The sequence below is a fragment of the Megalobrama amblycephala genome, linkage group LG21, assembly GCF_018812025.1.
Source record: "Megalobrama amblycephala isolate DHTTF-2021 linkage group LG21, ASM1881202v1, whole genome shotgun sequence".
Lineage (NCBI taxonomy): Eukaryota > Metazoa > Chordata > Actinopteri > Cypriniformes > Xenocyprididae > Megalobrama > Megalobrama amblycephala.
Genome location: NC_063064.1, coordinates 15,660,169 through 16,813,601, shown reverse-complemented (window position 1 = coordinate 16,813,601; position 1,153,433 = coordinate 15,660,169). Strand labels below are relative to the sequence as shown.

The window sequence follows — 1,153,433 nt, the reverse complement described above, 5'->3', positions numbered from 1 at the left end:
AAAAAATTATATCGCGATATATATTGATATTGAATTATTGTCCAGCCCTACATCCATCCATCCATCCATCCATCCATCCATCATAAACGTGCTCCACACGGCTCCAGGAGGGTTAATAAAGGCCTTCTAAAGCGAAGTGATTCCTTTGTGCTTGAGGGTGAGTAAAGCTTGGGCTAATTTTAATTTCAAAGTGAAATAATCCTTTTAAGTTTCTTGCTCAATGCCACAATAGTGGCAATTCCTGTCAAACTCACAATTTTCTGGTTCCATTTGGAAGTCCAGATCCCCAAACATGTTGCTGTTGATTTGTCTAATTTGATATGTAGTCATGGACTGTGGGCCACTTTGCTTCCTAACAACAGCAATGTTTTGTCTTTTATTTGTTTGTCTCACAGGAGCAACGTTGCAGAAAGTGTCCTCATGTGGTGCCTGCCAGCATTGGTACAGCAATTAATGCCAAACTTTCTGAAATTAGAGGGAAGAAAACACAAAAACATCTGAAAACCTTAATGGTCTTTGATGATTGATAGCTGTGACAGTGTGTTCAAGGTATTTTGTTGTTGTTGTTGTTGGGGTGTGTGTGTGTCTGTGTTTTGCCTTCGCAAAGTTCAGTTTGATATCAAGTTGTAATTCTAAATTACTCTTGTGCAGTATAATTTGATTGTCTCTTTGTGTTGAAATAAAAGTATTTCTGATGTAAATTTGTGCAAGTAATTGACTGAAATCATATATGATTTGTATATGCAGAGATATAATATTTACTGAAATCATATAAGATAATTATATGTAGAGATATGAGGAATTTAGGTGAAAACATAAAGTTTGAAGAACAGACACACAATTAACCTAAAATCTGTATAAAATTCATATGAGCAAATGATGCAAAATTTAAATAAATCCTATATGACTTGCATATGATTCAATCAAGAATTTTAAATGATTTGTATAGGAAATTTACTGATATTCATATACATTTTCTACTAAAATCATATACTATTACATACTGTTGTCATGTAAAACTCTATATAAGAATTTTGCAGTATTCATATATGACCTAAAAATCCCATGTAAGTTTTATGTGTGATTTTTAGTATGAAAGTGGCCATAATCGGTCTGATTTTATATATGACATGTAATGAACTTATATGAAACACATAAGGTAATTCTGGCTGATTTGAGTAAGGAAGATACAGGTGCTGGTCATATAATTAGAATATCATCAAAAAGTTGATTTATTTCACTAATTCCATTCAAAAAGTGAAACTTGTATATTATATTCATTCATTACACACAGACTGATATATTTCAAATGTTTATTTCTTTTAATTTTGATGATTATAACTGACAACTAAGGAAAATCCCAAATTCAGTATGTCAGAAAATTAGAATATTACTTAAGACCAATACAAAGAAAGGATTTTTAGAAATCTTGGGCAAATGAAAAGTATGAACATTAAAGTATGAGCATGTACAGCACTCAATACTTAGTTGGGGCAGTCCTTTTGCCTGAATTACTGCAGCAATGTGGCGTGGCATGGAATCGATCAGTCTGTGGCGCTGCTCAGGTGTTATGAGAGCCCAGGTTGCTCTGATAGTGGCCTTCAGCTCTTCTGCATTGTTGGGTCTGGCATATCGCATCTTCCTCTTCACAATACCCCATAGATTTTCTATGGGGTTAAGGTCAGGCGAGTTTGCTGGCCAATTAAGAACAGGGATACCATGGTCCTTAAACCAGGTACTGGTAGCTTTGGCACTGTGTGCAGGTGCCAAGTCCTGTTGGAAAATGAAATCTGCATCTCCATAAAGTTGGTCAGCAGCAGGAAGCATAAAGTGCTCTAAAACTTCCTGGTATACGGCTGTGTTGACCTTGGACCTCAGAAAACACAGTGGACCAACACCAGCAGATGACATGGCACCCCAAACCATCACTGACTGTGGAAACTTTACACTGGACCTCAAGCAACATGGATTGTGTGCCTCTCCTCTCTTCCTCCAGACTCTGGGACCCTGATTTCCAAAGGAAATGCAAAATTTACTTTCATCAGAGAACATAACTTTGGACCACTCAGCAGCAGTCCAGTCCTTTTTGTCTTTAGACGCTTCTGACGCTGTCTGTTGTTCAAGAGTGGCTTGACACAAGGAATGCGACAGCTGAAACCCATGTCTTGCATACGTCTGTGCGTAGTGGTTCTTGAAGCACTGACTCCAGCTGCAGTCCACTCTTTGTGAATCTCCCCCACATTTTTGAATGGGTTTTGTTTCACAATCCTCTCCAGGGTGTGGTTATCCCTATTGCTTGTAAACTTTTTTTTCTACCACATCTTTTCCTTCCCTTCGCCTCTCTATTAATGTACTTGGACACAGAGCTCTGTGAACAGCCAGCCTCTTTTGCAATGACCTTTTGTGTCTTGCCCTCCTTGTGCAAGGTGGCAATGGTCGTCTTTTGGACAACTGTCAAGTCAGCAGTCTTCCCCATGATTGTGTAGCCTACAGAACTAGACTGAGAGACCATTTAAAGGCCTTTGCAGGTGTTTTGAGTTAATTAGCTGATTAGAGTGTGGCACCAGGTGTCTTCAATATTGAACCTTTTCACAGTATTCTAATTTTCTGAGATACTGAATTTGGGATTTTCCTTAGTTGTCAGTTATAATCATCAAAATTAAAAGAAATAAACATTTGAAATATATCAGTCTGTGTGTAATGAATGAATATAATATACAAGTTTTCACTTTTTGAATGGAATTAGTGAAATAAATCAACTTTTTGATGATATTCTAATTATATGACCAGCACCTGTATATGGTTGCTGTATATGAAACATACATATTTTTTTCATATGGGGTCACGGCTGGAACAGCAACACAAAGAATGGCAATGATAATATCAGGTACTGTTTATGTGATTTATTTAATGTTAAAAGTATCTAATGTGAGTTTGAATATCATTCTGTGTTCCCATCTTTTTAGCTGTAATGAAAACAACACTGGCTAATTCACCTTAGATATTGAAATAAATAAATGGGCACAAGAACGTTCAAACTGTCAACTCAGTGCGAACAAACAAGTGTATTCTATGACAAAGATCGTTTCAGACACTCCATATGTACTTTAAATAATGTTTAAATGGTGTAATATTTTTTAATTTTACTATGTACTTTCATTGTGTCTGCTGTGCTCTTGCCAACAGAGCCCGTCCACACTCTCTTCTGATTGGCTGTGGTTTTTGATGATTTTATCGCTTCTCACATGTGAGGACACGTGTGGACAGTCAAATTGCTTGTCGCTGGAATCTTATCGCATTGTGTTCGGACACGGTGTTATGCTCATGGTTGCATTTATTTGATCAAAAATACAGGAAAACATTAAAAAATATTACAATTTAAAATAACTGATTTCTTCTGTGGTATATTTTAAAATGTAATTTATTGTTGTGATGGCTGCTGAAATTCAGTTCTACCATTACTCCAGTTTTCAGTCCATCACATGATCCTTCAGAAATCATTCTAATATGCTGATTTGATGCTCAAGAAATTTTGTTCTGGAATCCATATTAAGTTCAAAAGAACAGCATTTGAAAGATTCTGGGTCAGAGTATCTCTGAAACACCAAGGAGTCTGGGTTGCTCCCAGTCAGCAGTGGTGAGAATTTACCAACAGTGGTCCGACAAGGGACAAACCACAAACCAGTACGTTGGGCGCCCAAGGCTCATATGCACAAGAGCAATGAAAACTATTCTATCTGGTCTGAGCCAACAGAAGGTCTACTTTGGCCCAAGTCACACAAAATTTTAATGATGGTTATGGGAGGAATGTGTCACAACACACAATGACAACACAACCCACAGTGCATCGCACTCTGCTGCGTATGGGGCTGTGTAGCCGCAGACCAATCAGAGTGCCTATATGACCCTTGTCCACTGTCAAAAGTGCATACAATGGTCACGCGAGCATCAGAACTGGACCTTGGAAGAAGGTCGTCTGGTTTGATGAGTCCCATTTCATTTTACATCATATGGACACCCTTGTACACATGTGCATTTTACCTGGGGAAGTGATAGCACCAGGATACACTGTGGGATGGCAACAAGCCGGTGGAGGGAGTGTGATGCTCTGGGCAATGTTCTGCTGGGAAAAATGGGTCCGCCCATTCATGTGTTTGTCAATTTGACACGTGCTACCAACTTAAACGTTGCATACCAGGGACACCCCTTCATGACAATGGTGTTCGCTGATGGCAGTGGCCTCTTTCGGCAGGATAATGCACCCTCCCACACTGCACACACTGTTCAGGAATGGTGTGAGGAACGTGATGAGGAGTTCAAGGTGTTGCCCTGGCCTCCAGATTCCCCAGATCTCAATCCAGTTGAGCATCTGTGGGATGTGTTGGACCAACAAGTTTGACCCATGGCGGCTCCATATCGCAGCCTTCAGAATTTGAAGGATCTGAAGCTAATGTCTTGGTACCAGACACCACAGGATGCAGAGGACCAACATCATATAGGCAGGTGGTCATAATGTTTTGGCTCATCGGTGTATAAATATCAGCATAAATACTTATTTTGTGCTCACTGGAAAATTGAATAAATTCTTTAAAAAAAAATACTAGAGCTTTAGATAATCCCTCTCTAAACTGTGTGCTAATTGGTCAGTTGTGTACTAACCTTAATTGGCAATCAATCTATTCTCTAAAGCTATAAAGATGTGCTGACCCAATAATATTCAAAAAAGGATTATGATTTAATCCAATAATCAGGCACCACCGCTGCCAAAGGACCATGTCTGATTGTGACTTGTTTATTTTTCCATAATTATGTAATAATAATAAAAAACAAATATGGTTCTTTGTCAGGAGTACTTGCTAGTTACTTAAATGCTGAAAAGCTGAATGGATGGATGGATAGATGTACTGTAATCATAAAGCAATCTTCAAACATCTAAACCAGGTCATCTGCTGTACATTCTTTGTCCAACTGTAGATCTGAGGATGTTTGAACCACCTGGCTATACCGTGAACTCTTTCCTTGTGTCAATGTCAATGTCTGTTGTTCCTCAGGCAACAAGAGCCAGTATACTGACTTCTGTTGCGCATTCTGTGTCTCTAATGACTTTCTCCTTCATTAGCCTGATTCATTCAGGATGGCAGTGCCCCCGCCCCCACCAACACCGATCCTGGAGGCTAGAAAGCACTGAGGCCGAGAACTAGCATGTCGACGAGGATCTGAGAGGACATGTTGCCATGGCAACACTAGGGGAGCGTTCCTTTTTCAAATGAGAGAATGAGTTATCTCCATTTCCCCTTCGTTTCCCTTCGGCAGTGCTTTTTCTTTCTTTTCCCCCCGTCTCTCTCTCTGCCGACTTTAAGCACTTTGTGTTCTAGACACAGCTAATTGCATTTTGTCCCTTCACTGGAAGTTCTTGAAATAGATTTCTGCTCTTCATAATTGCACATTTCTTGATTGTGACTCTAAAGAATGTTTAAATCATCAATTTGAGTCATAAATCAACAAGTGTCCGGTTTCTACTCCCAAAGCTTTAATGGCCCTTTTAATAATGCTGTAAGATTCAGTCTCTCTCATATCATTGTCTTTGATCAGTCCAGTTGCATAGTACATTTGCATCTAATATACAGCTTCTCTGGGCCATGTACTTTGTTTCTGGCAAGTTGTCATGGTTTTGCACTCTGGTTTTAATTGAATCCCTGATCATATTTCAAAGAAAACCCCTTGTGGGACAGGGTATTGCAGAGAAAATTGGATCTTTATCTTTGTTTTTGTGAGGTGAGAGGAATTCATTTATAAGGCCTGCTGTAGCCTCGTTGAGTTGACAGGGTCAAAACATTTGCCGTGACCTGAGCGGAGAAAACGAGTGGGGATTGAAGACCCAGTGTCATTGTTCTAAAACTTGTCATTTGGTCTCCCAGCAGTTGACTTACCTGGGGTTTTTCACTGACCGAAAATGCTTTCTTGGACCTCTCTCACAAACAGTCACTTTGACTCTAATTTGACACATAATGGATCGTTTACTTCCAAACTGACAGTCTGTCCAGTGAGAATCTACACAGGAGCATATCCTACAGCTATAGTGTCACTTTAGGCAGAGCATCCCATCACCTTTCCAGCCTCACAGGTTCAAACTCTCAAGCTTTGAGGAATTAGGACTAGTCATCATTCTATAGCTGTCAAAGAAGTTACATTTGAGGGGAAAGTGATGAGACACCTTTGAAGAAAGCTACCTATCTAACTTTTGACTGAAATAGCAAAGAGAGAGTAGAAAAGAAGGCAGGCAACAGGAGATGCTGGCAGACTGCACCGCAGGAAGCCTGAATGGGGAAAGATCTGAGGCTCTGCCATCTTTTCAGGTAACATGATACCACTATACTTCATTCCCATTATCCCATAGGCTCAGAGCACTTTCACTCCAAAGGAAATGGGGAGGGGGGGGCGAAGGGATCTAATGTGAAGCCAACATCCTCGGCGGACCATTACTGGAAGCTTTTACCCAACAACATTTCTTAAGAGTATGTAAAAACGGTAACTATGACTGAAATATGATTCATCTTTGCGTCGTGTCACGTGGGAATGTCTGCTGCTGCTATAGACTCCCAAATGCATTTATTGGAGATGAAGGAGCTTTGTTCATCCTAAACCAGTCGTGATGTTTTCTAGTTTACAAGCTGGCCTACCTTCTATAGTGCATGTGAGCGGTTCTCTAAGACGTGACTTTGGTTCCATTTACATCTGGGATTGTTGTCCACAGTCAGGTAAACAGAGCGACCGCTTAATCCGTTTCTGATATGATTTCAGGCAGATGAAGGCTAACACTCTCAGTCAGCCAGAGATGAGACTATGTTTTTGGAAAAGCAACTAGATGTATCTGCCAACCTTGTTTTACAACAAGGAAGAGATTCCTCATGAATTATTTGTTTTCTTGACAGAGATGACAAGCAGACAACACATGTAGCTGCATTTATAAGCTAGAAAGTATCCTTTTAGAAATGCATACTTCAAAGCTATTGCACCTTTATTATTTACTTTTTTTATATGTATTATTTGTTTTAGTTTTATTATTACTCATTGCTGATTAGTTTTATTATTACTCATTGCAACTTTAAAGATTGTATACATTGTAGATTATAAAGATCCCTTTTAGCTTGTGTATTAATTTAGCTTATACTTTAAACTTGGTATTGTTGGCTCTTATGACTAATTGCTTGTGATGTTCCTCCTTTTTAAGTTGCTTTGGATAAAAGCATATTCTAAATGAATAAATGTACTTTATTATTATTATTTTTGTTTGCTAAGGCAGAATAGGGATTTGACCAAACGCCTTACCCTACTTTATCATATTTCAGCGTGTAATTGCTGTTATGCTGTAATTGCTGAAATGTTATGCACATGAATGATACCTCAAAACATTCAGGTTGAAGTGTGCTATTTCTCTTCTAAGCATTTGAAATGTATAGCCAGCAGACAATAAAACAGGGAAAACATTGCAAAATTGCTTAGACTAGAAGGAGGGACCCAAGCCATATTTACACAAAGACCTTACCAGCCTTTTTTACAGCCTTTTTTAACTGTTTTACAGTTATTTACAGTTATTTTAAGGGTTAACAGTGTAGGTATTTTGATTTTGCCCAATAAGCAACCAACTAGAACACCTCTAGCAATCATGCACTATACCCAAGCATTATGGCGACAGATTTTGCATGGACAAACACCACTTAGGCCTAAGTTTTCTTCTACACTTTTGTTATTTACTTGTTTTCTTCCCTTTACCATAAAAAGTGATTTTCAGAAAAGGAAAAATATGAGAAAAGTAGCATGGAAAATGTTTTCGTAAAAAGGGCGAAAAGGACACAATGTCTCTGTAATGCCTCGTTTAAGCTTGGAAAGTCTCAGAGCACAACAAACAATAGCAATCAAACACCGTGGGCTACAAAAGTGTCTGAAAGAGGGTCCAGTGCTGTGCTGGAAGAAACGAAAAAGAAACAAGCAACAAAACAGCTCATCAGGGAATGTTAGCAGACTGATAGATGAGTGTACCATTGCTTAATTGTGTTCCTGTTAGGAGAAGCCCAGATGTGCATTTGAGATGTAGTCAAAGGTTTGATGAGAGTGGCTAGGTGCCAGAGGAGTTGATATCCAACACAGCACAGAGAACCAATCCAATTAGGGTGAAATTAGAGAGAAGATATGTTGAGTTTCAATCCTCCCCTGTGTCTTTCTCCGCAGTGAAAGTGCAAGAAAGATCAGCTTCCTCAGTTGCTACACACAGGGTTTAACTTCTAACTAATCTTCTCTGATTTAAAATCTAGATACAGCAGATGCTTTTGCCTTTGTTTGGGAGAAGTTTACATAGAGGACGAAAAATAACCAAGACTTTTAACCTATCTGTGAACCCTGTCAATCATGTTGGAAGTGCGCTGAACCCTCACCTGGGGCAGCATCCGTGTGCTGTGTTTCTGACCTTGATGCTGTGAGTGGCAGTCAAATCTGTCAGCAGCTGTCACTGCAGGGGACTACATTCCCAAACTGTGAGGTAATAGGGAGGACAGAGATTATTGCTGGCCAGCACTAGTTAGGGACAGAAGAGGACTTTTGGCTGAGAAGTTGTTGTTGTTAAGCCTTCAGGGTTCCATTTGAAATCGTTAAAGCTTGAATTTGGATGAAGCTGACTCTATATGTGTCCTACAGGGGGATGCCAGAGGAGAAAAATACCAGACCTCTATCCATTTGCCCATCTGTGCTTTAGTGACCTCCATGTGGTCAAGCTGACACTGCCAGCCTGTGGAAAAAAAAGGGCTAGGATAGGATCCACACACCTGTTTGAATGCAATGCTGACTTGTGGCAAATATAGGTAATTCAGTTCAGTGCATGGCATCATTTACTCAGTCATGTTATTTTTCCCTTTCGTAGGGCACCAGTGATATTTAAGCAGAATGTCCAGGCTGCTCATTTCCATAAAACAAATGTGACTGTCAACCATGAGCATCACAATTAAAAAAGAATACATGATACGGCTCTGGGGGGGTTAATAAAGGCCATCTGAAGCGAAACGATGCATTTGTGTAAAAAAAAAAAAATCCATATTTAACAAGTTATGAAGTACCTAGCTTCAGAAGGCCAGTTGCCAGTTGATGCCAGTTTACACTTTCTTTGTAACTTGAATATGGAAGGCGTAGGACGTAACTGCGAGAGATTTACACTGGTCTGGCGGAAGCTAAATATTTTACTTCATAACTTTGCTTCAGAAGGCCCCCCCCCCCCCCCCCCCATACATTATGTCCCTTTTCTGCAACCTAAAAAGAAGCACACAAACATTACTGTAGCTTACATACACAATGAGTTTTTTTTTATTTCCTCCGAGACTATTGTTCTTCATTTCATGCCAAATATTAGCTAATGTGTTATTTACAATTCAGAAGAAATGACCCTGGGATATTGTTCTGTATTCATAAACACCAAAATCAGCTGTCCTTTCGCTAATAGCATTAGAAATTATTTTTTGTGTATTCATGTTTAAGCACATAATGAGCATAAAAATGTGTTTTTCTTTATCATCATGACAAGGTCATTATATTATGTTATTAATTAAACCTGATTAGAAATTGTAATTGTGCCGCAGTGACTCATTGCATTTTGATGTGTGGTCATCTTTTTTTGTCTGTTGTGAATAGATATAAAATTGTCTGATTGTTCACTGCAGCTTATTCACATTTTTAAAAGAAAACTTTCACACCAAAATGAGAATTCTGTCATCATTTACTCACCCTCATGTTATTCCAAACCGGTGTGACTTACTTTCTTCAGTTGAACACAAAAGAAAGATTGTGAAGAATTACACTGGTCGCTCTTTTAATCAACACAGGCTCTTTGGAAAAAGTGACTGTGGCGACATTTCTGCCTAATGATATTGTGTTGCTTCTTGTATGTTTCACGACAATTTCAAAGTGAAATGTCCAGTGTGTGGCGTGTGTGTAAAGGGAGAAGGTTACATTAAAAACGTATATTTTAACATTACATTTTTATGTTAAATTCACTATTGTTTTATATAGAATTGTTCTATAGTCTACAGTATTTAATACAATTACATCAGAAGTAACTGTAATTAAATTACATATTTTTTTCAAGGGAAAAGTAATTAAAATACAATAATTAATTACTTAGTAGTAATTAATTACACCCAACACTGCGTAGCACCTACACTATACCCTATCCTAAACCTAACCGATAGTGGTAACAAAAGCAAGCGTGAGATAAACACATTGTAGCTTCTTGTAGCTTGTTTATCATGACTTGTATTTCTGAATGCCAAATTGTGTTTTATAGGACTTTCAAAACATATTAATTAACATTAATAATTTAATATTAATTTACAAATTAATTTGCAAATCATGCACTACGGTAAAAGGTCCTAACATAGTATTGTGCAAGGAACTGCATGAGAAGTCTTTATTAATTTATAAACTGCCTGTGTAATCATAATGTGTGAAAAGTACGGTGGCCCAGTAGTGCACAACACAACGAAATTAAAAAAGCAAACATAAGTTCACAACACAACGGAAACAAGCCACAACACAACGAAATAAAGCCACAACACAACGGAATAAGCCACAACACAACGGAATTAAACCACAACACAACGGAATAAGCCACAACACAACGGAATCAAGCCACAACACAACGGAATAAGCCACAACACAACGGAATTAAACCACAACACAACGGAATAAGCCACAACACAACGGAATCAAGCCACAACACAACGAAATAAAGCCACAACACAACGGAATCAAGCCACAACACAACGGAAATGCTCCCGACCACTTGGGGGCTCTCAGAGCTAGGTAATATTACTATTCCTTGCCACTGTTCTATAAAGTCGACAGTTTTACAAAGATATCAATACCATGATTAGTTTTAAGTATGTAAGCATTGTATATCGACATGGTATATTAATTAAAAATCAACTACGTTCACAATAGCTTCATATTTATACTTGTGAATGATTTGACGCGATACCACGGCGCATGATAAAGGGAACATCCACCAATTCCACCAAGTGGTTAAAACGTATAATTTGTATTCATTAAAATTACTTTTAACATTTAAAAACAGACATGTTCAAATTCCAAAGGTTGTTAGTTCCTGTTGGTAAGACTGACAAGCTTTGGAATTTGAATATGTCTGTTTTTAAATGTTAAAAGTAATTTTAATGAATACAAATTATACGTTTTAACCACTTAGTGGGATTGGCAGACGTTCCCTTCATCATGCGCCGTGGTAGCGCGTCAAATCATTCACAAGTATAGGCCTAAATATGAAGCTATTTTGCACGTAGGTGATATTGAATTAATATTTCATGTCGATATGCAGTGGTTACATACTGTTTAAACTAATCGTGGTATTGATATTACTGCCGACTCTATAGAACAGTGGCAAGGAAAACTAACTTTACCGAGCTCTGAGAGCCCCCTAGTGGTCGGGAGCATTTCCGTTGTGTTGTGGCTTGATTCCGTTGTGTTGTGGCTTTATTCCGTTGTGTTGTGGCTCGATTTCGTTGTGTTGTGGCTCGATTCTGTTGTGTTGTGTCTCGATTTCGTTGTGTTGTGAACTTATGTTTGCTTTTTTAATTTCGTTGTGTTGTGCACTACTGGGCCACCGTAGAAAAGGGAAAAATTTTGTTAGAGTTTACTGCCATAGTGTTAATTTCAGCTGAAAACTTCAGTGGATTGTTTGTATACAGTAGGTGTGTTTTTAGAGATGATATTATACTATTCATGTCATTTGTATTATTCGCCAAAAAAGTATATTTATATCGTTATCTTATATCTATGTTACTGTCTCAAAGGACCTGCCTTCCTGGAATTCAGCTGCCGTATACAGTAAGGTTTTAGTGTTTCTTGTGCATGATCACTTGTACACTGACAAAAAATGGCTTTTTGATAATTTTTGATAACTTGGATGGGTTAAATGCAGAGGACAAATTCCAAGTATGGGTTACCATACTTGACTTTCACTTTCACTAAACATACATTTTTAGTGGTTACACTTTATTTTATAGTACATGAACTTACAGTGTACTAACAATGTACTTACATGGGTTAAGATTAGGTTTAGGGTTAGGTTCAGGGATAGTATCTAGTTATAATACGTTATAATAAGTACATAGTATGTACATGGGGAACAGAACTGTAAAATAAAGTGCTACCTTTTTAGTGGAACTTAATCCGCTTAATGTTTTTTAGCTTTTTGAATTCAAATATATTGAGTCGATTCCAATATATTCAAGTCTGTGATATTGAGTAAATGGGAAAAACCTGTTTATACTTGACATTCAGTTATGTTGTACAATTAAAAGACTGTCTGCAGGTAGAGCAGCATAAGTAGAAAGATACTTGTTACTGCACTGGCATTAGCAAACCTATATTGCTCATTGGAAGCAGCATCATGCAACATAGTCTGTACATGGCATCCACAACCTAACCAGGGTATGCTTGTTGCTGACATTGGAATTACAGTTGTAAGTGTCATTTTGGAAAGGAAAAGAGGTTCCATACTTACACTGCAGTGTTGCTTTAGTTTGTGTGGGTGTGTGGAGCATCAGGGCTTTATTATACGCATGCTGAATGTCAGTATTTTAACACCGAATGCCCACGTGATTTCACAGAATATCCCCATTTCACACACACGCACTGTTCGTTTTTCATGTCATAGAAGAGAGAGCAAGGGTTTACAGTGCAAAGGGAAAGAAAATGAGTGAGAATCTGCTGCCATGGTGACTGGCCCAGCAGTATCTAATAGCAACGGGTTGCTAGGTAGCCGCTGCAGTTTCGTGAGACTGAGTAGAATAGAGCATAATGCATGTGCTCATGGAAAATGACACAGGGGAGGATGTAGAGGTATTGACATATGACCACAGAGTCACTCACTCACAAACTGCCGCACCATTTCCTTTCATTTGATTGACATGTTCGATTGCAATGTGGTTGAACATTGTGTTCATGAGAGGAAGGTTGGACAAACTTACAAAGAGGGAGGTTTGTTAAGGACTGAAGCCTTGGTCTGCGCTGATGGTGAAGTGCAGCCCACACATGCAAAATATTGTTTGTGCACCAAATGTTAACACCTTTATGCCAGTGATCGCTTATGTTATAAAGCTTGTATTTTCAATTCTCAAATAAGAGAAAGGGCAAAGAATCAGTTGAATTAGCTCATGTTATCATTATACATTTAATATTATTTGGATCATTTAAAAGGTAAGATTAAACTACTGTTTGTAAATGTAACAAGCAATGAGCTGTAATTAGATCCAAAGAGCAGAGAAACTAAAGAACCGTTTTGTACCTGGTGTCAACCCAGCTTACTTTGCTTTCTGTGACACCATAGTTGATTCATTTGACAGCTCATGAATGTGGGGAATGGGAATGCCTAATTAATGCAGACAAATTGATTAGTAACAGGTGAGAGAGGGGTGTGAGAGGCAATTCTTCTTACCTGAATGGAACAGACATGTTGTCTGCCTGTCTGCACAGTATGGCAGTCTTCCTTTGACATGCCAAGTTGAAAGGAAGGTCACACAGTATGCACACTGGGAGGAGAAGCCTGTTTGCTGTGTTATGTACTGTATATTTAATCGTATTTATTGCACATCTCTGTAAAATACTAAATTCTGAGTGGTCAGTTGCGGCATTCGGCAGTTTGATATTCTAATATTCAACATATTCTGTCCATGGCAATGCTATACGACTCGCTTGTCAGAGTTAGAGTCAGAGTACATGAAACTTTTTTTTAATGTAAACTGGACTAGACGGACATGTTTGACGATGCACTCGCATCTTTTGCAGCATCTCGCGCATGACACAGGATTCTAAAAACTGAATGCTCAAGTTAAAAGAAGTTCAACTTTTAAGAAGTTCAATGCATCTCAAGAGCTTCATTTTTAGTAAACTAATGTCCAGTTTTATTTCTGACGTAATCCATTCGGTCGCGCTACTTCTGACAACAAATTAATTTGTGGCATTTTTTCATTTTTCATTGTTTTTTTTATTGTTACGTCTCGGCTCGGCTCGCCTCGATTCGCTCTGCTTCGCTTTTCCACTGTGTGGTATGACAAGGCTCGGCTTGCTTTGGCTCGGTTTGCTTTTCCACTGCAGTTAGTACCGATTCAAAGTGGGTGGGATTATAAACTGATAATTATTAGCCGTGTTTCCATTACCCTTTAAACTTCACAAATTGAAAGTGTAGATTGAAAATACGCCCAATCGAAACAAAACTTAATTTCGCAAAAACTCCCATATGTCGCAAAAAAGTTTTTGTGCTCGCATGAGGTGGTTTTTCAAGCAATTTGAAAAAGGAATATTTTGCAAAACTGCAATGGAAACAGTTTTTTCACATTTACAGGTCAATTGCCGTATGTAAAAGTCAATCATTCTTTAAAGAGGGCATGGTATGTTTGGACAGAAGATGAGAGTTCTTCATTAAACTCAAAAAGTAAGACAAAAGTAGACAAAAGTATTACGGGACTACTGGATTTTAAACAATAAAGAAATGGCACAATTTGAATTTATCAAGACCTCAAAGCAGATAGGAAGGAGAAACACCCAGAAATGACGTGAAATGACCTCATACGTGGCCGATCCCATATAAAGGGCTTTCCTTGCCATAAATGCTTAGATAACATGCTTACGTCTCCTTTAATTAAAAATAATGGCTAGTGCAGTGGCTGGGATATACGTAAACCTACCAACATCTGTTGCCATGATTTTTGGAATGACTTATCATGAAAGGAATAAAACATCGCATAACATCGATTAATGGAAACGGGGTCATTTCGCAATAGTTTTTTTATTGATATTTAGAAAATATTGCAAAAGTTTTGCGCAAATCTATAATGGAAATGTGACTATAGTTGCTCCGCCTTCTACTGCCAATGATGCTGGTGACAATTCTCTCTGACCAATCAGTGATCTGCAGTGTTTACATGTCACATTTTAGTATCAATATGGCTTGCTTGAAACACCAAACAAGGTGGTACTGTTTAAGCGAGCCGTACCGAGCCATACCACGCAGTGGAAAAGTGCCAAAGCGAGCCGCACCGAGTCTTACCATGCAGTGGAAAAGTGCCATATGTAAACATGTAGTTTTTAATGGTTGATCTTGTGTCTTTTGCAGAGTGTCGCGCATGACATGGCGTTATAAAAAACACAAGAAGTTAAACTAATAAAAATGTGTCGTTGCATCAAAAACATGTTCTGTGTGAATGGCCCATCAAGCTGTCGTAATGAAATGCGACAACTGTTTTGCCCGGTGTATCACACTGCGGATGCACTCTCTTGTTTCATATGCAACTGGCAAAATCTAGCATCTCAGTTAGCAATTGCCATGAAAATCACTTCAGAGGAAATCATGTTCACATAGGCTATTCTTGATTGCGCTGTCAGCAGTGTCATTTATTTTGCGATAGTGACCATAAAGATTCTGTACATAATCCCTTGTGCTACATGAATTATTTAGTGGAAACTGTATTTTAGGTCACAAATGCTTTGTAGACGTATCATAATTTTTTCATTAATATAAAACTTTTGTCATACTTGGTGACACTGGTTGGTATATGAACCTGTTAAACATGATTTCACCAAGTAAAACCTGTTCCTGGATCAACATCTTTGTTTATCCTGGAACAACATTCCAATCAACCAATCAGATTTGAGGGACAAGTTCACAGTGCATGTCAAGTTTAGACTTACAACCAGGGTTAGGTGCTTCTACATCAGTGTTATTCACCTATCATTTCCCTCTGATTTTAAGGATAAGTTATGGGTAGGGTTAGGTTTACAGGTAGGACAAAATTTTCAGACAGGAATGCTGTTCCAGGAATATGTCTTACTGGACAAACGCAGAGTGACTGTATATGTTCAATGTGAAATAAGTGTTGAGAAATGTTTTATCATCATATTTTGTATAGAGCTGTGTTACCTTCATGCCTTTAGACTTGACCTGAATACTGGTTATTAATATATATTATAATGGAAATCTGATCTTGTTGCTAGGACAATTAAGAAATATTGACAAGCCAAAGAACTCACTTTTTCATTTGTGGGGCTATTTTTACATTATACTAGGATGGGATGTGCCTACGGGTGACCTGACTAAGCTAAATTTTCACTTTAAATAACTTGCTCTATTGTAACAAAAATGCACTTTTTCTATGAATCATGCTCAATCTCTTCATTTTGTTTCTGTGGGCTGTTGTAAATTAGTTCTTGCGTACGATTTAAGTTTCTTCTGGTTAATGAGTGAAAAGGAAAGAGCTGCAATGTATATATTCATGCATCATGCTTGTCTCTGATGGTACATTATTCATTAACATTCTATGTCTGGCAGGCATGTTTCCACATTGCATATATATTGCAGAAGCCATGCTTGCGGTTGATGTGTTTGAGCAAATGGCGCACATTTTAAATATGTCTGTGTGCCAGATAGATAACTCCAATATCTAAATGAGCACTCATTCAGTATCCATCATGCTTCTTCTCTGTAATTGTTGACATGCCCTTTGGGTACTTAACACCCAGGAATAAGTGCTGGTAAATTGCCATATAATTAAGAGCAGACATATTGTGCTAATGACTGGACTGATCTTCTGGTCTACTAGCTACCATCTTTACCAATTTTTGTCCTTGTGGTTTGTTATCATTCCACCTCCTGTGTGGTATAACTGTCATTTTTTTTTTTTTTTACAATATTTCAGTCCATACCTTAACAAGAAGAATCTGTTGCTTGTTGAATTTGTAAGTGCCTGATAGTGATTTAGGCATCATGTTAGTGATGTCTGTACAATTTGTGTTTGTCCTCTACCCTTAAGAACCTAATTTCTTCTTTGTAAGCACAAGTAGAGGTTTAAGGTGTGGTCAGATTTGTATGCAGAGTTACAGTTTTCAAAATCTTGCTTTATTATTATTGTGCCCTTGAGCAAGCCACAATAAATGTTTACATGGTTGCTCCCACAGGTCTGTCCCTGTTATAATTGTGTCAACTCAGTGCTCTTATGAGACAAGAAAACTTGATTATGGTTTTGTTTTGAAAATACACTACCAGTCACCAGTAGACTACCAAGTTTGAATAAAACAGAATCATCATCTTACTTTTTGAGCTAAAGGATAATGCTTACACTCATTATAAGTTGGTAGACAAATATTATGCTTGTAAATATCTTTACAAAACTATGTTATTACAGTATTACAGGATGCACTTTGTGAAACTTTGAAGTAGCTTTTTTTATACTTCATTATTCCCATACCTTAATTGTGTTATTTTATATTTTTGATTTTTACTTTTCTAAAACATTGCAAATAACAATAATAATAATAAAAATTAAAAGGTTTGTCTGATGTTTTGGCTGATATTTTTGCTGAATTCATCCTATGAAATTAGCCATAGCTCTGAAATTTATTGGTTTAATTTCATCATAACATGCAGTAGGTGTAAAGTTTTCATATATTTATTAATAAAATGCTTTTGAAGAATTTACCTTTCGGTTTAAAGAGAATTTTAATGGCATTTCAAAATAAACCTTTGAAAGATAAAGTCCACCAATAGTTGAATTGGAATTCATATATGTGTAGAGCAATGCAGCTAAAGTACAAAAGGTAGAGTAAAACAGTTATTTGCCTAAATAATTGTTTAAGTGATGTGGCGTGTGGCCAAGTATGGTTCCCATACTCGGAATTTGTGCCCTGCATTTCACCCATCCAAATTCACCCAAGTTCACACACACAGCAATGAGTATTGAACATAAACACAGACACCGTGAACACACACCCGGAGCAGTGGGCAGCTGTTTTTAATGAGGCGCCTGGGGAGTGATTGGGTTAAAGAGAGCGTTGTTCATTCACTCCCTCCACCTACATTTCCTGCCGGTACTGAGACTCAAACTCACAACCTTTGGGTTTCAAGTCCGACTCTCTAACCATTAGGCCACAACTGATCCATTAGTAATTGCTATAATTACTAATTTATACTTAACTGTATCCCTATCTAATTCTATCAAAGAACTCAGATTTTAAAACACTGAAGCAGAAATTAGAAGTCTGGCAGTGTTTTATAAAAATAACAGAGTTTAGAACTCTCTAAGAACGTTTAGAGAGAGAGAGAGAGAGAGAGAGAGAGAGAGAGAGTTTAACAGAAGAGTTTAGAAACTTTGATGCTAACTTTTGCTTAGACTTGAACAGAAGCAAATTCTTATTTACCTTAGAAGATGAGCTTGGATCTAACCTCCTTTAGCTTTTAGACGGGACAAGGACAGTCAGGTTCTTTTAAAGACATATATGCCCACAGGCTCCATGATCTGAGTTCAATTACAATTTCTATTTGGGTTATGATGGGAAGCCAGCAGGGATTAAGGAGACAGACACAAAGCAGCTTTATTGGTGACGGCTTATGTAACATCAATTAATGAAATAGCTGCACTAAAAGAGATTTTCACCTTAGAATACCTCAAAAAACAAGACACCCTACTGTGGTAAAATACCTGAGCTGAAACTGAACTTTATAGGAGCTTTATACTGCAGGTTTAAGAACAGGGAATTATCATTGATCGGATTCTTAATACAGGCAAAATGGATTAGAAAGGTCCATTCTGTGATTTATTAACCTTGATAGCTACAAGTGCAGTTATTTGGATTTTGATATAAAGCAGTGAAATACTATACTACTGACCTTTACTACTGTACATACGGTAGATTAAAGGTGCCCTCGAATGAAAAATTGAATTTGTCTTGGCATAGTTAAATAACAAGAGTTCAGTACATGGAAATGACATACAGTGAGTCTCAAACTCCATTGTTTCCTCCTTCTTATATAAATCTCATTTGTTTAAAAGACCTCAGAAGAACAGGCGAATCTCAACATAACACTGAATGTTACGTAACAGTCGGGGTGTACGCCCCAATATTTGCATATGCCAGCCCATGTTCCCAACATTATGAAAGGCATTAGACAGGGGCAGAACGTCTGGATGTGCACAGCAGAATCATCAGATTAGGTAAGCAAGCAAGGACAACAGGCGAAAAATGGCAGATGGAGCAATAATAACTGACATGATCCATGATATCATGATATTTTTAGTAATATTTGTAAATTGTCTTTCTAAATGTTTCGTTAGCATGTTGCTAATGTATTGTTAAATGTGGTTAAAGTTACCATCGTTTCTTACTGTATTCACGGAGACAAGAGCCGTCGCTATTTTCATTATTAAACACTTGCAGTCTGTATAATTCATAAACACAACTTCATTCTTTATAAATCTCTCCAACAGTGTAGCATTAGCCGTTAGCCACGGAGCATAGCCTCAAACTCATTCAGAATCAATGTAAACAATATAACAGTATACAATACTCACATAATCCGGCGCATGCATTCCGCATGCATGACGAACACTTTGTAAAGATCCATTTGAGGGTTATATTAGCTGTGTAAACTTTGTTTATGCACTGTTCAAGGCAAGCGCGCAGAGCATAAATCGGCTCATATTTAATGATGCCCCAAAATAGGCAGTTAAAAAAATGAATTAAAAAAAATCTATGGGGTATTTTGAGCTGAAACTTCACAGACACATTCAGGGGACACCTTAGACTTATATTACATCTTGTAAAAAAACGTTCGATGGCACCTTTAAGAAAGACATGGCAACTCTTCTGGGTCACTTAGTTGTCAAGTATGTTGACTGTAAAAGTATTTCCAATGACTCCTGCATTTTCAGTGATAAAACACCCTTGACCTTGTTTCTATGTATGTTTGATGTATGCTGGTCTAAAAAGTGCAAATTTGGTTGAATGTGAGTGGTTGAGACATGGGATCACTGACCTTACAAGCTTGATTGATTGTTTCTCTCTGCATTGACCTGGATAGATGGTTATATTGTGGAGTGGTTGACGACTGGTCAATAATTCCTTTTCATTTTTGTCTTCTTAAAGTGAACTGACAGAGAATCAGAACAGAAATTAAACTCTTTGAGGGAACAGTAGCAACATACACAGCTAGAACCACTTCATATTGTTGAGTTTATGAGGGGCATGAGGTTACTGTCTGAAGATAGGAAAGATTTCAAGGTACAGATGCACACAAGATACATTGTCAGGGACAATGGCAATGAGTGACAGATTGCTGAGAGAAAACCAAGACACTAAGATTACATTTTGGAAGTGGAGGTTGCTCTGACATTTCCTGAACTTGGTTAGATGAGCTATCTGACATGTTCTGGTCTCTCTGACGGAGACAGCTGTTTGAGAGATGTCACAGATGTTTATCTGTTTTGTAGATTGGAAGAACTTGCTTTGGCCAACAAATATTGTACTTAAAGTGTACAAGTTTAGAAAACAAATCATGTCAAATATATGACAAACTGATCTGACGTTTATGGAATACATATTTGTCCTTATAACACAGTTTAGCATTTCAGTTAAAATCTACCTTTAAGGGATAGTTCACCCCAAAAATGAAAATTCTGTCATCATTTACTCCCCCTCAAGTTGTTCCAAACCTGTATTAATTTCTTTGTTCTGCTGAACACAAAAGAAGATATTTGGAAGAATGTTTGTAACTGTTAACTGTCAACTTGGTCATATGGACTCCATTTCCCACAATCGCCCACCTAGGAACCAATCATGCACTCACCTGTTTCCCATCAGTGACACTTTATAAGCTGCACTCAAACACACACACATTGCTGAGTATTGTTTAGCCTTGTATCTGGCCTTGTCTCTGTGCCCCTTGCCCCTTGCCCCTTGCCTTGCCTAGCATGTGTTTTTGACCCTGGACTGTTTCCTTGTTGATGATCGTTTGCTGCCTGCCTTGACCTTTGTATTGTATTGGACTACTCTTTTGCCTTGCCTTCCAGTTTCTGTTTGCTGGTGTTTGACCTACTGCCTGTATGACTACGCACGTGGATCTCCAACTCCGTTCCCCCGCTCCCATCCATTACAGTAACCAAGCAGATCTCATCCCCCCATTGACTACCATGGTAATTTTTTTTCCTACTATGGTAGTCAATGGGGGGCAAGATCTGCTTGGTTACAAACATTCTTCCAAATATCTTCCTTTATGTACAGCAGAACAAAGAATTTTATACAGGTTTGGAACAACTTGAGGGGGAGTAAATGATAACAGAATTTTCATTTTTGGGTGAACTATCCCTTTAATATAGTTCACCCTTCACTCACAAAAAAACTATTCTAATTAAAAAGAGATTTGTACTAGATATCTGAGCTTAGTTTAGTTTCTTGTGAAACAAATTTTAAAAAAAATTACACAAAAAATAGAAAAGTCATTGGAAACAGTATAAGAAAAACCTTAAAGCAAGTTCACATTGGTCTGTGTTCTGTTCGATTATAAATTCACTTGTTTGGAAGCCAGTCCAGCACTGAATACAATTTGCTAATAAAAAAATCTCTTCCAAATCTCTGTTGAATTGCCAAAAAGAATGGTTGTGTCTTAGTGGTTCTGTTGTGTTGTTTTATGTGTTTTGAGCAAAATTAGTTGTTCATGTATCATTAGATTATTTATTATGTTGGAGTTTTTGGGGTTATGATTGTGGCAAAGAGTGGAACTTGTGTTTAGGTTGAGGGTGGGCTACTATACATGCAGATTATGCTGATTTAATTATAGTGCAGTTATAGTGCAAATGCTTCCCAGCAACACCGTACATTATATATATTACTTATTTCTTTTTCCATGTGACGAAAAGTTACATTTAGCGTGCTTATTGAATTTTTCTAGTTAGTAGATAACTGCATAAGATTCAGTAGTGCTGCTTTGACATGTCTAATTCCAATTCTGTACAGTTTCCATTAAGGTGTGTTTAAGTATAGGTCACAGTTTAATTCAGTGTAAAAAAAACAAAAAACTTCTGGCCTGGTTTCACAGACAGGGCTTAGATTACGCCAGCATTAATTAAGGCATTTAAGTAGCTTTTATAATGCACACATTATTGGTGTACATCTTGAGACAAAACAATGGCACTGACATACTGTGTCAGTGCAAGTTGCTTTCAGTTAAAAGAGCTCAAACATGCATTGTAGTATGGGACTAGGCTTAAGCCTTGTCTGTGAAATGGGTGACATTTGTCCACAGTGATATTTAAACCAGTATTTTTTAGTGAATATTTATATTAATTTTGTTTCTGAGAAGCAAAAAGCCAAGTTATTCATAGACATTATCATATAGCTGTCTGGGTCTTTTTGTTCACATCACTTTTAGCTCATGCAACGTTCAGTCTTGAGTGATCTGTTATCAATAATAGCCACAGTCTCCTCACCATGATGCTGCACATTACCTGAGGGACGCAGACTGTAAAGCCCTCGTGAAACCCCTACAATTATGGCTGTGACTGGGTTTCATTGGTTAATGCTTTTTTTGATTGCAGAAGAATTAGGGCAAACGGGAAAGAGCCTCCCTACAGGTTTGTAGTTATTTGAGGGCATGTACAGTGACTTGTTCTTTTAAAGGTGCTAAAGAGGATCTTTTCGTCGACTGAGAAACCAAAGACTGTTACTGAGTTTTTGAAATGAGCGCATGCGTAAGAATTTCGAGGGAACGCCTCCCAAAACTCGTGCACAAGTATTGGAACACAAGTGTTTACCACCGGCATTCGCTGTGTCGTGTTAGTGGATTCATTATGTCGGACTCACCGCAGGTAACTCATAATTTGCAGTTGTTACTCCTGTCTCCTGACAAAAACATTGCATGCGGCGCCTGTGGAGTGTGGAAAGTTACTGGAGCGTGCAGCCGCGCACGTCTCGCACAAGGAACGTCATGGCAGTGATTGACAAGCCAGAGGGCCAATCGTTTATGCGATGATCGCGTAAACGATTGGCTGATGTTTTTAAAGGTGCCCTCGAATGAAAAATTTAATTTATCTTGGCATAGTTAAATAACAAGAGTCCAGTACATGGAAATGACATACACTGAGTCTCAAACTCCATTGTTTCCTCCTTTTTATATAAATCTCATTTGTTTAAAAGACCTCCGAAGAACAGGCGAATCTCAACATAACACCGACTGTTACGTAACAGTCGGGGTGTGCGCCCCAATATTTGCATATGCCAGCCCACGTTTCCAACATTATAAAAGGCATTAGACAAGGGCAGCCAGTATTAATGTCTGGATGTGCACAACCAAATCATCAGACTAGGTAAGCAAGCAAGAACAATAGCGAAAAATGGCAGATGGAGCAATAATAACTGAAATGATCCATGATAACATGATATTTTTAGTGATATTTGTAAACTGTTTTTCTAAATGTTTCGTTAGCATGTTGCTAATGTACTGTTAAATGTGGTTAAAGTTACCATCGGTTATTACTGTATTCACGGAGACTAGAGAGCCGTCGCTATTTTAATTTTTAAACACTTGCAGTCTGTATAATTCATAAACACAACTTCATTCTTTATAAATCTCTCCAACAGAGTAGCATTAGCCGTTAGCCACGGAGCACTATCAAACTCATTCAAAATCAGAAGTAAACAATATAACAGTATACAATACTCACATAATCCGACGCATGCATGCCGCATGCATGACGAACACTTAGTAAAGATCCATTTTGAGGGTTATATTAGCTGTGTAAACTTTGTTAAGGCACTGTTCAAGGCAACCGCAAGCTCTGTGGGCTTGGACCACGGGATTTAAAGGGGCCGCAGCATAAAATCGGCGCGTTTATAATGATGCCCCAAAATAGGCAGTTAAAAAAATTAATAAAAAAAAAATCTATGGGGTATTTTGATCTGAAACTTCACAGACACATTCAGGGGACACCTTAGACTTATATTACATCTTTTAAAAACATAATCTAGGGCACCTTTAAGGCCCTACCTCGTGCACAGATGATGTATATTAATATTGTTCCTTTCAGTGCACCTAATAAATAGTCTTTTATCAGTTAGTAAAGACAGTTTCAAGTAATATTGCAAAAATGTATAAAACAAAACATCCTCTTTAGCACCTTTAAGGATTATATAGAAATTTAAATCTCTTAATTGATATATTTCATATAATAAACAATAGTATAATAAAATCAAATTAAGGGGCTGTTTACACAACACTGTTTTCAACTAAAAACTGAACACTTTTTTTGCATTTTGGCAGTTAATTTACACGACAATAGTGTTTTGGTGACCTGAAAATGCAAACTTTTGAAAATGGGTTTTAAATTGGAAGTTTTTGAAAACAATACTAATCATCTCTGTGTAAACTGCAAAAACACGAATCTTTGAAAATGGTGACGCCTTTCACATGCTTATTACTTATTACCCTAGACACCTTAGATCAGTGGTCGCCAACCCGTCGATCGCGATCTACTGGTCGATCTTTATCACTGTTCCAGTAGCTCGCGAAAATAACAGAAATATGAGTACAAAAATACATTACATTTCTCCAATCTTTGTACTGTATTTTTGTATTTATTTTTATGTTATTTTCGGGAGCTACTGGGACAGACAAAGGCAAATAGCCCACACATGTCTGAGTCTGTAAAAGGCCGTTTTAAAGAGGCCAGAAATGCTGAAGACAAACGCAAAAAGGAGAAAATTCTGTAGAAGGCAGAGCAGCTCACTGTTCATGATGCTCGAAATATAGGAAGAAAATATAAATATTGAATTGGGGGTGAGGGCTTATATGAATGCATCTCTAAAAGGAGATCAGTCTTCAGAAAGATTTCGATGGCAATGGCATTTTATTTTCCTCTTACCTCCGAATAAAGTAGCTCATAGACCTTTTTCACAAGAATCGGAAATCACGTGACGCAGGGTAAAGTTAGTTCCGCTATGCGTCTACGGCTATTAGATTGATATGCTCTTTTCTCAAATATCGCTTCTTACCTTTTCTGTTTTGTCTGTTTTCCAAATAGCTTTTCTATAATCTACAAAGAAATTATTTTCTACTTGTTTGTAGATCGAATTTACCGGCAGGTGGATTTATTACGAGCCGTAAGCTACAGTAAAGGCCACGCAGCTACTCATTCAGCAATTTCCCAGATCGTATTACGTACGACGAACATTATTTATATAATTTATTAATTTAAAAAAAAAAATTAACTCCCAATATATACTTTAATGTGGGGTATAAAGTCGTGAGATACATATATTGTCGTGAGTTTAATACGTTTTAAAAATATATAGTATGTTAATCTCATATGGCATCACATCCCACATTCAAGCATATGTTATAATTAATCCTGATCGATTAAAATGATTAAACTAAGACAATTTCCAACACCACACTGTACACAACTATCAGTCTTTGCATGTTGCAACAGCACAACAATACTGTGCATAATACACACTTTAAGATGATGACGACAGGAAAATGAGTGAGAGATGACTTAAGTGTTTATATCCAGAAATATCCAGGGTGCGAGCGGTCCTGCTTCATGAATCAGAGGATCAGGCTTGTGTGATAAGGATCTGCCAGTCGATCATTTCCCCAGCACGTCGCTAAAAACACTCTATACATCCCAATATGTGCATACTATCCACCCTAAATAGTACTGAATATTACTAATGTCACATAGTATGCACGTTGAGACGCAGACACTGTCTTTACAGCACATGGAGCGCGATAATGCACAGCCGCGCCAAACAGACACAAAGAATATAACCAGTTTAACCGCCATCACTTCGAATTATTTATTAAATGTAGCTCTTAATGAGAGCGCTGTAGTCTCACCAATAATTCACCAAGACCGTTCAAACATTTTCATGACATTTAATTCGTAAAACGACTTTGATTCCCGAACTGGTTCTGATCGAGGCTATCTATCACTGTAACCGGAAAAACTTTTACACTGCGTGGCTCATTCCGGAAGCCAAAAACCCGGAAGTGTGAAAAAGGTCTATTATTAGCGCATTTTAGCTTTGTTTACAGCGGTAACCAAGGAAACACTGTATCACTGCTGCTCCATAAGCGCCACCTGCTGTCAGAGAGTGAATTTACGTCCCATTCATTCTGCTGTTTTTGTTTCATGCTTTTTTGTGTGTGTAGCATTTATAATTTCACAAAGATAAAGTCAGACCGTTCTATTTTTGCTTTAAATCTTGAAATTAAATCTAATTCAAATTAAAAAAATAACTGCTCATGCAACGTGCGTAGCATCTTTGTTTGGATTGTGATTAAAAAGCAATGGTTCCCTCTAATTTGAAATGGCTATGTATTTTTGTTTATAATAATAATAATAATAATAATAAATATCTGCAACCAGTATCAGAATCGGCCAATTTGCTTGTAGAAAAAAAAAATAAAAAATCAGAAGCTAAATAACAGTTAGGCCACAAAAAAAAAAAAACTAAATATAATCTGGGCTGTCTTTTTCTATCAAGTAGATCTTTCAAAAAGGTCGAGGTCAGGGATCTTGGGCTTAAAAAGGTTGGTGACCACTGCCTTAGATGTATATCCTTAAACATCTGGACTCTGAATAATATGTTTAAATATTTAACAGATAAAATAATTTAAAACATTTTTTTATTTAAATAAAATAGTTAAATATATATCAATAGTTACATTTAACACAATTTTATACAATAGTGTATATCAGCAAACATTTACACTGATTTCACAATTCTGTTTTGTTTGCTTGGATAGTAAGTGAACTGCAAATAATGCAGGATCTTAAATATTGTATATTCTATAACTTTTCATTTAAAAAACATTTTGCATATTTACAGATACATTTGCTCTTGAACCTTTAGATAAAATGTGTTCACGTGCATATGCGTCCATGCATGCATGCTGTAATGCTATAAAGCCCACTTCAGCATGTTGAATCTAGATGCAAATTTGTCCTTATTTGCACACATCACCGGTGCTGCATTTTCCATTCATGCTGGTATTCCATTATGCCAGAGTCGGTGTGTCACCTTTCTGCAGGCTATGTGCAAAGAAAGCCCTAGCTCTGTTAGGTGGCCTTCCCCCCTTCACGCTTTAGCGTGTTTAACCCAGTGCCTCCTGTACAGGTATGTGCTCTCCTCACTGCCTGTGCTGCAGTAGAGCCGCCTCTGCCAGCACACTGCTCTCCTGGTGCCAGCCGGCCCACGGTTGCCAGGATACGCCATCATAAACAGACAGTCATGGAATACAAATGTACGTGCCAGAGGAATAACTATACATTGCGGGGGATGTGAAAGCAGAGCTGACGAAATTAGATGAGTGCAACCTGGAGAAGAAAGTGTTAAACCATCCCACGTAGTTCAATACTAATTCATCTGCGCCTTTAGTTTGACCTTCCTTGAGGGGATAATCCTTTCTTTTATGGGCATAACACGAATGAGTTTAAACTAAGTTTGGATCGGTTATTACTAGGCGCTCTCTAAGCTTATTTCCAGTACTACGGTACAGTATGTATCTAGAGACATAGAAGAATGCATCTTAGCAATATAAAGCATGCATTACCGCTATAAATTATAAAAAATTGATTAAAGTGCAAATGAAATCTCCAGGCAAGGTGGTACACGTGACGAGTCATGGGTAGCTAATTTCTTTCTGCCTGCCAAATCTAAAGGGAACGTGCATGTTACCACTGTGCTGGTCTGCGTTTGGACTGCAGTTTGCATCCATTTGGGCAGGATGCCTCTGAAAGGGGATCCAGAGAAGCTATAATCTTGTTTCTAGTTTGTCTAGTCATATCTCTGGAATAGTGAATTATCTCACACTGTTTTCTGATGAATTCACTTTATCCTACACCAAAGTGTCCCTCTTTCTCAACAGCATATTACATAATGACAGTATTTAGTTTCAATAATGCAATGCACTTAGAACATAAATGAGTTTATAAGAGCATGTGAAACATCAAGCTTCAGGCAAGCTTCAGGGCCCTGTCATCCCATCAGTGCATGCAACAACTGATTTGCGTTAATGCTTTGTTTACTCAACAATGTGCAGTAAGTAAACACAATTTCAGCCCTCCAAAAGTAATAATGGATACAAACAAATGTGTTGGATAGTACACCCATGAATGAAAATTCTGTCATCGTTTACTCACCCTCAGTTTGTTCCAAACCTGTATGAATTTCTTTCTTCTGCTGAACACAAACAAAGATATTTTGAAGAATGTTGATGGACCCCACTAAGTTCCATAGTTCTTCCAAATATCTTCGTTTGTGTTTAGCAGAAGAAAGAAATTCATACAGGTTTGGAACAAATTGAGGGTGAGTAAATGATGACACAATTTTCATTCATTTTTGGGTGAGCTATCCCTTTAATGTGTGTTATCACAGTGCACACTAGATTATATTATAGTATGTGCTAGAAATGTAGTGCATACTAACTGTGTACTGCATACTAGAATTTTAGTGCATACAAGATTGAAGTAAAAAGTGAAAAAGTAGGAAATAATTTATATATTGTTCAATGTATTATACTGCAATGTATCAAAGAATAAACATACAGCATACACAGCAATATCCCCAGAGTTAAATCAACTCTGCTCAGAGTACATATGGTCCCTCTCTAAATAGTGTTAAAGTAACACTGAAGCAGAGTTAAAGTTAATGAGATAATTAACCGATTCATTAAGTAATGATTGAGCATTAATGATGAACACCTGCTGTTAACAAGCAGAATCACTGAAGAAAAGAGAAACACAAGAACTACAACTGACTTCAGCCACAGCCTTAGATGAAATCAACTGAAGATAAAAGATGTTAAATCTCTCAAGATCTGATTAAACAACTCTACAAATGGCATTACCAGCTTTACTTATTACTAACCAGATTGACTTTATTTCTGCCAGATGTCTACAGAAGTTCTTATTGAGAATTAACAGAGGTTTAGATGTTGGTGTGTTATTGGTGGAGTCCTATTTGAACGAAACGGCTTCTCGAACAAGAGCAAATGTAGGAAGGGACTTGATTTTGTCCATCGGGAATTGATTGGATGGTTGTAGTTTGCTATTGGCGGATCTCATGTGAGTGACAGGTTGTCCCGCCCTCACGGCAGTAAACACATCATCAGAGAAGAGAAGAGATGTCACTGTACGAGGAGGGGAAGTTAATAATTCATTTATAATAAATGCAGCAATATGTGGTTTTATAGCCATAAAAAATAAAAATGGTCAATTTTGATTTTATCACTTTAATACCGGTGGTTAAAATCCCTAACACTAAATATGAAAAATAGTGATGGGAACAATAGACATAATGATTTTCCACAGTGGGCAACTAATTTGCCCACTCATTATTTTTAGCTAGCTGTGTACATGGTGGAGACACAGATTACCACTGTCTTTGACCGCTAATATCTTTCAACCACCACCATCTGTTACATCTGAACGTGTTTTATTATTAAGTAAACATTCCATGTAAAAAGACATATGTGAACATATGGTCACACATGCTACATACTGCATGTGCATAGCTATTAGTGTAAATACAGCACCAATTCAGTACAGTGGCAAATGAACAGCTTAAGACACTGTTCAATTCATTATGACTTCCTCTGGGAACAAAACATTAATGAAAGTACACAAACAACATGTTACTGTATCACTGTACATAATAATACTAGCATACATTATTATAATGGTATTAATTCCTATAATTTTACTGTTTTACTATTTAAATTATGATCATTTATATGGTGTTTTTAGGATAGTCTGTTTTATTTTAGTACACCTGCATAGCTGTGCATCAAACATTTTTTTTTTTTGAAGTTCAGCACAGACAGTTTGCATTGCGGATGATTTATTGCTTCATGATCTTGTTCCTGTACAGTCAGACAGTGCTTCTACGTTAATAATTTTCATGCATCTTTTTCTCATGTTGAGATTTATATATATTGTATAAGCAAACACATTCTGGGTCAAGAAAAAGGCTTGTTATTCATGCCTCAGGCAAGAGAATAGATTTTGCATATCTCGTTCTGATTTACCAGAGAGCCCACTCAAAACGTTTAGTGCCCTTCTTTTCTATTACATAGAATTGTGGGTAATTTTCATTGCCATTGCGTTAACCATGAACCAATACTTGCATTGTGATTTAATACATGAGTTATAGTGTGACCACAATGTGAAACACTTCATTTATAATCTGCAAATTTTCCTCTCAGAATTCAGGAGTGAGAATGTATGCACTACAAGTACAATGACTTCATTAAGGCTTCAGGAACACAGGTCAAAATTCATAAAGAATTATCAGATGACTCCTGCAACCATGTTATATATTCATTTTATAACCGTTCTAGATCATTTAGAAGAGATTAAAACAGTGGCACAGTGTAAATATTACATTGATCTTATTAGTATTCATAGGTATTTGTATGTGAAATGAGGTTCCAGGACGCATTAACTGTTATAGATGCTGAGAAGTATTAATCAACATGTTGACAGCATCTAAAATGTAGAAATTTTATGTATGAACAACTTGAAAAAAATAATTAGGAATCCTTTTAAGTTCATAATTAATATTGTACTTAATGCTTCAGATTAAATATATCACATTTATTAAAAAAAATTGTAAAAATGTATACTTTTTTTATATTTCTCATTATATGTAGCCTATTAATATTATAAAATAATAATACTTTAAATATATTTTTAAATATCAATGAACTGGACATTCATTATTCATATGTCTGCAGATTATAGCACATTTTCATAGTCAAATTTAATTACTTTTATTAGTTGCTACAAACAGGATTTCTTTAAATATGCAAGCTTAAAATGCATTTGTTTCTTTTTTCAAATGTATTGTTGTTTGTTTGCTTCAACATGCATTGTAAATCTGTAAGCCTCTAAACCATCTTGTTAATTTACGATTCAATTTCCAATTGTGTCTGCTAAGATTACTGTGGTAGATGTCTCATTCTCAAATAACACATTCCCACTCTCAGGACAATTTACGTTTTTGATGGAATTCGCTATGGCTTTAGTTGGGTGATTTCAGACCTTGTTAAAAGTTCAATCACCAGCTCCTCGGCGCATAATGGATTAATAGATGACTGAACAACATCCAGGGTCACAGATGCTATCAGGATAGGAAATGCCCCCGCAGATCCATATATGTGGGTTTGTTCAATAAAATAATGCTAGGTTAGTAGAATGAACTAGAATGTTAATACTGAATTCAATACTGAATCAGAGTTTTTTTATATATATATATATATATATATATATATATATATATATATATATATATATAACAAATGTAGTTAAGCATGTTGTGAAGACAGACAGAGAAAAGTGTTAAGATTAATATTACAAGTGCACCATCAATATAAAAGTACACCATGATATTAAGCCTCTTGGATGATGGGGAGGCAGTTGTGGCCTAATGGTGAGAGAGTCAGACTGGTAACCCGTAGGTTGCGGGTTCGATTCTCAATACCGGCAGGAAATGACTGAGGTGCTCTTGAGCAAGGCACCTAACCCCCAATCACTCCCTGGGTGCCACAGCAAAAACGGCTGCCCACTATGGGAGTGTGTGTCTACAGTTTGCAGAGTGTGTGTGTGTTCACTACTCACTACTCCTAATGTGTGTCCACTAACTTGGATGGGTTGAATGCAGAGGACAATTTCAGAGTATGGGTTACCATACTTGGCCTTCACATGTCACATTCACTTCCCTCAAATGTTAGTAGGCCTATACAATATTTGAACAACTATTCAGTAATATTAGAGTTAACAACACAGATAGTCTCTTCTGTTTGCACTCTTCCCTCTTTTCATTTGACCAGTATTTCTTGACTCTTGCTGGTATTGCCTGTTACTAGGGCTGGGACAATAAAACGATGCATCGCAATTCATGGATCGATTCTGAGATTTTCCAAATGCATCACGATTTTCTCTCGAATCGATTCTGAGCTTAGTTTTTAACAGCAGATGACGCTCTAGGCTAGTTTTTAATTGCATGATCAAATGCTCACAAAGAGAAGAGCACCCGTAGTCCTTTTCACACAGTAATCATGGTAAATTACTGTAGAATTACCAGAACAACTTTTCTGGTAAATACACAAATGTGCAGTTCACACAAGCCACAGAGTTCCGTCTTTTTACTGGTAAGATACGATCCACACATCGGTACTGGTAAACTCTGTGATTTCAATCACCGGAAATGACCTGACTATTTTTTTTTTTTTAACTTCTGAGTGACAGGCACAAGGGATGATCACACAGAACATGGTTTTGCTCTTAAAAACACAAGACACTTATTATTGTATTTCAGTTAGTACACAATAACTGCAGAGCCACAGTGCTGAAGAATGGAAAAAGAACGAGCACAAAATGCGCCGCAACAGTCAGATGTCCCTCTAACGCATGCTTACATAGAAAAACAATTAAAAACAGTGGACCTTAGCTCTGACAGAGCTTTATGATTGTCCCAAAGAAGACTTCTTTACGTCAGCTGTCACTAGCAATCCTGTTCTTTGTTCACACATACACTGTGTCTGAAATTAAATACTTCCCTACACTATATAGTAGGCAAAAAACAGTAGTAGTATGTCCGAATACATAGTATTTGAAAAACAATAGACGAAAAGTCCCTGGATGACCTACTACTTCCGGCGAGATTCTGAAGTGCACATTCAATGGAAACTTTACTATCCCATGAGGCCACGGGAAAAGAATTGTGAATGGCGGTGAAGCAACGCAACTGACGCTGTATGTCACATGACAGTGACAACATGGCGGATGTAGTACGTCCAAAATTTATTGATACTACACACATTCATACTATATAGAACATACTTTTTTAATGGTTGTGAAGTTTCAAAACAAATGTAGTATCTACTATACAGTATGTGATTTCGGATGCAGCGACAGCATCATACCGGTAATTTACTGGTAATGTTACAACTTCTCATACTGTAAAATTGCCTTTGTATTTACAGATTTCTGATTATTTGTGTATCCAATTGGAATCTGATCTAAATTATTGACGTGTATCGCAACTGTTCAGATCTGATTTGTGTTTGCAGAAATTTTGTTGCATTGGTAGGCCTACTTCAAAAACAACATGGACGGGTTTGCAATCATGTTGTCTTGTAATATGACAAAAGCGCTGCTCTGGACTACTATGTCTAATGAAGCAGCGGCAGAAACATAGGAGGCTGGCACACGCAACTTTGTGTTCCACACAGTGAAATAAGTGAAGACACCTCATCACTGGACTGTAAAGATGTCTCAATTATATTAGAATTTTCTGTGCAACCTGCACATCAACACAACATAACTTTGTTTCTGCAACAACATCCGACACCCATTTTACGTGCCGTGAGAATGTGACATAAGCAAAAAAGCTATACAAAATCTGATAAGAGCAGTCAGACTGAAACAAATTCCCAGAAATTAGATTTGAATAGGATTTCAAACAACTTATGAATGTAGCTTGAAGCAGATTTGAAAAAAAAAAAAAAAAAAAAAAAAGATTTCATGTGATTTTTGGCGATCACACTTGCTAAAGACTTCAATCATATATGCACAAAAATCAGATTTGGACAGATAGTCTGAACAATTGTTCTAAAAATTCACAGGACTGTCAGTTGGACCTTCGGGAAGTATTTTAAAAAAGTTTTAGTTTCCAGATCGATGTGAATTTTGATTTGTGTGCGTGTGCGGTTCAGGTATTCCCTATGCTTTGTCACCACAAGGATAATAATACCAGAAATGTTTAATCTTGTGGGGACATATTTGGTCCCCATGAAGTAAAACGCCCCCCCAATTAAACATGGAAACCACATATGTGTGTGTGTGTGTCTGCTGTCTATATCTCAGTCCACACTACCCAGACAGCATTACACAGTACCTACTGACAGTGAAATAAAGCTTTGCATCTCAGATCAAAGGCTCCCCTGGAGAGATGACTCTATATCGACAGATTAAATGGAAATGTATTCTGCTTTTTGTTCTGCTATTCCTCTCTCTTTCTTTTTTTCTCTACTAAATTGCATAGGGGCGGCGTTCCTACAAGAGCAACATGTATCAACTTCAAATGGTCCCTTTCTACCTCATCTCTTTAATGCAGACAGACGTGAAACCGCTTGGTTTGGAAGGGGTGATGAGAGAGAGAAAGATTTAGGGTAGTTGAGACACTGTCTTGGCTCTTGCTCATGAGATCCAACCACCATCTATCTTTATAGTCTTGGTTAGACTCATATACATTTGGGTTCAAAAGTCTCAGTCAGACTTTTATTGAACATAGTTTAGGATTTTGAAAAATGTAAAACAATGGAAGGTTGTGATGTAATATAGTCTGTTTTGGTTTTGTTTTCACTGTGTTTTCTGTGCTCGTTTTGCCTTAGTTCCTAGTCATCATTAGTTTCCTTGGTTGTTAATTCATTTACACACCTGTTCTGTTTTCAGTTGATTACTCTCCTGTGTATTTAAGCCCTCAGTTCTTTCTGTTCATTGTTCCGTGTCATGTATGTTTTATTTGATTGTCAGTTATTTTGTAGTTATCTCATACATGGTCTCTTGTGGATCTGATCATTAAAGAATCTTTTTGTTACTCCTTGTATTTGTGTGACTCTGCAACCAAGCTTGACAGTAATACTAATAAGATACTAATAACACTAATAAGATTCTACACAGAAAACGAGCATACACCTCTCTTTCATATGTGATATCTATAAATCATAAATGATGTTGAACTTGCGCGCAGCTGAATGGTTTCAGTTCTCTGTATTGTAAACAACAACTAATTATTGTAATTTACCTATAAAAGATCACCAGTCATCGTCCAAATCCTTTCATTTAGAATGATGAGCTGCAAGAATAGCTTAGATTTCAAAAAACCTGCAGTAATCTGACAAGGAAAATTGCGTACATCTGCTCAGACCCTGACATGGCGCTAAGAACTGTTCCACGTCAAAAACTATAAATATGAGCGTTGGTGTGGATTTAAGCGTATGCACACTTTAAAATCATATCTGTGCATATGCACGCTTTTTAAATAGGCCTGGGGACACTATACTGTCAGAAAGCACCGCCCTTCGGATAAGATTTTAAACTGAGGTCCTAACTCTCTGTGGTCATTAAAAACCCCGAAAAAGAGTAGGGGTGTAACCCTGGCATCCTGGCCAAATTTGCCCATTGGCCTCTGTCAGTCATCATGGCCTCCTAATCATCCCCATATACTATTGATGATACTGATATGGCTGCCGTCAGATCATCCAGGTGGATGCTGCACATTGGTGGTGGTTGAGGAGATTCCCCCTTCCATATGTAATATATATATGTAACTAATTATTATTAATTATAGACCATGTTATTTTAATATGATTTGGATATTATAATATATACATATTATATATGTAAATTCAGATTGATTGGGACACTTTTTTTCTCCAAGTCATCTCAATGGCATATTATTTATTTTTCAGTTTTAGTTTTACTAATTTTAATACTTCAACTTATTTTATTTCAGATTGTTGCAAAATTTTCTAATTTTTGCAACCTTTTTCCAACACACAAGGCAATATTTCTCATTTTTGTTTAGGTTTTTTAAGTGTAATTTTTTCATCTAATATTTTATTTCAGCTTTTTTCCATCAATTACCTTGGCATAGTTAAATAACAAGAGTTCAGTACATGGAAATGACATACAGTGAGTCTCAAACTCCATTGTTTCCTCCTTATATAAATCTCATATGTTTAAAAGACCTCCGGAAAACAGGCGAATCTCAACATAACACCGACTGTGATGCAACAGTCGGGATCATTAATATGTACGCCCCCAATATTTGCATATACCAGCCCATGTTCAAGGCATTAGACAAGGCAGTATTAATGTCTGGATCTGTGCACAGCTGAATCATCAGACTAGGTAAGAAAGCAAGGACAATAGCGAAAAATGGCAGATGGAGCAATAATAACTGACATGATCCATGATATCATGATATTTTTAGTGATATTTGTAAACTGTCTTTCCTAAATGTTTCGTTAGCATGTTGCTAATGTACTGTTAAATGTGGTTAAAGTTACCATCGTTTATTACTGTATTCACGGAGACAAGAGCCATCGTTATTTTCATTATTAAACACTTCATAAACACAACTTCATTCTTTATAAATCTCTCCAACAGTGTAGCATTAGCCGTTAGCCACGGAGCATAGCCTCAAACTCATTCAGAATCAAATGTAAACATCCAAAAAATACAATACTCACATAATCCAATGTATGCATGCAGCATGCATGACGAACACTTTGTAAAGATCCATTTTGAGGGTTATATTAGCTGTGTGAACTTTGTTTATGCAATGAAAGAGTCGAGAGCTCGGGAGGGTGAGCAATTAAAGGGGCCGCAGCCTGAATCAGCGCATTTCTAATTATGCCCCAAAACAGGCAGTTAAACAAATTAATTTAAAAAAATCTATGGGGTATTTTGAGCTGAAACTTCACAGACACATTCAGGGGACATCCTTAGACTTATATTACATCTTGTAGAAAAACGTTCGATGGCACCTTTAATTAACAATAACAACACTGTTACAAATGGTCAGATGTTCTTGCTACAATAGTCTCTCTTTCTCGCACTCTCTCTTTTACAGTAGGCAAACAGTATATGTTTTCTGTTTTTTTTTTTTTTTTTTTGGATGCCTAGTAATTTTGCTGTGTAATTTAGTTGATATGATAAAGTGTCTGAAGCTACAGCTGCTCACAGCATTATGGAGTTTGCTACACTACAAAGCTCTTGATCATGGAGGTCACTAAAACAAGGGCATGAAAGTGAATTGAATCGATCCATATACCTGATCAAGCCTCCATTTGATAGATGGCATTCCACACAAACTAGCACAGTAATCTGTTTTTCAGGATAAAATGAAAACAGAAAAAAACAAGGCATGAAAAACAACTGCACTACAAAATCTGAGGGGGTGATATTTTTTATTTATTTTAAAAATAAAATAAAATATTGATTAATTATATATTTATGAATTTACCTGAACTCAATTTTAAATAAGGATTGGGCTAAATGTCATCACTATATTCTTTCAGGTCTCCAGTTATTTTAAAAATCATCTGTCACTTTGTTTTAAGCACAATTCCACAGATGGGCTATTAGACATTGAAAGAATAGAAAAAGAGCACTGTGGAAGATCTGGAGTTTAAAGCCTTTTTATTTTTTATTTATTTTTTTGAACCAGGAAATGACACCAGCTGGATTTGAACTATGGTTGCCCTCATAAGCACCAACTAATTATGGTTAAAAAAAAAGTTGTATCACTTTTTTCATATAAATAATTAGAACAATGTTTTGATTTTATATATTCAAACACATGATTAAACCCACATAGTCAAGAGAATTTGACAAGTTCAGTCTGACAAACAAGACACCATTTTTCTTCAGAGACGAAATGCATCAACAAAAATAGATAGAATACTGCCATACTGCCGATGGTTTGCGGGGAAGGTGACTGACCTAAAATATTCAAATAAACAAGTATTTATTTTTCATAAACATGATAGACACTGCAAGGTTAATTTGTATTCACATGAAACCATCTGCAGTTTATTCATTTAATTTAAACTGCTACCTCACATTTGCTGGAAAATGAAAGTGCTGCTGAGAACAGAAAGCTTGGATCGCAACAAATAGATGTGTGAACCCTTATCACATTATGAGATGGTTCCTATGAACAACATCAAACTATGGAATACCTAAAGAAAAATGATGCCATTTATTTAATAGTGTATATTTGCTCTATTAAGCTGTGGGAATTTTTGTCAGTTTAGCCTTGATGATTAGACATAATTTATACAGACATCATCAATCAGACCTTTCATCACTGACCTGTACAGAGACATTTGTACCTGTGCCCAAAAACAGTTATTTGTAATATCAAGCCAAGCCAGAACACTTGCATACATTGAGCTCTGAAATTGCCCCAAACCACTAGCTGATTTTAATAATTACCATCTATTAGCATTTCAAAAACCGAGTGAAGGCAATACATGAGATAATGTGGGTTAAAAATCTTATGAGCACATAAATCCTGTAAGTAATTGTCTTAGGCCAGTTCTCTGAAGAAGAAAAAATGTCTGATAATTGTTCAGCTTTTCCCATATGAGGCCAAAAGTAAAGAACACAAATTCATACAATGTCAGAAAAAAAAAACAGCTTGTCACTAGGGCAGTATAAGGGATAACTTTTTATCTTATCTACCCGAGTAGTAATATACCCTTATTAACTATCAATCAGACGACAGATGGCATGTGGTAGATTGTGTGAAATGTTTTTTTTCAGCATGTTTTTTGATCATGTTGATAATTTAATGACCTTAGAAATTTGCGTATCAAATATGGTACTATAGACTTTTAAAGGGATAGTTCACCCAAAAATGAAAATCTGATGTTTATCTGCTTACCCCCAGCGCATCCAAGATGTAGGTGACTTTGTTTCTTCAGTAGAACACAAATGATGATTTTTAACTCCAACCGTTGCGGTCTGTCAGCCGTATAATGCGTCAATAGGAACTCTATCTATAAGAGTAAATAAAACATGCACAGACAAATCCAAATGAAACCCTGCGGCTCGTGACGACACATTGATGTCCTAAGACACAAAACGATCGGTTTGTGCGAGAAACCGAACAGTATTTATATAATTTTTTACCTCTAATACACCACTATGTCCAACTGCGTTCAGCATTCGCTTAGTGAGGTCTGATCGCGCTCTGACAACGGAAGTAATGTCTGGCACTCATTGAAGTATAAGCGCGAGACATCACTGCCGTTGTCAGAGCGCGATCAGACCTCACTAAGCGAATGCTGAACGCAGTTGGACATAGTGGTGTATAGTGGTGTATTATTCGGCTGACAGACGGCAACGGTTGGAGTTAAAAATCATCATTTGTGTTCTACTGAAGAAACAAACATCAAACTTTCATTTTTGGGTGAACTATCCCTTTAAGAGTTAACTATGAGCCTTTTAGGGGTAAATAAGGTACAAAGGAACTGTGATAACGACATGCTAAAAATTAACTGTGCCATTTAAAATATGTCAGGGATCAAGTCAGCCGGTCATTATCAGCTCCGCATCATGGTCCTGATCAGCCTGAATTTTGTTAAAACCGGCTGTACATTCTACTTATTGCATGATTACTCCCCAAACTAATAAATACTTTACATGGACTTTAAATAAACTAAACTTCCCTGTATGTTATCTCAAAGCTTGGTAAGAAAAAAAGTAAAATACAATGTACAAAATAAATGAACTAAAAGAGTAACTAAAGTACAGAGCCCCTAAAGGGACATGGTGAAGGAAAAAATATGAGATGGGAGGAAAAATTATTTGTCAATGCTCGTGCGCTCTCGCGCAAATGTTTTGCATTCCCAGAGAAACGTTACGCTGACTTGCAAATTGTTTGTGTTCCCCCAAGAAACTTTGCGTTCGCTCGCAAAATGTGTTGCATTCCATAAGAAACTTTGCGTTCACTAGCAAAGAACACAAAAGTTTTGCGAGCGAACGCAAAGTTTCTCAGGGGAACGCAAAACTTTTGCAAGCAAACACAAAATCATTGAAATATATAGTTTTTTCCATCTTCATGTCCCTTTAGGGACTCTGTACGAAGGTCCTCTGGGTTATTTTCACTACGAGGCACAAAATTACTATTTGTATATCTACATTTGTATAAAACGAGAGAGCGATTTCCCTGTGTTGTACTACAGAAGCCCTAAAGGGACATGGTGATGGAAAAAATATATATTGCAATGCTTTTGTGTTCCCTCACAAAATTTTTGCGTTCCCCCAAGAAACTTTGTGTTCGCTTACAAAACTTTTGTGTTTTTTGGGGGAACCCCGTTTCTCTGGGTAACAAATATTTTGCGAGTGAACGCAAAGTTTCTCCGGGGAACAAATATTTTGCAAGCAAACACAAAGTTTTTCAGGGGAACCCAAACATTTTGCGAAAGAACAAAGTTTCTCTGAGGAACAAATATTTTGCGAGAGAACAAAGTTTCTCTGGGGAACGCAAACATTTTCCAAATAAACAAAGTGTCTAGGGGGAACGCAAAACATTTTGCGAGAGAACAGAACGTTTTTTCAGGGGAACGAGTAAACAAAGTTTCTCAGGCAAATGCAAACTGCGAATGCAGTTTCTTGGCGGAACGCAAATCGTTTGCAAGAGAACGCAAAACCATTGACAAATAATTTTGAAAGTAGCGCATGTTTCAGTATTTTGATATAGAGCGTTGCAATGGATGACGAAGAACATTAGGAAATATCTGACTGCTAAATGGAGAGATTGACCAATCAGAATCAAGTATTCCAGAGTGCCATGGAGTAAATAATAACCAGGTAAAGTAATAACCAATTCCACTAAAGAGCATTTCCAACATGAGAAAATAAAAGCTGATGTTGGAGGAGGATTGGGCTAGTTCTGTCTTTAGCATTAGATGAATGCTTCACATTATTAGGGAGATGAGGCGGTGAAACCCTGAACTATATTTCTTGGGAAGTAGCTGTATGCCACAAGCACAGATACTATATTATGTGTTTGCGTAATGATAAATACATTTGGGAATAATTTTGCCTGCTCCCAATTTCAAACAAGATAAGGTAGAACTCTTATTCCCTATTAAGAGCATTTATTGGATTTACCAGCATGACTCGATACCAACCGCATCGCAGCTGATCTGTTCATTTGCTTATCGTGTTAAAGCGAGGCCCACCCCCTCACATATGCATATCCTAATATGTGTAACCTCAGTTTGGCGTGTAGCAGCTGCCTGGAGCTTTTGCCTGCCAATGCGAGTTTGTTGTTGTTGTTGCCATTTCTACCGTTATGTGGATGTAGATGTAGGAGGGAGAGAAAATGGCAACAGGTATTAATACTGCTGGTTTCTTTTCAGACAGTTTCCATGGCAATTGCAGAGAATCTTTCTCAGGTGGAGGGGCTTGCGTGCCTGCTGCAATCCAGTAGCAGGATGAGTTTTTCTAAATGGCCATGGGGGTGAGTATAAGGAAGGACAATCGCAGTAAACAATCACAGTATTTTTCAGTCAATCTGTTTTTGCAGGTCTATTGCATAATGCCATTTTCTCAGTAAATTGAGGAAGAAGTCACTTGTGCAAACAGGTGACGGTGAGAGAACACTGGAAGGTAAAAGTAATGTTTTACTGGGTTATCATTTTTTGTTCATGCTGGAAGAACATTCCTATCAAACCTTCCCATGAACTGCTTCTAAAATCAGAAATTAAATAGGTTAATGAAAATGTTGTTGAACTCCTCAACTCTGATCATTTTCCCAATCTACAATTTGTTAGGAATGTTGTTCCAAGATCAACAAAGATGTTGATGAACATATCCTACTCTGCAAAATCACAGTCACACTTGTTTATCCATAGTTTTTGCACTGATCTAGCCATGAAATAAGGCATGTCACAAATTCATGTTGCAGCATAGCATTAGATAGAATGATTTAATAACTTTGTACTTTGAATGACAGCTCCCCCTGGGCATTATATTTGGTACTGCAACCTGTGATAGCCTCACTGTAATGTAATGTCTATTTTAGAAAATTTGCCTTGTTCTTGTCTGATGTCTAAAGCTCTGTTCAGTGTCCATGTCCAATTCTCTTTGTTACATCTCCAGATATGTCTTAGTACTTTAGCTGTGCTAAAAACAGAATTGAATATCTTTTTTTAAGGTCAATATCTTTCATGTACCATCTTAAGTATTTTAAATCTGTTTATCTATTCTGTCTGTACTTGTGTCACACGATAACAGCACCAAAAAAAAAAAAAAAAAAAGGGAAAATGAACATTCTGTCATCATTTAGTCATCCTTGTGTCGTTCCAAACCTCTGTGACTTTCTTTTTTCCGTGGAACTCACAAGTTTAGATTCAAAAGACTATGCTAGTCTTTACTATCCAAGAAATAACTCACTGCTTCATACAAAGATACAATGTACCCCATTTGATCTACATTTTTTGTGCTTTTTGGGAGGAACAGCCTGAAATTCATTGTAATAATAATAAAAAAACAGTATCATATGATTATTATAATTGCTAAAAACAGTTATTATAGTTTTATATTTTTGTGGAAACGTGATAATTTTTTTTTCTCAGAATTCTTTGATGAATAGAAAGTTCAAAAATACAGGATTTATTTGAAATAGTAAAGACATTTATAATGATACAAAAGTTTTCTGTCACTTTTGAACAATTTAATGCATCCTTGCTGAATAAAAAGTATTAATTTCTTTAAAATGACCCCAAATCTTTGAATGGTATTGTGTAAATATGTGCAAAATACAGTTATATATTTAGTTGTATTTATATTGTACTGACTTTTATTTACATGTATTGTGTATAACATGCAATGCAAAGTGTGATGTAAAGCATATATCATGTTACAAAGTAGAGGCCTTCATAAGAGACTTATTTCCAGAGATTAAATCCCATGTCACCCTGGCCTACCTGTCATTTGCTGGATAAATAAGTAGTTTTGTTTTTTTTTTTTTGCTCAAAAATGCAGCTGCCACCAGTCCTATGGGCCACATAATCTGTATGTTGTGTTTAGGTATATGAACGTAGCATCAGTGTAAATTCCTTTCAGTGTTGTTGGGTTTTTCCGTTAGCATAAAATCAGGCAGATACACACAGGCAGATGAATTATTCAGTATGTCAAATGAATTCAATTTCCACCACCTTTGAAGTAAGGGGTATGTGTTTTTGCCCACTAAATAAAGCATTATTCAGGTTTTCTCTTTATTTTTTTACATCAAAACACATGTCAGAATGCTTCCTGTTTATTCCTAAGTAAAATGAGGAAATAGTGGATTTACCATAAGCTGTAACCAGGGTTATTATCGTTCAAACTAAAACTAAAACTATGAAAAATATTTCTGTTTATTTAAAGGTGCCTTAGATTATGTTTTTAAAAGATGTAATATGTAAAAGTCTAAGGTGTCCCCTGAATGTGTCTGTGAAGTTTCAGATCAAAATACCCCAAAGATTTTTTTTTTATTAATTTTTTTAACTGCCTATTTTGGGGCATCATTATAAACGCGCCGATTTTATGATGCGACCCCTTTAAATCCCGTGGTCCACGCCCACAGAGCTCGCGCTTGCCTTGAACAGTGCCTTAACAAAGTTTACACAGCTAATATAACCCTCAAAATGGATCTTTACAAAGTGTTCGTCATGCATGCGGCATGCATGCGTCGGATTATGTGAGTATTGTATACTGTTATATTGTTTACTTCTGATTTTTAATGAGTTTGAGGCTGTGCTCCGTGGCTAACGGCTAATACTACACTGTTGGAGAGATTTATAAAGAATGAAGTTGTGTTTATGCATTATACAGACTGCAAGTGTTTAAAAATGAAAATAGCGACGGCTCTCTTGTCTCCGTGAATACAGTAATAACCGATGGTAACTTTAACCACATTTAACAGTACATTAGCAACATGCTAATGAAACATTTAGAAAGACAGTTTACAAATATCACTAAAAATATCATGTTATCATGGATCATGTCAGTTATTATTGCTCCATCTGCCATTTTTCACTATTGTTCTTGCTTGCTTACCTAGTCTGATGATTTGGTTGTTGTGCACATCCAGACATTAATACTGGCTGCCCTTGTCTAATGCCTTTTATAATGTTGGAAACGTGGGCTGGCATATGCAAATATTGGGGGCGTACACCCCGACTGTTACGTAACAGTCGGTGTTATGTTGAGATTCGCCTGTTCTTCGGAGGTCTTTTAAACAAATGAGATTTATATAAAAAGGAGGAAACAATGGAGTTTGAGACTCACTGTATGTCATTTCCATGTACTGAACTCTTGTTATTTAACAATGCCAAGATAAATTCAATTTTTCATTCGAGGGCACCTTTAAATAAAGCTGAAATAAAATAAAATATATTCATTTAAAAACTTAAAATAAAGAACAGTTGTCTTAGCAATAAACTGAAATAAGTTTAAGTTGAAGAACTAAAATTATTAACTGGAAATAAATAAATAACTAAAACTGAAATAAAAAATAAATTAAACCTAAATAGCAATATAAAAAAAATGGCAAAAGCACATCATAAAATTACTAAATTTATAAAAAGATGAATTAAATATGTAAGCAATAAGGTACTCGAGGCTGTGCTGTATCATGAATAAGTCACGGCTGAAGGGCGTTGTTAGGCACGACGCAAAGCGGAATGCCTGCAACCCCTTCAACCGTGACTTATTCACGATATAGCACTAGCCTCGAGTACCTTATTGTTTTTATAAAATGGTTACCACACAATAAAAATATTAAAGCCAAAAATATCTATCAATGCAACTTTCATGAAGCGAACTTTCACTAATAGTCTTCCTTCCGCCGGAAAAAAATAGTCCCTGACCGTGAACAGTAACAGAAGTTACATTATTACACCATTAGATGGCGGCAAAGATTCTCTTTATGAGTGTGTCAGTCAGTAGTGAAGACTTTTACAGTGAAAAGACTGAATTGTTGTGAACACGCAACAAGACGCAAATGACAAATGTTTTGACTAGCGCTGTCAGTCATGGGAAAACCCCTTAACTGTTAAAAGGACAAGATAATACATCGGACATTTTAAACAGATTTTTTATTATGAACATGGGAATGACCTGAAGGAAAATGCTAAATCTGAATGCAGGTAATAAATTCACTCGATCTGTTTCTCACAATACTCTTCTACATATACAATAAGCTTCAATGAACAATATCAATTGAGAACTTACAGTTTACGTTGCTAAGAGTAGTTGCTAAGGGTGAGAACAGTTGGGTGAAGCGGTCATAGCCGTGTTTTATCGTGAATGAAACACAGCTATTGACCAATCAGAATCAAGGACAGGAACTAACCATTTTATAAATATAATATAATATATAAAAATAAAAGCTAATTTAAAATATTTATAAAACCATAATAAAATAAAATCTAAAATAAACCGTCTGTAACTAAAAAACAGGCCATTATTCCTCTTTAATAGTGAAAGAGATTCTAAAACAGGTCACAAAGACCACAGCACACAGAACGACTCTGAATCTAAAATCACTCTCAGCAACCTTAACCTTCCATAATGCAGTAAAGCAGGCAAACAGCTCTTGATCAGCCAGAGTTTAGAGGTCAGCCCCTCCCATCCACAGAAGCACTGCACCCTTCTGCCCTCGGCCAGCACAGTAGCTTAGCAACTATCCATGGCTAGTGACACATGCAACGGTCTCCCACTTGCCAGTATGGGAGTGAAAGCACAGATGCTCTTATGTGTGAGAGACAAACTAAATAAGTGCTGCTGTTTGGGCAAAAAGTCATGCCACTCATGATCCATTTAAAGTACAAAGTGAGTCAGACTCTGAACACAGATGGCTATAATCAGCCCCATTGCTTTTATTCAACAACTGGGACCTGTAATCCATCTCTGCTATACTTTCACTGTTGTTCTGTTGATCAAGCTTAAGCTGCTATAGTGTTTTGTAACTGGTTTCTAGCTGCATTAAACAATCCCCAAAAGCATTGTTAGCCAACTAGCAAGTTTGAACTCTGTTGGTAACGACAAAAATTGCGACCATAGCTGGCTTTGGGAAATGCACTCCTGATCAAGCTGGCAGACCATCTTCAACCAACAATAACCAGCAGATCATCAAACCAGCTTGTGGTCGTTTTAAGACTAGCTCTATATTACATTGAATAATACAATATAATAAAAGAAGTATTATATTATGTTAACACTATAATAAGGTTCCATTCCTAACATTAGTTAACTACATTAGTTAACATGAACTAACAATGAACAATACGACTAAAGCATTTCTTAATTTTAGTTACTGTTAATTTCAACAAGTTGTATTCGTTAATATTATTTAATGGACCTGAGCTAATATCAACTAACAATGACATGTTGTATTTGTATTAACAAATGTTCACATAATAAATAAATAAATAAATACTGTAACAAATGTATTGCTTACTCTTAGTTAATATGTTAACTAATGGGACATTATTATGCTGTATTATTATCTTTTTTAATGGCTTAATTTCAGATTATCTGAAAATTCATATATATATATATATATATATATATATATATATATATATATGAGGACTTCAGATGCAAAAGCCTCTAAGTGCCATCTTAAATTTTCTTCTAAAATGAGCATTTTTATCAAGCTCGTATGTTTATGTTCAGTAATTTCACTTTAATGGCAATGAAAATGACCTATTAATTGCCATTAAAGTGAAATTACTGAACCTAAACATACGAGCTTGATAAAAATGCTAATTTTAGAAGAAAATTTCAGACGGCACTTAGAGGCTTTTGCATCTGAAGTCTTCATATATATATATATATATATATATATATATATATATATATATATATATATATAATCCGGTATATACAGTATGTATACTAACGTTCAAATGTTTGGGGTCAATTAGATTTCTAAAGAAATTAATACGCTTATTCAGCAAGGATGCATTAAACTGATCAAAAGTGACAATGAATACATTTTTATGTATTTTCAAAAAGATATCCATTTTAAATAAATACTGTTCTTTTGAACTTTCTATTAATCAAAGAATCGTGAAAATTGTATCACGGTTTCCACAAACATATTAAGCTACACAACGGTTTTTAACATCGATAATAAGAAGAAATGTTTCTTGAGCATCAAATCGGCATGTTAGAATGATTTCTGAAGGATCATGTGACTCTGAAGACTGGTGTAATGATGCTGAAAATTCAGCTTTGCCATCACAGGAGTAAATTACATTTTAAAACATATTCAAATAGACAACAGTCATTTTAAATTGTAATAATATTTCACAATATTACAGTTTTTACTGTATTCTGGATCAAATAAATGCAGTCTTTGTGAGCAGAAGAGACTAATAAAAACTAAAATCGTACTAATCTGACACCAAACTTTTGAATTTTAAATGTATATTAATGACACACAGACGTCTTTTGAATTTTGAATAGTTTTTTTTTTTTTTTTTTTTTTTCTGAAAGACCAGATGTTGACAATTACAAGTGCCAAATTCCCAATCTTTGTAATAGAATGGGTGGGTGATATTGTAACTGTGTGTTTGGGTTGCAGCCAACATTCGGCTGGTATCCAACCTGCACTCTCAGCTTTTGCAAACATCTCTGCACAGCTGTAGATTTTAAATGTATTTGTTTTGTTAGTTTTATTAACCAAAGATTATATTAAAATAATAAATGGATTCCAAGTTTAAGAAAAAAAAACTAAAAAAAACTAAGGGTACGTTTACACGACAACGATGTACTAAAAACAGAATTTTTTTCCTTTGTATTTTTCTCATACAGACGGCACCATTGATCCCCGTTCACACAGATCCACATCGATAAAAATGCTGTATTCTGCATGCCAGGCCAGTAGTTTGCGATGTCATTTTGTAAAGAAACACTGCACGCCTATAGACTGAACACGTATTAAGCCTGACGGCACCGTTTTCACAAATTCGCATTTTTGTAGTTTACACAGAGATGATAACAGTCTAATTTTCAAAAACCTGCACTCTGAAACCCCTTTTCAAAAGTTTGCATTTTCAGGGCCCCAAAACGCCATTGTCATGTAAATGAATGGTCAAAACGCATAAAAAGTTTTCTATTTTTAGTTGAAAACAGTGTTGCATAAACAGCCCCTAAAACCAACAAAAATTCGCTCCTGAATGAGGAAAAGAAAATACTGCTTGAATACATATTCTGAATGTAGTATGGAAATCTCGCTCTTGCTCTTTGACTGGTTATTGGTGTGTCATGGACTCTAGACTGATCCTGTTAACCGGTTTGGCTTCCCTTCTTATAGCTGGCAGGCAATGAGAGGGCACCTCATTCACAAGAGTGAATATTAATAGAGTCAGACTGGACCTGAAGAGTGCCTCACATTAACTTTTATGGAATCATTAATTTATCAGTAACCTGAGGTCAGATTGAGTGATATCTAAGTTTGGAGAAAAAAGAAAAACTTTGGTTACACTTTATTTTACAGTGCTTTGTTACATTGTAATTACTCCAATAAGTACTGAGTACTATTAAAGGTGCCCTAGAATTAAAAATTGAATTTTCCTCAGCATAGTTAAATAACAAGAGTTCAGTACATGGAAATGACATACAGTGAGTCTCAAACTCCATTGTTTCCTCCTTCTTATATAAATCTCATTTGTTTAAAAGATCTCTGAAAAACAGGCGAATCTCAACATAACACTGACTGTTATGTAACAGTCTGGGTGTACGCCCCCAATATTTACATATGCCAGCCCATGTTCAAAGCATTACACAAGGGCAGCCAGTATTAATGTCTGGATCTGTGCACAGCTGAATCATCAGACTAGGTAAGCAAGCAAGGACAATAGCGAAAAATGGCAGATGGAGCAATAATAACTGACATGATCCATGATAACATGATATTTTTAGTGATATTTGTAAATTGTCTTTCTAAATGTTTCGTTAGCATGTTGCTAATGTACTGTTAAATGTGGTTAAAGTTACCATCGTTTCTTACTGTATTCACGGAGACAAGAGCCATCGCTATTTTCATTTTTAAACACTTGCAGTCTGTATAATGCATAAACACAACTTCATTCTTTATAAATCTCTCCAACAGTGTAGCATTAGCTGTTAGCCACGGAGCATAGCCTCAAACTCATTCAGAATCAAATGTAAACATCCAAATAAACATTGTACTTGCGCGATTAGACATGCTGCATGACGAACACTTTGTAAAGATCCATTTTGAGGGTTATATTAGCTGTGTAAACTTTGTTTATGCTGTTCAAGGCAAGCGCGAGCTCTGTGGACGGGGAACGTGAGCATTTAAAGGGCCAGCAGCCCTGAATCGGTGCATAGTTAATGATGCCCCAAAATAGGCAGTTAAAAAAATTAATTTAAAAAAATCTATGGGGTATTTTGAGCTGAAACTTCACAGACACATTCAGGGGACACCTTAGACTTATATTACATCTTGTAAAAAAACGTTCGATGGCACCTTTAATTAACTACATGTACTTACTATAGAGTTACAGTTAGGGTTAGTTACTTGTAATGATGCATAATTTACTGTTATTACTATAGTAAGTACATGTAGTAACTACGGCAATGTAAAATATAGTGTTACCAAAACTTTAATAAATGTCATGAGATGCGGGTTCAAGTCCAACTCATGCCCAATCCAGTTCACCCATTTAAAAATGAAAAATATTATTCACTGATCATCATGTCATTCCAAACCCCTATGACTTTTTTTTTCTGTAAGAAAATAAAAGGCTTTCATGCTTCAAAACTGACACAAAAACACCATGAAAATAGACTTGTGCACTTTGTAACGTCATTATTCAAATGTAACATCTGGGTTTTGAATAACAGGGTAAAAGATGACAGAATTTTAATTTGCATATATACACATATATACATACATACATTACACTGTGTGCAGAATTAAGTAGATTATTAGGCAAGCATATTTTTACCAATTCCAATCGACATCAATCTTAATACCTACTATTAATATTGTTTTTAATCATTTATAAGTGATATATAATTGTTCATGAAGGCTGGAAATGAAAAATGCCTTATATTCAGGTGTGCAGAATTATTAAGCAGGTTTTCTTTTACAGGCAAAATGAGCCAAAAAAGAGATTTAACTCAGACTGAAAAGTCAAAAATTAATAAATGCTCATGAGAAGGACGCAATACTAATGCAATACTAGAAATTGCAAAGTTAAAGCATGACCAAGGGACAGCAAAATGCTTATTGGGTCAGCAGGGTCATACAAAAACAACTGGAGAAGAAAAGACACATTAACTGCAAAATAATTAAGAATTAAGGTGAAGAATTAAGTCAGGAACCCTTTAGTCTCCAGCGCCACCATTTTCCAGAACTGCAACCTACCTGGAGCCTCCAGAAGTGCAAGGTGTCAGGATCTCAGAGACTTCGGTTAGCTAAAGAATCCTAAAAAATGACCCACACTTAATAAGAATCACAAGCTGAAGTGTTATAAAATACACAAAGACTGGGTTTTTATAGGCCTTATAGACAGACAGCTTGAGAGTGACTCCTGAAGGACCAGCACCACATCCTCTTGTACCACTGTTTGAAGAATTTATCTTCCAGAATCTGGCAGTAAGGTGTGGGAGTTCACTTTTAGTCCATCTCTTATCCAGAAATGTCCATCTTGCAGAGATGGACTAAAAATGATCTTCCAAAACTTACTGCCAGATAAAGTGCGGGTCATTTTTTAGGATTCTTTAGCTAACCTAAGTCTCTGAGATCCTGACACCTTGCACTTCTGGAGACTCCAGGTAGGTTGCAGTTCTGGAAAATGGTGGCGCTGGAGACTAAAGGGTTCCTGATGGTTTCACACTTAATTCTTCACCTTAATTTTTTAATTATTTTGCAGTTAACATGTGTCTTGTCTTTTCCACCTGTTTTTGTATGACCCTGCTGACTCAATGAGCATTTTGCTGTCCCTTGGTCATGCTTTAACTTTGCAATTTCTAGTACTGCGAGTATTTCATATTTTTTGACTTTTCAGTCTGAGTTAAATCTCTTTTTTGGCTCATTTTGCCTGTAAAAGAAAACCTGCCTAATAATTCTGCACACCTGAATATAAGGCATCTTCATTTCCAGCCTTCATGAACAATTATATATCACTTATAAATGATTAAAAACAATATTAATAGTAGATATTAAGATTGATGTGGATTGGAATTGGTAAAATGTGCTTGGAAAAAAAATATGATCAGAAAATCAACTTGCCTAATAATTCTGCACACAGTGTATATACTCACTACCACTCAAAACTTTGGAGTCGGTAGGATTTGTTTAATGTTTTTAAAAGAAGTCTCTTGAGCTCTTTGATCCATTAAAACAGCAAAAACAGAAATATTGTGATATGTTTTCTATTGTAATGCATTTTTAATGTAATTTATTCCTGTGATAGCAAAGCTAAATTTTCAGCATCATTACTTCAGTCTTCAGTGTCACATGATCCTTCAGAAATCATTCTAATATGCTGATTTGGTGCTCAAGAAACATTTCTTCTTATTATCTGTGTTGAAAACAGTTGTGCTTCCTAATATTTTTGTGGAAACCATGACACATTTTTTTTCCCCTTATATTCTTAATAATAGTTTAAAAAAACAGCATTTGTACAATGTCTTTACTCTCATTTTTGATTAATTTAATGCATCCTTGCTGAATAAAGGTATTAAAAAAATCTTGCTGACCCCCAAAACATTTGAAGAGTAAATTATACACAAAAGCACTTAATGGCCAGTTAACAGTGGTAATTCTGGACTCAAGTCCCACAAGTCCAAACAGCAAGTTGACTTATTCAGACTGATGCTCTTCCTATCCCACTGATAACAGGACCCAAGAGAGACAGACTGGGCTGGGACGTCCTCTGATGACTGCAGGACAGTGAAGGCAACACTGACCACTCAAAATCATCCTGCTCCTTGCTAAAATTGTACCTTTCTTTCACATTTACTGCCACTTTTCACTGTATGTTCACATGACAGTACAGAACAGCTAAATGAAGTGGATTTTTTTTTTTAGCGGTGATCCAGTGTCAGTCTTGTAGACTAACACAGCGAGTCCTTTGAGATACAAGCTCACTACTAAGCCTGCAGGGCTTTTGTGTACAACAGTTCAACTCTTAATTGCAAGAAAAATTAGGCGCAGTCCTCCACTTACCAAGATGTTGCCATAGAAACGGTAAAGTACTTCATGGCTTTGGCGAGCCGGAGGCCTGGAGGTCTGACCGCAGTGGAAATAAGACCATAGACAACTCAGGTATTAGAGAAAAACCCAAGGATAGATGAGAACCACAACACCATGTTATAAATACTGCAGTGCTTGATATTGATATTGATGCTGTACACCATTATATAGCTTATAAATCACATAACTGACTTCAAAACAGCCCATGTAATACTTGACGACGGCTATGCATTTGTGTTTTAGTAGGTGTTTCTCAAGAGGAAAAAAAATGAACATATAGAATTCAGAAAGCTACTTTATGAGGTCTTTAATGTGTTTTTCCTTCAACTGCGCCTTAGGCGATTCAAAGCCAAGAGTCGATCGAAAATACCAATGAGCTACACAGGAGCTACTGCGATATTTGTGCTCTTTTTTATTTTCAAATTTATGCACACAGTTGGAAGGTGTCAAAATGTCAGAACACTTTAAAAAATAGGCATTCAACTAAAATACATAAATAAAAAATATACCACTGACCTTACAATTGGGCACGGGCAGAAATCCTAGACTGAAAACAAAATGACTAGCAAACAAAAGGAATAAATGTGCTCATTCCAACAAAACAAATTGTGTTATCCGAGCTTGTTATTTTAAACTAATAAGCTTAGCCAAATATTCTTCCATTCTTCATGTGGAAAAAAACGAATGTGGTCAGACCAGTGAAGCTATCTGTGTCCCTACAGCAATGTTTGTTGTTTGTTCTAATAGAATCATTTAAATTCTTTTTATCAGGCATTAAACAAGGACATCGTTCCTCACATCGTTTTGTATCTATGGCCCTCACAATAACGAAACACTGAGGATGGGTAATTGCACAAGCTTTCAAAAAACAAACAAAACAAATGATCTGTCTAGTCTTTTTGTTTCTTTGTTCTCTCATGAAGGTCAGAGAAAGAAATACCACAAAGCTGAGTAAATAACACCGTAGTGCTTGCAGAGTTATAAGATTTTCATTCAGGGAGTTAAAAAAGTTCAAGAAGCTGCAGGTGAACTGTGCTTCAGTGGTTTACTAATACAGTGTATTCATTACTCTGTAAACACGGTCCGTATGACTCTTCCGGCATCATTCACAGGCCGGGAGGCATGTGGGTTAGCCAGGCTAATCGTAATGTAGATTTCTATTGACTTGCCTATTGACGTTAGAGCTGTGCGAATGCAAATGTGTGCTGTGTGGATTGTTTGTAGTGTTAGCTCTCACAGTCAAAGCTTTTCATTTGGAAAAGGTCTCAGTGTTGTGGTGACAACAATTGAATGCTAATAAATTGAATTAGCAGTTGTATACACAAGTGCATGGTGAATAGGCAGCCTGTATGGCATTTAAATAAAAATAAAAATCTGCTTTTTGAGATTGTTCTTTTTATAATTTACAGAAATTGACATTAAAATTCTTCTTTTGATCATTAAAAGGACAGTGGATCACTTCTGCCACCTAGAGTGTGAGATAGTTAAAGCAGCCATCAAAAGGGCAGCAACCCAGGCCATTTCACTTGTCTTTTTAATGTTAAAATACTTCAAAGTAAGCTGCTTTTTCATGTTTAAAAATCGATCGCAAATTGACTAACGTTAATTTAATTCTGAAATAGTCCCCATAGACCTCCTCTAAAACACAACCCACTACAAATGTTTTCCAATAAAAAAGATTACATTATATATGACATGTCATCAGTGCTGTAATCCTTTCAATGAAATTAATTTGTGAGATTTATGAAGTTATCAATTTTGTAGTACATTCAGGACAATGTAACAAATTGCTAACTCCATTAAACCCCCAACTTTTGGCCCTCTAGCGGTTAAAAAACAAAACTGCGTGCAAAAACACTGCGGAAGAACATTGTTTTGGTTGAACTTTGGCTGTGTGGATGAATATGGTTATACTACTGTTCATAAAACATTCACTTCAAACAGGCTTAAGAGATATAAGCTATTTAAATGGAAAGGATCCCAAGCTAATTAGCTGAAGATTTGACCCATTAACAGACGTCCGAAACCGCGTACTGTTTAAGCAGGTACTACGTTTGAATTTGAATTTACTTCGTGACCGCTGAAAAGGGTGAAGTATGGATGTAATCCGGACGTACTCCATTCACCATGTTGTCATTATCATGTGACCTACCATCATCAGTTGCGTCGCTTCACCTCCATTCATAAATCCTGTCCCGTAGCCTCATGCATAGGAGCCGATCACGGAGCACCCACGGAAAAATATGAGATATAGAGTGCCCCAGGGATGACGTGTTTTTGTAGGCCAACCCGGAAGTTAGCGGCGCACGGGTTCTCTCGGTTGAAAGCCTATGCATTTTTGTCATAGACTTTTGGAAAAATCGCAGAAAATAAGCTCTGTGTTTAACAAAGGGTTATGACACTTACACGTTTTGTCTATCAAGATAATCTTTACAAGTTAACACAACATTTATAGATTTTGAAGCCTAAATAAAGTCGTCAGATATAAAAGGCTAACAGTAGGCTATAAATGGACTACAGCACACCATGGTCGCGGATCAACAGCACCACCACCAAGCTTCCTCAAACTTTATTTAGAAAACAACTTTATTTAAAACCATGCTCGCTGATTATGATCTGTGCTGTTATGAATACTTTTCCACTTTTTCATGAGAAATGCTGTCCAAATGTCCCGTTTTTAGTGATGACGTCTAAAGTCCCCGCCAAAGGAAGTAGTCCCTTTTAGCAACTTGTTAGCAACCGCCGATTTTAAGACACAGTAAAAGTTTAAAAAAGCACAAGTGGGTCATAGATCAAAACGTGAAAGTATTTAGAGGCTTTGTTAACCACAGACCTTATTTCAGGCGATTTAGCAAAAACCCATTCAAAAAACCCATAGACTTTACGGCGTTGGAACCGGAAGTCCTAAAATGCTAACTCGCTTCCGGGTTTTGCCTACAAAAATGCGTCATCCCTGGGGCACTCTATTCTCCATTGATTTTAACCAATAAAAAAAAAAAATCGATCGGAGCTTGGAGTGGAGCAAAAAGACAAAACACATTTTAGAAAAAAGACTGATGATGTATTGACTCGTTATTTTAATTGTGTTAATATCAAACAAAAAAGTTACATAGTGTACCTTTACAATTACAGTAGCATGTAATTTTTTTGACTGATTTTTATTTTCCAGTTGTAAAAATTACTGTTCATACGAAGACAAAATCTCAGAATAATCTGTCATTTATATGACTTTACAGACAAAATTTACCTTATAAAAAGATCTGTAAAAATTAAAGACTAAAAACTGCAGTAATGTTTATACATTCTATACTAACAGTGAAAAAAGAGACCAAAGAAATGTATTAAAATAAAATAAAATATTTTGTTTGCTTAAAAAAAAAAAAACCAGTCATAAATAAAGTAATAATATTCCTCATAAATATGCTAGCTAATAAACATTTAGTTTAATGTAGAAAAAAAACAAGATAAAATCTGGAGGCATGAACAGCTTAAGATAAATGCTCATTAAATGAACACTGCATTACATGGTTAAAATGTGAGCCATACTTGGCTCAGTTTGGATGTGTTCCATGCTGTGGAAAATGTACCATTTCAAGTGCTTCAAACAGTTCAAATGAGATTTCAGAGAAAAAACAAGGTGAAAATCTTTTTAAAGCCAGGGGCTGTTCTTGACACTCATTCTTTTCATGGTTCATGTTTTTTATGACACCGGATTGGACCTATTGATTGATACTCAACCATTTTTTAAAAACAAATTCAGCCTTAAAATTATTTACCTTGAAATTTCCAATTCAGCAAACAATGGAAAGACCTTCAATAGGTGCTCCTTATAATTTCATTGTCCATGCAGAGAGATAAGAACACATTTTTTGAAGTGTCTGTTTCTTGCACTCGAGTCAATAAACGTCTTCCCGCAGTTCTGACAGATGTGAGGTCTCTCTCCCGTGTGGATCCTGACATGTGTGTTCAGATGGCTTGATTGTCTAAAGTTTTTCCCACAAAAGTTGCAGTGGTAGGGTTTCTCTCCAGAGTGAATTCTCAGATGGATTTTCAACAGTCCTGGTGAGCTGAATCTTCTGCGGCACACAACACACAAATACTCTCCTGTACCGTGTGGATTTCCATGAATATCGTGATGTGGCGGGTAACTTTCAGACAGTTCCTCTTCATGCTGAACATCCTCCAAACAAATGTCAGCCAGGTTTGTCTTGGACTCTAAAGAAGAGGCAAAATTACACTTTTACATTTATTTTGTGCATCTAAAAGATAAGTAAAATGCCATATCTGACCAATACTTTTTCAAAATGTAATTAATACATTTGTAATTAGTATAGTTCATTAAAATGTCCTTACGTGTTTGTTGTTGTTGTTGTTCTTTATCAAGCGCCACTTCTTCAATGTGTCGGATCTTCTTTACTCTGTGCATTTCCTCAATTTCACTCTTCTTATTGCTCTTGTTTCTTTCCCGCTGTGATTGCAGTTTACTTGTGGGAAAAATAAATACACATTACTTTGACTAAAGGAACATTTACTTGGATTTATTGAGAAAACAGCTTCTCTCAGAGTAATACTATATGCCTATTTTCATTGGGTGATTCTCACGAACAAATGTCCAAATAATGTAAATACTTGGCACATACTTAAAATACAATGCATATTTCACCATATGTTTTCCCTTCATCATCTTAATGGCAAACAAATTTTTGCAAATGCATTTGATTTCACTCACAACAAAAAGAGCAAGCAAACTGCATGGAACTGCTTCTTTCAAAAAACATTTTATTTAAAAATTCATAAAGAGCATATCAATTCATAAATAACTTGATCCATTTCTGTAAAAAAAAAAAGTAGTACATTTTAAAGAAATTATTACACTGACGACATGGGATGAATGTGTATGTTATAGTATTTCTGTCAGAAACTGCATGCACAGTTTACTATTTTTATAGAATATTTACATATTTGCATTTGGCAGATGCTTTAAAGCACAATTGCTATAATTCATTAACTGAAACAAATGTAATCTCATGAACTACTTTATCTTTGCGTCTCATTCAAAAGGCAAAATACTAGATGAGCCATAACTGATGAGAATAACCATCAATTTTACTCTTTCATTCAAATACGGACCTGCAAACATCAATAACAACTTTATGTTGTCACTGCTGGCAAATGACCATGGTATAAGTGGGATGATCCACGTCTAGCTGCGCATTTTGCGGAGACAACCACCCTTTGCTTCACGTAAGACGGTTCTTTCCCCGCACATCGTTTAATACACAGCTAGCCGTGGATTATCCTTACTAGATACATAGATTTTATCATCAAGTACGTTTTGTGGGAATAGTACCAATGACCTTGGCATTGGCTAGTCTTCCAGTTGAGTTACAGGAATCCAAGTATATTTTGCACATATTTCTCAGTGAACACTAAAAAACACTGTAATGTTGAGCAGAGGAGGTGGCCGGCACTGGCTCTATGATGACTTGATTAATGTCTTCTTTAATGTTGTATAAAACCTCCTGATAAGCTTTCTTTTTCCTGTATGCTGCAGAACTCTTCCTCCACTTTTTCTGTTGCCTTCTCAATTCTATTGGGCTCAGATCTTTAGCAAATTTCACTTTCCCCTGAGATTTTCGTCTTTGATATCTACAAAAATGAGAAATATCAGTAAGTCATTGTCAAGCTGATTCTAAAAAGCTCAATCTAAAGCTGATTTTCACAAAGACCCTGTTTCTAAATACACTGCAACATGTCAAATGCCACCTGTAATGCAGTGGTTCTCAAAGTGTAGAGGCAAGATGGTATTATAAGGGAGACTGTTCTATCTGACAGAGTTTTAGTCAACAATATATATTATAGAAAGATAACTGGATTATGGGGGGTTGCATAATTTATTAAAATATTTGAAAGGGGACCTGACCAAAAAAAAAAAATTAAAAAAAAAAAAAAGAGCGAACCTCTGTTAAATGGGGTTGGTATGATTTTTTAAAAGTAATTTCGAAAGAAGTGCTCACCAAGGCAGCATGTATTTGATCAAAAACACAGTAATAAACAGTATTATTGCGAAATATTACAATTCAAAATAATCTCTATTTTGTTACATTTTAAAATGTAAAACTAATTTATTTATGTGATTCTAGCGCTTAACCATATTCTTATGCTGCTTAATATTTTTGTGGAAACCATGATACATTTTTATCTGTATTTTTTGATGAATAGAAATATAATCAAAAAACAATGGAATTTATTTGAGATAGAAATTTTTGTAACATTTTACATGTCTTTACTGTCATTTTGATCAATTTAATGCCTCACAGCTGAATAAAAGTATTCATTCCTTTATTAAAAAAACAGTATCTCACAGAAGTGAGTACACCCCTCACATTTTTGTAAATATTATATCTTTTCATGTGACAACACTGAAGAAATGACACTTTGCTACAATGTAAAGTAGTGAGTGTACAGCTTGTAGAACAGTGTAAATTTGCTGTCCCCTCAAAATACCTCAACACACAGCCATTAATGTCTAAACCGCTGGCCACAAGAGTGAGTACACCCCTAAGTGAAAATGTCCAAATTGGGCCCAAAGTGTCAACATTTTGTGTGGCCATCATTATTTTCCAGCACTGCCTTAACCCTCTTGGGCGTGGAGTTCACCAGAGCTTCACAGGTTGCCACTGGAGTCCTCTTCCACTCCTCCATGACAACATCACGGAGCTGGTGGATGTTAGAGACCTTGCGCTCCTCCACCTTCCATTTGAGGATGCCCCACAGATGCTCAATAGGGTTTAGGTCTGGAGACATGCTTGGCCAGTCCATCACTTTTACCCTCAGCTTCTTTAGCAAGGCAGTGGTCGTCTTGGAGGTGTGTTTGGGGTCGTTATCGTGTTGGAATACTGCCATACGGCCCAGTCTCCGAAGGGAGAGGATCATGCTCTGTTGGCATTCATGGTTCCCTCAATGAACTGTAGCTCCCCAGTGCCGGCAGCACTCATGCAGCCCCAGACCATGACACTCCCACCACCATGCTTGACTGTAGGCAAGACACACTTGTTTTTGTACTCCTCACCTGGTTGCCGCCACACACGCTTGACACCATCTGAACCAAATAAGTTTATCTTGGTCTCATCAGACCACAGGACATGGTTCCTTAGTCTGCTTGTCTTCAGCAAACTGTTTGTGGGCTTTCTTGTGCATCATCTTTAGAAGAGGCTTCCTTCTGGGACGACCAATTTGATGCAGTGTGCGGCGTACGGTCTGAGCACTGACAGGCTGACCCCCCACTCCTTCAACCTCTGCAGAAATGCTTGCAGCACTCATACGTCTATTTCCCAAACACAACCTCTGGATATGACACTGAGCACGTGCACTCAACTTCTTTGGTCGACCATGGCGAGGCCTGTTCTGAGTGGAACCTGTCCTGTTAAACCGCTGTATGGTCTTGGCCACCGTGCTGCAGCTCAGTTTCAGGGTCTTGGCAATCTTCTTATAACCTACGGCATATTTACGTAGAGCAACAATTCTTTTTTTCAGATCCTCAGAGAGTTCTTTGCCATGAGGTGCCATGTTGAACTTCCGGTGACCAGTATGAGAGAATGAGAGCGATAACACCAAATTTAACACACCCGCTTCCCAATCACACCTGAGACCTTATAACACTAACGAGTCACATGACACCGGGGAGAGAAAATGGCTAATTGGGCCCAATTTGGACATTTTCACTTAGGGGTGTACTCACTTTTGTGGCCAGCGGTTTAGACATTAATGGCTGTGTGTTGAGGTATTTTGAGGGGACAGCAAATTTACACTATTATACAAGCTGTACACTCACTACTTTACATTGTAGCAAAGTGTCATTTCTTCAGTGTTGTCACATTAAAAGATATAATAAAATATTTACAAAAATGTGAGGGGTGTACTTACTTGTGAGATACTGTAAATCTCATTGACCCCAAACTTTTAAATGGTAGTGTATTTATTAAGAATACATGTTCTGTTAATACTATAGTACTTAATACGATGCATTATGTACTTGCATTGGTAATAAAGCATCTAACTCCTGAATGGTATTTCCTCATGCAAGCTGCAATATACCTCTCTCTCTCCTTTTTCCTGTATGCCTCACGAAGCTCAGGATTCCCGTATATTTTCTGCTTGTGCTTTTGGGATCTAGCTTTTGCTGCAGCCTTCTTTCGCTCTTCATCTTCCAATCTAAACAACAAGAAAGATTTTACCTTAAAAAAGGAACTATCATTACAATTTGCCTCTTTAGGGCGGTGTCCCACTAGCCAAATCAAAATAACTATTTTGGTAGGGGATGTCACACCTGCAGACTATTTCAACTAAGATCTTACCCTTTTCTGTTGAAGCTTTTCTGTCACATGCACAGGTTAAAGGATTAGTTCACATTAAAATGAAAATTACCCCATGATTTACTCACCCTCAAGCCATCCTAGGAGTATATGTATTAATCTGAAAGAAGAAAGTCAATATTAATGTAATATTAATAATCACCCTGATGCTCCCAAGCTTTATAATAGCACTGCACAGAAACCACCTGTTTGAAGCTCAAAAAAATGCATTCATCCATCATAAACATACTTCACGTGGCTCGGGGGGGTTAATAAAGGCCTTCTGAAGTGAAGCGATACATTTGTGTAAGGAAAAAATATCCATATTTAACATGTTATAAAGTAAAATAACTAGCTTCTGCCAGACCGCCTTTGGTATTCAACTTATGAATAAAGTGTAATGGCTCTCGCAGTTAAAAATGCTTACGCTACATCCTACGCCTTCCATATTTAACTTACAAAACCTTTTTTTTTTTGTACGTTGAATACCAAAGGTGGTCTGGCGGAAGCTAGTTATTTTACTTTATAACATGTTAAATATGGATTTTTTTTACACAAAAGCATCGCTTCACTTCAGAAGGCCTTTATTAACCCCCCGGAGCCGTTTGGAGTACATTTATGATGGATGGATGCACTATTTTGAGCTTCAAACAGGAAATTTCCGTTCACTGCCATTATAAAGCTTGGGGAGCATCAGGGTGATTGTGTTTGTTTGAAAGAAGAAAGTCATATACACCTAGGATAGCTTGAGGGTGAGTAAATCATGGGGTAATTTTCATTTTAAAGTGAACTAATCCTTTAAGAAAAGAAGAGTCTGTAACAGGCTAAATCACTGCCTCTGACTTTGCCCTGTGAATGAGTGTGATTTTTCTTATCCCTCCACATCTTGCCATAGATGCCGCGTAGGAAAACCTCTGAAAAACGTCTTGGCTACACAATCACCATGGACAACAACCAGTGTTGCTAGGAAAAAAAAGTTGCCAGATCCAAACAGGACTTGTTTCACTGGTCACTTCCTAGGCCACAAATGTTTACTGAGCAATAAAATCAGACACACTGGATATTGTTGGAGACCAAGCAGGGCCATTAACTCAGCAGGAAGTTGAGTCACTGAGGTTATTAGCACACATCTGCTGAGCGCCGCGGCCACACGCACCTGAAATAAAGCTAGTAAAATATACCTGGAAATCTGCCGAAAAGCTGGCTAGTGGGATGCCAACCCCTGCGTTCACATGTGTATGACTGAAGGGCAATGGAGTTTGTAGTCTAGCGTGACTGACTAAAATCATAATATAGTAACTTATTGCTTAAATATTAGGGATGGGCATTTCAAGCAAAAATAATATTCGAAAATCGCTGGGAATTATTCGATTATTATTCGAAAATCGCACCCCTCCCCTGCACGCACGCACACACAAACAGAGAGAGGGAGAGAGACCATTCACGCTTTCTATCTGTATGATATTGATAAACTGTTTAATTCATTGGGGAATATGCTATCTTAACTCAAGCCATATAATGATTGTAATGTGCTAAAACATATTAATATGTTCTTTAATATAAGTGAAAGTAAAATCCGCACGGCCATTCATAACAGTGCGAAGCAGAGCGAGTGCTTTCAATTAATTCCTACGTTGAGCTTCCACATGAATAAACTGAAAACGCTCGCTCTTCGCCAGTGGACTATCAGTGTCGCTCGCTCGCGGCGTTCGCCTCGCTTTTGTCCAGTCCGGCACCTTATAGTGGACACGCACCATGAATGACCGAGGGAATTTTACTTTCACTTTCAAATTATCGCCAATTCGGGAGCGGTGACAAGTGATGATACCGATGTTGTTCCTGAACACCGGCAACACCGACTATCGCAGCAAGCCTACCTCAAGCCATATTGATTTTAGGCTGCCTAAACGCGTTATATCATTGTGAACAGCTTGAATGACGGCACGTGTGTCGTGTGAACATTGATTTTGACGTCACTGTTATATGCCACGCTTGTCTATGTTCTGCTGTTGTCTAAGAGTTGATTGACAGCTTTTTAGGTGCGTTATTGGCAGCGCGCGCGCCACCCTCTGGTTACATGAACGTGTCACCATTGAAAACATGAGGATTTTTTTAAGACGACAATCGCACAACCTATTCGATATTCTATAATTAAATCAACTAATCGAATATTCGAAAATCGTGACACATCCCTATTAAATATACATTACAATTCAATCGTTTGGGATCTTAATAATTCAATGTTTTGCTAAAAGTATTGTCATCAATTTTGCTTTAACATGAAGTTCTCATTGGCATAATCTAGCGTTCACATTAATTAAAGCTGTCTAGCTATGTGTTTTTGAGAAATATGTGCAACAGTAAAGAGAGTCACCGATGGAAATTAGCAACTAACTGTTGTTACAATAAAGCAACATTTAAGTAATAGTAACACTATGGTGTGGTTGACCAGGATATAATCTGATGTGTATGTGAGAATCACCCAGGATGAGCACAAATCAAAAGCATCACAACCTTTTGCCAGCCAATTAAGTTTTTTTTTTTTTTTTTTGAAAATACAATATTTAAAGGGTTAGTTCACCCAAAAATGAAAATTCTGTCATTCATTACTCACTCTTGTGTTGTTCCACATCCGTAAGACATTTGTTAATCTTTGGAACACAAATTAAGATATTTTTGATGAAGTCTGAGAGGTTTCTGTCCCTCTATAGAGATCCAATGAAACTACCACTCCAAGGTCCAGAAAGGTAGAAATTACATCATTAAAGTACTCCATGTGACTCCAGTGGTTTAATCTCAAGTTAATGAAGCAACACGAGTGCTTTGTTTGCGCAAAAAAAAAAAAAAAAAAAAACAGGACTGACAGAAATTTCATTTTTGGGTGAACTAAACCTTTAATTTTTGGAGACACTGTTTTACTGTTTAACACTGACTGTAGACAGCCTAAAAAAAGTTTGTTTTTATTTACACACAAATTTTGTTTAGATCTAGGGAGTGTCACATTTGAGCATTATTAGCAAATTACATGTATGACAGGTAAAGGATTTCTGCCATCAAGCTAGTGCACACGTCATTTAACTAAAATATGTTAACTCAAATCAGCACAGATGAAACACTAAAGAATCAATTCAAGTACCTCTCTCTTATCTGAGCCAGCTCCATCCTATGCTGCGTCAACATCTCTTGATTTCTGAGGGGCAGCTGTAAAACAACAACATCCATCAGTGTCTTACAATTCAATAAAAATAATAGTCCTTCACTTTAAGAGGAGTTTTCTATGGAGGCTAGTTTCCGCCATGGAATAAAAGATAAAAGGTAAATGCGAGTTATCATCTTATAAATTCTGACTGAAAAAGAAAAAAAAAAAAAAAGAAAAAGATTTTTCCCTCGCAATTGCTAGTTCTCTCTTTTTCTCAGAATTTTGAGATATATACACTACCGCTCAAAAGTTTGGGATCGGTAAGATTTTTAATGTTTTTAAAAGAAGTTTCATCTGCTCACCAAGGGTGCATTTACTTAATTAAAAATACAGTAAAAACAGTAATATTGTGAAATATTATTACAATTTAAAATGACTGTTTTCTATTTGAAAATATTTTAAAATGTAATTTATTCTTGTTGGCAAAACTGAATTTTCAGCAATATGTCAATTTGCTGCTAAAGAAACATTGTTTACAATTGTACAAAATATTTGTGTACAATATTTTTTTTTTTCAGGATTCTTTGATGAATAGAAAGTTCAAAAGAAGTGTTTATTTGAAATCTAATCTTTTGTAACATTATAAACGTCTTTACTGCCACTTTTGATTGATTTAATGCATCCTTGCTGAATAAAAGTATTAATTTCTTTAATTTATTTTCAAAAAAATAAAAATAAAAATTCTTACTGACCCCAAACTTTTGAACGGTAGTGTAAAATGTTACAAAAGCTTTGTATTTCAGATAAATGCTGTTCTTTTGAACTTTCTATTCATCAAGGAATCCTGAAAAAAAAAAAAGTACACAATTGTTTTCAACATTGATAATAATAACAAATATTTCTTGAGGAACTAATCATCATATTAGAATGATTTCTGAAGGATCATGTTACACTGAAGACTGGAGTAATGATGCTGAAAATTCAGCTTTGCATCACAGGAGTAAATTACTTTGTAAAATATATTCAAATAGAAAACAGCTATTTTAAATTGTAATAATTTTTCACAATATTACTGTTTTTACTGTATTTTTTATTAAATAAATTAAGCCTTGGTGAGCAGACAAAACTTCTTTTAAAAACATTAAAAATCTTACCGATCCCAAACTTTTGAGCGGTAGTGTATACTTATAAACAATTAAACACAGAATTGTGGTAATTTCCAGTTTATATCTCACAATTCTGTGAAAAAGAATTGCAAAATATAAACTCACAATCGTGAGGAAAAAAGGCCAGAATTGCAAGTTTATATCTTGCAGTTATGACTTTTTTTTATTTTTTATTATATATATATATATATATATATATATATATATATATATTTATTTATTTATTTATTTTTTTTTTTTTTTAATTAGTGGCGGAAAAACTTTCCAAGATTCCAAACAGACTTACATTAAATGTTTGTGTCTTATGTCTGGGAGAGCCAACGTGACTGACTTTGATTCTGCTGACATCACTGGATGCATCACTGGCCTCTGAATCATCCAAGCCGTGTCTTGTGATGTGCTGCTGCGCCTGACAGGTGATACCTGTTTCAGTATTAGTCTCAGGTTCATTCTTAATTCGAGGTGCTTGGTTAATAAATGGAAAAGTATTCTCACTGCTGTCGATCATTTGGGGTTCAGTGTCTTTGCTGGGCATCTGGTCATGATAAATGTCCAAACATGCTGATAAAGGTGCTGATTCGTTGCACACAGGGATTTGCACTTCATTCTCCTCCTGCTGTGTATAAACTTCTAGCTTCATATGCATCTCTGTATCCTTTAAGTCATGTTCAGATCTCCATGCCTCTGAAAATGCCTGTGTGTATTTCTGAGCTTGAGTCTCAGAGGAGCAGGACTGCGTTTCTATAATAAATAAACAAAATAAATAAACAAACATAGTTCTTAAAGATTATAAAAGGAGGAATTATGTCACGTGTTCAGTATATATGCCAAGAGTAAATTAGTAAAAATAATAGTTGAATAACAAATAACAATGCATAATAAAAATGCCAAATAAGTGACTTTATTGGCACAATCTAAACATCTCAATAAGCTAATATTAATAATATATAGTGTTTAAATGATCATGGCTGATTTAAAGGGCTGTGGTAAACGAATTAAAGACTCGTTCTAACTATCGAGATTTTGTGTTCATAAAGCCATAATACAAAAGAAATAAGTATCAGAATCAGATTTAAGGTGAATTGACTAACCAGAGTCCATCTGAATTCCTGCCTGCTGCAGTCTCCTCTTGAGCAGCTCAATTTCCTGTCTGGAGCGACAAATCTCATCATTATACTCTGAAAATATATCTTCCACAGCCTTAAATATCTCCTGCGCAGCTAAAGTTAATCTCTCTGTCAGAAAAACGCTTAAAATTTGCAGTTTAGACATTGTACGTTGATAAAATGTCACTGAAGTATCTTTCAAGCTTTTATTTCCACATCCATAACAGTCAACCGTTTTGTTTGCGTTCGTTCTGCTGAGCTCGATGATAATTAGCGCCACCTGACGGTCTGGATGAGCGCTGAGTATATAAAAACCTGAGCTGCGTGCCCGTGTCCGACATGCTCCTCCAACCCTAGTCAAACACACTAGAAACAGCTAATCGGTGTCTTTTGGATTCAGTGCCAATCTGGTCTTCAGTGGCCCTCCACGACAGAGTTTTGACTTTACAGGCAGCTTTTGCGCACGAAGGAACCCTGACGAAACCCACTTCTGAGGCAACAAAACGATTTCATAACTTACAACGAAATAAAGAGAGTTTTGGCGATGACTAAACGATAGTACAATAGTAATTTCTTGCTAGAAATAACCAAAAGTGGAAAAAGTTGGTCAAAAATGTACATTTTACACACACTAACCACCAACCACAACTTTCAGGCGCCATATTTTCTTTTTTAGCTTACAGAACAGTATTGTGGAATATCAAAGGCAGCAAAGGATAGGCTTACATCTATCCTGCCTTAAAAAAAATCGATCAGATGAAAGTATCTCAGGAGACGAGAACATTCAGACGTGCCTTGATGCCTTCCTACCTTCCTACCTTCCTTACAGCTTTCGGACACAGCCCTGGTTTTTCTTGTCCTTACAAAATATAACTTTATATTTAAAAAATAAATTCATTATTTGACAGTGGTTAATGGCATATTGCCACTGTTTAATTTTAGTATTTTATTACAGTTTTGTAATATTCAACAGATTCTTGAAGGAAACAAGTTTAAACAACTAGAACAGTGTTTTTCCTCAAATGACTGTTCATCTGTGTTAAAAAACCCTTTGGTCGATACAAACTATAAATCAGATTCCTTAGAAAACAGTGGACATCTCCATCCCTCCACTAAGTTTGATTCAAGAGATCAAGAATTGAGGAATATTTGCTGCAAAATGTCTCACCCCTCGACAAATCAATTCATCAATTTACATCCTTTCACCTTCAAAATAACACACCACATCCTTCTTTCTCCCTGCCTTGAGGATCACTTTCTGTTGCCATGGAAACAAAGGTAACTCTTAAAAGAAAAGGTTGACCTTAGGGGTTTCTGTCAGACACTTTATATATAGTATTTTCATGGTTCCCATAATGAACCCATTTTTTGAAAACATTTTCCATGAAAATGCCAGTTAGAATAGTTTGCAAGAGCTAGAGTATAAACATGAGGCAGTGAAAGCGAACTAGTGCGTAGATGAGTTTATCCAGGGGCGTCATGCACTTATTATTTCCGAGGGGACACCACTTGGGGGGTGGTTCAGGTTGTCTTGTTCAGACAGCCTGAAACAAGAAAAACCAAGTCATATTTAAGAAAATTGTCTATATTTAAAAGTAAATGCAAACTTAGTATGCAAACTTAGTTTAGAGCTGATAAGGGAGTGTCACATTTAAGCATTATTACCAATCTACATGTTTGACAGGCAAAGGATTTGTGCTGTCAAGCTAGTGCACACTTCATTTAGCTAGATTAAGTTAACTCAAATCAGCACAGATGACACTAAAGAATCAATTCATGTTCCTCTCTCAAACATCTGCAAAAGGGTAATTAAACGTAACATTAAACTCAACATGAGTAACTATTGAGACAGTCAGTATACACTTGTTGTGAAATGTCACTCATGGGAAGTCAGTTCTCCATATTGGAATTATGCTTGATATCAACTAACATGCATTCTTTTTTATTGTCTTGTATTTCTCATTAATGTTTTTAAACTCCTCTTCATCAACAGAGAATGGATGGTGTCCAATCAAGTTTACAGGTCCATGAAATATGTAGACTGGATCCACTAGTTCAACATCAGGAGTCTTGGGCCAGGAAAACAAATTGCTGACTCCGTGCTGCTCCAGAAACTTCATCCGAACTCCTCCATCAGTTGGTGGTTCAAGAACTCTGCCCAAGCACCACTTGGGTGGACAGGTGTAGAGCACAGCATAATCCTTGAGAACTTCTATCTGCAAATCCTGAAATTACACAATAATAAATACTGCTTTACTAAGTTCCATCATTTTATTTTTTAAACCTGAGCACAGTTCCAATAAAATTCGCAAGTTCCCAGCCTATCATCTTCCACAGATAAAACAGCACAATTAAAAGTGATGTCTGGCTCCGCTTTCATAAAGCTTACTTCATGTTAAGTCGTCTAAGGGTGCGTTCACACTTGTCATGTTTGGTTCGATTAAAACGAACCCTGATGCGATTGCTCGGTTAGTGCGGTTTATTTGAACATATGTGAACGCTGCCATCAGAACCCTGGTGTGCACCAAACAAGTGTGTTTGGAAGTGGACCTTTTCAGCGGTCTCGGTCCACTTCCAAACAAACTCTGGTGTGGTTCGAATGATTTATGAACGCAACACGGACCAAAGACATGTAAACGAACCAAAAACAGGAAGATGAGACCCTAAAAAGGACAGAATCCTCAAGCTTGTCGGTTTTTCTTGTCATAGTTGCAAGTTTGCCCATCATCAGACGCAGCAGATTGTTTGTGTGTGTGACGGAGGGATTCCCGCCGCTGTTTTGACTACTTTACACATTTTATAAGCTCTTCACGAGTTCCCAGCTGGCCAAAATACCATCACATGCAGGCTACGCACACACATGTGGATGTTCAGTAAGTTCCGTCTCAAAATAGGCAATACGTCATAAAATCCGAACAATCACGTTGTGAATGTATCCCTATGCCTTAAGGTTCAGTGATAAATTTATTTTTCACTTTTTTTTTTTTTTTCCTTCTTTGGTCTGGACCAAATGAACCAAACGAACTGAACTAAAGGTGTGAACGCACCCTTAGATGCCAATGGTGACAACAGTCATTATCGCCTTAACTTTAAGTCAGCTTTATGAAACTGGGGCCCTGGTATATGGAGGTAGGACTAATAATTGAATAATAAAATAAAAACCAAAGGATTTTTTTACCCACCTGCACTTCAGTAGGCTTTTCATTACTTGTTTCCTGTCCTTTATCTTCTTGAAACAAATTCATTACCAAGTCATCAGTTGGAATTTCTGAAAGGGAATGAAATCAAATTAGATTAGATTAATAGTGGTATTGAGAGTAAAGGGACCTTTTTTAAAGTCTGACTTCAAGTTAAAATTGCTACTGCAGCTATATCTAAGTCTTAAATCAATGTAGCATTTCAAGACTTAGTGATATAGTGACTTTAACCTGAAGTCACAACTACAATGAAACATATACAAAAGGTAAGTGTCAAGAACTCATTATATGTTCAAAGTTGGAGCTGTTATGAAACGGAGCCCTTACCTGGGTTATTAAGTTTCATCCAGAGATCTTCTATTTGTTCACCAGGAAGTTGGTCATCTTCACTTGTAGCAGAAGGTAAGGTGTTCTCCTCTTCAGTCACAGGCTGGTATAAATCAACTATGTCAGCATCTATGTTCAAGGTACGTCGTTGCCAGGGAAGGACATATTTTGAGTTGGAACACTGGTTTCCATCATCAACATTCATACAGCCATCACAGAGGCATGAATACACACGAGTATCCAGGACCCCAGGAGAAACACACCGTACAGAATGGAGAACACGAGTTCCAGCAAGGGCAGACTTCACTTGTGTTATAGGACGGTCACGCTGAATTTCACCTTGTTTAACCAGGAAAAATGTACGGAGTTGCCCATCACAGCCATCTTTTGTCAAATTCAGATTGCAGAAATTATACATCTCCTCTGCATTGTTAATAGTGATCCTACGTAACAGGACAGCATGTCGAACAGATGATTTTACAACCCCAGAGACACCATTACTGGGCCCCTTGCCATGGCGGGATCCAAAGTAACATCTTTCAACAGACAAACCATGTGAAGCCTTGGAGTTGCTAATGTCAGCAAATGACACCTTTGACTTGTATTGTGCGCCACAGCCATCTGTGAATTCAACTACATGCTCTAACTTCAGTCCTCGCTTTTCTTTTAGGTGCTTTATAGCCAGAGTTTCGAAGTGGTGAACTGCATTGGCATCATGGTTAAGGTCATCTGAAACAAAAACCAAGGCTTCCTGGACGGTGTGATCGTGACCCTCTGTGGGACACTTGTAGTAACAAACAATTGGGTGAATGGTTATCTGCTGTGTGCATTTCTGCATTTCGTCATGGGATATGCACGAGTAATTTTCGGCAAAATCCATGACGAATAGCGAACAAGTATTGGACAACTTTTCCCGGATAAGGGAAAACTGGTCATTCTGCCAGTTGGCTGTAAAGAGATGTTTAGCCAAAAGGTCTGTTTCGCCCAATAACTCGTCAAACATTGTCTTGAATGTGCCACACTTAGTTGATTGAACCTTCTTGGTCTTTTGTCTACCATCACCGTTGAATGCATTACTCTCCCACTTTTGCCAGGACACTTCTTGTTTGCCATATGAATCCAGTACCACTTTGAACTTTTCCTTGAGAAGCGATACACCACAGTCGGAGCAGGCTCTGTTAATACACTTTAGGTTATGGTACTTGCTGTTGCCACTTTTGGGACATAGAGAAAAATCGATAAGTTCATATTTGTTTTTGATCTTGAGTTTCATACACTCGTCATTGTTAGTAGCAGTGAGAATTCTGTTCAGGCTCTGAAGCTTCAGTAAAACTCCAGTACAATATTCACAGAGACAATGGTTTATGTCTGTCCGACGCTGAAGAAGAACGCATGAAGGTCGAAGCCATGAGAAAACAGGAAAGGACACAAAATTCTTCTCTGGATTTTCCAGCTTCCAAAGTTCATAGGCTTTCTGAAGAGAGATTTCCATGAGGAATCTTTGTTGTTGTTTCTTTACAGTCCTCGTGTAAGGAAGTTCTCGTGCCACCTTAGGATTACGATAGAAAGCAGTTATATTGTTCACAACATCCATGCAAGTGGCATCAGACTTGCGTTTTTTATGTAAACCTTCATTGGATGAGGACTTTGATAATTTGGTAAGATATGCTGGACGGAGGTTAAAGCGCCTTGATACAATACGTTGCATTCTGTACTTTTTCAGGATGATCAGGCACCTCTTATCCAAGGATGCAGTATCCTTCTTCTTCTTTAGAGCTTCAATCATGGATCGAAGTTTTTCTTGAGATGGGTCATCAAAATCTATTCGTCGACGAGCTGTTTTCAGACCTCCAGCTTTCAAAGCTGCTTGTTTACGAGGAGTACAGCAATGGATGAAGTCCATTACCATATCCGCAAACTTTTCTGCATCAGCCGGAATTTTTTTGGACATCCGTGACACTGCCACCTGTTTTGTTGATTCAGTTCTAAAGCCTGTAGATGTACTTGGAGAGCCAACATTTGTTTGTGGAGTGTCAGTTTGCTTTTTTGTCTTTTTTTGTCTTCTTTTTTCCCTCTTTCGAGACGCATCTCTTTCACGAATTCGTCTTTTCTTCTGTTCTCCCATCCTCTCCCTCTCCTCTCTTTTCTTTATCCTATCATACTCTCGTTTCTTCATCCGCTCGTTTCTTGTTAAGACTTTTCTTATCTTCTTAGGTGGCGGAGGCTCTTCTTCAGCTTTACACTCTTTTTCTTCTGTTCTTCTACACTGTAACTTCTTTTTGGCTCTGAATCTTCTCTGTCGCTCACGATTATTTTCCTTATCAAGTTCTTTGGCAGCAGCAGTCCTCTTTCTTCTATATTCCTTTGCTCTTGCAGCTTCCAAAGCTTTGTACTCGGCATATTTTACAGGGTCTTTTTTCAGACGATCCCTCCAGGCCTGACTGTTTCTCGCATTGTTGGCTTTACACTTGTCAGATTGTGACACTTCATCCTGACAGACATACAGTTGACTTTTCTTACTGTTACGCTCAGAGTTACGGCGCTGGATTCTTGAAGACATTCTGAAATGAAAATGTTTACACCATTTTATTGATTTATGCAAACATTGGAGGTGGAGGAAGTTTTTTAAAAGGGAATATAAAGAATATAAAATAAATAAATAGAATATAGTTGTATTTTATTCCATTTTATATAAATACATCAGCATATGAGAGTCAAATTGGACAACTACAGGGACTCATCTCAAGATCACTCATTTAACAGTTCATCTATTGCCAAAAAAAGGTCAGTCAAGAATAGAAAATTATTACAAATTTTCAAATTAGGATTGTCAGAATGCGTAGTTCGTGCATGAAAAAAATGTCCGTCAAAATATACCGTACAATTTCCTGTTTTTGTCAGGAACCAACACGTTGACCGATGTTCACTAACATGGCAAACCTTGGCATTTATTCTCTTTAGCATGCAGCGTTACGTATTTCACTCAGTTCCCTGATCATTCCGATTCAATTTCAGTGAGTGAAAAACAAATTTATGCTCATGTGTGTTATGTATTAGGTACGTTATTGTCTCTGACAGACAGCATGTTGAAACCGTTCAGGTCGGCATTTTCTCCCTCTGCTAGTCAAAGCATCCAGGAATGTTTGTTTTCAGGAAATCTGTGTACTACTTGGACCTGTGCTTCTTGTAAATACTTCTGTGTATTGTGCACGTTATTTTTTGACAGACATTGATGTTGTGATATTCAAATGATATTGATTTGAAAACAGATGCATCGTCGTAAGGTAATTTTTTTTTATTTCTTAGCCATCAAGAATTCAGTAAAGTCACTGATGCCTAATGAGTGTGTTATGTCGATGTTTTTAGTTCTAATATTCTAAATGACAAGCCAGGCAAAGTTTTTGAAGGATGTGATCACCTGTGTGAGGTGTAAACTATGTTTGATTCTTGGGTAAATATAAAACGTGCTGGAGACAAGAGAAATGCTTTTTGCGTGGTACATTATACTTATTTTACGGAAATAAGTTTATGGCTTAAAAAATAATGTGTTACTCAGAGACTGTCATTTTACATTCAGCTGTCGCAAATTCGTTGACTTGAAAATCAAGTTCAATTTTTATGAGGAAGGGAGTATTTTTGATGCACAAAGTTGTTTTTATTGTCTCTTAATTTAAAAAATCTTTAATTTAAACCCTTGAAAAATGCAGATCCTGTTGTAAATAATAAGTGAAAAATCACTGTTGCTCCATTATTAACCCTTAGCAGATTTTGACTCATGTGCAACAGTAAAGAGAGTCACCACTGAATCAAGCAACTAACAGTGGTTACAGTACAGCAACATTTAAGTTATAGTAAACATGACTATGGTGTTGTTTGACCAGGATATATTCTGATAAACACAAATCAAAACCCTTCGGCAGCCACTTAAGTTTTATTTGAAAATAAAATATTTCATTTTTGGAGACACTGATGAATTAGCAACTAACAGTAGATTCATTACAACAACATTTAAGTAATAGTAACATGAATATGGTGTGGTTGACATATATGATATATTCTGATGTGTATGTGAGAATCACCCTGGATGAGCACAAATCAAAAGCATCAAAATACTTTGGCAGCTAATTCAGTATTTATTTACATTTAATTTTTGGAGACTGTTTTACTGTTTTTAGTATAACACTGACTGTAGACAGCTTTAAAAAAAAAGTAATATTTAAGAAATTTAGCTTTGAACTGACAAGGGAGTGTCACATTTGAGCATTATTAGCAAATTACATGTATGTCAGGCAAAGGATTTGTGCCGTCAAGCTAGAGCACACTTTATGTTAACTTCAAGTCAACTCAAATCAGCACAGATGAAACACTTAAGGATCAATTCAAGTACCTCTCTCTTATCTGAGCCAGCTCCATCCTATGCTGCGTCAACATCTCTTGATTTCTGAGGGGCATCTGTAAAACAACGTCATCCATCAGCTTACATTTATGGATAAAAGTGTCTTACAATTCAATAAAAAAAATAATAGTCCTTCACATTTCTATAGAAGCTTGTTTAAGCCACGGAATTAAAAATAAAAAAGGCAATTGCAAATTTTTATCACAAATTTCTGACTTTTTCTTCTCACAACTATGTGAGTTATATCTTTTTTTCAGAACTGTGAGATTGCAAGTTAAAAAAACCTCAGAATTGCGATGAAGTCAAATAATGTCAGAATTGAAAGTTTATATCCCCTAAATCTGACTTTTTTTGTCGCAATATATCTCACAATTCGAAGAAAAAGTAAATTCTGTCTTTTTTCTTTGAATTGTAAGATAAACTCGCAATTGCAAGTTATAAAGTCTGAATTGCTAGATTTTAACTTGCAATTCTGAGAAAAAAAAAGTTAGAATTATGAGATATAAACTTTAAATAGCGAGAAAAAGTGAGATAGTGAAAAGTGAGATTGCGAGATAAAAAGTCACAATTACCTCTTTTATATATTTTTTTAAAATCAGTGGCAGAAACAACCTTCCATAGTTTTTTTTTTTTTTTTTTTGTATATACATAGACTTACGTTAAATGTTTGTGTCTTATGTCTGGGAGAGCCAACGTGACTGACTTTGATTCTGCTGACATCACTGGATGCATCACTGGCCTCTGAATCATCCAAGCCGTGTCTTGTGATGTGCTGCTGCGCCTGACAGGTGATACCTGTTTCAGTAGCAGTCTCTGGTTCAATCTTAATTCGAGGTGCTTGGTTAATAAATGGAAAAGTATTCTCACAGCTGTCAATCATTTGGGGTTCAGTGTCTTTGCTGGGCATCTGGTCATGATAAATGTCCAAACATGCTGATAAAGGTGCTGATTTGTTGCACACAGGGATTTGCACTTCATTCTCCTCCTGCTGTGTATAAACTTCTAGCTTCATATGCATCTCTGTATCCTTCAAGTCATGTTCAGATCTCCATGCCTCTGAAAATGCCTGTGTGTATTTCTGAGCTTGAGTCTCAGAGGAGCAGGACTGCGTTTCTATAATAAATAAACATACTAAAGATCATACACGGGGAATTATGTCATGTGTTCAGTATATATGGCAAGAGTTAATTAGTAAAAACAATAAGTGATTAACAAAGAACAATGCATAATAAAAAAATGCCAAATTAGTGACTTTATTGGCACAAGTAATAATATATCCTATACTATTTAAAGGATTATAGCTGATTTAAAGGCTGTGGTAAACGAATTAGAGAATCTATCGAGATTTCGTGTTCATAAAACCCATAATACAAAAGAAATAAGTATCAGAATCAGATTTAAGGTGAATTGACTAACCAGAGTCCATCTGAATTCCTGCCTGCTGCAGTCTCCTCTTGAGCAGCTCAATCTCCTGTCTGGAGCGACAAATCTCATCATTATACTCTGAAAATATATCTTCCACAGCCTTGAATATCTCCTGCGCAGCTAAAGTTAATCTCTCTGTCAGAACAATGCTTAAAATTTGAAGTTTAGACATTGCACATTAATAAAATGTCACTTTAAAAGTCTCCATCCAGCTCCTATTTCCACTATTGTTTTGGTTGCGTTCATCCTGCTGAGCTCGATGATCATCTGCGCCACCTGCCGGTCTGGATGAGCGATGAGTATAAAATCATGATTTTTCTTATCCTTACAAAAAAAAAAATATATATATATATATATATATATATATATATATATATATATATATATATATACATACAGTCCAAAAGTTTGGAACCACTAAGATTTTTAATGTTTTTAAAAGAAGTTTCGTCTGCTCACCAAGGCTACATTTATTTAATTAAAAATACAGTAAAAAACAGTAATATTGTGAAATATTATTACAATTTAAAATAACTGTGTACTATTTAAATATATTTGACAAAGTAATTTATTCCTGTGATGCAAAGCTGAATTTTCAGCATCGTTACTCCAGTCTTCAGTGTCACATGATCCTTCAGAAATCATTCTAATATGCTGATTTGCTGCTCAAGAAACATTTATGATTATTTCAATGTTGAAAACAGTTGTGTACTTTTTTTTCAGGATTCCTTGATGAATAGAAAGTTCAAAAGAACAGCATTTATCTGAAATACAAAGCTTCTGTAGCATTATACACTACCGTTCAAAAGTTTGGGGTCAGTAACAATTTTTATTTTTATTTTTTTGAAAAGAAATTAAAGAAATGAATACTTTTATTCAGCAAGGATGCATTAAATCAATCAAAAGTGGCAGTAAAGACATTTATAATGTTACAAAAGATTAGATTTCAGATAAACACTGTTCTTTTGAACTTTCTATTCATCAAATAATCCTGAAAAAAATATTGTACACAAATATTTTGTACAATTGTACACATTAAATGTTTCTTGAGCAGCAGATCAGCATGTTAGAATGATTTCTGAAGGATCATGTGACACTGAAGACTGGAGTAATGATGCTGAAAATTCAGCTTTGCATCACAGGAATAAATTACTTTGTGAAATATATTCAAATAGAAAACAGTTATTTTAAATTGTAATAATATTTCACAATATTACTGTTTTTTTACTGTATTTTTAATTAAATAAATGTAGCCTTGGTGAGCAGACGAAACTTCTTTTAAAAACATTAAAAATCTTAGTGGTTCCAAACTTTTGGACTGTACTGTATATATATATATATATATATATATATATATTTAAAACTAAATTCATTATTTGACAGTTGCTAATGGCAAATTGCCACTGTTTAATATTAGTATTTTATTACAGCTTGTAATGAAATATGATCAGCCTATAAAAGTGAAAATATCTGACTGTGGAATGTTAAATATTCCTTGAAACAAGTTTAAACGACAGTGTTTTTTTTCAAATGACTGTTCAACTGTGCTAAAAAAGTAGTTTGGTCTATTACAAACTATAACTCTCCCTCCCTCTAATTTTGATTCAAGAGTTCAAGATTTGAGAAACAAATACGCTGCATAATCTCTCTCCCCTCGGCAAATCAATTCATCAATTCGCATCCTTTCACCTTCAAAATAACACCTCACATCTTTCTCACATCCTCCCTGCCATGAGATCACTTTCTGTTACCATGGAAACATGAATGTAATTCTTGGAAGAAAAGGTTCTACAGTAAATAGAACTGTTCTGTTCTGTTTAACGTCATTTAGCAACTTGTATTCACCACAGACCTTATTTCAGGCTTTTAACCAAAATGACTTTGGGATGATGGGACTAATCTCCAGGTTTTGGCCTACAAAAATATGTCATCCCTGCAGCATTCTGTTTATTCGAAGAACCCTAGCTTATAGAACCCCATTGAACCTTTTTTTCTAAGGGTGTTTAAAAATACATTTATGGTATTTGTTATGAAAAAGTAACCACATAAAGAAAGTACAATGCTGTAAAAAAAAAAAAAAGGGATTTTATTCCGTCAAATTAACAGCTTTCTAAAAAATCAGCATCAAATATTAGAAAGAAACTACCTCAAATACTCTAAAATATTGACACTGAACTTAAATAACAAGAATTTATGCAATGTCAGAGGAGAATAATTGTATAATTACACATGCGGTCAAACGCACATGGGCCTTTGGAGTGTGTGTGCGGTTGAGAGCAGATTTACAGTGCTGTGAAGAATAAGTCATTGTTTGACAGGGCCAGCTGTCAGCTCCACTCTTCCTCACGACAGGCCTTGCCTGGCCACCTGCCTACTATTCTCCAACTATGGTCACAAACTCTCTCCTCAGACCACCTCAGATTAGTGCCAAAACACATTACTTTATTGCTAATTGCCATTTCAGTAAAAAGTAACCAGTTGCTCTTCTCAAAGAACCAAATCTAATGCAGATTTGTATGAACTGCATCTATTTTAGATGAATTGCAGAATATATTCTACTGTTTGGGGTCATTATGATTATTATTTTTTAAAGAAATTAATACTTTTATTCAGCAAGGATGCAGTAAACTGATCAAATGTCACAGCAGAGACATGCGTAAAATGTAACATAAGATTTCTATTTCAAATAAATCTTGTTCTTTTGTATTTTCTATTCATCAAAGAATCCTGAAATGTCACGGATGTGTATCATAGTTTCCACAAAAATATTAAACTGCTCAACTGTTTCAATATTGACAATAATAAGAAATGTTTCATGAGCACCAAATCAGCATATTAGAATGATTTCTGAAGGATCATGTGACACTGAACACTTTGGCGTTTATTACTCAATGTCATTAATTACTCACCCTCATGCCGTTCCACACCCGTAAGACCTTCATTAATCTTCAGAACACAAATTAAGATATTTTTGTTGAAATCCAATGGCTCAGTGAGGCCTGCATAGGTAGCAATGACATTTCCTCTCTCAAGATCCATTCATTTACTAAAAACATATTTAAATCAGTTCATGTGATACAGTGGTTCAATATTAATATTATAAAGCAACAAGAATATTTTTGGTGCGCCAAAAAAAAAAAAAAAAATAACGACTTATATAGTGATGTCCGATTTCAAAACACTGCTTCATTAAGCTTCGGAGCGTTATGAATCTTTTGTGTTGAATCACGTGACTTTGGCGCTCCGAACCGCTGATTCGACACAAAAGATTCATAACGCTCCGAAGCTTCCTGAAGCAGTGTTTTGAAATCGGCCATCACTAAATAAGTCACTATATAAGTTATTTTGTTTTTTTGGCACACAAAAAATATTCTTGTTGCTTTATAATATTAATATTGAACCACTGTACTCACATGAACTGATTTAAATATGTTTTTAGTACATTAATGGATCTTGAGAGAGGAAATGTCATTGCTGGCTATGCAGGCCTGACTGAGCCATCAGATTTCAACAAAAATATCTCAATTTGCGTTCTGAAGATGAACAAAGGTCTTACGGGTGTGGAACAGCATGAGGGTGAGTAATAAATGACATTATTTTCATTTTTGGGGGAACTAACCCTTTAAAGTATATTTAAATAGAGAACAGTTATTTTAAATTGTATTAATATTTCATTTTGAATTGTATTTTTGATCAAATAAATGCAGCTTTGGTGACCATAAGAGACTCAAAAACATTACAAAAATACAAATTAAACCTGAAGAAATGTAACAATATGTGTGACCTAGAAAAATGCAAAAGTACAGTAAGTAAATACTTAAATATTTTTTAAAAAATATGAGCCATTTATTTATATAGCACACTTCATACATAATGGATAAATAAATAAAAACATAAAATCATCTACATATTTTAATCTATCAAACAGCATTACTCAAATTTACTAAAATAGCTTAGAATGAATCTTAAAAAAATTCACTGGATCATTGTAAAGATGTTTTTGATCATGTGTTGCATCAGCATTGCAAATCAGTCAGAACTCGGTATTTAAAACACTGAAAAAAACAGTGACGCATCAGATGCCACTGCGCTGGCATGAACATGCCACAGACATGTCAGCACAACTACAACATAACTGTCATTCTGTGTCATCCCAACGCCCCACAAAAACACTCCGCAACATGCCACTCAAACGGGCGACTCCAAAAGCCCAGTTCTGTCGTAAATAAGCTTTATCCTTTCAAACACAGAGAGCAGAAAGATTGTGTTATGTTTATGTCGGAAGCTGCCTTGACTGGAACCTGTCTTTGTTTATCAAGTCATTGAAGTCAGGGATATGCCTGGTATCTGTGTCACTTTCCTAGATTTGCATTCCAGTGACTGGGATGTTTACACTATTCCGTTTATGTCTCTTCAAGTAAGAGTAACCGTATCTGCACCATGGGTATTTTCACCCCGTCTTCAATGTTGTCTAACTATTTGGTCGCTCCAGAAACCGAAGCGCTAAATTTGTGCTCTCGATGACATGGGAGAAGGTCACCGGAGCCCAGAGTCAGATATAAACAGTGAGGGACGAGCAAGAGAAGCTTGTAGGCCATATTTTTACTCGCCGATAAAGCCTGGGACGGGGCTCAGCTTTCCTTAACGTCCCAACTGGAATCCAGACATGGAAGACAAACAAAATTAGGACCATTGCCGGCATAGTTTCCGCAGAGAACATTTGAATGCGGTCCCATCCCTGCCCCACCTTTTCAAATAATCATCACAAATGTTTGAATCGAAAAGCGTTGTGATTTCCATGCATTCATCTATGGAATGATCACCGTTAACTGCTGAGAATGAAAAATATGCATGTCTTTGAAATCTATATTTCGAATTCCAAAGACTAATATTAGGTCCACAAACTGCATTTAAAGGACGCTATTCTGAGAAGCATTCCTGGATGTTTATGGCATTGAGGCATCATTGTAGGTCTGTGGGTGACAATCAAATGGAATTCAACTGGAACACACACCCTGTTATGTGGAAAAAAAACCAGAAAAGATATCCAATCTTAATCTTGACTGACGCAATTCATAGGGAGGTCAGAGTGATCCATTTTTAGCAGTAATAGGCGTACATGAAAATGCAGAGGTGCGTTTTTCCATGAAGTCTCTTGAAGGGCAATCTAGCATATTATGAGGTTTAATGGGTTTGTCAGCTGTTCTATGATGCTCTTGTCAAGAGGTGTTTCCACCAGCTTCCCACATGAACAGCCGCCATGATGTTGCACTTAGAAAGTGATGTATCGTTAACGGCTTGTCTGGTCTATTTAAATGACTCACGAGAGGCCGCAGTCACACTGCCACTGTTTAAGAAGGTGATTAATAGTTTGCCTCGTGAGGTTGGAACTGTTGTAGAATGCATGCTAATTGGGCACATATGGAAATAATCTATCCCATATGGAAATAATCTATCCCTGATGAATGAGCTGAAAGCAAGGATAACACTTCTGATGTTGAAAAGAGTGAAAGGAATTAGGCTTTAGTGGTAAATATATTGTTTTCTCCTTATTACACACTACCATTCAAAGGTTTGGGGTCACAAAGATTTTTTTTTTAATTAATACTTTCATTCAGCAAGGATGCATTAAATTAATCAAAAGTGACATTTGTAATGATACAAAAGATAATAAATGCTGTTCTTTTTTTAAAACTCTTTCCATTCATCAAAGATTCCTGAAATTGCTGCACAACTGTTTTCAACATTGACAATAAGAAATGTTTCTTGAGTGCCAAATCAGCATATTAGAATGATTTCTGAAGGATCATGTGACTCTGAAGACTGGAGTAATGATTGCTGATTTTTTTTGTTTTAAATGGTAAAAATATTTCACAATATTACTGCTTTTACTGTGTTTTTGATCAAATAAATGCAGCCTTGGTGAGCATGAGATCTTACCAAACACAAACTTTTGAATAGTGTATCTGAAGTGTTAAGAGACCCCAACACTTTCATTAAAGTAGTAGTTTTGTAAATGAGTCCAAAAAGTGTTTTTCTGCTTAGTATTGTTACTTTTCTAGTTCAACTTCTTCTTATTTAAGGGATAGTTCACCCATAAATGAAAATTTGATGTTTATCTGCTTACCCCCAGGGCATCCAAGATGTAGGTGACTTTGTTTCTTCAGTAGAACACAAATGATGATTTTTAACTCCAACCGTTGCTGTCTGTCAGTCTTATAATGCGAGTCAATGGTAACACAATTTATAAGAGTCAATAAACATGCACAGACAAATCCAAATTAAACCCTGCGGCTCATGACGGCACATTGATGTCCTAAGACAGGAAACGATCGGTTTGTGCGAGAAAATGAACAGTATTTATATCATTTTTACCTCTAATACACCACTATGTCCAACTGCGTTCATCACTCGGTTAGTAAGGTCTGATCGTGCTCTGACAGCGGCAGTGATGTCTCGCGCTTATACTTCAATGAGTGCTAGACATTACTTCCGCTGTCAGAGCACGATCAGACCTCACTAAGCGAATGCTGAACGCAGTTGGACATAGTGGTGTATTAGAGGTAAAAAAAATGATATAAATACTGTTCGTTTTCTCGCAAAAAAACGATTGTTTCCTGTCTTAGGACATCAATGTGCCGTCACGAGCCGCAGGGTTTAATTTGGATTTGTCTGTGCATGTTTATTGACTCTTATAAATTGTGTTACCATTGACTCGCATTATAAGACTGACAGACGGCAACGGTTGGAGTTAAAAATCATCATTTGTGTTCTACTGAAGAAACAAAGTCACCTACATCTTGGATGCCCTGGGGGTAAGCAGATAAACATACATTCATTTTTGGGTGAACTATCCCTTTAAAGCCTTTGAGCTTCATTTAGAAATTAGAAAACATTATGCTGATCGCAAAAAGAATCACTTCTTCTATTCAGAGGCGTTGAGAATCGAATCTGAAGGGGAGTCGACTCAACTGAAAGGCCAGACAGAGGACTCAATAGAATTGGGGATTTTGATTCATCTCAGCGAATCATTTGATTCTTTACCAAAAACATGTTCAGATAAGTTAATTTGGGGACTCTTTTTGTAGGTTATATCATTACACCAGTAAATAGCAGCAAGAGACTGTCTGAGTATCATGAGCGAGACTTTCAACAGGGGTTTTGCGCAACAAACTTCCTGTATTCTGTAAAACAGGATGCATCGTATCCGGTTCAGGTCTTTTATATGTGCTTTATTAAATATAAGCCATTTTACTCAAGATACCTTCAAAGGAGTGAGCAAAGATGAGCATAACAGATTTCCATCGTATATGCAGATTGATATCTAAAAGTTTTTTAGTTTTCTTATTCTCTCTAATAATATTTAAATAAAACGGCAACAATAAAAAGAACTAGCTAGGTTAGCTGATTAACTTAAAGGGATAGTTCACCCAAAAATGAAAATTCTGTTATCATTTACTCCCCCTCAAGTTGTTCTAAACCTGTATACATTTCTTTGCTCTGCTGTACACAAAGGAAGATATTTGGAAGAATGTTTGTAACAAAGCAGATCTCGCCCCCCATTGACTACCGTAGTAGGAAAATGCTATGGTAGTCAATGGGGGGGCGAGATCTGCTTGGTTACAAACATTATTATCTTTTATTTATTATCATATTATTATTATCTTTAAAATATATCAGCATTACGTACTGCCGTTAACACTTATCTGACAAGTGGATGCAATGAGACCTGTTTTATTTTCATGTGACATATGGCCCAAAGCCTACCGACTGGTTTTTAACACAAGTAACACACAACAAAATATGGATTTTAAAAGAATGGTACGACTTGTCTTTGAAAAGGTGCATCGAGGCAATGAAAGGGGTGACCACAAAGTTATTTTCATTTAAAGTCCCACTGAAGTGCCTTGAAACACGCAGCATTATTTAATGCTTTGACATAATTTCCACTAAAACAGGAAAGCTAAAATATAGCATTCTGTGTAGAATTCAAATGAGTCTAATACATAATTGCATATGATCTGCTCTCGTGTCTCTGGACTGGAGCAGACCATGTGCACGCTGTGGTGGTTCGAGTAACACTAACTTCATTCGTCCCAATGGAAAGCATATTTACACTGTCTGAATCGTTCCCTATCCCCTACTATGTACTATGCACTATGTGTCATTCATCATATAGTAAAAATCATAATTGTGTAAACAAGTGAACGATTTCAGCCGCAGCTTCGGCGTCTATTTATAGTGCAGGGGGCGGGACGCTTCAGATTCTAGAGAGCATGATTGGACAGAAGTGCAGAATGATGTCATCAAAATCGCTGAACCATATTGGCAGAGGAAATGCTTACTTGTATATCTTCTAAATGTGAATTTTGTCATTGGTTTGGAGTACATAGCTTATAGATAAACTTAAAGGTCCCGTTCTTCGTGATCCCATGTTTTAAACTTTAGTTAGTGTGTAATGTTGTTGTTAGAGTATAAATAAAATCTGTAAAATTTTAAAGCTCAAAGTTCAATGCCAAGCGAGATATTTTATTTAACAGAAGTCGCCTACATCGAACGGCCAGTTTGGACTACATCCCTCTACTTCCTTCTTTAATGACGTCACTAAAACAGTTTTTTGACTAGCCTCCGCCCACAGGAATCACAAGAGTTGCGTTTGTAGAGTGTGTTTGTCGCCATGTCGTCGAAACGCTGTTATTTTCATCCCGCAGTCCAATCACCGGGTCTGATTCCGGCTCAAATTGATAGGGTAAAATTAAAGACATGTTTAAAATAACACTGAGCGCGTGCATCTCCACGTTATGGTAAGAGGCGTGACCTTTCCGGGCAAGATGCGCTAAACTGCTGTCGAATCACAACACAGGAACCGCTGGCACAATCAGAACTCGTTACGTATTTCTGAAGGAGGGACTTCATAGAACAAGGAAGTCATCAGCCCGTTTTTATGACAGTGGAAACAGCGGTATACAGATAAGTAAATTATGTGAAAAATACTGTGTTTTTTTACACGCGAAACATGAACACATGTTATATTGCACACTATAAACACAATCAAAGCTTCAAAAAAAACACGAAAAACGGGACCTTTAAAGGGTTAGTTCACCCAAAAATGAAAATAATGTAATTTATTACAGAGCTTTACAAATCGAATCAGTGATTCGGAGTCACGTGATTTCCGCAGTTTAGCCGTTTGATAGGAGGTTCGAATAACTGATTCGATTCGTAAGGGTCAGAAGCAGTGTTTTGAAATCGTCCATCACTATATTGTTGAAAAGTAGTTATTTTGTTTTTTTTGGCGCACAAAAAATATTCTCGTCGCTTTATAATATTAAGGTAGTAACCACTGGTACTCACATTAACTTTTTTAAATATGTTTTTAGTACCTTTATAGGATCTTGAGAGAGGAAGTACCATTGCTGGCTATTCAGGCCTCACTGAGCCATCGGATTTAATAAAAAATACCTTAATTTGTGTTTTGAAGATGAACGAAGGTCTTACGGGTGTAGAATGACATGAGGGCAAGTAATAAATTACATTGTTTTTATTTTTGGGAGAACTAACATTTTGAGGCTAACATTTCATACTAACCCCACCCCCACGTATATATATATATATATATATATATATATATATATATATATATATATATATATATATAAATAAAATGATTTCAAGGGACTTTAAGACTGAAAGTGCTACATTACAGAGGCTTTTTCAGCAGACATACTTCTAAGGCAGTGTTCTTATAACGAACTGATATATTCTTCGATATATCCGATATACAAACTATGTTTTTTTTTTATAGAAACTGTCAAAATATATTATCTTTGACAATATAAATCATAATTACAGAAAGAGGATTAGGGCCAAGCAATAATAAAAAAATAAAACCATCTCGAGATTAAAGTTGTTAAATTTCGAGAAAAAAGTCGACATAAAATGTTGAGAATAAAGTCATTAAATTATGAGAAAAAAGTCGCTGAATTACGAGAACAAATTAGTTAAATTACGAATTTGTTCTCATAATTTAACAACTTTTTTCTCGTAATTTAATGACTTTATTCTCATAACTTAATGAGTTTATTCTCAACATTTTATCTCGATTTTTTTCTCGAAATTTAACGACATTTTTCTCATAATATAACTAATTTGTTCTCGTAATTTAACAACTTTTTTCTCGTAATTTAATGACTTTATTCTCAACATTTTATCTGGACTTTTTTCTCGAAATTTAACGAGTTTTTTCTCATAATTTAACGAGTTTATTCTCAACATTTATCTCACCTTTTTCTCGAAATTTAACAAGTTTTTTCTCGAATTTAACAACTTTAATCTCGAGATGGTTTTATTTTTTTATTATTGCTTGGCCCTAATCCTCTTCCGTACATAATAGAGTAGATTATATTGCAGCATTTACTGTAAGTAAAGATATCAATTTTTCGAATATATGAGTCTGGAATCGACTATTATAAACGACTCAGTTGATTCCAAAATTCTGACTTTTCTTTTTTAATGCTTATTTGTTGCTTGATGTTTGAGAAACATTATAATCAAACAATGTATTTTCCTTTTACTTTGGGTCAGATGGACCTACAGTTCATGTTTTTACAATAATATCTGCATATGGTGGTTTCAAGCAAAGAAAAGTAATTTTAAATATTGGGCAAAATTTAAAAAAAAAAAGAAGCTAATTTCAAAATTACTATTATTATTTTTACACATTTGTACATTCTCTCAGCGACCCCAAACATCATAACAGTACAGTCGATCACAACAGAATGTGAAGGTTAAATTGGACAGCCTCTCTCTTCCTAAAACACAAGGCGTTTTAAAAATCTCCAGAAGACTGAATCCACCAAATCGTTTTTATGTGGTATTCTTCTTTCCGCTCTAACAGTGAGGCAAATTTGTTTGTGGTCTCTTGGAGAGAGGCATTTACTAACAGTGAGTAGCGTGCCACTGAGGGGTGAGGCAGTCATGGTGCTCAGAGAGCCAGGATCATTCCTGTGACTTAACATGACACCACTTGCACTAAGACACCGACAGCTGCACACGCACATGCTTTCCATTCTGTTTGTTGTAGAGGATTATAACCTGATAAAAGAGACCAGTGACTATCGTATTGTAAGGCCCTGTCCACTACTGTTTCCTTCTGACCGAGAGCCCTAAAGACAGTAAAAACACAGGTACCGGTCAGTGTTATTTTAGTATTATTTATACACTATTATAATGTTTATTCATATTTTAAATTAGCCTTTTTTAATTTTAATTTAAGTTCTAATAATTTTATGTGATTTTGTCATTTTTAGTTTTTTTTTTTATTTTATTTCTATTTTAGTTTAAGTAATTTCAACCTACTTCTTTTATTTCAGTTTGTTGTCCTTCTGTAACTTAAATGCCATTTGCTTTGATATTTTTCTTATCTAATGCAATCACAATCATACATTTTTAAGTGCATCTTAAGTGTCCAAACACTTTTTGGGGCCGCTGCATTTGATAAGGCATGCTTAGAAGTCATAACAGAGGTGTTTGAAAAGAGAGTCCCTGACAAAAGACTTGAACCTGTTGCTAGGCCAGCTCAACGCTGCATGCGGTCCAGAGGATCCAAGCATCTGTTCCAGTCGCTACTCCCTGTCCTAAAAGCAATAACAGAGCTCATAATATCTTTCTAGGGTTTGAGAGCCAAATATGAGTGAAGAGTGAGCATTCCATGGCTAATGCAGCCACGTTCTGGGCATTTCTTCACAAGAAGCCAATTCCCCCTTTCTCCTCCTCCCTTTCTGCCAGCTGTCCTGCAATGTGCTGCTGCTTGTCAGTGAAGAGAAGTGGCGCACTGTTTTCAGTGACAGGGCAGCACACCATGTCGCCTTACACCTAAGACCCACTCAAATAGACCGATATCATCTGTCTGGTTGAGGATCTACTCAATCCCCCATGATAAACCTGTGTTTCTAGCGTGCTTGCTGGTAGTCAGGGACACTTGAACTTGAAACGGCTCATTGTGACTTTAAGTAGTTAAATCACATTATGAAAGCGATTGGTGATTGTTACCTTGTATAAGAGTTTTAAAACTTAGAAATTGTGCATAAAATGGCAATTAACACAAAAGCTGTACAGGTAGCTGCACAGACCCAAATAATAATAATAATAACAATAATAATAATCCAAACATGTTACAAAATAGTTACAATTACAATGTTTAAAAACTGTTGTTAGTCTGTGCCGATAGCCTCGTGGGCAGCGCTGACATATAGCACTGTTGCGCTCCGGGTGACCCGAGTTCGAGTCCTGGCTCGCAGACCTTTCCCGAACCCATCCCCCTCTCTCTCTTCCACTTCGCTTTCTGTATACATACTCATAATAACAGGCAAAAAAGCCAAAAAACAAACAAACAAACAAAAAAATCTAATTTTTCCCATTTTTGGTCAGTTGTATTAAATCCAATGAGAGTCAATTTGATGCTGACCATTATGATCATACCTGTGTTTTTAGCCTAATATAAGGGTTAAAGGGATTATTATGACAGAATTTTCATTTTTTGGTGAACTAATCCCTTTAATCTAGATTGACATTTTCTGCAAAATATGCAAGGTTCTTGAATATTTTAAAAGTTGCTTTCACAATGCTAAGATATTGCATGTGGTTGCCAAATATTGTCCACAAGCTGGCAAAAAGATTACTTTTAATGACAAAGTAAGGTTAGTTTAGGTTGTGAAATGTCATGTGGTGCGACTAACCGAAAATGTATGATGTATTAGTTATGATTATTGGAAACAAAATTATCTTGAAAAATGCATTTATAAAATTATGTATGAAAGATCATGTATTCAAGGTGTAAAAAAAAAAATTACTGGATAGTTTACCCACATTTTTAATGTCATTACATTGAAACTTTTTGTGATTGTTGTGTTGTAAAACCATATAATGCGAGTGTGAACACAAATAATAGATTTTTTCTTCAAAAGATTTTTTTATCACAGACACCCCTCTGATACACCTTTCGAACAAGACAACTGTGTTATATCATTGGTAACCTGACCTCTTTACTAAAATGCTGAGAAAGTGCTTTCCTCTTTCAGGAAGAGTTCCTGGGTGGTGTGTGTGTTGTGTGTGTGATCCTGGTAAACCCTACATTGTGGGGACGAAATTCCATTTTTTGGTCCCCATGAAGAAAACGGCTTATAAATCATACTAAATTATGTTTTTTGAAAATGTAAAAACGAAGAAAGTTTTCTGTGAGGACATTGACTGGTCCTCACTATTTTAAAAGGCTTATAAATCAGCCAAAATAGGTTTTTATTCAAATTTAGTGATGTATACACATGTTTCTGTGATGGGTAGGTTTAGGAGTAAGGGTTGGGTTAGGGGATAGAAAATATGATTGACCTGATATAAAATCATTGGAAGTCTATGCAATGTCCTCACTAAGATAGCAATACAAACGTGTGTGTGTGTGTGTGTGCGCGTTTTTGTGACATATCAGGACACAAATTTGTATAATGGCATGGGTATGACATAGGTATTACAAGGAGAGGTGACTTATGAGGACATTACCCCATGTCCCCATTTTTCAAAAGGCTTATAAATCATACAGAATGAGTTTTTTTGAGAAAGTAAAAATGTGCACAGTTTCCTGTGATGGTTAGGTTTAGGGGTAGGGGTAGTGTAGGGCGATAGAAAATACGGTTTGTACAGTATAAAAACCATTACGCCTATGGAATGTCCCCACAATTCACAAAAACAAACGTGTGTGTGTGTGTGTGTGTGTGTGTGTGGATGCATGGAGCTGTCACCCTGCCATCCTCCGTTTCTGCTGACAGTAGGTTGAGAGAAGGTCCGGGGTGAATGACTCCAACACACTGCTCCCCTGCAGCCTGGACAGCCACAGAGACCCCATTGTGCTCCTCAACCATCAGTGATCATCCATCACATTTTAACCTGACAGCCAACTGCACAGCCTCCTAATCCTGCCAAGGATGGAGGCTTGGGTTACCATGACGAGAGAGAGAGAGAGCACCACGGGGCTTCCTGCTTCAGACCTGTGCTGGATAAGAAGGTACCTTTAGGTTCTGAAACAGGTCTCCACTTCACAGTCACAAGTATTTGAGGGAATCTTTCACCAGTGACATTGTAGAAGTGTTCAGCTTACTGTCACTCAGGGAAAATATCATAGTGAAAAAAAACCCTTCACCATGTACTACACGAACCGAATAGCTGTGGTGTGTCAGTAACCATAAATAAGCCTGTGGATTCATTAGGGAACATAGCGGAAGCTCTTCCGAATTAGCATGTGAGCTGTGAGCCCAGACAAGCCCATTAGGGATTTCCAACGTCCGGAGAGCCTACCTCACTTTTTGGGGTCAGGGACAAAGAAGGTCTACCAATGACAGACATTACAGGTAAACGTATAGACACAGTAGCTACCACAAAGATTTCAAAAGAAACATGAATAAAGAAAAAGAATAAAAAGTGTTAAAAGGACAAGGATTGTGAACATAATCATTTTAAATATTCAAAATATCAATGTATTTATTAATTCTATTTTGTTCTATATTAAAATAATATTTATTATTATTATTAACAGCAAATTATGAGTTAATTGGACAAAGATTGAATATAATTTAAAATATTTCAATTTTCTTTTATTGTTCCTATAATATATTTTATAATATATAAAAATTTAGTATTTATTATCATTATTATTATTTACAGCAAATTATAATAAGATTGAGATTATCATTTTATATAATAATATATTATTATTATTATTAGCAGTAGTAGTATTATTATATATTCTTAACATTATTATATTAATAATATTAATAATAATATATTATTATTATTATATTATGTTTTATAATATATTAAAATGCATTTATTATTATTATTATTATTATTAAAAATTATTGCTGATTGGAAAGAAAATGGTCAGCAGTTAAACTGGAAACTGTAAATTCACCAGTTTTAGTTTATATATAAACCAGAAAATTTACAGTAATATATTATATATAACACTAATTAATATTGTTGCATTTTTTTTTACATTTATTGTTATATATTAATATATTCTACTTATTATTCTATTTTTACAATATTATTTATCATATTTTGATTATATTTGCAGTTATATTAATTGCATTTATTGTCTCTGAAACAAAAATAAAAATAAAACCAGAGGATTTTCTAAAGTTTCCCATTTATCTTCTTTTCCCAAACAGACACTGTCAATAAGGAATTTCTCCAGCCAAGCTATAGAAACAATGAACTGTTAATAATACATAAAAGTGATAAGGGTGATACTGTCTGACAAGGATTTAGATCAGTTAATTAAGGAGCCATAGTGGATCTTTCATATCTCCTGTAGTCTGTTTGATTTCCACAGCACCCAGATCATGTTCCTGGACTTTCAACAGCGGCCTGACGCCGTTCTTGAAGCAAACCGGTCCCAAATCCCCAGAAGATTGGGGAATGAAAAGAGATGTAAAGTTTAGATGTGTGGCAACAGCTAAACGCAGGGTCAGGTTTCTCAGAGCCCTGGCTATATTTAACCTACTGATCTAACACCAGGCAGAGAGTTTAAATGCCACCACTGCAGTTGGTGTGGAGCAGTTGTCGTCCACAGATCTTCTTCAGCACGAGCTCAGCTCCGGGGGAAACACCCACACACGCTCGCAAGGACCGTAAAGGACCTATAACACTTTCAGAGAAGACACAGCAGAGCCGGTGGACTCTAATTCCAGCAAGACATGGAGCTTTTTGAGACCAACCCCTACTTCTTCGCAGACCAGCGTTTTTACGAAGGCGGCGATAACTTCTTCCAAACCAGGCTGACAGGAGGCTTTGACCAAGCAGGATATCAAGACAGAAGTTCCATGATGGGCTTGTGTGGAGATGGACGGCTGCTGTCCAACGGAGTGGGGTTGGAGGACAAACCGTCTCCATCATCTAGCCTCGGTCTGTCCATGTCTCCTCACCAGGAGCAGCAGCACTGTCCGGGTCAGTGTCTGCCTTGGGCCTGCAAGGTGTGTAAGCGTAAGTCGGTGACCATGGATCGACGGAAAGCCGCCACTTTGAGGGAGAAGAGGAGGTTGAAAAAGGTCAACGAGGCCTTTGAGGCTCTTAAGAGGAGCACGCTCATGAATCCCAACCAGAGGCTGCCTAAGGTGGAAATCCTGCGCAGCGCCATCCAGTACATTGAGAGACTCCAAGCGTTGGTCAGCTCCCTCAACCAGCAGGAACATGAGCAAGGAAACCTGCATTACAGAGCCGCAGCTCCTCAAGGGGTGAGTGAAGCTCAGGGGATCAGGGGCAGGTGTATGGTGGGCTTTTTCATTGACTTCTGAGCTGTCAAGCAGGACCGTACTTCCAAAACCTGATTTTTTTTTTTTTCCCCAAAGCAAAAGTTATTGGAAAACGCTTCATATTAATTAAGTGGAGACTCTTTTGACATTGTAGTTTAGAGGGCATTTAATTAACTGATTTTTCTATTGTGTAAAATTAAAAGACCTTTCTCTAAAAAAAGAGCTCTTAAAGCTGTATGCATTACAACAAAAAATAAAAATAAAAATGTAAATAAAAAATAATAAATTGCATTTTAAATTGAAGGCTAAATACAGCCTTAAATGTAGCATGCATTGCAATAAATAAATAGTTTTTTTTTAAATTTAAATTAAAATAAAAAATAAATTCAAAAATTTTAAATCAAAGACTAAATACAACCTTGAACGCAGCATGCATTGCAAAAAAGAACAATTAAAATAAAAGTTAAAATTGAAAAATTAATTTAAAAAATACATTTTATGTGCATTAAATATTATAAAAATTAAGTCAGTAGTTTGCATGTTTCAACTTTTAAAAACACGAAAACGCCTATATAAAATGTTGGTAACATTTTAGTTTAGGGTCTAATTCTTACTAGTAACTAGTTTCTTATTAGCATGCATATTACTAGGATATTGGTTGTTTATTAATACTTATAAAGCACATATTAATGCCTTATTCTGCATGACCATATTCTACATCCCTTAATCCTACTCAATACCTAAACTTAATAACTACCTTACTAACTATTAATAAGCAGTAATTAGGAGTTTACTGGGGCAAAAGATGTGGTTAATAGCCAGAAGTGTGACCAAAATGTTCAATCAAACGTGTAAAGGCAGATAATAGGTTGCCGTGTGGCTTGATTATGATGGTTGTGAGGGTGTTGGGTGTGGTAGCTGGTGATGTGACTGACAGTAGTGTGTGTGTGTTTGTGTGTAGCAGGTGTCGTCCTCCAGCGAGCAGGGCTCTGGCAGCACCTGCTCCAGCAGTCCAGAGTGGAGCAGTGCGTCAGAGCACTGCGCCCCCATCTACAGCTCCACCCACGAGGGTAAGACCACCACACCTACACTAACTAGCCTGACAAATATGAAGGATCAATTTAACACAAATAATGCGTCAAGAAAACTTATTACAAACCGTATTGTCAAAGCTACAAATTTTCTTATTTTTGAGGTTTGAATGACTTGCCTGGCAAACATGTGACAGTGTTTTCTACTGTAATTTCCTCAGATCTCCTGAATGACGACTCCTCAGAGCAGACCAACCTGAGGTCTCTGACCTCTATTGTGGACAGCATTACAGGAACAGAGGTGACTCCGGTGCCCTATACAGTGGACATAAGCAAATAAATGAGGAGGGTGAACCTACCGTTATGTTCAGATCACCTTTCACCGACCATAACAGCACTATCTATGACACCCAAGGTGAATGAAGAACCTTTTAAAAAGTCATAAAAGCCTTGGGGGCTTAATTTCCAGACAAATCTTGAGGTCCATATGATTATATTTCCAAATGTTTCTTATCTCTATGGAAGAGATTGTGGAATAAGAACGAATTTCAGATCAGCCTAATTCCTGCTGAAACTTAAGACAGTCAGGCTGGGTAAATCATATTTTCATAATTTGTCCTTTTTTTTCCTCTCAATTCCTTTATTTTTTCATTCTCTTTGTGTGTGCTTTATGCTTACCAACAAAAACATTTGTGGGTCCAATGTTTTACTTCTGGTTTTGACCAATTTCTGCTTAATTTAAACTAGTTCCGAATGCCAGTCATGTAAATATGTTCCTATTTTCTACAGAGTGGTTTTGTTATTTTATTTTGTATTTTTTCTGTGTGTTTGGAATAACTTATTTGGACTTTTATAATAAAGATTGTTGTGTATTTGTATATACTGATTTCTAATCCTATTCTCCGTCCTCTAAAAGACCATTTCCTTCTTTCTTTGGCTGATTTGATTATCAAATTTATCTTTTTGTTGGAAAGTACTTTCCCATCCATCGCTAAAATATGCTTCAGTTTAGGCTTGTGTGCAAAAAACAAAACAAAAACAAAACAAAACAAAAAAAAAAACAACAACCCAAAAATCCATAAAATGATTTATAATACATAAGGTAAATATTTATTTTATATATTCATATATAATTTTTTATTTGTGACAGCTTTTTACATTTAAAGTGAAAAAAAAAAAAAAACAAAAAAAAAAAAACCCAGTACCAAAACAAATATCACATTAAAAGAAAAATTCTCACTTGTTCAACCACATGCTTTATGTGGAATCTGCATCTACTCTATACAGAATTATATACATAAATCAGCTATTTACACACACATTAAACCTGACATGCACACAAAAGAGAAAGAGCTAGAGAGAGAGAGAGAGAGAGAGAGAGAGAGAAAGAGAGAGAGAGAGACCTGCACCTGTTTTACAGTTCACATTACTGTCAAGAGCTACAGAAACAAATTAGCGTAAAAACGACCATCACAGAAGAACACGCTGCAAAGCAAGAGGCTTCAGTTACTCCACCACTGTCGCATCAGGGAAACGTCTCGGCATTGTACTAACGCTTGGTCCTCGTCAAGGCATTTTTTTTTAGCAAGCCACTAAAGGATCAAATAGATATTCAGCGAGCGTGCTGAACATTAAAGAGGCATTTAAAATGAAGCAGAAACAACTAAATTGGCTGTGAGAGGCTAGGCACAATTGGCAGACCGAGGCTTAAAAAAAGAGCAGCACACCACAGGATTTCAAGTTCAAGTGTTTGAGTGGTGATATATTCCTTTAGATCTGTGATAATGACGATTGAGAGCGAAAAAGAGAGGCAATAGATGCTACAGTGATTGTCAAGTTAAGTGGCATGCATGCTCCACCAGACGCCCCAATGCCAACAGTGACCCACACAGCACAAACAAGACTTAATCATCATTCATTCATTTAAAATGATATTAAGAACGATGATTTTTTTGTGTATAAAATGAAAAAACAGTCACTTATATTAATACTTTTTTTAATAGAGAGCACTTCTTAAAGTAAGAACATGATTTGTCAGCATTGTGTAACACTTAAAATACACATACACACGTTTTCACACACAGTACAGTAGCTGCCACAATAGCACGATACATCCTGTGAATTATACAGAAAATACTGTCTTAAAAAAATGAAGAAATGCCCAACGCGCTCATAACTGGTTTGGTAGGGTTGCTCAAGAAACATTTGCTCCCATGGTGGTTCAATTTCAAGTGGCGGCACCAAAAGAGATCATATGTTCGTTTGCAGGTCCTACGTGCTGGAAATCTTTTTTTTTTGTTTTTTTTTTTCTCCTGATGCTAAGTGAACTGAAGTCTATTGCTTTCTCTGATGCTTGACAATATTTAGCATCATGGCTTCATACGATCTCAATGTCCCGGAAGCGCGTGGACCGAAATTCTACGTGGATAAGCACTGCTGATGTGAACACAAACGCACGTTTCTCCAGTCACCACTGGTGTAAGACACCGACTACAAGTGTAACACCCTTTCTAGCAGACGAAGCTGTCTAACCGACAGGAAACAGTCACAACTGAGACTTTAAAATTCATATAATAATGATATATTCATCTCGATATACAAGTCTGATATATATTTCCATAAAAAACATAATAGCATAATTTTCTGTTTTTCATATATACATAGACGTTGATTAATAGTTTGCATAACCAAAGGGAAGAAAGCCTTATACAGTAAAATGCCAATGGCACACCCAAAGGAGCAGACTAGCACTGACAGACTACAGGGTCAAGTACACCAGTTAAGTACGACCACCACAAAGACTATATAACCGGGATTACTGGGAAACGACTGATATGACGAGATTTCTCCTTTACGGCTGCAATGCGTTTCACGCGCTCAAGAGTTCAAAATTCGTCTTTCTGTCCCCCTCTATTGCACGGTGTCCAAGAAAGCTCTGGTGTGGTTCAGAACAGGGGAGGGGCGGAGGTTAACCCTTCCCTCATCTTTTCAAGGTGTCCCCAGATTTTGGCATATTTCATTCTCGAAAGGCCGCAAGCTTGTGTCCGTACAGGTAGTGGGAATGCACTGGCAGGGAAATGAGAAGATAAAAACCACAAAAAAATTCATCAAAATTATATTTTTGAGGTCTTAAAAACAGTTTGTTCCGGGTTTGAGCATGTCAGGTGATAAAAAAAGCAGTCAGAGACAGTATAAACACAAGCTGTCAGCTACTTCTTTACCTGATGTCATGCCTCTGTTGGTGTACTGGCAACACCTACAAATTATCATGTCACCGACGAGTAAATAGAAGTCATTTTACGGAAGAATTCTTTCACGCTTTAAAAAAATTATCAACTTAAAGGATTAGTCCACTTTTAAATAAACTTTTCCTGATAATTTACTCACCCCCATGTCATCCAAGATGTCTGTGTCTTTCTTTCTTCAGTCAAAAAGAAATTAAAGCTTTTGATGAAAACATTCCAGGATTATTCTCCTTATAATGGACTTCAATGGGCACCAAACAGTTGAAGGTCATAATTAGTTTCACTGCAGCTTCAAATTGTTCAACATGATCCCAGATGAGAAATAAGGGTCTTATCTAGTGAAACCATCGCTCATTTTCTGAAAAAAATTGAAAATTATATAAGTTTTAACCAGAAATGTTCATCTTGAACTAGCTCTCTTCTTCTTCTCCTCTATTAGAATTCTAGCAGTGTAGACGCTGCTAAGCGTATTACTGCCCTCCACAGGTCAAAGTTTGAACTAATTTTTATATGCAATATGCTAGTTCAATAGTATATAACAATTAGCTCAAATTTTTGACCTGTAATTATGACCTTCAACTGTTTGGTGCCCATTGAAGTCTACTTTATAGTAATAAGGAGAATAATCCTGGAATGTTTTCATCAAAAGCTTTAATTTCTTTTCGACTGAAGAAAGAAAGACATGAACATCTTGGATGACATAGGGGTGAGTAAATTATCAGGAAAAGTTTATTTAAAAGTGGACTAATCCTTTAACATTCATCTTTTAAACCATCTGCATGTTGGTATTAATGTAAATATGTCATAAATAAGGGGTTATATACACAAAATGCATGCAAAATGTGAGATGGAGGGAAGTGGAAAAAAAAAAAAGAGAAGTGTTTTTTTTAAAAGTTGGACACCACATTTTCAGAATGCTGTGTCATATGCAAGATGCAACAAAAGATAAAAGGTCACATGTCTGTTTGTTTACATATATAAAAAATGGAAAGCAGCACAGTGGAATGCAAAAATACATGCGTGTATGAACTGCCCTAAGTGTGTTAGGGGCCATTCAGACAATGCATGTTTTTGCATTTGCAGGGTAATGGAATGACGCAATTTCTAGAGATGCATTTTTAATGTAAATGTAAAAAGTTAAACAACATGTTTATTCTCTTAAACATTTTTTTTATGTGCGATGCGGCAGATACTGCAAAAGACGCAAGGGTAACAGTCAAACTGTCAATATGGGTAGTCAATGTCGTGCGTTTACATAGAAACACAATGGTAAAGCAGTGCAGTGGAGTGCAAAAATGCATTCTGTGTGAATAACCAATTAGTGTATTTGGGCCCTTTCACACAAAACGAGTTTTGCGTTTCAAAAATGTGAGATGGCAGGCAGTAGAATAAAAAAAAGCAAGGTCTGCTTTTTTTAAGGTTGAAAGTCTTTTAACTTGAGTGCTTGCATTCCGCGAGACGGTGCAAAAGATGTGAGACACGAGCGCAACATCTATGGCCCTGTTTACACCTGGAATTAAGATGCGTTTTGGATCACAAGTAGACGATGGAGAAACATGCCCATTTACACCTGGTGTTTTAATATGTCTCTTTTGTCCACTTTCAACCACTTCTGTCCTGATTTCTTCAAGGGAAGGGTCTATGGGCAGGTAAATGTTTTTTTTTTTTTTCAGATCTTTTGATCTAATGGAGAAAATAAGCTTGCGCAATTTACATATTAAATCAGGAATGGTGAGAGAACATTGTGCTTGGTATGTTTTTTCGTCTTCAAACCAAACTTGGGTCTTCAGCCTACAAAGTTCAAATCCCCTCTAGTTGACATGCTTCCCATAATCCTTACGCATTAGGTAGGCAGTCTTTTGTGGCTGTTCGAAAGCATTCGACCACATGATCCGCATCTACACTACGAAAGCAATCCGGTCAAATGCGTTTTCGACTACCTCTGGAAGTGGTTGAAAGTGGTCAAGCTCAAAACTTTTACACCTCATTTACACCTGTATTTAGCGTCATCCACTTGTGATCCAATCACCCAAAAGCATGTTAATACCAGGTGTAAACAGGGCCTAGAGCATGTTTATATAGAAAAACAATGGAAATGCAGCACAGTGGAATGAAAAAGTGTTCTGTGTGAACAGCCCCCTACTCTAACTGCAACCTCTGCTTTGAAATAGTTTTCCAACATTATGCTACAAATTCTGACAATTGAGCATAACTTGTATCAAACCCAGAACAACACTTTAACAATTTAAGAGCCATATTTATAAAATTATAATCATAAAATGTGACACATTTTAATGCCCTAACACACAAATTAAATATGTACTTGATTAAATCATGTAAAGACAGAAAAGGTCATTAGTTCACATGTTCATATAATCCATGACAATTATATAATTATATGAACTTTCATTTTAAACTTTCATTCAATGCTGTTGTATAGGAGTTCACACTACTTTGCTAGTTTATGTTTTGAATTCAAGCACAAGCCAAGCAACAAATCTGAGCATCATTACCTAACTAGATGCGATGTGACACTGCGACGTGCGGAAAAAGGTATCTTTTCCATGTTAATCAGAGTTTTTACCTAACCAGCTGCAACGGTAATACTCAACGGTTCTATTTTTCTGAGACGTCGCTGCTAGAACAATGATAATCTCAGGTACTGATTATGTGCTTTATTAATGGTGAGTTTGAATATAATTTGGTGGGACCTTTATAGTCACTCTGAAAGTGACAATGGATAATTCAGCTCAGATCTTGAAAATAAATGAAAGGAAACAAGAATGTTAAAACTGTGCGAACAAACAGGTGTATTCTATGACAAAGATTGCCTCAGTCACTCGGTATGTATTTTTAACAATGATAAAATGGTGTAATATTTATGAATTTGATTATGTACTTGTTCATTTTGCTGCGAGTGCAGTGCAATTTTTGATTGATTTCTTGTAGTCATGCCATGTCTAGTAGGGACAGACAAATTGCTTGACGCTGGAATCTTATCGCATCGCATCTGGTTAGGAGATGGTGTTAAACATCTCTTACTGAGCCACCAGAGTTTATAGATGAGAGGCTGAAGTGAACAGCTTACCTGTTAGTGTGAGTGCAGTGATTAGTAAAAGCAAGTTAGCAGGAGTAAGTCCTGACAGCTGAGGGGTCTAGTCTCTGCGGGGCCGGAGGACCGGCTGCTGAACCACAGAGACACAGAGGGGAGAAAACATGCAATGACACAAACTGAAGAACCCCCGACCTGTGCCATTTATATTAGTTACTTTTAACACATGCTTTCACAGTCAATATGCATACATGTTTTGCAATTAGTGTCATATGATATACTGTAAAAGAGTTAGAGAAGGCATTACTTGTTAGTACTGTACTGCAATCATTAAAAAGCAACGTGCTGAACTCATTTCACCCTTGTATAACACCCTGCCCCCCTTTCTACCTTCTGGTTGCAGCTGTTTCTTGGGCACAGCAGCCATGGAGTGAGGAATGGACATGGTGTTGAGGCGGAAGCCAGCGGGAAGAGTCTCTATGGACCCTGGCATCATACCCAGACCCTGGCCGTCCCTCGGCCTGAAGCGCTTACGCCACGATGGAGACCTTCGGAATGACTTGTCATCACACTGTTAAAAAGGATGACATCATAACAACTGGGTTCAGATGTTGCACCAACATCCGTATTATTTCAAATTCTGGCAACATAGAATGAATATGACAGCACAATGATATAAAAGCATTAGCTAATTTCCTCATTCTACGAGCAACAAATGTCATTTTAATGATGAGCAGCGCATTCCTGGCTATTTCTGCAGAAGGGTCTGGCTGCAGACAAGCACTCCCAGCTCACAAATGTAAAAGCAACTATCTGCCATTTTATAATCACGTTTCAAACTATTTCACATGTTTTATTATGAAATATGCATTTATAAGCTTTATAGAAAAAGCTGTTATACATATACAATAGACTAAAAATTCTAGTTTCATTTAGAAAAACCTGTTACACAGATATATATATATATAAAAAATTCTATTTTATGATTCTGTTTCACTCTGAAAAGGCTGTTACACTGATAAAAAAAATGAATAAATATTTTTATTTTATGTTTCTGTTTCACTTTAACAAAAAGCTGTAACACTGATAAAATAAACAAAATAAATGAATAAATATTTTTATTTTATGTTTATGTTTCACTTTAAAAAAAGCTGTAACACTGATAAAATAAACAAAATAAATGAATAAATATTTTTATTTTATGTTTCTGTTTCACTTTAAAAAAAGCTGTAACTGATAAAATAAACAAAATAAATGAATAAATATTTATATTTTATGTTTGTTTCACTTTGAAAAAGATGTTACACATAAAATAAACAAAATAAATGAATAAATATTTATATTTTATGTTTTACTTGGAAAACGATGTTACACAAATTAAATAAACAAAATAAATGAATAAATATTTTATGTTTCTGTTTCACTTTGAAAAAGATGTTACACTGATAAAATAAACAAAATGAATGAATACATTTTTATATTTTATGTTTGTTTCACTTTGAAAAAGATGTTACACATAAAATAAACAAAATAAATGAATACATATTTATATTTTATGTTTTACTTGGAAAACGATGTTACACAAATTAAATAAACAAAATAAATGAATAAATATTTTATGTTTCTGTTTCACTTTGAAAAAGATGTTACACTGATAAAATAAACAAAATGAATGAATACATGTTTATATTTTATGTTTCTGTTTCACTTTGAAAAAGATGTTACATAGATATAATAAACAAAATAAATGAATAAATATTTCTATTTTACGTTTCTGTTTCACTTTGAAAAAAACTATTATACAGACAAAATGAATAAAATAAAATGATAAAATAATTATTTTATATTTCTGTTTCATTTTGACAAAACTTAATCTTTTGGTGAGCTGTATTCAAATCTCAAGATGTTTTTTTTTTTTTTTTTTGCCTCACTGTAGACATCTGTACACTAGAAAAGACAATTGTTTAAATAAGTTAAATAAAATGATTGGTACCTGACATATAAATTAAAATCCACCCAATCATTTCTATAAAATGACTAAATAAGATGCCTTATTCTGAAATCATAAATGATAGTGATTGGTCCAACGCTGACAAAGTAACAGTTTGATCGTGACAGTGCCGTTCTTAGTGCATTAGCAGCTCTGGTCAACATTTTGCACCTGAATCATTATTTCTCCATTCAAAAGACTACAGTTAAAACAAACAAACAAACAAACAAAAACATTATGTATTACCATGACAATCTTTAGTAACATGCTTTTGGCTTCATAAGAAAACAAACAAGTGGACTGCAGTGCATTTCCAGCCCCACTGCAGAGTGTTACTTCAGGTAACCTGGAAAATTCCATGAATTTTAGCTGAAATCCAACCAGAATCCAAATCTCCACCTACCTCTTCCAGGCGCCGGTCCGTTCCCAATGCCAAGAGGTTATTGAACTCCCTGTCTAGAATCTGCCTAGCCTGGAAGACACATCAAAGTTACAGGCTTTAGGAAAGACCCTCAGTATGCTACACCACAAAATCACTATGTTAGAACATCACTCTATGTTAGAATATCAACCAAGTCCTTTTCTAGAAAGGTGGGCAAGTAAGGACCAGCTAGTGGCTTTAAATTGCTTTTAAAAAACACCGGTGCGGTCCTCACCTGGGTGTTTTGCATGGGGATCTGTAGAATGAGGGCCAAGCTGCTGAAGTCAAATGTCTCATCTAAGGCAATGAGAGCTCCGTGCACGCCGCTTTCCAGCAGGTTATTACTGTATTCCTTCAGACCAATGTTCTGAACCCACTGCATCACATGATCATTGGTCCACACCAGGGTATCTGAGAGCGACAAACGGTACGTGCATTTGCTATTACCTCTGCTAGACAAATATGCTTCATTGGTTTCAAATTAAACTGACTCATATTACTTGCATTATACAGTTATATTATAAAACATAAAAATTTTGAATTTACAACAACAAGCCATATAAAACAAATTCGGTCAGACCACCTCTAACCCATGCAGTAAACATTAATGAAGCAAATCTTCGAAGGGGGCTGTGTTTACAACTATACTGCAAATATCTGTGTTTAGGTAACAGTATACGTGGAGTGTGATCATTTTGCACAGCTGGCTAGCCTGCTTTCTGTTTGTTCAATCCTGTGCATAATATGCATAAGTGTGTGTGTGTGTGTCTTAACAGTTGGTGCGTGTGTCTTTAGCTATGAAGATGAAAGATTTTAAAAAGCTGTGACAGCTGTGTCAAGTTCATGTGTTATGCTGAAGTTCAGCCGGGCGCCGTCCCTTTAAATGGATTTGACACTAAAAAGCTCAGCTGTTGACCTCGCACATTCCTGCTACAAAAATGCAAACAACAGGTATGGCCACTAGATAGTGCTCTTCCCTTCATAACTTAGAAGTAATGAATCCAGAGAGTGGAATGATAATTTACTCATACCTTTGATGTCATGTTGGAAATCCTCTCTTCTTCGCTCCAACTCCTTCCTGTCATAGTTCAGCCTTTTTAAGCACATTATGCCATAGTGCAAACTAGCCCTGTAAGGATATAATTAATGTACCATTGCATGTAAAATCTAGTTCACACTGCGGTTGTTAAAACTGAGCAATCACTGCTATAGTTTACCGGTGGAAGCTGTCCACCATCTTGAGATGTGTCCGCAGGTCTTTCTTAGTAAGGTGGTCCAGCATACGAGCGTCCACCAAGCACTCCATGAAGTAGCTTCGGTACTGAGGCAGGCCAAGACTGGGCAGCCACTCGTTCCCAATCCACTCATGGTTCATGTCACCATATGCTAACGTCTGGGAAAGAAAAGAGACATTATTCTACTGTGCCTCTGTCAATTGGATCTTACATGCGTCATTTTAATTTCATTTTACATAGAGACACACAAAAAAATAAACTTTTATATTATATATATATATATATATATATATATATAAAATATACAAATATCATAATTATTATATATATAGTAAATATATAACAAAATATATTATATATAAAATATGTATTTATAATATATTAGTACAGTATTTATAAGCATTATTTATATTTTATTTACATATTTTTTAATTGATATTTTATTTTTATTCTATAAATATAATATAAAAAATATTTATAGTTATATTACATAAACCTAAGTTATTTAAATTTATATATATTATTTAAATGTGCATATATATATATATATATATATATATATTTTCAATAATTTAAAAAAATATTATATTTGAAAGTAATTTTAATAATACTAATATTTTATGATATACATTATTTATTTAATAATATATACTATAATAACATAATAATAAAAATAAAAATATGTATTTTTGGGCGCTATCATCATAACTACCAAATTTGATAAATTTTACCTTCCACATACAGTATAACTGCCTAAATTTCAATGTGACAAAGTGTGACAAATTTATCAATTCCATTTGAAAATCATATTCCATATGAAGATCATACATTCTTTAAGCCATAAACCAAGTCAGTAACAGACTTTTAAAATGAATGGTTAATGAAAAGGCAAGTGAAATATAAGAGTCAGTGGAAGGCAGACAGCTAGCTCTCTCACCTGAGCCCAGCTTCCTTCCTCATTCTCCTGTCAGTCAAAGGTCAGAGTGACAGCGTGTTAGAGCACAGAGGAGACAGTGTTAGCAATGCCTTCTTCTAGCTAAATAACTCACTGATCTCAGTTCAGTCAGAGTAAACGAAGTGCACACCAAGCGACAGCATCAGTGGTTGTTACTAGGTAACAATTATCGCAAATGCAGTTAAATATGGAAAAAATTTGCAAAGCAACAGGACATAAATCACACAGAAACATGCAAAAAGGTTTAATAAGCGCACTCTTCGGGTAGATTGCAGGGCGGAGGGGGATGGGGGTGTATTCAGGGGCAGCAGGCTGGGGGTTGTGAGGGCTGCGGAAGCGTGGCATATGCATGGCACCGCGGGCACAAGGGAGTCACCCAGATGGACTAACCATTTTGGTGGAGGTTGCCATGTTTTCCATCTCCTCGTGTGTCACCCACACATTTCCGGAAGACTGCACGGAGAAAAATAGGCACAAACACACAGATAAATGATCACACATTGCATAGTCGTCATAAACACCTTTATGAGTGAGTGTTTACAGCAAAGTTCCTTTAAGGCAAGTCTGTCCAGTTGGCAGCCATGTTACTGCTGCACCCCGGGCAGCTATTTTCTATGCATGTAATAGGCGTACATCTGCGTAAATCTGCCTGTTTGAATGGGAAAAGACCAAAATCTTCAAAACTTTTTGTTAAAATAAAAATAAATTATATATTTGTATAAAATATATTGAATATATTATTTGTACACAAAAATGTTGTAAAATGATTTTTATATAATTATTTATGTAGTTTTAATTTTACATATTTTTTAATATAATTATTTTATACAAATATTAGTTTTATATAAACAAGCAAATAAAAATAAAATTATAAAATAATGATAAAATTACATTAAATCAAAATAAAATAATACAAAATTAAATATTTTATAAAAAAATAATTTGATAAAAATGTATTTACATTTTTTACACAAAATATGTTAAATTATTTTTTATATAATTATTTTTATGTAGTTTTAAAGTTACACAGTTTTTATATAATTATTTTATATAAATGATAAAAACAATAAGCAAATAAAAAATTAAAAATGATAAAAATAACAAAAAATAACATTAAAATAAAATAATAAAATAGAGAATTCATCTATTAATTTAAAACTATGGATGTAAATCGTGAGCAAAGAGAAAGTCAAGACATGGCAGGAAATGATTTATCTTCAAAAGTGTTTGTTAAATTAAGAATAATTAAAATATTTTTATAAAATATATAAAATATATTATTTGTACACAAAAATGTTTGTAATTATTTTTATGTAATTTTAAAGTTACATATTTTAAAATAATTATTTTATATAAATAATATTGTTTTATATAAACAATAAGCAAATAAAAAATAAAAATATAAAAATATAAAAATAATGATAAAATCAAATAAAAATAAAAATAAAATATAATACAAAATTAACAAATAATTTGATAACAATTTATTTAAATTGATTTACACAAAATATGTTAAATTATTTTTATATAATTATTTTTATGTAGTTTTAAAGTTATAATTATTTTACATAAATGATAAACAATAAGCAAATTTAAAAAAAATAAAATTTTGCAAAAATTACATTAAAATAAAATAAAAAAAATAAATAAAATAAAGAATTTATCTCTAATTTAAAACTATGGAGGCAAATCTTGAGCAAAGTGACAGTCAAGACTTGACAGGAAATGATTTGTGAACGGGATTGGGACATGATTAAGGCTACATTCAAACCAGCAACTCCCACATGACAACAGCATCTGTCTAGAGTTCACATATTACCAAGCCAATAATGTAATAAGTCTGATATGTAATATTGTTAGAATGACAAAACAAAAGGATCTACAGTGACTAATTTTTTATTCATATTTGTTTCCTGTTTGAGACTGCATATGTTAAAATGAGCAGTTTAAGAGCAGGCCTCTTACTGTGCGTGAGGTGAGAGGAGCTGAAGGACTCGTCAGTGACACCATTTCTTGGATGGCCAGCCTCAGTTTCAAACGATGCAGCGGGTTACTGATGCCGATCTCTCGCTGAATCTCCGTGTCCGACAGTGCCGACATGATGGCGCCGCTCTTCACATTGGCACGACACGCTGCCACGTACCAAGCTGGCATGCCCACCCACAGCTGGAGGATGTCAAAGAGAAGACCGTCAAGATGCATCTTCGTTATCTCCATCATCATCAGAGCGAGTAAGTAATTATCGTAATTATTGTCATCCGAATCCCCCGTGATTTGTGTGATTATAATCATGAAGATCATGAGTGCTGTGCTCATTACTGCACGGTGGGAGGGATGGTGGCTTATGTCTTTGTACCTCGAGCCAGGAGACCACAGTGGGGCCGTCCCACTGAGCAAAAGGAAGCCCTTTCCTCCTGGCATCCTCCAGCAGCTCATGCCTGATAGAAGACAAAAAAAGGTCAGAGCTAAGGGGAAATACAACCCCAAAGACATCAAACTCACATCAGTCTGAACATATGAAGCATACAGTATATCGGTTAAACCATATGGGGTTTTCAACGTCCAATGTTCTGTACAATCTCTAGAGAGGAGGGTGGCTGATATACAGTAGATCAATATACGTACACAATCATCCAAATTGTCACCAAGGCTACATTTATTTGTATATCAAAAACAGTAATAATACAGGTGCTGGTCATATAATTAGAATCAGTTCAATTAGAAAAGTTCATTTTTTTATTGTAAATTATTTAAAAAAATGAAACTTTCATATATTCTAGATTCCCTACATGTAAAGTAAAACATTTCAAAAGTTTTTTTTTTTTTTTAAATTGTTGATTAGAGCGTACAGCTCATGAAAGTCCAAAATCCAGTATCTCAAAATATTAGAATATTTACATTTGAGTTTCATTAAATGACCATTCCTACAGTATAAATTCCGGGTATCTCTTGTTCTTTGAAACCACACTAATGGGAAGACTGCTGACTTGGCAATGGTCCAGGAGACAATCATTGACACCCTCCACAAAGAGAGTAAGTCACAGATGGTCATTACTGAATGTGGTGGCGAGAGAGTGATGTATCAAAGCATATTGAATGCAAAGTTGACTGGAAGGAAGAAATTGGGTAGGCAAAGGTGCACAAGCAACAGGGATGACCGCAAGCTTGAGAATACTATCAAGTAAAGCTGATTCAAACACTTGGGAGAGCTTCACAATGAGTAGAATGAAGCTGGAGTCAGCGCATCAAGAGTCACCACACTCAGACATCTTCAGGAAAAGGACTACCAAGCCACTTCTGAAACAGAAACGACGTCAGAAGCATCTTACCTGGGCTCAGGAGAAAAAGAACTGGACAGTGAACAGTGGTCGAAAGTCCTCTTTTCAGATAAAAGTAAATTTTGCATTTCATGTTGAAATCATGGTCCCAGAGTCTGAAGGAAGACTGGAGAGGCACAGAATCCAAGCTGCTTGAAGTCTAGTGTGAAGTTTCTGAAGTCAGTAATGATTTGGGGGGGCTGTGACATCTGCTGGTGTTGGTCCATTGTGTTTTATCAAGTGCAAAGTCAATGCAGCCATCTTCCAGGAGATTTTGGAGCACTTTATGCTTCCATCTGCTGACAAGCTTTATGGAGATGCTGATTTCCTTTTCCAGCAGGACTTTAGCACCTGCCCACAGTGCAAAAACCACTTCCAAGTGGTTTGCTGACCATGATATTACTGTGCTTTATTGGCCAGCCAACATGCCTGACCTGAATCTATGGGATATTTTCAAGAGAAAGATGAGAAACAGTCGATCCAACAATATACAGATGATCTGAAGGCTCAATAGTGCCTCAGCAGTGCCACAGGTTGATCACTTCCATGCCACACTTCACTGATGCTGTAGTTTGTGCTAGGAGCAAGTCATTTGCTGTAATATGTGCTGCCGACCAAGTATTGAGTGCACAAATGAACATACGTTAATGAACTTGAACTTTTCTGCTTTGCAAATCCATTTTTTGATTGATCTTAGGAAATATTCTAATATTTTGAGATACTGGATTTTGGACTTTCATTAGCTGTATGCTCTAATCATCAAAATTAAAAAAAAAAAACTTTTGAAATGTTTTACTTTATATGTAGGGAATCTAGAATATATGAAAGTTTCATTTTTAAAAATAATTTACAATAAAAAAAATTAACTTTTTGATGATATTCTAATTATATGACCAGCACCTGTAGATGCAATGCGAGTAGATCTAAATGCACTACCGCAATCAACACTTTTCATTAATTTTCATTTTAAATGCCATAGTCATATTTGATTTAGTTTAATTGTGTTTTTTGCCCCCCGTATCTTGAATTTGGGGCATATTTGTTCACTTTATTGACAAGTTTGCCGCAAGCCCCTGTTAAAGGCACAGTTCACCAAAAAATGAAAATTCTGTCATCAATTATTCACCCCCAAATTGTTCCAAATCTGTATGAATTTCTTTCTGCTGCTGAACACAAAAGAATACATTTTGAAGAATATGGGTAACCAAACAGTTGATGGGCCCCACTGACTTCCATAGTATGGAAAAAAAATAATATAATACTATGGAAGTCAATCAGCTATCTGGTTACTGACATTTTAAGTAGAAAGTAATACAAATTTTACATTTACAATATACATACAATATTAAACAAATCATGAATAAATGTTTTAAGGTTAAATGATAGCATACAGTATGAGAAGTACATCTTCTGTTTTTGTGAAAGTTTGAGTAAATTTTGTGTTTACATTCAATTTCAGCGACTACACAAGACGTGTATCTCTTACAGGCTATTCTCTTGACATCATTTGTTTTTTTATTAGACTGCAAAGGCTATCCAATTTCTTTTCTTCATCTTGCACCCAAACAAGAAGAACATTTCGTTCTTAGCACAGTGCCAAAGAACGGACACACACACACAAACTCATCCACATGGCAGGTGCTAATTAGGAAACCTATTTTTTCTGTCACACTAATGGTCAGGGGACAGAGATAAGATGTGGAGATGAGGACAGACTCGACAGAATGGTAAAGTACACTTAAATGAGGCCCTGTTATTAGCCTACTATTAAGCGTTATTTGTAACCTGTTTATCTGGAGGGAATGGCACTTTGCCATCGAATTGATTGGTCATTTGCTTTAATTGAGCCGTGTAATTAGGTAATAAGGATTAGGTCAGATTAGAGAATGTCTCAGGGTGATTTTGTGTGCGTCAGTTTGAAGGAGCTGTATGAGTGAGAATCACAGAGCAGGGGAGACCTACTTTTTCTTCATCCTGCGGTCTCGCTCTGCCTGTGTGCCCAGTTTGCTCAAGGTCATGGTATCTCCAATACTCATCTCGAAATCTGTGTCACAACATATTCAAATACAGCAGGTTAAGGAGTATATGATCTTCATTTCTCTGAAATATAATAAAAATGAGACATTTCCTGCATGTAATATGTGCATGTGTCTGTTTTATGGTACCTGGAATGACAGGTGGTGTCATCTGGCCGTCCCTGCTCAGAGGCTGATCTAAACGAGCTTTCTCTTTCTTGCCAAAGAGACGGCCGATGGAGGACTTTATGCCCTTCTTTTTGTTGCCCCTAAGCAGAGAGAGAAGGAGAAAGTGAGAAAAAGAGAGACATCGTTTGACTTTTAGCATCACAATGGGTGTTCACACTGACTGAGATTTGCGGTGACAAAGCAACCGGAAGTCATAATAAGCATAAGGATGATTATATAATTGCAGGTACTTTTTTGTTTCTTTTTTCAAATGGTTATATTTTTAATTATTTTAATAATTTGGTACTCATTGTCATGGATCATAAGATGTTACAGACCATAACAATATAATATATATTTTTTGTAAAAAGTGTCTCATATTGCTAAAAATCATGATTTCCTGTTGATCTGTTGATAACTCTGTTACCAAGGTAGAGTAACAGTGTTGACAGTATGTAACAGAATGTAACAGAATTGACAGTCATACACAGAAACACACACACACACACACACACACACACACACACACACACACACACACACACACACGACTGTCAACACTGTTACTCTACCTTGGTAACAGAGTTTGACAGTAACAGAATTGACAATGACTAATTCGGACAACAGGAAATCATGATTTTCAGCTATATAAGACATTTAACGGAAAACAGTATATTGTTATGGCCTGTAACATCTTGCGATCCATGACAATGAGTACCAAATTATTAAAATAATAAAAAATAAATGACTTTGAACACTAAATGTACCTGCAATTATACAATCACCCATAAGCAATGAACTTCACTTTATGCAAATGAGAAGTAAAGCAACGTGGAAACTGAAAATGGGTTTGCAGACAGTGATCTGTCAGCTAATACAGTTGAATAGGAACAGAAACAATGACGAGGCATGGAGACCTTAATCACTGTCAGTATATGTTTCCAACCATCTGTCTTTATGGAAGATTTGGGATATTGCATTTAAAAAAAAAAAAAAAACAAACGTTGGATATAAATGCCAAGATGCACATAAATTGTAAAAATTTGCATACAAAATGTATGCGCTCAATTGAGGCGGATCATTTTTTATACAGTAAGAATATATGCACATAAACTATGAGGGAAACACATTTACTGAATAAATCTCTCGATACACAACAAAAAAACTCACGTTGACTTTACTTTAACAGATCATGGGAGATGGCATAACTGGACTAACCAGCAGACCAATTTCTTTGCATAGAATCTCAATTTCGCATGTTGGTTTGGCCATACTGAAATGCCTGAGCCAAAGTTTGTCATCAAAATTATTTAGTATAATTACCTTCCAGAACTGGCTTCAGACTTTAAATGAAAAATAAGATTACAGCGTTTACGCAAGTAGTATATTATGTAGGAAAACAGAGCTACAGTGGCTTCCCTGATTGCAGCAACTTCCATTTTTATTACAGATATTTTGCACCAATTTCTAAGGAACAACTTTGTTCTCTTGAACACATTGGATGGAAACAGTGCTTAATTCGCAAATGTTTTATGCGATTTTCCAATTTTGCGCACAAGTTAAATTCACAACTTTGGATGGAGACTATTGTGAATGCATCACTTACAGTAGGGCTGTCAAACGATTAATCATGATTAATCGCATACAAAATAAAAGTTTGAGTTTGCATAATATATGTGTGAGTACTGTGTGTAATTAATATGCATATATAAATACACACAAGTTAATGTACATATTTAAGAGAAATATGTTATTTATGTACAAAATATTTGTATTTATATATAATATAAATTATATAAAAATATAAATAAATACATATACTTGTAAATATTTCTCAAATATATACATGACTGTGTTTGAATTTATATGTACATAATAATTACACACAGTACACCCACATATATTAGGCAAACTTAAACTTTTAGTTTGTATGTGATTAATCGCGATTAATTGTGATTAATCGTTTGACAGCCCTAACTTACAGTATGTTACAAAATGTTAAAAAAAAACTGCAAGACTGGACGCAGTGGTTAAAAAAGTTCATCTGAGGCATGTGTATAAAAAAAAAAAAAAAGTACAGAAGAAATGCAAAAAAAAACTGTCATGTGTGAACATCACCTTATATTGTATAACATGCATGATCATTATGGTTTGTAATGTTTTTATCTGCCTGCCCTGCTGAGAAATGCTTTGTTATTCCTGCAATCTCATTTGGATCTATTGAAGCCAATTCCATCATAAGGAAATCACTCCTCCCCTGACATCACCATAAATTTGTGTGAAGCATTAAATCCTGATAGACTCTGGCAGCTCTGATACGCAGTTTAACTCCCCAACAGTGATGTGGGAGTAGAAAGGACAGAGAGAGACTGAAAAAGAGCACATCAGGTTTGATTTCTTGCTTTGATTCAAATCAATGTGTATTAGTCAGAGAGTACAGGACACCTTCTAAAAGTCTTATTTAAATTAAATTAGCCAGGCTACAACAGTGTGATTTGTATTTGACAATACCCATGGTAGTTCATCATTAAAAACATCACACACAGCTAAAACCTCACAGAGCTCAAATAGTAGAAGATTCTCTAGAGAGAACATCTGGAGGAACATCATTAAAAACACAGCATCACTGATGGCTAAATATGATGCTGCCCACAAGGAAATCATTTTGTTCTTTGTATAAGTGTAAGATTGGGAAGTATGTAGAGACATTGAGTATGGGCCAAGCCAATGTTTCTTATGCAGACTGCATGCACTGATCAAAAATACAATGACAACAGTAATATTGTGAAATATTACAGCAATTTAAAATAACTTTTAAATACAAAATAAAATGTAATTTCATCATCATCAAAGTTGTGCTGCTTATTATTTTTTTGAGGAAACCATGTTTTTTTTTTTCAGGATTCTTTCAAACGAACAGCATTTATTTGAAATAATAATAATAAAAAAAACTTCTGTAACATAATTAATGTTTTCAACATCACTTTTGATTAATTTAATGCATACTTTCTGATTAAAGGTATTATTTTCTACGAATCCCTGCGCATGAAATGCGTGAAAAATATGTATATCATGGCCATAAATTAACAAATGTTCCCTCATTTAACTAAATTGTGCACATTAAATAATAATTTGTTCCCTTGTTTTATTTAAATCAAAATGAGGCAATGAATTATTATATTGTGCAAGATTTACTTAAAGGGTTAGTTCACCCAAAAATAAAAATTATGTCATTAATTACTCACCCTCATGTCGTTCCACACCTGTAAGACCTTCGTTCATCTTCGGAACACAAATTAAGATATTTTTGATAAAATCCGATGGCTCACTGAGGTCTCCATTGACAGCAAGTTAACTTACACTTTCAAATGCCCAGAAAGCTACTAAAGACGTATTTAAAACAGTTCATGTGAGTACAGTGGTTCAACCTTAATGTTATGAAGCGACGAGAATACTTTTTTGTGCACCAAAAAAACAAAACAACGACTTTACTCAACAATATCTAGTGATGGGCGATTTCAAAACACTGCTACATGAAGCTTCGAAGCTTTACGAATCTTTTGTTTCGAATCAGTGGTTCGGAGCATGTATCAAACTGCCAAAGTCACGTAAACCACTGAAATTTTCGAAACACTTATGTAATGAAGCCTTGTTTACTGAAATCACATGACTTTGGCAGTTTGATACCTTTCTTGGCATTTGAAAGTGTTAATTATCTTGCGGTCAATGGAGGCCTCACTGAGTCATTGGATTTTATCAGAAATATCTTCATTTGTGTTCCGAAGATGAACGGTCTTATGGGTATGAAACGACATGAGGGTGAGTAATTATTGACAGAATTTTTATTTTTGTGTGAACTAACCCTTTAAAGGTGCAATGTGTAAATTTTAGCGGCAGCAGAGAGTAGCCTGTGTGATAATGCAATGAGGTTTCTTCTTACTTCTAACAAAGAACAGTCTCTGCTTCTAATAAACCAGACGATTACTACTACTACTTTGTGCATATTCAATGTAGTGATGATGCAAGCTGCCTTTAAAAACACGAATGATTTAGAAGAACAACAACATAGTGACAAAACACGCTCTGTAGAGTGTATGTCCGTTTAGGGCTGCTGTAGGAACATGCTGGCGCATAATGGCGACTTGACATGGAGGGGGGACCCGTGGTGTATGAGACAGAAATGGCTCATTGTAAGGTATGTAAGGTCTTTATATGTTTGTGCATGGCACACCTGGAGGTGTATTACAGGACAAATGTGGGTTGCATGTGTCTTGAACAAAGGCAAGCTGACAGTAATTAACTACTTTATAGATCCATAGTCTCAAGAGCAGTTGAGTGTGTGTGGGAGAGTCTGTGCCTATAACAAACTCTCATCTGTCCTCAAGTGTGCCTGCTGGGAAAATTATGTCTCATCTAGTTCAATCAGAGAGGGATCTGTATTAGCACCTGAGTCATGTTCGTGTGTGGATTTGTGTGTGCGTTTACCCTCGGCCATCCTCAAGGCTTCCTGTTAGTTGAGCGAAGTTCATTTGGTCAAGTCTGAGACTTCGGGGGGAGGAAGGGGGCGACGTCTCACACTTGATGGTGGCTTTGTCCTCTCTGGCCTCCACAGGGGACTGAGACAAGCAAAAACACACACACACACACAAACAAACAACATCCCTTAATATTAGCAAAAATGACACCAAATCTTTCCCACACACCTCTAAACAGAAATTCACTTATACTTAGTCTTATACTAATCATACTCATTTCTTTCACATTCTTCATCCACAGAAGCTAATAAACATGCACAGAATTAGCACAAGCAAACTGGAGTTCAGTCATTTAGAGATGAAGACACACTTACAGCCACTCTCCTGCGATGTTTCCTTAAATCACTAGGCTGAAAGTGTTAGCAGGAAGAAAGAGACAGAGGAAAAATACAGGGTGACAGAAGATTAAGTGTTTTCAGTGTTAGAAAAAGGAGATTTAACAGGGTTAGCACAAATAAAAGCATTGCAAAGTGAAGCAAGGATCACCAGGGTCATGATGCCCAACTCGTGGGCCGCTGAACCAGATGTCAGTTTTGGCGTGGATCGGCCGCTGACGGGAGGTGATGAACTGGCCAGGGAGAGGGCGGTGACAGAGGTGGGGATGGAGGAGCGCGGCCGCAGGGTCACATTGAGGCCGTCCATACTGCCGCTGTTCACTCGACTCTCAATCTCATCTGCCCGGAGCTCCGCTGATTCCCTCTCCACCTGGATCATTCTGGAACAGAAGGAGAGAGAGATAGAGAGAGCACTCAGCACATGGACAGCAAAAACTCAAAATTCCTACATAAAACACACATATCCCTAGACAGAACATATTCTCTGCAGAATACTCTTCAAATCAAAGCCAAACTGTGTCTGAAGAGCAGTAAGCACATCTGCCATCCTTTTTTTAAAGCTTTTGTTGGCTGCAAAAACTGCAAAAATGATTTAGACTATATTATTAAAAAAAGCAATATATATATATATATATATATATATATATATATATATATATATATATATTATTCATTTATATGTGTTCTTTTTATATATAATTTTTTGTTTTACCAAAAGCACTCTCAGGGAAAACATTACCAAGTGGAATTGCAAAAATAATTTTGACTCTTTTATTTATTTAATATTTTAAAAAGTACAAATTTTCTCATTAAAAATGTTGATTGAAATATTACAAAATATTTATATTTATATTTATATGAGAAAAACGTAAAGTGTTTTAGGTTGTTACTATTCTTCTTTCATGTTGTTGCCTTTATTAGTTAATTTTAAACTTATTAAATTAAAAATATTATTATTAAAAATAATAATATTTTAGCATAATAGTTATAAAACAAAACCAAAATTATTTTTAATAGTTGTAGAAAAATACAAAAGGTTACACTTTATTTTAGGGTGACATTGTTACAGTGTAATTACACAAATAAGTACTGTGTGATATTAATTAATAACATTTACTTACTATAGGGTTAAGGTTAGAGGTAGAGTTTGGTTTAGGGTTAGTTGTAATTATAAATAATAATTGACTATTATTACTTAAGTAAGCACTTGTAACGTGTAACTACATCCTTTAAATAAAGTGATACCTTACAAAATATTTAATGTCAACTACCCATTTATTCATATTTAAAGTTACACTTGTATGTAAATAATGCATTATCATCCAATTTCATGTCTTATGTTACACCTTATAATGAATTATAAGTGCATAATGTGAAAAAAATAAATGGCTGTATATTATAAAATAGCAGTGGCTAGAATTAATTGTGAAACCATAAAATACACTACTAATAGCCTTATAGGGCATTATGTATTCAACCTTCAAAGAAAATGTCTTACTACTAATATATGCAAGTATTCATGCAGTGGAAGTGTAGTCTGCCGAACCTCGTGAGTTTAAACACAGCTCAGGTCGTGAGCCATCACTATCTGCACATTTCAGGTGATAGCTCTGCTATTGTCTGGCATTTATATTCACCCACAACTCAGAATCAATCTGTGTGATGGGCAGATTCAGCTTACAGACTCACAAATATTGCCATATATGACAGATGTTCTACCGCCAGCACTTTGTGCTGCTGAAAGGAATCCAGACAGCTCGGTATCAGGACAGGCTTCAGAGGACTGTTTGGATTTAGACTGAAGTTTTCGGCCTGCCTGACAGTTTCTGTTACCGTTCTAGTTATATCTGCGGTCCGCCAGAACACAGAGGCTCAGAGGTGCTCCTTTATTCAGCTTGCAGGGTCTAAATCATTCTGAAATCGAAAAAGGTCAGTGAGTTTGAGAAGAAAGTTGAGTCTGGCTTTAACTGGCCACCCGTCTGAAGACTGTGTTCAACAGTGCATGTATTTAAAGCACAAGTTCGGATCAATAAGACAAATGAACATGACATTTGAAGGCTCTAAGCTGATATACTCGAGGCAGATGATTAGGTCTCATGCAAGTCATCTGTGAGGCTGGAAGCATTCATATACTAAAGCAAGTATTGTAAAGTGTAACCCTGAACTGTAAATAAGTTTTTATGAAATCTGTTCAAAGTGATGAGAAAATACATCAGTGAGATAAGGACTTTTAAGGGGGAGTTTAAGCGCTACTGTACCTTTAAGGGCTCTATCACACACCTGTTTTTTACTAGTTTCAGCATGAAGCAGTTATCATTTTCATGTCCAGCGCCCATGTTGTTTAAATAGCAAATGCACTCACAGCCATCTGTTCGCCAATGGGCGTGCCGGTCTGAAAACGAAGTGTGTTCAGGCGCATTGTTGGCGTGTTGCTATTTTGAGGTAACTGAAAACGACTGTGCCACTGACCAACAAAAACCTGTTTTTTTTTTGTTGTTGTTATTTAAAGGGAGCGTTAGTAATATGCGCCTATAGACGGGTGCACAACGCGTGTACATTCTGCTTGTTACACACACAGACGCGCTGCAGCACACAAACATGCCAAATATTAAAAAAATAAATGATTACAATGTAAAAAATATTATTATTTTGTACATAAAGATAAAATGCCTACATGTCATAATGGATAGTCATTGCATGTATCAGAATTACCTATTTGCAGTAATAACGAATGAAATTGCCTAATTATTTGACCAATCATGGCAATACACACATGTATTTAACTGACTCGTCTGAGGATGTCTATATTCCGCCATGTAAACAGCAAATCCGCCATGGTGCAAGCTCAAATGGCTTTTAAAGGGAATGGGAGATGACACTTTGATTGGTTTATTGCACATTACAGCCAAAACACACCCGTGACTCATTAAGAGACTAGGTATAACCCTTTTGGACCATGCACCTGGCGTGCCAACCATTTTTTCCGTCGTTAAACTAGCAAAAGTGGATTCGGACACGCCATAAGTGCACTGCGCTTCAGACTATGCGCTTAGATCATTAAAATAGGGCCCTAAGACTCATACACATGACTTCTGTTGATTGGCTTGCGTTTTCACAAGTTAAATGAGTAACAACGCCCCATCATAACAATGAACACAGAATAGGTGTTGATATACACAGTAAACATGGGCAGTCACATGATAATGTGATGATAGTTCTGACATCATAATTATGATGCACTCTAAATGACCCATTTTTGCAGCTAAGTTAGCGGGTAGTCATTTCAACCGTTAACAGTGAAGATGCTTTCTGAAAAAAAAATTGAGTGGTGGTATTTCATGCAAAACTCGCTGCCACAATGCAAGGGTGTTGTAACTGGTTGTTGGGCTATTGCTATGCAGTTTCTAAGGTGTTATGAATGGATCCAGGGAGTTGCAAAGTGGTTGGTAATGGCCCTGCTCAGAACAACTTATGCAAGGTGGTCGAATACTGAACCCCAGAGTTTCCATGTTATGTCTCTTTAATAGTCTATATTCCCAACCTGATCTCCTCGTTGATGGCATCCAGCTGTTCTTGTAGCATGAGGGCAAGCGTCTGGGCGTCTGAGTGCCCGCTGGGGGACAGCATATCTGCTGAGCTGAATATAGTCTCACGGTCTTCATCGTCCAAGTCAGACAGCTCGGTGTCGCTTCCCATCAGGTGAGTACGACTAGCCCGCAAGCTGGAAGGCTGAGAGCGATCCCAATCCTGATCCACCATCGGCAGGATCTGGGAATAAAGACATGGATCAGGGCACAATCCAATATTTTGAGTTTATTTTGAATCAGGCTTCCAGATTTTATTGTTTCATTAAGTTCTGATGTGATATAAACATGTTTTGTTGTGGATTAGAGAACCCGGAACTTACAATGAACACATCCAACGGGGCAAAAGAAAAGAACAGAGAGAAAGAGAGAGATATGACTGATAGAATAAACATTGTTCATGTCCATTAGTTTAGAACAAGGGCTGTCAGTGACTTCATGACATGCACCAGTTATACCATTGCTCATACTTATTACATGCTAGTACAGAGAAGAGAACAGGAAGAGTTAAGACAGTGGCAGATGGAGATGTAGGTGTGACATTGACACCTTCGTGGGTTCATCCCTGAGTGCCACCAGTCGACCTTTCTGAGCCCGTCGTATGACCCCTGTGGAGGAGTAATGATCCCCCTGTCCTTCTACCACCGAGAAGCGCAGGTCTGTGGCACTGCCAACATGAGACCTAATACAGCAGAGAGAGACAGAAAAAGAGGCTCAGACACTTTACTAGGCATGTTTACAGCCATATCACTTTTAATGAGCAAATAAAAACAGGGCTCATATTTTAGTATAATTACATAACAAACACAATCAATCGTTTTAAATGTGCGTGTCACCTAGGATGTGTTCCGTCCCCAAATGCCCCGCTCCTGCGCTTCAGATGATCGAGTTCAGCCCGCAACTTCTCAATCTCCCCAATGAGCCTTTCCTACACAGCCAGAAAACACTTGATTAGGGTCAATCAATAGAACTCTTTTAAAATTATTAATAAAATGAAGATGCATTAAATTGATCAAAAGTGTCAGTAAAGACATTTATAATGTTACAAAAGATTTATATTTCAAATAACTAAAGTCTTGATGATTAAGAAAAGTCCATAGACACTTTATGCTTTATGCTGCTATTTCTTACAATAGCATCTCTGGCTGTTGCTGTTGATCTGCAGATCAGTGTGATATTAATGAGCAGCGGTACCTTGGTGTGATGGAACTCCTCCAGTTGTTTTTGGGAATTTTCCAGATCATGGATGAGTGCATTCTTGATGGAAGGGGGAAAAAAAGAAAAGAAAAAAACAAACAAACAAAAAAAACCCAGAAGAAACAAAGTTGAGAATAAGCTTAAAGCAGCAGGTTGTGCATGCAATAACCTGCATATTCTCTCCCTCTACATGTGGTGCTTCAGCCTGTCCCTTCACATCTGGCCATTCATTTTTTCACTGTCTGTTCTGTCCTCTCAACTTACAGCTCAAAAGAGAATTGAACTGGGTTCTATTCATTCGAGCTGAACAGGGAACCTTTATATCTGTTTTTCACAAGTTATTCCTTGTGCCATAAGAGTATACACCTAGAATTTGGCCTTGCAGAGTATAATTACAAACCCGATTCCAAAAAAGTTGGGACACTGTACAAATTGTGAATAAAAATAGAATGCAATGATGTGGAAGTTTCAAATTTCAATATTTTATTCAGAATACAACACAGATGACATATCAAAGGTTTAAACTGAGAAAATGGAAAAATAAGTTGATTTTAAATTTCATGGCATCAACACATCTCAAAAAAGTTGGGACAAGGCCATGTTTACCACTGTGTGGCATCCGTCTTCTTTTTATAACAGTCTGCAAACGTCTGGGGACTGAGGAGACAAGTTGCTCAAGTTTAGGAATAGGAATGTTGTCCCATTCTTGTCTAATACAGGCTTCTAGTTGCTCAACTGTCTTAGGTCTTCTTTGTTGCATCTTCCTCTTTATGATGCACCAAATGTTTTCTATGGGTGAAAGATCTGGACTGCAGGCTGGCCATTTCAGTACCCGGATCCTTCTTCTATGCAGCCATGATGTTGTAATTGATGCAGTATGTGGTCTGGCATTGTCATGTTGGAAAATGCAACATGAATGTCTTCCCTGAAAGAGACGACGTCTGGATGGGAGCATATGTTGCTCTAGAACTTGGATATACCTTTCAGCATTGATGGTGCCTTTCCAGATGTGTAAGCTGCCCATGCCACACGCACTCATGCAACCCCATACCATCAGAGATGCAGACTTCTGAACTGAGCGCTGATGACAACTTGGGTTGTCCTTGTCCTCCACTTTCCACTTTGCCACAGTCCATTTTAAATGAGCCTTGACCCAGAGAAAATGCCTGCGCTTCTGGATCATGTTTAAATATGGCTTCTTTTTTGACCTATAGAGTTTTAGCTGGCAACGGCGAATGGCACGGTGGATTGTGTTCACCGACAATGTTTTTTGGAAGTATTCCTGAGCCCATGTTGTGATTTCCATTACAGTAGCATTCCTGTATGTGATGCAGTGCCGTCTAAGGGCCCGAAGATCATGGGCATCTTCAGCTGTTCCTTATATGTACATTTAACTTTTCCGGCCTCTTATTGCTACCTGTCCCAACTTTTTTGGAATGTGTAGCTCTCATGAAATCCAAAATGAGCCAATATTTGGCATGACATTTCAAAATGTCTCACTTTCAACATTTGATATGTTATCTATATTCTATTGTGAATAAAATATAAGTTTATGAGATTTGTAAATTATTGCATTCCTTTTTTATTCACAATTTGTACAGTGTCCGAACTGAAAAAAAAAAAAAAACTGAAATAGTTATTTAAAATAATTTCTAATTTTGTAATCTTTTTTAATGCATTCGTGTCTGTTTTGACAAGGAAGAGGTACATAAAAATGACAAATTTAAAAAAAAAAAAAATCCATAATTTTTAGTATGAAAAAGAAACTTTGGATATGTATTCAGACTGTTAAAATACACTTTTTTTTTTTTCCCAGATTTTTAAAATAAAAAAATATGAGTCACAAATTGTTACATATTTTGCATTCAGGTCCGTTTTGACCCATTTTGAAGTAGCTTTACACAAGAAATTATGTCTCAAATTACTTCTGTAAAAAAAACATGTAGCCTCTTTCCAACTACTGGTACTGCGTTTTGTTTCTAAACATGATTGTACATGCACTATGGAAGTTTTTTCCTAACAAAATGAAAATGAAAATTGAAAAGCTTAAAAAGATCAAATAATAAATCAAAGTTGATCAAATGATAAAATCAAATGCTCAAATTAAATTTCATTTCCTCATTCGGGGAAGCATGAACTGTATCAAAAATCAAATTAAAACTAATTTATATTTGATTTTTAATTTTTATTATCAACTCAGTATAAACTTGTCATAATTAAATGTAGAATTTACTGCTCAATGCTCAAATCATAAATCAAATGCTCAAATTATAAATCAAATGCTCAAACGGACATTGCAAATGATAAATTAAATTAAAATGAGACTTGTCAATCAAGTGGCGTGTGGGCGGAGTTTTGAGGTGGAAGAGGAGACTTTCTTGTGTGCAGTTTGGGTAACTGCCACACTTGAGTAAAAAATATGATCCTGTAAATCATAATAATGAGAAAATTTCTCGTAATTATGACCTTTTCTCATAATAATAACTTAGTTTCTCATAATACGTCTCTCGTATTACTTCTAAGCTTGCGGACCAGAAGGGAGTGGCACGCTAGTGACATCCGCTGGTCAAAACCGCGTAAAAGGCATGAACACAGTCGGCATGGCACATTTTGCAAAACAGTAGTTTTCGTTAAAGTCAGTGTAATATACAAAGTGTAATCTATAATCTATTAATAAATAACATTAATGATGAATGGTGACCCACAGATTTCAATCAGACTAAAGCAGTGTTACTCATTGCACAGGAGCGTTAGTATAACGTTAGAATAACATTATAGGAATGTTGGAATAACATTGGAATAATGTTGGAATAATGTCAGAATAATGTTATAATAACATTAGGAGAACATTAGAATTACGTTATAGGAATGTTAAAATAACGTTAGAGGTACGTTAAAATAATGTTATAATAACGTTAGGAGAACATTAGAATAATGTTAGAAGAACGTTAAAATAATGTTAGAATAATGTTAGGCAAATGTTATGAACAATAAAAAAAAAAAAATGGTTTGTAATACTGATTATAGTCCTCAATACATCCATTTTCCATGCCGCTTATAATATACTGGGTCACAGGTGTGCTGGATGATTACTGACGTACAGCGGAGTAATGATATCGGAGTAAAGAGGTTAGTTAGGGGAACGTTCTATTTCCATTAAGAAAACTTTCAGTAAAACTGTTACTGACGTACAGCATTACTGACGTACAGGAGAGTACTTGGAACATTGCAATATCGTTATGGCAACGTTCATGTAATGTTAGAATAACGTTATAGGAATTTCAGAATAACGTTAGGGGAACGTTATAATAATGTTATAATAACATTAGGGGAATGTTAGAATAACGTTAGGAGAATGTTAGAATTACGTTATAGGAATGTTAAACTAACATTAGAGGATCGATAAAATACCTTTAGAATAACGTTAAGGGAATGTTAAAATAACATTAGGGGAACGTTAAAATAACATTAGAATAATGTTATAATAACGTTAGGGGAGCGTAAGAATAACGTTATAATAACATTAGGGGAATGTTAGAATAACGTTAGCATTACGTTATAGGAATGTTAAAATAACGTTAGGGGAACATTAGGGGAACGTTAGAATAACATTAAGGGAATGTTAGAACAACATTAGGAGAACATTAGAATAATGTTAAGGGAATGTTAGAATAACGTTAGGGGAACGTTAGAATTACATTAGGAGAACATCAGAATAACGTTAAGAGGAACGTTAGAATAACGTTATAATAATGTTAGGGGAATGTTAGAATAATGTTAGGAGAACATTAGCTTTATGTTATAGGAATGTTAAAATAACGTTAGGGGAACGTTAAAAAACGTTAGAATAACGTTCTACAAACCAATTTTCCATTTAGAAAACTTTCCTGGCTAACCAAAATAAAACCATAAAAAAGAACATTCTGGGAACCAAAAACTGTTAGCTGGGCCCCAGCCAAAACAGAACATTCCCCTAACGTTAGTATTTGGTTCCCGTTTGGTTATTTTTTATTTATTTATTTATTTTTGAGAATCAAATAATAAGATTCTGGGAACGTTCTTTTTAGGTTTTCTTTTTGCAACTCAAAAATAACCCAAAATAACAATTTATTATAACGCTGATTATAATCCTCCATACATCCATTTTCCATATCGCTTATACCAGTGTTTCCCAACCTGAGGGTCGCGGTCCCACTAGGGGGTCCAAGCTCACTGTAGTTTGAGGGTTAGTGAGGAAACAGTTTGACAATAAACCACGATGCAATTTCCGACGGTTTGTATTACAGTTTAATATTTTAATCATCATTAAAACCGTATTTGATTGCCAGGATTTGAAAAACTCATGGTAAATACTGTCCAGTATTAAGCAAAGTAAGCACTGATGCAGATACAGCAGTGTAGGTTTCGTTTGAAAAAAAGTGGCGAAAGAAGTGAGGTTTTACAACAGAGTTCTGAGGGAAATTATATGAATTGAAGTATGAATGAATTCTATAAATGTATCTCTGAAAGGGAACTGACTGCCTTGAGAAAAGTTTTGATGGCATTTTCTTTTCATCGTCCCTCTGTGTAAGGCATAGATTTTATAAGCGCAGCTCTGCTTTGTTTATGGGGTTACCGGGGAAACAGCTCTATTTCTGCTGTTACAAAAGCACCACCTACTGACAGAGAATGGATTTACATTTTCTTTCAGCCTGTCTGCGGTTTTTGTTTGTGAAACTCAGACCACATTTTTATGCACTGTTGTAAATTTAGAAGTTAAGTAAAGTTAATGGAAAATAAGCTAATGTGCATTATAAAACAATTCTGATTCTAATTCAGATAAGGTATCTAGAATTATTAATTGAGCTGATTAAATAAGGTGGGTTCGTAAAGGATTTTGAATGTTAAACTCAAAGTGTCTGCTCTATTACAAATAATTTATATTTAAAAAATACCCAAAACAGCGGCATTACATGATGGAAATATAAACTAGAAAGGATATTTAAAATAGTTCTGACCTTACTGTACGTCATGACACTGACTCACTGCTGAGTTACAAGTTTTGGCAGTCTTTCCAGCTCTTAACACCGAATGTGAGCCTGATCTCATTTGGTGTGCTATTTATACACAGAAAAAAACGTTGGCGTGCATATGATACACGTGTTTGACGTGCATATAATACACAGTTTTAGGATGCACATGATACGCAATTTGTTGGCATGCATTATATGATACGCACTTTTGGCGTACGTACAGTATAATATGCCCCTACCCCACACCACTAATCCTACCCATCAGAGGTGCAATTTTGGAATTTTGTGCCCTATGAAAGAATATGAGGTTAGGCCCCCTACCGCAGTCATTCCGCACCAAACATATAAATCAAACTGGCTATCCAAAATCTTTAACTGCAATTTAATAATACTGACCTATTACTTTTGCAATTGTTTTTGATCAGTATTTAGTCAGAGACCTACCATGGCTGTAGCTAGCAGATGATTTATTAGGCAAATGTAAATGTAAAATGTCAATTATTCATAGAAAATGCACCATTCTTACATGCAACATTCTGAATTGACTATCAGGTAGTGGTTACTAGAGTTGGGCGATGTCTACAGTGAAATGGACGATGACATCTGGGTGGGAGGATTTTATTCATTGAAATGAATTAAAAACGCTCACTCTGCTCCATGCCAGTGGACACGCACATGTGACGAGCGTTTGGAGAAAGAAGGCTTGTTTGAGATGCACCTAGCCTCGCCTGAAATGTAGGTGAGAGTAGGTGGCTACAGTTAGGGGAGGAGTGAAAAAAGTGCAGACAAGACGGACAGTTCTCTGTTCTCGTAGGCCTTACTGATCATTTATCATTAATGTTATTTTTTGATAGACAGATTATAGATTACACGTTGTATATTATACTGACTTTAACGAAAACTACTGTTTTGCAGAAAGTGCCGTGCCTACTGTGTTCACGCCTTTTACACGGTTTTGACCAGCGGATGTCGCTAGCGTTCCACTCCCTTCTGGTCCGCCTGCTTAGAAGTAATACGAGAAAGTTTTTAATTATTATGAGAAACTAAGTCATTATTATGAGAAAAGGTCATAATTAAGAGAAAGTTTCTCATTAATATGATTTACAGAATCATATTTTTTACTCAAGTGTGGCAGTTACCCAAACTGCATACGACACTTGATTGACACGTCTCATTTGAATTTGATTTATCATTTGCAGTGTCATTAGCAATAGGCATTTGATTTGCCGTTTGCAATGTCGGTTTGAGCATTTGATTTATAATTTGTGCATTTGATTTATGATTTGAGCATTGAATTATAGATTTAATTATGACAGGTTTATACTGGGTTGATAATGAAAATTAAAAATCAAACAAAAATTAGTTTTAATTTGATTTTTGATACAGTTCATGCTTCCCCGAATGAGGAAATGAAATTGCATTTGAGCATTTCATTTGTCATTTGAGCAGCCATTTGAGAGTTTGATTTATTATTTAATAATGAGCATTTGATTTATCATTTGAGCAGCTGTTTTGAAACTTTGGTTTATTATTTGATCTTTTTAAAGGTGCCCTAGAACTTTTTTTTAAAAGATGTAATATAAGTCTAAGGTGTCCCCTGAATGTGTCTGTGAAGTTTCAGCTCAAAATACCCCATAGATTTTTTTTAATTCATTTTTTTAACTGCCTATTTTGGGGCATAATTAGAAATGAGCCGATTCAGGGTGTGTGGCCCTTTAAATCTCGTGCTCCACGCCCCAAGAGCTCGCGCTTGCCTTAAACAACATAAAAAAAGTTCAAACAGCTAATATAACCCTCAAAATGGATCTTTACAAAGTGTTCGTCATGCAGCACGTCTAATCGCGTAAGTACAGTGTTTATTTTGATGTTTACATCGATTCTGAATGAATTTGAGGCTGTGCTCCGTGGCTAATGGCTAATGCTACACTGTTGGAGAGATTTATAAAGAATGAAGTTGTGTTTACGCATTATACAGACTGCAAGTGTTTAAAAATGAAAATAGCGACGGCTCTTGTCTCCGTGAATACAGTAAGAAACAATGGTAACTTTAACCACATTTAACAGTACATTAGCAACATGCTAACGAAACATTTAGAAAGACAATTTACAAATATCACTAAAAATATCATGTTATCATGAATCATGTCAGTTATTATTGCTCCATCTGCCATTTTTTGCTATTGTCCTTGCTTGCTTACCTAGTCTGTTGATTCAACTGTGCACATCCAGACGTTCTGCCCTTGTCTAATGCCTTTCATAATGTTGGGAACATGGGCTGGCATATGCAAATATTGGGGGCGTACACCCCGACTGTTACGTAACAGTCGGTGTTATGTTGAGATTCGCCTGTTCTTCGGAGGTCTTTTAAACAAATGAGATTTATATAAGAAGGAGGAAACAATGGAGTTTGAGATGGAGTTTGTAAGTCTTTTCCATGTACTGAACTCTTGTTATTTAACTATGCCGAGGTAAATTCAATTTTTTAATCTAGGGCACCTTTAAGCATTTGAATTTTCATTTTCATTTTGTTAGGGAAAAAAACTTACATAATGCACACATAATAATTCTGAAATTAAAATAAAATGACAAATTAAATAAATGTCTGTTTGTAGATAAAAAGTTCACAGACCAAATAGTCTAAATTTGAAAATGGGTTTGAAAAAGGGGAAGTGCACATTTCACTCTGCTGCCACCTATTGATAAATCGTTGCAGCATGAAAAGGAGAATTTTCTAGCATCACACTGGTTTTTGCTGTAGTTCTTGTAAGATTTTAAATTTTAATTTTTTTTTTAAATTTTTTAATTAATAAAAAGGGGTAAAAGTATAGCAGAAAATATAGTAACATTAATGATAAGTTACTGATTAGATACAATATGGATTTAGTTGTTATGACTGTTTTATAAGCTTACGTTCCACTGGGTCCAAACAGACGCAGGAATGCAACAGGTGTATACGATTTGTATGAACGTATTGCAAGAGGTAAATAATAATTTAATAATTATATACATTTAATTTTTTAGAATTTAGGCTTATTGAGAAAAGAAAAAGCAATAATAATAATAATAATAATAATAATAAATACATTTTTTTTTTGTCTTAAGGATGAAAATTTAATGCTTGTTTTTGCCTATGTGTTACTTGAATGCTTTAAGCATCAGATGATAATAAGTGACCATAAATGTGTACGGCATGTGAAGGTGGGCACGGTAAGATCCATACCTTGTCCTCCAGCGCAGCCATGCGCTCCTTCAGGTGCAGCTGAAGCCGTTCATTGGACTCGGTGAGGAGACGGTCCACAGTGTCAGACAGACGTTTGTTATGCTCCTCATTCATCTTCTCCCTCTGCCGAGCCTGAGAAAGAGTGAGGGAGCAAATAGAGAAGATAAAAAAGAAAGAAAAAAGGGAAGTATGAAACAACATCCTTTCTTTTAAAGGATTAGTTCACTTTGAAATGAAAATTAGCCCAAGATTTACTCACCCTCAAGCCAGGTGAATTTGACTTTCTTTTTTTTGATGAACACAATCGGAGTTATGTTAATAAATATCCTGACGCATCCAAGCTTTATAATGGCAGAGAACGGGACCAACGAGTATGAAGCTGAAGAAAGTGCATCCGTCCATCATACGTCACGTCAGTTACGCTTTTTTTGTAAGTTGAATACGGAAGGCAGTCTGGTGGAAGCTAGATATTTTACATTATAACTTGTTAAATATGGATATTTTTCTTACACAAACGTATTGCTTTGCTTCAGAAGGCCTTTATTAACCCCCCAGAGCCACATGGAGTACGTTTATGATGGATGGATGCACTTTCTTGAGCTTTATACTCGGTTCCGTTCACTGCCATTATGAAGCTTGGACACATCAGGATATTCATTAATATAACTCCAATTGTGTTCATCAGAAAGAAGAAAGTCAAATATACTTAGGATGGCTTGAGGGTGAGTAAAGCTTGAGGTAATTTTCATTTCAAAGTGAACTAATCATTTAACAGTAAAATTAGATTCCTGCATTTTTAGAAGAAAATGTGAGAAGCAAAATATGGGATGTCTATAGGATTTTTTTTTCTCTGATGATATACAGTATACACAGTATAACCAATAGAGGGCAATATTCACCCTAAAGCTCTGTGAACATGTTCTAGGAGTTTTATGTCTGATTTTTAAGTCTGGTTCATGATATTAAAAACACAGCTGACTCAGATGGTTCACATTTTGCTCCATAATTTAATACCAACTTCTCACATATTTCTAAGGGTGTGTATTTTGTTCCCTCTAGAAAATGAATAATGACAGTCCTTGTAGTTGAATGCAGGGGTGATGACTTTTAAACACAGTTGTGGTGGGATATGGGCACTCAGTTGCCTGGCAACAAAATCTTAATTTTCTTTTGGTGGCAAACGGGCTTTAAAATGTAATCAACACAGAGCTTTGTGACTGTCAGGGAAGAATTCAAACTAAAGCTCAGTCTGAGGTGTATGTATCAAGGTTTAATTAAGGCTGAAGGAGGATAAGGACTCTATCTGACTGCCTTTAAGTCATTACAACCATCAGCTCACATGCAGGGGGAAATTAACCATGCATGAATTATTCAAAATCCAAATATAGCAGCCAATTACAGCTCTGCTCTCACTGGGGGTGGGGAAATTCATCTGCAAGATGAGCTAAAAAAATGCTCATATTCACAGAGTAGCAGCATATGTGTGTGTGAGTGTTTGTCCAGGAGTGCTAGCTTATCGATCTTTGTATGCCTCAGTTGTGTGTGTGTGTGAGAAACACAGGAATGGGCAAAGCAGCACAGGCTAATCGGAGTGGTCAGCACTCAGAGTCCCTACTGTGAGCTCAAACACACCGCCTGCACCTATTGTGCAACAGGTAACATCTTCCTAAACATACACAAACATTTATCTAATTAGGACCATATACTTCTGTTTTGATATAAATCAAATTTACAATTACAGCAGACAAACCTGATTTACACTTCACTGACTTCTGACACTGAGCTAATAATTTACATGTTCATTTTGATTTTTCTGTTTATTTAGTACATTTATTAAGCCTTTTTCTTAATGGGGACCATTTGACGTAGGTATTTTGAGTTTTGTGGAGACGTGGCCACACATTCACACAAAAAACACTGGTGAATCTTTATAGTGTTCATTCTTATGTGCACTTAAACAAATCAAAACCACACGCAATGAACCAAAGCCACTCACACTTCCTCATTTTTGCCCTCCTATCATCCTTCAAGCACTCTCTTCTTTTCTCTACCCAACATTCACTCACTCACTCAATGACACACTCTAAATACATCCCTCCTCTCTTTTAGTGTCATGACCCCAACCCAGTCCTCACCCTGCCCAGCTCTTGGTTCTTCTCCTCCAGCTGGGCCTCCAGTTGGCGCAAACGCTCCTCGATGTTGCCATGACGCTCCTCGGCCTGCAGGAAACACTGACATTAGCATAAAGAGAGCAGGGCTAAAACCTTTAAGGATTAGACACTTCACCTTTAAGAAGAAAGAGTTTTAAAAATTGCTTATATTTTATTGGTTGGAGAAATTAACTGGTCATAAATGAAAAAATGTGTTTTCATAAATATTTAAACGAAAATTAGACATAATTTTACAGTTTGTTTAGTGCGTATTGTTGAACAGTTCAGCTTCCGTGACTAAGGTCTATAGCCCAATGATGGCATGTTCTGTGTATAATAAATGGGATCTAAGGAAGGAGAAAGTCTCCATCTGGTTTAAGGCCGGCCATGGATCTGTATCATTAGGAGCATGAGGTGCGTGACAGGATGCCACTGACTGAGAATAACAAAAAGTTGCCATTTTTAATTAGCTGCATTAGCAAGACCATAAACAAAACCCCACTGCCTCCCTGACACACTGACAAGACATTTGGCTGCCTTGGAAAAATACTGTCATCCACAATTCCAGCTGATGCTCGGATGGAACGTGACTGCGATCGAGTGAGGATTATCTAAACTGGCAAGAAAGCCTGTAAAAGAGAAATATCTGCTCTACCTATGCATGTTTGATGGCTGATGAAATGGAGTGCTTTATCATGAACAGTACAGCTGTTTTTTATTTTTTTTGGTCTTTTTTGAAACTTATAACAAGAAAACAGATAGAAATGATGCAAAGAGGAACTGAAACAGGATAAAGAAATACTGCCAGACTTCAACTTGCATGAGCGCCATGGCTCAATTTGTGGAAAAACTCATTGCAGGTCTGAATGGGTCATCAAGGTCATCTGAATGAATTTGAATCAGCGATCATCAAATGGTTTTGCTTCAGGACCAGATTTTGCATTAGTGGCGACCCTCCACAGTTGCTTAAAGAAAACCCCTTTATATCAGACAATGAATTACTATTAACTGCACTAGCCCAACAATATTCAAAATTGATAACATGACAACGGCTTAATAAGAAGATATTCAAATAATGCAGTTTTATGAATGCATAAACAATAGCAGATGTGTGATTTACCTGTTGAGCCTTAGGGCCCTATTTTAATGATCTAAGTGCATGGTCTAAAGCGCATGGCGCAGGTGCACTTAGGGCGTGTCCGAATCCACTTTTGCTAAATTAACGACGGGAAAAATGGCCGGCGTGCCCGGCACATGGTCTAAAAGGGTTGTACCTCTTCTCTTAATGAGTCATGGGTGTGTTTTGGGCGTAACTTGCAATAAACCAATCAGAGTCTCATCTTCCATTCCCGCCATGGCGGATTCGCTATTTACATGGTGGAATTTGCAAGCGGAAAAACTGAACGCTTATTTAGCAAGGAAACGGATCAACAGGACAAGACGGATTCCACCAAAGCATTTTTATCTTTATGCACACAATAATAATCTTTTACATTGTAATCCTTTTATTTTTAATATTTGGCATGTTTGTGTGCGCATTCCTTTGTGTGTAACAAGCACGCATTGTGCACCCGTCTATAGGCGCATATTACTAACGCGCTCTTTAAATAACAAAAAAAAAAAATACTGCGCCATTGACTTTAGACCAGGTTTCAGTTGGTCAATGGCGCAGTCTATTTCAGTTGCCTCAAAATAGCAACGCGCCAACAACGCGCTTGAACACACCTTGCTTTCAGACCAGCACGCCCATGGGCGCACAAATGGGTGCAAATGTATTTGCTATTTAAACAACGTGGCGCAGGACGTGAAAATGATAACTGCGTCGGGCTGAAACTAGCAAAAAACACTTGCATCGCGCCTGGCGCCACATTGCGCCAAGTGTATGATAGGGCCCAGTGTTGTTAACTGTTAAACTATCAAAAATATTAATCGAAACAAAAATGAAAATGAAAACTCATGATAACTGAAATAGAATAAGATGATTAAGGGTGTGTTCACACCTTTTGGTTCGGCAGGTTTGGTTCGATCAAAGGGTTAGTTCAACCAAAAATGAAATTTCTGTAATTAATTACTCCCCCTCATGTCTTTCCAAACCCGCAACACCTTCGAAGAACACAAATTAAGATATTTCTGATGAAATCCGAGAGGTTTTTTTTTAAATCTCCAATAGAAAGCAACGAAATTACCACATTCAAGGTCCAGAGAAGTAAAATAGTGAACGTGACTAGTGGTTCAACCTTAATGTTATGAAGCGACGAGAATACTTTTTGTGTGCAAAAAGTAACTAATTCTAAAACTAAAACTAATACTGAAATAATTATAAATTAAAACTAAATAGAAATATTAAACAAACTTGTCCATGTTGGCAACTGCTTAACACGTTAACTGTTTAACTTAGTTGTTAATATGTATCTGTTTAATATGCAATTAGTTGTATTTGCAACCCAAATTTGGGTCTTGACCCATCATGGAATTCGTGTTTCTCTAAATCATGTCTCAGTAGGCTAAGAAATCTTTTGAACAGCCTATGTTGTTTATCTCTTATCTAATCCTGCTGTGTAATCTTTTCATGTCAGTTTCCGCCCTTCTTTATCTTATCATTATGTTTCATCACCATCTCAGAGGGTGTTTTCCTGACAGAAAATAATCTTATGAACTGACTCCCTCATTTGTTCCTGCTGCTGTTGTCTGGAGGAGTGATTGAGTACTCGCCTTGGTGAGGGCGGCCACTCTCTGGGCCAGTTCAGCCTCCACCTCGGGCAGAGTCTCTGCCTTCCTCATGGTCTGCTGTAGCCGCTGTTCCGCCAACTCCAGCAATTCTTGGAGGTGTCGTACCTTCTCCTCACTCTGATAAAGAGACACCCGCATACAAACCGCACGAAAATAAGACAAACAGAGGGTGTACACTCATGTAGACACCATAAACACACCCATTTTAGAGAACACACAGATATTGAGATATTATACACCCAATATATGAATTCACACACAAAGGAAAGATAAAGTCCACACGAGGTTACAAGGTACTCACAACATACACACATAAACGAAAAACATACCATAAACATAAAAAGGAAGCACACATACAATACGAAATAAATAAGTGCACATAAAAACAAACCACCAGTGTACAAACACACACAAAATATAAAGACATGATAAAATATCCAAGTCAAAATTTGGATTATACACTACCGTTCAAGTTGGGGGACAGTAAGATTTTAAAATGTTTTTGAAAGAAGTCTCTTATGCTCACCAAGACTATATTTATTTGATCAAAAATACAGTAAAAACTGTAATATTGTTAAATATTGTTTTCCATTTTATTTCTATTTTAAAATGTAATTTATTGCTGTGATGGCAAAGCTGAATTTTCAGCAGTCATTACTCCAGTCTTCAGTATCTCACGATCCTTAAGAAATCATTCTAATTTAGTGCTCAAGAAACATTTATAACTTTATCAATATTGAAAATAGATGTGCTGCTTAATATTTCCCTCACACTTTGATGAAAAGAAAGTTCAAAGGAACAGCATTTATTTAAAATAGAAATCTTCTGTAACATTATGAATGTCTTTACTGTCACTTTTGATCAATTTAAAATGCATCCTTGATTAATAAAAGTATTAAAATCTTACTGACCCCAAACTTTTCAATGGAAGTATACATCACTGTAATATCAATGTGATGTAATGCAGTATTACATTCTCATTTTCTTAAACAGGGCCGTTGCTAGTATTAAACATTTTATTGGGTCTGCCCACTCTCCCCTGGACCCAATAAGTAATGTTCCCGGTTGTCCCCACTGACGACAATCCTGCCTGGAGTGCAAAATCACAAACTTATGCTGTCTAAACAAGAGCAGATGTCTTGATTTATCTCTCTCTTTTGAGATATTTATACCCACTGCATGCAAAACAAACACTCTGTCCAAACTGGCACCAACATCAATGCAGTTGGGAATCCTCTTTCTACCTCCAGATGATGGATCTGGGTATTCAAACAGTCGGGTGGTACCTGCTTCCTCCCAGCATGCCTCTTCTCAGCATGCTGTAGCATTCTAAAGGATTCCAACATGAGTCTAATGCTTTAGGGCTAATTAAACCCCCTCTGACTAACACACGCCCTTCATACGCACACGCACAGATGGAACATGACTCTCATAACTGAATTATGGGACATCAACCAACACTGACCTGCGGCGCTCATTTGAAATAAACTTCAAATCAGCCCAGGTCTCATTCAAAGTTGGCGTACCTGACGGTAAAGTGAATCCTTGGTGGCCAGCTCGTTCTCTAGCTTGTCATTCAGGTCATGGATAGAGGTGGTTTCTCTCTGGGCGGCCAGGTAACGCTTTTCTAACGTTGTGATTCGCTCCTCCATGTCCTCCTTCTGTGCCATCGCCTGTCGAACAGGCACATAGTAAGAGAAAACAAAAACCCTTGGGAAGTTTGAAAACCTTTAATAGACTACAACAACATTTGGGGAAGTTTTTTTAAACCATGAAATGATGCTTAAAATCAGCATGAAACAGAAATGTATTTAGTCAGCTTAAATCACACCCCTTACTTACAATTAACTGAAAGCTCACATTCAAATTTGCTTCCATCCAATTAACTACCAACAGATAGGACCGAGTCCCCACCTTACAATTTGGCTTGTTCAACAATCGCAATATGGAACAAAATATCTGTCGATAGTTCTGATTCATTGCGACTTTCCTAGAAATAATTACAATCAATATAAGAAGGTATAGTTCACCCAAAAATGAAAATTCTGTTATCATTTACACCCCCTCATTTCATTCCAAACCAATATGACTTTCTTTTTTGGTGGAAAACAGAATGTTTACATTAGTCTTACACTACCAGAATCTTTAAGCTACTCTTTTCTATACAATTAAAGTGGACAGTAATAATATCAAGCTCCAAATATGACAAAAACACCATAAAATTATCATAAAAGCAGTTTATGTGACACTATATTCCATGTCATAGCTTTAAGTGAAGAACAGACCAAAATTTAAGCCATTATTCAATGAAAGCATCACTTCCTCTGTAGGAGAACCAATATTATTTTGTTTGTTTGTTGCTGCAACATGATGTGAATATGCTTTAGATGTACGGAAAAGAACAACATGAACATTCTTCAAAATATCATCTGTGTTCCACCAAAAGGGGGGTGGGGGTGAACTGTTCTTTTAAATACCCTAAAACTTTAGACCTGGTCAAGGAATGAGTCACAGTTGCATTATTTGTAACCCTTGTCTCTCAGCAAAAATAAAGCAGAGCTGAGAAAATGTCCTTGTTGCTTGATGCTGTATCTTCCCTGAAACAAGCCCTCATCAGTCTGTCCCTATTCTGTCCCTTTCCTCTCCCCCCAATCATTCTAACCTCGCGTATGTCCCTCTGGTGTTTGGCGCTCATCTCTTCGCTCTTCAGTAGGTCTTTGCGGGCGGTAGCCAGTTCCGTCTCAAGCTCAGACATGCGATTGGTCAGGCCGCTGACCCGGTCTCTGTTTTGGGCCAGCTCCTTATTGGCCTTATCCAGCAGTTCCTGCAGCTCCAGACACCTGCTGGTGTCGTCATGCACATCGATGGAGCCATTGGGAAGCCTCTGTCACAAACACACACACAAAAAAAAATGTTAGCGATACAATGGAGAGCTAGTTGAGAACTTGCTTAGCGGTCCCCTGATTTCCACTCAGGGTCCTAAATAAGCTTCCAAAGAGAGGCAAAATATGCTGAGTCAGAGTCTGAAGAACACGGTCAGCAAGTTAAGCAGCTTCACTGCAATTATGACCTCAGGAGTTCAGAGGTTCTCTCACATGCATCACATCGTGACCGTGCATTTCATCCATCTATTTTACACAGCTGAGCAAATTAAAGCCTCCAGATTAGACATTTTACCAGCCCTGAAACTCAGGGTTCCTCAGGACATTATCAGGAACAAAAATACGACTTGGGTGAGATGCATATCTTTGCCCCCAAAATAAGCTGCTTTCTCAAAACAGAAACGTCCAGTTCGGGGTTGACAGGAGAATTCCATAGAGGCATATTTAATGAGGACACTTTTACATGGCTGTCTAAAGTGAAGGGAGTTTGCTTCACTGATGTGCTTAGCTCTGTATCACTATAGGAAAGCTGAGACAGGGAATTTTAAAGAGCCATGCCTGAAGTGTTTTTGCACATATGCGTTTGTGGATGTCAGTAATGCCGATTGGCAGATGATTTTATGTGCTTCTCAGCCTTAAACTGAATAACATGCTGTTAATTAAATAATTCTTCAGAGAGCTCCAAATTCAGAAGCGCAGCAGGCAGTCTGCCAGAGACAACCAATTTACAGTTTCTTGTCTCTCGCATCTCTATGACATTTACCCCTTATATTTACATTTGCATTTGCTCAATATATACTAATGTAACACACTGTCACTAAAACCCACTTCCTTTTTCAATTAAATTACATAATAGGTGTACTTTCTGAACAGAACAGGCACTTCAACTACAGGCACTTTAGTGTATTATGTCTTACGAAACAATTCGATTTCAATGTATTATCATTAGTTATTAAAGGTGCTAAAGAGGATCTTTTCGTCGACTGAGAAACTGAAGACTGTTACTGAGTTTTTGAAATGAGCGCATGCGTAAGAATTTCGAGGGAACGCCTCCCAAAACTCATGCACGAGTATTGGAACACGAGTATTTACCACCGGCATTCGCTGTGTCGTGTTAGTGGATTCATTATGTCGGACTCACCGCAGGTAACTCATAATCTGCAGTTGTTACTCCTGTCTCCTGACAAAAACATTGCATGCGGCGCCTGTGGAGTGTGGAAAGTTACTGGAGCGCGCAGCTGCGCTCGTCTCTCACAAGGAACGTCATGGCAGTGATTGACAAGCTAGAGGGCCAATCCGCGCACGTCTCTCACAAGGAACGTCACGGCAGTGATTGACAAGCCAGAGGGCCAATCGGGCCAATGCCGATTGGCTGATGTTTTTAAGGCCCTACCTCGTGCACAGATGATGTATATTAAAGGTCCCGTTCTTCGTGATCCCATGTTTCAAACTTTAGTTAGTGTGTAATGTTGTTGTTAGAGTATAAATAAAATCTGTAAAATTTTAAAGCTCAAAGTTCAATGCCAAGCGAGATATTTTATTTAACAGAAGTCGCCTACATCGAACGGCCAGTTTGGACTACATCCCTCTACTTCCTTCTTTAATGACGTCACTAAAACAGTTTTTTGACTAACCTCCGCCCACAGGAATACACAAGAGTTGCGTTTGTAGAGTGTGTTTGTCGCCATGTCGTCGAAACGCTGTTATTTTCATCCCGCAGTTCAATCACCGGGTCTGATTCCGGCTCAAATTGATAGGGTAAAATTAAAGACATGTTTACAATAACACTGAGCGCGTGCATCTCCACGTTATGGTAAGAGGCGTGACCTTTCCGGGCAAGGAGCGCTAAGCTGCTGTCGAATTACAACACAGGAACCGCTGGCACAATCAGAACTCGTTACGTATTTCTGAAGGAGGGACTTCATAGAACAAGGAAGTCATCAGCCCGTTTTTATGACAGTGGAAACAGCGGTATACAGATAAGTAAATTATGTGAAAAATACTGTGTTTTTTTACACGCAAAACATGAACACATGTTATATTGCACACTATAAACACAATCAAAGCTTCAAAAAAACACGAAAAACGGGACCTTTAATATTATTCCTTTCAGTGCACCTAATAAATAGTCTTTTATCAGTTAGTAAAGACAGTTTCAAGTAATATTGCAAAAATGTATAAAACAAAACATCCTCTTTAGCACCTTTAAACAAAAGATTTTATACTATGGCTTCAACATCTTTGTGCTACTTTTCAAACAGCTTTATGCATAGATTTCATTGTTTTACCCATGTCACAGACTCTTAAAATATGAAAATGTCATAAAAATATATTATTTATAACTATAATGATCCAAACAAAAAGTGAAAAACAATTACAAAAATTATAATCAGTGAATATATATGGTATTTCCACCATGACCAACAATTTTGCTTATAATAAAGTTTTCTAAAAGAAAAAAATATTATATTTGGGACATATAACTTGCTAGCTATGAAATTAGCTGTTGATGACTGGAGTTTTATTTTAAAAAAACCGACCACCGACACTTCTATTAAAGAATGCTATTAAGTCGGCACCGATAGCCTAGTGGTTAGTGCGACGACACATGGCGCAAATGCGTTCACGGCGACCTGAGTACGATTCCCGTCTCGAGGTCCTTTGCCGATCCTGCCCCCTCTCTCTGCCCAATGGTTTCCTGTCCATAAACATAACTTTAAAAAAAAGATGAAAAAAAGGATGCTTTTAAACACAACTTAAAAAAAAAAAAAAGAAGAAGAAAAAAGAATGCTATTAAACACAGTACATGTGGTGGAAATGACATTGATTCATGATGGCTTGTATATTCACACTAAAAGTCCAGTGGCTCAATGTGACTAAAAAAACAAACAACAACAACAACAACAACAACAACAACAAAAACACCCTAATATGCTATGATCTTTGACTTCCTTGGCTTTATTTGAAATGTTGTGGAAACCCTCTCTGCCGCTCTACTGGGAGCCCGCTGGGAAACCCACGCCGGCCTCTAACAAGCTGAACTTTACTTTAAGTATTTGATGAGCCATGAACTACAGAAACTATTAGCCATATTTCTGCCCTCCAGGGAGGCTTCAGCCAGCTCTCCAGAGAGACACAGTCTGGACCATGTCTGCCATGTCTGGGAATCTACTTCTGTCTGCTTTCATCCGCTCCATCCAGCTCTATATGATTCATTGTTTCTAATGACACATGCAGTATCAAAAGTACAGTTCACGGAAAAGTAATATTTTCTGCTAGAATTCAAAAAAGGTATGTTTGGAAAAAGCCTGCAGGCCTCTCAGTTTCATTATCTTCCCCTGAAGGTGTAATATCATGAAGCGCAACCTTTCAGGTGCTAACAACACCCGGGGGAAACCAGAACATGTTTTGCTCTTGTTCTATTAAAATACAATTATATAAATTATAACAATAACATCAGAGTGAATAGAGCACTTGTATTTTGGAAAATATATATAAAAATGAGGGCTTCCTCAGTCCACATTTTCTTAGTCTCTGACTACTTAAACCTCTGGTACTCTTCGCATCATGTCGGTCAAAAATGAATTTATTTATTTCAAAGAAATGAATGTACTATATTTTAGTTAAATAATGTTTTTTATTTAATATTTTGTATTTTTGGGGGGGGTTTTATGGTACTAAATTATATGTATGCTGTAGTTATAATCCATTTATTCACTTTTTGAGTATAGACTTAAAAATGAAATGTCCTTAAACTTAACTTAAACTGTCATAATTTTTGACTATTTTGATCTCTTTTCAAAGATGACACTTGGCGAATTATTGCTGAAGTGAAAAAAGTTTAATTAAAGTTACAGAATTTTACGTTTATTGTTATGAAAAATGCACAAAATGCATTTTCAATTTTCATATGAAATATATATTTTCAAAAACATGTTTTACTCTAAAACTGCAATAAGACCAAAGCCATAAATATAAACAAGTTGTGTTCCAAATTTGAGCTTGATATCTCAAAAAATGAGCTTTCAGTAAGATTTTGTTCGGCCGCAGTACCAAATGTTTTCACTATAGGTGAAATTCATCTCCCATTCATTTACAATGCGAGGAGCACAAGTGTGACTATTTTCAGGACCATTTAACCTTTTCGAATCATGTCCATGATTTTTTGTGTGTGTGTGTGTTCACATAGCAAGTGCCAAAACCTTTACAAAGTTTCGCACCATTCCGATAAAGCAAATTTTTTTAAAATAAATAAAAAAATAAATAAACCCTACAATTTAGAGTAAAAAAGAGCACAAGAGGGTTAAATACCTGACAGTGATGATCTAAAATAAGCACAGAAGAGCCAGACCATGAGTGACACCTAGAGGAGCTCTATTGATAAATAGCACAAGTAGAGAACTTAAAGAGCTTCAGTTCACACAGAGACTGGTGAAGAGACAGTGAATCACACACTGTGAGGTATCAAACAGTCAGCATGGCAATGTTCTTCCTCATTAGAAGCGGTAACATTTTAGTTACCTTTTCAGAGTCGGAAACCTTTCAGAAGAACGCTGACACAGAACATTGCCAATCAACAAAATTGGAGAAAATGATAAATTAGCTCCTTAAAAAAACCCATGTCTATGTCTGTTAAAGTAACCATGAAATCAAAATTTACAATGCTTATTTTTTATGGAACACTGCAGTATTTATTAGACTGTAAATGATTAGTTTATACACATTATTATTAGTAGTAGTATTTTAAATTCAGATGCCCTCATCATTTTTAATCAAAATAACTTTCCCTCCCTCTTGCAGCAACATCTCTTTTCTTCTCTGATGACGTGTTTACTGGCACTTAAGGAGGGGCAACCTGTCACTCACATATGATCACAGCAGTAGCAAACCACAATGATCCAATCAATTCCTGGTGGACAAAATCACGACCCATCCTAACATTTGTTCTTATTCAATAAGAAAAACTGTACGTCACAATAGGGAAGAAAAGACTTTCACAATTTACGTTTCATGCCAACTTTAACTATAAAGTTCATCTATACACTATTGTACTCCTAAATGCTAACTAAAAAAAAATCTATTATTTTAGTAAACATACACATTTTTAAAGGTTTAATTTTGTATATTTACTAAAATATAGTAAATGTACACATTTAAAACCCTTAAATCTTTAAAGGTGCCATCGAACGTTTTTTTAACAAGTTATATAAGTCTAAGTTGTCCCCTGAATGTGTCTGTGAAGTTTCAGCTCAAAATACCCCATAGATTTTTTTAAATTATTTTTTTTAACTGCCTATTTTGGGGCATCATTAACTATGCACCGATTCAGGGGCTGCTGGCCCTTTAAATTTCGCGCTCCCTGCCCATCGAGCTCGCGACTCTATATACAGTGCATTTACAAAGTTCACACAGCTAATATAACCCTCAAATGGACCTTTACAAAGTGTTCATCATGCATGCTGCATGCATGCTTCGGGTCATGTGAGTATAGTATTTTTTTGGATGTTTACATTTGATTCTGAACGAGTTTGATAGTGCTCCGTGGCTAACGGGCTAAAGCTAACATTACACACTGTTGGAGAGATTTATAAAGAATGAAGTTGTGTGTTTATGAATTATACATACTGCAAGTGTTTAAAAATGAAAATAGCGACGGCTCTTGTCTCCGTGAATACAGTAATAAACGATGGTAACTTTAACCAACAGTAGCCTACAATAGCAACATGCTAATGAAACGATTTAGAAAGACAATTTACAAACATCACTAAAAATATCATGATATCATGGATCATGTCAGTTATTATTGCTCCATCTGCCATTTTTCGCTATTGTCTTTGCTTGCTTACCTAGTCTGATGATTCGGCTGTGCACATCCAGGCGTTAATACTGGCTGCCCTTGTCTAATGCCTTTCATAATGTTGGGAACATGGGCTGGCATATGCAAATATTGGGGGCGTACACCCCGACTGTTACGTAACAGTCGGTATTATGTTGAGATTCGCCTGTTCTTCGGAGGTCTTTTAAACAAATTAGATTTATATAAGGAGGAGGAAACCATGGAGTTTGAAACTCAGTGTATGTCATTTCCATGTACTGAACTCTTGTTATTCAACTATGCCAAGGTAAATTCAATTTTTAATTCTAGGGCACCTTTAAATATAATATCTTATATCATAAAAATGCCCTACCATAACTTCCTGTTTCAATAGGAAATACATCAACATGGAAAGAAAACCGTGTTTGTAAAGTTTGTTGGTGTAAGTTGCAATGAAACTGAAGTAGCATCAGTTCAGTTATGACATATACTGTATGTGAGTGTAATTGGATTACTGAAAAAGAAATTTTGTGATGTGGGCAGGAAGGCAGATGAACACAAACTTGCAGGAACAGTTTAAGCTGACTAAATGGTTGAAGAACTTCTGCATGCGTCACCAGAAAAAAGTCTGACATTTCACTGGAAGATCAAGTTATGACATTTTGATTAAAAATTACGAGATCTTTTTTTTTTTTTTTTTACAAAACATATATGGATGAATAATTCACAATAAGATCTACTGTATAACATGCATTTAGATAATAGGGTGAATTTTCATTTCATGCCGACTTTAAAGAATGAAACCACAAACTAATTTCTGCTCCCAAACTAATTTTGCGTACTAATGGGCAAATCGATACTGCTGCATTGAAAAGAATCGCTTACTACAGAAAATCAATCAATAGCATTTCAAATAAATAAATAAAAGATAAGGTGATATTTTAAAATTGAACCACGGGATCAAAGTTTAAGAGCAATTCACAATTTTCCTATTGACCAGACTCCAGTTGGCGAGCTGCTAGAAGTGAGTCACACTCAGAGACAGGAGACAATTTAGCAGCCTGTGCTGAAGGTTGAAGGGCAAAACCACTTGGCGCATAATCAATGCAGTTTATTTCTCAGTAGCGAAGAAAATACCATCTGTGAGAGAGGCATTAGAGCAGGAGGTATCCCTTTTGGACCAGTGCCTCAGATATAAACAGTTACAAAGTATAAGTAATGATAAAACCTACAGTATGGGGTCATACAATACACTATCGTTCAAAAGTTTGGGGTCGGTAAGACTTTTTAATATCTTTGAAAGTCTCTAATGCTCACCAAGTCTGAATTTATTTGATTAAGAATACAGTAAAAACAGTAACATTGTGAAATATTTTTGTAATTTAAAATAACTGTTTTAATATATTTTACAATGTAATTTATTCCTGTGATGGCAAAGCAGCATTACTCCAATCTTCAGTGTCACATGATCCTTCAGAAATCATTTTCAGAATTTGGTGCTCAAGAAACAATTCTTATTATTATCATTGTTGAAACAGTTGTGCTGATTCTTTTAAGATTCTATGATGAATAGAAATTTCAAAAGAAACGCCGTCTATTTGAATTAAAAAAAAAAAAAAAAAAGTCTTTACTGTCACCGTTGATCAATTTAAAAACTCTTTAATAAAGTATTAGTTTCTTTCTTTCTTTCCAAATATAAAAAAATAAAAAAATACTGAGCTCAAACTTGTGTATGGTAGTGTATTTTGGCATAACATTTGCATTGCATTTGTGTTCTTGGTGATTCAAGGAGGTTAGAATTACAAAGTGGTGTACAGCATGTCCTGATAAAAATTTAGCTTAAAAAGATCTTATCATACAATTAGATTTAAATTTTTCTTCCTGAGGTTCACTTATAACAATAGTCCTAATCAGGGCTTGACATTAACACCCGCCAACCCACCAAATGCAGGCAGATTTCAGCTGTGGCGGCTAAGACAGCCACTCCCACCAGCCACTTTGGTGGGATGAATATAATTTCAGCCTACAGTCAAATGAAAGGTAGCTAAGCTCGTTGTAGCACAAAATTACAATCCGATCATAATTCGTTATCGATTAACTTGTAGTTAGTGAAGGCGGGATTGGCGGAATTGAATGACAAACAACAGAAGCACTTTCTCGCGTGTGCGCTCTCTCTCTTTGTCGCGCATGGTCAGATATCCTTGCGCCTGAATAATCAAATACACACACACACAGATGTCAAAATGTCCATCGTGTGGAGTATCTCGCATGGATACAGTCGGTTATGGCTTAAGTGTACGTAAACAGGTGGGTAAAAACTGGATGTGTCAGTATATTACGTACATGCATTCAGCAGCCCAATTAAATATCTGTATGTCGTCAATGTTAAACAAACAACAGAAGATGTTAAAGAAATGTTAAATAAACTTACTGTATCTGAAAAAATAGTTTAGGCTATTTAATTAGGGGCCAAGCACCGAAGGTGCTTAGGCACCTATTGTATCTGTTGGCGTTCTTTTTATTTTCGATTCTTCTTCTTCTTCTTCTTCTTCTTCCGCTCTTGAAGTCTATGGCAGCCCATAGAACCGCTTGCGGGAAAGTTGTGAAATTTGGCACACAGTTAGAGGATAGTCTGACCTTTGTCCATAGCAAATTTGGAGTCTCTAACTCAATCCCTCTAGCGCCACCAGCTGTCCAAAGTTGCACTTATTGTTAATGCTTATAACTTTTGAACCGTAAGGATTAGAAACGGAATTCTTTTTTCCTCTGATTCCTTGGGTCAATCCGATTCGATTGCACCATATGACGTCATTTTCCGTCATGAAAATTTTTCCGCCATTTTGAATTTTCTGAAAAACCTACTTTTTCAAACTCCTCCTAGGCCGTTACTCCGATTTTCAGGAAAATTGAACCAGATCATCTTCAGACCATGCCGACTAAAAGTTATGGAATTCAAGTTGATTCCTCAAACCGTTATCATAAAACACGCGAACGAATTGTACGTAGTGCTTGCAAAAATAGAAATGAGGCTGTATATCCGCAATGCTTTATCGTATTCAGACCAAACTTCGAACATGTCATCACAAGCATGGCATCATGCAGTGTTTCAGCTGAGAACATAGATATTAAATTTGCCATAGTCGGCCGAACTTCCTGTCCGCCGTATTGTTTTTCTTTAAAAACTTACTTTTTCGAACTCCTCCTAGACTGTTGCTCCAATTTTCACTAAAATCGAAATCTATCATCTTCAGACCATGTCGACAAAAAGTTATGGATTTCAAGTCGATATGTCAAATCGTTTTCATATACCGGAGCAACGAATTTGAGGCATGATGCAAAACCCACTCTTGAAGCTGTATCTCTGCAATGCTTTGACATATTGACACCAAACTTTGCGGTTGTCATTGTCAACTCACTCTGACCATACTGCATGAATTTGGTCACAGCGCCACCTATTGGTGGAAAGTGATAAAGCAGTAATTCTTTATTATTGGCTGTATATGTGATTTTTCAGCTCTTTTGCCTGAAATTATCCTAATAGGTCTTTAAATGCTCACTATTGCAGTTGGTCTGATGCTCATGGCCGTGTTGGCTGGCTTGTTGTGCTGCTTTTGTGCTTGGCCCCGTAATTTCTGCTTGCAGCTATATTTTACTATTGTATTTGTAATTTGCTAATTTGCTTCTTTGTATATAGCCTAAAAAAATAACTTATAAAATTATAAAATGTATCATATCATGTTCATATTACCCACCCCTTGCCCACCCATACATATCAGCTGATATACCATGTAGGCATAGTCTTGATTTAGGCGGTCAATCTGCATTTGAAAGTTTGAAAGGGTTTTAAATCTAGCTAATCAAGTAAAATGACTCAAAATCAAGTAATTTTAGCATGGAAAGTCAACTTCAATCATATAAAATGTAATTTCCCAACAGCAAAATTGTGAACAGTGAAAATGCTGAGTGGCTAGTAACTTTGGAAAACCACTAGCCACAGTGGCTGGTGAGCAAAAAAGATAATGTCAAACCTAATTTAGTTTAACAGTTTTACTCTATATGACCTTTTTCAGACACTCTGATCCTGTTTCCTCACGAATTTACTCCATTAAAAATCAAAATTCTAAAAGATTATTACAAGTTTGTAGAAACATGTACTTTAGAATGCTTTAGCACAAGTGACTATTTTAAGCACTCACAAAATTTAAATATTTAAATTTATGCTAATCCAACTTTAAGCAAAAACACACATACCTTCCAAGTAGGTTTAGAGCTGTCCATCCTGTCCACAGCATCCCCATCTGCTCGTCCGTCCTTTCTCTGCCTCAACATGACCACCTAGATAAACAAAAACACCCCCAAAAAAGTCACTCTATCTATGTTTTATAGTATGTGCATTCATGTTAGACACATTAAATGTGGCATACCACATAATTACTGCTCACACAGCACAGCACAGACAATGATGCACTTTTCCATTCCCTTTGTTCCAATTGCACATTATGAAGATGTACATTTTCAGTGATAGTGGGACTTAATAGTGTTCCTTTTAATAGCATTTGAGCGCTGTTCCTGTCTTCTTAAGGGAGGCTAGGAGTCTTGCGGGAGATAAGATTATAAGAACTACCCATTTTGAGGAATTAACTTATCATTGTGCTTAAAAGCAGCATGTTATTAAGGTATTAATGAAATACTGGTAGGCCATTTGCATTTGAATCCTTGCATATCAGGCCCAGTGAATGTGAAAATTGGAGGGAGACAATTAAAATATGTACACATTCATTTGCATGCCAGTATTTAGATGAAGGGATCGGATTTACATATTCACAAGGCTCTCTTTATTACAGCTCGTTTTTATTAGAGTATTACAGCAGGCTGGCGAGACAAAGTGAGAGACACCGCTTCGTAATAATACCTCAAAACCAACTACTGTAGGAGTGCAACATTCAACACAACTACAAAATAGACTGAAGAATATGCAGCATTACAGTCTCTTTTTCTCCAGCATGAGGACAATAAAATCAGGTTTGGGAGAGTGGAATGAAAGAAAGTTTGTGTTTTTAGAGTTTTATGACACACAATCCATCAGTGACCAGAAACGGTGAGTAACTAGGTAACAGTTGTAATAATAATATTGTGTGACGTAGTTCAGTGATTTCAAAGTAGTGTAGCTTTTTCCAACGAGTAATGTGACCAAATGCTTCATCACGGTTTTAATATCTGAGCTGAGGGAAAAAAATCGACCACGCACACTTAAATGGTCCCACTAGAAAGATTGATTCAGTCTAAGTTCGTTCGGACGATCCCCTCTATCATTTTCAAAGTCCATTTCTTTATAGCGAATCATTTCATTCAGACTGGCCTTTCTCTCATATAAAGTATGTGGAGTTGGAAAGTCTGACAGTCCGTCACCTCTCTCTAAACAGCATTGGAAAGTCGGATTAATTACAGTGATTCTGTTCATTCAGACGGTTCATGTAAAAATGATTCATTACTTCATATCCTTGTACGATGTACAATGTTTTCGGCTATGTAAATTAGAGTGTTTGTGTTAAATACATGGAATAATATGTGACCCTGGACCACAAAACCAGTCATAAGTCGCACGTGTGGGTCAAAATGATCATGTTCCATGAAGATATTTTGTAAATTTCCTACTGTAAATATATATACAGTACAGTCCAAAAGTTTGGAACCACTAAGATTTTTAATGTTTTTAAAAGAAGTTTCGTCTGCTCACCAAGGCTACATTTATTTAATTAAAAATACAGTAAAAAACAGTAATATTGTGAAATATTATTACAATTTAAAATAACTGTGTACTATTTAAATATATTTGACAAAGTAATTTATTCCTGTGATGCAAAGCTGAATTTTCAGCATTGTTACTCCAGTCTTCAGTGTCACATGATCCTTCAGAAATCATTCTAATATGCTGATTTGCTGCTCAATAAACATTTATGATTATTTTCAATGTTGAAAACAGTTGTGTACTTTTTTTTCAGGATTCCTTGATGAATAGAAAGTTCAAAAGAACAGCATTTATCTGAAATACAAAGCTTCTGTAGCATTATACACTACCGTTCAAAAGTTTGGGGTCAGTAAGAATTTTTATTTTTATTTTTTTGAAAAGAAATTAAAGAAATGAATACTTTTATTCAGCAAGGATGCATTAAATCAATCAAAAGTGGCAGTAAAGACATTTATAATGTTACAAAAGATTAGATTTCAGATAAACACTGTTCTTTTGAACTTTCTATTCATCAAATAATCCTGAAAAAAAATATTGTACACAAATATTTTGTACAGTTGTACACATTAAATGTTTCTTGAGCAGCAGATCAGCATATTAGAATGATTTCTGAAGGATCATGTGACACTGAAGACTGGAGTAATGATGCTGAAAATTCAGCTTTGCCATCACAGGAATAAATTACTTTGTGAAATATATTCAAATAGAAAACAGTTATTTTAAATTGTAATAATATTTCACAATATTACTGTTTTTTACTGTATTTTTAATTAAATAAATGTAGCCTTGGTGAGCAGACGAAACTTCTTTTAAAAACATTAAAAATCTTAGTGGTTCCAAACTTTTGGACTGTACTGTATATAAAAAAAATTTTTTTTTGAGTGGATATCCATTGCTAAGGACTTCATTTGGACAAATTTAAGGCCATTTTCTCAATATTTTGATTTTTTTGCACCCTCAGATTCCAGATTTTCAAAGAGTTGTATCTCAGCCAATCCTAACAAACCATACATCATTGGAAAGCTTATTTATTCAGCTTTCAGATGTTGTATAAATATCAATTTCAAAAAATTGACCCTTATGACTGGTTTCGTGGTCCAGGGTCACATATTATAAATGTACCTGTTTAAGTTTGATACTGTGACTCAAAAAATCGCTCATTCATTTAAAACCCTTTGTTTTTGTGCCAGCAAAAGTGCAGTTCTGATTAAATTATGTCATTGGGTAGTTATATATTTTTATTTATAAAAAAAATTTCCCCTTAAGTAACTTCATTGTGGTCAGTTACTTTTTTACAACAGTATATCCAACACGGAAGTAAGGTAAATATCTAGAAAATAATAAAGTGCAATAAAAGGTAAAACTATTTGCAGTACAAACCAGTGTGGTTATGATTATGATAATAAATAGAAAAAATAACAGTTTGCAATATCAAGCAGCATAACAGACCGAAGCAGAAGCCTTAAACACTCAAATTAAAAATGCTCTCATGTAAAAATAAGGTGGGTAGCTTGACTGTAGTTAACCTTATTCAAAATATGATTAGCTTGTAGCTTGAGAGTTTCCAAGTAGGTTCCCCAACACTGACCACTTCCTTTGTTCCCTTTGCAGCATTAGGTCCTGTTTGTACTGAGACAGCATAAAATCTTCCCGTTGGTCTAAATGCAGCATCATGACACCCAGAGGCCACTTCTCATCCCGCCTCTGCAGTGCGGGCTGCAGCCAAAGACTCTTCTTACTCAGTGGATGATGAAAAAAATAGCTTTTTTGTCAGTGTGTTCACACATGCTGACCAACCCGTATTAGACAGTTATGAATGATGTGAAGATTTATTCAGTGGTGGAGTGTATAACTGGGTCATTAAGGCCTGCAGCACTTTTTAAATGTATTTTACGTTTCATATGTATTTTTCCACTATAAAGTCAGTATATACCTCCTACTTAAGCTTTTAAATTAAACATTAACAAGATTGTTCACCAAAAATGTTCCAAACCCAAAAGCCTTTTGTTCATTTAACACAAATGAAGATATTTTCAATGTTCTCTTATCATTTTTGTAGTCAACATTTTTTGATGACGAAACTTTCGGGTGAACTAGATTTTATGATGCTGACACTGGATAGTGTTGTTGATGGTCGCATAGTTTGCACAAGGTCTCTGAAGCAGCTGTAGTAATTGACACAGGCAGTTACTGCAAATAGCATCTAAAATATATTCTCAGGGTAAATGAAGAGAAACTACTGCTAAAACTAGATGATGGGCATTTTGTGTAAAAAAAAAAAAAAAAAAAGTAGTTAATCATTGAAATATTAAAATGTAAGTTACAAATAATGAGTATGATTGATATGTAAAAATGTATATTTTGTTTTATTCTCAAATCCACAAATCATCAATTAATGAACAACATGCATTAACAACAACAACAAAAAAGTGTGATGTTATATAGAAACCAATCAGGGCCCATGAATTATTCTAAGCAAAAACCACATTCAATAATCCGTTTAAGCTAAAAAAAAAAAACAGAATGCACTGAAATGAAGTGCAGTGAGTAATTGTGTTGTCAATGCTTTTACTTATCAGTGTAAATCTACGGTATGTCAAGTGCATTCGCTTTGCTTGAACTCTCAGTGGCATGTGAGTGATGGAAACAGACAGCGTGCATTTCCTGCACGGGTTGACATCAGGGGGCAGGTGCTCATTGGACAGATGTTAATGAGATCAGCAAATCCATACCAGAGCGTAAGCACATACACACACGCACAATACACGTACCTCCTGACTGGCAGCTGCCAGCTGTCCTTCTAATGTAGTCACCCTTTCAAGAGCCACACGTAACCTTTCACGCACCTGTGCAAATGAAAAACAAAAGATTTTAATTGCCAAATTTACACGTGCCAACAAAGCCCTGTCAGCATCTAATATATTCCACTTCAACTACCACTAATGTTACACGCTCATAATGACTTCACAAAAACATTAAAGAGGACCTTTTATGCCCTTTTACAAAGTCTTGATTTTGTTTTCGGGGTCTACTTGAATAGGTTTTCAGGCTTGAATGTTCAAAGAACACTTTATTTTTCTGCACCTCTCTTCCCAGACTGTCAGTAAGGCTCTGTTTAGTTCTTAGGTGTGTTCGACATGGGCTGCGGCTGGATGCAACCGATAGGCGAGAGTTGCCACTCGTTGGGGAGGAGCTGAAAATAAAGAAGTGAAGTCGGACACTTTATGCTTCCCGTAATGATGATTGCACTGTGTTTGCATACTTTATCACAGCAGTGATACATTCAGTACTTTATGTACTACTTAATACAATGTCTGTTTGTTCAATATAGTTCTATAACATTCAATATAAGCCTATACTATTTAAATACCAATGAAGTGGGGTCTATGGGTTTTTTTTTTGTTTTATTTTGATAAGCATGACACAATACCGCATCACAACTACATGAAAAGAGCTGTTAAACTTAACTTAACTGTTATAGAAATACAGATTTGTGAACATTAGTGGAACTGAAGGTGTGAGAATAAACATGAAACACACGTAATTGTTGTCATGCGGTGAATCCGACCAATCGTGGAACAGCTGTGTCGTCATCAAAGCTTGTGCAGCCACTCTCGAGAAGCTGTGTAGGCTGACTCAGCCGATGCTCTCGAATCGCTCTCACGGTACTTTGATGTCATATGTCACAGTCACGTGGTGTCAGCGCTGTCTCAAGTCGGCCAAAATTTCTAACCGCCATGCACTGTTTCAATTCAACCGATCAGTCTGTGCAGTGCTGCATGAATTCGAACAAGCCTCTTGACTCAAAGAAAGCTCCTCCTTCTGGAAACACAGTTTGCTCTGATTGGTTGGCTGAATCAGTGTGTTGTGATTGGTCCAACCACTTCGAGCATGTTTCAGAAATGTCACACCCTAACTATAACCACAAGTTTCAGCACACTATTAATTAGTGTTTTCACGATACTGGAATTGGAAAACTGTTATATAGATATTTTAATTATTATCTCATAATTTTTTTGATAATTTTGCTGTAATAGCTTACACACAGCACAGGGGAGGCTTTATTTGAAACTGAACTAAATTTACAAAAAAAAAAAAAAAAAAAGTAATATAAATACAATACAGGTGCTGGTCATATAATTAGAACATCGTGAAAAAGTTCATTTTTTTATTGTAAATTATTTTTAAAAATGAAACTTTCATTTATTCTAGATTCCCTACATGTAAAGTAAAACATTTCAAAGTTTTTTTTTTTTTTTAATTTTGATGATTAGAGCGTACAGCTCATGAAAGTCCAAAATCCAGTATCTTAAAATATTAGAATATTTCCTAAGATCAATCAAAAAATGGATTTTCAAAACAGAAAAGTTCAAGTTTTTTTAAAGTATGTTCATTTGTACACTCAATACTTGGTCGGCAGCACATATTACAGCAATGACTTGCTCCTAGCACAAATTACAGCATCAGTGAAGTGTGGCATGGAAGTGATCAGCCTGTGGCACTGCTGAGGCATTATTGAGCCTTCAGATCATTTGTATATTGTTGGATCGAATGTTTCTCATCTTTCTCTTGAAAATATCCCATAGATTCAGGGGTCAGGCATGTTGGCTGGCCAATAAAACACAGTAATATCATGGTCAGCAAACCACTTGGAAGTGTTTTTTGCACTGTGGGCAGGTGCTAAAGTCCTGCTGGAAAAGGAAATCAGCACCTCCATAAAGCTTGTCAGCAGATGGAAGCATAAAGTGCTCCAAAATCTCCTGGAAGATGGCTGCATTGACTTTGCACTTGATAAAACACAATGGACCAACACCAGCAGATGTCACGGCCCCCCAAATCATTACTGAATTCAGAAACTTCCGACTAGACTTCAAGCAGCTTGGATTCTGTGCCTCTCCAGTCTTCCTTCAGACTCTGGGACCATGATTTCAACATGAAATGCAAAAATTACTTTTATCTGAAAAGAGGACTTTCGACCACTGTTCACTGTCCAGTTCTTTTTCTCCTGAGCCCAGGTAAGATGCTTCTGACGTTGTTTCTGTTTCAGAAGTGGCTTGGTAGTCCTTTTCCTGAAGATGTCTGAGTGTGGTGACTCTTGATGCGCTGACTCCGGCTTCATTTGGCTTATTGTGAAGCTCTCCCAAGTGTCTGAATTGGCTTTACTTGACAGTATTCTCAAGCTTGTGGTCATCCCTGTTGCTTGTGCACCTTTGCCTACCCAATTTCTTCCTTCTAGTCAAATTTGCATTTAATATGCTTTGATACATCACTCTGTAAACAGCCACCAGATTCAGTAATGACCATCTGTGATTTACTCTCTTTGTGGAGGGTGTCAATGATTGTCTCCTGGACCACTGCCAAGTCAGCAGTCTTCCCCATTAATGTGGTTTCAAAGAACAAGAGATACCCGGAATTTATACTGTAGGGATGGTCATTTAATGAAACTCAAATGTAAATATTCTAATATTTTGAGATATTGGATTTTGGACTTTCATGAGCTGTACGCTCTAATCAACAAATAAAAAAAAAAAAAAAAAAAAAAAAAACTTTTGAAATGTTTGACTTTACATGTAGGGAATCTAGTATAAACGAAAGTTTAATTTTTTAAAATAATTTACAATAAAAAAATGAACTTTTTCACGATATTCTAATTATATGACCAGCACCTGTAGAATAAAGGGACAAATGAAATAAACAGGATTTAAGTTTTTCAGGTGGGTCTAACAGCAATATTCAGTTAAGAAATACTACAGAAAATAAATAAATGTAAAATAACACTGGATAATCTTCATTGTAAAAATTAAATACAGATTAATGCTTATAATTAAAGTTACAAAAGTTATTCAGTCAAGAGCAGTGAGTGATTTTCTTTTTGTCTTTTGTTCTTTGATTAAGCAGCAAGTATAATAGGCTACTGTCACTTTAAGAGCTTATGCACGGATCCAATATACTATTACACAACGTGTTTTCTTTCACAACTATTTACGTTCCAACACTGACTGTTTTTACCTGAATACTTGCCAAGATGGGCATTTTGACATAATGTTGTGTGCATTTGACTGTTTAAGCCCAATAAGCCATGAAAAAGAACTCAATTTGGTATTCACAAGCTGTTTGAGAGGTGTACACCAATAGATCAGTGGTGCTAGCACTTTTGGAGTGTGTGCGAAACCTGCGGAAATTAGTAAAATTATATGCAATATAACCGCAACCCCGCATCGAAATTCAGGCCATGAGTGAGTGAGAGAGTAGGCACGTGTGTGTGTCAATTCACCATCGGAGAGAAGAGAGAGAGAGAATGCACAGCTGGTATCGGTGTATCTATACAGCAGAAAAGGAGTATTAGAATAGTTTAAGATATTTCAGTATCGATACATATTGAAATATCAATATTTTTGGCAACATTACTACTAATGGGACTCAATAAGCTTTGGCCCCTTTATTTGGCATATGATTTCAGTGGGAATTATTTAAATGAGGGATAGTGTGACACGTATTTTCCTGGAAGAAAACTTAAGACTACAATCAAGGTGTTTCAGGGAGTTCAGAAAAACTGCTTACTGATATAGAAAATAACTGCCTTTTAAGTGAACATTGTGCTTTGTAAATTTGCAGACCATTTTCATGCTCAAACAGCAACATTACACATTAAACAAAGTAAAAACTTTAAAAAAAAATTATGTTATAAGAAGACAATATGAATTTAAAGTGTCTCACTTTTTCATCCAGGGCCTTATGATGCTCGAAGAGGGATTTCAAAGCTTTGAGCACTTCCACCTCACTAGACACCCCGGATGGCGGAGGAGCCTGCCTCTTCACCACAGTCATCCTCAGCGAACGCTCGTGACGAGACACCAGACACTCCAAGTGCTCCAAAAGAAGCTATAGAACAACATAAAGATGCAGGAACACCCAAGCGCATACTAGCACATCCATCCACATAACTTCAGTTGAGCTTATTCTATACATGGTTACACTTACAGGAAGAAAATTTCTTGTCACGAACTACTTTATTAGCCTTGTACAGTAGCATGTAACAGCCCAATCCATTATTAAAATCACACAAGTGTGAAAATAAAGTGAATTTTGGGTGCTTTGCATTGGAAATGCATGTCATAAGCAAATTTAGCTGACACTGCAACATCAGATGGTCTGAGTTCATCTGGGGTGCTTACAAATAAAAAAAAAAAAATCTTGCAAATCGCCCTGAGGCTGACAGAGTCTACAAGCGAATGGACATCTTTTACATTGTTCATGACAATGCAGCAGCATGAATCTGGCAATGGAGATATGCACACTTCCATTTGTCACCCGCATCACCTCAGCTGTGTGAACATCCTCTCCATTCATACAATCTAGCAGCACTGGCCTTGCCAGAAACATAAAGACCGCTGATGCTGCATGATGTATGGCAAGTCATTTACATAAGTGAAGCATTTACATAAACATTTACCCACTTACTACTTTTCAGGAGAACTAGTTGACTATTAAAAATAGTTATTTTACAGTCCCTAGCACAGACACTACTACCATTCAACAGTTTAAGCTCAGTATGATTTTTATTTTATGTTTTTTAAGTCTCTTATGCTCACCAGGGCTGCATTTATTTGATCAAAAATAGGATAAAAACAGTAATATTGTGAGATATTATTAGAATTTGAAATATATCTATTTTAAATATATTTTAAAATGTAATTGATGTCAAAGCTCAATCAATCAATCAATCAATCAATCAATCAATCTATCTATCTATCTATCTATCTATCTATCTATCTATCTATCTATCTATCTATCTATCTATCTATCTATCTATCTATCTATCTATCTATCTATCTATCTATCAATCAAAGAAATCTTACAGACAGAAACTTAATCTAAAATAAACAAAAGCTAAAATAAAATACTGGGACAAAACACAAGCTTGTACTGCTGTACTGTCCCGAATGTATTGGGATGTCTGGTCACCTTAACGCACACACATACTCACCCTGGTATTATTCCTCTCTGCTTTAAGCTCGGATATCTCCTCCTCTTTTTCTAGAAGCTGCTCTCGACACAAATTCAGCTCCTTAGTCAGGGTAGCAAACTCCTGTCAGGAGAAAGAGAAAGGAGGGAGATTAATTATTTCGTTCAATATAAATAATTCACACTAATATGCATCTGTTACACCAAACTAATACACAACGCTGTGGTTTGACATTTTTTACTTTTATTCATGACTATTCTTCCAGATCTATACAGATCTGCTCATGGAATGATAATAACTCTTTCAAATAGTCACATTTAATAATGTACGCTATTTACTAATCTAGCTTTACAGTCTCCTCATGAGGCAATGAGAATGAATGGTCATAGCCCATAGAGCTCCAGAGTTAGTGAAGCTTCAAGTCCTGTTCCCACAATTACTGGCCTTTTGTTGACCAGGGCCACACATTTTGAACACAGGACCACACAGATGGATATCACTCATTTTCTGTGGTGTGAGTTGGACATTCAGTCAGCAAAAACGCCAAAACACCAGCCATTCATTTATTTATTGTATTCTCTTTTTTTATTTTTATCATTTTTTATTGTACCCTTCCTAATTCTGGTTATGAAACAAAATATCCTTGTAAAAACTGCTTATTTGTGGTGAACTTACAATTACTCTGCAACAAATAAACAAATATAATGTTAATTTGCATGATGAACATTATAATTGTAAAGTGTTTTGTTTTTGCTACTATATCTTTAAGACCTCTACAGTATACAGTAAGTAAATGACTGCTGCTTTATTCTTACTGGAATAGTTGGCTCTGCTGACCATTTATCATGAAGTTTGTGAGTACTAAATAGGTAATGATGTGTAAATGTGAGCTCTCAAATGTAAATGCACTCATGGTCACGACATCATAACCAAAACCATTTCTGTAGAGTGAACCTTAAAGTGCAGTCACATTTACCACTGCACTGACGAAATCCATCATTTCAACAGGAATCTGTGAGATAGGAAATTTTGTGTGAGGGCAAAAAATTTCCCCACACAGATATTGGAATAGGTTCAAGATTTTCATACTAATTCACTGTACACTTTAAAATAGTTAAAGGGTTAGTTCACTCAAAAATGAAAATTCTGTCATTAATTACCATTGTCGTTCCACACCCGTAAGACCTTCGTTCATCTTCGGAACACAAATTAAGATATTTTTCATAAAATCTGAATATGAAGCAAGGAGAATACTATTTGTGCACCAAAAAAAAATAAAAAATAACAACTTCATTCAACAATATCTAGTGATGGCTGATTTCAAAACACTGCTTCAAGAAGCTTCGAAGCTTTTGAATCTTTTGTTTCGAATCAGTGGTTCGGAGCGTGTATCAAACTACCAAAGTCACATGATTTCAGTAAATGAGGCTTCGTTACATCATAAGTGTTTGGAAATTTCAAAACTTGGGGGTGTGACTTTGGCAGTTTGATACGCACTCCAAACCACTGATTCGAAACAAAAGATTCAAAAGCTTCGAAGCTTCAGGTAGCAGTGTTTTGAAATCACCCCTCACTAGATATTGTTGAATAAAGTCGTTATTTTGTTTTTTTTTGGTGCACAAAAAGCATTCTCATTGCTTCATAACATTAAGGTTGAACCCCTGTAGTCACATGAACTGTTTTAAGTACCTGTCTTTAGTAGCTTTCTGAGCATGTGAAAGTGTTAATTGTCTTGCTGGCACTGCAGGATTCACTGAGCCATCGGATTTTATCAAAATGATCTTAATTTGTGTTCAAAGATGAACGATGGTCTTAAGGGTGTGGAACGACATAAGTAATTAATAACAAAATTTTAATTTTTGGGTGCACTAACCCTTTAATATAACAGAACGGTCATTAAAATCAACAAAAACCTTGTATCTTGACGATGAGATGGATCTGTAACAGAACATCAGCCACATTACGCATTACATTCCATTAACATTAACACTGTCCATTTCTCTAGCAGCATGAAGGCAGCGACATTCTGATTTGGGCTCTTTGCCTCTCAGTCCCGCCGGCATCCGGGCTGCAGTCTTGCGTGGCTCAATTGCTCTGTTCTGCGAAGTGCCCTGGCTGGGCCTCTGGCACTAGTCCCAGTTAACCCAGCTGTTCCTAGTGGTCTTTTGGGAAACTTTCAGGGCACTGTTGAAGCATGTCAACACCCCCTCCTGTTTCGACATGCATGCATTCATACGCTCTTTAATTCAAGTGCACAAAATACTAGGGGGCTGAATAAAGGGTCACATGGATTTTCCACAGATGGTGAAATGAACAGGAGAACTGTCATCCTTGCTGAGCGGCAACAGGGGGATATGAAATTCTTTTGCTATGGCGGAGCAATAACAATCCTAGCGTGCATGGGTTTCAATCATATAAAATAATATAAGCTTTCAAAATAAATTACAAAAAAGCACCACCTAGGGTCATGTGATCATAGAAGCTTTCATAAAAGGGATAGTTCACCCAAAAATGAAAATTCTGTTTACAAACCTGAATGGCTTTCCTTCTTCTGTGGATTGATATTTTGAAAAATACTATATAGCAGGTGAAAAAAAGGCATGTGAGCCAAGAAGTATGAATTCATAGTATTCATAATAGGCAAAAAGTGCTCGGATTCTGAAGTGCACATTCGATGGACACTTTACTATCCTATGAGGCCACGGGAGAGGATTTGTGAATGGAAGTGAAGTGACGCAACTGACGCCGTATGTCACATGACAATGACAACATAGTGAATGTAGTACGTCCAAATTTCATTCATACTACACACATTCAAGTACTTTTTAACGGTTGCAAAGTAAGTTTCAAACCAAATGTAGTACCTGTTATATAATAAGCGATTTCAGAAGCAGCATGAGTTTATATTAACACACTGTATTCAGGCTATTGGGTCAGCTATGATTGCCATGCTAAATGAATACTTTCAAGTCCACACATTGTGTTAGTGTGCTGTTTTTCTGCTTTCTGAATAATGCTGCTTGACTGAAATGTAGGGGCAGAAAGGACCGGGAGGGGGAAGAGGAAACGGAAAATGGGTCAGTGCGTTCATTTGATTTTTTTTTTTTTCTCACAGGAGTGGAGGAATAGGCAGAAAGCAAGTTCAAATCCACAAACAGATGTTGGATCTTCCCGCCTCTTTCAATCAGTGCAACAGCCTCTGAAAAACCAAAGCACTTCTCTGATATAGCAGGGCATGGGTGAAAAAAAATGACACTAAAAAACACATTGTATCAAAGAAAGCAATTCTATTTCAATCTGTCTTGGCTCCTCAATAAATGTTTGAGAATAAACAAAAAGGAATTGAAAACATGCATTTGGGGTTTGTCATTAGAGATTGCAGTGCTGAATTCAAAGGTAAATTGTGTCTCCCAACTATAGAAGTAACACAAGAGGATTTTCTGTGCTGAGGTTTTGCATTTGAAGCCCTGGATTATATTTGTATTGTGACTTGTGAGCGTGAAAAGCTGAAATCCCCCCAGTTAGTAGTCGACTTACTTTTTTTCATCTAGAACTTGTGGTTCTGCTTAAAAGTGGTTGCAATAAACTTTTCAGCTCTTGAAGTCAACCCAAAAACTATTAATGCAATAAATGAGTCTTTACAAAAATAATATTTCAAACTGCAATGTGGCACAAACACTTCTGAAATCAGATTTAGCATTCATAGAAATTTTCCACACTGAAAATGAGTAATGTAATAATACCAAAAAATGGTCATTCTGTAAAAATCTGCATTTTGTCTCAAAAATTAAAATCTTTTTAATGCTACAAGTTAATTTAAGCAGTTACAACAGTTTAAAAAACTGTTTATTAATTTTGGATTTGACAAGGATTACATTTAATGGTGTTCTTAAAGCTTTCCCCCTAAAAATAGAGGAAATGGGCATGAAATACCCAATATTGGCTGATAACGGATATGGTACCAATATACTGTGCATATATATGCAGCCTAAATGGCATTCATACACTTCTAGCCCTACTGCTGTTAAACATTTGCAACAGCTGTGATAACTATATCCCATTTATAAGCACTAAAACTCTTCAGGTTATATATGAAAAGCAAATCAGTCCAACTGAGATATAATTCATAGGCTGAGCCTCTGGGAACACTTTCTTCATTTATGCTTCAATGTAGGTACCACAGTTAACTTCACTGTGTGTTTTAAAACCATTTCATCAACAAAGAAAATTATAAGACTGGCATAATCACCGTTTTCCATTTTCAAGAAAGAAAAAATGGCAGCACAGGAAAGGAACACTGCTAATTACAGGTCATTTTTATGGACATCTATCATGTAAAAACAGTGAATTTATAGTTGTGTTTTCATGAGGTGATAACATGAGGTGTGAGCACTGTCTCATGAGAACAGAACACTGTTAATCTAGACTGGGTAAACCCAGCCTGATCTGCCGGCGATTTGATTTCGCCCGGCAACTCAGTCTGGAAACCCGTACATTCATTTCTGCTGCATCTGTTACACTTTTGCGGGAACCAATCACAGACTGGCTTATCCACCTTACTCGCTATTGGCGGGTACAGAGCTCTTTCTATGGCTCTGGGCGGGTATAACACGATGACGTCTCTCGCACAACCGTCAATCCAATTCCTTTTAACCTCTCAACGATGCTAAATGACTTCTTTAGTTTAGCAAACAAATCGCTCGACTGGGTGTAAATATCACTCACTTTCATGTTTTGTTGCACAACCTGCAAAAATCGCTCGATGCCATTGCTGCTTCTGCAAACCGATGATCAATGCTACAAACCAATACAAACTAAGCCTGGAGTTTTCGCATCGCTCTGCAAAAGTACGTCACCCGGATCGTTGATCTGATTGGTTGAAGGACTATCCAATTGCGTGAATAATGCTCGTTGATCACGCCTCTTGTGCAGTAGAAAATACATAGCAAACTCATCAGACCAATGTTTAATTTTAAGTTGAGCTTGGTCTGGTGATAGCAAGACAACTGTTAATCCCTATTAGCTCTTAAAATACTGGATACAAACTTAACCTATATTTTTCTTTTATTTTTCTGTTATTTCTATAAACCATTTTTTAAAACTTTTCTATGGTAAAATACTTGATCTTTTCAAATCAAGACAATGTTTTGCACGGCAGGTAAACTCACTAAGAGGTTTCTAAAATGTCAAAATGTGCTGCACTGATAAAAGAGAGAAAAATCCACAATGTGTCGGCCAGCAGTGTGACCTTGTGAGACGGTTGTCGGCAGGTGAGCAGTGTTGAGCTCAGACAGCTCCAGGGATTTCTCTGTGTTTGGTTGGTAAAAGCCTTGGGATTAAGGAATGGAAGGAATATTGCCAAATACAGCAGCGTTTCTGAGCACAGGATTAAGTCATACTGCAGTCTGCATTACTACAAGCACCAACAGACAACACTCACACACACATTATAGAGACTTTTCAATATGCCAAAAATGGCTTCCGTAGTGTACAACAGATTTAACGGTATTGTTGATTTGACACCTGACATGGTTAGTAGTTAAAAGTGATTCATGCTTCTTAACTCATATGACCTTGAAATATAAATAAAATAAAATAAAATAATAAAATAAAATAAAATAAAATAAAATAAAATAAAATAAAATAAAATAAAATAAAATAAAATAAAATAAAATAAAATAAAATAAAATAAAATAAAATAAAATAAATCAAGTCAGTGCAAAGTCAGGGGACTTTCATAAATGCTCCACAGACGCTCATCCGGACCTGCCACAAAAAGCTTTAAACTTTTTTCCCTACCTCCACCAGACATGCTTACTGTAAGCCGATTTCTCTTAGTCTACCTACCCTAAATCCATAACAATGTTCAATGTCTTATACATGTATAAAGAAACATGTTGACAAGAAAGGCTTCACAAATAACACCAAACATCTGTTCTTCTTTAGCCGCTCTCTGTTGTTGACTGAGACTGCTCAGTCAAGCCTTCCTGCTCAACGAGTGCATTTACATGCAGAACAAAAAGATAATCACTCGCAAAAACCAGCCCATTATAAATAACCCATTTTTTTTTTACATGGAAATGATTTAACCAACAATGAACATCAGATGCATATTGCATATTTAATAACCAGACAGAATGCAGATAAATAAACTAAATCAGGGTAATGGGCAACAAATATGTCCTTTGGGTTTTCGTACATCATTAGTGACCTTTCTCCAATAAAAAAATATGATGATGTTTTAACCATGAATCAGTGTAAGATGCAAATGTAAATGTATGCAAATGTAAACAAATATTGTGGGAGCTAGCAAATAAGATGACAACTTAGAAATAGGCATGTGACGGTATCAAATTTTCATGTTGCAATAATTGCTGAAGCTTTCATCATGGTATACAGTATTATCACGATATCGAAAAAAGTTGCAAAAAAGTGTTATAGTATACATAGCACAATAGAACTCTTTTTCTTATAATAAAAAGAACAATTAAATACAATACACAAAAAAATTATGAAGTAAAATGCTTCAAACAGATTAAAGCGCAAAAGAATTATAAAGAACAACAGGTGACACTTTACAATAATGTCGTTATTTAACGTTAGTTCTTGCATTAACTAAGATTAAGAATGAGCAATAGCTACATTTGTTACGGAAGGTATTATTTTTTGTTAATGTTAGTTAAAAAAATACAGCTGATCATTGTTAGTTTTAGCTCAGGTCCATTAAATAGTAGTTAAAACTTAATTTTAGTAACGTTATTAAACTAAGAAATTAACATTAACTAAGATTAATAAATGCTTTATTAGTATTTTTCATTGCCAGTTTGGTAATAATGAATTAACATGTTAACTAATGAAGCCTTATGTCACTAAGTGTTACTGAACAATAACAAATAATCAGAACATTTCCAATCATTATAGGGCATGTTGTAGTCCAGTTTGAAAATAAATAGCCTATAAAGTCTATAAGTATTAAGTATTTTGTAACGTGATGAACAACATTACGAATACAAAACTAATACAAAGACTATTTGAAGCATTTTAATTACTGTTCAGGTTTCCGGGGTAACCGCTGCATTTCTGCTGTTCGATCAGCGTCCTCTGCTGTCAGAGAGTGAACGCTGACTTTCATTCACTCACTCCTTCACTCATTCCACCATGTGCTTCTCATGCACGCTGGGCTTGTTTACATCTGAGAGTGTGTCCCTTTGACGCAGAATACAGCGGTTTTGTGCATTTTATACGGTTGATGGGGAAAGTATTCTTAAAATGTATTATAAAAATGTTAATAATTTGTAATAATTATTCACTGTATTTTGAAGTTCCCACGATAACAATATCGTGCATATTCATTATCGTGATATCGTATTACCAAATATCGGCATGTGTCTACTTCGAAATCAACATGATTTCTTTTAATTAAAAAAATTATCCAAAATCTAACAGTAATCTAATTGAATAAGTGAATACGTCTGGAGATGTGATGGAAGAAATCTAGGGAAGAAAGCTATTAGCTTTAATTAATCACCTCAAGATATCTGTGAGATGGCTGTCTGGCACAATGCACAGACGGTCAGATCATACTAGTAATCTATTCCATCTTCATTTTGCTTAGTGGGCGTCTTCTTTCATTAGCTTGTTTACATGTTGGAAAGCATGTGAAATTTGATCATACTTGCTGTAATAGCACAGGAAACACAAGGTCTATCTTTTCAATATAGACCCTGTTAGCAAAGTGTGCTTGAATAGAGTGATACAGCTAAAAATAATTGCATTTTTTAGACAAGTGAATTGCTGAATAAGAATCAACTGATTTGATTCAATGAACTAATTCATGGAAATGAATCACATTTTGCTAAAACACCAAAGGCACTATTAAAACCACCATATTTGCAAGTTGCAGGAACAATCATAAAATAAATGTATCATTAATGACATTAAAATCATTGCATTCATTCGATTTTGCTTCCTTTTTTTAATTCTTAATGTATTTTGCATATATATCACTTTAAACAACTACACACTCTGACGGTCCATCTCCAGTAGGCATTTCAGAGTACAAATAGCAGACTGAATCTCTTGGCTTGGTGTTGATGGGTTATAAAGGACTGATGTTGGTTTATTTCATACTACAGCTGCTCTTTTTGGCTCATCTTCCCCTTGGCTCAATGCAAAGAGGGAATTGTTGGAAAATATGCAGAACCTGGTGCTCAATTAGCTGCTAATGGATTGATTCCTCTAAAACATGGCATCTCCTGTGGGATCAGGACAGATTAGGGTCATGCCCTCCAGGACTGGAATCAATCATGTGAGGTTTGGACAGCGGTTGCTAAAACACTGACAGGATGCTTATGGGCACTGGAACAAGTGAAGCAGAGGCAAGGGGCTAGGCTTAAAGGTTGCCATTTAATGAGTTAATCTTAATCCCAAAGCATGCTGATTGATCAAGGCACTCTAGAAATAATTCATATTTACTCAGAAACCAACGTCCTGCAGATTCACAGATCCCTTCATCAATCATTTCAAAAAGAGATTTCATTCTCACACTTTATAAAATCAAGCTAAATTATAAAAATGACCAGTTTCTATCACTTTGCTCAGTCTCTGACAACTCATGCCAGCTCAGTTATGACAGCGCACATATGAAATGTGAATCGAAAAAGTGAGAGTAAAGGCAACGCTCCATCAACTGCTAGCAGCACAGATGGTTTCACTGACAAACCAATGTGAACATTACACCAATCACTCATCACTGCAGTAGTTAAATTAAAACATGCAAAATATGTATAGAAAATGTCACTTTCCTCCCTGATTGGTCAAATGTGGGCTAATGATAGCCTCCATAAAGACTTCATTCCAGGTCAAGGTCACAGGAACCTTATTAATCACTGGCAACATAGGTGACAATATGGAGTAAAATCAAACCTGAATCTGCAGAAAAACTACAAAATGTCACTGAAGGACAGAATAAATCAATAAGTGACTCAAGGTCATGTGTTACAGTGTACCATGGGTACAACGGTGTGACATGAAGCAGAGATGTGGTGAAATACCTGTAATGCATCGTCTGTGGCTTATTGCTTTTAAAAAATGGCAGCAACAGCAATATAATAATAGACAAAATTTGATCTAGTAATAATAAATATAAGATCACAATAAACATTTCTTCCACCTAATTAATAGTTTACTAGTCTAACTGCAGACTGTTTCCACTCAAATCAAAATATCACAAATTTTATACCAACAGTATATTTAATAATTTATAATAAATATGTGCAACGCACAAATAAATAAACAAATGAATGTATGAATGAATACTATTGCTGTCAATCGATTAAAAATTTACCTAATTAATCGCACATTTTTCTGTAATTAAACGCGATTAATTACACCTGAAAACATGAAAATTTGCAATTTAAATATATTTTCACTTTGAATCTCCAAATTAATGTAGAAACAACATAAAGACAGTATATTTTAAATATTTGTTTAATGGCATCTTTTTACTAAGTACTATAAATGAACAATTTCTAGGGATAAAATTAGTATTTACCTGTATAGCCATTCAAGATTACCATATAATTGAAAGTCATTTAAAGACTTTACTAGTTACAAGATTTGGTAACACTATTCGATCCTCTCAATATAACATCAGAATCACATTTTCAAGTATTCAAACTTATTTCCACACTTACACCCGTGTGTCTTATGTTGCTTTCATGTGCTATCGGAAATTTCCTACTTTCCACTTCTTAAGTCATGATTACAAGCTTGTCACATTCAAGTGCTTTGTTGTTGGAAAGAACAAGAATCATGGAGGACATCAGGTATATTCTTGCCTATTTTTGGGAAAATCTTATTAAGCCAAAATTATATTTAGCGTCTCATTTATTGACAACAAAATAAACATTCACTGCACCATCTAGATAATCAGCTTGCTGACAATTCTGGAATTTCGGTCAAATACAGGCTATGTTCACTGTACTATATGCTTCAAATTATTATTCATATATGTAGATATGCATTACTTTAATTATAAGACAAGGCAATGTAGCTGTTGTGAAAAAAAAAACTAATAAAAATACCAGTCATGGTAGCAATCATTCTTTATTTTTTTGCCTTTTGCAAATTGCAATGAATTAAAGAGGGTTAAAGACTTACAATGGCTAAACCTGTCTGAAGCATGTCTATGGACTGTTACACCATAATATCCACTGTGTTTGCAGACATTTTAATTTAAAATTTCAAATGGGCCTCCAGTCTCATATCTGAATGCAGATTTATGGATAAAGTATCAGAAAACACAAAGAATCACAACTGATCTAATTCAACATATACTAAAGAGACTCAGCTGATCAGAATACAGGATGCATATGTAAATACAGATTAGTGTTTTCAGCACCTCCACTTCCCTCTGTGGTGTGATATCAGTACCATGGCAACGATGGCTCGAACACATTCGCTGTCGTCACCCTTGCCAATGCGGCAGAGAGCGATGCCTTCCTGAACTTTGTGTGTGTTAGAAACAGAGACCAGCCTTTGGCATTACTACACTACTCCCTAACAACTGCACAACTACAAAAATGCTGTGTTGTAATCAAATTTTTTTTATATAAATTTTTTGTCCATATTTGACCCAAACATGGACAAAAATTTAATTAAAAAATAAAAAAATTATTAAAAATTTAATTTAAAAAAATATAAACCAGTGGTTGGGTTTGTCCATATTTGACCCAAATATCGGATGAAACAACCCAGCATTTTTTTTTCTTTTTTTCTTTTAAATCAAATAATAACACGGCTCTCTGGAATACTTGATTCTGATTGGTCATTCGCTGCATTCTGCAGTAAAATCTGGATTACTGTTGTCCCAAGCAACCAATTTCCCACACAGATGCACTATATTGTAATGTGTCATATCATTCTCGTTCTTGTCTCTTTCTTATCACATAAAAAAAAAAAATATCTCAAATCAGTATTTCATGTCTATTTCTTTCTTTATTTAGATACTACACTTTTTTTTTTAATTATGCATTGCATTGTGTTCTGTTTTAAGGATGAAGGAAATTTTTGTAAACTTAACGAACAAGTACTGGCATTTTTTTTCTACTATGTATTTTTTCTTACAGTGTAGTCAGTTAGTAAGGAATATCCCAAGCCTCCATTTCTAATTCCAAAACATCCTTTTAGAGCTGTAACAGAGGCCTGAGCCACTCATATGCAGACTAATGCAGTTAGAGAGAGTGAGAGAGGGAGAAAGATTGATTGTTTGCTTAAGTGTGTGTGAATTACCTGAGTCTGTGTCTCTCAACAGTGTTCAGCAGCAGCATTTCTACTAATAGCACAGCTGCTTCAAGAACAACAACGTTTCTATCTTCATACTGAGAAATGTCATGTAGATTTTTAGTTGTATTGATAAAGTCACCAGCGCTGACAATAAGTTTCTATGCGTGTGTATGTTTCTGTGTGTGTGAGTGTGTTTCTGTACTGTATGCATGTGCATTTGTATGGGAGTGAGAGCAGGAGAAAGAGAGCGTGCTTTCCATAGATAATAAATCTTTTATTATTATTTATTAAATCTATTTGTGTGGGTTTTGGTTCTTTTGCTGTTGTTGACCGTTGGACCTTTGAAATAACTGAAATAATTTGGTGAAGTGATATGGAACTGTAATGCGGTCAAGACCTCCCTGTAACTCCTAACTAGCCATGCGTTTCCTCAAAAATAATTGCACACTTTAGAACGTTCGTCAGTCAATCAGAATCAAGCATTCAGCAGCCCCATAGTATAAATAGTTTAAGTTTCAATTTAAGTTCACTGAAGGATTGATTGATTGATCTGAAGGATTGACTGACTGAATGAATGATTGACTGATTGATCGATCGATCACTGGTCTGGTTTATTTTGCTGATTGTATATCATCCTTCATATAACTTTATGTGTTTGCCATGTCACTTGCCCACTGAAGCCAGCAGCAACATTACACTAAACAAGTCAACGCATCAGAAATGTTTAAAAACATTCATGCAGCTCTGTTATTCATTCATTTAGAGATCTGCCAAAAACGTCTTCTTTTTTTTCTATTTTTTATTAAAAAATGAGACATACAGAATTATGTGCAGCTCTAAAATGTCAGAAGAGGCAGGAACCTGATAAGTGAAAAAAGGTTTTGGCACAGGACCACAAGTTTGAATCAGTCTTACATAAATTTAATTAGGAGCAAAGACAACAAAAGCTGAGTTGACAAAGTGCCAGAATACACATTTACTGAAGTGTATCACAGACACAGGGACACGGCTCAGTGGGACCGGTGCTGATCCAACAGCCCAAAGCAGAGATTACTGAGAGAGACCGAGAAGATAAGAACAGAGAAATCACACAAAGAGGCCACATTTACACAGTCAAACTAGGGATGCACCGAAATTTCGGCCCACCGAAAATTATCGTCAGAAAATTTTTGGGCCGAAAAAGAAAAATGGCACCCTGCCCCGGAGAGTTCAGAGCTCAGGTTTTACTCTCGTTCTAGCCATTATTACTGCACGGTGTGTCACTTCGCTCAATATTTCGCTCTATGCACGTGCACTCGGCTCACGGCCCATGCGAACGCTCCATTCATGTGCCGCTCATGCTCATTGGAACAGCAAAGTCCGCTCAAATAATGCGCAGACATGAAATTTTTATACTTGTTTCTGTTTGCAAACGCCTTACTGTGCTGTAACATGGTGTGGTATAGCCGTGTTGGGCAACGCTGCTCACATGCTTTGATAACATTAGCTTTGTGGGACTATACATTATTTGGATAATTGGTCAAAAAATAAATCTGATTCTGTTGCATAGAAGTGAATAAAGAATAATATATTGATATTTAATATTAAAGGTGCTAAAGAGGATGTTTTGTTTTACACATTTTTGCAATATTACTTGAAACTGTCTTTACTAACTGATAAAAGACTATTTATTAGGTGCGCTGAAAGGAATAATATTAATATACATCATCTGTGCACGAGGTAGGGCCTTAAAAACATCAGCCAATCGTTTACGCGATCATCGCTTAAACGATTGGGTCTCTGGCTTGTCAATCACTGCCGTGACGTTCCTTGTGAGAGACGAGCGCGGCTGCGCGCTCCAGTAACTTTCCACACTCCACAGGCGCCGCATGCAATGTTTTTGTCAGAAGACAGGAGTAACAACTGCAGATTATGAGTTACCTGCGGTGAGTCCGACATAATGAATCCACAAACACGACACAGCGAATGCCGGTGGTAAACACTCGTGTTCCAGTACTCGTGCACGAGTTTTGGGAGGCGTTCCTTTGAAATAGCTGTGAAGGAGGGGGGTTGTTCTTACGCATGTGCTCATTTCAAAAACTCACTAACAGTCTTTGGATTCTCAGTCGACGAAAAAATCCTCTCTATCACCTTTAATATATTTACTGTCCAATTTTAGAGTGTTACTTTTAAATAAAATTGTGGTGATTTTATTTTATTGGCATGTATTTTTTAAATTCAGTATCATTAAAATGATATCAAAAGATTAGTTCACTTTCAAAATGAAAATTACCCCAAGCTTTACACACCCTCAAGCCATCCTAGATGTATATGACTTTCTTCTTTCTTCTTTCCGCCAGACCACCTACCACATTGAACTTACGGAAAAAACGGAAATGACGTCGCGTCAGTTAAGCTTCTTCCGTATGCTGAATATACTGCCATTATAAAGCTTGTATGCGTCAGGATATTTATTAATAAACTCTGATTGTGTCCATCAAAAAGAACAAAGTCATATACTGTACAACTAGGATGGCTTGAGGGCGAGTAAAGCTTGGGGTAATTTTTATTTGAAAGTGAACTAATTCTTTATTACAAATACACAAAACTTTTTTTTTAGAATTGTATGTTTTTAAAGTTGTATAACTTATCAGCCAATGCTTTTAATTTACAATATTATGAAGAAATTCAAACAGATGAGTGTAAATACACAAAAATATAGAAGATTGAATCCAAACTCAAATGAGACATACTTAATACAATACTTAACACATATTTGCATTTTCCAAGACAGGCATCTTGGCGGATTAATAAAGAATGTTTTCTGTTTTCAAACAGAACATTGCCTGACTACTCATCTCTCCTATGCATTATACAGAGACAACACAACACATGACATGATTGTATTATATAAAAATCAGTTTGAGAATTATTTTAAGGTCATCGTATTTGTTTATCTGCACATCATAATAGTTGTAATTAAATATTACATTCATCAATACATGCATTACTAATCTTTTTTCTACACATTTGTTTTAACAGTATTTTAAAAAGATATCTGGAAAGCAGGCCCATATGCTATTGTAGTCACAACAATTAGTGCAATTACACAACCATTCAAAGGTCTGCCATCAGTAAGTTTTAAAAGGTGTCATGCTGAACTCCAGTAATGTCCAGCACAGTCATTAGGCTCACCGAGAATGAGATGAAACTCACAGGCTCACATTCGGCAGGAAAATACATACAGATACGACAGATACAGCTAGCTAGCCTGAGAGGATTTTGGAGAAGGATATAACAAGAGTTGAACTGAGCCTCCAATACTGAAAGTGTAACTTTAAGGTGATGTGACATAACATGACCAAGGGACCCTTCACATCCACACCATCAGCTCTTCCAGAGTTGTCTTGAGTTTGGTTCTTTCATGCATCACAGACGCTCCGTTTCTGACAAGCTTAAAAGTGCCTTTGGTGAGATATAGAGAATATCCATCATCAGATACACAAGAGAACACAAAAGACAGTGTCGACACCTCCTGACAGAACCAAAGTTAGTTCTCCCCAACAACTTTCACATCAGCTCAACTCCTCTATCGCTTCTTCTCTTGTTCTCTGCGGTGTCTCAACCCAAAATAGCTTCAATCATGTATTACTCATTATTAAAAAACAAAACGAATGTTTCTGTCTCAAGAAACCTGGTTTGGAGTCCCTCCAAATCGCTCTCTCTCTCTCTCTGGGGATTCAGGTGACAGAAAAAGCTCAAGGAGTTCACTGCAGTAAGTGCTTCAGAATGCATCTTGGAACAGGACACTGCGTCTCTATGTAGAGAAATATGCAGCATTGAGATTTATAGTCAAGCTATTATGATAGTTGCACATTATATACAAGTATCATACCACCAGGGGCATCACTAGACATGAATGACATTTGTGGCTTAGCCCATTAGAGCCATAGCATGATCCAAAACTACCTTCAAATGTAAATAATTCAAAGCGGAGACATTTTTATAGGATTTTTAATTTGGCTATTAAATGTCAAAGTTTTGCAAGAAAAGATCATAAAATAAACTATCAACTAAGTAAAAGATACAATTAAGGTCACAAATTCCAATCTCAGCAAAATCTTTACTTTCTAAGTTACGTTTTTATAGACCATCTTGGTTACCCCCCTATTATCGGACAATTTCAGTTAAATTAAAATAATGCATAAACTAATTATGTTTAATTTTTTTCCACAAATATAGCGGTGCAAGTATGACGTCAGAGCCCAAGAGACTAATTCACCGCTGGTTCCTTCAAGATTTTCCTATAGGGTTTATAATGGGGTCTTTCCATTTATGTGTAAAAAAAAGCCTGTGGTAAACATAACTTGACTGTACTTTGTAAATTATACACACCCATAATGAAAATGTGAATTTTAAAGTAGTTATGTCCATTTTCAAAAATGTATCTTTTTAATAAGTAAACAGATAAGACAGCTGGTATCCATCCAGTATGTATCTTGTTTTCAGCTGTGTATGACAAGTAATGCAACACCAGTGCAGTGTAAGGGCGGCTATAGAAGGGTAAAGACGCAAGAACGAAATGACCAACTGCAAACACTGTCTACGCATACAATCAACACACACATACAAACAGTTATCATTTAGCAGAACAGTACCAAAGACAACAGCGAGTGTTTAATTAGTGATAACACACGTGCTGGATACTAAAAGATGGCACTGTACTGGGCCTAAATGTGGATCTGCCAACACTGTGATGGAGACAGCTGTGTGTACAGACACTCAAAAGGGCATTTTAAATAAAGCCATCAAATCCCCAAGTTGAGCATAACTGTAAACAAATCAAACAAAAATCAAATCCTGAAAATATATATACTTATATCAAATAATTTATAAAATATATATGCTTTCACTATCATAAAACAGAGGAGATAATAGAGGAGATAATATAAATAAAATTAGTTAAAATACATTATTAGTTAAAATATATTTATAAGACAAAAAAAAGAATCATATATTATAAAGAATCATATATATTTTACTTATTACTTAAAATATGAAAATACGACAATAACTATATGAAAATAGTTACAGTATGTGTGTGTATGTGTGTGTGTATAGTTATTTGCAACATTTCCTTTGCATTTTAATTATTACTTAAAATATGCAAAATGACAAGAAAAACACATGAAAACAGTTAATATATATATATATATATATATATATATATATATATATATATATATATATATATATATTTTTTTTTGTTTTTTTTTTTAGTACATCTAAACATCTAAGCATCCTTAAAACAAGATAAATTTACTTTAAAAGGAAAACTGCATAAGATATTAATGTTGAGTTTATGTCTCTTTCATGTATAAACCTTAAATAATTTAGTTAGGTTTATGCTTAAAACAACTATTTGCCAACTGGGTATGAAACACAAACAAATTCAAGTCTTATTAACTTCTCAAGCAAATTTATATTGTTTAACCCTTTACAGGGAAACAATACAAACATAAATACCTCTACACAAAACACTTCAAACAAGCAACAAACACATATGCGCGTCTACACACACACTAAAGTTTAAATACGCCACTGAGAGTGGCCTGTTTCCCGGCTTTGAGTTAATTAATGCGCCATAAACCTGCAATGTAAGCAAGTCAAACAGCCACTTAGTCCGCGTTCCCTCTGCGATTTACTTTCAGGATGACTCCGCACAAGAATTCCCATGTAGGCAAAAGGCTCTCACAAGAAACACCTTGGACAGCTGACGCACCATTGAGGAGTACCTTGCACATGTTTAAACAGCCAGCCAATGGCAGGATGGGTCACAGCCCCTCACCTACCTGATACATGTATGTGCTAAAGTAGATCCCATTGTTTAGTTGGATCTTCGGAGAGGTGAGGTTCATCTCGCAAGAATCATATCAGAACCTGGTTTGGATCTGCGAGCCCCCCGCAGCGAGGAGAGAAGGGGAGGGTGGAAAAAGAAAGAGAGAGACAGAGAGAGAACAGAACTCTCCCTCTGTCTCTAAATCCCTGATGGATGACAGTAAGCTAGAGAATAAATTAAAGTATTCGATGCCGGCTCTGCTTAGCAGACAGCGATACACAACTCTTCGGACTGAGACCCACATGGAAACGAAAAGAAAGACAGAGAGAGACATGGGGGGGGGGGGGGGTTGGAGAGAGAGTGTAGCAAAAAAAAAAAAGAGGATGCTACACAGTGCAAACAGAGAAGGAAATAGAGCAAGTGACAGGATAAAGATAGAGATGTTTTGGAGGAGAGAGAGGCAACAGAATGAGGACGGGAGGGGCACAAACAGACAGTTTTGATAGAGTGTTTACTGGCATGACATGTGAGGTTACATGGAGTCAGAAAGAGTTCAGACATCAGCCCACCAGTCATGGGCATCCAAACCTTGTAATGGCTTTATCAAAACATTCCCATGGAAGAGATACTCTATTCTGACCAGTTATTTGCGGGTTGACAACCATCTTTGTCATGCAGCCCTTTTACATTTGTCCAATAAGAGCAGATGAGCCAATGAAAAAAGATACGTGACTAGCATATGAGGCATTGGTGTTTAACCTGACAGTGTTCAGGCTTAATTTAAGAACCACAATATTCAAAAATAAACAATATTTTCTAATGAAACATCACTTTTACAAAATGGTTTTTAAGATAAAATATTAACTTCAGATAATTTGATCTTATGATTTTTATTCAGCTCATAAAAACATCAGATATCAAGATAATAACCATAATTATCTTTTTCTATTGACAGCTAGTCTGTCTGTCTATCTATCTACACTGTAAAAAATGAATGTGATTTTAACAGTAAAATATTGTAAAAACACTACGGAAAAAAAATTGTAAATAGGTTAACATTAAGTTTCCGTATTATATACAGGGAAAAACTGTAACCAGACATTTATGCAATCTAACCAGACATTTATGCAATTTTATGTAAATTTTACAATTATTATAAGTAAAAAAGACAAAATCAATGTATAATTTACAGTCAAAATCTGTAAACTGATGTTCCCACAATTCCCTGTGTGACACTCCACATTTGAAAGTATTTTGTTTAAATAATCATGTTTCTTAATAGTTCTTGTTATCAGTCATGTACATTAGGGTTTTTTCTTCTGTTGTTTAGTGAATGTTTATTGCATTATTTAAGTGTTGTGGATTACCATGATGGTGTTTTGCGTTTGCGTGAATGACTCTTTGCACCTTCTTTATATTAGTATATATACTTCAGCTTGTGGAAAAGCTGCTTGTGATGAACTCTGATTCTTCATGTGGCTTTCTCTTTTAACATCTGCATTATTATGATGCTTGTCAGTATATGTTAAAGGTACAAAACAGATTTTAGTAGTAGTGTGCATTGTTGACTTTATTGGTTTACATTCAAATTTTCTTAAATTACAGATTTATACTGTAAAATTTACAGTTTGTTCTGTAAATGTTTACACAGTTTTTCTGTATTTTTTACAAAATTATTCTGGCAACCACAGCTGCCAAAATTATTTTGTAAAAACTACGGAATTTTTTTTACAGTGTATCTATCTATCTATTTGTGACCCGTGCTGGCAAAATGAGTCGCAATGAGCAAATTTTCAAAAATGAGTTTTTGTTATTGTCACATTCTCTAATAAAAAACCTTCAAAATGATGTATGATTTGTTGGAATCTGACAAAAAATGAGCTACACCTGTTTGAAGTCGATAGAGTCAGCAAAGTCAATTTTGAGAAAAATCGAGTTAAAGTTTTCTGAGGGTTCTAAAACAAAATTACCTAGCAACCATACCTTAAAATCCCTGGTAATACCACCAAATTTGGCACAAACCAAGTCAAAACCGATATCTATTGGAAAAAAATATATATTCAACTTTCTTCCCCATGATTCCACAATTGTTTGATTAACATTAATGAAATGTATTAATATCTACTGTACCAAACGGATCTAATACAAATGTTACACATCAGATGTTGTTCCCCAAGAGTTAACCAAACATTCACTTAAGACTTAATAAATAATGTTTGCGTGAATACTCGCCAAGACAGATTTTTTGAAATGCTGAAAGGCGTCTTTGTCTGCACGCTTCGGATCTGTCAATCAGTGCGAGTAAGATTGTTTTGTTTACATTAGCATGAGTTTAAAAATCACATTTCATTGGTTCAGACTCATGTCATCAAGAATTCGCTATGAATATTCACAAAGTTGGAATGCTGAGCTTTAAAACGATACCAAACTTGTGCTGAGGGAAATGCTAGTAGTCGAGAAGCGAAGCAGAAAAAAAAAACGGCATTTTTTATCGTTTTTATAAAGATACTTTTAGATGTTTAAATGCTATTTGGAGCATTGGGATCGTTAGACGAGGGATTAATGAACTCATTTTTGTGAAAAACTCAATTTCGAACAAAATTGACATTTTTCACTTGTTTTGCCTGCAGCTCGAAATTAGATCATGCGCATTCCGACTTATTTTGCCAGCACGGGTCACATATGTTTTCTTTTCTTTCTTTTTTTTTTTGGCTGATGCCGATATCAGGGAGCAGGGTGATATCACAATATTTGATTTAAAGACAGAAATAACAATATGACAAGATAGTAAATTCAACATGACAAAAATATTTCAAAAAATTAAAATAATACTTCATAGCAACTTCTTGATTCTGTAATCATATGAAAGTGAAAAGTAAAATTGAAAGTGACACGTGAAGGCCAATTATGGTAACCCACATTAGGAGTAGTGAGTAGAGAACACACACACGCTGCAAACCGTGGACACACACCTAGAGCAGTGGGCAGCCATTTTTGTTGTGGCGCCCAGGGAGCCATTGGGGGTTAGGTGCCTTGCTCAAGGGCACCTCAGTCATTTCCTGCTGGTATTAAGAATTGAACCCGCAAACTTCAGTTTACCATTCTGACTCTCTAACCATTAGGCCACAACTATCTTATAGTATTTTCACAAATTATGTATCTCTGTAAAAAAATGAACACAAAAAAGGGCAGTTTCCACAGTATAAATGGAAACTGCCCACTTAGACCGAAAGACTGACTGACCCACATATACAATGACCAGTGATAACAATAATAGATCGTGGAGTGAAAAATTCTGACTGAAGCCATCCCCCCTCTCTCCCTCCATTTTCCTGTCAAAATTTCTACTGTTCTACATAATTGTACATAAAGGGGAAAGAAAACATGCACCCTAACTTTTAGAAGGTAAATGCACATGAAGCGAGAATTTACTATATGTATTCAAGGGTGTGGAATATTGGTCTGAGACAAATCAAGCACTAAGCCAAGTCAATGAACACTAAACTGCTTTCATAAAAACCTCATATCAATGATATTAGGGACTAGTTATATAGTAAGAATTACACTTGCACTGATATATAAGCCAATAACAATGCAAAACAAAAAGAGAGGCTGCTATAAAGGGAAAGGGATTAGCATCATATTCTTCTGTTTCTGGGTTAGACATACAGCCACTGTTCAGCTCACAACACACAGCTCAAAGGCTTTTTTGAGTAAAACTGACAGAAAAATGGTCCTCCCAAAAGCCTTACCAAGAAGTTTTCAAGATAGAGAAAAAAACAAAAAAACAAAACAAACCATGTCCCAAGGCACAGAGAAGATGTGAATGGATATTGAAGCAGAGCTCACTCGGCAAAAAAATAAATCCTTCATCTCAATTTCTGTGTGTGTGTGTTTGTCATTTCTACTTTTTCTTGTTTTTGTTTTTTTTCTCACTGTCATATCTCAAACCACAAGATTTCACCCAACATATATTGAGCTACTGGGGTGAAAGTTTGTTTGGTTGTTAGCATTTTAAAATTAAAGGCAGGGTAGGTAAGAAATTTTGTTCCAAATTTGTTTAAACTTTCTATATATATACATGCATAATTAAAATGTAAGAACTCTGGTAAAAAGAGTATAAAAATCGAGTGACTCTAGACCGTTTAATCTGTATTAAACACAGCTCATTATTTCCATCCGGGACGAAACATAGGATTGGCTTAGGCGGCTGTCACTCTCTCGCAACCATGGCAACCACCCTTTTGCCACACATGACCTGCCCACTTGCGCGCGCACGTTTGATTTGGGGAATCCAAGAGGCACGGATCCTAGGAATACCAAAACAATGGCAGAGAAACAGCAAGCTAAATTCACAGTATCGGCCTATGCAGTTAGTGAAGGCAAACCAGGCAAAAAAAGGAAGACAGTAACAGTACAAGAAAAGGCAATGAACAAAAAGTCTTTGGATAAACAAAGAAATAAAACGCGAGTTAATATCGGCGTGGCTTTCCAGCGATGGCGAGAACTGAGGGAACTCAAGGGGCTGAAAAGTGACTCCTTGATGGCTTTATTTCTGCTGGACAGGTAAATCTTTCTTTTTGTATTTTGATCATACATATTTTTTTGTTTATTTTTTCATGAAGCATGTGTCATTAGCACACGTAGCTGCGTAATATAGCTAACATAACATTACTTAGCGAGCCGTAGTAGAGACGATAAATAATGATAGCTATAGTGTTGAATTGTGCATAATTTTACCCTCTGTCTAAGTCTTTTACCATGTTCACCTGCAAGTTTACCTGCACGTTTTTTTCGCCTTTGTTTTGTTTTTATATTCTCTACCTATGTTTACTGATGTCTTTATCTTGTATCTGTGTGTGTCGTACACACTTTGTTGTATGTGTGTGTTATTATTTTGTGTCTGCAATGCAGTTGTGAGTTGATATTTGAGTGTATGTTACTCTGTTGATCTGTAGAACAACGTATATGTTATGAATCTTACACGAAATTCATCTTCATCACAGTGTAAATGATGGTAATGGAAAAACGTGTATCATGCAACCTGTTTTTAGCTTTGCCTTATAGTAACTAGTCGTTAGCGATCAAAAAATATATATTTTAAACTTTACCAATATCAATATGCTAGCTTGATAGTGAGTACAAAATACATCTTGTTTGTTTATCTTCATAATTATAAAGTTATTTTTATTACTGGATTCTGACATATGCACTAATGCATTGCTCCTTCCTCTCCGCTCGTCTCAGGTAAATAATGCGTCTTCCACTCAGTGGTCGGAGTCACACGTTCATGCGTTTTGGGGGCGTGGCTTTGGAAGGAGCCCAGAAGGGAGGGGGTGGAGTAATGGAAATAATGAGCTGTCTTTAAAACAGTCGGAGAGGTCTACAGACACTCGATTTTTATACTTTCTTTTTCAGAGTACTTACATTTTAATTATGTATTGATATATAAATAAAGTTTAAACAAATTTTGAAAAAAAGTTTTTTATACATTTTTTTGCCTACCCTGCCTTTAAAGGTGGCCTAGAACCAGTTTTTACAAGATGTAATATAAGTCTAAGGTGTCCCCTGAATGTGTACATTAGCAACAAGCAACGAAACATTTAGAAAGACAATTTACAAATATCTCTAAAAATATCATGAATCATGGATCATGTCAGTTATTATCACTCCATCTGCCATTTTTCGCTGTTGTTCTTGCTTGCTTACCTGTCTGAGTTCAGCTGTGCAATCCAATGTATACTGGCTCCCTTTTAATGCCTTGAACATGTGGCATATGCAAATATTGGGGCGTAACCCCGACTGTTATGTAACAGTCGGTGTTATGTTGAGATTCGCATGTTCTTCGGAGGTCTTTTAAACAAATGAGATTTACATAAGAAGGAGGAAGCAATGGAGTTTAAAATTTATGTCTTTTCCATGTACTGAACTCTTGTTATTCAACTATGCCAAGGTAAATTAAATTTTTGATTCTAGGGCACCTTTAACAGGAACAGCCTGGATGTTTAAAGAAAAATAGAAGATCCTCTTGTCGAGACTCGTGTGCTGAAAAGCTAAACTGATCTGGGAACAGTGTGTTTGGTTAGCCAGAGGAAGAAGAGTGACAGACGTCTGCTGGGACTGTGGGATACATGATTAGGCTAAGAGACGTGCTGTGAAAGACACTAGATGAGGAGGAAGAAGAACGGGAAGTGTAATGATGACAAGACAAAACACCCAATGGGACGCACAAGCACTGGGTATTACAGGCGGCTGACACTAGAGAGTCCCACATGTGGCTGTTAATGGCAGGACTAAAGGAAAGCACAAGGACTGTAATCATGGTGATACAAAAATGAGCACTTAGAACCAGATCAATGGAAAAGTCAACGTAATTCCAGTGGAGACAGGGGTATCGCAAAACAACTGCAACAGATCCCATCATCCCAGTTAAAAGTGAAGATCCAGATCCAGAAAAGAGCAATCCCTGTACCAGCTAAGATCCATCTCTGAATTCCAGGATTTTTCTCCATATAGTGGACTTCAGTGGGGTACAATGGGTGGAAGGTCCAAATTGCAGTTTAGATGCAGCTTCAAAGGGCTCTACGCGATCCCAGCCGAGGAATAAGGGTCTTATCAATTGGTCATTTTCTAAAAAAATAAATAAAAATTATGTACTTTTTAACCACAAATGCTCATCTTGCACTACTCTGCGATGCGCCACGCATGACGTAATCATGTTGGAAAGGTCTCGCATGACGTAGGCAGAAGTACCGAGCAAAGTGTTTACAAAGCGAATGTGCAAAGACTAAGTCAAAATGGCCTTCACACAAAAAAAGGTAAAACAACGACGTTGGGCGATTTTGAAGTTGGAGGAAAAAATGAGATGGAGTTTTTCGCTCTACCGCAGTACTTCCGCCTACGTCACGCGAGACCTTTGCGACGTAATTACGTGATGCGTTGCGCATCTCAGAGCTAGTGCAAGATGAGCATTTGTGGTTAAAAAGTATATACATTGTTATTTTTTTTTTTTAGAAAATGGCTGATAAGACCCTTATTCCTCATCTGGGATCGTGTAGAACCATTTGAAGCTGCACTGAAACTGCAATTTGGACCTTCATCCCATTGGTAGCCGTTGAAGTCCACTATATGGAGAAACATCCTGGAATGTTTTCCTCAAAAACCTTAATTTCTTTTCAACTGAAGAAAGACAGACATGAACATCTTGGATGGCATGGGGGTGAGTAAATTATCAGGAAATTTTCATTCTGAAGTGAACTCTAAGTGAGGATTAGATGACGGCAAAGTTAAATGTAAAAAAAAAAAAAAAAGGAAATTAGCATGTCCAATAAAATATGCAATAATCATTGCAACAGATTAAAAAAAATGCCTGATAACTGGTACGATACCAACATATTGTGCATCCTTAATTAATATTAACATTACTTTTTAAATTCTATACATATACAATGTTAACCACCATCTCATTAATGTATCTTTAAACTTTAGGAAAAAACTGAGCCTTATATAAAAATAAATAAGTCAAAACTTCACTTCAAGTGAGGAGTGATGTTTTATTAAAAAAAGAAAAAAAGAGAAAGAAAAAAAATTGTGTATTTGTAAAACTTCACAAATACAGTAGCTCTACACTATCACCACACAAGTGTTGTTATGCAAGAGCAATCTCTGAGAAATATAATTATGACTTCATAATTATGACTCTATGACTTCATGTTTTCACACAAGCTAAATGACCAGTAAGAAAGTTTCCACTTCCTGTTCCTAGTCTGGAAGTCTTTGATCTCAACTAAAATGTTGTTTTAGAGTTTAACCGAGAACTAATTACTAATCTCATATGCACTGGTTCAATTGGTTCAAACACGCTGCACTTAAATGCAGTTGTCAAGGACACAGCAATACATCTATGCCAAGTAAGAATCTGGTTCTGAGAAGAGAAACCGGAAAGCAGCGCTATGGTCAATATTAACCATGACACAATGAACAAAAGCAATCTAAATGAGCAGCTCTATATCCTTAACTTCTTATGGGAGCTCTAGAAAGTCACTGAAGGAATAATCGAGCTTGAATAAAGACTCTTAATCACAGATTCTCAGCAGAATTTTTTAGGCAGCAAGTTTTCTAATGAGAAATAACAATAGTGCATTCGGGCTGGAGGCCAGACTGAAGCTGGAGGGGTCTGGCACTCACAATACAGTAATTCATCAGTAAAATGGATTGCTGTCATTGGACACTCAAAGGCAATGGGTGAGATGAGAATATCACAATGACCTCACTCTGAAAAACAGTGCAGTAAAAGTTCAGACATGAAAAATGAAAATCTCCCCTCAGGTCTTGCCTCGCCCCAACAGCCACTGTTGGAGATCTGCTCTATCATTTGTAATGAGACTGAGCCCCCTTGTGACTAGGAGGTGTAACTGCTGACCTGGAGGGGGACCACTTCTTTCACTGCATTTCCCATGATGCTCTAAAATAGATGTTCTTCAGTAAGAGCTTGATGGAGAGCAGCTGAAATTCAAATACATACCCTTAAAAACATGAAAATGTTTTGTTGAGTTATGTGACTTTTAGTCCAACATGTGTTATATTATATTATTTAATTGCCATTTATGTTATCATTGTACCAAAGCCAGAATACATAATTTAATTATTTGACAACCCTGTGCTAGTGCATTTCTAAAACTGTGGGGAATAATTTGTAGCTGATTAACAAAAAAATAAAAAAAATTAAAAAAAAAAAAAATTTCCAGGAAAATGGAAAATATAAATGATGAGTGATTTGTTATTGGTTTTTTAAAAAAGCGCTTCAAAAATGACTTGCCCCAAGTTTCATTAGAAAAAACACAGGCACAGGAAAGCAAAGAGAGCTTGTCAAAATATTATATGGCACACAACTTCTAACTTAGATGATGCAGTGACAAAGCACAAGGACAGAATAGCTGGCATTTTACAAATATTTTTAGTAACTGCATTACTTGCATTAACATTGGTGAGAATCCCATCACCTCTTTTCTGTCTCATCACCATAAGGTGAAGAAAGAGACACATTTCTGGAAGGAAGACAGGGTTTCCCACAGGGCAGAAAAAATGATGTCAGCAGCTCTAACAAAAAGCTTTCGCTCATCTATCCCCACCCTGTCTCATCTCTTTTACCCCTCACCAAGCATCCTTCCTTTCCTGGGGCTTTTCTTAAAGCACCTCTCCAGATAATCTCCTTATGCTGGACTGGATGACTGCATGACCGAGGAGCCATTTTACAGCTCAGCACGGGTCTCGAGGAACATACTGTACATGCACGTTAACGCCCAGTTGCCAGTGTCAGCACAAAAACAGAGACTCAGCCACATATATAACTCACAAGCACACAGTAACTGCAGCCACACCCTGAGGTGTCCCTGGTGAGGTCCATTCACCTCCAAAAAAAATCACCACTGGGATTTCAGGGACTACTCAAGCTCTATATCTTCTCGTAATGAACGATTTCTGTGCATCACATCTGTCAGAAAAGGTGCTGGTTAACCTGATGCTGAGTTACAGCTTCAATCCATCATTGCAAAATGGCATGAGCAAACCATTAGTCACTTCTTGTACCATGGAGTGCTGAGAACAGAATGTGAGTGAATGATTTTATTTTAGCATTAGAAGGTTATTAGGTGTCCATGATGCTATTAAAACAAATCAGTCCAACAATCCAAATGCTAAAATGTTCTGAAAATCATTTTTTTATTTAACTTTTACAATGCAACTTATTTTAACTAAAATACATAGCTGTTACTATATTTTAAGACCCATTTTTACTGTGTGAGACAAATAGTAAGTGTGCTATTATAAACACACACACACACACACACACACATATATACATATATATATATATATATATATATATATATATATATATATATATATATATATATATATATATATATGCAAAAATGTATTTGTTAAAAAACTAGGGGTGTATTAAGATATATCGTGTCACAATATATCACAATACAAAAATGCAACAATATCGGATCGTTTATAGTGACAATATGTGTTGTGCATATTTCACCCAAAATGAAAAAAAAAAAAAAAAGAAAAAAAAAATCAAACTTAGCTTAGTGTCAATACTACATTAAAGGTGCCCTAGAACCAGTTTTTAAAAGATGTAATATAAGTCTAAGGTGTCCCCTGAATGTGTCTGTGAAGTTTCAGCTCAAAATACCCCATAGATGTTTTTTTATTAATTTTTTTAACTGACTATTTTGGTTCATCATTAACTATGCACCAATTCAGGCTGCGGCCCCTTTAAATCGCACGCTCCCTGCCCCCCGAGCTCTTGACTATAATACAGTGCATTTACAAAGTTCACACAGCTAATATAACCCTCAAATGGATCTTTACAAGATGTTCGTCATGCATGCTGCATGCATGCGTCGGATCATGTGAGTATAGTATTTATTTGGATGTTTACATTTGATTCTGAATAGGTTTGAGGCTGTGCTCTGTGGCTAACGGGCTAAAGCTAACATTACACACCGTTGGAGGGATTTATAAAGAATGAAGTTGTGTTTATGAATTATACAGACTGCAAGTGTTTAATAATGAAAATAACGACATCTCTGGTCTCCGTGAATACAGTAATAAACGATGGTAACTTTAACCATGATTCGGCTGTGCACAGATCCAGACGTTACTGGCTGCCCTTGTGTAATGCCTTGAACATGGGCTGGCATATGCCAATATTGGGGGCGTACATATTAATGATCCCGACTGTTACGTAACAGTCAGTGTTATGTTGAGATTCGCCTGTTTTTCGGAGGTCTTTTAAACAAATGAGATTTACATAAGAAGGAGGAAGCAATGGAGTTTGAAACTCAATGTATGTCTTTTCCATGCACTGAACTCTTGTTATTCAACTATGCCAAGATAAATTCAATTTTTGATTCTAGGGCACCTTTAAACTACTATACATAATGTTGAATATAATGTACAATAATGCAATGGGGGAATATTTGTGGGTCCTGATAATGCCAAATGTCTCATTTTACCAGTAAAAAGTGGCCTACATTATTTTAAATATATCTAGTCAGTGACAGAGTGCAAACATACTCATCTAAAATAAATCTGTGTTTCAGGATTAGAATCATGAATATTTTTATTTTCCTGTGCATTGGGTTACCAGCACCAAGTCCACGCCAATTCATTTCCACTCCCAATGTAATACCAAATTTAGCATTTTAAGCAACAGTACTTTTTTTTGTTATCCTTTTACCATATGTCTTGGAGTATCACAATAATATGGTATCTCGAGTTCAGCATTGTCATATGTATCAACTTATGACATGAGGGTTTTGTTACACCCCTATAAAAACATATAATTGTTATTTGTAAATAAAATTAAAATTGTATTAAATTAAAAGCAAAATTGTTTTTTTTAATGTTTAGTGCTTATATATATATATATATATATATATATATATATATATATATATATATATATATATATAAGCGCTAAACATTTTTAATACATATTTGCCAACCACTAACACAACAACATACATGCTTTCATGTTTTCATGAACACAAACACATTCACACACACACACACACACAATGCACTACATAAGTCAAAATAGCTCAGACACATCCAAGCAAATGACATATTCCCTCCTTTACAGTTGTCACATGCAATTATAACAAGAGTAGGTTCACCCGTCTCTCTGCTATCATCTCATCATGTGCATTCCCTTCACTCTTTCTTTGACTGTCTTACCTAGTCTGCCTCCTCAACATGCATACTGTGTCATCAGAAGCCTTTCATGTACATGGCCATGCTATTAAAGCTCTCAATGGTGTGTGAATGTGTGTTTTCCTTTCCTTCTCTGAATTTCTGTATGCATTTCCACTCGCTGCATGTCAGTGTCATGTGCTTGCCAGCTCCCTACTCATTAGTTAGTCATACACAAAGCCAAATAATAAAATTGCCTCTTTCAAAGCTTCAATCATTGAAAAGCCTACAACAAAGCTGGAGGAGCTATCAATGGACAAGATAACAAAACAAGGAAAGCCATTCCATTTCAAGTGCTCGTTCACATCAGTGAAAATCTCTGAGAGCAGGAATGCATGTGAGATGCTCATTTATGTGTTTTGAGGTCTGTTATGCAGAATTTTTTTTCCCATTGACTGGATCACAAGCAATCTCTGCGCCCACAGAACTCTGAAGAAAGCTACAAAGATTTTCACAGTGGCCAAAAAAAGTGATGTCTAGAGGGGATATTTGCACAATATTAGTTTTAATGACACTTAGTTAAGGTAAGAAAGCCAAACTCCAGCATATAGTGAAAAACAAAGGACACCCTTTTGAATTCTAAGGTTTTAAGCATCAGTATATAATAATAAAAAAAATCATCTGTTCTTTATCAATCTCTCACATCCTTCTGAAGGAATTCTGACCCGCTCTTCTTTACAACGTTGCTTCAGTTTATTGAGGTTTGTGGGCATTTGTTTATGCACAGCTGTCTTAAGGTCCCACCACAGAATTTCTCTGTGGTTGAGGTCTGGACTTTGACTTGGCCATTGCAACACCTTGATTCTTTTCTTTTTCAGCCATTCTGTTGTAGATTTGCTGGTGTTCTTGGGATCATTGTCCTGTTGCATGACCCAGATTCGACCAAGCTTTACCTGTCAGACAGATGGCTTCACATTTGACTCTGGTATACTTTGGCATACAGAGGAGTTCATGGTCAACTCAAAGACTGCAAGGTGCCTAGGTCCTTTGGCTGCAAATCAAGCCAAAAATCATCAGCCCTCCACCACCGTGCTTGACAGTTGGTATGAGGTGTTTGTGCTGATATGCTGTGTTTGGTTTTCACCTAACTTGGCGATGTGAATTATGTCCACACATCTCCACTTTGGTCTCATCTGTCCAAAGGACATTGTTCCAAGTCTTGTGGTTTGTTCAGATGCAACTTTGTAAACCTAAGCCGTGCGGCCATGTTCATTTTATAGAGAAAAAGCTTTCTCCTGGAAACCCTTCCAAACATGCCATACTTTTCCAGACATTTTCTAATTGTACTGCCATGAACTTTAACATTTAGCATGTTAACTGAGGCCTATAGAGACTAAGGTGTAGTTTTTTGCAGTTTCTCTGAGCATTGTACACTCTGGGTGAATTTGCTGGGATGTCCACTCCTGGGAAGATTGGAAACTGTCTTCAATGTTTTCTGCTTGTGAATAACCTTCCTTACTGTAGAATGATGGACTTCAAAATTGTTTGATGGACTTCAAAATGGCCGTATAACCCTTCCCAAATTGATGGGCTTCTCTAAGATCATTTCTGATGTCTTTCCTCCTTGTCATTGTGCTAACACACCTGAATGCTCCAGACCAGTAAACTGCCAAAACTTCTGCTTTTAAAGAGGTGTAATATGTCATGGGTTGTTGTTCATCTGTGGTTGTATTTACCTAATTTAAAGACCTACCAGGACCAGATGATTTTTTATTATGTCCTGATACGTAAAACCATAGAATTCAATAGGCTGTACTTTCTTTTTCACATGACTATATACATACACAGTATATACACACACTGACCCCGAACTTTATCAAAAAATATCCAATATTCAGCTGATATTGGATATTTAATTGTACATTCTCATTTCCTCAATTTTTACAATGACTTTTGCCATCATCTAATACTCATTTAATGTTAAAGGTGCCCTAGAACGCTTTTTCACAAGATGTAATATAAGTCTAAGGTGTCCCCTGAATGTGTCTGTGAAGTTTCAGCTCAAAATACCCAATGGATTTTTTTATTATTCAATTTTTTAACTGCCTATTTTGGGGCATAATTAAATATGCGCCGATTCAGCATGCTTCCCCTTTAAATCCTTGCGCTCCCCGCCCCCAAGCTCGCGACTCTATAATACATTGCATAAACAAAGTTCACACAGCTAATATAACCCTCAAAATGGATCTTTACAAAGTGTTTGTCATGCAGCATACCCGATTATGTAAGTATGGTATTGGATGTTTACATTTGATTCTGAATGAGTTTGATGGTGCTCCGTGGCTAAAGCTAACATTACACACTGTTGGAGAGATTTATAAAGAATGAAGTTGTGTTTATGAATTATACAGACTGCAAGTGTTTAATAATGAAAATAACGACATCTCTGGTCTCCGTGAATACAGTAATAAACGATGGTAACTTTAACCACATTTAACAGTACATTAGCAACATGCTAACGAAACATTTAGAAAGACAATTTACAAATATCACTAAAAATATCATGTTATCATGGATCATGTCAGTTATTATCGCTCCATCTGCCATTTTTCGCTATTGTCCTTGCTTGCTTACCTGCATTAAGTCTGATGATTCGGCTGTGCACATCCAGACGTTAATACTGGCTTGTCTAATGCCTTGAACATGGGCTGGCATATGCAAATATTGGGGGCGACTGTTATGTAACAGTCGGTGTTATGTTGAGACTCGCCTGTTCTTTGGAGGTCTTTTAAACAAATGAGATTTATATAAGAAGGAGGAAACAATGGTGTTTGAGACTCACTGTATGTCATTTCCATGTACTGAACTCTTGGTTATTCGACTATGCCAAGGTAAATTAAATTTTCATTTCTATGGCACCTTTAATCTTTAAAGACAGTAATGATTTATTAACATTGTGAAATCTAATATTTAGAAAATCTTGTTTCTCTCACTACATTCAGTTGTATTATTTAAAATGTCTGATTTTAGTTTTAAGTTAAAATAGTATAGAATTTTAATATTGGCCATAACATGAAAATCTTATCTGTGTCAAGCAGAATCTTAATATCTCATTTTACAATTCTGCGTGTTTTTTCTCAAAATGAGCACAGATTGCATGTTGATAATTGTTTCCACTGATACAGCTTTTTATGTGTCACTCCAAATAACATTTCATTACCCAGACGTTCAATTGCATTAGTAAATCAGATTTTAATAACACTGAACGCTCTCTCCGACGTAATCTGTGAGTGCTATTAGTGAACAGCCTCCGCTGTGTAATCTGATACGGGACATGATCTGATACCTGCATCGCATTTATCAAGAGGATGAGGGGGAAGAGATGAAACAGGAGGAAGGGTGAGAGAGAGGAAGTGGAAGCTCACTCCAGCGGGAGTGGTTACTAACTGCTAATTTTGCAGTGTTTGTGAGTATGTAAGGAGCATGGGCGGACTGATGCCTTTAAATAGGCGTGTTTATGGAAGTGAATGCTGGGACATAAAGAAGAGGTCATGGCACACTACCCGCATCCTCACAGGGGCACCATAATAACGTGTATGTGTTTGTGTGAATTTCTGAGCTGTGGAGAGATGAAACCCTACACCTTAAGGTGGACGATGGGATTTGAATGGGAGAGGAGGGAGAAGGTCATGTGGCAGGAAGCTAGGGTGGCGCCACGGCCTCAATCTTGACCTTTCTCCTGTCTGCGCATCACACTCCTCCTCATTAATAATATACAGACGCTAACTCTCTGGCATCTCACTGTAAACATTCTTGTGTGTCTAGTCATCTTAATTTCTAGTGACATGATTTACTCTGAGGTAAAGCTGAGTATCAAATGGGGTGACCAGATGTTCATGAGGTATGCTCCAGTGCTCTGACTATTCTCTAAAATTTTTTAATATGTCTACGTTTCAGCTGTTAGGCTTGCTGACCTTTTTCTCCTAAATGAAATATACTAAAATGTCTTTCTAGCTATTGTGTATGGCATAATGTCCCATCAAAGACAGATAAATACTGTGGGGCCCAAAAAGTATTTGAGACAATTCTGGACACTAAAATAACATCTGAATGTCATTGCATTAGATACGAAATACCACAGCAAATATACAAAAATATCAAAAGTGGCATCTGCAAAAAATGAGCTAGAGCTTTTCTCATAATATAATATAATATAATATAATATAATATAATATAATATAATATAATATAATAATAAGATTTCATTAAAAAAAAGTGTTGCTATATTCCTTTAAAATAAATGTGCCACTTAGTTTATATTTTATCTAATGGAATGACATCTGTCTAAACTTTTGAATATGCTGCATTCAACCAAATGTCAACCTTTATTAAAAATGAGCTGCATGACTGTTATCAATCACACTTGCCCTCTTTATAATTAAAATGCTTAAAGTTGGCACACAACAAATTTATTTGATTTGATTTTAGCCCATTTGGAATTGATTGAATTGTTGGACTTGTTTGCTAATTGTGATCTCATGCAAGTGACAGATTGCTGGAGGGGAGGAACTATTGTATCATATTGCACACATTATAAGGGAAAAGATATCATTGCAAAGGGACATTAATGTTTTTTTTAAAGATTACGAAGGCACATGAATTAAAAAAAAAGATATGCAAAAATAAAACGTAAATACTGCTGTATTCCATAAAAAAAAAAAAAAAAATATATATATATATATATATATATATATATATATATATATATATATATATATATATATATATATATATTTGATTTCCCTTTAAATCATCCAGAAGATAGAGCTTTCTAAACTCTATCTGGTTCTGTCCACAGCATTCAACACAGTTAATCACAAATGGTTGATTTCAGTGCTCACAGAAGTATTACGGATCTGCATTTTCCTGGTATATTGCCTTGATCACTTAACACTAAGTTAGCTGGAAAGGTTCAATCTACTAGTTGCTCTCTTGACACTGTTATCCAGCTGTATAGACTCTCTTATCACTGCTAAGCCGCCTATACTGTGCATCTCATTTCCTTCCTCTACATTCTCAGTGGCGTCTTGGCATGCCTTCCTGACATATTGATCTGGATGACTACTCATCACCTCCCGATTATCCTTGACAAGACTAAGCTCCTCTACCTCCCAGCCAAGACTTCCCCCTCTCATGCTTTTTCCATCTTGGTTAAAAGTAATTTAGTCATCGCCTTCATAAAACCCCAGGAGACATCCTAGATGACCGAGTGTCCTTTCTAAGACATTACAGCACTAGAATGATCCTACTCACCCTCGAGTCTGCTCTTTGTCCAGGCTCTGGTCCTGTCATGACTAGACAACCACATGTCTTCATCACCAATACTTGTCACATGCCACTCCAAAACTTCATGTATAGCAGCTAAACTATATATTCTGAGTTAACTAAATAATCCGTATGACTATATCTATGTTTTCTAAAGCCATAGCTTGTGAAGAAAAGAGTGGCTGAAGTCATTACTGGCTGAAAATCCCCCTCACCTTTACTGTAGTTCTCAAATCACATTCACACTCACTTAATTTAAAGTGAGACAGACAGTTACAGACATAAAGTAGAATGAAAGAATGAGAGAAAGAGCAAAAGGAAAAGAAAAAAGCAAGAGAAGACACAAAAGAACTAAAGAAAGAGCAAAAGAAAGAAAAAGAATTGAAAGATGAGAAAAATAATAAGAGCAAAAAAAAGAGTAAGAGCAAAAGAAAGAAAAAGAGAAGGGAAAAGAGAGAAAGAAAAATGAAAGAAACAGATTAAAAAAGCAAAGCAAAGAAACAGAAAGAGGGGAAAAGAGCAAGAGAAAGAATAAATGAAAGAGAAAGAGTAAAAGAGCAAAAGAAAGAAAGAGCAAAAGACAATCACAGAGAAGGAAAGAGTAAAATATGAAAGAAAGAGCAAAAAAACACGGAAAAGAGTGAGAAAGAGTAAACAAAGAGAAAGAACGGGCAGAAAAGAAAGAAACAGAGGAAGAGCAAAAGAGAAACAGAGAGGAAAAGAGTGAGAGAGAGAAAGAATGAAAAAGAAAATGCAAAAGAGAAAAAGAGAATAGAAAAAGAGAAAGCAAAAGAAAGAAAATAAGTGATAGAATGATAGATTGATCAGAGGTTCATTTATTTCAGTGACTGTGACGTCTTTCTCATTCAGTCAGACATATTTTTTGTAAGCCATTAGAACACAAAACACTGTATCATTTTTCAAAGAAATAGCTTCATTAAAACCCATATCATTTTTCCTACATCAATAAAAAGCGGTTATGTTGACGCCGCAGAATATAAACGGCCCTCTCTCTAACTGTAACGTGCGGAAAAAGAGCTGGGAATAAAATCACTGGCCACAACGGCCTGGCTGTTTCCTGTTTCACAGCATCCGTCATACCTCAGTCTATTTGATTTAACAGAATTCACGCCGGACAGCCTTTAAACAACAGCATTAACCTGCGAGGAGTTTCAGTTCCCCAGCCGGAAGAGAAAGAGAGAGAGAGAGAGAGGGAGAGAGAGAGAGAGAAAAAAAAATCACATTTCATAAATAAATCAGACACGCTCCCTGAAAGAGAGAGAGAGCTACAGCGGTGCTGCTGAGATCCGCCACGGCCACCCAGAGACATCTGAGACATATGACTTCAGAGCTGTATTTAAAGCACTCTGCAGCTCTCTGTGTGTCTGTCCAATGAGAGGGAAGGAGGCTGGGGGAGGCAGATGGAGTGGTCTGGGTGTGAGAATATGAGCATGTTTGTGTGCATGTATTTCTGCATTCATGACAGCATATGTGAACATGTGAACTTGTGCAAAGTGATCTTATAAGCCCTTACACTGTTACAGGACGGCCAAGTGGTGGAGCTGGGTCTCAAAGAAGTGCTCCACTCAGGACAGGTGATGAGTTTTAGTGACCTTGAGAGCAGCCTAGTCAAAACACCTCTCGTTAAAGAAGGACTTCAGGAATTCAGTGTTATACATTACAGAACAGATGTTCCTTAAAGGGATAGTACACCCAAAAATGAAAATTCCGTCATCATTTACTCACCCTCAAGTTGTTCCAAACCTGTATGAATTTCTTTGTTCTGCTGTACACAAAGGAAGATATTTGGAAGAATGTCAAGAACCAAATAGATCTCGATTGACTACCATAGTATTTATTTTTCCTACTATGGTAGTAAATGGGGGCGAAGAACTGTTTGGTTCCTGACATTCTTCCAAATATCTTTCTTTGTGTACAGCAGAACGAAGAAATTTATACAGGTTTGGAACAACTTGAGGGTGAGTAAATGATGAAAGAATTGTCATTTTTGGGTGAACTGTCCCTTTAAAACTAATAAATAAAACAATCATTTGTAATGCATTTTACTTTAGAGTGAAACAGGATATGCTAAGAGAAAATTAAAGGGTGGGTTTAAAAAGATTATATAAATTATATTAAGATTAAATAAAGATTATAAACAGTGATGTACTGATATTACAATAATGCCAATAAAGTCTGATAACTGATAAATGGCATTTTTAAACTCTATATTGTTTTACCCTAGATAAATTACAAATAAAACACTCAAAACATCAATTGTTTTAAATACTAAAGGTGAATCAAGGTCAGTGTTGTTACTGTTAACTAAAACTAAATGTACTAAAATTATTTTAAAAAACAAAAATAAATTAAAGCTAAATAGAAATACTACAAAAAAACAATAAAAATGACAAAAGCATATAAGATTACTAATACTGAAATTAAAATGAAAACTGAAAATATAAAAAATAAAAGCTTATTTAAAATATTAGTAATACTAAGATGGTATATAAATAATATTAAGATAACACAAACTTAGAAATCACATTATAAATGTACATTATAAGAAAGATATTCATTTTGAGATCTGATACCATTATAGTGCTAACAGCCAATCACTTTCCAGTGTTGCACGAATGTAATTGGCTAGCGAATGCTCTAGGGTGTTTGCATAAAGCGATCTGATTGGCTGACGCCTGCGTTGACGCTTGAAAAGTTGAGAAATCTTCGGCAACGGATGACAGCAAAGTAAATGAGAAGCGTTAACACCGACGCCCCATGTGAATGCAGCGTTAGATGATATAATTTGCATGTAAAAATAGGGGAAATGGGTATGCGCAAATAAATATCCAATATCAACCAGTAAGACCAAGAATGTGCATTTAGAAATTAAACAGTTTCACTTTAACCCACTGAGGCAAACAGAGTGAGAGCAATTAATTAAAATAATCTGTAAAATGCAAATGCTATCCTTGTGCAATTAAAAATGATAACAATAAACTGTTAACATTTCTCTATTACAGAACAGACATGGACATTCCTTTGATTTCATCTTTAAGACTATATCATAAATGTGTGCTTCTTTCTAATCTCAAGGTCTTAACCGAGGCATGGTATTTTTGGCCCAGGATTGGTGTAGCTCATGATACTGACAGCACAGCCCATGAACAGCTCTAGCGCCTCTGTGCAGTCACTCCATGAATAATGAAGAGACACGGTACTCAGCCAGACTGTGGATTAGCATTAGTATGATGTAATGCTTCTGGAGCAGTTTAGCACTTTTTTCCTTTTTTTTTTTTTACTATGTACCACGTTGTCTTCATCTCAAGGCTGGAAGAAAAATTTCCCTCTGTCGGCCCCAATCTGGGGCATTTTTACTTTGTAAAGTCCCAACATAAGTAACACAAATGGAGCTACAAAAGCTGTTCTTGGAATATCAATGAGTAGCAACTTCAAACACCATCTCATGAGCTGCAAACAGATCTAATATCCGCTGGCAAAATGTCAAAACAACAACTCTCACCTCTGCGTACGAGCAAGACCACACCGAGACAGAGGTGTGGTTGGAGCACGTGCCAACCCTGAGTCACCCCCTACTGGGCTGGCATGGCACTGTAGTTGGCAGACAGTGTTGTCTCTTTGTGTCTGAAACTAGAGACACCACACCCCACTCATGCACGACTGACTATATCAGTCACGACAGGACAGCTATAAAAACAGAATTGATCCAGTACCCATATAGGATGATGAAAAACTAATCCCACTTAAAGAACAGGTGTTACATAACATACTACTGCATACTAATAATTGTAGTATGTCTCATTGACTGACAGATCCAAACAAGATGGTCCCTTATTTGCTATTTCCAGTTTGTATGTAAATGTACGGTTGAGCCCTTAGGCAAACAGGGTTAAAATGACACATTTATAAACACAGCGTGTGCATAACGTATGCGATGCGCTCTTGGCATTAGCTGTAAAAAAGCTTTAAGGAAAATGTCTTACAGTATAAATAATCAGTTTGAATAATTCATGAGTCCCTCCGAGTTTAAGCGTTCAATTTAGGAAGTGTGAATCAAACATTTCACGGATCTTTAACTATATTCTTCCATATCATTCATAGTTTACGAGCAATTCAGTGTGACCGTGTCCCAAAAATGCACTCATAATTTGGCTGAGGTTCAAGAGGCAGACAATGACATAAAGAGAATGATGTTATACATTGCCTTAAAACTCAACATTTACAAATAAAATGCTGTACAACTTTATTTACTCACCTTCATGTAGTTTCAAACTTGCAGTATATACTGTATATACTGTATATCTATCTATCTATCTATCTATATATATATATATATATATATATATATAGGTAAGTTTGTCCATGTGCAAATTCAAAAATTTTGTCAGTACTGAACAGTGACTTAAATTTGTTCCATTTCTCACATACGTCATCATAAGGCTTTGGAAGACTTGAAATAAAGTATATTAATCATATGGACTACTTTCCTTATACATCTATAAGGTTTTTTTTTCTTTTCATTTTTAAGTAGCTTGTAAACTGGTCACTATGAATAGTCATTTCATGGCAAAAGCATCATGGAAAACATTATATGAGTAAATAACAACAAAGGGTTAGTTCACCCAAAAATGAAATTTCCGTTATTAATTACTCACCCTCATGTCGTTCTACATCCCTAAGACCTTCATTCATGTTCAGAACACAAATTAAGATATTTTTGATAAAATCCGATGGCTCAGTGAGGCGATGAGATCGAGAATACTTTTTGTGCGCCAAAAAAACAAAATAACAACTTTTCAACAATATCTAGTGATGGCCGATTTCAAAACACTGCTTCAAATCAGTTGCTTTTTTCGAATCAGTGATTAGGAGCGCCAAAGTCACGTGATTTCAGCAGTTTGACACACAATCCGAACCACTGATTTGAAACAAAAGATTTGAAGCAGTGTATTGAAATCGGCCATCACTAGATATTGTTGAAAAGTCGTTATTTTGTTTTTTTGGCACACAAAAAGTATTCTCGACGCTTTATAATATTATGGTAGAACCACATGAACTGTTTTGAATATGTTTTTAGCACCTTTCTGGGAACTGAAAGTGTAAATAAACTCGCTGGCTATAGAGGCCTCACCGAGCCATTGGATTTCATCAAAAAATATCTTAATTTGTGTTCTAAAGATGAACGAAGGTCTTACGGGTGTAGAACGACATGAGAATGAGTAATAAATGACATTATTTTCATTTTTGGGTGAACTAACCCTTTAACTGACTATACAAGTATTTTGTACCTGCCTAGAGAATGAGACAAAGAATCTAGCATGAAACAAACCCATCAATCCTAAAATCTGGTGAGGTTGTTTCCTCGTGTATGCATCTGTGAAAGGAAGTCGCTGACTGTTTACACCTCTTGGGGTAGATGGGAGATGTAAAGTCGACTTCAGCTGCCACAACATCTCGCTGTTTCCAAGGAGACAGGATTTTCAGGGCCCCTGGACACGAGCCATTTGAAAAAAAAAAAAGGAAAGAGAGAGACAAATGTGCAGAGAGCAAAGAGGCAGGGCATATTTGAGTTACCAAATATGACTTCTGAATGGAAAAACGGTCAGCATACCCAACCAATATATACAATGTAAACACAAGTGAGCTATAGCAGGTCATGTTTACGTACTGCATACACTTAAATAGACGAGCCCCTCTTTGTCACAAGCTTTAAATAGCACATAAGGGCAGCGCTCATCTGTTCCATCAAAACAATACAATGCTTTCCTCAAGAGAAAACATTAGACTATATATGCACCTTGCTATTTCAAAATCCAACAACTGCTTCCAATTTTAATGACTCTTTACTTGGCCTACATTTGAATTCCCAGCCAAAACCTCCTGCAAAAACGCCCCTGGTCATAACCTCCTGCACTATTTCCCAGAAGCGGCACAAATGACATGACCCTGTCATCGAGTCCCAGTGAGCGCTGGCCCAGACAGCCACGGCCATTCCAGAACGGCCTGTGGTGCCACACATGCCCCTTATTTTTAATTACAGCCCGTCCCTGTCTGGCACACCGATGCACACCCACTATCACTTATACACAACAAGAGCCCATTACATCGACAATGGAGATTACTGTTGTGTGGTAAAGAACATTAGTCACAGAGATCTGGAGAAGGAAGGGAAGAAAAAGAGACAGAAAGAGAACTGACTGTATTTAACCATTTAATTGGGCAACATGGAGGATTTAGAGCAACATTTGTCAGGTGGTGAACAACTTCGACATTAAAACAAATTGAAGGGAAATCGCCAACTACCTTCAGTTTTAAATTGTGAATAATTTATCCTTAATTCGTACTAGGGCTGCCCCCGACTAAAGATTTTTCTAGTCGACTAGTAGTCGTTCATTTAAGCCATTAGTTGACTAATTGCACGTTTATATTAACTGAATTATTTACTGAGGAGAATACTAAACCATAATAAGTGTTTAATATGTATAGGCGTAATATATAGCCTATTCCGCACTCAACTGATTACGAATGTGTTGGAAAAAAAATAGCAAGGAGACATTTTAATTATTTATTAATAAACTAGTGTTTTCTCAGTCAGTGTCAGCTGCAAAGATGAAGTTGACGATGCTGCCTCGCATCTCCACAGTACAGTGGATGCACCTTTAGAGAGAAATGCATCTTTCTTTTCAGATTATATAAGCAGAGAGTATTTCTTTTCAATCTCAATTGATTTCCCCACACAGATTTCACATCGGATTCTGTTGGTAATGTGAGTTTGCCATACTGACCAACAAAAAGCTGCCTAGATTGAAAGTGATGTCTGTGTGAGCTGTGCTTCATACATCACTATAGGTCCTCAATAGACAATGAACCTTTTTGCTCATGAAATTTTACTAATGTGACCGCACTTTAAACGCAGAGCCCACACTTAAAGAGATAGTTCACCCAAAAATGAAAATTATCCCAGGATTTACACACCCTCAAGCCATCCTAGGTGTATATGACTATCTTCTTTCAGACAAACACAATCGGAGTTATCAAATATATTATATTAATTATAAAATATATACTGGCTCATTGAGGATTTCTTAAAAATACTGTGTAAAAATCTCGTCTCGTTCTCGTGAACTCAATCTCGTGTCTCGTCTCGAGAGCTACCTGTCTCGTCACACCCCTAGTAAACAGACTTACGCCAAAAGAGTAATCTCTGACCTGACGCGTTGACAAATGTGGAAGAGCAAACCAAAACACCAGTCACGAATTGGAAGTCTAAAATGATAATTTTTAAAAAGAAATATTGGAGGATTTCGATATTTCGAGAAGAGCTTGAGTTTGTTGCCTAACCCTATTTGTTTGAACCACGAGAGGCATCTAAGCTTATGCTACTCCTACATCCTACATCTTGTAGTCGACTTGCGTAGGCCATCTGCCGGAAGCTACAAACCCGATTCCAAATAAGTTGGGACACTGTACAAATTGTGAATAAAAACAGAATGCAATGATGGAAGTTTCAAATTTCAATGTTTTATTCAGAATACAACATAGATGACATATCAAATGTTTAAACTGAGAAAATGTATAATTTTAAGGGAAAGATAAGTTAATTTTAAATTTCATGGCATCAACACATCTCAAAAAAGTTGGGACAAGGCCATGTTTACCACTCTTCTTTTTATAACAGTCTGCAAACGTCTGGGGACTGAGGAGACAAGTTGCTCAAGTTTAGGAATAGGAATGTTGTCCCATTCTTGTCTAATACAGGTTTCTAGTTGCTCAACTGTCTTAGGTCTTCTTTGTCGCATCTTCCTCTTTATGATGCACCAAATGTTTTCTATGGGTGAAAGATCTGGACTGCAGGCTGGCCATTTCAGTACCCGGATCCTTCTTCTACGCAGCCACGATGTTGTAATTGATGCAGTATGTGGTCTTGCATTGTCATGTTGGAAAATGCAAGGTCTTCCCTGAAAGAGACGATGTCTGGATGGGAGCATATGTTGTTCTAGAACTTGGATATACCTTTCAGCATTGATGGTGCCTTTCCAGTTGTGTACTGCCCATGCCACACGCACTCATGCAACCCCATACCATCAGAGATGCAGGCTTCTGAACTGAGTGCTGATAACAACTTGGGTTGTCCTTGTCCTCTTTAGTCCGGATGACATGGCGTCCCAGTTTTTCAAAAAGAACTTCAAATTTTAATTTGTCTGTCCACAGAACAGTTTTCCACTTTGCCACAGTCCATTTTAAATGAGCCTTGGCACAGAGAAAATGCCTGCGCTTCTGGATCATGTTTAGATATGGCTTCTTTTTTGACCTATTGAGTTTTAGCCGGCAACGGCGAATGGCACGGTGGATTGTGTTCACCGACAATGTTTTCTGGAAGTATTCCTGAGCCCATGTTGTGATTTCCATTACAGTAGCATTCCTGTATGTGATGCAGTGTCGTCTAAGGGCCTGAAGATCACGGGCATCCAATATGGTTTTCCGGCCTTGACCCTTACGCACAGAGATTGTTCCAGATTCTCTGAATCTTTGGATGATATTATGCACTGTAGATGATGATAACTTCAAACTCTTTGCAATTTTTCTCTGAGAAACTCCTTTCTGATATTGCTCCACTATTTTTTGCCGCAGCATTGGGGGAATTGGTGATCCTCTGCCCATCTTGACTTCTGAGAGACACTGCCACTCTGAGAGGCTCTTTTTATACCCAATCATGTTGCCAATTGACCTAATAAGTTGCAAATTGGTCCTCCAGCTGTTCCTTATATGTACATTTAACTTTTCCGACCTCTTATTGCTACCTGTCCCAACTTTTTTGGAATGTGTAGCTCTCATGAAATCCAAAATGAGCCAATATTTGGCATGACATTTCAAAATGTCTCACTTTCAACATTTGATATGTTATCTATATTCTATTGTGAATAAAATATAAGTTTATGAGATTTGTAAATTATTGCATTCCTTTTTTATTCACAATTTGTACAGTGTCCCAACTTTTTTGGAATCGAGTTTGTAGTTATTGTAGTTTATCAAGTTTTAAATATGGATATTTTTCGTACAAAATCCCAACGCTTCATTTTTGCAGGCCTTTGTTAACCACCTGGAATCGTGTGGATTACTCAATTCAATACCATAATAAAGCCTGGAAGAGCAAGGATATTTTTTAATATAACTCCGATTGTGTTTGTCTGAAAGAAGATATATACACCTAGGATGGCTTGATGGTGAGTAAAACATGGGATAATTTTCATTTTTGGGTGAACTATCCCTTTAAATGCTCATTAAAGTAAACTTGAAGGATTTGTTAACTTAAAAGATTTATTTAACAAAAATATTGATTAGTTCATGAACAAAACATTGCCAATCACTACTAACATCAACCATTGCGAGTTCAGGAGTGACTCTTATATTGCACACAAATACAGCATGGTGATTTAGGGAATTCACTCCTGCATTCAAATGCTGCTGTCACTCCAAAAACTTTGCAGTGCTTATGTGGGCTTTAAGAATAAATGCAAATAAACACAACATTTTTTAACCTAAAAATCAGCGATTTCCACAACTCAAGATTTAGCATCTCTCCTAGGAATGCTTATTTATGGGTCAGGATGCCTAAGCTTAATGCATAATCATTAGCATTGACTTCCAAATATGCATCAGCTGAAGTGATCTCAAACATGCCATGGTCTGCAGAAACCCATCCCACCACACTTTCTCACAGTGTTCTTAGCCTAGTCACCGGATGTTTTAAAAAAAGATGCTGTGGAGAGCGTCTGGAGCCATATTAATCTTAAAATGGCTACCATGGAAACAGTTTGGAATTACGAGGATCAGACGGTGATCTATTTTTAACAAAAGAGCAAAGGTGCTCATGCCAGGCAGTCAATGTGTCATACATATTACATTTTAATATAGGCAAGAAGACATATGCTAACATACATCAGAACAGATCTAATTGAGTCTCAACTGTAGTGGTTTTATTACCACACACACGAGCCATGTGAGTCTTATGAATGCCAATTAAGACGGGCAAACTGAGCGGAAAGGAATGACACTGATCAGAGTAGAATGCTTCAATTCCTCTCTGCGCCTTGCCAGTGTCTTTAGTTTACATGTCAGTTGACCGCATCCAATCTTGAACAATTAAAGAGCATTGCCCTGTGTGTATGTGTGTGAGAAAGAGTATGTGGAGCCTGTGTGTCTGCCCTGAAGATAAAGGACACCCTGATGCATGTGCACACAAAAAGGAAAACATTGATTAACCCTGAGAGAAAGCCAGAGAAGAAAAAAGTGAATGCAAATAAGCTAAGGAAATAAAAGAAAAAAGACTTGTGTGCACATGTGGAGGTATTGATGACAGCGAGAGGCATTCCCTGTCACTTTTACATAACAAATCTGAAGGCAGTTGTTGCTAGCCTCACGTTAGTCAGATTCTCAACCTTTCAATGGAAAGAGCCTGCTGCAATGCACCCTGACCACCCTGGACTTCGTCGGGGCTTCCTCGGGCCAACAGCCAGGTTTTCATGGCCCAGCAGGACAAGTGGGATAGGTATATATGTCTTTTTATGTGAAATGGTAAAAACCAGTTTGATTCAGCATGACTGAAATGCAGGAATGAGGAAATGCAAAATGATTTTGGCATCGGTGCTTGAGGTCCGAGGCTATTGGCCCGGCACAGCACGTTGTTAGCCCTGGCTCGCACTGGCCCGACAGTGGAAAAATCGGCTATACAGGCCCAAAAGATGAGGAGGAGGTCTTTATATCTCACATTACAGATGTGTGCTACGTATGCTAACTATCAATTAAGTAGCATACTACTGATTAATTACATTTCAGAGAATGTTTGAAGTGTTCTTTCCCACGGAGCTCACAGTGTAACCACGAGCAGGAGCGGTCATGTTTGTGCCTCTATTAAAAGCAAAACATCTGAAGAGGTAGTTAAAAAGAGTGTAGGGAAGTTGAGAAATACAGAACAGAGGCCCGCCGTCTCGGGTGACTGGGACACGGTGGAAAACAACATTGACATTCATGGCTGTGGGACAGGGAAACTGTCACATGTGGGGATTACTGTAAATATTCAAGGATTATATTTGTTTATTTACGAAATGTATGCCTTTTTGTCACTTCCCTCCTTTTAATCTCCTCTCAAGCTGTATTGTCCTACCTCTCTCACATCGAGGACTGGAGCCAAGTGTTGAGGTCTATATTGACCCATCCAAGCTGGACACTGAATGAATGGGTTTGTATTGATCTTCTGGGCATGCCTGGAGGTCCAAAATAGCATACTGAAGGATAAGACCCAAAATAAACATCTCATAAAAGTTACGTGTAAATTTGGTTTAGAGTGTTTGGCTCACGTTGTCTAGGGTTGCACTGTACTAACCAAGTGATGGAGAGGGTAAGATTATACTGTTTTTATTTTTGAAACATGTTAATTTTATATTCTATTTTATATTATATAACTATGACTTTTTATTATTCTAAATTAATTATTACATTTTAAAAATCTAAACTAAATTAATGTATTAAATTGATAGCCCTAAAAAATGAGATGCATTTACTTCTTTATGTGCTGGAAGCAAATCTCTTAGTGGCTCTTTTAAATGTATTCATGTCAAATTTTGACCAGAATGCAGATCCCCTCTTAAAAATCATTGTTTTATTGCAGCAAATTAAATTCCCAGTTCACATGACTTGGCCTGACTCACTGATTACGGAGACAAGCCCTCTCTCTTAACAAGCCCTGTTCTGGGCACATTCAAGTCCTGCTAGCACAGCAAAGGATGCTACACATCCCAATTATAGCCCTAATCAAATGAATCACATGGATTATTTCGCAGACTTTAGTGGAACAGGTTAACCGTCTTATTAGCTAAGTTGATTTCTTCTTTTCTTGCTTGGCATGCTTGATTTCTTGAGGCTTGTGAAGCCACATGAGTTTAATCTCAGCTGTTTTCTAGTCTTATAAAATTAGTTGACAAGACCTAAGCCTCCAATTCATTAAAACCTTAATGAATTTCTTTCAAAAGAAGATATTTTGAAGAATATGGGTAACCGAACTGTTGAAAAAAGTTGTGTATTTATACAGTGGGATCCACAAATATTGCCATCTATGGTAAATATGATAAATTTGTTTTTGCAATTTATCCTTTTAGTCTTTCATTAAAAAAAACTAACCTTTAATGAAGATCAAATACAGTAGTTGAAAGAAAAAACATCTTATTAATTTTTTTTTCTTTTCTGAAATACATGTATTCCACAATTATTGGCACCCCTTCATTTAATATTTGTGCTGCCTCCCTTTGCCAAGATAACAGCTCTGGATCTTCTCCTATAATGCATAATAAGGTTGATGAACATATGGCAAGAGATCTGAGACCATTCCTCCATACAGAATCTCTCCAGATCCTTCAGATTCAGAGGTCCATGTTTGTTTTCTTCAGCTCATCCCACAGTTTTTTTATGGGGTTTGGATCAGGGAATTGATATGTCAATGGCAAAACCTTCATTCTGTGGTCAGTGGAACTGTTCTGTTTATTTTGAGATGTGTTTTGAATCTTTATCATGCTTGGAAGATCCAACCAAGGCCCAGTTTAAGTTTCCTGACAGGGTCAGTCAGGTGTCAATTTAATATCTGCTGGTCCTTGATGTTTATGATACTGTGTATATTATGTTCCAGGTCTTTGGAGGAAAATTAGCCCCAGAGAATCCATCACCATACTTCACAGTGGGGATGAGGTACATTTCTACATGGCTATGTTTCTGTCTATGCCAAAGCCACCTCTGGTGTTTTTTTACAAAAAGCTTTATTTTGGTCTCATCTCGCCTTAAAACCCAGTCCCAATGAAAGTTCCAGTAATACCTGGCAAAATATGAGGTGCATATCATATCACCAAAGGCTATTTTTTATTGCAAACATCCCAAACAAGTTGTAGCTATATAGGTGAGGTCATAGTTTTGGAGACTTTCTGACCCTAGACCAAACTAGCATCTGCAATTCTTCAACTCTGATCCTTACAGTTTGTTTGGCGACTTAAACCATCCTCCTAAGTGCATGTGGGGGCAATATAGATACACATCCTTTTCCAGGTAGAATGTTAGTATCTCCAGCTGATTTAAACTTCTTAATTATTGCAAAGTGGAAATGAGTATTTCAACAATTAAATTATCTTATAGCCATTTCATGATTTGTGCAGCTCAGCAACATTTTGTCACACATCATTACTGTATTCTCAGGTCTTTGCCATAATGATGGATGACTATAGGAATTTGGCTTGTGTGTCACTTCATATTTAGAGCACAGTGAAACAGGAAGTCATGACTCATCACTTAAGTGTTCCTGATCACTAAGGTGAACTTAAAACATTCCATATATGAATGGGAATATACTTTAGTGGGAATTTTTAGGGGTGCCAATAATTTTGGCACACATATTTTGGGAAAAACAAACAAACAAACAAACAAAAATGAATGTATGAATGAAACACTAGGAGAAAATGCAAAAACAAATTTTCAGTATCATTTTTGCTCATTTTTACCAAGGGTGCCAATGTGTGTGGAACCCACTGTATATTAGTCTCAGCCTCAGACGTCACGCCCACGGACCGTTGGCTGAACATCTGATGCATATGGCACACTTATCTGGAAACACTGCAGGAGTATCGAAGTCATCATCTGGTTGGTTGAATTCTACAGGATGTCCGGGAGACGTGTGTGTGTATGTATCGCATGCGATTGTCACACGCATTTCGTCAGTAAAGCCGGTTCCCTGATTACCGCTAAATCGCCATCACCTGTTTTCAAATGGAGCTGCATTTAATAGACAGAGCCGTAGTTCACTGACAAGCTACGCAATATCGCGTTCATTATCAAAGGCGATTCATCTGCGAATAATGAACGGGATATTGCGTAGCTTGTTAGTGAACTACGGCTCTGTCTATTAAATGCCGCTCCATTTGAAAGCAGGTGATGGCGATTTAGCGGTAATCGGGGAACCGGCTTTACTGACGAAATGCGCGTGACAAACGTATGCAATATATCGCCCAGCCCTAGCGCTTACCAGGATCAACTAAACGCTGGATTTTCAAAAGTAGGTGAAGTTCGCGGCCTCATTATTGCAGTAAACTTACACAATGTTCTTGAATTAATAATTTATTAGATGCACGCCAGACTATTATTGTTGGTACATCGAATTTTCATTTTCACGCCACTAAAGCTGACGCAGAACAAAACGAAACAGTGATTGGTTGCGTTCCATGTTAGTCAAACGTCTTCTTGGGTGGTCCTTGGCCAATGAAAGTCCAGACCTTCTGCCATCAGTCTGAAGGTCTGGCTACGTGAGACTAACTATATATATATACAAATATATAAAATGGTACATTTTATTGGTGATTTGTCATATGACAAATCATATTATTTAAATTTAAACTTGGAAAACTGTTTTAACAGAAACAGATTTCAGCCTATTTAAAGAGGTCATGAACTGCATTGTTTTATAGTTTTATAATGTTTCCTGGGGTGCACTTATAATGTTAGTATGCTTTTTACATCCAAAATTGCCATAATTTATAAATAAAAGGCATTTTTTTATACCCTGATTTTAGCCCTCTGGTTTGAACGCTCTGTTTTAAGGGGCATATCTGCTGTGAGACTTGAGTGTAAATGCCCACTGCTGTGATTAGCTAACATCTTTCCATTTGAAATAGCAAAGTATTACTCTCTCTTTTAGCACATTTTTACTATTACAGCTCTCAAGGTTAACTAATCGTGAAAAGTGTTGCATTACATTTAGATCTATGGCATTATATTTAGATTGTGGCATGAAAGGTTGCACTGATGAACAGCTGATCACAGACATGTTGTTGAGCACATGAAAGCAATGATCTCGTCATTGCAACTCAATTTCTGTACACTAACAAATGCTTTCATCTTCACTAACAGTGCAAATGCAATATAACTAAGAGATTTGTTGAATAAAATGGGAGTTTTGCGTGTCAGTTACTGATAAACTCGTGCTGTTTGATTGATAGCTTCAGCGCGCACTGCTCCAACGATTGCAAAGGGAGCTTTCTTTGATCACTTTCTTTATATAATTTAATCGCCGTTAAATAAAAGATTATTTTCATCCTACTAAGAGAAACAACGCAAGTTGACGTTTAGTCACGGGTTTGATTTACTGACACACAGACAAAGAACATCTGACTGTACATGAATCATTACATATCAGATCAGGCATTAGAATTAACACAGTTACTTACATGTTGTCGCATTACTGTCGAGTCCAGGCACTGCACAATATTTTGTAATCCTCAACGGCATGTCTATTGCTTGGTAGCTCGATCTGGTTTAGCACCAGGCCTATGTTACTTAGGCTACCTATTCTATTGCATGTCATGCGCGAATCGGTGGGCGGGGCTAAACAGACAGTGATGAAGTAGGCGTTGATCTTCTTCTGTCGATGCGGTGCTTGCTGCCCTTTGACGTCATAGATCCCCACTTTGAAAATCCTGACGTTTGCTGGGTCTGGCGTCAATAAAAGCTTTTATTGGACTAACAAGGAAGTTTTCAGCTCTAAAACGTACAGGATATTCTTATAGTATGATGACCTCTTATATGTCAAAAGCTCAAGGAAAATTTGATTTCTCAGTTCATCACCCCTTTAAGTTGCCTGTATAGGACACTGGGTGGAATGACTTGCTTTAAAAAGGACTTTGTCTTTAACCAGTAAGTGATACCAGAGAGAGTATGAGGAGGAGGAAATGACAGAGCATTCAAAGAAAAATTAATAGGAAAATCACAATGATCAATATGGATTGTAGAAATAGAGCCAACACTAACTTCTTTTAACACTAGGACACACATGCGCATTAGCTAGACCAGTCTGGAAAATCCATTTTTTTAGAGTAATTTAACACAAGAAGTTAAGTTTATGATATCTGATTTGATATGCTATAGAAATGCATTCTTGACAAACACTAAGATTTTAGTCTTTTGCCATCCAAGTGGATTCAAGCAGCTGTACTTGTATGTCTATTGCCTACATAAAAAATAGCTGCCAGAGGGTGGTGACTTGGCTTACAGGGACTTGGTTGGACTTTGGCAGTTCTTTTTGCAGTGAACTGCTTTGGCATGAACAGAAGCATCCATCATTTTGCAGAGAAAGTAACTATGTTACTGTGGAAAACGAAGTATTGAATTTTGCCAAGTGTTTTTTCCCGAGGACAGTTGGAGGTTGAAGCTTTGGTGGGTCAGCAGCGTGTTACTGGCTCTGGCTGCAAGTGAAGCACTTTCGTGCCAGTGAGTGCAAAAGCAGCACTGGGCGCTCCAGGAAAATGCTCCATGATGCGGTAGTATACATTTATTTTGAGGCTAAAGATTTAACAAATATCCTTTGATTAAGATACAATAAAAAAGAAAGTTATGCCTTCAAAGTTTTTCAGAAGTGGTAACGTCTCCTCCACGTCTTCTCTCCCAATGGGAATCATTAACCTAGTTAGGACTTCATTAAAAGTCTTGCCTGCCTAAGTTGATTTATTTAGCCTGACTTTACAGAATTAAATTATTCAACAGTTATCATCGAGCATCTTAGGCCATACTCTAAGCTTTCCATGTTAGCATGTAATGGTCCACACGAGTGCTACACTACATAAATCGACCGGTTTCTCTAACAGACTGCTCATATTCTCTTCATTTCATACTGTACCTTTTGGGCATGCTAAAATTGAGCTGTCTGGCTCAGTGGATGACCTATTTAGCATGACAGAGGTGAATTTACTTGAACCTCCTTGAGATATTTTCCTCTCCATTGATTTTTGGGTCCAGCATGGCACCTTTTTGGCAACGTGCATGTCTTGACGTCTCGGGGGTTGTTCTCAAGGATATGCCAGAGCTACGCATATTAGTCAAGGATTTGGAAATGCTTTAAAACACTCGAATATCATTGAGTGAATGTGTTTACTACTGCATGCATGAGCAAAACAATGTCCATGACACCCGAAAAAAAGAGCTCATCTTAATGTAATTAAATTGGATTATTTTCCCCGTGAAAGTCATGAAGGAAATAAGACAGCGTCTAATTGAATATTCAGCTGTAGCTGCCTACAATTGTTGTGTCTTCTATAACATGCCACAGTAAACCAGCTCTGTAAATGGACAGGCTGGTGGGAGATAATACCAACTTACAAATGCACACAAACACAAGCCTGTCCTAGAGAGAGATTGTTAACGTGTAAGAAAATAACACAGATGCTATCTAGAGAGGAATCTTAACACGTGATGTGTCTGCCTAAGTATTAGTGTAACATTATAAACTATGCCACTCAGGTTGTATTCAAGTTGTCTTCTAAGCAAGGAGAAATGAGAAAGAGTTTAAAAGTAACATAGTTATATTTCTGGATGGATGGATTTTGATCTATTTAATTAGCATTTTGAGACAGAAAAAAGTTTAGAATATTAAAATGATTTTAAATTTTTTGTAGGAGTGTTTTTAATACCATTTTCTACATGGCAAAGAGCCATTGGCACAGCTTACATAAAAGAATCTGACACACTAGACTGCATTTTGGGAAAAAATCCTTCATTTATCAACATAATTTTGCACACTGGCAATTCACCAACAAAATTTGTAAACATTTGCTAAGATTTAAAACTGATTTAACCTTAGATATAAGGAATTACATGAAAAAAGTGTGTCTCTTGTTTAGCTGTATATGATGGGCCTTATCCAAACATAAGGTCATGTATGTGCACAGTTTGCTAAATTTAGGGGCGCTTACCCACTTACACATCTTTCCCCACTATCCCCTACTGTCCTTGACCCATTCTCCACTTATCCAGTTTTAAAATAGACGCCACTATGAGTCACGCTCGACCCCCTAAAAGGATCTTAAGCAACTTCAAATGGTCCATCTTGTGCATGAAATCTTCCTTGTCACCTTCTCTCAGTCCAGTGACAAATGGCGTCGCTTTCATTGGCTCCTCAATGAAATGAGGCTATCACATCCATGTTTCGCTTAGCCGTAGGGGGCGGGTGTGAGGGCTGATGATATTACTGTAACTAGACTCTAAATTGACTGCCTCAATGACTACATTGAGCTATTAATCACAGTCCTGTCAAACACTGAAATAGTTGTGAAATAGTTGTGAAGAGAAGAGAAGAGAAGAGAAGAGAAGAGAAGAGAAGAGAAGAGAAGAGAAGAGAAGAGAAGAGAAGAGAAGAGAAGAGAAGAGAAGAGAAGAGAAGAGAAGAGAAGAGGTTTAACACACCTTTATTAAATACAATTCCTCTTCAATACTATTCAATCACTATTCAACATTAAATTCATATCACATTATCCCTTAACCTTTTAGAAAGAAGAATAAATTAAAAACAAGTTGTTACTCAAAAATACAACATAAAACTTCTCCTACACACCACTTTTCTCTAAAAGTCATTAAGCCTCCCACCAAGTTTTAATCTATTTGCAATTAACCCCTTCAACATTCTCTCTGGATCCACTCCAGTCAAACCCAGTCAAACATATATTTCAGGATTTTTAATTTACCTGCTTTGAATGATTTTCCAGTGCTTTTTTACCTTTCTAAATATCGTCATAAAATAAAATCTGTTTTAAATAAAAACTGTTCAATAGAGAAATATGCAATGATGGTAAAAATGAAGTGATACTTTTAAATATTAAATTAAAACTGCTAGTAGGTTGATGAGTGAGTGAGTCATTCATTCATTCATTCATTCATTCATCCATGAATCAAGTGGCTGTATTTATAAATGTGTCATTGAATCATTGACTCATGATTCATTCACGAAACACCACTGTGTGTTGCAGTTCCGCTGTGGCTTTCGTTGGAACTATTATTCTGGTGCAAAATAGAACAAACAATACAGACAATACTGTATTTAAAATGTAAAACACTTAATATTACCCTTTTGTTTGTTGAACTGGATAAATTGCTTTCTTGCTCATATAATATAATATTATCAACATTAAAAACAAGAACTCACACAGGGTATTGTTCTGTATTGAGTTTGAGTCTTAAATCGATCTCTATGCACAGTCTGTGTCTACATTTGTTCTTCATTCTAGTAAGTGCTAAATCCCCGCTTTTACAAAGGTACATTGTCAAGAATGGCAGTAATGTAGCGCAATTTGCTAAGGCAACATATTCTGCACACAATCTATCATATGCATGCTGTGCTTGTGTGGATGCTGTCAGTTTTGACCACAAAAGATGTGACTTTTCAAAAATAGTTAAACTCTCTTGACGCTAACATTTGGGCAAACATTAAAGGGTTAGTTCACCCAAAAATGAAAATAATGTAATTAATTACTCACCCTCATGTCTACACCCATAAGAGCTTCGTTCATCTTTGGAACACAAATTAAGATATTTTTGATGAAATCTGATGGCTCAGTGAGCCCTCTATTGCCAGCAATGTCACTGAACCTCTCAAGTTCCAGAAAGGCACTTAAAGGGATAGTTCACCCAAAAATGAAAATTTGATGTTTATCTGCTTACCCCCAGAGCATCCAAGATGTAGGTGACTGTTTCTTCAGTAGAACACAAATGATGATTTTTAACTCCAACCGTTGCCGTCTGTCAGCCGTATAATGCGTGTCAATAGGAACTCTATCTATAAGAGTAAAAAAAACACGACAGACAAATCCAAATTAAACCCTGCGGCTCGTGCCGACACATTGATGTCCTAAGACACGAAATGATCGGTTTGTGAGAGAAACCGAACAGTATTTATATCATTTTTTACCTCTAAAACACCACTATGTCCAACTGCGTTTAGCATCCGGTTAGTGAGGTAAAAAAATGCGTTCTGATGACGGAAGCGATGTCTCGCGCTTTGCTTCAATGAGTGCGAGACATCGCTTCCGTTGTCAGAGCGCATTCAGACCTCACTAACCGGATGTGGAAGGCAGTTGGACATAGTGGTGTTTTAGAGGTAAAAAATTTTATAAATACTGTTTGGTTTCTCACACAAACCAATCGTTTCGTGTCTTAGGACATCAATGTGTCGGCACGAGCCGCAGGGTTTAATTTGGATTTGTCTGTGCGTGTTTTTTTGACTCTTATAGATGGAGTTCCTATTGACACAAATTATACGGCTGACAGACGGCAACAGTTGGAGTTAAAAATCATCATTTGTGTTCTACTGAAGAAACAAATTCAGCTACATCTTGGATGCCCTGGGGGTAAGCAGATAAACATCAAATTTTCATTTTTGGGTGAACTATCCCTTTAAGACATATTTAAAACAGTTCATGTGACTACAGTGGTTCTACCATAATATTATAAAGCGACGAGAATATTTTTTTTGTGCACCAAAAAAAAACAAAATAATGACTGTATCTAGTGATGACCGATTTCAAAACATTGCTTCAAAGTTTTATGAATCTTTTGTTTCGAATCAGTGGTTCGGAGCACCAAAGTCATGTGATTTCAGTAAACGAGGCTTCTTTTATGCGATCTGAACCACTGATTCGAAACAAAACACATCATTTTCATTTTTGGGTGAACTAACCCTTTAATAAATACAAATTTTATTCCCTGAACAGAAATAATGCATGGACAAATAAAGCCTTTCCAGTAAATAACTACTTAATCAGTTAATCTTTTGAAAAATAGAACAGCAACTCCAGCACTTGTATTTGAACCATGACTGAGTGCTCATTCCCCTCCTACCATTAACTCTACTCACTCTCATTAAACCTATCAGAATGAGTCTCCTGTAACATTGCTATATCAATATCCCTAATTTTCATAAATTCTGATAAAGCCCTTTTAGTTTGATCTCTCACTCCATTTATATTTAAAGAGTCCATTCTCACAAAAAAAAGAAAAAGAGCAGAAAAAGATAAGAGAGAAAAAACACCCAGTGCATTTGACTCATTTTCCTATATCTTTGAAGACGAACCTTACGCCTTAGCTTTGTAAGCATTTTCCTCAATCGAAAAGTCTTTTTTTTCATTCAATTCATCCAGTCCAACAGTACGCTGCAATTTGACCGCCGATTTCAAAAACGTTTCATTGTCTGGAAAAAAATGTTTCTAAAAATCTATCATTCTTCCAAACGTCTCATCCAAAATATCATCTCCCAAAGAGAATAAAGATGGCTATCTTCCATCTGAGACCCTGTTTCAGAAACACCTGAAATTTGAGAGAATGCATCCTCATCCCTCATTTCTAATTTATTTTCATTCTCTAGTAGGTCTACCACAGTACTTTTCTCATGTGCTGCATTTTCTCATACTTAAGCATCCCAACTCCACTTGTACTCGCATTCTCATCAATAATATCTTATACTTCTACAGAATTACTTTATCTTGTACCACATTTTCCTAAACCTCAATTTCTTCTTTCTTCATTCAGTTACTGTTTCAGTTCGTTCAAATTTGGTTTTCTCACCAACCTGCTCATTCACATCATGTACTACCTTATCAACATTGTCCTTCTCAGTGTTTACTTGAGCTTTATGAGGACAAGCAAACTGTCTGTGACCAATGTCACCACATTCAAAACATTTCAACACAGCTGTAGAAGCATAAATCATAAATGACTTGCCTTCATCTACAGCCTGAAATGATATATCCAGCGTTGGCTTTTATAAAAACATAAAAACTTGTCGTTGAAACAACATCACGTTTTAGATCTATATTTCCACATCCAATATGTTCTCCCACTGAAAACAGCACACTCCCACCATAACTCCCTGCGAGACCTGACTAGACGGCGGAGTGAAAGAGATGGCACAAGCTCACCTGGTTCTCACACTCGCTGATTAATGCTAAAATTTTTAAATCAAAATCTAATTACACAAATTAAGTATATTACACCTAAGAAAAACAAAGAAAAGACTTAAATAAAGAAAAAGATGAATAAATATATATTAAGCAGACAGTTGACACCAAATGTTCTTCCCAACCCCTCTCCTACACATCACAAAAGAGATAAGGTGAGACAATGAGATGAAATAAAAATAACTCTTCCCTAGCATAAAGGACAGTATAAGAGGAAGTGCAAGAGAAAAACCATCTCCATGAAATGCTCATCAGCCTCCTCCAGTGTACTTTTCCAAATATCCTCCTCTGATTTCTCCATGCATCTCAGAATCTCTCATGATAAATCAAAGATGCATAAATTATACATCTTATCCTTAAATACCTCAAATGCAGCCTCCTCACCGTGCGCTAATGCTACCGCTATGACTTTTTAAAGAGCGCTGGGCCTCAGAAGGGTTCGGCACTCCAGTGATGTTGCGGAAGCATTGCAAAAGGTTCGGAGATGGGCTGTTTTCTGAAAAACTGCAGTTACACTGACAGCCAAGCCCTCGAGGGGAAATGCTTTCTTGTTCCTGGCCTGAGTGACGGACAGCTGAAGTTAATGTACTGCACACAGATCAACATGCCTGACATATTATGCGTTTCTGTTATACAGAGCTGGACATACTGACAGATCATACACTGCAAGCTTACCAGGCAGAGTGGCCAACAATGACACAGCATTTTCCTTTTTACTATGTTTTACCATGTACCACTTATAACACTTTATATTAACGGTAAGTGCTCAAAGCTTCATGAATGGATCCTCATTGTGTCAGGACTGTGAGTGTTCAGCACTGAAGTTTTATGCATTAGTCACCATATTTTTGCATTCATTCATGCTTGGAAGAATGAGGAAACACACAAAAATGACATGTTTTGCTAAATCTTAATTGGCTAATTTTGCAAAGTGCTCATTTTTTAAAAACCCACAATGTTTGCTCTTCATTCAGGTGTGACAGTTTCCATGTTGCTGCTAATATTCATCCCATCTGATGGCAAGAAGGGACAAATTGGCATCTCGGTGCGCTAATCGCGCTGAGAGCCTTTGGTGGCAGATGGTTTGGCAAACCTACAGAGGCTAAGACACGGCATCATGCTGCGTGAAAGCACTCACAGCAATATTTCATTAGTGTTTAAGAGACTTATCTTTACGTGAACACACAAAGAAGTGAACTCTGGCCATGCAGGGCTGTGTACAGCACAGCCGGGACATCACAAGGCACTAGCTGTGGGTGTGGCTGTGAGCTACAGAGGTGGCAGAACAGCACAGAAACAAAGATCCGCATTAACCTTAACTATTAAACCTTGGCAACTAACTCACACAGCACTGTTGGTGCTACGGAGATGAATGATTTGTTTATTTTTATTGTCATATCAGTATCTAAAAATGAAAAAAGTAATGCACTTACACTTTTGGACAATGTATTGCATCCTTGCTGAATAAAAGTATTCATTTATTTAAAAAATAAAAATCTCCCAAACTATATATATGCGTTTTATTATAGGTCAAAAACTTAAATGGTACCGACTCATTTTTAACAATCTTTCTGTCTTTTTTTCAGCCAAGAACACCACACATACTACTATGTTTAAAAATCACCATCTCAGTGAGTAAACACCTCCTGCTACCACAACGGAGTGTTCAGACTGTTTCAAACAGGGCCAATTCTTCTCAAATGAAATGACTTATTTCCTAAATGTTTATTCCAGGAACTGTCATTCAAATTTTGCATTTCTTGAATCAATAACACCTCAAAGATTTGACAGCTCATTCAGGCCTAAATTAAAATAAATACATAGTGATAAAATTGTGTCTTGTCATCCGTTTCATGGGTTATCCGCCCTCTTGCGTGAAACAGGAGACACGAAAAACCACAGTGATCTTTGATTTTCCCCATAAATTCAGTATTTCATCACATTACTCTGTCAAAATAGGCAGATACTGTGTCCGTTTATTTTCTAACTATACAAAAGCTGGCATAAAATGAGTCACACACACAAAAAAAAGTCACAGCATCTCGAAAAATAAAAATAGAGCAGTCGTTCTCTGCTCGCCTATACAGTGCAAGTCTTAAAATATACATAAACACTTTCATTTTTAGCCTGTGACACAAGTCGACATTTTAGCGTGACCTAAAAAAAAGCTGTCAACCCCCACTTTTCCTCAAAAATCTGTAATTCTCACCTTGCCACCAACATTTCACAGATTTTTTCCCCCCCTCTGCACACAGTAAACTGCCCTCAGACTAATCCCTTAAGATACTCAAAAACTCTCCCGTTTGCTCTGTGACTCTCTTCCTCTCACTTTGCTACACTCTTTCACTATTTGTCAAGTCACCAAAGCTCTCTTCCTAATCCCCTGCCACAGCATCTGAGTGGCATTACGCTTATATCACGCCTGGAGGAAAACACACCAAAGATTACAGACCAATTTCACATATATTTCCTTAAGGTTTCATACATTTCATACACGTGGGCGATATGACCAAATTCTTATCTCACAATATGAGAAATTTTATTTCACAATAACAATATATATCACGATATAGTTATTTTGTGTCATTTTATCTCATTTCGGTTATTAAAAATAAGAAAAAAGAAGCAAATTACAAACAATAGAACAAATACAATACAACAAAAATTAGAATTAAACAAATTAAGATTTTCAGGTACAATAGGTTTATTTAACATGCAGTTAGAATTTGTACACAAATTTAATAATCAAATGTAAAAAATAAAATATTGCATCGTCTTCACTCTATGAATTAAATTTATTCTTATTAAAGTTAAAAAAAAAAGTTATTTAATCAAGTTATTTTTTCTATTATTTGATTCACATTAATGGCACACAGGTAGATTAGGCTGCTGTCACTTTAAGACCAAACGCACTGATCAATTATCCTCCAAATGAAATTCAAGGCTTTTTAAGATACATTTTAAATGAAATTCATCTGTACCCATTCTGACAGAAGTTTACATAAATTTTGAACCCAAAAATAATTAATTCTGTTTACTTTCACTTAATATAATTATATAGAGACATAATGTAATTGATGTAATACTGGCTGCGTTCACATGAATACATTGGCATTTTGACATAATTGTGTGTGTATTTGACCATTCAAGCGCAATAAGACGTGAAAGAGCACTGAATTCGCAATCACATGCTGAGAGACGCGGTTTCCTCCACTTATGCCGTGCCAGTCAGCGCATGCACCACATTGAGTACACTTGATTAACACTTTTTAAAATCGAGCACGTCCCAAATAAGCAATAGCCTTCTGAGAGAGGCAGCTTTCTGTGTGCGCACTTTGGCAGTGTGCCAGTGAGCACGAGTGCCACACCAAGTTCCTTTTCAGGATATATTGCGCTTACAACTTTTTTTTTTTTTTTTTTTTTTTTTTTACATCAAGCATGTTTCCCTCTTTATATTGTCATTCATGCATTTCATCACTCTGAAGTGTCAATAGTGCTATTTATTTACATACCACGACATACAATATTAGAGTAGTCAAAAGTACCGACTTCGGTACCAATCGGTACTGAAATTTAAAAAATGTGACGCTTTGAGCACTGTTGAGCGGATTTGTAAGCACCTCTGATTGGCCATTGTGTTCACACGCTCATCAGATATGTCTGTGATTGGCTACAAAGCTCAATGCATGGAAGTGTTTGAATTTGAAAGCATTTTGAAACAGCTCAACAGCGCTCAAAGTGTCACATTTTTTAAATTTCAGTACTGACTAGGTACCGAAGTCGGCACTTTTGACAACTCTACACGATATAGTAAAATCTCTTAATGATAGACATTTTTTATACCACGATAATGATATATATCATCCCTTCCTGAATTTTATATGGTTGATTCTTCACTCCACAACCCAAGATCTCATCATAATCCCCAACAAGAGACCCTCAGATTCCACACTCAGCTGTTAAAGTCTTGAAGGAAAAGGTCCTTGGTAAATTGCAAATCAATTTCCCCTCTATTATATAAAGGGCTCTTGTCTTCTCTTACAGCTGATGTTAACATTAAAGTAGGGCTACACAGCGATTAATCGCGAATAATCGTTTGCAAAATAAAAGTGTTTACGTAATAAATGTGTGTGTTCTGTGTATAATAATTATGTATATATAAATACACACACATACATATGTATATTTAAGAAAAATGTTATATTTATATATAAAATATTTATATTTATATATAATATAAAATATATTTAAAATAAATTTATTTATTTATTTATTTATTTATTTATTTATACATGCATATATTTCTTAAATTTATACATGTATGTGTATGTATTTATATATACATAATTATTATACGCAGAACACACATTTATTACGTAAACACATTCGTTATTTTGCAAACGATTAATCGCGATTAATCGTTGTGCAGCCCTACATTAAAGTATAAATAGCAAAAGATGACTTTTATACTCTAACATGACAAAGAAAAGGCATCTTGGATAAATAACAGCCCCTTCCTTCCGATCTGCCTAAAACAATCGTTATTGTGTTTGGTCCACAAATAACATCTTTACATAGAGACAGACTTGATAAAAGCAGCCTGACACAAGTTATTTTGTTTAGGAGCATAGTAGCATGATTCTTCTAACTTAATTGCACTTGTAAAGCTGTCTGGGTAAAAGACCTTGATGGGAAAGTGTTGTCAGAGATCATGTGAGAATATCGTCCTTTTCTCCGGCACTTCTGTACAGTCAGCTGTGCACTACAAGCTCGAGTGCACAAATGACTTCAGACATAAGCCGGCCACACGCTTCGGGGTGCTTCATTTTAATTTAATTACATGCAAAAAAAAAAAAAGTCTCTGTGATTTTGCAGCAGAACAAAAATGATGTGAAGAGGTGGATCCAAATTTCTTTTCCTTTCAATCAGCTGCAATAGAAACCATCACCAGCTGCTGACCAAAAAAAATCCAGTGCTAAAATGCCTGAGATACTCTAATGTCAGGGTGGTCCACTGTAAAAAGAAACACATAACCAAACCATATAAAAAATACAAGAAAACATTAAACAAACTGATTTATATATGTTTGACAGAGATCTGAAATATCAGTAAATGTACATAATATAAAATTAAAGAGTGCTGCTTTGTCCAAAACAATGAAACAGAGTAAAATGTATGCATGTGTGAGGTTAAATCAACAAATCGCCCGCAGCTGCTGAGGGAGGGTCCGGCAGCTCGGAGGTGTCATGCTGGAGATTACGGCAGCTGCCAAAAGCCATGTGATGCTGTTTTTACACCTGTGCTGGCATGGTACCAGTCTGCAATGGTGTGAAGATCCTTTAGTTTAAGAAAACAAAGCCAGTACTGTTTCTTTCACACATTATAAACAAACGTAAACTGAATTTGTTTCGATTCGATGAAATATAATTATCAGTGTACGGATGAAAGAAACAGCAATGGCATTTTCTGCATCATGTTAGCTTTATAATATTGGCTCGGCTGCCTAAAATTAAACTGTCTGCTGGGTCGCACTGTTCCCTGAGAGTAGAGTGTAAATTTTCAGAGACTCTGCAAAACTGAGACATCCTCCAATGAGGCAGTGATGAGAAAATAGCAACTATTGATCAGGCTCATCTATCACTGAGAGCTGGGGAATGCTGAGTCGCTCAATGACGGGAGACGAAGAGCAGTTGTGTTGTCACTGAAGCACAGCAAACTTTATTTCAGGGGTTAATAGGATGGGAGCTGTAATAGTAACATCCTAAAAGCAGTAATGATTGTAAGGATTAAGATACTGTATAATACATCCATCAAAAATGTGAGTGAAAACTAACACTAGGCAATATCGAAATATATAAGCTGAGATTTTGCTAACAATATATATTTTTTATTTGGCCATTAGGTTTCCCAAATACTATGCCATTAGATTTAAATATAAAGTAATATATTTTTTAACAACTTACTGACCCCTAACTTTTGAACAGTAGTGTGTATTACATTTTGTTTTTTCTGCTTAAAGTAGGTACCAAGTCAGTACTAAAAATGTGACGATACCAGCATTTCCCCCTAGCATTTTGAGCGCTGTTGAGCGGATTCATAAACACCTCTGATTGGCCATTGTGTTCACACGCTCAACAGACATTGGCTACAATGATCAACACTTAAAGGTGCTCTAAGCAATGTCACACGTTTTTAGGCCAAAATATTTTTTGTCACATACAGCAAACATCTCCTCACTATCCGCTAGCTGCCTTTCCCCTGAACACACTGTAAAAAACCGCGGTCTTTGTAGTCGCCACAAGCTCCAAAAACGGCAACAAAAACTACCTGGTGCAGCCTGGACCACTTAACATAATAAACATGCTCCAGCCAATAACCGACAAGAATGATTTTAAATGCGCGTTCATGACTGTTTCAGGAAGCACTGAGGGGAGGGGGAGGAGGAGGGAGGGTCTAGCTAGCCTCTGTTTTGTTTGACAACACTTCGAATGTCAACAGAAAGTTACTCCACCCAGGATTGCTTAGAGCACCTTTAAAAAACATGTTTTAAATAGACATCTTTGACGCTCTTCACCGAGCGCTTACACAGATACACACCAGAGAGTATGAAAGCAGGCTAATATATCAGTGGATATATTAGATGCCTACTTTCAAACGCTCCCATGTGTATCTGTGTAAGTGCTCGGTGAAGAGTGTCAAAGATGTCCATTTACAACATGTTTTTTTCCAATCACAGACAGATCTGTTGAGCATGTGAACACAATGGCCAATCAGAGGTGTTTAAGAATCCGCTCAACAGCGCTCAAAATGCTAGGAGGAAATACTGGGGAAAATTACTTTTGACAACACTAGTTTAAAGGGTTAGTTCACCCAAAAACCAAATTTCTGTCATTAATTACTCACCCTCATGTCACTCCACACCCATAGGACCTTCATTCATCTTCGGAACACAAATTAAGATATTTATTGATGAAAGATATATGACTCGTCCATAGACAGCAATATAATCACCACTTTCAAGGTCCAGAAAGGTACTAAAGACATCATTAAAACAGTCGACGTGACTGCAGTGGTTCAACCTTAATTTTATGAAGAGACGAGAACACTTTTTGTGTGCAAAAACAACAACTTTATTCAACAATCTCTTCTCTTCCCTGTCATTGTCCTTACACAGTTGGCGCAGTAGGCACAGTGAAGACTTCCGTGTTTATGTCCGAATGCCGGCTCAGAGTTGGCCAAAGCTGATCACGTGAGCAGCATGCGTGTGATGTTGACGCAAGAACCGACATTCTGACTTGGAACCCGGAAATGCTAAACATAAAGGGCGTACAAGAATGACACAGAATAGAAGATATTGTTGAATAAAGAATTTTATTAAGAATACATTTAGAATTCTTCATTTCACTTTAGGCTGAAAAATAAATTGTAAAAAATATATATTCCTTGTAATTTCATTTGGAAAAAAAATAGAACGAATGCATTATTTTTACTTATATTTTTACTGTATTTTTCTTCTTGATAAAACATTTTGAATCTGCTTGGTGTTTGGCTGAAATGTTGGATCCTCTGATTGAAAACAGTCATCCTTTGAAGCCATTAAACATCAAATTTCATCAAAAAGCTGAGAAAAAAAAAAAAGACTGCCACCCATTTAAAAAGAAATAGATTTTAATCTAGCTTAAAATGGGAAAAGACATCAAAAGGCAGTATTCATCAGATACACAAGCACAAAAAAGCAGAAACATCTCAACTCTCCCAGGCAGAACTTGACAGTGTATTCTCAGGTCTCAGATATCCACACTGCTGCAGAATCCACCCCGCCGCAGATCACACACGGTGATCACACGGATCCCTTTTGCTATTTAGTACAGCTTATTATTCAAGGCCTTCTTGGAACAACTGCTTGGTGAACATATTAAACAATCACACACTTGACCTCCATTCTACATGAGTGCGCAGATGACTCAGGATTTAACTGCTCAACTCAGGAACCATCTCCACATGCCAGTTCCTCTAAACATCACACAGATAAACAGGCTACAGAGCTCCTCCCCACAGCAGAGAGAGACAGCCTGCCATTTCTCCTCACTCAGTGCATGGCATTCAGCCAGTTCACCAGCCCTCATCCCCACTCCAGTCTCCCTGAATGGACAAACACGTTTGATTGACAGCACTGCTGACAAGCCTACATCCCTGATAGACTATAATTCAAGAGTGAGAAGGAGGATGCTAACTCTGCACTGTGGTAAACCCCATGAGTGCACAGGACACATATTTCTGTCAGCTGTCTTCGCCAGTTGTCTTTAAGATGACTCTGCAGAATCAAGTCTGTATACTGTTCGTGTATCATCACCGTCCTCGATACTGTCTTCATGCTCTGCATTAACAATATACTCATAATCAATAACACAATGCCGATGAATTTCCAAGGCGATAAGGGATGAAAGCCCAGCTTTGTGTTTGGAAACCTACTCGTATTAGCTGCCTAACAGCAATTACAGACCACCAAAACAGAAGTGATCAACCATGGCAAGGTATAATTAGCTTCATACACTATGGACAGAAAGAAAGGTGGTGTACACTAAATGACTATCAATGAAACAGTCTACTGCACCTACAGTGGCCTAACACAATGCATATAGGGAGTTATTCACTGAATCATAAAGAGATTGAATTGACAGAACTGATATTTTATCAATATTATTATTACATGAAATCAATCAGCAATTATTTTGCATATGGCCATGTCTATGTGAACTGATTTTACAGTCAAGAACTGACTTAAACCACAATAACACACCAGTTTGAATTTAAAAATAAATAAATAAAATAGTGAGATTTTGTGATCAGAATTTCTGTCTGTAATAACATCTACATTTCAAAAGTTTGGGGTCGGTAAGATTGTTTAATATGTTTGAAAATTTTCTTATGTTCACCAAATGCTGCATAGGTGCAAAAATACAGTTAAAACAGTAATATTGTGAATTATTACAATTGAAAAGAACTATTTCTCTTAAAATGTAATCTATTCCTGTGATGCAAAGCTGAATTTTCAGAGTTCAAATTTCAGAGTTCATCCTGTGATGCAAAGCGGAATTTTTCAAAGTTCAAAACAGTTGTGCTACTTAATATTTTTGTAAAATCCATGATACTTTTTTAAAGAACAGCATTTATTTAAAAAAAACTTTTTGTTTTAAACATTATAAATGTCTTCTTTATTGTCCGTTTTGTGCATCCTTTCTGAATAAAAGTAAATATATATATATATATATATATATATATATTTTTTTTTTTTTTTTTTTATCTTATTGGCCCCGAAACTTCTGTAGTGTAAGTCTGGACATCTAGATTACATGTGCCTCAATGATGCTACTAACCTCTCAAACTTTTCATCCTCAAAAGCATTCATTGCATGCATCATCTCAATACCTTATAAACAAGACTTTGTTTCCAGATGGACAGATAAAAAATACATGCATGCCCCAGAGATTGTATAAGGACAGCGAATAAAATTAGAGCTTGCCAGGTCAAGAAAGTGCTAACAGTCTGTGCTTGCATGCTATTTGAGGTCTGAGGTTGCATGCCATTTGAGGATAAGACTATGCAGGAAATAAGTTAAATCAGGGGGTTTAAATGTAAACGTTGTCTGTAAACTAGATTAATTGGCCTTGTAGCAACAGTCTCACATGCCCCAGAGCAACACATGAAAGGAGCCATTTTCCTTTGAACAGTCCTAGACATGCAAGCAGCAAGCCAGGAAGTCCAATTTTCCTCTAGAGACAGAATGGTGATGCATTTCTCAAGTACAAAAGCTGGTCCTGGTCTCTGTTTCCAAGGTTCAGTCACCTCCCTTTAAAACTAGTTTGCAAGTAACAGTCTTAAAATCCTCCCACAGGAAAAGAGTTCTTGATTTATAATATCCCACCTATTAGCAGTCTGGATGAGCAGGGTGACGTAAACTGAGAAGTAAGCTGCTTTTGCAACACTTGTGTGGGAGACAAAATTAGAGGGAGGGAGACGAGGGAAGGATGGGGACGGAATACTCAGATGAATCGATAAATAACACTTGTGTCCTTGGCAAATGACCAAAAAGAGCAATGCGATACAGAGGAGATTCACTAGAAGGTACCCTCTTCATCTCTGCTCCTTGCAAGTTGCTACATTACGTGATATGAAGCCTAACCTACCACCCTTATACACCTCACTATATATATAGGGAAAAAAAGTAAATGCTTTTGATATGCAAAAATGTAGGTAGGATTCTTTAAATTGTAAACCTGTTGCCATTATTTGACTGGGATGCAAGCACAATCACCACCGCTGACATTTCTGGGACACAGATATTCCGGTAAATGATGCACCTTTGTGAAAACAAGTGTTTACCTGCCACCAGCAGTTCTACAATCCATCCCCTATAATTGTGTTGGTCCGAGGTGCTACTAAACAGAACGCACACAAAATGAATATTAGATAAGTTTTAGCTCTTTTGCCAAAACAACTCATCTGGGAACATTTCTTCTGAGGACAATTGGTTCACATTTGCAAGACATTTCCTCCATGATACCATATTAATGGTCACTTAAGTCATAAACAATGAGGAAACTTTTAAACCTTCAGTTTCTCATTGCAATACCCATTTAGGTACATTGAAGCCCATGAAGCACTGTGAATATAGACGAAAAATAATAGAGTACTATGCCTTTTACGCTTCAAATCAAAGTTTGTAATGTTGTGATTCACCTCGTATTTGGTCCATGGCTTAAACAAGTCTTCGAGACATTCATGGGACAAATTCATGTCTTAAAAATCCCTATGGGAAAAATACTTCCTGAACCAAGGCCATTGAAAGAGTGGGTGGGCCGGGCACTGTTACACTCTATTGGGTAGCTAAACAAAATAGGACTAGCCCCGCATACAGGGCCGGCACCAGGACACACGAACTGGGGGGGCATTCATAATTCTGTATTCTGGGGGTGTATAATATTATATACTATATTAAGGTTTATTATTTTACCATTAATTATAAGGTACATTATTTTAGAGCATTAATTTCCCCCTCAGTGTTATTAACGAACCAAACGTAAACATACTACAGGCAGAAAACCAGATGAGCCCAGCACTGTTTTCCTCCCATAAAAAAAGACAGTGCCATTAAAAGACCAAACTTAGTAAACAATATATTAAAGCATAATAGACAGAAAAATTGGTTTGTGCTGAATTTGATCTTTTAATATCACTTATGCTACATTAAGCGGCGTTAAAAGTGCCCAAGAATGCTTTTTCACAAGATGTAATATAAGTCTAAGGTGTCCCCTGAATGTGTCTGTGAAGTTTCAGCTCAAAATACCCCATAGATTTTTTTAAATAAATTTTTTTAACTGCCTATTTTGGGGCATCATTAACTATGCATTGATTTTTTCAGAGCGCCGCCCCTTTAATTCGCGTGCTCCCTGCCACATGAGCTCTCGAATTATATTACAGCACATTTACAAAGTTCACACAGCTAATATAACCCTCAAATGGATCTTTACAAGATGTTCGTCATGCATGCTGTATGCATGCTTCGAATTATGTGAGTAAAGTATTTATTTTGATGTTTATATTTGATTCTCTATGAGTTTGAGGCTGTGCTCCGTGGCTAACGGCTAATGCTACACTGTTGGAGAGATTTATAAAGAATGCAGTTGTGTTTATGCATTATACAGACTGCAAGTGTTTAAAAATAAAAATAGCGACGGCTCTTGTCTCCATGAATTCAGTAAGAAACGATGGTAACTTTAACCTCATTTAACAGTACATTAGCAACATGCTAACAAAACATTTAGAAGACAATTGACAAATATCACTAAAAATATCATGCTATCATGGATCATGTCAGTTATTATTGCTCCATCTGCCATTTTCGCTGTTGTCTTGCTTGCTTACCTAGTCTGTTGATTCAGCTGTGCAGATCCAGACGTTACTGGCTGCCCTTGTCTAATGCCTTTCATAATGTTGGGAACATGGGCTGACATATGCAAATATTGGGGCGTACACCCCAACTGTTACGTAACAGTAGGTGTTATGTTGAAAAGTCTTTTAAACAAATGAGATTTACATAAGAAAGAGAAAGCAATGGAGTTTGAAACTCAATGTATGTCTTTTCCATGTACTGAACTCTTGTTATTCAACTATGCAAGGTAAATTCAAATTTTGAATCTAGGGCACCTTTAAACATTTTCTAACAGTTTTCTATATGAGGAAAACGCTCGTGAATTAAAAATTCTGGGCTCAACTGCTTTTCTGAAGGCTAGGCTACTTTATTAGTATGATGTTTAGTGAGTTTGGTCTGTTAATATCACTGTCTTTCTTAATAGCCTACATTAAGCCACTTTAAGCGTTTTCTATAATGGTTTTCTATGGGAGGAAAAGGCTTAACGTGTTATTAAACGCGTTGAGATCACTCAGGACTCTCTGATCTTTTTGTAGGCCTACATAGTATTTATTAGTACGATGTTTAGCGAGTTTGGTCTGTTAATATCACTGTCCTAGGCTACAAGCCACGTTAAGCTTTTTTCACGTTAGGCGTTTTAGAATGTCCCGTTGCCAACGCATCATGCAGCCACACTATGACAGGTAGCCTATCTATCGCGTTTATTTCGTTTTTCCTTTTTATTTAAAATATTCACAAACTAGGGCTGGGCGATATATCGAATGCGATTTTCATGTGCATTTCGTCAGTAAAGCCGGTTCCCAGATTACCGCTAAATCGCCATCACCTGCTGACAAGCAGATGAATCGCCTTCGATAATGAACGCGATATTGCGTAGCTTGTCAGTGATCTACGGCTCTGTCTATTAAATGCCGCTCCATTTGAAAGCAGGTGATGGCGATTTAGCGGTAATCAGGGAACCGGCTTTACTGACGAAATGCATGTGACAATTGCATGCGATGTATCGCCCAGCCCTATCACAAACTTGTTAACTATATCATGAATTATATAATATATTCCAATTGTCAAATATGTGGAAGAGATGTGTTTTGTTGTTTGATCATGTTGATAAAATAGAGGATCAGTCGGATTTAGGCTACATCAGGTAAATTCATCTTTTTTCCTGAAATACATAAACGTAAGTGAACTGAAAGAAAATAGTCAACTTTATTGTTTCATACGCAATGTAGGCTATCTGATATGAATAAAAAATAACAAATTATAATCGAAAGGATTATTTCAGCTTCTATATCAGTGTTTGGAGTTTGCATTTAAAGCTGCTGTCTGCGATTTTTGGCCCTCTAGCGGTTAATAAACAGAACTGCATGCGTCTTGTGGAGGAACATTGTAGCCGGAGCTACTTTTCTCCATGTATGTCTATGGCGAGTCTCGCAGTTACTGTGATACTCTGCGGCGAGTCCTACCAGTCCGGTCTGAAATAGTCCGAATATAAAACACTTATTATAAGCGTACCATAATGATTCAGGATAAGACAAAATCACGGTTTGGAAAATGGATTCATATTGTATATTCTCATTATATAATTTTTGTAAATTTTTAACACAAAAAAGTTGTGGACTGCAGCTTTAACAAACTATAAATTTCTTTTTTATATATAGCCTACTTAATTTAAATGTCTTTTTACTTGTCTGAAACCTCAAATAAACATTATGTGGTTGAAAACACTGAATAGTTGTGAAATATGAAAAGCGCAGAGCGCGTCTATCTCTGACTCAGCGGCAGCAGCGCGAAAGCAGGTTTGAATTTAGCAGCGACGCACTGAAAGTTTAATCACACTGATGTGACCGTACGCGTTAAAGGATAACATTGGGAGTGAATGGGGGAAAAATTGAAACTGAGGGGGCACAAATCAGATGTGAGGGGGCAATGCCCCCTTTTGCCCCCTCGTGGCGCCGGGCCTGCCCGCATATACTGCCCCAACTTCCTGTTTCAACAGGAAATATGTCAACATAACAACGAAAACACTCATCAAGCGATTGCATGGGGTCTTTAAACACATCAGTGGGCTGAAAAGAAACTATTGTGAACTCACTGGACTAGTATACATGGTAACCAGAGTTTCTTTCAAAATACCATAGTTACAGTTATTGTCAACTTGGGAACATAAAAACAGATGTTAAAATTAGCTTCTAACACTGTTTGAAGATTTCATAGTTAAAAAAACGGCATTTTAGCGTAAACATAGTAAATTATTAAGCAACTTCATGTGTACCTGTGTCAGGTATGTGTGTTTACCTGCGTTGCAAATGTTGTATGTTATGTCCTTTATGTCTAATAAAAAAAAAGTGTGTTTACCTGCGGTAACGCGGAGTTGAGCTGTCTCTGAAGCACATCTCTCTCGTGAAGCACATCCTGGAGTTTGGTCTGCGACTGGATGAGGGTCTCCTGTGTCTCCCGTAAAGACTCCAGCAGCTTATCTCTCTCATCTAACATATTCACCATCAGCTGTTCAAAATTAGACTCGGCATCCGTGCCGTTCTGAGAGCCTCTCTGGGAACTCACCGAGTCCCCCTCATTTATGGTTGGCATCACTTCGCACATCATATTGCTCGGTGTACTATGAAGTCTAAGTCAAATTAGAAATTGCTTTGATTTTTTTTTTTTTTAATTCAGGATTGAGGTGCACTATTAATATTTAGTGCCATTAAAATGCACATTAAACATGTCCATGTATTTTAAAATGCATCCTCTAATTTTCCTAATTGCATCCCTGTCTAGATTCTTCACACACCTTGACCTCTCTGGTCCATGACTGTCGGCCTTTTCCGCTCTGACATTATCCACCTAGTTTTACTTGGAACTCAATGCATTTCGATGCACGCTCATCACAGTGCTCGCCACATGCATATTCCGATTTCAGCTTGCTTGAACCTCGGCGCCCTTCGCTTTAACATCCACCAGTTGCCATTAACCTTTCAGAAAACGGCGAAATTCGCGACTGCCGCATCCTCCAGATCCCTCTGCCACCATCATCATCATCATCTCCCTTCACGGCGAGCCGAGCGAAGCGCTCCTCCCTCTACGAGCTCATTCCCGCTTGCAATACAGCGATTCCGCTATCTCCACAAACATTCGCGCATGTTTTAAAATATGAATGCGCCGATACTTTGGTGGACGTAAAGGTTAAACGTCTCCCACGTCGTCGGCGAAAATCATATCCACCCGGCGTGGCTCTGTAAAGCTCGTGCAAACAGCGTAAAATCGGAGTTCCTCACATCAGCACCACGCGACTACATGACTGTCATGCACGAGACGCCAGTGTGAGAAATGTTGTCACGCGCAGCGCCCTCTGGTGGCAGGCAGGTTCATAGAAATGAAAGTCCAATATATTTCAAAAGTCCTAAAAAGGAATTTTTCCCTGCATCTTTTGAAGCAAATATCATATGTATTACATTACGTTAGCAAATGTTATTCGGTATTTTATTCAATTTTGATGCGTTTTATTAATATTACTGGCACCATATTTTAACCAAAAGTTTTAAAACGTGGTTTAGATTAAATACAGTTAAAATGAAAGAAGAGAAAAATTGTTAATTGAAATTGTTCAACAACACGATCTTGATCAAATGTGTTTACAACATGTTAGATAAGGATGAACAATCTAAAAGGATTCCCTGCTAAAATGACTTTTCTCGAGGTTCAATTGTCTTTTAATGTTTATTGATTCTCCAGTTATTAGTAGCCTACTTCAAGTGCTTTCGATAATAAAAAAAAAGAAAAGAAACAGCTGAGATGACGTCATGGTTTGCCGTTTTAAAAGTACTTTTTTTCTGAAGCCTGAGGTTATGAATATACACCGTCTGATTGGACGGATCATCTCACATATGATTTCTTCATCCAATTAGCGTCCAGTCTGGTGAGTCGTTTGCCATCTGAGATCTCGCGAGAATGTACGCGAACTTAAGCGTCAGTTCCATAATGGCTGAAGATCCTGGAGGAGCTTTCTTTAATTTCACCCTCATTTTTATCGGTTTTTCGTTACCTCTGCTGGAAAGATGGCAGGGCACACAGCCTCGATAAACGGCCACATACCCCCGCTCTCGTCATGCCCAAGAAAGGGAACCGAAAACGGCTGAAATTTAAAGCCGAGGATGTTTGCTCGGAGTCAGGTAATAATAGAGCGAGGCGGGCTGATGTTATGATGTGTGTTGCGTATAATAGTCAAAGTCCGGGTTTATGTCAACTTAATTTCCTGTGTTCCTTCATCTTTTCTCACAGTAACTGTGGCTGACTATGCCAACGCCGATCCAGCCATCGTGAAGTCCGGACGAGTTAAAAAGGCTGTTGTTAATGCAATTGAAAAAGAAGGTAAATTCAGAAATACTAAAGACTCCATGAAATGATCATGGCGGGACAAACTGTCAACATGAGATCACAGCAATATTCGTGTCCGCCCACTTATTCAGCGGCGTTGGTTACGGAAGTATTTTTGTTTTTTTCCCCATTCATTTTTCTCATAGGACTTTTTTTTTCTTCGTTAAAGAGTGGCTAGTTTCATGGCTTAAAAATCAGCTAGGAGGCGAATCACAATATTACAAAAAATTGGACAAAATTGGACAAAAAGACAAATGAACAAGACCGTGTACTTAACAGCTTTAGTGAGGGAAAGATCTACAATCACATGAACCATTGAGAAAAAACATAATCGAATTAAAAACTACTCGGTTAAAAATGTTGATTAAATATGAAAACAATATATTTTAAGTTCATTGAGTATATTATATTTATACAAATATTTAAGTATTTTGAAAGTTTTTTTTTTTTTTTTCTTGTTTGGAGAAGATGTTTCACTCAAGATATACATCACAGTAGAAGAAAAGTCTATGGCAACTCTTAAGTATGCATGGAAGCCCAAAAATAATGCTTTGATAAATCTTGACATACTGAGTTAGAAAGTCTGAATTTTGTTGTAATTATGACTTATCACATTTGTCTTTTTGTCTTAATTTCAACTTTTTATATCATAATTATGATTTACAAACACATGCCCTGCATCCAAATATGCTTACTTCTGATCTGTATAGGGCGAAAAACAGTATGTGAGCTGAGTTTGAGTAAAATATCAGTGTTCAGAAAACTCCAGGTGAAAAGTACCTACAGTGCACATCCACTGGACACTTTACTATCCTATGAGGCTACAGGACAGGATTTGTGAATGACAGCAAGCAACGCAATTGACACTGTTGGTCACATGACAGTGACAACATGACAGATGTCCAAATTTCATTCATGCTAAATAGAACATATTTAATGCTTGCAAAGTAATATACAGAATAAAATTTCTGGACAAAGCGGTGATTTTTTATTTTTTTTGCATATGTAGTGGAAATGGGCTTCGATAATGAGAATAGGGAAAATAAAATGTTCATGTGGACATTTTAAAAACCGTTCATAGAAACATTTCAGAAACTGTCATACCTTCACTTTTATGATGATTTTACATAAATCTTTATAAATGAGGCTTCTGGATTAGACTATAGGTCCTCAGTTTAGTTAATCTGTCCTCTTAATACACCTGCCTGTAATTTACAATGACCGCAAACATCTTTAATCAGCCTAATTAGCTGATTCAGGTGTGTTTGATTAAAAACTGAAACTAAACTCTGCAGGATAATATATGTCCAAAAGCAGGACTGAACACTTTTAGTTCAGACTACTTACAAGATGCTGTTATCTAGTATGTTGAAATTATCAGTATAAATTGCTATGAAGACATTTGACACTTTAAGATAAAAAAAACACTGTGATCTTTATTCTTTTTCAGTGAAATTACTCTGTGGACTCGAGGCATCTCAGGGTCCTGTGCAGGAAGTGCTCTCGTCTGCAGTCGGTGTAAGGAATGCAGCCCATGAGAGCAGCGACGAACTGGACTCAGAGGAAGGGGATGAAATCAAAGGGTCCCGCAAAAAGAAAAATAAAAGACGCAAAGGTAACTGCAGGGTGTTTGGCCAAATGAGTTTCCAATGCAGTGTTTCCCAAACTGGGGTTAGTGAAGGAACTGTGGGGGCTTTGTGAGTTAATTAAAAGATGCTCACTTACTAAAACACTCACCAAAAAAAGAAGAAAAATTAATATATATATATATATATATAGAAATATTTTATTTCTTTACCTGCATGTCATGTGATTTATTTACTGACATCAGAGGACTGCAAATATGTTAAATGGTTGGTTCACCCAAAAGTGAAAATTCTGTCATTGAATTACTCACTCTCATGTTGTTCCAAACCCATAAGGCTTTTGTTCAACTTTGAAACACACAAGCATGTTTGAGCTTTCATTTACTATATGTGACCCTGGACCACAATTTTTTTTTTTTTTTTAAATAGAGATGTATACATCTCATCTGAAAGCTGAATAAATAAGTTTTCCATTGATGTATGGTTGTTAGGATAGGACAAAAATATTGAGAAAATCAATAAAAGTTGTTCAAATGAAGTCCTTAGCAACGCATATTACTTACAAAAATAATTGTATTATTTACGGTAGGAAATTTACAAAATATCTTCATGGAACGCGAATCTTTACTTGATATCCTAAAGATTTTTGGCATAAAAGAAAAATTTATCATTTTGACCCATACAATGTATTGTTGGCTATTTCTACAAATATACTGTACCCATGTGACTTATGACTGGTTTTGTGGTCCAGGGTCACAGTTTGAGTGCACCATGTACGTTCTCTCACCAATGTTTATATGTGAATAAAAGCCTAAATTAAATCTGTTCAGCATATGAAGAGATTGTGTCTCTTCAGAAGATCGATTAAACCGTTTGATTCATATGGATTTCTTTCACAATTCTCTTTATTATTGTTTTGAAGTGTCAGAGCTTTGGCTGAATAGACATTCAATAGAGGGATAAAAATCTTTCAGGTTTCATTAAAAATATCTTTATTTGTGTTCTGAAGATGAATGAAAGTCTTATGGGTGTTGAACAACACTAGGATGAGTAATTGATTACAGAATTTTCATTTTTTTGAGTGAACCCTTTAAATTTAAATATAACTTACTTGAATTCATTATTTAGGTCAACGGGGTTTGGCTGACAAAGTTTGGGAATCCCTGTTCTAATGTATTCTGATATTACAGATTTTCTTGAGTTTCTTGAGATTTTAAGTAAACCCTGTCATTATGAATATCAGAAAACAGTGAAAGCATAGCCGGAGAGGAGTATCCCATTGATATTTGGCTTGTGCTTGCTGCATACATTCGGCCAGAAGACGTCTGCAGGTTCTCTTTGATCTGCAAGAATGCTTGGACTGCCACATGCACAGCTGCATTTTGGACTCGACTCTACAAAAGGTGGGCTGCCAAAAAAATAGTATTAAACCTATTTGGTGAAATTGCAACAGTTAATCTTTAAATGAATAATTTTATATTTCTCTATAGTTTAATTTGTTAGTCAAAATGCATTGTGATTGTTTTTTTTCCCCCCTCATTAAAGCTAAGTATGCCGTCTTGTACCTTTTGCCTTTTTGTCCCATTTTTCAAAAAGTTTTTTTCTTGCTTCAAATCAAAGTTTGTAATATTGTGATTCACCTCGTAGCTGGTTGGTTTTGTTCATGTCTTCTAATTCTTTTACAAAGACCTTTTTTTTTTTTTTTTTTTTTTTTTTTTTTTTTCTTTTTTTTTTTTTTTTTTTAAATGGTCCCTATGAGAAAAAGGAATGGGAAAGATACTTTCAGAACTAAGCCTGCTGAAAATGTGTACAGACACTGTTGTGCACTATTAGACATTTCTGTTTTCCCCATCCAGGGAATTTATGCATGACTAAATTCCCTCTTGATGTTGTTGTTTTGTTTTTTGTTTTTTACCTTCCCCAGGCACTATAATCTTGATGCAGAACTCCCCGATCGCCTACAGCCTGATTCTATCGCAAGGATGCATTGTCTTCGTGCCCGTGTGATTCGCTCGCTTTTTCACTTATATGAGCCCTTTAGCTCACGGGTGTCCAGAAGCCCTCCTCTTCCTGAATCTACTCCTACTACACTCCTCAATTCCAAGGTGTGTAGATGTACTTTCTCTTTTAAACCCATTTAACGTGAGGATTTTTCTGTTGATGCCTTTCTTGTTCTTTCAGTGTTTGTTGTTTTGGATCAACAAAGTGTCTGGAAGTAGGTCAGAGTCGATGTGGGAATTCAACTTCAAGTTTGTAAAACTGGTATGCCCCAAACAACATTATCATAAAAGCAAATATGAGATGATTGCTTTGTTTTAATGCCATTGTATTTTAACTTTCAGCCAACGAAGGGCAAAAATGGATGTAGTTTGGGTCTTCAGCTGCCCAAGCAGTATAAAGATGTTCACACTAATCCAGACTCAGACTGTTATCTACTGCGGGTCACTACCCTCAATTTCATTTTTACTTCTGTTGTGATGGGCATGACGTTAACTTTGGTGAGTGATGAGATAATCCATTTAACGTGCTATGATTATATATTTTTAACATTTGAGTTACAGGCGGATGCCATATATCTGTAATCCTGCCTCTGGTTCTCTAATCATCAGCTCATTAAGGCTGGAATACACTAAACAACTTCTCCAGGGCAAGAATCTGAGCAAGATTTGACACCATTCTGCAAATTTTAGTTTGTTGACATTTACTGAAATCACGATTATTTAAAACGATTATTGGTGGGTGATATGATCAAAGTCTTATTTCATTATATGTGTAATATTATTGAGATTTCACAATCATCAATACTTCAAAACAGTTACAGAAAACAAGTTAACAGTCAGAAATACAATAAACAAAGAAATTAATTACAAACAAAACCGACAAATAAATATAACAGAACAGAAATACAAATTAAATAAACAGTGCTTTAGTTTATCTTCCTGAAAAACCTAACAGTGGTATTCAGATAAATAATAGACTACAACAGAAACTGAATAAAGTAATCAAATGTAAAATAACACTGCTGTATACATTAAATATAGACATGTATACATTACATATACATTAAATATATCCTTATAACAACTACAAAAGTAATTCATTCAAGAGCAGTGAGTAATTTTATCTTTGTCTTTTGTTGTTTTAACATTAATGACAGACTACACTGCAGCAGATTTATTAGGCTGCTGTCACTTTAAGGCCGTGTGTCCACCAAAGCGTTTTTTCCAGCTGCTAGCCTCTTTATGCTCCTGCCGTTTAAAAAACACGGCGTTCCCATTGAAAACAATTGAAAAAGTACGCTAGCAGCTGGAAAAAATGCTTTGGTGGACACACGGCCTAAGAGCTGCACGGATCCAATATACTGTTAAACATGCATGTTCTTTCTCAACTGTTTACATTCACTTAAGACATAACCGACCTTGTTTGAGGATACTGATACGCGTTCTGCCTCGTCTCGGAGCCTGTGCAGAAAACCGCCTAGGGAACCAGTATCTCTTTGGCAGCTTAATGTGCTTTTAAGAACACTGTTTAATATCAAGCACATCCCACAGTTCAGCAACAGTACACTGTATTTTACGTCACTCACTTATTTGGCTGATTTGGATGTTAAGTTTGGCTTAGGAAGGAACGAAACGATGGTGTGCTGGATGGAATGTGGCAGGGGCACAATAATTGTTGCTTAATTGATGTCGATTATCTTGTTCTCATAATTGTTGGAATCTGAAATCGAAAACAACGATTATGATCACAGTCTTATTATGAATGTGATGTGTGTAGTGTGAGTGATGCCCCATTTAAAATTAAAACTGCGTTTTAAAATGAAAACAATCCTCGTCTACACTGGCACTTCCATAGCATTTCATAAACGATCTTAACTGTGCAATGGCTGCTAAAAATGACAACAAAGCCAGCAAAGATTGCAGTGCAGTCTCCATGTTATTGTTTACACGGTCGTCAAGGATACGCAGAATGAACCCGGGCAGCCACGCCATCATTTTCAAAAGTCTCTGTTTTGGTCTGTTTACACGGAAATGCAACCCCTGCGTTTTCAAACTAAACGGGCTCTGCAGCATTTTCGATAGTTTCTGTTTTCAAGGGTACTAAACTTCAGTGGAAAAGCAAAGCGAGCCAAGTCATGCTGAGTCGTACCACGTAGTGAAAAAGCAGTTTAGTGTCTGATCCTCAGTCATTTATTGAATGATGCCCAGTTTTTCTGTAACCATTTACAAAGTTGGCAAATGTATGATCCCTAGTGTTTAAAAATGAAAGTTGTATAGTGTATTCCAGCCTTTAGTAATCTGCTTCGTGTATTAAGCTGGATGTCACTTGATATTTGTAGCGTTGAATCTAAAGCCTTCAGCTTCAGCAAGAGTGTCGTAAATGTTATGTATGATGATGCCTAGCATTGTAGACCAGCTGCAAATTTGCGACATTCATTTTTGATGAAGATTTTACTGAATTATTCAATTCTTGTCTTTCAGTTCACCATTAACGTGAGCACAGACATGAGGCACCACCGAGTGCGTCTGGAGTTCCAGGATTCACCAGTCATTAGAGGAAAGAAACTTAGGGGTGAGCAGGGGGTGCAGGTAGTGCTGGACCCTGTCCACAGCGTGCGCCTCATGGACTGGTGGCACCCTCAGTACCCCACATCTTCATATAATTAGACTGATGAACTCCATCAACCTCCTCAATTACAAAAATATTGCAGAAGACAATTCAGGCCTGTTTCAACCATCTTAAAATCCTGAGTTGGCATGGCAGTCACTATTTTCTGTTGAATTTTACGCTCTGCACTTATCGTGCTGCTTTTATGGACACTTTAGTTTGATCAGAATCCTAACTCAAGGTCTCAAGACACTGTAGGAGGAAATTGCCTTTAATAGTTCAGGTAGCTGCCATATTTAATTTGACATAAATGAAAACAATGTGGGATGTGCCATACTGTCATTTTCAACCTGTTTTTCTGGAGGGTTTCTTTTCTCCTGAAAAAAATCTGGAAATTTCTGACTTCATTTTTTTTCCTTCCACTTCCAATGATCAAATTCCAAGTACACAGCCATACTTTCTGAACAGACTGTGCTTGCCTCTCTTTCGTGTATGGCAAAAAAAGTCAAATTAAATATGACTTCTACATCAGAAGTACATGACATGGTTTTCTATCCTTTTGAGAGTAAGAAATTCCGCATCAAGTAATCATAACATTTGCATTACTGTAGGACTCTAGTCTTAAATCATGTGATTTAATAGCTAGTTGTTTTTCTTCTTTAGCATTCCCAAGATTCACCTGAACTCCGTTTTATCTCACCCTGTCTCTGGAAATTTGTGAATCGGTAAACTGGATGAACATTAAAATCTATGACAAATCTGTAAAAAAAAAAAAAAAAAAAAAAAAAAAATCTCTCAAGGATGGTCAGTTGTGGAGAGGTGTAGGTTAACCCATTTTGAATAACTTTTAGATTGGTGTTAGATTTAGGGACGGAAAGCTGGCGTTTCATGTATTCAGTGCTTTCTTTGGGGCCATTATGAGTTCAGCTTTGTTACTGTGCATGATTGCCTAGTTAAAAGTGCTTCTAATTGACTGCATTGGCGAGGGAGTTTCTATGTGTTGTAGATATTAAAGTGTCTTAGTTAAAAGAATGATATTGTTTGTGATAAAGAGGAAGTTATTAAACCTATAGACAAAACCAAAGTTAAAATTTATTTCCTTATCATAATCAAATACAGAAGTTTGTGGAGTAAATTCTGTTTCTTTTAAGCTTTGGAGCATTTTGTTTTAGACTGGAAAGTTGCATCAGAAGGCACTGATGTTTTGGGCTATTAAATAAGAAACTGTAATCTGTTTTGTGGTTCTGTCTTGCATGGGAAAGAATGAGATTGATACTGACACCCAGTGGGCCAAGCTGAAACAACCTCTAAACCGGCGTTTTTCTGATTTATGTTGCTTTTTTTTTTTTTTTTTCTGGTTATACCACTGAATTACACACTGTATGATTATATACTTGCTGGAGTAAAGAACGGCTGTGTACAAAACAAATGCTTGACAACTGAATTCTGTAATGACTACCAATCAGAATGAAGATGATATCTGTGTAGAGTAAGAGATAATATAGTCAGCTTTGCTTCTATTTTTCATTCTGGCAAAATGTATTTGCAGTAGTAACCGACTGATGGTGCGTTATCACTTAATTTATAGGCAATATAAGATTATAAGTTACAGCATAACAACATTTGATCCTAATCTAGTTACTTTTAGGATAATTATTTTGAATGTAATATTTATTGGCATGAAATTGCAAAATGTATCTGCACATAAAGGTGCATAGAAGGTGAATATATTTGCTAGTATAAAATTTGTTTTGCCCTCCGGAACAGCATTTTAAAAGCTTTAGCACCTCCGTTGGTAAGCTGGCAGGCAGAGAATTTTTTTTTTTTTTTTTTAAATAAATTCTAGCGTACATATAGTTGTAAGAAAAAGTATGTGAACCACTTGCAGAATCTGTGAAAATGTGAAAAATTTAACAAAATAAGAGAGATCATACAAAATGCATGTTATTTTTTGTTTAGTACTGTCCTGAGTAAGATATTTTACATATAGAAAGAAAAAAAAAAAAAAAAAAAAAGCTGAATTTATTCAACTGGCCCCATTCAAAAGTATGTGAACCATTGGTTCTTGGTTACCTGGATGATCTATGACTTTTTTTTTTTTTTCCTGAGCAGTTAAACTGAGCTCTGTTCTTCAGGAAAAAATCCTCCATGTCCTGCAAATTCTTCAGTTTAAGTATTTTTTTTGCATATTTGAACCCTTTCCAGCAGTGACTGAATGATTTTGAGATCTATCTTTTCACACTGAGGACAACTGAGGGACTCAAACACTACTATTAAAAAAGGTTCAAACATTCACTGCAGCTGAACAGCTGAAGATGTCCAAATTTTTCTTATTTTATTGAAATATCATTGCTTTTTATTTAGTACTGCCCTCCGGAAGCAACAGAAGATACTTGCATGTTTCCCGGAAGAAAAAATAAGTACAATTTACCTTGATATTCAAATTCAAAAGTTTTCACGCCCCCAACTCTTTATGCATCAAACAAAAAACAGTCGTAGATCATCCAGGTAACCACACGCAGTATTAAAGGATTAGTCCACTTTTAAATACACTTTTCCTGATAAATTTACTCACCCCCATGTCATCCAAGATGTTCATGTCTTTCTTTCGTCAGTCGAAAAGAAATGACGGTTTTTGAGGAAAACATTCCAGGATTATTCTCCTTATAGTGGATTTCAATGGCTACCAACAGATTGAAGGTCCAAATTGCAGTTTCAGTGCAGCTTCAAGGGCTTTAAACGATACCAGATGAGTAATAAGGGTCTTATCTAGCGAATCGATCGGTCATTTTCGAAAAAAATACAACAGTTTATGCTTTATAAACAAAATATCGCCTTGAACGTACTTTCCGCTTCCGCATTCTTCATAACGCTTACGCTGAATGTTCTACGCCTTCCCTATTCAACTTACGGAAAAAAACTAAACTGACGCCGTGTTCGTTCCGTAACTTGAATAGGGAAGGCGTAGAACATTCAGCGTAAGCGTTATGAAGAATGCGGAAGCGGAAAGTACGTTCAAGGCGATATTTTGTTTATAAAGCATAAACGGTTATATTTTTTTCGAAAATGACCAATCGATTCGCTAGATAAGACCCTTATTACTCATCTGGTATCGTTTAAAGCCCTTGAAGCTGCACTGAAACTGTAATTTGGACCTTCAATCTGTTGGTAGCCATTGAAATCCACTATATGGAGAAAAATCCTGGAATGTTTTCCTCAAAAACATTCTCCTTCATTTCTTTTTGACTGACGAAAGAAAGACATGAACATCTTGGATGACATGGGGGTGAGTAAATTTATCAGGAAAAGTGTATTTAAAAGTGGACTAATCCTTTAAGAACCAATGGTTCACATACTTTTGAATGGGGCCATTTGAATAAATTCAGCTTCTTTTTTTTTCTTGTGGACTACATGTAAACATCTTTTATGTAAAATATCTTAGCCTATTCAGGACAGTACTAAACAAAAAATAACATGCATTTTGAATGATCTCTTATTTTGTTAAATTTTCAGATTCTGCAAGTGGTTGACATACTTTTTCTTAACTGTACATGCATACACATTACACACATTTATATGATACGTTTACATTGGTCGAAGAGAACGACATTTCCCACAATGCCCTGTACCCGCTGTGATTGGTGGTTGCGGTTGCTGCGACTGTCACAAGTGCCTACAGGTGACTGGTGTACAGCGCTGTCACATCACAGCGCAGTGAGAAAACAAATCGCACATCACACAGGGGAGTGAGTTCTGCTTAAATTATCGAGAAGTTGTAAACGGTGCTCTTTCGCAGTTTCGCTTCCATACGAATGTAGAGGGAACTGATACAAAGCTGACTTGAAGACTCACAACTGCCTCTCCTTTCCAAAAAACTACGTCCCAACTTTGTACTTTCTGACCTTCAGCGGGTAAGTGATACAGCCCATTGCGCTCCACTCTTGTGCCTAAATAAGTCTGCCTCTGCTTGAGTTGCATTCATTTCCAGCTTATTCCATAGCGACAGTTTACATACATATTTTACGGTCAAACCAATAGACAGAACCGCAGTTGGTGCGTATGCTTTTCGTTTTCTGAAAGTCATTTTGCTGGAGAGAGAAGTGACTGTATAATCATAAACTTAGTTATGCTTGAAATGATTAAGTAGTCTATGCTCCATGGCGTCTTTAATTCTGTTATTGAATATATACATTTTCGATGCTGCTCACGAGGTTAAGTTGTGTATTGACGTGACGTATGGTTATTGCTACTTGTATGTGCTTATATTATTGGCGCAGAGCCATCCTCCGATACTCAATCTGCATAAACTCCAAATATGTATAAACAACGTCTTATGTAACGCGAACAGCGCAGCGCAAACCCCCACATATGCGTCTCCTATAAAAGTTTAAGCTATTTACACATAATGTACAAATATAGCGCGCAAGTTATTAATAGGCAGCATAAGCAAGGCATCTGAATATACTTCCTAATCTGAGAACTTGACAACTTCAGCATGGCTGTGTATACAGATCTATATCACATTAACCATGTTTATATGCACATAGTTTTCTGATAAAGTTTGGTTGCAAATAATTTTATTATATTATATAGTAGTTCCAATACTAATCTGAATATTTTTGTTCATGTAAATGGTTTTGCATTCAGTATGGTGACAATAATTACTGTGTAGTGAACGGTCAGATTATTCTGTCACTAATACTAACCACAATGTCATTATAATGATCTATTTTAGAGTTGTAAAAGCTAGGTGTTTTATGATAGCACTGGTTTAGTTTATTCAAGTATCGGATAACCCACATACCAAAAAAAAAAAAAAAAAAAAAAAAAAAGCATTACATGGCTACAGTATAATCCATTATTCAGATTTAGTCGAGCGAAAAAGTGAAAGATGTATGAAGGTTTTTGTCTCAGTGAAACTGATAGTATCAAGTTATTCCCTTGTTTGTATATTATTGTCTTTCCTTTCTGCAACCCTAGTACACAAATCATCACTAAGGAAAATTTAAAAACATAAAATTGAGGTAGAGTGCATATTTTATTTTATTTTTTTTTCTTACTGTTAGGTTCAGTAAGTTGGTTTTCCCTTGATCTTGTTGACTTTGACACAAGTGGAAATTTCTGCTTCTGGCTCTTGTGTTTCTCATTAAATTGAATGGGCCTGTCCAAACGTTCCCTCCGATGCTTCTTGTAGTTCAGCTGAATCATCCATAGGAGAAATTTTCTGACATGCCAGAAAATCAAGTTCACCCGCAGGTCATATCAGAGAGCAGCAGAAAGCTGGAGCCTTTATCAATCCTCTCTGATGGTAAGAGATAATCGCACAGTCCTGTCGCAGGTGTGGCACCTCAGCCTTGTCCATCACACACGCCGACACATTCGACTGGTGCGTGTCATCCAAACAAAGTCAGGGCATTAGGCGGCAGTTATGCGTTTGTTTTGATGCAACTGAGTGACTTGAATCAGATATACATAGAGAGGAAGACAGTATGGCTGATGAAAGGTAACTCCAGAACACTCACCTCTCTTACACACCCGTGGACACATAAACACCCAGCAGCGAGGACGACGGTAAACACATTTGTTACTGCGCAATTGGGTTGGCTTGGTGTTGCTTTGTTTCCATTACACTGCCTTTGAGTCAAGCATTTTAGTTGAACATAAACTACACTTGTGTTAATTCTAGACATGACCCTGTTGTCTTGACTTAAAATGAGCTGCTACTGAAGGTACTTTAGTGGAACAATATGTTGGTGTACACAAATGAACAATGTATTAAATTCCTTCCCTTTTCACGTATAGGCTGTGGTATAACAGTCAAAAGGAAAATGAAATTGAACGACGGTTGTAGTCTCAACATTTGATTTAATTGTAATTCAATATTGTTTGGTTGAACAACTAGAGCTTTATGTTCAGGCCAGCACTTTTTTTTTATTTTTATTTTTTTTAGAATAAAGGTCAAGAATTGTCTTTTTTTAGCCAACTCTTACACCAAATCATGCGCCAAAAGCCTGCTTTGTAGATGTAACCCTTTCCTGTAAATGTGAAACCAAATTTTGTTCCTCTCTGCTTGTTTTCACAATGCTACTCTGAGGCGATACTTGAAGCTGATGGAGCGTGGAGAGAGAGAAAGAGAGAGAGCGCAGTGGGCCATTTAATGCAACAGCTGTTCTCAATGACGGAGGCATTACTGACTGAGAAAGCAGAATGTACGATGGACAATACAGCTCTCTGTTCTGTTTCTAAAGCCCGGTGCACAGATTTTGGCCATGGTTTTTCTGTCTGAGACTATTTTCAGGAATTGTAAAAGATTTCTTTGGTCATTATGAAAAATCTGCAGTCTTGGTCAGCTTAGCGTGGCATGGTCACAGCTTCTTGTCTTTTGCGTTGAATCTTAGCCTAAAATTCTGTATGGAACCAAAATGGACCCTATTTACTTTGTTAGCTCGCATTACTAGTCTTGTGGAAAACATTTAAAGATGCAGTAGGTGTTCTGGGAAAATGCTAACTTTGAAAGCCTGCAATAGCATTGAAAGCATACGTCCCACCCTCCCTGCAAATCGCCAATAGCCCCTCACTGCAGAACACACGAGATCCAGTGGGCGGAGACGGGTAGGTTAAGGGATATATAAAGTGGGAGGAGTTGGATCTAGATCCAGGGGGTGGAGATGGGTAGATTCAGATCCAGGATGGGTAGGTTTAGGGATATGTAAAGTGGGAGGAGTTGGATCTAGATCCAACCCCACCCCTTGGATCTCGTGTTCTGCAGTGAGGACCATCTCCAAATCACCGTCCAAAGCAACGCCGCCTCCAAAACACATGAACGCGCACAGACCAGAAGCGAGACGACCAGAGACAGCGTTATTGGATTACATCATGTGTCATTCACCGGTGAGAAAACCCCCCCGGAATGGCGTTCCTTCTCTGATGGACTTCCAGTGGCAAGAAATTTCCTTATGCAAATTTAACATTAGGTTCAAGTTTTTGCAAACTTTGACAGATGAATTTGCAGCCCCGACCAATAGCAAGTCTCTTGGCTTGGCAATGAACTCTGTGTGGGCAGAAATTTGTATCAAAACTAAAGCTACAAAATGGATGAGATGATAGTTCTTGGCCAATTTGGAAAAACATGACACTTCAAAATTATAATATGATCCATAAAAAAAGAGGCTGTTTGGAAAGCAGTTATTTAATAGTGGTCTTATACCTAAAGTGCGTTTATCGTACAACAATGTAACTCTCTGATTAACTACCATAGTACGATGCATCATTGTAGAAATTAACCAACTAGTCACGACTGTTTCCCAAAACTGTAGTAACACAATCGCACTTCTGTCATTTGAACCACATTGGTTCAATATAGGACTGTCTTAATGATGGTCTTCACAGGTGGAGGAGTCATAACTTCTGCTAATAAATCTATTTGAGAACTTTGAAAACAGTGAAGTACTCATTATGTGCCATGTCATTTTGCTTTATTTGATGTTTGATTTCCTCATGTCATACTCCCGAGTTCCCTTTGTGCATTTTACGCATTTGCACGGTGCTGATTGTCGACACACTAAAATATATAGCTTAAAATATATACATTTAAATAAAATGAAAGATATAGAATGTACTGAATGTTAGCTTGCTTATTGTGCCTCATGTAATTTAACAAGAAACTATGCTTCTAAACACAAGTCTAGAGCTGTAGTTCCAACCACGTAATTTTGTGATGCTGTTTTCTAATATTCGTTGGAGCTATGGTTCTGGGAAACGCCAAATTGCTATGTTGGGAACAATGGAACTTGCAACCATAGTTGGCTAACAAAGCTTTCGGGAAACGTACCCCTGGATACATTTTTTTTCTTCTGTCAAAGTTGATCTGTTGATTTGGACCCCTTTGACTTTCATTGAATGGACAAGTTGAAGCATTCCTTGAAACATCTTTTGTGTCTGACAGAAAAAAAAGTCAAGTTTGGAACAACACAATGTTAATTTTTAAGTGAACTATCTGTTTTAAACATCTATCATAAGCTTTAATGTTATAATTGAAATGCTAAACCAAACTATTGGACACAATCATCAAAAGCACCTGATTTGATCTATTATGTAATTTGCAACACATAATCTGCAAATTGCATAATAGCTCTATTCTCAAAGTGTAACAACCAAATTCATGACTTGAAGCTGTTGCCGTGCAATCCAACCTGAAACCAGACTAGGCCGTCCTGTTCTTATGTATACAGGAGCGTAATATCCTGTTTAACTTCAGCCTCATCTTCACTGTATGCATTAGCAGGGAGTGAAGATAATGTGATCAGTGGTTACACTGCTTGGAGAGTCTTGTAGTTAGTCTTGTAATATTCAAGATATAAATCAAAGGTAATTAAGGTGTACATGGGGACTGGGGAGCATGGAAACAGTAATGTGGTGTACTCAGTGTACTGAGTGGAGAATGATGCTGGGCCAGATGATCCCGACCCTGCCCCTCTATTGCAGTTTCAGGTGCATCTCCATAACTGTACCCCTGACTCAGGGACAGTTATGAGAGCAACAGTGATACAAATGTATCTGAAGTTTCTGTAATGTCTTTATCCAACAAACCAATGATCTCTTGTTATTGTTACTCTACATTTTTTCCAGTCAGTCTCCTATCCCTCTAAAAACACACACAGTTATTGCTAAAATACAAAAAAAAAGCCCTTTTATCAGATGAAATGTAGGTGGCATGTATGCAGAGCTGAGCAAAAACAGAAGAGAAATCTGTAGCAGTATCAGTACATGGTTTAATTCAAAGTTCAACCTCTTTAAGATGGTAATATGGTCATTGAAGGAGGCGCATGATGCAGATTTACAGTAACACTTTACAATAAGGTTCATTAGTTAAACATTAGTTAATGTATTAACTTACCATGAGCAATACATTTGTTAATGTATTTACTAATCTTCGTTAAGGTTAATAAAAGTTAATAAAAATACAGTTGTTCATAGTTTGTTCGTGCTAGTTCACAGTGCATTAACTAATGTTAACAAGATTTTAATAATGTATTAGTAAATGTTGAAATTAACATTAACAAAGATTAATAAATGCTGTATAAGTGCAGTTCATTATTAGTTCATGTTAATAAATGTAGTTAACTAATGTTAACTAATGAACCTTACTGTAAAGAGTTACCAGATTTACTTCTGTAGTAGCTTTTGAGGTGAATTTCAATATTATATTATTGTGGAAATCTTGGCAGATGGTGGTTCTTAAAGGTGCTAAAGAGGATCTTTTCGTCGACTGAGAAACCAAAGACTGTTAGTGAGTTTTTTAAATGAGCGCATGCATAAGAATTTCGAGGGAACGCCTCCCAAAATTCGTGCACGAGTATTGGAACACGAGTGTTTACCACCGGCATTCGCTGTGTCGTGTTAGTGGATTCATTATGTCGGACTCACCGCAGGTAACTCATAATCTGCAGTTGTTACTCCTGTCTCCTGATAAAAACATTGCATGCGGCGCCTGTGGAGTGTGGAAAGTTACTGGAGCGCGCAGCCGCGCTCGTCTCTCACAAGGAACGTCACGGCAGTGATTGACAAGCCAGAGGGCCAATCGTTTACGCGATGATCACGTAAACGATTGGCTGATGTTTTTAAGGCCCTACCTCGTGCACAGATGATGTATATTAATATTATTCCTTTCAGTGCACCTAATAAATAGTCTTTTATCAGTTAGTAAAGACAGTTTCAAGTAATATTGCAAAAATGTATAAAACAAAGCATCCTCTTTAACACCTTTAACCAGGGGTCCAGGGCCCACTTGATGATTTTTAAAATGAAACAAAACGCGTATTAAAATAAGTTAAAACTGCTAAAACAAATATTTATTATTCACCCTCTTTTAATTCACTTAATTTTAATTCATATGTCATTTTTAATTTAATTTAATTAAATTTTTTTCTTTAAGACTGGTTTTAACTTGAAGTCAGTTACATAAAAACATAGATTGGTCTAATTTGATACCGAAAAGCAAGACTGATTAACTAACTGCTAGTTGGTCAGACTAGTTCTTGAGACACAATCTTAACTTAATGGCTATGTTTATGCAACTGGCCCCTGGAATATTATGGAATATAATTATTTTAATAATCCATATTTTATTTATTAAAAATATATTTACATTTTAGTTATATATGGATATATTTTATTTTAATAAATTGACAGTTTCTGTAAATGTATTTATTTTAAAAATTAGCAGCTTTGTCTTTACAGTAGTTCTAGTAATATCTTAGGGGGCCATTTGACAATGGAATCAAAAAGGTTTAGAACCACTGGCAGGGCTCGTTTACTGATGCATATTGTGTACAACAATAGGAAGTGCTGGGTAATCTGCAGTTCTAATCTGATTTATATAAAACAAATCAACTGTGTTTGGGCCTTTAACCAGAATTAGCTATAATGATGACCAAATCTCATGCTGTTTAGTCTGTGTACAGTTGTCCTCCATTGGCACTGATTTACCATATTGTGTAATAATAACAAATGAAATGGTATTTGTGTGTTCTCATCCCCATATTGTCTGTCACTAGCGTGCACATGTTTATGTCAGCATCACCCTGGCCTATAAATCTCACACAGCTAAACATGGACATGGTTGCTTTCTTTACCCTCTGACTACGGTCCCAAAGCATCCCGTCTCTCTTTCTCAACCTTTCTCTCTCCACACACATGCCAGATAGGCCAAAGGCAGGCATAGTTGCCATACTGTCTAGTAAATGCTGCTAGTTTTAGTGGGGGAGGTGGATCCTGCGTTGTAATGCAGAATAAGCAACATTGACAATCGCAAACAGTGTTCTGCTGCTACCAACGCTCCTAATCTCTCAACATATCTCCCAAAGATTCTGATGGCTAAACTCCAAGCATTCTTGTTTAAGCCCTCACCAACAAATTAACCCTCTGGTATACCTCACTTAGAGGTCACACTTGACGACTGAAACAGACTGAAGACAATAAGCATATTTGTACTCTATGTAGTTTCAATAATATTTATATATTCAGACATTATCAAAACTACTTCATCGTGGCTGATTTGTCACAAATGGTCTGCATTTTACTTATTTCCCATTTGTTTCCTATGGCAGTCATTTTGGATCATAAATATCAAAAGTCTTGCTATTTTGTTTTAGCTTTTTCTAATCATGTCCATGATTTTTGTGTGTGTGCGTGTTCATATAGAAAGTGCCACCAAATTCACCAAGTTTCATACCATTCCGGTAAAGTAAAATATTGTAAAAATTAAAAAAGAAAATTGTCTAAACTGGTCGACCACCATAGGGTTATAAAATGCAGATGAGCTCGTTTTTTATTATACAGTGGGGCTAAAATAACATCTACATTATTACAAAAATGCTCCACAAACAGACCGTGAACATGTAACTTTGGGATCCACCTGACCCCCTCATACATCTTAATGTCATTGCAAAATGCACAAGTTTTTAGTTCCCTCCTGATCAGAAAAACTGAGGGAAAATAATAGAAATGCCAGACCAGCTGGTTTAGACATAGTCAGGGTCTAGAAATATCCTCCTTTCCATAGGCTATTGTCAGGAACACAACAGTTCCTTGGTCATAAACATGGCCTCCTACACTGGAGCTGGAGCATTGCAACAGGCCCGCAGCTGTTCGGACCAATGAAATGCAGATTTGTTTCTGGTGCAAATACTACTGTAAATAAATACATTGTTGTCTATTTAGTTTATTAAACTGCCTCAGTGTGTGCGCACAAGGACGGTCTTGTTTCGCATGTTGAACGTCAACAAGCCGTTTAAACCGCTTTTGCTACAGTTTGCATCAGTGTAACTCTTTCTGTCTGTGTTTATCATTTAAAAAGCCCCCCATCAAGGTCTTTTTAGAGGAAAGGTCACCAGTGGTTTGAGTACTCTGCAGAGGTCACAGCCCCTGAATGGAAATGCATGGTGTCCAGCCTTTTATTACCCATCATGCACCTTCCAAACAAAGCCATAGAAAAAACAGAGCTTTGAACTGATCACAGAAGCCCACGAGAACGGGATCTTAGATACAGCAGAGCTTAAAGGTGATTTTTTTTTTAATGTTAAGAATCAAATTTAGAATAATTAAATGCATTTGAAAATAAACTGTTTGTTTCAGTTCATCATAATCAAAGGTTCATGATGACATTGCTGAGCAGGGCAGGACTTGGGGCTAGGGGCCCCTGGGCTTGAGTCACAGTTCGGGCCCTCTACAAATGACCCCAACTAGAACAACATCATTATAGACTAGCACAAGTAAACTAGGCCTTTGCTTTGAGGTTCTAATGCAGCTTAGAAGGCATGAATGCATTTACACTGCAATTATAATTGTATCAATAATATTATGAGATCAAAGTTTTACATTTTTTAAGTATGAGAAAAATGTTTAAATATGAAATAATTTAAAAAAAAAAAATGATACTTTTCAAAATGTATGTAAAACTTCCAGTAGGTGGCAGAGTGTCACTGAGCACATGACTGTGACTGAATTTGGAATCAGAACAGCAGACTAGAATACTACTCTTACTGTTTTTAGCTTATCTTTATATGGTATGTAATTCCGAATTCAGCATGTGTTTATGAATGGGTCATTGAATCATTTACTCTACTGATTTGTTAAAATACCCTGATTCATTCAGGAACGAAACCTTGTGTTGCTCGGCGATGCAGCTGTTCTGCTGTGGCTTTGTTTGGATTTATTTTCTTTGAAGGAGCAAAAACAGACTGTATTGTGTCTAATATGAAAGTTACTCAGTAGCTTGTTTATTGAACTGTTGTAATCAATGTCATCAACATATACAGTACAGTTCAAAAGTTTGGAACCACTAAGATTTTAATGTTTTTAAAAGAAGTTTCGTCTGCTCACCAAGGCTACATTTATTTAATTAAAAATACAGTAAAAACAGTAATATTGTGAAATATTATTACAATTTAAAATAACTGTTTTCTATTTGAATATATTTCACAAAGTAATTTATTCCTGTGATGGCAAAGCTGAATTTTCAGCATCATTACTCCAGTCTTCAGTGTCACATGATCCTTCAGAAATCATTCTAATATGCTGATCTGCTGCTCATGAAACATTTAATGTGTACAATTGTACAAAATATTTGTGTACAATATTTTTTTTCAGGATTATTTGATGAATAGAAAGTTCAAAAGAACAGTGTTTATCTGAAATCTAATCTTTTGTAACATTATAAATGTCTTTACTGCTTTTGATTGATTTAATGCATCCTTGCTGAATAAAAGTATTCATTTCTTTCATTTCTTTCAAAAAAAAAAAAAAAAATTCTTACTGACCCCAAACTTTTGAACGGTAGTGTATAATGCGACAGAAGCTTTGTATTTCAGATAAATGCTGTTCTTTTGAACTTTCTATTCATCAAGGAATTGATTTTCAACATTGAAAATAATCATAAATGTTTATTGAGCAGCAAATCAGCATATTAGAATGATTTCTGAAGGATCATGTGACACTGAAGACTGGAGTAACGATGCTGAAAATTCAGCTTTGCATCACAGGAATAAATTACTTTGTCAAATATATTTACATAGTACACAGTTATTTTAAATTGTAATAATATTTCACAATATTACTGTTTTTTACTGTATTTTTAATTAAATAAATGTAGCCTTGGTGAGCAGACGAAACTTCTTTTAAAAACATTAAAAATCTTAGTGGTTCCAAACTTTTGAACTGTATATATATATATATATATAAAATCTCAGATCACATAATTTAGCACAAAATTTATACAAATTAGTCTTTCGAAAGAAATGTGATGTGAACATATAATTTATCAATGTTTTTCCAAATATGCACTCTTTTGGACTAAAAGAGCTAATGGAGCTGTTTAAAGTAGTATGTGATCACAAATAAACAGGAGCAGATGCGATTGAATATGTGTGTATTTTGTGTGAAAATGATTACCAGTTTACGCAGCTTGATTTTTGCCTTGAGATCAGCAGTCGGAGGCTAACGTGAACTAGTAAAGGTGGGGCCCCCTATTGGGCGGGGTCCAGTCTCACCCCAACATAAGTCCGGCCCTGTTGCTGATCTGTGATGAGCAGTTTCACATTAGTTTGACGTCAAAACGTCTGTAAACTTCCATAAATGCCCACACACATTCTGCTGTCTCATTGTTATTTTGATTTTGGCTTTATAGAAAGTAATGCACACATACAATTACAAAGCAGATCTTTGTTTTGTATGTTCAGCAGTGTTTTAGAATGTGTGGGTTTGTGTGTTTTTTTTTACAGGCAGATTGAAGTAATGTCATCAATATGGATTCTTTGATAATAGATTCTTGGTAATAGATTCTTTAATGGATAGAATGTTCATAAGCTCAGCAATTATTTGGAATAGAAATGTTTTATAATGTTATTCATGTCTACTGTCACTTTTGAGCAGTTTTATGTATTCTTGCTGAATTAAAAAAATTATGCAGTTTTTCGTAAATTTAGCATTTAAATTTTTCATTTTAAGGACCTTTTTTGTACAATTGACATTTTTTTTCTATTAGAGAACAGCTGGTATACTGGCAATAAAGATATTCATAACAAAATTTGATACCTTTAAGTATTAGTTTTAATATGTCAGTATAAAGTTTGATCCTCTAATGTCATTCTAAATGTCACAGAGCCCCATAATGCAGAAATCTATTTTTTAAGTGCACATGATCTAAAGCAGAGGTGGGAATTATTCAGGCATAATGCAATACTCATTTCTTGTAACTAACGTCTCGCTTCCTCTTTAGGCACCCTTCCATCAGTCTTTGTTTTGTCTGATTGTGATTCATTACTTTTGTGGTAATGGCTGATAGTCCTCTCTATGTGAACTACACACGTTAGTAAATTGATGGCCCAAATCATGGTGTCATCCATTAAAATGCACATCTGGCCTTTACCAAGGGCACTTAATGGAACATTTTACATAATATAAACAGCTTATATAATATTTTTTTCTATTTTTATGACCACTAGGGGGAGATACAGTGTCACAGCTGTTATTTTTATTTTGAAAGCACCAGTTTCATGTAACAATTATTAATATCTTTGGCTTGATCTTGCATATTAGGGAAACTCTCACTGTATCATGTTTTCTGCTTTCCAGTAATTCACCTTCCATTACATTTGACTTTCCACCCCCTAAAAGACAAAAATAAAAGCATTTGCAATGTAGCATTTAGCAGAATTATTTATTCAAAGTGACATTCAAGATTCACATTTTTGCCAGAATATTTACTTGTCCCCATGTCATTGCAAACCTGTATGACTCTCTTTCTTTTGCGGAACACAAAAAAAGATACTTTGAAGAATGTTGGGGTCCAAACAACATTGAATCCCACTGACTTTCATTGTATGTAGAAAAAAACTTTTCTTCAAAATATCTTCTTTTGTTTTCCAAAGAATAAAGAAAGTCATACAGGTTTGGAACAACATGAGGGTGAGTAAATGATGACAGAATTTCCATTTGTGGACAATAGCCAATGATTATGCATTTCCATTGCATGAAAATTGGAAAAGGGCAAATTTGATAATGTGTTTTAATGGGTTAGCTTACCCAAAAATGAAATTTTTTTGTCATTAATTACTCTCCCTCATGTCATTCCAAACCCAAAAAGACCTTTGTTCATTTTTGATGAAATCCTTCTGACCTCCCTATACACAGCAATGTTATAACCAATTTCAAGGCCCAGAAATGCAGTAAAGATATTATTATAATAATCCATGTGACTACAGTGGTTCAACCTTAATGTTATGAAGTGACAAGAATACAGTTTGTGCCCAAAAACAAAATCAAAATTACAACTTTATTCTACAATTTCTTCTTTTCCCAGTCAGTCTCAGTTGTCTAAACACAGTGCAGCGCTTCTGGAATGCAGACTCAGTATTGGCTGACAGTGTTTACGTGAACACCACAACGTATGCGTGTGATGCTGACCCAAGAGCTGGCCAGTAATGAGCCGGCCAGTACAGCGTCAACAGCGTAGAAGACTGACAGAGCAGAGAAGAAATTTTACCACAAGAAAATGACTGAATTTAGACATGTGAATGGGGATTTCTGCAATTTAGAAACTGTTTTACTTGAAATAATCATTCAATTTATGTAATTATCATGTGACACTGAAGACTGGAGTAAGGATCTTAAAAATTAAGCTTTGCCATAATAGGAATAAATTACAAAATATATTAAAATAGAAAATGTTATTTTAAAGTCCCCCTGTAGGCAATAATTTTATCCCCTACAACTCATCTTTGATCACCACAATGACACATTTAAACATTTTTTTTGCTTTGGGAAAAAAAAAAAAAATCCTTCATGCCTTAAATAAAATAGCTTGAATGCAACTCTACACCCTTACCTGATTTATTATATGCTATGAATATGCTAATTAGCTCCGCCTCTACTCACTCGCATCAAGAGATCCACTCTGTGAACTTGCTGAGGTAAAGGCTGCACAATGGTATCGCTTTTTACAACGCCAGACACATAACTCTAATAAATGTGATTAGCCTTTTGCTTGACTATATTATCAAACAGCTAATAATGTATTGCTAATGTTACACAAACCATGTTCCCTTTCGTGATGCAGACAGCTGTCTACTAACAATCAGTATCCTTAGAAATGCTTTGAACACCTTAACGTCAGTGGAGAAAGGCATATAGTTTATCATAACATCGTTATATACATCATACACCCGCTATATTGCCAAATCTACCCGATATTTTTTTTTTTACATCAGCAGAAAAATATACCCTGCTTCTGAGCGGTCATGGATAATGATATGCTAAAGCTCGCCAGAACGTTGACATGATTGGTTACGAGGTAGTTTGTGACGTCAGAAACCGCAGTTTTGAGACTGACTTTTTTTCACTGCTGTTTTAAATAGAAAATACTCAGCAGTGGTGTTGACTTATGAATTTGCACATGGTTTGTCTTAAAGCATATTAAAAACACCACACAGACATACAAACAACATTAAAAACTTGATTTTCACCACGGGGAGACTTTTAGTTGTATTAATATTTCTCAAAACTGCTGTTTTTATTGTATTTTTCTTAGTGAGCATAAGAAAAAACATTTAACAAATTATGAATTATGAACGGTATGTGAAAGCCTAACCATCATCATCATGTGAGACTTATCAGAGCATCATCATGTAATGGTGGAGCATGACGCTATAGCAACGCCCTGGTTATAAAAACACCTTGAATGCAAGGCGCTTTGGGTTAAAACCTCTGCCGAATTAATTAGTAGACATTCATCTGACGTTCGCCTGTATCTGTATGCTTCAACTTGCGGTGAAGGTATGATCTTGAGGAACAACACCGTGCAGCAGTTTGGAAATTTTGATTGAGCAACTTCCCTAATAGCCTACAGTAATCCAGATTTATCCATATGTAGTCGTGTGAAGTGTGTTTACACACATGTCCACATGAGTGTTTTGCTGACCCAGCCTAACCAGTGATTCACCACACTCCTCCAGACTCATTACATTCAGCGGCACAGTCAGAGGAGACGGAAGAGGACTTGAGGAAAGGGATGAGAGACAATAAAGTGCCCTTGTTCCTCTCTCATAGAAGCTCACAGGGTTTGGGTCATTTAGGGGAACTGGAGGAGGTAATAGACAGAAGAAGAGAAGTTGTGGACTTCATGACTAAGGATTTCCCTGTGACTGTTGATCGCTCTCCCTCTCTCTTTCTCTGTGGCAATTGGTCACGAGTGGCGGCGCTGTCAGCCAACACAGTCTCTAGTATAAGAGCCACGCTTCAACATGAAGGCTCTGTATTCTGTTAGGACGGCACTTGGGTTTGGACTTACTTGAGGATTGTGTATCTGTGACGAATAGGACAAGATAATCATTGACCGGCCTGTCTACCACATGCATATAAGGTACAGAGAGTGAATCATTACCGAGATTTGTGTATAATTTGATATCAACGACCCATAGCGGGCTTGAATGTTACATATTTAGTGAAAGTCATCTCAATGGCTGGGAAATGTGTTTTTATTAGAAGTCTTACACTTAACTGAGATACACTTGTGGAGCATTTTATAGGTCATTTTGACTTGTACTAGCTTTTATTATGATGGTCGTAGTATTGTGAGATAAATCAGTGACTCATAAGCAGGTCTGGATGGAATCAATGGACTTTTTGGCATTTTTTTGTGCTGATTTTGAGGTAAAAGGTTAGTAAAATGTTTTTAACAGTGCTGAGAGTACAAGTGAGAGTTGCCTCCATTTGTGCAATTTGGAGAACGATAGTAGTTTCAATGCTATTTCAAGGCACTCGCGCAATAGGGCTATAACATTAAAAATCAGCATAAAAGAATAAAGAAAATAATAAATATAATTGGGTTTGGACCGTTTAGAATACATTTTAGCAGTATAAGCTAAGAGCTACATTTTAACTAGTCCCCAACTCCCCATTTTATTTTATTTTTACAAAGACAATTCACAATAAATATTAGCAGTATTATTTAAGAGCTACTTTTCAACTGTAATCCCTATTTTATTAATTTATTCTTACAGAGACAATTCACAATAAAAATTAGCAGTATAAAAGCATTTATCTGTTCTCCCTAAAAAGCAGAGCATTATGGCCAAAACCATTTCCTGTACTGGAGGCACGTGCTCTAAGATCATTGGATCACACTGAATATAATGATTATATTATCATATCTTTATCATCACCTTTAACATGGATACTCAGCGTTCTGATTTTTACACTTCATTGCGCGGAATAACTTTACAGAGTTGTCAGGTCTATAAGAATGAATGCACTGTTCAAGTTTAGTTCTAACAGTTTGGAACAAAGTTTAATTGGATGTTTCATGGTTTGACCCAGATATCAAGTGTGCATATAAATAGGTATATCTGCGATGCACCTGTTGCCTTGTTGCTTTGACCACTAGAAAAAGCACAGCCGCAGCTATCCGCAGCATTCACATCACTCCGATTCATCCAGCCACAGCCGGGCACCTCTTCATGTTACTCACCAGGCAAAGGATGGCCACTAATACACATCTCTGTTTCTTTTCCAGTTTTTCAGCCCACTCATAGGCAGGCACCCAGTCATGTAGAGAGCAGCGCGTGGAGGACACCCAGATCACTTTCAGCACTTTCTACACAAAGAGGTAATTGTCAGATATTTCTCACAGAGAGAAATGAATAAAGGCACAGAAAGCCGTGGAGAATACAGCATTCAGCGTGTGTCCAAATGCAGCTGGGCCTGTCTGTTAGGAAAATCCATTGGGTCGTTTGTATATTTTCCCGTAAGTGCCGTCAAAGTTGGAAGTTGCATTAGGTCGTATTGGGTTATGATTTCCTGTTGAACGAGTGAGTAATCAGTGGCACGGGTTGAGTAAATAAAGTGTCCCCTCAGTATGAAATGACAAAATGAAGGGGCTTTATATAAAAGTTAAAAAGCAAATTTTGACATTGTTTTTAAATCTTACTTCGTTTAACAGAGAATTTGAAACTATTTATGGTCCTTCCCAAGTCATGAAAATCTTTGCACGTGGCTCCGACTGCACACCACAGCATTTACCACATTAGATGATTCTTTTTTAAAAACAGACTTCTCAATAGCAGCATTGTCTGATAATAATAAACAAATATATTTTCCACAGCTTCAGAGTCAAAAGGTCAGACAGTAATTGGCATTGCAAAGACAGTAGAAACGAGGCAGTTATGTTGTTTGTGTATGTTTTGAACATTTTGAAAGAAGTCACCCACGGGTCATTGTAGTCGTTAGATAAGTTAGAATCTAATCAAGTTAGACTAAACACTAGCACATAATCGAGCTTGACAATGCTCTAGATGTTATCAAGAATCTTGAAATACGTGTACAAGAGTGACATTTCAGGAATGTAGGAGTGTCATCCTCATTTTTGTATTTCCAGTTTTTTCCCCCCCTAAGTAGTAGATTTAGCAGCAGGCGTTATTGAGATTAAGTATATATAATTTTTATTTAAAGAAATTAATACTTTTATTTAGCAAGGATGCATTAAATTGATAAAAAAAAAATACAAAAAAGATATTTCAAATTCATTCTTTTGAATGTTTTATTCATCAAAGAATCCTAAAAAAAACAGTATCACTTTTAATTTGTTATAATATTTCATAATATTACAGTTTTTACTGTATTTTTGATCAAATAAATGCAGCCTTGGAGATTATAAGAAAGCATAATAAAGTTATATATAAATTTATATATAAAAAATATACTTAAAGCAGCAAATGGCGTAAAGATTTGCAAATCTTTGTCGGACTGCAGCTTTGAAACCTGCAATTGCATTTATATGTGGAATTATTATCGTTACGTGCGTTGTGCATCAGCATGACTGCTCAGTGCGAATGAATCTAATGTTTGGTGTCAGTCACCATATCGGTGTGGATACTGTGCTTCGGAAACACAGATTCTATGTCTTGGAAGTATGACCAAAATAAAATTTTCACCGGAAAATGTCATCTGAACAAGCGGGTAACATGTCTGCCACTTAGCTCGGATCATGCCAAGCCGTGCAAATTATTATTCCTGTTATGCTTTGTTCTCAAATTGTTAATGTTAACAACATCAGCATTGCGTGACTATGTGTATTTAGTGTGTATTAGCGTTACCTGTAGATTTCCATTTCTGTAGCCATTCTGCAGTCTGAAGTCTTTTGCTCGAGCTAAGGTAAGGAGATAGTTTTAAGTTTTTTTGATAGTTTTGGCTGGTTATGTACTTGCTCAAAAATTGATTTTGGATCATTTTTAACCAAAAAAAAGTTACGGACTGCAGCTTTAAAATTAATAAAATTACATATAATCAAATATAATTAAAATATAAACTGTCAGGAAAAAACAGCTGTGTTGTAGTAAGTAAACATATGCAATGTATTGTGACAGCTGTGTCAGGATTAAGTTATCTTGACTCTTGGACTAAATCCAGCAATCCGTTTAATCCAGCATATGACCACCTAACTCTTTCCCCGCCAGTGTTTTTTTTTAAATGTTACCACCCAGCGCCAGCATTTTTGATTATTTTCTCAAAACTTTCAAGGCCCCCAGAATATTTTGTTCTATGAATATCTGATCATATACACCGATCAAGCATAACATTATGACCACCTTCCTAATATTGTGTTGGTCAAAACAAAACAGCCCTGACCAGTCGAGGCATGGATTCCAACTAGACCCCTGAATGTGTGCTGTGGTATCTTGCACCAAGATCTTTAGCAGCAGATCCTTTAAGTCCTGTAAGTTGCGAGGTGGGGCCTCCATGGATCGGACTTGTTTGTTCAGCACATCCCACAGATGCTCGATTGGATTGAGATCTGGGGAATTTAGAGGCCAAGTCAACACCTCAAACTCATTGTTGTGCTCCTTAAACCATTCCTCAACCATTTTTGCTTTGTGGCAGTGCACATTATCCTGCTGAAAGAGGCCACAGCCACCAGGGAATACTGTTTCCATGAAAGGGTGTACATGGTCTACAACAATGCTTAGGTACTGTAGGTGGTACGTGTCAAAGTAACATCCACATGGATGTTAGGACCCAGGGTTTCCCAGCATCACATTGCTTCCGCCAGCTTGCCGACCACTGCAGACCAGGAACACCCCACAAGAGCTACAGTTTTGGAGATGCTCTGACCCAGTCATTTAGCCATCACAGTTCGGCCCTTGGCAAACTCACTCAAATCCTTACGCTTGCCTATTTTTCCTGCTTCTAACACATCAACTAACAAAATGTTCACTTGCTGCCTAGTATATCCCGTCATCCCATATATCCTATATATATATATATATATAGGATATTCATGCATTCTTTTTTTATCAACACTTGAATGTGGCAAGTCCCATTAAAAAAAAAAAAAAAAAAAAAAAAAAAGCAACATTTTGAACAAAAAGCTGAGAAAAAATTGTCCATCCAGATCAGGATCAGAACAATGATCAAAATATAGACCGAGTAGATTGAGTCCATCAACACCCCCAAAGCTTGCACAGTCCTGTACCTCTCCTGGGTGTGACATTTCATTCAATAACATTAGGCAGTTTTGATTTATATGTGGTTTAATGTTTGACGATCGTGTTAGTTTACATGTGCATAATGCTTCTTTCTGCTGCTTCTTTGCTTGTTTTTGCGCCCCTAATGTATAACAGTAAAAAAATGGATTTTTTGCTGGAAAATTTCATAAATGACGGAAAACTACATCAATGGCGAAGAAAGAGTTAAAAGTATGGGAGGGCATGGAAGTGTCTTGTTCACGTGAAAGCAGGGAAACCTTAAAGTGTTTGTTCTCTTTTGATATTTAGTGAACTAGGCATTTTCTCCATTCTCATTGTCAATCAACAGTGAAATTAAACTGATACGTTTTGGAACGAGGACAGCAGACTCAGTGACTTTAAAAGCAGAAGTTTTAGTGATGTTTATTTACTTGATTGCATGAGTTTGCGAGTGAGGTAATCACTGTGTTGTTGTGAACCCAAAAGGCATGACCACACTGCACATGACACAAGCATCATTTGGGGATTTTTTTGTTTTATTATTGAAATCATGGGACTCTAGATGATATTCAGTTTATCAATCAAAGTGCTCCATATTGTTTTAAAAACCTTTGTGATTATTGTATTGAAATTATAATAGTTATGATGCACAATATATTGATACCATATCTGTTATCATAGCGTATTTAAGTTGTTTGGTTTTTTTATCATATCGGTAACAATGAACTTAAAAGATCAACTTTAAAACAGTAAGTTAATAGCGCTGTTAAATGCAATATTAAAATGAATGTCCATTTTTTTTAATACTGTACACTATAATATTGTGATGCCTACATTTGCTTATAGCATTTAAATAGCAAAGTGTTTTAATATCTGCCATTTGTCGTTATCTGCTCCAGTTGAATTTCTTGTAATGTTTGCAACCTGCTTTGGTCAAAATCAAGACTCAAAGCAGCTTTATGGAAAACTGTCACTCTTGATTATCTTGAGGAAAAAGAGGAAGGAAATGGGTACTGTGTAAACACTGTCAAAAGGTTCATCCTCCTACTTCCCTTACCCATCCCACCTAGCATTATCCCGGTGAGTGTTAATCCTACATGCCAGTGTGATTCCTTAGAACATGCCAGATAAGTTGGCCAGAGCATGGAAAATTCAATGTGTGCTGCAGAGGCCTAGTATTTACACAGCAGCAGTCTGTTACCCCAAGGGAACAGGGTGTCTCTGCAAACAGGAACAGAAAGTGTGGGTGTTATTTTTGGTTCCGCTTGCCTCTGTGCTTTGCTAGAGAGGGTGGATGGTAAATCAAGGGTGGGCAGAAACTGAAGAGCTAACATAATCCTTGTTCTTTACCAGACCCCTGCCTACCATTCCTGTGCAGGGTACTGCAGTATCCAAAACCCCACGACCACTGTCTACTGCTAAGTGTTATATTCATATTTGCACACAAGCAGAAGTTGCTCAACAAATGACAGAGCTGTGAATGAGCTCTTATCTGATATTGTGGACGCTTGCTCGGAATGACACAAAGTGATCACTTCTAGCTACTATGGCTAATGCTATTGCATTCTAGGAAATAATGAAGTTTAGGAAGTTTATAAGATCTAAGCAATCTGTCCATTAGCATTCCCATTCCCTGGAAATGTCTATCATGGTATGATGAAATAAACAGTAGCCATATGTTTCATTACCCGCAAATTGTTTTAGTTTTATCCGAATAAACTTTTGAATTGCCAGTAATCCATGAAGATGTTTTTGGATCCGTTTTGTGTAGTTACAATGTCTGGTATCGGGGGCTAGTTGGCAAACCTTGACCCATCCAGTGTATTAGTATTCTTGAACTTGCATTAGTATTCACACAGGGCATTTTCAGATTTGCATGTTTCTAAGAATTGTTATGTTTAGGACAGTATTGGCCTGGTGGTAAGTGCATGTGCTCTGACACATGGTGTTTGAGTAGGCAATGCGACTCATGTCTTCCTGATTTTCTACCCCCTCTCATTTCCTTTCTCATTTATCACTGTCTTTGTTAATTAAGAAAGACATGCATTAACTTTTTCATCATGCAAATAAATATTTGCAACCAAATCTGCAATATATAATAGATATATATAATATAATATTTATATAATATAGATAGATGTATAATATTTAGCGTAGTATTGAGCTTTGCTGTGTTTAAGGTGGCACACAAGCATAGTGATATACTGAATGCTATGAGACTTTATAAGCATGCAGGTGTGTTTGTGTGTATATGCATAAGCTTTGTGGCCTGTTCTATTTTTTCTTCATCCTTTGATGTAGAGATGCCATGAATTCACTGGCTACTGTGACAATGGGGCACTTTGATAGCTAGCTTTGTTTGGATGCATCTCCATCGGGGCAGTGTATGCCTGGCATTCGCTGATGGGCGGTGTGGGAGAACAACGTCACAGGAGGAGGTGGTGTATACGCACAGAACAGCGTCAGTATATGCCAAAATATATACGTCACTCACTATGTTCAGGGCTGAGCGTGAAATGTTTTGTTGATACAACAATGATACAAAATAAGAGAACGCCCAACTCTGACCCTTCGGTGGATTTCTGAGAATTCATCAAGCTACCAGGTCGTTTTTTCATTGGAAGAGCTGAGAAATGTTTACCAGTTATTTGACGAATTACAAATTATGACTTAGTCATTTGCCAAGGCTATTGCTCATACTTGCAACCTAAGTATGTTTCAATGTTTCAAAATACTCCTATTCTAATTTAAGAGGTAGGGATGACTATATGTCAGCTATTGATAGTTTGATTCCCTTGAAAAGTAGGGATGCACAATATGTTGGTAGTGGTACCATATGTTATTGGCTGATATTAGAGATTTTCTAAGTATTGGTATTGGTCAATATTTGATTTTTAATTGTGCATTCTCATTTCCCCTATTTTTTCAGTTCTAGTAATGTATAAAGACTGTTAAATGTAATCTTTAGCAGATCTCAAAATGAATATCCATTATTTCTTACTGTGCATTATAATGTTGTGATGCACTTTAAAACGATTTTAGTTTTTAGTTTTAGTGTTTTTTGTATGTTTGTTTTGTTTATTTAACAACCGGCTTATCAGTACCTGTCAGAATTTAAATATCAGTTCATCCCTTTTGAATAGTGTAAATACTGTGGCAGTGTGGTGCTGTCAAAACATTTCTTGAGAATCCCGATCAGCCTGACTCGGTGTAACTTGATGGGACTAGCTAGACCAGGTGCAGGCAACGTCTGTCCTGCAAAGTTTAGCTCCAACCTTGAAAAAAAAAAACCTCACCTGCCTGTAGCTTTAATAATCCTGAAGACATTGATTAGCTTGTTCAGATGTCTTTGATTAGGGTTGGAGCTAAACTCTGCAAAACAGTGGCTCTCCAGGACCAATGGCAGATCGCTTAGATTATTTTTTCAAAGCAATCAAACTTGCATTTGGTAAAATGAGAAAAGTATTTTCCACAGTCTTAAAATGAGGTCACATTAGCGAAATTGTATAAGGTAAAAAGTCTTAATAGTGTTTTCAATAGTGTTGCGATGTATGATGTACATCTCAGACAGAAGTCCCTTTCAAACCAAGCAGCTTTCTGTTGGTCAACAAAGAGAATTCACATTATCAACTGAATCTGATGCAAATTGTGGAAATCTTCATTAAACACACCTAAACAAGCTAATGAAGGTCTTCAGGATTACTATGCTGCATCTGAATATTCCTACTTCCATACTATATAGTAAGTGAAAAACAGTATATGAGTCGAGTTGCATGTCCAAATTCATAGTATTCACAGTAGACAAAAAGTGCCTTGATGACCTACTTCTTCCAGTGAGATTCTGAAGTGCACATTCAATGGACACTTTACTATCCCATGAGGCCACGTAAGAGGATTTGTGAATGGAAGTGAAGCGACGCAACTGACGGCATATGTCACATGACAGTGACAACATGGCGGATGTAGTACGTTCGGATATCATTCATATTACACACATACTATATAGAACATAGGAAGTTTCAAATCAAATGAAGTACCTACTATATAGTATGCGAAATGCAGCACAATTGCAACAGGCAACTTCGAGCTAAACTCTTCAGGATATTGGCCCTCCAGGAGCAGGTTTGCACACTGCTGCTCTAGAAACTACCCAGAACATCTTTGCAACCACATTGCAACATAATAAAACCTTCCCACAAGTATCACAACAATGATTTTTTTGTTTTGTTTTGTTTTTTTCCAAACGACTTATGTAGCTCTGGTGCTACCTTCAAATCTGATCTTGCCTGACTAATTTTGAAATCAGATACCAGCAGGTAATGAACTACCCCGTGGGTTCAGTTCTTCTGTACATCAGTCCAGCTGTTTGCGAGACAGCCCGTCCCGAAGCTCTGCTCTCCTGGAACTGAGTCAACCTCTGGCAACTGCCCTGGTGACAGAGCCTGAAAGTGTCCACTGACCAGCGTGAACCACAAAGCTTGTAGTGTGTTTGCCCCCCTCCACCGCTGAAATGTACACTGTGGGCTAAATACTGCTTCAGTACTATCTCAATAGGAGCTGCTTTGCTTATTGTACCTCTAGTACAATAAGCTTTTCTCCATAGGCAGCCGAGTCCCTCTGGGTTGTCCTTTCCACCCCGTGGCTATGTACAGTATAGTTTGTGATGTGGAGCAACTGAGGATGCGCATGGCAGACTTCAAATGGTTTAATCAAACATAGTTTGCATACCTGGCACTCCATCATTCTCAATAAGAACACTTAAATGCCACTTCCTTTTTGTATCTTTCTCATAATATACTCCAGTAATAGCAAAGTCATGCTTGTTTGCATGTTGGTCTTCTGTAGCACCCCAAAAAGAGGAACTCATTCGTTTAGGGACTCCCCAGGACTGCAGAAAAAACAGGGTGTGGACCTTTCTTTGTAGTAGGGTGCGAGCCATGGGGTGAGAATGTTTTGGAGGCATTTCCAAATTGAAAAGGCTACTCACATGAGCTTTAAAAGAAAAACACCACCTGACCCTCACATGACTTCCTCATCATACTCATCGTTACTTCTGAATTGTATAAAAAGCCATCAGTCTCCTTGTAGGATGGAGCACAGAAATCTAAAGAAATGCCATAGGCTGTTGATATTCTTACAAGCAATTTTAGGCACCTAAATGACATCATGAATGCATTATATATGGTGGTTAAATGGGAAATGTGTGTATAAAAATAGATACCTAAAATTCTCTTTTTTTTTTTTATACACCACTATTTTTAGGAAATATTTTAGGAATTATATTTTAGGACTAAATATTATGACAAATATTTTAGGAAATGCCAAATTACATGATTTATCTTTTAGGTTCCTCTTTAGGTTCTACACTTTAGTCTGTTCTTCATTTAAACTGAAGGCATTATATTGTGATTAAACCTTATAAATATGTAAAGCCACAAAAATAAGCAGCTTTTTTATCATTTAACTAGTGATTTATTGTTTATATATATAAAGATGTTAGTTTTGAACATGTTAGCTTGTTTCTACCTGTTTTAAGATGATAAAAAATGATAAATATTTAAAATATTATTTATTACTTAAGTTATTTATAATATATATGATCTCTCCGATGACCCAGGTTTATTTGCGATAACAAAAGTTTGGGGTCAGTACGATTTTTTTTTATTTTATTTTTTATGTTTTTTTGTTAAAAAATATATAAAAAACAGAGTGAAATGCATATTTTAAAATGTAATTTATTCCTGTGCTGTCAAGGCTGAATTTTTACACTACTCAGTCACATGATCCTTCATAAATCATTCTAATATGATGATTTGCTGCTCAAGAAAGTTCAGAAGAACAGCATTTATTTGAAATAGAAATCTTTTGTAACATTACTAAATGTTGTTACTTTTACTGTTTTTAATACAGTATAAATAATTGCTTTGATCCATTTACTTCATATTCACTTCCTCTAACTATTTCCTTTGCAGACACCCCACCACTCTTCGGGCTGGACTGCGCGGCGACAGCAGCCCGCCCCCCGCGTCCCCCAGACATGTCGTCACGCATCGGCCTGCGCCTGCAGCTCATGCGGGACCAAATGCAGCAGGAGGAGCAGCGGGAGCGGCAGCAACAACAGGCAGCATCCATGCATTACATGCAGCATCGCATGCCCGGCCCACCTGCACCCTCGTCAGCCATCAGTGCACCAACTCACTTCCAGGCGCCCATGCAGGTGCCTGTTGAAGTGCTAAAAGTAGGTATATCCATCAGCCTGTGTGTGCTCAACCTAATTTGTGTTTGATGAAGTGTATTTTACATTTGCATGTATGCATTTAACGTGCTTTTATCCAAAGTGACTTACAAAAGAGGAAGAAAAGCACTTTGTCAAAGAGCCAACAATAATCATCATCCAGAAGTGTGACCACATTAAAGGGATAGTTCACCCAAAAATGAAAAGTATCCCATAATTTTCTTACCCTCAAGCCATCCTAGGTGTATATGACTTTCTTCTTTCGGTCAAACACAATCAGAGTTATATGAAAATATATTCTGGCTCTTCCAAGCTTTATAATGGGAGTGAATATTAAAGGTGCCATCGAACGTTTTTTTACAAGATGTAATATAAGTCTAAGGTGTCCCCTGAATGTGTCTGTGAAGTTTCAGCTCAAAATACCCCATAGATTTTTTTTAATTATTTTTTTTAAATGCCTATTTTGGGGCATCATTAAATATGAGCCGATTTATGCTGTGCGGCCCCTTTAAATCTCGTGCTCTCCGCCCACGGAGCTCGCGCTTGCCTTAAACAGTGCCTAAACAAAGTTTACACAGCTAATATAACCCTCAAATGGATCTTTACAAAGTGTTCGTCATGCATGCGTCGGATTATGTGAGTATTGTATACTGTTATATTGTTTACATTTGATTCTGAATGAATTTGAGGCTATGCTCCGTGGCTAACGGCTAACGCTACACTGTTGGAGAGATTTATAAAGAATGAAGTTGTATTTATGAATTATACAGACTGCAAGTGTTTAAAAATGAAAATAGCGACGGCTCTTTTCTCCGTGAATACAGTAAGAAACGATGGTAACTTTAACCACATTTAACAGTACATTAGCAACATGCTAACGAAACATTTAGAAAGACAATTTACAAATATCACTAAAAATATCATGATATCATGGATCATGTCAGTTATTATTGCTCCATCTGCCATTTTTCGCTATTGTTCTTGCTTGCTTACCTAGTCTGTTGATTCGGCTGTGCACAGATCCAGATGTTAATACTGGCTGCCCTTGTCTAATGCCTTTCATAATGTTGGGAACATGGGCTGGCATATGCAAATATTGGGGGCGTACACCCCGACTGTTACGTAACAGTCGGTGTTATGTTGAGATTCGCCTGTTCTTCGGAGGTCTTTTAAACAAATGAGATTTATATAAGAAGGAGGAAACAATGGAGTTTGAGACTCACTGTATGTCTTTTCCATGTACTGAACTCTTGTTATTCAACTATGCCAAGATAAATTAAATTTTTCATTCGAGGGCACCTTTAACTGATATTTTGAAGCCCAAAAAAGCACATCCATGCATCATAAAAGTAATCCATACAGCTCCAGGGTGTTAATAAAGGCCTTCTGAAGCAAAGCGATGTGTAAGAAAACTATACATTTTTCTAACTTTATGAACTAGAATGACTGTCTTCCATACGCGAGTCGATTCTGGCGGAAGAGTAAACTTTGACCCAATGTATGACGTATTGACGAACGTGGAAGCGCAGAGGATAGAGCAAAACAAAACACCGGTCACGAAATAGAAGTCTAAAATTAGATTTTTTTTTTAAAGAGAAATGTCGGTGGAGCTTGAGTTTGTTGCCCAGCCCTATTTGTTTTAACCACGAGAGGCGTCTACTCTCCCCTAAGCTTACGCTACTCCTACGTCATACGCCGGAACTCGACTCTCTCATGAACGCGTGGATGGACGTTATTAGAAGTTAATGATTATTGTCTATAAAGTTATAAATATGTATATTTTTCTTACAAAAATGCATCGCTACACTTCAGAAGGCCTTTATTAACCCCCTAGAGCCATATGGATTACTTTTATGATAGATGGATCTGCTTTTTTGGGCTTCAAAATATCAGTTACTATTCACTCCCATTATAAATCTTGGAAGAACCAGAATATTTTTTAATATATCTCTGATTGTGTTTGACTGAAAGAAGCCATATGCGCATAGGATGGCTTGAGGGTGAATAAGTTATGGCATACTTTTCATTTTTGGATCAACTATCCCTTTAACTATTTTGAGTCATCTGTTGATACCTGTCATGAGTGCAAGAGAATGCCACAATATTGTATATTTCCATTTTTTAAAAATGTAATAAGACTACTTTGGGCCAGATTTACTGAGCAGCCACAATCTAATAAAAGCGCAGATGAAAGTGGAAAGTTCTGCGAGTGATCTGCAAATGTCAGGTGCGAAATCGGTTAAGATCGGCTTTTTTGGGCGCTAAATAATGGCACAAATTCCACTAAATTGACTACCGCAAACCTTAGTCAATCATGTTACATGATTCATGATTACTATTGTTTCAAATAGGAATGCAAAAATGATATTTGTTGTAGTTTCTTATAGAACTTATTGAAGTTTACCCAACTATGACAACCCCAGAAAGAACCCCAGAAATGTGAAAAGTGTCTATTAGTTGAAAACCGTTTTTGGTTTTCATGATAACCGTGATACATAGAGTAGGTGTTTGTGGAAATACTTTGCTTAGATGAGAAATGCCCTCTCCCTTAAATCTTGCCAAATTCCCTCTAATCATTGTGCAGCCGTGTGTTCTGTGGTATGAATGAGCTCCCCCATGAGACACTAATCTTGCCTTCCATTGGGTAGTCTAGCGCTCTGGCCACCCTAGTGGTCCCAACTGGATGAATGAATTCTAAGGAGTGCACGAAGACCAAATTAGGCAAGATTAGGTACTCTAGTAATCTCCTTTCGTGTTGCGGTGAAAGAGTAGTGGGCAAAGTCCAGAAGTCAGTGGGTCGTGCAGGACTGACCACGGCTTTGGTGTGTCGGATTACATTTCAACCAAGATCAAAAACAAAGTGAGGAATATTTGTAGAAGAATGCGGTGGAACAGCAGCCAGGTAAGAGGAAAAAGACAGAAAAGAAGGGCCTCTCTGACTTGACTTATACAGAGATAACACACAGGAAGACATTCTTACAGGTGACAGGTTTCTGTCTGATTCCATCTGTTATCATGGATTGTTATCAGTTAGTTTAAAAACGTGACTCTGTGTTCAGTTTACACACATGGAATTTTAAGTTTGGGTGCGTGTGATGTTATGAAACTTCGTACTTCACCTAAAAGAAGTTTTTATCCAGATGTTTTTTTAGAACGGCTGTTTTCATTCAGCTTGACAAAACATCGCCCCAGTTTACAGCTTTGGAAAGTTGAGGTTGTGGAATTTATTGTAGAGTTATTTCATGTACTGTAGCTCATCTTTGGAGCCTTCTTGTGCTTCTCTGAATGAGGCTCTGCTATCAGTTCAGTTACTTGCTCAACAACTTTATGTGTGGTAGAAAAACATAAAAGTTTGTTCATCTTCCTCCAAGACAATAATATCTGAAAAATTAACTGAATCATACAAACTGAGCATCAGATTTAGGGAGTGTTAACATTAGAGATCATTTAATTGTGTTTACAATAATAAATAAAACTACTTTTACTACGGTTCAAAATTTTGGGGTCAGTAGAAGTCTCTTATGCTCACCAAGTCTGCATTTATTTGATCAAAAGTACAGTAAAAACTAATATTGTGAAAGATTATTACAATTAAAAACTGCTATTTTATAGTCTAATAAATTTTAAAATGTAATTTATTCCTGTGATGGCAAAGCTGAATTTTCAGCATCATTACTCCAGTCTTCAGCGTCACATGATCCTTCAGAAATCATTCTAATATGCTGATTTGGTGCTCAAGAAACATTGAAAACAGTTGTGCTGCTTTATATATTTTGTGGAAATCGTGATATGTTTTATTCTGGATTCTTTGATGAATAGAATGTCAAGAAGAACAGCATTTATTTGAAATAGAAATCTTATACATAAACATTATAAATGTCTTTACTGTCAACTTTATGCATCCTTACTGAAAAATCTTACTGACCCCAAACATTTCAACAGTAGTGTATAATTTAAATTCAGTTTAAATTAAATAAAAAAATGACATCTCTTTGCCATATCCCAGACATTAAAATAATCTGTGTCTATATAATAATGTAGTCAACTCAATCTTTACACTCTCTGAAAAATTGTCTAAAAATTGTACCTTTAGGGGTACATCAGCTTGTCACTGGGGTAATACCCTTAAAAGTACATCTTTGTTCCTTTTTTATTACAAAGGTGCATATTATTACCTTTAGAGTAGCAAAATGTACCTTAATACTACAAAGCTTTAAGGGGTAAATAAGGTACAAAGATGTCCTTTTAAGGGTATTGTCCCAGTGACAAGCTGATGCACCCCTAAACAAAGGTACAGTTTTTGCATTTTTTCTGAGATAGTAGTTATGTTTAACTGAGCCAAACAGATTCTGTTTGCATAAACCTCTGTTTTGCTCAGACCAAAGTAGGGTCATCATGAGATATGCTAGCTACACTGTTGTGTTTCTTAAATGTAAGTGACAATAACATGTGCCACTAGCATGCTAGCATGTTGTTGCTAACTTCCCATGCAGCCAACCATGTGTCACCTCAAGATTAGGCAACAGCAGCTCCTGTTTCACACAGTTCATATCATTAAGCTGGACATTTACCACCACCGTTCCTAGATCGAATAAAAATATGTAATGAAGAGCTCCATGTTAGATGCACTTCTAACCACAACTAACCTTCTGTAATTTCACCTCTGAGAGCTCAGAGAAACTGGCCCTACCCAAAATTCCTTTACATAACCTTCATGGAGAGGTTTAACACCAGGGAATTGCCCTCCCAGACAGTGTCCCCGGTTTACAGCTTGTGTGTGTAAATTGGAGTCCTGTATTCTTCACTTACATTGCCTATAAAGTTTTACTTGCTCCATCATGTTCTTTAATCTTTCAGTTAAATAATACAAGCAACTGATATTGAATAATTTGGAAGCTGAAGTGTAAATGCTTTCATCCACTAATCCTGAGGCTTTGTTTTCATTCAGGAATGTGGTCGGTGTATTATGGCTAATATTTTCCATTAGTATACAGGCATCGGAACTCAGTTTTGTTGATATGCATGCTTGCTCAAATATGAGATAATATGTTGCTTTGTTAACACTTAAATCATTTTTCTTCATCACTGCACATTTATCGCACATTTTATCGAATGTCAGGTGCTTTTTGTGCTAAATCACTCAAAGACTGTCTGGCTTTGAAGTGAAAGAATGAGGCCAGGCCAGTCAGACATCACCCCCGCTCTGAACCTCCACCAGCAGTTGCCTGTGTGATTCGTTGAACCTCAAGAGGCTTTTTCTGGCCCCTGTTTGCCCCGTACATGCCTAGATTTAAACCCCACAGTTACATAACTATCCATGACTGTGGAAATCTAAAACATAGCTTGCTGAGCCTGAAGGCTTTGGCTTGATTTTATTTCTAATGTGTAATGGTAACAGTAAAAACACTGTACTTTCCACTGGAATGGTAAGTCATGAGGCATGATATTGCTACATGATTTTGTGTTTAATACTCAATGTGTGAGTTGAAAATGCAAGTGTGTGAGTGAGAAAATGCAAGTCATTGCATTCTTACAGTTCTTTTATCTGTCAAAATATATTTCCACTACCATAAGTTTGGAGTCAGTATGATATTTTTATGTTTTTGAAGTCTCTCATGCTGACCAATTCTTCGTTTATTTGATCAAAAATTGAGAAATATTGCGAAATATTACTGTTTTCTATTCAAATATATTTAAAAATTGTAACATTTTCAGCAGCCAGTGCCCTCTAGAAATAATTCTAATATGCTGATTTGGTGCTCAAGAAACATTTATTATTTTCAATGTTGTTGTTTTTTAAATGAAAAGAATGAAAAGAAAGTTCAAAAAAGTAGCATATATTTTTGAAATTGAAATTTTTGTTACATTCTAAATGTCTTTACTGTCACTTTTGATTAATTTAATGCACCCCTTGCTGATTATATTATATTATATCATTTTTACAGGTGCAGACCCATCTTGAGAACCCCACAGACTACCACATTCGACAGTCTCAACGGCAGCAAGTCAAGGAGTACCTGTCTACCACATATGCCACCAAGCAGACTGTACACGCTGTCACAAGCTTGGTACAGCCCTCTCCACCCACCATGGCCCAGGGTCAGACAGGAACCATCCCACCAGCCATGCCCTCTCCTTGCATGCGCACTGAGCAGCTCATGAACTCCGCTGGGAACAGTGCGCCCAACAGTCCCATGGCCATGCTCAACATCGGCTCCAGCCATGAGAACGAGGTAATCCAGCGTTTCTTAGATTTCATACGGTTGTGGTCGGAAGCATGTCTAGGCATGTTTGAATTACAGACTTTTCCCCATAACATGTCTTCCATTTAAGCAGTGATTCATTTTGATGTCACAACATGTTTAATTTACAGTTTGTATATCTGTTTCAGTTTTATATTTAGCACCACAGTTCCTCTTTCTGTTCACAGAAACCTAAAGTTCAGTAAATGACAAAGTCTTGCTCATCTTTCGTACGCTATGCTCTTTATGATTTTCTTCATTTCTCACCCCTGGTGGGAGTTGTTTACTCTGGTGCACATAAAGGTCAGAGTGTTAACTAACTTAACTCCATTTTCATTGGAGTTTAAGTGGCCAATTATGGCCGTGGAGGTATAATTACAGATTAAAGAGTGACAGGGAACCCAGGGCAGGACGGCCCTTTGGAACGGAGCAGACTTTGGTCCTTCCTTCCTTCCTCTGCTCCCAATGCCACCAAATCCTATGGGATACTAAGTGAATGTTTGCTTGTGGCACACTAACAATCTTTGTGAGCTAAACTACAGAGGGATTATGTCTCTGCGGCTGTTTAGAGGAATACATCTTTCATCTGTAATTTCTCGTGATATTATAATTAGATATTTACTAAGTACGGTTATTTTGGAGAATTTATAGCAAAAAAATCTTCAATAATCAAGAGAAAGTGTACATAGTTTGTAGAATGCAAATGCACAAGGTGTCTAAATTCTCCTTATTTGTGTTTTTGACAAGATGGATGAGGTTATTGATGACATCATCAGCCTGCAGTCCAGTTATGATGACATCCAGGCTTATATTGACCCCGTGGTCCAGATGCCAAACACAGTAAGTAAAGACTTCACTCAGTTCAGGCCTTTTAGTCGTTGACATTGCCGCCTGTGACTAATACAGATCGCTGAATCCCAGAAGGTAAGTGGAAAATTGAGTGAATAATTCCTGTTTATGATGCACAGTCTGCGTCTTATTGCCTCTGAATAGGTCTATTTTTGAAACCCCCACAACCTCGTTCTTTGACAATGGAGGAATTATGCTGCATCCATTTGTTGTGCTGCTTTTTATCAGGGTTATAGGGATGAAAAGCATCTTTGTCTGATTACCAAAAGTCACGTCTAATTATAGCAAAGCTAAAGTGATGCAACTGTTTTTTTCTCATGCAGCCTCAAAACAACTTATTATTTTCTGTTTAGACTCGTCGAGAACTCTGCCTGCTGAATTTTTTTGTGCTCGATGTATTGGATAATCGATATTAGGACCTTGCCAGCTTCCTTTGGCATGTCTTGGGGGAAATGTTTTAAGTATTTGAAGTGTTTAATTGACTTAAAAATTGTGGCCTGATTTACTCAAGGGAAGACATTGCGTTGGAAATCAGGAAAGTGGGAGCACTGTGCTTTGTATTTAAAGTAACTGCCCAACATTAACAATTAAGCCACTTTCAGTTAGAGTTCAACTTGTTTACAAGGCATTTCGTGAAGGTGGGGAAGCAGGGGGGAGGTTTGGGAGAGAGAGGGCTGGGGAGGGGAGGCTGAAAGTCCAGATAGGGGAAAGTTCAGTGTTTAGTGGTTAGGAGAAAGTAGAAGAGAGAAGGTCCCTGGGCAGCTCAAGTTAGTCTCTCCGGAGAGGTCGAGGGTGAACGACAAGTGTGTGCAGCTATGAGAGATTCAGAGGCCAATATGAAAGACACAAATAAAACTTATGCTATTGTGGAGGTTATCGATGGAGAGAAGATTCAGCTGGTAAGGCCGTCTTTTTCCCATCGCTCTCCTTTCTCCAGGCCGATATTGGGTAGGAAGCAGGGGGTGGGGTTGTTTAGTCTTGCAGCTATTTGATTCTGCGTGTCTTATTCCTGGAAACTAGAGGGACTAGCAAGAAAAAAGCAAATGGACACCGGTAACCTTGTCACACACATTTAGCCCTACACTTATAGCATGTTGTGCTCATATCTGTAAATGGCTCATTGTTTATGGCTGTTGTTTAGGTAGACCTGCAGGGGAGCAACTGAGTACAACCGTTTCAACTGTTAAAGGGATAGTTCACACATAAATTAAAATTTCCTCATGGTGTTCCAAACCTGTCCCCACAGTGGAAGTCCAACACTGAACCCCACTGATTTTAATTGTACGGACAAAAACTTCACAATATGTGTTCCACAGAAGGAGAAAAAAGTAATACAGGTTTGAAATGACATGAGAGTGAATACATGATGACAGAAGTAATAATATATAATATTATATTGTATTATATTATTAACAGTAATTTATTTTTACAGTATTGAGTGAATGCGTCTGATTGATTTTCCTGTTGATCAGTGTTCTAGAGATCTATTTTCCATTGTAATGATTGATCTTTGGTACCAGACTCTCTGACTTGGTCTCCTGCATACAGGAATCAGCAGGCATAAGGAAGTGCAGAAACATATTTACCTGAATAAGTCCAGTATCTTGCCATTTTCCCCTACCATTCTTTCCATATGCAAAGGTTTTCCTTGATAAATTATATTATTACGCTTATCCACAGAACATTTAAATCAATAATCCTGGTGGATTTGTAACGTGGCCATTTAAAAAAGCAAACGGTGGCAAATAGTCTCAGTTTCTGTGGGGCATTAGGGGTTTTAAAGGTCAGAAAATACATGGGGGCGAAGAGGTGGGGTTTTGACTCTTAATGCGGCTGCAAAGGCCGCCTCTGACCCTGCTGACCATGTCCCTCCTTTGATCACTGTTTCTTTGATCAGTGATTAAAAGCCTTTCAGAATAGAATTCCCAAAACCAATAGGGCGTCAAACACTTTGCATTGTGCATAGTCTTCATACACATATTTCGAATCATCGCCATTGTTTGTCAGGAATAGCATTCATAAGTTCACACTCTCTCTTATAAACTTTCCTCTTAGTTTATCTTATCGCTTTCGAAATGCTTAATAAACCGTAAGGTATGCCTCGCCGAATCATTAATCGTAAGAATTAACCAGAAGTTGCTGCTTCACATAACAGGCTCAACTCTAAACTCTCTTTGCTGACTTTTTACTGTTGATTTGTGTTTGTTTGGCTTCGTGCTTCACAGTAGCCTCTGTGATAAGGTATCTGAGCTGATTTATCTGTTACGGCTCATTAGGAGCTCATAGCCGGCTTGCTTACAATTATACTGAGGCACTAAGATGGAATAAAAGATACAACTGGTGTAAAATCATAAACACCCAGATAAGAAAGAACATAGTCAATCATTTCTCTCACCTAGAAGCAATAGCTGAGTGTGATATTTTTTGTTTTATCTTCATTATCTCAAGTGTTTATGGCTTTGCACTAGAGATAAGCTGAGTGTTTATTGGGTTTCTAGTGATTGTGATGATTTACCAGGGTTACGCTGAATATAGCTTCATAAAAATGCCATTTGCAAGACAAACTAGTAGTATCTTCTCCAGTAAGGAAAGCATAGATTGCAGCAAGGTCAACTGTACTCATAATTTTGTTTAATTGTTACTAAAGATTTTAAATACCGCTGTTGTCATCAAACTCACCAAGACTGACATATAACTCTTTGTGCACTGTAGCTCCCGCTATCCAGCAGCCATTTGGATGTGTACACGGGGCCAGGTATGTCTGGATCAGCTATCGCCATGACCAGCAACTCCTGCCCTGCAAATCTTGCCATAAAGAGAGAACTGTCAGGTACATTCTCTAGAAATGTACAAAACAAAGTACTGCTGCACACACAGACACCACATACAATTCCAGCTATGGCATCAAAATCAAAAGTTTAGACACATGTGAAACCATGTGTCTAAACATATACACCATGTGAAATAAAACAAATGAAAGAATGGGAATTATGTACCAAAATAAAATAAAATAAAAATAAAAGTTTTTCAACCAATTTGAGAAGCCTTATTATGTTTCCCTATTTGGTCAAACACAACTATTATATATATATATATATATATATATATATATATATATATATATATATTGTTTTGCTAAGAAATCCAAATGTAGGATTGATTTAATTTATCTACAAAATGTATATGACATAAAAACACACATTTAGTCGAGAGTGTCTAAACATTTGACTGATAGTATATAGTAGGTTATACCCTTAAAAAGAGTGTATGTAAGTGATCTGAATGACATGAATTATGGGAAGCAAACATGACATCATTGTCACAAGATATAATTGATGAGAATGTTAGATCATACTCAAAATTTCTTGTGTTGTTTATGTTTTATGTCTTGAGAAACCTGAGGCAAAGTTTTTAACCCATATCTTACTGTATAATGTGTTGACATACTAACCAAAAAAAAAAAATGAAAATTGAGCAAAGCCTAAAAGAAACTGCAAAGCAAAGTTATTACAAAGCCTAATAAATCCAGTTCAGACAGCATTTGCATGTATAGCAAAACATGTTGATTGACGGCATTGCCTTTTGTTTTTGGCAAGATGCTGAAGCTCGGGCAATGGCTAAAGAGAGGCAGAAGAAAGACAACCACAACCTGAGTGAGTATGCGCTTTTCCCCTCTCATTTCTTTCAGTTTACAACCCCTCAGTTTAAAGTACACTATCTCCGCTAGTGCCCTGTCATTGACACCCCGTCACCACCACCTCCGGGCAAATTTAGCTGACAGCGCACTATACTTTGGTCTATCGTTAACTTGGACAGATCCTGCTGCCGTGGCATTAAAATGTAATTGCCTGTGACATTTCACAAGTATTGGAGTTGTACAATAAGACAGTAATTCTGCAGAGCTTGGCCTGTTCCCAAGCACTTTGGTATAAGAGGGTATATATTGCTAGTGCATTATAAACAATTTACACACCAAGGTAGTATTGCTTATTTCCCATCATTAGATTGAGTCAGAAAACAAATAAAAAATGATGACCACATAATGGTCAAGGTCAGGCATCATGCTAAAGAACTGAAAATCTGTATGAGAAAGAGTGGGGTGGATTCCTCATTCTGTCCTAATACTACAAATTTTTAGTATTGCCATACTAACAAACGTTTTTATTTTTTCCTTTTAGTTGAAAGAAGGAGAAGGTTTAACATCAATGATCGAATTAAGGAGCTGGGCACCATGATTCCCAAAACCAATGACCTGTAAGTTTGTGTTCATCTGAGCATTTAAACAATTATAGTTTCATACTGACCAGATGTGAACTTTGGAGACTTGGAAATGAACTGTAGTATTCTTTCATTAATAAGCACTTGACCTGGAACCTCTTGTGTTCAGGGATGTGCGCTGGAATAAAGGCACTATTCTGAGGGCCTCTGTGGAGTATATTAAACGAATGCAGAAGGACATCCAGAGAACCAGAGAGGTGGAGAACAACTTCAGGAGGATGGAGATGGCCAACAAACAGCTGTGGCTTCGCATTCAGGTGAACATTCATTCAGGACTTATGTGACACGTGGAAAATAAATTAGCTTAGCAACAAGATAAACATTAAACCGTATTAAACCATATCGGTTTCTTGTTCTTCCTATGTTGTTTTCTCGCTAATGCTCACCATACACAACCGTTTAATAGTTTGGGGTCTGTACATTTTTATTTTTAAAGAAATGATAAAACATGTTATGTATAATGTTACAAAAGATTTCTATTTCAAATAAATACTGTTCTTTTGAACTTTGTTCATCAAAAAATTCTGAAAATGTATCACAATTTCCATAAAAATATTAAACAGCACAACTGTTTTCAACATTGATAATAATAAGAAATGTTTCTTGAGCATTATTAGGGATGCACAATATTAGAATTCAGGGTGTTTTGTCGATCATTACTTTTATGTTAAGAACAATAAAAAATAATAATTAATAATTGTTTAAAAAAAATTATATTTGTCTTTTTAAAGTAAATTTAGGCATCATAAAATTATAATGTACAGTATGAAAAATGGATAACTTTTAAATTTTCTAAAGAGAACATTTAACAGCGTTATTTAATTATTAGTGATTATAATGATTAATTTTAAATGAGCAATAACTGACAACACAAGTAATCTGAATGTAAAAACAGGAAATGGACATGAAAAAGTGTACTATATATATATATATATATATATATATATATAGTTTTTGTTACTTGAAATTAAATATACATTAACTAAATTAAAGAAAAAATTACACTTATTTTATTTCAGCTAGTTTCCAAGGCAACATTTCTATTTTTTATTTAATTTAATTAGTTTATTTAGCTTGATGTAGTAAAATGACTGAAACTGAAATAAAAAATAATAAAAAACTATATAAACATATTAAAAAAATAACAAAATTACTAAAACTTTAACAAAAATTACAATGAAAATGGAAAATATAAAAATAAAAACTAATTCAAACTATTAATAAAACTCAATATATAGTAAAATAATAGTATCTCAATGATACTAAAATAACACTGGTATAGAACTATACAAATAAATAAAAACAAATATTGACACATAACTAATATTGTTTTTATATATTGTGTACCCCAACTTATTATACAAAAATACATAAAAAGCTGGAATTTTGAGAGATGTTAAACTAATCATGTTATTGCGATTGTGATCTTATTGTGCTATTTCTTCAGGAGCTTGAAAGGCAGGCCCGAATGCACGGCCTCCCCAGCACCTCTCCATCCGGCCTGAACAACACTGACGTTCTAAACCCCTTCGTCAAGCAGGAGAACAGCCCTGAAGAGAACCACCTCCCGCATCAGCCCCATCTCCCTCCTCACTACCCCCAGCATCAGCAGCACATGGGTCAGCAGCAGTCCCTGCCCCACCCTCAACTCCACCAGCACCAGCACCAGCACCTCCACCCCCAGCCCCCACTGCAGTACCCAGCAGTGGGCAGCTCCCAGCACTTTGACTATGCCCAGTCGCTGGACTTGTGCGACGGCGGCATCCCGGGATATCAGGATGGCATGGGGGACCTCAGCTCATTGGGCGGAGGCGTCGCACCTATGGGAAAGAAGAGCGAGCTAGGATTCTTGCTGATGGAAGAGGCCCTGTCGCCGCTGGGAGGAGACCCGCTGCTGTCCGCCATGTCCCCCGAGGCTTCTGTTGACAGCAGCCGCCGTAGCAGCTTCAGCATTGAGGACTCAGACATACTGTGACCTGGACAGCCTTGGGTGTCACTGCTCCACATTCATATGATGCGACATGTACACACACACAGATATCGCATTTAGTCTGGCACACTGTTAACGGGGAAAGGTACGATTTTGCCACCGTGAAATTAAAGTTTAGCTACTTTTTTATTTTTTTAATCTGACATGCAAAATTTTTGCTCCAGAATTGTTGATACATGCAATATAGACTAACTAAACAGAGAGAACTGATATGCTTGAATTCTGTCACCCAGAATTGGCCTATATTGAAACTTTTGTACAAAGATATGTGCTCAGATACATATAGATTGCCTTGAAGGCTGTGAAAAAGTGCTGTTTTGAGTCTGAACTTTTACACTCCGTGCCATATAACAGTATATCTTTTTAAAAAAGTCTAAAAAAAAATTTAAATATGCCTTTTAGATATACATATTCGCCCTAGAATTGTAACAGTCCAAACCACACACTCACATTCTCTATCTTTAGAATTACATATTTTTAGCTTTGACATGCGTCAGTCTTTTCCCACATGTGAGACTCTCACACACACTTAATGTCCTCTAAATCCAGACAGAAATGATTATTTGAGCATTTTTATTATTATTATTATTATTTATTTTGAATTATACCACCACACCTGAGCTCTTAAACACAGTGCCTGCTGTATCAGAGCAATATGCAAGGGCAGCTTATCCTCAGACAGTTTATCAAAAAGCAGGAAGGACAGGGTTCCCACAGCCATGGAAAAGCCGGAAATATCAAGGAATTGTGATTTCCAAATTTAGATTAATATATTAATACAATCTTGAGACTTTGAGTGAATTTGATTTTGTTATTCGGTTAAATGAGTTAGCCAAACGGATTCACAAAAAACAGTCTGAATGATTCATTTGTGAATCAGTCTGAATTTGAATGATTCTTAAAAGTCCTTTTCCACCAGTCACAAACAGGTTCACAAAAGAGACTGAATGATTCATTAGCGAATCAGTCTGAATCTGAATGACTGTTAAAAGTTACACTGAAACTTAAAAGGTCCTGGAAAATTCATTGGTTAAAGTGTGTGGGAACTCTGGAAAGGCTCTGTAATGTCCAATGCAGAGAAATGCAAGACGAAAAAAAAGAACAGCAGCATGTTTTCATTGACCAGGACAGGTCATACTCTCCAATATGGAGAGACTTGGAAATAAAGCAGGGGTGTCCAACTCTGTCTTGTCACACACCTCTGCCTCAACACACCTGCCTGAAAGCTTCTAGTATGCCTGGTAAGACCTTGATTTTCAGGTGTGTTTAATTGAGGTTGGAGCTAAAATCTGCAGGACAGTAGCCCTCCAGGAGCAAGATTGGACACCCCTGTAATAAAGGTATCAAAAGAAACCTTCCATATTGCCTTTTAGCATTAGTTTTACACAGCTTTTTATATATATATATATATATATATATATATATATATATATATATATATATATATATATATATAGCTGCTTTTGTCATTGTTGAGGACGAAACAATGACAACAGGCTTCTGTTTGCATAACAGGCCAGACCAGGTGCTAGTGTGACAGTACGTTCAGTGGACAGTTCAGCTGAATACAACATAAATGAACTAGTTAGTCGTGCTGCCACACACTCCTAGTAAAGTGCCTTAAAGCCAAGGCTTCACACTCAAGAAGCACACACTCAAATGCCCTCTTATATTGGCATGCTGTAAAATAAAGCCAACAGCTGTGAGCGCCGTTTGTCCAACTGAAGTTCATACAGCCCAAGGTGCCTTTCAGGGAACCTGGATCAACATGAAATTTGATCCAGCTTTTGAGCTGTACACTGAAGGAAGTTTAATATATAGAAAAGGTACATGTATTATTATAGTTTTTTTTTTTTTCTTTTTTTTTTCCCAAAGCACTGGAAAAACTATTTTAATTTTATTGATATTATAAAGATTTTATGAAGTGAGTTTTATTTCAAATGTTTTATGCCACTAAGCCATTTAAATGTAATTTATCTGTCATTTTTTTATTTTATTTTTTTCTATATCACTGCCGAGCCATTGAAATATAAAAATATTTCTGCCATTATATTATACAAATGGCAAGTGCAGAGCCATATTATATTTTTCTTTTCTTTTTTTTCTTTTTTTTTTTTTTGTGTGTGTACAGAATCGTTAAAACATATTAGGCTTTTAAGAGATTTAAAGAACAATGTGTAATGTTGTTTTTATATTGATTTTATTCCTTTTTTAAGAAAAAGACAGTTGAGGAAAAGTGATACTGTTGAGTAGTGATTCATTGTTTTCATTCAATTTTAATTAAAACTTTGAGAATGTGAATTTTATGTATTGTACAGATAAACTAAGGTGGCTTGTAAACTGCCTGTGTTGAACATGAGCTTTAATAGAACCTATGCGCTGTCCTCAGAAACAGTATGATGCACCTCCAGTGTCTTATTAACCACCTCTCCCTGTTTTATTGCTTTATTGTTTTAAAGGTACAGTTCATAGGTGCTGAAATGGCACCATTCAAACCTCATGAATTAGTATTGAAAATACTGGAGAGACACTTTTTGTGATAGTGTATTTTCTGCATTATTATTGCAGGTGTATGACTAACTGCCTGGATCATACACCGAATTCAGCCAAGTTTAAACCAGCCAACAACTCTTATTGTGAGTTGGTTACTCTATGCAAATCTTTGACTTGGTTAGCTATAATAGGCGTAGCGTAGCAAAATAAGCAAGGGCATTTTGGATAGCATAGCAGGAAGGGGCTTCTAATTTTGCTTGTGTGACTTTTTATTTTATTTTATTTTTTTAGCCATGCACCAAGAATGAAAAGGTTTGCCATTTAAGAATGAAGATAAATCACTTGAAGTAAAGAGTGTGCTTTGGTAAAATATCTTGATGATTAAAAAAAGAAAAGAAAAAAAAAAAACACTTTGGCATTTCATTATACAGCATGCTGAAAGACAATACAAGCAGAATGTGTCTCAAGTTTTTACCAAAACCCTCTGAAGGCCTTGAGAATGTTTCAGTACTGTGGATGTGTCATGTTTATGGGATTTGCTTTTTCATAATTCTCTGGAAGTAAATGACACCTCACATTAAATGTATTTAAGTTGATGGTATATCTACTGGCTTGTGTGTTTTGTTCACTTAATAATGGGCTGTGTCTGAAATTGCATACTCTCTTGAGTAGGTAGCTACTTATTTTTAATAAGTAATTACTTGAATTATACTTGGAATTACTATGAATGTGTGTAGTACGAATGTAATCCGGTGTTCTGACGATTTTTGCTACCCTGTCGGATTTTGCTACCTCCCATTAAAACAGTAGGGAGCACGACGACGAAAAATTAGATTATGCTTCCAGCACGATATTAATGTGGTTTGAGACTTAACATCTACACCTTCCCTAAACCTACTCTTACTAGCAAACTTTGTTAGAACAGCGTACGTACTACATCCGCCATGCTGTCATTATCATGTGACCTGACCTTCACTGACCTACCAGTTTTTTTTTTTTTATCATTTTAATTAAAAGAACAGAATATACAACCGTATATAATGTGTACAGAACATCCATTCATTTACCAAAAATGGTGTAGTCGTGAAAAATTTGACTAGTCTTTTTTCTTTTCTTTTTTTTTTTTTTGGCTGACAATATTCTCCAAACGAAGTCCAAGTCTCATGTAGTCCTTGATACCGGAGCACTCAGTTTTAGCCAGGTCCAAAATGAGCAAAAACACATGACCACACTGTTTATATGAAGTAGCGCTATGTGATTTCGGATGCAGCCATGTTTTTTGAAGGTGGTCGGGATGTGAACGTTTCTCGACAGTGCCATTAGAGGGCGCTCTACACCAGCATACTGAATTCAAATAGAGGTAATTGTCTTTAACTATGTGAGGAATGGAATATATTTAGTCCGTTAAATGCTGAATGAATTTGGAGCAGTGTATATTGTATACTGCATATTAAATTTAACGCATTATAATAAAAATTTCAATCAGTAGTATGATGCATTGTCACATGATCTCATTACACTGCATGTTTAATTAACATAGTTATTTTATTATAAAAAGTTATTTTAAATATACAGATTATTTCAAATTTCAACTTCTGGTTGTTTAATCAAATCAGTTGGGAAAGAGATTTTGAATTGCACTGTGTTCCATTGTGTTCCTGCTGTATGATTTAGCAAATGAACAGTGTTATTTTAGTATTATTTATAAACTATTATAGGACAAATCACTATTTGAGTTAGATTTTGTTGTATATTTGTAGATATTTTCCATTTTGATTAAATTTTATTTATTTTAATTTTATTTTAAGTTAAGTTTTAGTAATTTTGTGTGCTTTTAAATATTTTTTGTTTTATAAATATTAAAATATAGCTCCAATTATTTTTTATTTCAGCTTTATTTCTATTACCGAAAACAATTTTTAATGGTTTTAGCTAACAGTAACACTGCTAGGTAATTATTAAAGGTAAAGTAAAATGGTAGTATACTATCCTGAATCTTTTTTTATTTTTAAAAAGCATCCATATATGGTAATTAAATAAAATATCTCTGCTGAGAGGAAACATGCACAAAAATGGAGGAATACATAACTACCCTGGGAAACATTTTTGAGGTTTTAAACAAAATTAGCTAACGCCATATAATAGTGAAAACGGGAAATGGTTTTTCATCAGAGATGAGCTGACCTCTTTGTTTTGTGTCTTACAACAATATTATTACCTTGTATTATATCTGATTTCTTATATCAATGACATGAACAGCAGCTTGATGTCTTTAGCACTATACTTAGCCTATTTGGTTTGGCACAAATTACTAATGTTTCAAGGGTATAAACAGATTAAATGTGGACATGGACTCATTATTTAACTCAGGCATCAATCTTGACTAATCTGCCATAACCACTTAATTTTCCCATACACTCGTGAATCAAGAGATTATCTTCAGTGGGAAGTATGACTAAAGCAGTCGCGCGGGGGGGAAAACGCTGTAACCTCTAGGGGGCACCAGAGATCTGTGAAACTCCCTCAGCGCAACCTCATTTATTTCCTGTAACAATTACAGAAACAGCACTGCAATGCAATTAACCTATTTTTAAATACCATTTTATTAGGGCAGTTTATCCCAGATAAAGAGAGGCTTAAAATAGGACGAGGTGAGGAATAATTAGCTTGCAGTCATCTGCCACCTCACGCATATGCAACGTTCTGGTCGAGAACTGTGTTGCTTCATTAAAATGAGTGAACTGTAAACAGAGATTGAAACGAATTAATCTTCTCTTAATGTATGGCGTCAATTAAACTGACCTCTTGATATAGCATCTAAAGAAAACAAACAAGAATTCAGCATGTGGTAAAGATAAACATGACACGGTTCTTGTGTAGGAAAATATAATCACATCCAATTATCTCTATGTAGGCCTTGATCTAAACCGGGGTTAGCATGCTAACTGAATACAAATACACACTGTTCACACTCCAAAAGACTTATTTAATGCATTTATAGTTGCTTATTATTCATTTGTGTTCTTATATTACATATTAAATTAATTATTAAATGTATTAAAGGTTACAAATTTTTTTTAAATGCACTACAGGTGGAGGAAATTTTCAAATCGGCTGTTTAAAGGGATAGTTCACCCAAAAATGAAAATTTTGTCATTATTTACTCCCCCTCAAGTTGTTCTAAACCTGTATACATTTCTTTGTTCTGCTGAACACAAAGATAGATATTTGGAAGAATGTTTGTAACCATGCAGATCTCGCCCCCCATTGACTACCATGGTAGGAAAAAAACACTATGGTAGTCAATGGGGGGCGATCTTCATGGTATAATCTTTTTTTTTTTTTTTTACCTTTACATGTTTTATGTATTGTATCATATTTGATACATCATGCTTTATGACTCATAATGTATAGTATGAGTTTTTATTCAGAGACTCAAAATGAGCAAACATATGCTATTTGCTGCAGCTGCTGATGGCCAAAATATAGGATGAAATTCTGATAGTTTGTCATGTAAATCAATGAGATTTTTTATAACAGCAGACTACTTACACAAAATTAATATACTGTAAATGTCTCCCAACAATATGATGCTTTGTTTTATGATCAGAGCTCTGTAGTTTTCATTTTCGGGGGGCAAAACATGGAATGCAATACTATGATGCTTGAGAGATGTACAAACAAATGTTCTTGGAAAGCCTGTTGTATTTGATACTTACATTTTTACATGATTTTTCTAATATAATCAAGTAAACCTTTGGAGTTGCTTCAGTTCAGTAAATATTCATCTTGAAATATTACTGACAACATAAATGTTATTCTCATTTCATAAAAATCATTAAAGTTTTCACAGCAAGGGCTTTTATACTTGCTAAAAAACTACGAACTATGAATGAGAGAGCAGAAGGCATGCAGTAGATTGTGTGCAACAGGTTTTGATTATTTAGAGGGCCTTAGAAATGAATATATGATAATTTTTGCTTTATGGGCTTAAGCAATGCGAATTTGGTGATGAGAATAAAAACTTGTGGCAAGCAAGCAAGCTTGCATTTTGTCCAGATTCCCATGGAGTGCGGTCTACAATGCAAGGGGGGAAAAAAAGAGTCAAAGAGCAGCACTTTAGAAATAAGACTGGACCTGGAAAAAGGCCCATTGAATGTGCAGCATGCAGTTCTCAACTCACTAAAAAGGTCTGGATATCCAACAGTGAAAGTGTGGTCTATTTTTCATCTGTCAAAGTAAAAGGTGTTGCAGATTGTATCTTTAAAACTGGTATTTTCTCCTGCAGTGCACATGGACGCGCATACACACTCACACACTCATTCTCCGAGCCGCCATCTGCATCAAATTGGACACTGGCATAAAGAAAGTACCGTGCAAGTGTGTGGACTGTTGGTGGTCTCCCTTCTCTCAAGTCCTGCCCCATGATTATTCACCTTCCTTCAGAATCTGAGTGCTGAAGATGCATATCTGAGTTAAACAGCCCTTCTCGGGCTTAAATCAAGACAAATCGGCTTATTCAGATCCAGACGTCCATGTGTCTTTAAGCTGCCTCAGGCCCCAGCCCTGGCGAAGCGCCATTCTCTGCCTGTTCTTTATGATGCTAATGGACTTCCATATCTAATAAATCCCTGTAGATTTGAAGTGTGGAGATGTTATGGCTCGCTTGTTGGAATCCCCCCTCCGACCCCCCTCAACGCTCATACACCTTTATTTCTTCATTCATCCCTCAACTTATTTTCCTCCCCCTGCTCGTTGTCGTCAAAACACATGCGAAAATGCCTGACCAGCACATACTTCCTTGTGGTTTCCTGGCAAAAATCCTTGTAAGTTTGAGGAAGAGAAAAATTAAATGTGAAAACATAAATTAAGGTACAGGAGGGCTTGTGTTACGCCACAAGGTTTTAGCACTGCTGAAGCATGTCTGCCCTGGAGGTGGCCTGGGCGGGCTGTACATTTCCTGCCTGCTCTGGTGCTTGGCAGAAAAGCCTCTTTGGTGCTCTGGAAGAGCTTTCGGATTGCATGCGGAAGTGGGACGGAAGAGAATAACGCATTAAAAAAACAAGAGAAAAGGGAAAATAATCGAATAGGTCATTTTATTGCCCCAACAAACAAGTAACAATTGACCCTTCGCAAAGACCCGCCCCCCTTAGTTACTGTTGCTTTGTCCGACAAGCCGTGACGCTGTCACGCCACACAGAGTGAAAAATACATCGCCGAGCAAAGAGGACACTGACAACACGTCGACAGACAAGACAAAACAGGTTACTTATGATATTAAACAAAGTCACCAGCTTTCAAACTGTGTAGTTTTTTTAAGAAATTCAAACAATAAAAACCGTTTTGTGGCTCTTTAATGCGTCGTCACAGATTGTTGTAGCACCTCAGCTCAAGAGGCTAGTAAACCGATCATCTCTTCTTACTAGTTAATTAATAGCATCAAATAAACATGAATGAACATGAGAAGGAATGTTGTTTCAAACGCGGAAAGACATCAGTACACACCATTTTTCAAGCTTACTGTAAGTCCACCGAGGTTAAAGGTGCTAAAGAGGTTCTTTTTGTTGACTGAGTTTTTGAAATGAGCGCATGGGTAAGAACAACCCCCCTCCTTCACAGCTCATTTAGAGGGAACGCCTCCCAAAACTCGTGCACGAGTATCGGAACACGAGTGTTTACCACCGGCATTCGCTGTGTTATTAAGCCGGGCACACATTTAACGACTAGCTAAAACATTCTGACTATGCTCAACATACAGCGATTGTTTCCTGCTCCTGAAGCAGATTTATATACTTTCACATGGAATTTAAACACCGACTGTAATCGCAGACTGAAAGCAACTGGCTCTGACTGGATGCGTTTGAGCGCGATCAGTCATAAGTATCAATTTACATTCATAATCGGCCTTACAATCGTTAAGTGTGTGCGCGACTTAAAGCCGTGGATTCATTATGTCGGACTCACCGCAGGTAACTCATAATCTGCAGTTGTTACTCCTGTCTCCTGACAAAAACATTGCATGCGGCGCCTGTGGAGTGTGGAAGTCACTGGAGCGCGCAGCCGCGCGTCTCTCACATGGATCGTCATGGCAGTGATTGACAAGCCAGAGGGCCAATCGTTTACGCGTTGATCGCGTAAACGATTGGCTGATGTTTTAAGGCCCTACCTCGTGCACAGATGATGTATATTAATATTATTACTTTCAGTGCACCTAATAAATAGTCTTTTATCAGTTAGTAAAGACAGTTTCAAGTAATATTGCAAAAATGTATAAAACAAAACATCCTCTTTAGCACCTTTAATCTTCTAACTACTGACTGCTTTGTCGGACAAAATGGCGGATTCGGCGTTCTGATTGGTTAGATCGCTTGTCAAAGGGTTATGACACTTACACGTTTTGTCTATCAAGATAATCTTTACAAGTTAACACAACATTTATAGATTTTGAAGCCTAAATAAAGTCGTCAGATATAAAAGGCTAACAGTAGGCTATAAACGGACCACAGCACACCATGGTCGCGGATCAACGTCTTCACCACCAAGCTTCCTCAAACTTTATTTAGAAAACAACTTTATTTAAAAACATGCTCGCTGATTATGATCTGCGCTGTTATTAATACTTATCCACTTTTTCATGAGAAATGCTGTCCAAATGTCCGTTTTTAATGATGACGTCTAAAGTCCCCGCCAAAGGAAGTAGTCCCTTTTAGCAATTTGTTAGCAACCGCCGATTTTAAGACACAGTAAAAGTTTAAAAACTCACAAGTGGGTTATAACTGGTGTGTTTTATGTCATAGATCAAAACGTGAAAGTATTTAGAGGCTTTGTTAACCACAGACCTTATTTCAGGCGATTTAGCAAAAACCCATTCAAAAAACCCATAGACTTTACGGTGTTGGAACCGGAAGTCCTAAAATGCTAACTCGCTTCCGGGTTTTGCCTACAAAAATGCGTCATCCCTTAGGCACTCTATTGAGATTCCATTTATGGAAGGGAATTGCACTTATCTGTTTTAGACCAGTGTTTCCATTTAAAAAAAAAAAATATTTAGGTCTTTTTTTAATCAACCCAAACAAGAAATGTGTTGACATTATAGGCCTACTTCATATTATACTGCATATGATTCAGGAATCTGCAGTATCATTAATAAGCATGATCAAACTATCTATCTACAGTATCTATCTATCTATCTATCTATCTATCTGCTTTATACAAATGCAACTAGCACAGTCTTCCATCTCAGTTATCGATTGTAGTGAAAATGATATCTGATGACTGATATTACTGTAATATTGTTGCAGTGTTCGTTGTTAGGCAGTTTTTTTGTACATTATAATGGACATTGCATGTGTATTGAATGTTAAAGTGCCCCTTATTATGGCATTTGAAGTCCCCAACAACAGGTTTAAAAGCATGCAAGGTCAAAAAGCACTTTCATTTTCTTATAATATGCAACGACTCCCAAACGACACGCTCAACAATTAATTTTTCCAAACCCCTCGTTTGCATGACGCTAATTAATTTGTGGTGATTGATCAGATGACTTCTGCTGCTTAACACAGAGTACAGTATACAGTGCTTGCATCGCTTACATTGGTATTAGAATAATGATGGTGCTCCGCTCTGTTCTAAAACTAAAGACTCAGAGAGGAATTAAGTTGTTTTGTGTTTATGTTAGCGAACTTAGCCCACAGCTTTGTGGTAAACACTCAAAGAGTCATGGTAGGGGAGAGTGGGGTAAGATGAGCCAGTGGGTAAGTTGACCCACCCCGGTCATCTTGGCAACCATACCATTTTATTGTCATGTGACCATATATTTTAGAACCACCCATAATTTTTGCCAGACTGTGAAAAGGAGAAGCACATGGGAGGACTGGAAGTTGCTTATTCACTTTTTTTTGGCTTGTCAAAGATGTAATGGCTGTTTCATCAAAGCAAATTTGTCCAGGTCTAAAACTATTTATGATGCATATTGGTGATTTAGCAACATATAAAACCATGCAAGTCATTTAGCTAAATATTATTCTGAATTGGTAAGCTAGCTAGCTTTTCCTAAAATGGCAGCTACGGGGCAAAGTGAGCCAAATGCTGTTGGGTAAATTGAGCCAGCGTTTTAACTTACCCCACCAAAAGGCAATGAATTTAAGTTAAATCTGAAGTATAAACTGGTGTCATTTCAATGTAATATTATACAACTGGTTTATCTTTATTTTCGAGTTTATTTGATAGGAATAGTGTACAAGTACACCAAATCCTTCTCTGATACGAACTAGAGGATGAATATATATCATATATATCTTTCCACCTGTAGTCTCTAATGGCCTAACATGGTTGACATTGCAGAAAAACTACCAGACCAAGAACATTTTGACAAAAATGTTTATTAGTTTCATTGACATTTATTCATTCTTATTTAGTTTTTATTTAATTTTACTCAACAAACTCTCTGTTTAGTCTGTTTATGGGAAGGTTACAACATAAACATATTTCAGAAATGCGAACAATTAAAGATACTGAAATTTCAACTTCATTTGGTTGGTTTTATGTTGTTTAATTTAGCTTTAAAAAAAGAATATTTGTAAAAGGAAATTTGATTATTAAATTAGTTTTTAAAATAGGTACATTATCTTTTAAATTTCACATGGGATTGATTCAGATTCAGTTAGATGGTCAGTTTACACCCCCCTACTGACTCGGCTCAACTTACCCCTAACCTGGGGTAAATTGAGCCAGAGGAGCCATATTTTTAGAACCCTTTGTCATAGTTGCATTCTGATCATTTGAAATGATCAGAAACATCCTTTCATTGTACTTCTGCCTCATTTTCCCATATTTTGAGGACCACATAAGTAAAAAAAATGGCTCATCTTACCCCACTTTCCCCTATATGCGTTGGCCCAACACACAAACGTATTGATAGAGTACTGCAGTTGTACACCAATGTATTGCTCTATTCTTTATCATAACTCCAAGTAATAACAACGACAATCATTTGACACATTTCTAGACAATTGCGAGTGAACACATATTGCTGTTAGCTGGCTAGCTGGAGAACTACATCACACACAACTAAATACATATTGTGCATGCTACAGAGAACATAACAGCAACAATTATTTATCATACTTACAGGTTATAATTCGAGGAGGAGGAAGCTGATCCAAATAAACTGGGTACTGACCCATCCTTTGGCTTGCGAATCCCTCGTTGAGCGCATTTAGTTTGAAGAAGCAGTCGTCAGTAAAATGAAGGGAACACAGCACAAGGTTCAGGCTATACTGCTGTGGTATCGTTGTAAAGATGAACTTTAACCACTGATTCTTCAGGTATTGGCAGAGTTTGAGGGGTTGCCTCAAAGTTTTCCCTAGTGTCTGTGTGCGCAATAAGTGGGCGGGTCAGTATGCTAATGTTTTGTTTTGACGTCACAACAAAACTGCTTGGGATTCGTTTTACAAACGACTCATTTAATTGACTCAGAGTCAACTCTTACTTTTGAGAGAATAACTTTATATATGGTGCACTTTCAGATTTAAATCTTTGCAGGATGTTTTCATTCATTTAGAGCTATGTTACACACTACATGAAAGGTAATTTTCAAAAATCCATAATATGGGCACTTTAAATAATTTAATAATGATAACAAGAGTGAAGAATGTAATTTATTTCCACCAACTGGCTCTTTCTTTTTACTTAAAGGTGCCCTAGAACTTTTTTTTAAAAGATGTAATATAAGTCTAAGGTGTCCCCTGAATGTGTCTGTGAAGTTTCAGCTCAAAATACCCCATAGATTTTTTTTTATTAATTTTTTTAACTGCCTATTTTGGAGCATCATTATAAATGGGCCGATTCAGGGCTACTGGCCCTTTAATTCTCCTGCTCCACGCCCACGGAGCTCGCGCTTGCCTTGAACAGTGCATAAACAAAGTTTACACAGCTAATATAACCCTCAAATGGATCTTTACAAAGTGTTCGTCATGCATGCGCTGAGATGTATAAAGTACTAGAGACCGAGACTTGAGTAAAAGTACAAGTGCTCTATCAAAAAAGTGACTTGAGTAGAAGTTGAAGTGCTCTTTAAGCACCACACTTAAGTAGAAGTACTAAAGTATTCAACATTTTTTGTACTTAAGTATTGCAAGTAGTTTATTTTAAAATTTACTACTCAAGTACTGAAAGTAAAAGTACAAGTATTGTGTTATGTAGTTATTAAAGAAAGTAGTCAAATGTTTGAACATCATATTGTTTTTATTATTTCATATGATAAACCTAAAGGACAATCACAATTCCTTTGGCTGTAACTTTTTGTAAACAAAAACAGATTAAGTGTGATTAAGTACCACTTGAGATGCAGACAAGTTGAGATGCTTTGTTTGTTGTCAGCACTTTGATTTCATTACCAAAAAGTTTATTTTGACTAATAGTCTAATTTTCTACCATATACAATTGAATAAAATTAACAGCTAGCTAACAACAACTTGCTTTGCACTTTTTTTCTGTTTTCACCTCACTCCAGTCTAAACTAGGCTAAATTATTTTTTTAGGTAATTTTTCTACACATTGTCATATAAATAACCTGAAAATACTGTAGTTCATTAAGATTAAATCTTACTAACCACTCTTACTAAAAAAATGGGGTAAGCACACTTATATTCTCATTTCAAGAGGTGTTCTGAGTAAATTATTTGTTTGTAACACTTTATAATATGGTTTGATTTGTTAACATTACATTAGTTAATGTATTAGACTAATAACCAACATGAACTAACCATGGTCAATACATTTGTTACTGTATTTATTAATCTTTGTTAATCTTAGTTAATAAAAAATACAGCTGTTCATTGTTTGTATATGTTACTTCACAGTGCACATTAACTATGTTAAACAAATAGAGAGCAATTTGAGAGCAAGACAGCGCTCGTGTTGTTTTAAGACGGTGAATGCGCGCGCGCGGCCGGGGCGCGCTCTCTCTCTCTCTCTCTCTCTCTCTCTCTCTCTCTCGCTGCTCGTTCTTATATGCGCCCTGACAAGTGCAGCAGTCATTCTATTCTACATCACTCACCACCGTACAAATAAGACTTTGGCAGCCGCCAAAAACCTTTTTAGTGCAGGAAAACTCCTGCATTAGTTATGTCAGTGTAAATCTATACTACCATTAACCTATAAAACACTACTACACTATAAAAACGGGCGTGTGATTAAGCAGCACCAAAGGAGACATGCTCTACGATTTATTTTTGGCAACAGTAGGCTGTCATAAAACAAGAGAAAGTTGACATTAGTGATGGGTCAAAAATACCATTCAACGCGCTGCGTGACAGCCTTTATGATAGCTAGTTAACGTTAAGTGAACACCGCAGCATGTCGCTAGTTAGCAAAAGGGCTTAATTTACTGATGGGATGGAAGGTAGGTGTTTTTGGTTCGTCCATCTTTTTCGCTGATCAAAATGCAGAACGGGAGCACGCGCAGTCTTCTTAATCGCTTCATTCGCTCAATGATGTGCCAGCTTCATCAAACCTGCCATCCACCGTTCTGGCAGTGGTAATGTGGGTTTGGAATGGAATGATTCGTAACATTTTTATAATTGTAACGAGTAACGATGCAGCACATAAAAAAATATCGGAGTAAAAGTATTAAACTCATTGAAAATATGTACTGAAGTAACAGTGGAAGTAGGAGAAAAAATTAATACTCTACTAAAGTACAGATACCGCATTTTAGTACTTAAGTACAGTAGTGAAGTAGTTCTACTTCGTTACTATACATCTTCTGATGCGGCATGCATGCGTTGGATTATGTGAGTATTGCAGGGCTCTCAAGTTTTGAACTGAGTTCAGAGTGAGATTTCGGCGGCTGCGGCGGCAGCGACGGGGGTTTGGGTGGGGATGGGGGTCTGATATGAAAAATGACACAAATTCGTACAAATAAAAAATATTTATTTAATTCAGCATTTTAGTGTGTATGTGAGTGAGTGAGTGAGTGAGTGAGTGAGAGAGATAGAGAGATAATGGTAATATAATCATACACATTTTATTTTATTTTTTTCCTCAACATTATAATGTGAAACAATATAAACATGGTAACCATATTCTGACTCTAGTGTACATTATATGTACATTACGTTCTGCAGTGTTTTTTCCCGCTTGCTGCTTGAGCTTATAATGCTTGTTCTTTAGGCCGATATTTTTTGTTTACACATATTGTTTAATGTTTTAAACTGAATGAAAACCTTAAGATAAAACGTAAATTTGTTGTGTATATTACCTAATAATAAGTTTGTTCAGAAATGGTGATGACAACTTGAATAAAAAAATGTTTAAAAACGTCTCTCATTTTCTCAAAATAATCGTAATTTAAAGCTGCTGTCCGCGATTTTTGGCCCTCTAGCGGTTAATAAACAGAACAGCACGCGTCTTGCGGAGGAACATTCTAGCCGGAGCTACTTTTCTCCATGTTTACTTTTCTCCATTACTTTTCTCCATACATTTCTCCATTTCTCTATGGCGAGTCACGCAGTTACTGTGATACTCTGCGGCGGGTCCTACCAGTCATGTCTGAAATAGTCCGAATATAAACACTTATTATAAGTGTACCATAATGATTCAGGATAAGACAAAAACACGGTTTGGAAAATGGATTCATGTTGTATATTCTCATTAAATAATTTTTGTAAATTTTTAACACAAAAACAGTTGCGGACTGCAGCTTTAAATACACGAATATTCAGTTTTTTATTAGCCCAAATATTCGAATACAATATTTTGGAAAAATGCCCATCCCTACTAGCTAGGCAAGTTCACGTAAAGTACTCTGGGCAAACTGTTAACTAACTTACCAGCTGCCTGGACACAAAGATGACTTACTGTACTCATAGTGTATGGTCCCATATCAATCACGATCAGTCTGTAGCCAGATGTGAATCAATGTGACTGACAGATGTCCTCTTCTAACTACTTAAGCGAGCATCTGAATCAGTGAGCTAGCCCGTGAATCACAGAATGTATCGTTAGAATCAGAACGTAAACATTGTTGTGGCGGGAATATCTAAATCTTACCCGGATACAGCAATTCTATTTTCTGATTGGCTGTCCGGTAGCTATATTTTTTTTTAGATTAACTGGTGCGTGGCAGGGCCTTCTGAACTCTATGGGGAATTCGCTTGATTCCTCTAATAGCGGCGCAACTTGTGCGTTATCTTGGAGATTTCTCTGCGTGAGAAATACAAGGTGTGGCGTGTGAGCGTGTGAACGGGTTGAAATGCGTGTGTCTCACGCCCAATGCGTGAGACTTGAGAGCCCTGGTATTGTATACTGTTATATTGTTTACATTTGATTCTGAATGAATTTGAGGCTGTGCTCCATTGCTAACGGCTAATGCTACACTGTTGGAGAGATTTATAAAGAATGAAGTTGTGTTTATGAATTATACAGACTGCAAGTGTTTAATAATGAAAATAGCGACGGCTCTTGTCTCTGTGAATACAGTAATAAACGATGGTAACTTTAACCACATTTAACAGTACATTAGCAACATGCTAACGAAACATTTAGAAAGACAATTTACAAATATCACTAAAAATATCATGATATCATGGATCACGTCTGTTATTATTGCTCCATCTGCCATTTTTCGCTATTGTCCTTGCTTGCTTACCTAGTCTGTTGATTCACCTGTGCAGATCCAGACGTTACTGGCTGCCCTTGTCTAATGCCTTTCATAATGTTGGGAACATGGGCTGGCATATGCAAATATTGGGGCGTACACCCCGACTGTTACGTAACAGTCAGTGTTATGTTGAGATTCACCTGTTCTTCGGAGGTCTTTTAAACAAATGAGATTTATATAAGAAGGAGGAAACAATGGAGTTTGAGATTCACTGTATGTCATTTCCATGTACTGAACTCTTGTTATTTGACTATGCCAAGATAAATTAAATTTTTCATTCGAGGGCACCTTTAATTAAGACTTTGTGTACAATTATGATTTTTACAGAGATTCTGTAGAAGTCTAAACAGACAGCAAGTGAGTTTACTGAGTGTGTGCGATTACCTGCGTCTGTCCTTCTTCAGGTCAAGTCATATATTCGTAAAAAAAAGTTTGCCATGTCTGAAGAGGAAAGCGAAATTTTTGTCGTAGCATCCTGTCAATGTTTAAGGAGATTTCCCATACATGGCATCAGTGCTAGTCAATGCATTGAATCAATGCCATTTTGTTTCTATGAAGTGAAGCATCAGTTTCAGTGTTACCCCCCGCAACACATTGCTAGGTCGGATGAGCCTTGTAAAGTGGTGTTTAACATTTAAAAGTAATTTAAACACCTTGTTTCGTTAATAAACGAATCAGTGTTTTTGAACTTAGTTGAATGGATGGTTTAATTACTCACTGAAATACAGTCCCTTGCCGCCACCTAGTGCTGGAGATGCAGGTTCGAATCCCACTCGGAGCAGGCCACTAGGACCGGTTACATTTGGTGCTGTGACCCGGACTGGGAGTGAGGTTTAGGGAGGTTAGTGTAACAGAAGCAAGCTAGTAAGAACTGGGCGTGTAAACCTCACTCCCCTGGACTAGGCTAGGACTGACATTAGAGACTGTGGTCTTTAGCTCTTTTGTTAGACGTCGGTTCGAGTCCCGCTCAGAGCGGGGCGAGTAGGACTGGGGGGTTACATATAGTTACTTATTAGTTTCACATATATCAAACTTTTCTTTGTTTTACCCCTGTTTATATAGCCCTGTGTTTCAGTTGTTCTTGATCAGTTCTTTTTATGCATTGTGTGGTTTGTGTTATTCTCCTGCGTGTTCATTCTGTGTTTGGATTATTAATGAAGCCAGTTTTGGTTTTAGAATCTCCTTCTTCTTCATGCCTGCTGACCACATTGTAACACTTATTTATATAGCAAAAAGTAAATAAATAAATAATAAATAAAACATTTTAAAAATGGTGATATTATCATATTAAATCATGAGCCACTTAAAATCATCGCAAGGGAAATTATTTTGCTGTGACAGCCCTAAAAAGGCATTTTATCTGAAGGCTATCAGTATGAATTATCAATCAGAGGGCAGAAGGTATGTAGTTGAATGTGTGCATGGAGTGTGGTCTACAATGCAAAAACAACAACAAAAAAAAACATTACAATTTGTCAAAGAGCAGCACTTTCAAAAAGGAGACTTGACTGAGGAAAAAGGCCCATTGAATGTGGAGCATGCAGTTCTCTACTCACTAAAAAAGGTCTGGATATCCAACAGTGAAAGCATGGTCTATTTTTCATCCATCAAAGTAAAGGGTGTTAGAGATTGCATCTGGCCCTCTTCGGTCATTTTGACCGAAAAATTTTATATTTTGAAATGTTAAAAATCGTAGCTTCATCGGAATGAGATGACACTTGGCGACTTTTGTCGCATTAGCAATATGAACACACAAAAAAATCAAGGACATGATTCAGACATGTTAAAGGGTCAAAAAAAAAAAAAAAAAAAGTCACTTACCTTCTTTGCAGGTCAAAAATGACGTCATAGGAAATGAATGGGAAATATGAAAAAATATAAAAACTCAGACAATCTTTTGTTGGTACAAACTACAAATCAGCCACTGTGCAGAAAAAAAAGTACAAAGCAGAGAATGGGTGACACTCCTAAATGCCAAAAGTGCAAAATAGACACCCCCCCCACACACACACAATATATATATATTTATGAACTAGCACAACTATAAGACAGAGCAAGTTTATACAAATGTGTGAAATAAAATCAATAATTCAGCAATAAAGCAGTAAAAAAATGAACAGCAAGAAAGAACATTGAGAATACAAAACAGAAACACCCACTCAAACACACACTCACTTACACACGTTCACGGACGGACACACACACACAACACACTATTATACACACAAATAAACCGGTGTGACTGTAACAATATGGTAAATTTGAGCCAAAACTCAAATAAGAGGTAGAAATCAGATCAGACCCAAATTTATGAAGCTGTAATAAAGCATACCTGTTCATTTTTGTTATATTTTTAATTGAATTTTGATGTTATGTGTAACAAAATGCCCTCCTCTGTGTTCAGGTTTGACTGTAGTAAAATTAATGCAAAAACCGACACTTCAAATCAACATTTCAAACCAAAAAAATCTAACACTTGACAAAAAGTAGTCTTTGAGAATGTCTAAGTATAAATCCAAATCCAAAACGTTAATAAAAACTTAATAATAAAAAAAAGGATTTTAAATGCCTTATCTCTGTTTTAAAGGTCCCGTTTTTCATGGTTTTTTGAAGCTTTGATTGTGTTTATAGTGTGCAATATAACGTGTTCATGTGTAAAAAAACACAGTATTTTTCACATAATTTACTTATCTGTATACCGCTGTTTCCACTGTCATAAAAACGGGCTGATGACTTCCTTGTTCTATGAAGTCCCTCCTTCAGAAATACGTAACGAGTTCTGATTGTGCCAGCGGTTCCTGTGTTGTGATTCGACAGCAGCTTAGCGCATCTTGCCCGGAAAGGTCACGCCTCTTACCATAACGTGGAGATGCACATGCTCAGTGTTATTGTAAACATGTCTTTAATTTTACCCTATCGATTTGAGCCGGAATCAGACCCGGTGATTGGACTGCGGGATGAAAATTACAGTGTTTCGACGACATGGCGACAAACACACTCTACAAACGCAACTCTTGTGTATTCCTGTGGGCGGAGGTTAGTCAAAAAACTGTTTTAGTGACGTCATTAAAGAAGGAAGTAGAGGGATGTAGTCCAAACTGGCCGTTCGATGTAGGCGACTTCTGTTAAATAAAATATCTCACTTGGCATTGAACTTTGAGCTTTAAAATTTTACAGATTTTATTTATACTCTAACAACAACATTACACACTAACTAAAGTTTGAAACATGGGATCACGAAGAACGGGACCTTTAACATGGAATGCTGCTTAAAATGAAAAATAATTAAAAAAAATCTATTAGAAAAAAATTGTGTATTATTTTCAATGGGGGAAATAGCTAATAAAAATTTTATTAATATTGCATATTATCATAAAATACGCTCAAAATTTGTATAATAATCAAAAAATATTATTGAACAAAAATGACTACATTGGTTTTCCTGAACAACAAAAAAGGCTTACATTTCAAGGCTTTGGTCACTTTTGACCATAAAGAAGGCAAGAGCGACTCCTAAACGAAAAGGGCCAGAGGGTTAAAAAGCATGTTATTTGCACCTGCCATGCACATAACAGGATCTATCTATATAAATCTTTCCAAACTTCTTAAGCACCCCAAGGTAGCCACAGTTGTTTTGCTCCCTTAAAACCTGAAAAGTTGACTTCCTTATCAGATGGCTCTCCTTACAATCATCTGTGCTTTTTCCATCAATTCCTGTTCCTCCCTGTCTATCCTTCCAAGAGCAGTGTATCATCAAGGTTTAAACCCAGAGAGCAGAGGGCAAATATCTGCTGATTGAGGTAATTTAGCCACATGATGCATGGGCACTGGAGGCCGCACGGCCCGCACTGTCTTTTTAATAGGCATGTGTCAAGATCAGTAAGAAGGAGGGGGCTGGAGGCTGTAAAACCTGACAGATTGGGATAAATTTATTACATTTTGTTCACAAGACAGTAAAAAAACTTTTATGAACACAAAGTGACATTGTGAAGTTCGTAAAGGTTTATGCATACTGCCTTGTTTTAAAACTTCTGCTATTGCTTATTGATCCTACACTTATCCATTACCACACCATTCATCAGGGGCTTTTTTATGATCTTGTCTTGAGAAATTGACAGCTCATTTTCTCCACCGTGACACAAAAGCACCGAAAGTGTGGATTCGGAGCAAAATTGAAGGTTATGTATTCTTTATGGTGAGATGATCAATTGTAACCTCTGTCTGTCTGCAGCAGCCTATTTTAATGAGGGAGACGAGACCAAACTCTGTGTCCTGAGAGAAGAGCCTCAAAAAGAGAATAATAAAGTTGGACAATCGACACATGGAGGATTGTGTCAGAGAAGTAAATGGGGGCTCTTTTTTCTCCCAGAAAGGTCAATTATGTTCGGTGACAGCTTCCTCTCAGGTAGTTACCCTGTCATCTTTCTCTCTTCCTTCACTGCAGACTCCACTACATATTTAATACTTTTTTCTTGACTTATTTCAATCCACCATCAGACGGAGGCCCAAATTGGCAGGGGTGAGAAAAGAAGGTGAATAATTCTCTTCTGCATTAACATGGTTGGAAGACGGATTGCCCTTTCGCGTCTAGAGAACGTGAGTCGAGGCCAAAGGAGCAGAGGTGAGAGAAGGTAGGAAAATGACATTGTTCAGCCTTGAGAATGCCATCGCTCTTTAATCCGGCACAGATCGCGATTCTCCCTCGCGACGCCGCCTGCGACCTGCCGATGTCTCACAAGGTTCTTTCTTCTTTTCATATAGGCTTAATTAAGTAAGCTGGGCTTGAAAATCAGGAAATAAGAGGTCAATTTACAACTTATGGAATGGAGAGATCAAATCAACTCGCTGGCAATTAACAAGGGAATGAGTGAGAATAAAAGATGGGATTCTGCTGCCGAGGGTCTCTTTTAGTACAAGTGCTGTAAAGGATTAGTTAGAAGGTCATCTAAAACCACGGAATGACCTTGAAGATTAGACCCCCACACAGACTCCACTCTCTCCCAGTGTAACCAATCTAGGCTGCCCTAAGGATGGATCTGAGCTTCCTTTGAGGCCCACGGCAGCTCCGGCTGGGGCTCTTCTGCTCTGTGAGCTCCCGCGCTGATCAACCTCTGTGTCATTGTATCGTTTACAGAAGGAGTGCTGAAAGGTTTTAAAGTGCATACATAATGAAATGTCTTTTCCTGCTTCAAGTTTTTGAAAATCAGTGAACACTTTGTTTAAACAGACAAACTCCTGATATCAACCCTACCGAGAGCCATCATTTGAAACCTGGACAAGCATCGTAACTAACCTGTTATCAAATCTGTCTGGAAGAATGGGCCAAATATTAAACCTGGACAGTTTCGGATGGTGGTACTTGTCCAGATTTGTGGCAAATGTTGGCTCTAATACAGTATGAATAGAGAATAAGATCTATTCATTTTTTTATTTTTAAAAAGAATAGTTCCTACATTTTCTAACGTGTAAAACGTACTTGCTTTAATTATGTATGTATTTATTTATTTAAATTAGATTATGAATCTTAAAATGTCAATGTAGTTTCTGGCATTTGGGCAAGAATATTTCCTAACATGTGAAAATTTCTAACATGTAAAATATGCTTAAATGATTTAAAGGTGCCCTAGAGCTTCTTTTTAAAAGATGTAATATAAGTCTAAGGTGTCCCCTGAATGTGTCTGTGAAGTTTCAGCTCAAAATACCCCATAGATTTTTTTTTAATTCATTTTTTTAACTGCCTATTTTGGGGCATCATTAACTATGCACCGATATATAGGTTGTGGCCCCTTTAAATCTCCCGCTCCCCCTCCCCCGGAGCTTGTGCTTGCCTTGAACAGCATAAACACAGTTCACACAGCTAATATAACCCTCAAAATGGATCTTTACAAGATGTTCGTCATGCATGCTGCTTGCATACATCGGATCATGTAAGTATAGTATTTATTTAGATGTATTACATTTGATTCTGAATGAGTTTGAGGCTGTGCTGCGTGGCTAAAGCTAACATTACACACTGTTGGAGAGATTTATAAAGAATGAAGTTGTGTTTATGCATTATATAGACTGCAAGTGTTTAAAAATGAAAATAGCGACGGCTCTCTTGTCTCCGTGAATACAGTAATAAACGATGGTAACTTTAACCACATTTAACAGTACATTAGCAACATGCTAACGAAACATTTAGAAAGACAATTCACAAATATCACTAAAAATATGGATCATGTCAGTTATTATTGCTCCATCTGCCATTTTTTCGCTATTGTTCTTGCTTGCTGTGCACATCCAGACGTTCTGCCCTTGTCTAATGTCTCAATCATGAGCTGGCATATGCAAATATTGGGGGTGTACACCCCGACTGTTACGTAACATTCGGTGTTATGTTGAGATTCGCCTGTTGTTCGGAGGTCTTTTAAACAAATGAGATTTATATAAGAAGGAGGAAACAACGGAGTTTGAAACTCACTGTATGTCTTTTCCATGTACTGAACTCTTGTTATTCAACTATGCCAATATAAATTCAATACTGAATTCTAGGGCACCTTTAAAATAAAAAATTATTTGTATAAAATTCCAAATATAAGTTTTAGGCCCGGTTTCACAAACAGGGCTTAGCCTATGCCAGGATTAGGCCTTAGTTCAATTAGGACATTTATGTAGCTTTTATAAACATTCACTAGAAAAAAACATGGTGTGCATCTTGAGACAAAACAATGGCACTGACATATTTTAAGATATGTCAGTACAAGTTACTTTAATTTTACTTCATAATATTAAGGTTGAACCACTGTAATCACGTTGATTATTGTAACGATGTCTTTACTACTTCTCTGGACCTTGAATGTGGTAATTTCCTTGCTTTCTATGGGAGATAAAAAAAAACTCTCCGATTTCATCAAAAATATCTTAGTTTGTGTCTTGCGGGTTTGGAACAACATGAGGGTGAGTAATTAATGACAGAATTAATGACCTTTAAGCTCATTTTGAATGATGCATAAATTGTATCCTTCGCACAATGCACACGTGATGTTCCTATTCACAAAAAAAAAAAAAAAAAAACTGATGGAAATGAGTCGACACTGAGCTTGTCTGAGTTCATTATGAAATGTAAGACATAGGCTAAATAATGTTTTCGGAGATGAAGGCATAGGCTACACATCTTTTGTTTTGGTGTAATTAATCACTTAACATTAAACTGCCAATAATGGGAGACCACAGACGGTTGTCATTCACTGCATTGTATTAATAGAACGCCAGTTAATATACAATTATTTTTCCAAAATTAAGTTTTAATAGTATTTTCGTGACGTGGCCGTGGGGGCGGGAACATGTGTGATGTAGCCATGCGCACTTATACTAAACCACCTCATTCAAGCGTTTAATGCTGAGGACTCTACAATACAAGCCTTCGAAGAATTGGACTAGGAAGAATACAGCCTCACTAGGATGCAGACTTTCGTTTGAGAAGCACGTAAAGTAGCCGGAGCAACTTTTCTCTCTTTACAGATATGACGAGACACGCACAGACGAGTGACATGTAGCCATAGACGCAATTTCCCGCGAAAACCGTCCCGCTCCGTCTAAAATATAAACACTTAAAATACACTTGCAATAGTGAATCAGGGTAAGACAAAAATACGTTTTGGAAGAAGTATTGACTCATTATTTAAATTTTGTTAACTTTGAACAAAAAAGTTACATAATGTAGGCTACACCTAAGATGAACTAACAGTGAACAATATGCTATACTTGTACAGTATTTACCTTTGTTAATGTTAGTTTATAAAAATGTTCATGTTCATTTTGATTCACAGTGCATTAACTAATGATAACAGACTCAGATTCAACAGACACAACTTTAGATCTTTAAAATGTACTAGTAAATGCTGAGATTAACATGAAATAAAATGTACTGTTCAATGTTAGTTCATGTTAATGTAGTTAACTAATGTTAACATGAAACATGGTAACACTTTAGTATAGGGAACAAGTATTCACTATTAACTATGATTTTCCCTCAATAAACTCCTAATTTATTGCTTATTAATAGTTAGTAAGTTAATTGTTAAGTTTGGGTATTGGGTAGGATTAAAAATGTTGAATAAGGTCATGCAGAATAAGGCATTAATATGTGCTTAATAATTACTAATAAACAGCCAATATTCTAGTAATATGCATGTTAATAAGCAACTAGTTAAAAGACCCTAAAATAAAGTGCTACCTGAAACATTATTGTAAAGTGTTACCAAAAGTACAGCAAAATCCAAAAGTCTGACACAGGTATTAAAAATGCTTTTATTTTGCATTTTTTTTCTATTCAATAAAACAATTTTTATTACAAATTATGTATTTTGCATACCATTTAGGGAATTTTTGTAGATTTAAAATTAGATTATGAATCCCAAAATGAAACAACAACAACAACAAAACAATATAACTGAGCAAATTGGTTATTATTGTTTGATAATTATTTTTAAAAAAAAAATGTAATTATTAAAATGTTGCAGTCCAGTGTGCATGACTATGTTTGTTTCTATGTGCGTCTGTTTACACGCTCATGTGTTTAAATGTTACATGATAGATGTTTGTGTATTCTCTCTGATGAGCCTCCAGCTGTGTTTTCCTGGGCCCCTCTCTGGTTGAATGAATCTCTAAACTAAATAAACCAGAGCAGAGCCTGATTAAGACCCATATCCCTCCTCCCTGTGGGTCTTGCTAACAGATCTCCTCACCTGAACACCTGAACATTATGCAGATGAGAGACCATCCAGCAACCAGAAGCCATAGCAGAAACCAGCACAGAGAGAACCAACAGGGGGAAGCAGTGGTCCACAGTTCATCGTGTCTTTAAGGTCAGTAAAGGATGCCTGAGAGCAGACTGCAGCCTTAGAGAACAAAGGTCATGTTCTGTATCTACATATTATGAGGTGTTTTGTGGGTGTTTGTGGAAGCAAACATACCTAACTGTCAGGCTCTGTTGAGGCTGACTTAAATTTCTTATATGTTTGGGTTCCCAGAAATCTCAATGCTGTAAAATAAATCAGAATTAATCTGTTATTTTCACTTCAAATAGTCACAGGCAGTAGGCAATAACTGGCCAAGTAATGCAAGTAATGCAATATGAGCTTGTTATTCAGTTGAAATATGTAAATTAGTGCTTGACCCTAAGGGTTGCATGAAGAATGCAAGAAAATGATTACGCAATAATTCCTTTGCCAACTACAACACCAACACACAAAATGTCTTTCACAATAACACTGTTGCAAAAACCTTGTGCAATAATCACTGTTTGACACTACTTGATATAACAAAATGGAAAAGAGAAACAGCTGTCCAAACTGAACCAAATTCATGAATGTCAAACAGCAGGACGCATTGCATGGAACATGTATACGAATATAAAATTATAAGGCTGTCAATTTAACATTTTAATTTAGTGTAATTAATTAATAAAAATACTTAATTATGCCCCTGACTTGTATGTATATAGATAAAAAATGAAAAAGTATTGCAGATGAAACACGGGCCAGTAGGTGGCGACAATGAAATGTTTATGAATCATTTAATCAACTGATTTATTTAAACACTGATTCATTGGGAAAATGTATGCCTGAGTCATTGATTCATTCATTTAAAAGATTTGTTCAAACGAAACTGTACAGATTCATTCAGAATTCATGGCTGAATTCAGAACAGCATACTCTTACTAATTCTGCCATTTAAATATATTTCAGGAAAGAGTAGAATGCTAGTATCATGGTGTTTTCGAATTCAGCCAGTAGTGTCTTTTTGAGTGAGTCACTGTCCGAATAACTGATTTGTCCAAATTATTGCTTCATTCAATAATGAAACACCAATGCAGACAGTGTGTTTCTCGAAGACGCACAACGTTTGATTCTGTGTTGGCTTGGGTTTTTTTTGTTTTTTATTTGCAGAGCAAAAACAGACAGGGGATATTTTGTCTAAAATGTAAGCTACTAATATTAACCTCTTGTTTGTTGAACTGCTGTGTAAAATAACAATATCACGCTCGCAAATCTGTTGATCTAAATATCAGCGTGTCTGAGATTACCTGTGAGATTGTGTGCTGTTAAAGGGTTAGTTCACCCAAAAATGAAAATTCTGTCATTAATTACCTTTGTTCATCTTCGGAAAACAAATAAATTTTTTTGATAAAATCCGATGGCTCAGCTGGCCCAGAAAGGTACTAAAGACATTGGTTCAACCTTAATATTATGAAGCGACGAGAATATTTTTTGTTGCCCAAAAAAACAAAATAACGACTTTATTCAACAATATCTAGTGATGGGCAATTTCAAAACACTGCTTCATGAAGCTTCGAAGCTTTACGAATCTTTTGTTTCGAATCAGTGGTTCGGAGCATGTATCAAACTGCCAAAGTCACGCCCCCCAGTGGTGAACCACTGAAATTTCGAAACACTTATGACGTGATGAAGCCTTGTTTACTGAAATCACGTGACTTTGGCAGTTTAATACACCCTCCGAACCACTGATTCGAAACAAAAGATTTGTAATTAATGACAGAATTTTCATTTTTGGGTGGACTAACCCTTTAAAAGAACTTGCTCGTGTGATACTGCTCAGATATATTGATTTCAAAGCCACTTTTGTTACGTTTATTCAATGCTTTCCTTGCCTTCTTTAGAATGAGTACTCTTAGAGGTCAATAAACCATTCAGCCTTGATACTAACACTGGAATCTGAAGTTGCCCCTAACAGTCATAAATCTGACTCATTTGAGTACCAATCCTTGAGTAAAATTAAGAATAATACAGTCGCCTACATAATCCCTTTTTTATTTCTGCCGAGTTAAAGTCTTGGACAATGCTGCCGTTGCTGGGATCCCACTTAAACCCCCTCTCTCTTTGCTGAGGAGCCCAGAACCCAAATCTCCAGAACTTCAGTGAGACTTGGTGTGTACTGAAAGTGTTGGGTTGGATCCAGTCTTCCTCTGAGATATATGGAGACTTAAAGTTGGATTCCATTTTCACTTTCCAGGTAATAAGAAAAGTTTCTTCTTTCGTCTGTACCGCTCGCAGGAGATAAAGCCCTGGAATGAACTTTGTGGCGGAGAGATCTTAACACCACATAAGGCACCAAGAAGCTCTTCTCAACTATTATTACAGCTCTTGAAAAAAGAAAGATATGGAGAGAGAGCGAGGAAGGGAAACAAGTTAGTCGCTAAATGCAATGGAACCTGGTTACAATTAGAGGGCGATTTCCAAAAAGGTCAATGAATTCAGATAATATCCTTAGAGGGAGGAAATTTAATACCCTTTTTTTGCTGAATTAATTAATTGTAATATTAGGCTCACTCATGGGGGCTCTTTCTTGAGTGATTAAGCGAGCACATATCTTTAAAAGAGTCCTCAAACCTCATGGGTGTTGTGCCTTTGAACCCATGGTGTAGGATATATTTATATATAATGCATGAGTCTAAAATAATATACATAAATGTGATCTTACCTCCATCAGAGAGATGCTACAATTATTCAGATTAATTCCTTTTGCCCCATTACATTTTTAGTTCCTTGATTCATTTTCCCTTCCACAATTTGTTTCCATATCAATATGCTAAATGTTGTTTTCTGTTTACAGTCAATATCAATTACTTTTCTAGGTCAGAACCCTGAGATCCCCAGATTTTCTCAGTAACACTTTCATAAGTATATAACTTTAATTAAGAATATGAATCAGATTGTTATATTGTTATTATCATTATTGTTATTATTTTAATTCATCACTACATATTACAATGATTAACATACCATAGGTTAGACAGATACAAATTATTCAATAGTTCACTGCACATCTTTATATCTTCTCCTTGGACCCCTGGAGTATTTTTGGGGACCCCGGTTTGAAAACCCTGGGTATAGGTCATTTTTATTGTCAGATTTATAATGTTAGGTCATTGTTATTGTCAAAGTTTGTGATCATTGAACAAACTTTTGCATCCATTGTGAAAGTGTCAAACTCAACAGCTCATTTAATAATCAAACTTAATATTCTAGACCAATCTAACCTAAGTATTTAGTTCTGTCTGTCACATATAAAAAATTCAGCATCTCCTTGATGTTACTTTCATGTTACTTTCATGCCCCCCCCCCCCCCCCCCCTTTTAAGGGGTCTGTGTTGTCCCAGGCCCCCTTTCCTGTCAATTGCTTTGCCCTGGGGAGAGTTACTCAAAGACCTGCAACATGACAGCTTCCTTAACCTGCTGCCAACAGTCCCCAATCATCCTCTCATAATGCGTCATGTCCAGCAGGAAAATAACCTCCCTCATTCCCTTTCAGACCGGCAAATGCATCAGTCACTCCCTACCCACTGATATGTCAATCAAACGGTTGCTTTTGAAATCCTTTTGGGATTTTTTTTTACGGCTCTACAGCTTTACAGAACTGCTATCATTGTTCGGTTCGAATTTTGTTGGCATCTCGTCATGGCGTTCTTTTTGTGAACTTGATCTCTCTGTTTGTCAGGTGAGATTGCTGGGTACAAATAGACTGTGAAGGCTAGAGGCATTCCTCATTTACTTTTTTTTATGGATCTCAGAGGTGCCTGTTTATCCAAAACATTCCCAGATATGAGGGCTGAAACGGGAAATTGTATTTTGTTGAGCAAAGGATGTCTCTGTGACATTGCACTAAAACATCCTCTCGCCAAGTTCAGGGGTTAATTTTTCGGTGTCATAAACTGCTCTCCTTTTAATGAGCGTTTGTTGGAAACAGTTGGGAATGTGCTCTTGCTTTTCCTTCTCCTCCTCCTCCTCCTCCTCACACATCCTCTCCTCCACTTTCTAAATCTGACACATCAGGTTTCCTCCACCGGTAATGATCAAAGTCATATTAAAACGATGCTCATTTCACACAGAAGGGGGGTATAGGGGGCAATGTGTGTGCCTCCAGCTTCGGTTCCTGAATTAATTTCCAGATGAAAATGTTGGTTTAGCGCAATCAAGTGATGTTATAAACATCTCTCTATACCTCAGGCGTTGTGCTACCATTCTCTGACCTTGCTAAACATTCAGGTGCAATTAATTATTTCAGCGAGATCTAGCGACTGCTTCAAACTGATTAGCCTCCCTGGGGGGTTGGACATTATTTTAAAAACACTTTCTCATCATGAATTTTAATCATCCCAAAATGTATCGATTAATTATTAATTAAGTAACTTTAAGTGATGCCAGGTGGGTATAATTTCAAAAAGAATTGGAAAAATCCTTTTGGGGGTGAAGACTTTAAAGTACAGGCGCTGTGAATTTATGAACCAAGTGTTGGCAGTTTGGTTTCTTTCATGTTCAAAAACACTTTTTTCCTCCCTAAAGTGGGTCTTTGGTCTTGTTTGGACAGAAGAGACTAACTATGGACATTTTTTTAGCTTGTTTGCACGGAGTGCCAGTTCTTCGCTTTCAGCCCTGAGATATATTTAAAACAGAGTGCACTCACTTTAAATGGCAGAGTTGTACTATTTAACAGGTGCCACTGAGAGCCAATATGTGAATATGGGAACTTGTCTGAAACTAATCTAGTCTGAAATGAGTACTTACATTCAACCCCCGAACAAAATTAAATACATACATGATAGCAGTTTTTGCCCCCAATTAATTGAAGGTGTCCTTATAATCTACATTTTAGCTGTTGAAGCTTAAATAAAAGAAAGCTGTCAAATGTCCATCAAAGTTTTTTTTTTTTTTTTTAAACTAGCCATTTTTAATTAATTCTTTCTTTTATATACACTACCGTTCAAAAGTTTGGGGTCAGTAATGTTTTTGAAATAAGTCTCTTATAATCACTGAGGTTATATTTATTTGATCAATGCAGGTCAATACAGTAAAATCATAATATTGCACTTAATTATATTTAAAATAACTGTCCTATTTTAATAAATTTAAAATTGCTGATTTGGTGCTCAAGAATACTCAAGTTTTTGTTTTTTCAGGAATCTCTAATGGATAGGTTCAAAACAGCATAATTTATTTGATATTTTGTAACATTACACTGTAAATATCTTTACTGTCACTTTTGATCAATTTAATGCGTCCTTTCTGAATATAAGTATTTATTTCTTTAAAAATTGTGTATATAAACTATTTAAAGAAAAAAATATATGTTTATATATATATAAAGGAGAGAGTGAGATCATTTGTGGGTCTGTGTTTTAGTTTACTACCATTACCATTTCTAAATAATAACCTGACCAATTGTTGCAACCTCTAAAAAGCTTTTGATTTTGAAATGACAAGTTTTTGAAATGTTCATAATTGCACTATAAATAATAAATAAATAGCCCAGGTAAGGCAGGTAGTACTTTAAAAATCTCCCTAGTTCTGTTCAAATAGATGCATATTAACCTATACGGCAGGTCCTTGGTGAAAACACAGCAAATTACAAATTACCTGCCTGATTATGGCTGACCCCAAATATCCTACAGGCATGAATATTCATTACGAAATATATCCCAGTCTCGAAAAATTATTAATTTCTTCCTTCTCTATCTCCTCTCACTCTCTCCGTCTCTTTTCTCGTCTGGGTGGACTGTGAATAAGAATGATTAATGAAATTCTCACACATACAAATTCATCATTCTCAGGGAGCCGGAATGGTAATAAGGATCCAATTAAAGACACAGTAGGAAAAGAGCAGTGGGGGCTTTAGATTCACACTGCACTCTGACTGCAGCGAGGGCAAGTGAGATAAAGAAGCAGAATCACTTAGTTTGCCACAATATGCTCCGATGTGCTGTTGAAATGCTGCTTTTAAGATACACAACTGTTTACGTTTTAAATTCTTTAATAAGAAGAAATGTCATAGCATTACATTAGTCAGTTCTTTTTTATAAGTTCACAGCCATGTTACTGAGCATATGACACCTTCGACCTGTTTCGCTCCGCACCTTTGCCACCCACTCTGTTGTATTTACAGAGGCCTAAATCATGTTTTTGGTTGCTCTGCACCCCTGCCCGTCTGCACACCGCTTAATTTCATGTTCGGTTGGATTCTAAGATGGCTCATCCGCCAGCCAAATATTTGTTGTGAGTCGGCGGGGTAATCTGTGGCTGAGTACATACACTTATCTTTGAAGCTGCCACCGGAAAGAAAGGACACTGGAGTCATGGAGGGCAGGAGGTTGTGTGCATTCTGAACCCTGTGATAACAGCATTTGGATAAATCCTCTGCACTGCCAATACTGCTTCAACCATGAGGCATTAGGGCTGAATCCACTCTTTGAGACCACTTTAAAATGAACCTCAGGGTTTGCAGTGGTGGTGCTGTGGTAGACCAAAAAGCAAGCAGGTCCTGTGTTTCTCTGTATATTCGAATTCAATTTTTTTCATTTTAAATCCAAATAATGATGTAAGATAATACGTGTATATATTGTGTACGTTTGAATGCGTACTATCGTTGGTCATCTTCTAACAAGGCCACATATTAATGTCTGAGTAGATTAGATGATAAGCAAATAGTCAGTTCTTGTAATCAACGTGTTGGATGCAGGAAAATTGGCAGGAATAAGATCTGCTTATTATATATGACGAGACAAGGCGACTAGGTCAGAGTATCTCTGAAACAGCAAGCCTTGTGTGTTGCTCCCGGTCAGCAGTGGTGAGAATTTATCAACAGTGGTCCGACGAGGGACCGGCGTGTTAGGGCGTTAGGCGCCCAAGGCTCATCGATGCACGAGGGCAACGATGGCTATCCCATCTGGTCCGAGCAAACAGAAGGTCTACTGTGCTAGTAGAAGTCACAAAATTTTAATAATGGTTATGGGAGGAATGCGTCACAGAGTTCATCGCACTCTGCTGCGTATGGGGCTGCATAGCCTCAGACAAATCAAAGTGCCTATATGACCCTTGTCCACCCTCAAAAGCGGCTACTATTAGCACACGACCTTGGAGTATTGGTCGTCTGGTCTGATGAGTCCCGTTTTCTTTTACATCACGTGGACAGCCGTGTACATGTGCACCGTTTACCTGGTGAAGTGATGGCATGACAACAAGTCAGTGGAGGGAGTGTGATGCTTCGGGCAATGTTCTGCTGGGAAACACGGGTCCGGCTATTCATGTGGATGTTTTGGAAATGGAAATTTGACACATGCCACCTGCTTAAACACTGTTGCAGACCAGGTACACCCCTTCATGACAATGGTGTTCATGATGGTGGAAGTGGCCTCTTTCAGCAGGATAAGGGTGCATTACTCCACACTGCACACATTGTTCAGGAATGGTTTGAGCAACTGGCTTCCAAATTCCCCAGATCTCAATCCAATTGAGCATCTGTGGGATGTGCTGGACCAACAAGTTTGATCCACAGTGGCTTTACCTCGCAACCTACAGGACTTGGAGGATCTTCTGCTAACGTCTTCAGGGGTCTTGCAGAGTCAATGCCTTGGCGGGTCTGTGCTGTTTTGGCAGCACAAGTAGGACATCATATGGCTGGCTCAGTGGTGTGTGTGTGTGTATATATATATATATATATATATATATATTGATTGATAATCAATTATATGATATATATATATATATATATATATATATATATATATATATATATATATATATATATATATATATATATATCAATCTATTAACCAAAACTGTTTGGACATGATGGCAACTTTCTTCTTTTTCAGCTAAGCAGAAACGTTTTTTATAAACTGTGTTGAAGATGATCATGATAACAATTTTTAAATCACTACTCAAACTGAACATGTAAAATATGTGAATGAACAGAGTAAAAAAGGATGTTGAATGAGACAAATTAACATTTGTTCTTTTGCGTGCTTCTTTCTGCCACACACACAATAACTTTGCCTGTGCTAATTAACAATTAGCAAAGACTCGGTGGCTAATTGTGTTATTCCTCGTAATTAAGGGGCTAATTACTAGAATGTCAATTTAGATTTAATTACTAAGTGCTTTGGTAATTCCCAGTGAGCATAAGTTACCATTTTCCGACCCTTTTCCCTGTCTGTTCTTTTGATGGGTTTTCCATATGTCGTTCCCTTTGGATAAAAAAGGAGAGAGAGAGGAAATATGTAAATAAAAATAAATGAGAGAGGTGTTTGAGCTTCCCAGATCTGTTATCAAGACTGCAAAGCTTAATGATTAATGAAAGGCTTTACCTCAGGGCCTCCAATTAGAGATCTTTTTTTTTTGCTAAAAAAAAAAAAAAAAAGAAAGAAGAGAGAGCCACTAGCATTTTGTCATCTGTTGGAGGAAATTAATCTGTGACGTTACATACTATGTAAGTCTATGCATGTATATTTTGTGAAACCAGTACTGCCAAACTCTCCAATTGACCACTAATGGGTGCTATTGGCTTAAACATTGTCCGGATCACGTGAAACGAGCAAATTGGCAACGGCCTACAATTCCTCTAGCTCTCCTGTTCCTTCCACATAACGGCTTTGATTTTCATCCTAACTGTCTGACTCCCTCAAACCGCTGCCAAAATACAATAGGACAGGGTATAATATATATAATTACACCCACTTACATTAGCCATTATGCCAGTGAAGCATTCCTTGGAAAATGACACACGACCTGTCAAGACTTCATTCACGCCATTAATAAGCATCATTAGTGTCTAGTTTGAATACCTCTCTTGCACATTGCAGTCATTTCAACATGTCATATATTTTAATTTGAGGCCAAAAATAGCTGTGTGGATATTATGCACTCTCACTGCTAGTCTTTGTGATCTCTTAATGGCCAGGAAGTTCAGAGTCTGACCTTGGATTTGCTCTCATTGGAATTAAAAATTCTTGGCCCTGAAGAACTATCCACCGAAAATGTGCCAGCGTGTCCTTGTTGTTGTTTATGTCTTCGGTTGAACCGATCAAAAATGATTTGCATCATATCATTAACTCACTTTTGAGGAATGCCCGTGGGAATTGTTACAGTGAAATTGAAGAGGAAAATAAGATTTCATAAATCCTCCCTTGAGCTGGATCTCAATGCTGGTTCTTTCTCTCTCCCTAGAAATCTCTCCATCCAGCATCCCTGTCCCCCAGAAGTGGCTCCGCTGCCCCTGATGACAAGATGATGAAAGGAAACATCTCCATGTTGCTTGAGCGCAACTGAACCTCCCACAGGTACTGCTGAAAAATAAAGACAATAACTCATCCTTTGATCTGAGTAAGTCATTAACTTCACTTTGCCTTGTTTACCGCCTTTGACAAAAGCAGCTTAAGGGGCTAATTAATTGTAAAAGTGCCGCACAATGGTTAATTAGCCGGCGTCTGTTGTCAGTGATGTACCTTGGCGGACTTTTGTAGAGGCCTCTCCGTCGTCTCCCTTCTTGCGCTCCTCCCACAATGCATTCTGTGGTGAGGGGTGCCATTTTTCATTCGGGGGACTGACATTTTAGCTGGTAAGCCCATGGGAGGTCACCATCAGAGAATCCTCAAGGTCCCCTTTAAAGAATGCTGATGTGTCATGTACACGGAGGGCATCTGAGGTTCAGGGGTAAATGGATTCACATATACAGAAATTGACTGGCAGTAATGGGTTAGAAGGGCAAATGGAAAGTGCCATATAAATGTATAGCACAGTCAGCTGTGTCCCCATGCTTTGTTCAGATTAGAGTGATAATGAAATGTGTGATAGAAATGATGCTCTTGTGCACTTTGTTTAAATTCCCGACTGCGTAGTTGTCTTGATGTTCCATTTTCACTGTTGATAGCAAGAATTTAGATATTAAAATGAAAAAAAATGAAGAAAAAAAACATGGATGGATGGATGATTATATATTTAATATTTTAATAATTCTGAAAAAAAAAAAAAAATTAGTGGCCACCAATAATTATTTAATTTCAAAATTATTAAAATATTAAATATATAATTAAAATTAAATAACAAATATATTTAAAAATAAAGCAAATAAAATAAAAAAAAATCACTTTTTGAATTGAAATTAAGATATAAAATGTTTTTTTAATTCTGTTAAAATTACAATGTTACATATTTGAAATTAAGATTTAAAAGTGTTTGTATTTTAATTTTTGCAACGAATTGACATATTTTAAAGTGCCCCTATTATGCCTTTTTTTAAGGTTCCTAATATTGTTTTGGGAGTCTCCTACAACAGGTTTACATATACACAAGTTCAAAAAACACCTGACATTTCACCTGAGTTCTCAATGATTCGTAAACGATTCATTAGAAGCAGTTCGAAGAATCTGAAGCTGCATCCGAAATCATGTACTGTCTGAGTAGGTACTAAATTTGAATTTAAATTTACTGTTGAAAAAGTACATTCTATATAGTACGAATGGGTGTAGTATGAATGAAATCTGGGCTGCATCCGAAAACTGGAAAATGCTGCCTTCGGAGGACACATTTCAAGGTAGGAAGGCATCAAGGCACGTCGAATCCAAGGTTGGCTTCACTTCCTGTTTCCTGAGATACCTTCATCTGATCGATTTTTGAAGGCAGCATAATAGATGTATCCTTCGCTGCCTTTGATACCCCACAATCCTGTGCTTTCCATTCTGTGACAGTTGAGCTAGAAAAATAAAGATGGCGTCCGAAAGTTGCGTTTGCTGGCCAGTTTGTGAGTAAATGTACATTTTTGACCAACATATTCCACTTTTGATGTCATTTCTAATGAGAAATTACTACTGTAGTAATTAAATATTTGTTTAGTTCTCACCAAAGTTTGCACTATATTGCCGTAGATCATTAAACTCTTATGCTGCCTCAGAAGTCTGTCCGAAATCTGTTTCATGAGGTGCCTCCATGCACAAACCCTGCCTTACAAGTCATTGCTTGATAAGGCAGCGAGGTAGCAAGTCAGCTACCTAAGTTTTCGGATGCAGACCTGGACTTACTACATCTGCCACGTTGTTACTGTCACATGACCTACCAGCGTCAGTTACGTCCCCTCAACTCCATTCACAAATCCTCTCCTGTGGCCTCATGGGATATTACACTGTCCATCGTATGCACACTTCAGAATCTCGCCTGAAGTAGTTTTTCGGGTCCTTTTCGCATACTGTTTTTCACGTACTTTCGGATGCAGTGAGTCTCTCTAAACCCTTCCTTTCCGTGAGCCTACACTGCTCTGATTGGTCACATGGCCCAATCCTTTGTGATTGGTCTACCGCACACACCGCATGCCAAACAAAACGCCCATTGCCATAATTAAATGACAGCTATCAATTCGCAAGATATTGCATACAATGTTTGGACAGAAAAGATGGCAATTCGAGCCTGAGTCCGACTATGTAACGTCTGAAGTAGTCGATCAACCAGAAACTGATTCGCAATCACGACTGGATCAGGACGCTTCTTGGTGGTAAGTGTAACCTTCAGACTGTCCACCATATTACGACCTATATTTACGTTTTGAAGCCACGCGCCCTCTAGTGGGCATAAAAATAATGACAGTGTCGTGTTACGTCTGTCGTCATGAAATGACGTATGACTGTCATTACCAATCAAAATGCGTGTTCATTTAAATGCAATGTGTGGACTTTTTACACCATTTCTCCTATTTCCATTTACAAAAATTAAATTTTATTAATGACTACACCCACCCCACCCCTAAACCTACCCTTAGTGATTTATAGTGCATGTACACTTTATGAGCACATGTGTTCCCTGGGATCAAACCCACGATCGCATGATCACATGATTGCATATTGATATGGCAATGCTCTACCAGCTGAGCTACACGAAACCCGAAATATGACGCAGATAAAAGGGAACAATGCATTAAAATGAAAGCAAACGCTCCTATGGGTCGTATTTCATGAATTAAAATGAAAGTGTCCTGTTGTCGATAGGGGCGCCACTTTAGTAAACGCTCCTATGAGTCGTATTTCAGGGAAGTGACAAACGACCTATATGGTCGTATTAGTTGGAGAACATGTTGGTAACCTTAGTTTGCATTATTTATAAGATGTGATAGCAGTGTCATTGTTATACTTTATGTAGGTGCACCTTCATAATATGGCCACTATAAATTATATTAATGACTTTGCACTATCATAAAGTAAAGTAAGTACATTAATAGGCATGATATTATAGACCATATTTTTAAAAGGCAAACTCAATTTTTTGCTATATTAAGCAGGTGGTGCCTCTTTTTAAACCTTCTTTTTAAAAGCTCAGTAAAGCAGACATAGTTGTGTGTGACTGATTATTTGGTTAACACTTTATTTTACAGTGCCGTAGTTACACGTTACTACACCTACTATTGTAATAACAGTAAATTATGCATAATTACAAGTAACTAACCCTAAACCAAACCCTAACCCTAACTGTAACTCTATAGTAAGTACATGTAGTTAATTAATAGTACTCAGTACTTATTTGAGTAATTACAATGTAACTACAGCACTGTAAAATAAAGTGTAACCATTATTTGTAGCTAACTAAATTAAACGAAATATAAATAAGTAAATAGGTATTCAAATTCTGGCTCTGATTCTTTTTCATGTCATCACTTCCTTCTGTAGTCAGACACAGAGGCAGGTACTTATAAGCAGGATAACAGAGAGAAGGGTTGATGTTTACGAAGTGCATTCTGCTAGACTCCTTCAGCTCTGGATGAGTACCAATTATGCTATTATGGCTTACCACGTCTATGGTCATATGCTTGTGAGTCCCAGCATGCTCTTGCCCTGCTTACGGGTCATGTGGAGATCTCATATCTTTCATTAACCCCCAGTAAAGTTCTATATTGTTTATAAAGGAGCCATCTATAAACATGCATTAGTTTGATTATTTACTTGGCTAGATCCAAGAAAGCAATGTGTGTGTGTGTGTGTGTGTGTGTGTATGTGTGTGTATAACTGGCAAAGTTAAAAAATGCAAGTCAGTATTGTTCAAATGAAAGACATGTTTTTGTAAACTGTCCATGAAACAGCTCTGTCCATTAGACTAGATGCTTTAACTTGAAAACCTCAAATAGTATGCCTCTCCCTACTAATTAGAAGGAAATAATAAAAATTCGGCTCCAAGACAAACATCATGACCTTTCAAAGCCACCCTAGAGAAGTGTATTTTCCTCTGTTTGAGGGCGGTTAAGACCACAATGAAAGTACAGTTATCCAGACATACTGAAGTTCTCTCTGCAGTCTTACATGCTGCCATTTATTTAAAAAATAATCATAATAGATAGATTGTGTGGATTCAGTTTGATGCATATTTTGTTTGCTAGTTAAAGGTTGCAGAAGGTCAGAACCGTTTTAAATATCGCCCAGAGAGTCGCTCTGTTTACCCAGCTGCCATTTTGTTGAGAGTTTTAGTGTTTTTCGCTGCCATATTGTGAAAGAGGCCTGACAAAACAGGTTTTTATGAGTCATCTTTGATGGTTGAATTGTTTGGAAGGCAACATTTACATTGCAAGTACTTAAGTATGTAATTTTTAAAACATGAAATCAGAACAAACAACAGAAAAGTTGGCTTTGGACGGCAGATAATTAATGGGGTGGTTTGTGTTACTTAACAGCTCAAAACTTTTCTAAAAATAAATGTATATTTTGTCAGTCTACTTGCCTTAACTGTCACATTAACAGTGAAAATCTGTTTTTCACTGTTAATGTAAATCTTTTTCTTTTATATATTCAAACTTTCCTACGGAACTATATGATATGATAAATAAATATAATATAATTTTTCTTACTGCTAACATTAGTTAAACTGAATGCAATATACACAAGCTAGGTAAGTTTGGCTTCTTTAAAATCACGTTAATAATAATAATAATAATAATAATAATGCCTTATTTTCAGCCCCCCCCAGATTTAAAGCCAAGTCTAATTCTAATAATTACAGCTTAATGATTTGACGCACACTTTCTTAGTTCTTTGCTTTACCCAAATCTCTTTATGTAACTCAAAAGTATGACTGACTGAGACTATATAAAAGAAAAAATGAGGATTGGGTGGGGGAGGGGATGGAGGTCTAAGAAAAAAATTTACATTTGAATTAGAAAAAGCAGTTGACAGCCGTTTTTTTTCTTGTGACATATTTCTCCCATTACAGCAAATTAAATTCATTCAATTAGGCCACTAATCTCACAGTTTTCTACTCCACATCAGTGAGGTGTCATGAAATTTCTGTTTTATATTACAATGTTTATGATTTTGTGCAATGTAACATCTCATTATGCATTATGATAGATAGATAGATAGATAGATCATTGATTGATTGAATTCAAGTCTAATATCTTAAGAACATTACCCAGTGGTGTTTTGTGGAAGTATTTTCTGTAAAGCAGAAATCAGGAAATAAAGAGCATTCATATTGAACTCCAAGGTCAAGGAGCTGCCGCTGATTATCTGAAATTAATCAAAGCCCCGAGGGCAGCCTGCTGTAAATAGATTCACGAGAACATCGGGGATTTTCACCACGTGAAGCTGACTGCCCCTCGTCATTTTCATATTCAGTTTTGGATATTACGATCTGGCAGGATCTTGATAATAAGGCCGTGAGCAAGTCACGCGTCTGCCTCAAGACTGAAAATAAAATTGATGCCATCATCTTCTCTTAAAGCTTTAATCATTGATGTAATTGAAAGAAATGCTACAGTGGGCCCCGCACATCATGTCTTTTGATTCAACACATATACGACCATTTAGACCGTCTGTGTGTGTGCAGGGTTGCAGGAGTTAAACTGAGGGGATAAGAGGGGTCCTCCGCGTCGTCTCCGCACCGGGGGGCCCGACGCACCCCGCCACGCGCTTCCATCTCCTTCAGCTCTCCTCTAGTGCTGCCATGATTGGCAGAGATGTTAAGTGCCATTTGACACCTGAGAGGGTGAAAATTTGTGCGAGTGGGCAGTAATGAATTGGAGACGTCTACGCAATTAAAATCACTGTTAATTTCTCCAGGGAGATAGGGCCCCCCCTGAGCCCATGAATCACAGGACAGGAGGAGGGATGGAAAGAGTGAAGGATGAGTCACTGGCTTTCCTGGATGGAGATGAACGAAGGCGCCCACCGAACCTCCCGCATCGTAGTCCGTTAAGCATTTTTGATTAAGAACTCGCTTGATTTTTGTTCTGCTTCTCATTTGGTGGAAATTACTGTACTTTGGTTATCATCCACATTCAGATATGATTGTAGCACTCGTGATGTTCTAATCAGCATTCATTGACACTGATTGAGATATGCATTGTTTCAGAGGGAAGGAAGGAACCCTGCTCGGTTATGTCGGTCCATTTCATGCCAGATACTTCGCTTGGTTTCTTTCCTCACAAAAGTTACAGGAATATCCTGTCACTCTTATTTCCTGGCAGATGATCCGGGAAATGTCAAAGGGAGTAACATTATAAACTGGGAAATCTCTCAGTTCACACAGCGGACGGGTGTTTTTGTTTGCACTTGGCTAACGCTACACTTTCCACATTTCCTTTGGTTTGTTCTGCTTGATCCGTTCACGATGACACAATGAACTCGTTTTACGACACATTTGGTATTCTTTCAACCTCAATAATGTCACCCAAGTGTTGAAATCATTTATGAGGGAATGTAGGAGTGTAATTTATGTCGGAGTTCAAGCCAATTAATAAAACCTGTCAAAAGTCTTTCCTTCTTTGACCAACAAAGTGTTCTCTGAGGAGGCCCAAACACTGACCTTGCCGAGCCCAGAACAGCCCTGCTGCTGATCAGAGTGTCACCAGTTCTCTGACTGCCATGTGTTTAAATTGCCTCCCACTGGCATTCAAATTACAGCCCCTATCTCATCTGTTGAGATCTGGCATTACAGCGAGTCCACCATCTCCCTTCACACACACACACGCGCTCTCGCACACCACCCAAGCACATAATGAGGCAAAGTCATCTCCTTCTGAATCCCCACTGGGTGTACCTGTGAAGTGTAAGGCCCAGATGCGCTATTTTCGGATCTCGCTCTTTTAATTTATTTCCATGATTTGGTGATAATAATAATAATTGTGCTGTAGGTGCTGCATTGAAATTAGCTGACACTTCCTCGGGCGTTATCGCTCAGCCATCGCATCCAAAAGTGCCTCTCCTCTGCTCGCATGCCTTCACTTCTTCATCTTCTGCCGTGCATTGACACAAAGGCTGTCGAAGCAGTTCTTCATTTTCCTTTCCCTTTTTTCAGCTTATTCAAATCAGCTGTTTGAAAACTAACCTTGTTTGAATTGTAATGCCGCAACGGAGGGTTTACAATTTACTGATACAGCGGCATAATAGGAAGCGGAGCGGGTCTGAATTTAAAATGAATTAAATTTCTGCTTGTCTGTATTCTAATCACAATGTTACATGATAGCTTACAAGAGTGTCTTTGAGACCGTTTCTAACTAAATAAATTTGATTTTGAAAGGGTGTGTTTGGCAGATTGGCTTCTGCATATTTTTACCGCCAGCCAGGTGCTGTCATGGATAAAGTACCTAGTTTATTGCACATAATAGGATGCAAGGATTGCAAAATATACATGAATTCTTTTTGACAGAGAGAAGCAATATCACAAAGACTCCCGCCCGCCCGGAGATGGCATTTACCCACCATTCAGATGGCCCATGACGCCCACACCGGGCATAGATTAATCAGTATGCTAAAGAGGGAGCTAACATGTACATGTGTCGCATTTTAGCCTTATTCTTGGCTGAATAACAAAGTGAATTTTTAAAAAAAAGAAAGCTAAAAATGCTAAATAATTTTCTGAATAAGATTTCTTTTTCTTTTTTTTTGTATTTAACTATTCTGATGTGAGTCAGCCTAGCGTGTGTGTTAATTTATTTTGTTAACTAATAAAAATAATTGTAGAGATACAAAGAAACACAATTTTAGCTTGCACATATCCTGAATTACTATGATGATATTATGAATATTCGTGTCATTTTCCCAAATTTAGCCTCTGTGTAGTGGACATCAGTGGATTGTTGGAAATGACAGGAACTTCACTATTTTATTTTATTTTATTTTATTTTTTTATTATGTTATTTTATTTTATTTTATTTTTTTTTTTTTATTATGTTATTTTATTTTATTTTATTATTTTATTTTATTTTATTTATATTTTTTTTAAGTGTTTGAGTGTTAAGACTTCTCCCATTCATTTTCCTCCAAGTGGTCCTTCTCCTCCCCTTATACTATCTCTGGCTGAATCTTCATTGGTAACAGACAAGTTAAGAGATGAGCCAGATGTCTAGCAGTCAATGACAAGGGAACATTGTGTTCATCACTCCTCCGTCCTCAGAAAGCCAAAATGTGGATTCTGTAGATTGCCTGCTTAAAGCCTCCAGATGTGTCCTACTTTTGTTCAGCAGTGACATATGGTTAAACATACTTCCTGATGCCCATCTACGTTCAGGTCTCGAGTTTCCCTGTCTAGGGACAAAACTCACAGACTTTGCAAATTCACACTGAAACTTCCTCTGTGGCTGCTACGGACTGCCATATGTATCAACTTGTTTTTCAGGCCATCTGAGCTCGTAATTATCTGATGGAGCTCATTATAAGCTGTAATTGGAGGCGTTTGTATCCTCTGAGAGAGAAAGAGTAATAAAATAAGCAGAAAATTGTGGGATACTCTAAAGCCCCAGGCCCTTCTTTCCCATACAGCAACCTTACATCTTAGCTGAATATGGGCAAACAACCTCTTTGCAATGCAAATGATGTTCACATATATTAGCATGGGCACTCTGATCAATGACCAATTAATGACCTGAGAGAAGTCATGTGACATCTCACCCCATTAAAATGCAATTGACAGGTTCACTGCACACCAGGTGCTTTATTACCATGGTTAAAGAGAAGCATAATAAAAAAGCCATATATATATATATATATATATATATATATATATATATATATATATATATATATATATATATATACTGTACACACACACGCACCTGGTTTTAGACCACAATAATTTATTAGCATGGTTTAGGGCTTCCTTTTGCAGCCAATACAGCGATTCATCTTGGGAATGACAGATATAAGTCCTGCACAGTAGCCAGAGGTATTTTGAGCCATTCCTCTTGCAGAACAGTGGCCAGGTCACTATGTGATGCTGGTGGAGGAAACTGTTTCCTGACTCGCTCCATCAAAACACCCCAAAGTGCCTCAGTAATATTCAGATTTGGGACTGTGCAGGCCATGGTATGTATTGGTGTGTATTGGTGCATTATCATCCTGATACATGACCCCTGAACCACTGGGTGCACATGGTCCTCCAGAATGGTTCAGTAGACCTTGGCAGTGACGTGGGCCTAGGGAATACCATGATATTGCAGCCCAAACAACCACTGATTCACCTCACCACTGAAACCTTAAAACCTCCATATTTGCAGCATTGCTGACCTTGGGTATAAGAAATAAAGTTATGATTATGACGACAACTTTTTAATTAATAATAAAGATCAATGTATATGAGTTTATGCATTACTATCATTTTTTTTCACTTAATTCCCAAGTAACATAAATATTTATCAGCCTTGATACTTTCTTTTGAAGTCCCAAGCGAACACTCGATACAAAGTCCCAACAAAAATGATCAAAGAAAGCACAAAGAGGAAAAAAACAGTCCTAGCTAGCATTGTTTTTTTCCTGTCCCAGTGCACACGTAGAAAACATCAACCAAAAAAAATTATTGCATGAAAGCATCAGGATTGGGACAAGTGCACTGTCGCTTTAAGATAAAATATTCTATCTTCTACATCATAATTATCTCCTTAAGGTAGAAATATTAGCATATCTTCCAATCTTATTATCTGAGAAATTGCCTCATTAAGTTGCCTGCCTCCCCTTGTGCCCACCTTGCACGCCATTGTCCATATTTCATCAGTGATCCCATAGAGCTTGGGGCTGCTCTGATTGGCAAGAGGCATATGCCTTATAACAGGTCTCTATGGGGACTCAGAGTGGGCCGAAATACACCAGCAGAGCTCTGTTTCTGACACTGGGATGATCATCTTTAATTTCATGTGCCTTTGCTTCTTTACAGACAACCTACAAGTGAGCGGCCTTACTGCCTCCTGCCTCCTGCCTTAATTCTCATCTGTCCTTCACGTCAGAGCATGTAGGGGATGCCAGTCAGGAAAATTTGCTCCGCTGCAAACGAGGGTCACGTCACAGAGGGGGACGAAGTCCGAAGGTCTGATTGTCTGGGGAGCAAATCTGACATTTGCCTGCAGCCGTTCATGTAGGTGTGTGAATATTCAAATGTACCTTGTTTGGATGAGTGTCATTCAGTGATGTGTCTCACCTACATATTGGTCTCTGCAGGGTTGTAGCAAAAATTCACGGTCACTCACAGGACAACATTTTTACAATGTCAGATGCTGAACGAGTATGCCATATCAGGGTATTTAAAACTTTTTAATGCCAAGGACTTTTTGATTTCTACAGTATAATATAATGAAGACAACAATTGTAAGTTATTTAAAGTCATTGACTGCTTCCAAAATTAAATATTTGGAATATAAATGCAATAAATCAAATCTGATTAATTATACCATATCTGAAATTAACACTTAAAAAAGAATAAATAAATAAATAAATAAAAAACCCTGTGCAATACCATAGAGGACCATAGTGGGCTCCCCCTTATTCGTACCCCCCTGTCGACGGCCTTGAGTCTCTTGTCTGTCTGAGAAATAACCGTGGACAGAGGACAAATCCCTGTTTGGAATTATAAGTTAATTGTCAAATAGAAGGGTCCCGCAGCTTCCTAAGCCTGAATTGTACCGCTGCATACATTCACAGAAATTATTTAAATGATTACCACCACAAATTACACATTACCGCTTTCAGATATTAATGAGATGCACTGGAATATCTCTAACAGCTTAATCTGTGAAATTTAAGCCATGAAATGAAATCTGACACCCATGGATTCATAATAAAATAATGTCTTTTTATCCCAGGCGATGGCCGAGCTAGCAGCTCTGAGACAGTCTGGAGGATGTGTGGATCCCATTTAGAAAAAGTGCCGGTGTTGACAAGTCGCCACTTCGGTGAGTAGAAAGAGATGGTTGAAGAGGATAACTGTCACCATCCTTCACTCAGCCTTGATCAGAATGAGAATGACGATGAGATTTAATTGTGGTCGGACACTGGCATCCTCTCAAATGGATCAGTGGACTTGAGACTCAGATGTTAATTGAATCTATTGCTCAGTTAAATGATTTCACTACTGTGTTTTAAATAGGTAGCCTCCAGCTTTGGTAATGTTCTGCTCCACAGCGTGTTGGTAAAAGAGCGCTCATTTAAATCTAGATTGATTTGCATAATGATAATTTTGCATTCTTGCATAATGAAACCCTTTTCCTCGAATTACTCAATGCAACAACTACAGCATCAAATGATCTGCTTTTATCTAAATTTCACTTATACAGGTGAACATGTGAAGCGTTCCATTGACTCATAATGAACAATGATTCATTTAAAATCAAATGGCATTATTCATGGAAACTTGAATCGTTAAAGCAATAAAAACGAAGAAAAAAATTAATGAAGCTCTTCATTCAACTACTATCCAGCAAAGCTCTGTTCGTTAGCATTTAGTTGTTTTTTTTCTAAAATCATGGCTGTCAAACCAAGGGAAAATTCTGTCATCATTTACTCACCTTCATGTCGTTCCAAACCTGTAAGACTTTCAATAATTTTTGGAACACAAATGAAGATCTTTTAATAAAATATGAGATTTCTGTTCCTCCATTAACAGTCAATGCAACTACCACTTTGATGCTTCACAAAGTTCATAAAGAGATTATAAAACGAATCCATATGAATCGAGGCATGATCACTTTATATGATGAATAGATTGAATTTAGGCTTTTTTCCCCACATATAAACATTCATCTACACCACATCAGTTACTTGACCTACGAGAACCAATGAGATTCATTCCTGTGTTACACATCATGTTTACGCTTCCTCAAGAACCAATGAGGTATGTTCTCGTGCAGCAAGCAAGCATGGTTGAGCTTCTGTTTATGTTCACTGATCAGTGTTTAAATGTGAATAAAAGCTTAAATCAGTATGTTCATCATATAAAGCTAATGAGTCTCTTTAGAAAATTTGGACTAAATTACAATCTGTTTTTGAAGCGTCAAAGTGGTAGTTGCGTGAGATTTAATTAAAAATATCTTCATTTGTGTTTCGAATGTGGAGGAAAGTCTTGTGGGTTTGGAACTAACCCTTTAATTAAATTGAGTGAGTAAACTATTTTTAATAATAAAATAAAATTGAGTGAACGATTCATTTAATTGTTTATGCTATAAATGCTATTTATCGCGATTTACTAAACCGCACACGATTTGGCAAAGGCTGCAATTATTTTATGCGCAGCTTGTCAGAGCTGTACGGCTCTGTGATCAGTAGTAAATGCTTCTCTATCTGAAAGCCAGAGGGCGCTCTTGCGCAGAAACTCCAAATATGCCCTGCCACAGAAGAAGATAACACATGCCATATCGCTGTAGCTAAATAAACAGAAGATTGAAACGCTTTGATTGAATAAACATGACTAATAAACAAACGACTGCCTTATTCCGTGTAAGAAGCCACATCATCTTACAGAAGGATCATCTTCAGAACTGTCGTTATGAACTGAGTTTGGGGTAAAAACATGTTATTAATTGTTGTCTTTTGTTGGACAAAATGTTAATTAATGCTTCTCATGTCTGGAAAGATGTTTGACGCGTGTTGCTTTTTCAAATGTACATTATAAGCGACTCAAACTCGCAGTGCTTTCAGATGGATTAGCATTTGGAGCCATACTTTATTGACAAGCTGCGCATAAAAAATAATCGCAGCCTTTGCGATTTCATAATCGTGTTTAAAGGTGCTAATTAGGATGTTTAGTTTTATACATTTTTGCAATATTACTTGAAACTGTCTTCACTAACTGATAAAAGACTATTTATTAGGTGCACTGAAAGTAATAATATTAATATACATCATCTGTGCATGAGGTAGGGCCTTAAAAACATCAGCCAATCGTTTACGCGATCATTAGATGTTGATGTCTCTGATTAACTGAAAATAACGTAATGCGGCTTATTTTGAAGAAATTAGAGGAAGTTTCCATCAGTAACAGTGAGTTTAACTTTATGAGTATGTGTGGGAAGGTGGGTGAGGGCGGATGTTGTGTTCATTCTGGAGCATGTGTGGGGCAGGTTGGTCGAGTCCTGATATGCTTAACAGCCAATTTACAAAGGTCAGGTCCTATGGATCAAACCGTTCAGTAAATTGCACCTTCAAACTCATAAATGAGAAACAATCATCTTGCTAAAGGTCACGGCGCTAGCACTGTGGATTACAATAATAAAGTAAGCCACCCTGCTCTTCCACTAATTTACTCAAGGAACTCAGGAACATTGGCTAAAGAACGTCTTCTTTGTTTCTTTTTTCCCTTTCTCTCTCTTTCTCTCTCTCTCTGTCATTCGCTCTCATTTGGTCTCTTTTTCTCTTTCTGTAACTTAAATCTCCCTTAAGAGTGTTCAGTATTTTTCACAACCATGACAAGTGATTATTTCAACTGTTACATTATAGACAATTTTACATTTCAAAATCTTGAGACCACACTGAAATCCATTTAAGTTTATTTTAATTTAAACCTGAAAATAAACATTTTGTCAAAAAGGTGCAAAACAAAAAAAAAGGCATTAAGTATTTTTGTTAGTTAGCCTACTGTACAGTTACACTGAAACCATAGTGAAAAACTCGCTTTTTATAAAGTTAATTCATTACAAAAAATGACGGTAGTAAAAAGTTGGAATCCTTTAATGTGAGTTTTAATGAATCGTTCAGTTTGTTCATTTCAGGTAGATTGCAGTAAGTTCGTGAGAGCTCACATTTACCGCTGGACTGTGCCAAGTGTCAGATTACTTTTGACACCTCATTAGCAAGCATCCATAAAGACTTGCTATGACATCACCTCATCACTGCACTTGATCAAACTGCCACTCAACCACAGAAACCTTCATTCACACTGCAGTTTTGAGCTATATGAACTTACTCTTGCTCTGTTTAATGCTAATACATGTCGTCATGTGCTAAAGCTAGGAAAGAGATCTTAAAACAGCTCTGGTATTAAGAATCGTTCTGAATATGTCCTCATGGGTGGCAAATCCCACACATCCCTGCTTCACTTTTCCAAGTTCTGAAACTGGGGACGGGTGAGAATAGGGACAATCTGGGGACAGACTGGCAGCCTAATTAAGCCTGGGGAAAGATGCCTGGGGTCAGCCAATTACAGCCTCATCTATATGCGTCTGTTATGAATGGTTCTCCAGGGAGACAGGAGGATGGTACCACTGAATGGACAGCAACCGAATCCAGTGCCCAAAACCACTGGATGTCCATTAGTTTTAGTGTTTCTTACATTTTTAAAGTGATGTATTTTTTCATGTCTTTTCATTCATTTTTCTCATTTGTTGGTGACATTTTTAAATTATTGTGATGCTTTTTCCCCCTCCTTTTTTCACTTTAGATTTTCATTTTTCTCACTGCTGCTGAGTTTTTAAGAGGCTATTTTTCTGTGTTTTTTCCCCCCAATTTTTTATTTTCATTTTTCACACTGTGCTTAAAGGATTAGTTTTCACGTTATTTCAAATTCGAACCAAAGCCCAAAAATATGGGACCATCAAATTGTTTTATTGTTAGTGACATTTACTTTTTTATTTTTTTGACAGTGAAATTTTTTCTCCCTTCATTTTTCTCACTATGCTTAAAGGGATAGTTCCCCCAGTAGTAATAAAAATAGAAAACATTTAGTCACCCTCATGCCATTTCAAACCCATATGGCTTTCTTTCTTGTGCGGATCACAAAAGGAGATGTTTGAAATATTGTGCTTGTTGCTCTTTTCCATGCAATTACAGTAAATGGGAACTGAAGCTTTTAAGCTTCAAAAACAACACAAAAACTATTTAAATATCATTATAATGCCATAGCTAGTTCTCCTTGCTACATTCATAAGATCATTATGGTACAAATTGTTCTTTTGAGCTTTTCAGTGAATCATTTGATCTGGTTCACAAAAGCAGTCAGAATGATTTTTTCATGTTGGAAATGTAGGTGAATCACATAAATGACTTAAATTTAGTTTCATTTCTCATACACCTTGTATGGCTTCACAATAACTGGACAGGATTTTTGCAGGTCTTAAAATGGTCTTAAAAAGATCTTTAAAAGGTCTTAATTCACCTTACACAAATGAAGGCCTTAAAAAGGTCTGAAATGAGAGCAGAAAATCTTAAATTCCTAAAGTCTTGGCATTAAATATTGCATGCATTGCATTTACCATTTAAAATAACTGTTTTCTATTTGAATATATTTTAAAATGCAATTTATTTCCGTGTTGGCAAAATAGACATTATCACTACTGTTTGGGGTCAGTAAGAGGTTTTTTTTTTTTTTTTTTAATTTAAAAAAATACTTTTATTCAAAAAGGTTTTAAATGCATTAAATTGATCAAAAGTGACAGTATAGACATTTATAATGCTGCAAAAGCTTTATATTTCAGATAAATGCTGTTCTTTTGAACAGTAAACGCTATTTCCCTAATCTAATAGTTGGGAGCAGAGCTACTTTTTTTTGGAAAATGAATTATAAAGTAATTGATATCTGTTGGAGGTTGTATTGTCAAACTCTGAAGTGTTGCTAAAACAACTCATTGTGTTTCTCCCCAGACTTTTACTTTTAGAGAACATATTGATATATTGTTTTCCCTTCAATTTATTACTTTTTCCTTACTTGGTTTTAAAATGGTCTACAGAAACCCAGCTTGGAATATAATGCACTAGTCATATGGAGCGTGTTTTTTTTTTTTTTTTTTTTTTCTTTTTGAAGCTTGTAAGCCTCAGTTCACATTCATTGTAAATGCACCGAAATGAGCAACAAGCACATTCTTCAAAATACCTACTTTTTTGCTTCACAGTTGTACGGGTTTAGAACGTCGATGGAGTGAGTAAATGATGAAATTTAAAATTTTTAGGTGAACTGTTCCTTAACGCGTTGTCCTAGATCAGTGATGAAGGGTGATGTATTTGATGTAAAGATCTCACCAAGCAGCGTTTTACTCCTCTGAGTCAGGGCTAATGGGTCCGTCAGTGAGACACTAATGACAGATTGGACTAATCACAGCTTCCTTCCATATGACTGAAGTCTTCTGAACCGCTGTTTTAGCAACACTAATTTCTCCGCCGATACTTCTTTCACATTCTCTTTTTCCCGTTGTCCTTTTAAACGGACGCAAAATGATTCTGTTAGTGTATCCGCCAGCATTCTCTATTCACCTGTCAAATGACAGAAAATACCAAATTGCTCTGTCTTTTAGTGCCTCTGGAAGCTATTTGTACAAATGCTGCGAGAGAAAAGAGACGATTGCTTACAGTGTGCGCTCATCAGGGGGGTGACACGCAGACAATAGGTTTTGCTGTGGGGTAATTGCAGCCCGTTGGGGTGTCAGTCTGCCCAACAGAGGCTTGCTCGCGCGCCGCAGGCATCTCACGGTGCCATCGATGAACAAATGAGACTCCTCTCCCTGGTGGATGGAGCTCTTTATGGACAACAGGGGGCAGTATTGAGTCACAATAGTTTTTTTTTGTTGTGTGGCCGTCTCCTTTTTTGCGTTCAGTCCTACCCAGATGATGCTGGCAGGGGTCCAGGAGCTGGACCGAGGCAGATTAATTACACTTTTTCAATTAATGTTCTAATGACGAACTGTTGTGTATTCTGCCGATAAGCATGTATAATCTATGTGTCAAGGGGGCTGATAGGGGAGATGATAGCACGAGAAGAAATAATATTTCACACCTGACCGAGGTAAATAGAGCCAGGTGGACGAGCCACGTCTGCCTTGACCACTGAAGACATGACTGCATGCATCTGTATGTAGGCAAACAACACACAATTTTCCATATGTCTGTAGATGTCGAATAATCGTTCTGATTAATTCGATTTTGAAGCTCTGGGCACGTTGATGATGATCCAGAAAAATGAATTGACAGGAGATGGCCAATTGCGTCCCCTGAAGGTATAAAATATTAATATTTATGTATCTAGATTCAACCCGGCGTCAGTAATATTTTTGAAATTTGAAGATGTTTTTGATTTATTTGATCAAAAAATACAGTAAAAACAGTAATATTGTTAAATGTTATCTGTTTTTTATTCTAATATATTTTCAAATGTAATTTAGTCTTGGATGGCAATGTTGAATTTTAGTCCTCAGTGTAATATGATTTCTCAGAAATCATTTTAATGTGCTGATTTGCCGCCGAAGAAACATTTCTTAACATTACTGCCCCTATATAAGTAATGCAACGGATGAACTGTTAGTAAATGACGGTCTTAATTTAAACCTTAAGTTATTTCACGTTCTGATTACATATATGTGGCAATATCGACTTTTTATTTTAAGACAGTAGCAGTAATATCAGCTCAAATCCAGGAAATTGCTTTTAGAAAAATGTAGCTGTTAAGCTCGGTCTGTTCTCAGACGCGAAGGGAAGAAAAAAATCTGTTTTTAATTCCACAGACACTTAACATGAGTCTTATTCTCACTTTAGCTAATCAGGGCCAATGATTTCATTACACATAGTTTTTAAGATAATAGGAATTCAAAGTGTGTTAAATTAAAATACGCTCTCCATCCATGTGCTACGCAACAGTACTGGAGGAGAATAAAATATTGGGACTGAGGGCTAGTCTTCTGTCCATTATATCATCTCCATCCTATTCATGAGGGAGAGAGAGAAGGAGCGAAGGAGTGAGAGAAGAGAGAGAGAGAGAAGAAAAAAGAGAGATAAGTCTCTTACTGCCTTGTGACTAAAGACCTGAATTCAACTTCCCATTAAAGTGTTAAAAAATTTAAATAATAAAGAGAGAGAGAGAGAAAAAACGAACGCACTTTTTAATTAAAAAGGATCCTAATAATCCACATCATATTATACACCGTAGATTCATCGGTCAATTTAATAACATGGAGTCTTTTGGATCTTAATATCTTTGGAAACAGGTTTCCTTCATAACTGAGGGGCTTTGTTAATTACACACAGGGCCTAATGATTTTGAATATTCAGTGGCTCTCGATGTTTTGATAAATGGGCTTCCACTAAGATTTATTCCTAATTATCTCATTTGTCTTTCTCCATTACTTTTTATAGCTTAAATTTATGAAGTCATTAAGACGTTAGTGGCCCTGATAATGATTAGGAGAAAGAATTGTATGAAAGTGAATTATATGAAAATGATTATGGCTAAAGGAGTCTTTAAAATGAAGCCGGTGAGGAAGTTGTGTGGGCTTTGTTTAAAGGTGCAGGGTGCTGTTCAATCACGCAACCCCTGGCACGGCCCTCGTTCGCCTGGGCGCAGGCGGAAATAACGGTGATTAAAATGTCTTTTTGTCACCGTTCGCCCCTCTCTCTCGCTCCTTCTGTTCTGATTCATCCCTTAATGTGCGCTAGTGCTGACGGTAGCGATATTCTCCTTGGGACCCGAGATGAGATCGCTCGCTGAAAAAAAAGGGGCTATTTTTAAAATGGCCCTTTATACTTGCACGTTTGTTTAATTTCAGCCCGTCTTTGAAGATAAAATGAAACACATAAATACAGGCCATTACATCCGCATTTGGGCTCCTTTATTATTATTACATTTTTACTGGTTCTCAGCTTCCAGACCGAAAACCAGGCAGAAACATTGACTTTATTACTTTTTCCTTTCTCTTTCAAAACTGATTTCCACCCTTTCGTACCTAATTAAACAATGAGGTATGTAATATACCATGTGTCTTCTCACATTGACAGTCTGTTGTTATGAGAAGCATCTGGCATTTCAAACATCGGTCATGCCTTGATTTTTATTTTTTAGGAGAATAACGATGGTCACATCCTCCGTTGAAACCATAAATGTCACCTAAGGATCTCTAGATCATTGTGAGTAAAAACAAAACAGTTGAGACTGAATTTCGACATCACATATGTGGCGTCCCTTGAAAGCAACTTCCAAAAACATTTAATGGTGTCTTTGATAATTAAAATATCAAAAATCGCATTCTCATGTGTAAATTTGGTCAGTCGCACGCTCTGAAAAACATTTACTTTACTGCTATCATCTTTCTACTCTCATGTTGCTCCCAAGTCATTTGTTTTTAATGTGTTTTTTGTGTTCAAATTTGATAGTTTTATTAAATAAAATTCTTAATAATTAATATAATTATAATAATTCATTATAAAAATTATCATAAACCAGGGTTAATTTAAAAAAAAAAAAAAAACATTTTTCCCTTTATGGATATATGTGTAGATTTTCCAATGGAAAAACAATTAAAAACTAGGGTGAGTATAACTAACTAACCTAACTAACTAACTAACTAAATAATTGAGGTGCGTCCATTGAGAGGCTCTCCAGATGGGAGGCTAACTGCACGTTCATCTGTCCTCCTCTCATTCTCTCTCCCGCCCGCTTCTTTTCTCTCTACAGAGAAAGACAGATCTGAAGAGGTTGTGTAAGCCCCTGGTTAATTAATTATTTAATTATCTAATCAAGCAGATGAAGAGCATCTCCCTACACCAGTGTTAATTATGAAACAGCTGGGGCAGTGTGCTGAAGGAATATTGAAACAGGGCTTGGCAACCTTTAGTTTTTCCTCTCCTGCTTGCAGTCTCTCTCATATCTCTGCTTCTCTATTCTGCAGTCAGTATTTCTCCCAGCAGGGGGAGCAGTATCTCTGCTAGTGGGTGATTAGAATGGCACTGGAGAAGAGAGAGTTGGGTTGGGCGGAAACATCCTAAGGCTCAGAAATATCATAGATTTAGTAGGTGAGAGTTTAGAGCTCAGCTTCAGAGGTTTCGATGTGTGCATTTCTGTTTACCAAACCATATGGGTCGCATCTGATTGACCATTTTTCAACTGTACACTTTTAATTTGATTTAATTTGTTTATTATTTTTAAAAATTTTATTTAGCCACTTTTAGTAATACTTAAAATCTATACCTTAGTATTTCCATTCATCTCAGTGGCAAGACTCAAGTTGTAATAGAGATATCTTTCTCAATAGAGAGAGATAGTCGCTGCGTCTGAAATTTAATATTTCCCTACTATATAGCATGCGAAAAACAAGAGTAGTGTGTCCAAATGCATAGTATTCGAAGAACAGTAGACGAAAAGTCCCCGGATGACGTACTACTTCCGGCAAGATTCTGAAGTGCTCATTCGATGGACACTTTACTATCCGTGAGGCCACGGGAGGGGAATTTATGAATGGAAGTGAAGTGACAAAAAACTGACACCATAGACTGTAAAAAAAGATGGACGACGCGACGCCGCTTCCTTCCATTGTATTGAACTGAAGCTAAAATGGGCTGATGAATGGGCGCTGACATGTTACGCAATACGTCAAAAAAAAAAAGTTTGGAGCCTGGGCATGCGCAGAAGGAATCGTCAGTGGAGCCCGGAGGCAGAGTCGCGGTATCAAACTTTCGCCCAGACGACTGCGTCATCATTCATGTCTTTTAAATAGACTATAAAAATTATACACAATTTAAAATTCTACCTATAAAATAATAGGCTATTCTGTTTCTAGAGCAATAATATTTTTGAAACAGCAAATTCAGTAGATAAAATCAATATAATATGCCACTAGAAACAACTCTAAATCGTCAGAAACGGTCCTGCCATTTTAAATCAAGTTCAACTAACGTTACAGGAGATCGATTGCTATAATTAGAGTAAGCTATGATTAGTTTTGTCCTGCTAATTATTATTTTATACCCATAAAAATAATAAGTAACTGCCAGATAACGATCGCCTGCTTTTTCCCGACATGGTTAACATTAGGTGTGTTATCTTAACTTATAACATTTATTAATTAGCTTATAACGCCCACATTTAATGTTACAGAAAAAAAGTTCAGTGATCCGTCAGATCCTAGGTCGGTTAGTACAGTTTACTGCTGAACAACTCATTTTGTTGGTGTTAAATAACAAAGAAATTGAAAATTAACAGTTAGTTAATACATCTTCAATCTCCCCTCGAAGCTCCGACAGTCCTCAGACAAGCTGTCAATCAACTTCGAATCATGACGACACGCCCCGTTTTTATAGAATCAAATTACTAGCTAAAATCTAAATCATCACAAAAACGAACAATTGAATATATATCAGCGTGATAACAGCTACCTTAAATGACCAAAACCATCTTTCAGAAAGTTTTATTTGAAGCAGAATTTATTTTTAAGTTTTCACTGAAGTCTCATTCGACTGCATTGAGAGGGCGGGGTTTATGACCTGTACTGCATCCATCCTCCAGGGGGCTATCAAAGAGCCCGCAGCTTCACTTTTCAGGACGTATGAGACACACCCGACTGACACTGGTAGGTCATGTGACAGTTACAACATGGCGGATGTAGTACATCCGAATTTCATTCATACTACCATAATCGTACTATCTAGACTACTTTTTATGGTCGTGAAGTAAATTTAAATTCAAATGTAGTGCCTACTCAGTACGTGATTTCGGACACAGTGAGTGTCTTTTCGCTATTAGCAGGGGCTAATGCTAACCAGGTAAACTCTGATCATTTGGATGAATATTCAATCTTACATTTTTATTTTTCATCCAAATGATGTAAAAACTGCCTTAAAAACTATTGATTAACCACTCATTTGAACATCTAAGGAGACATGTCCTCAATATCTATGATGGTTACAAATATGTCGGGAACAGATGAGCAGGAATATGATCAGTACATGTGAATTCAAACCTGCGTTTCCCACATGAGCACCACAGCACTATACACTACCCACTTCTGCCTTTACCAGTGCATCCAGCATTATTACCTATACCATCCTCCTTTGATTTCACATAGAATTATCTCTGTCCTTCATAGTGCCTAATTAAAGCATGTGAAAAAGGATGTCAAGAATAGCCCGTCATACCGGTCAATGATTAAGACCACCTTGAGTGTTTCCCCTGTCTCCTTCCCCAACAGCGTTTCCACCTAACGGCAGCAATGTAGTGGAATTGCCTTTAATTGCAATCATCTAGACAGGCCCTGGGTGTCCGCCTGGTAGGGAGACGCAGTTTCATGGGCTCCATGCGTTGCATAAAATTAAAGGCAGAGTGGGGACTGGATAATTGGCTTGAGTCTCCTGCTCTCCTCAGTCACGCAAAAGCGCCAGCGTGTGTTTCTCCGACACGCGTGTTTCACGGTCACTTCCGCTCGCAGGCCAGCACTCAGCGGGCTGAGATTAATGAGAGCTGGCTTGCCTCGCTCAGCTTTACGTGGCCTTTGGGTTAGGAGACCCAATGTGGGGCCTGAAGAACTAATTGTGCTCAATTTAGCAATGAGTGCTGAGCTCTTAGTCAAATGTCTATACCTAATGGTTATTTAGTTAACGGTGGTTAGTTAATAGCTAAACAACTACTACACACGGAGTATCTCAACTTGTTCTAAAGCAGATTCTGAAGTATGTTTGTGTTTGCTGTAATGGATCACAAAAGCAAACACATGCATACTCCATCTTTTTCACAGCTTTACACTTGCAACCTATCGCTTCCATAAATACATCATCTCATAGAGTTGTCAAAAGTACCAGTACTTCGGTACCAAGTAGGTACTAAAAAAGGTTAAAAATGTGACAATACCAGCATTTCCTCCTAGCATTTTGAGCACTGTTGAGCAGATTCTGACTAACTTAAACACCTCTGATTGGCCATTGTGTTCACACATTCAACAGATTTGTCTGTGATTGGCTACAATGATTAATGCTTCAAAAATATGTTGTAAATAGAAATCTTTCATGCTCTTCACCGAGCGCTTACACAGATACACACAGGAGAGTTTGAAAGCAGATGTCTATCAGCGGACTGGTCATTCACAGACATTACTGTTGATGTGTGAACTTAATGGCCAATCAGAGGTGTTTAAGTAAGAATCTGCTCAACAGCGCTCTCAAAATGCTAGGGGGAAATGCAGGGATCGTCACATTTTTAGCATTTCAGTACCAACTTGGTACCGAAGTACCAGTGCTTTTGACAACACTACTCTGTAAAGTAACAGGCCATCCAGATCTATCACAAGAGTAGTATTAGTAATAGTCACAAATTGTCTATTGAGCGAGTCAATTAATAAATTTAATAAACCAATGAGTGCTTCATAAAACACAACCTTGAGTGGCATACTTCTACCCAAAAACTTTTCACAACCAGAATGGAACTAACATAAGTAATGGATAATACACGGCTAGCTGTTTATTAATGATTTTAATGCACAACGTGGTGGCAAAGAACCACCATACATGAAGTGGAGACTGGAATGGTAAAAATAGCCATTTTTGTCAGTTATTTTGTCTACGGGTTGTTAGATCTAGAATGCCCGCTTTAAATCAGACACAGAGATAAAGTAGTTTGGTAAGATTACATTTATTTGAATGAATTAAAGGTGCCCTAGAACTTTTTTTTTAAAAAGATGTAATGTAAGTCTAAGGTGTCCCCTGAATGTGTCTGTGAAGTTTCAGCTCAAAATACTCCATAGATTTTTTTTATTCATTTTTTTAACTGCCTATTTTGGGGCATTATAAATGAGCCGATTCAGGGCTACTGGCCCTTTAATTCTCGTGCTCCCCGCCCACGGAGCTCGCACTTGCCTTGAACAGTGCCTAAACAAAGTTCACACAGCTAATATAACCCTCAAATGGATCTTTACAAAGTGTTCGTCATGCATGCGGCATGCATGCGTCGGATTATGTGAGTATTGTATACTGTTATATTGTTTACATTTGATTCTGAATGAATTTGAGGCTGTGCTCCGTGGCTAACGGCTAATGCTACACTGTAGGAGAGATTTATAAAGAATGAAGTTGTGTTTATGAATTATACAGACTGCAAGTGTTTAATAATGAAAATAGCGACGGCTCTTGTCTCCGTGAACACAGTAATAAACGATGGTAACTTTAACCACATTTAACAGTACATTAGCAACATGCTAACGAAATTTAGAATTTAGAAAGACAATTTACAAATATCACTAAAAATATCATGTTATCATGGATCATGTCAGTTATTATTGCTCCATCTGCCATTTTTCGCTGTTGTTCTTGCTTGCTTACCTAGTCTGTTGATTCACCTGTGCAGATCCAGACGTTAATACTGGCTGCCCTTGTGTAATGCCTTTCATAATGTTGGGAACATGGGCTGGCATATGCAAATATTGTTACGTAACAGTCGGTGTTATGTTGAGATTCGCCTGTTCTTCGGAGGTCTTTTAAACAAATGAGATTTATATAAGAAGGAGGAAACAATGGAGTTTGAGACTCACTGTATGTCTTTTCCATGTACTGAACTCTTGTTATTTGACTATGCCAAGATAAATTCAATTTTTCATTCGAGGGCACCTTTAAAGAGGGAGAGAGAGAGGGCAGTTGTGCGTGTGTGAATTACCTAGACTATGCAGCCTTTCTCTATTAATAGTATGTGTTGAAACAAAAAAACAGTGACGTTACCCCCTCGTTGCTGAGAAAAATAATGTTGTGTTTCAGTAGTGAAGCTAATTTAATAATAAATAGTGTAAATAGTTTAGCAATAGTGTGTGTGCTGCGCAATCTCTGATCTCTGTGTGCAAATGACTGGGCGAATTTAAAAATACAGATTCATTCAGGAACTAAAGAAGTGTTTTTATGAGTGAGTCATTGGAATATCATGCAATTCTTTCAGGAACGAGTGAGTCATTGAATCATTTATTTAACCAATTCAGTCAAAAACGCTGACTACTGTTTGTTGCTCAGAGATGTGTGTCTGGACTGTGGCTTTGTTTGGAACTATTTTTGTTGCTGGTACAATATTGCATATGCTGTCTAAAAAGTTGTTGGTAGTTAGGTAGTTAGTAGTCTGGAGCTGCAAACTCCGATACCTAGTATGTTTATTAAACTGTTGTTGTAAAAGCAATATCACACTTGCAATCATGCTGTTTTATTTGTAATATCAGCAAAATCAGACTGTGAATACTGGAACAACAGAACTCTTGCTTGTGTGATATTCAACTCTGAAACTCCAAACTGGCCTGTTTCTTTGCCATTTTCCTTGTCACAGGTTTATTATAGCTTCACTTTTCCTTGCAGCACAGTGGTATAAAGGGAGTAAAGTCTTCTGTTTACAGTAAAGCCAGCACAGTATGTTGTTCAGATCCCAACCAACAGGATGCAGTACATAAAAACTGTGTAAAAAAGTTTATCTGTTGTGGAAAGCATGCAATTCAGTTCTCATACATTTCATCTTCTCTCCCCTTGGTGTGATTGTGTCTCATTTGAAGCGAAGCGACTGAACCTCTGTGTGCACAGGGAATAATCTCAGTGTCTGTCGATGCATACCTGATCTGTGTTGTCTGCTTTCAGAGATTAGTGTTGTGTAGTGTCGCTTAGGGACTGTTGAATAAGAGTGTGTGTTTATTTTGGGGAGCACAGTGGAACAGAGATTGAACAGCATTAAAGATGGAGAACATGACAGAGTACATGGATCATTTTAATCTAAATCAGCATTGGGTGAATCTGGCAATTGGAAAATTACAACTTTCCCATGACTGACAGTATTCAGTATTTCATGACTGTTGGCACAACAGCTCCTTCTCCATTTGTCTCTGACACCTTTTCATTGGACTGCAGATCTCTGGTACAGTGAAAATACAGAATAGTTATACTATAGTAAATAGTTCAATTGAAGATAAATAAATACTCATGCTGTTGAATTAAATTGGACTAGTCAAGTCAAGTCACCTTTATTTATATAGCACTTCATACAGCACAGTATTTAGTAAATATCTTTTTATGGGAAAAAAGTACTATGGATTGGTTTGAACATCCAAACACATGATATATATGTGTATGTATATATATATATATATATATATATATATATATATATATTAGGGATGCACCGATACCATTTTTTAAGGACAGAGTACGAGTACCACAGTGAGACTAATGAAGGACAGCTTCTTTATTATTACTCTAATGAAAAAAGTAATATTTTTTATGTGCTTATCACAAACTTAAAGAACAAAAATTTCACAGTGTCCAATAACCTTCAAAGTGCATAATTACCAATATATATAATTGTTAAAAGAAATTTACAAACAAATTACAAACAATAGGCTACAACAAATACTATAGAGAAACAAATTAAATAAACTTGTTTTTCAGATACAGTAAGTTTATTTACCATGTATACATTTATTTAGCATATTTTGTTGTTTTATTAACATTAATGACAAATATAGGCTACAGTCCCTTTAAGACCGAATCTTTAAGCGCTACTGGTCTGTCATTCAGCCCGATTCCGCCTATCCTGCCTTCACTAATCGATAACGAATTGTGATTGAAAGCATGCAGTTCGCAATGTGTGTGTTGTCATCATTAATTTTGAAGTATTTCCACACCTCTGAGGCTTACATTGTTTCTGCTGCTACTGCCGGTGTCTCTGCACGGACAATTCTGTCAGTTACGTACGTGAGGTATCGGTCTTTGGTATCGGGGGTATTTTTACGAGTACAAGTGCAAGTACATGAGCTTGGTGTTTTAAATGTACCATTTTTTAAATGTACCATCCCAAATAATTTGTAAAAATTCATTATAAACTTGCTTAAACTATGCTTAAGAAAAAAAATGGTTTGCCAATTTTACATTTAGTTCAATACATTCTCTGAAAACAAGTACATTCTATGCAATTTTGCTCCAGTAAATTTATCTTGATTAAAGGTACACTATGTAACTTAATAAATTAAATAATTTAAACAAAATTTGAACTAACAGGACCACTATTGTCAAATATGATTGATGTTTAGCATACAGTTTGGATTGGCGGTATGGTTCTGTTCTGGGCAAGAACTCCCTGCGCATCCATTCAGCCTTGCATGGATAAGAGCAAGCTGATGCAAGCTTGACTGATGTGACCTGACGTGAACGCTACACTTGATTTAAATGAGTCAATAAGTCATCTATCCTTTTTCCAAAACGTGTTTTTGTCTTACCCTGATTCACTATGCCTAGTAATGATTGTTTATGCCTAGTAGTGGTTGTTTTATGAGCAGTAGGATAACCACATTCATCCGCATGGTCACGCAGATCCAAAGCATAACCAAAACAATATTCTTCCGCAAAATGCAGTTTTGTTTTTTAACCACCAGAACCAAAAGTTACATACCTTTAAAGGGGACCTATTATGCCCCCTTTTACAAGATGTAAAATAAGGGTGCATTCACACTTGGCATGTTTGGTTCAATTAAAATGAACCCTGGTGCGATTGCTCTGTTAGTGCGGTTCATTTGAGCATGTGTGAACGCTGGCATCCAAACCCTTGTGCGCACCAAACAAGCGGACTCGGTCCGCTTCCAAACGAACTCTTTAAATGATATATGAACGCAACACGGACCAAAGACATGTAAACGAACCAAAAACAGGAAGATGAGACCCTAAAAAGGACAGTTTATTAATCCTGGTGATTAATAAACTGGTAAACTTTATAACTCCGATGAACTGTAATAAAGTGCTCTCACCTTCATTACTGCCGTATGCAGTATCACTCTGGAGGCTGTAAGATGGATCATGTACAGTTTATACTGATCTATCTTTGAGTAACAAATTTTTAGCACAACCTCTCTTTTGTATTGTCCCTTTGTATTGACATTCGTGCACAAAGCAGTCCAATGTGAAATGATTCACGCAGACATAAACAAATTTCGGTAGAGTTGAGAGAGTATTTCAAAAACAAAATGAATCCACCTCGTCTTCAGCGGCTCAAATTTCGGGAGTAAATGTGGATTAATCCATCCAGCTAGAGAACACCTAAAACGCTTGGGAGACATTCTCATCAGTGCAGCAATGGCGGACTGTGTACAACTTGCTGTGAACTCTCTCAGGGCGGTTCTGTGTTAAAACGGCAGTGTCTGTCAACATTCGTGGGCAGGGCCAGTGGCTAATGAAATGAATTTTGCACTTTTTAAAAAAAGCAATTCACTACACTAATTTAGCAAAACATGCCCCTTTGCTCTACTCTTGCAACAGATCCACTACTGTAACACAGAAACTCTACCACACCTACAGAGATCTCACCAATATTGTGAAGGTGAGCATTCGTCAACCCTGTTTTTCCTCTGTTTTTACCTGTTCCCTCAAAAGGTTAACAGAGAGGACTCGGCGAGGCACTCACTGAGCGGCACAAGTGATTGCCGTATTAATTGCCTCTCCCATTTCTCCACAAGGTCACCCCTGTCCACTGGAAGATAAGACAAAGTAATTCTTCTGTACTACACCAGAGCACAGCACATCACAGAGCCATTCAGCCTGAACCAACGAGAGCAGGGTTGGGGAGGGGTGAGGTTTGGCACAAAGTGGCTTACCTTTCAAGAGGCTTGACATCCGCAACAATACAGACCTCATTAAAAGGTAGGGATATGCCCTCGCTGGCCAATTTAAAACCTCTGGTCAACTGCGCTGTGACTAATTTGCTATCAGCATCAGTGACGCCTCGCACAAACAGCTAAATTATGGCGGCAATTTTAAGTGCAAAGTGACAAAAAACCAAGGCCATTTTTGGTATAAATTTTATTAAGGATGATTTTCTGATCCATTCGAACTCTCCATATGAAAGACAATCATGGGTCAGGGCTTCTGGTGGGGAGGTATATGAATTATCTCTCTCCTCCAGCTCTCTGGAGCTTCTCTCTATGAGGTGAGAAAAGCCTAATTCCCACCTGACAAAGGGACAGATTGGATATGTTCTTCGCCCTGCCCCAGATAGTGCTGAATACCATAGAGTCATTTCAAATGTGAAGTTGGACAATGGCAGTCATTACTCATTCCTCCTCTGGACAACCTTGAAGACTTTGCCAGAGTTTTGAGAATGGGGGGATGGTGGTCGTCTTCATGCAAGTTCTAACTGAATATGGCTGAATATATATATAAGCGATAAATGTATTTTGCATCTCTTCTGACCATTTGTGACAGCATTATTGACCTCATGTGTGATTTTAAATAGTTGATTATACTGATGTATCATATGATATTGCATAATACTATGGCCATGCAAGTTGCCAGTGTAATACTATAAGGCAATGTAAAATGGATTTTAATGAATTGCAATATATATTAATGTTACTCTTTCGCCATATGATAGCCATAGTATAATACAGCCAAAAAACTTGAGTCTGAAATGTCTCTTAGTCCTCATATGGCCCTACAAGGTGAATAGTTCTTCCCATGTGTATGCGTTTCCCGAAATATAGCTTACTGTAAGCAAGCCAGCTTATGGGATCAGAATATGGACTGTTCTTTTGTGAATTTCCTTGAGGGACAGTACCTTTCTTTGGACGTCTTAAATTGATAACTGCTTAATTCACTGTACTGTTTGTGTTTACATTGTCATGTTTTGACATTTTGTCCATTTGTCACTGTGGCTGTCACATTTTCTCTTGTAGAATTTTTGCAAAGGGAGCTGTGAATCATTTCCAGCTACTGGTTACAATCACCAAACAGAAAAACTGTAAAAGTATTCCATTTTTCAATTCAGTTGATAGCATTTGCTCCAAGAATATGGGCTGAGACGCTGATGATGCATTCCAGATGCCCCTAAGTGACACTTTTTCTTGTTTAACAAGATGTTCAATGTCAGTAGTTTTTTCTAATATCATTCAGCCCACATTTTCCGAAACATTTGCCAAATCTGCACTTTTAGTCTGGCAGCATTGTAACTAATGCAGAACGAAATCTGACACACTGAGACTGAGAGAAATAAACTTGTGTTTATCTCTCTTGTGCAAACTTGAGTCCTGATATTTTTCCGTCTTTCCAGCTCTGGCTTCCACTTTCCAGCTGTCATTCATTTATTTGCACAGAAGGACAGATGCCAGCAATCAGCATTTTCCACACAAATCTACATTACTCCAAAATTTAAGATGTCTAATAAAATTAAGGTATGATTTTATTATATTTATTCCCAGAAAGAGCAATATTTAGGCCACTGTTACCCAGAGGCTCACGCTCTACACTACATTACATTTGCTATTTGATTTTCCCCTAAATCTTCCATTAAGACATTGATCATGCTTTCAAGTGAATGTGCTCCAAAGATTTGATATTACCATTAAACATCCCCTTTGACTGACACTGAATAAAATAAAGTAATAATTAAAATAATTTTATTTTATGCTTGCCCCTCAGCCATCCTAGAGAGGAAACTGGAGGAAAAGGCAACAGTTTTTTTTTTTTTTTTTTTTTTCTTGATGTGGAGCCTCCTTTTGGGTTTTGTTTTGTTTTATTATTATTTTTTATTTTATTGTTTTTATTTTATTATTTTATATGTTGTTTTATTTTTTTATTTTTTTATTATTTTTTCTTACTTTTTTATTTGTAAAATTACAATCATAAATAAAATCATGAATATTAAATAAATTATCATGCTTCTGTATAAATATACAATTATTTCATTGTTTAAATTAATTTAAAGGGTTAGTTCACCCAAAAATGAAAATTCTGTAATTTATTACCCATACTGTTTCACACCCGTAAGACCTTCGTTAATCTTCGGAACGCAAATTGAGATATTTTTGTTGAAATCCGATGGCTCTGTGAGGCCTTCATAGGGAGCAATGACATTTCCTCTCTTAAGATCCATTAATGTACTAAAAACATATTTAAATCGGTTCATGTGAGTACAGTGATTCAATATTAATATTATAAAGTGACGACAATATTTTTGGTGCACCAAAAAAAACAAAATAACGAATTATTTAGTGATGGCTGATTTCAAAACACTGCTTCAGGAAGCTTCGGAGCATAATGAATCAGTGTGTCGATTCTGCTGTTCAGAGCGCCGAAGTCACGTGATTTCAGCGGTTTGACACGCGTTCCGAATCATGATTCGATACGCTGATTCATTATGCTCCGAATCTTCCTGAAGTCGTTATTTTGGGGGTTTTTTTGGTGCACCAAAAATATTCTCGTCACTTTATAATAAAATAATATTGAACCACTGTTCTCACATGAACTGATTTAAATATGTTTTTAGTACATTAATGGATCTTGAGAGAGGAAATGTCATTGCTGGCTATGGAGGCCTCACAGAGCCATCGGATTTCAACCATAATATTTTAATTTGTGTTCCGAAGATCAACGAAGGTCTTACGGGTGTAAAACGGCATGAGGGTGAGTAATAAATGACAGAATTTTCATCTTTGGGTGAACTAACCCTTTAAAATAGGTTTAGAAGTTTTTTAAGATGTTTACTATATATGAGAAACACAAATATTGAAAATATATTTTATTAAACCGTACATAATAAAACTTTATATTTTAAATTCTACATTAATTTAATGAGTCTAAAGTTGCATTAGTGAACAGATCGGGACTGTGAGATTACGAGAAACACAAATATTAAAAGTATATAGTATATTATAATATTTAATTTTTTTGTTTTGAGTAAATTTAAATGAAATAAAATTTTGAAATGTCTAAAACTGTGTTAGTTTAAACAGTGTCAATAAACTGTATTTTATTATTTTATAATTTATTATTTATTTTTTTAATTTTCCTGCTGCTCAGCCATCCTAAAAGAAGATTATGTATTTACTGGCTGATGTGGAGCCTCTTCCTGTAGAGTCCCAGGGGCATCCTTGATGCTTGGGTACCTATGGTGCTTTCGTCCCGCTGCAGCCACACCTGCTCCGGGCCTGCTGAGCACTGGGTCCCCTGCCTCAGTCTCAGCACAATGGGCTTCATATGCTGCTGATCTGTGACACATCTTCACCAAGCTGTGCAAATACATGCTTAATTTGAGACCGTTTAGGGACCTCAAGACCGAAAGAAATGAACTCATTCTCATGCTTCCAGAATCAATACCAGCACTCCGGTCAACATACCGGCCTGTGCGCCAAACTAGCCAGACGGATGCTAATTTGACTCACCTGGTACATTTAGTTTGCCGTTCTGGAGTCCGGTGATCATTTCGCACAGTGAAATATTTCAAATCAAGCATGTGTAAATATTAGAGAAGACAAAAATCTCCAAGTGTTTAAGATGAGCTGAAGTTCAAGGTGAAATCAGAGAGCCAGTTAGCCCTGAAAAATGTTTACTTGTGGCAAGCCTCCATGAAGGGCTGCGACGTCCTACAAGGCCACGGTCTGTGCTCCTTGTTTGCGCAAGCTGCACTGAGTCACAGTGGGTTCAACAGGGGTCTGTTTTTTCATGCTCTGCCAAGCACCCCTTTGACATTTAGCTCTGATACAAAAAAAATGCTATGTGTTCTGTTGGGCTTAGACTTTCACAAAGCACATTTTTGAGGGGACGATACCATACGAGATTGCAGAACAGTGGCAGAGAAATACTGGTTAATTTAAAGCCAATAAACGATCAGTAGTCTTGCATTCCATTACTAGGCTTGGTCTTTGATGATCATTTTAAACAGGTATTTTAAATACAACTTTGCATGATTTTGCACATATATATATATATATATAGCCAGCAATAACACCCCCTTTTTCAACGCACAGAACGCTACTAAAGACATATTTAAAACAGTTCATGTGACTACAGTGGTTCAACATTAATATTATAAAGTGACTAGAATACTTTCTGTGTGCCTGAAATAACAAAATAGCGACTTTATTCCACAGTATCGCGTGATGGGCGATTTCAGAACACTGCTTCATGAAGCTTCAAAGCTTAACGAATCATTTGTTTCGAATCAGTGGTTCAAATTTCACATCATTCTCTCATTTTGCTGTAATCAGTCACTCTATCATGGATTTTTTCTTTTGCTACTGGAGCAAATAGGGATATAAAAAATGATATTTGCTGTCATATCCCATTCACCATTATAGTTTACCTAACTATGATGACTTCTGCTTTTGAAAACCCTGGAAATATAAAAAGGGTCCATTAGGGCTGTCCAAACAAGAGGGCACTGCACCTGGGACACTCTTGCACCCTGGTGTACCCGTCTTGCTACATTCGCTGATGCAGTCGGATGCGGTGCTTTTGGCTGCAGACGAGTAGTTGCGTAACAGTATGGTCATAAAACAGCAGGGTGCATATTGTACTGCATTTTTGTCGCAGACTTCCACGTCTGTTAACGGCAGACAAACTGGAGTAGCACACTGAGAGGAAGTTTGCGCAGCAGACATGCAGACAACCTTACTGGCCATCTTACATCAGAGAACGCCCACCCACCAAGATCAAAGTCGCCGTCTTGCTGTTCTGTCTGTTTTTACACCACTGTCTCCTTTTTCATAACCCAGCACTGAGCAAAACCATAGATATACACCAGACTTCATATTTAATGGCTTGAGATATTTGTGGATGTAAAAACTTGATGCATAAGTAATAAACATGTCATTCTTTCAAATAAATCAAAATTAGTTCATAAAATTCAAAACAATAATATTGCGAGGGATTTTCTAATGGATTACACATAGATATATATATATATATAGATTCCACATTTGACTGCTCCAGACATACTGACGCAACATTTCAGATGTTGAAAACTTACGGAGATTTAAATTCCTGAAGAAATGGGATAACCTTTCACAGGTGAGAATGTGTTGGTATATGTATTAAGTCAGTATCACAGGCTTTTAAACTATGGTAACTTTTTAATGTTGTGTTAACTAATGCCGTTGTCTTGTTGTAATGTGTTAGTTTAGCAAAAGCATCCACTGAAGTCTTTTGCAGATACAGATATTCATAGGTTGCAGACGCTTTGACCGTTCAAATAAGGTGGAGGGCTTATGCATAATGGCCCATAGAAACAGCTGCTAATGAGGCATCTATATATATATTTATCTATGGGATTTCATCCATGTCATCAGCTCATAAAAGCATCCTCAACACATTCTGGAATTACAATGCTCTTATTTAGCACTACCATAAAGGACCAGGCTGTATTAAAAAGACACTAATATTGTGTTTATGTTGCACCGGTCAAATTATACTGACACCTAGTGGTGTGGATGCAGCATCATGCAAATTTTTTAGTTACTGATGTCATTCAGCTATTGATGCCATTGTAGAAGCAGCTATTCACAGTAACATCATGTCTACACCTGACACGACAGTTGTCGCGCCATACCGCAAAGCTTGAGGCTGTCTACACTGTTGCAAATCCATTAGTTCTTTGTGTCACAAGTAGCGTGAGCACATAAAATATGTCAGAAATGGAACAGGGCATCAATTTTCTGTCAGAGATTTGTCATGCTACGGCTTGCTGCATCCAGTGTAGACAGCATCCCTCATTATAATGGGTTCTGTTGTCTTTTGTCACGTCACGCCACTTGCGTCTGGTGTGGACACGATGTAAGCCAGATTCATTTATTCTGTGAGTAAATATACCAGAATTACCAAAATAATACCAGAAGGGTTACTGATACAAAATAGAGTGGTGCAGGTATGATGTCACTTTGTAGGCCAATCGGCAGCTTTTTCCATATCACTGTAAAAAGTAATACGCTATATCTACTCCGTAAAATTTTGGCAACAGATTACAAGCAATATTATTAATTAAATTCAACAAATAGAATTGAGTTAGAATTAATCAAATTAATTCCTTAAATGTAAAATTTAAACAAAAATATCTGAATAACAGACAGACGTCAAAGATTAAGAACTCTTTAATTTTTTTTATTGCCAACATTGAAGATGATAACAAGTAGAATCACTGAAGGAAAGAGAAACACAAGAATTAACAGAGGTTTAGATGTTGATGTTGATTTTATTTAACATATTTAGTCACCACTATGGTGATCGGTGTTTAATTTAGTTGGGCAGTTTGACTCTGCTTTTTATGTCAATTTTGTGGTTTTTGTAATGGTGTTTGCCAATTTTACACATTTTAAATGGCTGACTTTTAAGGAATTTATTTGATTAATTCTAACTCAATTCTTATATGTTGAATTTAATTAATAATAATTGCTTTTTAATCTGTTGCCACAATTTTATTGTGTAGATAGAGCGTATTTTTACAGTGTAGGCTTTTGGATTATTGCAAAAAAAAAAAAAAACAAGCTCTTTGATCAACAAAATTTATGATACTTCCATGTTTTGTCCATCAAGATAAACACCGATGAACACCATTTTTTTATGAATTTTGAAGCCTAAATGCAGTCGCCTGAAGTAAAAAGCTAAAGGTAGGCTATAAACGGACTACAGCACGGCCCCATGAATTCAACGTCACCACCACTAAGCTTCCGACAACTCTTTCAGTTTTTATGTAAAATATTTTCCCATAAAGTTTGAGTTAGAATAGTTTATAAGAGCACAATTAGAAGCATAACAAGGCTGTAAAAGCAGACTGAGCTTACCTGTTCGGCGTGATGATGTCTTAATTGTATGCGCAACATTGACGGAGTATTTTGAGTCTCTTTCACACTGGTAAGAAAAAAACCGAGGTGGTATCGCCGGCGTGACCGCCGACCCGAGGGAGTTAATCTCCCAGACTGCCTCTGTAGTCCCATTTAGCCACTTGTTAGCAACCGCCATTTTCAAGACAAGTTTAGAAAAATCACAAGTGGGGTAATACTGATGTAATTTATGTCGTGGAATTAAATGTGAAACCTTATTTCAGCCATTTAATCTCATTCAAAAAACACACTGACTTTGGGACGATGGGACGATGGAACTGGAAGTGCTAAAATGCTAACTCGTTTCCGCGTTTTGACCTACAAAGTGTTGTCATACCTGCACCACTCTGTTAGCAGATTTCAGCTGGTCATGTGATCTCAAAATGGCGGCCCCATTGAAGTGACTTGCTTCATGTAAAATAAAATAGCTTTTATTATGTTACCAGTCATTATTTCATGTGGTATATTTCATATAAAAATACTTAACATTTTTAGAGAATAAAATATTACTTAATTTTTTAAAAATATTTATTTTATTTTGTTTCCAAAATTTAAATATATATATATATATATATATATATATATATATATATATATATATATATATATATATATATATATATATATATAATGTTGTAATTAAAATAAAACAAAATTCCTGTTTAGAAGGTTATTTTGAAGGTGTTTATATGAAAAACGTCTAAAGGTGCATTAGCAAACAGAGCATCACTGTGAGATTAAGATTAAGAAATGTTAAAAGTATATCATATTATACAAATTGTTATAAAATGATTATTATTTTTAAATTCTGTTTTAGTTTCAAATTCAGAGGGTTATTGTCAAGGTGTTTGTATGAAAAACATCTAAAGTTGCATTAGTGAACAGAGCATCAGTGAACTCATAAGTACTGTTCCTTACGCTCATCTCATTGTTGCATTATCTCTAATATTCACTGTATGTATGGCAGGTTCATTATTAAAGCCACTTACAGTAATCTCATCCATCTTTTAATTTTTTTCCCCGCTTCTTAATTTTTTCCCCTTCTCTCTCTCTTTCTTGAGACTGGTTTTTGATTAAATAAAAAGCCGAAGGGATGGATATGGCTGTTAATTGCATGGGGCTGATGTGAGAGCTGAATCAACACAGAGGAGAGGTCATTAAACCCAGCCGGTCCCCTCCACTCCGTTTGTCTGACTGCACTCCCCCCATCTGTTGTGCAAATTCTGCCTTTAATTTAACTTTGCAGTGTCTGGTTGCTCCAGTCCACCGGAAATAATCTCCCCCCTTCATCTTCAAACCACTGTTATCCCCCTGCTCTTATTGTGCAGTCACGTAGCCCCATTGTCCAACTACCAAACTTCAATTAAAAGAGGACGAATATATCTGGGCATTCATCAACTGATTCATTATTCTGCAATCCGTCTCCCATCATGGTTATTTGGATAGGTTGATTAATCTTTCTGTCATGCATCTATAAAGATATATGATGATTACATATCAAAAAAAAAAAAAGAAAAAAGAAAAGAAAAAAACATCATCAAGGCATCACCAGAGTTTCATAAAGATTGGTTTTCCACTCTAAAACAATCATTTCAATCTGGAGAATGTAATTCAGAGGGTGAGACTCACATAAAACTCCATCCTATTATCATCTTTGATTACATTTAAGTGTTTGTGCGGTGCTCGTTGACATTATCGGAGAAAAATGTGTTGGACTGACCACACGAAGACTGTCGGACGATCTCATATTTCTGCTGACGGTGAAGCCTCAGCTGCAGAAGCAGCCTCATTGTTTGCTGGGTCTAAAGGGAAGCATTGTGCTCAACATGTGTTTCTAATGAAGGCATCAGCGCAGCGCAGGACTGCTGTGCCGCACCGCAGAACTTCAGAAACAAACTGAGAGTGACAGAACCGTGAAGGGAGGGAGGGAGAGAAAGAGCAAAAGAGGCATGTTGCAAAAGCTTATGATTTCCTTAGGCAAATTCCTTCACATCATCGCTTTAAGACATTGCAGAACTTGTCTCTTCGAACACAAGAGCATCTCTTGTTCTCTCTGCCGAGGTCATTAGAGAGGAAGTTGAGCTTTTTGAATGAGAACTTTTCAGATCTGATTTCATTTCTGAAGTAGTGCTATGTTTCCTTATAAATAAAGTACTATGCAGGTGCCATGAAATTCATTTATTCAAGAATACCATGGAATAGGTCCAAAAAAAAGGTACATTTCGGTAGGAATTAGATTTGATTTTGTTCGTTTTCAGAAGTGATGTCACTTTCCAAATGTCCAGACGTCCACGTATTAGTTTCATCATAAGCCAATTTGCCTGTTATTGGAAGTAAATTGAACAGAAGCGCAGAAGTGAGTCCATAAGGAGCCATTTCAGTCCGTCATGTTATGTTCAAGCTTCATTGTGCAAGTTAAACAATTCCAGACTGAATCAAATCCATCACCGTCTGCCAGACTGAGGAAGTTTAAAGGAGCCACAATAAAATACACATTTCCCTCTTATTTTAAATCATTTTCTTCTCGTATGTATTTCTTGTAAGCTCCATTCTGTTCAAAGTAATTCTGAGCACATTTAAGTGATATGTCATGCTGAAGCTTCATATATACTATAGTACGCAGCAGTGCTTTCCTGACTGCTTCGGATTCATATGCATGCAGCGCAGTCGTGAATATCTCTACGTTGGCTGATCCGATTATTGTCTGATTATGGGTGTAATATGTGCATGTGTAACATAAGAGTAAAAAAACTTTTATTATTTAAGAATTAAGAATATAGCATGTTTGTAGAATGTGCAATTTCATTTTTGTAATATATATATATATATATTTATTCCTGTGATGCAAAGCTGAATTTTCAGCATCATTACTACAGTCTTCAGTGTCACATGATCCTTTAGAAATTATTCTAATATGCTGATTTGCTGCTAAAGAAATAGAAATATATTATATTAAAATATTATTATAAATAATACCTTTGAAAACAGTTGTGCTGCTTAATATTTTTGTAAAAATCACATTCATTTTTTTTGTCAGGATTCTTTGAATAGAAAGTTCAAAAGTGCAGCAATTATTTGGAACATAAATCTTTTGAAATGTCTTTACTGTCACTTTTAATTAATTTAATGCTTGGGACAATAGTGTACATTAAATATATTATTTAAAATTCATGTTGTTTCTAAAAAATTTAGTAAAAACCTTTTAAATGTAGTCAGATAACTGCACAATTTGCAATATAACAAGTGTTATATATTTCTTGTTTCTTAAAGTAAAGGTATGGGGCAGAATATTACAAGTTTAGAAAAGGTTATGTTAATAAACTGACCAAAGATGACCAAAAATGACTGTACATATTTTTAAAAGCAGCAAAAATGGCCCGTATATTTTTAATGAATAAATATTTAAAGCATTAAAGTAATATTAGACTAAATGGTAAAAATTATAAATTATTTAAAAATAAAATTGTGGTTAAAAAAAAAAAATACATGACCCTTTTAAGAAAATAATCAATTATTGTTTCTAAAATATGATTTATTGTAAATCGCCTTTTCTATCATTCCACACAAGTTTTCATTAAGTGATCATTTTCTGATTTATTAATCCTCATCTTTTCAGGGCAGCAACACATGCTGTTGTGATTATGTATTGGTGTTTGTTTGCTGTTGTGTGCTGAATCTCATAAGTGCACTTGAGCTACTGTGTGTGTTTGAAGACAGGCCTGTGAGTCGAGTGTGTAAGTGGGAGGACAAGATGCTTCACTGTAGAGAGCAACTGGCTCTGGTCCCACATATCTGGTGACTCACCAGGCCTCTCCAGCACTGATCCCTCTGCTCTGTGTGTGTGTGTGTGTGTGTGTGTGGGTGGGTTGGTGGTATGTGTGACTGTGGTTCTGCATGTACAGTACATGTGCACGGATCCCACAAAATGATCATAAAACCACCAGCCGTGCTCAACCTTTGGTATTAGTGAAATCCAAACAGAGAGATGTGCTCCATTGAGAGGCGTCCTCATTAAGAAAAACCAAAAGAACCTGACCAATATATTATATTACGCTCCGAATATACCCACTCTCTCCGCAAAACATTTATACTCTCTCAGACATACATTTGCAGTTGGTTTGATTAGTGAGGCCGGATACATTAAGTATAACTAATCATTCCTCTATTTGATCCGGTTTGGTTTGGATGAGCAGAGTGAAAAATAAGGAGACCGTTGTTTCACAGGCATTACTGTTAAGTGCTCTAGTGTCCTCTAAACACTAACACAGGGAAATAGGATGATTGCATGATTAACCGAAATAAAAATGGCTTAGTGCAATTATCAGATTGCGCAGTCTGTGATTTAATTCAATAAATATATATGCGCTGCATGTTTCAGAGTAAAGAGCACTGTGTTCAACAGCTCATGATCCATTGTTTTCAATGTCTCAGAGAAACCATCTTCCAAACTTGTCATGAAAAGTGCTTAGACTGGCTGTTGTCAATAAAAGAGAAGCTTTAAGGGCTAGCTGAAGTTTTTCCGACAAAAATAAAAGTTTGATGGTTTAACATTTGGAAATGACAGCCATACAGTATATAATTATTCTTAAAGGTATAGTTCACCCATTGTACTGATCCTCAAGCCATTCTTGATGTATTTGACTCTGTTCTTTCAGACAAACACAATCGGAGATATATACGGAAGAGGATTAGGGCCAAGCAATAATAAAAAAATAAAACCATCTCGAGATTAAAGTTGTTAAATTTCTAGAAAAAACTCGTTAAATTTCGAGAAAAAAAGTCGAAATAAAATGTTGAGAATAAACTTGTTAAATTATGAGAAAAAACTTGTTAAATTTAGAGAAAAAGGTCGAGATAAAATGTTGAGAATAAACTCGTTAAATTACGAGAAAAAAGTTGTTAATTTACAAGAACAAATTTGTTAAATTATAAGAAAATTGTCGTTAAATTTCAAGAAAAAATCGAGATAAAATGTTGAGAATAAACGTATTAAATTATGAGAAAAAAGTCGTTAAATTATGAGAACAAATTCGTTAAATTATGACATTTTTCTCATAATTTAACGAATTTGTTCTTGTAATTTAATGACTTTTTTCTCATAATTTAATACGTTTATTAATTCGTTAATTAATAAATTTAACGAATTTGTTCTCATAATCTAACGACTTTTTTCTCGTAATTTAACGAAGTTTATTCTCAACATTTTATCTCGACTTTTTTCTTGAAATTTAACAAGTTTTTTCTCATAATTTAACGAGTTTATTCTCAACATTTTATTTCGACTTTTTTCTCGAAATTTAACGAGTTTTTCTCGAAATTTAACAACTTTAATCTCGAGATGGTTTTATTTTTTTTATTATTGCTTGGCCCTAATCCTCTTCAGTAGATATATTCCAAGCTCTTTCAAGCTTTATAATTGTAGTGAATGGGAGTGCGATTTTGAACACCGATTTTGATTTTTTTTTTTTTTTTTTTTTTACAGAAAACCATTGCTTCGCTTCAGAAGACCTTTATTACCCCCCTGGAGCTGTATGGATTACTTTTATGATAGATGGATGCAGTTTTTGGGGGGCTTCAAAATCATACCCCCTGTTCACTGCCATTATAAAGCTTGGAAGAGCCAGGATATTTTTTAATATATCTCTGATTGTGTTCGTCTGAAAAGATAATTATATACACCTAGGATAGCTTGAGGGTGAGTAAATCATGGGGTAATTTTTGGGTGAACTATCCCTTTAAATACTCTTATTGTACAGTGAAATATTACAATAGAAATATTATTTTAAAAAATATATTTAGTTGTAATAATAAATAATAATACTAATACTATTATTATTATTATTTTATATATATATATTCACAAAATTTAGGCCAAATTGTGCAGCTCTACAAACAAGCAGACTACACCTGGAGTTAAAAAAAAATGCAAATCCCAATCACATTTTTTAAGTGCAGTTGCAGATTTTATGAATCCCCACTTACCGCAACTTTTTGAAAGTCACCTAGCTGCTTGAACTTGACTACTTTGAAAAACAAGCGAAATATGGCCGACGTTGCCCTCCGTTGACCCCTGCATTAATAAAACAGACACCATGTCTTCTGTTTGGCATCTTTGTGACTTCTGAAAGAAAAGAGAATCTGAATTTTTTCAGAGCTTGAGGCCAGTGGCGTTTTCACGCCAGGGTTATTAATCTATGATTTTCATCACAGCTGGCGACCCCTTCACCTCCATTATAATGCGCTCTTTGTAATTTCATAGTTAATATTCAATAGCCACTTGTCCTCTGTTGCTGAATTGAGAGAATATCTGGATGGGATTTGTGTCCTAGTATGAATACACTCATGAGAAAACGAGAAACTGTACAAATGCATTGTGTATGAAGATACTGGATTCCTCAAAACAGATGCAGATGTTCAAGAATATGTTTAACCTTTCCCCTCGACTGAATGGATCCTCTGTTTCATGCAAACATTTAGAGACCAGAGCTGCTCTGACCACCAGGTTAAAACTGTGAACTCCCTATCTATAGATGTGTGTGGTTAAGACTCAACCAGGGATAGAATCTACCACCCACAACCATATTTATAGAACCTACACTTGAAAGAGAGAGAAAAACAAGGAGAGAGAGTCAAAGTGAGCAAGAGATGTAACAGAGAAGCTCTTATCACATACTGCACTGTTGCCTCGAACAGACATTCCTCCTCAACGACTTTGGCAGCCTTTTAAGAGCCTATTAAACCACACTGTTTTCTGTTGCCCAAACCTCACAGAGCTTTCTTGGGCAACAGAAAAGAGGTTGGAAGCGATGTTTGTCCAAGCAGCAGTCTTTATCACACAACTTCACATAGCTAATTGCAACATAAGATGAAAATATGAGGACTATGCGTAACAAATGCTAACAAGATGCCAGTATGGATGATGCAATTCGGTTATGAGCAAATAAAGCAGACACCGTTTAGAGAACTGATGTATTTTTTCCAGCATGAAAGGACCTTTGTGGTTTTTGTAGCATTTTAATTAATATTAAAATAAATGTAAATGTAAATAATTTTAAGACTTATTGGGGCCCTCCGGTTACCTTAGGGTATGTTTACGCGACAACATTGTACTTAAAGTTTTTCCTTTGTGTTTTTGAAAATTTTGCATACAGAAGACAACATTGTCAAAACGATCCCCATTCGCACGGATCCGCACTTATTATGCATGCCAGTAGTTGGCGATGTTAGAATTTGCTGCGTGTCCGCTGGTCTTTGGAGTAGTGCAGGAAATCTCCACTTAGTTGGAGAAGCGTTTATAAACTCAGTATCTTAAGCAGCACAAACACAGTTAGTAGTCGGCCATTGTTGTTTTGTTTAAGCACACACGCATCGACATCACGTTTTTTTGTAGTTTACACGGAGACAATAATTGTAAAAAAAGAAAACAAAAGATACAACATCAAAAATTACAGATAGATCTCTTTTATCCTGTTCTTTTATTCCATTGTTGTACACTCTTGTCCAGTTAAAAATCCTGCCTACGTCCAGTTTTATTGCAAGCAACAATAGAAACATGTTCTCAAAATGTAAACGATTCAAATCAATGCATTGCTTTTCACCATCTTTCTGTAAGATGATTATGTACTGTTTATGATATGGATTATGGTTGTTGATTCTCAAGACTACATCACGTTATGCTGTAGATTTCTTTCTTTTTTTTTTTTTTGGAAAGGAAAAAATAATACTGCTAATGCTAGGCATTTACTACATCAAAAAAAAAAAAAAAAAAAATAGGTAGATATGTAAAACTAACATTTAAATTCACACAAAACAGATTTAAATGGAAAGTTTTGGAATTACAAGACAGATATTTCACATTTGGAAAACAAAACAAAATGGAGCAATTCACAACGGTTTACAGTATAATATTCCAGTATGCAAGAAGATTGATTGATGAAGTGAAAATGCTAGAAAGAGTGAGGATAAAAACATCACAGGACCAAATGTAGAGACTGTCAGGATTCTCTTCACGTTTATATACAATCTATGATACAACTGTAATATGGCACCATATATTAAATACACACATCTTTCTCCCAACTCGCATACATCTATGAGTTTCACACTCACAGTTTATGGCTTTTGTAATCCTCAAAGGACTACACCAGTGTACTACAGTAAATGTGCGTACTGAGAGGTGATATTTGGGATTACCATTAAAAATAGTGCTAGTCTTGATCATGTATGTGATCTTTGGATACATCTTCCTTAAGAATTCAATGCTGGAATAGTTTTAGGAGACTGCATTGTTTTCTAAAACACATCTGAGTTGCAATTCAAGCTCTTTTATGGTGTGCATTATTGTGGAATTCTTAAACCACTGGATTGTGCATTTATCAAAAGCTTGGCACTAAGACGATTTCAAATAACTAACAAACACTGACATTTACGGATGTTTTTGGACTTTTCCCAGTGGCCTCAATAAGTCTTTTGGATGTATTTGTATTCAGCATCACGCCAATGTAGACTCAACAAAACATTTTAAGCAGAAATCAGTCCAGAAAGAGTTCATATGTATAAAGACTACCGCCAAATAACACCGCTAGTGTACGACAACTAACCCTGCTCCTAGCAAGACAGTTTAAAAGAAAGCTACTAGATTGTAACTCACACTCCAGATCATCGATGTTATTCTTTGCTTGTTTCTTCTCAGGTCTCAAAACAGTGAAAGAGGCAGCACCCCCTATGGGAGTCTCAGGAGGAAAAGCACAGGCCGCAGCATTCCATGCAGATCTCCAGACAGTCTGCAGACTCGCAGCACGCGTCGATGATGCCGCAGTCCATGTCGCAGGGCAGGTCGCAGTCGCCGCACTCCTCTGAAGCGCAGCAGCAGCAGAAGCACGAGTCGTCTGATGCGCAGGAGCCGCAAGTGGCGCAGTCCAGCACGATGTTGCACAGTGTGAGGAACTCACAGAACAGACAGGCCAGGATGCAGTGGACACAGCAATCTGGACGCAGCAAAGAATGTTAGGCACAACAAAAATCTCACTAGCTGGAGATGCTTATCTGTGTCAGTGAAAGAAATGTGTGCAAATGTGTCATGGCTAATGACGGTCTCACCATCCTGAGCCTCTATGGGGATCTGGGAGCTGTTGGATTTGGAGCTACCTTTGCTCCTCTGACTGTTGATGGATGGGTTCGACTGCAGCTTCTTTGGGTTTTTATGGGCTGAGGATGAAGATGAGGATGACGAGGAGGCGGCTCGTGAAAATGTTCCGTTTCTGACCCCGTTGCTGTGTGGCTTGCTGTCTCTCCTCAGCAGCGCTGCCGAGTCGGTCGAGCTAGCTAGCGTGGGGTGTATGGGTGTAGACCGTGCCTGAGGTTGATCTGAGAGAGAGAGAGAGAGAGAAAACAAACAAAAAGGTGAGCAGGGTTATAGCTGGGTTTTATTTCAGCTTTTCTGCTGCTGTGTAATTATTCTCCTTCTGCTGCCTGAGGATGTGTAGAAGAAAAACAGCAGCTGCATATTTGTGGCCAGTAAACTTAGTTAGCATCTTGTTTCTTATAATGGAATTAGACTTTTCGTGACGTGGACCAATCAACTTCCAAAAGAGGGCCTTGGGCAGATTCTTGTGCAATATACCCAAGTAAGAACTCGACTGTACAGAATCTTTTTTGTAATTAGCTTTTAATCCTAAATCTAACATATTACCCCTAAGACAGCCATTACCCCAGTCTTCAGTGTCACACGATCCTTCAGAAATTATACTAATATGCTGATTTTATGCTCAAGAAACTTTTATTATCATCAATGTTGAAAACAGTTAACATTCTTGTGGAAACTGTGATGCTTTTTTCAGGATTATAATGAATATAAAGTTGGAACAGCATTTATTTCTTGTGTGACATTATTGTCTATACTGTCACTTTTGATCATTTTAAAACATCTTTGTCAAATAAAAGGACTAATTTATATTTTATATATTATATATATATATATATATTTAAAAAAAAAACTTAGTGACACTAAGCGTAGTAACGCGTATATCTCAATGTTTCTGAATTTGTGCTTTTAAAGGTGCAATAGGTAATAATTTTGTCCGCTAGAGGTCACTAGAAGCCTATTCAAAACAAAGGCGTAGCTTAATGACGTCAAGTTTGAGAGCGGAAATCTTGGGACATGTGGTCTCCACCTCAAGCAGAGCAGGACCGAGTTTTGTAGGAGCTGAACGAGGCCGCTGGAGCGATTGCGCAACACACACCGTGAGCAGCAGAACTTTTATTATGTCACAGTCGCCGGCGCTGCTTCCGCTTTTCCGGTCATGAGTATGAGGAAATGCAGCTCTGTTTATCATGTACATTTGAGTGTGTTGAAAATGATGTTATGACATTACTCTGTGCGTTCGCTCGGCGGCTGCTGTGAGACACTTGTTTGAGACACACTGCAGTAAGATAGATCGATTTTAGAATATCATATTAAATGCTGGATGGCTTGTGTTGATAAATAGCATGCAATTCATTTTAAAACGTATTGTATGATGGAGAAAATTATGTATTACCGTTACTAAAACTAAAGCTGCATCTGATTACAAAATAGTGTTTTTCTCTGAGGCATGGTAAAGCATGGTACTCGCAAAAAAAATCAAGAAAATTTATTTAAACAATAAGACTAAACATGTTGAGCTATATAACAACAATTCGTTTTCTGTCTATAAATATATCAAAACAGTGTCACAGTTCCCTTCGTTCCTGGACTCCACTTCCCATCATCCTCCTTGTGTCATCACCTGCACTCACTTCCTTGTCATCTCCCCATCTTCACTCATCACCTGCACCTGTTCTGTTCTATTGTTAGCATATGTGTGTTTTGGTTGTTTTCTCTCCTTCGTTTGATTAAATACCCTGTTTTGTGGAAGTCCTTGTACGCCTCATCTCTACAGCAACCATAACCGTAACAAACAGATGTTCCCTTGTCTATTAAAACGTGTAATATATTAAAGCGTCTTTGGTGTTTGCATGGTTTCTACAAAATAAAACCGGAAACCGAGGCAGACCGAGGGTAACGCGGGTATGACGCAATTGACAGGCGACTCCTCACACGTCCCGGAGCCTTGGTTAAAATTGCAATTTTTTCACGAATTACAAATAGTTGGAAACTTTTGGGATATTGTAAGTAATCAAGTGAACAAAATATATAACACTGGCCTAGTGGTTTTTGGATATTTTACTGCAAAAATATTACATATTGCACCTTTAACAGTTTATAAATTAACAGTAACTTTGACAGTATTTCATATTTCAAATATAAATGTATATAAATATGCATTTAATATTTAAATATTTTATATTTTACTAAAACAGTATTATTATTATTATCATTATTACACAATATTATATATTGGTACTTGAGTATACAATTTAAGAAAAAAATTTGAAGTTTGAACCGATTCGTAGAAGTGAAAGATACCAACTCATTTACAACTATTTCAGAGACTATTAAAACATATGTCATACTAATTAGATCACAAAACTAGTCTAATGAGTCTTTAGGAAACTCAATGAGCATATAAAAAGCACATTAAAAGCACAATGTTTCTTAATTTTATATCACAAACAAAACCAGTGAATTCAATTTATTACCCGGTCTTAGTTTTGTCAACAGGTCACTCACAGAAGGAAACAAAGGGCAAGATCGACAGATTTACACCAAAGTGGGGTTTGTTTCTGGGAAAGAGCCTTCAGTAGGGACAGGGGTCCTGACGGGAAGAGCACATGTGTTTACAATATTCGCTTGGTGCTTGCTGGTCTGCAGTAAGCATTGGGTCTAGACTGTTTATATGACTAGACACAATGATATGGCTCATGTTTGAGATTCACTTTCTTAGTTACTCTATCATGTTCATCTATAGTTTGTTTACTCATAATGTTTCCTTTCAGTTTTTGGTTGTGTATCATTTCAATCTGATGGCTTTCCCCCCAACCATCTTCAAAGCACCAAGAAGAAAAAGTCCAAAGCAAACAGACAAGCAAACAAACAAAGAAACATGAATTAATAAACCGAGATCAAGAGACCAGAATTGATTTGCATATCATTGCTTCAGAGTTGCAAGAAGAGTACACAAAGGAACAAATAAACAACATGAGATCACCGCTACGCTTCGTTTCCCACAGAGAGCAAATGACAAGACAACATACACAAATCAAGCATCGAAGCAGAAGTTGCAGGAAACATTTCTGTGTGCCTTGAAAATGAAAAATAAATAAAACCACAGATGTCTAGTGGTTCAAATAATAGAGATTTTAACAGTATAGCTTTAATATAACAAATGCAATAATCAGGTTCTACAGTAAATAGTCTAAAAGTTCAGATGACAAGAATAGCAACAACTTTGTCTACTGTATTTTCCGGAATACAAGTTACATTTTTATCATCTGAAATGAGCTGCTATTTATATTCCAAAGCACGCATAATGTCAAGCACCTAAAACGTGCAAAGTGCATGTGAGCCAGAGTTTATTTGTGTAGTGCATTTCCCGCATGCTGGTAGTTTAAAATACCATGTTTATAGTTTTTGTAAAATTTTGTTTCATTTACTGGTATATTACATTATTTCTAAATGTAATAATTAAAAACTTGTCTGCGACTGGGTCTGTTTTTTTCTCTTAAAGGGATAGTTCACCCAAAAATGGAAATTATCACATGATTTACTCACCCTCAAGCCATCCTAGGTGTATATGACTATCTTCTCTCAGGCAAACACAATTGGAGATATATTAAAATATATCCTGGCTCTTCCAAGCTTTATTATGGTAGAGAAGGTTGAAGCCCAAAAAAGTACATCCATCCATCATAAAAGTAATCCATACAGCTCCAGGGGGTTAATAAAGGCCTTCTGAAGCGAAGCGATGGGTTTTTGTAAGAAAAATACCCATATTTAAAACTATAATAACTAGCTTCCGTTCCGGCAGACGGCCGTACGCATCGATTTATGGCAAAAGAGTAACCCCTGACCCTACGTATGACGCATTGAAGAACGCTGAAGCGCAAAGGATAGAGGCAAAACAAAACACCAGTCTGAAAATGAGAATTTTTAAGGAGAAATGTCAGAGGATTTTGATATAAGAGAAGGAGAGATTGAGTTTGTTGCCCAGCCTTATTTGTTTGAACCGCGAGAGGTGTCTAAGCTTACGATACTCCTACATCCTGCGTCACATCAGAGATTATCCTTGTGGGGTGAATCGATGTGTACGGCCATCTGCCAGAAGCTAGCTATTATAGTTAATAAAGTTTTAAATATGGATGATTTTCTTAGAAAAACCAATCGCTCGCTTCAGAACCCTGGAACCGTGGATCACTTTTATGATGGATGAATGCACTTTTTTGGGCTTCAAAATCTCAGACCCCCTTCACTACCATTATAAAACTTTGAAGAGCCAGGATATTTTTTAATATAACTCCGATTGTGTTTGTTGGAAAGAACATAGTCATATACACCTAGGAAGGCTTGAGGGCGAGTAAATCATGAGCTAATTTTCATTTTTGGGTGAACTATCCCTTTAATGCATGCATTTCAACCTGATGTGATAGTATAGTCATGTGCAACTTATTTTCCAAAAAATACTATATCTGCAAGCTTTCTGACTTCAGCCACTCTCTCTAAATTGAATGTCTCGTAAAAGTCAGAAACATTTTTCGAGCCGATTAAAAATAAATGTTTCGTTTCAGGCATAGGCACTGATTAAACAAATACTCAATTAAGCTCTTGAATCTGGGCACCGTATGGAGGACAACTGTTTGAAAAGAGAACCGCAATCCACGCAGCCTGCCATCAAAAAAAAAAGGACGCGTACAGCGATACGCCGCGGTGCAGCCAGATCAGGGTAAAGAAAACAAAAGGAGAGGCATATCAGCTAAGTTATGACTAACGTTATGATTACAACGTCAGTCTTTTTTTTTGTGCTGGGTGTAAGGATGAGGCCAAACGTTTGGCGTTCTGAAGTTCAGACACCATCTCCCTGTGAGTTTACAGCCTACAAATGTTCTAGTGTTCCTCCACAAACTGCTTGTGGAGTTGACTTTGGCAAGCGGTCCACAGCACTTCGTATATTTTACTCTTGAGCACCGCAAAAGACTAATTATTCTGGAAGAAAGAAAAACTATGTGAACTGCAGCCTTCAGAGCCAAAGGAAATAAACCCCCAAAACAGAGAAAGGCTAAATGGACCTTTTACGTGAAATGTTTTGTTATATTTTTTCTGTGAATGATGATAGTATTTAATCCTATCCTTTTGCTGCAATAAACATTTTCTTGACCTTAACGCATGTTTCAGGTCATATGAGAAACGACTGAATGGAATATTAAGAAGAAAAAAAAAAAAAAAAGAGCAAGAGTTCATAGAAAGAGGTCTGGTGCCCATGCGGAGGCATGTGGACTCTGTGAAGTCCAGGAAAAACATACACAAACACACCTCGTTCTATTCACAGAGTCTGACGCTCGAAGGTCTAGAAGAACTGGCAATCAGCTACATTAGATAATGGCTGAGCGGACATATGCCCACAGTGTGCTGGTGTTGGAGCCTGGCCGAGCAAATCCACTCTGATTGGATATTTTGCCGTTTCAAACATTACTCCAGATGTTGAGTTTGTTATAAAGAAAAAAAAAAGATAACTTTATATGAAGTGCATTAAAAATAAGTCTATGAAAATACTAAACGCCAGTTCCTTCTTTCCATCGGGTAAACATCACCTTTGAGTCCATATGTTCAGTGTTAGATTGAGTGTTTATAATGAACTTCCACCCGCATTGTTTGCCAAGCTTTAATGTGTATTATATTGAGTTTGCCAGCTCTTGTTGGAGGATCAGCCCTTCAAAAACAGCTACAGTTCTCCCTGGATTTACATCTGACATTTTGAAGCTGTGATGTGTGATTCTTTGTGATTCTCTCATACACAAAGACAGAAACCCTGAAATACTTTGTCTACATCACCACCAGCTGCTGTGGTCTGGCATCTACATTATACATTACCATTCAAATGTTTGGGGTAAAAGTTTTTTTTAAAAAATGAATTAATACTTCTATTCAGAAAGGATGCAATAAACTGATCAAATGTGACAGTAAAGAAATTATAATGTTAGAAAAGATTTATATTTCAAATAAATGCTGTTCTTTTGAATTTTGTTTATCAAAGTATCCTGAAAAGCCACATGTAAAAATATTAAGCAGAAAACCCGTTTTCACCATTTATAATAAGAAATATTTCTTGTGCACCAAATCAGAATATTAGAATGATTTTTGAAGGATCACGTGACTCGGAAGACTGGATTAATGGCTGATGAAAATTCAGCTTTGTCATTTTAGGAATAAGTTACATTTTAAAACAGATTCAAATACAAAACAGTTATTTTAAATTGTAATACTATTTAACAATATTACTGTTTTACTGTATTTTTCATCAAATAACAGTGTTCAATATAGCATTTACTAAATATTGTGTCTGATTATCGATATTAACCAAATACTACTTTGGGTTTAAAAATTGGCACAGTTCATTTGTACATTATTTTCTAAATCAGAGTATGTAGTTCCACTTAGTAGTATTCAATAAATAGCTGGATATTGTCATAGGACTGTAAAATAAGTTACACTAAAACTCAAATGATTCTATCACAGTGTATAAATACAGTGTTATTACATGTATAATGAAAGCTAATGTATGAAATGAACGTCTCACTCTTTTGTAAGGGTATAAGAGTACGTATCTTTAAACAAAATGGCTCAGTGAGAAGATGAATAATATAACTTCTTAGACAATGGCTTTTCAAATCTAGCGAGGGACAAATGAAACCAAGAAAGATTAAAACTTAAGTCTTGACATACTCTTAAGAAATGGTTTTACAGAAACACATTGTTTTCTCTTGTGACTCATCCAAACTCACAATTAAAGGGTCTATTTCAAGGTTAAATAGAAGCATTAGTGGCTCTCAGAACAGCACTGTATTGTACACTGCTTGAGTTACACCCACAGCATTTCAAACTTTTTTGACCTAAATAAAAGTGCACACGCGGTTAAAGGGTGTAAACATATTCAAAGACCACTGGGCATTTTTTTTGGGAAAGTTGGTGGTCAGGAATTGAATCCATAATAACATGGGGCATATTTGTGTTATCCTGTGTTGCAGTTTTTGGATGAGGTATTTGAATCAGGGATGTTACTTTGTTTGTGTGCATTTGTGTTTAGAGCAGTAAACAGGCAGCGTCAGTCGGTCTCCTGGGCATCTGCCAGAAAGACAGAAAGTTTTTACAGAAGCCAGAAGTTTCTCTTCTGAGAATCAGAGGGCAAAAACTATGACACTCTTTGTGCTTTAGCATTCAAAATAAAGTGCATCAACATGCATACGCCTACACACGTGACCTACTCACGAACATTTCAAAGCTTTGATACACTGACATATATGCGTTTACTTACTGAACACACAGACCTAGTCAGGATGATGGAGAATGGATCATTGTTGCTATACGTTTTGAGTAAATAGATACTAAAAAAAGACAGGCTGCCACCTACCATCAATTTTCATCATTTACCACGTACCTAAAAGTCACATAACACCAGAAAACAAGGAGAGATGGGCAGAGTGAGTGTCAAGAAGCTGATGATAAATGACAGGAAGAAATCAAAGGGGAAACAATTCTTTAGAAGAGGCAGAATGTCTCTCTTATCCTTAAATAGTCTTCTGCTGCTAAAATAATTGTTTGTTTGTGTATTACACTGCAGTCTGAAACCATCTGTGGGTGTGAACACAGGCAAAAGGTGAATCATCCTCAGGTTGCTTATAAAAGTATTTTTTTTTTTTTTTATAAAATTTACTTTTTATTAAAATATCAATGTATGATATTTATTAAATACTTATTATTTAAAAATATAACATTTCATATCAATGTATTTTCTATTAATCTACTGCACAAAGGTAATAAACATCCAAGTGTTATTTCTTTCCTAAACCAATTTATCCCAAATCATCCATTTACTGTAGCATAAGGTCCAACAGCTCTCAGCATCACCTATTCTGTCCTTGTCTAAAATGCACAATTTAGCCCTGAGATGTCAAGTTTCTTTAGGGGTCTAGAATCACTCAGGACCCATATCATCTGAACACAAGCCTCTCTGGTCCCCTGAGACCCCTAGACGTCAGCTGCATTATCTCAGATTCCCTGCCCAGGGCCCCAGGCTTCCCGTAACACCTCATTTAAAGTCCCCCGTTGCCCCAAACAGCCGTGAGTAACACCACCTTCTGTTTTAAACCCACAGGGCCGCAGAAGCCAGTGAGTCAGCAATTTCTCATTAATACAAAATGAAAACACAAACACAAGAAATCTTCAAGATCAACAAACTATTAAATCTTCAAGAGCAACAAACTATTAAATGCATAAATTATCATCTTTTCTTAGAAATTATGTGTAGAACAGATGGAGTCTCACACCAGTTTGATGGAAATCCCCCTACTTTCTAAAGAAGGATGTCTTTTGTCAAAGCTGAAAAGAAAAAGAAAACATCCAAATGTGGCAGGGGATAAATGATACAGCTCTTTGAGAAGCAGAGCCAGATTTTACAGGGTGGCATCAAAAAAAAAAAACAGCATACAGTAGGTTCACAAGAGAGAGACCAAGTAGTCTTTAATCCCGTTCTGCCTGAGCTCATTTCAATGACAATCTCCAGCGATGAAGACTCTAATCAGAGAATTTTAAAGCTGTAATTTAAGCCAGCATTTCCCCCCTCTTCCTTTAAGACGTTTATTTCCCCTGATGCCGGCCCCTCAGAACTCTGATAATAGATGATGCGATGAGTGAGACACAGGAACTGAGCTTTAAGCCCTGCTGAAGCTGAAAATTTCACTGAAAAAGCCAGAATAGGACAGAGAGAGGTGGGATATGCAATGAGACTATTCTCTGACCAAATTCAATTCTTATCAAGCCATCTCTTCATCTCAGAAGCAGTTTTCCCTGTCTTTACATTATATGGCCTTCCCTAGTCATCATTTTCCTAGTTGGCGTTCTGACAATCAGGAGAGCAGTAAGTTCAAGCAATAGATTCAGAGGGAATGTATTGAAAAAATAAATATCTTGAAGGGCTTCTGCTGATGTATGAGGGAGAGGAGTGAGTGTATTGATGGTCTTTAAGTATGCGTATACTCTAAACAAACAAAACACTAGAGTCTAGACTGTCAGTACTGATTACAGTCATTATGTGATTTTATCATACATGGAGAGTTTAAAACCAGACTTCATAGGCAGAATATGCATTTTCCTAGAGAAAATTCTTTAAATTCATCCCAGGGCTCAATAATAAAGATGACCCAGTAGTCCAGGGCCAATGGTGAGATTCCAGTCCAGTTGCCTTTCATTGAATTGGTTTTGGAACAAAAGAACTCATCTTACGTAGGGTGACCATTCGTTCACTTTTTCCTGGACATGTCCTCTTTTTGGACCTAAAAAAAAAAAAAAAAATTCGTCCAGATGGGATTTTTAAATCGCCCAAAATGTCCGGAATTCACACTCGGCTGGTTGGTCCAGTTATGCCATCCCATTGCAAAGTCACATATGTCTTTTTTTATGTGCATCATGGAAGTTATTTGGTAAAAGTGTTTCCATCGTAGATAAAGTGTTTATGTTTTCCTGTCACATAAAAATTTGAGCGCATATGTTTATTTTATGTGCATTTTTAGAATTCATGCGCATCTTGGTATTTCCATCTAGCGTTTTTTCATGCAATATCCCAAAATGTGCATAAAATAGGTGGATGGAAACATAGCAGGGGCTTCTGTGTACACAATACAACTTTAAACATGTCTTACAAAGACTTTCATGCCTACTTGTACAATTTCTACTTGCACAATTCTTGTACAATTTCTACAGTCGATCTTCAGGAAAGTATACCAGAGAACACAAGTGGAATGAAATTTTCTAAATATTTTTTAATATTATTTTCGCCTATGGCCATGAAAAGAAACAGTGTCATGTAAAAGGTGCCAAACTATTTTTTTATGTTTGTTATTATTGAAAAGTTGAATGGGAAAAAAGTTGAATGGAAAGAATGTATTACAGTTCAATAACACAGTTGCATGGTTGTGAACACATTTGTCAAGTATTTAGGCACTCTCCCCCACCCAAACTTTCTCAAAGAATGCGTTCACACAGGGTCAGGAGAAATCATCCTAATTATTAAAGGGCTTTCTTCAGACCAATTAGTCAGATTTTCTGCAAGGCCTTAAATACATTAACCTTGAATTAAGTGTATTTTAATGCAAATGTTGGAAAGTAAATTAGACACTATAACTAGATCATGCTGGAAATATTCAAGATAAGTTTAAACCTTCTTATGCCAAAAAACAGCAAGCACTGTGAGCGAGCATTTTTGAAAAGACAACCAACAAATGGTTTTGTAAAAGCAATCTACACTTACATGACATCAACACAGACTCTGCTAAAGGACCTGAACCTGAACCCATGTTTTCACTCTCTTTTTCATTTCTCACTCACACTAGACACAGATCCAAAGTAGGAAAGTGAATTTAACAGCCCTTTCTGCACTCTCACAGCCTGTCAAAGGCATTCAGTCTAGACACGCATACAACATCCATGACATCATCGCCTTGAACCATGCTGAATCTTCAAACTTCTGTTTTCAACAAAAGCTGTTGATTTCTGCTCGTCACCAAAAAATTAAACTTGCTACGTCACTGTTGAGAAGCAGAAATTTAGTTATATGCAGAAAAAAAAAAAAAAAATCAATAAAAAAGAAAAGATAAATAAGCAACCGACAGCTTCAAAGCACACATGGATCCATAAAGCATTGCACGCTCCTTATAAAGCTGATGATGCAATAGTGTTTAACATTTTACGAGTCCCAAATAGGCACATCTCACGGGTCCATCTGCAAATAAATCAAGACGCGTCGCGGGAGACACTTTGCGGGGAAAAAGTTGGGTGGAACTGTACATTTGGTCCTTTCTGTTATGCAATCGTAATGCTGCCATTTTTATGGGCATTTTAAAAAATGTGCAGGGGATGAACAGCCAAGAAATGCAGGATGCATAATCTCCTTTTTATGTTTTCTTCTTGCTGATGCAGAACACCAGGTCTTCATGGGGTCTTAAACACTCGATCCTCTGGCCAAGTGTTTACACGAATCAGCCTGTAGAGAGTCTCCGCTGCACTCTGGCCAGCTCATTACTGGGAACTTTTAGACAGGTAAAGTTGTTCCGTCACACTAAATCTGCACATTATGACTGCACCAAGGTGTGACAGATTTGTAGGAGTGGGCTGACATGAGCTACACTTTTGGTATGCCATATGAGAAGTCGACGTCCACCGAGTTAGCGTGGTCACATTCCACATGCCCATTAAACACATGCCTTCAAGACCATTCAATTTACGTGAACGTAATTAACTGTTGCTAGACTGTGAAGAGACAATGAAAAGTCTCCCCAAGAATTTCTACACTCCCAACCACCGCAACCCATTTTGTTTTTAGTTGGTGCCTTGGTTTCCTGCGAGATAAAGTCTAGCTGGTTGCATGCTTAGATGTGCTGTAAGGGTCTTTAGGAGGAGGTGAAGGTGAGAGAGCCCGGATGCAGCCGCCCCAGCACAATTATTCCTGTAAATAAGCAGCAGTAGGTGTCTGGAATGTGTCAGCACACCAACTCGGGCTGGACAACCAGAGCACGACCTCACCTACCACACACACACAGTGAGGGCCTGTCCTTAGCATACTTTCTCTCAGTAAGTTTCTCATAACTTGTGACTGTGCAAACACACTCACGGCTGTGACAGTCTCTTAGGGGTCCTGCACGGATCTATTTATTATCATGGAATAACATTTACGGGAAGTCACTGTCAGCTTTTTTCCCCAGCTATAACTGGTAAAAGTAACAGTATGAAGAGGCTAAGTTAAGGCTTTTATGACTTTTTTATGGCTTTTATAAAAAAAATTTTTATAGCATCCTATATCACATAATTGAGTTAAATGCAAATGTAAAATTTGGTTTAGGAACAGCAAAAAAAAAAAAAAAAAAAAAAATTCTATTTCAAATAAATGTTGTTCTTCCGAATTTTTATTCATCAAAGAATCCTGAAATGAAATCACAGTTTCCAAAAGTATTAATCAGCACAACTGTTTTCAACATTGGTAATAAGCACTAAATCAGCATATTAGAATGATATGATTTCTGAAGTATCATGTGACTAACTGGAGTACATACTGCTGAAAAATGCACTGGAATAAATTACATTTTAAAATATATTAAACTGTGAATATTTTACAATATTTACTGTATTTTTGAACAAATAAATACAGCTTTGAGCTAAGAGACCTTTAAAAAATCTTACCAAGCCCAAACTGTTTTTGAATTGTTAATGAATGTAAGCAACAAAATGAAATTCAACACCTCTTCATTATTATTATTATTATTATTATTATTTACTTTAACATAACAAAACACTAAAACAGTGACCTCAGATCACAATAAGTACATTCATACATTCATAAGTTCATGTTGCCTTCCAAGGTTTTGCAAAAAGGTATATGTAAAATACCTATATACTTAATAAAATGGGGTCCATGTCTGATAAAACATCCATTTTCCCTTTTCACCAGAAGGTAATATATTGCAGTGAAAGAAAATCAACTATCACTTTATGCCGTTGTAGCACTGGATCAGAGGTGCATTTAAGAAAACTGCTCTTTCAACACCTCTTAAGAACAAAATTTGGTTTTGGGACATGTTCTGCTGTGCATTTTTGCACCATCCATGTTTGGTCATTCTCGCATCTGAATCTATATATCTACGACGGTATAGCTAAATCTCCACCGGTCACACATTTCTACCATTGCATGGTATATACTGGTATATATACCACTTAGCCCTATTATACTTCAAATAAATTGACATCATACTAATCCAAAATCCCATGTTTAATGTGAAAAGTTAGATGAAAGACCATGTAACACTATCACCAATATATGCTTTGGAGGGCAGTAAGAAAGTTGGCGTTGACTGCCAAAAGAACACTGCTATAATTCACCTGGCACTGTTTCCAAGGCAACATCACAACAATAGCAGCTAGCTACCTCCAAAAATATCAAATCTCAGTTGTAAATAAGGCAAGTATGGGCCATTTCACGCACCTCTTAACCAACTTCAGCTGACATGAAGCAAGCCTCAGCCATTGTCCTGCCAAAGTGAATCTATGTCTGGGTTCTTACAGCAATATTTTTTGTACCGTACTGTTTTATGAATTGATTTAATACACTGAGTTGTAGATACACACAAACACAGCTGTGTGTGTGATTAGTCAGTGTGCTCATTATGTGTATGCAGTTATTTCAGGTTATGGGTGGATAGGCTGTCTCAGCAGGACTGGTACTGGTGTGACTCAATAACAGGACATATCCACAATCTACCCTTTAGTCAGAGGACTTAGTCACAGCCTACTGACTAGTACACACCCAGTCTACATCTACACACTACGGACTCAGCACCGGTACACGCATCCCTCCTTCATCTCCAGAACATTCATTGCTCAAGATTTTATGAGCAGTCAGAGCCGTGGCCCTGAAGTTAGTGTACTTACACTGACATATTGTGCTGAGGCTCTCAAATAGGAGAGGGGTTGAATTCACAAAACATTCTTAAGAATAAAATTCTTCTTAACTGCAATTTTCTTCAGAGAAAAACTTAAGAATATTTTGTACTTCCAAAAATACTCAAGAATCTTCTAAAGATAAACTTAAAACGTTAGTTCACCTAAAAATGAAAATTATCCCATGATTTAATCACCCTCAAGCCATCCTAGGTGTATATGAATTTCTTCTTTCAGACGAACACAATCGGAGATATATTTAAAAAATATCCTTGCTGGGTGGGGGGCACATTTTGAAGCCAAAAAAAAAAAAAAAAAAAGTACCCCTCCATCATAAAAGATATCAAAACACTAGTCATGAATTAGAAGTCTAAAACACTATTTTTTAAAGTGAAATTTTATTTTATGCAGACATTTTATTAATATTATTCTTATTCTTATCTGTAGGAAGTGCAAAAAGATGGCCTTTGATGTGTTTTTCATTGAGTTGATCAGCGAGTCTTTAGCAAGAACCACTATACAATAGACAGGTAACACCAAAGCCTTTCATTTTGATCCCATTACCCACATAATTTCCTGTCCTATAAAAAAGGCAATACAAAAACATTTCACTGACAAATCCAAGTTCACCAAATTCTCTTAGAACAGAGACCTTAACATCTCTGTCCCTCTGGCAAGTGTCTCACCCTTAAGTCCTAATTTCCTCATTTTATGGTTTTCATCATTTTATTAGTTTCCATAACAATGCAACAAACATACCAAGCACAAACAAACTGTGAAGGGTCTGCTGGGTAACATAGTCCAATTGTTTCATGCTTACATATTATGCTTTTGCCAGGACTGCTGGTGAGGTCTGGTTGGGACAGGCTGTTGTTGTTGTTGCCATTCTCCACGTCTCCTGTCTTTTCCATGGGTGGAGTGTTTGAATTCTGTGCTGTCTGCTCACCGGTTTCATTCCCTTCTGAGGCCAAAAAACACAAACAAGGAGGAGAGAGAAAGAATATAAAAGTTACACAGAGATTACACAAAGCGTTGCTTTCAGATCTATTTCTAAAGTGTCTTGATGCAACAACAGTACAATGTGGATGCTCAGTTTGTGTTTATATTTGCACCAGCTATTTTGCTAGATCATCACTTTACGCGCGCTGTATTTGGTGTGCTTTGCTCACATATCTGTGAAAGCGCATTCATGCGGTCAGCAGCATGTGTTTGTGTGTGCGTGTTTTATAAGTTAGCGCTGGAGCCAAGTGGTCTTATTATGTGGCCTGGTAATTATACAGGACTGTCTGAAAAGGCTAGAGCAGCATGACATCAAAGAGGGTCAGGACTGGGTCTTAGCAAGGAGAAGCGCTGTGTTTAGCTGTGCTGAGTACAACTGAGCTCTGCTCCTTCCTGGCCTCTGTCCCATACCTACCCAAATGGAAGCCAGCTGGGCTTTACTGGCTGTCTGATAAACACAGCATCTCTTGTGGAACATCAGTCCATTGCTTTCCGTTTATTTCCTTTAGTGACTCTCTGCCTTTTATCTTGGCAGGCTCCAGTTTCTACCTTTTTTTGTGTGATTGTGTGAGTGTGTTGAGGGATTTTTATTCCTTTTTCCTTATCTCGTAATTTTGTGGACAAGAGGATCGCTTTTTACAGAAATGACCTAGCCAGGGATGAGTCAAGATGGCATTTTAATTGAATAGTAATCCAATGAATGACTATTAGGCAGTTTGCATAAAATATATAAGCTTGTTTCCGCCACTATATAAAAAAAAAAAAACAAAAAAAACTTGTGACTTTTTCCTCTCACAATTCGGACTTTTTTTTCTCACAACTGCGAGTAGGGCTGCACGATTATGACAAAAATCATAATTGTTGATTATTCCCTTGAAATTTTAATTGCGATTATTAATTACGATAAAAAAGTCAGCATATGCATGGTATAATAATAGGGGCTTTTGCCACCAGTGTGGTTCCCCAAGAACTAATGTTCATGTCCACTAGGGCCTGAAGTGACGTAAACTGTGCTTGTTGTTGTTACTTTTATTTTGACGGTGCAGAGAACAATTCAGACAGATCCTGAGCACACAAGTATTCCGTAAAGTATTCCGTCTTCATTAGTTGACAATCTGTTTAACAGTCCTGTCTAAAACGTTATTAGATAGAACTATTATATAAAGAAAGTAGACAGCATATGAAATAGTATTAGCTTTTGCTGTGCCTGTGTGGTTCATGCCCAATGTCGCTAGCTTAGCAGAAATACATAATCATGTTTCGCTTGGTTTGCTCAGTCGCCCTGGATTTTCTCCTTAGCGTACGGTTCAGAGGTCCATCTATCACTGTTTTCCATGTTTGTAGAGTTAGTTCGTGGAGTAAATATATAGGCTGTGTGCACGGCTTTTTAAAAATGGTGGTTTCTGGTGTTTCGTGTGCGTTCGACATATCACCGTACATTTACGTCACTGGTAGCTCCTTTTGTGCTGAGTTAGACCTTTTACATTCTGAAGTAGTCGTGATTCGCCTCTCACAACGTGACATGCTCATAACACAACTCTTAAACACACAGATTAATGCAAGTGGATATTTTTCCTTGTAATCGTGCCTTTGAACGATGATGAAATCACGGCATCCGTAATTGTAATCGCGATTAGAAATTCGATTAATTGTGCAGCCCTTATTGCGAGTTTACATCTCGCAATACTGACTTTTCTCAGAACTCTGAGATATAAACTCACAATTGCGAGTTATAATGTCAGAATTGTGAGATATAAACTCACAATTGCAAGAAATAAAGTCAGAATTGTTTATAAACTAACAATTGTGCATTATAAACTCACAATTGCGAGATATAAACTCGCAATTCTGACTTCTTTTCTGGGAATTGTGAGATATAAACGCAATGGCGAGTTATAAAGTCAAATTCTGAGGAAAAAAAGACTGACTTTATAACTCACAATTCTGACTATATCATGCAATTCTGACGTTATATCGCACAATTCTGACTTTATGACTCACAATTCTGACTTTATACCTCACAATTGTAAGTTTATATCTAGCAATTCTGACTTTATAACTGCAATTGTGCGTTTATAATCACACAATTCTGAGAAAAAAAGTCAAAATTGTGAGATAAAGTCACAATTATGCCCTTTTTATTTTTTATTCAGTGGCAGAAACAAGCTTCCATAGTAAAACCCTCTCAGAAAAGTTCCATATTTTTATCTCCTCTAAAGCACTGCAGTAACAGCATTTGAATAGATGTCTTTGGACAATGCATTGTAAGCGCCCCCTGAGAACCATATCTGACCAAGGTCAGGTGAGTCCAAATCCAACCAAATAAGACCAATTCATCAACTAGTTGTTTAGGCAACCTAGTTGAAAATATGTAGTTTTGAATATGTTTTTGAGAATAAAATAAAAGGTCCCTAGACCTTAGTGAGAAAGAGAGCCAGAAAGAGAAAGAGAAATAAAAGAGAGTTTGAGTGACAGGAATCTTGACCTATCAGCATCAGACAGATCTAGCTGCCGACAGCATTGTAACCAGATGGCCTTATTTATTTTCTCTACTAAACTCCTTCACCTCTGAGCAGGCAAACCAAGACGACTCACGAGGGGCTTCCATCCCCCATTTCCTCAACCAAAACTCCAACAGCAGAGAAATTGTCAAGGCCTGAGCTCATAGCTCATAGAAACATCAACATTCTGTCCTCCTCAACCTCAATGACAAATAAAAGTGTTTGCAACACTTCATGTTAGCAGCAGAAATATCCCCTGACACTTTGCCTGCTGAGGTCTGAAAGCATCATGTGGTGCAGTGCAGACCCCAAGGCCTTATATCCTGCATGTGCCTGTGTAGTAATAAAGGAGCTGGAATTGGTAAGTTCACATCTGGAACCAGCTGCTGACAGAGCAGGAAAAGTCACAATAACAGCAGCAAAAGTCACAAAAATTAACCTCTAACCACAGCAGAGAATGTGTGAGCCTAAAAAGCAAGAACTTTGAGAGAAACACATTTTTAATACATATCTAATGACTTATCTCAGAACTAACATTAAAATTTGAGTCAATATACAGTACATAGAATCGATATATTTACAGACAGATAATCAAAAGGGTGACATGGGTGATCTTGTATCAGGAAGAAGAGGTTTACTTTGCGATAAAATAAACTTATTTGAGTTCTGAAGGAGGGAAAAAAATAGACCACAGAGTAGTAAAAAAAAGTCATCATACAGTTCAGCAGTTTAGCATTATACAAAAATATTTGACCATGGAATGCTGTGATCAATCAATCACAATTAAAGTATTCCAGAAAGCTGTGCTACAATACACATTCAGTTATTAAAGAAAAGCAATACAAAGACATAGAAAAAGACAAATGAGAAAGTGAAACCTGCAGGGTTCAGAGAGTTTATAAGCTGTTGTGGGTGAGTGTGAGAGCAGAGCTGGGGCTGTGGACAGACAGGGATCACGTTTATGAACCATTTTAGCTTTAAAACACAGACCACTGAAGCCTGCCTCGGTAACGCTGCTGAACAGAAGTCTGCCTTTATACCGCTGTGGCACTGAAGCGTGCGTCAGCTCCTTCTGTTCTCCCATTGCTGTGGATCACTGAGCATTAGCAACTGGAACCCAGCAGTTATCAAAGGCAGAGCTTTAATTCCTCATCATAATCAAGCCGTACAGCAGGCAGGGGAGATTTACAGTGTAGGCATCATAGTTTCAGCTCAGCCTTCCACATTATGAGGCTGAAGCAATGAGGAATTTCAAGAACCTGCACTTAATGATCTGAGCAATTATGCCACGTTTGCAAAATCAGATTTCCGGGTTAACAATCTAGTGCTTTAGACACACGAGTTGTTTTGAGCTGGCCAAATACAGACATACATACATAAAAGTATGCAAAATGTGTATACAGGACATTACTTGTACACGCAACGTGTGTGGACCCTAAAGGCAGAAAATGTGTGGAAATTTAACTTGACTTGTAAACATGGCTCATGCATTTTCCAGTAAACAACACACGAACATAGGAATAAAAATATAGTATCTGAGTAATGGTCATAAAGACTTTATGGCATTAAAGGCATTGCGCTACATGTAATGTTTGCTGTTGTGGGGGGAAAAAGCCCACATAAATTTTATAGCACTTTTCCCACGACAACAGGAATGAGGTGTCTTGTGGTAAAGATTGCTTGGAAAAATGTACATCAACATCCTATTGGTACAATCTCATTTAAGGTTCACAGCAATATTCTGTATTATGTTGGCACACGTTTATTTCTTAAACATAGTTCACCCCAAAAAATAAAATTCGTCATTCATGTAATTAAGCGCTGTCTTTTTATTCTGTGGAACACAAAAGATGATATTTTGAATAATGCTTAAAAATTGAAAAACTGTTTAAACTGTCTATAGAAAGTGAGTGGGGTCAAAAACAACACTGACTTTCATTAAATTGTTTGTTTGCTGTTTTTTTATATATACACATGCAGAATGAAGGAAGTTAGCTTCCACAGAAGGAAGTTATACAGGTTTGGAACAACATTAAAGGCGAGTATATGATGATTTATGAACGATCCCGTTAAAGGTGAAGCGTGTTGTTTCTGCACCAATGTCGTCACTAAACAGAATTGCAAAATGACAATTTCAAACTCACGCTATCGGTTTAGCCAATGAGTCTGGAAGCTCAAACAACTACAAAATTTTGCATTTTTGTGGACATCAACCTATAAACCATTTCCTCTGAGTATTAAATTGGGACAGAACAATTGCACCATCCATAAAATGACACACTTCACCTTTAAAAAGTGAGCAGAATGACCAATGTTCTGCGGGTGTGTTTAACATCCGCCGATTAATAGGCCAAGACACTCATACACGGCTGATTCTGAGTCACTCTCTCTGCCTCGAAGCTCTCCATCTACCTCTTTTTCTCAATCTCTTTCTCTCCTTTCTGTGATGTTGCCTTATTTACTCCTGAGGTCTGCGAGCACACACTGAGACTTTCTATAATCTTTGAGCAGTCAGGTATGAGGCCTGGTATTAGAGACTGAGCAGCCATGTGGCTTTACAGGGACACTTTGAAATACTCTCAACCCTCAAGCCCCAGCCTTTCTTTATTTTGTGGCAGAGTTGCTCTGTCCTCAGCAACCCCTACTAATGCTCTTTCAGAAGAAAGAGACAAAGAGAAAGAGAGAGAGAGACTGACAAGAGACTTAGAGATATTTCACACCCCCATGCGTCTCAGTGGAATAGCTGAACTGAAGACTAAGCGAGAGACATGCTTGAATTAGAACTTTCTCCAACTCTGAGATCCAGAACTTCTCCTTTGACTCGACGAGACCTCCTCTAACAGTGATGACTGTAAATTCAGTTTTTAATAGAATACAAGAGATTACACCATTTGAAAAGAACTTTCTCTTGTGTGCAAGTGAAAATAACATCACTTTCAATCTAGAGATAATTTGCAGAGTCGAAGTGTAAAACTCGCAACTTCACTATTCAGTGTATGCCTGGAGAAAAATATATTGGAGTAACGTGACAAAGAAAACTGTTAAATATCAGGCAACCTCAGAGGCAGGCCTGGAGGAGCAGTGCACCGGCCACTTGTGTTGGGAGTTAATTACTTGTCATTACCCTGACTAATTAAAACCATCACTCTTTAAAATCCACCGAGGGTGATATTATGCTAGCACAGGGCAAGGATGGGAAAAACAAGGGGGAGAGGTAAAAGAAAAGAACAGATGAAATGAAAGAAAGGCATTAAAATGAGGTCGATTTTATGCAGCTGTAGGCTAATATTATCATCGGCTTCAGGTTTGGCAGACAGAGTCCGCTGTAGCTCTGCAGGCATCTGGAACAATGTGCTGGCCACAGGGCACAGAGAACAGAGGGATACAGATTTGGGAATTGGAGGGGTACAGAATCATACGCTGCAGGCTGCGTTCCTTAAATTCACAACTGGTGTGTGCTTTGAGATCACTTTCGAGAAAAAAAGGTGCTAAACACCAGATTTAATGTTAAAATGCAAATACACTCTAGAAGGCAAAAACAACTCATCAAGGACAGATTCCTAATGTGTTGTGTCATGTCTGCATAATAATTGAGATTGCACTCTCTAAAATCATTATGCAACATGTGAAATATAACAGTACATGCTGGCAGCTGCTTGGGTTATGTTAAGTTGTGCTTTCATATGACCTATTTGCAAGTATCAACAATTGTGAGCTGAAGTTAAAGTCTGTCATTTTATTGAGTAGGTGGGTAGAATGTGGTCACAAATGTCTGTATACACACGTCAAGATGGCAACTAAATGGTAATATTTTGCAACCATCTTTCTTGCCAGTGTTGGAAAATTTTGTTAGAGGTTGCACTGATGCATATTTAAAATATTGCTGTAGTATTTTTGTAGTATTTATTTTAGCAGAAATGTTCAATAATTAAATTAAATTAAATGTTCTTAGTATATTTATAATATTATATTGGTTTATACTGTACAATTGTGCATTTATATGGGGCAAGACGTACAATATATGTAAAATTAAACCATATATACAATATTATTAAAAATACAACTACTATTATTGGTTTTGTCTCCAATTTTATGCTCCTACAGTACTACTGTATGAGCACAATGGCGCTACCATTTTGAAAACATTTTCACCAGTGCCACCTCTCTCGTTCTTTGTTGCTGTATGTCGCAAGTCTCTGTACTATGAAGACGCTTGTGGGTGTTCCCAGTGCTGTCGCTTTAATACTATTGGTAGACTGCACGTCTGTGACCATATCTTTACAAAATGCAAGCACAAGTGATATATAAAACTAAGATATCATTCTAATTTGACAAAAAAAATTAGACTTAAAAGAATTAAAAGTAGCATTCTGTTGTTGGAGAGTCAATTGATCGATCAATCAACAAATTAAACTCACTCGCATTGTCAAAAATTACTATAACGTCATTCGAACTGGACAAATAATCAATTTTCTTATCCCTAATAATCAACATAATACAGGGGAACCTGTAATATGACTGGCAGCAGTGCTAAACTGCTCACTGCATCACATAATTAACACAAATTATCAATTGTATGAATCAAACTCACTGACCGTCGGCGCCAACAGTTTCTTTTCCACTAATCATTTTATTATATCCATGTATGTGGTTAGTCAAATCATATGAAACAGTGAAATCACTTTCTTGCCTCCACTCGAAGTGGTGATATATTAGCTCCACAGTCTTCACTCCAATTGGTTGTTGTTCGCAAAATTCACACTCATTTGCATAAAGTTAAAATGTATGAACATTTGTCTCGTGTCGCTTGACGCCTACATTTTCACCAACGGTCACTGTTGCTCATGTCGCCGGAAGTTGCCAGCCCTCCTTTGAAAGTGAATGGGATCATGTCACTGCGTGTTGTTGGCGGTGTGAACGGGGTTTTAGTCTTGAGCCCTGGGATGACTAGATCAGCACCCATTTCACTCTCTCTATATTACATTCTTTTGCTGTTCAGCTATCTGGAAATGTGTCCCAAGCATGTTATATTCCATCATTATGATTGGTCTTTGCCAGACCTTTGAAACAAAAACTCAATGACTGTTGCATATTTATTCACATTCATCTGTACGTTACTCAACATACTGCAATTGTACTGAGTGCTACAGGAAACAGGTGGTGCCACTTAGTGGAGCATCTCAGATGGATTAAAGCAGAGCGTCTCATTTAAAGCCCACATTCATGCTCCCCTGTTACACATTTGTGAGCCCATCATGACTTTGACACAATTTTTATAGCAATGACCCCTCAGGGATGTAATTAGGGGAGCAAAAAGAAAATAATTAAGCAAATGTCTGTGGCTGATCCTCTGAAGAGACATGCTGATAACTACGGTAACGTCTTCACTAAGCTTGGCTCTGAAACAATAGAGTCTAATCTGGGCTTGTAAACTGGCCAAGAGTAAAAACACACGCTTGGGGGAAAAAGCTTCAAAGAACTGTTTTGGAATTTATCCAAATTCACAGATTATTTAGCAAGTACAATAGAGGAGGGGGAAAAACACTGTAAGCTCATTAAAAAAGAAAATGTCTGGTATTTAACAGGCTTTAGGGAGGATTTAACAGCACTATATCTCGTGCTTGAAAGTTTTTGTGAGGAGATAGAGCAGTGTGAAGAAAGTGGGGGGTTTGTATCTCTGTTTCAGGACTTGGCATCTCTGTGCGTGACATTCCATGTCTCCTGGTTCTCTTTAACATAAAAACATTCACTTTTGCACAGTCACGCACCTCTGCTGGCTCCAAAGGAGGAACAGGAAGTTTCAAACACACTGGTGAGTGGCCAACAGCTGCCTCATAGGTCAGCATTGATCTGCGCTCGCTCTCTCTCTCTTGCTCTCTCATTTGAACCCTCTCAGTCAAAAAAATCCAAATGTTCTTGAGCAACGCTTTACTAATTTTGCCATTTTAACATTAAGATTTATGACTGAAGTGAAAGCTGCAGAAATCCTCCCACATGAGATTCACGACAGCAACTTAAAAACATCAGGCCAGGCATCAAAGACAGACCCCACAACGCTTCAACATGATGAAATCTCCTCTAACTTTCTCACACAAAGGAGACCGGCGAGGGATATCTGCCCCAGACATGTCAGGAGAAGCCAAAATATACATCTTGAAAGGCCAACTGAGCATTTGCAAATAATTATGTAGCGTGAATATCAAGCCATTTGAACAAGAGTGCTCAAGTGTGTCAGAATATAGGCTACATCATGAGTGGACCATAGATTACTGTTGTCATTTGGCAATATACTTTACACTAGAGAATTTTACTGGATTACTTCAGAAAGATTAAATCAGAATAGAAATGTATAAATGCCTTTCTTTTTGAAGATGCACCAAAGATACTGCTGTTCGTCCTGTGGTTTTGAACTTTTTAGGATCCAATCATAATGAACATGGAGAAGTTTACTATAAATTATACAGTTAAAAACAAACAAAAAAAAAAATTACTATATAATCACAGATTATTTTTTAAATGCAACTAGAAAAAGTTCAACAAATATTTCAAATTTTACAGTTAAGGAATTCAAATGGTAGGTTATACAGTATAAACCTATGCTTTAGTTAAATTGTTTTATATTTTATGTTTTCATCCTCAAAATGTCATCATTTACTCACCTTCATGTCGTTCTAAACCCATAAGACTTTCATTCATCTTCAGAACACAAATTAAGATCTTTTAATGAAATCTGAGAGATTTCGGTCCCTCTATTGACAGTCAACGCAACTACCACTTTGATGCTTCAAAAAGCTAATAAAGAGATTGTAAAACTAATCCATATGAATAAAGGGGTTTAGTCCACATTTTCTGAAGAGATATGATCGCTTTATATGATGAACAGATCGAATTTTCACATACAAACATTCATCAACGCACACATCAGTTACGGTAAACGGAATCTCAAGCATGCTTTGACATGCGTTGACGTGCGAGAACCAATGAGGTTCAATATCATGAGTTACGCAACGTTCTTGCTTCCGCAAGAACCAATGAGGTTTGATCTTGCGCATCAAGCAAGTACAGTTGAGCTTCTGTTTATGTCTTTACTAAGTACAGAATGTTGTCTATCAAGACACTTGATGTTGCACAGTTTTTGCACATTTTTTTGACATTTATGTAAAGAGAAAAAATCTCACCCCATCACATAACTGCTTTCCACATCTTTGACCACAGTTTTGTGAAACATAATGCAAAATGATCTTATCGAACCACGATGCATAGATACAGAAATTTGTTGCCCTCTTCACAGTCTCCCACATTTATGAAGTTCCCTTATATTTGCACTTTATGTAAAAACTGTTACAGGATTCATAAATCTTAAAAACAAACAGAGCTCCCTGTCATCACTGTCAAATCATAGCTCAATTCAAGCAGAAGCAGAGATGTTGGCAGTTCGTCAAGTCTCAAATTACACAAAAAAGGCCTTTAGCCTTAATTCTTGCTGAATCAAGATTTTCGAAATAGCAAATCCTAGTGTGTATCTAGCAAAAACAGCTTTAGTCATGCACTCTGGAGAGCAGGGAGTTAGTGTGGATCTCCCACAGTGAGTCAGACCTGTACACAGAACTATGGCACTAAAGCTGAAGAAGGCTAGTCAATGCAGGCAGTGTTTGGCCTCGGACGGGCGCCATATCCGTAACCAGGCAGCCTCATGCAAGCTTGTGTTTTCAAAGAGTTCTTTAGACTATGAGTGCAGATCCTGTTGGGCTTAAATGTAAAAAGAAAATTTAAAAAGAAATATCATCATTTAAAATTGAAATGTTTAAATTTAGACAAATGCAAACACCAGGATGAACGACTTAAGCTTAATGCCTAAGCGCTGCGAGATGAGAATTCCTCACAGTCTAAATGAGTGTGCTTCAAGTTGAGGCACAAACCTCAAATATTTAGGAACAATTCAGAGCTAAATGTAATTAGCGGTTATTGGGCAGATGGCATATATGCCTGATAGCCAAATTTTACCATAGCGCATTGGCTGTAGCAGTCACACAGGAATCAACACGCTCGCTGGTTTCTGCAGCACTGTTAGGCAAACGGACGATTGGGCCAGGACTTGCCCTCTCCCACAGTAAATACAAGGCCTCCGCCTGCAGATATGATTCCTGCAGAGAGGACTGTGGCAGTTTGCAGAGGTGGTGCGCTCAAAGCCACTTGTTGTTCACACACGTACGTTTGTGAATACACATGTTCACTGGCCCCCAGACCAAAGACGGACATGTTTGGTTGTACACACACACAGGCCACTCAGTTCCGCAGTGCCCTTTGTATAGAGAACCATGACTAATCTGGAACTTTGACCCCTTGCTAGAAGGACAGTCTGGAGGATCTGAAGAGGATTTACAAGTGGTCCATTCCTCCTCTGGAATTTAGAGTCCCTCAATGCCCTACTGACAAACCAAAGCTCGCTGAACCCCATTCACTGCAATGCTTGATTCCACATCTAAGCAAAGTACATAGCCTTCAAATCACTGAACGTTTCATTAGCACTGTGAACTCTGTTTGCAGACTTCCACTAGCCAAGCACAAAAACAATAGTGTCTACTCTTATTAGCTCTATTGTAAACCTAGTGAGCTGCCTCACTGTCTACTGCTTACATAAGCCTGAAATGGAAGGGAATTTCAATACAGCCAATTTAAATTATTTTTGTTAATATTTTTAGTATCTTTAGAATATACACACATATATTTATAGCATACACTTCGATATGACCTAAAATCAAAATCTCGATTAATTGAACATTTTACCTCAATTATGATTAATGAACGATTTTTTCATAGTTCACTGACAAGGTTTGTACTGTAAATATGCTTAACTTTTAAAGGTGGGATATTTTTTCCTAATGAAAGAGTGCTTTAATTTCTGCTCCTTCTAAATCAGATACAGATAAATTAGCACAGTACCAGTGCATTTATTTGAATGCATTAATGAGAGAATGATTGCGTGTGAATTAGTCATCCCGTCTCTATTAATTGTGAAGCTGTTGTAAGTAGTTACTTCAAAAGTAGAAAAATATATGCCATAACTTTTGAGTTTCTCAGCTTCTTTAGTGATAAATCACACAAAAGCATTGACAACAAGCTTCTGCACTCCCCTCTATGCACACGATCTTCACGTGATGATGTGTGAGCTACCGTCTATATGAGAGTTCGAATGCCGCAAAGCATCAGCGCAATAGCTCAATATAATAATACACATCCGATGGTCTAAAAACGCTTGAATGTCCAAACCGGCAAGATTTAAAGGATTAGTTCACTTTAAAATGAAAATTACCCCAAGCTTTACTTACCCTCAAGCCATCCTAGGTGTATATGAATTTATTCTTTCTGATGAACACAATTGGAGCTATATTAATAAATATCCTGATGCATCCAAGCTTTATAATGGCAGTGAACGGGACCAACTAGTATAAAGCTCAAGAAAGTGCATCCATCCAAAGCAAAACGCCCACCACATGGCTCCAGGGGGTTAAAAAAGGCCTTCTGAAGGGAAGTGATGCATTTGTGTAAGAAAAATATCCATATTTAACCAGTTATAAAGTAAAATAAGCTGGTGTGTGGTGGGCGTTCTGGCGCAATATGGCTGCCGTCGCATCATCCAGGTGGATGCTGCACATTGGTTAATTATCAATGCTAAATTGATAATTTTTCAATTTAGAGCCATGTGCCTTTGGATGAATGCACTTTCTTCAGCATCATACTCGTTGGTTCCTGTTCACTGCCATTATAAAACTTAGATGTGTCAGGATATATAACTCCGATTGTGTTCATCAGAAAGAAGAACGTCATATACACCTATGAGTGTAATTTTTATTTGTGGTCATTTTTATTTTAAAGAGAACTAATCCTTTAAATCTTTAAACTAATCCATGTGTTGACTCAGCATTTGAGTTCACCTCCGTGTTGCCTCTATACCGCTGACTGGACGGGGTGGAGCCACATGACTACACACGCAGTAGTATGTTTTTAAGGTGAAAGTATTAACAGGATTTTAAAAAATTAAATAACTGACATGGAAAAATTATGTTAGTTAGAGGTTCAGAATTTCAGTTTTGATTACTTTTCAATTAATCGTCCAGCCCTAGCATACACTACCAAACCAAATTTTGGGGTCAGATTTTTTTTTTGTAATTAAAAATTTCATTCAGCAAGGATGCATTCAATTGATGACAGTAAAAATACAAGTATTAATGTTACAAAAGATTTCTATTTCACAAGTGCTTTTCTTTTAAACTTCCTGGGAAAACCTGGAAAAACAGGACCCAAGCAATAAGCTCAGAGCAATGCATTCTGGGATTGTGTTCAAGAAGGATACATGAAATGCTGCCTTGTAATTTGGTTTAAAAAAGATATCTTCAGGCAGTATAATTAAGTTACCTACCTTTCGAAACTGTCGGAAGTGTGCCTATGATGCCATAAAATGCTGCCTACAGAGGAAGCTCACTAGCTTTTTGCATGCGATCGAATGGCAACAATCCACTTATTTAAGTCAACATGAATGAAATGGCTTCTCAGACAAATAAACATGTAGAGACTTGGACTTGATTTTGTCCATCAGGAATTGATTGGATGGTTGTGGTTTGCTATTACTGTTTGCTCATGTGAGTGACAGATCGTTCCGCCTTTGCACCGAAAAAGAAAACATTATCATAGAAGAGAAGTCATTGCAAAATGGAGGGGAAGTTATTTTGAAGGGCATATGATTTTTTTATATTTTTTTGATGTGCGCAGATAAATCATTTATAATAAATACTGCAATATTACATGAAAAAAAAAAAAGAATTGTAATTTTGATTTCAAGGAGACTTTAAAAATTAAATTCAAGTTACATCCAGAGACCTGCTGGCTGTGTATGTTGTACCTGGGCATGGGTCAATGACAGATTCCAGGGGCCGGCTGTCGGGTTGGGCTCCATCTGAATGTTCGGGCGGGTTGGCACTGTGGCTGTGGTCCTCCTTGGACATCTGTTCTGGAACCAGGTGCCAGGTGACTAGAAATTACCCTGCAAAAGAAACACACAGATGAAAACAAGGCTCAAGCCTGCGAACACACGGCTGTCCTTGTTCCCACTATCACTTTTCCCTTCTATTGTTTGGCTCATGTCAGTGGGCCAAAGTACTTAAAAACACCAGCGGCTTGGGAAATAATGCTTGGCAGAAGAAGAAACTCAAATGGCACAATGAAGCAGAGAATCATGGCCAGAAACGATATATAGTGTCCTAAGATACAAAAGACTTGTCCAAATGTTCAAGTCATTAACTAAATAAAGAATTAAACAAACAATTTTGATGCTCAGACCATGGCATTCCTGTGGTGAACATGCTATTTCAAGAGTTTCTTTAATTAAAATGTCATGTGCTAAATGAATACTTACTTTTAACTTATTAAATTAAGGTAATGTACTTCAAGACATGATAAAGTTACTTCGTAGCTACTAAAAACTCCACTGATACGAATAATCATAATACTCTTGTATGAATCACGATCAGCACACAGAACAACATGACTCTGTTGGTTTTCATGCTGTGGTTTGTCTGTGGCGAGTCTCTGCACGCTCCTGCTAAAACTCACTCAAACCTGTTGAACGTGTCCACAGTTCAATTTATAGACAAACCTGAGACAGATGTAAAGAAAAACAGTCCAAACGTCTTACCTGCAATGGTCACTTTCCCACCAGTGTTGTTTCAGTGATGCATCTTTTAGCGCTCGCGCAAAACAAACTTTCAAGTGTCCCGTTTCGCGGGGAAAAGTCTTTTCTTTCTCTTCATGTATCACTCTCTCTTCAAGTTTTTGAGTTGCTTTATTATTTACATGAATGTTGACACTCGTTATTCCTCATTTGTTATTCTCGACCGTTATCTCCAACGTTTAATAAAAGAAAAAGTTATCTTCGTCTTCAAACTCTCCCAAAGCCAAAAAACTTGACAGAAAACATCGTAAAGTGGAGTCTTATTTTTCACTGTACTAAAGGAAGACAAGAAATAAACGGCTATGAAAAGTTTTTTTCCTCTCAAATCCTCCTAATTTCCAGTAATGATGAAAGTTGTTGAGGTCGCTCTTCAGTATTTTCACCTCGCGCACTGTCGCTCAGGACTCTCGTACAGCAGCACTCGCGCACTCAGCTCGAGACTGTTCGACAGGAAATGACATTGAGGGCTGATTACTCCCTGCAGGCAAGAGATGACTGTACTCTACAATTACACTGATTACACTCTCCAGGACCACATAATAGACAAAAACACGTCTATAATAATATAATATAATTAATATTAATAATTAATTTAATTAATAATTTAATGTAATATATATAGGCTATATATATATATATATATATATATATATATATATATATATATATATATATATATATATATATATATATATATATACACACACACACATTTTCTTTCATTTTTAATATATTGATATACATGTACATATATCTTGCATAGTTTTCCTTTAATATATATATATATATATTTTTTTTTTTTTTTTTTTTTTTAAAGGAAAATTGTGCAAGATATATGTACATGTATATATAGTTCATAGAGAGAGAGTTTTTCTTTTCTTTTTTTTTAAAAAAGGAAAAATTCTATTTAAGATATATGTAAATCATATGAAATGTATATGTACAAATGAAACAAATTAAAGACAATTAATGGTACAAACAATTTGCAGGTAAAAGTCCAAAAATACACAACAATGTTGTTATGAAAGCCTGAAGGCACACTGAATGTAAAATGTTTGGGCATAACAGATAAAAATCATATGTACAACTATTATACAAGTTCAAATCAGTTTTAGGTCCCTGTGCCAGTAAAGATTTTTTTTTTCTTTCTTTTTTTTTTTTTTTATCGCACAGGGGTCAGGAATGATTTTACGCATTCCAACTTATATTCATTAATGTCAGTGTCAGGCCTGAATTCCATGTTTATGGTTCCATCACCTCTCTCTCTCTCTTTTAGCGGTTTCCTGCAAATGCTTTGCACATGTAAAGGGAATGCTACACTTTGATACACTCCCATTGGATCTGATGTCCATCAGCACCAGCATTCTGCAGACTTGAGCTTTGTGTGTGTGTCATACAAACAGAGGTTATGAAATCAATTAAAATGTTGATGACTGAGTAAGGTGTAATGTCCACAGCTTCACCCACTGCTAAATCCAAAATGACACTCATTGCAAATAACAGCACTCCTAAGACAGCGTCAGACACTCATTAGCCTCTGCCAATGTTTGTTGACCGGTCAATGATATTCAACCCTTCAGGTTTTTGTCTTGGTAATTAACCTGACATTTACCAGGTGCCACTCCGCTTAGTTTCTTCTCTCTATGACCTAAGATTGCTGTGGTCCTGAAGGCCTTAATCTACTGCATGATTTCACTGAGATGTGAGATTTTATGCTTTGCATGCTTAAATGTGGCCCAGTGCATCAATTGTTAAAGGGATATAGTTCAGCCAAAAATTACATTTCTCTAATCATTTACTCATTCTCATATCGTTCCAAACCTTTCAAAAGAGGATATTTTGAAAAATGTCCATACAGTGAAAATCAGTGTGATTCAGTGATGTTTTGGACTTTCATTATATGGGCAAAAACAGTTAAAACATTAAAGGGTTAGTTCACCCAAAAATGAAAATAATGTCATTTATTACTCACCCTCATGTCGTTCCACACCCGTAAGACCTTCATTAATCTTCGGAACACAAATTAAGATATTTTAGTTGAAATCCGATGGCTCTGTGAGGCCTCCATAGGGAGCAATGACATTTCCTCTCTCAAGATCCATAAAGGTGCTAAAAACACATCTAAATCATGTGAGAACTGTGGTTCAATATTAATATTATAAAGTGACGAGAATATTTTTGGTGCACCAAAAAAACAAAATAACGAATTATATAGTGATGGCTGATTTCAAAACACTGCTTCAGGAAGCTTCGGAGCGTTATGAATCAGTGTGTCGAATCAGCTGTTCGGAGCGCCAAAGTCACGTGATTTCAGCAGTTTGCCGGTTTGACACGCAATCCGAATCATGATTCGATACACTGATTCATTATGCTCCGAAGCTTCCTGAAGCAGTGTTTTGAAATCGGCCATCACTAAATAAGTCGTTATTTTGGGTTTTTTTTGGTGCACCAAAAATATTCTCATCACTTTATAATATTAATATTGAACCACTGTACTCACATGAACCGATTTAAATATGTTTTTAGTACCTTTATGGATCTTGAGAGAGGAAATGTCATTGCTGGCTATGGAGGCCTCACTGAGCCATCAGATTTCAACTAAAATATCTTAATTTGTGTTCCAAAGATTAACGAAGGTCTTACGGGTGTGGAACAGCATGAGGGTGAGTAATAAATGACAGAATTTTCATTTTTGGGTGAACTAACCCTTTAAGTGTTCTGCAAAATAAAGAAAGTCATACAGGTTTTCAATGTCATGAGGGTGAGTAAATGATGACAGAATTTTTAATTTTTTTCAAAAATGAAAATTCTGTCATCATTCACTCATTCTAAACCCATAAGACATTCGTTCATCTTCAGAACACAAATGAAGATCTTTTTAATGAAATCTGAGAGCTTTCTGTCTCTCCATTGACAGCCTATGCAGCTACAACTTTCAAGCCATAGAAAGATATTAAAGACATCAATAAAGTAATCCATGTGTTTGAACCAAAATTTTGTGCTTTTTTTGCTAAATTTACCACTTTATTTACAAAATATTAATCTCCAAGGCACGTCAACACAACAACCACGCACGCATGCATTCATGAGAGCATGTGTGTTGTGAACACACATTGGAGTTAAAGGGTTAGTTCACCCAAAAATGAAAATTCTGTCATTAATTACTCAGCCTCATGTCATTCCACACCCGTAAGACCTTCGTTAATCTTCGGAACACAAATTAGGATATTTTTGATGAAATCCGAGAGGTTTCTGATACCCCATAGAAAGCAACGTAAGTACCACATTTAAGGTCCAGAAAGGTAGTAAAGACATTGTTAAAATAATCCATGTGACTACAGTGGTTTAACCTTAATGTTATGAAGAAAAAATAACAACTTGAACTATTTTAATGATGTCTTTACTACTTTTCTGGACTTTGAATCTGGTACTTGCATTGCTTTCTATGGGGGATCAGAAACCTCTCAGATTTCATCAAAAATATCTTAATTTGTATTCCAAACGAAGGCCTTACGAGTGTAGAACGACATGTGGGTGAGAAATTAATGACAGAAATTTCATTTTTGGGTGAACTAACACTTTAATTGAAGTTAAACCACCGTAGTCACATGGATTATCCTACTTTTATGATGGCTTTAGTACCTTTCTGGGCCTTGAAAGTGGTGCAGTAGTTGCATAGGCTGTCAGTGGTGGGACAGAAATATCAAATTTCATTAAAAATATCTTCATTTGTGTTCTGAAGATGAACAAAAGTCTTATGGGTTTGGAAAGACATGAGGGTGAGTAATCAATGAAAGTGAATGATAATTCATTTTTGGGTGAACAAACCCTTGAAGTGCTTGACTAATGCATCACTCAGTGATTATAGGTCATTGTACATAACCATATCTTGGTCAACTGCTGGAACCTGGAGAAACTGAAGTGCTGACTTCTCATAATACATTGTAGTGATTCATCAAATAATCTAAAAGCGGTCTGATATGTACAAGTGTTAGTATTGGCTCAAACATTTGTGATAAAACCTATAAAAACAAACAAGGAGTTAAAACGGTACAAGGAAATTAAAAAAAAAAAAAAAACAGGATTTTAAGTGTGAAACATAGATTGAGAGAATGACAGATGACAAAAGTGTTACAAAAAATGACAGTAGCTATAATGCTCAATGCTTTACAAGAACCTCTCCAAGATAACAGTAAGAAACATCAAGGCACAGAGTCACGCATTACTCATGTCCAACAGTGTTTTTCTCTTGGATGTTATTTTAAACGTTTGACACTGATTGTTTGTAGCGGAATTGAACATTTTGGCACGGTCTGGGAAGGAGAGAGGGATGAAAATGTGTTTCTAATCACTCACAAAGATGCCTTTGTTCTCCTGTCCGGGCCTTGTGTAAGCTAGCGGTCCAGGCTGAGGTATTCTGTCAAAGCCATCTTAATTAGACTAATTATGTAGCGTTGGAGGGTGCAGGATACACTTAAACGAGCATTTATGTGCGTGTGATTTATCATTTATCTAGGCGGATAAGCGGTGCGGATGGCGTATTTTGACACTCGGTAGTAGGAGTCATTGTGCAAACAGTACCAGTCAGACTTTCCTTGGGTCAGTCGGTCTTGAAACTCAGAAAGTACCTGAGTTTACCTGAATTTAAAGGTGCCCTAGAACTTTTTTTAAAAAGATGTAATATAAGTTTAAGGTGTCCCCTGAATGTGTCTGTGAAGTTTCAGCTCAAAATACCCCATAGATTTTTTTTAATTCATTTTTTTAACTGCCTATTTTGGGGCATACTTAGAAATGAGCCGATTCAGGGTGTGTGGCCCTTTAAATCTCGTGCTCCACGCCCCAAGAGCTTACGCTTGCCTTAAACAACATAAAAAAAAGTTCAAACAGCTAATTCTGTCAGGACCACTATCGTCAAATATGATAGATAATGCATAGAGTTTGTATTGGCGGTATGGTTCTGTTCTGGGCAAGAACTCCCTGCGCATCCATGCAGCCTAGCATGGATAAGAGCAGGGAGAGCAGCAATAAACCCCCCAGGGTAAACAGAACAGGACCAACATGCAGATATCATTAAATGTCATGATTTAACATACACATTTTTCGAGAATTAGTCTGATTCAGGGGAAATAATAAGGCCAATCCTGACTGAAGAGAGGAGGAGCTGGGGATGGAGGAGGGTAATTTGCTCCTGAGAAATGCAATAGCTGCTGATAATACGGAGGAGCTTATATATAGATTCCGTAATAGGCGTCGTATTCCTATAGGTAGACGCAAGTCACCTGGGAGTCAGCTGATGCAAGCTTGACTGACGTGACCTGCCAGAACTGACGCTACGCTAGATTATAACCCTCAAAATGGATCTTTACAAAGTGTTCGTCATGCAGCATGTCTAATCGCGTAAGTACAGTGTTTATTTTGATGTTTACATTGATTCTGAATGCGTTTGGAGCTATGCTCTGTGGCTAACGGCTAATGCTACACTGTTGGAGAGATTTATAAAGAATGAAGTTGTGTTTATGAATTATACAGACTGCAAGTGTTTAAAAATGAAAATAGCGACGACTCTTGTCTCCGTGAATACAGTAATAACAATGGTAACTTTAACCACATTTAACAGTACATTAGCAACATGCTAACGAAACATTTAGAAAGACAATTTACAAATATCACTAAAAATATCATGTTATCATGAATCATGTCAGTTATTATTGCTCCATCTGCCATTTTTTGCTATTGTCCTTGCTTGCTTACCTAGTCTGTTGATTCACCTGTGCACATCCAGACGTTCTGCCCTTGTCTAATGCCTTTCATAATGTTGGGAACATGGGCTGGCATATGCAAATATTGGGGGCGTACACCCCGACTGTTACGCAACAGTCGGTGTTATGTTGAGATTCGCCTGTTCTTCGGAGGTCTTTTAAACAAATGAGATTTATTTAAGAAGGAGGAAACAATGGTGTTTGAGACTCACTGTATGTCTTTTCCATGTACTGAACTCTTGTTATTTAACTATGCCGAGGTAAATTCAATTTTTGAATCTAGGGCACCTTTAATGCCATTTTTCAACACATATCACATTTTTCCAAAACTTTTACCAAACTGAGCGGCCAGTGTAAGATTCCTGCCTGTCAAACTCTGAGAAAGAATTTCAAAATACCTTAATCAAATAAAAATTAATTTTCCCAAAAGCGTCCACATTTTTCCATCTTTTCTCTCAATATTGTAGCAACACCTCTTCAGATTGGAGGCCTGTGTGTTTTAAAGATAAGCTTTCAGAGCAGATTTCCAACGAAGGGAAGGGATGGCAGAAAAAAAAAAAAAAGCAGAGAACCTGATCCCGGTCTAAATGGGTTGGAATAACACTCTCCACCCTGTCTGTATGTCAGTGAGAGATTTTCTCAGAAGACTGAAAGGGCTCTCTGACTGGGCCTGTCCTGTTATTTTCCTTTTCTTTTCTTTTTTTCATTATGTCCCATTCAGCTTTTGGCTGGTTTATTTACCCCTCCTGGTGGACAGAGCCTGTAACACAACAACAAGACCATCACATGGACACACTTCTGTAGGGTTTCAACACATGACTATTATTGTGGTCAGCCTGTTGGTCAGAATGAACCTGATGTAATGCCAAACTGTCAGTAACACTTCATTTTGATGGTCCCCTTTAAACATTCTGTTTACTATAAGTATCTGTTAACACTTCATTGTGATGGTTTTGTGTGTGTGTGTGTGTGTGTGTGTGTGACATTAAGCAATGTATAGTATACACAAGGTCAGACATTATTCGTATGAAGCACACACACACACAAAAAAACCTGTACTAAATGCATTCCATCAGAAAATAATAAAATGCTGTCAGATTTTGAACTTGTTTTTCAATGAGAGACTCATTTTATTGATAAGATCAACTGGTAAGATTTAATATCACTTTTAAAATACAGAGCAATGCACAAAAGATGCATTGTTGTCATGTGATTGATGTCTCATAAATCTATGATTTTATCTATTACTGTATTCATCTGCTAGCAGTCAGTCTACAGCTTACTCAACAGCATTTAAAGTAAGTGAGAGAGGGTTTGTGCTCAGATTAAATATGAGCAATAAATTATATAACCGAACGATTAGCTGGATGCTATTACACAAAGAGGTAACTGCAAATATTAGCCTATTACTCAACATATCATAGATGGAGCACATGCAAAGACTATAACCACTGTAGTTTCTACTTCTGTGTCCCATTTATTTTGTCCCCCAGCCCAAAAAATATCATCACATGGACTTGGGCTATGATGTTCCCCTTACTAAGTTAGTTGGAAAGACAAGTGCTCTGTAGACATCCCACTTCCTTGAAGTTGAGGCCCCTGCTTTCTGGTTCAATCACCCACTTTACACCAAAGTCAGTGTGCCTAAGTGTCACATGCATTTTTCATGATTTAGGGGAAGCCACCTCCCTGGCTTGCTCTTAATTGAGAGCACATTTTCTACACCTCACACAATGGACTACTTTTTGTAGTGTGTGTGTGTGTGTGTGTAGAGAAGAACCACCATACGCACAAGCTTCCAGCAGAGCCACACAACCTCTTGTCTTATTGCAAACTGTCAAATGCTGGCAAGGATGTTTGCATGTTTTATAGTGAATTACTGTAGATATTAACTCTCTGATGCATGATGAGAAAAAGACATTTTGAACTATTTAGTGTATGATGATGTACATCTAAACCACCATGGGAGATCACCTTTGACCCTTTCCCATAATTTTTATGGCAGTCCTACAGCCCGAATTCCGGAAATGTTGGGACGTTTTTTTTTTTTAATTTGAATAAAATGGAAACTAAAAGACTTTCAAATCACATGAGCCAATATTTTATTCACAACAGAACATAGATAACATAACACATGTTTAAACAGAGAATTTTTACACTTTTATCCACCAAATGAGCTCATTTCAAATTTGATGCCTGCTACAGTTCTCAAAAAAGTTGGCATGGGGGCAACAAATGGCTGAAAATGCAAGTAATTTTGAAAAGATTCAGCTGGAAGAACATCTAGCAATTAATTAAGTTCACTTGACATCAGGTCTGTAACATGATTAGCTATAAAGGGATGTCTTTAGAGAGGCAGAGTCTCTCAGAAGTAAAGATGGGCAGAGCTGTGAAAGAGTGTGTAAAAAGATTGTGGAATACTTTAAAAACAAATGTTCCTCAATGTCAAATCTGCAAAGGCTTTGCAAATCTCATCATCTACAGTGCATAACATCATCAAAAGATTCAGAGAAACTGGAGAAATCTCTGAGCGTAAGGGACAAGGCCGAAGACTTTTATTGGATGCCCGTGGTCTTCGGGTCCTCAGGACGACACTGCATCACTTATCGGCCATGATTGTGTCAGTGACATTACTAAATGGGCCCAGGAATACTTCCAGAAACCACTGTCGGTAAACACAATCCGCCGTGCCATCTGCAGATGCCAACTAAAACTCTATCATGCAAAAAGGAAGCCATATGTAAACACGGTCCAGAAGTGCCATCGTGTCCTGTGGGCCAAGGCTCATTTAAAATGGACTGTTTCAAAGTGGGAAAGTGTTCTATGGTCAGACGAGTCCAAATTTGACATTCTTGTTGGAAATCACAGGATGCCGTGTCCTCCGGGCTAAAGAGGATGGAGACCTTGCCAGCATGTTATCAGCATTCAGCTCAAAAGCCAGCATCTCTGATGGTATGGGGGTACGATATGAGGCAGCTTGCATGTTTTGGAAGTCACTATGAATGCTGAATAAAGGTTTTAGAGCAACATATGCTCCCCTCCAGATGACGTCTATTTCAGGGAAGGCCTTGTGTATTTCAGCAGGACAATGCAAAACAACATACTGCAGCTATTACAACAGCATGGCTTCATCGTAGAAGAGTCTGGCTACTGAATTGGCCTGCCTGCAGTCCAGATCTTTCACCCATAGAGAAAAATACAACCACAAAGAAAATGACCACAAACTCTTCAGCAGGTGGAAACCTATATCAAGCAAGAATGGGACCAAATTTCAACACCAAAACTCTAGAAACTCATAACCTCAATGCCCAGACATCTTCAAAGTGTTTTGAAAAGAAGAGGAGATGCTACACCAAGGTAAACATGTCCCCATCCCAACTATTTTGAGACCTGTAGCAGGCATGAAATTTGAAATGAGCTCATTTAGTGCGTAAAATTGTAAAATTTCTTAATTTAAACATTTGTTATGTTATCTATGTTCTGTTGTGAATAAAATATTGGCTCATTGTGATTTGAAAGTCTTTTAGTTTTCTTTTTATTCAAATTTAAAAAATGTCCCAACATTTCCAGAATTCGGGTTGTATTTATTTATCATTGTTTTTTTTTTTTTATTTCTAACATTTATACGAATGAATTCAAAATGGCTGTACCTTCAGAAAACCTCTAGATATTTTTAGTAGATTAAGGAACACTTTTATTAATTTCATTTGTATTCATTTTTGTTGCAATTTACTTACCACAAATGAAAATTATGTACAGTCTACTGTACTGTACATAATGAAATAGTATTTGTTCTGTAACACTTTAGTTTAGGGTCCAATTCTCACTATTAACTAGTTGCTTATTAGCATGTATACAGTATTACCACGTATATTGGCTGTTTATTAGTTCTTATAAAGCACATATCAGTGCCTTATTCTGCATGACCATATTCTACATCCCTTAATCGTACCAAAACCTAAACTTAACAACTACCTTACTAACTATTAATAAGCAGTAATTAGGAGTTTATTGAGGCAAAAGCCATAGTTAATAGTGAGAATTGGACCCTAATCTACAGTGTGACCATTTGTTCATTGGATACTTCAGTGGGAATTTCCTTTAGGTCTTTTTATAGACCAATGAAAAAAGAAGGATTTTCATTAAACAATACTGTGGATAATTAATAATAATAATAATAATACTTAAAGGGATAGTTCACGCAAAAATCATTTACTCGCCCTCAAGTTGTTCCAAACATGTATGAATTTCTTTCTTCTGTTGAACACAAAAAGAAGATATTTTGAAGAATATCCCATTGACTTCCATAGTCATTTTTTTTTTTTTCCATACTATGGAAGTCAGTGGGGCCCATCAACTGTTTGATTACCCATATTCTTCAAAATATTATTTTGTGTTCATACAGGTTTGGAGCAACTTGAGGGTGAGTAAATGATGACAGAATTTTCATTTTTGGATCAAATATCCCTTTAATGTGAACGTCAGTGCATTTATGTTGTGAACAAATATAGCAATAGGGATATGCATTATAGATACAGTACAAAAAGGAAATGAGTGAGTGGAAATAAATTAATGGGTGACAAAATGAGAAACAAAAATTCCTTTGTGACTTAATTCATGAATCAGAGGGTTATTTAAACACATTAATATGTTAATTTGAATGAAAGTGTTAATAAAAATGAAGAAAGGAACTTACAATGCACAGCCTTAGACAGTGTAATAAGTATTTTTATTGCATTTTATAATGCCATTGTCAATAATTAGTACAGATTACATGCAACTAGACCTACTGTACAGTTTTTTATTGTCTGCATGAACAGACACAAGAAGATTCAGGTTACAAATACACAGATATATGTGTTTTTTATACAGCATGAAGAAAAACGGCAGTGACTGGCATAAACATGGTCACCGGGGGTTAGAATGACAAAGGTGGATGGCTAGTTGCCTTTTTTAAAATTTTCTATACCATTTCAAAAGCCACCACCTATTCTTCCCCCAAGTCTCATCTGAAAAAGCAAAACAAATGTAAAAAAAAATAATAAAGAGAAGTAAACAAGTTAAAATGAAACTAAAGTACATAGAAGTCACTGCTGAAAATGTACACACATTCGTAAAAATACAATGAGAGGAGAGTCGAAGTGGTAGTTCCATTTGATTGGCCGCAGAAGTTAATACCATCAGGCAAAAGCTCCCCCTGCAGGGGTCCTTTACTTAGAGAGCGGCAGCTCAAAGCTATTCATAACCAGGCAATGGAGCTCTGGGTTGTAGGGTGGATAAACATGAAATGTAAAATACCGCCGTCACCTTCGTCACACATTTGTTTGGTTACAGTTGTGGCAGACTTGATCGATTTGGAATACAGACGTCTATCCACAATCCCTTTGGTGGTCACTGAAGATGAACTGCATTTCTAAAAGCCTTTTCACAATCTTATTTGGTATGCTACTGTGGAAAAGCCACACCAAGTTCACAGCGAATGGCAAACAGTGGTCGAAAATAGCCTGCAGGACTTCATGGTCCCATTTTCAAGGGTGCAGAAAAGTCTGAAAATATAAGTAAGTCTCTCTCAATCGACAATCACCCACTGAAGAGAGCCAATCCGTGCACTTTCTCAGAGACTTTCTGTACAAATCTGGAGCGCTATTGCCTTATGAGAGACAGCTTTGAGTGCTCATGGTAAATATGAGTTGACTTTAAAGGGAGTCTGTACATATATTGGCACCTAAAGGACCAATAATTAAAAAAAAAAAAAAACACCTTAAAGTTGCTCTTTCTTATAAGCAAGAGAGGGCTACACATTTTTTTTTTTCTTCAATGTTTTTTTTTTTCTCTTTCACTGTTTTTCTGAAGTTTTGGTCCTGTCTTTTGAGAAAAGTCCTTCTGAGGTATCATTACACAATGAGTTCAACTTTTTAGTTTGTTTTCTCTCTTTTTTCCTTAAAAATGCATAAATGCACTACAGAGACAAAAAGTATCAAAATAGACCTAGCTAAGATAAATATACAAACAGGTGTGTTACCTAAACCACTTATCTAACTCTTAATCTGTCTTTTTTTTTCTCGAGATAATACACAAAAAAAAAAAAAAAAAAAAAAAAATCATCGTCCCAGACGTTTAATGACAGAAAAACTGGGGGGAAAAAAAGGAAAACAAAATTTAACCATGATACCTGCAGCACATAATATGATAAATACATACACTTTAGCATAAGCAATACAGTATAGGAATTCTGAGCTCAAAACTTTACAATAGCTAAAAAAAAAAAAAAAACAGGTGCGGAAAAATAAAAGCGAAAAGAAAACAAGTAAATGAAACACGAAAAAGAGGGAATGCCCTTCAGAGCCAAGCCGAACGGTAATATACAATAATACATCATTACAACGCGCGTAAAAGTAACGAAAGAGTCATGGCGATCACCACTGATGTGTTTCAGTCCACATCTTACAAAACAGCTTTGTTTACACACATGTACCTTAAAGCACAATTGTAGTCCATTTCGTGAATGCAGCAATTCATTTGTGAGAGTTTTTCAATTCCTTCGCAATCCTCAGTTCTTGTAGCACAAGCTCGATGGTTGTCTTTGGATATTTCGGTTTCGTTGTGCGGTAAAAATAAAGGCCTGTTTCACTAGGAGCGTGATGATCTCTCTGGGATGGTGTGTGTGTGTGCTATTTTTTCCACAGCCGTCACGAAGCTACACTTTGCATTAATTGGGAAGCGGGGTCCGTGCGAGAGTGGCCTGCGTTAATGCATTCTGCCTATCATCATTTCTGACACCCAACTGACTGGCCCATTGAGTACGCTCTAATGACCGGCCAGCTCGATGGCTCTCATTGGCCTGGCCTCTCATTATGCATGCGGAATTAGAACACACAATTAAGCCTCCGCACAGAGGACCTGTACATAGACACTATGCTAATAGATCACTTAAAGTGGGGAATATGTGATTTGGAGTAGACCCTTTTAAATATGTTGACCACTTAATGCTTCATACTTAACAGGACTCAGCATTTTTTTTTTTTTTTTCAGGAGGGGGTGGAGAGGTAGTCGTCTTTTTTTTCCCCGTTGTGTCTCGTTTATTTGTTTCCATTCATGCTAATGAATTTGGAATCGAGAGGAATCGACAAGCTCCGTTCACAGCTACGCAACAAGAATCGTATTTTGGTTTTTCCGACTTTTTTTATTTCGTGTATGAATGAAAAACTAGAAGGGATTTACACCTTTTGAATGACTATAGGTGACTTTCATTGGCCTATCTATTTTGTGAATCGTTTTCAAAAGGAGGTAGCATTATTTTTGGTTTTATTTCTTTGAAGGTGTTTCGAAGGTGTGTATGAAATGAATACACGGGTCTCGTTTGACCAGGTACGTCAGAAAGATCCTCCAACATAAAAAAAGTGGAAAATAATTACTTGAACAGTCCTGTTGTGTTTGAAATGATCCGAGTCCCTATCAGCCATCCCTTATTAGTGTGGTAAATAATACTTTAAGCACAACAAGCAAGTGCTTGCCTGCGTTTTTTGGTATTTGTCGAACTGCGTTTAATTGTGAAATACTGGTAATTGAAGTAAACCATAATGCTGAGTAATTGCTGCTGGCTTCTAGTGTCACAAAGTACATCGACTGTTATTCAAGTGCCTTTTGCATGTAAAGTCCTTCGCAATCTTAAGACTGCGTTCTCAACACTGCAATCGCCTGAGCACAAGATGGGGTAGAGAGCTTCCTTTCTCAGATCGGTAAGTGCTTTGTACATTAACTAAGGAACTGCAAGAGGCTTGTTAATACTGCTTTTTTTGCTTTTTGTTTCCTTTGCGGTTTGTTTTTTGGCCTTTAAACATGTGTAGTGTTAAGAACTCATTAGGTTAACTTATATTAAAACAGTTCTGTCTTTTTTTTTTGAACAAAAAAAAAAAGCATTTGCATTTTACACTTTGGTTTTTGGAATGCTCTGTAGTGTAAGTAAAAAAAAAAACATTTAACTGGAAAAAAAAAGGAAAAAAAAAAGGAAAAATTAAATATTCAAATGACGTATTTGTGTTCTTTTGGCCAGTTCTTTAGGAAGAAGAAATGATAAATAAAAAAAGAGTTTTTTTTTTTGGTTTACTAAATATCTCTTTGGTTACCTGTAACAAAAGTAAAATGGGGAAAAAACTAAAAAAAGCAACATATATTAAATTAAAACTCGAAATTTTGGCATGGCACTACTGAGAAAAGTTTTTTTATAGTCAGTGAAAGCAAAATCTCACATGCTAATCAGACACTTTCTACTCACACAGTGAATTGCAAATAACTTTTATATATCTAGTAACTATAGAACTTTGAACTGACAATGAAAGAGTCACTATGTTGGTTAGCCACAGTACAAATCCCCTTTGTAATAACAGCGAGAGGGGGCAAACACTGTGGTCTGAGGTATTCCGTGACCGTGTTATCTTTTACGTTAAAGCAATATTTTGTATCGCAGCTGATATCAACTGGCTACTACAGAAAATTCTGAAACGAACGAAGGAAATGCTGCAAATCTGGGAAAATAAGATCTGAAAATTTTCAAAATAAACAAATAAATGGAGCAAATTTGTGAAAAAAAGAGAGATATGAGTGCCTGTAAAGTTTTTCAGGATCGTACAGGGAGCCCTGCGACGCGTATTCCACCTCTTTAGTTTCAGCTTCTCTCTGCTATAGAAATGTTCGAGTGGTTTTGTTGCTATTTGACGTTAGATTTCATCTGTTTCGGTTTTCACTTAACGCTAAGTGCTATCCTCATTTGCTTGTGATCTAACGCTAGGTTAAGTTTTGGACTTTTTGGGGGGGTGGGGGGGTGGAGAATAAGGATTTTGGAACTTCTCTCCCAAACGTAACCCCTTTTTGGAATGATGAGAGAATAAAAAAAAACAAAAAAAAAACAAAACAATCATTAACAGAAGACATATAATAGCTGAATTACATCACAATGAAAAAATGTTGATCCTTTAGAAATAAATGACTATGAAAGTAAAACGAAATCGAAAGCTACTGCACACATATTATAATCAACAATACAGTCAATAAAGTCTCTGAGCCGGTCCTCCACACGCCTCATGTCAGTCTGGCTGTCATAACAGCACCACAGGAGAACAACAGCAAAAAAGTTCCTTTTCCTGAAATATGCCTTTTTTGGGGGTAGCAACATTTTCTACGTTTAGTCTGACAAAGAGCGATGGGGAAAAGCACGTTCCGGCAGATTCTTGTGGATACCATCAGATAAAGTTAAGGACAGCACAAGCACCCGCCGTCTGACCCGAAGCTAACGCCGCCTCGAGACAGAACGCGTCCCCCTGTTTCTCCGGTCCAGTCATGTAAGGGAGACGAAAAGAAAAGAAAAGAAACAAAGGAGTTGGCCGGGGACGCCGTTGCCAGTCTTTCAGCTTGTTTCGTTTCAGTCTTTGCCTTTGTCGAGAGTGGTGAACTTATCTGTGTGACCGCAAAGTTACTGAGTCTTACAGCATCTCCTTTGAACGAGTACAAAAATCCGGTTGAAAGCAGAAGTCATTCTGAAGATGTGTGTTTGTCATCTTTTTCCTCTCTTTTCAGGCATGTGAACATCTGTCTGAGGTAAATCACCGCTGTGTATTTATCCCATAGAAAAGCAGTGTTCTCAGGCCCAAAGAACAGACAAATTAAAGCTAAAAAGACTTAAAATAGAGAAACCTCAAGTGACTTCTGGGGGAAAAAAATGACTAAGCGTGTATACTGACGTCAGATTTCCCTCAGTAGCTTTAGATACGCTGGTCCGTACTTCTATCAGACGCAGGAGGACATGAACGCACTCAGAGGGCCTTTTTCAGGGTACTGACTGAGGAAATAAAAAACTCGAAGGGGGTGGGGGGAACATGTTGTGTGTTTTTGCATTGTGAACAGATGAGGTCTAACCCTGTTTTGGTTTTTGAAGTTGTAGTTGGTTTTGTATCTTTGTTTTCTCACTTGATCTTGAACATCTTGAATATGAGGGAGTGGTCGGGCCGGTGAGCTCTGCCTCCATCAACCCTTCCTCTTACTCAAGCTCCTCCGTGGGAAGCTCCTCCTCCATGTCGCGCTCGTCACCGGGCATGCTCAGGTTTTGAGTGACAGATGCCATGAGGGACACGGGTCTGCTGTCCTCCTCCATCTCGGCTGGCTCCTCTTTCACATGGACTTGGTGTCTGAAACAGGAATAACACACAATATGTTAGTCTTTACTAAGATTATAGAAACAGGATAATTCAAAAGAGAGATAAACCTTTAAATATGCAACACTTTTTAAAACGCTTTCAAATATTGAAATATACTTTTAAAAGAAATTTAGATATTTTTAAATTTAATTAACATTATATAATTTATAATTCATTAATGGAAAAAGATTTTATATATATATATATATATATATATATATATATATATATATATATATATATATATACCACGAAGTACCAAATATGCTAGAAACACGTAAATCATGCAACACTTGGCTAAGTGGTAATGTATGCGATTAACGCCACAAAACAGGAAGTTGTTGTAACTATATATATATATATATATATATATATATATATATATATATATATATATATATATATATATATATATATATAAAATGTTAGTATAGTATAATTATAATTTTATTAATAGAGAATAGAGATGCACTGATGCTAAATTTCTCCACCGATAGCCAATTATTCAGAATGATATCTGCCGATACCGATAGTTTGAGGGTTCTGCCTTTTATACCTTCTTTTAAATTAATAATAATTTCATTATAATTAATAATTAATCATTATATTTTGAAATAAATGCAAATAAAAACTTTATTCTCTCCATTTCATCAACTTGTTTCAGAGTAAATGGTATCAGTTATAAACAAATACATTTCTAAAATTAATATTAACACACATTAACTAAATATTTCTTAAATTTCTTAATGTTTTTAAGTCATATAATTACTATTAATATTGAACATCAAACTGGTTTCTTAGCATTTTATTTACACAAAGCACAAATTCAGTGCATTTTCCTGCCCTCTTTTGATTGACAGGATATATTGGCCCTGACTATCGGCTGTTTTTAAACTATTGGCCGATAGCCAATAGTGTGAAAATTTGCTTTTATCGGCCGATACCGATTATTGGATGATATATCAGTGTATCTCTAATTATTAATTATTAATAATTAATAAACTCCTCCTTGGTGAGCATAAGAGACTTCTTTAAAAAAAAAAAAAAAAAAAACCTTAGAGACTCCAAACCTTGTGTTACAAATTGGTTTAATTATTTTTTTTCGTTGCTGTTGTTTCATATAACTTTAGGTTATTGCTTTATTCAGTAATGAATTAATAAGTACACTACATATGAATGCACTAGCCATCAGCTGGCTGTGAGTTGACCAGTCTTACCCATACTGATGCGGAGAGAGGCCAGGGCTGCAGCTGCCGTTACTGTTGACTTGTTCAACAGTGCTGCTGACATCATCGTGGCCGACGTGCAGCATGTTGAGGCTCGCACCTGTGCTGTTGTTCATCAGGGTGGGGCTGTTCAGAAGACCAAGACTGCTCTCTGCAAGTGCAGCCTGCACACACAATTTTTAAGAATTAAGTCATTATGGAAAGTTAAGGGAGATTCGATGACAGAAATGTTGCTCTAAAATCATAAGGCATTGTTGGTGCCGCAGGTCTGAAAGGTCATTATAGTGTCCTGCACAGACAATAGTGACTTTCACAATTAGCATCCTGAGAGGATAAAATTTTATTTGACTAATTTTAAATTCTTATTAGCTATTAAACGTCTCCACTGGTCTTATAAAATGTGCTGACTGGACAGATGCAATCTGTGTGTTTTTGAGAGAAATCTGGCAGCAGTGGTGCAGCAGGTTAGTTTATGTGACCACTAGGGGTCTCCTCGCCTCCACACAACAGACCCAATTGAAACACACAACACCTCTAAAACTCTTTAGGACTTGAGATACGTTATAGTATTTGGTAATACTTCAATAATAATAACTTTTTGCTTAAACATTTTTGAAAGGGGAAAAGAAATTAAGTAAAATAGTAAAAGAAGACATGATGGTGACATTTACAGTGGGGTCCAAAAGTCTGAAAACACTAGTGAAAATGCTTCTACTTCTCATTATGTTTATATATATATATATATATATATATATATATATATATATATATATATATATATATATATATATAAAATATTGGTAATATTGTCAAATATAATTTTTAAATTAATATTTTTATGATAAATTATATTATCAGCATAACAATTTCAGTGATAAAATAATTAAATTCTAAAAATAATTTTAAATATCTTCAATTTACATAATAGCATTAATTACGTTATATTTGTATTATTTTTTATAATTACTTTGCAATTTTTTTGAATGTTCTTTTTATTTCCATTTCTATTTTTTTAAACAAAAAACAAACCCAGATTTTCTGTTAACTCCACTGTATACTCAAAATGGTTTTGTATGTATAAACAAGGTAAAAAACAAAACAAAAACAAGTTTCAAGTCAGAATGGTAGAAGTAAAAATCAATGTAAGTAAATGTTAAATTCATATTATTGCACACAGATCTACATAAACAACTGTGCATATGGATATTTTAATGCATGAGGAAAAGTGGAACGGAAAATGGTTCTGGTTGGTTTCCTTCGTCTCCCTACAGTCATTTCTGAACTTAAAAATGTTGTAGCGCTCATGCCAATTCAAACTGTCGTGACTGCCCAAAATATGCCATCGAGAGAAAGAGAGAGGGGGAGAAATGAAAGAGTTTGAGGGAAATTCATTCTGAATCTGTAGAGACTGGGTGGTGGCGAGAAAGATTATCAGGGTCACACAAGGTTTAGCTGATGTGAACCAAATAAGGGCTATTTTTTTCCCTTTAAACTATGCTTAACAGGGAGCCACCTACAATTTTTTTAAGAAAGTGGCAAAAACAGACAGATCTAATAGGTAAACATGCATAATGCCTGTTTAATGAGAAGATGACCAGGCTGAGTCACTTTTAAAAGGTCGATTTTAGGTGAGATTGAACACACAACACACTCGAGGAATTACAAATCAAAAACAGCAGAGAGCCACAGTTCTCTCACACTCTGGAAGGGCGTTGTTGTGCGCACTGTGTGTCTGCTCTTTTGTTAAAGGCTAGTTTATGTGCGGCCTTTTCAGGATGAGCAGTTCCATTTCCATAGAGATGGCCTGCGGGGTCAGAGAGGGACAAACTGGGCCAGGGCGGTGGAAGTGTGTTTGTGTGTGTGTGTGTTGGCCTGTGATTAGCTGGGCTGTTTGTTTGTCAGGCGCTGACACTGCTTGTCCTGTGAGGAGATGGATGGGCACAGACCTGACAGAGTGCCACACACGCTCACACACCCAGACCAGGACGCAAGCACAAAGGCTAACCTCCCAGATCCATCTCTGTCTCGTCACACAGTGTTCTTGGGAAAAACACACACACAAACACAGAAACACAGAGCTAGGCTCTGAAAGCTCTGAACAGGAGTCGCGGTGACACCGCAGGTTTCAGATGGATTTTCTAGGACAGACACTAATTTTATGCTGTGACCTTCATTGACAAATATTTGACGCTATAAATCACATATGGCTGGCTGGGAGCGCGTGTGCGATGGAGGGAGGAGAACGGAGGAGGTTTGGGAGAAGCAGCTAATTAGAAAAGGAAATTGTTATCAGTGCCCTTGTGTGCTTCATCTGGCCTGATCTGTTCAGGATTCCCACACTTTCTGAGGAATACATTTTCCAAGATGTTTCCAGTTGTATAAAATCACTTAATTCATTCAGACTGATTCACTAATGAATCCTTTAGACTAATTCGTTGAAAAGAACTATTCACTCACACATCAGATCTTACTATGGCAACTTTTACTCTACCCAAGGCAATGCTTAGGGAGCAAAATATTTTAGACCTTTAGAAAAATGTATATTAATATTTAGAAATTTCCATGACTTTAAAGATTTTCAAATGCAAATACAAATTCAGACTGATTTGCTCATGAATCATTCAGACCGAACACTGAACTGGTTCTACAAATGAACTGAAATCAAAGGCTTTAAAAGAACAATTCTCTCACAGAGCAGACAATCAAAAGTTTTATTTTACCTAAGTGCAATATTTCAATCAACAAAAAGTTAGGAGAACAGTCTAACTAGAAAAATGTAGTCATATTCAGAAACGACTATGACTTTTAAAGATTTCACGATTTTACATGTCCAGTCCAGTTGTTAGTACGGAGCCCCGGACTTGAAATGCAGAAAAAAAAAACGATTTAATTCCCTCAATTTGCTAAATTGTGCACGCAATTTACTTTCGTTCCCTCGATTTGCTAAATTGTGAGCACGATTTACTATTTAGTTCCCTTGATTTACTATTTCGTTCCCTCAATTTGCTAAACTGTGTGCACAATTTACAACTTCGTTCCCTCGATTTGCTAAATCATGCACACTATTTACTATTTTGTTCCCTCGATTTGTTAAATCGTGAGCACGATATACTATTTCGTTCCCTTGATTTACTGTTTTGTTTCTCTGATTTGCTAAATCGTGCGCAAGATTTACTATTTCGTTCCCTCGATTTACTGTTTTACTATTTCGTTCCCTCGATTTGCTAAATCGTGAACACGATTTACTATTTCGTTCCCTCAATTTACTGTTTTACTATTTCGTTCCCTCGATTTGCTAAATCGTGAACACGATTTACTATTTCGTTCCCTCGATTTACTATTTCGTTCCCTCAATTTGCTAAATCGTGAACACGATTTACTATTTCATTCCCTCGATTTGCTATCGTTGCATGATTTACTATTTCGTTCCCTTGTTTCTATTTAGTTTCTCGATTTGCTAAATCGTGAACACGATTTACTATTTCGTTCCCTCATTTATTTATTTGCTATTTTGTTCCCTCGATTTGCTAAATCTAGCATGATTTACTATTTCGTTCCTTGATTTACTGTTTTGTTTCTCGATTTGCTAAATCGTGAACACGATTTACTATTTCGTTCCCTCGATTTACTATTTTGTTTCCTCGATTTGCTAAATCGTGAACACGATTTACTATTTCGTTCCCTCGATTTACTATTTTGTTTCCTCGATTTGCTAAATCGTGTGCACGATTTACTATTTCGTTCCCTCGATTTGCTAAATCGTGAACACGATTTACTATTTCGTTCCCTCAATTTACTATTTTGTTCCCTCGATTTACTATTTTGTTTCCTCGATTTGCTAAATCGTGAACACGATTTACTATTTCGTTCCCTCGATTTACTATTTTGTTTCCTCGATTTGCTAAATCGTGTGCACGATTTACTATTTCGTTCCCTCGATTTACTATTTTGTTCCCTCGATTTGCTAAATCGTGAACACGATTTACTATTTCGTTCCCTCGATTTACTATTTCGTTCCCTCGATTTACTATTTAGTTCCCTCGATTTGCTAAATCGTGAGCATGATTTACTATTTCATTCCCTTGATTTACTATTTTGTTCCCTCGATTTACTAAATCGTGAACACGATTTACTATTTCGTTCCCTCGATTTGCTAAATCGTGTGCATTTAGTTCCCTCGATTTACTATTTCGTTCCCTCGATTTGCTAAATCGTGAGCATGATTTACAATTTCATTCCCTTGATTTACTATTTTGTTTCCTCGATTTGCTAAATCGTGTGCACGATTTACTATTTCGTTCCCTCGATTTACTATTTTGTTCCCTCGATTTGCTAAATCGTGAACACGATTTACTATTTCGTTCCCTCAATTTGCTAAATCGTGAGCATGATTTACTATTTCGTTCCCTTGATTTACTATTTTGTTTCCTCAATTTGCTAAATCATGTGCACAATTTACAATTTCGTTCCTCTGAGTTGCTAAATTGTAAGTATGATTTACTATTTCGTTCCCTCGATTTGCTAAATCGTGAGCATGATTTACTATTTCGTTCCCTTGATTTACTATTTCGTTTCCTCGATTTGCTAAATCGTCTGCACGATTTACTATTTCGTTTCCTCGATTTGCTAAATCATGTGCACGATTTACAATTTCGTTCCTTTGAGTTGCTAAATTGTAAGTATGATTTACTATTTCGTTCCCTCGATTTGCTAAATCGTGAGCATGATTTACTATTTCGTTCCCTCGATTTACTGTTTCGTTCCTTTGATTTGCTAGATCATGTGCACGATTTAGCAAATCGAGGGAACGAAATAGTAAATCGTGCGCACGATTTAGCCTACTATTTTTTTCCTGCATGTCATGTGCGGGGCTCTGTAAAAAAATCATTTCTATTCAGATCATTTTGGCTAATGAATCATTAAGAATGATTTAACCAGTTTGACCAAATCATTGAAAAGAACCAACTCAAATGAATGAATCACTCACATTTAAGGCACTATGGCTTGCTAGCAAGTTTTGCACAACCCAAAGAAATATTTAACAGATTAAATATTTTAGTGTGCAACATACAACAAAGTAAATAAATAAAATACATTTTTTTTTTTTTTTTTTAAATTGTGATTTCTACATCTTAATATATCCAGATACATTTCCCCATCATTTGCAATAACAACGGATGTGTGCGGATGAATGTATAATGGTGTTGATTTGATGTACTGAAAGCGCACACACACACTCACCTGATAGCTGGCATTAAGGGAGCCAAATCCCAGCCCAGAAATCATATTCTTCACAAGAGTGGGACTTCTGAGAAGGAGAAGAAGAAAGAGAGGGCGATTAAGTACATGTGTGGATTACGACAAAACACAGCTGACCAAAGTCTGCGTTAAAAAAGCTCCTAAACCCATGAAAAACGCTGAAGCACTATTCTATTTACAAAAGATAAATAGAAAACTTAAACAATAGAGTAACACATGCATTCTGACACAGCATAACCTGCACACACACTACTGTTTGTTCGCTTTTGTGTCTGTGCGCTACAGGGCTGAAATCTGGCGGGCAGGCCGTCGGCTGGGTAATTTGCCGTCGTCTCTCTGGCAGAGCTTGAGACGGCGTGTAACATCTGTTTGTACAAATGCAAGCAGGCACGCTTTTCTGCTGTGCATCTGCTCACAATGTACCCTAAACAGTGTAGACACAGACGGGAAAAACACACAGGCGCACAAACACACACGCATGCACTGCCAAACACAAGCAGGCGAGGCACAAAAGAGACCTTTGTGCTTTTGACTAGAGAGTCAGTAATAGGGTAATGATGGGAAGCCCATTAGGGTAATCATACATGCCAATAACGATTACAGCCCCACTTACAGAGCAGACCTACAAGCTTATGCTTTAGCTACAGGAATAAAGCCTGTTTTTGGGACTTCTAAATAAATAGTCTTCACTTAAAGAGTGCTCTTTTAATCCAGTGTTTCGCAGGTTATTGTGATTTGTATGACTTTGCACAGGCTCCTATTTCAGTCTGTAAAGCTACAGAAATTCTGAGCAGGCTTTTTTAAGCGAGCCAAGAGTGGCGGCACAATCATTTGATATCAGTGATATCAATGATGTCATTGATTAATCATTAAGAACTACAGCAGAGCGGATGATTTTTAGTGAATAGTGATTATATTTCAGTTTGTTTGCGACAACACTACACTGTAAAAAACTGAATATGTAACTTTACTACAAATGTATATATTTTTTTGAAGTAAAAACTATAAATTACCATATATTTTACAGTGAAAAAAGGACTGTGTTCCAGAAGTCCCTGCATGACATCGTATTATATTTTGTATAAATAATTTTAATTACATTAGGGTGTTTTGTTACATTTTATGTTATTTAGTTATTAAGGTATATTGCATTATTTTAGTATTATGTTTGTTATACCGGTCTCATACCCGTCTATAATGAGTGCTGACCATGTTTTATGGATAGGATTCAAGTATATGTATATTAACATGCTATCACTTAATGTATAGATTCAGAAGACTTGGAATATAGTGCATATAGACCACTTTTATGGACCTTTTATGATCATTTTTTGATAATTTTGGAGCTTGACAACACCAGTCCGCATTCACTTTTACCATCACAAGAGTGAAAATCAATGACAGAATTTTCACTGTTGGGTGAACAATCCCTTTAAAGGTGAGTCTACGTACCCGGTCATCTTTGGTGGTCTCCTCTTTTGGTATTCCACTTCGTCCACGGTCCAAACAGCACCCTTGACGTTCTCGACCCGCACAAAGCACTTGTGCAGACTCAGGTTATGGCGCACAGCATTCTGGGTAATACAAAGAAGACAGAGAGCAAAAAGAAGTAGTCAGTTTGCCGTTCAAGCCACGACTCTACGCCGTAGGTATCTTAAGCAGAATCGCGACCGCGTCGCTGTCATCGCTGGAAATGCAATTATAGCGAGGCCTGATATAAACAGCCTTTAATAATGGCATAAATCTTATACCTGCTTTCTAATTAAAAGAGCGCACGTGATGATGAGCACAAAAGATTGTACGGCTCAGACGGGGACGTGTCGACTGAGCATATCTCTCCATCTCGAACCCGTTCCCCCGCCCGCACCATCTCACAGACACACACAACCAATTAAGTGCACATTCTACCAAGGGGAAGTGACAATGTGGTGCCACACCATCATAACAGTGGGAGTTTGAAAAAAACTCCATCTTTGAGAGCAGAAAAATAAGAAACGATGCGCCCTATCCCCCCACCACCATCAGCAAACCCACCCCCTGCTTTTTTTATTTTAAATTTCACTAATCAGCCACTATCTAGAATAACACCCCCAAGGGAGGTCCCTTCCTTTTCATCTGCTATTTGTAGTTTGTTCATGCCCAATTTCATTACCAATTTTAATTCGTGTATAATTAAATCCTGTGTATTTTTTCCGACGCACTCTTTTTTTTTCCCCGAATCCATGAGGGAGGGACTGCTGATGCCGGAATCACTCCTAACCATAATTACAAGTGCCATAATCAGGCGAGGCCTCCCTCCTTTGAATAAATTTCCCCGTGCAGGAGCGATGATGCTTAGTTTTGCAAATGAGTATGACCCCAATTTCAGCCTGCCACCTCACCGATTTTATTTGCATTCCCATCCGTGATGAAAGACTAATTCTCCCAGTTAAAACATTAGCAGCAATTTAAAGGGGGTCAGCCTCTGCAGACATAAACAAAATGCCCGCCTCTGTGTGTGTGTGCGCGCGAGCGGGCGAATGAGTGACTGGAGGGGTGGCGGCTATATTAGAAAGATGGCACGCGTGATGCGGATGTCAAACGGGTCTCTGTTCCTTTGGTGACTGCGCCCACATGAAGAGGGGCGACACTATGGTCACCATCTCAGCCTAGAAATGAACAGCGACAGTGAATGTACAGTAAGTACTGTATAGCTCAAAATGGTGTTTGCAATCCATTTTACTTCTGCAATTCAGAGTGAAACAGGATATTCAGATTTTTCAATAAAGACTTTTTTGAAAAGAAACACTCATACGACCAGAAACGTGTATTAAGAAAGTAAATTTCAGACACAGTGGGCTTAAAAACTACACAGTCTACCAAGGACACCAAGACTCATTCTAGATACTTGTAGCCTTGTACAAAAGAAAGTACAAGTGTACCAACGGAATGAAATATGTCCTGCAGATGCCAGAATAAATCCTCCACTGAGGAAGAGAGTATAAGAACAAAAATCAGCCTTTAATATTCTTTACAAGAACAAGGCTCAGAGAAATGATCAGTGTGGGTTACAAACATTTCCCACTTTAAATACATGATCATTAGTTAAATTCAGAAAAGCTTAATGGAAAGAAAGGTGCTAAAAATAAATCTGTTTAGAGCTGGGTCATTCTAAGAAACAAATGTCTGTTCCTGTTTGATAATGAAGCACTTTTTGAGCTTTCTATGAGACACATTATGTTTTGAGCTATTAATAGAGTAGCTCATTACTTTAAAAGGGATAAAATATGATTCTAACAAGGTTGGTACTATATATATTGTAATATATACACACTACCATTCAAAGGTTTAGGGAAGGTAAGACATTTATAATGTTACAAAAGTTTACCATTTCAAAAAAATGCAACTTTCTATTCCTTAAAAAAATGGTAAATGAAAAAATAGTAAAAATTTATCATAGTTTCCACTATGTATAAGTAGCACAACTGTTTTGAACATTGATAATAACAATAATTTGTTTCTTGAACACTAAATAAGCATATTGATTTCTGAATTATAATGTGACTGAAGACTGGAGTAATGGGTGCTGAAAATTCAGATTTGCCATCACAGGAATACATTTCATTTTAAAATATATTAAAACAGAAAACAGATTTTAAATTGAAATAATATTTCACAATATTACTGTTTTACTGTATTTTTGGTCAAATAAATGCAGCTTCAGTGAGCATAAGAGACTTCTTTCAAACACACACACACACACACACACACACACACACACACACATACACATATATACATATATACACATATATATATATATATATACATATATATATATATATAAACTTATATATTTGGTTTTCATCATAACTGATTCCTTTTTGCTAATATAGCAAGGAGGTAGAAAATGTGTATAATAACAGTAAAAGTTAGCATCAGCCCTTCATTGTTCAAGTAATTGTTCAAAGTAATATATATGAGGGACACAAATAGCACCAGTTTTGTAGAATGACCCAGCTGGTGTCCATCTTGTGAAAAAGAGCTGCCCTCTAACTGATCAATGACTTCCCCCTACTCTCTGGACCTGACTTTTCATAAAATATAGATGGCCATTAAGAGCACCGGAGAACATGCATCTCCATTTCTATATTTAATACCGGGCCAAATGACTAGCAAGAGAGGAAGACGAGTGAGAACGTGCAGTTATTAAAATAAAAAAGAAAAGAGAGAGAGTGAGAAAAGGTACTGTATGAGAAAAAAGAAAACTGGCTCTGGTGGAGGAGGAAAAGTAGACGGATCCATTAATTGTTAAATTTCATAAAAGTGAAATGAGTCGTTAAAGATATTCCTGCCACTTTCACCTCCTTCCCCTCAACTCTCACTGGCTAAGCTCACTAACTGCTCTTGGGTGTCGCTGCGGTTCAAGACTATTAGCTCGCTGTTCTGTCTCGGTGCCCTCAGCCGCCTTGGGTCCCTCTCTCACCTCACCTTCTCCGTTTCTGTCCCTACTTCCTCTCCTCCAGAGGCTCAGGCACACAAATGAGCCTTGGGCCAGTGTTGGCTGAATGTGGGGCAGCACCTACTCAGACCAGGCTTCAGGCTGTAGGCCACGTGAATGGCTAATGAGGAGACAGACTGACAGGAAGCGATCTACTCTACGCGGTGTCCGTTTCCTCTCTTCGGCCTGACAGCACCTTGCCAAGCTCCTAGTCCACAGGGGGAGAGGGAGGACGGGAGGTGCTGGGAAAGAAGGCATGTATTAGCACATCTTTCTGAGGGGCGAACTAATGGTTAAGCAGGGTGATGAGGAGATAGCCCGCTAAATGGGACGGTTACATGGTCGGCCTGGGCCTTTAATGACAGCTCTGCTCTTCACTTTAGACAGAGAGAGAGAGAGAGAGAGAGAGAGAGAGAGAGAGACAAGACAAAATTTAAAAAAAAAGTTAAACATATGGTCACTGAGAAAGAGTTATTATTGTTGTTGTTATAAAACATTAATAATAATTTCAAAATTATTATAATTATTTTTATTATTAAACTTTCATAAAGGTACATTTAGATAAGTTAAACATGAATAACATAGATAAAATGTTGAGCATAGGGTAATTGAGTTATTATTAATATTAATACATATTACATTTTCATAAAGGTATGCTTAGATAAAATTTTGAACATTTGGTTATTGAGTTATTATTATTATTATTATTAATATGATAACATTAACATTTAACATTTTGTAAAAGCAAGTTTACATAAGTTAATCATGGTTATTGAATACAAGTTAAAATATAATAAAGATTATAATTACAGAAACTCGTATTCAATATTAATTTTTAATTTTTTTTAATTAATTTTGGTAATTAACATTATTATTATTAATATTAATACATATTATTATTACATTTTCATAAATGTATGCTTAGATAAGATAAGATTGAGTTATTATTATTATTATTAATATAATGATTTTAACAAAGGTATGTTTAGGTAGGTTAAATATATGGATACTAAATAAGAGTTGTTCTCCTTATTTGTTAATTTTATTATTAATTATCATTAACATTTTGTTAAAGCAAGTTTACATAAGTTAAATATGGTTATTGAATAAAAGTTATAATAATAATAATAATAACAACAAAGATTATAACAACAAACTTTTTCAATAACCATATTGATTTAATTAATTTGAAATGTTTTCATTATTTTTTAATATTTATTCCTCTCTTTTTTTCCTATTAGGCCTAAAATTTTGGTCTTAAATTGTACAACACTTTGGTTCAACTTCTGTTGTTTAAATGTGCTTTATGAAGTTGTCCAGACCAATAAGGAAGATAACTGGAAAATCATTGAAAAGTGTTCACTTTATAATAATAAAATATGCACACTCAACACCCATATATTCATTCATTGATGTCTAGTATCAGCTCTGCCCTCCATGGGTGGCATGAAACAGAGCGTCATGTGGTTAAAGCAGCTGATTGGACATCAAAGCTTGGGGTGGAACACACAAAGGAGGAAGAGGGAGCAGGATGACAGCAGCGGGTTCACAGGGACCAGGTACTGTGCTCAGGGGAGAGCTGTGCTCCTGTGGTGGGCTCCAGTGGAGTGTGGCATGTCGGAGCTGGTCAGGAGATGCGGAGCTGATACAGAGCTGGCTCCTGACCAGTGGGGCGCATGCTAATCAGCTAGTCCAAATTAAACTGTCTGATAAGAGTTACAATGCTGCGTGCCCATGAACTAATAAAACAGAGACTGTGTTGGCATATGCATACACATAGAAACAGCAGTCAGCCATTGGCTATGCAAAGACTGATTAAATTTCCAGTATTTTGCCACTTTTTGGTGAAAGTTACAGTACGAAGTGCAAAGGAAATGGGGTCGAATGGACTCGGTTGAGTCAGACTTGAACTTCCTGCTTCCACCTACCAAACACCAGTAGGCAGGCCGACGCCACATAACACAATCAAAACAATGAGGAGAGCACATCAGGACACCAAAAAAGCAAAGAAAAACAGATCTGAGAATGGCCGGCTCGTAACATGGCTGTCTGGGTGATGCCAGGCGTCATTAATAACCTCACTGTTATTGGAGCTCTACAGAAGGCCGTATCTCTGTTGTACCCGTTGTACCCATTGGCACAGAGGGAGGATTTATTGTTGTTTGGGTCATGTTGAACAAAGGACTGTGTCCGTTGCTCTGTTTTTATGTCTGTGAGTCATTGCCAGGAGGTAAGCATAGGCAAGCATGCTCTTCTAAACATTGAACGCTATAGACTGATAGTTTCTAAACGTATAAAGACCTGTTCAGATGATGTGAGTAACTGACATAAAACATTCACAAACTCTCCAAACTGAGTTCAATGGCAAAATTTCATCAAATGTTTCAATACTTTTTAATTGTTTGGTGTTTATATATATATATTTGGAGGGGTTTTGGTGCAAAACAACAGCTGGTTAGCATTAGCAAATTTCTATATTACCAGCCATTTAAAACTAGCAGTGCACAAAATTTATGATATCATTCAAAAGTTTAGGGGTGTTAAGGTTAAAAAAACAATGCATTTGAAAGAAGTCTCTTATGCTTACCAAGGCTGCATTTTTTATCAAAAATACAGTAAAAACAGTAATATTGTGAAATAATACAATTCAAAATAACTGATTTCTATATTAATATATTTTAAAATGTAATTTTCAGCAGTCATTACTCCGGTTTTCAGTGTCACATGACCCTTCAGAAATCATTCCAATACTGATTTGGTGCTCAAAAAAAAAAAAAAAAAAAAAAAAAAAAAAATATATATATATATATATATATATATATATATATATATATATATATATATATATATATATTATTATTATTATTATTATTATCAATGTTGAAAAAGGTTGTGCTGCTTAATTTTTTTTTTTTTTTTTTGGAATCTGTTTTTTTAAGGATTCTTTGTTCAATAGAAAGTTGAAAATAATCTATTTTATTTGAAATATGTCTTTGAAAAATGTCTTTAATGGCAATTTTAATCAATTTAATGCATCCTTGCAGAATAAAATAAAAATAAAACTATTACCCCAAAGCAGTATTTATAGGTATGTCCAGTTCTAGCCAATCACCTGCTGTTGTGATGAATAGGAATGCTAACATATATCTTCAAGTATTAACAGGCATCCATGGTGCAAAATATTGACTTTTTCATCTGAAGGGACATTACCTTCCATGTTGCTGTGTTTCTCCTGAAATAGGCGAACATTCGTGTAAACCAGTTATAGATCTCGTTTAGAGTCAGCTGTCGGTCAGGGGCTTCCAGAATGGCCTGGTGAATAAAGAGAAGAGAGAGCGGAAGAGAGAGAGTGAGCAGGTGTCAAGAGGTGATTCAAATGGCTGTTATTAGTGAGACATTAGCTGATGGACTGTTTCCAGACAGGCAGGCAGTGCATTATGGATAGTGCCACGTGTTTCAGCATGACTGACACAGAGCTAAGAGATGCGCATAAATCCTTAGTTACCAGCACACACCTTTGAACTCCGCTAAAGTGCACTGGAGCACAGAGCGCACTGTCCGGATCTGACTTACGTGTCGTATGAGGGAGGCGTAGGTGAATGGAGGCCTGACATCAGCGTTTTTGTAGAATTCACAATTCTGTGCAAGTTCTGTAACAGACAAAATCAGGCATAATTATTTTATTTAGATTTTAATGTTGTAGAAATCGATACGTAGAGCGTGATGAGCTGTATTTTGTGAGGTTGGGACACTGACCCGAAGCGATGGGGGTGCAGAACTTGTCGGAGTTGCGCCGACGGATGGGTCCGACTCCGTGCAGGCTGGAGGAGCTGATGACGGAGGGTCCCTGCCTCATGGGGGTGATGGGAGTTGCGGCGGAGGTGGGGGGATGAGGCAAGCCCTCAGGAAACCCCTCACTTTCTCTTTTTGACAGCGACACGCTAGAGGCCAGGTTCAGCTAGACGAGAGGAAACAGAATTGAAATTTTATTTACAATAAAAAAGACCAATTACAATTATTTGTTATACTAGTAGTATATCACACTATATAAAATAAATAAATACACTTAAAAATTGAGGATTAAGCTGGCTAGCAAATTTCTATATGACCAGCCATTTAAAACTAGCAGTATATTTTGACTTTTTTTTTTTTGCAAGCACCATATAAATCACAAGATGTATGCTACCATTCAAAAGTTTGGAGTTGGTAAGATTTGTTTAAATGTTTTTGAAAAAAGTCTCTTAGGCTCACCAAGACTCCATTTAACTGATCAAATATACAGTAAAACTGTTATATTGTGAAATATTATTAAAATTTTAAATGAGTGTTTTGTATTTTAATACATTTTAAAATGTAATTTATTTTTGTGATGGCACAGCTGAGTTTTCAGCATCATTACTCCAGTCTTTAGTGTCACATGATCCTTCAGAAATCATTCTAATGACGATTTGGTTCGCAAGAAACATTTCTTATTATTATCAATGTCGAAAACTTTTGAGCAGCTTCATATTTTAGTGGAAACCACAACATTTTTTTCAGGATTATTTGATGAATAGAAAGTTCAAAAACATTTAAAACAGCATTTAATTGATATAGAAATATTTTGCAATATTATAATTGTCTTTACTGTCAATTTTGATAAAATTAATGCTTCCTTCCTAATATTTATTTAAAAAATAAAATAAAAATTCCTACAGACCTCAAACTTTTGATGAAACTAATGATATCAAATTAAATATACACAACATCAAAATTCACTCAAAAATACTGCAAAACCAATGTCTAAATGTTTATTATCCAATTACAAGGATGTTGGCATGACTTATAATAATATTAATTATATAATTTTTTTAATAAATATATTCTTAGTAGTACATAACATATTTATTAGGGATGCACCGATACCATCTTTTAAGGAACGATACTTTTTTTCTAGTACTAGCCGATACCGATACTGATGCCTATACATTTATTAATTTTTTTTTTTTTTTTTTTGGTGATGTGGCAGTTTTCCAAGCACAACACAATGAGACTAATGAATGTAGGACAGCTTCTTTATTATTACAATGAAAAAAGTAATAATTTTTATGTGCGTATCACAAACTTAAAGAACAAAAATTTCACAGTGTCCAATAACCTTCAAAGGGCATACAGTAATTACCAATATATATAATTGTTGTTATATAAAAAGAAATTTACAAACAAATTACAAACAATACAACAAATACTATAGAGATACAAATTAAATAAACTTGTTTTCCAGATACAGTAGGTTTATTTACCATGTATACATTTATTTAACATATTTTGTTGTTTTATTAACATTAACGACAAATATAGGCTACGGTCCCTTTAAGACCGAATCCATGGATACTGAAACATCCTGTTTTCACCCAAATGTTTACGTCGACTTAAGCCATAACAGACTGTGTTTACGTGAGATACTCCACACCATGGACATTTTGACAACTATGTGTGCATTTGGCCATTCAGGCACGAGGAGAACTGATCGCGCGCTGTCTGAGAGAACTGGGATCGCGCGCAAGAAACAGAGAGAGCTCGTGCGAGACAGAGAGCGCTTCTGGTCTGCGTCATTCAGCGCGATTCCGCCTATCCCGCCTTCACTAATCGATAACGAATTGTGATTGAAAGCATGCAGTTTGCAATGTGTGGGTTGTCATCATTAATTTTGAAGTATTTCCACCCCTCTGAGGCTGCTGCCGCCGCCGGTGTCTCTGCACGGACAATTCTGTCACGTCACGTGAGGTCTTTGGTATCAGGGGTATTTTTACGAGTACGAGTACAAGAGCTTGGTATCGGTATCGATGCATCCCTAATAGTTATAATATAAAATATTTGTTGTGTATATGTAATTGTAATATATGTAATATATATAAAAATATATGTAATTTCACAAAATACGCTTCTATATGTATATTTGTATGCCGAAGAATGAGTTGTATTCAGCATATATGTACTGTTGTTTACCTGCATTTGTTTTTTTGTTTTTTTTGTTTTTTTGTTGTTGTTGACAAAATAATAATTCATGCAGGACACTATAGTTCATTTATGTAAGTGAGGATAGCAAAATAAAGTAAACTGACATAACCAAAAATTCTTCATACAGTGGACTACCAGTAAAATTGATCAAAATTTGTAACCAAAAATGATTCAGACCAAAAATTGCTTAAGTGTTATCTGACATAATTAAGATTTTTTTCTGACACAGTTTATCTCTGAGATCTTGTCATATTTTATTACCATTTTTTTAACTATAGTGAATAAACTCTATCAATAAATGAAATGTTCAAGGTGTCTGAATAAATTTTGGTTTGACTGTACATAAACCCCAAAACAAAAATAATGACAGTGCAAAATCATAAATGTCTGTCTCCCTCTGTCTGGCACACATTAAGTCTCCGCACAGCCTTGATTCTAATTCGCATCATCTTCGTGTTGTACAGTAATCTCCAACAGTGCAATTACAAACCAGGAAATATAATCATCGTCAAATTGTCATTGGTCTCCCGCTGCGAGAAGCACATCCTGCGATCCATGCCAGCACATCCATGCCAAAAGCAGTTGGCACAGTGACTCCATTATAAGATGATCCCGTTCACCCGGTGAAATTCAAACAAAGCACCCCGCAAATCATGTTTCTCAGACACACGCAGGCACAAACGAGGCTCCTCGGTGACACAATGTCTGCAATTAAAGCCACACAAGAGGAGCAAAACAAAGCGATACATGGTAGGAGGGGGTAAAACAACAATCTGGCAACAAACAACGCTTGCGGTTACCCGCCCTCATTGTGGCCCTGCTCTGCCCAATTAGCTTCGGCGGGCACAGAGCGCTAGGAAACAGCTTTCCCCATCGCTCAGGGAGTCTTTTTCGGGGTTGCTTGTTTTGCTCTAATTAAAACCATCATGTGCACGTGTGAGCAGCGAGAGATAGAGCGAGCGAGAGGAGGGGTGGGCGTAGCGGGGTTGAAGCTAATATGGCGAATTAAACAGTGCCAGCCCTCTTTTCTCTCTATTCTCATTGCCACAGGAGCCAACCTGGCCCATCTCCAGTAATTAGGGGAGCAAAATGGTTTAACAGGTACTTAATTAACGGTGGAGCCATGCCAGTTTGCTGTGCCAAACACCCAACGATCTTAATAGCGGTCAATGCCACACACACGTTTGAGCTTGTGCTAAGCTCCGCCCTAATGCTCACCCTTACCACTTAATGCTAATTCTTTCTCTTGATCACACTCACAATTATCATTTTTTCATTCTCTCTCTCCCTCGTTTTCATCTAGGTGGCTCGGCCCGGCCGCGGTCACCGTTTCCCATTACCGTCTAATGGCAGCTGATCTGGAGAATTTGTCTCCAAACAGGAGACGCGGCCTACTTTCGTCCTCCGCCTTCATTTATATCCCCTCAAATTAAGACACTCCACCTCTAATTGACAATTAATTTCAACATCTTCGTATTTTAATAAGACTCCTCATCAATCTCAGCATGAAATATTCATTAGATTCCTAATAATTGCACAGCCAGCTGGTGGCTTGAGGGGGAAATGCATTGTGATGTCTGCGTTATGAAGCAGCGATGTGAAATATCGAGTAAGTCCAGCCCAAAACGCTCACCGTTTATACCGTGGCATGTAAATACAAGCGTCTTTAAGTACGCAAACATTCTTCTAAAGTGGATTGGAGGAAAACAGGCCAGATGTAGCTGCTACAAAGAGAACTCAATCTGTAAGAGTCCATCATGACTCTTGAGTTGAAGTGTAAGAATGTAAAGTCCAAGAATAAGGTGAACAGGTATGAGTATTCACACACGTACGAGTCTGCAGTGAGACTATAGAGTTTAGCTGCTCTCCAGGAACACAATCCAAGCACACACACACACAGAGAAGGCGGCAGATAAATATTCAGCACTTCCTCCTTTCTCCAACAGAGAGCGCTCTTTAGTGCCTCACACAGTTGATTCACTGATCATACTGTGCGCAGAACAGTTATATTTACATGCAAAAAATACTGAGAGACATGCAATCAAAATACAAGTGATCAGAGGACATAATAATGAGATGGTAGAAGGTAAAGGTTATGAACTCACAGGTTGGTTGAAAGGCTTTGGCTCTGATGGACGCATGTGCAGGTGGGTCATCATGGCCTGCAAACGCTCGCTCTCTTTGGCCAGCTAGATAAAACACATATACACACACATTAGAAAAAGAGCCACATGCTGTTTTTTTTACATAGACCAAATACATAAAGGTGAAGTTTTTACACGTTTCCATGTTTAATATTCAGAGACAACGATAAGCAAGCCATTTGTACACTGATTTCTTCAAAAGTGTAATGCTATCAAAACATCCAACCAGCCTGACACAGCAATTGCATTACTGATGATGAATACAGTACAATAAATAAGAATAAAAAAAAAATGTATATACAATAAAAGGTAAAAAAAAAAATATATATCATACAGGCGATACAACTTATGTTATATAAATTAAATATAAAAATAAACAAAAATGAATAATTATTGAATATATATACAATTTAATGTTATCCTTTTACTTTCAATAGCATTTAATATAAGACTTCTTGACTTTTCAATAAGACAAAATATTGTCTAACTTGACTTCATTTATATATGCTGTTTTTGTTTCACACTGTGTTTTCGTTATACGCAGCTGCTAAAGCTTTGGCAGCGCAAATGTACAATTATTTGTCATGCCAATACAGCACATTACAAGCGGAGTGTCGTCATAGTGTGCGTCGCTCTTGTGGGCGCCGCTGAGAGAAGGAGGGAGAGACTGTAGATATTCTCTTGTGAGAATAATTTTGCATTCTGCCTGTTAACTGAGTCAGCTCACAGGGATGTTGACATGCCGTTTCACAGCTCTTGATACCTCCGGGAGAAAACAGCTCTCTCACCGTCCTTCTTCCCTCTCTTCCCCTTTCTCTCAATTGCTGCATCTCTTTCAGAGACACTTGCCCTGTAACCACACTCGTCCTCGTTTGACATTCCTAACCGCCATTTAGAGGAAGTGTGGAGGCAGCTGGCCCCTCTTAATCAGGGGGCGATAAACTGCCTCAAAATGCTCCAAGACTGGCACCATACAGTTTAGTGGCACCAAAAGTGCCATTTTTTCACTCACTCTCTCTCTCACACACACACACACACACACACACACACACACACACACACACACACACACACACACACACACACGTATATTATATAATAAAACCTAATTTTCTTCTGAAGAAAATTTCAGTCATGCAAACGTCAGACTATTCTGGCCGGTTGCTAGGCTATTCTGGGTTGTTGCTAGAGCCTTGCTAGGTGGGGTTTAGGGTGGTTATAGGACATTGCTAGGGTTACTGGATTGTTTCTAGGGTGTTCTGAGTGCATAGAGCATAACTGGGTTTTTGGCAGGGTGTTCAGGGCAGTTTTGCCAAGTCCCTGGTTTTCCCGCAGAATTAGGCTACTTTTAAGTTGTTGCCGCAGGAAAATTCCCCAATTTCCACCACAGTACGTACAATTTTGCCACTTCAACATCCCCAGTGGTACAAATTCAGTGGAGAATTCGGCCACCCGATTGAGAAAATCACACTAGGCTATTTCTGACTGGCCATTGAGCTACTTTTGTTGCACAGACCTGGCAACCCTGGGTGCTTCCTACAGGGTTTCTAGGTGGTTTCTAAGTTGTTATGAATGGTTGCTGGCCATTGCTAAGTGGTTGCTAGGGTGTTCTGAGTGGTTGTTAGGCTATTATGGGTTGCTACTAGAGCATTGCTAGGTGGTTGATAGGGTGTTCTGGGTTGTTACCAGAACATTACTGTACGGTATTTGGGTATAGTTACTAGGACGTTCCTAGGTGGTTAATGGATGTTCTGGGTGGTTATTAGGGGGTTTCTAGATGGTTGCTAAGGTTTTATGGTAGGTTGTTGGGCGTTGCTAGTATTTCTCAGTGGTCTCTAAGGTGTTTTGAGTGGTTGGTAGGCTATTCTGGGTTGTTACTAGAGCATTATTAGGTGGTTGCTAGAGTTTCTCTGTGGTCAAAAGAAAGTCCCAATATGAGCAACAATAATAATAATAATAATGGTTGCCTTAGCAAACTCTACAACCTAATACTGGCTACAAACTGGTCTGTTTTTTAATCAAATATGAGCTCAGCCTCAAAATGGGATTAGATTGTTGTTGTGTTGTGCTTGTGCTCTGCGGCTGTGCCCAGTGTTGCTGAAGTCATCCACGGATCTGGGCTGTTTATTCACCCATTAGCTGATATGTGTGTTTAATGAGGGGCTACCACATGCTGGTCAGAGGGGTAATAAAAACAGTGGAAAATCTGAGCTGGTGAGCTGGGAGAGACAGCAGGTTGGCGAAGGGTGGTTCTGGTCTGTCTGGGTTGGCATGGGGCGGTAGGGGAGTTGGGGGCAGAGTAGGTGACAGGACGGAGGTAGACATGAAAGGAAATACGCTTGGACATGGACTGACTCTCTTGTCACTTCTCATCACCCCTGCATCGATCTGGACACGTGTTTAAACGCTGTTTGTGGGCCACAAAGTGAGCTCGCTGCCCGCGTGCCTGGCAGGGCAGTGTTTTTTGAAAGAGCTTTGTTGTGAGGGGTTTATTTTTGGGAATGAAGCGAGATGGAGAACATGAAGGGGAGGTGGCGTGGAAAGAAAAGGGAAGCTGACCAATTACTAGGTCTGTTTGACTGGCAGTGATGATGGGAAGTAGTTCTGCCACGTAAAGCTGGAGGGTCTGAAGTGCTCGTCTCAATGTAAGCCCGTCAAGGAGAATATCTTTTTTTTTTTAAAGGTTGTTGATTTAAAGCTCCAAAAGCAGAGGAATTCAACTGCTGCAGGCACGGTAAGGTTACTTGACCTGCATTTTAGTTTGGAGTGGGCTCGAGGAGTGCGAGCAGATCCCCCATAGCTAACGGTTTCTTAAATGCGACCTAATGTGCTTGACCGATGTCCTGTCAGTGTCTGCCAATCCTAAATGTCACTTGACGCACTTCTGACAGTCTCTGTGTCCAAACAAATTACTCGCATGGACAATAAAACATTGTTCACCACTAAACATAGCACATTTCAGGGTTATAAACTGTTACGACGACACTGAAATGACATGTTTGAACATTCCTTTACATAAAAAATTTCTTCAAATTTGTAACAAAAAGTAACAACATCCTGAAAATTCAGGACTTTTGCAAACACTCCCCTTGTCCACACTTCACAATAATTCTCTTTACAAAGCATCTACTTTTTCTTTTCTTTTTTTGTCAATCTGACAAGTTTATTTCTTATTTTATTTAAATTTCATTTATTAATTTAAGTTTCACTATTTATTATTATTACTGTTTTAAATGTATATTTTGTCGACTGTGACAAGTGATTTGTTTACATATTGATTTAAAGGATTAGTTCACTTCTGAAAGAAAATTCCCTGATAATTTACTCATCCCCGATGTCATCCAAGATGTTCATGTCTTTCTTTCTTCAGTCGAAAAGAAATTAAGGTTTTTGAGGGAAACATTCCAAGATTCTTCAGTGGGGTTCACCGGGTGGAAGGTCCAAATTGCAGTTTCAGTGAAACTTCAAAGGGCTCTAACGCAATCCCAGACAGGGAATAAGGGTCTTATCTAGCAAAACGACCTCTCATTTGCTAAAAAATAAAATAAAAAATTATATACTTTTTAAACACAAATGCTCGTCTTGCATTAGCTCTGCGATCCACCACGCATGACATAATCACGTTACAAAGGTCACGCATGACTTAAGATGATATCGGACGATTTTGAAGTTGGAGGAGAAAATCAGATTAATTTTTTCATCGTACCGCAGTAATTCCGCCTACGCCACACATGACCTTTCAAAGTAATGCGTGGCGCATCACAGAGCAGTGCAAGATGAGCATTTGTGGTTAAAAAGTATATATATATATATATATATATATATATATATATATATATATATATATATTTATTTATTTATTTTTATTTATTTTTTTTTTTTAGAAAATGACAGGTCTTTTCGCTAGATAAGACCCTTATTTCCCATCTGGGATCGCTTAGAGCCCTTTGAAGCTGCATTGAAACTGCAATTTGGACCTTCCACCTGGTGAACCCCTCTGTATTCCACTATATGGAGAATATAATGTATATAAGAATCCTGGAATGTTTTCCTCAAAAAGCTTAATTTCTTTTCGACTGAAGAAAGAAAGGCATGAACATCTTGGATGACATGGGGGTGAGTAAATTATCAGAAAATTCATTCAGAGGTGAACTAATCCTTTAAACCTTAAATGCATACCTCGGGTCTTTAGTGACCCGGGACATCATTCACTACCCTCCTCATTCATATTTTAAAGTTAGACATCAACCTTCTTGGTATTCCTCAATCAATTCATTATAAAGAATATAACCATAAAATGATAAAAGAATGCCTATTTTTGTATTCATTTTTTGTAAACATTGTATAGGGTCGTAAACGACCCGAGGTGTGTATGAGTGTACGTATATTTTTTCTGCACAACAATAATTGAATAATTCAGTGACGGAATAAGTGCAATTCAGCTTTATTCCACAAGGTGGCAATGTCTGATACACAATGATGATGTGACGATTCATTCAGACAAAAAACGAAAAAATAAGAAAAACATGAAATGGTTCAGCGATTTACTGCAGAGCAAGTACTGAACGCAATCAAATATGACTATAACTGTTACTGGATGGATCTGGTGAAGCTGTTAGCGATCGAAATATTGATTTTGAAGATGTTGAAAATTATATAGTTTTGAGAATACGTTTGACATCGCGAATGGGCTCATATTCGTGACCTCAAACATTAAACTAGCCTATTATTTGCTGAATTTACTGGGAAATGAGCTCTGACGAGGACAGTGATGATGGCATAAAACATCTGCTCAAACTGAGCCCTTCCAAGCTCCAAAAGGTAACAAAATATGCTTTATTTTATTCTTCTGTAATTGTTACTCTAATATCAGAGGAGTTTTATATTATCGCGACAGGTAGAGATCCTTCTGTGGCAGATATAGATCCGGGTCGATAAAGACCCGAATATGTAAGAATGATTGGCGAAACAGTCATGCATTTAAGGGTTAAATTACTTTAGACTTTAATGCATTTAATAATTTTCATATAATAATAATATACATTTTTGATGATTGATTTCGTTATTTTATTAATAAGTGGCAGGACAACCACAATTGTAATTTTGGTTATTTTTCTGCTTAATTGTGCTTCCCTACTAAACTAACTTCCCTAGAGCCACAGAGAGGGTGTCTGCGGGCAGAGGAAGTTTCTAGCGCTTCCCATGTCCACCCTTCTCCTTATCAGCTCTCTCATTAGAGATGACACCACGTATAAGCATGCGACAAGGCAGCCCATGGTGCTTGCAGAGAGTCCGCGGCAGGAGGGATGAGAGAGGTGCTGGGTAACTCTCTAATTGGGATCCATCAAAGGCAGATATTCTGGCCTCCTCTCTCGCACCCGCACTCTACATCACTCTTCCTATTACAAGCTCCAGTGATCTCGATCAACTTATGTGACATGTAATGGGCAGAAAATCATGCCAGCTGGATGGGTGTGCAGTTCTATATGTGAAATAGCACAGGGGAGTTCTAGAAGACCAAGTCTTGGCATCTATTAACCATATTGGTGAACACAAATTCAGACCACGATCCTCTAAAGTTGACACTTATGACTCAATTACCTGCAACATAACTACAAGGCCAAAATGTATACACTAAATGTGCCCACTTTGGACAAAGCAAATGCATAAATGTAAATGAAAACACAGGAAGAAAGGTAGTCAGGCGGCTTGAATATTGCTTTTGCAAGATTTTTAGAGAAATGTTGATTTTGCGTTTGTGTGCGCATCCCACCTGTATCTCCAGCTGTTGAACGACCTGCATCTGGACCCTGCACTGGGCTGTACTGCGATCATCCAGGGCGTGTTCACTGTTCAGGTGTCCTGAGAGAGAGAGAAATGCAAACATGTGATGACATATCCTGATACACAGTCTACTAGATCAATCCACGACCCCATCTAAACTCCCAGAGGGAGATCTGTAAGCATATTTGGACCATCTGCCACAAACTGTGTCGCTGACCTGCCTGATACAGTTCACATACGCACACATACACACCGTACGGCTGTGTCTCAGCCTTTTGGGATTGCCTCGCAGTTTCTGCTGCGTATGCTAACGTGTTAACACTACATGCCCGTGTGCCACGTCCAGACTACACACACACACTTACAGAGCATCAGATATCTACCTGTAGTTGCGGCGTTTTGGCAAACCATGACTTCACATAAATCAAAATAGGAGCACAGATAGTTGTTTATTTTTCCATTTTGGAATCGAAATATTTAATGGAATCCTCTCCGGATCACAACGGCCCTCTCAGAGGAAACCCCTAACAATAGTGGATTTCCACTCGAAAACACACTTTTCACTAGGCGTATAAACTCAATTTCCTCTCGCAAGAAAATAAAAACAATATTAGAACATGAAAGATGTGGAAAAGGAGGTTTTCCGCTGAGGATTGTCATATGAACGAATGTGACCGTACTGTTTGCTGAAAGTTTTTTTTTTTTTTGCAAATAAATAGCTTTATTTTCTAACCGTGTTTACAGTCACTACAGTAACTTTAGGCATGAACGTCTCTCTATAGAGGGCTAATCTAGTGTCCTAATGTCTCTGTTATTCAGTTGAAATGCAGCTGGAGTGGGATATTATTTTGGAAACGGTTTTGTTTTTTTGTCAGAAAGTGCCGTAGTCCATGAACTCTGAGTGGGAGTTGAAAAAGGGGGGAAAAAAACACCTGGATATGACTTCATTTGTTTTACTCATCAAGCGCTGCTTCAGATGGGTGAGCTTTGCCCGTAGTTATTCAAGTCATGTTTTCTTTCTGAAGAAATCCAAAACACAGCAAAACAAATAGATGATGCAGTAACCAAATGAGGCAGCAAAATTGAAGAAAAAGAAAGAACTTAAAGGGATGGTGTCAGATGGACACAAAGATGGATCTTGGATCTTTCCTGTACGCCATCTGTCTCATTCCCACTCATTTTATTTACAACTTTCCCAAGCTTGAAAATCACACAAATGAACCCCTGCAGGCATACAAACACAATTATATAATCCATAAAACATAACCATCCAAAAGATGATGTCATGAAGCATTTGAGAGATGATGTCATTAATCCCTCCAGGTGCGGAAGGAGGCCCTCCCAACTTCTAACCACACACCTGGTGAAGTTTAATGATTCCCAGGTCAAGGGTCACAGGAGTGCCTTATAGAAGATGTGTTACAATGCTCCCTTTCTGAAAGCATTATAAAGCAAAAATTTATGAGAATTACTTTCATTGTACATGCTCATTTCTCTTATTATAAAAAATTGATATCCACTTTGAGATTTGCTAAAGATTACAATGAACAGTTTTATTGAATAAAGTTTTTAAAGTTTTACTTTAAGTGAGCGTTAGTTGATGGCAAAGATAATCAAGAAATAGGAGAAATGAACAGAGAAAATTAATGTTTTATCATTCTCTACTCCATTTCTCATACTGTACATTATAATGTTGTGTATTTTGATTACATTAGCCATTAACTAATGCTTGCTTAAAGTAAGACTTAATTGTAATCTTCAGCAAATCTCAAAATGAATATCCATTTTTCATTCTGTATATTATAATGTTGTGAACATGCCTAAATTCACTTGACTGATTTTGGCTTTTAAAGGTGCCCTAGAACTTTAAAAAAAAAAGATGTAATATAAGTCTAAGGTGTCCCCTGAATGTGTCTGTGAAGTTTCAGCTCAAAATACCCCATAGATTTTTTTTAATTCATTTTTTTAACTGCCTATTTTGGGGCATCATTATAAATGAGCCGATTCAGGGCTACTGGCCCTTTAATTCTCGTGCATCATGCCCACGGAGCTCGCGCTTGCCTTGAACAGTGCATAAACAAAGTTTACTAATATAACCCTCAAATGGATCATGCGGCATGCATGCGTCGGATTATGTGAGTATTGTATACTGTTATATTGTTTACATTTGATTCTGAATGAATTTGAGGCTATGCTCCGTGGCTAACGGCTAATGCTACTCTGTTGGAGAGATTTATAAAGAATGAAGTTGTGTTTATGAATTATACAGACTGCAAGTGTTTAAAAATGAAAATAGCGACGGCTCTTGTCTCCGTGAATACAGTAAGAAACGATGGTAACTTTAACCACATTTAACAGTACATTAGCAACATGCTAACGAAACATTTAGAAAGACAATTTACAAATATCACTAAAAATATCATGTAATCATGAATCATGTCAGTTATTATTGCTCCATCTGCCATTTTCGCTATTGTCCTTGCTTGCTTACCTAGTCTGATGATTCAGCTGTGCAGATCCAGACGTTACTGGCTGCCCTTGTCTAATGCATAATTTCATAATGTTGGGAACATGGGCTGGCATATGCAAATATTGGGGCGCACACCCCGACTGTTACGTAACAGTCTGTGTTATGTTGAGATTCTCCTGTTCTTCGTAGATCTTTTAAACAAATTAGATTTATATAAGGAGGAAACAATGGAGTTTGAGACTCACTGTATGTCATTTCCATGTACTGAACTCTTGTTATTTGACTATGCCAAGATAAATTCAATTTTTCATTCGAGGGCACCTTTAAATGTTAGATTTTTAATTTATTTAGACTAAATGAATACCAGCCAGTTACCAGATATTAACCACAACATTTAAAAAATCTCAATCTCATCCGACACCTTTACTAATGAGGGAATTCCTGCATTTTTCAGGACTCTTCATTGGCGTGGGTGGCCCATGAGTGAAGTTCCTCGCATGGCAGGAGAGTGACAAACGGACGTGTGTGTGAGCGGCAGAATCTTTAACCTTGGCAATACACTCTCATCCCTGTGATCCCGGCCTGCTTCATCTCCGTGACACTCCCCGCATGACATGACCGTTTTGAGTGTCCGACTGAAGGGAAAGAGGGGTGCGCATTCGCTCTCTCATGAGAAATTAAACAAAAACAATGATGTCACCCACTCGACTAATCCAGGCGCAGATAGACATTTTTTCCCCGCAAGCACATGATGATAATAACAAAAAACATGATCTCATCTTACTCTCCCTCTGCCCCCCACACCCCCTGTCTCTCTCTTTTTCTGAATAAAGGAACAGACCACAAGTTTTATGGCTCATAATAAACAGTAGCGGCGTTTTTCCGAGAGACCCGACAATGAGGCAGTGTTTACTCCCTGCACCCCGACAGGGATTTGAGGAGCATTTACAACGGTCACAGAAAAAATAGTCACAATCCAGCCAGACAAAGAGCTTGAGTATTCTAACACATGTCGTCCTGGCATGCCAGAGAAAATTGAACATCATTAAAGAGCTCAGGACGCGAGTGTGTGAGATAGAACAAGAGAGAGAGAGAGAGAGAGAGAGAGAGGAAGAAGATTAAGAGTGAATGAATGTTTTATTCTCACACTACTCTAGCTAGAGAAAAAGAAAAACAAGAGATCAAGATTTCATATGGGGATAAAAAGTGTTCATATCATGTCCAGATGAAACTGACATACATTTTAAAGAATTTTCTGAACTGATTTTGAGGGGAATTCTGTGAAAAGGATTAACAAAAAATGGTGAAATGGTGTGAGTACTGTACTCTTAGCGGCCGTTCATGCAGGACATGTTTATGCGTTTAGCTGCACTGCTTTGTAATTGTTTTCTACTAGATGGATGTCTCTGACTGTTGCACAGTGTCTTACTGTTTTTTTTTCTGTCTTGTGCTTGAGTACCATAAGACGTCAAGTCAACTTAAAAGAGGTTCCTCTTCAAGGTCAGTTTTTAAGACTGCGGACCAATCAGAAGAATGAGTGGGCGGAGCAAGCATCATTAGCGTGTTTACAGTAGAAACTGCAAATTATTTGTCGCCGACATCTCAGAAGAGGCACTTACTTATGGCCAGGATGACAATTGCATATTTGAATATTATATAATAAACATTTATGCATTTGGCAGATGCTTTGATGACTTACACTGCATTATAATATAATATAATATAATATAATATAATATAATATAATAGTCTGTCTTGTGTTTCTAAATGCAACGTGTTCAGTACAATCGATGCCCTAATGGAACAGTTAATTCACCTAGAAATGAAATTTCTGTCATTAATTACTCACCTTTGTTCACCTACATTAAACAAATGAAGATATTTTTGATGAAATCTGAAGTTTTTTTTTCCATCTCCAACGGAAAGCAACGAAATCACCACATTCAAGGTCCAGAAAGTAGTAAAAACATCATTAAAATGTTATAAAGCGACGAGAATACTTATTGTGTGCAAAAACAAAACAAAAATAATGACTTAATTCAACAATTTCCACTCTACCCTGTCATTCTCCTACGCAGTTTACATTAAAGACACACTGTAGAGCTTCTGTGTTCTACGTCAGAAAGCCGACTCAGTATTGGCTGGCTCCTGCGTCAGCATCACACGAATGCGTCGTGGTGCTCACGTGAACAGCGTCGGCTAATAATGAGCTGGCGTTCGGACGTAAACAGGTTAGAGAAAAAAAATTGTCGAATAATTTTTTTTTTTTTGTGCACCAAAAGTATTCTCGTCGCTTCATAACATTAAGTTTGAACCACTGTAGTCACGTTGACTATTTTAACAATCTCTTTACTACTTCTCTGGACCTTGAATGTGGTAATTTCATTGCTTTCTATGGGAGATAAAAAAAAAAAAATGATCAAATTTCATCAAAAATATCTTAATTTGTGTTTTCCGAAGATGAACGAAGGTCTTGTGGGTTTGGAACGATATGATGGTGAGTAATTAAAGACAGGAAATTTCATTTTTGGGTGAACTAACCCTTTAAACATGCAGTCAAACACTTAAAAACTGTAAAAACACTCGGTTCATGTTGAAAAACGTGGCTGTCAGTTCACCCACTACATTTTTAGATAGACCAACAATTAAAATAATAGTGCAAAAAGAACACATTCTATGTGAATGCACCCTTATTGGAGGCTGAAAGCATTATTAAATTACCCAAAATGAACACGTACGAGATAAGGGATGTGTAGAGCTTTGTGAATGGCGGGCGTTCGTACAGTGGGCACTGATTCCATGTGGGCCTCATTTCCTACTATAAGTGGCAGGCAGCCAGATGGGGCTATAGAATAGACAAAAAGAACACAAGAAGAGAGAGAGAGAGAGAGACTCCTCTCTTCCTGTCTTTAGCGATGACTAAAGTGTTCTGACTGGGCCAGGGTGCACAGCACTGATGGCAATATCTGTCACCCCCTCCTTTCTTATCTCACGTCCCCCCCTCTCCGCTTGCCCCGAGGCTATGTGAAATGAGACACCGCGCAACCAAACAACAGCTTTACTCTTAAAACTTTCCCAGACTCTCCGGCTCTTTGATGTGCGTGTCAGCGACTATCATACGCGCTTCCCTCTCCCGCCCGTGTGCACCGAGCACGCTCTTCACCCCCGTCGCCAGGGACGACCGGAGGAAATTTACATACACATCTTTCCAGCTTGTCAATACGGCAGTCCCCTCGAGGAAGCGCAGCCCTGGAGTCAAAAGATGAAGCGACGGCCGAGCATTTCATCCCAGTAAATAAACACACGAGGATGTGACCGCCACTCATTAACGGACAAGAACACCCGACTACTGTAAGAGATGGAGCTGACCCGCTGGATATCAAAGAAGGTGTTCGAGGGAGAGTAAGAGAAAATAAACAGCAGTAGCGTTGCGAGCTTCGAGCCCGCTGGGGCCACGGCAATGGCTGGATCGCACCCCTGTGACAGGCGGACATGTCAGGACTTTCCACTGTGAAGTCTCATTATTTTAACACACAGAGACAATGGGACTGTTTACATCGCCTTCCCTGTCTGATCTCTTCCTCTCTTTATCTCCTCTCGCCCCCCCCAGCATCCCTAAAGACCCCAAACTGGCAAACACACGCGCAAAAAAAAAAAAGAGATGGCGAGAAGAAAGAAGATTGGGAAAAGGGAGATAGAGGAGGGGAGGGAGCCTCTTTTTGATGTCTTTGCTTGTATCCAAGAAACAAAGGCTTCTAATTGTAAATGAGCTAATTAAGTAAACCACTAACGAAGCGTGAAAACAATTTGCTTGACCCAGCAGTGGAGCGCTCAGGAATGGAGAGGCAGAATTATGGGAGCGGGGAGCTAATCGACCTCTGACAGCATTGAAGAGTTGCGGGCAGCTACCTGATCAGACACACACACACACACACACACACACACACACACACACACACACACACAGACTTTGTTCCTCTTGAACGCAGGACAGGTCAACAGGAAGACAGCCGGACATCTGTCTCTATGGTTACTAGCAGGGCATGTGTAAACTAGCTTCCTGTGCAAAAGTATTAAGCTGAACCTTTGGGAAAAACTGTCATGAAAGCCATACAGTTTATTTCTGGAGTTAAAGGTACACTAAATCATTTATCTTATTTTAATTAATTAATTAACTTATTTAATTAACTCTACAGAAATTAGTATTAGAACTATTTGTATAGTAGTTAAAAAAAAAGTACGCTCACATCAATAAACTTTTTCAACTTTTCTAGGCTGGAATGTATTAATAATATATACGTATATACATAAAAAATATATATAAAATTATGACTATTATATATACAGTACAGTCCAAAAGTTTGGAACTACTAAGATTTTAATGTTTTTAAAAGAAGTTTCGTCTGCTCACCAAGGCTACATTTATTTAATTAAAAATACAGTAAAAAACAGTAATATTGTGAAATATTATTACAATTTAAAATAACTGTGTACTATTTAAATATATTTGACAAAGTAATTTATTCCTGTGATGCAAAGCTGAATTTTCAGCATCGTTACTCCAGTCTTCAGTGTCACATGATCCTTCAGAAATCATTCTAATATGCTGATTTGCTGCTCAATAAACATTTATGATTATTTTCAATGTTGAAAACAGTTGTGTACTTTTTTTTTTCAGGATTCCTTGATGAATAGAAAGTTCAGAAGAACAGCATTTATCTGAAATACAAAGCTTCTGTAGCATTATACACTACCGTTCAAAAGTTTGGGGTCAGTAAGAATTTTTATTTTTATTTTTTTGAAAAGAAATTAAAGAAATGAATACTTTTATTCAGCAAGGATGCATTAAATCAATCAAAAGTGGCAGTAAAGACATTTATAATGTTACAAAATATTAGATTTCAGATAAACACTGTTCTTTTGAACTTTCTATTCATCAAATAATCCTGAAAAAAAATATTGTACACAAATATTTTGTACAATTGTACACATTAAATGTTTCTTGAGCAGCAGAATCAGCATATTAGAATGATTTCTGAAGGATCATGTGACACTGAAGACTGGAGTAATGATGCTGAAAATTCAGCTTTGCCATCACAGGAATAAATTACTTTGTGAAATATATTCAAATAGAAAACAGTTATTTTAAATTGTAATAATATTTCACAATATTACTGTTTTTTTACTGTATTTTTAATTAAATAAATGTAGCCTTGGTGAGCAGACGAAACTTCTTTTAAAAACATTAAAAATCTTAGTGGTTCCAAACTTTTGGACTGTATATATATATATATATATATATATATATATATATATATATATATATATATATATATATATATATATTCTTTTTTCAAGATTCTTTGGTAAATATAAAGTTCAAAAGAGCAACATGTATTTGCAATAGAAATTCTTTACTGTCACTTTCGTATTAATTTTAATTTCTTTAAAAAAAAAAAAGAAAAGAAATCTCTTTCTTTAAAGAAAACCAAAAAGTGCGCACAAACATTTATATTCTGTGACATACTACGCATTTGCTTGTAACTCTACAGAGGGCACTCTAGTTTACTCTGATTGTGTCCTCTGACTGTGAAATACCCGTCTATCAAGCGTTAGCCCTCTTTTTTCATACACGAGTACAGTCCCACAGCGCTGGTGAATGTCTCATGCTCTCTTCAGCAATAACCTTGCACCCCCCACCTCCCTGTGGAATTCATTCGTCTCTTGTCTGTTCAAACATCACACCTGAACAAGGCTGTCATCCGCCTGGCTTTCTTATTGCCTTTCCTCTCATCCCCACACTAACTTCAGCGCAAGAGAAGGCCTTTAGTTTACAAGCGACCTGCAAGCTCATCGAAAAAAGGATGAATGCACACTGACAGAAGGAAATACTAACAGCCATAGACTTGTTTTGCGGGATGCAGCGGACAATGATGAATGCTCAGAAGCTCGGCGGCGGGGGTTTTACGCGAGTTACAAGGTTTGACGTGAATGTAGCACATGACGTGCTTCTGGAGTGGATTTGACGGACAGCTGTCACTCACTTGATGAACTGGCCCATGTCCTCGCAGAGCGCCTCGCAGCCGGGCCACTTGCACTCGCCGTGTCCGTAGAGCGGGTGGGAGGCCGTGTGTTCCTCATGGGTTGAGCTAAGAAAGACAAAAAATAAATGGTTAGTCGAACTATAAAAGATTATGTCACACTAAACTTTGATGTAAGCGGTAGGAGTGTTCAGGAAAACGATTTTGTTTGGTAACGCAGAAATTACACACTCCATTCTTCAAAAACATCTAAACACCTGCTTGCTTAAATCAAAACAACTCATTGAGGTCGATATCTAACCAATTTTTCAGGCAGTCGGCATGGTAGCCTCGCACACATGCGACTAATACAAAGCAATGAAGCAATGGAAACAGTCGCGAACGTTCCCCTGTCTGGGAAAGCCGATAGCTTTGAGCCAGTCCTTCAGGAAGCTTTGAACAAATGCAGTTCGAGTGGACCTGGTGAAATGTAAAGAAAACATCAGCTTTCCATAATCGTGACTGACAGGCTTCCAATAGTAAGTGTATATCATTGTATTAGCATCTCGCACTACGACACAGGTTCAGATGTCTCAGACGCGGCCAGGAACAACATGCCGCTATCTAATTACGCACGAAACGTGGATGATCTTCAGATGTTTCTCGGTAACGTCGGGAGTACGGATAAGGTGGGTGCTGATGTGCTGACAGGGCCTGCTGGTGGGGCCTGGGGATAAATGCTATGGTTTTGTTTCATTTGAGATACAGCCACTGTGTGCTCTGTGGCCGAGAAGTCTGGATCAGGTCTCTCTGGCCCGGCTTCTGTAGAGACCCATAACGGATCAGCCTCAAACTCCCGCCAGCAGTCTCATCCAGCAATTTTTCATTTCGGGCTTGGCCAGCCGCCACGGGCTAGCATGTAGCTTTGGTTTTTTGTGAGGGCAGGGACCACAGAATCCTTCGTCATGTGTCTGACTGTTGCTAAGCATGGGCAGGGGGCTAAAGGAGGGGGGGGGGGGGCGCAGCTTGTGGCGGTTGAAGGTCTGGGGAACTCTTCCCAATTCCACATCAGAGTACTGCTTAATATAAAGCAGCTTGCTCGCAGATGAGGCCCTCCTGATGCGGCACACACACGCTCCCTCCACCTCTTCATCAGATGTGCTGGCAGTGGACGGCCCACGCAATTCAGAAGCTGCTTGAGCGCTAGACATTACAAACTACTGGCAACCACACTGTCCACATGTGCCATGCATTAGCCTCACCGCACAGTTTTTCTTCCCTTTTGAGTTGCGAGTGTGTGTGTGTGTGTGTGTGTTTGTGTGTAAATGTGTTAGGCCAAGTCAGGGAGAACAGTGTTAGAAGAAAACATGATGGAGGGCGTGCTTTTCTTTCTGTTTAGCCATGTCCGTGTAGCATGACAGGGTGGGGTGTGTGATTTAGCTGTAGTTTGAAGGCCTCACCGGTGTAAAAATGGCCATATTTCATAAAAAGATCCACAGAATCGCTGCAACATTATATTGCAGAACCATTCAGGTGAATGGTACAAATTATACAATATTAGAATAAAAAAAATATTTTGTTAATGAGCTATTTCGGCATTTATTTATTTATTTATTTTTTTACATTTTACATTTATTATTAATTTATGCATGTACTGTATCTGTGCATATGGATGCTTGCTTCCGGCATGAAATAAAAAATAAAAAAGGTAATTGCGACTTTTTATCTCACAATTCTGACTGTTTTTCTCGCAATTGCAAGTATGCATCTAAGAATTCTGACTTTTTTACTCAGAACTGCGCGTTATAAAGTCAGAATTGCATGATATAAACTAGCAATTGCGTCTTATAAAGTCTGACTTTTTTCCTCAGAATTCTGAGTTTATATTTCACAATTCTGACTTTATAAAATGCAACTGCAAACATCAGTCTTTTTCCCCTCACAACTGGACATTATAACACGTTTGATATAAAATGTAATGATCTAAAGTCAGAATTGTGAGTTATAATGTCAGAATTACATGATATAAACTTGCAATTGTGAGCAAAAAGTTCAGAATTGCGAGAAAAAAAGTATGTGTCAGAATATAAATTCGCAATTCCGACTTTTTCTCGCAATTGCGAGTTTATATCAAGCAATTCTGACATAACTCGCAATTCTGAGTTTATATCATGCAATTCTGAGTTTATATCTCGTAATTCTGAGAAAAAAAGTCAGAATTATGAGATATAAACTCACAATTGCCAGAAAAAAGTCAGAATTGTGAGATAAAAAGTCGCAATTACCTTTTTTTTATTAAGTCAAGTCAGAACTGCATGATATAAAGTCAGAATTGCGAGTTATAATGTCAGAATTACATGATATAAACTTGCAATTGTGAGCAAAACGTTCAGAATTGCGAGAAAAAAAGTATATCAGAATATAAATTCACAATTCCGACTTTTTTCTCGCAATTGCGAGTTTATATCAAGCAATTCTGACATTATAACTCGCAATTCTGAGTTTATATCTCGCAATTCTGAGAAAAAAAGTCCGAATTATGAGATATAAACTCGCAATTGCCAGAAAAAAAGTCCGAATTCTGAGATAAAAAGTCGCAATTACCTTTTTTTATTAAGTTATGAAGTCAGAACTGCATGATATAAAGTCAGAATTGCGAGTTATAATGTCAGAATTGCATGATATAAACTCGGAGTTGCGAGAAAAAGTCAGAATTGCAAGTTTATATCACAATTCTGATTTTATAAGACGCAATTGCGAGTTTATATCATGCAATTCTGACTTTATAACTTGCAATTGTGAGTTTATATCTCTCAATTCTGAGAAAAAAAGTTACCTTTTTTATTTTTTTATTCAGTGGCGGAAACAAGCTTCCATATGTGCATACATAGGCTGGGCTGGCACTGTGTAGGCTTGATAAATTACCTTTATATAAGAACAACAGCAGTCTAAGGTGTGTCCTCATTTAGATGGCTAGGTAACCAATGTGTGTATATACATACATGTGTGTGTGTGTTTTACTTACTGAGTGCTCTGCAGGGGACCGCCTTTGGAATAAGGCGTGAGATGCTCGTCACTGGACTCCTTGGTGAAGGACGAGATCCACTCAAAGAGTCTTGCTCTTAAAAATACATAGAACATATGAGTACCCCACAGTAGGACCACTTTTCTCTCTCACGCACACAGCTGCTCACCTCTCGGCTAAATTGTCGGTACACTTTCACCCACTCCACACACACACTCATGCTAAACTGGCACAGGGGCGTCAGTCATGCTGAAGGCATGCTATGTTCTGAGGAACTCACACGAGCACCTAATATCAAATGAACCCAGGCATTTTACATCAGCTCATCAAACGGCACCTGACAGCAGAGACCTTGAAATACGACGTGTGACAAAAATGTCTACTTGAAAATATACTGTCATGTAGCAGTTGGCACTCTGAATGCATAGCTATAGCACTTGTTTGTTTGCTTACTTTTAATATACTGTCAATTATCATTTTAAACGGTGTATACTGGTCATTCATGACTTTGATTCACTATAAAAAAAAAAAATGTATCATGTGGATAAAGTATGCTTGTGAATTTTCCACTGACCTGTCTCTCTTTGGAGTGTGCACAGAGTTCTGTCCATTTGGCAAAGGATGATGGGGGATCTGAGGTGAGACCTTGGAGGCCGAGTATGAGGTAGTGTTGGAGCTGTTGGTGGTCAGATCGAGACCCTCGTGTTTCATGGCCTCCTCTGTGCTCTGAACACCGGCCACGTCCTTCCACAACTGCTGCAGGTCAGTGGGACACATGGCTGAGACAGACAGAAAGCAAGCAAGAGATGACTACAAACTATGAATCATTATTTATTACAATAAACCATAATGTCCTCAGCCAGAACAAAAACACCTTTAGTAAACTATAAGTGCTATAATCCACAAACTCAACAATGTGAGTTGACAATCCCTGAGTCAACAACAGGTGCCATATGATGAAACCAATTCTATGTAGACAATTTTTCACCATGTTTATTAGTTTTCCTCATCTTTGTTGTGCTGAAAGTTATAAGCCTGGTGCTGAATGACGAAAGCTCCTTCTGAAAGCATTCAAAACCTGCGTATCTCCTTATCACACCTTCAAAGCCACCCCCTCTCCACCTCACCTCATCTTGAACGGCGGCCAGCTGGCAGCGCATCCCGCCCCAGAGATCTCAAAGTCTGGCGGTGCGCTGACATTAGTGTGGCAAGCCATAAAACACCAGGCGCACAGCGCGCCACACTTCACTACGGGAGGGGGGCATGCCAATGGGACTTGTTAAGTTCACGGGAGAGCAGAAGGAGGGAACTGTCCAAATCCGAGGAAGCAAATGGCTAATTTCAGCGTGTTTTTGTTATCTTTCAACATCTCCGCAAATCCCCCTGGCTACCTCCATTTGTAATTATCACTGTCCCGACCGGCACTGCAACTCACCGGGTGAATTAATCTTGGCGAGATGCTCTCTTGGCATTTTTTTTTGTTTTATTTTCCCCTCAAACTTGCTGAATTCGGGATTGTTTTCATCTCTTGGAAAGGCGGAGGGGGTCTAGGTTGGGAGGGAGATTTGAGGGTGTTAAAAAGAGGAGGGGGGGAGGGCGCCCAAGCTCGTCTGGCGCACACTGTTCCCGAAAAGCCACAGCCTGCTACGCTATCTCACATGGCAAAGACTTAATAGCAATCTAAATATTATGTCTGGTCCGCCAGCATTCTTGTCCCGGACCCCGCCAAAACAAAACTCCTCGCCTGGCCTGGCTCACTTCACCCCCCTGCCTCCCCCTCTTCCCAGCAGGCCCGGGGCCAGGGAAATGATGTATGGCCACACTTGCAGCTACAGGCTGTTGTTCCCTAGACACAGACAACCTGACAGAGCACCAAAGGGCCACAAATGTATTTTAACCCTGCAAATAACCAAGCCAGAGCGGTAGTGTGGTGCTGTTGCCGTGGATAGAGGATGGAGGACTTTTCTGCAAGTTTCTACTTTTGTGAAAGAACAGCCAGAACATAGGAAGTGGAAGGGAGGACGCAGGGTGGAGATGGAGCGGTTTACCTACAGTGAAGTGTTTTTGTATTGCATTTTCTTCCAAATACACACACACACACACACACACACAGGGGCAGGTGAGGCGTTTCCCCTGTGGTTGGCCACACACTCTCTTTCTCTCTCACACACACTTCACAGAAAACATTGAAGACAACCTCATCCCTGTGATGGCAAAGCTGAATGTTCAGCAGCTATTACTCCAGTCTTCAGGGTCACATGATCCTTCAGAAATCATTGTAATATGTGAATTTGGTGCCAAACAGTTTATTTCCTGTCCTTGATTCTGATTGGTCAATAGCTGTGTTTAGCCTTAGCAACCACTCTTAGCAATGTAAACTGTCTGTTCTCAATTGATATTGTTTATAGAATTGTGAGAAAGAGATCGAGTGAGCGAATTTATTACCTCCATTCAGATTTAGCATTTTCCTTCAGGTCAGTCCTGTGCTCATAATAAAAAATCTGTTTAAATGTCAGCTGCAATATCTTGTCCTTTTAACAGTTAAGGGGTTTTCCCGTGACTGACAGCGCTAGTCAAAGCATTTGTCAGTTGCATCTTGTTCCGTGTTCACAACAATTCAGTCTTTTCAATGTAAAAGTCTTCACTAGTGACTGACACACTCATAAAGACAGTCTTTGCTGCCATCTAATGGTGTAATAATGTAACTTCTTTTGCTGTTCACGGTCAGGGACTATTTTTTCCGGCGGAAGGAAGGCTTTTAGTGATTCTACTTCATGAAAGTTGCAGTGTTACATATATTTTTGGCTTTAATATTTGTATTATATATTCAATTTAATGAACACTTGCTGAATAAAACTATTTATTTCTTTGAAATCTTACTTATCCCAAACTTTTGAATGGTAGCACATAAACTTTTTTTTTGTTTTTTTTGAGGTATGCTACTGTTTCACCGCAGCTCTGACTACATTACACTTTCTGTTTACCATCTACATATGACTAACATTCATAAGTAAATGGCCAATCACAAAGCAACATGAAAAATTCCCCTTTGGTTTCTCATGTCTGCTCCCTCCTCTAGCTTCATGCTTCACAACTCCTGAAAAAAAAAAAAAAATCTGAAGAAAAGTTTGGCATGGTGATCACAAAGCATTAAGCTGAGTCCAACAGATCTAGTTGCGCCCTTTGGACAGGAATTAAAATGACTTACTGTAACTGTTAAGTGAATATTACAAAGAAACAAAAAGTCATGCTGGCTAGCAGTCTGTCTAATGCAGTGAGTCACTTGGGTTTGAAACTCTAGCCTTTCTGAGGGAATGACTGGACACGCCAAACAAACACGAAAACAACAACAACGGTTGGCGCCACCCACGGATCAGAGAACAAATCCTTTTCAGCAGCAGCTACGGCCAAGCATGACTAGCCAGAAGAATGCGCATGGTTGGCTGGCCAGTCATAATGGAGGGCTTCTTTTCAGAGAGGGATTGTGGGGAAATTCCATGATTCTGTTCTGTCGCAGGATTTGTTGAAGGGATTCCAAGAGCCCAGAGTTTATTGTTCTTCAGACCCCTTGAAACAATGACATAAGCAACAGGAGTGGGAGGTGGGCGCTGGGGTCTACGCCAGAAAGATGCCAAAGCCAAAAGTTTACAGCTGTCGCTAAAAATTATTTTCATCAATCTGTAAACCTTCTTTTGCTTTGCTCCTTTCTCTCTCCCTCTCCTTTTTTTTTCCATCAGACTACTTTTCCTAAAAGCAGCCGCGTGCATGTGTGTGTGTGTGTGTGTGTGGTAGGCCCACTCAGGGTTCCGGATGACGAGTCTATGTTTTCTTAAGACTGAAATAATCAGAGATGTCAAGAGCAATGGGCGAGAATGAGAGTCAAGCACTCTAATAAAAGACCGCGATCATTTTGGAGGCCCTATCGGCAAGAGCGGTAGGGATTTCAGCATGGAAACTGGAGTCGGCTCCCTGTTTGTTCTGTCCTGTTGAGGCTCTTGTAATGTTACGGCCGCTGTGGAACCTGTAAAAGTTGATGTGTCTAATTTCGGCGGACGGTGGCCAGTTTGCAGTCAAGATCCATTTCTGGTTGGACCCTTTGACAAAATGAGGAAAAATGGAAAAATATATTCAAATCTGATCCAAAATATCCATTTCCTTCTTTAGGATAAGCTCGTCTGGAGCGTGTAAAACCCAAACGCGCACACACATAAGCCCCCTCCCGGCTTGTGCACAAAGCCCGGTGAATTTTGTGGCATATTTTACCTATTATCCAAATGACTGCCTTCCACAAAACCAACAATCAAGCTTTGCTTTTATCTCTTTATGAGCTGATTAAGTTAACAAGCTTCACATGTGGCTCTACGGACATGGCTGTAGTTAGTCTCCGGGGGGCTTCATCCTGCTCTAATAGATTGAGATGATAGCTCATTGCCAAATTTTGGAGCAAGAAGAATGAGGGATTCATTTTACAGCCAGCTTTATTAGCATTTAAGGTTGCGCATGTAGTAGCGGGGCAATTTGAGAGCATGCATATGTGTGTGTGTGTGTGGTGGAGGCTGACTAAGGAAGAATAAGTGGGCGGCGGACGCAGGTCTGGCCTCAGCCTGAGACTGCCATCTGGTCCTGGGCTATGGGTATGAACACAGATGCTGCATTTATTTAGCACACTGCATTTCCTCCAGAGCTCCACTTTCCTTTAATAGGCATCACTAAAGGAGCAAATCAGATGTTCTGTGGTGTTTTTCTGGCTGTTGAGGACAAGAGGAGAGCTGTGAAAGAGACAGACCACCAGGCTGAGAGGCCTGCGGTTGTAGCACCTCACCCTGGGGCTAGACGGAGTCAGATTTTTGTGGCCTGTATTGACCAGCTAACGAAGTTTTGCACTTTCAAAGATATGCATTAATTCAAGCGAGTCAGTATCTGCAACAAAACTGGCTGAAAAAAAAAAAAAAGATTGAACTCACATCAAGCAGGTGACTCTAATTGATTTCAGTAGTCTAGCAAAAACAAATATCATATAAAATAGTACATTTTTAATTACACTGAACTATGCTAAGCTTAAGCTAAGCTTGATTTGACCATTTATGAAGAACATTGTGCACATACTAAATATACTACTACACATATTTGTGTAGTAATAAATACATATCTACACATAATATATCTGCCTTTATACAATAATTGGCATGTTCCTTTAACTGGTTTATTCTTTCTTTTAACTAAGGCCTAAAATTAAATTTCAGCCATTAAAAAAAACATACAAACAAAACAACAACTTTATTTGTCTTTGACTTGTTTTCCAGTTTTTCCAAAAAAGTCCTTAGCATAAAATAAATGTACACAATGTGTAAAATATTAAGACTTGTTTTCATTTTTATATTAAATATAAGTGTATTTTGTCTTACTAAACTAGCATACTTTTTCCACTTCTTTTAAGTATAAACAAATTAAAAACAAGTGAAAATATGCTAGTGCAGGTAATTAAAATCCACTTATATTCGAGATACAAACTACAAAAACAAGTCTTAATATTTTATGCTGTGTTGATTCTCATAAACTTCATCTTAAGTATTTTTAGATATTTTAACTGGAAAATAAAATACTTAAGAATTCAGTTTTTATTTTTGGAATCTGGCAGTACCCGTGGCCTCAAATGTTGGCAAAGTGTCAGTTAGTCAAGCAGATACAGTTTGCCATCCAGGTACTGTATTAGAAATACATAGTATTTGGACATCCAATCATTTGACCCTGCTTTTTGCCAAAAACCAGTGAATCCCAAGCCTTGTTTAACAGAAACTGTGTGTAATTGCATTGGTATGTGTACCTTGCTGCAGGCTCTGAATGGGTACTGCTCCTTGGCCCGGCTGTAGGTTCACCAGGCCCTGTCTTTGTAGATTCAGAATGTGTTGCTGCTGTAGTTGTTGCATCTGGATCAACTGCTGTTGGAAAGCCAGCTGTTTATTCCCCAACTGCTGCTGCTGAGAACGAGAGAGGGAGAGAGAGAGAGAGAAAGGCATGTTAAACAACAAAACAAAGAGATGGGAAAAGCGAGAGGAAGAGACTTTGAGAGCTGCAGGATGGAGAGGGCGGGAAAGAGGAGACATTCATTGGTTTTTATAAGCCTTCAACCTCGTCCAGGACATGTTTAGATAGGACATATCCTGGAATAGAGATATTTTCCCCGCCAATCACCAAAGAACTTCCTGTGGTGGTAGACAATAAGCAGACAACAAAACTCTGAAGCTCGGTTCAAAGTGTCGAAGTGCATTGTGAAGCCTCGTGCATTAAGAGATAACGCATTAATCTGTGAGTGACAGTTCCATGTGGTCTAGGACCGACACCAAAGACACGCTTGCAAACATGCTTGTTCATTCCTGCGTGCAGCAATCTGTTAGCATGTGGTTGGCTCGCAATTAACACGGCAATAAACAGTGACTAACAACATCTGTGCGCAATGTTAAGAACAGTTCCAGATTATATGACATCAGATGTTTATCATTTTATGATAAGTCTTGGTATTTTTTCATTATGCATGAAATGTGTTTTGTGAAACTTGAGAAGCATGACTCCAAAACTCTCTTTCGCTGTTTCATAAACAAGTCTCAATGTGTGCGGATAGTCATCATTCAGCTATCAAGAGATTTATTTTTGTTCCAGCTGACTTCTGGTGACGTTTAACAAAGAGATGAAAACTGAGCAAAGCGTTTTATCAGCTATGACATAAGCACAGCGTACTCCAAGACTAGCCCTAAACTTGTATAAAAAAGCCTTCAGATCTTTAGCCAGAGGTGGGAAAGAACAGAAAAAAGGGCCAAGGTGGAGAAAAGGCTGGAAAAAAAGCTATTTTAATGTGATGCATGTATTTTATTATGTTTAAAGTGACCTAACATGGCATCATTGACTCAACCAATGACATTTTGAAACTTTGGGCCGGGACTACACTACCGTTTAAAAGTTTGGGGTCAGTACGATTTTTTTTTTTTTTTTTTTTTTTTTAAATAAATTAACACTTAACAAGGATGCATTAAATTGATCAAAAGTGAGAATAAAGACATTTATAATGTTAGAAAAGATTTCTCTCTCAAATAAATCCTTTCCTTTTTCCCCTCTATTCATCAAAAATATCACTGATAATAAATATTTCTTTTGCATCAAATCAGCATATTAGAATGAATTCTAAAAGGGTTAGTTCATCCAAAAATGAAAATTCTGTCATTAATTACTCACCCTCATGTCGTTCTACACCCGTAAGACTGTCGTTCATCTTCAGAACACAAATTAAGATATTTTTGATAAAATCCGACGGCTCAGTGAGGCCTCCATTGCCAGCAAGACAATTAACACTTTCACATGCCCAGAAAGCTACTAAAGTTATATATATGTTACAGTTCACGTGACCACAGTGGTTCAACCTTAATGTTATGAAGCGACGAAAATACATTTTGTGCACCAAAAAAACAAAATAATGACTTTATTCAACAATATCTAGTGATGGGCGATTTCAAAACACTGCTTCATGAAGCTTCACAAATCTTTTGTTTCAAATCAGTGGTTCGAAGCGTGTATCAAACTGCCAAAGTCACGTGATTTCAGTAAACGAGGCTTTGATACGTCATAAGAATTTTGAAGGGGGCGTGACTTTGGCAGTTTGATACACGCTCCGGACCACTGATTCGAAACAAAAGATTCATAAAGCTTTTGTTGAATGAAGTCATTATTTTGTTTTTTTAATGCACAAAAAGTATTCTCGTCGCTTGTTATGACATTAAGGTTGAACCACTGTAGTCACATGAACTGTTTTAAATATGTCTTAAGTAGTTTTCTGGGCATCTGAAAGTGTTAATTATCTTGCTGGCAATGAAGGCCTCTCTGAGCCATCGAATTTCATCAAAAATATCTTAATTTGTGTTCCAAAGATGAACGAAGGTCTTACGGGTGTGGAACGACGTGAGGGTGAGTAATTAATGACAGAATTTTCATTTTTGGGTGAACTAACCCTTGAAGGATTATGTGACACAGAAGACAGGAGTTAAAGGTGCTAAAGAGGATGTTTTGTTTTATATATTTTTGCAACATTACTTGAAACTGTCTTTACTAACTGATAAAAGACTATTTATTAGGGGGGGAATGAAAGTAATAATATTAATATACATCATCTGTGCACGAGGTAGGGCCTTAAAAACATCAGCCAATCGTTTACGCGATCATCGCGTAAACGATTGGCCCTCTGGCTTGTCAATAACTGGCGTGACGTTCCTTGTGAGAGACGAGCGCGGCTGCGCGCTCCAGTAACTTTCCACACTCCACAGGCGCCGCATGCAATGTTTTTGTCAGGAGACAGGAGTAACAACTGCAGATTATGAGTTACCTGCGGTGAGTCCGACATAATGAATCCACTAACACGACACAGCGAATGCCGGTGGTAAATAACTCGTGTTCCAATACTCGTGCACGAGTTTTGGGAGGCGTTCCTTCGAAGGAGGGGGGTTGTTCTTACGCATGCGCTCATTTCAAAAACTCAGTAACAGTCTTTGGTTTCTCAGTCGACGAAAAGATCCTCTTTAGCACCTTAAATGATGATGAAATTTTAGCTTTGCCATCACAGGAACAAAATATTAAAATAGAAAATAGTTATTTTAAATATTAATACTACAAAACAATATTACTGTTTTTCCTCTATTTGATTAAATAAATGCAGATGAAACTTCTTTCAAAAACATTAGGAAATCTTACAAACCCTAAACTTTTGAACAGAAGTGTACCTGATTTTCCTGAAAAAAGGAAGATAAGTAGTGTTTTGGAAAGCTTTTTCAAAGTATACATGGTACATTGTTCACCTTTAAAATAATGAAATAACCCTTGCACATCTATTTCTAGAGCAGAGAGGTGCAGATTTGGGGAGTGTGTGTGTGTGTGTGTGTGTGTTTGTGTGTGTGTAAGGGTAAGGGTGAGAGCTATGCAATACATGGCATGTGCCGATAAGGTCAGTTGGTGTCGTGGTGATAAATGTTCTCCTTCCTGAACTGGCCTGAGTCGAACCACTGTTTCCAGCGACATGCTTTTTGATGTTCCCCCAATGAGAGATGGGCCTTATCTCCTTTAAGATAACAGCACAAAAAAGTGGAGGGGAGAGAGAAAAAATGTTGAAGGAGGGAAGGAAAATAAAAAAGGAAAATAATTAAAGGTAGTTTCTTAATCTCACTGTCAGGGAAGAGTTTGAGGCCGTCACCCGGGGCACAAGGCCTCATGGGAAAGGGCCACATGGGTCAACATCAACAGAGAAGAGAGAAAACACAAGCCCTTTCCAAAACATACTGAGCTGCTTTGTTCCCTACACCCTACATAAGCAGCTGCCTTCAAAGGCAGCATCCTAACAATCACGAATCCTCATAAGTGAATGATTTGGAATAGGCAGCAACTCCACACAAGAGACTTCATAGAATTTATCTAAAGAAATTTCTTAACTTCTTTCTTAATCTGGCCCCAACTCTCCGTGGAGGGCCGCACCTGTTCTCCTCCCTAACTTTGAGACTGACAGATGTGATAAAAGTGTGAACAAAGAACATTGTTAACACACACACACACACACAACTGAAGAAGTGAGCTAACGCCAATATTCAGCATGTCTATCCCTCTCTCTTCCTCCTCCTCCTCTTCATCCCAGTCTCCTCTCCTTTTTATTTCCCTCCGTTTCGGTCCCATGGGACACAGTTCAAGTTCTTTAACACATTGTGTCTGCACGCTGTTTACATTAGATGCAGTTGAGTGGCTAAAGCTAGCGGAGTAACAGGCCTGTCAGCTTGATTTATGAGCACATCAAACAGAGTTTGGGCACGCCAGGCCCGACTGACAGCGCTACTTCATTAGGCTGACTCCAGGGTGACTCCACAGCTCAACCGTCAAACTGAGAGAGAGAGAAAGAGAGATAGAGAGTGGGTGAAAACAATAAAAAAACAGAAAGAGAGCAAAAGTCTGGATTGATGATGCAAAAATGTGTGTGGCAACCATCTCTCCCGCTCTTCTATCTGTCTATCTCACCTCTCAACCTGCTCGCGCTGACTGGCAGTGATATGGGCGGCAATTAAAGCATCTTTTACTGAGAGAGAGCATAACGTGTCATCTCTCCATCTTCAGCTGCTTTACAAATACAGAGCCCTGAGTGCGAGCTTCCGATTTCAATCACAGATAATATGAACAGGCCGTGATTGTTGAAGTATGATGCTAATAATGACGACTGAAAGGAAAATAAAATATATTGATAAAAATTGAGGTGGTGGTATTATGGCCAGATATACAGTTTGCTTCATGGCTTTAGGGGTCAGTTTCCTGTGGCAGTTGAACCAACAGAACAAGGAAAGGTAGATTTCAGAGGACGAAGGGCTTTAAAAGGGGGCTAGAGGGATGAGAAACGCCACACATTCTTGTGTTTCTATCTTCTTTCGTCTCCTCACGCCTGACTGCTTTACTTTTAGTCCAGTGCTGTCAGTGAACTCGTACTCAGGGGAACACCACTACATGGCAGACAACACACACACACACACACACACACACACACACACACACACACACACACACACACACACACACAGATGAAACCTTAAACATGACCTAATCCACTACGCTTATTTCCTTTGCTGTGATAATCCGGACAGCATGCATTTATCAGTATAAATAAATAAATATGGACACAAAAATATTTTATTTATTTAATTTTATAAATAAAATACAATAATTTTTTTTTTCCCCAGTTGAACGCATTAAAAATATTTAACGCAATTAAAGGGTTAGTTTACACAAAAATGAAAATAATGTCATTTATTACTCACCCTCATGCCGTTCCACACCCGTAAGTCCTTCGTTAATCTTCGGAACACAAATTAAGATATTTTAGTTGAAATCCAATGGCTCAGTGAGGCCTGCATAACCAGCAATGACATTTCCTCTCTCAAGATCCATAAATGTACTAAAAACATATTTAAATCAGGTTCATGTGAGTACAGTGGTTCAATATTAATATTATAAAGCGACGAGAATATTTTTGGTGCGCCAAAAAAACAAAATAACGACTAATTTAGTGATGGCCGATTTCAAAACACTGCTTCAGGAAGCTTCGGAGCGTTATGATTCTTCTGTGTTGAATCATGATTCGGATCGCGTGTCAAACCGCCAAACTGCTGAAATCACATGACTTTGGGGCTCCGAACCGCTGATTCGACATGCTGATTCATAATGCTCCGATGCTTCCTGAAGCAGTGTTTTGAAATCGGCCATCACTATATAAGTCGTTTTTTTTTTTTTTTTTTTGGCGCACCAAAAATATTCTTGTCGCTTTATAATATTACTATTGAACCACTGTACTCACATGAACTGATTTAAATATGTTTTTAGTACCTTTATGGATCTTGAGAGAGGAAATGTCATTGCTCCCTATGCAGGCCTCACTGAGCCATCGGATTTCAACAAAAATATCTTAATTTGCATTCCGAAGATTAACAAAGGTCTTACGGGTGTGGAATCGCATGAGGGTGAGTAATAAATGACAGAATTTTCATTTTTGGGTGAACTAACCCTTTAACGCAGCATCCGTTTTTTCTGTCATCATTTGGCTGCCCAGCTATATATGATAACTTTATCATTCATTCGAGTGATATTAAACCATTTAAGCACGATAAGATGCAAAAAAAGAAAAAAAAAAAAAAATCTGTACTGATGTGCTGTCTGTGAAGCGTGAACAAACACCCGAATCGTGCACACAGAATGTCGCTTCATTTTCTCTTTTAAATGAGTTAAAAATGTTAAATAAACAAAGAGTTGTGAGAAAAATAGGATGCGTGTCAGATCCACGTCATGTGTGGCAGTTCTTAAGTGACAGCAACCTAATAAACCTGCTGATGTCTTCATCATTAATGCTAATCAAAGAACAAAAGACAGAAAATCACTCACTGCTCTTGAATGAATAACTTTTGTAGCTTTAATAAGGATTAATCTATTGTATAGTCAACTTTTAAGTTATGCAGTGTTTGATTATTCAATTTCAATTAATTGTGATTACAGAAAAATGTGTGATTAATTAGTTTTTTAATAATGTGATGGCACTAAAAATACATAAAAATAAAAAAAAACATTTAAGTATAAGCAATTTGATTTTAATTTCCAACATCCAAGCTAAAATAAATAAAAATAATAGTAATAATATAAAAAAAGTAAAATAAAAACTAACTAAAATAATAATAATTAAACCTATTTTAAAATTAATTTAATTTTAATTTGAGAAAAAGCATAACATCTTTAAGCAAAGAAGCTACAGGTGGTGGTACAGTAGATTTCCAGCCTAATAAAACTGTGTGGTGGGGTAGCATTAAGCAAGACTTAGGTTACTTACCGAAAAGCACACGTTCAGTATGTACGATGGCACTGTGGCATGTTGGCCAAGCATTCTTTTCTACGTTAGTGTAGTTGCATAGGGCCGACTAAAGAAACCCTGAACAAACGTGAGCTGATCCGCGGGGAAGAGGAGCTGACCACTGCCCTCCCGATTTAATTTCCCTGCTCTCCTTCCACTCAGAGAGCAAACCATCTCCCTTGCTCTAATATTTAATAAGGGAAAATGTCTGAAAAACTCCTGAGGCCTTGAATAAGGTTAGCCATGCTTTTTTATACCTTTCCCCTCCCTCTCACTTTTCAATCTTTTTCCTTTTCTTTTTTTCCTTCTGTCTCTGTCACGTTCCTTGACTATCTGTGGAAAATGTCAGGATACTGGTCTCATTTGAAGAGAGTGTGTGTGTTTTGCTCTGTGTATGTGTGTTTCGGGCACCTTTGCCACGCATTTGCTCTATCAGTCACTATGCTGTCTAGGGCATATCTAACGGGTCTTAATCCCTGTTCTCCATGGCCTATAGCATCCTCCCCCACCTCAGTCTCTCACCTGCTATGAAGTCAAAAGCTCATTCATTTTTTGATCCTCTCAGTCACACATACAGAGGACTGCAAACCAACCTCAATCCTATACAGCTTAGACGGGAATTGGCCTATTTGCGGTGGAGTTGTTAGCCGAGTCCATAAATACAACTGAGACTGTAGATTATTCTCTCATTTAAACCAGTTGAAGGTGGTTAGCTAGTTTCCTAACATGGTCAAGCTGGTTAATGTGGTGTGGTTTTTTTTTGTTTGTTTTGTTTTGTTTTGATGGTTTTTGGACACTTTTCAGCTGGAATGCCAGCTGGGAGATCAGTTAAAGCAGCCAAAAACCACCTTAGTCAGGGCTTGGAGACAATCTTTGCAATTTTAAACCAGCTAAGACTGGTTTGAACTTTTTGTTTAGCAGGGCTTACCTCAATTTCACAAATCCACTGATCTCCTTTCACTTAAACAGGCTACTATAACCTGCATCTTGCTAGCAGCTATGTGCAGCTATCTATGCTGTTTTGATGGTTTTGGGCTCTTTTCAGATAGCTAGTCTGTAAAACCATCTGGCTGACCAGTAAAACCATCTGAACACCAGTTAAGTGAGGTTAGGAGACAAGTTTGGAAAGGCTGGGAGACTAGACCAGCTTAAAAACCAGAAAGCTATCTTAGGTTGGTTTGAACAAGCATATTGAACAAGCATACTGCATATTGCTAGCAACTGTGCAAGCAGATATGTGCTAATCTGCTGTTTTCAGATAGACAGGGTGCAAAACCAGTTAAACCAACTTAACACCTGTTTGTGGAGGCTGAAAGACTTACTAGACTATCCTAAACCAGTTTAAATACCAGAAAACTATCTTAGGCTGGTTTAAGGTGAATAAAAAATAAAAAATAAAAAACCTGCATGTTGCTAGCAACTGTGCTAGCAGCTATGTGCTAATCTCTCTGCTAAGCCGTTTGCTCATTAAGTCCTCACGGAAACCCTTGATTAAGTTGTATCAGATATAGCTCACGCCACTGACACACAGGCCGCAAAAGTTTGGATTTCATTTGACCGCCAGATTAGCGTAGATCTCCCCTCCCGCAGTGCGCAGACGGGTGATTATGCCCTCGCCTTTGTTGTGCTGCAGTCTTATCCTCAGTGATCCAACACGATTCCCCCTCACCTTCATTACCCAGATCAGGTCCTTCTCTCCTCCAGTGCCTTAATTGACAATTAAAGAAACTCGTCGACTCCACCATAGTGGGTTGTAATAGGGATTTTCCACTAGGCTTAGCAGGCGGCGACTTGTAAATTAATACTTATCGAGTATTAGCAGGGAAGCCCATGGTAAGGTTTGGAGCATGACTTTGGTCAACGGCAGAGAAATGAAAATCCATATTCCCCAAATGTCTTAATCCGCATTTTTGAATCACTTAATACACAAAATGCAATTGAGTGCTTGAGAGAGGAGGAAAAAACATACGTCTGTTTCCCTGCTGAGGATTTCATGTAATGCTCAGTGATTACAGAGCCTTTATAAGGTCTGTGCCGCTCAGTGCAGCACAATCAGTCATTCAATCACCTTGCATATGAGAATACACTTATTTTCAAAGAGTTGGTTTCTGGCTTTCAAGAGGAACTGGCCTCTGCTGTGTGACAAATGATGTGTCAGCCTTCTTGAGGATGCTCATCTAGGGTGCTATGAAGGTGAAGTACACTGTGAAGTGCACTACAGAGGGAGGAGGGCAGGGGTGTCTCACCTCTTTGGCCTGCTTCCCTGCTTGTTGTTGCTGGGTAAGGAGCTGGAGATGCAGCTGCTCCTGTTGCTTCTTGTAGTACTCTTGCAGCTAGATAGAGTGAGAAAGAGAGAATGTTTTAATTTAACAGAAATGTAACACTATTCTGCAAAAAATATATAATAATAATAATAATAAATCAATGCATAAATTAATAAATAAAAACAAAACAAATAAATGATTGAATAAACTGCATCAGATTAAGCTCAAGCATAAATCTAACTAAATTGTTAAATCTATGTTTGCAAATATTATTAATTCAAGATATATTTTCTGAAAACAATTCATAATATTTTATGCTATTTTGCAAAGCTTATGCAAAGTCAATTTATTTTTTTAAGGAAGTTTAGATATTTTACTAAAACGAGAACATTTATAATTTTTGTTAGTGTGAGGAAAAATATGCAAACTTCGGTGTTGCAAGGCCATAGCACAAATATGTAAAAAAAAAAAAGAGCACTTCAACAAAAACATCAATAACATACGCTTTATGTGTACTGCAAATCCTAGTATGAAGGTCGCATGTATTGTACCTTTTCTCTCTATTTTCTTTATTACCATCTGCTTACACTGGAAAAATTTGGCGCTATCAAATGAGTCACATGACACTGGGTTTTCTAGGATGAGGTAGCTGGGTGCAAGGAGTCACATATGTCTAAAGGCATCAAAAAAATGAAAACAGGATAAAACAAGATCAGCTTCTTGCTTAGGGCAAAAGTGCCTCCATAATAAGGCATATTCATCTTTTTTCAGCATTCCTCTAAAAGGCAGCTTAAACACCTGGCAGGTGGCGTATGAATGTGTCCTGTAAATCATCTGTCCACCCTTCTCTTGGCGTGGCAAACCTGACAGTGTGGAGACAGGCTTCCTTATTTATGATTGACTGAAGTAAAACACACAACACCTGTCTGGGAAAGCGCTGGTAAAATTTGCCTTTCGCTTCTAATCTCAGAACAGTTTTCATTACATCCTGGATTACATTTATGATTAAAACACAGGTGGTAGAAACCAGCCTGAGATCAGCACAAAAAAAAAGTCAATTGATGCCTTAAGCATCTGAGAGATCTGAAATACAGACACCTGCCTGATTCCTACACTGAAGCTTCCCTATTCCTGGTACCATCCATTAATTATGTCTAGGGAAGTTTATTAAACACAAAATTGCCATTGTCAAATGGAAAAAGCACCTTTTAGGTGTTTTTCTGCTTCTGTTTGCTTGCGTGAGGGGTTTATGTAGTTAATAAAGCACAGGAAAGGTGTTTACAAATTGGTTACTTATTCAGTGCTCAGCTGAATGGGTCTCTATCTCCTCTATACAGGTAAACACAGACCTGTATGTGCTTTATCACTTTGAAACACCTCGCCATGGCACACCTTGGTCTGATTAAAAGCTTTGGGAACAGGCTGAGGCATGTGGGAGTCAATGATTTTAAGTGTGTATAGTAGGGTTAGGGGTATGTTTCATTCTTCAGAACAATGACGGTTATTAGACAAAAACAAGAAACAGGTGTTTGAGGGCAGAACAGTAGAGAAAGGATTAATCATTTACAATTATCAATTGCTAATTCTGTGAAAACTTTAGGAAGTGTGAAAGTGTTTTTATTAGTTGCTAAAGCAAACATCACTATTATGATTCTTCATACTTCGAGTTGGGGTCTGATTGAAACTCGTTAACCAACATGCCTTTGATGCTCACTTGAAAACCTGGAAATAATTCTCAAAAATGTTCACCAAAACAAGAATAAACTGTATATGTGTGAGGTTTACACTGACAAAGTTTTAAAATAATACACATTCACAATAAAACTCTCTCATTTCCTGCATTTGAAGGAGAAAAATATTAAACATGAGAAAGTTCCTGTTACTCTACCATGTTTACTTTCGCCTATTTGAACTAGCTGCTGCTTTCAACTAGCTACTCTTTTACAGAGTCCTAAGTGAGACTGGCTTGCACCCACTAACACTGTCATTACACATCTCCAACCGTAGCTTTGGCTAACCGCAGCGGCCACCGCAGACCCACCGCTGTTTGTTTTACTTTCAGATTATTAATTTACCCAGGAAAGCCTATTAAGATTAAAATCTCAGCTTTGCACGGATGACCTATCTGACATGGAAGTACATGTTGACCGAAAAGAGCAGAGCACAGAGGCCCTTGGACAAGCAGGGGCTGTGGAGGAGCGCCTGGGGGACGGCAGCTACAGCTGTGGAGAAAAGTAGAATAATGATACCCTCATTAACTCCTTATCACACATACTGTTTACAGATGTAATGCAGGCTTACTCAAGGAATGAGGCACTTAATAGTGGGCTACGGCCCAAATCACAACACTGTGTACAACTTTAAAAAGAAAGACGTGACACGAGGCACTTTTAGTGCACTTTTAATACTTTGTGTGACATGCTCAAAACAATTTCTCTAAACGAATTCTTTCATAATTATTATGCATGCAGCTTTTTTGACCTCAGATTAATTAAAAAAGACTAACTGGAATATTTATACTTAAAAAAAAATCATTTGACAATGCAGGAGATTTAAAACGATTCTTTTCACCATTTGACCTAAAATTCTAAAATGTTTAACCTATAAGATGGTTTTTAAAAAAGGGCAAGTTACATTCTCTACAATGGTAACTTTAAATATCACATTATAAGAAATATTAATCTGAAATTTAGGTGAAGTGTGTGAAAGGCTGAACGAGGCTTAGACTTCCCCTGGCCACGGACTTAAGACTCGCATGGAATTTTCTCACTCAAACCACTGCCTGCTGCTCTTTCTGATTGCTTTTAGAGGGCAAAGCTGATTATAAGTACTCAGTTTTTTTCCGTAATGAAAACATATTTGACTAACGATATTTTACGCTCTGGAGATCATCAAAGGTTTCTATTTACAAAGTGATATCTCTTGATTTTGTGAACGCAATGGCCAATGAGAAGTGTTTAAGGTAGCAGAAAAAAAAAACTCAGGCATTTTGAGCGGTGAGTGGATTACGAGTGCTGCACGCTCGCAAATCCTCTCATAACAAACATTTGAACAAAAAACAGCTTCATTGATCGTGATGAACTGAGATGAATTACAGCTTTTTAGCGATTATAAAGGGAGCGCGCTTTGCGCACTTTCAGCCATGCCACACATACAGTATGCTTTGCTTTTCTGTTAAAATTAACAGTGGTTTGTGAATGTAGATGCTTTAATAACAAATAGTTTATAAGAAGCGTTTAGGCTGGGATGTGTAGGTTGTGCAGTGACATCATGTAACTTGAAACTATTTCAAGGAAATATATTCTTCTTAGACTTAACTTGGAGTTGGTTCACCCTCCACCCAAAATTCATATGTTTTGCATTATTACACAAAACGGAACTTGAAACATAATTATATTTATAAATGACTATCACTCGGAGACCCGCCATCTTCAACTATTTTAATGGTGAGTACACTCAAAGTCTTTGGTATACTTCAATATGCTACAGACGTACATATTTTTATTGCCATTTGGTATGTATTTTTTTATTATTATTGTGTTGTTGGTGGAATGTAAGAGCTTTTGTGACTTGTTTACGAAGTGTGCATAATGCAAATGGGTTTTGGTGTAGTTAAAGGATTAGTCCACTTTTAAATACGTTTTTCCTGATCAATTTACTCACCCCCATGTCATCCAAGATGTTCATGTCTTTCTTTCGTCAGTCGAAAAGAAATGAAGGTTTTTGAGGAAAACATTCCAGTATTATTCTCCTTTCAGTGGATTTCAATGGCTACCAACAGGTTGAAGGTCAAAATTACAGTTTCAGTGCAGCTTCAAGGGCTTTAAACGATACCAGATGAGTAATAAGGGTCTTATCTAGCGAATCGATCGGTCATTTTCGAAAAAAATACAACCGTTTATGCTTTATAAACAAAATATCGTCTTGAACGTACTTTCCGCTTCCGCATTCTTCATAACGCTTACGCTGAATGTTCTACGCCTTCCCTATTCAAGTTACGGGAAAAAACAAAACTGGCGCTGCGTTCGTTCCGTAACTTGAATAGGGAAGGTGTAGAACATTCAGCGTAAGCGTTATGAAGAATGCGGAAGCGGAAAGTACGTTCAATGCGATATTTTGTTTATAAAGCATAAACGGTTGTATTTTTTTCGAAAATGACCGATCGATTCGCTAGATAAGACCCTTATTACTCATCTGGTATCGTTTAAAGCCCTTGAAACTGCACTGAAACTATAATTTTGACCTTCAATCTGTTGGTAGCCATTGAAATCCACTGTAAGGAGAAAAATCCTGGAATGTTTTCCTCAAAAACCTTCATTTCTTTTCGACTGACGAAAGAAAGACATGAACATCTTGGATGACATGGGGGTGAGTAAATTTATCAGGAAAAGTGTATTTAAAAGTGGACTAATCCTTTAAGATGGACTATCTTGTTTTTTGGTGTTGTTTTATATACAACTTGGACTATTTCTGTTATAATACAGGTGAATGTCTGTTTCACAGATCATTAAAAATCGTACTAATCCTGGTTTAGGCTAAGCCTTGTCTGTGAAACCAGGCCTATATGTTCTGGCGATGGCCCTGTCCCAGATCAAACTACCAACAGGTCTGATGTTCAACAAATCCAGGCAATGTCGCTGAGAGAATGACTGTCAAAAGACCAAAAACCCTCATTTGATTTGCTGTCTGTCCTCAGAAAACTTATCTTGGGCCGATCCGAACTCTTTGGTCTTAAACGAGCCTTGAACTCGCTCATATCCCACTGTTTTTACCAGGCGGATGGTTCCACCAAGCAACGCTAAAACAGTTTTCCCTCTACAAAAGCCATCTCACACCACTGCGTCCTTTTTTACTACCTGTCGCCACGCTGCTCTACAGGATATTGAAGGTGAGCCGCCTCGCGTCTGCGACGCCGAGCCACATCCCTTTCGAACAGGGGAAGTCAGCGAGCCGTAAGGTGTGAAGCAAAACTCCATTTACCACACTAGAGGCGTTTGGCTCGCAATATGTCGCCCGTCTCTCGGTTTAAACTCTCCTCCACGCCTCGCTGCCGCCCGCCTGGCCCCGCTGCCTCTCGCCCACTCATTACCCCTTTAATTCATGCCAATATGAAGCTGAATAGTTGCGGGAATAATTAAAGAATAATTAAGGGTTTTTTAATGATTTGATTCAGTGGGCCCTTTTCACGTTAACTGCATGCCTTGAAAGGCATTCACCTTAGATTCCCATTATTGTGACCTTGGTTTTACTTAACAGCACAGAGAGGGGATAAAAAAAGGAAAAATATATCAGCTGGGCTGTAATTAAGGGTTGGAGGGATGTAAAGGTTAACTCACACATGCATAAGTGCACACGCATACATAAACATGCACTTGCTCTCTCTTTCCTGCGCTCGCTCTGTCTTTGTATGTAAAATCATATTTGTAAGGGTATTCACATGCAGAAAAAGCCAAAGCCCACTCGTTCTCCCACACACACACCGGGATGAGATCAGGGACGGATTTCTTTATGTGTGTGTTGGCAGGCTCTCTGATTGCTCCATTTGCCGTGTGCGAGAGAGTGAGCATTAAAAGCCACTTCTCACGTGGTTCATCGCCACTGCGAACCATTAAACCCACTGGCTTTTACTGGAGATGTAAAACGGCCCATGAACGGTAACTATTTCAATTTCAATATCCTCGTTAAATATAGAACAAAAAAAAAAAAGAGAGAGAGAAATAAAGCGGTGGGGGAGGGGGACAAAAGTGCTAAGTTTCTTTCTCAAACAGCTGAATTTTGATTTCTGTGAGCGAGCGACTCTTGATAAATTTGTCAGATCTGCTTGGTGCAATTTATACTTGCCTAAAGCAACCTCCTCCTCCTTACTACTACTGTAAATCAATTCTGCTCTGTCAAGATCATTTATGTAACGGAAAACTTTTTTTTTTCGCCTTGTAGTTGTGAAAAATAATCATACGTTCAATCAAATAGGTCTAGCTGAGGTGCCTGACCCGATTTCTGCCCGAGAGGTGTGTGTGAAAAGGTCGAGGGTTGCGCGTTTTGGGACGATGTTAAATATTTGAGAGACGTGAGAGAAACGGGGTTGTTTGTTTCTTCATGTCTGCTCAGGGGCCGCACCTCTGGCCTCCAGGCGATATCACAGTGAGATAGCAGAGGCCATGCAACTAATAAACAAAGAACGAAAGAAAGAGAGAGAGGCGGGAAGAGATATGGAGAAGTCTGGCTCAGCAGCTGGGTGAGAAACATTGTCCTCACTCTAACATAAGCACTCCCTGACCGCCGGCGAGTCGACGTGTAGCGACACCAGCCAAAGGAGGCGTCGTCGACACTAGTACGCTAGTAAATGCTGCTTATAAACGCCAGAGCCAAGTAACATCAAAGCCGCGGAAGATATCATTCCGGGCATGCCTGTGAGGATGCAATCAAAGTTACACAAAACGCGATTACATTACACACTCTGACATCTATACTCATGGCCTATTAACGGGGATCACACATGAATGTGCATTTACTGTGCCATCCGACGGCACTCTATAAAAGCACTGGCAACAGCTGAATGATGTTCCGTCAAGCTGGCCGCATTCCCCTATAAAACATGTATGGCTTGAGCAGTTAGAGGGCCGGGCGGGAGGGAAGAAGTTTTCTTAGGGAAGTATGGAACAAAGCGTATGTGTGCACATATTGCTTGCTTTATATATTCAAGAAGGTTTAGAAGGCTTGTTTTAGTATGTACCCATTGGCGCCAACTTGATATTTTCCACTTAATGTTAAGTTTTTGTATAGAAGCCAGTTTCTGCCTCAGAGTAAAAAAAAAAAGAAGGTATTTATGACTCTTTTTCTTCATAATTTCAACTTTATTTCTCATAAATGTGAATTTATACATCACCATTTTGTATCCAGTAAGGATGCATTAAATTAATCAAATGACAGTAAAGACTTTAACCTTGTAACAAAATTTCAAATAAATGCAGTTCTTTTAAACTTTTTATTTATCAAAGAATCATGAAAAAAATGCATGTTTCCTCAAAAATATATTAAGCAGACAAATTGTTGTCAACACTGGCAATAAGAAATGTTTTTGAGCACCAAATCAGCATATTAAAATTATTTCTGAATAGAAGAGAAAGCAGTTTTTTTTTACTGTATTTTTGATCAAATGAATGATTTTTTTTTCATAATTGCAACTTTATTCTTGTAAATGAAACTCTTTCTCATTAAGTTGCAACTATCTCACAGTTGTAACTTTCTCATAGTAGTGACTTTTATCTCACAATATGACTATTTTTTAAACTAAATCTCATAATTGTCTGTGGATTTAATAGGCTTTAATAGTTTTCTATACTCAAAAAAACCCCTAAATAATTAATTGGATTAGCCTAAAATAAATAAATAATACATAATAACTGGCCTAATAATAAACAAAATAATGTCTTATTATGAAACTCCATAAAAAACTGTGAAAGCTATGATGTCATCATAGCTATGATGACATGTCCCTGCAGCACAGCTTTTAGAGGACATGATGTAGCAAATAGCGTACAGTAATATTTTGATTAGCCAATAAAAGTTGCACCAATTGGCATTGAAAAATGTACCTTTTATGTGGTTTGTTTTGGCAAGTCATGTCTGAGCAGCCCAGACATTTACAAATATTGTTTTAAGTTGTGTGTGCGGTGACTTGCGTGGTGCCCATGTGTGTATGCATGTTACCTGTTGCAGCATAAGGGCTTGTTGCTGTTGGAGTAAAGCTTGGAGCTGAGGCGGAGAGAGGATCTGCTGCATCTGCTGAGGAGTTATCATCTGTGGGGTCATCATTGCCATGGATACTGGCACCTAAAAAGAGCGGACAGTCCAATAAGTGACCGCATACATGGTTGTTTGTGTGCGTTTGAGCATCATACTCTGTAACAGTGGCTGTTGACTGGTGGGTCGTGACATTAATATGTATTACAGGTCTGTGCGGCAAGGAAAAACACGCTAAATGCAAATTATAAAATGCATGTGATAAAACAAACTTATCAACTGTTAAGATGCTGAAGATGCCCACCTCTATAGTGAGATAAGCACAAATAAGCAAATAAGCCATTTCTGTTTTTCTAGCTTCATAAAGGAATGTTGTACTTCACTTTAATTAACTCTTTATCCTGTCATGGCAATGAGAGTACACAAAACATCAGCTCTGTTGACACAATAGAGCTCCACACTGCTTGCATTGTAAAACCCTGGCAGTTTTTCCAAAAGAGAGAGAGAAAGCGTGTTGATCAAATCTTCCCTTGAGTATGTAGTCTTTATCAGCCTGAAAGTACTTCAATAAACATAATATTATGATTTGTTATCTAGAGAATCACATCTTTGGAAAAAAATAACAAACAGTCTGATAAGATAGCTATCGGCAGGAAACAACTTGCAACAGTCTGGAATTGAGAGCACAATTTACTAGACAAGAACGAGGCGTAAAGATGGAAAGCGTGATTCTTATCTTATGACAAATATGCAAAAAAGGAGAAATGGAAAGAGAGCCGAGCTCAACAATAAGGATTTTTCTCTGCAAGCCTAGTCGAGCTTTAGTTCAGATTTTTACTTGGTATAGAAACTCATGCATTTTATTTTTATTTTATTTTTAATATGCACATATATGCATATTTTGAACTTTTCTATGGAAACTCATTTCCCGCTTAAGAGTAAAAAATTAATTAAATTAAAGTGAAATTTTTACTCTGAACTCAGAATTCTATTTTTTAAAAACAAATACAAACACAAAACAAAAAAGACAAATAATTTGTTTTTTATTTTTCATAAATAGCTCAATGAAACAAAAATTATGAATTCATACAAACACTTTTGTTGGAAAATGATGACTACAAAACATCACTTATGTCTGACGCGTACAAGACTATTAATTCCAAAATCTCATCTAGATAACTTTTTAAATACGATTTAAGTAAGCAATAAGGTACGAGAGGCTGTGCTGTATCGTGAATAAGTCACGGCCTCAAGTACCTTATTGCTTTTAGAAAACGGTTACCACACAATACAAATATTAAAGCCAAAAATATGTATCAATGCAACTTTCACGAAGTAAACTTTCACTAAAAGCCTTCCTTCCGTCAGAAAAAATAGTCCCTGATCGTGAACAGCAAGAGAAGTTACATTATTACGCCATTAGATGGCGGCAAAGAGATTCTCTTTATGAGTGTGTCAGTCAGTAGCGAAGACTTTTACATTGAAAAGACTGAATTATTGTGAACACAGAACAAGACGCAACTGACAAATGCTTTGACTAGTGCTGTCAGTCACGGGAAAACCCCTTAACTGTTAAAAGGACAAGATAATACATCGGACATTTAAACAGATTATGAACATAGGACCTGACCAGAAGGAAAATGCTAAATCTGAATAGATTTAGCATTGAGTGAAGAACCGTTGAGTGAAGCGGTCATAGCCGTGTTTTATCGTGAATTGATCAATCAGAATCAAGGACAGGAACTAACCATTTTATAAATCAGCAAAATTCACAAGAATAATGTTCAAAACATCACACAAACTAAATATTTCAGTTCAGTTTAAACGACATAAAAATACATGCACATGATCAATGCAGCGCTGACCCAATACAGCTAGTAGCAGTCCGTCAACTGTAACCTAAAACTCTCATACTGGTCATGGGCGTCCTTACTCTCTCTGCGTGTGTGTGTCTGTGAGAGATGGTTTGGAAAGACCAGAAGGCAGGCAGCCTGTACATGATTACATCCTTTAATGCAGTAGTACCGGCCACTCCGTTAACTTATGGGCAGCTTTTTAACGGGCCAGCAATTTCCACCAGTACAATTTGCGGCTGCTTCCTCGAATGCAGCTAGCGATCTTCCACCGAGACACACGCACACACACACACACACGCACAGTAGCTCTGTGGCGTTCCATTTATTTTCCTATTTACTGCTCAAGGGCCAGAACTGATCATCTCCCTGCAACTGCTCAATAAAAATAAAGCTATTTACAGGCAACGGCTGGCTTGAAGCTGACATACGAGCACAAACTACAATCCAGCATAATACGTACATTTATCTACATTTTCCACTCAAAGGGAATAAAACAGACAGGCAACGGCGTGACGACTTCCCAGTCCACTGCCAGTCTGATCTGATATTTGCATTCATTTGTTTTCATGTAGCGCCTGAGCGCTCATATTTTCAGCAGTTTATCTATTCAGAGCTCGAGGGCTCATGAGGAGGGGTGGAGGAAGGGGGCGAGATAAGGGGAGGAAAGACGAAGAGAGAGAGCTGTCAGACGCAAATTAAATCTGTAAAGGGCTGATTTGACTTTGTAAACAAGATTGGCGGTAAATACGAACACCGGCTCTTTTCCCCGCCGGAAAGAGGGATGAAAGCTCGTGAGTCTCGTGGTTATCTGTGACTGTCCGATATTTTATTGTAAACGTCCCTATCACAATCAAACGAGCCATCCGTATCCTTCGCTATGAGGAGGTGGGAACGCTTCCCAGAGTCCATGACAGAGACAAAGAGGCAAAATTATGCACTCTTTTACCCTCTGTGACTTATGCGCCACAAGACAGACACATTTTATGGGCTGGCGTGCCACTCACCTTGATTAATTATAGGCGTGACGCAGGTGAGGCTATGTTAGACTAGCGCTTACAGCTAAAGCTAGCAAGCACGGACATATTTCTGCTGATGATATCATGCATCTGATGCCATCGCGGGAGTGTGTTCGGTCCTCTGCCAAAAATCATGCACCCACCTTTGATGACTTATATCAAGGGTTAAAACATCAAGGGCCCTACAATTACAGCTTTGAAAGCGAGTATGTGCACCCAGAGAGGAAAAGGCGTCTGAAACAAAGCCAGGGCGCCATCCGAGGCGAGAACCCACAGCAGGCCGGTCGGCCAGCCGGGACGTGCCGTATGTGTGCATGTGTGTTGTTTGTGCGCACATGGGGGGAGACGGAACGTGAGATAGGGTGAAAGAGGGGGCTCGGTGTGGCGGGCGCTTGGCATCACGCCAATTTGCCACGCACGGCTGCTTGTCACCGGGAAAGAGCGAAATGAAAACCTGTAATTAATTGCTCCTCTGCATCCCATTCTCCCGCGGTGACAACCCATACATTCTATTTTATACACACGTTCATTGACATTTTCAAGTTGCAGGCGTAATAATTACCAGAGTTATAACACCTTCTATTGCGGCGCGACAGTGGGATTGACGAGCCGCCTGAATGCTGAGTTGTTAAGGTTTGACGCCATTAATTGCCCCTATAATCTAATATCACAAAGGCGGGCCATTACACACCATGAGCGGAGCGTGCAATTCGACACTACGGTTTCAGAGCAGTGCAGGAAAACAAAAGCGCGCCATTAGAGACTTGACGGCCGCTAACAAAAGCGCAGCACAATGCGGAATTATATTTTCATTCGGCTTTGTCTCTCGCCATAAATGATTCCCCCGTTCATTTGCCGCTGAATAGACCCAGTAATAGAGGAGCCAGAAACCCCAACCATTTGAAGTCAGGCATTTATTAAATGCATTTAATTTTTTTCTCCCATTTTTTTCCTCTTTCTCTCTTTAAATTAACATGCAAAGGGAAAGAAAGGCGAGGGAGATATTTTACTAGATGAGCAGAAGCACAGCGGTGAGCACCTTGCTGTGAATTATCAAGCCTGAACACTCATTTACTATATTTTAAAAACACAGACAAAAAGCGTTCTGTCCACATGTGACGAGAGAGAATAACAAGAGAGACCTGTTGTGATGTGTTGTCAGTAAAAGGCTAGAGATGCCTCAAGTTTGGACCACAGGAAGAGCGCTTGGCCTATAGCGGAGCTTCAGTAGGCAGCCAAATAGACAAAGCTTTAGAAAACACTGTAAAAATGAATACGCTGTATCTACTCCGTAAAATTTTGGCAACAGATTACAAGCAATATTATTCATTAAATTCAACAAACAGAATTGAGTTAGAATAAATCGAATTAATTCCTTAAATGTCAACCATTTAAAACGAGTCAAATTTAAACAAAAATATGTGAATAACAGACAGACGTCAAAGATGAATTAAGAACTCTTTATTTTTTTACTGCCAACATTGAAGACTCCTGATGATAAGTAGAATCACTGAAGGAAAGAATTAACAAGAATTAAGAGAGGTTTAGATGTTGATTTTATTGAACATATTTCAGTGTTTCGTTTAGTTGGCCAGTTTAACTCTGCTTTTTATGTCACTTTGTGGTTTTTGTAATGGTGTTTGCCAATTTTACACATCTGTGTAAAATTTATGGTTGACTTTTAAGGAATTCATTTAATTAATTCTAACTCAATTCGTATATGTTGAATTTAATTAATAATATTGCTTGTAATCTGTTGCCACAATTTTATTGTGGAGATAGAGCATATTACTTTTTACAGTGTATATAGACACATTATTTAAGAAAAAAATGAATATAATTTTATTTAAAAAAAAAGCTATTAAATCATTTAAAATATAAACATATATTATAAAAATATACAAAATTAAATATATAATATAAAATTTTTTATTAAAAATAAAAACATGACACATTATGAATGATTTCCTCTTTATATTTTAGCTATACAATAGGCACATATTTCACTTGCATGTAAGAGATCAAGGTTTGGTGTGTTAACACGAAGTTATTCCCTACTGGTCAAGGCTGTAACTAAAGTTACAGGGCTTTTTTTTTTTTTTTTTTTTTTTTTTTTGAAAAAGCAGGCAACATTTAAATCAAAATTATATTTCATTATATATTTTTAATAAATGCGTGAAAAATGCCTATTTTTACAGTTCCCAATTATTTATTCATTTATTTATTTATTACAATTTTTAAAAATTAATTTCCTTGTCTGTAATTAGTCAAATGCCATTTACGGACCAGGTAACTGGCTCCAAAAAAAAAAAAAAAAAAGAAAAGAAAAAGAAAAAAAGAGTGCTCATGAGCAAAGATTGCAGCTGAACAACTGCCATTGAGAATGAACAGAAAGGCTATCATAAAGCTCGCTCTGCAACAAAAGCAAATAATATCAGGTCTTACGCTATAATAACCCGTGTGTGTTTGAGAACGGCCTCCACCAATCAGTGTCACGCAGGTCAAGGGTCGCCTACGGAGAGCGGCTCTTGTGGTCATTTTCAGTGTATTTCACTTATCTCATCCACCTTTAATCAGGTGGGGGGGTAAAACACACACACAATCACTTTAGAGGTCAATACGGTAAATGGAGCTCATCTATACAAGGCAAAACCTCTTCTCGCACTCACCCGCAGCTCTGAGTTTGAAAAGTGGCACGGCATCTGAATGCATCTGTCTGTGAGAGAGCACATAATATGTGGTGTGTATTTGATGGCCATCCCCTAAAACCATCTCCACAAGCTTCTGAGACTGTCTGCTAATGAGCCAGCTTCAGTGGCACCTCTGGAGCCTCCCACCACCATTAAGATTCACCAGCACTGTCCGCACGCACCACGAAGAGCTACCCACTACTGACAGGGGTCAGCTTCAATACAGAGAGAGAGAGAGAGCAGCAGGGGAGATGGCCGTTCGCAGGGAGCGGAGCAGTAATTAGAGGGGCTATTTGAAGAGCGAGTTTAACTGATTAACAAAGAGAAGAGATGGGAAATGAGGGAGAGAGAGAGAGAGAGAGAGAGGGGAGATGGAAGCCGAGCCGCAAGAAGAGCGATGCGTCCCAGAGGGTCATAAAGGAAGTAGTAAGGACAGAGAATGCATTCCAATGAGCCTTATTCTGGCTTTTCCTTTTTTTCTGGCCTTGATAAATTACAATCAGTCTTATCAACCCCTCCGCTCATTAAAACACAGACACAAGGACGATGATGTGAATCTCTTGTGAACCTACAGACAGACCCGTGGCCAGAGCCCGACATTGTGCAGTTTATGTGGGGTCTGAACCGGAACAAGTGAGAGTGTTTTAATACGAAATCCTCCTCAGCACAATATACTGTCAGTCTGCCAAATGACTCACTTTCATTAAACTAAAACCATCCGCACTTAAAAGCATTTTGTAGGCGATTCCCTGCAAAATGTTTCACCTGTGCTCCTAGATTCAATCTGATTCCATTAGTCTGGATATATGGAGCGTCTCAATGCATTCAATGATAAGTTGTAATGTTTCTGCTCTAATGAAGTGGCCACTCAAATTATTTGCCATTTAAAAATATATTTGGGAGTTGTGGTACATCTTGCAAGGGAGTCGATGCTTGTTGCACTTAGTGTTAAATCATTGAATATTTATGATATATCTGAAATGCATTGACTGACAATATTTAATTAGGAAACATCATAAATATCGCAATGATTTGCAATTGATGGATGGATAACAAGAGCAATAGTTAGACAGGTGGATGGATGGATGGATGCTACACCCTTCATCACTTCCTTTGTGTTTATCTCTATTAGCATTTTTAGAATTAAAAAAAAAAAAAAAATGAAACCAGGCAGTGAGTACAAAGTATAGAGGAGATCTTCATTTTGGGAAAGGTCAACCTCCCAGTAATGAGCCGTACACTAAATTATGGTATTTAAATAAATGGATGATGATGAATGCATCTCCATTCTCTGGAGGATTCTTTGCCATTCCATATTACAGGGTAATTATCACATGTAGTGCGGTGGTGCATACACACACACACACACACACACACACACACACACACACACAAGCAGGAGAAAAAGTGGGCGAAAGAGCCTCAAGTGAAAGCATATAAAAACATGTTACTAAACTTTGGACAGACGTGGCAAATCAGCTCCATAAAGCCATAATTGGGACTGGCTGAGTTCTTGAAAGGCTTTTTATAGCTGGAGAGGAATAATATACTCGTCCATATAAAAAAGGGGGAAAATCTGATAAACGGCACTTAAAGTTGAAGAATTTAGAGAAGAGCACAAAGGTCTAGCACTTTAAAGACTGCGAGGGAACTCAGCTCAGACTCTGGAGTATGAATTACGACAGAGCGACACTCGTGTGGAAAGGTGGCCAAAGAATCACTCCGACTATGTAAAGAGAGCAGAGTTCTGGTCATCCAAATCTAAAATCCTGGTTAATACACACACAGGAAGAGTTTAGTTCTTCTAGAAAGCTGAGACGGGGTGTCATATAACAGCTAAGAAACACAATTGTCCCTCTGTGGTGAGCTAGAAAACTAGAGAATGAACTAACTGGTAAAGCCTTAGTGAAGCACACAATATTTAAAGGGACAGTTCTTAATATGATTTTACGGAAAAGAGTCTTCAAAGATTTATTTTAGGTGAGTGTTAAGGCCCGTTCACTCCAAGAACGATAACTATAAAGATAACAAAAAATTGTTCCAAATATAAAAGACTAGCACTGTTCACACCACAGCTATAACAATAACGATATAGAGAAACTATATCGTTGGGATCACTTTCAGAATGATTTTCTTCAAGCTGTTGAACGATAAAACACTGACAGCCAATCAGAATCCATTCTAATTTAAGGGCTTGTGCATTTAAAGCAGAACTAAGTAACTTTTTTACCTTCGTAAATAGTTTTCTAAGTCCTTACGATGGTTAATTGACTTGTAGTGGTGTATTTGAGGCGAGCACTAACCCCCTCTGGCACGTCTACGGCAGAATACAGCACTTGCAAGTTGAGCTGCGCCGAACCGACACAATCTCGCCTCATGTTCACGTTCACGAGAGAGTGAAAATATGCTTTATGGTAATTCAAAAACAATGTATATATTATGACTTTATAAGACAATTTCGAAAATTACCCACCTCCATCGAGATTTCTTGTACTGTATTTGCAAAACTACTGAGCGTTGTAGTCGTTGTAGTCCAGAGCTGCGCTTGGAGTATTTACGACAGTGTGATTCACTGAAGGAACCTGTAGGGGGAGCTTCGCAAATCTTACTGAGTTCCGCTTTAAAATGGCAGACGACACTGGAGAAGTTAACCGACGAGGTTCGGAAAAAACACTTTTTGACAAGTCAAATCCCCTTTTCAAGGATACTTTAAAGAAAATGGATACATGGAAAACAATTGGTCATACCCTCGGAATAAACAGTGAGAAGTATTAATGATGAGATCGTTGTGCCAGGCTAGCAAACAGTGTAACATAAAAATTACCTCAGGTATCCAGCGCTAGTTTCGACAACATTGTCTTGCTTCCTTTGAAGTTGCAGTGAAAAAGACTAGGCGCTGTTTTTATTCCGCTATATTGACTTCGTCAGCTCAATTCACTGTTAGATTAGATTGATTACACTAGCTATTCACTCGAAACATAGCATGCTGAGGACATCTGCTGGTTAAAGCCGTGTAAATGCAACAAGAACAGCAAAAACATGTCGTACACACTTTGAAACCGCAACGCGTGAACTTCGTTGGTGTGGACGCAAATATACTTATTGTTATAATTATCATTCTTGGTGTGAACAGACCTTAAGATGACAGAAAAGGTAATCTAAAAGTTAAAAAAGCACAATTAAATATCCAATATTGACTGTTTCCATCATGCATCCTAATTTTAATATATCACATTCTCAAAAAACATAAGCCATATACTTAAATGCATGACTCTGGCAAAGCTTGTAAAATTTAGTGGCAATCAGGTGGTCATAAAACATGACAAATATAAACATTTAACGTGATAGCATGTGTAATGGAGAAAGATGGAGGCATATAAAGTTATAATTAATATATAAACACCACAGTCAGTCAATCTCAACGATCCATCTTCAAGCTCACCGGCATTCCAAGGGGACCCTGGAGTGGGAGGGATAATTGAAAAAATGACAAGGAGACGACTAGAAGAGACATCACACGCGGGCATCCATGCACACGCGGGACAACATCCTAGCGCTGTTTACCCCCGTCAAAAGGAATTACTCACCTCACCGATGGAAGACTGGTAGACTGCCTAACCGCAACCCACAGCTCACACTCTCTAATTCTCTCTCTCCTCCTGCACTAGAGTACCTGCAGTCTGCGCTGATGGCCATTATGATCAGTTTATTCACGGGTGCGCTCGTGAGTCTACTGCCCGCGGGCTCAAGCCGGTAAACAAGCCGTCACATCTCATTTACACATCAGCGCCATTAATCGCCTCACAAACTAACACCAAGCGCCGGGCCATGAGGCGAGAGGGAGAAGCCGGGGAGGGAGGATGGAGGTTAAGGCTGGGGTTATGGAGGCTTGGAGGGGTCAGAGACAGGGGGCAAACAGGGAGAGAAAGGATGGAGGAAGGGGTACCTAAACAAAAACAGGAGGGAAGGGGGAGATCAGATGTGAGGAGGGAATTACTAAGACTGTACTACAAGAAAAGGGCTCAAGGAATGGCTTAGCATCTGAGATGCAAGGATCTCTGTAGGAACACCAATGTGTCCTTAAGAAAGACACTTGTCCTTACAATTTATTTGAGTTAGTTAGTTGTTAGTTGTACTTTATTGTTCAGCCTTGGCTGAAAATTGGTCTTTGGCCTCGCCATACAATTACAATACAATTAACAATACACAGTATCCACTTAAAAAGTTAAAAATATTCACATTTCCTACCCCTTATTCAGAAGACCTATTGCATTTGGTACAATTTATTTTTTGGATATATTCATATTTATAATAAAATTAAAAACAAAAAAACAAAACAAATAATAAAATCAAAATTAAAAAAATAAAAAAATAAAAAATGTAAACAAAAAGAATGCATAAAAAACTATATATATATATATATATATATATATATATATATATATATATATATATATATATATATATATATGACAAAAATGTGTTTAGTTTTTATACATAAATATTTACTTTTTAAAACATTTTTGTATACATTATATATACACTTATAATATTTTGTTTATATATATATTTTTACTTATATATATATACTTTTTGTTTACATATTTATTTAAATATTGTGCAATAAAGGCTTTTTATATAGTAACACTTTACAATAAGGTCTCGTTTGTTAGCCTTAATTAATGTATTAACTAATATGAACTAACAATGAGCAATACATTTGCTACATTAGGCCTATTTATTAATCATTTTTAACAAATAAAAACAATTTAATAAAATCAGTTTAATAAAAACAATGGTTTGTTGTTTGTTCATGTTAGTTCACAGTGCATTAATTAATAGTAAATGTTGAAATTAAAGCTGCAGTCCGCGATTTTTGGCCCTCTAGCGGTTAATAAACAGAACTGCATGCGTCTTGCGGGCGAACATTCTAGCCGGAGCTACTTTTCTCCGTGTATGTCTATGGCGAGTCACGCAGTTACTGTGATACTCTGCGGCGGGTCCTACCAGTCCGGTCTGAAATAGTCAGAATATAAACACTTATTATAAGCGTACCATTTTCCAAAAACACGGTTTGGAAAATGGATTCATGTTGTATATTCTCTTATAATTTTTGCGAACTGCAGCTTTAACATTAACTAAGATTAATAAATGCTGTAGAAGTATTGTCCATTCTTAATTCAAGTTAACAAAAGTAGTTAACTAATGAAACCTTAATGTAAATTGTTAGCATTTATACATACATTTACATTGCATATGTATGAAATAACCACTTTAGAATCCCCACCAACACATCTAAACTGTTGCCTCTGTCTCCTAAACCTTATGATCATCTTTTATCTCCACCATATCATCATATGACTATCACATACACTTTGCAAGAATGCTAAACTGCTACATGCCAACTCTCCCAGCCACTTTTACCCATCCCCCATCATACTAAAGCAGAATGTTTATCAACACATGAACAGGAGAACAAAATGCCTCCACTGTTCCACTAGAATAATTCCCTTCTCTTAATCCTGACAGGAGGGGGCAAGGGGTCACATTTCTCAGGTGGAAGCGATAAGGGAAGCTAGGTGGGGTTAGCATAAGGGGGGACGGATGGGAGAGCTTTTAAACAGTCACACCGCCACCTTCAAAAAGCCTGGAAGATATTAGCCTGCATGTGGAGAGTGAAGGGTCACTATTGAGCGGGACGTGACGCTAAAGAGGCCTGTCATTTTAATAACAGGCCCGCTGAAAGGCTGCAGGCGCTGTTAGCAGGTGGCTCCGTGATGATGTCTTCCAGGCTGTAGGGCCCTGATGCACACAGCCACCTTTTCACAAGCTAATTTGTCCAAAAATGATCTAAAACCTCCATTGCCACCCATCCCCCGAAGTTACCGCATTACCTCCCACAGGTATTTATCATATCGCACTTCTTATACAGTACATGGTGGTGGTGCGGGCGGATTTGTTTGTCGTGTGTGTGTGCGGTGTGTAATAAAAGCCAGCCACCGGGGGCTGCAGGGCTGAGCGATTCTAGAGAAGCAGAGAATTCCGGGCTGTCACTTGCTTATTTTCACCCAGTTCAAAGCTCGCGTCTGGGGACCGCTTTCTCTGACAGCGTTCGGACAGCATTCGGACAAATGAAAATCCGCCGTTGCGCGAGTGCCCCGAGTCGGGCAAGTTCAAGTGGAAAATCCCCCCACCATTCCGTCTTCCATATCCCTCTTCCATTAGTCCCTCGCTTTCTGCGGACGTCCCTCGCACACACACATCTGTGGCTCTATCTAACGCCTCACTGCCCCAGAATAAAAATGACAACAAATTTCCAGTGGAACACAACAGAAGAGATGACTGGGGTGCGGAAATATAAAAGCCCATTATCGACCGCGTTCATTACACTTTTCACTCATGTTTCAGATCAAAAAATGGACTTTTACACTCCACTGCTCAAACCCAAACTCTGAAACGGCCAGCACGGCCCTGGGTGTTTCTCTTCTTGCTCTCTCTCTCTCTCTCTCTCTCTCGCCGTCTTCAATCTGTCAGGCCTCTTGCATTCTGGGTCACCCTCTCTAACCTTCTCTCTTTTCAAAACAACCTCTTTGAAAAGGAAAAAAAAAAGTGCCAACTAAGCATTTCCACTTAATGGACAAAACAGAGAGTTTTCAAAAATAAAAGTTCACAAAAAAGAGCTCTGTCCAGTATGGATGGTCTTTTTGTCCCCCATTGATCAGAGGTGTCTATATACGTGTCAGTTTCCAAAAAAAACGCCAAAGAATTCTTATCAAAACCTGCTTTAAAGTGGCTATTTGCATGATAAGCGCTGCATTGTGTTTTACCACGATGAACAAACATGAGAGGTAAATTTTCATTAGGGTCAAAGGACTTTCAAAGTTCATTCTGTAAAACTGATCCCAAAGTGCTTGACCACACTGAGGTGGAGCTGGCGTCAGCCATCTCGCCATCGGATCATCTCAATGTGGTACTCCCTTCACCCAGTGCTACCGTGGCAACGCAGCCTCTCTATCAACGCTCAAGAGAAGGAAACTAATTAGCATGTCTCTAATGAGTCTTTTCATTTTTTTTTTTAATTAAACGAGGTCCTCAATAATACATGAAAAGAGGACACTTTTTCTTTTCAATTACCAACAAAGATGGGACTGAAGCCACGTGTGTGTATGCAAAATGGGTCTATATAACCATGATAATAAATTCTATGCTCTTTCCATCACCTTATACACAAAGATACAAATAGTCCTATGGTGTGACGGAGCTATTAAAACGTGTGGATTTTATTATGCTGCTAATTATAAAACATCAAATAAACTGAATGAAAAAGGAAACAGTTAAATAACTATACAAACAAAATAAATTCCATAAACATTTTTCAATTTTATATATATATATATAAATATGTACACAGATTAATACTTTTACTCAACAACGATGGATTAAATTGATAAAAAAGTTATGGTAAAGACATCTATAATGTCACAAAGGATTTCTATTTTGAATAAATGCTATTCATCAAAGAATCCTTAAAAAAAATACATCAAGTATTAAGCAAAATAACCGTTTTTAACATTGATAATAAGAAATGTTTCTTGAGCAGCAAATCAGCATATTAGAATGATTTATGAAGGATCATGTGACACTGAAAACTGGATTAATTCCAAATTCAACTTTGCCATCACAAGAATAAATTACACTTTAGAATGTTTGAAAATAGAAAACAAATATTTAAAATTTTAATACTATTTCACATCATTACTGCTTCTACTGTATTTTTAACCAAATAAATGCAGCCTTGGTGAACATAAAAGACTTCTTTCAAAAACCTCTGATTGGTGTATAGTGTATAAAAATATTTTTTAAACAAATTTAAACTAACAAACCTAACTGCAATCCTTGCCTTGGCTAGTTTAAATGACTCTCATTGACTCTGTAAAAGACTGAGCCAGCACAAAAAAAAAAAAAAAAAAAATTATATAAAATTATATATATATATATATATATATATATATATATACAGAAAGGCAATCTGCAATTATTTAGCCCTCAATGTCCCAAAAAGAGAAATAATATTAACTGAGAATGAGAGCCGGCCATATTAAGCATTTAAGGGAAGAACCTGTTGGTCACGGCCAAGGTTCTGGTAGTAGTGTAACTTCTGGTTTCTTTGGCAGTGATGAAGAGGAAAAATCTAATTTTCAGCAACCAAAAGATTTCATTGTTTGTCACACTGCATTCAAACCTTCAGAAAGAGCTTAACCTGACCAGCAGCCATTTTCTGTCGGGCTAAGACCATTGACTAGATTAAATGACTTTCCTGCCCTTCTCTCCCTGCCATTTGACAACAGATTCAAATACCCTGAACCTGAGTACTTTTAGAAATAAAAAAAAAAATCATTTGAAATAAGACCATGAGAGTTAAAAGAAAGGTGAAATAACAGCAAGAGCCTCTTGACAGCTAGGTGTCAAGCAGCTGAAGGCCTTTTCGTAAAGACATAATTGGTATGAGGCATTACTACAAAAAAAAATAAATAAAAAAAATCTAATCCTCCAGCATGACTATCTACATACCTGACATTTTTCTTGTTTTTGAATCAATAGTAACGGAAACCCTCATAATAAACAAGGGGCGGTTTGCAGACCCTAAAACCCTATAGAAAAACTAGGAACAGGGAAGGTTTGATGCTCCAGGGCAGCAGATGAGGAAGTGACACTACAAAGCAGAATCTCAGGGTCACCTTTATCAGTATGCAGGGTAGCCGTGTGCTGAGGTGGGATAGACTTCACCCTAGAAGCCCAAACAAAGAGCCTCACCTGAGGGTCATGGGTCGACAGAGGTCAGTGGATCTGACCGAAGAGTTCATCAGAAAACATCAAATGTGTATGAGTATGCCTCTTTATAACATCCAGCCTGAGAATATAGTATGCTATAACATCTGTAAGTCCCTTTAGAGAGAAAACGTGATTAGCTCTTGTGAAAAACTTGCTAAAAGATGCTCGGGAGTTATGGGGGCTTCTTTTTGCTAAGACAAAAGGGCCCACACCTCCAAGTCTAGGATATTCTGATCTCTAGATATGCCCTTTTGGTGAAAATCTGGTATTGTTTTCCCCTTTACATCCAAAAAGTGAAATAATACAACATCACAAATCTCCTAAACAAGCTGCATAATTTGAGATGCCATTCACATCTGTAGCACTAATGACAAAGGACAAGGTAAACACTAAATTTTAATATTTAAAGGGAAAGTTACCCCAAAAATGAAAAATGTTGGTTTAAACCTGTATAACTAACTTTCTTCTGTGGAACACAAAAGAAGATATTTTGAAGAAAGTCTAGTGACTTTCATTGTATTAACAAAAAACAAAACAAAACACAAAACAAAACAAAACAAAACAAAACAAAACAAAACAAAACAAAACAAAACAAAACACAAAACAAAACAAAACAAAACACAAAACAAAACACAAAACAAAACACAAAAACACTAGTTGAAGTGAGCTGACCTTTAAGTATAATCAACAATAAAAGTGATGCTCACTTTAGCAAACACCACAATTTAAACCAAGTCACAATTTAAGCCAAATCTGCTCAATAAGCCACATAAATTATCAAAAGGTGCATAAACAAAAAACAACTTGTGAAAAAAAAGGTGTTCTGATAAAATGCTCCTTTCATTTTCCTCTTCTTGACTTTTCTTTAGCTCAACGAGCACGGCGAAGCAAACTTCAGCCCAGGGTTCAATCTAATTAGTGTGGTTTGTTAATTAAATGAGTGCGCCACTAACGAGGTAACCTGCTGTTCCTTGATAATGTTAATTACCCTGAAGGGAAAACCTCTCAACACGGTCATTTAAACTGTCAGCTAGCATTCCTCCTGGATTATTGATGATTTGTAAAACTGTGGCCGGCTCTCACACTCCCCTTCGCTCGCTCGTTCACTTGCACTCTCTACTTTTCACCTAATATGCTCATATTGACTACATCCGCCCCTCGCTTCCTGCTTGTGATTAGGGGTGGCCTTGTTCATCTTCTCTCCTCCATCTCCATCAGATTCAGGCTAAATAAAAAAGCGCACCCTAATCTGTACCTATATGCCAGTCTGTGTTAGTCTCACAACTGTGTTAACATGCTTCTTCCTGTGTTTTCATGACTGTGATATCAAAGCTTTACTCTGGTATGCACACGTGACTGTGTGTCTTGTCACATTTGACAGGTGGGCTAAAGCAGGCAGTTATCACCACTGCCCCAATTCAACATGGCATGCATGAAGACTGCATTTCTTACCAACAGTAAGAAACACTTAGACAAAACAATACCAACACACATGCAAAATGCACAGTGTATTGCTAAATAAGAATCGATGTTTACTCTGTAAAGATAACCTGACCTAAATGGGGAATAAAAAAATAATGAAAATAATAATAATAAAAAAAACTATAAATAATAACTAAAATACATTATATAAAATCAATATGAAATAATATAAAATGAAAAATTATATATATATATATATATATATATATATATATATATAAATATAATTTATTACCATTTATATGCTGAAGTTACAGAACCATGCACGACATGCGGACAAAAAATATGTATCGTGGCCACAAATTAAGAATTCATTCTCTTGTTTTAGTAAATTGTGGCCACGTTGTACTAATTTGATTAAATTATATTGTGCACACAATTTAGTAAAAAAAAGAGGGAATTAATAAAAGGTGCTGATGTATTATTAAGTCATGGACACGATATACATATTTTTGGTATTGTCTTTGGTAAAGTGAAAAACTAATTATATTTGTACAGAAAGCCTAATGGGTAAAGTCCTGTTCATACCAAGTCTGCACAACACCAAATGGCACAAAAAAGTATATATAAAATAATAATAACAACAACCACCACCACAACATTTGAACATTTTTGTCATTCTCAGAAGAAAAGTTGATACCTAAGGGAATTATTGGGCATCCAGGAAAATAAATAAATAAACCAAATTTCTACATAAAATGAAAAATAATGAAAAAAATTGGAACAAAATTTTGGATTTGGTACTGATAGATCTGAGCTCTCTACACTACTCTATTCCCAAGATTTCTGCTCTAGACCCTGAGTGTGTCTGTACGTGTGTGTGTGACCAGGTGCTATAGGAACGTGCACTCAAGCTAGACATGAAGTTTGGTTATAAAGTAGTGCCATTGTTCAGCTCTTGACTACAAAGAACCACATTCACAACTCTGCTCTTTTAATATAGAACAGATGGGGGGATGGGAGATGATCAGATAGTCAAGAACTTTAACAGACATATATCTGAGAAAGTATGACAATGAAAAATAGGGATATAGCTGGAAAAAAAAATCTGTTCATGATATTTGATGATAATCAAATTATTTTTAAAAATCAGTTAAATTTCACTAAATTAAAAATTAGGGATGTAACAATACCCTCATGTCACAATTCGATACTTATCACGATACGATATTATTGTGATACTCCAAGACATAAGGTTAACAAAATACGTACTGTTGATTAAAATGCTAAATTTGCATTATTATTTTATACATTAAACTACTATATATAATGTTGAATATTATGTAGTAGTGAAACTAAAACTCTGTAAACTTGAATTTATTCCTCACACAGTAATTTTCATTTTGGGTGAACTATACGCAATACATATTGTCACTATCCACGATACATATTGTTGCATTTTTTTATTGCGATATATTGTGAAAAGATATATTGTTACACCCCTATTAAAAATATATATATGTTTTTCATTTATATGCGCCAATGCAAACAAATCACAGAATCAGAGTTCAGACCGTTCTAAATGATTCAATAAAATGAAACTTTTAAAAATGTTATATCATAAACATTTTTCAAAACTTTCTTAAGGAAGGATAGTGGAGCTAGTCTTTTAATGCTGCCTTTAGGAAACTAAATGGCCAAATGAAAGTGCATTGAATTCATCGTAATTTTCATGATGGATTTGATAACACAAGCAAAATCATCATAGATACATTGAATATTTCATATACCACCCATCCTTAATGGTAAAGTGAAACAATAATGAAGGGAAAGGACAAAAATGTGATTTAACGCTTACATCTGATTGTTATAATAAGTATATGCTTGTATATTTATATGGGTGTGTGTGTATGTGTGTGGCACTTGTACCTGCACAGGGCTCTGTTTGACCTCGTTGCTGCTGGGGGAGTTGAGTCCTGTGGCCTGCTGGAGGATGAACTGGCGTGCTGCCTGGAGGGCCTGCGGACACGAGAAACAGAGACAACACAGCGGTGAGCACCACACATACACACACCTTTGCACTCTGCTTACATTTCCTCAAAATCACACGAGGGATACACTTAGCACTGCATGGTGGGCCCCACCTGTTTGCCAACCTGAGTGTGTGGGGCCGCTCCCTTGCAGTGCCAGAAAGGGACCTTGCTTTCTCTTCAGACAGCGAGAGGGAAAATGCAACTCTGTAACTCTACCGCACCCTTTTTTTCCTTTCTCTCACACTCCCTTAGATCATCTGTCCATTGCACTGCCACTCCGAGGCCCGTCCCACATCATGTGGCAACAGTTCACTACCCTACGAACAGATGACGGCAGCATTCGTTTCGATTTTTCAAACTGTAGCCGCACAGGATCTTTGGTCCAATGGCAAAATGCGGCTCTCAAAACAAAAACACTAGGCAACAGTAAATCAGTGGGCAAACAGCTTTTTGAAGAGCGCCATCAGGATGCACATTTGCTTCCTGGCCCTGAAGAGAGAGAGGAAGGTTACATAGTAAATATTGATTTATGAAAGGGGGGGTGTGGGTGAAAAGCCCTCTTTAAAAAAAAAAAGAAAAAGAAAGACCTGACACCAAACATAAATCCTCAGTCATACTTAGATATGCTAACCGAAAAAGCTGTAAATTCCACAAGTTTTAGACATTTTAAGCCAGCTTTAATAGTTCACCTATCTGTAAACTCACTTTGAAGGCAAATCTATATGGTTTAACATTAAAGGGATAACTCATCCAAAAATGACATTTGCCATCATTTATTCACTCTCGTGTCAGGATATAGCACCATTAAAATAGTATAAATGTGGTCCATGCATCTCAAAAGAAGACTTAAAATATATTTTGTGAGATGAACAAACAAAAAAGTTAATACTTTTTGGCTAGTAGCGAGAAGTAATGGCTATTGAAAATTAAGCTTTGCCATCAAAGGATTAAATTACATTTTAAAATATATTAAAATTTATTAAAAAACTTACCGACAACAAACATTTGAACGGTAGCGTATTGTAACTTGGTGAGAATCAATGGCAATTGGAGTCAGAAACATGCACAAATGAGATCTGACAGCTTCAAAAATGTACTGGGTCATACAGACTACTTTTTAGTGCTTTTTTGGAGCTTGACAACGCCTGGTCACTTTCTGCTATCGTTGTAGGGGAAAAAGCAGCATAAATATTCAAAAGTAAGTTTCACATAAGACACTAAGGCACATGAGTTAAGTAAATGATGACAGAATATTCATTTTTGGGTGAACCATCCCTATAAAACATGTTCATTTAGTACTGATCTGATATCAGTAATAGACTGTTAGTGCTAATAGCCATTATATCAATTGCAGAAGTACTTACTGGGTAAATGTGTGGGAGGGTGTATTTCAAAGCCCAGACCAGGACCCTCTAAATAAATGGTGCCAATCCATTTAAGAGAGATACACCTCTGTCTTTTTTATTGTAGAGGGGGTGGTGGGGGTTTTAGAGAGAGAGAGGGGGCCAAAAAAGGCGAGAGGCCCCCTATACAATCGGCACATGAGAGAGAGAGAGAGAACATGCAATGGTCGGTGTGATGAAAACCATCTGCATCAAGAGCACTTGCTACTTTTGCTGAGGTCGCAATTGAGCGGCGTGCGCATACACACACGTTCGCGAATGCACGCACATGCTGTGCAGGAACCCCCCCCCAGCCCCCTCCATCAGCGCGCACATGACCTCAGCGGAGGGCTGGATAAGCTAAAGTGACCGGCAGCACCTCCCAGCTACGACTAGCACTGAGACTACACACTCTACTGACGGCATGTGGTGTGAATTACTTCTTACAGACATGCGCGCGCACACACAACCGGAGACAACTTGGACCAGATGGTTGTCTGGCAACAATGATCAACAATTGGACAAAACTGCCGCACTGATTACCACTTTATTAAACTCTTCTTTGATTTTCATAAACACCATGCTTATTTGGATTAAATGGTAGCAGTTTAGTGCACACATTTAATCCAAAGTAATTTACAGTGCACTAATTTAATGTACAGCCCCTTCAGGAACAACCAGAGGTTAAGTGCCTTGCTCAGGGGTGCAATGGTGATAGATTGTGATATCAGTAATTTTGCAGTGACTGGGTCACCCCTAAATAGGACCACCCCTAAATTTGTGTTATCAGTCTAGTGCCTGAACTAACAGCCTAAATCCATCTTAGAGCCATCTTGTATGCTTTTTCTTGGACCATTTCTTTATATAACATGAATAGTTTACCCAAAAAGGAACATTTCATTATCATGTATTTAACCTCATGTAATTTTAACCCTGTATTTTTCTCTCTTGAAAGACAAAAGTAGAGGCTAAGCAGAATGTCCAAGCAGCTCTTTTCCGTACAATGAAAAAAAAAAAAAAAAGTATCATAAAAGTATCTTAAAAGTGGTCCATTTGACTTTTCTTTCATCTGTGCAATGCAAAATGAGATAACAGAATGTCCAAGTAGATATTTTCCATAAAAAGAAAACAAGCTCTAAAAAATGACCAAAAAGAGAATCATAAAAATTATTTATAAATGACAAAAATGAAGAAAAAAAGCATAGACGTGACATAAATGCTGTCCATACAATAGTAATGGTATCAAATGTCTTTAGAAGGCTTAAAATATAGTACACAAAGTCTATCCACTGCTTTTTTTTGCCATTGTAAATCAGTTTTAGGAACTTTTATAATATTTTTTTTGTTGTGGTTGTAATTTTTGCCATTATAAATCTCCATTAGAAACTTTTTGTTTGTTTGTTTTTTTGTTTTTTTTATGGAAGAGAGCTGCTTGGACATTTAACCTCTAATTTTGTGCAGCACTGAAAAATGAAAATAATATGAGTATGGAAAGACATTTTCTAAGCTACAGTAAGTCATAAGTGTAATATGTGAGAAACAGACAGGGATTTGAAATATTAGAAGCAGATGTAGTATACAAGTTGTATGGACCATTTTATGATTTTTTTTTTATATTAATTTTTTTGCCATATTTTTTGGTGTTTGTTTTCGTTGTGTGGAAACGAGCTGCTCAGATATTCTGCCTAAAATCTCATTTTGTGCTGATGAAAAAAGAATGAAAAAAATTGGAGTGAACCTCTTCTTCAAGGAGAAAGGCACAATACCTAGTGAAGAACCAGTGGTCAGCACGGCTGGTCTTAATCACGATGCACTAAGATCAGCAGTGGGAGCGGAGGCCGGTGGCACTTAAGTGGCCCAGAATGAGAGCGACTGGGGCGGCGAGTTTCTCTGAGCAACAGGGGAGAGGCTCTGTTCTGTGGCTGGAGAATCTATTGAGTCTGACTTGCCAATTTTATTGCTTTCACGAACAGTGGAGGTTAAAAAAAGATTTGGAGTACAAACAGGGGGGAAAAAATGCTTTATAACTTCCATCCATACATCTAAGCAGGGAGTGAAAAACGCATCCAGATTTCAAAAGGGAACATGAGTTGCTTCTTTCTTCTCGCTCACCTACTTTCATCTTATCACTCTCTCTCCCCCATCCACCCCAAAGCCTTGTGGCATTTGCTGGTGAGCGCTGCACCTTTAAAGAAAATATGAGGGAGGCCGCAGCTCGTCGGGTCCAACAACAGTTCCATTGTGCTGTTGAGTTAGACGGGTTTTATTGCAGTGCAGGGCGGGCGGTCGGACGAGCCAGAGCGAGAGCGAGTGAGAGAGGGGAAGGGGAGGGTGAAGAGGTCAGAGCCCAGCTTGGCGGCCTTAGCAGCACAGTGTGTGAGTTCTTCTGACTTGTCATCGCCCCCCCCGTAAATCAACACTCCTGACATTGCCTTTAATAACAGAGCATTTTTTAATTCAGCAGGGTCGTCGGGTGGGGGTGGGGGGGTGTAGGGTGGTCGGAGAGGTGGGTGTAGGGAGATTTAGCAGGGGGCTCCCTCTTCTTCCCTTTTTTCCCCGTCTTTCTTTTCCTTTTTTCTCTTGGCTCTCGCCCTCCCCTCTTTAACGGGCTTCAAAAAAAAAAAAAAAAAAATGGCTGACAACTGGGTTTCTTTTCTTTTTGCAGGAGAGAGGGAAAGAGGGGGGCTTTCGGGTGAGGGTCCATTATGGGAAAATAACAGGGAAGAATTCATTTTGGCATACTCGCTCTCGTTCTAGCAAAGTTGTGACAGTCGCGTCCGTGCGCACAGACGTGACAGCGTCCAATAATAATACGGCAGATGAAATTTTTTAGCCGCTCTAGGACGGACGTTCCAAAACAACGCGGTAAAACACACAAACAGGGGTGATTGCGCGCCTCTTTCCTGGATGTCCCAGCTTCTATTCATTACGCTCAGGTTGCTTAAGTAAACACGAATGGGAGGTGATGAATCGGAGCCCTAATCCGCCTGTGTTTGTGGGAGTGAGAATGAGGGAGAGGGCAGAACACGGGGCGCTCGCTCGCTTTTTCTCTCTCTCCTGTAAATCTAAACAGTGAAGTCGGCTCCTCCGCGGACAGGTGGGCACCATATGCTGGAATGATCCATCATCACTGACAGAGAGCCATTGTTGACGCCTGCAACGTCCCCCCGCAACCGCCCCCGTAGAAAAACAGAGCCCACGGTGGGCCGTCCATGGGTGTGGGTGGGTGGATGGCGGCGGAGTGGTAGGGGGGCCAGGGTGGCATGAAGGGTCAGAGGGAATCATGTTACTGGAGTTGGCCGATCCAGAGCTGAAGACAGACTGAGACTGCCACTGTATGCTGGGAGAAGCTCAGGAGATATTGATGGGGATGAGGGTAGAAAGAGGCGTGAATAGGACATGAAGACTAACGTATAGACATAAAAGAGAAGGACAAAATGAAATAAAACAAAGAAAAACAAATGAAAATACAAATAAAAAACGAACAAGAAAAAGTAAAGTATTGAATGTGGGCAGTGTACACAGTCTTAAAGTAGATACAGTTGAGATCTCTTCTGAAACTTGAGACACCTGTGAGAGTCTCCCGGTTCGATTTTTTTCTATTTAATCGCATTGCGTCCTAGGAGAAATATTTGAGATATTAAATAGATGCAATTTTGTCTTTCCTATGGGCCGGTCTACATCAGCTTTATGAAACAGCTGCTGGCCACACTCGACCAAACAAACCCCTGCCTCTGTGCTGACCTCCAATCAGAGTTAGATATGATGTGCAGTTATTTATAGAGGACCCTTTTAGAAGAGGTCAACGAAGTAACAGTGGTGGCCTCCCTCAGGGCCGTGGCGCTGCGTTTTTAATTCATTCTTAAATAAACCCCTGTCAACATGCTCCACTTACACTCTGGCTTCTACTGCCAAATGGCATATTTATCCGCACTCGAAGCGGCTTTGAGGTATTATGTCACACATTGTGACTTGACACAATCATTTGTTTTGACTCACACAACAAAAAAAGAGACATGAGAAAACAATATAAAGCAACTAAAGTTATAAATCCCTCTTTTTGCTCAAGTTTATTCTTTCCTATGGGTTATTATAGACAATATATATATATAAACAAATTTTAATGTCTCAGTGCCTTGCAGTTCAATTTTAGACTAAACGCAAATAGGTGAGGTCAGTTTTCTATTAAAATGAAAAAAAAAGAAAACACATTTCAAATGTACTCTGTAATTTGTTCACACTGTTTAGGAAAGCAACAGGGTGTGCTCTTCATGCGAGTAATGTTACCTACATCATACTATAACCGCACGCATGGACAGATGTGGTCAGACACTCTACAAACAAACCCAAACACACCACAAAAAGTCTATTTTAAGGGTGTGAAGACGGAATATATTTCCAATTTACAAAATAGCAGTTCATAAATAACAAGCCAAAGCTTATTTTCCCCTCACTCAACATCAACGGTGTTTAAGGCGGGACTGGAATGTGAACGTTTAGAAAAAAACATCCTGCGTCGCACCGAGGGGAAAAAAAAGAACCAAACTTAACCTTCTTTCAGCGGTACAAACCGGGAGGACTTGTTACACTCGGGTGCTTTTGTTCAGCATGCACCCTGCATGATAGCCACCTCCGAATCAGGAGCGGAGAGAAGAAGACAAAGGCACCCTTTTTTTCCCCAACCGGTGCCATTCAACCTTAAAGGAAAAGTAAAGCTATGCCAAAAGCTGCTTCTTTTGAGGTTCGGGCCTGATCCTCCTGGAATTAGGAAGTTCAGCTTTCTCCTTGTAATGTGTCTAAAAATGAAGACTTGAGCTGTTTCTGTTTGCTTGCATTGGATACGAGAAACAGAAGAAGAAGAGGGGGGCGAGATGAAAGAAAAGTTTCACAGATGTAATATAAGTCGGCATCCAAAACGTCAGTCATGTGAGGGATTTGGCAAAAATAATCATACCTGCTTGTACAACCTCTTCAAGCTCTGAGTAACTACAGGCGCACAATGCGCCCGCTCCTTTCCTTTCGCCACTCCTGACGGCAACCACTTTATTACTCACGAGTGTGACAACTTGTGGGATTGCTTTGTATCTGAATGGCATATTTACGTGAAGTGTGGCTTTCGGTAGCAGTTGCTTGTAATGTATCAAATGCATCACTGTCAGCTGCCAGAGGAATCTGCCACCACGAATGTGTTTGTCCACACAATCGAAAGCGTTCCGCACCATCGTTTATGGAGTGTTGGCCAGGCCGATACGAATGCAACTTTCCAGAGAGACTATCTCTGCTGATACTCGCTAAAGGATGAATTATTGTTTGCCAGAGAACCAGACTTACTATTTTGATGCTGGAATGCTCCGACACAGCTGGTGACCAAATGAGCTTCGTCTACAGCGGCTGCAGGCAGACATACTGGGCCTGTTAGCAGCTGTCCACCCAGGGCTACAGGACGAGGTGTAGATCGTACAACGGGATCGGGTTTACAGGCCTGGGCCAAGGTTTCGTAGATCTTAACTTGGTCCCCATGACTCATTACAGTCGTAGCCTGCAGAGCTGTCCAATTTCACGGTGGGTTACAAATAAACTGCACTTCTGACCATATTTCTCCCCCCTTTTTTCCCCTCACTCGCGCTCCTTTTTGGCCCAAGCTGGATTTAATTTGCCACTTCCTGTTCCATCATGCGGTTCGCAGTCACTCGTCACATTTGTTTTTGTTCAGATCCATTAGAACACGCATCTGAAAATGGCAAAATCGAGTGAATTATTCAATGCCGAAATCATCCGAAAACACCCGCCGCTGTCCCTTTTTGTCATTTAATGTAATGTTTCCGCAATATAAAGGCTATAGCAAAACCTTAAAATTTAAACGGCTACAGCAGACTCCCATCGGCCATTAAAATGAGGAAAGGGTGAATTGGAGCCAAGGCAATAAAAAAATAAAACTAAGGGAGGAAAAAACTTCAAAATATGCTGTAATGTTTGAAAACCCTGACCGCTTTCGTTTTTTTTCACATCCTATTTTTCACAAAGGGGACCTGTTTGAAACTTGCTGCCTCTGCTGCTTTCCAGATGTGCGTTGCTCACCTCTAAGTCCCCAAAAATGTTAAAACAAAAAGCCTGCTTGGGAAAAAAAAAAGTAAATATGGGCTGCAACACGATAGCAGCAGTGTTTCGGATGTCAGAGAGATTTTGTTTTTGAAAACTGTGAAAAAGATTGCGAGGATTGCATGGCTGTTGAACCCATTACGGGAAGGAAAACAGTGAAAGAGGCTCAAATGAGCTCATATGTACCTGGTGTCTCTCTCGGCAGTAACTTATCCCCATGTCCCATACTGAAAGAGCAAAAGAGGAAGTGTAATCCACTATGGCTGGGCTCTCTGGGCATCATTACCTCGTTGTTGGCACCGTGAGCTCACTTTGTAGTGCTGAGGACCACAGCATTAGCGAGAGTTCAGCATTGAGACAGCTCGTAGAGAGAGAGAGCTCGGAGAGTTCAGGATATGGGTCGTCTCAAAATCCTCCAGCCTCGGCAGCCGCACAGCCGGCTAATTGATGGCAATTGCACGGCAGTTTTGCTGTGGTTTTCTTAACACCGCCCTTCTGGCAGCCAAACAAAGTTCTACTTGATAGGGTTTCAACCTCTCTCTGCTGTGTGGACTGCAAAAACTAATAAGCAAAAATTGACTTTCAAGGTCTTGTCGTATTTGAGAGCTTTTCAAGATCTTGGAGCGAGTCTGCAGGGACGGTTCGGGCAATAGGAAGGTGCTGGGGTGTGATGCGAGTCATGGCTTGAGTGACCTAGCCCAATGGGATGCCGTCCAAAACCCATCCTCCTACAAACACATGCTAAACAGACTGACCTGGTCTCCATGATGAGGATAGCGCTAACTGGCAGCAGGGCTTCCCATCCAAACCAGACATATGGAACGCATTTCTTTGTTATTATTAATAAAGAAAAAATTAATAATACACACTCGGGATGTTGCCAAAAGCAAGCTAGCGAGAAAGAAAAGAGACACATGCGGTGTATTGAAAACTTGAAACCGCTCGCCTGGAGTAGAACTAAAAAAAATAAAGTTCATGTTTTTAGTCTGATTTTGATTTTACACCTGGTAGTGGCTAAAGTGATACCGATCTTTAGAAAATAATCAAAAGGGATAAACGGCACATTGAAATGAAAAAGTTTCTGCCATCTGTGTTTAAATGGGAGCGGGGCGGTTTTGAAGACAAGTTAAGAGGGAATAAATCGTACTGAGAGGAAACAGAGTGCTACGAGGCCACGTTTCACATTTTTAAGCACAAATACCAAGATCGAAAGAGAATGAACTACTGTCGTGTCCACATAGGAAACTCAAAATCTCCTATAATGGCCCACAATGTGAATATGATAAAGCAAACACACTTTCTTTCAGCACCGCGAAAGCAAATCTTCAACAAAACCGAACCAGCTCCAGGTTTCACATGTTCTTCATCAATATTCAATTACATCAGTAGCATCAATCTATATCATCAATCTGCGTCGCTCGGCACAAAGCGGCCTTCATCTCGCTTCTATCTCCACCCTTGGCTATTGAGAAGAAAAATAGAAACCAACATTCTCTCTCTTCTCTTCTCCGACGCCTCTCCCTGTTGACTTTAGTCTCTTTTTAAGATGGCAAACACAAAGAGCAAGCGGAGGCAAGCTAATTAGCAACACTTAAAAAGGGATCTGGCTTCATTGTTTGCAGTCCCTCGCCCTCACCAGTTACCAGGGCAACAACTTTGAGAGTGGTGCTGTGCATATTTCTTTTGCTTTTTTCCTTCGTCTTTTTGTTTCCCCTGGGGGTTCTCCAATTTTTGGAGCCTGGAGAGGGCCGCTGGGAGGACAGAGATGGAGAGCTGAGGGGTCTCTTAAGCCGACTGTGGAGCGGGGGCTTCTGGGATGGCGTAAGGTTAGGCCTCTGCATTACACAGCACAATACAGAGTTCTAAGTGGGCATTGAAGGCAAGGAAATTGGGCTTACTGAGTACGTAAGTGTGCATTTGTATTCAGCTTGGTTAAAAGAAAAGTTCACCTGTATCAAAATCATATGACTTTATTTTTCTGTGGAACACAAAAAAATATTTTGAAGAACATCCAAGCTGCTTTTTTTTTTTTTTTTTCCATAAAATGGAAACATATTGTGAGTGGGGCACCAAAAAAGCCATATGGCTCATTTACATATTTAAATTTATCATGTCACGTTTGGTTTGGTTTTAGTCGATAACAACTTAAATTTCTGGCTACTGTTAACACAAATCTGTTATGTTTTTTCAGATCTCAGGGATTGAAAAGTTAAAAAGTTTGGGATTGGCAAGATTTTTCTCTTTTTCTCTTCTTCCACCAAGGCTGCATTTATATGATAAAAATACAATAAAAACAGTACGTATTTATTTGTTTGTTTGAGTCTTTTATGGAGTTTTTTGTCTGTTTTGGAGATTGACAACTGGTTACAAAAAAAGCAGCTTGAAAATAATCTTATTTTGTGTTTTGTCTAAAAAATAAAAAAATAAAAAAATAAAGCTACCGGGGTTCGAAGCGACATGGTACATGGTGACATTTTCAATTTTGGAGGAACTGTTCCTTTAAGAAGTTAAAAGTGGCACCAGTCCTTGGCAATTTACTCTCTTTCCACCTCATCTGTTGATTAGAGCTGATACAGCAAAAACACATGCCAATTAGTGTCAATTATGGCTGTTTCCTGACGGCGAGTCCAGTAGGAAGTGTACTAAGGCTAAAGAAGCCCTCCCTCTGCCTCGCTAACTCTACAAAAGTGAAATTCCCTCCCTTGCCACCCTCCTCCTCCTCCTGCCCCTCATTCTCTCCATCCTTCCTCCATTCCTATCCACTTCAACTATTACCTAAATCTCCCCCTCCCACTACTCACAGCTCTCTCCGAATCACTAAATCCATTCTCCTGCCCTATTTTTTTTTCCTGTCCCCTTCCTTTTCCTTCCTTTCTCTCCTCTCCTCCCTCTCTCCCCAGTGGTTTGTCAATCAGCTCTGAGGGAGTTATACCTCCAAATGCCCACACATTAGTATCCAGCTGAGAATCTTTCATAATCGCCATGGTGACTAGAAGAAGGTCAATGCTTGATGTGCTTCAAGCACTGCCTATGAACTGCCCAGGCCGTGGAAATTACAGACACAGAATAAAAGGTGGCTTTGTGGCACCACTTTAGACAGTTGGACGTGAGTGTTTGTTGGTGCGAATCTATTATGTTTGAGCAAAAAACAAAAACAAGAGGCTAAATGAGGGCTTGTGAGTCAGAGGGCAAAATATGATGGAGAAAAATGACAAATAAAACTTTACAGTGTGATTTCTTTGTTGCCGTTATCAGTGCAGAAATTACACACCCCACCTTTAATAAACGTCAAAATCTTTGTCGAATGATGATTTTTGCTTTGAAAAATAAAATTAAACAGATTTAAAAAGCTTAAATAAATAAATAAATGACACAAATACAATAATTTAATAAAAAAAATCAATTAAAAATAAATGAATTGGAATCATTTTGTGACCAGGGGCTCCAAAAAAGCCATATGACATATTGACATATTTCAAATCACATTTGGTTTGAAAATATGAAAGATTTTCAGTCAGCAACAACTTGACTTTCAAGCTGCTCCTAACACAAATCTATTAGTATTTTCAGAACTCTTTTGAAATGGCTTAAATGAAACAAGATGGAGAAAAATGATAAATAAAACTTTACAGTGTGAATTTTTGGTTGCTGTTATTTACACACTCCACCTTTAATAAACGTCACAACCTTTTTTTTTGTTGTTTTTAAATTAAATTCAACAAAATTACTATGCTAAAATAAAAAATAAAAATATATACACACATTAAAGATAAACACATTAATTAAAAATAAATAACAAATAAAATAAAATGAATGAAAAAAAAATAAATAAATACATACATGTACTGTTCTGATTCTTTTTAACAGCATGTTACCAGAAGTCAAAATTTCACTTGTTGTTGTCGCAATTATTCCCATATGAGTTTGTAATTATTGTAAATGTGATCTGTGTTGGGTGACAGTGCTACTGTGGTTTGGAACTGATCTGAGCCCAGCTGTGTTGGCAGTCCTTCTGAGATGCTCTGGATAGACAGACGCACTGGAAAGACGCAGGAAGAGACGACTGTGTGTTGCCACAACTGCTCCTAATGTCTCCATACACAGAGAGAAGCATACCAGCACACACACGTATGTAAATGCACACTAACGGCGGCCCTCTTTAGCCTTCTCAAAGGTTTCCCTGGAAAAGCCATAAATTAGTTTTATTACCCTCCCATAAATATGACATTCCCACATTCCAGAATTAGGACTCCACGTGTGAAAAAATCATTAGATGAAGAATATGAAATATCTCTGAGCACATGTGAAATACATTATGCTTTATATGAACCTTTACTTACAGATATGTGCATGTGTAACCAATCCAAGACAGCAACTTTGGTGACAAACGAAACAAATTTTATGAGAGAAAAAACATGATGTACGTTATCTAGATGAACCAGCACATTTCCAAGTTCTTATTTTCTTCATTTCTGAGAGCTTTGAGCGAACACAACAAAGAAGGTAAAGAAACATCCTCTCAAATACTTTCTTAACCGTGTAAGAAGCTCAAAGCCAGGCCAGCTTTTCAATTGTACAACAGGAAACCAGCACGCCGGAGGTCTTTTTTGGTATCGCTGCGGCATCTATTGAGGTCGTCTACAGATGCTAGGCAACTATCCTCCCTTAACACCTCCCCCTAAAACCCTCTCGCCCTTGCACCTCGGTCACCGCCAGCGTTTTGTGACCAAGCTTGACCTTTCTTCTTCACTGACCTCCGTACAATGAGACGGGCCACAATTAAAAGCGTGGAATGCTTTTAAGCAATGACACCTTTCAATAGGCTGAAAATGTTCGATTTACTGGATGTTATTAAGCTGGCTTCAGGCCTGGCCCCCATCACCTTGCATCCTTGTCCAAAAGGGATATGATCCCTGTATTTAAGACTCTCCCTCCCCCTTCCCTCCCTTTTTGTTCGTTAAACTTAAGCTGTTTGAGGGGAAGATGAGAAAGAGCGGCTCTGTTCATGCCAGTGGGCCAAAGGCATTGTGACCGCTGACACGTTTGGCTGCAATTGGTCAAATGAGCTTCATTTCACACGGAGGACGTGATACGGCCATTACTGTCCGCCGAGTGCTGAACAGAAGGCCGTTCCCAACAGTAATGAGACGGGAGAGAGGCCAAACACCCTGACTGTCAAAGCGTCCAAACTTCCTATCTCACCATGCTTAGTATTTCACACGCAGAAACCCAATTAGAGCGTCTAGACTACCTCACAGGTACCTATGATCTGCCATCAGGACAGCCAACTCAATATGGCCTATCTGTCCAGACATCTGAGATCTATATGCCTTTATCCACTCTTTCCATCTGCGCCATGGACAGTTTAATTAAAGCTACCATTACGACCAATTTGCAGAGTCCATTATGGCCTCTTAATGGTGGACGGTGCCAGAGAAAACAAAGACTAAAGCAAACGACACACGCACACGGAGACGGGTAATTCTGAGTTGTAATAAAGTGTAAAAAAAAAAAAAGTGGGGGTGGGTTATGATACGATGACCACGGGAAGAAAAACCGTCAAGTGTCCCTCACAATATAAACCAAGGATAAGAGAAAATACAGAAATATAACTCCAGTTAACATTAGAAAAGTTTAAAATTAGCTAGTTGGTAGGTTGCCCGAGCATGTCGTTGAATTTTCGTAAACCAAATAGGCTGGATTTTATATAAAAACTGACAAACTGAAAGTTGACCATTCCTCGTCAAACCAAATCCTTGTCCCAAAGAGTCAAAGAAAGTCAAATGTAAAAGTGAGTCGAGAAAGAGAGGAGGAAGTGAGAGAGACAGTGAAATCATCTGCCATCTCCTGTCTGTAGGCCATCTGATCAAAAGAGCCAGAGCTTTACAGCGATGTGGTCTCCATATGCACCAGCTCCAAACCATAACCAATGTTAAGCTGTCAATGTTTGTCCATCTCTAAAGGAGGAGTCTGGTTTTTCGGTTTCTCTCTCTCTCTCTCTGGTGTGTTTCACATCTCCATTTTGCGCTACTCTTTCTCAACTCTCCACTAATTAGGGAAGCAGTTGCTTGTCTTCTTGCTCCTCCTGAGAGTTTAACCCAAAACTCAGAAGTGGTCAAAACTTATAATGATTTTACGATTTATAAAACGCACAAAAAATAAGTTCCTAAATGCATCCTACTTTATAAATCACAGTTCATCTTAAATTCAAGCACAATGTGAAAAAGTAAATCAACTCCACCTACAGAACACATATAATAATATTAATGCATATTGTGATTGTCTATTTAACTTTACATTTTAATAAACAATGTTGGATTATTTTAATTCCTGGTATATATGAGTGCAAAAAGTTTGTATGCATGCTCTTCAGTTGGCATACACAAGAACATTTTCACATCAGTTTCTGCCTTTATAAGTCCCAAATGTTCCTCACTTTTGACATACGATTTAGGATCAAATCCGATCGTGCCCCTCTTTATCATCCACCATGTTAAAACTGTATGTCCGATTGCTTATACTGTATCTATATCAGTGGCGTCACTCATAGCAGGATGAGTTGTGATGAAGAACTTTAAGGGAAATTGGTTCTCTTGATACTAAACCGCATACTAGCAGCCAAAAGACGGGCCACATGGTGCTTCAAGAAAGCTGGTCTGGACTCGACAATGTTTTAACCTGCTATGCACCATTTGGGGCACATCCTATCTAAACGGTTGCTTTGAAGCGAAACCACAGGGCTACTGTATCCCTAAAGAGAGCGAAAGAGAGATAAGACCACCCTATTAAAGAAAGCAAGGTGCAGCAGAGGGGTCTGTCAGGGCCACCTCCCCATACCCAGGCCGAAGTAGCTGTAGACTGGCTGTGGAGCGGGACCATTTGAAGTGAAGAACACTCGAGGGATTGAAAAACAGAAAACCCTTGGTTGGATTCCTGGCTTTGTGCAACAAGAGGATGAAATTCTATAAGGACTCCACTAGTGTGCACTCTTGTTTTTTTCTCTCTACCTCTCCTGTCTTCCTTTTTTTTTTTTCTACAAAGCAAAGGGTTTTGCTGGTCTTGGGGTTGTGAAGCAGACAAGGAACATTCCTCAGGGGGGCCCAGGCGCCCTTTCTTGACACATCTCAGCGTTGCACTTTCTCCCCCCCCCTCCCTCCTCTTGGTTCCCTCTCTCCAACCACTTCAGCCCCACTTTCCCCCTTCCCTCTCGACTCTTTTCTCTTACCCTCTATGACTCGGCTACCTCGTATCTGTCCGTACCCACAATCCCCTCCTTCTCCCGAGATGCCTGCCTCCGTTCCTCTGACTCAAACTCATCCCGGTGCTCTCTTTCGCTCCTTCGCCATCTCGCCCTCCCTCTGCTCGCATTCTCCATCACTCTGCTGGGCTTCTGTTTGTTTGGTAAAGGCTGTTGAGTCTTTGACGTCTGCAGATGCCTGTGATTTCTCCCAGGCTCCCGAGGGGCCCAGGGAGAGAGTGCTTTGTGCTCTGACAACGCAGGTCTGCAAAGAGGGAGCTGGGACTGTTTTTCTGCTCCAACGCTTCTTGGCAGGGTGTTTAACCAGTATCGCTCTACTGTGCCGCTTCCAGGTGAAAGATTTGGGCTTGGAGGAAGAGACTAGACTAGACAATAAACAGAATAAACAGCGAAATAGAAGTGCTTAGTGTTTAAAAAAAATAAAAAAATTAAAAATGTGTCAACTCATTCCATGCATACTACACCATTTATGAATATTTCCTGTATTGTTATTTAATTTTATTTGACTTTTTCAATGTTTTTACTAATTATGTATTTTATTTTAAAATTAATAATTTTAAGCTTTTATATTAAAATCATTTTTTTTAATTTGTATTAATTATTTAAGCTTTAAAACTAAAATGAATAAATTTGACTACATAATTGTATTTTTATTTAAGCTGAAAAATGTTTACCAATTATTTTGAATATTTAATTTACAACTTTAATTTTGCACTTCTGTACATTTAATACAATATATTTAAATTAATACAACCTCGTGAAGTACCTCGCTGTACCTGTAAACGACTCAACTTAAAGTCTGACATCTATCAATAAGTCGATTAATTTACATAAAAATTTCAGCGAAAGGGGCTTTTGAAAGGATTCCTGAAACATCCCATATTCTCTTTCAATCATTCCTTTAATTTCTGCTGGGCTTCATAGTGACCCGCTCCATTTATAAAAAAAAAAAAAAAAAAAAAAAAAAAAATGGTATGAAATGAGGATAGCAGAGCAAGACATTAAAACTTGATAAATGACTTTTTAGGAGGCTCTGCCATGATAACACTTTACTGCTTGCTTTGCCATTTTCAGAGCCTTCCTCATTAAAGTCATTTGGCTTCAAGGCCAAACTCTCCATTCATTTAAAATCAAATGAGGGAACTTGATGATGAACTAATTCATTCATCAGATTCTTATGAACAATGGCTATCTGAGATGGAATAAAGGAGGCAGATTTCTATGGCACTGCCACCCATATCATAAAGGGCGCATTGCGTCGCTTGCTGGCACAAAACTTACATCTCACTTGAAGAAAGAAAGAAAAGGAGGAGTGAAGAAATGAGAAGAATTTTTAGGATATCTTTGTGGATAAAGAGGTTAGGGCAGGGAAGGAATGTCATTCAGTGAAACTGCAGATAGTTGTGATTTTTACTCGGTCTAAAAACTAAATGGCGCAAAACGGCTAGTTCTGGATGCAGATTCTGAATTAAGTATAGCATAGAGGCTAAAAAAGTGATACAAAATGTAAGCATTAGTAAACTTTCCACATTAAATAGTGACAGGACTTCAAAAAGATGGCCTGAGGACATTCTTCATCAAAAGTTTTTTGTTGGTTTTTTTTTTTTTTTTTTCCTTCTCTGTAGAGCGACTCTGATAACACCAAAGTAAATGTTTAAAACTGCTACTGGAAGATGAGCAGGTGTGTGGAGCCTCACTGCATAAGGCTCAAGGCCATGGAGAAATAAAATACACCTACACATTAATACTGACACAGGCATGTACACACATTCACTTATACGCAAGCAACCAAATAAAATCCTTATTAGACAGTGGCTTACAGCTTTTATACCACTGAAGGTCTCTGTGTGGCATATTTTTTATCCATACAAGTGAAACTTTAGAATCGTTTAGTCTGATTGTATGAAAAACAAAAATTCAACCGACAACTCATTAAATGAACTGCTACTGTTGTGACATGCCAATATGGAAGCTTGTTTCTGCCACTGAATAATAAAATAAAAAAAAAGGTAATTGCAACTTTTTCATCTCACATTTCTGACTTTATAACACATAATTGTGAGTTATAAAGTTAGAATTGTGAGATATAAATCATAATTCTGAAAAAAAATTGGACTTTATATCTCGAGTTGGCGAGTTTATATCTTACAATTCAGAAAAAAGTCCGAATTGCGAGTCTATATCCTGCAGTTGTGAGTTCATAATGCGCAATTGCAAATTTATCTCGCAATTCTGACATTACAACTTGCAATTGTGAGTTTATATCTTGCAATTCTGAGAAAATTCTGTAAACTCTGTAAACAATTGCGAGAGAAAAAAAGTCAGAATTGTAAGATAAAAAGTCGGTAAAATTTACCTTTTTTATTTTTTATTTTGTGGTGGAAACAAGCTTCCATATGCCAAAGAGCCTGCTAAACAAATATAATATAGTCACTTATTTTAAAAAAATAAATTAAAGTTATGAGAAAATAAGTCACATTGTGCTATATTAAGTCACAACTGTGAGATATAAAATAGTCACATTGTGATTTGCAATTTACAAGAAATAAAGTGATCATGAGAGACTTTAAGAGACTCAGCTAAATGGCAGTTTAAAACTAGACAAACGCTTTTCTTTTCTTCTGACCAGCAAACTATGACATAATCATCACAGAGTTATAGTTACTCTGTATAGCTTCTAGTAGACATGTGAATTACGAAAACCGTGATGTAAAATGTTTTGGATGTTACTTTTACAAGGAGCTACTGCTGCCACCAAAGACCAAAAGTATGGGTCAGTGTGGCGAGAGACGAGAGAAAGTGGGAAAGGAAAATAAAGAGGGACAGAGAGGAAGGAAAGGAAGAAGAGAGAGAGTGTGGCACTGAGGCCACGGCGGCCTTATGTTTGACATTGGAAATGGTTTAGAGCAGAAGGAACTGGCAATTTCTATCTCTAATTAAAGGCTTTGGCTCACATGACTATGTACAGGTGCACCAACACCAGACTGCAGAGCCAGGAAGAAAGGCCTCCTTGTGTGTGGTGAGGCCATGCTCGCTCAGCGGGAGTCTCCACACACACACACACGCGCACACACACACACACACACACACAGGATGCAGCCAAGGAGTGCAAACATTCACATTCATTACCTTCACTACAATTTCGAGCCCTTATTTCAACTGACAGAAAAAACTATGCAAAGTAGCTATTTTACAAGTTCTTTCCTTCTCTCTTCCTGTTCTGCTTCTCTTGTGCTCTCTTCTCTCTAAACGACTCTCATTTCATTGTTTTTTTTTTTTTTAACTTATGGCCATTTGTGAGCAGCTCTAATGGTCAGACTACTGACTAAGACAGCTATTTTTATATTCTTATGAAACTCCAGATATCACAAGATCTCAGATTGTATGAGGCACAAAAAATTGTTTCATATTGCCAACCAACTAAACATCTTTAATGTTCTTAGGGACAAAATGTATATTTCACATTTTCTTCTATGCTGAGTAGACAAAAATGGGAAATTAGTCCTTTTTTATTATTATTTATAACATTTATAAAATAAATAATGTCATTTATTAAAAATTAAAAATCTGAAATACAAATTTTGCATGGGTTATTTAACCCTATGATGCCTTAATTATTACATTCTTCAAAACAAAAATATAATGATTTGTTTTGAGACAATTTTATAATTTAATAAAAAAAAAAAAAAAAAAAAAAAAAAAAACTGTCCATTATGATAGAAGATAAAACAGAGTGTCATAAATTTAAAAAAAAAAAACTATATAAAGATATTAGTGTCAGAAGTGATTTGGATGTAACCTTTAGTTAAAAAAGGGCATTTATGCACCAAAGAGGACAAAACAGAGTGGATATTAGTGTCAGAAGCCTATACATTTATGCACCAAATCAATTCAGAGATTTAAATAATATGGTTATGGTTTAACAGATTCACTTTCTTTTAGTAATAGGTCATCAATATTACATACTAGGATTTGTTAACAGGCGTTGCAGCGCAGCCTGTGTCACTGATAACAAGGTTAAGGGGTCCTGTTACCCTCTGCGTCTGTAATGCATTTAGGGAAGAGTGTGAACAGAAAAAGAGAGTTTCAGCCAAGAGAGTCCGGGAAGTGAGGAAATTCCAACTGACAAACTGGATATGGAAGACACTGACGCATAGGCCAAAGAGCAAAAACAGCACAAGCCTCTACACGCTGACGTGTCACTGCAAAAAACAGTCACTTAGAGGATTATTTTGACTCAGTCTAGGCTGAGACTGCTGCTAAGACCGGACTTCAAGTGTGAGGAATTCAGTAAAGTCGGCATCATCTACAGGAATGAATGAAATCGCCAAGTGCAGTTCTGGATGACTGCATGGAAATATGAAGCCTGAGGACCAGATTTGGTTAAAAGATTAGTTCACCCTAAAATGAAATCACTGACTCACTCTCATGTCTCTCCAAACCTGTGCAACTTGCATTCTTCCATTAAAAACAGAAATTTTAAAAACGCAGAAATTTTAAAGATTGTGTTGTCAAAAGTACTGACTTCGATACCAATTCGGTACTGAAATTTAAAAAATGTGACGCTTTGAGCGCTGTTGAGCAGATTCGTAAACACTTCTGATGCATGTGCTCATGAGATATGTCTGTGATTGGCTACAATGATCAACGCTCAAAAACACTTCATTAGCTCTTCACAGAGCGCTTGTACAGATACACACGGCGCTTACAAAGATACGACCGGTCCGCTGATAGACACCTGCTTTAAACTGCTCCCGCTTTCATATGCAAACACTTCCGTGTGCTTTCAAATGCTCCCGTGCGTTGATCATTGTAGCCAATCACAGACATATCTGATGAGCGCATGAACACAACGGCCAATCAGAGGTGTTTACAAATCCGCTCAACAGCGCTCAAAGTAGGGCGTCACATTTTTAAAATTCATATTGCATTATTGAGGTCAATATTGCGATTGCGACGATAGCGATATAATAAACAAATAGTATCATGAGTATCTTGCTTGGTTCTCAAGAAAATCACACACAGATTACTGTAATGCTGAAATGTTATTTCTCAACTCAAACTAGACAACACAAACAAATGCACAGCGTTTTCAAATTAAAATATTTTTATGAAATTAAATAACATCTTTGCATTACTGCAAACTTGTTATAATCTTTTAAGATATTTGTTTCTTTTAATCTGTAGTGGTTCAACGGATCACAAAACTCATGGTTCGCACATCAAGGTTATGACACAGATAGGATCATTTTTCGGATCACACAAAAAAAAAAAATTAAAAAATTGAAGACTTAACTTTGAAACTTAGTTTCAACCATAGTATAGCCTAAATAATACATTATTAAAGGACACAAAAACAATAAAATTACAACAAGCATAGATAAATACATGTTACAAATAAAGTATAAGTCCAATAACATGCACAGAAATATTTTTTAATGTGAGAGCGGGTGTGGCCATTTGTAAGATTAATCTTTGTTAAAGCTGTGTTTTGTTGTTTGATGTGCAAGGGTATTTATAGGTTCCAGTGTCATCTAGGAATTCTCACCTCGTTCAATTAAGACATAACTGTAACATGATACGCTGAGAGGGGTATTTTGACACATAATGGTGTATGTGACACGTGCATAGGACGGAAAGAGAAATAATTTGGAGTTCGCAGCTATAACGCGCCTCTCTCTCTCTCTGTGCGCGCGAGCCTTGTATGTATGTGCGCCATGAGCACCGATAACAGCGCTGTGTGCATACGATAAATCCTCTTTCCTCTTAACCACTACTAATCTGATACTTATAGCATCATATAACGATAGCGTTTTTTCTTGAAGTGACCGTTTGCTCCGCATCCATCTTTACCCGTTCTCTGCGCTGCACACCGGAAAAGTCATGAACGCGCGCCGCACTGCCACTGCCTAAACTGAAACTGACTGGTCTTCTTTTTAAGCGGTGTATAAAATGGGCAAACAGCTTCAGATAATGGGTTGTTGTGTCCACACATTTTTTTTTTATTTATTTTTTTTATTTATTAACATTATTATTTTATTTCATAAAATCGCAGCATTTTGCGTCATATAATCAGTTGACATCGCGATTGCGATTCATTAACGTGCAGCTCTAGCTCATCACATTTTTAAATTTCAGTAGCAACTTGGTATCGATCGGTACTTTTGACCACTAGTGTCGCTCTTTTGCATGCATACAGTACATGAGGACTGAAAGTTTCAAGTATAACAGGACACAAAAACAATTAATCAAAATGGTCCAATAACATATTTTTTAATGTGAGAGCGGGTGTGGCCATTTGTAACTGAATGTGCAAGGCTTCAGTGTCATCTAGGGGTTAACATACGCTCAGGTCACGACACGGTAGATCTGTCGGAGTTCACGATCACGCATCACGATATTTTGAACAAAATGAAACTGAAATTCAAATAAGATTTATTTCAGTTACAGTTTCATTTTCATTAACAAATTTCAATAATTTTCCTTGTTGCACATACAAGATCACATTTCAAGGTTTATTAAACCTTTCTGTATTCAAATTAACAGCTGAATAGATCTGTCTGTCACTGAAAAAAAATGTTAAAATCAACATGAACTTAGTATTAAGAATCGTAAGGGACAGTTCACATAACACTTCTAAAAAAAACGTGTGGAAGGCGCGGCCACACCGCTTCTCCTTCTTTCCAAAGCGCTTGCGCTCCCGTGGCGTCAGTCATTGCTATGCAACCATGAACTGCGCTCGCCAAGAGGATCAGGAAGTTTCAGCAAAGGATAAAATGATTTCTAGCCCTTGCATTAGCTTTACTTCTAGATATAAAAACACCTTGTACAGCTATGATCAGCTGTTCGGCTGCGATTTTGATGTTTTGTTACGGAAAGGCCATAGCTGATCGGTTGGTTCTTCAGTCCCTCCAGAAAAACGCGATTATGCGATAGCCTGATTTCATGCATAATCAGCCAAAGTCCGCATATTTATGCGGGGGTCGCATTTTTTCAAATACGCCGCATAAATTGCCGATTTCAGCAAGCAAAATATATGCGGGGCTAGCATGATTTCATAATCCCTGCATTTTCGTTGCAAAAAAAGTCATATAGCCTATCTTAGCAGAAAGTTGAAAAATTTTGCGCTTACTTCACACTAGTAAAGCGCCATTATTTTCCCCCTATTGCCATGGGAACCTTGTGAAGTGACGTAATTACGCGACGTGAACATCATCTGCAAACCATGAAACCATGATGAAGCACACAAATCATTCTCCTTTGCCAATAAAAATAAGCGCAAAAGACCGCGCGAAGCAGTTTCCCGGTGTGTTACATGACAGTGGGGGCAAAATATTTTGCACTCCGTGCAACTGCGTGTTGACGCTGGAAAACCACTTTCACTTTGCCACCGCCAAGGATGGTTAAAGCAGCAGCGGAAGCAGGCACTGGCAGGAAGAAGCACACATTATTTAAAATATTTTATTTATTCATTTTTATAGAAGTTGTTGGATATTAATAATAATACGTTTATTTTATATAGCGCCTTTCTACAAACTCATATTCTTTTTTTTTGTAAAGCTACAGAACTTGTTTGACTCAATGTTTTGTAAGTTTGAGCCATGTGTTAATTAAGGTCTGAAATAAAACAGAATGAGAACTTAAATATTCTGTGATTTAGTATGCTTGCTTATCATAGGAAGTAATAGGAAATTACTCTTTACATTAAAGTAGTAGCCTAGTGAGAACAGGGTGTTGGAGGAATCACCTTTTATTTTTTTCTGTTTTTCATCAAACCGCAGTTTTTGCAAGTTCCCACAATTTCATCGCATAAAATTGCAAAAATATCCCGCATATTCCATCGCATTTTTTAAGAAAACGTGCTGCAAAATCAAGCATTTTAGCCCGCAACAATCACAAAAAAATTCTGCGTTTTTCTGGAGGGACTGGTTCTTGTCACATGGCCTGCGGTAGGCTTGCGGCATTCTGAAAAGTTGAGAATTTTTCTTCTCGATGCGCCTGGAAAACGCACCGCATGCGCGTCACGACCGCGTTGCTTCCATTGTGAGCATGCTTGCCGCATGGCTACAATTGAACTAACTGACTTGCATCACCTGCTTTCAAATGGAGCGGCACTTAATATACAGAGCCGTAGTTTGCGGACAAGCTACGCAATATCGCGTTCATAATCGCAGATGAATCGCCTTCGATAATGAACGAGATATTGCGTAGCTTGTCCGCGAACTACGGCTCTGTATATTAAGTATGTATGTGAACAATGTATATAGCAATATGTGAACGGCCCCGCAGAACTTCTTAAAGCAAAGCATCGCAAGCATCTTTTGCTTTTCTGTGAGCTCAGCTGTTGCTGCGGCACTGCGGTAAAAGAAAGCCACGACTTTTCTCACGCGACCAAGCAAGAGACTGACACGAGAAACGTTTAAACCTGCTTGCAAGAGTCGATGCGTGCGCGAAACACTTACTGAACTAGAGAGCTGATTGAGACACACCCTTAATATGCAGTGACAAGGCGGCTTCTCTCACTGCTACTTCCATGTTGCAGAGTAGGTCACGTCGGCAGCTCATCGTAAAAGTATCGACATCACTCTGCGATACATATCGTAACATTTTTGCATCGCGAAATATCGTACTTCGATATATCGTTACACCCCTAGCGTCATCTGCTTCCAGTTATTTTAATGGTGCAAGAACAGTTCATTATGCTGCTTGAAAGTGCAAACTGGTATTTGTTATATGATTTATATTATCATAATCATAAACATGCTGGTTTGTAGCGGTAATAGTTCTACCATTTACTGCACTTTGTTATTATTCTAGCCATTTACCTACAGCGGCTAATGAATCAGAAATCCGCATTGCAAAATAAGGTAGATATTTCAAGTCTTCTGAAGTCATACAATAGCTTTGTGTGAGACAAATGGATCACTGATTCAGTCGGGATTCGGAACTGTGCGATTCATGAACAAATCATTTTGTGAACTGGATTAACTGATTCACTGAAAAGATTCTGATAGCTAAAACAAATTATATAATATGGTACAACCCACTAAAAATGTATTTGTTAAAATAATAACACGTGATTTTTGCAATAAATAAATAATTATATAATAAAAAAAAAATCAGCTTTTGTGTTTCACGTTGAGGTGAACTCTCTCTTTAAATTTTTATACCGTTTCCCATCAAATAACTGAAAAGTGACAGCTGTAATACTGTACAGAACACAGTCATCTCTTTGAGGTTTTGAAAACAATGTAATGCAGTTTGCGTCATATATCTGGTTGTTTGTATGTTGCACAAGATATGGGAATTGCACAAGAAACAACAGCTCAACACACTTCCTGAAAGTCAGGGTAGGCAACTTTGGGTCTTTTGCAAACACACACACACACACACACACACACACACACACACACACACACACACACCTGCTGCTGTTGAAGGTGCAGTAAATCCACCGGACTGATCTCCCCATTGGTGTCACCGTTGGACCCGCCCTCTCTTCCTCCGCCATCTGATTGGCTGCTTAGGCTGCTGACTCCATTTTGATTGGAGGGTGTTGTTCGAATGGTCTCAGTTGCTGATTCTACCATCATCACGTGGCACCTTGCAGGCAAAAAAAAAAGAAAAAGAGAAGAACATATTGAGTGACCATCAGGCATTGTTAGAAGTCCTAGGAAGCATGCTAAGATCTATGTAAGCAATGTGTTTTATCACAAAAGCAAATATACACAATAGCAACCAATAGCAGATTCACAACCAACCCCATCAGAAAGTGTTTATCTGCACTAGTAATACGGTGACACAGCTGCTAACCTTGATAAGAACTTAGTAAACAAGCAGTGCGCCATACATCCATTTGGATATACCTAAAGAACCACCTGAGCCTCTAAACAGCCAATGGCAGCCAAGGACACAAACGCGGAGGAAGGCGCAACGAAGGTTTGCCTGAAGAGATACTTGTGTCAAACTAAAATGGCATTGTGCCATGAAAGAGTTGCATGCTTTTCTCTTTACCAAAGGTTACAATACAGTGCATCAGCTCTGATCGAAGGACATTTGTCTTTGACAAAGGTGTTGATGCATCCAACACAGTGACAAAGAGGCGCTTTCAATTAGAAAACATTTGCTCAAAAGAAACACCAACCTCTAGTGCTCCTTATTATCAGCAGTACAAAAACACAAGCAACTTCCAATAGAAGAGGAATGCATTTAGTATCTTTAAGAGGTAAAACGACTGGAAGAAGAAATAAGCCTTCAAATGAGTGAATGATTCAGTGAACAGATGACTTATTGACGTGTATAGCCTTTGTATTGACATGAGTGCTCCTGCACTAAAACATATTTTGTTGCAATTTTTTTCTGATATATTAACTTATTAATAAATTAATAAATTAAGAAAAGCCAGTAAAAGAATGAGATTCCTAAAAAAAAAAAAAAAAAAATAGTGAGACATTAAATATGAAATAGATTGGCTGGGTTAGTAAATATCATATGGCACAACCCCCTAAAAATAATGATATTTATTAAATTAATAATTTATGTAAGCAAACAAACACACACGCGTGTATATATATTTTTCCAAAACCAAAAGAAACATGAACACAGAGTACATCTAACTTGACACATGACTCACTAGATTTTTTTTTTACTACATTTGCTTGCTTTATTTTACCTTGGCCACGTATTTATCATTGAACTGTTTACATAAGCAATAAGATATTCATTTAAAAACATTAAGATCAACAACATGGAGCATTGTGATTGCATTGTGGGAATGGTACTATCTACACATGCAGTACGTGATGTGCAGTAAAGCTCGCCACAACAACAGCTGAAGACTGCTAAGACAGAGATAGAGAAGACTCTTTACCCGCTTCTCCACCCAGATCTACCATACATTGGGAAGTTTTGGAAACTCGAGGGTGCTTTTACAGGTCCAACAAGTTCACAGTTGGAATCACTTAAATGCACCTGGTTTAGGAGTTATATACTTCATCCAAAGCTGTCAACTGAGGCAGTCACGCGAAACTCGCATGACTGAGGAGGATGCAGGCATGTCTTGTATCATGGGGGATGCAAACCAAAGATGTGGGTAGTTTTATTGGCTATGGACCCATGAGGAACTGCGTGTGGTTAATTTACATCCACCCAAACCATTTATATCACTGAGCTATAACATGCAGGGGACAATACCAAAACCCCAACAACAGCTTTCAAAACCCACTTCAACTTCTTTTCATCATTTGCAAGAAACCCAAACTGTTCGAGAGATGCAAGACTTGTTGCATCGGAGAGCTTGAAGGAACGAGCAGCTGCTGAGCGAGTGCATCACTGCCATATTAAGCAGCCCGAGGTGTAAGCAAGCATGAAGCCTTGTCATATCCCGTAATGGGTGTATATTGCCGCTATAATGGAAGGTCGTAAATAAAGCAGCCCAATAAATCTGCACAGGGAACCTTTGATTACGGCTGTGAGACAGAAGTTTGCAGCGTCTTGTAATTGTTTTTGGCAGGCTCATCTGAGCCGCCAATGTTGAGGCTTGCCGCATCTTGTTTAGCCCCCGAAGCCCCTCTGGCTGAACTTTGACCTGTGAGAACAGAGGAAGATGCATTTTTCTTCTACGGGGGAGTGAGCGATATAGAAAGAGTGGGCGTTCTTCTTCAGATTGAAGAGATAAAATGTGCATTTGGGGGAGAGCATTTGCCTTTTAATTGGGACGGAAGAGAAATGGGACCAAACTTGCCTTTGCTTCAGGGACGAAAACACAAAGAAAAAAAAAAAAAAAAAAAAAAAAATCAGCTCGCAACAGATAAAACAAAAATCCCAGGACCAGCGTCTTCGCGGCATGGTAACGCAATACGTTGGCTATGCACTGAGGTTTTCTCTTTTTTATGTTCTAATATCAGCAGATTTTCTTTGGCACTTACAAGAAAGGGTGGAGGGGGTGGTGATTCATTCTCTATCCTGTTTCTGCAAGTACTGAGGCTGCAACAAGGGATCATGGGAACTTCTGTGACTGCCTGTTAAAAGCTGTTTATATTGCTGATGCTGAGAGTTGCTAAGGTAAGATAGCAACACAGGGATAAACACGTCCCTGAATTCTGATTCGGCTCCAGAAGTGCATATTAGCAGTAAAAAGTGAAAGCTTTGTAGTTCTGCTGATTTTTTTTTTTTTCCTCATCCGTAATAAAAAGGAAGTAACGCAAAAACAAACAAGGTCAGGAAACGGAGAGATGGCGAAACAAACCACAGTTTATCTCATTCATGACTAAATCCCATCCTCCCCGAAGCAAAGATTCTCCTTTCCCTCCTTTCTCTTTTTCTCTCTTCTCCGTCTACCCCTGAGGCAGCTGCAGTTCCGTTCCTGTGCTCAGGGTCGGAGTCGGCGGCTGGCACGGGAACAGAGGATTCCGAGAGAGCAGGGGGTTGAAAAGACGCCGTCTGAGCCAGGTAGGCCAAGGGGCGGAGGTCTCCTGGGTAAATCTCATACAGGTGGGCCGTCACTTCACACCCTCTCAAAAAATAGCAAGCCCAGCGGGGACTAAAAGCTTCCAGTACTCCGACAGGGTCAGAGGTGAAAGGTACATTGTCTGTTCCCAGCTCCCTTTTTTATTGTTTAGGGAACACAGTTTTCTAAAGAAGTCAACACTATTAACGTAGACAAAGCATCAGGTGTTCCTGCCTAAATGAACTTGAAATTAGTTTATGCTTTTCATGCAACAAAAGTCAACGACATATAAGAGCGTCCATGAAAAAGAAAAGAAAATTTACCCTTTGTATTTACGTTTTTAATTTAATGACTCGTGGTGTAAAAAGAAAAATATTTCCTTACACCTTTAATACAGATCTTAATCATTAACTCCAAAAAACTAAACATATTTTTCAAGGTTTTTGGGGAGCCACACCACATGACATTTTACAACCTGAATTAACTAAATTAATTAAAAACATTTATATTGAATAAATTAATGTATTTAAAAAAAAAAAAAAAAAAAAAACATACAGTCAATCTGTAAACATTCAAATGATGACAGTCTCAGTGGCTGAAGCACAGATTCACTGAAGTGGAAGTCTATGTACCTCTGAACCGGAGTACCTGCTTTTACAGTCTTTCATGGCCCGGTTGGCATGCCCGAGAGCTTTGAAGAGGATTGAGGCTGTCAGATCCAGCCGGCTGATCCCAGATCAGCACATCTGCAGCCCCAGACTGTGGATTGGACTCATCGTTCCGGTCCGACTCCAAAACACAAGCCCCACTAATGCCCTCTGAATTCAGTACTTCCAGCCTGGATCATTTCACCAGAATGAAGATGGTAAACGGCCAGCGCCAAGTTCAGATGGTCTGTACAGCGCCAGCTAATGGAATCGGTCTTTATTATTTCAGATGAAAATGAGTATATTTCAAATCCTTCACATAAAAGCTTATTACTGGCCTCTAAAACATTGAAAGCTCTATAACGGATAATTGACTGTGATACCTGAAATTTCATTTTACACATGTTTTGCTTTTTTCCCCTCTTGTTTGGGTCTCAGTGAAAGAAAATATGGCAAACATTAAACCGGGCTAAAGATTTTCCTTTGCAGTCAAAAGGACTGTTCAAGAAGCAATGTTTAAAATAATGCAAGGATTCAAGCCGTAACTCACTTGGCAATGTCGACAGACTGGTTTAAATTTGCAACTTCAGCTCTCCAGCACACACCAGAGCTCCATTTAACTACAAAGAGCATTACCCAGATCTAAAAAGAAAATAAAACGGACGTAATACAAGATGACAACTTTGACAATATTTATAAAAATGGAATACCGCTTTATTCTGCCAGTCCTTTCCCATTTTTTTTTTATCACCGACTCATTCATTTACTCCATCTTTCCTGTCCTGTTCTTTATATAGGAACTCTTCAAGGCATATGCGGAACCATTTCCCATTTTTTCAGCAGGGCTGTTAGCTTTATTTGTCTTCCTTTGCACCTGTGGAACAGCTCTTTCTGCACGTTACGCACACGCTAGCACACACAGACACCCGTCGCAGTGTTTTTTTTTCTTCTTTTCAGCAGGTTACCAGATTAATAACTCTTTATCATGTTAAGCCTTATACAGGTCTATTTATATAAGTCTCACAAAGGCTGTTTCTAGAGCCTTGCATCAGCTCACAGGAATGCTCTTATTAATAAAACAAAGAAGAAGCCAACATGATTAGTGGAGACAGCCACAGTTGTGCCAGCACATCTCACGTCTTCTCCCTCAGGCTACTGAAACAACAGTCCCGCAGAGAAGTGAACGCTTCGTCAGGAGTGCGCCGCCTCTGTTTGTCACCAAATATGATTGAGCAATTCAAAGTCCACCTGAGCACACGTAACAACTTGCTCTGTTCCAAAATCTAGTGAGCTGCCAATAAAATGAACATTTTAAGACACCACAGGTTCAACGCAAGGCTGTTTTTAATTATGCTGTTTACTAAGATGCTTCATTTTGGCCCATAATGCATTACGGCGAACTACTGTAGCTCAAACAGTTGAGATTAGTTGCATTTCAGGGAATGCACAAACTAAAAATAAAATAAAATAAAATAAAATAAAATAAAATAAAATAAAATAAAATAAAATAAAATAAAATAAAATAAAATAAAATAAAATAAAATAAAATAAAATAAAATAAAATAAAATAAAATAAATACATTGAATGCAAGAAAGTTGCTTATTAAAAATAAAGTTCAGTGGGAAAAAATCTGGTGAAAAAAAACTATGAAAAAGGTGAAAAATGTTTACTATAAAGCTTATATTTTGTGAAGTGTATATAAAAAATAGGTGCAAGTGTCAAATGCATGAAATGTAAATCTTGTTTATAAATGCTTATATATTCATTCAGTACTGAGAAGTGTCTATAAAAAGAGCTGTGTGTAATTAAAAACACTATTTATTTTTAAACTTACAGTATCAAAGTATCTCACTGGTAGCTTAGCAAAATGCTAAGAGTGTTTCAAATCAGTCACATAGCAGCCTATGTAAGCAGTAGGGAGCGGGTAGCTCACTAGATTTTGACAAAGATACTTTTACAAGGAAAAAGTAAACATCCAGACTGTATAAAATATCGGTTAAACCGCTTAATTGAAGTCCGACCAAAAAAAAAAAAAAAAAGTGTTTCTGAAGCAAACACACATTCATTGTGTTTATTTATTTGCCTCATCAGGAAGAACTGCTCTCGGGACACAAACATTCAGGAACGCGGTCTACGGAAGGATAGGGTGTATTTGTGTTAGCAACTCCAACTGCTAGCCCACGGGGCAGAGGGCAGGTGTGTGTGTGTGTCCCAGCGGTTAGAACACACAGCTTGCGGCTCTTCCTCCAGATTTGTCTTCCCTAGATGTATGGTTGGTGGTGGTGGTGGTGGTGGTGGTGGTGAGAGGGAGGGGGGGCAGGTATGACTACATCAACTAAAAGGCCGGGCCCAAGGGAAGTCTGTCACTGTCTGCCGTGAAGACAGATAGCAGGAAGACCCAGAGCTGAGAAAGAGCGTGAGAGTGAGAGAGATGTAATGAGCAGGCTACCTAAAGTAAGTCACCGCAAGAAAGGGTCCGAAACAAATAAGTGTTCTTGATAGAATAATAAAGGAAAGTCTGAATTGCTGGGTGTCTCTTAGCAGTTTTAACCTTGGCCCAGCACCGGCCACTTCAAAGGGATCAACTACTCGCTCCTCCCGGGGGGTACGGCGCACTGGAATATCCTGACAGTAAAGAAGAGACCCTCGTTTGAAGACTGCTTAGCTGAGCACTTATGCGTTCCCTTTTTATGAGCGAAGCCGTTCTCCACTCCACTCTAGAGCGGTTTCTCTCCGTGGAAGTGGCACACTGCTCCACTTGGCATTATGACAGAATCCCTTCACGTCGCCACCCACTTACACACTCACACACCCCAGGCCTTTAATTTTAACATGAAATGGCGTCCGCAGCCCATTTTACTGACGTAATGTGACATTTTGGAGTGAAACAGGATATTTAATGAGAAAACAATGGCTGAAACTTATGTATTTGTATTTTTTTTTAACTTACATTTTTCCCTTTTTTCATTATATTATCCATCAGGAATTGATTGAATTGTGAAAAGAGGGGAGTATATAATAAAACGGGATGAAAACAACCCAAACGAGAAAATGTATTTTTCAAAGTTGCATTTTCATACAAAATTCATACGATGTGATCTGTAAGAAAATGTACAATTAAAAAAGCGAAATGAAATGTGAAAACTGAAATGAGTTTAAGTTGAAGTACTAAAATGACTGACTGGAAACAGATAAAAAATAAAAAACTGAAACTGAAATAATAATAGTATTGTTTAGAAAAAAAGAAAAAAAGAAAAAGAAAAGAAAAAAACCCACAACAAAATTACTGACAAAAAAAAAAAAAAAAAAAAAAAAAGTACAAATGAGATATGAATTCACAGAAACTTGTCACCAATTTGTCAAAATGTAACATAACAACAAATTGCCATGAGAGTATATTGGACGAAAATATGAGGGATGGTAACTCCAACAGCCGAAAAAAGTAAAGTTGTAAAGCCAAATGTTTTTCTTTGCAATAACATGCACTAATGAATTATGTAAGATCAGGAACATGTACAGTATTAACCCTTTGATGCACAAGCTATGAAAACCTAATGAAACCTGTGCATTCTAATGCACAACATGGGTCAAAAATGACCCGTATTCATTTCCTATGTTATTTCAATCATGACTGAGTGTTTCTTTGCTGAATCTTTGAAAGAAATGTATTTTGTCATTTATTTATTCCAGGTATTCCTTAAATATCTTGATTTTGATTGTCAAAAATCATTATGTTAATTTTTTCTTTCTTACTTTATAAACAAACACAGTTTTTGTATGTCTACATCAATTTTACACACATGGGTCAAAAATGACCCGTATTCATTTCCTATGTTATTTCAATCACAACTGAGTGTTTCTTTGCTGAATCTTTGAAAGAGATGTATTTTGTCATTTATTTATTCCAGGTATTCATTAAATATCTTGTTTTTGATTTTCTACAAATAATTAAATAAATAAATAATAAAATACATTTCTTTGAAAGATTCAGCAAAGAAACACTCAACCATGATTGAAATTACATAGGAAATGAATACGGGTCATTTTTGACCCATGTTGTGCATTAGAAGGGTAGTGATACAAAAATTATTTTTATTCAAAAAGTAAGAAAGAAAAAATGAAAATGAGGATTTGTGATGATCAAAAACAAGTTAATTGAGGAATACCTGGAATACTGAATGATGAAATTAATTTCTTGCAAAGATATAGAAAATAAATCTCAGCCGGGTCATTTTTGACCCATGTTGTGCATCAAAGGATTAATAAAGTTGTATATATTAATAAAGTTCATATTGACTTTAAAGGAATCAGTGTTACTTCTAATTAAAAGCACTATGACTGTCTATTCACCTATCCAAAGGGAAATAACCATGAATGTCGGTGATTTTAATAATATTGATTGTTTTATCCTTATGCTAAAGCTCCCGACTGATAAACCTTGTTACCTGGATCAATACAAAATACATCCACTTCAGCTGCCTCAATTGCTCCAAGCGGATCCCTACAATTAGTGTACTGTACATCTCCTAGGATAAAAGATATCTTCTAAATACTATGTAATCAAATACATAAAGTCTTTGTAAACTCATAATTGCCCTATAAAGATTATACACTTTTTGTGTTTTGCCCTCATTCTCAGATCTCGAGGAAAGATGGTGCTTTTGTACAGCATACGAGCTACAGATCCAGTCGAACTCAACAGCCTCCTCTTGTGATCACATGGAACAGTTCCAGCTTGTACAGGTGTACAGATAGACATTATCTGCTCATTTCTTGGCCTCAAAGACGAATTAACATCTAAAAGATGCATTTGTGTGCATGGTCATTCCCACCATGCTGATTTAAAGAGCAGTGAAGGTAAACATTTGGAATGGTTGCTGGTTTATTGAGGACTAGACTGCTTTTACGGTCACAACCAAAACCCTTAGCTCTTATTACTGAAGCTTAGGACCACCAATGTCCAAAAATAACCAATTCATTTCCCTACGGCACAGGCTGAGACAAAGGGCACAGGAAAAAAATGGGAGCATGGATAAAGAAAATGGAATGAACGGAATGATCTGCGTTCACGAGGCTAATGACACAACTTTGATCTTGTGATAATTTTCAGTGGGTTTCAGAGTTGGTGTCCTAATTTCAAACTAATTTTTTTTCAGCTGAGGTTTTCCTTTTTCCCGTCAAATCTAAACTATGGCAGATGACAATTAAGGAATTGCTTACCCGCCGACTGTCTCAAAAATCAGAGGCACTTAAAGGACAATTCAATTATCAAGGACATGCCGATATGAAAGTAAAAAAGTAAGAAATATTCTCACGGGGGTAAGAAAACGAGGCCAAATAAAACAGAGGAGACAATCAGATAAAAAAAAAAAAGTCTGTGGGGGAGGCAATTGGATTCATATGATATCTAAATGTACCATATGGCGATCTGATGTGTTCCTGCTGTGACGCGCACCTGATGCAGAAGGAGGCAAAGTCCTGTTTGTCGAGCCCATAAAGATTAGCTTTAATCAGGTGGGTTTCGTTGCATTCGGTAAACACCACCAGCATTCCCGACCGATGAGATCTCTTCTGTGTGCCTGTGTGACCGGGGCAAACATTTACTCCCCCTGACACTACTACTACCACCACCCCTCTGCCTTTTTCTTTTTGGCTAAAAGTAAGTGATTTTCCATTCTGCCCTTGATGTTTAAGAGACTGGATATTTCTATACGAGGCCTCCTGACCATCAGATGCACACAGATCATGGCAAATATTTGGAATAGGTGCTGGGCTTTCACAAACGGCCCATTTGTCAGCCACTGAACGCACACATACTCATCCACTTAGACCAGTGATTCCCATCCAGGGCTATATGAGCAGGTTCCAGAGGGTACACTAAAAGATTTCGATTTTGCTGGGTTTGTACTGCATAGACAGGAATGCCTCAGCATCATCCCAGCCTGATGCATTAATCGCTGCAAATGTGTCTATTTACAATGTGATGTTGAGCATATTATAGTCAATCACGGGCATGTCTGCTGAAAGTAATGGACAATCAGAGGTGTTTAAAATGCCTCAAAACGAGAGTTTCAGTTTAGTGCTAGTTTAAGTCCTACATGCTCACAAACCCTAACCCATTATAATAAACAAAGCGTAATACATTGTAAATTAGAGATTTATTGTGCAGTTTAGATAGATTCATTGATTAAAATGGTTAGTGTTGCAAGTGTGCTGAAATCAGTGAGCTTGCGCTGAATTGATTGACAGCTTCAGTGATTATAAAGGGAGCTCTTGTTGAAAAGTTGTTGTTTTTCATGAGATTTCATGAGTTCTACATCATACTTCAGTACAAAAAAGTGCTAAGCTTTGATAAAAAATTTTTTTTTAATTTATAATGTCTAAATATAAATTCAAAAGCAAAACATGGGTGAAAAAAACTATATTGGGCGTGGAAATAAGTGCTCCTCTGTTGCCATCTTTTTTATTTTTAAATAAAAGTGTTTGTTTTCCATCAAATGTTGGATTTATATTAAAATTTAAAATGAGCATTTAGTCTTTTTAACCTATAACATTGACTCTTTGGTTTAGTGTCGATGAAGGGGGTATTTCAGCCTTATTAATAGGGTGGTCGGGATACTTAAGGCTAAAATGTTGGGAGCCACTGACTTAAATGTCAGCCTACAGATAGATAGAATGAACGATAGATAGAAAGAATGAACGACAGATTGATGGTTTGATACATATCTGTAAGGATCATGTATTGAGTGTGTGGCTCTTTATAGGTGGAGGTTGAGAGGGGCTTGTGGGTCGTGTTAATAGGCAGTGGTTATTATCCTGTGATCATCAAGATGAATAAAGCCATTTCTCATGTCCTGTAATGGTTTAAGAGGCTAATGATGGGGCAAGGGCAGTCTCAAGACCGCCTGAGGCACTAATACCCAAATTGTATTTAACATGGTGGAACAGAGGTGGAACTTTATGGCTTTGAAGAGCAAGCAATCCAACAAATGCCTAAATGCACCCGGATGCAAAATCTGCTTTATGAACATGACCTTCATATGCAAGATAAAGTTTGAATGAACAGCAGCTGTGATTACAGTGAGAGGGAAGACAGTTAGCTGATCTAGATTTTTTAAAAAGACAGTGGGAACAGGAAAATCTGGAGTGAAACCAGTTCATGTTTTTGCTCCATGCCGACTCAAAGCAAGGAAGCTGTTTATTAATTAAGAGTTTTAGCAAAAACGGAACATGGTCTGTTGGTCTTTATTCTCACAAATATTAAAAACCAATTAAAGGTTAGAATTAAACTTTAAAAAAAAAAAAAAAAAAAAAAGATGAAAAAGACTGATTAAACTGGCCCAAAGAGAAGGAAATGCGACTAACTTAAGACTTTAATCGAGGCGGTGGGGCAAAGTGATGTCTTAAGTTCAAAGTGGACATGATATAATTTTATACATCTGCTTTCATGACTGGCACTCTGGATTTCTGAGTTAATTAATTGATTGGATCAGAGTGGGTATAATCAAATAAAATTTTATAACTCCATAATAAAAAACAACACTTTAGAAGGAGGCATGTGGAAAAATGATAGCATGTCCATTTTTCAAATTAATTGAATTTTAGTACTTTTGAACTTGGTCCAAGGCGTCTCATAAGCAATAACTCTACACCATCTTGAAAATGGCTCCATGACTAAAGATATTCAAACACATGCACTTTTTTTTTTCTTCTTGGTTCCTTGATTTCTGGGAGAAAACCACCGCTGTTTATAACTAGTAACCGAGAGCGTTCAATTGCCAGTAATTTCCATATTATATTCTCCAGTAGTTGCACTGCCTAATAAAGTTCTCACCAAGAGTAAAAGCTAAAATATTAATTCCATCTTCAGCAGTGCTGATTGCATTAAAAAACGTCTGTTTTATTATTTAGCACAGAAAGGAAAATCTTTGTTAAAGTGACTTGAATGCAAATTGATATCACTAGAACGAACAGTAGAAAAGCATTACTAATTTGAATCATAATAATATCAATTGAATAATTCATAATGTAATATAAATAAATTAGAGAGGTAATTCGTTTGAAAATGGATGCCTTCAATTAATGTCTCAGCCCCCCCAACCAAAAAAAAAAGAGGGCACATACACACCCGTTTCATAGACAAGAACATTAATTGCTTAACTGTAGTCATTGTTATGAGGTGTCAGAACCCGTGTAGAATCAGGGAAGAAACTAAACATGCAGAGTTCGCTTTAATATTACATAAATTTTTCACTGCATTTATTCAATATTCATGAATTATGCTTGCTCTCACTAACTTGTCTTTATATCCAGCGTGAAGTGTTTTTTCCGCTATGAAAACAGCAGCTCTTGTCCCAATTCAATTTCAGCGAGGATGATTTTAAAATCAGTACGTGACACGTCGCCTTTTCACCTTGTTCATTTTCCGTTCCTCTCTACGGAACAAGAGTAGCTGCCTTTGTGTCATTATCAGCCTTATTACACGTCATTAAAATACTGGAAGAAAATTCCAGAAGAAATATACACGCTACACCAGGGCACTCTCTCTCTCTCTCTCTCTCTCTCTCTCTCTCTGTCTGTCTCTCTCTCTCCCTCGCGTGTCACACTTTTAGGGGTGAGCATGCGTGTGTGTGTGCGAGAGCGCAGAAGTGACAAAAAAAGAACAATATAATTGGAGAAATGTACGCAGTAATAATAGGTATTCAGAAAATGATAATTCATATTAAACAGGGTGCATAAAGTCAGCCTCATTTGCATGTTTTAGATTATATGCATTTCAAAAGTAATTTCCGCAGGGCATATGAATGACATTAATTCCCGAGTGGTTTCTGCTATAGACCTCAAACTATCAAACACTCAAACATTTAAAAGATGAAAAAAGAGTACTGCCACATTTGCGAGGGGAGATTTCAAGGTTAAAGTATTTGAATGCATGTTTTAAAGTTCTGTCTAGGTTGTTTAAAGTTGTTCCTAGCCTAGTTTAAAGTTCACTAAGCTGTGTTTGGAACAAAACCATCATGAGACTTTATACTCTAAAAATTCAGCACATATATTTGTAATGTAAAATTGATGGATGGATGGATTATTCTTGTAACATCTGACAAATACAACTCTATAATTATTTCATTAACTTTAATCAATTCATTGCTAGCTACAATATAACAATTATGCCATACACTACATTGTCAGGTAACCTAAAATATGTGCTAACATGTGGCAACTGCTAAATTAAAAAGATTTAATATGACTCAATCAACCTGACTACATTACGTTAAAGCATTCAAATCATTTTCATATGTCAGATCAGGTAGAAAAAGCTCACACATTTTAACCTCTTACAGTCAAATATGCAATTTCAATAACCTAAAATATAATAACCAAATGCCCATCACAAATAAATAAATCATCTGGACACAGTGTGAAAGTCCATACTGCTAAAGTCTTCCCAGACATGAGTAAGTGTGTTGTGCCAATCACTGTAATACGGCACAAAGAGCACTGTGGGTATTCAAAATGCCAATTTTAATACAGCCCTCCAGCCAGAAGTTGGGAGAGAGAGAGAGAGAGAGAGAGAGAGAGAGAGAGAGAGAGAGAGAGAGAGAGAGAGAGAGGGAGATCCCTTTTAGCCTTGGTTCATTTGAAGAGAAAACAAATTGGAGAAAGACTGCACAGGAAACCCTCAGATTTGGCAACTTAAGTGGAAAACAGGCCATTTTTATTTGATAAGACTAATTTGACCAAGTGCCATAATGTTTCTGATGTATAAGAGACTGGAGTTTGGAGTGTTATGTATAAAGCAATGGTTCTCAACTGGTGAGCTTGGATAAGAAAATAAAAGGTTTTCTAAACTTTCACCGTTTTTACAGTTGTTGTTGACATCAAAGACTGCGTGTCCAATCAAACTCAACTCAAAATACAACATTTAGGTGCAGATTTCATCTGGCATTTAGAAGATAATCAAATTATACCGATGTCAACTTTGACATGTTGTGTGCCAATATATATATTAGAGCTGCACGATTAAATTGTAAAAAGATCGCAATCTCGATTCAAACACACGACATATTATTTTATTAATGGCAACGATTCGCCCTTGTCTATTAAAACTTTGACAAAACATTCAAAATCTCTGTTCGTGCTGCCACGCTGAGCCAGAGAGAGCAGTTTTGAACCACACAGTAGTTATTTCTGTGTAACAAATATACAAATTATCACAGAAGTACTGTGATAAAAGTTTAAAGTTAGAATATAAACACTGATGTCCACAATAGCAATCAAAATAGAGCAAACCACCTTTCGAAACAAACTTGGCACTTCAAATAACGATTTTATCGATTACATCTTTTTACGCCACTAGGTGGCGACAAGTGAACTGTTAAAAATGTACTTGTCATTGAATTATTAATTCCAAAGATTTGTTCAAAAACACCAATTCATCCAGTAATGAAACAAGTATTTATTAATTAGTCATTACATTCATTCAAAACCATTTTTTTTAAACAATTCATTCAATTAATTATTTCAATTAATTTTTTGCAGCGTAAACAATTTGGTATAGCGTTGGGTCACTACTTAATTTCCTGAAGCAAAACCAATTGAGAACCACTAGGTCAACTAACAGACAAACCAAATAAACGAATCTAAATGAGCAATATGGCCTAAACTTGCCCATCTGTGCTAGTTTTGGCTTACTCACAAAGATTATGTATATAAAAATAATTGTAAAAAAGAAACCACAGGGGAGAAGGGGGGATACAGTCTGGGCTGCCTCCCTTTGTGAAGTTTGTGTTGTGTCTGTCTAAATATTATGCTACCGAATGTATCCCTCCACATGATTATCTCATTATGAATTAATGGTTTGCATGCTGCGATGTGTGTGTGCGATGCCTAGTTCAAGCTAACTGTTTATCTGCCTCACCATAAGAAAAATAAAACACGGAGTCTGTGAGTCTGGCCATTATAATCGTGAGTCAGCTTGTTGTGGCATTTAAAAGTCAAGCAGATATTAACAGCTTGTGCGGCGAGCGGAGAGCGAGATCAACTCTAATGAACGGCGTGCAGACGGTACGCTACCGTAATCGCCCTGACGATCGAGTTTCGTCCTCTTCGTTTTACAAGTCTCCGCTTACAGGTGCTGACAGGCCACTATGGCGAGATTTAAGGGAAAGAAAAATGGATTTTATGGCATTATCTCGTTATATCGTTTTCCCCGTTCTGTACTCATACTGTAAGACTAGCCTCTTTGTCCTTCTCCAGAGAAGGATACGTGGACAAGTTCAATTACGCAGGGAGAGTAAATGCTGAGGGAACTGGAAGGAGAGAAAGGCAGAGTGAAGGAGAAGAAATAAAGAATATCTAGAGGGAGAAAAACGGGCTAATTAGGACCTGGAAAATGTATTTGTTATTTTTTTCCCCCCCAGTCTTTTTCCCCCCTCCCCCCCTCTTTTTTTGTTTTGTTTCCCGAGGGAGTTTTTAAAGAGTTCTATTTCTTTTCAACAAGGGAGGCGGAGGGGAAAAATGAAAAGAGGATTATGTTTCTTAAGACAAAAATCATGACATGCACAGAAAAAATGAAACGTCTTGCAACAAAGGAATTCACAATGCCGTTTAGCCAGCGTTGGACTGCGCAAACATCTGCATTTACATCTCATTTCATTTTTGACTCAAAACAAAGACCCAAAACATTGGATAGTGGAAGTTCGAGGCCTTTTTTTTTTTTTTTTTTTTAAAAGGGGAAAAAAAAAAAAAAAAAAAAATCGAACCTCAGGCAATAACACTCTAATGAAGTGCATACTAAAAGGGCTCATTCCAATCTCCTTACTTCTGACACCAAGCGCACTTGAAAGGCCATCTTTAGAGAAGCGGTTCTGTAATGATAGCGGCGGATAGACTGGACGTGTAAGAGGCATATTCATTCCTTTGGCTTTAATTGGAGAGCTCGCATGACTGACTCAGAAAGGCTGCTAGTCTGGTTCAGAGCCCCCGAGCCCGAGCCCAGGGGCAGCCAGGCAGAGCTAACGCCCTTAGTCAGGAGGAGGTGAGCGCCAGCACAAAGCCAACATCAAACTAGACACTCGGGCTAAAAGGTACGAGAGGAGCTGGGGGTGGGGGGTACTGGGGGTCTGAAAAAGGAAAAAAAAAAAAAAAAAAAAAAAAAGGAAAAGTCGATGCTTTTAAAAGACAATTAAAGCACATTGATTTCTCTTCATTGTTTCAACAAAACACATTCCAGAGCATCTGGGGCCTTGACTGTTTTATTCGAACACAATCTGTGGTGCTTCTTTGAGTTATTGTAATCGTTTCCTCCACAATGGCACCCACCTGTTGCTGACATTCCTGCGTATCACAGTTATTTGCCATGTACCATGCCTCTACTGTAGAATACAAAAAAAATACTACACCCGCTACTGGTAGAACTTTCAAAACCTGTCTGCATAGCTTTAAACGAGTCGATTGTTCAAAAACAACCAAAAAAAAAAAAAAAAAAAAAAAAAACACAGCTTGGAATTATCAAGACAGCCCGGGACGGGAAAAGGGTGGGGGTCCTGTGGGGGGAGGGGGACGCCATCTGCTATCTTTCACCGGAGACTTCTGACTCGGTCTTCTCGTTCTCCTCTGCTTTTTTTAATACCTTCGAAAATAAAGGAATGGAAAAAACCTGCATATTTGTCATTTCCGATTGTTTACCTTTTTCACGGCAAATTGATTTTTACATCTCCTTTTCCTGGAAGCGTCTAGGTGCGGGCCTGCCAACCCCTGTTTCTCTGTTTTATGGACCTAGCCCTCTGGAGAAGTTTTAAAGCTTTCACTTCAGAAGTCATTTAAATGATACAATACCGCTTTTGTCCCAGGCACCTCTGTTTCTCTCTCTTTCTCTCTCTCTTCAATCACCCAAATTCCACCATGCATTCTTTTTTCTCTCTCTCTCTTTCTTAAGTTGAAGACATGTTAAAAGTTTTTTTTGTTGTCGTTTTGTTTTTTGTCATTTCCTCGCATCTCTTTAATCTGACTGTTCACCTCAAAGACGACTCGTTGCATCAGGGCCTTGTGCTGAAGAAGTGGGATGATGTACGATTCAAAGTTTTTGTAGACGTCTGGTTTTAAACCCGCTGCCGCAACTGTGTTATTGGGTAGTTTCGGAATCAGTCGTTTGGCTGTGAGTCGTGTCTGGCATGTGGGACAAAATTGGAGTTCCTTTTGTTCAGAATTATGGTTTAATACCCACTCTGCAAGCAAGACAAGGCCAAAACTGAGAGAAAAAAAAAATAAAAAAATGGAATAGTTCGCTTTGCAGAAATTTCTCCCGGTGGCTGCTAGCCATATCTGCAAAGTGAACTGCTGTTTTGCTTTTTTGTGACATAACATTTAGACTCAAGATTAGCATGTTAGCCAACTTTTACAAAACATTATTGCAAGATATCATGCAAAGATCCTATCCATCATCAAGGCAATTGGCTGGGATCACTTTTAATACGAAATAATAGAAAAATGAATCACAATTGTTGTAATTTTTTTACTCTTGACCACAAAAATTTGGTAAATTCTTGTAAATTACTAAAATGGCCAAACATTTCCCTTTTCTGTGCATTTTCTACAGTTGGCATGTTAACAGCTTAGCCTATTATCTTAGCATCTTAGTGCTAATTGGTTAAGGAAAGCTCTAGAACAAGATATCAATAGATATTTTTTTGTAAGGGCATTGAGGAAGGAGGACAGGATCTTGCTTGAAATCGGACTTATCCCCTAATGTGGTTTTTACATATATGACAAAAAAGCCATGCCAGATGCTGCACGCAAAACGCAAACATCTAGAATCCATGTGGAATATCTGAAGGCCTTGATGGTTAAAAACTGGCACAGGCTCAGAAGCTGTCACCCTTCAAGCTGTGAAGCCTTTTTATTGTCTGTGCGTGTACAAATTCTACAAAAAAGCGGGGGAAAAATTAAGGGGAATTCTTTTCCCTGAGACCTCTAAAAGTAGATCTCAAAAACCTGTTGAGCTGGAAACATCACTCAACCCCCAGAACTTCAGCAGAGATTAAAAGGCTAAATGGACCGGCATGACTAAATATTTCTTAGTGCAGGGACATGTTCAAAGGCTCTTGGGAATTAAAATCCTCATCAATGCTCCAGCAGAGACAAATCCTTATTTATTTGCTATAATAGGAACACGTCTTTCCAAAGCAGCGAGAGGTGATAAACTCCTCGCTTTGTTCTTTTCATCGTGATCAAACACATTCCGGCTACTGAGAGCAGTGCATGTTTTTCTCCTACACACTCAGATTTAGGAATGGACGAATGTGATCATCAGGACTAAACCGAAGTAAAATCTTAGTGCTTTTAGTGCTCTAATTACTTTCAGAGGACAGTGCAAGGTGGTCTGAAGATCTCTTGTGCATAAATGTATTATTCCATGTGCAAAACTGACTTTTCTTTAACCTGTTTTCAAATACTGACACAGTTTCGGGCAAAGCTGCCTCACTAATTAAAATAATCCTTTCATGCTTGTCTGATGAATTACAGTTGTATTTATTATAAAACTCTTACACACAAAATAAGCACCAAGAGCACACAATTAAAACCTAGTTAAGTGATTATTATATGGGTCTGTTTGCGTGGAAATGGAGATTGAACCTGTTCGCAGTCATAATTAGGCTAAATAAAATTAAAATGATATTTGCGGCGCTCGCAGGTACAGCTGGGACCGGTGTCACGGGGGTCCACTCATCGCTGGTGATTGGATCAAATTGTTGGGCGATTTACAGCACCATTCCCCCTCGGTGTCAACCAATTAACATTTCCTTAACACCCTGCACCTCTTTGAAGTAAGGTGTCTCCATTGTAATGGGAGGTTTGCGAGGTCAGTGTCTTTTATGGAAGCTTTCCGTCATATTTCTATCTCCTCAGCAATGACATTTAATTGTATTTTCAAATTTTAAATGCATTGTAAAGGCGCTTTCTAATTCGCCAACTGTACTGGATTTCGCCAAAACGGGTCGTGCTGAACTGAAAAAGACACAATGTGTCTATTCACAGGCCTGGAAAACACAGAGATGACGCACTGCTCTGTCTTGATCACAATGGCAAAAAAATTACAAACAAAATATATACAATGAGCATACAGAAGCACAAAATAAATGATAAGACAGATATTGGAAACCCACAATGCTTTTGTCCTTCAGTACTTTCACACACGTACATGCGCACACACACATCCCAAGCTCCATTTCCCAGTATATTGCGGTGGTGGTGAGCACAGCTGGCAACATCTGGAGGCATTTTGAGTCTGTTTACATTTCCAAAACACTGAAAAATACTGCAGGTGCCAGAAGAGTAATAAGGAACCAGGTCACAAAAAAGGATTGTTTAAACTCTAACAACTCTCGGCTCTGTCTCTCCCTCTCTCCTCCTGGAACTTGCTCTCTCTCCACTCATTTTTCATCAATCGCACACCACTTGCCTTTCAACGAAAAATAAGGCGCCGTAACAGTGCTCCAGCAATAACAGGAAAAATGGACTGAGAAGGAGAGAGACTGATGTAAAGCATCAGTCCTTTACAATGAGTCCTGAAAGATTCAAAGAAGCATACCAAATGTAATTGAACACACACACACATATATACAAATACATATATATACACATACATACATATATACATATATATATATATATATATATATATATATATATATATATATATATATATATATATATATATATATATATATATATATATATACACACACACACACACACACACATGGGTCATTGACAAATAAGGTTTTTAAAAGAGTCAAATTTAATGGAGATGTAATTTATTTTGAAGTTTTATTAAGTGTTAACAATGAGATTATGTGGTTTTTATAATCAATTAACACTGCTTTTGTCATTCATATATTACAAGACGGACACGTTTTTTTTCCCTGGTTTTACCGAATTACACTTTTGGTTATACCGAAAGATGATATTTTCAATGCTAACAGGCTGATATCTAGCTAGCTAGCTAGCAAAACGACAATCAAACATTTTATATTTAGTACAAGTTTTTAAAATGTTACAACATTTTTCATGTTTTATAGCGGTTGTACCGAATGACCTGATGTTTCGGGACATGCGTATGAGCAAGTGAAAACATTAACTTTTCAAATAGTTAAAAGAGAGTCAGTGGGCTTGTTTGAGATGCATCGGCGCTGCGCAGACCGATCGGTGTATGACATCAAAGTCGGCGAGAGCGACAAAAGCATAAGGAATCATATGCTCTCCAAACGTCCGCAGTTTGATGTCATTCGCCGTGTCTGCGCAATGATGTCTTTGCTTCATGACCATGTGGTCCTTTGCAGGTGTCTGAATGATGTCACATCCTGTCACATGATATTGACCACATGACTTGATCCAAAATGGTCCCTTTATATTGGTTACTCTGAATGACATCAATGAAATTCATTTTTCTGGACATTTTTCTCATAACAAAGCAACGACTTCTACACATAATTTTAATACCATTTTGCACTATGTTGATATGAGGTTATAAAATCATGCCAGAATACAAAATATATTAATTTATTACATTTTAATATATTTTAATCACAAATGAAATGGCTGTATTGGCCTTTGGATGGTTAAACTGAATGACCTTTTGACACTTCAAAATCTTTGAAAATCTTTATACGTAGCAAATATAATTAAAACCTTTTGGTCTCAATAAAAGAGATCAAGTTGTACTACCTTACATACATTGAATGTCATTTCTTTCTCTTTTTTTATTATTATTAAGGCCTTTGGAAAAGACCCGTCACGTCACTGACCCATATATATATGTATATATATAAACTCCCAAAATCTATGTGATAAGCCTAGTCTGCTTTTTTTTATTCTCTTGCACAAGTCACATCTTTAAACCAAGACTGACTTTAAACATTTCCTTAACAGATCAAGAGGGGTTTATCACATTGATTTTGAAAATGTCCACACTGCTGAGGCAAACCACCAACACTTACCGTAACACATAAGCAAACCATATAAATATTCAGCAACTCCTCCACATGGTCTTTCTTAAACCCCCTAATACACACAAACGCACACCCACTAGCTCCTCTTAAGTTTTTCCTTCCCTTAAATGTAGAAAACAACCAGGAAAAACACTTGGATTTTGTTCAGCTTAATCAAAACAGACATAAAATAGCCCAGAACGTTGACATCATTTCAACCGCTTCCCCAAGGCGGGCAGAGAAGGGTCTGCTCGAAAATTTGACACAAAGGCACATGCTGTGTAGGATGCAATTACAGTGATTGAGTGTAATTTACCCGTGTAAGATGAAACCGGCCGGGCAGATGGAGAAGAAGCCGGGGATCGTGTTCTAGCCAGTCTGCACATGGTTGGGATATGGAGCAAAGCTTCTCACCTTTGAACTGAGTAACATTTAGCGTGATGACATGCCATGCGAACACGCATTCCACATTACCATGGGTCGATGTATGATCCCGGATGCGTATGTACGTATGTGTGTGTAACACAGATCTAGACCTGGCGACATGTTTGTGCAAAAAAACCTGTATGCAAAAGTTTTCATGATTTGTCAAAAGGCCAATGGATTTATTCCATGAAAGTGCATACTGAAAGCTCAATTTAAAAAATTTAGTTTCTGAATGTTACACCTCTCAAATAAGGCTTGTAATCCTTTGTGCTTGTTCAGTTCTTTCCCATGAGAGGAGGAAGGGAGGAACAAAAGTTTAGGTAGCCTTTGAGACGCTCTGTCTCAAGGCGTCTCGTGGCCCTTACAGAGACTGACTTTTCACGGATTAACATCTACACCGATTGTTACCTTTTGAACAAAGCAGCTGAAAGGGAAATAAAAGGAATTACAGTCTGCGATGGGCAGTCACATGGTGGTGTGGCCAGGAGACAGAACCATGGGAAAAGTTCAGAAATGGGGCAAATCAGAATGTAGAAAATTTGTGGAATTTCATTAGGGTTAAAGACCATCATCAAACTAGAGGCAGACCCTAGACGGAACATGAGAATCTCTTTAGAGTTTAACTAGACGAACAAATTAGGCAAGAGTTCAAAAGAAGTGACCCCCCCCACCCGCCAAAAAGTCTAATCTACTCATTAAAAAAATATATTTTCCCTGTCCATAGAAATTTTCAAATAAATAAATACATACATAAAATCATTATAATTAATAATACTTAATCATGTATAATTATTATTATGATTATTAATAATAACGATAATAATATTTTTGTGAAAATTATTTTCTTTAATCTAATGTTACTAATTCATGTTCAGATAACTGGTGTAAAAAAAAATAAAAAAAAGAATATACATCACAAAACGTTGCTCTTTGTTTTTTATTCATCAATTCAGCCTAATTAAGCACAAGTTTTATCTTGTATGCACTTTCAAAGAACATCTCAGTTATTGTATCTTTGCATTTTACATTACAGTGTTGACATGAGCACCACAGGCTAAAAAAGCCTGAAAATAAGTTTTTACAAAAGAAAAATCCCCTAAAGATTTGCAAGCCATCAATAATAGACAATGAGGCATGCATATGTAATGAGCGTGTATGCAATGCCAGTGTTTGAATCCATGCAACTGTATATGATCAAAAAACCAAATGGGAAGTTCTTGAGGCAGTGCAGCGCTCATGTTTCTACCTGATCTACCCATACAATTTGAGGAGGAAAAGGTCAGAAACTGCTAAAAGAGGGCAGCCCACTAGGTTTGAGGGTCAACTTACTGTTCACACAAGCTCCAGCTCACAAATCAAAGTAGTTTTTCCACTACTTAATCTTAAGGGTCGTGACTCGCCACGCAAGAGGAACTCAGTCCACGGCCGACTGGCAACTCTATAAACATTTAACAGCCTTTTGCAGCCATTCACAGCTACACTTTAGCTATGTGCGAGTCTGCCCTTCGGCTGCCCCGATACCTGCCTGCCAGGACCCTTCCTTTTAAGCTCAGTCGTTACTGGAAGCGCCTGCCAGGAGGGTTAGCGTGTGTGTTTGTGTGGGTGTGCGTCAGTTCCACTTCCACCTTACGGGCTTCACCTCTCTGAGCTCATTCACCGATGTGTGTGTTCTTTTAAAGGAAAAAAAAAAAAAGTCTGAATGAAAATGAAACCGTAAAGTGAAGGGCTTAAAAATGCAGTGCCCTATAGTTAGCATCAGCTGTGTGAAGTTGTTCCTCCACCCATTGACATCCATCAGCATTGTGGGAATTTTAATGAAAGCTTTTGCTCAGCAGACTCAGACAGCTGAGTATATATGAGCCAGACCTGTTCACAAACTCTCACCCAAACTGAAACAATATCTCATCTGCCAAACAGTGTGAAACCAAACAACAAGTCAATGTAGAGTGTAAATACAATAGCAGAGCAGGAATCTGGATCCAAAAGGATGTAGTTTATCGCCGCTGGCTGTAGAACAGTGATGGGCACACGGCTACAAGGAACTGTTCTGCACCTTTTCTTTTCTATTCCTCCTTTCTACTGTTCCTTTGAAAGGTAACAAGCAGCATTTAGGCAGGGAGTGAAAAGAAGTCAATATCCTCTGGGGATCCAAGTGGATTACAAAATGTCACTTTCTCACAGTAGACAGTCACAGAAGGGTGCACACAAACGCGCGCACACACGGGCAGACAAACAATAATACACACTCACTGAGATACACAGTAGTGATTCCGTGTTTATACTCACACAGCAACAACTTGGTACCAGCTGGCAGACCACCGTTATCATATCAGTGTCCAAGTAACCATCAGTCCAGCAAACATAGTGTTTCCTAACTTTGTTTTGTCTTATGTACCACCATGGCTCCATTAGTAAGTTCTAGGGCTGGGCGATATATCGCATGCGATTCGAACGCGCATTTCGTCAGTAAAGCCGGTTCCCTGATTACCGCTAAATCGCCATCACCTGCTTTAAAATGGAGCGCCTTTTAATAGACAAAGCCGTAGTTCACGGACAAGCCACGCAAAATCGGGTTCATTATCGAAGTCGATTCATATATCGCCCAGCCCTAGTAAGTTCTAAGCCAATCATGAACAAATCAGACGTTTTTCCTTTTTAAATCATATTTCGCTGGACATCATTTAGAATTATCATTAATATTATTAGTCAAATAAAAATAGCAAAAAATAAATACATACATATTAAAATATCATAAAAGGAACTAAAAAAAATCATTACATAAATTAAGTCAATATTATACTGGAGTATTGTATTAAGTATTATTTAATCAGCTATATAAATAATGAAATTAGTCATGATTCATTATTTTAATATTTTTATTTACATGTTTTTTCAGTTTAAAGTCAAAACTATATACAAATTTAACATTAATATTAATGATTATGCTAAATTATATACAGTATTATAGGAGTTAAAAGAATTGAAAAACATTAAATTAGTTATTTTAATATATTTATTTTGTTTTTTTTTTATTTCTTTTAAGTTAAAACTGTATCAAATTTTGCATAAATATTAATTATGCTAAATTATATACAGTATTATGACTTGGGGGAAAAAAACATGAATTTGGCCATAATTCATTATTTTTAATATATATATATATATACATATATATATATATATATATATATATATATATATATATACATATACATATATATATATATATATATATATATATATATATATATATATATATATATATATATATATATATATATATATATATATATATAATATTATATAATAATATTATGAACAAAATAACTAAAATATATATATATATATATATATATATATATATATATATATATATATATATATATATATATATATATATATATATTATTTTTTTTTTTTTTTAAGAACAAATCATGATTACTCTTAATTAATCAGTTGTGTAACGGGCAAGTTTCATAAATGTGTGTGGAAGACACCTGTACAGATTATACATAGCTTTTTTATCAAAGCAAAATCTAAATCTGTACGTACCCTATGGAACCTGCTTAAGTACCCTTTGGGGAATCACTGCGTTGAAAGCCAATCAGAGAAAAGAGATGTTCAAATCACTCAACATCCCATATAGTGCTAGTGTGTAAGTACACATTACGTATCAACCATCACAGAGTATCAAATTCTCACGTCTCGTTCTTCTCGTTTACTGCGTCTTCAGACAGTCTTCCAGGAACAGTGTCATTTTTAAGCTTTGCCAACAAGTTGGAACACTTATGAAGATCCTGCGACCGCTGCACTGGAATGCCTGCAGCTGGCCGCTGCACATGTCTGCACAACAGAGGAGGGAAAGACACGCAGCGGAACGCTACATTTCACATCAGAAATGTCTTGAGGGACTTCTGTGTGGTGGATACGCCAGCTTCATGCTTGGTGAGGTCTCCACTGACCTTGTTTCATCTACAAGCCGCCTTACGATCATTCAGCACAGAGCCGAGCGTATTCCTGCAGGATATCGGATCATGTCAGCTGTGATACAGAAAACCTAGACATTAAGCTAATCACTATTTTCAATTACAAATTATTTACAAGCTGCTCCGTGCTTGCAACAAGACGATCCTAAATGTTGTCTGTGCTCAATGCCTTTTTTGCAGACATATTTCATATTCTGCAAACTTCTCTCGCTCTCTCAATAGGCAGAAGCCAATTAAATATTACGCTTTTCTTTAAAAGAAGAAAGGGAAAGCAAAGTTCACATCATCTAAAGGAATTCCAATTAACACCCTCCCACATAGCAATTAACTGTTAAAATAACTGATGAGCAAACTGAAAATCCCTGGGAGTTCAGATGCTGCTTTTCTAATTAATTCCTGAATCTTCTGCATCTCTTATATAATGAAACGCCGTTTGTTTGTTTGACAGCACATCAACGCCTGGACCGGGCCAAATAAGTGTAAATAAAAAAATAGGCCTTGTTTCGCCCTGTTCCGAATGTACCTGCAATTTACTCCAACAACATTCATATTTCTGCAGTCGTTAAGGAGCCACAGAAAGAGATGTCGGACATTAGAGAAAGAAGCCGACAGCTGTGGTTGTACTGCGAGTGTGTGTGTGGAGAAAGACTCCTCAAAGGGGAGCTAATTAATAGATAGTGTGCTCAGGCCTCTGTCACAGTTTTCCTGTCAGGTCTTGCGTAAGGACAAAGAAAAGAAAAAAAAAAAAAAAAAAAAAAAAGGGAAAACTGAAAAAAAAAAAAAAAAGAGTGTAGAGTGTGTGTACTGGGTTTATTGTTCTGTAAACTATGCACATCAGAGATGGCTTTGAATTTAACCTCAAGACTGAGGTTAGCAGTGCTGACGCAATACCCCCTACCATTTGATAAGACGTTTATTACAAATTGTAAATGAAACTTAGCCTAGCTAAATACGAGAAAGAAAGAAAGGGTTTCATTTTTTACAGGGGAAGACGGACAAAAGAGGAAATGAATTATGTGTGGAAAGAGATTGCACCATTTATTTAGTCATAGGTGGGTCTTTTCTTCATAGTGTTTTCCCTTCTCTTTTTTGAACACTTGGCGGTACAGTAACATCAGCACTGTCTCTATTAAAACAGTATGTGTAATGGACTGCACTGTTCATCTGCTTTATGTCATGCACTTGTTCAAACTGCCTTGGGGTGAACTTTTAACCTCTTTGGGTTTGAGCCAAAGTACACATGTACATTTTTACATTTTCTGCAAAAATGCATGAGTATCATTTGCCCTTGCAAAACTTGCCACCACAAATACAAGGGTGTTTGGGTGGTTGATATGGTGTTGATAAGATGTTCAAAGTGTTATGGGGTTTGCTAGGGTGTTTTGTGGTTACTATGTGCTTTAAACCCACGGTAAGACTCTATGGCTCCCTAAAATGGCATAGCATTTTTAGGGGGGAGAAACAGAAAAAAAACATGATTTAAAGTGAAAATTTGTCATATAATGTTACAAAAAATCAGATATTGTTCATTGCACATCATATGGGCAAAACAAGAGTGCAGTGCCAGCTGTCTTGTTCATTTTACAAAAAATTTAAAATTTTAAATGCATTTGCTTTTACACCATTAAATGTGGTCAGAATAGTCTCCAACTAAGTATATGAGCAATAGAAAATAGGGCTGTATGATATATTGTGATTTATCACAAATTTTATATCACGCTTTCGCGCAGAAACGCCAAATATGCCCTGCCGCAGAAGTAGATAACATGTGTCATTCCAGGAAATCCCTATGTGCATCATACTACCGCTGCAGCTGAATAAACAGAAGATTGAAACACTTTGATTGATTAAACATGACTAATAAACAAACGACTTCATTATTCTGTGTAAGAAGCCACATCATCTCACAGAAGGATGCTCAACTGTCATTATGAAGTGAGTTTGGAGTAAAAACATGTTATGAAATGTTGTCTTTTGTTGGACAAGATGTTAATAAATGCTTCTCATGACTCTGGAAAGATGTTTGACGCGTGTTGATTTTTCAAACTCGCAGTGCTTTCAGATGGATTCGCATTTGGAGCCATACTTCATTGCGATTTCAGTGTTATTTTTCGTATCGTGCGATACATTGTGCAGCCCTAATAGAAAGTGATAAAAACAGTGAATACCATTTTGTTCCCAAGTTCTAATTCAAAGCTTCCTAAAGTTGTCGAGTTGTCAATCATAAATGATTAACAGTGTCACCGAACTATTTAACATGCCAAGCATAACACGTACATTATAATGTCACAGGTTCACAGCGAGATTCACAGCCCTGTCAATCCTTCCCCTAAAAATATTCAACAGCAGCCAGCGAATCCCAGACACTTATTTGCATATCTCAGACTGTGTGTAGTTGGACACCTTAGATAGCAGAGGCCATCGCTTTTGCATTTTCCTCCATTTTAATATAGTGCGATAGCCATCGAGAAACAGAGCACTGATTTTACAAGCCCTAATACTGAAGCGCTTTATCAGGCCAGGATCCGACTCTTGTCAAGTGAAACTGTGATAAAGTCAGTTTCTAACTACACCAATCGATGAAAGTAATTTATTTACCTCGGGTAGGCAATTTCAGTTCCGTCTTAAGATGGCTTGAGTGAGAGAAAAAGAGAGAGGGAGGGAGAGAGAAAGTTTGGCTTGGCAGGGCTTTGTACGACGGCGCCCAAGATTAATATTCCTCTCATGAAACGTTCTCGGACATGTGAGGCGACTCCATAAACCGTGCCGGGGTTAATGCACGGTACTAAATCTACACCAAATCTCAGGCTGAGTGAGAGGGGGGGAAACGCTGTATCATTCCCACCTCTTCCCCTCACCTGACACTCCTGCGGAACCTCGGAGCGGCAGACGCTATATTAAAACCTCCGCTGCAAGTGATACGGCTCAATTCAGAGGGCCTCGTTCGCTTAACCGTCCCGAAGCGAGAGTGGTGCGGTCCTTAAGTTGACTGAGTAAGGCACATGAATTACACATAATAATCAATACAAACGTGGCCACTTAAGGCTTATGTTCAGGTGCTAATGAATATTCATTTTCTTTGTGCTTCAGGCATTAGTTGTGGTTGTAAACCCATCAACGAGAAAGGGCAACCCAAAGGTGAATAAATCAGAGCATTACATAAAAACAAGCGCGTGTATGATGTGAGTCAGTGCATGATCGAGCCTCGTACGGAGAGCGTGTGAATTACAGAGTGCGGTAAGTTTTCAAAAAACCATATAATCCGGACAAGTGCATTAATTCAGAACATCTCGCACGCTTGCCTTTACTTCTCTCACGTGTGAAGAAATCTTTAACCAAGACGTACGTTTTTGCATTTCTATTAAACACAGCTAGCCATTCAAAGAAACTACAGTACATGAAATCCCTCCCTCGCTCTTTCTCTCCGTAGCCCTGGATGTCATTTACATGAATCGTATTGCTCTTGCCAACCTCGAGTCAGACCCCATTTACGACGCCCTTTATTTCTGCAAAAGACTAGCAGACTTCCTGACCCCCTATCTCATTTCTCTCTGCGGAGGTTAGTGTGATGGCTAGCGCGTTCTGGACGGGAGAGGACGTGTCTTACAAGGTGGACGGTAAAAGCAAAATCAAGTTGGTTCTAGGGCCTGTTATTACAGTGCGTTTAAGTTTGCGTTTGACTGACAGGACGGCTCGGCGTGAAAGGATTTCTGCCGCTACAGCTGCTGTGGTTTTGTGGACTTGACAAACATAACCCTTTCTTTTCACTATTGTTTTTCCCCTCTTTTCTGATGCTCTAAGTCCAATAACAATGCTATTTGGGGTGGCTGAGGCAGCTGCATATTTGTCGTCCCCCCTTTCTCTTCCCCTCCTGTTCCTCCATTGTGTGTGATCTCAGTGTCTGGGACAACCGGTTTGATCCCCTATGCGAGAGTAATTTGCCAGTAGCCTTCTGTTTCAGAGCCCTGATAGGGATGAGCCCCACCTGGAGAGTACTTCCATTACTTGTGAGCTATTAGAATATTTTTTTTTTTTTTTAAAGTAGCTTCCGATCATATAAACATTAAAAGAGTGTGTAATCCTGGCAATATTGAGTCATTCAAGCCACCCGCTCATGGGAGCTGTAGTTTACAGTGCCCTGTCATTGTTTTCAGTGTGTAGTCAACACAGCGGATAGTATCTGAGAAATAGTCCCAGCCCAGCCGAGGAGATCTTACACTGCCAGCGGCATTAATTAACTCCTCATGCCTGTCAGAAGTAATAGAGAGCAACGCGTTTAAACACATCAACAGGGCGGCTGGTCATAAAGTGAGAAAGTTGGGCGAAAAACAGACTGAGCTCTACGAAGTCCGTTGCTGAACCAGCAGCCAATGAGTCAGTCGCCTTGTTAAAACAAGGAAGGGTTCGGATTTCACCTCCACTTCTAAAGCGTAATGCAAAAATCAAACCCTGGTCCCCTTCCAGGAACCATATAAAGGTTGAGTGAATCTGGAATACAGTTTTGCAATTAAAAGCGGGTGGGTGGGGCAATTTAGTCGCAATATTAATATAATTTGTGCATATGCACACAGTAAACCCTCAAAACTAACACTTTAATCCCACCCACTTTAAAGCTGTCAATCAAAATTGCCCTCTTTTTCACCTACAGCTCCACCCTTCCTGACGGGCGGGCCAACTTCACAGCTCTACTGTATCCAAAAACAACTCCGCCTGAAACCCGATCCCGTGCGCCACTAAGATGCAGACGACATGCAGACTCGGAAATTTTGGGGCTGCTTTGCTCACAGTGTTCCTACGCAAATCGAGCTTGGCCCCGGCATCCTGAGGGGGGCCCCCCATTTTAACAGTACACAGACTCAAGCCCTCAATTAGACTTCTGTGAATACACTTACAGGCCACACTGTTTACCTTCATTTCTCAACATTTTAATGGGATCCAGCGCAAATTCAAATAAATGAGCACTTCACATGATGACTCCAGGCCTTCCTACTGTTTATCTACTACGACCTTGGTGCCACTTGCATCAGTCAGAATGCTTAACAATAAAGACGGCACCGCTGGCCCGGGGCCAGTGTGAGGGAGTTCCGGGCCAGTTGACAAAACTAAAAATATTACTTTTGTTAATCTTGTACATCCATTTTCTATCCTTTGAAACCTTAAACACTAGCCAATACTAGCTGGCTAACACAGATGTTTTGTTAAATTAGCAAAAAAACATCAACGGAAGCATCAACAAAAATGTGCCAAAAAGTACAAATCAAACAAATGTCAATCATTGTATTATATGCAATTGTTATCAAGCAAACCAATGAATAGATTTACGTTACAGCTGTATAATTTATAGTTTAGAACTTTTCGTGCAGAAAAAAATATATAAAAATCTTGCACACTACCCAAACTTGAAAATCACAAAAAGTATTTATAATTAGCAATGTTTAAGTGAAACATCCCTCAATATAAGAAAATGGAGAGAAAAAATGTTTAATGAAATAAAATTTGTAGTAGTAGTAAATCTAAAACTATACTGTTTACATATATATATATATATATATATAAATAAAATAATAAAACAATCTTTTGTGGTGGGGCCAAGTGAAAAGGTTGGTAGGGCAAGTAAATATGGGCCATTTTTAAAAAAAAATCCTTACTGATGAGCCCTGGTCAGACATTAAAAAAAAATCATCTGGTACCAAAGAGGAAGGAGTCCTCAGTGTGTGGTCACTTTAAGAAAACTAATGCTCAACAAAAGCAAAGCTATAATTTATACCCGCCTGCCGGACAAAGCCTGGAAAAGCTGGTGGAATGTTTGCGAGCTGCCTGGATACTCCTGGAGAAGCAGGGTTTCTTATTGACGCAACGGCTGAGAAAATAACACTGGCTTGTGTACCAAGCCCATGACCAAATATCCTTTTATCAGAGAGTCTGCTTATACCCCAAAAGAGCAGGGAAAACAGATGACCAGACAGCAAGCTAAACAGAGAGAAAGGAAGTGAGTGAAAGACAGATAAATGAGAGAGTGAAGGGAGACGGAGAGACCTCCTCTGCCGTGTTCTCTCCTTTTCATTTCATTTACATCCTGTCACTCATGTGATAAAGTGGCTACATGAGACTATTGAGAGCAAGACAAACTACAGCCCAGGTCACAGTGTGCATCAACAGTCTGCGCCCCCGATACCTCTCCATCTGCTACCGTCCCGAAGCCTGGATCTCTTTCAAGACGAGAAAAAAACTTTCCGTCTTCTATGAAAGAAGGGCCATCTGGAATTTTCTGCAGAAGGTCCTTCCCTGGTACAAAAATTTTAAACCAATCCGGCCAGGCGTGCGGAGGCCCGTAATGGCTCTGACATGTCCCTGCACTATGACCTCATCAGACAGCATGCAGAGCCAGGGCACAGAACGGTGAAATTCCACCAGAAGGTTCCATTCGGCCCATGATGTCTATCCCGACACATGCAGGATTGGCGATTGGTACTCGAGAGCGCGCCGGGCTGAAGACTCGCGTCACCAGCCCACTAACGTGACAGGTAGCTGGGTTTGTAATTGGAGCCGATCAGTAAGCCATATGCCACTCGTCTCCTAGTGCCAAATCCCCGCCCCCGCCACCCCTCTGATGCTTGGCACACTCTGGCTCCTACGGAAAAAAAGCCCTCCACTTCATTAAGAAAGTAAACACAAGTGCTGTCTGAAGTGTCTAATTAGTCCCCTAATTACTCCCTGCTCGTTACTAATGCAAATTAGATTACGCTGCTTAACTTCATCGTGTCCACAATGCCGCTGTTAATTGAGGCCTTTTGAAATTAAATTACTCGCTAATTAGCATATCAAAACCATTAATTCTGTGCCAGAGAGAAAGAGAAAAAAAACAACAACAAACGCCAAGTTTTGCTAATGAGTTTTGCTAATTGAATATGTACGTTCAATATTGAGTTTTTGCCAGCCGGGCCTAGCTCAAGAAGCTACTTAGCCACTTGTGCGAGCGAGTTCAAAGGGAAAGGAAGCCAGTCTTGCGCCGTTTAAGACAGCACTCGAATGTTTTGTCAATATTTTCTTGTTACGAAGCACAAGGGTAACGCTCGGTGAATGAAACAAAGACGCCTTTGATAGTAGTAGACATTAAAAAAAAAAAATGCTAAAAACTATGGTATGCATGATACGTGTATTTGTTACATTTGGAAAAAAACTGTTAACGTGAATTTGACAAATCAAATTTTATATGTACACTACCATTCAAAATAATTGTTTTTTTTAAAAAAGCCTCATTTGCTCACAAATTCTGCATTTATTTGATCAAAAATACAGTAAAAGGCTGTAATATTGTGAAATATTATTACAATTAAAAAAATTAATATTTTTTTAAAGATGTCATTTATTCCTGTGATGGCAAAGCTGAATTTTCAGCATCATTACTCCAGTCTTCAGTGTCACGTGATCCTTCAGAAATCATTCTAATCTGCTGAGTTGGTGCTCAAGAAACATTTCTTATTGTTATCAATGTTGAAAACAGTTGTGCTGCTTAATATTTTTGTGGAAACTCTGACGCATTTTTTCCAGGATTCTTTGATAAATAGAAAGTACAGAAGAACAGAATTTATTTGAAAGAATTTTTTTAACAACCCAAACTTTTGAAAGGTAGTGTATGGCAACATGATAAAAGTCTGTTATTCTTGGATTAAGCTTGTATAAATCTTAGAAAGTGGCTTTGACCGGAGAGCTGATTAAGGAAAAGATCATAATTAAAATGATCAATTATTGTAAAATGCTATGCAAGCTTTTCTATTTTTCTCAACTACAATCAAATGTGAAGATCTCATCAGTTTCACCACACTAAAAAAAACTTCCAAACTTTTAACATTAATTTTTCTCATACCTTCATAGGCAGACGTCCATTCAGAATGAATAAGCCTTAAGTTCACGCCATTAATTCATGTAATCTACAGAGGCGACGAAAGGCTTAAGAAATCTCAAGAGTCGTTTTTGCTTTAAATGTAAACGACTACGATTAAATTTAACACTTCCCTTTTCGGCACCCCACCCCCACAACCCAATATCCGTCCAATAAGGATTTCTGAAAGACTCCATTCAGTGCTCTCAAAGTCTCATTTTAATACTATCTCCAACTTCTCATTTGAATATGGACCTAATGGAAGAGGTGTAGAAGAGAAAAGAAATTGAATAGTGAAATTGAGAGGTAGCCACACAAAAAATTAAATAACCGTGATAATTAGATGTGAAGATATTATAATTTCTTTACAAGGATGCATTGAAAATGCTGCTCTACAACATTTGGCCTAATTGTCAGAATTACCATATTAACCAGTTACCATTTGAGTAAGTTGATTAAAAAATTGATTATTCGTCTATTTCTTTTAGGAGTTTCTTAATCAAAATCTAACATCCTTGAAAAATTAATTTGAAGCCCCTCTTATCAGTTAATTAAATCTGGTTGGAAGTCATTTTTCTGTGAAGCGTGATTAGACAGCGCACTGTTCTGTACTGTTCGGGCCGCATGACGTTAGAAAACTTTTCAATGTCTCATCAAACATTCAGAAATAAGAAGAATAGAATTTCTTTGAAGGGCCGTCTCTTCTCTCATTCTTTTTTTTTTTTTCTTTTTCCTTTTTTAAACTATGCCTTTCTGATAAATTACGCTATAGCCGAAAGATCTCTCACTCTCATTAACACATTCTCATTACCAGGCAGGAATATAAGGAAAAAGGAAAGAGAAAAATAGAGAGAGTGTGTGTGTTGGGGGACAGAACGAGAGAATAATACTCTTGTAGGATGGATGACTGTATGGAATTATTTCCTCATATAATCCGGCAGAGTGTGCAAGTGTGTATATATATTTGAGGTGTTTTTGAACTGCTGTCTCGGTTGGAGGTGAACCTTTAGCCAAATTAAAGAAAGAAGAGAAGCCAAAGATACAAATGTGCTTTACAGACAGGAGAAAGAAAGAAAAAAAAAAAAAGAGTCACAATCTCTTGAGAAAACTCACAACTCTCCCCTAGAAAAGAAATACAAAAGCACTTAGAGCACAAAAAAAGAAGGAAAAAAATCAGCTCTTTTTATGACCCTTTTAGGTTTTTCAGAGCAACTCTTAACAGTACGGCATTCCAGATTCCTCAGACAGAGGATCTAAGAGGGGCGATAAGTCATATTTGACAAAGTAAAGCTTAACACATATTTCATTACAATAAAATACATTGTAATATCAATATCTTTGGAACGTCTCTGTGGACAAAGTTGTCAAGAAGATAAGACAGTGCATGTCAAGAGTCGGGTGGGAAGGAGGATTCGGCTGGAGAAGCGCGTTGCTCTGAAAGTCAGCCAACACACACGGAGCTAAAGCGATTTCGCCAGACAACCTTGGGATAAGCTGCTGAGGACGACACATTAATATACTAAGATAAAACAGGTGATGAGACACTAATTCTATTTTTTGCTGGAATAGCCACATATATTTTCTTTCATTTCCCCCTCCTCCTTATGCATTATGCTCATTCTTTATCTGTAAAATAGGGTGGCCAACTAATCAGAGCATTTATCAAATTCCTCACATTTTAGCGTTTATTTTGGGGGGTTTCCATAACACAGAGTACAGGCCGCTGTAGAGCTTCCAGAGCTCAACTGACCACACGCAAACCTTTGTTTTTGGGCCTATGAGTCTTACTGACCACAGCAGTGCATAATAAACCCTGGTTCAGAACTAAAAATACTATTCAATGTTTATTGAAATGTTTGAGACCTTAACAGAGGGCAGCCGGGCCACTCGTCATTCACATCGAGGTGTGAGTGAGGCCACGGGTTCCGCTTCCTACAGGGAGTGGGTCAATTAGTCTGATTAGGTGTTTATTGAATGATTGGGGGATGCTGATTACTCCGCTGAGGGGTTCGGCTTACTGGCAGTCAATCAAGAGAGCCGCTCTGGTTGCTAATACAGCCACCTCGTGGGGTTTGTTCACTCCGCACAGTCTCCTTCTACATCTGACCTGTCAAATTTTCAGAAAAGCTGTATGTGTTTCAAATACAATTAACCTTTTGGACAAGGTGGAGAGAAAAGTGAAGAGACTGGACAGGCTGAAAACCTCACCTCTTCGATATCATTATCGCCGATACATTTCAGGAAAAAAAAGTAGCAGATCCTTATTAGGGCCCCTTATGAACAGGATCAGACCGGTTTTCCTACACTAAATCCAAAATTCACGTCGCCTAGAGGGTTTAGACTTTATTTTGTACCGCTTTTTCTTCTTTGGGATTTTTTTTTTTTTTTTGCATGGGGGGTCGTGAGGGACAAGCCATGGCTGTGTTTTTGAAATTAGCCATGGCAAGCTGGTGTTCGGAAAGTGATTGCTCTAAACCGCGGAGCGTTACCAGGAGGGACGGTGGAGGCTCGCACTCGCAGACGTCTCAGCCTAATAGCACCCAGGAGATGTGCTGCGACTGAGGATTTCTGGAAACTTCTCTCTGGCCAGATTTTTTTTACAAACGCCCAGCACAAAGCCTCATAAAGAAACTCACTCGTCAGAGATGTCGAGTTCAGCCTAACTCGCCGCTGTAATCATTTCCTCCTTCACTTAGACTCTGGCTGTTCAAAAACTGTATCGAAAATGAGACCATAAAATGATGTATCGCACAATTTAAATAAATAATTTTCTATATTAACAGGCTTTAGAGTATGTTAACTGTTTTTTATGCACTTGTATTGTAGGCTTGTTTTGCTGAGCTGATTGCTTTAAAGCAAATCATAAAATTGTGTTAGTCCTTGAAGGAATACTGCATTTGTGTTTTATCCATTACTAACAGATTGTAAATACTTCAAAAGAAATCTGAGGGTGAGAAGAAACAAAGGCAAAAATTTGCCATAGTTAAAAATGATAGAGGAGAATAGCTCACCTGTGGACAGTGGTCATATTGCCCTATTTCTTCTTATCTAGAGATTTCAAAAACATTTTTCTCCAATTGTTCTTCTACCTGCGGGAATTCATTTTTTTTTTTCTATGAACCGAAACAGCAATTATGACAACCAAACACTTAACAAAAGATCACAGAATAAAAAGTCCTTCCTCACAACCTATTCAAAAAACGCAGACGTGAAAATGTCTGAATGCGATAAAATGCCGCATGCGAACTCTTTAAACAAATTTAATCAGGTTTTAATACAAGGAATAGGTTTACATCTGAGGCTTCAGCCTTTCATCCGCTCACCATTTTATCTGATAAAAATGATCGCTTGATTGAAAAGAAATGAAGTAAAGATTAGGTATGCTAGTTTCAAAATTAAGCATACAGTCACAACACCTTTCTATCTGGAGTTATCTGCAACTTTTATCATGTAGATTCCTTTAATAAAATCCGGGCACGGGTCATGTCAGCAAAGGTAATTCAAATTGAAAGTGAAAAATTACCATAGAATGCCATGTCATCCCAATATCACAGCAATGCAATTCCTCCCCATAAAAAAGCGCATGTGTGTGGAGGAACATGAATTTGGCCATCATTCCTTTTTTAATTAAAGCATTCGGTCCCCTTTCAACGAGAGTTCAAGGATGCCAGGAGACTAATTAATTTGAAAAGGCAAGATGTCTGCGCACAAATGTCTTCCGACACACAGATTTAAAGAATATGGAATAAGAGAGAGGTAAGAAAGAAAGAGGTCGAGAGGTCGCACCACTTCAAGTCGCCCTGGTGTCATCCAGTGATCAGAGTTGAAAACAAACCAGTGCTGGAGTTCGCCTTTTCGGTATGTGGGTGGGAGCAAGTGTGAAAGCCTGGATAAAGCCTCTCAAAAAGCTGCAAAGAGGACATCAATGGAAAATAGCTCAAAATTGCTCATCGGTTTATTTATTTATTTAGCTAAAGCTAACTTGGTTCAAATGATATCACTATATAGTTGGCCATGGACACCGGCAACCATTAAAGCACCGCTATGAAGTAAAGTATATTACAGCTATGCTGAAGAAGTACAAGACACACACACACACACACACACACACGTCAGCTTTTTGTAAACCTGCCATTTTAAAAATATGTATAAAAAAATAATAAAAAAACAAATGCTGAGGATAGACTTGTAGGATTTGCATCTCTCTTTCCATACTCACACACTTTTATACACATGCTGGAAACAAAAAACATTTTAATTTAAATGCAATACAAGAGGAAATATGCCCTAAACAGTGCATGCAATAATTATTTAGTCAAATTAAATAAGTGTGAATGAAAAGTGAATTACATTTTATAATATAAATACATTAAAATTTTCAAAGCACCTTGTTTGTTCACACCTTTCTTTGCCATGCAACGGAAGGGGAAAAAAAAGACTGTGGAGGTGAATTAAAAAGTGAGTGGGTGAGAAAACAAAGCACAAAACTTATTCACTTCTGTGGAAAAGTCCTGGACAGGAGTGCTAATCCTAGATTTAGTGGCTGGGTTATTTCCCAGGGAAGAGGGGGTATGGATGTAGAATCCCATTACAGATGTCAGCCGACTGGCAGTGACCGCGAGGGCAGACATCATACCGGTACAGAGCCCATCGTGCCCCCAACCTACCGGCAAGAAAAGCTCAACCGGTATGAAGTCTGACCGGCTCCCCTAACCCATCCACCCCTCCTTCCATCCGCGACCCCTCCGAAGGAAAATACTCTCCCTGACTTCTCCCGCTAGCGCTCCGATGAATGGAGAGTGAGGGGCTGTCTGTGAGTGTGTTAGTGTGTGTGTGAAGGGGGGTTACTATACAATTATTCAGATAACAGCTGGGGATAATATAGTGGCAGATGTCTTCTGGTCAACAATGCTCACAGACCACAGCCGAGAGCAAAAGGCAACTCTAACCAACGGTTAGCAGCGCTCATCACACACAATTTTAAATGGAGCAAGAACAGAAATCAATCTTTTTTTCTTCTCACATTTTTCTAAATCTTAAAATTTGCTCCTCCTCCTGAGCTATTGTTAAATCTTCGATTTTTAACTGAAAAACAATTAAATTATAAAATCACAACAATACACTTGTTTAGAATATAACCAATTAATTTAGTTAAAAACAATTAATGTTGAATGTTGTCAAGTTTTAGATGATATAAATATATTTACAGGTTTAAAAAGATTTTTTTTATATATATATATATATATATATATATTTCCATAAAAGCTTCTTGAAGAGATTTTTCCTGTGTTTTAAAGCCCTCGCATTATTTGGCAAGTGATGGTTAGCGCTAGATAACATGCTTTTCCTGCAGCGCGAGTGTGTTGCGCTGCGCTTCCCGCACTCCTCACCCCCCACCAAGACAAGACACTTCACCACAACAGCGTCAGAGAAGAGGAAAAAAAGACAAGACATTACACAACACAAAGAAATGCATGGATTTAGGTATTTATAACATGACATGCATTCTGAAAATGTGATTTTCTTTTAAGAGACTGCAAAGTGTCTAAAAAAAAAGTTAACTACAGGAGGAGCAGAAGAAAAAGCATCAATCAAAAATGGAAAGATGAATCTGATTGTTTTACACATGGTTAAAAGATAATTCTGTCATAAGATGTATCACATTCGTCCGTTTCAAATGCAAATAACTTAAGTAGGCATCCCCTTGTTACCCATTACTAATACCATAAAAGAAACCAACACTCCTCCATTCCACTGCTACTTTACGGATTAGCGAATGAAAATTAGATGCATTTATATGGTTATTACTTATATGGTCACACAGTGGGGAGGGGGATTTATCCAAGCATACAGTGCAGCACCAGAATCTCCCTCAGGAACGGGAACCGCTCGCACCTTCGGCAGCTGGGGGTGGATTAGAGTTTTAAACCCGGACTAAGGTTTACTGCGGCCGGCAACACTGACAGGAATTCCTCCCGCCGTTGCCGCCAAACAAAGCCGGGCAACGCAGCGAGGAATAAACCATCAGAGGTTTTCTCCTCTCCTGTTTAGGCAGAAGTTTTCAGTAATCGCGATCGCTGTTTTGAGAGCTTAGCATTTGGCGTCACGAGTGGGATTTTATCAGCGATAGAAGCGAGAAACAGAACTGGGCTTCTCTCGAAAACTTTACTAAGACTCATTCAAACAAGCCGCAGCTGTCACTCTGACATCACGTCACGTCTTTTGTGACAATTCCGAAAGTTTGCTCCCATCTTTCCCAAAGAGCTTTACTGATGCGGCTGCTTCTCTGATGGACATGATGGCTTGTCAGCGTTACGCTGGGGTTTTTAAAATATACAGCAAGTCGCATTATAAAGACCTTCGCGGAGGGGGTGAAGGCTCGAGGGGGGAAGACGGCGGACTGAGAGAAAATCCATAACACAAATACAGCTGTCAGCTGGAACGCAAAGTTAGCAGAAGCAGCTTCGGTGGCCACAGGGAGCAAGTTTATGACTTCAGCTTACATCCTCCCTTAGACACTATCAAGGCTTCAGTGATCAATACACAGTGTTCTTCATCACACCAACAGGTACCTGCAACTGTTTCAGGCAAAAAAGGCCAGTTGTAACTCTTTCAAGCAGGTATCCACATGTGACTGACCATGCAGTGCACTAGTTCACTTTCCATCCGCATCTGCAGCTCCGAGCTGCCAATAATCTCTCCTGAGGTGCTCGGCTAATGGATACAGAGAAGTAATGATCAACGCCTCAGACTCAAGTACTGTCATTTCCGTCCAGTGAACACCCTGCTTTTCCTTCTACCACATTTCCCCAGCTCATCGGAAATGGGCCCTTCCTCTCTCTAAGCAAACGCTAGGGTCATTCTTTAAGACAGTCATCACCTCATAACAGCCTGGCACTCTCCCGAAACCCGGCGTGAAGCCTCCCCACACAGGAAACCTTGTGCGCGAAAACCAAAAAATTGCACAAAAAAAAAACGTGCCACTGAGGTCACGGCGAAGAGAAACTGTGCTTAAGAGTTCAAGTGGAGAATTAAATTCACATTGGAAATAAATACACAAAAGAAAACAACGTCCAGCAGCATCTTCAGCTGACGGATCGCCGAGACAGCATTTCTGCGCTGCGGTCTGGTCTCTCTCAAAGTTGAAACAGTTAACACCAGACCTTCTCGATATCTAGCTCAACTAATCAGATCAACATTGTCATCTGGAAAACATCCGTCACTCTGGTCTCTTTTTTTCTTTTGGGTTTTTAATTTGCAGATGCTGAAGTTGGTTGAAATTGCTTTAGTGTCATTTGTAGTGTAGTTAGCTCCTTTTTTCCTCTTTCAAGGCTCAGAGTTTGAGGAGAAAATGACACCACTCTCTGACTAGTAATAAAAGCAGCCCTCACTGTCTAAAAACGTGCATAATTTATTATTCACATACACTGAAAAATGCTCAGCCTTGCCGTTCCACCGAATAACATCTTCAATTAAAACCACATGTTTAATCTACGGCTGGTGCTCGCTTGCTGCTGGTCAACGCCAGAGCTGATGCGTTCAAAGACGCAAACGAGCGTAAAAATTACAGCCTGACCTTTCACGTAAGGTCAGCTGAAATATGAAAGGGAGAACGCAGGCATGACATATTTCACACAAACATGTTTCGGAGAGCAGAAGTGGCCAAAAGTATGGTTGACAAAAAATAATCCTAATCAGTTAGAGATGGATATGTATTGCTCTTCAAAATGCTTTAGCTAAAAATGCACTTGTGTGAAAACTAACATTATTTTTGGAACGGTAAAAGAGTTTAATGGTTGAAATGCTATGTGAGGGTCTAAGGGACAGTGCTTCATGAGAACAAGAGTGCTTTGTGTTAAAACCACCCGTGATATTGAAAAACTTAAATTTACCTCTAAATCACTTCACTGAGGCTCATCTGAATTTGAAAAGAGCACACACACACACAAAGCACTAAATGCTTTTTGCACAGCACACACCGACATATATTTGCATTAGCAAGAAACTGGTTGTTCAAATAAAGTTTCAATCACCAAACGTTCCTAAAATATGCATCAAAAAGCAACATGCCTGAATGTACACCTGGCATCAGGTCAGGCTCAACATCAACGTCCAAAATAAACACATTCCCGACCTTCTCTACCCAGAAAAATACCCACAGTGGGCTGAATACCAGCCTGCCATGCAATCCACACATTCATCAAAATAACGTATTTGAAAGACCTCCGAAAGGTTTGTAGTCTGTATAAACATGAAGAACAACAAAAAAACCCAGTCACTTATCACAGAAAAAGTGATATATCAATTATAACCTGAACTCTACGGTAGCCTGGTGTCCACCGTTAGAAATAAAGTGCTAAAACTATCGGCTGAGGTGTAGCTGTTGCCGCTTGCAGCTGCTTGACGGCCATGCAAATAACTAAATTACCCACTTTACTGCCATTTTAATGCCCTCCCTGAACGAAATGCCATATTCTTTGTCAACTTCATGAATTATCACTTTTACTCTATAAGCACATAAAACCATTCAATCACTCTATTCATCTAACACACAAGCAGATCAAATGGAAATTGTATTCATCACTTTATGCTTATGTTCATCTACATTTACACATGTCACATTTCAATTAGCAGGGAATCTGTTCATCATAAGAGGCAATATATCAAAGAACGGACATTGTAGGAGCACACAAGTGCAGCACTGAGACAAAAAAAAAGTGTTTTAGTTCAAGAAAAACAATTCTTATAAAATAAAACATTATTTTATGAAAGTAAGCTTTCATAAAATAAATTTCAAAATCCTTTTATGTGCTTTTAAATGCTGTTAGTAATAATGAAGATGAATTAATTAAAAGATTAAACAAATTAAAAATGTCAGAAACACTTTATGACATCAAAGTAAATAATTTAGCATTCTCTTTCTTATGATTTAATATACGTTTCCATTGTGCTGTAAATGCCAACAGTGAATTAAGGCAACATTCACGTATACTTTCCATGAGATTTAAATTAATCGTGTCAAAAGCTTCATCAGTCCTTAATAACATGAGATTAACACACTGCAAGATTATGAGGATGATGAGGTGTAGGCTACATATATATATTTTTTTTTCATTAGCAGGAAAAGACTGAATATAGATTTATTGTTAAAAACCAAGTACAAAAAGAGTGTGAATTACTAGTGTACTTGGTTCAACTCCTGAACTGTAGTTCCCTCTGCAGACTTATTTTTAATGCCCACATTAAAATTGTTGCTAGTTTGTTTTGTTTTAGTTTTACTGTTGTATCTGAGAGAGAAACAAACAGTGCTGATTTGATCACGAAATGTACAAGCCATTAAACATATGGTTTAAAAATAAAAGGTTAATCTTGTATCTGTATCTCATGTATCTGTGTAAAAATGAATCCCTAAATAAAGATATTAAGTTTTGCATCACTGAAGTTGGTCAGCAATCTGTCTGTTAACTCATAAAGGCGAGGCAAAAACTGACCAGTTAAAAAATGTATATTTTATTACAATTTTTGATGTGCAAAGTTAATAATTTTTCATCAGTTTTTAAATCTGATTTTGCATCTATACAAACCTTACTCAGTGTATCTCGCGGCAATTGATGCATTTGAAATCACACTCATTTATAAGTATAATAATAATCAATACATGCTGAGTTAATCTTATTTTTATATCTCTTTTATTTCATTCGTTAAATTTGTAGCATTTCATTGTCTCAGTAACACACACCGCTAATAGACCCTAAAACAACAACAAACTTCAATGCGTTTCGTTTATTTTTCTTTTCACTTTCTGCTATAATTTTAAAACGTTAAATTATTATTCTATTAAACGTATGAATCAGAAGGCATGGGTTATTTGCATAAGATCAGATCACTATCTGCTGAGGGCCTGTTAAAAACAATCAGCTACACGGAGAATAAGGAAAAAAAAGTACATCAAGCCGCGGTTTAACTTTTTAGTTTGCGTGCATATTTCGATGCTGTTTATTAACTTAAACTGTTTACACGAGAGGTTTATTGGTAAAGGCCAAGCAATATATGATTTCTACATTTCTGTGGAAGAATCATATGGTCTTTCAAATGAAACCAAATGCTCACTAACATATATTTATTTCAAGTTACTTTATCTGATCTGTCAAAACAAGTCCTATGTTCATTTGATAATATTTTAGAGCAGGTGATATTTTCAAACTCAGTTGCACATGCTCAATAAACTTGTTATAATCTTTTTCACTATCGAGGTTCATTTTTATCTAAAACCCCTTCTAAGTTATTAAAAATTTATTTAATAAAAATGTGCATGTCTCTAATTCATAATCGCGTATTATTCTTTTGTGGAGAATAATAACACGCTTTCATCTCCGGTTCAAAAGTGTCACGTAAAAAGTTAAAAGTTGTCAAATGTACTGTGGTACTGAGAGCTTTAGTATCACATTTGCAAAACATCTAAGAAAATACACTGACTTTTTTTTCTTTTGATCTGATGAAGTGTGTGAGATAACGCGTCCGTGCGTTCAAATCTGGGATGCATATTAATATTAAAATCGCTTAAGGAGCGAGGCGCAAAGTACAAGAAGAAAGAAAGGAAGAAAGAAAAAGAAGTAGTAAAAAAAGTGGATATGAACCTGTTAGGATATTGTGAAGAACTCTACTTTCACTCTACGGCTGGACCATGTGGATGTGTCGCTCCAGCTCTCGTGAATGTCCCAGTGATTCCAGAAACCTTCTGAAGAGCAACGCAAAAAGAAAAAAAAAATCCTGTTCTATTGAGTGATGTCTTCAGACCATTACTTTCAACGACAACTGTCTTTATTAGTCTTCCTTTCCTTTTTACTGGCTTCCTCTCTCAGACTGGTCACTCAGTAGGGTGATAAGTGGAAACAATAATCGTGCACTAGCTCAAAGGCTGCATGGTCACAGCGCTCCTCAAAGTTCATGAAGAACAAGCACGCGGCTCTTTACGCCTCCTCGTCGCTTCAGGTCTTCCCTCTTTCTCTCTGTTAATCACACGGTGAGTTTTCCTAAAGTCCCAATAATGCTTCTCGCTGGAGTTTTTGGCATCTCGTCTGTTCCTCGCTCATTCGCAGAGAAATCAGTGTTGAATTACTCCGCTTGTGTCTTGTGTTGGCGATGTGTTAGGGGACAGTTTGGTCTACCGTAATACGCCTAGAACGGGCGCGCGCACACATCTTCTGCGCTGCCGCCGCCGCTCGCAGCACAATAGAAAACCTCGCGCGCTCCAGGCGCTGATCTCTTCACCTGCGCGCGCATCGATGGTTTAGTTTGGCCATTGTGGCAGCCGACGAGCAACAGATGTTAGTCAAAGGACAGACTCACCACGGGAACCGTTACCTTATTCCTCATACACTCTTCAGGAAATAACAAGTCTGTTCTTGCTGCTTGTCATCATTTAGTCATAATTTGGCTTTGTTGTCAATAAGTAGTATTATAATTGTTCTAAAATGTGCTGTTTTAAATATTATAATTATACAAACAGTATATTATTATCAACATCAGTGTTATAGATAGATGCGTATAGGCCTAGATAACATTGTATAGTGCAATAAATGGCTTTTATTAATATAATTTATATTAATAGCTATATATATCAACACATACAAATAGTATAAATGATTTGTGTGCTATTCTATTAATATCATTATTGAAAATCATCACTCAGGACCATATATGATGTTGGCAAGTTGTTGATTTATGAATCTCACTCCAACTTTTAATGGATAGTCAAGGTGATGCTTTGTCAGTAATCTGTCATCTTATCAAAAATGTTCAAATATGATTTATTTTATGGTCAGTGCCAGTGGAAACTTTCTCTCAGCAAAAATGGCTTTTACTTGAACCATCAAAAAAGTCTTCACATCTCCACTGGACAATAGGATACGACCCCCATTAGTCAAGACATATTCATTAGAAAAATCAATAACCCAAGATGTAGCCATGCTGGCCTAAAATGAAGGCAGCCGGCTCATAGGCTCATAAAACAATGCTGACTTCACTTCTATGTCCTGCCATATGGACCTGGTCAAAAAAAAAAAAAAAAAAAAAAAAAAAAAAAGCACTTTAAGGCAGTATTTATAGCTTTAGATTTACCGAAAAATAGTTGTTTGTCAACTTTTTTGAAGTTACGCTGCATGTACAATCACTAATCTGATGAGGAACTTTGTTTGAAAATGAAAACACTTTAGAACCAAGCTGAATATTTTAAAGGACAAAAGAAGGTCCTAAAATAACTTTTGTGTTTATGTGCATGTTTGCAGTGTTCGCCATCAGATTAACATGATTAAACACACACACACACACACACACACACACACACACACAAACACAGATTTACAAAACTTGTTTGCCTCATGCACATGGTCAAGCATGACAAAGTCTGCGCTCCAGATCAGATTGGAAAGATGGACAGAAGGAGATTCGGTCTGTTCACTGTCACGGGGTTAAGATTAAACACTCTTGTGGTTTGGCCATCACAGGCTAATGAGGCACTCATGAAAGGATTACACAAAGAACCCATATGAAGACTGACTCTCTAACTATCCTACAGTTCATCTCACAAGCATACACACCTGCAAACAAGATCACAGCTGGATATACAAGAGATTGATTCAAGTTCAAAGCGATGATCAATGGCGAATTAAAGAAGGCAATTTACACAAATTTGCCTCATCCTTTCACTAATAACGTATAGCATTGCTTATCTTTTGGTACATTAAAGCATGGATGCATACAGTATGTCTTCTAAATAAAAAGCCCTATTTGCTAACAAACTTTCCATTTCTGAGGGACAAAACATGTCCATTATAGTTGTACTTCCGTTCACACAGACTCATTAAGCCAGTTTGATTAGTATTGTTGTGACATGCCATCATATGACCATAAGGAGGGTGAATTCTCACTCGGCTAAAGATCTGAATGTTTGTTACCCATCAGTCCTAAAGCTGACATCAAAGCTGAGGATCAAGTCCAGAAGTATCTTGGCTGCACACTGTTACGCTCCCTGAGAACCACCCATGCATACTCAGACACACACATACAGACAAGTACACTGGATTTAGTTGTATTTTCATCATTTTCACTAAATAAACAGTATATAAAAAGAGGCATATTACATACAGCAGACTCTGTTTCCTCTCTCCTCTGCTGCAGGAATACCACCAGAGCCTGGAGACATGGAAAACAACACCATCTATTTACTGTTATTTGTTTACTCGTTCGTCTGTTTGTTATTTTCAGACACTGTTTCTCACTCCCGCCAGGCAATGGGGTATTCGGTGATGGCGACGCTATCTGCGTGTGTCTGTTTGCTTGTTTACTTGTTTGTGCTCGCATAATGTCCTTAGGGACCGCAAACAAGACCAACAACGGTGGAAAAATAAAAAAACCTTCACGGTATACGAGGGCATTGCTGGACTAAAGCAAGGACACTGCAAGTGAACAAGAGCTATGCAGCCTTTCAGACATATTACAGTCAAAGACAAAGGTGAGTGTCTTAGTCACTGTAATCTAATAACATTCTCTTTTATGAATGAAAAAATAAAAACTCCTCAGCACTTTCATCCAGCACTTTCGATTAACATTTAAGAGCAGGCTTTGTGGTTAATCAGGGGTAATAATTATCAAAGTCGACAGGTAATTAAATTAAACATAATTGGCTACACGAATTGGCTGTTCTACAACATTTTTTTCCCACATAATTAAAGAGAAATATGTCAGTATTCAGAGAGAGAATGGTTTAAAAACAAAAAAAGTGTTTAGTCACACTAGAGAAGTTGATGTTGAGTGTTAAAACTGATATAAAGTAGTTAGTATTGGACTTGTGCAATCTAATTTAGACTGTAAACAGACAACTTTAATGGAATATTCTGGGTTCAACAGGAGTTATGCTCAGTCGACAGGATTTGTGGCGTGATGTTGATTACCACAAAAATAATTTTGGCTTATCTTGTTTTCTTCCAAAATGAAATAAAAAAAAAAGCTAAAGTCAAGGTTACAGTATGCCACTTAGAACTGAAGTGAATGAGGCCAATTTTTGAGAACTTTTTAAGCATAAATGTGAAATTTTATAATATTATAATATTAAAAAGATATAGTTGATTTAATAGTTAATATTGTGTTCCGTTGCCATGACAACAAAGTTTTAAAAAGATTTTCAAGATAAATAAAAAAAGTTATGAGTTCCTAAAATCATGTTAACATGCAATTTGTTTAGGTCTTCTGGCTGTACTATTGAAAAAAGTGAGTATTTAACATTTATGAATTGGTCCCATTCACATTCCATATCACTGTAACTCACGATTTAGCTTTATTTAATTAATGAAGTTGGACATTTGTGTGTGTGTGTGTGTGTGCACGTTTTTGTGACATATCAGGACACAAATTTGTATAATGGCATGGGTATGACATAGGTATTACAAGGAGAGGGTGACTTATGAGGACATTACCCCATGTCCCCATTTTTCGAAAGGCTTATAAATCATACAGAATGAGTTATTTTGAGAAAGTAAAAATGTGCACAGTTTCCTGTGATGGTTAGGTTTAGGGGTAGGGGTAGTGTAGGGCGATAGAAAATACGGTTTGTACAGTATAAAAACCATTACGCCTATGGAATGTCCCCACAATTCACAAAAACAAACTTGTGTGTGTGTGTGGTTTCAACATTACATATTCCCCAAGTGTTGTTAATTGTATAACCATCTTGTATTGAACCGAAAATATTCCCTAATGTCTTCAATATCAGTTGTTATATTAAAAATAATCAATTCAAATGAACAAAAAGTATGGGGTTGAAGAAAATTTTGGGGTTATTTATGTAGGTTTGATGTCATAATCAGTGCTTGAAGTATTTTTACCTTTAGCGTACCACTAGTTTTCCTCGCGTGCCGGCATTTCGACATGTTGCACGTACGGAAGCCTGCCGTGCCCTCTCTTACTTGGGTAAAGTTGGTTTTATATTCGCACATTCGTATTCAATAGCCTTGTTCATCACACTACATTGGACATTCAGTGGACATTCACAAATAAATATGCCATTAAAACAATACTTGCCTATTTTGATCGACTGTGAAAAATGTTGTAAGTTGACAATGGTTGGTTGTCAATATCATGTCGCTGCTTAAAATTCGCAAACATTAATTTATTGCACATTTGTTGGAAAGTCTGAATTTATCAGAAGTCCGAATGTGCGAATATAAAACCAACTTTACCCAAGTCCCTCTCTTCTTCTGGAACGCGTTTTGAACCGAGCATCGGAAGTACCGGTGTTATGCCAAATTCTGACCGCCCCTGCCAAATTATTACCCCCCTAGTATTGAAAGGTTTAGGATTAGGAGAGGGGGGGGGGGGGGATTAGGATTAGGGGTGGGGTTAGGATAAGGCAATCAGGTAGCGATTTCAATGGGGGGGGGGGGATAATTTGGCAGGGAGTCGAAATTCGGCACAACACCGGCACTTTTATTTTTCCACTTCAAGCACTGGTCATAATCTACATTTAGTGAGACTAAGCAAAAGCTAGGGTCACTTGTGAAATGTGCCAATGGCCAGTGAAAGAGACACAGATCTCTCCATCACACACACACACACAGGCAGGCCAACTCAGTTACAGATGACACAGGCCGTTGCCTGAGGATGTAGAGCAGAAAGTTTAGTGAGTGTGTCTGCATTTATGCTAAACTGTATTTGTGGTATTAAGCTCAAAATGCTTTAATAGCCACGTGGGAGTAATGTAGTAAAAAATGAACACTGTAAAATAAAATAAAAAAAATTATTAGTGTTTACAAACATACCCTAAGGTCCTTACTGGCAAAAGAAATTTAAATAGAACCAATTACCCTTGAGACTTCAGGGGAAAATGGGAAGAAAAAAGTCAAAAGAGCTCTTTAACAGTATAGAAACTGTACCTCAGATGACAGCTGCAAGCAACTTTTTACACCACAAGACAGTGGCAGTATATGCAATACAAATTACACCGTTTGATTGGTGAGGAAGATCATAGACACACCAGCATATTTTCATTAAATCGTCATAAACGTGTTTACAGCCACAGCTGGCTTTGGTTAGAGGGTGTTAAATAACACAGCACGGTATTGTTTACTGCTCCACCGCTGTGTTCTTTCCCTCTTTCTCTCCCAGGTCTTTCCCCTCACACTCGTCTTTTTGTCAACACTGTATCCATCCTCACATAAACCACATGGCCGAGCTGTCTTCGGGGAGTGGTAACCGATCCTAACGGCCCATGTCATGTGAGGAACTTCATCTTGAATAAAGCTGTCAAAAAAAAAAAAAAAAAAAAAAAAACAGATCAGTCAGGAAGGAAAAAAGGAACTGGGATGAGGCCGGCGTTTAATGAGCTGTTTTAAGGTGCCGCGTTTTTCAGACAAAAAAAAAAAGGGTTCAGATCTTGCCTGGGGCCACTTAGGAGGAGCTGACCGACTCAGCCCGGCTCGACGCAGCTGTAGCCCAGCCACAGAGGCTCTGCGAGTGGGCTGAAGTGTCACCTGGCTCCCCTGAGAATAGTGAGGGGGTGATGGAAGAAGCAGAGGGCTGCGGGATTGTGGGAGGGGGAGAGGAGTTTGCTAAGTTTTCATTCACCGAGCGGCTCAGAGGTGGAGCCAGCGGCGGTACATATGAGGAGAGCTGCAGATCGTACAAAAGGAGGCGGCAAAAGGGCTCTTGTTGAGGCGGTGTGTCTGTACACACACACACACACACACACACAGACAAACCCTCTGCTCTCTTCCTCGGGTGCGATCTTGTATCAAAGCAAACAAATGACATGCTGTCTCCCTCCCCCATTTTTCTTTTTTGATCCAGCATTCACTAAAATGACACTCCATATCTCAACCGACTGACATTATCAATCTTCAGTATGCCTAAATCTTCCGGCCAAACTTGCAGTTCCCAGAGGAAATCTAGCGGCATTGTCCTTTGTTTGCTTTGAGATCCCACAGGAATCAGCCCTGACTTTTTCACTGCGTGAGGAGAGCTGTCACGCAGGCAGCCTGGCACGCAGGATGCTGGGTTAGGATAGGCACTGTCAGCCCACTCAGATTCGCGCCTCTTTCAGGAGCTGTAAGACAGCGCAGGCCGTGGCATTTCCACTCTCAATGCTGGATTTGGCTTCAATATAAAATACATCAGAGTTCTGTCTCCCTGCGCCGGTGTGAAAGAGACATCTGGATCTGATATGAGAGACCACAAGGGGAGCATTTATTGTTGGCTTTTACCTATAGATAGTGTTGACATATTCTTTATTTTATCATTTTTCACAGGAGGGGAGAAACGAATCTTTCAGTTTCCACATCTTTGAATGCATCCACAGCATTAAATGTGACAACTTTCATTATTTTACTATTGATAAGCCAAAACTAATAATAAATAACTACAATAACAACATTATTATTTTATTAATAAACACCTACACTATTTATATTTCTATAATAAAACATACTTTTTAACTTTCACTCTATTTCTACTAGGCCACAACATTACAAACAATGAATAAACAAATACATATTTTATAAAATCACATACATAAAAATATAATTATATATAAAATATATTTCTATAATAAAAAAATAGATTTTCAAACAATATATAAATATGATATAAAATCACATATAAAATAAATAATATAAAATATAATTCTTAAAAAATATAATTCTATATACACTAATAAAACATTACTACTAGGCCAAATCTAATAACACAACCTTACAAACAATAAATATTAAATAAAATCACATACCTGAAAAATAATTATATATAATATATATTTCTATAAAAAAATATATTTTTTTTTACTTTCTCTCATTACTACTAGACCAAATCTAATAATACAAAATTACAAACAATATATAAATATGATATAAAATCACATATATTAAATACATAATATAAAATATATATTTTATATTCTATAATAAAACATATACTAATAAAACATTACTACTAGGCCAAATCTAATAATGAAAAAAAGCAAACAAATAAAAACAAAAACAAACAAACAATGAATAAATATGATATAAATCACATATATAAAATGTATACCTACAGTGCCCTGCCTAGTATACAAGTTTTATTAGTATATGTTGTATTATAGAATTATATTTTAAATATAATAAAACTTGTATACTAGGTAATTATATAATTTATTTGTAAATTTGGATTATTAGTGACCTATTATATATATATATATATATATATATATATATATATACACACACACAATAAAAAAGTTAATATAATTATAAATGACTCTGTTATGACAATGACTGTTAATGCCAAATGAGTTTCCTAACACCTCAGTATCCGGCCCTTAAAAAGATGACTGCAAAACACACTCCACACTTACTGTCTGTATTATGAACAATTTTATAGTTTCAGAACAATTTCAGAGTGTGACTGGTCATCAGTTTGATTCCTTCAAGAGTGAATCCTTGTTTAAATTTTAATCAAAAGTAAATTATTTTCCCTTTTTTCTTTTTTTTCTCTTCCCATCTATCTTTTCCTCTCTCTATCTCTTCCTTCTGCACAGAATTCATGACCTCTGCAATTCTGCTTGTCCTTGAGACCCATAATGAATATTCAGCAGATTAGAAGACAGACATGAAAGTTAACATTAGCCATATATTTAAAAATCCCATATTCAGATAATCCGCATATTTGTCAAAATCAAACACAAGAGAAATATAAGGGGACAAATTACATAATGAGAGGATGGGGATACGTCTTGCGGACAGGGAATTAGATAAAGACACATTTGGCTGAGTATGAAGGAAGAAAATGTCCTTGAAGATGGTTATTGAAATCCTGCCGAACGGACAGAGTTTGCCGTGAACCTCGATCTGATTGTTAGGGGCTAGTGATGAAGATCTGCACGGGCGGATGTTTTAAATTTATTTGGTCTAGAGCATGTGAGAAAGTTAATTTGAGTGCCATGTCTTTCACTGTGCCCACATACGCACGTTGAAATATCTGAATGAAAGCAAACTTCATCTGTACGTGTGTGTGTGTCATGTGAGGTTGTCTGGCTTTTCACTTACCACCGATGCCAGTACTAACAACCCCAACCCCCAAAATCCAAAATGCGGAAATGTGCATTATGTTCTCCACACCACTACTTTCATTTCTTCCTGTGTCTCCCCCTGTCTCTGTATCTCTCTCTCCCTCTTTTTCTCATTTACGACGAGTCATTACCGTGAGCGCTGGGATGAAAGCTTAGGATCTGGCCGACCCGCTCCCTCTGACTGACGCATATTCATTTAAAAATGAGCCACTTATTACCCGTCCAAACTTTTTACAGCCCCACAGTGCACAGTAGAAGACAGCTTTATTCCCACTGAGCCCGAGTGTGGGCCAGAAAGCCTTGCAGCCTTTGATGGTTATATATGTGCACAGGCCGTCGCCTTGGCAGCACTCTCAGAAAGCGCGCCATGATTTGTAATGTTACCTTTACAGCTTTAAACTCCATCAAACAGACTTGAGACCTTTTTTACTGGGCTAATGTAGGGTTCTGACATATCATTAACAAATAAATTAATAGATACGTAGACACGTACACATACACACTTGGAAAAATCTGGAGCTTTGCAATTTCAGTAGTTTCAGATTCAAGATTCATTAATATGACATGTTCATTTTAGTTTTAAGGGAAAGAGAGAGAGAGAGTGTGAGATAATATTCAAGGAAACTTAAAAGCCCATATTTTATATAGAACTTTATATTTTTAAAATATATATACACACTATATTTATACACTACCGTTCAAAAGTTTAAAACATTTATAATGTAGCAGTTTCAATATCAAATAAATGCAGTTAATATATTATATTCTAAAATATATTCAAATAGAAAACTGTTAAAACTATTTCACAATATTTCTGCTTTTACTGTATTTTTGATCAACTTTATTGAGCACAAGACACTTAAAAAGCATTAAAAAATATCATTGACACTGAGTATATATAGTAGCCTCATTAACACATATATATATATATATATATATATATATATATATATATACACACATATATACACACACATATATAAAATTACCATATAATAAACATAATTAAAATATAACCGTATTTAAGAGGTATCTGAATTCAGGTAATAACACATTCGTTTACAATGTTGTCAACTGCACAATGAAAAAATATTAAAAATATACCTCTCACATTCATAAATCCCATAAGCAGCGATAGGCATGAAGAACAAACACCAAACATCTCTAACTAAACATCTTCTTCATTGCTTCAAGCTCGAGGACTTGTCCTTTCTCTCTCTCACACACCTGCTCAAATACAAAGCGCCACACATGAACACAAATGTGTGATACCACTCTAAAATCTAAGTCCACTTTAGATCCCCTCTAGAGGCTGGATCTGAAGGAGCTCACAAGAGAGACAGAAATGAGGACAGTCCTCTGGGTGTGAATGCATACATGTGTCTTTTGTGTATGTAATGATATAAGGCCCTGTGATTGGCTTGAGCGGCCGGCAGACTGGCAGATTGATTGGTAGATTGATGTAAAGCCCATCGAAGTGCTGTACATCTGTGCTGACTAATGTGGGCCAATCAGGCTGATGTAAACCAATTTGATTTGATTGAAAAGCCGATTGATTGAAGCTAGGACATGTAAGCCATCAGCCAGAGACCAGCAGGGGAAAGAAAACGGGCGTGAAAGAGAGGGATTTGATTGATTAGCTGATAGATTGATTAAGTGAGGTAGATGCTAAGCTAAAAGAGCCATCGCTGGCCCCTTTATATGCGTTTAACCCCGCTCACACACTAACCTTCAGTCTTTAAGCCGCTCAGCAGGGTCCATTACATCAAGGTGTGAATAATTCATGCCCTGGACGCTGTAGCATGGTGGGTAAACACATGTACACATGTTTAGTTAGACAGAGCAATCTACAGGAGGCAAGGCTAGAACGAAACCTTCAGGGCTTTACATCACAGCCTGTTTAAACTATAAGAATTCATTTAAAGCGACACCAGAATGAAAATACTGTCATCATGTGCTCGTCGTTCCACACCTGTACACTGTAAACCTTAACGCTCATAAATAATTCATTGGTTTGAGTAGGGGAAACTCAAATTAAACAAATTAGTTCAATCAATTGAACTTTTATGAGTATTTAGAACTTTCTTTTTCTTTTGAGTTCACGAAAACTGACACATTTAAGTAAACTGAACTTTTTTAATTGTTTTGAGTTTTATGAACTTGTTTCTTTTAATTTCGACAAACTTAAATTTACCTGAAACTGGGCTGGGATTTTGATTTCCCAGCATGCTTTGCCATGACACTCGAAAGGGAGAATAAATGCAAAAATTTATTGTTATATAATGTTTTTTTGTGTGTGTGCAAGATTAATGTAAAGTGGAGGATTTAGTGTTTAATGCTTTGAATATCCCAATTTAGAAGAGTTTGTTATGTGGGTTTTTTGGAGGGGTTACCATGATGATGAGTGGAGCATGGGCTTAGTTTGAGAACAGGTATTTCATAAATGTTATATATTGCTGTTCTCTTTAGGCAAGTTAAGATTACATGATAATTTTAAGTTTAATGTATGAATGTATGAATTAACTTACTAAAAAATTTCAGGTTAAGAGCAATTAAAATGTATGAGTACAAAATTGAAATTCTGCCAGTTCTGCTTACTTAAACTTTGAATTTCTTTTTTCTTGAGTTTTGCCAACTTATTCGGGTATACACTGTATACATTTCATTCTTTTGCAAAACACACACACATATATATATATATATATATATATATATATATATATATATATATTCCCAAACCAGTCTGAATGATTAATTCTTGAATTCAACTCACTTACTCAATGAATCAGTTGCAGCACAGGAGCTCACTGTAAGAGATTCAGATTATTAGTGAATTAATGATTTCAATTTTAAGTTTGTTTCTCATGCAAAGTTTGAATGATTCTTATTTTTGAGAACTGATGAACCAATTCATTTAAAAGTTCCGACACAAAAGAATGATTTGTTCAGGATTCAAATCGGATAATGCTACTTCTCTTATGAACCGTCAACATTCCAAGAAGAGCTATGGTACTGTAGATGTCAAGATTTTCAGTGACTCACAACTCTTACAAGTCAAATAACGAATCTTATGACTTTTGAAAACTGTGTGGATGTATTTTTAAGTTGTTTTGGATTGCTTCATAAGCTTTAAAGTTCCAGTCCCCAAAAGAGTGTTTTCAGTTTTTTTACAGAATAAAAATATGGGCCATACGGGTTTGAACATCAATAAGGTATATACAGTGGGTACGGAAAGTATTCAGACCCCCTTAAATTTTTCACTCTTTGTTATATTGCAGCCATTTGCTAAAATCATTTAAGTTCATTTTTTTCCTCATTAATGTACACACAGCACCCCATATTGCCAGAAAAACACAGAATTGTTGACATTTTTGCAGAATTATTAAAAAAGAAAAACTGAAATATCACATGGTCCTAAGTATTCAGACTCTTTGCTGTGCAAGGCACAGATCTGGCCAAGGTTACAAAAAAATTTCTGCTGTACTTAAGGTTCCTAAGAGCACAGTGGCCTCCATAATCCTTAAATGGAAGACATTTGGGACGACCAGAACCCTTCCTAGAGCTGGCCGTCCGGCCAAACTGAGCTATCGGGGGAGAAGAGCCTTGGTGAGAGAGGTAAAGAAGAACCTAAAGATCACTGTGGCTGAGCTCCAGAGATGCAGTCGGGAGATGGGAGAAAGTTGTAGAAAGTCAACCATCACTGCAGCCCTCCACCAGTCGGGGCTTTATGGCAGAGTGACCCGATGGAAGTCTCTCCTCAGTGCAAGACGCATGAAAGCCCGCATGGAGTTTGCTAAAAAACACCTGAAGGACTCCGAAGATGGTGAGAAATAAGATTCTCTGGTCTGATGAGACCAAGATAGAACTTTTTGGCCTTTAATTCTAAGCGGTATGTGTGGAGAAAACCAGGCACTGCTCATCACCTGTCCAATACAGTCCCAACAGTGAAGCATGGTGGTGGCAGCATCATGCTGTGGGGGTGTTTTTCAGCTGCAGGGACAGGATGACTGGTTGCAATCGAAGGAAAGATGAATGCGGCCAAGTACGGGGATATCCTGGATGAAAACCTTCTCCAGAGTGCTCAGGACCTCAGACTGGGCCGAAGGTTTACCTTCCAACAAGACAATGACCCTAAGCACACAGCTAAAATAACGAAGGAGTGGCTTCACAACAACTCCGTGACTGTTCTTGAATGGCCCAGCCAGAGCCCTGACTTAAACCCATAGACAGTAAAAGAAATGGACACAGCGACCCCATTGGAACTCAATTGAGACAAGTGAAGCCCATTTTTAGCGATTTTTAGCACTTCCGTTTCTGACGCGCAGACTCAAACTAAGCTTGATGACGTCCGCAACCTGTCTGACAGATGTAAAACTTCTAGTAGCTGTGCGTGCAAACTGCCATCGTTAATCTTGCAGAGACGGCGAGCTTGAGCGGGGAGTTCTTTGGCGTGAGTGAGCAGGAGTAAGTATTCTGATTAATTAGTTTGTATAGTATTTTAAAATGTAACGCCAGTACGCCAAATTAAGATAATCTCCCCGATTGCCTGCGAGCTTCTCCTCCTGTCTGTACGGTAATTTCTCTACTGTGCGACAGAGAGTCGAGTGGTTATGACGCAATCGTTAGCTTATTTTTACAAAAACTGTTTCTACGGGGCCATAATGTAACATAGAAGGTAATGGAGCCCTTTATACATTGTCGTGTATCTTTGGAAATAAATAATGGACAAATGGAGTCTTTAAACGCCTCAGATGTAAAGTTATTCACTGTCAAAGTGACGCCAAAATGAATGGGAGTCAATGGGATGCTAACGCAAGTGAAGTTCTGCTACAAGATGGCAGCACGCGGCCGACTTCAACTTCCGGTCGACTTCCTTGGGCACTGCTTAAACCCAATTGAGCATCTCTGGAGAGACCTAAAAATGGCTGTCCACCAACATTTACCATCCAACCTGACAGAACTGGAGATGATCTGCAAGGAGGAATGGCAGAGGATCCCCAAATCCAGGTGTGAAAAACTTGTTGCATCTTTCCCAAAAAGACTCATGGCTGTATTAGATCAAAAGGGTGCTTCTACTAAATACTATGCAAAGGGTCTGAATACTTAGGACCATGTGAAATTTCAGTTTTTCTTTTTTAATAAATCTGCAAAAATGTCAACAATTCTGTGTTTTTCTGTCAATATGGGGTGCTGTGTGTACATTAATGAGGAAAAAAAATGATAATTTAAAAAAAAAACTTAAAAAACTTAAATGATTTTAGCAAATGGCTGCAATATCTGAATACTTTCCGTACCCACTGTATAACAATATAGTAAATAATGACAGAATTTTACATTTTATGTGAACTATCCCTTTAAAATGCCACACATAAGTGCACACATGCACTTTAAACAACACAAAACTTTCTCGCATTTGGATGCATGGTATGGTTAATATTGAAAAAGAAATCTCAGGCATGGGAATTTTCAGCCACACATGCATATAAAAAGAAAATCAAGCTTATTATTATGTGTTATTATTTTACAGTGTGCAGATTCAGATGCTCTGGCGTCTGGAGGCCGGGATCTGTAGCATGTGTTTCATGTGAGAACGCTGGCCACTTCTTAACTTGTGTTTGTGTTCAGTTGCTGGGTGCCCAGCTGACGAGAGGGGGCCTCAGCAACCATCACCGTCCGCCTACGCCTCATCATGGATGGTTCTGGGTTTTATTCTACCCCCCTCTTGTAAAGAACTGCGTGAGTTAACATCGAACGTAGGAGACAGGATCGAGGAGGGGTGGGCACATGAAACGGCAATTAAACCACGATGACCCCCGTCGCCTCCGCAGGTCGCTCTCTGTCACGGTGTCGGCTGAAAAGAAGACAGAGGATGCAAACAAGCGCACGGCGATGGATATGATAAGATGCATTTCTCCAACTGCTGTAAAACCTGCAAATCTTACAAGCTTCTCAGAGCGTCAGTTGATCCCAAACAGTGCCATCTTACTTTTGTGTACTAACAACAGAATGTATCCAGGGAAGCAGGGCATGTTGGGACGCAAAGGGGCTGTAACAACATGGCAGAATCATCCTTAAATACTGCAACAAGCACTTAGTTTGACAAGCCGCTGACAGAAGCGTACACGATTCAAGCTTAACACAGTGACAGCCTAAACTGAGGTGTGTTCACTCCCTAAGAGTCAGAAGACACTTAAGGGGGAAAAAAAACATTGTGCTAGGTGTGTGATATGAGATGATGCTATTTGTGCACAATAAATGTTTATAGGGATTTATTGCGCTGCTATGACATCCTGGCTGAAAGCTTTCGGTTACTAAACGAGGGAGAATTAACAGTTGCATTTAGAAGCTTTAAATAGCACTAAGGAGGGAGGGAACGCATGGGCAAGGACTTGCACTATGACTGCGTGTCTCATTTAAAGTGCACGTAAAAAATGTGCATATGTGTGCGTATATCCAACTGCAACGATACAGTATAAGAAGACCTTCAAAATTCTGCACTAATGCCAAAGAATAGAGGATTAATGAATGATCCATGACCTCATTGGCCTCGAGAGAGTTTTTCAAAGTGACTAAATGCTCTAGAGCACAATGACAGGCACCGGCGCACTGGATGCTTCTGCCATTTATTAAATTATTCCCTCCAATCTGTTTGATGATTTTCATTATTCACACTCAACTGAAATATTAAGGCCTTGAAAAGCCCTTCACTCTACTTCAAAATGCAGGGAAGAAATGTCTGAAAAGACATTGCAAAAAACGCAGAGAACTGGGAATGCTCAGGTCAAACTCTCCAAAGAATTGAGTTTTTGATTTTTTTTTTTTACATCTTTTTTAATTTCCTCACTCATATGTGTTAACTTTGTACTAATGGTGAACCAAATCTAATATACATGGGGACAAAATGAGGGGACGTCCTCAAATTAACAGACAACTAGGATGCCGATTGTAACAGATTCAGTCAAATTTTGAACTTATTTAACAGTCAAATGTACTATGGAGAAGAGCACAATAAACTTAAGGTAATTAACCCTCTACCGCACGCATTATGATAAATCTACAGAAAAAAAATATTTGACTCTTTTTCTTTTCTTAGAATGGCTTAACTTGAAGTGCTGTTTAAAAAAAAAAAAAAAATTGGAAAAAAAATATTATTTTAAGGTACTTAACAACATACAATAGTGGAAATAAATTAGAATAAGTGTAAGTGTATATAGTTAATATTTTTCCTCAGAAATGTTGTTTGTATTGAATCAACTGGTGCTATTATAAGCTTTAGCAGTAATTATAAACAACACCTTATACATTTTTCCAACATCTTGTGCTTTTATTTATTCCATTCTCTTTTGCTGAATAATCCTTTATATTCTTTGAATTTCATTACTTTTTTATGAATATTATTTAAATTGCAAATGTTAGACAGTTAAAAACACAATATAATACTGTTCATCATGTATCATAAAACATTGACATAAAACCAAAAACATTGCAGTTCATGAAAATTCAACATTACGCAATCTTATGAGAGGAAGGTTATGAACATGAACTCCTCTAATCCTTGAAACTTCACCTTTTTTCTGTACGAAACTTCAAAAAGCAGTTGTTTTTTTTTGTTTTTTTTTTTGAGGTGAGACACAGGTACACATCACATTTGGTGCACTTCACCCTAACAATACACTTACAACCACTTGCACCTGCCTTTTTGAGACACCATGGTAGGCCAGTGGTAGGTCTGGGCCAGTAGTACTGCCTGTGGTGGCAGTGGGCAGGCAGGTCTCCGATGTGATTTAATGCATAATACAAAAGCCATGGCAGTCCTTAACATACGACTAATCAACGTTATATCACTAGCATTAATGTTGTTATTGTTACAGCTTAACAGACTGCAGCTGGCCTTTGCTAGCTAGCTAACCTATTACAATAATGTCATTCCATTATTGCACAGTGTTGCCATATGGCAACAGAGACATTTTATCGATTTACCAAAAACTATTTCAGAAAAACTTTTTTGAGTGGTGAATATGTCATCATAAGTTACCTGAGATGATGTTAACAATTTTTTTGTGAATGTGACATGGGCGGGTCCTTGTTTGTTACTGACGTTTTAGTTTGCTTTCAGCAACTACCGACAAGAGACGGCAGTCTGTCAGAAATCGCGCCACAGAAAAAAATTGCATGTTATGTGAATTAAAGGTGCTCTAAGCAATCCTGGGTGGAGTAACTTCCTGTTGACGTTCGAAGTGTTGTCAAACAAAACAGAGGCTAGCTAGACCCTCCCTCCGTGCTTCCTGAAACAGTCATGAACGCGCATTTAAAATCATTCTTGTCGGTTATTGGCTGGAGCGTGTTTATTATGTTTTGTGGTCCAGGCTGCACCAGGTAGTTGCTTTTCGGAGCTTGTGGTGACTACAAAGACCGCATTTTTTTACAGTGTGTTCAGGGGACAGGCAGCTAGCGTGAGGAGATGTTTGCTGTATGTGAAAAAAAATGTTTTGGCCTAAAAACAAGTGACATCGCTTAGAGCACCTTTAACCAAAGCACATCATTGGCTAAACTAAGGTCTTCTCTTACCAACCAAAAACGAGAATGTTCTCTTCAAGAGACAGTGGCAAGGAAATGAACACAAAGAGTATGTTGCCATATGGCAACACTATGCGGTAGAGGGTTAAATTAGGTCAATTTTAATACATAACCATGTTTATAGACAGTGGTGCACATAACTTTTTGGTCTGGTTCTCAAGGGAGCACATGAAGATGTTGCTTGGTACTCACACTTTATGCGGCACACTTATCCTTAAAAGCTGTCCTCATCACTTTCCTCCTGACTGCTCTCCTCACTATCTTCTTTTCTCTCGAACATGGTATATGATGATAATGATTTTTTTTTTTTTTTTTTTTACTAACATTAATGACACAGACAACAGCAAGAAAATAAGGCTGCTGTCACTTTAAGAAGGAAAGCAAGGACCGAATAACTGACACACATCGGGTTTCTTTCTCAACTGTTCACTTATGACATAACCAATAGAATACTTGGTATTAAAAAAAGGTATTTTGACATAATTTTGTGTGTATGTGTCCGTTCAAGCATAAGTAAACGTGAAAGAGGAACTAATTCGGTGTTCGAGCGCTGTCTGACTCTCTCTCTCTCTCTCTCTCTCTCTCTCTGCGTCCGTTTGTTTCGGGGGTGTGAGGCTGTGCGCTCAGATAACAGCTCGCGAGTCCCGATTTTCGCCTCTTCTTCCGCTTTTAAAATCGTTTGAATATGTTAATTGGCGAGACAAAACACGTCCAAATGATAAACTTTCACTCTATGATGGTTAAATTTAACAGTTAATCTGCGAATCACATGCTTGCCGAACCGTTGGACCTTATCCGTATGGATCACGGATCAACTGCGATCCGTTGCACACCTAATAATTAAAGAACACACTTATCATGATTGCTATCTTACCAGAGATGGAGAAAAATCCTACTCCAGTAAGTAAACGTGTCCCTGTGAACCGGTCCTTAAAAATGTTGGTACTCGAAAACGCTTCCCTCCATGTTTTCTGGTGTGCATCGTTTATTTTTTACTGCGCATGCGCACCACTGATGTGCACCCCTGTTTATAGATGTACAGGAATGTGTGGTTTTGTTTTCAGGAAATTAATATATAATATTAAAAAAAATGAATAATAAAATTCAGTGACAAAATAAGAATCCTGAAATTAACAGACAACTAGGATGGCATTGCAGCAGACTGATTCAATTATTTTAAAAAAATGTACTTATTTAAAAATTAGTATGGAGAAGAAAGAAATGCTTCATTCTTAAAAATGTTAATTAAATGGGCTGAGTTGAAATATTTCAGCATGCTTCCAGGAAATTAATTTATATAATACTAAAAAAAAATAAGCAGTGCCATATGACAGAATGGGTTAAATTTGCACTAAGCAGCCAGGTGTCTTGGGGCGACGTGCCAATTCAGATCCCCGCTCTGCCAACTTCTTGTTGACAACGTTAATGCCGATCATTTAAATGTGACATGTTCTCAACAAGAGCAAATTGAATTTGTAGCGCACTCAAACAAACGTGCCTTCAGGGGTTGTGAGTCTGCTATTGTGCCTTCCCTCAAGGCAAAAGGGAAAATGAAGCTCCATGACCTCTCGCTTTCTCTGTCTTTCTCTCGCTCTCCCCTGAGGAATAGCAGCATGGATCATCCCCACAGTTGTGTAGATTCTATTTAGCAATCGCTCTGTCTTCCTCCATTGTCTCCGCATTTCCCTCTTTAACAAGGGCTCGGAAAATTTTCCCCTCATGGCTCTGTAAAACATAATCCCCCAAGGCCTCTTTCAGTACAGAAACAAGTCCAGCTGACCCACGGACAAATAAACAAATAGAATGCTGGAGCGCTGGGCTGGAGCGCAAATTCATAAAAGGACTCTGGGATCAGACAGCCAGTATATTTGGCAGGGGAATATTATTATAACCCTGTAAATCAAAATAAACTAGAGCGTTTCACCCAACCATGCTTAGCTCCAAATAAGGGTCAGATTTGAACTAATATTACTCATGTAAAAGTCCGTAGGGGCTTATAGAAAGCTTAATTATGCGCTGAGAAAACTGTCATGATGCTTGAATGATGCCTGACTGCTTTATACTAAAAAAAAAAAAAAAAAAAAAACAGAGATGTGCCTTACAATGATTTTAACACAGGTAAACAGTGTAAATGTCCTAACCAGATAGGACAAGGCATTGTCTTTGTTTTTTGTTTTGTTTTATAAGGATAGATTTGCCTACTCAAGTTCCATAAAGGTACAAAAAAAATAAAATATCATTCAAATAATGTTTGGTGAAGCATCACAGATTTCATGAAAATACAATGTACACTTCAGTTTAAAAGTTTGGCACTGGAAAAAAGTCTTGTATACTCTCCAAGACTGCATTTATTTGATCAAATATGCTGTAAAACAGTAATATTGTGAAATAATACTACAATTTAAAAGAACTGTGTTCTATTTGAATACATTTTAAAATGTACTTTATTCCTGTGATGGCAAAGCTGAATTTTCAGCATCATTACTCCAGTCTTCAGTGTCACATGATCCTTCAGAAATCATTCTAATATACTGATTTGATGCTCAAGAAACATTTCTCATTATCATAAATATTGAAAACAGTTGTGCTGCTTAATATTTTAGTGTAAAACTTTTATAAACATTATAAATGTCTTTACTGTCACTTTTGATCAATTCAATGCATACTTGCTAAAAGTATTCATTTCTTCTTCTTCTTCTTTTTTTTAAAAAAATGTATGACGCTCCATTTTTAAATTCCGTGTGATGGGGTCAAAAGTTAACCAGGGCTCAGGTAAAAATGACACTAAAATTGACACCAAAAATTCCCAACATGTTTACAATGTGAGGGCAAAAATTCCCCTGCAGTCCATTCCTCTTAAAAAAACAAAAAACAAAAAAGGTAATTATAGGTGTAAAAAGGTGTGAAAATCACTAACCTTTGACTCTGAATGGCTTTTGCTTTTATAAAATGCTAGCATCAGCAATATGATAAAAGAAAACAATGTTTATTTACTGGGATGTGGTTAAGGCCTATGGTTGGTTTTGAACTAAGGCGATTTAGTCCTTCCTCAGAATGGTTAAAAAGGGGGGAGAGTCAGTGAGAGCCTAATCAGGCCCTCATGCAGAGTCTTTGTGGCCGGTTAGAGCCCAGCTTCCTGTTCTGAGAGGCGAAAGGTGCCTCCGCTATTGATGTAGGGCACTCAGACAAAGAGGGCACATCAGAAGAATGCAGAAAATTCAAAGGCAGAGTGGTAGATCTCCACTGGTATCAGCCATTCAATAGAATGATGAAGGAAGAAGCCACAAGGAAGCCATTTAAGACAAATTCAGAATGGCTATTGTCAATTAAGGAGGAGACTGAAAGGCCTTTATATAGTGGGTTTCTTTCTTCATGGTAACAGATGAATATCTAAATCTAATATTAGCCTTCCCTTAAGACCTAATAAGTTGCAAGCTAACCTGATACCTCAAAACCATCATGCTCCACCACTACACTAGCAGCCGAACCTCCGCTCTGAAATCCAGATGACGTGCACCTCGCCGTTCCAAAGTACCTTTTGTTTCTCTGTGCGCCGGTGCCCTCAGAAGTCAAAGTCGATTTCTTTCTTCTGCCAGACAGATACAATCTTGACTAGCCTATTCAGAGGCCACTGGCTGCTCCTCGAAGGCTGGCCTATTATGACGCTATAATATAACCTCTGGCAACATCATCACTGTAGTATCACAAAGGTAATAGGCAGAATTGAATGAAGAGATGGGCCTTTATGCTTTCTCACTCAAACATAATTCTCTTCTCTTTGCCATTTTGACACCATCGTTCTTTTGCACTCCTTCCTTTTTATTCTCCATCGAGCTCCATGCTCACAATACGTTTATTTTTTTGCTCGCTACAAAGTACACAAAATTCAACCTCTCTCTCTATACGCGCACACACACACACACACACACACACACACACACACACGTAGATCATCAGGTAACGACACACAGAATTGAGAATCAATGGTTCACATACTTATGAATGGGGTTATTTTAATAAATTCAGCTATTGTTTTGTCTTGTGAACTAAATGCAAACATCTTTTATGTAAAATATCTTACTCAAGACAGTAATAAACAAAAAATAACATGCAGTTTTTATTATCCCTCTTATTTTATTAAAATAGTTCTCATTTTCACAGATTCTGCAAGGGGTTCACATACTTTTTCATGCCACTGTATGTGTGTATATATATATATATATATATATATATATATATATATATATATATATATATATATATATATATCAAACCAAAATTTATTCAGACACCTTGAACATTTCATTCATTGATACAGTTTATTCAGTATAGTTTAAAAAAATGGTAATAAAATATGACAAGATGTCAAACTGTGTCAGAAAAAAGTAATCTTAATTATGTCAGATAACACTTAAGCAAAACATGATCAGGTCAAAGTGTCTGAATAATTTTTGGTTCCAAATTTTTATCAATTTTACTGGTAGTCCACTGTATGAAGAATTTTTGGGTATAATATGTCACAGTTTACTTTATTTTGCTATCCTCACTTACATAAATGAACTATAGTGTCCTGCACCCACTAGTAAAAATATATAAAAAATATCAAAAATGTCTGAATATTTTTTGGTTTGACTATATATATATATATATATATATATATATATATATATATATATATATATATATATATATATATATATATATATATATATATATACACATGACCTTATTCTGCATTCATAATCCTACCCAATACCTAAACTTAACAAATAACTTACTAACTATTAATAAGCAGTAAATTAGGAGTTTATTGAGGGAAAAGTCATAGTTAATAGTGAATACTTCTTCCCTATACTAAAGTGTTACCATATATATATATATATATATATATATATATATATATATATATATATATATACACACACACACACACACACACACTTTTTGTCCTGCTCCCTGTGTTTTTTGCCATTCTTTTTCTTATTTTTTTCTTTTTCTTTTTTCAAACTTCCAAGGTCAGACAGGACAACGAATGCCACTGGTGTCTGCTTGAATTGTGAACGCCACTGGCGGCCATTGCCTTGGTTTCCAAGGCAACACACTAACCATTAATTTTCAATTAAAGCAGACAAAGAGCTGACAGCACGGGCTCTATGGAAGATGTCAAGAATCTGTATTAATATACGACAAGTGAGCATAATTGTGTGTCCATTTAAAAAAAAAAACTCATCTATGCTATCGTTGAAATGTGAATGCTGTTGATAATTTGAGGGGTGCGCTTTGTGTTTTTTCCCCTTTAACGGAGACATATATCATGTGTATTTCAAAAATAACATTTGCCTATTCCATCACCATTTTTTTCTCAAAGGTGGCAATTATTTTTATTGTTTTGCCGTTATGTCTCTCTATATTGGTTTTGAAAGGTGGACAGCCCTAGTGAAAAAAAAGTATGCTAAGTATACTTGCAGCAAGACTAATTATTAGTATATTTCAAGTGTGTTAATGATTAGTTAATTTAAAGTGTGCTATTTTGAAACAACTAATTTTGTACTAAGTATATTTTAGTTGTAATTAAGTAGTATTAAAATACAACTTCAAGTATATTTAGTGTACTTTTGTGTGCTAAATTGGAACAACTTCAAGTATACTTAGTACACTTGAAGTATATGCCTGGGTAGGGACTAATTACATGCTTGATTAGTGATATTGAAGTGTACTTAATTTGTGTTATAAGTATACTTTATTTGTGTTATAAATATACTTTGTGTTATAAGTACACTTTATTTGTGACTTAAGTACATTACAAAATAATTACGAGTGTCTTCAGAACACACAAGCAATATACAATGAATATATTATTTTACAGGTTATAGTATATGAGCATACAGTATAATATACTGTATTCTCAGTACCTTTGGCTTATTCCAAATACTAAAAAATAAACACTTTGCAGGCAATAACAATACACTTTGTTATTACTTATACTTTGTATAATATAGTCAACATTTGAAGTGGATCAAAAATCATCTTTCATCAAAGTTGTCCTAAAACCTTCTTCTTATGACAACTTTTTTGATCCACTTCAAATGTTGACTACTGTACTTTGAATTACATAATCTCACACAATACAGTATTATAATTGTGCTACTATTTAAATACAGTTTAACACATTTTCCCAAAGTTGAATGCATTTGTTTTCAAGGCCATTAAAGGTCCCGTTCTTCGTGATCCCATGTTTCAAACTTTAGTTAGTGTGTAATGTTATTGTTAGAGTATAAATAAAATCTGTAAAATTTTAAAGCTCAAAGTTCAATGCCAAGCGAGATATTTTATTTAACAGAAGTCGCCTACATCGAACGGCCAGTTTGGACTACATCCCTCTACTTCCTTCTTTAATGACGTCACTAAAACAGTTTTTTGACTAACCTCCGCCCACAGGAATACACAAGAGTTGCGTTTGTAGAGTGTGTTTGTCGCCATGTCGTCGAAACGCTGTTATTTTCATCCCGCAGTCCAATCACCGGGTCTGATTCCGGCTCAAATTGATAGGGTAAAATTAAAGACATGTTTACAATAACACTGAGCGCGTGCATCTCCACATTATGGTAAGAGGCGTGACCTTTCCGGGCAAGATGCGCTAAACTGCTGTCGAATCACAACACAGGAACCGCTGGCACAATCAGAACTCGTTACGTATTTCTGAAGGAGGGACTTCATAGAACAAGGAAGTCATCAGCCCGTTTTTATGACAGTGGAAACAGCGGTATACAGATAAGTAAATTATGTGAAAAATACTGTGTTTTTTTACATGCGAAACATGAACACATGTTATATTGCACACTATAAACACAATCAAAGCTTCAAAAAAACACGAAAAATGGGACCTTTAAAATAAATAAAATTTAACAACATCACTAACGAAGAGACATATTTCATTGACAAATTCAATGTTTTTTTATTTAAACTTAACATAGATTCAGCACAACTTACCATGTTTTTCATTAAAGAAAAAACATTATTAGACCAATGGTGACCCTCTATACACAAATACAAATTACACATTATATTCCATGTTCTGATGATCTTCTCATGATTGTGTCTGATGGCCGCTGACACAGAGGCTGCAGAAACTCGTGAAGAACAGCATCTGTTAACAGAATATACCAAAGATATAAGGTCAGACAGCACTTTTTATTCACGTTTCACGTATTCACATTGAACCAATACTATTTCTGAACAGTAAATGAGGATTAGCAACAGGGAACTGTATCAGTATGGCATGTCGATATTGTTTTCGGTTCATAGTCAAGCATACAACACTTTATGAATTAATATCGTCCAGAATACGGGCCGATTTGACCAATCACATGAACGGGGCGTTTTGGTGCTGCATACAAACGTGCCATAAACCACCACACACAAACTCACAAACTCAAAAAGGGGATATCAAGCCGAAATATCGCTCTCCGTTTGTTAAAGAAAATAAAATAAAGTTGTTAACTGGTAGACTACAACTTACCTCCAAATAGCAGCACTTTTCTCCGGTTCTTTCAGGATCGCGTAGGCCATTAAATTCCTAGCCGGCTGTTGTCGCCATCAAGGTCAGTCTGCGATATCACTTGATTGAACTGGTCAGAATTTCCAAGATTGAGCGATGTATAGAGTGCCCCAGGGATGATGCGTTTTTGTAGGCCAACCCGGAGGTTAGCGGCGCACGGGTTCCCTCGGTTGAAAGCATATGCATTTTTCCCATAGACTTTTGGAAAATCACAGAAAATAAGCTCTGTGTTTAACAAAGGGTTATGACACTTACATGTTTTGTCTATCAAGATAATCTTTACAAGTTAACACAACATTTATAGATTTTGAAGCCTAAATAAAGTCGTCAGATATAAAAGGCTAACAGTAGGCTATAAACGGACTACAGCACACCATAGTCGCGGATCAACGTCGTCACCACCAAGCTTCCTCAAACTTTATTTAGAAAACAACTTTATTTAAAACCATGCTCGCTGATTATGATCTGCGCTGTTATTAATACTTATCCACTTTTTCATAAGAAATGCTGTCCAAATGTCCTGTTTTTAATAATGACGTCTAAAGTCCCCGCCAAAGGAAGTAGTCCCTTTTAGCAATTTGTTAGCAACCGCCGATTTTAAGACACAGTAAACGTTTAAAAAAAATCACAAGTGGGTTATAACTGGTGTGTTTTATGTCATAGATCAAAACGTGAAAGTATTTAGAGGCTTTGTTAACCACAGACCTTATTTCAGGCGATTTAGCAAAAAACCCATTCAAAAAACCCATAGACTTTACGGCGTTGGAACCGGAAGTCCTACAATGCTAACTCGCTTCTGGGTTTTGCCTACAAAAATGCGTCATCCCTGAGGCACTCTATTGCGCTTTCAGTGTTTTATTAAATAAATTATACATTGACATTATACTTCACCTGAGTGACTGAGCGAGGGGGATTCAGACGAGGGCGGTGACATCAGCAGCTCTGATTGGCTGAAGGCAGTGAGCAACAAAATCTGATTGGTCACAGACCAAGTTGAAGAGACATTTGAATTCCGATAAGTTCAACCAAAGACTATAGAATAACACAAGACGTGTCACTCGTATTGTTTTGAATGGGAGGAAGTGTAACGCGCAATATGGCGGAATAAGTCCCGCCTTCTAAATAAGAGGCAATCGCCGACTGGTAAAGTCATTGCGTCACTTCAGCGGCCGTTAGAATCACCGGTTTCTATAGAAACAGTCAGACGCGCGCCTCCGAAGAGACGCGCATTTAGGTCTGCGCATGCGCATTAGCTTGATCTAGCCTGAAAAACACAGTTTTTTTGTCATGATTCGAGCGTTTAGAAACTACATTTATGAGCCGGTTGTTGTTAGATTTCATTGGTGATTTCAAATATGAAATTTAATCGTAAGGTTGGCGAACAGTTTTGGAGAATTTGATGTTTCCCCATTCAAAGAGATTGCATGATGCCCAGGATGCCCAAGAGGCGTTTCAAAGATGGCTGCCGAGTGAAAAGACTTGTCTTAAAGGGACTTTGGTTCAACCACTCAACATTTTTTCGCATGTAACGTTACTTATGCTGCTGGTGTGTTGTTCAACGTTGTGTACGATTGTAAAATGATTCTGTCAGTGTAAACTTAATAAACATTTACACATATTTGGAAATTATAGGCTACACTGCATATATTAAATGGGCTTTTAATGCATTAGTCAAACTGAAATAAATAGCACAAGTAATATAATGAATTCCAAGGATGATTAAGTAAACTTAAAAAATATACTCAAATTTAACTTTAGATACACTACTACTTCAGGATATTAAATAATGTATTTTTTAAATATACTTTCAGTGCATTGTTACAATGATCATTTTCAGCACACAGTTAAAATATACCTCAAATATATTTTTATAAAGTGCAAATAAATACACTTTTAAAAAATAAACTGAACTTACACTTCAAGTATATTTTTCTAAAATATATTTTTTAGAAAATATGCTAAAGTACAATTATTTTAAAGTGTGTTAAAAGTTGTATTGTGAAAATATGATACTAATATACTTTTTATATCTTTAAAGATAGTACATTTTTTGTTAGTATATTTGCAATGTACGAATAGAAAAAGGGAATATATTTAAAATACAATAAAGTATACTTTTTTTCACTAGGGTAGGTGGGTTGATGTCGATCTGACCAGTCCGTAGGTAGTGATTTCCTGTCTATCTCGCAAAGCTTCTCCTATGCGGTATGACAGACATGTCAGGTAAATATTCACCTAATCATTACTACATGAAGAGAGCAGCTGCTCTGGAGAAATGAGGAATCTTTCAAAAACACGTTTTTCCCATAATCATTCTCATAGACACTGTCAACTATAAATAAAAAGGCCTTAAAATACACACACACACACACACACACACACTTTTGTTTAAACTTCAAAAAAAATTTTTTGTTTTTGTTTTTTAAAGGCTGCATTTATTTGATCAAAAATAGAGTAAACATTTGAAGTAGAAATATTTTGTAACATTATAAATGTATTTACAGTATGAATAGAGATATTACGTTAAAACTTTGTCTAAAAAAACAACACCTAAAACCAGCAATGCAGTGTTTTGTTAGAAAAATAGCACGTGACTGAAAAAGCTGAAAAAACGTTGCTGTCGCTACAAGTAGCTAAGCTATTTCACTACTTTTAGTAAGCTATTTTGCAACAGTAATAGAGGACTGACTAAAAACCATAATAAATGTTAATAAATGAGCCAAACTCGCTAATAAATTCAGACTTGCTAATAAATGACTCACGGCTTCATGTTCAGAAACCTTGAAGCGCCTCTGGCCTTATCAGCTGTTTGTTTGTTTCAAAGAAAACGGCAGAAAAAGCCCCGTTACAAAATGTTATCAAACTTTCACCTGTTTGACTCAATTAGGCCTCTGTGAAACAGGAGCCCTTTTTAAGGAGCTGTTATCAGACGTGCCTGCATGTGGGCAAAGAGGGCAGGGAGGAAGTTGTGGCGCCCAGGGTTTATTTTCAAAATTTCCACCTTTGCATTTGTGTGTTACTGTAGATAACAAGTGGAGAGGCAGGCAACTCGCAACTAACGACAAGGCCGAGGGGAGGGTAAGGCTGCGTGATGTCACTGAAGAGTGATGACAATGGCGAGTGATGTAAGAGACTTTCTTGATTTTAGAAAGATTTGAGAAAGCACTGATAAGGTGAGGGGAAAACAATAGGGCTACTTACCACCACCAGACTTCTCAGAGGAGAGAGAGAGAGAAACATTGTTTCGAGGCAAAGACAGTCAAAAGCCTTTCAGAGACTTTCAGGGAACAAGAAGAAGGAAAAGAGATGGTATGACATCTACATAGCGCTCCTTATGCCTTTGCTGCCTCATTAAATCAAACAGTTCCAGAATTGGTCCATAAATGACTCCCGCACTTCCCTTTTCTCCCTGTCTTACTATATTAGAGCTTATAATTAAGGTAATTACTTTCAAAGAACTCATAATAGGATTTCTCTTCTTTCTTTTTTTTTTTTTTATTCCTCACATGGCACGGTAAATACAATTTAATATGCATCGTCCCTTAAACGACAAACTGACCCCCATTTCTCAGCTATTCGCATCAGAAAGGAAGAGTAATCGGGGAGGGAGGGAGGCCGTAATGGCCAAGATGAACTGCTTTATTATTTATCAAAAACATGGAAAATGAAGCAAGGCGGTTTGGTGATTAAAGTCTGAACTGAAACCTCTCCGAACAGTTTGCTTAATATTTAATCACCTATTAGCTCCTCTTCTTCTTCCTAATTAATTTTATGTAACAATCATTTTCAATTCACATATTTAATTTCCCACCAATGTACCTTTTCATTTAACATGTTTTGAGTGTTAATCTGAAAGCCCTGGAAGTGCAGATGTGCTGGTAAAATTAGCAGATGGTAAAGTACCTTCATTTGTGAAAAATATTAAATAACATTCTCTCTCTCTCTCTCTCTCTCTCTCTCTATATATATATATATATATATATATATGAATGTACGTTATCTACTGCACTTTTATGTGAGGTAAGCTAGCAAGTTAATCATTAAGTAAATATGTATTTGCTAATTACAGACAAGCGGAAGCATAATGCATAACTTGTAGATCAAAGTTCAAATGTAAATTTTAGTTACTTCCTTAAAATTATTATTTTTTTAAATTTATGATATGACAAAGGTTGAAAAAATAAATAAATATTCAAAACAAAAAATAGAATATGACAGATGGTATAATTTGTTACAGCTAATTTCTATATTTATAATGTACAATATTAACATTATAAATAGTAATGCGATAGTAATATATATATATATATATATATATATACCTAATTACATGTATTTAATTTCTGTAATTACATATAATTACAGTGTTGACCCTTTCACTTAACCAACCCAAATACCTAACTGTACCACCAAACATGTAACTAACCTTACCTGTATCTCACCTCAATAGCAGCAAAAATGTTTAGTAATATAACATTAACACAGTATATTGTACCTAACAATTAATTGTTTTGATGTTAAGTACATAGTAGTTAAAGACAACTAATATAAAGTGGGAGCTCATTTTCAATGTTATTTTTCCATACAAGCAGCCTGGAATAGAGCCGTATTTAGCTGTATTCTTGCCACAAGCTCATATTAGGTGGGACAAATGGGGGTGACAGTCATGACCTACTTGGTGCCCTATGTAATATAATATATAACTGGGGGAAAACACCTTATAATAGCTTAGTATTTTACATTTACATGTTTAAGATACAGTGGGCTTCTTCATTTCTTCACACACAAACATAAACAAAGAATCGCTAAACACAACTATAATAGTGTCTCTAATTCCCCCTCACTCTTTTCTCTCTCTCGTTCGCCTCTTTCTAGTCATCAGGGACACTAACCATACTCTGATTTGCATGCAGGGCCTGGACGTGGAGGAAAGTGCCGTCAGGCCACAAAGGCACCTTGGCAGATAATGAGTGGCGTATTCCAGGTACAGCCCCGGAGTATCGCTCCTCATCAGGGGAATTTTCAATTAAGGGATGCAGATTAATAAAGCATAATTGTGAGGCTCAATCTACCCATGGAGAGAGTGGGAGGAGGAGGACTTGAACGCACTCTGCCGGCAGAGCAAAGCCTTCCAGACAAAACCACACCATCCTTTGCTGCAGTCAATGAAATTGTGTGGCCAACATTTAGCAGTTATGTACAGAAGCAGCACCTGCGGTTATGTAAGATAATGGCTTGAGCCTAGTCACTGAGGTGTTGGCTTCTGAGGCCATTCTCACTGTTTATTTGCGAGTTATGAACGAATGACCCACACAATATGCATGCATGCTCTGTTTGAACAGGAAAGAGTAAACAACACTGGTATGCCTATATCCGTCTCTGAGTTTAATGCATTTACATTTTTGTACATTTATATCGTCAAATACCAGTACTTTTATGTCCCAGGGAATTATTTTTTATCCAAACAGATTTATTTTTTTGTTTTGTTTTATACAAAAAAGTGCATATTAAAACTGTTTTGGAAACTTTTTACCATGTTTTAATCATTTTAAAAATATATATTTATATATATGCACTGTAAAGAAAATTTTATGTAGTTTCTTGAAACTACATGTCAGAACAGAATTGCCCCAAATCTTGTCCCAACTAGTCAAAAACTGTTGTCTGAATAAAGAATTTTATACTTGCTGAAATGTTAAGGCTTTCTGAGTTCCCAGCATGCACTGCAGCATTAATACATTATGTGGTTCCTGTTGATTAAACCAGTCGCCTTAATTGAATTAACTCAAATTTTTAATTTCAATGAACTCAAAATTTTAAGGCAACCAGATAACTTACTTTTTTAGGTTAAACCAACAATTTTTTTTTTTTTTTTTACAGTGTACTACATGGCTACTATTAACAAATTATTTGATTGTGTTACTAAATTAAAATTTGCTGAACAAGAAAACTGTTGTTGTCTCGATGAAGATATTGGCTGAATGAAACATTTTGCATTTAGTGAAAAAAACAAATTCAAATTGACAAAACATTAATTTTACTTAGTACAATTTAAGTTGAGAGAACTTAAATTTTGATTGCATCATTTGTAAATTTTCTCAAAAACGTATTTTTTACAGTGTGCATAGCTTGTGAAAATCCAAATAAAATAAGGCAGCGGCTATTTGCACTATAGCGGCTATAGATGCTATTTACACAAAGTGCTAATAGCATATTTTCTTAGCGATAGATGCTATTTAAGTGAAAATAGTGATATATTCTGTTTACACCATGTAAATGTATCAGTTCTTTGCAAGAAGTTTAAATAGTAATTAAAGGCTATACTTTATATTGCCAGATATTATATCATAGAATGTAAATGATTATATTTATTAAAATTGTTAAATTGATGCTGCCTTATTAGTAGAATAAAAAACCCTCCCTACACCTTCCCCTAACCCTACCCAATAAACACTTTTAATATTATTAAACACTTGTTAGGCAGTTTATTTCCACTTTTAGAAAGTTATTTTCATTTTTATTGAAAATAAATGCCTTTCTGATATGATATGTAATGGGAAAATGGAGAAGAGCGAGCTTGGAAAAAGGCATTTTCGAGCCGGCATCGATCGCGGTATAAGCCAGGATTGCGATCCTTACTCGCTACTGTTGCGCCACTGAAGACATTGAATTACATGTGTCTTTTTTTAAACTTGAGTGGCCCAGCCAGACATTGGTGGGAGGAGCTAGTGTAAATAGCGTTGGCCAACAAGGGACTGTGAATAGACACTCCGATAAAATAACTATTCCATTTTAAAAACTGATTATCTAACAAATAGTGAAATAAACAATTTCTGTTGTTTGAAAATAATTTAGATATGTTTTACACAAATTATGACTGTCCCAAAAATGCTGCATTATTTCCACAATGACCAATTATTTTGACAGTATTAGGGGACAAATTAAACTATAGAGAGAATATGGAAAGTATGTAAGAGAATTTATGTTCTAGTCCAGAGGGCCAAAATGGCCCCTAGTGAAGAAACACCCATATACACACAGGATCAAGCAGCTGATTGGTTCATACTGTACGTCTGACCATGTAGATAAGACAGGACCTAGCAACTTGCCGAAAGTCTTTTCTCTCTAAAAGCCCTGCATAAGTCGTTCACACCTGCGAACAAAAGCCAAGCAGCTCTCTTTATCTGAGTTTATCTGCCATCATCTTGCGCACATTCATAGCAAACAGAGCTGAGTAAACATTTAACACCTTTAGCAAAGCTACTTGTTCTCTTAGTCAGAGGTTTAAACAAGAGGACAAGTTGTTTTCCTTGTTGGTTAGTTCAGAAAACATTCCATTCGCCTCCACTCCCTTGACCTGTCACCGAACAATGTTTGCTCTAAAGCTGTGATTTATCTGAACACTGCAACACACAGGCCCTCTCCGCTGCACACATAGAAACACACACACCCACACATTTACTTGTAAACACATTCATACATGTACGTGCACATCCACATACACAAAGAGACAAGCACAAACTATTAAACCTGTTTGTGCAGCCTTGCATTAAATGACCTTATTTAGATAAAAGCTCTTATTTAGATCTGCAAGTCGCAGATGAATAATCAAACCTTGAATGTTTCTGGCTAATAGGATGTAAATCTGAATCAGGTTTTTGTTTGTTATTAGATATAAGCTGAATACATGTAAATATCAACTGCAGCAAATCCTAACGAATGCTTCGGACAATCGCAACAATCCATTTGCAAAGACGTGCAAATTGCCTCGGCGGGTTTGTAAGTGTTTGTGATCCAGGCCTATGTCGTTTTATGGCCGCTTTGCAGGGAAGCAAAAGAACGGATCTGCTTTTCATGACACACATGAGTGCGTTCACCTCTGCGTGAGAGGTGCAAGTCTGCATGTCTTCAGCATGTTTTGTCTTACCGTGATTTATGAGTGCATATGTGTGCGTTGTTGCCCTTCCGTGTGGAGGAGGTACTTGAGACAGACGCTGGGGAGTTGTGCAAGAAAGAGCATCAGGCATCTTTTTGCCCGCGGGACGTGGGGCAGCAGAGCCCAGAGGAGAGAACGCTGCGGTTGTGAGTGACAGGCGAGCAGGGCTGCTCGGGTTGGGGCTGGTTTAGTTCACACCAGTGCAGACGTGAGGGAACGTACCTCTGGGAATTCAATGCCACACCAGCGTCGGTCTCCTTATCTGAAAACCGTTTCGCAGTTTTTACTACAAAGCTTTGTCGAGGGTCTGTAAGGGTTTCCAAGCGCTCCGACACCGCAGTGAGTCAAAGGTAATGACGCCCATTTAATCCCAATTTCCTCATTTGCAGTTGGCCTGGGGGGGCTGGGAGCTCTATTTATATACCTCATTTGAGACAATTTGGGTGTTTGCTCAGACCACCTTTATATCCTTTCCATGGGAGGGCCTAGAAAAACATACCAATAATATAACCATGAACTTGAAGGAATGTTCTGGGCTCAATATAACTTGCCCCACAGACGTCCATTGAAAATGTATTACTGTAAAGGCATTTTGTTTTAACAAACTGAGGGATGTCAAAACATTTTCGGTGCTAAGTGACAATCGACAGCATGCCACAGATTTTGATAGAGCTTAAAGGGATAGTTCACCCAAAAATAAAAATTGTGTCATCATTTACTCCCCCTCAAGTTGTTCCAAACCTGTATACATGTCTTTGTTGTGCTGTACACAAAGATAGATATTTGGAAGAATGTTTGTAACCAAGCAGATCTCAAAAATCATTGACTGCCATAGTATTTTTTGTCCTACTATGGTAGTCAATGGGGGGCGAGATCTGCTTGGATACAAACATTTTTCCAAATATGTTCCTTTGTGTATAGCAGAACAAAGAAATTTAGGCCCCATTTACACTAGTGCGTTTTTGTTTTAAAACAGCGTTTTAAAATTAAAACGATCCTCGTCTACACTGGCATTTTCACAGCGTTTCAGAAACGATCTCAGTCTACACTACACAGCCGAAAATGCATGTCACATGACTGTTCAAGCACACTGGGCATGCGTGTACAAGTGTAAACAGTTGCACGTGTAGGTAGCTGCAGTATTAAAAATATGCAGAGTTTAATTGCACAATGGCTGCTAAAAATGACAACAAAGCCAGCAAAGAGTTCAGTGTCCATGTTATTGTTTACACGGTCGTCAAGGATACGCAAAGCGAATGGGTAGCCACGCCATCGTTTTCAAAAGTCTCCGTTTTAGTGTTTACACTGGAACGCAATCCCGGCGTTTTCAAACTAAAAGAGGCTCTGCGGCGTTTTCGAAAATCTACGTTTTCGAGGTTCGAAAACGGAGACTTTCGAAGTTCGAAAACGCAGGCGTAGTGTAAACGACAGGCATAACTGTAGCAAAACTTATGCATTTTAAAACAAAAACGCACTAGTGTAAACAGGGCCTTATACAGGTTTGGAACAATTTCAGGGGGAGTAAATGATGACAGAAATGTCATTTTTGGGTGAACTATCCCTTTAACTTGTATCGAACTCAAGAGTACTAAATGAGTAAATTTAAAGGGAAAAAAATAGTTTGAGAGTTTCAAAGAATTTTTTATCACACCAGTACACATACAGAGATCATTCCGGATCAGCAAACATGTTACAACATCTGTGTTTTATCTGAACAGCTGCTGGAGCACCACTGACTGGTGTGAGCTTGTCTTAACACCGCTGTTAAAGAGAATTACTGCAGAGCTTTGAGCTAAAACGCGGTGCTGCTGCTTAATAGGAGACAGCAGATTTTCATCTGAACATACCTTTGGAAAACTAAACAAAACATAGAATGAAGTGGACCTGCTCTTTCTACTTAAATATTCCTTAAATAAGAAGTGTTGTTAGTTTTACCACATGCTATTTAACATCACTTTAGTTGCATACACCACAAAAAAAACAAAAAAAAAAAAAGTTTGAATGAATCATTCTTTTCAATTAGATCTTTGTAATGAATCAGTTGATTCAGTTCACAAAAATGGTCTGAATTATTAGTGTACAAATGATTTGGATCTCAATAATTCATAATGACTCATTTTTGGTGAACTATGCTTTTACCGGTAACAATACATTTTCAGCTGTCTGTTACCTCACTAAAGCACAAGTGCAAGTGTTTTTACATATGTGTAACAAATCAGCTTGTCTCTGGTGAAGTGACCAAAACATTCCTATGGCTCTCTTGTGTTTTGCAGTAAACAGTAATGTGATTTCATCCATACCGCTTTAATGCTTATGATTCATGAGCAATCAGCACAGTGAGCATCTGAAGACACTGAGCATCTCTGTGGGAGAACACACTCTCTCTTTCACAAACACACACACACACACACACACACACACACACGGCAAGTCCTGTCCTGACTCAGACATGTAAAAGTAATTCCAAACAGTTTCTCAATGCATCAAGATTCTCACTGTAATTCTTTCACTCTATCCACACAGATGTTTAGATAAAACAAACCATTCTTGCGGTTGAAAGCATAAGTGGCTTTTTGCTCAGTTTTATCACAACCATCAAGGGAAACTGATTTTGCCAAAAGAATTACATCATACCCCATTCATGCACACAGAGAACAACAAACAGATACAAACATGGCTGAAACATTAACTAAAGTCATCAATCTGATCAAGTGTGATGAAACCATTGGAGATTGTTATCTCGAACAGCTGGAACAATGCAAAGCCATTGATATTCATTAAAGACGTTAAAATGAAAGGTACAGCAGAGAAACAATAGTTTTTGCCAAACATTGAGTCGCAGTTAAAGTGGAAGTGTGTGACAGTGATTCCATTCAAAGTTGCGAATTCAACTTATGCATAAAATTGAAAAACCACATAAAACTTTTGCAAATAAAGCACCGTTTTCATCCCATGCATTCAAGAGAACAAAATCGTTACTTCCTGGGAAATTGCCGCTAAATATCTGCAACAAAAGTTGCTGCAATCAGAGAAACCAACATGACTCTGTTTTCGCCTCAAAGCGTGCAGACGAAACGCAACAAATGCTGTCAAGCTGCGTTCGGAGGTGGATGCCTGGCGTTTGATGACAAAATCATTTAAGATTCTGAAAGGGAATTATGACCATTTTGATGATAGACTTTGGCTCGGGCATTTCAGAATGACCAAACCAACATTTGAGATGCTGTGCAATGAATGAATTTATTCGGTAAATGTGTTTCCATCATAGTTTATGAGCATGTCTTCTTATTGAAAAAAAACAAAAAAAACCAGATGCACATATATTTTTTATACGCATTTTTAGAATTTATGTGCATCTTTGTGTTTCCATTCAGCATTTTTTTATGCGATAACCCAAAATTAGCATTAAAATAGGTTGATGGGAACATATTGTTTACTAAGGTTACGTTTACACAACAACGATGTAGTAAAAACAAATGTTTTCCTTTGCGCTTTTGCGCGTACAGATGACAACGTTGTCAAAATGATCCACATTCACATGGAAACTATTAAAAACGCTGTATTAACGCTGTATTATATGCCAGACCAGTAGTTGGCAAAGTCACTTTGTAAAGAAACACTTCTCGCCTATACAGTAGACTGAACATGCATGATGACACAGTTTTCACAAATTCGTTTTGTTGTTTATACAGAGATTTCAAAAACTTACACTTTGTTTTCAAAAATTTGGGTTCCCTTTCGTGCCGTGTCAGAGAGCTAGGAGGCTTTCCCCTAGCAGGGAACCATGGTTACATGTGTAACCTGAGATGTTTTCAGCACCCCCCACCCCCTTTTTTGTGTAAATGAATGGCCAAAACACATACAATTTTTCTGTTTTTAGTTGAAAATGGTGTTGTGTAAATGGTTCCTAAAACTATTTCAAATTGTTTTTGTTAATTGAAATAAAGTTTAAATAAAATATAAAATATTAGATGAAATACTTTGACTTAAAATAAAACCTCTATCAAAACATTAGATGGCATGCGTTTGGGGTGGGGCTATCTGTTTGTTCAACCGATGGCAGGGTTTTTGGGATTGTTTTTGTTCGAAAACAAACAATATTTTTGCAATTTCCTTTGGTGAGGCTAATGGTGCAGAAATTGCACACTTCACCTTTAAAAAACCCATGATGATAACGGATGCTATGGTGACCGAAATGCTAATGATTCCCTTAGAGAGCTGGTGGTTGTATGCAGAAAGGACAAATGGATCACAAATAACATTTTTAATCATTCTAGTCTTTGCAGTTGTCTGTTGAGAAGACGCTGGCAAATGCACTTGGCGTCACAAACAGGAGAGGTGGAGGATCATAACAGGAGGAGGGACGAGTATAATCAATCTGTGTCTGCAGTGAGCTCTCAATTACATATTCACAAGCGTTCTCCATCATTGTTAGTGTTAATTAATTTATAATATAGAAACAAATTACCTTTGCATGAATGAATATTACACCTAAATGTACCGTAGCAGTTTTGCATGGTGATGATTAAATATTCCCACCAGATTCAGAGATGTTTGCAGTGCGCTGATGAACTTGTATAACATTATTAAGTTAGCAATATCAACTGGCTAATTTACTCATGTAAACAAAAGCAAAAATAGATGTGACACCTCAAGTGCAACAACAAACACTCCTGAGAGAGATAATTAGTAATAGAGACAGAAATATAGATGCACACTGAGCCAAAATGTTACATCTCATTTGCCTCCCGGGAAGTTTTATACTGCCGTCATAATCCTGCTTTTTGTCTCTCGCACTTCTGATAGATGCTATCATACTTTAAAAAGCTTATTATTATAACTTCACTTATTATGAACTCAATTTCAGCATACAGGAACAATACACCTACTTTCTCCTGGAGATCACTGACAAAAGAAGAATACATATATCTTTTAAAAAAGAAGGAAAATCCTCAGAACAAAATAAAGCAGTGAGCTAGAACAGATAATAGAAAGAAGGATATATAGCCAGGTGTCTCTGTTCTCTTTGAGTAGCGGCAACAGATTATAATAATAAGTTAGTTGGACTCAAATGTCTCAAATGAGGCCACACAGCTCCTCTACTTTGAGGCTTAACCAAAGAAATGAAACCCGACACCGTTCAAATACACTGTGTGCTGGCATCTCTTCTCTGTGGTGCAGTTTGTTGTATTTTTCAGTAGAGAGGACATTATGTCAAAAGGCTGTGTACAAAAGAGCCCTGGTTTATGTATTTAGAGAAAGGGATTTGGAAATGAAAAGTTTCCACATAAATAAGCACGGAGCAGTGTCTTAGACTCAATTACCAGGAAAATTGTGCATCTAAAAGTTTTATTTATGAGATGATGACCTTAGTTCAGTTTATGTTTGATAACAGAAAAACAAATTAAAAATAGAGTCACTTACAGTGTATTCTAAAGGGTTTTGTTTGTGCAGGAAAGCACTGACCAACTTTCCTCGATATAGCTCTAACAACATGTTTTCCACATTAAAATACCATTTACTTCTAAAATGCTTGAATGTTTTTAGTAGTGATCACACTGATTTAAGTCAAGTGTTTTCAAATTTTTTCCATGTCACAGACCTCCAAAATGTGATGCTCACTTGCAAGGGACATCCTTTTTTGCAACCTTTATTCAAGGTAGCAATACATATAAGCCATGTTTCCACCAAAATTACCCGGAACAATTTGTCCCAGGAACTTTTTTCCCCCCAAACCTGTTGCTGTCTGCGTTTCCATCGCAGTCTAAAGTACCGTGAAGATTAGTCCGGGAATGTAGGACTGCACGCAACTTTCCAGTTCCCACTGGATTTCGTCCTTCGCATATAAGCTTAATAAAGCCTGAACCGTCATGATTTTTAAACTCCATTGTTGATAGGAATAGCAAACAACTCTTACTGCATGACTTTTAAAAATGGTGGTTGAAATGAAATGCTGCGTGGAGTTAACCAATCAAAATGCTGCGTGAACCAATCAGCATGTTCAGTGCCCATGTCCCACAGAAAGTTCCTGAACGTAGAAAAAGTACTACCTCTTGAGCAGGGACTTTCTGAGGGGAAGATTTTTAAATGGAACTTCATTTAGACCCTGGTCCCTGCGGTCGAAAAACACTGAGTACCACTCCAAAGTCCCTAGTTCCTGGGGAAAATTCCTGTGGTAGAAACACGGCTATAGACTATATCCACCAGAGAGATGCATGGCGCATAATGAACGATGAAACAGACTTTTAATAAACACAAAGAGCAATAGCTTTACACATCACCACAAAACATTAATGAGAGAACTGAGGGCTAAAATACACAAAGTAAGATCATTAACGGAACAGGGAACAGGTGTGAACTAATCAGAAACCATGACAACTAATGTTGAACTCAAACACAGGCAAAACAGTGAGACAATGACAAGAAACTAAACAAGACAGTAAAACTAAGGGGCCATTTACTGTATATGATAAAGTTTTCAACTAAAAACGGAAAACTTTTTATGCATTTTGGGCATTCATTTACAGAACAACAGTGTTTTGTGGGCCTGAAAACACAAACTTTTGACTACGGGTTTCAAAGTGCAAGTTTTTGAAAACGATACCGTTATCGTCTCCACGTAAACTTAAAAAATGCGAATTTGTGAAAACGGTGACGTCATGCACATGCATACTGTGTTCACTCTATAGGCGTAGAGTGTCCATGTGTCGCAGATCCATGTGAACATGGATCGTTTGGACAACGTTGTCATCCGTACGTGAAAAAAGTGAAGGAAATACCATAATAATGTTACAAAAGACTTTTGAGGCTCTTTCAAATAAATGCTTTCCATTCATCAAATAATCAAAGAAAAAGGTCACGGTTTCCACAAACATATTAAGCAGCACAACTGTTTTCAAATTTGATTATAATAAGAAATGTTTTTTGTGCACTAAATCAGCATATTAGAAAGATTTCTGAAGGACCATGTGACACCTGAGTAATGGCTGCTGAAAATTCAACAACCATCAGAGGAATAAATTACCTATACATTTTAAAATGTTTCATCATTTTGATCAAAATCCAAATTTTTGAACAGCACTATATATAAAACACAAATATAAAAGGCAGCTACTTTTATGTATAAAGACAAAACTGAAATAATATTAATAAATATGAAATAATAAAATAATATTTTTTTCTTCTGTGTAGGCTAATATTGACACTGCTTACTGTTTTTGTGACAAACCTGAGCTAAAATATAAAATTGCTTCGCTGTAGCAATGTAGATTCAGCCGTGGCACCATTCAAGCATTATCTGGTTGGTAGAAAATAAAGTGAACATTAATCATTAGAAATTAACACAGCCGTCTAATTAACTGACAACATTGCTCTCACGACAACAACGGCGGCTGTAATTAGCAGCAGCAAATGCACGTTTGAGAATCTCTAAATAAAAACTGTGCCATAAAGCTCCAGTCCATAGAAAAGCACACACCACGACTGACAGCAGCGGGAGCCAGAGTTTATTTGCTCCAGCAAAAAGGCATTACAAGGGGAAGCCCTGCTCTGAAAGAGAGCATCTATGTCAATTACTCTCCCCTGATCCCCGCTCACTATTTACATGCTCACTTGAAAGCTGTAGCAACCTAATGGGATCGCTTTCACAGTGCGATGATAAGCCATATTTTCTGTGTCACCTCAAATTGAGGCGCAGCTCTGTTGCGGGGAAGAAGATTAAGGAAGCAGAGGAGAAAAACAAATCTTCCCAACAGGGAATTTGAATATGAAACAAAATGGGCTTCCATTGGCAGGAGCTGACAGGTATTAAAGGCCCCATGGCAAGCATTGTTACAGCCTTGAGAGGAACATGCGATACAAGAGGGTTATAGACTAATAAACAGCAGCGTGAATACAACAAGCAGCTTTGCGGGGAAAAGACAACAAAGCCCGGGAGAAAAAAGGGGGAGATATGTTTAAACTGTCAACACTGTCACAGAAAATGGCCCTTAAATTAAGCGCCGCGCGTGCGGTGGCGAGGAAAAAGCGGGAAATTGCCTTTTATCACCTTGCCGAACAATGGGTGGCCTGACAGCGCTTAGCCAGATAACTTTAGCATCCCTTTACCCTAGCATATTTACAATTTTAGTCCTCCATATGTTCTCTCTCTCTCTGACGCTCCTTTAACTTGGGCGACTTTCTTTGCTTCTTGATGGCTGGGCGCTTTCAAGTGTTTAATATCATGTAAAATAACTGCCGCCCACCGCTCCCCACCTCTCTCGCCGCACGGCTAAGCACTACAAAGCGCACGCTAGTGCTGGGACGTCTCAGACGATTGTGCCAGCGTTATCTCCAGCCCTGTTTATTATTGCCATTATTATTTTCTGCTTTAAATGTTTGAGAGAGGAGAATAGGACAAAGGGGAATAAAAAAGAGGGGGAAAAAAACACTTGCTGCTGTTCATCCCATTTGACTTGTTAAATAAACTGCCTATTTACGCCCATGACAAAACAAGATTATATACAAACACAACCTATTACAAAAGGAGCGCTGTTAACCCTTTGTAATCGAGGGATTGAGGAGGCACAGAATCTAGTTGAGAGAGGCCACAAAAGCAGATATTTTGCTGCTAACAATTGCAGTGGTTCAAAATGGCATAAATTAACAGTCCCATGCAAAATGTTCAACTTCTGGAAAGTGCTATGACACCATTTTTGGCAAGATGCATGCTTTTTATTTAGGAATAAACTCAGTTATTTGTATACAGAGCCACAAACCACAAACCAACCATCGAGTTACCACCAGCGTCAGAAATGAACTTCAAACGGCAATATTTTGGCAGTTTTATTTTTTTATTTGTACTTTAAATATTTTATTCTCATTTTCTAAATTGTATGATGTATTATATTATTTATAACTTTTATTTTTCATATTTCAAGGTCACATTTAATGTGGGATTTTTTTTTTCTGTCATGTCAAATACTTCAGTTTTATCAATTCATTAAAGTCATCCAATTATGCTATTTTAAAGGCTTCCATTTTCTCACAGTGTCTGAAGGGATTTAGTCTCTGAAACCCTCCTTTCCGAGCACCTACTCTGCTCTGATTGGTCAGATGACCCAGGTCTATCGCTTACAACGCATGTTGGAAACTAAATGCCCATTGCCATATCTTAATTTCAGCTCCGGGGCATTTGTTTTACCATATCAATTCGAGCCTATAAGCCCTCATCCTTTGGAAGTGCATGCCAAGTGGATTTGCTTTCATGGTGCGGAAAACAGCGTCTTCTCAACATGTTGGCAACACGAATCACACTCTTCCAGACCTCAACTACAACTACAGTGTTTGTTCAGAGTAGACAGTTTTCACCAGAAGCCAGTGAAGTCTATAGGCTGACATTTAGCAAATTTTTTATGAATAGGTTCATGCAGGAACTAAATCTGGAATTACTGACGACTCATTTCTGGTAGTTCAGAATCATTTTTTTTTTTTTGAGAGAAAGTTTATTTTGCAACTTTCATCTTCGAAACTTTGCAGACCTTTTACATTCACAACAGCTATGCTATGCTTAAAGGTGCCATTGAACGTTTTTTTACAAGATGTAATATAAGTCTAAGGTGTCCCCTGAATGTGTCTGTGAAGTTTCAGCTCAAAAAACCCCATAGATTTTTTTAATACATTTTTTTAACTGCCTATTTTGGGGCATAATTAGAAATGCACGATTCAGGCTGCGGCCCCTTTAATTCGCTTGCCTTAAACAGCATTTTTAAACAAGTTCACACAGCTAATATAACCCTCAAAATGGATCTTTACAAATTGTTCGTCATGCATGCTGCATGCATACATCAGATAATGTGAGTATAGTATTTATTTGGATGTTTACATTTGATTCTGAATGAGTTTAATAGTGCTCCGTGGCTAACGGGCTAAAGCTAATATTACACACTGTTGGAGAGATTTATAAAGAATGAAGTTGTGTTTATGAATTATACAGACTGCAAGTGTTTAAAAATGAAAATAGCGATGGCTCTTGTCTCCGTGAATACAGTAAGAAACGATGGTAACTTTAACCACACTTAACAGTACATTAGCAACATGCTAACGAAACATTTAGAAAGACAATTTACAAATATCACTAAATATATCATGTTATCATGGATCATGTCACTTATTATTGCTCCAACTGCTATTTTTCGCTATTGTTCTTGCTTGCTTACCTAGTCTGATGATTCAGCTGTGCACAGATCCAGACGTTAATACTGCCTGCCCTTGTGTAATGCCTTGAACATGGGCTGGCATATGCAAATATTGGGGTCATACATATTAATGATCGGTTATGTAACAGTCGTGTGTTATGTTGAGATTCGCCTGTTTTTCGGAGGTCTTTTAAACAAATGAGATTTATATAAGAAGGTATCAATGGTGTTTGAGACTCACTGTATGTCATTTCTATGTACTGAACTCTTGTTAATCAACTATGCCAAGGTAAATTCAGTTTCCCATTCGATGGCACCTTTAATGGTTAGAGAGCCAGAATGGTAACCCGAAGGTTGTGGGTTCGATTCTCAATACTGGCGGGAAATGACTGACCCCCAATCGCTCCACGTGTGCCACAGCAAAAAAAAATGGCTGCCCACTGCTCCGGGGGCAGCGGTCTTCTCTACTCACTAATCCTAATGTGTGTCCACTAACTTGGATGGGTTAAATGCAGAGGACAAATTCAGAGTATGGGTTACGTTGCCTTCACATGTCACTTTCACTTTTTCACTTTCACTATACACTAAATAAAAGGTAATATCAGAAAAAGCATAAAAGGGACACTTTAACATAAATGCTTAATCGGAATAATCAACTCTTTCACCACCACTGATGGAATTTTCCATCATTTAATACACAGCGTTTCCCCGCCATTGACAGATTTTCCGGCAATCCATGTTATATGGTAGGGGGCGCAATACAGAATCTCTGGATCCAAAAACAAGCAAAGAAGCAGAAACAAGCAATAGAAGCATTGCTTCTGCCATCATCAAATAATAAACAGCATATACAATCATTTTGGCCCCAAGCCCCTGTTCATTTCTGACCCTAGTTACACACCAAAGAGTGTGTAACTAGGGTCAGCAACAAATTGGTAGCAACAAATTGTCACAATTGCCTGAAAAATAGTCATCCAACCTGTCAACACACGCCATTTCCTTATCTACATGCGTGGACTATTTAAAGTCAAATCAAGCAAAACACAACTTCCCAAGTGAGTAACGGCATTATGTAGAACACTGCAATGAGAGCTTAAATCCCCCTATCTACATACAGAATAAGACATCCTGTGGCTAGAGAAGAGGGATTGCATTAATAGGGTCTGTCCTCTGAGATTGTGCTTAAGGCTTTATGATATGACTATCTGTAGCTATAAGTGGGCAGGTAGATGCTAAGAGCTTAGACAGACAAAAGGAACTTTTGCTTCAAGGCAAACTGAGTTATTATACTTGGTAGTGTTTAGAGAGTGTGTGCATGTGTGAATATGCCTGTTTCAGCTGAACTACTTCAAGTATAATAGTAAGTTAATACCTTAAACTTGGGAAATGAGATGCTCATCGCCTAAGAAACTTTTAAGTATCATTCTGAAAAGTAACTTGTGAAATTACAACTGTTTTAGTACTACATTAAAATAATATATAACAACAAAAAAGACTTTTATAAGCTATTCACTTTTGTAATTCCTTCAACACAAGCCCTTTTGCTCTCAAAACAATCACACAAGAGTAGTCAACTGACTGTAAATACACCTGTATAGACACAATATACACTGCTTGGCATCTGTTGACTACCTCTTTTACACGGTTTAAATATCATTTTGATTTGATGTGCCAACTCTAATTCTCAAGCTATTAAAATGTTGTCTTTTATGTGGTTGTGGATGTTGGTTTCACATATACATGCACCTGGCAACCCGACATCAATAGCAATCCAATACTGCCATGCCGTCTTCTCTTTCTACTTATCTGCTTTTGTCAATTATAATAAAGAAATAAGCACACACAAAACAGAGAATTGGAAGATAGTCATTTGTTCAAGTTTTACACATTCCCAGTCCCATGTGTTTGTTAATAAAAAAAATGTACTACTGTTCAAAAGTTTGAGGTCAGTAAGATCTTTTGTTTTTAAAAGAAATTAATATATTTATTTAGCAAGGACACATTAAATTGCAAAAAAAAAAAAAAAAAAACATAAAAATGTTGCACTTTTGAACTTTCTATTCAAAGAATAATGAAAAAAAATCCCAAAAACTTACCACAAAAAATGTTAAGCAACCGTTTTCATCATTGGTGATAAGAAATGTTTCTTTTAAACACCAAATCAGCATATTAGAATGATTTCTGAAGAATCATGTGACACTACTGACTGCTGAACATTCAGCTTTGCCATCACAGGAATAAATCACATTCTAAAATACATTAAAATAGAAAACCATTATTTTAAATAGTTATATTTCTCAAAATTTCTGTTTTACTTAAATAAATGTGCATAATACAGTATATATATATATATATATATATATATATATATATATATATATATATATATATATATATATATATATATAAAAGTCACAAGTTCTAACTTGGTTTATCGACATTTTATGGTTTTGAACATAGCTCATCCAATCAGATTTTAGCAACAAACAAAGACTGTCCCAAACCGACTGCCACTCTTACAAACACACACATGCATGCACACACAGCTAATAAGCGCATGTTAAGTGGCTCCACTGCCTCTTACCATCTACATGTGTATGCAAATACTCTATTCATCCTTGTTTTGCATATTTGGCCCAAATCCCCTATTCCCGTCCTGCTGTTGGTCAGGGTTCTATTAGAGACCCCTGATTAATATTAATACCCCACCCCTTTCTATTCAAGACCATGAGTACTCCATTGAGATATTCTGTCTGAGAGTCTCACGGATGACAGTGCGCTTGCAGTTCCTCCAAATTGTTTTGATGGCCTTTCCCTCTGGGAGTCTTTAAAGGGGGCTCCTTAAAGGCCTGCCAGGCACGGCGAGCTGTCTCATGAAGGGGGGAGAGAGGGGGTCGCCGTATGATTTTGTACATGGTGAGCGCAACACACCCTCCAGGGCCTCCTCTTGACATCGGAGGGGGAGTCGTCACTCTGGGTTGACGGCTAGTTGACAGCCACAGCCTCGACCCCTCGTGTATCTGTACACACTTCAGTGTGTTACACGCTCCCGTTCTGACAGCTGAATGTAGGAAACGGTCATTTCACATTTGGAGGAAACCTCTAGAATGGATTGACAGCACTATTTGTTTATCTGCAAACAGGCATGTTACGTTGTTTGTGAAGCTGTATTTGTAAAACAGATGTTTTAGCCTGGCCTTTGGTCCTCAGGAGTTGCTGGAGTGGAGAAAACACACACGGGAGAGATGTTTACTCATCTATGAATGTGTCGGAGAAGTGTGGAATGCATGCGTTTTGGACACGGTTTACCAAATCACCACATATTTCACTTTATATTTGATATTTCTGTCAGAATCTACAGTAGCAGTACAAAATGGGCCAGTCTGAGGCTGGTGAGTGATCTGACTCAGCTGTACTAGACCCCGCTGATCCAGAGTCAGAGGAAGTGGGTCATTTCCTGAAGCCTGATGAGTAACACACTGACCTGAGTTTCACCTCACCAATCACAGAGGGAAAGAGAAAAAACAGAGATATGAGTATGAAACATCTTTTACGATTAATATTAGGGAGTGTTTGAATTGTGTCAGGGCTCTTGGGGTTCCCCAACCGCATCCTCCACATATTTTTCCACCAAATCTTGATGAATTTTTCAACTACCTTCAAACATGACTGACGGATTGGTTCATAAATAGGGCCATGTTAACCCGTATTGAATACTGCCCACGTTAACCCGTACACTCTAAAAAATGCTGGGTTAAAAACAACCCAAGTTGGGTTGAAAATGGACAAACCCAGCAACTGGGTTGTTTTAACCCAGCAGTTGGGTTAAATGTTTGATCAACTTGCTATATGGATGGATTAAAATTAACAAAACAGTTTGGAAATCTGACACATAATTACAAGAAGCAACAATAATAATCAAAAGGTGAACATTTATTAATAAGCAATTTAATAAATGTTTAATGTTCAATTATTATTAATTAAACTGTTCAGTTATTAAAAATAAAAGTTAATTTCCAACATATTTTGGGTTTATTTTAAGCAAGCGATACAGTCATTTTTAAACAATAGTTGGGTTAAATAAAACCCAGCAGGTTGATCAAACATTTAACCCAACTGCTGGGTTAAAACAACCCAATCACTGGGTTTGTCCATTTTCAACCCAACTTGGGTTGTTTTTAACCCAGCATTTTTTAGAGTGTACTGAATACTGTCCATGTACTGTATAAACAGTCCCGGTAAGATGTGTACAGATGAGTGCATTAGTGCCTGCCTAGCAGCGTTGGTTCCAGAAGTATTTTCTCCATAAGTTTTTCCCATAGGGAATTTTTAAAAAGTCTTATTTAAAGGGTTAGTTCACCCAAAAATGAAAATTCTGTCATTAGTTACTCACCCTCATGTCATTTCACACCTGTAAGACCTTTGTTCATCTTCGGAACACAAATTAAGATATTTTTGATAAAATCCGATGGCTCAGTGAGGCCTGCATTGACAGCAAGTTAACTTACACTTTCAATGCCCAGAAAGCTACTAAAGACATATTTAAAACTGTTCATGTGACTACAGTGGTTCAACCTTAATGTTATGAAGCGACGAGAATACTTTTGTTCGCCAAAAAACAAAATAACGACTTTATTCAATATCTAGTGAAGGGCGATTTCAAAACACTGCTTCATGAAGCTTCAAATATTTTGTTTCGAATGAGTGGTTCGGAGCGTGTATCAAACTGCTAAAGTCACGTGATTTCAGTAAACAAGACTTTGTTACGTCATAAGTGGTTCAAAATTTCAATAGTTCACGTGACTTTGGCAGTTTGATACAAGCTCTGAACCACTGATTCGAAACAAAAGATTCGTGAAGCTTCATGAAGCAGTGTTTTGAAATCGTTCATCACTAGATATTGTTGAATAAAGTCATTATTTTGTTTTTTGTCATGAACCACTGTAGTCACATGAACTGTTTTAAATGTTTTTAGTACCTTTCTGGGCATTGAAAGTGTAAATTACTCACTGAGCCATCGGATTTTTTTCAAAAATATCTTAATTTGTGTTTTGAAGATGAACGAAGATCTTACGGGTGTGGAACGACATGAGGGTAAGTAATAAATGACAGCATCTTCATTTTTGGGTGAACTAACCCTTTAAAGAGTTATATGTCATGAACCAAACCAACCAGCTACGAGGTGAATCACAATATTACAAACTTTTATTTGAAGCAAAAAAATAATATTTGAATACTTAATGGCTTTAATGAGGAGAACTACAATCCTATGAACAATCAATTAACAATCAAATTAAATATGATGGAGAAATAGTTATTTATAGAAACAATATATTTTAAAGGTACACTCTGTAACTTTTTTTTGTTCAAAATTTACAAAATAATGAGCAAGTACATCATGAACCCATCTTCCAAACCGTGTTTTTGTCTAATCCTAAATTACTATGGTATGCCAGTAATAAGTGTTTGTATTCTATTTCAGACCGGGTGCGATAACAACCCAGTACCTGCGTGACTCGTCATATCCATATACAGAGAATTTGTGCTGTTTTATGGGAGTGGATGTTCCCTGCAAGCTCTTTTGGCACCATTTGCCGGCCGCAACCCTCTGATTGGTGGAATTTTTTGTACGATTTACTGTTATGACTAATGCAGTTTTTCACAACAAATTTAGCTGCCAAATTCAGCTGTTAAACATGATTATTTTGAAAAATACAATGCAAATGGATGGCTTCAACAAAAGTATATATCATTGATTAACAACCCTAGTAGGCTTGTCTTTCAAATTTATAAGTTATTATTAAAAAAAAAATGGAGTTTTTACTTCTGGAACCCGACTGTTGCACTCTATTATGATTTGCTGTGATGACATCATCAGCAGATGATTGTGATGTAAAACTGTCATGTGGATGTTGTAAATAAAATAAATTATCTCCATCCGACACAGCCACTGAGCTAGTTTTGGCATCATGGTGTAATAAAGATGTTTTGAAGGCCCTGTTTACTGATTTATGAACCATAAACCACAGTGCACGTGTTAATTGGTACTAATTCGAGTGCTCATATTTTTAGACAGAGTTGATGTCTCTATTTCGCTGAGTGTAGAGACACACACATACTAGGTCTGTGTGGATCTGCCTACATTGCATTTTGTGTCAGAATTTGCCTACGTACTTATGCTGCACAGAAATGCTGTCTAAGTAGACAGGTCACTTCCAGCAGGTGTGCAAGACCTGTGAGGCGTCGGTGTGTGTAAAGCGAAGGATTGCGTTATTGAAGGGTGTGTAGTGTGAGAGATGCATTTAGGGCTGCAATAGCTGTCACTCAAAGAAACAAGTGCTAACATGATGCACACATAATGAGAATATTCTGGAATCCTCTCGACTTTCGAAATGAATTTCAGACCTGTATACACAAACTGTTACAAAATCTTTTGTGCATGCTGTGCCATTTACACTTTTTGCATACACAGTAATGCTCTGTTCATGACAGCAGTGACAAAATGACTTGAATTCATGATTTTGGAAGACTTCTAGCTAATGATGTCTGATTCATTAACAAATCATTGTTATGAGTGAAATCTTTTTAATCAATTGGTTAAAAAAGTTTCACAAATGCTGCATCCGAAACTGCATATTATCTATTTCTTTCGAGGAGGAAATTACTTGGCAACCATTTAAAAAAAAGTACAGTACTGGCCAAAAGTGATGTCCGGCCAAGGAAAATTGACATCTTCACCCTTTATTCAAATATTATTAAAATGTGTTAAAGATTTTGTAAACATATTGCATAGTTGTGCTTGGAGTCAATTGTTATAATGCAATGAAACATACCAAATAGTGTGGACATAATTTTTGACCAGGCTGTTAAAAAAATAAAAATAAATTATGAACACATGCAAAAACCAAGAGAGAACCAAATATTAATAACTGATTATGTTGTAGTCAATATAGTTGAGCTTTTTTTCTTTTTTGCAAATAAAAATAAAATCTTTTGCTGTAATATTTTTTTTTTTTTTTGCAAACAATTTTTTCATAATTTTCATATTTTGATGGTTTAATTGAACTTGTAGAGTCATAAAAAAACAAACATCCCCTCCGGACATCACTTTTGGCCACTACTGTATACTAAATTCATCATGTTGTCATTATCATGTGACCTACACTGCCATTCACAACTCCTTTTCCATGTCCATTGGATGTGAACTCCTTAATCTCATCAGAAGTGCCTTTTTGCCTATTGTTTTAAGAATACTATGAATTTGGGCACACTAGTTTTTCAACATACTGTTTTTTGTCTACTAGTATGGAATATTTGGATGCAGCCAATGCCTGAATGATTCATTCACAAATCAGACTGAATCTGACTCAGTGAACCAGGAACCATCTCTTTCATGGACATTTTCAATAAGCCGAGGGCTGATGAGTTAGCTGACAGTTACATAATATTTTATTAATACATGCAAAAACATTTTGGCCTGGTTTCACAGACAGGGCTTAGACTAAGCCAGGATTAGGCCTTAGTTACATTTAAGTAGCTTTTATAAACGGGCCTTAGAAGAAAAAAAAACATTAATGGTGTGCATCTTGAGACAAAACATGCTTTTTTAGTTAAGCCAGTCAAACAAGCATTTTAGTCTGGGACTAGGCTCAAAGGGTTAGTTCACTAACCCTTTAAGTGAACTAACCCTTCAAGCATTTTCTGTGAAACCAGGCATTTATGTTCATGTAGACTGTAAATTACTTTATTTTATATGAACTGAATCTCAGCTGCAACAAAATGAACTAGGATCAATAAACATCCATGTTAATGAAACTTAATTGGATAAAAAAAAATCATAATAAACAGCAACATATGCCTATATTGCTTTATTGGAATGTTTTAAAGCATGCAATAGAGTGCAGAAGTGATGTATTTTTGTCGGCAAACCCGGAAGTTAGCATCACCCTGGTTCCCTCAACAAAGACCCTATAGCATTTTTACATCGACTTTTGGATTATTGCAGAAAAAAGCTCTGTGACCAACAAAAGTATATGATTCTTACACATTTTTGTTAAGAATGGACTAGTGACTCCCAAACAACCTCTGTAGTCATATTTAACCAATTGTTAGCAACAGTAAAAGTAAATAGCAAAGTAAAAGCTAAAAAAAAAATCTCAAGGGGGTATTAATGATGTATTTTATGTTGAAGAAAAAAAACAAAACATGATAATATCTTGAGTTTGTTAACCACAGACCTTATTTCTGCCATTTAATAAAAAATAAAAACCTTCAAAAAACCCATTGACTACAGGACGATTGAAGCAGAAGTGGCTAAAATGCTAACGGGTTTTGGCTTACAATGGGATGTCAGGGACCACATTTTTATGTAATCATGTAAAAACAGTCACAAATATGAGCATTAGTGTTTGTGACATTCATTAGATGTGTGCGTGACATTCATAACCGTTACTATTGCAACTAGAACTAAGAACATCTATTAGCAACCAACCAGTAGCGATAAACTTGCTAGTGGCATGAACGAGGCTTAAAAGCCATGTACACTCAAACGTGAATAAATTTTTGACATCAGTGCCAGAATAATGTCTCTCAGTGTGGCAGACAATTACAGTAAGGTTAATATGTTAATTATTATTAATCAAACCTTATCAAAGTGCTTGCTTGTCAAAATGGCACATCTGCATATTTTGTACTTAATGAAAATTACTATTACAGAGCAAAAATAAAGCCACATAAAACCTCTTAGAGATACACATGCGAACCTTATGTGAAGGGAGAAAAATGAAACCCTTGACAGAGTAAAATCAATAACTGCGGTAAACCATAAATGCTCTGCGTGTGTGATATATGACTGAGAGAAAGTATGCTAATCTGTTAACAGCAAAAGCACCATATGGATCTAAACTACCAGCATCATTAAGGCAAAATGCTGGCTTTCACTCTTTCACAGACGATTTCATTCTGCACAAACACTGATAAATGACACATGTTGCTGACTGGCAATTCAAACAAAAATAAGAGCAAGTGGGCGGACGCACAGTCACATCTAAAAGAACAAGACGGAAGACTCGCCACACACTCAGAGATAAAACATTGCTCAAGGCCCTAAAGATCTGTCACATCTGAAGCAAAGGATGAATTTCAAATGGCGACCTAACAAACAAGCCTTGGGCGACAGTCCTCACAAAAAGAAGATAGTGTGGAATCTAAGAGCATGAACAAAAAAAAAAAAAATCTCGATAATTCTTCTCAATGCTCACTCGCTGACATTACCTCAACACCCACAGCTCAGCTCTCATAGCCAGTGGCCAGAAACGGACACCCTATGAGTAACACTACACAAAGCCGAGGGTAAAAACAGGAGAAGTCTGATCTTCACACCTCACACAACCTTTTGTCTTTTCAAAACAACCAAACAACATGCAATACACGCAATACACAAGCTGTACGGTTTTTTGTGTAGTCTATCATGGTTTAATAGTAATTTTGAAATTATTTTATCAAAATTATCAAAATCATTTTGATAAAAATCATCAAAATCAAAATTATTTTTGATAAAATCTGTTGGCTCAGTGAGGCCTCCATTCCCAGCAAGTTAATTTAGACTTTCAAATGGCCAGAAAGGTACTAAAGACATATTTAAAACAGTTCATGTGACTACAGTGGTTCAATCGTAATGTTATGATTAAACGACTTTATAACGACTTTAATCAACAATATCTAGTGAAGGGCGATTTCAAAACACTGCTTCGAAGCTTTACGAATCTATTGTTTCGAACCAGATGAAGATGAACAAAGGTCTTACGGGTGTGGAACGACATGAGGGTGAGTAATTAATGACAGAATTTTCATTTTTGGGTGAACTAACCCTTTAAGGACATATTTTTAACGAAACGTTTTGTTATTAAGCAATGTTATTTGTGGAATTAGAGATGAAACTAAGCCAATAATTATTTTCATATTATTGATGATAATCAATAATGGGCAATAGTAAAATTCTATACTGTTAAGACTGAATAATTTAAAAATAAAATACTAAACTAAAATCTAATTATCTTATCTAATAATCTAATCTAACTAATTAGACTTTACACACACCAATATCAACCAATAAAGTAAAAAAAAAAGGGTGGGGGGAACGTAAAATAAAATAAAATCAGCCCAAACGGATATGGTATCAATATATTGTGCATCCCGAAGTGGAATGGAATCCCTGCTAGAAGATGGTCCCTGTGACCATCTAATCTCGGAAGCTAAGCAAGGTTTGGTTTGGTTGGATACTCACATCATAGTTTATTTGTATTGGAAAGCTGGAATATTAACCCACCAGAAGCCAAGATTATCCATTTTATAATAAATATTTAAAGTAACTTGACTATGCTGATGATTCAGCTACCATTAATAGTGTAGTACTATACCATTCAACATTTGACCAGATTTAAATCCATTCTCAGCACAGAAATTAGTCTGCAGACTATAGGCCTGCTCATAAGCCTTTCATTTGGCCAAATGTATTGAAATGAATTCTCTGCATAATTTGCTAATACCTATATCAAGGCAGATAACATGAAGACAGTTCTCCTGCTGCGGTTGGCATGGCACCCAACAGACAACAAAGCCCTGCAGACAGCCGCGATTGTCTCTTAGCAATTATAGCCACAGTAACAATAGTATCTGAGTGTGTGAGTACGCGTGTGTACGGATGTAGGAACGCAGACCTCTGTTTAAGTCTTATCACAAATGAGGAAGAGGGGTTACAAAGACGACGTCTTATTTACCGAAAAAAACGCAGTAAATGATGAAAGGCAGTACAGGGGAGAGAAACAGGCCTCCATTTTTGTGCTCAAACAACTTTAACTTTTTCCCAGGTTTTACAATGCTGCAACACGGAAACACTTTTCATTGAGGCACACCAATGAACACACTGAAAAGGATGTTTGCTTATCAGGCCCAAGTTGTGCAAACTTTTAAAAGGGAGTGTGCGTTTATCTGCAAGCGCACGGTTTGAACAGGCTACACTAATGTTGCTATTGAACCAACAACATTCCTCTAAAACAATCATCTCTTCATTTTCCTACCCAATCTGTCAAAGCAAAGTCTTTCACGCGAAAAAAGCAGAGAAAAATAACTTCCTTTCTTCTTCCCAAACAGCCCGGGAGTCTTGCGCAGATGAAACGGAGCTAGAGCGGCGTTTCATGTTTTGTTTGGTTTACGCTGTTGCAAACTCTCACATAAACTTGTGTTACCTGCACGCAGCTAGCTTTGAGTTTGATGGAGTGTGGAGAGAGTTCCTGCAGGGAAAGCTGGAATCACAGGCCCAACGTACCTTTGTGTCTTAAATCCGTCAGACGGGAGCAGAACCCTTCTTAATCTACCGCTCCGTCTCTTTGTCTCTCGCAAGTTGGGGTGAGAGCTTATCGAAAGTCACACCAGTGCTCAGAAGGGTCTGGATGAAAGAAACGCAGCCATGGAGTAATTTAGCCAGCGTGTTCGCGACCAGTTTTTACCACCTTAGTGCTCAACAGGAAATCTAAATGGACCCTGTGTACTTTCTTAGTGTTATTGTGAACACCTTATCATTAAAAGTTATTCCAAAGCAAAAAAGGTTTGTCTTTGTAATCTTTCATAAAAATGCAATGATTTTGCCTCAAAAATGACTGTCACTGATGGGAACACAAAACTTTTTGAGTCAATCACTTGAGCTGTAAAGGCAATAGGGCTAATGACATGCACTGTGAAGAACAACAGAGAGAAAAATGTATGAAAAATGTATGTTCCTTTTCACGTTAATAAAAGCAATAAAAAGGAATATAATATAATATAATTACCAATATAGTTAGTTAACATTTGTTATTGAATTAACTGACAAACCTTTCACGATTAGTGTGTTTTACTTTCGTTTTCATGAACTTATTTTATTTTCCATGGACATTTGTTTTTCTTTGTTATTTGTTTACTTACTATTTGTTTTCATTTTCCTCTTTGTTGGTTATTTTGGTTTTTGATTAATTAGCACACCTGTTCGTATTTGAGTTCATCACCCTTGTGTATTTAAGTCCCCCTTCATTGTCTGGTATAGTTTGTGTCATGCACGCAGTTTCATTGTGTTTGCACCCTTTTGAATATCCGTTTTGCGTTATTTAATAAACCACGCCGCTATTCTGAACAACTTTGGCTATATCTACATCTTCATTGGACTAGTTACATAACTAACAATGAGCAATACATTTATTACAGTATATTATTATTATTATTTAGTTAATAAATATACAACTATTTACCATTAGTTCTTGTTAGCTCAGGTTCATTAAGTAAGGGATAATCCATGGCTAGCAGGGCATTAAATGATTTTAATGCACAACGTGGAGGTAAAGAACCACCCAACGTGAAGCGTGCATTTAAATCGGTAAATCATCCCTTTTATACCATGGTCATCTGCCAGCATTGACAACTTGTATCCGTTTTTTTTTTTTTTTTTTTTTTTTTCATTTTCAATTACAATGTGATTATTGTTCATGAGTCCAACATCCAGCCATGCAAGAAAACATTCAATCTACCTGAAGGAAGATGTGATCAAAAAGGGAAGTCGCCTTTCACAACTGTAAGTTAATGTTGTAAAAACATTTTACATTTAACTAACTTCTAGCATATTCTTAACCTTGGACCTCATTAATGAAACATAAAATAACCAATAAAGTCTCAAGCACCAAAAGCAGCCCATACTAATCCTCTTCTCTTAAATAGAAAAATATACATTTTCATTCATTTTTAGGCACATTTATGACGTTTCAAATTTTATGCCATCATAGTAACTTCCTGAAAAAAAAAAAAAAATCCTTTTAAAGGTGCCCTAGATTGTTTTTTACAAGATGTAATATAAGTCCTAGGTGTCCCCTGAATGTGTCTGTGAAGTTTCAGCTCAAAATACCCCATAGATTTTTTTTTTTATTAATTTTTTTAGCTGCCTATTTTGGGGCATCATTAACTATGCACTGATTTTTTCAGCGCGCCGCCCCTTTAAGAGATGCGCTCTCTCTGCCCCACGAGCTCTCGACTATATGTACATCGCATAAAAAAAGTTCACACAGCTAATATAACCCTCAAATGGATCTTTACAAGATGTTCGTCATGCATGCTGTATGCATGCTTCGAATTATGTGAGTAAAGTATTTATTTAGATGGTTACGTTTGATTCTGAATGAGTTTGAGGCTATGCTCTGTGGCTAAAGCTAACATTACACACTGTTGGAGAGATTTATAAAGAATGAAGTTGTGTTTATGCATTATACAGACTGCACGTGTTTAAAAATGAAAATAGCAACGACTCTCGTCTCCGTGAATACAGTAAGAAATGATGGTAACTTTAACCTCATTTAACAGTATATTAGCAACATGCTAATGAAACATTTAGAAAGACAATTTACAAATATCACTAAAAATATCATGATATCATGGATCATGTCAGTTATTATTGCTCCATCTGCCATTTTTCACTGTTGTTCTTGCTTGCTTACCTTGTCTGTGCACAGATCCAGCCGTTAATACTGCCTTTCCTTGTCTAATGCGTCGAATGGGCTGGCATTATGCAAATATTGGGGTCATACATATTAATGATCCCGACTGTTACGTAACAGTCGGTGTTATGTTGAGATCCGAGTGTTTTCCGGAAGTCTTTTAAACAAATGAGATTTACATAAGAAGGAGGAAACAATGGGGTTTGAAACTCAATGTATGTCTTTTCCATGTACTGAACTCTTGTTATTCAACTATGCCGAGGTAAATTCAAATTCTGATTCTAGGGCACCTTTAAGTGTAGCCTATCGTTTTGAATAGAGGGTGATGAGATTTAATAGCCTATGCGTTGGTGTAGCTATACAGTCAAACCAAAATTTATTCAGACACCTTGAACATTTCATCCATTATTACAGATTATTCACTATAGTTTAGAAAAAGGGTAATAAAATATGACAAGATCTCAAAGTTAAACTGTTTCAGAAAAGATTCATCTTAATTATGTTAGATAACATGGTCAAGTCAAAGTGTAGCCTATAGAAAATATGTAAAATGCAACAATTTGAACATGGAGCCACATTAAGATACCTGTATCAATGGGATTGACACTTATAGGGCCTTTAAAATGAAGACTGCAAAAGAAACGTTTATTAAGAGTGAAGGATATTGAGATATCTTGAATAGCTTACAGAGAGTTACAGGCACACAAACTTTGGAAAAATAGTATTTACAGCACTCAGACAGGAATGTTCTATGCAATTGAGTTGATAGAAAAAAAAAAAAAAAACTTGATTCATTTCTAGTTTCAACATTATTTGTTCTTCAAAAATGTGCGACCATTGAAAATGTGTACAATTTACCAATTCACTCATGGAGCCATTGAGATCCCCATATCTCTAGAAATTAAACATATTAGACTCCTAAACAGCCTCCATGCCCACGCCATCAGATCACTAACAAAGTGTCGATACAGATGCGGCAGGATTCATGGGAGTGGGTGGAGGGGTGTACAATACACACAGACTCTGCCCATTTGCTTACACTGTATGTGTTACTCCAATCAACCACTCTTCAATAAGCACTCTCATGTGCACAGTATTGAGAACGTAGAGAGCGAGCGGGGATGGAGAAAGTGAATGAGAGATGCCACAAGAGATGGAAGCGATGGAGAGGAGTGAGTCTCTCAGAAAAAGACTGCTCAGCTGGACCTGTGAGGACACTATTGTACATTACAAAAAAACAAAATTTCTGACAAAATTGTTGGTTAATGAAGGTTTTTTGGGCATCATGGTGATAAGTAGATGATTATAATTAAAACTGCAGACAAAAATCTAAAGGGAAAAACAAGAAGGGACGGGGATATAATACCACGTGATTTCACCAAGTTCCTGGATCAACATATTTGTTGATCCTGGAACAACATTCCAATCAACCAATCCGATTTGAGGGACAAGTTTACAGTTTATGTCAAGTTTAGACTTACTGTACAACCAGGGTTTGGTCCTTCTACATCAGGGTTATTCACCTATCATTTCCCTCTGATTTTAGGGATAACTTGTGGGTAGGGTTAGGTTTAGGAGCAGGGATAGGGTTAAGACAAAATGTTCAGACAGGAATGTTGTTCCAGGATCAACAAAATATGTTTTTCCAGGAACATGTCTTACTTGGTAAAATAACGGTGACCATAATACCACAGATAAGAATGAATTAAGATAACTCTCTGCCATCTAATTTCAATGGCAGACAGTTTTAATAGCAGATTTTCCACCAACCACCTTGTTTCCTACACTGTCAAACTCAATAAGTTCAGAATACTCAAAACATTTGAGGAAACTTATTACCTCAAAACATTTAAGTAAACTAATTCATTTTAAATATATATATATATATATTAGAACTTACCATTTTTGTGATAAGTGGGGTGGGGCCGAGAGCCGTGGAAGTGGAGCAAGGTGTGTGCACGGGTGTCTCTCATTAACAATCACGTCACCGGCGGCATCCCTTTGCTCCCACAGTTCTCAGCCTCACCCAACTCATCATAATGTTAATTGCATACAGTTAATTTACATAAAAATCACATTCAGAACTTGATTAAATGTTAGATAGCAAAAAACACATGCTATTATAACTAACAAAGAGACTGTCGTTATATACTTACATGTATATAATCAAACAACATACAGTATATATAGTCTTAAAAGTTTTGCAGCCCATCCTCAACCTAACCACAGGCTCTACTCTTCATCACAATGGTAACCCTACAAAACTAACACTAACTTATGTCCGCCTATGTTAATCTTGTGCGAAAACACACAAAATAACAAATTTTGAGTTCACACAACTTGTTTCTATTAAGTACAGTGAATTTTCATTATTAGAGTGAATCAAATTCATTTCATGTAATTAATTTCACTATTCGGTTTTACAGCGTATGCGGGCTCTGATCTGTTGTTGTGCCTTTGTTCTTTTTGCATGCTTCCGCTCAATTGATTTTTATCAAATTTCATAGCAGGTCCGCTACTTTGATTCCTCTCAGGTTTCCAAGCCAAATTCTTTTTCTTTCACTCTTTTCTTTTGTGGTTCAGAGAATGCAAGATCCCTCCAGGTGTTGTAAAGAATTATCGATATACTGAATGGCGTTGAGTCTCATAAGTGGGTGACTCTAAAAGAAGAATTCCTCTGGCTGAAAGGTGATGCTCAAACCGGCCTTGTCTTTGAGCTTCAGGTTTGTATTATTCCTTACAACCAATCTAAATCAAAAGAGGACTTTACATTTGCAATATAAAATGACTAAATACATTCCCTCAGAGAACTCAGCAGTATCTAAAAAAGCAATTGCACAAAAATGCATGCACATACACAAACACACAAATAAAGATGGAGATTGGCAGGACGTCCATTTTTTGATTTACTCTGAAAACATTTGTATGTGCCATTCACTGACCAAGGTCAAGGTCTCACAGTATAAGAATGCTTCACATCAAATATATTGCTGTTAGTGTTGCTTTCTTCTTAGATCACTCCCAATTGCTAAAGCAGAGCAGAAAGGTACACCAAAAAATGGCGACATTCTTCCCCCCCCCACCACTTTTCTTTGACTTTTTACAGTATTTCGATTTGATGGCGACACAAAGTTAGCCTGTAAGACAGGAGCGGGTTGGATGGAGGTGATTGTGCTAGTGGGGTGGTGTAAGGTCTGAATCAAGTCAAATACACAAGGCTTCTCGGTTCAACAAACGAAAAAAAAAAATCAATCTATTCGGCCCAATAGGTCTCAGACTGCAATTATAAAGAGCGGCAGCAGCTAACAATGTCTACCTTAGCGTGCACAAACTGCACAAAAGAAGAAAATAAAGAGAGAACTCGAGAAGACAACATTTATTGTGAAGCCACAACGTATAGGAGCACAAAATGTCCCAGTTGTTGGTCAATAGACACTGAATGTGGTTGCTGTTAATCTCATAACTGGGATAATAGCTATAGGTATGATAGCTTTTGGGCAGTTAGTATTAAGAAAAAAAAACAGCTATTTTTTGCAATTCTTTGGCAAATACCTGGCCTTCACCGATAATAAAAATGCTTGTGAATCAAAAGCCCTGCAAAACATTCAGGCAAATAAAGAAACTTTATGAAGAGAGCTGAAGAGAAAATATCTGACATAATGTGGATGTATGTGTAGTGTGTGTGTGTATGGAAGTGTGATTGCACCACACATACTGTACGGTACATGTCTGTATTTGCTTCCTGTGCCTGGAAAAAACACAGCTGCAATAAACACACTCTCAGTTACCTTTGCAAATAGAGGTCAAACTTCTTTCTCAAGAGCTGGGGAAGATAAAGTGTACCTGGGAGATACTCCCAATGACAGCTGTGTTATTTGTGTAGCCACTGAGCAAAAACAGACCGCCTAACTATAGCAGAGAGGAAAAGAAGAGGAAACCGCTTTTCATCCACTGTATGTTCAAGTGAAACATGCAGCCAAACTCATACAAGCCACCTTTCTTATTCTCACCTCATGCACTACTTGATTATTTATTGATTATTTACCTTAATATGTAATTGATATGATTAGTTTTCTTAAAAAAGAACTTTGAACATTTGAAGAATGAGAATTGTGTTGTACGGCTCAATTGTGTGTCTACATTGCAAGTGAGCGGCACGACATCTAGCAAAACCAACAAGATTAATAATAGTGAATAGAATGTGAATAGAATAGAACAAAGTCATGTATTTCTGGATCAGACTAAATAAAAGTGTCTGAATAGAATGAGATGCCATTTATAGATTGATATAAACACATCTCATTTGTATGAATATTCAAAGGTGACTAAAAGATTTTGAATTTTGTACATTTTTGTGGCCTATTTTATGGATTCATGTTTTTACACAAATCATTTTTTCATTCTGAAATTTTTAGAGGTGAATTTAGCTGTAAATATTAGTCAGATTAAGAATTCAGATTCAGACTTTAAAATTCAAAACTTTGAGATTGTACAAAAAACTAGAACAAAGTTCAAGCTTACAGAGGGAAAAATAGTAAAATTGAGCATTTTGTTCAAAAAAACAAAATTCTAATCTTTTAGTCATTTTTATAGCTCCATCCATACAAATCTGATTGTAATTGGTTCTAATGCTCAACTTCTGCAAAAAACATGTTGTAAGTAGAATATTTTTATGCAGCTGTGCATGTAGACCTGAATGGAATTATGTAAACAACACTGAATCTAAGATGCTGTAATCATAATCTCAATAATTTTCTAGATTAATTGTGTGGCTCTGACTCTAATGCTTGCTTTGCACACATCCTGATTCAAAAAGAAGAAGAAAAAAAAAAAAAAGAGTAATTATTTCTTATTTAGAGCACCGTCCCTCAGGGGTGGAAATACCTCAGTGTGAGCTTTGATGAGACCCTAGCAAATGTGAAACTCTAGTCGAGTGCTTTGTCTCCACAGCCGCCCAGAGGAGGAGAGGAGAGGCCAGTTTAATTTTCTGCGCTTCATTAGTTAGCTAGACCTCTGGAAGCCCCCCCATTGGGGCGGCCTGCCATCACACACACACACACACACACATACACACACCCCTCCACCTGTCTCTAAGGGTGTTCAGCACCGCGCTGATTAGCCCCGTCGACAAATGCATGCACTCACACACGTGTACACGTACAGTTCAGGTGTGGCTCGAGGCAGCACGCATGCTTCAGCTCAATTGCTTTTTATCAGATTTCATCAGGGAGCCATTACCTCTGTCTCTTTACCTTTTAGGCTTCGGTTACCCTACTATCTTTCTCCTTCTTTTTGTGCCGCTGGGTAGACGCATGCATGTTTAACCATATACATTTTGAGTGTGAGAAGGTTAACTGTATAATGTTAACCTCCTGTGGCCAGCTCCAATTTGGCCGAATAGAAAATGCTGGAGCCTTTAACACTAGCGAAGATGTTCGTATTCGTTTTTTAGCACTTGGCTGCCTCATTCAGAGATGACCTAATTCTTTCACACATAGAAAGTGTTTTAACTGGTCTTAATGCATATAAAATGTATTTTTTTAATAATAAATTGGAATAAAAATGAGAGTTTTGTGGCTTTTAGTCTATTTGTTAACATATGCTGTTTACTTTACTCACCCTCATGTCATTTCAGTATGACCGTAGTAAATTAAATTCATTTTTTTGTGAACAATTCTTTTAATGTTGATGGTACTATTTCCATTGTTGCATTTTGTGTACTGTTTACATGTAGTTTGTGTACTAAGCTTCCAGAAAATTCTCATTTAGCTTACTTATGAAGAGACAGACTTGTGCAACCAAACTATATTTCCCATCATTTTTTGTGGCACTGCAAGAATGATAAAACATCAATTTTAAACCTAATACGCATCATTTGCTAATCATTATGTTGCATAGCACTAAAAGAGAGAAATCTGTTGAGAAATGAAAAAGAGAGAGAGAAATATAAAGTGAGTCCATTTTATTCAAACCAAAATCACTTTAGAATCACTGTGATTATGATTTCCAAACTTGTAGGAACTACAGAGGATGAACACTAAGTCACCTACTGTATATGCTAGTGTTACAAACCCGATTCCAAAAAAGTTGGGACACTGTACAAATTGTGAATAAAAACAGAATGCAATGATGTGGAAGTTTCAAATTTCAATATTTTATTCAGAATACAACATAGATGACATATCAAATGTTTAAACTGAGAAAATGTATCATTTTAAGGGAAAAATAAGTTGATTTTAAATTTATGGCATTAACACATCTCAAAAAAGTTAGGACAAGGCCATGTTTACCACTGTGTGGCATCCCGTCTTCTTTTTATAACAGTCTGCAAATGTCTGGGGACTGAAGAGACAAGTTGCTCAAGTTTAGGAATAGGAATGTTGTCCCATTCTACAGGGACAGGCTTCTAGTTGCTCAACTGTCTTAGGTCTTCTTTGTCGCATCTTCCTCTTTATAATGCGGCAAATGTTTTCTATGGGTGAAAGATCTGGACTGCAGGTTGGCCATTTCAGTACCCGGATCCTTCTTCTACGCAGCCATGATGTTGTAATTGATGCAGTATGTGGTCTGGCATTGTCATGTTGGAAAATGCATGATCTTCCCTGAAAGAGACGACGTCTGGATGGGAGCATATGTTGTTCTAGAACTTGGATATACCTTTCAGCATTGATGGTGCCTTTCCAGATGTGTAAGCTGCCCATGCCACACGCACTCATGCAACCCCATACCATCAGAGATGCAGGCTTCTGAACTGAGTGCTGATAACAACTTGGGTTGTCCTTGTCCTCTTTAGTCTGGATGACATGGCGTCCCAGTTTTCCAAAAAGAACTTCAAATTTTGATTTGTCTGACCACAGAACAGTTTTCCACTTTGCCACAGTCCATTTTAAATGAGCCTTGGCCCAGAGAAAATGCCTGCGCTTCTGGATCATGTTTAGATATGGCTTCTTTTTTGACCTATAGAGTTTTAGCCGGCAACGGCGAATGGCACGGTGGATTGTGTTCACCGACCATGTTTTCTGGAAGTATTCCTGAGCCCGTGTTGTGATTTCCATTACAGTAGCATTCCTGTATGTGATGCAGGTGCCGTCTAAGGGCCCGAAGATCATGGGCATCCAGTATGGTTTTCCGGCCTTGACCCTTATGCACAGAGATTGTTCCAGATTCTCTGACTCTTTGGATGATATTATGCACTGTAGATGATGATAACTTCAAACTCTTTGCAATTTTTCTCTGAGAAACTCCTTTCTGATATTGCTCCACTATTTTTCGCTGCAGCATTGGGGGAATTTGGTGATCCTCTGCCCATCTTGACTTCTGAGAGACACTGCCAATCTGAAAGGTTCTTTTTATACCCAATCATGTTGCCAATTGACCTAATAAGTTGTAAATTGGTCCTCCAGCTGTTCCTTATATGTACATTTAACTTTTCCGGCCTCTTATTGCTACCTGTCCCAACTTTTTTGGAATGTGTAGCTCTCATGAAATCCAAAATGAGACAATATTTGGCATGACATTTCAAAATGTCTTACTTTCAACATTTGATATGTTATCTATATTCTATTGTGAATAAAATATAAGTTTATGAGATTTGTAAATTATTGCATTCCTTTTTTATTCACAATTTGTACAGTGTCCCAACTTTTTTGGAATCGGGTTTGTACATTTGTGACCCTGGACCACAAAACCAGTCAGAAAGGGTCTTTTTTTTTTTTTTTTTTTTTTTTTAAATTGAGATTTATACATCATCTGAAAGCAGCAAGCTGAATAAATAAGGATAGGAAAATTTGGCAGAGATACAACTATTTAAAAATCTGGAATCTGAGGGTGCAAAAAAATCTAAATATTGAGAAAACTGCTTTTAGCCCTAAGTCCTTAGCAATATCCACTCACAATTTTTTTTTTTATATTTACGAAGGAAATTGACTAAATATCTTCATGGAACATGATCTTTACTTAATATCCTAATGATTTTTGGCATAAAAGAAAAATCGATAATTTTGACCCATATAATGTATTGTTGGCTATTGTTACAAATATAACCGTGTGACTTATGACTGGTTTTGTGGTTCAGGGTCACATTTAAATAAATGAATGAATTAATGAATGAATGTGTGAATGAATGAATTTAGCAGAAAAATACAATTAACATTTACAATCTTTCTCTTCTTGCAAAACAAACCAAAAATATTGATGACTCATGTTGCACTTTACAGATTGTTGTCCAATCAAATACTCTCTACAAATGAGAATTCCCCCTAATAACACCTGCAATATATTTTATGCCCCACCCAAACTTCCTGTTAAAATATGAGCGATATGCCAATACAGCAAAGAACAATACTTTTTTTTTGTGGTTAAGTTCATATTTATATTTAGTAGGATTTCCTTTGAAATATGCATCTAATTAGAAATGTATCGGGTACTTGATAGCCTGATCCCAACCTCAAACTAATATTGTGACTGGATTTTCAAAGCTTAACAATAAGAACTTAATATAGGAAAGTAATTCATCCATAGAGAAATCAGAAGTACAGTACTGCTTCAGTTCTGAAGAACTTGGGATCAGTACCAAAGAATTATATAACATTCCCTCAACTGTCTAATAAAGGCCTGGGACTGTGGCCGGTGTGTATTTAGGCTGGCACAGAGCTGGATGATGGCCGAGTACAGTGTCAGCCATGGGTGCCATTTCTGTAATGGGGTTTTCATTTATTGCCTTGAGGATAATCCACTTTAGACAGGAAACACTACCTACAGCCATTAAGTCTAATCCCATGGACTCAGTTTAATTGTCTGGTTTCTGAACACACTGCAAGTTGTGATGATTGCACTGTGGAGGCTGCAGGAAGTATATATGAGAAAGCATGACTGCGATGATGATAATTATGGTGATGAAATCTTCATGACACCAGGATGACTTAAGCAAGGGCACTCACATGTGACAAGTGACTCAAAAAATGTTTCTGACAACAGTAAATATGCAAACAAATTATTTAAATTAGATTTCTCTCTCTCTCTCTCTCTTTCTCTCTCTCTCTCTCTCTCTCTCTCTCTCTCTATATATATATATATATATACACACACACAGTATATGTATATATATTTATCGTGTGCATACATGTAAATATGAAATTGCCATAATGGATCGGTGTGTTTGCTGGGGAAAAAAAAAGCTGTCAGACATTTTTATTCATAGTTTTTAGAAGAATCATCAAGTTAAAGTAGATGACTGATCTTTTAAAGTGGGCCAGATTTGTCTCTTCAAGCCTAGTATTTTCTGCACAAACACATATTTCTGTAGAGATAATGCATCCACATACCACTCGAATGTGTAATGTGGTCACATAATTCCTCATGCAATCATTTCATTTGCCACTATATCCATCATACCTGCCAACTTTCTTCCTTTTTTTTTGTTTTTCGTTTTACAGACACTTTTTTTCACCTCCTTCACACACACAAAGATTGCACAGTGCATCCACAAAGCATGCATTTATCTCAACTGAATGCAGGGGCATGGGAAAGCTCACAGCAATTAACACTCACTCACACACACATACAGGCCATCTTGACCCCTTTCCCACTACTGCAAAAACACACACTAATAATCTCACACAAACCCGTGCATTCACTCTCACAAAGAATCTCTCGCTAAGACAATGCACATCTCACACACAGTCACACGCTCACTCTGTGGCGGAGACAGAGGTGTTTATGAGTGGACTGTTTGGGGCGGAAGCAGCACTGTTCTCTGACTCAGACTCTAGGCCTCAGGGGAAGGTCGGATCCTCTTGACCCCTGCGTTCCATAGGCCTCGCCTGTTGCAGCCTAAAGCGCTCTCGATATGTCTTTCAGACAAACACACACAGAGAGACAGACACATACAAACATTAAAGGGATAGTTCACCCAAAAAATGAAAATTCTGTCATTATTTACTCACCCTCAAGTTATTCCAAACCTGTATACATTTCTTTTTTCTGATGAACATAAAGGAAGAAATTTTAGGGGAAACTGAACAGTTCTGGGGCAGCATTGACTTCCATAGTATGTCACTGACTTCCTATTGGTGCCCCAAAGCAGCCTGGTTACAAACTTTCTTCCAAATATCTTCCTTTGTGTTCAGCAGAAGAAAGAAACTCATACAGGTTTGGAATAACTTGAGGGTGAATAAATGATGACAGAATTTTCATTTTTGGGTGAACTATCCCTTTAAGTCTCACAGGCCTAGATGCACACTATAATCAATAAATGGCCACACGGAAGTTCTGATTACTAATGTGACTACAAAACTAACTGAGATAAACTGAAAATAAATTATCTTTAGTGGTGTTTTATTAATGGCTTTAAAGGGGTCATGACAGATTTTTTTTATTATTATTTTAATATGTTCCTTGAGGTTCACTTATGATTCTTCAAGTGTCTTGGAGACGTTGCCGCAGTTCTTCTGGATTTAGACTGTCTCAGAATCTTCATGTAATCACAGACGGACTCGATGATGGTGAGATCAGATCTCCGTGTGGAGCATACTGACTGTTGTCAGACTCCTTGTGCATACAAAAATACCATGGAATTATTACAATTAATGGCAAAAGGAATGTTTGCAAATGTCCTACTGACACACACTACAGCAAAAGAAATAACTAGAAATAACTTTTTGGTGAAAATACTAACGTGCCTAAGACTTTTGAACAGTACTGTATATGCAAGAAAAAAAACAAAAACATTCTGACCCTCTGTCTGAAATGTTCTGTTTTTAAGAGATGGCTCCTTTAAGGGTTGTGAGTAAACAGTCATTGTTATGATTGGCTAACATCATTGCATAGGAAACAGTAACAACGGCCACTCGCTAGTGCACGTGAATAAGTGTTTTGAAAACATTATCCATATAAAACCGTCATTTACAGACCAAGCATTATGAAAACATTTACTTGCAGTTTGTGATGAGGCTACTGTCAGATCCAATACGGTTGGTGGTTCATCTTTCAACAAAGTTTCTTTGCAAACTCTCCATTATACTATGCCTTGTTTACAAAGCAAAATGCCTGAACAAACATATAATCTTCCGACGTGATCAAGGACGCCATTAAAATAAACCATTCACTTGTTTCTGTGATCCTTCTGAAGTCTGTACAGAGAGCTGTTTAAACCGGACGCATCAAAGCGAAAATTCTTTCACTCTTCCATTGTCCTGTTGTCGACATGTGTGGTATATGCCAGAAACTGAATGCACATCTGTATACTGTATCCAGTGTAGACAGCGTCAGCGATTATAATTGGTTCTTTTTTATTTTAATGCAACACTCACATACAGTGTAGGCAAATGTCAGCCATTAAGCCACTGAATGCCAGTGGGTGGGGCCTATGGTGCGATAATGATGATATGATGCGACTTCTGCGGGGACGTGAATGATTTTTACAAGTTGGAATTTTGTAATTACTCTCGTAATCGTTCTTTTTTTGAAAAACTGAATAAAATATTTAACTTTATTGATTAAAAATATTGCAGTTCTTTAAAAAAATTTATGCCATGTAATTTTGAAATATATTTGTAATAACAATTAATTGTAATTCATTTAAATACCAATTTTAATATCAGTGCTGATTGCCTACATAACGCTTAAAGGGTTGGTTCACCCAAAAACAAAAATAATGCCATTTATTACTCACCCTCATGTCGTTCTACACCCCTAAGACCTTCTTTCATCTTCGAAACACAAATTAATATATTCTTGATTAAATCCGATGGCTCAGCGAGGCCTGCATAGACAACAATGGTACTTCCTCTCTCAAGATCCATAAAGGTACTACAAACATATTTAAATCAGTTGTTGATTTGAGTTTAGAGGTTATATCTTAATATTATAAAGAGACGAGAATATTTTTTGTGCGCCAAAAAACCCCAAAATGACTTTTTAACAATATCTATTGATGGTCGATTTCAAAACACTGCTTCAGAGTGTTATGAATCTTTTGAGTCGAATCAGTGACTCGGATCGCGTATCAAACCGCCAAACTGCTGAAATCACGTGACTTTGGCACTCCCGATTCGATTCGTTAAGCTCCGAAGCTTCGATGTTATGAAATCGGCCATCACTAGATATTGTTAGAAAGTTGTTATTTAGTTTTTTTGGCGCACAAAAAATATTCTTATCTGTGACGAGCAGGGCGGGCGAGAGCCGTGAGGGAATTATGTGGGTCCGTGTGGGTCTGCCGCAATTACTTTCGTTTTGTTCTTTGTTTATTTTATATTATGTGTTTAACGTTCGCCAGCCTCCTCCTTCCCGCACATACAAACTACGTTACATCATCGCTGTATAATATTAAGGTAGAACCACTGTACTCACAAGAACTGATTTAAATATGTTTTTAGTACCTTTATGGATCTTGAGAGAGGAAGTACCATTGCTGTCTATGCAGTCTAAGTACCATTGCTGTCTATGCGGATTTAATCAAAAATATCTTAAGTTGTGTTCCGAAGATGAACGAAGGTCTTAGGGGTGTAGAATGACATAAGAGTGAGTAATTAATGACATTATTTTCATTTTTGGGTGAACTAACCCTTTAACCCTCTGGGGTCTGAGGTGTTTTGACACTAACCCCTAACCTTAACAGTATAAAGATGGTAGTATATCCTGATAGACAGCATTATTGTTTGTCATGACTGAATCCATCCATAATATTTCTGAAATTTTCTTGAAAGGTAACTGCGTGAATGAATTAACCAATGAATTCGGTTGAGGGGGTGCGATTGCATCAAACACTCAGAACACATTAGCAACCTAATATAGCAACACTCTGGCTACCAACCTAAACATGCTAGCATCATGAAATTTTCTTTAAAAAAAGGATTTTATTCACTACCACACAAAAGTTTGGGGACAGATCTTTTATTCAGCAAAAACAATCACTAATTTCAAGAGGACATTACAAACTTGAGCTCTTGTAGTAGGCAATGAGAAATAATTACAACTAATTATGTCCTAACATTAAGCTCATAACACAGCAAACATTTGTGTGCTAACTTATTTTATGCGTGTTTATTATTGGCTGAGCGGCTCAGTTGGGCACTTCGACTGAGAGAAGCCATTTGCCGTGTGTTGAGTGGACATGATGTAGCTGTTAGCTACACGTGCTGATTAAATCAAGTGTAATATATTGCTTGCGTCTGTTTATGTGCGACTTTGAGAGAGTATGCGTCACCACCCTTTGAGCAGATGTTACATTTGGCAATACATTAAGAGTATATGCATTTACTTAGCCAAAAATCACCCCTAGAAACATTCATATCTCACAGCGCCATTGAAATGAGACATCACATTCTATAAACGCTTCCACCAGCAGTCATCCGTGCCCTACAACAGCGTGTACATATACAGTCGTCCTCTCTCTATCTTTGTCTCTCTCTTTTTGCTCTCATTTACCCCCAACACACACACACACACACACACACACACACACACACACACAGAGCCGTTTCCCCTGACACTCTTCTCTTTCAGACTAAACAATTGTGACTTGGCTGGGAAAGAGCTTTGGATCCAGATGCTACTCCTCTGGCTTTCCCCTCTCTCTCTCACTGTAGATTGCTTTAATTGGAGTGGCAGGCACAGATACTCTCTCAACAGACGCAATGCACCGGGGAGCTCCCACTCCTGGCAGCAGTCTTCCATTAGCGCTCCAAATAAAAGAAAGTTGAGAGCTGTTTTTCAGGTGTTTATCGCTAACTCAGCTTCAGGCAGCTGCTAACTCCTCTCCCCTCTAGCTTTTGCCTGCACATAGTTTTCTCAAAGTTTCTCGACCTTTAGCACATCTGTTTTCTTCCTGTTCACTTTGGTCTGATGTGAAACATAAAAAACTTTTTTCAGAGGTCTCTGTGGATTTTTTTAAGTCTTTATGATTAACAGGTTTATAGCATAAATATATCTGTAAAGATGCAATAAAAACAAATAAGGTAATAAAAAGCAATACACAGGTGACATTAAATATGTAAAGATGCTCAGGAAAAGTAAAGCTCTATAAAGTGCTACAGTTGAGCTCAAATGTTTACACAGCCCAAAAAATGTTAATCATTTTAACAAAATAAGAAGGATCATGAAAATTGCATGATATTTTTATTTACTGTCCTGAAAAAACTATTTCACATAACAGATGTTTACATAAAGTCCACAAGACAAAAAAAAATTGCTGAATTTATTAAAATAACCCCATTTAAAAGTTTGGGAATCATTAGTTCTTAATACTGTGTGTGGTTACCTGGATGATCTACAACTGTTTTTTTTTTTTTGTTTTGTGATGGTTGTTCATGAGTCCCTTGTTTGTCCTGAGCAGTTAAACTGAGCTCTGTTCTTCAGAAAAATCCTCCATGTCCTGCAAATTCTTTGATTGTCCAGCATCTTTTGCATATTTAAACCCTTTTCAGCAGTGACTGTATGATATTTTGATCCATCTTTTCATGCTGAGGACAACTGAGCTACTCAAACACAACTATTAAAAAAGCTGCAAACAATCACTGATGCTCCAGAAGGAAACATGACGCATTAAGAGCTGGGGGGTGAAAACTTTTGAACAAGATGATGTGCAAATTTTTTTCTCATTTTGTTTAAAGATCATATTTTATCATTTAGTACTGCCAGCAAAAGATACTTACATGTTTCCCAGAAAAAAAAGTACAATTTATCCTGTTCATCCAATTCAAAAAGTTTACATTCCCGGCTCTTAATGCATCGTGTTTCCTACTGGAGCATCAGTGAATGTTTGCAGCTTTTTTAATAGTTGTGTTTGAGTCCCTCAGTTGTCCTCAGTGTGAAAAGACAGACGTTCAAATATGCAAAAGATGTTGAAAAATCAAAGAATTTGCAGGACATGGAGGATTTTTTGAAGACGAGCTCAGTTTAACTGCTCATGAACAACCATCACAAAAAAACAAAACAAAACAAAAAAGTCGTGGATCATCCAGGTAACGACACAGTAAGAATCAAGGGTATGTAAACTTTAGAACGGGGTCATTTTTATAAATTCAGCTTTTTTTTTTTTTTTTTTTTTTGTCTTGTGGACTTTATGTAAACATCCGTTATGTGAAATAGTTTATTCAGGACAGTACTAAATAAAAAATAACATGTAATTTTCATGATCCTTCTTATTTAGTTAAAATGATAAACATTTCTGCATATTCTGCAAGGGGTATGTAAACTTTTGAGATCAACTGTATATAAATAAAGATGACTTGAAATAAAAAGTCAAAAATTTGACAAATAAAAATTGACAAAAAAATTTAAATTATGAAATAAAAAGACATATTTATGAGATAAAAAGACAAAATTAAGGCATAAGTCATAATTATGACAAAAATGTAGACATTATTTTGTCATTATTTTAACCTTTCATCTCTTAAAGGTGCTAAAGAGGATGTTTTGTTTTATACATTTTTGCAATATTACTTGAAACAGTCTTTACTAACTGATAAAAGACTATTTATTAGGTGCACTGAAAGTAATAATATTATCATCTGTGCACAAGGTAGGGCCTTAAAAACATCAGCCAATCGTTTACGCGATCATCGCGTAAACGATTGGCCCTCTGGCTTGTCAATCACTGCCATGACGATCCATGGGAGAGACGCGCGGTTGCGCGCTCCAGTAACTTTCCACACTCCACAGGCGCCGCATGCAATGTTTTTGTCAGGAGACAGGAGTAACAACTGCAGATTATGAGTCACCTGCGGTGAGTCCGACATAATGAATCCACGGCTTTAAGCCACGCACACACTTAACGATTGTAAGGCCGATTATGAATGTAAATTGATACTTATGACTGATCGCGCTCAAACGCATCCAGTCAGAGCCAGTTGCTTTCAGTCTGCGATTACAGTCGGTGTTCAAATTCCATGTGAAAGTATATAAATCTGCTTCAGGAGCAGGAAACAATCGCTGTATGTTGAGCATAGTCAGAATGTTTTAGCTAGTCGTTAAATGTGTGCCCGGCTTAATAACACAGCGAATGCCGGTGGTAAACACTCGTGTTCCGATACTCGTGCACGAGTTTTGGGAGGCGTTCCCTCTAAATGAGCTGTGAAGGAGGGGGGTTGTTCTTACCCATGCGCTCATTTCAAAAACTCAGTCGAAAAAAAGATCCTCTTTAGCACCTTTAATTTAGACTTTGGCCTGGTTCCACAGACAGGGCTTAGATTAAGCCAGGATTAGCCCTTAGTTCAATTAGGGCATTTATGTAGCTTTTATAAACGTGCCTTAGAAAAAAAGACATTACTGTGTGCATCTTGAGACAAAACAATGGCACTTACATATTTTAAGATCTGTCAGTACAAGTTGCTTTCAGGTAAAACAGCTCAAACATGCGTTTTAGTCTAGGACCAGGCTTAAGCTTTGTCTGTTAAACCGGGGGTTTATCGCATAATCGTGTCCCATATTCTAACTTTTATGTCATAATTCTGACTTTTTAGGTCATAAATGTGATTTACCAAAACATTATTTTTTCCCCTTAGTATGTGGCAGAAATGGGCTTCCAGATTTTTCTCATAGTCTCATTGTCAGGCATGAGGAGTTTTAATCACCTGTAGATGCCAAGTCCGACTCTCTAAACACACATGTACGAAAACCCTGCCCCATCACCTCAACCCATACATGACATTCACTAGCCACTGAACTCATCAGGGCTTGACCCGTGGAGGGTCACGGCACAGTTACAGTCATGCAAAGTCAAGAAAACCCTAACACCAGGCCACCTCTCACTTCCTCCTTCCTCTTCATTCTGTCACCTTGGCTCAAAGGGCCATGTGTGTGTGTGTGTTAGTTTGTGGCCAGACCTCAGGCTTTGAGTTTTATACCTTGTCCCAAGAGTGTACCACAATGTTACGACTCAATTAACTTTTCTTGCACTGATTTTACCCAGCTTCCCCTCAAATTTGTCCTGAAATAAATCACAAAAACAAGAAAATTGGAAAAACCAGAACTGGGGCACAAATTTCCTCTTCTGTAATCCCCTCTTTGCCAACAGTAGTCAATTAGACTCTGACATGTAAAAGTCTGTGCTCCGGCTACAGTTGGGCTTGAGCCTGACCGATTTGACCTCCTCTATCTAGGTCCCTTAACTTCTCCTCTTTATCTTATATATTTTATGAAGAGGGATAAAAAGGGGGGCCGGAGTGTCCAGAGAGAGCGGGGAATGTGTTCCAATCCCCTAGCGCTCCAAACTCCCTCCCTTTTCAGCACATTTCTAAACAGCACCTCTCCGACCTAATTCCAAAATAAAAGAAAACATGGAAAGAAAAACAAGAAAGCAGCACAAAAAGGCGGAAATGTTATTTAAAAGGTACCAGACCACATCATTTTCCACTGATATTATATACTCCCAGGCCGTATCCAAAATATATACGGGCCAGAGGCCAAGAATGTAAAAATAAAATACATAGACTCAACATCTGGACAGGGCCTGAACAAAACTACTATTTAATCACCACTGAATAACTTATTCTTTATTTACGCTCTTTATTTCGCTTTTTCATTCTCATTTATTCTCACGGGGGTCTACTACTTCTGATCCAGGCTCGGTTTTCAGCCTCGTTTCCTGCGTAGCTGACAAAATGCTCATTTTTATTATAATTATCCATTGTCTGATGCACACATTGAAGACTGTGTTTCCACAGCTCCGTTTCACCGCATACCTGGTGCGCTGATGGTCCAATATCTACTTTCGGGGTTTCTGTTGGCTAAATAAATGGGTAGACTTTGGCAGCGCAGTGGCTCGTAATAGTTGTTTTAGTTGCGGGTTCATGTCTTGCTTTGAGAGCACCCTGGACGCTCTCCAGCTCCTTGCCCCATTCCAAACGGAAATATTTACTCCCTTAATGAACTGGCCGAGAGGACTCAGACATTCAGTGATTACAAGAGTGAATGGTATGTGCAAGGTGTCCATAACAGGGTGGTTTGGCACCCTAGAGGAAACCGCTGGACTCTGGGTAGCTCTTTATAGAGCTTTCATGCGTGTCTTTACAGTTCAAATGGCAAAGTTGCATTAGCACGTTTCAGCTGGCAAAATAATGATTTCAGAAATGCTCATTTAGCCTCACTGATATAAACATCAAGCTCTACTCTGCATTGACAACATATTTGGCATGCTTGGTTTTGAATGAAGTATTTACTTGATCATTTTTCATTGAGTTACTTTGGAAGGAAGGAGGGTAAAATTCTGAAGACATTAATCCCACACATGCCTCTACAGAACTGCAACTTCTGTCCAGCTGAGAAGACAAACTACATGCCAAAGTGTCCTCTAACAGAGGAATGTATTACCTAGATGTGGTTTCATGCTCAAAGAGCCATGCAAAAAAGAGAGAGTGGATATGTGTGTATGTTTAACGATAGGGAGGAATAAACTGTTTATAGTTGTTTGGGGAGACCCTGTGTGGCAGACATGGTGTGTACAGAGGGGTTCATTTGCACTGAAACAATCCAAAATGGAATGACATATTATATTTAGTCTAGAAAGGGATTTTCAATGTTTTTGATGCCAAGGACCATGATGATATATGTATAAATATATGTAGAAAGCCATATAGGCCCATTTATATTTTACAGGCAAATTGAAAAAAAAATATTTTTTCCAAAATTACACATTTGTCTTTTATACAGTTTTGCCACAATGTGCTGAAACTAAAACAAATTTTACACTAATATGTTGATTTGGTGCTCAGAACATTAACATTATAATTATTATCAGAGTTGTGCAGCTTAATATTTTAGTGAAAACTGTGATATATTTTTTCAGGATACTTTGATGCATTTATTTGAAATCTTTCATAACATTATGAGTGTATTTACTGTATCTTTTGATCAATTTAATGCATCTTTGCTGAATAAAAGTATTAATTTCTTAAAAAAAAAAAAAAAAAATGTTTACCCCAATATTTTGAACAGTACTGTATGTTATTAAAAATAATGGTAACACTTTAGTTTAGGTCCAATTAGTTGCTTATTAGCATGCATATTACTAGGAATATTGGTTGTTTATTAGTACTTAAAAGCACATATTAAAGCTTTATTCTGCATGACAATATTCTACATCCCTTAATCCTACCCAATATCTAAACTTAACAACTACCTTATTGACTATTAATAAGCAGTAATTAGGAGTTTACTGAGGCAAAAGTCATAGTTTATAGTTAATAGTGAGAATTGGACCCTAAACTAAAGTGTAACCAAAATTATTATTACAAACACAATTGTAGTAATATGTTAAAGGGATAGTCAACCCAAAAATGAAAATTGATTTATTCACCCTCACGCCATCCTAGACGGCCACACTCATTGATTTACAGCCAAAGAGTGACCCAGATGCAACGTATGATGTAGGAGTATCGTAAGCTTAGACGTCTCTCGCGGTTCAAATAGGGCTAGGCAACAAACTCAAGCTCCTCTTCATTTATATTGAAATTCTCCAACATTTTTCTTTAAAAAATCTCATTTTAGACTTCTAATTCATAACCGATGTTTTGTTTTGCTCTATCATCTGTGCTTCTGCGTTCATCAATGCCTTGGGTCAGGGGTTACTCTTTCGTCTACTGGAAGCTAGTTATTATAGTTTATAAAGTTTTAAAAATGGATATTTTTCTTACGAAAGCACACCGCTTTGCTTCAGAAGGCCTTTATTAACCCCCTGGAGCTGTATGGATTACTTCTATGATGGATGGATGGATGGATGGATGCACTTTTTTGGGCTTACACCCCCTTCACACTGTAAAAAATTATTTTCCTGATTTGTTATCACATTTTTTTTTTTTTTTTCAAATCAACTTAAATAATTAATGTGGATCAGATAACAAAACATTTTGAGTTTCTGTTGATTAAATCAATCACCTTCATTGTATTAACTCAAATTTAATACAACTCAAAATTTTAAGGCAACCAGGTAACTTACTTTTTTAAGTTAAACCAACAATTCTCTTTTACAGTGCATATACATACATACATACATAGTCATATACACCTAGGATGACTTGAGGGTGAGTAAATCATGGGATAATTTTCATTTCTGGGTGAACTATACCTTTAAATATAAATGCTCAACATGATCTAAATGAGTAAAATATTACTATTATGATATTTCATATACTACTACTACTACTAATAATAATAATAATCATCATCATCTAGTGCTGTGTTGCAGCCCTCTGGAACACGTAGACACCTGGTCTAGAACACAGAATAGATTTTTGGGTTCCTCTACCTGCAAAATCCCAAATGAACCCCTGTGCATATGCATTAGTACGATCCACAATAAATTTAGCACAGATAGAGCTGTCAGGGCTGCCCATCTGGAGAAAGAAGTGCTGATAAGCATTTATCACACAAACACACACTGTCAAGATCCTCAGACAGACTCGAGTCAGCACACCTTCCCTGTGGGAAGACGCTACACGCGGTTACCTAGCAAATATTTTTTTTCCGGGGCCTTGTCAACCTAGAAAATATCCTCTTGGGAAGTTTTATTTCAGTTCTGATTCACAATCGCTCTTTAATCACGTCTTTAAATCCGCAGCGCATGGAGACGTGCGTGTCTGAGCCCGGTGAGCGTAGCATCATTTGTGTACACATCTCCCTGTATCAGATAACCTGGATGAGCTCCTGCGTTACGTGCTAACTCAATTCTGCTCTGACAGGGCGGATCAGAGATGCGGATCCGCTGACAGCCGTTTACATGCTTCGTGGCCTTCACGGCGCAACTTATCAGAACGCCACATTAAAGACCCCTGTAGGAGTCCCTCATGATAAGCATCTGAATATCAATACAGCCCAGTGAGGATGCTTACACACACACACAAACCACTCCACATCACAGCGGCTGACATCTGACATGCTGATATTCTAACTAATAACCTCCGAAACATCCAGCTAACCTCCTCATGCGCCACTCTTTTGCTGTCTCGCGCTTTGCTTCCAGGCTTTGGAATACTATGAATGGCATTAAGCAATCTGGAGAAGAAGAAAAAACTATTTTCTACAGTTTTAGTTACATTAAAAGAGCATCAGATTTATGTAGTAAAAATGGGGATTATTAGCAAGATTTCAACAGAAAAAAATCCCCATTAATTTTCATCAAAGAGAAATGGATTTTTAATGATTCTGTATAAACCCTTAAAGACAGACCTATACCATGAGCTCCAAGGTTATTAATTGACAGTAAATGCTTCTGTTGAAGCCATCAGTCAGTGTAATTTTGACATTATTTTTTTTAAATCCTATGTAATAGCCAAAATCCAAACGAACTACACAACCAAAGAATCCTAAAGAGAAGGATCCATCCATCAGAGAATTTCTCCCATTCCCATGAAGCATTGTGAAATGACATAATCAAGCCGCTCTCCCTACACTCTCAAATATCCTATACCTGTATCTGTGTGTGTGTTATATTAAGATATATAATTAAGTAGTTGCTTATATTAGCATGCATATTGGCTGTTTATTAATACACATATTACTCTTTTATATTGCATGACCATATTCTACAACTAATGGACCATTAACCATTAAGTTTTACTTTTTAGGGCCAAATTGTGATGGCTAGATGACTGGGTCAGAGCATCTCCAAAACAGCAGCTCTTGTGGGGTGTTCCTGGTCTGCAGTGGTCAGTATAGATAGATATTGATGCATGTGGGGAGTGAAGGCTGGCCCATGTGGTCCAATCCAACAGATAAGCTAAAGATTTGAGATTTGATTTGAGCATCTCAAATCGCTCAAGAAGTTAATGCTGGTTCTGACAGAAAGGTGTCAGAATACACAGTGTATCGCAGTTCGCTGCGTATGGGGCTGCATAGCCGCAGACCAGTCAGGGTGCCCATGCTGACCCCTGTCCACTGCCGTAAGCGTCAACAGTGGGTACGCGAGCATCAGAACTGGACCACAGAGCAATGAAAGAAGGTGGCCTGGTCTGATGAATCACGTTTTCTTTTATATCACGTGGATGGACGGGTGCATGTGCTTACCTGGGGAACACATGGCACCGGGATGCATTATGGGAAGAAGGCAAGCCGGCGGAGGCAGTGTGATGCTTTGGGCAATGTTCTGCTGGGAAACCTTGGGTCCTGCCATCCACGTGGATGTTATTTTGACATTGTTGCAGACCACATGCACCCTTTCATAATGGCTGTGGCCTCTTTCAACATATAATTCAGTTTGAGGAGCACAACAATGAGTTTGAGGTGTTGACTTGGCCTCCAAATTCCCCAGATCTCAATCCAATCGAGCTTTTTTGGGATGTGCTGAACAAACAAGTCCGATACATGGAGGCCCAACCTCGCAGCTTACAGGACTTAAAGGATCTGCTGCTAACATCTTGGTGCCAGATACCACAGCACACCTTTAGGGGTCTAGTGGAGTCCATGCCTCGACGGGTCAGGGCTGTTTTGGCAGCAAATGGGGGACCAACACAATATTAGGAAGGTGGTCATAATGTTATGCCTTTTGGTGTATATACAGTATATGAATACTGAATTAAAAATTGTTTTTAAACATCAATGAAAATAAATTATACTACCACTTTTTGTATTTGAAAATTCAGCTTTGCCATCACAGAAATAAATTATATTTTAAAGTTAATATATTATTTCACAATATTACTGATTTTTTTTTTTGATCAAATAAATGCAATTTAAATAAATAGTCTGTAACATGTCAGCATGTAGGGCAGCATGTTTGCACAACTCTTTTGAAATAAAAACAACTCTTTTTATAATGTGATATTAATTAGTCATTTGTGCAATGCATTTCTAACCCTCCTATCTGTACTCAACGCACACAAACACACACTGCCTGAAGATCCTCCACACTACAGCCTCAGAGGGCACACAGGGCAGGGACTGATATAAACGTCTAACAGAGGAACACAGTAATACAGCCTGTAAAATGCACCAGTAAACACCACAAACAAACATGAAGCTTTAATGAGAATAGGAAAATGTGTTTCAAGCCTGCATTGTTATTAAAACTCTCATTTAGCTCGAGTTTATGGCAGAAACTTCTGTAAAAGCCTGTATTACAATAAGCCATAAACCCCAGTCTGACCACTCAATGACAAAATCTGACACCGCAAACGAGACGTGGGACTTGGATTTCAGCGGATTTCACGCTTTTCCATTGTCTAATCGAACTGAAACACCACATGAAACCTGCTCTCCTAACAAACCCGGCCTCTCATCTGCATGGGTAAAATCCCTCTGTAAAAGCCATGTGTCTGAGAGCAGATTGTTTGTCCGCACAGATTTATTTGTTTTTGGGAGTTGGAGACGGGCTTCTGTTTGTGAGGTCATTGCACCCTGTGTTCTTTTGCTTGTTTCCTCGACAGATCAATGTAACCCATGTACCCTACGTCTCCCATTTATAGACTTGTTGTTTGTTTTCCATGTAAACACCTTTTCATCTTTTTTGTTTTCAGTTTTTCCTTCGAGATCTTTTATAAGCTGATGTGAGTGCTCAAGAGGATACTGAAATATCAAATAGAGATAGAGAAAGAAAGAAAGAAAGAAAGAAAGAAAGAAAGAAAGAAAGAAAGAAAGAAAGAAAGAAAGAAAGAAAGAAAACTACAAGTGGCATGCAGAGGCCAATCAAAACAGGGATCATTTACATATATGTCTTAAAGATACAGTTCAGTACAGACGACTCCTTGACTAACATATTAAGTGGACTTCATGGAAAAAATGCTACAAATGTTAGGAATATGGTGCCTTTCACCTAAATAATTCCACTTGCATAAGATGCGTCACTTAGTACATTTCCAAGAAAAACATTACGCAACGCACTTTCTCTAACATTAATTTTACACTGCATCTGAGTTGCACAGTATTGATGTCTCAAGCAATAAAAATCTTTTAAAGTGTTTAATTCATTAAGTAGGATGCGCGATATGTGCCATAATTCATCCTGAAAAAAGAGCTGTGAAAATAAGAGTGATGAACATTGAGTCTCTTCTGAAGCAGTGAATATGAGTGTGCTGGGAGGAGTTTGAGATGAAGTATGTCTTCCTCAATGCTTACCTCACAAGTGTGAACAAAATGCTCTTTGTGGGTGTTTGGGCACAGTCAACTGTATTGTGCTGTAAGTGAACAGACACATACTGTAGGTCAGCTGGTCATTGAACACAAATGCCCACAATGCTTCAGTTGATTGATTTGCTGTCTGAGGTTAATCACGTTCAGAACCGTTCATGCCTATTAGTGCCCCCTAACTTTTTGTGCCAAGTGGTTATTAAATGCAATTTTGCAAAAAAGCATTTGTATATCTGTGTCCCAGAAATCCCCCATACACATATTTGAATTAGGTCAGTCAATCTGTGAAGTTGGACCTTTCACAGATCATTTGAGTCATCTTGTTGCTTGAAACGAAAATAAATAATAAATAAATGAAATAAAAAAATAAAAGTAAAAGCGTTTCCTGTGGAATTCAAAAGGAGTTATTATTAAAAACTGTCAGCTGTAGTATAAAACTGCTGTTTTTCATAAAACGAAAAGTCGAGGTGATCACTGGCTGTAGAAGACAATTTGCAGATTTGAAGGAAGCATGGATGCATGGATGGATGGATGGATGAATGAATGAATGAATGGATGGAGGAAAGGAAGGAAGGAAGGATGAAGGAGGGATGGATGGATGGATGGATGGATGGATGACTGAAAGGAAGGAAGGATGGATGGATGATGGATGGATGAAAGGATTGATGGATGGAAGGAAGGAAGGAAGGAAGGAAGGAAGGAAGGAAAGGGGAAGGAAGGAAGGATGGGAGGATGGATTGAAAGGAAGGATGGATGGATGGATGGATGATGGATGGATGGATGGAGGAAAAGATGAAAGGATGGATGGAGGAGGAAAGGAAGAAAGGATGAAAGGATGGATGGATGGATGGATGAAGGAAGGAAGGATGGAGGAAAGGAAGGAAGGATGAAAGGATGGATGAAGGAGGGAAGGATGGATGGAGGAAACGATGGATGGATGGATGGATGGATGGAGGAAACAATGGATGGATGAAGGAAGGATGAATGGATCGATAGATGGAGGAAATGATGGATGGATGGATGGATGGATGGAAGGATGAAGGAAGGAAGGAAGTAAAGAGGGAAGGAAGGAAGGATGGGTGGATGGATTGAAAGGATGAAAGGATGGATGGATGGATGGATGGATGGATGGATGGATGGATGGATGAAGGAAGGAAGGATGGATGGATGAAGGAAGGATGGATGGAGGAAACAATGGATGGATGAAGGAAGGATGAATGGATCGATAGATGGAGGAAATGATGGATGGATGGATGGATGGATGGATGGATGAAAGGATGAAGGAAGGAAGGAAGTAAAGAGGGAAGGAAGGAAGGATGGGTGGATGGATTGAAAGGAAGGAAGGATGGATGGATGGATGGGTGGAGGAAAAGATGAAAGGATAATGGAGAAGGAAAGGAAGAAAGGATGAAAGGATGGATGGATGGATGGATGAAGGAAGGAAGGATGGATGGATGGATTGAAAGGATGAAAGGATGGATGGATGGATGGATGGATGGATGAAGGAAGGAAGGATGGATGGATGAAGGAAGGATGGATGGAGGAAACAATGGATGGATGAAGGAAGGATGAATGGATCGATAGATGGAGGAAATGATGGATGGATGGATGGATGGATGAAAGGATGAAGGAAGGAAGGAAGTAAAGAGGGAAGGAAGGAAGGATGGGTGGATGGATTGAAAGGATGAAAGGATGGATGGATGGATGGATGGATGGATGAAGGAAGGAAGGATGGATGGATGAAGGAAGGATGGATGGAGGAAACAATGGATGGATGAAGGAAGGATGAATGGATCGATAGATGGAGGAAATGATGGATGGATGGATGGATGGATGGATGGATGGATGGATGGATGGATGGATGAAAGGATGAAGGAAGGAAGGAAGTAAAGAGGGAAGGAAGGAAGGATGGGTGGATGGATTGAAAGGAAGGAAGGATGGATGGATGGATGGGTGGAGGAAAAGATGAAAGGATAATGGAGAAGGAAAGGAAGAAAGGATGAAAGGATGGATGGATGGATGGATGGATGAAGGAAGGAAGGATGGATGGATGGAGGAAAGGAAGGAAGGATGAAAGGATGGATGGATGGATGGATGAAGGAAGGATGGATGGAGGAAACGATGGATGGATGAAGGAAGGAAGGAAGGAAGGATGGATGGATGGATGGATGGATGAAGGATGGATGGATGGATGAAGGAAGGAAGGATGGATGGAGGAAACGATGGATGGATGGATGGATGGAGGAAAAAATGGATGGATGAAGGAAGGATGAATGGATCGATGGATGGAGGAAATGATGGATGGATGGATGGATGGATGGATGGATGAAAGGATGAAGGAAGGAAGGAAGTAAAGAGGGAAGGAAGGAAGGATGGGTGGATGGATTGAAAGGAAGGAAGGATGGATGGATGGATGAAATTAAGGAAGGATGGATGGATGGGTGGAGGAAAAGATGAAAGGATGATGGAGAAGGAAAGGAAGAAAGGATGAAAGGATGGATGGATGGATGGATGGATGGATGGATGAAGGAAGGATGGATGGATGGATGGAGGAAAGGATGGATGGATGGATGGATGGATGGATGGATGAATGCATGATGGATGGATGGATGGATGGATGGATGAAGGATGGATGGATGGAGGAAACGATGGATGGATGAAGGAAGGAAGGGTGGATGGATGGATGGATGGAGGAAAGGAAGGAAGGATGAAAGGATGGATGGATGGATGGATGCATGGATGGATGGATGGATGGATGGATGAAGGAAGGATGGATGGATGAAGGAAGGATGGAGGAAACGATGGATGGATGGATGGATGAAGGAAGGATGGATGGATCGATGGATGGAGGAAATGATGGATGATAGATGGATGGATGAAAGGATGAAGGAAGGAAGGAAGGAAGGAAGGAAGGAAGGATGGATCGATGGATGCATGGATGGATGATGGATGGATGAAGGAAGGATGGATGGAGGAAATGATGGATGGATGAAAGGATGAAGGAAGGAAGGAAGGAAGGAAGGAAGGATGGATGGATGGATGGATGGATGGACCGATTGGATTATTATTATTATATATTAATTTAAACTGTATGGAAGCATGTGCAAAAATAAATAAATACAAATTAAATTAAAAATAATTGTTATTTTATTTAATATTTTAAATGTTATCTCTACAGGCTTCGATAAAACAGTATGCTCAATAAAACTCTACTATAGACCAGGGGTCTGCAACCTATTTCTTATGTTCAGAATGGTTGAGAACCACTGCACAAGACTAATAAGTTTTACACTTGCACAATGAAACCATAACAATATAAACTACACTACTAAGTAACTAAAAAATGTCATCTCACTTAGGACAATGACTGAATATCCGTCTGTGACTCACTTCATGTATTCCTCATGGTCGGCTTTCAGCTGTTTTACCGCCCCGAACCCAACAGCACGCTGGAAACGCTGCTCTGGGCTAGCTGGTTTCTCTGACCCCTCCCTGCTTCTGACCGCAGAGCCCTCCTCTCCACCCTACTGAAGACAAACAACAAACTGTAATTAGAGAAGAAAGACATTTCAATTCCCATCAAGCAAACCGCAAACATGTGTGCCTTTGTGAGGCAATAAACTGAGCCTACTGGAGAAAATCTTTATCAATAAACAATAGCAGACAGAACCCTTCATAATCTGGAGCTGCTGAGGTCTTTTAAATCACTTCCTTTCACTTATATTTAACTGTAAAAGCATCACTCACGCTGTATATAGTTATATTTTTAGGAACAGTGCAATACTTTAAATTGATTACACAGCTCTTGAGTTCCTAATCAGTGGTAATAAACCTGTTGATCTGACTGAGACTGCAGAGACTTTTAAGCATCTGTTTCTGCAATTACACCACATTCATTCATCTATCGCTCCAATTCAGACCTTTCTTTTTCTGAATTAGTGAAAGTGCGTATCTCAAAGACATTCTTTATGCGTGGATGGACAGAAATCAAGTAGCTCAGTGTCTGAGATGATGTGAGAGTCTAAACAGAAATGGGCTTCTTTTTTATGGAAAACCAATTGAGATTTCTTTTTTGTGTATGACTATCAAACAGTAGAATTTTTTTGTGAGGGGGGAATTATTTTGAAACTTGGTCATTTTTAATTCATTTTAGGTATGGTGATTGAGGATTAATAATTCATATCACCTTTTCCCCCTTGACTCATTAAAGAGCATGTTTGAGATGACGTTCCTCTGAGCTGAAATAATAAAAGTGACAGATTTGAATGGATGGCTTTATAAATCTTTTCAGCACAGGGGAACAGAAAGAGAGACGGAAGGAGAGAGGAATGAAAAGATACAATCGCATACTTTCTCTCTTTCTGTTTTGTTTTTTGTCAGGTTCTGGGACCGGCAACCTTACAAAGTGCAAATAGAGAAGATTAAAAGGATAGTGTCACGCAACAGCAAAATGTCTGTTGTAATTTACTAACTCTCACCAGTTGTCATAGTGAATATCCAGTGGTGGACGAAGTACACAAATCAAGTACTTGAGTAAAAGTACAGATATGTATTATAAAACATTGCTCAAGTGAAAGTATTTAATGCTCGTTTTCAATTTTACTTGAGTGAAAGTACAAAAGTACATGTTTTACTTAATGTACTTGAAGGGGACCTATTATGCCCCATTTTACAAGATGTAAAATAAGTCTCTGATGTCCCCAGAGTGTGTATGTGAAGTTTTAGCTCAAAATACCTCACAGATATTTTTTATAGCATGTTAAAAATGCCACTTTTAGTGGTTGAGCAAAAACGAGCCGTTTCAGTGCGGTCCCTTTAAATGCAAATGAGCTGCTGCGATCGGCCTAAGAGGGCGGAGCTTCAAGAGCTCGTTCTTCCCTGTCAGGAGTTTAGTTCAGTTACGGTTATAACTCATATTGTCTTCTTGTTTTTATCCACTATATTAGTACAGGCCTGTTGTACCGTCCAAATGATGGCCAAAACTATACAGATGAGTTTTATGAACTTTATTGTACTTAACACAAAATATGAAGCATCTGTTTTCACACTAGAAAATCTCTTTAAGAGCTTAATAGCAAGTGTGCATTAAAATATTATCCATAAACTCTCTCTCTTTCCCTTGTATTATCATCACCAACATAGCGAATAACACAGACACACCTGTTACAACTAACAGTAAATGAATATATAAAGACCTTATGCCTTTCGGGTGGTGCTTAATAAACTTAATACCCGTAAATAAACTCAGATGAACTGTAATAAAATGCCCTCACCTTCATTACTGCCGTATCCAGTATCACTCTGGAGACTGTAAGCTGGATCACGAACAGTTTTTACTTGGATATCCTTGAGTAGCACATTTTTAGCAGTCTGTTCTGTATTGTCTATTTGTATTGATATTCGTTCACTAAGCAGTCCGGTATGAAATGATTCACGCAGACATACGAATTTCGACAGAACTGAGGGAGCATTTTCCTGGAAAACCAAGTTAATCCACCTCGTTTTCAGCAGCTCAGATTTAGGGAGTAAATGAAGAGAGCTCTGTGGATTAATCCATCCAGCTACAGAACACGCCTAAAATGCTTGGGAGACGTTCTCATCAGTGCAGCAATGGCGGACTCGCTGTGAACGTGCTCAGGGCGGTTCTATGTTCAAACGTCAGTGTCTGTCAACACTCGTGGGCGGGGCCTGTGGCTTTTGTGACGTCACACTGCCAGGGATCTGGAAACGGCTTGTTCTGAGACACTCCTTATGATTTATGGGGATTAAAAAAAAGGAGTGGGTGGATTTTTATCACTATAGGGTGGTTGTGTACACACACTGCCAACACACATTTATGTTCAAACACCATGCAAAAGTGAATTTTGCATAATAGGTCCCCTTTAAGTAAAAAAAAGTACTAATTGATAAATGTTTATTTTGTAATTTTATATAAGCCACATATAATTTAATTTTATATTATATATTTGATAATCCTATTGCTCAAAATAATTATGTTAAATGTCAAATAGCCAGCACTAGTCAGTATAGATGGAAGATTAGTGGATGCAGATACATAATATGTAATATGTGTTGACAATCAATATAAAAACAGAGGAAACAGATACAGAGGCTAAATACATAACATTTTAAGAAATTGCTTAAGCAGCGGGGAAGATGGACGTGCATGACTTATTTTAATTTGTATTAGAGTTGCACTATTCTGGATAAAATGAGAATCAAGATTTTTTTGTTTGTTTGTTTGTTTGTTTGTTTGTTTGTTTGTTTGTTTCAAATAGAGATCATGAATCTCCCACATTTCTGAACAGACAACTAAACAAATTCGTCCAATAAGTCCAATTCACACATTAACTGATGATGTGATTTGTGAACCGATTTAACAGGATGATTGAAAGTAATCAGTTCGTGCACGAATCGGAAGCCACTTTTGCGTCTCTGAGCATGTGACGATTTCTTCATTTTAAAATAATTAAATTAAATTAACAATATATATATATTTTTAAATGTAGTAAAAAGTGCGATCTTATGCTTTGGAATGTAGTGAAGTAAAAGTTGCTCAAAATAAAAATACTCGAGAGTTTCCAAAAAAAAAAAAAAAAACAACATTTTCAACATTTATAATAAGAAGAAATGTTTCTTGAAACTAATTTACATATTAGAATGATTTCTGAAGGATCATGTGACACTGAAGACTGGAGTAATGGAGTAATACTGGAGTAATGGCTGATGAAATTTCAGCTTTGCCATCACAGGAATAAATTAATAAATTACATTTTAAAATATATTACAATTATTTAGTACTATAGTGTTTAATATATTACTATAAAGCTTAATAATAATAATAATAATATTTCATTTTAAATATATATATACAGTCAAACTAAAATTTATTTAGACACCTTGAACATTTTATTCGTTATTACAGATTATTCACTATAGTTTAAAAAAATGGTAATAAAATATGACAAGTTCTCAGAGTTAAACTGTGTGAGAAAAAAATTATCTTAATTATATCAGATAACACTTTAGCAAAACATGGTCAGGTCAAAGTGTCTGAATAATTTTTGGTTATCAGTTTTACTGGTAGTCCACTGTATGAAGAATTTTTGGGTATAATATGTCACAGTTTATTTTGTTATCCTCACTTACATAAATGAACTATAGTTTTTATATATATATATATATATATATATATATATATATATATATACACACAACCATTTTTTAAATTTTAATAAAATGAAAACTAAAAGACTTTCAAATCACGAGCCAAAATTTTATTCACAATAGAACATAGATAACATAACTACGGAGCGATGCACATGAAATGCAAGAACAAAAATTAAATCGTGTGCACGATTTACTATTTTATTCCCTCGATTTACTAAATCATGCACACAATTTACATGCGCATGATTTATAAATCGAAGGAACGAATTAGTAAATTGTGGGCGCAATTTAATAAATCGAGGTAATGAATTATTAAATCGTGCACACAATTTAGTAAATTGAGGGAACGAATCAGTAAGTCGTGCGCACAATTTAGGCCCCGTCCACACGGAGACGCGTTTCAGTGAAATCGCACAAATTTTTTATCGGATAGGCGTTTCGTCCACACGGATCCGGCGTTTTCGAAAGGTGAAACCGGTATTTTTTGAAACCGGGTCCCAGAGTGGAAAAATTTGAAAACACCGGCTTGGCGTTGTCGTGTGGACGGGGCAATCCGTATATTTTCTGAAACGATGATGTCATCACCCCACGTGTCGACCCTAGTCAGACGCGCTAACACTACAAAACAGTACCAACAACAGCAATAGCAGACTCTACATGCTTGCGTTCGTGCTGCAGAAGCTACTGAACCAAAATAAAGTGTTATTTCTAAGCTTTGCTAAAGTTTGTATTCAGCACGCAAGGTTTATGCGCATGCTCCAAGTCTTCTTCGCTGCTTTAAGTGCATTTCTGCGGCAGAATTACAGCGCCACATAATGGTCTGGCATGTATACTACATCGTTTTGAGTCGTTTCAGTGGTTTCGTGTGGACGCAGATATTTTTTGAGACGAGGAAAAAAAAAGATCGGTTTAGGGTAAGCTCCGGCTTCGTGTGGACGTAGCCTTAGCCTACTATTTTTTTTCCTGCATGTCATGTCAGGGGCTCCGTACATAACAAATGTTTAAACTGAGAAATTTAGCAATTTCCTGTACAAAATGAGATCATTTCAAATTTGATGCCTGCTACAGGTCTCAAAATAGTTGGGATGGGGGCATGTTTACCATGGTGTATCTCCTCTTCTTTTCAAAACAGTGTGAGGACATCTGAGCATCGAGGTTATAAGTTTCTGGAGTTTTGGTGTTGATATTTGGTCCCATTGTTGCATGACATTGGTTTCCACCTGCTGAAGAGTTGCTGAAGGTCTTTGATGTATTTTTTTTCTATAGGTGAAAGTTCTAGACTGCAGGCAGGCCAATTCAGTAGCCAGACTCTTCTACGACAAAGACATGCTGTTGTAATAGCTGCAGTATGTGGTTTTGTCTTTGTCCTGATGAAATACACAAGGCCTTCTCTGAAATAGATGTCATCTGGAGAGGAGCATATGTTGCTCTAAAACCTTTATATACCTTTTAGCATTCATAGTGCCTTCCAAAACATGCAAGCTTCCGTGATTTCCAACAAGAATGTCAAATTTGGACTCCTCTGACCATATAACACTTTGAAACAGTCCATTTTAAATGAGCCTTGGCCCACAGGACAGGATGTTCACATATGGATTCCTTTTGCATGATAGAGCTTTAGTTGACATCTGCAGATGGCACAGTGGATTGTGTTTACTGACAGTGGTTTCTGGAAGTGTTCCTGGGGCCATTTAGTAATGTCACTGACACAATCATGGCGATAAGTGATGCAGTGTCGTCCGAGGACCCGAAGACCATGGGCATCCAATAAAGGTCTTTGGCCTTGTCCCTTACGCTCAGAGATTTCTCCAGTTTCTCTGAATTTTTTGATGATTTTATGCACTGTAGTTGATGAAATTTGCAAAGCCTTTGCAATTTGACATTGAGGAATTTTGTTTTTAAAATATTCCACAATCTTTTTACACACTCTTTCACAGCTCTGCCCATCTTTACTTCTGAGAGACTCTGCCTCTCTAAAGACATCCCTTTATAGCTAATCATGTTACAGACCTGATGTCAATGAACTTGAACCAGCTGAATCTTTTCAAAATTTCTTGCTTTTTCAGCCATTTGTTGCCCCTGTGCCAACTTTTTTGAGACCTTTAGCAGGCATCAAATTTAAAATGAGCTCATTTAGTGGATAAAAGTATAAAATTTATCTGTTTAAACATTTATTATGTTATCTATGTTCTATTGTGAATAAAATATTAGATCATGTGATTTGAAAGTCTTTTAGTTTTCATTTTATTCAAATGTATACATTTATAAAATTATTGTTTTTTTATTTTATATACAAATTAAAAAATGTGAATAAATAATAAAGTCATTTTCATTTTAGCCTGAAGTATCCCTTTAACCTCACAGCCCAAAAGAGAGAGCGAGAAAGAGAAAAAGAAAGAAATGAAAAAGACAAAGAAAAGAGGTGACTGGCAAGGGCAGAGGAGTCCAGGGTGAAAAGACGAGAAGCGATGGACAGGATCGGGCCACAGAAAGAGAGAAGAGAGGAATAATGAATGGTAAAGATGCAAATGTGTGTTTGTTAATGAGTGGTGTGGCGTGATAATGACCGACCATCTGAGCAGAAAAGGAGCCGGTCTTATCTTATACCATTCAAGCACGCCTGGCCTCACCTGCCGTCTGTAGGGCTGCCACATGTCACACACACACACAAATACACACACACACAAGCCACAAAACAAAGGCCAGCACTGCTGCCCACCGCTCCCTCGCAAACAGCCTAAATTAAATCTTTTAAATATGCAACAGCTATTGGCAATTAAACCTGCTTCTGCCTTTAAAGAGATTAGTGAGGCTGAAGAGTTAGACAGAATGATGATCTTGACACACACACAGTTTTTTGAAACCCCCCTTTCACCCAGAATCCTTTGCCGTTTCCTATTCTTTTGGGAATAATTGCTTTTGGGTGTGTGTGTGAAATGAAAGAAAGAGTTCGGGCCCAATGTGGGAGGAGTCAATTTGCAGAGTGTTTATTTTTGGTGTTGGCCCTCACTCACTCACTCACTCTCCCTCAATCTCCTGTCTGAACACACACACACACACACACACACACACACACATCGGCGAACAAACACAATCTGTGTGAGGAGTGGGCACGGAGAGACCAGAACCTTATCAGCAGACACAACAGGGCCGACAGAGGAAACAGGCCGGGGAGAAAAGACAGACCTTCTCCTTGACACACACACACACACACACACACGCAGTTGTTGAGGAATGTTTCTTGCTCTGAGTGTGTGGTTGAACTCTGCTCTCTGAGGGCACAGTGAGTTTATGCTGTCTGAGGCACTTCCACGTCACATCTACTGCTACATGTCTTATAAAGACACTCTCATTCTAGAACTACAGTTCTTCTCAGAAGACTACTTCATTGCTCAGAGGTTGCTTAATGTATTTTTCAGTAATATGTCATTCAAAGCAATATTTCATCCAAATCACTTTCTCTTTTCCCTGGAACTTTTTTCATAGTGATATTTAAAGTATGTAACAATGTAACAAGCAAGAGATCTTTACTTCCATATTATGACGTACATCCGAGTAAAATGCATTATCGAAAAAGAAAAATGTTTGGCAGGACTTGGTTCAATTCATTGGATGTTGAATGGACTGAGGCAGATCTGAATGTGAGCTTGCAGGTGATTATAAGAAAGGGCGGGGTTTAGGTGGACTAAATGATTGGAATTTTTAAGAAAGTACATAACGAGCCAGTGTTCAAAACTATCTCCTTACCTTAGCACGATTCACAACGGTAAGCTTGTAATAATGTGTTCTAATTCGGGTGGTACTGGTGGGTTTCCGCGGGAAATTTGAGCATGCAGCCGTTCATATTTTCGTCATTACGTCACGTCTGTTTACATAAAAGAAGGAGTCCCAGCTGGGGTGCTGCAGATGGCAGATCATTTATAGCCTTTTCTCACAGCAGCTGGAATAACGGCATGTCTTCTAGAGATCGCTAACCATGGCTTTAACATCCAGATAAACACTTTTCAGGACAATAAATACACGATTGAGACAATGCATACAAGTATTGCCTCTGAATTTGCGTCTGAATAGCGTTCCCTCTGTGGGCGTGGCGGATAATTAGCTGAATCACTGACTTCTGACATGGCTCTCTTTTCATACAGATTACATAAACACAGAATGTTTGTTTTCGATTTGACTTGCACGATTTAAAACCTGACATTTCAACGTTTCTTTAGACATAAGTGTCATTTTTTTGTGATTAGTATTCATAAGTTACAGTTCATTTTCTGAGAACTATCAGATTGGACTTCGTTCAGAGGGAGACGAGAGATCACGCATCATGTTAGTTTTCTTTATTTTACAAAAAGCACAACATTTTGTTTTTACTCTGAGTGTACACAAATAAAAGAAGATATTCTATAGTTTCAATTGATGTATTACTTGTGTCTCTATGACAAGAAATGACGGAGTATTTTAAGTCTGTTTTGCTGCAATGTGAAAAAAATCCTGCAAAACGCGCCGGCGCGTTAACGGACTCCAGAGAGTTAAACTTATCATTTTGATGGCGGATTGTATGGTATGACAAATTAACTTTAGAGATTAGACTGTACAGAAATTGAAATCTACAGGTAACGCTAATACACATACACAATTTGAGAACAAAGTATATCAATAATAAAAATTTGCACAGTTTGATGTGATATGAGCCAAGCGATCGCTAGATTTAATCTCTATTGGCAGTGCGATTTACTGTAATGCTTTTTTTTCCAGTGAAAATTCTTATTTTGTTCTTACTTCCAAGACTACAATCTGTGATTCAAAAGTACTTGTACAGTATCCACCGTGCGGTGATTGACAGCCACACATTTTCCTCAACATTAGATTCATCCGCGCCGATGCACAACCCACATAAAGATGATAGCTCCGCAAATAACTGCAATTGCAGGTTTCAAGCAGAGATGGCAACAAAGAGTCAATACTTACGGAGTGCAGCTTTATTAAATTTAAGTGCCGGTGAGTTTAACAGAAGAACTGCATCAAGAATAAACAAATCATTCAAAATGATTTTTTTGAACTGGATCAACAGATTCATTGAAAAAATCTAACAGAAAAAAATCGGACAAAGCAACTTCCCTCAAAAGCATGCCAACGAGAACTAGGGCACAGATTTTCAGTGAATAATGACTTCAATTTCAGTATATTATTCAGCGTTTCCTTTTTGTGTTTCATAAAAAAATGCAAGGGTAAATTAAATAATTCAAATAAATAAATCAATTTAGTTGTTATTTGAGTATTTTTATATACTATTTCAATATTTATTAATATTAATAAGCTTTTATCTTTTATTGTAATTTTGTAATTTGTCATTTCTTTTTTTTATATTTCCATTTAACATTAATTTATTTTATTTCAGTTATCTAATATTTATATTTTGTTTTATTTTACCTCTATATCAGTTAACAAAAACATTTTTAATAGTTGTAGTTAACAATAACAGTGTTGTGGGTGAACTTTCCCTTTAAATTTTACTAGTCAGAAGAAATAAAACTGAAATAAATAAACGGCTGGCATAGATAAAGAGTATCTTGACAAATCGTTGTTGAGATCTCTTCAGAAGCTTTGTTTAGAGGATATATGGGTCTATTACTTTACAAGAAAAGTAATTCATATGCTAAAGAACATGATTTTTATGGGTTCATTTTTGGACTCCTGAAATGTCAAATTACCTTCTGGTTTTTTTTTTTTTTTTTTCAGAAGGAAAAATTGCCTCTGAGTCTCAAGAGTCAAAACAGGGTCGTTCAAAAACACAGCATGAGAATGTTACCTCAAGAGTCCAGATTAACTGAGAAACAAACTGCGACATTAGTATATCTTAGTTTTTAGCAAATCAATGCTGATGTCAATATGCTTAAAATTATTTTACAATAACATCAATGACTAGATCTTGGAGTGCCGTCATTGAATATTAAGGGCTTGACACAAGCATAGTGACTCTGAATAGAGGCCAAATGGTTGCATGAGGTTCCTTGTTTGCATTCATATCAAATGAGAACCCTCTCTCGCCTTGTTTTTTTAACATTCATATTCATTAGTGGCCAGTCAGTCAGTCAAGACCTTTCCCATAGAGAAATGAAATATGGCAGGATGGCTCTTCTAACCAATAGATGTCTGAATTAGTCCTCAGAGAGCATAAAAGAGGCCTTTTTGCCCAGCCGCAGGCCTGATGCCCTGTACATCTGAACATCTATCTCCCTCAATATTCGTCTATAACACCTCAAAAACTTCAAGGCATATTAGTTTTTCTTTCTGTATGTTGAAACACATACAAGCTTTTCCATTTAATCATCTGTTTAAATGGAAGTACTGCAAATGTACAGTACAAGTCAAAACATGCATATATTAATGCAAGAGCTGCCTTTTCTTCTCTCTCGGCTGCAAGGTCTTTCCTCTTTTTAATTGACACAATGACCAGCAGTAAACAGTTATGAAATGGAGTTATGAAGATTTTAAATACATAGGAGCAAGTAATAAGATTCATTCTTTTGCAGTTAAGCGCTTATTGGCATCCAAGGTTGACTGGTAAAAATAAATAAATAAATAAATAAATAAATAAAATCAAGCAAAATAAGGTTTGTAAGGGACGAGGTGCAATCGGTGCCTAATGGCCTCAGACAGACAGATAAAGAGGCTACAGAATTGATTTCATGTCTGTATTCCGCTTGCATTTTAACCTTGTCACCTGACAGAAAACAAATAAAGGCACTGGCATTTTATCTCCTCGGATACTGCATTGAGTTTACTCACTCCGGTCAATACTGTGTCAGTGTAAGAGTTGTCTCACTTGCTGTAATCTTTTCAAAACCGTGCTAACATGCAGAGGCAATGATGGGTCAGCTAACAGTATGAAGGAAGGATCAGCATTAAAGGCAAATTTTTTCCCTATTTGAAAAGAATGCAAACAAAATGGTCAGGGATCTTTTCAAAATATGTTCTATTTACTAATAAGTTTTGAGGTTTGAAGTCTGTACAATGTACAACTTGAAGGAAAAAGTATGTGGCATTCATGCACCGTTGCGTAGGTGAAAAAACAAACTTTTTTGTGTAGAAACAAGTGGGTTGTTGCCTTCTATGAACTTGACTAAAAAAAAAAAAAAAATCAGTCAAAGTACTTTTTATCTCTGCTTTTTGATTATATGGACCTTGAGAGCACATACGTATTCCTCTGTTGGATGCGGACTACAATCCTCTCTTGTTTAAGCCAATTAGTGGGTAGCACAGGCCAGCACCTTGAGAACTCAAAGGTGGTGAAAAAATCAATTCAAGTTAAACCTTAAGTTCAGATATAAACAGCTGGATAAGTTAAGATCAATAGAGTTGGATCCTGGAGCAACTGGTCAATATTTCATCACTTACAAGCAAAGATGAGACGTCGCTAGCGGGTGCAGATGAGTCTAGCATGGCTAGGAGATGTTAATGACTGCAGTACGGCGACCCCAAACCGATAAAGTGATAACAGCCCAGCATTGATTCGATAACCGTGGAACGTAATGAAAAACTTCTACTTTGTCCGTATTGATTTTCCTCGCTTTTGTTTGATTCCTTCCGGAGGCTAATTCACTTGTTGCCAAGTCTTAACACAGACATCACCAGTCAGCCTGGAATGAAATAGCAATACCATGGCAGCGCTTTCACAAGACAAGACATTTATTACTGTTTTCCTCCACTTTTTTTTTCTTCTCCATTACACTTTTCATTTTCTCCATTTTCTCCTCTCATTTCATCTCCTGCTATCCGCTGAGTTTTTTCCTCTTGTGTCTGTCAGACAGAACCCCCTCACATTCACAGGAATCTCAAAATGACTCAGTATGTGTTTATCCAAGATGGTTGCATAAATTATTTAGGTGAATGCAGTTACGCACACTGTTCCAGTACTGCGCGTGGGAGATTATTTATTGGAACTTGTCGGATTTTTCAGCCAAAGCTTCCGCATGAGCTGTGTCACCATACAAAACTAACGTACAAGCACTTGCCATAAACAATTCACAAAATGTTCAAATAAACAGAACTCTTGGGAGGCCTGATCAGGGTTGTCATAGTTTTGCAATTTAATTTAGTTTTATTTCTATTTAATTTTTATTTTGACCTTACAATTTTGTTTGGTTTTTATTTCACTGTTAGTTTCAGTTTTTCAGCATTTTAGTTACATAAATTTATTTTACAGTGTATTTTATGATACACTTTTTTTTTTTTTAAATTTGCAAAAAAACAAACAAAACAAACAAAAAAACTGGTGAAATCATCCAATTTTTAATATGGAAACTGGATTAAAAACAAACAAACATAACACTCCAAGTAAAAAAAAAAAAAAAACAGTACTGAACCAAGAAAATGTGATAAATTAAATAAATATATAAATATGAATATATTAATTATTCAAATCCCAGAGAAGAAATGCACTACATATACCTTGAATGTAAGTTTTTTTTTTTTTTTTTTGATAAAATCATCTGCAATTATTATTAATAATATTTTTAATGCTATTCAGGCTCTTGATTTAGCTTGGATGTACAAAATAACATAAAATGCAAAAAAAAAAAAAAAAAAAAAAAAAAAACCTAAAACACATAATGAAAAAACCAATATGATGGTTCACATTAAGAATCACCACTCATTTTTAATAATAATAATAATAATTATTATTATTATTATTATTTCACTGAAATAATATTTCACCAAAAAAAAAGGAATATGCATTCCTTGTTAAATATGTTTCCTGTAAAATAAAACATTTTACTTCTAAAACCATTGTTCTATTTATTTATTTTTTAACAATTATCAGTTTTGCATTATTATTATTATTATTATTTATAAGTACTAGTATTTTTAAGGTTTGAGTCATCACTTGATATAATTAAATATGATTAAAAAAATTTTTTTTCCAGACTGTCAACTGTTATTTCCATCTTGCATCATTTTCACATTTGCTTTTACAGCAACGAAAGGGTATTTTATTTAATTTCCACTTTTTCCAACAGTTTTCACTTACTATTTGTTTTAGTTTCATTAACTCCAATAACACTGGGCCTGTTATATCTGCCTCATCCCCTGAAGCAACTTGACCACCAGCTATTCTCTTATTCACTCGTTCTATACCAGCGCCTCGATTCATAGCAGCCATGCCTTTGGAGCTCAGTAATTATTATCTGGCACTGACAGTGACAGTGTACGAAATTCTTGGAGTATGTCAGAAAAATTCTCTTGTCCATGTTCCACGGTCTTTGTCATCTCTCCGCAGCGCCATTCTTTAATAAGAACACTCTTTTGTCTGCGTACAGTGGGGTGAGATCATCTGAGCGGCTGCCCATTGGAGTGAGTGAGGGGCTTTTGAACGGCATGTGGTGGATAGATCAGGGAGGCAATTACATTTTCAACAGTTCATTGTGTCTCTAGAAGGAGGAGGACAGGAATAGAACAGCTTCCCTTGCACTTCAGAAGGACGGCTTGACGTACAGCGGGGCCACATGAGCCTGGCATCACAACAGTATTAGGGTCACCGGCACACCTTGACTTTGTGACCTCTGTGAAGGAAGTCCTCACAAACCACATTTGACATACAAGATCACCAAGACATACAAGTATTAAACATAAAAGATATTAAAAACAAGAACACAGTTGTAATGGATATCAGCACAGATGTAGGATTGTGATTTCGGGAGGCGCGTGGCTGCGCAGTTTGACCCAGCTGTTTGCTAACGGGGCGTTTTCCACGTGGATGACTAACTGAAGGGCCGTTTTCCAGACAATAACATGTGGAGAGCATTAGGCACACTGTCTCAGAGATCTGCGCCGTTCTGCCGGCCCTCACCTACTGCACGACCAAACCTGCCAGACAGTACCCGCACCACCGGGATAGTTTTCACAGCTGGGTCAAATTGACTGGAAAAGCGAAGAGGAAAAAGTAAAAGGGACTGAATGGAGGAAAGGAGTGAGGTGGAACACATAGAGAGACAAAGAACAGTGTAAAATTACAGGACAGATGATGTGCCCTACACAACACATGCTAACATTTAGTGAACCTTCTGTCTAGTTTTGCATCTGATGTCTCGATGAAACTGATTTTTTCTCCAATTTAAACATGAATTATAGCCATTCAACATTACAGTGTAATCGAAAGCTATCAGTTTTTTTGCTTTTGTTTGTTTTGTTTTTTACATTTATTAGGCTCCAAAAGTATATAACAACTTTTAATTTCAGTGAAACTTAGAACAATCCTCACATGAACCCATAATAAATGTCATATTTACCAGTGCCATTCCTAGCTGTCTAACAGATAGGAAAAATACAGAAATTGAATAAAGTTACCAAACAGTCTGCACTGCATGATTTATAGCCTAAATTAAATATATATTAATCATTATTAAATCTACAAAATTATTTAGTCAAGAGCAGTGAGAAATTTTCTCCGTTACCTTTGTTCTTTCATTTTCTTCAATGACTTTGGTTGCTGTCACTTTAAGAGCTGCAGCTGCTGCACATGACGCGGATCTCACACACGTCCCACTTTCGCACAGCTCTTTGCTTTTGTTTAAAACTTTATTTAAAGGTGCCCTCGAATGAAAAATTGAATTTGTCTTGACATAGTTGAATAACAAGAGTTCAGTACATGGAAATGACATACAGTGAGTTTCAAACTCCATTGTTTCCTCCTTCTTATATAAATCTCATTTGTTTAAAAGACCTCCGAAGAACAGGCGAATCTCAACATAACACCGCCTGTTACGTAACAGTCGGGGTGTACGCCCCCAATATTTGCATATGCCAGCCCATGTTCCCAACATTATGAAAGGCATTAGACAAGGGCAGACATGAACGTCTGGATCTGTGCACAGCTGAATCAACAGACTAGGTAAGCAAGCAAGGACAATAGCGAAAAATGGCAGATGGAGCAATAATAATTGACATGATCCATGATATCATGATATTTTTAGTGATATTTGTAAATTGTCTTCCTAAATGTTTCGTTAGCATGTTGCTAATGTACTGTTAAATGTGGTTAAAGTTACCATCGTTTCTTACTATATTCACGGATACAAGAGCCGTCGCTATTTTCATTTTTAAACACTGGAAGTCTGTATAATTCATAAACACAACTTCATTCTTTATAAATCTCTCCAACAGTGTAGCATTAGCCGTTAGCCACGGAGCACAGCCTCAAATTCATTCAGAATCAAATGTAAACAATTTAACAGTATACAATACTCACACAATCCGACGCATTCATGCCGCATGCATGACGAACACTTTGTAAAGATCCATTTGAGGGTTATATTAGCTGTGTAAACTTTGTTTATGCACTGTTTAAGGCAAGCACGAGCTCTGTGGGCAGAGAGCACAAGATTTAAAGGGGCCGCACAGCATAAATCGGCTCATATTTAATGATGCCCCCAAATAGACAGTTAAAAAAATTAATTAAAAAAATAATCTATGGGGTATTTTGAGCTGAAACTTCACAGACACATTCAGGGGACACCTTAGACTTATATTACATCTTGTAAAAAAACGTCCGATGGCACCTTTAGCTCATTCAATGCTGCTCTTATGAGGATACTGGACAAAACGGACATTTTTGGCATTACTGTGTGTGTTATTGTTCGTTGAAGCATGACAGAGAACTCGATTCTGGCACGCCGTCCACGTGCACGATACTGGCGCGAGTCTTTCTGTGCGTCATGTGTGTGTGTGACAGCACGTTCTCTTTTTATCTTTTGGCACACTTAAATGGTTTAAAAGCATTTGCATGAATAAGAGTGTGATCATATATTGTAATGCTAGACAAAGGATGACAGAAAAAAGGATGCTATTAAATATGTTTGAGTTAAATATTTTTAAATGAATTAAACGTGTTAAATGACCAGTTAACGTGTTAAACTGGAAAAAATTAATCGCATGCATCAACATGTTAACACTGACAGCACCAGATTAATTATAAAATATATAATGCAATAAAATGCAATAAATAAATAAATAAATAAAACAAATAATAACAATAAAAGCCACAACGTCTTCCTTAGACAAACTGAATCAATACCATCAAAGCAACACTTATGGCCCTAAATATGCATACAAAAAAAGAAAAGAAAAGAAAAGAAAAGAAAAGAAAAGAAAAGAAAAGAAAAGAAAAGAAAAGAAAAGAAAAGAAAAGAAAAGAAAAGAAAAGAAAAGAAAAGAAAACTTAATAAAACAAAAATAAAATTAGTGTGATGGTTCAAGCAGGGATTTCTGGGAATGCCTACTCAAACATTGGCAATAATTTTCACAATATTGTAAATGAATATGCATTGTCTTATGAAATATGTTTTTCATTAAATTATTCTATTTTTTACTTCTAAAAACATTGTTTGTTTTTAACTTCATACTACAGTAAAATTATATATACACACATAAAAATATAAAGCTTACACTTAATTTGATTTTTTTACTGTAAAAAACATTACGTTTTCATTAAATTACAAAAAGAATATGCACTGATACAATTTAAATATGTTTAAAGGAATACATTGTTTTTTCCAGACTATCTATTATTATTGCTATTTCGTGTCATTTTAATTTTTAAAGAAGCATGAAGGGGCAGTTCACACAGATCACGTTTTTCCATTCCACTGCGCAACTTTTCCATTATTTTTCTATGTAAACATGCACTAGACGGACACGTTTGACCATTGCACTCGCATTTTGCATTTTTTGTCAAGTTAAAATAAGTTAAACTTTTAAAAGACGCGTCTCGAGACCCAGTTTTTCCCCATTCCACCGCCTGCGTCTTGCGTTTTTCAAAGCAAAAACATTCTGTGTGAACCAGCCCTAATATATGTTTACTTAGCATGCTTTTAAAGTTGATTCTAAGAGAAAAATTGGACTTTATATATCTTAAATGTAATGCAAGTTGCTTTGGATAAAAGCATCTGCTGAAGTACAAAAAAAAAGAGCTACAGTATTCAGTCTCTTGATTTGGCTTGAATTTATGATGAAATGTAACAGTACATTTCTTGTTAAGGGTGTGTTCAGATCCCTAACCTTGAATATGATAAATAGTAACAGTAATCTTTGCTTTAGCAAGCACTGCTAATAATCACATATATGAAGAATAGAAACACATGATGTAAAATCACTGTGCATTAAACTTCAAATTAATTAACAGCAAAAAAGTACCAACTCAGAACATTTAAAATGTAGCTGGTGCAATTCTTTCACTTTGCAAAGCATTTTTAAAAGAGCTTAGCATGTAAATTTTAGCATCCGTCAGGCCCAAATTGGCATTTAAATGTCCCTCTTGTTTTATTCCCCCGGGGAACAGGCTTACAGAGGGACTGGAACGGACTGGAATCATCTAGCCTCCACTCTGCATGGAAGGTCCTCTTTGTCACCCAAACTCCCCTCCAATGTCACAAAACAATTAATACACTCATACATTTTTAACTCTAAACTCAATTAGAAGAGGAATGGTAAAATATGGCAGAGGCAGAAGCGTTAGTTGCGGTGGCGGGGATGACATTTGCACTAATGAAGCTGGGTCGAAGCACGAGCCACATCAATCATCAACACGTAAGAAGGAATACGAAGCAGAGCCGTAGGGGTAATCAGAGTGGAGGTAGCTATGCGGGAAGGACACGCCAAACATGCTAACATCTTGTTCAGTTTGGACTGAGTACTGTGGCATGTGTAGAAACAGAGTGCTAAAGTGTCTCTTTCAGAGGTCATGACCTGCCATTGACTCCAGCTCCCCTTAAAGGGATAGTCTGCCTAAAAATGGAAATGATGTCATCAATTACTCACCCCTATGCCCTATTTTACAAGATTATGATACTATACCATACATTTGTACAGATTGAAATGTAAGTCTATTCACCTCAAGTGAGCTGATCAAACCTGACAAAAAGTTTCATTCATGAATCAGACATTGTCACAAATAATTTAAAGTCAATAATTGTATCCCTTAAAACTCATCATTTGATCACCAAATCAATGTTTTTTCCTGTGAAAAAAAAACTTCATCCCTTAAAAAAGGTTGAGTGTAACTCTACACCCTTGCCTCATTTATTATACGTGGATCTATGAATATGCTAATTAGCCCCGCCTCCACTCACTCGCACGAGCTCAGAGATCCACTCGGTAAACTTACTGCACAATGGTATCGCTTTTTCGGACACATAACGGTAATATATGATTACCCTTTTGCTTGACTACATTATCAAACAGATAATAATGTGTTGCTAATGTTACATAAATCATGTTCCCGTTCACCATCTCAAAGTCAGATAGCTGCCTTCTAAAAATCAATATCCTTAGAAACGCTTTGAACAACTTAGAACGTCAGTGGAGAAAGGCATAGCAACACAGTACACCCGCTATATTGCTAAATCTATACCCAATTTTTCATATCAACAGAAAATTAACCGGAATATCCTGGCTTCTTTTGATAATCCCTTGCGTGGTCAGTTAATGATATGCTAAAGCCCGCCTGCACATTGACGCAATTGGTTACAAGGGGTTGACTTATGATTTTACACATGGTTTGTCTTAAAGCATATTAAAAACACCACACAGACATATAAACAACATTAAAAACTTGATTTTCACCACAGGGGGGCTTTAAATCTGTTTGTAAAAAAGTTACGAATTGCCATGTGAGTGTGTTGAATATACTATGTTCCAAATCCAGATATTCAATACCCACATGGTAGGGCTGGGCGATATATCGCATTCGATTGTCACGCGCATATCGTCAGTAAAGCCGGTTCCCTGATTACCGCTAAGTCGTCATCACCTGCTTTCAAATGGAGCGGCATTTAATAGACAGAGCCGTAGTTCACTGACAAGCTATACAATATCGCGTTCATTATCGAAGGCGATTCATCTGCGATATGAACGCGATATTGCGCCAGCAGGTGATGGCGATTTAGCGGTAATCAGGGAACCGGCTTTACTGACGATATGCGCGTGACAATCGCATGCGATATATCGCCCAGCCCTACCACATGGCAATTTGTAACTTTTTACGTTTTGGCAATTCTTTTATTCATACATTTTCTTATATTCACACAAAGTTATATGGGTTTAAACGACATGAGCATGAGTAAATAATGACATTTTTGGTCTAACTATCCCTTTAAACAAAGCACAGTTGACATCTAACTTGCTTCGCCACTGTATGTACAAAACAAGCTTTTGGTTGTTGAAAATAATTGCTTATCACCCGCTTTGGAAAATACCTGGAGATTAGCATCACTTCAAAGCTGTGGACACCCATGACCTTCTCCAGATTTCCTGATGCCACTTAATCTCCACACAGGAAGCATGTTCGGACTATTTGTGGAGTAACTAACGTGCTGGTGTCGTATCTTGTCCGAGTGTGGTGAGCTCTAGGTGGTAGGGCTTGTAATTTAGTGCAGCAGTTAAAATCTGACACCTCTCTATGGCTATCACCAGATATGCACATAAGCCTAATTAAATGATCACCTCCATTCTGCGGTCATTTTTTTTTTTTTTTTTTTTTTTTTTTTTTGCTCGATCCTGACGTGGGGGTGGGTGCTAGAGCCGGATAGGGGGTGATGGGGGATGGGGGCTCGTTAATTACCACATAAGAAGCATTAATGACTCGCCTCACCTCCATCTCTATGAGGAAAGGTCACAGGAACAGTATTCTCCATTAATCTCTCCAAATGTGGACACACACTGACCGTAACATAGCACTGTGCTATCAAACAACCACTGCAAAGGTGCTCAAAATTCAAAACATTTGCTCTCTTTCACCTTAAAAGGGATTAACGTGGGCCAGCTTTGACTAGGGGGTTAGCACAATTATAAATGTAACAAAAGGAAAAAAAGTACCGATCCAGAGGCAATGTGAAAAGTCTGGCCATTTAAGGGGGAGATAAAAGGAAGTGCAGATTCAGTGTGTGAACATGAAGTATTCTGAATGGTTACTGAATGGTAATCTTACATATAGACCTTTTAAGATATGAACACTACCTGATCTGTGATTTGCCATATTTTGTGCATAAGCGAATGGTCAAATTGGTTAAAGTAACAGAATCACATACTGTATGGCGAACTATGAATGTAATAATACCTATATTATCTTTAAACTTTCAGCAGAACACCAACACAAACCATTTTCTATAAAACAGTGGCATGCAACCACAAATGAAAGCGGTGTCATTAACTATGCACATATATCTCTGTGTTTAACCTCTTCTCCCTCTCCTTACATCTGTGATTGGCTTGATACGATTCATGCCCTATGTCTTCCATGACCTATTAGTATGCTAAGAGCACACTACATATGTCTAAACTCATCCATTAGCATATACATATATATGTATCGCCACTGAATATTCAAGAGGTGATGGGGATGAATTTCTGATCCCAGTTTTGCTCATTAAGTCTCATTTGAAATTCAGGATGACAATACAGACTTTTATAAGATTTGTTTATGCCTAAATTACACAAACATCAAGGAACAGGGTTTTTAATGAGAATGAAATAGGAAAAAATTAATTTTAATATGTGATGTTCCCAAATCTAATACGGAAACGGGAATCCCTGTGTGGCACGGCACTGGAGAAGCCCATTAATCTAAACAGACAGCTTGGGGAAAGGAAGATAGACCTATTTGTACACTGCGGTTAACTATTACATTCACTTAACTAGTGAGGAAGTGGTTCTTTAATTATTTATTTCTGGTTGCTTGAAAAAGTAGTTGAAAAGAACTACTACAGCACAAACCAAAGATACAAAAAAAGTAAAAGGGAACAAAGAAAAAAGCAAAGCAAAAAAAAAAAAAAAAAAAAGAGACTGAAACGTTTTTATGCATAAAAAAAGATTGCCCTAACCCTGTCCATTCCATCTCCATTCAAAGTGTACGTACATTTAGAGAGGTAATTGTGATTGGACATTCATTTAACTCTTAATGACAAGATCACAATTCCCATCTACCAGAAATTTCTGGACATTTTACAGTTCCATTCTCTCACCATGTTCCAGCATTATTTAGATACATTATTCCTGATGCATATTAATGAGAAGCCATGGACAAAATAATGAGAAGGAATAAAAGGCGGATATTGGGGGTGGAATGACGTATCTCAATATGAATTGGAATAAAGTGAGATAAGTAGGAGGAGGTATGGACTTGAAAAAGACAGATTATGAGAACACATTATTATTCAAACAAAAGACAAACTTTTTTGTCATGCAGGGACATTCATTTAAAAGACGCCTTTAGATGAGCCCAGGTATCGGAGCTTACTTAAGTAGTTTTATTTAAAGGGAGAAATACACAGAAAACTCGAATGAGTGTGCAAAAGAGTACAAGACCCTCTCCATGGTCAGATATTAGTGTTTAGTTGCATGTCTTTGTGAACATTTAAATAATGTCACCATATTTCCCACCTCCTTTGCTCTTGAAATAAAAGCCAGATTTAACAAGATGCAATTACTGCCGTCTCCCAAACTGTTTTTAATTAGGAGCTTATTCACGGTGTCTAATAGAGTGCAGTTTATCCAATAAAGCTACCACATGAAGCTTCAGTGCGCACGCTGTGCTGAACACGACCGCTTGTTGTTGTTGTTGTTGTTTTGCGTCGGTCGTCCTGCCCCCACATGCCCTGCTCTTAAAAAAAGAAAAAGAAAAGTACCCGCTCTAGGGTCGCTCGGCTCAGGCTCATTATCTCAGACCCCGGCAATAAAGCTACAGTGACCTCAAAGGGAAAAGAGCCTTGGTTATGTTTGCCAGAATATGACATTTGGATTCCACGAAGAAATTAACTAATAAGGGAGTCTGCCTGCAAATAATAGCCCTGAAAATATCCAACGAGACGCAAAAAACACCAGTTCTTGGAAAAGGAGAGAGACTGAAGAGCAGTACAGTGGTCCTGTAGAGACACACACCACCTACAGAGGGCAAAACAAGACAAACACGTTCACACAAATGGGTCATTTCATTTAGGACAAAGTGATATTTGGCTAAGGTGTCGAAAAACGATGTGAAAAAAAGGAAGTTATTGTTAAAGAGGAGGACTTTAATAGAAAAAAGAAGCATTTTTTTATTAGTTCTAACACTATGGGAAAAGTGAAGATCCCAAAAGTTGTCTATATGACTTAGGCACCTGTAATTATTCAATAATTTTGAACATTTAAACTGTTATTCACTAATAATCTTCCATTTCAGTAGACTTTCATTTTAGTAGGGATATTTCACCCAAAAATGAAAATTATCCCATGATTTACTCACCCTCAAGCCATCCTAGGTGTATATGACTATCTTCTTTCAGACGAACACAATCGGTGATTTATTTTAAAATATTCTTAGTCCTCCAAGGTTTATAATGCTTGTGAATGGGGGGACGCATTTTGAAGCTAAAAATAATGCATCGATTCATAGAAACAAAAAAGTAATCCATATGACTCCAGGGGGTTAATAAAGGACTTCTGAAGGGAAGAGATGGGTTTTTGTAAGAAAAATATCTATATTTACGACTTTATAAATTCAAATAACTAGCTTCCGGCAGAGGACCGTATGCAGAATGCACAAGTTGACTTGCACTGAGTAATACTCTGACGCAATGTATGACACAGGAAGTTGGAGTATTGTAAGCTTAGACGCCTCTCGCAGTTCAAACAAATAGGGCTGTGCAACAAATGTAAGCTCCTCTTGTCTTATATCGAAATCCTCTGACATTTCTCTTTAAAAATGATCGTTTTAGACTTATAATCTGTGACCGGTGATTTGTTTTGCTCTATCCTCTGCGCCTCCATGTTCGTCATTATGTTGTGTTTTAGGTCAAAGGATACTCTTCCGCCACAAATCGACTTGCGCATTCTGCGTTGGTCCATTGGAGGACTAAGGATATTTTTAAATATAGGATATAGGATATAAGGATATTTTTAAATATATCACTGATTATGCTCGTCTGGAAGAAGATAGTCATATACACCTAGGATGGCTTGAGGGTGAGTAAATCATGGGATAATTTTCATTTTTGGGTGAACTATCCCTTTAAACCACTGTAACAGGGGTGAGTCAGTGAGTTGAACTGATTCATTTTTGAACCGATCATTCAGAGCTTGAACAGATTAATTGAAAAAGATCCACTTCAAAAGAATGATTTAAAGGTGCCCTAGAACTTTTTTTTAAAAGATGTAATATAAGTCTAAGGTGTCCCCTGAATGTGTCTGTGAAGTTTCAGCTCAAAATACCCCATAGATTTTTTTTTAATTCATTTTTTTAACTGCCTATTTTGGAGCATAAATAGAAATGAGCCGATTCAGGGTGTGTGGCCCTTTAAATCTCGTGCTCCACGCCCCAAGAGCTCGCGCTTGCCTTAAATAACATAAAAAAAGTTCAGACAGCTAATATAACCCTCAAAATGGATCTTTACAAAGTGTTCGTCATGCAGCATGTCTAATCGCGTAAGTACAGTACATTTTGATGTTTACATTGATTCTGAATGAGTTTGAGGCTGTGCTCCGTGGCTAACGGCTAATGCTACACTGTTGGAGAGATTTATAAAGAATGAAGTTGTGTTTATGAATTATACAGACTGCAAGTGTTTAAAAATTAAAATAGCGACGACTCTTGTCTCTGTGAATACAGTAAGAAACAATGGTAACTTTAACCACATTTAACAGTACATTAGCAACATGCTAACGAAACATTTAGAAAGACAATTCACAAATATCACTAAAAATATGATGTTACGTAAAGAATGTTACGTAACAGTTGGTGTTATGTTGAGATTCGCCTGTTCTTCGGAGGTCTTTTAAACAAATGAGATTTATATAAGAAGGAGGAAACAATGGAGTTTGAGACTCACTGTATGTCTTTTCCAGGTACTGAACTCTTGTTATTTAACTATGCCGAGGTAAATTCAATTTTTTAATCTAGGGCACCTTTAAATGTTGTCCCACAAAGCTTTTTATTAAAAAAACAAAAAACAATGAAAATCTGATTTGAACAGCTCAAATAGTTCAAATTCTTGGTCAAATGAATGTGAGATGTTTTTACAGGCAGATATTTATTTGTGGAATGCTTATCTTCATCTCTGTGTCAAATGATCAGGAAAGCAACCTCTCCACAACCGTCTTAGCATCTCTCTGCTCTCAGCCACTCTCCCTCTCTCCATTACTGCTGAATGACAGGCTGAAAAGTGCCTCAAGGAATGACTTCTCATTCAAACAATGGCCAGGACGTCTGTTTAATTTGCAGTTGAAGGGCATTAAGATAATAAATTCATTTAGTAAATCTCAGCAACAAAAGCCTGGCCATCTCTGCTTGGCTGGTTTGAGAGAGAGCGAGTGCCTCGTCTTAGGTGAGGCACATTCTCTTTCTTTTCTTTTTCTTTTTTTTTTGGACTTAATTATTAGTTTTTAACCTAGTTATTATGCAAATGATCCCTTTTAGGGGCTTCAAGGTATTGTATTAATATTTCCCTTTTTTACTGTGAATGTTTATTAAGGGTGATCTCAAAGTGTCTAATTATGGACACTGGAAACGAGGGTAAAACCATATTATGCAGCACCAGTGCGGTGGATGATTCCAGTGTCCAGTACCAGATTTTAACACCTTTTCCACACTGTTAACTTCAGAAACCAGCCTGCAACTGTTTCCCAGTCAGCTAACAAATTCAGACAGTGTAGCGTGCTGGAAAATATTTGCTGTTGTTGTTGTTGTTTCTGCCTCAGTTACCTCTCTCTTTTTATTAAAACACACCAAAAGCCTATTTAGAAAAAAAAAAAAAAAGCTAAAGGGTCTCTAACTCATTTATAATATCTCTCTATGCTAAAAAAAAAAAAAAAAAAGAAAAGAAAAAAAAAAATTTAAATGCAAATTCAAAGTGCAGTTGCTACTCTTAAGAAGAATTTCTACCTGATCTGATGTTTTATATTAGGTACTTTAAGTTGACTTGGTCTATTTTTTCTTGGTCAGAACACTGACAGTAAACCCAAACAGAACCTTTTTTTAATTTTGAAATGTAAGATAAATAATGTTTAAATAATAATATTAAATAAGCATAATATTGTTCCTAAGCAGCTATAGACAAGATTTGCCTTAAAACTGCAGTAAGCAAGATAAAGGTGACAGAGATAAGGGGGAAAAAAATGATTCAGATTTTATTATTATTAATAATATTATTATTATTTACTGTTAAAAATTATGGCTGTTTATAATTGTGATTAATCTCATGATTTCTGACAAGTCTTTGGAAAGCTAAATAAAAATTAATATAGTTTATAATATCAAATAATATCAATACGTTTATTATCAGTAATGTTATTTTAATTTATCTAAAACGTAATTGATATCTTAAGCTAACACATTAATTTGGATAAATTAGTGCTGTCAAATCGATTAATCGCGATTATTCGATTCTAACATAAAAGTTTGTGTTTACATAATATGTCTGTGTATATATTTTATGATATATATATATATATATATATATATATATATATATATATATATATATATATATACATACACACACATACATACATACATATATATATATATATATATCAATAAATATCATAAAATATATACACAGATACATATATATGTCTCTGTGTGTGTATAAAACTACATGGGATTAATCGATTTGACAGCACTAAAATAAATAAATAAATAAATAGATAATGGAAAAATCACTGTAAAGCACATCCACTGTGGTTTACTGAATTATTTGATTAGAACAAAAGTAATTAATTTGGAGATTACCACCTAAAGTATATTTTTATGCTACCTGCAAACACATTTTTAGTGTAAATACAGAAAGTGTTTGCGGTCTCAGTTGTTAGAGGCCTACAGTACAATAGCCTACTCAGCATTTTCAACATACAACAGATATACCAATAGAGTTTGTAAAACTGATTCTCAAAGCTGAAAGAGGGGCTGCAAACAGTTTCATCCTTACAGCGGACATAAAAAAATAAAAAAAAAAACTCCAGTCCAAACCACGTATAACAAACTTGCTAATTCCAAATCACTTTCTCCTTGAAGTGAACTGAAGAAAGCGATACAACACCAGGCCACCACAACACAGATGTGACCGCTAACATGACAACTAACGAGTTCTGACGTCCAAACCCTGGGAAAAAGAGAGAGGGAGAAAATGATAACGCATCTTTAAATATTGTGATTTGACTTTGAACAAAGTGACTTTTGAAGTGAAAGGAGCCGTTTCCCCCGTTTTCATTTTTTCCCCCCTATATTTTAATGCTCCCCCGCTCTATCATGCAAATCCCCATTCAAATTATTCGAGTATTAGAGCCCTCAGCACTAATGTCACAGAGACAAAATGAGATGGGGGACTTAAGCACCTAACGAACAATGAAATTTCAAAGCCCTGGGACAGGACAATTAAGCAGCAGGCTTAGCCAATGATGAAAATTTATTGCTATCTAATACATATTTCTATTTTCTGAACACTAACCAATTTGAATGTGATTAAGGGGGGGAGGGGTCTGTTCATTAAAGAACAGCAGCTACAGAGGTCTATATTGGAGGGTCTTTTGATGTTAAATTACAAATATGCACAAGAAATCTTATTTATTGTCTTTTTTCGGCCGGCATTGTTTCTTTCGCTGCCTCTTAAATGGTTTTTTAACCCCACTCACTCTGATTCAATGGGGAAGTGTTAATGAGAGAATCTGAAGAGGAGACACTTTTGGAGGTCTGGGATTGAGAATGTTACGTTATCGTTTTATTCTCTGCCTTTTTTTCCTTTCATCTAAATGAAATTGGCCCTCCATTGTTCAGCCACTGGCCTTTTTGCTGTTATCAGAACCCCGGGGTTTGACACGAGCAGGGGCCTTAGAAGGGCAAGAGAACCAGGGCTGTCTGGGAACGACCTTTGTGCTTGACTGAAGTCAGATATTCCTGATCTGGAAGTTCAGCTCTTCATCAGCCTGTAATTCGCTCCTCAGGAGTGAGTTTTGACATAAATATGATCAAATGTCACCTAAAGAGCAGAGAACAATGGCTGAAAATGGCACCTGCACTATAGGGCATCTGACAATAGTGTCTTTCTGAGCAAGCTACTAATGTTAATTGCACACTTCTCATAATAGACCTCGAGATTGGTGTCGAACATTTCACCGGAGAAACCGTGATGGCCGAATCCAGACAGATATCTACAGTACCCTAAGATGTCTTCAAACACCGAGCTGAACGCTAAAGGGAGAGGGAGAGACAGGAAAATGAGAAATTTGGTATGGAATGCAGGAATTCGGGGAACGATTGAACAACGAGGTCTTTGTTATTTACCCGGACATAAAAAAAGTCCTAATTTCCAGTGCTATGAAGAGCGATGTGCGCACACATCTCCCTCTCTCTGTGCAGAGGGTATGTGCCGATTAATTCCCTTTAATAAATGCAGTCTCAGGCACAGTTTAACAGGGATAAAGGACATTTTCATTAACTTTCTTTATATTTAATGTTCAATTAGTCCTGGGTATAACTGGACACTAATAAGATGGAAATATGGGCAGGAATTAATGTTCCTTCCGGAATAGGCCCCTTGATTGGTTTTCACCCCGTGGTGCTGCTGAACCCTCGGTCCACGCCATGCACGACTGCCTGTATTAAACAGCACAAGTATGTTTACTGATGCATACGTGTATTTACATGCATTCATAAGATGATATTATGTGCATATAATATGATTTACAGATGTTGATTGAGGTTGATTAGATTTTAAAGTGGAGATAAATGTATGTGCGGTAGTGATGCATGATGCATTTCAAACATCAAACAAGTGTTTCATATGAAAGGTCTGTATTGTGCTGTCCAGCATGCGGCCAGTGTTGTCCAATTCATGAACAAATGACTCTTGAATCAGATTGTTTATTAAATACTTCAAGAAGACCCAAAAACTTACCAGTTACTGAGTTGAATTAGGCGTCAAAGATATACATTTGCAAAAACAATAAGGAATCTTTATATATACACATATTACACACACTATATATATATATACACTGAAAAAAATTATAAACGCAACACTTTTGTTTTTGCCCTCATTTTTCATGAGCTGAACTCAAAGATCTAAGACTTTTTCTATGTACACAAAAGGCCTATTTCTCTCAAACATTGTTCACAAATCTGTCTAAATCTGTGTTAGTGAGCACTTCTCCATTGCCGAGATAATCCATCCACCTCACAGGTGTGGCATATCAAGATGCTGATTAGACAGCATGATTATTGCACAGGTGTGCCTTAGGCTGGCCACAATAAAAGGCCACTCTAAAACGTGCAGTTTTACTGTATTGGGGGATCCGAAAACCAGTCAGTATCTGGTGTGACCACCATTTGCCTCACGCAGTGCAATACATCTCCTTCGCACAGAGTTGATCAGGTTGTTGATTGTGGCCTGTGGAATGTTGGTCCACTCCTCTTCAATGGCTGTGCAAAGTTGCTGGATATTAGCAGGAACTGGAACATGCCGTCGTATACGCCGATCCAGAGCATCCCAAACATGCTCAATGGGTGACATGTCGGGTGAGTATACTGGCCATGCAAGAATTGGGATGTTTTCAGCTTCCAGGAATCGTTCAAATCATTCAAAATGCCATCAATAAAATGCACCTGTGTTCGTTGCCCATAACATATGCCTGCCTATACCATAACCCACCGCCACCATGGGCCACTCCATCCACAACGTTGACATCAGCAAACCACTCACCCACACAACGCCATACACGCTGTCTGCCATCTGCCCTGTACAGTGAAAAACGGGATTCATCCGTGAAGAGAACACCTCTCCAAAGTGCCAGATGCCATCGAATATGAGCATTTGCCCACTCAAGTCGGTTAGACGACGAACCGCAGTCAGGTCGAGACCCCGATGAGGAGGACGAGCATGCAGATGAGCTTCCCTGAGATGGTTTCTGACAGTTTGTGCAGAAATTCTTTAGTTATGCAAACCGATTGTTGCAGCAGCTGTCCGGGTAGCTGGTCTCAGATGATCTTGGAGGTGAAGATGCTGGATGTGGAGGTCCTGGGCTGGTGTGGTTACACGTGGTCTGCGGTTGTGAGGCCGGTTGGATGTGCTGCCAAATTCTCTGAAATGCCTTTGGAGACGGCTTATGGTAGAGAAATGAACATTCAATTCACTGGCAACAGCTCTGGTGGACATTCCTGCAGTCAGCATGGCAGTTGCACGATTGCGAAATCTGTGGCATTGTGCTGTGTGTTAAAACTGCACATTTTAGAGTGGCCTTTTATTGTGGCCAGCCTAAGGCACACCTGTGCAATAATCATGCTGTCTAATTAGCATCTTGATATGCCACACCTGTGAGGTGGATGGATTATCTCGGCAATGGAGAAGTGCTCACTAACACAGATTTAGACAGATTTGTGAACAATATTTGAGAGAAATAGGCCTTTTGTGTACATAGAAAAAGTCTTAGATCTTTGAGTTCAGCTCATGAAAAATGGGGGCAAAAACAAAAGTGTTGCGTTTATAATTTTGTTCAGTGTATATATACACATACACACCCACACTACTAAAAACTAAGAGTGTAAAGTTAATAAAATAAAAATATAATTTCACAACTACAATAAACTGCAATTATATAGTGAATGTTGATCACACAGAGAAAGAGGTAGATCAATTTTGTCTTATTAGATATATCTGCATATAGTTTGGATAACATGATAAAGCATTAGTTTTCATGAGTGTTGGTATAGTGTAAATATCAGACATTTAAACACAGTTATGAAATGTTTCTGAAGGTGAATTGATTTGTTGAGTTACTCATAGGGTCACACATAATTATTGGATTACAGTATTTTTCTGTACTGCAGCACAATTTGTTCTGTTATCTGTTGTGGAGCCTACAATTCTTTGAGAGTGTCTCAAGGCTTTAATGTTCTGCTTAGCACTATTTTCTTGAAAAACCCTTTAAGATATCAATTTCACAGAGATTGAAAATAGAATGGCAATGAGACATGCTTTCACGCTAAACAGGAAAATATAGTGTCCGTGTCCTCAGTCGGTGGACTCTCACCGCTTCATTGTTTTTGATGTGCGGTAATGGCAATTACAGGCTATATTTACAGCAGAAATTGAAATGGCATGGAGTGCGTCATCTGTTTTACGAATAATTTTCAAATGTGACAAATACACACAGATACAAACTTTGAACGAGCACAGAAAGTTCTGAGCGTTCTGCCACCTCTCCTCACGCAAAGCCACATCCTCTCGGATGTCTTCTCAGTCGTGCCGCCAGAGTTTAAGAGTCATGGCGGCCAAAGGAAAAGGCTGGCTCAGGGAACATATGAGGAAAGACCCACCAGAGAGAGAGAGAGAGTGGGAGAAAAGGAGGAGGGAGGGCACCAAAAACAACTGGAAAGAAACATGGGCCAAAGGAAGCACGACCCTTGAGTTTCTGGCTTGTGGAAAAGTATTGAGAGTGTAACTTTCTGAATCCCTCCCTGTCTGGGAGGGAGACGGGTGGGAGGCGCACGGGGAATCCCGAAGCAGCCACTAAGAGGACCTGTTCTTTGGGAGAGGAAGCGAGGGAGCGAGAGTGCTGGTCGGGGTCCAAAGACAATGACCTCATCACTGTGTGCCATCACGAGTGGAGAGCATGGCCACTTCTCTCACACACACACACACACACACACACACAGTGAAACTCAAAACCGTGTTTACACCCACTCAAGGTCATGATAGGGTGGATGAATTCCAGCTAAAACATTTGACACTTTATGAGAGAGCTGAATATGGTTGCCTGTTTCTGTCTCAGAGCAAAAAGTAAATAGGCAATTGTGATATAAAGTTTATGATATAAAGAAATGAAGTTATAAAGCCAAATTGTGAGATATAAAGAAGTAAAGTCACAATATTGAATTCAAGTCATACTGTGTTCTTTAAATTCACAATTATGGGAAAATAAAGTTACAATTCCACGATATAAGGTCCCACTGACAGATAAACTGTAAAGTCACATTGTGAAATTTTGTGAAAATTTGTGACATATGAAGATGTAGTCGGAATCAGAATTGCGACTTATATTATGTCGGATTGCAAGATATAAAAGTCACATTGTCCAAAAAATTGTGAAATACAAAGAAAAATTGCAAAAAGATTTAAAGTCAGAATTACGAAAAAAAGTGGAAATTCTGAGATAGTATGCTGCATTGCGAGATACTCTGTAAAGTCACATTGTAAGATTTAGTCACAAAAAATGAAGTTCCACGATATATTCAAAGATTAGTTCACTCTAAAATGAAAGCCCAAGCTTTACTCACCCTCAAGCCATCCTAGGTGTATATGACTTTCTTCTTTCTGATGAACACAATCGGAAATATTTGAATAAATATCCTGACGCATCCGAGCTTTATAATGGCAGTGAACAAGGGTCGCGAGTATAAGCTGAAGAAAGTGCTTCCATCCATCATAAACATGCACTCCACACGGCTCACATTTGTGTACGCACCCCTGAAAAATATCCATATATAACAAATTATGAAGTAAAATATCTAGCTAAAACACTCTATAATGCACTCCAAGCCAGTAGTTGGCAATGTCACTTTGTAAAGAAACACTATGCGCCTATAAATTAAACACGTCATATGCACACAAATGAAGTCAGTGTTTTCACAAGTTTTTTGTAGTTTACACAAAGATGGTATTGTTTTCAAAAACTTGCACTTTCAGGCCCCCAAAACGCTGTTGTCGTGTAAATGAATGACAAAAACGGAAAAAAGTTTTAAATATAGTCATATTCTCAGATTTAAAGTCCCATTGTGAGATATATAGGGTGCAATTACATTAAAATAAAGCTGCAATATCAAGTCACCATTATTTATTTTATTTATTTATTTATTTTTAGCTCTTGGGCTGTAATATGCTTCTATATCTGCATGTGTGTCACAGGGGGAGCTAGTTGCAGTCCTAGCTCACGCTGTGCACTATGCAAAATATATTTGAGAAAATTTCAGAGTGGGAATGGTACAAGGGGGTGACCTTGTTGAGAAAGGACACAGGAATCATGACCTCTTAAAATGGCCTTAGGGAGCACTGTAAATTCATGCTGTTGTCATGCGTCACTGTGCCAACAAAGCGCAAGTGTTCCCCCGGTTTCATCAGACACACACAGGCATTCAGCAGTAAGCCTATATTCCTGACCACAACCATAAATATCTCTAATTGAAGAGGCATGCATAGGAAAGGGTGGGCGAGGGATGAAAAACAAGGATTTACCTCTTTAAAGACACCTTAGCCTTACTGGATGAGTGATGTCGCTATTTAGCGTGTAATTTCGTCCAGAGAGACGAGTGGCCATCTTTAATGTGATTATTAAGGGAAATGAGTGCGTCAGATCAGATAGGGCCAGCGTTTTAATTTGCCTCCCATTTTGTCTGTTAGTGAGGCACAAGGCTCCCTCGGGGAGAGACGATGATAAAGAACTTCAGCGTAAAAAAGCAATCCTTCTCCTTGAGCAGAACAGATAAATAACAAACGCATAACAATGCACATTTAAGCATGCAGCAGGACTACAGTGAGGAAGCACTAGCAGATGGAAACTACATGCATTGCATAAGGAACATTGACGAATAAGGTTTTTACAAGTGTAAAAAAAACATAATGGAGATATAATTAATTCTGAAGTTTTATTAAGTGTTAACAATAAGATTATGTGGTTTTTATAATCAATTAACGCAGCTTTTGTCATTTTTTACAAGATGGACACAATTTTTCACCAAAAAGTAAACCAAAATTTTGGTTGTACCGAATGACGATATTTTCAAACAATGTTAACAGGCTGATATCTAGCTAGCTAGCTAGTTAGCCAACAAAAGGACAATAAAACATTTTATATTTAGTACATAGAAAAATATTACAACATTTCCATGTTTTATAGTGGTTGTACTGAATGACTGATGTTTCGAGACATGCGTATGAGTTAGTTAAAAGAGTTAAAGTTAAATAGTTAAAAGAGAGTTAGTTACTTTGCTTCACGACCACGTGGTCCATTGCAGGTGTCTGAATGATGTCACATCCAGTCACATGACACTGACTGCATGGTCCCTTTATATTGTTTACCCCAAATGACATCAATGAAATTCATTTTTCCGAACATTCTTTCTCATAACAAAGCAACGACTTCTACACATAATTTTAATACCATTTTGCACTATGTTGATATATGATATAAAATCATGTAAGAAAATATAAAATATATATATACATTTATTACATTTTTAAGATATTTTAATCACAAATGAAATGGCTGTATTGGCCTTTGGACGGTTAAACCGAATGAATTTTTGACACTTCAAAACCTTTAAAATACATTTATAAGTAGCAAAATATAATTAAAACCTTTTGGATTCAATAAAAGAGATCTAGTTGTACTACTTCACATATTTTGGATGTCATATCTTTGTCTTTTATTATTATTAAGGCCTCTGGACAAAAAAAAAAAAAAAGACCTGTCACCTCATTGACCCATAAACTGTCATAAAAAATGTTTTTGAACCTATATAAGAACATATATAACTCCCTTTTGCACAAATATTTTAAAATTAGGAATACACAGTAATACAATTCTGGCCGATGTAGATTATCATGTAATGGTCGATATTAAAATATGGACTATTTTGTCAAAATAGTGCATAACAAAACATTATACTCATTAACATTAACATTTGATACTGAAAAATCTTTAATATCAGCCAATACCTGATATATTGTGCACCCCAAATAAAAATAATCACGATAATAAAACAAGACGCAATATGAGTTTACGTGAGAAACAGAAAAATAAAATTCAAAATGATTCTGTGCAGCTTTTTAGCTTGACGGGGGGTCTTGATTTACGATTATCATTATGAAAGACATCCCCATTGCATTTGTCAGAAGGATAGCATTTCAGTAATTAAAAACAAATAATTGAAGTTCCAAAGCACAATTCAATAATTAACTCTTAAACTTTGTGGCTTAAGATTTGGTGCTTGTATAACGCAAAGCGCCAATATCTGTGATTATGGGGCTAATTTGTATGAAATGCAAACTTACGTCTGAAAAGCCTATAGTGATATTATCAGTTTTACAATTAACTAACAATAACAGATAACCTTGGAATCCTCCTACACTCACGGCCACAGTAATCGGCCTCCAGTCGTGCCCTGTATTGTCTACGGATGAGAACGTACTGCGGAGATTTCACTGCAATTAAAATGCATACAATGCCATTTAGAGCAGAACAAGATGTTTTTGTTTGACTGCTTCTGGGTGATTCTCCCCCCATCCAGCTTTTTATGGAGACAGCCAAGGCTTGGGTGGAGGGGAGGAGGGTTGGCTTGCAGAAAAGTGGAATCAATTTCTTGATTAAAAATGGCCTTTTTCCCCCTTCTCTTCGCTCGCAGGCACAAGGAACATAGACACGCGAAAACATGCCGTGAATCCATATGCCTCAATATAAAGTGTTGCATCATTGTTAATTCTGTTCATTAGTCTCTTCCTAGATGGAGGATTTAATTTGTGGTTGTCTTTTAGAGAGCTGGCGAACCAAATTGAATTTGCAGACACCTCTCCACACACCGACGTCTATGTTGTCAACCTCTCCTCGATTCATTTTTTGAGCCGCTCAATAAATCAACTGAGATTACAAACAGAGTTAAAGATAGGTAATTAAATAGAGACCCTTCAGTCGCTCTCTCTTGCTTTCTCTCTCTCGTAAACACAAGGTGGTGCACATACAGAGTGTTTTATTCACTATTGTGAAGTAAAGGTGCGTTTATGACAAATTTTACTCAATTCTTTTCTGGTCAGGCTGTAAGTTGCCATATGTACTGTAATTTACAATTTGTCTAAAATAGAATGACGTATTGGCTTCTGATTGGACAATACGGCATTTCAGTTGTGCTAAAATACATAGTACCACAAATAGGGGTGTAACAACATATCGTGTCACAATATATCGCAATGCGAAAACGCAACAATATTGTATTGTGGATAGTGACAATATGTGTTGTGCATAGTTCACCCAAAATGAAAATTACTGTGTGAGGAAAAAGTTTACAGAGTTTTAGTGTCAGTACTACATTAAATTAATATATATAATGCTGAATATAATGCATAATAATGCAATAAAAAAAAATGTAATTAAAAAAAAAATGCATATTTGTGGGTAATGCTAAATGCCTTATGTTACCAGTAAAAAGTAGCCTATATTATTTTAAATATATCTAAATCTGTGTTTCATCGTTAGAATGAAATAATATTTTTATCATATTGTGAGTTCAGTATCATGATCGAATCATGACATGATGGTATCATTACATCCCTAACCAGAAATGATGTGAAAACCCATTACTTAATGAATTTGCTTAAAATAATATTCATACTATTTTTCATATCTAATAATCATTTTAATAATAGAAATAAGGTACCTAAGTTTTCAATCGAAAGAAATATAATTACATTGTATGAATGTAACCTCTGCGCAAAATTGAAATATCGCTTTTTTTTTTTCTTTTTTTTTGCGAAAAAAGCCAAACCAACATTTGAGATGCTGTGCAATGGTCCACTGGTTGATCTGTTGAGGCACATGACTTTTTTTTTTTTTCGATTCGCTTCAAGGGATGTAGTCAATACATCTGTTTCCATTGAAGTTTATGTGAATGTCTTCTTATCTGAAAAAAAATTGTCCACCTCAATTGCAGCGTATATGTTTTTATGCACATTTTTCAAATTTATGTGCATCTTGGTGTTTCTCTCTAATGTTATTTTTTTTTTTGCAATATCTCAAAATTTGCATAAAAATAAGTGGATGGAAACATAGCTATATATAAATGCATCCTTTAGCCACAACCATTTTCACAATATAGTACAGCCTTCTACCTAATTGATGAATTACAGTTACTTCTGACATATAATTACAGTAAAACTAATCAATAGTTTTTTAAATTAAATATGACTGACAACAAAACTTATAATCTGCATTGTACAATATGAATGGTATTTCCTTTAAATACTAAGCAAATAAATTAAAAAAATTAAAATCCAGCTCAATTCCTAATAATAATAATAACAATAACAATCTAAATCATAATAATAATAATAAGAAGAAATAGATTTAAAAACAGTGCCAAGGAATACACATACATAAAACTCACTGCAAGTTACTTTGGATAAAAGTGTCTGCCACATGAATAAATGCAATATTATGTATATAAACAAACAGTTTAAAAGCAGAAATGTTATATCATGTGCTGTATCATTGAGTCCAACCTTAGCTGTCATTCTGCCATATCACGGAGCCCCACCTCATTCCCATCGTAATTAAACCAATAGTCGGTTTCAATTAGCGCTCACTTTTTTTCCTCCACATGCCTTTATAGAAAAATTAATTAGTCAATTAGCCAATTAACATCTGAACAGGGCTTTGTGTTAACAAGCCTTTTACAAGCAGTGGTAACCCTTCAGTAATGACACCGAAGCCTGCTGGCATCCAGGGACTCTTATAGAGCGCACGAGCTCCCCACTGCTTGCGTAGTGACAGCTTGGCTTTCCATCTGGTCCGCATTACGAGAACACTAGCATTAGGGAAGAAAGCCGAAACAAAAACAAATACAAAATAATCGCTGTTTGTTTTCCATGCGCAGCATATTTATGCACATCTTCCAGCCAATGGCCCTCTTGTACAGCTGTAATAATTTGGCCGCTGCTTTCCTGCCACCAGTATAAATAAATCTGATAGATTCAAGTAATGGCTCCCGGTTCAAATAAACAGACAGAGACCCTTACGATTCGTCTTCCCCCCTGCTCTAAATCATATTTGTGTACGCAATACGTTTCCTTCGCGATAGATTCTGCTGCTCCGTGTGTGCGTGTGCCTGTTGTCAACATATTTGGACTATGTAAACGCTACATACCTCGTGTCTGAGCCAGACACAACAGTTTTGGAGGGAAGGGGTGGAGGGTGGCCGACAACTGGCGAAGGAGGTTCAGAACTTGTCCGAGAGTGTCCCAAAAAGGATCTTTCATGTGAGGATCGAGTGCGATTTACAACATCTCTGCTGATAGCACGTAGCAGCTTGCACTCTATTTGGAAGAGGGAAAAAAAGCCAAGGGCTCCTTGAGAATGTTTATTTTCTCATCCCGTCTCACTAAACAATCCCTAAAAAGGGAGAGCAGCTGTTTATAGGTTGTTTGCAGACCAAACATTGTTTTCTGTCTCACATTTTTTCCATGGTAACTTACACCAAACCCAAATAAGCAAAGACAAGTGCTTTTAATGAACAAGTGTCACTATTCTTCACACTGACAAACTCAGATTCATGCAAAGCACTCGTGTGGCTTAAGGACACAACTCAAAATTTGAAATGTTTTGGGCCTTTTTGGGGGACTTAAAGGGATAGTTCACCCAAAAATGAAAATTCTTTCATCATTTACTCCAAACCTGTATGAATTACTTTCTTCTGCTGAACACACAAGAAGATATTTCGAAGAATATGGGTAACCAAACAGTTGATGGACCCTACTGACTTCCATAGAATGGAAAAGGGGGTCAATTTTGGGTGAACTATCCCTTTGAAAAAACAGTCATCGCAAATTTAACGCGAGGCAAAAAGCAAGTGTGATAAGCGTATAACGCGAGCAGGCAATAGCCCCGTAGGGTTGCAGCCAGAGGTGGTCTGCTTCTCGACATTATATCATCTCACATCACCGTAAATTAAAGCTTTGCGCCTCTGAATTGCTTAAGCTTGATTTTTGAGGCTCTGTCAAGAAAAACACATATCTGCTTTCTCTCCTCAGTGGCTCAGAAATTCAGAAATTCTGTGTAAACAGGGTCCATGTTTTCACCTTACATGGGCATGCGGTGCACAGCGTGTTGGTGTGTTATGTATAGGGTAAATAGATTCGCACAATTACCCTCATTAGTAACCTATTCTGACAGACATGCGTGTCCGTAGTGGGGGTGCGCTGAACAACTTTCGGTTCCACTCTGTTAAATGTTAGTGCTTCACCTTTAAGATTAAAGGCCGGGTGTAAACAACACTCTGGGAAAGGCTTTAATGGTTCAGATGTGACAGCGCTAGCACTATACAGACTGTTTTATGTTACTAGCATCTTCAGGAAACAGAGCAAGCGTAGAAAGGATTTGGTCTAGATGAGATTTATTGTTCAGAGGTTCTGCTTTAATAAGTAAAAGACCTAATGGGGTTTTCGGTAAGTATCAACTTTGACTCAGGGGTTTCTTCTAAAATAATTATATATACATGTACAAAAATAGTTTTCAACTTACAATACTTAGAGTTTGGATAACATTACTTTTTAAGTTCTAATGTTAAAGGGTTAGTTCACCCAAAAATGAAAATTCTGTCATTAATTACTCAACCTCATGTCGTTCCACACCCATAAGACCTTCATTCATCTTTGAAACACAAATATTTTTGATGAAAACCGATGGCTCAGTGAGGCCTCCATTGAAAGCAAGACAGTTAACACTTTCGCATGCCCAGAAAGGTACTAAAACATATTTAAAACAGTTCATGTGACTACAGTGGTTCAACCTTAATGTTATGAAGCGACGAGAATACTTTTTGTGCATCAAAAAAACAAAATAACGACTTCATTCGACAATATTTAGTGATGGGCGATTTCAAAACACTGCTTCATGAAGCTTCGAAGCTTTACGAATCTTTTGTTTCGAATCAGTGGTTCGGCTCGTGTATCAAACTGCCAAAGTCACATGATTTCAGTAAACGAGGCTTCATTACGTCAAAAGTGTTTCGAAACCTTTCGAAATTTCAATGGTTCACGTGACTTTGGCAGTTTGATACACTGATTCGAAACAAAAGATTCGTAAAGCTTCGAAGCTTCATGAAGCAGTGTTTTGAAATCACCCATCACTAGATATTGTTGAATAAAGTCTTTATTTAGTTTTTTTGGGGCACAAAAGTATTCTCGTAGTACCTTTCTGGGTGTTTGAAAGTGTAAATTAACTTGCTGTCAATGGAGGCCTCACTGAACCATCTGATTTTATCAAAAATATCTTAATTTGTATTCCAATGAAGGTCTTACGGGTGTGACAATTTTCATTTTTGAGTGAACTAACACTTTAACATGCATGTATAGAAAAGTCACTTTTTAATTCTCTTTGCGTATTGCAAAACTTTAAATTCACTGTAAGCAGTCAATTTAAACCATTAAATTAAAATGTATATCTTCTATATGAAAATTGATAATCAAAGTCAAAGAAACACTTATGTCCAGCCTACAATCTGAAGTGATATTACGACCTAATATTATGGTGTAATATTTAACACTTCCACTTTATTAACAGTGTAGGGAAATCTTCCAAGTCTTTTTTAATTAATTTCCATCATTCTCTCTCCCTGACACTAAAGGCACTATGGACACAGATTAGGGTGGATGTCCATGAAAAATTAACAGGTTTATCTTTTAACTCGGACAACCCCCGGCCTTGTGATATATACTACTTTTTCCCCCTTTCATTTTCTTTCCGACTCTTTACTTTTCGGAGTAGAGGGAGGAAGCCTAGTAAAATGAAGCTGTGATTAAGTTGATATATTCCAGATAATAATAACAGAGTGGCTATTACACATTGGCGTTAGGAGAGAGAGTTTCCCGTTCTTCAGCCCTGCCCAGAGTGGAGCGGGGAGCTTCCAGAGGAAGGAGTGTGTGTAGTGTCACACCTGAAGGACTGAGGAAGAAGCATCAGAGAATGTGGAAGGGAAACCTGGCAGGCAGCCTCCCTCATCCTGTGGATGACACTGACTCTCTCCAAGATGTCAAATCAGAGGATCTTGAGAGTTTTATGGTTTTTTGTAAATTTGTCATACAGTAAATATTTGTGAAAATGCCACCATTCTCATTTACAATAAAGCAGGTAATTCTTAAAAGGAATTGTTCACTCACAATGTTGGTTCAAAGCTATATCCTGTTATTTTCTCAGTGGAACACATCGGAAATATCTTTAAGCAGCTCTTTCCAATGGCACTTCATAATGACCAGCCCCAAAAACTACAAAAACACCATAAAAGCATCGACTTGTAAATGTCATTTAAACTTGTGCACCATACTTATAGTCTGAAGCCATACAATAGCTGTTCATGACAGTCTGGGGATTTCTTTTTTTTCCCCTGTATCTTTCAAAGCATCTTTTTTTTTTAACTGGACATGAACAAACTGTTGCATCAATTTAGATGAAAACAATTGATATTAAAGGTGCCCTCGAATGAAAAATTGAATTTATCTTGGCATAGTTAAATAACAAGAGTTCAGTACATGGAAATGACATACAGTGAGTCTCAAACTCCATTGTTTCCTCCTTCTTATGTAAATCTCATTTGTTTAAAAGACCTCCGAAAAACAGGCGAATCTCAACATAACACCGACTGTTACGTAACAGTCGGGGTGTACGCCCCCAATATTTGCATATGCCAGCCCACGTTTCCAACATTATAAAAGGCATTAGACAAGGGCAGCCAGTATTAACGTCTGGATCTGTGCACAACCAAATCATCAGACTAGGTAAGCAAGCAAGAACAATAGTGAAAAATGGCAGATGGAGCAATAATAACTGACATGATCCATGATAACATGATATTTTTAGTGATATTTGTAAACTGTCTTTCTAAATGTTTCGTTAACATGTTGCTAATGTACTGTTAAATGTGGTTAAAGTTACCATCGGTTATTACTGTATTCACGGAGACAAGAGAGCCGTCGCTATTTTCATTTTTAAACACTTGCAGTCTGTATAATGCATAAACACAACTTCATTCTTTATAAATCTCTCAAACAGTGTAGCATTAGCCGTTAGCCACGGAACACTATCAAACTCATTCAAAATAATAAGTAAACAATATAACAGTATACAATACTCACATAATCCGACGCATGCATGCCGCATGCATGACGAACACTTTGTAAAGATCCATTTTGAGGGTTATATTAGCTGTGTAAACTTTGTTAAGGCACTGTTCAAGGCAAGCGCGAGCTCTGTGGGCGGAGAGCACGGGATTTAAAGGGGCCGCAGCATAAAATCGGCGCGTTTATAATGATGCCCCAAAATAGGCATTTAAAAAAATTAATTTAAAAAAATCTATGGGGTATTTTGAGCTGAAACTTCACAGACACATTCAGGGGACACCTTAGACTTATATTACATCTTTTAAAAACATAATCTAGGGCACCTTTAATGATGTCAAAGTGACTTTTTTTTTTTTTTTCCAAATCTGGATGCAAATATTCAGTCAGTAACACTGATGCAACATTTTCTTTTTCTTTTAATCAAGATGTAAAAATTTGGTTTGAATCAGTAGTGAATAATCTGGATATTGACATGCTATCTTTGAATTTGGACGCAAATATTTGTTCTCAACGACACTGATGCAACATTTTTTTATTTATCTGGATGCAAACATTTGGTATTTTGTGTTGCATGGGACAAAAACAGCATAAGGTTTTAAAACAACAGAACCATTTTTTCCTTTTGGATGAACTGTTGCTTTAAAGTCCTGATGTTGTTCCACATTTCTAGTTTATGTATTTAATAAAGCCACAGTAACTGAGCTTTATATCAAAATGAAAAGCCTCTCCATTAAGCACTGATTCTGTAATTTAATATTTCTCAAGTGTGCTTCTGTATTCAAGATTTATTTCCTATTCACACGCAGGGAAGATCATATATTTTTCAAGGGGATACATGTAAGCAAAGTGTGCAAGGGGTCAGACGTGCAGTGGGGGCATAGAGAAGGTCAGAAGTGATGAGCTGTGAGCTCCATAAGATCATAGAGACCCCTCCAGGGTGGATGACTCAGCTGGTGGGGCAGGAAGCTCAATAACCTGCTGCGCCAGGGTCAGTCACACTGCCTGAAGCAAGAGGCCACCTGCTGGCAGGGTACAAAATGGCCCTGACCCAGGCAGCCACATGAGTTCAAGTCAAGTGTCTATGTGTGAGGCTTAACGGGGAGAAATATATGTGAATCAAGACCTAGGAAAGCTTTGGGGCCTTCCTATTACATTCATTCGTGAACATAGACTCATGCAAAAAGGGTAGAGGGAGCTGTTTCCTCACATCTGCTACTGTAATATACATTTTAAAGGAAATGAACACAGAGAAATTAAAATTCTGTTATGTATCGGCTGTTTTTGTCCATATTATGAAAGTCAATGAGATCCAAAAAGGACATAACAGTAGCGTTAAATGAATCCATACTTATATATTCTAAGTCTTCTGAAGATAACACAATCGCTTTCTATGATGAACAGATGAAATTGAGCCATTTCAGTCATTAAATCAAAAGATTGATAAACGCACATACACAGACATCAAACGTCAACTACAGTCAAACCTCATTAGTTCATGTACGTCACTTGACCAAACATCATGACATTGAATTATCATGTTGCCATTTTTAATATTTTGACGTTCGTGTCGCCTTAGCTTCATTAAATTAATTTCATGTTACTTTTATGCCCCTTTTGGAGCTTGAAAGTTTTGAGTCCCTTTGACTTTCATAATATGGACAAAAACAGCTGAAACATTCTTCAGAATATCTTCTGTTGTGCTCTGCAGAGGAAAGTACGAGTTTGGAACAACATGAGGATAAATAAATGATGACAGATAGTTGAGTCATCTCTTTTATATGATTCATTAAGTTCCTCAGAACAATTTTTATGTGCATGACCACTAACTTCAGAAAAATATCCTGTATTCTAAATTAAACTAATCATTTCTCCTAAAAACAATTTCAGGAAAAAGGCCTGCATGGAGACTTTCACAGAACAAAACATAGCGAGCTGGCTATCGAGGCCGCATTTTAAAGCACTGACGCAGGGGCTGCTGGGACTTTGTCCTGAATAGCTGACATTCTATTGGACAGAATAGAGACTTTTCTTCCATTGTTTTGTCTCTCTCTATCTGTGTTTCTTCTTTCTCGCTCTCATTTGATGGTTTCAACAGATTCTGACATCAGAGGAAGACTGACAGTTGACATTCTCCTTCTTTTTACAATCCATGCCATACCTTTCTCTCTTCCTTCAGATCAGGAGGCACAACTGTCAGGGGAACAGCAAGGAGGAGGGATGGGAGTGACGTGGCATACGGGCTCTTGTTGTACGCCGCCCTATCTCTGATTTCAGGGCAAAAGCAAATGCGCGGCAAGCGTACAGGTAGAGCTACTGACAGATGCAAGGCGGCTCTGTGCTATTGTGTTGACAATGACGGCCGCTATCGTGGCTACACATCAGTGTTGTTCTCTTTGCGGGGTTTTGCTGTTTGTTTCCCGACCGTCAGCGATTATTTCCTCTTTATCAAGGTCAGAGTCGACATGGGACTCTTGCAAAGACACGGCCCTCTCTATCACCTGCTGTGCCTGTCTGTGAGGCTGGAGGTCTCTCTTATGTTTGTTCTCTCTTTTCAGGGCAAATCACTCCTTGTTTCTTGGCAGAAGTTCCTTTTATAAAGTGCGCGTGCAAAAAGAAACGCTGGAGTTGTAATCGAATTTGTCCATGTGGAAAAACAATAGATACAAAAAAAAAAAAAAAAATACTTAATGCCTGGTATTTTGTACACATGTCAGATCACATGAGTGTTAAGCTAAATTGGGGCCATTTGTGCATTGTGTGCAAGAGACGGAAGAGAGATTCATACAGACATTAATCTCGCTCTCACAGCACTACTGTATGCAGTTATTCTAAATAGAAAAGCAATGGAATATTGCTGTACAGTAAGTCTTTTTTAAAGTAAAAACTGAAGGTTACACTATTTCAAGGTGAGGTTGTTACAGTACAAATATATACTGAGTAATATTAATAAACTACATGTACTTTAGGGTTTAGGGCTTTATTTACTTTATGTACTTACTATACTTTAGGGCTTTATTTAGGGTTAGTTACTTGTAATCAGTGTTGGGGGTAATGCATTTAATGCATATTTTTTCAATTCACAACAAAATATCAAAGTTACTTTTTCAAATAAGTAACGCAAGTTACTTTATCAGATTTATTGACTGACAGTTCTACTGTCACCATGTTGAGAGAAATAAACTGAAGAGGCGTTGTGTGCGCTGTGTAAACATGATGATTATTGTAGTTCTAGACCAACGTTTCTCAAAGTGTGGGGCGCGCCCCACTGGTGGGGAATAGAGACATGACAGGTGGGGCGCGACAAACGTGAGGAAATTTGGTAATTTTTGTGCCCATCTCTTTTAACCTTTTGAGTCCTGTCCCACATATGGGATTTCTATTTATGTGCCCCTGAGAGTACGGTCCCAAATATGGGATTTAGAACGTTCAGTGACATCACTTAACTGCCAGATTCAAACTGTGCTTTCGCGCTTTGGCTGGCGCTGAGCCAGAGACGGACGCGTTCAGCAGCGCTTGTCATTTTATCACAACTATGCAGTGTTTTCAACAACATAATGTTTATTTTAGGTGTCAGACATTTAAATATACATAAGTACTAGTAAAATTTAGAGTTTGTAAAGTACATACTGATGTCTGTGGAAGCAGCAGTAACAATCAATTCAAATATAATTTGCCGACGTGTTTTATTCATATCAGACACACATAGTATAACTATAAAGTTTACTCTATTTTTCTCCCAGATCACCGGCCACTTACTTACATGAACTTCGGGAGAAATTGATGAATTCACGTCCTATAAATCCGACTGACAGGGCTCGCTGAACAGCTGCGCAAACAAACATGGCGGCGCCCATCTCGCGTTATAGATCAAGATCATTTATTAACGTTTTTAAATGACAAAACACACTCACTTCTACATATTTGAGAATCGGAATATCAGATAGTTGATGACATGGTAAGGAAGTTTGTGAATATTTTGAATAAAAAAGGAGAAACGAAATAAAAGCGTTTGCTACATCTGTCATACAGTGTTATTGTGGCTGCGGTGCATGCGGTAATGGTCGCGTAAAAAAAAAAAACCTCAAATAATATTTAATTTATAATTTATGTATAATGAATAAAATGCAATGTGATAATATAATTGCACTTTTATTTTCTCTATTTGACAGTTTTTAATGCTGTTATTTAATGTAATGTTTTAAAATGTAATGTTAATAAAATAAGTTAATACATTTTAACAGTTAAACTTAAAGCCTAGTTTATTAACATTTTGTTGGGGCGATTGGAGACAGGTGGGGCTCGGAACCCTTCCCTACCTCCAAAGTGGGGAATGGCAGAAAAAGTTTGAGAAACACTGTTCTAGACTAAATGTGAACATGCATTTACTCATCTTACTTGCACAAATACATTCAGTATTCCTCAAAATTAATAAAAACAGTGAAAAGCAATTTCAGAATTTTACGCAAACCTGTAATTAACTATATTAAATTACACAAATATGCTTTATGGATTTAATCTCACTTTATTAACCAAAGTCTCTGCTGCTGACCTTCAATGATCCAATTCAACCATAGTAATAAGCAAAACATTACTTTAGATTAGATATAGAAAGAAGAGTGTTGAACTGTATCCTATTCTTCTTTAATCCAAAATGGCAGCACAGCCGAAAGGTTTGCTTGAGTTGCGCCCTCTACTGTACAGGCATAAATATGCATTTCCTTCAGCCTGAGGCTTATTCATTTCACTTTTGGTGTGAAAGGGCCCTAACATTTGCCAAAAATAGAGCTTTTTTTGTAAAAAACAATCAAGCAAGCCCAGCCCAGGTGAGAAAAAGTAACGCAAAAGTAATGTAATGCATTACCTTTCATAAAAAGTAACTAAGTAATGTAATTAGTTACCTTTTAGGGAGTAACGCAATATTGTAATGCATTACTTTTAAAAGTTTTTGATTGACAAGCGATCTAACCAATCATAACGCCGAATCCGCCATTTTGTCCGACAAAGCAGTCAGGAGTTGGAAGATTAACCTCGGTGGACTTGAGCTTGAAAAATGGTGTGTACTGATGCCTTTCCACATTTGAAACAACATTCCTTCTCATGTTCATTCATGTTTATTTGATGCTATAAATTAACTAGTAGGAAGAGATGACCGTTTCACGAGCCGCTTGAGCTGAGGTGCTACAGCAATCTGTCACGACACATTAAAGTGCCACAAAATGTTTTTTTATTGTTTGAATTTCTTAAAAAAAATTACACCATTTGAAAGCTGGGACTTTGTCTAATATCATAAGTAACCTGCTCTGTCTTGTCTGTCGACATGTTGTCAGTGTCCTCTTTGCTCCGCGATGTATTTTTCACTCTGTGTGGTGTGAGAGGCCATGGCTTGTCGGACAAAGCAACAGTAATTAAAGGGGGCGGGTCTTTGCGAAGGGTCAATTATGCATAATTTACTGTTATTACTATATTACTAAAGTACATGCAACATCTAACTATGTCTCTTTACAATAAACTGAACTTTTTAAACTAAATGACAGACAATTTATTTAAAAGAATGTTTGGAACGACAACTATTCCAACACTTGCATCAACTAAAAATGATCAGTAAAGTAAAAAATACCTGACAATATGTTCAGAAAATAATACTGGAGCAATGAATTTCCACTTAAAGAGATGAAGTTCATCTGGAGAGAACAGACCTTAATAAATGGCACACATGTATGGAAGGTTTTGTGGAAATAGTTGACACATGGTGAAAGTGTTATTGTGTAAAGGTATTTTACCAATAAATTAACAAAATAAAGCAAATATCAGTCTATTGGTGGCTGAACACGGTGACTTAAATTGTGATAAACGTAGAACTAATTTTGCCTGCATTTTTGGTGCACTTAAATTCAAACTAACTTCAAGGTACTCATGGCAATTTAATAAAAAAATACAAAAAAATAAAAATCCTTTTTTGGATGTAAGCAAAGTCAGATGCACATAATCTAGAGTACATATTTGCATACACTATGTTCACTTTTTCTATCACATTTCTCACATTTGTGTATTTTTATTCATGCTCCTGAACAGCTGAGTTCCACTGCTGAGTATAAAGATTATTTGTCTCTGTTCTGTTCTGTCTTTTGGATTTTCAAAAGAGCTGACTTTACTAAATCCATGACATTTCAAAGATGAATAATATCATATTTGAGTCAGCTATGATTTAAATGCAACAATTGTCTCAATGGCCCAGCGCAGTAGAAATGCTAAAGTTCTAATTAGTTCCTTTCCTGATAAGTGCTGCAAATCATTGCAATAAGAGTAGCGGTAATAATAGCAATAATGAAAGTCTGAGTACTGAAATATCAGATAATGCATTGGGTCTTAATGCCTCTATAGCTGTGATAACAGATGTGCTGGAAATAGCCAAAAAAGGTGCCACACAACTGAAGTAATATGTGTTATTGAGTTGCGTTTCTGAACAGAACTCTAAAATTACACAGCCCACATGGTCTTCACAAACTCACACAGGATACAATTGAGCTGTAAGCCAGCTGTCATACCCATGATAAACTCAATAGCTTCTGGACAGAATCGATTCAAAGAAGGTACAATACCTGCTAAACAGCTAACGGTCCACATCTCATATCCCCTGCGCTCTGACAAATGATGAAACTGTTGATGAAATCATTCCGTCCAGCCTAGACTCATGTGGACACTTTGATGCAAGACAAATAAATAAGTATTATCTGACAATTCTTATTGTAGGTGTTACTGTATTACGTGTAATTGTAAGCGGACGGATATGATGTTAAGTAATAAGCGACAATGTTTTTCATGTTGGTCATGCTTTTTTCACCATGGAGTGATCATAAAATTCCCTAAAAAAAAAAAAAAAAAAAAAAAAAAAAATCTTTATAAAAAGGTTGCAACAGCAATCAACAAGACATCATGTCAAATAAATTTATAATAAATTAATTTAAAAATAAAAAAATTTGTAAATGTTAATAAACAATAAAAACCTGCTTTATAATCTGTTTTCAATTTACTAACCTAAATCTGACCATCTGTAAATATTTGACAGGTACCTTTGTCCTCAAAAGACTGGACAAATGACCAAATGAATATAAAATGGCATCAGCTTGACAGCTGGAAACTGGTTTTCAATTTAGATTTGATTTCTTCAATACCTCGCTGTCCTCAAATTAAATGACAAAGTGAGAGTCTCTGTATTTCTCTTTCTCTCGCACACACCTTTATCACAGCATGATGTCTTATGGACTTTTGCGGACAGAGACATTGTTGGCATTATAGGGGTTACATGAGGCCAAAAGCAGCTCCTTTCTTTCCAGTTAACTTCTTCGATTGATCTATTACACTGTGGCCATAAACCAGACAGATAAGGAGCTCCCTAGCTTTTTGGTAGATTGCGCGGTGCTCTTGTTCTGAGGTTAGTAATAACTTTCAAGTGTGGGACACGGCAAATGGACATTGGCACGACAGAAAAAGAAAAAGAGATTTATCTATCTAATGGATAAAGTCTCGGACAGAGCAGCGTCATACTGGAGCGAGAGCCGAGTGGCGGAGGGAGGGGTCGGGGGGCTTTATTCCTGGGGAAATGAGAGATCTAGAATCCGCCGACACCTAGATGGATGAGAGCGTAGTTAGGAATTGATGACCTTCTTTCTATCTGTCACATAAATTTGTAGAGAAAAGGGCTGGACTCTGATTCAGGTCCATGCTGTGCAGGTGTATACTTATTTTTGTCTGGGGGCAAATGCAGAGGAGAGAGATGTATTGCATCTGTCATGCTAAAAACATAAAGGACTCACTCTCATGTCGTTTACAAAAGAAGAAATTTTAAAGAATGCATTGGTGGCTCTCTTCCATTAAACTGCAATAACTGGAGCTTTCGAAAAACAAAAAAGACCCAAAAGCAGACCAAAATTTAAATTATGACTTTTTAAAATTCACAAAACCTAATCCTTAATTTATGAATGTGTAATCAAAATTCCCACCACTAGCAGCAATGTCTAATTTGTGATTGGATCATTTTGAGTCAGATCTTTTCAATTAAATCCGACTGAACTAACTCTGAATCAAAGTCTATAGACCTTATGTAACTTAGCCCCGCCCCTTTTCAGCGTTGCGCTCGTTGTCTTTTGACTTCCGGTTTGTATTTCCACAGCGATATTACATTTATGAATGAACTGCTCGTTTTAAAATCTTCCCGATCTACTGACATTTGTTAAGACATCTGCTTTAAACATAACAATGCTCATGATAACTTTCATTAACTCTACAACAAGTAAATCCACTTAACCAACTAATTATTCTTTGACAGCGATGCCATAGAAATGTACAGAGCTACCGCAAAACGGAAGTTCAAAGACAATTTTATAAAGATAGCGGCGCACTTGTTTCTCTGGTAAATAAGGTCTATAGAATAACTCAAGACGTGTCACTCGTATTGTTTTGAATGTGAAAAAGTGTAACGCGCAATATGGCGGAATAAGTCCCGCCTTCTAAATAAGAGCCAATCGCCGAACTGGTAAAGTCATCGCGTCACTTCAGCTGCCGTTAGAATCACCGGTTTCTATAGAAACAGTCAGACGCGCGCCTCTGAAACATGGCAGAAGAGACGCGCATTTAGGTCTGTGCATGCACATTAGCTTAATCCAGCCTAAAAAATATTTGAAAATAGTTTTTTGTCATGATTCGAGCATTTGGATAAAACATTGATAAGACAGCTGTTGTCAGATTTCATTGGTGATTTCAAATACGAAATGTAATCGTAAGGTTGGCGAACAGTTTTGGAGAATTTGATTTCCCCATTCAAAGAGATAGGGCATGATGCCCAGGATGCCCGAGAGGCGTTTCAAAGATGGCCGCCGAGTGAAATGACTTGTCTTAAAGGGACTTTGCTCTGAATTCAATTCACCAATCAATGGATAACTTCATTTTGGTTTGTTGCTCTTTCGTACAAAGCTGTTGCATAAGCTGTATGAATCACCATCTTGATAATTTTATAATGCTTTCACTTGCTTTTTGAAGCTTGAAAGCTCCAGTCATCATTCATTGTCAATGAATATTAACTCCTGTAAAGCCTTGAAATATGAAATAATAGTGTTCTAATGGAACAGTTTATTTACCTTTAGACAAAATTTAAAAAAGATTTTAGGCTTTTCTGGCTCATATAGTTTGATTTAGGAGAATATCTAGCTCTCGAGGAAGGGAGAAAAAAACACCTCAATGTTATTCAGAGGCCCAAATTGAGCAAAACTATGCAATTTGCTGCAGCTTGCTGATATTTATATGGCCAAAAAAGTAAGATGAAATTCCGACAGCTTGTAATGTAAATCAATGACATTTAAAGCAGATTACCTACATTAAAATGCTCATAATTTAGAGGCCTTAGAAATGTGTGTATCAAATACAATACAGTAGGGCTTAGGCTTAAAAAAGCTACTAGCACATTTTTTTAAATATCTCCTTTCGTGTTCCACAGATGATGATTCTACAGGTTTGGAGTGAGTAAATGATGACAGAATTGTCATTTTTGGGTGAACTATCCCTTTAAGCTCTCTCTCTCTTTCTGTCAAGCATCTTACTGCCATCAAAGTCAAACACTCCAAAAGGCCTAAATTACGCATGCTGTGCAGGCCCTCTCGCCAGCCTGTGATATGTTTAAGCCAATCCCATAATAAAAGATGCGGCCATACATATTCATGATAGGAATCTAGTAATTAGTGAACCCCCCCACAACACATACACACACACGCACACATTAAACACACACGTACACCACTCAACCTCATGCATATTTATTGCTGTGGCCCGGCAAACAAAGACACTGGCAGTCCGGGGCATTCTCCATTAACACAGGCAGCAGCGTGTGATGGTGGTGATAGCAGGCCTGCCACTCATAAAGGCTGCGTTCAGGGCCCACGCGTCCCCCCTGCGCCGGAGGGAGGGAGGGAGGAGGGGGAGTGAGAGAGGATCTCCTCACTGGTGGCTGCCTTTCCTCTTTGAGTCCCCTAATTTCCACTTTGCTGAAATGCAACCCGGCATCATTATTGCATCAGGATTGAAAGGCGGCTATTGAAAGCCTCTCTGCGAATGTCAGGAGCTCTATGCCGGCGGGACGCTCCCAAAGGGACGGGCCCTGGAGTAGTACACACATGCACGCAAGCACATACGAAGCAAAACAAACACGTACGGTTTTGTGCGCACATACAAAGCAAAACGCACGCATGAGTCACATATACCAGTGCATGCCAAAGTTATACGTCAAATTAAACAAGAAAACCTGCTGATGCACATCATGCCAGTCTGGTCATTTAGCTTTTTTCGCAAATTAGACTTATGAACCACATATGAACATGTTTGTTTTAACACATATTAAAGAGTGTAAGAACCTGATGCGATAGCATAGCCGGTGACACTTCTCCAGTTTCAAATGCTCTCAAGATTATGGTGAATTCCTGCTTAAGAGGAAATATGTAATAATCCGGACATGAGGGCTATTAGACACTCAATCTGCTTGAAGTCCATTCATGCATTCAGGCTGGCCCGTGGCTCGAGGTGACATCATTATCAAGGGGCTCATAGATCTTCTGCTACAGTTTGTCAAAATACGTCACACGTGTTACAGCATACATCCAAACAAAAGTATGAGGGTTAATGACAAATAAGAAAATATGAAGATAAAGAAAAGGAAAATCTAGTCCAAGTTCTCAAAAAATGTTTTGGTTTTGTTTTTTGTTTTTTTTAAATGCTTATACCATTTTCAAGTAAAATGATAAATTAAATAACACTAAAAATGTCAAGTGGTGCAACCATAAAGAAAAAATGTTATCACATTTTCCTAATACATTAATCATACCTATGTTAATCATTATTTCAAAGGTTTTAAAGGGTTAGTTTACCCAAATATGAAAATTCTGTCATTTATTACTCACCCTCATGCTGTTCCACACCCGTAAGACCTTCGTTAATCTTCAGAACACAAATTAAGATATTTTAGTTGAAATCCGATAGCTCCGTGTGGCAATGGACACTTCCTCTCTCAAGATCCATAAAGGTACTAAAACATATTAATATACATATATAAGCATAATAATAACATATATAAGGATCGGAGCATAAATGAATCAGTGTGTCGAATCATGATTCAGATCGCGTGTCAAACTGCCAACGGCTGAAATCACGTGACTTTGGCGCTCCGAACAGCAGATTCGACACACTGATTCATTATGCTCCGAAGCTTCCTGAAGCAGTGTTTTGAAATCGGCCATCACTAAATAAGTCGTTATTTAGTTTTTTTTGGCACTCCAAAAATATTCTCGTCACTTTATAATATTAATATTGAACCACTGTACTCACATGAACCAATTTAAATATGTTTTAGTACCTTTATGGATCTTGAGAGAGGAAGTGTCCATTGCTCCCTATGGAGGCCTCACGGAGCCATCGGATTTCAACTAAAATATCTTAATTTGTGTTCTGAAGATTAATGAAGGTCTTACGGGTGTGGAACGGCATGAGGGTAAGTAATAAATAACAGAATTTTAATTTTTGGGTGAACTAACCCTTTAAATAAATTTTCCAAACTAGAAAGTTTTTTTTTTTAATATCACAGAGTTTTTGGAAAGTCACACCATATGAAATTTTACAACCTGAACTACTTGTCAAAAAAAAAAAAAAAAAAAAAAGAAAGAAAGAAAAAAGAAAAAGTCAAATTAGCTGATATTTTAAGATACTGGCTGACCTTGACACAGTCATGAACATTTGCAGAGATCATATCTTTTTTATGTCATATCCTGTTTTGTTTTTTTTGTCTTTCTGCATGACGACTTTATGTCCGGCTGAAAAAATTTTTAACTGAATTTTAATTCAGAAATCACAAATATGATCATTATAGTAGAGATGTATTCAAATTCATATGCATTTTTGAATAAATCAAAAGATTCAGACAAAAAAAAGGAAATGTCCCTTAAAAAGATGTATTTGAAGTCACTATATATAAAAGCAAAACAAGGTTAATTGCTTCTAATCACACTATGGTACTTTGTAAAGTGCACATTCTTACCGACACTACAAAAAAAAAAAAATGTAATAAAAGGTGTTGATGACATTTATTACCTCAGGTCAATTTTATAATGCAATGTTGGATATTACATGCTATCTGCATGTGATCATTACAGTGTAGCTTTTCAGAGGGAGGGTCATGACTGCCTCTGCAGGTGCAGATGTGGTGTATCTATGCAGGGGGCCCCATGGGCCCCTTTATTATAACTGCCTTTGATTGACCGACTGTGTGATCTGAATGGCCCATTTGCGAGGGTGCATATGCTTTTGCGAGAGTTCTTATTCACAGAATTTGTGCTTCTATACTTGTGTGGTATCACAATCACAGATGAGAAGGTTGAAAATGATAAAATGCTCCTTGACTTTGAAAACCTTCTGCTACAGCACTGGTCAGCACCAGAGACAGGAGTGACTCTAGGAGACACTAACACTTGCGCGGCAGCTAATCCTTCAGCATGACTGAGACGTGGGACAGAGAGCGGACAAAGCAGATAAAAAGCATTTGAGCTAGTGAATTATAGCCAGGCTCTGTTAGATGAATTGCTCTTTTGAGTATCTCCGTGTTTTTATTGTCCTCCAGGGTCCCACACCTGTTCATTCCTTCATGGACAATGTATCTAAAAGGTGATATGGTCAAATTCAGTGCACAGCGCAAAAGGCCATTTTACACGGTACGCTGTAACTGCAAGTTCCCATTTCATTTTCAATGGAAGAGAGGCGGCAAAACGGAGCTGGCAATGAAAGTAGCACTGTGAATGATTAAAAGAATCGGACCCATTTGTTCAGGCAGTGTAGTCAATATTCAATATGTCTACATTAGTTTCCATGGTAATGCAAAGAGATTACACAAGAGAGTCATTGTGGAAGGAGACAATGGAAAACGATAAAGTTTGCCTTTGCTTGTAGTTCTAACTCATGAGGTGACAGCGGCATATGTTGTGTTTCCAAAACCACTTACTCATTCATTATATAGTGAATGCCACATATTGTTCTGAATAGGGAATGAATGAGCCAAAAAGAGTGAATATGTATTAGGGGTGTCGCAGTTTACCGGTACTGATAATAACTGTGATATTTAAAAAGAATGAAATCAAACAAGTGGTGATATTGCACCTTAATGCTGGTTGTCACTCATCATAAAGCAAAAAAAAAAAAAGTAAAAGACGACGTAGTTTGTTTTTTAAATCTGGTTTCAAACCACATATTTTACCAAATCTGATGCTTGCCTGAACAAAGTATAATTGGCTTCTGTTCTACCTTATGGAACAGTAATTATGATTCAGCTGCAAAAACTGTTAGGTTAAAAAAATGCTAGAGAAAAACTATAATTATGAGGTAGTGACACTTTGCTGATTTGTGTTAGCAGAATTAAACATGTTATTAGAGGGCTACAAATATTTCTTTGTTTTAAAAAACTCAGTATGGAACATAAAAAGTAATTACATCTTATAGAATTCTTCCATAAGGATAAAAGCCACAGCTGAGAGTCGATCATGTTGTTTCTTGTTCTCTGCATTGCTATTGTTTGTTTCACCATAGAGACTGTTCAAACACAAGTTACTTTGTTAACACTTTTCAATAAGGTTTCATGTCAACAGAAGTTAATGCATTAGATATTGAGAACTAACAACGAAAAACAATTTATAATCTGGGTTACTGTTAATTTACAAATCGTTCATTGGTAATTCATGTTACACTTCAGATAATGTTAATTTAATATATGTATTAGAAAATTTAGAATATAATCAAGATTAATAAATGTAACATTAACTCATGTTAACGAACTGAATCATATTTTAAATTACTGTGTAATGAAGCTGCTCATCTTTTAGACACAATACGGCACTTTTCATTTCCATCTTAAAACAGTAACAATAATTAACTAACTTCACCAGAGTCTGTCTAACGTAACGCAACCAAACCCTTCTAAATTAAAAACCGGATTACTGCACAGAAGTGTCAGGCTCTGCAATGATCCCCTAATTGTGTGGAGAAGAATGTATCAAATTAATATTTTTTCTCCAATAAGACAAAGGACACTGAGGAAGAGGGGGAGGTGAGGCATTTCGAGATGAATCATGAATGATGTCTTACTGAATAAAAGAGCAATGTGGCTTTTCGGAGCCGCATGTCACCCAGACCCTGAACGCGCTGGATGTCACAGGCCTCTGATGCTTGACTAGGTGCCGTTCCGAGATGTTTGCGTGGAGGGATGAAGAGGAGAGGCCCCGAGGCACTCTGTCTCCCCTGTCCTGAAGTCAAACCTGAAACCTGTCTGCTCCGAGCACGCCGAGACCGGACAGAACAGGCTTTGAGCTTTAGCAGGATTTAAGACTTCTGAAAGGTAGGGAAAAGAAAGTGTCAGTCCTTTGAACAGCTTTGATGTTCTTTCCACTCAAAACTCTACGATACACAGCTCAAAGGGAAGGGTGTGGACAAATAGGGAAATGGGACGTAGTAGTAATAGTACTTTCTCTCACATACACACTCCAGAAAACCCCAATCTGAAAGCTAAAATATGGTCACAGAACCTGGGCAGAACCTGGGCTCCGGTCCAATTTTAATGGGGCAGCCCCTGATTAACTGGTGCAGTGGTCAAACCCACTTTAACTAAGTATATTACACGTCTCCATTTAAATGTGTAATTTAACTTACTTCAAATGGATCATTGTGCTCTTTTCATAAAGGTGAGCACGGAAGAGATTAAACTTTAAGTCATTATGTCTCCATAAAAGAGGATTCTTCGCTGCTCGGAATGAGGTAATATTTTTTCCCGATGACTTCTGCGAGGGAACGCCAGACCCGACGATTGGTTTTCATTCACCTGGTGAGCAGCAAAAAAAGTCCATTGCATAAAGACAATAGAGGCACGTTGTGGAAGTCAAAGGCTTCGTATCAAAGAGAATGAGGAAAACCTCAAAAAATAGGTCACTGGGACCAATTTCATGTTTCTGTGTGGCAAAGACAAATGGATTTTCTCCTCTATGATTTTTTTGTGGACGGAGAGAAATGATGAATAAAATTAATTGAACCATCTGGGTTGCTTTTCTCTTCTGTCTTTTTTTCGCTAGTCGTTTCCTTCGTCAGACACTTTTGTTCAATTTTCCAGTTTTGGTTTCTGCAGTCTAAACATCATGAGCCCTAATGGGGATAAGTTAACATGTTTGGTTACACTCAAGAAAAACTGGTCTGAAGTACTGTACATCAAAAAGAACCGAGTCTGGTTTAGATGAAGCTTCTTTTAGCTTAGCATCATTGTTTCCCAGTGGATGAGCATTGCTTCTGTATTAGAATTGGCAGAGCATCAAATCCAGTCACAGTTTGGTAGATCTCACAAACATACGTTATGTCTCATGATAACTCTGGGCTTTGTTTGCTAGTCTTCATTTTCTTTTAAGCCGCAGTACACAGACTCCGCGCTCTCCAGAAGTGTGTTTACCGTTGTGCTACGTTAGATTGTTTGTTGAAAAAGAGAAGTATCAGATACAGATGAGCTTCTGGGGAAAGCCCTGAGTGCTGTGAGCTGAAATGATGTTTGATCATAACTCAAAGGTCAGAGAGGTATCTTTTGTTTAAGGTTATTTTTGACACATTCAACATGTCAAGTTAACAAACAACTTTATCTTGGCACACTCCACAAACATGGTACTGATTTGATGTTTTTTTTTTATTTATGTATGAATGGATGGATGGATGGCAATCTGCATTGTAAAAAGCACTATATAAATAAAGGTGACTTGACATGATCGATGGATGGATGGATGGATGGATGGATGGCAATCTGCATTGTAAAAAGTGCTATAAAGGTGACTTGGATGGATGGATGGATGGATGGATGACAATCTGCATTGTAAAAAGCACTATATAAATAAAGGTGACTTGACATGGATGGATGGCAATCTGCATTGTAAAAAGTGCTATAAAGGTGACTTGGATAGATGGATGGATGGATGGATGGATGGATGGATGACAATCTGCATTGTAAAAAGCACTATATAAATAAAGGTGACTTGAAATGGATGGATGGATGGATGACAATCTGCATTGTAAACAGCGCTATATAAATAAAGGTGACTTGGATGGATGGATGGATGGATGCATGGATGATGGATGATGGATGGATGACAATCTGCATTGTAAAAAGCACTATATAAATAAAGGTGACTTGGAGAGATGGATGGATGGATGGATGGATGACAATCTGCATTGTAAAAAGCGCTATATAAATAAAGGTGACTTGGATGGATGGATGGATGGATGGATGGATGGATGGATGGATGGATGGATGGATGGATGGATGGATGGATGATGGATGGATGGATGACAATTTGCATTGTAAAAAGCGCTATATAAATAAAGGTGTCTTGGATGGATGGATGGATGACAATCTGCACTGTAAAAAACGCTATATAAATACAGGTGACTTGGATGGATGGATGGATGGATGGATGGATGGAAAGATGGATGGATGGATGGATGGATGGATGGATGGAAGGATGGATGGATGGATGGATGGATGGATGGATGGATGACAATCTGCACTGTAAAAAGCGCTATATAAATTAAGGTAACTTGACATGGATGGATGGATGGACGACAATTTGCATTGTAAAAAACGCTATATAAATAAAGGTGTTTTGGATGGATGATGGATGGATGGATGGATGACAATTTGAACTGTAAAAAGTGCTATATAAATAAAGGTGTCTTGGATGGATGGATGGATGGATGGATGGATGGATGACAATCTGCACTGTAAAAAACGCTATATAAATAAAGGTGACTTGGATGGATGGATGGATGGATGGATGGATGGATGGATGGATGGATGGATGGATGACAATCTGCACTGTAAAAAGCGCTATATAAATTAAGGTAACTTGACATGGATGGATGGATGGACGACAATTTGCATTGTAAAAAGCGCTATATAAATAAAGGTGTTTTGGATGGATGGATGGATGACAATTTGAACTGTAAAAAGCGCTATATAAATAAAGGTGTCTTGGATGGATGGATGGATGGATGGATGACAATCTGCAATGTAAAAAGCGCTATATAAATAAAGGTGACTTGGATGGATGGATGGATGGATGGATGGATGACACAATCTGCATTGTAAAAAGCGCTATATAAATTAAGGTAACTTGACATGGATGGATGGATGGATGGATGACAATCTGCACTGTAAAAAGCGCTATATAAATAAAGGTGTCTTGGATGGATGGATGGATGGATGGATGGATGGATGACAATCTGCACTGTAAAAAGCGCTATATAAATTAAGGTAACTTGACATGGATGGATGGATGGATGGATGGATGACAATCTGCACTGTAAAAAGTGCTATATAAATAAAGGTGTCTTGGATGGATGGATGGATGGATGGATGACAATTTGCATTGTAAAAAGTGCTATATAAATAAAGGTGTCTTGGATGGATGGATGGATGGATGGATGGATGACAATCTGCACTGTAAAAAGCGCTATATAAATTAAGGTCACTTGACATGGATGGATGGATGGATGGATGGATGACAATCTGCACTGTAAAAAGTGCTATATAAATAAAGGTGTCTTGGATGGATGGATGGATGGATGGATGGATGACAATCTGCACTGTAAAAAGCGCTATATAAATAAAGGTGTCTTGGATGGATGGATGGATGGATGACAATCTGCACTGTAAAAAGCGCTATATAAATTAAGGTAACTTGACATGGATGGATGGATGGATGGATGGATGACAATCTGCACTGTAAAAAGCGCTATATAAATAAAGGTGTCTTGGATGGATGGATGGATGGATGGATGGATGGATGGATGGATGGATGGATGACAATTTGCATTGTAAAAAGTGCTATATAAATAAAGGTGTCTTGGATGGATGGATGGATGGATGACAATCTGCACTGTAAAAAGCGCTATATAAATTAAGGTAACTTGACATGGATGGATGGATGGATGGATGGATGACAATCTGCACTGTAAAAAGTGCTATATAAATAAAGGTGTCTTGGATGGATGGATGGATGGATGGATGGATGACAATCTGCACTGTAAAAAGCGCTATATAAATAAAGGTGTCTTGGATGGATGGATGGATGACAATCTGCACTGTAAAAAGCGCTATATAAATTAAGGTAACTTGACATGGATGGATGGATGGATGGATGGATGACAATCTGCACTGTAAAAAGCGCTATATAAATTAAGGTAACTTGACATGGATGGATGGATGGATGGATGGATGACAATCTGCACTGTAAAAAGCGCTATATAAATAAAGGTGTCTTGGATGGATGGATGGATGGATGGATGGATGGATGGATGGATGACAATTTGCATTGTAAAAAGTGCTATATAAATAAAGGTGTCTTGGATGGATGGATGGATGGATGGATGGATGGATGGCAATCTGCACTGTAAAAAGCGCTATATAAATTAAGGTAACTTGACATGGATGGATGGATGGATGGATGACAATCTGCACTGTAAAAAGTGCTATATAAATAAAGGTGTCTTGGATGGATGGATGGATGGATGACAATTTGCATTGTAAAAAGTGCTATATAAATAAAGGTGTCTTGGATGGATGGATGGATGGATGGATGGATGACAATCTGCACTGTAAAAAGTGCTATATAAATAAAGGTGTCTTGGATGGATGGATGGATGGATGGATGGATGGATGGATGGATGACAATCTGCACTGTAAAAAGCGCTATATAAATAAAGGTGTCTTGGATGGATGGATGGATGGATGGATGACAATCTGCACTGTAAAAAGCGCTATATAAATTAAGGTAACTTGACATGGATGGATGGATGGATGGATGGATGACAATTTGCATTGTAAAAAGTGCTATATAAATAAAGGTGTCTTGGATGGATGGATGGATGGATGGATGACAATCTGCATTGTAAAAAGCGCTATATAAATAAAGGTAACTTGACATGGATGGATGGATGACAATTTGCATTGTAAAAAGCGCTATATAAATAAAGATGTCTTGGATGGATGGATGGATGGATGGATGGATGGATGGATGGATGGATGGATGCCACAATCTGCACTGTAAAAAGCGCTATATAAATAAAGGTGACTTGACATGGATGGATGGATGGATGGATGGATGGATGACAATCTGCACTGTAAAAAGTGCTATATAAATAAAGGTGTCTTGGATGGATGGATGGATGGATGGATGGATGGATGGATGACAATCTGCACTGTAAAAAGCGCTATATAAATAAAGGTGTCTTGGATGGATGGATGGATGGATGGATGGATGACAATCTGCACTGTAAAAAGCGCTATATAAATTAAGGTAACTTGACATGGATGGATGGATGGATGGATGGATGACAATCTGCACTGTAAAAAGTGCTATATAAATAAAGGTGTCTTGGATGGATGGATGGATGGATGGATGGATGACAATTTGCATTGTAAAAAGTGCTATATAAATAAAGGTGTCTTGGATGGATGGATGGATGGATGGATGACAATCTGCATTGTAAAAAGCGCTATATAAATAAAGGTAACTTGACATGGATGGATGGATGACAATTTGCATTGTAAAAAGCGCTATATAAATAAAGATGTCTTGGATGGATGGATGGATGGATGGATGGATGGATGGATGGATGCCACAATCTGCACTGTAAAAAGCGCTATATAAATAAAGGTGACTTGACATGGATGGATGGATGGCCTTCAATTAATTTTAATTGTACAATCTTATATTAAAATTTCTCATTTCAATTCTGAACGGCACACAATCCTTCTAATGTATCAATAGATACCATTGAATCTTTCCGACATAAATGATTTAGCATGCTACATGGCCAGAGCAGTCAAATCACATAAAACTTTTATTTAAGACAAAATTTTCAATCTGAATCAGGTCTTGCTGAGTGCTTAGAATAACATACTAAAGCCTGTTTATTGTGTTTGCCTCTGCTCGGCAGGTTGCTGCTTTGAAGCAAACAATCTAAGCTGACATTACAGCAAGGTTATTGAAACTTGGTACCATGAGGGTTGTAAATACATTAAAATATAGAGCACGTCTTTCAAATGCAACTCTCTATAGCCTGCAGAGTAGACTTCTCTCCGAAAACAAGAACAAAGTCATTTCTTTCATAATCTGCAGAGAAATTCTACACGAAAGGAAACATTTTATCATCATAACATCATGCCTTTGAGGAATGTCAGTATGTATATCTAAGTTAAATGAATAATCCAGGAATCTCTCAATATGGTAGCCTGTAGCCAGTAGGATGGCTTGCCAATAGACCAGTTTCACTTAGAATAGGTGCAGGTGTGGACAGAAGGCTTGGGTCAGTACAAAAATGTGTGACTTCTCCCACCAATCACTCTGAACAGTGCACCACTTTCACATATTCTTCTCAAGTTATCATAGATTTGAGCAATACGGCCCCCATTTTTCTGTTAATGTCAGTCAGGGAACTATTAAAGCATTGACGGTTCCAAAAGAAAATGAAAGGCTGCCTACGACGACATGTTTGACCTTATATTGTGTGAGAGAGTTCTGCCACGACTCTCATTATACCCGTGATTACAGTCAATCCCCTTAACTCTGCCTATAGAGGCTACAGTAATTACTCTCACACAGCGTGCAACTCAAAGAAATTACGTTCATAAATACATTTCTCCACCTTTGCTTTTAGCTCCCATCTACTTTAATTCGCTGACAAGTACTTACAAAAAAAAAAAAAAAAAAAAAAAAAAAAAGGAGAGGTGGATGTGAAGTCTTGAGCCTTCTTCTTTTAACCTTATTCAGAGCAATCAGAAGACAAAGAAAGAACAAGCTGTGACAATGAGTAAACTTGACGTTTTGTGTTTGTTATGCGATTCAAGTGAACGAGATGCTTCCTGTTTGTTGTGCTTTCACAGTTATATGGGAGGCGTGAGTTCAAACCCAGCTCGCAACCAAGTCCTCGGTACACTTTCCTCTATATTAAAAAGTGGCAATAAAAAAAATTTAAAAAAACAAAAGGATTGGGTGTGGGGGGTAAGATGTGCCATCTTTTTGCAATAATGAGATAATTCACCTAATCATATTTTTTGACTCTCTATAAAATCTACTTCATGCTCTGTTTTGAGCGTATGCGAGAAGTAACGTAGCAAACAGACAGTCAGGGGTTAAATCGTGTGGGTTGTACCTGTAATGAGCTTCCTTTAATGACTGCACTCTGCTTAAAGTTGATAATTGAATGAAGACACAGTCTTCTTTGCCCCAAGCCAAAGCACTGAGAAAATAATTTGTAAATACATTTCCGAAGCTGAATGCATTTTTTGGTCCTTTTAATGCCTACTTTTACTAATTTCCCATGCCGTGTGCTCATGCAAAGTACTCGTGTTTAAAAAAGAAAAGAAAAGAAGACTGATAATTATGTGACTTCCTGTTAAGTAGAAAAAAATGAATAATTAAAATGAATTACTGAACATGCATGAGTGAAAACAGCAACTTTGCACAAATCTCTAAACCAGCATAGTTGGCTTAAAATGAAAATAAGAAAGAAACAGTCCTCGACCTTCACATTGTCTTTTAGAGGCAACCTGAGGCAAGTCAGGGGGGATGAAGTTAAAGATGTGTAAATCTGAGCATATTTCAGGCATGTAAATAAAAACTAAGCAATGAAAAGACAAGGTAGCGCCAGCTCTGTTGAGACAGCCAGACAAAGAAGTTTTATGCAAATATAATTAAGCTGTAGCCAGAGATATGATAATTAGCTGTTTATTGCAAACCGATGTGCAATGTCTCGTTACAAAGACTAAATGTAAACATCACTCTCAAGTCCGTGTTGAAAAGACTGAGATTAAAAGAGCGAACATGGAACGACAGTCTATGAGATGCAAGTGGCTCAATTTATCAAGGCCCTATTGTTGGGAGACTAATTAATTTGTTTGTGTGATTGCTTTGCTGGGCAGCCCACGCGGCTAAAAACAAGACTGATAACCTCGGTCACCTCAGAAAAAGCCTTGAAATCCCAGCGCGGGTAAAGTTTTTATTAAACTGCCATACTCCCTTCTTCCTCCGTTCCTTTTTGTTATGGGTTATCATTCAAGCAGCCTTCCAGAAGATTCCATTGTGTTAGCGGTCTTATCAGACTTTGACAAAAGCTTGAGGCTGACATCGCGCTGGCCAGAGAAAAAGTCGTGGCCTGAGATCTGAATCACCGGATTGTCGAATGAGGTGAACCCCTAAACCTCACTGTAACATGGTGACTTTTGCTAAACAAGAACTCAACTGGAGATGCTAAAAAGACAAGCAAGCATTATTCTCACCTGTGTGAAAAGGCATTTTGAGTAAATGAAAATTCTGTCATCATGACATTTACTCACAATCATGATGTTCCAAATCTGTATGACTCTCTTCCATACAACACAAAAGGAGAATTTTTTAGAAATGTATTAGTCGCTCTTTTCCATGCACTTAAAATGGGGACCTTTTAAGCTTCAAAAAGGATGCGTAATATAAGACAAAAATCTAAAAAATCTAAAAATAAAAGTAATTTAGGCTTGCTAATGAAAGGTGGTTGTAACATAGTTTAATGTTATTAATAGGTTGTTTGCAATCACGTGGTTTTGGTGACGCGCGAAATACCGGTGGAGGGCAAGCATTGAAAATTAGAATGGAAGAGATGGAGAAAAGTCTTTTCTGTACTGGTTTAGAAAGGTATAAACAGAAAATCACAACATATGTTAAACGTGATCTTTATGTTATGAAGAGGAGCGACTTTTCCACTGAATTGAAAGAATTCCTGCCATAGAGGAGGTAGATATAGACAAATCCGGCGAAACACGGAAGTAAAGCAGCGCCGCCATTACTGCGTGCCTTGCTGCTAAGGAAGTAGCGTGTTGGTCCCGTAGGCTGTAGCAGATGTTAGCTATATAGTTTTTTTAGTACCTATGCTGTCCAGTGATGCCGGGCAGAGCGTGTAGTGTGGTTGGTTGTTTTAACAACAGCACAAAACTACAGGCCTGGAATAAAACCGTTTGTGTAATCCACGAAGCTTTGTTGCACATTGACTGCCCATGTTTATGGCCATACGGACCAGTTCCTGGTCGAGCGGAGGACCAAGATGTGCGTCAAAAGTGGATGAAACACATAACCGAGATGGCTCATCGCATGCCAGATGATTAATAAAATAATCTTGAATACCTATAAGAACATGTATTTTATTGCTACAACTGGTCGTGGCTAAGGCCATCCTTAAAAATATTTTGGTTTGCCGTAACAGCCAAAAAAATAAAAAAATGGTCGGTAGGTCGTAAAAAATGTAAAAAAAAAAAAAAAAAAAAAAAAAAAAAATTTATTGCATCACATTAAGTGTATTGTGATTGTCAAAACATTTTAGTAACTAAGCTGAATTTTATTAGGTTTAGTGACATGTTACAATGTTTACATGGTAGGCAATTTCTGGTAAGCTACACTTTTTTATTATTTTTATTCAATTATTATTTAATTATTATTGTGATTTGATTTAATATTGACTCATTTGGATAAATATTAGCTAGGCTACACAAGGTAGGCATTCATTTTTCTCAAGAAAAAAACAACTCATCTAACTTAATGCTGTAAACATACAGAGAGCCCTATCAGCTGGCAGTATTATTTAAAAATAACAATTTAAATATAATGCATTTTTTATTATAATAACAACTTTATTTAATGATATAAGTAAAAATATAATAAAGATGTAATACAGTACACATATCAGCCAAAACAGGTTCTGTGTGAGGGGCTGCTAGCTGACAGCGTTCGGTCATTTCTGAGAGATTTACCTCAGACGAAGGTAAGTGTGAATACATAAATCCATTTTGAAAAACATGTTTACAAGAACATAACATTATACGTCGTTTGATGTTGTAATATTTTTAATCTGTATTTCTAGCATGTCACATTTACAAGCACCAAAACGGTATTTATTGTTTGAATTTCGTAATAAAATTGACAGAATCTGAGAGCTGAGATTTTTTTCTATCATAAGTAACCTGCTCTGTCTAGTCTGTCGGTCTCTGTGTCCTCTTTACTTTTTCTGTGCGTGAGAAAATGGATGTGTGGCGTGAGAGCGTGTGAAAAGCGTCATTGCGTGTGTCTCACATTTTATTGCATTTGTATTAGCTGTTTGAAGAGTAAAAAAAAAATCTGTGGGTCTTAACGCAATTACAATCGGCAAGTCGGTCGGACTAAAAGGGGAAAAAATAATTAATTGGGTCGGTCCTAAATTGACAGGGTCGGTCGGGTTATGGCAAACAAGAATATTTTTAAGGATGGCCTAATAATTATTTGAAACTTAAGCTTGTGAACATATTAGCAACACAGCTAATAATGACAGCGTTCGGTTTTATTGTTGTCATCAATTAATACACTTCTTAATTACATTACATTACATTTTTACATTATTACATTATGTTGTCAATAAATTACCTTTATCGGTAAGTTTTGGCCACTGCCTGACATCATCTACCCATGTTCCCTTTCACCAGACATTTTCTTTAATGAGCAGGATGAACTTTAATTGAAATGTCATTAGAGGGCACCGGCAAGTGTCACACCGTCACACTTCGCAGGCACGCAGTAATGGCGGCAGGCAAGATGGCGGCGCCCATAGAGTTCGCGGCGGATTTGTGTATAGACGATGTGAAGCTGCCGTCACGCCGCGTTCAGATCTAGTCTGGGTTTGTTTACATCGCGCTGTTTTTTCTGCTAGTGAATTTAGGGCAGTATTTTTGATTTTCTGTCGCGATTGTGAAAAATATCGCCATTGTAGGTCATGCTGAATCGAGAATTGCAACAGCTGCTCACATCATCGTTCAGGGGGAAAAAAACTGGACGGTGTACAATTGTTGCCTTTTATACGTGTAAAAACACAGTAAGGGAAGCAGGTTGCGGAGGTGACGGGAAGACGCCACATCAAATCTAATAATGTCACTGATTTAACCCACTCCCTATTACTCAATAAAATAATCACATATAGCTGAGTGTTTTTGAAAGTGTTGTCTCTGTTGTTGAATCGACTTCTGTCAGCTTATTAAACATTTATTTATCATTTTCTACCATATGATGGCTAAAGCAGCAGCGCGTGACACTGTTCTCATGGTAACCAGATAAACATCGTGAACGGAATACTACAAAACGGAAGTGAAAACACCAAATTATCATTCAACGGGATAAAATAGCTTCCCTCAAACGATACCATGAAGAATGTGGATATTTAACCAAGTCAAAAACAAAAAAGGTAAGCAGGTATTAATTTCAGTATCAGCAGACGCAAAACGCCATTAAAGGTGACAACTTTTAAAGTTAAAAAAACGATATAAGTTATAAAAAACGGTATAAGTTATGTAAACGATATAAACACCTTCTGAGGTTCTCGATTTTATCGATCTGAGCAACCATAAATGACGCAAAAAATACGAATTTTGAGACTCATTCGCGCTGCTGCTGTGACGTCATGTGCAAACAACCTATGTGAATGAAAAAAGTATTTTATTTATTTGACATTATAAAAAAAAGAACATTATGAAATGAACGTCAACCTATATTAATAAATGCTATAAAAGTGCATGATTGAATGTTAAAGGGTTAGTTCACCCAAAAATGAAAATCCTGTCATTAATTACCCACCCCCATGTCGTTCCAAACCCATAAGACCTTCATTCATCTTCGGAACACAAATTAAGATATTTTTGATGAAATCCATAGACAGCAATTTAACTACCACTTTCAAGGTCCAGAAAGGTACTAAAGACATTGTTAAAATAGTCCACATGACTGCAGTGGTTCAACCTTAATTTTACGAAGCAACAAGAATACATTTTGTGCGCAAAAACAAAACAAAAATAACTTTATTAAACAATATCCTCTCCTACGCTGTTTACATCCAGCGCTTCCAGGTTCTATGTCAGAACGCTGAGTCATTATTGGCCGGCTCCTGCGTCAGCATCACACGCATGCATCATGCCGATCACGTGAACAGCGTCGGCCAATAATGAGACGGCATTCTGACGTAGAACCTGGAAGCGCTGAATGTAAACAGCGTATGAAAATGGCACAGAAGAGGTTTGTTTTGTTTTTGCGCACAAAAAGTATTCTTGTCGCTTCATAAAATTAAGGTCGAACCACTGCAGTCATATGGACTATTTTAACAATGTCTTTAGTACCTTTCTGGACCTTGAAAGTGGTAGTTAAATTGCTGTCTATGGACGGCTCTTGGATTTAATCAAAAATATCTTAATTTGTGGAATGACATGAGGGTGAGTAATTAAGGACAGAATTTTCATTTTTGGGTGAACTAACCCTTTAAGGAATTGAACATTATTGTAAAGTGTGATAGATTAGTATGTGAAGTAGCCTACAGTAACAGAAAACTTGTAATAATATACTGTAATAGTTATTTCACGCTATAGTCACTGCAGTTGTTCATTCTTGACTGATGTCTTATTTGGAACGCCAAAGCTCAGAAGCAAAAAATACGATGACCCTGGTATGACAGCTAATATCATGGCTAATGTCTTCATGGACTAACGCATTGCCTGCTTTGTTTGTGCAACAGGTACGCAGTTGCCGCATGTCTGCTTGGTAGCATTATAGAAAAAAAGAACTAAATTAGTGTTGTCCCCCCATGAAGGTAATTACAGCCATTCGCTCGTTAGCATTTTGATGATATTGATTGAAAATGTAAGGAGGTGAGGGATCCTTTCACAGACGACAACAAAGATATAAATCATAATTTGAGTTATTAATATCCGCCGCGCTATTAGTTTGGTGATTTATGGACCTTTACAAAGAGGCTGATTAGTGGGGCGAGGTTGGGTAATCTTCTGAGAGGGTCCTTATTAACACATTATTTTTCCATGAGAATATCAATGAATGCTGTCTTGTCATTATTGACAGAGGCGGGTGTAGTGATGCGGCTCTCCGCTCGCTTTGTGTGCGCCCCTCTCGGCTCGCTCGCACTGGCACGGAGTACAGACGCCGTGGCATATTCAATCTCGTGTTCCCTCCAGAGGTTTCTGACACTTGTGCTTAGGGATACGCTCTTTGTTTCTTCTGTTGCTCTTCCCTTTATTATCTTTTATTAATCTGGATTAATGAGTTAAACAGTCAGTCCCAAGCCAACATTCCTTACAAATTCTTAAATAAATAGTTTGCCGAAAATTAAATCTGTCGAAATGTTCCTCTGTTTATCTTCTTACACAGTGTATTTAATAATGTTAACACTACCGTTCAAAAGTTTGGGGTCGGTAATGTTTTAATGTTTAATGTTTTTGAAAGAAGTCTGTTATGCTCACCAAGGCTGCATTTATTTAATCAAAAATACAGTAAAAACAGTAATATTGTGAAATATTATTACATTCTAAAATACGTTTTTCTATTTTAATGTATTTTAAAATGTAATCACGTGATACTTCAGAAATCATTATAATCTATATGCTGATTTGGTGCTCAAGAAACCTTTCTTATTAGCAATTTTGAAAAACATTGTATATATATATATATATATATATATATATATATATATATATTATATATATATATATATATATATATATATATATATATATGTCAGTCTATATTGTTACTTTTAATCAATTTAATGCATTCTTGCTGAATAAAAAAAAATATATATTTCTTAAAAATTAAAAACTCCAAACTTTTGAACTTGTTATATATATATATATATATATATATATATATATATATATATATACACACACACACACATACATACATACATACATACATACATACATACAGGTATTTATTTGAAATGAATAAAACAAAATGTTTAATTTTATTTGAAAGTTGCAGAGGAGAAGAGTGAATAACAACAAAGCAATTGGTAAACATCGACTTAAATATTAGTTTGTTCCTCTCACAAAGTTATCCAATGACTTTAGAAGACATTAAATATAGCAAACATTTTACTATGAAGTGTGTTTATGATACTTTTATAATGATCTTATTATTTACCTTATATAACTTTTTAGTTTTTAGAGCTTGACATATGGTCACTATGAACAATTGTATGTGGAAGAAAAGCTCCATTTGTGTCCCACTACAAAAAAAAAAAAAAAAAACAGCATTTGAGTTCAAGTAGTAAATAATAGCTGAATTCATCCAAGCCTTTTCAAAAGCAAAAGTGTTGGAGGAGAGGCTGATTGTTGTGTTTGCTGTCCCCTGGTGTGCTGTTCCCTGCAGGGGTGAGGTCTGGGCATCTGGAGGCGAGACAACTCACCGGGCCACTCACCCCAGTCTGTTCCTCCCCTTTCCTGTACCCCTGACGTGCCCAGACGCTCCTCAAACAACAACTGTCCACCAGCCACGGCCTAATCCTTTGCAGGTGACCCAGGCAAGGGCCCGTGCAGCGCTTTCCAGGCAGAACCAGGGCCGTGAGGGTAAGGGGGGACGGACATCACAGACATGCCCCACTGCATCCTCAAACACCAACCCCCCCTGCCAAAGACACTATTCTGAGGGTCTTAAATACAAACAAAAGCATTCAAAAATAAAGGACACTTCCATCAAAAAAAAAAAGTTCTGCAACAATGCAAAAGGCTCCCGGCATCAGGACTGGTTCTTCTTTGTAAACCACATAACCTGGACATCTCTAAACAATGCCTCTTTGTCAGCACTCTTAGTTCCGGTGATTGAAGTATAGAAACTGCTAATAACCTTGGACTAGAAGAACTACAACTGTTGGTTGTTTTCAGGTGGATAGAGGTGGTGAAAAGCTTTAGAAGAATACAAGCACACAATAAAGCACCAAGCAAGGTGAAGGTTTTAAATGAAAGCTCAGAAGTTTGTTTCATTCTGTCAATCATAGTGCATATCTATATAAACGCCTTATGTCAGTTTTATTTGTATAGAGTTTTCACATATTGCTTCAAAGCAGCAATTCATCCCTTAAAGTCCTCATTGAGCAAACCAAAGGCAACTGTAAAAAGGGGAAAAAAAAAACTCTATTGGATGTTCAGGTGAAGGGAAGAAAAACCTTGAGAGAAACTCTAAAAGCCCAAACTACTCTGGAAGACATTACAATAAATATACATAAGCCAAATATTATCTCGCTACATAGAATGTGAAATAATAGTCATGTGTTCATTTTTCTTACTTACAGTACTGTCAAGCAATTGAATGTACACTACTCTTCAAAAGTTTTTGCATAAGTCTCTTATGCTCATCAAGGCTGCATTTATTTGATTAAAAATAAAACAGTAATATTGTGAAATATTACAATTTTAAATAACTATTATCTATTTTAATATATTTTAAAATGTAATTTATTCCTGTGATCACCAGAAATCATTCTAATATGCTGATTTGGTGCTTAAGAAACATTTTGTATTATTATCAATGTTGAGTTGTGCTGCTTAATATTTTCGTGATACATTTTTAAGGATTCTTGGATATATCATTTTTGCAACAATTTAAAGGTTTTTACTTTCACTTTTGATGAATATAATGCATCCTTGCTGAATAAAAGTATTCATTTCTTATTGACACCAAAAGTTAGTGTACAAAAGCACTATATTTGCTTCATATAAAAAAAAGGGTAATTGTGATTTTATTTCTCATAATATCACAATGTGACTTTACATCTGAAAATGTGACTTTATTTCTTATTTAATTACCTGATTTAGTTTTTACCCTGAGGAAACAGGCTTCCATAAATATGAGAACTCAAAGCAAAAATATAATAACCAATAGTGTGTCTTTTCAGCCCTTTCTTTCTTATTTTTAGCTCATGTTAGAGCTATTTCTAGAAAAGCACTGAAGGTCCTTCTTTTACATCCTTCTGGTGTCCCCAGACTTTCAGAAGTAATCATCAGATTTGGGATTACATCAAATCTTAATCAAACACCATAATGGCTTAATACAAGATTAATACAAAGAGATCAAATTAAGTCTCTCATGAACACATAATCAGTTTAAGAGCAAGAATGCTGATTTTAGGATTAATTTTAGTCCGTCGTGTACTAGTTAATAAAGTTAAGCAAAATTTAAAAAGCAGATGCTAGATTAGCATTTTTCCTGTTAGGATAATAGGAACAAACATGAGCCTTGATGATTACTTTTTTAGGCATAATCTGACAACATACATGTATATCGACATTCACTCTTATATTAATAATATGCTATACTGTAAAACTCTAACTGAGCATCAACGATCTCCCATGACAAAGAAGCCCCATGTCGAAGTGATGGCGAATGAACTCAGCATCACTGTTCTTCCTTGTGCTGCGATTCAGCCAGGCATCTGTCAAGGTTAGAGTGCCCCATCAGATAGTGATAACTCATAGCCTAATGGAAAACAACCAACTATCTCTCAGTTGGTCGGAGAAACATAATGCACTGGGAATCAGTTGGCCACCAGCCACAAACAACAGCAGGGGAGCTGTCAGATAGCCATGGCCAAAGTGCAAGGTGGACTGGAGGTGCTGTAATTGAAAGTTGGCATGCTCCAGGAAGCATGACACAAAATCAAGTGACTCGAACCTTATTTTTCCATTGGGTGGATGCCGGAAAAGCGTAAATGCGAGCGTGTGAGAGAGAGAACCAACCCTGTCTCTCTCCACCCAGTGGGCCGCTGGGCAGGCCGTGGAGGGCTAAGCGCTTGGGGGAAGAGTTGCCTAAATGGTGAGAGGTCTGGGGACCAGAGTGTTAAATCCTGCCTGACATGGCTAATGCTTAAATCTTATTCCCCTTTTCTACAACAACACAGGATCAACAAAGCCTCAGCCAAAATCCTTTGAGGCAGTGACACAGAAAATTCCCATCCTGGAGCTTTCTACGGGAACAACAAACAGAGGTGGTAAATACAGCTGCATATTTTTGGCCAGATAACGTGCCACATCCCATCCGCAACCCCCTTCCTGAGCAGGACCCCTTATTGCCTCCTAACTCATCGCATCCACTTCTCTCCCCTAAGACGGGATCAGCACTCTCCATGCTTGAGTGGATCATAGCGTCGCTTTGACTTTCACAGTCTCGTCCCATGACCCTCCTGCCCCTCCTCCGCACACAGAACTCTCTCTCGCTCTCTCTCCTGTGTTGCCCAGGGTCATGATGCTCTACAAGCCCTACAAAGTCTCTGGGTTTCCGCAATTGTGCTCTACAGGGCTCCAGACTAACATTTGAGAGCAGTGCCACTAAGTTCAGGCACCAGCACCTGATTTGGTGACGCTGTTTTTTTTTGTTTGGTTTTTTTTAAAGTTAATTTAATCATATTACTATTGTTTTGCATCAGTAAGTACAGTCACTAATAATATTACCTGTTTATTCATTTGACAGTAAAGCACTGAGCTTGAATTAAGATGCAGATAAAATTAACTTATTAACAGTAACAAGCAAGAACATTTTTATAGGGAAAAATGTAAATATTCTACTCTTATTAAATGTACCATACTGAACTGACCGACAGCTTCAGTGATTATAAAAGGAGTGCTCTTTACTTGCTTTCTGTGTAATTTAATCACCGTTTGAAGAAGTTTTTGTTTTTCATGAGACTTTTTCTACTTTTCCATATATTAAAGGTGCTAAAGAGGTTCTTTTTGTCGACTGAGTCGACAAGGAACGTCATGGCAGTGATTGACAAGCCAGAGGGCCAATCGTTTACGCGATGATCGTGTAAACGATTGGCTGATGTTTTTAAGGCCCTACCTCGTGCACAGATGATGTATATTAATATTATTACTTTCAGTGCACCTAATAAATAGTCTTTTATCAGTTAGTAAAGACAGTTTCAAGTAATATTGCAAAAATGTATAAAACAAAACATCCTCTTTAGCACCTTTAAGGAGACAATAAGTGCTCATTTTTTTGTCTAAAAGTGTTAGTTTTTCTTCATCTTTAAACTTTAGATTACAAATCATTAAAATAAAAATAATATTAAAAATGGATAATTATTAGAGCTTTTAAGTGCTGGAAAAAGTGTAATTAAAGCACTTTAAAAATTCCTTGAAAAGTACTTGAATTTCACTCTCAAATGTTTTTATTTGAAATTAATAATGTAAAAGCATTCGAGAAATTCTGCCACAATACTATAGTTTCAGTAAGCATTACTACATTAAATCCATGATGATTTGTGGACTGGGGAGCCTTTACTTATTTGTGGCACAGTGTTTCTCCTGGTTTCAACAGCAGTGCTATTTGATCTAATATCTGTGGTCTAAAGCAGAGAATTCTGCACTGAATTTGAATGCTTCCCACTAGATCTCGCATTGATGTTATTAATTTTTCGACAAATTCAAACGCTTTCTCACTAGATCTCCCAGCGGTGTATACTGTGTGCAGTAAGCAGGGTGACGTGATCGAGATCGGCGCGCTGAGGCGTCTATTATAGAGTGGTGCAGGTTTGACATCACTTTGGCCATGTTCATACAGCAGCAGAATACAGTTGTCAGTCCTGTATTTGAGTCCTTAATAAGGTTACATTCACACACAGTACGGTTATTTACGGAGTGACAACTGCATTCTATAACCGAACTCACACCTGTAAATTTTCAGGACTCACAACTGCATTCTCAGAAAATCTGCGCTGTATGAACAGAACCGGACTGGACAACTAGTTGTCTGTCAGGTCATAGTGCGAGAGAGCCGCTCTGCTAAGTTGTTTTGTGCGTGGTTTCGCTTTTGGTAACTTACAGCGACAGAGATATAAGCAGTTTTGTGTTTCTTTTTCAAATTCAAATGCTGTGTCATGCGCGAGATGTCGCACACGTGACATGCGAGTTAAAGACTCCAGCTAGCACGTGTTTACATGCTGCTGTTGGTCAATGAAGCTTTGATGGATGAACTCGCGGTTCAATTAGTCGCTTATGTCAAAAGTGCTAAGACTTTTCAGTTCTATGGACGTCGCCATTCGATATGGTTACTACTAAGAGAATATGGGCTTGACTCTCATTGCACGTTCATACAGACAGTGTTCCAGATGCTAGCTACTGAAGTTGCTGTGTGAACGGGAAATTTCAAGACTCACACCTGTAACTAAATGCAGTTGTCAATCCCCAAAACATACAGTGTGAACGTGGCCTTTGTAGGCCAAGCGCGGAAATGAGCATTTTAGCACTTCGGTTCCATCATCTCAAAGTCAATGGGTTTTTTGAATAGGATTTTGTTTAAATGGCTGAAATAAGGACACTTTTATGTTTTATTCTACGACATAAATTACATCAGTATACTCCACTCCATTTTTTTGAAGCTGTTACATGTCATGAAAAAGGCGGTTGCTAACAAGTGGCTAAATTGGACTACAGACGCTGTAGGAGGCATTAAACATCATCACGCCGAAAAGGTAAGCTTAGTCTGCTTTTACAGCCTCATCATGCTCATAATTGTGGTCTTATAAACTATTCTAACTCAAACTTTCAGGGAATTTTTTTTTTATATATATATAAAAACTGAAAGAGTTGTCGGAAGTTTAGTGGTGGTGACGCTGAAGTCGTGCGACCGTGGTGTAGTCCGTTTATAGTCTACCTTTAGCTTTCTGCTTCTGGCGACTGTATTCAGGCTTCAAAATTTATAAAAGTTGTGTTCTCTGTGATAACTATCTTGATGGACAAAACGTGTAAGTGTCAAACTTTTATTGATCACAGAGCTTATTTTTTGCGATAATCCAAAAGCCTATGGGAAAAACCTATTGGGTTTCTATCGAGGAAACCAGTGTGATGCTAACTGCCGGTTGGCCTACAAAGTGACATCATACCTGCACCGCTCTATTGTTCAGTGGTGATAAATGGTCCACGGTGTTTTGTTTCACTTTTGTTTCGTTTGATGTTTCTCATATGAAACAAATGGCAGCTCTTATTAGTAGTGCAATGTGATGGTCGCATCAGTGCAACCTCTAACAAACCTTAGTCGCTCTGGCAGAAAAGAAAAAAAAAGGTCGCAAAAAGCGACCATTTAGTCGCGGTCTGGAGCCCTGAAACTTTTCATATAAAGGTGGGTGATGCAGAGCATGCGATCATGTGCCCTAAACACATGGGGCACACAGAAATTGGGAGTAAAGGATAGAAATGAAGTTGACAAAGAGACAATACGAGAAATAAGACTAGACAAAAGATGCAAAAATGAGAGATGAGACAAGAGGAGAGAAGATGACATAAGATGAAAAGAGGCAAGACAAAATGAGAATAAACAATAAAAAGGAGGAGAAGACAACAGATGAGATGAGAACAAACAAGATTGGATGAGAAGAGAACGGAGAAGAAAACTGACAAGATGAGAGGAGAGGAGAGGACATGAGATGAGAAGAGAAGAAAACAGGAGGGTAAAGCACAGGGAGGAGGGGAAGGGCTCTGTTTGATGTAATCCAGGAAGTTAGTTCTGTAACTTAAGCCCTCCATCTTGAAAAAGAGCACAGCCGAGAACTGAAGGAGGCCCTTGTCTGGTGGGCGCAAGTTTTCCACATCTGTCTTCCGCATTGTGCCTCTCTCTATAAACAGCCCCCAAACTTGTTATGACTGCATGAGGATTTTTGGGAACGTTTTAACACTGATTGCATTTAAGCGTTAAATCATCCATATTAAAGTTACCAGAGTGAGAAAACAAATTACTGCACAGCATTCAGCTTCTCACAAAGATATCCACATGTGTTTATGCAACGCGAGTCATTTCCATGCCCGCAAAGGGGATACTTGTTATTCCTTCCTATATTGTTTTTCCCCCCACCACTTTCTTTTCATATGGAATGCTGTCTAACGTGCTCTCATTTTCTCCAGGACATCTGACAGGTCACTGCCTTTGTAAACAATCTCACTGAGCTATAACCAGTACCTGATACCATGTTCCCCTCTGACAGTAACCTGGCAACTCACTGCGAATTTCTTGCTTTCCATGTGAAGTCCAAAACAAACAGGGATGAACATTACCAACAACAAAGTTCCTTTTCAATATTCGCTTGGCTGCTGTCAAAGCAACCCGCAGGCTCCTCCTCTCCCTTCCTCAGGCCAAAGGCCCCTGGTTTTCCCTCTGTGTACTGTCAATTCTTTTATTGTGCAAACGACCAGAAGCCAACCCCAGTATGAGCTGCACTGAAAAGAATGTGCAGACTGTCGAGAAAAAAAAAGAGAGAGAGCGAGAGAGCGAGAGAGAGAGAGAGAGAGAGAGAGAGAGAGAGAGAGAGAGGGAAGATGGTGAAAGCCAGAGTTGTTTTACCGACTTAATTCTTTAAATCTGAAGCAAACTGATCTATCCAATATTAGCATAAAACAGACAGCTACTGCTCATGCAAGTTTAAGTGGGAACTGGCTGAACTAGCAAAGGCAACTTTGACTGGTGATCTTTTGCACCTGTCATTGTGTGCCTCTGGTGGACAGAGTGGTAAAAACAATCATATATATTTACAGATATCTATCTATCCACCTATCTATCTACCTATATATATATATATATATATATATATATATGATTAAAACGATTAAAACTATGGAGGACCAAATTAAATCAAAATTTAATAATTAAATAAATAATGAATTCAATAAAAGAACAATTAAATGTACCAGTTTATTCTGAAATAATTAAAAAATGATTAAATAATTAATTTAATGAATTATTAATAAAATTATTAAATACATCAATAAAGAAAGGTATCTATTTATTTAGTAAAATTCCATGAAAACACAACATTTATTGTTTAATATATTTCACAATATTATCTTTCACACTATTATTGTGTTAAATATCTATTTTTTTCATAATTAAATGTGCTTTTTCAAAAAAACGTTTTTCATAAGAATATTCTGAATTTATGAATGACGTCTATTTGACGAATCATGTATTTCCAAAGGACAATTTTCCCAAACATTCTTTTCATAATAATAGAGAACATTTCACAAATCCCAATCAACAGGCAGTGGTCGGTGCTTGGCGCTAATTGGCTAATCCTTTCGGATGAATTTCGAATCAGTGGTTCGGAGCGTGTATCAAACTGCCAAAATCTTGTTTACTGAAATCACATGACTTTGTCAGTTTGATATGCGCTCCGAACCACTAATTCGAAACAAAAGATTTGTAAAGCTTCGAAGCTTCGTGAAGCAGTGTTTTGAAATCGCACATCACTAGATATTGTTGAATAAAGTTATTTTGTTTTTTAATATATATAACGTATACTTTATATATATTTTTTTCTCTCCTTGCCGTTCACATTTCATTTATTTCATTTATAACAAAAAGTACTTAACCACTAAAATGAAACTTTTTTGCAGTATTTTATAGAAAAAGGAAATGTGCAGTAAGAAATAAGTATATTAATTTAAATATTATAAATAAATATGTATATTTATTAAAGAAAAATGATGAAATCTACTAAAATCAATTATATTTATTAAATATATTCTATTTATCTATTTATTAATTAAATATATTTATAGATGAAAATCTTACTAAAATCAATTATATTTATTAAATATATTCTATTTATCTATTTATTTATTAAATATATTTATAGATGAAAATCTTACTAAAATCAATTATATTTATTAAATATATTCTATTTTTCTATTTATTTATTAAATATATTTATTAAAATTGTATCTTATTAAAAACTACACAATCACTCTACGTCTTTCCTTTTCCTGTCTCCTTTTATGTACACAGAATACAGTAACTTACAAAAATAGGGATTTTTTTCAGCTATTTGAATGTGTATCTGTACAATACCAAGCCGATTAACACATCTGTGCCTGACTTCCAGACAGACTTTAGATGCTCAGTAAAACATAGGCAGAGTCAAATTACACACTGAACTACATCATTACACACATGGTCAATCCTGCACTGTTTTCTATACCATTCCATTCCATATAGAAATCTGCAATTTAATTCAATTAAAACTTTCAAACATCCTAATTGGAAACAACTGCCTGGAAAAATAGAATTACATAAACAAAACTATCTCAACAGATTACATCTAATATTAGCCATCTGGCCTTTATTAAGGCCACAATAATAATAATAATACACCAGGACGTGGACAGAAAGATTGGGAACTATTTGGGTTAAGCGTCTATTCCCATTTTAATTTAAGAAAATAAACATCCCTGTGTTTGCAAGTGCACACCTCAACTACTCCGTGATTCTGAGCTAATATGGCTGAAAATGTTTTACTCTAACTCAGGATAGAGAACACATGTTGGGGAACTGTTCTAAAAGTAAAATGCATTATGGGAGCTTGTGGTTTTAGAAGTTTTCAAATGAAACAAAGCTAATTCTTTCATATTTGCATCTCTGTCATCACTGCTACCCTTTGTGATCTGAAATCAATAACATTAAAACACTGTTGTTAACATATGGACTACAGACCGGACATACAGTACTGCATACTATATGTGATCTTCCGTTTTTACCAACAAATACAGTGAAAATACCGTAAAATACTATTTGAGGCATACTATATAGCAGGTAAATCAGTTTCTTTCCCATTTTTAGACATCCACTGCTTGTAAATATACATACATTTTATTTTACGTTCGCTTAAATAAGGCAAATGACAGTAAATCATGTGGCCTAAAAACTAAAAAAAAAAAAAAAGTTTAATGGCAGTTTAACTCTGAATGCTGATTGATTACAGTGTTGAATGCTGGGTAAAAGAGATATGCCCATTGCTGAAAAGCAATTAATTTCAGTGTTTGGAGGCAAGCATGTCCTCTGGTCTATTGGGCGGAACTGAAGGAAACCAATTGGAAACTTGAGTCACACATGACTTTAAATGTCAGACTCAAGGTAGCATTGAGCTGGCTAAAATAACTGAGAGACTGTAGAGATTGCTGCTGCATGCATCATTAGGGAAACACATGAGCTGATTATGAATGGAGATGATCAGTACCCAGGCACACCCTTCATTTGCAGTGCATTGTGGGGAAGTGCATTAGCATCAAGCACTAATCTTATATCAGCCTACATGGGCAGGTCTCAGTCAAAGGTTTGCTTAGAGACAAAGTATGTGAACAGGTCAAAATTGCTGCTTGGAACTAAAACTAGGCACATCTGAAAGACCTACCAAATGACTAATTTAACTATTACAACAAACTCCCAAATTAACCAACAATCAGTGAACAAAAGGACATTTAGGGAACAAAAAGTATTTCATACAACAGTTAATTAATGCACTGTGAACTAACATGTTACCAAAATTTAGAGGCCATTTTGGCAATCTGCAGTCAGAATCAATACGTTATAACAGCATGGGCAGACCTGCCTTGTAAAACATGACAGATACAGACAGGTCAAATCTTTCATCTTCGTCTCTCTCTGTTTGCTCAGTGCTCTGTAGCCATGGTTTCATGCCAGCGTTTCACCAGCAACCCCAAACATAGTGCATGAACAGCCCCACCCTGCTCTTACCCCCTGTCTGAGTCCATGTCAATCATTGCTTGATCTGAGTTAATCCACAGGTAAGACCAGGGCTTTGAAACTGACAGAACACTGGTGCTGTGGATCAGCCTGTCAATTACCCACCAAGGCGTCCTGATTCACTTCACCAGGACTTCCAATGCTATATCAGTGTACAGAGAGATGCACTTCAGTTTCTAAATCAGGTAAACATACGTAGATAGGATGGTCAGGTCAGCTTGCTTCATCCAAACACAAAAATGTGATTGGAAGTAAGATAATTCTAGGGATACTAAAATTATGCTTGATACAGGTAATTCCATGGTATGCTGATAAATTATTAACTACTTGCTACAAGTGAATTTAGGCATCCCTACATTATAATGTACAGTCTGAAAAACTGATATTCCTTTTGAGAATTACTATTGATTGTATTCAACAGTGTTATTAAATTGTTACTGATTTTAAATGTTCCATTTTGTCTCGACCGTTGGTTATCACTGTCAATCATCACAGTTGCTGCATTTAAATGGTTGTCAATCCAGAAACTTTACAGTGTGCTTAGCGGCATGAAAAACTAAATTAATATTAAGATTGTGAATGGGTAATAAACAAAGCAAGAGAAGAGTGCTCCCTTTATAATCACTAAGGCTGGCAATCCCTAAAGCGCAAGCTCGCTGAATTCCGCACTCTCACGAAAACTCGCATTATACTGACTAGCACCTCTGTCCATTGCGTTTACGCACTCAACAGATATGATTGGCTACAATGCTTAACGCTCGTAAAAACACGATGTAAATAGAAACCTTTGACGCTCAGAGAATGCTAAAAACCAACTCAAACAAGAGCATTTGAAAGCAGCGTCTATCAGCAGTTACCGAATATACTAGGTACTCTGTACTATTGGTACTGCAGAAATGCTGGTACCGTAGTTTTTTTTTTTTTTTTTTTTTTTAAAAGGTACCGACTGGTACCAGTAGTACATTTGACATCCCTAGAAATGAGCATGCAAAATTAAATATCCAACAACTAAATATATCAATTAAATAAAAATAATCAGCCAATATATATTCTCAGATGATTCCTCCATCACAAGAGCATTTTTCAAGAACATAATTTTGGAAATGGCCTTCATCATTACACAGCATTGGATTTCAAGTATGCATCATTGACAGGAATAAAGTTGGTCCGTAAAGCTTTAATTATTACATTTAAGAGCATTTAAAAGAGTGATCTCTTAAGCAAATCTGAGCTATAAGTATCCAATTATCCTTCAAATGAAGAAAAAGAGAATGACCTACCATCTTCTAGAGGTTCACTATCTAAATGGTTTGTGCTCTTGCAAAGTCCAACCCTAACATAGTAATTAAATAATGGTGTGTGTGATCTCAACTTTAACATGGTTTTATGCCCTACTTAATCTTCCAAAACTATTTGGATTTCTGCAACAAATGATGAAACTTGACCCTTTGGAAAGCCATCATCCTTTAAAAATAGTTCAAAAGTACACCAGGTAAACTACTCTTAATAGATAATTATTGCTGAAATTTTCAAAAGGATCTACAAAATGCTTAAAGAAAGTACAAGAAATGTCTAACAGATATTAAAAAAAATGAAGAAAACCATTGAAAACAAAGGAGATTGCCGTCCTTCGACAACAAAGCCCTCTGCCCGAAGGCAGCCCATGTAAGATTACAGAATTCCAAGGAGTGACAGTGGCCATACAGTATCTATACATCAGATAGTGACAGGAAGCCAGGGGTCCAGGGGGATAAGGTATACCCTTTCCCCATAGCCTCAGGGAGAACTCTGCAGGAGGAGGGGGCCCGAGCGCATCTTGCAGGAAGCCGGCGGCAGATTTATATGCCGTTGATCAAGTTGCGAGTGAGTTATAGCCGGAGACCCCTCCCTGTCCGCAGGCCCGCCACTATATCAACTCTTGCCCGACAGGCAGAGTGTCTTATTCTCAAATCAGACATCCATTACAGAATAATAGGGTTGAATAGAAGGGTTGAGTTTCCCTATGGGGGATTAGCCACCCATAATTTACTATCCATAACTTGAATGTGAGGTAATTCATACCCCTTACCCCGACAGTGCCCTTGTCAATCAATTGCGGGAAGCGATGGGGGGAAACAAATAATGATAAATGAGGTTGTGTTATTCTTTTTGGGGTATTGGGGATTACGGTGAGAAAATGGGGGGATGGGGTGCATTTATTTGCAAATGCTGTCTGATTACTGCAGGTCAGAGTTATGCATTGACATGTAGTGTCATAAAATACAACCTGGTAGTGTGATGGTGGTGGCTTAGTGGTGAAGGTTCTGAGCTAATCATGGCAGTTTGATCAATGCATCATGGGACTGTTTCTGAAACAACCAAAAAAAACTCTATAAAAAATACATTCATCAGAATGGTGTCCTTGTTATTTCAAAGATGGCCACATAAATGTCGACCATACAAAGCCCTAAACCACATCATGAGGGGACAAACTGCCTTCGAGCTACACAGCTCCACTTTGACACTGGATTTGAAACCACCCTGATTAAAATACATGGAGAATAACTAACGTTTCATGCCTCAATTGTTTCCACAGCCAAGGACAAAGCACAGCAGCAAAAGCTTAACTGCTTCATAAATCTGCTTTAGATCGGGTGACAGACACCATTCGACATGTGTTTTTGTGTTAAAATTAGGGCAAATAATTGATCAGATCAGTTAACATTCATACCATAGTTCTTCTATTCTATTCAACACATACAAGACGTTCAGAATGTGCTGAGAATTATTCAACTAAGCCCAACAGATTTGGAGGATCAGCCAGTGGAGTTTAAAAAAGTCTGGGCACGAAGTGCTGAAGGATTCTTAATTATGACCACGAGTCAAAATAATAATAGTGATGATGGAGTGATCGAGAGAAAGGCAAAGTACTACCTGTAGACCAATTTAAACCTTTTTTTTTTTTGCCTGTATCAACGGTCACACCAATTTTGGTTTACTTTACATGTATGATCACATCTATAATTTAACATGAAAACATTTAACATTAGTAAGAAAATTAACATTAATTTGAAAAATAAAATTCAGCACAATTCAACTCTTTTGTGGGTTGTAATAATGTTTGTTGATGTTAATATACTATATAATACAATTATATTGCTGTTCATGTGTTTAATATATAATATAATATTACTGGTTTGAAATGTCATGGTTTTGATTCCCAGGAAATGCATGAACTGAGAAAGTGTATACCTTAAATACAATGTATGTGTCTGTTAAATGAAAAACACAATGAAATGGGTGGCTGGTGCCTTTATTCACACCAAACACACTTTAAATTGAACCAGAACAATATAAAGTTTATTGTTGGGTTTCTATCCAACGCGCTACTGCTAATAAAACCAGACGATCAAATACAAGGCTTCATCAATTAATATTATCTCCTGAGTTGCTATAAGGGTTTACCATTAATGACAACATGTGACACATCAGACGCTACTGTTTGTTCTAAAGCATGGGTTACACTGAGACATGTCAAAATCAAAATTGGTCCAAACAGTAGAGCAATTAAAATGCAAATGTAGAAGATGATAGATTTTATAGTGAGACTTACAAGCAATAATACTGTGAGACCAGCCTTAAACCTATACACACAACCTATACACATTTACATGTCACATCAGTATATTTATTACACACACACACACACACACACACACACATATATATATAATATTATATTATTATTGAAAAACTGTTGCTTTAATTACCTTAACAAGACCTTTGTCTCAAAATAGTCACTTGCTACATAAATCTTACTTTGTTGTCTCCATCAAGGATCAGCCAAATTTCCACGTTAATAGTCAAATGCTGTCGTTAAGAAAATTGCTGAGGTGAATATTTGTGCCATCTAGTGGTTTGAAGAAGAATAAAGTCAAATGCGCCTTTTACCCCAATTCAGAGGTTGCATCCTTTGAAGGACGCGGACTTCAAAGGCCATGCCTTCGAAGGCCGGACCGAGCATTGTTAAATAGGACAGTCTAGCCTACGGAGGATTGTTCTTGTCACCTAGCAACTGTGACAGGTGCTGTTGACGAGGGGCAGTAACTAGACTTTTTTGAAAGTTATATTCAACTGAAAAAAAAAAACAGGGCTTACAACCTGTCTAAATATGTTGACCTTGGTCCATTTCTGTACAAAATAAAGATTATAAATTATATAAAATCACAAGATAAGATTGTAAGATAGATTGCAATATAGATTGTAAGTTTAAAGGTTTTTTTTTTTTTCATTTTACATTTCTATCATTAGATATTCGAGTAAGTTGAAACCCAACACTTACATTTAAAAGTGTAATCCGGCAATTTCTCTCAAAAAATTTTGTCATTACCAGTGCACAATGAATTCTGCGGTGGGGTAGGGTAGGTCACAAAGGATCCATCTGTTGTATCCTTCATTGCCTGGAAAACAAAGGCTGCATTTGAAGGAGCTTTTTTTTTGGGCGGCCTTCGTTGCGCCGCTGTGACGCATTCGGCCTTCAAATCAGGCCTTCGACGGATGCAGTCTCTGAATTGGGATGCAAGCTATAATGTCACGATCATGCCAGGCTCTCCCTCACTCACTCAGCCTTCACACTCAATGGAGTATTAACCATGCACAGCTGACATTCATCAGCCCTCATCACCAGCACTCACCGTCAGTCTTTGCCTGGCCTCGTATGATGCTACAGACTGAACTGCCTTGATACTCACCTGCTAGATGTTCCTGTGACTCTCTACCAGCATTGTTACCTTGATCCTGTCATCTAAGTAATCATCCAGTCATCCAAGTCGTCTCCCAATCATCTAAGTTGTCATCAAATCATCTCATGCATTTCCTTGTGTGCTTGGATAACCTGTAAGACAAGCACAACGTTACCATCCAAATATTCCAGTATTGCCAATTGCTCTCAATTATTCATCTTACCCGTTTCTGGTTGGTATCCCTGCCACTTCATTAAATAAACTCACCTGTTTGATTTGATCCATTTCTGTTACCATAATTGTGTCTAAGCCTGTATGTGACAGAAAGCCAGATCATGATGATGAACCCAGCTGGAACCAATCCCAACAACCCTTTCCAAGAATTAGTTCATGTTTTAGGCCGTACTCTCACCTCTTCTGTTCCTTCACAGAAGAGGTGAAGTCTGTTCCAACACTCTTCCTGGAACCACTTAAACACCGCTGTATACCACCAGTCCCGTGGTCAATCCAGCGCTCTATTTGCTGGCTCGGTGGAGGACTGCAATGACTTTCTGCCTTCACTACCGGCAGAACCAAAATATCCTTTATTTTGTCATTACTCACTGGAAGGGATTTACAATAGTCCAAATCCATCTGGAATCAGGGCGGTTTCGTTACACAGTCATTAGATTCATTCAGCTCCCACTTCTGTGAAGTCTACGGATAGCCTGCTGGTGACACCACTGTAAGTGAAAAATTAATTAATTTGTCAAGGAAAAGACATTCTTGATTACTCTCTTAAGTTCAAAACCCTTTCAGCAGCTAGCGGATGGAATGAGCCGGCCTTATTCACTACCTACCATCAAGGGCTGAATCCAGCACTGCGACTGCAGCTCGCCACCCATGACAACACCATCAGGCTTGAGTGCCTCATCTAGTTGTCAGTCCGAGTAACTCATCGTATGAGGAATTGCCTGGAGGATCAGCCAGCCTTGCAGTCCTCTTCAACTCTTCAGCTCCTCCAGAACCAGTGCAAGAGCCAATCCAAGTAGATGCCTTTCACCTTTCCCCAGCCAAATGTCTCCGATACGGAGCTGAGAGACACGTTAAATCAAAGTTAACTCCACTACCATCAGTGTTGCTTCTCCGTTAACAGTAAACTACTTCTACTGTGATGCTTACCACTTTTGATGTGTCATCCACAGTCAACGCCCTCCACCCTAGGACCAATCATACCCCCTTTCTCATCCAGCAATGGTTATGGTGGCCAAAAATGGCAACTGACATCAGAAGGTTTGCCCTAGGACGTGAGGAATGAGCCTGAGCCATGGCAAAAACAACTTGTCACAGTCAGACCGGAAAACCCCTCCCATTTCCTGTTCCAAGACGATCATGGTTACACCTAGGAGTGGATTTTATGACTGACTTACCTGCATCTAATGGCTTAACTGTATTCTTGTCATTGTAGATTAGGTTTTCCAAAGACTGCTGTCTGATTCCTCTGAAGGGCCTGCCCACAGCCATGGAAACCGCAGAACTACTCTTCAACCATGCATTCCAGAACTTTGGTCTTCCAGAGGATATCGTCTCAATTAAACTCTCGAGCATGGAAAGCCACCTTCTAGCTCCTGGATGTGATTGTCAGCCTCACGTCAGGATACCATACCCAGACAAACGGAGAGGAAGATCCAAGAAGTAGGCTGCTTTCTCTGATCTTTCTGCCACAGCCACTAAACCTCCTGGTATCGGTTCTTGGCATGGGCTGAGTACTCCCAGAACTCTCCCCGCCAACCAAAGTCTGGATTAACACCATTCAAGTGTGCACACAGCCATCAAGCACCTCTGTTACCCTGGGATAAGGAACACTAGAAAGTCCCAGCGGTCAACCTTTGGTTCAATGAGAGTGAGAGGGTCTGGAACGTTGCTCACCATCATCTGCAGACAGTCCCAGATACATTGGTCCCTTCACTATGCTGGAACAGGTCAACCTGGTGACGTGCAAACTACAATTACGCGCCACTACAGAATTCACCCTACCTTTCATTTATCACTCCTCAAAGCTTTCACCCACCTTTGTCTGCTTCCTCCACAGAGCCTGGAGAATGGACCAATCTATGCCGTCAAGGAAATCCTCAACTCCTGGTATCATAGCGGTCATCTCAAGTATCTGGTTGATTAGGAAGGATACAGACCAGATTAACATTCATAATATATATATATATATTGTAGGGTGGCCCTTATTGAGGGGTAAATTTGTTTTTTGGTAAATGTTAACCTCTCACCCCCTCATTTGTTTCTCCACTAAAAGTAATGTATGCAAAATTTCATCAAGATAATTTGTCATTTAGGGTATGCTCAAAGCATGCATCTTTTTCTCAACAGGTACTCAATATCTAATTGGTGATATTAGTGAAGGTTTCATTAACTGTTAAAATTTTTACTGTTTCTGATGTCAGATGGCCACTTTACGTAACCAGGATGAAGTATGCTTGCTTGAAAGCAAGAAGGAGTCTTTATCACCAATTTTCCGTGGGGCCAGTCATGGCCTAATCGTTAGCATGTTCGACGGGTAACCTAAAGGTTGCTGGTTTGATTCCAGCACCGGCAGGAAACAACTGAGGTGTGCTTGAGCAAGGCACCTAATGCCTAATCGCTCCCCAAGTGCCACAGCATAATGGCTGCCCACTGTTCCAGGTGTGTGTGGTCCATGGTTTGCAGTGAGTAGTGAACACACACACACACACACACACACACACACACACGTTACCATATTTGGCCTTCACATGTCACTTTCCCCTTTCATTGTCAATGTTCTTCGAGTATATCTGCACCAAATGGGGAAAAAGGGTATAGTGCAGCATGAAGCAGCAGTGCAGATCCAAGACTTTTGAGAAAAGGCCTGCATTACCATAAGGCCTTTTCAGCACGCTGTGAAGAAGTTCGAAGACCTTGTAGGAAAATGGGAGGCCTTGAAGAAGAACAAGGGGTGAAGGAGTGAAACACACCAGAAAAACAAAGAAGAATGTAGGATGGATTGTCATAAATATCTAGATCAGATCTCAATTTTGTTCTAAGTTCACTTTCTTTACAGTACAGTTATTTCACTTTTTAATACTGCTCGCCCAAGAGGAAAAATTAGCAGTTGCCAGATCTCGAAAATTACATTGTATTTGATACACAACTAACTAGACTTAGCCAAATTGGGGGGGGGGGGGGGGGTGTCAGGTCATGACTACAACTTTTTTCATAGTATTTCATTTTCTCCATAAAGAATTGTTTTATGAAAACTTGTCAAAACTTGTTTAAGACAGTCCTACTGTAACTAGGCCTATCAGAGGATGTTAATCGATAGTCGGTGCGTTTGTTAAAAGTCATCAGCTAGCACAATTTTTTAAAGAATACTGATATTTTTATTTATTATAGCCCACTTATGTTTATTATAATTACATTTTATTCTTTATTTATAATAGGCTGCTAATACTTATGTTATACTTATTTTTAATTATTAGTTTAAAAAATACTTCTGGCATACACTGCTCGCCACTTATATCGCCACATATATATATATATATATATATATATATACAAACATACATACATACATATATACATATATATACATACATACATACATACATATATACATATATATACATACATACGCATATGCTGCGGCGAAAAATAGTGAAGCAATATCAGAAAGGAGTTTCTCAGAGAAAAAAATGCAAAAAGTTTGAAGTTATCATCATCATCTACAGTGCATAATATCATCCAAAGATTCAGAGAATCTGGCACAATCTCTGTGCGTAAGGGACAAGGCCGGAAAACCATACTGGATGCCCGTGATCTTCGGGCCCTTAGACGGCACTGCATCACATACAGGAATGCTACTGTAATGGAAATCACAACATGGGCTTAGGAATACTTCCAGAAAACATTGTCGGTGAACACAGTCCACCGTGCCATTCGCCGTTGCCGGCTAAATCTCTATAGGTCAAAAAAGAAGCCATTTCTAAACATGATGCAGAACCGCAGGCATTTTCTCTGGGCCAAGGCTCATTTAAAATGGACTGTGGCAAAGTGGAAAACTGTTCTGTGGTCAGAAAAATCAAAATTTGAAGTTCTTTTTGGAAAACTGGGACGCCGTGTCATCTGGACTAAAGAGGACAAGATCAACCCAAGTTGTTATCAGCGCTCAGTTCAGAAGCCCGCATCTCTGATGGTATGGGGTTGCATGAGTGCGTGTGGCATGGGCAACTTACACATCTGGAAAGGCACCATCAATGCTGAAAGGTATATCCAAGTTCTAGAACAACATATGCTCCCATCCAGACGTCGTCTCTTTCAGGGAAGACCTTTCATTTTCCAACATGACAATGCCAAAATGCAAAGACACATACTGCATCAATTATAACATCATTGCTGAGTAGAAGAAGGATCCGGGTACTGAAATGGCCAGCCTGCAGTCCAGATCTTTCACCCATAGAAAACATTTGGCGCATCATAAAGAGGAAAATGCGACAAAGAAGATCTAAGACAGTTGAGCAACTAGAAGCCTGTATTAGACAAGAATGGGACAACATTCCTATTCCTAAACTTGAGCAACTTGTCTCCTCAGTCCCCAGACACTTGCAGACTGTTATAAAAAGAAGAGGGGATGCCACACAGTGGTAAACATGGCCCTGTCCCAACTTTTTTGAGATGTGTTGATGCCATGAAATTTAAAATCAACTTATTTTTCCCTTAAAATGATACATTTTCTCAGTTTAAACATTTGATATGCCATCTATGTTGTATTCTGAATAAAATATTGAAATTTGACACTTCCACATCATTGCATTCTGTTTTTATTCACAATTTGTACAGTGTCACAACTTTTTTGGAATTGGGTTTGTACATACATACCTATTATTATATATATATATATATATATATATATATATATATATATATATATATATATATATATATATATATATATATATATATATATATATATATATACACACACACACACACACACACACACACACACATATATAAACAATTCATTATTATTACATTGACATTGGGCAAACTGTGGCTAAATCAGGCTGAAACTTGGGTCTGCGTGTTGGGTAAGTGGGTCGCTGGCACTGCGGCTCAGAGGCTCAGAGGAGCCTGATGAACTAGTCTCCATTATTAGCCCTCACTTCTGCTAGCATTAACCTGGGGACAACCACAGTTCTTTAGACGCCCAAGAAGTGTTAAAAACTGCACATCAAGGGACAACATGTTCCAATGAGATTAGAAAGACTGGAAAATAGGGTACATGCACGTGAGAATACTTATAAGAGAACAAATAGGACAAAGGCAAAATCTCTGTGCAGGTACTGGACAATGAAAAGCTCTTGCAAGGTTATCCTCAGTTGTAAAGGACACCAGGTGCTTAACATGTCACACTCTGGAGCACTTAACAGGACAATTAGAAAGCATGGCTCCTGTCCCCACACTGATTTACGGATGTGTGCTGGATTAGATGCCAATATCTGCGCTAATGTTTCTCACTCTGAGTAGTGTAATGGCCAAAAACAGCTTTAGGAGGAGCAAGTTGAGGTGAAAATGATTTCTTAAGTCTATATATAGATTTGAACATATAGATGGGTTTTCTGCTGCCATGCAAGTTATTAATTTTTACAGTTAGAATGCAAATTATGTAGGTTATGTGACATGCTGAATTCAGAACTACATACTAGCATATGACTTAGTGTTTTTACCATATCTTTCTATGGCAGGGATAGCGAGTATGTAGTTCCGAATTCGGCAATAGTCTCACCACATCCACTGACCGCCCATAATTTCACACCCACACACACAAAAAGGTCAAGGAAAACCAGTTACAACCACCCTTACGCACCTTCTGGAAGTAAGGGCACACAAGTTTTCTTATCCACTCGTTAAGTCGTAACTCGTGACACATCAAATACTGTTTCTGGGTCCAAACCTCTACAGCATTTCAAGTGAGAATACCAAAAGACATTTATGAGTACTATTCATTAAGTTTTTAAAACTCATGCATATTTATATGTATATTAACATTTGTACATTTACTTTTGTTTGCTAAACATATATGCAGTAATATACTAATTTTAGGAGGACAATTAGAAAGTCTCATTACAAAGCGTTTTCTACACATTTTTTGTTTATGGAGACTGCCACTATCTGAATTCAGATAATTAAAAAATTATCAACTTAAATACAAAAAAAATATTCTCCATGGAAACAACATGTTGTGTTTATATTATGCTTCATATATGTGAAAAATGTAGCTATAGGTTGTAGGAAGGGAGTCCCTAACAAGTAGATCATCAAATTTGGGAGTCTGAAAACCTCTTATATAATTAATTCAGGTAATCTTGTTCCTAAATACCAAACAAACAAAAAAAAAAAAAACTGTGTTTGGTCACACACACTACATGATAGTCAGGTGGTTTCTTCCTGTCCAAGTTGGTATTTCTTGGCCAAAATTACCAGCAATAAGGACATAACTTTAAGTTGCAAGTGAAAAGTTACACAAGATTATCTGTAACATAATGCATGATATCTTGATCTTAAATAAAATGTTTGTCAGCTGTTTTCCAATTCTGAGGGAATTTGATTCTCGCATTTGTAAAATCCCACGCTGAACCACACACATGATTTTGGGCCCAAGTGCACTACTCGGTAATGATTCCATCAGAGCAAATATCAAAGTGTCAATCTGGAGCCTGGCACAGAAACAAAGTTGATGCAGGGAAAGTGAAGGACATTAAGCTCCGGATATGTCGGCTAAAATGTCATTAGTGCAAGTTGAGAGTCTTTCATTACACAATAGTGGTTAACAGAGAACAACAGTAAATGCCACAGCTGAGGGTGATCCCATCTCACCCGCAGGCTATAGAGCTAAACCTGGTGCTAATCTGATAGATCTACTCTATCTGCATGAGCAGGACTGTTAGGATGAGTCACTCTATATACTCCACAATATGCTCGACCTGCGCTCACTGTGATAGATGCAAGCAGATGAACAGGAACTGTAAAAGAACTGGCTTTCAGAACTCTGTTTTCTTTCAAAAATGATTTCTATGCTAGTTCAGTGTGCGATCTGACCTTGTGACCATGTTCACTCACAATGTCAGTGCACCTTATTGCGAAAGCTAAGTGGTGAAAAGCAAACTTAAAAAAAAACAAAAAAAAAACGTTTTTTTCTTATTATTGTGATCTTTCACTTTCAACTACTTAAAAACTTTCTCAGAAGTTAGATTAAAGTGGGTCTAAGAACACAAACTTAAAGCGAGGGCATGGTGTAATCTATGGCTCCTTTCACAAACTTTAATGAACCATTTTCCATATTTATGTTCTCTAGATTGTTCCCTCCTACAAATAGCGACTTGGTCTCTTTCTAAATCCCCTCTACACACTTCAAACGCATCAGTGGGCCGCTGGATACCCTGCGGGCTTTTTTTCCCCCAGGTTTGGTGGCATGATTGTCATTGCAGCAGATCAAAAAAGTTTTGGGAAGTGGAGCCAATTTTAATCTCAATTATAGTATAAACATTTGGGACAAGCATAGCCACTCAGAGAAAGAGTGTTAGTAGTACACAGATTTAGATAAAACAGTTGAATGGTTGAAATAGAAGCAATAACAGAGTCATAAATAGAAGCAGTAGTATTAGTAATAGTACTTGCATAAATAATAATAACACTTTTTAATTATGTACTAATAAATTTATCAAATTAAAACAATCTTTGCCGATCCTAAGGCAAAATTTGTCTTGGAATCTATATAGTAAATCTATATTACTGAAAGGGTTAGGGACAAACTATTTGAAAAATACACACTGTATATATGTGTGTTTGAAATACCATCTACAAAATATTTCTATTAAATATCTTTTTTTCTAACCTTTAGATTACAGTTAGATGTATAAACCATAATGTACAGGCATGTGAAAAATAAAGGACACCCTTTTGCATTCTATCGTTTTAAGTATCAGGACATATTTAAAAGTCATCTGGTTTTTAGCAGGTCTTAAAATGAGGTAAATACAACCTCAGATGAATAACAATGCATGACATATTACACTGTCATTATTTATTTAACAAAAATGTCTGCAAAACAAGCCCAAATCATCACCCCTCCACCACCATGCTTGACAAGTGGTATAAGGTGTTTGTGCTGATATGCTGTGTTTGGTTTTTGCTAAACTTGGAGCTGTGCATTATGACCAAACATCTCCACTTTGGTTTCGTCTGTCCAAAGGACTTTGTTCCAGAAATATAGTGGTTTGTTCAGATGCAACTTTGCAAGTCTAAGCCTTGCTGACATGTTCTTTTTAGAGAGTAGCTTTCTCTGGCAACCCTTCCAAACATGCCATACTTGTCCAGTATTTTTCTAATTGTAATGTCATGACCTGTAGAGTCTGAGGTGTAGTTCTTGGGTTTTTTGCAGTTTCTCCGAGCAGTGCACGGTCTGACCTTGGGGTGAATTTACTGGGACATCCACACCTGGGAAGATTGGCAACTGTCTTGAATGTTTTCCACTTGTGAAGAATCTTCCTCACTGTAGAATGGTGGTTTTTGTTTTGAAATACAAATAACCTTTCCCAGACTGATGGGCAGCAGCAGTTACTTATGGCAGTGAATAGTGGCCAGTCTCAAGCTTTTTTTAAAAAGACGCAAAAATAACACAGAATGATGCCATGCCATATGTACCGCATAAAAGTGTTTTGGGGGTATACTGTGGGATTTGGTAAAAAACAAACCGAAATTTAATGTATTATTGAACGAAATCCTTGACCTTGGCCGAACCCTATTGTATACTCCCAGAACACTTGGAATAAACAGCATGTCACATGGGATCTATCTGTGATACTTTTGTCTCTTTTATAAAAAGCTTGATGCTGGTCGGTATTCACTGTCATTATATGGACAGCGCGAGCGGATCATTTTTTAAGCATTCTCCTTTTGTGTTCCGTAAAAGAAAGAAGAGCATACGGCATTAAAACAACACCAAGGTGAGTAAATTATGCCTTAATTTTCATTTTAGGGTGAACCATCCCTTTAAGACCAATTAGTCGATTAGTCATTCAGGCAACTCACGATCTGAAGTTGAATTCGAAAATATGCAGTTTTGAGCATCTCATCCTTCTACCTCTCTTTGCTTTCATCTGTACCGTTTCCCACAATATAAACACGCCATTGTGTTGTGTTGTTCTAGTACATCAGTGTTCGGGCTCAGGGATCAGTTTGTCAAAACTCCCTGTTGTAGAATGAAAATAAAGATCTCTCTTCCCTGCTTTGTCTTTCCTTCTCTCTCTCCCCATTTCTCAGTCTTCCTCGTGCACTCCTTGGCTCTCCTCCTGGCTTGTCAGCTGCCAGGGGCTGACGTCTCCTTTCATGTTCCATGCCCGGCGAGGGCTTTGAACATTCGTTTGATTCTTTTAAGATAATAGCTGGTTAGCTGTCAGGGAGAGGATGATCAGTTAAAACCTTAATCACTGCCTGTCGACTTGCATGACAGTTATTTTTTTTTTCTCCTGCCCCTTCCTTCTGCCTCTAAAATTAATCCGGGTAGCAAGGCAACAGCAAACACAAGCACACAGTTGTTGGTAGGAAGGGTAAAGCAGGGGTGGGAGTGAGAGCAAGTAGGATGTTTTTCTCCCGGACTGAGAAGAGATGTTGATTTGGTTAGTGCAAACCTCACCCGCAGCTGCAGGAGAAGCAGTGAGGTCATGATGGATCTACTAGTCCCCCTTTTTTCATGTAACCTGTCACCTGCTCCTTATACCTGCCAACCTAAGAACAGAGAAAACGGCCCTGATCTCCCCCACCTGTCAGCATATAACACTTATGTGACATGGTCTGCCAGGTGTGGGAGATCTCCTCATAGGCCGTAGAAAGAGAGATGGCCTTGATCAGTCAGGCTGAAGAGCAGAGCACTGTCAACCAATGACATTCCAAAGCCAGAATGGGAACGTCATCCAGAAAGTACAAGTACGGTATATGACACGGGAAGTGGAACTTATGGAAAAGTTTTACTTGCATCACACGATATATGGGTACCATTGCCACCAAGTACACCTTGAAAAAAAAAAACTAATTTACTAACACTGTCGAATGTAATCTTTAGCAAATATAAGAATGAATATCTAATTTTCATATTGTAGCCATTTTTCATACACTACCATTCAAAATTTTGGGCTCAGCAAGATCTTTAAATGTTTTTGAAAGAAGTCTTTTATAGTCACATTTAGTTGATCAAAAAAAAAAAAAAAAGTCACATGATCCTTCAGAAACCATTTTAATATGTTGATTTGGTGCTCAAGAAACATTTCTATATTTTGCCAATGTTGAAAACAGTTGTGCTGCTTATTTCTGTGGAAAACATGAGACATTTTTTTCTGGATTCTTTGATGAATATAAAGTTAGAAAGTTAGAAAGAATCTGTCTTTACTATTAATTTTGATCAATTTAGTCCACGTTCACTGAATAAAAGTACTAATTTATTTTTTTTAAATCTTACCGTCCCCAAACTTTTGACCTCTAGCATAGCTTACAGCATTTAAAGGTGCCCTAGATTCAAAAATTGAATTTACTTCGGCATAGTTGAATAACAAGAGTTCAGTACATGGAAATGACATACAGTGAGTCTCAAACTCCACTGTTTCCTCCTTTTTATATAAATCTCATTTGTTTAAAAGACCTCCGAAGAACAGGCGAATCTCAACATAACACCGACTGTTACGTAACAGTCGGGATCATTAATATGTACGCCCCAATATTTGCATATGCCAGCCCATGTTCAAGGCATTACACAAGGGCAGCCAGTATTAACGTCTGGATCTGTGCACAGCTGAATCATCAGACTAGGTAAGCAAGCAAGGACAATAGCGAAAAATGGCAGATGGAGCAATAATAACTGACATGATCCATGATATCATGATATTTTTAGTGGTGTTTGTAAATTGTCTTTCTAAATGTTTCGTTAGCATGTTGCTAATGTACTGTTAAATGTGGTTAAAGTTACCATCGTTTCTTACTGTATTCATGGAGACAAGACTGTCGTTATTTTCATTTTTTAAACACTTGCAGTCTGTATAATTCATAAACACAACTTCATTCTTTATAAATCTCTCCAACAGTGTAGCATTAGCAGTTAGCCACGGAGCACAATCAAACTCAGAATCAAATGTAAACATCCAAATAAATACCATACTTACGCGATTAGACATGTTGCATGACGAACACTTTGTAAAAATCCATTTTGAGGGTTATATTAGCTGTGTGAACCTTTTTTATGTTGTTTAAGGCAAGCGCAAGCTCTTGGGGCGTGGAGCACGAGATTTAAAGGGGCCGCACACCCTGAATCAGCGCATTTATAATGATGCCCCAAAATAGGCAGTTAAAAAAATTAAAACGATGGGGTATTTTGAGCTGAAACTTCAGACACATTCAGGGGACACCTCAGACTTATATTACATCTTTTAAAAACATGTTCTTCGGCACCTTTAAAATGACTGATTTTTGTTTTTTTTAATGTTTTATTTATATTTATCAGCCAAATGTGATTCATCAGCCCATAAGTATTGACTAGACTTCTTAGTATCTGTGCATCCCTAGTGCTAAATATCAGTTCTATAAAGAGGTTACCAAAATAGACACTTTGACTTTCTAAAAAACCCACTCTGAGCTCCAGGCAATATCCACTCTGTACCGCTATCACAATAAGGAATGATACAGTGAAAAGTCAAAATATCAGCACACTTGAAACACCGCTTACATTTGCAAACCAGAGCTGTACATTTGTATACTATGACATACTATGGTGGATTATTGTGCACATTTGTCAGATACATTACTGTTACTGCGTGAACCAGAGGTGGGTGAGGGTCTGTCTATCAGAGAGAGAATGGGGCGCATTGTTTGCATGCTGTAGCTTCATCTTCAAATACACGGCACTCTGACCTTTTCAGTCAGTACAGCAAAACATTTCCAAGAGAAATCACAGCAAATAAAGCCATTCAGCACTGGAAGGTCACCAGCAGCCACAAACATGTGGATCTGAACACAAGAAACCAAGGCCAAAGGTCATCCTCAATAACAGAGAATACAATAGCAAAACATATGAAAACAACTGAGGGAAGGAGTTGAGCAGAAGAAAAAGAGGGACAAAATAATATAATTTAATATATGAATGAATGAATTCAACAAATTAAAAATTAATAATAAAAGAAAGCCATGCAAACTGTTGCCTTCATTTTAAGCTGCATGAACACCTCTTTTTTCTTTTTTGTATTAGATCACAAGTAGCATTCTGTCAGCTGAGGCCATTTTGTGTTCATCATCTGACCCTTCAAGTCTCCCGAGCGACCGGTGTCTAAATAATTGCTGCTGCCTCTCTCAGATTAATCGGAGTTGGGTTCTCTTGAAGTAACACGGAGAGCGTCTCATCGCCTGTTGCGGTAAAGTCACCTCAGAGACATTGAGAACGATGGTGTGTTGTGACAGAACGACACAAGGGGATTTAAATACATAAAATGTGACAATGCAACAAGTTGGCAGAGGGATGCAAGCACGGGCAAAGTGCCACATAAGCTGCCAGCTCCACTGAAGGCTTCATCCAAGGATCTGTGGCGGGATCCTGAAAGTCATCAAAGGCGGCTCAGTTAGCAAACGATGGGTGCATGCTGCATGTGTCTTCTCCTTATTCCTCTCTTTCATCAGACCCAGACTTAGAAGTGACAGTGCTTTGCCTGACAAAGGGATTTGTAATATCACAGAGAGAATACACTTCAGTCCTTATTATTTCACATTATTCCTGGTAATGAATCTTAAAACAAGATACGCTGCCTAAATTGCTACAGCTGTACTGCGTGCATCCCGTAAGCGTGCACGAAAAATGTCTAGAATAGACACGCAGACAAACATGCAAATAAATAAACAAATACATACATGCATAAACACTGCAGAGGTTGTCAGATTCTAGAGTCGGAAGACTGCAAAAAAAAAAAATATGCAAAAAATAAATAAATAAAAAAAGGGAAAGAAACCAGGATAAATTGGGGTTTACTGCACAAAAGCCCACTAATCCTTGCATTTGGATATTTGAAACAGAAGCTCCGGAGAGAAAGCATCAAAGACAGCTCTAAATTAGCCTGTGAAAAAAAAAAAAAAAAAAAACACACACACACACACACACACACACACACACACACACAGAAGAGAAGCCTGCCGATTTCCACCAGTGTGAAAAGACAACGGAGCTGCAATCTCCTAGGGGCCCAGATTAGAAACATATACTCATTATTCTCTCTCAGTGGGTGTCTAAACCCCAAAAATCCCGCTTCCAGGGAGAGCACTGAGACATGTTAACCCCGCCGCTGCTCTCCCTTTGTAGCTGTGCATCGTTAGCCGCTCCGCAGTCGCATCTCGAAGGGGAAAACCTGACGAACGCTGGCAATTAGAACTCCAAGTATGTGCTTGTTCAGATCCACGAGTGGAACAGTCTTAAACACATTATAGAGGAAAGTTAAACAAAAAGACAAGGGTGCACATCTCTATATATGCACTAATCGTACTGTTTTCTTTTTTTACTTCTTTATCATCATTTCTTTTCCATAAAAGTAAAGTTCGGCTTTCACAGGAAGCCCCTGCCTCTGAAGCTTCCCTCTTAAGAACGGTTCCACTCAAGATTGTGAAGATGAGCATGAATAGGCCTAATTGCTATGGGTCATCGGTTATGCGTTCACTCCTGACATATGAAAGCAAGGATAAGCATGCTAAAATATTAATAAATAAATACCTAAATACCTTCTTCACCAAGTTCTTGCCTCCACGTGACCCTGCAAGTATATAAGAATGAGCCATATCGAGTGCTGTATTCAGAAAAGCCTGAATGGAAGTGTGGTGCTGGTACCTTGAAACAGAAAGAAAGGAATGGGTTCTCAAAAACCCCTCCACCACAACTCAAAGTGAGTTTTAAGACAAGTTTGTGTCAAGGTCGTGGTGAATGGGGAGACTGGTTTGTGAAAGGTCTGGTCCCTCTGCTCTTAAGGGAACTATCTATGATGCCTGGAGTGTGAACATCTTGGTCCTATTCAGTAGATCACAGCATTCAAAGGACCTTCAATTAACATGGCAGACATTAGTTTCATGCACAAATGCTGGAAATGACATGAAATGAATTTTATGATAATGAAAAATATAATCATTTCATGCACTTTGTGAAAGATTTCTGTTTATACCTCTAAAATGAGATGAAAACGTTCAAACAAACCCTTAATAATTTACCTGAGTGATAATTCAAAACAATAATGAAAACAAATCCTTTTACCGTTGATACGTGCCTCCTAATATTGTTCTGAGGATTAATCATGGTTCATAGACAGGAACAGTAAATATTTAAGATTCTGCTATTTTGTTCAGATTGAATTAGTGTTTACTCATTAGAGGCTCATCTGGAACGACAAGGCAGCCATGCCATGTGATTTCAAAAGTTTAGTAAATAATCCACCCCTTGCCTTTGAAGTCTAATGACCTAGAATGGCTAATGCAGTTTAGTACCCAAGGAAAGTAATGAGTGCTTGATTCAGTGATGTGTTGTTGTGCGAGCCGCGAGACCCGTGCTGAACGAGAGACTGAAGGCTGGTATATTCGCTTCCACTACAGGGAAAGCATTACAGCATTAGTTCACGTAAATATGAACATTTTTATTTATTAACTCTTCCTATTGTTGTTTGAAACTGAAAGTGTCTTTCTTCCAAGGAAAACAAAAGGAAACATTTTGAAGAATATCCTAGCAGCTGCTCACTTGGACAATCATTCAAAACGTTGGGATTTTTTTCTTACGTTTTTGCGGAAGTCTTTAATGGTTACCAAGGCTACAATTATTTGATCAAAAATACAGTAAAAACAGTAATATTGTAAAATATTATTAAAATTTAAAATAACTATTTTCTATTTTATTGTACTTTAAAATGGAATTTATTCTTGTGATGGCAAATCTGAATATTCAGCAGCCATTACTCCAGTTTTTAGTGTCACATGATCCTGATTTGGTGCTCAAGAAACATTTCTTATTATTATCAATTTTGAAAACAGTTTCGCTGAGGAATATTTTTATGAAAACCATGATAAAAACAATATTTGGGTTTCTTACTCAAAGCTACTGTATGTCTTTGGAAGACTTGAAATATAACACAGATTGCGTTGAACACTTTTATGGAGCTTTTTTTTTGTTGTAATTTTGAAGCTTGACAGCCAAGGTATTCAACTAAAAATTCACTTTCTCTGTCCTGTTACATGTTTTCAAAGACATAAGGATTAATGAATATAAAGACGATTTTTTTTTTTTTTTTTTTTTTTGCGTGAACTATCACTTTAAGAAAGAAATCCACCATGTTAGTCTAGAACATGAACACAACAGTCTAAACAGCCTCCAATATTTGTCCTGCTTTTTAGGGTCTCAAGCATTGTGAATCCATAGTTATGTCTGAGGATTTGTGGACACTAATGGCCCTTTTCTACCTTTCAGCAGAGAACAAAGACCAGTGACCTTATTGCGTTTCCCCCCTCACAGACCACAAAATTAAGGTCAACAAGTGGGCAGATGTCAAAGGGTCAGTGGGGGAAGGATGGAAAGCATTGTTGCCGAGAAAAAGGGCCCGGCCAGGAACGGGCGATGCACCCATCTAAACCCACACAACACAGATGCTTCCAAAAGCAGCTCTTCTACCCCCTCAGACCTCCTTCATAATTCTCACTCCTTGTTTTCCCTCTCACCTCCACCTCCTGTGTTCCCTCGTTGGGTCCAGGCAGAATTGCAGCATGCTGTCATGCCTTGGTAACAAGCTGATCAGAGCAGGCCAGGCTACCTCGTACAGACAGTAGCAATTATCGCAATCAACAGCTCGGTCCAATTATAACTTCCTGCTCATTATGCCCAAGGGGCCCCGTGGTCCAACTTACAAGAAAATTAAGCGGCTGCCTCACTTTGCATAACATAATTTGAAATGACAGGGTGTGACATCAAGGGCTTCTGACCCTGCCAGCAACTGGCCCCATGTGTGGCAACAATTTACACTGCCAAATTGCTCCCAGGCTGCCCTTGGCCGAGGAAGCAAGGATGAGCTCCCACCAAACACTGGCTCCCCCTAAACGAGAGTGGTTGGCTGCAGAATCCCAGCACAGGAATCTTACAACTCTGGCTGATGGAGAGATGGAAGAGATGCATCTGAGTTAAAAGCTGGACTTTACTAAGAAGAGATGCACCTCCCTAAAAACATGAACTTGCTATATAATTAGAGTTAGGGTTCTGATTAGGGTTAGTTGCTCAAAATTATGCACAATTTACTGTTATTACTACATGTAAGATGTGTATTGGCGATACTGTAAAAAAATAAAAATATTAAAATGTTCTCCTGTCAATGACATCACTGTAATATTTGCATAATGTAATCCGATTGGTCCTCTGCCTTAAGACAGGAACACACCAAGCCGACGGTCGGCCGTCAGGCAGTTTTTCTTCGTCGGCCGACTAAGTTTTCTCAGTGTGTTCCGCACCGTCGGCTAAAGTTGGTCCTCGTCCGCTTTTTTTCGACCGATTCGAAATGTTGAATCGGCGTTGGAGCTCGTCGGTCCATCAGGCCATCTGATCATTCTGATTGGCTGTTCAGCTATTGCCGTCTGCTGGTTCGGAAAGGCATTTCATCTTACGCAGGTGCAGAACGGATGTGTTACTTGGCCGTCGGCTGTTTAGCGTTGGTTTGGTGTGTCAAGGCAACTTTGGACGCCAACCCTGCAGTCTGCTTTCGTCGCCACTAGTTTGTCGGCGTCGGCTTGGTGTGTTCTGGCCTTTACATCTATGTGCATACTGTAAAAGGACTTTTCTTTCTTTTACATTTATTTGCCTTTAAGAAACTTGCATATTATCAATCTCCATGTTTCTCTCTCTCTCTCTCTCTAATTCATATTTCATTATTACCATTTACTCAACACAATGAGTGCATGTCAAGTTCTCCCACTGCATTCAACAACAAAAGTGGCAACAAAACCCACATCATTGCTGTGGAAATAAAAGAAATTGCTTTAACATTCAGATTTCACATTATCTTCAACGTCCAGGTAAAAAAACAAAATAACATTACCAAACAGGTCCTTTATATCTTTGCAAAATTTTGCAAAAAAAAAGTAAAGTGTCTCATGAGCTTGTGTTCACTTATGCTGAATAAAGGAGACACGTTGGTGACAGTAACTATGTTCCCTGATTAGAACAAAGTAGAGGAGAAAAAAAGTGATATCTCACAACTCCTGCTGGCTCTCTCATGAGGCTCCTCACTGTTGGGTTTCTTAATTATTATTTTTTTCCTTCCATTACAGAAAAAAAGAGGGAAAATAGGACATTTTTGTGAGTATCTTGGTGCAGCATGTTTCATTAATGTGAGGCTGATAAATTGTAGTCGGCGTAATTAAAGTTAACTGATGAGGACATACGTAGAAATGTTTTGTTAGCAGGCTAAGAGACGGATGAAGGCAGTGAGTAATTGCTTTGGATTAATTATTTGGATATGGGGTACTTGTGAGTCCACCACTCCTAAGGGGGTTTTGGGATAGCTGAGGGCGGAATGCGAGGGGAGAGCTTCTGTATGAGAACGTGTCTGGAGCTCCAGTCTCACTGCAGGCACAGATAGCAGGACAAACTTTCAGTAGCGTCTAAAACCAGGCCGATCTATTTAAAAGTGTGTTCGAAAAAAATAAAAACCCTGATAATCACATTCTAAACCAGCAACAGACAAAAAACACATTACTTGATTAGAGAGGTTAATCAAGTTGATGAAAAAAAAATTGGGATGAAAAAGTCTCAAGATATCAAAATTATTTAAAAAAAAAAAAAGAAAACATTGGTCTCTTGGCCCTTTTGCTGGGGGAAAGAAAACTTGATTTGTAATTCATTAAATGTAGGTCTACCTATAATTTCAGGACTCAAAGTGATCTTGACGCACAAGTCAAAACTAGATAAAATGAAACGAAGGCAGAATTAAATGCTTTCCCTTAGATTGTGGCACATTTTTGCATTGTATGCACTAGTGCAATTCAGTTTGGGGCCCAGGGACCCTCTCAGGGCGACAAAAGGGGTGTGTGAAATATGTTGACAAAATCTGTAAATATTAAAAATAAATAAATACTGTCAATAAATAAAACTTAGGACTGTCAAAGTCAACATGTCAACAAAAAATATTATATATATCTAACATCAGGGCTTGACATTAACACCCACCAATCTGCCAAAAGCTGGTGGACTTCAGCAGCGGCATGTAACGAAGTCACTCCTACAAGCCACTTTGGCGGGTTGAATTTTATATAGGCTATAATATAAACATTTTTCAATTGTAGTCTTTTAAAAAGGCATCTGAAATAATAAGCTAAGTGCATGTAGTGTTGTCAAAAATACTTTATTTTTCGATACACATTGATGCTGAAATATCTGAAACGCTTCCAATTCATTTACCACAGAATAAATACACAATGCTTTCTCACTCTCTCATTTTTCTGACAGTGAATTGACACACAAACCCGCCTCCCTTCACTTACTCAGTTCATTTGCTCCAGATGAATATTGTTGGTGTTACAGAGCTTGAATTTCGGCATGGTATTATGCATAATTTTACTCATTCCTGTAGATTTTGTGCTCACGGTCAAAGTGCTCGTACATAAAGTTGCATCTCAGTACTAAATTGAGTTCTTTTTCGCTGCTAATTGTGCTTAAAAAGTCAAATACACACAAAATAATGTCAAAATGCTGGCCTTGCCGAGTATTCACGTAAACTCAGTCAGTTATGTTTTAAGTGAATGTAAACAGTTGAGAAAGAAAATGCATGTGTAAGAGTGTTATGAATCTGTGTGTCAGGTCTTAAAGTGACAGGAGCCTAATACACCTGCTGCCAAATTATAATAGATAATATTAAAAATATCTATGTGGCAGTTTTTCCTCATGGTATCGATGTCAAGAGTAAATGCTGAGTGGCTAGTAACTTTGAAATATATATATATATATATATATATATATATATATATATATATATATATATATATATATATATATATATATATATATATATATATATATATATATAGTCCAAAAGTTTGGAACCACTAAGATTTGTTAATGTTTTTAAAAGAAGTTTCGTCTGCTCACCAAGGCTACATTAATTTAATTTAATACAGTAAAAACAGTAATATTGTGAAATATTATTACAATTTAAAATAACTGTTTTCTATTTGAATATATTTCACAGTAATTTATTTCTGTGATGGCAAAGCTGAATTTTCAGCATCATTACTCCAGTCTTCAGTGTCACATGATCCTTCAGAAATCATTCTAATATGCTGATCTGCTGCTCAAGAAACATTTAATGTGTACAATTGTACAAAATATTTGTGTACAATATTTTTTTCAGGATTGGATTATTTGATGAATATACCCCCAATCCAACGAACCAAATTTATGTTTTTGGCAAAAGAAGTTATAAGCAAAAACATAAATTTTTCATATCTCCGCACCACTGTGGCGCTGCGCCGAAACGCTATGTTGCTGATGCTTGTGAATCCAAGTTTGGTCTGAATACGATAAAGCGTTGCGGAGATACAGTATGTCTATTGTTTTTTGAAAACGGTTTGAGGAATCAACTATAAATGTCGGCATTTAAGATGATCTGCAATTTTCTTGCACTTTTGACCCAAGGAATCAGAGGAAAAAAGAATTTTGTTTCTAGCCCTTACGGTTCAAAAGTTATTAACATAAACATAAGCATCCTTGCTGAATAAAAGTATTCACGGACAAAGGTTTCTTTCTGTGTGCCAATTTATATTTCCCGCAAGCGGTATGGGCTGCCATATAAGAGCGGAAGAAGAATATATATACGGAACGCCAACAATATATGCCTCCGCATTCGGTGCTTGGCCCCTATATATATATATATATATATATATATATATATATATATATATATATATATATATATATAAATATAAACAAATGTGTGTATATATTCTGTCATGAAACTCTAGTTCTGTAATCTTAATCTGCTTGCAATCACATAATTCTCTATAGGGCACAGCTGATTGGTTCCTGCTATATCAGTAGCCAATGAGCTTGCTGCCCAACTTTTAAATACTTGGTCAGCGTCTGCTGCTCGCTTTCAGGAACCCTCCACATTCCCCAGCCCCACTTGTATTGATCTGCTAGAAGTAATTAATGTATGCTATTACACAGCAGCAGCATGTCTTATTTGCTCATAGCAGCATGTCGTGTATGTAATGGCAGTAGCAAGCCTCTGTGCTTGCTCTGCAGCACCAGCAGCAATAATCAACAGCAGCAGCAATAACAGCAGCAGCAGCGTAGCAGATCTATACTGCCAAGACCAAACATATCAACACTGTCATATCTATTATCCATATCAAACATTCAGAGAGTTGTCATGACATAAATATAATAAATATTTTTAATAGTCACTTTAGCATTCAAAAGTTAGCCCCTGCACTAATGTGTCTCCTCTGTGTGTAAGCTACAACTAAACAATGAAAGATAGAAAAACAGCCCCCTACACTTCCCTACTGGTTGTATTACTCTGTCCAAGCATTCAACCGTGGCCTACCTTTCACCCACACACACACACAAAAAAAAACCCAAGCGAGAAAGAAAGGACGGAGGGAAAACAAAATAAAAAGAGACTCCCGGAGCAGGTAGAACCATCTGTGCAGAATATCCAACCCAGATGTCAGGGAATCAGCCACCAGCCAGGATCACCTTACATAAGTAGTTTGCCATGTGAAGAAATAATTTAGCCATATTAATTGACGGTAAACTTTCCCAAGAATCCAGAGCCCTGGCCGCTGCCTCACAGGTGGGTTCTTTCACTCACAGGAACCGAGTGGGTAAGCGGACCCTGATCAAAGGGGAGATTGACATAAATAAAGAGCCTGCAGGAATGCATTGTGCAAACAAAATATGAACAGGGCCTCCAAACATTCCCCATGAGTGCGTGGAGAGAGCGAGGCTTGAGATCAGGGGGCAAGAGAGGGGGGAGCTAACAGAGGAGGGTGAGTAAAAGAAAAAGAAAATCCTCTATTTTCTATCCCCCATTTTTTTTTTTTTCAGTATATTGTCTGTACTTTTTTGCTCAGGGGGGCACCGCTATTTGACAGAAATGGAGAGATGGAGAGAAAAATCTGCATTGACAAGCGCACTTTGAAGTGAGCCGATAAGTGTGCATCAGGGCACAGCGTATTAGGTTTCCCCCTTTTGTTGTGGTGTACTTTTCATTTCTAAACACTGACATGTCATGTTTGAAAGATCGCTGACATCCTATCCAATATATCCAAGGATTTGATAGTGGAGATTTGACCCCAGTGTGCCTCCTACAGTTTATTCTAGCCGATACACAATGCAAAAGTCCCTCTGTGATACACAACGCTGGCAGGAGCCACTGTGTGCCTCCATGTAAGGCATGAAGTCTATAAAAGAAAACAAAGTGCCATTGCTTGCATATACAATACCATAAGAGGACTTTACGGGTGATGGGGTGAGGTCAGCGAGCCTAGTGACAAGCTGTCTACTTTTTCCAAAACAGAGAAAATTAAAAGAAGTGCAAACATAGTAAACAAAAGAGACAAGCGTATAAACGCACACTTGAAAACCTCTTCACGAGTTTAAGGTACCTGTGAGAATTCATCCCGAGGCACTTGAAGGTTTCTTAAAGTTTTAGAAGATGTGTGTTTATGTTTAAATTTGTAAAAGTTTTAATTTTATCTACTTTCTATGACACTTTCTTAGCATTCCACGACATTTGGGTCGGGGAAAAAAAAAAAAAAAAAAAAAAAAAATGACAGAACGTGGCTCAGGAAAGTCGATGAAAGGAAACGTAGTGACTGACAACACTAAAATTTCCCAAGGCAATCAACATCAGACGGTCATTGCCGAGAGACTCCAAAGCGAGCTCTGTGCACACGAGCGAGGTGCAAGCCCTACGTTCGGGGAGTAGACAGGCTCCCCCTGATAATATACCTCACCCTAGTGTCTGTGAAGAGAGGTGCATCGCAACCCCCAGGAAAGGGTGACAGGCCCCTTAGGTGAATGAGGAAGAGGTGGATCTGCCTGGTGGCAACCCTGGGGGTTTACTGTGGAGTGCCTGCATTCTCATGGCCACACTGGGGCAAATCAAATCACAAAGAAACACTCCGGTTATCCCTGGAGGTACGGCGGAGTATGTTTGAAAAAGTAAGGAGGAGAGAGGGAGGAAGCATCTCAGACATTACCGAAACTCGAGCATCGGAAGCTTTTATCTTACTTTAGTTGTTAATATCGTAAACATATTTGAAAAATCTTCTACAGAACAAAAGCAATTCAACTCTCAGATGTCTGTCGCATTCCCATCAGAGTTCTCTTCTCGGAAAGCTTGTTTCTCCAAACACCCTGTGGTTTACAGTGGTCCATGAAAACATCACCTTTTTAAGAGTAAAGAATAAAAAGCAAGGGTGGGGAAAAAGAAAAATAAGGCAGGTAAAATCTAATTAGGGCGGCAGCAATGCAACAGCGGAGTTTACTCTGAAACAATAAACAGTGTGTTGCTTCAGCGTCCCCAGATCGGAGAGGGGATATTGCGAGGCAGGGTAAGCTGATATTTTGTTTGTTTGCGTTGAAAGTTTTCTCAGAGGCCCCTCCGAAACTGAGAAATTCCTGTGCAGATGAATGGCAGATTAGGGGCCTCACCGTGTGTATCTAATCAAAGCCACACACACAGAAGATGATCTGCCCAACAACCCCAAGAAAAGCCAGTTTACCTCTCCATTTATATATAAACTACCTTTAAATGTATTGATGATGGATAGTGAGGCTAATTAGCATTGTTTAATTGCCTGCCGGTGGTGCACTAACAGTAACATTTGGACTGTAAGCATGCTGAAACTCTCTGAGAAGTTGTGTCTCCAAAGTTAGCAGCACCTTGCTTTTATAACAAAACCACTATGTTCAACACTAAATGCTCATAAAGTTATTGTCAGATGTCTCAAAGTTAAATATACTGCAGATCAATTTAAAAAAAATATATATATATGTCTGCATTAAAGCTGTTTTTAAACAAGCATGGCCCATTTGAATGTCAATTAAGAAACACATCTGATCAACGTCTGGTGAACATGAACTTAATAAGCAGCCAATGTTTTTAATGTAATGAATTTTATGTTATTTTTCAATGTAATATAGTTATACAGAGCTTGCGAAATGGATCAGATCACCTAAATACCTAAAAGTTGAAAAGGTTTGGAAAACAAAAGGTTGTGATGTCCATTAATGGTAAAAGAGCAGTTAAAATTCTGAGTCAATATCTATGATTTACAATGAAATCAAATGTTTAATTCCTTTTCAAACAACCATAATTTACATATCATACAAACATTTTAAGACAGTGGTGGCTAATACCTAGTTACCACAGTTGTATTAATAGTAACAATCACATTAATGTCTATGATGTTTTGTCAGACACTATGGTTACCAAAGTAAATCTTTATAAGGGAAAACACAGATGACCAGATTTGAAAATGTTATAAATAAATAGCCTTTTTACTCTTTTTCATTTGCTAATGTGTATTTTGTGCTATTATGCAGACTGAGATTTAACAAGTTTAACAAATAACCTGTTTTCATTATAATAAACACAAAAAGTCATTTATTTTTTAAAGGGGTCCTTGGTTATGATTTCACTTTTTTATCTTTGGTGTGTAATGTTGCTTTTTGGGCATAAAAAACATCTGCAAAGTTACGATGCTCAAAGTTCAATGCAAAGGGAGATATTTTCTTTTAAAGAAATCGGTTTTTAAGGACTACGACAAACGGCTGGTAGGGACTACAGTGAGCTTCTTCCCGAGTTGGTGACATCAGTAACCCTCAAATTTACATAAACCCTGCCCTGGGAACACGTAACAAAGGGGGTGAGGCCATGCTGGTCTGCTTTAGAGAAGAGGAAGAGTTGTAGTAGAGAGTTGTTACCATGCCGTCATATTATGCCGAACTGCTTCACAAACGAGGGTCAATTCAACGCTGGATTTGCACAAAAGATTAACATGACGGCACATGCTAGTTCAACTCCACAGCAACTACATAAATGCATCCACTAACCATTCAGAAATGTCCAGATGCATTCTAAAAGTTTTAACTTCTTCCTGAGTCTCTCCATCAGTGTTTGACTCTGGTTTCAACAATGTAAGGCTGAACACTTTTCAAATTGTCATTTTGGCTGCGTGAGATTCTCCAGCTTTGTTGTTGTTGAGCAACCTAAGCGCAAGCTGTTAAAGCTGCCCCCTTTTCTGGAAAGGGGTTTCAACAATGAAAGGCTGAACACCGTTACTGACAATTGTCATTTTTCCTGCGTGAGATTCTCCAGCTTTGTTGTTGTTGAGCAACCTAAGCATGAGCCGTTAAAGCTCCGCCCTCTTCTGGAAAGGGGTTTCAACAATGTAAGGCTGAACACCATTACATGTTCAAATAATATACGTTAATAAATTAAATACATAATCATATGACTTTCTGATGCATTTTTCTTAATTTACAGATATCGTGATATATCGTGGATGATTTTCTTGCAATATATCGTCTGTCACAGAATCGCTGGTGTTGTGATATATCGTTATCGTGGGCAAAATATCGTGACAGTATCGTATCGTGCATTAACCTGTGATTCCCACCCCTATTACTGACAATCGTCATTTTGGCTGCGTGAGATTCTCCAGCTTTGTTGTTGTTGAGCAACCGAAGCACGAGCTGTTAAAGCTCCACCCTCTTCTGGAAAGGGGTTTCAACAATGTAAGGCTGAACTCCATTACTGACAATCTTCATTTTGGCTGCGTGAGATTCTCCAGCTTTGTTGTTGTTGAGCAACCGAAGCGTGAGCTGTTAAAGCTCCACCCTCTTCTGGAAAGGGGCTGGGAGCAGCAGTTCATTTGCATTTAAAGGGACACACACAAAAAAGGCATGTTTTTGCTAACACCGAAATGTGGGCAAATTTGACAAGCTATAATAAATGATCTGTGGGGTATTTTGAGCTGAAACTTCACAGACACATTCTGGGGACACCAGAGACTTATATTACATCTTGTAAAAGGGGCATTTATAGGTCCCCTTTAAAGTAAAATCTCAGAAATAAATGCAGAATGATGAAAAATGGACTTTAACTGTTAATTGGCATCTAAACTGTTTGGTATAGGCACATAAAAATGTAATTGTTGGCTACAAAATGTGAAAAATAAATAAATAATGGTTAAGTTCGTCAGTTAAGTCTGACTAGTACTTCCGACAACCCAACCCACCAACCACTGATAATGTTGTAGACAATATTGAAATGGCTGATATGACTAAGCTACAAAAAATCATTCAAACAGCTTTAAAAATGTGTGCAATATCATACTGAGACTACACCGATCTCAAACATCAAATGAACTATGGTCACTGATCTAGCCAGAACGCAGCCCAGAACAAAGCCCACACCAATCATCCAGACACATGTGCTGTCCACCTTCAGAGCATCTTTAATTCATGATGCCTCAGCTCCAATGATTGATTTTAATTGATGACATGCTACATAATGTGGCATTAGTGAGGTTTAATAAGGAACATGACTTAATACATTCCCTGTCGTGCTACGCACATATTAATAGCTTTGAAATATGACATTTTCTCCTTGTGTCTTTTTTTGAACACTCAGACATAACTTCAGAAAAAGCTTACAGAGTTGCCACTCGTCTTGTAATGTCAAGGTCAAAATGTCAAGCTTACAGGATGTGAATAATGACATTTTGCTAAACTACACCAAACAGAAACATTTTTATGTAGGTTTATTTATTAATCACTAGCACTAACCGCTTTTATTTCATCCATATGAGAGCTGTGTCAGGACAAATGGCCCTTATACAACCACACAAGATGCCTTGAGCGCTTTCAGCTCTTGTCTGATAGCAAAGCCGATGCATTAGTCACGTTAAGATAGTTGCAGCATGTCTGTATGCGTGTTTGTATATGTTAGATGCAGATAACTCCTCTTAAGCACACTCCCAAACAGCATGCTGTAAGTGGACCGAGGGCCGTAGACAGCAGCGCTCTAACCTAAACACTCCTGAGTGAGGCTTTTACATGTCCGAAGTAAAAACAAACCTCTGTCAGAGGCCTTTGAGGGTTTCAAAAACACACACGTACTCATGCGAACACTTTAAAAGGCACTTTCACGAGAGATTACAAGTGGATGAGTCACAGGATGGTGGACCGTCCTGACACCGGCGGCCCTCGTTGGTACCTCATCACCGGGATTGGAGCGAGAGAGAGCAATAGAGTGAGAGAAAAGGCTAGAGAGATGCCATCACATTAGTGCATATTTGCAAAGCATGGAGAATGACCATAAAAGGACATGATTCTCCTCAAAAGCTGCTTACTATAAACACATCACTCTGAAAGCGAGCGTAGACGACTCCTGCTTGCTTCTGCTGCAGGTTTGTGAAAAATACTGAATTAAAGGCTTGGCTCACTTTCAGTTCATCAGTGCGAATGTAAAATTAATTGGCCACACCTTACAGGAAGTTGAATTTTACTGACAGGAAGAGGAATTTACTGAATTGTAATTCAAAGAAATTCAACACAAGTGTCATTCCACCCTGGCCCAGAAAAGTAAGCTAAATATGATATATTTGAATATATACACACATTCTGTATCCTGTTTCCTACCTCAATTCCAATTCAGATCAAATTCAGGAATTGAATTGTGTGGTGTTTTTGGATTTTTAGAAGAAAAATTGCTTGTTTTTTGAAAGTGAAGGGGAAAAAATAACAAAGGAAGAGACAGAAAGCAACTGACTGCTAAATCATCTGTTTTCTGGTTAGCTATGCTCAAGTCCTGTTAGTACAGCATTAAACAAGCCTCTAATGTTACTTGTCCAGCTGTCCAAATTTTTTGAATATCACTGTTTAAATTCTCATTCATTTGCATTCCATGGATCTCACTCATTCGTTCATTCACTGATCTGTGTTCAAAGTATGTCTTCGGTCCCAGACAATTCACTCCACTCACCGTATGAAACTTCCTGACCTCCAAAATGAAATACCACCAAGTTCCAAGGAATGGATGAAAACAGAGAAGAAAAAAAGAAAGAGCAAGGGAAAAATAAATACCCAAAGGTCAGGGCTAAAATTGATGAGTGGGCCTCAACAGGGGGAAAAATGCAGCTTTGTGCTTCCACCCAATCCAAACCCAAGTGCAACAAACCCCCCAAAACCCAAGCGGTCACAGAATGTGAGCAGGACCAGAACAAAGAGCCTGCAAATCAGGGGCTCCACGACCCACCTGTCTCCCAGGTTGTTTTAATCACATCTGTAACTACCATAGTAGGACGTGTTAATGACAAACATGTGCTCTGTAAAATGTTGGGCAATCAGAGGTTTCTCTTTCCCCCTGGTCAGGAGGGCTATTACCCCAGACCCCCAAAGGCTCAGGCATGGGCTTTGATAGTTTCCCCGACGCAGAGATCTTTGGCTGACCTTCACGAGGGCCAATAAAGAAAATTCCACATAAGGATTTGCAGTTTAGGACCAAAATGGCCAAACATCATAAAAATGACCAATAACACACTAGGAATACTTTACGCTTTTCGGTCTCGTTACAGTACGCAGCGTTTTTATTGCGATGCCGAAAAGGCAGCTGCCATGCTCAGGGTTTTCAGCCAGTCAGGGCGAAATGAAATTCACCTTGCTTGAGCACATTAAATGTCGGCAGGTAATTGCTTTTAAGGTTTGATTTTCTGGAAGGTGGAAGAGAACAAACACAAATGCCATAACCATGCAAAAAGAAGGAACGCAAGCTAGGAGCAAAACATGAAAAGATCTCAGGCAAGGCTCTGACAAATGAATAGAGTAAACCAGTGCAAATTAAGAGATGCATCAATATGGAGGCAGCCGAGACGGAAAAGAATGAGGCTGATTTGCGTAATCTCCTCAATGAAATTGACTTTTAAATATAATATTCAATTTGTGTGTGTCTTGTTTCGGATAATAATAACAAAATAATATGCCTGGGACATAAAAGCAAACATCAAAATGGCAAGAGCCCAGCTTAAATAGTGGAACACAATTCCATGAAGCTTTTCCAAGGTACCAACACTCTATTTGACGGCCTTCACTAACAAGGGCATATCGAATTAGTTCTGCTCCGGCCTTTCAGGTTTTACAATAATAACAAGGCAAAGCTTTGAATCTTGACAAGATAGGAGCTTTGAAATATACAAGTACATAAAGTGCAAAAAAACAAGAAGAAGGCCTTCATGAAATGTCAGCAGCATACCGAATGTTTTGGACCGTTTTTGAATGCCGTCTGTCATGGCAGAATGTCATTAAAGTATACAGGACATGGTCTAAATGTAATCATTCATGGCAATGACTGAAACAGCAGCTTATTGTTTAAATAACAGGGACGCTAAGTTTGAAAAATTTAATTATGCTTCCATTTTTCCAAACAAACTATATATTTTTAATAAATGTGTTCAGGACCCTAGCAGGATGAAAGCAGTTGTTTCGGTTATTTCGATGGTCCCCTTTTTAAGTAACTTTGAAACTACATGTCAACAAACTGTCATTAATTTGCAACTACATGTCAACTAACTCTCAGAGTATTAGTAGACTGTTAGGTTAGGGTTAGTAGGATAAGTTGACACGTACTTGCAAAGTTCAACAGAATTTCAGATGGAGTCCATCAAAATAAAGTGTTTGCAATATAAGCAGACAGTCAACTAATACTCTAATGACTGGTAGTTAGATGCAAAGTTACTTTTAGTTAGTAGAATGTCTAAAGTGGGCTATTGAAATAAAGAACTACCATTGTTTCTAGCGCTATTGTTGTCAGAGACATTAAGTTCTCTCTGAGTGGGACATAAACACATGTGTTCAGACTGCAGCAGCAAAAATCAATGCATCTCTCCGCCAGGCCTCATTAAGGCTAATAGATTACCTCCGTTGTAATGATGGACCTGTTGCTAGGCCGTTACCAATGAAACACAGGTGCAGCGCACCCCGAGACCGGTTAGCGCTGCAATCAGAGTGTTTACAACAACTTGTCGGCGAAAGAGCGGGCGCATTCTCCGAGCGACAGCTTGGGCACAGACGAGAAAAACAGCCGGAGATAGAGCAGAGACCAGACCTGAAATCACTCTCATTTCTCCCATCAAACAAAGACAGAATTATACAAAAGGGTGAGACAGGCTAGTCAAACAAAAAGAGGACAAATGAAAGGGGAGGAAGCACGGTCGTAAAATCCAGGAAGGTAGTGACAGATATTAAAACAGCACGGCGATCCTGGAAGGTAATACAGCAAGATTAGTGTGAGAGGAAAGCGAGGTTCGAGGGAGCCAGAGCGTTTAATTCGCCAGCCTGTTAGACACTAGTGTTGGCGAGAGCCAGCAGTGCAACACAAAAGCACTGTGTTCCTACAGAAACCTAACACGGTGGTTTCTTTTTCAATGCAGACAGATAACAATCTCTCGCTTTCGGTCTCTACCACTCAGTTAGATATGCATATTTGTGTCTTTTATGGTAGGGACATGTTAGGGATGTGTAAAACAGCATTTTTGAAATCAACTAGTAAGTGGGTTTCCTGAAAGAGTATTCACTTAGTCTGTCTTAAGGAAGTCCTGAATGACTAAAATGGTTTCAGGTTCACCTGACTCTGACCATAAGGCACATAATTGTGCTAGATGGAAAGCAAAAAAAGGTGCATAATGCAGGAAATCATGACATGTTTTTTTTTTTTTAAAACACAAAACAAAATTCAAGTTTATAACATATTAAATCTGTTTATTAGAACTTGATGTTTACTGTCAATCTGAAAACCCTCATACAGCAAATTTTTTTTGTTCGTTTTTTTGGAAAGAAATTAATACTTTTATTCAGCAAGGATGCATTACATTGATTAAAAGTGATATTAAAGACATTTATCATTTTACAAAAGATTTCTATTTTAAATAAATGCTGTACTTTTGAACTTTTAAAAAAATTACGTGCATCACAGTTCCCATAAAAATAATCAGCGCAAAACTGTTTTCAACACTGAAATGTTTCTTGAGCACCAAATCAGCATATTAAAATGATTTCTGAAGGATCATGTGACACTGAAGACTGGAGTAGCCTAATGACTGCTAAAAATGCAGCTTTGCCATCACAGAAATAAATTACATTTTGAAATATATTAAAATAGAAAAAAACAACAACTAATATTTAATAATATTACTGACAATATCAAAACACTAAAAGATCATTTTAAATTAACTGTGCATAATCTAATTAATTCATGATCTAAGCCTCTGGCACCTTGTGACAAAAGAACCTGCACATCTTTGCACTCCATCCAGCACTTTTTTAAAAAAGTGACTCCCATGCTCTCACATATTCAACAAAGATATGTTATACTTGCTCTGGCCAACAAATAATAGTCAAATTTATTGCCTCAGAGTCTGTTTCTTGTTCTTTATAGCTCTCCTGGACAGATAAACCAGTAAGGACTTGAACACAATTCATACAGCTTGTTTAAAGCTTGGATACTTCTGGTCACTATCTGTTGCTCTGGAAGTGTAACTTTTCCGCCATAAGTCTTGCGCTCACTTAGACGAGAGGGGCATTTAATGTCAGATTCAAGCATGCCTCCACACTCGAGCCGTGAGGAAAAGACTGGAGAAGTCATATTTCAGCTGAGATTTATGGGAGGAACTTCACCACTTCGCCCGCTCTTTACGTCTCTGAGCTATTGAATTGAACAAACTGTTCTCCAAAGATGTGGTCGTGAGCGCTCAGGAAAAGGAATCGTTTTATCACTCTCGGTGACGGCAACAAATCAATTGGTTTGAGGCACAGGAACACACACTCGCAGACGGATATGACGACAGGCGATTTGACATTTTCCACAACTTTACGAGACATTACGATCATAATCCAAACAAAAAGAACTGTGTCTTGAATCTTTTCAAAAAATGGCTGTGTCTGTCACCCTCTCTCTCTCTCTCTCTCTCTCTTCTGTTTGTCTGACATGGAGATGAAATCCCATGCCTCTCCAAGGCTATCAACACACATATACCTTCAGAATACATTGATCAAAATCACTCATGCTTAATTTGAATATAATGGAGAGCCTCTCCTGGATGAGGGAGGCTTAATTATAGCTCTCTCCTGTGAACTGTTCGTACATTGACAGGCTTAATGCGAGGCTACTCTCACAAGCAATCTTCCCTGTCCAGGTTCTTGCCACCAATCATCCACACACTACAATTTGACTGCTTTAATATACGGCCCCTCACATCTGAGGGAATATGAAGAACGACTCCCTCCTCAGCCGCACGTCCACCTTTCTTTGTGTTGCTCTGATGGAACTTCAGATTGTTCCCAATATAATGTGACATCACGCTGGAGCTTCGCAAGGTTCACGATTGTTTCATCACATTGACAAATGAATGGTTTATAATGCAAGGACAATATCAGAGAATGATGTGAATTGACAAACGTTCTATATAGATATTAGCTTGTCAAGAGAAAGCTGTGCTGATTTAGAGGTACAACAGTGCACTGCCCAAGACTAACTTGGAGTTTATCAATGTTTAGATACGACTAACACGCTCTCACCGTGTCCGTCACCAAAGGAAGCTTGCAAGACATCTAAAACAAAATGAAAGGAGATGACCAAGCTTATACTTAAAAGTTGATCAAATAAAATGTTCAGAAGTTATGATGACATTTGTAAGCAGTGTTGGGGGTAACGCATTACAAGTAATGTAATCAGATTACTTTTTTCAAGTAACTCGTAAAGTAACGCATTACTTTTACGTTTACAACAAAATATCCGAGTTACTTTTTCAAATAAGTAACGCAAGTTACTTTGTTTTGCAATTTATTGACTGACACCTCTGCCTGTCCCCATGTTGAAAGAAATCGGAATTAAGGCTTTGTGCGTGCTGTGTAAACATGATGATTATTCTAGACTAGTTTTAGACTAAATGCGCAACATTTACTCATTTACTTCTTCTCTTGGTTTCTATTCTTCTGTATTTAAAAATGGCATGCAACAGCTGAAAGGCTTGTTTGTTTGAACTGCGCCCTCTACTGTACAAGCGTGAATTTACATTTCCTTCAGCCTGAAGCCCAGAACACACCAAGCTGACGGTCCGCCGTCAGGGCAGTTTTCTGAGTGTGTTCCACACCGTCGGCTGAAGTTGGTCCTCGTCTGCTTTTTTTTGGCCGATTTGACATGTTGAATTGGCATCAGAGCTCGTTGTTAAGTCGGGCCATCTGATCATTCTGATTGGCTGTTCAGCTACTGCCACCTGCTGGTACGGAAAGGCATTTCTTCTTACGCAGGCGCAGAACGGACATGCTACTTGGCCGTCGGGTGTCAAACGTCGGTTTGGTGTGTCAGGGCAACTTTGGACCCAAACGCTGCCGATGTAAGCAACCCCGCAGTTTGCTTTCGTCGCCACTAGTTCGTCGGCGTCAGCTTGGTGTGTTCTGGGCTTGAGGCTTATTCATTTCACTTTTGGTGTGAATGTGCCTTTATATATGCAAAAAAATATAACTTTTTTTGTTGTTATAAAAACAAACAAACAAACAGCCCAGCCCAGATGAGAAAAAGTAATGCAAAAGTAATGTAATGCATTACTTTCCATAAAAAGTAACTAAGTAATGCAATTAGTTACTTTTTTAGGAGGTTGCGCAATATTGTAATACATTACTTTTAGAAGTAACTTTCCCCAACACTGTTTGTAAGTATCAAATGCCTTTTTTTATTTTTAACACAAACTGCACATAGGGATATTATTGGCAGTGAAGGATCTATCAGGTCTTCAAAATCCAATCAAATTAAGTATCTTAGTATCTAGACAGGATGTTACCAGACTTTGAATTCAGACTGTCCTCTTCAGATACCAGATTTTCAAATCTGATTTAATGCATTTTAATGGTGCGTTCACATTAACAACATTTCAGAAAAAAGGTCCATTGTCTATTATCAATAGTGTACCAATGTATGAAGTCACTTTCAAACCAAGCTGCTTTCTGTTGGTCAAACACATCTTTAACCTGCTGCGAAATCTGCATGGGAAAAACTTTCAGCCTCATGCAAAATTCCCAATTGTGGATACTTATTAAAATGACTGGATTTCCTTAAAACAGTATCCAAGTGCTTCAACAAATGCAACGCATTCCAAACAAAACTATGGATGTGATTAAACTATCGATTATTTTTCTAACTTTATCCTAAACATGGATAAACATGGACGGCAGTAAATAAAGAAATGAGAAAGAATTATTTCCGTTGTTTAGCGCTGTAGCCTTGGGCAGCCTCTAGTATGTTACCACCTAAAATAATGGCAGTCATTTGTACTATATGGATAACTATTCATTCATTACTCCATGGTCAAACAAATTGACAGCAATTTGCGAATTGCTCCAATAGTATTTGGAGGTCCAGCCATAGTTTAACTCCAACCTGATCCCATTCTACCACCACAATTTCCTGTCACTATGATTACTGAAAAAATGTGATAAAACTACAGAAACAGTAAAAAAAAAAAAAAAAAAAAAAAAAAAAAACAGACAAAAACCCTCCCACTGAATCTCAATAACATTTATTCTTTTTACTCGAAAAACAATATGCGAAAACACCCTAGAATTCTGTCAAACATTTAACAATACTTGAAGAATAATTTGCACATGGTGTCTGTTAATGCAAGCTAAAGTGTTATTTCAGTTGTACACACTGACAAATGAAAATCCAACAGAATAAATACACACTTATCATGAGAGCAAAAAAAAAAAAAAAAAATTCCCTAAATCATCAGCAGTGTATATTTCACAGTGAAAAACGACTGTGCCGGTGGTCATAATAATCTATAACAGTGTGTTCATCCTTCATCATTCACCTCATCAGTATCAGTTCAGATTTACACACACTCTCGCCACTTGTTTGTCTTCATCCTACACACAGAAGTGTTTGCGCTCATGTTGTTTTGTCTGTCACACCAACATTTTCTATTTCTGTCATTTTTTGTTTTGTTTTCATTTCAAACCTAAACAATCTTACAGGATTTTCGTTTGGCTTGTCCGCAAAAGGTTTGAAGTGATAGAGAAGACAAAAAAAAAAAAAAACACATTACCGTAAATTCATTACAGCGGCCCGGCAGTATTTATAAACACGGCGAGATGTTGTTTAAAATATCTGACTTAACAGATTACAGATATAAACTTTTTACAGCGGGAAACGAGTGGCGAAATATGCTGTGTTTACATGGGTGGAGGAAAGGTACACACGCGTCTCCTCGGAGCCTTGAGTGGCACGTTAAAAAATGAAATAAACATTCAATAAAATAAACAAGGGCTGCTTGTGTATGCTTACGTGACAAAGGGGCTTTACCTTCTCGGGTGGGAGCAATGGGGTCGAGGAAGGTGTGCGAGAAAGACCTGGACACATAACCTGCTGTCTCCCGCCCTCAAAAGAACCAGTCCAGGATGAGTTTCAAAGCTGTTTTGAGTCTTGAGAGAGAAAGAGGTATATTGTTACAACACTAATAAGTAATGCCTGAAGGGCACTAAAGGGCCTTTTGGCCCTGGAACTAAAGGATGCATACAAAAGCACTTCTTCAGGGGAAAAAGAAGGGAGGCTCACGAATCACGTTCAATTAAGGAGAGGTTATAGTTAGGATTTAGAGAGGGGGGAGGATTGCAGGTACATGCCTAAGCTCGGCCTACGTGTTTGTGTTTGTCTGGCAATTTTGTTGTTTCTAGTCTCTAGAGGAGAGCGCCGCAGAGCCATTGCTTTGGGCAAAAGGACTTCCTGATCACCACTTCCGCACATAATGGCTGCCTCTATCCTAACAATGACAGTCCATGCCAGGGCCACCTGCTGAGCAGCAGCATGCGGCCACAAATCTAATGTCAGCCAATTATAACAGCCCCTAATCAAAAACGCAACCAGTTGTAATCACTATAAACGCAAGTAGAGATTTCAAGCTAACCACAAATCATAGCTGGCAAAGGGAGAGCGTGGTTATCCTTGACAAAAAGCCAAGTATGTCAGCGTTACATTTTGATCGCACCTTTAGGCCAACAAACCAAAAATGTAAAGGTGAAGTGTGTCTTTTCTTGGATGTTAAAGGTGCCCAAAAATGCTTTTTCACAAGATGTAATATAAGTCTAAGGTGTCCCCTGAATGTGTCTGTGAAGTTTCAGCTCAAAATACCCCATAGATTTTTTTTAAATTAATTTTTTTAACTGCCTATTTTGGGGCATCATTAACTATGCACTGATTTTTTTCAGCGCGCTGCCCCTTTAATTAGCGTGCTCCCTGCCACACAAGCTCTCGATTATATTACAGCACATTTACAAAGTTCACACAGCTAATATAACCCTCAAATGGATCTTTACAATATGTTCGTCATGCATGCTGTATGCATGCTTCGAATTATGTGAGTAAAGTATTTATTTTGATGTTTATATTTGATTCTCTATGAATTTGAGGCTGTGCTCCGTGGCTAACGGCTAATGCTACACTGTTGGAGAGATTTATAAAGTATGAAGTTGTGTTTATGAATTATACAGACTGCAAGTGTTTAAAAATGAAAATAGCGATGACTCTTGTCTCCGTGAATTCAATAAGAAACGATGGTAACTTTAACCTCATTTAACAGTACATTAGCAACATGCTAACGAAACATTTAGAAAGACAATTTACAAATATCACAAAAAATATCATGCTATCATGGATCATGTCAGTTATTATTGCTCCATCTGCCATTTTCACTGTTGTTCTTGCTTACCTAGTCTGTTGATTCACCTGTGCAGATTCAGACGTTACTGGCTGCCCTTGTCTAATGCCTTTCATATGTTGGGAACATGGGCTGGCATATGCAAATATTGGGGCGTACACCCCGACTGTTACGTAACAGTCTGTGTTATGTTGAGATCCGCGTGTTTTCCGGAGGTCTTTTAAATAAATGAGATTTACATAAGAAAGAGAAAGCAATGGAGTTTGAAACTCAATGTCTTTTCCATGTACTGAACTCTTGTTATTCAACTATGCCAAGGTAAATTCAAATTTTGAATCTAGGGCACCTTTAAAATAATCATATCCCATCTTACCATCCATTAGTTCACCCATCAATGAAATTTCGGTCATTAAGTACTCACCCTCATGTCGTGACAAACCCGTAAGACCTTCATTCATCTTCGGAACACAAATTAAGATATTTTTGATGAAATCCAAGAGGGGTTTTTTTTATCCACAATAAAAAACGCAACAAAATCACCACATTTAAGGTCCAAAAAAGTCGTAAAAACATCATTAAAATAGTCAGTGTGACTACAGTGGATCAACCTTAATTTTATGAAGCGACGAGAATACTTTTTGCGTGCAAAAACAAAACAAAAATAACAAATTTATTCAACATATTCGTCTCTGCCCTGTCATTCTCCTTTGATATTTTCATTGCAGCGCTTTCAGGTTCTACGCCTAGAACGGCGACTCAGTTTTGGCCAATGCCTTTTGACGTGAGCAGCGACTGATGGAGGAGCCGGCCAATAATGAGCCGGCATTCTGACCTAAACACGGGAGTGCTGAACTGCGTTCACTGCGTTCACTGCTTCGACTGCGTACGAGTCCGACAGGGTAGAGAGGAAATTGTTGAATGAAGTTGTTGTTTTTGTTTTTTTTGTGCACAAAAAGTATTCTCTTCGCTTCATAACATTAAGATTGAACCACTGTAGTCACGTTGACTATTTTAACAATGTCTTTAATACCTTTCTAGACCTTGAATGACGGTAATTATGTTGCTATTCCTTGAATTTCATTGAAAAACATCTTAATTAGTGTTCCGAAGATGAACGAAGGTCTTACAGGTGTGGAATAACATGAGGGCGAGATTAATGACAGAATTTTAATTTTTGGGTGAACTAACCCTTTTATAAGCAGAGGCTTATAAAGAGAGATGTATTTGTAAGGTTGATTCCCCCTAAAAAGTGCAAAATTGTGGTAAAAACATGCAATTAAAATGGCGAAAATTACTCGAGCAATGGCATGAATTTGGGACAGGATTGTTTATCTGACCTATGGGAAGTGCATAAAGTATCTGCGAAACCTGTTTAAATATGTTTTCCAGTTTTGTTTTGTGGCGCTAGTGTCACTTCATCTTTTGTTTGATTAACCTTATATTCGTGCATAATAAAATAAAATAATCTAATAAAATAAAGTCTGAGTGTCCTATATTAATATTTATTAGGCAAGAAATCATAGCTAAGGAGTCATAGCTTCGACAAACACAAGGACATACTGATCACAGAGTAAAAGCCCCAGTGGAAGACTGATGATATGTGGGGCTGGAAAAAGAATAGGAGGGAAAACAGTCAGGTTGTGCTATGAAAGCACACCCAGCTTTTCACTGTTTAATGTCTCCCTGACATTTCTGCTGCGAGCAAGCGAGGTCCCCAATCCGTTCTTTTTTTTTTTTTCCTTCTCCTCCTGCCAGCCCAATGGGGACATACTGGACAGATAAGAGAGAAAGAGAGAGTCATAAGAGGACCAGAATGAGTCAAGATGTGTTCTGTCTATAACTCAAGCAAGGTTAGATGACCCAGACAAAGTCAGAGGTCAGCAGGGGGGCAGGGAAACATGTAGCTATAGCTGTGGCTGGATTAGATTTCACTGCAGCCTGGATTCTTTCTTTCATTCTTTGAAGGTTACAGTTGGCTGTTTGTAAAGTGCCTTTGAGGCACCTTGATGTGTACAGAGCTTCACAGATATGGCCCCAAAACACCCTGCAGATAATAAAATAATACTAATAATAGTCAAAAGTGATTTGAAAAAAAAGTTTTTTGAGGAGGAAATCTCAAGTGATGCATCGGTACATAAAACCTGCATAATAATAACAATAATTATAATTACTATAATTATTATTATTAGTTCTGTTATCATGATCATCATCATCATCATCAAATTGCTGTAGTTGATGTTAGAAGAATTTTTTCTATTATCATTAATAATAATAATAATCATCAAAATAGTATATTTCTGCTGTTATAATAATAAATTGACTATGATAGTCATATTTTTCTATTATCATTAATAATAATAAAATAATATTTATCATTATAATTAGAAGTAGTAGTCATAGTAGTATAATTATAAATTGCTGTAGTTGTTGCCAGTAGTATTTTTTCTATTATCATTAATAAAAATAATATGAAAATAGCATTTTTCTGCTGTTATAATAATTGTTATTATTATTATTATTATTATTATATTAACAGCTATGATAGTGGTTTATTTTTCTATTATCATTAATAATAATAAGATCATGAAAATCATATATTTTTGCTATTTTAATAATAATAATAATAATAAATATGAAAAAATAAGGACAAAACCTGGCTCCAATAAAAAACAAAATGAATTGGCCGTCACATAACAAGCTCAACATTGTATTACACGTGCGCAGGTGTAAAGGATTTATGACATGTATAGGAGAAAATTAACTAGCGGTTCAACTCTTTTAGGAAACATCCCAAAGTAAACAGAAGACATTTAAAATCTGGCTGCTTTACTTTATTTTCACAGCATGCTCGAGCTGTTTACATATCTGTCACTAGCTGTACCTGGTGCGGCCAGGGGTCCATAAACACACTTTACCCTCTCTCTTTCTCTCTCCCCTTTTCTTTCTCACATACATGCACACGTACACACCGCCCATCTCTCCCCTCCCTAGCCCTTTCCAGGACTGCAAACATTTTAAATAACTCGATCAACCCTAAAACAAATAGAGGTGGAATTGCTACCCTATGTCACATCTGTGTTCTGTTACTGGTGACAGGAAAACGGAGGGGAAAAGACGGCTGCTCTTGAAAGGCTGCCACTTTAAGGAGAAGTTTTCAAAAACACCATTGAGCATGAATGCAATTAGAGCCAATATGCAATGTCAGCAATGTCATTTTCCCCATAAATAAAAACATTTTGCTAGGGTCCCTCAGGCCTGGACCAGGAGCATTCTGCTTTCGAAACGGAAGCTATAGAGGATATGAAAATGAATGAACAGAGCGTTCAGTGTGGGACTTTCTGAACAAGGGTGATCGAACTGATCATCTGACCACAAGGAAAGAGTCGTGAATCGACCCACAGTGTGTGTGTGCAAGCATGCAGCGTGAACTCTGACACTCTGAATCATTGGCCAGATGTAGTTTGGTGTTACACACCCGGCCGGGACTATAAGGATGAGCGAGGCTTGACTCAGCCGACTCCTCTCTGCTGGACCACGAGAGAGCTTCTGGACAGCAATACTCTGAGGAGCCTTATTTCAGCACAACGGGAAAATACTCTGATTGACACGACCAAAAAGATCTACTACGTTCTACGTGGCACTTTAACTTGATGATGAAAGATTGAGGACCAACAACATGTAAACATTTAGATAAAAATGTTTGCTTTACACTTTACAATAAGGTCTCATTAGTTAATGCATTAACTATTTGTTTCTAACTAGTTGTTTATTTATCTTTGTTAATGTTAGTTAATAATACAACTGTTCATTGTTTATTCATTTTAGCTCAGGTCCATTAAATAATATTAAAAGATACAACTTTTAATTTTAAAAATGTATTAGTAAATGTTAAAATTAACTTAAAGGGTCACACTTTATATAGTGTCTTTACCTAGCATGTACTAATGCGATTATTGTGTACATGCATGTTTGTTTGTTTTTTACATTGTACTTGTAATTGAAATACCAGCATTAATTACGGCGGTAATTAATTTCTGTAACTACACCTATTGTGACCCTTCCATTACCCCTTAACCTACCCATACCACCAAACATGTCACTAACCTTTCCCAGCAAAAGTGTTTCGCAATATAACATGAACACAATAAGTACACTGTACCTAACAATAATGTTTTTTGATGAAGGTTAAGTACATAATAGTTAAAGACTAATATAAAGTATGACCAAGGAAGATTAAGAAATACTTTAGAAGCATTTTTGTTTCATTGTTCATGTAGGAAACTAATGTGAACAAATGGAACCTTATTGTAACCAGTTTTGTACACTTTATTTTACAGTGTCACTGTTACGCGTTACATGTAGTTACTGTTGTAACAACTATAAATTATGCATAATTACATGCAAATAACCCTAAACCAAACCCTTTAGTATAAGTACATGTAGTTAATTATTACTCAATACTTATATGTATAATACTAACACCTTAAAATAAAGCATAACCCTTTATTTTAATGTTACTCAAATAAGTACTGAGTAATATTAATTAACTACAAGTACTTACTATAGAGTTACAGTTAGGGTTTGGTTAAGGATTAGTTACTTGTAATTATGCATCATTTACAGTTATTACTATAGTAAGAACATGTAATGTGTAACTACGTCACATTAAAATAAAGTGTTACCCCCATTTTCTCTTAAAAGGAGTAAATAATAGTTCTTACACAAACTTTAAACCCATCTCTGCTTCACCTGTGCACCTCTGTCACTGCTGAGGAACTTTCAAATAGCTCCACCTAGTGGTCCATCTAGATTAAACACATTTGAACCAAATCCTGCTGAATTTTCTTATTCTATAAGAATAGTTAACACTATGAGATTTTTTTTTGCTTCGTTTTATTATCATCTAAATCTCTTAGTGTCAAATATTTAAAAACAAAAAGTCTGTTCCAAGTTTCTTGCTCTGTTCGGAAGTGCTGTCAAAACAAAAGGCAACAACAACTGTTTGTCATCGCTACAGCCCCTGGGAGCATCGCTGTTTGCTCGGAACAGGCATCTGGCTATTGTTAACAACGACTGCTTCACGAACCCCAAACTGTTGACATCCGGTGTATCTTTTACAATTTGGAAAGATAGCAGGGTTAGACCATAATGTACCTTTCCGAATTCAAGGCCATCGTTCAACGACACGTTCTGCAAGCTAGATCATTACTGTGATTTTCAGATCAATGATAAATTCATTTATATTTTTAAAGGTATAAGAAAAGCTGAAGTGAGGCAAAAAGAGGAGGTTGGCTACAACTTACACCCTCACCCCCCTCCTTTTTTTCACCATAACCCTTATCGTCCTGGGCTAGAGGGACTTGCTAGGCTATAGCCACCTGCAAATTACAACTTAGTACTTGAAGAGTTAAGAATGTGTTTCTTTCAGGCTATTGTTGGAGTGCGCGGGTCAGGGGGTGGGGCGAACAGATTCTGGTAAGAGCCTTTAATCCACAGGCTGTCAGGCCCAAACCCTGCTTGACGCCCTATTGAAGTGTAACAGAACAAAACATTGGGCCCCTCGCTAAGCTCCTGCCCGGGCCCCATTCACAGCGACAGGAGAGCAAATTCTTCAGCTGCAAAGAGCCCCCTTCTTAAAGGGGAACACACAAACTTCAAAACAATGCAACACAGAGGTGGAACATATAAATGGCCAATCACTGTCGAGAGTGCATTTGTCAGGGACAGAAAATCTTGACATTATTTCCCCCTGCATTTTCAAATCGCAAACAATTCAAATATATTGAATCGACCGCAACAATGCAGACAGAAAAATATGAAAATGTAGCATTGTAATGAAAGCATTTCAGATGTCTAGTTTTCTAACATATACATTATACTAAAAAAAATATATAAATTACGTATATATCATTTTATACTATTTGATGTTGAAGGTCTCAATATAAATTACCTTTCCAAACAGGCACAAAAAGAAAATCACTTTGCCACCTCCGTTGTCCTTGTGAAATTTACATTAATTTGCTTTTAAATGAAGGTTTTAGTATTTAACTTTAGCTACACATTCATTTGGAGAATGCAGAGGAGACCATTCACTGAGAAAAAAAAAAAAAAATTTTTTTTGCAAATATGCCCTTTAACTCCGAAGGCTTGAAAACAGATGTGAACGTTGCACATTTTAGTACATTTGGCCTGACTCAGACTATTGGGAATCAGAAATGGAAATACCAAATGTACAACAAAATATGACAAGTTTTATTACGTTATAATTAGCGAGGATTATTTTACCCTCTTATGAAGAGAGTAATAATTTGATGAACATGAATTTAATACTTTTTAACTAATGAAAGCCCTGTGGAAATTTTCTGAAGGTTAACTATATACTGCCGTGTTCAAATTAGACTTGACTGTGCTATGAGTGGAATCTTTTTCACTGAGGCTGAAAAGTAAATTAATTGAAACAAAGAATAAAATAAACAAAAACAGTATAATTAATTGCAATTAAACTGAAATAGCTGTATTACCAGTTTTAATTAGGTTAAATCTTTTAACTTCTAATATCTAATGAGCTATTCTAATATAGAGAGTATAATAATAATATATTTGTGGTATTGGAGAAGATCTCAGCAGTATGTATATTAGGCAAAACTTGCATTAATCAGACGGATCCACTGACCAACCGCAGCTCTAATGCTCTAGGTTAAGAGATGCATATTCATGATACATGTTTTCAAATGCACAGACATGACCGACAGACCCAACCCCCTCCACAAGAAACCAGACCCCCCCTCTACCACCCCTATTACCCTTTTAATTACAAAACCGTGCTGGAGTATTAAAGGTTTGTTTAGATAAAGCAGAGCATCTGGTGAGATTAGCTCTACATTATTCTTCGGGAGCAGAATAAAATGTTAAAACAGAAGACCGTCAGGAATACAGTGACATTTAGGTTCCATCTCCACCATAAAGAACGCAGCTGCTGCCGTCTAAAATTGTGTTGTGGCATTTTGATCATTTTGGATCAATAAATCAGAACTGCCCATCATAGCTCTCATAATGAATTATGTTTTTTAATAATGTGATTTATTGAATACATAATGAGTGAGGTTTATCTGTAGCTAATCAAGCTAATCAACAAATTAAATTATAACGTAAATGTGTATGATTATTATCTTGGGTAATACAGGCATTTAAGAGGCTGAAGGGAGGTACAGTGAGTTCCTGCAAATACTCAAGTGAAACCTTGGACTCTTTGTCGAAAAGTAACACGGCAGCAAGCTGTGGGAAGTCGACAGACCTCAAGGTTAATGGTAGTTATAAACTGTAGAACTAAAAGTAAAATGCAATATTTTTAAGAAAAAAACAAATAAAACTGCTCTGTGCACTGTAAAAATGTGTAAAATTAGCAAACACCACTACAAAAATCACAAACTGACATAAAAAGCAGAGTCAAACTGCCCAACTAAATGAAACACCGATCACCATAGTGGTGACCAAATATGTTCAAGAAAATCAACATCAACATCTAAACCTCTGTTAATTCTTGTGTTTCTCTCAGGTGTCGTCAATGTTGGCAGTTAAAAAATTAAGAGTTCTTAATTCATCTTTGACATCTGTCTGTCATTCAGATATTTTTGTTTACATTTTACTTAAATTTGACTTGTTTTAAATGGTTGACATTTAAGGAATTAATTTGATTTATTCAAACTCAATTCTATTTGTTGAATTTAATTAATAATATTCCTTGTAATCTGTTGCCAAAATTTTATGGAGTAGATATAACATATTACTTTTTACAGTGTGTGTGTGTGTGTGTGTATATATATATATATATATATATATATATATATATATATATATATATATATATATATATATATATATATATATATAAAACAAAATGTTGATTGTGGTTGTTTTTGGATTACTTGTTCAAGCCATAAAGAATTATTCCTACACCAAATTACTAAAACCAATTCAGATCCACAGTAATGCTAAAGGTTATACAGTAAACATTAAAAGCATATATTTTAGCGTGATCAAATTATATTTAACTTATATATTTATGTATTTAACTTCAGAGTCTCCTCATACAGATGAGTGGTATTTAACTGGACTGATTTTTAAAATGAGGACTTGTAAGCAAAAGATGGACAGCTATTCTTGTGAACTAACGGACGTCATGTCCCTTTAGAAAATTAATTACAAGCTTCAAAAAACGCTGTAAAATCAAACAGCTCATGCAAAGATACTCCATCCTTTTCTTATTGTAATGACGTTCACTGTTGTGTATTTCAAGAAGCGCAACACTGACTTCCACGTAGAATAAAAATCATTCGGTACTATTAAATACTTTTTTTATAATCGTTTAGTCCAAAATTACATTTGCAGATGCCAAATAGGCCTACATTTTAATTTTGCGGATCAATCGTTCAAGAAAGAGTGGAGAAAATGTGGATGCATTTAAACTATTAAAAAAAATCTTTAGATTATCATAAACTATTTACAAAGCTGAAAAGTGATTCTGGAATAAGCGGCAGATCAAAGCAACGTTCCGTAATCCTGGTAAAATTATACAAGCGATCGAGTTGAAGCGATCTGAATCCTTGTATTATGGCGCCCTCTTGTGGGCCAGTGCCCAGCTGCTGCAACAACCCACTAACAAATACAGTAGTTCAACCAAACAAACGAAACCTCTCTCTAAAATATACCCATTCAAAACTGTAGTAGGACACAAAAAGAGAAGTTAGGCCTCCGTCGACATTCACGTTCAATGTCAATAAAAAAGATGCAGTGGAAGCTATGGTGACTGAGGCTTTCATCCCCTAATATTTTACATATCCCTTTCTTTTCCATTGTGTTCCACAATGTTTATAATATTGACATGATAAATACTTAAACTAATGAACATTATTACATTTATCTATTGGTTTGGACAAACCATTAACAAAACAAAGTGGCATAATATGAATAACCAGCAGATGGAGACAATTGCCATGTATAGGCACATGCTCAGCAAATTAATTTATTTTTTCTGTCTATACAGCATATTATATATATATACACAAGACTTGAAACATAGCATCATCATCTTAAGACGCATTTATTATTATTATTTTAAAAAGGATTTGAAATTAGACTCAGAAATCAGAAATAATTCCCCCGTGTAAACATTTGAGTGGTTAAAAAATACAAGAGTGTTACAGTAAACAGTAGAAAAGCCTGCTTTAAGTCGTTTTAAATGTCTACTGACCTGTTTAAATCCTTCTCTCCACATTTTGGCCCAGGACAACATGGCCATGATTACTTCGGTGTATCCTGCCTATGAAGAAACAAGCCTATTAATATTTATGTGGTAGCTTCTAAATGTGATGAATTACCATCTTTAAGACACCTAAAGATGTTTCGTTTAAGTAAGTATCAAAAACAAAAACATAAGTTGTTAGCTTGTTTAGGCCATTTGTTTACGTGATAAGTACAGCTTCAAGTAGGCCTATAGCAGCTGAATGTTGACATGAAACTGACTCTTAGAAACAACTACTGATAGGCTCTTTTGGGAAAAAACGCAAATAACCAAGTAGAAAACTAATAACTTTTATGCAATATAAGTGCGTTACTAATCCGAACTTTCTGCTCACCTGAAGGAGGAGCGCATGCGCACTCAGAGTCCATCAATTTGACGTTGCGTTTGTTGGCCTTGTTCCACTCACAATCCATCGTGACATACAGAAGCGACACATATGCTACTATTGGGTAGTACGTTTAAGTGAGTCCATGTTTCATAACGGCCACTGCTGAGCACCTTTCTGAAACCCCTAACTAAAAACACAAGGCTTTTCTTTCTTTCGCGATATGACCAACAACGAACGTTGCGCAGTTACGCTACCATAGTTACCTATTTATTTCTATGAGGAAAACGACAGATTAAAATGAAGTGAAAAAGCATGTAAATTGTTATAAGATTTTCTCTTTACATAAAACAAAAACTTTTTTGTCAGTGTATGGAATTAAATTATCAAATGGGTACAAGTAATTTAGGGATTTTTATAACGCTCTGTGCCTTTGACTTTCCACGAATTAAGATAATTAATAATATACAGTAACTTACTGTGCAAAAGTCTTAGGCCATACCAGGTTTGTTGTTTTAGCAATGTTTTAATGACCATCCATATTTATGTTTTGGTCTTCATTACAATACAAACAGGAAATACAGTAAATATGTGTACATATTTCCTGTTTGTATCAGAACAAATGGCTTCTTTAAGCAAAAATCAGTATTTAGTGTGACCTCCTGGACTTCCATTTTCTCAAGAAAATCTGAGAAACTTCTCATCATATTTTGAAAGTTTTGTTGGCCTTCCAGTCCTTTTCCATTCCATTTAGGTTTAATAGAGCCAAGTTCCTGCTATTGCTCAAGTGTAATTGGAGGTTTTTTAATACTGTTTTTGTGTATTTTCTGGTTATATAAGAGACTGAGAAATAATTATACATAGTCATTATTCCATTGCTAAAACAAAATCTAATGGTCGCCTAAGACTTTTGCACAGTACTGCATAATAGGCCTATCTTAAAATCCGCAATCATAGGGTTTGAAGAATCTTGCAAAACACTTGTTTCAAAAGAGTCGACTGACTTAAAAATTCATGAAATATTAAGCCATTCATATTGATGCAAAGAGGGCCGATAAGGTGGACACTATTTCTTATCCTGTAGTTCCCTCTAGTGGACAACATTTGCATTGCAGCTTCTATCTGTCATTCATTGTTACCAATAAGAGGCTGACATTTCAAAAGGTGCCCAAGAATGCTTTTTCACAAGATGTAATATAAGTCTAAGGTGTCCCCTGAATGTGTCTGTGAAGTTTCAGCTCAAAATAACCCATAGATTTTTTTAAATTAATTTTTTTAACTGCCTATTTTGGGGCATCATTAACTATGCACTGATTTTTTTCAGCGCACCGCCCCTTTAATTCGCGTGCTCCCTGCCACACGAGCTCTCGATTATATTACAGCACATTTACAAAGTTCACACAGCTAATATAACCCTCAAATGGATCTTTACAAGATGTTCGTCATGCATGCTGTATGCATGCTTCGAATTATGTGAGTAAAGTATTTATTTTGATGTTTATATTTGATTCTCTATGAATTTGAGGCTGTGCTCCGTGGCTAACGGCTAATGCTACACTGTTGGAGAGATTTATAAAGAATGAAGTTGTGTTTATGAATTATACAGACTGCAAGTGTTTAAAAATGAAAATAGCGACGGCTCTTGTCTCCATGAATTCAGTAAGAAACAATGGTAACTTTAACCACATTTAACAGTACATTAGCAACATGTTAACGAAACATTTAGAAAGACAATTTACAAATATCACTAAAAATATCATGCTATCATGGATCATGTCAGTTATTATTGCTCCATCTGCCATTTTCGCAGTTGTTCTTGCTTACCTAGTCTGTTGATTCACCTGTGCACATCCAGACGTTACTGCCTGCCCTTGTCTAATGACTTTCATAATGTTGGGAACATGGGCTGGCATATGCAAATATTGGGGCGTACACCCCGACTGTTATGTAACAGTCGGTGTTATGTTGAGATCCGCGTGTTTTCTGGAAGTCTTTTAAACAAATGAGATTTACATAAGAAAGAGAAAGCAATGGAGTTTGAAACTCAATGTATATCTTTTCCATGTACTGAACTCTTGTTATTCAACTATGCCGAGGTAAATTCAAATTTTGAATCTAGGGCACCTTTAAAAAATCTAAGCATCAGAAATTCATGAATTGTTTTTAAGAAAATTTCAATAAGATTACATTTGTGCACTGTGTTAACAAATTATAGGGAAATTAGTCATTACAGTCCACCTTAAAACCCACAAAAAGACACATTACTTGCAAATGATTGAATTAATCAATCAAATTTACTAATAACACTTTTAAATGTGACGTATGTCAGAATGGGGAAGTTATCCAAAAAGAAAAAAAAGAAAGAAATGATGTGCACAGATAAATCATTTATAATAAACACTGCAATATTCCATAAAAAACAAGAATTTTGATTTCATTGGGCAATGGGCAATTACAGGGTTTAACAGAAAGTGATTCTGCTTTTTCTCAAAGATGCATAAAGTATTTCAATGCCTTTTGAGTAACCCAATACTTTGATAGTCACACCTAGGTATTTGTTAGTGAGCTCTACGCACTGTTATCCGCTGCACTATAAGACATATTTAATCAGTTTTGACCTTTTAATATCATTCCTAATCTCCCTATGGACAACACTCCATTCAAAAACTTGCCATTTCTCACACACACTGACAGACCTTTTCAGGTCCCCTTTTCTTAAGGTGACTCAGTCTTCACTCTGAGACATTCTTAAAGATTGACAGCCCCTGTCAGTGAGGGACAATGGCAGCTCCTGTCAGTGACTGCAAACCAACCCCCACACTTTCACACACTATAAAATTATTTAGCAGCCAAGCAGGTATTCTGATGGTAGCCAACATGTTCAGGCGACGGATATACCTGCATAATATTAGCCATGATTGCTGAATCTCTACTTGCATGTTTGAACATCTATACATGGGATACAGGCCAGTGTTTTTTGTTTTTGTAAGTTTGATCAGGTATACATTGAGCTGTCTACTTTGGCAGTCCTCATTGTCATTGTGCAATTGTAGATCTCACCTTTAATATGGATGAATCATATTTGCGAAAATATGAATTTTAGTCTAGTTTTAGTTAATTAGTTAGTTTTAGTCATCAGTTAAAGGGATAGTTCACCCAAAAATGAAAATTCTGTCATCGTTTACTCACCGTCAAGTTGTTCCAAAATTGAATAAATTTCTTTGCTCTGTTGAGCACAAAGGAAGTTATTTTGATGAAAGTTTGTAACCAGGCCACTTTGGGGCACCATTGACTTCCATAGTAGGAAAAAAACTACTATGGAAGTCAATGGTGCCCCAAAACTGTTCCGTTCAACACATTCTTCAAAATATCTTCCTTTGTGTTCAACAGAACAAAGAAATTTATACAGGTTTGGAATAACATGAGGGTGAGTAAATGATGACAGAATTTTCATTTTTGGGTGAACTATTCCTTTAACATTTTTTTTTGTCATAGATGTTTTTAATGAAATTAACACTATTTCAATTGAACATTAATGCATTTTGCACATTCACAAGACTTTTGGAGATAATGTTTTCATAACTTAATGTGAATGTTAAGAAAACGTTCTTAGAACATGTCATATATAATCTAATGAAAATGTTTAAGTGTGGTGTGCTATTTTTTATGAATTCATACGATCTGACTCATATAAACAGATGATTTGTATGTAAAATGTCATCATAAAGGTCCACCCTTAAACATAAAACCTTAGCGGGACCTGATAAGATCATACAGATGAGTTGAATGAGACTTTGCCTCACCGCCAGTGTTGCGGAAAGTTACTTTTAAAAGTAATGTGTTACAATATTGCGTTACTCCAAAAAAAAAGTAACTAATTGCATTACTTAGTTACTTTTATGGAATATAATGCATTACATTACTTTTGTGTTACTTCTCACCTGGGCTGGGCTGGGCTTGCTTGCTCAATTTTTGGTAAATGTAAATGCCATTTCACACCAAAAGTGAAATAAATAAGCCTCAAGCTGATGGAAATGCAAAGTCACGCCTATACAGTAGAGGGCACAGCTCAAACAAACCTTACAGCTTGCTGCTATTCTGGAAAATATGGAAGCCCATTTCCGCCACTAAATAAAAAAATAAAAAGAGTAATTGCGACTTTTTATCTCAGAATTCTGACTTTTTATCTCACAATTCCGAGTTGTAAAGTTACAATTCTGAGATATAAACTCGCAATTGTGTGATATAAAGTCACAATTCTGAGATATAAACTCGCAATTGCGTGATATAAAGTCAGAATCCTGACTGTTTTTCTCGCAATTCTGACTTTTTTTCTCGTAATTGTGGAGTTATAGTCAATTCACACACACCACGACAAAATGGCGTCATTACCTGCCGCAAACCAGTGTGTAGGAGGTGTGGTCAGGAGAAAAACTTCATAATTTAAGTGCATTTAACTTACATTTATTAACACATTCAAATACACCCACAAATTTATATTTTATAAGTAATGCAACCAAACTTAAATATTTTAAGTATATTGTAATTATATTTTTAAGTAAATATAAAATCCGGGCTAAGAATGTATAAAGTCAGAATCCTGACTGTTTTTCTCGCAATTCTGACCTTTTTTCCTCGTAATTGCGAGTTATAGTCTCAATTCTGAGATATAAACTCGCAATTGTGTGATATAAAGTCACAATCCTGACTGTTTTTCTCGCAATTCTGACCTTTTTTCCTCGTAATTGCGAGTTCTAGTCACAATTCTGAGATATAAACTCGCAATTGCGTGATATAAAGTCACAATCCTGACTGTTTTTCTCGCAATTCTGACTTTTTTTTCTCGTAATTGTGAGTTATAGTCACAATTCTGAGACATAAACTCGCAATTGCGTGATATAAAGTCACAATCCTGACTGTTTTTCTCGCAATTCTGACTTTTTTTTCTCGTAATTGGGAGTTCTAGTCACAATTCTGAGATATAAACTCGCAATTGCATGATATAAAGTCACAATCCTGACTGTTTTTCTCGCAATTCTGACTTTTTTTTCTCGTAATTGTGAGTTATAGTCACAATTCTGAGATATAAACTCGCAATTGCGTGATATAAAGTCACAATTCTGAGACATAAACTCGCAATTGCGTGATATAAAGTCACAATCCTGACTGTTTTTCTCGCAATTCTGACTTTTTTTTCTCGTAATTGGGAGTTCTAGTCACAATTCTGAGATATAAACTCGCAATTGTGTGATATAAAGTCACAATCCTGACTGTTTTTCTCGCAATTCTGACTTTTTTTTCTCGTAATTGTGAGTTATAGTCACAATTCTGAGATATAAACTCGCAATTGCGTGATATAAAGTCACAATTCTGAGACATAAACTCGCAATTGCGTGATATAAAGTCAGAATCTTGACTGTTTTTCTCGCAATTCTGACTTTTTTTCTCGTAATTGGGAGTTCTAGTCACAATTCTGAGATATAAACTCGCAATTGCATGATATAAAGTCACAATCCTGACTGTTTTTCTCGCAATTCTGACTTTTTTTTCTCGTAATTGCGAGTTCTAGTCACAATTCTGAGACATAAACTCGCAATTGCGTGATATAAAGTCACAATCCTGACTGTTTTTCTCGCAATTCTGACTTTTTTTTCTCGTAATTGGGAGTTCTAGTCACAATTCTGAGATATAAACTCGCAATTGCATGATATAAAGTCACAATCCTGACTGTTTTTCTCGCAATTCTGACTTTTTTTCTTCGTAATTGCGAGTTCTAGTCACAATTCTAAGATATAAACTCGCAATTGCGTGATATAAAGTCACAATCCTGACTGTTTTTCTTGCAATTCTGACTTTTTTTCTCGTAATTGCGAGTTATAGTCACAATTCTGAGATATAAACTCGCAATTGCATGATATAGTCACAATCTTGACTGTTTTTCTCGCAATTCTGACTTTTTTTCTCGTAATTGCGAGTTATAGTCACAATTCTGAGATATAAACTCGCAATTGCGTGATATAAAGTCACAATCCTGACTGTTTTTCTCGCAATTCTGACTTTTTTTTCTCGTAATTGCGAGTTATAGTCACAATTCTGAGATATAAACTCGCAATTGCGTGATATAAAGTCACAATTCTGAGATATAAACTCGCAATTGCATGATATAAAGTCACAATCTTGACTGTTTTTCTCGCAATTCTGACTTTTTTTCTCGTAATTGCGAGTTATAGTCACAATTCTGAGATATAAACTCGCAATTGCGTGATATAAAGTCACAATCCTGACTGTTTTTCTCGCAATTCTGACTTTTTTTTCTCGTAATTGCGAGTTATAGTCACAATTCTGAGATATAAACTCGCAATTGCGTGATATAAAGTCACAATTCTGAGATATAAACTCGCAATTGCATGATATAAAGTCACAATCCTGACTGTTTTTCTCGCAATTCTGACTTTTTTTCTCGTAATTGCGAGTTATAGTCACAATTCTGAGACATAAACTCGCAATTGCATGATATAAAGTCACAATCCTGACTGTTTTTCTCGCAATTCTGACTTTTTTTCTCGTAATTGCGAGTTATAGTCACAATTCTGAGACATAAACTCGCAATTGCGTGATATAAAGTCAGAATCCTGACTGTTTTTCTCGCAATTCTGACTTTTTTTCTTCGTAATTGCGAGTTCTAGTCACAATTCTAAGATATAAACTCGCAATTGCGTGATACTGTATAAAGTCAGAATCCTGACTGTTTTTCTCGCAATTCTGACTTTTTTTTCTCGTAATTGCGAGTTATAGTCACAATTCTGAGACATAAACTCGCAATTGCATGATATAAAGTCAGAATCCTGACTGTTTTTCTCGCAATTCTGACTTTTTTTTCTCGTAATTGCGAGTTATAGTCACAATTCTGAGACATAAACTCGCAATTGAGTGATATAAAGTCAGAATCTTGACTGATTTTCTCGCAATTCTGACTTTTTTTCTCGTAATTGCGAGTTATAGTCACAATTCTGAGATATAAACTCGCAATTGCGTGATATAAAGTCACAATCCTGACTGTTTTTCTCGCAATTCTGACCTTTTTTCCTCGTAATTGCGAGTTATAGTCACAATTCTGAGATATAAACTCGCAATTGCGTGATATAAAGTCAGAATCCTGACTGTTTTTCTCGCAATTCTGACTTTTTTTCCTTGTAATTGTGAGTTATAGTCAAAATTCTGAGATATAAACTCGCAATTGCGTGATATAAAGTCACAATCTTGACTGATTTTCAAGCAATTCTGACTTTTTTCCTCGTAATTGCGAGTTATAGTCACAATTCTGAGATATAAACTCGCAATTGAGTGATATAAAGTCACAATCCTGACTGTTTTTCTCGCAATTCTGACTTTTTTTCTCGTAATTGCGAGTTATAGTCACAATTCTGAGATATAAACTCGCAATTGTGAGAAAAAAAGTCAGAATTGCGAGATAAAAAGTCGCAGTTACTCTTTTTATTTTTTTATGTAGTGGCGGAAACGGGCTTCCATTGGAATAGGACGTAGGAGAAGAAAGTTCAGCATTCTTTACTTCAACAATGAAACAAAAAAATGAAACACAAATTTTTCTGTTTTTCTGAAGCCATTTTTGCTTATTAGTATTGCTTAGATCATCAAGAATCAGCAGAAAAGACATTGCTTAATAAACTTATTTGTGTTAACATTTGATTATTGCAGGTTTGTGTAATATTCTGTAATAGTTGGCATTTCGCTGTATTATTTATTTTGAGGAATACTTAATGTTTTCATGTAAGTGAGATGAGTAAATGCATGCTCACAGTTAGTCTACAACTACAATAACCATAATAGGAGAGGTGTCAGTCAATAAATGTGAAAAAGTAACTTGCATTACTTATTTGAAAAAGTAACTCAGGTATTTTGTTGTAATTCGAAAGTAATGCATTACTTTACTGGTTATTTGAAAAAAGTAATCTGATCACATAACTCGAGTTACTTGTAATGTGTTACCCCCAACACTGCTCACCATACCAGTCTGTGACCTAAAACAGAAATAATTGTGTTGGACCCTAAACAGCTCAGTTTCTTTATCATAGTGTGCTGGCTCCACTGAAATGTCATTTCATTCACTGTAAATTCAGCAAACCGGTCTTGTGTTTGACAGCATGTGATTTTAACCATTAACATGATGAAAGTGGCAGAACTAAACATTTTGTGTGGTATAATTATGTTGCACAAAATATTATTTCTAACATCTATGATTTCAATTGCATTTGTCAGGAGGTATGCACATAGAAAGAGACGCTGGATTAGGGACAAGCATTTTGACAGATGAATTACTGACGTCTGGGGGTGTGTTTATAAAGACAAAGGCTGATTTGATAGATGGGCTTCAAATACTGAAAAGTGCTGTTCAAGCTCAGATATGTCTGAACAGTTATATGGAAAATAACTTAAATGAGGGCTGTGGTTATGGGTTGCTGAAATAGCATGTGTTTGATTCTAAGAATCATTAAGACATTCCCACACCTTCCTTTTATGGGCAATCATATTTTCTCATTTGAGATTATGGGCATGGATTTTAGCCTAACATCCTCCTGAGAGAGAAAAAATAAAATGTGTCAACATTTCAAATACATTATTAACCAATATGATGTTTACAACTATCCCACCTTTTATTTTTAAGCCTTTCAAATGTCAATAAATTAGCCTAAATTTGATAGAAAATGTCTGTGAACTGCAATGTTTAGGTCATACAAGTTTTTATTTGGATTTAAATCTGGGTCATTCCAGCCTTGTTTATTCAAATTAATATTTTTTTATAGTCGCTGCATGCTTTGTGTCACAGTTCTTCTCTAAAATCAATCTTTGTCCTATATGCACATCTGTGGTTTAATGAAATATAAAACATTCCATTTTTTCTTTTTCCTGCTAAAAAAGAAATTCCAGTCAGACCATGATAAAGGGGTTCCCTGGATGTTCAAATGTATTTTGTTGCTTTCTCTGGATTCTAGCGCGTTATAGGCTTTCCTCCTTCTGTCTACCCACTTTCTCAGAGGTGAATCTGAAAAATATTGAAGAGATTGCTTCAAGGTTTATGCCATTTCAGCAAAATAGTTCTGCGTTTGTGTCAGCATTGTAGCTGCTGTTTTTGCACTTCTGACAATTGCTTTTCTTGTCTGGTTGCCCAGTTGGTCTAGTACTCCAAAATGGATTTAATGGTTGAAATAAAAGGTAGAATATTTATGTTTAACTGTTATAGTGGACACAGTGATCCAAGGAATATTTGTACATATTGGGGTAAACAGATTTTTGTCAGGGGATGTTTTTTTATTATTGTTATTATATATTCTAAAGACATCTAAATATATTTATTGGATCATTTTAACATAGAGACTTAAAAAAAAAGAAAAAAAATTAAAAACAATCTTACCAACCCCAAACTTTTGAACAGTAGTGTGTTTTGATCTGACATAAAATAATTTTAAAATGACAGTAATGAAATTTGGTGCATCAAGAAAATGTACACAGGTATATCCACATTAAAAATTTAATATCAAGACATTCAGCATACAAAACAGCCCAAAGTTTAAACCAACAACATATTGTCAATGCAGATCAAAAGTATACAAACTTATTTTTTTTTTCATCCTCACACGGCGCAAATTAAATCATGTCAGTATAAATACAGTATCATGTCTGTTAATAAATACATTCAAAACATTGATAACTTAAATCAAATAAATCCTCTGTTAATAAGTTAAAATGAAAAACATATATTTTTTTTTTCATCATTTCATTTTGGTCATACAGTAAATGCATACTAAAGATCGCTTCAAGGCATAAAAGAGCCAACCCCTAAAAATGCTACACCTGAAAGCTATCACAATAGTGGTTGTTGATTCTTTTTGCTGTTGTTTTTACTGAAAATCCAACCTTCAATACAACATGACATAAAATGTTGCACTAAGACGTTTACAGCGGGCATAATAGCCTTCATATTGGACTGGAAAATCTGTATCATTACACAGTGAAATGGTAAACAAGATTGTGGAAAAACTACTACTGAATGACTACATCATGTCTTTGTAAATCAATACAAATAGAAGAGGATGCAAATCTTTTTGTTATCTCCATGGGAAAAAAAAAAACAATTAGGAAGCTAAAATTATTCATCCAGTATGTCACACAGTGTCATACAGTATTTCGTCTACAGTAATTAAGCGCAGATTTTTTTTCCCCGTCACATCTTCTCATGATTGCCCCGGTGACAAAGAGTGAAAGATAACTGGAGTACAAGAAAGTACAGATTTTAAACCACTGAAAACAGCATTAACTGAAAAGAGTGTGCCAAGCAAAGTACCATAGTAAAAAATGTTAAATTTGTTGAAATGCCAAATGTCACTGAGCTGAGACCGACTCTACTTAAAGCTGCCAAGTCATTTTGTGCCACTTCAAATGTCAAAGCTGTGAAAATAACAAAATCTAAATATAGAAAATAATTAGATAAAATACAGAACTATGCAGGGATGAACCTTATTTAGAAAAAAATTATTAGTACCAAAATTATGCCAACTGATATCCACTATATGCGTTACAAATTCAATTGAAATGGAGAAATATACTGGTAAACCATTAAAACATGGTAAATGTCAGTCATTTCTTCCTATAAAACCATCTAGACTTGTTCCATCTATCTATATATCCATCTATCTTTTTTTTTTTTTGGAAAGAAATGTCTAGCTGGGTAGCATTTTGTTGCCTCTCAACAATCTGCATAAGTACCACAGCAAATAACCTGTATTAACACCTCAAATAACACTGCTGTTAATCATCTTGAACAGACTGAAACATTTGTGAATGTTGTATAAGACACATGAGGATGACATCATAAATCTTAAAGTCCAATCATCATGTTTTGTGCTACTGCAACCGTAAAGCAAAGAAAACAGAAACATGTTTCTTTGGTAGTGGCACTCTAAAATACTTAAACTAATCTGAGAAGATGCTAAAAGAAAATAGCAAAAGAATGCATATGAATCAAGCTACGATAAAGATCATTTTGCCTTTTCCCACTCAGCTAAAGACAAGACAATGTGCTTTTAACGGAGATCTGTGTGAGTGAAAGCAAACTAGTTCGCTACCGTAAGAGTCTACTTCCTTTGGCCGTGAGTGTTTCTATCTGAGGTACTCTTCTTCTGAGAAACTGTCCAGGCTCTCATCATCGCTGTCTTCCAGTTCTGGAAGATCTCCCCACAGCAGAAGGTTCTGCCCTGTGAAAGAGACAGACTTGTATTATTGATAGTTGAAGCATTTATTAACATTATGTCCAAAATATGTGACCCGTGCTAGCAAAATGAGTGGGAATGCGCACGGGCTGATTTCGAGCTACAGGCAAAGCAAGTGAAAAATGCCAATTTTGGTCAAAATTGAGGTTTACACAAAAAATGAGTTAATTAAGCCCTCGTCTAGTGATCCCAATACTCCAAATAGCATTTAAACATCTAAAAGTATTTTATATTTGTACGTTTTCTGAGAGGAGTACCTTTCCTTTGACCATGCGCGCTTCCTCTCAGCACAAGTTCTGTAACGTTTTAAAGCGCAGCATTACAACTGGTTAACAAATCTCAAAGGCATGAGTCTGAACCAATGAAATGTGATTTTCAAACTCATGCTTATATAAAGAAAACCACCTAACTCGCGCGATCCCGATATACACATACAATCAGAAATACAGTATTTCAAAAAACCTGTCTTGGCGAGTATTCACGCAAACATCATCTGTTAAGTCTTAGTGACCGTTTGGTTAACTTATGGGTAAAAACATCTGATGTGTAACATTATATTAAATCCGTTTGGTAGGTCTTAATACAGGCTGTCCGTTTCATTAATGTTAATCAAACAATTGTGGAATCATCAAAAAATGCTGAATATATATATTTTTTCCTATAGATATGGGTTTTGACTTGGTTTGTGCCAAATTTGCTGGTATTACCAGGGATTTTAAGGTATGGTTCCTAGGTGATTTTGTTTTGGAACCTTCAGAAAACTTTAACTCGAATTTTCTCAAAATTGACTTTTTTTACTCTATCGACTTCAAACGTGTAGCTCAATCATTTTTTGCAGGACATAATTTTGAAGGTTTTTTTAATAACTAATTTTGTCAGCATGGATCACATATGTTCTTTAACTACTGTTCAAATGTTTGGGGTCTGTAAGACTTTTGAATGATTTTAAGTCGCTTATGCTCATCAAAAATACAAGGAAAAAAAAAAAAATGTAATGGCAAAGATGAATTTTCAGCAGTCATTACTCCAGTCTTCAGTGTCACATGATAAGAACAGCATTAATTTGAAACAGAAATCTTTTGGAACATTCTAAATGTCTTACTTTTGATCAATTTAATGCATCCTTGCTGAATAAAAGTATTACAAACCCGATTCCAAAAAAGTTGGGACACTGTACAAATTGTGAATAAAAACAGAATGCAATTATGTGGAAGTTTCAAATTTCAATATTTTATTCAGAATGCACCATAGATGGCATATCAAATGTTTAAACTGAGAAAATGTATCATTTTAAGGGAAAAATAAGTTGATTTTAAATTTCATGGCATCAACACATCTCAAAAAAGCTGGGACAAGGCCATGTTTACCACTGTGTTTACCACTTCTTTTTATAAAAGTCTGCAAACGTCTGGGGACTGAGGAGACAAGTTGCTCAAGTTTAGGAATAGGAATGTTGTCCCATTCTACAGGGACAGGCTTCTAGTTGCTCAACTGTCTTAGGTCTTCTTTGTTGCATCTTCCTCTTTATGATGCGCCAAATGTTTTCTATGGGTGAAAGATCTGGACTGCAGGCTGGCCATTTCAGTACCCGGATCCTTCTTCTACTCAGCAATGATGTTATAATTGATGCAGTATGTGGTTTGGCATTGTCATGTTGGAAAATGAAAGGTCTTCCCTGAAAGAGACGACGTCTGGATGGGAGCATATGTTGTTCTAGAACTTGGATATACCTTTCAGCATTGATGGTGCCTTTCCAGATGTGTAAGTTGCCCATGCCACATGCACTCATGCAACCCCATACCATCAGAGATGCAGGCTTCTGAACTGAGCGCTGATAACAACTTGGGTTGATCTTGTCCTCTTTAGTCCAGATGACACGGCGTCCCAGTTTTCCAAAAAGAACTTCAAATTTTGATTTTTCTGACCACAGAACAGTTTTCCACTTTGCCACAGTCCATTTTAAATGAGCCTTGGCCCAGAGAAAATGCCTGCGGTTCTGCATCATGTTTAGAAATGGCTTCTTTTTTGACCTATAGAGATTTAGCCGGCAACGGCGAATGGCACGGTGGATTGTGTTCACCGACAATGTTTTCTGAAAGTATTCCTAAGCCCATGTTGTGATTTCCATTACAGTAGCATTCCTGTATGTGATGCAGTGCCGTCTAAGGGCCTGAAGATCACGGCCATCCAGTATGGTTTTCCGGCCTTGACCCTTACGCACAGAGATTGTTCCAGATTCTCTGAATCTTTGGATGATATTATGCACTGTAGATGATGATAACTTCAAACTCTTTGCAATTTTTCTCTGAGAAACTCCTTTCTGATATTGCTCCACTATTTTTCGCCACAGCATTGGGGGAATTGGTGATCCTCTGCCCATCTTGACTTCTGAGAGACACTGCCACTCTGAGAGGCTCTTTTTATACCCAATCATGTTGCCAATTGACCTAATAAGTTGCAAATTTGTCCTCCAGCTGTTCCTTATATGTAAATTTAACTTTTCCAGCCTCTTATTGCTACCTGTCCCAACTTTTTTGGAATGTGTAGCTCTCATGAAATCCAAAATGAGCCAATATTTGGCATGACATTTCAAAATGTCTCACTTTCAACATTTGATATGTTATCTATATTCTATTGTGAATAAAATATAAAGTTAATGAGATTTGTAAATTATTGCAATCCTTTTTTATTTACAATTTGTACAGTGTCCCAACTTTTTTTGGAATCGGGTTTGTAATAAAAAAAAAAAAAAAAAAAAAAAAAAAAAAAAACATTAGATCACTGACCCCAACATTTTGAACGGTGGTGTATGTGTAGTTAAGCTTAAATACACATGAAATGAAACATAGCAACCACTTATCTTGCTGAATACAGATTCACATGCCAGCTTACACTTGCTTCCCGAACTTACACCACACAATAATAAAAAGTTCATTTGAAAGATCAGTTGGCAGCATCTTGTGTTGGCTGGGTTTCAATCAGTTATGACAATGCTACAGTACAAGGCACGTCTCATAAAACAAACAAACATAACAAAAGTTAAAAGACTAGCCTGGCACACTATTTTTGCAATAAAGACATCCTCCAAATGTATCAGGCAAAAGGCTCAATTACTGAAGATTTATACCTTTTAAAATGCCCTTTTGTGGCAGACCAAATACAACAAACAACAAAAAAGAAGCTTTCAACACTGTATCAGAAGATATGCCTTGAACTATTTGTTTTAGGATTTATTTGACAACCATTTATACAGTTCTTTCAGATCCTACAACCGGTTTTACATGCTTCACCTGCATATAAAAACCTTCACTAGTGTGAGTCAATCCGTGCATAATCACGGTCTATTACTGAGTGTTAATGGCCAAATCACAAGCAACAAGCAAGAGCATAGATGCAGCTGTTCTTCAAGTGTATTTTTAAATGTTTGTAGTTTTGTCAAAGTCTGTTACAAACCTTTTGTGTTTACATAGGATCTTTGAAGGATATGAGCAGATAATCTATGAAACAATGGTATGCAAATGCTGTCTGACCATAAGCAGTGGGCATAGACAGTGTTTTTACACCAGATGTCTCAAACCTGTTGCATCCAGTCTATTGATGGTGGACACAGCCTCACTGTTGAACATCCAGAAATGACCATTGTTGCAGGAGAGCAAGCAGGGCTTGCATGGGGCCACCACGTGATATCCCACAACATTCCCACTGAAAATGCAGAAAGAGCCAGAGAGACAGACAAAAACACAGGAATCAAATGCTTTGTGAGACACAATGACACAGAACAGCAAATGGCTCAGTGTAAACAAAGAGCTAAAAGCTAAAAGGGCAAAACAACATTTTTGAAGCCAACTTGCGAATCTAAATATGACAGTGTAAATATAAGGCAAATACACTCCTGTTTAAAAGTTCAGGGTTGGTCATATTTTTAATATGCACAATACAGTTTAAAAAAAACAAACAGTAATATTGTGAAAATAACTGTTTTCTATTTGAATATTTTTAAATGCTTAATTTTAGCAGCCATTATTACTCAAGTCTTCAGTGTCACGTGATCCTTCAGAAATTATTCTAATATGCCGATTTGCTGCTGAAGAAACAATTTTTATTATTAATCAATGTTGACAACACTACTTAATATTTTTGTGGAAATTCTGAAACATTTCAGAATTCTATGATGTATAGAAAGTTCAAAAGAACAGCATTTATTTGAAATAGAAATCTTTTGTAAAATTAAACATGCCTTTACTGTTGAATAATAATTAATAAAAAAAAAAAAATCTTACTGACCCCAAACGTTTCAACGTTAGTGTATATAACCATATTTGTTATTAATAAACTTAATGATTCCAAACACTAGTTGTGCTAAACACTATAGGCACTTTATGAATAAAAACAAAGTGATAGTATTTATTAAAGACCTCTTTACCATTTCAAACAAGCAATGTCTCTTAATTTGCATTTGCAGCTTTCAGTAGAATAGCAGCTTGCCACAAAATCAACTGTCCTAAATGGGGAAAACAACACAGACTTATGTTTATGTTTATAAGAAGCATCAAACAAAATATTATGATCATTTTTCTATATGTAATGAAAGGTTGGTGTGATGATGTCTGATCGTGGAAGCCTCACCTATTTGGGGGTATGTCGGTTGAGAACAACTCTATTTCCGTATCAGCCAAAAGCACTGCTTTCATCCCCCTCGTACACAGCAGACTGTCACAGAATACACAGTTGACTTGCGTCACACACTTATTCTTGAAATTTGAAGTAGACATTGTTGAGTTGAGATCTTCTCAAGTAAAGCTCCTAACCAAACGCGGTTCCTGTTGATTACAGAGATGATCAGAAATGATAACAGAGAGTCAGCACCTAAACTGAAAGCTACAGTAGATGTTTAAACAGTCTGACAGAGACGACCTGCACCTGTTTAGCCAGCTAGCCCTAGCCCGTTTTACCTGTATTACATTAGCAGTGTGTCCAAGTCAACAGTCTTTTGATCACAAAAACAGAAAAGCCCTTCAAATTAACATTACGGATGTAAATCACAGTAATTCCTAGTGGTCATTAATCGCTGTTAGGTTACAGAAAAGCTGTACCTTTCTTGTTATTAGAAAGCTAGCTTGCTAACTAAAATATGAACTATTTTTTTAACAAGCATGCCATGAAACCATTCTTACCTGTTATCGGATATCAGATAGTTCTAGATCTAAGCGGCAGAGAAATACATTGTACTGCTGTACAATCTCTCTCTGTCGTTACAACAGTGAATAGATTGCTAAGCTACGTTTGTTTACGTCCGCGTCAAAGCGGATATTCACTTCCTGAAATATTTTCAAACAGCCTGATTTCTAACGCTGATTGGTTCCAAATTAGCATATCCAACACATGATTGGTCAGCTCAAATTCCTTAGGTGATTGGTTGCAGTGCCAAAACCGCTAGTGAGGGGGAAGTCCGACTCATTTCCGCAAATTTCGAGTGAGTTGTTTCAAAGAGCTGGTTCAAAAAAAGGATTCGGTGATTCTTTTATCATCACGTGGTCTTTGACATCCCGTTGCGGTAGATTGCAAGCCATTTGTGGCGACGTGTTGCTGTTTATTACATATATTTCGATTCAGTCTTCTGATGTCACGTGCTCTAGTTCAGTTTGTTGCAGCAATGATTCAGTTCGACACAAACTTATTTAAAACATAAATATGATTTGAATTTACATGAAAAATAATCTCTTGGCTAAACAGCTTGCATGTTGTATTTAAAACAAACTCGGCAAGAAATTCAAGTGATTCCCAAGAGATCCAGTTCATTGGTTTAGTGAGTTGTTTGGTGCTTCAAATTGTTGCTGCCTTCCTCGCTAAACCTAATTAAATGCCCTGCGAAACGGCGTATAAGGAGTGAATAATCTTCCAGCTTGGAGCAAGAGAGCATAATTCTTGTCCCTTTTAACTAAGCAAACATTTCACTTAGTTCGCGTAGGTTGCTTCAACCAACTCGTTAATCCGTGAATTGTTCAGTTCGCTTTGTGAACTGTTCAGACCTGTTCATATGAATCGGTTCAACTGATTCATTGAAAAGATTCGACTCACAAGAAGATTTTGTTCATGAATCAGACATCGCTACAAAAAAAGGAGAAATGTAAGAAAAGAAAAAACAGGTATCGACAAAAATTATTTCTGATAAGGACGACATTGGCTAAATTAACGGAATTAAAATAAAACAGCAAAAAAGAAGTCTTAAAAAATTTCAGTTTTGAGTGAATGTTTTAAATGATTTCATTCACTCAAAACCATTTAAATCTGCGGCATGTGATGAATTTGTGAGATAAAACAATAATAATGCCTCAGAAATGTGTCTTTTGGCAATTTGATAGGTTCATGTCGTGTTCGTGTGTTGTAACCAATGACAATAGAGGGGGGTTGTTCTATCACTTCCATGAAAAGAGGCGGGGTTTGAGTTTGGGAAATTCAGAGAATAGCGTAACAGAAAGTCTTGAGGGAGAAATCTGGTAAATGAAACTCGAATTTAGACATGGAGATCGCCTTTTAAGGTAAGTGGTTTATCGAATCAGTTCAGCAGTATATGATACGGGCGCATCAGGCACGAGAAACCTCCGCAGTTCTCCGGATGAAATGCAGGAATCTCCTTAAGGAAAGCCCAGAACTATTCAGAGAGTCTCCAGGGGCCTCTCTGCTTTTCACATCACGTTACTCGACAAACTCCCTCTTGCTGCACATAGCCAGCCTCTTTCATTTTAGGACTAATAATTTTAGTCTCTTTTTAGACTTTAACATCATCTTTTCAATCCTCCAGTATACTGGACACATTTATTTGTGGGTTTCCTATCCTGTGACATCAGTTATGTTGTCAGAATTGGTCATTTGCATTTTCTTTGATTATGTTAGATATAAAATCATGAATGGCAGCATGTCAGAATGACTCTCCACACCTATGACACTAAGGGAAAAGTAGGCTATGTGTTTTTAATTGATGCCATACTGTTATGTGAAATATCTTGGCACGTAGGCTATGTCTTTGGGGAATGTTACCGATGAAATTACAGGAATGACAGCTAAATAATTATTATGCAAATTACAAAAAAGACTAATCAGGGTGTATTATTAATGGTTTATTTACAGTTGCAGTAGACACAATGTGTTCTTGTTTTTTTTTATAAACAAATATAAATAAACATTGTCATATCAGAATAATATTTTATTTCAAGTCCACATTTAGCTATTTAATGTGAGTCAGTTTACATTTTTCATAATTGTTTGTTTGTAAAGAGGAGGACGTCAAACGAAAATACTATGAGGAAGTTTACTGGAAGGAACTAGTCTTTAGAAATCTGATCCAGTGAACTTTTCTTTGCCCTGTGTGTTTAGTGTGATGCTGGGAAGTCTAATCCATGCCTTCATCCTGCACTGAGAAGACTCACTCGCCCGTCTGACCGCTGGAGGAAGGCTGAAACTTTTGAAGGCGCTGCGTACAGTCGCGCGGACCCAGTGTGAGTGAACGGTGGGATGAAACTCTTCTGTTTTTGCTTCATTCCTCGCGTGCTGTCACGGACATATTCTACCTAGGAAGCTAAACGGCTGCAGCTTCAACTAATAATGCGGCGTTATTGATCATCGAGAGGAGACAATACCCATCCCCTGCTTTCCATACCTACATAATCACTGGATATCTGTAGACGAAGTGCGGACGAAGAGGCTTTTGTTCTGCGGTGTTACTCGCTTTGACAGGACTTACTCCGTTTAGATCAATATGACGTCCCCGGCTAAATTCCGAAAGGACAAGGAAATTATAGCCGAATATGAAACGCAAGTTAAAGGTAAGTGAAATGTATCGCTAATATCAGGGGCTACCATTGTGTTGCGTATTTGATAGGTTACAGTGTATATGTATGAGCACAAATATCGTGTATGAGCACAATACGCAGTCTTTTTACCGTAGAAATACGCTTTTTATTTGGCTTTGTGAGAAACAATGCTAGCTCTTCTCCACATGTGGCAATGTGTCCAAGCGGAATGATAGAAATGCGATCGGTCAGTTAGTCAGTCAGTCAGTCAGTCGCCTGTGCTGTGTGTCAATACATACTAACTCAAACCTTTTAACTGGGTTTTACTATTCAAAACGGTGTTAATATGTTATTTGTGTGGCGTTTGTGTTGTTTTTCTGCATTGTTTTCCTCAGTCAGCTTGTGTAGGTTGTACGTATAGACAAGGCAGGGCGTTTTCTTTTGCCCTGCGTGTCTCTATACGAGCTGGTGTGGTGCTGTTCAACATTGATTTTTACGTCAGGTTGGCTGACATTGAGGTTTTACAGTGGGTCAGGGATTAAGCAACACGTTTAAAAGCCGTTTTGAGTTTTATCTGACAGAAAACTGTTGTGTCTTGGCAGCTTTGAGCGCGAATGAAGCAAAGGTGCGATGCTTGGTGACAGTTCGGTTATGGCTGTAACCTCATGGTATTCATACTACGCTGTGGTGGTGACAGTTTAAAGTGTTAGTTTGAAGGCCGAGGGAATGTTTTCCTGTTTTTGAGAAGAAATGTAATATTTTGTAAAGTTATTGTAACATTACACGGCGTATATTTCTTCACTCTCACAAATGATCTAGTGTTTTGTCTCACGAGAAGGGGTTCCGTTCCCATAGAAACATCTGTCTGATGAAGTAAAACGAAGCTGTTTTTAATTGAAAGACGAATTGAATGATTCACTTCATTAGTGAAGCTCTCTATCATATTATTCACGCCGTTATGTGTGCCTGCTCTTTTGTGTATTTGTCCGGTCACTGGCACATTGAATAGAGCAATTGAGCAGCCCTGCCTGTTGCTGCTGAGTGTAGGGAAAATGTCTTTTAATAAGAGTCAGTGAGTTTCTCATCTTAGAAAGTTTTATTCAAGTAGGTCATTGTGACATAAATATTGCTAAACAGAACATGAGCCTGGTTTATGGTGTCAAAATGCAGGTTTTGCATGGAAATATGGTGAAAATCCACATAAAAGCTGGTATGCTGGGCTTTTGGCTGGTTTTTGAGGCGTTTAGTCACTTTCCCAATAATTAGACTGGGAGACCATCTTAAACCAGCTAAGACCAGTGAACTTAGTTTCAGGGAACTTTATTCCCTAAAATCCTGATTTTCAGGCCAAAAGTAAATTAAGTTAATAAGTCATTCTGAATATACATTTTTAAAAACTGCTTTTTTCCCCCTTTCTTTATATACACAAATAAATCATTTCCACTAATCACAAATGGCTTGAAAATTAATGTTATTCATTGGTCCAAGAATGGGTACTCTGGTTGTCAATAGCGACAGTTGTCACACTTTCTCTTGGTGGAACTGGCATTTTTAGCAGCCTTCAAGTTGTTCATTTACATTTTTTTTTTTATTTAGTGATAAGATGAACTGCATTTTAAAGAGGTTAAATAATAATTTCACTCTCATCCTCATGAAGCATTTTGTCCAACACATTGATCTGCTCTCATGGAAGAACAAAATGTGTTTCAGTTTAAAAAATAAATTTGAATCTATAAACCTGATATTAATTTGACACTATTGTTCCTCCTCCAGCTCCTCTCTCTGGATGCTGTGTCATATCACTTTCCCTTGCCAATTTTAACCCCAGCCTCCCCCACAAGCAAATCGCTATTACTTTGCCATGCCTGAAAAATGCCTGTAGATCATTTTGCTCAATAATCTTGAGCTGACAGGAACTGGAAAGAAACAATAATAAGCATGATTTCTTCTCTCAGGAATTGCAAGGGCACATGCTGAAAAATGGCCTAGATTTCGAAAGCAGCCGTGCCTAGTGAAACATCGCTGATTTGGCTAAATAATCTGTCATGAATTAGTAGCAGAAAGAGGAAGCAGTAATTGCTTGGTGATCCATTTCTGTGCTGAGGCAACCAGACATGAGGAGAAAATCGGTAACTGGAGAAGTCAGAGAAAGACAGATCAAAGCTGCGTACAGTTCTAACCGTATTATCATTGATTAACATCAGCCTGATGCGAAACATATAGTTTTTCCATCAAAACTGTGTTCTTATTCCCAAATGTTGGTGCTTGTACCTTAAAGGGATAGTTTACCCAAAAATAAAAGTTCTGTCATCGTTTATTCACCATCAAGTTGAAGAAAGAAGAAGAAATTCATAGGTTTGGTAAATGATTCATTCATTTTTGGGTGAACTATTCCTTTAAGCTATTACAATCCAAGGGCCACGGGTAAACAGAATCTCATTAAACAGACTCTTCTCTGCAAATCTCAACACCTCTGGTTCTCCATTCAGATGCCTCCCAAATGAAACTCAACTCAAAGACTCACTCAGTCTCAGGTAAAGCTTCTCTTACCTGAAAGAACTGAGAGGGATGGAGCACTGCGCTTGAATTTCCGAGGACTGGCAGGAAATGTACAACTTTTCACAACAGCTGGATGGAAGGATTGAACAATGTAGCTATAATCCCTCAGACATGGGGAGTGAGCCTGTCAAGCAATTGAAAAGTGACGTAGAGCTTTCTGAAGCTGTGGGAAACAACATGATTGTCTGCTCTAATTGGCATCGGTAATAATAAAAAAAGAACGTCCTGGAAGATGCTTTTCCCCTCATTATACTCTGTGCCTGATGCATTTTTAACCATAAAGAACTAGAAGCGTTTTGAGACATTGTTATAATGATGATTTAAAGATAGACATTTCCTTCATTCATGTATAGATGGCTGCTCCTTGTTTGCGCAAGAGAAGCCATATTGTGCAAAATGGATTAGAGCAGGCGATTTTTGCAGATTAATTGGTTTTTAATAGCGATTTGACGCGTATGTATGTAGGTCGCTGTTGAATTCTGTTTGAAGTGCTGATGTTGGTGTTTTGGGGGAGGGTGTGAAAGCCTACTAACATATTCCCTCTCAACGCATTTCCTCACGTTTCCCTGTTTGAATGTCAGTAATAACTATGTTCATCCAGTTTCACTGCACGTAAGGCCTAAAAAGGACCATTGCTTTTGATCAGGTTTGTGCTATATTCTGGATGGCATCCTCTGTATTCTCGATTTCACTCTTTGACTTCTCATTTCTCATTCCATGACAGCATGTGTTTCTGCAGACAAGCGATATAGTGGAGTCTTTACAACCCAAGCAGCTGGCTTTATCTGGCAAAAAAAGGAATGGAATGAGAAAACCTTCACTTGGTTTTATTAGCAGTGGGGTGTATTTTCACACAGTTGTTCGGAGCTTTGAGCAGACAGGCTAAGGCTGATCTAATGAGGGACATCATGACGGATGTGTTAACATTTGTGAGTGATGTATAGACCAAGGTGATTAATTGAATGATATCTGACGGTTTAAGATTGTCAGCATCTGTTGATCAGTTTGCACACGCACATACGTAGCTATGTATATGTGTATTTAATATATTATATATTAGGGGTGTGATGAGGTCTCATTTGTGCAAGTGCAAATAATTCTTGTGGCGTTAACTTGTTTTCTAGAGATGCACCGGTCGACTGGCACTAAAATTATTTCTCAAATTGTCATTTGTGTGAAAATATTTTGAAGCCTGTTAACAGGCCAGAGACAGAACGTAGTGAAGATAGAGGAGAACACAGACATGGCAGCAAGCACAGCAAACTCACTGTTCATGATGCACGAAATATAAGAAGAAAAATTGGGGGTGGCCGTTTATATTATGAATGTATCTCTGAAGGAAACTGATTGTCTTCAGAAAAGTTTCAATAGCATTTTCTTTTCCTCTTATCTCTGTATAAAGCAGTATTTATAAGTGCAGTGCCTGATATGTGTACAGCGGTACCAAAGTCCCTTTCAAGGAAAGTCTGTTCACTCAGCGGCCATATTTGCAATGCCTCCGGGCAGGTATTTCGGGCAACCAAGACCAAGTCCTGTCTACTTGAATGGGGGAATCCTGAAATCTCAAACTGCTTAGCGAACTCAGAATTAAATAACATGTTTCAAATCAGCAAAAAAATCTGACATAGCATTAAAAAAGCTTTTTCAGGCTAGACGAGCCAATGCGCATGTGCAGTCCTAAGGGCGCGTCTCAGGTTTCTATGGGAACTGGCAAGTACAGGTCTCTGTAGGACATTAATGATTGATGGGCGAGGCCATAAACAGAGGGGCGTTTTTAAGAGCGTTACCTGATTTGCCCACGTCAGAGTCTGGGTAGGGTTTAGGGGTGGGGTCGGGTGAAGTAGATAAATTTCATTGCATGATATATATACACCCACCAGTTTGAAAACACCCACAAATACAGAAACCGCCCACTTTTGTTCCGCAGAGACCTCATACTCGGAACCGGAGCCTCTAATGGCAGCTTCAGTGACACAATGACTTTATCAATCAGAGATCGGCTCTTTTACTTTGAAGGCAGGATATATTCTGCCATATTGCGCATTGCAGTTTCTCCCATTCATATTAACTAATAGGAGTGAACCGTCTTGCTATATCTACAGTCTTTGGCGGTACCCAAAGTAACGCTATATCACTGCTGTTCCATAAGCGCCACCTACTGTCAGAGAGTGAATTTGCATGTTCATTCAGTCCGTCTGCTGTTTTTGTTTTGTGCAGATGTGTCTTATGTAGCATAATTTCACAAATCTAAAGTCAGATCATTCTATTTTTACTTTAAATTGTATAGTTAAATCTAATTAAATTTTAAAAAAAATGCTCATGCTACATATGTTTAGCATCTTTATTTAGTTCATGATTAAAATGCATATCTGGCATTTGCAAATCAGATATTTTTGTTTAAGACCAGTTTGGCCTGTTATGGAGCAAATAAACAAACAAATTTGCTTAAAGAAAAAAAAAAACAGCAACTGGTATCGGAATCATCCCATTTTCTTGTATAAACTGAATTGGTCATTGTTTTAAAATAAATTGTAGTTGTGGTGCATGCTGCTTAATTTTAGATTAATTTTAGTTGCATAACTAGTCGTCCATTGTGACCCTATTATCCTATTGTGATTCCTATTATATATCAAATTTAAATTTAAGAAATAGCATCTATTGCCTTTGACCAATTAAATTAGGGATTGCTTTTGGAGGTCACATTGAAATTGCATTGGTCACTCCAAGGCTTGGTTAGTATTTTGTTAGTGGCAGCACCCCTTCCAATATGTTCAGTTATTCTGCAAGGTCGATGATGAGCAAGTCATTTAGGTTTACGGCTCTGCATCAGCCTTTGTTTACCCACGTTGCAGCAGCAACAAATCGTTACGTTTCCACTAATCTCTTCTTGTCCTTTTTAATACCCTTCCCATAATGAGTGTGCCTCAATTAGAACAGGCCAGCATTGATCCGTGGCAACCGCTCCGGCCAAGACGCTCCACTTTAGCGCCTTAATTAGTCAGAGGAATGGATGGTGTGACCATGTGGCGCTAGAATGCAGTATGTAAATGTACTTTATGTGGAAATGCTGACCTGATCTGAAATAATCTTCCCCAGGAAGGATGTTTGTTTAAGGAAGAAGAGAAGAAGGAGGGGGAGACAATGAACAACACACACGTATTGTTGCTATTGTGTGCCTCTGAATTGGAAACTCACCCCCGATTTTTGGACTTCCTGTCAGAGGACCAGCCCTGAGGGAGTTGACCTGGATAAGAGTGAAGGCCTCTGCTGTAATCAGGACACCCTGTTGCTTGGTTCTGAGTTTTCATTTATAGAATTGTATTGGAGTAAGCCAAATTACATCCGTAAAACAGAGGTCACTCATTCTTGCTGGAAGTTGTCTTTGTAGCTTTTCTCATACCTTATTAGTAGTTCTCACACTTGCAGTCACCTTTTTATTCAGCTAATTAATCAGCTTGGTTTCTAAAAGCTATAATGTACTAAATGCCTCTTTCCCTTCAGATGCAGGGGACATTTTTGGTTCCCTCGATCAACCAATGGACAAACACAACATAATGTTTGCGGACGCAACAGAAAGGCCATAATTGAGAACAGATGTCCGATCCCGCTGGATGCACACGGTTAGACGCACAAACTGTTACCTGACACAGAATAGGAAGGAAAGAGACTGAAATCACACCCCTCAAAACTCAATTTTTCTGTTTGTACTGCATCAGCATAATTTACTGTGGAAGTGAAAATGGCTGTATCGACTTTCTGGTTCCCTCTAATTAATCTTCCGCTCTGCTCCTTAACAAATGAACACCAGGTGATTCCCAATCTGAATGTAAATGCTCTGCCAGGCTGGATCAGAAACTTACAAATGAAGATCAAGGGAAGATGCTCACTTCGTCGTGAACCTGCTTCCACTTACAAACGTGCTCAGGGACCAGCTATTTTTTCTTTTCATTGTTCTTAAATACGTTAGCAAGCATGCAATTCATACACACATGCTCATTTTCATGGCTCATCTCCCTGATGGGTAACGCTGGGCTAAATAATGTGATTTCTCTGTCAGTCCATGTTAAATGTCCTGAAGTCCAGCAGACCTTCAAACAGGCACGGTAAAGTCATCAAGCACTTTCCCGGCGTTCAGCCAAGGGAAGGTGTGGGGGAGGGTGGGAGAGAGCCTGCAAAGTGGAAAACCATTTACATTCTGTCTTCCATCTACTTCTTTGTCAGGCTAAAATGGGCAGTCTTGGTTTTAGTGGACCTTTGCGTTATGCATGGCAGGAGAACACGTGCCAGTCGGCGACATCAAAACAGACTGTGATGTTAACTCTAAGACCTGAAGCTTTGACTCAGTATTATAAATTTAAAGAGGGGAACAAATAAAGGAGGTCAGAGTGCACGCTTTGGATATACTCTCTTGTGTTTCGGCCGTCCTGATTAGAGGATGCCAGGCAGGAAGAGGCTTACATTTTAAGAAGTGCTAATTATGGATTGCTTGTCACAGATGTGGCTGTTTTTCATTAGTTCCTCTTTTGAAGATGTCTAATTTCCACAACGAAGAGTCTTGGAGCTCAAGTTGATAATTGAAGTAGGCATCCATTAATGTTAGAAGATATTATATATTTAAGAATTCTTCTTGTCTGTCTGAACGGTTGCTTATTTGACAAGTCAGTCCTAGTCCTCTAGTGGCACCAAATGGCAAGCAAACTTCTTGATAAAGTGGTCCAGACACTGCAATAATGGCTCAACCAGTGGCACGAGTTTGTGTTTGTGTGATCAAAGGAAACCAGGATGTGTTTGAATAAGTCATTATTTTTGCAATTCTGTTTGCTGCCCTTAGTAGTGCAAAAATTGTACACTTCACCTTTACAGTTAACTGAAAAACAGAAATTATGTCATCATTAAACCTCTTTCTTTTGAAACCCATATTACTTTTTTTCTTATTTGGAACATAAAAGGAGATATTTATAACAGATTGTCCAGCTGCTCTTTTCCATACAATGAAAGAGAATGTTGACCATATCTTTTTTTTACGAATAACTTACTTTCTATGTATTTCTTGCACAAAGCTATTGTTAGGTAGACTGGGTAAACCCAGCCTGATCTGCCAGCGATTTGATTTCGCCCGGCAACTCAGTCTGGAAACCCATACATTCATTTCTGCTGCATCTGTTACACTTTTGCGGGAACCAATCACAGACTGGCTTATCCACCATACTCGCTATTGGCAGGTACAGAGCTCTTTCTATGGTTCTGGGCGGGTATAACACGATGACGTCTCTCGCACGACCGTCAATCCAATTCCTTTTAACCTCTCAACAATGCTAAATGACTTCTTTAGTTTAGCAAACAAATCGCTCGAGTGGATGTAAATATCACGCACTTTCATGTTTTTTTGCACAACCTGCAAAAATCGCTCGATGCCATTGCTGCTTCTGCAAACCGCTGATCAATGCTACAAACCAATACAAACTAAACCTGTCTGGAGTTTTCGCATCGCTCTGCAAAAGTACGTCACCCGGATCGTTGATCTGATTGGTTGAAGGACTATCCAATTGCATGAATAATGCTCGTTGATCACGCCTCTTGTGCAGTAGGAAATGCATAGCAAACTCCCCAGACCAATGTTCAATTTTAAATTGAGCTTGGTCTGGTGATAGCCAGACAAATTGTTAGGGGCCGTTCACATATCCCGTCTTTTGCACGCGCAAATTCGTTATTTCAAATGTAGGCGCGCGGTAAGCGCGCTCATAATAGAAGCGACACAGTCGTGACACGTTCGTTTTTTCCAGGCGCGCCTATGCCGCGGCGAGATAAAAACATCTCAACTTTTCAGAATGCCGCAGGCGCACCGCAGGTCATGTGACAAGAACCAACCAATTAACTTCGGCCTATCCGTAACAACATCGAAAGCCGAACAGCTGATCAATGCTGTCCAGGACTGGTTTTTATTTATCATCTCAATAAATATATCTAGTAGTAAACCTAATGCAAGGGCTAGAAATCAATTAATCCTTTGCTGATACTTCCTCGTCATCGTGGAGAGCGCAGTTCATAGCAAGACAGACACCATGGGAATGCAAGCGCTTGTGGAAAAGAGGAGAAAGCGACGCAGCCGCGCTTTCTACACGTTTTTAGATGCGATATGTGAACGGCCGCTTAGGCTTCAGAATGTTTGGAATATAGTGAATGAATCATTTTTATGATGTTTTTATTTTTTGAGCTGGTCCCCATCCACTTTCATTAAACAAAATAGAACAGCATGGACATTCTTCAAAACAACTTATTTTGTGTTCCATGGTATAAGAAATCCAAGTAAATAATGATTGAATTTTCATTTTTTTTTTTTTTTTTGGAAAACTGTCCCTTTATGATGGCTGTCTTTGGCTCTTTGTCAGCTTGAACAGTGACTCGGTTTGAATGAATCTAGTGGTATTTGTGCTGATATTTGCATACCGCCAACGGACACATTCCACCATCAGCTTATCCGCTATGCAAAATCAGAATGCCAGCTCATCGTACGAGCCGCGTCAACATCAAATTTTTGACCTTTTGGAGTTCCTCTAAGACAAGAAGTTATTAAAATAAGGAAGCATATTCAACTCGGTTTGGCCAAAGGACATTTCAGTTCCTCCACTCATTTAAACCCGGCCACTGTGAGAAACGGGGTCCACGTCTCACACAGCAACAGACCTGAGACCTGTAGGAATGTGCAACATGAGTCAGGATCACAGTCTTTGGAGAGGGCTGGTGTCTTTTCTTTCTCCTTCTCCTTTCTTTCCAGATCTGTCGTGGTTCTGGACCAACAATAAGAGCATTGTGTAGACCTGCAGGACCAAAGCGGTCTCTGTTATTCTATTGTTATTTTCTTCTTGGCCTGCTCACTCCTACTTTTCTCTCAACCCCTGAAATGATGTTTGTCAGTCTGAATGAAATATGACACACTGGTTTTTGGTGTTTTCCTCCCCCTCCCCCTTCCTAACCAGACTTTTAATAATTGCAAACACATGACATTATAACACACGGTTGACCACACACTTTGCATGTTGTTTTCTGCTTTATATTAATTCTCATATGGCATACTTCAATGAGACACAGGCTATATTGCCTGTGTAATAATCGTAATCTATCTTGTATATCCACATGTCTTGACTCTACGTTGCCTGTCAATACGATCCAAAATATAGAAAGACTTGGACTGAAGAGTTGTTTTCAAGTTTGAAATGCACAAAATAAGTTTTGGAGCTATAAAAAGCCTTGTACATCAACAAAAGCATATTCATAGCCTCAATTTAAAAGTCAATAAAGAATAAAGGGCAGTCGTTCCTCTAAATAAACCCAGCCTAAATGAAAAACAATTGAAACTGAGGTATTGGATGTCTGCGAAGTCCCTTGGGTCAAGAGAGGAAACAGATTTTTTCTTTGTGTTAAGGCCTGCTTTGTTTCCTGCCTCTGTTAGGCCGGTTCTTGATTATAGTTACTGACCGCTACGTGGCTTTCTGGCTCACTTCCTTACTTGACATCCAGCTGGATACTGGTTTAATCCACCTTGGTTTATAGCTAACAATGGTTAGCTGCGAAGTTGAGATAGCAAAGAATTGTAGGATTGTTTGAAGAATGATAAAGCATTTTCCACCCTTACTTTTGCGTTCAGACACTCCGAAATGTCTAGTTGTTGACTATTGTATTGTGCGGTAGACTGGAAAAAGTATTGGCTGCCAAAAACAAGACATCTACCTTCATCTTTTGTAAATTTATGGGCATAAGAATGATATTTAGTTGTGTCTCTCTTCAGGATAATTAAACTTTCCCTTCATCGTAATACCACAGAAATGGTTTTCCTCCAAACCAAGACTTTTGTAGGCATCTATTTTCCCATCAGCTCTGAGTCTGACAAGTAGAATGTCTTCTGCACATGATTTCACTTTTATCTCGCTGTTCACTGCTCATTTCCATGACCAGATCTCTTTTCTGTGCCTCATACATAATTCACATTGTTTAATATAAGATTGATCTGTTTTTTTTAATGATATATAGCTATTGAATGGCTTTTAATTCATTAGTAACCACAAGAGCTCAAGAGTTTTTCCTTTTAAAGGGAAATCTATACAGTTGTCATTCCTTTTCTGAGTGCCTAGTCCCAGGGAAACATTTTACGATTAGATAAAATCGTACATATTTATTTTTATCTATCTTAGACAGAATTTTAACATCATGAATCCCTACTGTGTTTACAGTAAATGCGCTAAAAGACAAGCTCTTTTTGGCTGTAAATGAAGAACATTGGCGGAGATACAGTCCTAGTGATTATCCCGAACCCGCACCGCAGAATACAGTCATCAGGTATAAGATATCAGCAGGTTTTTCAGCATTGACAGTGAGGTACAGCATTGCGCTGTTGCCATGAGCCATGCAGCAGGGACGTTGCTTGTCTGACTGGGTCATACTTCTACTAATGCTTTTTTAATGAAGCAATTCATCACTTCTCTTTGTTTTTCTTTTAATATGTGGTCTCTCTTTGTTCCCCCCTCCACAAACATGCTCAGGTTCACACAGATCTGATGTTGGTGGAGATGAGACGAACCAAGCTTATTTCTCATCTGTATTCTGATGTGCTAGGCTAGCACAACTGACTTGGAGCCATTTTAGGTGTTCCAATGTATCAAAGCATTTTTCAATTTTGAATTTTTTTTTTTCTGTATGCACCCTGTTTGTGTGTGTGTTAGTGTGTGTAGGCTCAAAGAGCTGAGTTCCTCCTCCTCATAAGCCCAGCTTTGCTTTGAACTTTAAGATAATGTAGCTACACTACGGTATGCCCACTATTACACACATAAACTCTACCTGTGTAAATTCCCAAGTTTCCAAACAGCCTTAAGCGAAACACACACTACAAGGTCATCAGCTTTTGTACATTTAAAGACTTGATTTCTGGTGAATGGTGCACTTTACTCGACTGTATTTAGAATGATCTAAAGGTAAAGGAATGTTTTTTTTACCTTTTAGAAAAAAAAAAAAAAAATGACCATTTGTTCTAAATCATTATATAGATATCACAGATATCATGATATCACATTGAGCCTCATGAAAATCACTTTCTCTTTGACTCTGTGGAGTCTGTTTGACTCTGAGACAAGAAGTCCAAAGGCCAATACAGCAATTTCATTTGTGATTAAAATATCTAAACATTTAATAAATGTATATATTTTTTATTCTTTTTATAACATCATATATTAACAGTGCAAAATAGTATTAAAATTATATGTAGAAGTCGTTGCTTTGTTATGAGAAAGAATGTCCTGAAAAATGAATTTCATTGATGTCATTTGGAGTAACCAATATAAAGGGACCATTTTTGGATCAAGTCATGTGGTCAGTATCATCTGACAGGATGTGACATCATTCAGACACCTGCAAAGGATCACATGGTCGTAAAGCAAAGTAACTAACTCTCTCTTAACTATTTGAAAAATGCATGTTTTCACTTGCTCATATGCATGTCCCGAAACATCAGGTCATTCGGTACCACCGCTATAAAACATGGAAAATGTAATATTTTACTATATACTAAATATAAAATGTTTGATTTAGGGCTGGGCGATATATCGCATGCGATTGTCACGCGCATTTCGTCAGTAAAGCCAGTTCCCTGATTACCGCATTCATTTAATAGACAGAACCGTAGTTCACTGACAAGCTACGCAATATCGCGTTCATCATCGAAGGCGATTCATCTGCGATAATGAACGCGATATTGCGTAGCTTGTCAGCGATCTACGGTTCTGTCTATTAAATGAATGCGGTAATCAGGGAACTGGCTTTACTGACGAAATGCGCGTGACAATCTCATGCGATATATCGCCCAGCCCTAGTTTGATTGTCCTTTTGCTATTTAGCTAGCAAGCTAACTAGCTAGATATCAGCAAAGACTATAGAATAACACAAGACGTGTCACTCGTATTGTTTTGAATGGGAGAAAGTGTAACGCGCAATATGGCGGAATAAGTCCCGCCTTCTAAATAAGAGCCAATCGCCGACTGGTAAAGTCATCGCGTCACTGCAGCAGCCATTAGAAGCACCGGTTTCTATAGAAACAGTCAGACGCGCGCCTCTGAAACATGGCAGAAGAAACGCGCATTTAGGTCTGCGCATGCGCATTAGCTTGATCCAGCCTAAAAAATACAGTTTTTTTTTTGTCATGATTCGAGCGTTTGGATAAAACATTTATAAGACAGCTGTTGTCAGATTTCATTGGTGATTTCAAATATGAAATGTAATCGTAAGGTTGGCGAACAGTTTTGGAGAATTTGATGTTTCCCCATTCAAAGAGATAGGGCATGATGCCCAGGATGCCCAAGAGGCGTTTCAAAGATGGCCGTCAAGTGAAATGACTTGTCTTAAAGGGACTTTGATATCAGTCTGTTAGCATTGTTTAAAATTATAGTCATTCGGTATAACCAAAAGTGTAATTCGGTAAAACCAAAATTTTGGTTAAACGGAATGACTTTTTTGGTGACAAATTTTGTCCATATTGTAAAAAATGACAAAAGCAGTGTTATAAATATGTGGTTATAAAAAACACATAATCTCATTAATATATATTATAGATCTCTAAGAAATAGAGACAAGATCACAGAGTCACATAAGATAATCCGTCAAGTCCTGCCCCAATATATATGTAACTTTGCATGACTTAAATAATACAGCCATGAATGAGCACATGTTGGAAATAAAAGCGGTGAATTTAATTCTCTCTCTGTTGTCTATGCTCAGCATTAGTCTCGTGAAGTCGTCTGCATTTTGCTATTCACTCAGCGGGTTGATGCTCAGGAAATGCTCCTCCAGCACGGCCACTGCATGTAACTTTTAACAAGATTCACTTGTTTAAAACACTGTAATTATATAAACATTTACTATGTAACCATTAATTCGCTAATAAACATCCAAGTGAACACAACTCTATGGAAATTAATTATTTATTATCTCAGTGAGCGATCGCAGTTTGAGTATAGTTCTGTGTAAATGGAGATAAACAGCACTTTGTCAGCAGATATTTCATAATCTAGAACGACAAAAACATACCAGTTGAGAAATGCAATAAAATACAGTGTTTTTCTTTGTTATATTCCAATATTCCAGAGAATATTATTCAGTAATTTAACATTATCCAGCGAATTATTCTTCACTCTTTAGCCTATTAAACAGCTTATAAGTCTACTAAAACTGTAGTTTAAAATGAAGTATTACATTTCTGCAAAGTTGATATGACTCCTTCAGTGAAGTCAGAGCCATTTATGAAAACAAACGAAGCAGGCTAACGAGGCAGAATGCTGAAAGACTCTGTTTTCTACACTACAGCCTAGTTCTGCTCAACTGGGAGTATTAAGCTACAAGCTACATTAAAATAGCAATGCTATTTTTTCAGGTGGTTTAGATTGTTTTATATATTTTTAAATTGGTTAGAATTACTTTTATGTGCTTTATTTTACTTGTTCTTTTTTTTCCCCCTCATCGAAGACAAAAAAGTAACAGTGTTTTAGTAACAGTGCACTTTTTTATTTTTTGCACTTTCAGACCCCTCTATTTATTGGTGTGTGTATATATAAGATTTGTTTTTGGAGGGAGTGATTGTTATAAATAAAATGGTTTGTTCAGTTCAGTGGTGTTGTAATCATGTCAAAAACAGAAGTATAACAGTAAATAAATATGGGTTCTGCATATCAGTTATCGGGCGTACGTATATATATATTTTATATATATATATATATATATATATATATATATATATATATATATATATATATATATATATATATATATATATATATATATACAGTACAGTCCAAAAGTTTGGAACCACTAAATTTTTAATGTTTTTAAAAGAAGTTTCGTCTGCTCACCAAGGCTACATTTATTTAATTAAAAATACAGTAAAAAACAGTAATATTGTGAAATATTATTACAATTTAAAATAACTGTGTACTATTTAAATATATTTGACAAAGTAATTTATTCCTGTGATGCAAAGCTGAATTTTCAGCATCGTTACTCCAGTCTTCAGTGTCACATGATCCTTCAGAAATCATTCTAACATGCTGATTTGCTGCTCAATAAACATTTATGATTATTTTCAATGTTGAAAACAGTTGTGTACTTTTTTTTTCAGGATTCCTTGATGAATAGAAAGTTCAAAAGAACAGCATTTATCTGAAATACAAAGCTTCTGTAGCATTATACACTACCGTTCAAAAGTTTGGGGTCAGTAAGAATTTTTATTTTTATTTTTTTGAAAAGAAATTAAAGAAATGAATACTTTTATTCAGCAAGGATGCATTAAATCAATCAAAAGTGGCAGTAAAGACATTTATAATGTTACAAAAGATTAGATTTCAGATAAACACTGTTCTTTTGAACTTTCTATTCATCAAATAATCCTGAAAAAAAATATTGTACACAAATATTTTGTACAATTGTACACATTAAATGTTTCTTGAGCAGCAGATCAGCATATTAGAATGATTTCTGAAGGATCATGTGACACTGAATACTGGAGTAATGATGCTGAAAATTCAGCTTTGCATCACAGGAATAAATTACTTTGTAAAATATATTCAAATAGAAAACAGTTATTTTAAATTGTAATAATATTTCACAATATTACTGTTTTTACTGTATTTTTAATTAAATAAATGTCGCCTTGGTGAGCAGACGAAACTTCTTTTAAAAACATTAAAAAATCTTAGTGGTTCCAAACTTTTGGACTGTACTGTGTATATATATATATATATATATATATATATATATATATATCCTGTGATGCAAATATATTTATATATATATATATATATATATATATATATATATATATATATATATATATATATATATATATATATGTGTGTGTATGTGTATGTATGTATGTATAATATATATATGTATGTATAATAAATATATATATATATATATATATATATATATATATATATATATATATATATACACATACATATATATATATGATGCCTTTGTGGAAAAAAAAATTCCATATTTAACAAGTTATAAAGTTAAATATCTAGCTTCCGCCAGACCGCCTTCCGTATTCAACTTACGAAGAAAATGTAACGCTTCTCTCAGTTCAAAATGCTTACGCTACGTCCTAGGCGTTCCCTATTCAACTTACGGAACAAGCTTAAATGACGTGACGCCAGTTCCATTTTTTTCATAAGTTGAATTCAGAAGGCCGTCTGACGGATATTTTTTTCACACAAAGCATCGCTTCGCTTCAGAAGGCCTTTATTAACCCCCCAGAGCTGTGTGCAGTACGTTTATGATGGACGGATGTGGATGGAGACACTTTCTTCAGCTTCATACTTGTTGCTCTCGCTCACTGTCATTATAAAACTTGGATGTGTCAGCATATTTATTAATATATCTCCGATTGTGTACATCAGAAAGAAGAAAGTCATATATACCTAGGATGGCTTCAGCGTGAGTAAAGCTCGAGGTAATTTTCATTTGAAAGTGAACTAATCCTTTAAGTTTTTCTTTGTTGACTAGTTGCAGACTTCAGTCTTGTAGTGTGCGTTTGGCAGGAAAGGAAAATAAATACACATTAGCTTCAGTCATCTATCTGTGCACATAATGCGGCCTGAACCGTTGAGTGGACACATACACTGAAACCAACATTGTGTTTTGGATTACCCACAGACCCTTGATGAGCAACCCTTGGAGGTTCCTGTGAGTCGGGGACAGGCGGATCTCAGCCCGCCGTGGGCTTTCTAGGCTCTGACTTTGTTTTACTCAAACCAGATGTCTGTTCACCCTGCACATGACTCCATAATGAGATCCAAACCTGAGACTCTCATTCCTTTTCTTCATGCACAGCTTGTTTTGCACAATATTCCTCCTTACATAATAATTTAGGGGCTTATTTTAAAGGACTGAGGAGGTTGTACTCCTTTGAAGTCTTAGCACAGCCACACTGTGTGCTGGTACTTGCTTGCTTGTGCCTGTCTATCCAGCTCATTCTTTGTCTGTACGTCTGTTTCAATTAATATTTACCCAGAGATGATAATTAAAAACTCATATATATCAGACGTGTCTTTAAAACTACAAGGTGTGCTCATTTTATTACTGCAGAACTGTATTGCCCAGAGCTATTGTGTGTCTTCTTAAAATACTCTTGAAATATTCTTGTGTAGCACAAAGTTTGCATAGTGTAACTGTTAAGTATGCATAGTTACAAGAAAATTATAGGTTATGCAGCTATACGTGTACAAACACGTCCTGATGCAAACAAGCAGTGAAATACCAGACAGGAAAAGCAACAGTTCATTCAGTGTCAGGTGACCTAAAAATGAACATAATTAATTTTAGAAATATATACTTAAAGTATCAACTATGCATTTTTACTTTTTTTTTTATTTTTTTTTATGAAAATTGCTCTTTCAATGCAACATGGAATTAACACAAATTCCGTTACACATGTTAAGGATACACTTGAGTACTCGCAATAATTGATGCAGGTGCACATGTGGGTTCTTCAGATGTTCTGCTGCAATTTAGCTGTAACAGGAAGGACCATAATTGGTTAACATGAGCCTAGTTTATTAGGAGCATTTGATTTTAAATCTGGTGCAGTCTATATGTTTTGGCCAGTGGAGAACTAGTCCCCTTTCTGAGCTTGGTTCTCCCAAGGCTTTTTCTCTATTCTGTCACTGATTGAGTTTGGTTCCTTGCCACTCTCGCCTCTAGCTTGCTTAGTTGGGGACTTGTAATATTCAGCAATATTATTGATTTTACTGCACAGACACTATTGCATGAGAATGACCTGAGCTGATGATGACCTCATTTTTTTTTCTACAGAGCTGCTTAATAGTTGAATTGAGCTTATTTCATATTTGATGATCTTTTCACAGTGGAACTGAATCAACACCATGACAGAGTTCAATTCTTCTTTACAGCAGAATTGAACTCTGTTTGCGTCATTGAGTCATTATTTTCCTGTTTATTCCTGTAAAGCTGCTTTAAAACAATCTGTTTTGTAAAAATTACTATATAAATAAAGGTGACTTGACTTGACTCACCATTGATTTGATCAAAAATACATTAAAACAAATATTGCGAAGTATTACTGCAATTCAAAGTAACTGATTTGGTGCTCAAGAAACATTCTTGTTATTATTTTTTTTTAGATTCAAAATGTATCATAGTTTCCACAGTTCAAAGTTCAAAAGAACAGCATTTATTAAAAATCAGCATTTATTAAATAGCATAATACATGGCTTTACTGTCAATTTTGATCAATTTAATGCATCCTTGCTATATAAAAGTATTAATTAATTTCCAAAAAAAAAAAAATCTTACTGACCCCAAACATTTTAACATTGCATTCGCATTCAGAAGGTGCACAAAACAAATGGATATGGCTGATTTTAAATTAATTCTGTCATGGCACCTCTGGCCATTGCGTTCACATGCTCAACAGATATGATTGTGTTTGGATACAATGCTCAATGGTTGTAAAAACACGCTGTAAATAGGAACCTTTGATGCTCAGAGAGGATTTGAAAGCAGCTTCTATCAGCAGGTACCAAATATAACCGGTACTCGGTACTACCAGTACTGCAGAAATGCTGGTAAATGCCCTCAACTTTTTTAATTTTTTTTTAATTTTTAGTACCGATTGGTACAGTTAGTACCGGTACGTTTGACAACTCTATTTAGACCTGTGGTTAAAGGGATAGTTCACCCAAAAATGATAATTCTGTCATCATTTACTCACCCTCAAGTTGTTCCAAACCTGTATAAATTGATTTTTTTTTTCTGCTGAACACACAGGAAGATATTTTGAAGAAAGTTTGTAACCAGGCCACTTTGGGGCACCATTGACTTCCATAGTAGGAAAAAAAAACTACTATGAAAGTCAATTGTGTCCCAAAACTGTTCAGTTTAACACATTCTTCAAAATATCTTCCTGTGTGTTCAACAGAATAAAGAAAATATATACAGATACAAATATAAAAATATTGAACAACTTGAGGGTGAGTAAATGATAATAGAATTTTCATTTTTGGGTGAACTATCCCTTTAAGCCTTCCAAACAAGTAGTATTATTGCAGACAACCAATTTCTCTTCTCCTCTGAAGAAACCAGTTTTTCTTTTACTCTAGCTTAAGTGGTCAGAAATTTCGAGCATAAAAGCCATTTTTAACAAACTGTTCTGCTTCTGATTTTTTTATATGTTAAAAAAAAAATGCTGCCATCAACGTTATTTATTAGATCTCCAGAGTTTCCTTGGGCTTTCAGATGCACTCAAATGCATTAAATCTGAATTATCGACATTATGACATGTCAGTTGTAGTTGCTGCTGTTTTACTAGGCAGAATAGTTCACAGTTAAGCAGTCCGTAAATACAGCACTCCCTGACCACAGCACTCTCACCATGAAACAGTCACAAAATGCCATTGTGGTCAATGATCAAATGTAAATCCATTGGCAAGCTGGCAGTCTATACAGTTTTTCTTCTAAGTGGCAGTTTAGTGAGATGTTTTCAGCCTCTTGTCTTTATATGCTGGTTTCCCATGGATGCTTTTTGGTACTTTGAGTGTCAGCTGACATCCTTTATCCACAATATGATTAAATTTGATCTTTCCAACAGGACTTGAAGGCGTCGTTAAACATAGAAAGCCTTCAAAGGTGATACATGACACTTGCATGAAGACTTAAGCAAATCCACCCTGCTACAAGCAGTCGTCAATCACTCATTTCCTGATGTCCAATACTTCCTGATTATCTTTACAGATCATGAGCGTGTGTTTCTCTTTGTATCTTTTTTTTTCCTATAAGTGTTTCACACCTCAGAAACATTATAGGCATACACTGGTGCTCAGACATAAACTTTATAAGCTCATGTGCTTATGTTAAGCCTGTTCCGCATCAACTCAAAACACCCAAAATCTTGCATGTGCTTACACTGCCTCTCCACAGATGTAAACATGTGCTCCATCTCTGTCTTTTCCTCTGTTTCTCTCCCTCTCCACGAGACTGTTTTACCCCCGTCACTTTACAAAGGCCCCATTGGAGTGGGAGGTAATTACTCTTGACACTAAGGGGGCCCGGCCATCTGACCCCACACAGGAATGCTGAAAGGACAGAAATCTCTCATAGCGATATATGATTAAGTCACACAAAAACTGTAAGGTATTTCTCAGGAGCTCACTGTATAATTTATGTCTCCCTCAAGCACGTCTCTGAATCCATCAGTGTAACATAATCACGGGAAGAAACACAGAGGTCTTTTGTTGGATGGATGGATTAATAGCCATAAACATGCTTCGTATGAAGTGATTAACATGATGTTATTTCATCTTGGGTCTTTGTACTTGCTATAATTTTCAGCCAAAATTCAGATTAGGGGGGTTGAACAAAGTGTCTGAACAAAGAGTAAAATCATACAAAACACATCTCACATTTATGACTTTATAACTTGCAATTGAGTTTGTATCTCACAGTTCTGAGAAAAAAATATGAATTGCGAGATGTAAACTCGCAATTCTGACATTTTTTTCTTGCAATTGCAAATTTATAACTTGCAATTCTGACTTTATTTCTTAGAATTGTGAGATATAAACATGCAATTGTGAATTATAAAGTCTGAATTGTTAGATATGAAGTCATAATTGTGAGAGAAAAAGTGGCAGAAACATGCTTCCTTAGGTTCACATTTGTATCCAAAACTCTAGTTTTTGGGCTAATTTAAGGACTGAAAACCTGTCTGAAAGTCTGTAAATTGACATTGAGATGATGATTGCGCTGTTCTAAAACAGAGTCGAGGAAGAGGGTTTGCTGACTGTAGCTCTGAAGTTCAAATGCAGTTTTAGCATTTGAGCTCAGCGACATCAAACAGCTTCCTGGTTGGATGAGATTCCAGCCTCCCTTTAATGTTCTTCAGATAAAATGAGCATTTAAAGATGGTCCAAAAAGAAACTAATGCCTGCTGGGATCACTGTGTTCTTCATCCCCAGCCTGCCATTTTGAAGCAAACATTATTGTGTCAGGAAATAGCAGACATGTTACAGCTGAACAGCAGCTTGTAACTTCCTAGGGGTCAATGTATATGGAGTTGTATTATCCCACAGGCATTGCCTGTTTTTGTAAAGCCCATCTAAAAAAAAACTATGTGGTGTCTACTCCAATGGAATATTTTGTTTTTGTTTAATCAGATTTGTGATGTTTGAATGGATTTTTTTTGCCATTACCACTTTCTTCATTCATTCATTCTGCGGGTAGACTTTAAACTGTGTCATATTTCACAGTCTGTTGTTTGTCTCTTAGTAAATAATAGATGATATTTCCCTCTGTACACCAGACCTTGCTGTTCACCCACTAGATTCAATGTGAAAATTAGGATGTGATGTATTCTGCATATGTGACAGATTTACTAGCACACATGAGGGGAAATAGTTGTGAATGTTGTCATATTTTTGCTGACCCAGCCATCAGTTTAAAATTGACCCTCTTAATCGTTATGCACGGTTGGTCTTCTTGACAGCTCAAATGGTTTTCAGACAATTAGTCCTGTGCAGTGTTTACTACCATCACTCAACGTGGCTTCCTTTTTTCATTACTTCTGATATGTATAGCTGGTTAAGGGTTGGGGTCGCTGGTCCCTAGTGGTTATGCTCTGTTTATCAGTCATTAGAAGAACTAGACTGGACTTAATAGACTGTAAAATTGTTTTGTCAATGCTTTATCAATTTACATGATTTTTGCTAAAAATATTTTTAATACAATATATTTCATATAACTTATTTTTAAATTTACTTATGGGTCAATGACGTGACAAGTCTTTTTTTTTTTTTGTCCAAAGGCCTTAATATTAATAAAAAACAAAGATATGACATCCAAAGTATGCAAGGTAGTACAACTAGATCTCTTTTATTAATTTCAAAAGGTTTTAATTATATTTTGTTACAAATGTATTTTAAAGATTTTGAAGTGTCAAAAGGTCATTCGGTTTAACCGTCCAAAGGCCAATACAGCCATTTCATTTGTGATTAAAATATCTTAAAATGCAATAAATGTATATATATTTTTTATTGTGGCATGATTTTATAATGTCATATATCAACATAGTGTAAAATGGTATTAAGGTTATGTGTAGAAGTCGTTGCTTTGTTATGAGAAAGAATGTCCGGAAAAATAAGTTCATTGATGTCATTCGGAGTAACCAATATAAAGGGACCATTTTGGATCAAGTCATGCTGTCATATCATGTGACAGGATGTGACATCATTCAGACACCTGCAAAGGACTACATGGCCATGAACCAAAGTAACTAACTCTCTTTTAACTATTGGAAAAATTCATGTTTTCACTTGCTCATACGCATGTCCCGAAACATCAGGTCATTCAGTACAACTGCTATAAAACATGGAAAATGTTGTAATATTTGAAAAACTTGTACTAAATATAAAATGTTTGATTGTCCAAGCTAACTAGCTAGCTAGCTAGATATCAGACTGTTAACATTGTTTGAAAATATTGTCATTTGGTATAACCAAAAGTGTAATTCGGTAAAATTACATATTTTGTCCATCTTGTAAAAAATGACAAAAGCAGTGTCAATTGATTATAAAAACCACATAATCTCATTGTTAACACTTAATAAAACTTCAAAATTAATTATATCTCCATTATGTGTTTTTACACTTTTAAAAACCTACATATACACATTAAAAAAAAAAAATACATGTACACATTTTTTTTTTTTTTTTTTCTCTCAATTGAACATCTAGCAGTTGAGGTCCTCCTGTAATTTTTTATGGGGTCATTTAGAGGTGATAAACTGTGAAACAGCATCTTATCAGTTGTTGAAGAAAGCTCAATATTGTGTGTGTATTTGGACGCTTTTACTCACTGGAAGAAATTTTTTTCTCGCCCTTAGCAGTGTGACAAGTACATCAATAATTAAGCAGCTGATGAAGGGAACACAAAGCAGGCAGCAGAAGCCACCAAACAACTCCTTTCACTTTCTCTCATCCTCTTCCATGTTCTCTGGCCATTACAGGGAAACTCTAACCCAGCATTTATTATGTGAGCCTATGCCCTTGGCTTCAATAACAAACAGCGCTGCCTAATCCCACAAGCACTGGAGATCCATGAAGATAGGTGTGTGGGAAGAAACCGGGGAGTTTTGTTCTGGAAGATGGAGAGGTTAGCTTTCTCTTTGTTTGCATTGGCCACCTCTGCCCTGTTCAAGGCTTCTTTGATAACATGACCCCTCTACTGCAGGAATATCCGTCATGTGGCCCAATCTTATTTGTTCAGCTCGGAAGAGCCAGAATCCTTCGTCCTCTCCCGGTTTCTCAAGCGACAAGAAGGAAAGGGTGTGGCTGCGAACACAGAGACCAGCCATTGTCTTCCTACAGTATCTTACATTGGAACAGATATTGTGTTTTTTTTACAACCGCAGTAGCTGAATGCATACAGTGCATCAATGCAGGCCTTTCTCTTGGAGCCCCAGACTCATGCTGTGTCCACTTTGCATTGTTTAATGACGCCTGTTGGGGGGATTCTGGCATCCCGCCACTGACCTCTGCTCTCAGCGGCCCCGAGCCTGTCAGCACCGTTTCCATGGCAACAGGAGACACCCAACCACAATGGCTAGAAACAAACTAATGCATCATGTTGCCGTAGAACACTTGGATGAACGGCACAATGGCGATCGGAGCTCAGTCCCAACCGTCTGTCATCAGGCTACATCTGAGCTGTATTTGCTTTGTCGCAGCTAATGTGCAGTTGACTGTGAATATGAATGTGATACAGAGACTGTTCTCCTCCCCCCACCAGCTTCACAAGCTTTGCCTCATTTAGCAGTCTGACTCCATTACTCTGGAATGGGCTTGTATGTATTTATCTAGCAACAATAAGTTGTTAGAAATTACCTATTTGCTTTGAAAAACAAATCAACTGATCTTTCTTTTAAAGCGATGACATCTTTAATTTGATTTTGGCTCGGAAGTTTAGTGCATTTGAGAGAAATACCATCAGATGTCTGCAGTCTCCTAACTAGTAAGTTAGTGTAAATGAAAACAGATTAATTCCCTTTTTTTTTTTTTTTTTCAAGTGGCCCACCTCAAATGGTCTCACAAGACCCCTCCTGAGGATCCAATATCCTGCTTCTGCAACACAGGGGTCCTTCATAATCCTCTCCCACCACTCCCATCTTCCTAAACCACATAAACCATCTTGAAATGGATGAATGTAGAGTCGATTGATGCTCGGGTGACCGTTTTGGTTTCATTGTCGATTTTTTTTTAAGCTCGGTGTAGGTCAAATGCTATATAGACACATGCTGATTCTCCAATGCAAAACTGAATCTCACATTGCCAATCACTGGGAAGTAAAGCTAAGCTGTTTGGCTTCCAGGCGCTGTGGAGTGAGTGTTCCTGAGTCAAACGCATCTCAAGGGATCTTTTAAGCAACTTTATATGCAGCCGGGTAAACTTAATGCTATGTACAAATGAATTTTAAATTGTTGTTCAGCTCAAATCTTCAGTTGATTCTTGCTGGCTTCAGCAAAGGCTACTCTACAATATGTCCATAATGTTGAATTCTCTTATTAACATAGTGGTTATTTACAAGTAAACATTTCAGCATTACCATAATCACCATAATCACAGCAGGCTAATCAGGTTTTGTAGTTCTCCAAATTGCCTTTTTCCATCATGTGCACAATCTGGAGATATTTAGCGCTTGTAAATCCGATTATTCACGTTGATATTGTGCAGTGCCAAATGCCCTGGTGTTTTAATGGAACTTTCTCCTCATCATTGAAGGATTTCTGTTTGAAAAAAATTTCTGGACCTGGAAGTTAATTAATAGGCTAACAAATAATATTTTAGCAAAATGTTAAGGTTTTTTGAATACCATTATTATTTCAATAAAAAAGATGACTTGGTTCAGTGAGGTAGTCATCTGTGAACTGTGGCTCTGAGTGATTCATTTGTCTTTTGTTCATGAATCAGTCATCATGGCTCCCTCTGATTTAAGTTTTTTTTTTTTTTTTTAATAGAATAACTTCATTAAAGGTGCCCTAGAACTTCTTTTTAAAAGATGTAATATAAGTCTAAGGTGTCCCCTGAATGTGTCTGTGAAGTTTCAGCTCAAAATACCTCATAGATTTTTTTTAATTCATTTTTTTAACTGCCTATTTTGGGGCATCATTAACTATGCACCGATATATAGGTTGCGGCCCCTTTAAATCTCCCGCTCCCCCTCCCCCCGGAGCTCGTGCTTGCCTTGAACAGCATAAACACAGTTCACAGAGCTAATATAACCCTCAAAATGGATCTTTACAAGATGTTCGTCATGCATGCTGCTTGCATACATCGAATCGTGTAAGTATAGTATTTATTTGGATGTATTACATTTGATTCTGAATGAGTTTGAGGCTGTGCTGCAAGGCTAAAGCTAACATTACACACTGTTGGAGAGATTTATAAAGAATGAAGTTGTGTTTATGCCTTATACAGACTGCAAGTGTTTAAAAATGAAAATAGCGACGGCTCTCTTGTCTCCGTGAATACAGTAATAAACGATGGTAACTTTAACCACATTTAACAGTACATTAGCAACATGCTAACGAAACATTTAGAAAGACAATTCACAAATATCACTAAAAATATCATGTTATCATGGATCATGTCAGTTATTATTGCTCCATTTGCCATTTTTCGCTATTCTTGCTTGCTTACCTAGTCTGATGATTCAGCTGTGCACATCCAGACGTTCTGCCCTTGTCTAATGGCTTGATCATGGGCTGGCATATGCAAATATTGGGGGCGTACACCCCGACTGTTAAGTAACAGTCGGTGTTATGTTGAGATTCGCCTGTTCTTCGGAGGTCTTTTAAACAAATGAGATTTATATAAGAAGGAGGAAACAATGGAGTTTGAAACTCAGTGTATGTCTTTTCCATGTACTGAACTCTTGTTATTCAACTGTGCCAATATAAATTCAATATTTAATTCTAGGGCACCTTTAACTTAGTTTGAGTGAAGGAGTTGTGAACTGTTGTGATTTAGTTGTAATGACTCTTCACTGACTCATTAAAAGTACTGGTTTATAAGAGTCAATTGTTCACGAATCAGACACCACAACTCCCGCACAACTGTCTTCTTTGTTGCGAAAGGAAACACTGACACACACTGTAAAGAGATGGCATTGGACAAAAATGTATATGGACGCGCACAAAGCTTTCCTAACTAGATTTTTAAAAAATTGACATTTTTATTTTTTGTCGCTTTTGAGACCATTTTAGTCACAGTCTTACGTTCTGAGTAACATTAGGAAGTGGTCTGGGCAAACAGACGTCAGTGTGGTTCTCATCATCTGTGTTATTGCCAGATTGATTCTCTCAGTCTGTCAAATATAATCATGCCTCCTGCTGCAGGCACAAATGGCTGTTCAGTTTTCTCTAGCACATAGCTCGACCCACCCCTGATTAAACCCAAGGGGAAGATTAATTTCTCCTCATATTGCTCAGTGTGCTTGAACTACAGCTGACAGCTTTCATTTTTGCAAATGGTTATTTGCCTGATTCTTGCACTGAGAAATGGCAAGGTTTTTACAGCACTATTGCATATATGATGGCCTCCCTCTGCATCTGTGCTGTTGCAACATGAAATCTGGCATCTCTCTTTATACATCATTGTGTTATAGAGCACCTGCAGTCACCTTATGGTGCCGTCCAATTCATTAAACTCAAAGGAACAGGCGGTGTGTTTCTAGAACAATGTGTCCCGATTGCTCCCTCCTGCATTGCAGCTTTCTGTGCCTGGGGGCTGCCGGAACTAGAACAGCACCAGACATTCCCCAGCAAGAAAAAAATGAGAGACTTGTGATGATAGGAATTGCAGTGCATCTTAAAAGTGTAAACTTGCATTGCAAGCCATAAATCAGCATGCCGTTCATGCATGATTTAAAAAAACGGGTCAAGATCTATTTTAGATGTCGTTTCTGATTTGTATTTGCATTTCTCAGAACTACATACAAATTCACATGAAACACTGTCTTAAGTATGCTTTTTGTAATTGTCCAGGGTGCTTTCTGCAACAGTAAAATAACAATGAAGCAGCTTAAACTAGCATTTAATCTGAAGATAAAAGTTTTCTTGTCAGTTTCTTGGGATCTAATGGTCTGCATGGCTTTTTTTTTTATTTCTTATTAGCTCTCAAAACCTTTAAAACCTTTACACTCTCTCTCTCTCTCTCTCTCTCTCTCTCTCTCTCTCTCTCTCTCTCTCTCTCTCTCTCTCTCTCTCTCTCTCTCTATATATATATATATATATATATATATATATATATATATATATATATATATATATATATATGTATATGTATATATGTATATATATATATATATATATATATATATATATGTATATGTATATATGATACATACATATATAAGATACATACATGTATATATTTTTTATAAAATATTTAGTGCAGTTGCATTAAACACTTGCACCCGTAATATTGGAAATGCAGATAAAAAAATATTTACACTTTGGTTAAAATCAATTTGAACAGATTTAGTTCTTTTTTTTTTCCATCTCATTCTTCTTTTGATGGAGGTGTTTTGCTTTGCAGAGATATTATTCAGCATGCCAGAGTGTATTTCTGCTGAGGTGTTATAAACCTCCCTCCTTTGCTCTCCTTCAGTCTGCATTGGCCTACTTCCTGTGTGTTTGTGCATCTGCGGCAGAAGGTGAGGGCAAGCGTCACCTTGTGTAAAGTGGTGTTGTGGTAAAACCCACAATCCATCTTGCATGAACAGGTCATGGGCTTATAATTACCAACAAGTCAGGGTTAGTTTTTTCCCTGTGGCCTTTTTCAACAATACAATTTACCAGAACATATAGCTTGGATCCTTTTATGGTCTCTTTGTTTTGCTAACCGATGCTAACAAAGTCTGTGACTATTGCAGTTGCAGCATCCTCCATGATTGCGGCGGAGCCGTGTGTTTTCCCAGCGCACCATCTCTCCTGGTGATTGCAGGTTTTCCTCCATCTCTAAATGGCTGCCGTATTTCACCTTGCATGCGTTGTCGCAGCCACCGCCCAGCCCTGAAAAACCTGCCGCTCTCCAAGTCATTACAGCGACACGTTGCTGTTTCCCAGGCGAGTGGCTAAATCACTCTCACACGCTGCAGGCTGCTGGGATGAGTTATACCACCCAAGAGTGAAGGGCGACGGAGAGTGGAAGCTGCTGGGTGATTAAGAGATTGCAGTCATTGGAACAACTAATTCTGATTCAGCTCTTTCTTTCATGCCCTCTCTGTTCTCCTGGAGTGTAGATGAGGCTGTATAACATCATGTCAGCGCTACTCATCTAATGAGATTGTGGGAGATAAGTTTTCCTCCCTGTAAAAACCAGATTATTTTGTTCTATCATCACAAGCTCTTTATTTTAGTTACGAGTTTGATGAGCAAAGGATGGGGAATGGAAAATCTCTTCTCATTCGGTTTTCTTTTCTTTTTTTAAATACTGGAAACATTATTTTATTCACTTTCAGTTTCATGACTTTTTTTCTACCCAACATTACAGTACTGTTCAAAGTATAAACCTTACATATACAAGTATGTATGTATGTGTATATATTGAACAGTTCCTTCTGCTTCTTGAATCTGATTGGTTGAGAGCCGTGCGATATTCCTCCAGTATCAGTATCAGTTTGTATCACTCCACTTGCGGCAACTGTCTTGGCGGGTGAGCAAATCCACCATATTTTTTATAAATACTACTGTTGACATGTCACAAAATGTAGTTTTAAGAGTTTTTAGGTGAGAATGTAGTTCTTTAGACCTCAAATATGTGATAACATGGCGCCTGTTTTACAGTTTGTATTTTTGTATTAAGTAGAAACATATATTTTTATATTGTCTTTGGTGTAATAACTCACTACCTCAATGAATCAATAGAAGAGGTTCATTCAAAAGTGCTAGAAGAATCATTAATGAAACAGTTTAGACACTAGAATCGTTCAGTTGAATCTGTACTAGAACCGCTAAACCTCTTACTATTCCCATCCCGCCTCCCGCATCACTAGGGGTGGGAATTTGATTTAATAGGCTGCAGGAAGCAAACAGCCATAAACCTTGTTAAGATGAGAAATGGTACATTGATTCAATGGGCTTGAAGTACCTGCCCTTAATCTTCACAGGAGAGCACCACGGCTATGGAATGTCCTCTCTGGATTTTGATTATTCAAAAGCAAATGTTTTGCCAAGGATTTTGGCAAGTCAGCAGCTCTAAAATTCCCTGGGTCAGGGAATAGAATGGCAGTTGCTGAAAAGGCTCCACATGTTCTTGGCAGTTCGGGCACTTCAGAATGGCTGCTCCACTCCAGGCCCGGCCCGCTAGCACAATGCAGGTCTGTGTGTGAGGGCAGGGAAGGGGGTTTGAAGTTTTACAGGAGTTATAATGTTGGCCTTGTCTGAGTCGAGGAAATGCCGCTCCATTCTGAATGAGTTATGGCATACTAGGCCAGACCTCGACAACGTTCTCTGCTCGATCCACAGACAGGGTTTGTGAGCTACTGCCACAGCTACTTAACGTTATAATTTGTGACACAAAATACTTTTTGACACATCCGTGAATGTTATTATAACTTATTTTTTTATCAATCCCTCTGGCATCTTAATGCCACTCAAATGAGACCGTTTCAAGTCTGAATGCCTGCTTGCGAAAAGCTCAGGCACAATCGTTTGGTTTTTGTTGATGCACCCCAGACCTCATGCATTTTCCATTATATCAGATTGTACCGATGGGGTCAGAGAGCTCATCCTGAGATCAAATTGCATTTTGCACCACCTGGGTTGAGAGACCAGAAATGACTGTTTTATTGACCACTGGCTATCAGGTTACCGTGCTCACTGGCAATCGCTTCAAAACAAACAAGACGCCAAAGTGAGTTTTTATTGATCGGATGCAGAGCTGGTTAATCTGTTTGCGGTTGGATTGTGGGTAATAATCTATTGGACATCTTGTATGCGGCCCACGTTCGTGTTAAGGATCTGTCGGATATTACGATGATCTCTTGATGTTTTTCCTCATGCTTATCACTCCGTTAGGCATATGAGCGGCTGGTCTTAGGTCATAAATAGGATACTTCTGTTTGTAATGCTGGTTTTAGCATTTGTCTTAGGAAACTGCTGTCAGCTGATATGTTGCACTCTTTGATGGTGCTCGGATGTTGCATTGTGCACTTATACTTGACAGGATCAGATCAAAATATCTCACAAAAGCAGTCTCAACGTAGTGATATGCTTTCTCGCTGGTTATGTTTAGACTAGTGGTGTGTTAAAAAATGGTATTCCAGGCTGCACTGTGTGCAGTTCGGTGTTTGTTTGGTGCAGTGCTGTCTCTCACGCTTCCTGTGGCCTTTTTCTCTTGAAGGAGAATCACCTCACATACTCAAAAGGCTACATGACATCTGTGTATATTTAGAGAACAGGGAGCATTGTCATTCCACTGCATGTGAGCAATTGAAATCAATTTTGAAGGTTCTTTTGTCAGGATGTTTTTTTTGGAACTGTCTACAGTTTTGCTTGTCTCTTCATTCATTTCAGTGAGTGTCACGAATTGCTCAGATTGTGATCCTCCATATGAGTGTTTCTTCAACTTCGCTCATGTTTATGTTGTGGGGTTGATTTTTCTATTTTCTCTTTTTGTAATATGCCAGTCAGATTAAAACAGTTTTGGAAACTTTTTACCAGGCCTTCATCATTTATTTTTGCTTCTTCTATGCGTAGATTTTTTTATTTTTTTTTTATCCTTATTCCTTTCAATTTTTTAATTATTAAAATGTATCTTTTAATTCTTTTTTTTGTTAAAACAGAGTAAAAATATAAATGAATTTTATTATATTTTATAAATAATATATTTTCTATTATATTTATTATTTATATCTATATTTATTGTCTGAAAATGATTTCAAGATTATCAATTTTTAAACATTTTTTTGTCTGTCCCTCAGTTGTGATATAATTTCCACCACAACCAAAAGTTGCAACTAAAAACATTTTTTTAATGCACTTGATTGTCAAGGAGACAGAATTGCCAGTTAGATGATATGACATGATGTGTGAAGAAAATTGAGGTAAATATGATTTGTGAGCATTATGTTTTTGTGTCATTTGTCAAGTTATGCAAAATATTATTTAACAGTGTGTAATTAGGATACATAAAATGCTAGCTATGAAATTAGTATTAGCAATATAATGGAGTTTTACTCCAAGTTTACAATGTCATTTCCATCACGATATTTCCAATACAATGCTGTTATACACAACCAGGGCCTAAAACAAATTTTTTGCCACACCTGCTAATGGCCGGTGACTTAAGAAAATTTACCGGCCAAAAATATTTTTTTTACCGGCCATGACTCAAAAACAGCCAGTTATGACACCAAAATTTCAGATTGTCTTTTGTTGTTTGGTTAACATTAAAAACGCAGGCAGTAGTTTGCGTTCACTAAAGACATAACCGACTATGTTTACGAGGATACTTGCTGAGACTGGCCTTTTTTTGACATAATTTCGAGTGAATTTGTCCACTGAAGTGCAGGAAGGCATGAAAGAGAGCTCAACTTTGCACGCTTTTTGAGAGATGTGGCTTTCAGGTCACACGCTTCAGATGTTAAACTTCCGCGCACAAATAAATTCCCTTTCGTGTGTTCCATCGCTTGAATATTTACATTAGAAAGGATGATGAAGCACTTAGCCGTCCACTGTACTGAACGTAGTTCACGTTTGTTCATGTTCATGTTGTCACAACATTGCATTGTTAGAATTCAAAAAATTGTTACTCGCCAACTGGCGACTGACACTGTTTCATTCACTCGCCAACGCCTCTTTTCACTCGCATTTGGTGCTTGGTGAGTGTTAATTTTAGGCCCTGTATATGACACATTATTTGAGATCTGGTGGAAATGACACTGTAGTGGACAAAAATGTTCTAGATTAAATGATCTAGTTAGAGTTTGAAAAGTGTGTTTGAGGAGAGTTTATTTTCTAGAAGCCCATAGTTGAAGAGACACTCATATGCATGTAGTAACTGAGATTTTTCAACATGCCTGATTAATCTTCCCATCATGAGATCAGCCATGAAACTGATCTCATCTTGCTTTCTCTCTTCCCTGCTGTCTATCTGCTTCTGTGTTGACACACGGCTTATGTTTGCTCAGATGTGAGTCTCGGTTAATGCACAGTGGGACTGTGTTCTAGTGCATGTAAGCACACATCTAAAGCACACACAATCTAATGTGTGCAGTTTCCTTTGGTCTGGAGTAATGTCTCTGTGGATAGTATACCATGAAGTGTTGAGCGCAGGTAAACCGCCATTCACCGACACAATTCAACACTGTTCCCTCATACAAATCAGCAAATGCCACTGGTGCGGTGTCTGCTTTGAGAACGGTAATTTAATAACCTCTTTATTTATGTAGTATTAAAAGGATGTGTGGATCTGAAGCCTTCTCGCCCCAGCTACTAAATCATCATTACGCCGACGTTGTGCTTTGAAATCTTAATGTGCTTTTTGACCATGACTGAGGGACCATCTAATGCCCTCCTCAACACAGTGACACTTCAGGTTAGAGAAATAACACTCCAAACCCACAAAGTTTCGTGTTACCCAGCCGCTGGCATGCAAAAATGTGGCCACAATTAAGATGTTCATATACCGCTGATGTGTGCGGGTTTGCTAGCACATGAGTACCTGCAAGTTTAAAGTACAGAGAACAGTTCGATTTATCTTCAGCTGTCAGACAGATCCAGTACGTGTTTGTTTTTTTTAGCACTGCACCAGGTGAAAACTGCAGGGTAAGCAAAATGTGCAGCTGAATCTTGGAATAGGCGTCAGGTTGTTTAGTGAGAACACAAAAAGCCTTTGAAGTTAAAAAAAGAAGTGTTTTTACCCTCCATAAGTGTGTAGAATGTTTTTATTGAGATAAAGTAGGGATGCAAAATATATCAGCCACATATTGGTCCTATTGGTCCGTATCTTTTTTAATGGCCAGTATTGAATAATATAAATTTTTTATTTTATTTTATTATATTATTTACTCATCCATCCATCCATCCATCCAGGCTATAACATGAAAATTATCATTGGCTTATCATATTCCCCGAATGCCAATATCCCCATCTGTATTATGAACTTTATTTGTATATTTATACCTTGACAATCTGACAACCTCAATTCAGGGACTTCCTCAAAGGTAAAATTATTCATAAATAAAGTAAAATATGTTTTTGGGGGGTTAGTGTTCATCTCTAGTAGTTACAATTCGTTTCATATAAAACAATAGAAGTGTATATTGTGTCTTTGTTAAACTCTGTTAGCTCATTGCGAGAAAGAGACGCGCCATCTCGGGACTCGTACCTGGCACACAAAGGCCCAGCATACGTCAGCAGAACGGCAGCTAACCGTGGGCCCGTCAACACCCTGAGTGGGTGCGATAATGCAGGCATACAATGGGCAGACAATGGGCACCAGGCCGTTCTGTGCCCTGCTAATCTCATTTCTGCTTTCTAAGCAGCCAGTGCTATAGTCTCCTCCGAGGGAGGAGGGGGTGATCCGCCTGTCAGCTTACCTCACACGCCCGTAAACATCATCCCAAAGCTGTGAGGACATCGGCTCAGCCTGACTGCAGGTGGTCACCAGCCAGAATGCCTGGTTTTGTTCATTTGCTCAAGTTTGATTTTGAAGACGACATGTGGTGGAGAGATATGATGTCATATTCGTCCACTGGCAGCCAACAATATGGCAGAATTAAACACATCAAGCTCTGTTATATTGTTTTTGATCATTAATTAATGCACATTAGAGGCTTTGTTCAAAGAGTCTTTAAAGTGGTTCCATTGAGGTTAAGATGCCTTTTCTCTATGAAAGCCCTGCGGTTATTTTGTCTTTAATCAATATAGACATCTGAAATGATATTTGTGGAATGTTAGGAATGGAGAATGTTGCCTGTGCATGTGAAATGGTTTCATGGCAGTTTAGCCTGGCAATGCCTTTGGTCTTTGTTTGAGACAGATGAAGGTATTTAGATATTCCTTCATATTTCAGATGTGTTTCTGTTTGATATTATTAGCTTGTATTGAGTATTAATTATGTATAATTCTATATAAGTATTAATAATTATATGTAAGTATTAGTTACAGTCAAACCAAAAATTATTCAGAAATTTTTGATATATTTTTACTAGTGGGTGCAGGACACTATACTTCATTTATGTAAGTGAGGATAGCAAAATAAAGTAAACTGTGATATATTATACCCAAAAATTATTCATACAGTGGACTACCAGTAAAATGTAATCTGACATAATTAAGATTAATTTTTTTCTGACACAGTTTAACTCTGAGATCTTGTCATATTTTATCACCATTTTTTTTAAACTATAGTGATAAAACTGTTAATGAATGAAATGTTCAAGGTGTCTGAATACATTTTGGTTTGACTATATATATATATATATATTCTCTCACTTTCTCTTCTCACTCACTTTCTGTTTTGATGATGTTGTGAGACTGTAGATCTTTATGATTGGAGGATAGGTGATGGTATCAGTGTCCCACCCCACACTGGTGGTACGGAGCGGCTCCAATGCCAGCTGTTATCTCCAGCATGGGAATGTGACATTCTGATAAGCTCCCCTCGTGTTCCTGCAGCCTGTCTCCACACTCATTTATTTATCCATGCTCTCCGATCTGTATCGTTCTCTTCTTTCTTTTACCGTCTCGTTCTTTTTATGCAGTCATAGGACTGGATAAGATGAAAATCTGCTGCATGCAAACGTGGAACTGTAGAATGTCAATGTATGGCACTCTTGAATACCTAACACATGGTTGCACCTAGGGATGCACAAAATATATATAACATGAAAATAAATATTGGTTTATTGGTATCAGCCAGAATGCATTTGTGATGTTTGAACCAACCTTAAGAATACAAGGAACAACCTTCCAATACAAAGACTAGCAATGATTCAAGGTGGGTGGCTGGTGATGTGACATTGTAATTGGTTAGTTTGGTGATGTTGTCTCATTTTTTAGTCAGAATGATGCAGGCATATACCAGACATACTCTTCAGGTCCTCGGAAGTGACACCCACAGAGGGCTTAATGAGGTCAGCTGTCTGTTGAGAAGAGCAGGATGCCCGTTCTGTATCAGTCCTTTGCCCCCCTTTTCTTCATTTCTCTAGCTGAATTGAGAAGAACAACTAAAGTATCATGAGAGTTTCCTGGCTAGTCACCTACATAGTCTAAGAGGTTCAGTTTTAGAAAACCTGCATCATAGGAGGGGATATAAATGCACACTACATGAACTAAAGTATGCACCCATATGCATTTTTTATCTATATGTTGTGTTATATATATATTGTGCATCTTTAATATAATTATTGTTTAGGGTACTTAAATTATGAAATGTTAGTCTATGTGCATCTGAACATCAGCTGACAGCTGTGTTGAATTTCGCCAGCAACAGATTTGTTTGCTGGCGCAGTTCTCTCTGTAAGTGACAGTGCACCCTGAAAATCCTCCGCCTTGTGTATTTATTATTTATCATGGATGTGCCACCCACTGTTTGTCTAAGTCAAGCATAAAGCTTTGCTTTATTTTTACTGCACAACACAAGTGCAAAGCCAATTCTTTCTGAAAAATATCCATGAAGGAACCTTAGTCCAATTACTCGATTCATGCTGAAAATGTGGTTCAGATTACTGAAAGTTACACTTAAACAAACAAATTTGAATTGTTAATTTTAGCACCAAAAACTTCCTGTCAAAGCTTGTTGGATTAACACGCCCCCTCTGAAATCCCTGGACTGGCAGCAAAGCTGATTATTATGCGTTAGACATTTGTAAACACAGACTGTGACGGTGTCTAAGTTCATCGAGCCTCATGGTGGAGTTTTGCATATGCGTGTGTGTGTGCGAAGTGTTTGTACTGGGTTGCCTGAAAGTGGGAGTGAGAACTGTGTGGCTGCCCAGTGCTTTGAGTGATTTGTGTGAAAACCTTGTGTTTTTCCTCTAGATCACTGGCTTTCATGCTTCTGTTAGCGTCTTCACTGTCTTACCTGAGTACTTGAGAGATGCTGTCTGTACTGCTGAGGGGTTCAATAGAGCAATCTGTCCATCAGTGTCAGTTTTTCTTGCAGATAATTACTGTATGTGAAATTTTAGCTCTTCAAGCAGCTGTCATTGCAGACAAAGATTGGCAGAGGGTTTGTTTTTATTCCCCCAGCCAATAGAGAATAAAGTTCAACTAGATTTTTTTATTTTCTGATGAAAATATCAGTGCACATGCAAAAGTCGCCACCTTTAATTTAGACTGCTGTGGGTGATTGCCAGGGCATTGCTATGCTGTAAAGAGTTATGACTTATAACTTACTGACTAGCACCTCTGGTAGGCCATTGCCTTCGACTGCTCAACAGATATGATTGTGATTGGCTACAATGCTTAAAGCTTGTAAAAACGCACTGTAAATAGAAACCTTCGATGCTCAGAGAGTGCTCAAACAAACACGAACAAGAGCTTTTGAAAGCAGCGTTTATCAGAAATGCTGGTACCATCAATTTTTTTTTATTTTTTTTTTTTAGTACTGGTACGTTTGACAACCCTAGATCAGAAGTTATTTAAATATATAATGAATTTATATATCCTGCATATATTTATCACCCTCGTTTAAGGTCAGTGCTGAACCAATTCTGGCAAATCTTAGTACTTTTTAATAGTTTTTCTTCCCTCTCTCTTCTTAACAAACCACATTTTGTCTATAGACATTCATATTCAAATTTGTGAAAAACGTTTAGCACTCTTTATGAGCAACCCCCAAGTAATATCAATGCTTGCCTTTGCAATAATCCCCTTTGTGCAGTCTGATACTCTCTCTTAGGATTTTAATTAGTTCATTATTAGATTTTCCTGCACCTTTTCAGTGCTAACCTGGCTATGGTATATTAGTTTGAGGGAGCCTCAGTATGCCATCCCGTAATTCCTGGCCACGGTATCTGTCTTGCCAGATGGCTGGTTGGTTTTAGACGGAGCGATGCAGTACATGGCACACTGGAGAGAGGAGCAGGGGACCAGACTGCAGCACAGATGGCCGTGTCCGCTCATGGCATTGGGTCTGGGGAGGGCTGGTGAGGCTGGGTGAGGTAAGGAAGTGGCACCAGTGAAACAAGCCCTAAAGACTGACAGAAGGTCAACTCGTTATTACAACCAAAAGCAGATCAACAGCTCATGTTTGCTCTTTAAGAGCAATCCTGTATGCATGTAGTTATGAAACAGTCTGCTGGCTGTGTTCGGATTGGCAAACCACCATACTTCTCATATTATGTCTGCAGTATATTATATTTATACCAGTGTTTCCTACCAAAGTTTGTTGATTTTTGTTGATCAAACAAATCAATACTATTTCATATTTTAATGATTTTATTTAATAAGATGACTTTTACAAAAGCAAAACATATAATAGCTAGTACATAAACATCCTGTCATAAATTAGTTCAGTAAGCACTTGTACGTAGTTAGCAGTACGCTAGTATTCCATTCCGAACATAAACACTGTCACATTCTGTGATCTCATTGGTTGATTGTCAGAAGTAACGAGTGGAGCTGGTAAATTTGAACATTTATTCTCATGGCAGGGGGAGATGGAAGGTCACGGAGGGTTTCCTTTAATGATTTTATTGAAGATGGCCGTGGCTCTCATGTGATCTCAACCCTAAGTGGTCTAAATGGGAAAGAAAAATGCATTAGTGTTTTAAAGGTAGGACGAAGGAGGCTGAAAATGGGGAAAAGACCTAGTTAACCGGCTAACCAGACACTTTGATGCAACCACCAGATCTTCCAGCTATACTGAAAAGAAGATATGTCACAGGAACTAACAATTTTCTCTGACAGCACAGCTTAAAACTTCTAGGCAAGTTCAGTGTTGTTTTTAAGTGATATTTCACCAGAAAATGAAAATTCTGTCATCATTTACTCATCCTCATGTCATTCCAGTAAATGATGACATAATTTTCATTTTTGGGTGAACCATTTAAGGTTTCATAGAGTACAAGGTCAACAAATGAGCCAGAATTTTGGCCAAGACTCTAAAATCATGTATTTTACAGGTTGAGGTTAAAGAGCTGATTTACTTCTGAGGTTTGCTTTGTTAATGCTTTGCTTTGGTCTTGGTGTCAGTCTATTGTAGAATTTACCCCCTTCTTTACTATCATTTTTATCCCATACAGTGGAGTCTACAATGACTACAATGATACATTATCTCACATTCAGTTTTTCCGTTAAGTAAAATATATTCTGTTGAAATAGGAGGGAAAGAAATCTTATTTTTTTCCAAATCTGAAAAAAAAAAAAAAAAAAACTACAGCAGCTTGTGAAACAATGGCACACATTTCTCTCCTCTCATTCTCTGTCTATTAAGCAACCCATCATCTGCTGAGCTAATTGGCTCTGCTTCTCCAGCAATGTCACAGATAGCAAAATGAATTTAATGAGAACTTGTGTAAGAAAATGTGGTTCAGTATGCTGATGCCACTCATCTAGCTGTGCTGTGTGATCTCAAAGCCTGTTTGGTTGCTGTCACAACAGAAATGTTCAAAGAAAAAGATGCACAAACCTTACTGAAACGTGGATTTTAAGTGTTTTTGCTGCATAACAGGAATGTTTTTTTAAACACAGCTCTTCAAAAGTTAGGGTCAGAAGTCTTTTTTTAAGAAATTAACTTTTATTCAGAAAGATTGCATTACACTGATCAAAAAATGACAGTAAAGACTTTATTCACCCCATATAGCAAAAAATTGTCTTTATAATATTTAATCAACTGCTATTGTCTATCCATTGTTTTCTGCTGCTTTTGTAGGTATGCAGCCTTACTAAAAGTATACCAGTAGTTAATGCAATAATTTAGTGAAGGTCAACATTAATGTAACAAAGGTTGCAGCAATAGTTGCAAATAATGATGAAAAGCAGTTTAAGCATTGGCATAGGTTAAAATACACCTGAGGATGAGCTTGACCATAAGCCTCCACATTATGATCAAAAATCCTCCTCAAATGTGGATGTAAGTGGTGTTTCTTGCATTTTGGATGGAACTCCCAGTTTTACATTCTGATCATTTCCAATAGCACTGAATCCAATAGTCCCAGAAATTCCTAATTTTGTCTTTGTTGAATGTCCTGTTTCATGGATTGCAAGTTGGTTTTAACTTTGAAAGCAGTCTTGATGAGCCACTTGAGCACATGAGCTGTTAAATGACCCTGATGACTCCTCAATAGCTGCTGTTTGTAAATGGTCCGCTGAAAGTGTTAAGCAAACCATGTGCTAATCGCTAATTGGAGAAGTCCAGCCACAGTGCCTGGCATTAGATCATAAAAGCCAATGTTGCATGAATGAGGACAACACGACTGAAGGAATGTCAACCTTGAGAAAGTAAAGTTTGTGGCAGGCATCGTTGCTGGCTCTGCACCGGCTTGTAGAGCGGAGTAACGGTTGACTTCTGTTTTTCTAACAGCCAAAGAATTTCCCCTCCAACTCATGCCCAGAGCAAGTCTGGCCTGAGGCCTCAATAAACAAGACTAGACTAGGAAATGGAATCTGCTAGTTTTGATGAGAATTATTTTTTTCTTTTTAGCCATCTTTGTCTCTTTCACTCACTCACTTCCTCTTTCTTCATGTAATACAACATGACCTACTGAGCAATTCTGAGATGGGCCGTAGAAGCCTGAAGTAGGTCAACATCCCAGTATAGTCCAGTATAGTTCTAGTACAGAGCTGGGGTCTCATTTATAAATGGAGCTGGAAACGTGCGTACACCAGTTCCCACGCAAAGGTTGTGATCTATAAAAAAACAAACTTGACGGGAGAATATGCGCACCTTTAAGCAAATTTTGAGCCGTGCGTACGAACATTTTGGAGACAGAGCAGTTTGGCGACACCGATGGTGAGCTGAGAGACTGATGGCGGATGAAGGAAAACCATTTTAAATCCTTATTATGAGTCATAATCATAAATACAGTGCATGTTCACAATAACAGTTTAAATAAATAAAAGAATGATTTAAACTCGCATGGAAACTCACATTTTCATTTTGATATACACATTTACATTATTATTACACTTTCACTATTGTCGATAAGCACTGAAATTACATTACGCAGTCATTACGGAGAAATTAAACAAAAATGATTTCACTTTTCCTGTGACACGTTGCTTTAATGACAGCGAGGAGTGCTAGGAGCACAGTAATTCCTCTTTAAACTAAACTGCAGATGTTATGACAAAATATTTTAGCGAGAAGAACGATGATCAGTGATGCACACTTAACTTGGATATTATAGAAGACACTGCTGGATTCGGTGGTCGAACGGTCCGTTGTCCAGTTTGAATAGGTCCAATGATAATAGCTTACTGAATAACCGCAGCTGCACAGAGGTAGTGATGTCGTGTGAAGGATCTTCTAACAATTACCACTGTATTTGAAGGATATCATTTAAGGAAAACTGTAAGATTTGCATGTTTCCTTTTTAAAATACTTTGTCGGTGACACGCTGAGACAGACAATTGTATTTACACTGCAATAAATAAGTCCGATCTGTTTCCACTAAAAAATACCCTATAAACTTCCTAAAAGATATGTTCACCTTATCAGCAAAACTGCATAAATTTGATTCGAATTGTTTAAAACAATTAAAATACCATTTGGCCAGTGGAAATGAATGAATCAACTCTATATTAAAACCTTTATCTGAAGCATTTTATACAATTTTGTTTTTATGCATATTTTGATGTATTTATTCTAAAACATAAAGAGGATATTGGATGATTTTTATCAGTGTAGTGTATTGAACAAATGGCATTTATAGTCCGTATCTAATATTTTCCAATGTCTTGTACCTTTGACAGTGTTAACCATGGTGTCACGTGGATGGGAATATGCAAGGAAATGATATGCAGATGAGGTTATGCATAGTAAAACTAGGCATCATTAGCTCCATATATGGTGATTTTGGATAGGAGACGGGGTGGAGCTGCACGTACGCACAATCTTCTGCTGACTGGGATTTATAAAGGGATTTGTGTGCAGATTCTGGCGTACACATGGCTTTATAAATCTGATTTTTTTTTTTTTGTGCGTACGCAGAATTTAGCTTTTGCGCGTACGTACACTTTTAGGATGAAATCTACGCAAAGTTTTATAAATGAGACCCCTGGGCTTTATGGGAGGAATTCCACCCTGCTGGGCGTACTCCCCTTTGGTCCATTCCTGACAAAACTCACTGTGCAAGAAGAACCACCCTCCGTCCCCCAGATGTTTTCAATGGAGCTTTTGTGGAATGCCCTGAACCTGTGCCATCAAATGGTGAATTAATCTCCTTAGATACTCTGCAAACTGGCAGCTTAAAGTGATAATTCACCCAAAAATGGAAATTCTGTCATTATTTACCTATTATTTATCTCAGTTTGACCTTCTTTCCTCAGTGGAACACTAAAGGAGAATTTTTGTAGAAAATCATTGTTGTTCTTTTCGATATAATGAAATTGAATGGTGCTGTCAAGCTTAAAAAAAAGAGTAATAGCAATGTCGGATTGCTGAGTGAATCATTCCTTTGAGTTGGATCGAATCAGTTAATCTAGATCACAAAACCAGAATGATTTGTTCACAAATTGGACTGATCCGGCTCTCAAGTTCAACTCATTGACTCATTAATTTGGTTGCAGAAGTTAACATCTTACAGGAAGTGAAGATTATCAGTGCATAACGACCTAAATTTTCAGAATCTTTAAATAATGCGCAAAATGGACCATATTTATAGAGTTTGTTATGTTGTTATAGGGCAAGGGGGTGTCCTTTCCTGCTCCTGGAGGGCCACTATCCTGCAAAGTGTAGTGTTGATAGATGGTTGCTTTCTGGTCCATGTCAAGACCCTGACTCTCTTTGTGATATTAGTTTGAAAAAAAAAAAAAAAATGGCTGTAGATATTCAGTGCACTGTAAATTGGTGGATTTTTTTTGTTGGCCATTTTAGCATAATTCTAATTAAATAAGCCCCTAACCCCCCAAGTATGAGCAATAATAATAGTGTTACAGAACCTCTAAAGATTTATATAAGCTTCCTCTGTGTAAATTACTCTGGTTGCGTATTTTCCTGTCTACGTACCTTCCTTTGTTTCCACCATCTTATTTGTGGTTTCCATTATTCCTGTTCTGAAGGTGTTTTTCAAAAGGCAGAATTCTGTTAAATGTGTGTGCATGTGTGAACTATCCTTGTTTTGTACGGATGAGTAGGTGACAACAGTTTTTCCACCCCATTGGCTCTTGTGGAATAACGTCAGCTGTGTAGATGGAGCCTTTTCCCAATAGTCTCTCCTCAAGGAAAACCCACGCTGTGTTTCCTTATCCACACCGAAATAGGTTAGCTGGGGAAGAGGAAATATGGGTCGCCATCATAAAGCAATTATCTCCTTTAAATGTTTTAATGATTAATCTAGGGAGTTCAGCGAAAGGTTTTGATTTTCAATCTCACGTCCCTCACCATTCACGTACAACGTGGTTTCCATAGTAACTGGTTTGATTATGGAAATTGGGGAGAATGAAGGCTATGATAATGTTCTGTCAGGTTGAGTTTATTTTTGAGCCTGATGTCACTCACACACACAATCACACACTTCCTCCTTCTTTTGTTCCACCAAGGAGATGTTTATTTTGTCCTGACAGCTGCTCTCTAATAGAATCGTGTCCCTTTTTATCTATTCATTCTGATGTTTATTGGTGTAGTCGGTGCTGGCGTGTCAATCTGGTGTCATTCATGTGCCTTTCTCTCTTTTCCACTTCTTCTGTCTCCCTGCACACAATTAGAGTCATGGTACAAGATCCTTGAAAGGGTCCTCACAAAGCAACTAATCATAAATGAATCTATCCCTCCTTAGTATAGTGATATTCAACATACAATGGTCCCATAATGCTCTAGAAGTAGCATTCAGTCATTGAATTCATTCATTTGAAGCTAACCAGAGTAATTTTCTTCCTCTTAATTCTATTTTCTATTTCCTGATTTTGTGTCATCATCTCACTGATGTATCCAGTCTATTATGTCTCTTCGAGTATTTAAAGACTCCATGAATTGGCTTAACAATCATTTTACCCCTTTGCTGATATATTTCCTATTGAAACAGAAAGTAGGCATAGGACATATAGGCTTTAGTCAGTAGGCTTTAGTTTGTGTCCCTGCCGTAATGATACTTTCTATTGCTATTTAATGACACTGTCATTCGAGATCACAGCAATAGCAAATGACAACTATCCAACAATCCAATTAATATCCGATAAACAAAATCAAGTCTGGCCCCCACTTTTTTTTATTCAAGAATCCCTTTCTCGTAAATAGTTGAAGAAATAGGGAAGAAAAGACTATCGCAACTTCTGTTTCATTCCGAGATGCAAACTCAGATAAAAAAAGATTTCTTGTACTATGGACAAGACAAGAAGTAGGCAAAAAAGCCCAAAATAATGCAATGGGGGTTTTAAAAGGGTGAGGGAAATGTTGGTAAGTGTGTGAAGCAAAATCTGTCAAATTTTTTTCTTCTTTCCATTTTTATCATTCCCTCCACCTCTCCTGAAATTGTATCTCTTTCCCCCCCATTTCCTGTTCTCTCCTTCCTTCAATGAAGAATGCATCTTTCATTTGAGGATTAGGTTTGGCATGTCTGGAACTAATAGAGTCCACCCCGCTGAAATATGTTATAAAATGATGGACGGACCAAAGTGGGGACCCAGGGCACCTTACTGCATGGACTGGAAGTGCTTTTCCTCAAAGTTTGGGCTCTCAGTTGGCCTCAAACTGTAGCTCAGGTGCTCAGGTACAAGGCCTCATCCCAGCCAGCTGTTCTTCCCATTCTCCCAAGAGTTTTAGACCAATTCCTCTTGCATTGTGGAGCTCGCTCTTCGTTCTCTCTCCCTCTACAGTCGGCTGCACAAACTGACTTCCTGTCATCTCCCTTTTGCTTCCTGTTTGCTCTGATGAATGGATGGTTTCCTTCAAGCTGCCTTGAGTGACGCAAGTAGTGTACGCTATCCAACCCGCCTCCTGGAAACAACTGGTCCCTTTCAGATTTGCCTCTTTTCTTTTCTTTTTTTTATTGTATCCTATAAAAGTTACAGAGACAATAGCACAGCTCAGAGCTGCACAATGCTCTTTTTCACGAACGCACAGATGTGTGTATCTTTCTTGCTTTGTTCTTGCATCTCAGCTGTGATACAAACGCTAATATAATTTCTTGGCAGAATCCTACACTGTAAAAAAGAATCGTTGGTTTAACTTAAAAAAAAAAAAAGTAAGTTACCTGGTTAGCTTAAAATTTTGAGTTCATGATTGAAATAAAAAAATTGGGTTAATACAATGAAGGTGATTGGTTTAATCAACTGAAACTCAAAATATTGTTATCTGAATCACATTAATTATTGAATTTGATTTGACAGAAGAAAAAAAGTTGTGATAATTCATGAAAATAATTTTTTACAGTGTACTTATGTGTCTTTTATCAAAATTGTATATCTAACAAAATGAAAATCATTCATTTTAAATGTAGATTAAAGGTGCTAAAGAGGATCTTTTCGTCGACTGAGAAACCAAAGACTGTTACTGAGTTTTTGAAATGAGCGCATGCGTACGAATTTCGAGGGAACGCCTCCCAAAACTCGTGCACGAGTATTGGAACACGAGTGTTTACCACCGGCATTCGCTGTGTCGTGTTAGTGGATTCATTATGTCGGACTCACCGCAGGTAACTCATAATCTGCAGTTGTTACTCCTGTCTCCTGACAAAAACATTGCATGCGGCGCCTGTAGAGTGAGGAAAGTTACTGGAGCGCGCAGCCGCGCACGTCTCTCACAAGGAACGTCATGGCAGTGATTGACAAGCCAGAGGGCCAATCCGCGCACGTCTCTCACAAGGAACGTCATGGCAGTGATTGACAAGCCAGAGGGCCAATCGTTTACGCAATGATCGCGTAAACGATTGGCTGATGTTTTTAAGGCCGTACCCCGTGCACAGATGATGTATATTAATATTATTCCTTTCAGTGCACCTAATAAATAGTCTTTTATCAGTTAGTAAAGACAGTTTCAAGTAATATTGCAAAAATGTATAAAACAAAACATCCTCTTTAGCACCTTTTAAGTGTCTAAATACTTCAAGCCACTATGTTTAGAGCCATATGAGAAGAAAGTGATCTGTAAAGTTTGGGTGAGATTACAACATCCTGTGCCTAACATTTCTTAATCATTAGAGCTTGATCTACATGTTTTTCCTGGAATCAGTCTTTTACGATATTTTCCGAAGGAAAATCCACCTAGTGGGTTTGTTGGAGAAGGCTGATATGACATCAAACTCTACATATGCAGTTAGATTTTTCTGTCTGGCTAAGAGTTTTTTCAGGACTATCTTTCCAAGTGATTTTTTTTTTTCTTTTGTGGAAAATCACCCAAAAATTACTGTCATCTTACATCATTACTCACCCTCATGTTGTTCCAAACCTGTTAGACGACTTTTATGGAACACAAAAGAAGATATTTTGAAGAAAAAAAAAAAAATGTTTTTGTCCATACAATTTGAAAGTCGATGTGGTTCAAAACAACACTACTGAGCCACAATAACTTTCACTGTATGGACAAAAAAGCATTGGCAATGACATGAGTAAATGACAAAATTAATATTTTTGGTTGAACTATCCCTTAAAGTTTCTAAAACCCACCTATGAAAATTGCTGACAATCTTTTAACTTAAATATGCTTTCAGATCTTCCCTGACAGATTGAAACTTGTTGATGTTTGTTGTCTGCAGTGATATGAACTGCGGTAGAGGCAGAGCACAGTGGAAGGAGTGTACTTAAATGTCTTTAATTTCTGATTTTTTGAATGCGTCAGAGTGTTTGCCTGCCGGTGAATACCTCAGACATCTACTTACCTACCGTGTGAGGATGACTAATGTCAAAACAACAGACTTTCTGGGCTGTTTGTGTGTTTGTTTCACATGCACAACACTTTTAACCCCTCTTGTGCTCCCTGTTAGTGTTGTCCTCGAACTCGTTGAGGTTACAGAGTGGCACTATAAACACTAATCTCATCTGCTTAGTCACCATGGCACCCCAGCGTTCACGAACTTCAAGCGTGGCCTCTGTTTTTGAGGACAGCAGTCTTGCCGTCTACCTCCTGTTGATTTCTATCTCCTTGCTTTTAAAGCTCTGGCGACAAGCCTGGAGTTTGGAGCCCTTAGCCAGGGCTTGTAATGAGATATGACAGATTTGGGGTGGGGTTTTTAGGGGAGCCGGCTGAGATGCTCTCAGGGAAATGAACAAAGTGACAGCTGGGATGAGGAGGGGAGGTGGATTGATTTGGCCTTGAACAGACAGCGCCATTAGATTACAGACCCCTGATGAACGTGGCTACACTGGACATCAATCCGTAGTCCTTATAAATTAAATTCAGATTATTTGTATTGCGTTTTTCATAATACACAGGTCAAAGACATGTTGTCTGTTGTCCAGATCTAATTATTAGTTTTATTTTTTAAAAACAAGTTATGCATGCCACAACTTGAATAACCTCCTTTGTGATTAACATGTTTTTAATTTCTGAATTAAAATTCATTGTGATATTTTTGGGAGGCAGAAATGTGTAGTACAACTGTACTGATATCAAAATGATATGAAAACATAAGTAGATTATTTTATTATTATTTTTGTTATTTATAATACATTTTATAATTCCATTTTGATGAACACAAGTTTTTCAAAGCATTGATGCAAAGTTAAAAAACAAAACAAAACAGGAAATTACATTATAGAGGAGACATTTTTAACCTATTTTGACCTTTTATGACAAGAGAAACTAAATTTGTTTTTTAAAGATTATTAATTGTGTTCTCTCTTATTGTCATCGACCCATATGTCATCAGCATGCAGTGTTTGTCTTCCCAAGATTATCTTTCAGTCCTTTGTCCAGTGCCAGCTTGTCAGTCAATCTGTTTTGCTCACTCCCGCCCTTCCTTTTAGTTAGAGGCAGTATAATCAATAATGCATGGCTGTGTAATACCCTGACTGAGCAGATATCTCAGCAGGTAGCTGTGATGATTGTTGTTTGGGGACCAGTAGGTATTACTCAACACTGTGTTTTGTTCTGTCTTATAATGAAGGTCCCAGCCAGTGCTTTGCTGCATGCTCGCCAACAGCTGTGTCGCAAAGACTTCCATGTAGCCATGAAATTAAATCATTATATAATGCTTGTTCAGCAAATGCACACTCAAGGAGGCAGGGGTCATTGCTGTGTGATTACTCTGAGATCATTTAATCTTTTGTCGCCTTAATGTTTATGACATGCTCAAGTAATTGTTCTCAATCAAACAGGTCACTTGAATCAAGGTCAAGTGTCTTTGTTTGTTGATTCAGAGGGGGAAAAGTTCTTAAACTTTTGCACCTGCAGTTGAAGTAAAACATCTGCTTACTCTCTTTTCTTGAATTTACTGTGTAGAATCTGTCTGTCTGTCTAATATATTCTATATTAATTATATATAATATTTACATGATATATAATATAATATATATTTAGTCTATATATTGTCTAATACTATAGATATTTAGTCTACTTAGTCTATATTTAGTATATAAATGTATAATATACAGTATATATAACATGTAGGCCTATTATATTTTATACATTAATATTATAAATTATGCATTATAATTTTTAAATAGTAAATCAATTACGCTTTAAAATTATATTTTAAAAGTGTGTATTGAGACTAAGGACTAAGTGAATGTTTGAAGGACATACTATACTTGGAATGTTTTTTTTATTAATTAATAATTTATAGTGTGCAACAAAACGTGTTCACAGTTAGCCTCTGGAGGTAGATATGGAGCTAAAGAGAGTTTTTAAGTACAATATTTTTAGTTTCAAGGATTTCTGTTTGTTCTTTTCGCTCAGGGCATTTTAACATATTTTCCCGTATAGATGCAGAACAGCAGGATGGCCAGAGAACTGGTAGCACAGTGTTTCTCAGGCTTAGGAAACATTTTATGAGGCCCAGAGACAAATGTAGAACATCTGACTTGAGTTTCCCTGTGAGTGTGGTTAGATTATACTCTTCCTGCTGTTGAGGACAGTGATGATGATGGCGTTTACTGCTCTTCTCAAATCTCTATATAAACTGATCCTGAGTTAATTAGTAATGGTGCTTGTTCTAGCTTGTATTGCATTTAGCACAAACAGTTCAGATTATACTTTTATGACTGTTTTATTTTTCCAGCAGTCTTGCTTAATGTGCTGTCATTAGATCTATTCCTCAGTTTCTTTCCCCAGCCTGACCCAGCCCTGTTGGCTTCATGCCCTTCACCTAACCAACCAACTAAGGGCTGAAAACCTTGGCAGTTAACAGGATTTGGTTTACACGTTGACATGAATGAACACATATATAGCTACAAGAACATCAATATCACTCCAAAACTGTGATCTAGACACTTAAATCAACTCTTTTTAAAATGCCAAAAAATGTTCTTGTCTGCACATTATCATGCTCTTCTCCACCATTTGGTTATCATTTGTTGAATTACTGCTACAGACAATGTAAAAGATATTAGAAAAATAAAATTGAAAACGTAAAATAATTGTGATACAATCCTATGATTGCCGAAACATTATGTAGAAAACAGAATTTAACAGGAATATTGTAATATTTTATTTTATTTATTTTATTTTATTTTGGTTTGGTTTGGAAACCCCTGGTTTCCTTTGTGTCTACTTTTTATTTTATTTTATTTTATTTTATTTTATTTTATTTTATTTTATTTTATTTTATTTTATTTTATTTTATTTTATTTTATTTTATTTTATTTTATTTTATTTTATTTTATTTTATTTTATTTTATTTTATTTTATTTTATTTTATTTTATTTTATTTTATTTGTTTGGTTTGAAAACCCCTGGTTTCCTTTGTGTCTACATTTATCTCAATAAAAAAGCATGAGCTCATAATTGAATTATTAAGCCCATGAAGGCCTGATTGGTTCATTGACCATGTTTGTGTCTGTGCGTGTTTGGAGACCATTTGCTTTTTGCTAAAATTACAGGGCTCCTTTTGAGAGCTGAGGCATTACGATGTGGCACTGACTCATTTCACATCATCATAAATTATACGGAGGGTAGAAAATTACACGTGTCAGTGGTATTGACACATGTTGGCATGTCAGACTAGGGCTGCCTTGTGATATAGTCATGTAAAAACCATCACAATGAGAAGTGAGAAAAGTCCACTCCTACAGCCCTAGGATGTACTGGAGTGAACTTTGTTGTGTTTGACTTGACTGAGACACAGAGGCAGTGGAAATCCCACTTCTGTGTGATGTCAGAGTGAAAGTGTGCTCTCAGCGTAAAAGCACAATAGAGTCGGGACAGCTGGGTATCATAGCCCTGGGACTGTCACACCCCGCTGGTCTCCTCTCTTCTCTGGGCTGGAAAATTTAGAACATATGGAGGCAAAAGTCATCAGATTTCTCTACAGCAGGAAATGCAAAGGTACTGTTGATTCTGGGACCTTTTCAGTTTGTTTTCTTGTCACTTGAAACACTGGTTTGACAGCTAACGCAAGACTTGGCATCAATTGAAATGTGATCCCGCAGCTGTAAACAATGAAATAGGTGCTTGTTTATAGTCTTCCCTGTTTGGGTGCATTGCTTTGAATAGTTAAACTGCTTGATGGCAGCACTTGCTCCTAAACTAGATGGCTCTGCTGTATTGTATTATGTTTTTTTAATTGGTGCTTTAGTATGCAGGACAAGTATCCATAGATCCAGAGTTCCCAAGGGCTCACGTAAACATCATAATTCAATATTTCAATAGGCTGTCGGGATTGAGCAGAGTAAATTAATTTGGAGCCATGCTTGAGTGCTCGGCGGATGTTGGACAGGGAGAAAGAGAGAAAGAGAGAGATGCAACGGAAATGAAAAGTGATAAGCTTGGATAAACTCTCTGAAGGTGTGTGAGTGTGTGCATTATGGACCTATGTAAAGCAATCTCTTGACCCTAAGTATTGTTCTCCAGTCTCGAGAAGTGTTTTAGTGTTAAAGCATCAAATTTAAGGTTGAAATGTCTCTCCACCAGCTATTTTTGACTTTGTTTGAGGAACTAGGCTAGAGCAGCATAGACTAGATTGTGAAATATGGGTGAAGGATTTTTTTTTCTGCCTGGATCAGAGTATGATCATGTTTTAGATGATGTAGTGAGCAGTCCCAGATGAAATATGCATTTTTTTTTTCATTGCATAGTAATGGTAAAAAGCAAGCTTTTGAATTTGCAACATTTGCAAACAGTTTCCATAATGAACTTATGTCCATAGAGGGTGAGTTTACCATCCATAAATAGGGTAATATGTTTTTTTTGTGTGTGCATTTTATAAAGAAATCCATGTTTTCCATTACAAAGATTACGTTAGTGGATTTTAGTTATCAAATTACAGCAAAAACGCATCATGATTTTGTTCATGCATTGTTGGGTATTTATTTTGGTGGCTTAATATGAGGAATATTCCACACATGTGTTTCCACATGGATTTTTGAAGAAAAACTAAGCAACTTGAGGCATCCTACATTAATTTATGATTGCAAAATTTCCTCTTAGGAAAAACATGCACAAGTCACAACCGATGATCGCATAGGGTCCACGCTGAATTTTTGATGCTGTTTGTTAATATTTGAGCATGAATACAATACCATTCAAAAGCTTAGGGTCAGTAATATAAAGTTCTTTTGAACATATTAGAATGACTGGAGTGATGGCTGCTGAAAATCCAGCTTTGCCATTACAGGAATAAATTACATTCATAAAATATATTAAAATAGAAAACAGTTACTGTAAATTATAAAAAATATTTTATAATATTACTGTTTAAATATATGCAGCCTTGGTGAACACAAGAGACCCCTTTTAAAAACACTAAAAATGTTTACAAAGTGTGTAGATAGTGATGATGCAAATTTCATCAGTTTTACAAAATTGATTCTCGGCATCTTAATGCATAACCAGAGTGTGAAGTACTGCAATAACTCTGCTGCTTCTTCTTCTTCTTTTTCTCTGATTGGCAGAGATCCGAGCCCAGTTGGTGGAGCAGCTTAAGTGTTTGGACCAGCAATGTGAGATCCGCGTGCAGCTCCTGCAGGACCTGCAGGACTTCTTCCGCAAGAAGGCAGAGATCGAGATGGACTACTCCCGCAACCTAGAGAAACTAGCCGAGAGGTTCCTGGCCAAGACTCGCTACACAAAGGACCCTCAATTTAAGTAAGAGAACATTTGGCTGTGTTTCCATTTAAGTTGTTTTTGCTGATAAATCATAGTCTGGTGATCCATGACATTACCTGGGCGCAGTTTGAAATCAATATGTTTATCCAGGCCTTTTTTTCTCTCTCACACACACATTTCTGATTACATAAGAGCTGTTTTGCAGTGAAAGTTGAGTCTGTTGAGTAAACTCTCACCAGGGTCATGTGATATTCAGTCAACACTTCATTTTGTGCTTTTTCAAGATAACTTCATTAAAATCTTCCGTAACAACTCACAACAGTCATATTTTAGCGTGTAGGCTTAAACAGAGTCTCCTTGTTTGTCAGGATGATGATGAACCAGCTTCAGACCATGTAAATACAGTAAGTCTTTTGAGGCTTTCATAAGACCCTGCTGTTATATAAGAGGCTTGTCTCACATCTTTGATTAGATAGCAGTGGGGATTTTGATTGTGGAATAAAGTCAAGTATTTTCTTCGAAGTCCTTGGTTCTGCTCCAGTGACCCATATTTGATCCTGATACTGTAGTGTTATGCCATATTGTAATGAAACAGCTAGTGTAACATTAAGAAAAGCAAATAAAGTGAAGCATTAATGTTCTTACTCAAGATATAAATGTTTATATTATACTGTCTGATTGACTGTATTAGCTTATTTTATTGTTTAGAAGTCTTTTGAGTGTCCTTGGTATCATTTTCATACTTAGAGCTCGACTTTGAACAGGTTTACCAGGCTTTTTATAGCTTGGCTGCGTAAAAAGGCAAGTGGCAATTATGCTGAAGACCTGGCATTAAATGAATGAAGATTTCCCGATACCAACTAGTGAGCTATGAGAATGATGCAGTCTCACTGCAGTTGTTATGACAGGATATGCTGCGGAAGAGCCTATTAATCAGTGTTATATGATTGTCTAAACGGATCTCTGTGGTTAGACGCTTGGATCCTGTTGGATTCAGTTTGATCTGGTTGATGTGGTAACCTCATCCTCAAAGAATAACAAAGAAGAGCTTAAAAACCAACTGCCTCTAAGTTTTAAGTATACTTCCCTACCCTGGCTTATGTGTGAATTATGGCCGAAAGAATCAGGATGTAGTCTGGATGTCTTGTTAATTGAAGCATGTGATGAGAACCGTGAATGACGCTAACAATAACGTCTTTCCCTTGTCTACAACAAGCTTCCCGACCATTATATAGCAAAATATTTGATTTATCAAGTTGCTTTTATAACTCTTAATGGTCCATATTTGTGGTGGCACGTTGTCATCCTTTTGTGCTTGCTGTGTAAATAGGTTGGACTGGATTTGAGTTGTTTTCCAGGGTCTAGTATGCATACTTCAACAGGTTTCTTTCTGGCGGTTTTGCCCCTGGCACTGTTTTGACATTGGGGATATCCAGCATTTGAACTTTTTTCTTTCTTTCATTGTTTCTTTCATTTCCCACCTTGTCATGTGCTTCTCTTTGCTCCTTCCCTTTTTCACTCTCTGTCTTTCACATTATTTTGCTCTTTATATTTTCACTTGCTTTCTCCTCTGCTCCAAATATAATGATTTGAAGTGCTGGAGGCTTCAAGTATGGGAAAGTCAACATACGGTTCTCTAACAGCTACTAGAATAATCAATAGTTAGCACATGTTTTTTGAGAGTGGTTTTCTGTGACAGCTCTGTGCCCCATCAGGCCATGGTGGTGATGAGACCCCATGTGTACCTCAGACCCTGGGGGAGGTTCAGTTTCAAATGGAGGCATGCATACTGTAGTGTGAGGGGTGGATGTATATAATAATGTTCTTTTTTTTTTTGGTCAACAACAGTATATGTTATAATATAGACATATTATAATCATATAATATCTGTGTTAGTATTGTCAAAAGTACCGACTTCGGTACCAATCGGTACTGAAATTTTAAAAATGTGACGCTTTGAGAAAGCATTTGAAAGCATTTTGAAAGCAGGAGTGGGAGTGCTATCAAACGCTCCCACTCCTGCTTTCAAAATGCTTTCAAATTCAAACACTTCTGTGTGCTTTCAAACGCTCCCGTGCGTTGATCGTTGTAGCCAATCATAGACATATCCGATGAGCACGTCAACACAATGGCCAATCAGAGGTGTTTATGAATCCGCTCAAAGCGTCACATTGTTCAAATTTCAGTACCGATGTCGGTACTTTTGACAACTCTAATATATATAATTTTTATGGAAAAATATTTAGAAATGACAAAAGAATTAAATAATTATTAATAATAATTCATAAAGTGATTCTGTTTAAAAATAATAATTTACTATTACTATTGAATAAAAATAATAATTTATTTTTAAATAATTATTTTATTTAAACCACTATCTACATTTATCAAAAATAAACAAATCATTTTATGGAAAATTATTCAGAAAAAAATACAGAAATAATTATACCGTAAGTAACAATAATAATGTTTTTATAATTTTCATTTATAAATTTCATTTTAATATTAGAATATTTTAATCAACAACAACAATATAGTGTTAAATAATACAAATGTATAATTTTACTATTTCTTTCAAACCTATATCTAAATTTATAATAAACAACTGTATAATTTTAATGATTCTTTTTTCTATTTTAACCATTATTACATTTTAATTAAATTTATCATAAATAAAATAATAATATGGATAGATTGATGGATGAAACTAATAATAATAATGATGAAAATACTTTGTTTTACAATACAGTTTTATGATTTTCTTATGTTTTAAGAAAATGTTATCTTAAGAATCATTTCTTGAGAAAGAGAGACTCATTTCTTAAGAGACTAGTTTCTTCATTTTAAAATCATTTCTTTTTCTTGTTTCCTGATTTCCTTGTATCTTCCTCATTTTTCTCTCACATTGGACCTGCATTACACCATCTTTCTCAATGAACACCCCACGCTACACAAAGTCTACAATAACCCCTGCCTCCCTGATACCAGTGACCACCGCTGAGATAGATTTTCTAATCAGCTCGTGATCTCATCCAGTCTAAATACCATTCCCTGCCCTCCATGGGTCCCCTGAGCCCCGGGAATCCAGCTTCAACATCTGCATGTTTAACAGGCAAAGGCAACATCTGGGACGATGATGCCACGATGGAATGTGAGGTATTTTCCGGCCCTGCTCCACCAGAAGAACGTAGCTGTCAGTGAGGCCCTGACCTACAAACTAAGGGGCACTATGGGGATCATTTGGAGACCCCTAATATACTGCATATGTTCTTACAGGGAGACTTCAGCTCAATGCCTTCCGTTCTACCAGTCAAGGGTCAAAAGGCTCCTCTATGTGTGATATGAAAGTGTGCGTCATTTGTTCAGCAAGCCAGCGGGAGGCCCAATGACGAGTCGCTCAGCAATGAAAGGACAGCATGGTTAAGAAACACGCGGTCTGGAATGATAACACGCCATGGTACTGACCTAATTTCTAGCATGCCTGATTTTCTACAAATGGTCTGAGTTGATACAAAGAAGCAACTGAAACTGACCACAACGTCTGGACTCATGACAAATAAGAAGAGCGGTGGTTATACTGGTGCCACAGATGAGTGGTGATGTGTCACATGCTTAATGGTCTACTCTGCTGATCCAAGATTACACTACGAACCAGTTCTCAACTCTTTTCTTCCCCCTCAAGAGGTTGAGAAAACAACATAATGGACAACAGCGATTTCGTCATTTCAAAATTTTTAAAACATCGTCATACTCTGTACCTCACTTCCTAATGTCTTGGAAACCACAAGTGTTATTGTGCCTTTCCAGAGTCCCTTAGGGGTGTTCCTGATCCAACCAGATCCGAAACACCTGCCTGGAAGTTTCAAGGAATGTATCCGGTCACCTCTAAACCCTTATTCACTATTCCTTACATTACTCCACTAATATAGTCCCCTCACATGGCATGGAATATCAGTTGTTACACTTATTTGTTGTTATTGCAGTTCATTATGTGATTGAATGAGTGCACTTCGATAATGTCCAGTATGGTTTTGAACACCAATACATCTGTCTCTGGCTCAATTCGTTGTTGAAATATAATCATTTACACAGTGGCTGTCATTTTCATGGCAGATTTATTTAAACATACATTAAATAATCAAGACATCAATAATGAGTTAAGTAAAATATAATGAATATATATAGGCTAATATAGTACACATATTTAACTAAAGAGTTAATTTCTCTGATGAATTAACAAGCTGTGGACTTGCCTGAGGTAAATGCTATGTGACAGTGTTTACAAGCTGTTTTATTGACGGCGTTGAAACACTGATTGAGCAATTACACAAGATATTATACGTTTCAGTAAGTTGTACTGTATCTTTCCTTCAGATGCTCATTCATGTTTATTCTGTAATTAGTATGAAAGAGGAAGTGATGATCGCGTTCACTCGTGCTCCGCGCTGCTGCCTGAAATGAGATGCTTGCACAGTGATGTGTCTCGCAACATCAAAGAGTGTCAAAGCAGCATTTTTTTGTTTGAATTTCGTGATTAAATGGGCAGAATTTTAAAGATGACCCTTTGTTTCTTATCGAAAGGAACAAAACAAGGAACTTATTACGATTAATGGTGGTTAGGCTACAACGCTGTATTTGTCATGTAGATCCAATAGGCCAGGACTAGGCGGGGCAGCAGGGGGTGGGGCACGTTCGGTACTCCATGAGAGTATCACGGTTCATACCGTGGGTGGTGTATCACGGTTTTTCGGTTTGAATATCGTTACACCCCTAATTATGACAATGTTTACTTTAAGGTTTTTATATTGTTATATGTTGTAGATGGTTGGAAGATGCATATATTTTATCTTTTTAAATAAGCAGCCAGCAAGAGTAAAGCATAGACATTTCAAAATAAGGGTCCTGGTGTATTGTTTATAACTAAAAGTCACACATTATTCATATATATATATTAAAAAAAATCGTAATGACCTCAAACTTTTGAGCGGTAAATAAAACATTGGTTCAAAAAAAAAAAAAAATATATATATATATGTTAACGTTTTCCACTAGAATTTTTAACTTAAGCCAACTGGGAGAATTACATTAATTCAAAGCAATATTTTGAGTTGATCCAACATAATGTTTTAAGTAAGGTGAAAACGTTTTTTTGCCACAATAAAAACACATTTCTAAGTAACATGAACTTAATAATTGTCAACATGAATGCAACTATTTAAGTTGATCCAACATAATGTTTTAAAGTGCATATTGCAGGTTTAACATTTTTTTCGAGATGAATATATAACCTTGTACAAAAATACCATATAAAAAGGTACTGCAGGGTTTAAAAATGTTTTTCGAGACATAAGGGCATTAATTTAGTAGATAAAGTGATGGTCTCTGTAAAAACCGTTTTTTTCAGCGTCGCGTCATTTTACGTCATTACAGGGAGGGAGATGTTAGGCGGGGCAGCAGGGGGTGGGGCACGTTCGGTACTCCATGAGAGTATCACGGTTCATACCGTGGGTGGTGTATCACGGTTTTTCGGTTTGAATATCGTTACACCCCTAATTATGACAATGTTTACTTTAAGGTTTTTATATTGTTATATGTTGTAGATGGTTGGAAGATGCATATATTTTATCTTTTTAAATAAGCAGCCAGCAAGAGTAAAGCATAGACATTTCAAAATAAGAGTCCTGGTGTATTGTTTATAACTAAAAGTCACACATTATTCATATATATATATATATATATATATATATATATATATATATATATATATATTATTATATTTTTTTTTTCTTTCCCCTGGTCAGTATTGTAATTTTGGTTGTACAATAAACTGTATCTGGCACATAATCTTTGTAGCTCCTGTCTAAGCTGCCCCATCACAGGAAGGAAAGACTAAGAACATTAAACACATACTACTCAATATAGATTTTACTAGTATGAGCACAATAATCTGCTTATTACAGTTTTTGTATGTGAAATACAGTTTGAAGCTAAAATATTTAACAATCTTGTGTACTTTTTGTGTTCTAATAAATGTAATCATTTTGCTTGATGATTGAAATACATTATTTGATAAATTTTCATTGTACCTGTAAAGTTTTTTAATGTGCTCCTAAATATTTCAGCTTGTGAGCACAAGTTCTCCCTGGGAAAAAAAAGTAAGCATCAAGCCCTGTCTCTCCTCAAAAAGTGCACTACCTGAATATAGCGATTTCAGAGACAGCCCTTGAGTAGCTGGTTCAGGTCTGTTTACTTAGGGTTTGAGCGAAACTCTTGCAGTAAGGTGGCCCTCCAGAAGTGATATTAGACACCCCTATCTGGCCAGTGAACTTTGCCCACATTAGACTTCCATATACAAGTGTCAAAATGTTGCCTGTTCTGCAGTATCCAGTGTCACTGTACCTTCTGGACCATTTATGAGAAGCTTATGGTTAGTTTGACTAGAGGAAGTGAGTCCGTCTGGTTTGGTGTGTTTGCCTGAACTTTATAATGTGTGACAGTAAGAGAAAGCATGTAGGGCAAGTTTCATTTCCTCTTCATTCTGACTAGCTTGACTGATGTCTTCCCAGTGTCATGTCTTGACAGAAACAAGGTCTTGTTAAACACTTCTCACTTGAGTGAAAAATTCCCCTGAACACCTTCTCATGTACCTTCCAAGCAAGACTGAGTGAATGAATCAGACACTCTTCACAGTTTACAGTAGATAAAAAGTATAACATTCTGAAATATTCCAATTTAAAATAACTTTTCTATTTTAATATAGTTTAAAAATGTATTCTTGTGATGGCAGAGCTGATTTTCAGCAGGTTCTTAATATTTTTTTATTTCTTTTCAGGATTCTTTGATTAAATAGAAAATTCAAAAGAACAGCATTTATTAGAAATAACTTTTTTATTATTATACAAGTCTTCACAGTCACTTTTGATCAATTTAATGCATCCTTGCTGAATAAAAGTATTAATATCTTTTAAAAAAAATCGTAATGACTTTTTGAGCGGTAAATAAAACATTGGTTCAAAAAAAAAAAAAAAAATGTTAACGTATGTTAACGTTAGAATTTTTAACTTAAGCCAATTGGGAGAATTACATTAATTCAAAGCAATATTTTGAGTTGATCCAACATAATGTTTTAAGTAAGGTGAAAACGTTTTTTTGCCACAATAAAAACACATTTCTAAGTAACATGAACTTAATAATTGTCAACATGAATGCAACTATTTAAGTTGATCCAACATAATGTTTTAAGTAAGGTGAAGATGCTTTTTGGACACAATAAAACGCATTTGTAACATGAACTTACCAAGCACCGCTTGTCACCATGATGGTAAATCTCCAAAAACCCACATTAACAGAAACTCTTCTAAATTAGCATAACAAAACACTAATTACTGCTAAATCTCCCTTACCATTAATCGTGTGCAAAAAACATTATATAACACTTAATTTTAGCATTTACTCTCCCTTTCAAGTGCCATGGGCAAAGCATGATGGGAAATATAAATCCCAGCCCAGTTTCACTTAACTTAAGTTCGTCTAAATTAAAAGAAGTGTTCATACAACTCAAAACAATGAAACACGTTTACACGTCACCATATTGTATTTTACATTAACAGAACTTAAAATTAAATACATTTTTGATTAACTGAAAATGTTAAACTATGACAAGTCATGATAGTATATCGAATCAATAGGCATAATTTGTGTGTCATCCAAGCTCAATAAAATAACAATTACAAGTAAAAAGTCTAACAGCATTTCAGAACTTGATTTTTTTATTTCACAACAATATATATATTTAAGTAATGACTAAAGGTCCCCTGAATTAGTTTTTAGAGTGTAAAACGGTGTATATAAAATGATTATTAGTATTATAATATTTATTATTATTTTTTGTTTTTCCTACAGTTCTTGTCTTTAATAGTCCATGCACAAATTCAGGACTTCTCGTTTTTGCTTTGTGTAGTGATATCATCAATCAATTCCCACCAGTCCAAATGTCAAGAATTCCTTCATATTCTTCATCTCATAAAATTCTTTACATGCTGCCATGTCACGTCCCTCGTGTATGTCACCTAGGAATCAGCCCTTCTTGGCTTTGCGGAGTGTTCCTTTGGTGAAAGACCGGCTCTGTCTGCGATGACCTTGCTGTTAATTGGGCAATTCCTCCGCTCATGTGACCTCAGCTTTTTCATGGCCTTCCAGAAATGACCCGGAGCTCCCTCGTCTGAATGCCCATTTAAGAACTCTTTCCATCAGCCAAGGGGCCATGCTAATCTCATCAACATCCCTTTTGTACATTTCCCAAGAGGAATTGTGTTTCTCCTAGGACTCCATCTTATATGGTTAAGCATGTGTTTTGCTTCTTTGCATATGAAAAAGTAAATTAGTGTGTTTAGGAGATTTTAGGATGTTTCTCAGGGCTGTCAATGGTTTCAGTCAACAATCATCAGATTGTTGCTTTCAATTCGGTATTCTTAATTTTTAAACAATTCAGAATTGCAATGATTTAAAGATTTGTTTTGTTTGTATATTCTTGTGTTTTCATGTTCATCATGTGTGTCAATTACTGGAGGTGTTCTGTTCACACCACATTTTGGCACACATCTCAGTGGTTTACCATCAGGAACTTACCTTCTTTGAACCCTTGTTGTGCAAGACCTTGATTTTTTTTGCTTCACTCGTTGTTGAATGGCATGCTCGAACCAGTTTCATTCTTCCCTGTTTCCCAAGTGTTGCTTTATACCAACATGTTGTGTGATTGTTGGCAGAGCAACATCAAGATCTCATTCCCCACTTTACCTTAGCCGTAGCCTCCAAACATCCAAATGCAATTATTTCTGCTACAGTTCTTAACCGCTGTTGTTTGGGTGGGGGAAAAGGGTGTCTGGGAAAGTTTGTGAAAAGAAAAGTTATTGGTAAGAGTGGTGTTTTGAACTAGAATTGCTTAGTTGCATTTGGAGTTGGATTGTTACCAGTGTACCACTTTTTATTAATAAGTAGGTCTGTTCAAAAAGTGAGCTGCACTGCTACAGTATCTGCTCCTATGTAGTCAGATACCTTTTTCTAAGGCACCATCTTAACATGATGCTTGATGCTCAGGCAATATTCCAATAGAGTTTCAATTTAGCATGTTGCTAAGCTAATGACTTGTGCAGTGGTTAGCATTTATTTTTCTGACAATATTATTAGTACAGTATTATTTACCGTAGTAATTGGATATATTAGAGGGTCAGGGCTCATTAATAGCATATATCTGAGAGCTTGGGCACCTTAAACAGATATTGAAAGCCAACAATCTGTCAAATAATTGAAATCTAATTTTCTTTGAATGTCTGTTGCTTCTCTTTATCATCTGTAAAAATATATTGGCTGTCTGATGACAACAGTATTATTTTTTTTTTTTTCTTTTTTGATCCCATCATCAAACAAGTTTGGGTACAGATGAAGTGAGATGTGTTCAGTCCTTTTCATAACACTGACAGATGTTGAGCAGGAGAACAGGCTGTGATGTACCTCTGCAGAGCCCCCTGCTGAGCTCTGAACGCTGGCTGATTTCCCCTCTCTTTGAACTTGTTGGGAGGAGTGTCTGTCTGAAGTCTTGTCGGCAGGCAAACCAGAGGGAATGTCCTGTACAGAGAGACAGGGTCCCCGTCGAGTGATATGATTAGTCCAACGTGCTCTTCAACAAGGAGGACTGTGTCAGACAAGTGTTAATACATCTGTACATGTACATCACTTGAGATTCATTACCCAGGACATAAGTAGTGCCTGGTTTCAGCCCACAATATTTAGGTATTGATGACATGAAAATGAATTTTTATTACGTTAAACGGGTTCAGATGACGCTTAGCTGTGTACTGTATATAATACAATTTGTGCTTTTGAGCATATTTTACACAAAAGTGTTGGTGTTACCATGATTTTGGACATGGGCTTTTGGAAATAATATGTTTTTGGTTTGGGGTTGGTAAGTTTTTGTAATGCTTTTGAAGTCTTATGCTCACCAAGACTGTATAAAAATACAGTAAAATTGTGAAAATATTATTGTCATTTAAAACAACTTTTATATATTTATAAATAACTTTTTATATTTTAATATATTTTAAAATGTAATTTATTATATTTAGACAATGTAAATAGAGCTAAGCTGGATTTCCAACAGCCATTGCTGATTTGGTGCTCAAAAAACATTTCGTATTATTAACAATTTTGAAAATAGTTGTGATGCTTAATATTTTTTTGTGAGAAACCATGATACATTTTTTGTAAGGTTTCTTTGATAATTAGAAATTCCAAAAGAACAGCGTTTATTTAAAATAGGAATCTTTTATAACATTATAAATGTCTTTATTGTAATTTTTGATAATGTGTCCTTGCCGAATAAAAGTTTCTTACAAAAAACAAACATTCAAACTTTTGAATGTTAGTATAGAGTATAGGGACAGTTATATCTGTTTAATCCACATCAAGGAAGTGTTTCTATATATGCAGTGTTTCTAAAATGAGAAAGGAAATGGATTTTACCTCAGCACTTTTGCCCTTGCCGGTCACAAGTTGTTTAGCCCTTAAATCTACACGTTTGCAAAATGCTGATGGATAAGGTTGCTGGTTGTTTGGGTAGATGTGATGAATGGGTGTTAGATTGTTTTAGTTTTCACAGATGCTCAGCGCTCGACTTAACAGCAGGACCAAGGTCATGTGTTAGCTGTTCCTCTGTAAACAGACAGTCTGTAAAACATTAACAGGCAGCCGGATGCTTTCTGCGAGCTCTTTAGATGTAGTCTTTCTTGTTTCATCTCTCTGTTCAGACTGTCTGGTCTGAAGAAACCCCAGGTTCTGCCCCACCCATTCAGAGGCATTTTGGCAGCAGGGAACGGGCCCCACCTCATGGGCTTCTATGGGACACTCAGCATCAGCTGTCTCTTCTGGCATGCACAGACCACTGGGTCCATCCCTCCAGCATATGCCTGGAGTAACGCAGGGCTTAGCAGAATTCCTCTTTGGTGTGACATCCATTGCTGTATAGTCCATGAATTACCTCCACACAAAGGGCAACAGGTTTATCAGGACAGATCTATACGCATATGTACCCTTCTTAACCATGGCAGGACGACATGTTTTAGAGTAACCTTTAACATCAAGGGCACATTCCTGAATTCCTGATTAGAGAACGTCCGCAGGGTTTTTTGACCGTATTTATCTGTAATGATGATGTGTAAGTCTCAAGGGTTGTTCACAGTGATTTGTAGTGACAAAGTGACCTAAAGTTGGCAGTTTGAATGACAAATGAGCTATATATATATATATATATATATATATATATATATATATATATATATATATATATATATATATATATATATATATATATATATATATATATATGTTTTTATTTTTATTTTTGGACCTTAAAGTTTCCTGAAAATCAAGTCTATGTTTTAACAGATATTTTAATAGAGTCTCTCATTTAAACAATAGGAGCAAAACTTTTAATTGGTTCTAAGTTTGATTATTTTCTGTGTTTTTGGAAAATCACAGATTCAGCTATTCATTAGCATCATTAGTCAATGTTAACAGAAGTCCTCATTTTTATATTAAAACGTTTGAAGAGATGCCTTGATTATTTTAAAAATGATTTTAATATTTACAGTGCAGAATTTAGGCAAGTTGATTTTCTGATCATATTTTTTTCCCAAGCACATTTTACCAATTCCAATCCACATCAATCTTAATAACTACTATTAATATTGTTTTTAATCATTTATAAGTGATATATAATTGTTCATGAAGGCTGGAAATGAAAAATGCCTTATATTCAGGTGTGCAGATTATTAGGCAAGTTTTCTTTTACAGGCAAAATTTTAACTCAGACTGAAAAGTCAAAAATTATTAAATACTCATGAGAAGGACGCAATACTAATGCAATACTAGAAATTGCAAAGTTAAAGCATGACCAAGGGACAGCAAAATGCTCATTGGGTCAGCGGGGTCAGACAAAAACAGGTGGAAAAGAAAAGACCCGTAATACCTTCGCGCCACCATTAATCTTCAGAACACAAATTAAGATATTTTAGTCACAAGCTGAAATCATGAAGACGATGGCTTATAGACTGTGAGGCCAGCACCACATGCATAGAATTTATCCAGGAGTAAGGTGTTTGAGTTCAATATCTCTTATCCTGACTGTCTTGCACTTCCTCTCTCAAGATCCATAAAGGTACTAAAAACATATTTTAATCGGTTCATGTGAGTACAGTGGTTCACTTCTGGATATTAATATTATAAAGTGACGAGAATATTTTTGGAGCGCCAAAAATTGCGTCCTTCTCAAGTATTTAATAATTTTTGACTAAATATTTTGCCTGTACGACTTATATAAGGCATTTTTCAGTGATTATATATCACTTATAAATGATTAAAAACAATATTAATAGTAGTTATTAAGATTGATGTGGATTGGAATTGGTAAAATGTGCTTGGGAAAAAAATATGATCAGATCGCCTATTTCAAAACACTGCTTCATTTATTACTTACCCTCATTCCGGAAGCATCTTCAGGAGCATTATGAATCAGTGTGTCGAATCAATATTAATATTATAAAGCTGCTCGGAGCGCCAAAGTCACGTGATTTCAGCAGTTTGGCGGTTTGACACGCGATCTGAATCATGCTTTGACACACTGATTCATTTATGCTCCGATGCTTCATGAAGCAGTGTTTTGAAATCGGCCATCACTAAATAAGTCGTTATTTCGTTTTTTTGGCGCTCCAAAAATATTCTCGTCACTTAATATTAATATTGAACCACTGTACTCACATGAACCGATTTAAATATGTTTTTAGTACCTTTATGGATCTTGAGAGAGGAAGTGTCCATTGCTCCCTATGGAGGCCTCACGGAGCCATCGGATTTCAACTAAAATATCTTAATTTGTGTTATGAAGATTAACGAAGGTCTTACGAGTGTGGAACGGCATGAGGGTAAGTAATAAATGACAGAATTTTCATTTTTGGGTGAACTAACCCTTTAAGCATTATGAATCTTATTTGACTGAATCATTTGGTTATGTTGAATCTATGGTTTCTTTGTCAGAGATAATATATGCGACGACTACATAATAAATCACCTTATAGAATGTATTTTTTTTATATTTAATAACAGCTTGTTTCAGCTGATCCTGCTGCTCTCTCTCCTCTATGAATAATAATAAATGTGTTTTTCTTTGCTCTTCTCTGCAGGAAGGAGCAGAATGTCTTGTCTCCAGTCAACTGCTGGAACCTGCTCTTGGCTCAGGTGAAGAGAGAGAGTCGAGACCATGCCACTCTCAGCGATCTCTACCTCAACAACATCATCCCACGCTTCGCCCAGATCAGCGAGGACTCAGGACGCCTCTTCAAAAAGGTGACTTTTTTTTTTTACAGACCAGTCAATTTCTCTATTAAATTTATGCTTCATTTTTTAATTTCCTTTTCAGTTCAATCGATAATCTCTCTCTCTCCTCACTGATTTTTTTTTCTTGTGACCACTTTTGAAGAGGTGCGCTAAGTGGGATAAGGGGTGCGTAATTAGCACGAGCATTTAATGCTAGCTTCGAGAAGAGATAACAGATGCTGTATTACATGCAACAATTTTACTCATCAAACAGTTGTTGTTTATATACTTCACTTTATTGATATTTACTGTATATTAGGGCTTAATTAACATGTTAACAGTTTGGTTCATAATCATCTGCTGTGGGTTCTTATGTGTTCTTCTGCTCCTTAAAGCTGATATTGAGATGATTACAATCTATAATCTCAAGCTAAAATTCTGTATCCTGTCAGTCAGTTGAAGTTGATAGATGTGAGAGAGTATCCCAGCCTTTGGTGTCTCATTTCTCTTGGCTTGTCTAGACTAGTTATAGGCAAGAATGTTCACTATCTAAACCCAGAGCTGGGAAAGAGATGCTTTCTGATCCACACGTTTCCTGTCTCCATTGGTTGTCCAGGCTAATCTAGTTCATAGAGTCGATCTGGTCTGTTTAGAGATCTCCCATCAGTCTATCAGTTCAGCTGGGAATATTGATACTTTATCAGATAGGTTTGATACTTTGTCCATTTGAGGTCTCAATTATGTGTAATTTAAGGTTTCCTGCAAGTTTGTTCTTTAAACTTTTCTAAAAAATTAAATTCAAGAGGGCAAAAAGGCTCCCTTCATTTTTGAATCATGTTTTTCCCCCTATATAACTAGTGGCAAGAGTCTCTCAGACCCCAATCAACACTTCTTTCTCTCCAGCTATCTCTCGGTCTGTTCCTCAGTTCCCATTGAGAGAGAGATGAGTCTCCCAATCAACATTCATCTCAACTCTCTGGCTCTCTCTCTTCTGTAGTTTAGCTCACTCGGCTCTCCGTGCTGCAGGAATAACAGGCCTTTAATTGAACGCTCCCGGCCGGCCTCTCTCTGGAGGCTTCTTGGGAATCGCTGAAGTCTGTGCGATTGGACTTACCCATGTCCTAGTGCTGCACACTTCCCACCTGTCTTAAAAGCTCTACGACATGCTGGAGAAATTCTGCACTCTAAATGCAAATGCTGTCAAGGGAGCCATGTCCGGAGGAGGTTTATGACTTTATTGAACCACAAGAGCAGACACACAATAAAGAAAAAAACACTGTTAGAAGTGTAGGACGAGAAGTATGGCAAAGAAGTTTTGGGCGAATCCTGTCTGCTTCCTCAATGCCTGATCAGAAATGTAGCATGATTTAATTTGACCATTTTTAGCTTCAGTAATATAATGTGATTATGTGATTGATAAAGGTAATTTAATTAACTAGATAGGTTGTAGAAATAGATTGTACCATTTGTAATCTGGTGGCAAATAGTGGAAATGCACAATATATCGGTACCGTATTGGTAATCTCATATCATCCATCCATCCATCCACAGTTTTATTTTTTTTGTTTTCATTTTAATTTGTTTAGGCAAAAGTGTGTAGAATTTTAATATCAACCATTCATTGGTTATCTGCTATAACACGAAAATAATTAACAGCTTACCTGTATCAGCCAGCATTTTAATACTGGTACATAGACGTGTTTGGTAAAGTACTTTGGAAATTCATTTAGTGCCACTAGTGTTGCCACTACAAATTGCATACATGACTAAAATATACATGCATATATGTATTTATTTAAAACAGCTATCCTCTGATAATTTTTATCCTAATTTCATATGTTCTCATTTACTTTGTAAATATATTGTCTTTGTGCATGAAAGTGGATTTTTTTCTCTTTATTAGGAAAAGTCACTAAACTGTGGAATATTAGCTTTTCTTTAGACTCCAATAACCAAGAAACATTATTCATGTCATGGGCATATTTTTCATGTTGAAGTAGCTCTGATCACTAAATACGAGCAGAATGTTTTTACATAGCACTTTGAATCAAGACAAAGAAGCTTCGTCAATTAAACCACATGCTCTTGTTTTTTGGGGGGAATTAGAAGCAGAGGCGCTGTTCGTAGGAACAATCCTTTGACATGTGACTGATGTCAAGTGCCAGTAAACCAATCCCCTTACACACCCCGAATTGATGTTCCTGAGACAGATTTGTGCTGAACTAAAACCAATCTCCTGCCAGGCTCACGGACAAATGTGTGATTTTTTTCATTTAACAAGTGCATCTCGTCATTAAGGCTCATAAATCCGTGTCCTCCCATCCCAGAGTCTCTTTCCTTGTTGCCCAATAGATTTATAGAGCTCTTCATGGAAAATCAATAGTTTACTCCCATTTTTTGGGTTCTTTTTGTGTGTTGTCTTTGGAGTGTGTCTCGGAGCAGATGGAGCAAGGCAGCTCTGCCTGCTCCGACCGCACTCCTGAAGATCCATTTCACCACAGGAGTGTTATGCTGCTTATAGGGGAAGTGTTATGTGTGTCTGTGAGCAACGGAGCAAGAGGGAGGAAGGAAAATGGAGAGGAGTATAGCCTAGACCCATAGAAACAGCAGGTTAAATAAATCCATCAAATGCACCTTATTTAACTGATCTGAAATAGGGATTTGTCACGGGATGTTTTACTAGTCATCCGACTATCAACAGCAACCCCAATGCATGTGTCTCCCCCAGCAGGTCTGTAAGCACATATGAGGGAGGCCGAATGCTTCCACACCTTCAGTTTAATATGAAAATGTAATGGGACAACATTCTCATAAATAAAGAATTTGAATGTGTGTTTGGAGGCATTTGCAGGTCTGTCCACCGGAGAAGTCTACAACTTCCTCAGACATGCTTAAAGGTGTGGTGAGCATCTCCAGACAGGCACTTCATTCTCTGAATCTGGGTGTTCTGTTCTCACATATTACCCAGTCCACTGAATCCAAATACAACCCATCAGAGCACCATTATGAATGACTGCCTAAAGGGGATCTCCTACGGGACGCCTCCCCACAGCCTACTCATCCATCTCAGTTTTCAAAGAGTTAAAATGAACTCCAGTCTGTCCATCCTGGACAATAGGAAGGAGCTGTGTGACTGTTTTTGGAGATTGACTGATTGACTGTTTGTGTACACTCTCCAATCACTCTTTCACCCTTTACTTCCCCCTTCTGTCTTTTATGCCCATGCACACACTTCATCTCCTTTCAGTCACATATTTCCTTTCTCTTCCATCATTTCCATCACTTCTCATCCTCAAGAGCTGATTGACATGTCCAAAAACATCCATGAACCCTTGTTCAGACCTTCATAAACAGGAAAAACCCACAAAAATGTCATTATGGGGAAAAGGGAAGGAGTAACTGAGTAAAAGCCCTCAATGAATGCTAGAAATCTTCTTGGCCTGCTCTCAAGATATCAGCCCACAGCGATTGAAGTTTGGACTTGAACTTGCAAGCACTTCATTTTCATGTCATGCTGTGCCTTCATTTGCCAACTTCCTCTTACAAGACACAGCATCCACCAGAACGGCAAACCACCATTTCCATCTCACACAGAGTTTACCAGGCCTCTTTATTCTACAGTCTCTGAGAGGAAGTCTCATCAAATTCACGATTAATGGTTTCCAATTTCAATTCAGCTGCACAATTTTTGAGATTCATTGTAAAATGATTGACATTTAACTGAAATGAAATGCTTTTACATGGTCTATACACTTCAGTTTTCTTTAACAGCAGTGTGACACTTAGATAGAAAGCAACTTTAGCAAGTGCACAAGTGGGAGGAACTACTGTAACTGTAAATAGCGACACATCTAAGTTAAAGGGTTATTTCACCTAAAAAATACAATTTTTATCATTTACTTATACTCATGTTTTTAAGAAACCTATGACTATTTCTTGTGTGGAACACAAAAGATGATATTTTGTAGAATGGTTTTATCCATAAAATAAAAGTCAGTGGGCTTCAAAACAACATTGGACTTTCATTGTATGGACAAAAACATTTTCTTTTATGTTGAAGAAAATCATGCAGGTTTGGGCTACATGAGGGCGAACTATCTTCACTTTTTGAGTGAACTGTCCTTTTAAAGACAACATAAATAGCCATTTTAAACCCATTTTAAATCCATAATATGATGTATTTCCAACAGAAAAAGAGAAAAAGAGGCTTTAGTCACTCCGCACTTTTTCTTGCTCTTTGAAAACATTTGTATGGCCCCCATATTTCTTTTTTGGATGTTCCCATTTGCCCATGAGTTTAATCCGGCCCTGTGTGCAGTGTTCCAGTATAATCTGACGGTTTGGACAGGACTGTATTGAACTAGATGTGTTTGGGGTTAGCTGGTGCTGACCTCCATTACTGAGAGGGCAGATAGGCATCTCATTGGTCCGTCTAACAGTGACAGCCTCAGGGCTCAAGGTCCAAGAAGGATTGTCGGTTGTAACAGAGAACAGGGCACTACTGTTAATCATGATCAACACCATTATCTCCCTCTATTTGTCTTTTACTAATGTTTTTTCTTTTCTCTTACAGAGTAAAGAGGTGGGCCTCCAGCTGCAAGAGGATTTGATGAAGGTCCTCAATGAGTTGTACACGGTAAGATACAAATACAGCCTAGTCGAGCGTAACAACTTCATTTTCAGTACTGACAACAATAAATCTGAGGCGATCATCTTTCTGCAGCATTTCCATGTTCCATTTTCTGTTTATGTCACTTTCTCTACCTCAAACTGCTTTGTCTTTCTCTCTCAATATCTCTGGTTGTTTCTATCAGCCCGCTGCAACTAGGCATTGAGTCCGTCAAGTGCTTATTTTGGTCTCTTGTGGTTGTATTCCAATCAGTGTTTTTGAGTTGAGGGGTTGGCTATAGTTACTTTTTCTTCTTGTTGAAAACATTTTGAGAGCTTTTAGTCTCTGTTCACCCCCTGTGTGTGGTTATGTTACTGGGTGTGTCCAATTTGTAGTTTTTGAAATGGCCTAGAACGAACCGTTTAGTCACCTCTTAATGTTTATGTGCCTTGAAATGGATGTTTGTGTGTATGTGAACAAAATAATGTTTTTACCAGACAGTTGCTATAGTTCATCAGTAAGACAAAAGGACATGAACAAGTATGATAGTAATTATAGTTGTCAGCTAGCAATGAATAACCTGCTGGCACGCGAGTTGACTGCTTGCAGCGTACCTGAGACTCCAAAGCAGATCTATTGCTTTTGCAGTGCCAAAAAGGAGCACTGCGAGTATGAGAGCTCTCCAAATGGTGATGATGCTCTTAGGATGGTAATGAACAGCAACAGTTGAGGGTCGGAAATCTGGAATTCAGTCTCACCCTTTGCTGACTGTAATCCTAGAAGATTTTATGATATTCAAGCTATGCTGTATGTTTTATAGTCCTCAACCATCAAATAGTTGTATATTTAGTCTTAATTATTTACCACTGCTTACAAATTTTGACATGGACAATGTAAACAAGCTTCGTTTCCCGTTATATGGCACTTTCCATGAATGAGACTTTTTCAGTGTTTACATTCTAGCACAAAAAAAAACATGGCAGTTAACCTTTATTTTAACCCTCAGTGGCAATATGATTACTGTTTTATAGACTGAGCGTTGCAGTATCCGTACCACCACAGAGACCCATGTTCTCTTGCAGAGCTGAAATTAGTAGTTGTGCATGGAAAATTCAGGGATGATTCAGTGGATTCTAAGTAATGTTATTATACTGCTGTACAGGGGAGTGCATCAGGGCTGCTCTCTGATACACAGTGCAGTGTTGCATGGGGCTTCCATGTATACATGTCTTTAATTAGTGACACTGCTAAATAATCTCAATGATTTCAGGGTTTTATTTTTACTGAGAGAAGAAATTAAATTAGAAATGCCCTTTGCACATATTTCTGTATTCTTTGTTTTTGTGGGGGAGGAAGGAGTAGTTTGGGGTTTTTAGGGTGGGGTGTTCTGGGCTCAAATGTGGTAGGAGGAGAACCCGTGATATTGGCTTACTTTGAATGGTGACTGGATTCCCCCCCATACAAATCCACACATGGTCTACTGGGAAATGACTGTAACCCATTTCAATACTCCATAAAAAGTAAGCAAATCCTTTAATTAAAGAGTTAAGGATGATGAAAATAAACCTGGCATCATTTTTAGTGACATCTGTGCTTTATATAAAGAAAGGGAGGAATGAATGGAAAAGCTGATGATGATTATCTCAGCCTTTTGGACCTAAGAGGAACCTCATAGGGCCGAAAATGGTGAAAAACGTAATGAAACATGTTTCTTCACCATTTTCAACAGTGGCTAGTTCAAAAGTTCACCCAAAAATGAAATTCTGTCATCATTTACACACCCTGATGTCTTTCCAAACTCGCATGACTTTCTTTCCTCTGTGAAACATTTTTGGTGAACAATTATTTTAAGAATGGGAAAAGAACCTGACACTTCTTTGCACTTTACAAGAGCAAGAAAAGGCCATTGAGACCCGCCCATATCTAGTTTGCCAAATTCCTCTTGTAAGTGTTTCCTATTAATGATGACATTGCAAAGAGCTTACTAAATTTATTATGCCCATCATGGAGGCTGACACCCTCATGAAAGCCAGTGTAAATGGAGGAAAATGGAGTCCATTAACTTTCTCTCTCTTACAGCCAGGGAGTGATGGCTTGGTATCATCTCTCCGGTCTTGGCAGAATATTTGATTGCAAGCACAAGAATGGCGTCACTCTGTGACATTCCTCTCAAAGGAGCAGAAGTTTGGAATGAGATCCTCCCTTCAATCCCATTCCTAAATTTAGCATCTGCTGAATACTAACTATCAAGCTTGGTGGCGTCTTCCGGTCCTTGGCAACAGATGACAGAGCCAAGGATCTTTCAGTCTCTCATTGGACTTAGATTTAAACTGTTCTTTATAGGGCTCATATCATTTTCTCTTTTAATTAATTAATTATTTTAAGATTTTTTTCTTTATTATATTGTGTATTATATATAATATGTAATTTATACGCAATTTTCTGTATTTTATCTAGTATCCATCAATTTTATATTTAAAAGGGGACCTATAATGCCCCTTTTACAAGATAGTAAGTATCTGGTGTCCCCAGAATGTGTCTGAAGTTTCAGCTCAAAATACCCCACGGATCATTTGTTATAGCTTGTCAAATTTGCCCCTATTTGGGTGTGAGCAAAAACACATCGCTTTTGTGTGTGTCCCTTTAAATGCAAATGAGCTGCTGATCCCAGCCACTTTCCAGAAGAGGGCGGAGCTTTAACAGCTCACGCTTTGGTTGCTCAACTACAACAAAGCTGGAGAATCTCACGCAGCCAAAATGAGGATTGTCAGTAACGGTGTTCAGCCTTACATTATTCAAACCGGAGTCGGACCCTGATGAAGAGATTAGGAAGAAGTTACAACTTTTAGAATGCATCTGGAAATTTCTGAATGGTTAGTGGATAAATTTATGTAGTTGCTGTGGAGTTGATTCAACTCATCGACTAGCATGTGCCGTCATGTTAGTCTTTTGCGCAAACCCAGCGTTGAATTGACCCTCTTTTGTGAAGCAGACAAGCAGTCTGGCGTAAAATGACGGCATGGTAACAGCACTCTGCTACAACAACTCTTCCTCTTCTCTAAAACAGCCCAACATGGCCTCGCCCCTTTGTTGCGTGTTCTCAGGGGCAGGGTTTATGTAAATTTTAGGGTAAATTTTCTGAACACTGACGTGTAAATATGGGCTGTCGTATTTTAGTCTATCAAGATGTTGTAAGAAACTTGCGTGAATTCAGAGTGATGTTTTTGATTTTACGTAAATGGTCCTTTTTCATAGTTCATTAAACTCTTTTGCTTCAAAAGATGGAAAATGTTATTTCTTCTTCCAGTATATGACCCCTTCAAAGTGCCACATGGTTTGCAGTCATCATGTTTTCTTCATCTGTAATGTGACTTGATGGGGTACTATAAATTAGTAATAAGGGTTAATAAATTGGATTAGATTATGTAATTCTCTTTGGCAGAGTTACTCTGCTGGAGTCTTAGTCCTTGTGATGGAAACTCATGGTGTAATATCCCGTTCCCTCTCTGCCTGAACGAACACATTGAGCTAAAAAGGTTATGTATGTCTAATTGTGAGTATAAAGCATTGGTGTGAAAGATTTCAGGCTCGAAGCAGTTTATTTGAGGTCACTAGTTCAGATGTTTTCCTGTTTCAGTCTGATTCTTTTCAAGCTGCCTTCATGAGCCTGACCACCTGTAAGGATCCTTATTTAAACAAACCACCAAGACACAGATAACAAAGCAGTCTGAATCATGCTGAATAATATTTATACTTATGCTAAATTGTTTTTAACTGTCATCATATTTTCTGCAAAATCCAATTAATCACTTTTACCCAGCTTACCTTTCATGTTGTGTTCAATGTAGGCACGAAATGGGCTTTAGGTAATTCACGACATGTGAATTAGCCCATACCTCAAGTCCATATCATGCCTACCACCATAAAATCACTGAGCATGATGCGTTTGCCCTATGTCTAAGCTCCAACTTTATGTACATTTAATGTACATTTCCTCACTTCACAGGTGATGAAGACCTATCACATGTACAACATGGACAGCATAAACGCCGAGAGCAAACTGAAGGATGCAGAAAAGCAAGAGGAGAAGCAGATGAGCCGCAGCGTCCGACACGAGGACAGGCAGACCCCGCGCTCACCCGACTCCCTCACCAGCATCAAGATCGAGGAGAAACACGTGCGCCGCAGCTCCGTCAAGAAGATTGAGAAGATGAAGGAGAAGGTGAGCAGCGAGATCAAAGAGTTCAAATGAGAAGGGATGAGGTGAGAAAAGAGTTAATGAAAGGAGATATCAGAGTTTCTTGGACGGTTTAAGCAGAGAATGTGGAGGAAAGGTGAACGTGGGTAGAAGAAGAATGAACATATGGAGGGGGATTTCAGAGAAATGGGAAAGGTGATGGAGTGGGAGTTGAGAGAGAGGGGCTGAAAGGGGCTGAAACCACTGCCAGATGGTGTTGAGGGTCCTAAACCTGATCCTGGACAGCTTTAATGACCTGTTGATAGTGGTTTATCCAATAACACACATCAGATATGTAAGCCATGCTTGTCATGGCTAAATAATACTATGCTTATCACATGGCTCTCTGGAATACATGATTCTGAATGGTCAATCACGGCATTCTGCAGTCAAATAAAATAAAATTGGTGACAAAATTAAAAAGGTGTTTAGAGTTGACCGACAATGGTGTTTTTATGTCTGCTAAAAAGAATAAATAAAATGTTACCACCAATGGTGTTTTCATAAAATAAAATAAAATAAAATAAAAAGGTGATCAACAGTTGTCTTTTCATATCAATAAAATAAAAAAATTAAAAGGTTATACGTTTAATTTAAATTAAATTAAATTAATTAAATTAAAATAATAAAGTCATTTTGTAAGTAACAGTATAACATAATCAGCTGGTCATTATCACAAAATAAACTTTTTTAGGGTAAAACGAGGCTTGATAGGTTTGAAGGTTAATATAGTGACCTTACACTCTCATATTTCTGAGATTCCAGGCTGCAAATTCCAGAAATTTCCAATTTGATATGGTAATCCTTAGCTCTAAATGGCAGCTTAATTCATCAAAACGAATGGCTCCTCCATGACTGTATACGCTGTGTTGTAGAATGTCATTTGATGATGTAATGAGATGACATGCGGGCAGGGGTCAGGCATTAGCATGTCTGGGACAGATATTGTTGTCAATCCATGTCTTTGTTCTTCTGGAGTCCTCTGGTTACCATCTCTGTCCAGTACCACCAGCTTACAGAATGATTGATGGGATCATCGCTGGGTTGTTCCAGGGCCACCTCTGTTTCCACAAGACCAACAGCAGCTCTTCTATGTGCATCCCACTAGTGAGAGCCTGTGGTCATCCCAGTAGCATTTAGAGATGGAAATGTAGTGCAGTTTGTGGTAGCAGCTCTTACATTTCCATATTCAGGGAGGGCTAGAAGAAGCTAAACAAGGTGCCATCCATCATGAACTTATGTTTGATTTTAGCTTTAAAGGTTTGTTCACTCAAAAATAAGAGGTCTGTCATTACACTTTTGCTGTTCCAAACAGCTTATGCTTTTATTTTTTATCCCAAAAAAATAAAATAGATGTTTTCCCCATATTCCTATGACGCAGGTTTGATTTTCATTTTGTTGGATTTCACGACAGTAGCAAACCAATGACGTTTATAAGTATTGACATCCAACTTGCCATATATGTGAGAGATTATCGGTGAGAAATTACTTAAGTTTTGGTGCCCAAACTATTTGATATAGTTTTATGGTACTTGTTTTGGAGTTGACAGCCTGTAATCACAATGAATCTGCCTCTTTCTATTGTTGTCTCACCCTCCTGTTTTTACCTTTTATCCTCAGCGGCAAGCAAAATACACTGAGAACAAGCTGAAAGCCATCAAGGCCAGGAATGAGTACCTTCTTGCTCTGGAGGCCACCAACAGCTGCGTCTTCAAATACTATATCCATGATCTGTCTGACCTCATAGATGTAAGTCCACCTTTATCTCATCACTATAGCTTCAATATAGCCTTCACTATAGCCAGTTTTTGAATCTTTAAGTGCTTCTAGTGCATTGTTATAAAGAGATGTATACAAATACACCTTTTGAGCTAAGTATATAAGTATTGCTCCTTAAAGGGATAGTTCACCAAAAAATGAAAGTTCTATTATTTACTCATCCTCAGGTTGTTCTAAACCTGTATACATTTCTTTGTTCTGCTGAACACAAAGGAAGATATTTGGAAGAATGTTTGTAACCAAGCAGATCTCACCCCCATTGACTACCATAGTATTTTTTTTCCTACTATGGTAGTCAATGGGGGCAAGATCTGTTTGGTGACGAACATTCTTCCGAATATCTTCCTTTGTGTTCAGCAGAACAGTGCAAAGTGAAAGTGAATTCACTTTTGTTAAACAGCCCATCTGAATTTGATACTTTTTCATGACCAGTATTTTGTGCATCCCTAAAAGGATGTTTACGTGTAATGCCCTGAAAATGCCCGATGTATAGAGTGTCCCACAATGTATTAATACCCACTGACAGTGTGCTGCCTCGTCAGACTTCCTTCTTCGAGTGTGACCCTGAAGGTAGACCTGTAGCAACCCCCTGTGTGAGCCCACTTGTCCCACCATATCAGCATCATACTCCTAACAAGGCACCCACAAAGTGCTGAAATCTCCATCTCATATTACCCTCAATTGCGGCACACAGGGGCCCACACAACATGACATCCTTTTTTTTTCTGAGTGAGGATGATGGATTTAGTCTGAAAAGTCTTTCATTTGAAGCAATAAGAGCGTGGAAGTTTTAACCATGTACTGGTTAATAGCCAAAAATGGGTTTCTTGGGGTGTACGCTAACTCTTTACTCTTGATTTTACTGCCTGTCTCGACATAAAATTTGCATTTGCAGCTTGAAATACCAACCAAATGCCCCTTTTTCTTCCCCTCTCTCAGTGCTGTGACCTAGGCTACCATGCCAGCCTGAACCGTGCACTGCGTACCTACCTCTCGGCTGAGTTTAACGTTGAGACTTCCAAGCACAGTGGTCTGGAGACCATTGAAAATGCTGCAGAGAACCTGGAGGCCAACGCAGACAAACAAAGGCTCATGGAGACCTACAACAATGTCTTTTGCCCTCCGATGCGCTTCGATTTCCAGTCTCACATGGGTGATATGGTCAGTTGGTGTGATTATTATTGCTTAAGACATGATACTGGTGAAATGAAGTAATGGAATATGCAGTGGTGGTAATTATTTTCATGCCCCAAGCAATATACCAACTGCAGAGTCACACTGTTGGTAAACAGTGACACACAGACATTCTTAAGCAAGTGAGTACAGCTTTACTGATGCCAAATGATTTTGCTCCAATATATCAAACATCTTGATGATATCAAGAAATCAGCTCTGCTAAATACCACTAGCTAAATACATGCTACAACGATCAGCATTGTCTCTCTGAGAGGATTTGTCCTGCTGTTACATGAGACTCTTGCAAGACTGTCTCGTTGCATGTCCAAACAAACCCAGACACCTCTAGAGGAATGAAGCATTTCTCAATCAGGTGTTGTACAGTGACAGACATGCCTGCTGAGAGACCTCTGTTGCTTCAGCCCTGTATTATTATATATTGTCATTAGACTGTCCAGTTATGATGTTACAGTATATATTACTCTATATTAATATGGCAAGTTGACTGGTCACCTTATAGGTGCTGTAATTTATATATGGAATCACACACAGAAATTGTCTGCTTTGCCTGACAGATTATACTGAATTATATGTCTTAAAATATCACACCTGGCTCTGGCATTTATTTCATTTTATTTTATTTATCCTTTCTGTGTCACTTGTCACCAAATATTTAACACCATTTACAGCACCCATAAAAAGGCAACAGTAAGGCTAATAAACTGTATTAAATGCCCTAAAAAGTATTATTAATTCTGTTTATTGCATCTATTTAGTATGCAATTGGCTGACCCGGTGTTGGGCGTTGGACTGTCAAACTGATGTTTTGATAGCATCACAAAGACAATGTGAATATTAAACTGTGAATATCAATCTTAACATTGAAAAATGACACACTACAACTCTCCTAAATGTTAGCGTTTTTAATTGGACGAGATTTTCCCTATTAAATCAATCAACAGGGTTTTCTGCTGTGTTGAGCTTTAAGATGCTGTCTTTGTTTATAGCCAACCTTACATCAGGGTCCTGGATGTTTGTATGTGTGTGATGAACAGAGCAGCTGGTTTTCCCCAATGCACATGTGCCCTGTTGTGTGCTCAGCCCTTAGGGAGAGGGTGGACCACAGTGAGCAAGATGTTCCCCAGCTGTTAGGGGCAAAAGAGAGCGAGCAAGAGAGGCAGATAGACACTTACTCGGGTCACTCCGTTCTTCAGAGCACATGAGGACATTAGCTTTATGATCACTGCTAGGGATGGTTTTGCCTCAGTTCAGCTTCATTCTGTTGTTCTCAAGCTCTTTCTTCTCTCTTTCTCCGTCAGGTGGGACATATGTGTGCCCAGCAGCCTGTACAGGTAGAGCTGATCCAGAGATGCCAGCAACTACAGTCCCGCCTGTCCACACTGAAGATAGAGAATGAAGAGGTGATTAACACATGGCCAAATAAATACCAGAAACATATGCATATACATACTGTCACTAAAATATAGGCACTTAAACACATGCCTACATACATAACGTATGCAGATTTACTTTGAGATTTATGCAATCATTGTGTACATATTCATTCTTTATGTTTATATATCTCATCTGTCAAACTTCAAAGATTTTTTTCACATCAGTTTCCTTTTTCGGTGGATGTGTATTGTTTCAAATCAAAGCATTGGATTGAATCAAAACATTTGTAATGTTGTGCTTTCACTTCTACACATCTTTACACTTTATTTAACAGATTTCTATACAATTAAAATATTTACATTTATACATTTGGCAGACACTTTTACCTAAACCAAACCCATGACCTTGGCGCTACATTCATATAATTCAATTGATCCCTGCCACTTGAGTATTTTGGCTAATTTGATAAAATGTTAAGCTACCAATAGGAATGTAGCTCTGTTTAACACTACCATTAAACATTTATGTTGAAATCCATCAACTGAAAATATGAAGGAAGTCTGATTCTGTCTGGACCTCCACATAAGTCACTTTAATGTGTTTTAAATGGGCTTGGTTGGACTGCGGAGGTAGCGTAACGTTGTTAATGGGTTCATGTTAGTGTTTCGATAAAGCATGTAACTTTCTCCACGTCTTTTTTATTTTATTTAAGAAATCAAACACAGGATGTTAGTTTATCTCACATGGGAAAAAATCATTTACTTAATCAGTATTTGGAATTGTTTTCCAGTAAAAATATTTAAACAGCCTTACAACAAATTTACTTCAGATTGTATTTAAGTTTATTAGTCTTATTACACTATTTCAAACTTCCTTTTTCTTGTTTTAAAATATTTATCTACCAAAATGTAGTGAGGTTTATGCTCATAAATAATATAAAAACCAATTTGCCAGTGGGTAAAATGTCTTAATATTTTATACAATTTTGCTCCTCAAGTAAATAATTCTTGTTTAGATATTTTTAATGGAAAACAAGACAAAAAAATTCTTGATCGAGTGATTACAGCAGGAGAAATTGCTGTTTCACTCACATACTCTGTTTGTAATAGGTGAAGAAAACGATGGAGGCCACTCTGCAGACCATCCAGGACATGGTGACCATTGAGGACTTTGATGTGACTGACTGTTTCCACCACAGTAACTCAATGGAGTCTGTCAAGTCCACTGTGTCTGAATCTTTCATGAGCAAACCCAGCCTAGCCAAGAGACGAGCCAACCAGCAGGAGACAGAGCAGTTCTACTTCACGGTAAATGAGAGAGAAACCAGTTTAGTATGAGGTCACATGGTTGAAGAAATGGTATGGTGGATTCAACGGTGGGAAATCTGTAGCTGGGGGCATTGAAGGACATAGAGAAACAAGAGAAATGGGAAAGGAAGATATGAGATATAGCTTAGTGTCCTTTCTTCTCTATCAGAGTCTTTTAAGAAGCCCTTTGATTGAAAAGTCGGCAATTAGAGGAGACTGCTGCAGTTGACTGCTCTTCATTGATCTATCCTTGTTTGTAGTCCACTGAAACTGTTGCGTTTTAATTCTCAACAAATAACATTACAGAGGAATTTGTTCTCCAGACAGATCTTACAAAATACCCAGAATGCTGTTGCAGTCGCATAGCAATGCCCTGGGGTAACACGCTGTCAACATGAATGTGAAGATTTTAATATTTAAAATTAAATAAATTCTTGTTTTCTTTAATAGTGTTTTTCGTATGATAGTTTCTATATATATATAAAACTGGCAGATATTGTTTTTATGATTATCAATGAATATTATCAATATGATCAATGGAGGCACAAGATTTGCAAGCAGAAGTTTGGTAGGCTTTATCAGGTCATACCCTGATGTTTTCCTCCCTTACGTCTCCCTCTCTCCTCTTTCTCTTTAACTCCCTATGTACATTCAGTTTGTCTCTTTCTCTGCCAAAAGCACTAGTGCATGTCTCTATGTCTTGGCTATCCTTCCTGTGTCTGCATGACTGGTATAGCTGTGAAATATGATGGATGAAATTGTAAGCATCTGTCTGCCCAGCTCCCTCATTCCCTCCGCAGTTCAAATTTCTCTCCATCAGTCTCCTGAACCCTCTATCTGTCTCTCGGCTGTCAGGTTTCCATCAGGTCAGGGTTCTCGCCCCTAAAAAGCCATAAGCTATTAGAGCACATAGATCCAGTGTCTCCCTGTGCTCCAGTGGATATGAAATGAATGTTTACGCCAACAAGATGTATAGTCTCAACACTACACAGCAAATTGAAAGGGGTGGAGGAAGGATCGTTTGCCAGAAAGTCGAGAAAAAGAAGGATGATTGATTGTTTCACTCACTTAATAGCTATCCTAATGAAATTTCTCAACAGCATTTGTTCATAAGTGTTGAAATGATCTTGCAGTTGTGCTCGAGTTTAAATGTTTTATATTTAATGTTTCAGAAACTGAAGGAGTTTCTGGAGGGCAGGAACCTCATCACCAAACTACAGGCTAAACATGAACTGATCCAAAAGACTCTGGGAGAAAGTGAGTAATCTTTCTCGAGTGATGTGTGCTTGTGTGTTTGGGATCATCTCAATTGGAAAAACTAATGTCATAAAATATTGTGGGTGTAATACAGCAGTTCAATAAGCAAAACATTAATATTGAGTAGCTTACATTTTAGACACAGTATCAGTTGCTTTTTGCTCCACCAGTGAAAATAGTTCAAAACAAAGTCGAAGCACAATCACCCATTGTGCTTCTCAAAGCAACACATAATAGTGTTGTTTTGTTCCTTAATGAATCGATGTTTTGAATGAATTGGTTGAGAAAATGATTCAGTGTGACTTATTCATAAAGGCAGTAGCTATGTTTACATGCAACCAAATAATCTTTTTTTTAATCAGGTTGACGGCTCAATCAGTCTGAAAAGATTTCATGTAAACACCTCAATCGATCCGATTGAGCTTGAATTTTTGATTGGATTGAATGGGATGGTGTAGACCTGAAATAATAATAAAAAAACAAACATTTAAATGCCTGAATCCAACTATTTTCCTATTTACCTTGGGCATATGTCTACAGTGCTCTCCACAAATATTGGCACCCTTGGTAAATATAAGCAAAGGTGGCTGTGAAAATTAATCTGTATTGTTAATCCTTTGGATCTTTCATTAAAATTCTAACCCTTCATTGAAGTAAAACTAATTGAAAGTGGGGGGAAAATCACATTATGAAATAAATGTTTTTCTCCAAAACACGTTGGCCACAATTATTGGCACCCCTATAATTTTTTATGAGTATATTCCCATTCATATTTACATTTTTTTAGCACACCAGGGTGATCATGAACATGAAATTGTCCAGCCATGACTCCTTGTTCCACAAGCGTATAAACATGATGAAACACAAAGGCTAAATTCCCTTAATCATTCATCATAATGAGTAAAACCAAAGAATTTAGTTCTGATGTGCAGCAAAAGACAAGACTGGAACTTCAAACGGGACCGGCTTCTATGGTCAGATGAAACAAAAAAAAAGAGCTTTTTGGCAGCAAACCCACCAGATGGGTTTGGTGCACACATGGATAAAAATTACCCCATGCCCACGGTTAAATATACTGCTGGATCTTTAATGTTGTGGGCCTATTTTTCTGCAGGAGGTCCTGGACATCTTGTTCAGATACATGGTATCATGGATTCTATTAAATACCGACAGATAGAAAATCAAAAGCTGACCGCTTCTGCTAAAAATCCAATAATGGGCCGTGGTTGGATCTTCCATCAGGACAGTGATCCAAAACAAACATCAAAATCAACACAAAAATGTGTCACTGAGCACAAAATGAAGTTTCAAACATGGAGCTGGGAATCTGAAGGATCTGAGAGATTCTGCATGAAGGAATGGTCTCTGATCTCTTGTCAGGTGTTCTCCAAACTCAATATACTGTAGGTGAAGACTCAGAGCTGTTCTCTTGAGAAAAGCACGTTGCAATAATTGGGTGCCAATAATTGTGGCCAATGCAAACTAGAGAAAAACATTTATTTCATAATGAGCTTTTCCCCCCATTTTCAATTGTTTTACTTAAATGAAAGGTTAGAATTTTGTGAATTTTTTGAATGAAAGATCAAAAGGATAAACAATGCAGATTGATTTTCACAGCCGCCTTTGCTCATATTTACCAAGGGTTACCAATATTAGTAGAGGGCACTATACATTCTTTTTTTTTTTTTTTTTTCCTTTTTTTTTTTGTTAAAAAAACCTCTTCTGACATGTCATATGTCAGTTATCTTCTTAGAAACGTCAAGGCAAAAACGACAATTATACTCACGATAGTTTCTGTGATATATTATCACGGTGGTTCTAAATGCTGCAACTGTACACTGTGTGAATCATATGTGAATCATAATGAAAAGTTTAGGGTTCATATAAACAGAACTTTCAGAATCTGAAATTGGATTGGATTCATGGATTGGATGGAAATTAGTGCATGTAAACATACTTAGTCACTTGTTTCATATCAGAATAAATCATTGTTTTGGAATAAATCAATTGAGTGAATGATTCAACTGACTCACTCATAAAGACAGTCATGCGTTTCGTTCCTGAATGAGTAATTGTTTTAATTAATCATCTGAGTAAATGATGTGCTCTTGGCTCAATACTGTAGCACTGTTGTGACAATTCTCGACTAATCAAATTCGAGTACCGGAACTAAATGTTGTATAATTGCCAATAGTTTGTCATTAGTCTGGTGCGTCCTCATCTAGAGTCCTCAGATAGCTAAGTAAATGTGTGTAAAATTATATATAAATCAGTAAATTGTTATTTCATTATTTATTCTAAAAATGTAAGTGTGTTTATTTTATGGGTAGGATAGGGTAATATACATGTGTGGGATGTTGCAGTGTCAGGCAGAGAGGGTACTGAGTTAACCATGTGTGTTTAAACTTGAGGATGGTACAGGTGTCATCAGTCTCACCAGAGTCTGAAGCTTTAACAGCACAGTGCCGCCCTGTACTGCTGTCCTCTGAGCCATAGCGTGATCTTATCCACTCGCTTATTGGCAGGCCTGGACGGTGGAGGTCAGTGGTCATGTACCACGCTACAAGACAGAGAAAATGAATCTTTATAAAAGAGAGAAGAGCACAGCGGGGATTTCCTGGAGTGTTTTTCATTCTGATGTACCTCCCACGTTCATTCCGAGTCCAGACTGAACAGAATTGTCAGCCAGTCAGTTAGGACAGCCAGTGAACAGGAAATGAAACTGAGAGGATCAGACTGATGGCACAGATGATAACGAAGAGATAATTATGCATGATGGAGAGAGTGATGGGGTTGATGGAGAGAGTAATGGTGTTGATTACTCTATCAAGGAATAATCAGCGCTAGCTGAGACTAGTACAGTTAGAAAGATGATTTAATAATTTTGATCTGAAGTAATAATTTTGTACATATTAACTTTCTCCCCCCATTTGGAACTTTCACAGTTCTAATAATTTCGATGCTGATATTAACATTTTGGCCAATGCTGATAATAACACAACCATTCAAAATTTTGGGGTCAGTAAGATTTTTTTAATGTTTTTTGATGTTGCTCAGCAAAGCTGCATTTATTTGATCAAAAACAGAGTAAAATCATTATATCGTAAAATAATATTATTACAATATAAAAGAACTGTTCTCTATTTTCTATGAATTTTTAGCAGCCATTACTCCAATTTTCAGTGTCACATTATCCTTCATAGATGATCCTAATATGCTGATTCGATGCTCAACATTATAATGTCCAATATGAAAAAAATGCATATTCATTTTGAGATTTGCTAAAGATAACATTAAACAATGTTATTAAATTATTTGTGTTTATTATTTGTGTTTTTAAAGATGAGATACACATTTTATCTAAATGTAACATTTGTTGAAAAGAGCATGCATAATTAAATAAACTATATTAATCATTACTTCAGAGCACCTGGATCTTTCTCCACTTGGAGATTTCAAGTAATCATTAATTGAATTTGTTGAACAAATTAGAAACTCCATTAGTTATTCACATGCTGACTTGCTCATTTTGTCCACTGAAAATAGATTTCAGTGTCAAAATGCCTTAGTAAATCCGGCCTTCGGTGTGAAATGGTGCGGGTACAATGTGTGCAGCCCCAGCTGTTACTGAGTGAACTGACAGAATGTTCCAGCACAGATTGAGGGAAACAAAGTGGTTTAGATGATTAGCTCATTGAAGTCTGTTGCACGTTTGTCATTTGCTGAGTCGAACTACATGTGATGGGGAAAATAGCATGCTGCGATGTTGCTGAATGTGTTTGGAGGGGAATATGTGGGTATAGGGTCACGTCCCACAGGAAGTGTCCTCTGTGACAGCACAGGCTAGAAACGGGACATGTGTTTTGTTCCCAAAGGAAACCACGTCCAGCTGTGGCCTCTTCCTCACACATCCAGCCTCCTTTTAACAGTTTTCCTCTCTCTTTTTCTTTTTTTTTCTTCTCGTACTACTTTCAGGTCAGAAGACCGACTACTGCCTTGCCAGGTGAGTGCTGTGGGAAACCCAAACAAGACGCAAACCATTTACGCACAAGAATTAATTTAGCACAAATACAGATGTTTCAAGGCCAATTATAGATGAATATCTTGTCTAGACATATTCATCTTTTATTCACATCTGCTGATTTATTCATTGAGTCCGGGGGTAGGTGATTTACTCTCCAGTTATAATGGAGTACGGAAATGGGAAAGGACCTTTAAACAAGAGTTCACAGAAGAGACACAAAACAAGCACTTTCACAACAAAGCCTGCTTTGTGTGTATGTGTGTGTTTAAATCCAGTGTATTAAAATAGGATCCTTCTCAAGAGGGTAATTTCTACTGGTCTAATGGCCACAGGCAGGTTGTGAATTGAATGTTGGGAAAAAGTAGAGCAGTTTGAGGGGAAATGATCCATCGTAATGACAGAGCTTCTCTTTCTCTCTCCATCAGCGGACGGAGGAACTCCACTGTGCGGAAACAGGTATTTATCAACACTCGCTGGTAGAATTGATTAACTGATGAATTGTGATTCAAATGATTCTGGATTGATCCACAAAAATTCATAATCAGTTATTTTTTTTGTAATTATTAATAAAAATAATTCTTGTTATTGAAATGGATATATACGAAACAAAACATTACAGTGGTGTGCAATGCAAGGAAAACAGTAAGATATATACCATATAATGGTGTGCTGTTTGAGATTCGTTTTGGAACTGAATCGTGACTGATGAATGAATCACAGTCAAACAATCCCAACCCTCCTAACTAATACTAAGACATGACTATCTGTATAATTATGTATACACTTCCATGTGATATGTGTACTTGTGTTCTTTAAGATAAGTCATATAACAGTAATAAAGCAGTGCCACCCCACAATCATTGTTCACGTGGCAGTGGGATAAAGTTGTAAGCCGCGCCAGTGTGATAAATTTAGCGTACACGTCCTACCACCTAAACCCTACAGGGGTTTACCATCTTACAGTATGGGTGAACGAACAAAAGAACCCACTGCATCCCCTCATTTGACCACACTAATGTCCATGTCGCCCTCTAGTGAGGGATAATGATACAAGAGCAATATTCTGTGACTAGAAGTCAAATGATTTGAGAAACATAAGATTTATTGGTTAAAATTCATACAAAAAAAGCCTCGCAGTGCTTTATATTCATGTATGTGAGCGTGATCTCCGAGGAGTAAAGTTCAGGCCAGACGTGGCCCAGATTCCGCTTCGCTTAGCCGTTTCCTGTTCACCCAAATAAACAAAAGGAAGCTGTGCCGAGAAGCTGTCTCCTAGCAACCATTGCCCCATTCCCCCATGGCTCAAAGTGTGCTGCTTTTTCATCCCTTCTAAATTCTGTCTGATGCTTGCCTCCCTTTGCAAATATTATTATTATTATTTGAGTCCTGTGCTGAGAAACAGAGACCCTTGTTCAGAAAGGTTTCCTGTGCTGCAAAATGTCCAGAGAAACACCCCTGAACCATCTGAACAGACTTGCATATTTTCTCCTTCATATTTTGCTTTCTATTTTTTTCCTTCTTTCCTTCTCTTAGGAGCCCAGCCAAATCATTCCCCTGATGGTGGAGAGTTGTATTCGCTTCATCAGTCGACACGGTGAGCTCTCTCTCTCTCCTTTTCTTGCCAAAAGCACTATTGTTGAGTGTCGCTCACTGGACTTTACCTGACAAAATGAACAAAGTGTTCTGTTCCGCTTCATTTATATTTCTATCTACAGTATATACCTCTACCATTCCTGTAGCAATATCCATTGTTTCCTCTTTTTTTTTTTTTTTTTTTTTGCATCAGAGGATTCATACTTATTTGATCCCAATTAAAACGAAACAAAATAATGCTATTTTTATAACATATTTAAAAACAATTTTATTCTTATACCATTTATTACCAGGGTTCCCAATGTCATGGAAATATCAGAGAATTTTAAAACTGATTTGCAGACCTGGAAAAGTAATTGAAATTAATGAATCCATGGAAAAGTCTCTAGTGAATATACATTTTTCTGGTTGTGCTCTGCTCAAAATATTTCACTGGTTAGAAAGTACGTCTGATTTTATAAAATGGTATTTCTTTTTAAAAATCTTTGAACGACTATTAAAATCTCATGGTATTTTGCCATTGTCTCATGATACTCATTGGTAAAATGGTGTGGTAATATTTAACTACAAGTTGTCATATACAAAAATTAGTCAGATACTTCAGTAACCACGCTGACTGATTCAGCAGTAATTCATCATGTAAAAAATAACTTCTTTTTATGGTCTTTTTAAGTGATTCATTAAAAAACTGGCTCATTTGTGAATCAGGCTACTTTTGTCATGATGTTGTTTATTGTTTTTTTAATCCAGTCATTGCGCTGTAGCCAGCTTCAAAGTTAAGATTATATCAGTATCTACTATGAAGTACAAACACTTCAGATTGAGTAAACCAACACAGGACTTCCTGTCTATTCTGTGTCTATAACGTCATGTCTGCGTCTCATGCACAGGTCTCCATCACGAGGGGATATTCAGGGTGTCTGGCTCCCAGGTGGAAGTCAATGACATTAAGAACGCCTTTGAAAGAGGTGAGTCTATCTGAACTATCACTTGCTGAGTTTTCTGTTGTATTAAATCAAGCTTGCATTATTAATGGGTCACTGTCTTCTCCATCATTTTGTCTCAGGTGAGGACCCGCTAGCTGGGGATCAGAATGATCACGATATGGACTCCATCGCTGGAGTGTTAAAGCTCTATTTCAGAGGCCTGGAGCACGCCCTCTTTCCTAAGGAAGTCTTCCATGACCTAATGTCCTGTGTCTGTGAGTGTCCGCTTTATTTCCTACACCCACAGTACACGTGCGTATACCGCAGACCAGGCTTACCAGATTAGACAATGGAGGAGCTTTTGTCCTAAATGAACTCATTTCTTGTTCATGTTGTTTTTTCCAGCCATGGAGAACCTCCAGGACAGAGCTGTCCACATCCACAAAGTCCTGCTGTCACTACCCAGCAACACCTGGTTATCATGAGATACCTGTTCGCTTTCCTCAACCAGTGAGTTTCACAGATCAAAGGGAAATATTTTTCCCCTAAAGCCATTCTGTTCTTTTGGTTGTCTGTGATTTCAACTCAAGACAAGGGCTGTAACAATCATTTACTCCCCCTTATTGTTTTTCCAACCTCGTATGACTTTCTTACAGCCAGGAAAACAAAAGTAGATGTTTTGCAGAATGTCCCAGTTGCTCTTTTCCATGTAATGTAATGAAAGTATACACTGATCAGGCATAACATTATGACCACTCACAGATGAAATGAATAACACTGATTATCTCTTCATCACGGCACCTGTTAATGGGTGGGATATATTTGCAGCAAGTGAACATTTTGTCCTCAAAGTTGATGTGTTAGAAGCCGGGCAAGCGTAAGGATTCGAGCGAGTGCCCATGCTGACCCCTGTCCACCGCCGAAAGTGCCAACAGTGGGCACGTGAGCATCAGAACTGGACCACGGAGCAATGAAAGAAGGTGGTCTGGTCTGATGAATCACATTTTCTTTTACATCATGTGGATGGCCGGTTGCGTGTGCGTCGCTTATCTAGGGAACACATGGCACCAGGATGCGCTATGGGAAGAAGGCAAGCCAGCGGAGGTAGTGTGATGCTTTGAGCAATGTTCTGCTGGGAAACCTTGGGTCCTGCCATCCATGTGGATGTTATTTTGACACGTACCACCTACCATGTCCATGTACACCCTTTTATAGAAACGGAATTCCCTGGTGGCTGTGGCCTCTTTCAGCAGGATAATGTGCCCTGCCACAAAGCAAAAATGGTTCAGGAATGGTTTGAGGAGCACAACAACGAGTTTGAGGTGTGGTCTCCATATTCCCCAGATCTCAATCCAGTCGAGTAATTGCATAGTCATTTTGAATGGGTTCCATAAAAACAACAGTGTGAATGTGGTCTGAGACAACTGAAGTAGAGAGAATTTAAATCTGTTAAAAAAAATCACTATATCCTCATGCTAAAATCAACTGCAGTTTCTTTCTGGGGGGCCATACCATTTTTTTTTTTTTTTTTTTTGCATCCCTAAAGATATGAGATTTTCAATGAATAAAAGAATAAAAAGAAAGTTAGTGGTTTGGAACGACATGAGGGTGAGTAAATGATGACAGAATTATTTGGGTGAGTGTTTCCTTTAAACCAGTGCCATTTCCAGTGATTTATTACAGCTAACTTCACTTCAATCTACAGAGAGCTTATATACAATCAAAACATACTATTTTACTAGACCTTTTTACTACAAATTTAAATATTTTCTTCCCAAAAAGAGAAAACTGGCCCATACCCAACTTCAGCTGAGGGCTACAGCACTCAAGCCTCTTGGAACCCATCCCTCCATATCTCTGCCTCATTCCTCCACTTTTTTCCACCCTGTGGTCCTTTTGAAAGACCCTCCAGACCACAACATGATCTTAGCTTCTACTCCAGACCGCTGTTATGCACGCAGGCATGTCTGGTTTTCCTAAAGCATCTGAAATCTTTCCAGCCCCTGTATTACAGCCAGAAGGGGGAAGCAAGTGTGAGTTGAGGTATGGTGTCGCCATCAAGCCCCCATTAGTGCTCCCATGCTGGATGTCTGTAGCTCTCAGTGAATGGCTTCTCTGTTTGCGCTATGGCCGATAGATCTTTCCTCCATCATAAAAGTCAGTATAGGTGCCAGAATAGGTCTCTAAAGAACTGCTGCTCTCTCTAATGCGCTCTGGCCTGCATTACAGCCAAATTATGTGCATCATCCAAAGGTATGCATGGTATACACTCACAAATACATATCAAGAGACCTCACTTGGATGGTATAGACGTTTGCAGGACAACGCAGACAGAAATAAAGAAAGAGAGATGGGTAATTGGAGATGCTTGTGCAGTTGTAAATGTCTGGAAAGGACAGTGCTCATAAATTTGGCTTGGAGCCTCTCCATGTGGACGTTTGTGACCCTACTGCTTTTATCCCAACCCCCCTTGTCTCAAACACACATACAAATAAGGATACCTTTCCCCACTTTGTGGACACATCTGAGTTTTCAGTAATTAAATGAAGTGGGCATCCTATGCAGTAAGAAGGGGAATAATTAAAAGGGTGTTACAATTCAGAACAGTCTAACAGACACACATAAATGGGAGGAAGTTGGCTTAGGCTCATGATAAATGAGCTGTCGTAAGGAAGTGTAGATAGAGTCTCAGTCTGGAACTCAAGGCTGTTTTTCACATTAGTCCAGCAGGAGCTGGTCTCTCCATGAGAATGGTCATATGATCAGGGATCAGTTTAACATGTTTCTGGATAGTATAAATATTTTGTTTCTTTGTTTCTTTTTTTTTCTTTAGGGATTAATTATTCAAAATATGATTAAAGACATGCATTTAATGTATCCTTTTTAATTTTTTTAGGGCTTAATTATTATGAAATTGTCTTACCTTTGGAACAATTCAAGTACTATCTTAACATTTTTGTGCAGTATCCCTTATCTAATGAAATTTTGGGGTCTCAAGATTGTCTTTTTAAAGTCTAAAAATTACTTTGAAACTTGACATGGCAAGTTTACAGAGTTTTAGTGTCAGTACTACATTAAATTACTATATATAGTTTTGAATATAATCTTTAATAATGCAATGGGGGAATATTTTTGGGTCCTGAAAGTGCCAAATGTCTTATGTTACCAGTAAAAACTGGCCTACATTATTTTAAATATATCTAGTCAGTGACAAAGTGCAAACATATTCATCTAAAATAAATCTATATTTCAGCGTTAGAATCATGAATATTTTTATTCTGGTGTCACCATTGTCCTGTGCATTGGGTTACCACCAGCACCAAGTCCAAGCCTATTAATTTCCACCCCCAAGTCCATTTAAGACAAGTCATTTCACTCAGCGGCCATCTTTGAAAGGCCTCTCGGGCATGCAGGTGCAGCTCCTATCTCTTTGAATGGGGAAACATCAAATTCTCCAAAGCTGTTTACTAAGCTTTCGATTAAATGTCATTTGAAATTACCAATGAAATCTGACAACTGTCTCATAAATTTTGTTTCTATATGCTAAAATCATGACAAAAAAAACTGTATTTTTCATGTGCAGTCCTAAAAGCGCGTCTCTTGTGTCTCAATTCGGAGGCATGCGTCTGACTGTTTCTATAGGAACCGGAGTTTCTAACAGCCTCGGCAGTCACACGATGACTTTAACAATCAGCGATTGGCTCTTATTTAGAAAGCGGGACATATTCCGCCATATTGTGCATTGTACTTTCTCCCATTCAAAACAATACGAGTGATGCATCTTGTGTCGTTCTATAGTCTTTGGTAATACCAAATTTAGCATTTTAATCAAAAATAAATTTTTTTGTTGACCTTTTACCATATGTTTTGGAGTATCGAAATAATATTGTATCATGAGTTCAGTATCGTGATATGTATCGATTCATGACATGAGGATATCGTTACACCCCTATATTGTTTGGGCATGATTTTTTTTATTTTTGTGACCATTAACCAACATAAACATGCAAATGAATTATTAAAATATTAACTTAAAATTCAAGTAAATATAAGTAAAATAAATTAATCCTAATAACTTTTTAATCATATTTTGGTTAATTCTTTTTTAATTTTCTCTCTCTTTTAACTAGTCTGTCCCAGTACAGTGATGACAACATGATGGACCCCTACAACCTGGCTATCTGCTTTGGCCCCACACTCATGTCTGTGCCTGAGGGCCACGACCAAGTCTCCTGCCAGGCACATGTGAATGAGCTCATCAAAACCATTATTATCCATCATGAGAGCATCTTTCCAGGGCCCCGTGAACTAGAGGGGCCCATCTATGACCATGGAGGAGCCACTGAGGAATACTGGTGAGTCTAAAATCAGTGAGAGTAAATTCAGTTACAAAAAGGATGAAAATGAAGCACATAATCTTGGCATAATTCGTTGGCAGTGAATTTTGGCCCCGCGTTTTATTGGAGCAGCTGCTCAGCCGAACCGCAAAACCAGAAATGAGTTGATCAGACGAGCTTGATTTAATGCAGAACCGGTCAGAAATGATGGATTGAGCATTATAAAGATAAAGAGACATTATAAAGACCAACAGAGCCCAACAGGGAGCCAGTCGCTTTTTAAAGTTTACATCCTACATATATTATGCTCATTTAAACCGTCAGTTTAATGGTTGAAGACACATAGATTTCTGACCCCCAGGGTATGTCAGAACACGACCCAGACTCCCAAAAGATGTCACAATGAAGGCAACCAGAACTGTGGAAGGCAGCCAGACCTATAACACATCATCATGAAAAGTCTGTTTTTAAATTAAAAATGAGGTTATCCTCCCTTCTCAAGGCCAAGTGCTAATGAAATGCCTCCTATAGCTTTTTAATAACTGTTTTGGATGTCAAAGAGGAAATGACTTCAGACTGCTGTGTCACTGTGAAAAGAAAGCAACATGTCCAGATCAGGTTTGTTTGTGAGATGCAGGCATAAAGACGTGGCTCATTTCATGTGGTTTTCATGCAGGGGATTGTTTGGATTGCATGGGCGGTGTAATTAAGACTTTGAGCTGGTGAGATGATGTGTTTTTAGCTTAGGGTTTAGTCAGAGTCTCGTTTCAGTTTCCGGAGGCTTTAAGTCACGTGAAGTCGAGACACGTTAACAACATACTGTAGTTAACACGTTGCAAACGCTGTTCCTTCCCTGATATGAAATAGTGTTCATTCTCTGTATAGTCTTAAGCCGGGTGCACACTGTGCGATTTATAATACTCCTTTACAATTGTTGCTTGTCAGACTGTACGTTCATGATCCTCATGTCACACTATGGGATCTCGGCTGTCATTTATGTCAAACTGTACGACAGTCAAGACACGTTAAAAACAGATGTGCGCATGAAAACTTTTTCAGAGTTTTACATCATCAACCCACACACATTCGGTGACTCTGAGCTGCATTACACGCGGGACTGAAATGGTGGCTAACAAAGACATCTCTAGCTTTAATTTTGATCACGGCTTGTCTTGAAAAAACGAAGACAATTTGACATTCGTCGTAGGAGTCGCACTCCAGGACTGTATGCCAATCCACTGCCAGAATTTCGTCTGAGGTAAAATTTAATCGCAGCGGTCATTAATCGTCATTAAGCGATCAAAGACTACATATTTTAGGCTAGGATTATAGGAATTAAAATAAACTTATGAATGAAAATTATCCCATAATTTACTCCCCCTTAAGCCATTCTAGGTGTATACGACTTTCTTCTTTCAGCCAAACACAATCAGAGTTATATTAAAAACATTCTGACTCTTCCAAGCTTTATAATGGGAGTGAATAGTAACCAAGATTTTAAAGCCAAAAAAGCACATCCATTCATCATAAAAGTAATCCATACGGCTCCAGGGGGTTAAAGGGATAGTTCACCCAAAAATGATTTACTCACCCTCAAGCCATCCTAGGTGTATATGACTATCTTCTTTCAGACAAACACAATCGGAGATATTTAAAAATATCCTTAGTCCTCCAAGGTTTATAATGGTTGTGATTGGGAGGCTGTGTTATAAAGCCAAAAATAATGCATCCATCCATTAAAAAAAGTAATCTATACAACTCCAGGAGGTTAATAAAGGTCTGAAGTGAAGCAATGCATTTTTTGTAAGAAAATATCCATATTTAAAACTTTATAAATTCAAATAACTATCTTCCGGTGGATGACCGTACGCAGAATGTGCAAGTCTATTTGTGGCGGAAAAGTATCCTTTGACCTGACGCACAACGTAATGACGAACACGGAGGCGCAGAGGATAAAGAGCAAAACAAATCACCGGTCATCGTCCGCCAGAAGCTAGTTATTTGAATTTATAAAGTTGTAAATATGGATATTTTTCTTACAAAAACGCTTCGCTTCAGAAGGCCTTTATTAACCCCCTAGAGTCATATGGATTTCTTTTTTTAATTGATGGATGCATTATTTTTGGCTTCAAAACGCGGCCCCCCACTCACAAGCATTATAAACCTTGGAGGACTAAGGATATTTTTAAATACATCTCCAATTGTGTTTGTCTGAAAGAGGATATACACCTAGGATGGCTTGAGGGTGAGGAAATCATGGAATAATTTTCATTTTTGGTGAATTATCCCTTTAATAAAGGCCTTCATAAGCTAGAATCACTGGCTTCCTTACGTGAGTTGATTTTTGGCGGAAGAATGAAATTTGACCTGACACATGACGTATTGATGAACATAGAAGCGCAGAGGATAGAGTTGATCTATATCCTAAGTCCTGCGCCAGAACTCGACTCTAGTGATTCTAGTTTATAAAGTATAAATATGGATATTTTTCTTACAAAAATGCATCACTTTGCTTCAGAAGGCCTTTATTAAACCCCTGGAGCCGTATGGATACTTTTATGATGGATGGATGCACTTTTTTGGGCTTCAAAATTGAGGTTACTGTTCACTCTCATTATAAAGCTTATTATAAAGAATTGAATTGAATTGAATTGAATTGAACACCTAGGAAGTCTTGAGGGTGAGTAAATCATGGGATTTTTGGGTGAACTATCCCTTTAAGAATATTTTCCTCCCAAATTCTTATTTCTGTATTGTGAAACAGACATCATTCGGCACAGACACGTATATTTATTTACTTAAAAATTTGTTGAATGAATATTTGTTTTTAATGACCCTACAAGTTCAATTAAACCATCAAAATATGAGGAAAGTATTTTATATTTTTTAAATATTTTAAATATGAAGGGGTAAACTACAGCTACAGGTTTTATTTTATTGTGCAAAAAATGCATCGAAAAACAAAAAGGTCCAAGAAAAAGCATGCATTGACGATAACATAATCACTTGTTAATATTTAGTTGGTTCTCTTGTTTTTGCATGCGTTCGTAATTTCTTTGTAAAACAACCTGATATCTTGCATTCTTGTTTTAAAAAAATAAAATAAAAAGAATTTAGCATTCATTTTGGTCATGAGAATTTAGGTAGAATTGTGCTTAACTATCTTAACTAACTATTTTTTGACTGAGAAATTCACTTTTCACTCACTTTTGTACAGTGGGATCATCACTGTCCTTACACAGGCAGAAGTAAAATAAGTGTCAAAGTTTTGTCTAAGACTGATGCTGACAGCAGAATGAGACATGCCGTGTCTCTGGGGAACACATTAAGAATCAGTGCAGCTTCTGACCTCCCTGAACACAAACTCATCTGCTCAAGGGTGAAGAAGCCACAAGGATCACTTTACCTTAAGAGCCCAGATCAAAGCTTACACACACTCTCTCAGATGGAATGACAGGAGGATCACAGGATCCTCTTCGCCTACTGACTGCTCAGTGAGACCAATCTGTCATTTTAAAGATTCACTGAAACACTGATGGATGTGTGCTTTGCCAAACCTGCCTGACAATGTCTGCACACGCCAGGCAGAGATTAGCACATTATACAGTTATTACCTTTAAGTTACTTCTGTCTAAAGCTGCTTTCTAATGAAACTAAGCTTTTCATTAGCCCAGACTTCATGCTTGCCAACTGTATGTAATAAAGCGAGATGGTCTTAGTGAGATATATTCCAGCTGGGTGAAGTACTGCACTTTCACTCTACAGAGCTTGAATTTCCTCCAGCGCATGATACGAGAGAGTAGCTTTTATTGGTACAGTGATGACAGTAAATTAGTCAGTGTTTTTGCTTGAGTGCTCAATGGGAGATCAGGTTGTTCAGCTTGGTTGTATACTAAATTAATAGTAGGGTATTAGAGGGTTTCTTGGCCTGTGAATGGCATAACAGAGCTGTTATCAGCTTTGAGGCCTGCATGACCTTGGAAACGAGCCGTTTTCCTGTGCATTAGTACAGTGTTTTCTTTTCGCATTAGATTCCCCACAGTAGTTGAGTGAGGGCAGGTTCAGTTTGGAGTCAAGAGGCCACAGGAAGGTCCAGCTTTGATCCTCCTATCTGTGTTCTGCTTCCTGTTTTGCTTCAAAGATGCATGAACACACTGTTTCAGGACTGAAGAGAGAGACGTAGAGAGACCTAAAGGCATAACTGGTTCCCAGAAATGTCCACATTTATTTTGGGAATATTTTTTTGTGCTTCATTTGAACACACCTCTACTCATTGTAGATTATTTTCTTCATTTTTGAATAATAGTAAAGGTGTCAAAGCTATGAAATAGTGCAATATATGGGAATTATGCAGTAAAATATGTTCACATAACTGGTGGGTTGTGACCCAAAAAGAGGTTCTGATATGGTCATTAGCTTTTGGTCATTATTTGCATGTGAAATGCAAATAATAAAATGCAACTAAACATATAACCATGCATATAAAAGATAGTATATATGTATATATATATATACACATACATACATATATATACCTTATATACATATCTTTTATATGCATGGTTATATGTTTAGTTGCATTTTATTATTTGCATTTCACATGCAAATAATGACCAATATATGTATATATGACCAATATATATATAAAGGGGGATAAAGACAAATATTAAGCATCACAACTTTTCAACATTGATAATCATAAGAAATTTCTCTTTTGATCAAATAAATGCAGCCTTGGTGAGCAGAAAATGTTTAAATGTTAAAATGTTTTTCTTTCACATTTATCTTTTATTTATTTGCTAAATATATATATATATATATATATATATATATATATATCTTTTATTTATTTGCTATATATATATATATATATATATATATATATATATATATATATATATATATATATATATATATATATTATTCAAGCATTTAAGCATCAAAAAGATATTTAAGATAATGATAAATGTAATCAGGTGTCCCCAGACTTTTAATTTTATTAGTGTATATGCAAGTGTCTATTGAATGTAAAAAAGTTAGTGTTGTATTATTTTATGCACTGAAGTCTGTAATAGAGGTTTCCACTGATTCATCTTTCTTGCTGTCAATTCTACAGTGATAGTACACACATTGAGCCCCCCCTAGTGGATGAACCTGCACCTGACACCACCTCTGAAATCCACAACAGCGATGATGGTGAGCCTAGACGCCAATTAGAAGACTATACTAACATGAACACAAATCTTCCATAAAGCCACTGTTGCCGCCAGCACCAAAAGTCTGCTCTATTTCACACCCCTGTGTGTCTGTGTCCCCGTTCTGCAGCTCCAAAGCCTTTTTGATAAGTGTGCTCTAACCTGCCTGGCTTCCCACGCAATAACCCTTCATTTTTCCTTTGTGCTCTCTCTTCCCTCTCACTCTCTCCCCTTCCTGTCCCCTCTCTCTCTCTCTCTCTCTCTCTCTCTCTTGTCTTTCATGTCTCTGAATAGTAAAGTCAGGGTCCTTGAACGTTTCAGAGTCTGACCCCATCGAGGCCATTGCACGTTTTGACTACTCTGGACGCACCAACCGCGAGCTTTCCTTTAAGAAGGGGGCGTCTTTGCTGCTGTACCACCGTGCATCTGATGACTGGTGGGAGGGTCGCCACAACGGCACAGAGGGACTCGTGCCGCACCAGTACATAGTAGTGCAGGACATGTAAGCTGTCCGGTTTATTGACTTTAACTAATGATATTGGTCAGAACTGCTTTTCTAATGAGTTAGTTAGTAGTAGTTAATCACCTGTGATCTTAACTAATAGTAATACCACCTATAGTGTGTGAATTCTAGAGGTGTCTGTGATTTTGTGTTACAGGCCTGATGGATATGCAGGCAGAGGAAGTCCCAAAGCTGACCTAGAAGCATCCCATGATGCTGTGGAAGAGAAAGTATCTACCAGAGCCAGTGCCAGCTCACCCATTGGAGGTCATGTGGCTGATATATACCTAGCTAACCTCAACAAGTAAGTTGATAGAAATAGTGTAAATAGAAAGAAAGAAAGAATTTGGTTAAATAATATAATAGTTAAAAATATTAATTAAATATAAAAGCAGATAGAGATATAAAATTACATAATATAAAATGTATATAATAAAGCATATTTAAAATTTAGAAATATTTTAATAATTAAAAAAAATATATATAAATAAAATAGATAATATATATATATATATATAAAATATTGTGAAATGTCTCAAATAATTACATTTATTTTTCATAATATTGACAAAAAATAGTTATAATACTACAGAGACAAAAATTAAATTATTGAGATTAAATAAAAATGAGAATAAAAATAATCAGAAATGTAAATGTATATAGACAGATTATTAAGACATTTACAGTTAAATACATTACATATATTTTAATATTTTACGTATTAAATATATTCTAAAATATAAAATAGATTTTATATATTTTTTTTATATATATATTATTATTATTTAGTCTCAAATAATTAAATCTCTTTTCATTTAAATAATTTTTTTTATAATATTGACATTTTGCCTTCACTTTAACCATCTCAGGTTGAGGAAACCAGCAACCAGCATCCGGAGAACAATCCGGACAGTGGAGGGGCTTGGTGAGGGCTCATCCGGAGCAGCAGGGGGTTTAAAGACCTCCTCCATGCCTGCAGGTGGACTGGCCAAGGAGGGGACAGACAAGCGACCAGTCAGCGCTCACAGCGTCCTGAACTCCATCACTCGACACTCCTCTCTGAAGACTAAGGTGGAAGGTCCTCAGCTCCGTAAGTCCACGCCTGCAGGACGATCCAAGAGTTTCAGCAACCACAGACCACTGGACCCGGAGGTCATCGCTCAGGTGGAGCACAGCTCACAGGTACAACAAGCCCAGAATCTTGGAACCTGGTATTGAACACACCTGGTATTAAGATGCATTTTGGTTGATCAGATCACATGAAGATGAGGGGGAGACATTTTAATCTCTTTTAGTCTCTTTTGTCCACTAACTTCAACCACTTCTGTCCTAATGGACAAAATAAGCTCAAGCAATTTACATATGAACATGCGCAGAGATAACGAAAAAATCAGCTTCCGTTTCTGCTCTGATAGCCGCAAGATGATGCCAAACGCTGTGAGTGCGTGTTAGAAATCAGGAATGGTGAGAGAACATTTTGCTTGGTACGTTTTTCATCTTCAAACCAAACTTGGATCTCCAGCCAACAAAGTTTAAATCCTGCCTGGCTAGCGCGCATTCAATAATGTTTACGCAAAGTCAGTAGGTGGAGAGTAGACTGTCTTTCGTGGCTGTTGGAACGCATTCGACCACATGAGCGTCCACACAACAAAAGCAATCTGGTCAAATGTGTTTTTGACTACCTCTGGAAGTGGTTGAAAGTGGACAAGCACAAAATGTTTTAGACCCTGTTTACACCTGTATTTAGTCCCATCCACTTGTGATCCGATCGACCAAAACACATCTTAATACAAGATGGAAACAGGGCAATTCAGTGCATTGATTCTTTCAAAAGTATTATTTAAATTCAGCAACATTCAAACCCTGTGTTTTCACATAAACTTAAACTGAATAAAAATGACACGTAGGTAAACTGAAAGTCCATTTTCCTCTCTGATAAAAGTGCTGAGCTCTCCAGAGGGGTGTCTGTGTATTAAAGCGTCCTATTTATCTTTCTTTGAGCTGTAATTTCACGGCTGGATAGAGGTCCAGGATCGATCCCGGCTGTGGTTGTAATTGAGTTGGAGTTCCTGCGGTCCAGTTATCTTTTGTTTTTGTACTGGCTGTACAAAAGATAGAAGAACAGACTGACCTTAGCTAAAACTAATGCTACGGATGTTGTCTTTTTGAAAAGGAATGAAGTACTAGAAAATTGCACTAAACTCCATCAAACTGTGGCTACTGTACCATAGAGGGACTAAAATAAAAACATCAAAAATCAGAAAATAGACTTAAAGGGTTAGTTCACCCAAAAATAAAAATTCTGTCATTAATTATTCACCCTCATGTCATTTCACACCTGTAAGACCTTCATTCATCTTCAAAACACAAATTAAGATATTTTTCATAAAATCCGATGATTCAGTGAGGCCTTCATTTCCAGCAAGATCATTTACACTTTCAATGTCCAGAAAGCTACTAAAGACATATTTAAAACAGTTCATGTGAGTACAGTGGTTCAACCTTAATGTTATGAAGCGACAAGAATCTTTTTTGTGCTCCAGAAAAAATAAATAATGACTTTATTCAACAATATCTAGTGATGGGCGATTTCAAAACACTGCTTCATGAAGCTTCAAAGCTTTTTGAATCTTTTGTTTCGAATCAGTGGTTCAGAGTGTAAATCAAACTGCCAAAGTCACGCCCCCCAGTGGTGAACCATTGAAATTTCCAAACACTTATCACATAACAAAGCCTTGTTTACTGAATCACATGACTTTGGCAGTTTGATACAAGCTCTAAACCACTGATTCGAAACAAAAGATTCGTAAAGCTTCGAAGCCATCAGATTTTATGAAAATATCTTAATTTGTGTTACGAAGATGAAAAAAGGTCTTAGGGTTGTGGAACAACATGAGGGTGAGTAATTAATGACAGAATTTCATTTTTGGGTGAACTAACCCTTTAAAAAAGCCAGTTGGTCGGTAACTTTTTTTTTTTTTTTAATATTATATTTCTCTTCTCTCTTTCTCTTTTTTCCAGGACATCGAGGCCACTATGAACACGGCTCTAAGTGATCTGCGAGAGCTGGAGAGGCAGAGCAGCGTCAAACACACTCCCGACGTTGTCCTTGACACTCTAGAGCAGCTAAAAAGCGGCGGGGCTTCTGAACCCTCCAGCCCGCTTCATTCCCGCCTGCTCCGTGAGGCCGACTCCTCCCAGCATCCTCTGCAGCGCAGCGCCAGTTCGGCCAGCGACATGCCCTCCACCTTCCGGCCCGGCAAGAGCGTCAGTCCCAAGAGCCCTCTTTCTTCAATGTCTACCACAGGTCTATCTGCTTCCGGCTCCACCTTCAGAGATAACAAACCTCCAGCCACCAAACCCAAGCCTGTTGTGTTCCCAAAAAGCAGTTCGGCCGGGGGCAGTCCAGCGATGGGATCCCCAACCACCACCATACCACCAACACCACCACCCCCTCCGCCGCCCACCGACAAGTCCTGCCCGGTCTGAGGATTCACAGCCTCGATCTGTGATCTGCTTCTTAGTAATTCCAAGAGCACCCTCTGATTTTTTTTTGGATCTATTTGGACAATTTAACTGACTCAAACTGATATCGGATGCTTGCGTGAGTGAGCATGAGTGTGTGTGTGGAATTATTAGAGTGATTTTACAGCACTGTTTTAGTTTGGATTGAGACATGGACATCAGCAATCCCTCTTTTCTAATCCCAGATTAGTGGTTTGGAGTTTTTCCCACCTGTATAGACTGATTTTATGGGAAAGGGGTCAGACTTTGAGGACAAACAAGCAGTGGATATGCTTTCCGAGGACACTTTGGTGCTGGTGCACCTTGAAGCGTGTCACAACATCGCAGTGAATAGAACAAAAATTCCTTGTCACATGACACCTCCAACATAACTTGTCTTTTTCTACAGATTCTTCACATCTGTTTATACAATAATAACTAGTTACAGTTCATTTATCACCATATAATCCACATTGGCAGTTTCTGCTTCTTTTTTAGCGAATCCTGCCATCGACGGGCACCTAAACATGACAAATAAAGGTGAAGGAACATCTTTGCATGAGGATTCACAAGATATTTGCATGGCGAACACGGCTCCCCTAACAAACGGATTCATTTTCATACCGGTCAAAAGCACTTCTGAAATTATTAACAGTCTAACATGTCATTTTATTGTACTATTATATCTATCAGTGGGCACATAAAAGAGGGTGTTGTTTTGTATTAGTTTAATAATCATGATTAAAACTGGAAAAAAAAAAAGTGTCTAAAAATGTGGAATGTCATGCAAGCACATAATTTCTTAATCGCCCGTGTATAAAAAAACAAAAACGGTTAAAATAAAAATTATTTTATTTAATTTTCCCTATAGGTTATTACTCACCTCTGGGTCTGTATCATGGTATATATGTATTAGTATGTGTGTTTAAGTACAGTATGTATATTCTGAATCTTAGCAGCCTAACATCAGTTTTTTTTTTTAGAGATTTATGGCTTTACAATGCAAAAAGGGAAAGACTTCAAACAGACTAAAGGGGGACACATGCAAAAACGTAGCTCGCTTTCCTCAGTTTTTCAGACTCAGAAAGGATAAAGTGTGCAAAAAGCCTCTTAAATGTCTGACAATCTGCCTGTCCAAATAGCTAAATGTCCCTCACACAGTCTGCCTTTGACAGAATGGATCGGACAAGTCTGTATTTTCCTAAGCGAGGCCTTATTATTCGAGAAAACGAGTTGTGGTGGTTGGCGAAAGTAGCCAAGCATTGCAAGCCTTGTACAGTCTCACATGCATGACTGAGCGTGACTGCTGGAAAATATCTACGGACAGACCAAGATGTTTATGATAGAGGCATTTTCCCCCCCAAGTGACGTCAGGTTTTTTTTTTTCCCCTAACGTGTTGTCGTGTTCTGAAAATGTCTTCACAGGTGGTTACATTTGTTCATGTGTTAATGATTGGAAGTATTCTGTGTGTGTTGTTCCTGATACCTCATAAAGGCAACTGGAAACTGTCTTATTGGAGTTCTTTTGTGGGCGGGACTTTTACATGCAAATGACAGCAGGTAACTCATGGTGTGTGTTTAATGTGTAATGTTAATAGTATGCTGTTGGCCGAGGCCTCTGTTTACACACGACATGTTTTCTTTCATTGAGTAAATTGAAATCAATCATTATACACTTGAATCTGCATTGTATGTTTGTGAACAAATTAAGTGAGGGTGATTTTCTTTCTTTTTTTGTAATCATAACTATTGTTAAAATGTAATTCCTGTCCAGTTGAAGCAAGACTGTAAAATGAATCGTCTTGTCAGATATATTTATAGTTGTCCATTCAGATATCTGTTACCAGAGAAACCTGTGTTCAGATGTACTTTGTATATACAATTGTGTACATTACAGAGGTACATTCTTTTTCTTTTCTTTTTTTCCCCTATTTTGTTTGTGGGTTTTTTTTCTTTTTGGTACAATATTGTACAGTTACAGCAATAGTAGTTGCCACTCAAATATACATTATATAATTCCACGTGTAGTTCTTGTAGTAAACATTTTTAAATAAAAAAAAAATTGCTTGCTAAACGTGTATTTGTTTCAATAAAAAGGTGCAAAATGTGAAAATTCTTTTTTTTTTTTCAATTTTAACAGCCACTTTTTTCCCTTTTAAATAAAAATGCTTGCTAAACATGTCTATAATTAATTGTTTCAATAAAAAATGTGTAAAATGTGAATTTTTGTCAATATCTTGCTTTTTCTTTTTAAAAATGTTTGATATATAATTGGACATGGATCTCTTTCTAATCCATTTTAGTGTTAATCTGAGACGTTTTGGCTGCTATAATGTTTGTAAAAGTGATTCACATCATATCTGTACTGGTGCTGGTCATATAATTAGAATATCATCAAAAAGTTCATTTTTTTATAGTAAATTATTTTTAAAAACGAAACTTTCATATGTTCTAGATTTTCTACATGTAAAGTAAAACATTTCAAAAGTTTTTTTTTTATTAAAATTTGATGATTAGAGCGTATAGCTCATGAAAGTCCTAAATCCAGTATCTCAAAATATTAGAATATTTCCTAAGATCAATCAAAAAATGGATTTGCAAAACAGAAAAGTTCAAGTTCTTTAAAGTATGTTAATTTGTACACTCAATACTTGGTCGGCAGCACATAATACAGCAAATGACTTGCTCCTAGCGCAAATTACAGCATCAGTGAAGTGTGGCATGGAAGTGATCAGCCTGTGGCACTGCTGAGGCACTATTGAGCCTTCAGATCATCTGTATATTGTTGGATCGACTGTTTCTCTTCTTTCTCTTGAAAATATCCCATAGATTCAGGTCAGGCATGTTGGCTGGCCAATAAAGCACAGTAATATCATGGTCAGCAAACCACTTGGAAGTGGTTTTTGCAATGTGGGCAGGTGCTAAAGTCCTGCTGGAAAAGGAAATTAGCATCTCCATAAAGCTTGTCAGCAGATGGAAGCATAAAGTGCTCCAAAATCTCCTGGAAGATGGCTGCATTGACTTTGCACTTGATAAAACACAATGGACCAAAACCAGCAGATGTCACGGCCCCCCAAATCATTACTAACTTCAGAAACTTCGCACTAGACTTCAAGCAGCTTGGATTCTGTGCCTCTCCAGTCTTCCTTCAGACTCTGGGACCATGATTTCAACATGAAATGCAAAATTTACTTTTATCTGAAAAGAGGACTTTTGACCACTGTTCACTGTCCAGTTCTTTTTCTCCTTAGCCCAGGTAAGATGCTTCTGACATTGTTTCTGTTTCAGAAGTGGCTTGGTAGTCCTTTTCCTGAAGATGTCTGAGTGTGGTGACTCTTGATGCGCTGACTCCGGCTTCATTTGACTCATTGTGAAGCTCTCCCAAGTGTTTGAATCGGCTTTACTTGACAGTATTCTCAAGCTTGCGGTCATCCCTGTTGCTTGTGCACCTTTGCCTACCCAATTTCTTCCTTACAGTCAACTTTTTAATTTAATATAATTTAATATGCTTTGATACATCACTCTGTAAACAGCCACCCCATTCAGTAATTACCTTCTGTTACTTACTCTCTTTGTGGAGGGTGTCAATGATTGTCTCCTGGACCATTGCCATGTCAGCAGTCTTCCCCATTAGTGTGGTTTCAAAGAACAAGAGATACCCGGAATTTATACTGTAGGGATGGTCATTTAATGAAACTCAAATGTAAATATTCTAATATTTTGAGATACTGGATTTTGGACTTTCATTAGCTGTACGCTCTAATCAACAAATAAAAAAAAAAAAAAAAACTTTTGAAATGTTTTACTTTACATGTAGGGAATCTACAATATATGAAAGTTTCATTTTTTTTTTATAATTTACAATAAAAAAATGAACTTTTTCACGATATTCTAATTATATGACCAGCACCTGTAGGTGTTTCAAAGTCTGATTCTTTATTCTTTAGTGTTCCTTCACTAGAAAAAAAAAAAAAGGAATAAAAAAATCCAACATAGTAAGGAATTTCATTAGGAAAATATTGTCCACGTCTTGCTAAGGAGTCAAAAATATAAAATACATAAGGATAAAAAATTATTTATTTGTACAAACTACAAAAGTCAAAAATACTGTCAGAATGTTATGAAGTACCTATTGTGTTCTTGAGGAAATTCAAAATACATTACAAGTGCCAAAATCTGATAAATTATTCAGCCTTAGCAGGAAATATGGGCATTTTCCTCAGAAATCCAGGAAAGCCTTGTAAAGAAATCCCCAGAATGAGCAAATATAGGTAAAAGTTCCGCGTGTCTTCTACGTTAAGTACATTTTTAAACAGGTATGAGATATGCTTTTCTAGAGGAGTATGTGCTTGCCTATCTGCATAAAAGTCGTCCACTAGAGAGCGACATCAATTTTTTGGTTTGTTCTCACATTCGATATTGTGGACTAAAATGATTAGTGGTTTGCACTGTAAACGAAATAATATGACCCACAACATACTATTTTAACTTGTGTTATGTTTTCCTATCTAACCCTTAGTCTAAATGTGTCCACTGAGACACAAACACACCATACCCTTTACAAACGCTTTGCACCGAACAAGGAAGTTCCTGATAGAAATGAAAGTTGATGGTGAGTTTCCGTCGAGCTGCTCTTATAACTTCTACTGGAGGACCGCAGGAGTTATTATTAATAGAAAAACTCACACGGATTGACGAATTCGGATTAAATTGGAAAATGCGTCGGCATCTCACACACAAATGGTTGGTTTCTTTGTTTTTGGTGTTTGTTGTCAAGTCAATCAGAGCGATGGTGATGATGTGAAGGGGAAATCCTCACAAGTGTATTCAGATTTCAGACTGTCGGCAGTTTATTCACATTTTTATAAATAACCCTTTCTTCGAAGAAATTTTATGATATTTGTCCTTACTTTTTGTTTGCAGGTCATATAGGAAGGAAATTGACTTTGACTCTTCTGTTGTGATGTGACTGTTGAGGCGTGTTGAGTTCAGAAATACGTCGGTGAGTCTCTTTTGATTAATACACGGTTCGATGAGAGAAATATTAGTTTGATTCTGTTTATCTTAAGTTTAGCATATACAACACTTAAATCTTAATATATGTTGTAATGTCAAACATTGTTTAGTGTTACACTTAACAGACCCGGAATTCATTGGCAACATGATTTACATATTACCTAAGTTCAGGTATGAACTTCTGCATATGGACATATATATGTACACACAAATACACACACGTACTATATATATATTATACTGTTAATACTACAGTATGCTTTAGCATTCATTAACGAAGTGTTGTAAATACTATAATATATACAGTATACAATTTACTATAGTATGGTTCAAAAACACTATAGTATTTTTTCACCTGGGTGAGCTCAGGAAATATGTAAATCATGTTGCTAATGAAATCCTGTAATATATTAACTAAATAACACTAAATATATATTTATATTTCACCACCTCATTTGGTTATCAGTTCTTTTATATCCGGACCTCCAATGAAAGAAAAGCACCTTGACTCCTTTAGGTTGAAATTCGTTGAGAAAAATGTATCTTAAATATCCAAATAGCTTTTGGGGCCACTATGAATACTTTATTATTCCCATGAATGAAATTGCAGGGGAAAGGTAAAATCATGAGAGCATTAAATGAAGAGCAATCATGAGAGCAATTCAGTCGTGAGAGCAATTAAATGAAGGAACTTAGCATTAAATATTTACTGCTCTAAAATATCTTTTTTTTTTTTTTCATACACAGATCCGATCATGTCGTCCGCTTGTGTCAGCACAATGACTGCAAGTACAGCAAACCACCTTTGGTCCCTGGATGATGTTCTTGGTCAGGGGGCGACAGCCAGCGTCTACAAAGCACGAAACAAAGTACTTTATCATCAACAGCGTTTTCCCAGATCCCTCACAAAAACAGCGCATAGACTTGACATGTTATACTAAATGACTTTATATTCCTGTAGAAAACAGGTGAGCCGGTTGCCGTGAAGGTCTTTAACTTGGCGAGCTACAACAGGCCGTATGAGGTGCAGATGAGGGAGTTTGAGGTGCTGCAGAGGCTCAATCACATCAACATTGTTAAACTCTTTGCTGTGGAGGAGGTACGTATCTGATGTGGTTTGTGACGCTGATCAAGATTTTCCGGACATTATACTGCTGACTTTTTTTCTTTGATAATGCTTTGATGTTTCAGTTTCCTATGATGCATTGTGTCTGGGTCAGTTATGGACAACTTTGTGCAAGTTTGTAAGGTTTCTAAAGAACAACACATACCAATGGTATTTAATATAGTGAAATGCCAAACATTAACTTTAATGTTTTAACCGTTAGACATAGCCCTAAACAAACATGATAATTCTTTTGCAACCATTCATATTGCAAAGCATTTATATACATTTCTATCATGACAATTCTCGGAAGATTGTTAGCATTGTAATGGATATGACAATGTTAATGTATTTGGTATTGGTGGAATAGAGGTGCTACGCTGCTGCTGCTGTATTATTGCTGTTGTTGTAGATTATTGCTGCTGCAGCAGAGCAAGTACAGGAACTTGCTACTGCCAATACATACGCTGTTGCGAGTAAGACATACTGCAGCTGCACAAATAGCATCAATAACCCCTAGCAGATCTATACAGGTGGAGCTGGGGAAGGTGGAGGGTTTTCGAGGAACTCTGAAGCGTACAGTAAATGTAACCAGCCATTTAAATGTGTGAGCAACAAGCTCATTGGCTGCAGATTTGACATGGACCAATCAGCTTGTGCCAAGTAGTTAACGCTGTAATTATCATCAGCTAGAATTTCAGGACAGAACTATGTATGTATGCTAAAGACTTTTACGTTGTTAGAAAAAAATGTAATTGAAATAAATGTTGAACTTCCTTTTCATTAAAGAAGAATGAATAATAATTATCAAGGTTTCCACAAAAACCTAATAACATAAAATATTAAGCAGCACAACTGTTTTCAGCATTGATAATAATAAGAAATGTTTTTTGAGCACAATGGAGTAGTGACTGCTGGAAATTCAGTTTTGCCCTCACAGGAACAAATTATAATATTACTGTTCTTGGTGAGCATAAGAAACTCCCTTTAAAAACATTAAAAACTTTCAGACCCCAAACTATAGTGGCATAAATGGCAACAATAAAATACAATAATGTTAATGATAATAACATTTTCATGTTGCATATTGTGGTAACACTTTATTTTACAGTTTATAGTGTCCTTATTACACATATTACATGTAGTTAGTGTAGTGATAACTAATTACATGCAACTAACCCTAAACCAAACCTTATCCTAATCCTAACCCTATAGTAAGTACATGTAGTCAATTATTATTACTCCGTACTTAAAGGGTTAGTTCATCCAAAAATGAAAATAATGTCATTTATTACTCACCCTCATGTCGTTCCACACCCATAAGACCTTCGTTCATCTTCGGAACACAAATTAAGATATTTTTGTTGAAATCTGATTGCTCAGTGAGGCCTGGTTCGATATTAATATTATAAAGCGACGAGAATATTTTTGATGTGACAAAAAAACAAAACAACGACTTATATAGTGATGGCTGATTTCAAAACACTGCTTCATTAAACTTCGGAGCGTTATGAATCTTTTGTGTCAAACCGCCAAAATACTGAAATCACGTGACTTTGGCGCTCCAAACCACTGATTCGACACAGAAGAATCATTACGCTCCGAAGCTTCCTGAAGCAGTGTTTTGAAATCAGACATCACTATATAAGTCGTTATTTAGTTTTTTTGGCGCACCAAAAATATTATTGTCGCTTTATAATATTAATATTGAACCACTGTACTCGCATGAACTGATTTAAAAATAACATTTTAGTACATTAATGGATCTTGAGAGAGGAAATGTCATTGCTGGCTATGCAGGCCTCACTGAGCCATCGGATTTCAACAAAAATATCTTAATATGCGTTCCGAAGATTAACAAAGGACTTACGGGTGTGGAACAGCATGAGGGTGAGTAATAAATAACATTATTTTCATTTTTGGGTGAACTAACCCTTTAAATATATAATTACACTTTAACACAGACACCTCAAAAATAAAGCATAACCCATATTATTTTTGATTGTTGTAGTTTAAGAATCTGTTTTGTGTGGATTATGTCAAAAAGTATGAATGAAACCATTAAAAATCAGTTCTACATAATCGTTATTAGCCACTTAACAATAATGTGTATCGTATCAATTATAAAAAGGCAATTTAATTTGATCTGGAAATGATATGATATTTCTAAAGGTTCTATTGAACTTGTATGACTCTTAAGTGCTTTTAAAATTAAATTTTAAAAGCACTACGTTTTTATTCCCGTGCATGTCAGATGCATATGAACCCGAAGCAGAAGGTCCTGGTGATGGAGTTCTGTTCAGGTGGCAGCCTGCTGAACCTTCTGGAGGAGCCTGAGAATGCGTTTGGACTTCCTGAGTCTGAGTTCCTCATCGTACTGCAGTGTGTGGGTAAGAACCAACAGAGTAAATTAAATGTTGGCCATTATTGCGGAAAAAAATTGGAGCTTTCCTAAAATGTTGCCTTTCTCCCATTTGCACATATATGCAGTCCAAGGAATGAACCACCTGCGGGAGAATGGAGTAGTGCACAGGGATATCAAACCTGGCAATATCATGAGGCAAGTGGGTGAGGATGGCCGCTCTGTGTACAAGCTGACAGACTTTGGTGCTGCCCGTGAGTTGGATGACGATGAGAAGTTTGTGTCCATATATGGCACAGAGGAATATCTGGTAAGGAGGAAATGCTGTTTTATTTCTTACAATTGTTCATGCTGCGAAAATAAACTCAAAGGCTTCCCCTTCCTGTATTTTTCAGTCATTCACTGAAAAACTGCACATCCAGTATCTTATCAGAAATGTAATCAGGTGTTTGTTGTGGTTCCTGTGATCTCTCTGTGAATAAAGTTGGCCTCTGATGTAATAACTCTTGTGATCTTGTGTGGTTCAGCATCCGGACATGTATGAGCGTGCGGTACTGAGGAAGCCCCAGCAGAAAACTTATGGTGTGTCTGTGGATCTCTGGAGCATTGGTGTCACCTTCTACCATGCTGCCACTGGCAGTCTTCCCTTCATACCATATGGAGGCCCACGCAGAAACAAGAAGATCATGTATGAAATCTTGTCTGTTATGATAATAGATAATAAATTATTAATCATGTTTGATGAATAAAAACCTACTAATAGCTAAAGCTCTAACCCTGTTTTATGTGTTTTTGTATTATTATTTGTATTAGGCTTATTTTTGCGTGATTTTTGATGCTCTTCCCAGGTACAAGATCACGACAGAGAAGCCAGAGGGAGCCATAGCAGGTGTGCAGAAGTTGGAAGAAGGACCCATTGAATGGAGCTACCAACTGCCACACTGCTGTCAACTCACAGAGTGAGTTACTCAATGCATGAGTGTGGTAAACACATTGAGAAACAAAGAAATTGTGTATGGACTTCACACTTATGTAGAAGTGGCGTTAGAGCACCGCTTTTCACCCGGGATTATATCATCCCGCTTCTGAGCAGGGTTAGCACTGCTTTTGATGCGGGATTATAATGATATGGCTAGATGCTTTGCAACCGACACCCAATCGTGTGCCTCATATTCACGTCCTTTGGATGGTCGCAGAAACACTGCCCGTATCAGCTCGAAACAGTGCCCTATCAGCCCGTTGGAGAGGAAAATTGTCAAATGGTGAGGGGAAATGTGCCAATTGAAGTGAAAAAGAGACTGTTTCATTTTTATCTTTATAGTCCAAAAAGGGAAAAATTGATAGCGGGAGGCAATTTATAATATGAAGTTGCACAATGTTAGAGCCTTTATGTAAGCCGGTCGCATGCTCCATTTGTCAATGACACTGATATTGCAAATAAGAAAGTTATCCCAGGGATCAGGAATGTACAGTGTGAAACGTCAGCCTATAAATACAGGGTGCAAAATGAACTTTTGTACTTGGTAGCGTTGGTGCTTTTTGAAGCAAAAATTTAGGGGCACTACAACTACAATTTATATATACATTAAAAGATTTATTTTATTTAAAAACAACACCACATTTTGTAGATAAATGGAAACGATAGTGAACGGTAGCCGGTTCTTGGTAGGCGGTTCGGTAATTGGCTGTGCTAATAAACACTACTTTATATGGAGGTAAGAGAAAAAGAAAATGCCATATAAATTATTCTGAAGACAGACAGTTCCCTTAAGCGATACATTCATATAAACCTCCTCCCCAATTCAATATTTTCTTCCTATATTTTGAGCATTGCGAACAGTTATCTTGATGTACCTGGTATTTTCTCTCCTGCGCGTCTGTGCTCCCCTCTTTGCGTCTGTCTTCATTCACCATGTCCCATCTCTGGCCTGTACTTACAGACTTGTGTGTACTGGCCTGCTGTCCTGTTTACAGACTTAAAGATCCCATTCTTCGTGTTCCCATGTTTCAAACTTTAGTTAGTGTGTAATGTTGTTGTTAGAGTATAAATAAAATCTGTAAAATTTTAAAGCTCAAAGTTCAATGCCAAGCAAGATATTTTATTTAACAGAAGTCGCCTACATCGAACGGCCAGTTTGGACTACATCCCTCTACTTCCTTCTTTAATGACGTCACTAAAACAGTTTTTTGACTAACCTCCGCCCACAGGAATACACAAGAGTTGCGTTTGTAGAGTGTGTTTGTCGCCATGTCGTCGAAACGCTGTTATTTTCATCCCGCAGTCCAATCACCGGGTCTGATTCCGGCTCAAATTGATAGGGTAAAATTAAAGACATGTTTACAATAACACTGAGCACGTGCATCTCCACGTTATGGTAAGAGGCGTGACCTTTCCGGGCAAGGTTCGCTAAGCTGCTGTCGAATCACAACACAGGAACCGCTGGCACAATCAGAACTCGTTACGTATTTCTGAAGGAGGGACTTCATAGAACAAGGAAGTCATCAGCCCGTTTTTATGACAGTGGAAACAGCGGTATACAGATAAGTAAATTATGTGAAAAATACTGTGTTTTTTTACACGCGAAACATGAACACATGTTATATTACACACTATAAACACAATCAAAGCTTCAAAAAACCACGAAAAACGGGACCTTTAATAATATTTTCACACAAATGACATTTCGGGAAATGATTGTAATGTAGTTTGTGTTCATGTCCGGAATAGAGATCAGACAAAATTAAACTAAAAAACTGCACAAACCAGCCATTTCAGATTTATTTACATGTGAATACCCAGGAATAATTGTTAGCCTTGGTTAATTATGAGCTGTGTGAAATGTGAAGCAAGAATACCTAGGATTCTGTGGAACTGGGGTTTAAAGGTGCCCTAGAACTTTTTTTAAAAGATGTAATATAAGTCTAAGGTGTCCCCTGAATGTGTCTGTGAAGTTTCAGCTCAAAATACCCCATAGATTTTTTTTTTAATTCATTTTTTTAACCGCCTATTTTGGGGCATAATTAGAAATGAGCCGATTCAGGGTGTGTGGCCCTTTAAATCTGGTGCTCCATGCCCCAAGAGCTTGCGCTTGCCTTAAACAACATAAAAAAAGTTCAAACAGCTAATATAACCCTCAAAATGGATCTTTACAAAGTGTTCGTCATGCAGCATGTCTAATCGCGTAAGTACAGTGTTTATTTTGATGTTTACATTGATTCTGAATGAGTTTGGGGCTATGCTCCGTGGCTAACGGCTAATGCTACACTGTTGGAGAGATTTATAAAGAATGAAGTTGTGTTTATGCATTATACAGACTGCAAATGAAAATAGCGACGGCTCTTGTCTCCGTGAATACAGTAAGAAACGATGGTAACTTTAACCACATTTAACAGTACATTAGCAACATGCTAACGAAACATTTAGAAAGACAATTTACAAATATCACTAAAAATGTTGATCTTTATTGAATCTTATTATTGCTCCATCTGCCATTTTTTGCTGTTGTCCTTGCTTGCTTACCTACTCTGATGATTCACCTGTGCAGATCCAGACGTTCTGCCCTTGTCTAATGCCTTTCATAATGTTGGGAACATGGGCTGGCATATGCAAATATTGGGGGCGTACACCCCGACTGTTACGTAACAGTCGGTGTTATGTTGAGATTCGCCTGTTCTTCGGAGGTCTTTTAAACAAATGAGATTTATATAAGAAGGAGGAAACAATGAAGTTTGAGACTCACTGTATGTCATTTCCATGTACTGAACTCTTGTTATTTGACTATGCTGAGGTAAATTTAAATTTTTGAATCTAGGGCACCTTTAAGTATTTCTAGTGGGAAAAGCCTAGGAGCAGATCACCAATGGTCCTGTATCTTTTCATAGGGGTTTGAAGACCCAGCTGATCCCAGTGTTGGCCAGCATACTGGAGGCCAATCAGGAGAAGTGTTGGGGCTTTGTCCAGTTCTTTGCTGCTACCACTGATATCCTGCACCGCATCACGGTCCACATTTTCTCTCTCCAGCAGGCAAAAACACACAGCATCTACATTCACTTTCACAACACGTATGTGTGCTCTTAGAGAATAGGTTCCTTATCTGTTTACTACAGCCACTATAGCTGAAGTACTGTGACATTAAAATGTGGCCTATTTTTTTTTTTTTTCTTTTTAAGTTACTGTATATGAAAATGTAGTTTCTTTTTAAATATATTGTAAATATAGATGTTGTTTGGTTGTTGTTAGGTCCCCAAACGGTCATAATTTAAAATCAATTTAAAAATGATTTCCTGCAATGGAATTATAAATAAGGGTGACATTTTTTTTTTATGAGTGATGTTTCACAGTGCTTCTAATAAATAAATAAATATATAATATATTTCTTGTTGTTCTCCTCAAGGGTCTCAATCTTTTTTGAGGATGTTCAGACCCAAACTGGAATTGAACCTGCGGATCAACAGTACCTGTTTCAAGGTCATCCTCTCATATTGGAGCCGAGCATGAAAGTAGTAAACCTTCCTCCCACCAGTGCAGACCGCCCTATCATTCTGATCAGCCGAAAACCAGAGAAATTAGAAGGACATCCATACAGAGAACGTAAGGACACGTTTTTGTTTTTTTTATTCCAGTGCCGGTATTTTTTCTTTTTGCATCTTTTTATCAACATTTCAACCATTAACAACCTAAGCAAAAACCAAACAAATAAACAAAGCCTGGCAATTACAGTAAGAAATTTAAAAATAAATAAATAAATAAAAAGAAGAGGCAGGAGCATTATGATATACCAAACCTCAAAATATTACTTAAAGAAACATCAATACAATCAAGATATGGGGTCCAAATCTGATGGAAATCTTCAGTTGACAAGTAACACATGTTAGAAATTGTAAAGTAATAATTTCTCTAATAATCTTATGCCATCCTTTTAAAGAGGTGGGATTATCACTGTTCCAGGATAACAATATTTTTTTCCTAGCAGCAAAGGCTAGGATGTCAAATAATGTTTGGCAGATGTCTAATTGGAAGACCTAAAATCAAAGACAAGGGATCTAACTATAACTCTAATCCAAACATTCGACTCATACATTGAACAACTTTTGACCGGTAAGTCCTAATTACAGAACGGTCCCAAATGCAATAAGTATAGTCTCCCACTTTCACCTCACATTTAAGACATAATGAAGAATGATTGGGTCAAACTTACTTCTAAGGAGCAGTGTGATGTGCAATCTATGCACAATCCTGAACTGAATAGCTCTGGTCCTGTTGCAAATAGGCCAAATAGATTTAGGATCCTCTCTGAACCATTCGGCAATGAATCTGAGCTGGCAGGCCAATTGGTATTTTCTAATGTTTGGCAGATCTAAGCCAACTTTGAGAATTTTAGCCTTGGTTTCCGCTTATTCCATATAAATGAACTAAGCCATCCAGTTAATTCCTTTACTCTTTTATTCAGCAATAAGAGATTGGTATCATCTGTAATGGGTAAAGAAGTGCCAGGAAAGAGAGAGTTTAGACCGTCTAATTAAATCATTGCGGATTTCATCATGCAATGGGAAAAAGCTGACTTTGGCCAACTGACTAATTGTAGGGGTCATACTAATTACCAAATATGTAAAACCAGAGGATGACACTTTAAAAGGGAGTCATATTAATTATACGAGTGCTTGGGTGTTTTTTCATAGATTTGGAAAAATGTATTTTGTACCCTGAAAAGAAGTTTAAGTGAGTCTTAAGTTTTATATTTTTCAGTGTAATTTAATGTATTTTCACAAATAAATAAGGAGAGGTAACATGGTGTATTTTTCCTTCATTATTCATCCACCATCCCTTCTAATTGTATCTGTTCTGTAGCCGAAGCCCCTGCCATGCCCACAAAGTTTGACGTCATGGCAGATTACACTTTCTCCAAGGTAAGCAAGCCCCTTTTGATTTTATCTTTGGTATTTATTTTTGGTGGACATTATAACACTATTATCCCTAAACCTCACACTGTGCTTTTGTTTTTGTTCCTTCTAAAGACCATTGTTGGGGTCATCCATCAGTATCTGCGTATTGCTCGCTCTTTCCAAAAGTACAGGGAACTGATTCTGCAGGGGTTCCACAGCTACATGTGAGTACTAATATCATCAATGTTATGTATGCGTCCCTATCCTGATAATTATTGCCGCAAGAAAACACCACGTGATTACCTTGACATTTTACGGTGTCCAATAATAATATTCTTGACTTTTCAGTGAAAACACAGGCTTTGAATGCACTAATGTGGCACACAGGATTGCCATGGTGAATATGAAGCTGCTTTCTTCTATCAGCAGAGAGGAGAATCTCCAACGGTTGTAAGAATCTGCATACTGAATAGTCTACTATATAATATCATGAAACTAATGCTTACTGTAGTTTAACAAGCATTATGTTGTAAGTTATTTAGTAATTGGATGTCTCTTCATTCTTCCCAACCAGTGCTCAGAGGTTCGCACATGAGTTTCCAGACTTTGTAGACAATAAGAAGAAACTCGTACTGGTAATAGTTGTTCTCTGACAAAATGTTTATTGAATAAATGAATTAGAATGCGCCATAGTTTGCATCTTGAGGTTTATCATTGTGTGTAGATAGAAGAGGATTTGCAGCGAATGTATGGCACTGGAATCAAAGAGTTCCAGAATCAACTACAGCACCTTCGTGTGACGTTGTCTAAACACTCTGAGACACTGGCCCAGGATAAGAGGTATATATTTTAAATGTTATCATTTAAAATATTTTTTTATTACATATTATTTGATAATTATTATAAATTATTTAACACACATATTCATTTATTGGTATGGATTCAAGCTATTAATTAGCTAACTTTTTTCATGCAGTACCATAACATTTAAGCACAACATTCGTCCAAATGTTGATTTAAAAATTAACTTATGTTTATTATTTAATTTACAGAATATCTTGTATTGTACATAACAAACACACATACAAGCATAAACACAAAAAGGACATTATTTAAGATTTATAAATTACATAAGATTTAAAAAAAACAATATACCAATATACAGTGGGTATGGAAAGTATTCAGACCCCCTTACATTTTTCACTTTTTGTTATATTGCAGCCATTTGCTAAAATCATTTAAGTTCATTTTTTTCCTCATTAATGTACACACAGCAGCCCATATTGACAGAAAAAACACAGAATTGTTGACATTTTTGCAGATTTATTAAAAAAGAAAAACTGAAATATCACATGGTCCTAAGTATTCAGACCCTTTGCTGTGACACTCATATATTTAACTCAGGTGCTGTCCATTCTTCTGATCATCCTTGAGATGGTTCTACACATTCATTTGAGTCCAGCTGTGTTTAATTATACTGATTGGACTTGATTAGGAAAGCCACACACCTGTCTATATAAGACCTTACAGCTCACAGTGCATGTCAGAGCAAATGAGAATCATGAGGTCAAAGGAACTGCCTGAAGAGCTGGCCGAGATCTGGCCAAGGTTACAAAAAATTTCAGCTGCACTTAAGGTTCCTAAGAGCACATTGGCCTCCATAATCCTTAAATGGAAGATGTTTGGGACGACCAGAACCCTTCCTAGAGCTGGCCGTCCGGCCAAACTGAGCTATCGGGGGAGAAGAGCCTTGGTGAGAGAGGTAAAGAAGAACCCAAAGATCACTGTGGCTGAGCTCCAGAGATGCAGTCGGGAGATGGGAGAAAGTTGTAGAAAGTCAACCATCACTGCAGCCCTCCACCAGTCGGGCTTTATGGCAGAGTGGCCTGACGGAAGCCTCTCCTCAGTGCAAGACGCATGAAAGCCCGCATGGAGTTTGCTAAAAAAAACACCTGAAGGACTCCGAGATGGTGAGAAATAAGATTCTCTGGTCTGATGAGACCAAGATAGAACTTTTTGGCCTTAATTCTAAGCGGAGAAAAGCAGGCACTGCTCATCACCTGTTCAATACAGTCCCAACAGTGAAGCATGGTGGTGGCAGTATCATGCTGTGGGGGTGTTTTTCAGCTGCAGGGACAGGAGGACTGGTTGCAATTGAGGGAAAGATGAATGCGGCCAAGTACAGGGATATCCTGGACGAAAACCTTCTCCAGAGTGCTCAGGACCTCAGACTGGGCCGAAGGTTTACCTTCCAACAAGACAATGACCCTAAGCACACAGCTAAAATAGCGAAGGAGTGGCTTCACAACAACTCTGTGACTGTTCTTGAATGGCCCAGCCAGAGCCCTGACTTAAACCCAATTGAGCATCTCTGGAGAGACCTAAAAATGGCTGTCCACCAACGTTTACCATCCAACCTGACAGAACTGGAGAGGATCTGCAAGGAGGAATGGCAGAGGATCCCCATATCCAGGTGTGAAAAACTTGTTGCATCTCTCCCAAAAAGACTCATGGCTGTATTAGATCAAAAGGGTGCTTCTACTAAATACTGAGCAAAGGGTCTGAATACTTAGGACCATGTGATATTTCAGTTTTTCTTTTTTAATAAATCTGCAAAAATGTCAACAATTTTGTGTTTTTCTGTCAATATGGGGTGCTGTGTGTACATTAATGAGGAAAAAAAATGAACTTAAATTATTTTAGCAAATGGCTGCAATATAACAAAGAGTGAAAAATTTAAGGGGGTCTGAATACTTTCCATACCCACTGTAAGTATTCTACTGGAAATGGTTGATCAAGTTCTATTCATTTTACATATTATTATGGTTATGGTTAAGGTTATGACATACAATTATAAATAACTTTAAAAATTATATACGAATAATGAAATAAATAAAATAAATTATCAATACAATCTAATGATTCTTTTATAAGTATAATAAGTAATACAGTAATAATTAAAATATTTTACCATCTCTTTAATGCAGCATCCAGAAGATGGAGGTTTTGTTGGGGAAGATTGTTGCAGTTCATCAGCAGTATTACAAAGACAGAGTGACAGGAAGTAAGTGGATGCATGTTTTTCCTGTCATTTAACAATTAGGGCTGTCAAGCGATTCAATTTTTTTAATCTAATTAATTACTAGATGTGGTGATTAATTGATTGATGTACTCAGATTTGGCTAAGAAATGACACCAAAAGATCATTTAAAGTCATTGTTGTTTTAAATGAGAAAAGCATCAAATAGACATTACAAAAAGTGGCTTTAGAAAGAAATATTATATTTGATTCAACATAGAATTTATTACACAAACATTTTGGCTACAACAGCCATGAGGGTGAGTAAATGATGACAAAAGTTTTATTTTTGGGTGAATTATGTATTTATTGTTTTTTTTATTATTAATCTAATAAATATTTTTTTAATAATTTAATATTTTAATTAATCTGTAATTTTTTAATAATACTCTAAACGAGACAATTGTTCTGCTTTGGCTTTATAGATACCAAAAACAGACAATATTGTATCTAAAATATAACACAATATTAACTTCTTATTTATTGAACTGTTGTATAAAATCAGTATCACACTTGCATTCATGCTATTCGGAACAAAAACAGCACTCGTGTAAAATTGCCTAACTATGTAATATGATATAAATATGAGAAAAAAATTCATACAGGGGCATTTTTGCCCAGATATCTTGAATTTTAGGGGCATACAACCTCATTCTAAAGACCATATCACACAGTTTTGCACCATGATCAACTGTATGAAATGTCAGATGACCTACGTTAGTCTGCGGCAGGGCAGTGTGCATTAAATGCGTTAATAATTGTAACGTTTTTTTTTTTTTTTCTGTAACTAATTAATTAAATGAATGCATTAAATTGACAGCCCTAATAACAATATAACACAACATAAAACAAATTACAAACAAATCTATCGCACCTGTCAAAAAGGTCAGAATGTCTGCAGATTAGATGATAAAGGCTTTAAACCCGTGATGATAAATTCCTCTCAACCAGTCTGTTGTTTCAGGACAAAAATTCACTAAACTCTGCGTGAATGTACTGTATATTAGGCAGTGACCCATTTCTGTCACTCGCACTTCTGGAAGCTGGACGTGGAGTTTCATGAGCGGAGCCAGTTGCTGAGATTAGTGAGATTAGTTCTCAGTGTTGCTTGTACCCGCTGCAGGGAGAGGAGGCACTGTTGTGCTGTCTTATCTGACTGTGAGGACTATTCCAGACAGGCTAGCATGGAGACAGAAGAATATACCCCCCCTTCTGCCTGGCTGCATTGATAAGACATTAGATATGGCTCTGCAGAGAAGCCAGTCAGCTAAAATAGAGCTTATCTTGAGCAGTCACACAAAAAAACAGTGTTGGGTTAGGGTTTCGAAATATTTCTCTGACTGCTGCTAATTCTTTCGCTTTCTGTCGCAGAGCTCGGCTATAATGATGAACAGATTCACAAGTTTGAGAAGTAAGTATTAAACACCTGGAGCATCTCGAATGAGTGTCTGTTGTCATGGTAATTAAACTGAGAAACTGCTATATTCTGCCCAGGCTCAATCTGTCTTCATACATAAAGAAAGTCAAGACTGTATTCAAGGATGACTGTTTGCAGAAGTACCAGGATGTTCTGATGGCTGCTGGGAGCTGGAACAGGTAAGACAGAGGTCAGATGAGTAAGAGTGCACCATCTAGTCACTAATGATGATTGATAGCAGCATGTATAATTCTGTGCATTTGAACATATAATTAGTTGGGATTGGTTGTTTTCATCCATTCCTCTTCCCAACATATAACTGTAAACTTTGTTAGCAGCACATATCCTTAAGTTCCACTTAAAGGGGTAGTTCACCCAAAAATGAAAATTCCTGTCATTAATTACTCACCCTCATGCCGTTCCACACCCATAAGACCTTTGTTAATCTTCGGAACGCAAATTGAGATATTTTAGTTGAAATCCGATGGCTCCGTGAGGCCTGCATAGGGAGCAATGACATTTCCTCTCTCAAGATCCATAAAGGTACTAAAAACATATTTAAATCAGTTCATGTGAGTACAGTGGTTCAATATTAATATTATAAAGCGACGAGAATATTTTTGGTGCGTCAAAAAAATAAATAAATAATGAAGTGATGGTCGATTTCAAAACACTGCTTCAGGAAGCATCAGAGCATAATGAATCAGCATGTCGAATAAGCGGTTCGGAGCGCCAAAGTCACGATTTTTAGCAGTTTGGCGGTTTGACACGCGATCCGAATCATGATTCGATACGCTGAAGCTTCATGAAGCAGTGTTTTGAAATCGGCCATCACTAAATAAGTCATTATTTTGTTTTTTTGGTGCACCAAAAATATTCTCGTCGCTTTATAATATTAATATTGAACCACTGTACTCACATGAACTGATTTAAATATGTTTTTAGTACATTAATGAATCTTGAGAGAGGAAATGTCATTGCTGGCTATGGAGGCCTCACTGAGTCATCGGATTTCAACAAAAATATCTTAATTTGTGTTCCGAAGATTAACGAGGTCTTACGGGTGTGGAACGGCATGAGGGTGAGTAATAAATTACATTATTTTCATTTTGGGTGAACTAACCCTTTAAATCATACTCTATTCATTACTGACACTGTTTTAATGGCTTGTCAATGCCATACATATTTCAATGACCATGTGAGTATTATTTCTACAGAGTTCTCTATGAAATGCATACGAGTCTCGAGCATTTCGGTGGTGTCCTGCGGCAGAGGATGGGGGATCTGCATGTGTGTGAGGCCCAGCAGAACAAGGTCAGCTTTCTGCACAAAAGACACACACAGTCTGTCTTTAGCCCTATTCAGGCATAACTAGTTGTCCCTAAGGAGGTTAGGTCAATTTTGTGTTTCACAGACTTGCTTTGTGATTTTAATCCCGTCCAAACTGAACATGGCACACACACACACACACATAAAAGGTAAATTACACAACAAATTTGTTGGTTAACTCTGGGCTGAATCCCATCTGGAAAAGAATGTGAGGGCAGAATTAAATTTTTTTTCACAGCAGTTTTTTCTCTTTTATTTTGACCGTAGTTGAATAGCAGAACTACATCTAAATACTGCCTTGTGCAAAGTCACTATCGCTGTGTCCGAATATGCCTACTTCCATACTATATAGTAGGCGAAAAACAGTATGTGAGCCGAGGAGTATGTCCGAATAGGCGAAAAATACCCGGATGACCTACTACTTCCGGCGAGATTCTGAAGTGCTCATTTGATGGACACTTTACTATTTATAAATGACGATGACTACATGGCAGATGTAGTATGTCTGAATTTCAATCATACTACACATTCATACTATATAGAACATACTTTTTTAACGGTCGCAAAGTAAGTTTCAAACCAAACGTAGTACCTACAATATAGTATGTGATTTCGGATTGCAGCATATGGATTTTTATGGAGTTTTTTGCTAACTTTCTGGTTGAAATTAGTTTCATTTCAAGTAGTTCTGGTATCACTTTCAATTTTAAAAGAGATGTAATCAGTAAGAGTCTATTCATGGCTGCAGTGTCAAATATGATCCTCTCCTTATCTCCTTCCCTTAAATCACATGTTTTTCTGTCTAAACCAATCGGATTGAACTATTTTAAAGTTTAATACCTGATCGAGCTTAGATTGAGAGTAACCTGACCATGTTCCTCTCCACCTTCACAGGTTCTTGACAGAGCTGTGCTCAGAGCTCTCCACCAGCCAATAGGAGCCGAGGGGGTGGATGGACCAAAAAAAGATGAGAACATGATTCTCAAGTATGTAGTGTAGTGAAGATGACACAGCATTTATCAATTTCCAACAAAAATAAAATTAATTTAAAAATTGTTTCCAGAATGACTAGATTAAAGGATGAGATGGAGGCCGTGGCACGGGAGCTACAGAATAACAACAACATGATAGAAAGGTATGGTGTTTAGCTGCAAACTTTTCGTTTACTCTTGAAAAATCCTTTTAAATTTAACAAGACCTCTTATTTTTTAAGCCTTGCAGTAGTTACTGCTACATTGCCAGTGGAGAAAAAAATACCTCAACCCAACAGACCTTGAAGACCTCAAAGAATACAGAATGCAACACAATATCCCAGATCCCAGATCTCTGAGCTAAAAGGAAAGAGAAAGCAAAACAAAACAAAGAAAATGCAAAAGGGCCCTTCAAAACTGTCCTTATTTAAACCTCTCTAACCTTAAACAGATTAATAGCTGTTACCAGGGCTGGCAGCTGATATTGTATGATGTGTATGAGGTTTAAAGAGGTAACTACACATTTTGTCAAAAATTAGTTATGACATTTTTCTCAGATTCAGTGTTAATGTAGTTACTGCATTTTACCTTCATACAGTCTAGTAGTATTGACTTTAACTGCCAAGAAGAAAGACATATAGATCAGTTGGAAGTACTAGCTACAGCAGTTTCCCTGATTAATCTTGAGACTTAAATATTGATGGCACTGTGCATTCAGCTAACAATAATAGTGTAATTATTGATATTGCACAGCCATGGAATAAAGGGAGAGGTGTTCAGTCTGCCCTGTGTATTTGATTCTGGTTTTGATAGATAACTGCAATCATTGAATTAGTCTATTGCTATTATCACATCAGTGTAATCACACTGTTTGAGAGTATTCAGATGGGCTTCTGAAAAATGTGAACAGTGCAAAGATTATCATCCTACAAATACTGACAGGAGTCAACAGACTCATGTTACTACTTGAAGTGAAAGTAAGAGATGTGTTGGGTGGGTTCTGATGTCACATTACGGGGAATTCCTTGTGCAGGGGGAACTATGGTGACCTTACAGAGACCACATTGTGGTTCAGTGTCAAAGTGTGCATATGTTTTTATTTTTATGTCATGGAATTTTTATTGACTTTCCTTTTTGACAGTTTGTAAATGTATTTCTTAAATGTCAAATAAATGATACAAATGATATGCTATGAGTACAAACAAAATGCAATTTTATGTATGTATAATAAAGTGGATATAAAAAGTCTACACACCCCTGTTAAAACAGCAGTTTTTTTGTTGTTTGTTTTTTGTGATGTAAAAAATGAAACGTATAAATAATTAAATACGGCAAATATGAGTAGCCTACTGGGATTCTTCTAGTTATGTTTATTCGCTGCATTACATTTTTAGAGTTCTTTCTTGTGTTATGAATAATATGACTGAAATGAGCTGGACGATGACATCACTGTTTTCTACAGAGCTGCTTTATTTCATATTTGATTAACTTTACAGTCATAAACTGAACTGAATGAACACCTCAGCTGATCCATGACACTTCTTTTTTAGAGCTGCTTTACAACAAAACTAAATTCTGTTTGCATCTTTTTTTTATCCCTGTAAAGCTTCTTTGAAACCGTCTGTATCGTATAAAGCGTTATAGAAATAAAGGTTACTTGTATTGACTTGTCTAGAAGAGTGGAATAAGAGAAGTGATAGTCAAGATCATGAGTCTGTAAGGGGCAGGCTCGCGCACGTCCGCTATTCCAGTGACATTTAAAGCGCGCGGCTGATTCAGTGTGCACGTCATACGCTCGCCGCTGGCGCTTCAATTTAGTTTGTATTCAGCGCACATACAACTCCTACCGAAAAGGCATGGCGTCCGTCACTTTAGGACAGCACCCCGCTCAACACCACCTCGACCCGGATCAGCAACTTCTCCACAAACTGAAGTCGAGCGACAGAAAGAAATTCTCGCGTAAATGGTCGCTGGAGAATTTCATGCGAAACAGAGCGAGTGATGTGGACAGCGCGAGAGCCGCAGTCTCAGCATCGCTCGTGTTATTGAATCACGAGCCGCCTTCAGCATCACACAAGCGAGGCAGTAATGCCGGTTCGCCACGTAGTAGTATGAACGGATCTGTTGTGGACATGGACCGAGAGAACGCTAACAACAATAACGGACTATTTCGCAGACACAGCGCCGGGAGCCGGAGAAGCTCCGTGAAGGACACGGCGAAGATCCACGCGTCTTCATCACCACAAGAAGTTCGCAATTCGTCAAACTTCAGCTGCCCGCCAGACGAACTGGAGGGACTGCAGATCGATAGGGTGACACAGGCAAGGTCAGGAGTGGTGAAGATGCGAAACGAGTCTCTGAGGATGGAGGCATGGTCCATCTTCACCCAGAAAGACCCGAGGGTGAAGGCGGAGACGGGAGAGGGCCACATCTTCACCTCCAGGAGCCTGAGCCAGGACTGGTGCGACGCCTGCAGCCGTCAGATCAGCAGCACTGCACTCAAGTGTCAAAGTAAGTGACAGCTATCTCTCCTCACCTGACGATAGATAGATAGATAGATAGATAGATAGATAGATAGATAGATAGATAGATAGGTTTACAGATGGTTAGAGGAATAGATGGATGGATGGATGGATGGATGGATGGATAAATGCAAGCTGGATTGATGCATAGACAAATGATTAGATAGATAGTTTGACGGATGGTTAGAGGAATATATTGATGGAGGGATGGATGGATGGATAGATAAATGCAAGATGGATTGATGCATAGACAAATGATCAGATAGATAGATAGTGTGATAGATAGTGTGATGGATGGTTAGATGAATATAGCCTAATGATGGAGGGATGGATGGTTGGAGAAAGATGGATGAATGTATAGATAAATGCAAGATAGATAGATAGATAGATAGGTTGACGGATGGTTAGATGAATATAGCCCATTGATGGAGGGATGGATCATTGGAGAGAGATGGATGAATGGATAGATAAATGCAAGATGGACTGATGCATAGACAAATGATTAGATAGGCCTAGATAGATAGATAGATAGATAGATAGATAGATAGATAGATAGATAGGTAGATAGATGAACAGGCGGATGGTTAGAGGAATAGATGGATGGACAGATGAATGGATGGACTGATTGGGAATAAATACTGTTGACGAATGAACTGATGGACAGACAGATATAGATAAACGAAATAGTTGGATAGATGTATGGACTGAGAGGTAGAGAGAGAAACAGTTTTTGTTTTGTTTTGTTCATTATGCATTAGAGAAACTCTAAACTTAAAAGTTTGACATGTTTTAATTGAGAAGAAAGAGGGAAAACATCTACTTTAATGAACCAGATTTTTTCAGAAAACTTTTTAGCATTCTTTATATCAAAACCATGAGATAGTTAGTTGTGAAACAAGAAAGAGCAAATGACAGAGGAGATAAACATTGACAAATGTCCATATGTTTATGGAGTACACAAGTGTTGGTTTTGCTGTTATTTTTTGCAGAAGGGGTTGTCTGTACGGCTCCAGTGTTTTAGGAACTTCCAGTATGTTTAATTAAGATGAAGCATGCTGATACATGTTGAAGCTTCAGGGAGGATGAGGGGGGAGTTCCCAGCAGAGGTCATTGTTTGTTTTTCTGTTTCCTTATTTGTCATATTTGATTAGTTGTATATGAAGGGGAAGGTGGATATTCTAATGACCCCTTCCAGATCCTTGGGTATTCTTAAATGAAGTATTGTGACCCGCAGAGATCTTTGATTTTCTTGCTAGTTCAGATAGGAATGAGTAACATTTGAAGCATGTGAGTAAGGTACGCTTGCCTTCTAAATCAATGAAGAATCTGAGGTTGCACGAGGTACCTAAATTCTTGAATTATTTTTGATTTTTCTTAATCTTAGAGGTAGGCCTACTTGCTGTTGTACAATTGTTGCTGCAGTCCACCCTCCCATCATGCACATCAGCTAATTCAATTATTAAATCTTCTTTTTGCTTTTAAAGGGCAGCTATTTCTCTTAAGCACTGTTTATTAATGACAGAAACCTCTGTTATAAATAAAACTTCCTTGGACAGATTTGTAAAAGAGAACTGAAATCAAGTTCTGTTTTATTTCGCTTGAAATACTGAAATAAATCTGTGAATGATGTAGAATAGAAAGACATTAGCCTTGAAAAAAAAAAAAGCTACACCAGTGGAGATTATTTGAGAGATTAAATCATACAGTTCTGTAATGTCCTTTGGTCTGAAATGAATGCATTTACCCTGATGCACACTGACAACAGACTGTTTGTGTGTTTTTGTCAGTGTGTGTGCACATGGTGCATCTATTCGGTCGTGTGTGTGTGTGCACGTGTAAAGCGTTGCTGAGTTAGCAACGTGTCAGCAGTTTTCGTTTGGGAAAGGTACTGCAGTGAACGGCTTGATAAAAGGCAGACATTGAAATTGCAGGGGTTTATATAGTGTATGTAGTTATATAGTTGAGGATGATTCTGGGATTATTTGGGCATCTCAGTCCATTCTTTCTCATTATTCTTTATAGTAATGAGTTCACCCAAAAATGAAAATTATGCCTTTTTTCCTCTGTCAGAATACTTTGAAAAATGTCTTAGTGTTTTTTTGCCCATACAATGAAAGTCAGTGAGGTCCAATGCTATTTTAGACCCATTGACTTTCTTTAAAATCTCTTTTTTTGTTTTTTTGCAGAAGTTGTACAGTTTTGGCACAGCGCAGAATTTTCATTTTTGAGTGAATTGTCCATTTATGCCCCTTTTGTAAATTTGACAGTTTACCCCAAATTTAAAATGTATAGCAAATCGAGTAGAATATTGTATCTTTCTCATACAGAACTATGAAAATGTCGAAAGTGTTTGCAGAAGCTCCTTAACACATTTCATAGAATTTCATTCTTTTCATTGAAACCACTTTTTAAGAGCTTGTTCCTCTTTCTCCTCAACCTTTCATTTTAAATGCCAGGGTTGGGTGTAATTTTTCCTGGTAGTTTTGTTGTGGTTTGTTACTGCGATTCAGTATGGGATGCTTTGGGGTTTTCCAATTGCTAAATTTTACCGTTTTCAGTTCATAGGGGTTTTGTATCTTTCCATGAGCATGTCCTGATATGCCTCCACCATAAGCAATGGTTTGTTTTCTCTGTAGTACAGTAAGCTGAGACGCCCCTAGCAGAGTTATTGTACGTGACCAAAAGTCACTCATGAGGTAAAGCACAACATTGTAGTTTGTAATTGTTGCTTTTTTGTTTAGAAGTGTCTTGGAGCATGCTGGGAATTGGTGTATTTAAGAGGTTGCGGTGGTGCAGATGGGCTAAAGATGGAGCGTCCTGACTACTACAGATCACCGTTTTTGTGCACACAGCCCGTAATTACACACACTGAATGAAAGAGGCAGTCAGAGAACATCAGTGGTTACGTTCATCTATAAACAGCTCCTTTGAGCTCATACTCTCTCCCAAAGGAAATAAATCACAAATGACGTCTATTTAATATCGCAATAGTTTCTCCTAGACAACAATGCGATTCAAATGAGAACAAAGAGATTTTTGCTGAAGTCACCTGATTCTCAGATGTTTCTCCTGAGAAAAAAATTAATAATAATTAAAAAAAAAAAAAAAATACATAAAGGGAGAGTTCTGTCATCATTTACTCACCCTCATGTTGTTTCAAACCTGTGTGATTCAACGTTTTTGTCCGTACAATGAAAATACAATGTTGTTTGTACCCTGTTGACTTTCAAAATATCTTTATGTTCTCCAGAAAGAAAGTCATACAGTTTTGAAACAACATGCGGGTGAGTAAATAATGACAGAATTTTCATTTTGTATGAAATATCCCTTTAATAGTCTTTACTAGAGTATTAGAGGAGGATTTTTTTTTTTTGCTCTTCACTCATTTCCCAAGAAACCAAAATTTACAATAATAAGTCAAAAAAGACTTTTAAATATGACTTCAAACAATTCTCATTAAATTCTTCCTGGATTGTTTGAGCTGTGGTATTCAGTACACATTATTTTTATCGCTCTAAAGTGTAAAAAGTGGTAACCTGCAATTGTCATGTTAAAATGGAGCGATTTATGCCTGATCTAACCCTTACATTTATAGTTTTGTTGGCTAATTATTATTTGTTTTACTTCGGTTTAATTTTGGATGCAATTTTGAATTAAATTAGGATAAAAAAGGTTTTTTTTAAATATATTTCCCAGTGTATCCTCTTACCATATGAAACAATATTCTCTTTCAAAATTCAAGGAAGTTCATAATCAAAAATATTTGAAATCTCTCTGAAATCTCATGAGCTATGAAAGAATAGCCTTTGAGCATTAAAATGTTCCTCTGGGCTCTTTTTGCTCAGCCAACACACACTGTCAAAACCTGAAACCTCTCATTAGTCTTCAATTGCACAAATGCATAGCTAAACGAATTGTGAAAGACATACTGCATGCTCTATTGTGTTTAGTACTACCATTATAGAGTTCTGTTTCTGAATTATATTCCCTTTATATGACGTATAAGCTATATATGCTGAGTCATAATAGGTTTAGACAAGGTCTCAAGGTTTAGTCAAGGAGAATGAGTGAGTTCTCCTCAGGTAACCTGTTCATGTGACGCTCTACATCCCTGCTACTGTGACTCAGTGGGGGAGTTAGTGTCTTAAAAAAGGGTTCCTCACTGCATGGGCTGTCTCGAAGCATCAGTCTTACCTGCTCTCTCCTTCTTCTTCAGTCTGGCTTTATGTGTCTAATCTGGCTGGGGTTTTTGGCTACCTCCCCCACCCAATTCTTCACCCATCCGTCTGTGGGATGCTGCCTGTCTGCCTTTGTGTTTAATCCATGCTTGAGTACAACTGCGTTTAGCCATATTGCAGATGGATTACAGCTTATGGATGCCAGTCAGACATTGGATTGATTTTTAATTAAAAGTTTCAGACAGTCTGTGATGCTAGAAAGAGGAATGTCTTCCTGATGCTACTGAGAATATGTAATGTGTTGTTCACTTTTTGACCTTCGGAAGCTCTGCATCCACACACAAAAGTACTGAAAGTCCTAAAATATTGTTTAAATTCTGGCATTTAGGCTTCAGCTTATTAGGAGAGAGATATGGGAAGTCTTACATCTGCATTATAACAAAAGGGGGTGAGGCTATGTTGGGCTACTTTACAGAAGAGGAAGAGTTGTTGTAGTAGAGTGCTGTTACCATGCCGTCATTTTACGCCGGACTGTTTCACAAACAAGGGTCAATTCAACGCTGGATTTGCACAAAAGATTAACAAGACAGCACATGCTAGTTCAACTCCACAGCAACTACATAAATTATCCACTAACCATTCAGAAACATCCAATTGCATTCTAAAAGTTGTAACTTCTTCCTGAGTCTCTCCATCAGTGTCCGATTCTGGTTTGAACAAAGTAAGGCTGAACACCGTTACTGACAATCGTCATTTTGGCTGCGTGAGATTCTCCAGCTTTGTTGTTGTTGAGCAACTGAAACGCGAGCTGTTAAAGCGCCACCCTCTTTTGGAAAGCGGGCTGGGAGCAGCAGTTCTGGGGTTGTTGGAGTGTTCTGGGGACACCAGAGACTTATATTACATCTTGTGAAATGGGGCATAATAGGTTCCCTTTAATTTCAACTGATAAGAAAGTATAGATTTTAAATCCCATTTCCACTCTTGTCTTCAGTTAAGCAAGATTAGAAAACCTGTAAAACAAATGCGTGGTTCTCTAGGCTAATTCTTCTTTTTTTTTTTCTTTTTTTTTTAAGTAAATCAAACCCCTGGCATAAACTTGACTGTGTGCACCACAAAAACCCATTGAAAATGTGTTATTCATGTTGTAGATGTTTTAGTGTTTAGGTGCACACAGAGTTAACCTTGTTGAAACACACAGTTATACAGCAGAAGCTTTGTCTACTTTCTTAATACAACATTCACCTCAAGCTACAGATGAACTGGGCCTGTTAAATCACTTCCTGTTTCAGTACTGTGGCTTCACAGTATTCAGAGGCCGGATAGGCAGCTTTTGCATGAAGGCTTTAATGGCCTGATCAGTTTAGTATCGGACCAGTCAGCTTGAGTTGGAGGTGTAGAGTGGGCTGTGTTTCATGCGTTTGTGTGAAGATGTGTTAATGAGGTCTGTGATGGGATGTATGGAGCAGTTCTTGCTGAAAAGGAGGAGTGAGTACGCAAAAGTGTGACAGGGCTGTTGGGAGTTATATCTCAGGCTATAATTAGGCTGCCCTTGGCCACTTCTCTCTACCTCTATCTCTCTCAGACTCGTTCTCTCTTTGGAGACCTGGGGTGAGGACAGCAGGAAATCTGCCACCCCATCTATTATTGTCAACAGCAAAATATGCACTGTGTGCCTTAATATGCATTTATTTTGTGGTAATCAAACCATTTGAATCTCTAAATTGGAATATGAGGGGTGTATTATCGAGGTATTTGATCATTAATATCTTCAGGACAGTCAATCTGAAAGTCTAAATTGGAATATGTGCAAGGAGTCACACATGAGGGGCAGGTGAGGTGATTCATGGAGGTTATCAAGTCTTATGTCGACAATCAAAAACTTCACTGATGCTCTAATAGTTGTTGTCGAGAGAAATGGAGCAAGTCTCTGCTCTCATTTCTTTTTATTTATAGATATACACTAGAGAAAATGAGGAAGATGCAGAATGGAGGGCTTGTGTGTTCAGAACTTGAGATGTCCTTCAGGACAACAGGTTTCTCCTAGCGTGGGACTGTATTCTCACACAGGAAGTGGCATGATGGCACAGAGTGACAGGAGAGAGGCGTAGAGGGAGAAAGGGAGAGAGATTGACGGATCGATCGAGATGGAGAGAGAAATACAGGGAGGGAGAGGAAAAAATGAGTAGGAGGCAAGAGTGCAGTGCGGCTGTGCCTTTAAGGATTCAATGAAAAACATGCTGCAGAGAGCAGGATGAGTGGGTGCAGTCTGAGCTGGTACGAGTTCTGCACTGCGTGAGAAAAACAGGAGCACGGACGCAGAGAGAGAAGAACAGGAGAGAGAGTACCAGTCAGCGGAGGGGGGGACTGTGTCAGAGGGTAGGGGTGCAGGGTGGCAGAAAGGCAGGGAGGGGGGCATTCAGTGCACAACACAAAACCGAGCGCAGCCCTGCGATGGTGGACACACAGGAGCGACTGGCGCAGGGAGCCCACACTACGACGCAACGGAGCCGCAGGCGCCCAGCCCCAGCCGGGACAGCGGCCGCTCACGGACCGGCACCTGGAGCGGGACGCAGTGGTGGCACTGGGGTCATGGCCGCAACAGGCCGCAGATAGCGGCGGTCATGCTGCCGGAGATGAGGACGGAGGAGGCGGTGGCCAGCGCCTGCTTTGGACAGGTCTCCAAGCGCCTGGGACGGTTTTTCCGCCGCCTGCCCAAGTCCCGCTCCTGGTCTGAGGGCCTCCGCATGCTGCGGCGCTCCAGCAGTAGTGGGACCCTCATGTTATCAGGTAACTTGAGACAGAGAGAGATGCGAATTCTGTGTAAGGAGACTGGGATAAAATGGGGTTTAGTTTAGTAAGTGAATGTGAGACTCAAACTTAATGTACTTTAATCCTCTGTGCCTAGACCTGTCCAATTAGGATTCTGTCATTGAGCTCTGCAGTGACTTTCACCTTCCTTAAATAGCCTTGTTTTGTTCTTGTTAGCGCATCACGTTCTTGCTCTCCTTTCCTGCTCTCTTCTTCCCTTTCTTTCCCTCTTGGTCTCTTTTTCTCTCTCATGTTGTATCTATTGTTCTCTATTCATGTGTTGAATAGACATTGATCTGTAACTTAGCCGTTAAAAGCTTCTGTGGTTCTAGAATGTGCCAGTAAACCAGGCAGACAGAGTGCAATGTAATCATGCATACATGACTGTTTCAACGCCAGTGGCACAGATTTACCAGACCCGGTCAGAAATGATCCTGGTCTGAGAGATTTCTACGGCAATGCTAGTAGATTTCTGTGGTGTCTCAAGGCCATTGCTATACAGTTGCTAGGGTGTTAGATCTCTAGGGTGTTCTAGGTGGTTTCTAAGGGGCTCTGGTTGATCTCTCTGATGTTCTAAGTGGTTTCTAGTGGGTTCTGGATAATCTCTATGTTCTTAGTGGGTTTTAAAGGGTTCTTTGTGATCTCTGTGGTGTTCTAAGTAGAATGTTCTCTATGGTGTTCTAGGTGGTTTCTAGGGGGTTCAGGTGGATTACAAGTGTTTAAAGTGGTTTCTAAGGTGTTCTGGGTGATATATAGGGTGTTCTAAGTAGTTTCTAAGGGGTTATCTGTGATATCTAGGGTGTTCTAGGGGGGTCTGTGTGATCTCTATGGTTGTTTTGAATAGTTGCTAGGATGTTCTGGGTGATTTCTAGGGGGTTCTAAAGTGTTTTTAAGGTGTTCTGGGTGATAGCTAAGGTGTTCTAAGTAGTTTCTAAGGGGTTATGGGGGTATCTAGGGTGTTCTAAGTAGTTTCTAAGGGATTATGGGTGATATCTAGGGTGTTCTGGGGGGGTCTGTGGGATTTCTATGGTGTTTTAAGTAGTCGCTAAGAGGTTCTAAGTGTTTTTAAGGTGTTCTGGGTGATATCTAGGATGTTCTAAGTAGTTGCTGTTCTGAATGATCTATATGGTGTTTTAAGTAGTTGCTAGCATGTTCTGGGTAATCTGTATGGTGTTTCAAGCAGTTGCTAGGATGTTCTGGGTGATTTCTAGGATGTTCTAAGTAGTTGCTGTTCTGCATGATCTATATGGTGTTTTAAGTAGTTGCTAGGATGTTCTGAGCAATTTCTATGGTGTTCTAGATGGTTTCTAATGTGTTATGGGTGATAGATAGGGTGTTCTAACTAAGTTGTTTCTAATGGTTTTGGTGATGTCTAGGATGTTCTTGGTGATCTTAATGGCATTTCTATGTGTTTTTATGTGAAATGGGTGGTTACATAGTGGCAACCAAGTCATAAGAGAAAAAAATTATATTCTTGTTCCTTGATGTCTCAGGTCAGGTCCCTTATTTTGTTTATTTATTGCTAGTTTTAGCATCTGTCAGGCTCATAAGTTGTACAATCTTATGTCGGATTGCTTATAAAGTTGCTAATAGGATACCTTTCCTTAATAAATCACCCAGTTTGATGTATCAATCATGTCTGTAGCAGAATGACTTGTGCGCTAAAGTTTATTACTAAGTTAGGAGTTATTAATGTGTTACATTGTGTTCGTGGAATCATATCGACCCAATGTATCATTTCATATGGATTCCCGTCTGTATTTCTCATGGATCGTTTGTTGTTTATGCAGTCAAGTTAGACGCCCAGGCATCAGTGGATGAATTTGATCTCAGTGCTGTTTTTGGCAAAATGACATTTTGATCAGAAGCCAAGGGAGTTGAAATTGAATTTCCCATTGATCTAGACCGGAATCCCTCTTTGAGTAGACAGAGCCTGGGATACAGTACACCAGCCTAATGAATAAAAAGTGATCCATTTTAGTGCGAGTTTTCTCTTCTATTCACTTAGTATCGTACTTGAATGAAAAGCAAGATATACTAATGAGATTTCCCCTTTTTCCAAGTGTTTCAAAGAAAGTCTTGATTGATGGTTTCACATGTGAAGGTGATGGACTGGGTGCTTAAGTTTTCATAGCAGTGCGTATGGACATGGACAAGTAGCTTATAGTAACGCATTGGAAAGTGTCAGTACAAGACCACAGACTGACTACTCTGCAAATTGTGTCACATCTGGCTCTTAAGCCCCAGTATACTTCAGTTTCTAAGTCATGACCAATCCAATTAAAGCTGTTTGGCAAATATAAGCCTTTTTAGTCTCTGGTTCAGAAATGCTTATGAGTTGAAGAGCGCATAAGATGACGGCAGCACTTTTCTCACCCTTTCTGCTTCATGATGACGTTAGCCATCAGCTCCCGTACATACTGACTCACTGCTGTGGATGACACATGCTGAGTGAGACATAGATCAACAGCAGGCGGTGTGAAGTTTTCATGTTATGATGTAAATACCCAGCATTTTTTGCGTGTTTGAATGAGGTTAACGCTAGCACAAATACTAAAACATTCAAAGCATAACCTATTTCATATAAACCTACTAGTGCCAATGTAAGGTGGTCTCTTTCTTTTTAAGTATATTGTTCTTATCCAAAATAAGCTGCAATGTGAAGAAGGCCAAAAGTCCTTAATCTATTGAGGCATTAGGTCTACACTTAACATAACTGTAGATGTGGCTGAAGTATAGAAGTATTCTGTCAGCTCAAATTGACACTGAATTTTCTATCTGTGCGTGTGAGCTTGATTGTGAAAGCTTGGCTGTGAAATGCTGATAAGACCTTAAACAAACCTGTCTGTATTCAGACTTTGTCAGCATCTGTGTTCAAAGTAAACACTGGACACACAGTTCTTTATGTTATTTGTCACTAACAACCCACCCTTCAAAATTACTTTCAATGTCAATTGACAATTTCCCACCCTCAGTGCAATGCAGTCAGGCTCAACTTGACATTTTGTGTGCGTAAGCTAGCTGAACATCTGAGGTCTGTGTCCGTGGCATGTCAGGACCGCAGTGACCTGGCCAGTGCAGCTTATTAAATCCATTAGACTGAATTTTAGTGCTCTTTCAGCATCTTTAGAATCTAAAAGGTTTTCCATGCTTCACAAGACAAAACATCCTGATTTGCACTGTCAATACTTTACACCTCAGTATAGGCCTTGGTTTTCCTAAGCTAAGCATTAATGGAGTCTGGGCTATTTCTATTCATTATGTCTTAATGGGTATAAACCCAGAGTGTCAGGCATTGTTTTATCGTGGATTAATTCCTCCCTGTATAACAAAACTTCCTTTAATCCTATAGTATTCTAATAAGAGCAGCATTTTGTATTGTATTTTTAAAGAAATTCTATCATCAGCATCACTTTTTACAACATAGTTTGTTTGAAATTCTTCAAAATCATACAGTTTCCCAGAATTAACTTGCAATTCCAAATTTTCAATGTGAACTTTTGAACACCAATCATCAAACATATATGAATGCTGTATATATAAAGAGAAAAAAAAGCTGTTTCTTGTGAAGACGCAGACAGTAGGGAGATGAAAAAATATGAAAAAATTCTCATTTGTTTGTCACGTACAAGGCTGTAATAAGCGCACAATGAAACAAAGGACTATCCGAAATAAACAGTCTTTAATAAATCCAAAACAAACACGCAGGAGATTTAATAGTAATAGTATTACATAATCGCATAAAGACGATACCAGACCATGAATTGAGGAAACTAAGGGCTTAAATACACAGACAGGGTAATCGAGGTAAAACAGAACAGGTTTAGAGCTAATTAATAACCAAGGAAACTAACTAGGAACTCAGGCGGGTAAAACAGGAACGGAACTACACATTACACCATTTGTCTGTGTGAACTGAAAAAAAAAAACACATTTCACAGTGTTCGGTCTTTTCTCTATTTTTTGGTTGATCCTGTTTTTCCAGTGGCTACTGAATACATGGCAAATAATTTGACAATGAAACATTCATATGATTACATGTAGATCAGCCACTGTATCCATATAGGTGTAAGTGGGATAAATGACCTGAATGAATGTCGAATTTGGCCAAAATTATAATATAAGTGAATTTCTATTAGGAAATTATTGCAGAATTCCACATAATTGTAATACCTGAGATTAAGACAAAATTCCATTTGTAAGGAACGGTCTGATTTTGCTTTGTGGTCCCCCTTAAGACAGAAGAGATCTGTTCAGTTTAGTTACAGGCTAAACAAATACTCACCAATTACCCTTGACTATTATCTATTAATGGTAAAGTATGGCTGTGCTTGCTTTGATATAATAGAACTACATGTTTCTTAACAGTACACACATCTATTTCCACCTCTAATAAAGAAAATCATTGTATGTGAGTCTAAAGAAAGATTCTTTACTTCAGCACATTTGTTACTTTTTGAATGAACGTGTGTGTGTGTGTGTGTGTGTGTGTGTTGAAAGGCTGTGTGTTTGTGCCTGTTTATCTGAGTTTTTGTGTCTGTTTCTAATTTAGAAACATTAATTTGGGATTAAATTACAGGGTTCAGTCAGATAGGTTTCCACTGGGACCAGGTTGTTGGAATATGATCCAGGATGATGCCATGTTGTGTGAATGAAATGGCCCAATGAAACTTCACTTTTGTTTTGAAGGGCAACCTTGAATCATGGGAAAAGATGCACAGCAAGGTTATAGGGTCAGGTTCCCTGACTTGGCCAAGAGAAAGAAATGGCAGAAAATGCTGCTGACTGATGCAGAATCTGAGAAACAGAGAACGAAAGAGAGTGAAATGGAGAGTGAAAGGGGTGGTTGGTGGGTGTGTGCAGCTGGGATGCATGCGAGCCGTGGCTCTGAGAAGGAACTGTGACTCCTGAGGTGGAAAAATGCTGATGTATGGAAGAGGAGGGGAGAGCAGAAATGTCAGGGGGAAGTGGGAGGCGAGAAGGCTCGTGAGGGACAAAAAGGCATTCAGTGTTCTTGTTCCCTCTATAAACTCCCCTTACATTCCATCTGTCGGAGGGGAGTTCGGCACACTTTTCCAACTAAATAACCAAATGTTTTCTAGTGATCAGCAGACATGGTTAACTCCAAGAGGAAGTGACCATGTTCAAATGGGAAGTGATTTTTTTTAAAGGGACAGGCCCAGAGATGCGTATTTGACCTCTCGTACTGAGGAAATTCCACACATGGCAGAATAAACATTGTGTTTAATGTGACAAGGACAAGAGTTTGACCTCTTCTGTCAGAGGCACTCCTGGTTTATAGCAGCACTGCAGCATTTCCAGGTTATGTAAACTACACTGGTAATGCTCTATTCATGGGGTTTCTCTAGTCTTACCCAAGAACATGAGTGTGACCGCGCTGTTCAGAAGGGTCTGCGGCTAAACAAATAGTTTGGGGTCATGGTTTCATGTGCCTCTGGGACAATTTATGGAGTGTTTATTAGACTTTTCTCCACATGAGTGAAGTTGACAAATAACTTTCCACTCAACATTAGGATTTTAGATGGAAATATATATGTGCAAGGCAAAATAATGTTGTAAACGGTCACATCTTTTATGTTCTTTTAATCACCATTTAGCTTTTTTTGCTAAATGTTTACTTGAATAGTCTTGCAATTTATCATGTATTCAAGCACAAATAATCTAGTCTGTCTGTGCTTCACTTTACCAGCTTTTATTTGCAATTTATCTTCCATTTTCACAGCTTGAAATTAAATAATTGCATTCTTTTTCATTTTTTCTTCTTAAGAAACAGTGCATTGTTCATAACAAGTATGTTTTCATTTAGAACATTTAATTATCATCATGATACACATTTCTCTTCCTGTGTCTTTCATTGACAAAATTAAAAAAAAAACTTTAACGAACATTAATATGAGGTCATAACAACTGCAAAAGTTTACAAAACTACATTAAAAAGTGTAGAGACACTTAGACATGAAAGAAATGATTTCTCCTGTTCATCAATATAGCATTTAATTAAAGTACAATAAAACCATAATATTATAAAAAATATTGTTATAGGACAGCTCTGACACCGCTTGGAGTGTGAATCTATGCAACAGAGAGATATGTTGTTCCATTTATGCTTGTTTCCATCCTTCATTTTTTCTCATCTGTTCTTCTTTTGGTATAAACAACTAAATCAGGAATTGTGGACATTTTATAGATTTTTTAGGAGTGATTTTACATTCCAGACAGATGGTGGTACTTGCCTGCCATATTCTGTCTGGTCCATTGTGGGTGAATCATGCATATTGTATTATCCTCCGCACTGTCCAAAGATGCTTTAAATCTCAGCTGATCTTCTGCACTACTGTCTGTAACCCCAGAAGCTGACGGTCAGTAATTAGCCCTTGGCGGCGCATTCCTCAGATTAATCAGGGTTAGGGGGTTCAGACCCCACTACGGTAAGGACATGTGATGATGGAGGGGAACATATGTGCAGTGTTTTAGAGCACTGAGTTTGAAGGATAAAGACATCGGCTCTAGGATTGTCGTGTGATAATAATTACCTCAAGTTTCAAAGAAGATTTGGCTGTTGTAAACCTCCAATCTTGTTTGGGTCATTTAACTATGTCCCATTTAGATTTGGCTTATATAAACTATGTGAACTGATGCTACTGAAACCCATGGGTTAGTTCTTTATTTTGTTACTTGCTGATTAGCACTCATATGTTCTTCTTTTGGTATAAACAACTAAATCAGGAATTGTGGACATTTTATAGACTTTTTAGGAGTGATTTTACATTCCAGACAGATGGTGGTACTTGCCAGCCATATTTTGTCTGGTCCATCGTGGGTGAATCATGCATATTGTATTATCCTCCGCAGTCCGCACTGTCCAAAGATGCGTTAAATCTCAGCTGAACTATTTCTATTTCTATTTTGTTAGTACTTGCACTCATTAGCACCTTTATTATCACCAACTCATATTTGTAGGATCTTTCTATGAAACTTTCTATGCCTTTCCAGTTTGATGTATGTGATTTTTAAAAAGTAAAATTTTGTAGTGTTTTAAATATTTGTCTATTTTAAAAAATATATTTAATTTTGAATAAATTGCATTTTACAATCTCAAGCTAAAATATAGCTGCAAGCAGCAATTACGGGGCCAAGCACAAAAGCGGCACAACAAGCCAGCCAACATGGCCGTAAGCATCAGACCAACTGCAACAGTGAGCAATTAAAGACCTATTAGGATTATTTTAGTCAAAAGAGCTGAAAAATCACATATACAGTCAATAATAAAGATTTACTGGTTTATCACTTTCCACCAATAGGTGGCGCTGTGACCAAATTCATGTGGTATAGTCAGAGTGAGTTGACAATGACAATCGCAAAGTTTGGTGTCAATATGTCAAAGCATTGCAGAGATACAGCTTCAAGAGTGTGTTTTGCATCATGCCTCAAATTCATTGCTCCGGTATACGAAAACGGTTTGACTTATCAACTTAAAATCTTGATAACTTTTTGTCGGCATGGTCTGAAGATGATACGGTTCAATTTTGGTGAAAATCGATGCAACGGTCTAGGAGGATTTCGAAAAAGTAGGTTTTTAAAGAAAAACAATATGGCGGACAGGAAGTTCAGCTGACTATGGCAAAATTGATATCTGTGTTCTCGGCATGACCCAAGGAATCTACAGAGACCAGTTCATTACAATCGGTTAATATATTCAAAAGTTATTAGCATTTATGTAAATTTTGTTATAACTTTTGACCACAAGGTGGCGCATCAGGGCATTGTCCTGATGACCCATACCGAGTTTCGTAACGATATGCTAATGCGTTCGTAAAATACAGCATTTTAGCACAAAATTCAAAATGGCCGACGGCTAAAATGGCCAATATGGGAAAATATAGTATAGTAAGTATATCATAGTATATATAGTATAAAAGTATATCATTTGACTCAGAATGATGTCCTGAATCTAACGAGATCAAATTTATGATTTTTGGTCAAACCCATCAAAATTTATGAGCAAAAATAGCCATTTTTCATATCTCCGCACCAGTAGGTGGTGCTGCGCCGAAACACTGCATGATGCCTCAGGTCATGCTTGTGATGACATATACCAAGTTTGGTCTGAATACGATAAAGCGTTGCGGAGATACAGCCTTACGTCTATTTTCGCAAGCACTACATACAATTCTTTCGTGTGTTTTATGAAAACGGTTTGAGGTATCGACTTGAATTCCATAACTTTTCGGCAGTTCGAAAAAGTACGTTTTTCAGAAAAATTTTCATTCGAAATTTGCATTCGAATCGGCTTGACCCACGGAATCAGTGGGAAAAAGAATTTTGCCCTTACGGTTCAAAAGTTATTAGCATAAACATAAGTGCAACTTTGGACAGCTGGTGGCGCTAGAGGGATTGAGTTAGAGACTCCAAATTTGCTATGGACACAGGTCAGACTGTCCTCTAACTGTGTGCCAAATTTCACAACTTTCCCGCAAGCGGTTCTATGGGTTGCCATAGACTTCAAGAGCATGTTAGTACATGTTAGGACATCATTGCACCTTCAGAAAGGTAACAGGGATGTTGGTAACAGGGTTGAAAATTGTACTGATTTATTTGGCATTACAAGCTGTGAAACTACAAAATGTATTTCAAAAGAGAGTTAAAGCTGATCAGTTATCAGTTGTTTAATGTTTAATGTTCAAATGGTAAGAAGGTAGACAACATTAATAAGTGATAAAAGAGACTTTTAACTTCTTGAAAGAATGATGTCATTATGACTTTTTTTAAAAGTGGAAAAAGTGATGCTTTTTAATAATACATTAATTTAAGTTAATTAGAAGTATATATAGATAATGACTAAATGCAACTTTTTTATAGTTATGTATTTTTAATCAGTCCGATTTTAAAATAAGAGTAGAAAAAATAGTAAAAAAAAAGTAAGAAATGTAAGAAATTTGATGTGCTTAGTAAAATGTCTACAGTAACATGATAAAAGTTATCATTTCTTTTGATAATGCATTAACTAAAATGTAATATATATATTTTTATTATATGTATGTGTGTGTTTATAATGACATTTTAGAATTATATATTTTTTAATCAGTTTTAAGTTTAAAACATGTAAGGGAAACACATTTAAAATACATTTTCTGATTTTTGTTGATGCACTTTGAAAAATGTCTGTAGTAGATACGTTGTAAACGTTTTCATCCTTTCTTGGTAAAGTAATTTTTTGCAAATAGACACAGACGATACCCATGTTGTAGGAGGACCTGTTACCACCTGCCTGCTGCTGCACGTGTCAGGTTTTTCATTTTATCAAGTCATTGCTGCATAAAGTTATCATGGGTGTTGCATTAAACTTCACTGTTGAGGTTGAAGGTGAGAGTCAGTACCGGACGGAAGCCTCACCTCCTCCCATAATGCATTTCCTGACCCTGAGTCAGTCATTCTGTTTGGTTTGGACACTCTTTCTCATAGTCCTGCTCAACACTCCCCTGAAGATTTATACTTTGCCGGCATTGCGGCAACAAACCATCGAAAGTGACGTCCATTTTCCATGTGTGTTATCAGTGTTGTGTAGAGGCTCTTAGCATTCCCAGTCTCCTTTCACGGTGATCCGCACCTCCCTGCTCTTCCACAATGACAGTAGCAATGTGTTTGGCACTGATAATCAATCCACTGATAATCAATCAGCATTCGCTGTCGACATCTGTCACTCTCACTGTGATACTGCTTGTGTAGAGACAGATACCTCAGTCATCATTGTTATCATTTGACTGTGCAGTTAAAACAAAACAAAAACCCATTTCTTTGTCACCACTAAAACACTACATGTTGCTACAGAACCTTTATACAATATAAATGACACTGCAGTCTCACTGCAGGACACCATGTCATGTAAAATCATGGTCAGCCCGTGCTGAAGAATAGGCCTATCCAGTGGTGCAGAGTGTCGTTTCCTTGGTTACCGCGTGACTGTGAGCAATGAATTTAGATGCTCGCAGGGCTTTTTAGCTGTTGAATTTACTCGCTGCACTGGTCTGAGGTCATGTTCTTCTCTTTGGTATGATGCTAATGTGGATTTTAGGATGATGAGGGCAGCTTGCAACAGTGTTTTCTAAGATGTGCTGTCTACTTTCCAAAGCAAATATGTGAAAAAAGAGCACTGGGTGGGCAATTATGGGAGGAAAAAATGAACTCCGTGTCAATGAAATGTTTCTTGGCAGGAATTAAACAGCAGCTGTCTTTTCCAGCCCTTTAATAACCTTATTTTACTGGCCTGCGTTTACCTTTGATGACGTTACACTGTGGCGCCATCTAGCGAGTGAAACTTTTCTCTCTGTTATCATGTAAAGCCCTATTGTAATGAAACAGATCTCTATTTTGTTACAATTGGGATTTACATGGTAAAATTTTTTTTATTATATTTTTTTAATATTATAATATTTTTAGTGAATTATATTATGATATATATGTTAATATTGTAAGTTTTTAATTCATGATAATAATTTAATGATAATACATTTAATTTAATAAATTATTTAATTATAATTTTTATCATTGAAATAATTAAGAAATAATAGTGTAAGTGAAATATAAATATATAAATATATGAATATATATATATATATATATGTGAGCAATGAATTTAGATGCTCGCAGGGCTTTTTAGCTGTTGAAATATATATACACAGTCAGCAATTACTCAATTACTTAGAAGACATGTTAGGGTTCTTTAGAGATATAATCTTCCAGCAAGTCTGCTTAATCAATTACCAAAGAAGCATGTCAAAATTATTCAGGAAAATAAGATTTTCTTATCAAGGTGATAAAATGTTGTGTAGCAAAAATGAGTACACCCTCTAAAAGTTACTAAATAAAACGAAATAAACATTTTCTGGTGTAACAATGTTTGATCAACAGGTAAGTATGTTGAACCAAAACATTTAAAGAGAAGTAATTTCTTGACAATTAAAAGTGTAATATAGCCCACTGAATCATTCTCAGACTTAATGCTGACAACAATGGAAGCGCTTGGGACAGAACTGTCAGGAGACTTATTTCTTAGCACAAAAGAGTACAGTGGTACAAGAGGATTACCAAATCATTGTTTTAAGTGTGAAAATATAGCAAAAGTAACACGGAAATTCAAAAACAATGGACTTGTGACAAGGCCCCTGAAATAATCAGGCCTTTATTTTAAGCTTTCATTAAGTGATGAGGGATTTTTTTGCTAGACAAAGAGCAGGAGAAATACCAAGCGAGTGTGTCAGAGCCAGCAAAAGCTATGAAAAGAGTGACTGTTTATCTCACAGAGTAAGATGTAGCCTGCAGAAATGACATGCATGATTGTTGTTCTCACTGAAACTACCTACTGTAGCCAAAGCATAATAAAGTCCATATTTACAAAATATAGATTCTGGGAATCAATAATCTGGTCTCATGAGACCAAATCAATCATTTTGGATCTAACTCATGAGACCAAATCAATCATTTTGGATCTAACAGCATCCAAAATGTTATGGTGTTGGTAGATGAGGAGTACAGTGAGAAGTGCCTGGTTCCCACAGTAAAGTTCAGTGGTAGTAAAGCTCTATATGAGCGCTGAAGGTGTGAGGGAGTTGTGCTTTATCAATGCCGTCATGAATTCCCACACCACTGTGTAATTTAATACACAAACTTGAAACAGAAGATGTTACCCTTTCCTCATTCCCTGCATTGTTGGGCATTTTTTTAACATGACAATGAGGATATACATTCTCCCAAGGTGAAAAACCAAGGTGAATTTTTTTATTTTTTTATTATATTTTATATTATAACAACTTTATATTTTTTTTTCAATAATTATTGAAATGCACAATCTCTTAAGAAATAATAGAAGAGACAAAATACAAATCTACAAATACTAAAAAATTTTGATAAGCTTCTCTCTCCTTTGCAAACAGTGCTGTATATTATATCAGCCATCCACTAGATGGCGCCACATACAACGTCTATGGCAAAAAACACAATGGATATCACTGTTATAAAGGTTACAGCTGCTATAGATGCAATTAAATTAAATAAATAAGGTCTTCTGATTTCTATAAATATCTATCTTGGGGTCAGATCAGTTGAGATTGAATGAATAGGGCACTGTTTAACAGAGCCGTGATAACCTCACATGAATGAAATCCTCCACATAATTAATGTTTATGTGGAGGATACAACAGACATTCTGTCTAATGTAAATGAGACACTGTCATTGCAGAGCTGTTAAATCTGGAGCGTATTTGCTGTCTCTAGTTTGTGGAGTGTATGTGTCTAAAACATTCAGAATGTCAGTTTATCATCACCAGCTCCACCCTAGGTTTAATCAAGACTTCTGCTCTCATGTTGACACAGACATTTTCAGTGAATAAAACACATGACCCGATCCTCCTCCAGCCTTTTCAAACCTTTTTCTTTTAAAGGAGCTAAAAGAGTGTTGGCAGCCCTCACTGGCTTTCTGAACTGTGCTGTTTGTCAGTGTGCTTCATGGCTGTTAGTGACTGTGTATGTCCTTTTTGTCTCTGGCCTCCAGACTGCAGCTACACATGTCATTTGGAGTGTCAGGGGCTTGTTCAGCTGGACTGCAACCAACTAGACCAGCGGACAGAGGACACGTCTACTCCCACTTCACAGAGGCCCAGTGCCAAAGACCCTCAGGAGACGGTGAGTCATTATTGCTTTGTGCACACTAAAAGAGGGAGCTCCTCACTATGGAGAAACACAAGGGGGCAAAACAGATAGAGAATGTGCATCCCATTAGGTAATTCTTCTGGTAGAGCAAAAATGGGCCGCAGGCCTGTTTTAATAGGGTCACGGATAGAATATTATCACTCATTGTTAGGAAAGCAAAACAAATTGACTTGAGAGATTCCAAATATCTTTTATTGTTGATGTCAAAGGCTGTGCATTCAAATACATATTATAGCGCAACAGTAATTGTGAATTTATTTCTTATAATTGCAACCTTATTTCTCACAATGTGACTTTATTATCTCAATTATCTCATAATTGCGACATTGTTTTGACTACAAAAGCTCACAATGTGACTTTATTATCTCAATTATCTCATAATTGTGACATTGTTTCTTGCCATTTTGACTACAAAAGCTCACAATGTGACTTTCTGGTATTTGCAAACTGTATCTTACACATGACTGTCTCACAATGTGATTTTATTTCTCGCATTTGCAAATTTATATCTTACACGTGACTATATCTCACAATTTGATTGTATTTCTCACATTTGCAAATTATATCTTACACGTGACTATATCTCACAATTTGATTGTATTTCTCACATTTACAAATTTACATGTGACTATATATCTCACAATGTGATTTTTATTTCTCGCATTTGCGAATTTATATCTTACACGTGACTATATATCTCACAATGTGATTTTTATTTCTCGCATTTGCGAATTTATGTCTTACACGTGACTATATATCTCACAATGTGATTTTTATTTCTCGCATTTGCAAATTTGTATCTTACACGTGACCAGGGCTTGACATTAACTTTTTTGCTCACCAGCCACTGTGGCTAGTGGTTTTCCAAAGTTACTAGCCACTGAGCATTTTCACTGGCCACAATTTTGATGTTGGTAAATTACAGTTTATATGATTAAAGTTGACTTTGTTATGCTTAAATTACTTTATTTTGAGTCATTTTACTTGATTTAGAAGATTTAAAACCCTTTCAAACTTTTAAATGCAGATTGACCACCCAAATCAAGACTACATTGTATATCAGCTGGTATGTACAGGTGGGCAAGAGGTGGACAATATGAGCATGGGCTAATATGAGAAATTGTATAAGCTATATAAAAGAACAAAGAAGCAAATTACAAAAACAATAGTAAATTAAAAATAATCTTTTTTCATATTATTTAACATCTTTTGTTGTTTAACATTAATGACAGACAGGTATTTAATTGGGCTGCTGAATGTATGGACGTAACTGACGCATATCCAGTTATTACCCACCTGTTTACGTCCACTTAAGCCATAACCGACTGTATTCACGCGAGATACTCCACACGATGGACATTTAGACCATTTAGACATCTGTGTGCACTGTTTAACTATTCAGGCGCGAGGAGAACTGATCGCGCACGACAGAGCGCTTCTGTTGTGTGTCATTCAGCGCAATTCCGCCTATCCCTCATTCACTAACTGCACGTAGGCTAAATAACGAATTGTGTGATTGGATTGTAATTTTGTGCTACGATGATCTTCGACGATCATTTGGCTGTAAACTGAAATTATATTCAACCCGCCAAAGTGGCTAGTAGGAGTGGCTGTCTTACCCGCCACAGCTGAAATCTACCCGCATTTGGCGGGTTGGCGGGTGTTAATGTCAAGCCCTGCACGTGACTATATATCTCACAATGTCATTATTTCTCGCATTTGTGAATTTATATCTTACACGTGACTATATATCTCACAATGTGATTTTTATTTCTCGCATTTGCGAATTTATATCTTACACGTGACTGTATATCTCACAATGTCATTATTTCTCGCATTTGCGAATTTATATCTAACACGTGACTATATATCTCACAATGTCATTATTTCTAACATTTGCGACTTTATATCTTACACGTGACTATATATCTCACAATGTGATTTTATTTCTCGCATTCGCAAATTTATATCTTACACGTGACTATATATCTCACAATGTCACTATTTCTCGCATTTGTGAATTTATATCTTACATGTGACTATATATCTCACAATGTGATTTTTATTTCTCGCATTTGCGAAATTATATCTTACACGTGACTATATATCTCACAATGTGATTTTATTTCTCGCATTTGCGAATTTATATCTTACACGTGACTATATATCTCACAATGTGATTTTATTTCTCGCATTTGCAAATTATATCTTACACGTGACTATATATCTCACAATGTCATTATTTCTCGCATTTGCGAATTTATATCTTACACGTGACTATATATCTCACAATGTGATTTTATTTCTCGCATTTGCGAATTTATGTCTTACACGTGACTATATATTTCACAATGTGATTTTTATTTCTCGCATTTGCGAATTTATATCTTACACGTGACTATATATCTCACACTGTGATTTTATTTTTTTGCATTTGCGAATTTATATCTCATACGGTGACTATCTCATTGTGACTATCTCCTAATTGTGACTTTATATCCTACCATTTTATTTCTCACATTTACACATTAATATATCATACAGTGACTATATATCTTATAATACTGACTTTATTTCTATTAATTGCGAAAATATAAATCACAATATGACTTTATAGCTTATATTTGTGAATTTATTTCCTGTGATTGTGACCTTATATCTCACAATGTGACTTTTTATCTCATAATTGACTGTTTCTCGTAATTGGAAATTTATGTTACAGTGTGACTTTATTTCTTATTTTAAAGTTTATCTCACAATTACTTTGTTTTTTACTCTGTAGCAGAAACAGATTTCCATAATAATGGTCTTATATAAGAGTAAAGTTATGGTACTTTGACATATACCATGGTACAAAATGATAAAATATCCCATGCTGCATTTACTATGCTTCTTCAAAGAATACTATAGTAATACCTTGCTACATGTACAAAAAAGTAGTAGCACCAAGTATATTGGAATATAGAAATATACTGATATTTTTATGGCACTTTTTTGATGGAGGATACTTTTTTGTAAGTGAAGCATGAGAGCTTTCCAAATTCAGAAACAGAGCATAAAATTATGCAGCAAGATACGAGGGATGAAGCAGAAACTGAATCTGATCCTGCCTGGGTCGCTTTGCTGGGACACATTAGAACATGCTTAAATGCCTCTCTGATGCTTGGCTGCATTTTACACTGGCAGTGAGTTAGTCCCAGGTACACAGGAAGTGACAGCGCAGTTGAGACTGAGGAAGAGCAGCAGGGGGCCTGCCTGGGGCACACTCAGCAACACACACGCAAAGGCTTACACTTACTTTGCCAAAGTTTCTAGGTGAGCCTGACCGAAACGAAATGACCTAGAGCCCAATCAGACATATTGAATTTTGAAGATAATATCCAAAAACCTATTTCTCTCCAGAGCGTTTATTTTGTCAGAATAGTCATTACTGAAAAAAGCTTTTCCGTCCCTTGTAGTGTTAATGTATCCGTCATATTTACGAGGCCCCTCCTGTCTGTTCCTATCTCGTCTAAATCAGGAAAAGAGCAAACCCAGCTGGCCTGTGCTGTCAGAGAGATTGAGAGTTGTTGAATGGTGAACTGTCAGCAGAGGGCATTATGGTTATTTCTCAACGGAAATGAATTTCACATTAGCTGTCTCCTCATACAGGGCAGGGCTTTGGTCTTATGAACTACAGATTGTATCATTGATTTGATGCAGCTTCATAGAAAAAGAGATGAGTTTGAATATGGACAAAAAAAACATTTTTAATAGTCTGTTATTCCAAACTTCACCACACGGGGCAGATATATTATGCAGAATGATTCAAAGATCTTGTGCGGTGTGATTTGCATGCAAATGCCTCCATTACAAAGCCGTACCTTTTGCAACAAAACACATGAGACATGGCTTATACAAGAAGTTAATTAATTTGTAGATATAAAAGACTTTGTTGGTCCATATGTCTGTCACACTGGCATCCATTGTGTAGTTGTCTTTACTGCCATTCAAACATCCCTGACAGACGTACCGTTCAGCAAGCATTAGACATGCACAGGAAATGCAGATAGCCCATAAAGACAGCCTCACAACTTAATTACAGTCAAAACAGCAGTTAGACACCCCCTCACAGACTTCTGGGATTTTACAGCCAGAAGCATTTATTTAAACAGGGCTCCTTCACAGCCACACCAGCGCCAGGGGACCAGGGGGAGGACCATTGACCTTATGTAGATGAATCACAAAGATATGAGGGAGTGTGTCTGTGTGTCTGTATGTGTGAATCTCAAGGGCATTTGCTAAGAAAACTCTTGGCTTGGCAAGCACTTTTGTTGTTACACGGACATTTTCTGCACATTTATACTATAGAGTACAGTACTGTTCAAAAGTTTGGGTAAGGGTAAGATCTTTTAAAATATTTTTGAAAGAAGTATATTATTCTCACCAAGGCTGCATTTATTTGATACAAAATAATCAGTAGTATTGTGATTATATTAATACAATATAAATGTATATTTTAAAATGTAATTTATTCCTGTGATGGCAAAGCTGCATTTTTAGCAGCCATTACTCCAGTCTTCAGTGTCACATGATCCTTTAGAAATGTTATACATAAAATGTTATACGTTCAGGATTCTTGGATAAACAGAAAGGTTAAAAGGACAGCATTTATTTGAAATAGAAATAATAAATGACATTATAAATGTCTTTACTGTCACTTTTGATCAATTTAATGCATCCTTGCTGAATAAAAGTACTTATCTCACAGTGGTTTTCAGGGTTTGGTGTAAATTTGATAGATAAGAAAAAGGTTTAATATTTAAAATTGATGTGTCCATTTGTTTTCCTCTAACCCTAACTATATAAAAGAGACATCTTTGAGTGTGGATGTAGATGCTTATTTTTATTCTTCATCAAAAAACTTTCTAGAATATTCTACACACACTTTGACATTTCACACTTCCCTGTTATTCTTGCTTAGTATATTACACAAACCTTTAACTGCTCTGTCTCTGTCTTATTTTCTTTGTTTCGTGTGAATACAAAATGTTCTTCATGCACATTACCCTAATATCCCTCATACTGTTATCGTGCAGGCACAGTGCGCTGGCCCTCACGTCCCCTGTGGCCTCAAAACACACAGTTAGCCTTGGAATATCTTTCAGTTTTTGTAGCCTCACTGCCCCTCAGTAACATTAAGTGCTCCATCCTGAGGTCTTGTTTATCCCTTCGGTTTTAGCATAAAAATATCGCTGATTTGATCTGAAAGCCCCTGAAGGTCTCTATTTGGTGAGCCTCTGTGCAACATCAGGCACAAATAAGAATACATTTGCAAGTTCGGAGATGCTGTTTTTTATTTTCTTGGCATTTATTGGCTGTGAAAGTGCTGTAGACCGTGTGCCGAAGGTTTGTTTCCCCAGCTGCCGAAGGTATTTCATCGGCTTTGACTCTTGTATAGTAGTGCAGATAGACAGTTGTCATCTCTCATACACTTCCTTTTCCTGTCCTCGGGTGTGTATACATGCACAGACACACACAGCAAACACACTCTTTATGTGTCGCATGCACTGTGGCCCCCTCAAACCACCATAGCAGCTGGAGATATCAAGTGCATTTCAGTAGAAAAAGTATGTCTTTCTATTTGCATGTGCCATTTTCAAAAAAAATTTTATCAGGTCTTTCATCTCACCGTAGCATTTCCTGTGGAGTAACTAGCGTGACAGTTCGCTGCAATGTGCATGTTTGTGTGTTTGTGCAGTTTCCAGTGTCCTTAAAAACTAAATGTTGTGAAGTGGAATGTTATACTTTCTGTCTTTTTCATTATCTTTCTCTCATGTTTGATTTTAGCAGCTTGGTTTTAATTCCTGAAAACCAGAGATTCTGGGATGTGTATGTGTGGGCTGATTTCATCATTTGTGTAGAGAGCTATAGTAAAGCGCATTGATCTGCGTGGGTTTTCTCAGTGCATTTTTGTACCGAGGATTCCAAAAACAGACTCTATGTAATATCTTCCGGCTGTGGTACTGTAAGACAACCTGAAGAACACAGGAAGTGAGAGGCTGTTCCTGGGGATGAGCTGTTTAAAGTCCACGTGAAACAGCATCCGGGGTGATTTCACTACAGTAATGTGACATGTTCCAGAGTGAAATAGAGTTAACAAATTAAAATAGGATCCACATTGCGGTCATGGTACATCATGTTAGTTGCGTTGCATCACCACTATTCACAGATCCTCTCCCGTGGCCTCATGGGATGTCCATCATATGCACACTTCAGGATCTCACCAGAAGAAGTAGGTCATCAGGGTACTTTTGGCCTACTCTTTTTTTTTTTTTGAGTACTGTGAATTCGGACATACTTTAGTCAAGTCAAGTCAAGTCAAATTTATTTATATAGCGCTTTTTACAATTAGTAATTGTTTCAAAGCAGCTTTACATATTAGAAGCACAGAAAAAAAAAGAGAAGTGGTTAAAAATAAGCTGTACAAGCAAGCGTGGTAATATGTAACATATACAAGATGGTGCTACATTAAGCCAATGTCGGCTGACTCCCAGGGGTGGAAAAAAGTCACTTTAGTCACTTTTTTCGCCTACTATATAGTAGGGAAGTATGCGATTTTGGATGCAGCCCTTGTCATCATTTACTTACTCTGGTGTTGTTCTAATGACATATGCCCAAACAGTCCATGATCAATACTCGGGAGAGGCTCCCTCTGGTGGTTGGCTGAATGGGAGTCAGCCTCAGTTGTTACAAAAGGTCAGAATAAACTGGTGTTACACTTGACTTTTCTGTAGGGCTGCCCACTAATATTTGACTAATCGTTAGTCAACTAGAAGAGGCAAAGTCGACCAAAAATTGTATTAGTCGGTTAGTCGCAAAAAAAAAAAAACTTGTGGCGAAGTCACGCAGCCCGTGAGGGACAGATCGTTAACGGTGGGTCCTTGTGGTAATTACAGTGTTGGGCAGGAAATCCAAACGTTCACCTATCATCCATCAACCTCAAATATGGCTTATCATTTGAAACATGTAAGCAGTAGCAACTTTACATGGGTGCTCACCCTAACGTTAACCTAGATAAATGTGCGCTATTGTAGGCGCATACCCAAGTGTTTGTACGGAGTGTGGAAGCTGTAGTATTGCCGCACTTACTGCATGACATGGAGGCGCCGGTGTGATCACTTGCATTATTTCTGTTAACAGTGGAAACAACTTAAAAACTCTCTAAAATCATTTTTTGCCATACAGATAAGAGTGATACATCATTCTAAACTGTAACTACTACTCCACTCAATGGACATTTTGACAACTCTTTGTGCATTTGACCGTTCAGGCGCAAGGAGAACTGATCGCGCGCTGTCTGAGAGAACTGGGATCGCGCGCAAGAAAGAGCAGTTTGCAATGTGTGGGTTGTCATCATTAATTTTGAAGTATTTCCACACCCCTGAGGCTGACATTGTTTCTGCTGCTGCCGCCGCCGGAAAATTCTGTTAGTTATGTCACGTGAGGTATCGGTCTTTGGTATCGGGGGTATTTTTACGAGTACGAGGACAAGTACATGAGCTTGGTATTGGCCCGATACCGATGCTGTGCATCCCTAGTAACTACTATCAATACAATACAATCTATCTATCTATCTATCTATCTATCTATCTATCTATCTCTAAGGCATATAAACCTTCAAACTTCAAGGCCTTCAAACTTAAAAAAAAACATCACAACCCTGATATTATGACATTGGTGATGTTTATATTAAAAACACAGGAAGTGCTGTGCTAGCCACTCCATTATGTCACCTCCAATGCAGTTCCTTCAGCTTCAATACTTTCAGCCTCTATGTTCAGAGATCTGTGGGTCTGAAAATGTAGGAACGATAGATTCAGTAAGTACTGACAACAGTAAAGAATGATGACAGGTTATAAATATACCATTGTTGCATAGAGAGCTTACCAAACAGAGCCAAGTCTGTTTCTCCTCGACAGTTTGCTCATCACCAAGTGTGGAAATCAGAGAGCATTTGCATTATTTAACCAAGTACGAGAGGGAGGGAGAGAGGTGTTATAGCAGGATCAGAAACATATCATATGGAGCGTCCTAACGGCATTTAACACCACTGTGAAACAAGAGATGAGTCTAGTGTCATGATCTGTCCAAGCCTCCAGTTACTCCTCACAGAACGTGTCACCAGCACAATACCAGAGCGATTACAGGAAAGAGAGTTTAGGACAAAAATGTAGGCAGAATACAAAGCCTTCCTCTTCCCTGTAGAGAAAAATGCCTGTGTTACGGATTGTTTGAGATACATTATCATTGTCAGGCACATTGATTATCCACAATGCGTCCAGTTCTCTATACACACTTGAATGGCCCATACAGCAGTGAGACAACTTCAGAGCCTGGATTTGACAGTGACAAATGATGCTTTCCACTCACATTTCTAGCAGGAGGTACCGCGCACCATTTCGGACCCCTCGCGGTTTCAGTGTGCTGTTTTAAGTCTGGGTGATTTTACTTTGATTTTGCACACCCCATCCATCCATCCATCCATCCATCCATGGTATTGATTATGTTTTTCTGGGCAATTGCATAAACCCCCTTGCAATCTCTTTTGAGAGAAACGATTGAGTTCTAGTAAGAATTAATTGGGGTGTATTGACAGTAGCCAAAAGAGGACAGCTCTTCTTCCCAGGGGGTTTGGATATCGAATATGTTCAGCCCCTCTGTCTTTCCTTGTGATCCAGCTCATTGATTATGATAATGCGACCCAAGGCCACTACTTCAGGCAATTTGTCATAAGCTGCTAGTGATGATGTTTTTATGTCTATAGAGTTTATGGATATGGACCCACTATATAGTGCAGGACATGAGAAGCATCTGCTGCAGTGAAAGATGGCAGAAATATGGCCAAGTATAGTGTTCAATGAGAATCTAATAAAGCTGACGAGGGGAAACCACAGTAGCTTTCAACCTCCCCTCGTTTATAGTGGCAAACACTTTCTTCTTGTCTTTTATCTTCCTTTGTGAGGAATCGTCCCGCTCCTGGAGAAACCGACTGAGAAAAGCAGCAGTGAAAAAGAGGTGATGAATGATCTCATTTCATGCTGACATAGTGTTTTACCATTGTGTGGATTTGCATTGCATTTAGTCACTAAATCAATGAAAGTAGATGATTATTATTTAGTTGATGTTAGGGATGTGAAAAACGATGCATTTCTTTCTTCTGTGAAACACAAGATATTTTGAATAACGTTGGAGTCCGAACATCATTCAACCGCATTGACATTTATTATAAGGTCAAAACAATATTTTTTTCAAAATAATGAAAATAATCTTTTGTGTTCCAGAGAAGAAAGAAAGTCCAAAAGTTTGGAATGGCACAAATGACAGAATTTAGGTTTTGAATGAACTGTTTAGTTAAGGAAGACCTGTATAATTTGTCTGGTTTTGGGTTCACCTGACTCCAGTCAGTCACCTTTCTTACATAAGATGCATTCAAAAAAAGTATAGATGTATCGGCCATGTTTTAAAGGAGATGAATTTAGAGACGCAACTTTTCCAACAGGGTTTAACATTGCAGAATGACTGCTACTAAAAAAAAAAATACAGTTAAAGTGGTCAACCTATTTAGTTGTGTAACAACTAGTTTACCATTCCTTCAATTAGTTGACCATTGTGACCCAACCCTAGTTGATGGGCTTATGGATGGGACAGTGATTTTATATCCTTCTTATCTTGTACTCACATTTGACGTATTCTGGTGCTCCAGCTGGACTTTGTGTCTAATGCCCTCAAGGTCAGGGTCAAAGGTTAAGACCAAAAGCCCTGATGGGTGCAAGGAGAGATCATATGTCTCTGTAATTGTGACCTCCAGTGGAACATGTGCACATTTAATGTTGTGACACTGTTGTAAGGATTTCTGTCGGTCTGGAGGCTACAGTGTTTGTGTTTTCAGCTTTAATTTGTTCATTCTTTTTGTTTGAGATGCAGTTTTATTCTTTTCCTGTCCATTAGGAAGACATCTATTAACGTTTGTTTAAAAGCAGAGGCTCTGTTCTTTCTTTTGTTTACATATTCACACAGTAAAATGTTCTAGGGGCCATGCAAGATTTGTGAATATGATAAAAATTGCTGGCACTGGCTGGCTGATTCCCTGTAAAAAGCACCACAAAAAGATTTCTCTCTCAGTGTATTACTATTAGTGGTAAATGGTTCATGCAGTGGAAAGGCAGTGGGACATTACAATATGATGAATTATTTATAGAATGTGCAACAGTAATGATGATCAGTTAAGGCCTTTGAATTCTACCTGTGGCTTTTAAAGGCTTTCTGGAATACTTACATTTACATTTATTCATGTAAAAGTCCCTTTTATCTAAAGCGACTGAGGGACATCAGAGATTTACACAAAACAAAAGCAAATTTGATATACTAGTACAGAAATGAAAAAGACAGAAGCTAAAGCAGAAATGAAATACAGGAATGAAGAGAAACTTGATTCTGCATGAGGATGTTTTTCAAATATAAAAAGTCAAATCAATATTTAATGTTTATGTATTTATTCATAAATACCAAATATTTATTATTTATTTGGAAAACTTGATTCTGATTGGTCATCATGCATTGAGATATTTTTTATAATGAGGGTTAAACAGTATAATTGACCGTTTAATTGGCAGCCAATCTAGTGTCATGCTTCTCGTATCACTCACTGGTCTCTTTTTTTCCCTCACATTATCAATTAATTTAAATTCAAATAATAAATAGATGGACATCATTTATTGATTTAAGTATTATTGATTTAAGTATGTCCAGTCAGTCACCAGCCAATCACCTTTATTTTGCAAAAATGACCAGCTCATTATATGTTGTCCATTATTTTTTCCAAATAAAAGGAAATATAAAGGTTATTTTCAGTCCTGCCTGTAAAAAATGTCACAGTGCCATTGAACAATACTCTGGATTCATGCTGCCTGCTTTCAGGAGCATTTTGCATATCAGGTACTATGTAAAATAGCCTCTAAAAGACCACATGCGGAGAGCTGTCTCTTTCTTCCTCTCCCTCCTTCTCTCGCTCTTCCGGTATATTTTTCTCGTTCTTTCCTTCTCTCTCTTTCTCTTGAGTGGGAAATGTCTTGAGTTGAGCAAAGAGCAGTTGCATGCAGGAAGAGCGATAGTAGAGGAGGGAGGGGAAAAAAGGAGGGTGTTTGCGTAAGCTTGTAGGCAGATAACAGACTCCAACCACAGATGGTAGAGCGAGTGCGAAAGAGAGAGAGAAAGAGAGAGCGTGCGCGTTGGTGTGAGAGGAGGAGGAAGGGAGGGAGGTGCGGTACGTCAGTTCTCAGCTCACTCACTCACTGTGAGGCAGGTTGATTTTTTCTGCCGTCTTTCTAGCAGCTGCCGCAGCCTCACTTTGGACTGGAGACTTCTGCATCCATCTCAGCCGGCTGAAGGGATATTCAACACAATGTCCGTGCGACGTTCTCACACCTTTAGTGCTCGAGAGCTTTTTTACAGCAAGACTGTGTGACTGTATGTGAGTGCCAATACAAGCAATTTGTGTGCAGTGAGATGCTTTCCTCCACCCTGGGCTAATTTTCTCATCTCAAGAGCTTGTCGTGGGTTTCAAGCACCAAGCTGTCAGCTGAAAAGAGCAGGAGAAGCTACTTCTGTACAACTGCCTGTTTGTGACCTGTGGAAACAGGAACTGGACATCAGATACTGACCGCAACGTTCGCTGAGCGTCAGCGCGCAAGTTTCGGCACTCGTTTCCGGTGAAGCGTGGAGATCTGGCCCTTCACCTGAACTTGTGGTCCCCCGCTCCCAACCTATCCTCCCCTTCCCACCCCTGGAGCCTGGAATGGTGCATTTGGTCCCGCGAAGACCCGTGTAGGGAGTCCCCCAAACTGGATCCATCCCCGCAAATGACTGGCAGCAATAGCATGAGCAGTGGGTACTGCAGCCTGGATGAGGAGAGCGATGACTTCACCTTCTTCACCGCCAAGACCTCCTTCTTCAGGCGGTCAAAGGCAAAGGAAGTACCCAAGGTAGTGTATGAACACAAGGCTAATGGGATTTCAAAGCTCGAGTGAGCGTATATTAGACCTAATACAAAGTTTTGCATGGAAGCATGTACACGGAAGTGAGTGCATTTTTCTCACTTGATGGACTGTTGAATTGTAAGAAAGATGTTTCAGATGCATTCAAAAACAGGTTTATGACCTGATCTGTTTTGAGTGACAACATACCCTGTTTTTTGGGGGGGTTTCCTGCATTTTGTTCAACACTGAAGAGGTTCTTAAAGTTAGATAAGACAGGCTGTAGAATAAGATTTTCCTATGGAAACACTGTCGGTAGAATCCTTTACTGTTTAGACCAACTGTAAACTCCCTTGATTCAAATGAAGAGTCTCTTAAGGACTCATATGATTGCTGTTCCACATAGCAGCCATTTTGACACACTAACTAAAATATTATTTAAAGTCATAATTTAGACACTGTGTTCATTAATCTTGAAACGAGCCGATAACATGAAGGCCACAGTTTCTGGTAGAGCATTGCACTGGCAACGTCAAGGCCGTGAGTTTGATTCCCAGGGAATGCATGGACGGATAAAAAACGTTTACCTTGAATGCCCTGTACAGTAAATTGCTTTGGATTAAAGCGTCTGTTAGGGTGACTATCGAAAGGCTAGTAGTTGGAGACAGAGCTGTTGTGTTGAGGTTAGTCAAACTTATAATAATAAAAAGATCATAAAGATGTTCTTATGGAAGATTAAGAAGTTTACAACCATTTTAGTGTCTGTTCCTCACTAATTTAGTATGTATTTCACAATAGAGGACTGAATGTACGTAGGTTAAGTTTCATTTACTGTAAGGTTCATGTATTTGCATTAATACCATCCACCAAAAACATTAATGCAAATTGCCTTTACTTTAGCTCATTAGCTGCATATCTTGACCTTCATTATAGACTCTTTTAAACATGGCAGTGTACATAGAGTGCACTCTCACACCCTCAAAGCTCTCTAATGCTGTGAGGGGAAGGAAATGGCTGCTGATTGTGCCAGAAAGGCCCGTCCTTCCCTGAATCAGAGAATGTGTTATTTTACAAGACCCCATAGCTTTTACACTGACTTCCTGTTACTATAGCCCTCTCCATCTTAGATTTAGATTGAGGTACGGTTGTTTAGTGTTAGTTTAGTTAAGTCAATCAGGATGTAGACTAGGCCTTGCGAGTTAAGAGGCGGTCACACTACACTTTTCGTTCCATTGACTTCCACTCATAATCCAGCAAATGCAGGAGAGCGGAAACGTAATCTAATGCAAAAAAGTTTCGCATTTCGCTGCATTCAAGTTTGGTGAACTCTAACCTACGAATTTGTATCACGTGAAGCCGTGTGACCAATAGAAGATCGATTGACCTTGTATAGCTGAATTAAAACAACACATTTAAAAGTGCAGTATTGCAAGAAAGTGGAATTGCTTGTATGATTTTACATTTTGGATTTATTATTATTTGTCGTGTTGAATTTATGTTTTTGAAAAGTCGCTGCAGAGCTTGACGTCATATCATGACTGTTGCAGTGTTCGAAGAGATTTTGCATGCTCAGTGTGACTGCGGCTTTAGCTAGCAAATACAGCTGTGTTATGAACGGCACAGAAGTGGAAATAAAATTTCATGGCCTAAAACACTCCCATACCTGAGCTGACCAGCATTACATCACTTTCTGCAGTATCAGGTTTGGAAAGAGCTCCTCAGGATGTGAATTATTCATCCTGTTCTCTTCTCTGTCTGGACACAATGTGAGCTGCCAGTTGAGGGCATTCAGTGGGCACGGACTACACTGTTTGGTTTTTATGTGTTTATCAGTCTATTGCCATATTGTATACACTATTGTTCAAAAGTTTGGGATTGGTAAGATTTGTTTAACGTTTTTCGAATGAAGTCTCTTATGCTTAGCAAATCTACCTTTATTTGATCAAAAATACAGTAAAAAAAAAAAAAATGTAATATTGTGAATTATTTTTACAATTTTAAATAACTTTCTATTCTTCATTTATTTCCGTGATAGCAAAGCTGAATTTTCAGCAGCCATTTCTCGAGTCTTCAGTGTCACATGAACTCATTTTTTAAATAATTCCTTCAGAAATTATTTTATTAAACATTTCTTATTCATCATCACAGTCGACAAGAGTTGTGCTGCTTAATATTTTTGTGGAATCTTTGATGCATTTTTTGGTAACACTTTATTTTTGCAGTGTCGTAGTTACACGTTACTGCATGTACTTACTATAGTAATAACAGTAAATTATGCATAATTACAAGTAACTAACCCTAAACCAAACCCTAACCCTAACTGTAACTCTATAGTAAGTACATGTAGTTAATTAATAGTACTTAGTACTTATTTGAGTAATTACAATGTAACCACAGCACTGTAAATTAAAGTGTAACCCATTTTTTCAGGAATCAAAAGAACAGCATTCATTTGAAATTGAAATATTTTTTAACATTATAACTTCACTTTCAATTTTGATCAATTTATTGCATCTTTGCTGAATGAAAGTGTTAATTTATTTTTGAAAAATAATCTCACTGATGCCAAACTTTTGAATGGTATTGTTTTGAATGCTGGTCACAGTGTAGAGTTCAGGTGTGCTGATGTCCCATCCAAGCTTCTTAAACTGCCAGACTCTTTTAGTCAGCTTCTTTCTGTAACATTTTTTGTGGTCTAGACCAGCACCAAATCACTGTAAACTAAGCTAAGCCAAACATAAAAGTTCACGCTGGTCTAACCTAATGTTTCCAGCAGGGTTGCTATGGTAGATTGTTTGTGTATTGTGTTGCTAGGTGCAGGGCGTTACTTGTAATCTCAACTATTAGGTGACAGACGTTGGATATACCGGACTGAGATAAGATCTCTGTTGGTTATTATTTTGGATTATCAGACACATTGTTTTCCTTTTACTGAACAAAAATAAGTGCAGTTTGAATTGGCAGTTATAAGCACACAGAAGGTGAAGTTAGATTGTCCTAATACTTCTTAGCATCTCTTAGCACCCACCCCAGGGATGGATAAATGGGAGATTAGCTTACGTTCTCACTTTAGTCTGCACGTTCTTCTTGTGAGTTATGGGATTAATATTGCTTTATGGATCAATAACACATTTCCTATTTACCTCGCCGGGTTAAATGTAGTAGACTGAAAGCTTTTAAACCAAGAGCACTGAATAATAGTGCTTTGATAAATGCTGCCTATTTGTGTTCGATAATTATTCCAGGAACTTATTAAAGGCAACACATCTCTGCACAAGGAAAACCTCCATTACGTCTATTAATCTTATTTTTTTGTAGATTTTAGACCCAAATGTGAGCTATTAGTGAAGGGAACAATGATATAGCTCCCTCTTCAAGAGCAGCCAGGGAGACATTAACATTTGAACAGGGAAAGTCATGCAAATATCAGTCCGTTTGCTCAGGGTTTTGCTGTGGCTCAAATCTGGTGGATGTTGCAGCTGTGGTTCCATTTTGGCAAATGGCTGCCTACTTGGTAAGCTACAACAGAATGAGTCAAGCATCCTCATTCCTAAACTTCTTAACATTATAATAGCTAGTGGCTGTTTAAAATCACATAGATGCTGATTGCTTGAAAAAGTACACTGCTATAGGGATGCAATCAGGAAATTATGCATAAAAACAGAACTCAAGCACAATGCATCGATAATTAAGACATCCATTAACAGAGGAATTTGTATGTGCATGTGTGGATTGATAGCAGAGGGCTTGTGTTTACTAGTTTTGTTGGGCTCTGATGATCTACGCTGTTTATTCAGGCATGTAGATGATGTGCTTTGAATTTGTGCAGGGCTGCAGAGAGGGAGGGAAGATCTCCTACTGCACACTTGACCCAGTAATGAGAGAGAGGGAGAGAATGAGTACACATATGCAACGTGTGGGAGGGAGCAGATTCGCAAGGCATCATTCTTACACTGCGGCAGAAACAGAAAAAAGACAGCGACAAAAAAGATCAATTTGAAGCAGATAAATCTTTGAAAGCATGCTGACAAATGCAGCCTCACACCTATTAACACTAATGACTTGGGATGGGCATTTAGATTACTTTAACGTAAATAGATTACTCAAGTAGATTACACAAATAATAAATATAAGGCCTCGTCCATGCGTTTTTTCTTCATTTTGGCCTTCCATCAACTCCGAGACAGCATTTTAGTCAACAAAGATGGAGCTTTTTTGAAAAAACTCTCCAAAGTAGATACACTTGAAAACGGCGTTTTTGCATTGTGTAGACTGCGAAAACGAAGGTATTCGAAAAAGACGATGCATGTTTAGTTATGTGACGCACATTGTACCCATAGATATCTATGGTTATACCAGCATTTTAGAGCCTGCTATTTACTTTTATAGTGTTGCTAAAGATAAATGTTTCTTTGTAGAATCTTCATATTACATTCCTGTAAAGATGACAGAAAATTTACTCACAATTGCTCTCCTGCGGCAAAACATGCTGACAGTTGCAATTTAGACCATACGATTTTGAGTGCAACTTGGATGCAACAGTGAGTGTTGGGAATTCTGCTGATAAACTGATTGTGCCAGAAGAATAGTCACCTTTTTTTTATATCGCTTTTTACAATGCAGATTGTTTCAAAGCAGTGATAGCAGGAACATAATTTTGGCTGTACAGCAAAATAGTGTCATTGTCCAGCTTAAATAAGTTCAGTATTGATTAATTTCCATTTTAAAAATCATTAGTTATTAATTTAGTTCATTTATCTATACAGCAGCTCTGGAGAAAACATTGAAGTTATTGTCCAGCTCAGTTCAGTTCTCATACAATGATGTCAATGCAGGAAGATCAGTAATATTGTTGAATATCAAGTGTCCCCGACTAAGCAAAGCAGAGGCGGAACAAGGAACGGTGGAACCCAAACTCCATCAGGTGACAAAATGGAGAAAAAAACCTTGGGAGAAACCAGGCTCAGTCAGGGGGCCAGTTCTCCTCTGGCCAACAAACAAATTTATGTGCATAATTTATGATTTGGGTAGCATGGCAGCATTATATTGTAAGATCTTTGTTATATCTGCTCTCTCAGTATCATCTCGTGAGGTTTTATTATGTTTTACGCATATGCAGTAAGGTGATTTAAAGGTGCTCTAGAATTAAATATTGAATTTACCTTGGCATAGTTGAATAACAAGAGTTCAGTACATGGAAATGACATACACTGAGTTTCAAACTCCATTGTTTCCTCCTTCTTATGTAAATCTCATTTGTTTAAAAGACCTCCGAAGAACAGGCGAATCTCAACATAACATCGACTGTTACGTAACAGTCGGGGTGTATGCCCCCAATATTTGCATATACCAGCCCATGTTCAAGCCATTAGACAAGGGCAGAACATCTGGATGTGCACAGCTGAATCATCAGACTAGGTAAGCAAGCAAGGACAATAGCAAAAAATGGCAGATGGAGCAATAATAACTGACATGATCCATGATATCATGATATTTTTAGTGATATTTGTAAATTGTCTTTCGAAATGTTTCATTAGCATGTTGCTAATGTACTGTTAAATGTGGTTAAAGTTACCATCGTTTCTTACTGTATTCACGGAGACAAGAGAGTCGTCGCTATTTTCATTATTAAACACTTGCAGTCTGTATAATTCATAAACACAACTTCATTCTTTATAAATCTCTCCAACAGTGTGTAATGTTAGCTTTAGCCACAGAGCATACTATCAAACTCATTCAGAATCAAATGTAAACATCCACATAAATACCATACTTACGCGATTAGACATGCTGCATGACGAACATTTTGAGGGTTATATTAGCTGTGTGAACTGTGTTTATACTGTTCAAGGCAAGCGCGAGCTCCGGGGGAGGGGGAGCACGAGAATTAAAGGGGCCGCAACCTATATATCGGTGCATAGTTAATGATGCCCCAAAATAGGCAGTTAAAAAAATGAATAAAAAAAATCTATGGGGTATTTTGAGCTGAAACTTCACAGACACATTCAGGGGACACCTTAGACTTATATTACATCTTTTAAAAAGACATTCTATGGCACCTTTAAGCATTTTCATTTCAGTGTGGATGAGCAACTTTTGGAAAACACTTGAAAACACTACTGTGGACAGGGAGCGTTTTGAAACGAAAACGGCATTTTCAAACGGATTAATGTTGGCATAGCCTATAACAGCACACATAAACTGTGCAGTAAAAGTCAAAACAACCAGCTGTAGCTGTTAAAAATCATGCATGCAACCATGTGCAGGGGGACCCTTTATCTTTCTGTATATAGTCTCCTGTTTGCTTACCTGTGTCTGACTATGGCTGATTTGACTGCTGCTGAAACCAGTGCATTAAAGTACATTAGCAATGCATTAGCAGTCACTCACGTTGTATAAAGAGACTTCTTTTGAACATCAGGCTTCCTTAGAACTGATGTCGGCTAACACTTGCAACTCTCACTTCCTGTATGTTGTGTTAGTACAGTTCTCACGCTGATAACCAAACTGTGCAACAGAATTAGATTATTGGTTTGAGGCCATTCGGCAGGTGCAGACGTATATGACTTGCATGTTGCCTGAAACTGACACTAAGGGCATTGTGTTCCCTAATCAGTCTGAGTAGCCTTGTGCTGCGCTTAAGGACACCTGCTTGACATGCAGTGATGACTTTGAGATGACACTCTGATAGTATTTACAGCCGTGCCCTTTTCTCTCGTGTCATGTAGGCTCTGTAAGTTGATATTTGCTCAGGTCATGCCCCAAGGCACCTTTGTTATGTACATGGTAACACCCTCCACTTGGGCCTTCAATGACTTTCTTTCCTCTGTTTGTTTAACTCTCATTTTTGATTTAAAGAACAGCCTGGAGCATTTAACAATGAAAATCATTCTTCAATATTGCTCACATGTGCTTCACATGACCTTAATACAGGTTAGGTAGGTTTTGTCTGTTTAATTGCTTGGAGTAAGCTTAGCTGTTGTTTCCTAACCCTGTTTAACAAAGTAAAACAAACTAAATATATAATACAGAATATTATATTGGACTTTTAGATTTGACTTAGATTTGACTTATATAACTGACATTTTGGTTTGTAGAACAAAATAATATTTTGCCAGACAATTTTGTTCACCACAAGGATCGTTCTAGAAAAATATGTTGTCTGCCGCACAGCGCTTTTCGTGCATTAGCAGGATATCCGGGTCGCATTTGATGTCACCTCTGTTCTCTCACTGCCAAAATCTGACATGGTGTGATTCACAGCTTTTTCAATTCAGGCGATTTACCCCCAGTTTCACAGACAAGGCTTAAGCTAGTCCTAGACTAAAATGCATGTTTGAGCTGTCTTAACTGAAAGTAACTTGCACTGACATATCTTTGAATATGTCAGTGCCATTGTTTTGTCTCAAGATGCGCATCAGTAATGTTTTTTTCAAGTGTACGTTTATAAAAGTTACTTAAATAACCTAATTGAACTAAGGCCTAATCCTGGTTTAGGCTAAGCCCTGTCTGTGAAACCGGGCCTTACTGTCTCAAACCTGGAGGGAAATGATGCATCTGCAGCTGAAGACGTTTATAACATAGATCCTTTTTAGGAGGAGGTTTACTCGTGCAGGTGTAGCTCAGATATGGGTCAGCTTTTTAAGTGACAGCAGATAATGTGAGCTGAGTGAATCGACAGGAGAGATCCCACACATTATCCACCCACGCTTATGATGCCCTTTATTCCAATTACAACTCCCACACTCATGAGTGCTCACTGTCACATACACTCTTACACACTTTCTCCAGCAGAAACCATGAATACACCCAGAGGCACACTTCTTTACTCTCTGATTTTTATCCCCAGTGTTTCAAGAGAAGATCAAAGCTCATTCATATACTTACATTTAAAATGATGATGAGATATGATGGCCAAGATTGGATTGCTCTTGGATGTTGTGTAGATGTATGTGCGGTCAAACACACACAATATGTCTCAATAAGACCATCAGGAGCAGAACGAACATTCAAACTGGTCTCCATTGTGTTGCCCCATTGTTCCAAAAGGCCACTTTCTCTGCTTTGGATGTGAGGAAGGGAGGGAGAAAGATATATTTAGCAGCTTACAGTCCTCTGGTCACAAATACAGGAATTCCTGAGAGATTTTGGTTCTGTGCACCAAGGGATTCAAGTCAGTGGGAGAAGAATAAGGATGCCGCAAAAATTGACATTGTGTCTTTGATTGTCAACATTGATAGAGAAGATCAGATCTCCAGATTGGTTGATTTAGTGCATGTGATCAAATTTCACCCCAAAATCAAAATAAAGTTGTGTATATTTTGCATAAACAACATATTTCATATATGAAGGAAATATCTTGAGTATAAAATATTTAATTACATAAAATATGCTTAAAGCTGGTTGATTGACCAATGGAAGATTGTTGTTTCCAGAGTGTTCAGGAAAATTGTCACTATTTTTGCAATGTCGTTTAGTGCCACTAGATGCACAGAAATGACAGACTATTTTAACGATCTAAGGTCTAAAGCGCATGGCGCAGGTGCACTTAGGGCGTGTCCGAATCCACTTTTGCTAGTTTACCGACGGGAAAAATCGTCGGCGCGCCCAACACATGGTCTAAAAGGGTTGTACCCTATTCTCTTAATGAGTCATGGGTGTGTTTTGGGTGTAACGTGCAATAAACCAATCAGAGTCTCATCTCCCATTCCCTTTAAAAGCCAGTTGCGCTCTCGCCATGGTGGATTTGCTATTCGCCGGATTCCACCAAAGCATTTTTATCTTTATGCACACAGTAATAATCTTTTACATTGTAATCCTTTTATTTTTAATATTTGGCATGTTTGTGTGCTGCTGCAGGTCCCTGCGTGTGTAATAAGAAGAGTGTACGCACATTGTGCACCTGCCTATAGGCGCATATTACTAACGCGCTCTTAAAAATAACAGCAAAAAAATTGCGGCATTGACTTTAGACCAGGTTTCAGTTGGTCAATGGCGCAGTCTATTTCAGTTGCCTCAAAATAGCAATGCGCCAACAATGCGCCTGAACACATCTAATTTTCAGACCAGCACGCCCATGGGCACACAAATAGCCGCAAATGCATTTGCTATTTAAACAATATGGCGCAGGATGTAAAACTGATAACGGCATCGGGCTGAAACTAGCAAAAAACACTTGCGTCGCGCCTGGCGCCGCATTGCGCCGGGTGTATGATAGGGCCATTTAAATTTAATTGTCATGAAAATAATTACACCATGCATACAAAGTATAATTTTCTTTTTTTCCCCCTTTGATTCTGGGGTTGAACTATGACACAGATGTGTTTATGTGTTGCTGCACAGTCTCACACAATTGAACATTGTCTCTACACCACACAATACAGAACTGGTAAGGAGAAATTTGAAGAAGTGGGTGTGATGTAAATTGCATGAGCGATTGCACAGGCCATGAGATAATTCTGAAAGCTTCTCTTCACAGATCTCTGACTAGGATGTTACAGTGCCAGATAGAGAGAGTGGTTTGTTTTCTTTGCCTTTAAGTTTCCTTAAGACCCTTGTGATCCTTCCTCGTCTCATAAATCGCAAGTATGTGAGCGTAGAAACAAATGTTTTAATTGCATCTCTTATTTAAAAATGGATAGTAATATGTATCAGATACAGTCAATTTGTCTCATTTCCATTAACCAGTGAAGACTGTCCATTTCAATGAATCAGTTTCAAACAAACAAGTTTCAAAAAAGTAACATAACATAACATAAACATTATGATTTACAGTATATAATCAAAAATAAATGAATAAAATAAATGACCAAAATATATATTTTAGCTATTTTACCCTTCTGTGTGAATGTAAATCATATTTCCCCTCACTGAAGATTTTGTCACTTCATTTTAGCGAGATGTTTCTTTCGTGCCACCACATCCCACAAAACTCAACAACACAAGTGCAGCTGTATTGCACATTTCCTGTCTGCAGATTTGTCTTTCATAACAAGATGTCTTGCTTCTGTCTCATTTGAGAAGATTTCTGAACTTTTTCGCCCATTAAACTGGTCCATGACAGGCAGTGTGTGGGCCGGGCAAAAGTTAATTCTCCGCTCAGGCTTAATGTTTGTGTGTTCATGTGTGTATGAGTGGGTCTCTTTCTGCTCAATGAGACATAGAGCTGCCATGCTGATGCCCCAGGGATCTCCATGAATAAATGATCTTGCTTTTTTCATTCTTATTCTTTCGTCCCAGAAAAAGAAGAGAGAAACTCACTTTGCGTGTATTACGGGGGATGCAGCCAGTAGCTAAAAATACCTCTGACAGAATCTTTGTTGCTAAGGCTTGCTCAGCAACTGCACTGGATGTCACTCCCCCTAGAAAACCCCTCGACGAGGACCATTTCTGTCTGTCACTGGAAATGGAGTATTTAGCCAGGTCGCATGTTATGTCATCATTCCTTTTGCAGTATTTCTGCACATTAAGGGAAATGTGTGACCAAGGGTTTGCCATATCAGTGGTCATTTTTAGATATTTGGAAGGTGGATTAATTTTATCAAAAATACAGTAAAACAGTAATATTGTGAAATATTATTGCAATTTAAAACAACTGTGTTCTATTTTAATACATTTTAAAATGTAATTTATTCCTGTGATGATCCATTTCTATTATCAGTGTTGCACACAGTTTTATATATATATATAGGATAATGTATTACTTGATATAAATAAATCACAGTAATTCACATAATTTCACTCTAAAAGACCTTACTTCCATCTCTTTTATTCTCTTTTGTTCAATTTATGAAAAAAGACGGGAAGAAATAGCACATTCTTTGGAATTTAACCACACAAGAACATTCAATGAAAGGTGTTTCTCCTTGTTGCTTAATTGATGGATCATTATGGATCGGTAAAACGCTCCAAATTGTCTTTGCATAGACTAGTCCTGTCTCAATCAACCTGGATTTGTTTAAAGAAGTCTCAAGAGACATTCAAACTGTTACTGTCTTCCTGTACACACACACACACACACACACACACACACACACACACACACACACACTGGTGTCTGTAGTACCACTCAGTGAGTGACATTGCCCTCTGGAGTATGATCAATAAAAGTAGTAGTAATGTTCAGACTTATAAATATCAACACATTATAATGCCTCAAATATCGTTTATGTATATTACTGTTCAATAATTTGGGAAATTAATACTTTTATTCAGCAAGGATGCATTAAATTGATAAAAAGTGCAAGTAAAGACAATTAAATGTATAAAAGATGTATATTTCAAATAAATGCTGTTCTTTTTAACTTTATTCCTCAAAAAATCATGAAAAAAATGTACCACGGTTTCCACAAAAGTATTAATTCACAAAACTGTTTATAAAATTGATAATAATAAGAAATGTTTCTTGAGCGCCAAAGCAGTATATTTGAATGATTTCTGAAGGATCATGTGACACTGAAGACACAACTAGTCTCGCACCATTCCGTTGCAAATGATATATAATACCTTAAATTGTGCAGCTGAAGTATTTTCTATTGAAATAGCATTAAAAGTGCATTTAATTGGGCAAAAATCTGTATAAAGCTACATAAGTCATATTTATTTTTTTCCGTTTTTCTGGAAATACTGTCAGTTTTCAATATACAATCCCCATGTTCATTTTGTCAACATCTATGAGTACTAGCATATAGATGACAGACATGGACTGAAACTCATTTAATATTTCAAGTTAAAGGTATTAGATTCATTAGATCCATTATTTTAAGTTCAACACCGTGTGGAGAATCTCCCATCTTCCAATGTTTCGCTCAGTACAGATTGAGCAGAATGCAGTTTGTCTGTCATATAAGCGCCATACATCACATAATAATGTGAAGGGCAGATAGCTGATTATCTTGATCACGTAAGTGTCTCTAATCTCAGCAGTCTAATCTTCCCTTCCTCTCTTAGAGATAATTTGTGTTCACTACACTCAATACCAGCAGTCAATAAAAAAAAAGAAGAAAAAATGCAGAGGAACTACCTCAGAGGGAACTCCCTGTTAGCCAAGCAAAGTTAACTATCAGTTAGTTGAGAGAGTACAATGAGTACCTCTACATCAATTCATCTGTTCTGTCAAGTTACACATCATGGCACGTGCTAATAACGTATCTAGCTACACGAAGACAACGTCAGCTTTTATGTAGTGTTGATGTTGATGGTCTTTTCTACCACAGCACGTTAATACTTTACAATGCCTCTACTGTGTTTGACAGATTCCCCTTTAACCTTGTTCTCACTGTTTTTATCTTGGTTTTAGAATGTCACGAAAGAGGAAGAGGAAGACAAGCCAACATCCCTCACCGAAGAAGAAATTAAAGCTAAAATAGATGACTACAACTCCAAAGTGACGGAGAATGGAATGAAATTAGTGAGTACTGATTTGTCAACAAAGCATTTGCACTCAAAGTGTTGAAATTTGAGAATTTTACTGTGAGAAATGACCTGACTGAAGTTGCTTTTTCATCCTCCAGAGCTCAGATGGCACATACACTGGTTTCATAAAGGTTCACTTGAAGTTGCGCAGGCCCGTGACTGTACTTTCTGTGGACGGGAAGTCACTAGGAACGTGTTCCTCTTCTGATAGCTCAGATAACCGCACATCCTTCTACCTGCCCAGCGATGCCGTTAAGCAGCTACACATCAGCAGTACCACCACGGTCAGTGAGGTCATCCAGGGCCTGCTCAAGAAGTTCATGGTGCAGGATAATCCACGCAAGTTTGCCCTCTACAGCCACACCCGTCGAGACAGCCAGGGTGAGCGTTCAAATGAAGATGACATATACTTTATGGATAATACTGCTATCATATGTAATACTAATGTGTTGTTTGCGTGTTTTGTCAGATTTTTTCCAGAAGTTGCCATTATCAGACTGCCCACTATACTTGAGGCTGTTAGCAGGGCCTGATCTAGAGAACTTGATGTTTATACTCAAGGAAAACGAGACTGGTGAAGTGGAGGTGAGCTTTTCTATTCTCTCTAAATTTGTAACATTTTTTGTTATATTTGCCCAACATAATAAACATTATCATCAAAGATGATCAAAAAAGATTGAACTAACATAGAGTGAGAACTTTGTCATTATTAAAATGAATTTTCATTAATAAAATAATTGTTTTATTCCAATAAAATTATAATATATATTATACTTTTATTTTATTATACTTTTATTATATATACAGTCAAACCAAAAATTATTTTTGATATATTTTTACTAGTGGGTGCAGGACACTATAGTTCATTTATGTAAGTGAGGATAGCAAAAATAAAGTAAACTGTGACATATTTTACCCAAACATTTTTCATACAGTGGACTACCAGTAAAATTGATAAAACTTTGGAACCAAAAATTATTCAGACACTTTGACCTATATCATATATATCATATAATATACAGTATATATAAATATTATATATTAAATTCTGGTAGCACTTTTTTACAGTGTCCCTGTTACACATCTTACATGTATTTACTATAAAAAAAAACCCTGTAAATTATGCATAATTAACCCTAGTAAATTATGCAGTAAATGATGCATAATTAATCCAAACCTTAATTATGTAGTAAGTACATGTAGATAATTAATATTACTCAGTACTTAAATGTATAATTACAATGGCACTTGGGTAACCAAAATTCATGCTATAATTTTTTATAATAATAATTATTCATAATAATCAAATTTGTAGATTATATAATTATATATATAAAAATATTTTAAATAAATGTATGACCTGTTTTCATCCTTTGTTGCCACTGAAACTCTACAAAGCTATATGTGTGTATATATATATATATATATATATATATATATATATATATATATATACAGTTGCAAGAAAAAGTTTGTGAACCCCTTGTAGAATCTGTGAAAATGAGAATTATTTTAATAAAATAAGAGAAATCATACAAAATGCATGTTATTTTTTGTTTAGTACTGTCCTGAGTAAGATATTTTACATAAAAGATGTTTGCATTTAGTTCACAAGACAAAACAATAGCTGAATTTATTAAAATGGAATTTATTAAAATGGCCTCATTCAAAAGTATGTGAACCATTGATTCTCAATACTGTGGGGTTATTTTAATAAACTTTTTCTTGCCACTGTGTGTGTGTATATATATATATATATATATATATATATATATATATATATATATATATATATATATATGCCATAAAAGCCTTCAAACATGATACATAACCCATGCAAACATTTTTACATATATGTTCAGTAGACCTTTCTATTTCAGATAAATACATTTGTCTGGTTATTATTTCCTGTGTCATATTGTCATATCCATATTGTTCTGTGTCTTTTTCAGTGGCATGCATTCTCAGTCCCGGAGCTGCAGAACTTCCTGATCATCCTGGAGAAGGAGGAGAAAGAGCGTATGCGGCAGGTGGAGCAGCGTTACGCTGCCTACAGGGAGAAGTTGCTACAGGCTCTATGTAAGGTCGAGGGAAAGCCGGGCTAACGTAGGACACCGAATCTCCTTCACCCCACTGAGCCAACGCCGGGCCAGCCTGGAGGACCAGTAGCCCAACAGACGAACTCACAAAACCTCCACTCAGGACTTTGTACAAGCTCTCAGCATGGCTCTGTGACCTTTAACCCCCAAAGATGGGCAAAAGGATCGAGACATGACTAAGATGAAGAGGAGGTTGGAACTAAAGATTATACTTCAAGAGTAATCCTTCTCTCTGGAAAGGCACACTGTTGAATGCCCAGGAGTCTGTTTCTGGCAGTCATGCTTTTTGATATTTGAATGGGTTTCGTTTCAGTTTCTCTCATTGTTTTTACATCGACCCCGTCTGTCTGTGTCTTTTTATATGCTGCTGCTATTGCTGCTACTGCAAGTGTTACTTAAAGCATGACTTTCCCTTTGGTCTCTCTGCTTGTGTCTACCGCATGTCCTCTATCAGGGAATATCTATATGAAAGAGGGAGGTAAAAAAAAAGCACTTCCTGTCCAAAAAGAAAGTGAGGAGACTTAAGTTATAGAAAATACGATGCCTGCAAGATATCAGAGGACAAATAGTGTCCATATATCAAATTACACAGTTTATAAACAATTATAACATGCTACTGTAATAAAAACAAAACAATATAACTGTTTATACTGGAGATTTTCTTAAAATAACTGCAGTTGTACTGTATTAGTGATAATGTTTCACCCTACAGCTCACAGAGTCTCTTTCTTTCTATTTAAATGATCAAAATGGCTACACATCTCTATGAAAACGCTGTCATAAAGCCCACTGACCACTGCATCTATATATATAAAAAAGAGTTTTAATAGATCTGGGCTGCTGAAGCTGCTCAGACGCAGACATTTTGAGCTCCTCGAGAAATGTGAAATGGCTGAATGGCCCCTCATCCATTCAGGTGTCCCATGATAGCTTTTAAAAACACTCAGCACTGACAAATCACCTCAGTCTCTCAAGTGTGCCGCTAGTTTCTAATGTGCAGGGAGCATCGGTGGATGTGAGGATTGTGGGTTGTGGTTATCCGGTAAGCTTTTCTGAATCACTTCGGCTTAATACACAAGGTCATGTTAGATTAAAGGCCATCTCTTAGATCAGCACTCTGAAAAAGCTCTGTGGATCCAAACCACAAGGATCTCAATCTGTATTACACCAAAGTTCCCCATATTGTAATTACAAAGCTTTTTTGTGAGGCAATATAGGGATCTTCCTGCTAATGTAAAGTGGAGTCAGGATGTCTGTGATTTGCACAACAGTCCACTGAGTGGTCAGCCAGTATGTCGAGTAGTCAATATTATTTTATACAGGGGACATGAGATGGATTTAACAACCTTCCCTCTTTTTGTTTGCTTTGAAAATCTGCATTTAAAAGTTTTATTTTTAATGTGCATACTTTGGTCTGCAAAATTATGAAGGTGCATGTGAATTGAATGTGTTTGTGACACTGGGAGAGTTTTATTATTTGTGAACAGCATTCGAAAGCACTGAGGCGGTATTCCATATTGGTCTGGAATAACTGTTTAACATTTCTATTTGATGTTCCAGGCACTGATATAGCATTTCTCATAAAAAGCACATTTAAGTCCCAATCTCTTAAAGAACCACGGGTTGTAATTTTTGACCAGTATGTTAGTAGTGATGGCACTTTAGAGTCATAAGTTTCCATTTGGATCACTGTGCCCATGTGCTCGGCCTGTATATTTTGATCTTGTATGGGTACACTTCCTGGTGGACTGGAAGTCTCACTTCCACCCTTAAGAAAGCGGCAGGGCCTCGTATGTCTGCTCAGGCTGCTTCTCCCTGACAGACATATTCCTGCTGGCAGTGCCTTTAGTCTCCGTGTAGCTTATCTTGACTGTGTACTGTACATATGCTCTAGATGTCTGGCCCTATAACTCCACTTTGAGAGATTTCACACACATTCAGTGGCAGAAGCCAGGTGCTTTCAATGTCAGAGCCATCAAGTCCACGTGGGACTTTTTGGGACTAGTGTTTAAAATGTTGAGTGTGTGAGTGTGTGTGTGTGAGCGTGTGCGTTTGTTTAATTTATTTTTTGGCTCAGTTTCAATGTGTGTAAACTTGAATATGTGGACAAATCAGTACTACCGGGCAATCTTTTTTGTTGTTTCAGAGTATCAAATGTTTAAAATGTCTATAAAGGTGTAAATATACTCAAAAATTAAATAAAAGGTCACCCTTTCATGCAATGAATTTGTCTTTTATTTACAATGAAATAAATGAGGAAGCTAACTTGGGTTACCAACAATTCTGTAGTTTAAATTATACATTAAAAACATTTAGAAGTTTGCAAATAATAAAAGTTAATTTTAAAGGCGCAATATGTACATTTTCGCTGCTAGAGGACGCTTATTCAAAACAAAGGCGTAGCTTGATAATGCCTTGAATTCGCTGAATCATGGGAGGTGTTGTTTTCACGTCTATTTTCATATTCAGGCAGAAATTATGTTCATGGATGAGATTATTAACGTTACTGTAGTATGAAGCAGAGCATGACGAGGCCGCTGGAGCGATTGCTAATGAGAGAGACACATGTCGGGAGAGCAGCAGAACTTTTATTATGCCGCAGTCGCCGCTTCCGCTTCTTCCGGTCATGCGTATGTGGGGTAAAGCAGCTCTTTTTTTTTATTGTATTAGATACACAGAGTGTTGAAAGTTGTTATAATGCTACTCTGTGTTTGCTCGGCGGCTACTATGAGACACTTGTTGCACACTGCAGTAAGCTAGACTGATATTAAAACATGGTACTCTCTGTAAATCAAGAAAACGAGATTTAAACGATGACTTACTGTGTTGAGCTATGTAACACGATTAGTTTTCTGTCGATAAATGTATCCATCCAAACAGTTGCTCACCTGTCTAATAAAGCACATAATATATTAAAGCGTCTTTGGTGTTTCTATGGTTTTTACAAAATAAAACCGGAAATCGAGGGTAACGCGGGTATGATGTCATTGATAGGCGTCACACAAACACTGTCAGTATCCTGGTTAAAATTGCTTATTTCTCTGGATTTAAACATTCTTGGAAACATTTGAGATAATGTAAGTACACAAGTAAACAAAATAAAATTGTTCTAGTGTTTTTTTTGCATATTTTAATCCAAAAATCTTACAATGTACATTTAAATGAGGCAACTAACTTGAGTTACTAACAATTCTATAGTTTTAATTATGAATACAACATTTTATCAATACTAAAAATCCATAAATCAGGTTAGATGCATGGTATTACATCCTCTTTAAACATGGTTTACTATGAATGTTTTATATATAGTGCTATAATTGTGGAAAATATGGCAATAATTAATGTCTATATTACATTTTGCATCATAAAATATTACTGTTGGTGTCCTGTATTATGTGACTGGTTTAAGTTATCTTTTTTATCTACAGAACATATAGTTTTAATTAAATGCTTGAAAGAAAAGGAAAAAGAAAAGAATATAAAAAACAGTAACAACAATTGTCATCATTGTCATATAACAATAAAACAATACGCCAGAGTCCAACAGTCTTTCAGTCCAGATTAAGTGCCAAGTCCTTAAACACAGCCACTCTCAAAGCTTTCAGGTTTTTAGAAAATTCAATAGAGTCAAAATACATTTTCATCTCATGTTTAAATCTTAAAAAAGAGGTTTGCACTTTGAAAATTTACATTTATGAATGTGATATTTAGCTAACAGAAAAATAAGGTTTATAAAATAAATGCAATTTTTCTTTTCACATTCATGAAAGCCAAAAATTACATTTCTGTATGTAAATTTGAAATTTGGATTGACATAACATTTAATAAAGTCACAAATGTCACACCAAAATGTCAGTGTGTGAGAGCAATTCCAAAATAAATGTAAAGTAGTTTCAGGTTTCTGAAACGAGCAGAGGGTATTGATATCATTCTTAGGTCTTCTGAGAGAGCACTTATCTGGGTAAAACCTATGAATTAACTTAAAGGTTATTTCTCTCATTCTGTTAGTTTATCAGATACTTGTGAGGTAATGTCCAAACCCTTTTCCAGGGAATGTCACTTACAAGTCCATTCCAGTAAGAAATTACATACGGCATAGAAACGGATTCCTCCTGAAACAAGACTCTAATTGTCTTATTGTTTTTTTACAGAACATATAGTTTTACATCAATAATAGTAGGCTAAATGATCATGGTTGCACTTGTCATACACAGCCAGCAGAGGGAACCCTAATTATGTAGTTCAAATGCAAACACTCTTTTTGCTTCAATTGCAAAATATGTCCAAATAATACTTAGAACTGAAAGAAACAGTTGCAGTAGTTGTGATTTGTTAGATACATTGCATACTAACATTATGTATTTATTATACTGTGTAGCAGTACACAGAGGACAAGCACTATGTTGTCACAACTATTACATTGTGTCTAGAACAAATAAGATCAGCCAACATTAAACAGCGTGTCAAGGGTCCGATAGAGCACGTGTACACATGGCATATTACAAGAAAAACGAGTTATTTCAATTGTAAACTGGCTCCACGCTTTAAATAAACACTCAGTAAAATCCACCTACAGGTTCAACAGCATGCCCATACTTGGAAAAGTCTGACAATATTTTAAGGAAACCCAGAAACCTTTTAAGTCACCACAAAAAGACAGCAGTTGTGAGTGTCCATCATAATATTAAAGAGCCCTCATGAGGTGGGCACACCCGGCCAGTCTGCTACTGAGAGGTCAACCTGAAAACAATGTCAATATGTCATCTGAAGACTCAAATATAGACAGGTCTCAGCTTCCCCTAAGACTGATGGCCAAGAATAGCATACTATGGCCAGGGTCCTGTTTGTAAGCACACCCAAATTAGCTTGACATGTCTCACCAGATCACCCCTGTCACCCCTGCATGTGATCTTCTGCTTGTGTTGATCTATATCTAGATCTATAAAGAGTTTGACAACAACACCAGACTTGCCAAGGCAATTCAAGATATGCAACACAGCTTAGGATAACACTAGGATTGTTGTATTTTGATATTTTCCATATTTATCTTGCAATAAATCTTGTACCTTTGTTTTGTAGATTGCCATTTTGGTTGTGCTTTCTATTTCTGGCATGTGTACATAACATTAAACTTTTTAAGAAATTTAAGGAGTTTAAAAAATGTTCTACTGACTTACGTAGCTTGAATGGTCTATTCAATTATGACATCGTAATTTTTGCATACCGAATGACAGGTGGTCTTCTTTCTTAAATTTATTTGCATAATGAATTGGTTTTCCCCCCATCTAAGGCCATCTTTAGTTTTTGTCTCTGTAATTGGGTTTATAATTATTTAATAATTTCACTTTACAATATTATTTTTGTTGCCTTGCAAGCATGGAATTTTTTTTTCATAAAATCTAGTTTTATAGATTTACTTTCACAAAACCAGCAGAAATGTGTATCCACAATATCATAAAAATGAACATTTTCCAAAATAAAACTGGCTAAATTATGCAAATAGTGAAATCAAATATATAACAGCAAAAAATTTATTTAATAATTATATTACACACTGTAATACCATTTTTTACAACATTTTTAAAAATAAAGAAAAAGAAATGGTCCAATAACATTAATAAAACTTTTCTTGTTTACCCCATGACCCTTAAAAAATATATAATTATATATTATATAACCAAAGTCCTTTTCCAAGTAAGTTATAAAAATATACAATCTGTGATTTTTTTTTTTTTTTTTTATAGAAATAGAACAATTTACAAACAGAGCATAGCATAAGATATATACAAAGTGTAATATTAATGTAACAGGGGATCCGAAAATAAAATCATAATATTTTAAGCATGTTAATGACTTTTTGTTTTTTTAACAATTTCAGAGAAGATATAAAACAATCAAATTCCACTAAAAATACCTTAAATATTGGGGATGAATTTAAGCATTTTTGTTTATGTATATAACATTTTGCCAGCAATATGAGTAAGTTAACAATGTATTCAAGACCTTTGTTGACATTGTTTTCATAGTACACAATAATACCCTTTAAAGAAAAACAGTATTTATCTTTTACTAGATTAAAAATAAATTCTGCCATTTCCTTCCAACAATTTTGAGGTTTATAATCCTACATAATTTCCTCCTACAGTTTTCTACGTCAGTCTAAATGATATGCGCATAAATAAAACATAAATTAAAAATCATTTCCTTGTCATTACTACATTAGTCACATGAGTAATCTATCTACTTGAAACGTCCCGTTTCGTTTTGTTAATGTTTTGATTTAAAGTCCCTCTTCCGTAAACAGCCCCATTTTGGCTCAATGAGCACTTCCTAGTACGTTAGGTCAATTGTTCAACCTTGAAACTCGAGGAAGTTTGAGCCAAAATGGCGTTGTTTTGGCCGCGCCCCAGGCAGTCTCCTCACGTGCCCTGTTTGATGACGTCGCGCTGGGCGAAGCTGAAGACGCTCTTAGCAACAAGCTAAGAAAACCACACATCCATACGCGCTCCATTACGGGACGGAACTTGCATCAAAAACCCTCGACGATTTATGAGACGACTTGTTTGAGATTATGAGTTAATTTGGTCGTCATGTTTTGTTTTTAATCATGAAAACAAGTTAGACTTGTACTATCCGGAAAAGAGGAAACACTAGCCTGAGCTTTAGCTGCCCGCTGGACCGTGTGCTCAGGCTGGGATGACTCTTCTGTTCAAATCAACAACACAATATTCAAGAGAGGGGAAGAGTGGAGGTGGTCGACATCGGTTTAATTTTTGGACTCAGTCTAATTGTGCTTTAGGGAGACAGTTTGTGGTCACGGAAACGCATTTGTCTCCCCTGCAACTTTGAGTCTTCATCAACATCGAGGACGACCGCTTCTCACCAACCATTATTTGGTTTCTTCTGATGCATTTGTGAATTAATGCACGTCTAGCTACAGTATCTCTCGGTTCGGACCTTTTTGTCTCTCTCATCATGCTGGACACCCATGTTACTTCTTCTCCATGCTTGTAATACAGGTGGTCAAACTGATAAGCCTCATGAAAACAGCTTAAAGGGGATCATGCCTGAACCCTGCAGCACTGTGAAGTCGTCTCTTTAGCCTCTTTGGACATCTAACCATCTTCCTCTCGGATATGAGACTCTGTTGACATTTTGGGCGTCTCACTAGAAAGACATTGCATTGTGGTTTTGGATGGATCTTGCTTTAGTGAAAATATTTTTCAGAGGAAAAAGAAATATTTGATGTTGATTACATGCAACTATGATGATATTGAGCAGAAAACCAGATGGCCCCATAACTGCAGGTAAGTAGATCCATATGAAATGTAATATCCAGCTCTGCAAGTTTGGTCTTGGGTCACTTGGCAAGTGAAGACTATTTTTAAGACAGCCAATTAATTGCTTTATTTATGAATGCCCCCTGCCAGTGTTAAAAATTCTTCATTAATGTACTTTAAAAAGCAAATGTCACAAGCTTGCAACCACATCCTGTTTATTCCAGCTGAAGTTGTCACATGTACATCAGCAGAGAAAATGCATGGGACAATGGGAACAATAACCCCTACAGGCCACATTATCTTCATATAATCAGTTTATTGAATTGACATCTCAGTGATTGATAGTAATGGGGTCTAAATGCTCAATAAGTTCATAGTATGTGAGGGTTTGTATAGCTGCACATATTTCAAAAATGCCAAAATTGTTTTGATAAAAACATTTAAACTCTTTAGGTGCTCATTTCATCAACTAGTTCAAACAAAAATGAAAATTCTGAATGAAACAATGAAAGTAAATAGTGCTGTCAAACGATTAATCGCATCCAAAATAAAAGTTTGTGTTTATATAATATACATGTGTGTACTGTGTATATTTATTATGTATATATAAATACACACACATACAGGTATATATTATAATATACAACAAAATACATTCATTGTATGGAGAAAAAAAAGCAGTTGATACATTATTCAAATAATTTGTGTTCCACAAAAGAACTAAAGTCATGCACATTTGGAGTGACATAAAAAAATGTTGGCATAATTTACTCATCCTCTTTTTTGGGTGAAATACCCCTTAAGGAAAAAGTGGTCTAGGTCATTAAGAAGCTTTAATAACATAATCAGTTAGAGTCGTGGAAACTGCTGAAACTGAAATGAGTCATGAAGCCTGGTTTAATATGAAGCCACCTGCTGTGTAATGTGCTCAAACTGTCTGACGCACCTGCAACTTGGTTACATACCTCCCTAAGGGGATTTGTGTTTCTCAGATGGGAACACTGTTTTTTTCCTGTCTTTCTTATGTTTTTGTAATAGAAATTTTTGCTTGTGTAATGGGTATATTGCATGATGATGCAGCAAGTGTATTAATATTTTGCTTGTGGATTCACAGCCTAATCCCAGGTTTTGTGTTTGCGTTTCTCCGCAGCTCGCCACGGGGACGGTCTGTATGATTCCTACATGCGCACCGATCACATTGTGAACCAGGATGCTGATGTGAATGGACAGAGTCCCTCTGGACTGCCACCTCTCCCCAAACACACTGTAAGTCCTGACTTCCTGTTCCCCAGACCAAGTGCCCAGAACTTTCTAGGACTCATCGTTCACAGCATTCTTTCAGTGAGCCCTAGATGAAAATGTTTCTCTAGTGCTCGCATGAACAGTTCTAAAGAGCATTATTTAGTTCTAAAGAACAAGTGAGCTTGAAAAGAAGAGTCTTAGTTGAGCACATGTTCTGCCGCCACTTGTGCATCTTGGAACGTTATGTATTTAGACAAGCCTTCCTCCCACATTCTGATAGTGATACAAGTTCCATCTGCAGCACATCAGGTCAGTTTATTGTGCCTCACAGCATGTGTATGGCATGGAAAGCCAGTACTTTTAGTCTTTCAATAAATAAAACATAACTGAATGAAATTTCTATTTGTATGGTGAGCAAATACACTAAAACAATATCATGTGTTCAGACTGGACAGATTAAGCCTCTCAGTGAGGTCTATGTAGCTTACAGAAAGATACGTCATCATGGGACCGGTGATGGTAAAGGATATGATAATCCGATTCTCCACTGTACTATTATGCAATAAATAATACTGTGTGTTATCACACTGCACTTCTTAGATAATGATTCGGTATTACCCTCAGCAAATAATTAACTAGTAATCGGTCTACCGTAAACGTTCAATAAACAACTTTGATTTTCTGGCATTTGGGGTACAAGCAATCGTAGTGGTTTCCACTAGTTCCACACATTCATATAGCTAGCTTCCCACACAGCAGATTTAATTTAGGTCACATATTCCTTGTTGAGTCAACCAAGCATTTTTGTTGTAATTGAACAGCTGATGTATTTGGCCGGTCTACAATATCCTTCAGTTCCCAACACACTGGTTTCTATTTTTGTCGCACTCCTTGGAACTGCCTTTCCATGCCCCTTCCCCCTCCAAAATGACTAGCAGAGTTTATTTGGCACTTTATAATTTTATTTAAGTGACCTAATTTTTGGTCCATTGCTTTCTTCTTTTTCTTCTTTTGCTGTATGCAGAGCCAAACAGGCTATAGCTTGGGCTTAACTATAAATCTTTGATAGTGGAATCTTAAATGCGAGTGGGACTTGGAGCAGTCATGGTGCATTAAACATCCTGAATGTGAAAGATAGTTCCTCTATCCCCCTTCACTCAGGAAAGCCCACCGTGGCTGACATAAACAACCTCTATTTATGACATGCTTATTTTGTAAGGCAAAAGTTCAATGCATATTTAATGATATAGTTGGGTCTAGTGGCAATTTCTCAACCATGGCGAGAATTCTTTCCAAGCGTTGTCCTGAAAGTATGTGAGGGAACATTTATGGTGAAGTCATACACCCTTTCTAAAAGAAAATTTCCACATTGCTTGGTTTTCCCAGTCTACTGAAATGTAGTTTGTTCTGTAGGGTCAATTCAGTGTGATTGGGGCACTTGGATGACTTGGAAAAAGTGTCCCAATCAACCTGAATTCACCCTATGTAAATTGCGTTACTGTGCTTTGCAATAAGCAATATTTCAGGACTTAAGTAGAGTCTTGCTTGCATAGGTTTGTTTCCTGTATCCCTTGTGAGTATGAAAGTAACATCCTGTTCCACCAGTTTTCATTTCACGTTCCAGTCAGACTGCAGAGACTGTCTGGCATTCTCTGTCGCTGCAATTATCACTCATGCATCAATGGTCCCATGTTATTCCCAGGGTTACAAGGTGGCTGATTAATTCTGCACGTTTGCACTATTGATTCTTTAACACTGGTCTGATAAAACCTCAGAGTTACAGTGCATTGATTTTTCAGTTGTACATCATCTAAGCCAGAAGCTATAAGAGGAAACCTCCCTTTTATTGTGAATATCCACTCAGCTGAAAAGATAATGTTGGCTTTGTTGAACTTAATTTTTTTCTTACAAAACTTGATGTTTTGACAAATTGTTGAAATATCTCTTTCCTTTTGAAGGGTGTCAACAAGCCTACAATGAAGGATCACCAAACAATCCGAGGAGGACAGATGAAGGTTAAATATGTTTACGAGGACACCTACAACCGCAAACTCAATGGTATGAGCCAGCTCAATGGCACAAGCCAAGTACCAGCTAAGTCCCAACCTGCAGTCTCCAAAGAGAGAAGCGTGGACAGCAACAGCTCTGTGAAATCCTCCGAGAGCTCAACAAAAGTCACAAAGCTGGGCAGCCCATTGACCCCAGAACAAGCTATCAAGCAACACCGGCAGCAACTGACTACCTTGGAGCAACAGGAGATCCACAACTATTCTGAGATCTACTTCCTGGGACCAAATGCCAAGAAGAGGCAGGCAGTGGCAGGGGGCACTAACAACTGTGGTTATGACGATGACCAGGGAGGATACATCCACGTACCTCATGATCACCTTGCCTATCGCTACGAGTTCCTCAAGGTGATCGGCAAAGGTAGTTTTGGACAAGTGGCAAAGGTTTATGACCACAAGTTACAGCAGCACCTTGCCTTGAAGATGGTGCGTAACGAGAAGCGCTTCCATCGGCAAGCTGCTGAGGAGATCCGAATTCTGGAGCACCTAAAGAAGCAAGATAAGACAGGCAGCATGAACGTAGTTCACATGTTGGAGAATTTCACCTTCCGGAACCACATATGCATGACTTTTGAGCTGCTCAGCATGAACCTGTATGAGCTCATCAAACGCAACAAGTTCCAGGGTTTCAGTCTCCCTCTGGTACGCAAGTTTGCACACTCTATTCTCCAATGCCTGGAGGCTCTCCATCGCCATAAGATCATCCACTGTGACCTGAAACCAGAGAATATATTGCTGAAGCAGCAGGGCAGGAGTGGGATCAAGGTCATTGACTTTGGCTCCAGCTGTTTCGATCACCAGCGCGTCTACACATACATCCAATCCCGCTTCTACCGTGCTCCCGAAGTCATCTTGGGATCACGATATGGTATGCCTATAGACATGTGGAGCTTTGGTTGCATTCTGGCAGAGCTGCTGACAGGATACCCTCTGTTTCCTGGTGAAGATGAAGGCGACCAACTGGCCTGCATGATGGAGCTACTGGGTATGCCAACTCAGAAACTGCTGGAACAAGCCAAGCGTGCTAAGAACTTCATCAACTCCAAAGGCCACCCACGCTACTGCACGGTCAGCACACTTAGCAACGGCACTGTAGTCCTCAACGGGAGCCGTTCTCGCCGAGGAAAATTGCGAGGTCCCCCAGGAAGCAAGGAGTGGGGGGCGGCTCTCAAAGGCTGTGATGACCCCACGTTTATTGACTTTCTGAAGAAGTGTTTGGATTGGGACCCTAGTACTCGAATGACACCAGTTCAGGCTTTAAGGCACCCCTGGCTCTACAAGAGACTGCCCAAGCCTGCACCTGGTGGCGAGAAATCCATGGTGCCCAAACGGATCACAGAGCACAGCACCTCTTTCCCTACTATAATCTCCAAGGTACCCCCAGTCATGGGCTCAACCAACAACAAACTGCGGACCACCATGATGGGTGACTCCACTGGAAGTATACCCTTTCGCACAGTGCTGCCGAAGCTTGTTTCATAGAGATTCCTTAGCTTTTCAGGGATAAAGACGTATTTGTAGCAGTTTTAGAAGTGGATTTTTTTTGTTCTGATTTGTTTTTTTCTAAATGAGTGTCAAAGCTCACTGTTTTGATTTTTAATGAAGTGTAGCAAGCAAAAACTCTTTTATACAACTATACTGTGTTTTTATCAAATGGCCTTCAGAGTGTGAAATTCAAAGTTGACATCAGGGCTGTTTTTTTACACCTTGGTCTTGAATCCAGTGCTGTTGATTGAGGTGGGTGAAATTTTGATGCTGTTGCTTGCTCCTCATCCTGTCTTTTCTGAAGTTTACACTACTTCTGCTCAGACAAATGTACAACTTTTGCATCTTTAAGGGCTGTTTTGTGTGTATGTGTGAATCTTAGTATACTTTTTAAGGGCTTAGAGTGAATTTGCAGTTGTAGGTCAAGCATCTGGCTCTAATCTAACATCTTTAAAATGTCAATTTGGTGTTCTAAAGCCCATGTTATGTTATCTTGATCTAATTTAGATCACCACATTTCTAGTTTTATTCTATTTTAACAGGATCCTCCCCAGTCACTTGCATCCCAGTGTGAGGTCAACTCTCAGCCATTTTTTTTCCACAACTGTATAATTTTTGAGAAGCTGTTGCTTTGGATATGTTAGCATAGAACAAGATGTAAGAAGGTTTGTACTTGTTTGTAAGTGGTAGAGTAATGTAGGTCACAATGCTGTCTGATGGCCATGCCCGTTCCTGGAAGGTATTGGGAAAGACTATTTCACAGGTGATATAGGAGCGTGTTTTTATCAGTGCTATTTTAAAAGATATTGGTCAGGTTTCAATCGAAGGCAACAGGCAGTGTCATGTGTTTGCCTGTAAACAGCAGAATATATTTCCCTGAAGCTGATTGTGGGGGAAGGGAATTGCACGTTGGCAGTATTTTCAATAACAGTGTGCTGTTTGCACTCAGTGATGATAGATACCAAACTTCCAGTGTGAGGACTTCATAAACATGTTCAAATTATGAGATAACAAAAGGTGGATGACAAGCATCCCTCAGCATTCTGTTTTTTCCTTTTAACCTCACTCTTTTCCAAACAGTGCAGGGTAGTTCCCCTCTCCCAGAGCTCAGCATCAGGACACAGTGTGGTTAATTTCCAGTGGTTGATTGTGTAGTCTGCAATATCTCTTTATAGTGACCTATTTTGTTCCCTTTCACTCTTAGGTTGACAGGAGAATCCTGTACTTTATACAGTAAGCATACAGCACGTTCACCCTCCCTTCACAATGGCACTGCTCAGTGTCTGCACTTTGAGTATTTGTCCATGTGAACCCAATGTTAGGACAAACAATATATGCATTTGGTTGTTCGGAAGGTTGTTGAATGATCTAATGTAAGCATGTTTATTGACACTGCCTCACTCTTTCTAGCTGTGAATTGAACACTGAATGCTTAGAAGCTAATTGTTTCAAGGTAAGACACTAATCTGCTAAAGGACTGTGAAAATGAACGGTGCTTAACCCATTGGCCCTGACAGGTGTTTGTAAAGCATCTGTTTGCTACCTGGACCAAGGTAAGAATGAGGAAACCAGGCAAGTAGTTACGAAAGTCCCCTTAATTGGAAAAACAACATGTCTTTTCACACCTCTTTCTCAGGTTTTAACCCTCTTTTAGGGTCTAATCGACATTTATATGATTCCACACATCTAGCAGGTGTAAAGATGATTTAGCATTTAATAAAGCTAGGTTTCAGGAAAAAAAACATTATAGCTTTAGATGTTGGTGCTAGAATTAAGATTATAAACCCCAGGCCTCTATAGTGTCTCTTCATATGTGGTCTCCCGCAAATTTTTGGAATACATCAGGGAAAAGTATCCTTGCGAAAATGGTTTAGTGTTGTTTTTCTACCTCTGTCTTACTTATGAAATCCATCTTTTATGCTGTAAAGAGATCTCTGCCACACCAATAACTGCATCTCGCTCCACATCTTTCTACTTCCTGTCTGTTTATCATGAATTTTTCACCAAAGCACCCGTTCACATGGCTGTTTCTCTGTGGTTCGTCTCAGTGCGTGAACCCCTTGGTTCTGGGGACTCTAGTCTTGTGCCTTTTAACTGAACACACTTGACTAAATAATCAAGGCTCAGCACGGGATGACTAATGTTTCTCTTCCAGCTTTACTAGTCAGGTTTTTGTATTGCTTTTATTTCACCCTTTTATAGAGTTTTTACTCATGTTTGAAAGAGGTAATGGTGTAATTTTTCTTCAGTAACCTTTGTCTGTTGGCCATGTGGTTCAAAGCATGATAATCACAGAATGCATGAAAATAAGTGATAAAGTGAAAGAGGATTAAAAGAAAAGTTTTAAATAATGACAAAGTGTGTGTAAGTAACCAAATGAGCTTGTATTAGTTTCTTTTTCTAAAAAAGAGAAATAAAAAAAAATGAATACTACCATTTTGTTTGAGAACTGTCATTTATTTAAAAAAGTACTATCCCCTTGAAGTTGGCATGAAATTAATCTACTTTTAAATCCATGTTATAGATCTTATTGTGAATAATTCATCCATGTATGTTAATTTTTTAAAACCCTACTTTTTTCTTTTACAGTAATCTTACTCTCAGATGTCGCAATATGGGAAAATGTTTTTACTTCTGTTTCAGCACTTTTAACTGACTTAAAATGACTGAAGGAAGTGTGCCTGCATAGTGCAGTACACAGTTGTAGGGAGTTCTGAACAATGTCTGAGTGTTAGTCCATGGAAATCTTTGCTATACAAGCCAACAGACCCTTAAACACACCTATAAAATACAATACGTTTTAATGCAGCAATGTGCACTAAAACATTACTGGAATTTGTATGCCCATTGTTTTAAGTTATTATTCATCACACAAGTGGGCACAACTTCTAGAAATCATAATTGCTCTTTGCATAAATGTTATAACTGTCTTTATAGGAAGTATTCAAGCGCTGGTCTGTGCCTCTACAGTTCTGTAGTTTTAATACACTTAAAGTCAGACTCAAGCCTAGCCCCATTTCAATTACTGATGTTCATAAACAACATCACCTTATAAACTGGGTAAACAGATAGGCGCATCATGTAGGTTTCTGACGGCATGTCTAAACCGTATACATGCGCAAGACATGAAATCCAATCAGTAGGCAAGCAGCTCATGAGTAGTAATCTAGTTCATGTGCAATTGGTTATGCTGTTTTCAGTAGCTCTAAGACTGCTAATGTTTTGTCTTGTCCTTTCATTCACTTTTCCAATCTTACAGATCTAGTTAGAGTTAGATAGATAGTTATAGTTCCACATGGCAATATTGGCTTGATTGAATATTCACACTAGAATGTCCCAGACTCAAAAGTAGCTCATTAGGGCAAAGTGATGTGGAGAAACAACAGGATAGTTGAAAACGGTTAGGAGATTTGGAGATATTCAAAATTGGACATTGTCTCTCCATGAGGAAAATATGAATGTGACTTTGTTAGATTATATGAGTCTCCGGCCTCCCTGAAAATTGTCAAAACTTCCCTGAAGACAGCAGCAGAGAGGGCAAACCGGTTGGTTGGTGTATTTGCATATGATGAGGTCATAAACTTACCGCAATATTTACATGTTTGAAGCGGATGTGTCCTCTGTAGGAACAACATGAAAACTTAGCTACCGGTAATCTTTTTAAAGTATCCCAATTAGCCATGATATAAAATGTGAAGTTGTGTTTCCAAGGATCTTGGTACATTTGGCAAAAATGCCATCACTAGGCTCTCCCAGCTGATTAACGTGTCAAGACGAAAAAAATATGCAATATATTTCTCAAAAAACTTGATATTAGGAATTTAAGATGACAAAGACAGAGCTACTTCATTGAATTTACCCTTCTCCTTGACCTTCCACCCAATTCTGATTTCCCTAAATGATTTTTAAAACATTTTGTTTGCTTAACCTAAAAAAAAAAGGAGAAATGCCTTTTATTGTTCATCTATTGAAATTAAACCATAGAATGTTTGATTTCATCTTATGTTCTGTTCAGTTTAGTGGCTTAAGCTTGCCTGCATTCACATTGGAAGTTGTTCCTTTGCTTTAGCAACCATTAGTTGGTTTATTTGTCTTCAGGTTACCAATGCAAATGGTTATCAAATAGTTTTCAGGGTATCCATAGAGTACAGGTGTGTCCCATTTACATATGTCCACCATTTCGTAAGAAAATGAGTGCAAGTCATGTTCACACTGAAATATTCAATGAGATGTTGCCTAGATGATGTTTTTAACTTAATACATAGCGTATAGTGATACATGTGCTAAAACACGTGTAGGATTTCTCTGCTGGAAAACCATGAATACTTAAATGTATACATATTGTAAATACTGTATAGTTATATTTGAGATGATACTATCCTTTGGAATGTTGTTGTTAGATATCCAAGTACATCGTTTTTACGACATCAATGAATTGAGACCCGCAACGTGCATATGGGATTAATCAGAGCAGGTGTGTGACTGTCTGTGGTAAGTCATGACCATCTCTTTACCAGTCTTCAACATGTCTAAACAGGCTCAGAACAACAGTGCGTCAAGGTAGCCACTCTTACCTCATCAATCTCATCGAGATTTAGGGACGACATGGTTGATTTAGCCTCACAAAACTGTCCTGCTAGAGGAGAGGAGATTAAGTCAATCTCATTAAGGATCAACACACTGAATGTATGACCCATATGGACTCATTGGTGGCCAGGCACAGTGAGAATGGTCCAAGTAGTCACATCCTCCCTCCCTTCACCCTTTGTGTTAGGGACAGTCTTCCAGGCTGAGGGGTTTACGAAGACTTAGTCCTGCGGCCATATGGAGCCTTCACGGGGGATTGTAGGCCAGCCGCTGTGATGAGTGTGTGATCGTTCATTAATGTTACAAAGGCGTATGATGAGGAAATACAAGACACTGTTTGCTTTTCATAAGTGTATGATTTTTCAAGGAAATTTTGAGCAGAAAAAAACATTGGGATTTTTAAAAGTAACCGCAAGTGAGTGATTTGGAAAGCTCTACATAGGCAGCAATGCTGTGCATCGCGCAATCAGCTTTTTGAAGCACTTAGAATTGATTTTTGTACAAGCAACATGAGAGGAACCAATACAGACTAGATTTTGAGCAAGCAAAATTTCTTTGGACACACTATAATGGTCGTTATATGATATCATGCTCTGTGGCGTTTTTTTGTTTTTGTTTTTTTTAACATAATTTAACATTCAACAAATAATAATAAATATGAAATGTAAAAATACACAATCTGTCCTGCAATTCTGCAAACCTGAAGCTTTAAAGTTAGTTCTTTTTATTAATCTAATATGTCACACTATGACATATTATCTTTCTATTGGTCACATGTCTTCATGTGACATGACTTTACATGGTCAGACCAAATTTGAACTTTGGAACCCAGTTCCAAAAATTCACGTGCTTGCATTTTTGGTCTTCCGTGTTCATGTGTGTGAATGGAAGTCAATGGAATGAAAAGTGACCATCCCTTGACTAAAGGTTTAGTTCACTTTGAAATGAAAATTAGCCCAAGCTTTACTCACCCTCAAGCCACAGGTGTATATGACTTTCTTCTTTTTGATGAACACAATCATAGAAATATTAATAAATATCCTGATGCATCCAAGCTTTATAATGGCAGTGATAGGGTTCAATGAGTATGAGCTGAAGAAAGTGCATCCATCCACATCCAACCATCATAAATATGTGCTCCACATGGCTCCGGAAAGTTAATAAAGGCCTTCTAAAGCGAAACGATGCGTTTGTGTGAAAAAAAAAAAAGAAAAAAGCATATTTAACAAGTTATAAAGTAAAATATTTTGCTTCTGCACGAGCCGCTTTCTGTATTGAAGCTATGAAGAAAGTGTAAACGTCAGTTACACTTTTTCCATAAGTTGAATAGTGAAGGCATAGGACGTAAGCTTTGCGAACTGCAAGAGTTTTACACTTTCTGCACATGTTGAATATGGAAGACGGCTCATGCTGAAGCAAGATATTTTACTTCATAACTTGTTATATATAGATATTTATTTTACACAAACACATCGTTTCGCATGTTAGAGTTAAATGCGTTCCTGGGTCAACATATTTTGTTGATCTTGGAACAACATTCTAGTCTGAAAATTTAGTCTTAACCCTATTCCTACCCCTAAACCTAACCCTACACATAAGTTATCCCAAAAATCAGAGGGAAATGATAGATAACACTGATGTAGAAGCACAAATTCATGATTTTAAGCCTAAACTTGACATAATCTGTAAACTTGTCCCTCAAATCTGATTAGTTGATTTGAATTTTGTTCCAGGATCAACAAAAATGTTGACCCAGGAACATGTTGAACTCAGCAATATCAGGTTATGCCATCGTTTCACTTCAGAAGGACCCCCCGGAGCCGTGTGGAGCACATATTTATGATGGATGGATGTGGATGGAAGCACTATCTTCAGCTCATACTCATTGAACCCTATTACTGCCATTATAAAGCTTGGATGTGTCAGGATATTTATTAATATTTCTGTGATTATGTTCATCCGAAAGAAGAAAGTCTAGGATGGCTTGAGTAAAGCTTGGGCTAATTTTCATTTCAAAGTGAACTAATCCTTTAATATACATGTGTAGCATATACAAATTTTCAATTGGTTATCTTTTTACTCTTCATAACAATTATTTTCAGTATTGAAAGAATTCTAAGTGTATTTAGAATCAAAATTTTGTTCACCATTCTGGATTTTCGTTGAATTGCCTTCTGGGATTGCTTTCTCCAGAAAGGATATGTGTGTTTCTGCTGTAGAATTTGGTGAAAGCTACGTGTCCACTGTATACCTTCTGGAATAGCTTATGAGTCTTATGATTCCTTCAAATTCTACCTGCGTAGCAAGTTCACGATGTGGAAAAGTGGTTATTTTGCATGTATTTCAAAATATCTCTGACTACCCATGGAAACACACTTGTATGTAAATTGTTTGCTCATGCAGATACATTTGTGTGGTTTTTCTCAGAAAAAGAAATTCCACACTCCAGAGATGTTATTCAGAGTTTTAAAGAAATGATTTAATAAATTCATCCAACACAAAATTAAAGAATCAAAACAGCACTGCTGTTATGATGCTGCGACATTAGGGCAGTTCAACCAAAGATGACCTCAAGAAAAACATCCTTTTTGTTTATTCATATTGCTGTCACGCGCCTTGTGCTTTTGCATGCCTCTTTTTTTTTAGTGAATGCACCATTTTTAGAGAATGTTATTGGCTTTGCTACGGCGCATTTCAATGTCACACTATCCCGTGCTTGGTCTACTTAATAAAAGCACAAGAATGTGTCCGTTGACTTCATTTTATTCTTGTAAAGACATTAAAAGAGGAATCTTTTTTCCTTCAAATTTGAATTTGCTTATGCTAGATAGATTTTATACACAGTTAGATAGATAGATAAAGCCCATTTTGAAGCCCCCCCCCCCCATCACGACAGTTAGTTCAGAGGATTTATACGTTTGTTAGCTTGAGGTAATCTAATGAAAGGGACTGAAATGGAACGATTGCATCAGTGATACTAACTGTATGCCCACCTGGATCTGAATAGCAGTCATATTGACGTCTTTCATCTAAGTTGAATGAAATGCGTCAGTGCGAAGTGAGTCACTGATGCATCTTAAAGTTTGCAGACTACTTTCCCATTAAAAACTCCAATAAAACATGGCTCTGACAGTTGTTGTGAGAATCGACCACACAGGTCTACTTTAGCTGGTAAAACTGTGGGCTTTATGAAAGGTTGCTTATCTAGAATTAAGGCTGTACAACAGGCCTGGGAAGTCCTGGCTTACAGCAACTCTTCAGTGAAAATGTTTCAGGATTGACAAACTCGCTAAACATGAATCATTCAGCTGTGGTATGTGCTACCGGACAAAAAAAAAAAAAAACATGAATCTGCCTGTGCCCTCTTTGCATGTCTTTGTTACCATTGTGATAATGCTTTGAGTTTCACTGTTGGGTTGGGATGTTACTTTATTAAAGCTCAAAAATCTTGCTCAGAAATCCCCCCACCACACCAACCCCCCACAAAAGCACTTGTGCAATTGCAGTCTAACACATGTCCGCACAAGCCGCACACAGGTCCCCGCAACTGTGGTGGCAAACAGTTTAAAAGGCGGGGCTGCATTTTAGGAACATTTGTCCCACAACCCGAACATTCCACATTCCAGCACAGAGCAGCCAGAGCCTCAGTAACAGCAACACTGCTCTTGGTTCAGGACGGGCCAATGACTGCCACACAGACATAGAAGAGGTAGCTATACTTATGATAAGCGTGGCCTACTTGTATTACCCCAGCAACAAGTCAGATGACTCACCCAAACAATCAAAAGAAAGGAATTAGAATTATTTGAATGAAAAGGAAGTCCATTTTTAGCATCACCGCCTAATTTGTAAAACTTTTTACTGAAATACTATTAATCACTAACAAAATGCGCTGAACAAACTTTATAATTACTGAATTACAATGATCTCAACTGTCAACATTCAACTCTCAACTTAATTGGTCTCCATACAAAGAATCATAATGTACCAAAAAATTTTTGTTATTCTCGTCAATCCTGAAACATTTTCACTAGAAGAGTTTCTGTGAGCCAAGACTTCACAGGCCTGTTATGCCGCCTTAAAGGGTTAGTTCACACAAAAATGAAAGTTATGTCATTAAGTTCTCACCTCATGTCATTCCAAACCTGTAAGACCTTTGTTCATCTTCAGAACATAAATTAGGATTTGTAAGAAATTAAGATATTTTTGATGAAATCTGACACGTATATGATAGATAGCAATTTAACTGACACTTTCAAGGTCCAGAAAGGTACTAAAGACATTAAAACAGTCGATGTGACTGCAGTGGTTCAAACTTAATGTTATGAAGCGACAAGAGCATTTTTTGTGGGCAAAAACATAACAAAAATAACGACTTTATTCAACAATCTCTTCTCTTTCCTTATCATTATCCTTACGCAGTTGACACAGTAAGCTCAGTGAAGGCTTTTGTGTTTACGTCCGAATGCCGGCTCAGTATTGGCCAAAGCTGATCATGTGAGCAGCACGACACATGCCAATAATGAGTCGGCTTTCTGACATAGAACCTGGAAGCGCAGGATGTAAACAACGCATGTGAATGACACAGAAGAGAAGATATTGTTGAATAAAGTTGTTCTTTTTTTTGTTTTTTGCGCATAAAAAGTATTCTCATCGCTTCATAAAATTAAGGTTGATCCATCGACTTTTGTCAACTTTTTTTAACAATGTCTTTAGTACCTTTCTGGACCTTGAAAGTGTCAGTTAAATTGCTGTCTATGGACGAGTCGTATACCTCTCGGATTTCATCAAAAATATCTTAATTTGTGTTCCGAATATGAACGAAGGTCTAAAACGTTTTCTAGTTTTAGTTTAGGAGCCGTTAGTTAGTTGTTTTATTTTCAAGATTACTATTTTTTCAAGTTTTCATCTAATATTTAAATTATTTTATTTTATTTCAGCTTTATTTCGATTAAAGAAAATGATTTTTAAGAAGTTTTAGTTAACAATAACAACACTGTTGTGCACACAGGCTTTTGTACAGGCATGCTTTGATCTTATCAGTGTTTTTTTTCAGGACGAACTTCCTCATTCATCTGTGTCTTACCTTTTTCTTGTCTCTTTAACTCTTATGCTCTGTCTCAGTCTGTCTGTCATATGTTTTTTGCTGATTTGTTTATGGCTGAACTCAGCAGGCCTCAGACAGCACTGAAATAGCACATGACCCCACAGTCTGCCTGGAGAGCTGGAAAATGAGAGCATGTTCCTCTTTGGGAGTGTCCATCTGAGGAGCATCTGCCTTTTGTGCCTCATTTTCACAACTTATTTCTGACAGAAGAAAAAAAATCTTTTTACCCTGCTTACAAATCTAGCAGTGCTGGTCACCAGCATAAGGTAGGTTTTACATACTGGGACCAGCATGGGATGCCGGTTTGTTGGTTACCAGCATGGGAGTGTTGGTGAACGAGCTACACCAACTCAGTTTTGACTGAGAATGCTGGTTCATCAGCTAGACCAGTACTATACCAGCTCTAACCAGTCTGGACCAACATGGAATTCATGCTGGTTTACGCTGGATTTTTCAGCAGGCTATGGAGACCCTCATAAAAAAAAAACTCACAGCATCTGCTCTCACTTTTCTCTCTTCCTGGCTCCCAGAAGTAATTTCCTCCCTCTTCTCTGTTTTTTTTGTTCTCTGATGGTGTTGCCTGGCACGCTCCTTTAAGAGGTCACGAAACCAACATCACTATTCTGTGATGCAACTCTCCAGCCATCATAACGTTGAACTTTAAATAGCCAGGCAAGACTCATCAACACCGACTGACTCCATACTCATAGGGCAAGGTATCTTTGTCATCATGGCAACAGTCTGACCCCAAATGTGTTTATGTGAAGTATTTTTTAATAATGATATCATTATGTTATATAGGGCAACATCAAACCAAACAAGAAAAAATCCACGGTGATGGACACCAGACCTATATGGAAAAGGGAGTATTGACACCAAGCGCTGGGAATGAATTATCTTCTGACTTTTAAATGCACTGAGTAGACTTAGTGACTGCAATACTGCTGTTTACAAAAGAGAAAGAGCTTTTGGATTGCAGCCCCTGTTCTCTCAGGAAAGGTTTTGTTCTAAAGCAGTGCTATGAAAATTGCTGTTAGCATCACGTGAGTGGCCTACTTTCCCCCTGGGCAACCTTCTTGTTCAGAGTGTGCTCCATAAAGACATAATTGGGGTACAAGTCTTGTGCAATTTATGCAAGGCCTTCACGAAAACCTGATTCAATAAAACTCTCCTTTTGTTGCAAAGTACACTTAATGGAGTTCACGATGTTGGATATTGTCAGTGATATTCATGAGTCTAAAGTTGTCTGTTTGCTTGCAAATTAGGTGATGGTGTTTTTCTGAAAACAGTAAACTGAATTATCTTTACGACTTATTTTAAGACAGCCCAGTAACATGCATAAAATGAGTCTATGTAGGTTTAGGATTCAACTGTGCCTTACAAACAGACCTCAACAAAACATGGTAACACTTTACTTTTACAGTGTTCTTGTTACATGTAGTAATTACTATAAATTATGCAAAATTACATGCAACTGAACCTAAACCAAAGCCTAATCCGAACCCCATAGTAAGTACATTTAATTAATATTACTCAGTACTTAAAGGTGTTATAGAGGATGTTTTGTTTTATACATTTTTGCAATATTACTTGAAACTGTCTTTACTAACTGATAAAAGACTATTTATTAGGTGCACTGAAAGGAATAATATCAATATACATCATCTGTGCACGAGGTAGGGCCTTAAAAACATCAGCCAATCGTTTATGCGATCATCGCATAAACGATTGGCCCTCTGGCTTGTCAATCACTGCCATGACGTGCCTTGTGAGAGACGTGCGTGCTCCAGTAACTTTCCACACTCCACAGGCGCCGCATGCAATGTTTTTGTCAGGAGACAGGAGTAACAACTGCAGATTATGAGTTACCTGCGGTGAGTCCGACATAATGAATCCACTAACACGACACAGCGAATGCCGGTGGTAAACAAACACTCGTGTTCTAATACTCATGCACGAGTTTTGGGAGGAGTTCCCTCGAAATGAGCTGTGAAGGAGGGGGGTTGTTCTTACGCATGCGCTCATTTAAAAAACTCAGTAACAGTCTTTGGTTTCTCAGTCGTCGAAAACATCCTCTATAGCACCTTTAAATGTATAACAAGGATTCTTTAAAATAAAAGGTTACACTTAGGGCTGGGCGATATATCGCATGCAATTGTCACGCGCATTTCGTCAGTAAAGCCGGTTCCCTGATTACCGCTAAATCGCCATCACCTGCTTTCAAATGGAGCATCATTTAATAGACAGAGCCGTAGTTCACTGATAAGCCACGCAATATCGCATTCATTATCGCAGATGAATCGCCTTCGATAATGAACGCGATATTGCGTAGCTTATCAGTGAACTACGGCTCTGTCTATTAAATGCCGCTCCATTTGAAAGCAGGTGATGGCGATTTAGCGGCAATCAGGGAACCGGCTTTACTGACGAAATGCGCCTGACAATCGCATGCGATATATCGCCCATCCCTAGTTACACACTTTATTTTAATGTGTCTTTGTTACATCGTAATTACACATTAAGTCCTGAGTAATATTAAAGGGTTAGTTTACCCAAAAATGAAAATTCTGTCATTAATTACTAATTACATTAAGACCTTCGTTCATCTTCAGAACACAAATTAAGATATTTTTCATGAAATCCAATGGCTCGGTGAGGCCTCCATAGACAGCAAGGTAATTAACACTTTCAATGCCCAGAAAGATACTAAAGATGTATTTAAAACAGTTCATTTGACTACAGTGGTTCAACCTTAATGTTATAAAGTGACGAGAATACTTTTTGTGCACAAAAAAACACAATAACAACTTTATTCAACAATATCTAGTGATGGGCAATTTCAAAACACTGCTTCATGAAGTTTCGAAGCTTTACGAATCTTTTATTTCGAATCAGTGGATTGGAGCGTGTGTCAAACTGCCAAAGTCACACCACCCAGTGGTGAACCATTGAAATTTCGAAACACTTATCACGTAATGAAGCCTCGTTTACTGAAATCACGTGACTTTGGCAGTTTGATACACACTCCGAACCACTGATTCGAAACAAAAGATTCATAAAGCTTCGAAGCATCATGAAGCAGTGTTTTGAATATTTTGAATAAAGAAATGTATCCTCATCACTTAATAACATTAAGGTTGAACCACTGTAATCACATGAACTGTTTTAAATACGACCTTTAGTAGCTTTCTGGACACTGAAAGTGTTAAGTGTCTTGCTGGCAATGCACTGAGCCATCAGATTTTATGAAAAATATCTTAATTTCTGTGTTCCGAAGATGAATGAAGGCCTTACGGGTGTGGAACGACATGAGGGTGAGTAATTAATGACAGAATTTTCATTTTTGTGTGAACTAGCCCTTTAAGTAACTAAGTAACTACTATAGGATTAGAATTAGGGTTTGGTTTCACTTTAGTTGCATGTAATTATGCATAATTTATAGTTATTACTATAGTAACTACATGTAACATATGTAACGATGACACTGTAAAATAAAGTGTTACCAAATAAAGTAACCAAATCACAATAAGGGCAATAATCAACAAATAGATTTGAATTTGAACACTTGGTTTTAATTATGAATTCCAGATGTCACAAAACAAATAAATGTGGTAAAAATTTCAACAATAACATTTAAAACTGTGATAATGGGGGCCCTCAAAAAGTATCAACAAATGATAATTATTATTATATAATAATGATTTTTTGTAAGTCTTCTTTCCAATGCTGAGCGGCTTCTCCTCTATTCAAATTCTATATGTATCAGGTCAAAAGGGACAAATCACATAGCTTGTCTGCGTCTTCAGCCCTCTATAACATGACCTTTGTATAGTTATAAAAAGCATTTTATAACTCAAGTCATCTACTCCATCTATTTATAGTCTTGTTTATACACTACAGTTCAAAAGTTTGCAGATGTTTTTTTTTTTAATCACCAAGGCTGCATTTATGTGATTAAAATACAATAAGGACAGTAAATGTCTTTACTGCAACTTTTGATGAATTTAATGCATCATTGATGAATAAAATTAAGCTTTTCTCTCAAAGAAATGAAATCTTACTGACCCCAAAACTTTCGAACATTGCCCAATTACGTGCTAGGAACAAAAGATTTTACTTACTTTTATAGCTAAGTTATTAACTATAGATATACTATTATAAAATAGTTGCTAAATTATATCTGCTGTATTTCACCACAACTTTTTCTTTTAGTGCAGGGATCAGACTGCAACAGTTTATGTGAGGCAACATTTTATTTCATTTTATAATTTATATATTTTTATATTAGTATTGTGCATCTTTAAATTATTTTATATGCAGTAAGGATCAAACTGACTGTAGACACATTGTGCATGGACATTGTCTCATTTCACAGGAAGCTTGTTGCTTAGCATCACTGTTGCTAGGTAAACAAGTTATTTGTAGCCAGTGTCAGGTTTCAGTTGGGAGGCTGCAACACATAAAAACCATCCTGGTCAAGATTACAGGTGACTTTCGGTCCTGCTTTCCCCTTGTATCCTCCCATATGGTTCACAAATATACTTGTTCTTCTGAATAATATGAATAGTAATTCACATCTAAGCTGCATTACCATTGTCTGTACAGGGTTCAGCAGGTTTGAACTTTTAAAAGGATGCTTTTAAAGAGGTCACAACTGTTGACAGGTAGGGACCAAAACAGAAACGCTTGGTCTGGGCCCTGTGATAATGGGGGCCCTCAAAAAGTATCAACTGATAATTGTTAATATATAATAATGATTCTTTGCAAGGCTGAGTGGCTTTTCTTTCAATTCAGATTCAGTATGTATTGGGTCAAAAGGGACAAATCACATAGCTTGTCTGCGTCTTCAGCCCTCTATAACATGACCTTTGTAGTTATAAAAAAGCATTTTATAACTCAAGTCATCTACTCCATCTATTTATAGTCTTGTTTATACACTTCAGTTCAAAAGTTTGCATATGTTTTTTTTATCACCAAGGCTGCATTTATGTGATTAAAATACAATTAGGACAGTAAATGTCTTTACTGCAAATTTTGATGAATTTAATGCATCATTGGTGAATAAAATTAGTCAGTTCTCTCAAAGAAATGAAATCTTACTGACCCCAAACTTTTGAACAGTGGTGTAGATATGATTTATGGAATAACAAAAATGAGGCACATAAGTGTTATATATTTTATGTAAGATAAAAACATTCTGATATAAACAGACATGTTTATATCAGAATGTTTTGTTCACAAATACTCAGACCAGATTTAAAATTGGTAACACTTTATTTTGCAGTGCCGTAGTTACACGTTAGTACTTACTATAGTAATAAAAGTAACTAACCCTAAACCAAACCCTAACCCTAACTGTAAGTGCATGTAGTTAATTAATATTACTCACATTACTCATTAATTACAATGTAACTACGGCACTGTAAAATAAAGTGTAACCTTAAAATTATTCAGTGAAAAGATGTGTAACATGTATGTTCTGTTCTAGTTCTGTTTAGTTTAATTGTGTTTTGGTTCTGTTTTCCCTGTTCCTGTTTGCCTGTGTTCCCTGTCATTGTAAGTTGACCCAGGCTGTGTCCGAAATCGCCCCATACCCTTAAATAGGGTACTATTTGAGGGGACAGCCATTTGTAGAGGTGTCCGAAACCACAGTGGGCGTTATTGAATGCACTTATTCAATCCCATAATGCACCGCAATAACGAGTGTACAATCGATGTATGCTCAACAGCTAGACCCATAATGCACTGTGATAGTTGCGAGCCAAATGAATTCCCGCGTCTGACCTGAAGATGGCACCCGCAGCTGAATCATCCATCCATCCATCCATTTTCCAAATCGCTGGTTCAATGTGGCTACAGTATAATATCTTACACATGTAAATTCCTTTTTAATTGATTATTACATTAATTAAGGTTTATACATGATAGTTTCCATGAGAGAGTTAAATAAATCTTTTCATTACTACTGAAGCTGCCAGTTTGCTCAGTTTCAGATGATTATTAAACATCAAGCACAAACAACACTTTGTTCCCTTGGTTACTGATTATGTTTACCTGTTGTTCATTTAGTTTCATTATTACCTCTCCTTTTGTATTTAAGCCCTTAGTTCTTCTCAGTGTTTTGTCTTATGTTAAAGGGTTAGTTCACCCAAAAATGAAAATAATGTCATTTATTACTCACCCTCATGTCATTCTATACCTGTAAGGCCTTCGGAACACAAATTAAGATATTTTTGATTAAATCCGATGGCTCAGTGAGGCCTGCATTCAAAGCAATGACATTTCCTCTCTCAAGATCCATAAAGGTATAAGAACATATGAACGAAGGTCTTACTGGTGTGAAACGACATGAGGGTGAGTAATAAATGACATTATTTTCATTTTTGGGTGAACTAACCCTTTAACATTCTATGTTTAGCTAGTATTTCTCATTCCTGTTCCTGTATTCTCCTGAGTGTCAGTTTATTAAAGACTATTCTCCATCATTGTGTTTACTGACCAGGAAGTTGTGACAATTTGACTCCCAAGAATGAATCATTTACTAATCATTTACAGGCTTGACTACATCCCTCATTAATGTCATGAACGTGTCAAGGTCAGATATGTTGGATGTCACGAGTTTCATTTTTACATACTGTATATTATTCCTTTAAAAATCATTAGAAAAATTTGTCAGGTTAGAAAAATGTAAGCCTTTTTATGTAAACTCATTTTGTCCATATGTGTGTGTATTTGTCTGAGGGAGAAATTGTGTGTGTGCGTGTGTTCAGATGTCTGTGTTTGTTTTCTTTGTTGGTTGCATATGAGCAAATGGTGAAAAAAGCCCAGGCTGTCTATGGCCAGGCCTCCTGCCGAGCAGCTGTTGGCATGCTGAAGGAGCAGCTCAGCTTTGTTCTCCTACCGCACTGACCGCTGAGTGCTTTCCCATGTCAGCAGGACTGGGCTCAAAGCAAGGCCTTGAAGGACCCTATCCGTCTGCTCATGACAGGGTGCTGATCGCAAGTCTCCTTTTCCACTGGTCCAAGGTCAGTTTTGCGGCATATATTAGACTGATTATGATAATTAATTTGGTCAGCACAGCTGGTCATGGATCGGTATAAAAGGAAACAAGGCCGTTGTCAGATCAAGGTAAGTGAGGGAGTCCGGCTCATCCGCTCCGTCAGAGCCACAGCAATTACAGACACTTGATCAGGGATTAAACACCCGTCACAAGCAGATTGAAGGTCAAACTAACACTAAACTGCCATAGTGTTCTCTGTGAAGTGTGTTTTAGGATCAAATAAAATTGAACTAAAGGTTTTCGGATAATCATTATTGTTTTTTGTTTTAGTATTTTAAGCTTTGGTTACAGTAAATGTACAATAAAATCCAAATTATATGTGTGAGTTAGGAATATACTAATCCAGTCTAGACCAAACCTAAAAGCGTAAAATGTCAGTTATGTGGTTATATTAGTTAAATTTCTCCTACACACAAGTTCAGCCAAAACACTGCTACACAATAAAAAGAATAATAATTGCATATAACAACAAATATGAAATATTTTTCTCAACTAAGGGAAGACTAAACACGAAATACACATGTGCATGATGTTACTGTTTTCACAGATTCACATTTTTGCAGTTTACACGGAGATGATAACGGTATTGTTTTCAAAAACTTCCACTTTGAAATCCGATTTCAAAATGTGCGTTTTCAGACCACCAAAACGCCGTTGTCGTGTAAATGAACGGCCAAAATGCACAAAAAGTTTAGTTGAAAATGGTGTCCTGTTAACAGCCCCTCAAATGAAAATATATAAATAAAAATTATATATTTTCCAGACTTGGAAGTCACAAATTTAAATTAATAAATTTCCATTTTTTCCATTACCATAGGTGTCACAGTTATATTAGTTTTATTTTATATACTTTTAGTTTATATTCTCTACCATGGACACTAACTCAATCATCACAGCTGTTCATCATTTAGTTCATCACCATTGTGTATTTAAGTTCCTCTTTGTATGCTCTTCAGTTGTCCGATCACTTTAATGCTGAGGTTGTGTTTATTTGCCTGCCTTGTTTGGATTTTTGTGTGGATATTACTACAGACTGTGTTTGGATAATCATCTTCCTCGTTGTGAGTTTTACTATAACCAAGTGTGACAATATGAAGGACCTTTTCTTATTACTCTGCTCATAAACATCTAAACCTGACGCGACCATTGTCGCATCGTGCCGCAACTGCTAAAAGCTGTCTACACTGAACGCGACAAACCGACCATTGCATTAGAACGGGGAGTCTGTTTACTGTCGGGAATTTGTGTCGCGTCGCGTCACGCCGCACCGCATCCAGTGTAGACAATATCACTGTTTATAATGGGTTTTATTGTTTTCAGGCGTCAGGTTTAGACACGGTGTAAGTAGTCTGAGGTTTTACCGAGCTCTACGGCTCTGGTCGAGCTGTGATATAAACAAAACGCTATTGGCTATTTCAAAAAAGGGGAGGAGCTGTTCAATATGTCCCGCCCTTTCTTCCTGTTTCAGTTGAAATGATGTCAACACTTTGAATAATGCTGCGCATTCCAAGGCACTTTAGTGGGCCTTTAATACTTGCTTCCATATTTCTATTCAGCTTCTGCAATAAAAGAATGCAGAAAACAACTATGCAAGTTTCTGTAAAAGAGAATAGAGTAAAACACCAGTGACTCATCGGTATGAGAGAGCTCTAAATAATTCAGCTCTTTAGTTATCTCAAGTAAATGCCAGTCAGTTTTGCTATTAAGAATGCAGAAACTATAAGTGCTGATAATGTTGTAGCAGTGTGCCATACTGATACACTGACTTATAATTTATCTTTAATAAAGAGTTCAGAACATTTTAAATGTATCTAGTCAAGCTACATGTCATGTAATTCAAACGAATCCATTCAACTGCTCTAAAACAAAGGGTTGCGTTTATGCTCTTGTGCGAAAGAGGAAGTTAATTTGTGGCTTTCACTTGTGACTTCTACTGAAACAGGTTACAGTCTGCATCAGCATTTTGCATTCTTGACCACAAATAACAAGGTGTAAATATTTGAATTGAGGCGTAATCTAGTGCATTCTGTAGTTCAAGGTTAGACTGTGGCATTGCATTGCATATACTTTCTGGTCTGCCGTGGAAAACTCAATGCAGGAGACATCTGTGCACACTATTTGAGTTGAAGTCTAATTGGCCAAGAGGCCTTGCAAGGGGTAATTCAGTTAATCCCATTAGCCAGTGAAATCTACACTGAAACGTGAGGCTTGTATTTGCAGCAATATTAGAATGTGATACGTATGCAGATGTCTGAGGCATGGCAGTTTATTTATAACTCTCTCCTCTGCACAACATGGAGAGGGATTAGCTTAGAAAGAGGTTACCATTCATGCAAAATGATAAGGAAATACCTCAGATGGCCTTTGGTTCAAATACCCCAAGATGGTCATATTGTGTATGCATGAGCAGAGGCTCTGGTAATGCCCATCCCAGGTCTGTATGTCTAAGGGGCGAACACCATGCCAAAGCGGAGGACAGCATTTATTATGTAAATTATTATTTTATTTACTTTAATATGTATCATTTTAGTTTTAGTTTTTATTACTACTATTATTTTCTTTTTAATTTCCTATTTATTTCTTTATTTATAGTATGACTCCAGAGTTTATTATATGGAAAAAGCTGCCTTATATTTCATCCAGGGCAGTAGGCTGAGTTTTGTAGGCCGTGGTGTCAAGTGTTGAAACGTGACTGAGATCAAGATAGGTCAAGGATTACTGAGCCACTGGACTGACGTTGACCCAGTCAATGTAAAGGATGTAAATAAATAAGCATTTGAAAGAGAGTGAAGCCTCTACTGGAGAAGAATGGGTAACAGGAAAACCTCAATTTGGATGTGGGACAGTTAAAGGCTGTGGGTGGCAAAATCTCTGCATTAAAGGAAATACTTTCAAATTATAGGCTACTTATACTTGCCTGAAGTTACATAGATTATCCACAAACATTGTAGCATATAGGAGTGACTTATGTTTCAGGGGTAATCTTGCACACAAGTGGCTCTTGTAATCTAAATGCAGGATCAGAAGGTTTAGGCGGATTTGGCGTCTGTGCCCAGAAGCACAGGGGCCTAATGCATGAACCAAAAGATCTGTAAGATGAAGCAAGTGGCTCACATTTCCTCATTGCTACTGGCCAGAACTGATCAGAGATCAGCTGTATGGGAAGAGAGAGTCGACAGCAGGTGTGCGGATCTGTTGTACGTCACCGTGTGCCTCATAGATTGGATAGAATGCCAATAGGCCAGAAAGCCAAAATATAAGCTACTCAAATACTGTAGCAAAAACAGTGGCATGAGAGATGATACTGTAATAGATATGTTGTCTAATTTGACAATGATATATGATTCTATTATTTATATAAATACATTTTATATTAATAATATAGTTACTCTGTCTGTTTTGCTGTGCCATAAAAATAGTTCCAACCAAAACCACAGCAGAACAGTTGTAACAGTGATCAACAGTGGTGTTTCGTTTCTGCATGACTCGCATTAACAAATTGAGTCAACGATTCAATGACTCATTCATGAAGCCAGTCACTTCTTTCATTTCAGAATGAATCAGTATTTTTGAACAAATCAGTTGAGTGAATGATGAAAATGATTCACTCTTGAAGACAGTCACTTGTCACCACCTATGGTGTAACCATTATATATATATTATATTTCTTATTATTCTCATATATATATATATATATATATATATATATATATATATATATATATATATATATATATATATATATATATATATATATATACACAAGGAAAACGTTGAAGTATAATGAAGTATAATGTCTTTATAAATCCACTCAGAAAGTAATACAAAACTAAATATGCAAACGAAAAAAAACGCTATGTGTAAACATGACCGAACAAATGAACACTGAAAAGACCGCAGCTAAATAAGGTAAATGAGGGTAAATAATGACACAAGTTGCATCCCAAATGACGCACTATGCACTTATACACTATGTACTTGTGCACTATGTACTCATCCATGTAATGTTTGAATTTTACTTATTTTGTCATTAAACAATGGAGTCTGATCCCCCTCCCCCTCCGCTATGTAATTAAAGCTGCGACAGTTGAGTGCATGAAGTGTCAAACATTCCACACTTCTTTTTTTCCATTAATTTAGTGCATCATCCGGGTATTTAAAGTGCACTTTTTCTTTTTGGAATTTTCTGTGTGAACGCACTACTCGCACTATTTTTATTTAAAAACGCCATAGAATAGTGCACAAGTACGCGAATTGGGATGCACCTAAACACCTGTGATGATTAATGAATCTCCATAGTAACTCATAAGTGAAGGGAAACAGAACAAAGGAAAACAGGAACTAATGAATAAAGAGTCCATGAAAATGAGACTAAGGAAAAAATAAGTGAAAGTCTGTGACAATATATTATTTAACATATTTTATATCTTAAAGTTTATTTTGTATTATACTGTGGGGCTTTGAATGCTGGAATCTGATTGGTTGATCAACGTTCTAAGGTGTGCAATAGAGTACCCCAGGGATGACGTGTTTTTGTAGGCCAACCCAGAAGTTAGCGTGGCACGGGTTCCCTCGATTGAAAGCCTATGCATTTTTCCCATAGACTTTTGGAAAATCGCAGAAAATAAGCTCTGTGTTTAACACAGGGTTATGACACTTACACATTTTTTTTATCAAGATAATCTTTACAAGTTAACACAACATTTATAGATTTTGAAGCCTAAATAAAGTCGTCAGATATAAAAAGCTAACAGTAGGCTATAAACGGACTACAGCACACCATGGTCGCGGATCAACGTCACCACCACCAAGCTTCCTCAAACTTTATTTAGAAAACAACTTTATTTATAAACATGCTCGCTGATTATGATCTGCGCTGTATATGAATACTTATCCACTTTTTCACGAGAAATGCTGTCCAAATGTCCCGTTTTTAATGATGACGTCTAAAGTCCCCGCCAAAGGAAGTAGTCCCTTTTAGCAATTTGTTAGCAACCGCCGATTTTAAGACACAGTAAACGTTTAAAAAATCACAAGTGGGTTATAACTGGTGTGTTTTATGTCATAGATCAAAACGTGAAAGTATTTAGAGGCTTTGTTAACCACAGACCTTATTTCAGGCGATTTAGCAAAAACCCATTCAAAAAACCCATAGACTTTACGGCGTTGGAACCGGAAGTCCTAAAATGCTAACTCGCTTCCAGGTTTTGCCTACAAAAATGCGTCATCCCTGAGGCACTCTAACGCACGGCTAAAGTAGTTCTAGGCAGGGCTTGACCGCATTACAGTTCCATATGACTTCGCCAAATGATTTCAGTTATTTCAATAGGTCCTTAGAGCCTACAACAGCAAAAGAAACAAAACCCACAATGACACCGACCAAGCAAATAAATATAGTAAACTATAGGATGAAAACGACAAATTAGTGTCATGGTTTTTGCCACAAAATACGTTTTATTGTGTCCTGAAAGCGCATAGTCTCTCGCGCGCTCTCTTTCAAAGTATACACGTACTGTATAACGTTAGTTCGGACACACGCTCGCACAGCGTGTTGTCAGCGCTGCTCTGACGAATTAATCAGTAAAATGACTCACAAGCAAGTAACTGTGCGATTCTTGAAGTAGATAAACTTATAGTTTCGTTTCGCTATTAGTAGAGACAGTACTGAGAGAGGCACATACACTCACGCAGGCTAATTCACATATGCACTCTCTCTCTGCTATCTATTCCGCTATCAAGGCTCAAGCTTTCGTTTCTAGTTCTGAAATGAGGTTTTGGAATTAGCAACAGAGGCTTGGGTTGAGTTGCGTAAGTCCCACACACAAGAGTGTTTTAGGGACAAAAACCTGTGAAATGTGTTGTAATACAACATCGGAACAGTGTCTTGAGGTGTGGTAACCGTAGTATAAGCGGAATAATTGACTCCAGGCCATTGAAGTCCTAGAAAATAAAGAACACCCGAGCACTTTCGCGTCGTGTCGTGGTCGCATTACCACCTCTGGTGTGGATTATTTTCTAAGAATTCAATGGCCCATCATCAAATATTCCTTACATAACATTGCACCTAACATTTTTTATAGTTACATTTGATTTCTGATGGGGGGATTTCTGTAAAGCTGTTTGGAAACCATATTTATTGTGAACAGCACTATAGAAAGAAATGTGGGGAAAATGTTGGATGATTCAATATGTAGGTCATGTTGATTGTTCCACTGAAGAGATGACAAGTTTAATTCTCTTTGCTATTTTGTAGCCTCTGCCAACCTGGCTGGTTCCCATAGAGTAGTGGGTTACTGGGTCTGGAGCTACAGGGATGTAGACTTGTTTGAAAGTTTATCTGAGGCCCATTCAGCAAAACAATCCCAAATCAGTTGTACAAGACAACTGGAGCATTTTAGCCGTGTCATCAGTTAGCTCCTGTGATTGAGAAGTGAAGTGTAAAGTGGGGCAGTTTTTATAGCTGAGTGAGACACAAGGCACCTGGCACCCAGAAGTAGGCTAACAAATTTCCACCATCAGGCCCTTTGTTGTTTATGGAAATGGCACAAGGGGGAGACGACAGGCAATTTTCATGTGACTCAAACGTGCAAGCGCTGCAACCATCCACACAGACCCTGTGGTGCCCTACTAACCTGCCTTTCATGGCATTTTGTTGGCACCCAATTGTACATCAATAAAATCATTGTGGGACAGATTCAAACACTCAAAGGATCTGATTGTTTAGCATTCAGTTTAGTTTAGTCTTCAGATAGGGGTCAGTGTCCAAACCCCACAGAGATACATGGTTTGAAGGATGGATGGATGGATGGATGAACAACTAATGAGATCAATCAAACTGTCTTTGTTGTCTATGTGAGAAACTACGGAATTCTGTTTCTGAGTAAAATTGTACTGTATTTTTTATTTTATTTTTATTTTTATAGACTTTATATCTCTCAGTGACTTCATATCCCACAATTGCATTTTATCTCATAATGTGATATTACTTATTTTAAACTTTATATCAAAATGACCTTTTTTCTTTCTTTTTTTACTTTGAGGTGGAAATGGGCTTCCATAAATAACCATTTTAGGACGTGAAGTTCAATTAAATTTGTTCTGTAACACTGGAATCAATCAAAACACAAGCTGTGCGCATCTCAAAAAGAGATCTCTTTAAAGGGTTAGTTCACCCAAAAATGAAAATTCTGTCATTTATTACTAACCTTCATGCCGTTCCACACCCGTAAGACCTTCGTTAATCTTCAGAACACAAATTAAGATATTTTAGTTGAAATCCGATAGCTCCGTGAGGCCTCCATAGGGAGCAATGGACACTTCCTCTCTCAAGATCCATAAAGGTACTAAAAACATATTTAAATCGGTTCATGTGAGACAGTGGTTCAATATTAATATTATAAAGCGACGAGAATATTTTTGGTGCGCCAAAAAAACCTAAATAACTTAATTAGTGATGGCCAATTTCAAAACACTGCTTCAGGAAGCTTCGGAGCACAGATGAATCAGTGTGTCGAATCTGCTGTTCGGAGCGCCAAAGTCACGTGATTTCAGCCGTTGGCAGTTTGACACGTGATCTCAATCATGATTCGACGTGCTGATTCATTATGCTCCGATGCTTCCTGAAGCAGTGTTTTGAAATCGGCCATCACTTCTCGTCGCTTTATAATATTAACATTGGACCACTGTACTCACATGAACCGATTTAAATATGTTTTTAGTACCTTTATGGATCTTGAGAGAGGAAATGTCATTGCTCCCTATGCAGGCCTCACGGAGCATTGGGTTTCAACTAAAATATCTTAATTTGTGTTCCGAAGATTAACGAAGGTCTTATGGGTGTGGAACGGCATGAGGGTGAATAATTAATGACAGAATTTTCATTTTTGGGTGAACTAACCCTTTAACACTTTGGGTATGAATTGCTTTTGTTGAAATGGCAAAAAATTCAAAACTTTTCTCACAAAGAAAAAATAAAATTAGTAGAACACTTTATGTATCTTTGGTCCTTTTCTTTCCTAGTTAGTAAAAATGTCTACATTAGTAGTCATTAAGCCACAATATTTGCCATTTGCTTTTATTTAAGCTGAAAACCAGTTGATATCTAAATTAAATAAAGGATGCTATAATTTTATCTAAAATTATTTTAAAGGACTATCAGAATGCATTGACATGGAAACAACAACAACAACAATAAAAAAAAAAACCCTGCTCCTCAGACACAGTTGCACAATGACTGAAATGACTATGCTTGTTTGTCATTGGATATTATAATATTATATATTGATTTTGGTGATGACTCTCCTCTGAACCTTCTTCCTTATCTCTTTCTCATTAATCATCTCTTATCTGGCCTTAGGCCATGACGAAATGACTGGTGAACATGAGTACGAGGCACTTCCCTTCTCAATAATGCTTTTATTCTGTTCCTTAAGAGTATGTGGCTTTCTGCAGAACAGGGGAAATTCCACACAGAATCATGTGACCAACCAGAATGGTACCCAGCAATTTTATGGGCAGGGAATGCTGTGTAGAAGTTCCTTATAAGTGTGTTTCCTCTGGTTATATATTGGTTTTTCAGTTCTTGATGCTTTTAATAGTATGCTTTTCGCCTCACTGTTATTAAATGCAACATAATAGAACTACATCTGCTTTTAATGGCTTACTTTGTCACGTAATAAATAAATATCCACTATGGTTCTGGATTTAAATACATTAAATTCTCTTGAAAAATGCATAAATAAAATGAATAAACCACAATGGCGATCTCCCCTCATGTACTTTCCGTGAGATGGTGCATCACCATAGAAACATTCCACTTTAGCAATGACTCTGTCACATGCAGACTGGAAAGTGACCAAGAAAGAGATCAAATGATACATCATGAACATTTAACATAGTCTTAATGTTTTTTTTTTTAAATCCATTTTATTGCTGGCTAGTGGTGTAAAGTTTTATGACAGTAGCATTTCTAACGTTCTTATGAGTCTACCTACTTAATATGTTTGGCCTTAATGTTAATATAGCACCGTCTCTTAAGCTACAGCACCTAAATTCCACAGTCTCTGGATAAATTGGAACATGTCGAGCTGACTTCTGGGCTGGCGGGAGGGGGAAGACATGCTAACTATACCTGGGCTCTGATTGGTGTATAGCTTGTGCAAGCATATGACATTTTCAATGCACAGGCAATTTCTTGTTTCCACGCACAAACAAAGCTAAAATGTCTGGGGTGAAAAACACAGTAACATGGCAGCTTTATCTGTGAGTGTCAGCCAGTCATATCGTGCTTAGCGCCATTAGCAGGAGGTGGATGACATATGGTAAACACAGGTTGAATTGGTTGGGTGCAGTGGGTTCACACACACATCTGTCCATGCAAACAAGCCAAGTCTGTTTTCAACAGACTACGTGTGAAATCAAATCCTTCTCTCAGTATAAAGTTCTCCACTGGGCTTGGTTGTTTTTAGCTTTTGGGATGCAAGCGCGACTGGAAGCAGGTTGCCGTAAATAGACTCCGTAAATGTGCCTTGGCTCGTATGATCTATGTAGACTGCAGAATTCCCTGCACATGTGAAAGGACCAGACATGAGAATACAAATCTGTTTTTATTTCTTTCATTTGTTAGTGGCATTGGATAAAAGCATTTGCCAAATCAATAAATATAATATAGATTGTAGGCAATCTTCTGTCGATTTTAAAAAGCTGTGAAATGGGAGTAATAGGCTTGACTGCAAGTAGAAATAAAATGTGGGCCTTTTGTGGATTTAGCTGTAGACACCAGTAAAATAAAATAAAATAAAATAAAATAAAATAAAATAAAATAAAATAAAATAAAATAAAATAAAATAAAATAAAATAAAATAAAATAAAATAAAATAAAATAAAATTAGTTTGGGGTTAGTTGCATTTAATTATGCACAATTTACTGTTATTACTACAGTAAACATGGAACATATGTAACAAGGTAAAATAAAAATGTGCCTCAACATTTGTCGTTTTCACAACTGACTAACTACCAATATAGAATATAATAAATAAACACTGTCTCTATCTGTTTCCATCCAACATTACCCCATATAAGGCCATGTATAAGTCAGAATAACGCTTTGATCAGACAGATTTTCTGTCTCTTTTCATTCTTTGAAAACTTCTAGTTATCTGCTTGGTGCCATGCTCTTTTAAGGTCACCACCTCTATCAGAAAAGGGAGCTGCAAGTGTAAAATATTGCTGACACACACTGATAATAGTCACAGGGCCCCTTCAAAGTGTTAAGGCGTGAGCACGTGAAAATGAGAGCTGTATGCTCAGTGAACCATGTGAAGTTTGATTAAATATTTGCCAAAATAACACCCACATCTCCACCCAAAAAAAGAAAGTGTGTTTTACAACATGCTTGCTTGCTAACCACCAAAGGTCGCTTATGTGGGTCATTTGTGTGTATATTTTAATAATCTTTTTATTGCAGTTTGACTTTTGATCATACTCAATAAGTGAGATAACAATTTATTCACGTCAACAACAGACACGTGACTTAAAATAACATTTAAAAAAAAAAAAAAACATGCCCCAAAAGCATTGTCATAAAAACAGAATGTTTGTAATAATTTACATGTCTGAGTTGTTTTGTTTGCTACAAAAGCACATAACACAAATACACAGCCAGAAATGACATAAGGAGGATTTCAGTCATTTCTCAATAATACCAGCTGACTATTAAAGCTGTTTGTTAATGATTCAGATCCTTTTGCAAAATACAATATATAAATCTGTTCTGTGGCTATTTCATAATACAAAAACAAGAATGTTGAAATAACTTCAAATCTGCTGTATTCAAAGGGTGAATTACTCTAAAGCGCCCTCTTGCGTTTTTTCTGATCATCTGGTTTACATATTTTCTAGGAAAAGTAATGGAAAGATTATTACATTTTATTAGATGTGTTCTACAAAAACATATTTTAAATTAATTATGTTAATTAATTTTTTTTTTAAATAAAAAGTGTAACTAACTTTTGCAGACTCCGCCCTCTTGCGGCTATACTTATTCACTCACCTTTCCTTTCATTTTTACACAACAGCGACACCTATTGGTATTTGGTAAAATTAAAAAATAAATAAATAAAAACCAACTCAAAAATACAACCTTACAAAGCCTACAAGTTGAGAAAATGACGACAGTTTGTTTATCCTGCTTGAATATGAAACCAGCCTAAGCTGCCTTGTTGGTCTTTGCTGGTTTAAATAGTCTCCAGCCTGCCAGGCCATACTCTTACTCTTCATCTGGTCAGCAAGCAGCTCTGCCAGCCTGGCCAGTTGAAATAAGTGCCCAAAACTCCTCTAAAACCTATGGTGAGCGAGAGGAACATGTTCGGGTCACATAGTTTTGTCATGGCTACAGCAAATTAACACGAGATTTCCCTGATAGCAGACGTACATCACTGAGACGTCAATGTCTACAATTCTGCTAGATGTGTTTTTTAGACAGTTTTCTCATCTGCAATATGTCTCTAAGATGTTTCCTGTCAATTAAGTAAACATTTAGAAAATGCTTTAAGATGTTTATGATTTAGAAAGCATGTTTAACAGCTTTTTCTAAAATGTTTGTCTGATGTCTGATTGTACACAACCGATGTTTTAAGTGCTGTTTAGCAGACATCTTAGAGACGTAGGCCTACCTGTGCCATCTGGTAACCAAACAGTTGTGGGGCACCATTGACTTCATAGTATGAAAAAAATACTACGGAAGTCAATGGGGCCCATCAACTGTTTGGTTACCCATTATTTTCAAAATATCTTTTTTTTTTTTTTTTATGTTCTGCAGAAGAAAGAAATTCATACAGGCTTGGAACAACAGACTTTCTTTTAAAACTCTGATTATTAAAAAAAGAAAGAAGGAATGTGCTTGCTTTCTTATAGGAGGAGGGGCTAACTAAGCATGTGCAATATAAATATCATCTCTGTAATGTTTGGAGGAATAAACCATGTTGCAACTGTCTCCACTCTCCCCTATAGGCCTAAACAAACATTTTTATCCAAACCACAGCCTTTCAAATCCATTCACTCATTGTGTCTTTTTTATTTAATATTTTTATATTAGGCTATTATTGTTATATAGGTCCCCATAGCCTATTAATTACTAGCTGAAATAAAATGAAATAAATAGCCTAATATGATAAATTCCCATAAAGTGAAATTCTTGTAAAAATTCCTGTAAATTTGCCTGCAGAAATAGAGTCATATAGAACCAAAGCTTTATTGGCATGACTGCCGGGCACAGTAAAACATAGACTAGGCTATATGATACTGTAAGTAGGCCTATAGATAACACAGAACGTTAATTAAAATAACTATACAAATATGAAACAAAAATAAGAGATCAGTGAATGGATTAAAAAGACTTTGGGAAGAGATTTTTTCTTTTTCTTTTTGTAGATTAAATATTCTTTTAACATATAGCCTATTAATAGGCCTTATAACAAAATTTTAATTTGTAAATAAAAACTGGCGCTCATTTATACTGGCATAGCCTAAGTCTACAGAAATACAATCATAAAATCAAAACTTTATTGAAAAGAAACAATCAGTGAATGTATTTAAAGGCTGTGTGATGGGATAGATAAAATGTTTTCTTGTAGGCCTATAACTTTTTTTCATCAGTGCAGGACAGAGCATATACTTGTAGTCAATAGTTTAATATTTAATATTCACAATTTCATATATATACATAATTTCATATTTAAAACATTTATTTTAATTGCAATTGCAATTTCAGTGAACATGCACTTTCAGTGAAGGTGGTGGCTCCTTTAAGAGCTCAGGCATTTCGAATTGACGAACATGACGTCAGAGCAGTAAGACGCTGGCTGGCCGAAAGTCGCGAAAGGCCAGTGCGCTTCTCGCAGAGTACTAGTGTTAGAGCGCATGTCATTCCCCACTTTTTAACTCAACATTTGTGTTTTTAATTCGCTCGGCGGCTCTTTCATATAGCCTGTGACATTTCGAAGCCGTTTAACCTTGAAGTGAGTTTATATAAGTCGCCTTTTAACTCTCTGAGCCCTGAATTGGTGGGTTGACCCTCGACATGGATATTAGCTAGCTTAGCTAACTAGTCACCAAGAAACCGAAATAACGGCGAGTCAGAGGCTTTGTGTCACAGTTTTATCGGTTTTAAACATAGTTTATGTTCCTGGAGTCGAGCTCTCTGAGGCAAATCTTCGCCTTGGGTGTTGCCGAAGAAGGACTGAAGTTCAGGAGAAGTAGCTAGTTGTTTAAGCAAAGGAAGAAAAGAGGTGGGAGATGTTGACTAACGCCAACAGTCCGCCGAAGTTTCCAAACCAGCAACAGCAGCAACAACAGAATCCAGCCCAATTCGTGTTGGGAAAAGCCTCACTTCAGATCAAGAAAAATGCCATAATCGATGACTACAAGGTCACTAGTCAAGTCCTGGGACTGGGCATCAATGGCAGGGTTCTGGAGATCTTTCAGAAGAGGAGTGGGGAAAAGTATGCTTTAAAGGTAAGATTGAGACTTTTATAAATCTGCTGTTCAATGTTTAAGACAAGGGTATGTTTTTTGTGGCTATGTTTAACAAGTAAAACACACCTCATCATTATTCTTTAGCTATTTAAACGACCAACTGTCCACTCTCTCATATTCATAAATCCTAAAATCAGTGTTTTATTCTTCATTTGAAGTGTTTGTCTTTGTGAGTTATGGTTGAGGGATTTAAAAGCAATCGAGTAAGCTTTCTACAGGTGTTCTTCCAGGGTACACAGTGATTTGGGAGTGAGTTAATCATTCATTTTAGGAGCACAATGGAAATTGAAAAGCCATCTGTTTCATTAAGAACCAGGTGGCAGGTTCCTGTTCCAGCTGGCTTTTGATATTAACGACGGTATTGGGCAGAATAGCTTGGAGGAGAGGGCAGAGAATGACACAATACGTTCCACCTTCATTAGGAGGAGTATTTACTTCATTTAGACTGACGCAAATCGTAGTTACGCAAAACAGGAAGGTGAATCTTGTTTTGGTCAGGTGATTGTGGAATAGGTGTGTCAGGTGTTTGGTTTTTTTTTTTGGGTGTGGTTTGTAGTGCTGGCCTGTATTTGGTTGACTCAGATTGAGTTATTTAGTCCCACATATTTTAAATAATCTCCTAGTAGTAACTACAACTCATCAGGTATCATTTAGTGTACATATCTTTTAGCACGTGGTTAAAATTGTTAAATCAGAGCCATAGACTTGGGGTAAATGCTCTGAAATATGGAGCAGTAGTTTTTTGGGCAATCAGACTCAAGGTCCTTTCCTGATCCTTTTACCCCCATTGCTGCTTTCTTTCGTTTTCTTCTATACTATCCTGTGAAATATAGGCAAACTTCCACAAATAAATACAATAAAAATAAATTAATTAATAAATCATTGTCAGGCTTTATTTTTATTTTTTTTATTTATTAAGGGTCAATATTTGCCCCCTGGAATTGATTTTCAGGGCTATATTTTACTTTTGTGTGTGCATTTTTTAAAAATAATTTTAAAACACACAGCCTGTTGTTTTATTAATGTCATACATTCTATAATTTCATTAACATAAATTGTTTTTGAACAGTTATGGCTGTTAATTATAAAATCAACATTAAATACAAAAGGTGTGGTAATACTATATCATAACACAAAAAGCATTCTGCCTTAATTTATGTCAGTCTCTAATTTTACAGCTCTATACTGTTATTACAGTAGTAATATATCTGACCCTTGATTTTTGCAGATTGCACTTTCAGGCTTCATTCTGCAGAAAAATAATGAATTAAAAACCCAGGGTAACTATGTGATGTATAATTAATTTCTGCCTTCTACAACCTCACATCGATAAAATATACTTGTATAAAATGATTTCCATAATCATAGTCTTACGTGAAGTCTTGTCAGTAGAACTGTGATGACCATCAAAGTGATTGTATTTTGTATTTACAAGTATTTTGACATAGGGCTTGCTTATGGCAAAAATCATAATCACGATTATTTTTGGTCTATATTGAATCACAAATATTTTATTTGATTATTGGTGGACGATATGATCAAAGTTTTATTTCACTATATTAGTCGTTGTAAATACTAATAGGTTAACTAATGTAAGATAATTACATAAGACAAGTTAACAGTCAGCAATACAATGAGAACAAAGAAACTAATAACAAACAAAATGGACAAATAAATACAACAGAAGAAAAATACAAATTAAACAGTGTTTTTCAGGAAGGCGTACTAACTGTGGTATTCAGATATGTAATGGCCTACAACAAAAAACTGAATAATCAAATGTAAAATAACACTACAGAGTCTTACTCTACATATTAAATATAGATTAATCCTTATTAAAGCTACTTAAGTTATTCAGTCAAGATCAGTGAGTGGTGTTTGATTATCATTAATGATGCGGCCCTCGACGGTGTCTAACCCGGCTTGGGGTATGATTTGAACAATAATAGAAAATAGGCCATAAATCGGAAAGGTTTTAAGTTTTATTTTGGGTTAGGGCTGGGCGATATATTGCATGCGATTGTCACGCGCATTTCATCAGTAAAGCCGGTTCCCGTATTACCGCGAAATCGCCATCACCTGCTTTCAAATGGTGTGCCATTTAATAGACAGAGCCGTAGTTCACTGACAAGCTACGCAATATCACGTTCATTATCGCAGATGAATCACCTTCGATAATGAACGCGATATTGCGTAGCTTGTCAGTGAACTACGGCTCTGTCTATTAAATGCCGCTCCATTTGAAAGCAGGTGATGGCGATTTAGCGGTAATCAGGGAACCGGCTTTACTGACAATGCACGTGACAATCGCATGCAATATATCGCCCAGCCCTATTTTGGCTGATCTCTATACCATACTTGCACACAAATTGCTTTGCAATCAGTCATTTCCCAAAATGGCATCTGTGTGAGTCAGACCATTCTGCTTTTGCTTTAAATCTTGAAAGCTAATTTTAAATACAAAAACAACTCATGCTACATGTGTGTAGCATCTTTGTTTGCGTCATGATTAAGGTGTAGTGCTTGCCTCTAATTTCAAATGGATATAGGTATTTTTGTTTAAGGCCAGTTTGTCTGTTATAGAGCAAATAAACAAAAATCAAATCGGCAACCAGTGTGGCAATAGGCCAATTTGCTTGTAAAAAATTTGAATCAGCCATGAAAAAAAATAATAATTACTGTAAAAAAAATAATAAAATAAAATAAAAGCAGTTTTCACAGATCAGTGTTTTTTTTTTTTTTTTTCGTTTTTTTTTTCTAGTTTTCTTGCCAATTAATTTGTATGGTTGTATGGGTATTATTTATGTAGGGTAATAAATGTCAACACTCTAAGGTAATTTGGCCTGCAAATGGTTACATTTTTTTCCCATCCGTGCACACCTAAAATGAGTTTGACAACCCTGCTATACCTACTGTTACACACGCATTTTCTTTTTTTAACTGTGTACTTCTATTTAAGACATAACCCACTGTGTTTTTACGTGAAAAAGGCATTTTGACATTTTTGTGTTTAGGCACACTTCTGAAGCCCATTTGCTTATCTGCATTCAGGCTCCGACTTGGAGCGTGCGCACAGAAAGCCTGTCCTGGGTAACGGTGTCTCTTTTGCAGTTTAATGCGCTTTTAATAACACTGTTTAACATCAAACACATCTCGCAGTTTAGCAACAGTAGACTGCATTATACAACACTCATTTATTTGGCTGATTTGGATATCAAGTTTGGGCTTTTAGAGAGGAACAAATGTGCTCCACTGTGAAGGAAAGGAAGGTGCTCTAGTCAGACTGCGGCAGTGGCACAATAATCGTTTTACCTTGATTATCTTGTTTTCTTAATCCATTGGAAGTCAAAATTGAAATCAAAAATCAATTACGATGATTCACACAGGCCTACTCAGACCCGTGAGTTTTTTAGTTAAAAGGCAGTCAACAAGACTTGGGGCAAGAATGTATGTCTCAAAGGTCAAAACAATCCACTTCTGTGGTTGTCCTCTTCCTACTCACTGTCTGCGCTGCTATAGCAGCAGAGTAGAAATGCGGAGGTGTTCATTCACATCTTGGTAACATTTGTTTGAGGTCTTTTTAGAGACATTGATTATTACAGTGAAATTGTAAGTTTTCTTGATGCCTCCCAAAGTGTTGCTGTGATCACAACCACAGAGAAAGATCCAGCATTTGCTTTTTGATTGAGCTTTGTGGGGTAGGGTGATGATTATCTGTTGAAGGAAAGCCCTGTTGATCTTCCTGGGCCACCGATGATGTCAGCACCCTGGCTGGCTTTCTCTCATCATGCTGGATGATCTCTGTACTCTCCGGTGACAGATCTGGCTCAGCCCCACATTCATCACCACACACGGCCTGACTATTTTTAGCTGCAAAAGACCATTGCATACTTGTGGGAGGCAGGAAAAGAGTTGGGGGACTGTGAAGCATGAGATAGATAATGACTGATGGCAGTTTGGAGAGTCCATTTTTGAGTTATAGGCACAGATATTCACCCATTGCTGTGATTTAGTGTTTGTGCGTCAGGGTGCCTTTGATCCATATGTTTGGGGAAAATTGAGTCATTGCTGACCTGTTAATTTTGTTAACGGCGGTGCATTTCCTTGTGTATATGTTGGTAAAATTGACCCAGTTTACCTGAAAATTAACTCATTTCCTGATCTTATATACCTAAAAGTTTAGGCTGATCCGCAGGTATCATCATTTAGAGTAATTTGATGCATGAGGAAGAAAAGAACGGTCTTGACTTCAAGCCAAGGAATAAGGACTCACGCCTTTTAGACTTCACTGACACTGATGTTTAATTCATCATGAATGTGCAGGTTTAAACTTGTGAAGTATCTTTAAAGTCTGCCATCGAAGCCAGCTGCAGTTCTGTTCTAAATGCACCATTCTATCAGACCATGGACATGCTTTTTTGGATTGATTTATGCTAAACCTATTCTATGTTTAACATTTTTCATGCAAGTAACAAAATATCCCTAATAAACTGGCTGACGTAGTTCCAAGATTTTTCAGAGAAAAACAGAAAAAATCACTTCCAATGTTTTTCTCAGAAAATGTTACTTTGATCCATGCATCAGGCATACACGCTTTGATATTTTGCTGATTAAGTTGAGGATTAAATGCCACATGGTGTCTAGGGGTGTAACGATACGCTCAGGTCACGATACGATACGTATCTCGATACGGAGTTCACGATACGATACTTCACGATTAACAAAATGAAACTGAAATTCAAACAAGATTTATTAAAAAAACTAATAATTAATTAACAACAAATAATTTTCCTTGTTGTACATACAAGATCACATTTCAATAAAATAAATAAATATAAAATTTTAATAAAAACCTTCTGTATTCAAATTAACAGTTGAATAGGGCTGTCTGTCACTGAAAAAAAAATGTTAAATTTAACATGAACTTAGAATTATGAATAGGGGCCGTTCACATATCGCGTCTAAAAGCGCGTGGAAGGCGCGGCTGCACCGCTCTCCTTCTTTCCAAAGCGCTTGCGCTCCTGTGGCGTCGGTCGTTGCTAGCAACCATAACTGAGCCCCAAGAGGATCAGGATGTTTCTGCAAAGGATAAATGATTTCTGCCCTTGCTTAGTTTTACTACGAGATATATTGTGGAGATAAGATATAAAAACACCATGACAGCTTATCAGCTGTTCGGCTGAGCTTTTGATGTTTTGTTACGGAAAGGCCATAGCTGATCGGTTGATTCTTGTCACACGACCTGCGGTGCGCTTGCGGCATTCTGAGAAGTTGGGAATTGCATGCGCGTCGCGACCGCGTTGATCCAATTATGAGCGCGCCTGCCGCGCAGCTACATTTGAAAATAATAACTGACTTGCACGCGGAAAAGACACAATATGTGAACGGGCCCACAGAACTTCTTAAAGCAAAGCATCGCAAGCGTCTTTTGCTTTTCTGTGAGCACAGCTGTTGCTGTGCACTGCGGTGAAAGAAAGCCACGACTTTTCTCACGCGACCATGCAAGAGACTGACATGAGAAACGTTTAAACCTTGCAAGATTCAATGTGTGCCCGAAACACTTACTGAACTAGAGAGCTGATTAAGACACACCATCTACGATAAATCGTTACACCCCTAATACTTATAGTAATTTAAAAATGTGGTAGCATTGGATCTGGACAGGAAGGATAACTCTGGGAGTTGGAAGGGGTGTGTCGCGATTCTGCCTTCTCACATCGCGATACAGGTTCGTGGACCTGCGTATCGCGATTTCGGTTTCATATCGCATATCGTTACAGCCCTAATGGTGTCTGTTCTTAGGTGCTTATTTGTGGCTTTTATTTTTCCTGTCTGTGGGATCAGTAACAGTCAGAGGTACATCTGAGTAACTCCCTCCTACTGTCTCACTTATGTCAGATTATGATGTCATATCACTGCCGAATGTCGATAGCTCAGATTCAGGAAGTACATTTTATTGATGTTTTGCTGCCTGTTTCAGTATTTGTAATGAAATTTATTATGAATTGCAGTTAGAAGTTATTTCAGGGATAGTATGCAATGCAATGTTTTTAAACACAGAATTGTTAGTAATATCAAATCAGCCTTTGGTTTAAGTGTGCAGTAGTTGTAAAGAACACCAAAACAATAAAGACAACAGGGGCAGTATACCCTGACTTAGATCCTAGCCGATTTGTTTTATTATTATAGTAAAGAAAAATGTCAAACATTTACATTTACTCAAAGTCCATCCTGTGTCAGCCTGATTTGGGATGTGTGCCTGATTTTGAAGGTTGGAATTCTGCATAGATGTTACACCTAGTCTGTAGAATAGATTACAACTTAGACAAAATGTTATATGGTAATCTCAAGTAAAAAATATATAGCATTTCATTAGGGCTGACACATAATAGTTGATTAAACATTAGTTGACGAGAAGACGCTTGGTCAACTACATTTTAATCAGTCTGTTAGTCACAGAAAAAGAAAAAAAAAAAACCCCAGGAATTTACAAAGTCACGCAGTGACAGATTGCTAACACGGCCAGTCTGTGCCATAATATGCTGGGCAGAAAATCCAAAATGTGGGAATATTTCGAGAGGGTTAAAATGACTGCAATAAGGTGACATACCACCTCAAACTTGACTTATATAAAATGTGTAGCCTAAAGTAAAGCCTAAAGTCGCTTCACATGGCTGCTCTCTCTAGTGTTAACTTAAATGTGCGCTAATATTAGGTGCGTGTCGTGTTCATGCAGAGTGTGGAAGCAAAATTAGTACTGCGCTTACTGCTTGACACGTTTAACTTAAAGGGTTAGTTCACCCAAAAATAAAAATTCTGTCATTTATTACTTGGCCTCATGCCGTTCCACACCTGTAAGACCTATGTTAATCTTCGGAACACAAATTAAGATATTTTGGTTGAAATCCGATGGCTCCCGTGTGGCCTGCATAGGGAGCAATGACATTTCCTCTCTCAAGATCCATAAAGGTACTAAAAACACATCTAAATCAGTTCATGTGAATACAGTGGTTCAATATTAATATTATAAAGCGACGAGAATATTTTTGGTGCAACTTATTTAGTAATGGCCGATTTCAAAACACTGCTTCAGGAAGCTTCGGAGCATAATGAATCAGCATATCGAATCATGATTCGGACCGCGTGTCAAACTGCCGAACTGCTGAAATCACGTGACTTTGGTGCTCCGAACCACTGATTCGACACACTGATTCATTGTGCTCCGAAGCTTCCTGAAGCAGTGTTTTGAAATCGGCCATCACTATATAAGTCGTTATTTTGTTTTTTTGGCGCACCAAAAATATTCTTGTCACTTTATAATATTAATATTGAACCACTGTACTCACATGAACCGATTTAAATATGTTTTTAGTACCTTTATGGATCTTGAGAGAGGAAATGTCATTGCTCCCTATGCAGGCCTCACAGAGCCAAATTGGATTTCAACTAAAAATATCTTAATTTGTGTTCCGAAGATTAACGAAGGTCTTACGGGTGTGGATCGGCATGAGGGTTGAGTAATAAATGACAGAATTTTAATTTTTGGGTGAACTAACCCTTTAACTTCCATGTCCATGCTGGTCTCATGATTCAATTCGATTTATGATTATCATGTCCTCAATTCCATTTGATTTCATGATGCATCACTATGCATTGCATCCTCAATTTTCAGTATTACTGTACAGGGCTACATTTTCGTCAATGAATACAAGCAGTGAGATATATGAACTCCATTTTTATTTTATCTGCTCCAAGAAAGTTTACTTCTTGATTGTAGCAAACATCAAACAAATCTTAAGTCTGAACACAGCATATGACAGGAGCATCTAGAACTAATGAACACTAGAAAATACTAAAAGCACATGAAACTGTCAAGTAGTGTACTTGAGTAACAATAACGCTCACACGCTCATTCGCACGCACACACTCACTCGCTCTCACACACACACACTCTCACATGCTATAATCGATTATGGTCTATTACTGCATCAGAATCGTCCACGTCCGCATTGCGATGCATCGTAGAAACGATTAATTTCAACACCCCTAACTGTGTGTGGAAAAAAATTTAAAGTTTACAGAGTTTCAGTGACGGTACTACATGTGTGGAATATTTGTGGGTCCTGATGCCAAAATACATGATTTTACCAGTAAAAAGGGGCCTACATTATTTTAAATATAGTCAGTGACAGAGTGCAAGCATATGTGTCTAACATAATTCTGTATATTCAGCTTCAGAATCATGAATATTTCTATTCCGGTGTCACCATTGCCCTTTGCATTGAGGATGAGGACCATATCCAAGCCTATTTAAGTCCACCCCAGAATACCAAATTTAGCATTTTAATCAACAGTAGGCCTACACTTTTGTTAACTTATTACCATAGTTCTTTAATTAAAAAAAAAAAAAAAATCTTTATTTTGTTCAGTATTGTGATACACTCATGTCACTATATGATACTATCGTTAAAACACTAGTCTTTAATAATATTTGAACTTTTTGCTGATCTGAAAAATGATCCGATCCGTGACTCAAAAAAAGTAACATGATCCGAAATGTGAGTTTTGTGATCCTTTGCCCCACTAATAATTGTCCTTATTTTGTAGTTTTTCACTTTGCTGCTATAGGCTACTTTTTATTTATTAATTTGTATATAATGTATATATATTTTGTTTGTGTTCGGATCCTCCTGAGTTTTCATTCAATGTTCATTCTCATATACTTGTTCATTGGCCTGACTTATATTTGCACTGATATTTCTCTTTTAAGCGTTTCAGTTTGCTGTAGCCTTTAGTTATTTATTCCTTTGTTTTATATAATTTATATATATATATGTCCTACATTTAAAAAATAGTTTACTTTTTTTAAAAGATATGGCGGTTACTTATATCATATGTTATTTATTTTGATCTCGAAATAAATTTTGATATAAGAAAAGTTGGTGCAATGTTTGCAGGTGTCGCTGCAGCATTTGTATGCACTGGGGGTGCTTAGAAGCTGTTCACATGTCGTGTCTAAAAATGCATGGAAAACGCTTTCTCCTTTATGGTCTCCATGACGATGAGGAAGGTTCAGCATATGATAAATTAATTTCCAGCACCGAAAATCTCTTGAAGTAGCTCTGTTACTAGATTTATTTTTGGAGAAGAGAAAAAAATTTTGTTTCGGTGCTCCTACATTGGCTGAGCTTTCAGTATTGTCATGGAAAGGGTGTAGCTGATTGGTTGGTTCTTGTCACATGACCTGCGGTGTGCTTGCGGAATTTATATTTTTCATCAATTGAGCGTAGACATGGCTAGACAAAATGAGCGTGTTACAATGCTTGAGCAGCGGCCACAACATTGATCTCTATTGTATACGTTCTTGGCGCATGTCTACATTTAAAATGACAAACTTGAGCGCGCAAAAGACGCGACGTGTAAACACCCCCTTAGTATTTGTCTCCCGACTAATCAATGACTTAAATGAATGACTAACAGTCGACTAGGAAAATCTTTAGTCGGGTACGGCAGACCTACATTTCATATGACAGCCTGTTTCCAACTTCCTACTGTTCTAATGTTATGATTCAAGTTTATTTATAGCATGGTCTTGTGTTAAGGCCATTTATGTGTTTATCCTTGCTTGGTTCTATCTTTTGTCTAAGCAATGCTCCCCTGAGCAATATGACAAAGTCTTCTCTGTTTGCATCAACAGGCCCTGAATCTTACTTCTAAAATTGAAAAAGAAGGGTTAATGAAAAAGCAATAGTTGAAAAAAAATTCTAGTGACCTTAAAGTTATCATATCTTGCAATTATGTAACAATGATGTTTGAATTTGTACTTCCAGTTTTATCATTTCCCACAGTCTCAGTATTAAAGTGTAGAACATTCAGTGGTTTACAATTCATTCCATCTAGCTTCTCACTTGTTTTTTGTACTATAACCACAGTCAGGTCAGATTTAGGCTAATGGAGTCTGCTTTAACTTGCACTTCAACAATATGTCACCAAAGGGAATGTAAATGTTAAGAGACATGTTAGGTTGTCTACACAAGCTGTTCAAATCACTTGGGAATGATCAGAAAAACATGGCTAAATTTGATTCTTAAACCGATTACTCAATCCATGTCAGAAAGGAATTGACAGTTTTCTGGAAAACAAAACTTGTGAAGCATGGCCTTTAGCATGGCCTTTAAGAGTGTCCTTTACAACCTCTTAAACAAGGAAGTCATGTGATTCACCCTCATTGAAGGCTGTCTGAAATTGGTTCCCCTTATACGATCTATTAACTGCATGTATTGGATTGACATTCATCTTTAAACAGAAAACAACTGTCCATTATTGTATATTATAATTGAGTCCTTTGAGTGCTGAGGAGCTATTAGTAAAAGATAAATTTTTTTCCAGCTCCTCTGTTTACCCCTGTGTGTGCCAGTAAAGAGCTTTCTGCTCATTCATGATTTGTGGTTATAAATTGGCGGTCTATCTGGAAGGAAGATGAAGGAAGCATGCTTGTGTTGCTTATAATGGTAACGCTTTACAATAAGTTTCATTAGTTAAACATTAGTTAATGTATTAACTAACATGATCTAACCATGAGCAATACATTTGTTAATGTATTTACTAATCTTCGTTAACATTAGTTAATGAAAATACAGTTGTTCATAGTTTGTTTGTGCTGGTTCACAGTGCATTAAAGGTGCCCTAGAACTTTTTTTTAAAAGATGTAATATAAGTCTAAGGTGTCCCCTGAATGTGTCTGTGAAGTTTCAACTCAAAATACCCCATAGATTTTTTTTTAATTAATTTTTTTAACTGCCTATTTTGGGGCATAATTAGAAATGAGCCGATTCAGGATGTGTGGCCCTTTAATTCTCGTGCTCCACGCCCCAAGAGCTCGCGCTTGCCTTAAACAACATAAAAAAAGTTCAAACAGCTAATATAACCCTCAAAATGGATCTTTACAAAGTGTTCGTCATGCAGCATGTCTAATCGCGTAAGTGCAGTGTTTATTTTGATGTTTACATTGATTCTGAATGAGTTTGAGGCTATGCTCCGTGGCTAACGGCTAATGCTACACTGTTGGAGAGATTTATAAAGAATGAAGTTGTGTTTATGCATTATACAGACTGCAAGTCTTTAAAAATGAATATAGCGAAGGCTCTTGTCTCCGTGAATACAGTAAGAAACGATGGTAACTTTAACCACATTTAACAGTACATTAGCAACATGCTAACAAAACATTTAGAAAGACAATTTACAAATATCACTAAAAATATCATGTAGGGCTGGGCGATATATCACATGCGATTCTCACGCGCATTTCGTCAGTAAAGCCGGTTCCCTGATTACCTCTAAATCGCCATCACCTGCTTTAAAATGGAGCGCCTTTTAATAGACAAAGCCGTAGTTCACTGATAAGCCACGCAAAATCGGGTTCATTATCGAAGTCGATTCATCTTCGATACTGAACGCGATTTTGCGTGGCTTCTCCGTGAACTACGGCTTTGTCTATTAAAAGGCGCTCCATTTGAAAGCAGGTGATGGCGATTTAGCGGTAATCAGGGAACCGGCTTTACTGACGAAATGCGCGTGAGAATCGCATGCGATATATCGCCCAGCCCTAATATCATGTTATCATGAATCATGTCAGTTATTATTGCTCCATCTGCCATTTTTTGCTATTGTCCTTGCTTGCTTACCTAGTCTGTTGATTCAGCTCTGCACATCCAGACGTTAATACTGGCTGCCCTTGTCTAATGGCTTGATCATGGGCTGGCATATGCAAATATTGGGGGCGTACACCCCGACTGTTACGTAACAGTCGGTGTTATGTTGAGATTCGCCTGTTCTTCGGAGGTCTTTTAAACAAATGAGATTTACATAAGAAGGAGGAAACAATGGAGTTTGAGATTCACTGTATGTCATTTCCATGTACTGAACTCTTGTTATTTAACTATGCCGAGGTAAATTCAATTTTTGAATCTAGGGCACCTTTAACTAATGTTAACAAGATTTTAATAATGTATTAGTAAATGTTGAAATTAACATTAACCAAAGATTAATAAATGCTGTATAAGTGCAGTTCATTATTAGTCAATGTTAACTAATGTAGTTTAACTAATGTTAACTAATGAACCTTATTGTAAAGAGTTACCCTTATAATACACAAAATGTGTGAGCTATCAGACTGAGTATGTACTTCAAGGTGCAACTCTGATTGATAATGGGTGACTAGGTTTTTTAGCAGATCTCAGCTAATAATCCAAGGGATGGTTTATCCAGTTGGTGAAGTTTGTGTACGTGGACTGAAGTAGAAGCAAAAAGCATTTGGTCAGAATCTAGTATTGTAGTTTTGTATCCTAATGTACAGGTTTTGTAAATCACTGAAATAGACTTTTCTTCATAGTTGTATTTGTCCATTTTATCTAAATTTGTGCAGCACTAAAGCATGTTACAACAGTTAAGTTGTTAATCAAAAATATTCATCGCAATTAATCAATTTCCTGATCATGATGACAGTCCTAATTTTTGTATCTTTATTATTTGAGAAGCAATATGAAATGTTAATCATACCTCAGCTATTCTGGACATGTTAAAGTCCATGTAAAGGCAATTCAGAGATTTGTTTCTAATCACATTATAAATGTTAGAAATGTATTGTTGGAAACACATTACAAAGACTGTGAACTATGTAGTACTGAACTGTGGAGTTAGACTGTTAAACAGTTTTTCACCATTTTTGTGTTCAGGATTTTTTGGGTGGGTGACGCACTGGAACCACTGAGCATGAACCCTCCACACTATAATAACTAGAGCACATTAGCATCAGTGGTTTGCTTGCTCAATCGTGGGTTACTGTCTTTACCGTTACTACAGCCTACCTTGCTAGCTAGCTATGCCTTCGTCACGCAAATGCATATCACATGGTTGCAGTAATTTACAAAAAAGCTCGGTCTCCTTATTAAAAACTATGATATCAGAAAGAGGTTGATTTAATTTTTTGAAGAGCCATCTTGATGGAGAGCTGAGGATCACCACAAACACTGATATTCACTAATAATCTGCTGTTACTGGTGAATAGGGCTGAACCGACAATCTTCCATCCTGGCCTTCATCCTCCTGTCCCACCGACACCTAGTGCCATTTACTTGTCTTTTTTTTTTTATCATTCAAATTTGGCTGGGTGGTTAATAACACGTCTTTTCTGTGGTGTGACAAACTCAGAACTAGATTTGTCAAAAGTTCCGACCGCAATACCAAGTCGGTACTGAAATTAAAAAAATGTGACACTTTGAGCGCTGTTGAGAGGATTTGTAAACACCTCTGTTTGGCCTTTGTGTTCATGCATTCATCAGATATGTCTGTGATCGGCTGCAATAATTAACGGATGGAAGCTTTTGAAAGCACACGGATGTGTTTGAATTTAAAAGTGGGAGCGTTTGAATGCAGGTGTCTATCAGCGGACCGGTCCACTGACAGATGCCTGCTTTTAAGTGTATATGTAAGTAAGATATGATATGCAAGATATGATATAAGCTCTCGGTGAAGAGTGTCATTGATGTCTATTTACATGTTTTTGAAGCGTTGATCATTGTAGCCAATCACAGACATAATTGGCAATCAGATGGGTTTACGAATCCGCTCAACAGCGCTCAAAGTGTCACATTTTTTAAATTTCAGTACCAATTTGGTATCTCGGCCGGTACTTTTGACACACTACTCAGAACACATTTAATATTGCTTTACACAGACTTTAAAAAAAGGCATGTCACATCAGTCTGCCCAGGCACAGTGTTCACATCTGTTTTGGGGCTTTGGTGAGGGTTGCTATGGCGTTCTTTAGCTTAAAGCAGGTTGTGGAAGAGACACCTGGTATTTTTGCATTTGGTCTCTATGTATGAAAGTGGTTGTGGCTGACGTGTTACATGAAAAAAGGAAACATGTCTTAGTGCTGATCCTGCTGGCAAATGGCTGTACTTCCTCTCTGTCTCTATAAAACTGTGACTGTTAGAGGTAATTTTTTTCTAATAGTAAACCAACCCTAGAACCACACCTGTGGGTAAACTGGCAAATAGCTTAAATTTTAAATGTAGTGACTAATTTAAAATTTGTATTGCATATACAGTATTTGGGTGGATCCGTTTTTTTTTTTTTTTTTTTTTTTTTTCTCCCCGTATTGCTGATGGATGTGTAAAATGCTACGATTATGTAATAATTTTAAGTTGGAACATGACATGAATTAGAAACCGTTATAGTATGACCAAATGTCACGACTGTGGTCATGTTTTAACATTTTGACCTTGTTTTGTGGTAAGGGAAACTGTTACTTACCTCCATGTATGCTACTTCTTTTTCTTCCATATTATAGTCATCCTGATTTAAAAGTGACATTTTGTGTTTTTTAGGTTTTCTATTTAGATCAGAAAGATCTCACCTCTCCACCCACAAGATCTCACATGCCCCACAGACACCGGACCAGATTGATTACTTAATAGCGGTCTATTTTTATTTTAGTATTTTAGTAAAATGGAGGGTTTTTACTCTGGGAGCCTTGAACCCAGCCTAATGAATATGAAATCAGCTTATTAAACTTAGGAGCAATCCCCTGTGTGGCTTTCCCTCCATTTCCATGGAAGTTAATTGACCACATCCACTAAGAAGTTTCCCATATCTCAAGCAGTGAGACAGGTGGAAAACCCCTAAGGGAAAACAGATGACTTGGCCAAACAGAGAGTCATGACTGCTGAAAGGATCATTATCATTAGCATTAGCTTAGTGATGGTGATCTACACCGAAATGTCATCTGATAACAGGGAAATTACATTAGTTGAGTGTCAGATTTGATGGCAGTTTTTCAGATTGCATTTATGAGAAGTGGGAATCAAATGGGTCAGTGTAGTGATCTATAATGTCTCAACACAACTGCACAGTCAACTGGAGGAAGTGGGGGCAGGATGTTTGGCGGACTTGTAGAAGTGAAACTACTAACCGCCGTATGCATTTTTTTACATGTAAGGACACCTGGTGGAGGAATTTTGTAGTGTAGATTGACATTTCGAAGCAACATTTGTCTACCTTTTTGTGCAAATTATGCCTAAATTATGAAATTGCTCCCTGTTCCGTTCATAGCTCACTATTTAGGATATGAACCATTTCATGCTGTAAAACTTAAAGTTGGCATGATTTTTAATTTTTTTTTAAATGCAACATGCATTGATCTTGTTGTGTCTTATTGTAATGTTTTTAATTCAACCAAAAGGTCAGTGTGTGATGTTTAAGTTCTCTGTTGGTCAAACTTCTAAGGGTCAGAGAAACTTCTTCTCACGTGCTTTTGTTTCCACTCTCCAGTGTTTGTATGCGTGTAATGGAAGTCAAGGGAGTGCTCTAGTGTGACTTTGTGATAATGTACAACTTTTAGATGGCTTATTAAGGAGTGGCGTTGTTGGTTCATTCGTCTGATTTTAATATTCCCTAATTACTATTTTTGTTGTATTTAAATGTAATCTAAAGGCTAGCTATGTTTACGTGCACCCAAATAATCTGTTTGTAATTGGATCACGGTGGCTTTCTCCGGTTCTGAATGTGGTGTCTAGGCCCTATGCATTAGTGGTTCAACGGATCACAAAACTCACGGATCGGATAATTTTTCAGATCAGCATGAAAAAAAAAAATTGGGGGGTTGGGGATAACTTTATTACTTAGCCCACTTTAACTAATCTGATACCACAGCAGAAACTAGTAGCCTAACTAATACATTAATAATGGCAAGTGAACAGACTGTAAAAAGAACAAATACTGTACATCAATAACAAGCAGAGATAAATACAACAAAGTTACAAATAAAGTATTAATTTTCGTTTACAGAAATGTAATAATTAAATTTAAAATGACACTGTTCACTGGATAAATTTAATATAGATTAATCTTTGTTAAAGCTATGTTTGGTTGTTTAATTTACATGACGGACAACGGCAGGTATTTATCGGTTGCTGTCACTTTAAGAGTAAGACCCCATGTACGCACACATCCGATAGATACACATCCGAATTCTGACCTCGTTCACTTAAGACATAACCGAATGTGTTTAGGAGAATACTTGCTGAGAGGGGTATTTTGACTGACATAATGCGTGCATGTGTCCATCCAAGTGCATTGAGGACGCGAAAGAGAAATCAATTTGGAGTTCGCAAGCTATCTGAAACGCACCTCTCTCTGTGTGTGCGTGAGCCTTGTATGCATGTGCGTCTGTGCACACCGATAACAGTGTGGCGTGTGATACCAAATTAAATCCTCTTTTGCCTCTTCTAGCACTGGAATGGTTTTATGTTAGGGGTGTGACGAGATCTCATGTCACTGTCAATACCCCGCATTTGAAAGCGGCTCCCTGATGCATGCAAATATCTTCCAATATGAAAGCTATCTTAGGCTGGGCTGTGTAGTTGTAAGCATCTCTCAGCTCTGTATCATGCTTAAAGAAAAATTTGGTCTCTATTTGCACTTTGAATATTGAGAGAGTACTTTGATTATGTTTGCTCTTAATAAGAAAACTGTTATTTATTTTTATGGTAACACTAAAATGAATCCTTTACAATAAGGATTCATTAGTTAAAGTTAGTTAACTTTACATGAACTAAGGAAGAACAATACTTCTACACCATTTTAGTTAAAGGTGCCCTAGATTCCGAAAAAAAAAAAAAAACATTTGCATATGCCAGCCCATGTTCAAAGCATTACACAAGGGCAGGCAGTATTAACGTCTGGATCTGTGCACAGCTGAATCATCAGACTAGGTAAGCAAGCAAGAACAACAGTGAAAAATGGCAGATGGAGCAATAATAACTGACATGATCCATGATATCATGATATTTTTAGTGGTGTTTGTAAATTGTCTTTCTAAATGTTTCGTTAGCATGTTGCTAATGTACTGTTAAATGTGGTTACCATCGTTTCTTACTGTATTCACGGAGACGAGACTGTTGTTATTTTCATTTTTTAAACACTTACAGTCTGTATGATTCATAAACACAACTTCATTCTTTATAAATCTCTCCAACAGTGTGTAATGTTAGCTTTAGCCACAGAGCACTATCAAACTCATTCAGAATCAAATGTAAACATCCAAATAAATACCATACTTACGCGATTAGACATGCTGCATGACGAACACTTTGTAAAGATCCATTTTGAGGGTTATATTAGCTGTGTGAACTTTTTTTTTTTATGTTGTTTAAGGCAAGCGCGAGCTCTTGGGGCGTGGAGCACGATAATTAAAGGGGCAGCACACCCTGAATCGGCGCATTTATAATGATGCCTCAAAATAGGCAGTTAAAAAAACTTAATAAAAAAAAAAAAAAAACAATGGGGTATTTTGAGCTGAAACTTCACAGATACATTCAGGGGACACCTTAGACTTATATTACATCTTTTAAAAACATGTTCTTCTGCACCTTTAATGTTAATTTCAACATTTACTAATACATTGTTAAAATCAAAAGTTGTATTTGTTAACATTACTTAATGCACTTTCATGATTAACAACAAACCAACTGAAATCAAACATTAACAAAGATTAATAAATACTGTAGCAAAGATATTGCTCATTTTTGATGTTGGTTAATACATTAATGTTAAAAAATGAATTTTACCATTTTTATTTATACTGTTTTTATTTCTATGGTCAAATTTGTGGAAAAGAGTTCAGTTAGGAGGTCAAAAGTTGTAGAAGCTTATAAATCATATGCAGTAAGGTCTGAAGAGATATGAAATCATACAGGAGAGAAGCCAGTTTGTGGCAAAACGTTTTACAGTGCTTGAATATTGTTGTCTTTTTGTTGTCTTGATAATTCATACTCAAAGTAGAACTGAAATGACATTAATTACAAGATGAGTAGTTAAAACATTTCAAATACACCTGCAGATTATTTTTCTAATCATGTATTTCATCTTTGAGGATTTCTTAAAAATGGCATGTAAAAATCTTGTCTCGTTCTCGTGAACTCAATCTCGTGTCTCGTCTCGTCTCGTGAGCTACCTGTCTCGTCACACCCCTATTTTATATCTATTTAATGTGTAAACTAGCAAGACAAAACATGTGCAAATGATAACCTTTCACTCTATTGTGGTTAAACTTGAAATTGATCCGCGAATCACATGCGTGCCGAACCATGGAGCTTGGTCCGTACGGATCACGGATTAACAACGATCCGTTTAACCACTACTATGCATTAGGGCTGTGTATTGGTAAGGGATTCACATTACGATGCATATCACGATACATGGGTCACGATACGATATATGACACGAACACTGCCTCGACTGCACAAAACTCTTCCACAACGAGAGAAAGCGGCAGTCACGTGGTGATTCCACTTGCCACATCCCGTGTAAAACTGCCTTTAGACAAGTTGCCTTTCCTCCTAACTTGCGCGTGACAGTAGGCTCTGCTATTAACAAAAACCCTAAAACATGATTAAAAAAAAAATTATCGATACTAGAGACTGGAATATCGATACACTATCATGAATACTTACTATCGCGATAGTTAGCTGTATCGATATTTCTGCACAACCCTACTATGCATGTGCTAAAATTTTGTTTGTAATACATATGAGAATCGGATAGCATATTTATGGTTCATGTAAAAAAGAAAAAAAGAAACATTGATAAAATGAAATTGGAGTGATCCAATTAGTGAATGTTAAATACTGAATGAAAATGTTTGCTTTTATTTTACCCCAGTTTTGGTTATTACAGCTGTATAAAGTTGATTCTGGACTTTACAGGCACCAGAAGAGCATGTGTTGTGTATGCGTTCTTATTAACAAATAAAGTAATTGGCCTGCATATAATGACTTTTAGTTCAATCTGGCCCAGTGGTCAATTTAAAAAAAAAAAAAAGTAAAAGTTTGGCACACCTTTATTTTTTTAGGGAATTAGTGCATTTTGACAATCTTGTGAATAAATAATTTCAGATACAGTTCTTTTCTAACAAGTTAATTTATTATCCATTGCCTGTGGTGACCATAAGTGCTGTTGTGGGTTATCAGATGACATGTTGCTTTGGCAGCAAGGGAGTGAACTCTAGACACTCCCTTCACAGGAAGTCAAGGAAGGTGTAACACATTAGAGAGCTGCAGTGACAGTAAATGTTACAAGCAGTAGCTGGCATGTTCTGGAATGGAATGAGAATGAATCTATGATAACAGGAAATCAGTTCTGAACAAATAAGAGGATGTAATTTATGATGTCTTTGTTATTATATGTCATAGACAAAGCTCCTTTTGAGTTAAGTCAGAGGGGTCGCTGGCAGATGTCTTTAATCAGATCAAGACACTTTGACACAAACATGTTTACTGACATGTGGATGGCCAGTCATCACAGTGAGCAATAGTCTGTCATCACACACACATGCACACGCACATTCCCCAAACTCATCCTCAGGGACAAAGGGCATTTAATACTAAAGTAAGATAGTAAGTAGCTTACGGGCTGTTGTCTCCTCAGTTCCTAAACAGAAGCAGGTGGAAGATGCTGGCCCTCCACATCTAGCCCTCCCTTTCCAACCTCTAGAAACCCCTCACCCCTCTCTTTTGTGTGCTTGTGGAGGGGATCTTTTGTACTGGGCCTCAGGAAGGTGAATGGGCCACATCTGCTATGCTCCCACTGAGCGGGTGAAGGAAAAACACTGATAACAGATGGACATGATTTTCCTGCATATGTACTGGTACTAAAGATAGTGGAACTTTGATGGTGGCTTAGTTGTTTGATAGTATAGTTAAAGTACAAACACTATTTTGATTTTTCTAGGCTATCTCAGCATTTTAGCTAATTTTTAAATTAACTTGTTTCTTTTATAGTGTATATAGTATACATACTTAACAGTACACAGACGTGAATGCTTGACCAGCGTATTGAAACAGAATGTTACTACTTTTTGATATGCGAACCAGAACAATAGCTTTGCTTTATTGTAATGTTATGTTACTGCACTGATAACAAACTTATTACTCAAGGGGCCGATATGACTAGTCTACTTTTCTTTTTTTTTCTTTTTTTATAAAGAAGTCTGTTTCAGAGATAAAATTTGATGTTTATTATGAATTTTGATGTGCTAAATTCAAATATGAATATTTCATGTCTGTATATTGTGTAGTTAGTACCGGTCGCCTGTCCTGTTTATGTAACACTTTTTAAAAAATCAGATCAGCAAAAGGGTTACAAAAAATCAAATTTATTAAAAGGCGAAAAAAACGTATGTACATAGTTTAGTCCTGTTCATTATCTACTCTGCACTTCTTGTATTCATTAAATGGAACATCTCTTGTCACTGTCCAGCAATTGTCTGCAAGCATTGATGGGCTCCATATGAAGTTATCTGGACTGTTCATACAAGTATGAGACATCTCTGCTCACTTTGGCTAAACAGAAATGTGTCCCTTTGCAAAATCAAACACTGACAAATAAGAGCATGACACTGTATGACAGGGGTGCAAAACACAGTTCCTGCAGAGTGTAGCTTCAACCCTTATTAAACGCATCTAATCCAGCTCATCAAGTCCTTCAGGCTTATTTGAAAACTACAGGTATGTGTGTTGGAGCAGGGTTGGAACTAAACTCTGGAGGACTGTGGAGCTCCAGGAAGTGAGTTTTGCACCCTTGCCGTATGATGTATGATATCATGTATGATGCATTACCAGCTTCAGATTGCATCATTCATTGTTTTGCCTTTAAAGCAAGTACTGTCCAAACCCAGTCATAGATTTATTCATAGATCCAGCATTTATTATCGTCGACCATTCCCAAGCAAGGGTCGTATTCTAATCTAATAGCATATCTTGAAAACTATAGCCAATCAACAATTTTAAACACAATTTTTGGTGACCCAGAATTAGTAAAGCTTGACTACATTTATTCAGAAGCACTTTGGCTGTAGACCAGGGTATTTGGTGCAATGTTTAGAATGCAACACTTGTGCCGTGTTATATCCATGTTTTGTCATTTGCTCGCCCTCATGTTCTTTCAAACCTGTATGAATTTTTCTTCTGCAGAACACAAAAGGAGTGACATGAGGGTGAGTAAATGATGACAGAATTCTCATTTTTGAGTCAGTCTATGTTGACATGCACTTTAAAAGTTTGATTTCATTTGGTATAAAGCAGTGGTTCTCAGCCAGGGGCTGGGGTCTCAACAAACTTCCAAGGGGTCTCAAGATGAGTTAAAGGGATAGTTCACCCAAAAAATGAAAATTTGATGTTTATTTGCTTACCTCCAGCGCATTCAAGATGTAGGTGACTTTGTTTCTTCAGTAGAACACAAATGATGATTTTTAACTGCAACAGTTGCCGTCTGTCAGTCAAATAATGGGAGTGAATGGGAACTCTATCAATAAGAGTCGAAAAAACTTGCATAGACAAATCCAAATTAAACTCTGCGGCTCGTGACGACACATTGATGTCCTAAGACACACGTATTTATCTCATTTTTTACCTCTAATACACCACTTTGTCCAACTGCGTTCAGCATTCGCTTAGTGAGGGCTGATCGTGCTCTGACAATGGCAGTGATGTCTCACGCGTATACTTCAATGAGTGCCAGACATTACTTCCGTTGTCAGAGCACGATCAGACCTCACTAACCGAGTGCTGAACGCAGTTGGACATAGTGGTGTATTAGAGGTAAAAAAATGATATAAATACTGTTCGGTTTCTCGCACAAACCGATCGTTTCATGTCTTAGGACATCAATGTGTCGTCACGAGCCGCAGGGTATAATTTGGATTTGTCTATGCAAGTTTTTTCGACTCTTATTGATAGAGTTCCCATTCACTCCCATTATTTGACAGACAGCAACGGTTGGAGTTAAAAATCATCATTTGTGTTCTACTGAAGAAACAAAGTCACCTACATCTTGGATGCCCTGGGGGTAAGCAGATAAACATCAAATTTTCATTTTTGGGTGAACTATCCCTTTAACGATTTAAAGTAAGACAACACACACATAAAAATAAGCTAATGTTGGGTACACACAATTTTTTTTTAAATAATCTTATAAGATTTTCAAAATGTGAGAGACCACAAACATGAGGACAAAAAAATCCTAGGTTTAACTGTTTTGCTCCTGTAGTGTGTGGTGTGCTGTGATGTGATGTGACAAACAGATTTTCAACCAGAGTCCCGATTGTGAACACGGGAAATCTCGCAAAATCTCTCGAGACTTCAGAATACACATGGCGGATGATAGGCAGGAAGAAATTGCGATGGTAGTGTTTGGAATGATTTTGGTATGTTTTACCTTACACGTTGTATAAACACTGTCTTCGTTCAGCTCGCTTTCTGATTGAATATTCTTTCGTTTCACGTGATAAGAGCATGTACGCGTTTGTCCTCGGGGTTCACCCCACACATCAGGATTTTTGATCGTAAATATTCAACATGTCAGAGCACGATGTTGGAGCTAAACTCTGCAGGACACCGGCCCTCCAGGAACAAGTTTGGGGACCCCTGATCAAGATAATCGGGACATTACCTAGGATTGTCAGAAGGGGAGAAATCTGCCCAAAATCAGCCCGATTATCTTTTAGTGTGTACCCAGCATAAGACAAATAAAATCAAGATATTTTATCAGGAAGAAACTCTGAGTGAGAGGGGGGCCTATTTTAATGGACAATGGGGCCTTAAAGTCAAAAAGGCTGAGATCCACTGGTCTAAAGCAAATAAGGTATCGGTGCACCTCTAGTATTTGCCCCTTCAAATATTCGATTACACATGATGTTGTGTACTTGGAAAAACAGATGACTGTAGCTTGACTATGCTGTTTATAACTGTGCATGTAAACATGCTTAGTAAGCATACAGTGTACTGAAGGTGTTCATGTGAATCATAAAACTTGAATGGGTTTGAAGTGAACCTTAGCTGTTATAGTAAAAATACTGTAATGACTTCTGTTGTATGTTTTTCCTTAACGTTGTACCTGTGTACCACTGTCGGTGTCACCTTTGTTTGTGTATGTTGAAGTCTTAGCTGGTTGTTGTTTGTTGTCAGGACATTAGCAGGATATCAAGGCTGCTTTGGGGTTTGGCAGTGAAATCGGAGCGCACTCAGCCCTACCACATGTTTCATTGGAGTAAACCAACACCCTCCCCCCTCACAAGACACCACACGTGACACCACCCCTTCTTTCATATCCCCCTTCGCATGCAAAACAAAGCTTGTGCCACCTGCCATATGTCCTTTCCTCCCTGTCACCCACAATGATCCATGCCAGATTTGTTAATGACATCTAATATCTTAAAGTCACTATAGTCTAATATAGATGTTTCAGTTGCATTCAGGCCGGACAAGTGGCTGCCCTTCAAATCTCTGTCCCTGTGACGCAAGCTACATGAACCTAGTGCACCTTCAGACCCTTTATGACGCAGTTTATTCAGTGTTCCCTTATTTACACAGTCACGACATGCATACTCTTTAACCTTACTCAGAATGACAGTGCAATACAAAGTTATGATCTAACAAATGATTTGGCATTCAGGCGGCAAATAAGTCTTGATTTTGAAGTCTTGTATTTTTTATAAGCCGTTTAAGTTGTAAACATAATTGCAATTGTAAGCAAAGGTGGTGCCAATTAAATGAAAATATTAAAGGTCCCGTTTTTCGTGGGTTTTTTTTAAGCTTTGATTGTGTTTATAGTGTGAAATATAACGTGTTCATGTTCCGCGTGTAAAAAAAAAAAAAAACAGTATTTTTCACATAATTTACTTATCTGTATACCGCTGTTTCCACTGTCATAAAAACGGGCTGATGACTTCCTTGTTCTGTGAAGTCCCTCCTTCAGAAATACGTAACGAGTTCTGATTGTGCCAGCGGTTCCTGTGTTGTGATTCGACAGCAGCTTAGCGAACCTTGCCCGGAAAGGTCACGCCTCTTACCATAACGTGGAGATGCACGCGCTCAGTGTTATTGTAAACATGTCTTTAATTTTACCCTATCAATTTGAGCCGGAATCAGACCCGGTGATTGGACTGCGGGATGAAAATAACAGCGTTTCGACGACATGGCGACAAACACACTCTACAAACGCAACTCTTGTGTATTCCTGTGGGCGGAGGTTAGTCAAAAAACTGTTTTAGTGATGTCATTAAAGAAGGAAGTAGAGGGATGTAGTCCAAACTGGCCGTTCGATGTAGGCGACTTCTGTTAAATAAAATTTCTCGCTTGGCATTGAACTTTGAGCTTTAAAATTTTACAGATTTTATTTATACTCTAACAACAACATTACACACTAACTAAAGTTTGAAACATGGGATCACGAAGAACGGGACCTTTAATGGTGCTTGGTTTTGGAGAAGAAATTTCAGTTTGTTGGGTAAAATACAAATTATCAGAAAAAAAAGAAAACTAATTGTCAGACTGTTTCTTTTGAGCAGATGTGCTTTGTCTCTTTGCAAATTGCCATCCATTCTATAACACATGGCGTTTGAGAGAGATCAAACCTTGTGTTTTGTTTCTGAGGAATGTGTTTCAAGCTTTTCTTCTTGGTCTTCACAAAAAGCAAGCATTAGACCAGTGACAGCAATAATTGGTCTATGTTGGCTTGGCAACACTTTCCATTCGTCAGCTCAGCATATAATTACATGTTGCTTGAACAATGAGGTGTCTCAACTTACCTGACTGAGCTTTATTTCAGGTCTAGATACAATACCCCAAGTGTTGCAGACCTGGCACAGTTTTTTGTCATCTTGTTCTTCTTGCATAATGTTAGCATGGATTTTGTATGGCACTCCTAAAATATTACAAGGTTTGTAGTTACTTAAAAACAGCCACATGTAGTGATTTCTGGTGGGTCCAAGAACTGGATCTTAACTGATCTCTGTCAGGGGACTCAGGGCTAGTCTTTTCAGTAGCGGTTAAACGGATCGTTGTTGATCCGTGATCCGTATGCACTAAGCCCCACGGTTCAGAAGGCCTGTGATTGGCGGATCAATTGCAAGTTTAACCTCAATAGAGTGAAATGTTATCATTTGCTTGTGTTTTGTCTTGCTAGTTTACACATTAGATATAAAACCATTCCAGTGCTAGAAGAGGCAAACAAGGATTTAATTCGGTATCGCACGCCACGCTGTTATCGGTGCGCACAGACGCACATACATACAAGTCTCACGCACATACAGAGAGAGGTGCATTTCAGATAGCTTGCGAAATTGATTTCTTTTTCTCATCCTCAATGCACTTGGATGGGCACATACTTGCATTATGTCAGTCAAAATACCCCTCTCAGCAAGTATTCTCCTAAACACATTTGGTTATGTCTTATTTGAACGAGGTGAGAATTCGGATGTGTATCTATCGTATCTATGTGTGCATGCATGGGGTCTTATCTATATTAAATGAATACAGAATGGTGACATTTTAAATGTAATTACATTTCTGTACAGTAAAATGTATATTTTATTTGTAATTTTGTTGTATTTATCTCTACTTGTAATTGCTGTACAGTATTTGTTCTTTTTACAGTCTAAAGTGGGCTAAGTAATAAATGCAAAGTTACCCCCTAATTTTTTTTTCATGCTGATCTGAAAAATGATCCGATCCATGACGTAATAACTGTGACATGATCCGAACCGTGAGTTTTGTGATCCGTTGAACCACTACTTTTCAGACAAGAGATCTGTATAGTGTATCTCCCCTGATCACCCCTCCTTCAAGTTTTATCAAGTAAAAAAAAAAAAAAAAGTTGCTAAAAAGTAAGCTTAAAATTCGTAAATCTTGTAGTGCATGTTTAAATAATTCTTCTATTGCTGTCAAATAATTAATAAAAAAAAAATCTTTAATGTCAATTTCTCAAGGATTCATGGCAGCCAGCAAAATGATTACATTTTTACAGTGGTTTGTAATAGAAGAATATTAGTCAAATAGAAAATAATTATAGAATTGGAAAGCTGAAACTTTCTTTTTACTTTTGTGCATACAACTCATGTTTTGGGTCCAAGTGGTTTAAAATGATTGAACAGGTCACATGAATAAAAGTGATTTCTATATATTTGGTCAAATATATTGCCATTATTATTAACATTCCTCACCTATTTTAATCAGATCTTCTACTTCATTTTAAATGCTTATTTGGTAAAGTGTAAATCATGGAAACTATGGATAATAATTATTAAAGAATTGTAATGTTTTTTTTTTTTTTTTAATGGTTTTAAAGTATTATAGCAAGTCACACTGCTTTTTTTAATGTTGTCTACCCTTTTACACATCAGATCAGCTCTACTACAGATTAGGGCTGGGAAAAACATATCGATTTCTCGATTTTAATCAATTCTCATTTTTACGAACCGATATCAATTCTTAAATCCCAAGAGTCGATTAGTCTAGTCTGTTTTCAGTTGAATGAACAGAACATGTAGCGTGCCTCCCATCCAATAAATCGCAATAATCTTTGTGCTTTGTTACTTTTGATATGTAGCAAAGTCTCAGATTTCAAATTACGTCCATCTTATTATGAGATTCAAAAAAATAAATACCGTTTTGGTGCTGTTTATTGTGGCGTGACAGATCGCTGTAGCGCTTCAGTTAAAGAGAAGCTCAGCACGGAACGCATTTGAACATCCTCTCCTCCAATTGAATACCAGTTACAGCATGAAATAAACATGAATAAACATCTGAAGGCATGTTAAAAGATACAGATTACAATTTACCGAAATCCGTGTCATGTCTCGTGTAATAGCTCATTGTTTCAACCTTGGAAAGATGTCAATAAAACAGCTTGTAAACAATGTCAAAAAGTCACATTTACCTCAGGAAAAATTATATTCAGTGACCATAAACTCATTTGTCAGCTAGAAAAATGAACACTAGAGAGCAGCATTCTGATAAATATATGCACTGTTGCATATTCATTATAATTTTTAATGTTCTTCAATATTTAATGCATGTTTGAATAAATGACAGCCATGATTTAAATGTTTATATATTTAAACTAATTGGAGTAGAAATATGATTGTCATTCTAAACATTATTTATTATAAAAAACATAATTTAGTGTAATTTAAGTGTTAATTTTAACCTTCAATATTATAGTAATGTAGTACCAACTGACTCCCATTGTGTAGTTTACAGCATTAGTTGAGAGATTTTTTTTTTTTTCCTCTAGAAAATTTGCCATGTACTGTATCTGATATACTACATCCAAAATAATAGAAATCGAATCGAATTGGAATCTAAATCGAATCACAAGCATGTGAATAGAAATTGAATCGAATCGTGAAAATTGTCAATACACAGCCCTACTACAGAGTGGAACTGGACCTTGATATATTTGAGTTTGAGAACAATTAGGTTATCCCATCTAATTTTAAAATGCCATCAAATGTCAAAAACATTTCTGGCATTTGAAGTCAGTCAAGTAGAAGTGGAGTAATTCAGGTCTCTCTCACTCTAGGCTAATGAATATTCTATCGAGATGAACAAAAAAACTCTTGTTCTGCTGAGCATTAGTGAAATGCCACTTTGAAATTAAATATTACATCTGTCTGTTCTTGAGAAGACATGGCTTTGGTGAGGGAGAGGCTTTGTGACTGCTGTTCTCTGTTGTGCAGTGTGTGGGTGAGATCAGATGTGTCTGTATTTTCATGTATTTTTGAGTTAACATGCTAAGTATCTTTAATATATTTCCAGCTTTGTTTACATTTGTGATGCCCATCTTCTCCCATTAGTCAAGTAGGTCCGAATCACACATGTTTGGCATGAAGCGAATGAAAATTCCTGAAAGCTCTGCCAAATAGGCTGTTTAGCCCTCTGTTGGCTGGTGTGAGTATATGAGGTTTCACAGGCATGATGTGGGCGGTGTGCAAAAAAAGGAATCCTGGGACCTCTAAGCCGTCTATCTGGACAAGAGGGAACGTCCCCCCACCCCTAGAGGGATTCTTTCCACTGCTTGTCATACATAACTGTAGTGCAGTACATTGTACCTTAATATTGGCCAACTGCTTAAATGAGGGAATACATTAGAGGTTCCAAATCTATTTTGTTTAACAATTTTTTTTTTTTTTGTCAGTGTCAAGTATACCACCAGTCATTTTCTTTGTGCTTTCCATTTATACTCATTCAGTCAAGTGCATATTTTGTGAATGGACAATAATATTCCAGATTTTCCCTTATGATAGGAAGCATCCCGTGCTCCTCCTCTCATGGAGGCCTAATATTAATTTGAGAATTTAAAACTCTACCTATCATCCTAAAAGCAAAATTCTCAGAAACAAGTGTCTGTCTTTGCGATCCAAATGTTTTTCAATGAGTTGAAAGAGGGCTATTTTTAATCTCAGTTAGCTTTACGACTGGACCACATGCGGCTGTCAGTGACGTTTCAGTTAGGCCTAGGGATTGAGAGTCTATATTTGACATTTTCAATGATGTCATTGCTCTTTGCATTCATAAAACACTGCTCAATTTGCAGGGCTCTGAAATATAAGTTGGGAGTTAAAGTTCTTTTTATACAGAACATTTATGATAGCTTATTTTAAAAGGCCATTCTTTTAAAACATGAAGGGCATTTGTCTTTGCATACAGTGTCTTTACATTTTGGCAAAACCATGGGCTAGTTGACTAGTAAATTACAAGCCTTTATTTAAAAAAAAAAAAAAAAAAAAAAAAATCGGGCAGTGTGGCATTTAAATAGTTAGGAATTGATTTACGAGGTCACTCATGAAAAACATTTAAAAGAGTACTGTTGTATCATTTTAGACAAACTGAATACAGTACAAAGAGATTATTTAAATACCATTTCCTTAGAGGATGATCATCCAAAGAAATCAGCAGTCTCACAGATATGTAATGGACTACTAGAATCTTATCGGTTTTGTCAGGATTGTCTGTTTTGTATAACCACTTAGCCTCTAGAGGGAGGCAAAACTCCAGAAATTCTCAACGAAACCTGTTCATATGTGGTTGTTCTGCATGCGTATGCGTGCGTGTGTGTCTGTATGTGTGTGTGTCTGTATGTGTGTGTGTCTGTGTGTGTGTGTCTGTATGTGTGTGTGTCTGTATGTGTATGTGTCTGTATGTGTGTATGTTTATGTACATGTGTATATGTATGTGTGTATAGTGTATATATTATTCTTGTCCTTTTTTGCCATATGTCATTATTTTGTGCTTTATTTTATAATGATTAATAATGTTTTTCACAAACTTTAGTTTTAAATGGTCTCCTTTTCATCCTCTCTTGTAGATGCTTCATGACTGTCCCAAAGCTAGACGAGAGGTGGAAATGCACTGGCGGGCTTCCTCCTGTACCCACATCGTCAGAATTGTTGACGTCTATGAAAATCTCTACCAAAACAGGAAGTGCCTTCTTATTGTAATGGAGTGGTGCGTCATCATCAACTTTTGCTGTCTTCAGTACAGATATCAAAATGCCCTGTTTTTTTTTGTGGTCATTTCTATATTTTCCTTTTTTTTGCCTTTTTTTTTGCCTTTATATATTTATAATATAATATAGCTGGGATTTGAACTTGGGTTGCAATGTTGGCACGCTGCCCACAAGGCCATCAGCGCTGACATATTTCACTTCCTTTTTGGTCAACTTTCCATTCATAAGCAATTAACCATTCTGTGAATCTGAATGTTCCATTCACAAACAGTTCACCTAGAGCAACCCTAGATTAGGTTATTTGCTCCATGGTAAATGCTGATCGGCACTATGATCGGGCACTATCTTTATTTCCTGGATCAATACAACTTGTTATTAAACCTGTAACCTTTGCTGTTGTGGCCCTTATTCTTAACCATCCGGGTATAAAGCATATTAATACAATCATCAGGCATTTGTTTCTGCCATAATAGTTAAATGATGTTTGACAAAGAGTTTTTATATATCAGTACAGTCATTGAGTGCGTTTACATGCACCCTCATAATGCAATTATAATGGGATTTTGCCAATATTGCGATTTAAACTTTACTTCATGTAAACACAATTCTTCAATTTAAAGTAGTGTGATCTAAGCTCATAATTGTAGTAAGCATAATCGTATTAAACTAGGTGGTATACACCGAATTTAATCGCAATAAACAGGTATGTAAACATAATAATAATTGCATAATTTCCGCTCTGACAAAAGTGCTTGAACTTATAAGTGTTCACATAACTTCATGAATCAAGTTTTCTCTTAACCAAATTGCTAAACTCTGTCAACACAACTCGCTGCGCAGTCTCTGCTCCGTATTTTCATCCAGACGGTGCAAAGAATGTGACTGCAACATAGGCAAACCAGGCATGTTCTTCGATGTTCATCATGGCACCAAACAATATCCAGTACATCCATCATAATTGATTTTGAATTTGATGTGAGTAGATTAAAACAATGGCTGGTACTTAATGCCTATCTGAATGTGGTATAACCATACTTATTAGCGAATAATCAGAGTAATGAAAATTGCCTGTAACAGTTCTGTCATGTCATGTAAACATCTTACTGCGATTAAGACCTTTCTCTGATTATAAGAAATATTTGCATTATCACATGTAAACGTAGTGATTGTTATGGGAACATAACATGAGATCAATATTGCTCGTTTATCGGTAACATCTGGCCAATCACAGTTTTCGTAGGTATTTCATGAGCAATATAATGACTTGACATTTGCAATGCACTGAGCATTGTGTCTGTATGTCCTGAATTGCATTATCATGAAAAACCTTGATTCATTTAGTTACTCTTTTACACATCCCCTTAACTCATTTGTACGGTTTTGTCAAGGTTTCGCTGCCTCATCTGTGTAAATAGTTTACCAGCAGGTGTTTGGATGTTAGTTACGGTAAACACTCATACACCTATGTGCCCCTTTCATGTTTGAGTGAATTGAAAAAGTCCCCTTGTCTGATGACGTTCCTCCTTAGTTGGCGACCTCTCCTTCATATAGACTTTAAGTTGCATAACCAGACGCTGTTTCCCACACTTACAGCATGTACGCTAGCTGGTACCATACTTCTTTGCCTACCACCACTTTGTGCTCCGAGTCAAGGCAGTTAAACCCAGGTTGCTTCATTGGGACGGTCCCTGCTGTAATCAAAATGCAAGTTCTCATATAATGACACAAAATAATAATGTTTTGGTTAAGTCTGCAATAGATTACTTAAAATGCAAACTACTGATTTGATTATTTAGAAGAGTTCAGGGTAGAAAGAATGGCACTGCTGTTAAAGTGGAAAGTGTTTTAGTACATTTTTTTTGGATACAGACCTGTTTATTTATAGATCTAGCAATCAGTTTTGAACTGATTAGGGATAGTTTACCCAAAAATGAGAATTCTTTCATTGGTTATTCATCCTCATGTCGTTCCATTCCTGTTAGACTTTTGTTTATCTTCAGAACACAAATGAAGATATTTTTGATGAAATCTGAGAGCTTTCTGTCCCTCCATAGACAGCTACACAACTACCACTTTGATGCTTCAAAAGGTTCATAAAGAGATCATAAAACTAATCCATATGAATTGAGCGGATTAGTCCAAATTTTCTGAAGAGACTCTTTATATTGATGAACAGATTTAGACTTTTATTCACATGAAAACATTCATCAACTCACACATCCGTTGTGGTAAACGGAAGCTCAAGCACGTTTGCTTGACTTGCGAGAACGAATGAGGTTCGTTCTCATGTGTTATTCAGCACGTTTGAGCTTCCGCAAGAGGTTCATTCTCGCGCATCAAGCAGGTTAGGTTAAGCTTCTGTTTATGTTCTCTGATCAATGTTTATATGTGAATAAAAGCCTAAATTAAATCTGTTCATCATGTAAGCTAGGGGTGTCCAATCCTGCTCCTGGAGGGCCACTGTCCTGCAGAGTTTAGCTCCAACCCTAATTATACACACCTGAACCAGCTAATCAAGGTTTTTAGGCATACAGGAAACTTCCAGTAAGTTGGATCTAAACTCTGCAAGACAGTGGCCATCCAGGACAGAGTTTAGACACCCCTGGTATTATTTTTTTCTAAATAAAAGGAGTGATCTTGCAGATCTTTTTTCATTTTCTTTTTCTTTTTTTTTCTTTTTTTTTTGTATTATTTGATGTATTTTTTGATCTTGCACCTGGCCAAGTCATTTTGGATGTGCGTACCTTGACCTTTTTCACCCCTGATATAAGCCATCGAGTCTCTTCAGAAAATTTGGACTAGGCCACTCAAGACATATGTTTTAGTTTTATGATCTCTTTATGAACTTTTTGAAGCGTCAACGCGTCAGTTGCGCAGCTGTCTATGGAGAGACAGAAATCGCTCAGATATAATCAAAAAGATCTTTGCTTTGAAATATGCAACAAACTAAAAATTATTTCAATAATTCACAGCCTTTTCACAGAGTAAAAATGTTTTTGGTTCATTATGAAACTCTGGTGGGCTGCCAGAGTCTAGGTGATTAATGGGAATACTGCTGAAACTTAAAGGTCCCGTTTTTCGTGGTGTTTTGAAGCTTTGATTGTGTTTATAGTGTGCAATATAACGTGTTCATGTTTCGTGTGTAAAAAAACACAGTATTTTTCACATAATTTACTTATCTGTATACCGCTGTTTCCACTGTCATAAAAACGGGCTGATGACTTCCTTGTTCTATGAAGTCCCTCCTTCAGAAATACGTAACGAGTTCTGATTGTGCCAGCGGTTCCTGTGTTGTGATTCGACAGTAGCTTAGCGCTCCTTGCCCGGAAAGGTCACGCCTCTTACCATAACGTGGAGATGCACGCGCTCAGTGTTATTGTAAACATGTCTTTAATTTTACCCTATCAATTTGAGCCGGAATCAGACCCGGTGATTGGACTGCAGGATGAAAATAACAGCGTTTCGACGACATGGCGACAAACACACTCTACAAACGCAACTCTTGTGTATTCCTGTGGGCGGAGGTTAGTCAAAAAACTGTTTTAGTGACGTCATTAAAGAAGGAAGTAGAGGGATGTAGTCCAAACTGGCCGTTCGATGTAGGCGACTTCTGTTAAATAAAATATCTCGCTTGGCATTGAACTTTGAGCTTTAAAATTTTACAGATTTTATTTATACTCTAACAACAACATTACACACTAACTAAAGTTTGAAACATGGGATCACGAAGAACGGGACCTTTAAGAAATTTGCCAACTCTCAACACCAATTGTCCTTTTGAGATTTGTAGTGGTTCAGCGGATCACAAAACTCACGGTTCAGATCATATCATGGTTAAGTCATGGATCAGATCATTTTTCGGATCAGCACAAAAAAAAAAAAAGGGGGTGGGGGGGGTAACTGCATTTATTACTTAGCCCACTTTAACTACTCCGATACCACAGCAGAAACTACTAGCATAACTAATACATTAATAATGGCAAGTGAACAGACTGTAAAAAGAACAAATACTGTACACCAATTACAAGCATAGATAAATACAACATAAAGTTACAAATAAAGTATAAGGTCTAACTTGTAGTGTTAATTTTCGTGTACAGAAATGTAATAATTAAATGTAGTCTATAATGACACTGTTCACTGTATGAATTTAATATAGATTAATCTTTGTTAAAGCTGTGTTTTGTTGTTTAATTTACATGACGGACAACGGCAAGGTATTTATAGGTTGCTGTCACTTTAAGAGTAAGACCCCATGCATCTGATAGATACACATCTGAATTCTCACCTCATTCACTTAAGACATAACCGAATGTGTTTGCAGCAAAACTTGCCGAAAGGGGTATTTTGACTGACATAATGCGTGGACACAAAAGAGAAATCAATTTGGAATTCTCGAGCTATCTGAAACGCATGAAACGTGTGTGTGTGTGTGTGTGTGTTGTATGTTTGTGCATCTGAGCGTGCAATACCAAATTAAATCTTCTTTTGCCTCTTCTAGCACCGGAATGATTTTATATCTATTTAATGTGTGATCTAGCAAGACAAAACATGTGCAAATGATAACCTTTCTCTCTATTGTGATGAAACTTGCAATTGATCCGCGAATCACATGCATGCCGAACCGTGGGGCTTGGTCCGTACGTATCACTGATCAACAACGATCCATTTAACTGCTAGAAATTTAAACTCAAGATGTAGAGCCCAGACCTTGCACTAAATGCATAATATTTGCATGGTGGAGAATTTAGTATTGCTTTAAACTGATTATTCTCTTCCTGTATGTTAATTCATGACACATCTCATCTAGTTTCAAATTGATTTAGCTGAAGTGCATGCTTTCACTGAAAACATCAAAGCGATGCATTTGTGATCTTGAACTTGAACACCTTTATTATATGAGATATGATCACAAATCACACCTCCCACTTTCCATTTATTTGTGCGTTATCTTGGTGTCACATATGTGCTGACGTTCACATTTTCTTTACTGCCTCTTTTTGTAGGAAGTCAAAAACTGTGCTTTTCATCATAAGTTGAACCTGAACTTTAGGCTTTTTGTAAAAGGATTCTTAGAGGTTAGAAATATTTATGTTTGTTTTACTCTTCAGAGATGATGCAGATAGGGATGGGCCAGGATAATCTTCACTAGACTTTTAATGGTGGGTGTCTTGTCTTGTGAGTTCAGGATTCTTAAAGGTGACCTAGATTATGTTTTTAAAAGATGTAATATAAGTCTAAGGTGTCCCCTGAATGTGTCTGTGAAGTTTCAGATCAAAATACCCCATAGATTTTTTTTTTTATTAATTTTTTTAACTGCCTATTTTGGGGCATCATTATAAACGCGCCGATTTTATGCTGTGGCCCCTTTAAATCCCGTGGTCCACGCCCACAGAGCTCGCGCTTGCCTTGAACAGTGCCTTAACAAAGTTTACACGGCTAATATAACCCTCAAAATGGATCTTTACAAAGTGTTCGTCATGCATGCGGCATGCATGCGTCGGATTATGTGAGTATTGTATACTGTTATATTGTTTACTTATTATTTTGAATGAGTTTGATAGTGTTCCGTGGCTAACGGCTAATGCTACTCTGTTGGACAGATTTATAAAGAATGAAGTTGTGTTTATGCATTATACGGACTGCAAGTGTTTAAAAATGAAAATAGCGACAGTCTTGTCTCCTTGAATACAGTAATAACCGATGGTAACTTTAACCACATTTAACAGTACATTAGCAACATGCTAACGAAATATTTAGAAAGACAGTTTACAAATATCACTAAAAATATCATGTTATCATGGATCATGTCAGTTATTATTGCTCCATCTGCCATTTTTCGCTATTGTTCTTGCTTGCTTACCTAGTCTGATGATTTGGTTGTGCACAGATCCAGACGTTAATACTGGCTGCCCTTGTCTAATGCCTTTTATAATGTTGGAAACGTGGGCTGGCATATGCAAATATTGGGGGCGTACACCTCGACTGTTACGTAACAGTCGGTGTTATGTTGAGATTCGCCTGTTCTTCGGAGGTCTTTTAAACAAATGAGATTTATAAAAAGGAGGAAACAATGGAGTTTGAGACTCACTGTATGTCATTTCCATGTACTGAACTCTTGTTGTTTAACTATGCCAAGATAAATTAAATTTTTCATTCGAGGGCACCTTTAATGGTCACTTTCTAATAAAAAGGCAATGCAATACAACTTCCTGGTGAGTGTTATAGTGCTGTGTTTCAGCATGATAACAGTCAAATCCACTTTCTGAAGTTTAATTTCTTAAAGGGGCAGTTTATACAATAAAACTTGGCTTTCTATGCAGTAGAAATGTGTATTTATTTTTTATTTGCTAGATTACTTGAGAAAGCCAAGAACGATTGACCCTCTGTCAATCTGACTGTCTGTGGCCGGGAATACAAAGCTGTCAAAAGTCTGCCGGATGATGTTTGTATGTAAATTTATTGTTAATTCAACAATAAATTTAAAGACAATGTCTATCCGAATTCAAATTGCCTAGGGTATGTAATATTGCTTCTATGATACATGCTCTACAGGTTTATTAGTAAGGTCTTGTGGAGAGGCAGTGTTTTCTGGAGTCTTTATGATGTGGAAAACTGCAGTCTGACAAATGGATTCTGATGACAGAAGATGGAGCTTATCTTATGTGAGGACTAATTTTGTGCAATAAAAGGTTAAAGATATTTAGCGGAGAGTATTTTTAGTGGAATCTTTTGTGGAAGTCAGCTATGTGCGTAGTCTGCACTATAGGTTTGTCACGCCCTTGTGATTTTCAGAAATGTTGAGTTTATGAATGCAGTAAGGAACAGAGAGGAGGCAGCTCTGTTTTTACTTGACCTCTCCCTGCTGTACATTTCCGCATTTCTGCACTTATGTATATTCCCAACTTGCTGTATTTTTCATATTACTTTTTGAAAAGAATCTTGCTCATTTTGAGTCTTTAAATGCTTCAAATGCTCTTTATTTAATGGGTACAATAATAAATCAGTACGTTCCTTTGCTTTTGCTTTAGTCAGTTTTATTTTTGCCAGTCTGAGAAATTGTTATTAAGAGCAAAATTGTTTCATGAAGGATGCAAGATTGCATGCATCATTTTGATGCAAGAGACTCATAGGGAAGTGTAGTATTTCTTTAGAAACCGTCTATTCTTTCCCTGATTGTTAGACAGAAATGAGTGAGTGAGTAGCTTCCAGACATGAGGGATGGTGTGGTATTTGTGGCTCATTGGGTATCATTACCAACTTATAGAATCATCAATATATCACTGGTGTTAGTCATAGTACAAATATTAAGATAAGCTGGATGAAGGTATATCAAAGACTGCTTTCATGAATAGATTACAAGAAATCAGGCCATAGGCATCCTGCTACTCATCTTGCAGGAAACAGAATCTACAGGTCATCAGAACTGTGTGTGTGGCAGGTCATGGAAATGGAAAATGTTAGCACTGTTGTTCAGCTTCAAATAAGGCTTTTCTAAGAAAAATAACATGCAGAAATAATGTGCAACCCAACCCTACAGTGGGGCCGTAGTGGTTTGTACCAAATAAGCACATGCCTTTCAATATTCAATGCTTAACACTTTTTTTTTTTCTGTCAGCTATAGTGTATATATCGACTGTCTGGTACACAAAGTGTCTGAGGATTAGTGAGACTGAAAGTGGTGAAACGTGTTGTGGTTGTTCATAGCCCCTTCTCACAGTGAGCGTTCTCAGTCAAACTCATAGTGTGTTTTTCTGTCTCTGTCAGGCATTTGATTTCACGTGAAACTGCAGTAAGATGAGCTGTAGAAAGGAAACTCGCCTTGAACGCCGTGGCCCATAGTGGAGATATGAGAACAGCATGATTCTTCGTATTTGCAAAGATTTACACAGTTATCAGCACAGTGAGCACTCCTTTCAAATTTCTTACCATGCTTAATCATTATAATAATGGATCGTGCAAGCAACACATCAAGTAGACTACTAAATATGGATTTTTGAGTCATTGTCCCATTAACAGAATCATAGTCATGCAGTTTTATGCTGATCCCTCTCCTTTGTATCCCTTTTCTCTCTTCCCCCATCTTCCTGTCTTTTCTGTTGAGAGAAACAGTCTTTCTAAGCCCACTGACCCAATTTCTCGCAACTGGCAAGTTTTCAAGAAATGGAGCTCACCCGACTTGCACACTTAGCAGTGGTTTGTGTGTAATCGGAAATGATAACCACAATGATTACATGGGGACAAAGGTGAAAAGATCCCCCCTTCATGTGGTTTTATATGTTTGAACGAAGTAATTTTTATGTGAGTTTCAGTGGTAGGTCAGCACGTATGTGTCTGGCAGTCAACAATCAGAAATTGCTTTTTAGAAGAAACATTGCCACAGCTTCTTGTCACCATTTTTATTTCAAATCCAGTGTGGTTTGGCTGAGTTCAAATGTTGTTGTTAATAATAGTAGTAATAATAATAAAATATCTCTCTTGGTCTTTTCACTTAACTGTCTTAATGTCACAATGTTTTATTGTCTTTTTAAAATAACATCTAAAAAAACATCTAAAAAAAATCACCAATATGATGTTGTATTTTGTGATATGCCAGCTGATTTTTGCTTTATGTGTTTTTGAAGCATGGATGGAGGTGAGCTGTTCAGTCGGATTCAGGACAGAGGGGACCAGGCATTCACTGAGAGAGGCAAGTTGTCTACTCTCTTACTTTGCAAAGCCTTTGGGTCTATATAAAATTGATGAAATATGAAATAGTAATTGAAATAGTAATTATTAGGCCTTAGCTTTATAATGAAAATTATTAGGCCTTAATTATTATAATGAAATAGGTAATAATTAGGCCTTTTTCCACGAATACTTAATTATATTTTGTCTGATTATTCTGTTGTCTTTTCAGAGGCTTCTGATATCATGAAGAGTATAGGAGAGGCAATTCAGTATTTACATGCGATAAACATCGCACACCGAGATGTCAAGGTAAGAGTCTTGTGATGCCCACTACTGAAATGATGGAAAATAGTTTGCCTTTCTCATCATCTTGACTGAATATGCCTGTAAATCCACTTTGCAGCCAGAGAACCTCTTATATACCTCTAAAAGGCCCAATGCCCTTCTCAAACTGACAGACTTTGGATTTGCAAAGGAGACTACCACACACAACTCTCTGGGGACCCCATGCTATACTCCTTATTATGTTGGTAAGAATATCATAATCATCAGTACTTAGATGGCAATAATTAGATTTGTTTCCACCTCTTCCACCTCATTTTTTTTCATCCTTTTCATGTTATAGCCCCAGAGGTTCTTGGTCCAGAAAAGTATGACAAGTCCTGTGACATGTGGTCTTTGGGTGTCATCATGTATATTCTGTAAGTGAATCTGTCTCGTATGTTGTGCATACACCATTTTTCTCTGTCGAGGCCTCTATTAAATGGGTTTTGTCACTCCTGACCTTTTAAAGTGTATCTGATATAGTGCAATTCTCACTTTATTCAACTTCCAGGCTCTGCGGTTACCCACCGTTCTATTCCAACCATGGATTGGCTATATCCCCTGGTATGAAGAAACGAATTCGTATGGGACAGTATGAGTTTCCAAATCCTGAGTGGTCTGATGTCTCAGAGGAAGGTAGCTGTCAAGTTCCTGTTTTGTGAAAGCGACTTGAGAAACCATTCTTAGAATGCCGTTATCTACAAGTACTGCGTTTTGCACAATTCTAAGAATGATTATAGATTTGAGTGACTCAGTCTTCCTATTTTTAGCTAAACAGCTTATCAGAACATTACTGAAAACTGAACCAACACAGAGGATGACCATCACAGAGTTCATGAACCACCCCTGGATCAATGTGAGTCAGGGTTTATTTTATGGACAAAGTTTTGATCTAGACAAATGGGTTTCCTTTGTACATTATATTTGGCTTACTATGTGTTATGGTTCTAGCAATCAATGGAGGTACCGCAGACGCCCCTACACACAAGCCGTGTTCTGAAAGAAGAGAAAGACACATGGGAGGATGTCAAGGTGAGGCATCTCTCAACAACAACAACAACAACAAAAGGCTTTTCAGAATGTCTTCTACATGTTTTTGCAGTCACTGCACTTTCAAATCTATATCTTCATTCTGATTAATCTTAATATGTCTGTATTCCACAGGAGGAAATGACTAGTGCCTTGGCAACAATGAGAGTCGACTATGAGCAAATCAAAATCAAGAGGATTGAAGACTCGTCCAATCCGCTGCTGATGAAGAGGAGAAAGAAAGCCAACAATATGGCTCCTGAAAATGAGACGCCTGCTTGCTAAGGGCACGTTCACTCTGTCGCACATGCACACACACATTTTACACTCGTATATTAGTTTGATTTAAGGAAGCAATAACTCAACAAAAAAAATGAGTTTTTATTAAATATTTCTTTTTAATCACTCAACATCTGTAACTAATACAAAACCAAAAGAGAGGGGCTGTACAATTATGATACAAGACATTACATTTTGGAGGTGTGAAGCAGTCGACATCCACTGATTTGCTCCTTAAAGTGTTCACGAGTACTGTTTTTCACATGGTGTTTATTGGGGTAATCAGAATCCTAATTTACTTACCTTTCTTTTGCATTTTATTTTTCCTTTTTCTCTTTTTTTTTTTTTTTTTTTAAATCAAAAGCCATTGGTACATGAGTTCATGAGTTATACACGCATTTACCACTTTTTGTTTTAATGTTCCATTCTGAGTTAAGGGATGGCCTGTAAAATAAGTTGCCCTGTAATAGGATGATTTTTCAGTTTCCTTGTTCTGCTCATGTTCTGAGGAGCCTATGCATAATGCTAGCTTTCCTGTTTGTTCTTCATTACATTTTTTTCATTCATTTCTGCACTTGAATGCTCTTACAGTAAGACTAGTTCCAAGAGATGCTGTCAGTACTGGTGTCCAGATGGAAATGTATTTCTGAAATGACTCTTTGAATGTAGACACTCTGTTCTTTACTGTGAAATTGTCTGTCAGTATTGTTCAGGGTCCTGTCAAGTAAAATAGAAGATCTTTTTTTGAGCTTTAGATCCAGTTAGCCTTATTTTGGTCATCAGATTGAGAGGAAAAATTCACATTGCTCTGCTTTCACATTGATATTTGATCAAGCTTATCATGGAAAGCCAGTCCAGCACATTTTTTTCAGCCCTCTGTTTAATTCATGCTCGGCAATATGCTTATTGCACACTGCTTTGATTTGCCTTGAATTTATTCTATGCATATTTGTTTCCTGCTAGTTTATCCTCAGCGATTTGTAAAGAATGTTAACCTGTACTCTGGCATTTTATTTCACAAATACCTACTAAAAAAATCAGTAGACATAGTCTACTGGTTTTTAACCCACCAAAGCCCGTTTGTATTTTTTTTTTTTTTTTGTATAATGAATGAATTATGAAACGGGATCTTTGTGAAGGTTATTAAGATGGTCGTTCTTTTGGCTATTGAATGAACACATGATAACCGTCGACTGTACTCTTCTTTATGCCAGTGCATTTTTTGTTTGTGTTGTCTATTTTCCATGTCTACCATGCAGTAAGTGTTTGAATGAAAGCAGCTTACAGGTATCAGGTGTTTGATAAAGGAACAAAGAAATGCCCCCTTGTGTTCCGGAAATGTTTAAGGGAATCCTACGCATCCATCGGACTGATTTTAGCTGCACCGATTGATGTATTCTGAAAGGTTGTTTCTTGTTTTATTTTTCTATAGGTTTTTTTTTTTTTTTTTTAACTATAATTCATATTTGTCATGTGATTGATCCTCTTTAAGAACATGATTTAATGTTCACAATGTTGAACATGCAGAATATACTCTCAAACACCAGATATATCCTAAACAATGTTAGTGCCCCTCTTGCAAATAATGCATCATTTTAGCCGGTTCTTTGAAAGATCTTTCCCATCCCTCGTGCTGTCAAAGCAAAGTCCACAGTGTCAGGCAAGTTGAAAAACAGACTAGAATTCCAGACAGATATATGTCGTTTTTAGTATCTAACTGCTGTATGTATGTCTTGGTCTGCTTCAACTTTGGATTAAAACACCAAAAAACCCAACTGCCTGTGTCTCATTTAAACATGTAGATTTATGTACACCACCAATCCTAGTATGAACAGTTTCTGATCTTTATTTTCACAAGTCTTTGTGGATTTTATTATTTATTATTATTATTATTATTATTTACATTCTCATATTAACTTACCCCTTCAAACCTCTCATTCACTTTATCAATGGGGCCCATCAACTTTTTGGTTACACATATTCTTTAAAATGTCGTCTTTTGTGTTCAGCAGAAGAAAGAAATTCATATAGGTTTGGAACAAACATAACTTTCTTTTATGGGTGAACTATCCATTTAAGAGTTAAGACTAGGCTTGTTCTGCCCTTTCATTTTTGCATGCGATAGCCTACTTCTGAATTTGGGTTGTGAAAGCTAAAGGTCTACATCATCGTCTTCTTTTATTTATAAAGCACAACTTTATACAACAGCAGTTGCCCAACGTGCTGTACAACGAATTGCAATATAATACTAATAATACCTAAAACAAATAATACAAAAATAACATACATAGCCTACACAATCCATCCTGAGTGGCTCTTTCAGAAAACTGGTCTTGCTGTTGACTCTATTAGTCACATCTCGCAATTAAAGTGCACATTTTCACTATCCTTTCTGAGCAATTGTTTCTAATACTTAATGTATTCATATTTTAATTGTGATTATAGGCTATCTGTGGCCTTTTCAGTAGTATTCAGCTCTTGAAGTTTCCCTGGCACTGGTTGTCCTTTTTCCCTTTACTATATTTTTCCATCAGTGGCAGAGCTTGTTAGTAGCTACATTTATTTAATCTCACTCTTTTTCCTCCGACTGTTTTATTAGAAGTGATAAACAGCAGAGTGGCTAAAAACATAGGTTAAACTATATATCTCAGTTGCGATCGAGGCTGCTTGTATCACTATTTTTAAAAAGCATGTTGCGAAGTTCTTATATTTTACATTTCTGACACTCGACGATAGTTCAACGATGAAGACGTGGCCGTTTACAAGGCAGAACAAACTATATCTGATTTGGGAATAAATTACTCTTTTTGAATCGGCACAACACCGGTCTGAATAATCGACGGAATTGACCGTTAACGTCTGAATCAGTCGGGCGGTTCCTTCGAACGGCACAGAAGCCTTTTCGCGCGCATTTAGCCAGTTGTACATCCTCTTCGCTGCTATTTCAGGAGTCAGGAGTTGTTTGACATTAACAGAACTAAGTAAAAGTATTCATAATGTTTACTAGTCTGCATTCCGAAGATAAAGCCAAAAAGATAAATCCTTACAACGTCGAAGACATCAAACATATTCAGGTGAGGTGTCAACAGGATTACTGCTAACCAGTGAAACTACTCTATTTGATAATATGAATAGCTGCACCTCAAAATACATTTCTAAAGAGTGTAAGGGGTTTTGTGTGCTATTTGTAGATTGGAGATGGTAATAATCATTCATGTATTCCCGGTAACGTTACAGGTGATTTGTTTTAACTGTACGCGGTGAGGTACTTTTTCCCTGTAGTGTAACCTTAACTACTTTCTTTAACCGTTAGTTTTTAGCTTAGCATATGGGTTAAGTTAAAGTAGCTAACTAAAGTTAATTTACTTGACGTTTTTTTACGAGTCTTTAAAGTTTAATCTCTCTCAGTTTTAAAACGCATATGTGATGTGAGTACCATTGAAATACTGAATGGTCATGCCATTAATGTATCCCATTATGATTGTGTAAACGTGGTGAAACGTGTTAAGCCCTTTTGGATTCTAGCTATCTGAGTCATGCCACTGTACAAGAAATTATTCATCTTCATGTTCTTAGTACCACACCTCAAGGGTAATCACCCTTCCTGATTTTCACTTCCACCCCAACCCCTGTTCACTTCCTAAACAGAAGCTGGAAAAATTGATGCTAAGAATTACTGAATGAAAAAAAACTTTGTTAAAAGGCATAGTTCAGAACAGTTTTTCAAACTCATTTTAGGTTGAGGGCAGGAGTAGAAAAAAATGTAAAAGTGCTGGCCGAATTACCTTTTTTAAACCTTAGGCCTGGTTTCACAGACAGTGTTTAGCCTAAGCCAGAATTAGGCCAATTAGTTCAATTAGGATATTTAAGTAGCATTTATCAACTTACATTAGAAAAAAAAACATTACTGGTGTGCATCTTGAGATAAAACAATGGCACTGACATTTTTAAAGATATGTCAGTGCAAGTTGCTTTCAGTTATAACAGCTTAAACATAGTCTGGGACTAGCTTAAGCCTTGTCTGTGAAACTGGGGGTTATAGTGCTGAAATTAGCCTACATTAACATTAACCATACAAACTGTAAATTAATAAAACTGGAAAAACACACTGCTTTGTGAAATCTGCCTTTTTACAGTGAAAAGACTTAGTAATAATAATATTTTATTTGATATTTTTTATTAGGGATGCCCCAGTTATAATTTTTCATGGCTGATTCCAATTTTTTAAAAGCAAATTAGCTGATTCTGATAACGGTTGCCGATTTTTTCTTTCTTTCTTTAAGCAATTTTATTTGTTGTTTATTTGTTCTATAAAATAAAATATCTGTAGGCCTACCCAGCCATTTGAAATGAGAAGCAACCACTACATTTTAATGTAAACAAAGATGCTACACACATGTAGCATAAGCAGTTATTTTTTATTTAAATTAGATAAAACAGAAAGATCTGACTTTTGTTTTGTGAAATTATGCTATAATTATTTTAGAAGACAACTGCACAACAAAAACAGCAGACATACTGAATAAAAATGGAAATTCACTCTCTGATAGTAAGTGGCGCTTGTGAAACGGCAGTAATATAGCGTTTCCTTGTTTACGGCTGTACACAAAGCAGCACTGCGCTTATAAACACTACTTTATATGGAGGTTAGAAGACAAGAAAATGCCATCAAAACTATTCTGAAGACATTTCCCTTTCATAGATATATTCATAACCCCTACCCCCATTTCAACATTTATATTTTTCTTCCTATATTTCATGAACAGTGAGCTTTCTGTACCTGGTACAGTTTTTGCTCTGCTGGCGCATCTGTGTTCTCCTCTTTGTGTCCATCTTCAGCGTGCCCTGTTTGGCCTGTGTTAAAGTTTAGTTCAGTTTCAAATGAAAATTAGCCCAAGATTTACTCACCCTTAAAGGTGCCCTAGAACTTAAAAAAAAAAAGATGTAATAGAAGTCTAAGGTGTCCCCTGAATGTGTCTGTGAAGTTTCAGCTCAAAATACCCCATAGATTTTTTTTTATTAATTTTTTAACTGCCTATTTTGGGGCATCATTATAAATGAGCCGATTCAGGGCTACTGGCCCTTTAATTCTCGTGCTCCACGCCCACGGAGCTCGCGCTTGCCTTGAACAGTGCATAAACAAAGTTTACACAGCTAATATAACCCTCAAATGGATCTTTACAAAGTGTTCGTCATGCATGCGGCATGCATGCGTCGGATTATGTGAGTATTGTATACTGTTATATTGTTTACATTTGATTCTGAATGGATTTGAGGCTGTGCTCCGTGGCTAACGGGTAATGCTACACTGTTGGAGAGATTTATAAAGAATGAAGTTGTGTTTATGAATTATACAGACTGCAAGTGTTTAAAAATGAAAATAGCGATGGCTCTTGTCTCCGTGAATACAGTAAGAAACGATGGTAACTTTAACCACATTTAACAGTACATTGCTAACAACATGCTAACGAAACATTTAGAAAGACAATTAACAAATATCACTAAAAATATCATGTTATCATGGATCATGTCAGTTATTATTGCTCCATCTGCCATTTTTCGATATTGTTCTTGCTTGCTTACCTAGTCTGTTGATTCACCTGTGCACATCCAGACGTTCTGCCCTTGTCTAATGCCTTTCATAATGTTGGGAACATGGGCTGGCATATGCAAATATTGGGGGCGTACATATTAATGATCCCGACTGTTACACAGTCTTTTAAACAAATGAGATTTATACAAGAAGGAGGAAAAAATGGTGTTTGAGACTAACTGTATGCCATTTCCATGTACTGAACTCTTGTTATTTGACTATGCCAAGATAAATTCAATTTTTCATTCGAGGGCACCTTTAAGCCATCCTGTGTGTATATGACTTTCTTCTTTCTGTTGAACATAATCGGAGAAATATTAATAAATATCCTGACGCATCCAAGCTTTATAATGGCAGTGAATGAGACCAATGAGTATAAAGCTGAAGAAAGTGCCTCCATCCACATCTATCCATCATAAACGTACTCCACACGGCTCCAGGGTGTTAATAAAGGCCTTCTGAAGCAAAGTGATGTGTTTGTATAAAAATAAAACCATATTTAACAAGTTATGAAGTAAAATATCTAGCTTCCGCCAGGCCGTCACGTCAGTTACACTTTTTCCGTAAGTTAAATAGGGAAGACGTAGGACGTAGCATAAGCTTTGTGAACTGCAAGAGGTTTACACTTTCTTCGTACATTGAATACAGAAGGCGGTCTGGCGGAAGCTAGATATTTTACTTCGTGACTTGTTTAAATCTGGATTTTTTTACACAAATGCATCTCTTCACTTCAGAAGGCCTTTATTAACCCCCCGGATCTGTGTGGAGTATGTTTATGATGGATGGATGTGGATGGAGACACTTTCATCAGCTCATACTCATTGGTCTCATTGCCATTATAAAGCTTAGATGCCTCAGGATATTTATTAATATTTCTTTAATTATGTTCATCAGAAAGAAGAAAGTCATATACACCTAGGAAGGCTTGAGGGTGAGTAAAGCTTGGGCTAATTTTCATTTGAAAGTGAACTAATACCTACCAGACTTAATAATATAAATGTCAAATGACTTTTAGCAAAGCAGTTTGTGTGCAAGTCCGTAATAGACATCGGCCAAAATAAAACTTAAAACCATTCCAATTTATGACCGATTTACTGGTGCATCTCTATTTTTTATTATTGTTCAAATCATCGCCAGGCTGGATTGGACACCATCATGGGCCGTATTCGGCCCACTGGCCGTACACAGTATTTGACACCCCTGGTTTAGAAGATATTTTGACAAAATGTCTCCCCATCATGGACATTGGCTGTTTCTCAGTTCCAAGAACGCAGAGAACAGACTTGCGTTCTCATGAAGTTCAGTCTTGCAGGCGACCTTAGTAGCAGAATACCATCACGCATTTGCAAGCTTGTAGCGGGAATCTCATAAGTGAGAACGAGAACTTTAAAGCTTGCAGGCTTTCGTATGTCAACCGCCCGCAGCGTCTTCTGGGATTTTTAACAGTTCGATTCTCTCAAGTCTGCATTCGATGCATCCTCGAGCACAGGTACTTTCATGTGTCCTCTGTTCTTGAGTATTGGAACTGAAATTCAACGATTGATGATGACATAGAGCAAGAACACAAGGACGCAAGATCGCTTAGGAATGCATATTGAGAAACGGCCATTCATTGTATGAACAATTTTTTTTTTCAAAATATATTATTTGCGTTTGTTCATCAGAAGAAAGAAAGTCAGACAGGTTTGGAATGACATGAGGGTGAGTAAATGATGACAGATGACAGACTGGGTAGGCCTCTGCTTTCTCCCCAAATCGATTGGTTAAATTGTATCTTAGCATTTGGAACTGTGTTAAAAAGCAAAAAAGCTTCTTATAACCAATGCATACCTTCACAGCAATTCACTATAGGGTTAAGTGAGGTTTGCAAATTCTCAAGTCTTTCATTTGCACATTTTGTTTAATTAGTCTGTTCACAGACCACTCAGATTTAACCCACCAATTCCCTTTGGCAGTTTTGGATGATTAAGGATGGATATGTTTACAGTATAGAAAATAGCTTCAGTATATTAAAACTGATTTAACAAAGATGAATTTTAAATCTTTGGCAAATAGCACAGGGAAAATAGAGGCTTTGGAAATCAATGCAATTTATGAATGAATAAATATGGGGTATCAATGAAATTATAGAACAGTTTATTGTAATTAATGTTAAATCTCATGCACTGTAGCAAAATCTTAACTTGTGCATTTGGCAGATGCTTTTCGTGCAGTGCGTTCAAGATAAGGTACATATTGCTAGTATGTTCATTCCTTGGGAATTGAAACCACAAACTCTGAACCACAAAAAAGCACAACACTCTACTAGTGAGTTACAGATACATCTTGCTTTCAGATTATCTTACTTCCCAGTACAGAGAGTGTATACAGTAGGACGGTTTGTTCAGATGTGAGTGATAGTGTTGATTATCATCAGTCTGGGAAACTGCATTTGAAACCGTTTTGTCTTAAATGTAGTTTCATTGTTGGTAAACTAACTCCAAAATGTTTTACATCAAACATTCTTACAGATAGCAGGCATATTGAGAGGAAATGACTGCCAGCCTACAAAACAGAAACTTCAACAAAATCATGCTGCTGTTTCATAATATTAAGTCTCACAGATTTGTGATTTCCATCATTATTTATTTGTGTTCAGTACTTTGATTTACTGTATTTGTCCAGATCAATACAGTGACACATTTTCTTAGAATTTAGATTTTCTATCTGTTTAGTATTATAACGCCATCCAGGATAGCCAGGAACCTTGGAGTTGTGATTGATGACCAGTTAAACTTTACAGACCACATTGGTAGAACTGCCTGGTCTTGCAGATTTTCCTTATACTATATTAGGAAGATCGGACCCTTCCTATTGGAGCATGCTGCACAACTCCAAGCTCTTGTTCTATCCAGACTGGACTATTGTAATGCTCTTGACAGGCCTTCCAGCATGCACTGACAAACCTCTGTCAAAATGCTGATTTTGCAGGCAGTATACAGAAGTAGAAATGGATCAAGGCATGTCTAAGTTGCTTTCTTCTGGTTTATAAAAGCAGCTAGATGCCTGATATCCCACAATCCTGTTTGTTCAGGATTGAAAAATAAGCATTGCATTTGCAATCACTACATACTTTTTTTGTTAACACTAAATCTCACTTAAATTTGTTCTAGATTAGAAGAGGTGTTTTAGGGCTTTGGAAGATTTTGCCACCAGTTTCATACAAAAACGCTGCAAGGTTCATACAGAGACTATGATAACTTGGTGTTTGTAAATGCAAGTCTATCACTATTGTTGTGCAAAAGCTTTCAGTTTCAATTGCTAGGCCTACACCACCCAGTTAACCACTCCGAGCCTTGTTTAACGCTCTGTCACAACTGAAACTAGCATCTCGTTCCCATACTGTTTTGCTTACTCAGTAAGCAGCAACAACTTTTAAAGTTCCACGGCCCATGTTAGCAGTTACATCGTTAATCTCATTAGGGTGAGACATGCATCGCTGCAATTACAGTAAAGGGCTGACTGCTAAGCTGCTGGTAACTGCTCTATTTAGGTCAGTTCTGAGGTTAGCACAGTCATGTTTTAACCCTTACTCGCTCATTTTGACACACCCTGGAAATGATAGTGTTAAATGATAAGTGACACTATTTTAATGCTTTATGATTTTAGAATGTTTATTTGGCTTGTTCTCGCAAAACTTGACAGTCTTGGAAGTAAACAGAAGATCAGTATGAACTAATTTCAACACGAGGAAGACAACCAAACCGCATTAACCAAAAAAGGAAATGTTTGCATTATTCAGTTGCAATAATTTATTCATAACACTCATAACAGTTTCTGGTAACAAATTAAATATAAGCATCAGAAATATGAAAAATACAGTTAAATAAACATTTAAGATCATAAAATAAAGAAATAAATAAAGTTGATAAAAAGACATAAATATCAGTGTTTACACAATATTTATATTACGCAATATTTACACAATAAGTTATTTCAACAAATTTCGACAACAAATTTTCAAGATAACCCTAGTCAATGTGACTTAAACAAACATTTTATGGTTTTAGTTCAATGTAAAACATTGCCATTGTGACATTTTCCAGAACTCCAGAAAGAGAAGGTAAAGAGGCTGGCATTGCAGTGCATCAGCAAGTAGTGTGATGGAATGGTGATGTGCAAGCGATAAGTTAAAGGGTGAAGTCCATTTGTGCCTTATCCTACAGTATGTGGTTGATCTGTCCATTATTCTTTCTTTGTTTTCAGAATATTCAAACTTGACTCATGTCATCATGGCCAGCCACCATCCAATCCACAGTGACATCCTGTTAGTGCTTTTCTCTCTTTGACGCCAGATACTGTTCGATGTACTTAAAGAGCATATCAAGCTCTCCCATTGCTTTATAAACACCCTTTTCCTTCATCTAAAGAGAACAAGATACTGTCAGCCTTTGGAATAGTTTTCAAACATAATTTGTTAATTTCAAGCAATTCTAGAGTAGAAAATTTTGATCGTGTAACATGTTATTCTTATTAGCATTAATTTGCTGTATAAGACTTACCTTTTCATATGAGTTCTTTATGGTGGCAAACTCAAAGGGATTTTTGCAAGAAAAGTATTTCCTCTGTAACATAGAGAGACGTTTGTGTTATTTCATGTAGTTTGCAATGTTAAAGACACCTTCTTTGCCTCACCATACTATTTCACAACAAGAACTAGGTATTTTGACTCACTCGCAACAGCTCTTGCTAATAAATCCACAAACGCTTTCTTCATATGTGCACTATTACGACATCCTGAATATGCCTGAACTACGTTTTTTAAAAAACAATCTTCACCATCCTAACATTCACCTCAGCTCACATCCTAAATTTAGCAACACCATTTTAATGAGGTATTAATGAGCAGAGTTCCATACTTAAAAACAACTTCAAATCTGCCTACACTGATTTTATGGTCAACCAGAAGGTTTTAGGGGTTGGGGTTGTGGTTGGTTTTAGCTGTGTTTGTCACCAGGATGGACAGATTTACTCTGAATGTGCAAGTAATTGTATCAGTGTGATCAAATCTTTTCTCTTAAATCATCCCTTAAACTAATTTCAAATGACCAAAAGATGGACTTACACATTTGACCATATCCCGCTTGAGATCTTGAAATATACTTCCAATGGAGTCGATGGGTGTTTTCGGGTGCAAGTGGTTCTTCTGGACAGCTGTTGGCAGAATGGTCTCCAAGTAGAAGCGCAGGATCTCGTTCATGACATGGCATCCATAAGGACTCTGTGGATCAGATATATGAGTTAAATGAGCTGTTTCGGACTCCCACAGTTATCACACTTTGGTGCTGCCGTAGCAATGTGCAGGTGCAAGATGTTAGGCGAGCTTTAGTTTGGTTTGCACGTCTTGCACAAAACCTTCAGTTTCAGTATGATTACTACTTCTGTTGCTAATTTTAAATTTGAATAATTGATGGTATAATGCTGTAGGAGTAAATGTTATGGAGCTTGTCACTTACATTGATGTTCTGTTGCACGTTCTCGTTTAATAATGGTTCTAAGTCATCATTGGACTCCTGAGAAGAACAAATGTAAACAAATTCATTAGAACCTCAAATCTCAGTGTAGCACAAAGCAGAAATGCCTTGCAGATTGGAATTTGCAAAGCACAGTCTTCATGCAATGAGTCTAAATGTGTATATGTATATAAGTATAAAACCATTCTAGATATACTCACGTAAAACCTCTGTATTTCTCTGTATGCAGAACGGAGCTCCTTCAGCCTCACAGGAAAGCCCTCCACAAATGAGCAACATTCAGACTTACAGTCAACTCTTCTGCACTGAGCACTTTCAGAAAGCAGAAGCATGACCATAGCAGAAAAGATGACTCTAGAGAAAATCATTCTTCAGTTCTTTTTCTTTGTTCTTGGCTCTTTCTTGATATTCAGCCCAGAAGAGAGGAGATGTACAGATGAGCTTTTGGGGTGAATTTTATACCATTCCTAGTCTACCTTAGCTTCCTGTGGTGGTGGGGGGGTGGGGGTTGACTTACTGGCAATCATATTTCTCTTAGACTGTGTCATCACATAGTTGCTTTTTCTTTTTTTTTCTTTTTTTTGGATTGCAGAAGTTATATAGGAAAATTGAACTTTGATGGAACTTGTGGATGGAAGGTTACTTCAAGATGAATAATCAATAAAATGTATTTGTTTGCTAGAAACTTGTTTTCTCATTATCATTAGGAGTTTCTTAACCACAATTTTGATCTATCTATCTATCTATCTATCTATCTATCTATCTGTCTATCTATCATGTTATGTCATCCTGTCTACCTAAATATATAAAATATAATAGATTTATTAATAGATTTAAAATATAATGGATTTATATACATTGTTAATCTGTGTAATTAAATTCTGGAAAAAAAAATAATTAAAAATTAAAAATTAAATTACATTTTTAATTGGCCTGTATTGGCCCTATATGTTTAACCTTATCCTTTTTTTTTCTGGCAGTTGCGGGAATCTTCTGTAAGCTTCTCAGATAAAAGCAGTGAACTGAATAGACGTCTCATCTCTGACATTTCTTTTTACGTAGATGGTGGAAGCACTATATGTGCATTGAGCCAACTCTCACAGGTGAGCGTAAACTCATACATACAGAGATGACTGTAAGGGTCCAGTGTGGTTTCTAGGTGACAATTAATTCCTTTATGTTCTAAACCACAGAGATCTTTCACATTTACCCCTGGCTCCATTGATTCTAAAATCATTCATGCAAGCCTTTTCTCCTGAAACTCAACTCAAGTTGTTCCCGTTACACAGCTACTTAAATATGAATAATAAATATGGCAGAGTATGTGTAAGACTGGGCAACACGGACTTGAGACTTGCATGGAATTTTCTCACTCAAACCACTGCATGCTGCTCCTTCTGATTGCTTTTAGAGGGAAAATCTGCCCATAACTTCTGGTGTACGATCTAGCTTTCTCCGTAATAATATCATATTGGCAAAATATATTTGGCAAACAATCCATTGCTTATCTGTATTTGCACTTGGGAGAAGGTTATAACAGTATTAGATCAGGTTTATTGATTATAACGGAGCTTTGTAAGATCGTGATGAACTGAGATGAGTGAGCCCCTGCCCCTTTAATCGCTAATAGCAATGTGCCATATCAGTCATATTGCGCGATTTTAACCAAGGGGGACGACCCCTCAGGAACGCAATTTCAACTGAGGGGAACCCCCCAAACCGTCTCCAAACCATTGGATGTAGCCGTGTAAGAATAACACATTCCAGCACTCTTTAAACATGACGTACACAATTTGTAAAACCAAATGTGTACAAATCTCTGTCTGAGAGGGACATATTTGCTACAATATTGTATGTTTTCAGTCAATATCAAGCTGACTAAGCAAGTATTTGTAAACTGGGCACTAATTTTCTACAGTATATGCTATATTTATGGAATATAAATTCCATATTAGGTCAAGCTGCTTCCTCTCTCAAGAAGATCTCATGAAATTAAGTGCCACTTGAAGTTATTTCACCAAAATACATTCTTCTGCTTCTGCATCTTTTACAACTGACCACAGGCTGGCCACAATAATGTCGCAAATAAATCCACAGTCAGTGAAACTACATTTTGGAGCATGCTGTTTCATAGATATTGCACAATCAGCGAAACTACATTTTGTAAATTATTTCCCATTGAGAAGTATACAATGGCTTGAGTATAAAAAATATATTATGACATATTTGACATAACCCAATTAAATAAAATCTCAAGGGCAATAAGCAGTCTTTTAATATAAAGTAGTTCTTAAGGGTTGTTTTTTAACATGCCACTATACAGCTCAAATTGTGTACTAAATTCATCTTTCAAGTATGAATTAAGATTTTCAGACATTGCTTTGTTATTGTAGTTCTAGTCATCTGTTTAATGGTTATAAATGTTTCTTCATCTTTGTATTGTTTATGTTACTACAATAATTGTAATGATGAAGATGCTTCTTTACTTTGATTTCCTTTGTTGAATTTTAGCTCAGTGTTGGTTATTACAAGAAACAAGTGAGCACTATGGAATTTCATTAGTTGTCATTAACTGGATAATGTAAGCATGAACCTGTTCCATGACTTACTATTAAAACATCTGTGCAAGCATTTCTGTACCTCACATCATGCTTCAGTGTGAAGACTAGCAGGGTAAGCCCAACCCATGATGCAAAACTGGTGGTTTTTTCTCTCCGGCATGTCTGAGGTAAAACGCCATATACGTGAGCTTAACAGATAGGCAGAGATTGCTGATGTAATGGATGTAATGGAGGGTCTTTGCATGAAAAAAAGAAAAAAAAAAATTAGGAACTTGTACACATTTGAGCAGTGAAACCTTCATCTTGTGGAAAGCCTGAAACAGAGAGAAATTTGACCGTCATCATGCCCTCAGACCACCTATGCTTATAGATTATTTGTACTGGTTTGAGCTACATTATGAGGAGCCAAGAACTGATGCATGCTATGAAAAAAACAAACAAAAAAACAAAAACAAGCAAAAAACAAAACATAAATACAACCAAAAATAGACTCATTACAGCTATATTGCTTAAAGAAAAAATTCTGTCATTTATTTTCTATTTTTAAATTTTTTCTTTTTTCATTTTTTTTTTTTAACAGGAAAGTCAAGAGAAATAGGGAGCTGAAGATCTGGCTGCATTCATTATTGCTTTCCCATGAGCACAGCTGCGCTTACGTGTCTTGAGTACACAGATGACCCATCACCCCACAACAGTTCTACAGGATTGAACTGGGGGCAGAGATTAGAAGCTTTGAGGGGAAAGCTAAAAAGGGACATATGAGGTAAACATCCCAAAATGACCCTTATTGAGAACATATATTATTCATACAGGTGTTTTTTTTTCCTTATTCAGAGTTGAAAGTATTTGCATATGAAAAAATTCATGTACTGAGACATTAAACATGAAACTGCTCTGCATCAGCAGATATGAAACTGGCTAATGAATGTAAGCTTATATGCAGACACTTTCTATTAGGTATAAATCACTCATTTAAAAGTTCTTCCAATATAATATATAGGCCACAGACAGGGCTTAACCTAAGCCAAGATTAGGCCTTAGTTCAATTAGGGCATTTAAGTAGCTTTTATAAACTTTCACTTGAAAAAAACATTACTGGTGTATATCTTGAGACAAAACAATGGCACTGACATATTTTAAGATATGTCAGTGCAAGTTGCTCTCAGTTAAAACAGCTCCAACATGCATTTTAGTCTAGGACTAGCTTAAGCCTTGTCTGTGAAACCTGGGGATAGAGTCCTGAGTTAAATTTGACATATATTATTCTCAATATACAGAATTTCCGCTGAACTGATTGTTTTGCAGATTGATTTTTAGTCTGATCTCAATATTCATGTAAATGTATAAGTTTAAACTGTTTTTTTTTTTTCAAAATCTGAAGGTTTCTAAGACACGCATATCAAACCACAGAATACCGTATTATTGAACCTTTACTCTCAGTTATGTATATATTTTACATTAGTTACATAAGTTTAACATAAGTTAAATTTAGCATTTCTATTTGATGTGAAGTCCCAAATTGCATGGCTAAGAGAGTTTCTGTAAGTTTCTGTTAAGCAATAAGAAGTTTCGGTGGTCACTGTTGTCTGATCCCAATTTAGCTAAAATCACGCACCACGTTCGACTCATATTATGGCCTTGTAATATTGGGAAGTTATGAAGAGTTGATTTAAGGAATGCCATTTATATTTATTCACATGATTTTATTGATGATAAGATTCCTTATTAATCAGCTATCGTGCATCATGAAAACATGAATCATTTTGTTACTACAAATATCTATTTTAGACCAAATTTTAATCTATTTTTGAACAGGTCTGAATGGTTGCAAATAAAACATTTTCGCAGGGGGTCAAACCCTTGCCCCACTAAGACTGAACACAGCGTCTTGTCTTTAGAGGAAATCCTTTTCTCAAACAGTAAGGGCTCACCACATCATCCTGCAGCAGTTTCAGTTTCACAAATTTTTTAGTTTAACTGTTTAAGGTGTCAAAGCCTATGTTCTCATGGGCGTTCTGCAGTGACGCATGTGAGAGCGCTTGCTATGAGGTGCGACGGCCAGTATGTAGGATGTAGCTGTTATGGCTCGTGCCTTTGCGGGTACTGGTACCCCACATGACTGAGGCTTGGTTCCAAAACACAACGCATCTGCTGAAGCATACCAATGGATGTTTTGCTGCATAAAAGCTCCTCCTTTCCTGTTGGTGGAACACGTTGTGCATGACTTGTTTTCAAGCGCCAACATCATAAAATCTTAAATCTTAGTATGCTGGGTCGCATGTTTGTTCTGATTGGTACAAAATACAAAATGCAAAATGGTGTTAAGTGCAAATAATAAATTGCAACTAGCCACGTACATTACAGGTCAAAAGTTAGTTTTTTTTCAAATGCTTTTGAAAGAAGTCTCAACATGGCAACATTTACTAGGGTGAAAGAAAAAAACTGTAATATTGAGAAATATTATTAAAATTTAAAATATCTTTTCTTGTACTGCTTAAAGGGTTAGTTCACTCAAAAATGAAAATTCTGTCATTCATTACTAACCTGTAAGACCTTCATTCATCTTTGCAACACAAATTAACATATTTTTGATGAACTTCGATAGCCTACAATGCTGTTACCCCTTTCAAGGCCCAGAAAAGTAGTAAAGACATTGTTAAAATAGTCAATGTGACTACAGTGGTTCAACCTTAATGTTATGATGTGATGAGAGTACTTTTTGTGTGCAAAACACAAAAGATTTCTGCTCTTCTCTGTCAGTTTCCTATGCTTTTTAAGTGAGCACCAAGATGCACGCGTAGTGAGCCATCTAATACTGAGCCAGCATTCCGATGTAGAACCCGGAAGCGCTGCACTGTGTATACCGTGTGCAGAGTGCTGGCGTATAGCACCGTTGCACTTCGAGCAACCCGAATTCGAGTCCCGGCTCACGGACCTTTCCCAATCCTGTCCCCCTCTTTCTCTCCCACCTCGCTTCCTGTCCACTCTATACTATCCTATCACAATAAAGGCAAAAATCTCCCCAAAAAATATAAATAAATAAAACAAATGCTTTCAATTACATTTACACTTTTTGATTAAATGTGCCTTTCTCATGAATGGAGTTAGGCACATGCAGTGGTGGTCAGAATTATTGGCACTCTTGGTAAATATGATCAAAGATGACTGTAAAAATAAATCTGCATGGTTTATCCTTTTGATCTTTAATTCATAAAATGAGTAAAAATCTAACCTTTCATTGAAGGAAAAGAATTGAAAGTGAGGGGAAAATCACATTATGAAATAAATGTTTTTCTCCAGTACATGCTGGTCATAATTATTGGCACCCCTAGAACTGTTTATGAGTAAAATATCTGAAGTATATTCCCAGTCATATTTACATTTTTAGCACACCAGGGTGATCATAAACATGAAATTGTCCAGCCATGACTTCCTGTTCCACAGGAGTATAAACATGAGGAAACACAAAGGCCAAATTCCCTTAATCATTCATCACAATGAGAAAAACCAAAGAATATAGTTTTGATGTGCAGCAAAAGATTGTTGACCTTCACAAAATAGAAAGTAGCTGTAAGAAAATAGCTGAAGCATTGAAAATCCCCATTTCCACTATCAGGGCAATAATTAAGAAGTTCCAATTAACTAAAGATGTTACAAATCTGCCTGGAAGAGGACGAGTGTCTGAATCATAGTAATGCATGGTATGGAGGAGAGTTTGAGTGGCCAAAGACTCTCCAAGGATCACAGTTGGAGAATTGCAGAGATTATTTGAGTCTTGAGTCTCAGAAAGTGTAAAAAAAATATCAAACAGCACCTACATCCTCACAAGTTGTTCAGGAGGTTTTCAAGAAAAATCCTCTGCTCTCATCCAGAAACAATCTCCAGTATATTAAGTTGTCAGACATGACTGGAACTTCAAATGGGACCGGCTTCAATGGTCAGATGAAACTAAAAAAAGAGCTTTTTGGCAGCAAACCCACCAGATGGGTTTGGTGCACACATGGATAAAAAGTACCCCATTGCCCACGGTTAAATATATTGCTGGATCTTTAATGTTGTGGGCCTATTTTTCTGCTGGAGGTCCTGGACATCTTGTTCAGATATATGATATCATGGATTCTACCAAATACCAACAGATAAAAAATCAAAACCTGACCGCTTCTGCTAGAAATCCTATAATGGGCCATGGTTGGATCTTCCATCAGGACAATGATCCAAAACAGACATCAAAACCAACACAAAAATGTGTCACTGAGCACAAAATGAAGCTTCTGCCATGGTCATCCCAGTTCCCTGACCTGAACCCTAAAGAAAATGAGTGGAATGAGCTGAAGAGAAGCACCAACATGGAGCTGGGAATCTGAAGGATCTGGAGATATTCTGCATGAAGGAATGGTCTCTGATCTCTTGTCAGGTGTTCTCCAAACTCATCAGGCATTATAGAAGACGACTCAAAACTGTTTTCTTGGCAAAAGGAGGTTGCAAAAACTATTGAATAAAAGGGTGCCAATAATTGTGGCCAACGTGTTTTGGATATAAACATTTCTTTCATAATGTGACTTTCCCCCCACTTTCAATTCTTTTTCTTCAGTGAAAGGTTAGATTTTTGCTAAGTTTATGAATTAAAGATCAAAAGGATAAACAATGCAGATTTATTTTTACAGCCATCTTTGATCATATTTACCAAGTGTGCCAATAATTCTGACCACCACTGTAAATTACATTAAATCATTATCCAGATTCTAGAAGTTAAAAAAATATGGTGATGTGGTGAAAGTGACGTGACGTGTGGCCAAGTATAGTGTCCCATACTTGGAAGTTGTGCTCTGCATTTTAATCACCCAAGTTCATGGTATTGCTTCATTTTATTGTTTTATTTCTAGGCTATTTTTGTACAATAAACAATTTTGGTGCTGTGTTAGGTCGCTGTGTTAAAATCTGGGTCCTATACCTTGTAGATTTATCAAAAGGATCACATAGCTGTGCACCCTGTACATTTCAATATGTAAATATTTAATATATTAATATTAGGGGTGTAACGATACGCTCAGGTCACGATACGGTACGTATCTCGATACAGAGTTCACGATACGATACGTATCACGATATTTTGAACAAAATGAAACTGAAATTCAAACAAGATTTATTAAAAAAACATGAACAAATTTCAATAATTTTCCTTGTTGTACATACAAGATCACATTTCAATAAAATAAATAAATATAAAATTTTAATAAAAACCTTCTGTATTCAAATTAACAGTTGAATAGGGCTGTCTGTCACTGAAAAAAAATGTTAAATTTAACATGAACTTAGAATTATGAATAGGGGCCGTTCACATATCGCGTCTAAAAACGCGTGGAAGGCGTGGCCGCACCGCTTCTCCTTCTTTCCAAAGTGCTTGCGCTCATGTGGCGTCGGTCGTTGCTATGTAACCATGAACTGAGCTCTCCAAGAGGATCAGGATGTTTCTGATTTCTAGCCCTTGCATTAGTTATATTGAGATATATTGATGGAGATAAGATATAAAAACCACCATGAACAGCTATGATCAGCTATGATCAGCTGTTCGGCTGAGCTTTTGATGTTTTGTTACGGAAAGGCCATAGCTGATCGGTTGATTCTTGTCACACGACCTGCGGTGCGCTTGCGGCATTCTGAGAAGTTGAGAATTGCATGCGCGTCGCGACCGCGTTGATCCCATTATGAGCGCGCCTGCCGCCCGGCTACATTTGAAAATAATAACTGACTTGCACGCGGAAAAGACGCAATATGTGAACGGCCCCTAACTTAAAGCAAAGCATCGCAAGCGTCTTTTGCTTTTCTGTGAGCACAGCTGTTGCTGTGCACTGCGGTGAAAGAAAGCCACGACTTTTCTCACGCGACCATGCAAGAGACTGACATGAGAAACGTTTAAACCTGCTTGCAAGATTCAATGTGTGCCCGAAACACTTACTGAACTAGAGAGCTGATTGAGACACACCATCTACGATAAATCGTTACACCCCTAATACTTATAGTAATTTAAAAATGTGGTAGCATTGGATCTGGACAGGAAGGATAACTCTGGGAGTTGGAAGGGGTGTGTCGCGATTCTGCCTTCTCACATCGCGATACAGGTTCGTGGACCTGCGTATCGCGATTTCGGTTTCATATCGCATATCGTTACAGCCCTAATTAATATATATATATATATATATATATATATAATTCCAAATGGAAGTGATCATCCCTATGTGAGCAGGGCACGCGCGTGCCGTATGTAGCCGTTTGGAATGCACTTGGCATTCCTGTGATGTTCCAGTGTCCGTCAGCAGATGTCGCTGTTTTAACGGCATAATTATTTTTTCTTTTTAGCCTAATTGTTGCAAATAAAAACATACATTTTATATTTTAAAAAGTTTTATAACTTTTAAAAAATATAAATTGTATATTATTCATGCCAGCGCTGCGTTGTCACGGGAATATACCTGAAGATAATGAGGAAATTACGCCGCTCTCTTTGCCAAGTGCATTGCAAACGGCTACATATGGCACATGGGATGCTCACATAGGGATGATCACTTCCATTTGGAACTTTCCCCATGAACCGTTATGTATGTATACGCGTACCGTTACATATATATATATATATATATATATATATATATATACAGTACAGTCCAAAAGTTTGGAACCACTAAGATTTTTAATGTTTTTAAAAGAAGTTTTGTCTGCTCACCAAGGCTACATTTATTTAATTAAAAATACAGTAAAAAACAGTAATATTGTGAAATATTATTACAATTTAAAATAACTGTGTACTATTTAAATATATTTGATAGTAATTTATTCCTGTGATGCAAAGCTGAATTTTCAGCATCGTTACTCCAGTCTTCAGTGTCACATGATCCTTCAGAAATCATTCTAATATGCTGATTTGCTGCTCAATAAACATTTATGATTATTTTCAATGTTGAAAACAGTTGTGTACTTTTTTTTTTTCAGGATTCCTTGATGAATAGAAAGTTCAAAAGAACAGCATTTATCTGAAATACAAAGCTTCTGTAGCATTATACACTACCGTTCAAAAGTTTGGGGTCAGTAAGAATTTTTATTTTTATTTTTTTGAAAAGAAATTAAAGAAATGAATACTTTTATTCAGCAAGGATGCATTAAATCAATCAAAAGTGGCAGTAAAGACATTTATAATGTTACAGAAGATTAGATTTAAGATAAACACTGTTCTTTTAAACTTTCTATTCATCAAATAATCCTGAAAAAAAATATTGTACACAAATATTTTGTACAATTGTACACATTAAATGTTTCTTGAGCAGCAGATCAGCATATTAGAATGATTTCTGAGGATCATGTGACACTGAAGACTGGAGTAATGATGCTAAAAATTTAGCTTTGCCATCACAGGAATAAATTACTTTGTGAAATATATTCAAATAGAAAACAGTTATTTTAAATTGTAATAATATTTCACAATATTACTGTTTTTACTGTATTTTTAATTAAATAAATGTAGCCTTGGTGAGCAGACGAAACTTCTTTTAAAAACATTGAAAATCTTAGTGGTTCCAAACTTTTGGACTGTACTGTATATATATATATACACACACACACACACACACATATATATATATATATATATATATATATTTGTGTGTATGTAGTGTTGTCACGGTACCAAAATTCCAGTAGTCGGTACCGATACCATGAAAATTTTACGGTTCTCGGTACCAATTTCGGTACCACAGTAAAATCTATTGGAACTATTTTACTATTTTATATAGCCTATTTTAAAAACATTAAATATGATTTGGAGTGTGTGTGTTTGTGTGTGTATATATAGGCTACCTCAATGAAATAAATTAAATAATTAATTTAATAATTAAATGCTCAAACATCCATTGTGTACTGTTGAAAAAACCAGCATATGCTGGTAAGGAAGGTTTTGAAGCTGGTCCTGCTGGTCCATACTAGTCCTAAGCTGGTCCTGGACCAGCATAAACCAGCTCAAACCAGCATACCAGCTTCAAAACCTACTTTACCAGCATATGCTCGTTTTTTCAACAGGGGTAACAGACGTGCGTGTTTATTTGAGCTATTCCGTCAGAGAAACAACACACTACAGCCTGTAAAACTATTAAATAAATATCGGTAAATAATTGTAACCTAAATAATAAGAAAGTTAAAGGTAACACTTTACTTGAAGGGGTGTGCATAAGACTGACATGACACCTTCATAATCTTGACATGACACGTGTCATGAATATGAAGGAGGTTTTATGAATGTTTATGACAACTGTCATTAAGTGTCATTCGCTCAATTATGTCATTTTTAATGCAAAGATGACATTGTTTGAGATGTCTTTGTTATGACAACTTGACATAAACCAATACATCATAACCTGTCAGTGTCTTTGTCATGACAACATGACATTATTTAGCTTTATGGGTTAACATTACATTAAACTGTCATGTGGTTGGTTTTGACATTGGCTGTCATGAGGCCATTATAATAGTGTCATAAATATGTATCTTGAGCTCAAGTACAGTGGTACAAATTGAACTTGTCATTAAAATGTCATTAAGTGACAAAACTCTGACAAATAATTTTATAACAGCGTCATGACTATTTTTCATTTCATGTTTTTTTTTTTTTTTTTAAGTTTCCTCCAACAGAAGGTCAGATAATAGACAATTTCAAATTTCGTAAAAAAGATGACACTGTTATAAAATAATGGTAACACTTTATTTTAGGGTCTTTTAACTAGTTGCTTATTACTATTAGCATTCATATGGCTAAAATATTGGCTATTTATTAGTACTTATAAAGCACATATTAATACCTTATTCTGCATGATCTTATTCTACATTCTTAATCCTACCCAATACCTAAACCTAACAATTAACTATAATAAGCAGTAAATTAAGAGTTTATTGAGGGAAAAGTCATAGTTAATCGTTTATATATGTGTTCCCTATACTGAAGTGTTACCAAAATAATGTAATGTAATGTTAACCCATAAAGCTAAGTAGTTTTTTTAAGTTTGATAATTAATCTGCTATGTCATGTTTATGACAGGTTATGATGTTTTGCTAATGTCAAGTTGTCATGACAAAGACACTGACAGGTTATGATGTGTTGGTTTATGTCAAGTTGTCGTAACAAAGACATCTCAAACAATGTCATCTTTGCATTAAAAATGACATAATTGAGCGAATGACACTTAATGACAGTTGTCATAAACATTCATAAAACCTCCTTCATATTCATGACACGTGTCATGTCAAGATTATGAAGGTGTCATGTCAGTCTTATGCACACCCCTTCAAGTAAAGTGTTACCAAGTTGAATATTATTTCAAAAAGCATTCGTTTTTTATTTCCACACAAAGACGCGTCCCATTATTACTTTGATATAGCCGCTTTGCGCTTTGGGAGGGATGTGGGACACGAGCAGGAAAGAAACCATTTCTCTAACGATATCTTCGTTATCTCCTGATGTTACAAACAACTGACACTTGTTGTAAAAGGTCTGAAGAGCGTGTTTTATCCTCCGCAGGGGCAAGACATTCAGGCTATGTTTGATTTAGCGCTGCCAGAGAAAACGAAAGTAAAAATCACTGGTGTGTGAAACACGCTATACAAATAAATTTGACGCGCCTTATAAAGTCTAATAACAAGCACAAACTCTGTTAAATAGAAACTGACGTGCAAGCAAAAAGGTTTCTGTCCTACGGTGTTTTTTCTACTTTACCACAGTAAATAATGCGAATAGCCTATAATAGACCTAAATGCGAACGAAAGAAACGGTATAATCCCCTGCGTGAGTGAAAATTTGGGAAAAGAAACAGATTCCATGTTCAGTGGAATAACTAATGGAATATTGTTAAATTCTCTGCTAATCAGGTGACCAGAGCGCGATTCGGAAAACAGAATACGTAGCTTAAATGTATGGACTCACGCACCTCTCTTATTCGGCATTAACCAAAATGTTTCCGTAGCTGCGATGTCACATTTGATTGCTAACCTATTATTTCTTCTGTAAACAAAGCTTTGTGCTTCACTTGTGTCATATTCAAGTAAATACTGCCACAGCCCTATCAGTGGGTACCGAATATACCTGGATTCTCGGTACTACCGGTACTACAGAAATGCTGGTATCGTCACATTTTCAAAATTTCAGTACCGACTTGGTATCGAAGTACCGGTACTTTTGACAACACTATGTGTATGATATATATATATATATATATATATATATATATATATATATATATATATATATGTATGATCACTTCCATTTGGAACTTTCCCCGTGAACCGTTCGGTATGAATACATGTATATATATATAAATGAATATGTAAAACAGTCAATGACTCAGCATCTGACTCTGCTAGTTGAGTTGAATTGTGTTCATAACTGCTAGTGTCATTTAACTAAAACTTTTTTTGTGACAGCTACCCCTCATGAGCTTGATTTTAAGGAAGTGGTATAATCAGGTTTCAGAGACGTGTATCATATCATGTCTACAGTTGCTGGTATAATATCATGCCATGCTGTGTCAAGAAGTATGACATAAGTTTCATTGACAAATAGTATAGCAGAGAGCAGGTACTATTCAGGGTTTGAAAGGTCATAGATTTAGTGCAATCGTGACCTACCAGATGTGCTTAGCATGCAACTTAAATGCTCATTGTCCTGGGAAGTTTTAGAGGAAGTGTATTGAGTGTACTGCGTTCTTTCCCTTTTGGTTAGGAGTGACCTACTGTACATTGAACATGCAAAACAGATGTTTTGAAACTGTAGAAATTTTAAACCATGTTGAATATTTTTTTAATATTTTGTGTTTTTTATGACCCTGGCTGTGTTTTTAATACTGCAAATGGCATTTGGGTCATACTCTGCAATGCTTTGCCTAGCATGCTTTTTTTTTTTTTTTTTTTTTTTTTTTTTTTTTATTTTACGTGTTAATTGATCAGCAAAAACTAAAATGCAGGAAATTTCCTGTTATGCTGAGCTGGTTTCAGTAAATTCACTAATTCACTTTTTTTTTTTTTTTTTTTTTTTTTAAACTGCTATGAAAGTGAATCATGAAATTCAAGCCAAGTCAGCTATGTAACGCACGTTTCTAGTTCCATCATCAGAATGGAATAAATCATCTGTTTCACTGTCACCGGAAGACTTTGAAATATTTGAATGTCGTGCATGTGTGAATGTTTCTCCATGACGTTAAGATGTCTTCTCTCCTACAAATCATATCTCTTAATTTGGTAAGACTGTATCATTCACCCTAATACTGTATAATTTACTTAGCCTTGCTTAAGAGATTACAGCATCAACATCAACAGGTTATGAATGAGATATTTATTTTTTAATGTTGCTCTATGAATAGTAAATCTACCAAATCATAGTATATCACAAAGTTATTGACTTCACAGCAACTAAATCCAAATTTTGTTGTTTTGTTTTAGTTTTTGTTATAAATATACCAAATAAATATACCAAAACACAAATATACTAACAATTACATTTCATATCTGAAGGTCACAAAGAAGTCTACAGGCCTTATTGGCACTTCCTGTTGATTTATCAGAAATTAATTTAAATATTCCATTTATTCAGTATTTATTTGTATTTAAGCTGTAACACTTTTAAAGCAGAATTTTGAATTATGATTGATATGATCACATTTAGGTGGAATATGTTATTATCATTAGTAAGCAATTTGCATAGGTAAATAAGTAACATAAGTGGCTTTTCTTCACCTTCATCCTGTCATGTAAAGACATTCATTACTCTAAATCTATCATATCCTATACCAGCAAAACTCCTGCTCCATTTTTGCAAACTTTAACACCACCACTGGCTAATAGAGGTCACTAAAGAGACTTGTTGAAAGTATTTAAAGGGATTGTTCTCTCAAAAATGAAAATTTGCTGTTAATTTACTCACTCTCAGGCCATCCAAGATGTAGATTTTTAGCTGAAACCATGGTCCTCTGTGATTCATATAATGGAAGTTAGTCTGTGCCATCATTTTGAGATTCAGGAAAAGCATGATGATGATTCATTGAGGTCTTAAGAAGTGAAAAGGTCAGTCTATGCAAGAAACTGAACACTATTTACAACATTTACAACATTTTTACCTCTAATCTACAGCCTTGACAATGGTCCTGTGTCCACAACAGTCTGGAGCACAAGCTTTGTCGCATAATGACATATGCGCTGGAGCTGACGCTGTTTGTTTAAATGTATTGTGTTCCCTTCATAGTTTTAATTTAAGAAATATGCCATTGATAACTCATAAAATAGTTCCTTATTATAATTTACTTAGCCTTGCATAAGAGATTACAGCATCAACATCAACAAGTTATGAATGAGATATTTATTTTTTAATGTTGCTCTATGAATAGAAAATCTACCAAATCATAGTATATCACTATATTATTGACTTCACAGCAACCAAATCTATATTTTGTTGTTTTGTTTTAGTTTTTGTTATAAATATACCAAATAAATATACCAAAACACAAATATACTAACAATTACATTTTATATCTGAAGGTCACAACGAAGTCTACAGGCCTTATTGGCACTTCCTGTTGATTTATCAGAAATTAATTTAAATTTTCCATTTATTCAGTATTTATTTGTATTTAAGCTGTAACACTTTTAAAGCAGAATTTTGAATTATGATTGATCACTTCACATTTAGGTGGAATATGTTATTATTATCATTAGTAAGCAGTTTGCATAGGTAAATATATAAGTGTATTAAAGTGGCTTTTCTTCACCTTCATCCTGTCATGTCCTCTGAAACCATGGTCCTCTGTGATTCATATAATGGAAGTTAGTGTGTGCCATCATTTTGAGATTCAGGAAAAGCATGATGATGATTCATTGAGGTCTTAAGAAGTGAAAAGGTCAGTCTATGCAAGAAACTGAAAACTATTTACAACATTTTTACCACTAATCTACAGCCTTGACAAATGGTCCTGTGTCCATGACAGTCTGGAGCACAAACTATGTTGCATAATGACATATGCGCTAGAGCTGACGTGTTTGTTTAAATGTAATTGTGTTCCCTTCATAGTTTTAATTTAAGAAATATGCCATTTATAACTCATAAAATAGTTCCTTATTATAAGTATAATATTTCTTTAAATAACTTCTAATTGTCAGAGCCGATATCCTCCTATGTAGTGCTTTGACATAGCGTGCTTTGCTGTCCTTTCACGATCCCGATCCTGATAAATAAATATTGACATATCTTCTAATTAATACAATAACAAAAAATGTTAAAAGGGGGGAGGGAGGGAGTCTTTTTTCCTCAGAGTAACAGTTATGCCAGGACAATCATCCACAACCTCAAATAAGAGGAGTCTAACTCTATATAAAATAGCTGATTAGTGAACATGGAAGATGAAATAAAATATTCCGTAGTTGAAAGTTGCTTTTGATTTTAATAATGCTCAGGATTGGCCGACGCTGTTCACGTGAGCAGCACGACGTATGCGTGTGATGCTGACGCAGGTTCCGGCCAATAATAACTTGCTGTTCTGACGTGGAAGCACTGAATGTAAACAGCGTAAGAGAATGACACAGAAGAGAGTATATTGTTGAATAAAGTCATTATTTTTGTTTTGTTTTTGTGAACGTGGATACGCCACTTACGGTATTTTGCTAGTTACTCGACATGGGTAAATAGCAAATGAGGATTTTTAATCCTAGAGTATTCTAATTTATTTGAGGAATCGTGACATCCCTACACTCATTCACTTCACACACTCATAGCGTAGCTTTTAGAGGTTATGTATAATTTCGTGCTATTCCCTGGCTCATCTGTTGACTATATCTGTTTTGAATCTTTTGAAGACTGTGTCTTCTACTTTTACTATTATACGATAGAATTCGTTATTCGTTTAATATCAGTGCTTTTCCGAAAAAGGTATTCGACTTCAGGCACACCCCTAATGTTAAGTACACTAGTATAATACCCCTACTATTATCTTCCTCTATTTCTTAGTATGGTCGAATGCTATTCGGAATTCAGCCGTACAGTAACATTTAACAGATGTTTTGTGTGATTCATATTTTTTTTCCCCTTTCTTACCACTGGTTTTGCTGTGAAGACTCTATTAAGAATTAAGTCTGAATTTGACGTGGTGTATCTAAAGAGACATCAGCAGAGGCATGTCTGAAATGAATAGCTGTAAACTTGTTACCTAAATTGAAAGTCAGTGATAAATGCTGTGTGTGTTTCTGCCACCTGATAAAGAGGTCTCTCAGAAAACACTGAGTGATGACGTGTGAAAAATTAACGCTGTAGCTTTTTAGCATCAGGGTGTTTCGTTTTAGGATAAACATGACAAACATATGGTTACTTATGTTTACTCTGACTAGGTGAAACTCCACATATGAAACATAATTTCTTGAGTGACTTATAATGTGTCCCAATTAATCTGAATCGATTTTGTGGAAAAACAGGTGACACACAATAATTTAAATATATCTTTATTTTATATATTATACATTTTTATGAAGACATAAATACAATAAAAAAATGTATCCAAAACACAGATCAAAAACTGACCTCAAAGGTCTACTTTGCAGCATGACATTTATGCATCATGCAAATATGCTTAGAAATATGGCCCAAAATGTAGTTAATTAGGCCTGCATAAATAAATTATTCTCACATAAACTGCAAGGAAACAAATACTGAAAAAGTAATCTGCAGTTATTCCAAGGCATCTCCTTTCCAGAATGGAGTTTCATGTTTTTAAAGTCAAATTGCTTTATAAATACAATAAATATCTAGCTTCACTTAAGATTGGTCTTGGTCTATTATCAGTGGTGTTGGAAACTTTCTAGCCATTCAATTAGTGAATCCAGCTCTCCGATAGCCTTCACGGCTCCTGCTGCCTGATCAAGCTGAGAGACAAAAAGAAAGTTATTTTTTTCTTTCATTTTATGTGATTGTGGGGAAAAATTCAGTAGAATTTGGTGGAATGTATTTAAATATGTTAAAATATGTTAAACTTAGCTGAGACTATACATATTGTCAGATTAACAAAAATATTTAATAATCATAATTAAAGGGAATACATTTATGAATAATGGGTGTTAAAAGTCTGTGAAGCTTTTTACAGGCCTAATTATAATGTGTCCTGTTAGTGAATTATGTCTCTTACCTTGTCGTACATGGTTTGAATACCTTTGAGCTTTAGTCTGGCATCTTCACTGCACTCACAGTGTGCACTGGCATGCTTTTGGATAGACAGAAAACATCACATGGTTAAGTTAATGTCTCTATCTGTATTATTGTGCTTACAACTGCCCCACCAATATTCAGTACACTTTTTTTCATTTAAAATTTGCTTATTTTTTTATTTATTAGTAATCAACCCTTGCGCTTTCGTAAAAGTGCCACAAAATATTGCCGCTTACAAATTGTTATTACTAAGCAATGTTTTAGTCAAAGACCTGGGATTTCTGATGCCATTCAAATGGCCAAAGGAGGTCTTTGACCTTGACCTTTGTAAAAAATATTTGCGAGTTACGACAGTATGCAGGACTTTTCCCATTTGTTTTCCAGTCTTACAATTGCTACAGTTTGAAAAACATCTTTTAACTTTGAGTAGTGTCTAGTATCTTGTACATACACACACTCGCAGATCCTTGGTGATACTGAGGAAGGAGTTGGCCAGGACGCTGGTGGTTCTGTGATGTAGGGATTGACTGCTGGTGTAGCTGATAAAGACCTTATCCATGTAAAAGTGTAGGAGCTGCCTGAGGAAGCAGCAGCTTTCTGTAGCCTAAAAATGGCGAAGATACATAAATCATAGATTTTTTTTGACAGCCTTAGTAATATCTGGCACATTTTAATTGATCAGTTGATACTACAAAGGTTATGATGCTGCAGACACTTTGAAAAAACATTTAAAAATGTTACCTGTAAACTGTTCATAACGTCTTTTCTAAGTAATCTGATTCCCTTGTGATCATCTCCTGAAATCTGTCAAAACAAAAGATGTTATCAGATTTCATTATTGTTGTAATCACTACATAACCTCAAACCACAGACACAATAAAAATGAGGCCACTTTAAAAATGGCTTTGTTTGATGTTGCTTGCATGTAAATTTTTTGCTCTGTTTTTGCCAGGGAAATGATTCGTCACCCTGACGAAGAGCTGAACACATTGCCAAGAGTTTCCACGTGTTAGCTAAGCTATTCCTTTCATTCATTGGTAACACTTTAGAATAAGATTTCATTAGTTAACTACTTTAGTTAACATGTACTAAGAATTAACAATAATTCTACAGCACTTATTAATCTTAGTTGGTGTCCATTTCAACATTTACTAATACATTATTAAAATCCAAAGTTGTATTTGTTAACATTAGTTAATGCAGTATAAACTAACATGAAGGACTGTATTTTTATTAACTAACATGAACAAAGATTAATAAATACTGCAACGAATGTACTATTGTTAATTCATGTTAGTTAATACATTAACTAATGTTAACAAACGAGACCTTATTGTAAAGTGTTAGCCATTAATTTTTCCTTTGTCATGCTTAAGTCATTGGCATGTTAAACTCAAAACTGAAACAAAACAAGCATGTCTTGCCAAGAAGAATGAAATAGCTAAAATCAATAACCTGTTGGATGACTTGTCAAACCTGTCAAGAAAACCCATTGACATCACCAGTGACGTCATTGTTATGGTGGAAAATTGACTAGGCGCTATTTATATACGTTTAGCTTGCATCAAACCGCTACCAGATATTTTAACAGAAGGAAACGCTGAAACTAATGCATGACTAAGGCTAGACTGTAAGCGTGCTTACCATGCCATGACGAATGTGCTGGAAGTGGTGCCTGAGTTCATGGGTATGAATGTTCACATTACAACTGCCCAAGTGAAGCCTCCGACCCTGGGCCTTGTCCCATAGACCACACAGCATGATGCATACAAACATGCTATAGATGATAAACAAGTCCTTCATTATGCTTCTGACAGTTCAGCCTGGGAAATGAAGAAAAGACAGTCAAACACAACCATGTATGTGCTACATAAAATGATACTGTATGAGCTATATCAGTCTGTTCTAGTATAAAATATATATGCTATATGTTATGTTTTGTTACCTAGTGAGGTCCAAGGAGTGTTTTCTTCATGGAATGATGTGCACCTCTGCATGGTGATGGCAGGTGCTCTTATAGTGGGACATGAATGAGGGGAATTTTGGCAGGTATTCCTTGATTATCTTCTACCTCCCATTACTGTAAAAGGAAGTGAATGTCTTTGCAAGATTTTTAATTCGTCACTATGGGAATTGACATGAAATGATGAAAGACTTCCGTTCAAACAATTACTGACGCACATAATGTTACAGTACCTGTAGTAACATGTTATGCTTTGTAGTTGAGCAATTATATATCTTGTCAATATTGGGGTTGGTAAGATTTTTTTATGTTTTTGAAAGAAGTTTTCTTCACCAAGGCTGTATCAAAAATACAGTAATGTGATGACAGCTGAATTTTCAGCTAGTCTTCAGGGTCACATGATCCTCCATTTATATATTTATGAATAATAAACTACATAATTACTAATGAGGAAGAAAGACCACACACTACTTTATCCCCTCATTTGGTTATTCTTTTTTTTTCTGTTAAGGCAGCTTACTGTACACCTGCGGCTCCTGGGTATTAGGGGCTCGGTCGAGTAATAACTGTTCAGTTCAAATAGCTTCTAAAATTTGAACCTAGGATGTTTAGTTTACCAGCTCAGAGCATAATTGTCACTCTACCACCATCTCTACATCATTGCATGTGTTCGTTTAATCTGATAAAGGCTGACTGTGTTCATTTCATCTGATAAAGGCAGATAGAAGTTTCCTTTTCAGTCGTGTCATAATGTTTTTTTTTTTTTTTACACCTTTCAGTGCAGCTTACGTAAACAAAATTTTCTCTAGTGACCAAAAATGAATTAGTTTTTTTTTTTTTTTCCTGAACAGGACAGCAGATTTCTTACAGACATTGTTGCAGTGGCGTGCACAGACCTCCGCTGGGCTAGAGGCAAAAGTGAGTTCCGAGTCCAGGTGGGGGTGGTGGGTTGGCATTCCGTTCCCCTCGGTTCAAATCGTGTTCCAATTCAAATCGCCCTCCTGGGGGTAATAGCCAAGGGGTACCCTGTGCATGCCACTACATTGTTGTGTTATATAATCATGTTTGTTTACTGGTAATTTCATAATCATGTGACGAGCATTGCTCAGCTTTGAAAGTACACACCATGATCTAATAGAACGCTTTTCTTTAATAATTTCTGGTACTGTTGGATGGCATTGGCAGGAAATAAGTTCAGATCTTCCTTGCTCTGTTTCCTGATGCTGCAGGCAGTGTTTTATTTTTGTCCTTCCTAACAAAGGTTGCTCTGGATTTTTGCTAATCAAACCTCTGAAATAGGTAACTGACTGTCGTAAGAATTCTTTGCACAGGAAGGAGGAAATGAATATGTGAAATATTTTAATTCATTGTTTAAAATATGAAGATGTTGAAACACTAAATTAATTTGCAATAATTGAGCAGGAAGATAACCAGAACACTGTAATAATTTATTGTTACTGGATATAAAAATGTTCCTGGTTGTTTTATGTCAGTCATCACTAAATTGGGGACCTGAAACATAATTTCAGTGGTTCACTTTGTGATTATGATTTCCACATTTATCCATTTCTATCTACATTTCAGTTACACTTTTTAATATATATTTTCTCAATTATAGTGACATTAAATGGAGCAGCAATAAGGAAGCAATATGTATAGGTTTATACTCATCCAAAGTGACTCTTTATAGGACACAGTGGTGGACAGCGACAAAGTGTTTTTACTTTTATTCTTAAGTATCTGTTCTTTACCTGAGTATTTTTATTTTGGGAAACTTTTCTTTCACTTCACAACATTCCAAAGCATAATGTCATACTTTTTACTTCATCACGTTTCATAACGTCATTCCATGATATTTTGAACTGAAGAAATTGTCTTTTTAATGAACCTGATTTTTAATGAACATTTGGCAGTTTGATATACGCTCCGAACCACTGATTCAAAACAAAAGATTTGTTAAGCTTCGAAGCTTCATGAAACAGTGTTTTGAGATCGCCCATCACCAGATGTTGTATTAGATTAGATATTGTTATTTTGTTTTTTGGCGCACAAAAAGTATTCTCGTTGCTTTATAATATTAAGGTTGAACCAGTGAAGTCACATGAACTTTTAAATTTTTTTAGTTTTAGTTTTAAATATGTTTTTAGTACCTTTCTGGGCATTGAAAAAGGAAATGATCTTGCTGGCAATGCAGGCCTCACTGAGCTATTAGATTTTATCAAAAATATCTTAATTTGTGTTCTGAAGATGAACGAAGGTCTTATGGGTGTGGAACGACATGAGGTTGAGTAATTAATGACAGAATTTTTCATTTTTGGGTGAACTAACCCTTTAAGCTATAGTCCTAGACTAAAATGCATGTTTGAGCTGTTTTAAAGGGATAGTTCACCCAAAAATGAAAATTCTTTCATCATTTACTCCCCCTCAAGTTGTTCCAAACCTGTATAAATTTCTTTGTTCTGCTGTACACAAAGAAATATATTTGAATAAATGTTTGGCACCAAACAGATCTCGCCCCCATTGACTACCATGGTAGGAAAAAAATACTATGGTAGTCAATGGGGGCGAGATCTGCTTGGTTACAAATATTCTTCCAAATGTCTTCCTTTGTGTTCAGCAGAACAAAGAAATTTATACAGGGTGAACTATCCCTTTAACTGAATTCAATTTATTGTTTTGCAATTGGCATTGTTTTGTCTCAAGATGCACACCAGTAATGTTTTTTATGGGCACGTTTATAAAAGCTACTTAAATGCCCTAATTGAACTAAGGCCTAATCCTGGTGTAATCTAAGCCCTGTCTGTGAAACTGGGCCTTAAAGATTAATTTACTAAATATAATGTACTGTACTTGATAATAGTTTACCACAAGATGTCGCTATAGACACAATTTTCTTTTGTGCTGGGTACACTTGGCTTTGGAAATGTTTGTCTTCTTGGTGGTGCGAGGATGGCGTGAGGATCCTGTTGGAATTGCTCCATTTATTATTGTTTTATTGTATTTTTATGTTATATGAAGTGTGGAATATAGCAGGTGCAAGTATGTTTGAATAGAATTTTTTTCCCCTACATATTTATTTATATAGAAATATTGACACAAGATGAAGGCAGGACTACACACAGTACTTTAAAAACACAGGCACATTAAGGACATTTTGAACTACACAGTAGTTACATTATTCACCTGTTAATCATTCTTTTCATCAAATCTCTAGTCTACTCCTATAGATCAGTATACTTCTTACAGTTTATTCATTGTAACTAGGGCTGGGCGATATATCGCATGCGATTGTCACGCGCATTTCGTCAGTAAAGCCGGTTCCCTGATTACTGCTAAATCGCCATCACCTGCTTTCAAATGGAGCGCCTTTTAATAGACAAAGCCGTAGTTCACGGAGAAGCCACGCAAAATCGTGTTCAGTATCGAAGATGAATCGACTTCGATAATGAACCCGATTTTGCGTGGCTTATCAGTGAACTACGGCTCTGTCTATTAAAAGGCGCTCCATTTTAAAGCAGGTGATGGCGATTTAGAGGTAATCAGGGAACCGGCTTTACTGACGAAATGCGCGTGAGAATCGCATGCGATATATCGCCCAGCCCTAATTGTAACTACACTAGTTGTCTGTAGCACAGTACGTCACTGTCACAGACACGTCAGGTTCTACTGTCCACCAATACCAGCGCACTCAATCCCCAGAGTACTAATCACCGCCACCTGCACATCATCAGCACTGCAATCACCCGCACTACAAGAGACTCACACTCACACACACTCACTGTCTGGTCTCGTTTGCACTTCAGTCACATGAATGCTTACCTTAACCCTCTGGAGTCTGAGGCTGATTTGGGACTTGGAGAAGTTTTGACATGCCCTGACATTTGTGCTTTTTTCAGTTGTCCATAAACATATAAATGACAAAAGTGTCATTACACTGTATTCAGCACAAACTAGGCTACAATAATATGTGAGGAACATGTATGTACATGTTTGTATTTTTGAAGGAATAATGTTTATGCGTGGTTATTGAAAAAACAAAAAACTTAAGTCACTGAAATAAGGCCAAAAAAAGTATATTAAATCTGTGTTCACAAGACTTTTGGGTATTGGAGGTTGTAGACTAGAGTTTTTGCTTCAGAATTATGTAAAAATGATGCTGCCTACTCCTTCATATAAAACAATATATTGATTTAGTTTTTGTAAGACACTTTTTGTCAAGAAACATAGTATGCGTGGAGGTGTGAATCTGCATGAATAATGGGCCATTTACACCCGAGAAGACAAAAGAATCACATAATAATGACCTGAAATGACTTGCATATTAATGAGGCCTTTCAGTCAGGTAGGCTGTGAAAAAAACCCTCTGTAATAATGTCTCAGCTCATCATAAACAGCAATACTGTGAAATATTATTACAATTGAAAATAATGGTATTCTATTATATTCTTTAAAATATAATGCATTTCTGTGATGCAAAGTGTCTGAACAATTATGTTACCTCTATGGCATTTCATATAGTCCACAAATTCACTAAGCTTTTAGCTTAAAAGCATGCACATTTGGAGAAATATTGATGGATTCTTATATATTTATGTCAATTTTCTGGCTCCGTGGGTGTGGCCGCATAGTGGGTAATGAGCTGAGAAGTAATATTTATTGTCATCACTATGAGTGCTGGATACTGTGTTTTCAATTCATACTTGCAGCCGGAGGGCGCTCTCTGTACACCTTTAGTCCACAAATTATTCTAAAGAAGAAGAGGACATTTCAGGAATGGTGTTTTTAATTCATACTTGCAGCCGGAGGGCGCTCTCTGTACACCTTTAGGCCACAAATTCATATAAAGAAGAAAAGGAACTAGGAACTAACGGCATGTCTTCTAGAGATCGCTAACCATTGCTTTAACATCCAAATAAACACTTTTCAAGACAATAAATACATGATTGAGACGATGAATGCATGTATTGTCTCTGAATTTGCGTCTGAATAGCGCTGGCTCCGTGGGCGTGGCCGCATTAGCGGATAATGAGCTGAATCACAGACTTCTGACATGGCTCTCTTTTCATACAGATTACATAAACACAGAATGTTTGTTTTCGATTTGACTTGCATGATTTAAAACCTGACATTTCAATGTTTCTTTAGACGTAAGTGTCATTTTTTTTGTCATTAGTATTCATAAGTTACAGTTCATTTTCTGAGAACTATCAGATTGGACTCCGTTCAGAGGGAGAGGAGAGATCACGCATCATGTTAGTTTTCTTTATTTTACAAAAAGCACAACATTGTGTTTTTACTCTGAGTGTACACAAATAAAAGAAGACATTCTATAGTTTCAATTGATATATTACTTATGTCTCTATGACAAGAAATGATGGAGTATTTTAAGTCTGTTTTGCTGCAATGTGAAAAAAATCCTGCAAAACGCGCCGGCTCGTTTTCAGACCTCAGGGAGTTAAGGACTCCAGCTCGATACTTACCTGTCTCCAACGTCTCCAGTCTTCCTTGCATGCCTTCCCTTCAGTGTGTGTGTTCCCAGTCTCCAGTCTCCAGCGTCGTCTTCATTCTCCATTCTATAATCAACAAAAGGACAGTATTATCTCTCTGCCACTCATTCTGCTATCATCATTGCTATATACTCACCTGCATCTCTGCTGATATCAATAAAACATCCTTGTTGCTTTTTACATCTGCCTCCGTGCCGTCTCTGTTGTAACAGAAGACCAGGCCTTACCAACTGGATATCAGCATGAGTTTAACGGACCCATTTCAAGAGCTTGTGGACGCCTTGCGCCGAGCACTCACCCCACAAACACAGCCACCATCACCAGCATCCACCGTTGCTTCCGCATCCACCGCTCCTTCACCTTCACCTGCGGTTCACGCCAGTCCCATGGCCAAACCAGCGCCCTACTCAGGATCGGCGGAGGACTGCAGCGGATTCCTCCTGCAATGTGAGTTGGTCCTGGAGACGCAACCGCATCTCTACCCCACGGACACGGCAAAGATAGTGTTTATCATCTCTCAACTGCAAGGTAAAGCGTTGCGCTGGGCGGATTCCCTCTGGACACAGAAAGGCTCCGTTGTTCAATCCTATGCATCCTTCGTCTCTCACTTCCGTGAGGTCTTCGGCAAACCCCTCTCAGATTCATCAATTGGTGAGAAACTTTATAATCTTAAACAAGGATCCAAGTCTGTGAATGATTATGCCTTGCAGTTCAGAACGCTAGCCGCCACCAGCGGATGGAACGAACAAGCCCTCATCACCTCCTTTCGTCAGGGGTTGGAACCCAGAATGCGGTTGCATCTAGCTGCATACGAGGATTCCATCGGCCTAGAACGCTTCATCCAGCTTGCCATCCGCGTAGGCTCTCGTATGCAGTCGTGTCTCGAAGAACACCAGGGCCAGCCACTTCCCAACATCCTCCTCCGTCGGTCCGAACCCGTCAGCTCCCCAGAACCAGCCAGCGAACCCATGCAACTCGACAATTCCCGTCTCTCACCTACAGAGCGTCAAAGAAGGCTGACCCTGAACCTATGTTTATATTGTGGTGCTCCTGGGCATGTACTTTCCGCATGCCCAATCCGTCCTCCTCGTCCCATGGTGAGTGCCATCATTCCCTCCATTAAAAAGATGAAACCACTCACTACTGTTGTAACCCTTACTGCTGCTGATGTATCTGTTCCAGTGGTGGCGCTCCTCGATTCAGGGTCAGCAGGAAATTTCATCTCCGGCTCCCTCTGCTGACAACTCAAGCTCAAAACCTCGCCCTCTCCAACTATCTATCAAGTCCACTCCATCACAGGCAAACCCTTGAGTCGCAAGAAGATCAGCCAATGTGTGGGTCCCCTTCATCTTCGTGTGGGTATTCTGCATATAGAAGACATCCATCTGCTGGTTCTGGAGGATTCCACTGCTGACATGGTTCTAGGGTGCCTGTGGCTGGAGCAGCACAGCCCTACCATCTCCTGGCGCACGGGCGAAATCCTGAAGTGGGGCGAACACTGCTTCTCCAACTGTTTCTCCGAGGTTCCTGTTCTCAAGTCTCCACGCTCCAGAGACATCTCCATCTGTACCACCTCCATCGAAAGCCCCATTGAGAAACGTTCAGTGGATATTCCATCCTGTTACGCCCCCTTCAGCGACGTCTTCTGCCCGCAACAAGCCTCCAAGCTGCCTCCACACCGGCCATGGGACTGTGCCATCGATCTGTTACCGGGTGAGCCAGTGCCTAGGGGAAGAATCTACCCCCTTTCTGTACCGGAGGAGAAGGCCATGGAGGAATACATCGAAGAGGCCCTTAACCAAGGATACATCCGCCCGTCTACTTCCCCTGCTGCTTCGAGCTTCTTCTTCGTGGCGAAAAAGGACGGAGGCTTGCGGCCCTGCATAAACTATTGCTCCCTGAACAAGAATACAGTCAAGTTCCGGTACCCACTTCCCCTCGTCCCAGCGGCCCTGGAACATCTCCGTGGTGCTACTGTGTTCACTAAGCTGGACCTCCGCAGCGCGTACAACCTCACTTGGATACGCGAGGGGGACGAGTGGAAGACCGCCTTCGTTACGCCCACCGGCCATTACGAATATCTGGTAATGCTGTATGGCCTGGTCAACGCCCCCTCCGTATTCCAGGATTTCATCCACAAGGTGCTCCGGGAGTTCCTCCACAAGTTTGTACTGGTGTACATTGACGACATCCTCATATACTCCTGGAGCTTGGCCGAACATCGCCACCACGTTGCGGAGGTCCTCCAACGCTTACGCCAATTCCATCTCTTCCTTAAGGCAGAAAAGTGCTCCTTCCACCAGCCCTCTGTCCACTTCCTGGGATATATAATTGATCACAGTGGGATCCGGATGGACGAGGGGAAAGTGGCAGCAATCAAGTCCTGGCCCACTCCTTCCACCATAAAAGAACTCCAACGCTTCCTAGGCTTCGCCAATTTCTACCGCAGCTTCATCAAAAACTACAGTTCTATTGTCAACCCACTCACCAATCTTCTCCGCCATCAGCCCAAGTCTCTGTCCTGGTCCCAGGAAGCCACCAACGCCTTCGAAGCCCTCAAGCATGCCTTCACCACCGCTCCCCTCCTCGTCCATCCCGATCCAGACCTGCCATTCGTCGTAGAGGTGGACGCCTCCACCACAGGAGTGGGAGCGGTATTATCTCAGCAGCAGGGGACGCCAAGTAGACTCCACCCATGCGCCTTCTCCCGCAAGCTCAACCCGGCGGAGGTCAACTATGACATTGGTGACCGCGAGCTCCTGGCCGTCAAGCTTGCCCTAGAGGAATGGAGGCATTGGCTGGAGGGTGCCAAACATCCTTTTCAAGTGTTGACAGACCATAAGAACTTGGAATACCTCAAGGCTGCTTAGAGACTTAATCCCCATCAAGCTCGTTGGGCCATGTTTTTCTCCAGATTTGACTTCTCCATCTCCTATCGCCCAGGCTCCAAGAATATTAAGGCAGATGCCTTGTCCCGTCTCCACACTCCAGATGAGAAGAACGAAACTCCTGAAACTATCCTTCCAGAGTCTATCTTTGTGAGCCCCATTCAATGGTCAGAAGAGACCTTACCCTCCTCCAATGCCTCCTCCAACGCTCCGCCAGGTTGTCCCCAAGGCTTGCAGTACATCTCCCGGACAGGACACACTCCACTCATTCACTCTGCTCACTCGTCACTTGGCACTGGCCACCCGGGGGTCAATGAGACCCTCTTGCTGCTTAAGGAGCGCTTCTGGTGGCCCAACATGGCCAGTGACGTCAGAAGGTACGTGCAGGGCTGCAGGGAGTGCACCATCTCAAAGAGCCCTCGCCATCTGCCAGCCGGCAAGCTCAATCCTCTGCCCTTTCCTGAGCGACCGTGGTCACACCTGGGAGTGGACTTCATTACGGATCTCCCAGCATCTGATGGCCACACATGCATCCTAGTAGTAGTAGACCGTTTCTCCAAAGCCTGTCGTCTGATTCCCCTGAGAGGTCTACCTACCGCTATGGTAACTGCTGAACTCATGTTTAACCACATTTTCCGATACTACGGTATCCCCGAGGACATCGTCTCAGACAGAGGACCCAATTCATCTCTCGCGTCTGGAAGGCTTTCCTATCCCTCCTGGGTGTGACCGTCAGTCTGTCATCAGGATACCATCCTCAGTCGAACGGGCAAACGGAACAGAAGATCCAGGAGATCGGCCGCTTCCTGCGTACCTTCTGTCACGGCCACCAGGACTCCTGGAACCAGTATCTGGGTTGGGCCGAGTACGCACAAAACTCCTTAAGGCAACCATCTACTGGACTCACACCCTTCCAGTGCGTACTCGGTTTCCAACCCCCACTGTTCCCCTGGGACAGGGAAACCTCCAATGTTCCAGCGGTCGACTACTGGTTCCGGGAGAGCGAGAGGGTTTGGGACTCAGCTCACCACCAGCTGCAGAGAGCCCTGCGCAGATGCAGGATGACAGCCGACCTTCGGCGCTCCAACGCTCCATCCTACCAACCGGGGCAGAAGGTCTGGCTGTCAACCAGGGACATCAGACTGCTTCTGCCCTGCAAGAAGCTGAGTCCCCGCTTCATTGGCCCATTCACCATCATCAGACAGATCAACCCCATCACGTATCGCCTTCAACTTCCTCCACAATACAAAATTCATCCAACTTTCCACGTGTCACTTCTCAAACCTCACCACCCTTCTGTTTCTCCCTCCACAGAACCTGACGTGGCAGCCGCCGAGCCCCCCCTTCCACTCATCCTCAACGACGGTGCAGCCTACGAGGTTCGTGAAATACTGGACTCCCGGCGCCGTGGTGGTCTACTGAAATACCTGGTGGACTGGGAAGGCTACAGTCCCGAGGAGCACTCATGGGTCCCCAAAGATGATATCCTCGATCCCAATCTTCTGCAAGCTTTCCACGCCAACCATCCTGACAGACCTGCCCCACGCCCAAGAGGACGACCACCGTCATGCCGGGGTCCTCGGCCCTCAGGAGCGAGCCGTGGGAGGGGGGGGTACTGTCACAGACACGTCAGGTTCCACCGTCCACCAATACCAGCGCACTCAATCCCCAGAGTACTAATCACCGCCACCTGCACATCATCAGCACTGCAATCACCCGCACTACAAGAGACTCATGCTGCATCCCAATTCGCCTACTTATACTACGCCCTAAAAGTATGTACTCTTTCTGTGCACAAAAAGTACATACTTTTGAGTGGGTAGCAGAATAGTATGCACGTTTTGGGACACACTACCACGTAATAAAATTGCGTCTTAATTTAACAGACCTATTTGTCGCATATTAGCCTACGTTTGTCCTTACATCTGCTGTCAATCATCCAGACAATCAACATTCCTACATTACATTTAGCCATTTTATTTATCCCCACCGTGCTCTACATTGCTCATTACATTTGTTTTACAAATGCTTACCAGTGTATTGACAAGACAGGAAAGAGCACGTCTGTGCAGATCTGCGGCTCACAACTGTAATGTGCGGAGAGTGGTGCTGATGTTTTTGCACAATTCTGTATGTATGCAATAGCCGACATGGCAAACTTTCAAACATTTGCATTTTGCCTATCCGTTTTTATATTAAACTGTGATAAGTTCACCATGCTTAAAATTAATTTATACTATCCAACAATATTATATTAAATATTTTGTTAATAATTTTTGTTGTTTGTTTGTTTTTGTTAATATCTGAGAGAGAACTGATAAATAAAGTTTCACTGTTGGCGCTACAGGGGTCAGGAACTGTGTTGTTATATTGTTTTATAATGTTTCCTGGGGTGCACTTATAATATCAGTATGCTTTTTACATCAAAAGTTGTTTATAATTTAGAAATAAAAGGCATTTTTGCTACCCTGATTTTAGCCCTCTGGTTTGAACGCTGTATTGAGGGGCGTGTCTGATGCGAGACTTCAGTGGAAACGCCCACTGCTGTGATTGGCTAACATCTTTCCATTTGAAATTACACTCTCTTTTACCGCGTTTTTACTATTACAGCTCTCAATTGACAGCTTGATTGACCTCTTATATGTCAAAAGCTCAAGGAAAATTTGATTTATCAGTTCATCACCCCATTCATATTTCACCTAAAAATGAAGATTCTGTCATTATTTACTCACTCTCAAGTTGTTCCAAACCTGTATGAATTTTTTTGTTCTGCTGAACACAAAAGAAGATATCTCTCCACCCCATTGACTGCCATAGTATTTTTCCCTTACTGCTTGGTTACAAATATTCTTCTTTTGTGTTCAGCAGAACAAAGAAATGTATACAGGTTTGGAACAACTTGAGAGTGAGTAAACGATGACAGAATCTTCATTTTTGGGTGAACTATCCCTTTAAGCTTAATTATGTATACACGCATATTATAGATACATATTGTACAGCTGAAAATAAAGACAGGAGACTTGCATGACACTAAATTGTTTATCGGTGGTTTTGTAGAGAGGAAACCCTACATCATATTGTCAAATTAATGCCACAGTCCCCATCCTGAGGCTGTATTTTGATGGGGAGTCTGACCTCCGCCCTGATCTGCGCCTCAGCAGGGCATCCATACTGCACCTAATAAATGCAATCCCCTATGAGGTTCAGCAGGGATGGTCGAAAGAAATAGAGGTGCTATTGTTCATCTACTGGCTGGCCCATGCTGCATCCTACAGAGTGGTTGCTTCAGCCTTCAACATTCCTCGAACCACAGTCCACAGGCTCGTGCACAAGGTCAGTGAGGCTGTCCTTGGCCTCCTAAGAAAAGTAGTTCGGCTTCCTCAAGGTGAAGAGCTAGAGGAGGTGGGTGCAGGATTTGCCAGGCTGGCAGGCTCTCCTGTTTTCAGTGTGGCAGTTGGAGCCATTGATGGGTGCCACATACGTATAAAGCCCCCATCGGTCGACGCTGCCTGTTACTTCAACAGGAAACTGTTCTTTTCAGTACAGTTCCAGGCTGTGTGTGACCACCAAGGAAAATTCTTGGATATCTGCGTAGGCTTCCCTGGTTCTGTGCACGATGCAAGGGTCCTGAAACACAGTGCAATCTATTGCAAACAACTGTACCCACCTGAGGGTCGGTGAATCCTAGGAGATGGGGGGTATCCCTGCCTGACTTCACCCATATGCATCATGAGCCCCTATCGAGAGCCTGTTGCTACCCCTGTTGAAGCTCGCTACAACAGGCATCACTCCAAGGCCAGGTATGTTGTTAAGGGGGCTTTTGGCATGCTAAAAGCACGCTGGAGGTCAATTTTTTTCAAAGCTCTGGAGGTGAACCCCAACTTTGTACCCACTGTTGTGACATGCTGTGTCATCCTTCACAACATGTGCTTTGCCAATGGTGACATAATTGAAGATGAAGATGTGATCAGCGATGATGATGATGATGATGAAGATGATGAAGATAATGCAGAACCCCAAGACGTAATGTCTGGTGATGCTATGAGGAACCGTCTGGCAGCAGCAGTTTCTGCACCTGATATCCATGTCCCAGCCCTAATGGAACATGATTATGTTTAAAATTAATATTGTTTATTCTTGTCTTTTTGTCTATTTCAACATCAAGTACAAAAAATCACACACACGATAAAAAGAAATAATTATTATTTCAGTTATCTATATTATTTGAGTTCTTCTGACTGAATTAAAGACATACTGAAGAAAAAAAATCACTTTGTTGTTTGTGATGTTTTAGTAAACTTTAAAAGTTGATTATTGTATTATTGCTTGACGTTTCAGCTTGAGGGGGAGGGAGGGGGGGACCTAGCCAGTCGATTTGGTCAGTCACACTTACATTATTTGAGATATTTGTATAGTAACCTTGCAAATCTACACTTTATGTACCATTCAAGTGGTTTTACTGAATGATTACATAGATCAGCAGCAAGCGAGAGGTTGTTTTGGCAATCAGATACATCGCATGCGAATTGCGCTACGTCTATTTTTGAACGGTTTGCAATGAACACGTTGCAAATAATGCCATATAAACATGTTTGTCAACAGAATGGCAAAGTGTGTTTTTTTTCTAAACAATTCAAGGAGTTGTAATTACTCGCTGCTTTAAAACAAATATTTGTTGGGCACGGCGCACAATAAGCAGGCATACACTTCATATTTAGTAAATCCTACAGGAAATCGCCAATTAAGCAGTATATATTATAAGATCTATGCTTAAGTTTTGCTCTGTCTAAATTTAATATCATTTGCATGTACATGGTCCTCTTCCTGACATTAATGCTAGAGCCGCTACAACCGCTACGTCCTGCTGGTCAGATCACCTTTATGAGATTGTCCGGGTCCGGATTCAACAAACACGGCATTGGCATCTTCATCTGACTTTATTTTGGTTAGCTCAGGATTTCTCTGAAGTTGTAGGACATAAAACAAACGCTAAATATCCATTCACGCCACACTACAGACGACCAGTATGTTCCATAGGCTATTATTATCAAAAATGCAGATTCGTCACGTGATAACTTCTTTAAGCAAATGAGATTGGGGAAGGCAATAGAAAGTTTAATTTGATTTATACATTTATTTACAAAAAAACATTAAATATGTATTAAATTAACTACATTAGCCTATATATGTATTTCAACATTTGAGTACTAAAATATTACCAATATTACCAATACTAAAATATGATTAATTAAATAATGGGGTGGCCCACTAGCTACATAGGATTATTGGTAGATAAGAAAAAGGTAATGGGACACCTTTGTTTTAAATTACTAATTCTGCTCACCAAGCCTGCATTTATTTGATTAAAAATTCAAACAAAAACAGTAATATTGTGAAATATTATTCCAATGTAAATCAGCTGTTTTCTATGTGAATATATAGTAAAGTGTAATTTATTCCTGGACAAAGCTTTTTCAGATCACAGTCTTCAAATATCCTTCAATTATATGATGATTTGATGCACTTTATTATTATCTGTTGAAAACAGTATATTTTTATTTCATGATGCATAGAAAAAAGTTCAGCAGCATTTCTCTGTTTTAAATTAAACACTACCATTCAAAAGGAAAGAATAATATTTTTGGGGGATAGAAATAAAATTAATCACAGTATCACTGTTTTTGTTTGTATTAATTGTTGTTTAATCTGTTTTCAAATAAATCATAAATGTTTCTGAATGGCATCAAATCATAATATTAGATTGTTTCTGAGGATCAGTGAACTGAAGACTAGTAATGATGCTGAAAATCAGCTTTGATCACAGAAATAAATTACACTTTACTATATATTCACATAGAAAACAGCTGTTTTAAATTGGAATAATATTTCACAGTATCACTGTTTTTGTTTGTATTAATTGTTGTTTAATCAAATAAATGCAGGCTTGGTGAGCAGAAGATACTTCTTTTAAAACATTAAAAAAATCTTACTGACCCCATACTTTGAATGTTAGTATATATATATATATATATATATATATATATATATATATATATATATAAAACAAATAAACTGTTAAGCACACCACATAAAGCCGCAAATTTTTAGCTGTTAATTTGTTTATTTTCAGACAGATTAACTTAAATGCTGAGATACTTCTTTAAAGTACTTTGTTGTGTGCTGTATCAGCATCAGCACTACTTCATAGCAAAAACAAGGTGAAAAACAGTCAATAAATAATAAAAATCAATACATAATGTATAAAACCATAAAAAAAAACATAAAATCATAATAAATCAATCATTTTTGGAAAGTGATTTGGCAAGGACTTCCATTAAACTGAGGAACGTCTCCTCTCTTGCTGCAACTTCTCTCCTCATCTCTGCATCCCTCCGTCTCATTTCTTCATCCCTCATCTCCTCTCTCCTCAGCATTCTCACCCTGAACTCGTCCTCTCTCCTCCTGGCTTCTTCCTCTCTCTGTTTTGTCTCTTCATATCGTCTTGTCTCTCTCTCTTCCAACTCTCTTGTTCTTCTTTCCTCTCTCTGCTGGGCTTCTTCCTCTCTCTTTGCCTCTTTCTTCCATCTCCTTGAGGTATGTCAAAAGGTCCCCTTCGCTTCTTCTCTTCCTGTTTGTTGGTGCCAAATCAGATGGGCCAGCAACAGAGGATGAGGAACTATTGACAATATCCTTGCTGCCAGACTGGATGAGCAGTGGTGGGGTGATGGACGGCTTACACCCTAATGCAGCATCCATCACCCCATACCACTTCCAGGAGGCTGCTGTAGATTCCCCACCCTCTGTGCTGACCCCGGTCTGTGGACACTTAAGGTCCTGTAACAATCAAGTAACAAGCAAACAACAAGCAAAATAAATAAATGAATAGCATGAAAATAAAGTCGTTCACAATCACAAATACAAGTAAACAAACAAACAAAAAAAAAATTACTTTGTACTTCTGCTTAAGGTTCTCCCATTTCTTTTTTTTTGCCCTGCAGATTTCTCTGCTCTATAAAAGTTCTTAAGGACAGACAAAAGAGATAAATTAGGGCTGCACAATATAGAAAAAAAACGGACATTGCGATGATTTTTTTTTGTGTGTGTGTTAGGCATATACGTTATGGGAAAAAAATGATTTTTTTTTACCAGATGACTTGAATGGCTATAATTATTCTACAATGATTGGTTTGATTTTCCCCAGGTTTTTGTTTTACCAGGTTATAGACATACCATGTAGGCTCATTTAACATGTTAAATATCGTTAACGTTAGCCTGATACGATTTATTTAACATAATTCCACTGACACAACATATAACACTTGAAATGAGAAGCAATGCTAGTCTCTCTGCTACATTTGAGTTTAATGTATACTTCCTTTGCCGTGCGCAAACAAACAAACTCACTGACGCGGAAAGTTTTATTTATTTAATTACATCACAGCCTTCGCGATTTGACTATTGCATTAAGCAATGTCGATTCTAATTATATATCCTGCCTATCCTAACCATAGATCCACATAAAATGCAACATATCAATCTAAGGTCATTACTCACTCGAATCCTTTTATAGCAGCGTTTCTCTTGCCCGTGAAAACAGCATCATTGGTAGTTCGCCAAGTAATTAGATGTTCAGTGTGTTCATCTGACCCTACAAAATATAAGACGTATTTTAATTAGGCCTAATATTAGCACAACAGTGACAAATGACAATAAATTAGGCTATTTGCTTTATAAATGTATGCACTTTTACATTTAAACGCTGATGATGACACATTCACATTGTTAACACGTTCGTCCGTCATGTTTGTTCACCTTATGGATCTTAAACTCCTCCCCCAAACGCAAGAGATTATGGGCAACACGAGCCGATAAAGTGTGCACGGATCAACACTTCGAAAATCTACCGGAAATAGTACATCATCCGGGGAATTTTGGCATACACTTTTCAACATACTATGCTTTGGGACACACTTTTTGTAATCTCACATACTAGTTAGGATGGATAGTATGGACATTGGGACGCATCAATTGATCCACACCACGAAAATCTGCAGGAAATAGTAGACCATCCGGGGACTTTTGGCATACTCTTTTCAACATACTACACTTTGGGACACACTTATTTTAATCTCACATACTATTTAGGATGGATAGTATGGACATTGGAACGCAGGGTCACACTCACACACACTCACTGTCTGGTCTCGTTTGCACTTCAGTCACATGAATGCTTACCTTAAGGACTCCAGCTCGATACTTACCTGTCTCCAACATCTCCAGTCCTCCTTGTGTGCCTTCCCTTCAGTGTGTGAGTGTTCCCAGTCTCCAGTCTCCAGCGTCGTCTTCATTCTCCATTCTACAATTAACAAAAGGACAGTATTATCTCTCTGCCACTCATTCTGCTATCATCATTGCTATATACTCACCTGCATCTCTGCTGATATCAATAAAACATCCTTGTTGCTTTTACATCTGCCTCCGTGCCATCTCTGTTGTAACAGTCAGTTAATGTACCTTTATTTTTAGGGTTTAATTAATTCCACTCAGCCATTGTTGCTGCTTCTGTTCTGTATAATCACATAGAAACGTTTAATGCAGAATACTCATGCTCAGTTGTATTCAAGACAGGAAATTCAATAAATACAAGGCATTGAAGGTTTTTAGGTTACACACTGAAACATTCCTGAACGTTTAGGATAAAAAAAAAAAAAGCATTGCCATTTGTTCTTAATTCCTTACTTTCTCTGGTACTGTTTGATTCAATCAGTACTGTCAAGTAGACAGGAAGGCCTGGGGTCTCATTTATAAAGCGTGCGTACGCACAAAACGGGGCTGGAAGCGTGCGTACGCCAGTTCCCGCGCAAAGGTTGTGATCTATAAAAACAAACTTGACGGGAGAATGTGCGCACCTTTAAGCAAACTTTGAGCCGTGCGAACGCACATTCTGGAGACAAAAGTGATATGAATTGAGATAGTAGATGTGCTACTTTCGATCACTTTTCCAGTGACACGCTGTTTTATGACAGCGAGGAGCGCTGGGAGCACAATAATTCCTCTTTAAACTAAACTGCAGATGTTATGACAAAATATTTTTTTTGACGATCAGTGATGCACACTTAACTTCGATATTATGGAAGACACTGCTGGATTCGGTGGTCGAACGGTCCGTTGTCCAGTTTGAATAGGTCCAATGATATCTTACTGTACAGCCACAGCTGCAGGAGGTGTTGATGTCGTGTAGGATCTTCAAACAATTACCATTTGAAGGATATAATTTGAGGAAAACGGTAAGATTTGCGTGTTTTCTTTTTAAAATCCTTTGTCAGTGACGCGCCGAGTCAGACAATTGTATTTACACTGCAATAAATAAGTAGGCCAATCTGTTTCCACTAAAAATAGCCTATAAACTTCCTAAAAGATATGTTCACCTCATCAGCAAAACTGCATCCATTTGATTTGAATTGTTTAAAACTATTCAAATACTATTTGGCCAGTGGAAATGAATGAATCAACTCTATTCTAAAACCTTTATCTGAAGTATTTTATACAATTTTGTTTTTATGGATATTTTGATATATTTATTCTAAAACATAAAGAGGATACTGGATGATCTTTATCAATATAATCTGTGGCACAAATGGCATTTATAGTCCATATCTAATATTTTCCAATGTCTTGTACCTTTGACGGTGTTAACCATGGTGTCACGTGGTTGGGAACGTGTATGGAAATGATATGCAGATGAGGTTATGCATAGTAAAACTAGGCGTCGTAAGCTCCATATATGGTGATTTCGGGGAGGAGACAGGGTGGAGATGCACGTACGCACAATCTTCCGCTGACTGGGATTTATAAAGGGATTTGTGCGCAGGTTCTGGCGTACGCATGGTTTTATAAATCTGATTTTTTTTGTGCGTATGCAGAATCTAGCTTTTGCGCGTACGTACACTTTTAGTAGGGATCCTACGCACAGTTTTATAAATGAGACCCCTGGTTGTGCACAGGCATGCATAAATCTGTTCATCACTCATAACGTCTTATATTACTATAGCATGGAGGTGTCTGAAGCACATTATGACATCAAAGGGCACAAGAGGAATCAAGTGATTGCCATCCAGACGCAGGTATCTCAGTTTGGGTGCTCCGTTTTCATTGTGCATGTTGTGAGAGTTAGTGGGGCAGATCTCAGTGCCGTTTATATAGTTTGTAACAGTTCGTAAATATGGGAAGAAGGAGGCGGGAACCGGCGAACATTCAACGTAACTTTAATATAAAATAAACAAAGAACAAAACGAAAGTAATGCCGGCAGACCCTCGCGGACGTCTGCCGGCCACACAAACATAATAAAACATAAAATAAAGTCCAGGCCTGGTCCTCTCTCGTCCTTCACTGACGTCGCTCCTCCTTTTATGCCTCCGGAGCTCCTCCGTGAGAGACTCAAGGCCGATGCGCCTCCCAGGTGATGCTCGTTATCACTTGCGTCACCGGCCTCGCGCTGTTCCCTCACGGCTCTCGCCCGCCCTGCTTGTCACATAGTTTTTCAATTTTTGTATTGTGCCACAGAATATTTTCCACAAAATAACACTGTGGCGACCAGGGCGGGCGAGAGCCGTGAGGGAACGGCGCGAGGCCGGTGCGCCTCCCAGGTGATGCTTGTTATCACTTGCGTTATCACTATCACTTGTTATCACTCAAACAGCAGATATATCCTAAACAATGTTAGTGCCCCTCTTGCAAATAATGCATCATTTTAGCCGGTTCTTTGAAAGATGTTTCCCATCCCTCGTGCATTCATTTCTCAAAGCAAAGTCCACAGTATCAGGCAAGTTGAAAATCAAACTAGAATTCCCACAGAAATTTATACTAACAGGGAAAGACAGATATACGTCGTTTTTAGTATCTAACTGTTGTATGTATGTCTTGATCTGCTTCAACTTTGGATTAAAACACCAAAAAACCCAACTGCCTGTGTCTCATTTAAACATGTAGATTTATGTACACCACCAATCCTAGTATGAACAGCTTCTGATCTTTATTTTCACAAGTCTTTGTGGAGTTTCTTTTTTTTAATATTCTCATATTAACTTACCTCTTCAAACCTCTCATTTACTTTATCAATGGGGCCAAAGTCAATGAGGCACATCAGCTGTTTGGTTACACATATTCTTCAAAATATCTTCTTTTGTGTTCAACAGAAGAAAGAAATCCATATAGGTTTGGAACAAATAGAACTTTCTTTTAGGGGTGAACTATCCATTTAAGCTAAGAGGAACATCTACGTTAAGACTATTGTTCTCCTCTTTCATTCTTGCATGCAAAACTTCTGAATTTGGGTTGTGAAAGCTAAAGGCCTACATCATCTTCTTTATTTATTTATAAAGCACAATTTAATACAACAGCAGTTGCCCAAAGTGCTGTACAATGAATTGCAATATAATACTAATAATAACAAATAATACAAAAATAACATACATACAAAATTAATCCATCCTGAGTGTCTCTTTTAGACAACTGGTCTTGCTGTTGACTCTAGTCACATCTCGCAATTAAAGTGCACACTTTCACTATCCTTTCTGAGCAATTGTTTCTAATACTTAATAATCTATTCATATTTTAATTGTGATTATAGGCTATCTGTGGCCTCTCGCTGGTTAGGGTAGGTTTTGAAGCTGGTATGCTGGTTTGAGCTAGTTTATGCTGGTCCAGTGCTGGTCCATGCTGGTCCTATGCTGGTTCAGGACCAGCATGGACCAGCATAGGACCAGCATACCAGCTTCAAAACCTACCTTACCCAGCATATGCTGTTTTTTTTTTTGTTTTGTTTTTCTCAGCAGGGGCTCTGGTTATTCTTTTTCCCTTTACTATATTTTTCCATCAGTGGCAGAGCTTGTTAGTAGCTACATTTATTTAATCTCACTCTTTTGTCCTCCGACTGTGTTTTATTAAAGTGATAAACAGCAGAGTAGCTATAAACATATAAGCTATAAACAAAAACATATAGCTATATACAAATGTAACATATAGCTATAAACAAAAATGCTATTGGTTAAACTATATATCTCAGTAGCGATGGAGGCTGCTTGTATCAGTATTTACTGTATCAGTGTTATGTTGCGAAGTTCTTATATTTTACATTTCTGACACTGGACGATAGTTTGACGATAAAGACGTGGCCGTTTACAAGGCAGAACAAACTATATCTGATTTGGGAATAAATTACTCTTTTTGAATCGGCACAACACCGGTCTGAATAATCGACGGAATCGACCGTTATCGTCTGAATCAGTCGGGCGGTTCCTTCGAACTGCACAGAAGCCTTTTCGCGCGCATTTAGCCAGTTGTACATCCTCTTCGCTGCTATTTCAGGAGTCAGGAGTTGTTTGACATTAACAGAACTAAGTAAAAGTATTCATAATGTTTACTAGTCTGCATTCCGAAGATAAAGCCAAAAAGATAAATCCTTACAACGTCGAAGACATCAAACATATTCAGGTGAGGTGTCAACAGGATTACTGCTAACCAGTGAAACCACTCTATTGATAATATGAATAGCTGCACCTCAAAATAAATTTCTGAGGGCTTAACGGGTTTTGTGTGCTATTTGTAGATTGGAGATGGTAATAATTCATATATTCCCGGTAACGTTACAGGTGATTTGTCTTGACTGTATGCAGTGAGGTACTTTTTCATCAGCATGTTCAACTTTTTATTCACGTTTACAATAGTCTGTCTGAATCCTACATTGAACCAATACTATTTTTGTACAGTAAATAAGGATTAGCAGCAGGGAACTATATCAGCATGTCGATATTGTTTTCAGTACATAGTCAAGCATACAACACTTTATGAATTAATATCGTCCAGAATACGTGCCGATTTGACCAATCATATGAATGTTTTGGTGCTGCATACAAACGCGCCATAAACCACCACACACAAACTCACAAACTCAAGCCAAAATATCGCTCTCCGTTTGTTAAAGAAAATAAAATAAAGGTTGTTAACTGGTAGACTACAACTTACCTCCAAATAGCAGCACTTTTCTCCGGTTCTTTCAGGATCGCGTAGGCCATTAAATTCCTAGCCGGCTGTTGTCGCCATCAAGGTCAGACTGCGATATCACTTGATTGAACTGGTCAGAATTTCCAAGATTGAGCGATGTATTGCGCTTTCAGTGTTTTATTAAATAAATTATACATTGCGACATTATACTTCACCTGAGTGACTGAAAGAGGGGATTCAGACGAGTACCGTGACGTCAGCAGCTCTGATTGGCTGAAGGCAGTGAGCAACAAAATTTGATTGGTCACAGACCAAGTTGAAGAGACATTTGAATTCCGAAGTCTCAAGTTTAACCACTCAACATATTTTTTTGCATGTAACGTTACTTGTGCTGCTGGTGTGTTGTTCAATATAGATTTGTGTGTATAATTGTAAAATGATTCTGCCAGTGTAAACTTAATAAACATATTTACTCATATTTGGAAATTGTAGGCTACAGTGCATATATTAAATGGGCTTGTAATGCATTAGTCATATTGAAATAAATAAGCACATGTAATAAAATGAATTCCAAACATGAATAAGTAAACTTAAAAAATATAATCAAATTTAACTTTAGATACAATACAACTTCAGGATATTAAATAATGTATTTTAAAAAAAAATATACTTTCAGTGCATTGTTACAATGATCATTTTCAGCACACAGTTAAAATATACCTCAAATATATTTTTATAAAGTGCAAATAAATACACTTTTAAAAAATAAACTAAACTTATTTTTCTAAAATATATGTTTTAGAAAATATACTAAAGTACAATTATTTTAAAGTGTTAAAAGTTGTATTGTGAAAATATGATACTATATACTTTTTTATATATTTAAAGATTTTTTGTTAGTATATTTGCAATGTATTATAGTAAAAGGTAATATATTTAAAATACAATAAAGTATACTTTTTTCACTAGGGATGCCACTGTACAAGAAATTATTCATCTTCATGTTCTTAGTACCACACCTCAAAGGTAATCACCCTTCCTGATTTTCACTTCCACGTCACCCCCTGTTCACTTCCTAAACAGAAGCTGGAAAAATTGATGCTAAGAATTACTGACTGACTGAGAAAAAAAGACACAACTTTGTTAAAAGGCATAGTTCAGAACAGTTTTTCAAACTCATTTTATTTTGAGGGCAGGAGTGGAAAAAAATTTAAACGTGCAGGCCGAATTACCTTTTTTAAACCAGGCCTGAATTAGTCAGAATTAGACCTTAGTTCAATTAGGATATTTAAGTAGCATTTATCAATGTACATTAGAAAAAAACATTACTGGTGTGCATCTTGGTTAGCAATTTGGTTAAGAGAAAACTTCAGAATAATGTCACGGAGTTTATTCATGAAGTTGTGTGAACACTTGTACATCCTGTGGTCAGAGCAGGGATAATGCAATTAAGGTGTTTACATGCCTGTTTATTGCAATTAAAATCGGTGTATACCACCTAGTTTAATACGATTATGTTTACTATGATTATGAGCTTAAATCGCATTACTTTAAACTGAAGAATTGCATTTACATGAGGTAAAGTTTAATCGCAATATTGCCAAAATCCCATTATAATTGCATTATGAGGTGCATGTAAACGCACTCAATGACTGTACTGATATATAAAAACTCTTTGTCAAACATCATTTAACTATTATGGCAGAAACAAATGCCTGATGATTGTATTAATATGCTTTATACCCCCGGATGGTTAAGAATAAGGGCCACAACAGCAAAGGTTACAGGTTTAATAACAAGTTGTGATTATCCGGGAATATAGATAGTGCCTGATCATAGTGCCGATCAGCATTTACCATGGAGCAAATAACCTAATCTAGGGTTGCTCTAGGTGAACTGTTTGTGAATGGAACATTCAGATTCACAGAATGGTTAATTGCTTATGAATGGAAAGTTGACCAAAAAGAAAGTGAAATATGTCAGCGCTGATTGTGGGCAGCGTGCCAACATTGCAACCCAAGTTCAAATCCCAGCTATATTATATATATATAAAGGCAAAAAAATAATCTTTGAAAAAAAAAAGGGAAAATATAGAAATGACCACAAAAAACAGGGCATTTTGATATCTGTACTGAAGACAGCAAAAGTTGATGACGCACCACTCCATTACAATAAGAAGGCACTTCCTGTTTTGGTAGAGATTTTCATAGACGTCAACAATTCTGACGATGTGGGTACAGGAGGAAGCCCGCCAGTGCATTTCCACCTCTCGTCTAGCTTTGGGACAGTCATGAAGCATCTACAAGAGAGGATGAAAAGGAGACCATTCAAAATCTGGAGTTTTGCCGCCCTAATGCCACACTGGCTGATTTGTTTTTCTTTCTTTCTTTTTTTTTTTTTAAAGGCTTGTAATTTACTAGTCAACTAGCCCATGGTTTTGCTGCAAACTACACATGGGAGTCACTTGGTACTACATTACTATAATATTCAAGGTTAAAATTAACTTAATATACAAACACTTAAATTACACTGAATGATGTTTTTTTCAATAATAAATAAAATTTAGAATTACATAATCATATTTCTACTCCATTTATTTTTTTTCATATATATAAACATTTAAATCGTGGCTGTCATTTATTCAAACATGCATTAAATATTGAAGAACATTAAAAATTATAATGTATATGCAACAGTGCATATATTTATCAGAATGCTGCTCTCTAGTGTTCATTTTTCTAGCTGACTAATGAGTTTATGGTCACTGAATATGATTTTTCTGAGGTCATTGTGACTTTGTGACATTGTTTAAAAGCTGTTTTATTGACGTCTTTCCAAGGTTGAAACACTGATTGAGCTATTAAATGAGACATGATACGGATTTCGGTAAATTGTAATCTGTATCTTTTAACATGCATTCAGATGTTTATTCGTGTTTATTTTGTGCTGTAACTGGTATTAAATTGGAGGAGAGGATGTTCACATGCGCTCCGTGCTGAGCTTCTCTTTAACTGAAGCGCTACAGCGATCTGTCACGCCACAATAAACAGCACCAAAACGGTATTTATTTTTTTTGAATCTCATAATAAGATGGACGTAAGTTGAAATCTGAGACCTTGCTACATATCAAAAGTAACAAAGCACAAAGATTATTGCGATTTATTGGATGGGAGGCACGCTACATGTTCTGTTCATTCAACTGAAAACAGACTAGACTAATCGATTCTTGGGATTTAAGAATCTATATCGGTTCATAAAAATGAGAATCGATTAAAATCGAGAAATCGATACGTTTTACCCAGCCCTAATCTGTAATAGAGCTGATCTGATGTGTAAAAGGGTAGACAACAAAAAAAGCAGTGTGACTTGCTATAATACCTTTAAAACCATTTAAAAAAAAAAAAAACAATTCTTTTATAATTATTATCCATACAGTTTCCAGGATTTACACTTAGGATAGTTATTTTTCAAACCAAATAAGCATTTAAAATTAATGAGCAGAGTTCCATACTTAAAAACAACTTCAAATCTGCCTACACTGATTTTATGGTCAACCAGAAGGTTTTAGGGGTTCGGATTGGGGTTGGTTTTAGCTGTGTTTGTCAGTTTTGTCAGAGAGATCAAATCTTTTCTCTTAAATCATCCTTTAAACTAATTTCATAAGGACCAAAAGATGGACTTACACATTTGACCATATCCCGCTTGAGATCTTGAAATATACTTCCAATGGAGTCGATGGGTGTTTTCGGGTGCAAGTGGTTCTTCTGGACAGCTGTTGGCAGAATGGTCTCCAAGTAGAAGCGCAGGATCTCGTTCATGACATGGCATCCATAAGGACTCTGTGGATCAGATATATGAGGTAAATGAGCTGTTTCAGACTCCTACAGTTATCACACTTTGGTACTGCCGTAGCAATGTGCAGGTGCAAGATGTTAGGCGAGCTTTTAGTTTGGTTTGCACGTCTTGCACAAAACCTTCAGTATGAAAAACAACAGTACTACTTCTGTTGTTAATTTTAAATTTGAATAATTGATGGTATAATGCTGTAGGAGTAAATGTTATGGAGCTTGTCACTTACATTGATGTTCTGTTGCACGTTCTCGTTTAATAATGGTTCTAAGTCGTCATTGGACTCCTGAGAAGAACAAATGTAAACAAATTCATTAGAACCTCAAATCTCAGTGTAGCACAAAGCAGAAATGCCTTGCAGATTGGAATTTGAAAAGCACAGACTTCATGCAATGAGTCTAAATGTACTTGTGTATATATATATATATATATATATATATATATATATATATATATATATATATATAAAACCATTCTAGATATACTCACATAAAACCTCTGTATTTCTCTGTATGCAGAACGGAGCTCCTTCAGCCTCACAGGAAAGCCCTCCACAAATGAGCAACATTCAGACTTACAGTCAACTCTTCTGCACTGAGCACTTTCAGAAAGCAGAAGCATGACCATAGCAGAAAAGATGACTCTAGAGAAAATCATTCTTCAGTTCTTTTTCTTTGTTCTTGGCTCTTTCTTGATATTCAGCCCAGAAGAGAGGAGATGTACAGATGAGCTTTGGGGGTGAATTTTATACCATTCCTAGTCTACCTTAGCTTCCTGTGGTGGTGGGGGGGTGGGGGTTGACTTACTGGCAATCATATTTCTCTTAGACTGTGTCATCACATAGTTGCTTTTTCTTTTTTTTGGATTGCAGAAGTTATATAGGAAAACTGAACTTTGATGGAACTATCTATCTATCTATCTATCTATCTATCTATCTATCTATCTATCTATCTATCTATGTTTTAGTTCAATGTAAAACATTGCCATTGTGACATTTTCCAGAACTCCAGAAAGAGAAGGTAAAGAGGCTGGCATTGCAGTGCATCAGCAAGTAGTGTGATGGAATGGTGATGTGCAAGCGATAAGTTAAAGGGTGAAGTCCATTTGTGCCTTATCCTACAGTATGTGGTTGATCTGTCCATTATTCTTTCTTTGTTTTCAGAATATTCAAACTTGACTCATGTCATCATGGCCAGCCACCATCCAATCCACAGTGACATCCTGTTAGTGCTTTTCTCTCTTTGACGCCAGATACTGTTCGATGTACTTAAAGAGCATATCAAGCTCTCCCATTGCTTTATAAACACCCTTTTCCTTCATCTAAAGAGAACAAGATACTGTCAGCCTTTGGAATAGTTTTCAAACATAATTTGTTAATTTCAAGCAATTTTAGAGTAGAAAATCATTTTGATCATGTAACATGTTAGTCTTATTAGCATTAATTTGCTGTATAAGACTTAGCTTTTCATATGAGTTCTTTATGGTGGCAAACTCAAAGGGATTTTTGCAAGAAAAGTATTTCCTCTGTAACATAGAGAGACGTGTGTGTTATTTCATGTACAAACCTGATTCCAAAAAAGTTGGGACACTGTACAAATTGTGAATAAAAACAGAATGCAATGATGTGGAAGTTTCAAATTTCAATATTTTATTCAGAATACAACATAGATGACATATCAAATGTTTAAACTGAGAAAATGTATCATTTTAAGGGAAAAATAAGTTGATTTTAAATTTCATGGCATCAACACATCTCAAAAAAGTTGGGACAAGGTCATGTTTACCACTGTGTGGCATCCCGTCTTCTTTTTATAACAGTCTGCAAACGTCTGGGGACTGAGGAGACAAGTTGCTCAAGTTTAGAAATAGGAATGTTGTCCCATTCTACAGGGACAGGCTTCTAGTTGCTCAACTGTCTTAGGTCTTCTTTGTCGCATCTTCCTCTTTATGATGCACCAAATGTTTTCTATGGGTGAAAGATCTGGACTGCAGACTGGCCATTTCAGTACCCGGACATGGCTTCCCAGTTTTCCAAAAAGAAATTCAAATTTTGATTCGTCTGACCACAGAACAGTTTTCCACTTTGCCACAGTCCATTTTAAATGAGCCTTGGCCCAGAGAAAATGCCTGTGCTTCTGGATCATGTTTAGATATGGCTTCTTTTTTGACCTATAGCGTTTTAGCCAGCAACGGCGAATGGCACGGTGGATTGTGTTCACCGACAAGTACACCGATTCTGGAAGTATTCCTGAGCCCATGGTGGGACCCGAAGATCACGGGCATCCAGTATGGTTTTCCGGCCTTGACCCTTACGCACAGAGATTGTTCCAGATTCTCTGAATCTTTGGATGATATTATGCACTGTAGATGATGATAACTTCACACTCTTTGCAATTTTTCTCTGAAAACTCCTTTCTGATATTGCTCCACTATTTTTCGCCGCAGCATTGGGGAATTGGTGATCCTCTGCCCATCTTGACTTCTGAGAGACACTGCCACTCTGAGAGGCTCTTTTTATACCCAATCAACTTTTCCGGCCTCTTATTGCTACCTGTCCCAACTTTTTTGGAATGTTTAGCTCTCATGAAATCCAAAATGAGCCAATATTTGGCATGACATTTCAAAATGTCTCACTTTCAACATTTGATATGTTATCTATATTCTATTGTGAATAAAATATAAGTTTATGAGATTTGTAAATTATTGCATTCCTTTTTTATTCACAATTTGTACAGTTTTGTACAACTTTTTTGGAATCAGGTTTGTAGTTTGCAATGTTAAAGACACCTTCTTTGCCTCACCATACCATTTCACAACAAGAACTAGGTATTTTGACTCACTCGCAACAGCTCTTGCTAGTAAAAATCCACAAACGCTTATGTGCACTATTACGACATCCTGAATATGCCTGAACTACGTTTTTTTTTTTTTTAAAGTCTTCACCATCCTAACATTTACCTCAGCTCACATCCTAAATTTAGCAACATCATTTTAATGAGGTATTCATGAGCAGAGTTCCATACTTAAAAACAACTTCAAATCTGCCTACACTGATTTTCTATATGCTATATTTATGGCATATAAATTCCATATTAGGTCAAGCTGCTTCCTCTCTCAAGAAGATCTCTTGAAATTAAGTGCCACTTGAAGTTATTTCACCAAAATACATTCTTCTGCTTCTGCATCTTTTACAACTGACCACAGGCTGGCCACAATGATGTTGCAAATAAATCCACAGTCAGTGAAACTACATTTTGGAGCATGCTGTTTCATAGATATTGCACAATCAGCGAAACTACATTTTGTAATTTATTTCCCATTGAGAAGTATACAATGGCTTGAGTATAAAAAATATATAATGACATATTTGACATAACCCAATTAAATAAAATCTCAAGGGCAATAAGCAATCTTTTAATATAAAGTAGTTCTTAGGGGTTGTTTTTTAACATGCCACTATACAGCTCAAATTGTGTATTAAATTCATCTTTCAAGTATGAATTAAGATTTTCAGACATTGCTTTGTTATTGTAGTTCTAGCCATCTGTTTAATGGTTATAAATGTTTCTTCATCTTTGTATTGTTTATGTTAAAACCGTGAAGTGAACTGGGCCTATTGAAAGCTGCTTCTTATTTTGCTAATGCAATACTACAATAATTGTAATGATGAAAAATGCTTCTTTACTTTGATTTCCTTTGTTGAATTTTAGCTCAGTGTTGGTTATTACAAGAAACAAGTGAGCACTATGGAATTTCATTAGTTGTCATTAACTGGATAATGTAAGCATGAACCTGTTTCATGACTTACTATTACACCATCTGTGCAAGCATTTCTGTACCTCACATCATGCTTCAGTGTGAAGAATAGTAGGGTAAGCCCAACCCATGATGCAAAACTGGTGTTTTTTTCTCTCCGGCATGTCTGAGGTAAACAGCCATATACGCGAGCCTAACAGATAGGCAGAGATAACTGAAAGTTAGTGGACATAATGGAGGGTCTTTGCATGAAAAAAAAATTAGGAACTTGTACACATTTGAACAGTGAAACCTTTATCTTGTGGAAAGCCTGAAACAGAGAGATATTTGACCGTCATCATGTCCTCAGATCACCTATGCCTATGTTTGTACTGGTTTGAGCTACATTATGAGGAGCCAAGAACTGACTATAGGTGATTCATTCCTGTACCACCATGTCTTGAACATCACAATATCTCTGAGAAAGCATGCTATGACTTTAAAAAAAAAGAAAAAGAAAAAAAAAAAGAAAAAGGAAGATATTATTAAAGGGATAATTCAATCAAAATTCTGTAATTTACTTTCTAAATGACATTTACTTTCTATTTTTACTTTAATTTACTTATTTTTCAAATAATTCCCAATTTTTTTTTTTTTTTGATAAGCCTCTTTTTTTTTTTTTGCCTTTTTACAGGAAAGTCAAGAGAAACAGGGAGTTGAAGATCTGGCTGCGTTCATTATTGCTTTCCCATGAGCACAGCTGCGCTTACGTGTCTTGAGTACACAGACGACCCATCGCCCCACAACAGTTCTACAGGATTGAACTGGGGGCAGAGATTAGAAGCTTTGAGGGGAAAGCTAAAAAAAAGTAACATATGAGGTAAACATCCCAAAATGCCCCTCATTGAGAACATTATATTATTCATACAGGTGTTTTTTTTTTCTTCAGATTTGAAAGTATTTGCATATGAAAAGATTCATGTTCTGAGACATTAACTTTGAGTAGTGTCTAGTATCTTGTACATAAACACAGTCGCAGATCCTTGGTGATACTGAGGAAGGAGTTGGCCAGGACGCTGGTGGTTCTGTGATGTAGGGATTGACTGCTGGTGTAGCTGATAAAGACCTTATCCATGTAAAAGTGAAGGAGCTGCCTGAGGAAGCAGCAGCTTTCTGTAGCCTAAAAATGGCGAAGATACATAAATCATTGATTTTTTTGACAGTCTTAGTAATATCTGGCACATTTTAATTGATCAGTTGATACTACAAAGGTTATGATGCTGCAGACACTTTGAAAAAACGTTTAAAAATGTTACCTGTAAACTGTTCATAACGTCTTTTCTAAGTAATCTGATTCCCTTGTGATCATCTCCTGAAATCTGTCAAAACAAAAGATGTTATCAGATTTCATTATCCTCGTAATCACTACGTAACCTCAAACCACAGACACAATAAAAATGAGGCCACTTTAAAAATGGCTTTGTTTGATGTAAATTTTTTGCTCTGTTTTTGCCAGGGAAATGATTCGTCACCCTGACGAAGAGCTGAACACATTGCCAAGAGTTTCCACGTGTTAGCTAAGCTATTCCTTTCATTCATTGGTAACACTTTAGAATAAGATTTCATTAGTTAACTACTTTAGTTAACATGTACTAAGAATTAACAATAATTCTACAGCACTTATTAAGCATTTATTAGTTTGCATCCATTAACAACATTTACTAATACATTAGTAAGATACAATACATTGGTAAGATTTTTTTTATGTTTTTGAAAGAAGTCTTCTTCACCAAGGCTGTATCAAAAATACAGTAGTGTGATGACAGCTGAATTTTCAGCTAGTCTTCAGTGTCACATGATCCTCCATTTATACATTTATGAATAATAAACTACTTAATTACTAATGAGGAAGAAAGACCACACACTACTTTATCCCCTCATTTGGTTATTCTTTTTTTTTTTTTTTCTGTTAAGGCAGCTTACTGTACACCTGCAGCTCCTGGGTATTAGGGGCTCGGTCGAGTAATAACTGTTCAGTTCAAATAGCTTCTAAAATTTGAACCTAGGATGTTTAGTTTACCAGCTCAGAGCATAATTATCACTATACCACCATCTCTACATCATTGCATGTGTTCATTTCATCTGATAAAGGCTGACTGTGTTCATTTCATCTGATAAAGGCAGACAGAAGTTTCCTTTTCAGTCGTGTCATTTTGTTTTTTGTTTTTTTACACCTTTCAGTGCAGCTTACGTAAACCAAATTTTCTCTAGTGACCAAAAATGAATTAGTTTTTTTTTTTTTTTTTTCCTGAACAGGACAGCAGATTTCTTACAGACATTGTTGCAGTGGCGTGCACAGACCTCCGCTGGGCTAGAGGCAAAAGTGAGTTCTGAGTCCAGGTGGGGGTGGTGGGTTGGCATTCCGTTCCCCTCGGTTCAAATCGCCCTCCAGGGGGTAATAGCCTACGACCGAAAGGGCACCTAAACGATTAAAGGGGTACCCTGTGCATGCCACTACATTGTTGTGTTATATAATCATGTTTGTTTACTGGTAATTTCATAATCATGTGACGAGCATTCCTCGGCTTTTGAAAGTACACACCATGATCTAATAGAACGCTTTTCTTTAATAATTTCTGGTACTGTTGGATGGCATTGGCAGGAAATAAGTTCAGATCTTCCTTGCTCTGTTTCCTGATGCTGCAGGCAGTGTTTTATTTTTGTCCTTCCTAACAAAGGTTGCTCTGGATTTTTGCTAATCAAACCTGTCTCTGAAATAGGTAACTGACTGTCGTAAGAATTCTTTGCACAGGAAGGAGGAAACGAATATGTGAAATATTTTAATTCATTGTTTAAAATATGAAGATGTTGAAACACTAAATTAATTTGCAATAATTGAGCAGGAAGATAACCAAAACACTGTAATAATTTATTGTTACTGGATATAAAAATGTTCCTGGTTGTTTTATGTCAGTCATCATTAAATTGGGGACCTGAAACATAATTTCAGTGGTTCACTTTGTGATTATGATTTCCACATTTATCCATTTCTATCTACATTTCAGTTACACTTTTTAATATATATTTTCTCAATTATAGTGACATTGAGTGGAGCAGCAATAAGGAAGTAATATGTAAAGGTTTATACTCATCCAAAGTGACTCTTTATAGGACACAGTGGTGGACAGTGACTGTCACGTAAATAATGACGGATGCAATAGCAAGTTAATCTCTTTTATTAAGAGCTTCACACACAGATGGTCAGTCACAGATAACACAACAAACACAGCAGGAGAGTGGTGACGCAGGGACCTCGATGGGCGATGAGAGTCCAGATGAATGGTGACTGGTGAAGTGCATCCGTGAAACAGTGCCGTGTAATCCGTGGGTGAAATCCAGAGAACAATCCAAACGAGGAAACAGGAAACAACGACGAAAACTCCAGTCCAAGGAACAAACAACACAAGCAAACACGAGACAACAACACCAGGACTCCAAACAACGATCTGACAAACATGAGACGAAAGACAAGGCGTTATATAGGCAGGTGTAATTGCAAACAGCTGCCGCTGATCAGATAATCAGCGGCGACGCCCACACGAACAATCAGGTGACACACTACAGAACACACAGACACCAGAATGAGACAGCGGATTCATGAACCGTGACAGTACCCTCCCTCCTAGGAACGCCTCACGGCGTTCCCAGAGCTCCTTACCTGTCGATTGTAATCATCGATGAGGGAGTGATCCAGGATGTCCCTGGCAGGAACCCAACTTCTCTCCTCCAGACCGTAACCTTCCCAGTCCACCAAGTACTGGAATCTGCGTCCCCTCCGCCTAGAGTCCAGAATGCGATTGACCGAATAAGTAGGTTCCCCATCTACGAGTCGCGGCGGTGGAGGAACCGGAGTAGGCGGATTAAGATGAGAGTGAAAAACGGGTTTAATTTTGGAAACATGAAAGGCGGGATGAATCCTCCTGTACGCTGGAGGTAATTTGAGTCGGACTGCCACCGGACTAATGATTTTGGTGACAGGGAACGGGCCGATGAATTTAGGAGCTAATTTATTGGCAACAGAGCGGAGCGGAATGTTCTTAGTAGAAAGCCACACTTTTTGACCAACAACGTATACGGGAGGCTTCGACCGGTGGCGATCAGTCTTAGCCTTGGTGCGCGCCCTCACCTGCAGCAGAGTCTCACGGGCTCTGCTCCAAGTGCGGTGGCACCTCTGGACAAAGGCGTGAGCGGAGGGGACCGCGACTTCAGATTCCAGACTGGGAAACACAGGTGGCTGGTAACCTATGCTACATTCAATCGGAGAGAGGCCCGTAGAAGACACTGGTAATGAATTATGTGCGTACTCAATCATAAAGAGTTGTTGGCTCCAGGAGGAAGGATTCTTGGACGCCAAACATCGCAACATTCGCTCGAAATCCTGGTTGGCTCTCTCGGTCTGCCCATTGGCCTGGGGATGGAACCCAGAGGAAAGACTGACAGTCGCCCCCAGCAGTCTACAAAACTCTTGCCAAAATTTGGACACAAATTGGGGACCCCTGTCGGACACCACATCTATCGGGAGGCCATGTAACCAAAAAATGTGGTCTACGACGGTAACCGCTGTCTCCTTAGCAGAGGGTAATTTGGTTAAGGGAACAAAATGAGTCGCCTTCGAGAACCGGCCCACCACGGTCAAAACGACCGTGTACCCTTGGGAGGGTGGGAGGGCGGTAACGAAATCTAGCGCAATGTGGGACCAAGGTCTCGAAGGGACAGACAGCGGTTGGAGTAACCCATCTGGAGGTCGATTGGAAGTCTTACCAGTGGCGCAAACCGAGCAAGCCAAAACAAAACTGCGAATGTCACGAGCCATAGCTGGCCACCAGAATAGTTGCTTAACCAAAAACCTGGTCCGATTAACCCCTGGATGACAAGCCACGTTGGAACAATGACCCCATTTGATAACGCAGGACCTTAACTTCTCCGGCACAAACAAACAGTTCGGTGGGCATCCGGGCGGAGGCGTTACCCCTTCTAAGGCCGACAGGACCTTCGATTCGACCTCCCATGTAAGAGTAGAGACCACTAATGTCTCGGGAAGAATACACTCGGGAGTAGACGGGCGTTCGGAAGGATCAAAAATGCGAGATAAAGAATCGGGCTTGATGTTTTTGGAGCCCGGGCGGTACGATAGAGAAAAATCAAAACGTCCGGAAAAAAGTGCCCACCGAGCCTGCCTGGAGTTAAGTCTTTTAGCCGATCAAATATACTCAAGGTTCTTATGATCTGTCCATACGATAAAGGGTACCCCCGAACCCTCCAACCAATGACGCCACTCTTCCAACGCTAATTTGACTGCCAACAACTCTCTATTACCAATGTCATAGTTGCGTTCGGCTGGAGATAAACGATGGGAAAAATACGCGCAAGGATGCATCTTATCGTCCGTGGGAGAACGCTGGGATAGTACTGTGCCTACCCCCACCTCTGACGCGTCGACCTCCACCACGAACTGACGCAAAGGATCAGGGGCAATGAGAATGGGAGCCGAAACGAAGCGGCTCTTCAGTTTGGCAAATGCAGCTTCCGCTGCATCTGACCACCTGAAGGTCGTTCTGGGGGAGGTCAAGGCGGTCAGAGGTGCGGCTAGTTGGCTGAAATTGTGAATAAAACGCCAGTAAAAATTGGCGAATCCCAGAAACCTCTGTAGGGCCTTACGGGAATCTGGACTTGGCCAATCCACCACAGCCTTAACCTTGTCAGGATCCATGCGAACTCCCGCAGACGAGACGATGTACCCTAGAAAAGAAACAGACTGTGCATGAAACTCGCATTTCTCCGCCTTGACAAAAAGCCCATTCTCTAACAGACGCTGAAGCACTCGTCTGACGTGTTGAACATGTTCCTGGAGAGACGAGGAAAATATCAATATGTCATCCAGGTAGACATAAATGAACTGATCGACCATGTCTCTCAACACATCATTGACAAGTGCCTGGAAGACCGCTGGACTGTTGGACAGCCTGAAGGGCATGACCAAGTATTCAAAGTGTCCTCTGGGGGTGTTAAACGCGGTCTTCCATTCATCCCCCTTCCTGATGCGAACCAAATGATAAGCGTTCCTTAAGTCCAATTTAGTGAAAACGGATGCTCCCTGCAACCTCTCAAAGGCTGAAGACATCAACGGCAAAGGATAAGTATTCTTTACCGTGATGTTGTTCAGCCCTCGGTAATTAATGCAAGGTCGCAGAGACCCATCCTTCTTCCCCACAAAAAAGAACCCCGCCCCCGCTGGAGAAGAGGAAGGGCGGATGAATTTCGCTGCCAGAGAATCAGAAATATATTTCTCCATGGCCTCCCTCTCGGGAGCAGACAGAGAGTATAATTTGCCTTTAGGCGGAGACTTACCGGGTACTAAATCTATGGCACAGTCATAGGGATGATGCGGAGGGAGAGAAGCAGCCCGGGACTTACTGAACACTTCCCTCAGGTCTTGTTACTCTGCGGGCACGTTAGACAAATCCACCGCCTCCTCCTGTAACACAGAAACAGACACAGTGGGACAAGCAGACAACAGACAAGACCTGTGACAAAGAGTGCTCCACTCTGTGATGGTGTGCTGCTGCCAGTCAATCCGAGGGTTGTGTTTGGTGAGCCAGGGGTGTCCGAGAACGACAGGTGCCTGAGGTGAGTCCATGAGGAGGAACTGAATGTCTTCATTGTGATTGCCAGAGGAGATGAGAGTAACGTAGTCCATAGAGTGAGAGATGCTGGGAAGTCGTTGTCCATTGAGTGCGTCGACAGTGATCAGGCGGGTGAGTGGGATGATGGGTAAACTGTTAAGTTGTGCAAAGTTGGTGTCCATGAAGTTCCCCTCAGCCCCGGAGTCGATGAGTGCCTGGCAGGTGATGTTGTGAGTCGCCCATCTCAGTCTTACCGGGAGGAGGGTGGATGGTGAGGACTTCTCGGCGGAGATCCCACCCGAAAGTAGCCTCAGATTTACTACCGGGCTTGATCTTTTACTGGGCAAGACCTGAGGAAGTGACCTGATGCTCCGCAGTAGAGGCATAAGCCTTGGGATCTCCGCCTTTCTCTCTCCTCCCGGGAAAGCCGAGCTCTCCCTACCTGCATGGGTTCGGGATCTAAAGAGGAGCCGACCGTGTCCGCTGTATTGGCCAACCGGCCCTCCGCTCCATGAGGCTTAGCGTTAGCAGATTCTAGACGTTCCAGCCTCTGAAGTCGAGCATCCACTCGCAGCGCGAGATCGATGAGTCCGTTGAGTGTCTGAGGAAGATCCAAGACATAGATTTCTCGATGGACACGGTCGGCCAACCCATGCAGGAACACATCCCACTGCGCCTCCTCGTTCCAGCGGCACTCCGCCGCGAGAGTGCGAAACTCGATGGAATATTCTGCGACCGTGCGGTTACCCTGCTTAAGTTCGGTGAGTTGTCGGGCAGCGTCCTTGCCAGCCACCGCACGGTCGAACACTCTCCTCATCTCGGCGGCGAGTGCCTGGAACGAGGCGCAGCATGGATCCTGGTTCTCCCACACCGCCGTTCCCCACAATGCTGCCTTCCCTGTCAGGAGCGTGATCACAAAAGCCACCTTGGATTCCTCCCTCTCGAAGGTGTGTGGCTGCAACGAGAAATGCAGGGAACACTTGTTCAAGAACGCTCTACAAAAGTTCGGCTCACCAGCATAAGTCTGAGGGACAGGAAGGCGTGGTTCTGGCTGATCCCACCGCTCCAGCGGCGTGGGGGGAATCGGCGGTGGGGGTCTCGCAGTGGGAGCTCGAAGCTGTTGAAGTTGCTGGAAGAGCTCAGACACCTGCGTCACCAGCGCTTGAACTGCGCGTCCGGTGGAAGAGATACACTCCTGCTGTTGGTCCATGCGGGAAATGCTGTGGTTGATGAACTCCGTCAAAGCTGCTGAGCTTGCTGCATCCATAGTTGGTCAGATCGTTCTGTCACGTAAATAATGACGGATGCAATAGCAAGTTAATCTCTTTTATTAAGAGCTTCACAGACAGATGGTCAGTCACAGATAACACAACGAACACAGCAGGAGAGTGGTGACGCAGGGACCTCGATGGGCGATAAGAGTCCAGATGAATGGTGACTGGTGAAGTGCGTCCATGAAACAGTGCCGTGTAATCCGTGGGTGAAATCCAGAGAACAATCCAAACGAGGAAACAGGAAACAGGAAACAACGACGAGAACTCCAGTCCAAGGAACAAACAACATGAGCAAACACGAGACAACAACACCAGGACTCCAAACAACGATCTGACAAACATGAGACGAAAGACAAGGCGTTATATAGGCAGGTGTAATTGCAAACAGCTGCCGCTGATCAGATAATCAGCGGCGACGCCCACACAAACAATCAGGTGACACACTACAGAACACACAGACACCAGAATGAGACAGCGGATTCATGAACCGTGACAGTGACAAAGTGTTTTTACTTTTATTCTTAGGTATCTGTTCTTTACCTGAGTATTTTTATTTTGGGAAACTTTTCTTTCACTTCACAACATTCCAAAGCATAATGTCATACTTTTTACTTCACCACGTTTCATAACGTCATTCCATGATATTTTGAACTGAAGAAATTGTCTTTTTAATGAACCTGCTTTTTAATGAACGTTTGGCAGTTTGAATTTTTAGTAAATTTTTGGCGCACAAAAAGGATTCTCGTTGCTTTATAATATTAAGGTTGAACCACTGAAGTCACATGAACTGTTTTAAATATGTTTTTAGTACCTTTCTGGGCATTGAAAAAGGAAATGATCTTGCTGGCAATGCAGGCCTCACTGAGCCATCAGATTGTATCAAAAATATCTTAATTTGTGTTCCGAAGATGAATGAAGGTCTTACGGGTGTGGAACGACATGAGGTTGAGTAATTAATGACAGAATTTTTAATTTTTGGGTGAACTAACCCTTTAAGCTATAGTCCTAGACTAAAATGCATGTTTGAGCTGTTTTAAAGGGATAGTTCACCCAAGAATGAAAATTCTGTCATCATTTACTCCCCCTCAAGTTGTTCCAAACCTGTATAAATTTCTTTGTTCTGCTGTACACAAAGAAATATATTTGAATAAATGTTTGGCACCAAACAGATCTCTCCCCCATTGACTACCATAGTAGGAAAAAAAAATACTATGGTAGTCAATGGGGGCGAGATCTGCTTGATTACAAACATTCTTCCAAATATCTTCCTTTGTGTTCAGCAGAACAAAGAAATTTATACAGGTTTGGAACAACTTGAGGGGGAGTAAATGATCACAGAATTTTCATTCTTGGGTGAACTATCCCTTTAACTGAATGCAATTTATTGTTTTGCAATTGGCATTGTTTTGTCTCAAGATGCACACCAGTAATGTTTTTTATGGGCACGTTTATAAAAGCTACTTAAAGGCCTAATCCTGGTGTAATCTAAGCCCTGTCTGTGAAACTGGGCCTTAAAGATTAATTTACTCAATATAATGTACTGTACTTGATAATAGTTTACCACAAGATGTCGCTATAGACACAATTTTCTTTTGTGCTGGGTACACTTGGCTTTGGAAAAGTTTGTGTCTTCTTGGTGGTGCGAGGATGGCGTGAAGATCCTGTTGGAATTGCTCCATTTATTATTGTTTTATTGTATTTTTATGTTATATGAAGTGTGGAATATAGCAGGTGCAAGTATGTTTGAATAGAATTTTTTCCTATACATCTTTATTTATATAGAAATATTGACACAAGGTGAAGGCAGGACTACACACAGTACTTTAAAAACATAGGCACATTAAGGACATTTTCAACTACACAGTAGTTACATTATTCCCCTGTTAATCATTCTTTTCATCAAATCTCTAGTCTACCTCTATAGATCAGTATACTTCTTGCAGTTTATTCATTGTAACTACACTAGTTGTCTGTAGCACAGTACGTCAGTTAATGTACCTTTATTTTTAGGGTTTAATTAATTCCACTCAGCCATTGTTGCTGCTTCTGTTCTGTATAATCACATAGAAACGTTTAATGCAGAATACTCATGCTCAGTTGTATTCAAGACAGGAAATTCAATAAATACGATGCATTGAAGGTTTTTAGGTTACACACTGAAACATTCCTGAACGTTAAGGATAAAAAAAAATGCATTGCCATTTGTTCTTAATTCCTTACTTGTTTTCTCTGGTACTGTTTGATTCAATCAGTACTGTCAAGTAGACAGGAAGGCCTGGTTGTGCACAGGCATGCATAAATCTGTTCATCACTCATAACATCTTATATTACTATAGCATGGAGGTGTCTGAAGCACATTATGACATCAAAGGGCACAGGAGGAATCAAGTGATTGCCATCCAGACGCAGGTATCTCAGTCTGGGTGCTCCGTTTTCATCGTGCATGTTGTGAGAGTTAGTGGGGCAGATCTCAGTGCCGTTTATATCTGCAAAGACAAGTAAATGTGTTATTTTGTGGAAAATATTCTGTGGCACAATACAAAAATTTAAATGAAGTACATACTCTCAATGTTATTGTTGTTGAGGTGAAGTTGCTCCAGCTCGGAGTTGAACAGGGGAACAGTGCTCAGCTTGTTATGGGCCAAATGCAAATCCAACAGTGAGCTCACGTTGAACACCATCTTTGGAAGACCTTTGTCACTAAGCTGGTTGTAGTTAAGTCTCACAAAGGCTAGGTTTGTGAAATCCTTGAAGTAGTCCTGTGGAATCTCTTCAATGTTATTTCTGTCCAAGAACAGTTGGAAGAGGCTGTTGGGTATATTTGCAGGCATCTTCCGTAGGATGTTGTGGGCCAGATTGAGCTGAATCAAGTTCTTCAGATCTTTGAAGATGTTCTTTCCCATGCTGCTGTCGCTGATCCTGTTGTGATGGAGATCCAGAAGCGCAAGATGTTTCATCTTGCTGAACGCTCCAGGAGGGATCTTTGAGATCTGGTTGCGGCTGAGTCTAAGCTGCTCCAGACCGACCGGCAGGTCGTCGGGCACCTCCTTTAGCTGGTTCCTCTGCATATAAAGATAAAGGAGGTTTGGCAGCTTCTCAAACACTTGTTTCTCCACTGAACGGATGCGGTTGTTTCCCAGATTTATCCACTTAAGCTCAGTGCAGTTGTTAAAGGAGTCTGCAGTTACTTGATCAATGTAGTTGTTCTGTAGGTACAGATAGTGGGTTCGGAATGGGATGATCGGGACCTTCCGGAGGTTGCGGTTTTCACAGTACAGGGCATTTGGGTAAGATGGTGGGCAAAAACACTCTCTGGGGCAGTCTGGGAATTCAGAGGGAGGGCCTAGGATCGGAGGGGGGAAATCTGTGGGTTCCTGGGGTTCGGGTACAGATTTGGGGGCAGGAGAGGATGGTTTTTTGGGGGCAGGAGGTTTCTTGGTGGTAGATGGGCGGACAGGCCTTGGTCTTGGTCTTCGCTGGCCACAGACATCCGTGATCAGAAGAAGGACAAGAAGAGAGCAGTATGCAAGCCCAGCTTTCATGGTCCTGAACAGAGAAGCAGAAAAACAACATTGTCATTTTGCCTTATCCTGTGCTGATTAGTGCAATAATATAAATTCTTTCAGAAATAAGGATTGTGTAAAGTAACTTTGGTAACGCTTTATTTTAGGGTATTTTAACTAGTTGCTTATTAGCATGCATATTACTAGAATATTGGCTATTTATTAGTACTTATTAAGCACATATTAATGCCTTATTCTGCATGACCTTATTCTACATTCTTAATGCTAATACCTAAACTTAACAACTACTTTACTAACTATTAATAGGCAGTAAATTATTAGTTTATTGAGGGAAAGTTGTAGTTAATAGTTTGTGTTCCCTATACTAAAGTGTTACCGTAACTTTGTCATTTATTGCCAACTTAAGAGCACATGAAGATAATAATTAAAATTAAGTTCAATTTTAAAAGACTAAAATATTGAAAATGAAATAAGAGTAAGTTATTTTTTAATTTATGTTTTAATTTTTGGCATATTGGCTTCACTTAATTGCATACTTCGCTATCTTGCAAAATCTTGAGCACAATTTGAAACTCCAAGTGTGAGGTTTCTGGGATCTTTTGGGTCTTTTTGGGTAAAGAACCATAAGAAGGAGAGAAGGGACAACAGAGATATTAAAGATACATCTTCATCGTTTGTGTTTTTTTTTTTTTTTTTTTTTTCTAGGATATCTTGATCAGGGTCTGGTATGAGACAGCTACAAACTGTTAACTGTTTTTTTCCCTCTTTGTCAAAGCATGCAGTCATGTTTGCTTCCAGTTTGGCTGGATTATTATGACTTCTACAGACTCTACAGGTTTACTGCACAGGGCTGTGATAAAGACTCTATTGTCCAATGCAAGACCTAGGAAAGAGTGAGTTTTAATGAGGGAAACAGGCTAAACACCCTGGGGAGCTTGGAGGAAACCAATGCTAGAGCAGTCATAGTGTTGCTATGCTATCTGCGCCACTTAAAGTTGAATTGCTGATTGGTGGAACACCAAAAATTTACATCATTACTTGGAGGATTAAATAAATCTTGATCAAACAGAGTAGCCAACCTGCTCTACTTAGCCAAAAGTGTTTTTCAAGATGTTAGTCTCTAGTTTATAATTCAGCTGGTGTTCAAAAGCAGTACAACATATAAAGATGAGCAATGTTACTTGATTTTTGTTTCTAATTATATGAGACTATTTTTTAATGGAAGATGACACAACAGTTTAAAAAATTAGGATAAAGGCTGATTTATACTTCAGCGTCGGACCTACGCCAGAGCCTCTGCGCCGTAGGCTATGCGTCTGTTTTCATTTATACTTCTGCGTCGTTGTCCACGTCGACGTGCATGCAGACCACTAGGAGGCAGTGTCCGCGGTCATGTTGAGTATCAAAACAAAAGCCGAAGAAGAAGCAGCTCGTCATGTACGTTGTCAGAAAAGCTTACAAACAGAAACGGCAGAGAAGCGGCAAATAGGTAATGACTTTTGTTGCAGTTTGACTGTATGTGTCCTCTGAAACAGAGTGTTTTTCATTCATAGTGAAGTTGAAAGTGCTCGCTCTTCTCCGAGTGCTCCGCGCCAGTTTTTTGACCCGAGGGAGGGGTTCTAGCAGACCAATCAGAGCGCTTGCGGTCCGCGTAGAATTGACGCTTTGTTACATTTTTGAAGAGGTGCATGTGACGTCAGGCTACGTCGTATGCTACGCATGCTATGCACAGCCTACGCCGTAGCTACGGCGTACACTCGACAAAGAAGTATAAATCAGCCTTAATTGGTAACACTTTATTTTAGGTTTTAACTAGTTGCTTATTAGCATGCATATTAATAGAATATCTTTTAACTTTTAACTAGTTGCTTATTAGCATGCATATTAATAGAATATTGTCTATTTACTAGTACTTATTAAGCACATATTAATGCCTTATTCTGCATGACAGTATTCTAAATTCTTAATCCTACCCAATACCTTAACTTAATAACTACCTTACTAACTATTAATAAGCAGTAAATTAAGAGTTTATTGAGGGAAAAGTCATAGTCAATTGTTTATATGTTCCTATACTAAAGTGTTACCGAATAATTATTATTGTGTATTTTAATAATTGCATACAAGTTTAAATTTCTAATAAATATTGCATAGCTGTCCAATTGGATGCCAAAATTAAAAATTAGGTCAAGAGAACCAACATTTTATGCATATTTAATTTAATATAAATAATAAAATAAATTAAATTTAAATTAATATTTAGCTTTAACATATTTAGAAAAATTATATCATGTTATAATATATTAATAAAGCACCTTCATCAGGCCAAACACTCTTATCAAGGATTCTTCATCTGCTTCTTAACTTGTACAGTATATAATAACAATGACTGCCAGTAAAGCTTCAATAATTCGGTCTTTGCTGGACTTTAATTTTGCAGGACCTTTAACCCAGTCCCCTTTGAAGCATGGTTTAAAGCAAGTAATGCTCATTTTAGGCCACATATCTTTTGGGTTTATGTCTGAACTTTGACTAGACAACATCAAAATATGTTAATTTAGCTTTTTTGGCCTTTCTACTGTGTAGTCTCATGTCTTTAGATCACTATCTTGCTGTGTTATCGAACTGTGCTTCAGCGTCCATTTTTAGAGAAGTTTCCAGATGTTCTCTGTAGGAATGTTCTGATACAAAGCAGAATGTTCAAGTTTTAGTTGCAGTTCAGCCAACTGGACGTTTTTCAGGGTCCTCGTGACTTCATCAATGATTTTAAACCACTTTTAGAAATATTTCGGAAGGTTGGCTGATGGGAAGTGATCTCAAGTTGAAGATTGTTTTTACCATGCTTCAGTGGGAACAAAAAACAGACTGATAAATTTCAGCAACTTTGTTTTACTTTGAGGAATTTCAGAACCTTCCGGAATTTTCTTTGATAGTTCTTTTATAAAAAGAAAATAGTTCTTTTCTTTTGAAAAATTTCATGCTGGAAACTTAACGGTAAAAATTTGTGAAAATATATTGAGCAGTGTTAATATAATAGGGTTAATAAACATAGTGGATTAAAACATGTCTAAAATATGTAAACATTATAATATTTGCTTACACTGGGTTGCTATTATCTAATATTATATTTGATTTGACTAGATGGGTCAAGCCCTAAAAACATGTGTGGTTAACTCCATTTTTTAGCCTAGAGGAATCATTTCACTAGAGAAATGAACATTTGATGAATCCTATGCAGAAACTCACACCCAGGCACAAAACAAGAAGCAGTGCAGTGGGTCTGATGGATGATCGCAATCAGATGTTTGGCTCAAAGTGTCTGGCTGGATGTCAGCTGCATGGTCATGGAGACTAGGCAGCAGGACTCTGGCCTTGGGAAAAAAGGAAACCTGGGAAAACTTTGATTTGTTTAGTTCTCTTCTGCATGCCTGCTTTAGGTCGGGTGTAAATGAGATTGTCCTTTTGTCTGCCTTGTGTTCATTTCAATGTTGTAAAGCCTAATGATATGTGTGACCATATAAGGAAATTTGGGTCATTACTAGGCATAACAAACTCATAATAACAAAAACATGTTATGAGTCAGTGCTGGCAGGACTCAAAATGGGAGGGATCTGATGTGTTTTAGATTTAGTTAGAGGTCAAAAAAGACAAAAGAGGTCTCTTGGATACCATTTCTGAATCAAGAGAATACTAGTTTTGCCTATAATGGATCAAACTAAAAGCATTACAGGTCTGCTACCTAAGCAGTTAATATGATTAATGAAAATGTAAGAGTAAATCAATGAAAAAATTTCCTCTGACATATCAAGTGTAGGATGGCTCAGTTTGATAGATGTAACAGATGCTTATGGAATCACTATAGCCAGACTCTGCTATATACTGTTGGGTATTTTAATCATTTTGACTGGTTTCTGACATCTTAAATGTTCACAGTAACAAGACTTTGATATATCAGGGTGGAGGATAGACCTGGACAGGTCGAAAGACAGCTGAATCATGTATAATTTATTTATTATCTTCTTCTATAGAACAATCTTCTTCTTTCATATTACAGTCAAGGAAACTTTTTAACATCTAAGTATTAAAACTGAGAACAGAAAACTTGCAAGGAAACATCTACCTGTTTTAGCATTGTACTCATAGGTGTCCATGTGAAAAATCTGGACATTAATTAAGCCCTAAGAAGTACTGAAAGGTACTGAGTGAACAGCCAAAGTAATCATGCCATTATTTTCATAAGCTTTGAGAAAATAAATTATAATTGATTAAAGAATATAGACTTTAGGACTAAATTAATAGCTAAATTTATTCATTATTCATTATTTCATTTCTTGCCAGTATTCACAGATGTTCTGATCAGTACGTGTATATGTTGCTTGTCTCATTTGAGACTGATTTGTGGCTATTTTGAAAAAACAAAGTATTTCTTACCTGTTGCTGGTTCCTGCCCTCGTTTGATGAATCCTCTAGCTGTCACTTCACTCTCACAGAGTTTTGCTCTCCCACCTTGCTTTCTCCTCCTCTCTCACTCTGTTTCTTTCCCCCTTTTTCCTCCGTACTTCCCCTGTTCTCCTCTGCTAAGCAGGCTGCTTATTGGGTCGTTCCCTCTTTTCCTTCTGAAGGTCAACAATTCTGTCTCCCTGCCCCTCCTTCAGGGAAAGTGCCTCAAATTAAATTGAAACGTCCATCCCGTAACACTGTTCTACCCTTCTGTAAACACGGATGCATGTGAATGGGTGTTAAGGACTACAGGGCCAGTGGGACGGGGTGGAGATCGATGCAGAAAGCGTAGGGTCAACATTCTTTCCAGCACCATCGTCTGCCTGGTCACGCGGATCCTTGGGATACTTCATCAAATTCATGTGCTTTTTATTTAGTTTAGAACCACAGAGTACTGGACAGAATCCTATTTTTTTTTTTTTTAAATTAAAACTTATTGTGTGAGCTCCCCGATTTGGTATTTTCTCTCACACTTCCTTTTGCTCTCTTTCCTGTGCTTTCAGGCCCATGAGTGTTTGTGCCTTATGCAGTGAGCTGCAGCTGCAAAGCAATGGTGACGAGATGTGCAATACGTAGTTCTTAATCCCAAAGAAACCTATTTGTCTTCCTCACACACAGTTGACAGTAAAGTCAGACCCACCTTATATTATAAACCCAAGAGGACTTCAACATCTGGAGTAACAACATCTGTGATGTATGGTGTTTAAAAATTGTAAGTCTGAAGAGCTTCAACATTTAATCAGTTACATTTTAAAGGGACCGTTCAGTGTTGTCTTCCTCTGAGATATCTGGCAATGTCCCAGATTTGCACATTTGTTCTAAATAAGAATCATGCAGTTGTGGGCTGTAATTGTGGTCAGCCTCATTCAGGGATTGACTGGATCTCTAAAACAGCCCAGGACTTATACACTGTAAAACTCAAGTTCAGAATACTCAAAACATTTGAAGGAACTTATTACCTAAAAATATTTAAGTAAACTAACTTTTTTTAAGTTAATAGAACTTAAAAACGTTTGTGACAAGAGGGGCTGGCCGAGAGCCGTGGAAGCAGAAGAAGTCCAGTGTGGTGCACAGGTGTTTCTCATTAACAATCACAGTTCTCAACCTCTCCCAACATCATAATGTTAATTATATACAGTTCATTTACATGAACATCAAATTCAGATCTTGGTTAAATGTTAGATAGCAAATAACACATGCTATTATTACTATCAAAGAGACTGTCATTATATACTTGCATGTATAAAATAAAAAAACACATATAATAATAAGTTCAGCTTACTACAATGAAATTTTGAGTTCACACAACTTTTTTCTTACAATGAACTTTCATTATTATTTGAGTAAAACAAACTCATTTCATTTAATTCATTTCATTGTTAACTTTTTTTCGGTGTACAAGTCCATCACAACCCTCCACAAATAATCTCCCCTATATTAGCTATCACATGCACATAACAAGTTATAATAATAAATTGCAATTATGAGGAAAAAAAAAAGTTGCAATTGCAAAAGACAGTTACACATTTGTTGCAGTTATGAGAAACAAAGTTGCAGTTGTGAAATGCAGTTGTGAGAAATGTTGAATGTTGCAATTAAACAGTCACAAACAACAAATCACAATTGTGAGATATAAATGTGTTGTATTATTCCAAAGCTGAGATGCTTGTAGCAGAATGAATGATAAAGATACTTTAAATAAACATAAAGAAAACACCAGCAAAGCACATTCTCACACTGAAAAAAGTCCAAAAAATGCGGGAGGGAGGGGTTCTGGAGGAGGACAAAGAGCAATTAAAGACCGATGAGACCCAGGATCTGGCAGAGGGAAACACCAGGGTAAATATGATGGAGAAAGGAGCCAGGGAGGATGCAATGGAGGGAGGAACCAGAGGTTGACCCAGAGCAGAGCCCAAACGAAGGCCCACGGTAGAACTGATGGAAGGAGGAGCCAGGATGGAACCAGGAGCCCATCTGACAGATGTGAAGTTGTATAAAAAGTGGAGACCCAGGGAGACACTGAAGGCCTGGTGGTGCCATAGGTGGAGATGTGTGGATCAAAGTGCGGAGCCCAAAGTGGATCAAAGCACCTGGGCAGATTCACTGAACAAGGGGCTGAAGGGAGACAGTGGAGGCGAGGCAGAGGAACTGGATGGCTTTGGGAGAGGAGAATGAAGAGGCGGGGCAGGACCATCTGTGGTAAAGAAGACTTGAAGCTGGGCAGAGCCAATGATGATGAAGGAGACTTTGGCAAACACTCTGTAACAAACAATGAACGAGAACTCGGGCAAATATAGTGACGGAAAATAGGGAAAAAAACAGAAAACAATTAGATATTAGGTCACAGCTGTGTTTATAAAATCACAAATGCAAAATATAGTCACATTATAACATATTAAGTCAATTATGATGAAAAGAGTTGGAAAAGTGAGAAAAATATAAATTGAGAAATAGTCATTGTGGGAAATAATGTCACAATATATGATGAAAAAGTCACAATTACTATAGATATAAAGACATTTTTTTGTTTTTTTTTATGCCAAGGTAAAAATAGACATTCATAATCTCCACTAAATATTGGTATGTGTTAAATAGTGGTTTTCTTTGTCCACATTGTTGATAATCTGTGATGTGAAGAAGTGTTTCTGGTGCTGGTCTAGTTATGTTTTTGGGAAGAGCACTTTTGCTCTATCAAACATCATTACATCAGTGTTATAGTGGGTGTGATTTTGCATGTATTGTAATGGCTCTTGCTCGGTACTCTACATGAGTCATTGTGACATTTACTCTGGTAGCTTGTGAGATCATTTAGGTCAAATGTTCTGTATGGCAAATTCTCTGCCAAGACTATATTATTTAATACAGTATCATTGTAATCTGAGGCACATCTAAAGTCTGTTGTTAATTAAAAGTAAAAAGCTGGAAAGGGTGTAACTGGAGTACCCTTTTGGCAAGGAAATGTCTTTTCTTTTTCTTACAACTTAAATTTATTTGCATATCAAGCTTAATTACGTGCTTTAAGATTTATTGTCAAGAGCTTAATGGTTTGGCGCAGAGTGAAAACAACCAATGTTAGGTTAGTCATACAGATGATGCAGGGTTAAACTGACCCTGAACATCTGAAGGAAGATTTACATTATTGTTCTTCCACTATTGATAAGGTGTGATGGTTTCCTTCGGCATGTGCTTGACAGATGATTGTGTGCTTTTGAAGTGTGCAGTCTTGCCATCTGGGTTGTTTTTATTGTGTGTGCTTACACACATTCACAGACAGACACAAATGATTGACAGATGTGCATTCTCAGACACACAGTATGTGTGAACATCACCATCATTGTAGTGCAGTTTATGCTCCATATTGACAGTAAATTTGCATAGAATTATTAATTCTACTACATCATGCTTAACAAACCACCAAGCCTTACATTTTGTAATTCTGCCACCTAGACAAAAATAATGAGTTCTGGATCACCTCCCAGCTTTTTCCTCTGTGTTTGAATTAATGAAGCGCTAGACTTGTAATGCAGTTGTGGCCACCATAAGCATTTTGATTATGTCTTTGGTGGAGGTCTGGTTGATATAAGACTGAGATTCATTAAGATCTTTGCTTACCAAGCTCTTTCTCCCACCCATAGAGTCTGACACCAATAACCACCACAACTTGCCAAACCCTCAGGGTAGAGTATGTGAACTCAACAAAATATCGGAAGAAATATCAGTTTGTTTGTTTTTTTCTGTGAAGTCAATAAAGCTAGAGCTCATTACCTACTTCATTCATAGCAGAATGTGTGAAAACATAGCAAGGTCAATGCATGTAGATTTGGGATATGATACAAAATGACATTTGAATGTATAGATTATTATGCAGCAATTATTGTGTCAAAGCAGGTTGTAATGAGAAGCAACTTTTTTAATAATAATAATGCAAGCGGCGCTGTAGACCAAATGAGGAAGCTTCAGTCTCTCGAGAATGAGTCCGTCGAAATAATGCAGGCATACACGTACACTGGAAACTTTACTGACTTTTATTTGTCAGAGCAGACATAAATTAAACTCACAGCTTGCGTCACATGCATTTCCTCCTTGCATGCCCTTTATCACACATAAAAACCACTGCGCATGTCATCGCGCCAATTCCCCATACCTGTCCATTACGTCACATGCATAAACAAACCAGATTATCCAACTTATATATCAATTTAATACATAATACAAAATCACATTTAATAATGATAATCCTTCTTTGTTTGTACTGTATTGCAGTAACTCTTTCTGTAGGTTATATCATTGTGTCAGTAGGTGAAGCACCCAATAATTCATACAAGGAAATAAATGTTGATGAGTGAGCCAATGAATCATGCACTCAATTGATTTGTTAATTTAGGAACAAAAAATGTGACTGTCTTAATGAGTGAGTCATTGAATAATTCACTCAACCGTTTTGTTCAAAAACACTGATTCATTCAAGAACATCACTTCCATGTCTTGCTTGAAAACATGCAGTGTTTAAGTCTACTGTGGCTTTGTTTAGAATTATTTTCTTTGCAGAGCAAAAACAGACAAAATAGTGTGTCTTAAATGTAAGTTATCTACTTCTTGTTTATTGAACTGTTGCATAAAATAGAAAAAAAAAAAAAAACACTTGTAATTGTGCTGCTGGCCTGAATATTATTAATCAGTCAAACAAAATGAATATCTATGTGGAAAACAATGAGCAAACAAAACTAAAAAGGGAAATCTTTGAGGGATATCTTTTTGTTTTGTTATCTGGTTGGTCCTAGGACTTTTCAGGGACTTATTCCCTTTGTATATTGAAGGACACTTCAATATCTCTAAGTGTTAAGAATGCATTGCTTACAACTGTCTTTGTCACAACTCCCTAACAATCAAACAAACACATCCAAACATTTTGAATAGTTTGAAACACTGGCCTCTGTTTGTTGGGTTAATTGAATATTGACTTTGGACTAAATTTGTTGATGTTCCCTTTTCTTGATATTATTTGAGCCAGATGAGCTTTTGAATCGACTTAATGTATTTCTGCCAAATGTTTTAGACCCGTTTGTCCTTAAAGAGTCTGTTGAAATTTCTTTTAATACATTGTGATTGGCATTTATACACAGTGGTTTATTTGATGTGTATTTGCTATATTAATTTATTTTTTAGTAAGTGGATTTCTGGTTAATTGGGAAACTAAAGAAAGCATTTATAATAGGCTTCTATAGCACACAGTACTATTTAATTGCTATCAAAGGCAAGTTCTAAACAACCACTGCTACAATATGCACCAGTAAGACCCATGTTTCTGAGGTTTGTTGTGGGCCCACCTCTTCCCTCAGAGGTGATATCAATCTGTCTTTTGCCTCACTAATGACTTTACCACAACTCAGCTATATATTATTCAGTTTAAACAAAACTGCCTCGCTATGTGGTTTATGTATTTTCTCAGGCTTCCAGCTTTGTGAATATATATATATATATATATATATATATATATATATATATATATATATATATATATATATACTAATAAATATACTATTAATATACTATTAAATATTATCAATATGATGTGTATGGCTTTGTTTGGATGTGAATAAACATTATCTGACTGTAGTCCTCCTGGTTCATCCATCTTTTCATCGTTTTCAGGTTGTTTCTGTTGTCTTCACAAGGGAATGTGAGGTCCAAACCAGGCTGCTCTGCAGTTGCAAAAAAAATCCTAGTGGAGATCCCAGAGAGAGTTATCTTGAACACATGGTCCATTAACTCGGATCTATATGGAATATGGAGGAGTCATTTATTTAGACTTGTTGATCAAACATCCGTTATTTTGTGAAATGTTTTTTGATCCAACACGAGTCAGACTTGTGACGGCTATTGTGCGAAATAAGAGTTCAGTTCAAGCATGAGCATGATGGTGTTATTTACTCGTCATTCCATTGGACTGGTGAGAATGAGCTCTCTTCAGTCTCTTGTCTACCATGTCTTAAGTGTTTTGTCTGTCCACACTGAAAGCAAAAATGCACTCACTGCACAGTGAAAAACACTTAACTTGTATTGCTGCTACGCTTCTACAGATACAGTAGCATCTTTTTATGGTTTTCCTTGTCGAAGTTGAGTGATTGATTTGTCATATATCTGTCTCTTATGTTTTAACAGGATTTTGGCAACCAAATATGGAACTGTTATCCATGTATCCTATATTTAATAAGAACCATTGTAAGAGAAACAAAAGAAGCCAAGACGTCATTCTTTATCGCTAACATTTCTTTTAGTGGACACTATTTGTTTTAGCTAAATTAATTTTGCTTATGAATACTCACTGAGGGACCTGTGATCATTCTTTATGTCAAACAATGGAATGTGTTTGTGTCCAAAGATCAGTATTTCAGAAGTGTTTGTCACAAACACTGGAACACAGATGAATATAATTACAAAGTCGATATAATTTGACATGAAGGCATTTTATTTTAATTGTAATCTTAGAACTAAATTTTTAAGTCAGGTGTTTGGAGGAAAATAAATTGTAATCAGAGAGGTGATGCAGTGATGGAATATTAACTTTGGACTATAGGTAACAAAAAGCCTTACACTACCCTTCAAAAATTTGGGGTTGGTACAGTTTTGTAATGCTTTTAAAAGAAGTCTCTTATGCTCATAAGGCTGCATTTATTTGATAGAAAATTGTAAAACAATAATATTGTGAAATAATATTACAATTAAAAAGTTTTTTATTAATATATTAGTTTTTAATTTGTATTCATTTTTTATTATATTATATTATATTATATTATATTATATTATATTATATTATATTATATTATATTATATTATATTATTTAAAAAATGTTATTTATTCTTGTGATGGAAAAGCCGACTTTTCAGCATCATTACTCCAGGTGTTCAGTGTCACATGATCCTTCAGAAATCATTCTTAATATGCTGATTTGGAGCTCAAGAAACACTTCTATTGTTTTCAGTGTTGAATAGACCTAGTAGTATAAAAGTGAATACTTTCACTTTTGATCAATTTAATGCATCCTATTCCTTGCTAAATAAAAGTATTGAAAAAAACTTCCTGACACCAATCTTTTGAACATTAGTGTATTTGCATATGTTTAACAGACTAGTTCTCATTATATCCTTAGAACATTTGAAGTGAAGACTAGGAACAAGGCACAAGACTTGCACTGTACATCAAAACAAAATATGGCTGCCCATATACACATCCAGAGTAAAATCATATTAAAACATTTTAAGAAAATGTACACATTGTATAACATGCTTATTCAAAATATTAGCACCTTGAATACTAATCAATTAATTCTACTGTCATGCTTTCTAATGCAGACTAAATATACATATTATATTACAATATAATATATTATTGCATGCAATTTTAAAGCCTTTTAAAAGCATGAAAATGTAAAACCGCTCATGGTGATGACTGCTTTTATTAGATCAAATATAAATGTTATGGAGGACACGTAGGCAGAACACCCAATCAGGAGGTAGCTTGTGATACTCCAATTTATTACCGTCCAGCCTCAGGATCTTCATACGTGAATATGATGTGGGTCCTACTGTCCTGCAGAAACTGCTCACGTTGAACTCTGGATGACAGAACAGGAAAGTTATAGCAGAACAGATTGGTTGTTGTAATTTAGTTGGCATGTAGTGTTTTTTTAAAGGTTGACTCAGTAGTATTTCAAAAACACTGTTTGGAAGTTAGTCGGGCTGATACCAACAACAAACATCTAACCAATCAGCATTAAGGGGCGTATGACAGTCGAGAAGAGAGAACGAGCAAAAGGGAGATTTGAAAATAAGAAATAGGACACAATGCAAAAGAGCTCAGAAGAATATCACTGGAATGAAGGTTTATGACTGGGCAAGTGCTTTAGGACCCGCATTTATATTAGAAAAGCTTTCCAGCGCTGGAGAGAGCTAAATGGGAAGGCCAGAAAACAGACGCGGAGGCTGCTTTGATCCCGCTACTCATGTGAGTAACACTGGGTTTTGATTGTCTGGAGCTGCTGTGCTGTTTGTGACCAACAACGAAACACTTTGTGTTTACTCTTGTGTACTGTACGTTCAATTTTTTTGTGCTTCCTTGTCGTTCGTTCATCAACTGCACTTAATTTTTCATGAACATTTTGTTGTGCCAGCTGTGATAAACACATGCACTTGCATTGCGTGTGTAATACGTTTTTTGAGAGTTTTGCTGTTAAACTGCTGCACACCGACAACAGCTAGAGAATGCAACGTTTAGCGTCATTGGTAGTGCATTCACCTCACATGTCAGCAGCGATTGGGCCGGGGTTCGAGATCAACTCTGGAGCAGTGTGGTTAAGATTGAGTGTGAGTTTTGTAGGCGGAGCAATGAAGAGAGGGGTTGGTTTGTTTGGGTTGATTTCAAATTTCAGCAATGTCCAACAGCATTGTTCCAATAGTACTTACAGCACCTTTAATGTTCATGTCACATGTAAAAACATAAAAAATAAGTTTGTTTGATATGTATTTTTAATTGATATTGTCTTGGTTAAGCAGTAGTAGCATTAGTAGCATTATCATCACTACCAGAAATTATTTATTCATTTGTACTCATTTTTACATTTGTTACTATTTCATAGTAAGCTACTTTATCTAACAGGCTGAGATCCATTTGGATGTTTCTGATCGAGTCGGCCAGTTGACGGATGAACAGTGCAGAGCCTGGTTTGGACTTGAGTCATGGATTACTCAGTTCCCTTAACTCAACCTCTTTCTCTGGATCCATTTCTTGAGCATCTGGATGGTCCTTGTAAGTGCCTACTTTCTTGTTGGAAGTGCCTATTAATCGATAATATTCGATAGATTGATGCAAAAAAAAAATCGATAACAAAAGGATTAATGGTGTTCAATCAATTTATGACGCATAATATCATGCGTATTGAATATGTGTTGGGGAGCCCCGTCCTACTTAGAGTATAAGAACTGCTGAGAGACAGTCACTGAGTGTGAAGAGGACAATGTTGGTGCTGTTTGAGCTCGCCTGAAGAAGATATGAAAAAATTATCGAAATGTTTAGATGAAGCTTGAACAATGAGACCCTCTATCATTTGCAGGTGATCATGTAGAGAGCTGAAAAAATATTTTTCTACATCCAAACTGATGGTCAGAGAGTCAAATTTATATTTTTCTCCATCCAAAATGATGGTCAGAGAGTCAAATTTATTTACACTCCTCACCACACTCTACCCTAAAACCTATCATTCGATTTCACACAGTTGGGACAGCCTGGGTCATTACCGCCCGAATGAGGGATTTTTTTTTTTGCATCAATTTGGAAGGATTTTTGGGTGCTGGCTTTCTTCAGGGAATTGTTGGCTTTTTTGGTTCATTTGGATGATCTGATTCGGGGCGGCCAGTTTGACAACCTGGCTCAGACTTTGAAAGAGGACTTGAGAACCTGGTTTGGACGTGGATTACTCAGTTCCTTAAATCCCGTGCTCCATGCCCCAAGAGCTCGTGCTTGCCTTAAACAACATAAAAAAAGTTCAAACAGCTAATATAACCCTCAAAATGGATCTTTACAAAGTGTTCGTCATGCAGCATGTCTAATCGCGTAAGTACAGTGTTTATTTTGATGTTTACATTGATTCTGAATGAGTTTGAGGCTATGCTCTGTGGCTAATGGCTAATGCTACACTGTTGGAGAGATTTATAAAGAATGAAGTTGTGTTTATGCATTATACAGACTGCAAGTGTCTGAAAATAGCGACGGCTCTTGTCTCCGTGAATACAGTTATAAACGATGGTAACTTTAACCACATTTAACAGTACATTAGCAACATGCTAACGAAACATTTAGAAAGACAATTTACAAATATCACTAAAAATATCATGTTATCATGAATCATGTCAGTTATTATTGCTCCATCTGCCATTTTTCGCTATTGTCCTTGTTTGCTTACCTAGTCAGTTGATTCACCTGTGCACATCCAGACGTTCTGCCCTTGTCTAATGCCTTTCATCCAGACGTTAATACTGGCTGCCCTTGTGTAATGCCTCAATCATGGGCTGGCATATGCAAATATTGGGGACTTACACACCGACTGTTACGTATGTTGAGATTCGCCTGTTTTCCGGAGGTCTTTTAAACAAATGAGATTTATATAAGAAGGAGGAAACAAAGGAGTTTGAGACTCACTGTATGTCTTTTCCATGTACTGAACTCTTGTTATTCAACTATGCCGAGGTAAATTCAATTTTTGAATCTAGGGCACCTTTAAGGTGTCTGTTCTGAAAAAATGATACTGTGTTACCTTCCACTGTTTACTGTAGACAGAAATAGCAAGACAATGAGGTCAACAAATTCAGTGAATAATGTGACGCCTTTTCAGAGAATTCGAAGCAGATATCAATCCTTCACTAGATCGCACACCGCAGTCAAACTACAGCCCTCGTAAAACAAGAGCTGCTTCCCAAACGTGTAAATAAGTTGCAGGTGCACTGGCCTTGGCAACTCTTCAAATGATCTGTTTCATCCTGTTTTAGGTACTGACTGTGATGGTAGCATAATAGTTGTGTATCTAAGTTCAAGCTGCTAATGCTAAGTTTGTAGTTCAGGAGTTTAGGGAGAATCCATGAACTGAAAGACCATGAGGTATCTCTGGTAACATTGAGACTATTTTCAGAACAGAAAATCAATATGCGTTTACAACAAAGCACTTAGGGTGTGTAACTATTTTTGTATCTGTTTTTCCACTCCTCTACCCAGCAATCCAGCAATAATAATATTATGATCATATTTTCTGGAAATCTATGTGAAAAAACAGGCACAGTGGTGTCTCCATCCTCAGACTGGAGCCTTTTGAACGGGCTTGTCGAATACTTTTTCTATTACATTCTTTCCAGTTGTTTTCTGAAGGTAGATCTGACAGGATGACAGGCTGATTAACCTTTTCCTACCTTCCACTTCTAGGTTATATATATATACCAAATCATCCGTTTTATCATTTTGAATAGTGGCTTGTTAATCATTAGAATATCATACTTCAATTTGAACTGGTAAACCACTATTAATATCACAATTAGTCAATACATTCTCGATTACATTCTTTTCATTTGTTTTGTTTTCTAAAGGATAAATCTGACTGGTTGACAGATTGTTTAATCTTTTCCTAACCTCCACTTCATTATAATATAACAATAGACTATTTTATATGACTATAATGGTATGTTCATAATTGGAATATTATACTTCACTTTGAGCTGGTAAACCACTACTAAAGGCAAGAGATTTTGTTGTATGGTTCAAAACAGTAAATTATGACCACTGCCTGAAGAAAAAGAATGTCTGCTGAAGTCTTTACAGTTCACCAGTGGCACAGCTCTTGTGACTGAGCTCAGTGTGCTGCTGAGGAGGAGGGGGAGAGAACAGAGCGTGCTTTTAGCACATGTGGATTCCTTTTGGAGTATTCACAGATGTTCCCAAACCTTCCTTCTTTCTTTTCTCCCTCCTTCTCTTTCAGCTAACCTACTTTTTCTAGTCACCTAGTGTCTCTCCAGGATGTGTCTGTCTGCAAACACGTTGTGACAAACACATTAGAGATTGAGAAAGGGGGAAAAGAAAACCAAGAGAGGATGGAAAGTTTGTTATTTCTCTTCTAAAATCCTGTCATATTTTCCGTCGTTTTCACATAGTCCGTCCGATTCTGAATGTTGATTCTCTCGTGCCAGGGATTATTTCATCGGGTCTGAGAACATAGCCTCATTCTGTAAGACGGTTGATCAGGACACAAACATTTGAGCAGTTCTCAGTCAAGCGGACAGATTTGTTTTTGGAATAATTTCTGCACTTGGTTGATATTTAGGACTGTAGCAGAGAAGCTGGGTTGATAACATTTTCACGGCCCAATATTTTTATGTGTAGGCATCACAAGGCCTGGGACAACTTTCTCAGCAGATTTGTGCACAATACAAAATTGAACTAACAGTATAATGCAAATTCAAAATTTTACAAAGCTTTGTATGAAAGTTTAGAAAAAAATAGGTTGTATTGACCTTTTAAAATCTGTTTGAAATACTTTTTTATATTCAATAAATGTATAGACAAAGATAGAAGAACACTTACTTTCCAAGAATACCATTTACTGTTGAATTTCTTAGAATCCAGTAAGTTCCAAACTAGCTGTAATTATGCTTCAAATTCCAAAATTCCGACATGGCCAGTTACATTCCCAAGTGAAACTGAAATTGTATTCGGTTGTTAAGTCTGACGTCACGCGGCAGCGCTTCCGGGTCCAAACGCTCTATCTCATACCACAAGAAAACAACAAACGGTGCTAATATACACACACGATGTGGTGTAATACTACCAAAAAATTATAATCATAACCTTTATCTCCATACCAAAATCCCAGATGGCCAGACAGTGATACATCTTTTATAAATCGTTAAAATATTAATGTCTGTTACGCTGTGAGCACGGAGACTGTTGTGTAGAATGTAAGTATTTTAAATGTTTAACTTTAAAATGTTAAATGTTTAATATGAATAAATAGCGCTCATAAACGGCCGTCGAGATGGCATTCTGAAGTGAAATGAGCCGGGGTTTGGACCCAGAAACAGCGTTCCTTACGTCACGACTTAACAAGCGGATAGTCCCACATGGAAAGAACCTATATGTGGATATATGCGCATATATGAAACCTATATGCAGTGAAGTACATATATGCTGCATATTGCACATATATGCTATATATATGCTGCAAATGTGTATATATACTGCTATATGTGTATATATGCCACATTGGCAAAATTGAGGTCATATATGTGCTATACAGAAATATAGTCTCCTGTATTGCTTCTTCATATCCATATATATGCCCTATACATACAAGATATGTCTTCTATATAGCTAATGGCAGGATCTGGTCATTTTGTAGCCATATCTATTTTTGACTGTCAACATGATGCTAGCTCATATTTTCTATTATCAAGGCAAAAACTAAGAATTAACGAAAAAAATTATGCAAGAACTTATGATGTGCGAATGTAGCAGTTATGTATTTAGACAATTATTTTGTGATTCACTTGCCATACCATATTTGGGGTTTCCTGCCGCCATGCTGACTTGGGGTGTTGACGCACTTTGCTGCTTCCCAGTCTGCATGAGACATCACAGCGGTAGGTCGCACAAAGTTTTTGCGGTGATTCAATTAAGGCCATGTTTCATGTAACAGCTGAATTCACATGATATATTTGTATGATTGTAATCAAAACCCCTTTATTACATTCAGATGTTTCGTTGATTATTTTTCTTTACTTAAGTTACTTTTATATCTCTCTTTCTCAGCGTTGTGCGTTGCTGCCGCATGCTGTTTGTATGCTGCACAAGTCCTCATATATTGCATTTGTGTTATACAGAATAAAGTGAGACCTGATGGCAAGATTTTTCGCATCTGTCTTTGATTACGAAAACGCAGAAAACACACCGCTACAGAACACTTGAAATTGGTCCCACATGGAAAAAACTATATAAACATATATGTTTCAATATAGGTTTGATATAGGTTTTTAATATATGTGACTTATAAAATTGGCCGTTTTCCTATATTATGTGTACTTGTCATATATGTGTATATATATATGTGTACAATTGTGTGCATATATGTGTACTATATGTGTGCATATATGACATATATGTACATATAATATAGGAAAACGGCCAATTTTATATATGTCACATATATGTAAAACCTATATCAAAACCTATATTGAAACATATATGTTTATATAGGTTTTTTCCATGTGGGGTTTGCCACACTGAAGTGGTATTGTAGATCAAAACCTATCCATTGTTTCCTGAAGTCTGTCAGCGCTGCTTTATTTCCACTATAAACATCTTGTCTCTTGAAAATCTGCAGTAAGATTTAAATGTCATGCTTTCTCTTTTGTTGGAGCAATTTATTGAATCTTTTTTTAATGTAACATCATCACTGAGACAATATCCTAAAAAATACGGTTCTCTGACTTGTGTCTTGTCACAATTATGCTGTCGATCAACGTGGCATGAAACACTCTTTTGGGCTTAGAAGTTTCCTCTGTCACATTGAAATTCAGCAGTGCTGATTTTTTTGAGTGCAGTGCTAAAGAATAAACCTCAGTGTTTTTGTTTGTGTAAAACGAGAGCCTTACTTCAACTCACCTTGGATATGGTTAACCTCAAGGTAAAGGTACTGAAGGGTGGTGGGAACTGTTGGGATTTCTTTCAGCTGGTTATATGAAAGGTCCAGCTCTACCAGAGATGTGAGGTTAAAGGCGCCAGGTTCAAGCCCTTCATTCCTCAATTTGTTGTGTCCGAGCCGTAGGTAACGGAGTCCATTAAAACCATGAAGGCTGTTCTCGGTCAGGCCAGTCAGAGAGTTGTTGGATAGGTAAAGCTGCTGGATAGATGGAGGCAGATGTTTGGGGAAAGTATCCAGGAGGTTGTGACTGAGATCCAAGAGGTTGAGGCCTCCAAGACCTGGAGAAGAACATGACAGATAGAGTTAATGCTGAGTTTACAGAATGATTCACTTTAATACTTATTGATGATATATATAGGGATGCACAATATGTTAGTCTCATGTCAGTTATCAGATATTAGAGATTTATTTAATTTTATTTATTAATTCTTTTTTATCAGTATCTGTTGTTATTGGATATTTAATACTGTATTATTAATTAGGGGCCAAGCACCGAAGGTGCAGAGGCACCTATTGTTATTGTTGGCATTCTTTTTTTTTTTTTCTTCTTCTTCTTCTTCTTCTTCTTCTTCTTCTTCTTCCGCTCTTGAAGTCTATGGCAGCCCATAGAACCGCTTGCGGGAAAGTTGTGAAATTTGGCACACAGTTAGAGGACAGTCTGACCTTTGTCTATAGCAAATTTGGAGTCTCTAACTCAATCCCTCTAGCGCCACCAGCTGTCCAAAGTTGCACTTATGTTTATGCTAATAACTTTTGAACCATAAGGGCTAGAAACAAAATTATTTTTTCCCCTGATTCCTTGGCTCAAGCCGAATCGCACCCTATGACGTAATTTTCCGTCATTTTGAATTTTCTGAAAAAACAACTTTTTCAAACTCCTCCTAGGCCGTTACTCCGATTTTCACGAAATTGAACCAGATCATCTTCAGACCATGCCGACAAAAAAGTTATGGAATTCAAGTTGATTCCTCAAACCGTTTTCGAAAAACACACGAACGAATTGTACGTAGTGCTTGCGAAAATAGAAGTGAGGCTGTATCTCCGCAACGCTTTCTCATAGTCAGACCAAACTTGGTACATGTCATCACAAGCATGACCTGAGGCATCATGCAGTGTTTCGGCAAAAAATAATAAATTCGGTCTTGTTGGATTCGGGGCATCATGATGAGTCAAATGATATCCAATTTTCCCATATCGGACATTTTGGCCGTCGGCCATTTTGAATTTCGTGCTAAAATGCTGTATTTTACGAAAACATTAACGTATCATTACAAAACTCGGTATGGGTCATCGGGACAATGCCCTGAAGGAGCCTGAGAAGTTTCGGCACTCCGCCCCCTTGTGGTCAAAAGTTATAACAAAATTTACAAAAATGCTAATAACTTTGACATTACCGATTGTAATGGAACTTGTCTCAGTAGATTCCTTGGGTCATGCTGAGAACATAGATATCAAATTTGCCATAGTCAGCTGAACTTCCTGTCCGCCATATTGTTTTTCTTTACTTTCTTTACTTCTTTACTCCTCCTAGACCGTTGCTCCGATTTTCACCAAAATTGAACCGTATCATCTTCAGACCATGGCGACAAAAAGTTATGGATTTCAAGTCGATATGTCAAACCGTTTTCGTATACCAGAGCAAAGAATTTGAGGCATGATGCAAAAACGACTCTTGAAGCTGTATCTCTGCAATGCTTTGACATATTGACACCAAACTTTGCAAGTGTCATTGTCACCTCACTCTGACCATACCACATTAATTTGGTCACAGCGCCACCTATTGGTCGAAAGTGATGAACCAGTAAATCCTCATTTTTGATCATTTTTCAGCTCTTTTACCTAAAATGATCTTAATAGGTCTTTAATTGCTCACTGCTGCTGTTGGTCTGATGCTCCCAGCCATGTTGGCTGGCTTCTTGTGCCGTTTTTGTGCTTGGCCCCGTAATTGCTGCTTGCAGCTATATTTATTATTTATTATTGTAATTTCCTCTGTTTTTACATTTAAATTACATTTGCCGTCATCAAAAACTCAAAGTTAATCTTTAAAGCTAATAATTTATTAACACTGTTAAATATAATCTTTAGCTAATCTTAAATTACATTTAAGATGTTGTGATGCCTATATTCACTTGTAGCATTTAGAACAATTGATTTTAGTGTTTAATTAAAACATTTTTTTAGACAAATTGGAAATCAGATTACTGTAATACAGTATAACGGCCATTTTTCAGTTATCGGCCACAACATTAAAATAAATATCATCGTATTGGTGCCAACCAAACAGTGCATCTCTACATTTATCATTTGAAAGATGTGTTAAAAATATAAAAAAAAACAATAAATACCTTTTAAGTCACTCTCTTCAATAATCTTCAGGCGGTTGCCTTGTAACAGAAGTACTGTTAAATTGCCCAAATTTTGGAAAGCACCTGCAGAAATCTTTTCGATGTGATTATATGCGAGTCGCAGTTGCTTGAGTCCGCTAGGCAGTCCGGCTGGCACCTTTGTCAGCTTATTATGGTTTATGAAAAGGTTTACCAAGCGGGTCAGATTGGAGAACGACACATTATTGAGTTGCTCACTCAGTAGTTGATTGTGATCCAAGATCAACCAGCGCAAGTTGGTGGCATTGGCGAACGCTTCCGTTCCAAGGAAAGTAATATCATTCCCTTGGAGGAAAAGGTACTGTGTGCGTGACGGAAGGCCAGAGGGAAGCTGTTTAAGGCCCCTGTGGTCACAATAAAGGGCTGTTGGCCACTGGATTGGGCAGTCACACTCCAGCGGACAACTTTGTGCGTTCACAGCACGAAACCAGCCCGGATCCATCCGATCTTTCAAAGTCAACACGCTCGGCTCTCCCAAAAAACGGTTGATCCAGAGTGGTACGCCTCCATAGTCAAAGTCCAACGTGAAGGCCCAAGTCGGCCCACACACAGAGAGAAACAAAAAAATTGACTTGATATCCATTTGTTCGCCTGCCTGGATGAAACACAAACAGCCTATAATAATCCTTTACAGAGTTTATTATTCAAACTAACCAGGAAGCTTCTTTTCTTCTTGCAGCAATAAATAAAAGCTTTCACACATACAGTTTAGAGATAGTCTAGCTCTAGAAAATAGCTTTTTGTGTAAGTTACAGCAGCAATTCCCAGCAGAGCTTTTGCATTCTTGCTTATTTAATAATAATAATAATAATGCTGAATATAACTTAATGTCTATATAATCTTTTTCATTATCAGCTACAGTTAAACTACTTTCAAGAGCTTAAATGACCATGCAAGAGGCTAAACTGGTTAAAAACGCTACTTCCAAATGAATTTCTTCCATTCGCTTTCGTCACATTGCAAACACATGCATCATCTACATATGTGAGAGGAATGTGCATACCTTTCGCCTCTCTTCCCCGGCCAATTTTAGTTAGGAAAGTCTCTGAAAAGGTAGTTTTGTCGAGACTATCCCTGTAGACGTTTACGCTGGACACTGAATGGCAACCTGAAGAGTTTTAACTGGCTACTGAAACATTCTTCACACAGCGATGGCCTTTTCTTCCATACAGCTTATTCTCACTCCTTTTTTTCCAACCTGTCTCGGAAGCCTATGGTTGGAGTCTAACCACTGCACAACATTTGTCAGCAACATGTGTGCTGGCAGCGTAGAAAGGGCAATCTTTACAGACAATGCTGTTGTGATTTAAGATCTTTTGCATTTAATGCACATAACATAATGTGTGGATAGAAATCCTGTTGTTGATTTATTGTGACTTATTTCTTCAAAGCTTGATTATGTATAATGTACAACTGATGTTGAATCATATGTTAATGCTTATGCAAACCATATACTGTTACATAAATGGCCTCAGGCCGCTGACTGATGAACTGTAATATCACGTCATTGAGCCAGTGGGAAAGAGCAGTATGTTTGAAGGCAGTATATTTTCTCTTTGCAGACATGCTCTGCACAGCAGTCAGCTCTGGAACATCTATAACCCAGAGAGCAATGGTTACAGTCAGACAGCTGGAGGGGGCCTGGGGAGCCAAACAGACCCTGTTCGTCTATGAGAGAGCAGGAGAGAAAAAAAGAGGGGGAGAGAGTGTGGTTTAGTTAAGATAGCTTTAGTCCAACACTTCAAAGTCCTTCCATAGGGATGAGACAATGTTTTGGTCTATGAACATCTGAAAAGTCAGAGTGCCCCCTAGCACTCAAATCAACCATAACAATCATAATAATTTCAAAGGTTCTGCATGACCTCCTGTCCTATAGAAATATTGTTATGAATATAGTGGAAGATTTTTAGATGATACTATTATGAAATATTATTATATACTTATTATTTATACTTATGATTATCGTTAATTTATACTTATTGCTTTAAATTAATATTTTAATTACATCATATTATTATTATTGTTGTTCGGTTTAGTTCCAGCAACAACAAAAAATATATAATATATATTCTATAATATATTTATATAATATATATATATATATATATATATATATATATAATATATAATATATATATATAATATTTTTAAAAGCTCTCTTTCTATTGAAAGAGCAAAAACATAAAAAATATTAACATTAAAAGCACATAACAAATTTTACATTCTGTACATTCATTTACATTCTTCATAAATTTAACATTTTATTTAATTTAAAATATATTTTAAAACCTTTCACTTATAATTTATCAAAATGTTGTATGGACAACAGTAATAGTTTTATTTGTGACACTGGACCACAAAACCAGGTCATAAGGGTCAATTTTTTTGAAATTGAGATTTATACATCATCTGAAAGTTGAATAAATAAGCTTTCCATTGATGTATGAATCAATTATTGTTAGAATAGGGCAATATTTGTCCGAGATACAACTATTTGAAAATCTGGAATCTGAGGGAGCAAAAATATCAAAATATTGAGAAAATCGCCTTTAAAGTTGTCCAAATGAAGTCCTTAGCAGTGCATATTGCTTACAAAAATACATTTTGATATATTTACGGTAGGACATTTACAAAATATCTTAACTTAATATCCTAATGATTTTTGGCATAAAAGAAAAATCGATAATTTTGATCCATACAATGTATTGTTGGCTATATTTCTACAAATACACATAGCTGTGCGACTTATGACTGGTTTTGTGGTCCAGGGTCACATTTGTTCTGAAATTTCACAAAATGTTTTTGTGAAATTTGTGTAATATTTTAATTAGATCATATATTATTATTATTAATATTATTATTATTATTTTCTGATTTTCAAATATTATTTTAATTGCAAACATTACCCCAAAAACATTTAATACATATTTAAAAGCTCCTTTTTTTTAATTAAAAGAGTAAAAATAAATAAATAAAATGCTTAATAAACTAAAAAATAAACAAATTTTACCTAAACTCACAATATTTTTGAAATTGTTAAAATATATGAAACATAAATATATTGTTTCTTGGTGTTTGTTTAGGAAAACACGGCATGTCACTGACCCATATTCAGGATTTGAAGTCCTTTGAACTCTCTTTAAAGGCTAGACAGGTAGCTTTTGAAAAACACTGACTTAACTGTGTAAGTATTGGAGTGTTTTTGAAAGGGGTGTTTATGTTATTCTGTTCTTTGAAACACTGTAGTCTGCCTGTGGCTGCCAAATTTCTTTTCCATTTAAACAGAAGGAAATGAAGAACCTTCCAGTGTTTTTTGGAAATGTACTTTGTAACCCAGCAGGCAGTGCAGCCTGACCACAAGAAGAAAAAAATGTTCTTCACATCCATGATACAGCGAAATAGTTTTGTTAACACATTTCTTATAATAGAGGGATACACTTTATAGCATAACTGCAGTGTTTGGAAAGAAGCAAAAATGTATTTCTAAACTATGTAGGGTTAAATTAATCAATGTCTTGATCTCATTCAGTATATTTAGAGTATACATCCATAATTCCACTCATGTTCTCCATCATCTCTAGGACTAGGTTTAATTACAACTTCCAGTCAGCATACATTCACTGTACATCCAGTCAAAACACTGCTTACATGTGTTCACTGTGGTCTGTGTTTGCATTTTCATGAGCTCCAGTCGTGTGTGCTGTTTTTCTCTTGGCACGTTATGACTGAAGTCTTTGTGACTGTTTTGTGGTTAGCAGACTGCTGTAGCAAAGTCATGCCAAGCCATAGGCACAAGACAGGCAAGCTGGAGGAGATGTTACAGAGCTGGTAAGACGATCAGTTCACAGGACAAGATATTTCTGTTGCCTTGCATTTCAGAGCTAATGCATTCAAGTGCAAATGCCTTATGAGCGATTTACAGGTTGAGTGTTACCTGTGGTAAAGAAGCCTGTGTTTTTCATTTCTCTCAAGGCCTTGTTTCATGGATCTATACTTCATGTTACTTTGAAAGCTTTGATAAAGCCTGTTGATTAATCCCAGTCTGCATGTATGGTTATGATCAGTTATTTCCTATTGAGATCATCTGCCTGTGAATATGACTCATGTTTTGGCTGCAGAATCACATGCTTTTCCCTAAACTGATGCCTAGAGGGAGCTATATCTCAAACTAAACATCATCACTACACAAAGACATCAGAATGATTTTTTTTTTTCTTTATTTGTTAAAAAATAATAATAAAATGTGAGTTCTGATAAAACAAAATCATTATAAGGGTTTGACCAATGCTTTAGGTTCACTAAAGTGTACTTTGGCTTGTAAATTTATTATATGCTAAATTCTAGCTACTAGAATAATAGTAAATTCAGAGTGAAAATTATACGTCAGTATTTATTTATGTCAATATTTACGTCATGTAATTTAAATCACAATGAACAATTTTGCCCCAATAAAGTTTTGTTTTATTTATTTATTTATTTTCCCAAAGTTAGTGTACTTTGGTAACCACAAAGACTGTGAGATGTAACATGTGAAGAAAACAAAGACAAATCACAGTATTTATGGAGTATTAGTATAGTAGTAAAATATTTTATGGAGTGCCATTACTATCCAGCTGTTTTTGTTTGTTTGTTTTGTCAAATTATGCAGAAAATATTTGTAATCGCTTGTATTTAGGATACTTAAAGGGATAGTTCACCCAAAAATGAAAATTTGATGTTTACCTGCCCAGCGCATCCAAGATGTAGGTGACTTTGTTTCTTCAGTAGAACACAAATGATGATTTTTAACTCCAACCGTCATGGTCTGTCAGTCAAATAATGCGTGTCAATGGGAACTCCATTTATAAGAGTAAAAGAACACGACAGACAAATCCAAATTAAACCCTGTGGCTCGACGACACATTGATGTCCTAAGACACGAAACGATCTGTGTGTGCGAGAAACACACTCATTGAAGCAAAGCGTGAGACATCAGTTCCGTCAGCAGAGCGCGTTTTTTGATCTCACTAACCGGATGCTGAACGGAGTTGGACATAGTGATGTTTTATAGATAAAAATAAAAAATATAATACTATTCGGTTTCTCGCACAAACTGATCGTTTCGTGTCTTAGGACATCAATGTGTCGTCACAAGCCGCAGGGTTTAATTTGGATTTGTCTGTGCGTGTTTTTTTGACTCTTATAGATGGAGTTCCTATTGACACAAATTATACGGCTGACAGACGGCAACAGGTTGGAGTTAAAAAAATCATCAATTTGTGTTCTACTGAAGAAAACAAAGTCACCTACATCTTGGATGCCCTGGGGGTAAGCAGATAAACATCAAATTTTCATTTTTGGGTGAACTGTCCCTTTAAAATTTTAGCTAGGAATTTAGCCTTAGCAAAAGAGAAAGCCATTTTATTTGTTAGATATTAATTCCAACACCTTAATTTCTGCTATAAATGCTGTTAAACACAGTAGATTATTTGAGATGTTGGTGGAAATGACAAAAAAAAGATTAAAAAGATTAAAAACAAAAATGTGTCCACCAAAAAAGAAAATTCAGTCATCTCTTTCATGTGAAAAAAAAAAAATAAATAAACAAACAAACAAACATATATATATATATATATATATATATATATATATATATATATATATATATATATTTTTATTTTTTATTTATTTTTTTAAATACTTCTACATACTTCTATCTACTATGTTCTAACATCTTTATGTTCCACAGAAGAAAGTCATACAGTTTTGGAACAATGAATGACTAAGTAAATAATGACAAAATTTTCATTTTTAGGCTTAGAGCTATAGACATTAGAATAAGATAATTATACATTATATGGTTAAAATTTCAGCGGAATAACTTGCTCTACTTGATCAATAATATTTTAGGTAACACTTTAGTTTTGGGACCAACTCTCACTATTAACTAGTTGCTTATTAGCTTGCATATTACTATAGCATATTGACTGTTCACTAGTACTTATAAAGCACATATTAATGCCTTCTGCATGACCATATTCTGCATCCCTTAATCCTATCCCACACCTAAATTTAAAGGATTAGCTCACATTAAAATAAAAATTACCCCAAGCTTTACTCACCCTGAAGACATCCTAGGTGTATATGACTTTCTTCTTTCAGATGAACACAGTCTGAGTTATATTAATAAATATGATGAATCCAAGCATTATAATGGCAATGACAGGACCAACGAGTATGAAACTCAAGAAAGTCCATCCATTATAAACGTACACCACAGGGCTCCAGGATTAATAAAGGCCTTCTGAAGCGAAGCCTTCCGTATTCAACTTACAAAAAAAACATAACTGACGCAACGTCAGGTATACTTTTTTCCTTAGTTGAATACGGAAGGCGGTCTGGTGGAAGCTAGTTATTTTACTTTATATCATGTTAAATATTGATATTTTTCTTATACAAATGCATTGCTTTTTTTCAGAAGGCCTTTATTAAGCCCCCGAGCCGTGTGGAGTACGTTTATATTCAACATGTTCTCCAACCAATATGACCATATAGGTTGTTTGTCACTTCCCTGAAATACAACCCATAGGAGTGTTTAATAAAGTGGCGCCCCTATCGACAACAGGACACTTTCATTTTAATTCATGAAATACGACCCATAGGAGCGTTTGCTAAAATTGCTCCCCTTTCGACAACAGGACACTTTGATTTTAATGCATTGTTCCCTTTTATCTGCATCATATTTCAGGTTTCGCGTAGCTCAGTTGGTAGAGCATTGCAATAATGATATGCAATCATGTGATCATGTGATCGTGGGTTCGATCCCAGGGAACGCATGTGCTCATAAAGTGTACATGCACTATAAATCACTAAGGTTAGGTTTAGGGATGGGGTGGGTATAGTTGTTAATAAAAAATTAGTTTGCTAAATGGAAATAGGAGAAATGGTGTAAAAAGTCCACACGTTGCATTTAAATGAACACGCAATTTGATTGGTAATGACAGTCATATGCGTCATTTCATGATGACAGGCGTAACACGACACTGTCATTATTTTTACGCCCGCTAGAGGGCGCTTGACTTCAAAACGTAAATATAGGTTGTAATAAGGTGCTTGAAAAACGACCTATAGGGTCATTTTTTTTTTTGGAGGACAGTCTCTTTATAATGGATGGGTGCACTTTCTTAAGCTTCATACTCGTTGGTCCCGTTAATTGCCATTATAAAGCTTTTATGCGTCAGGATATTTATTAATATAACTCCGAATGTGTTCATCAGAAAGAAGAAAGTCATATACACATAGGATGGATTGAGGGAGAGTAAAACTTGGGGTAATTTTCATTTTAAAGTGAACTAATCCTTTAACCACTACAACTATTACCTTACTAAGTATTAATAAGAAGTAAATTAGGAGTTTATTGAGGCAAAAGTCATAGTTAATAGTGTTAAATGTGTTCCCCAAACTAAAGTGTGACCATAGTTTCATTCTTCATTTACACACATGAGGTCATCACTCAAGATAATTTAAGAAAACACGTCTCAGAGTGATTCAGGTCACCTCTGTAGTCTGACCTCTGTGTGCTGAAACACAAATCACATATCAGCCTAAAGTTCAAAGAGGCTAAGTCACGGCTGGAGAGAGATCAGTATGAGCAGGGACAGAGATGGCAGGAATGTAAAGTGTTTCCTGATGCTGAGTTCACCACCCTCTGGGATCAGACCCTGTGCATTCTGGGCCTGAGGCTTTTTAGAGACAGTCAAGCTACGTGCAGCTAAAGTTTGAATAATATTTTACAGGGCTGATTTGATCGAATCGTCTTTACATGCATCCAAATAGTGTTCAGACTGAAGGGGTACTAGGGGGTGAGGAATCCCATTCTGTTTCATTGTATATAACTTGAATTTTCTGTCACAATTCATGCTAAAACTGGCTAGCTAAAGTTGTTTTATAGGTGATTAGCTCGCTGATCTAAACAGACCTAAGTTAAGCAATTTACAGAAGTAGACTGGCATATCCTTGTGAAAAAGAAGTACACTTTAGTATACTTTTAAAAAGAGTACTTATTAGACAAATAATACTTAAGTGTGAACTGAGTGTAATGTTTTCTGTCACTTGCATGTTAATTGCAATTAAATGAATTAGTTTAAATTAAGTCATTTGTAGTTATTGTGTTTCTCTTCAGTGATTCTGGTTAACAGTAGGTGTTCATCACTAACGCTCAATCATAACTTAATTAATCGCTTAATTATCTCATTAACTTGAACTCTGCTTCAGTGTTACTTTAACACAATATAGAGAGGGACCATATGTAATCTGAGCAGAGTTTATTTAACTCTGGGGATTTTGCTGTGTACATCATCTATACCCTTTTAAAATATGGTAAAAGTCCACTGATGAATGAATGGAAACTAAAATATACTTTAATGTCACATCTATTCAAACTTGTATGTCATATTTACAAATATATTTAATGTAATGATGAATATAGTAATAATCACTGGTTATACTTCAATTAAGGTGCCCTTGTTACAGTATAATTATACAAATAAGTATTGAGTAATTTTAATTAACAACATGTACTTAATATATCATTAGGGTTAGGGTTTGGTTTAGGGTTTTGCTTGTAATTATGCATAATTTATACTATAGGACATTTAGTACATGTAAGATGTGTAACAGGGAGACAGTAAAATAAATTGTCTTATTGGTATTAAATCTCTTGGTAAAAATAAATCTCTTCACACCTGTAACTAGCAGTGATACATAATTTTCATTCATCAGAAGGATCTTTTTGGAAGGAACTTTAAGAAATGTATTTATTTTATTTTATTTTGTGTATGTGTGTGTATGTATGTATGTGTGTGTATGCGTATATATATATATATATATACACACACACGTATAATTTTTTTTCATGTTTACTTTTTTTTTTTTTTGACATTGATTTTGGGGAGGGGGATCATTTAAGGGGTTAATAATGGACAACATTTTGTTTACTGTTTTCATGATGTCCTATTCTGTACTGTCCCTAAAAACCAATAAAAAAGATTGGGAATAAAAATAAATCTCTTATTGGTATTAAACAAAAATAAGTTAAGTTACAACCACTTTATCCAATAACTTTACAACTGCATTTGGAAGGTTGAAAATGATTTTGAAAATGTTCATTTTTGTTGTTGACTTATTGGTACATTAAACCAAACATTAACAATTCCCTCTAACAAAACTATGTTTTTTCATGTTCTCCTTCCCTTCAAACATTAAATGAAAATGGAGGCTCCCTCAAGACCTGTGGCTGTGATGGTATATTCAGGAGCTGTCAGAACATGAAGCTTTCTGGCTTTGTATCCTGCACTGAGTCCAAAGCACACCACCTTTAGCATGCCACAGATCTACTTACCAAAACCAGCTGGCTGCAACCAGCCATCAAAGACCACAAGAAGAGAGGCCTCTCAGGAGATGGAGGACCTGACATTCCTCAGGATGAGTGCCTGGAGATATGAAACACACAAGAGATTGAATGGCAGATGAATGTTTAATATTGACCGCAGTGTTAGCATTGCCACTTCTTGTCTGGTAAATGACTTGAATCAGTAAGTCTGCATCTGAGGAAAATGTGATGAATATGTCTTTTTTGAATCTGAAGCAAAAATGTATGCTGTGCCTCTTGGGAGGCTCAGAAGTAGGAAAAGTCTGTAGAGTTGTATACGGCTCCCTAATGCACTGTTGATAGTTTGGTTAGTCTCGCCGCGAGGGCCGCATTCTCCTTAACGAGAAAAGCTTGATGTATGCAGAAGCAGATGTCCCTAACATGTTCCACAGCTGGGAGTGATCGAGACCAGCCACTCAACACTGGTGAAAAAAAATGGACTTGGGATGGAGAAAGGCAAGTCTTCTGTAATTGGACAGGGTTTGAGAGGGGGCTTCGGAGGGTGGAGGCAAAAAAACTTGTAGGGGAGAAGGGGTATTTGCAATCTTTGCCAAAGTCACTCCATATTGCTACAGGGACTCACAGTGAGACAAAGAGAAGGCAGTGCCTTTGTTGATCAGGTAGGTGGGATGCTGTTTGCTACTGCCAACATGTTAGTGGAAGATTTATTTATTTAGCTATTTATTTTCTTGTCTTGTTTTGAATCTCTGCATCAATAGAGACTTGTTGAAATGTTCCTCTTTGGATTTGGTACTGAGTGGAATAAGCTCACACTAGCTGAATACAGATTTTGTTTTGCTGTTTGTTTCTGGAATATTTTCTTTGCAGGAATATGGTTAAATGTTTGTTGTTGTTCTTATGGTTTTCATTTTCCCCCTTCACTACTGACTACTTTCTTTTGTCACCAACAGATGTGTTGCTGAGTGTATACATGAATTATGAACATTAAATGCCTGGGTACATGTTCATTTTGTAGAATACCAGTAGCCACTATTCTTCAGGTTTATCTTGCAGAAGGAACCATTTTTGTCTAATGTACAATAATTTCTGTATCTTTATCTACATTTCCTTTTTTGACCTTATGACTTTTCTTGGCTGCAAAACAGTTTTAAAGAAGCCTAAACTGATTTTCTGCTTTTATAGGGGTTTTGGTCATCCAGCCTGATCTGGTTTTCTAGTTTTAGATGGATTTTCGGGACTTTTCAGCTAGACAATCTGGAAGGCAAGCTAGTCACCCTGCTGAAAAAAATTAAAAAAAACTGCTTAAATTAGACTAAGTTGGTCTTAGCTGGTTTAAACCGGTCTTGTCCGAAATGGTATTCAGCTGTTCATGGCCAAGCTGGTCTATTTGCTGGTTTAGCTGGTCAGACAATGCCCAAAACCTCCTTTAAAACTAGCCAGACTATATGCTGGAAGACCTTAGGCTGTTTTTTCAGCAGCTGGTTTGGCACCCAGCTAAACCAGCTGACTATCATCTTATCTGGGCTGGGACGCCAGCTGGACCAGCTTAATCCAGCTAAGACCAGCAATCCATCTGTGGCTGGTTTTACAGCAAGCTTGCCAGTAATTAATTATATAATCATTTTAATTAATCCTATAAATTTTAAATTGTTCTTTCTCTCTGCAGCTGTCGAGTCACTTGTTTCTGTGACAATGCGGCTAGTCGCTCTCTTGCTATTGGGACTCCTGAAGTTCACATTGGCTCAGGACAGAGATCCCTTCCAGTGGCTTTCTTCTCTGCACAGCCATGGTTACGCCTCTCTGCAGGCTGACAACACCGGGGGAGAATGTCCCGAGGAGTGCGACTGTCCTCCAACCTTCCCAGTCGCCATGTACTGTGACAACCGCAACATGAAACAAATGCCCTACATCCCATCCCGGATGAAGTATCTGTACCTACAACACAATCAGATCACCGCTGTCCCAGATAATGCTTTTGGAAATGCCACCAACCTTGTGTGGGTTATGTTACATGAGAACCACATTAACTCAGTGGGCAAGCAAGCGTTTGCTAAACTGGTGAACCTGCATCGCCTGTACCTGAACAGCAACAACCTAACCGAGGTGCCATCCAACTTACCTCGCTCGCTACGTGACCTTCGTCTTAATCACAACAAAATTGGCAAGATGCCCCCCAATGCTTTTGAGGGCATGGAGAATTTGACCATACTTTTGCTCCATAACAATGGCCTCGAGAATATTGGTGGTGGCCTGAAAGGTCTGAAGTCGTTAACTCTGCTGGATGCGAGCAGTAACCAGCTCAAGAAGGTTCCAGATGGTCTTCCTGAGATGCTCCACCAGCTTTACCTAGAGTCCAACTCCATTGAACAAGTTCCAGCAAACTTCCTCAGCCAGTTCACCAACCTGCAGTATTTCCGTATTTCTCACAATGAGCTCACCAACAAAGGCATTCCCCAAAACACCTTTAACAACAGCGGTCTGGTGGAGCTGGATTTGTCCTTCAACAAGTTGGAGAGGATTCCGATTGTTAGTACCAGTCTGCAACATCTCTATCTTCAGGCCAATCAGATCAAAGGTGCAGCCCTTTTACATATATATATTTTTTAAAGCTTGTAAACACTTTCATGGCATTTTTTGTTCATTTACTTGATAAAATGCAACTATTTCAGCCTTATTTATTAGAATTACTGTAGTTTTTTTTTTAATGAAGTATAATTAGATCATATTTCTTGACTGGACTAACCTTTTGTCAGGAGTGGCTTGTGTAGATAATCCAAAGACGATGCTTGAGATGTAATTCTTTAACAAACACTGGGAACTAAAACACTACAATCCATGTAACGTTAACAAAAGACTCTCTTGACAGAACACAAGACCAAGAACTGAGGATGACAGAAGGCTTAAATACACAGAGGATGATGATTAACAGAACAGGGAAGAGGTGAAGACTAAAGATGATGATACACAGGGCAACTTTTTGAGCAATGTTGCTTGGGCATTTTCCCATTGAGAATGGGCAATAAATTTCAATCTAAAGTATCCAGATAGAAATTTGTTGCCCATTCTCAATGGGAAAGTGTCTAAGCAACATTGCCCAGCAACATTGCTCAAAAAGTTGCCCCGTGTATCATCACCTTAAAAGGGGCCGGTTACACAACACCATTTTCAACTAAAAACTGAAGAATTTTTATGCATTTTGGCCATTCATTTACACGACAACGGCATTTTGGGGGGCCTGAAAATGCAAACTTTTGAAAACGAAATTCAAATTGGAAGTTTTTGAAAAAGATATCATTATCGTTTCCGTGTAAACTACAAAAACGTGAATTTGTGAAAACGGTGTCACCGTGCGCGTGCGTATTATGTCTTCAGTCTGTTGGCCCGTAATGTTTCTTTACAAAGTGACATCGCCAACTACTGGCCTGGCATGCAGAATACAGCGTTTTTAATAATTTTCGCAGATCTGTGTGAATGGGGATCGTTGTGACAATGTTGTCGTCTATGCTTGAAAAACGCAAAGAAAATACTTTTCCGTTTTTAGTAAGTAGTTGTTGTGTAAACATTCCCTAATTAGAATCCATGACAACAGATTAATGACTAGAACTTAGGCAAAACAGACAATGAAAATTATTTGAAACATGAAAACTATGACTAAAACTAAACAAGATGGAGAAACAGAACGTAATTGTGACAACTATATACTGCAAAGATAATTTCTTAAGTTTTGTTATTGTTTTTCATTAAAAACATTCTAAACATCCTTAAACAAGACACCTTTGTGTGAGAACAGACTTTCTTGTGCAAATTTATCTCAGGCTATTTAAGGTAGTTAGATATTTTTAAGGCTAAACTTAAGTAAACTTTCACTGTAATTCAGTGTCTTAGCTATTTTCATCCAATGACCATTCTCGTGACATATATGTTGAAACTGTATATAAAACTTGAGTGTTTTCCATTCGTTTCAGAGTTTACATTGGGCAGTTTCTGCAGTGTGGTGGATGTTATGAACTTCTCCAAGCTGAGAGTCTTGAGGCTGGAAGGAAATGAGATCAGTGCTGGAGACATGCCCTCTGATGCTGCCCTGTGCCTTCGCCTGGCCTCTGATATCGCTGTGTAATGGCACTGACCAATCAGCAGGGGGCTCTTTTGTTTCCCCTCCAACATTATTATCTCAAAGTGACATAACATTGCATTGATGTACATTTTTATAGTAGGGAAATTCATAGTGCCTTGGGATTTTGTATGAGAGGAATCTAATTTCCTGTGGACTTTAGAGAGTAATACAAATACAGAAATGGGGGGAAAAAAGGAAATTGAGAGATTTAGATAGGAAACGGAGATCCTCTGTAAAGGTATGTGAAGCCACTCAAAAGCCACATAGCCATTTATGCTTTTCTGTGCTTTTACTTTATGATTGTGTGCTTGTCTGTTGGTTATGACACTATTGGCAGCACTAAAATCAACTTTACAGTTTGATATTTTGTTTGATGCACATTTGATTTACTTTAGGTTTGTGCAACCTGGATTCATGTCTCTTCAGGAAAGGAGTTTGAACAATGCTGTGAGTATTTATTCTACATGTGAGACAGAAGAATAGAACTGAGAACAGAAGATCTTACTTGACTACATCCGTCTAACTTGTTCTATAATGTGTTATCTGATATGATATCATCACAAGAAAAGGAAAGAAAAACCCTTGAAATCAGTAATCTCTATTCACATCTGAAAGAGGGGAAGGAAAAAACTTTGAATTGTTGTTTTAAGAGCAAATATATTGCATGTGAATTAATAATAAAAAAATGACTAAGTTTCTAGTGTTTAAACATGCTTGTAGACCTTTCACGTGGCTCAATAAAACATATTATGTTGTTTTAAATGCTTTTATCTGAGTATAATATATATGCAAACAAATCATATTTCACTAGTTTTCTGTGAAATATCAACTTTCATATCTTTATATCTAAATTGGCCTAATATGGTCTGTCCAAACCTGAAGTTAATGTAAAACCATATTTCTGTTCAATAAATCACAGCACACAAAGTGCTAATTCACTTTGTCTGATACTAATGTCATAGACTATAACACACATAGTCTCATGTTACCTTTAAGTCACCATTTAAAGGGTTAGTTCATTTATTACTCACCTTCATGTCGTTCCACACCCGTAAGACCTTTGTTCATCTTCGGAACACAAATTAAGATATTTTTGATGAAATCCGATGGCTCAGTGAGGCCTCTATGCCAGCAATATCACTGAATCTCTCAAGATCCAGAAAGCTACTAAAGACATATTTAAAACAGTTCATGTGACTTCAGTGGTTCAACCTTAATATTATAAAGCAACAAGAATACTTTATGTGCGCCCCACCCCGAAATAACGACTTTTCAACAATATCTAGTGACTGCCAATTTATTTTTTATTTTTCTGAAAAGTCATTATTTTGTTTTTGTTTTTTGCGTGCGCAAACAGTATTCTCGTCTGGCAATAGAGGCCTCACTGAGCCATTGGATTTCATCAAAAAATATCTTCATTTGTGTTCCGAAGATGAACAAAGGTCTTACGGGTGTGGCACGACATGAGAGAGGGTAATAAATGACATTATTTTCACTTTTGGGTGAACTAACCCTTTAAGTTTAACATTCTTTTGATAGATCAGTTTATTGCTATTAATCTTAATTATATATCGACACATCTTTGAAATGTTGATGTTGCAGAACATTTGGACAGATTTTGCATGCAGAACATTTAGACAGATTTAGGCCCGAATCAAGGAAGTAACCTTCAAAGAAAATGGACAGTTAGGAGAATGTGGCTTTTTATGCTTTATTGCCATGAATCAGTCACATATTAATGTAATTCAATTTGCAAGTCATGTGTTACTATAGCCTGCAGGTCATTGGGAATTATTGTCACATTACACAGATTTGAGAACGTTTTGGGCTTAATGATGTTGTTTTGTTAAGTTTGAGTCACAATGTGTTTGTGACAATAGGGCAATGACATCATATTATGACATTATTAAGTATGTAATAGGGAGTATGCTGTCCTGCAACAGTTCAAATGTGTGACTGATGCTCTTCATTTGTAATATTTCTATGTTCATGATCCCAAAAACAACCTGAATGCAACATTTTTAGAGTATACCTTACTTTCTTTTTATCAAAGTCACTGCGTATTGGAAACCACCAGCAAGATGCTGTCTAACTTTGACTTGTTAGAGATTGTAATATCAAAAATTACAGCACATTTGTCAAATTAACTGATTTGTAACATATATATATATATATATATATATATATATATATTACAGTCAAACCAAAATTTATTCTGACACCTTCAACATTTCACACATTATCACAGTTTATTTGCTCTAGTTTAGGTCAACCAATTACCAAGCAGTGCTTAATTTTGTTCAATCTGTGGTGTAAAAAAGGTCACATTAGCAATTAAAGAAAAAAACATGATCAGGTCAAAGTGTCTGAATAATTTTTGGTCCCAATTTTTTATCAATTTTACTGGTAGTCCACTGTATGAAGAATTTTTGGGTATAATATGTCATAGTTTACTTTATTTTGCTATCCTCACTTACATAAATGAACTATAGTGTTCTGCACCCACTACTAAAACTATAAAAATTATATCTGGTGTCTGAATAATTTTTGGTTTGACCGTATATATACCTATCAGGCATAACATAATAACCACGTTCCTAATATTGTGTTGGACCCCCTTTTGCTGCCAAAACAGCCCTGACCCATCGAGGCATGGACTCCACTAGACTCCTAAAGGTGTGCTGTGGTTTCTGGCACCAAGATGTTAGCAGCAGTTCGTTTAAGTCCTGTAAGTTGCGAGGTGGGGCCTCCATGGATCGGACTTGTTTGTTCAGCACATCCCACAGATTCTCGATTGGATTGAGATCTGGGGAAATTGGAGGCCAAGACAACACCTCAAACTCGTTGTTGTGCTCCTCAAACCATTCCTGAATCATTTTTGCTTTGTGGCATGGTGCATTATCCTGCTGAAAGAGACCACAGCCACCAGGGAATACCGTTTCCATGAAAGGGTGTACATGGTCTGCAACGATGCTTAGGTAGGTGGTACATGTCAAACTCGATCAAATCCTTATGCTTGCCCATTTTTCCTGCTTCTAACACATCGACTTTGAGGACAAAATGGTCACTTGCTGCGTAATATATCCCACCCACTAACAGGTGCCGTGATGAAGAGATAATCAGTGTTATTCACTTCACCTGTCAGTGCTCATAATGTTATGCCTGATCGGTGTGTATGTATATACATATATGTGCTCATTATGGTGACAATATTGTAACTCTTAGACTATGATAACATGTTTCCTCTGAAACAGGCACAGTCTTTGAGGGGGTTGTTTGTTTCTTTTACCTGTAATTACCTTATAAGCACTTTAATGACAGTCAAAACACTTCTGGGTAATAACATCAGGCTGCGGCAAACGGCACATGGCCATATCTCACAAATGGCTTGTGTGAATCGGCAAACCGAACTATAATCTGACGCTTAACACATTGACAGTGAGTTATAAGGCTTAAATGCAGGTGGTGAGATGTTCAAACCTGTAGAAATGTTGAGGGTGTTGAGTTAATAAGTTGCCTGATTATTTCAGGGTTGTGCTCTCTTGTCAGACTTGATACAAAGATCTTATGTTTGCTCTCCATCTCTCAGTGTCCAGTCTTTGAGGGTCTGTGGAATGTCAATAATGCTTTTGAAATCTGCACTTTAACATGCTTTGGGAGACAAAAAGACAGGGAAGTGGATTCATTTAATTCCCGGAATCTTTTATTGTGCCTTGGTAAATATTTTATGATAAATGTCAATTTCAATACTGGCACACAATGAAAACACAATCAAACTTTTACAGAGTTTGATTACTGTGTTTTTCCATGGATTGAAATACAGTCAAACCAAAAATTATTCAGACATTTTTTTTATTTTTTTTTACTATTTTTTTTTACTAGTGGAACTATAGTTCATTTAAGTAAGAGAGGAGGATAGCAAAATAAAGTAAACTGTGACATATTATATCCAAAAATACAGTGGACTACCAGTAAAATTGATAAAAATTTGGAAAAATTATTCAGACACTTTGACCTGACCATGTTTTGCTTAAGTTTTATCTGACATAATTAAGATCAATTTTTTTCTCACACAATTTAACTCTGAGATCTTGTCATATTTTATTAAAATTTTTGAAACTATAGTGAATAAACTGTATTAATGTATGAAATGTTCAAGGTGTCTGAATAAATTTTGGTTTGACTGTATATAATAACTATTGCTCTGTAAAACCACAATATAATCTGAACTTCATAAAACATGTTTTTTATTAAGAAAGCCTATTTTGTTTCCCTGACATTCCCTGAATAGCACAGCCTCGCCTAAATGTTTATTAATAAATATTCATTTATTAACAAAATTTCATGGAAGTGATATCACTGAATAAATATGAATAAGTCATATGCACATCTGAACCTTGTTTTTTTTTTTTTCTTTGTTGAATCACGAACAGATGACTTTCATGCTGTTATGACAAAGGATGACTGTGAAGCCCCCTTTTTGAGGGAGTATGTGTAGTTTATCAGGGGCCTTAGATGATAGTACTTATTTAGTTAGACACTTACTTGATACTTGGGAATTTCTCAAATGACTGAAACCTAGTCATGACTAATTTAGCCCAGTCTTTCCTAATATATATATATATATATATATATATATATATATATATATATATATATATACAGTACAGTTCAAAAGTTTGGAACCACTAAGATTTTTAATGTTTTTAAAAGAAGTTTCGTCTGCTCACCAAGGCTACATTTATTTAATTAAAAATACAGTAAAAAACAGTAATATTGTGAAATATTATTACAATTTAAAATAACTGTGTACTATTTAAATATATTTGACAAAGTAATTTATTCCTGTGATGCAAAGCTGAATTTTCAGCATCATTACTCCAGTCTTCAGTGTCACATGATCCTTCAGAAATCATTCTAATATGCTGATTTGCTGCTCAATAAACATTTATGATTATTTTCAATGTTGAAAACAGTTGTGTACTTTTTTTTTCAGGATTCCTTGATGAATAGAAAGTTCAAAAGAACAGCATTTATCTGAAATACAAAGCTTCTGTAGCATTATACACTACCGTTCAAAAGTTTGGGGTCAGTAAGAATTTTTATTTTTATTTTTTTGAAAAGAAATTAAAGAAATGAATACTTTTATTCATATATATATATATATATATATATATATATATATATACTCAAGCATATTTAACTATTCCAAACAACTTATTAATAAATCAAGCTATATTGTAAAATATTGATTCCAAACTCAATATTTCCATCAGAATAAATGTAAACGCAAACCAAGATTATAATCAGTGTCTGTAATGTTTATGAACACACCAAATGTGATGTTTTGTCATGTTAAAAGGGGGTGGGGATGGTATGTGACCTATTTAAGACTACCGCATACAGTTTTTCCTCAAGTTCACTCAGTCAGGTGCATCCATCACTTCAGCTGTCGCTCTTGAGACTGTGCTGAAGAATGAGGAAATACAACTTGAACAACATTACAGGCGCACTTTTCAGAAACTCAGCTGCAGCCGAGCAGGTAACAAGCAGATATGTTATTCATGTTGTTTTTCTTTTATTGGCATGTTTTGATAATGATAACAAATGTAACTATTTTTGAGACTAAAATTGTAACGTGAGACCAACTGGATGTTTTTTTTTTTTTTTTTTTTGGTGATGTGATTTAGTAGTGAGTTTTTAGTATATTATTTTTGTTTGCAGGACAAAGATGGATCCAGCAACCCAGGTCCTCATGTTGGGAAGCAAGATGAGAACACTGACAGGGGAAATTGGAGTAGTAAACGAGAGTACATGCTGTCTATGATCGGCTATGCAGTTGGTCTCGGAAATGTGTGGAGGTTTCCCTACTTGGCTTACAAACATGGGGGAGGTAAGATGACGTTTAAGATGATTTTTCACAATCAGTGCATGTCAAACTAAATTCTTTGTACTGCATAATAGAGGGGCAAAATGTAAAACTAGACAAGAAAAACGGCCATATATTTTTACATTTTCATCATAACTCATAGACTACTACAAATCTACCTGCCAAGGAGCATTTATTACATAAGCACAAAATCTCAAACAACATTTTAAATAACATTTCTCACAAATTTCTCTCTGTTTTGAATACTGCATCTTCTTTACATTTCAAGGGGCTTTCCTCATCCCCTACACTATCATGTTGGCTGTTGCTGGCCTTCCCTTGTTCTTCATGGAGAGCTCTTTTGGACAGTTCTGCAGCCAAGGCCCCATTAATGTGTGGAAAGCTGTGCCTATACTGCAAGGTAACAAATGAGCACTTAAATTCAACCTTAAAGGTGCCCTAGATTATGTTTTTAAAAGATGTAATATAAGTCTAAGGTGTCCCCTGAATGTGTCTGGGAAGTTTCAGCTCAAAATACCCCATAGATTTTTTTTTTTATAAATGCCTTTTTTTTTTTTTTTAAATGCCTATTTTGGGGCATCATTATAAACGCGCCAATTTTATGCTGCGGCCCCTTTAAATCCCGTGCTCTCCGCCCAGAGAGCTCGCGCTTGCCTTAAACAGTGCCTAAACAAAGTTTACACAGCTAATATAACCCTCAAAATGGATCTTTACAAAGTGTTCGTCATGCATGCGGCATGCATGCGTCGGATTATATGAGTATTGTATACTGTTATATTGTTTACTTCTGATTTTGAATGAGTTTGATAGTGCTCTGTGGCTAACGGCTAATACTACTCTGTTGGAGAGATTTATAAAGAATGAAGTTGTGTTTATGAATTATACAGACTGCAAGTGTTTAATAATGAAAATAGCGACGGCTCTCTTGTCTCCGTGAATACAGTAAGAAACGATGGTAACTTTAACCACATTTAACAGTACATTATCAACATGCTAACGCACCATTTAGAAAGACAGTTTACAAATATCACTAAAAATATCATGTTATCATGGATCATGTCAGTTATTATTGCTCCATCTGCCATTTTTCGCTATTGTTCTTGCTTGCTTACCTAGTCTGATGATTTGGTTGTGCACATCCAGACGTTACTGGCTGCCCTTGTGTAATGCTTTGAACATGGGCTGGCATATGCAAATGTTGGGGGCGTACATATTAATGATCCCGACTGTTTTACGTAACAGTCGGTGTTATGTTGAGATTCGCCTGTTCTTCGGAGGTCTTTTAAACAAATGAGATTTATATAAGAAGGAGGAAACAATGGAGTTTGAGACTCACTGTACGTCATTTCCATGTACTGAACTCTTGTTATTTAACTATGCCAAGATAAATTCAATTTTTCATTCGATGGCACCTTTAAAGATCTTGGAGCTGCAGAGGTGGTTTCTTCAGGTAGACTTTTTACCATATTTTTAGGTCCATTAATGTGGTAAATGCCTCAGGGCTAGTTTCTACATGTATTAAACCAACCTTGAGATATGCTAAGGACAAATACTTTGCCGGCACTGTTAACATGCAGATTGCATATTTACATATGCCCTCAGGACCTTTACATTAATATTTAAGGATGTTTGTGGGCACTAAAAAAAAAAATGTGCTAATCAAGTTTGCACTTATTTATACAAATGTATTCAAATGTGTCATTTATACCTTAAACTTATCTTTTTATGTGATCTTTTGTAGGTGTTGGCATCACAATGATGCTGGTTAGCACTTTTGTGGCAATCTACTATAATGTGATCATTGCATACAGTATCTACTACCTCTTTGCATCTTTTCAAAATCCTCTCCCCTGGAGTGTCAAGAACTGCAGCTCAACAGGTTTGTTATTTATACGGCTTCTCTTCTGAAGAGGCCCATGTTGTTGTGTCAGACATACCATGAATTTTTGCTCAGATAGTGAAAGTATTTGGATTTTTTCCTAATGAACTGGCTTTTTAAGGGAAATTTGCTTTTCGCACTTAACCCTGTGACAAATTTCTCAGATGGGAAGTTCCTAACAGCTCCGTGCTTAATGATAAGAGTTAGATTTAACTACTGTCTCGCATGTTCAAATTTTATTTATCAAGATCCTGTACAACAGAATAATAGTGCAGTAAATTGTTGCGTATACCTCATGTTGTATTTCAACAGCCTACAACATTTCTGCTGCAGCACTGAATTTGACTGCACAAAATCAAACCTGCCAGGATCAAATCTCAGCAGGCCCGAGCCTCAGCGAGAAATACTGGGAGTAAGTGGATATTTGTTTTTATACAATACCTGCTTGTCAGAGAGACAGTTTAAAACTAACACATATTTAATATCACAAAATATATCCTAAATTTGTGACTAAAATATTGTGTTGGGTTGTGTCCGTTTTTGGAGGTGGTTGGAACATAGTTAAAGACTTGCGGAGTGTAGTTTCCTGTTTGGTATTGTTTCCTGTTAAAACAGGAAGTTTAGGTGGTTTATCTTGCCTTTTGATGTTTACAACGCAGTAGTTTTAAAATGGAAGCAAAAAACACAAAAGATAAAAATTGTTACAGTGTACAGTTTTTGTTTTAAATGATTAATAATTAATCATATCAGTTACCATAGTCAGTAAAAAGACTGCCAGGAACTAGAACAAAGGAGACAATATGCTGAATAGAAACAAACTGAAAAATCCATGAAAGTGAAAGTAAGACAACATGTGACAGAATATGTGTTACAGGTAACAGTAACTATATGCTACTGTTCAAAAGTTAAAAAAAAAAAAAAAATAAAAAGAGTAATACATTTATTCAGCGAGGATGCAGTGACTGACAGTAAAGACATTTATAACGCTATGAAAAATGTCTATTTCAAGGAAATTTCTATTTATCAAAGAATCCTGAAAAAAATATGCCATGCTTTCCACGAAAACATATAACATTGATAATAATAAGAAATGTTACCTGAGCACAAAATCAGAATGATTTCTGAATGATCATGTGAAGACAGGAATAACAGCTGCTGAAAATGTTACGTTAAAATGAAAAAGTTATTTTAAATATTTAAAAAAAATATATATATATTTCACTCCTACTGAAAAATAAATATACTAAAATGTATTTGAAATACATTTATTTCATGCTAAGTATACTAAAAATGCATTTACATATTTATGTACTTAATATAAATAACCTGCAATTGTACTTTTAGTATACTAAATTGGTATACTTAAAGTCTGCTGAATTGGAACAATTATTTTTGTGATGAGGTCCAGCTAAAGATATACTTAAATATATTTGATTATGCTAAAGTGGAACTATTGCAAGTATACTTTAGGTACATTTTAAATATCTTGCATTCAAATTATACAGTGATCATACTATCCTTTACTAATAGTGATATTAAACACATTTTAGGCTTAATATTAAGAAATATGCATTGTGCAATAAAGAAGAACTCCAAATAAATTTTCATTAGAATATTTATGTCAGTAAATATATAAATGAGTTTGTTGTTAGTATGAAGTGAATGTAGGCCTATTTTAAATATATTTTGGTAGATTTTTTTCACTAGGGATCCCGTTGGTTGAACCAGAAGCTGACACATATAGACCGCTATGGTTGATCTGTTTTTAAACACGCCATAAAGCCAATCACACTCACCAACAATCGGTTTTTCTGTACTTTTGCTAACTGAACTCGCTGGAGTGCACACTATTGGGAATCTGTGTTGCAGATATTTAGAGTCTAGAAACTCATTGTAGCTAAATACACAAGTCTCACCATGTATTTCAAATCTGAGAATGATGAAATAATTTTTAGGTGATGCTATATAATTTTTTAGAAAAGACTTTCTTTTTGTGCAAACCAAAGAAAACGTGAGGTATGAACTGAAACATCTAGTTTGTTTCTGCTAACAGGTGCTGTAAAGGCAGAATTTTCAAACCCAACTTTTGCCTACAACTCAAATGTAACAATAAGCAATTTGTAAAAAATCTGTTGACCTGTTATGATTAAAAGTACAATTCAATGAACTGTATTTGAGTTCTACTTGTTGAGTATAAAAATAGTTTTGGCCTAGATAAATGTTTACAGGAAATGTGTTGTGACTTGCAAAAAAAAAAAAAAAAAAAAGTTATGACCTTTACCTTTTCAATAATTTTCCCACACTATCAGGTAGGCTATTGTTTAATTCAATTGCATTATGTTTTAACCATGAAATATTTTTTCAAAAAAGTTTTTTTTACATGAAAATAGCGTCAATCACGCAAATAAAAAAAGATTTTTGACAAAAAAGATTTTTGGGGGGGTACTTAGGGAAACGTTGCCATATGGCAACTCTGTACCACAATAGAACAATGGTCAAAAAAGTACGTTTTTTGGAAAAAAAAATATGATTTTCTTTTCTATTTAAATGCACATTTCTTTTACAAATTGATAGATTTATATACTTGGAACTCATGCAAACCAAAAATAAGTAGATCCCTATCATTTAATCCCTATCATTGGGCTCACTCATCACTCATTATGGCAACATACCTATTTTTCCATAGTGGTACAGCGTTGCCATATGGAAACATTAATATTTTCTCAATTTACATGTTAGACAAAGTTGATATGTGAATAAAAATATCTAATTTACTTATCAAAGATGCTGCAAAAAAAGAGCAATTCCTGGAGCACTTCAACAGGTGTCTTCCATGTGAGGGTGACAGTGGGAAAGAGAGTTTTAGAGGGACATTCAAATGTCATTTGACTTAAAAACAGCACATCATTGGCTACCTTAAGGCCTGCCCTTTTAATTCCCATAGTGCAGTGGTTCCCAAACTACGGTGGCCCAGTAGTGCACAACACAACGAAATTAAAAAAGCAAACATAAGTTCACAACACAACGGAAACAAGCCACAACACAACGAAATAAAGCCACAACACAACGGAATAAGCCACAACACAACGGAATTAAACCACAACACAACGGAATTAAACCACAACACAACGGAATCAAGCCACAACACAACGGAATCAAGCCACAACACAACGGAATAAGCCACAACACAACGGAATCAAGCCACAACACAACGGAATCAAGCCACAACACAACGGAATTAAACCACAACACAACGGAATAAGCCACAACACAACGGAATCAAGCCACAACACAACGAAATAAAGCCACAACACAACGGAATTAAACCACAACACAACGGAAATGCTCCCGACCACTTGGGGCTCTCAGAGCTAGGTAATATTACTATTCCTTGCCACTGTTCTATAAAGTCGACAGTTTTACAAAGATATCAATACCATGATTAGTTTTAAGTATGTAAGCATTGTATATCGACATGGTATATTAATTAAAAATCAACTACGTTCACAATAGCTTCATATTTATACTTGTGAATGATTTGACGCGATACCACGGCGCAGGATAAAGGGAACATCCACCAATTCCACCAAGTGGTTAAAACGTATAATTTGTATTCATTAAAATTACTTTTAACATTTAAAAACAGACATGTTCAAATTCCAAAGGTTGTTAGTTCCTGTTGGTAAGACTGACAAGCTTTGGAATTTGAATATGTCTGTTTTTAAATGTTAAAAGTAATTTTAATGAATACAAATTATACGTTTTAACCACTTAGTGGGATTGGCAGACGTTCCCTTCATCATGCGCCGTGGTAGCGCGTCAAATCATTCACAAGTATAGGCCAAAATATGAAGCTATTTTGCACGTAGGTGATATTGAATTAATATTTCATGTCGATATGCAGTGGTTACATACTGTTTAAACTAATCGTGGTATTGATATTACTGCCGACTCTATAGAACAGTGGCAAGGAACACTAACTTTACCGAGCTCTGAGAGCCCCCTAGTGGTCGGGAGCATTTCCGTTGTGTTGTGGCTTTATTCCGTTGTGTTGTGGCTCGATTTCGTTGTGTTGTGGCTTTATTCCGTTGTGTTGTGGCTCGATTCTGTTGTGTTGTGAACTTATGTTTGCTTTTTTAATTTCGTTGTGTTGTGCACTACTGGGCCACCGTACCAAACTGGGGTACGTGAGGTGACAAAAGGGGGTACGCGAAAAAAATGCTGAGCAGTTCATTTAATTCTACCTTAAAGTAATATTAAAATCAAGCATGTATTTCTAACTGCCAAAATATCGTAAATCCAGTACATTTAATCAAATTACCTCATCATTTGCAGTCAAAAATGACTGTATCCACACAAGCAGCATGCATATGATAGATTGCGTTCAGTCTGCTGCCTTAAATCGCGCTAAATTACTGTCTTTCTCGACAATATACACCTTTGTAAAAGTGGGGATTTAGCACTTACTCGCATGAAGAACAAATATAGACACAGATAATGGATTAATTTCGATTTAAGACTCAAACTTTCTCCGATACAATAACATACCTTGTGTGAGTTCTTGTGTTTAATGATGATAGCGAGCAAAAATGCAATTGTTCCCAAATATCCACATGACTGCAAACGTGACATTATTATACAACAGGTCAAAAAATAAAACGTACATTTTAAACAGAGTACTGTCGGTATTTACTCTATTTTGCAATGAAATAATATTTCTTACGAAAACCACAGCAGAACTACAACACGCGAATGCGGCTGTGGCTTTGAACGAATCGTGAGCAGTGTTGCCAGATTGGACTAAAGATTTCCAGCCCAACTACAGCTTAAAACCCGCCCATTTCAAAAAATACCAGCCCAAAATACATACTGTTATTAAAACTGTTATAGAATAAAACACACCATTTTTTTTTTCTTATTAAACAACCAGACTAACAAATCGCACATTGGAGAGCACCAGGCTCGCCCCAAGTATATCCAGTGCATCTTTTTTTTTTTTTTTAAATATAAATGATAATTTTAATAAAACACAAGGTCTACATCCTCAGAAGGGGACAACATTTTTTATTGTTCTTGTGCTACTATTGTCAGAACTACAGTTCTTTTCTAATAGGCCAATTCTCAAATCATTTCATTATACTTTTCTTTTTGTATTAGTAGGCTACTTACAAATTTGTGCTTAATTACCAACTAATTTTTTTTTTTTTTATATTATCATTATTAAAATTATTATTATTATTTAACTTATAGACCACTGGGCGAATCAACATGAATTCTCGTTTTTTCCTTCTTTTAATTTTAAATAAAATAATGACTGAATGATACACTGAATCGTCACTAGACACTATGGGCCCTATAATACACCCGGCGCAATGCGACGCAAGGCGCAGCTGTTTGCTAGTTTGCGTCCAGCGCCGTTCGCGTTTTCCCGTTCAGCGCCACGTCCTTAAATTAGTAAATGCATTTGCGCCAGTTAGTGCGCCCATGGGCGTGCTGGTCTAAAAAAGAGGTGTGTTCAGGCGCATTGCCGGCGCATTGCTATTTTAAGAAGCTGAAAATAGACTGCGCCATAGACCAACTCAAACCTGGTCTAAAGTCTAAAGTCAATGGAGCAATATTTTTTTTGTTAGAGCGCGTTGGTAGAAACTGCGCCTCTGGGCCCGTCCACACTGCGCGGTGACTTTGGTTATTACACACAGGGATGTGCATCACACAAACATGCCAAATATTAAAAACAAAAGGATTACAGTGTAAAAGAATATTATTGTGTAGGCTACATAAATATAAAAATGTAATGATGAATAGTCATTGCGTGTATTAGAATTAGGCTACCTATTTTCAATTCAGCCTATTACTACTTATAATGATGAACGAAACTGGCTAATTAATTGAACAATCGTGCCAATACACACACATATATATTAACTGACTCATCGCGTGTACGCCATGTAAATAGCAATCCGCCATGGCGCGAGCGCATCTCGCTCTTAAAGGGAATGGGAGATGACACTCTGATTGGTTTATTGAACGTTATGCCCATTACTCATTAAGAGAATAGGGACAACCCATTTCAAAAATGCGCCCCGGCGCACGGACCGTTTTTCAGTCGTTAAAATAGCAAAAGTGGATTTGGACACGCCCTGAGTGCACCTGCGCCGTGCGCTTTACACTTTGCGTTTAGATCGTTAAAATAGGGCCCTATATCAGCTATACGTTTCAGAAATGATCAAACATCAGAATCGCCTACCACAGGTGTAATCCATGTTTTTAAAGACGGGTCGCTCTCCCATTCCTTTCTGTAGGACTTTTTATATTTACCCCACTTTGGCATGATGATGATGATGAATGATGATCACTGATGATGATAATGCAGTTTTGATGATATAACGAATTAGCTTACAACAACCCGCCAATCAAGCTTGAAGTCTGATTGGACAGGATTCCCCTGAACCTTATTGGCTAACCTGAACCATACCTAATTTAAACGTCATCCTACATTATATAATTTATTTTATAGTTAGTTTTCATTAAAAAAAAATAATAAAGAATACTGTTTATAGTCAAAAATAAAAACCCGCCTGTTGCATCAAAAACCAGCCCAAATTTTAAAGACCCGCCCAATGCATTTTTTTCCGGTCGGACGTGACCAAAAGGAGCCCAATTGGGCGGGAACCCGCCCAATCTGGCAACACTGATCGTGAGAGTCAATGATTCAATGATTTATTCACAGCCAATTGCTTCGTTACTGAATGAATGACTCAATGACTCACTCATAAAAACAGTGACTTGCTGCCACCTACTGGCGGTTTTAGTTTAATATTTAAAAGTTTTATTAGTTTTATCATTGCATATTTCTCTATTGAACATTTTTTATTTAAAATATTATTTATTTTATAAAGTTATTCATAAAGGTAAAAAAAGCATGCACTGAAAAATCAATTTAGGGGGCAAATATTGTCCCTTAATGGTAAAGGTGTGACTGCAGTCGAAGTGGAAGAGAGGGGGTACGCAGAAGGATGGTAATTCCTTCAGGGGGTACTCCAAGCTAAAAAGTTTGGGAACCACTGCCATAGTGCAATATATTGCAATATTTTTTTTTTCTGAATAACAAGGAAATGAGTAGAAATGGCCTGTTGCCCTTTGAAATATGCACTGCAGCCCTTTGGGCTGTTCAAATATTATGAATTATTAAACTAATTATTAAATCTGACCAGTCCTCAAAAATTACACAAAAAGTTAAAATGTCAAATAAATTCAGAAACATTAACTGCATGAAAAGTACATCATTTTAATTTATGCGTCACATTTAAATTTGTAAAAAGCGTAATGTGAGACCGCCAAATCATTTCAATTGTGTTTTACGTCAGGAGCAGTTGTGGTGCATTGAGAGTTAAAGTGCGCAGAGACAATCGGCAGAGAAATGTTACGTATGGTGTTATTTCTTCAACAGTTTAAAGTTTAATGCACTTTCGTGTTATATAGCTACAGACCGTTTCACGTTTATTTCCAATTTTGAGTAAAATTTAAAAATTGTCCTCACCTCTTTAATCTTTAGTCTTGAATGATTGGAATCAATGGGTCCATGACACAAGGGCAAACTTTCAGATGTTACATGTTTGATACACCCTGTTATGACCTAAAAAATAGCCATGAGCCAAACAACCCTGATCCCTGAGTACAAGACACAGTACATTCAGTGTTCATTCATGCACTGTATGCAACTGGTTTCTTTCTCTGCATTCTTTTGATTCTTTTTTTGTTATGTGTTTTTTCTGTGTTTTTGGATTGAACATTTCATGACTGAAATATTTGTCCTCAGTGAGGTGGCTCTTCAGCGCACTAGCAGTATGGATGAGACGGGGCCGGTGGTATGGCACCTGGCCCTCTGCCTGCTGCTCTCCTGGATACTAGTCGGAGCAGCTCTCTTCAAAGGCATCAAGTCCTCTGGGAAGGTTAGTGCTTCAAGTTCAGGAACATTAAGTTGTATCTGTACTATAAATTATTGAGATGGCCAGTGCATTTTGGATTCAATTTATCATAAATGGTTTGTTTCAGGTGGTGTATTTCACGGCTACTTTCCCTTACCTTGTCCTTTTGATCCTGCTAATTCGTGGTGTAACTCTGGAGGGAGCAAAAGACGGCATTGAGTTCTACATCGGTTCAAACTCCAACCTCACCAAACTGGCTGATGCCGAGGTCTCTCAACATCTAAACACAATAGTCTAACTGTACTAGAATACACATACTGTAAATCAGACAGCTAATGTAGCCTGCTTTTATCATAGGTTTGGAAGGATGCAGCTACTCAGATCTTCTTTTCTCTCTCCATTGCCTGGGGTGGTTTGATGGCTCTGTCCTCTTACAATAAGTTTTACAACAACTGCTACAAAGACTCCATTATAGTGTGTGTTACAAACTGTGGCACCAGTGTCTTTGCTGGCTTCGCCATCTTTTCTATCCTCGGACACATGGCGCATGTCTATCAGAGACCAGTGTCAGAAGTTGCAGATGCAGGTAAGATCTGAAATGTAAATGTAAGTGTTTTTAACAAAATTTTTAGAAATCAAAAACAAGTAATTAAAAGTGTGTGTTTGCAGAACAATTTAATTGTTTTAATAAAAAGCAAATTATAAAATGAGTAATTTGTCATGAAAGCCATAGTTTAACCAAAAATAATATTAGCATGATTTACTCATGTTGTTTCAAACCCACTTTTCCTGTTGTTTCAGAGAAAAATAACAATATACACTCTTAAAAATAAAGTTTTTTTATTGGCATCTATAAATCCATTGAAGAACCTTTAACATGCATGAAACATTTTCAATGCATAAAATGTTCTTTATAAGTGGAAAAAGGTTCTTTAACTTATGAAATGTTCTTCCCACTAAGAAAAAAAAGTCAGAATTTTGAGATATAAACTTGCAAAGACCGTTCGCAAAGACCCGCCCCCTTTGGTTACTGTTGCCACACATCATGTTCTCACGCAATGAGGACACTGACAATGCGTCAACAAACAAGACAGAGCAGGTTACTTTTGATATTTGATATAAGTCCCAAAATTTTGTCATTTTTAAAGAAATTTAAACAAATATCATTTTATGGCTCTTTAATGTGTTGTGACAGATCGCTGTAGCACCTCAGTTCAAGTGGCTCGTGAACCAATCATCTCATCCTATTAGATAAAAGTTGCAATATGTAAGAATTTTGCAGTAAAATATCCAAAAACCACTAGGCCAGTGTTATATATTTTGTTCACTTGAGTACTTACAATATCCCAAATGTTTCCAACTATTTGTAAATCGTGAGAAAATTGCAGTTTTAACCAAGGCTCCGGGACGTGTGAGGAGTCGCCTGTCAGTTTTATTTTGTAGAAACCATGGAAACACCAAATACGCTTTAATATATTACATGTTTTAATAGGCAAGGGAACATCTGTTTTGATATATTTATATACATAAATATAGTAGCTAACATAGCATAATCAGATGCAGCTTTATTTTTAGTAACAGTAATACAGCATTTTCTCCATCATACAAGACGTTTTAAAATTAAATGCATACCATTTATCAACACAAGCCATCCAGCATTTAATATGATATTCTAAAATCGATCTATCTTACTGCAGTGTGTAACAGTGTCTCACAGCAGCCACCGAACGAACACACACAGTAACATTATAACATTTTCAACACACTCAAATGTATCTAATATGATAAACAGAGCTGTGTTACCTCATATTCATGACTGGAAAAGCGGAAGCAGCTCCGGCGACTGTGACATAATAAAAGTTCCGCCGCACGCGGCGTGTGTTGCGCAATCGCTCCAGCTGCCTCGTTTAGCTCCCACAACACTCGCTCCTGCTCTGCTTCATACTACAGTAACGTTAATAATCGCATCCATGAACTTGATTTCTTCCCGAGTCCTATCCCAATTCTTTTCCATCAGCCATTGAGGTGAAGACCACATGTCCCAAGATTCCGCGCTCAAACTTGGCGTCATCAAGCTACGCCTTTGTTTTGAATAGGCTTCTAGTGACCTCTAGCGGACAGAAAATATTGCATATTGCACCTTTCATTTATAGCGTCAAATAAACATGAATGAACATCATAAGGAATGTTGTTTAAATCGCGGAAAGATGTCAGTACACACCATTTTTCAAGTTCAAGTCCACCTACGTTAATCTGCTAACTCTCCCCTGACTGCTTTGTTTGACAAAATGGCGGATTTGACGTTATGATTGGTTAGATCGCCGGTCAATCAAACTCTTTGCAAAGGGTCAACTGTGAGTTATAAAGTCCAATTCTGAGAAAAAAAGTCAGCTCACAATTTTGATATTTTCCCACAATTTCAAGTTTATATCTCGCAATTCTGTCAGAACTGCGAGATATAAACTCACAATTGAGAGAAAAATAGTCAGAATTGTGAGCTAAATAGTCACAATTCCCTATTTATTTTTTATTCAGTGGCAGAAACAAGCATCTTTTGGTTCTTCTGTATGATGGAATAAAATGAGAGAGTGAAAATGGTCATCATCTTTGGATGAACAATTAAAGGTGCCCTAGAACTTTTTTTTTAAAAGATGTAATATAAGTCTAAGGTGTCCCCTGAATGTGTCTGTGAAGTTTCAGCTCAAAATACCCCATAGATTTTTTAAATTCATTTTTTTAACTGCCTATTTTGGGACATAATTAGAAATGAGCCGATTCAGGGTGTGTGGCCCTTTAAATCTCGTGCTCCACGCCCCAAGAGCTTGCGCTTGCCTTAAACAACATAAAAAAAGTTCAAACAGCTAATATAACCCTCAAAATGGATCTTTACAAAGTGTCCATCATGCAGCATGTCTAATCACGTAACTACAGTGTTTATTTTGATGTTTACATTGATTCTGAATGAGTTTGAGGCTGTGCTCCGTGGCTAACGGCTAATGCTACACTGTTGGAGAGATTTATAAAGAACGAAGTTGTGTTTATGAATTATACAGACTGCAAGTGTTTAATAATGAAATAGTGACGGCTCTTGTCTCCGTGAATACAGTAAGAAACGATGGTAACTTTAACCACATTTAACAGTACATTAGCAACATGCTAATGAAACATTTAGAAAGACAGTTTACAAATATCACTAAAAATATCATGTTATCATGGATCATGTCAGTTATTATTGCTCCATCTGCCATTTTTTGCAATTGTCCTTGCTTGCTTACCTAGTCTGTTGATTCAGCTCTGCACAGATCCAGACATTACTGCCTGCCCTTGTCTAATGCCTTTCATAATGTTGGGAACATGGGCTGGCATATGCAAATATTGGGGGCGTACACCCTGACTGTTATGTAACAGTCGGTATTATGTTGAGATTCGCCTGTTCTTCTGAGGTCTTTTAAACAAATTAGATTTATATAAAAAGGAGGAAACAATGGAGTTTGAGACTCAATGTATGTCATTTCCATGTACTGAACTCTTGTTATTTAACTATGCCGAGGTAAATTCAATTTTTGAATCTAGGGCACCTTTAATTAATTTACCTTATTGAGTGGTTTTAGCAAGAAGCTAAGCTGCAATTTGTGTTTTAGGTTTTGGATTGGCCTTCATTGCGTACCCTGATGCTCTCTCTAAGCTGCCCATATCACCCCTGTGGTCAATCCTGTTCTTCGTTATGCTTATTACTCTTGGCTTGGACTCACAGTTTGCAGGAATAGGTAAAGAAAAGATTTCTATATCTATAAAAAAAAAAAAAAAAAATCAGTAATCCAATTTTTGATTTGAATTATAATCTGTCTACAGAGGTTATCACCACTTGCCTCGAGGATGCCTATCCCAAAGTTCTGAAGTCCAAACGGGGACTTATTACGATAGCGGTCTGCATTGTTCTCTTTCTGCTCGGCTTGCCTTGTGTCACTGGGGTAGGCAAACCATTCTGAACAGCACTGATTAGGAATATGTTCACATTTTCACTGAGAGACTTTCATGGAGATCCACTCACCATTACAAAATGAACCCAACTGTACATGTAAAATGTTTTAAATTATGTTTTGAAAGGCAGGAATATACTGGGTGAATTTAATTGACACATTTTGTGCTGGATGGATTCTCCTGGTTGCTGGATTACTGGAGGTCTTAGGTTTATCCATCCTTTATGGTGAGTATATATTAGTAATATGTGATAATGATATAGTTGCTATCTTCAATTATTAATCTGTTCTTTTCTAAAATGCATGATGTACATTTTCAGGTGGTAATCGTTTCATCAAGGACATTGAGATGATGATTGGGACCAAGAGCTCCCTCTTCTGGTTATGGTGGAGAGCTTGCTGGTTTTTTATCACACCAGTGGTTCTTTCTGTATGTACACAATTTTTTAAACGCATATATGCAACAAACCTATATATAAATTGTACCAAATGATGATGTTGTTTTTGAAATAATGTTTTTTTTTTTTTTTTTAATGCAGATTATTCTTGTATGGTCCTTGTATACTTTAACGTCCCCCACATATGGCTCAGTTGCATATCCAGATTGGGGCATTTCCTTGGGCTGGTGTATGACTGCATTTTGCCTCATTTGGATCCCTATTCTTGCAATCTGGAAAGTGTACAAAGCTAGCGGAGGCCCCTGGCAGGTAAGGCAGAATTTTCACATTTTTATCTGATGGCATTACGATATATGTTAACATGCATAGTATATCAGTGGTGCATTGTATTCTTTAGTCACACACTATTCATTATGATCTCTTGGATTTTGTCGTACAGCGTATCAAAGCAGCCTGTTCACCTACAGAGGACTGGGGTCCTTACTTGGAGTGTCACAGAGGAGAGCATTATGGGACAAGAAGCGTGTCTGATGCAAATATATTTGTAATCTCAAATAAATTAACTACTAAGTTTTAAAAAATGTTTAACATAAGCATAACTGTTCTCCATAGTTTAATGAACAAGTTAACTTAATATTTTAATGTATCAAATTTTAATCCCTTTGTTTGATTGAATTGTATTCTATATGAATTTTTGTGGACTTTATTTTTTATGAGAAGTTTAAATGTTTACATTTATCGTTTTAGGTTCTCTTATTGGAAAAATGTAATATTTATGTTTAATGAATATCAATTAAATATATATATATATATATGAATGAACAAATCAATATGGGTATAATTACCAGACAATCAACTGATAGATCTTGCATCTTATATTGCAAACATGTTTTTAAATCACAAAAAGGGGGTGAGAATACATTTATGGGGTACATATAATGCATATTGTTAACCAGCGGTGTAAAGTATTTGAGTACATGTAATTACTTACTGTACTTAAGTGGCTACTTTGTAGTTTTAGAGAGTATCAAAGATATAAGCATCTTTTACTCTCTACTTGACTACATTTTTGAATAAGTAGCCTGTATGTACTCTTTACTCCAATATATTTGTGATAAGTAATGCATTTACTGACATTTTGCATGGCACCTAACTTTTTCTGCAGCAGGTTATTTCTGCTACAAAAGAAGTGATATCGCCATCTACAAGGCATTGAAGGTACTATATCTTGTGTGTCTTGCCCTTACTCACACAAACTCGTCAACAAAGCTTCATTATGCGAATGCTAGTACATTAGCAGGTAGTTGTGAATCACATGTGTTTCATATTGTATATGAGATGAGGTCATGACTGCAGCCGGTGATTAGGCCAAAACCAGCACTTCCAGTGCAAGTAGGCTTTAACTATTTAATTTTACTTAAAATTATTTTATTTACCTTTTTGAAGGATATTGATTTACTTAAGCAGTTTTTGAGCACTTGAGCTTAACTGAGACTTGAGTGTTTGTAGACGTTTAAGAGTCTGTTGCGGCAACATTGATTTATTGCAATATTGAGGTGTTCAGTTTTATTTTGATTTTAGAAAATAAATGTGATTTCTCTCTTCACAAATCAACTGTTTCTTGTGTTTCACTGGCATGTCTCTTAGGTGTTGACTACTGCATCTTTGAGACTACGTTCAGTACAAGTAAAATACTTGAGTAATGTTGAAATCAGATACACTTACTTTTACTCAAGTCATATTGGAATTGGTGATTTGTAACTTGTAATGGAGTAATTTTCGCTTAAAGGTGTCTGTACTTTTACTCAGTTATGGTTTTCAGGTACTCTTTACATCTCTGTTATTAAAAT

The 1,153,433-nt window shown here is 37.3% G+C and overlaps 22 protein-coding genes and 4 long non-coding RNA genes across 75 annotated transcripts in view; 13 read left to right on the top strand and 13 right to left on the bottom strand.

Moving 5' to 3' along the window:
• Positions 1-819, top strand: part of LOC125257093 — a 4,067-nt gene extending 3,248 nt beyond the window's left edge. The window contains exon 3 of the long non-coding RNA XR_007182241.1: positions 396-819. This is a non-coding gene — a long non-coding RNA (uncharacterized LOC125257093). The remainder of the gene's footprint in view (positions 1-395) is intronic.
• Positions 820-54,744: 53,925 nt separating this feature from the next.
• Positions 54,745-66,203, bottom strand: LOC125256527 (zinc finger protein 624-like). 4 transcript variants are annotated; one of them, XM_048172592.1, is made up of 6 exons: positions 65,447-66,203; positions 64,687-65,096; positions 63,187-63,251; positions 59,794-59,910; positions 56,050-56,180; positions 54,745-55,911 (listed from the first exon to the last, which is right to left on the bottom strand). In XM_048172592.1, exons 1-6 carry the CDS (start codon positions 65,625-65,627, stop codon positions 55,532-55,534), a joined length of 1,284 nt encoding a protein of 427 aa, XP_048028549.1. In that variant the 5' UTR covers positions 65,628-66,203; the 3' UTR covers positions 54,745-55,531. The 4 variants fall into 4 exon arrangements, with proteins under 4 accessions (XP_048028549.1, XP_048028547.1, XP_048028551.1 ...); XM_048172590.1 differs by having other exon boundaries at positions 64,642-65,096; positions 65,447-66,194; XM_048172594.1 differs by lacking the exon at positions 59,794-59,910 and having other exon boundaries at positions 65,447-66,198.
• Positions 66,204-66,372: 169 nt separating this feature from the next.
• si:ch211-86h15.1 (uncharacterized protein LOC558435 homolog) lies at positions 66,373-88,872 on the bottom strand. 3 transcript variants are annotated; one of them, XM_048172588.1, is made up of 7 exons: positions 88,600-88,872; positions 74,798-74,856; positions 74,040-74,494; positions 73,373-73,437; positions 68,986-71,546; positions 68,644-68,729; positions 66,373-67,686 (listed from the first exon to the last, which is right to left on the bottom strand). In XM_048172588.1, exons 1-7 carry the CDS (start codon positions 88,701-88,703, stop codon positions 67,387-67,389), a joined length of 3,630 nt encoding a protein of 1,209 aa, XP_048028545.1. In that variant the 5' UTR covers positions 88,704-88,872; the 3' UTR covers positions 66,373-67,386. The 3 variants fall into 3 exon arrangements, with proteins under 3 accessions (XP_048028545.1, XP_048028546.1, XP_048028544.1); XM_048172589.1 differs by lacking the exon at positions 88,600-88,872 and having other exon boundaries at positions 74,085-74,494; positions 74,798-75,089; XM_048172587.1 differs by lacking the exon at positions 88,600-88,872 and having other exon boundaries at positions 74,798-75,088.
• Positions 88,873-90,007: 1,135 nt separating this feature from the next.
• On the top strand, positions 90,008-93,016 carry myog (myogenin). 2 transcript variants are annotated; one of them, XM_048173438.1, is made up of 3 exons: positions 90,008-91,089; positions 92,072-92,177; positions 92,360-93,016. In XM_048173438.1, the coding sequence occupies exons 1-3, from the start codon at positions 90,553-90,555 to the stop codon at positions 92,476-92,478; spliced, it is 762 nt and encodes a 253-aa protein (XP_048029395.1). In that variant the 5' UTR covers positions 90,008-90,552; the 3' UTR covers positions 92,479-93,016. The 2 variants fall into 2 exon arrangements, with proteins under 2 accessions (XP_048029395.1, XP_048029394.1); XM_048173437.1 differs by having other exon boundaries at positions 90,009-91,089; positions 92,069-92,177.
• A 1,101-nt stretch (positions 93,017-94,117) lies between these two features.
• On the bottom strand, positions 94,118-225,554 carry ppfia4 (PTPRF interacting protein alpha 4). Of its 16 annotated transcripts, XM_048171893.1 has the most exons (31): positions 223,964-225,554; positions 189,384-189,474; positions 153,733-153,834; positions 152,463-152,627; positions 148,517-148,591; positions 144,248-144,331; positions 133,962-134,183; positions 132,826-132,972; positions 131,282-131,416; positions 128,555-128,638; positions 126,420-126,551; positions 118,185-118,247; positions 117,827-117,918; positions 117,540-117,672; positions 116,948-117,174; positions 113,558-113,786; positions 113,386-113,421; positions 113,022-113,152; positions 108,519-108,637; positions 108,316-108,397; positions 105,393-105,474; positions 105,002-105,202; positions 103,427-103,489; positions 103,019-103,045; positions 102,064-102,239; positions 101,878-101,975; positions 101,082-101,257; positions 100,829-100,897; positions 98,826-99,006; positions 98,472-98,568; positions 94,118-95,204 (listed from the first exon to the last, which is right to left on the bottom strand). In XM_048171893.1, the coding sequence occupies exons 1-30, from the start codon at positions 224,092-224,094 to the stop codon at positions 98,507-98,509; spliced, it is 3,615 nt and encodes a 1,204-aa protein (XP_048027850.1). In that variant the 5' UTR covers positions 224,095-225,554; the 3' UTR covers positions 94,118-95,204; positions 98,472-98,506. The 16 variants fall into 16 exon arrangements, with proteins under 16 accessions (XP_048027850.1, XP_048027844.1, XP_048027845.1 ...); XM_048171887.1 differs by lacking the exon at positions 189,384-189,474; XM_048171888.1 differs by lacking the exon at positions 189,384-189,474 and having other exon boundaries at positions 98,472-98,565.
• Positions 225,555-225,574: 20 nt separating this feature from the next.
• On the top strand, positions 225,575-233,406 carry tmem183a (transmembrane protein 183A). 2 transcript variants are annotated; one of them, XM_048171905.1, is made up of 8 exons: positions 225,575-225,777; positions 225,887-225,976; positions 227,433-227,597; positions 228,812-228,971; positions 229,493-229,673; positions 229,750-229,830; positions 229,911-230,066; positions 232,050-233,406. In XM_048171905.1, the coding sequence occupies exons 1-8, from the start codon at positions 225,714-225,716 to the stop codon at positions 232,233-232,235; spliced, it is 1,083 nt and encodes a 360-aa protein (XP_048027862.1). In that variant the 5' UTR covers positions 225,575-225,713; the 3' UTR covers positions 232,236-233,406. The 2 variants fall into 2 exon arrangements, with proteins under 2 accessions (XP_048027862.1, XP_048027863.1); XM_048171906.1 differs by lacking the exons at positions 225,575-225,777; positions 225,887-225,976 and adding an exon at positions 227,245-227,345.
• A 2,463-nt stretch (positions 233,407-235,869) lies between these two features.
• tfeb (transcription factor EB) lies at positions 235,870-276,880 on the top strand. Of its 3 annotated transcripts, none has more exons than XM_048173726.1 (10): positions 235,870-236,087; positions 251,246-251,338; positions 260,165-260,430; positions 266,373-266,660; positions 267,417-267,509; positions 270,231-270,348; positions 271,115-271,171; positions 271,697-271,772; positions 271,906-272,053; positions 273,244-276,880. In XM_048173726.1, exons 3-10 carry the CDS (start codon positions 260,230-260,232, stop codon positions 273,769-273,771), a joined length of 1,509 nt encoding a protein of 502 aa, XP_048029683.1. In that variant the 5' UTR covers positions 235,870-236,087; positions 251,246-251,338; positions 260,165-260,229; the 3' UTR covers positions 273,772-276,880. The 3 variants fall into 3 exon arrangements, with proteins under 3 accessions (XP_048029683.1, XP_048029684.1, XP_048029682.1); XM_048173727.1 differs by lacking the exon at positions 235,870-236,087 and adding an exon at positions 249,675-250,093 and having other exon boundaries at positions 271,124-271,171; XM_048173725.1 differs by lacking the exon at positions 235,870-236,087 and adding an exon at positions 249,689-250,093.
• A 17,180-nt stretch (positions 276,881-294,060) lies between these two features.
• Positions 294,061-295,259, top strand: LOC125257238. Its single transcript, XR_007182269.1, has 3 exons — positions 294,061-294,347; positions 294,440-294,573; positions 294,704-295,259. It is a non-coding gene; the product is annotated as an uncharacterized LOC125257238 (long non-coding RNA).
• A 2,002-nt stretch (positions 295,260-297,261) lies between these two features.
• On the top strand, positions 297,262-352,100 carry LOC125256647. Of its 3 annotated transcripts, XR_007182158.1 has the most exons (10): positions 297,262-297,410; positions 298,662-298,791; positions 300,842-300,958; positions 307,944-308,056; positions 317,892-318,093; positions 318,814-318,903; positions 335,948-336,008; positions 336,145-336,328; positions 337,734-337,854; positions 351,968-352,020. It is a non-coding gene; the product is annotated as an uncharacterized LOC125256647 (long non-coding RNA). The 3 variants fall into 3 exon arrangements; XR_007182156.1 differs by lacking the exons at positions 297,262-297,410; positions 298,662-298,791 and having other exon boundaries at positions 300,430-300,958; XR_007182157.1 differs by lacking the exons at positions 297,262-297,410; positions 298,662-298,791; positions 335,948-336,008; positions 336,145-336,328; positions 337,734-337,854 and having other exon boundaries at positions 300,430-300,958; positions 351,968-352,100.
• On the bottom strand, positions 350,732-381,576 carry mdfi (MyoD family inhibitor). Of its 2 annotated transcripts, none has more exons than XM_048172817.1 (5): positions 381,083-381,576; positions 380,291-380,431; positions 366,711-366,848; positions 352,375-352,641; positions 350,732-352,262 (listed from the first exon to the last, which is right to left on the bottom strand). In XM_048172817.1, the coding sequence occupies exons 2-5, from the start codon at positions 380,391-380,393 to the stop codon at positions 352,009-352,011; spliced, it is 762 nt and encodes a 253-aa protein (XP_048028774.1). In that variant the 5' UTR covers positions 380,394-380,431; positions 381,083-381,576; the 3' UTR covers positions 350,732-352,008. The 2 variants fall into 2 exon arrangements, with proteins under 2 accessions (XP_048028774.1, XP_048028773.1); XM_048172816.1 differs by having other exon boundaries at positions 366,711-366,851; positions 381,083-381,572.
• Positions 381,577-391,587: 10,011 nt separating this feature from the next.
• On the bottom strand, positions 391,588-754,630 carry foxp4 (forkhead box P4). 6 transcript variants are annotated; one of them, XM_048172845.1, is made up of 21 exons: positions 754,469-754,630; positions 754,084-754,152; positions 743,483-743,601; positions 625,155-625,291; positions 497,899-498,076; positions 473,631-473,720; positions 455,853-455,975; positions 448,125-448,211; positions 439,300-439,450; positions 434,050-434,254; positions 433,476-433,571; positions 430,474-430,579; positions 421,950-422,036; positions 416,138-416,221; positions 411,789-411,990; positions 411,606-411,682; positions 411,243-411,344; positions 405,005-405,126; positions 403,535-403,601; positions 398,285-398,457; positions 391,588-397,058 (listed from the first exon to the last, which is right to left on the bottom strand). In XM_048172845.1, exons 4-21 carry the CDS (start codon positions 625,157-625,159, stop codon positions 396,911-396,913), a joined length of 2,103 nt encoding a protein of 700 aa, XP_048028802.1. In that variant the 5' UTR covers positions 625,160-625,291; positions 743,483-743,601; positions 754,084-754,152; positions 754,469-754,630; the 3' UTR covers positions 391,588-396,910. The 6 variants fall into 6 exon arrangements, with proteins under 6 accessions (XP_048028802.1, XP_048028798.1, XP_048028800.1 ...); XM_048172841.1 differs by having other exon boundaries at positions 439,300-439,453; positions 754,469-754,628; XM_048172843.1 differs by lacking the exon at positions 743,483-743,601 and having other exon boundaries at positions 439,300-439,453; positions 754,469-754,628.
• A 9,360-nt stretch (positions 754,631-763,990) lies between these two features.
• Positions 763,991-771,204, bottom strand: fam72a (family with sequence similarity 72 member A). The gene is made up of 5 exons (XM_048172728.1): positions 770,919-771,204; positions 770,371-770,564; positions 770,168-770,245; positions 769,322-769,446; positions 763,991-765,729 (listed from the first exon to the last, which is right to left on the bottom strand). The coding sequence occupies exons 2-5, from the start codon at positions 770,514-770,516 to the stop codon at positions 765,635-765,637; spliced, it is 444 nt and encodes a 147-aa protein (XP_048028685.1). The 5' UTR covers positions 770,517-770,564; positions 770,919-771,204; the 3' UTR covers positions 763,991-765,634.
• A 924-nt stretch (positions 771,205-772,128) lies between these two features.
• Positions 772,129-875,738, top strand: srgap2 (SLIT-ROBO Rho GTPase activating protein 2). Its single transcript, XM_048172727.1, is given in 24 exon segments — positions 772,129-772,283; positions 773,119-773,567; positions 824,302-824,494; positions 837,691-837,853; positions 842,397-842,459; positions 846,439-846,654; positions 848,290-848,418; positions 849,388-849,609; positions 850,944-851,045; positions 852,129-852,326; positions 853,499-853,583; positions 857,559-857,586; positions 858,033-858,063; positions 859,141-859,201; positions 860,091-860,168; positions 860,267-860,401; positions 860,532-860,594; positions 860,597-860,636; positions 864,257-864,481; positions 869,580-869,659; positions 869,980-870,160; positions 870,318-870,464; positions 871,030-871,342; positions 873,182-875,738. Coding segments are annotated over 23 exon segments (3,288 nt in total). The 5' UTR covers positions 772,129-772,283; positions 773,119-773,500; the 3' UTR covers positions 873,650-875,738.
• A 2,316-nt stretch (positions 875,739-878,054) lies between these two features.
• On the top strand, positions 878,055-896,076 carry ikbke (inhibitor of nuclear factor kappa B kinase subunit epsilon). Of its 3 annotated transcripts, none has more exons than XM_048171732.1 (22): positions 878,055-878,276; positions 878,588-878,666; positions 879,428-879,549; positions 879,642-879,779; positions 882,040-882,175; positions 882,276-882,457; positions 882,675-882,835; positions 882,996-883,106; positions 886,030-886,209; positions 886,542-886,738; positions 887,996-888,054; positions 888,163-888,254; positions 888,379-888,480; positions 888,605-888,665; positions 888,755-888,870; positions 891,018-891,094; positions 892,481-892,520; positions 892,604-892,705; positions 893,744-893,840; positions 894,750-894,841; positions 894,919-894,990; positions 895,069-896,076. In XM_048171732.1, the coding sequence occupies exons 3-22, from the start codon at positions 879,436-879,438 to the stop codon at positions 895,130-895,132; spliced, it is 2,193 nt and encodes a 730-aa protein (XP_048027689.1). In that variant the 5' UTR covers positions 878,055-878,276; positions 878,588-878,666; positions 879,428-879,435; the 3' UTR covers positions 895,133-896,076. The 3 variants fall into 3 exon arrangements, with proteins under 3 accessions (XP_048027689.1, XP_048027690.1, XP_048027688.1); XM_048171733.1 differs by having other exon boundaries at positions 878,055-878,407; positions 888,379-888,477; XM_048171731.1 differs by having other exon boundaries at positions 878,055-878,407.
• Positions 896,077-896,579: 503 nt separating this feature from the next.
• On the top strand, positions 896,580-945,802 carry rassf5 (Ras association domain family member 5). 3 transcript variants are annotated; one of them, XM_048171735.1, is made up of 6 exons: positions 896,580-897,337; positions 916,903-917,033; positions 941,373-941,483; positions 941,587-941,869; positions 941,958-942,073; positions 943,441-945,802. In XM_048171735.1, exons 1-6 carry the CDS (start codon positions 896,683-896,685, stop codon positions 943,591-943,593), a joined length of 1,449 nt encoding a protein of 482 aa, XP_048027692.1. In that variant the 5' UTR covers positions 896,580-896,682; the 3' UTR covers positions 943,594-945,802. The 3 variants fall into 3 exon arrangements, with proteins under 3 accessions (XP_048027692.1, XP_048027694.1, XP_048027693.1); XM_048171737.1 differs by lacking the exon at positions 896,580-897,337 and adding an exon at positions 903,822-904,313; XM_048171736.1 differs by lacking the exons at positions 896,580-897,337; positions 916,903-917,033 and adding an exon at positions 928,297-929,083.
• A 4,212-nt stretch (positions 945,803-950,014) lies between these two features.
• dyrk3 (dual specificity tyrosine phosphorylation regulated kinase 3) lies at positions 950,015-958,093 on the top strand. Its single transcript, XM_048172061.1, has 3 exons — positions 950,015-950,894; positions 952,018-952,133; positions 954,068-958,093. Exons 1-3 carry the CDS (start codon positions 950,852-950,854, stop codon positions 955,655-955,657), a joined length of 1,749 nt encoding a protein of 582 aa, XP_048028018.1. The 5' UTR covers positions 950,015-950,851; the 3' UTR covers positions 955,658-958,093.
• A 27,157-nt stretch (positions 958,094-985,250) lies between these two features.
• mapkapk2a (MAPK activated protein kinase 2a) lies at positions 985,251-1,027,371 on the top strand. Its single transcript, XM_048172452.1, has 10 exons — positions 985,251-985,927; positions 1,015,154-1,015,293; positions 1,023,919-1,023,983; positions 1,024,194-1,024,273; positions 1,024,368-1,024,494; positions 1,024,590-1,024,665; positions 1,024,800-1,024,924; positions 1,025,059-1,025,144; positions 1,025,240-1,025,320; positions 1,025,453-1,027,371. Exons 1-10 carry the CDS (start codon positions 985,709-985,711, stop codon positions 1,025,600-1,025,602), a joined length of 1,149 nt encoding a protein of 382 aa, XP_048028409.1. The 5' UTR covers positions 985,251-985,708; the 3' UTR covers positions 1,025,603-1,027,371.
• Positions 1,027,372-1,028,256: 885 nt separating this feature from the next.
• fmoda (fibromodulin a) lies at positions 1,028,257-1,132,270 on the top strand. Of its 9 annotated transcripts, none has more exons than XM_048172460.1 (6): positions 1,028,257-1,028,670; positions 1,037,765-1,037,805; positions 1,039,844-1,040,026; positions 1,086,117-1,086,302; positions 1,129,061-1,129,969; positions 1,131,360-1,132,270. In XM_048172460.1, exons 5-6 carry the CDS (start codon positions 1,129,087-1,129,089, stop codon positions 1,131,509-1,131,511), a joined length of 1,035 nt encoding a protein of 344 aa, XP_048028417.1. In that variant the 5' UTR covers positions 1,028,257-1,028,670; positions 1,037,765-1,037,805; positions 1,039,844-1,040,026; positions 1,086,117-1,086,302; positions 1,129,061-1,129,086; the 3' UTR covers positions 1,131,512-1,132,270. The 9 variants fall into 9 exon arrangements, 8 of the variants coding, with proteins under 8 accessions (XP_048028417.1, XP_048028413.1, XP_048028419.1 ...); XM_048172456.1 differs by having other exon boundaries at positions 1,037,683-1,037,805; XM_048172461.1 differs by lacking the exon at positions 1,028,257-1,028,670 and adding an exon at positions 1,037,070-1,037,151.
• On the bottom strand, positions 1,034,822-1,037,070 carry il10 (interleukin 10). 2 transcript variants are annotated; one of them, XM_048172464.1, is made up of 5 exons: positions 1,036,903-1,037,070; positions 1,036,685-1,036,741; positions 1,036,294-1,036,449; positions 1,035,731-1,035,793; positions 1,034,822-1,035,592 (listed from the first exon to the last, which is right to left on the bottom strand). In XM_048172464.1, exons 1-5 carry the CDS (start codon positions 1,037,068-1,037,070, stop codon positions 1,035,497-1,035,499), a joined length of 540 nt encoding a protein of 179 aa, XP_048028421.1. In that variant the 3' UTR covers positions 1,034,822-1,035,496. The 2 variants fall into 2 exon arrangements, with proteins under 2 accessions (XP_048028421.1, XP_048028422.1); XM_048172465.1 differs by lacking the exon at positions 1,035,731-1,035,793 and having other exon boundaries at positions 1,034,822-1,035,495; positions 1,036,275-1,036,449.
• On the bottom strand, positions 1,053,781-1,058,526 carry il19l (interleukin 19 like). 2 transcript variants are annotated; one of them, XM_048172466.1, is made up of 6 exons: positions 1,056,423-1,058,526; positions 1,056,122-1,056,300; positions 1,055,219-1,055,281; positions 1,054,929-1,055,081; positions 1,054,458-1,054,532; positions 1,053,781-1,054,197 (listed from the first exon to the last, which is right to left on the bottom strand). In XM_048172466.1, the coding sequence occupies exons 2-6, from the start codon at positions 1,056,278-1,056,280 to the stop codon at positions 1,054,114-1,054,116; spliced, it is 534 nt and encodes a 177-aa protein (XP_048028423.1). In that variant the 5' UTR covers positions 1,056,281-1,056,300; positions 1,056,423-1,058,526; the 3' UTR covers positions 1,053,781-1,054,113. The 2 variants fall into 2 exon arrangements, with proteins under 2 accessions (XP_048028423.1, XP_048028424.1); XM_048172467.1 differs by lacking the exon at positions 1,056,423-1,058,526 and having other exon boundaries at positions 1,056,122-1,056,381.
• LOC125256449 lies at positions 1,070,940-1,078,089 on the bottom strand. 3 transcript variants are annotated; one of them, XR_007182113.1, is made up of 4 exons: positions 1,078,054-1,078,089; positions 1,077,860-1,077,968; positions 1,073,262-1,073,324; positions 1,071,682-1,073,191 (listed from the first exon to the last, which is right to left on the bottom strand). It is a non-coding gene; the product is annotated as an uncharacterized LOC125256449 (long non-coding RNA). The 3 variants fall into 3 exon arrangements; XR_007182111.1 differs by lacking the exons at positions 1,077,860-1,077,968; positions 1,078,054-1,078,089 and adding an exon at positions 1,070,940-1,071,669 and having other exon boundaries at positions 1,072,390-1,073,191; positions 1,073,262-1,073,713; XR_007182112.1 differs by lacking the exon at positions 1,078,054-1,078,089 and having other exon boundaries at positions 1,077,860-1,078,045.
• LOC125256447 (interleukin-10-like) lies at positions 1,081,434-1,082,493 on the bottom strand. Its single transcript, XM_048172469.1, has 3 exons — positions 1,082,177-1,082,493; positions 1,081,917-1,081,973; positions 1,081,434-1,081,677 (listed from the first exon to the last, which is right to left on the bottom strand). The coding sequence occupies exons 1-3, from the start codon at positions 1,082,342-1,082,344 to the stop codon at positions 1,081,459-1,081,461; spliced, it is 444 nt and encodes a 147-aa protein (XP_048028426.1). The 5' UTR covers positions 1,082,345-1,082,493; the 3' UTR covers positions 1,081,434-1,081,458.
• LOC125256448 (interleukin-10-like) lies at positions 1,082,631-1,083,227 on the bottom strand. Its single transcript, XM_048172470.1, is given in 2 exon segments — positions 1,082,631-1,083,024; positions 1,083,145-1,083,227. Coding segments are annotated over 2 exon segments (189 nt in total). The 5' UTR covers positions 1,083,221-1,083,227; the 3' UTR covers positions 1,082,631-1,082,911.
• On the bottom strand, positions 1,095,054-1,101,812 carry LOC125256442 (proline/arginine-rich end leucine-rich repeat protein). Its single transcript, XM_048172453.1, has 3 exons — positions 1,101,335-1,101,812; positions 1,095,943-1,096,925; positions 1,095,054-1,095,865 (listed from the first exon to the last, which is right to left on the bottom strand). Exons 2-3 carry the CDS (start codon positions 1,096,919-1,096,921, stop codon positions 1,095,702-1,095,704), a joined length of 1,143 nt encoding a protein of 380 aa, XP_048028410.1. The 5' UTR covers positions 1,096,922-1,096,925; positions 1,101,335-1,101,812; the 3' UTR covers positions 1,095,054-1,095,701.
• zgc:113307 (uncharacterized protein LOC553753 homolog) lies at positions 1,108,497-1,119,404 on the bottom strand. Its single transcript, XM_048172454.1, has 4 exons — positions 1,119,028-1,119,404; positions 1,117,986-1,118,619; positions 1,115,601-1,115,918; positions 1,108,497-1,109,019 (listed from the first exon to the last, which is right to left on the bottom strand). Exons 2-4 carry the CDS (start codon positions 1,118,605-1,118,607, stop codon positions 1,108,868-1,108,870), a joined length of 1,092 nt encoding a protein of 363 aa, XP_048028411.1. The 5' UTR covers positions 1,118,608-1,118,619; positions 1,119,028-1,119,404; the 3' UTR covers positions 1,108,497-1,108,867.
• Positions 1,132,271-1,136,815: 4,545 nt separating the features above from the next.
• slc6a14 (solute carrier family 6 member 14) lies at positions 1,136,816-1,153,193 on the top strand. 2 transcript variants are annotated; one of them, XM_048173223.1, is made up of 14 exons: positions 1,136,823-1,137,050; positions 1,137,233-1,137,401; positions 1,137,667-1,137,798; positions 1,139,140-1,139,277; positions 1,139,590-1,139,689; positions 1,147,097-1,147,229; positions 1,147,333-1,147,473; positions 1,147,563-1,147,791; positions 1,150,847-1,150,972; positions 1,151,058-1,151,176; positions 1,151,313-1,151,412; positions 1,151,506-1,151,615; positions 1,151,725-1,151,892; positions 1,152,023-1,153,193. In XM_048173223.1, exons 1-14 carry the CDS (start codon positions 1,136,985-1,136,987, stop codon positions 1,152,158-1,152,160), a joined length of 1,869 nt encoding a protein of 622 aa, XP_048029180.1. In that variant the 5' UTR covers positions 1,136,823-1,136,984; the 3' UTR covers positions 1,152,161-1,153,193. The 2 variants fall into 2 exon arrangements, 1 of the variants encoding a protein (XP_048029180.1); XR_007182210.1 differs by lacking the exons at positions 1,151,725-1,151,892; positions 1,152,023-1,153,193 and having other exon boundaries at positions 1,136,816-1,137,050; positions 1,151,317-1,151,412.
• Positions 1,153,194-1,153,433: the final 240 nt, after the last annotated feature.

What these genes read in the sequence shown, in the direction of transcription:
- LOC125256527 (XM_048172590.1), bottom strand. Translation starts at nt 65,627, where the DNA reads ATGTCTAAACTGCAAATTTTAAGCGTTTTTCTGACAGAGAGATTAACT. An exon ending in ATAAGACACAAACATTTAAT is followed by an intron (nt 63,252 to 64,641) that starts GTAAGTCTGTTT and finishes GTTGTTTTACAG; the next exon opens with CTGCCCCTCAGAAATCAAGA. An exon ending in ACAACAACAACAACAAACAC is followed by an intron (nt 55,912 to 56,049) that starts GTAAGGACATTT and finishes CCTCTTCTTTAG; the next exon opens with AGTCCAAGACAAACCTGGCT.
- si:ch211-86h15.1 (XM_048172587.1), bottom strand. Translation starts at nt 74,978, where the DNA reads ATGTCTAAACTTCAAATTTTAAGCATTGTTCTGACAGAGAGATTAACT. An exon ending in AGGAATTCAGATGGACTCTG is followed by an intron (nt 74,495 to 74,797) that starts GTTAGTCAATTC and finishes TATTTATTATAG; the next exon opens with AAACGCAGTCCTGCTCCTCT. An exon ending in ATAAGACACAAACATTTAAC is followed by an intron (nt 73,438 to 74,039) that starts GTAAGTCTATGT and finishes GTTGTTTTACAG; the next exon opens with ATGCCCCTCAGAAATCAAGA.
- myog (XM_048173437.1), top strand. Translation starts at nt 90,553, where the DNA reads ATGGAGCTTTTTGAGACCAACCCCTACTTCTTCGCAGACCAGCGTTTT. An exon ending in GAGCCGCAGCTCCTCAAGGG is followed by an intron (nt 91,090 to 92,068) that starts GTGAGTGAAGCT and finishes GTTTGTGTGTAG; the next exon opens with CAGGTGTCGTCCTCCAGCGA. An exon ending in CTACAGCTCCACCCACGAGG is followed by an intron (nt 92,178 to 92,359) that starts GTAAGACCACCA and finishes TAATTTCCTCAG; the next exon opens with ATCTCCTGAATGACGACTCC.
- ppfia4 (XM_048171887.1), bottom strand. Translation starts at nt 224,212, where the DNA reads ATGATGTGCGAAGTGATGCCAACCATAAATGAGGGGGACTCGGTGAGT. An exon ending in GCTCTAAACCTACTTGGAAG is followed by an intron (nt 134,184 to 144,247) that starts GTATGTGTGTTT and finishes TGTTTGTGACAG; the next exon opens with AGGCTTCCCAATGGCTCCAT. An exon ending in GACACCACCTGTCATTCCAG is followed by an intron (nt 108,398 to 108,518) that starts GTACCATAAAAC and finishes GTTGTGACACAG; the next exon opens with ATTTCGAGATGAGTATTGGA.
- tmem183a (XM_048171905.1), top strand. Translation starts at nt 225,714, where the DNA reads ATGCCCAAGAAAGGGAACCGAAAACGGCTGAAATTTAAAGCCGAGGAT. An exon ending in GAAAAATAAAAGACGCAAAG is followed by an intron (nt 227,598 to 228,811) that starts GTAACTGCAGGG and finishes TATGAATATCAG; the next exon opens with AAAACAGTGAAAGCATAGCC. An exon ending in TGGACTCGACTCTACAAAAG is followed by an intron (nt 228,972 to 229,492) that starts GTGGGCTGCCAA and finishes TACCTTCCCCAG; the next exon opens with GCACTATAATCTTGATGCAG.
- tfeb (XM_048173726.1), top strand. Translation starts at nt 260,230, where the DNA reads ATGTCGTCACGCATCGGCCTGCGCCTGCAGCTCATGCGGGACCAAATG. An exon ending in GAAAGACAACCACAACCTGA is followed by an intron (nt 271,172 to 271,696) that starts GTGAGTATGCGC and finishes TTTTCCTTTTAG; the next exon opens with TTGAAAGAAGGAGAAGGTTT. An exon ending in ATTCCCAAAACCAATGACCT is followed by an intron (nt 271,773 to 271,905) that starts GTAAGTTTGTGT and finishes TCTTGTGTTCAG; the next exon opens with GGATGTGCGCTGGAATAAAG.
- mdfi (XM_048172816.1), bottom strand. Translation starts at nt 380,393, where the DNA reads ATGTCCAAGGAGGACCACAGCCACAGTGCCAACCCGCCCGAACATTCA. An exon ending in TCCTGGCAAAAGCATAATAT is followed by an intron (nt 352,642 to 366,710) that starts GTAAGCATGAAA and finishes TCTCTCTCTCAG; the next exon opens with ATCAACCTCAGGCACGGTCT. An exon ending in CCCCATAGAGGCTCAGGATG is followed by an intron (nt 352,263 to 352,374) that starts GTGAGACCGTCA and finishes TGCTGCGTCCAG; the next exon opens with ATTGCTGTGTCCACTGCATC.
- foxp4 (XM_048172841.1), bottom strand. An exon ending in TGCACCTTCAACAGCAGCAG is followed by an intron (nt 473,721 to 497,898) that starts GTGTGTGTGTGT and finishes TCGTGTCCGCAG; the next exon opens with GCCCTCCAGGCAGCACGCCA. An exon ending in ACATGGGCCAGTTCATCAAG is followed by an intron (nt 422,037 to 430,473) that starts TGAGTGACAGCT and finishes TCTCTCTCAGGA; the next exon opens with CACCTGAACAGTGAACACGC.
- fam72a (XM_048172728.1), bottom strand. Translation starts at nt 770,516, where the DNA reads ATGTCTACTTCAAATTTCAAGAATAAGTGTGTGACGCAAGTCAACTGT. An exon ending in ACCGACATACCCCCAAATAG is followed by an intron (nt 770,246 to 770,370) that starts GTGAGGCTTCCA and finishes TTCCCCATTTAG; the next exon opens with GACAGTTGATTTTGTGGCAA. An exon ending in CAATAGACTGGATGCAACAG is followed by an intron (nt 765,730 to 769,321) that starts GTTTGAGACATC and finishes TCTCTTTCACAG; the next exon opens with GGCAGAACCTTCTGCTGTGG.
- ikbke (XM_048171732.1), top strand. Translation starts at nt 879,436, where the DNA reads ATGTCGTCCGCTTGTGTCAGCACAATGACTGCAAGTACAGCAAACCAC. An exon ending in AGGACATCCATACAGAGAAC is followed by an intron (nt 886,739 to 887,995) that starts GTAAGGACACGT and finishes TCTGTTCTGTAG; the next exon opens with CCGAAGCCCCTGCCATGCCC. An exon ending in CAAAGACAGAGTGACAGGAA is followed by an intron (nt 891,095 to 892,480) that starts GTAAGTGGATGC and finishes TTTCTGTCGCAG; the next exon opens with AGCTCGGCTATAATGATGAA.
- rassf5 (XM_048171735.1), top strand. Translation starts at nt 896,683, where the DNA reads ATGGCGTCCGTCACTTTAGGACAGCACCCCGCTCAACACCACCTCGAC. An exon ending in CCAAAGACCCTCAGGAGACG is followed by an intron (nt 917,034 to 941,372) that starts GTGAGTCATTAT and finishes TCTTGGTTTTAG; the next exon opens with AATGTCACGAAAGAGGAAGA. An exon ending in CGGAGAATGGAATGAAATTA is followed by an intron (nt 941,484 to 941,586) that starts GTGAGTACTGAT and finishes TTCATCCTCCAG; the next exon opens with AGCTCAGATGGCACATACAC.
- dyrk3 (XM_048172061.1), top strand. Translation starts at nt 950,852, where the DNA reads ATGATGATATTGAGCAGAAAACCAGATGGCCCCATAACTGCAG. An exon ending in AGATGGCCCCATAACTGCAG is followed by an intron (nt 950,895 to 952,017) that starts GTAAGTAGATCC and finishes GTTTCTCCGCAG; the next exon opens with CTCGCCACGGGGACGGTCTG. An exon ending in CACCTCTCCCCAAACACACT is followed by an intron (nt 952,134 to 954,067) that starts GTAAGTCCTGAC and finishes TTCCTTTTGAAG; the next exon opens with GGTGTCAACAAGCCTACAAT.
- mapkapk2a (XM_048172452.1), top strand. Translation starts at nt 985,709, where the DNA reads ATGTTGACTAACGCCAACAGTCCGCCGAAGTTTCCAAACCAGCAACAG. An exon ending in CTTCTTATTGTAATGGAGTG is followed by an intron (nt 1,015,294 to 1,023,918) that starts GTGCGTCATCAT and finishes GTGTTTTTGAAG; the next exon opens with CATGGATGGAGGTGAGCTGT. An exon ending in ACACATGGGAGGATGTCAAG is followed by an intron (nt 1,025,321 to 1,025,452) that starts GTGAGGCATCTC and finishes TGTATTCCACAG; the next exon opens with GAGGAAATGACTAGTGCCTT.
- il10 (XM_048172464.1), bottom strand. Translation starts at nt 1,037,070, where the DNA reads ATGATTTTCTCTAGAGTCATCTTTTCTGCTATGGTCATGCTTCTGCTT. An exon ending in ACGTGCAACAGAACATCAAT is followed by an intron (nt 1,036,450 to 1,036,684) that starts GTAAGTGACAAG and finishes TCTGATCCACAG; the next exon opens with AGTCCTTATGGATGCCATGT. An exon ending in TAAAGAACTCATATGAAAAG is followed by an intron (nt 1,035,593 to 1,035,730) that starts GTAAGTCTTATA and finishes TGTTCTCTTTAG; the next exon opens with ATGAAGGAAAAGGGTGTTTA.
- il19l (XM_048172466.1), bottom strand. Translation starts at nt 1,056,280, where the DNA reads ATGAAGGACTTGTTTATCATCTATAGCATGTTTGTATGCATCATGCTG. An exon ending in ACGTTATGAACAGTTTACAG is followed by an intron (nt 1,055,082 to 1,055,218) that starts GTAACATTTTTA and finishes CGCCATTTTTAG; the next exon opens with GCTACAGAAAGCTGCTGCTT. An exon ending in TTCAAACCATGTACGACAAG is followed by an intron (nt 1,054,198 to 1,054,457) that starts GTAAGAGACATA and finishes TTTGTCTCTCAG; the next exon opens with CTTGATCAGGCAGCAGGAGC.
- LOC125256447 (XM_048172469.1), bottom strand. Translation starts at nt 1,082,344, where the DNA reads ATGATTTTCTCTAGAGTCATCTTTTCTGCTATGGTCATGCTTCTGCTT. An exon ending in GAGAAATACAGAGGTTTTAT is followed by an intron (nt 1,081,974 to 1,082,176) that starts GTGAGTATATCT and finishes TGTTCTTCTCAG; the next exon opens with GAGTCCAATGACGACTTAGA. An exon ending in ACGTGCAACAGAACATCAAT is followed by an intron (nt 1,081,678 to 1,081,916) that starts GTAAGTGACAAG and finishes TCTGATCCACAG; the next exon opens with AGTCCTTATGGATGCCATGT.
- LOC125256442 (XM_048172453.1), bottom strand. Translation starts at nt 1,096,921, where the DNA reads ATGAAAGCTGGGCTTGCATACTGCTCTCTTCTTGTCCTTCTTCTGATC. An exon ending in CAACAACAATAACATTGAGA is followed by an intron (nt 1,095,866 to 1,095,942) that starts GTATGTACTTCA and finishes TTGTCTTTGCAG; the next exon opens with ATATAAACGGCACTGAGATC.
- zgc:113307 (XM_048172454.1), bottom strand. Translation starts at nt 1,118,607, where the DNA reads ATGGATATCAAGTCAATTTTTTTGTTTCTCTCTGTGTGTGGGCCGACT. An exon ending in TGAAGAGAGTGACTTAAAAG is followed by an intron (nt 1,115,919 to 1,117,985) that starts GTATTTATTGTT and finishes GTTCTTCTCCAG; the next exon opens with GTCTTGGAGGCCTCAACCTC. An exon ending in TGAGGTTAACCATATCCAAG is followed by an intron (nt 1,109,020 to 1,115,600) that starts GTGAGTTGAAGT and finishes TCTGTCATCCAG; the next exon opens with AGTTCAACGTGAGCAGTTTC.
- fmoda (XM_048172462.1), top strand. Translation starts at nt 1,129,087, where the DNA reads ATGCGGCTAGTCGCTCTCTTGCTATTGGGACTCCTGAAGTTCACATTG. An exon ending in TCAGGCCAATCAGATCAAAG is followed by an intron (nt 1,129,970 to 1,131,359) that starts GTGCAGCCCTTT and finishes CATTCGTTTCAG; the next exon opens with AGTTTACATTGGGCAGTTTC.
- slc6a14 (XM_048173223.1), top strand. Translation starts at nt 1,136,985, where the DNA reads ATGAGGAAATACAACTTGAACAACATTACAGGCGCACTTTTCAGAAAC. An exon ending in ACTCAGCTGCAGCCGAGCAG is followed by an intron (nt 1,137,051 to 1,137,232) that starts GTAACAAGCAGA and finishes TTTTGTTTGCAG; the next exon opens with GACAAAGATGGATCCAGCAA. An exon ending in CAAGAACTGCAGCTCAACAG is followed by an intron (nt 1,139,278 to 1,139,589) that starts GTTTGTTATTTA and finishes GTATTTCAACAG; the next exon opens with CCTACAACATTTCTGCTGCA.